This window comes from Rhinolophus sinicus, chromosome 5, assembly GCF_057876585.1.
Source record: "Rhinolophus sinicus isolate RSI-liver-muscle chromosome 5, RSI-T2T, whole genome shotgun sequence".
NCBI lineage: Eukaryota > Metazoa > Chordata > Mammalia > Chiroptera > Rhinolophidae > Rhinolophus > Rhinolophus sinicus.
The window spans coordinates 80,607,459-81,689,777 of record NC_142505.1 but is presented as its reverse complement, the minus strand read 5'-3'; the positions used below and the strand labels follow the sequence as shown (position 1 = coordinate 81,689,777).

Below are 1,082,319 nucleotides of genomic sequence, written 5' to 3'. Positions count from 1 at the left end.
AAACAACAACATAGGGTTTCAGATTCTATATGGCAACTGACCTTTAAGAAACTACCATTTGTCAAGTTTTGGTGTAGTATCAAATTATCTGAAAAGGCTATGAAAATACTCCTCACTTTTCCCACCAAAAATCTGTGTGGGGCCAAATTTTCTTCATACACTTCAACAAATAAAACCAAACATACCACAACAGATTGAAAGCCAAAGCAGATCTGAGACTCCAACCCCAAGGGGGCTGTTTGCTCTATTTAGCCAGATATTTAGTAAGATTTGCAAAAAATGTCAAAACAATGCCACTCTTCTTGCTATTTTTGTTTTGTTCCAGAAAATAATTTTTCACAAAAATATATTATCTTTGTTAATATGTAATGGAATTATTAGTTATTTTTAAATGAATGAATAAATGCATGTTTTTTAATATTCTCAATTTTAATTTCCAACATGGTAAAATCTTGATGGATGTAACTGACATAAACAAAAGCTCTTTGGGGTCCTCAATAATTATAAAGCCTATAACAGAGTCCTGAGAACAAAAAGGTTGACAACTGCTGGTCTAGTGCTTCCACAGCAGGAAAGACTAGGGGTAGACACGAAGAATCACCTGATCAATAGAGACAGGCGGTGACCAAAAGGTGCTACCAGAGCTGGTTCCTTTGAGGAGGTCCCAGCCTCCAGGCCTTCAAATCTGGGGGTGGGTTGAGGGGGGAGACGGAGTGGGGCGGGGCCACGTGACTTCAGGGTGGGGGTCCTGGCAGAGGCTTCTGGGAGTCCCCGACTTCCCTCTGCTGCCCCTGTAGTGGTTGTGTGTAGGCGGAGGCCCCAAACACACCACAGACCTCCATGCACACAGAGCTGAAACCCAGCCCACCCCGAGCTCTGGCCCTTCCCAGACGGCCGCCATCCTCCCCCCACCACCCACAAAAAGGATTTGGGCCTTAAAATTATCGTCACTACTGCGCAGCAGACAATACAGAGGGGACATTATGCACAGAGAGAGAGGCCTCGTTGTTGGCACTGCAGAGAGAGACAGCAGCGCTCTGTTCTGAGCAGGCTGGGGGCTGCTCATGTGCTCCAGCCCAGACCCTCACACCCCGAAGCACATCCTCACCCCCATGCAGACTCACCCCAGGGGAACCCTCAGTCACACAAGAGCCTTCGAAAGTGCTGGCTCCTGCCCCCCCCACCCCCACACACACACCTCTGTGCACACCTCCGCCCACCCGCTACCTGCCCTGGGTCCTCACCTCCAGCCCCACACATCCCCACGTACTCCTGGCACAAGCATCCTCACCTAGGGAGCGCTGGTGGGGGTGCAGGGGATACAAGGCAGCCACATTGGGGACCCTGAGGACATCATGCCCGCCCTGCCCGCCCCACCCTACACCGCCTGGCCGGGATCACAGGGCACTGAAACCAGCAGCCGCCTAGGCTGGGCCAGACGTGCCTAGACCCACAGAGGGACACAAAGGCTGCCTTGTTGCTCTGCCAAACCCTCCAGGCTCTGGAGTGGGAGGGAGGGACCAGGGCAACTGGCCCCTACCCCCAGTTCCCGGGCTGGCCCTGGGGCAAGACTGGACTTTAACCTCTTAGGCCACCACCTCTACTGGGGCAAGAGGGCAAGGTGAGGACAAGCCAAACCTGATTTTGAAAAAAAAAAAACAACCAAAGGCCCCCAGGCCCAGAGCTTAAACTCCACCAAAGGTCTGTTTGTTTCTCTGAGTTGGATCTCTCCCTCTCAACATTTGCATAGGCTGTTCCCTCTGGCCTGAAGCTCCCTCCCCTCCACTTGTCTGGGGACATTTTCATTTTCCTTTAGGACATTGTTCAGAGCGCACCCCTGCCAAGAACCTCTCCTGACCCCTGGGTTTCCCCACCAAACAGGGAGCGCCAGGTGCCCACAAGAGAATGCCTGCCACCACCCAGCCTGGGGCCCAGCTCACAGGCAGTGGCAGGACTGGCAGAAGAATAGGTGAGTAGGCATGGCCAGGCCCAGGGACTCAGTAGCATCTGATGCCCCAAGCCCACACTGTGGCAGTGGAGAGGAGAGGGGTAGTTACCAGCCCAAATCATAGAGCAGGACAGCCACCAGTCATAGTGACACACGAAGGAGTTCCTTCACATCCAAGCCCTTGTTCTCTTTGCCTAGGACATTCTTGCCCATCCATCTGCTTGCCAAGTCCTACTCATCCAAGTGGTAGCTATTTTTATTTTTTATTTAACACGTATAGAATACTTACTGTGCGGCAGGCACTGTTCTAAGGGGTATTTACATGTATTAACTCCTTAAATCCTCACAGAAACCCTTTGAAGTAGATGCTATTATTATTTCTACTCTAAAGGTGAGGAAAGTAAAGCACAGCAAGGTTAAGTAACTCTTCCAAGGTCACACAGTTACTAAGTGGTGGAGCTATAACCAGTCATACACCACTTAACAATGACGGGAATAGGTTCTGAGAAATGCGTCCTTAGGCGATTTCATCTTTGTGCAAACATAGTGCACTTACACAACCCTAGATGGTACAGCCTGCTACTGTAATTGTGTATGCTATATTTCTATAAAACTGGCAGCACAGGTTTGTTTGCACCAGTATCATCAGAAACACGTAATGTGTTACACTACAACGTTACGATGGTGACGTTATTAGGCTCCATTTTCAGCTTCATTATAATTTTGTGGGACCATCATCATATACAAAATGTCATTATATGGCACATGACTGTCATCAGTACACAAGTCACTTCCAGGCAGCCTTCCCGGCCTCCCAGACCAGATTAGGGTCCTTCCTGTGATCATCCCCAACCATATACCTGAGATGTAATCAGCTATCCATTGGTTTGTCTCCCTTTGCTTGATGGTGAACCCCTTGGGGGCTTCCATGGGACATATTTTTGGGGGGCCCAGGAGCCCAGCCCCTAGCACAAAACTGGACCATGGGGACTCTCAAGAAACAGTGTTGACTAAATAACCTTAAGCACAATAAGGATGGTTGGACTCCCAATACCCAAGAGGGGAGGAAGTAGAGACTGTCCAGAAAGGCCCAAGGAGTCCTCTCCCCTCTGGAAGCCACACACCATCTGCTTTGTCACTCACCACAAGGCTTCTGCTGTCCCTGGGTACATGGGCTATTGAAAACTCAGGAGGGAAGGAGGGGCTACCAGGCCCCACAGGAATACCTGGAAGCCCAAGCTGCTCCCCGGTCTCCACGTCCCTCCAGGCAAAGGTCTCTTACAATCCTCAGCACCATGAACCCAAAAGATAGAGCCTTCTTAGGGCCTATTGCTCCATTTCTCTCTTTTACATCCAATCTGCCAAACTACTGGACAATTTCTCCAGCTCCTGTCCAACGTTTCCACACTGATGCTCAGACCCCAACCAGTAGGACACCTGGACACCCAGGAGACCAGCCAGACTGCAAGGACCTCACACTTACGGGTTAACCTTTGGACAGACAGACCTTCTTTTGAGAAACTCAATTTCCATTGGCTGTGGCCCACAAACGAGACACAACCAAGCCCCAGCCTCCCATCAGCTGTCTCTGTACTTCTAAAGTAGGACCCCCCTCACCCCTTGCGGAGAAATAGCCCCAAGATGGGAGCCACTGGAACTTCAGTCTGTCTTCCCAGTTCTGAAAATGGGTGGGAAAGGTTGCAGGTCTTTGGAGACGGAGGCCCCAGTGGCCTTCTAAAGACAGCCCCTCCCCTACCTCAGAGTAGCGTTCCCTGCCTATCCCTTCATCCCATCTTTCTGCTAATGCTGTTCAGACCTGGTTTCCCCTGTGAAGGTGACTGAAGACGACGCCTCCCTCTATGAACGGAGCTGGGGTCTTCCCCTACCCCACCCCACCCCCAGCCACTAAGAGGCAGAGTTTCCACAGAATTTGCTTCATGACCAAGGAAGGATGGGAGTGGGAGCATGACTGGACAGAGGGAGCTCCCAAATTTCCACTCAGGAAGGACTTCAGGCAGTAGTCCGTTTGGAAGGCAACTGAGGGCTTCGCTTAAAGCTGCATGTGCAGCCGCTGTTTGTACTTAAATAATAGGTTACAAATCAATAAAAACAGCAAAGTTTTCCAAAAGTGGTTTACGTAGAGTGAAGAAAATACCAGTTGCCCATATCAAAAAATGAATTATTGTTGTGATGATGATTATGGAGAGTTTGTGGGCAGATCTGCCCTCTCTGGTTGGGGACCAACTGTGTGCCAGACACTTTGGATGCCCTTTGCCATCTTTCATGCCCACACTACAAGACAGCATTTAATTACTGTATTTCCTCCATTTTACAGATGAAGAAACTGAGGCTGGGAGAGGCTACGTAACAACAGTTGGTATTTATTCAGTGCTAACTAGACCTTATGCCGCGTGTTTCTAATTCATCATCTATTTGCTCCCCACTATAGGCCCACTTTACCAATGAAGTAACTCAGACTTGCAAAGGTCGTTGGCCTCCCAAGATCACAGAGCCAATATATGACAGAAATGAAACTTGAACCTAAATCCTAGTCTGTCACATTCCAATCCCTGGGCACACAAAATATGTGTGATAAGGGCCCAGGGCCCAAATAGAACTGTGGGGCATGACAGATGAGGGCAACCCCTTGTTTGTGGGATTAAGCTCATGACTTCATGGAAGAGGAAGAAGCTGAACAAAACCAGGGTTTCAACAGAGAAGGGAGACAGAGGACTCCAGATGGAAGGGACAGCACATGGAAAGGTTTTGAGGTGGGAACCTGTGCGGCAGGTTTGGGGAGCAGCAAAGGGGCTGTTTGCTCAGTCTGTGGAGCACAGGATAATGGGAAAGTGCGTCAAAAGCAGGTAAGAGTGAGGCTGTGGCTACAGGGGAAACAGTGGCAATGAATGGCTCAGACTGTGAGTTTGAATCCTGGGTTTGCTACTGATCAGCTGCAGGACTTTGGATAAGTCTCTTCCCCTCTCCGAGCTCAGTTTCTTCATCTGAAAAATGGAAAGAATAATATTTTCCAGCTAACAGCGTTGTTCTGAGGATTCAGACTGACACTATGCCCAGCCTAAGGTAAATTATTCAAGAACTGAGAACTGTTCTTATTTCTGGGCCATGGAGAGTCATAGAGGACCCCTAACAGAGAGGGGCTCAATAAAGCTGGGCTGGGAAAGGACTGACCCAACAACTGCTGATGTCTCACCACAAAGGAACCCTGCGGCTCAGGAAGAGTGAAAGCAGATCCTTGAGTCAGAGCCAGCTGCCCCACCCAAAGTTTCTTTGAGATCTCCTATTTTATCTTTAAAGAGTCTTGTGAATTCCCCTATAAGCAATCCATGCTTGTTTCTAATAAAAAAATAATATATTAAATTACCGAACTCTCCCCCTTGTAAGAGAGGCATTCCAGGAAGCAGTGCCATTTTCCCAGCCTACCCCCAGCCACCCACACAGCCAGGCCCCAGGCTGCACAGCACAGGTGGATGCGGTCAGCAGCCAGGCCTCACAGGGGGGTTCCCAGCCTTTACTGCCTTTTTGCAGATTCTTTCCCCCAAAGTGCGCTCTCCTACTCCAGCCCCAGCCCCAGCCCCAGCCCCAGCCCTAACAGGACTAGATTTTCAGAAATTTTGCTTCACAACTGAAGGGTTATCGTCTTCTCAAAGCTCAAGGGTCAGCTTACCTGTCGCCTCTTCAGAGAGGTCTTCCCTGACCACACCACCATATTGTAATGCTCACCTAGCAATCTTCCCTGTCCAGTATTTTCTTATTTATCTATCACCAGTCTGTCTTATCCAACCATGAAAACAGGACTTTCACTGTCTTGTGCATCACTGTGTCCCACCGTAGAACCGTGCCTGGTACATAGCAGGTGCTCAATAAATACTTAGATAAACAGGGAAGAAATGGAGGAAGGGGGTAAAGAATTAATGAAGAATAAAATCTGGGTTCTTGTCCGCAATACTAGGAGGTTCCTTTGAAGCCTCTGTAGAATGGACAGGGCCTCTAGCCCAGGGACCACCATGGCCACGCTGTAGGATCCCACCCCTCCCTGCAGTGCTGTCACAGGCCTGCCTCTGGAGCTGCCCTTTCCTTCCCCACACCTCATCTCAAAGAGACAGAAATTAATTTCCCTTTGGCATAAACTGATTTTGATGAGCCCAGTCCCCGGCGATTCATCACAGACCTCTCGGGGACCACTGCAGGGAAGGGCGGGCAGCGGCATGACTTATGGGCCTTGCAGCCCCAGACGCCCAGCTGCTTCTGATGGCTCCGGACACCTCCAGCCCCCCTAAATCAGCTGCGACAGAGCAACCTGGAGAGTTGCCCAGCCTGTCCTCTGGCTCGGCTGGTGCCCCTGGCAGGCGCCTCCCAGGTCAGGGGGCACAGGCTGTGCGGAAGTGGGTGACTTCATCCAGGCTGACTCACCCCCAGTCAGCCACTGGGAATGAACTGCAAGAGGGAGGTGGCAGCAGTCCCCTCCAGCTTGGAGCTCTGGGGACGAGGAATCCCCACCCTCCTTTTACCTCCCCAGGGCTTCCCCAAACCAGTCTGTGTCCCCACACCACCTCATACCATCATCCCAGAATCCATAATGATGTCCTGCAAATAATCTAGGCCCTCAGCTCAGTACTGGCCTAAGGAGGTCCAGGACCCAGGCCCAATGACCTGCTTACCAGCCAGGTAGAATTGACCAACCCTGTAACCTCTGAGACCAGTTTCTTCACGCTAAATGGGCATGGTGACCCCTGCTCAGAGGTATTGTTGTGAGAGGGTCTTGGAGATAGGAAAGCACCAGGTAGGAGGGAGAGACAGGAAGCTGGATCCGTGGGCCACCATGCCGCAGGGTCAAGACCACACCTCTTATCCTGGCCTGCAATGCCTTGAATCAATGCCCTGACTTCCCCCTTTCCCCTCGTACTCCACCCTCTGTCATATTTAGCATCCTTAAGTTCCTAGGATAGGCTGTTTTCCTACCTTCAGGCCTCTGTGGTTCTAGGCTGTTCTCCCAGCCTAGGACTCTTCCCCGCCACCCTTTTTTCTTTGCCTGACTAAATCCTATCGAACTCTTAATCCTCAACTTAGATATTACTTCCTCTGAGAAACCTTTCCTAGGCCCTCAGTTAGACACTAGGGGCCTTGTGCCTGTGTCCCCATAGTCTATTCGTTCCCCTGCATTACCACAGTCATCTCACATCTGCCCCCAGACGTTGCCCTTGTTCTCCCCTGCACCTCTCCGACCCAGCCCAGTGCCTGGCTCATGGTAGGTGCTCACTAATGTTGGCCTATTTGAACTGAAGTCCTGTACCTACTCGTGTTGGCTGATACTGGCTGCCTGAAATACTGTGTTAAAAAGGAGTCTAAGGCTGCACAAACACACATAAGCACCGTGCCTGCCACAAAATGAGGGTTCAGTACATGTCAACCGTTAACATTGGTGCTGCTATTGGAAGCTGGTTCTTGGGAATTTGTACCCTCTCCTTCCCTGCCCCTATCCTGTCACATGGCTCCAGCCCAAGAGATAGGGGGTGAAGGGGACACAAAGGGTTTGTTCTGAAATGACCTAAAGACACTTACCTGCCTCTAGCAGAAAGAATATCTACACAGAGTCAGGAGACTTGAATTTGAGACCTGCCTCACCCTTCCAACTTGTATAGGAGACTGACTCTAACACTCTGAATCTCAGCATCTTCATCTGCAAAACAAGAAGAATTCCCACCCTGCTGACCTCACAGGGCTGCTGTGAGGACCAAATTCAAGTGTGGAGGCAGGCACTGGGTTCACCTGGATGAAGGGTACACATCATCACCGCCATGGACGTGCCTCAGTCACTGCCAACAAGGCCAGGATAAGGCTCAGAGGGTGGGGACCCCAAAACCCAGGCAATTACTAGCCACGGTAAAGTTTCACCCCTACACCCCACCTTGACACCCCCATCCTCATACAGTTGCAGGGTCTGCTGTGAAACCTTCAGAGCAGAGTCAAACCCCCACTCTCTCTGTCTGGCTGTGTGAACTTGGGCAAGTCCACCTCACTGCACCTCCATTTCTTCACTTATAATACGGCAATGATAATGGCAGGTGCCTCCCAGATTTCATAGAAAGATTAAATGAGATAATTGGGCAAAGAATACACTCAGCATTCAGCCTGAGGCCCAATAAGTGCTCAGCAAATATTATCTATTATTACCATCATCACCATCATTATCCCCCTAAATGCTGTAGCCATGCATGGGGTAAGATGGCCATGTTAATCCTCACCCTTCGCTACCACAGTAATTCCCAGAACCTTCACAGCAAACTAGACCATCATCCTACTTTCTGGATGGGCAAAGTGAGGCTCAGAAAAGCTAGGCCTTTTCACACTGAAAACTCCCTGAAGACAGAGGCCCTGCCTCCCAAGTATGGGCTCCCCCATAGAATTAAGCCTGTGCCTCCCTTCAGACTGGGGGTTTTGTCTCCCTTGTTGGTCGGGCGACCAAGTCTCTTTTTTAACGACACCCCCCCACACACACTCAAGTGCACAGGAACAGGAGGGAATGAGGTCCAGCCCCACCATCCTGCCTCTCTGCAGCACAGGAGAGGTTCATGCTGTGGACGTAGCTCGGCACAGGCGTGCCTGGTCCTAGCTGCCCCAGCTGATGCAGGAGGCCTCGTGACTGCCCCCTCCCCCGCCCCCACACTGGTTCCAGCTTCCCGCCTGACTGGGCTGAGCACTTCAAAGCCAGCAGCCTCTGAAATGAGGCGGCAGTATCTGAGATGGCAGCTGGTAGGGTTAGTCAGGCAGACCCCTGGCCCTGTGTGTGTCTCCAGGCACTTCTGTCAGCGTTGACTTGTCGGGCAGCAGTGGCCACCAGGGTCCTGGGGGATGGCTTTGGGTGTCCATATCATGGCCGAAGGAACATTAAAGCTACCAGCGTGCCAGTGAGCGGACTGCAAAGCGTCAACTCCTTCATGTGAGCAGGCAGGCACTAGACACCCACATGCTGGAGGGAGATGGGGAACCATGGACAATAACCACTAAGACTTTCTTGCTCTCTCCACCATATAGTAGGATGATGGGGTGATACTGTGGGCTCTGGCATTCCAGACCTGGGATCAAATCCTGCTTACCCTACTTCCTAGATGTGTGACCTTGGGTAGCATTATAGATTGTACTGTGTCCCCCAAAACTCGTATGTTGACATCCTTAACCCCCAGTATCTCAGAATGTGAACTTATTTGGATAGGGCCTTTGCGGAGATAACTGAGTTAAAACGAGGTCATTAGTCTTGAGGATGGGCCCTAACCCAATACCGCTGGTGTTCTTACAAGAAGGTAAAATTTGGACACAGACACACATAGAGGGAAGACAATTTGTGAAGAGAGGTGGAAAAGATGGCCATCTATAAGGAGAGAGGACTAGAACAGTTCTTCCCTCAGCCCTCAAAAGGAGGCCGCCAATACCTTGACCTTGGACTTCCAGTCTCCAGAACTGTGAGAGAATAAATTTCTGTTGTTTAAGCCACCCAGTCTGTGGTACTTTGTTAGGGCAGCCCTAGCAAACTAATATAGGTAGTAACTGTTTCTTGGAGCCTCAGTTCCCATAGGCCTAAATTATAATAGTACTTGCTAATAGGTTGCTATGAGGCTTCGATAAGATGGTACCTATAAAGACAGCACTTAGCACAGGATCAGGCACACAGCATGTACTCAACAAATGGTAGTTGCTTTTACTATTATGGTTATCATTCACTTATACATTTACTAAATACACTTATATATTTATTCATCTATTCTAGAGAATACTGAATTGTACACCTTCCAAGCACCAGGCATGTAGGCCCTGAGGTTGAACAAATCTGTTCTCCAGGGTAGTTGGCAATGAACAAAGATAGCCCTATCCTCGTGGGAAACAGAGAATCCACATACACACAAATTAGCTGATGAGAGTGAAAGTGCCTAGGGGTTTCCCCACGTGTGCACGTGTGTTTAGACAGGTATTAATGTGTGCATGGGTGCATTAGGGTACCATGTGCGCATGCATGTTAGTGTCTGTGCATTGGGGTGCCAAAGTGCATACCTGTGTGTGTTTGTGCACAGTGTTACATATGTGGTGTTTTAGCATGTGTATACACAAATGTTTATGGGTACATGAATGTACATGAAAATATATGGCCCCGTGTGAGCCTGGATGAGTGTGACTGAGCAAGGTTGGATGTGTGGGCAAGTGTGTGTGAGAACAGGGCCCAAAACTGGTGCCCTCTGCTGCCTACAGCCCAAGAAGGAGCTCTCAGAGGTCATCTCCGCCATCCACCAGCCTCAAGTAGACACATACCCCCTCCACAGGTCAGACTTGAACGCTCTTGTGTCTAGGGACCACCCCAGGACAATCCCCACTGCATAGCCCAGGTTTCAGGAAGTCCTTCCAGCATTTTTACCAGGATTCCTGGGCGACACTTCAGAAACCAGTAGTCTCAAAGCCCCTGAATAAAACAGATGTCAGCCCTATGTTCCAGGCACACGTTGGTCCTATGTCCTCATTCAGCTCCCCTCCCACCTGCCTTTCCAAAGGTGAGAGGTGGGATCCCACATTCCCAAAGGCCTCTCCAATATAGATATCCTATTCCTATCCTAATCTGGTCCCCAGACTGCCCAACACCAATACGCCCTGCCCTGTCCCACAACCATTCCCTTCAGGAGGGGGTGGTGCTAAGTTACCTGGCCTCTTTCCCACCATCACAGGATCTGATACTTGACGAAGCAGTGTGGCTGGACATAGGTCTAGGAGGGACAAGCCCTCAAGCACCAACCAGGCCAATGCCCAAAGGGCATCTGTAATTGTTGGAGCTGGGAGGGGACAATAATTTCTGAGGGTGAAAAAGGCCCAAAGCACTAGCGCTTGTGTGGGGGACACCCACAGATGAGACCACCTCCAGGGGACTGACTCCTACTCTACTCTCACTCTTCCCTGCCCAGGACCTGGTGGATCCCCTAAAGGACCAAACTTGGAGAACCAGAGAAAGTTGGGCCAGACTCTCTGCCCCCAAAAGTATTGTCTGAACCACAGACCTGAATTCCAGTTCTGGTTCTAACAGTGACAACAATGATAATAAAGTTTATATTTATCATGCAGCTACTAAGTACCTCGACCTGCACTGAGCACTTCCTATGGTGCATTGAAGCCACACGTTGTTTCAGTGACGTTAGGGACTATCAGTGTTATTCCCATTTTACAAGTAAGGAAACCAAGGCACAAACAGTTTAGCTCATCCACCCTCCATAGGCAGCAGAGCCCGACCTTAGGGAATGACCCCAGACAGACCCTTCTCCTCTCTCTGTCTCCCCAGTCCATGCAGTGACCTCGGATCTCTGTGGACTCCCAGGTCGGACGCTTTGGTGAGAGGGCCATATCTCAGGGTGAGAGCCAGGCCTCCCCTGGGGTCTTAAGAAGCATGCAGATGACAGGACCACCCTAGACCCACTGCATCAGACTCTCCACATATTGCTGCCCCCCATGTCTGCAAGGTCACAGGCCAAGTGGGTCTGCAGTACACCAAGGTTGGAGAATTCCTGAGGTAGTGGGAGCCCTAGGCCAGATGGAAAGTGGGGGAAGTGGAAAAGCACCCCCCAATCCCTGCTGGGGGAACTTCAGGTCACAAGTCTGGGGATCCTCTGAGGCAACTACCATTAGGTACCACTCTTACCTAATGCGCAATTCCTCATCTAACCGGGATAAGATCTGTGAATTCCAGAAGTGCTCTCCATCATGGGGGTGGGGAGGAGTTAGAAGTGAGTTCTGCCCCCAGTCATCTCCCCCTGCCATCCCTGAGCCAGACAGGCACAAGGGTCTGAACAGATGCCCCCTAACAAAAACTTGAGTGGGGTGGGAGCAACCAGCACAGCCGAGGAAGGGGGAGCCTTGGGGGGGGGGGGCGCTGGAGAGACAGGAAGGTGGGAACTGACGCAGACAAAGGCTGACCCCAGCTAGGCCAACTGGCCAGCCAGCCCACCCCCACCCCCCTGCGGCAGACAGCTTGGCAGGGCTGAGCGCCAGCTCCTCGATCCAAACTGAGTTCCCACCGAGCGTGCTTAATGCAGCAGCGGTGACATTTCTGCCGTCAGAGGCAAAAACAGGAACCCGGCCATTTTGATGAAGGGCGCCCGGAGTGCAGGCGGGAGATGAAGGAGGGTGGGGTTCTTATTCCTGCACCCTCCGCCCTAACCTCCCACTCCTGCCTCTGCGCAGTGCCCGAGGCAGAGGGTCACAAAACTAGAATCGCCAGACCAGAAAGCTACTACAGAAAAGGCCCTACACACACCCCGTATAGGTAGGGAAACTGAGATCATTGTGCTGACACTACCAGATCTGGAAAAGGTAAAAGGGGGGGTCAAGAAAAGCCTCTCGGGAAGGATGCCTTAAGGAATGTTCAGGTGGGAGCGCCTGTCTGAGGAGCCAGAGAGCTAAACCCGTCGGGCCGCAATGACCGGTCTCAAACGAGCCTACACACAAGGCCCCCAACCCTGGCGCGCCCTCATGAGGGCGCTCGCGGCGCCTCTAACCCTCCAAGCAGCGAGAGGGTTAAGCTTCTTCGCAGTACTTGCCGCAGTAAGTGGAAAGGAAAGAAGTGTCAACTCTGTTCTCACCACAGCGGGGCTGTCTGATGGCACCTCCCCCCGCCCGGCGCACCCCGCCCGGCTTGCTCCCCCGCCCTCTCCTCGGAGCGCGCGCGCATACACCTCCCACCGCTTTGCCCAAATTATTTTCGATCCCGGGAGACTCCGGATGCCAGACGCGCTCCGCGGCGGCGGCGGCGGCCGCGCCTGATTCATTGCGCCAAAGCTGCAGATGCGACCTCCCGCCTGCGCCTTGTGCCCTGGCCTGCGCCGGGCTGCGTGCGCGCTTGGAGATACTGGGGGGGTGGGGTGGCAGTTTGTAGGCGCTCCCCCCACCCAAGAGGCGGGCCCCGGCCCCCTGGGGCCAGGTCCCCAGTCCCCAGCTTCCCGGGCTGCGCTAATTAGCTTCCTCCCGGGGCGCCACGCGGCGTGAGGGGCGGCAATTTCCCGGCTGGGCTGCGGGGGAAGCGCTCCCACCGCCTGGGAAGGTGAAATGGGAAACTCGATTCAAAGAGAGCTTTCCTCCCCCCTCCCGCCAAGCGCGGTAGAAAACGGGTTTGAAATTCCTCCTTTTTTTTTTTTTTTTATTTATAGTGCACCGTCTCCATGGAAACCGCGGAGGAGGTCACGGTAGCTGGGCCCCCGCGCGTCACCCCGCGCCTCGCCGGCTGCAGACGCCCGGATTGCGGCCTCCCAGGCGCCGCGGCCCGCGTGGACTCTACTCGGAGTTCCCCGCCCCCGCTCCACTCCGCCGGCGGCTCTGACCGTATGACTGTCGGGTCCCAACTGGGAACCGCGCACCTGGGCACCCGCGCGCTAGGCTATGCCTCTGTCCTCGGGCTCTGGCACGCGGGAATGCGCGAGGAAACACGTGCCCAGCTCCAAGACGCGAACATGTGCGGCAAGACGCCGCCGAGGGGCTCACTGCACTTGTGAATACCTTGGGGGATCGACCTATATAGGCGCACAACTCCAGAGCTCTGGCTAAAACCAGACCACCCGTGGCTACAAACCCGGGCTCGGAATTAGCCGAGTTCCGCCTAAGTAACTTACTAGCTATGTGACTTCGGGCAAGTCACAACCTCTCTGCCTCTCACCTTGCTCGTCAGCAAAATGGAATTGTTGTGACACTTGAGACAAAGTACGTTAAACGCTTAACACTGTTAGTCACGTGGTTCCAAAAAAGGGTAGCGTGGTTCGGGTTATTTTTTTCCAGGCTGGAAAAGCCGAGGCCCAAAAGGTGTTGTTGCTCAAGGGCGCGGTCAGCCTGGGGGCTGGGAGTTACACCTTGGGAGCTCTCCAGAACCTCAACCTAGACTCAGGTGGGAGGGGAGGAGACGCGTGCCCACTGAGCTAGGCCTCGGTCCGCCTGGGGCGTGGCAGGCTGGGATGGAGTCTCTGGAGCTAGTAACATCCGCACGCGGAACCCTGGAAATGGGGCTCCCCGCGGTGTCCCCCTCCCCCGCTCCAGCACCATTAGCAACAGGCCTGCCTATCCTCCCTCCCAGGGCTGAGGCCGCACCTGCCCCACCGGATGGCCGCCCCGGGGCCAGGCCGTGCCCCCCACCGCGCACACTTCCTCCCGGACCCCAGAGCCCCGTCGGGCGCGCAGGGGGAGGGGACCTGGCCGCCCCCGCCCCGCCAGCTTCCCACAGCCTGAGCTGCCCGGAGCCAGGGAGGCAGGAAGTCTCAGAGCCGGGGCGTGGAGGCGGGGTAGGGGCAGGAAGTTGGGGGTGACTCTCCCAGAGACCCCAGATGGGGCCCCGGCGTGGGAGCGAGGTAGGCGGGCGCGTGGGGATTAAGGGCGCCCCCCCTCCCCTATAGCTGTAGGTCATGTGACCCCGGCCGGAGCGCCCCGCTGAGTGAGGGCGAAGGCCGCTACCTCTGGCGACCCCCAGCAGCGCGCACGGGGAGGGAGGGGCCGCCTTTGTCTACTTTGCCGCAGAGGCAGCCCCCCACAACCCCTCCCCCCCGCGCCCCGCCAGGCCCTGCACAGCCCGGGTTTTCCATCCGGCCCGACTCGGCTCGGCAGCTGTCAGGGGACCGAGCTGACCTTCGCGAGCAGGGAGTTTCAATTAGCCGCAGATCAGATAAGCGGGCGGGCCCGTCTCTCCGGGCACCGCGGGGGCGCAGCCCCGCCCCCGCCACGCCGCGCCAAACGCGCTCCAGATGGGAACAAAGATGAGGACGCAGCTCCACCTGCCTCCCCGGGGAGGGGGGAAAAGGAGGCCCCGCCGGGAGGAGCTTCCCACCGGAGGAAGGGGTTGCACCCCCTCCCCTGCCCGTCTAGGATCTCATGCCGGGGCATGGGTCTAGCCAAGACGATCATTGTGGCTCTGCTTGCCTCCTGCACTGCGGAGAGGTGTCTGCCGCGCTGACCTCATCCCCAGGCGGGCATCGTGCCCTCCCTCTCCCGGAGGGCGCCTTTTGCCATCTCTGATCTCATTCAGAGCGCTCCCTGGGAGGCTGAGAGGAGGCAGAGCTCAACAGAAAAGGGAAGCTGAGGTAGAGGGGTTAGGACTTCTTCATCCAGGTCACACCAACAACATTCTTTCAGATGTTTATTGAGAACCTACTATGTGCCAGGCACTGTTTAAACTATGGAAACACTAGAAAACAAGTAAGTTTTCATCCCCAGCCTCCTAGGATTTAGAATCTAATTCAGGGAGACAGGCTATAATCAAGTAAACAAAAAGTTGAACAAGAGCATTTCAGAGTCTGAAGAGCCATGAAGATATTAAAATAGGTCATGTGAGACTAACTTCAGGGAGGGGACCATATTAGCTATGGTAGTCAAGGAGGGCCTCTCTGAGGAGGTGACATTTGAACTGAGGCCTGAAAGGCCAGGCACAGCCAGCCAAGCAAAGGAGAGGGTGTGGAGCATGCCACTATGGACATGGCCCAAAGGGGAAGCAGACAGAGCAGGGCTTTGCAGAGCAGATGACATGTCAAGGTTTATGCAAAGTGGGTTCGAATCTAGAAGCGACAAGGTCCAACCTAAATTTTTAAAAGATCCCTCTGGCTACTGTGTAGATCAGAGGAAGGCAAAGGTGCAAGCAGGGAGACCAGGGAGTAGGGCTAGAGGATGGGGCTGGAGGGGAAAAGGGGTGGAGGGGAGGTTACTGGATTAGCGATATAAGTGTATTTTGGCAGATGAAGTGGATGTGAGGTTGAGGTAGAGCAACACAAGTTTGGTGAGAGAGGCAGGATTTGAACCTAGGCTGGCCTTTGGGAGCATGAAGGAGTTGCTTAGAGTTAAAGGGTAAAGCTGTGGAGCAAGAATGCCAGGGTTCAAATCCTGGTACTGATATTCACCAGCTGAGTGACCTTGGGCAAGAATCTCTATCAATTTCCTCAAGCATTTAAAAAGATAAAGGAAGATTGTCATTGTAAGGTTTGAATATGATGTAACAGAGGAAGTGTTTATCACAGAGCCTGGGAAAGGGTAGGTGCTCCATAAAATTTGGATATTATTATGGATGTTGTTGCTACTCTACTCACTCCCCTCACCTGCAGCTGCCTCTTCCAACCAGAACCAAGCTCCTCCTCTTCCCTCTTCCCAACACCTTGGTTTGGAGAGCAGTTGAAAGGGTGGGGTCATTGAGAAGAGACCCACCCAGTCCTTGTTCCCTAAACTGACTACTAGGACTCCTCCTTGTCCCAAGACCCCAACTCACCATCCTGGGGTAACCCTGCCAGACCCACAGTGGTCTCAAGATGACTCTACCCTCCCTGCCTTCTAGGGCAGTCAAGGGCATTCTGTATCATTCATTCAATCAGTTGAGTGACCCTCCAGGCAAGGCTGTGGTGGGGACAGAGAAAAGCAAACCCAGGCCGTGCCCTTAGCTACTCAGACAATCGACACCATCGCAGTTGGTTCTGGCATTTTGTGCCATAGGAACTCAGAGTAAATAAACAAAAGCTTCCAGAAGTGAAGTGCCTAGCCCAAGATCCCACAGCGATTAAGTGGTGGAACTGGGAATCAAACCCCAGTCTGGCTGAGGCCAAAAGGAATTGAACCATTCTACCTGGTTTCATATGCTGCTAAATGCAAGGATGTCTCCAAAAGGCCTTCACCCAAAGTCCTGTGGAGGTGGCTTTTGCCCTTCCTCAACTTTCCTATGTGCCTCCATCTTCATCTGAATCCTCAGGAGCCCAGCGTGGTGCCAGGTATGCGGTAGGTGCTCAAGTACTGCTTGAACGATGTAGCATCCTTTTGGCAAGCGGTGCAGATGCCTGCCCTCACCTCCACACCTCCCTTTGGGCTCTGGGCCCTCATGTAGCCCGTTTGGGAGCCTGTCAGAGCTGTTGACTAGAAAAAGAGAAGTTCTGGGTTGCATCTGCTTTACATACTGTTCACATAATATCAAAATGCATAGAGGTCAGGTCCTGATACCCTATTCCCCCTCTTGGTATCCTCTCCCACTCATGACCTAGAACAGAGGTGGGGGCTTTGGGGAGTACCCATTTAGGGTCCCTCTAAGCTTGTCTACTTCCAATGATAGGGCAGAGATGGGAAGGTTCCTGCTGACCTCATCCTCCCTCCCCTCCATCCTTTCCTGGGGGAAGTGTGGTGGGTCAGGGCAGGGAAGCCAGTGGCAGATGCCAGTGTGTGCATGTGTGTGCAGGTACACACAGCAGTGCAGCAGGAAACATCTGGGGTCTGGGCGCGTGCCACCCAATGACAGAGGTTGAGCAGAAGGGAAAGGAGGAGGTATTACTGCAGGGCTGCTGCTGCTGGTGATGGCTGGGCTACCCCCAGTTGCATTCTCATACTCCAGCCTCTTTCACATGCGGCCAGTCTGCCTCCCCGACAACTCACTTCACACCTACACACCCTTATGACGGGCTGCTTGGGCTAGAGGCAGAGGAGGGGCGGGACAGGAAGAGACAGAGGTGCCAGTAATGGGATTTTAGCAAAGACTGGAAAGAAGGAAACTGTAGCTCTGTGATCCTCGGGGAAGAGAGGGTGAGTCTGTGGACAGCCTGCACTCAGCCTGGACCTCTAACCAGATCAGTACCTCCTAGAGACCCTGACATGGGGATGTAGGAGGAGAGAGCTGCTGTGATTGGATGATAAGGTGTGACCCATGTGACTTAACAGAGGCCAATAATTGGACCTCTGATTGGACCCAGGCACCACTGTAATGAGTGTCTTGGGGTCTGATTGGCCATGAGATGTCACCAGTTAAGCACTGATTTGCAGAGGCATCCTGAGCCCACATGTGACCCTTCCCTCCACTCCAGGTTGAGATTTCAGGCTTGGAGGCACCCAGAAGCTGAAAAGGAACCAGAGATCCAGGAACTCAGAATGGTGGGCTCACCTGGGGTCATTGGATGGAGGTAAGGAAGCAGGATGTTCACTGAGTGGCTTTGTGCTAGCCAGGGGATGGGCACTGCGGGTGACACAGGGTGCTGATAGCCTAACAGAGATCCTCAGACCTATAAACAACCACTACACAAACACTGTCCTTAGAGCCCTTCCTGGAGGAGGCAGCACAGGGGCTGGGCTTCAAAGGATGAGTAGAGAAAGTGACAAGACATGTGACTGAAGGCACAGTGGGCAGGGACTGCTTCAGGGTTCCTGGGGAGAGCAGGGATAAAAGAGAAGGGAGAGAGGGGCAAGGCCTGGATTGTGCCAGACCTTGAATGGCAGGCCTAGAAGCCAGTACTTTGACAGGCAGGAGGAAACATGAAAGGTCAATGCAGACTGGAGGAAGAGGTTTTGAGATGCCTGATTGGCAGGGCCACCGTCACTCAACAGCTCATACCCCTGCCCTGGGGCAGGGAAAGTGTCAGGCCTGTGTGTAGGTCCCCAGTGTATCATTAACTACATGTACCCCCACGCTGCACAGTATGTTGGGTTTTGCCTCTGCAACAGACTGAATGTTTGTGTCCCCCAAAATTCATATGTTGAAATCCTAACCCCAATGTGATGATGTTAGGAGGTGGGGGGTTTGGCAGGTGTTTAGGTCATGAGGGTGGAGCCTTCATGAATGGGATTAGTGCCCTTATGACAGGGACCCCAGAGAACTCCCTTGCCCCTTCCATTATGTGAGGACATCTAGGAACTAGGAAACAAGGTTTCACTGGACACAGGACCTACTAGCACCTTGATCTTGGACTTCCCAGTCTCCAGAACTGTGAGAACTAAATGTTTGTTGTTGAAGCCACCCAGTCTATGGTATTTTTGTTACAGCAGCCCAAATGGACTAAGCTCTCATACCAGGAGACTCCCTAAGGTGCCCTCAGCTGAGCTCCCAGAGGAAACTTCCACTCTGGTGTGGCCTCTCCTGGCCCCTTGCCTCTTCTCCTTGTGTATGCCCCCATCCCTGGAGTATGCTCGGCTGAGCAATCAGGCTGGCAGAGACCTTCACAATTATCTCCTCAGCCTTACACCTCTAGGGGCACAGTCCTGGGGGAATTCCTGTTAACTTACATTCACAGAATCTCCTTGAGCCTCAGTTTCCTCACCTCAAATGGAGATAACACCAACTTTCTAAGATTCTTGTGAGAATTAAGTTGGATGAAGTCCTTCACAGAATGCGTGCATTTCATTTATTTCATCATTCTCTATTTATTGAGTGCCTTCCATGTGCCGGGCCTTGTTTTAGACACTGGGGTTTCAGCAGTAAATCAAAGAGACAAAGTCCCCTGTTCTCAGGGGTTTCCATTCTAGAGAGGGAGAATAAATATAAACCACAGATATGTAAATGAGAGAATTTCACATTATGACAATCCTGTGAAAATATAAACAGAATAATGTAATAGGGTGACATAACAGCATAACTGGAGGTAAGGGAGGGTGATTTTGGATAAGGTGGTCAGGGTCCTTGTGTCTGAGATGTCATTTAAGCTGAGACCTGAATAATAAAGAGGAGTCAATCATAGTAAGAGGCAGAGGAGTGTTCCAAGGAGCAGAAACAGCAAGTGCAAAGGCCCTGAGGCAGGAAAGAGCTTGCCCTTTGGGGAGGCTGGTGTGGCTAGAGCAGGGGGAGCAGGAAGGGCAGAGGCAAGGGTGTTGGGGGTCCTCAAGGACCTTGGAAGTAGTATGGTTTTTATTCCAAGGGCCATAGAGAACCCTTGGAGATTTTCATCAGGCTGCTGGAAACTGATTTACACAGTAATTGTTCAATAAAGGCTTGCTGTTGTCATTATGAATAATAATAGTACGAAGGCCAGAGAGGAATAGCAATATGCCCAAGGTCACAGTGTCCCCATCCCACAGCCCCTTCCTCCTTTGATTGGCCTTCCCCCACCCCTAAGGAGCCCTGTGGATCAGCCCCAAGCCTGGCGGGAAGGAGGTGAGGGCAGCCTCCCTTCCCTCATTCCCGCTCCTTCCCTCCGGCCATTTCCCGTGCTCCCGGCGCCTGCGTCCCAATTAGCCAGCGAGGCTGACGGCCTCAGCTCCGAATGACAGACACCTCCTGTCACCCCCTGACGGGCGAAGAGATTAACTCTGAGCAGCACCAGCTCCAACGGACAACCTGGGAGGGGAGAGGAAGGGGGAGGGGATGACCTGGCCTCCCCCGACCAAGGGCCCCAGTGCCTTGGAAGAAAGGGGGACTGGAGGGAGCCCCTACTCTCAGAGAGGAGCACTAGCAGGCTGGGGAGGATTGCTCCCACTTTCCTGATTGGCTGCTCCTGCTGGGACCACTGCCCCAACTTCCACCTTCAGCGGCTCTGAGGACAGGGACCCTGCCGTGCCTGTGGGTACTTCACAGCTAGATCCTCAGTTCTGGGCACAGAGTGGGTGCTAAGTAAACATTTAGGGACTGACTGTGCTAAGTACCTCTTTTCATGCAGATTCATTCAATCCTCACAACACCCCCATTTTAAAGAACAGGAAACTAAGGCACAGAGGTGGAGGGACTGGTTCAAAGGTTACACAGAAGGGCTAGAATTTGAACTGAGTCTGCCTGATGCCAAAGCCAGGTGTCTAACCATTCCTCTCCCTAATAGACTCAGTTCATGCCATTTAGGAATTTTCAGTCCACTTTGGGGCAATGAGACAAGCCCTGGAAAATGAAATTAACATAACAGTTCTCGGCATAGACAGAGTGCCAGGCTGGAGGTCAGAAGTTCCAGGTAACACTACCAGGTGAATGGAGCAAAGAAAGATGGGTACAGAATGGAAGTTTCCTAGAAAACAGGTGAGCTAGACCTCTAAACCCAGGTGTGACCAATGAAGAGAAGGCAAGATGAGGGCATTTCAGGTAGAGAATTGCATGGGCAAAGGCTTAAAGGCAAAAATGGGCAAGGCAGGTCTTCAGGTTGCAAGTGACAGAAAACCCAACACATACTGCCTTCAGAAAAACTGGAACCAATTGGTTCATTCTGAGGCTCAAGTGGAAGAGTATTTGGCTTCAGGTACAAGGATCAGTTTCTCTTTGATGGATTCATTCATGGATAGCTCTCCCCAAGTGGTGGTGGCCTCAAATTCCCACACTATCACATCAGAATAATTCCCCTCCCAATAATTCCAAACCAATTCCAGCCCAGGGATTCCACCTGATTGGCCAGGCCCGGGTCACATGCCCATCCCTGAATTAATCACTGTGGTCAGAGAGGAGAAGTCTGCTGATTGACCAGGTCCCCCCAGCACCAGGAATAGGTAGAATCTCTCTATAGCCCTAACTGTGGTGCGAGAGGGGAAAGATGGTCCCTGGGGGGTGGGGCAGCCTGTCAACCCAGTTACAGGGCTGGCTTCTGGGCCCTGGATGACGCCTCCATGGGTAGCCTGAGGATCCCTACTCGCCCCAATTCCCAGAGTTCCCTCCTATGTAGATGACATCCACCAGCCCAATTCAGGGCTGGTGAGAGGAAGCTCCCGGAAATCTGATCCAGGACCTGAGGGTCTTGAGGGTCCCCCCGCCTGAGCTTGCTCTGGAGCCTTGGATGTCTCCATGGGCCTGCCTGATCTCTCCACTCATCCTTCACCCTTGGTCTGGCTATAAGTTTCCCCCAGAGTTTGTTTCATTATCAGGGTCCTTAATTCCCTTTTACAAAGTCACCAGCTCTGACTGCCAAGAAGGGCAGTCTTACAACAGAAAAGACTATGACCAGGTGCCAGGAAGGACTTCTACAGGAAGAGTGTTCCACCCTGTAGCCAGTCAGTGGCTGTCAGTGTTAGGAAGCAGAAGAACAGGCACCAGCCAGGTAAGCCCCCAGGTAAGGGTAAAAACTGCAGTAGATCTTCTAGAGCTAATGACTCTGGAGTAATGAGCTCATTCACCAGGAGGAGGGGGAAGCAGTGTACACTTGGCAGTCATGCCCACAGTTTGGAGCATGGACTTGGAAGTCATACTAACAGAGATTTGAATTCTAAGTCAGCTGAGTAAACCTGGCCTTGCTCTCTCTAGCCTTGGTTTTCTCATCTGTAGAATGGGAAAAATGAAAGGCCTGACCTCAAGGTGTAGCAAAGTTCAAATGGGATATTGCATCCAGGTGCTGGCACCACTCCTGGTACAACTCTTACATAAAGGGGCAGCTCTTACCATTAATATTCTTCTAGCTCTGTCCAAGACTGGTCTTTAGCCTGGAGCTCTCCACAGTTCTTTCTGAACCTACCTCAGTCTCTCCATTTGTATTTTCAGCCCTCTCACTCAGGGCTGATCTAACTTAGGGGAGGACCCCTCCCATATCAGTCAATCCTGGGGGGGCGGTGAGCAAAGCCGGCAGGCAATGCCCAACCAATGTTTTTATCAGGCTGGGCGGGCAGCGCCAGGCAGGCGGGAGCTGGTCAGGTTTTTAATTGAACGCGATGCAAATGAAATGTAAATACCATGCAAATAAGCTCTTGCCAGGAGGCGCTGGGCTGGGAGCGGAGGGAGCAGGGAGGGGACTGCTGAGCAGGGGCCCTCCCCTGTCCCCTTTTCTCTCTCTCCCGTGGCTGCCCACGCCCACCCCCTGGTGCTGCCCACCCAGCCAGGCCCTTGCATTCTGGGAACAGCAGGCACTGCATGCCCCTCCAGCTCCCTTCTAGATCCACTTCCCTAACCTTGTGGCTCCTCGTGGTGGTGATAGGATGCTCAAGAAGGAGACAGGGATCCTGTGGATGGGGCTAGGCTGACACAGACACTAACAGTCACACAGAAAAACCCGCACAGAGACATAGAGGGACACAGATACAATCATGCAGAAACGCACATTCCCTCTCAAGCCCCCTGCGACACTGAGACCTACACAGCCAGCCAGTCACACATAAATATACACCATTGCACATTCAGTTACAAATACACACAGTGGGACAAACAGACCCAGTGACGGGCACATGCATGTACACACACACACACACACACACACACACACGCACACACAGACTGCCCTGCCATGAGGACTGCAGCCTTAAGTCCCTGTACTGGCCTGAGGTCAGGACTGGGGGGTGGGGGTGGACAGGCACCCTGTGTGGTCAGAGCCTGGTGGTCTGAATGAGGCCAGATGGGCGGTAGGGGTAGGGGGTGAGGGTATCCTTCCGGGTGGCCTGGGCCCTTTGCCCACCCCCATCCCAAGACACATCACCATACCCCAGGGCTCATAGCCACTAGATAATACCAGGTGTTGGTCCATCCCCCAAGTCCTGGGATACTGGGCCCCATCCTGGGATCTGGAATCCCCCTGTGGTTCCATAAGCCCCACCCCACTCCCAGGCAGCCAGCCATTTGGGGGAAGTTGGCCCAGGTGACAGGACCTGATCTGCTAGGCCAGGAATCCATGCCCCAATCCTGCCAAGGGATAGGGGAGGAAGCACAGGGGAGTGGGGGAAAGGCTGAGCGGTCTGGACAAACCTCCATTCCACCCAGGATCCACATCTGGGGGTGGTTCCAGCCCCCCCTCTGAGGTGACTCACGCCCCACATTTAACTCTCATTAGCGCCTCTGAGCCCAGCTGGGAGGGACAACTGCCAACTTCCCTCAGCAGACAGGGAGCTCTGGGTGGGCCTCCCTCGCAGCCTCAGTTTCCCCCCAGGGGACTGGCCCTGTGACAGGGGCTGCGTGGGAGAGCAGTGGCTCATAGTCCCCATGTCTGAGCTAGGGCTGTCCTCCGCCCCACGGAATGAGGGACTGGGTGTGGCCTCTTCCAGGAACCCCCGCCCCAGTCCCCCACCGGATGTCCCGCAGCCTCAGATAGTCCCCCACCCCAACCAGGGCCCAAGGGTCAGGAAGGAGGGGCAGGGGCAGATGGCGCTGGATGTGCGACTGCCGAAGTTGCGGATGACCCGTCGCCAATCCGGCCCCGGCTCACTCCAACCAGTCTTCCTCTTGGCCGGGGCCTTACACAGGGTGGGGGCTGATGAATGGGGGCCAGAAAAGCAGGGACGTGGCCAAGCACCCATGGTCCTTCTGGCCTTCTTCCCTCCCCGGCTTCACGGGGCGACCCTGCTCTTATTTTCACTAAAACTGCGCTGCTGTTCGTAGTCGCTCACGGTGCACAGGGCACCGGCCCCTGGGAGGCCACGCCGCAGCCCCCCACCGCGCCCCAGGAGAGGCCAGTTCCGTTGCCTCCACCACACTCCCTCCCCCCTTCCCCTCTCTGTGGGAAGGAGGCAGCTGGGGCGGGGGTGGCCGCGGGAGCGTCTTGCCCGTGTGATCGTGCCGAGCCGGGAATTCGGGGCCATGTGGGAAAGACATTAGTGCCGGCCGCCCTGCCAGCCAGGAATGCGCCCCCCGCTCCGCAGCCGCCGCCTGCCTGGCCCAGAAATGGTGACTCACCCGCTCCGTGTTCCCACCCCCTCATCGCGCACCCTCCACAGCCCACCACAGGCCTGGCCACCGGCTTTCCAGCCTCCCTGCCTTTACTCGGTCGAGCTGGTCCTGCTACCTGCCTTGCCCATCCTCCATTCCAGTCTCTACCAATCTCCTATAATACTGAACGAGATCGCACCTTCGGGGGAGTCCTGAGATGCCCTTCCCCAGGCCTATCTATTCTCTGGTCTCTGGCTCTGGTTAGAACACTCCATTGGGACTTAGACCCTCTGGCTGTCTCCCTCACTCCAGTGACTCACCTCTGGGCCCCACACCCAGCATGAGGCCTGGAGCACAGGGCAGGTGCAGAAAAAAAAGGAGTCAATGTAACCTGCTGGGTTTGGGAAGCTGTGGGGAGTACTGTTCCTCCGACTCCTCCTCTGTGACCTTGGAATAATAAACAATGCCACCTACCTCATAGAACAGGTGACCTTGGATCCCTGATTCCCCTCATCTGAGCCTTGCTTTCCTCATCTGATAACAATGGGAATAATAGTACCTGCCTCATGTGCTAACAGGGGTGGCTTATGCAGAAACTTTTGTCTGTAAAGTCATTACTTAGCTCAGGGACTGCCACTGAGAGGGGCTCAATCACAATGATGGTGGTGATATCACTAGTAATCACAGCTGCTTAATGAACACCTACTATGTGCCATGCCCCAGGCTGGGTACTTTCTAGACATTATCTCATATCACCCCTGCCTCAGTCCTGTGAGGTAGGTTCTATTATTTTCCTTTGACAGATAAGGAAACATAGGTTTGGCAGGGAAGGCACTGACCCAGGGACCCATAAGCGGCAGAACCTCAGCCCACACGAAGAGGTCTGGTTTCTGTACCTCCAGAGCTCTCCAGAGCTCATCTGACTCTTTCAAAGACCAAACTGGGCTCCAGTAGGTGATCTCTTGCAGCCCTCACCCCATCAGAACCCCACAACCAGCCTCCCACCTCACCCAAGTCCACCTCATAACTTTTAATAAGAGGTAATAGCATCAAGCAGCGGGCATCAGCTTCATTTTTAATTATCTAATTTACATTTAATTTTCCCCACCAATGTGATGCAGTTTATTAATGTTTTACCTAAGAGCATCCATTTATGGGCTGAAAATATGTTCACAAAACTAATGGGCAACACTTGTCTTTTGGAAGCCCCTGGTTCAGAGTGGGGGACCCCAGCTGGAGCCTCAGGCCCTGAGACCCAGCAACCCACATAGTTCTTGACACTTGAATAATTAATGAACAAATGTTCCAGAACTGTTTCAGAGTATGCCCCTTCCCTGCCAGCCTCTAGAAAGAATGATTATTGAATGCTTACTTAACCAGACTCTTTATAGGAACATCTCATTTAATCCTCGCACCAACCCTTTTAGACAGGTACTATTGAACACCTGTTCTACAGATGAACAAACGGACCTAGAAAGATAAAGTGTCTGCCCAGGGTCACATAGTAACTGAAGGGAAGAGCTGGCATTGCAAACTTAGGGTACATGATTCAAAGCCCACTCTATGCACTGCAGGCTTGAAAATCCATGCCCTGGTCCTGCAAACATCAGATCCAAGCTTTGGGACCTTGGGTCTGTGGGGAAGTGTGCCCTGTGATTCTCAGGGTGTCGGCAGAATTGGGTGACAGGGCAAGTGGGGAGGAGTGGGACTCAGTGACTTGGGTCTCATAGCAGCAGAGACCCCCTAGCGGTCCTGGAGATCTAGGTCTGGTTTTCTAAGCCCATCAGTGCCCCGTGGCTATAACTTTCATGGTGGATTCCATGGGCCCCAGGAAGGTCCTGAAAATAACAGGGGCACCCATCTTTCCTTCCCACATTGGTCCCCAGATGAAACTAGGCCTCATCTAGAACAGAGCAGATGAGCAAACATTCTGGTTTCCAGGAGGGAACCCAAAATGAAGTCTAAGCTCAGGGCTGCTACAAAGAAGACACAGGCCCAGGGCAAATGGGCAGTGTGGATTACTCACCTTGACCTCAGCTCCTTGTGGGCAGTGTGGACCCTCAGCTTCAGCCAGGACTGGATAGACAGGCAGCATGGATGCTCACCCAACCCTTGGTCAGGCCCACGTGGATAAGCAGTGTGGACAGTGACTCAGCGCCTCGGCCAGGACTTGGGCAGATGTACAGTGTGGACACTCACCTAAACTTCAACCACACCCTGGGTGGAGGGCAGTGTAGACTGCTCCCCAGTCCCAGTCACGTTCTCCGAATCGGGAACTCCTTTAAGATTTGAGGGCCATAATACCTTCCCTACTGTGGGAGCACAGACTCACTTTTCAACAAATGCCTGGGCGTGCCAGAAACTCACCTTGGCCTTACAGGACAAGAGGTCATCCTAGAACCAAAAGGCCCGATTAGCACCCCTGGAGCCACGCTTACCTCTCCATCCTCAGTGCGCTCACCTAGAAAAGGGGGATTATGACCCAGTGCAGACTTCAGGGTGCTGCCAGGACTTCTGTGGTAGTTCATTGAGATGGGGCGGCCAGGGCTTGACCATCTAATCCATTCCTGAGCCTCTCCTTCCTTGTAGCTCCCTCATTACACAAAAAAGGAAAACCGAGGGCCAGAATGGACAAAGGACTAATCCAAGATCACACAGCTAATTGGGGTCAGAGGTGGAAGTGGCACCAGATCTGAGTCTTACATGGGGAGGGACTTCAGGAAACTCCAAGGACCATATAGCACTGTGTGGGATAAGCTGCACCTTGGCACCTGGCCCAGGCTGTGTGTGTGTCTGTATGTGTGTGTTGCTGGTGGGGGGTTACAGTGGACAGGGTGTCAGGGGAGCTGCTGCTGCCACCTCCCTGGTATTTTTAGCCTTGAGAATGAGCTGAGCTCAGGGCTCTGAGCAAACATCGGCAGTGAGGGAAATGGGAAGGTTCCCGCCACCCCTCCCTACCACCGCCAGCCTGGAGCCAGTTTTGGGTTGGGGGGGCCCAGCCTGGAAAAGGGCAAAGACCTCAGGGACTGGGAGCAGTCAGGCCCTGAGACCCTGTACCCCAGTCCATCCCAACCCACGTTACCTTTCCAGTGTTCCCTTCCGTGGGATGCATCAGCACCCAGGCAAGCTGTCAGGGACAGGCACCCCCATCTCACCCCCTGCTCCCCTCAGCTCCCCCTGCTAGGAGCTCCAGGCCAGCTCCCTCCTGCACCACCAGGTCAGAGCTGTGAGGTTCCCATGACAACGGATGACAGCAGCAGAGGCTGCTGGCCACAGGGTCATGGGTGAGGGGGGTGTGGATGGCAGAGCAAGAAAAGGGAGGAGACCTAGCATAGGGGTGGTGGAGGGGGCTGGAGTGAAGGACCCCGAAATTACAGCTCCCTCCTGAGGCCTGAATGCCTAGGAAAGGCCTAAAACTTTGGCTGATTGATGCCGGAAGGGACTCCATTGCACTGACTGGAAAAGCTAGTCACAGGAAGAGCTGGCTATGCCTTTGGTCATGTGATCATGAAGCCAGCTAGAGGTTAGGGCTTGGAAATCCTAGCCCCTTGCTTCCCAGTCCAGGACTCTACAGCTTCTAGGTTAGGGTCTTGGGAGGTTAAGAGGTTTGGCCCAGATGTCCCCTTATCCCCATCTCCAGAAAGTGAATGGGTCCAGAAGCCCTTCAACCAGCCTGGTCATTCTATAACTTGGATTCCCCATCTTGTAATGAGTGGTCAAGGCCTCCAAACTGACAGGCCACTTTTTGTCAAGCCTAAAGGCCCCCTTCCTAACACAGGATATGTTGTGGTTCTCCTGGAAGGGAACATAGTAGGGATCATGGCCTCCTGCTGACTCCCACCCCAGCTGCAGGGGCCCAAGTGCAGTTGGAAATTGGCCCCACATACTCCGGTTGACTGTAGGCTTCACTCCAGACTTAAGTCTCTCTAAAGGCTGCTTAGATTCCGGAACCATCACTGGCTCCCACTGTCCCCAAGACAAAATATATCATTCATCCTGGAGCTTGACATTGACCCCACAGTTCTCTGAGCTCCCTCAAGCATGGTCTCCTCACTTCCCGAGGAGTACCAGTCTCTTGGTCTCCTAGGTAAGCAGCATGGTCCTTGGAGGCTCAGCTCCACTCACCCCTCCTCGAAGAAGCATTGCTCCACGCAGATCTCTTGCTCACCAAGGGGTACAAGTTTTGAGAGTTCACAAAGACCTTTCACACAGGACTTCTCATTCCATCCTCAGTATCTCTGTGAAATGATGTTACTTGCTGATGAGTAAACCAAGGCCCAGAGAGGGAAGCCCCTTGTAGAAGGTCACACAGTCTGTAAGGGTCAACTTGGTACCCAGCTGCAGTTCCCATTTTCTCTTGCCTACCCCCCCACCCCCGGCCGTCACCAGCCTATGGCACAACAGTTGGGATTCTCCAACTCACACCCAACAGTTTCTTTCTCCAGCTCCTTATATATAGAGGGCCAACCCATGTCCTCTATCTCCAATCCATCCATTTATTTAACCTTATTGAGCACCTAGTATGTGCCAGGTAGACAAGCTCCTCCCTCTTGGAGCTCACCTTCTAGCTGGGAAGACCAGCAAGTGAACAGGAAGGTCACCGCAGTGCTGTGATGAGGGCGCCTGAGATGGTGGGTGCACAGAAGAGGGTTCTCCAGCCACATTTGCAGAGTCGACTGATTCCAATCACAGCTCAGCCTCCCTTAGGCGCTTCCTGCCTCCCTGGGGAATTTTATTCCCAAGTCTAATCTCAATCCCACTAGCTGCAACCCCTAAAAGACTTTGTAAGTGGGTGACTGGCTGAGAAAGGCCAATACACAGGTTTTTGACCCCAGGGCTTTATCAACCAGCATATTTATTCTATATCTATTCAGAATCCCCTCTCTACCACCTCCACAGACCCCTGGGATGGTTTACGGGCTGCTGGCTGGATAACAGGCCCATCAGGCCTAGAGCCAACAGATCCACTGCACTCCTTTTTGAGCCCCCCACCCCCTAGCTCTGCTTTAGGGAACTGGCAGGCCAGTGGACCAGAGGAGGTAGGTTAGACAGGCAAGGGTCAGAGCTTCGCCCACCCCCAGCTGCCAAGCCAAGCTGGGAACAGAGGAGGGAAAGAGGCCACAGGATTGCTGCTGGGTCCTCAAGGGTCCCTGAGAGCCACCAGGAAGGGGAGAGAAAATGAGAAAGGAACTCAGTCTCAGCTCCCCAAATCCTCCCACCAGTTGGACCGGGGGCAATGGGGGCTGTAGGAGGCAGGGCAGCCTCCTGACACGGGACCCACTGCCCCTCCTGAGGATGGGGGAGTCGGAGCACTAGGCACCCTCGTGATGAGGCCGCTGCAGGGCGATTAATCTTGTGAGCCCTGTGCGTCAGCCCCCCACTCCTCAGCCTTCCATGGTCAACCCCGCCCGCGCTGCCCCAGGAGTTAATCTCCGCTCGGGGACTTCTCAGCCGCTGTGACGGCTGCATTAATTCTGAGGCAGAAGGAGGCAAGAGTTGAGGGGGTGGGTAGCCTCCTTGGGAAGGCTTTCTGGTCAGCAGCTACTGAGGAGGGGTCCCAAAGGATGGGGCCTGGGTCCCCTTCAAGGCCAAAACCTAGAAGAAGGGGGTGTGTCCATATTATCCCCCTTAGACCTTCAGCGCCTTTGCACCCCCGGACTCTAGCCCTTGGCCGCCAGCTGAGCCTCAAATGCAGTTTGCAGTTTTGACAGCAGATGTCTCTGCTATTATGATTTATCAAAATGCTTAAAGTAAATAATGCACACGTATTTATAGGAAAGGAGGGGGCAGTAGAAGGTGGGAGGGACTGAATGGGGTCGGGGACTTTGGGGTGCAGAGCACCCTTGCCTCTGTCCTCAGCCCTCCTCTCAGACCCAAGGCTTGACCCAAGCCTGGCCCTGGGGAAAGTGAGCTGGGGTGACATCCAGCCCGCCCAGCCGCCTGCCCAAGCTTGGCAGAAGGTCAGGGAGTGGGTGGACCTGTCTTACTGGGCCCCCGCCAGGCCTGGGAGGCGGCCACCTGGGGGAAGCAGCTGAGCCAGCCTCACACCTTGGCTGCGTTTCCATGGCTTCACTGCGTCCTGGCTCCCAAAGGCTCTGTCGCCTTATCAACAGCAGGCACTGCCCTTGCCCTCACCCTCAAAGCCACTCCCCCTGGACCCCAGCAGCTGCCTGTGGATCCCACTTCAGCAGAGCTAAAATTCAGCCATAGGCAATGGGCAGGATTCAGAGCTGAGTGAGGGACTGGGAGCATGGTGGGGAGACACCAGGGAGGTGGGGGGGCAGGGGTCTTTGTTGAGTCAGGCTGCACCCACTTTGGGCCCTCCCCAACCCTGTCATTCCAGGGGAGGGGGCAGTGATCATGGGTTACCCTTTCATCCCCCTCCCACCTCTCACATACAGCCCTCTGCTTTCAAACCTTTCTGGGCTTAAGAACATTTGGTTGACTAACTTTATTGGCTGTTCCAATTTGAAAAGCAATATAAGTTTACTGGAAAAAGTAAAAAACTAAGTCAGAAAGTGCAGAAAAGTTTAAGGAAGTCATGCTTGCCCCTAATCCCACTTCTGGGCAGGACTACAGGCAGCATGTGGGGTGGGGATGCCTTCCAGTCAAAGCCTGAAGCATAACCAGGTGTTTAAAGACCAGCTTCTGAAACCAGAGGAACCTGGCTCTATGACTTGTGTATATCTCTCTACCTCTCTCTCTATGAACCTCAACCTCACCTGATCAATGGCTTCCTCCTGGTTGTGAGGTGAGCTGGTATATGCAATGGACTGGCCCAACACCTGGCATATGCCCTGCAAGCTCTGCCTTGTGAGGCAGGGGGATATCGTTAGCACCTCTAACCAAGTGTAGGGATGCAGAGTATGGACCTTCCAGGGGCCTCGGGAAAGGAGCTGTTTCTAGTAAGTTTCACCTCACTAGTGGACGGCACTCCAATTGGGGCTGGAAATGCACGAGGAAAATATGCCCAGAAAGAGGAGGTGTTTATTCAGCCCACAGAGGTTTTCTGGTGCCAGTGCCGCCCTCACTGAGCTGCAGACCACACCCCTGAAGCCAGGTGATGTCACCCAGTGCAGTGATGGGGGTGGCACAAGGATACCAGACCTGGCTTGCAGGGGTGAAGTAGGCGCCTGAGGAGATACCACTTGAAGGGGGAGGAAGGCATCAATTAGGAGGGAGAAAGCAACAGGACACAGGCCAAATCGGATTTTGGTTAGCCGGCCACCGGAGTCCGCAGACCAAGCTCCCTGCCCCCCAGCCGAGGTGCTTTGCACCCAGGCCTGGAATCCCCAGGGCCAGCTCGGCTCTCTTCCCCTGGGCCCACCCCATCTTCACGCCCTGCTGCCTGGAATCTGAGGCAGCCCTTGTTCTCTGGCAGGAGGGGAATTTAATGCCGCTGAGAGATGGCAGGTCGACAGGCGAAGAGAGATGAAAGTGTCCGCTCTGGCAGCCGGGTCGGTGGCCTCAGGGGACCCTCCCGCAGCCCCCCCCATCTTCCCAGCCATTCTCCACTGTGTGGCAGGAAGAGCCTTCCAGGGGCCCTCAGGGGGATGTGGACCTGTGGGACAGGACTCCCTGCAGGGCTGTGTGACCTTGGGGGGCAGCTGGGCCTCTCTGTGCCGATTACCTGCCTGCAGGGTGCCTGGGCCAAGGTCTGTATTATTAACACGCTGGTGCCTGGCTGCCTGTCCCTCCCCCACCTTGTTTGTCCTCCCCCATGTTGGCTGTCTTCAGCAGTGCCTATCGGCACAGGGCCTCCGGTGGGCAGTGGGGGGCCAGGGCGGGCTGTGCAGTGACCTCCATTCATTCATCTCTGGCACCTGGGCGGGAGTGGGAGCTGGTACTGCAATCAGGTCAGGCTGAAGTGGCCTTGACTGCAGCAGAGCCATGTGGCCGTTACCACCTCCTTCTTTGTGACAGCAGAGCTAGGCGTAGCCTGGGAATAGAGGCTGGAGCCCCAAGCCAGAGTCTGCCCCATGGGCCACCAGCCCCATGTCCCTGCTGGAGATGCTGAATCTTGGCACTGTGAGGTGATCTCGTTGTTCTGTAAAGCACCCTGCCAAGTGCCCCACCCACAACCTCTGTTTATTTTGCCCTTCTTTCTTGGGAGCAGAGAAGCAAGGGTGTTTGGCCAAGGTCATCCAGTAAGGGCACAGGCACACACACACACGCATACATGCACACGTGCGCACAGAGTGTGACTTTGACATATGGTGACCAAGAAGTGAGGAGGACCCGTTGTGTCCAGACTCCTGGATCCCCTTTCCCTTACATTGAGACAGCTGGTCCTCCCAAAACAGCCTGGTGCAGGGGTCTGGCTGCCAGGAGCCAAGTTCAAATCAGGACCCTGCTACCATCTTGCTCTGTGACTTAGGCATGTTACATACTCTGGACTTCAGTTTCTCATTTGTAAAATAGGTAATAATCCCTATGCTGCTGACTTTCTGGAGCCAAAGAAGCACACTCACTTGACAAATTGAAACCATCCCGGACTGAAGACAGCCTCCACCTAGCCATGGGCCAAGGGTAAGTACCCATACAGACAGTTTAGCTCCTGGCCCGCAATCACCCAGTATACTATAGGAGCTGTCCTGCTTCCTTCTTCCTGCACAACATGACCGACCACAGCAAGCTCACAGCAGAGCGTCAAAGGCCCAATCTGGAGTGTTGAATCAGGCTCAGGGCATGAGACAGGGGCCCCAGTCCAAGTGGGGGGATAAGGGCAGCAAGGGACTAGGTCAGGCCAAGCCCCACTGCAGTGGGGGGAAGGGGGACGCCTGGCAGGCGCTGGGCAGGCTGGGGTAGGGGAGGCCTTTGGCGGCCACAGAGAACAAAGAGGCCGGGGTTGCCAGGATATTCTGTGGAGCTGAAGCCCTCAGTGGTGCGGCTGGGAGAGGGGCTGTGGCGGCCGTGGGAATTGTTCCTGCTGACCCCACGCCAGCTCCCCCACCCAGACTGGGCCTCAGGGCCAGGCTGGGGGTAAGAGGGGCTGCCAGGACCCCCACTCTGTCACCAGAGTTGCATGGCTATCAGGAAATGCCGTAGACAAAGACACACAAGGCACATAGTGTCCGCGTCACTGAGTGGCTCACAGGTGCACACCGATACACAGCATCATGAGCACACAGCCAGGGTTATGTGGGCAGTGTTACAGGGTCACAGGTGGTCCAAGCCAGCACCACAGAATCATAGAGAATCCCTGATGTCAGTCCCAGGGCCACACCCATGATGCTCTCACTGACACAATGTCACAAACGACATAGAATCATCCAGTGTCTGTCACAGGGTCATGCATGCCACAGAATATCAGTTTTGCATATCCAATGTCACACACACAGAATCACCCAAAGTCACACATTCAGTTGCACAACGTGGATCACACTGGCTCTGTTACAGAATCGTATAATGTCACAGGATTACACATGCAATGTAATAGAATATCCCAAAGTGTAGCTGCTGACATCATATACTAACCCATGGCCACATGAGGTCTCACATCATAGTCTACCACAGTCACAGACCTATTTTCATGTCACACTCAGTGTCATACATAGCCACATTGCTGCACAAGGTCTCACATGGTTGTCAGGGCCTTAAAGCATCTCTCTCTCACACACACACACACACACACACAGCTACATGGAGGCAGGGTTTGTTTCCACCCTGTCTGTACCCCAGCCTCTCAAACCACTCCCTGCCACCCAGGTGTGGGTATGGGGTGCTTAAGGTGAAGGCTCCCTGGTCACCAGAAGGTCAGGCTCCCATCTGTAACAGAGTGGAGCTGAGGGCACCCCCTGGGGAGGGGAATTGGGCATCCAACTCCACAGGGGAGCCTGCTTCTAAGTATGTCTCTGTCAGACGGGAGAGCAGCAGGGGTGAGCCTACAAAAGAGACACAGAGGTACAAAATACAGGGAGACAGAGAGAGATATGGAGACACAAGAGACGTGGAGACATGGGAGGCATGGAGACTCAGAGACAGAAGAGAGACCAGCAGATACCATCAAGACAGAGATTCAGAGACAGTGAGCCAGAGAAACTGGGGCCTGTGGGGGGAAGGCGCCCCAGTCCAAGTGGAGGGATAAGGGCAGCAAGGGACTAGGTCAGGCCAGCTAAGCCACTCTGAGAGGTAGGAGGTGGGGTGGCTAAGGTTTTAGGGAAGACGTACACCCTGGGCAAAAGGTGGGGGACATCTTGGTGAGATTTAGGTGAATAGTTTTAAAATAGCAACACCAGCTACCATTGACAGAGCACTAGGGATGAGCCAGGCCCCTCCCTAGAGTGATCTCATTTCATCCTCAGGCAATTTTATGGGAGACTATTATCATCCCCATTTCCCAGATGAGGTAACTGAGGATGTATCACGTGTTCAGCCTCCAGTTTTCCCCACCCCTACGTGGGCCTCCACCAGACAGAGGAACTGGCCGACCATTTCCACAAATTAGAGTGTAAGAGGCTGAAGTTGGAAGAGGTGAGGGGCTTCAAGCTTAGGGCTTCTCTGTGTTGGGAGGTGGGCCCAGGAGCCATGGCTGGGCTATAAGTTGGCACACTACAAGGTACAGACTGGCTGAGTCACAGCACCCCCCTGCCCTTGGGGCTGGCACGGGAGCTGTCCACCCCACACCTGTAGGCATGCCAACGAGGGCTGGCCGAGGCCATCTGTGGCCTATGTGCTGCCAGCAGCCAGGTGGGGGCAGGCAGGGGCCTCCTGCCTGGGTGCCCCCTGCTGGCTAGGCTTCCCACCCCCACACCCCCAAGGAGGACCCTCTCCCCTGAAATTCTAAGGTGCGGCAATTTGCCTTGTGCAGGGGGTGAGGGTGCCCCCTGCCCTCCCGCTGGCTGCAACACCTCCCCCTACTCCCAGCTGGACACCCCCCTTCGGCAGAGCCCAGAGCCCAGAGCCGCCTGGCGAGATCACAGGCAGCCACATGAAAGGGAATTTTTCCCAGGCAGAGATGGAGTTGAAAGCTGCCTCCCACCGCCCCCGCCTGCCCCCACTGTGCCAGGCCAGGCTGCTGAGCTCCTGGTGCTGGAAAGGAGCTTGTGACACACAGGAAGGGGTTGAGGGTCAGAGCTCCCTCCCAACATGGCTGCTTTTTCTCCTCCTAGAAACAATGGCAGAAGTGACCAATCTCCCCCACCTCACTGCCCATTCAGCTTTAGAAGTTGCCCCTTCTCTCATCCCGAAAGCCCTCACCCACCTGAAGCCAGGTCCAACATCGTCAGGAAGTCCTTCCTCAAGTCTAGCCTCCGTCTTAGCCAGGCTTAAAGCAGCTGTGTGGGAATACTGCCTTCCTGTTAAGTGGATGACAGGCGTCATCCTGCAGGCCAGCCTGTGATGTGTGGGGCGGAGGGGGTATGCAGCTGCCACCGCTTCCTGTTCAGGCTGCCCTGGCCTAGACCATGTGGCTCTGTGGTGGTTTCCCCAGACATCTGGCTTCGGAGGTCCCAAGACAACCTTGCGCCAACAAACGTTCAGGAGTTGGGATCGTTAAACAAGAGACAAAGCTAGGGACACTCCTAGGTCCCAATGCAGCAGCCTTTAGGCCTGAAGAGGGATATGTGGAGGGTCTCTGTGTGTGCTGGGCATAGGTAGCCAGGTCCCCACGAACCTGGGCTAAAACTGTTCCCTGGGGACTCACCTCAGTAGTTGGGGGAGCACTAAATCCCTGCAAATAAGAAATAAGAACTTGAACAGGCAGCTCAGGCCCCACCCCCAGAAGTGCTGACTGCTTTGCACTGTTCAGGCCCTGTGGACTTTAGGTAAACAGAGAAGGTGGCTCCAGGTGAGTGAAGGTCTCTGGAAGTCCAAGTTCTATGGTAGAAGGTATAATCAGACAAGTGAGGTACCAGCCACTTCCAGATGAATAGCATTTCCATCCTGTCAGCTAGGCTGGCGGCTCCTGCTTGCCCTCCTTGTGGATCCAGAGGGCCTCATTTCCCAAGAGATCCCTACTCTAAATGTCCCTGGATGATCCTTCTTCCTTCCCAAGGTGGACCCAGACAACCCTCGCCAAGCAATAGCCCCCAAAACCGGAGAGCAAGAAGCCAGCGGTGCTTCGTGACACAAACATGCATTCGTTTTATTCACAAAACAGCCTGGTTTCCTAAAACAATACAAACAGCATGTTCATCAGCAGGAAGCTGGCCATAGGCAAGGGGGCCCCCTGGGTACCCACCCCCACTGGTAGGGGACCACGCAAAGAAGCCCTTTCTTCTGTAGCCATCAGCCAGGCCAGAAAAAAAAGGACTTATTTTCTTTAAGTAGCCAGCATCAGAACTATTGAAACATGGGCTCCCCAGATCTCAATGGATAAATGAACAGAATTTTCATTTTTGCAAAATCTTCACTGTTGGGGTGGGGGATCTCATTGTGGGGACCGTGGGTACAGCAGGCCTGGCCTGGGCCCGGGGGTGGGGAGGTGGCTCCCTCCCCCTCTGTGAGCTCATCACGGCAGCTCGGCCCATGTGGATGGATACAGAGGGGCTTCAACACAGCGCCATCAACATTCTCTTTATAAACTTGAGTGGGTTCTCCAGGCAAACTATGCACTATTTCATGGTCAGAAAGAATCAAAGGAAGTTTAAATGAGGGTGGAGTTAAACTGTGCTAAATTACAGTAGTGCTTATTAGTAACTAGATTTCAAAAGGTTACAGAAAATTTACATTCTCTACACAAAACTGCATCTCCTGCACAGACAACATTGACATCGACACAGGAAGGAAACTGATTGTCCATTCTTTGCCCAGGAAGTCTCGGTACTTTATAGATTCGTCTTTACCTCTTTTTTTGTTGTTGTTCTTCCGAAAAAGCAGTTAAATTTTTTTTCTTTTCTTTTTATACTAGGGACGTGGAGATGTTAAAACGACAACAAAAAATATATATATAAAAACAGGAATGAAATCTGTGAGAGAATATTTTTGGTTCTAAAGACGGGTGCATCCGTTTGTCTTCGCCCGAATCCCTTTGCTGGAGACCACACGAGCAGTGACATTGCACGGAGAGGGCAGCTTTGGGTTCCCGCCGCCGTCACTGAAACCACCGGAAGGCAGCTCCCGTCGGAAGCATCACCTTCTGGCGGGGCGGGAGACAAAAACAAGGAGAGAGTTCAGTCAGGGTCCAGCTGGGCCTGGTGCAAAGACGTTTCCCCGTGGACGGCCTCATGGCGGAGGGATGGGCATGGAGTAAAGGCAGCCACCCCGTGGAGTTCCTGACATCCTGGCCAGGCCAGAGCCTTGACCCAGTGGGATGCTGAAGGGCCTGGAGCACCTTGAGCCCTCCTGAGCCACTGTGCCCAGGAGCCCTCCTTCCAGACAGGAGCACCCCTTTCCCTGGTCCAAAGGTCGCAAGCGCCAGGTGGCTGTGGTGCATCTGGGAGCTGTGTGCACGTTTCTGGCGAATGAGCGTGTAAGCATGTGCACCGGATACCTATATGGATGTGTACTTCAAGCTCTGCCAGTGTACAGTGTGTTTGGAGCTGTGGTGGAGAGGAAGGATACCTGCTGTGTTTATTAAGAGACTGCGTCTATAGTAAGACTATGTGCATGGGGCAGGGATGTGGGATGTGTGTGTGTGTGTGTGTGTGCATGTGTCTACACTAGACAAGAGTGGGTGCCTGTGTGCATATAGGTGTGTTCTCTGGGCAGGAGAGCAGATATATGAGGTTTGGGGCTCAGGGAGTAGCTAGCCACAGTTGGGGTGCCATTGTTGTTTTCTAAACATTCTGGACATTTGCGTCAAGCCCACTCGTAGAGGGGTGGGGATAGGGCAGGTACAGCGGACTGAAAAGATGCTTTTGTACCCAGGTCTGGCACCATAGCTGAGGGTGGAGAGAAGGCGGTATGGGAATCATTTGGCCTTCGTTAAGCCAATCCCATAGTGGACACGCCTTGCTCATACCCCAGGATCACCCCCTAATCCCAGGCCCATAGTATTCCTGGCCATTAGCTATGCAACCAGACTGATCTTGGGGCCCCAAGGCACCCCAAATTTGTCAATTAGGTGCCTAGTCCCAGGGTTCTTCCAGGCCTCAGAGCAGGATGGTCAGCACTGGGGCTACTCTATCCTTGGGTGGCCTTGGGGGAAGGCTGGGCCCTAAAGGGGCTAGTGAAAGGGTTACTCCTCAAAGCCACAGAGTCCACGAGACAGAACCTCGTCAAATGGGACAGGGGAGAGTCCCAGAATCTTAGGTCACAAACGGGAGGCTTTAGGACACATCTGAAAGTCAGAAACTTAGGACATATATGGGAATCTCAATACTTAACCTAGAACTCCAGGGGGGGATTCAGAATTCCAGGGCCTAGCTGGAAATGTGAGGCCTCTGCCTGGAGTTTTATGCTTGCCTCGCAAACTACAACCTAATGGGATCTCAGGATGTGGCTCTGAACTGTGAGGCAGTGAACTGGTGTCTTGGAGTCTGGCCTAGAACCCAAAAGCCCAGGGATTGGCTGGGTGTCCCCCAGACCCTCGCCCAAGCAGGAAAGGTGGGGTTGGGAGTTAGGAGTGGATTTGGACTGCCAGACAGATGCAAGAGCCCACACACCTCCCTCTAAGGCGCCGTTACCTCCAGAGCAGCGGAAGGCTTCTTTTTGAGTTCCTCACATTTTCTGAATTTGCAAATCTGATGGCCAGTCTTTCGGTTCCTACAACTGCTGCACTGCTCGCAGTTGATGCGCCGCCGACAGGGCGCGCACATGCCACAGCGTTTCCGCTTCTTCTTACCAGAGCTGATGGCGGAGGCCAGCTCCCCCTGCATGGGGTACTCGGCCAGCCCCGCCATGTGCAGCGCGCTCTCAGCCAGGAACACGCCCGCCGGGGTCATGATAAAGAGGCCTGGGTTGATGGGGAAGGCGCCCAGGTAGGGGAAGTCGGACTGGCCGTTGAGGGCTTCGGCGCCTGCCACGGCCTCCATGTCAGGCAGGCCTGCGCCCGCCTCGCTCATCAGCGGTAGGTGCTCCTGCACCACGCGCTTCAGCATCTCCGTGGACTGCGCAAACTGCTGCAGCGTCAGCTGTCCCTCTGCTGCCAGCTCCGTGGCCCGCTCGGCCTTGCTCAGCAGGCTGGCCACAGCACCACTTTTGTGCTTTGAGGTAGGGTTGCTTTTGTCCACAGCCATGGCCGCTGCCAGGTCGTGCCCATTGACCAACAGGGAGGCAGCGGCTGCGGCCGCAGCAGCCTTTTCAGCAGATTCCCCGCCCATCATGCTGCCACCGCCACTGCCCCCACTGCCCCCAAAGGAAGAGTAGTGGGAGAGAGGGCGGGAGCGGCGCAAGCTCTTGTTGAGGGGTTCGCTGATGATGCCACTCTTGTTCCGACGCTCGGGGGGTGGTGCATCATCCGCCACCGCGGAGGCTGGCGTGGCAGCGACCGCTGCTGCACCCTTGTCGGCCACTCCCACCTTTGGGCCGCTGCCACTGCTTCCATTGCTGCTGCTGCTGCTGCTGCTGCTGCTGCTGCCACTGTCCTGGGAGCCACTGCCGAGGCTCGACATGGTGGGGCCGAGGCCCAGACCCCGCTGCTGGGGGAGCCTGCCAACTGTAGGGGGTGGGGAGTGGGGGCCCTCAGACAAGCCCGGGCCCTGCTGCCCACGAGAGAGATGCCTGGTGGGCCTCGAAGCTCAGAGCAGGCACATGGTCAGGTGTCCCCGTGGAAGTGTCTTCACTCTGTCAGGACAAGATACAGGGTCAGGGCAGCGGTAAACACCTCCACCTCCACCACCACCACCACCACCACCACCAATAACCATATTGCCACTGTAACAACCACAAGCCTCACTAGGCATTTAATAAATCCCCCCACCCCATGAGGAATTTTTCATTTGTACTATCTCAGTTAAGACTCACAAGAACCCTACGACATACTAGCTAGTAACACCCCATTTTATAGAGGAGGAAGACAAGGGTTAGGAGAAGAATCAACTGGCCATGGGTACACCAAATGGCTCAGCCCAGTCTCCATAGCCAGACCTGCCCTGCAAGGGTCTGGTAGACCTGATGGAGGTAGGCAGTCCTTCCTGGGTTGAGGGTAGGAGAGAGCTGGACATGTTTATTAACTTCAGGGGGTTAGAGAGTCACCTTCTGCTTCCTAATCTTCCTCTCCTGACCCAACTACAGAGAAGAGGGGTTGGAACAGCCTCTGAAGGGTTTGAAGGTGTAGACCAAAATGTGGGACGCTGTCCCTGGATCCTCACTGGATATTCCTGTAAGATCAATTATTTCAAGGCTCTGGCAAGTCCTGCAGGTAAAGGAAATGGTTTGCCTTTGTTTAACAGAGTTTGCCAAATAAAGGTCAGAACCCCTATTTAAAGGAGTGTATCCTCTTGCTAGAGGGCAGGCAGGATACTGTGCTAGAGAACAAGCCTTCTGCAAGAGTGGGGGACGGTCTTGTGCACATACAGGCATACACACACGTCCTTCTCATTCTCAAACCTCAGACCCCACTCGTCTCTACTCAGGCCTCACTGCTGTGCTCTGGTCTGATTCCCAGATGGGTGGAGGTCCCAGTGAGAGCCTAGAGCTGGGCTGTGGGCAGGAGGGACCTCTGGCTGGTGCAAGTTGGAACTGAGAGTAGGTGTGACCCTTCCCAAGACAGAGCTGATTCTGCTCAGGCCCCAAGACGGGGCACGTGAGCAGCCAGTCTCCTTGGCCAGGAGCTCTGGGAGGAACTGTTCCAGATGGAGCGGACTGAGTGGCAGTTTCCTCATAAGCCCTGGCTCTCTAGCGTCCCTTCCCTGTCTGCCTGCTTCAGCCTAGCAACCCCCGGGAGAGAGGTGGGAGGACTGGGCCCAGCCTGAGCAGCTGGCGGCTCAAGGGGGAGGCACACATCTGGCTGGGCCTGCCCCGCCCTGGGCTTGGGGGCAGCACACACTGCATCTTTGTCCCCAGGCAACCCCACCATCCCCCAGTCACAGGACTCAGCCTGTCCCAGGGAAGTCATCTAGTCCAAGTCTCTGGACTTACAGAGGGGGAAATCAAGGCCCTGCCTGCGCAGGGCACCTGCCCCAGGACTGCTAAGGAGCGGCAACAAGGAGGAGTGAGTGTAGAAAAGGGAAACACACTGTCTCCAGGGTGAGGGAAGTGGCAGGCAGCAGAAAGCCAGACCCTGCCTGCCCTGCCCCAGTGGGCACCAGCCCACCTAGGCTCCTTCCTAGTGAAGGCAGATGAAAGGTGAGGAAGAACTGGACAAGCCGGCAGATTCCATCAGGACAAACCCAGGAGGGCCTATCCAGGCTGGGTTGCGGGTGTCACAGACGTCAGGAATTGTAGTAATAGAAAGGGGGTCATGCATGCCCAAGAATAGCTGTGCTCCACCCCACCTCCTAAGGGCCAGGCCTAGGCCAGTTCTTCGGTACCTTGTCTCTGAGCATCAGCGACCCCGGTTAGGTGTTGAGGACTAGGGCAGGTGAGATCAGGGCTAGAGACCATCACCCCAAGTCAACTCACCCAGTCCCTGCCTATCCAAGCTCAACTCCCCAGCCTTGGACCACATTCCCAGCAGCCCCCCAGACAGGAGAAGGCAGGCGCCTGCAGGTTGGAAAGCTGGGGAGGGGAGCAGTCTGCGCCCTAGCCCCTGTGAGAGTCCCCCGCCTCTGCGGCCTGCTGGCTGGTGGCAGAAATCGATAGCGGCATTAACGCTGCTCTTGCTCTACTCTCCCCTCCCTCCTCCCAGCTCCAGGATCTGGCTCTGCGTGCGGGGCTGGCAGGTCAATTAGAAGTCAGCTCCCTCCGACACAGCCGGCCTGCATTCAGGGCTGGCGCTCTGGCTGAGCCTCCCTGCTTTTGTCTCCATCCTGAGTCTCTCATGGTGGGGACCAAACCCATGTTCTGTTCACCTCTGGCCCTCTCTTTGAATCTCTCTGATCTTCCATTTGTCTTTCCTCAGGGACTACCCTCTCCCAGCCCCCCAAGTTCTGGGACACGCTGAGCTTGGGACCAGAGGACGTGATATATCATTGAACAGGTGCTGCAGGCAGAACGCTGTGGTTTGTCAGCAACAGAAACACAAGGCAGACTGGCACACAGGGTAACTGTCTTCAAATTCCAGAGTGGGCAGAGACCAACATCTAGTCCTGAAGGCCTGGTCCCTAAGCTTGTTCCAAATCTGCCCTTATACCCGGCTCATCTCCCTCAGACCACGGAAAAAGCGGTTGCCCTGGTCCCAGTGGACCCTCGACCACAGGACCTGTTTGCCCTACTCATGGAACAGGCGGACACAAGAGAAGACCATCTCCCAGTCCCTAGCCTTCTACTGCAGGGCACACAGCAACCCCTTTCCAGGCCAGGAAGGGCCTGGCAGTGCCAAGGCAGCAGGGGAGGAGCTGGGGCTGCGTTGAAGCGGAGCGGGAATGAGCGGGAGGGAAAGCTGGCGGGCAGGCGGGCGGCGGCGGGCGCATCCATCATCGGCCCTGCCAGGAACGCATCCAGCCCCCAAAAAGAAATACTGCGCCTGAGGAGGGACAACAAAGGGCTCCGTTTCATCAGCAATGCGGAGCCAGCGCCCCGCCGCCCCGCCAGGCGCGGTCAGCCCACAAAGGACCCCTTTGTCCATGCAGGAGCCGGGCCGGCCGGGAGCTGGGACCAGGGGCTGACGGGCGGGGACAGAGCCCAGGGGGCGGGGGGTGAGGGGGGAACCAGTCATGGAGAGCTGGGGGGCAGAGGGGGACATGGGGGCAGAAGAACAGAGACAGGTGGTGGGGATAGAGATCATGAGAAAGAAGCCTCAAGGGGTGGGTCAGAGAAAGGGGAACTTGGAGAGGACAGGGCAAAGGGTCAAGGCCAGAGGACACAGGGTCATGGGGAGCAGAGGCTGGGCGGATGGGCTCAGAGAGACCCAGGGCACCAAACCAGCTCAGAAACTTGATGGTCCGAGACACATGGAAATAGAACTCCAAGGAGAATCCCAGACTCAGGGACCTAGGGCCCAAGAGAAAGCGGTTGGACATGGCCACAGGAGAGGGAAGCAGAGGTAGAGGTTGGGATGAGACCCACTTCCTCTAGGGCCCCAGCCTACTCTGGCCTGAGGCCTGGGCAGAGGAAATGGAGAAGGGCTGGGGAGGGGCGGGTCATGGTTCTTGGCCTCAGGGCTTGGCCATGGAACCCAACCTCCTGTGGGTTCAAGCTCTTTGGCTGTGCTGGGAGGAGAGGGAGAGTCAAAGCTGGGGCCGCCCCCTGCTTCTACCCCCCACACCCTGGTCATCCCCAAAAGGCTTAGACCTTGCCCCTCTCTAACCATCTCCCACCACCAAGTGATACTCACGCTCCCTTACCTGACTGACTAACCTTAGCTGCTAGCATTTATTGACCACCTACTGTGTCCCACGTCTTGTGCTCTTGTGCTTTACATGTCTTCACTCCCTCCCTGATTCCTCCCCAGAACCTGGGAGATAAAAATATGAATCAATTTCGAGATGAGGAAATGGAAGCTTAGAGAGGTTCAAGCTATCAGGCCAAGGTCAGATAGCAGGTGCTGTTTGGGGTAGAACTTGAACCCAAAGCTCAACTGTTAGTCACTACCCTCCTCTATGACCGCCTTTGCTCACCTGGTCAACTGACAGCAGTCCAAGGCAAGGTGACCCTGCTACCCCGAGTTGTTACCGTGCCTGTCACCTTTACATGGTCAGGGGAAGAGCTGTCAGACCCCACGGGTGTACCCCCACCTAGGGGGCTTGGAGATACCCAGGCAGGAATCTGGTATGCTGATCAGTGACATCATAATGCCAGCTGGCCATGAGGTCACCAGAGGTAGTGGCCATGCCCTCACTCCACTCAGCCCCAGAGGAGGAGCCAGGATTCACCCCCAGCAGAGCTCTGTCCGGAGCCCTTCAGGCCAGACATGTGGTGGTGGTGGGGGAACACTCGGGTGGGATGGTGCTGTCTGCACGTAGATGTGCACACAGGTGGCATACAGTGAGATGTTCTAGATGTTCCGTTACACATGGCCCCACAGCCTACCCAATAGCAGCCCCATGCCCTGTGCCACTGGGAGACAGTGCATGACACAGACCCCCTAGAGGAGGGCACAGCTGGGCCACCCAATGCGAAATGACAGCAGGAGGAGAACCAAGTGGGGAATGGGATGGGGGGGCCTTCTTAGAGGAAGGGACCACTGGCCTGTGAGTTAAGAATAAGGATGCCAGAGGGATAGTGGATGGGGGAAGAGGGTTCACACAGTGTGAGGGATATAAATGATAAACGTCTAAGTATTACTTTGTCTTGTGTACCTGAAACTAATAATAAAAAATAAAAAAAAAGAATAAGGAGAGGTCACCAAAGTGGACAAAAGCCTGAAAGGGTGCCTAAGAAATAGGGAAGTGGGTGCGAAGTGCGGCTGTCAGGTTGGCAGGGTCCCCACAGGGCAGGGCCTTGAGACCAAGGGCAGGATTTTTTTTAAAAACAGCTTTACTGAGGTATCATTTACATACTGTAAAATTCAGCTGTTTATAAGTGTACAATTCAGCCATGTTCAGTAAATCTACAGAGTTGTACAACCCTCACCACTACCAAAGGCAGAGTATGAGCACGAGGCCAGCCGTCCCCTACTCCTTGGCTGGCTGAATCAGGCTCCGGGTTATCCCTCCTGCTGAGGAAGGCCTTCAGGACGCTGAGCTGCCATAGCCTGGGCAGGCCAGCTTTGCGGACTTATACACCCTGGCTCATTGCACCCTTCCCCACACTTCCATGCTCATTTTTACTCCACCCCCTCACACTCCTCCACCCACCTTGGTGGGCTGGTCTCCTTGGCCTCCAAAGGAGGGAAGATGGACAGACTGATGGCAGGTGGGGAGTGCAGACCACAGGCTACGGTGGTTGAACTGAGCTGAGCAATAGGGTATGTGTGTGTGTGGGGGGGTTTCCATCTCTGATTTCCATGATTCAGCCTGGGGAGTTTCCAGAGGGAAAAAAAAGCCCCACTCAGGCCCAAGGAGACACACATGGGACACTGGTCTTGGAGGCTGGGAGAAATGCAGCCCAGCTGGAGAGCACAGGACACATTCAGCTACCATGGACATACATAAAAGGACACATTGACCACGGTTAGCACCCAGCAGATGGCCTGGGGTGGGATAGGACCTCAATACCACTGGGGTTTCCCTAAGACTAATACCCCCAAACTGACTGCCAAATGGGGGGGCTTTAATCATATCTCCTGGACTCCACACTCCCAAGCCCTCTTACGCCTCTCCTCCCAGGGCAGGCACAACAGCCTTGCCTGAGGACTGAAACATGCTGCTGAGAAAACCCCAGGAGTACGTGGGGCTCTGTCCTCCCTTACAGAACTCCCAAAAACAGCTGGAGGAAGGGATCCGCCCATTTCATGCACAGGAGGTTTGACCTGGAGTTCTAGGGAGTGAAATGCAGAGCTAGGACACCTCTGATAAAGATAAGTCCTTCCTCAACAGCAGGTTCTTTCCCTAGAAGAGTCAAAGGATGGGGAGGGCCCTTCCTCTGTGTGCTTGGCATATGGCCTCTGAGACAGTTTCCCCATCTGTAAATGGGACCAGGAGGGTAAGAGCTAACATGTATGGAGGCCTTCCTGTGTGCCAGACACTGTTAATGCTTTGTCTCACTGAATCTTCATATGCACTTTCTGAGGTACTATTATTTCCCCTTTTAGAGCAGGCAATTTGATAAGCAGTTGTGATGTAGAGAAAATGATGCCCTCCCCATTTAGGACCCCGGGATCTTAGCTAAGGTTTTGCAAAGTGATGATGTCTGAGCTGACACCAACCTGGGATTAGGGCCCACACACTGACTTAGGACCTCCCTCCTGATGGGCTTCACCATGGGGCAAGCCAGGGAAAGCGAGCTCAGAGACACCTAGGCCAAGGAATTGGGGGGTGGGGGGGTGTCTGTCCTTCTGGGGCCTGGGGGTGTGTGTCAGGAGTGTGTGGGGGGCTAGGACTCCTGAGGTCTAGGTTTGGGCCTCCATCTTTTCCCTTCCTGTTGACTTCGACCGAGACTCTCTCCCACACTGAACTTTAGTTTCCCATTGTAAAATGGAGGATGGCTCTTGCTCCTTACCCCATACTGCAGGAGTCACGATCCGAGAGGGGCGATGGGGAAGGAGGCACAGATACAGAAAAAAACTCCAGATAGTGGTCCCCTCCCACCCTCCAAATTCCAGGGCCCCAGAGGGCCTGACTCGGCCCATGATGTCATTTGCAGATAGGGAAACTGGGGTTTAGAGAGAAGGGTTTGAGGCAGGTCAACGGGTCGGGACTAAGCCCAGATGATGTGAGGCTTATTGGCGTAAGGAGCATCCAGCCCCCTCCTGTCTCTCTCTTCCCAGATGACATGATGATGACAGGCCCTAATAATAAGTGTTTACTCTCGGCCAGGTGCTAAGCATTTTACATGCATTTGCTCACTGAATTCTCTAACTCTAACTAGTGTTATCCCCATTTGCAGATGAGAGAAATGAGGCGCAAGGAAGTCATCTGCCTAAGGTCACAAGGTCAATTAGTGGCAGAGCCAGGACTTGAAACCAGGTCTGTGTGACTCCAGGGGCTGGCTTTCTGACACTGGCCAACGGCTGTGAGGCACATGGAGGGAGGGGTTTTGGCTAGAGGATGAGGTCCTGTTTAGATCTCAGCCTAGGGGAACACCCTAAGTTCCCATGGGCCCAGGCTCTCAGGCTCTGGTCAAAACACGTTAGGGCACTGTTGCAGAAAAGTCTGCAGCTGTACCCTAAGGCCCAGGAAAAGACAGGGGAAGGGGCTGCGGGTGGGCCGGACGGGCCAGGCTGGGCTAGAGCTCCGGGCATTCCGGCGGCCTCCGCAGGAAGCAGAATGGGACGGAAACCGGCTCCTGCCTCCTCCCCCAGAATCCTGTGGGCAGCCCAGCCAGGCCGCACAGAGGCCCTCTTTGTGCCTGCCCCAACCCGCCACCCGCGGCTGGCCCAGGGTTTTGAGTTTCCTGGGGGGTGGGGGCCCTGCCACTGCTAAACCTCCAGCTACCTCCCCCTCTCAGGGGCGGTCACAGCAGTCCACAGCTGGAGGAGGAAGTGAGAGGATGGCCAGGGCTACCCCAGAGACCCTGGGGGGCCTGGAGTCTGCCCACATATCACCCCCACCAACACTTACACACCCTAACCAGGGCCTGGAGGTGGGCAGATGGACCTAAAGACACTGCCTAAGAGGCCACCCTCCTGAGCCTGCCCTCTCTGCCAGCGGCCACCAAGTCCCTTGTGACCTACCCGGAAGCCCGCCATCCCACTCCATCTCAGTGCTCTTGGGCTCAGGGTGGTGTATATAAAGAGGCAGGAAAGGTGGGGAGGGCAGTCCATCTGTCAACCGTCATTTCCCACTCTCCAGAAGTTCCCTGGACACAGAGTACATCAAGGGGGATGCCTCAACTCAAGCTTACTTCAGCATTTTAGGGGACAAAAGCCCCTTGGGTGGTGTAACTGTGCTCAAGGAACACTAGGCCCCAGGGAGTGAGCTCAGGCTGGAGTATGTATCGTGAGGAGCAGCACTATGGACAAGTATAACTGGTGTGTGTCCGCCTGGGAGCTGGCAGACACCTGTGCATGCTATGTGCATGAATATGTGTCTGGGGGGCTGTGGGTACGCCCAGGCACATGTATACAGTCTCAGATGTCACTCTCTGTGGGTTTGAGCACTGATGTATACACGGGCCTTATATACCAGTGGAGGTGGAGGTCTTTGTGTGACCTCCCTGTGTGTACAAGTGGAGTGTGTCTATCTCTATTGTGAGGTACCTGTCTGCCAGAGAGTGAATGTATGTACAAGTATGGTGGTTTACATGGTAGCTGGATGTTTGTGGGTTCTTCTGGCCCGTGTCAACACATCTCTGCGACGCGTATACCAGTATGTGTGGTGTGTGTGCACAGGCAGGCACTGTGAATAGTATCAGGGCCTCTGAGGGGTTCTGGGATGTTGAGTCTGGGGCCCAACTGGGATGGTTATGGTGCAGACAGGAACTGATGCCAGGTGCTGGGGCCCCTATGGAAACAGGAAGCTGCCCACAGGTGTGCTGGGGCTGTGGTGGGGCGAGGCTCCTCCCAGGTTCAGTTTGTCCCTGAAAACCAGCCCAGGGTTCCACTAGCCGAGAACCTGTCCCAGCCATGAGGGAGGTACCTGCCTTGTCTGCCATTCAAGACCCAACAGCTCTGGCCAGCATCTACCTGCTTGCCTGGCCCGAGCCTGAGCCTGAGCATGGAAAAAACTGGAAAACAAAAGCCCCCAGACCGCAGATCCTCCCTGCAGAGGTGTGGGGGAGGCAGGCAAGAGGCAGGAGGCTGAGGAGGGAGGGAGAGAGGGAGGGAGGGAGGTGTCGCTGCAGCCTCAGAACACAAAAATAATGAGGCGAGAGGGGCCATGGGGCCGAGCCGGCTGGTTCCGGAGTCGCTATCTGACCTTGACAGATGCCACAGCTGGGCGCCTGGAGAGGAGCCGCTGCCATAGTGCTGCAGAACCCCCCCTACCTACCCCCCGCCACCTCCCCCAGGCCAGGTCGATGGAGGTTCAGGCAGGCCCCAGCCACAGGCAGCTACCCCACCAGGTGGGAGCAAGGAGACCTGAGTGTGTCCCATCGGGTGGGGAAGGGGTGTGGATGTGGGAGGGTAATGAGACAGAGTGGGGACAGGGCCACCGCAGAGTACTACAGCTACTGCAGGGCACAGCAGGCAGCAATGGTGTCTCCTGAGGGTGCCCTGGCCCTCCTGAGGGTGCCCTGGCCCTCAGGTGAGGCTCTGTATGAGAAACACACACAGCATGCTATTGTGCTTTTGTACCTGTGAGGCTGAGTGTGTGTGGGGAAGGGAAGCAAAGTGAGTGTGGGTGTGACAAAGACAAAGATCACACTTCTGTGTGTGTATGTCCTTGGGGGTCACACAAGGCTGGAGAGACAGGCTGATGTCCCTGAAAGGGGTGTGGCTACATCACTTGGCTAGGCACTGATCACTTCCCTGCCCGATTCCGGAACTGTATGTGTCCTAGCAGGTGCAAGCGTGCTAAGGCCAGGGTTGGTGTTGGTGGGGGGAACAAAGACAGCCACAGCCCCCACCACCACCAAGTTCTGTCACAGCCAGAGGAGGTGCCCCTGAGGCCCTTCTTAGCCTATCCTCTCTCTCTCCCACTGTGGCGGTGGTCCTGGGCATCAGTGATGGGCTCAGGGCTGGGCATCACCACTCTGGGGACACCAGTGAGGGGCTGGGGTGTGAGCTGCAGGAGGGGATGCTGGGCTAGAGGTGGATTAGCAATTCTGAGCACTGGCTGCATAATTAAAAAATCATTACGGCAGGCGGGCAGGCAGAGCCGAGTGTGAGCTCACGCTCAGAGCGGGCGGGGACACTGCCATGGCACTCCCCCTCCCACTGCTTCCCCGAGGAAAAATCCCACCTGCTAATATAATTATGGAAAAACACAAGCACAGAAATTCAGTTTCAGCAAACAACGTGCCTGAGTGCCCAGGGCCTGCCTGGCCTTCAACACAGTGAGCAAGCTGGTCACTGGTGCACAAGGCTCTTGGCAGTGAAGCAGGCCCTGCTGGTTCATACTCCAGAGCCTGACCTCTACTCCCCCTGCAGCCCCCAAGAGAGGGGAGTGGGGGGCATATAAAACCCAGCTCCTTGAATCCCAAATGCAGGAGAAAGCTAGTCAGTCCTGATAGTTTACAAATGGGGAAACTGAGGCTAAGGATTCTGCATGTCACTGTGTTTTTGGCAAAGCTGAGAGGAAGAGTTGGATCCCCCTACACCAAGGCAACACCTCAGGGGCTCAACACCCACACCACATCCCATCCTTTCCCTTCCCCTGTATCCCCCCCAACTTCCTTCTAATCAGTCATTCTCCCAGCCTCCTCCACTCTTGCTGGGATGAGCATCTCTCTCCCTGAGACTGAATGGGTGCTGTCCAAGCCATGTACCCAGCATTGCCGGGAGCCTACCCATGCCTACACCCCACGGTGGGGGTGCGGAGAGCCCCCGCCTGCCAGTTCAGGGACAGGGCGTCCCGGGCTTGTCTGGGTTAAGCCAGGCGAGCAGGGCTGGCTCCTGCCCTGAGAAATGTGGCCAGCTCTGGGGCACAGGCCCCAGAATGGCAGGAACAGCCGCCATCACCTCGGGCCTGGAGCGAGCGGAGGGGAGGGGAGCCGGCCCTAATTAGTCGGCTTGGGACCTGGGCCGGCGGGCGCCGGGGTGGCAGACGCAGCAGCCGGAGCCGCATGTACGCGACTGGCCGGGAGGCGGCGGGGAGCCGGGGAGCCGGGAGGCCGTGGCGCCCTGGGACGCAGTAGGACAGGCAGCCTGGGAAGGCCTGGGCCAAGGAGATTCCGCACCAGGCAGGCTTGCCTCCCCTCATTCCTCCGGCCACCAGGCGCAGCAATTAGAGGCTTTCAAAGTTTGTCCTTAATTGGTTTCATTTTTGCCTCATAAATGATTCATGGCCCTGGAGGTCTGGGAGGCGGAGGGAGTGGCAGGGGAAATTTGGGGAGGCTTTTGCTTGGAGCCAGGCCCCCTACCTGTGGTGGGCACAGTCCCAGCCCAATGGATAACAGGGACTGGGGAAGCCTTGGGCAGGTGAAATCCTCCAGCAAAAATAAAGACTCAGGCCCTCTCTCCTCCAGCGTTGACTAATTAGAAACTGCAACTTCTCTGCAGACCAGAGTTCTGCCCAGGCCCAGAGCCATTGCGTCTGCTGAGGCTGCTGGGGCCCTGGGAGCGTGAATAATAAGGTGATGGTAACAAAATACACTAATAACAGTAATAACAATGATAGTGAACACTTAAGGAGTTCTTACTAAATTCCAGGCATAGATTATTTCTTTTAACCACCTCCCCACCAAGCATTACCAGGGAGAAATACCAGGATTCCCATTTTGCAGATAAAGAAACTGAGGCTGGGAGCGATGAAGGCCTGACCTCTAATGAGGGCAAAACTCCTCACTCCACAAGCTCTCAGGAGCACACGGTTCAAGACTGGACACCTGGAACACTGCCTGCTGGTGCATCAGGAGCTGCAGGCCCCAAAGAAGTCTGGAAAGGTCCTGAGGTCTGTAGGACGACCCCAGATGGCACCAGCAACCCCTCACCCACCTAGGCTAGGCTAGCTCTGGACCTCAAAAGGCTGTGACCTTGGCTGAGCAACAACCTCACTGGGTCTTAACTGGGCCATCTGTAAAATAGGAAAAGAGAAGCCCTATGACCCCAGTCCAGCATTCACTCTGGGCATGGGATACAGAGACATGCCATGGACCCCACCCTCAGGGAGCTCCCAGTCTAGTGGGGAGATGGGGAGACACACACACACACACACACACACACACACACACACACACACACACACGGGGTTTAACAGTCTGTGGAGGAACCCGGACGGAGTGCTCAGCCAATGGCCTAACATGCTGGGTTGGGGGTTGGGGGGTGGTACTAGGGAGGGCTGGAGGAGAGGTGGGCAGAGGAAGCTTCTCCCCTTTGATCCGACAGGGCCCACACAGGATGCTCAGGGAGTGGGTGTGGCCCACTTAAACCCAAGTCTAGGGGTCAGTCCTTGAAATAACTACAGACCATATCAGAGTGATGTGGGATGCAGTGCTGAGCTCAGCCGGCCCATGACGGTCACTTTTATTCTGAACCACTATGAGAAGGCCTACACAATTCACTGCAGGGCCCACTTGGGGCCTGGAGACATCCTGGAGATGAGAGAATGCACCAAACAAATCCGGGAGCGGATACTGTATGGACTGACTCCCCCTAGAGGCCTCAGGCTCTGGGCTGCTAGTTGTTGGCTCTTGGGTGCCTCACAAATATCACCTCCTCTTGTGTCCTTCAGGTCCTGTCTCAACCACGTCACCAGGTTCCTCTCCCCAAACCAGCTGGTATTCTCAGGCCCTGGAGCTAGCACAGTCCCATCAGCTCCCTGCTCTCCCACCCAGCCCGCTGCCAAGGCCAGAAGCTTCAAGCAGCCAGAGGTCCCTGTGTCTCAGCACAGCTCTCTGAGGGGTATATATGATCATCCCTGTTTCCCAGATGAGGAACATGATGCTCAAAGAAGCTAAGGGACCTGCCCAAGGCCACACAACCCAGGCCTAAACCTTCTGAAAGCCCATGTTCCTCACCTTGCTGGCCTCCTACATGCACACATGGTACCACAAATGTCTGAGAGTGGGGTAAGGGGAAGGAGACACAATGGTGCTGGGCTGCCAGGGTGGAGCGGTTTGGCCATGTTCTCTGGCTCCCTCCTTGGGGAACCAAGTCAATTTCAAGGCCCCTGTCACCCACACTTGGAAGGTGCTGCCTGTGGGAGCGTTCATCCCTTAGGAAGAAACCTAAGCTTTATATACGCCTTACTCCATCCTGCCGGAGGATACAGCTAAACGACTTGGGCAAGTCACAGCCTCTCTGAGCCTCAGTTGCTTCATCTGCACAATGGGCCCAATAATGTCCCTTGAGCACTTTGGAAAAGCCTATAGGTATAGGTTTAGAGGTTTTCCTTAAGAAAGGGGATTCGGAAGAACTGGATAAAACATTCAGTGGCCTGTGTTGGCTGGGGGCACTTCAGACACCGGGGTCAGTGTATACGGTAGAAGCTTGACAATGGCTTGTTGAACATACAAACACGTGGCTGAAGTCTCAGCAGGCCAAGTTCTTCTCAGCAAATGCAGCTGATAAACCCTTTCCAGGTGCCCCCTCTGGGTCAGGACACTGACCTACACTTTACTCCTCACCGTGCATCTGCTGTCTGTCCCAGGGCTGCCCCGCCAGGTCACTGGGGCCGCTGCTCCCCAGCCAGCCCAGGAAGCTGCATGTCTCTGGTGGGTCAGCACTGACGTCAGTAGGACCAGCTGGGCGTGGAGCCCGCCACCTCCGGAACCGCCAATTAATTAACTTTTTTGAATTAATTTCCCAAGCAAAATTCCGTAATTACATCTGTCTCAGTCAGTCCAAGATGGGCAGGCAAGAGGACCCCACAATGAGATGGAATGTGGGATGAAGGGGTGACCACACCAGCCCCAGGTCAGAGAGGCACTGGGGGTGGGGTTTCACCTCAGCAGGGTCCTTATGGATGCTGTCTGGGAGAAGAGGGGGAGAGGAGTCAGAGACCCCCAGCCAGGAGGTGGGGGGCTCAGGGAGACAGACCCAGGCGGGCCCTGTTCCTCCTGCCCCCATTCCCAACCCCATGCCCCCAAACCACAGTGGGTCTTGGCAGGGCCCAGGAGCAGCACAGGCACTCGGCCGCGGCGTTCTAATTTCCCAAAGGGGCTGAGATTAATTAGCTCACACACAGGCGCAGAGAGGGAGAGGAGAGTGGGAGCAGGGAAGGCAGTGTTAGGCGAGGAGCTGCCTGGTGCTCCCCCGTCTGCCCGCCTGCCCAGCAGGCAATCAGGCGGCCTTGACAGCCTGGGTGCTCTGAAGGTCAGTGGCCAAGCTGGCTGAGCCAGCAGATTGGCACTGTTTCCATCCCCAAATCCCTGAGACCAAGACTGGGTGGACCTCAACCAGGACAGGCTGGGGGAGGGGGCTTACACTGTCACCACCACCGACTGAGTCTGTGCCAGGTGCTCTGTCCACACCATCCCAAAGAGGCAGGCACCATGGTCCACCCATTACACAGAGGACACAGGTTCAGAGCCGAGAGGGGCAGGGAATGGTCAAAGTCATCCCAGTTGTGGATGGTGGAGGTGAGATGAAACTCCAGATTGGCCTAACCCTGGAGCCCACCCTGCTCTCCCCTGGATCCCGTAGCAGCATGACCCGTAGCAGCATGACGGCTGCAGGAACCTAGGAGACCTGGGGATACCAGTCAAAGAGCATGTGGGTGTGTCTGTCTGACTTAACGCCTGCCTCAGAGAACAGGCAGGGCTGACTCAGTCATTTCACAGATGTGAAAGAAAGGGAAAGTTACTTGCCACACAGCACTGGGCCCCAAACCCAGAGTCTGTTTTTTTATTTGAGGCCAGCACCAACATAAGCCCAACTTACTGACCTTTAGTGACTGGGGGGACCCCAACCAAGGGCCAGACTGTGCCTGCTGCTCTCTCTTTGGCTAACAGATCGGGGAGAGGGTGGGTGGGTGGGTCCCTGTGTACAGAAAGGAAGGTATCTCCAGCTCAAGGACACTCTTTCAACAACTCCCTGCAGGGCTCCCCAGAAAGAGGAAAGGAGGCCCCAGGAAGGTGGGAGGTTGGGGGGTAGGGGATGGGGGCGGTGTGTGACCCTGACCGGGTGCTTAGGTGACCCTAACGACTGAGTTTCCCAGAACTTGTCTACGAGGAGATCCCTAAGGGGCAGTAATCTGCTCCCCAGAGCATCCCTGGCCCCCTATCCCACTCCCAGTGACCCACTTCCCCTGAAGAAGCCAAGGCCAACAGGACTCACCCTCCCCAGGCCTAAGGGGTCAGCAGCCCCAAGTCCCTTGCATCCAAATCTGAGGAGTACCCTGAGATAGCAGAGGTCCCCAGGAGAGTCACAGGGCTGGGCATAGGTGGGGAGGGGCTAGCCCAACCAGGAACATTACTCATTGTGTGTGACTATGGGGGATGGGTGGGAGCCCCCAGAGGTACAGTGCAGACCATGAAAGGGTCCACGTGGGTTCTGGGGTCAGGGTTACTCTCTCCCTCTGCAGAGTCCAGCCTAGGTGACTTCAGATCTTCTTGCTTGACCTTCTTGAGCCCATTCCCAGGTCTGTGACATGCATGCATGCGACCACCCCCATCAGGGTCCTAGAGTGGACATACGTGAAGTTCTCAGTGCAGGGCCAGCAGTAGGCGTTCAATAAATGATAGCTGTTGTTATTTTCACTGTCATCAACCAATATAAGAGTGAGTGTCAAGGACAGCTAAAGCCAGGAGTGTTGGGGAACCTAGGCTGTAACCCCAGTTCTGCCACCGTTTGCCTTTAAGTCTGAGCCCATCCCTTGTGCTTCAGTTTCCCCAGCCCCAAACAGTATTTATTCCCCCCTTGCCCTCTTACCTGCAATGACAGGGGAGATGAGCACACAGGAAGGGTCTGAAGGCTACAAGGATGGCAGCACTTAGGGGTCCAGGCTTGCACTCCCTTTTCTGGCCACAGGAAGAACCTACCTATACTTCCTGCCAACCTTTCCTCCTCGCTCCCTGGCTCCCCAGCCCTGCCTGCTCTCTGTCAGCACTTCAGTCTCCTAATAGTCCTGACAGCTCTTCCACACACATGTGTCAAGCTCCTCACTACCCTGCAAAGGCCCCATCTGCCACCTGGAAATCCCTGTTTGAGGCTAATTTGTGGCATCGCTGTGTGTTGGGGGTGGGGGATGGGGGGACAGAGAAAGTCTTGGCTCTGTTTCCTCTCATATTGTGAAGCCCCCAGGAATGTCCAGACACCCAAGAAGCCCAGGTTCCTCTGTTCTGGGTCCAACCCGTTCCCATCCCTCCCCGTCCCTGTGGCCCCAAGGTCAGCCTCTCCATTCCCACACTTCAACAACCATTCTGAGAACAGCTCTAGAGAAGGTGAAATCCAAGACATCCTAATTAAAGAGTATGTGTTGTGGGGTACCACTCCCAGGAAAATGCCAGCTTTAGTGGGGCAAACAGGTGGCGGGGGTGGGGTGGGGGTGGCGGGGAGGCTGATCCAGGTGTGACATGGTGAGAACCACACCCATCTACTTCAGGTCCTGCAGCTTTGAGACACAGAGATAATGCTCATACCCATTTTATAGATGGCGAAAGTGAGGCCAAAGAGGTTAGCAGACTGGCGCATGATTACATAGCACGCAGTGACCAAGACAGGTTTGGAGCCCAGGCCTGTCCAACTCCAGAGTCCATGGCTCAGGGGACATCCAGTCCTCCTGACTGGCCACTGCTGTTTGTTTTCCTCAGGAGGCTTGGGCCCCTCTTCCCTCCCTCTGTCCAGGCCTTTATGGGAGAGACCTGTGTGGCCAGGAGGTGGAAGCCAGCCTGAGCCCTAGACCTTATAGCCACCTGCCCCTTGGTCCCTGTTGGGCTGCCTCAGTCCCATGGGCCCAGAATGATCTGTAGTCTGGGTGTCAGGTGACTGTCCAAAGCCCTTCATGACCATGAAGCCATCCCCATCAGACTTAATTCTCTCATCTGAAAAATGGTATGTTGTTCAGTATACGAGAAATGGGTATGCCCCCAGTTCTGCCCAGTCCTAGGAAAGCAGGCCCTAGCCCCAATGGACAGCAGAAGCTTACAGGTATCCTGCTAGCCCAGCAGCCCAGCCCCTCCTTGTACTCAGGACAGCTCTGCACCATTTTGCAGGCCAGTAAGAACCAAGGGGAGGTAATGAGGAGCTTGGAAACCAAGAGGACAGAGGAAAGCGGGTGCCAGGGTGAGCAGACTCCTGGGGTACAACGCACTAAATCAAGGAGGTCTCATTCCTCCCACAATCTCTGGCACCCCCAATCTCCCAAGGACCGCACCCCAAGTGGGGGAAGCAGCTGGCCACTTGGCACTCCTGGAAATATCGATTTTTCCACAGCTTTCTTTCTCCAGGCTTTCCTCCTCCTAGCTCCTCTGTATCCCTCCAAATCTACCCACAACCCAACCTGCTCTGCCAGGGGCTAGGGTCCACACCCTGGAGGGCGGGTAGGTTTAAGTTCCATGCCTGATACTTGTGCGTCCTCCCCAAAGAGGGCCAGTCAGCCTGAAAAATGGGGGAAAACACCTCCTTTCTCATGCCCACCATACAGAACTCAGCTGCTTCTGCATGGACGAGGGTCAGGCCTCCTTTCTGTGAGCCTAAACCGGGGGCATTTGGGTGAGAGGAGCCCCAACTAGTTTGTGGGCATGTGCTCCTGACCCAACTCTGGCACCATCTGGGTGTGAGATGTGCCCTGAGGACGACTGCCTGAGCCTGTGACCGGAGAGGGCAGACACACAACTAACTGCCTTATGGAGCAGTGTGTGCGGTCTGCCCAGGGGCATAGCACACCCATGTGTGACTGTGTATGCTGATTTCTGACATATGTGCCAGTATGTGTACACATCAGAGGCTGGGGCTGTGAGTGTACCAGCATGTGTGCTTCTGGAGTGTTCATGACATAGGTGTTTAAGCCCATACCACGCATGTCAGTTGTGTGTGCAGGTCGTGTGGAACTACGTGTGCTGAGTGACTTGTGTCTGTCCCAAGTGTGTGACCCTGGGTGTGCCGCGTGGGGAGTGCGTGAGTATGCTCTGCCTGCCAGGCCGCAGGGCCTCGTGGGGCTGCTGGAGATGGGGTGACTCACGTCTCCTGAGCTCATCCCGCCGCCCGCCTGCCCAGCTCACCCTGCTCTGCTGGGCTCATGGCCGCCACTACAAGAGGTGGGGGTGCACAGGCAGACGCGGCAGGGAGGCTGGCTTGATAAATAACTTGCTGCTTCCCCAGGCCTCTGAGAAGAGGAGGCTGCATCATGAGGAGAAAAGGGGGAGTGGGGGGGGTTGGAGGCAGCCCTGGCCCCCCAGGCTCCGGCTGCCCTGGCCCCCACAGCCCAGGCTGCGGCTCCGGTTCCTGTTTCATCGAAACCTGAGCTGGGAAAAGCCTATCGGGTCATCTTGCCTGTCCCGACGGCCGCCAGGCCCAGGCAAGCTGCCCCTCAGGGGACAAGCCCGCAGCCTGGCCGCCCAGGCAGTAGGTGGGTGGGTGGGGGGAGGATATTTCTGTCCAGACTAAATGCAGCTCCAGGCCTCTGTCTGCACCCCCACCACCAACAGCTGCTCCCAGGGGCCCTCTGGCTCTGCAGGACTGACTAAATATAGCCCCCCACCCCGGCAAACCCCCAATGTTCACCTCTTCCCATTGGCTCCACCCACATGAGGGTAGGCAGAAGGCTGGGGAGTCCACTGTGTGACCTTGGGCCAGTGTTTCCCCTCTCTGGGCTCTCAGCTACGAAACACCAAGTATTCCTCAGTTCTAGGCCCCGACCTGCCTAACAGGCACTACTGGAAAGCAGACCACAAAGGTAACTAGATTGGGGTCTTTGTCCAGGGAGATAAGGACTGAGGTTCCCTCGTCCAAAGTGACTACAACCTGCTTCAGCAAAATAATAACTGGGGGAGCCCCTCCCCAACAGCCCAAGTACCTTTAGGCTTATAAACATGGCCCCCTCCACCCTGCCTGTTCCTTGCCCAAGCTGGGTAATACCAGGCTCCTCCAATCTGCCCCAGTCAGACCCTGGCCAGGAAACAAGTTGTGCCAGGCTTGGGGTGGGGGTTGGGGGGACACGGGAGCAAGACAGCTGCTATTTCCTGGACGCCACAGTCGGGCACAACCCGGATTCCTGCCTGGCTCCACACTCTGACAGACAGCCTCTCCCAGGTTCCAGCCCTCAACGGGGCACTCCCGACCCCAGTGTCATCAGACCCCAGCCAGGGTCATAGCCCCACTCCCCGTACTGTACTGGTACAGGCAAGAAGGGATATACTGTCTGGGCTGGGAGAACAGTGGTCTCTGCAGGGTTCAACAGGCGGGGGAGGCAGCCCAGCTCCCCACCGCCCGCTTGCCCACCCACCCGGCTGCTTCCCCCAGCCCCACACGCACCAAATTCCCCACATGCCTGTCTGTCTCTGACAGCTCGTGCAAATACTTGGCTGCATGGGCACCCGCTGTTCTGAGCCCGCTGTGCCTCCTCCTCCCCTGCCTTCCCCGGGGGGCTCTGCAGACGCAGCCAGAGATGGGAGGGGGCCAGAGCCACGAAGCTTGGTGGGCAGTGGGGGGGAGCAAAGGCAGGAGGGACCAGTCTCAATTCCGAAGCACCAGCCCAGGCCCCCAGGCCGGGGGGACCGAGGGACCTAGGAAGCTACTGTGAGCCAGCTCTGGCTGGGAGGCAGCTGCTGACGCCCCCGCTGCCCCCCGGAACCTCCCAGGAGGACCTTCCGGCGGCCTCCCACTCGCCTCTGCCGATGAAACAGCATCTGCCACCCCCTCAGCGGCAGCTCAGGACAGGGCAGGGGGCACCACGAGGCCCCTGGGGAAGGCTCTGAAATCTGGACTCTGGCCTGGACCCTCCTGGAACCCCAGCCCCAACCATCGGCTCAGCCTCAGAGCATGAGAGTAAGGGGTACGTCCCCTCCCTGCCCCGGTGTGAGGGGCACACCTGCCCAGCTGCCAGGCCTGGGATGTCTCCACTTAGTCTGGCTGGGGGGCCTTGTTTGCCAACAGCTACCCTCCTTCCTGCGTGCCTTGCCTCCCTTCCAGACCAGTGGAGGAAACACTTCCTGAGAACGGCTGGGATTTTCTGCTGGACAATGCCTGACTGACCAGCTTCTTATCTGCCCCCACCTCATTCTTTCTCCCAGAGTCACCCCTTCAGCGAAATCACACTCCGACCTCATGTCTGCAGCCAAGGAGCCCCCCTTCCTGACTTACCACTCTGCCACTTGCTTCGACATTCCCAGTATCCACTGTACCCAGTACATATCCAGGCGCAGAGTTGACCCTGAATGAATCACCTCATGAAATAACACCCTCCATTTTACAGAGGGGTACATTGTGGTCAGGAGAGAGCCCAGAGAGCTAGACCTCCCATCCACTGCTCTCTCTTCCTGAAGGAGACTCTGACTAGGTCCCTTCTCTATCCATTTACCCTCCACCACACTTTTTGCCCCAGCAACCAATTCAGCCCTCCTAGGCTACTGGAGGCATTAGGCGGACTCCAAGCAGGGCTTTTCTCAGTCCTTTGGGTCCAAATGTCCACCTGGCTATCCCAGACTATGCTCTCAACACTCCCACAGCGTGACAACGGTCTTGAAAAATATCCCAATTGTTTGTCTTTGTGACACTAGACTATGGAGTAGAGCCTCCTCTCCCCATTGCACAGATGGGGCTGCTGAGGCCCCCAGGGGAGGGGGGAGCTGCAGGCGATCGTGAATCAGAGGGGGAGCTGGGAAGCAGCCTGGCCCTGCCGGCTGTCGCTGGAACCAACAGCCTGCATTTCCTCCTTATACTGGTGCCTCAGGAAGCGTGGGCATTGGGCAGGCGGGCACCCCGAGAGGACCCCTCCTGTGCCTGCAGGCCAGCCACATCCCCTTGCTGCCTCACTCGGCCCACAGAACCCACTCCCACTCCGGCTAAATCACCAAAGAGCAGTAGACCAGTGGTAGAACTGGGTTTCTGGCTCAGGTATGTACTCATGTCACCTGAGGGTACCACAAGGAGGCCCCTCCCCTCAGATCCTCAATGTCCCCTGCCGTGGAACACAATTGAAACATGACCATTCACACTCGCTCCAGCAGTAAAACCCTTGGTTCTGTGATTCTAGAATCCCAAAAGCATAGGAATCCTGACTTGAGAATCTCTCTGCTCCAAGTACTCTATAATTCTAGACTCCTGTGACTAAAAATTCTAGGCCACCAAGATCTGACACTCCAGGAAGAAAGGGGGCCAAGTCCACCCTCATTTCCTGCTATGGGTCCAGCTAATCAATTTCCCATCTAGCTTTGGGGGAAGTGAGGGGCTGGATCTCTCCCACCAGGGTCAACAGGAACTGGACGTGAGGACTGGGGTGGGGGGCGGCGGTGCTGGGAATAGAGCTGGCTTAGTCCTGCAGGACAGGCCAGCTCCTCCTCAGGGCACCACAGCCATTGATGCTACAGATGTCAGGAAGCTCAGCCCTCACCAGAGCAAGAGGGGGTAGCTAAAGGTTTGTCAGCCTGCACCCCCACCCTGCAGCTCAGAGGGAGGACGGGCGTCAGGTCAGGGCTGGTCTCTCTGCTTCTCAGGTTCCAAGCTAAGCTCCACGCTTCATCTTCCTGTCTTCACCACCCACTGCTTCCTCCTTTCCACCAGTCCCCTCACCTCTCAGGCACCCAGGCCAGCCCCAGCCTAGGCCAGCTGGCAGCTAGCCAGGGCAAGGCTCCCAAGCCTATTCCATAGATGGAAAAACTGAGGTCCAGGGAGATGATGTGACCTGCCTCGAGGGCTCAACCCGAGCAACCTTTTGGTCTCTGGCCACATGTCTCAGCCCTGTCCCCCACCTCACTTCCTAGGATCCTCTACAGAAGCAGTGGATTTCTACATACCAGTCTGATCACAAGCACGCCCCCCCCCTCCCACCCATTCCCATAGCTAATCATCTGGTCATTCATTAATTCCTTCTTTCATTCATCCAACTGGTTAGTCAGCACATCTCCCCAGGAACCTTGACAGGGGTATGGGGGCCTGAAGAAGGAGAGTAAAGTCTGTAGTCAACAATCATTTGGGGAGTTGCTGCTGTGTGCCAGGCAGTGTGGAAGGTGCAGGGAAAACCTGCACGATGGATGTCCTCATGGTGTTCACAGCCAAGAAGGGGCTCTGCCAGGACTCAACCTCACTTGTCAGCTGCAAGTCCTGGTGCAAGTCACAAACTCTCCAGTCCCAGTTTCCTCATCTGTATATGGGGATGTTAACAGCACCCAACTCACTGGGATACTGTGAGAATTAAAGGAAGCGAAGGCTAGAAACAGTGCCAGTTAGCCATTGCCATTGTTACAACAACTTATTACTATTTATTATTATCATTATTATAATAATCGGGGGACAGCAATTGATTAGAGCAGCTGTTAGAGCTCTTCAAACACTTGGCTGGTGCCAGGCACCGGGGGTACAGGAAGGAATCACTGCCACATCCCATTGCAAAGCTGGCAAGGAGCAGGCTCAAAGAATCCCATATGCATCTGATGAATGAGGGAGTCACTGACAGGAGGCATGGCCCTACCTCCACGGAAGGTACACTCTAGCATGTGCTCGTGCACGTTGCACATGTATGTGCAAACACTTAAGTGTGCACATGTGGGACCTGGGAGGTCCAGCAGAGGGCAAGTTATGTGGGAGTGGGGCAGCAGTACAGGGAACACAGCTGCTCAGGCTGGGTGAGGCCCCCACCCAGGCCCCGCCCTGCCCCAACCCCAGCGCTGCCAGTGATCACAGCAGAGCTGAGGGGATGTGGCAAGAGCAAGGACCAGGCCCGGTGGGGAGAGGCCCGGAAGGATGCTTTACATAGTTCTGGCCACCAGATTACAGGCCTGGGCTAGGCCCCTGGGTGGGGGGTGGGGACCACCAGGTGCTACCCCACACAAATCAGGCCCTAGAGCCTACACTTTAGGCCTGTACTGGCACCACAGGAGTGCTCCTGCTGGCAGGCTGGGCAGGTCCGAGGAGGTCAGAAGAGGTCACAGGGAAGGGAGGGAACAGGGGGCCCAAGGACTATGTGGGGGTCTGCTGGACAGGGGAGGGTGGGTATCGGGCTCCCCTGGGGCCACCAGGCAGGCCTGGCTCTGCCCTGCTGGGGCCAGCAGCTGGAGGGGAGTAAATATAGCGCGGGGCGTCCCGGCCACATTCCTGGGAGGCCAGCACGGCCTGCCTGCCCGCTGCTCTAGGCAGAGCACAGCAGCCAGGGCCCAGAACTGCCACTGCCCTCTTCCCAAACAAACAGAAAAATAAATAAAACCAGCTCTCACGGCCAGCACAGCTGGGAGGAGGGGGCAGGAAGGGGTGGACCCAGGAGGGGGGCAGGCAGGCGGACCAGTTGCCACGGTTTCTGTTCCTCTCTGTTCCGCTGGGAAGGAGGAGGCCAACAAAAGAGGAAAATGGAGGAAAAGGGCAAAGAGATGGTCAGAGATGTGAGAGAACGGGTATGAGAGATGGAGGGTATGACAAGTAGAGGTGTCAGACAGACAGGTCAGGAGGGACAGGGAAGATGTCAGGGCCAGTTGGAGGAAGGCAGAGGCAGCCTCGGGTCAGTAATTCAGCAATTCAGCGGCAGGCAGACAAAGGGGGCCTGTGGACTGGGGTAGGGGGCCGGCTCTAAGGGCCATGAAATATTAAAGAGCCTAGGCCAATGAGTGACAGAGGTCATAGAAATACGGAGACTAGTCAGGGAGATACCCTGACTAGTCAGGGGGACCCTGCCTCTGCCCACCCCCCCCAACAGCCAGTCCCTCTCCACCACCTCCAGCAGAGCCAGTCTCCCCAGCTTTTCTCCTGCTGTGGCTCCTTTCTGTCTTTCCACCCATAAAGAGGACAAGCTGAGAGTGGGAGGGGCCGTGGGGATTAGTGGTGGCAGGGGACCTTTGCAGTTCCCTTTTCTCTCTGGCTGATCTGTGCGCAGCCAGCCTTCCAAAGCTGCCAGCCACCCTAGCAAGAAGGCCAGGAGGCCTGTCAGCATGGCCACTGCCACAGTGCCTCCTGGGGAAGAAGGGGGTAGACTTCCAGCTTCTCCTTTCCGGAAAAAATCAGCCAAGCCACCACTTTCCACAGAGACCAGCAGGGAGGGAAGGCCATGCCTCAAAGCTCAGATGAGCTGGTAAACAAGCAAGCAAGCCATCAGGCCATCCCTTAGCTCCCCCACCCCACCCAGGCCCATTACCAGCCTCATGACCTTGGTCAGTCAGTCCCCTTGTCCCTGAGCCTGTGTCTTCACCAGCCCCACCCCACCCAGGAAAGAAAGAAGGCAAGTAATACGCTGAAAACCTGCTGGGGCGGCTGGGACCAAGCACCTGCCTGCAGACAACACTCCCATAGCCCTGTGAGGTCAGGGCTATTATCAGTCCCATTTTACAGATGGGGAAGAGAAACTCAGAGAGGCAGGGTGATACACCCAAGGGCGCACACCTGATGATTAGCAGCATGGAGACAGAAACACTAAGTGTGAGCCACATGTTCTTTTCTTCCTTTTCACTGGGGGACATGAAGTCCTTGTCACCATAAAAGCCAACTTTTATTGAATGCTGACTATGGGTTAGCCACTAGTGATAGACACTGCATAACCATCCCTGTGTCCATCTGAAAATGGCTTTATGGGGCAGGCATTCTTATTATCCCATTTCAGGGATAAGGAATCTGAGGATCACAGAGAGGACACAGCTCGCCCAAAGGTCAAGGTCATACATTCAGCTAGACAGTGACATACATCGTCAGGATTTGGAGCCAGGTCTGACTCCAGAGCCGGTGCTCAAACACACCTGTGTGGGTGAGGTAAAGGGAGGGAGTTAGGAGGACCCAGTAGAGGGGAATTCAGTGGTCCTACTGACACCATGAAAAGGTCAAAAACAAGGTCACAATTGCTGTGCTAGAGGATGGCCAGCAGCTGCTCTGGGAACAAGAGACCCTGTGGGAGCTGGGAGTGAGGGCACTGCCCAGGGGCCTAGCCAGAGTGATCTGCCTGATTTACCTAGAGCATGGGTACCAGATAACACAAACCCCCTCCCCCAGCGTGGGGATACTAAGGCTAGTCCTAAAAGGGACAGCAGAGCCTGCCCAGTTGGCCCCCAGGGTTCCAACCTGCACTGCAGGGCCAGTATGCCAGGAACTAATCTCACCTTCCCAAGAGCCCCTAGTGCTGGCGGAAGGGGGGGGCAGGATTCCCTCCCTCCCTTCCAGGCCCTTCAGGCCCAGAGGGAGGCCAGCATCAGAGGCAGGAAATGAAGAAGAATTTGCGATCTAATTGAGCTGGCGGGGGATTAGGCGGCAGAATGCAATTACAGGGGCTGGAGCGGGGCCAGGGGCACTGACACCCTGAGATGTGGCCTGGCCCAGGTGACTGGGCCTAGCCAGTCTCTGGCCAGAGACACCCCACTGGGAGGGTGGAGGAGGATGGTAGACCGGGACTGGGGGCATAGCACACAGAGGACTGCAGGGTCCAACTCCATGTAACACCCGGATGCAAGTTTTCCTGGGAATTCTATCCCAGGAAGAGCCCTGTGGACTCTCACACAGGAAGCAGGCAGATAGAAAACACACTCTAACAGGTTCTGCTCATGCATGTACACACGTGTTCATGTGCCCAGGAAAGCCCCACATATCCACGTTCACTTGCACGGGGACAGATTCCCAACCAGCAGACACAGAGCTCTGGCCCTTTGCTGCCACCAGCTATACCAAAGTTGGGGGGGGGGGGTTTCAAATCAAAACAAACAAAAAAAATACACCCATGACCTTAAAATCCTTTTATTCCCGTAATCACAGGCTGCCATCGCCGTGGATACGCGCTGTCACCCTGGCCCCAGCCTGTCTCCCTCCACGGCTTCCAAAACTCCCAGCAGGCAGGCAGACGGGGAGGCTGCCCAGTTACTGCCAGAGAGGGCAGGGGAGGGGAAGGACCAGGTGGGAAAGGTTCGATGCTACACACAATCACACTCAGGGTCTCAACCAGGGAGGGAGAAACTCAGAAAGACAGACTGGCAAACAGTGATAGAGAGAGAGAAAGGAACACAGACACCAGCTACCAAAGACGGACACAGACCACTGCCCGCACAGCTCAGACATGCCCACTCCCAGGTTCACACACACTTTCCTAATTCAGATGCACCACTCAGGGAGCGCCAGACATTCCCAGATTATACAAAACACAGATATACACATATCACGAACATACACTCTACAAAATTTTAAGCATAAAGAACTCAGAACATACATATTCCCGATTTACAGGGACAAATCCAACTTCAGATATACACGCTCAGATTCATACCCATGTACATATGCAATGCAGACACACGCAACTCCTAGATTCACAGATACACATGCTCAGACTCCCACACCCCAAGAGAGACACACATTCAACACACAGGTTCACAGATATACAAGTCCTGAGTCATAAGCACACACACTGCCCAGATTCCCACATCCCAGGCCAACAGACTAAACCCACACAACCTCATCTAGCAGCTGCCCCCTTTGGCTTTAGGGGGCAGGTGAAATGGTTAGCGATTCCTGGGTCTTGAGGGGGGCAGTTCTTTCTCATTGCCTGCAGCCTGGGAGGTGGGCTACCAGTTGGGGGGAATAAAAGGGGAAGTAAGAGAAAGGAAAAACAAAACAAAAACAAAAAAAAAACTTGAGTGGGATATTCTTGTTGGGCAGTAGCGCGTGAGTAACTGGGGAGGCTTTTTGTGGTCTGGTGCGTTCCAGCTATGAGTGAGAGTTTAACTATTAATACACTTAATCAAGGACACTTCACACACACACATACAGGCTAAGGGGATAGAATGAGACCAGACCAGGTGATGAGGGTAAGAGAGGGAGAGCCTCAGAAAAGAAAAAAATGGAAAAGCCCCAATCAGGGCCCCCAGGAGGCAGGGAAAAGGCGGAGCTTCCACCCTGGGCCTGCCTCCAGAGCAGGGGCGGAGTCAGTGATCATTTCTGCACCGCCAGAAGGGTGGGGCCTGACACACAGTAGGTGTTCAATAAACAGACATAGGGCCAATGAATGAACACGTTAATTACATATAGAGTGGGTACTAACAGTAACAAGAATAAGTGAGCCCTGCCCCATCCTTGGCCAATTAAGGCATGCTCCAGAGCACCACACTTGGGGAATTCTGACTTCATGGTCACCCCTCCAGACAGGGGCTCTAGGACAGCAGGCTTAGGTCTGGTTTATCAGTATCCCCCATTCCTCCACCCAATCTCGTACCCTGGAAAGTCAGCTGACTTCCCAAGGTGACCCCCATCATCATTCTACCCTCCCATAATAAATAGGTGGGGTCCTAGAGAAAGTGGGGTATTTAATTCCCACCCACACTCTCCTATGAGACTCAGTTTCACATCTGCCAAATGGGTGGGAGGCAGGCAAAAAGCTGGAAAGAGGCAGCACGAATAGGGGGTCACAGTGGGAGCCCACAGAACATAGGCCTGTGCTGGCCTGGGCCCTGAATGCAGAATCCTCCCCTCCCTTCCCCCACCCAGCCCAGCCCAGCCCAGCCGGGTGGACATTCCAGGCCTCACGTGATATAGACAAGGCCGCTGGCCCACGGGTAAGTCAACAGGCTCTGTCGGGGGAGAGATAGGAGGCCCGGGCCAGGGTCACCTGCTGAGCCGAGAAAACAGCCGGTCCCAAATACACATACATAAATAAGGCGCCAACGACAGCCAGCCAGCCAGCCAGCCAGCCAGTCAGCCAGCCAGCCAGGCAGCCAAGGGTCTGTCTTCTGCAGAGGAACCTCTGCCCCCACCTTGGAAAGAGGTGGCATGGGGGAGGGAGATGCAAGGCTGGTTAGGGGCTTCCCAGAAGGCTTCAGCCCTGGCCAGGATTGGGGGGTGGGAGGTAGGAGCTTCTACCAAGACAAGATCTCGAGGGCTGGACTCAGAGACCAACCTCCCTCAGCTGTTCCCACCTCTCTTCCCAGGGCAAAAATCACCCCTCTCCCCCCCCCCCCAAGGAGAGAACAATTTCCGTTCTGGGAGGGGGGTGACAGCTGCAGAGCGGGCCACTACCCCCCCACACACAGCTCTTGCTTGAGTCTCATCCAGGGAAACTGCTAAATCAACACTACGCAGTTGTAGGTAATGCTGGCCTCAGTCTCTCCGCATCGCTTCAAAAAGGGGTTTGGGAGGCTTCGGGTCCCAGTTCCTGGGTTTCCCATGGCGGTTGGAACCCAGGGTAACCGCGTTCTTTCGGGAGGACGATCAGGGCAAGCTGAGGCCAGTACGCCCCCTAAAAACGTCTAATTTAAATGCTCTCAGTTGCACTGACAGACACCACCGCCCCCGCGGGCCAGGGCAGCTGAGGTGGCGCCGGGCGTTCAAATAGCGCTCCAAACAAGTCCGCAGCGACCGCGCACGCAGCCCCCGCCAGGCGGCCCCAGCGGAAAACTTGAAAGGGACTCTGTTTGCTGGCCGCCCTGGGGCGGCTCGGGCGGGGGCGAGGGCCGAACGATCACACATGCCCCCCTCCCTGGCGCTTCCTGCGCAAATGCAGGCGGGGGTGGGGTGGGGGAGCAGAGCCGGCCACAAAACCTAGGGCTCGCAACAGCGCCCGCTGCGCTAGGAAAGGCGGAGGTCTAGAGGTTGGCTCGCCGGACCACCTCCTGCAGCCCCCCAAATCCGAAGACGCGACTCTCAGACCACCCCGGGTCCAGGGGGCAAAGTAGAGAGTGGTTGCTAACCCTACAGAGCCCTGTCGCAGGAGACAGGAGGAGAGAGTGGGTCTTTCCGGATGAGTCTGTACAGACCCCCCACCCCCACCCCCAATCTGCCGGTGCCTTCTTGCAGCCCGTGGCACCAGCCCAACTCTGCGCACCCCTTCCGACTCCTGAAGGGAAAAAAAAAATGCGATCTTGCTCCCTCATTGGGCGCCTCAGGCTCTTCTGACAGGTCCCGGAGGCGGCCCCCCATTTAAAAACTGGAGTCACTCACTTTCGGTCGATCCTACAAATAAACAAAGCCAGGCGCACCCCGCGCTCCCCGCCGGAAAGCAGCCCATTCTGGGCGAGGACAACTTCCCCCAGCAAGAAAATTAACACATTCTTCTCGCGGCGGTTCGGCCCCTCGCTCTGGGGAACCCAGGGGGAAGAAGGGAATTGGGGACGAACTTCATGGGTAAATGTGGGGCCAGAGCCGCGAGGAGGACGCCTGGGACACCCGCTTCCCACAGCTCCGCAGCTAGAGGAACACCCCCATTCTCCCTCCCGGGCTTTGCACGCTGTTTGGCTACGCGGGGCTCGGGAGACAGCCTGAAAGACCCCCCAAGGCTGAGGAGGAAAGGAGAGAGAGGCCGCGGGGCGTGTGGAGGGGGGCCGTGGTAGTTTGATGGGGGAAAAAAGGTCAAACTTGATCAGCCCGCCAGGCACCCAGCGGGCAGCGGGGGCGAAGAGCCGGAGGGAAAAATGTAGAAGTGGTCGTCGCCCCCTCCAAGTGGAGGGGGAGACTCAGCCACGCGTGGTCCAGGGCACTCAGAGCAGTTACCGTCGCCAAAACATTGGGCTGCGAATGGGGTCTGATGGGGGGAGTGCGCGCCGGGGATCTCCAATCAGCCGCCCCCGCAGGCGGAGCGCCCGCCCAACACCGAGATGTGAGGACCCGGGCTCCCGCCACCCTAGCGCCCTACAGCTCGAGTACTTGGGGAGGAGACGGTACCCCGCAAAGAGTGCCCCAGTCCCAATCTACGGCGCTCAACCCGCAGTCCCCGATCCTAAAACCCCTCTTTTTGTCTGAACTCAGTGATCTGAGACCGAGCCGACTGCGGCTTGGGGAGGCTTGGGTACAGCAGCGGCCACCGAGCGATCACCGGAGCGAAGACTCCCAGTCTCCGGAGCTCCGGAGGCTGAGGCTGCGGGCGTCCCCCGCCCCTCCCAACAAGGACCCCTCCTTCCCCGTCCCTGGCTCTCCGCACCTGAACTTCGGGGGAGCCCGCGCCGCCAAACTTTCCGCCGACTTGCAGCGAACTCCGGCCCCGGCCGCGCATCGGGCCCCGGGGGAGGAGAGGGAGGTAGGCGGGGAAGGGGAGGGGGCCGGCCTCCGGGGGGGTCGGGGGAGGGCCGTGGCCCGACACCTACCGGCTCTGAGTCGTCCTAGCCGTCACCGCCGCCGCCGCCGTGAGGCCGAGGGGGAGGGGCGGGGCGGGGAGCTGCGCTCCGCTCAGGGCACCGCCGCCGCCGCGCGCTCCGCTTCAGCCGCGCCGCCCGCCGTGCTCGGGTCCGGATCCGGAGTCACGCCGCCGCGGCTGGCCCGAGGCGGGGAGGGGGGGGAGCCTGCAGCACCTGCCCCTCCTCCCCCTCCCCGCGGCCCAAATTAAAAAACAACAAAAAGCAACTAATCACCCCCGAGCGGAGCGCGGCGCGGCGGGCGGAGGGCGCAGCGTGAGGCGCCCGGACTCAGCAGGCGGCGCGCATGGCTGGGCGCGGACTGGGCAGGGCTAGGACGCGGGGCCCGGCTTCGGGGGGCAAGGTTCGGCCGCTCTTCTTGCTAGGCTCGGGCGCCTGCTCTCGCCGCCGCCGCCGCCTCTGCTGCCGCCAGTGCTGCCGCCTCTACATCCCAGCTCAGGCTCCGCCGCCTCTGCCGCCGCCGCCGCGCGCCCGCCCGGGCAGGAGCTCTGAACGCTGCCCGGGGGCTGCTGGCAAAACCCGGACCGGACTCGCCGCTCCCTCCTCCTCCTCCCCCCCCCCCCCGCCCTCCACCTCGGCTCCCCTCCCTCCTCCCTCCGCCTCCCAGCGCAGCTCTGGCCACTTGGACGCCGCAGGCTCTGAGGCCGGAGCCGCAGCCACTGCGCCTCCAGCTCCCCGCGCTCTGATGAGGTCGGCCAGGCTCAGCTCCCCAGCGCGCCTCGTTTACCTCTTTTCCCGCAACTTTACAAAAAAAATAAGAGGACCTTCCCCGTTTTGTGAGAAGTGCATGGGCTTGGACACCCACCTTAGGCTGAAATCCGCCGTCCCTCTGCCCCCTCTCTTAAACGGGCCGCGAAGCTACGAGGACCAATAGGGAGAGTTTGGCCGCGCCTCTCAGCTCAGGTGCGCGTACAGCCAGGATCTCCTAGCCAAGGGCTCTTGGAGCTACTCGCGGGTTGAAAGACCTTACCCCTCCCAGAGCGCTTTCCCGGATTTGGTGGGTTCTGGTTGCCCGGGAGAAAAGGGGCGGAGATTCCTGTCCCCATTTCACAGATGAGGAAACTGATCCGTAAAAGGACATTTTGCGTCCCACGACTGCACCAGTCCAAGCCCTGAGTCCTGAGGCTAAGGCACTCATATTGTGGTGTCCTGGGACTGTGGCCTGTAAACTCCGAGCCTGAAACGATGCCTGGCATAGAGCATCGCTCAACAGACACTGGGTGAAAGAGAGAACAGAAGCCCAATGGGTACAGCTTTGGGCCCGCATATCCTCACCCTCAGTGTCCCTTCCATCTGCCCAGTTTGGGCATATACTACTATGGCTGTGGATGTCTTCATCTGGCCATTTTAGGGACCCATAGAGTAAACACTGGGCTAATATAATCCCAAACTGCAGATAATCCCAAAATGGAAAGTTTCTGCAATTCTGTGGAAATCGTGGGGGTGGGTTTGTATTTCCTCTGCCAGGAAGAGAAAACACAGCCCCCCAGACGGAGACCATGGGGTGGGGGTTAGAGCAGAGCGGTTGGGGAAGTCTGCCTAGAGTTAAATGTTGCTGCCCTAGATCGATTGGGGCCCAGATAACAGGGAGTTAACCGTAGCGACTGGGGTGCCTCCAGCCTCTTGTGCGGCCTCGGCTTTGGTGGGAGAAGCGAAACCAGCTCCCACGTTGCTGCTTCCTCTCTTCTACATATGCAGTCAGCTTGTCTCTGAGGCAGGCCCTGGCCTTGAGGTGAGTCTCTGGCTAGCAGCCCTGCTGCCCACCCGCCAAGCCTTCTAAATTTGGCCTTGGGACCTTGACCCAGCCAGGGGGTAGGGGAATGAGGGAGGTGTTAAAGGGCAGAGTTCATCTGGAATGTGTTGCCTCTCTACCCCTCTTGCTGACCTCCCAGGCCACAGGGCATGACCCCTCCCCAGACATCGTGGACACCCCCGCCCTTCCTTCTACAGATGCTGAGAGTGTCCTCCCTTAACTACAGAGGGTGCCAAAAAATGTATACACATTTTAAGAAAGAAAAAAACAGTATTAAAATTGTAATACTCAATATATACCGATAACAAAAGATGGATACAAGTCATGTGTATACATTTTTTGGCACCCCTATATGTGCAAGGGATGGTTCCCTAGGGGAGGTGTTCAGCCTCTCCTCTCCTCTCTTCTCACCTCCCCAGCACCTTTCCTCAAAGCCAAACCAAACAAACACACAATGTGAGTGAAAGCAAAATACTTACTCTGGGAACAGTTTTCAGATAAGTGAACACCTCTAGGTTATCACCTCTAAATGGCTTAAAGACAGACATTCTAGGCCTCACCTGAGTGTCAGGTACTGTGTTGGCACTGACTATACAAGGAAAAAAGAGGGAGGATCCCAGGTCTACAGGTTCCAGGATCTCCGAACACTTAGCCCACCTCCATTTACCTTTTCTGGGGAAGCTGAGGCACAGACAGTGAGGCGACACCTGTTATCCAGGAGTTAGCAGGCCACAGAGGACTAGGACACAATAAATGAAGCTCAATCCTACAGGGTTCCTGAAGGCTAGGGTCGGTGCAGAATCAGGTCTGTACACCTGAAAGATGAAGCTGGTGTCCACAGGGGTGGGTGGGTAGTAGCGCCAGCTTAGAGAATTACTGTTAATTGCCCACTTTTTTTGGGAGACCTCTGGCCCCCAACTCAGATGAGCAAAACCAAGGGGGTACAGGCTGTAATGGAGATGAGTCAGGTGATCCCAATGGTGACTTCCTTAGGGAAGGGGTGCTGGTGTACACCGGGCCCAGTTTAACAGGCAGATGTAGGAGTCTTCCCCTTCTCCTGGAAATTAAGAACTGGAGAGAGACCCAGACCCTCCCCCAACCAACCCAGGTAGGAACCAGAGGGGAGAGGGGCAGAACTGTCCACATGGAAAACGCAACATGAACAGGAAATGTCATGTGCAAACCATCCACATGGAACTAACTGTCCACCATAACAAAAGAGACAAGTGGTGAACACCCAGGAAGGATTGGGTGTGAGGTTTGGCCTTGGGGGAGAACATGCCCACCCCAGCCCCTTCCCACAAGAAGTGAAGCCACCCTTGTTCACTATCCCCTCCTTTCTCCCTGCCTCCAATGAGGAATATGTTTTACATTGTTAATCAATTAGCTTAGATTCAAGAAGCAAGTTCCTTAAATCTCCAATACCTTTGGGGGAAACAGGGGTCCCTGTCTTTTGCGTAGGATTGTGTCAGTCCAGCACCCTGGATCCAGCTCTCCTAGGTCCTGGTTATAATATCCATGGCTGGCATTTATGAAGTCCTTACCCTAGCCAGGGCAAGGTGCTAAACAGCTAAGGTACCTTATCTCATTTAATCCTTACGTCAGCGCCAGTAGTAGCATCATCCCCATTTTTCAGATGAGGAAACTGAAGTGAGGTTGGCACCAAAGTTGTTCTAACCCTTGAGATTTGCTGTTCTAGGAAGTTTTCTCACATACACATCTACCCTGGGGTTCACCTGCTTTGCATCCTGTAGTGATTCCTCAGAGACCATGGGGTTCAGCCCCAGCCCTTTCCCCAGCTTGGCCTGATTTCCCTAACCAGCCTTATTATGCCTTCCTGCAGTCAATCCCTGGGCCCTGCAACACCACCCAATACTCACGGTTCCCTCAGACACCCCCAAACTCCCCTTCAAATTTCCATGGCTTTGCATGTTCTCTCTGTCCAGAAGAGCCTTGATCAAGCTCACCTCATGAACTCCTCACTGAAGACCAAGAGCATGTGTCACCTCCACCAAGTACCTTCTTTGACTTACACTCCCAGCCTCAGTTTGGCCCATATCTACAGGGCCCCCGTTAGCCTGTGTGCAAACTGGAGAAAATGACCCCCCCCTTTTGGCAGATATAGGTAGCCCCTTTTTGGCCGCAGGTTATGGACTGTCTTTCAGTCTTTCTAGCTCCCTGTGCCAGGTGCCTTTCTGTAGAGCATGCACTGAACAACAATGGTACTCTGTAGCCTGGTTTTGGGGCCCCTCTTCTGTTCCCTCCTATGGCCACAGTGATCACACCACACAGAAAATAGCTTTTATTTGCTCATTTGTCTCCCTGTTCCTTCACTACTATCACCCATGGAAATCCTTGGAGGGTAAAAGAGAATCTCCTACCTACCCTGGGCCTGAATCCTGGGCACTAAGTATGTACCATTAGTTAACACTGGAGCCAGCATCTTTCTGAGAGCTTACTACTATATGTCCGGCACCACATTAATTGCTCTCTGTGCATACGCTTATTTAATCCTCAGGCTCAGACACCAGCTTAAGGTTACAAAGTAGCAAAACCAGGATTTAAATCCATGCCTTGTCTGAGGGACCTGCCACGACTGCCATTTATCAGCTAATGTCAGTCATTGATTAAACATCCAATGAACTGGGAAATGGCTGCATGAAGAGGAGTTAGGGTCTCCAGTAAAAATGGCCAACCTGGAGCCTGGCCTAATGTCTACCCCTTTTGGGCCCTGGTTCCCTCACTTGTATCATGGAGAATGGGAGCAAGGGCATTTGGAGCCCAGCCTCAGGGCCCAGCCTCAGGGCAGGGTGCAGGACGGTTTTCAGTGGAGTCACACTGGACTGTGACCTCAGCCAAAATCCCAGGGTAGGCCTGGGGTGCAAACATGGGCAGGGGAAGAGAGAAGCTTAACTGCCCAGACACAGGCCCAGGCCTTTGGATTCTTAGCCCTCACTACTGGGCCATTGGTCCTTGGTTCTCCCCATCCCTGCCCCCATGACTTTTGAAGGGATAAGAGAGCTGTGAAACTAGAGAGAAAAATCAGCAAGTCCAGATCTATCTCTTAGAAGGTCAAGGCCCACTCATTTCTGAGAAGTCAGTTTGGTGGCCCATGCCTCACCCTGAGCTGTATAAACGGGGGAAGGGAGGTCAGAGGGGGGACTCCAGTTCCAGAACAAAATGACTAGGTAAGGCTGGGAGGGAGCAGAGACCAGACCAACACATACACTCACAGTTCGTGTTTCACCTTGTTAAGGCAGAGCCACACACATGCCACAGACAACCAGACATAGCCCCATGTTCTGCCAGGCACAGGGAACTCAGCCTGTATGGGGCGCGGGGAAAGAGGAATGGGGAACGTTTGGGGGAGGGGGTGTCTTGTCCCTGACAATAAAACTCTTGGCTTCTCTGGGCACAATCATGGTTTATCTCTATTATGGGAGTGGGAGAGACTGTGTTCCCTGAGGCCAACGCTGTGGCTCTAGACCCCTGCCCCCTCCCCAAAGACCCCAGACCAGATCCAAGGGGAAGGGTGCTTTGGGTGTTCAGAAGCCAGCCTTGCCTGAAAGTGCCCTACCCAAGACCTGCAGGCTAGGGTGGGGAAGGATGGGGAAGGTAAAGGGGTGGGGCTCAGCCTCCCCTCACAGACTTGGCCCCAGAAGGCAGAGCAAAATAGGTGGTAAAAAAATGCCCCTCACACTGGGACTTTCAAAATGGGACTGAGCCTCTCTCCTCAGACCAGGGGACCACTCCACCAACTCCTACTGCCTTTCCCTTCAGACTCCAGAGAATGGGGAGCTCAGACAGTGCCTGGGGGTGGGCCCGGAACGAACTGCTCTTTGAACTGGCGGGACTGGTTTTGTGTCTAGCCGCCTGGGCAGTCACGGGTTGCTTGCCAGGCCTGGGAAGAGGGAGGCCTCAGGAAGGGGCCTCTCGTAAATCGTTAACTCCCAGAGCTGCTGCTGCCACCCCTGCCGGGTCCCCTTTGGCCCCACCCCCAGTCATGACTCTGGCCCTCAGAGAGCTCACCCCCAGCCCAGAAGTCAGAGGTTAGAGGTCAGAGCCAGAGGTCACAGCACCTGGGCAAGTCCCTCACCAACTATGAGTAGTGAGGTGGGGGGGAGGAAGGTACTTCTAAGTTCAGAGCTTCTCACCCTAGTTTGCCCTGCAGCCTTCCTGCTGCAGCTCTGACCAGGCCTCCTGGGGCAGCCCCAGGGCAAGTCCCAGTCCCATCAAAACTTTCTTCTCCTCAAGTAGATGATTATGCCATCCCACCCACTCAGGGGTGTCAGGTTGTCGCCAGGACTAGGTAATGAATGGGTTGAGAAAAATACTGGTCAGAATTAGGATAGGACCCTCAGCTTCCTGGTGCTGGGGTCCCTCAAGGGAAATAATAAAAGTTGCCTTTCTGGAGGCATTGTACTAAGTAAACCCATTACCTGCTTGGTAATCTGTTTAGCAACACATTCCCATTTTGCACATCAGGAAACTGAGGCTTTGAAAGGAGAGGTCACTTACCAAGGCTGACTTACCCAGGATGTGGCAGCTATACAGGAATGGGGTCAGGATTTGAACCAGTGTTGTGCTCTCAAGCTGAATCCTTGAAGGGTTAGTTCTGCCTCCTTCTCAAAGTCCTAGACTACAGGTGAGGAGACTCCCTAAAGGCAGAATGGGCTGGACATTACCCTCCCCCACCTCCAGTGTAACAGCTGGGTGTGGAGGGGCCTCCTATGGGGCAGGTAGGAGAGTGTATGTGGGCAGGAGATTGGCATGTCCCCCACCATCTCTCTATGAACCCCTCCTTCAGGCCACATACCCCCGGTGCTACCACAGGGGAGGCCTGGCTGCTGCTCCCCAGACTCCCAGGAAGAATTCTGCCCCAGACAAGCTAATAAGGAAGGATAGATGGTGTCACCACCCTTTTCGGTAGGGAGGCATCTCAGAAGCAAGGAGCCAGAGACCAAAAAAAAAAAAAAAAAAATCAACTTTTAATCGAAATTGCAGATTTAGAAAAGATTCATAAGTGAAATGATTCCCTGAGGAAATATAAAAGGTTACTTACGGCACGGCTAAATTGGGCATGCTTCAATCAGGGGCCGTTGAGAAATCATTAAGATACACAAGACGCTTTTTTAGATATATGTGAGTTCTATCAGGAGGGCTGGCCACGCCCCAGGTAGAGGGGATCTGGTCCTAAGCGGGCTTGGCTTCCTATGTCACCTTGTCCCATGTAGACCCATGGCTGGGGAAGGAGAGGAAGGTGGGGAGTAACCCTACCTGCCAGGGCCCAGGAGCCAGAATCCAGAGATTGCCACTGCCCTCAGGGGCCCAAAGGCTCTCTAGCAAGGGAGAGTGGAGTAGAAGGGATTATGGTTAGGTAGAACTTTTTTATTGTTTGAAGCAGTCTTTCCCCCTTTCCAATAGCATAATGGGGTGTGGCAGGGATAGACCTACTTCCCCTGAAAAATTAAAGAGTGGGCCCCCCTTCATTTCCCGACCCCTTTCCCTAATCCTTGGCTCAGCCTGAGGGAGCGGGTACCCTACTTGGACACAGGAGGAGGAGAATGCCCTCTCAGCCTGTGTCTGAGGGCTTTGCAGGTCATTTTGTTTGGTCCCTCTCTCCAGAGAACACTGGGGGGACGGGGTGAACCACCCAGGGGAGTCTTCAGGGGTGATCACTAGCTTTTGAGAGGACATTCTCCCTTCCCCATCGTAGCCACCTTCTTTTCTCCAGTGGCAGGCTCATCTGAGGTCTAACACTTCTCCCATGCATAAACAGCTCTTTATGCCCCTTGCTTTCCTATGCCTAGGGCTTTCAGGGTGAGGCTAGGACGTCAGTGAAACATGGTGGGTCTCTGCTGAATACTGATATTCCTTCCCCTTCTGTGCACTCCTGGGAGCCAGGACTCCTGGGGCCTGGGACAGGCTCAAGGCTTCACTCATCTCTGTGGCCTGGTCCCCAGTTGGTGTTAAATAAACGTTTACTGAAGAGGAGGGAAAAGATTAGGAGCTGTTGGGCAACCTGTCCCAGGTGAATGGGTATGGAAGAGAAGGGAGACAGGACAGGGACTGTAGTGGCAGTACCTGGACCCCCTTTTTTAGGCCCATCTGCCTGGATAGCCCCCTCCTCCATCAAATCATCAAGGAAGACAAGAAACTCGAGCCGGATGGTGGTGGCCACGGTGCCTTGCCTTGTGGGTGACCCGAACCCGATCCTGGCCAGGACGAGGTGCTATTTTAAACCCCAGCCCCAAGCTGTCGCCTCAGCCAGCCTGGCCCATCTCTGGTTACAAAGCCACTGCCCACCTCTCAGCCACTTCCTCCTCCCCACCCTGGGACCCCCTAGGCTAGTGCTGGGTTCAGTGTGTCTTGGGGCAACCCTGATCTCTGTGAGCACTGGTCTGTCAACTGGCACCAATGCCCCTCTCCATCCCCTCAGCCTTGCCCACTTAGGCACCCTCATTCCTCTACCCACATAGGAATCCATTGACCCGTATTCTGCTTGAAATTTCCCCATGGATGAGGGTTCTCTTCCCTGGGAATAAGGCCTCACCCTGGCCACAGAACCTGAAATGTTGGGCCCTGACTGCCGGGGGCCAGAACATGCAGTCCAGGATAGGGTGGATGCTATAGGAGGAAAGTAGGTTAGACCTAAGTAGGGACTTCCCAGCAGTGAAATTGTGCACTGGAGAACTTTTCCTCACCTCAATGCCTGCCTGCCTGCTTGGACAGAAGAGGAAAATGGTGACTCCAGAGGGAGTCTGGCTCAAGGACTTGTGGGTTGGGGGACTCAGGCATCATTTAGCCAGCCCACAGTGCCTTCCTCCCTCCCCTTCCTGGAGAGGACAGCTTGGCACTCAGGTGGCCCAGCTGTCAGCTGGCTGTGCCTGTTGGACTTGTGTCCACACTCCTTCTCCTACTCTGGGCAGTAGCCCCCACTGGCTCTGTGGCCTGGCAGCCCCACCCCCAGCTCAACACCACACAGAGGGAGAAAGCAGACACTGCCAGGACACTAAGGGAAGTAGGGAGGGTGATCATCCATGCTGGCTCCCCCATCTCAAGCTGGCTGGACAGAAGGCCACCTGAGTAACCCCCCCATGACCGCACCCGCTCCCTTGCCCCCGTGCTGTAGAGTCCAGCAGTGAGGTGTTGGCACCAAGCCTGGCGCAGCTGAGCAGAGACACCAATAGGCCTGCCATCTCAGGCAAGCATGGTTCCCTCTAACCTGGCAGTGGGGCAGAGGGTGTTTCCCACCTTCCTAGGCCTGAGAGAGCTGGGACAGGGCATTCTGGAAACCTCCCCTCCACTATTACAGAGGCTCTTTGGCATCCCTTTGGGGTCTTGGCAGCCCCTTCCAGCCCAGGGAGCTGGTCCTCAACTAGGGCTGATTTTTGTCTCCCAGGGGACATTGGGCAATGTCTGGGGACATTGTTGGTTGTCAAAACTGCTGCTACTAGCATCTAATGGGTAGAGACCAAGGATGCTGCTAAACATTCTATAATGCACAGGACAAAGAATTAAATGGCCCTAAATGTCAATAGTGCTACGGCTGAGAGACCTTGGGAAGAACTTCCCTGACTAATCTGGGAGACTGGTAGGAGGCAGGAGGAGCGCGTGGGCCAAGGCTCATCGCCCACTCCACAGGCAGAGAGGGCCCTTCTGCCATAATGCCTTCAAAGGTCCCTTGTGGCCTGAGGAATGTGGAAGGGCGCCTGCCACCTATCCACCCACCAGCCTCCAGGCTTGTTAGAAAAAGTGCCCATGATGGGGAGGCCTGCAAAAACTCATTTGCCCATGTAGGGGGACTGACATACCCCACCTACCAGGAAAGCTCTACAGAGCCCCCACCCCCAAGAGGATTCTGGGCCTATGGAAAAGCATAGGGGCTGCCCTGCCCCTCCAGACCCATTCCCACAGGGCTGGCCCAGCCTGTGGCTGGTTGGAAGCTCTGGACTCCTCATCTCCCTGCCACCTCCCATCTCTATTTAGGAGGCAGCCATGGTAGCTCTGCTTCTGTCTCTGGTTTCCTAGGGAGCTCTGCTGAAGCAGCCCAGCCTCCGTGGGTCCATCTGTCAGGGAGGCTGTTCCGCCCCATCGATTGCTGTTCCCAGGGGGCTGTGCTGCTCGAGGGACCCAATGTGGCGGCCAGATAGGAGGGAACCACACCGATGAGAGGGGGTTGGGGGCAGCTTGGCAGGCAGGCAGAGCTGAGGGGGGCTGACACTTCAGTGAAAAGAACAAAGCTAGGCAGGCATGAGAAATGCAGAGGGCCAGGGGCATCAAGGCAGGAGGGCTGGCTGGAATGACCTGTGAAACCAGCTGGCACTCTCAGGACCCAGTTTTGCCTTTGGACACACCAAATTCCCACTTGCAAAGACAACAAAAGCTGACATTTATTGAGCAGGAACATTTTGCCCAGCACTGAATTGGGGGCTTTGCACACCTCTGCTTTCATTTGAGGCTCACACCCATCCAAAGCAGGTGTTGTTATTCTCTGACAGAGAAGCCCAGAGAGGTTGCAGCACTTGTCAGCAGCCACACAGAGGAGCCGAGTTAGATTTTGAGGCAGGTCAGCCTGGCTGTGCCCCAGACCCAGACAGACAGCCAGGCTTAGGGGGAGGAGGCGTGTCTAGCCAGGCAAGAGGCCCTGCCGTGTGCCCTCCCCATGGAGCCGCCTCCTCCCCTGGGCACTGTGACATCTGCCCCGCTTCCTGGCCCCAGACAGCTGCCCAGAGCCACGTCAGCACTTCCACTGGGGAGCCTGGAAACTGGCTCTGGCCTCTGGACAGTTGGGAGACCAGGGGGGCTGCAAGTCTCGACTGGGTAGCTCTAAGAGAGGGTGACCCACTCAGCCCAGCAGGTGCTGGGTCGGGTGACCTTGGGCTGGACTTTGGAGCCTCAGTTTCCCTGCTCGCATGAGCTGGGGGGTGGCAGCTTTGGGAAGGGGCTCTGAAGAGAATGCAGCAGCATCCTGGGTGGACAGGGTGCAAACGTTCCCATTCAGCCAGAATACTTGGGGCTCCCTGTGACCCCCCCCCCCCACTGTCCACTGGGGACAGATGGTCATTAGGCGGGGCTTATGAGGGGGAGAGTGAGGGTGGGGAGGTGTCTGTGCCCGGCCCAGGCCCGCACCCTGGCTGGCTGAGGCCAGAGATAACCGGCGCCTCCCGGAAAATCATTAGCATCTGTTTGGGCCACAGCTAAGTTGGCCTGCCGGCACCTCCACCCGCCGGAAACTGCCCGCACCCCCACCCAACACACACACAGGCGGTCCGAATAGGCACACCCCTTCCGGGGCCCAGCTCAAACTGGTGTGGCGACAACATCCACCCACCAGGAAAGGGGGGGCCTGGGTGCAGGGCCACAGGCCCGGCAAGTGGGGTCGGGCCGAGTCTTCGGGGGCGTCCTGGCGCGGTGTGGGCGCTCCGGTCCGCGCTCTGGGCGATCCAGGCCGGCTCTTGGCAGCGCCTGTGCTGGCGGCAACCCAGGGAGTGTGTGGAAATGACACCGCCAGGGCGGCGGAGATCCCCCCTCCTGACATTGGCTGGAAAGTGGAGCAGCTCGTCAGGGACAATCAATGGCGATCGATCGCTGCACGGCTCGGGCGGATGGTGCGGAGGAGGGGCGGCGGGGCGGCGGGGGCTGAGGTCAAACAACACACAGACCCGCAAAGGGGAACAGCAGCACGGAGGGGTCACATGGACATACAATCCGTACAGGGAGACACCACTATGGGCCACCGCTACCACAAAGGAGGCACACACCGCACGGAGTCACAGCACATCACAAGTCTCTACACAAGTCACGACACAAGGGGGATGGGGGCGGGTCAAACAAATGGTTCGCATGCACACACACAACAGGGTCACACGACCATACAGTTGGTCAAACTATGACACAACCAGTTCACCCCATAACAGGGCCTCATACCACCACAACTGATGACCCTACACTAGACACCCATATCACCAGGACACAAAATGAGTCATAAATTCCACTCGCTGGTCTGAACCACACAACAGTAGGGAGTTACATACTCTGGCTGCACAATAAAGTCGCATAACAAAGTCACACAACAAAGCAAAAAAGTCATACAGCCAAATTACATACATCATGACCACCATCATTTAAGGAACACTGTCAAATGGGCCTCACACTATGCAACAATATAATGGTGCCCCATGTTGGCAACACAATGGGATCAGGAGCCCAGGTATATAACAGGGCCACGCAACCACCAGTTGCACCCCAGCAACTAAGACACAGACGCAGCTGTTTCACAGTTCCCAACAGGAATGTAACGTGGCACAATAAACAAGCACTGTGGCACAGGCAAACCAGGATTGACTCACAGAGCTCTGATAAAACCAATGAACTCTGCAGGTGAGGAGCTTAGCATAGGGCCAGGCACCTCGGAAATACTCAAAACACAGAGGGTCTTGGGGTCATTATTAATATATATGAGTAAGTCATATCAATATAATGACTACCATCAATATACATCATTATAATAATCTACCATTACATACCTGGGAAACACAACTGAAGTGTCACAAATACAGCTCACACTGCTGTACTCACCACATAGTGGCCACACATTATCACTTCCCCTAAGTACAAAGCCCTATATACTCTGGGACTTTGGTGGGAAAAACACCCCCAATCTCTCACCAGGTGCATAGCTACTCACTCCGTATCTTGCCTCTCACAAAACTGTAGACCACAAAGCACCTCCCACCCAACAGTGATCCACTCAGTTACACAGGGTCCCAGAACTTCTCACATAAGCTCCTTAAGGACCATCCCTAATCAGCCGCTCTCTCCATTCCACCATTTCCCCATACATAAACTGAGGCATCAGTTCCAGAGCCCTCAGAAAAGCCCTCCCTAGTCCAAATTCAAAGCAGTAAACAGGGCTGGCCCCTGATTTGAGCCATCTCCCCCCACCCCCATTCCCAGGGGTACATGTGCACAGGAGCAGGGCCAGATGTCATTCCTGCAACACACCCTTATAGGCCACTCCTGTGGTTCCAGCCAATGGCCAGCTGGGCTGTAGCCCTGACTTCCTCCAATTAAGGCCTGACCCCCCCCACCACCACCCAGGGGCTTCTAGGGATCCCCTTGCAGCCACAGAGCTCCCCCTAAGGGATCCACCTAGAGAGATTACCAACATCCCCTAGTATTGCCTGGTTGTGTGACCTTGGCTAATTCCCCAACCTTTCTGTGCCTAGATGCCAAATCCTGCCTGCTGATCCAAGACTCCCCCACCCCGACCCCACGCACTCTAACTAGGGAGGGGGTTGTAGGACCACTAGGTCTGTGACCTAGTATAGGGGAAGCAAGGATCCTGGGCTGTGGGCAGTGTTACAATTACCCATGGATCATCCCTTACCCTCAACCTTCAGGTGGGTCTGAGAAACAGATGGGGGAGGTCTGGCCTCTCTCCACAAAACCCCTTACCTCATAGCTGGAGGCAACTCTTCCTACCACGTGTTTTAGGCTTTTATTCACCAGAAGGGGTAGCTGGACTCCCTTTTTGTCCCCCAAGAGAAGCAGAGGAACAGACAGAGCCTGGGCAAGGACACAGGCCTGCCAGGCATATCCACCCAAATGCCCACCCATTTTGAGTACACTCTCTCCGGCCTTGTCAAGCAGGTATGTGAGCAATGGGTCCCAAAAGAGCCCAGACAGCCTGCTCCAAGTGCCTGGGTGTCCCAGGAACAGGTCCTACTCAATGAAGGGCAAATCTCTGGCTTGTACAATAACCCAGAAAAGACATCTCACGGTCCATGCCTCCTTCCCTGAACCCATGAGCACCCACAGCCACAACACTTTGATAAGGCTATTTCCCACCGAGCATTACCTATGGGCTAGGTGGGGAGCCAAGTGCCCATTTTCTAGATGAGAAAACCAAGCAAAGGAGAAATAAATTAGTTGCCCAAGAATATACAACTGAAAAGTCATGGGCCTGTGATTCAAACCCAGATTTGACTCCCGTTCCTCAAAGGTTACACAGCTTAGGCTCACACCCACATGCATAAACACTAAGGAATGTTCATGCTCACAATTCTCACACTCTCACAAGTTCCTGCACACATGGGCAGCCCCCTCCTGCACACACACACACAGACAGGCCTACACTCTCCCACGCCTGAGGCCTGTCAGCCACATTCTCCTTGGCTCCCTCCCTCCAACAGGGACAGGGGCAGGCAGAGAGTCCACATTCCCGGTTTCCGCCCTGACCCTGACCGCCCCCCTCCCCAGAGCACACATTCCTCCTGCTGCAGTCAGATAACCAGCCCAAGAGGGAGGCCTGGGAGAGAGCAAGACATTCTGGGGACTGGGCTGCTGGCCCTACTACTATGCCTAAGCATAGCTCTGTCACCTGGGTCTGCCATGGTAGGAAGCTAGCTTTCCCTGCAGGGAGCCCCCACTTCTTATTCCAGGGACTTTCTTAGACCCCAGAAAGGGCTCTCAGAGGTCTCCCAACTCACCCTTTGGATCCAAAATCCCTTATAAAGTTAGGAAATAGAGCAGGACCTAGACAGCCCCAGGAGTCCCTCCCTTCAGTCTCTCAGCAGGTGAAAGCTGGATTCCAGCACCAATAGCCCCTAGGCAGCTTTCCCCATCTGGGAGTAGTGGGGGTTAATTCTCCCAGCTCTGCTTGGGGTACAAGCCACTTGGTGAAATTAACAAACCTGGAGCTATTTGCACACCCAGATGGCCATGTCTGGAATTTCAAAGAATTCCCCAAGAAGAGGCAGCTGGCTCTGGGTAGTGGGCCTGGAGGTTCACAGGTGTTGGGCTGGAAGACTGGGGAGCCTGGGGCCCCAAAACACAAGATAGATTGAAAATGACAAGGGAAGAACACTTCCCAGGCCCTATCACCAGCCCCCAGCTCTGTTCCTCCTGTCCCCAGGACTCCATCTCTTAGGGTATGAAAAGTCTCCTCCAGGGCTAGTTGGCTGGGGTCACAGGAACTGCCTACCTTTGGGGAAAGACAACAGTGGGCATCAGGCAGAGAGCTGCCAGAAATGAGACCCCCCGCCCCCCGTTCACATGAAGCAATGGACAAGCCTTTACCCCCGTATAACCTGTAGCCAAGTGGGCAAAGGCCTTGGCCTGGACCCCCCTCACCTGGTCCACAACACAGGGATATGGTTATATATCAGTGGGGAGGGGAGAGGGGGACTGGTGGCCTGACACTTCTGGCAAGCCTTGGGCTAGAATACTAACCTGTTCCCTAACTATGATTAAAGTTGTGATGGAGCCTGAGCTAGGCACTGGCCCTTCCAGTTCTGGATAAACTGTGAACAAAGCCAAGCCCAAATAGGCCTCCCCACCCCAACAAAAGCCCCTCTCAGGTTCTATCCAAGCATCTGACCACTCATCTCGGTTGTTATAGTTGTGGGTCGCCACTGCCCTCTGCTGGCCACTAAGGCACTAACATCCACTCAGACACCAGCTCACTCCCTACCCAAGCAAATGCACTTCAAGTCACCTCCTCCATCTGTAGGCACAGAAACTTACACCCATCTGTCACCTAAAGTCTGGGGGTGTCAGGGAGCAGCATAAGCAAGGACAAACCCAGGGACACAGTGTGTCAGAGGAGAATCACAAAGGAATTCTGCCACCCTACCCAAAACGTGTATCTGACACTTCAGAAGTGCCGTTTCTATCCGGCTGGGAGGTTAAGCTTGCATTCATGGAAATAGAACCTGCCTCATAACCCGTTACAATGCATCAGAACCTCTCCTCACCCCCTCTCTTACACCCTCTCTTTGTCTCCTCCAAATGAGGGCCAGGCTGAGATGACCTAGAGCCATCCTTCCAAGAAACTACATTTCTCTGCCAGGTCTGACAAAGCTTTGGTTCCCCTGGTTCCATCACATTGCAGCGGGTGACTGGGTGTCCTCTGAAACAAGGTCAGCTCCCCTCAATTCTTAGTACACCACCCTGCAAGCACCCACACCTTTCAAATATGGCAACGATGCTGACTGGAGGGAGAGGAACCTGCCCCAAAAGACCTAACCAGTATGCCCCTTAATTATCTGGGGGAAGCTCCAGATACCTCTACTATCAGGTAGCCTAGCTTTTGTCAATTATAAGAGAGCATGGTCCAGCTCTCTTACTTTGAGGTGGTGCTGGCTCTGGAGCCCAAATGTCGGGTTGTATTTGTGAGCTGTTTATAGAAACCTCCAAGTCTGGGGGTGCCAAGGAACTTTAGAGCTTCCAAAGTTTCCCTGATTTCCTACAGAAAACTTCAAAGCTGAGAAAGCTGGCAATTTAGGGAGCAGTTGGTCCTGAGGTCAGCAAAACTAAACCCTCCCTACTCACACTCGTTCTCTAGGGGCCCTACAATTTAGGGCAGCGGCGTACCCCTTAAGAGTCAAGATTTTTCAGTACTTAGGAAGAAATTCGAATAGGAGAACAAGTGACTCAGGACAAGGAGAGAGGTGGCTGGGAAAATGGTAGCTACCATCCCTCATATATTTAGAAATCGGAAAAGGAGCACAAAGGCTGACACTGCTCTTCCCTGGACAGCAATCATCGGAGGCCTGACCCAGACAATGAGTGGCTTCTTCTTGGCCTTTTCAAACATGATAAACCATTTGCTTTCAGAGTACACTATAGGGCAAACAAGAGCCCCAGCCCTGGAAAAGGCTGTTCTTACCAGTAACAACTTATACAGGAGGCTAAAAACAAAACCCCTCAAATGAAAACTATTAAGCTGTGATCTTGGTGTTAAGATATTTATATAGCCCTACCATCTGCTAAGAGGCAGGTTACACTTTGCCTCTGATCAGGTACAGCTCCACAAATAATTCACAGATGAAAAGTGATCACTTGCCACAAAAATGCCTGCCTCTGCCTCAACCAGCCCAGGAGCAGTCAATGAAAAAGGGCAAAGCTGGTTGGTGATTGTGTTACACATTCAGCCACGATGCCCAAGGCCTTAAAGGCTTTAGCAGTCAGTCCCAACCTTTGAGCTTTCCCACTTACATTAACATAAAATATGGCAACAATGGGGGAACGAATATTATATTTACCATCCCATGGCCAGTTTTCATATTTCTAAACCCATCCCAGGAACTAGTCTAGAAATATTCAGAGACACCTAAATACCAACCACTTATATGAGTGGGGGCTAAGTAAGGTTAGGAAAAGGCTTTTAAGGAAAGCTTTTGTGGGGTAGAGAACTCAGAGCTACTTTTCATTTAAGTGCATACCTAACATAAGGAAAAATTAAATAGAGAACAGGCTCCAAAAGTGTCCCCATGGAAGTCTGTTTTCTCTGCTTGGATGTGTATGAATGTATAACTCACTACTTTCACTGTTATTTTCATATTAAAAATCTGTTTTCTCTTGTGTAACATCATACCCACCAAAATAACTCATCACTTGAAATAAAGTGTTTCACAAAGGGAATCAAAAGAAGGTAATGAATGGGGTCCCTAACACTAGTGACAATTTTTTTGCAGTGGTAATAAAGACACTTATTCCTGAGTAGCAAGGAAGAAAAGATACGTTCATAATTCAGAAGACCCAGGAGCTGAAGAATGTTCTCCTATTAAAAAACCTAGCCACTGGGTGTCAAGGGGTACCGTACAGCAGACTGAGACAAAACCCAGTTTCATCTTAATTGCAGACAAGGGACAGTTTATAGGCATTCCAACTGTAATTTAGAAATCATTTCTCCTGTCAATCTACCTACGGCTCAAAATAACTTGTTGAGGCAAAGATAACTCAAAAAGTGGAATAATGGACCGGTTGGAAGTGGAAAAAGAATGCCTCTATTGCTAGATCAGGGCATATCCTTCTCTCTATAGATCTCCCGGCCACTCCTTATCCCAACAGCCCTCCTTCCAAGTCTTTGTACTACCCAAAGTGTAGAAACAAGCAGGACAATGGTACCTTTGACCATTGGCTAATAACAGCATGCAAGTATCTGAAATGATGTAGTTTCACCAAAAGAAACTGCTCCAACTATAACTTGACCAAGCACTCCATGTTATTAAGAAGCAAAGCAAAACAAAGGGAACCCATGCACTTGACATTCCCTTGTAACCACTGCCTCACCAAGATAATCAGGATTACTGCAAACAAGCTTTCACATGTGATGCCAAGACACTCCTGTAATAAGCAATGTGAGCCCAGGTGAGAACCACCCTGACACACTTTTTTTTTGTGATTGGGGAAGGTGGCCTCCCTCACCAAGCCTTCATTCTGGCCAAGGCATGTGTATACAGACTGAACCAAATTAATATGCTCCATACTCAAATGAGCAAGACCAAACTGCACTCAAGGGCCTAATGTTGTTTGTGACCATGTAAACCCTTTCATTCAGCACCTGCACACCAGGATGATGGCTTTTATTTAGCACTTAAAAATACTCAAGAGCACTTTTGTGAAAATATTTACATTATGACCTAATAAATGGGAATGAGCTGGCTGCTCTCTTAAGATGACAAAGAACGGGCTTTCAGGGTCTGTGCAACTGACCCATAGCCAACACTATAGTTAATAGCAAGTCAAAAATTGGTGAATTCCCACCTGCCCATGATACTGAGAATACAGGGTAATTTTAGGTTAGAGTTCAATTCTAACTCCTTTCCCCACAACTATTAACAATCAAACCTTCTTTGCAAAGTCAAGAATGCCAGAAATGCTAATAAGTAGCCAGCAGCTCAAATGCAGCACTTTAAGAGGTTTCAGGTTGTATCGCACTTTAGTTCCCGCTGGAGTAGTGACACTGAGAGATAAGACAAGTTGAACAAGTTTAAAACCAAAAGCAGTGGACATTTATTCCTCAGTTTTTGTGCAAGAGTGTAAAGATGCATTTGAAAGAATCTGATGGCTAGTGAGCATCAGCCATGGCCTTCAGGCTGGCCTGGTTTACAATTAGATTAAGAGAAGGAGGGGGGAAAAAAGGTAACTTGCCTAGTTCACACGGAGGATGTTTCTGGCAAACACAGTTGTTTACAAGTTTCAAACTACATTTTACTAGAGTCAAGGGAAGACTTCAAAAAGCCACATTGCAGTACAATTGAAAATTGGATGAACATCCTGTAATGTTAGTGCAAAGTAATTATGTAGACTCCCCAATACAAGATTGTGCTCATGTTTCTCAGGTTTGGTCAATGTTGCTTTTACAATCACAGAAGCTTAACTTACCAAATAGCAATGCCTTTATTTTATGTCCTATGTACCAAGAGAATGTCACAAGGTTTTGGTGAAATGCAGCTTAGTTTCATTAATAAAGCAAATTTCTTACTTAGTTTAACAGTCATTTTCTTGGAATACTGTACATGTAAGTTTCATGGAAAAGCTTTTAAGCTTATGCCCCTATCTTAGTTAGTCAATAAAATAACTTTCAAGGTACCTTTTTACTATGTAAACTGGAATTGTTTCGTGATTTCGAAATGCACCCAGTATAAATGAAAACATTTCAGGGGTGGGGGAAAATCCACCACTAATCTCAGCTAGGTAAAGTTCTTAAAATCAAAAAGCCTATTCACACAAAATTATATGTAATGACTGTAGTAATCAGTTTATTACACAGATTAATCATTCTTGAACGTACAAGCTCCAGAGGAGCAATTGGGTCTTTAAATATACACAAGTATTTCCATCAAATGAATTTTCACCCTTACATCCAGATAGACCTAAGCAGTTAAAAACATAAGAAAAATAAGAGCTATTAGCTATGTATTAACTGAGAAACCACATACAAACCAAAGAATATGGAAGAGAGAAAGGGGCTAAAAGGACAAGGGTTAAAGGGTGGGGAGATGTTAAGAGTTGGGAACAAAGACCATTACACTTTATGTACTAATAGCTCCAATCCATTTAAATGTTGACCAGTTTAAACTTAGACCTTAAAATACAGGATGTGGGTAGAATTTAATCTGGTTGGTCAAACTTTCACCTAAGACATAGGTCCTTCGGAATAAAATGAATACAGAAACGGCTCGCGTTCTTTGCCTTGCTTTTCCTATCTGTTTTGAATTTAAAAGGATTCCACTTAAAAACAATCTCCTACAGGTCAGTGGAGCTTTTCTTCCCCATCCAAGCACACACCATACCCACCACCCCTCATCTTGCCGTTATCCAAATTTAAGTCAAAAAGGAAAGCTTTTAGTCTCACACCTAGGTTACGCCTGGAGAACTGGCTTGTCACACACACACTTCTCTGCTAGGAGGCAATGTTGGTACAGAAGTACAGTATTTCTAGTTTGTTGTTCCAAGTATGTACAACACGCAGCACTGCTGTATCAGGTAAACATGTGCACAGGGGAAGATGAGGCGTGAGCTCATAGAAAGCAGTCAAATGGAAATCAAAAGGACTTTCTCTTTCAGAGTTCCCCTATCTTTATTTGTAGAGGTTATCCAATAATTTCTTTAATTACATCGCATACTTCTGAGTCCATTCCCGAGCTATTCTGTTGTACCTGTGCACACAAAGAGAAGCTTAGCTTAACATAGGTGAGGAGTCAGAAGGCAACAGATTTCATTCATTATCCCAGCTAGTAACTTGAGGGGAAAAATGTACAGTACATTCAAGTGAAGAGATCTTTTTATTCCAAATTTCTAACAATCATTTATTCAATGACAATGGTAACAAGCTGTTAAAATGTGAAAGTGTCCTGTAAATGCTACTAACAGAGGATCCTGATTAAATTTTAGCATCTGCTGGCATATCCCTATTCTATACTTGATTGACCTATTTCTACTATTTCTAAGAAAGATCTTCAACCTTTGTTCATTTATTTGGAGTTCTTCAAACTATATACTTCTATAGTATATGGTTCTTGAAATCATATACTAATAGTGATTAAACTGATACAATATTTTTCTCTGCCTCAATAAAAGAACTAGTTCTGTCAGAACTTATTTTAACAATTTGGTTGCTAAAATGAATGAGTTTATTGCTCCACAAGAACATTCTGGTAGTAAAATTAGCAGGGCAAAAGGCTCTACAATTCTTTGATTAAAAAAGGGATGCAGGAAATTTCTGCTGAACATTACACCACCAGAATGGCTTAGGAAATGCCTTTTGGTAGGCATTCATGCCCACGATTGTAGATATTGGACAAAACAGTTCTCAAAAAAAAAAAAAAAAAAAAAAAAAAAAAAAAAAAAAAAAAAGAAAAAAAAAAAAGAAATTCACAAATAGAAAAAAGCATGATCTAATTTTATTCTGAATGCAGCCAGAAATATATGACTACAGATACTATTCAGACCTACACACACACAAAACTAAAGAACCAATGCTGTAATAATCCCCCATTCCTGGTGTAGCTCCATTTAAAAATATTTTATCTATATGCCTCTCTCATCCAATAGAATTCAAATAATTTTTCAATCCTTTATATGTTAACTTTAGAAAATTATCCACTCTTTCCCATCTACTTCCTCCTATCTTGCTAAATAATATACAGAATAAAAAAAGATTAGTGCACTTTTAGTTGCTATCTCTTTTGATATCCTGACCATTCTTAATAATTCATAGTATAATTCTAAAATATGTAAATTCTACTTAAGTTTTGTTTTTGAAGGAAATGTGGGGCTTTTGTGTCTTGTAGCATTTATTCACTTTCTTTTTTAGATTATGCCAAATGGTAGGAAAACAATTTTCTATTCCCATTAATTTTCAAATAGCAGCTAAAATTTGGGCTCTTGATGCAAAATGCTTTATGTGGCAAAAGCCAAGAAGACATAAAGCTGTCAAAAAATACACTGTAGAAAAGTTTTTCTAGATAGGTGTCATGTGAAACAATTAGAGATAATATCAGTATCATCTACTTATAATGATACTCGATGCAAATACTCCTCTTTCCAGTCCCCACGGGATATATGTAAGTATCTGACCCACACCCAGACCTTAGTTAAGAAATATGTGAGACAAACATCTCCACACCCCACTACAGATACTTTTCTGTCTGGAGGCTGTACTTACTTTTCTCTATCTGTTTTGTAGATCCGAGCAATCTCAGGCACTAAAGGATCATCTGGATTGGGATCACACAACAGAGAACAGATGGACAAGAGAACTAGAATGAAAAAAACGAATAAATTAGTAGAGAGTAAAGCAAAGGATTCAAACAAACATAAGATGCCAATACATAAGAATATTCTAAGAATCTATTTATGTTGTAGTGCCTAGAATCTTTGTAAGCTCTACCTAACTTTATAGTAACAGTAATCAACAAAGATTCTAAGATTTCTCTATGCTTAAACCCCTCAGGAAGTTTGCCCAGGCTGGTGAAGTGATTTGCCCAATGTCACTGGTTAGTGAATAATTAGAGTGGAATTAGAATCCAGGTCTTCCAAATCCCAGACCACTAACACATCTCCCAGGTCATAAAGTTCAATTTTTAGAAGCCCATGTTCAGGGATAAATGGCTTTCAACATTCCAAAGACAACCACACTACTGAATGTTCTTAGTCAGAAATGACAACCATGAAATCCAACAATCACTGCTTTCTCAATGGGCAGGTACTACATTCAGGGGCAATGGAATTGTTTTATTTTCAGTTGAAAACAATTTAGTCTAAGAACATAAAGGCTAGTAAGTTGCCTCCAAATGGGGCTGCTCACACTTATTACAGTGGCTACAACATACTTCTGAGGTCTCAAATTCTTTTCAGTGATGATTTAGAATCTCATCTAAGCCATTTCCTTAGTGACAACCTGGAATATAGCAGACAAATCTCAACAGTACAATTTCCTCTATTAAATTTGTTGTTAATTTATGCATTCCTTATTGAATGTAAAGCAGCAGCCAAGGTCACCAAATACAATAAATCCAGTGGCCTCTGACACACTGAAATAAATTCCAATCCTTCTATTCTGACGCTAACAGAACTCGGCTCTAATGTTCTGTGTAGCAAGAGACAATGATTCTGATCCCACTTTACTCCCAAAACATCAAATTTAGCAGGAAAAGGATTTCTTCATTTTCCTATCAAATCTATTCTATAGAGATTAAGGGCTTTTGAGAGGTGAAGAAAAGTTTACACGCCCTTTATCATTCGGTTTGTTAACAAAGAAGCTATTTCCTTGCCTTAAGAGTATATGGAAAATAAAAAACATCAGGAAAGATGTTTTCTGACTCTTCATTCCTGTTGCCCACAATTCTGGCAGATGGCATTCCCAAAACATCTTCTCTTCCCATTGTCAGGTGTATCACCTGATGCCCTCTTCGAGCACAGAACATTCTAACAGCAATTAGGAAAGATTTCATGTATTTCCTGGAAATGACAACAGGGAGTTATAGATTTTTTGAATGTTCATGAAATTACTAACTATAGAAAGAAGAAACTTGTCCAGCCTATCAAACTGGCAAGAGTACAACTGATTCTTCACCTAAAATTAGACAGACTATCAAATTAGTATTAGTTACAAATTTCCTTTATTTACAATTCCAATTATTCCATTAAGGCTACTTTTAAAAGATAAATTTTAAAGAAATAACTTGTGTTACTTTCTTTCCAGGAAAGGAAGCCAGGGTGGTGGTTATCTGGACCTGGTGAAAGGATTCTTAATACACTACTTAGTTCCTTTAATTTGAAGAAAATTGATTTTGGCTTAGAACGTACTGTACACCTTCTTTTGCTGTAAAGAGAGTAACTCCTATTTCTATAACCTGCATAGACTCTTCACTGAAGTGACTAAATTTTCATTTATGTATACATTCTTCATCAGTATATATTCATTTTCATTAGTGTCATAACCCACAATCACTTCCAATTCTAAAAACATATAATCAAGGGACTTTATGGCACACTTATCTGCTTCTTTAGGTTTTCTTTATATTTAGGTCAGTTAACATATATACTCAAAGTAGAGGGAATTTTGAGTCAAAATTATTGCCATTGAAAACAGACTATGTTAAAGGAATAATTAATATCACACATAGGATTCAGGCCTTTCACAGAACTGCTTGCCCATACATTCAATTTACTAAAGGGAATCATTAAAACATTAAACCTAGGTATACTGATATAATCAAATTCAACAAAATGGCACTGCAATTATTATAAAAGATAGCTACCCAGATAGAGAAAACATAAGTCAAATTAACGAGCAACGCTTATGATTTAGAATAACTGAAAAATCAACACTAGGCACAGGAGAGGAAGAAATAAAAAGCGGTCTGTGGTAATTTCAGCTATCTAGATCTCCCCACTCCCCAACTCTCTCTCTCTCTCTTTCCCACCTCTCTTAGTCCAATTACTAGATTTATTTCCCTACTGCTACTTGGTGAAGGAAGAGCAAATAGGCCAGGAAATCACAAGAACAGCTATATGAACACTTTCATAAGTAGCCCATGAGTGGCAAGGGACCTACAAAATGAAAAGGGGCCACTTATCTGGAAAACTATTTCAATCACAAATTTTAATGTGGTCCTCTACTTTTTGTTTTTATTTTTGCCTAGGACCCCAGAAATTTAAATTTAATGCCCCAGTTTGTTTCCTTTAAAAAGTTAATTTATCAGAATATATGTCTTATCATAGTTATAACAGTTATAACATGACAAATATGTAATATTTTTTCCAATAGTGCCGTTACCCAAGTTATTTGAGTGCCTAAAAGGAACCAGTTAATTGTGCATTTTTAATTTTTTAATATTCATGACCACAATGAAATAATTATCATCATCCCTATTCTATAGATGAAAAAAAGGAGAAACAGAAGCTAATTCATCTTAAGCCTCATTCAGTAAGAGGTGAAGGTGATACCTGAATACAGGCAGTTGGAACTGGAATCTATGTTCTTTAACATGAAACTATCTTGCCTCGTGTCTAAATGTATGCATTAAGGAAATTATAAAAGATAGAAAAATGTCTTCATACACCAAATTTCACCATCCAAATTGTCTTTCTAGATGTTTAACATGCTTTCCTATATAACTCAAGTTATAGTGTATACAAATTTCTTTTCTACTTTTTTCACAGCATTTTCCCATTTTTCACAGTATTTGTAAGGATCAATACTTTCAAATGCATATGCTAGAACTAACTTATTTCTTCCTCTACAGTTGAGCCTGTAAGTAATTTTTAATTTTCAGAAATAAATAACACTGTCACAAATGTACTTGCTCCAAAGCTTTTTTTTTAGCATGGTTGTTTTATTTTATTTATTTATTTATTTATTTTTAAAGATTTTATTGGGTAAGGGGAACAGGACTTTATTGGGGAACAGTGTGTACTTCCAGGACTTTTTTCCAAGTCAAGTTGTTGTCCTTTCAATCTTAGTTGTGGAGGGTACTGGTCAGCTTCAAGTTGTTGTCCTTTCAGTCTTAGTTGTGGAGGGCGCAGCTCAGCTCCAGGTCCAGTTGCCGTTTTCTAGTTTCAGGGGGCACAGCCCACCATCCCTTGTAGGACTCGAGGAGTTGAACCGGCAGCCTTCGGAGTTAGGAGCATGGAGCTCTAAGCTCCTGAGCCACCGGGCCGGCCCTCTTTTCTTTTTTTATAGCAAGCAGATTTATTAAAAGAAGGAGAACACACTCCCAAAATGTGGTAGTGGACAGGCCCAGAAGGAGAGCAACTGCCTGGGGTTGTTTTCTTAATATAAGTGAATGAAACTAGAATTACTGGGTCAAAGGGTATTAATTATTAAGTCTCATCTCTTAATACATACTGGTTTATACAAATCTGTGCTCCTGTAGTATTATAAATACTCATTTCAATGTACTTACCAGCATTTAGTCCTTTTTAAAAGATATTTGTTAATTAAAAAGGTAAAAAATGGCAACATACTTTAATTTTTATTTCTTAATTTTGTTCCTTTCTGTCCACTCATCTGTTGGGATCTAGGTGTTTTTGTTTTTTTTTTCTCTTACTGATTTATATGTTCTCCCTCCCTCCCTCCCTCCCTCCCTCCCTCCCTCCCTCCCTCCCTCCCTCCCTCCCTTTCTCTTTCTTTCTTTCTTTTTAAGGAGGGCGCAGCTGACAGTGGCCCATGTGGGGATCCAACCTGCGACCTTGGTGTTATTAGCACCACGCTCTAAACAACTGAGCTAACCAGCCACTCCTGGTCTTCGTATTTTAAACATATTTGCCCATTATCTATTTGCATCCTACCCCTTGTATTTGTATTTTGACAACTTTAATTCACTTGTGATTTCATTTAAGTATGATATTGAAGGGTTGTATAATTTCAAATCAATACATAAGATGTTTATTAACTATCCACTCAGTTCACTGATATAAAAAAATGCCCAACGTACTCATGCAATTAGGTCTTAAGACTACTAGACCTTTCATCACAAAATTAGTGACTAATTTTCTCTACACATTTACACACACACACACACGACTTCATACCAAAATTTGTTAATATGCTTAAATAAAAATTTATATTAAACTGATCATCTTAGGGGGTGAAATTTATTCCTGATAGGAAGCTAAAAGACAAGTGCTGGTGAAACCTTAAAGAGTGCGACTATGAATCCACCTATACTTTGTTCAAGACTTTCCAACCTAATGCTTGAATAGCAAAATAGACAGAGTAGTCACATCACCAAGGGATACCTATGCTTGAAAACTCCAACTCTCTCCAGTGGTCTCAAGATCTAATTAGAATACGAGGGACTGCTACCTCCTCTGAAAAGGAATATGAGTAATTTTTTCAAAAATAACCTTAAAAACATAGTTGCTTTATCTTGATATCAAATACCCATTCCATTACCTTTTGAAATAGTTAGTGCTGGAGACCACTGTGACCGTAGAATATCAAGACAAATGCTGCCATTACTGTTAATATTTGGATGATAAATTCTTGTTGTAAATGCAACCTACAGAAAAAAGAAAAAGAACTTTGTAAACTGGTTTATTAGTATCATAGAAAACACATTAAAAAACAGTTGCCATATCCCAATTACCTTAGGTGGTTTGAAGGGGTAATCTGTTGGGAAATGAATTGTCAAGAAAAATACTCCACCCTGATAAGGACTGTCATTCTGTTGAGAACAAGAAAAGTGGGATTAAAATGAATGAATTACATAAACTATTTATTCTGAAATTAATCTGAATACTTACTGGCCCCATTATTGTAGCTTGCCAATGGAACACTGAAAAAGAACAAAAAAAAAATCACCATGAAACAATATCCACACTGTACCCACATCCTAACAACAGATCATTCCCATCTAATCCCAGTTCATTTATAAGCCATATGATGAGTCCTGGGCAGGATGAGGAATCTAAATCAAGTTTGAGTCTGAAGGGAGAAAAATGATTAGCACCGTCTAGCACACTGATAGGGTGATTAATGAAAGTATTTGGGCTAAAACCTGAAAATTCATGTTAGAGACACAAAATTCTTGACAAGGCCCAAAGTTCTACTTTTAAACAGGCATTTCCTCACCTCAAAGGGCAAAAAAGAACCAAAAGATTCAACTCTTTGACATATCATTTCCCCAACACAATTATATATAACATATTCCTTTTATACTACTGGTATAGAGCAGACATGTGAGGTCAAATAGATAATACTCCTATTAGGAAAGAATGGTTTTTACAATGAGAAAATATTTCTAAGAGCTCTAATTTCTAATTTCTAGGTCTTTAGAATTACTGGTCCCTCAATAAATAAAGAAAACATTAGCTGAAAGCCCCAAGATTGATTACAAGCTCTAAGGATAATACAAATAAGTTGTAAAGTTGTTTAATAATTACATCTTCTCTTCAAACTACAAAAAATGATGTTTGTTCCATTTCAAAGGTGGTGTCACTAAGTACACTAGAGAGACCAAAAGCCAGTCACTTGTAAGCAAGCTATTTAGCACTTAACATTCATACCAGGATCTGGGCAAACTAAGGGAAGTTGTCACTGAGATTACATGTGAACAACCCAAACCAGCTAACTCTTGTCACAAGGAGGAAATGTGAAGACTAAGAAGCCATATGAAAATCCACTGGGATGTCAATCCAAATCCTTCTGACCTCCTGCGTATGAAACTGTCCTTATGGTTCGTTTGTTCCTCATGGAGGCCCGAACACACAAACAGCAGCTATTTATTAGTAATCAAAAATGAAGGTGAGGTATTGCTGAGGCTCCCCTTCTTAGATTACCCATTACTGGCACTAAGAAAAATTCCTCATAATTTCTGCCAATCAACTTTTTTGTGGATTACGTAGCTAAGGAGAAAGTTACTTTGAGCTGGTATCTTCACCAAAGGTCCTATAAAAGACTCCTAATTTCCTGTTAAAAGAAACAAGGAAGTCTCACTCTGTTTTTCATCACTGTGTTAAAAAAGATGATTCCGGGAAATAAAACATACTGATAACTGGAGTAAACAACCCCAATAACAAGGCTGAAAACCCTATTAGACAAAAGGAGGACCAAGCCACAGGTCAAGGGACCTGTTTTAAAATGGGTCTTTTTCTCCCACTTAATCCTCTTATGTTCTTTAATTTTGTGGCAATAAATGGGAGGATATAACTATCTATACCTGCACTCTTGCTCAAGACTGCAAGAGTCAAAAAGCATAAGGAATAAGAAGAAAGCACTTAGATAATATAAATATTGACATGTTAAAAAAAATTAAGTTAAATTTTCCATTAACTATTTAAGTCCTATTTTTTTCTTCTGGGTGTTTTCAAGATCAATCCTTTTCTTGTTAAAAAAATACTACCAGATTTAAGAAGTTACTAGGAAAATTTTAATCAGGACAAATTCTTGGCTAAAAGTAAAATACTTCTTTTTTTGTGATTTCTCATTGTTCCTCTACAAAAAAAAACCAAAGCGTATTTTATGCTCTATAATGAAAACCCCCTAAAAATTGGACAACACAGAACCCACAAGGGGTATGGAGCAAAAATCCTTGCAAGCTGGCAACTAGAACATTTACGATTACAGAAAGAATATCCCTCTATTACAGGGGTGTCCAAACTTTTCCAACATTTTCCACCAAGGGCCATATACAGTAAAATACACAAAAAGCCGGGCCACTCACTCAAGGTGAAGTACGTATTGCCTCACCTGGTTTATTTAAGTAAACTAAATATATTTTTGGAACTTGCTGCGGGCCAATTAAAAATGGATTGCGGGCAGCAGTTTGGACACCCCTGCTCTATTACAATCTCTTTCATACAAGGTACTCTCAGAAAGTTGAAGATATTCTAGAATAAGATTTTTATATTATTGAGAACTTTTACAAGTAACATCAACAGGCTATTTCGTGTAATTCATATCTGTTTAGTTAGTAAATCACATCTGTTTAATAGTTCAACAGGACTAACTGGATATGAACCACTGGAATTCAAAGCTCTAAATAAAAACCCATTAATACTCAAATGCTAACCTTTATTTACTGATTAACTTATTTGTTTTCACTCTTATAAATAAAGGTTCAAGTACTGTCATCAGAAAAATGAATGAGGGGACGGCCCGGTGGCTCAGGTGGTTAGAGCTCCATGCTCCTAACTCCGAAGGCTGCCGGTTCGATTCCCACATGGGCCAGTGGGCTCTCAACCGCAAGGTTGCCAGTTCGACTCCCGCAAGGGATGGTGGGCTGTGCCCCCTGCAACTAGAAAACGGCAGCTAGAAAATGGCAACTGGACCTGGAGCTGAGCTGCGCCCTCCACAACTAAGACTGAAAGGACAACAACTTGACCTGGAAAAAAGGCCTGGAAGTACACACTGTTCCCAATAAAGTCCTGTTCCTCTTCCCCAATAAAAAAAAAAAGAAAAATGAATGAAAACACATATACATAGGGCTAAGTCTCTAAAACAGGAGGGAAAAGGACCAAGAGAAGTGCTAATATAGCAACTGAGATCAATGATATTTGTCTTGTTAAAATGATCTAGAATCTACAATACCAACAAAAGGCAGAGAAAGACAAAGTAAAAACACATTATGATGAATTTAATTATCAAAAGCATTTGAAGACCTATCATTTAAATCTTAATTGAGTATTCTGCCACACTGTTTAAAAATAAGGATACCTATTGTAATCACTAACTTAGGTCTCCCTCTGGAACTCTCCTGGACTCCTGGCTCTCCAAAGTGGAAGTATTAAAAAAGGAGGGGATAGGGTGGCCGGTTAGCTCAGTTGGTTAGAGCATGATGCTCTTAACAACAAGATTGCCGGTTCAATCCCCACATGGGCCACTGTGAGCTGTGCCCTCCACAACTAGATTGAAACAACTACTTGACTTGGAGCTGATGGGTCCTGGAAAAACACTCTTAAATAAATAAAAGTTAAAAAAAAAAAAAAAAAAAAGGAGGGAAGAAGGTAATGAGAGAATATCTAACCTGCCTCAAATTACAATTGATTTTATAAATACTTCAAGAATCACTACAGTTCCAAGTAGAAAGAATTCCAGAAATAGTTACTGGGTGAAATATTTGGCCATAAGCATAAAGTATTGCTATACTTTATATAAAAACCTTTCAATCTTAGGAGCTGTTCAAAATAAAATTCATGGTATTGAATTTTAAAGTTTGATAGTCTAAAAACAAAGAAATTTCCACTACCACCTTGGTCTGATGCTGTCAAACTAAAAGCTACACCCTCTTTTATGCAAGTTTAAATGTGAAATTCACAGCTCAATGATTACTCTTTACCCTGTTTCCCCGAAAAGAAGACCTAGCCGGACAATCAACTTTAATGCGTCTTTTGGAGCACAAATTAATGTAAGACCCTGTATTATATTATATGATACCCGGTGTTGTATTTGTGTTATATTATATTACATTACATTACATTATATCCGGTCTTATAGTAAAATAAGAGTGGGTCTTTTATATTAATTTTTGCTCCAAAAGACGCATTAGAGCTGACTGTCCGGCTAGGTCTTATTTTCAGGGAAACACGGTAATTCTGTATTTATATAAATGAATGATTTTAATTCTTTTATTTATGCTTATGAGTTAAAAGTGTAACTCTAAAAATCAATTAACGATAGCCGTATGCAAAATAATACCCTGGAATACGATAATCGGTTTTGTTGAACTTACAACGAACTTGTAATGATGAAGAGTTCTTGGCCTTCTATGATGTGTAAATATTGTAAATTTGTTACCAGTACACAAAATTTCTTGTGCCTTTTATCTGGTTCTTGTGTTTTGTAATTATTTTTTACATAAAACTTCTTGTACCATAATACATTAAAAAAAATAAGTGCTAAAATTCCTTTATAATACAAAAAACAAGTACCTAAATGTAAACAAATAAAAAATTGAATTAAAAAATTAAAACGATTTTTTCCTGAAAGTTTGGGCCAAAAACGTGGGTGTGCATTATACACGGCAAAACACCGTAGGTACTGTTGACAGTTTAATAGTATATGACTTAAGACACTCAAAGTTGAATAGGAAGACTTGGAGTTCAGGAAGAGATGACTTTTTAAACAGCTTTACTGAGAAACAAACCACATACCATACAATTCATCCACTGAAAGTGTACAATTCAATGGTGGTAACACATTCAAAGTTGTGCAACCATCACAATGAATTTTAGAACATTTTCATCATCCCCAAAAGAAACTCCATATCCATTAGTCACTCCTCATTCCCCCCAAATCTCTAGTCCTATGCAACCATTATCTATATTCTGTCTCTATGGATTTGCCTAGTCTGGATATTTCATATAAATGCAATCATATATGTGGCCTTTTGTACGTGGCGTCTCTCACTCAGCATAATGTTTTTAAGGCTCATTCATGTTGTAGTCTGTATCAGTACTCCATTCCTTTTTATTGCCAAGTAATATTCCACTGTATGGCTATACTACATTTTATTTATCCTTTCATCAGTTGGGCATCTGGGTTGTTTCCACTTTTTGGCTATTATAAATAATGCTTCTAAGAACATGCATGTACAAGTTTTTGTGTGGATATATGTTTTCATTTCTCTTGGATATACACCTAGGAGCGAACTCACTGGACCATATATGGTAACTCTATGTTTAACTTTTTGAGGACCTACCAGGCTGTTGGGTCCTTTTATATTCCTACCAGCAATGTATGAAGGTTCCAATTCATTCCACACGTTCATCAACACTTGTTATTGACACTTTGATTCTAGCTATCCTAGTGGATGTAAAGTAGTATCTCATTATGGTTTTGATTTGCATTTCCCTGATGACTAATGACCTTGAGCACCTTTCATGTGCTTATTGGCCATTTGTATATCTTCTTTGGAGAAATGTCTATTCAAATCCTTTGCTCGTTTTCATTTATTTTTAATTTTTTTATTGGAGAATATTGGGGAACAGTGTGTTTCTCCAGGGCCCATCAGCTCAAAGTCGTTGTCCTTCAATCTAGTTGTGGAGGGTACAGCTCACTGGCCCATGTGGAAATCGAACCGGCAACCCTATTGCTCAGGGCTCGTGCTCTAACCAACTGAGCTATCTGGCCGCCCTCGCTCATTTTTAAATTGGGTTACTTATCTTTATATTGTTGAATTACAATTTTTATAAATATGTTTTGGATAAATATTCCTTATCAAATATATGAACTGCAAACTTTTTCTCATTCTCTTTGGATGTCTTAAAGGTATCATTTGCAGCACCTAGATTTAAATTTTTAATTTTAATTTATCTATTTTTTTTTCTTTTATTGATTATGTTTTGGGGGAGTTTTATTTAAATCTCCAGGGTAACAACTTTTCTAGCTGAGAAAGAAATGTGATAGTATTAATTATGACAGAAGCAAAGCAAAGGCAAATTACTTTAGCACAGTAAAGAGAACTTCAAAAATGAAATCTTTTTTTTCCCCTCTCCCCACCCCCAAAAATGAAATCTTATCCCCAGACTTCAAACACTTTTAATTAAAGATCAGTTATTCTCAATGTTGAGCAATTTGCCTGAAATAAAACCACTTTTTCAATTGAAAGACCATACTGATGCAGTTACACTATATGATACCGTGGAATGACAAAACTAAAATTAGAAAACTTAAGAATGAGTTCACTTTGGGAACGTCCATGAGCCTTTTATTAGATTCTTCTCTACAATAGTTTACAATTTCTATTCCACTGACCCAAAAGAATTATTGTGAAACTTATGAGAAAATGTGTTTTTAAGTACTTGACCTGTTTTGTTTGGTATCAAATACTATAGTTACTCATACTAGACAGGTCTGAATATAATATAAATGGGATTTTTCATCACATGTACTTAAGTCTTATAGTCTATAACATCCATCTTTTTTTATCTGTAATACAATCCTTATGAAAGGGCCTTGCTTTGATTCTGAAAACATCATTCTTAAGAAAATCAGGAAATAATAATTTTAAACACAAGCTAATGCAACCTCATGTTTACTTTTTGTCTTAATCTATATACTTCCCTTACACAAATGTTTCCAAGTATGCTTATTTTTTCTATTTGCTATGTTACATTTTTATTGGTGTATGAATTAGTTTTGTATTAAAAAGCAATCTTGTTCAAGTATCTTCCTTTTAAAAAAGGCTAGAAGATGGTATAAGGGGGGAAGGCTAAGTTGAGACAAGTGGAACAAAAGGAAAATTATTATTCAACATGTGCAATAAGATTTAATTACTTTAGACAGGATTAAGCAGATAAATTGGACATTAAAAATAAACTGTACCTGGATTCACAACTATGTGCCAGTAGACAGAGAGACAGACAGACGCACAGACACACACACACACAAAATCATCCTTAGTATTATCTTAAAAAACAATACCTAGTTGTAGGTGAAAAAGCTCAAATATTCTACCCCAGGAAAATACCCAGATGTGGTAAAGGATAGGTAGGAAGGGGCCAGAATAATTAAGTAGACAATATCTGGCAAAAAAGATTCAAAATGTAATGAACAACAACAACAAAAAAAATGTAATGAACAATACAGAACATGGTGGAACACACGTAGAAATGCATCTTTCACTGGCAAGTACGGTCAACACTGCCTCTTCTCTATAGTAAAATTATCCTTCACCCAAAATAACCCTGAGATGTATACTCAGCAGTCCCAGAGTTCCCCAGGGGCAGATTGTTATGCTGTTTTACTTCACCATTTCTTTTAAATACTTACTATCATCTCCAACAGGACCTGCTGAACACTGTGCTGGGGGGTCCCGTGCCAGGTCATTCAATTCCTTAAGAAAGGAGAAAGGAAAGAAATGTATTCAACACAAATCTAACTTTTATACATTAATAAAAATTTCACCACCAACATTCTCTGTCCCACCAGTAAAGCTCTTTTAGGAGCACTCCTTCAAAATGAGAGAGGGGTAGGTTAAAGTATTTTAGATTCTTAAATGCAAATGTATGTTTTAAAAAGTAGATCATTTTTGCTTTGTTCAGAGTTTAGTAGGTAAATATAAGGTAAACATGATTATGTACTAAAGAACCACAAAAACTTTTTAAAGTAAAAACGGCACTTATTAGTTTTCAAAAAATATTCAAGGCCAGTTTTTCCACCTCAAAACTATTAGGTTACACTTGGGACAAGCTCTTGAAGTCATAAATTATACAGGACCATCTGACAAGATGTTGATATGTTTTCAGCTGATATCCACTACCAGGGCTCCAAAGGGAGTAGGAAAAAATCTTTTAAAAGGATACATTAAAAAGGCTGACTGAAGTAATAAAATCCATCATAAAGTTTTATAATCAGAGATAGGTCAACCTGTAGCAATGCTCTACAACCAGATGCCAACTTCTTAGCTATTTTAACATAAGAGCCCCCAAACTTGAGATGTGTTACTGGGTGGCAACGCCTGAAAAAATACAAGAGGCAGGAAATCATACTATATTCCCTTTCCTCTTGGCTTGGTACTTGAAATAAAATCAAGCTCTAGGGAAGGATTAGTTTTAGATTTTATTTTAAAACTACAACAGTAAAATGTAGTATATTTTTAAAGTACAATAAAAATTATTTAGAGTCTTATTGAGTTAAAGGTATGATTTTAACATTCTAATTAGATACTTTTTAATTCACAGCACCATAGTTTTTTCTGAAAGTCCTTTCCTCTGAATTAACTTACTCAACCAGTAATTTGGTACATCAATTACAAGCTTGGAGGACAAAGCACAGAAGTACAAAAATAAAGTTTGTCTTTTTAAAGTGTTGGGATTGAGATAAAGATTTAACAGTATTTACTTTCTCAAGTATCTCAGTTTTTGGATTTTGTATCTCTACATCAGAGAATCCTTGCCCATCTCAAGAAAAAATAACCTATATACAGTGCCCATTCCCAAATGTTTGTAATACAGGTCAGTATAACCAGGAATGCCTGCTTGATTTAAAAACAAAAAACAAACAACAAAAAAACTAGCCATTTCTTTTGACTCATACAGCAAGATTGCTCTTAAAATATAATTTGAATTGAACAAGCTACGCTGAAATCCTGCCATGTTCATTAAATGAAATTTTACTTGTGATTTATCCTTAGTATTTTTTTCTTGCTCCTTTCAAATTAAGTCACCATTTTCCATGCTGAATGACATCAAGGTTTAAATCCAAAGCTAAACTTTATTTAAGCTGAATATCCATCAGTCCATTTCATGAGCCAGTATTGCATAATTAATTTAACAAAACCTAACCTAAACTTAGTCTGTGGGACGTTTAACACACTCATTCAACACTTCCTTGGTTCAAGGCACCGATATGGATTAATCTCAAAAGCATAATGCTAAGTGAAAAGAAGTCAGACATAAAAAGACTATGTTCTATGTGATTCCATTGATATGACATTCTAGAAAAGGCAAACTTATAGTGACAGAAAGCAGATCAATAGTTCCAGGGGAGAGAGAGTTGGAGGGGATTGATTCCTAAGGGACATAATGAAAATGTGGGGGTGATGGAAATGTTCTGTATGAGGACTTTGCACAACTGCGTATATATTTATCAAAATTCAAATCGATACTTTAAATTGAATTTTATTGCATGTAATATATATTTCAAAGTGGTTTATTGTTTAAAAAGCATATATCCAGGGGTGGCCGGTTAGCTCAGTTCGTTAGAGCATGGTGCTAATAACACCAAGGTTGCCAGTTCGATCCCCACATGGGCCACTGTGAGCTGAGCCTTCCTTTAAAAAAAAAGAAAAAGGCGCATATATCCATTCATCTTTACATATGCATAAAATATCTCTGAAGAATACACAAGAAACTAGTAAACAGTACTTGCCTTCAGGAAGGAAAGCTTGCGTTGGGGGTGAGCATGGGAACTATATATATTCCTTTTATATCTTTTAAATTTTATAACAAGTATATTTATTTCCTATTTAAAAAATAAATGACCAACTCTGACTATAAATTTGGATTAAAATAAAATAGCTATTTAAAGTTGTAACCTGATAACATTGATTTGTATATTTTAAGAAATTACAATAGGAAGCCTGGAGTTATTATTTGGGAGACATGTGATGTTTGTCTTATCAAATTAAACATCCCTACATGTATTGCACAATGTAAAAATTTTTATTAATAGTTTTGACTAGTTGTACGTTTACTATTTATACTGTAGGCACATGTTACACTGAGATCATACAGTAAGTGAATAAATGTCTTGCCTATACCCCAAAAAGTTGTAGCCATCTGGAGGATAATCAAAATAGTGAAAACAAATACTGAATAAACACAAAAGCTACAAAATTTGATGTCTCTGCATCAAGATGAAAACTGAAATTGAATCTTAAAATTTAATAAAGGCACTGATCTAGACAGATCACTTGGGGAGAAAAAAATATCCCAATATATCAGGCTGTCTTTTTGTTTAACAGTTGGCTTTTATACCTACACATTAGTTTCTTCAACTTTTCATTTTAAAAGAAACTACTCACATTTGTCTTCTATATCATATAGCAAATTATACATTACTAGGATTGAGAGTAGGGCTAGGACAAAACCTAAAACCAAGGAATTTTTCTGTTCATTGAAAAACTTTTCTGTAGAAAGAGGAAGAGAAATAAAGTGCATAAAATTAAATTCAGAAAAGAGGGAGGAGGGAACTTGACAGTTAAGGTAGAGAAGCCTCAATTTCTAAAAAGAGTTTATATTCTAACTTTCCTTGGAATCTGAAAAAAATGTTAAAATAAATCCTTATTTTATTGGGAGAAAATTATGGATTTTTGAGAACAGAATTGTTCTCAATTTAAAAAATTTCTTTGACAATGTATAGCCCCTTGTTTCAAGGTACGTAGCAGAACTAGTATTTGTAAAGATTTAGGGTTATAAACAACTTTGATTCCCTTCATCTTTCCTAAGTGTTTCTCATCTTAGTTCAAAACCTTATACCAATTAATTTGAACTTTCCACGAACTTTTTAAATACATTTCCTACTAGTATCTTTTTTGGCTCAGGAATATGATTTGCAATGAAGATATTCAGGGATAATAACAGTGCCTTCTATTATTTTCTTACGAACATATATTTTCCAAAGGATTAGCCCTTACTTAAAATGAACCACTAGCAAATAAAATAGAACACTAAAACCTCTGAAAGCCTCAGATTATTTCTGTATCATAGCATTGTAGCAAAAAGAATGAAGTATTCCTAATTCTTTGAGGGGAGGGGGTCCTGCAAAGGTTATGCAGATTTTCCTTTTACTGTATCCCTAAGTAATCAAGTTAGGTCACTAGTTGGTAAAAATTAATGCTTCTATTAGCTATTTTTAAGTAACTCTTTTCCTAACCTTTACAATTATGAAACAAAATACAGAAGGCATGGAATAAAGATTTATTTCACCATTCTGGTCTTCACGCTGTGGGATAAAGTGAAAGGAACAAGGTGGGAAAATAAGAGGTTAATTTCATAGAAAAAATAGCTCTAAAGTCAAGTTTTTATAGTTCTGAATATTGCTATACAAATCTTTGTATCTTTGGTGGTGATAACCAGGATATGAGAAGATTTAAGCAGATTATGATTCACAGAATTATAATTTCAAAGTAAGAAGAAATCATCTAGATCAATTACCAATTTAATAAGAAAACAAGATACAAAATACCTAACTCAAGGAAGATATTAGCAATTAGCAGAGTAAGGATGTAGTGTTCCACTATACCATGCTTCTTTAATAGTCTGGATCTAAAATATTAGATATATACAAATTAGAATGTCTGAGAAGGTATATGTTGCCCAGGAAATTAAGCTGAACCTCCTTTAAGATGACTGGTCAACTGTAAAGAATGAACAGCTAGATCAGCTGTAGTTCTCAAAAATAAGGTCCTGGAATCAGTATCACGAGAAAACATTAGAAATGCAAATTCACAGGCTCCAACCAGACCTACTGAATCAGAAACTGTGGAGTGTAGCCTAAACAATGTGTTTTAACAAACGTCCCAGGAAATTCTGGTGCACACTAAATCTTGATTACCTTTGCCAAGTTAAGCACCAGAGACAAAAGGCAATGACAGAAAAACTCACTACTAGCAAGACTGGAAGGGAAGGTGAACGGCAAAATGGTAGCACAAAATTAAGAAATCAAGAAAAGGGGTGAGATTTGGAAAGATAAGGTATGTCCCATGTTTTCCAGACACATGGAAGGGAAGCAGTCTGCCATTACCATAGTACTGCATTCCTTTGCCCCAATCCTATCTTATATCAGGGTTGCAACAGATGTTAATTTTTATTACCTGCTTATGTGTCCTATACAATACTTGAAGCTATTTTTGAAAATAATTGCTAAAGTATCTAAAATTACAAGTTTTTAAAATACAGGAATTATTAATAACTCATAGTTATCATGGATGAATTTGAAAGAGTAGTATTATAGTCTTTGACAATTTCAAGTTATAGAATCTCAAATTATCTGGTACTTCATCTCTTGGCACTCTCCAATATTTTCTATTTCTCTCTTAATAATGCTGCCTTCTATTTTAAACACAGACAAATTAATGGAAACATGGCAATACCAATCTTTCCCTGAACTGAGTATAAGCAGAAGTGGTTACTTCATTCAAGATTAGTCTGTACTCCTTTCAAAAAATGAAAGTCAACTAAAAGTATAGAATATACCCACCACAAAATGTACCACCCAGCTTTACCAAATCTTAATATTGCCATGTTAACTTTGGGTCTTTAAGATGTCCCGTGTGTTATTTTCGGGGAAACGTATATACTTACTCATTGTGCACTTCTCTTTATATATATGATATCTCACTAAAAATAAATTTATTCATAAAAAAATAAAAGTCCCCTGTGTATTCTTCCTGAAGTAATGATTACCCTGAATTTAGTGTTTATCATTCCCTTGTATTCTTTTATACTTTTCTGTGTCCATAAACAATATAGTCTTGTTATCGTGTTTTTGAACTTTTATTTAAAAAGTATTACATGGATGTATTCTTCTGTACTTTGCTTTTCCCTCAAGATATTGAGATATTTTTCCATGAAGATACACAAGTAGATCTAGTTTATTCCTTTTTAGTGCTGTTTATTTTGCTTACTTGATGTCTAAACCACAATGGTTCCTTTCTTTAGTTAATGGACGTTTAATGTACTTTCTATTTTTCACTATTACAAATTTTTAGTAAATATTCTCATTTATTCTTGTACATGTGAGTTTTTCTAGGTAAACACTTCTTCAATTTAAATAGAAAAGTAGAACCCCTCCACACCTCTTTTTAACCATGTAACAATGCCTTTTATTAAGTATGTATTTTTAAAATTATTTTCTCAGTCTATACACACTGGCAAAAAATAAGTATACTATTGAATACACTGGAACTTGCAAACTTGATCATTGCCTAGAGAAGGGAAAACAATCCCTAAAACATGCTTAACCAGAAGGGCAATTCATGTGCCCACCTGTAAGAACATAGAGATGAACGTGACACTGCCCCCAACCTGAACCATTCAGGCCCAGATCAGCAGCACATTTCTCGCCAGCAATGATTAAATGTCCAAGAAGACTTTCATCGTCATCTAATACTACAGAAATATGGGATATATATTTCTTGAGTATCACCAGCAAATGTGTGGGTGCTTGAGGGGAACCCCTTCTTCTCACCAACTCTACTCTATAGTTAATGCTTCATACAACTTATTTGCTATTTGTTAAACTGAAGTGCTTCCATTATTAAAGAGGAATTTTGTTCTAAATGTCCAAGTGGATGGCTATTTTCTAAGTTTATTAAAAATAAATAAAATAAATAAATAATAATAAATAAATAAATAACTCTAGATGTCCTTCACTTGGTTCTACCAAAAAACTGCATGGAGATCTCTATGCTGTAAATATTGAAAACTAACCATCTCATGTGTAAGCATATTAATGAAAAAAAGTTTCCAAAAGGATTATGACGGTTATTCTATAACCTGTTTATGTTCTTGCTGCTATCTGTAGGGGCAATAGGCAGAATTCAGGTTTTCTAAGTCTTAATGTTCTTTGATGTTTTTTCATTATTCTGTTCTTAGGGTAACTTTAAGCAAGTCATTCAACTTCTCCAGATCAGAATTTTCATATTTGTAAAACAAGGAAGTTAACCTAAGTTGGAAGTTTATACAGCATGGTTTGGTTATAGGTTTAAGGGTCAAATACTCGTTAAGTTTGGGAAATGTTATAATCCACATCGTTATAAGAATATTCAAGGTTCTAAGGAAGTCCTGCATAATAAAGGAAAGACTATTGTTTGAACTCAGCACCAGGCTTTGCCTTTTTCCTTGGCCCATTCTTCCTACGCCACCTTCCCCATCCAAAATTTTATTTTCACAAAATGCCTATGGGAAAGTCAGAAATAAATCTGAAGGAAACAAGAAAAACATTTTTTTTTATCCTAAACAAAGAAATGTTACTGCTTTACAATAAAAGCCTTTCAAGCATGACAGAAATCTACATAACACAGCTAAAAGTGTCCTATAGTTCTCATGTCTGTATCTTGTCACCCTCATCTAGACTATAAATTACCTCAGTGCTTTTTTTTTTTTTTTCAATTTTTAAACTTTTATTTTAAGTGTGTTTTTTCAGGACCCATCAGCTCCAAGTCAAGTAGTTGCTTCAATCTAGTTGTGGAGGGCACAGCTCACATGGTCCATGTGGGGATCGAACTGGCAACCTTGTTAAGAGCACCGCTCAGCGCTCTAACCAACTGAGCTAACCCGCCACCCCTCAAATTTTGTTTCTAGTGGTAAAATACATGCAACATAAAATCTACCATCTTATCCATGTTTAAGTGTATAGATTAGTGGTATTAAATACATTCATAATGCTGTGCTAAAAGTATTTTAAGAGAATGTTTATAGTAAGAGAGAAAGCTCATGTATGAGTAGCTTTTCAGATATAGTTAACACAACATAAATTCCCTTTCCAAGGGAGAATACATGTTTCTATTAATTATCAAACAGGGATTTTTTTTTGTTTAAGTTACCTTTGTTGAGTTCCAGGAAATCCTTACAAATGTTATTTATGTGACAGTATTGATAGCTTCTAGTAGTGATCATTAAATATATAGCTGATGTGTCATCTATGGCTTAAAATAGTTTTTCTAGGTAAAAAGGGGAAAAAAATTTTTCTTATGAAACATATCTTCTAAAAGGAAAATGATACGCTAAAGATAATGGCAAAAATTTTCATTTATATAATCCTGTTATACTACAAACTTTAGATAAATATTGAAAGCTTATACTATCCATATAACAACCCAGAAATCCAAACTAAGCAAGGTACCTTATTGCATTTATATATTTATGAAATATGATCTAAAATTATGTGTAACAAAGGAGATCCTGATTATTCTAAGCTAAAACAAAGAATTCAAAAAATTATAAAATTTCAAAGAAAATTCTTTCTTTAGACTCATTATCGACCTTAAACAACAAGGGATACATTTTAATAAAGCGGGGATGAGGGGAGTAGAATCAGGAAGTCAGAGAATAATGCGGTCTGTCACTATGTATCTGGTAAGTGGGAAAAAGTCAACTATAGAAAATGAAGTCTTAAATAGAAGTTAGTGAGTTCACACTTATAAGATAGTTCTATAAAATATAGTTGAGTTATAAGGCATTCAGATTTGCTTGGCACGTGGCAATTTTCACAAAGGAGAAACCAATACGAAATTCTGACAATGCATATAGTTAACCCAATTATGAACATGAGGTTTAAAATTGTTTGTAAAAGGCTAGATCCCAGTTTATTTTTATCTATCTTCACAATTAGCAGTTATGGTTTTAAAATACATCAACACTAAATACTTCCAATTATTAGGTAAGTGCAAAAGTAATTGTGGTTTTTGAAATTTTTTTTTTGAAGGATGACTAAAGCATTTAAAAATAACCTTTATTACAACATGGATGGATCTTGAGAGTATAATGCTAACCGAAATAAGTCAGACAGAAAAAGCAGAGAATCATGTGATTTCACTGATATGTGGTATATAAACCAAAAACAACAAAAGAACGAGACAAACAAATGAGAAACAAAAACTCATAGACACAGACAATAGTTTAGTGGTTACCAGAGGGTAAGGGGGATGGGGGATGGGAGATGAGGGTAAGGGGGATCAAATATATGGTGATGGAAGGAGAACTGACTCTGGGTGGTGAACACACAATGGCATTTATAGATGATGTAATACAGAATTGTACACCTGAAATCTATGTAACTTTACTAACAATTGTCACCCCAATAAACAAAAAATAAAAATAACCTTTATTGTGCTTTTCCTTTGGTTTGTTAAAAATAATGCATATTTGTTATAATACATTTAGAATATAAAAAATTGTATGAAAGAAAAGAAAAATCATCTATAATTTTACTACTTAGACATGACCACTGCTAACATTTTGGAGCATTTCCTTTTAGTCTTTCCACATAGTTAGTCTTCTACAACATAGTTCTTTTTTTAATGCCTATCTGGCAGTCTATCATACAGCATAGTATCCATTTCATCCATGGATTTCCATTTCGTCAATGGATTCTTTAAAATTGTATTCTTTGTGTTTGTTGCGTTTTTTTCTCATTTTGTTTTTATAAAAACACTCTTAACAAAACATCTTCGTGACTAAATTTTTTTTTAATTTATTGGGGTGACAATTGTTAGTAAAATTACATAGATTTCAGGTGTACAATTCTGCATTACATCATCTATAAATCCCATTGTGTGTTTACCACCCAGAGTCAGTTCTCCTTCCATCACCATATATTTGATCCCCCTTACCCTCATCTCCCAGTCCCACCCCCCTTACCCTCTTGGTAACCACTAAATTATTGTCTGTGTCTATGAGTTTTTGTTTCTCATTTATTTGTCTTGTTCTTTTGTTGTTTTTGGTTTATATGCCACATATCAGTGAAATCATATGGTTCTCTGCTTTTACTGTCTGACTTATTTCGCTTAGCAGCATACTCTCAAGACCCATCCATGTTGTCACAAATGGCCCTATATCATCTTTTCTTACCACCTAATAGTATTCCATTGTGTATATATACCACACGTTCTTTATCCATTCATCTATCGAAGGACATTTTGGTTGTTTCCATGTCTTGGCCACCGTAAACAAAGCTGCAATGAACATTGGAGCACACGTGTCTTTATGGATAAATGTCTTCAGATTTTTTGGATAGATACCCAGGAGAGGGATTGTTGGGTCATACGGTAATTCTGTTCGTAATTTTTTGAGGAACCTCCACACTGCCTTCCATAACGGCTGCACCGGTCTGCATTCCCACCAACAGTGTATGAGGGTTCCTTTTTCTCCACAGCCTCTCCAACACTTGTTTCTATTTGTCTTGTTGATGATAGCCATTCTGACTGGGGTGAGGTGGTATCTCATTGTGGTTTTTATTTGCATTTCTCTGATGATTAGTGATGTTGAGCATTTTTTCATATGTCTATTTGCCATTTGTATGTCCTCTTTGGAGCAATGTCTCTTCCGGTCGTCTGCCCATTTTTCAATTGGGTTGTTTGTTTTTTTGTTGTTGAGTTTCGTGAGTTCTTTGTATATTTTGGATATTAGCCCCATATAGGAAGCACTGTTTGCAAAAATCTTCTCCCATTCAGTTGGGTGCCTCTTTATTTTGTCGATGGTTTCTTTTGCTGTGCAGAAGCTTTTAAGTTTCACATAGTCCCATTCGTTTATTTTAGCTTTTACTTCCCTTGCCTTTGGAGTCAAATTCATAAAATGCTCTTTGAACCCAAGGTCCATAAGTTTAGTATGTATGTTTTCTTCTATGAAGTTTATTGCTTCAGGTCTGATGCTTAAGTCTTTGATCCATTTTGAATTAATTTTAGTACATGGTGACAGATAGCAGTCCAGTTTCATTCTTTTGCACGTGGCTTTCCAATTCTGCCAGCACCATTTATTGAAAGGCTGTCTTTTCTCCATTGTATGTTTTTTGCTTCTTTGTCAAAAATTATCTGTCCATATTTATGTGGTTTTATTTCTGAGTTCTCAATTCTATTCCATTGGTTTATGTGTCTGTTTTTCTGCCAATACCATGCTGTTTTGATTATTGTAGCCTTGTAGTACAAGCTAAAGTCAGTGAGTGTGATACCTCCAGTGTTGTTCTTTTTTCTTAAGATTGCTTTCGCTATTCGGGGTCTTTTGTGGTTCCAAACAAATCTGATGATTTTTTGTTCTATTTCTTTAAAAAATGCCATTGGGATTTTGATGGGGATTGCATTAAATCTGTATATTGCTTTGGGTAATATGGCCATTTTAACTGTGTTGATTCTTCCAATCCATGAGCACGGAATGTCTTTCCATTTCTTTGTGTCTTCTTCAATTTCTTTCAAAAATGTCTTATAGTTTTCAGCATATAGGTCCTTCACATCCTTGGTTAAGTTTATTCCTAGGTATTTTATTCTTTTTGCTGCAATTGCAAAAGGAATTTTTTGTATTTCTTTTTCTGAGATTTCATTGTTAGTATATAGGAATGCAATGGACTTTTGTACGTTGATTTTGTAGCTGGCAACTTTACTGTATTCGTTGATTGTTTCTAATAGCTTTTTGGTGGAGTCTTTAGGGTTTTCTATATATAGTATCATGTCATCTACAAAGAGTGACACTTTAACTTCTCCATTCCCAATTTGGATGCCTTTTATTTCTTCCTCTTGCCTGATTGCTCTGGCAAGGACTTCCAACACTATGTTGAAAAGCAGAGGTGACAGGGGACAGCCCTGTCGCATTCCTGAACGTAAAGGGCTTCAGTTTTTCACCGTTCATTATGAGATTAGCTGAGGCTTTGTCATATATGGCCTTTATTATGTTAAGGTATTTTCCATCTATACCTATTTTATTAAGTGTTTTAATCATAAATGGACGTTATCTTGTCAAATTGATATATAATCATATGATTTTTGTCCTTTATTTTGTTTATGTGATGTATCACATTGATGGATTTGCAGATGCTGAACCATCCTTCTGCCCCAGGGATGAACCCCATTTGGTCATGATGAATAATCTTTTTAATGCATTGTTGTATTCCATTTGCTAGAATTTTGTTTAGGATTTTTGCATCTGTATTCATCAGAGATATTGGTCTGTAGTTTTCTTTTCTTGTGTTGTCCTTATCAGGTTTTGGTATCAGTGTAATGTTGGCCTCATAAAATGAGTTAGGGAGTACTGTGTCTTCAATTTTTTGGAAGAGTTTGAGCAGGACTGGTATTAGACCCTCTTTGAAGGTTTGGTAGAATTCACTAGTGAAGCACTTTTGCTTTTGGGAAGGTTTTGGATGACTGATGCAATTTCGTTACTGGTGATTGGTCTGCTTAGATTTTCCAGTTCTTCATGGTTCAGCCTAGGAAGACTGTATGTTTCTAAGAACTTGTCCATTTCTTCTAGGTTATTGAATTTGGTGGCATATAGTCCTTCATAGTATTCTTGGATGATTCTTTGTATTTCTGTGGTGTCCATGATAATTTTCCCTTTTTCATTTCTGATTTTGTTAATTAGTGTCTTCTCTCTTTTTATCTTAGTGAGTCTAACCAAGGGTCTGTCAATTTTGTTAATCTTTTCAAAGAACCAGCTCTTTGTCACAATTTTTTCTATTGTCTTTTTGTTCTCTATTTCATTTAGTTCTGCTCTGATTTTTGTTATTTCTCTTCTTCTGCTGACCTTGGGTCTCATTTATTCTTCTTTTTCTAGTTCTTTAAGGTGTAACATGAGGTTATTTTGGATTTTTCTTGTTTCTTGAGATATGCCTGTAATGATATAAATTTCCCTCTTAAAACTGCTTTTGCTGCATCCCAAAAATTTTGGTAGGATGTATTTTCATTGTCATTTGTTTCTATGTATCGTTTGATCGCTCCTCTAATTTCTTCTTTGACCCAGTCATTCTTTAAAAGTATGTTGTTTAATCTCCATGTATTTGTGGTTTTTTCCTGCTTTCTTTTTGCAGTTGATATCCAATTTCGAAGCCTTGTGATCAGAGAATATGCTTGGAATGATTTCAATCTTCTTAAATTTGCTGAGACTGATTTTATGTTCCAATATATGGTCTATCCTTGAGAATGTTCCGTGTACACTAGAAAAAAATGTATAGTCTGATGTTTCAGGATGAAGTGCTCTATATATGTCAATTATGTCCATTTCATCTAACGTGTCATTTAGGGCTGCTATTTCATTATTTATTTTCTGTTTGGATGATCTATCCATAGCTGTCAATGATGTACTTAAGTCCCCTAGTATAACTGTGTTTTGGTCAATTTCTCCCTTTAGTTCTGTTAGTAGTTGCTTGGTATATTTCGGTGCTCCCTGATTGGGGGCATAAATATTGATGACTGTTATGTCTTCTTGTTGTATAGTCCCCTTCACCGTTATGAAATGTCCATCTTTGTCTCTTGTTACCTTTTTCACCCTGAAGTCTGTTTCATCTGATATCATTATGGATACACCTGATTTTCTCTGGATACCATTTGCTTGGAGTGTCAATTTCTACCCTTTCACTTTGAGTCTATGCTTGTCCTTGTAGCTGAGAGGTGTCTCTTGGAGACAGCATATGGTTGGGTTCAGTTTTTTGATCCAATCTGCTACTCTGTGCCTTTTTATTGGTGAGTTCAGTCCATTTACACTTAGGGTGATTATTGATATGTGAGATTTCCTGTCATTCTATCTTTAGTTTTCTGATAAGGCTGTGTCTCCATTGTTTCTTTGCCTTTTTGTTGTTGTCTATTATTTCTGTATGGTGGTATTCTATGATGTTTCCCTCTGTTTCTTCTTTTATTACAGTATATATTTCAGTTCTGGATTTTTTTTTGAGTGGTTACCCTTAAGTTTATGTAAAAGAAAGTTTGATATTTAGAGTATTCCATTTTCTTCAGCACACTTACTTTCTCCATTCCCATATTCCGATTCCGGCCTTTACTCTCCCCCTTTTTATGTTTTGGTTGCCACAAATTGTCCCTGTTGATGGTGGTAAAATAGCCTCCTTTAGTATTTCTTATAGTGCAGGTTGTGTATTAGAAAATTCCCTCAGCTTTTGTATGTCTGGAAAGGTCTTTATTTCTCCTTCATATCTAAAGGATATCTTTGCTGGATATATTATTCTTGGCTCATAATTTCTCTCTTTCAATAGTCTGAATATTTGGTTCCACTCCCTCCTGGCTTGTAGAGTTTCTGCTGAAAAAATCTGATGATAATCTAATGGGCTTTCCTTTGTAGGTTACCGTCTTCTTCTCCCTGGCTGCCTTGAGGATTCTTTCTTTGTCACTGATTTTTGACAGCTTCAATACATTGTGCCTTGGAGAAGGCCTGTTGGCATTGAGGTAATTAGGTGTTCTATTTGCTTCTTGGATTCGAGGACCCAGTTCTGTCCACAAGTTTGGGAAGTTCTCATCGACAATTTGTTTGAATATATTCTCTGTTCCCTTCTCTCTTTCTTCTCCTTCTGGTATGCCCATTATTCTTATATTGCTCTTTCTGATGGAGTCCAAAAGTTCTTGTAGAGTTCTTTCATTTCTTTTAAGTCTCAAGTCTCTTTCTTCTTCCATCCGTGTCATTTCCAGGTTTCTATCTTCGTTGTCACTGATTCTGTCCTCCATCTGGTCAACTCTACTACCTAAACTGGCTATTTCATTCTTAATTTCTTCTATTGAGTTCTTAATCTCCAGAAATTCTATTTGGTTCTTTTTTAAAATTTCAATCTCTTTCGTAAAATGCTCATGTTGTTCTTTGATTTGTTTCTGAGTTCATTAAGCTGCCTTTCTGTGTTTTCTTGCATCTCGCTGAGTTTTTTCAGAACTACAATCTTTGATTCTCTGTCATTTAAGTCACCTATTTCCATATCTTTAAGTTCCTTTTCTGGAAACTTTTCACTTTCTTTCTGAGCTGTCTTGTTGCTTTGGTTATTCATGGCAATTACTGATTTATTATTTCTCTTCCTGGACATCTACAGGAGTGGCTTCTGCAACAGGTTGATAGGAAGAGGTCTTTCTTTTGTTTTTCAGTAGTTGTTGGTAGAATGTTTTATTTTCTCTCCAACTGCAGCCTTTTTTTCTCTCTCACACAGTAGTGCTATGTTTTCTCTGCACTCACACAATGAGCTTCTCACACAATGGGGGGATTCCCTGGTAGGCGGGCTTCTCCTCTGTTAACAGTTCACCTGGGTCATAGGGCACCACGTCCCTGTGGGGATGCGGAGAGCTTTTGAAGTTCCAAAGCTCTTCCTGCACCAGATTCAGAGCCCGTATGTTTCAGCAGTTCTTTTTACTCCTGCAGGGATTTGCCCGGATAGGTGGGGCCAGGGGCAGGTTGAGTTGTGAGAGGTGGCCCAGAGCAATGGTGGCGACCACCACCACAGCCGGCTCCATTTCCACAGCTCCCTCCCCTTTGCCGGAACTAGCTGGGCTGCGAATCTGTGTCTACGGTCCATAGTTCTCAGAACAGCAAATATTCTGTTCTTTTGATCTGACACTGCTACTGTTCCACTTCTAGCACCAGGCAGGTGGGGGCGGGGCGAGCTCTGGGAGGGTGGGGAGAGGGCGGCTAGTCTCAGTGCCTAAGGCTTCTGTTCTCTGATCCGCAGTGAGGGCTTAAACCACCGTTTTCAGCCTTCTTCCCTCAGTCTTTGCTCCGAGGTCTCTGCTGTGAGCATTAGGGTCAGCCATGTTATATGCTGTCCCCTCAGCCCTGTGGGCCATAAGCGGAGCCCTAGCAGTCCGAGTTCTTCCCTCTCCCGCACCTGCATTCGTTCTGGGAAGCAGCGAGCTCGGAGCACTGAGCTAGATCTGCGTCCTGCGCCCGCGCGGCTCCGGCTCCGCACTACTCCCTTCCCTCCTCCCCTGCTCGCGCAATTCACCCACCTTTAGGTGAATTAAGTAGTTGGCCTCTTCGTCTTGCCTGTCTGCTGTGCAGGGAGTCCTTTGTGGAGTTATTGTTGTTCGATTAGTCGTAAATTCCAGGGGAGCTTTACAGAGGCTCACCTCACGCCACCATTTTGATTCAGGATCCGAAATTATTTTTAACCTTTTAAAATGCCAATTACTTTTGCACCAACCTGATAAAAAAGATTTGTGTTCACATACTGTTTTAGGATGAAAAAAATCTTTATTCCCTAGGGACATCCTTCGTTCTCCAAGCAGCTATGGTATTCATTAACTGTACCATACAAACCCAGTATCATATGTAGTACTATATAGTATCCACAACTATCAAAAGTTAACTTCTGTGTACCCTCACCTCCACCCCTTGAATGCTTAATTATAAATTCCTCGAGGGAGAGATAAGGCATTATATATCATAGTCTTGACTGCATTTCCGAGAGACTGGAACATAAGTGACATTCAAATGTCTGAATGAATAGATGAAATTCCCTCTCCTTTCAGTTACCAAAACAGTGATCAATGTTCTTCAACATTCTAGTTCTGAAATGGGGGTGGCATATAGCCAGGTAAATGGGAAGAGTCTATATACTAATTGACACATGCTGGAGCACCTATGCCAACAGATTCCACCACTTGCTAAACCCCAAAGAAAACACTGAAATGCTAGGAAGAGAGCTCCCTTCCTGGGATTTGGGCAACCAGGATCCTCTACACCAGCCAATTCTACCTCAGTTAACAACTACAGTTGACTCCTGAGCAATGTCAGAAGTTAGGGGTGCTGAATTCCCTGCACAGTCACAAATCTGTAACTTCTAACTCCCCAAAACTTAACGACTAATAGCTTACTGTTGACTGGAAGCCCTACTGATAACGTAAGTAGTTGATGAACACATTTTGTATTCTGTACTGTATTCTTACACTAAAGTAAGGTAGAGAAAAGAACATATTAAGAAAATCATAAGGGAGAAAAAACACATTTACAGTACTGCATGTATCTGTTGAAAAAAAATCCAAGTATTAGGTTGGTGCAAAAGTAATTGCGGGACCGGCCAGGTGGCTCAGGTGGTTGGAGTGTCCTGCTCCTAACGCCGAAGACCGCCAGTTCTATTCCCACATGGGCCAGTGAGCTGCGCCCTCTACAGCTAAGATTGCGAACAACGGCTCTCCCTGGAGCTGGGCTGGGGCTGCCGTGAGCAGCCAGAGATTTGTGTGAGCTGGCGTAGGCTGCCATGTGCTGCCATGAGTGGCCAGTGGCCAGCATGAGTGGCCGACAGCCGAGAGATTCCGAGAGCTGCTGTGAGCAGCTGACCGATGACCGGCGACCCATTGCCTGGGGGAGGGCAAGGCTCATAATACCAGCATGGGCCTGGGAGCTGTGTCCTACACAACTAGACTGAGAAACAATGGCTTGAACTGGAGGGGGGGGAGGCGGAAGAAAAGGGGGAAAAAAGTAATTGCTGTTTAAAAGGTTAAAAATGATTGCAAATACCACAATTACATTTGCACCAACCTATAATATAAGTGGATCCACACAGTTCAAACCCGTGTTGTTCAAGGGTCCACTGTACATAGCAAACTAGAAACCTGAAGAACTTATTTTGTCAAATCACTGCCATATTCCTCTGTAACACTAATCACCATGTACTATAGTCCCACATTTGAGAAAGCGGGGAAATAAATTAATGTTACATCATATTGTCTTGGTGTACTACTTAAAAGTGGCACGACAATGAGGATCTCAAAAAGGGGTTAAAATGAAACCCTATTTCCTATCTACCCTGTAAAATTATGCTTCGACCCCCTCAAAACCCCACACATACTATTTTTAGTAAGTAACATATTGTTAAATTTTGGTACTCTGATGTTCTGAAATGAAACTTAAAAGTAGTACTTCTCATGCACTTTACTCTTCACTCTTCCAAAGCACAGTTTTTTTCACAAGTTCTCTAACACTAACCTAGGGAGTTCAAAATAATGAATCTGCCCATAGTTACGTCAATCTTCCTACAGACTGACAATCTCTATGATGTAAGATAGGTAGGTGCGCAATAGTCAAGTAAGCCATTAAATTTTACTATGCTAGAAGACTGGCTGCACATTTGCAAAGATGTCTTATGTGATGAATCAAAGCACAGAAAATGTAATTCAAGTTAAAAAAAAAAAAAAAAAAAAAGCCCAAAGCAAGTCTCAAGGCTGGGATTATATTTGAGAACAATTATTCAGTAACACCACCTAACTTCAGAAAAAGATTTTTGCGTCTCCCTGGAACAGTCCAACCTCCCAAACTAGACAACAGACAATAATAACAAAAGTGTGAATAGCTACATCTGAAGAAATGTCCTTTCAAAATTACATTTTATGTAAGCTTAGAGACAGGAGCTCTTTGTCCACGCTGAAATCACTTGATGCCATCTAATCAAGCATCTTCTGCATAGTAATAGAAGCATTTACTACTGTCTTGGGGGTGGATATTATAGTACCATGACGATGATAAGAAAAACTAACAGTTTTTGTTTTCCTAGGATGAAATTCACACTCTAAAAGGATTTCCATTTTATCTGCAGCAAGTGTTGGGAGAGGATTAGACAGAAAATTCAAGCCCATAGTTAGGCTGGGGAAAGGTTTGGTACCAAGGAGTATATTCTCTGTTTCAGAAACATTTTATACTTCCTGACATTAAGAACAAAGCATAGCAGTTTAAGCAGTTTTTAATATGGTAGATCTGACCAATTAACTTACAGAGAATGTTTAACTCATACAATCATTACAGTGGTGCTACTTGAGAATTCTGAGAGCATTTTTGAGATTAACAAAGGGGAGGTGGCAAGCAGAGAAGCAGTTCTTTGATATGAAAACATTATGACTCAAGTAAAAAAAAAAAAAGCACAGACTAGTTAGCCTTAAGTTTCTTAATACATGTGGGCTATCACTACAATAATTAAGTGAGAATCTTGGAGGAACAAAGCTAGTAATAAGAAATTCTTTCTTCCTTTCTTCCTATAACTCAATTTTATCTGACTTTCCCAGAACAGACAGACAACCATGAAGAGAGCCACCTCCCTGGCCTTTAGGCTTTTAAAGTGCTATAGGAAAACCTTAGAGAATCCCAGGTAAAAAAAACCCTAGTGATTACATATTAATGTTACAAGAAAGAAATAGTTTAATCCCGGTACGTGCTTTTTAGAACACTTATGTCCTAGTATCTTTTATCTTTTTTTTTTTTTTTTTATTAAAATCTTTTATCTTTTTAATTCCCTTTCCTTAGTTCCTAGCACCAGGCTAAACAAAAAAACTTGAAGGGGGATGAAGGAAGTGGGGAGATGTTGGTCAAAGACTACAAATGTCCAGTTATAACATGAATAAGTTCTGGGGATCTAATGCACAGCTTGGTGATTACAACTAATACTACTGTATTATATACTTGAAACTTGCTGAGAGAATAGATCTTAAATGTTCTCACCATACACACAAAAGAAAATTGGTAATTATGTGCCATGATGGAGGTTTTAGCTAACACTGAATGTGCTATGATGGAGGTGTTAACTAATACTATGGAGGTAATCATTTGGCAATATGTAAGTGTATCAAATCAACACTGTATACCTTAAACTTACACAATGTTATATGTCAGTCATATCTCAATAAAGCTGCGGGGGTGGGGGTGGGAAGCAAAGCAACTTAGGAAGCTATTCTGACAGGAAAAGACTAAGCCCCAGGTAAATGGTTATACCACTCCTCAAAACAACCACATTTTTGGGTTTCACATCCAACAAGTCTTTCCCTTCCCCTCTGCTCCTCTCTTCCCTCCTCCCATTGACTGACTGGCCAAACAAATCTTCAGAAAAACTTTTCTGAAATCAACATTTTGAAAAAAATGTTAATTTAGTATCTTTCAACCATTAGAATTACTTTTCATGAATCCAAAGAAGCACAAGTATACTACAAAATTAAATTTACAACATGTGACCTTATTCCAGCAGTAACTACTATGCTATTAAGACAACATTTACTATAATTTTCTCTGCAATAAATTATCTCCAAAGATAGCTGCCAACAATTTCTCCCGTCCTTGTAAGAACATACCACTTCTTTTATCAAGAAGTAGTCTATTTCCCTTCCCCTCAAATCCAGGCTGGTCTTGTGTCTTGCTTGACCAAAAAAATGAAGCAAATGTGACACTTGTCAGTTACAAGTACAGTTTTTCTTCTTTCACTCTCCAAGCTCTGAGCCACCAAATAGGAGATGGTCAAGGCTATCTTGCTGAGAAGACCATTGGTGGGGGAGGGGGGTGCACATTTCCAGTCAACAGTCAGCATCAAGGCCCCAGAAATGTGGGAGAGGTCTTCCTGGACCTTCTAACCCTGATGCTAGCTGAATACAGCCACAGGAATGACCCTGGTTGATAACACATGAAGCAAAACTGCCTAGTCAATCCACGGAATCCTGAGAAATAATAAATTGTTGTTTTAAGGCATGAAATTTTAGTCTTTTGTAACGTAGGAAAGCTAACTGATAAATATCCCTACATGTCTCTGAAGAGAACAGGACTCTGAATAACAGATCCTTTCAACAATTATCACCATATCAGTTTCTCAGCAAAACAATTAACACATTTCTAATTCTGCTAAATACTAAAACAAAAACAAAAACTACCCTGTTAATGAAAGCTACTGGCTCAAGAGAAATATTTTTAATATTTTAAAATACTGTTAAGGGAGGAAAGTCATAATAAAAGTAGTTTATTTCAAGTGATCTATGTCCCTTCAGATTTAACATCTTAATATATTGTCCAGGGTCCTTTACAACACCAAACAATATTTAATCTTAGGTATAAATACAGAGGGTGCCAAAAAAACGAATATACATTTTAAGAAAGGAAAACTGTATTAAAATTGTAATACTCAACATATGCTGATAACAAAAGATGGATACGAGTCACATTTGACTTCTGCAATTACAAGAGGAGTTCAAAGTGGTTACCATCAGCGTCCAGACACTTCTCATTACGGCAAACTACTGCTTGAGCAACATTGACCAAAATGTCTACTTGTATACATTTTTTTTGGCACCCCTGGTATTTACCTAAAACCCCAAACTAGGTAAATAATAAGCTAGCCACCTTAGCTAAATTTAGAAGACAGCCATTTTTATTTTTTAAATTTATTTTTCAATTACAGTTGACATTCAATATTATTTTATATTAGTTTCAGGTATACAGCACAGTAAATATTTATATAATTTATGAAGTGATCCCTCCAATCAGGCTGGTAACCCCCCTGGCACTATGCACAGTTATTACTGTATTATTGACTACATTCCCTGTGCTGTACTTTACATCCCCATGACTACTTTATAACTATCAATTTGTACTTCTTAATCCCTTCACCTTTTTCACCCAGTCCCCCAACCCCCCCTTGCATCTGGTAACCATTAGTTTGTTCTCTGTATAATGAGTCTTTCTGTTTATTATTATTATCATTTTGTTCTATAGATTTCACATATAAGTGAGATCATATGGTATTTGTCTCTCTCTGACTTATTTCACTTAGTATATAATACCCTCTAGGTCCATCCATGTTGTTGCAAATGGCAAGATTGCTTTTCTTTCTTTCTTTTTTTATGGCTGAAGAAGAGAGCCATTTCTAAATGTTACATATTGATCTAGGAGAAAATAATGAACTACTTTGAAAACATGTAAATGTCCAACACTTTTACCAGCTACATAAAGGTAATTAGATCCACAGGGGCTCTGTATTTTATGACTTTTGAAGTTCCTATTCCTTTCGAGTTACAATTCCTGGAAATATAAATTTTGGTATAACACTACAGCATGTTTAGAAATATATACAGGAAGAACCACTGAAAATATCTCAGACCTTTCCAGGCAAAGTGACAGATTAAACATATAAATTTTACACTCTCCCAAAATCCTATTACAATAAGAGTAAACAGATTAAAAAAAAGGCTGAAACCCACAAGTCAAAGAATGGGACAGGAAGCAACAGCAATAAAACTTTTGGAAACTAAAAAGCAGAATGATGAATGATAGTGACTCGGAAGAAGGTTGAATCCTAATTCATGGGAAAAACGCAAGAAGGAACCAAATTTACAAATTTACAAAGTTGACTGGGCAAGCAACTCTTGGAAGCAGGGCTAAAAACAGGAGGACTGGTTGCAAGTCTGTTTAAGTAGATGAGGACAGAATCAGCAATGTGTATAGAACGTGGAATAGAATGTAGGATAAGGGACCTGTTTTATCGAACAAAAAAAGTAAGAAAAATGAGGGATAACTATATATTAACAAAGACTTAAAACACATCAACCAAATGCAATTAGTTGACTTTGTTTATATATTGATTCAAACAAATAAAATGTTTAAAAAATCTCATTTGAAAGAGAAAAAATTTTAACTGATTGGACATTTGATATCAGGAAATTGTTCATATTTTTAGATGTGATAATTGTGTGTGTGTGTGTGTGTGTGTGTGTGTGTGTATTATTTTTTTAAGAATCCTTATCTCAACCTGGGCACTATTAACATTTTGGGAGATAATTCTTTGTTGTTGAGAGCTCTCCTATGCATTGTAGGATATTAAGCAGCTCCTTAGCCTCTACCTACTACATGCCAGTAGCACCCAGTAGCCTCCCATTTGTGAAAACCAAACATGTCTACAAAAATGCTAAATGTCACCTGACGGGAAAAAGTGCCCACAGTTGAGAACCACTGCCTTATCATTTAGTAATACATTCTGAACTACCAGTATTCAGAAATAAAATATGACATTTTGGAGTGGCTTCAAAATAATCCAGTGAGGGTAGAAGAGGTAGTCAAGAATTAATACAAAATGATGGGTGATGGGGCACATGGAAATTTTTTATAGAATGTTTGAAAATTTCACTGACGTTTACTTGACGTGTTTTGTGTATTTTTCTATAGTGGGGTATATTCATAATAAGGAAAATTTAAAAGAAAAAAGTTAATTACAAACTCTCATATCCTGTAGTTGGTTGTCTAAAAACTTTGGAAGACAATTTGGCAACATCTTACAAAAATGAAAAGGCTAACACTCTAGAACCAAACAATTCTACTGACTATAAAGAGAAACATTCACCTATGTGCACTAAGAGACACATATGAAGATACTGAAGCTTTAGTGTTTGTAGTAACAAAAACTTGGAAACTAATGTCTACCACGGGGAATAAATTTTTAAAAAGAAATTGTTGGTATATTTGTATTCATTGAAAAATGCATGTTATTTAAAATGTATACAGACAGTCCCTAACTTACAATGAACGGTTCAACTTGACTTTAGGGTGGTGTGAAAGTGACACGCATTCAGTAGAAACTGTACTTTGAATTTTGATCTTTTCCTGGGCTAGCAATATGTGGTATGATACACTCGTGATGCTGGGCAGCAGCAGTGAGCCATAGCTCCCAGTCGGCCACATGGTCACGAGGGTAAACAACCGATACTCTACAGTGTGCGGTTTTGCCAGCATTTTCTGAATATTGTGTTTTGGGTTTTCGCATCCCATCTGTGTCTCCTGCTTCCGGTGAGAAGAAGGGGAAGGCAATTACTCTTGAGATGAAACTCAAGATAACTGCCCTTCTGTAGGCTAATGTAAGTGCTCTGAGCACATTTAAGGTAGGCTAGGCTAAGCTAAGATGCTCAGTAGGCTAGGAGTATTATATGTATTTTCGACTTATGATGGGTATATAGGAAGGTAACCCCATTGTTTAAGTTGAAGAGCATTTATACATTTCCATAACATCCATATAAATTGTGACAACATCCAAAACAATATTATATGTGGTTTATGGATAAAAATCTTAAAAATAATAAAGCTAGGGGCCGGCCCGGTGGCTCAGGCAGTTGGAGCTCCGTGCCCCTAACGCCGAAGGCTGCCAGTTCAATTCCCACATGAGCCAGTGGGCTCTCAACCACAAGGGTGCCGGTTCAACTCCTAGAGTCCCACAAGGGATGGTGGACAGCACCCCCTGCAACTAACAACAGCAACTGGACCAGGAGCTGAACTGCACCCTCCACAACTAAGATTGAAGGGACAACAACTTGACTTGGAAAAAATCCTGGAAGTACACATTGTTTCCCAATAAAGTCCTGTTCCCCTTCCCCAATAAAAATAAAATAATAAAATAAATAATAAAACTAAAACTTTAAAACTTAAAAGTAATAAAGTGATGCCTTGGTCGTTTCCCTGACTCGGGACTCCTCCACTGAATGCCTTCCCAAGCAATTGGCCAGAGGTTTGTTCTCTGGACAGGATAAAACAGAGATCTTAGCACTGTAAGACACTAAGTACAGTCAAGGGCATGGATGATGTATAGAACACAGGAAAGTTAAGTGAATATTTATATACACACTTTGTTCCCAGTGGTTCAGAGAACACTGGAAGCCTAGCCTATACCTTCCCAAGCAGGAGGTTAGAAGATTCTCAGGAAAATCTGACCAGCCCAAGATAAAAAGCTATACAATTCACTGACATTAGTGGTTTATCTGGACAAATAGCCCAGCCAGCAAACCATAAATTGAATTCCACAGCTGCCAAACCTTACCCTCATATGTCCAGACCTTTTAATCAGCTTTTTATTGCCCTACTCTTAAATTTAAAAGGATAGAAAACTGACAATGAAGGAATCAGCATATGATGATTCATCTTCAACATGAAAGACCAAAATAATGCAGAAAAAAAAAGAAGCTAAAGAAAACAAAGATGGAAGGACAACTGACTCTAGTGGTGAACACACAATGGGATTTATAGATGATGTAATACAGAATTGTACACCTGAAATCTATGTAACTTTACTAACAATTGTCACCCCAATAAACTTTAATTAAAAAAGAAAGAAAGAAAAGAAAACAAAGACCAGGAAGGGGGGGGAAAAGTCAAAACAAAAGAAAAACTCATAAATATCCTCAAAGGTCATAGAAGGTATTGCTTCTATGAAACAAGAACAAAATCCTTCAAACAAACATACATTCTGGGAATCAGTCTACCAGGAAATAAATAAAAGACAAAGATGGAAAGTAGAAAATATAGGTAGGATTAATCCAAATACAACCCAAATTGAGCTACAGATTCCATGCAATGTCTATCAAAATTCTAACTGCCTTTTTTTTTATATAGAAACGATAAGCTGATCTTAAAATTCGTATGAAAATGCAAGAGACCCAAACAACGAAAACAATTCTGGAAAAGAATAAAGCTGAAGACTCACATTTCCTGATTTCAAAACTTAATTCAGGGGCTGGCCCCGTGGCTCAGGGGGTTAGAGCTCCATGCTCCTAACTCCGAAGGCTGCCGGTTCGATTCCCACATGGGCCAGTGGGCTCTCAACCACAAGGTTGCCAGTTCAACTCCTCGAGTCCCGCAAGGGATGGTGGGCTCTGCCCCCTGCAACTAAGGTTGAACACGGCACCTTGAGCTGAGCTGCCTCCCAGATGGCTCAGTTGGTTGGAGCACATCCTCTCAACCACAAAGTTGCCGGTTCGACTCCCGCAAGGGATGGTGGGCTGTGCCCCCTGCAACTAGCAATGGCAACTGGACCTGGAGCTGAGCTGTGCCCTCCACAACTAAGACTGAAAGAACAACAACTTGAAGCTGAACAGCACCCTCCACAACTGAGATTGAAAGGACAACTTGACTTGGAAAAAAAAGGCCTGGAAGTACACAGTGTTCCCCAATAAAGTCCTGTTCCCCTTCCCCAATAAAATCTTTAAAAAAAACAAACAAAAACAAACTTAATTCAGTGGCTCAGGTGGTTGGAGTCCCGAGCTCCCAATGCTGAGGTTGCTGGTTCGATTCCCACATGGGCCAGTGAGCTGCGCCCTCTACAGCTAAGATTGTGAACAACAGCTCTCCCTGGAGCTGGGCTGCCGTGAGAGGCCGGTGACTGACTGCCTCAGCTGGGGGGGAGCGCAAGGCTCATGATACCAGCATGGGCCAGGGAGCTGTGTCCTACACAACTAGACTGAGAAACAGCAGCTTAAACAAGAGTGTGGGGGAGGGAAGCCAAAATTAAATCCAGCCACCCATTTTTTTAAAAAAGGGACAAAAGTTACACAATTCTCCAAAGAGGATATATCTATGGCCAATGAGCATATGAAGAGATGCTCGACATAATTTAGTCATCAGAGAGAAATGCAAATCATAACCACAATGATATATCATTTGACACCTACTAGGAAAGCTATAATCAAAATAATAAAGTAACAAGCACTGGAAAGGATGGACAGAAACTAGAATCCTCATACATTGCTGGTGGGAATGTAAAATAGTACAGCCAGTCTGGAAAAGTTTGGTGGTTCCTCAAAATGTTAAACGTAGAATTATCACATGATCCAGCAATTACACTCTTAGGCATTAATATATATCCAAGAGGAATGTTCACACAAAATATGTTCACACAAAATTTTTAAAATAAATGTTCATAGCGGTATTATTTAAGTAGTTAAAAAAAAAAGGAAACCCAAACGCCCATTAAGTGATGAATGAAAAAAGAAAATGTACATATCCATACAATGGAGTATTAGTCAGCCATAAAAAGGAATTAAGTACTGATACATAATACAACTTGGCTAAACCTTGAAAATACTATGCTAAACAAAAGAAGCCAGACATAAATGTCACATATTGTATGATTACATTTATATGAAATGTCCAAAATAGGCAAATCCATATAGATGGGGATAGGGGACCAGTCCAGGAAGTCCAATATCTGATAAGTTTTTTTTTTCTTTTAAAGGGAGACCATGGGGCAGCCATATGGCTCAGTTGGTTAGAGCAAGAGCTCTGAACATGGTTGCCGGTTCAATTCCCACATGGGCCAGTGAGCTGCGCCCTCCACTACATTGAAGACAACGAGCGGCCGCTGAGCTTCTGCAGGGGCAGCCGGAAGCTGGATGGCTCAGCTGGTTAGAGTCCAGCTCTCAACAACAAAGTTGCCAGTTCAACTCCCTCATGGGATGGTGGGCTGTGCCCCTGCAACCAAAGATTGAAAACGGCAACTGGGCTTGGAGCTGAGCTGCGCCCTCCACAACTAGATTGAAGGACAACTTGGAGCTGATGGGCCTTGGAGAAACACACTATTCCCCAATAATTAAAAAAGAGAGAGAGAGAGAGACTAGAGAAAATGAAGTTAATGATACCAGGAGAAAAGTTGATTCAAGAAAACTTCCCCAAACTTTAGAACATGAATTTCTGGTTCAAAAAGACCAATGTTGAGCAGATAAATAAAAACTGACCTACACCACCACGTATCATGAAATTTAACAACACTGGGGACAAAGTATAACAGCAATACCAGAAACTAAAAGACAATGAAAATACTGACTACAAAAGTAAAAAGTGCCACACTAATGCTCCCATCTCAGGCTAAATCATGTTCACAGTTTGGACTAAGAAACTAATAGCTAGCTCCTTTCCGAATGCCGATAAAAATTGTTCGCTTCAAGTTGTTCCTCAAAGTCTGAACAATTTTCTCAATCTTTATCGATGTTGCATGTAACCTCATACAATTTAATTTCCACATCAAGTTATATTAACAGATTCAACAGAAGAAATAAGACATATGCACTGGGGGGAAAAAGGGACTGCATAAACATGTTTTGGGATTGCCACTATAAGTTAAACAGATTTTGAGGTTTGTCCTATAGTGATGAAAATAAAGGGTATAACTATTTATCTTTTGAAAAATTCAACTTTTTAATAAACCAATTTAATCAGTCTTATAAATCAATTTTAAAAAGAGCTCACAAACATGTGTGACATACGCCTATAAGCTCAATAATTTCAGAGGATTTTATTATTTTTAGTCACAATTAAAGCACAATGATTAAAGATACAAATAACCTTTTGATGGACAGGAATTTGGCCTATTACTAAACTCAGTGACGATATTATTGCCTTGATGCAATAGGTGAAGTAGGGGAGGTTCTACTAGTAATTCCATTATCACCTACAACAATGGACCCTTATCAAAACATGAATATTATTTCTAAATATGCAAAGACACCAAGCTCATTAATTATCAAGAGAAGCCATCGCTCCTGACTAAACTTGAACACTAAAGCTAAATTAGGTAGGTCTGAATTTTAAGGGGGTCAGTAAGTACACAGATGTTGGCTATATCAGTGTTTAAAACTTTTTTAAACATAAAATATTTCATAATAAAAGATAAATTTCGGGACTCCAGCTATTTCTAGGGATGGAGACTATTTTATTTTATACAAGTTACTAAGTTACCAAAATGATCTCAGAGTAACATTAAAGTGTCTTAAGTTTTCTCCAAGAATAGGCTAGAGAAAATGCCATATTCCCTAACTTGGAAAAGTATTACATGGTCATATCACTGGGCTGAACTTCCTCTATCTGTTTTTCTTCCCCCCCCCCTTTTCCCCCCGGCTCCTGTTTTAAGTAATGTTCTACAGGACTAGCACTATTGTTTCAACAGTTATCTAATGTGTCAAATAAGCCCTATATTTTACTTTGGTTTTTAAAAATGGTGAGGACATCCACAGAGGGATAGGCATGGCCCAGTACAGGATGTCCACGTTAGACAGTTAAGAAGGGCATCCCCAGGGGAAGGGGAACCAGAATGGTATTTATGCAGGTGAGTCATAGCAATGGGAGGTTCATTATATACAGGAGAACTGATCAAATGAGTAAATATATTAAGAATTACAAAAGCCAGGTTTCTCATTGCCAGGGAAAAAAAAGACTGAAAGGAAGAAGTATAGGGTGAACCCCATGGTATCGGACTGGAATTAGAGGTACCAGTCTGAATTCATGGTTCTGATTACACTGAGAAGGCTTGGAAGCGAGATTCTAAGAGCAACGGGTACACCTAGCATCCAGATCTTGGTTTCTATATACTATTGTCCACTAAAAAGAACTAGGGATCCTTGGAAAAACAGATGATTACAGGGTTGGCGCAGAAGTAGAAGAAAAAGCCAGAAACATCTTGTGCCAGAATATAAAGAAGTGCTCAAAGAATGATGAGGAAAAAAGAGCAAATTCGTAACAATTTGAGCATGAAAATAAATGATATTATAACCTACCTGAATAAAATAGGAAATAATGAGTGCATACAAATGTAAGTTTAAAAATGAGTACGTTAAAATTTTGGAGTAACAGTGTGGTCCCCAGACTCCAAGTTGGCTCCCATTGACCCAACTCCTAGTATTCACACCCTTGTGTAGTCCTCTTTCCCACATTGTAGCAAGGATGGTCTGTGAGCCCAAAGGAATATGGCTAAAGGAATGGCATTGTCACTTCTGAAATTAGGTTCTAAAAAATAATGTGGTCTTTCATTTGGTTGCTCTCTCTCTCTTCTGGATCACTCTGAGGGAAGCCGGTACTGTGTTTTAAGCCCAGTCAGGCAGCCCTAAGGAGAGATCCACGGGGTGGGGGTGGGGGGATGAGTCCCACAGTCCAACAACCCACAAGGAACTGCTAACAACCACGGGAGTGAGCTTGAAAGAGGATCCTCTAGCCTTCAGAGAACTGCAGCCCCAGGCAACCGCTTCGCTGCAACCTCAAAAGACCCTGGGCCACAATCACCTCTCCATAAGCCATTCTCAGATTCTTGATCTTCAGAAATTATGAGAAAATAAATGTTTGTTTTAAACAGCTAAATTTGGGGCTATTTTCCTATGCAGCAATAGATAAGTAATACAAACAGGATAAATACATTTTTTCAAATTATTTATTCAACAAATTATTTATTCATTACAAAGGGAAAAAGAATAACTCTGTAGTAGAGAACCCTGGTAGACAGACATCACCTTAGTCAAGTGATAAAAGTGAAAATTCTCAGTAAATGGGTCAAAGTGAAAGTGCATACCACCTGACAGGATATAATGAGAAGAATCCAACCAAAATCATGCACCACTTGAGTGGGATACAGCATTGCTACTGTGACATTCCTGCTAAAGATATAGGGCCTAAATTTGATCACAAGAAAACCAGATAAACCCAAGCTGAGGGACATTCTGCAAAATATTAATAACTGGACTATAATTTTTAAAAGCGTCAAGGTCATGAAGCCAAAGAAAGAGACTAAAGATAGATAATTAAATGCAAGGTAACTCTGGACTGGATCCTTTCCTATAAAAGGACATTATTGGAACAACTGGCAAGGTAAGATTTCAACAGAAATTTCCTAATTTTGATGGTTGTATTGTGATTTTGTAGCAGAATGTGTTTGTAAAAAGTACAAGTTAGGGTGCCTGGTTAGCTCAGTTGGTTAGACTGCACTGCTCTTGACAACAAGGTTGCCAGTTGGATCCCCACCTGGGCCACTGTGAGCTGCGCCCTCCACCACTAGATTGAAACAACTACTTGACTTGGAGCTGATGGGTCCTGGAAAAACATACTTAAAATAAATAAAAGTTAAAAAAAAAAAAAACACAGAATTGTACACCTGAAATCTATGTAACTTTACTAACAATGACCACCCCAATAAACTTTAATTTAAAAAAAAATTGAGGAGAAAATCAAATTAAAAAAAACATTAAAGGATTTGGGGTTGATAAGGCATCATGTTGACAACTTACTTTGAAATGGTCAAAGAAAAAGTGTTCTAAATATTGTATTTGCAACTTTTTTGTAGGTTTGAGATTGTTTCAAAATTTTAGAAAGTTAAGACAAAAACAGAAAAGCCCAATAGCAATTACAGCAATCACTTTATTAGAATTTGATTACATAATATATCGGACTGAATGGTCCCCAAAAAGATATACGGCACTTCTGGGACCTATGAATGTTTCCTTATTTACAGAAAGGGTCTTTGTGGATATAATTAAATTAAGGATCTTGATAAAATCATCCTGGATTACCTGTGTGGGTCCTGAATTTAGTATCAAGTGCCCTTGTAAGAGACAAAAGAGAAGACACCCACAGAGCAGAAGGTAATGAAGATGAAGACAGAGATTGGAGTGATACAGACACAAACCAGGGAAGTCAAGGAATGCTAAAAGCCACCGGAAGCTGGAAGAGGCAAGGAAGGATTCTCTCAGAGCCTCCAGAGGGAATCTGGCCTGCCGATATACTGATTTTGAACTTCTAGCCTCCCAATTGTGAGAGAATAAATTTGTTGTTTTAAGCCATTCAGTTTTTGGTAACTTATTATAGCAGCCTTATGCAACTAATAGAAATGGTATAAATAATAGGACATTTAATCTAAAGAAAATCAATCACTCCTGCTAGTATACTATTATTTTAAGCTAAACTGTGGCTTCTGTAAAACAACTTGAGATTTCAAAAATGTCATCTGATATAAGCCCTTAAGAAGTTGGCAAAGGACTGCTGTCACTTACGCTGGCATGATGCTCTAGGTAGTAGGGGGAAGTGCTCAAAGGACAGCAGCAGATCCTTCTATCACAAAATAATGTATTTTGTGTATGTTTCTTTTTTTTGTTCATCTTACGGGATGTTAAAGAGAATTGTTTTTACTTCTAGGCCGACAAAAATATCACATGCATTATGAACACACTTACGTAACAATATTTGGTAGTTGAAGGAAAAATTTGGAATTCAGTCCCTTTTTCTACTTTGAAATTTTATAAAACATTATTTTTACAACATAATAGTGTGTTTTTTTTTCCTTTCTTTTTTGGTTGAGGTAGCAATGAAGTGAAATGCTAAACAGTCCTTAACATTGACACCCCAAGATTTCAAGATTCTACCACTTCCATGGGTCAACATTACTGGGCAGTTAAACCAGCCACAGTGATAATTACTATTAAAAACTACCCTTTATGGAGCCCACATTGTCTTTCTACTCATGTCCCACAGGCTTGCAGGGTATGTGACTCTATCCCCATTCTATAGACAAGGGAGCTGAGGCTAAAGAAAACCAGTGAAGTGAGTTGCCTAAGACCACAGGGTTAGAACATGACTCAGTAAGCATGATGCTCCAAAATCCTCCTATTTTGTCCCACCACACCCCTTGCTGTTGGCATTTCGTGAATGTTGTCGGCAAAAACTGAATGCCTAATATGCATCAGGCATTCAGTGATATTCAGGGAATATAATGAATAAGACGAGAACTTTGCCCAGGAGAGCTCAGTCTAGAGGAGGTAATAATCAATCATGTCCACATACTAAGAAACAGTTCTATAATGGAACCCTACTGCCTGCATGCCTGGGGCATACTTTACAGAGAAGCCATTTCTGTTGGGTCTCCAAGGATGAATAAAGAATTCAGAAGGAGGAGGGGGTAGGGTGAGAAGACATTCTCTGGATAAGGAAAAGGAAAGACTAAAGGAAAATGATTCCGAGAAGGATCAATTAGAACTGTTTCAATTACAATATTTCTCATGAGATACTAGTATATATTATAGTAATAAAGGTGGCAATATTTTGTCCTAAATTTTGTCCATTTTTAATGTTTTTAAGAAATAACATAATTTGCCTTAAGAAACTTGCACATCACAAAGCAAATGCTATCCATTGTTTTCTGATGCACAAACAGCATTTCACCATAGGCACTGTCTATTTGATTCCACTGGCATCTCCGGTTTACTGTTGTAATTCAATATACATTTGATAAGTTATTTAATCAAAGTTTATTGTACATTAAATATTTCTACTATACTAACCCCATTTCCCATGGACTTATAGCTAGAATACAGAAGTTTTAAATGAAAAAAAAAATCAGAGTCCTTTGATTAAGTCCCCAAAAGTCAGATTATTTTAAAACAAACATGAGCAAAGCATAGACTTCCTTTTGTTTTTAAATTAGGTGACCTGTCTGTCTGAGATAATTAGTAATGTTGGTATTGGCCTAATTGCATGAATATTGAAAATCTGCACTCTATATCCTTTTGCTACAATACATCTGTTTGAAACATTTTCAAAGTATACTGCAATGAAAACAATGTAACATTTAACACAGCACCTGATGAGGATCCCTTTTATTCTGTAAGAAAAATACTATTCTTTGTTTGTTACTTTATAACAAAATGACAATGATGTTCCATTTTAATAGTTTTGTTTTTAAATAATTTAATTTTGTGCTTGTGGTAGTTTATGTGTTTTAATTAATTTACCTGGGACTATTTGTGCTGTCAATTTTAATCCAAGTGTGCATTGTTTTATGAACTCGTTTGAAGCTATCAATATTAGTTTGAAAAGTGTTCTAATAAAGTCGTGAAACACTAGATATGAGGAAGGAGAGAGCAGTTTATCAGAAGCTAAGGGAAATGAGTGATAACTATGTTAACTGTTACAAAAGTTAAATAAAACCTGATGTATCCATTGAATTTAGCGATTAAGTAATCATAAGTGATCTTACTAAACAGTCCCAGACAGTGAACAGACTATTCTTTTAAGAATTTTGGTACTGAAATGCCAGAGATGGGAGGGATAAAGAAGAGGAAGGGTTCTAATCCAGGAGGAGGGTTAAAAAAATTTTTTGTTTGTTTTTTTAGGATGAGGGATATCCTGGATAATTTTGGAAGCTGAGGGGAATTAGTAGAAAAGAGATCAGAACTAGGAGAGCAGTCAATCACTGGAGAGCAATGACCTGGCCGAAAGAAAACAATAAAATGGAAAGCAAAAGTTAGCCTGACAAAGGGAAAAGTATAGCTTCTCCAGAGACAAGAGGAAAGAGTGATGATGAAGGTAAATTTGGAGCAATGGCTGGCTTTAGAGTCAAGACGGCATGCATCGAAATCCTGGCTTTTCCTACCATGACCATATAATAATCACGGGCGTTTGTTTACCTCTCCAAGTCTCCCTTTTCTTATCTAACCAGGGAGAACAGAATTCTCATAGGATTGTTCAGGCGATTCAGTAATTCTGATACAAAGTGAGTATTCTAAAGATGGTAGCTATGGGGGTGGAGTTTTGGTTTTGTTTTGAAGGAAATCTGAAAGAATTCACATATAAGATTTCTATTTTCTCTGCAAAACAGATAATTGGGTCACCTACTGAAATTAAAACAGAGTGTTTAAGGAGGTAGGAGAGTGATTCTTAACTTTTGGAGAGATTAAAAAATCCATTTGACTCTGATTAAAGATACATAGGAGACAGAACATCCAAAATTCGCATAGTTTTAAGGGAGTTATAAACACCTTTCTAACAATAGAGATATTGAGGAAAAGATCCTCTGGTTCCAGGGCATACTTTTAAATACCCAGTTGTTTGAACAAAAGAAAGAGATTGCATTTTCTGGATTTACATACCTAACAGCTATATAAGGGTAAATGGGTTGCCAAAAAGACACTGGACACAATCAAGAAATCCAGGTTCCTGATCTAGCCCTAATAAGTCAGTCACATGTCCTTTTCAGAAAGTAGCTGAGATATGTTACAGTGCTAAACTAACATTTTACAATTCTATTACTTGAAATCTCAATTGACTCTGTAGACAAAAGAACAAAAGGTACTTTATTTTCCTATATCATCGTTTATTATGATTTGAAGGTTAGCCCAGAAACCTAACCACCAAAACTTTATTTCTACAGAAAAAAACAAGTGTGCTTCTGCATTTCTGGGATGAGGCTGCAGAGGTTCCTGGCAGCATCAGGCATGAGTCAGGTATTCCGATCCTGGGAACAGCCTAGGATAGTTTAGCAGCCCTCTCTCTCTCTAAATATCCAGAATTGGACTTTGTCAACACTTCCTCTTTGTCAGTCAACAGTACAGTAATACACACAGGAGACTTCAAAGAAAACCTGGATTTATTAATAGTTCTTCTTCAATGATAGCTGTTTAAACTACATTTAAATAGCAACATGGAAGAGGCAAGAAAGTTTCTCAATTCAATGAATCTTTTGTAAAGCAAAGAACCCTTTTCTAATTTAAAAAAAAAAAAAAAAAACTTTCCAAAGATTTCAAGAAGCTTATCTTTTGGAGTAAGAGGTATGTCTGCTTTCCAAGATGGAACTAATTCAAACAGCCATCTTCAGCCAACCATTTATTATGTTAAAGTTCCCAGTACTCCACAAGACCTTTTGTTTTGTCACTGATTGGAATTCACTCAGTTCGTACCTCTGATAATATTAATGTCATACATGATATCATACTTCTAGCACAGTATTTTAAAATAATCTTTTCAAAAATTTAGTAAACTTGTTAACAGTGTTACAATGCCTTCCCCACATCCTTAAGAATCATCCTTTGGTAATCTCCCATCTTAGACATTTTAAAAGTATGTAGTTTACAGAAAGATGATTCATAACATGAACACTTCACAATGAAGTAAAGAGTAAGATGTAAACTTCTACTATGGGATCAGTGCATCTACCAAATCGGCTTTCCCTATAACCTCACACATAATCATACAAAACCTCAGCAAAGAATTTGAAGTTGACATAAAACTACCTAATCCTGCCCAACTACCTAATCTTGCCCATCTACATTAAGCAATACTTTGGAACTTTTAAAAAGATAGAAAATATGGTTTAAATGATTTAATCCTTACACTCCTAATTACTTAGTGAACCTCAGTCTTTCATTATTTCTAATTCACATTGGTGCCTACCAACCTACCAAAAAGTATGGGTGTTTTTTTGGATTTTTTTTGAATTGGTTGCCAAAAATCTGGATTGTGGCTTTCCTTTTTTAAAAAAATGGAAGATCTGGCAACATTAGGCCCACAGATTCTGGCAATCACAACATTTGGAGAGAGCTGGGTAGCAGCTGCTCTCTTCTGATAGCACATGCAATTTTTAGTCTGTCCCCTCCACCCCCCATTCTCTTTGCTCAGTTTGGTTACCTGCCTGGCCTTTATAACCAACAGGTTTGAAAATTTTATTTTACTGAGAACTAACTTACTTATGTATTGTCTCTTGAGGGGCCTTGAAAGAAGCTAGCCATAAAAACCTTTATCGGTTACAGAGAACAAACTGATGGTGGCTAGATGAGAGGGGAGTTGGGGGAATGGTTGAAAAAAGTGAATGGGATTAAGAAGTACAAATTGCCAGTTATAAAAATAGTCACAGGGATATAAAGTACAGCATAGGGAATATAGTCAATAATATTCTAATAACTATGTATGATGTCAGATGGGGACTAGACTTATCAGGGTGATCACTCTGTAAGGTATATAAATGTCTAATCACTATATTGTATGTCAACTATAATTGGAAAATAAATTTTAAAAACAATTTTTAAATCTTTATCATAGAAATAGATTAAATCAAGTGATGGTCCTGGTATTAAAGCTATGTATACCAAAGTTAACTATAATTAGCAGGATATCATTAAAATGTACAAGCACGGGGGTGGTCGGTTAGCTCAGTTGGTTAGAGCCGGATGGATCCCCCCCCACATGGGCCATGTGAGCTGCGCCCTCCACTATGGTACTGTAAGAGAACCAAACAGCCTCCTGCATCTGTGTAACAAACGTAAAGAAGAAAAACAGGAAGTTAAAAAGGTCTCTGATCAGTCAAAGAAACCACACAGTTCACAGAACACATGAAGACTTCTTCACTCGGAGCCTACTGGATCTTATTTTAGACATAATTTTAATAAGCTCTGAGATCTGGTTTCCCAGCCCACAACAGATGAGATGCAGCCAACTGGAAAAGGGCTGGGGGGGGGGGGTGGGGTGCTGCGAGAGGCAAACACTCACAGCATCAAAATCAAAGCTAAAGACCTATTAAGTCAGCAGAAAACGTTAAAACTTAGCAGGCTGGGGCCATTTGGTGTAGCTACAAACAATCCCAGAGGGTCCCAATCCCTGCACAGAACTGTACTGGATGTTTGTTCGTAACAACCCTCTTTGGTACATACACTTTGTTAAAGCATAGGTCAGGATACCTTAAAGCATGTATCAAAATAAATTCCATCAAAAGCTTTTTCCAAAAAAGACATGGCATTGTCAAATTCATAGAACACCATTTCCAGCTGTCAGAGAAACAAGATATTGAATTCCTAAAGATGCCACACGTCAAATTATTTGGTTCTTAGCAAAATCTTATTAGAACCCAGATGCATTAGTTCATGATATCTACAGTTGGTATTTAAGCAAAACTATTTTGTCAGAAAAAAACTGGGAAGGTTCAAGACCAAGGTCAATTATATAAGTAAGTCTTTTGGGGATTCCGTTGTAGATCTATTCCTAGGGCAGAGGATAAGATAGGGTTGGTATTATCCATATCTAGTAAGTATGCATTCAACTTAAAATTGGTGTCATACAAAAAGCTTGGGGGAAAAATGATCTCCCTTTTGTTTTTACAATTGTTATTAACTAGTATACCAAAAATAAATTTTATTTTTCTAATCCCTGCTAGTCTCAGAAGTTGGTCCATACTTTGAGGAGGGCTCTAGGCAATAAACTGGGGGAAGATACTGAGTTTCAAAAGTTCAAATTATCATTGTCTAAACTTGATTTTCCTCATTCAAATTTTTATAACGGGATACTTTAGAGAAAATCTAGAGAATATGTAGTTACTCAAAAGAAACATTATTACTGACAGCAAGCACGTTGGAAGATTAAAATGCATGTTTTGAGTGCTATTTCCCCGCTCTGAAAAAGATCCCTGTAACACGTTATCAATCTGTAGAAATGAAAGGCTACATCTCTTGACTGTAAGTTATCACATATACTCACTCCTCTTTAGGTTTTAAAATAAGAGCACAATTTTCTACAGGTAATAATCTCAAGTTGGTAACTTCCCCGAGACTATAAAAACCTAGTAACTTCTAAAACCCTTAAAAATGCATATATAGTTTTACTTGAATGACCATTCCTCAGTGTGTTCCTGCCCCTTGAATGGTTAAGAGATCTTTGCTTCAAGTTCAAGCTTCATTTAACAAATAACCTGCTTCATTTCAGTACAAGATTTACTCCGTCTAAAGACTGCCCTTTTTCATTTGTTAGAAATCAAAGAAGTCAAAAGAAGTTGGTAAGGATCTAACCTAATTTACAGTAACCATTGGGATTAATTTCACATTAAAGGTCTTGGATCAAGAATGAAATGAGGACCAACTACTGAGCTGAGGTGTTTAAATTGTCCACCAATCAGCACTTTCACTAAGTGTAAGGCAAGGTGAAAATTGGTTCTCTTGCCCTTGCATCTCCACCCCATCCTTCAGGATGGATAATCCCAGGATCTACTTCTAAATGTCTAGAGGTTTAATACAGCCAAGTGAAACACCAAACAAAAATCACCAGTGGTGCTCCCCCACTTCTATGAAAAAAACATGATAGTGAAAGGCACTAGGAAGTTACAATATTAGAGAGGGGAACCCTAAATTTTAAGCAAAGCCTATATTCTAGAAGCAGTATTAGGGAAACATTCATATAGGTAACTAACTGAATCAAATCCTTCATCTTAAAGGACAAAGAAGTCCTTTCTAATGGAAAAATCTAACAAAATCCCTTCGAAATTAAAAGGGTCTCTCCCTGAATGTATAACCTAATTTAAGCTGTAAAGGGAAACTTTGTGTAACTTCTCCAGTGGGTTTCAATGTTCAGGTCTCTACCTCTACCCCTGCCAATTTAACAGCTTTTCTATAAGGTCCATTCCTGCAAAACTGAAGTTTCTGATTACATTTGGCAACCTCAGGAATAAAACACTTCTCCCTCTACTTCCCTCCTCCCTCAAAGAATCAAGTTTTTTTCTTTCTGAACTTCCTACTTGAACAGTTTCTGGACAAGTAGAGTGGACCAAAGTGTGCGGCCGCCAAGAGGTGAGTGCACTCAAGAGATACTTGTGGATCGGACAAAAAGGCGTCTTCTTCTGCCTGCCTGATATATGGGCCCCAAGCTCGGGCGGTTCTGAGAAGAGCCAGGGCAGGTGCGGGGGAGGGGAGAACCGGCAGAGAGGGGCGAGGAGCCCTTTCGACCTCGGTCGAAGGGGCCGCCCAACGCCCCAGCCCCCCCTCCCGGCATGCCGGGACAATGGCCCTCTAGCGCAGCAGTCCCAGGCCGGGGAGAGGCCCTGGGACTCCATACCACCGCAGAGCCTAGAAAGGAGGCCGGGAAGGAACTCTGAGCGGGCCTGAGCACCTCCGGCCTAAGCGCGGGCTGCGCGCCCGGGCCTCCACCGGCGCCATCACTGGGAGTGGGGTTGTGAAGGCCGCCCGGCGGGGCCTTCGCGGGCAGCCGGGTCCGAAGAAGATGCGAGCCCGGTGGAGGCGACGGCGGGAAGTGCAGGCCTCGGCCTGCTCAGCTGGCCCGCCCGGCGGCCCGAACCCACAACCGACCTCCGGCCGCTTACCTTGTGGATTCTCTTCAGAGCCATCGTGGGAGGCGGGTGGCGGCAGCCCCCGGGGCGGGGACGGGGACAGGGGAGGGATGGGGAAGGGGCGAGGGGGCGCGAGGCCGCCTCGGTGATCACGGGTCGACCGGAGAAGATGGAGCGTCCGGGAGCACGGGTCCGCAGGGACCGACTGAGGGCCGAGGCCCACTCGGCTCCCGAGCCAGCTGCAGCGGTCACCGCATCACCCGGCGGCGGCCCCTTTATGCGCTGCCGCCCGAGCCGCCGCCGCCGCCGCCGCCGCTGCCGCCGCCGCCGCCGCTGCCGCCGCCGCCGCCGCCGTAGCTGCCTCTTCCTTCTTAGCTCAGCACCGCCTCCTCAGCCGGAGCGGATCCCTCCGCCGGGTAGCAAGAGCCCAGGCCTCGGGCTCGGCGGCGCCTCTTGGTCGGACAGCTGGAGGGACTGCCTGCTGCAGGTGGACAGGGAGACGCGCGGGCGGACGGGCGGGCGGCGCCGCCGGGGTGGGGCCGCCCGAGCGCGGGGTGGGCCCAGGCCGAGGGGCAGGTCGGAAGGCTCGGGGATTGGAGGGCCAGGGGGAGGAGGGCTGGGTCGCGTCTGCGGCGGAGGGATACGGGCCGCCCCTGTGAGTATCTTACGCGCCGTCGCCGTCGCTGTCGCCGCCACGGCTGCCTAGAAGATGACGCCGCGGAGCCCAGAGAGGAGATCTCGCGAGAGCCGTGGCGCGGGTCATAGATTCTCGCGCGCCGCGACTCTTAAGTCCCTTGCTTTTGACACGCGCGTGTCATCAGAGATCAATAAACGTTTACAGGCAATTGTTTTCCAGATCGCTTGACTGTCCCCATAGCATAGACAAACCCGGGAGGAGGCACTTAGTCCCACTGCAGTGTTCTTAAGGAGGAAGGGACTTGTCCAAGGTCACACAGTGCCACAGTGGTAAAGCTAGAACTCTTTCCGAAGCCGCGTGTAACAGCCTGGACCCCAGCGAGGAATGTAGTTCCGGGCAGCCCTGAGAGCTTTTCTGATCAAGGCGTCAGCTGGGTGACAACTTCAACGTCTCTCAGCATTGGCACGCAGTCGTAGAAGTGCCCAGACCTCACTCTCTTTGGTGAATTGTTACAAACAAGCACTGTACCAATTACCTCAGAAAAAACTTGTACAGTTTGTGTGTCCCGGTAGTTAAAACCAACCTTGTGGTTCAGATAATCATCAGGAACAAGTTTAGAAAACCTATTCTGGAGTTGTTTTTTAGGGGGTGGAGGCAAAAAGCTAACTCACTGAGCAACTACTACTCTGTGTCGAACTCTACCAGGATCAATGAGATATAAGGCCAGGCCTGGGCTGGGAGGTGCTTGTTATCTGGCTGGAGAGACACTTCCACGGGAGACTAGTAAGGAATATTTTCCTTGGGAGATGATGTCCACATTCTCAAGTGCACCCCAAGGTTTTCTGATTCTAAAACTGTTCTTTCCTCTATTCAGAAGGGACCTTTAAGATCATTGATTCTGACTCCTGAATTTAGACAGGAGAAACTGGAGCCCCTAAGAGAAGGATCTTGCCAAAAGTCATGCAGTAGAGCCCTGTCAATACTTACATTGCCTCACTTACTAAGTAGAGAAGGTCAGGCCAATAGGGCAGGGCCACTGTAGACTCAATGAATTAAAGGAGGGAAAACCGTATCCAGTCATCCAGGTTGGGTGTGTTTGAGGTTAGAGGGGAAGAGGAATATTCCACAGCCCCAAATTGTTTCTTCTTAATACATGTGAGGGAGAGAGACAAAAATGCCTATTGGTCACATTTTTAAAATTTTTCTTCAACAATAGTTTTTTTGTATTAGAAAAGCAATGTATATTAGTTGCAAGAAATACAGATGGAAAGGAAGGAAATAAAAGTCAACCAGGGCCGGCCCGGTGGCTCGGGTGGTTGGAACTCCCTGCTGCCGGTTAGATTCCGACATGGGCCAGTGGGCTCTCAACCACAAGGTTGCCGGTTCTACTCCTCGACTCCCGCAAGTAACTAAGATTGAAAGGACAACTTGACTTCGAGCTGATGGGTCCTGGGAAAAACACACTGTTGCCCAGTAAAGTCCTGGAAATACACACTGTTCCCCAACAAAATCCTGTTAAAAAAAAAGTTTTTTGTTTTTTTTTTAAATAAAAGTCAACCATACTCTGAGCATCATCCAATGATTAACCATTTTTGATATTTGGTTTACATCCTTCCAGTCTTTTTCTCTTACATATAAATACATATTTTTCTTTGAAAAATATCAAGTCATAATACTATTTGGTAATCTACTTTTATTTTAAAATAAAAATTGTGTATATTTAGGTGTACAACATAAAGATTTGATATACATAAACACAGTGAAATGATTATTACAATCAAGATAATTAACATATCCGTTTCCTTTCCTTTTTTTTTTTTTTTGTGGTGAGCGCACCTGACATCTTTGGCATCTACTTTTAAAATAAACAGTACATAGTGAATTTTTCTGTTTCAATACATATTTTAATGGCTACGTATTCTATTATATGCATGTTCCATAATTATTTAACTGGTCAAATTTATGGGAACATTTAAGTTGTTTCCAATTTTTACTATAAAAAAATCTTGCTACAGTGTACATCCTGTAGTTAATCTTTGTACAACTCTAAGAGCGCTTATTTAGGATAAACTCTTAGAAATGGAATTGCTTCATCAAAGAGTAATCAGATTTTGCATCTATGTTCATGAAGGATATCAGTTTATAATTTTCTTTGTAATATCTTTATCTAGTTTTCTTTATCTAGTTATCAAGGTTTTCTGGCCTCATAAAATAAATTGGGAAGTGTTAGCTCCTCTGTGCTCTGAAAGAGCTTGAGTACGATTATTATATTTCTCTTCCTTAAATAAGTATTTGGTAGAATTCACCAGTGAAGTCATCTGGCCCTGAGTTTTCTTTGTGGAAAGAGTTTGATAAGAAGTTCAATTTCTTTAATAAATATGGGATGTTCGGATTTTTCTTTCTTCTTGTGTCCATTGTGGTAATTTGTGTTTTTAAAGGAATTAGTCCATTTCATTTAGGTTGTCCAATTTATTACAATAAATAATAATAATATCTTCTTATTTTTCCTCTTACCATCTGTAGCATCTATGGTATCCCTTTTTGTATGCCTGATATTGGCTATTTGTATTAGATCACTGATTTTACACTTTTCCTCTTTTCTAATGTAAGTACTTTCTAACAAAGCATTAAAATCACACTGCTTTTGCTGCATCCCACAATTTGTTATGTTTTCATTTTCATTCATTTTAAAATAGTCTAATTTCCCCTGTGACTTATTCTTACACCAAGGATTATTTTCAAATGCTTTGGAATTTATTAGTCATCAGGGAAATGCAAATTAAAATCATAATGAGATACCACTTCACACCTACTGGAACAACTTAAATAAAAGACAATGACAACAATAAGTGATCACAGGGAAACAATAATTGGAACTCTCATACATTGCAGGTAATAGTGTAAAATGGTGCAACCAGTTTGAAGAACTGTTTGGTAATTTCTTATACATTTAAATATACATCTACCATATTCTATTCCATATTTATCTTCCTTAAATAAGTATTTGGTAGAATTTCTTTGGTATTTACTCAAGAAAAATAAAAACATTATGTCCCAAAACGACTTGTACATAAATGTTCATAACAGCCTTATTCATACGAGTATGTAGCCCAAAAGTGGAAACAGCCCCAAATGTCCATCAACAGAACAATGGGGTAACAAATTATCATATATTCACACAATGGAATTCTACAAAAACAACAAAAGGATAACTATTAATACACTCAACAACTCCAATGAGTCTCAAAACAATTATGTTAAGCAAAAGAATAAAGCCACAAAGGAATATGAACTGTACAATTCCATTTATATGAAGTCCAGACGCAGACAATATAATTTTTTTTTTAATTAAATTTATTGGGGTGACAATTGTCAGTAAAATTACATAGATTTCAGGTGTACAATTCTGTATTACATCATCTATAAATCCCATTATGTGTTCATCACCCAGAGTCAGTTCTCCTTCCATCACCATATATTCGATCCCCCTTACCCTCATCTCCCACCCCCCACCCCCCGCCCCCCTTACCCTCTGGACAATATAATTTTTGGTGTTTGAAATGGTTTCTGTTGTTGGGAAGATCATTTGTCAAGAAAGGGGTCAAAGAGGTTTTCTGGGTTCTGGGATAATGGAAATGTTCTATATATTGTTTTGAGTGAAGATTACACAGATTATATATATGTATACATATATATGTATATATTATATACACACACTTGTCAGAACTCATGGAACTGAACACTAAATGTCTGTGCATTTCATTTGTAAATTGTATATATATATATATATATATATATATATATATATATATATATAAAATAAAACAATATCAAGTTTTTAAAGAGTACACAGAATATTTTGATCTTTTGTAATAGATTTCTCCTTGGGGGTGATTTTTCCTCCCACTCACCCTGCATGGATCTTATGCCCTCAGTTTACCCTTCACTATCCTACTGAAATTGTGAGCACACTGCATGTTCTTGGAGTTTGATCTCATTTTCTGGTTGTTAACCCAATACTACAAGCATTATAGTATTTAAAGGCTTTCCCTAGACTAAGACGGTTCCCAGAGCTGACACCTGTGATTAAATGATAAGGAGGGCACTGTCCTCAATATAAATAGGCAGATGATTGCTCTGGGCTGAGTAAAGAGTAGAGCCCAAACATTTTGGGAACTCTCTGTTTTTAGATCTCAGCAACCCTACAGAAGAGTTTATTGTGTCTTATTGAAATGACTGGTAAAGACTATTAGGTAAGCCAGGAATTTATTTTCTAGCTCCATCAGTATGGTCCCTTTTTGTGATTCCCCCCTCCCCTTTCTTCTGCCTCCCCCTTTTTGTGATTTTTTTTTCTTTTTTTGATATTTTCTAAGGCGTAGTTTTAAAACATAAAAATGTCCTCAAACATTCCAGACTCTAAGATAGTACCACCATTAGAGGCTATTAGAGGTTATTTATTAGAGGCTAGTGTATTTCCTTATATAGCTAGGCTTTGTGGTCAAATATTGGTGATTGAAGGAAAACTGACTCTGGGTGGTGAACACATAATGCAATATATAGATGATGTGTTATAGAATTGTACACTTGAAACCTATGTAGTTTTGTTTACCATTGTCACCCCAATAAATTAAAAACAAAAACAAACACTAGGCTTTGTGAGTTTGAAGTAGCTCATTTTTTCATGGTCAAAAATCAGAACAAAGGAATTGTTTACCAAGGGAATTATACTCGATTTTACATTCTTTTTGTACAGCTTTCTCTCTCTCTCTCTCTCTCTCTCTCTCTCTCTCTCTCTCTCTCTCTCTCTCTTTCTTTTTTGCCACTCTCTCGTTATATATGATTTGGGGTATATATTCTAGTATGCCTACCAGCACTTACTCTATTGTTGGGGTCCGGTCCCATATCCATGCCCTACTGCATAGAAATTGCTAAATACAGAACTGGCCCTAGCTTTGCTACGTATAACACTTTCTTATGTTTGATGGCAGCATGATTTTGGTCTAAAAGTCATCTTTCAGAAACCCAGACTAGGTTAGGTGCCTTTATATTAGGGTCCTACCATCAGAGATTGATCACACTTTAATGTAATGGTTGGACAACTGTCTCATTCAATGGACCATCAGTTTCTGGAGAGCAAAGATGTTGTCTCTTTTTTGTTCCTCCTTTTAATCCCCAATGTCTGGCATATGAAAGACACTTGTTGAATGAGTTCATGAATGACTGGCTGAATAATGAGTAGCTCAAAAAAACCTCCTTTATACTCATAAGTTATTGGGTAAGGTAGCAGCTCCCTTTAAAAAAAAACAAAAACACAAACAAAAACCCTCGATGGTATTCTAAGACTTAGTTGCAGAACTAGTCTAAACCCAGTGTAGAGTGGTTCTAAATCTACTAGGAAGGGGAAATCCATCCCTACTCTGTCCTCGGAGAGGATATCATTATGCAAATGTGGACTTCCTCCTGGTGAAATAGTTGGAAAGAAGGAGATGGTAGTGCACGCTTGTGCTTCTTTCCTTACCGAGGTCAGTGGTGCTGAGAGGTCATGTGATAAGTGACATGGTGGTTTAGAACCAGGACTTTGCAGTCAGTGGGTTTGAGCCCTATTCTGCTATTTAGTCATAGTGTGACGTTTGCACAATTTCTTGACCTCTTGAAACTCGGTTTTTCTCTTCAGTAAAACAGGGATAATAATGTCAGCATCTTCATAGGATTGTGAGAGTAAGTAACAAAAGTTCATGCATAAAGTTCCTGGCCTGAAGGAGTGCTCATTAAATATTAGCTATGATGATAATGATGATGATGATGATGGTGATGATGATGATGATGATGATTTTTCTAAGAAAAGCAGTATTTTAAAAGATTGGTTCCAGCCAACCATTTGCCCTTGGGGTAAGTCTACAACCTCAGTCCCTGTGAAGCTGGGATTGGTGTCCTGTTTTGGGTTCTCAGAGCCTTCAACCACTGCTCTTCCCATGGACTTTGTGGCTGGGATGAGAACGCCTCAGCAAAGGGTCGATCGCTTCCTGAAGGTTCAGCCCATGTTCCATGTGGCCGTAATTTGGGGACTTTCAGCCTGAATACCAAACAGCCTGGCCATTCAATCTAAAGACGGTCCCCCAACCTCCCTCTGCATCCTGGAGAGGACGTGGGCAGACAAGGAATACTTGAATGGAAGGCTGTATATATACAAGTTGTCCACAAAATCTGTTATTGGTATTACTCAAAGGGAAAGATTAAACAATTTTAAAATGTTACTGTCAGTTCTTAAGCCTGCTGCTGCTTAAATAAAGGATTTTGCCTATCTGTGAAAGAGGCTTACAGAGCAAAGGATGTGGACAAGTCGCCTATGTGTGGAGTGGGGGAGGGAATATGTAAAGATAAAAACAGAAAAGGACTCTGAGTTCCAGAGGAGTAGGGAACCCTTAGAGAGAAAGACATGGGTGTTGCCCTGGAGGAGGAGAGGGAAGGTCTAAGGACAATGAGGCAGACTAGGTGGCAGAGCAGTCATGTCCCTATTTCTGAGGACTTGTTGGTTCTCACAATCTATAGCTTAAAAGGGTCCAGACTCCTCACTACTGGGAAAAGGCAAGGACCTAGAATTTAAAATCCAATGGCTTAAAAAAAAAAAAAAATCCAATGGCTTCAGCAGTAAACAAGATGTATAGTATAACACATTTGTGTTTTCAATAGTGTGTAGACACTACATAATATAAATGATATATGTGGTACATGCATAAATTAACATCTGTATTTAATGGCTATCAGCAGGGAGTATAAAGGACTTTTGCTTTCTAAAACACACATTTATGAAATGTTGAACATTTTATACTGAGCATGTATTGTTTTTACATAAAGAAAAAAACAAAAGTTTTAAAATCTAATAATATGTAATAGCAAAAAATTGGACACAGCCTAACTATTCCTCAATTGGGAAAGGTAAATTAGAGTACTGTAATTCATACTACAGAATACTATGTCATCATGAAAGGAATGAATTAGATCCATGTGTCTCATGTGGAAGAACTATCACAATATTGTTGAGGTTAAAAAAAACAAAGCAACTGCAGTGAAATATGGTTGGTATGATTCCATTTTTGTGGGTTAAAAAGTATCAATGATATATACACATATGTAAATCCATGAACCTGTACACTTAAGAGTTTCACAATTTATCCTAAGTTATACCTCAATAAAAGTTTCTTTTATCTTCATGAAATTCTGGTGATGTGTGTGTGTGTGTATCTGTGCCTATGTGTATATGTATAGAATGTACATAGAAAAATATTTAAACAGATGAAGACCAAATTTTTAACAGCTTAATTATCCCTGTGGAATTGCATGAGGAAAGTGAGGGAAGGTTCTTTCACATTTTGCTTTTCATAATCCTACAATATTTTCATTTTAAAACAATGAGCACGATTTATTTTTGTTATTAAAAACAACAAAAAAAGAAATAGTAAAAAAGTCTTTTGTCTTTTATGGGGTACCTAAAGCATTCCACTGATTTTAAGGGCATTCTGCCTTCCCGCCCTCTCCGTGGGTAAAGAAGATGAAGTGAGAATATTCCAAACGCTTCAGGCAAATTGTGTCCAGTCCAGATCATGGTATTGCTAATTTCCCTCTCATTTACATAAAGGAAATTGAACTTTTGGTTGAAGTCGATCTTGTTAAACTAGAAAACAGACGAACTTGAATGCTATGGTCTCATCAGCTTGTAACATTCGCATTGCTCTCGAGAAAGAATTGGGATTTTGACGGCCAAGCTCTGCGCGAACACTATCACACTTTAAAACGTCTATTTTTACCGATGCCCTAGAAGCTTTCCTGGGGAAAGGTTCTTGTTCCAACATAAGTGAGCCAATGGGAAACAGGCACGGGGGACCTGAGAGGCGGGGCTGGTTTTGAGAAGCGTCAGTTGCGAGTGAAAAAGGAGCCTCTGCAACCCTGCCCCTCCCAACAGCTTTCCGAAGCGTCTGGTCCCCCGATGTCGCCGCAGAAGCAGCTGCAGCCCTCTGTCAGGGTGGGGCCGGGACCAACCGGCACAGCATCCTTCCTCTGCAGCCAGCCTCACGTGCAATCCCGTATCCACACGGATTTAGAGGGATGGCTGGGCCTAAAGGAAGTCGAATAACCAAAGAGATGACCATGAAATAGGGTGGGGAAAGAGGGACATCCTAAGAGAGGCTGGGGGCCACCTGCCAACCTTTGTCTTCCAAAATAATGTTGTGACTAATGTAGGATAACCCAGAACCACCATTGGGACATGGAAGAGGGGGTGCCTCACTAGCTTTACCTTTTCTCCCCCAAAATGAAAATTTCTTTAATATTTTATCTGATTATAAAAATAATGTTTGTTGTAAATGAGTCAAACAATACAGAAGCCTATAGAACTGAAAATTCAAGCTCTATAGGCTTTTCCCTAATTCAACCTTCCTAGAAATAACCACCATAACAAATTATCTGTAACGCCAATACAAATATTGTGTATATAAATATACTTAGGAGATGACGTAGTGATTAAGAATACGGAATGACTTTGACAATCAACCCTTAACCTGGGCATCAGCTTCCTCAAGTAGAAAATGAAGATAATAAATAATACCTGCTATTTTAATTTTTTTTTTACATAACTGGACTCATACTACATAGAAGTTTCTACAAATGTACTGTTTTAAGCTTTATTTTTGAAATATTTATAAATTCACAGGAAGCAGCAAAAATACTACACAAAGTTCCGGGGTGCCCTTCATCCAGTTCCCCTCCATGGTTGCATCTTACATAATTATAACACAGTATCAAAACCAGGAAATTGATGTTGGTACAATGTATATAGTTTAATGTCATTTATCATATGTGCAGGTTCCTGTAACCACCACCCCAATCAAGATATACAACTATTCCATTACCACAGAAATCTCCTTCATGGTACCTCTTTACAGTCACATCTACCACCCCTTCACCCCAACATCTCTAACCCCTGGCAATTACTAATCTATTTTCCATCTCTATAATTTTGCCATTTTGAGAATGTTATATACATGGAATCACAGTATATGATCTTTTGAGATTGGCTTTCCTCACTCAGCATAATGCCCTTGAGATCTATGTAAGTTCTGTGTATGAACATTTGTTCCTTGCTGTGTAGTATTCTATTCTGTAACATACTTTAAAGAATGTTTTAAATTGTGGTAAAATGTACATGACAAAAATTTGCCATTTTAACCATTAAAAAGTTTTTTTTTATTAGGGAATATTGGGGAACAGTGTGTTTCTCCAGGGCCCATCAGATCCAAGTCAAGTCATTATCCATTTTCAATCTTAGTTGCAGGGGGCACAGCCCACTATCCCATGTGGGAATTGAACCCACAACCTTGTTGTTAAAAGCTCACGCTCTAATCAATTGAGCCATCCGGCCACCCCTCCAGGAGCTCAGCGACAGCTGGATGTCTTCAATTTAGTTGTGGAGGGTGCAGCTCACTGGCCCATGTGGGACTTGAACTGGCAACCCTGTTCAGAGCTCACACTCTATCCAACTGAGCCATCCGGCCGCCCCAATTTTAACCATTTTTTTAAAATGCTATTTTATTTAGATTTACATTTTGTTTTTTAACGGGACTTTATTGGGGAACAGTATGTACTTCCAGGCCTTGTTTCCAAGTCAAGTTGTTGTCCTTTCAATCTTAGTTGTAGAGGGTGCCATTCAGCTTCAAGTTGTTGAACTTTCAGTCTTAGTTGTGGAAGATGCAGCTCAGCTCCAGGTCCAGTTGCCGTTTCTAGTTGCAGGGGGCGCAGCCCACCATCCCTTGCGGGAGTCGAACCGGCAACTTTGTGGTTGAGAGGATGTGCTCCAACCAACTGAGCCATCTGGGAGGCAACTCAGCTCAAGGTGCCGTGTTCAATCTTAGTTGCAGGGGGCGCTGCCCACCATCCCTTGCAGGACTCGAGGAGTTGAACCAACAACCTTGTGGTTGAGAGCCCACTGGCCCGTGTGGGAATCGAACAGGCAGCCTTCGGAGCTAGGAGCATGGAGCTCTAACCGCCTGAGCCACCAGGCTGGTCCTTAACCATTTTTAAGTGTATAGTTCAGGTGGCATTAAGTACATTTACATTGTTGTTGTACAATCATTACCACCATCTATCCACAGAAATTTTTCATCTTTCAAAGCTGAAACTTGGTATCCATTAAACAATAACTCCCCATTCCCTCCACCCACAACCCCTGACAACCACCATTGTGCTTTCTGTCTCTATGAATTTACTACTCTAGATAGCTCAAATAAGAGTAATCACGCAGTATTTGTCTTTTTGTGCCAGCTTATTTCACTTAATGCCTCAAGGTTCATCCATGTTGTAGATGTGTCACATTCCTTTCCTTTTTAAGGCTCAGTAATATTCCATTGTATATACATCCGTTCATTTGTCGATGGACACTTTGGTTGCTTCTACCTTTTGGCTATTGAGAATAATGCTGCTATAAACATAAATGTTCTCTAACGTACTTTTGTTTATCAAACTATATCATGCCACTGGTTAACAAAATAGTAAGTGGGTAAGTTTCTCTTTATAGAAGTATTCCGGGGCCGGTTCGGTGGCTCAGGCGGTTAGAGCTCCATGCTCCTAACTCCAAAGGCTGCCGGTTCGATTCCCACATGGGCCAGTGGGCTCTCAACCACAAGGTTGCCAGTTCAACTTCTTGAGTCCCGCAAGGGATGGTGGGCTCCGCCCCCTGCAACTAAGGTTGAACACGGCACCTTGAGCTGAGCTGCCGCTGAGCTCCGGGATGGCTCAGTTGGTTGGAGCGCATCCTCTCAACCACAAGGTTGCCAGTTCGACTCCCGCAAGGGATGGTGGGCTGTGCCCCCTGCAACTAGTAATGGCAACTGGACCAGGAGCTGAGCTGTGCCCTTCACAACTAAGACTGAAAGAACAACAACTTGAAGCTGAACAGCACCACAACTGAGATTGAAAGGACAACTTGACTTGGAAAAAAGGCCTGGAACTACACACTGTTCCCCAATAAAAAAAAGTTCTGTTCCCCTTCCCCAATAAAATCTTTAAAAAAAAAAAAGAAGTATTCCGGCTAATATTTTAAGAAGGAATGGTAGAACATCGGCATTTTACAACCTCTGATGAATTAACTGATTGAGGCATGGAGCATAAATGCTGTTAACTTTTTAGAAAGTGACAACCAGGCACTATGTGCCTTCTGCTAGCAATATACCACACCCACTATGAAGCAGTCTTGCCATCATATCTCTACATCCAACTATGAAGTACCAGGAAATACAAAGGGAAGCATATCAAGAACATGCCTTGGAAATGCAACCAGCAAAATCCAGATTGTGAGAAACTACGTGACAAACAACACAGTTTCTCCAGCAAGTAAATTACAAGGAAGTTCTCTCTCTCTCTCTCTCTCTCTCTCTCTCTCTCTCTCTCTCTCTCTCACACACACACACACACACACACACACACACAAATGGAAGAAACATAAATCAAAAGATACTTAAGAACCACACGAAAAACTGGTAAACAAATGTTTGCAGCAGCATTATTCATAATAGAAAAAAAAAAAAAAAGGGAGACAACCCAAATATCTATTAACTGATGAGTGGGTAAATAAAAAAAAAGGGGGGAGTATATCCATGCAATGGAATATGATTTGGCAATAAAAAATGAAATATTGATACATACCTGGATGAACCTTGGAAACATGCTCAGTAAAAGAAGCCAGTAGCAAAGGACCACATATTATTTGATTCAATTTATATGAAATATCCAGAATAGGCAAATCCATAGAGACAGAAAGCAGGTATGGGGAATTAGGATGGCTAAGGGGTAGGAGTTATTTTAGGGGGATGAAAGTGTCCTAAAATTGATTGTGATGATGGATGTAAAACTGCAAATATACTAAAATCTATTAAATCGTGCTCTTTAAAAATGAGTGAAATGTATATGATTATATACGTACACTATTAATAAAACTGCTAAAATATTTAAGAAGTATATCAATCAATCACAATGTGTAAATCCTATTTATATTTTGATTCAAAATATCTATTAAAAATTAAATTTACGGGGTGGCTGGTTAGCTCAGTTGGTTGGAGCGTGAAGCTGATAACATCAAGGTTGCTGGTTCCAATGCTCGCATGGGCCACTGTGCGCTGTGCCCTCCTTAAAAAAAAAAAAATAACAAAAAAGATAAAATAAATAATAATAATGAAATTTATGATACAACTGGAAATTTGAACATCGACTAGATATGTGAGGATATTTAAGATTTATTGCTATTGAATAGTCATGTGATAATATTATTATTTTTTTAATAGAGACTGTCTCTTTCAGAGGTACATACTGAAATATTTACAGATGAAATGATATCTGGGATTTGCTTAAAAATACTACAAGAAATAAGCAGGTAGAGGTACAAATGAAACAAGACTTCCCATGTAGTAATTGTTGAAGCTGGGTAATGGATGCGTGAGGGCTCATTATAATCTATTCTGTCTACCTTTATATATTTTGAAAATTTTCCATAATAATAAAAATATGTATCCATCAACACATTTCCATGTCAATAGATGGAAATCTACTTCATACTCTTTAAGAGCTGTATAGCCTTCTGTATTTATTAACCAATTCCCTGTTAGAGGACATTGGATTGTTTTCAAATATTCAATATTCTAAACAAGGCTGCAGGAATTATCCTTGTACAAATTAACTATTTACTTAGAATAAATTCCTAGAAGTGAAATTGCTAGGTCAAAGAGTGTGCATGTTTTAGATTTTTGTATATATGGAGAGATTGTTCTCTTGGAAAATTCTTGCGGTTAACTATTTCTCAACACTTCTAATAATATACTGGTCATTAACAATCCTTTTCATTTTTTTAAAAAAATAAGCCTTATTGAAATGTGACTTATATGCCATCAAGTTCACTCATTCACTCAAGTGTACAGTTCAATGATTTTTTTTGTATAGGTATTTATAGTTATGCAACCATCACCACAAGCTAATTTTACAATATTTTTTTCATCCCATTTATAGTGACTTCTCAGTCCCACTCCCAGCTCTAGGTAACTACTAATATCTACTTCCTGTTTCTATAGATTTGCCTTTCCTGGACATTTCATACAAATCAAATTATACAATATGCTTTGTTTTGTGTCTGGATTCTTTTACTGAGAATAACATGTTTGAAGTTCATCCATGTTGTAGTATATATCAGTATTTTGTTCCTTTTTATTGATAAATAGTATTCCATTTTGTTATGCATTTATCAGTTGATTGATAAATACCCCAAATGGTATTTCCATTTTTTGGCTATTGTGCATAATACTGCAAGTCTGTGTGTGGACTTGTATTTTCATTTCTCTTGAGTAGATATCTAGAGAAGAATTTCTGTGTCGTATGAAAATTCCATGTTTAACATTCTGAGAAACTGACAAACTTTTTCCAAAACATCTGTATCATTTTACATTCCCACAAGTAACGTATGATTCCAATTTCTCCACATTCTCACTAACATTTATTTACTTGTTTGTTTGTTTGTTTGTTTGTTTATTATAGCCATCCTAGGAGGTGTAAAGTGGTATCTCATTGTGGTTTTGATTTATATTTCCCTGATGTTGACATCTTTTTATGTGCTTATTGGCTACTTGTATATTTTCTTTGGCGAAATATCTATTCAAGTCCTTCACCCATTTTTAAATTGTATTATTTGTCTTTAACCCTTTTATTCTTTGCCAGTCTGCAAGGTGAAAATTATTTTCATTTGTACTTATTTAATTAGTGAGTTGGACAACTTTTCACCTATTTATTGGTCAATTGTATTTTTTAATTTTGTGAATTGCTATTATTTGTAAGAGCTTTTCTTATATGAAAAAATATTAATTTAATCCTTTTTTATATACATTAAAAATATTATACCAAACTTGCCATTTTGACTTCAGTAACTATACATGCCATCTTCATTCAAACAGCCAAATACTAGCTAAGGCTAAACAGGTTAGAGACAGAGTACTTGATCCTGCCCAAGAGCACATAGAACATGTCCTAAAGTCCAGCTGATTTCCCCATCACCTTCATCAGCTTCTATCCTCTGGCCACGCTGAAGCAACCCAATGGAGCAACAGTCCCTTGATTATGGTATCTCAATCCTGTCCTGAATAATCCCCTGCAGAGAGACACAAAGATAGTAAAGCTTTTACTCCCATCTCACTCCCTCCTTCTCTTCCAACAAGAACCCTAATAATCTAATTTATTGAACACTTAACAAGTATGCCAGACACTCTGCTTCAGCAATTTAGTAGATCATTACCTCTATACTGTTTTGTTCCTCAAGTTATAGATGAGGAGTGAGGCTGAAGGAAGTTTAGTAACATGCCCAATGCCACAGAACTAGGAAGTCATGTGACTTGTGTTAAGCTGTATTTAGGCCAGGAGCAGAAACCTTATCTTAAAAGCCATCTTGTCTTGATACTGTCTTGCTTTATCTCCTAGGGGCCTGTGATCAGCCGGCCTGGGTGGGCCTGGGCGGGCCTGACTGCTACTTGGGGCCAGGGTGTGGAGCTGAAGGGCTTGGTCATGCCCTGAAACCCTTTGTCAACGAAAACCCCCTGTAGTATTGAAGGGGGAACAGCCTCATTTACTCCCTCCTTTAAAACTCCTTACAGCTCTTTGTTCAGAGAGGTTATGGTCTTTTCCCTCTACTCTAGCCTGACCTCCCGCAGCTCAGACATGCCAAATAAATTCTAATAGACCAATCTTGGTCTCCCGCAACTCATTCCTCTGGATTCCTCCGGCCGAGACTAACAACTGGGATTGGGTCTGGGTGTTTCTGACTCCAGAGATTGTGCTCTTGCCCACTGAGCTATATTTCTCCACTTCTGTAGCCAAGGCTTTCTATTGGCTTCAAGTGTGTTTGAGAAGGAAGGCCAAAGTGCAAAGGCTGGGAGATATCCACCCAATGAATATTTAACATTGGGAAAGAGTGGAGATTCTTAATCCTACCACTTACTGAAATGGAGGATGATCTTATCAAGAGTATCTCAATTTTCTGTCATTCTTTCAACAAATAGTTCCTGAGCTCTTAATAACACCTGCTCTTTGCCTGACACATATCAAGTGATGGATCAATAATTACTTTTTCAATGAATGAATAAACAGTTGAGTAAATGAATGAATGGACATCTACTGTGTTTCAAGAATCACGCCTGGGTCTAGGGATACAATAAATAAGACTGACCTAAAGGTGATCATGGGCAAGCAGGACCATGATACATAGAAAATTATAATTCTCTGGAATAAACCCGATAACAATAGCAGAAACAACAATTATCATTTCGACTGAACACTGACTCTCAGCTTTGTCTCATTTAAATCCTCCCAATTATCCTGTGAGGTCGATACTATTTTTAGTTTACAGATAAGTAAAGTTTCCAGATGAGGAACCTAAGGCTTTGTTAGGGATAAAGGGGGCTGCGTAGCACAAAGGAGGGGTCATATCCAGATTGTGGGGTTCAGAGAAGGAGTCTTGGAAGGGAAGACATCTCATTTGAAACCTGAATTACAGGTAAGAGGTAACCAGGCTTGGTGAAGAAGGCTGCCTTTCCAGGCAGAGGAAAAGTGTGCACAAAGGCCTAAGAGTCCAGTAAAGTGGTTGTGGCCTCCCTTTCTCCTGCACTAATGTCCATGGTTCAAAAATTCCATGGCAAGCATCTGTTCTGTTCTAGCTCTTCCAGTTTTCCCCTAAAGGCCTCTTTGTCATCTTGTAGATCAGAACCTGCAACCAAATTGCCCTTTGGGGGTACCAGGTCACTCCAAATACTGCCAGGCTCTTGGGCATGGGTGGCTGAACTGAGGCCCATCGCACTCAGAGTGGCCAGAGTAAGATCAGCGTGGTCAACTGCTGACACTGAAGCCAGACAGGAAGTCAAAAATGTGTGTATCAGTGTGTGGGGTCCCCTCGGTGATCCACTCCCTTCCCTAACTTGAATCTCCACCTTGAGGTTCATTCCTGGAAGTCAAAATTTCCTTTCTGAAATGTAAATGGCCCCTGCAAAGGGGTATCTTTAGCCCTTAACATCTTAGAACCAATTGTATCAGTTATTTGACAGAGAATGCGGGAGAGAATTACGTTCTCTGATTCAACAAACATTCACTGAGCAGTTACTCTGTGCTAGCCCCCATGCTAGCTGCAGGGTGTCAAGTAGGTAAAGTTGCAGCCCTCATAGAGCTCATATGCAGTGTTTCAGTTACTATGGCTGTGTAACAAATGACTTCAAAATTCAGTGGTATAAAACAAGAATTTAGTATGCTCATGGATATCATGGGTCAGAAATTCAGACAGGGCACGGTGTTACATGCAGGACTACACTCTTGTTTTTAAAGACTATGGAGTATTTCATAATAAGGATTGTTCCATAGTTTACTTAACTAATACCCTATTGAAGGATATCTAAACTAAGGTTAATTTTTAGCACATTTATAGGATAAATTCCTAAATGTATTATTGCTGGGTGAAAGGATATGCAAATTTAAATTTTCAACAGATATTGCCAGACTGTTTGTTAAGGAGATTGTAAGATTTATACCTGCCACCAACAGTGCATGAGACCCCCTGTTTCTCCACATCCAAAGACATCCCTCATCACAAATGAAGTCAGGCATGGCTTTTCATATGCTTTTTGGCCACTTGTATTTCTTGCTCAGAGACTTTCATGCCTGTGTCTTTCTAAAGCTTGGTTTCTTCATTTGTGAAAATGGGATGTAGACTCCTGGGACTCCCCGGCATGAGAATTATAAGCTCAAGAATGAATGGCAATGTCTGTACATTTCCTGCTTCCCTCACCCCTGCTGCCATGGGTGAGAACCCCACACGAGATGGCTCCCTTTCTGAGGAAGGCCTCTGGCCTTGAAGAGAGGACGCTACAGACTTCTGCTCTGAGGGGCTTGAGCCCTTTTTGTAACTTACTGGAAGCCCCCAACCCATGGTGGCCAGTGATTGACATCCCTAGGTGGCCAGAGACTATAAATTAAACACAGGAATCCTTGAGAGGCATTGTGGGAGGCTCTAAATTGGGCCTACTCAGCCTCTCCCTGAAGGTTGGGTCCAAGAGGCAGAGTGGCCCACTAGATGGAGATTCTGGCACTGCCATTTACTTTGCTGAATAATACTGGGCAAGTGGCTTCCTCAACTCTGAGGGCAGTTTCTTCACCTGTAAAATAAGGATATTGATAACACTTACCCAATGGGATATTATTGTAGGAATTGGTGAACTAACGTATGAAGAGCTTGTGGGAGCATAAAATAAATAATTTTCCTCCCACCTTCTAAGTTCTTCTAGCTGGGCTAATATTAAATTAGAGACAGATTAACAGCAGAAAATGTACAAAGCTTATTATGACTGAACATGGCATGTCAGAAGATACGAGACCCGAAATACATCGGGCAGTCAGCACCAACAGAAGGTTTCTAACCTCTCTATAAGCAGCTCACTTAACACTGCTGTCAGTAGGTAAATAAAATCCACTTGCAGTCTAATCTTAACCCCTGTCCTGCAGGTTCAGCTCATTCCCGTAAGTTTCTTAGTGAGGGGAAGTCATTTTCAGGCCCTCTGCAGCTTTTCATTTTTTCCCCTTGTTCCAGGCAATCTGTCAAACTGTGGGGAGAGAAGGTGGCATGGGGATTTAGTGCCACCTCTCACTCTTTCTTTGCCCAGCATCTATCACTGAAGACCCAGGTGCTATCTGCTGGCATGGGGGAGGGTGGAAACCTTCGCACCTGGTCCAGCTTCCGTTTGTGGCTTTTTGCGCCAATTTCCACCCAGATCTGTGTGCTTCTCCTGTCAAGGCCCCAGGGGAACTGATGACCCCTTCCAGAGAAGGAGGGGGTGGGGATGACTGGGCCAAGTTTGGTATTGGGCCCCTGCCTCGGGCTTAATAATCATCATAAAAGCCTTCCTGGTATGGAGCCTTGGAGCCTCCTAAGGGGCTTTCACATTCAGGATCCTCTGGCCTCCTTTGATTCCATCCCCCCCACACACACCCCGTGGAGAAGTCTAGGCTGAGCCTCCCGAGGTGGCCAAGTAATGCATAACAATGGCTTCTTGTTATGGAGCACTTACCATGCTCAAGACTTCAACACGTGGTAACCAAAACCCCTCACAACTGTTCTGGGAGAAAGATACTGTTTCAGACTTGAAAAAGAAGGCTGAGGGTCCCTAACAGCTCAAAGTGACAAGGCAAGAAAAGGGCAGGGTAGGGGGTATGGGTGGGGGCTGGCCCTGAAAGCCCACACTGGGACTCTGAAACCAGTGCTTTCTACCTCCAGGGTGCTGCACTTCCAAACCCGTCCATCCCCCCTCTGGCTGGTACTTCAGCTTCCCTTGACCTCCCCACATCAGATTTTTCCAGGCTCTTCTGTCACCTCCAGGCCACCCACTGGGATTTTCAATACCTCCTTCATCAATCATTGTCCCTCCAGTTATTCAAGACCCTTCTGGGGTCACAGGTTAGCTCCCCAGTCCCTCCCAGTCCAGCCACCCCCTCCATCCTTTCTGAGGCTAGCCAACCCCCTTAAAGGTCAAAGGTCACCAGTGAGGGAAGGGGCTCAGTGGAAGTCTCCCTCACCCTAGGGTCAGCTCCTGGAGAAGGTTGGGAGGTGGCCAGGCAAAGCTTCAACCCTCTTTTGTCAAGTTCCTTCCCAGAGTGACCAAGTCTGGATCCAACGAAGACAGCCCACCCAGCAGGGGGGTGGGGGGGTGGAAAGTGGGGTGGAAAGCTTAGTATCTTAGTTCCTTTGTGTCTCATTGTCCTTATCCATAAATTGGGAATGAAGATAATACCTATGTCCTCAGCTTTGGTAAGAATTCAATTACATCAGGACTGTAAATCATTTAGCAAAAATTAAATGCTGAGGAAGAATGGAATGGTTTAGGTCATCAGTTTAGCACCGTTGACCCCCAGTGGAGATAATCTCTCATCCCCTAGTCCCCCACACCCCAGGGCTAGGTTTCCCATCTTTAAGAGGCCCTGGGGGCTGGGTAACTGGGGACACATGCAGGGAAGCTGGATTTGGGGGCTGCTAACTAGTTATTTCTATGGTTACTTTCTAGTTTTACTTCCCAGGGCTCCCTAGAAATAGCTGCAAACCCAGGCTGGCTTCTCTTCCTGCCCACCCCTTTCCACCTCCCAGCAGCTTTATCTCCTAATTTGACTCCTAAAATCAGACACTAAATCTGGCCCATTGTATTTTGGCAAGATAGTCAAAAGCGTGGTCTCTTTGACCCAACAGGTCCTCATCTAGAAATGTATCTTGAAATAACTAAGGAGCCTAGCAAGAATTTTGTTATAAGGGTGGGCCTCTCAATGTTATTTTTAAACAGAAATAACCTCCATGTCTAGTGATAGGAGACTGGACACACACACACACACACACACACACACACACACACACGCACATTTCTCCCACACAAGAGTCTACAGGCACTACAAATTCTGCCCCAGAAGGTTTTAATGACAGGAGCAAATGTTCAGAATGTATTTTATTTACCTTTTTATATTTTTGAGGAAACATTACAGTATATAAAATATTTGTTCTTTGTTGCACATCTGTGGTTTCTAATTTATTTGCAATTGAGCACATATCTATTCTGTAATGAAGGGGGGCAAAACTTGGATAGAAACGGGAGTTGATGGCCTTTGACTGGCTTTGTATTTAGCCCCTGGATGGATTCCTGTCTCCCTGTGGCCCAATAAACTCCAGAGTAAGAAGCCCCAGCAGGTCTAAAAGTTTGGGTGAAAAGAAAAGCACTAGCAAGAAAGAAGACCCAAACACTCTGTAGTCCCCTTTTTGTTACCCTTGGCATCAGCAGTTGTGTCTTTGACGATCTTGAGAGTTGAGGACAAGACCCTAGCAGAGCCATGGAAGGCTGGGAGCGCCTTCTCCCTCTTTGATATGGATAACTCATGCTTTCTTATTCTCGCAAAAGGCTTCCAAAACAAGACCCCTAGGGCCCCCTTCCACCACATGGGCCCCTTGGTGTTAGGCACCCAAAAGACCTAAGCTACCTCCTCTAAAGGTGGCAGCCCCTCCCCCAGTCTTTCTCTCATTAACCTCCCCACTCCTCTATTCAGTGATGAACCTAGGCTCTCTATGTGTGGTGTGGGGAGGGTGCTCATCTCTGCTTAGGGGAACTGTGAAGGATAACTACAGAGATTTAATGGGGGATAGTTCACACTTGTTGGGGAGCCTGAAGAAGGCTTACAGGATAAACTGGACACTAGAGCTTTTCATCTTCTCTAGGCTCTGGGGAAAATAGCATCTGGTAAATATTTTTGATCACTCCCTACATTTGTGTGGCACTAGCACTTTTACAGTATCATCCAATGCCAGTCTAGGCCTCTAATCACTGCACTACACTGCCTGTCCTTAGTTCACTTTATCCTCTTATACCACTCATCACACCTTGTCCTCGTGGTATACTCATCTCCTGCACTAGACTGTGAGTGACAAGAGGGCAAGAATAATATTGTTTTATCTGTCCCATCTATCCAGCATTGCCCAGCCCAACATATGGCACGCATATTGATAAGTATTGGGGAAGGATTGAGACCGTTGGGAAGGAGTTTTACATTCTGTGCCCCTCACCTCTGTTAATTGGTCCAGTTGAGCGAAAACTTTGGATGACCTGGTTGGGGACCTTTGTCCATAGGCGTGGGTATATTGGGTTATTTACAGGGATCTGCTAAGGTCTAGATTCCCCACGGAGGCTACCAGCTCAGACCCTCCAGCAGCTGTATGGCCTCAGATCTGGCTGACCTCCTCACATGTGCTTGCCTCCGGTTTTCAGGGTACCAGATGCCAATGGCACCCATTCCCACAGCTGGAAAGCTGCTCAAATGGGTGTGTAGTACCTGCCTTCAATCACCTATAAACCAGTTCTGTCTGGAGACCTGAACTCGTTCCTGGGGAGGTGACCTCAGGGCCTCGACACCTGGTGGGAAAAGGTGGAGGGGGGGAGGCTTTTTCTTTCCTTCTCCCTCATCCTCTTCTAATATCCTCTCCAGCCATTTTTGTCCCTAAAACTAAGCACAGAGTGCTCAAGCATATTTATAATTGGAATGTATTGTTCCTTAGTGTTTCCGTTTTGTTTCTGATACTGTTAGTTCTGGATATCTTAAAACTCTGGGGGGTATTTGACAGGAGGCTTTTGAGATGGGTCTCAAATGGCGAGGAGAGTTTTGGCAGGTAGAGAAAATGGGAAAAGGGTACAAAGGAGTCTATGACACAAAGGAGTCTATGACAAAGCCAACAAAGGGTGTTGAGGAGGAAGAGATGGGAAATGACAGGAAATGAGACTGAAAAGGCTTTGCAGGCCAAGCTAAAGGTTTGGACTGGATCCTGAGGGCATTCAGAAGCCTTTGAAGAGTTTCGGCCAGTAAATACATGCCAGCAACACAAAGAGAAGAGTTAAAATAGCTGATATCTATTGACCACTTACTTTATAATAAGCAAGATTATTTCATTTAGTCCTCCCAACAATCTTCTGAGACAGTATGTGGGGACAGAGCCCCAGAGAGCAGTTTTCAGGCTCCCGGCCTCTCGTGGAGGGGTGCTGGCTCTGGTAGTAGATGGCAGTCAGCTGTGGCTAGTTGAACGTCAGCTGTAACCATTGGCCACTAATATAACTGCCGGGGCTACGTCGGGGAGTCGAGGAGAGTCGAGGGAAGTCAGAGAGTCGGTTGGTTGGCAGAAAAGCGGACAGCAGGTCGCACGTCGTGTGAATCCAGCCTCCAGTCAGACTATAGTGGTGTGACTCCCCTAACTATGGCTCCGTGGGTGTTCCTTTTTGGCCTCACCATATCCTGTGTTGTGTGGGGAGCGGGAGCTGAGACCACGCATGACATCCCGCGTGACACAGTATTATTTCCATCTAATTTTAAAGGAAACGAGCATGGGAAGATTGTTTCCTCAAAGTCACAGATAGGAGTTGATCCTGGAGTCTATTTTTTTCATCATCAGGCTAGCAGGTCTGAGAGAGGGCAGGGAAGCGTTCTGGAACTGGTCGGGAGACAGGACAACCAGACTCCATTACTGGCTGGATGTGGGTGTGAGGATTAGAGCGCTCTCAGGGATGGTGCCCCGGTTTCTGACTTGCGCATACAGAGAAGCATGCAAAACCACAGACTGTCTGGGCAAAAGCGCAGAGATGGGCCCAGAACCAGCCAGCCAGTGACCCCAGCTCCGAGGCGCTGACCACTCTGGCAGGACAGATCGGGACCTGCACCCAAGCAGCGCTGGAGCAGGAGCAGGCCTGCGGACGAAGCCCTGGTGGACTGCTGAAAGCAGTGCCATCTAGCGGAGGCCGGGGCCTTGGCACCGGAGCCCCCATGAGGTCACCGCCAGGCGGCATGCCGGGAATGGCAGCCGCCGTGGCGAGTCACTAAAGGTACAGAGGAAGGGTATGCACTCAGCTGCGCTCTGGGCCTCTTTGGTCTCCGTCCAGCTGTGGACTCAGCACGCACGCGAGTGTGGGGCCTTCGGACTCTGGGGTCCTGGACATGCAGTATATTCCTCACCACAGCCTGTGTCCTCAGGCAACAGTCTCAGCCCCCACAGGGGTCAGTCCCTCTCAGAGCCCTCAGATCCACACTGGATCCCTTCCTCCCCTCTTCACACTCCTCCGATCGCCCTCACCAGGTTTCGGTTCCTTGCCAGCCGTTCCTCTACCCTCTGGCTTCCTCCCTTCCCTTATCTCTAAGCCAGGGTCCGAGGATGCTTCCATGCCCCACTTCTCTCCCAAATCCAGCCACTTCTCTGTTCCCACTGCCTCTTTCTTAATTCAGGTCAACATCCACTCAGGCTGGAAGGCCACATCAGCCAGCAGTCTGGCCTCTTCAACCCATTTTCTACACTGCAGCTAGAGAAGGGATCTTTGTAAGGATCCTGTTGTTCTCAGGAGGAACACTCTTCAGTGGCCTTCTGAGTCCTTTGGTATAAAGATCAAACTCCTCTATCGGACCCACCAGCCTTTTATAGCCTGACCCTGGCAACCTCATCTTTCGCAATGCATCCTTCACATGTTGAGCCACAGTTCCACCTGCGTCAAAATCACTGGTGGAGGTTAAGTGTGCAGAGATTCCGGCTCCCCACCCCAGGCCCACTGAATCAGAATCTCTGGGAGTAGCTCCTATGTTTGACAAGGCTCTTGGAGTTGAGACCCACTTTTTGCAGCTCCTCAAAAATACCAGGGCTCTCTTCCCTCCTTCATTTTCTTCAGATTGAATTGAAAGTTCACCTCTCTCCTGCTCTCCCCCAAGCCCTGAGCTTACTCCTAAAACAGCACTGATGAAGTGGAGTTTTACCTGTCTCCTGCTATTTTTGTCTCCCCAGGCAGAATGTCAGCTCCTATGGCAAGATGACTAGCACAGAGAAGGGGCTCAATAAATATTTATTGCGAGGGTCAAATATATGGTGATGGAAGGAGAACTGACTGTGGGTGGTGAACACACAATACAATATATAGATGATGTATTATAGAATTGTACACTTGAAACCTATATACTTTTACTAACCCCAATACATTTAATAAAAAGTTAAAAAATAAACACTTGCTGAATATCAAATGAATGACTATCTGGGCATACTCCAAGCTCAAGGCAACCCTAGGACCTGTCTGAGAGAGAAGAACAACCCAGAATAAGCCAGCCATGGGGATGGAGGCAAGGGCGTGACTGGGGGGATAGTGGATCCTTCTAGTTCCCCTCAAGCTACCATCCATACGGGTCTGGTTTAGGGGCTAGTCCCCCAAGGATGCCCAGGAGAATCTGCCTATATATCAGCTTCCTTCTTTGTGGGGGAACCTATTCCTGCCCTTCTGCTGGCTGTTTAGAGACCGCTCTATCCCATCTCGGGCAGCTGGGGATGGCCTCTGTGTACTCCAGTAGCACCTTGTCTCTTTGTATTTTGACTCATCAGAGAAATCCCAAGCTCAGTCCAGACAAATGACTCATTATAGCCTTAAGGAAAGATAGTTGGAAAGCCAGGCTCAGACAGCAGGGTCGACCCCCCCACCCCACCCCCAGCCCATAGGGAAGGCACTAAGGGAAACCAGCCAGCAGATGCCCTCTAGAGCTAACATAGACTTCTTCTCTAGGTACAGAGTCAAGGAACTCCACCCTCAGCCCTCAAGGATGTCTCCATCTGGTTGGGGGTTGTGGGAAGGACTTGAATTGCTAAGGTCTTAATTACCATAGCAACAATAATAGCAGCGATGAATTTTTTTTATTAGTTTCAGGTGTACAAAACAACATAACGATTAGACATTTACACCCCTCACAATGTGATGATTCTTAATGAATGCTTTTCAGGTGCTAAACACTGTTCTAAGCACTTGACTTGTAGTCTCTCTCACACACCTCAAACAATCCCTTTGAAGATTAGGAAACTGAGGCTCAAGGAGGTTAAGCTGATCCGTACAGTTGAAGGGATGGGTATAAAGCATAGTGATTGAGAGGAGGGCTCTGGGTGAGTTGGGAGGGGATGCATATTCGGTTTGGGGCAGATGTCGCTGCAGCTATTCAGTTGGAAGGAAAGGCGCGTTCTAGGGGTGTCACTAGTGATGGGTAAGCCCTGCTTGCCCGGCTAAGGTGCTTGTACTTGCTTCTTCCTCTAGGCTCCATACCTGCTATTCCTTTCCTCTGTGTTTCTTCTATCTTAGGTTGTCAAATGTTATGATTTAACCTAAGGAACTGGAGCTGGGAGTCCTGGCTGTGTTGTAGTCTGGCTGTGGCACCTTAGGCCTGTTCTTACCATCTCTTGACTCAGTGTCCTCTCTTGGAAAGGAGACTTACTTAGGCACTTCCAACCAAGCCCATGGGTCCCTATTCATAACTCCAGAGCACAATTAAGCTCAATGCAGGAGCAGCTTTTAATTAACTTAAGCCTTTTCCAAAAATAGCCCCCTCCCCCACTTCACAGGTTCCCCTAGGACACAGGGCAGGCACAGAGAAGGGAGTCAGGAGAGCAGAGGCCCTTCTGTCTGTGTACCCCTAAGTGGGTGAATTGTATGGCCCCCCTCCTACAGTCCTAGTTGGACCCTTTAGTTAGGTCTCAGGCCCAGAAAGACAGCCTCTCTTCTTTCTCCTCTTCTTTACAGTCTGCATTCATTCATTCATGCAAGCATACATGGATTCATTCACTCATTCACTCATTCATTCGTTCAATGTGCCAAGCATTGTCCTAGGCGCTGGGATACAGCCATGAACCAATAGACAGATAGGTGGTAGAACTGCCTCTGTCCTAGTCCAACTGGCCACCAGGTGTCACCAGTGCCAGCCACATGGCCTCTTACAGGTCAGAAAATAAGATGGGAAAGTATGGATGGATGAACTTGACCAGCTTTGCTCAGCCAGCCTAAATCATAAGTTCCTTGAGAAAAAAATTAATCTACTTCCTCGCCCCTCCCTCACCAAAAAAACACTCTCTTGACTTCCTCAACATCCCAGCTTGCCTGGGACCCTGGGAACTCACAACCTCTGTCCAGCCTGGAATCCTCTCTGTCGTTCGTCCCTCACAGAAAGCCCACCGGTCTTCTTGTAAACTCCTTTGATAACTACAGCTCACTTCTTCACAGGCAACCTATATTATTGTAAGGTCCTTCCTGACTTAAAAACCAGAATTTGGCACTCATTTTGACTTGTCCTACTTCTGCCTTCTGTGGTCACACACAAGAGGAAGACTCTTCGGCTCCATGCAGCCCTTCAGACACTTGAAGAGATTGCTCAGTTCCCCTGAGTTTGTTTATTCATTATTCATGAATACAGAGCATTTCCCGCATGTCAGACTTTGCAGTCACAGCAGAAAGCAAGCAAGGCTGATGCCGGTCCTCCCAAGGCTTTTAGTCTGTTCAGGAAATCAATAACCAAACCAGCAGTAACAATAAATAAAGCATGCATAAGGCCACATAGGAGAGATTTGGGCTGACATGGGAGCAGGAGGCAAGGCCCTCACCAGTAGGGGGCCTACCAAGACTTCCTGGGGAGGTCTCCCCCGTGGTCAGGCAAAAGGTGAGCAATTTCAATGCTGTTCAAATATCAAAGTGTTAAAAAAAACAAAACTTGGAGAGTTTTGCTGGTCCCCTGAGTTTTGCTGTTTGGGAAATGCAGCATCATGGGGAGGGGTGGAGTGTCTAAGGGACAGGAAGAGCATCTGGACAGTGACAGAGAGCCTAGAGTGTCTGGGGTGCTGACAAGGCCCAGTCTTGCTGGAGTGCACAACTAAAGAAGGAGCAGTGAGGCAAGGGGCCCAAAAAGAAGAAGGAGGCATCTTTAGGCCCTGCAGCAGCTTCTGGACACCAGTGTTCAAGGCCTGGGGGAATCACGAGGTCATCTCCTTTGACAGAGATACTACATTTCCACAAACACAGCCTAGGAAGGCAGCAGCCTTTTGATGGCATCTTACAGTGCACTTGTGGTCCTCTAGAGCCCTCAAAGATTCTTCATGCAAACTGTGAAGAGGCCAGAGTGTCCCCATTTAGGGATCACACAGCTGAGTGAATGAACCTCAGACGGAGCTGTATTTCCATTGTTCTCCCACTCATTTCCTTTTTTCTCAGTTTTAATTATACAAACAGTATGCATTAATTTTAATAAAAATTTACAAATACAATAAACAAAATGAAAATCTAAAATGAACTTGTATTATTATATTTATTGCTGTGTAACAAATTACCTCCAAAACTTAGTAGCTTTACACAATGAACATTTATTCTCTCACAGTTTCTCAGATTCAGGAATTTTGGAGTGGCTTAACTGGGTTTCTCATGAGATTGCTGTCACGGTGTCAACCCAGAGCTGCAGTCACTTGAAGGCTTGACTGGGGCTGGGGCTTCACTTACAACGGGGCTGATTTGTACACTTGGCAAAATGTTTCTGATTGTTGGCAGGAAGCCTTGTAGCTCACCACTTGGACTTCTCCATAGCTGCTTTAGTGTGTTATGACATGGCAGCTGATTGTCCCCAGAGCAAGTGATCCAAGAAAGAGAACAAAGAAGAAGCCACAAAGCTTTTAATGATCTAGGTAGTCCTATACTTGGGAGGGGAATTAAGCTCCACCATTAGAAGGGAGGAGTATCAAATAATTTGTGGATATTTTTTAAACCTCCAGATACGCTAAACTCCCTTTCATGAATATGAATATTTTGTTGTATTTACAACCAGAGTTTTTCTCATGCAAATGCATATATATATATATATGTATATATATATATGCATATATGGTGCCCAAAAAAATGTATACACATTTTAAGATAGGAAAACAGTATTAAAATTGTAATACTCAATATATATCAATAACAAAAGATGAATACAAATCACGTTTGACTTCTGCAATTACAAGAGGTGCTCAAAGTGGTTACCATCAGCATCCAGACACTTCCGATTACGGCGAACTACTGTTTGAGCAACGTTGACCCCTCCAACTAACAACGGCAACTGGACTTGGAGCTGAGCTGTGCCCTCCACAACTAAGACTGAAAGGACAACAACTTGACTTGGAAAAAGTCCTGGAAGTACACACTGTTCCCCAACAAAGTCCTGTTCCCCTTCCCCAATTAAAAAAAAAAAAAGTGTCTACCTGTGTCACTTGCTCCTTGTCTCACTTGCTGTCAGCCACTCAGTTCAACTTCCTGAAGGAAATTGCTTTCACCACAGTACAAACCGATGTGCATATCTACCCTTGTGTTTCCGCAGTCATTGTCCTGCAGCTTGCTCTTTCCCCTTACTACATCGCTCTCATATTTCCATATCGGCATATAAGAAGCTGTCTCATTTTCTAAAGAGCTTCAGAATATTTCATTGAATGAAGGCACCATGGTTTATTTCATATGGACTATTTTGTAACTAGATCTGTGTCTTAAAAATATACTATAAAACTCTGTCAGTAAATCTAGTGTTACACTACCATTTGTGGTGGTTGCTCACATGATAACATGAGAAGACAGACAATCACATATTATATGATTCCATTTATAGGAATTGTCCAGAATAGGCAAATCCATAGAGACAGAAAGTAGACTAGCGGTTGCCTGGGAGTGGAGTAGGAGTGAGGGTGGTTGAGGAGTGATGGCTACAGACTTCCTTTTTGAGGCGATGGAAATGTTCTAAAATTGATTGTGGTGATAGTTGCACAACTGTGTGAATATCCTAAAAACCATTGAATTATTCATTTAAAATAGGTGAGTTTTACGGTGTGTGAATTACTCAATAAAGCTGTTACCAAAACCATCAAAAAAACAACTGTAGATCTCTCCACCCTGCTGGATACCACCTTCCAGGGGGATATACACCTGTTATTCATGCCCTGAAGATACAGTAGTTCACCAGCTGTGCTTTCCTACCCCCAGTCATGCATCATTCGGCTCCTCTTTCTCTATCATATCTACTAGGATATCATCTTGTCCAGGAAAGACTATGATACACTAGTTGGCTTCATGAGGGTGCAATGAAATTATACCATGGTCAACCGATATTAAAATCCACACCACCACCCCCACGTCCCTGTCCTAGCAAGATTCAGGGACCTTTGCACTTGAGTATTAAGGACCTTTAAACATGAAAGGGGTAGCTGGGCAAAAGGCTGGTTTCTTAGAGGCCATAGGTCTCCCTACCCCACGCACACTCTGTCGCAGACCCAGTATCTGCTGAATGAGTGCTAGAGGTTTCTCTCTCTCCCAGGAACACTGATGGCGAGTTTCAGGGATGACCCTTGGGAGCTGGAATTAGAAATGAGAGCTGGCCCAGACCAGCACTTCTGGGGTGTCTGAGGGGAAGAAGCAACTACCAGGGAGTGCCACTCAGCGGCATTAGCCTGAGGGCAACAGTATGTGAGGCCAGAGCTGGAACTTGGGCCTAACTTCCCTCTGTGGCCCTTAGCTTCCTCCTTGGGTGCCAGATGGTCAGTCTGGAAGAGGTGGTCTGTCTGAGTGTTGAGGACAATCCCATGCGTGACCTGTCTTGACGCTCTGTAGGACCTGGGGCCCTATTCACAGCTAACAGGGCTCTGACCCACTCTTGAGTCCCTGTCTTATACCACTGACTTTCTTCTGGGTTGGATTGTGTCCCTTAAAAAGATATGGTGAAGTCCTAACCCCCCAGTACTTGTGAATGTGACTTTATTTGGAGATAGTGTCTTTGCAGATGTAATTCGGTGAAGATGAAAACATCAGCGTGGGCCCTCATCCAATGTGACTGGTGTCCTTATAAGAAGAGGAAACCATGTGAAGATTGAGACAGACAAGTTAAAGAATGCCCTGTGATGAAGGCAGAGACTGAAGTGCTGTGGCTGCAAGCCAAGGAATTCCTGGGGCTACCAAAAGCTGGAAGAGGCAAGGAAGGATGCTTTCCTAGAAGCTTCAGAGAAAACATGACCCTACCAACACTTTGATTTCGGACTTCTAATCTCCAGAACTGTTAGAGAATAAATTTCTGTTGTTTTAAGCCACCACATTTATTGTACTTTGTTACAACAGCCCTAGGAAACTAATGTAGACTCCCAACGTGCTTCCATGCCCCAGTCACATCAGCCATTTCTCTGTTCTTCCACAGACCAAGTTTCCTCCCACCCCAGGGCTTTCATATGTGCAGCTCTTTCAGAATGTTCTAAACTCACATCCTCCCTTACCGTCCCTTGCTCCTTCCAAACTTGGCTTAAATGGCTCTCCTTCAGGAACCCTGGACTTGGGTATTTCAGGTCTCCTTAGAGCAGCAACAGGAATGCACTCTTCACAGCCCTCACCACATCTGTAGTTAATTACCTGCTTGTACAATTGTACAATACGCATTGCCCCAGCCCAGCTGCAGCTGTCATGACAACAGGGCCTAGCCTGACACATTCGCCAGTAGCCCTGTCCCCAAGGCCCCAAGGATGAGGCAAAGTTAGGAGTTTTTCTCTTTACAGCAAACTCTACGCAGTAAACAACCAATATATGTTCAATGTTGGGAAAAGAAACCCTGGACAACATAATGAGCAAAAAGGGAAACAATACTAAAAATCACCTGTATTGCCACTGCACAGAGTAATCATTGTTAGCATTTTGTCATATATCCTTCCTGACCATTTTTCATGCAATGCATGTTTTTAAAATACAGTTATACTGTTTTGTACACTGCTTTTCTCCCTTAAGAAACGTATAATAAGCGTATTTAAGAGTCAATAATACAAAATTACATCATCGTTTTTAGTGACTGCCTAACATTTTGCTGTAAGGTAAGCCACAATTTATTTAATGAACCAGTCTCCAATTGTTGGGCATTTAGATATTTTTCAGTTTTTCACTGGTGTAAGCAACACTGCTACAAACATCTGAAAAATGGGTATCTTTGTGTCCTTGTCTGATTCTTTCTTTTTTTGCTGGCTACTTGGCATTTATTTTTTACTTGGTGCAAAGCACACAGAAGGCTTGGGGGTGGCCTGCATAGTAAAGAGGGAGGCTCTTTCAATTTCCTTTTTGATGTTTTGCTATTTTGATATTAAAGAACCCAACTGTTTCTGCTTGCTGCAGCCTGCCTAGTCTATGAGGCGGCTGGCGTGGGCACTCAGGATGATGTTGGCTTTGCGAGGCTGCCTCCAGGCTGATTCCTCACGGCTTCCCAAGCCAGGCAGGTCACAGGTGCTACTTGAGACCTGGGAGAGCTTTTGAGTGTTCTGGGTGCTCCAATATCATGGTCATGAATGGGAGAGTAGACCTCCCGAAAAAGAAGTTCGCCCACCAGTGACCAGGGTCGGCCTTGGGGAGAGCTGGGTAGTGGGGGATGGCTTCCCTGGGATACTTGGCACTTCCACAGGAGCTGTTTCTGGAATTGGAACCCAGTTAGTAGTCATGCATGATCACAGGGGAGTTGCTGGAAGGGATGGCTGCCATGCTTTTGCTTGTGGGCTGGTGGGAGCCTCAGGGGAAACCTCGCACAGGCCTTGGGGCGAGATCACAGGGGTGGGGACCAGGTCACAGAGTCTATTTGCAGTGGAGACCACTGGAGTCCACTCCATTAAGATGCACGTAGGGCGATTTCTTTAAGAAGGATTCCTAGAAGTGGATTGCTAGGCTCATGATTATGCGTGTTTTTTAAGACTTCTGCTGCATAGTGCCAACTTGGCCTATAAAATAGAGGCTCTTCCTCCAGGAGAAGGGAGCAAGGAGTGAAGAACAAGTTTCAGAAGAAATGACAACCAGTATGGAGCAGCAGAGCTGGCAGCCACGGTCCCACCTAGGGGAATTGATGCTACACAGCTGGGCAGGACCCTGGAGGCCAGAGGCTGCTTGACAGAGCTGGACCTTGGGGCAGGTGTGGAGCTGCCCACTCCTCCAGCATTCTGCTCAGGTCTTCCCTTGTGCAACCTTGACTTTCTTTGGTTTTGAAGCAGCTGAGACCTTGCCCACCTCAGCGGGCCTTTTTGGGAGCCAATTGTAGTGGAGAGAAAAATGTAGGGAATTCCCTCCATTCTTAGGAAATGATTTTCAAAACCAAGAGAGTTTTCAGGAAGCCTTGCTGCTGCTGCTGGGTAGCCACTGGCATCTGAAGGTGGTTTGTCTTCTTGTGTCTGGTTGTGAAGTGGGCAAGGGTCAAGGCAGGGACCCTCTGACCTGGGCAGGAATGAACTGCTGCTGCTCTGTGGGTGCCCCCCAATCCCACTCTCCATGCCTTCCCCATCCTCAAATCGAATCAGCTTCTCAAGTTGCCAGGGAGTGGCCAGAGACACTCCCCATTCCAGGAAAAATTGTAAACGTGAAATCAGGTCCTGGCACCATCCACTCTTGCTTTGGAGCAACCCACTTGGTTTCAAGTCTCCCCTCCCTCATTTACTAGCTGTGGGACCTGGGGCAAGTTAATTCACCTTCCCGAGCCTCAGATTGCCCATGTGGAAAGCGGGGATAGTATTATACCTGTCTGACAGGGTAACTGAGTGGATTAAGTAAAATAATATGCATCACACTTAGCATAATGTCTGGAGCATGGTAAGCACTTTTTAAAAATTATTATTATTATTATTACCCATACGACTGCCTTTCTGACTGGAACCACCAGATTTTCTGTGAGAAGTCAGAGTCACGGTCACTTCCTGTGGAGAGCACAACCCCCACATTCCCCTGTGGGCTTCCTGCTCCTATCAGCCCTTTACTCTAAAGGCTGCCACAGGAAATAACTATTCATTTCTCCGCCTCCCTCCTGATATCACAGTCTTCAGAAAAAGAGAATCTGAATGTGGAAATCAAAACAAGATCAGGCAGGGCAGCATGATGTAGTGTGTGCTGCCTTAGGCTGGATGTGTGGAGTCACACGTGGGTACCGGTAAGAGTGTGTTTAATTGTGGGGGCTTGAGCGGAAGCTAGTGTTCAGGTTGTGGTTCAGGGGCGTGTCAGGAAGTTTCTGAACACCCGTAGCTTTACACTTTACTGTAGCAAATGGCAATGGACTGGGGGCCTTCACAAGCTCCCCTCCGCCCACATGCCCTGACTGGAGTGTGACTCACCAGGCCTTTTGGGGAGGGCTCCTCTTCCCTCCAGAGGAGTGAGGAAATACCCACCTCCCCCTGCTCACTCTAAGCTGCGGTCTGATGAAATGCCACAGCTGGAGTGTTGTGGAGAACGCTTTGATTGTTTTTAATTCTTCATTTTCAGGCTGTACCCAGAGCGGCTGCCTTTGGTCACTGGGAGTCATTGCGCCGGCCCTTCTCTTCCTGTCATCTTCCAGAAGACTCTTCGGTCTGGGAGTAGAAGGTAGGATCGGGAACAGCCCAGTCACAGTCTGAGGCTGAGGCCCCTGGGGACCCAGAGGTCGGTGACAGCCTTCTGGCTGCCCTGCTCTCACCCCCTGAACTGCGGTTTTCAGCTTTGCTGACTAAGATCCTTCCTGGGGCGGATTTTGGGGAGAGGGAAACCCAGTCCCCCAGGGTCCCTCGGTGAGTGGAACCTCATAGGACACTTTCAGGTCTGGGTCTGGGACAATCGCTGCCTTCTTTCTTCACCGCACCTGTGGCCTCCCTGGGGTGGGGTGGGGTGTATACTTGTATGTGTGGGTGCATGAACTTCTCCACCTGCTCTGTTCTTCACAACTCTCTCCTGGACTGGCGCTCTGGGGTGCTGTATGCCCAGTCTGTCTCCCAAATGTCTCCAAGACCATCCTCTGGGTGTGGCTGGGCATCAGGGACAAGGATAGCTGGGGGGGAGGGGCCCAGCCAGGGCCTCAGTCCTGGAGTGATAGGAGAGTGAGACGAGCATGGTCATGGATTTCTTGGTACCTACAGATGCCCCACTCCAGCCTACATCCATCCATCCCGCGACCTAGGGGTCACAGGGCCAAGAAGGCAGCCTTTGTCCTGCTGAGTGCCTGCCTGGCAGCCCTGTGGGAGTTGGGGGAGCCGGCAGACCACATTCTCAGGTGGCTGGTGCTCCACCTGGCCTCCGAGCAGCTGGGACTGCTGTTAAAGGGGCTCTGCAGTCTGGCCGAGGAGATGTGCCACGTCCATTCCAGGTGACTCCCTGCAGTACCCAGGGTGACTAGTCACTCAGCATGTTTCACTCCCTTGACCCCCAGCCTTGCCCCTTCTTGAATGGCCCTGGTTGAGCTGAGCTGGGACTTGGGGCTCGGTTGTCACCTGCAGGTACCAGGGCAGCTACTGGAGGGTTGTTCGGGCCTGCCTGGGCTGCCCCATCCGCTGCGGGGCTCTGCTGCTGCTGTCCTGCTATTGCTACACCTTCCTCCCAAACACAGCTGGCCTGCCCTTCGCCTGGATTGTTGCCCTCCTGGGCCTCTCCCAGGCACTGAACATCCTGCTGGACCTCCAGGTATGACGGAGAGAAGTGGAAGGTATGGTCAAGTGGACACTGTGGTTAGTGTGACCTGCTCTGAACTCAGTATTAGGAGTGGGACTAGTTTAGAGGTTGGTTCTTGGAGTGGAGCCTATAATGTCCTGGAACAGTGAGGTCAGCAATGGCAGAGAAGGGAGCAAATCAGCATTAGGTTGGGAAATATTCTTGGAGGAGGGCTCTGGTCTTTCCTGGAGGCTCCTCAACCCCACCCTGTTGTCCACAGGGCCTGGCCCCGGCTGTGGTCTCTACAATCTGTGAACAAGGGAACTTCAACGTGGCCCATGGGCTGGCATGGTCATATTATATTGGGTACCTGCGGCTGATCCTGCCAGGTAGGCCATCTTCTATGTCCCCATTTCTAGATCTACAAGACAGACCATAAAACACACAGCCTCTTGTGTCTGCAGAATTCACTGCTCATATTTTTCAATGTATTTTCATGTCTAACAAATCATTTGATTCCCAAAGCAATGCTGTAGGCATGAAGAATGTTACTATTATGTCTAGTTGACAGGAAGAAATACTAAGTGACTTGTCCAAGGTCACCCATGAATTCTTTCAGTAAATATTGACTGCATGCTGTGTGCCCTTCTTGTTAATTTTCTCTTTTAATTCACACCCTCTGAGAAAGGGATAATCATCATCCCTGCTTATGAGATGAGAAAATTGTGGTTCTGAGAGGTAAAGGGACTTGTCCAAAGCACAGCTTAGTGAGAGGAAATAGGATTTGAACACAGGTCCGTCCAGAGCCTGGGCCCTTGACCGCGCCATTGTGAACCATTGTGTTGTGTCTCATTCTTCCGACTTGTTGGCCATGGCTGGGGTTCTCCCATATCTCATTGCTGCCTTCCCTTGACATGTGGCTTCTGCTAGGAAACAGCTCGAGCGGGAGGCCTGGCTCAGTGCACTAGGGAATGCTGGGAATGTCACCTTCCAGGGTTATGCCTGCCTTTCAGAGCCTTGAAAGCTGTGGTGGGAAGGAGGGGAGCTGACAGAAATCTGGACCAAGAAAAAATGAGGGGAGAAAGGGGTGGTAGAGTAGGTGGAGGGGTGGGGAGGGTTCGTGGAAGCTCTGCCCCTCCTGCCCTCCTAGACAATGTGAGGGGACTGGATGCTCAGTTCTCTTGTAGCTACACATTGAGGGGACCAATGACCCAGGTGGGAGACAGGGTTAGTGGGAATGACTTCTTGGGCCTCTCCACCCCAGGGCTCCAGGCCCGGATCCGCACTTATAATCAGCACCACAACAACACGGCACGGGGCGCAGGGAGCTGTAAGCTGTACATCCTCTTACCCTTGGACTGTGGGGTGCCTGACAACCTGAGTGAGGCCGACCCCAACATTCGCTTCCTCCATAAGCTACCCGAGCAAAGCGCTGACCGTGCTGGCATCAAGGGCCGGGTATACACCAACAGTATCTATGAGATTCTGGAGAACGGGAAGCCGGTGAGTGTGCAGGGATGTGGGCCCTGCTGGGGAGGGTCAGGCCCAGAGCCCCAGAACTTCAGACTCTGGCCAAGCACTGATAAAACTTTGCTGCTCTTCTCTGAGCCTCAGTTTCCCCACTAGGTCCCAGGGCCAGGCAAGATTCAGTACTAAATGAGGACAATGATCAGGAACATTTATTGAGCACTTGCACGTGCCAGATGCTATTCTAGGTGCTTCATTTGACCACATCCATGAATCCTCACCGCCACCTTGTGGGGTAGGGAGTGTTATGACCTCTACTTTACAGATGAAGAAACTGAGACTCAGAGAAACGGAACAGGGAGAAAGTGGACGATTTCAACCTGAGTATACCATGCTCTTAACCGTAAAGCTGCCCTAGATGAAGGCTGTGAGAACATCTGACAGATTTCACATGGGTTGGTGGGGGGAACCAGACCAGGGTTGAGCCCAAAGCCCAGACCCCAGATGTCGTTTCCAACTAGAGCAGTTGATAGCCTAGCTCGGTAGGCCTTGCCCTGGGATTTTAGGAGGAGGATCTGTGAAGGGTAAATTCAGTGCAGCCCTGGCCGTTTTGAGGTGTGGGGTGTCAGAGGCAAAGGCCAACCAGACGGCACAGACCCCATCAGGGGGGCACCTCCTAGCACTCCATCTCTACAGACTGAGGGAATGGGACCCCATGTTGGCACAGGCGACCAGAGTCTGTCTGCCTGGCCCCTGGTTTAGTCTGGTTTTTCTTTCACCTCCTCCAGGTGGGCACCTGTATCCTGGAGTACGCCACCCCCTTGCAGACCCTGCTTGCCATGTCACAGGATAGCCGAGCTGGCTTTAGCCGGGAGGAGCGGCTTGAGCAGGCCAAACTCTTTTGCCAGACACTCGCGGACATCCTGGCAGATGCCCCTGATTCTCAGAACTGTCGCCTCATTGTCTACCTGGGTAAGGGGTTGATAGTCTGGAGGGAGGCGTAGTCAGGGGTCCCAATGGTCTCTCAGGGGGTCAGAAGGAGATATGGCAGCACCATGCCCTGGGCCTTCCCAAGTGGTCAGGGTATTCAAGCCCTGTCCTTTCCTCTCCTGAGACAGGTCCCACTGCCTCACCTTGGGACACTTGATTGCTCTGAGGTCTTTGGCTATGGTCCTGGGTGGAGCATGATGAGGTGGGCTCCAGGGGCCTCTCACTTCATCTAAGGATGCCAGAGAAAGCAGAAGAGTCCCAGGCCAGGAACTAAAAGACCAGGGCTGCAGCCTCAGCTCTGCCACTCCCTCACTATGTGACCTTGGGTCCCTTTCTGAGCATTATGTGTAAAAGTGAGACAGTGGAATTCCACTGTCTCTAAAACCACTTCTAGCTCCATGAAACTAACTTCAGTGGCTGGGATGAGGATGGAGCCCAGGGAGGTAGGAGGAGGGAGAGCTGGAAGATCTGCCCAGCATTGGAGTGGGAATGTGTGAGGTCCTCACCTGACTCCCTCCCTCCCCCCCCCCATTCCAGAAGCTGCAGAGGGAAGCAGCTTCTCCCTGTCACAGGAGATTCTCAAGCACATGAAGCAGGAGGAAAAGGAGGAGGTGACTATGGGTACTCTGGGGCCCCCGGGGATGCCGGAACCTTCCACGCTAGACGAAGAGCCCCAGCTCCTCATCAGTGGCATGGATCAGCCTCTCCCACTCCGCACAGATGTCTTCTGAAGCCCAGGGTCACCTTGTCTGAACCTCCAGTGATCCCCAAGACTCTGGATTGGGGGCTTTCTTTAGCAGCTGGATGCCTAGCAGAGCCATTTCTCCCATAGGAAGACTCTGGTCTTGACATTTCAAGATGAGTCCTATGATCTTGGGCAAGTTGTTTCATTTCTCTGAGCCTCATTGTCCTCGTCTATGAAATAGGGTCATATCATTGTCTGACTATCTCACAGGGTTGTTGTGAGGACTATGACTGTCTGGAAATTTCCTGTAAACTCGAAATGCCCATTGGCATTGGACCCTCCAGACCTACTCTCCACCCCTCTCCGCCTCCTCTGTCCTGGATGGCATCAATAAGCTCCCTTGTTCACTGGCTTCTGGTCATGTTTGGTCAATGGGGAGACCCAGAGGGAGGATGGAGGGAAGGAGGAGGGTGAGGTTGAAGTATTTATTCCCCCAGTCCTTTCCGTGGTGTCAAGTCATTGTTGGCTCTCTGCATCTCTTGACCAAACCCTCTCAGGAACTCTGTCTCTCTCTAGGTTCCCTGAACTGCTTCTTCCCCTTCCCCCTTCAGGCCCAGCAGTGGTATTGGCTACCCACCGATGCTCACCCTAGAGTAGTAATTCTCACTTGCAGCTTCCTTACACCTGCCCTTTCTAAATGGTCCCCTTTTTAAACATGCCTCAGATTACACACTTGAATGTGCCATCTTTTTCCACCTGGACTCGGACTGATACAGCAATTGGCATTTATCATCTTCGATGTCCAAATTGGCTTGCGTAGACATACTTTCTTACACCCTCTCCTCATCCTAATACAGGGCAGTGGATGGATATCATTTCAATGTGGGCTGATGAGGGCAGAGAGCTGGGCAGCACCCCTCACTTCACCTGCCCTTTCAGTGCCCTGTCTCCAGTGGGAGGCTTGAGGGCTGGGGAGGGACCAGGGGCTGCCTAAGGGAGCGCACAGATGCCATAAGGGGTACACACAGCTGCATCCTTGGCAAGGGGCTGCTCAAAGGTCACTGAATAAATGTCCCTGGATGAGAGCGCCTGAAGAGGGATAAGGGGGGGAAAGGGTTTGTGTGAGGAAGTGGGACATACCCTGGGGAACCTTGGACAACACAGCCAGCCACCTGCCATACCTCACGCCATTACTGTTAGAACTGAGCCACTGAAACAGCACTGTGGTGGCAAAATTGCCCCCATCTGGGAGGGGAGGCAGCCATTTCTACCAGTTCCACCCAGGACTTGCTCCCTGCCTTCCATCTTTGTTATCACAAATGTTCAATATGCATTTCTGAGTACAGCACGACTGTACTCAGAAAAGTGGAGAAAAGCTCCACACACAGACACACATTTGCCGGAAGGAACCTAAGGATGATGGAGCCAACAGAGTGAAGGGGGAAACAGTGCCCTCCTCTCCCCAGCTGTCCCAGCTCTTCTGTCCCCAAGGCCTGAGGACCCTCCATCACACCACTCCTATATCTAGAAACCAGCCCAGAATAAAGGGTCTCCCCAACACGACTTTCCCCACCTATCCAGCCCCCAACATGGTGCTCAGACTGTGGCGTTTGACGGCCCCGGTTCATATTCTGCTCCCCACTTAGTACATGTGTCCACCTGAGTGTCTTGATATTCCCAACTCTAAAATGGGGGTCACAGTGGCTCCTCTCCCCAAGGTCTTATGAGGAGTGAATGGTATACTATCTGCAGGCCCACAGATGAACCCCACCCCACCATGGGAAGGCAAGGCAGAGTGTTGCCCCCAAGATAGTGGGGACCATTCCAAACAATTGGGGGAGCTATAATTGGCCCTGACAACCAAAGGGATATCCGCCAATCAGTGAAGGGCAACAGATTTTCCTGCCTTTCCTGAGTCCCAGGGAAGGCAGAGTCCTGCTTTTTTTGCCTTGGTTCTTCCTGGTTGGCCTCAGAGGACCTGGGGGCCATGGGGCCTCAACAGGGAGCCCCTGACATCCCTGCACGAGGGTAGGGTGCACGGTGGAATTTTCAAGCTGAACTTACCTTGGCACCCAAAGGAGAGGAGATTAGGGGTGGAAAGAGGGGTAGGGACTCCAACGACGTTGTGCAGGGGTCTGGTGGTCCCTGAAGAAGAGCGAGTAGCTTTGCAAGGACGGGCTTGGGCCCTGGGAATGCTCACAGCAGCGTGTGGCTGGGCAGGGCCCTCAAGCTTCTTTTATTTCTCCTGTCCACCACAGGGCTTTCTCTATATTCTGTTGAGAGGGCAGCTCCAGCTTAGTCCATGTGCGCACTTCCAAAGCTCTGATACCCAGGCCCCAGTTTGCTTTTGTCCTAATTCTCTGTCCAGGTTCTTGTTCTGAGCCAGCTCAGGCCAACTCTCCAGAGTCTCCCTCTTAAAGATATGTGACTTCATCGATGCTGAGCCCAGGCCCATCTGGCACAAGACAGGAACCAGGGACGGGAGGGCCCTGCTGGGTGTCTTCCTGACTGTCCTGGGGGCCCAGCACTCGCCATTGGATGAGGTAGATGCCGTCCTCCAGCTTTGGGGCTGGAGGCTCTGTGGGGAGAGTGGCATGTCCCCGGTGTAGCCTTGGCCCAAAGTGGACCACCAATACAATACATACTGCCAGCAGGACAAAGACAGCTACGATGACAGTGAGCAGGGGCAGCCCAACCCCTGGAGGTGGGTCCCAGGCCCTGCCCAGCACCCTCCGGGTCTCCTGCTCCGCTGAGCCGTTCACAGCTGGAAAAAGCCAGGAATAGTGGCCAGCCTGGGAGGGGAGAGGCAGAGACAGAAGGTGACATGGGCATTTACATACAGAAAAAGACCAAAATAGAGAGAGATAGACACCCAAAGGGACCTGAAAGAGAGACAGAGAGTCTCAGAGGCAGAGAGGAGCAGAGACAAAGATAAAGACAGAGTAATGACACGGAGAGAGAGAGATAAACACAGATAGATACACATAGCAACAGAGAAAAGGAACAGAAAAAGACAGATGGAGGATACAGAGACAAAGAGAAAGAAAAAGGGGAAGAAAAGAGATAATGAAACAGTAGTGAAGACAGATATGGAGAGATAGAGACAGAGAAAAAAGAAACAGAGGTAAGGAGGCAAAGTTGTTCAGAAAGGGACTTCCTTACAGCCTGGCCTATAGAGTTTGGCCTTGCAAATCCCCTCCCACCGCCCTCTCTTCCTAGGTCTCCATCAAAACTTCTAAATAGACCCTGTGTCCTGCATCGGGACTCTTAGCACACTATGGGCCGCTGTCCCACATCCTAGGCAGTAGGCAGTGAGCAAGCAGCGGCTTCTTCAAGTCCTGGGTAAAGCAAGTCATTGTGTTCAGGATCCTAGGTTCCCACTACTCACATGGAAGGCGGAGGGGTGGTACCCTGGGGGAGGAAGAGGAGACAGGAACCCCAGAAGCTTGGAGTGAGGCAAGGGGGATACCTTATCTGCAACATCTCCCCAGGTCTCAGGATTAGGCTCGGGGGCCCGGAAGGGAGGGGATGCCCACTGTGGATCCCTGGCTTTGCCCAGGATGAATTGAGGAGATGTCATGGCAGTGTCTACCTCTTTCAGGGTCGTCCCAGTGTTCTTCTGCCTAAAACTGGAGGTCAGGATTCCTACCTCTGTCTGTCTCCACCCTGCTAAGAAGTGTGGGGTTAGAGGGGTTGCTGTGAAGGTAGCAAACCTCCAAACAATAAACCTCAGAGCTGGCAAGGTCATCACCGGCTCAGGAAACTTTTTCTCCCTAGCCTCATTGCACCCAGATGGACCATCAGAAGCAGACCCTCTGGGGTGGAGCCCTTCCTCTAACTCTAAGCCCTCAGCTTGGCCCTGCCTATGGGTAGGCACTTGGGGTAGGAAAGGTTGCTCAGAACAAATCGACTCCCTTTAGTCTCTCAGTCACACTGTCCACCCCATGCCATCCTCAACACGTGTCCTTTCACATGTGGAAAGCCCCTTACCCCTGCCACCTGACAAGTCTGAGGCTCTCTGGGGCCCAGACCACAGACCTCCAGGGCAGGGAGTGGAGAAGCAGCTCCGGATGTGGAAAAGAAAAGGGAAGCAGAAGGTGGTGAAAGGTCAGGGGCCCCTGCAGGGAGTCAGGCCAGCTTGGCAGGAGGGGGTGAGTGGAGAGTCTACCTGGTGCATTGTCCCACGGGTGGCAGCGCAAGACTCCCTCAGGACTGGTGGCCAGCAAGGGCAAGGGAGAGCCTGCCGGCCCAGCTCGGTCCCTACCCGGAGCTGCCACGTCTGTGGAGCTCACGGGGCACACACCCTCTGCACACACACCCTACCCTCATTGCTCTCTCCCGGGCTTTCACTTCCTTGAACATCAGGACTACCCTGGGGCCAATTCTGGTAATATCTTGATCTTACTCCTTGGCACTTCCTTTCATGCCCCCTGCCAGCTTCAGCAGCCTGGGTCTGCCTGTCCCCCCCTCCTTCACCTGGTCCCAGACATTTGGTCATTGTCCCCACCCTGGCCTGCCCCCCACCAGGACATGCTGACTCCCCGCCCCAACTGATTTCCTGAAGTACAGTCCTTTGATTTTTTTTTTTTTTAAATGCAGTATCTCAAACACACTGTAAAGTGTAGAGTATATATAATATACTAAATCTCTCTGGCCCAACTACCAGCTCTGTCCATTTTAAGAGCCTGTCACATTTATTTCAAAAAATTTTAAGAACCGAAATATTGCAAATAAAATAGAAGCCCCATTTCTGATCTCTCCCCTCCTTCCCAACTCAGGGATAATCATCTTGTTGAATTTGATGTTTACCATTCCCATGCAAGGCATTCTTTTCTCTTTGGGGTTGTTGTTCTTTGATTTTCACAAATATGAATTCTGTATGTCTCTTTGCATTTGTCTGAATATAACTTCATTTGAGAATGTGTGTACTTTAATGTGTCCAAGTCACAAAAAGTGCTCACCAGTCTCTCCTCTCTCTGGAGATAATTTATAAAGGACAATTTTTGGTCCCAACTGTCTCCATGGGATCAGCCATCCCTCATTCTGTCCTTTGTTGTGCATGCATTACCCTCCATTCCAGTCCGGAGATCAGGAGACCTCCAGCAACTCCCTCTCCCAGTCTTGTTCTTGATTCTTTTGCTCTCAGCCAAGCTGCTCTACACCCTGACATTCAGGAACCCCATTCAGACCTCCAAGTTCATTTAAGGCCAGGTCACTGGAGTGAGACAGTGGCTGCTGGCCTTGAAGTCAGCTAGGAGGCTGGGCCCTCCCAATGTGATCAAAGTCTCCGGTCATTCTCCACCTCCCACCTTGGACCAGTTAGACCTCAGCCAGAGGGAATCTGGATTCTGCCATCGTCCAGAGCTTCAGCCACTACTGTTTGCCTCCTGCCTCTTCAAGACACATGTCCCATTGTTCTCACAGACACCACCACTCGGACTCCAGTCCCCGAGTCCAAAAACCCAGTTTCTGATCTTTCTGATGGTTAGTTCTTCCTTTTGCCTCCCTCGTTAATCCTGGATCTATCTCCAAAAGGGCTTCAGAAAGGATAAGGGGGCGGAATTTCTGGGACCACACTATCATCAGCCTTCCCTCACTTTCCCATCTCCATGCTCACTGTTGTGAACTGCCCTTCCCCCATTCCTACAATCTAAACATTAACCATCTTTTATGGCATAGTTTAAGCATCACTTCCTGCAGGAATGTATTCTTTAGCCCTGAAATAGATTTAACACTGAAATAGATTTCTCTTTTCCTTAAACTCTGTAGCAGTATGTTTCTTACCTCACTCCTGACATCTGTCATACTTTGTCTTATGTTACAGGTGTGTAGGGGCTCATTTTTCTTCCTAGCCTGTGAACCTCCTCAGGGCAATCCTCTGTGTGTCCCAGAGTCTATCACCGTGCCTGGTATCACATGCAGATGCTGGACAAGAGTTTGCTGAATAGAACTGGAACCTGGACAAGCCCCACCCTACCCTATCCTGTCCTTAGTCCTGCAGCAGGTAAGGAGAATCCTTCACCTGTGGGGAGGGCACTTCTGAGCCATGGAGAAGCAGCTCGGGATGTGGAGGACTCTCTTCCTCTGTCTCTTTTTGGCGTTTTGTTGTCATGGAGCCTCTTAGATGGGTTCGGGGGCTAAAATGATTAAGAACATGCTTTTCTTTCACAGAGAAGAAAAGTCTTGGCTTTCAAGCTTTGAGCACTAGGACCAAAGATGAAAAGACTGAAGTCCTCCCTACCATCATCCCTCCGAGCGGGAGGCCCCTGACTCCGTTCTAGACACTGGAGTCACTTCTCTTTTCCAACTCCCCAGGGGAGGTGGAAGTGGCCCTGTCGGCCAAAGTAGGGCAAGGAGCGGCCCTTCTTCCCTCCCTCTGTCCCCACTGAAGGCAGCCAGGCTTAGGAGTCTGCCGAGGGAGCTGAAGGAGGAGTTGTGGGGACATTCTGAACAGGTCAGCGGGAAGTTGCCATGATGAGGAAGTCTGAGAGCTGGCTGACTTCTGGGGCTCATCTTAAGCTTTGGGTCACTGGAGTAAGCCCAGAGCAAGAGCTGCCCATCTCAGCCACACGCTATTTCCAGCCTTCTTATTACAAGCTATAGGTATGTACGGGGTGTGCGTTACGTTTGTGGGGTAAGAAAATGTTCTAAAAGTATTGTGGTGATGGCTACACAAGTCTCTGAATATACTAAACGCCATTGAATGGTACACTTTTTTTTAAGATTTTTTTTTTTATTGGTGAAGGGGAACAGGACTTTATTGGGGAACAGTGTGCACTTCTAGGACTTTTTTCCAAGTTAAGTTGTTGTCCTTTCAATCTTAGTTGTGGAGGGCATAGCTCAGTTCCAGGTCCAGTTGCCATTTTCTAGTTGCAGGGGGCACTGCCCACCATCCCTTGCGGGACTCCAGGAATTGAACTGGCAACCTTGTGGTTGAGAACCCACTGGCCCACGTGGGAATCAAACCGGCAGCTTTTGGAGTTAGGAGCACGGAGCTCTAACCACCTGAACCACCGGGGCAGCCCCAAATTGTACACTTTGAATGGATAAATTGTACAGTATGTGTCTTAGTCTACTTGGGTTGCTATATTACTACCATAAACTGGGTGGCTTATAAACAACAGAAATTCATTTCTCACAGTTCTGGAGGCTGGGAAGTCCAACATCAAGACACCAGCAGATCTGGTGTCTGATGAGAGCTCACTTCCTGGTTCACAGGTAGTACCTTCTCACTGTGTCCTCACATGGCAGGACAGACTAGCTAGCTCTCTGGCACCTCTGTTATAAGGGCCCTAATTCCAATCATGAGGGCTTTGCCTTCATCACCTAATCACCTCCCAAAGGCTCCACTTCCTAACACCATCACCTTGGGAGTTAGGACTTCAATGTATGCATTTTGAGGGGACACAAACCTTCAGCCTATAGCAGAATGTGAATTATATGTCAATAAAGCTGTTAAAAACAACACGGGGTGGCCAGTTTGCCCAGTGGTTAGAGCACGGTGCTCATAACACCAGGGTCGCCGATTCAATTCCCACATTGGTCAGTGAGCTGCACCCTCCACAATTAGATTGAAAACAGTGACTTGACATGGAGCTGATGGGTCCTGGAAAAACACACTGTTCCCCAATATTCCCCAATAAAAAAGAAAAAAAAGAAAAGCCACACACCTATTAGAATGGCTAAAACTACAATATGATAGGCCTATAGCTATTCACGGCAGAATCAGTCATAAAAGGAAAAACTGGAAGCAGCTTAAATGTTCAAAACAGAAAGATGATTAAACAGACTACAGACTAGTACATAAGCTGCCATGAAAAATGATCACTGTGAATCTGTGAGCCACCAGAAAATGCTTATGATTTGAAAGTAAGGAGGAAGGTTTCTTCTTCTCCTCCCTTTCCCTTCTGGAATAATTCGGTCCTAAAAGTAAGGCAGAACAAGGTGAGCAATGTGCCTGTGGGGTTGGGGGGAGCCACAGTGGCCCAAATGCAGGGGGTCGGAGCCCAAGTGAGGGGGGAGGAAGGCATCCATATGTTGGAGGGGTGGCCCAGCATGGAGGGCCTGAGCCTGAGTGGGGGGTGGAAGGCTTCTGTGAGGCGAGGGTGGCAGCAGAGGTGGGAACTTGGTTACAAGGGGAGTGATTAAATTAGGACAATAGGAGCCAGATTTCAGAGAAGGGCCTTGGAGTAGCCACCCCCTTGTAGCAATGAGCACACCCACCACTTAGACCTCAGTTTCTAAATACTATTTGCCACTAACAGGAACTAGGGTCCTTGGAAAAATAGCTGATTCCAGGGCTGGAGCAGGTAAAGCACAAGATGAACCTGGAACATCTCGTTATACCAGAAAGTAAGGAAGTGCTCAAAGAATGATGGAGACATGTCAAGTGAACACAGAAGCCAGCCTGAAGGGGCTCCCAGTGACTAAAATGAGGGTGACTTGAGCATCAAAATAAAATGATTGTTACATGTAATATTCACATAGTTCCAAAGCATCTCCCCACAAAATACTTATTAATTACAAAGGGAAAAAGAGTAACTATAAAATGGAAAAGGCTGGTTATAGTGGCTGAATGGTGGTCTCCAAAAAGATAGGTCGACATCTTAATCCTGAGAACCTGTGTGAATGTTACCTTACTTGGAAAAAGAGTCTTTGCTGATGTAACTAAGTTAAGGATCTTGGGATGAGGAGGTCATCCTGGGTTATCCATCTGGGCACTAGATTCAATGACAAGTGTCCTTGGAAGAGACACTCAGAGGAGCAGGAGATATGAAGACAGAGACAGAGATTGAAGGGATACAGCTACAAGCTAAGGAAGCCAAGAAATGCCCAACAGCCACCAGTAGCTGGAAGAGGCAAGGCATGGCTGTTCCCCTAGAGCCTTCAGAGGGAGCATGCAATACCTTGATTTTGACTTCTGGCCTCTAGAACTGTGAGAGACTACACCTCTGTTGTTTTACATCAGCAGTTTCTGGTAATTTGTGTGCAGCCACAGGAAACTAATACATTAGCATCCGTTTAAGCACGTGATCAAGTGAACATCCTCAGCAATGGAACAAATCAAAATCATGCGCCAGTTGACAGAATGCAAAGAAAGGGACAGAGCATTGCTTATGTGACATTCCTGGAAAAGATGTATGACCTAAATCTAATCATAAGGAAATGTCTGACAAACCCAAATGGGGGAGACTCTACAAAATAACTGGACTGTAACCTTTACAAATGTCAAGGTCATGAAAGTCAAGAAAAGACTGAGGAACTGTCCCAGATTGAAGAAGACTAAAGACACATGCAATGAGTAATTCTAGACTGGACCCTTTTGCTATAAAGGACGTTATTGGGACAATTGTCAAAATTTGAATGGAATTAGATGGTATTACTATATTAATATTAATTTCCTAATTTTGATGGCTGTATTGTGATTATGTAAGAGACTGTCCTTATTTGTAGGAAATACACACTAAAGTATTTGGGGGTGATGGGGCATTCTGTTGGCAATTTACTCTCAAATGGTTCAAGGAAAGAAAGCTCTGTGTAATATACTTCCAAATTTTCTGTATATTTGTGATTGCTTCAAAATACAATATTTATTAAAAAATAAAATCCGAGAAAAGGATACCAATCATAAAATGATTGCATATATATGTATATGTATATATATGCATATTATTACAGGGTGGAAGGAAATCTACAAGAATGATAATAATTATATTAAAGAGGATTGTGTGTAACATTTCTCTGTTCTTAAATCTTTTGAGTTTAGTTCAGTAAATATGTGCCGAGGACCTGCTCTATGTCAAGCACTGTGCCAGGTCCTAGGGATACTGAAAAAGTGACAGTGCTTACCTGTGTCTGCAGGAGAGCGTACTGTGGGAGAGGTGCTGCTGGAGCAGAAGGACTGCCTGACTCCAATGTTGGGGGACGGGCGGGATGCTTGGAATGTGGTCCTCTTGTTTTTCTATTAAGAATAACAATAATGTAAGATGCTGGGAGTCCCATTTGCATTGGGAGCCCTGAGGAGGAAGAGGAATGTGGAGAATTCAGAGCCTACAGAGCATGGGCGGCTGGTGGGCTGAGCTTTAGGGCTCAATCATGGTCTAAAACAGTATGGGGAGGGACTAGAGTTACAGTCCAGGAAAATCTCTGGTTGCTGTGTGGAGGGATCTGATGGACCCTTTGGAGGGGAAGATAGGGGGCAGGGGCGAGGTTGCCATCAATGGTCTTAGTGCATAGGCCCTGGAGGAGACCACAGTGGCCCAGCCATGTGGAGCCCCACCCCCCACCCCCAACCCTGGGCGCAGTCGCTGATGTTTCAGCCTTACATCCTCATCTGGGCTGTCCGGCTGAACAGGGCCCCTGGAGCCAGTCCCAATCTGTTTCCTTCTATTCTTTGACAGGAAGCTCCTGGAGAGCCAGACCCCACCCCCTCCCCGCCCTAGCACTCCCTCTCTCTTCTCTACTATGGACAGAGCCTTCACGGAGCAGCTGTCTGCCCGTCACAGACCCAGCTGACATGGGGACTGTGGGAGCGACGCAGCTGTGCTGGGCGATTCTCAGTTTCCTCCTGCTCCAAGGTAAGAGGCACTGGCTACTCCCCTTCAGCAGTTCCTCTCCCCGACTGGCAGTCCTGGGCCTGTCCCTTCTTTGGGACACACACCACATACGCTCGCCATTCAGGGCTGCGTCCAAGGGAAATTCCGGAGCCTTTCCATGAAGGGGATCAGTTGGATTGGGAGGTGGTCATCACCAGGCCAGGGTAAAATAGGCTAAACTTTTCTTGTGGGAAAATTTCCAGGGTGAAGTGGGGCTCCCATAGAGGCTGGCCTCCAGAAATGTGGAAAGTGACTGTCTTGGTAATAAGATTGAGTCCCGGAAGCTCCTTCCAGGGTGTTCTAGCACAAAATTGTCTGCACCTTGGGCTTTACAGGTGATCGTTTTTTTCTTCTTTCACATGGGAGTAACAACCTGGGAATTCCAAAGACTGACTTGAAGCTCAAATCACAGCAAGAGGGATTCAGGTTAGATACAAAGAGGATGTACACAGCATCCTTACCCAAGGCCCTAAAAGAGATGAGTTCCAGAGGTGACACATGGAAACCACACCTCTCAGACTGGGCTGTGCTAGCTGAGAAGCTGAGAAGCAGCTCCTAAGGGGTCCTCTAATTAGGGAACAGTTGCTGGGAACCATGAGAAATCCAGGAGATTCTGACTCACAGGGCAGCAACTTCCCTTCGATCATCCTTGCCCTGCCCCCAACTCACCCCCCTGGAGTCCTCTGTGGAAGATTCATGAACCTGTGGCTCAAAGCAGCACGAGAGAGTGCAAGAGTGCTCAGATCGGGAGGGAGGATGGCCCATTTTTGGTAGTGGGTGAGAGCGCCTGATTGCCAGAAGTCTGTCTCCTGGAGGGGTCAGACAGTTCTATAAAAGCCCAGCCCACCCCCACCTCCCCTTTCCTGAGGATAGAGGCACACATTTGATCTGGGGCTGGGGGACTAGGCTGTTGTAGAAACTGCAGAAATGGCCGAGATTAAAAGGTAAGACTCGTGTCACATTTTCAGGCCTAGGCTTTTCCCAGCTTCTTTACCCACTGTCATGTTCCAGGCAAGTGCCAGGGCTGGTAATGACCTGTGTAAATTCTACCTAAGCCACGCACACTGCTTGAGTTTCCTAACCCCTCATTCCAATATCTCAGAGCTCTTACTATCTCCTTAATTTTGGTGGACTGAGGAATCCTTTTGAGGATGTTTACACCCACAAAGGGACTTGACTGCAGATACACAAAATCAATGCAGACTTGAGACTTGGAGGATTTGACAGAATGGGGCAAAATTGTATAGCATTTATTGAGCACAGACTATCTATCAGGCACTGCGTTTTCTTTTCCTCACAACCACGTACGTGGTACTAAAATCACTTGCATTTTAAAGAAGAGAAAACAAAGGTCCAGGTCAGTAAGTGATAGAGTCAGGACTTGAACTCAAGCCTATCAGACTCCAAAATCCATGATTTTAATTACTAAACTATGCTGCTGAGGAAAACAAGGTGGTAGTGGTGTAGGGGGAGGAGAAAAAGGCTAGACGGAAATGAAGCAGGTAGGGGTTAGGGAGGGGCGACAGGAAAATAAGAAATCCCAGTGGCTGTGTTCTTCGAATGTCTGCGTGTCCAGTGGTCAGACGCACCTGGTCTGTAGAAAACACATGCTCCCTGCATCCCTCCTCTACTCACAGAGAAATATACTGGTGACAAAAAGTTCTGGTCGGGGAAGGGGGCAGGAGACAAAGAGCAGGCTACTAGGACTTGAGCTTGTGACTTTGGAACTCCTTTCAAGACACTAGTTTACTAGTTTTGTTTCTAGATAAATGAGGGAAGGCAGTGCTGTGCCTTCCCACTAAAAATTGAAGTTATATAACCTCATAGAGCTTAGCCGGTATGTTAGATGTCCTCAATCAATGATTGACAGAAGTTTTCAGAATATAACTTGAATTGAAAGGGTCATTCCCCAGCTGGAAAGAGTTCTCTCTAACCTGGGGCCCCCTATAAGTTTTAACTCCCCTTAACTCCACCCATCCAGGGAATGGGGTTTTCCTGGAAAATCAGGGTTTGGGCAAGCTTGGGCTTAGAAACAATTAATTCCGTACTATCCAAGTGATAGCCCCACGGAGGAAGACAGTGGCTAAGGAAAATAAACAGACCAGTTGGCTGCCACAGGCTGGGCGGGTGCCTGGCCCCCAGCCGCCTCTGTTTACCCAGACCTGGGCTTGGTGCTTCCCTAATGATGAGGGGCCCAGGGAGCAGGAGGACCAGAGCAGTGGCTGTAGTCCCCGCTAGAGTGGAGGGACGGGAACCCAGCTGGGCGGCTCCACTTCCCCGCCTTGTTTTCCTTCCACATTGTTCACAGGTTTCAAGAATGATTTCATTGTGGAAAATGAGCAAACACAACCTGACCTTTGAGGTCCCACACACACAGGGGACACATACAGTATATGGGCATACAAATACACACACACATCTGCATAGGGGCTGGTACGCATACACACGTACTTACAAAAAATCTAATGAGGGCTCCTCACTGCAGTCTTCTAGTAACTGACTTCTCCCTGGGTTTGGCCAACAATGAGCATTTCTGAGTAGCCTCTGCCTGTGAGAATAAATTGGTAACTCGTTCTAGAGCGTCCCTGCCTCCTGTATGTACCTCAGAACTCGCTTCTTGTGTAGGCCCCTATCTCCAGCTGGAGGAGGGCAGAGAGATAGCCCAGATGCCAACCCTGACCCCTATCTCCATCTTATTCACCATATCTTTCTACCGCATTCCCTTGGGGCAGGACCAGGATGACAATATTCACAGGGAAAAATGGATGGCTCAATGGTAGTGTGGTGACAACGTTAGTCCAGAGACCTGGAGTCCTTGTGTAGACTTGACAGGTCACTTGACAAGTTCTGTCCTTGGACATATCACTAGTTCGAAAGAACATTCCACTGTCCTTGTATCAGGTTGCTATAAAACCCATGTGGGATTGAAAAAACAGGAAAGGACTCTGGGACACTGAATCGTGAGGTGGTGGTGGTGGTGCTATTCAGTCACAGTCTCAGAGGAAGCCAGCCCCTTGAGTTCTTTGTTGGCACAGGAGGCTTGGAAAACCGTAAGGCTCGGGTTCTTCTGTTGCCTCTGCGCTGGGCAGTAGACTCACCGAGCTAGTCTGAGTGTTTCGCCTTCTCTTGCAGGCCACAACTGCCAACCCACACTCCAGACCCCTAGCCCTCAAGGTAAGACCAAACACACAGGGCCTCCTCCAGCATTTAGGTCTCTTAAGGAGGGTAAGAGGAGCTCTAGGCTTGTTTTGTACTGATCTCAGGTGATTAGGGCTGGGGCAGAGCTCTCAGGACATCTAAAGCTGAGCTCATCTAAGGACCTTTTTCAGCTTGGCCCAGTCTACCATGCCTTGAAAGAGGAGAGAAATGAATGGTTGATGGTGGGGGGTGGGGTAGGAAGAAAGACTAGAAAACATCAGCTATAGGGAAGGAGAGGGAGGAAGAGCAATAGGAGGCAGCAGACCCTCAGCCTCAGATGATATGTTTCAGGATCCTTCAGTCTAAGTCTGACCACAGAGCCAACTTCTCCCAACACAGGTGAGTAAGTGTGGTTGCCAATGGGCCAGTCCCTGCCTGCCACCCCGCCCCCTGCCCAGCCCTTCAGATTTCCTTAGAGCCCAAGGGTTCTCATATGTGCGGGAAGTGTGGTGTCACCAAACCTGCCCCACCTCCAACTCCCCCTCTGTCTCTGTCCTTGCAGGAGACAGCCCTTCCTCAGAGCCAAGTAGCCCAAGCCCTCCATCTAGCGCCAGGACCCCAGGTACTCTGCCACTCAGACTACAAATGCCATCCAAGGAGGGCCCAGTGAGGAAACAGACACAGTTTCTGCTCGAAAGGAGAATATAGACAAGTAAATAGGACCTCACCTTGACAATTACAAAGCAGGGTGAGAGGGCTGTGATAGGTAGACGCGTAAGGTGCTGTGGGAGCTCAGACAAATGTCAGCCACTTCAGACTTGGGGACCAGGGAGGACATCCCAGAGTAGTGAGACCCAAAGCTGAGGCCCCAACAAGGAGTTAACCAGATGACAACTGTGGGGTGGATGGTGGTAGGATGTATTCCAAGCAGAGGGAACTGCACAGGTAAAGGCCCAGAGGTGAAAGAGAGGACGGCTTCTTCTGGAATTACAAGTAGTAATGAAAAGGACAATTTGGGACTAAAAGAGCCCTCCCTGGTACATGCCGGCTGAGGCCCTAAGCAGGCCGACACATGCTTCCTAATCCATAGCTGTTCCAGAGAAGGCCTCACAGGTCCCCATAGTAGCCAGCACACCCGCGTCACCGAGGTCACGCGTCATGGATGACCACACCCCGTCCTTGCTGGACCTGACTCAGTTCCAGCCACAACAGCACACATCAGCACTTGGTGAGTACCTGGGGCTGGTGGTGAAATACACTGGGTCGTGTCTGGCTGGGTTCCTTCTTCCTCTCTTCAGGGGACCCAGGTCCTGCCCTTCTGTCACGCAGGGTGTCATGCGGGGTCTCTGGTCCCACTTCCCACATAAGAACACAGGACACGTTCAGGCCAAAAAGGAACACCCACAGAGCCATAGACAGGGGAGTCATACTACTATAATATTCTCAATGGCGGCTGGTTTGGAGACACAGGAAGCAGGAGCCACACAATCCGCAGCCTGCCGTCTGCTTCTCTGTCAACCAATCTCACTTGCTAACTGCAATCCTCCTCTCTGCAATACGCAATCCACAACCCGTGCTTGCTAGCTCAGCCACAGCAGTTATATCAGCGGCTAATGGCTAACCGATAACAGCTGATGGCCAACTAGTCACAGCTGATGACCATCTACTACCTGAGCCAGCACATTTCCATGTGAGGCCGAGAACCTGGAAACTGCACTCTGGGACTCTGTCCCCACACCGACAATGAGGGGTCTTAAGGCCAGGATCCACATCAGCGGCACCCTGGTTTGGGAGAGAATAAGAGGTTTAGTAGAGAGCAGAGACAGGGATTTGGGCCTGGTCACAGTGAAGGTCGAGTCTCGACTTGGGACTGACAAAGGCATCAAGCAAGAAGGGGAGGTTTAAGTAGAACCCAAAATGATGGAAAGGAAGGCAGAAAAGGTGGGGAAAGGGCTACACACTTCTCAGGACAGGCTGGCCTTCACCCAGCATCATGGGAGGAGAGCTGGGCAGGGGTGGATACTCTCCATCTTGGCCCTGCTGTTTCATGACACAGGCACAGGTGTCCCAAGCAGCGGCAGCAGCAGTGGCAGTGGCAGCACAGGAGGGGGTATGTCCTGTCTATGCTCACAACGAAGAACAACCTGACCCTTTCTCTCATCCTACCCCTTGGCTCTGAGATATTTTTTACACTCCCAGACTTATTTGGGAAGGGGGGGGGGGCCGGTGAGGACAACAAAATGGAACAGCACGCAAGCCTGTAGTACGAGCTGAAAAGGAGAAGAGATTGGTGACCATACCACTCTTTAAGAGGGCCAGAAACTTGTGCCCTTTAGCTGGCAGCCTGGCTCGTTAGATCAGTGACTGAGGACAAACATTTGGTGTCCTCCCTTCTCTCACTTCGATCCTTGGCAAAACACAGATGGCTCTACCTCGCTTAGTCTGGCTCCCTATCTCTGTACCCTAAATTCCTTTCCTCTGGGCTCCAAGGGTTTGGTGGGAAGAGCATAATGAGGGTAGCATCCTAAACTTTCTGGAAAACTCTGGAACTAGTAGTAACATGAACAACCAGCAATGTTAGCCATGTGATCCCACATTACCCACTTCCAACACCCATCCTCATGGGATCTGGCAGGAGGGGCAGGGAAGAAGCCTTTTCTGTAGGGCATGAGCTCTGTCTGCTGTCCTTTACCTGGGGAAGAAGGAGGGGAACTAGCTGTCTCTGATAGGCTGTGTTGGTTCCTTCACTGATGCACCCACCTCCACTCCATTTTAGACACCTCTCAAAATGTTACTCCCAAATCAGCCACCATGAGCCTGAGGACAAAAGAAGACTCAACCATCCTGCCCAGCCCTACATCAGAGACGGTGCTCACGGTGGCTGCATTTGGTAAGAGGGTGAAGAAGGTAGGGTATGGCAGCGGATCCCACCCCTGAGCTGACTTGGGCTCTGGGTCCAGGAAAAGAAATTCAAATCTCATCCATTTGTTCTAGGAGGGATTCGCTGATGAAGAAGACTCTGGTGGGAAAGAACTGACTCTCAGTCAGTTCTTCTGGGCTCTACTGGGTTCCATGTTCTCGTGGGAGGACTGGGCAGGGCTGTGAAGCCTGCTCTGGCCAGGGCAGCAGGCTAAGAGCTCATTCATTCAGCAGAGAAGGGGAATTCACTTTGCTCTGGAGCCTGGCACTTAGCTGGGAGTAGAATGTGAACTCCTCTTAGCCCCTTTTGTCCCTTCCTCTGCCTCCCGTTCACGCCATCCTTTCCCCTGTTCAGGTGTCATCAGCTTCATCGTCATCCTGGTGGTCGTGGTGATCATCCTGGTCAGTGTGGTCAGCCTAAGGTTTAAGTGTCAGAAGAACAAGGAATCTGAAGGTACAGGCCTGAGCCCCGGGGTTCCCCTTTGCCCCTCTTTGCTGAGGGACCCAGAGCTAGATTCTAGGACTGACACTTAGCCTGGAGTTGAGGGAAGGAATGGCACATCAGCACCGCTAGGTAAAATGGGAGGGTCCACCTGGGTGGGCTTTGAGGGGCAAGTTGAGCTTCCGAGGTACACCATGTGACTCCCAATCTGTGCCTTTGGAATTTTACAGATCCCCAGAAACCTGGGAGTTCAGGGCTATCTGAAAGGTAAGACTGTCAGAAGTGTAAGTGGAAATCATCTATCTAACCTCTCAGTCCCCCACTCCGACATGGAACCAACACTTCATGCCTTCTACACACACACACACACACACACACACACACACACACACAGAATCCTGACAGCCTCCACTGAGGCCAAGGTTGTGAGTGGGCAGGACAGGGGCGGACCTGAAAGAAAGCAATCAGGTGACCGGAAATGGACTGGAACTCTTCAGCCCCAATCCCTCATGAAAAGTGTAGGAATTCAGATTCTAATACACCCCTTAAATAAGAAGATACTTATTTAAGGAACCACTTATTGAATACCTTCTATGTGTCAAGCCCTGTGGTAGATACTTTGTAATGTTATCTCAAATTCTTAGAGCAATTCTTCAAGGCAGGTAGTACTACATTTTATACATTTAAAACTTGAGACTTAAGAGATGTTGTAACCTGGTCAAGATCACACAAGTAGTAGGTAGTAAAATGAAGATTTAAATACAAGTCTTTTGGACCTCAAAGCACACTCTCATTTCAGTATGGTCCACCACCAAAATATAAGTTTATTGAAACAAAGGTCTAAAGTTCAACAACCCCTCCCCACAGTTCTTTAGCCCCCCCCCCCCAAATTGCCCTCTCACGTCTCCTCTCCATAACCCACATTCCCTTCCTACTCCTAGCTGCTCCACAGCCAATGGAGAGAAAGACAGCATCACCCTCATCTCCATGAAGAATATCAACATGAATAACAGCAAAGGATGCCCTTCAGCAGAGAAGGTACATTTTTCCTGGTTTCTTCCTCCCTTTCTCCCTCCTCCTCCCTTCAGGCTCTTTTTTGTTCTTTAACCAGAAAGGAGATACTTTCAAAGACCCAGGCATTTCTCTTCCCTAGTCTATCTACCATTCCCAAGAGGTTCACCCTTCCTCATTATGTATTTATTTTGCAGGTTCTTTAAAAGCAACCTTGGATCCGCATGAGTCCGAGGATGACACAGCTGCCCTGTGACTGTAAGGAGGAAGGCGATGGGATCCGTAGAGGCGATGGACCACATATAAATTATTTTATTGTTTCACATCTACTACATCTACTCCCAGATCTAAAGAACACTAACATTCCTCCAGATCTGGGAGCAAACTACCAATATGAGAGACTCTTTCCCATATGGACAGCCACTCTAGAAACATGGCCTGCTCCTCCCATCTTCTCAAAGTCGCAGGAAAGAGAAGTCTACAGAGCAAGAGTAAGGAAAATGACAAGGTGGATTGGTCCTTTCTACTTTGCATTAAAATTATTTTCTGGCTGGCAGTCTCATTTCCTTTAAGGTCTATGGTCCTATGTGCATTTCTTAACAGTGTTCTAGCAGCGTGGGGCCTCCTTTTGTAGCAAGGCATGCATGCAAATTTCTGCCCCTTTGGGGAACTCTGAGAGACCTGGGAGGTGGGGAGGAATTTTTGTCAGGTCTGTCTTGGTTTACCTGGTTTATTAAGTAGGGAATAGGTGACTGACTAACCACTCCAATAGAGGGGAGAGAAAAGGAGCTGTAAAGAGTGACCAACTGTCACCAGTAAAGAAGTTTTAAATCTGGAGAGTGAGAACAGGAAGCACAATGCATTCTGATAGGAAACTCCAGTGGTGAGAGCTGAAGACTCTAAGGGCAAACGTCCTCTGCCTGCCCCAGGGTAGACATGCCTCACTGTGGGCCTAGCTGTGGGAATAACACTGGGAAGGTCTGGAGCGAGGATTGGTCTGTGACTTCATAAACCAAAAACCCGCTCACTTTACCCCACGCAGCCATTATCCGTGCATCCTAGAAAAAGAATAAAGGATTACAAGTACTATTAGGTTGGTGCAAAAGTAATTGCGGTTTAAAAGGTTAAAAATAATTGAAAAAAACTGCAATTACTTTTGCACTAACCTAATATAAAGTCATCTGAAGAGAAGGTAGAAAAGAAAGCAGTTATCTGTTTCTTAGTAATCTCTCCAATGACACTGGTTTGGAAATGAATCTTGGCTGGGGAGACTCAATGGAAGAGTCATCTGTGTATGTCTGCATGGAGTGTTTAACTTTATAAGCATCTGCTAGTGGGCAGTTTAGAACACAGATTACCCATTCTGACACACTATATGCTATTTTCTTCTGGATTTAGACTCTGCAAGGTGATATAGGAGAGAATGCCTAGAACAAAAAGTTTCATTCTCTCGGCCCAGCCTCAGCTGAAACTGCACTGGGGGGCTCTGGGGGGCTTGACCACCAGGAGGCTTGGCTAGCGGCCTGGAGCCCAAGGACCTCAATGACGGCTTAACCATGGAGGCTGCGCATATGAACTACTTAATTATGATTAAACACCATTTCCAGTAAAAAAAAGAAAAGAAAGTTTCATTCTCTCCTTGAATGGACTGAAGAAACCCACTGGATTTTAAAATCCTCTAGGGCAGGGCATATGACCTGCTCATATCTGTAGCTCCTATGTGGTACATTGTACCCAGCACATCTGAGGCCATGAGCACTGGCTCCTGAGTGCAGGAAATCTAATCACAAAGCTGAGCTCTGTCACAGACTCGCAGCTTGATTTTGGCGAAATCACCCCCCACTTCTGAGCCCGTTTTCTTACTTTTAGAGAGGTGGCTGGACTACATGCCTTCACTGTCTTTTCTGGTTCTTATATTCTACAGTTCTGTAAACTCTAGATGTAGGAAAAAAGAACACAATCTTTTAAGTAAAGATCGTTTTGGGTGGGAGCCAGAGACAAATCTTAGGTGACTCTGGGCAAGTCTTTTACATTCTCTGGACTTAGCTTTCCCTGTGTGTTAACGTGAATAAAGGGAAGAATGAGCCCTACCTGGCCCTGTCTACCTCACAGGCTGCTTGGTAGGTAAAATGGTATAGTAAATGTGGAGATACTTGAGAAGTAAAAGTGCTACTTGACAATTGTAGCAGAAAACGGGGAGTCCCACTTCAGGATCAAGGCACCTGTTTCCCAGCTGCTGGGAGTGTTGGCAGCTGAGGGGTCATAGCTGGTTGATGACTGGTTGGTGGGGATGAAGATCTGGATGTCTTGCCTCAGTTTCTCCCTCTGCCCCAATCCTGCTTCCCTTTGCCTCACAGTTGTTATTCCCAGGAACACTCACCAATAAAGCTTCAAATCTGAGTCTTAGAGTCTGTTTCCTGTAGTACCTAACCTATGGCAGCAATGCTATGGCATTTCTAAAAAATAGTTCAGATATGTATTACTTAAGGCACACTGCAAAAAAGCACATGACTTCCTAGCCAGTTCCAGTACAAAACGCCATCATTGGGCTAGAACTGTCCAGATGACATAACAATGTCTTGAAATACCGGATTCTGTTTCAGTTGTTATTCTGACTGCCAGGGGCACTTAGCTCAGTTGCTTATCACACTGGACTAATTAGGTCAAGATATGAGTTTCATTCTAGGTAACAGCTGGCGTCTCCATTATAAGGCCACAAACTTCCCCTGACTCTGGACAATGTCCTGCAAATATGAGCTGTTGCTCATCGGTATTTATATGTGAGGGAGAGGGGGTAAACTGGTATTAACATGAAATCGAAAGGCTTTTACCCTGAAACTGACACTGCAGTCCCACATTAGCCATGTTCATTGCCCAGTTGCTGAATAACTAGCCTTTGGGAAGGGGGTCCAGGATGAATTCACTTAATGTTAATTCTGCTCTCTAGCAAAATATATGAGAGGGAGTTCTGCTGGAGGATCCTACTATTTATGCAAATACCAGACTCCACCTGACAGGAAATCAGAGTGCAGCCTTCTCTCTTCCTTGATGTCTAGACAACAGGATAGTGGCCATTTACAAGACAGCTTCCTCCCTATTCTAACACAGGACTACATAACTCCAAAGCAGGGACAGGTGGTGGGGTTAGGGTGGTTGCTGTAGTGTGTCCTCTCACTTCTCCCCCGCATCTTATGGGAGGACAACCAGTAAACCAGTTCAGGTACAGAGGCCCAGTTGGACAAAGGGCTCATTTACTCAGTGTATTTCTTCTAGGGCTGGATGGGGCAGCATCTCAGTCATATAGGGCACACAGCAAACCTCAGTACCATCAGCAAAAATTCACTACAGTTCAACAAGTATTTCTAAGGGTAAGTAGAGAAAACTCACAGAGATCTGAGGCTGGCTCTTGGTAAAATGTTTAGTGAACAAAAGAATCATGGCAGGCCCCTTTGGCCTAGTTCCTGCACACAATTTCCCAGAGCCAAGCTAGTAATACTTAATTCTATTTGAATCTGCTGGAAAACAGGCTTTGCTCAGTAGTGTCTCCGCCTGGATTTGTGGATGTCCTTTCTCACTTCTTTGAACTTCTTTCTATGAACTTCTTTCTACACCTACCTCCTTACCTTTGAGAACTGCCTCAGAGATCCCAGTTGCCCTTCCCTTATTTTCTTCCCAGTTGCTCTCACTCTTCCTGCTGGTTACTTTCTCCTGACACTGCCATCCTGAACCCTTTGAGCCCACGCCTTCCTCTTTTACCAAACACAGAGATTGAATTTGACAGTAGGAATATTTTTGTTGAATGGTTGGTGTGCTTAAACAAAAACTGGCACAGAAGTGTTCTAAACGTTAAGATTTGGAGTTCTAAATTAGTCCTGGTGCTAGTCATAGAAAAATTCATCCAGAAGTGTTAATGAGTGGAAAGGTACATTTGTATGACAATATCTGAGAAGACTGCAACGCTGAATCATTTTTTTTTTTTTTACTGATCTAGGAATAAATGAGTCATCTAGAAAAGAAACGGGAAGTGAGGTTTCAGAGGATGATGAGAAAGGTTGTTGAGGTACCAGACACTTCCAAGAGGTCCCAGTTTCTTAAATCTTGTCCAGTGTTCTTGACCCTGGACTCTATTCCTAAGTAGCCCCATAATTCATAGTACCCCTTTTCAATCCATTTACCCCCTACAGTGCTCTAGCACTCACACTCTCAACCTGATACCTCTAACTTCACAGTACTATCACATCTCTGAGTATCTCCAGACCTTAGCCCTATGCCCTTGGACTGCAAGATGCACCCCACCTTTCCTTGCCCATCTTCCAGAGCAGTCTGTCTGGTCTTCCAAAACCACCTAATAGATGTCCCTGATCATGTCCCTCATCTCAGAGTGCAAGTGCCTTCTTCAAGACCCAGCCTTCTTTTTTTTTTTTAAAGTGGGCGTTTTCTTTTCTTTTCTTTTTTTTAAGGGGAACAGGACTTTATTGGGGAACAGTGTGTACTTCCAGGACTTTTCCAAGTCAAGTTGTTGTCCTTTCCATCTTAGTTGTGGAAGGTGCAGCTCAGCTCCAGGTCCAGTTGCTGTTGTTAGTTGCAGGGGGCACATCCCACCATCTCTTGCAGGGGTCGAGGAGTGGAACCCGCAACCTTGTGGTTGAAAGCCCGCGCTCGCACGCTCCAACCAACTGAGCCATCTAGCACTGGCCCGGCCCATGTGGGAATCGAACCGGCAGCCTTTGGTGTTAGGAGCACTGAGCTCCAACCGCCTGAGCCACCGGGCTGGCCCAAGACCCAGCCTTCTGTGAGTTCACTGTCGCTCATTTGTCCCAAGGCCATGTATAAAGAGAAAGGATAGAACTGCACATCACGAAAAGCTTGTACCCTTTGAATTTGTGTCTAGGGCTGTACATCTCCTCATCCTAACTGCCTTAGTAGTTACTGGTTGATACCATAAATGACAACTGATTCCTGTCTAAGAGTTCAACAAATTCCAGGTAAATTTTTGTTTGGGGATGAACATGATCATTTTTCCCTTTTGCAGACCGGCCTTTGGCCATCTGAACTCACCTGCAGGCATGAGTCAGTAAGGACACTGTACCCATCCACCTGGGAAGAGTTGCTTTTATTCTTTGCTAAAAGGCTCCATGCAAATCTGAGCAGGAATATTTCATTTCCTTTTTACTAATCTCCTAAGTCCCAGTCCTTCAGAAAAGAAGGGAATGGGCCAAGGAAACGACGGGGGTAGAAGAGAGGAGAAAAGTGTCAGAGGGCTATGGAGTAGGATAGGACGAAGGATAAGGAACAGCAAAGATAGGGGCTCTAATACCGGTTCCAATGTGTGCCTGCCTTTTCCTTCTTTCTCTACTCCTGACTTCTAATGATCCTTCTAATTACTCTGTCCTGAAGAGCTGGGGCATACCCTGACTGCCCTCCAACTACATAAATCTACCACCCTTTTCTACTTTTGGTGGCTCTTAAGTTCCCAGGGTTGGATTTGGCATCCCCCAAACCTGTCTCTGAATCTCCAACAGACATTAGCATATATTTTAAAACGACATCTTGAGGATTAAAATAGTTACACTGTCACCCTCTAGCCCACAGTTTGCAAAGCCTTTCCCAAGCAGGATCTCATCGCGCCTCCTTGAATGTCCCCCGTGTTAAGCTGGGCCGAAGCCACTCTCCCCATTCTACAGATGAGGAAAAGTGAGGCTCAAAGGGGCCAGTTTCCTGCTGTGAGCCACTGGCCGCGGAGCGGTCAACTACCGATGACGCACCTCCACAGCCCTCTCTTTCAAGCGTCGAGCCCCTTACTCCGCTGCATCTCCGAGGGCCCCCTCGCGGGGAGCCTACCGGGAGTTGTAGTCCTACTGTCCCGCAGCTTCTATGGGTTCGACTACAGTAACCAGCATGCCCCGCGCTTCTCGTCCCCATATCTTTCAGCCTCAGGCGAGGGGGAGTCTCGGCTGATCTGCTGACTAGCAACCGACCGATATGGCAGCAACTCTGGGCAGCGGGGAACGCTGGACGGAAGGTATACCAGGTCCTGGCCAGAGGGTCGGAGAGGGCGAGGTTCGGGAGAGATCAGGAATAGGGCTCTTGAAGGTGCTCGAGGGCTGAGATCCTGGGCCGGAGGTGAAGGATGGAGGCCTATGAGAAGATGCTGAGCCTGAGTAGGGTTCCGGACGAGGTGGGGACCACTCAGGGCAGGGGCCGGGATCCAGAAACCAGGAGCGCTGGCTTAAGCAGTGGAACTCGCCGAGAACCGAGTCATCCGTGACGACTTGTTGCCTCCGGCCCCCAGCCCCGCCCCGGCCCGTGCCCCGCCCAGGGCCCCCGCGGCAATCGGGCCCCGCCCGCGCCTGGGTGGCCCCGAGGGTCAGCGGGGTGATGCTCCGCTGGTCTCCCGCAGCTTCCTTTCTCGGCCCTTATCCTCACCTCCAAACTGGGCCGCCTGGTCCTTGGTCTCGATTTGGTCTAATCCCTGCAGCCAGTATCAGGATGGATAGGCCGGCCTTTTCCATCCAACTGTCAGACAGAATATTGATCCAGTACCTATTATGTACCCTGCATTATGCTGATTCTGCAGCAGGGATGTGACAGACGTGGGCCTCTGAGATCACAGAACTCTCAGTTCACTGAGGGAGTTTGACAGGTAAACAGACAATTACAAAACAGGGGCAATAATACCTGGGCTAAATACAGCAAGGTCGTAGGTTTGGGAAGCACCCAACACAGTCTGGGTGTCAGAGGAGGCCTCATAGAGAATGTATTACATTTGATGACATAAAGGATGCGCTGGAGTTAGGCTGACTTAGCGGAAGAATGTCGCAGGCAGAAGGAATAGCATTTGCAAAGGCACAGAGAAAAGAAAAAGCATTGCTGATTTGAAAGGAGTTTGGTGTGGCTCAAGCATTCTTGTAGACTGCAAAAGAGCACGTGGTAAGAGATGAGGCTAGACAGGCAGCCTGGGTCCATGATAAGAAATTTGGACAAGTAGCAGTGGATAGTCACTCAGTGGTATTAAGCAGAAGAAAGATGTTTTTACAGCCTTTTCCATATCCTCCAGATAGGGCATGAGTACTCTGCCTTCTTTGACTTGATTGCTATGGCCCTCTTTACATTTTGTAGGCATTATGATTAATTGAATCTTCGTCCTTTAAACTATAACCTCTTTGTGGTCAGGAGTAGGTCTTACCTGTACATCTCCTTGATCTAGTTAACCAAATGTCTTGTACATATTAGTTCTATAACTGTTAGTTTAAAAGAATTGAATTCACCTCTACTTTCAATCTTAGTGGTGGGAGGCATTGCAACAAAAATATTATTTTATGAGCTATGTTACTTCTGACCATGGACCACAGAGAAGTAGGCTTCCCAACACTGCACGAAAGGCAAGATATCGGGCAGATGCCTCTTGAGCCCCTTTTCTGGTTCCAAGTCAAAATTATTTGCTGACTGACCAACCACTACAGGTATGGTAGACATTATTATGCTTCATGTTTATGGCATTTTAAGTTGTTCGTGGTTGCCTCCATATTTTCTGAAGGAAGATGTTTGTTTAGTGTTGTATGAATGCTTAAAAGTCAGCATGAGGTCAGTAGTCTGGCCCTCACACTCACTGGCTCATGCCTATTAGCAGCCTCCCAGATAGCTAAGACAAGTAGCAAAGTTGATTTGCAGGCAGACTGAGGCCTAATGGAGGGGCTGTTGCTTTCCAGCTTACATTGATGCAATTAGAAGAAACAAATACCCAGAAGACAGACCTCCCGAAAGTCATGACCCCTGTGGTTGCTGTAATTGCATGAAGGCGCAAAAGGAAAAGAAGTCTGAGAATGAGCGGACTCAGACCCGGCAGGGTGAGGGGAGTACCACTTATACCGAGGAACAGCTGCTTGGGGTACAAAGGTGAGCTTGTGGTGGGATTAATTGAATGATTTTATGTAGGTGCCTGGCACAGACAATGTGCTATATAAGTATTGAGTGCTTATTATTGTTGTTGAAGCACAATAGCTTCTTGGCCTCAGAGGCAAGACTAGGTGAAAGTGGAATATTAAGGTATAATCTCAGGTTAGCTGCCCTACTTCTACTGTAAGAGAGGCAAGAAAAATCAACTAAATAAAACAGACATCTATACAACATTCTACTCCAAGACAGCAGAATACACATTCTCCACAAGTGTACATGGAATATTCTCAGATAGACCATATGTTAGGCCATAAAACAAGCCTCAATAAATTTAAAACGATTAAAATCATACAGTGTATGTTCTTGGAAATCAACAACAGAAGGAAATTTGTGAAATTCACAAATGTGAAAATTAAACAACATATTCCTAAATTAAGAAATAGATCACAGAAGAAATCACAAGGAAAATTAGAAAATACTTTGAGATGAATGAAAATGAAGACACAACATACTGAAATATATGGGATACAGCGAAAGCAATACTTAAAAGGAAATTTATAGCTGTTACTGTTCATATATTTTTAAATAAGATCTCAAATCAGTAACCTAATATTCCATATTAACAAACTAGAAAAAGAAAAGCAAACTAAATCCAAACAAGCAGTATGAAGGAACTAATATAGAGTGGAAATAAATGAACTAGAATATAGAAAAGCAAGAGAAATTCAACAAAACCCAAAATTGGTTTTTTGAAAATCAACAAAATTGATAAAACTTTACCTAGACTAACCAAGAAAAAAAAGAATACTAAACTAAAATCAGGAACGAAAGTGGGGCTATCACTACCAATTTTACAAGAATAATAAAGATTTTAAGAGAATACTATGAACAATTGTATGTCAACAAACTAGATAACCTAGATGAAATGGACAAATTCCTATACAGATACAAACTACTGAAACTGATTCAAGAAGAAACAGAAAATCATATAGACCTACAACAAATAAAGAGATTGAATTAATAATCACAAAACTTCCCACAAAGAAAAGGCCAGGCCAGGATGGCTTCACGGTGAATTATATTAAATATCTGATGAAGAATTAACTAATCCTTCACAATGAATTACAAAAAAATACAAGAGAAGGGAACACTTTCCAACTCATTCTATGAGGCTAGTGTTAACCCTGTAACCAAAACCAGACAAAGATATCACAAGAATACTAAACTATCAATCAATATCCCTTATGGATATAGATTCTAGCAACATATAAAAACATATAAAAAGGATTATATACCTTGACCAAGTGGGATTCATCCCGGGAATGCAAAGTTGTTTAACCAATGAAAGTCAATCAATGTAATTATATTAATAGAATAAAGGACAAAAACCACATGATCTTTTTAATAGGTGCAAAAGAAGCATTTAACAAAATCCAATACTCTTTAATGGTAACACTCAACACAGTAGGAATAGAAGGGAACTTCCTCAACCTGATGAAATCTGTCTATAAAAATTCCACAGCTAACATACTTAATGGTGAACAATTGCATGCTTTCCAAGATAGGAACAGGACACAAGACAAGAACAAGACAAGTACGTTCAGTCTCACCACTTCTATTCAACATTGTACTAGAGGTTCAAGCCAGGGCAATTAGGTGAGAGAAAGAAATAGAAGCCATCCAGATTGGAAAGAGAAAGTAAAACTGTATTGACAAATGATATAATTTAGTACAGAAAATCCTAAGGAATACACACACACACACACACACACACACACACTATTAGAACTAATAAATGAGTTCATCAAAGATGCAAAATACAAGATCAATATACAAAAAGCATTGTTTTTCTATATACTAGCAATGAACAAAAATGGAAAAGAAACATTTCACTTATTACACCATCAAAAAAGTTATTAAATGCTTAGAATAAAATGCTTAGGAATAAATTTGACAAAAATGTAAGGTTGTACATTGAAAACTACAAAACTTCCTCATAAATATACACAAATTAACCCAAAGACAATATAAGACCTAAATAAAAGAGCTAAAACTCTTAGAAGAAAACATAAATGTAAGTCTCTATGACATTGGATTAGGCAATGATTTCTTGATATGTCACCCAAAGCACAAGCAACAAAATAAAAAATAGGTTAAGTTACACTTCATCAAAATTTAAAACTTTGTACTTCAAAGATACCATCAAAAAAGTGAAAAATCAAACCATAGTACAGGAGAAAATACTTTAAAATTTTATATCTGATAAGGGACTTGTATCTAGAACATATAAAATACAACTCAACAATAAAAAGACAAATAATCTAATTGAAAAATGGGCACAGGATTTGAACAGGTATTCCTCTAAAGAAGATATACAAATGGCCAATAAGTACATGAAAAGTTGCTCGGTGTCATTAGTCATTAGGAAATGTAAATCAAAACCACAATGAGATACCATACCACCTCACACCGACCCATTAGGATGGCTATAATAAAAAAGCTGGACAATAATAAGTATTGATGAAGACACAGAGAAATTGGAACCCTTGTATATTGCTTGTAGGAATGTAAAATGGTGCAGGCAGTTTGGAAAACAGTATGGCAGTTCCTCAGACGGTTAAAAGTAGCATATGACCTAGCAATCCACTCCTAGGTACATACTAAGGGAAAGAAAAACATACTTCGACACAAAAACTTGTACATGAATGTTCATATAGCTTTATTTATAATAGCCCAAAGATGGAAACAACCCAGAAATTCATTAACTGATGAACAAATAAACAAAATGGGGTCTGCATACAATGAATATTTTTCAATAATAAAAAGGAATGAAATATTGATACATGCACAACATAAATGAACCTTGAACATTACACTAATGAAAGAAGCCAGACACAAAAGACCACATGTTGTATGATTCCTTTCATATGAAATGTCCGGAATAGATAAATTTATAGAGACAGAAAGTAGATTAGTGGTTGCCAGGGGCTGGAGAATGGGAGAATAGGAGTGACTGCTAATGAGTATGGAGTTTCTTTTTGGGGTAATGAAAATGTTCTGGAATAGATAGTGGTGATGGGTGCACAACCCTGTGAACATACTAAAAAACCACTGAGTTGTACATTTAAAAGAGAGGACTTTGTCATATGTGAATTAGAGCTCAATAAAGCCTGTTATTAAACAAGTACATTTATAAAAGAGAGAGAGAGAGGCAGAGGAGTACCTACCATGGAAGCAGGGATTGGAAACGGCTGGGGTCCAAAGGATCCCCATGGGCAGCTCTGGAGAAAGGGCCCTGACATTCTAGACCCCGCATTATAGCCCAGCCTGTGTTCATGACTAACTGTAAACTCTTCAACAAGACTCTGGGCAGCTGCCTGCCTAACTGAATTGTGTAGTAGCAGACTGGAGACATTGTAAATGCCCATCAGTAGGGGATGTATACACATCCATAAAATGCAATAATGTACAGCTTTATAATATTGTAATAATAATATAATACTGTATAATAGAAAACTGTACAATAGATGTATAATAATAGGCAGTATTTATGTAGTGTCAGATGCCATCAAGCACTTGGATGGATACTTTATTTAATCATAACAGCTCTATGTGGAGTACAGCATAGGGAACAGAGTCAATGGAACGGTAACAGCCATATATGATGTCAGAGGGGTAGTAGAATAGGGGAGGGGGTGATCACTTTGTGAGGGGTGTAAATTTCTAACTATTACATTGTTTTGTACACATAAAACTAATAAAAAAAATCATAACAGCTCTGTGAGATATATTAGGTTGCAATTGCGGTTTTTGCAATTATTTTTAACCTTTTAAACCGCAGTTACTTTTGCACCAACCTGATAGTTATCATTATTAGCCCATTTCAGAAGACAGCACTGAGGCACAGAGGTTAAGTACACAGCAAGATCAGATCCCAACTAAGACATTTTGACCCCAGAGTTCATGCTCTAGTCCGGCAATTCTCAAAGTGTGGTTTGGGAACCTTGAGACCCTTTCAAGAATCTGCAAGTTTAAAACTATTTTCATAATAATACGAACACATCATTTGCCTTTTTTCACTCTCTTTCTCTCCTGAGTGTACAGCGGAGTTTTTGAGAGCCTACCCAATACGTAATTATCTCATCACTGTGTTTTAAATTTGTTTTTTCCTTTTTAGTATGGTAAATATTCACAGACATAACTCATATAAACAAAAACTCTTTGGGGGTCTTCAATAATTTTTAACAGTATAAAAAATTTCTGAAATCAAAAGTTTAGAACTGTCACTCTAGTTTAAACTATCGTCCTATACTTCTCATCTCTATATGCTATGGCTTAACCTCTGAGATAAATTGTTAGTTTTAAGAAAAATAAAGGCAAGATGTAGAATGGTGATTATAATTTAGAAAGGTGATTTTTAATTACCAAAAAGCTGCCATTTAGGTAATAGAAAAATAGAGAGATCTCTGTACATATACCCACAGTATACATAGGACTCAACAGCAGGAGACTGGGGACAGGCTATATGGAAGCAGGAAGATTTTTCACTGTATGTAGTTTAGTACTGTTGGATGTTTTTAATAATATACACATCTTATACTATGTGTACATTTAACTTTTAAAAACAAAGTTTAAAAAGATAGCCATAAGGGAGAGAGAGAGAGAGAAGGGGGGAGAGAGAGAGAGAGAGAGAGAGAGAGAGAGAGAGAGAGAGAGAGAGAGAGAACAAATAGGGTGGTTAGGTGTTTCTTCCAGCTTTACTATGGTTCAACTCCCAGGACCTTAGCCTGCACCTTGATGGTAAGGATTAGCATACTTGTTCTATCCACTTGCCGGGCTATAGAAAGAATAAAATATTCGATTTAAAAATACTTTGAAAGGCATTAAGCTCTCGGTGGGAGGAGGACATTGTTAATAACTTTGAATCTTTCATTAATGTGTTCAGCAATTTTCTTCGAGGTTTATTTTGGGGCTCACAGATTGGAGGAAGGATCGATGTACTATTTTGCAGTGAATTGAACAAAAGGGGCCTTTGTAAACATACGTATTTCTGATGTGTGTTTTTAGGATTAAGAAATGCAGAAATTACTATGAGATTCTGGGAGTTTCTCGAAATGCCAGTGATGAAGAGCTTAAGAAAGCTTACCGAAAACTCGCCCTGAAATTTCACCCTGACAAGAACTGTGCTCCCGGAGCAACAGATGCTTTCAAAGGTCTGATCCTGAACTGACGCTTAATTCTGCCTTCCTTGTGATATTTGGTTATAAGTTTGCAGCCTCCCCTGTAATTGTGTTATAAAGCCACACGCAGGGTCTTTGTTTTTCCTGCCACACCTCTTCAGTAGTGATCGCCCACATAGCTCCCTCCTGTCTTCATTCACTTACCTTAATTTCTTTTGGAAAAAATATTTGGTTTCTCTGTAACACCTTTTGGAGCCATTCATCCATTGATTCAGCAAATACCGATTGAAGATCTAGATGCCAGGTGCCACCGTGAATAAAACAGACATGATTCTTCTTGTGGAACTTACAGGCTGGGGGCGGCTAGCAAGTCGGGCCTAGCTAGACAGCATTCCCAAACTTCTTTGACCGTGGAACTCTTTGTTCATGAAACCTCTGTGTATAAAAAGCATAAATACAGTTATAGATCAAATCTTTCTTCCATGACTTTCCATGATACTTTTAGAAATATATTTTTAAAAACATTTTGGACCCAATGCATAAATAAAAATCTTACTTAAGAGCTTCACCACCAGTGAAGTCAGTGATTCAGGCAAAGATTATCAATGGGCGCCAAAACCGTTGGGCGATAGGTTATTGTTGAATAGGATATTCATATGATGTCAAAGCCTCACCCCCTAGGATATTTATTGATTACAAAGGGGAAAAATTCCTCTATAATGGAGATATCTAGCTGTCACACTTTAACCAATTGATCCAACTTACCATCCCCAAATATTGGAATAACCTAACCTTATGTGATACAGCACCTATGTGGTATTCCTGCCAAAATGTTTGACTTGAATTTAATACTGAGGAAACGATCAAAATATGGGACATTCTACAAAGAACACTGACTTACTCTTCAAAAAATTCAATATAATGAAAAGGTGAGGAGACTGTTCTACATTAAAAGAAACTAAAAGAACATAAAACCAAATACAATACATGAACCTTGCATGGATTTACTGGGTAACAATGAATTGATGTTCATTTTCTTAGCTGCGATAATGGTATTGTGATCATGTAGGAGAATGTCTTTCTTTTTAGGAGCTATATGCTGAAATATTTAGGGGTGAAGTATCATTATATCTGCGGCCCACTTTCAAATGGTTCAGCAAAAGAAATGTATATATTATATATATGTTTGTATGTATGTACAGAGCTGAGGAAAGCAATATGGCAAAATGCTATATAGATTTAAAATTTTTCAAAACAAAAAGTAAAAATTGATAAATCTGAGAAATTTTAAAAAGTCAACATTTACCTCAGAGGACAATCTACTTTTGATGATGTTCCATTGTGAATCTAGTTCTCCCTACAGTTTCTACAAGGAAACAAATAGATAACCCACATTCTCTTTATAGTTTCATGTAAGAGATCTCACAAGCTAATGCCTTTTCTCTGATAAATCTGCCAGATTTCAAGGGATGTGAATGTTTGAGCAATTTTAAGTTTTTTTGTTTTTTTCTGCTTAGCTGTTTTATTGTTGTAAACATTTAATACAATTCCCTTGCTAGAAGAATCGTAAAGAAATGCTCTTTCTGACTGTGTTTCTGGTAGTGTTGACTGAGTCAGAGGTAGGGGGTGAGAATGTCTTAAAAGATTTTCTTTTGAGGTTTTTTTGATTGCAGGTACAGATTGTATGTTTAAATGAAATTGGACCAATAGGGAGGAGCAGTCATGGTTAAGCGTATATAATCTATTCAGTCTCATCTCTGATCTCTCATTGAGACATTGGAGATACATTTCTTAATCTCTATAAAGACCATTTTCTAAAGGAAGCTGAAATAAGATTGCGATGAGTGAGGGCTTTGCTTTAGCCAAGCAATAATTTTATTGATTATTTTATTCAGGTGATTGTTTCTAGACTTCAAGTTAGACCACCACTATTTATATATGAACTGTTTCCAACCATAAACTTTTGCTCTCAAGTGAAATAAGAACACATATTTGATGAATGAGAGCAGTAGTTCTTAGTTCATCTTGAGTCCAGCGTTGTTTCTGGCTTTAAAAATCCGATCATGGAAAATTTCAAGGGCAAGCACTCTGATGAACTTTCTGGGCCCAGGCACCTCCCTTGGGCTCCTGTGAAGCTATCCAGCACTAATCAGCTTTGGGCTCTTCATTACTGCTACCTGGAGCTATATAGCAAAGACAGCAATGTACTCAGATGCTTTTTGGTTTTGGTTGCAGCGATAGGAAATGCCTTTGCAGTCCTGAGCAATCCTGACAAGAGACTCCGCTATGATGAATATGGAGATGAACAGGTGACGTTCACTGCCCCTCGAGCCAGACCTGATAATTATTACAGGGACTTTGAAGCTGACATCACTCCAGAAGAGCTATTCAACGTCTTCTTTGGAGGACATTTTCCTACAGGTTAGTATTCCAAAATTATCATTTAAAAAATATATGTATCAGCAAGCTCCTGTTTGAGGATTTGAATAGAGGGACATGGTATGGTGGAAACAGCAAGAATTTGGAATCAGGTACCTGGGATTTGAGGCTAGTCTCTAGCCTCCAACTGTGCATGATTCTGACCAAATCACTTCGTCTCTCTTATTCTGTTTCCTCACGTGAAAAATGGGGATTATGATACCTACCTCACAGGGCTTCTGTGAAGATTAGATATTTTTAAGTGCTTTATAAATAAGTAACAAAATGCCTATTATTATCATTATTGCAAAATAGCAGCTATATAAAGATAAAAATTAGAAAAGTGCCCCAGAGAGTTGAAGTTGGGGTAATTAAATGCCTAGAAAGTAAGTTGAATTTTATGAATTGCTATTAAAGATACTAGAGACATTATCTGATATTGGGCAAGGAAACAAGCATGAGCATGTCAGAGAAGACTCATGGCCCAAAAGCTTTCTTTACTAGCTTTTTGGGGTTCTCTCACTCACTGATTACAAAGGACTATTTAAATAAAGGCAGGAGAGCTAACACATTCTATTTCCAGCTAGTTCACTTGGCGTACCTGCTGCTTTATTTTTCTACGGGGTAAGATGGCACAATACTCTACCCTCAGAGAAGGACCTTAGAAAAGGCAAGGAAAGAATGTCTGCCACATCACATACTAAGGGTTTTTCTTTCTTTTCCAGGAAATATTCATATGTTTTCAAATGTGACCGATGATACCCAATATTACCGCCAGCGGCACCGACATGAGAAGATGCAGACACGGAAGGAAGAGGAAGAAGAAAAACCTCAGGTACAGGAAGGACAGAACTGCTGCTCATAAACACTTGTACTGAGAAGCCTTTATGGTGGCTGATCAGGTTTTAGAAGTTCAACCTGAAATACGTTACTAAAATGAGCTTTAGTTATGTTGAGGCAGTAGAAGAAGAGCTGGGTAATGGGCCGAAATAGGCCAGAATGGTACCCCGCCCCTTCTTTGGTGGCTGTCTCAGTAAATCAGTTCCCCTGTGGGCTGTCTTGATCAAGGTTTTCTTGACTGAATAAAAAAGGAACCCGCTTCAAAATATTGAGAACTAAAAGGGGGTTAAGGTAAGGGATCAAGGGGTCTCATGGAGCTCGAAGCAGGAAGCGCAGCTGGACTTCAGGGCAGATGAGAATCAGGAACGGGGTGGTCAGGAACCCATACAGCTGTGCTCCCCATGACTAGTTGAGGCCAGATTGTCTCCAGTTTTCCCACCTTCCTGCAGTCTGGCTTGTTCTACTTCTCCTTGCAAATGGGCAGTCCGCAGTGCCTAAGAGTATGTGTCCTTTCTTCTAGTGACTGCCTAGCAGTGAACAGTGATGAATCTCAATCCCAAATTCCTAGCCGGGGAGAATGTGATTATTTCCTGCTAGGGTTAGATGTCTCCGAGTCTGTTCAGCTGTGATGAAAGCAACAAAGTTGCATAATACTAACATGGTCCTGTTGAGAGTCCATGAGGCTCATCCAGAGGCGTCTGCTTCACTGGATGCAGGGGGTGAGGGGGGCTGCGGGAGAATTACTAGGTGTCAATCCTTGTTGTGGGCGGGCCTCCTTCAGCTTTCTCAGCAGAGCGAACAGAGTCCTTTGGTACTTCTCAGCAGAAAGTACAGCCTTTCAGAAAAGCCTGGGGCTTTGTGCACTGTATTGGTAATTTGTATTTTCGTTGGGAAAACAGTCCTGTTTTCTATAAGCTTTATATTGATGACGAACACTTACACCAAATACTTTTTTCTTTTTCAGACTACTTATTCTGCATTTATTCAGTTACTTCCAGTTCTTGTGATTGTGATTATATCTGTCATTACTCAGCTGCTAGCTGCTAACCCCCCGTATAGTCTATTCTACAAATCGTAAGTCAAATATTTATAAATCTTAACAATCTGAAGGGTGAAAGACTATCAGGTTTTGTCCATACCTTACTAACATTTCATTTCACCTTTTGTTGTAGAAAACACTAATTTTGCGTTTAAAGGAACAGCTGATAGTAATAGTGCAGACTCAGAACTAATGTGGGCAGTTTTCTGTGTCCTCAGGATCCGAGTTGTTTTGTTCTACAGCGACAGCGACATCATCTGGTCAGTTGCAGAGCGGCAACAACTAGTTGCTGCAGGATTAATAGAATAACTCCAGGTTCAGATTAAATCCTTATCACACTACGTTACAGTTAAAAAGGATCTTATTGAGCTTGTGATAGTATCGCTGGATTGCTGTAGGTCTGGGAACATACTAACTGAGGTCCAGTGATTATTTTCAATTTAAGAAATTGCAAGAAGAGGACATTTATTCATGATAAGGCTACATAGTCAAACCATAGTATCACATTTCTGTAATTCTGCTGAAAATATAGAAATTCATTGTAATGTCTGTAGATTATGACTTCTGATGGGAATGTTTTTATTTCTTCAATTAATTCAATTCTCAAAGTTTGGTCCCCAGACCAGCATCATCAGCATCAAATGGCAACATGTTAGAAATGCACATTCTTAGGCCTCGCTCCATATCTACTGAATCAGAAAGTCTGAGGATGAGAACAGCAATTTGAGTTTTAACAAGCCCTCCAGATTATTTCGGTCCACACTCAAGTTTAAGAATCTTTATTTTTTAAATTAATAATGAGAAATTAGTCATTACTCTTTGTTATACTTTAGTAGATAGAAACCTTACAAAATATGGAGTCCATGGGGCAATATATAACGGGAAGAGTCTTTGTTGGTGACCACTGAAGACTCTCATTCTAGGTCAATATCTTTGTTTTACAGAGAAGAAATCAGACTCAGAGAGAGGTTATTGCCATCAGTTCACACTGGCCTGATCCTCCTATTTCCTGACTTCCTAAGTTCTTCCATCTGCTCCCGCTACCTCCTTTCTTGTCAGGCCAGTGGTGGCAGTAAGGAACCTGCTAACAGCTTCCCAGAGGAAGGTGGGAGCAGTCATAGCCTGAGCTCTTAGAAATTCAGCAAGAGCCTTAAGTCGAGAGATCAAAGGAGAAGCCCGGAAAGAGGTCAAGTGTAACTCATTTGAGATAGAATTTGTCCAGTTGGAATAAATCAGCTTGCATTTGGCACATTGCTGTCACATTGTTCTAACTTGAATTTGAGCTCCCTTCTATACTTCTCTATGGTTAGACTTTAGTTAACGCAGACATGTCAATGTTTCTGAGCCACAGATACCACTGGATATCTTAGACCCACAGAGATTTAGCTAGGAAGCATCACTGAAATCTCTTGTCTGAGTTTTTCTGCAGTTCTCACTTAGCAGCTATGTGTGAAGTACTTATTATTGTGTCCTAAGGATTGATGCTAGGTTGGTGTAAACCTCTGGTCATGTACCAATAGTTTACTGTAACAATCAGTTCATTCACCCAGCATTTACCAATAGCCTACTCTATGCCAGGTCCCACACAATATACAAATTGTTTTTTTAAGCATTAGCATTCTACTTTAAGCGTATAAAGCAGAGTAAGAGAGGTGAATCCTTTAAGAGAATAAAGGAACTGTGCTGAGGCCAAATCCACAGTATGAACATGCTCAAAGAATAGCAATTATGACATTATGCTTACTGCTTTGCTAGGGAAATAATGAATGTTAAGTGCATCAGAAAATGGTATCTTCATCTCCCCTATGAAGAGACGTGATTGTGATCATGATATATGTGAGGCCAGTGTTAACATATAAGAAGCTTACCTGAGCCTCTCTCTCCTTGTTTCAGGGCCCTGGGCTACACCATTTCTAGAGAAACCCAGAACCTGCAGGTGCCTTACTTTGTGGATAAAAACTTTGACAAGGCCTACAGGGGAGCATCTCTGCGTGACCTGGAGAAGACGATAGAGAAAGATTACATTGATTACATACAGACGAGTTGTTGGAAGGAGAAACAACAAAGTAAGATGCTGTAAAAGGGCTTTTAGCTGGCGGTCGTGTTTCCAACCTGGCGTTCCCAGCTTCCCGATCCCTCGTCTCTCCTCTCTGGAGTCGCACATGTTTATGTGAACAGAGAGAGGACAGAGGCCCATTCAGGATACTACAAAAAAAAAAAAAAAAAGAAAAAGGAAAGTTTATTGACAGGACACACGTGGTCAGGACTTGGAAATCTGAGGAACTTAGGCAGGCAGCACTAGTTGCCTGTCTGTCTGTCTGTCTCTGAGTCTCTGCCTCTCTCTGCCAGCTGCCTTCCTTTGCTTCTTCGAGCTCTCCTCCTTCATAACCTTATTTTCCATGGTTTGTTTTGGTTGCTGCCTCTTCCAACTTCCCCAACCCCACCAGTCATTGGCTCCCTACTATATCACAAGCTTCCTCTGTAAGTTTTAATTGAATTGCTTGCTGGTTTGGTCCAATTTCCTAATTTCACATTTTCCTAGAGGGAAATCTGATTGATCCAGTCTAACTTTTTGAGCCAGACCAGAGGTTTGTAGGTTGTTGGTTTTGAGTCCTGTGTCCCTCCCTTCCTATCCAGTTGGTTTTGACCACACTAGCAAAAGTGAGCCTCCCTGGTCTGCCCCTTCAGCAGGCAGACGGGTGGGTATGAGCAGGCCTTCCACTCTGTTTCCTTCTCTGGAGACAATGGGGGTAACATTAAGGGGGGAACTGTAAGCCAAGTGTCTTTCAGTTCCAGTGAGTGTTAATCGTGAGTCCTGGTAGCAAGGGTAGCGCTGTCTCTCAGCCAATATGTTCACCTTTCATGCCACTGAATTCCACATACACACACACGCACATATGCACATACACCATTAGTAACTGTATCTTATGAAACTTGGCTTTGGTAACTTTTAAAAAGCAAACTCTACTGCATTTTAAAAACCTTAGTACTGGGTATTATTAAACATCTAAAAGTGTCTTATAAAATTGGCTCTTCAGTCACAGTGCTGCTAAGCCCTTGCTGACCCATCGCATATCCCAACCCCACCTCCAAGTTAATCTCGCCTTCCTGTGTGTTCCTAAAGCACTTTGTTCACCCGGCTAACACAGTACTGCTCTCACAGTGTTAGTGTTCTGTAGGTACGTGTCAGGCTCCGTGCTGGACTGTGGGCTCTCTGAGGAGAACAACCACGTCTGAGGACTTTTGTGTCCCAGGCACCTGGCGGAGTCCTTACCTCAGAACAGGTGCTCAACAAATCTTTTGAAGAGAGGATTCTCATGACTGGGAAACAATGGAAATGCTGAGGATTAGTAATCACAGAACAGGGTTAGTGTCCTAACCTGAGCCCTCAGCGACCTCCCTGCGCTCTACTTCTGTAGGGCAAAGCCCACCTGAATTCTCGGGTGCATTAGGAGCGTGGCGGGCAAGGGCTCTGGGGTGTAAAGGGAATTAAGCAGGAGGAGGAAGTCACTTTTTTATTGAAAGTACACTACCTCATGTTAAACTAGGTTTTGTAAGTTTGTAAAAATTAGGAAAGAATTTGGAGCAAGATAAAGGCCTTTGACTAAAAGGCAGTATATTCGTGGATTCAAATCAGGTAAATGCCACAGTGTGTGTCCTAAAAGTCCCCCGTTGTTTTGGCCCCTGGGAGGGTTTTGAATTTGTTGCCTTCTACAAGAACTGTATGATCTGCATTTCACATTCTTCAGACACACACCCACCCACACACATACCCCAGCTGGAACTATGCAAAGAGCTCATGGTAAGGATTGCACCTAATGTGGCTTATGTCCCATCCCCATGGGGCCTAGTCTCAGGGCTTTGGCACTCTCCAGGTATAAATAAAAATCCACTGAGTAAACTCGGTGCATGTACCCACAAGTTCCAAATGGTGGGTTATCAGCACACACCCCTTAAAAGTCTATTTCTGGCATTTAAGGATGGTGGCTGTCCGGAGCTTCCACACAACCCAAGTGCCATTTGAGAACAAGCAGCATCTGCCCTCCGGATCCAACAGCAAGTGCAGCCACCAAGGTTAAATTTAGTACTTGGAGGTTGTAAAAATAAACCCACTTGAGAACAAAGTTCACTCTTGGCACAATACCGAATGGAAACTGATTTTAGCAAAGTTAGCCATTGTCTTTCAAAATCTTTTGTTCATTTCTTTTCTCTGCTCTTCCTTAGAATGCTGATTGTGTGTGAGTTTCTGTGAGTGAGCCCTTCCTATGAACACTAATTGCCCTGTTTTTGCCTTCCTAGCTACATCTAGATAATAAACCTGATGCCAGGGAAAGTGGCCATGCCACTGGGCTGGGCTGGACAAAAGTAATGGGCAGGAACCACCTCCTGGCCTGGCGAGTTGAGCTGGGATCCTCGCCCTGCCTGACAGAGGAGCACTTCTATCCATGGCCTGGAGCAGGGTAGCAGACTGGGTAGAAGCTTAAACTTTGAAATGGGATTAAATGCACTTCCTTCTAGAAGGGTTGTTGGATTATAGAAGATGGTATGGATATAACGCTTAGCAAGGTTCCTGGCACACAGTAAGTGCCTAGTACCTGGGGGTGTCCAGGTCTTGCTAGACCGGATGCAGCACTGTCTCGTGGGGCTAGATCGTACGGGTGCTGGGATCTGTTGGGGTCTTACAAATGTCAAGACTCTGAACCGGGCTTTTGTGCAGTGTCCTTGGGAGAGGCTCTGGGACTTGGTTCTCTTGACAATTTGCCTGAGTCAGTTTGTCTTGAAAGCTCAATTCTCTGTGCATTTGTTATAGTGGAATTCAGGGCAAAAGAAACATTTTGCAAAGAAGAAAAGATGTTCTCTGGATCCTGCCCTCCCAAAGATTTTTTTTTCTCTTAGAAGTTATTGAATATTAACAGAGCTTGTCAAAAGTAACATTTTCATTGAGTTAACCTTTTGCTTTACTGAAGAGCAAAAGGATTTATTGGCAGTTGGGAAAGAAGCTTCTCTAAGCACGGTCGTGTAAGTGTGGGACATGGTTCCTTGAAATAGTGACCTTGTGCAAGGTCTTTGCTCGGAAGCAGGGGTCTCAGTCTCTAGAGCATTGAAACCTGATTTCAATGAACTTTATGAAAAGCAATGTTATGTTTTGAGAAAAGCATTAATATATGTACAGTTATGTTTCATCAGCTTGTTACCGTGGTCTTCAATGTAGAAAATAGTAAGAATCACTATCCTTAATGTTTTCTGGAATGAGATTTCAGTCAATGAGGCATTAAGATAAGCTTGGTAAGCAAAAAAAAAAAAAAAAAAAAAAAAAAAAATCCTAAAGAAAAAAAAATAAAATAAAAGAACGAGAAGAAAAAAAAATTAAAAAACAACCCTAAAGAAATCATTTCAAGGAAAAACAAAGCCACAGAATCTGATCCATAACTATGATTCCAGAGGACCAAGGGGATAGACTGATTTTGTAGAGGCCTCCTGCACAGCTTTCTCACATGGCAAAGGTGCCAGAGAAATGGAGTTAGTGGGACACTGTGTAGGACACAGGAGCAGAGGGCTTTCACTGGGGTGTGGCACGTGATCCTTCATGAAGTCCCGTCACCTGCAAGGATGACTGTGCCAAGGCCAGCTCTGGCTAGCAGGCACTGCAGGCACCCATGCCAAGAGAAGAGAGCACATTGTTCTGGAGCCTAGGAGACCTGCTACTTGCCAAGCAACTGCTGGGCTAGGGCCCAGGCTCTGAGCCCCCATTGTAGAGGGAGAGTTTTCATGTATACCCACCCCTCACCCTCGAGTCCTGCACTTAATCTGCACTTTGGGCCTTACTTGGTGTAAATAGAATCATTGTGAGCAGAAATGCCAGACAGTGTTTTGTGTTGACAGAAACGAATTCAGAAACCCATGCCCATTGTTCCCCGTTTTAATTCCTGTTTCCAGGCAGTTTGCTGATTAATCTGACAGGTGCCTCTCATTCCACCAAGAGAAACAAAATCTGTCAGCAAGATGATTAAGAATGAGTAGACACATTTCTAAATGATTAAAATAGCATTTTCACAAGTATGGTCCTTTAAACAACGAGTTGCTGCCGGCTGTCGGAGGCTTTCAGAAGCCACACAGCCCATCCAAGCATACCATCATGTTAATACACAACACATCTCTGGAGGTGCTTTTCAGGCCTTCCCTCCTAAGACTGTCCCTGAAACTTTACAGAAGAATAAAAAATAGAGTCAGCCAACCGGCGTTGAGTCTGGGAAGACAGCAGAGATTACATTCTGGTTAAAAATAGAATGATCATGTCCACCATGAAGAGAGAATGAAATTCATTTAGTCAAGGAGACAAAGGTCACCGGATCCAGATAACCACTTTTAAAAGAGCCCAGCTACCTTTGGCCTTTGAGTTAAGGACCCCACATGTGGGGAGGGAATGAAGAAAGCCGCCAGCAACTTGGCCTTCTGCAGAGGGCATACCCACCAGAAGTAGGCTCTGTGTCACTTAGCATGTAGGAGCTATGATCCAGCAACACGGGAAAGAAGGAAGCAGCTGTCTTTGTTTCGGATGACGGGAACAGGATTGGACTCCATTCCCTCCCAACTGCCATCTGAATACCATTCGTATGAAGACTGTGGAACAGTCTCCTCTTACTGCACATGTGCGGGCTTCCTAAGTCTGGTGTCAAATGTTCTATTGATAAGAACTAAGTAAGGCTGGTGCTTATAGAATAGAGCGCAGATAGTGTAGGACCCCAGGACCACAGGTGTCCTTTAATCCTTACCACCTGGTGTAGCTGCCTGATACGTGTTTCTTGAATAAATGAGTTCCTTAAATTTAATTGAAAGAAAAAGCATTAAATAAAGGAGCTTTGAGTCTAGAAATGTTGAAATGAAGCAAAGGAGCTCAACTCTTGATTCATTGGTTACCTCTTTTATCTTTCAGAGTCAGAGTTAACAAATTTGGCAGGATTATACAGAGATGAACGACTGAAACAGAAAGCAGAGTCGCTGAAACTTGAAAACTGTGAAAAACTTTCCAAACTTATTGGCCTACGCAGAGGTGGCTGAGAGGATGATAGTCCTACACAGGGTTGGGGTTTTGCTACTTATTACTATTTATGTTCCTAATTCCATTTTATAATACAATATTAGGAAATGAACATTTTACAATTTGCTAACTTTGTTTGGTGGGCAGCGTTGAAGGCGCTTGAGCATGGAGCCAGACGTCATCACAGACTCCTTCCTGGGCATCGGCTCCAGGGGTCAGGAACAGTTCATCTAAGTTGAATTAATGGCAAAGCGTTGGATTCAACCCCCCTGCTCCATGCCTGCCCTGCCTCTAGGAATGTAGGCCATCCCAGAGCACATCCATGTTTTCTTTCTTCCCTTCTTTACGTAAGTCTCAATACCCCGTCATTCCTAGGCATAGCCAAAGCAGCTTAATACTCGTTGTTTACAACGTGCACCAAGAATTATACCTCTCCCTTCATGAGAGTTGTCACCTCCCCTAGGATTCTGCCTTTGGAACATGTTCCTACTCCTAGTTCCATGTTCTAAGGGGAATGTGGAGAAATGTAAACTATTATAGTCAATAGTTTTCTATTTGCCTGATCTGTATTCAGAGTTACTAGCATTAGCAAACTGCCTGATTTCAGTTTCTTTTACTTCCTCTCTCCCTTGCAGAGGGTCCAGAAATTAAAAGCTATTGAGTGAAACAGTTCAATGGACAATTTAGAAGAAGGCAGGAGGGGCCCGGGCTGAAGGTAAAATGTAATAATTAGTGCAAGTTCACCAGTCCATCAGAGAATGTTCTTTTTGTCATTTCCCTTTTCAGCCGCCCACTTTAGCTAGTCCCTACACCCCACAGAGGTACAGTGGTCAGACCTAAGAAGAGGTACTGCCAGCCAACCGGGCTGTGAGGTTCTGGGGTTGGCCTCAGCAGTCACTGTCTAACCCGGCGCCCTGTAGTTTGTGATATGAGATGCTTTTTCATGTAGTCAACATTTATTGAGTGCCTAGCATGAAGCAGGGGCTCTCACATATATTTTCTTATGTTAGCCTCCTCACAGCTCTGCGAAGTAGACATCTTATCCCTGCTTCTATGAATGAGAACATGCGCCCAGATAGGATGAATGGTTGACCTGGGTCACACACTGGTAATGGCAGAGCTAGATGCTAGGCTGATTATCAGGTAGAAAGTGTGAGATCATCCCCATTTCTCAGACGATTCTGGCCAGGTTGGTAAAGCAGAATATTTCCCTAGGATACCCCTGTCCCCCCGGCCCCATGACCCTGTATCCTTTCTATGGCAGTCCTGCATCCACTCAGGACACTTTCCTGGTCTTTAGAAAGCAAGCCCCTCCCTACACCAATTCTGTATACAAAACATGAGGTCCCTCAAAGACAGGCAGCCCTTCCCACTGGTGACAAGAAAGGGCATAAGTTGTTACCTGGGCCATGTGGTTCTGGGCCTTCCTGCAAAGACAAGCTACCAGGATTGAGTGGCCCAGATTGTCAGGAAGCCGAACCTGGAATGGAAGTAAAGTTCCTGTTGGAAGGAGAGTCTACATGAAAACTGATTTCCAAAGTAGAATTTCTCCTTTGGATGCATAGCCATGATTCAGGCAGATGTGTCTAGTATGATTCAAGATGTGGGCATTCCACAGGTCAGGATATGCATCCAGAGGTGAAGAGTGGGGCTTTGGTGGCTGGTAGGGGACAGCTACTCAGCTATGGAGCGGGGGAGCAGCTCCAGAGATAGCCAGATTTGCTGCCCACCCATGTCTATCCTCCAGGGTTTTGGGGGCTTCCTTGATCCCCTCTGAGTGACTGAGGGGATTTACATGGTAAAATGTGCCTGTGAGCCAGACAGACTGATGGAAGATTTTCCTGTGTACATAAAAATCAAAGCTCTCCTCTCCCCAGCCCCTGCTAGAAAATGGGCCATAATTAAACTGACTTGACAAGTTAAAAGACCCTGCTTTAGCTGCCCATGAATAGTGTAGTCACATATTTTATGGATTTCATGGCAGACATGAGTTATCTGTGATGATACTAAATAGAGGCAATACTAACTAACTCCAATAAATGTCAGGTCTATTGTCTGTTTTTATAGCACTGATGGTACTATTTTATTTATTACTTAATAGAGCACAACATTCACATCTTGTTTTCCTCAAGGGAACGGTATTTGCATTCAGTTGAAGGATAGTTTAATCTATTTAGTATGGACCAGAATATTGTTAAACTATAATTTCCTGGGTTATATTTTAGATGGGTTGTCTGCATGGTGGTGAAAAATAAGCGTCTTCCTCTTGCCTACATCCTTTGGAAGGTTTCCTGGTCATATATAAACTCTTGTGGTAAGGCTTTTTCTTGCTGTCAGAACTTGGCTGCAGCTCTAGACTGTATCTATGAGCATCAGAACAAATCGGAGACGTGGTATCAGAGTGGGGCTGAGAAATGGGGCTTGAGGCTCCAGTGGAAACTGAAGCTCTCAGTCGTTAGAATGAAAGTGCTTTCTGCACTGCAGGGTCAGCAGTGAGGGGGGAAGCATGAAAAGCCTCACCACAAAGAACACTGCAGCTTGAAGGAATCCGTGCCCCCAGATTAACAACCCTGGGGTTCATCTCAAACCAGAAAACTTCTGAACTTCCTTGATCACCTCCAGCTTGGAAGAAGTGACCCGAGGGAAAATGCCATTGCTATGCTTCCTGTTGGGAACTATTAGAAATTACATTGAGCTCCAAACCTCACTGGAACAGGGGGTCCAGCAGCCTGGCCAAGCTATGTGTTCTTCTCATCTCCATCCTCACACTCAGGACTGGTTCTGGAAGGAGGCACTGCCGGGATTCCAGAAGCTTTCTGATCCAACTGGCCAACATATGCAAGTAGTCTCTGCATGCACTGTTCCTCACAGGAGCTAGCACTTAATTCGTATTTATTTTAGATTCATTTAGGTGTAAGCTTAGTGTCCTGATATATTTGTTTTGGGAAAGGGCCAAGTTACTATACATATTTTTTGAGCCTGCATTGTTGATACCTCGTGCAGTGACCACCAAGTAACTATATACCCATGTGTTAGATATTGATTACATCATTTGCATCCCACTCAGTATTTGGAATTAAAGATGTGAATGTTCTGTGACCAGAGCCAGGTTTGACATAGGTGGAATCAGCTCTGGGTGGAGTCTGAATCCTGAAAAATCTGGTCACTTGATCTACTGCATCTGGACTGTGTATATTTTAACAGAGAAAGAAATTAAATGACTTTATATAAAAAACTGCTTTATGTTTTTCCTTTGTTCTTTTACCTTTGTCCATAGCATCCTTGTGGAACCGCACGTGAACTTCTTCAGCATTCATTCTGCTTTAGTCTGAGTTAGCTTTGTTTAGCCTGAGAGAACTATAACTCACCGCATTCTTTCCCCCAGGCCTCTCTACTGCACATGTACTGTACATCCACTCTTTTTAAGCATTAAGCCTTTAGGTTCTGGTCAGTGTCAAACTCAAGAACAGAGCTTCAGGTCTATCAACCATGATCAAGATACAAGAACCAAACCTCAAATCAGAATAAGGTTTTAGTTGAATAAAGATAATGTGTTGGCCTCAGTTATGCTTCAGCTCCAGACTCATGACCATGGATCGCATCCCCTGGAGACCAGACTAAACGCCATGAGTGACAGCAGGACCTGAAGCCATGATCAATTGCTCCCTGCCTTAGCCCTGACCCATCAGTAGAGCCCACAACCCCAACTCCCATAGTAACCATGATTAGTAATTTTTCTCTTTTATAACCTGGCTACTAGAAGCCATCAGAGTCAGGTTTTTGAGAGCACAGGCTCGCCTGTGTCTCTGGGATTGGTGCCTGTGGACCCCGCACCCCAGTCCAGAGTGATAATCACTCGCCGGACAAAATCACCACCGACCCTCTGTGGACTCACCCGATGGGTGAGGAACACAGGTACCAACTCCCTAAATAAACCTTTACTTTCTTTGTTGCAAACTCCTGCTTGTGTCTTTTTCTTTTTTTCCGGCTTTGATGCCCGCAGGCAAGCAGACTGAGTCTATGGTAACACTGGACACTGCATATTGCCTGACTGCATTGGAGCCACTGAAGACTAGAGAAGCTGTTGACCTCTGCTCCAGTCTTCCCTCATCCATCAGTGGAATTATTGGTGTTTAGAACAATAAACAGCAATGGTGGCATCACCAATTCTGTATTTGTTTTCTATCAGATAACTGCAGCTACAGCGTATTATAGCCAGTGTACAGATCAAAACTACTGAGCATCTGAAATCAGGTGTTATCCCAGTTCCTTGCTGGCTTTGTTCCAATGGCCCACATTTAGGAAAATTGGGGTTTAAAAATGGTTCAGTTGGGTCCTCCAGAGCCCCACTGGTCATAATAAACCCTCTCATTTGGAAAAAGATTGCGATGAGATTCAATTCAACAAAGATGGAGAATTCACTATGGCCCAGGTGAGCTGAGTTTTTGGGATGGGGGTCAGGAACATGTGAGACCTATCACCAAGGTTCCTGGAGGTCAAATCTTATGGGGAACCCATTTTTAGACAATGTTCCCAAGTGGGATGAATGTCAAAGGGGAGACGAAAGGGAACTTGGGAATATATAACAAAGGAATTTTATCCAGTATGAGGGATCAGTTAAAGCAACTGATGAAGAGATCTGAAATACAATCACCCTTCCTAGAGTACAGTGATTTTTTTTTTAATGGAGGAGATGGAAGCAACACTAAGTACTCCTATTTCTATGAATAGAAGCACCATCCATCCAAGTACAAAAGTCAGAAACCCAGGAAACTTTGTGCGGTAGACTTGATTTGGAGTCCTCCAATGGACCACACCTAACATTCATGCCCTTGGGTAGTCCCCCTTTCTGATCTGGCCTTTAATCCATAGCATGTGGCAAAACTAGAAGCTTCCAGTTTAGCCAGGTGTCATGTTATACCAACTAACCTGAGACCACTAAGCTAGCCACATAAAGAAGGTATGCAGAGGAGAGCCAAGCTGGCAGCAGGAACTGAGAATCCAGACACATGAGCTGTTTATGCCAGTTGATGGGCACAGCAGAAATGAGCCGCCCCACCAAGCTCTCTTCAAGTTGCAAAATCATGAGCAAATAGTAAAATGGTTGCTGTTTTAAGCCATTAATTACATTTTGTGGTAGTTTGTTTGCAGCAGTATACAACCAAAACACCTCGGCTCCCTTTTTCCCACATCACCCCCATCATTAAGTCCAAACAGTTTAACCTCCAGAACATCCTAAATCCATCTACTCTCTTTATCAACTCTGACACCATCTGATTCCCAAACTACCATCCACTTCCTTTGACAAAAAACTACTGCAGTAGCCTCACAAGTATAAGTAGTCTCACCAATCTGCCCACCTTGCTACAACCAGAGAGATCTTTTCAAAGCAAAATATCATGTCACACTCTTGCTTAAAATGTTTCAATAACTTCTTTTGCCCCCAGAATAAAAATCACCAAAGTCCTTAGCATGGCCTAAAGCTCAACAAGACTCTATCTCTCTTGCCCGGTAGATCTTTTTTCTTTTCTGCCAGACTAGCCTTTTAATTACTACACTTTGCCAACCCCTTTTGCCCCAGGGACTTTGTATACTGGTCCCCCTTTCTGAAACCTTTTCCCATTCACCTGGCCCATCCCCATTTGCTAAGTGCCTACTTAGTTTCAGCTCACACATCACTTCCTCACAGAAATCTTCCCTGACACCCCAGACTGAGCTAAGTCTCCCTTTAAAATGCTCATTCCTTTCTTTCTGAGCACCTGTCATGGCGATAATGCTATTTGAATAGACTTAATTTGAGATTTATTTGTGTTTATTTGATTATGGTCTGTCTCCCCCACTCGACTGAGTCCCAGTCTGGTTTTATCTGAGCTGAACCCTAAAGGGAGTGACATGCCATCTGTCAGGACTTCCTCTGGAATTGCAGCTCAAATTCTTTGAAACTACTCCCATCAAAATGTGGGATGTGGGGCCGGCAAGTTGGCTCAGTGGGTTAGAGCGTGGTGCTCTTAACAACAAGGTTGCTGGTTCGATCCCCACATGGGCCACTGTGAGCTGCGCCCTCCACAACTAGATTGAAAGAACTACTTGACTTGGAGTTGATGAGTCCTGGAAAAAAACACTTTAAAAAAAAAAAGTTCGACTCTCGCATGGGATGGTGGGCTGCACCTCCCTCAACTAGATTGAAAACGGTGACTGAACTTGGAGCTGAGCTGCGCCCTCCACAACTAAGATTGAATGACAACAACTTGACTTGGAGCTGATGGGTCCTGGGAAAAACACACTGTTCCCCAATAAAGTCCTGGAAATATACACTATTCCCCTTTCCCAATAAAACCTTAAAAAAAAAAGTGGGATTTGTACCCTCTCCTTGAAGCTGGACTCTGACTCCTTAACCAGTGGAATAAGCAGAAATGAGACTATGCTGCTTTTTAGGCCCAGGCCTTAAAAAACTGGCATCATTTCTTTCCTATCACTTTGGATACTTTCTCTTGAACCCAGTCACCATGCTATGAGAAAACCCCAGCAGTCCATGGAGAGGAACAAGACCTTTGGTCCTCAGCCTCAGATGAGTTCCTACCTGACAGCATCAACTTGCCTTTTACGTGACTGAGTCATCTCGGTAGTGGAACTTCTAGCCTTTCCTCCCCCCACCAATCATCCCCGCTGGTACTACATGGAGCAGAGACAAGCTTTCACTCCTGAACCCTACCTAAATTGAAGATTCCTGAGCAAAATAAAAATTTTTTTTAAGCTGTAAAATTTGGGTGGTATGTTATACAGCAATAGATGACCAGGACGACAACTCAGCAGAAAAGCGGCGTTCCTGGGGCAGGATCACAGAGCTATTGTGATGTCCTGTCATCTCGAGCCCCACTGAGCCCTGACTGGCCAGAAACCCATAGTGTTTGTTGACAGAGAGAATAGAAATCTGTGGCAGTCCCCAACGAGGGTACCCATCCCTTATGTCCATGCTGGTATGCAGGGTGAGGACCAAGACCCAGGGTTCTCTCTTGCTCATGACCTCCCATCCCCAGGGAACTGGGTTCTGCCTGAAATGATCAAGGCAGCCTATTCTAGTGAATGTCGCATGGCAAGGGATATTGAACAGCACCTCACAAAACCTTAGAGAGGGGATACAGTTCAAGGGGAAGATTCAGGGATCGATGCCCCAGAGGAATGTGCAGCTTTGTCCAGGGTGATTCAGGTGAACATTCACACTTGACAGACCAAGTTCCAGGAAGCCTCGGTGCTAAGGCACACAATTGATAGATACAGCACCCTCCAGGCCCACACTGTCCAATACTACAGCCACTAGCCACATAAGGCTATTTAAATGCAAATTGTAACTAATCAAAATTTGTAAAAATTTAAAAAGCAATTCATCAGTCACATGAGCAACATTTCAAGTGCTGAGTAGCCCACCTGTGGCCAGTGGCTGCGCTGCTGGACAGTGCAGGTGTAGCGCATTTCCATCACAGAAGTCCTACTGACCTGTACTGTTCTGGACCCTTTAAGATTGGCCAGCAGAAATGGCCTTGCCCTCAAGGACATGAGAACAGACACAAGAAACAAGGAAAGGGGAGGCCAGTTTGCTCAGTGGTTAGAGCACAGTGCTCATAACACCAAGGTCGCCAGTTCGATTCCCACACGGCCCAGTGAGCTGCACCCTCCACAACTAGATTGAAAACAACGACTTGACATGGAGCTGATGAATCCTGGAAAAACACACTGTTCCCAATAAAACAAAAAAATAAAAAAACAGGGAAAAATAAAACAAGGGCTACCTACCGGGAGACCCATAGGAATGGCCACGTTTGTCAGACGACAACATCCCGCTGAAAAACAGGCGCCTAGGGAGGGAGCTATGGGGAGCAGCCTGAGTGGCTTACCTAATCTTTCAGCTTCCCTTCCTGGTCACTAGTAACATTTTTTGGCTAACTCCGTAATATAGTCATTACCTGCTTGGGGGTATCAAATTCCATAACTTTAAGTATCCATTATTGTCAACAAAAATGTTCCTGATTAAGAACATGGACTCTGGAATCAAACTGCCCACGTCAAAACGCTGTTTGGAGGCTTAGTAGCTTGGGTGACCTTGGGCAAGTTTTCACTCCCATAGAACCTGCATTTCCTCATCTGTAAAATGGGGATATTAAATCCTACTTCCCAAGGTTATTATGAGGATCACGTGAAATAATACTAATATGGCATAATAGTGTCACGAAATAGTGAATACTTGATCATTATTAGCTCTGATAGTCCCCAAGCTTATATTCTTTGAGTTTCAAAAAAACCCTCAATGGGGATTTGGTGAAGATGTGTGATCACCTTATCCTTCCCCATCTCCTTTTTAGAAGTCTCCTTCAGGTCCCACTTCAGTTCTCCTAATCTCTTCAGGCTCTTCAGGGCTCTCCCCAGCACCCTGACCTGGTCACGCTTTGGCTCCAGTGTAGCTGCCCAGAGCTTAATACCAGCGTACGAGGACTGTTATCTTGGGTGAGATCACTCTCCTTTTCTATTCTTGAGCCTCCCTTCATTGCTTAGGCTCAGGTCCCCTAAGTATTAAGTATGTTCTTGGAGGAAGAGAGATCCCAAGAGGCTGGACTCGCATACCCTGAAGGAAATTTAGAGATTAGGGTGGGAGGAAGAGGCACGTGACGCTAAAGAAGCAGGTGATGCCTTAGTAGGCACTTGCTTCAGTTTTACAGCCCTGGCAGAAGGCTGAGGGCGGGTGCCTGAGTGTTGCCTGTTCGCTGGCCCTTAAGGGAAGTATGAGCCGGGAACTGCCTGCTCCTCAGGACTGCGTGAGAAACACAAGATAAAATAGATGTGTAAATTCTCTATAAACTTAAATTCCTAAGGGTTGCTAAATTCCCCCGACGGCTCCTTTAAGAGGGCCCCATCTCTGCTAACAAAGGAAGTCTCCGCCCCCGGTTGCCAGGGTGCTCTGTGGCGTCGCATTCTCATTGGCGACGTGGTGAGCCACCCAGCGGCAGCCATTTCCAACGAGCTGGCGGGAGCGAAAGATGGCGACGCCCGTCGGGTGGTCGCAGGGGGGTTCAGGGTCGGTGTGTCTCGCCTTCGATCAACTGCGGGACGTGATTGAGTCTCAGGAGGATCTTATCCACCAACTGAGGAACGTGGTACGCAGCCAGAAGAGATGGGGTTGAAATCGAACTGGACGCTTAAATGGGCGGGGCGTGCAAAGAGCACATTGCCAATGGCGTAATCAGAAGGCGGGGCCTCGTGTTAGGGCTGGAGGTGGAACCAAAAAGGGGCAGGGCCTCATGAATATTTACCAGGGAATTTTAATCAAAATCAAATTGTTCTCTACTCTGCCTGGTAGTGCAGAGCCTGGTAGATATATCCCCATCTACTCAGTGCGCCTCAGTTTCCCCGTTTCTAATTGGAGATGACTTCATTGCCTTTCCAAGGCCCTTGCATGGGGGCAGAGAAACTATAACATCTTTTCTATTAGGGACATTCCCTCCCCAGTGCCTAAAGCAGTGCGGTGTTGAGTGCAGTAAGCACAGATTTGGCCTTTGCATACCACAACTTAAGGGCTTTTTTTTTTTAAATTTATTGGGGTGACAATTATTAGTAAAATTACATAGATTTCAGGTGTACAATTCTGTATTACATCATCTATAAATCCCATTTTGTGTTCACCACCCAGAGTCAGTTCTTCCATCACCATATATTTGTTAAGGGCTTTTTATGTCCCTTTGCTTTTGCTTTCTGCTTTCTCAATCAAACCCCAGTTCATGTGTGCAAAGCAGTGGAGCCACAGATTATCTAGACAGGTATGGTAAAATCCTGGCCAGGTGGAGTTCATAGTTTTTCTGGTTTTGTTTCCTTTTTTTGTTTTTTAAAGATTTTATTGGGGAAGGGAACAGGACTTTGTTGGGGAACAGTGTGTACTTCCAGGACTTTTTTTTTCCCCCAAGTCAAATTATTGTCCTTTCAATCTTAGTTGTGGAGGGCACCATTCAGCTTCAAGTTGTCCTTTCAGTCTTAGTTGTGGAGGATGCAGCTCAGCTTCAGGTCCAGTTGCCGTTGCTAGTTGCAGGGGGCACAGCCCACCATCCCTTGCGGGAGTCGAGGAATCGAACTGGCAACCTTGTGGTTGAGAGCCCACTGGCCCATGTGGGAATCGAACCGGCAGCCTTCGGAGTTAGGAGCATGGAGCTCTAACCGCCTGAGCCACCGGGCCAGCCCCTGGTTTTGTTTTCTATCTTGATTAGAAAGCCAGGAGATACCTCCATCTCAGAAATAAGACGACTTCACATTTCTTTCTCACTCTAATAGCTGTATGCATGCAGCTCTAAGCATTGAATTACCTTCAATTCCCTGAAGGTAACCAGCTCTATCTTTTGGCTACTTTAAGAGGCAGGCTCCATCTCTGGCCTTTTTCTCACTGTCTGGAACACTTCTCTCCACCCTTTTTTGGCCCACCCCTGTATAGCAATCAGGTCTCAGGTCTGATCTGATGTCCCATCTTCAGAAGCAGTTCTGACCTTTCCCCAGGCTGGGTCAAGGGCCCGCCCCTGGACATCACTTTGTACTTCTCCATTATAGCACACACCGTGTTAGAAGTGCTGACTATGGGTTATCTCCTCCACGAGACTGGTTGCTCCTTGAGGGCAGGACCTAGAGTTGAGCCTCAGTGAGTCTCGTGGAACCGAATTCTCCCTTCCCAGGGCCCCAATCTTATCCTAGGCGCCCTGAGCATCATCCCATTATCCATCCTTGCTCCTGGTCCCTAGAGGACAGCCTTCCCACCCCCGTCCCAGACCCTCCCTAAGCCAGGCTCTGTTACAGATGGTACTCCAGGATGAAAATTTTGTCAGTAAAGAAGAGTTCCAGGCAGTGGAGAAGCAGCTGGTGGTAAGTAATGGCCTATACAGGCTCCTAATCTTACCCTATTTCCCAGCATCCCTGTAGTTGAGCAGAGTCCTTGAGTATTGGCCTCTGAGAGCCTCCAGCCCCAGTAATGAGGACAGAATCTTCCTGTGCCCTGGCTTCTGAGTGGCCCTCTGAGCATGGGGCTAATTAAGGGAGCCTAGGAAACCCAAGGTGGCTTGGGGTAATGAGGTCACTGCTGCTGCTCCTACAGGAAGAGAAAGCTGCTCATGCTAAGACCAAGGTCCTCCTGGCCAAGGAAGAGGAGAAATTGCAGTTTGCCCTTGGAGAGGTGGAGGTGCTATCTAAACAGCTGGAGAAAGAGAAGATGGCCTTTGAAAAGGCGTGAGTGAGCTTTGGTATGGAGGGAAGGATTAGGGGTCCTGTCTGCCTGTCAGCCTTCCCACTCTTTCTTATCTTCTCCATGCAGGCTCTCCACTGTCAAGAGCAGAGCCCTACAAGAATCCAGCAAGAAGGACCAGCTCATCACCAAATGCAATGGTAGGCGGGAGGCCCGCGCTCCTTCCCACGCTTACATACATGGGTTCTTTCCTAACAGCCCAGTGCCCTCGTGCAGGGCAGGGTTTCACCCCAACTTCTGTCCCCGGCTGAGGATACAGGCAGGCCCAGGTGGGCCACACCTTCGCAAAGGCCTTCAGGGACCAGGCAGGCCACGGAAATGAGGGAAGCAGTTGATGTACAATATTCTTCATGGCCATAAAGGAACGGGCTCGCTCCCATTTTTCTTGAAACATACAACCTTCTTAGTCCACCTTTTGTTATCCCACTTTTGATGGATATTAGAAATAGTGTGCTTTACTCATAACTCTATTACAAGAGGAACAACATGGCAAGCACAGTCCTATTTGGGAGCTGACCCTTATTCTCAAGGTGTGGAATCCAATAGGGAGGAGTGGTGATGTGCAGAGCCATGCCTCGCTCTCAAGGGCTTAGCGCCTCTGCTGTGGGAATGGGGGTCCCCTGTTGTCAGATCTTTAAAAAAGAAACTGGAAGCCAGGTTTTAATGGAAGCTTTTCTGACTTTTTAGTGTTGGCAACTAATTTAGAAATTTAAAAATTATTGTATGGGCCAAGTAAAATATGTCTGTGGGCCATTCATTTTCAACTCGGCTCCATGAAGATTGCTGTGTCCCTTTGTTGGCTCAATTGGTGCTGTGAGTTGCGGGGCACTTTCAGTCAGCTACCCAGTATCCCTAGACCTCAGGAACCCCTTTCACTTCCCCAGAATTCTAAACTCCCCATACTTAGTTTAAGAAGTGGCTATGAATTCCACATGCAACCTCTGCTTCATTCACTGCTACAGATTTTGAGTAGGCCAGAGCCCAAAGCTCAAGCCCAAAAGAGATTCAGGGTCTTTCCTGATGTCCCCCACCCGCCGAGCCTTGGGCACCCTCTGCCCTCCAACCTAGGCTTCTCCCTTGCTGAGTACTCTCACTGGTAAGTTGCCAGCAGGCTGCCATCTTGATCTGTCCAGATGGGCTGACAGGCCTCATGGTGGTTTGATCAAGAGCTCCCATGGGGGTCTCCTGGAGTCCAACAGGCTGTTACTTCCTCCGTACCCAAGGATGCTAGTCCCTTGTCCTTCCTTTCTCTCTGGACATCCCCCCCACTTCCCTAAAAAGAACCTAGGGTTCTTTCCTGGTGGTGCTAGGAAAGACATTCTTCCTTTAGGGCATTTCCTAGAGATCAGCCAAGGCCACAGGGCTCTGCGTCTGCCTGTTCAAGGTGTAAGTTGGGGGACAGAGCCTGGCTGCCTCCCCCAAAATGTCCTGAACCCCTTCAGTAGGACACAAGCTCTCACCTGAGCAAATCTGATGACCTGAAACCCCCCAGCCTCCCCCGCGCCACCTCCCCTTGTGTGGTTTCAGTTTGGTTTTACTTACATAGTTCCTTAATCTTTTCAAGGGGCTTTCTAACTATTCTCTCATTAGTCGCCATTTATTTTAACTTTATCTCTTTTGTTTTAAAATATTTCCACAAATTTCTGATGTTTTTTTCCCCAAGAGAACTTCACAAACAATTAGTCTAGATTAGCTGATTGACCTGAGGAAGGAGTTTTGATTGTCCTGGTCCTACGACCCAGTGAGCTCATGTGTCCCTTCTCTTCCTTCACCTATGTCTCCTCTTTCCCATGCTATGTCTTAACTTTTTACCAGATTGTCTCTTCTGAAACCTTAAATGCTCCAGCATTTTTGCAGTTTCAGAGCTGGTATTCTAGTTCATCTTTGTCCAGCCTTTAAAGGCAGTGGGATTTTCTTTCTGTGAGGATCAGAATTTTCCAGAGCTCCCTGAGAGTGATAGTTATGTAAGTGAAGCATCCCAGATTCCTACAGACTCATTGGATTCTGACCCAAGTCACAGAAATCATCCTGGTATCTAATGAGCAACTTAATTAGGGGATAAGTTTTGCCACCACAAATTTCCCTAGGTACTTCCCACCCCCTTGTGGAATAGGGACTGTCTTTCTCCCCATCTTACAGGAGAGGAAACAGGTCTGAAAAAGGAGGCAACTTGCCCAAAGTGGTAATGCTGTCTCACAAATATTAACTTCATGGAATGTCACCTTGCTCTGTTCTCTCATCAGTTCCTGAGTCTTAACTCTCTTTTCAGGAGCTGACTCCTTGGGGGAAGGGACCCTACCCAGGGCTGGGCATCCAGTTGGCCCTCAGTAGGTCTGGTTGGATTGAGATGACTGACTAGGTGATGTTTCTAAGTCCTAAACCCCCAGGGGACATCCTGTTCATTCATTCCACAAATAAATTTATTGTGCACCTACTATATGTCAGGTACTATTTTATGCCTTAGGGTTAAAACAGTGAATAAAACAAAAATTCTGTCCTTACACCCTAATAGAAGAGAAGACAAATGAGTAAAATATATGCTATGTTATTATAGTTCTAAGTGCCAAGGAGGAAAATGAAGCAGGGAAAAGGGATAGGAAGTATTGGAAAGGGTTGTAATTTTAGACTAGAAAGGGTCTCACCCAAGAGGTGATATCTGTAAGGATCTGCAGGAGTTGAGGCCAGAAGCCGTTCATCCTCCTGCCTTTGGGTAGGGCTGCCCACCTCTCGCCAAGGGCCTTTGCCTGCCCTCATGTGAGTCATCTAGTCCAGAATAGAGTTGTGAAGTCACTGACATATTCATCAGACATTTTGGCCTCACCACCCCATCAAGACTCCATAATAAACTCATTCTTACTAAGGTATTAGCAACCACTCATGAAGAACCCCTGGGTGGGGGGAACCACGTTCTGAAAAGACCCATGAGGGAATGCCTTAACTCAGGAAGGAGCCCGTGGGATGGAAACACCTCCTCCCTACCTCTCTCCCCCACAGAAATTGAGTCTCACATTATAAAGCAAGAAGATATACTTAATGGCAAAGAGAATGAGATTAAGGAATTGCAGCAAGTTATCAGCCAGCAGAAACAGATCTTCAGGTGAGGGGTCCGGGCCAGGCTGGGGGATGTTGATGGAAGTGGGGAGCCACACCTCTGGCCCCTACCTTGGGCTGTCCCTAGCCTACGCCCAGCCGGCTCCATTGCAGGAATCACATGTCTGACTTCCGGATCCAGAAGCAGCAGGAGAACTACATGGCCCAGGTGCTGGACCAGAAGCATAAGAAAGCCTTGGGGAAGCGTCAGGCCCGGAGCCACCAGAGTCCCAGAGAAAAATAAAATGGTTATCGCCTTTCTGTTCTCTGGCTGTAATGCCCGACCTCTGCCTTCTCTGCTGTGGGGGTCCTCATCCCGATCCTTCTTATGCCTGTGGGTACCCCCTCAGGCCTCACCAGTGGCCTGACTACTAAAGAAGGAGCAGGGTAAAGTAGAAGGCACTCCTTCCTTCCTCCCCACCTGCTTCCTGGGTCTGATGACCTAAGTGAGGATCAAATGACCAGGGACTGGGTGGGGGACAGACCTTGGACCACTACCTGCCAGGCCACTTCTGGGCTTGGAAGTGGATGCTGCTCAAGTCACCAGCCCCTGCTACTTCCCTCCCTCCCTGGGTTAGTAGTGGGGGTCCATGAGGGTATAGGGGTTGTGGCTCAGGGGAAGACTACTTTTTGTCTAGTAGGCTCTGTCCCTTCTTACTCAATATTTATTCCCTGCCTATATAAAAAGCTGTGTGTGTGTGTGTGTGTGTGACAGAGAGAGAGAGAGAGGCCCTCATCAAAGACTTCAAAGACAGTGGGTTCTAGGACCACAATAAATTTGGAAAATCAGTTTCCATCACAAAGCAAGAATGTTATATCTGTGAATCACATGTGTACCCTCTTACACTTCCCCCAAACATAAGCTCATCAGTCTTCACCAATGGGAGGAAGGGAAAAGGGACAATGCCATGTCTATTTTTAAGGTGGGAAAACTGTGAGCGGGGCTATGACTTGCTGAAGTGGCACTAATATTAGGGGTAGATGTGATGGACAGGCTTCATCCTCTCAGAAGTCATCACTGATGGGTAGGTGATCATGGGGACACACTCGGCAGGCTGAGTGAGATTTGTCAAGTCCAGCCTTCCCTGGGTCAGTGTGAAGGTGAGTACACAGGAGGGGCCTGTGCTCTTGCTCCAAGGCCAACTGGGGCCTGAGTCATAGCAAGACCTTGAAGTCAGAAGTTTAAGGGCAAATGATACCCATTGTCATTATCCCAGGACAATGACAGGTGGTGAGTGCTTCTACTTCTGCACCAGCACCTGTCCCCAGGGCTAGTACTGAGGTGGTGGTGGGGGCTGGAATGAGTGCCCTGGAAGTGCCTGAGGGGGGCACAGGACAATTCTGCTTCAGAGGGACTTTAAAGAGGGGACCACTGCTACCCCAAAGGTTCCTAAGAGACCCCACATCAGCATTCAGGGCTTGTTCTGGTTGCCAAGGCAGCCTGTAAAAGAGTTGCCTACTGCAGCCCCTTCTAATAGGTTCCCACTACAGGCAATGGGTCCAGCCAGAGACAGCAGCTTCCTGAGGGCCCAGCACAACTCTGGAGTAGGGGGAGCCCTCCAAGCTATGCTGCTTTATCAAAGATGGTGGCATGACGGTTTAGGAAAATGGGTGCACTCTTATGAGCTCCAGCTGGGATGGGATGACAGGGCCAGGGAGGAGGGGTGCCCTGCGGTAGTGGAAAGGAAAGGTGCTTAGGGCTGAGAAGGAAATGAAATTGCTAACGAGACCTGAGCTCCTTGGCCTGAAGGTCTGATTCCCCAGCTCACTCTGATCCACACGCCATAGTGCTTGACCTCAGGTGCCCACGCAGCCTTAGTTTCCTCACCTGTGATGAGAAGAGTTGGGTGGGCCTAGCTCCTGGCTCCAAGTTGGACACCTGTCTTCCCTTCACCTTCCTGTCAGCCAAAGCCTGAGTACCCCAGGCTCTCCAGCCAGCTCCTGAGAAGGGGCTTGGGAGGGTAAGGCCCAGGACCCAGGTCTCTCCTGGTAACGCCGCTGGCTCGGGAGTAGACGCGGCCGCTTTAAGGAGCGGTGATCCCACGGCATCCGCGGGCGGGGCGGGGACAGTGCGGGCGCCCGCGGAACCAGCGGAGGCGAATGCGAGGGAGGTAGTGCGCGGCGTCCGGGCCCACCATGCTGAACGCGCTCGCCCCGCCAGCCCTCCCCGGGCTCTCAGCTCAGCTGCCCGCAGCCCCCGCGCGGCGCCAGGACTCCTCCAGTTCGTCAGGCTCCTACCACACAGCTCCGGGTTCTCCAGAGCCCCCAGACATTGGGCCGGTCGTAGAGGGCCGGGCGAATTGGCCCCGGGTGGCCTCTGCGCTGGGGGCGGGCGCACAGACTTGCCTGTCCGTCAGCGCCCAGAATAGCCGCCAGCAGCTCCGGCCCGGCTCGGGTTTCCAGCGAGGCCCGGGCTCGCGCCCACCCCAGCCCCAGCTGCGCATGCTGCCGTCGGGGGAGATGGAAGTCATCTTCGGCGCCGGGGCCCTGTTCAGCCCCTCGGACTCGGCGAATAGTGAGGTGCAACAGCTCACCGCGAGGACTTTCCGTAGCTTCTCTCCGCCTCGGCCCGCGTCTCCCGTCCCCGCCGCACCACAGCCCCAGGCCACAGACGGTGGCTCCCGCTGGGCCACTTACCTGGAGCTGCGGCCCCGTGGTCCGAGTCCAGCGCAGTTCGAGTGTGTGGAGGTGGCACTGGAGGAGCGTGCCGCGCCCGCCAGGCCTCGGACGGTGCCCAAGCGTCAGATCCAGCTGCGCCCCCGGCACCGGAGTCCCCCACGGGAGGCCGGCGCGCCGCGCCCCCGACTGCTCCTGCGCACCGGCTCCCTGGATGAGTCTCTGGGCCGCCTGCAGGCCGCCGCAGGCCTCGTGCAGACCGTACTGGCCAGAAAACTGAGCCCCGCGGCCCCTGCCCCAAGCAGCGTCACCTCCGAGCTCACGGAGCGGCCAGAGCCTGAGACCAGGAAAACAGCTCTCAGTACCCGAATGATCCAGGAAGATACCCGGTCTCGGCCACCTCGCGTGCATTATAGTTCAGCCCCCGCTAGGGCCCCACGACCGTGGCCCAGCCTCCGCGAACGCGCGATTCGGCGCGACAAGCCCGCGCCCGGGACTGAGCCGCTGGGTCCGGTTAGTTCCAGCATCTTCCTGCAGTCAGGAGAGAAGACCCAGGAGACGCACAATAAGGAACTCAAGACTAGGTTCCCGGGAGAAACTCCGGGTCAAACCGTCCTGAGGCCACAGAGTCCGCCTTTCGAGTCCAGGGACTCCTGGGAAGCTCTGACTAAGGCCGTGAAGCCAAGGAACCCGTCCCCGCCGTGGCAAGCTCCAAATGGGACAGTACGAGGTTTTCACTGCCCGTCCCCCCAGAATCTGTCCCTGTGGAATCGGGCTATTCCAAGGGTGAGTAGCCCGTCCTTCCCCGAGGTATCCTCCGCATGGGAAAATCAGGAGCCCACCGTCGAGGAATCTGTCAGCAGAAAAAGCCCTTCCCCTCCGACCCTTTCCCAGTGGAATCTGGGTATTGCCAAGGCAAGAAGCCCATCCCCCGAAGCTCCTTCCCAGTGGGAGGTTCCGCATCCGGTAGTCGGGGATACAATACAGGGGAGTAGGAGCCCATCCCCTCTGGCCTTGTCCTCTTGGGAGGCTCCAAATCGTCCTATTGAGACGTGGAGCCCATCACCCCAAGAGACGTGGGATCCCACAGTACCGGGCTCATCGATAGTCTCTACGCGGGAAGCTTTGAATGGTCTAGGCCAGGAGAAGCTCGTGCCGCCCACGCCACCTGCACCCCGGAATCCAGAGCTAACCGAGGCGCAGGGTCGGTCTACGAGAGAGATGCCGGATCTTACCTTCCGAGGCAGTCAGCCTTCGCCAGATGTGGTTGCAGCCGAGCTGCCCCTCAGTCGCCTCGTGGGCCCGGTGGACGCCAGTGCGCTCCCGGAAGCTTTGGGCCCTGGAGAAGCGGCCTCAGGACGCCTGCGCGTGGCTATTCCGCGGCCCCGCGACGTGCGCAAGATGGTGAAGACCACCTACGCGCCGAGCTTCCCTGCGGGAACCCCAGGCTCAGGGCCTGCGCCTCTTGAGGACCCCCGCCGGGAGGAGGGCGGCGCATCTGAGACGCTAGAGCTCCAGGCGCTGGGGACCCCCGCCCCGGCTCACTACACTTCCGTTTATCTCAAGGACTTTCTGCCCGTCGTGTCGCACCCCTACGAGCCCCCAGAGCCGTCCCCCAAAACAGTTCCCCGGGACGCTTCGCAGCCCAACGGGGTCCTTCGGCGGAGGGCCGAGAACAGCACGGCGAAACCCTTCGCGCGCACTGAGATCCGCCTGCCTGGTGCCCTGGCCTTGGGCCGCCAGCCGGAGGGAATCCGACGAGTCCTGGTGCGCGGTCCTGGAGGAGAGAACAGGGTTGCGGAGGCCCAGCGCCTTGTCGCCGACGGCGAGGGTCGGACCAGCCCTCTAGGTGGCGCTCGCACCTTACCCCAGCTGTCGCCCATAGTGCCAGCTGGGGCCCAACCACCCGGATCATCCAGCCCCAGCTCCCCTCAGGAGCACCCTAGCATGAGTCCTGGGGTAGCACCCAAGTTGGAGACGCCCCCATTGGCCCCCGAGCCTGCCACTGCAGTCCAGTCTCCTCTCCCGCGGGAGTCCCAGGCGTTGGCGAGCAGAACCGCCCCGCCCCAGCCCCGCGCTGCTTCAGCGCCTCCTATGGACCGGTCCCCGGAAGGCCCCTCCCAGGGGGTGCGCAGGCCGCCCGGGGCCGCGCACCCGGGGAAGGTCCTGGTGGACCCCGAGAGCGGCCGCTACTACTTTGTGGAAGCGCCGCGGCAGCCTCGGCTAAGGCTGCTCTTCGACCCCGAGAGCGGGCAGTACGTGGAGGTGTTGCTGCCGCCCTCACCCCTGGGGCCACCCCGACGTGTCTACACCTCACTGGCCTTGGGCCCCAGCCTCTTCCCGCCCTCCTATGGGCCTATGCCTGGCCTCTCACTGCCTCCATCCCCGGGCCCGCCGGCCTTCAGCGGCACCCAGCTACCCTGGGCCTCTGAGGCAGGGCCCCTGGACGGGATGTATTACTTGCCTGTGAGTGGGACCCCCAGTCCCGCACCTCCTCTGCTCCTCTGTGCTCCACCCACAAGCTCGGGTCCTACCCAGCCCTGCAAGGGCTCCTTGTTCCCTGTGTGAGGCCTCAGGGCCTGATCCCCATAGTGTTGGGGCCTGTTAATGGCCTTGAAGGTTCTGGCATCCAGTCCCCTGCCCTTCTTTCTTTCTGTCACCTTTTACTTTTACCCATCTTATCCAGTCTTCAGAACAGAAGTTACCTTAAGAGAATGTATCAGAGAACCCCAGGGCTGATGGAGCTGGAGCTCAGGAAGTGGCTGCGTACTTCCTTCCCCAAGAAAATTGTATATCCCTTTCCCAAGCATTCCCAGGGTGAAGTGTGGTGTGTTTGTCTGTGTGTGTATGTGTATGTGTGTGTGTGTGTATGTAAAAGTGAGATGTCTCAGGACCTTCGTCAAGAGCTGACCTGAGGGGGTGTTGGAGCAGTAGAAATTGGGAGCAGCAGGGGACAGGTCTCCCCTCAGGTAGTGAGTTGTCTGTCCCTCCCTGAAGGTGGGCCCAGCTGAGGTAGAGCAGGTTAGTGAGCGCCAAGCACCAGCAGGATGGCAGGAGAAGGACTCTGGCTATCAAATCTGTTATTCTTTAGAAGAGGATCTAAGCCTTGACCTGGGAGGCTGTGGGGGGAAGTGGCTAGTGCAGCCAGGCCTGGCTGAGTCTGAGAAGGATCTGTAGGGACAGCAGGTGGAGATGAAGCAGGGAAGTAATATGGGAGGGGCTGTGGAGAGTCAGCTTGGGGTTTGTGGTGGGAGTGCTGGGAGGAGGTGGCTATAGTCCTCAGCCAGGAGCCTCACCCATTCTTCTCCCCTTAACCTCAGCCTCTGACTTGGCTTCTGGAAGTCCTCAGAGCTGAGCTGGCTCATCCTGGGACCAGGAGTGGGGGCTTCAGCCATTCCCACCCATTGTGGGGGGCAGATGAAGTGAGACATCAGGAAGGACTTATGAGCAGGGGGAATTGAGCTGTTGTCCCAGAGGAGCCTCTTGACCCCTCTGGGTGGGCTAGAGGGTGGGTCTGGGCTGGCAATAGAAAGGATGCCCCTGTGTGGGGCAAGCCAGAGAGACTTGGAGCCCTCAGCTGACTCCACTCCCCTAGTAACAGATGTGGCAACCATGCCAAGAGGTGCTGGTTCTGCAGGTTGGTCACAGCATAGAAAAGGACAAGACCCAGAGCCTGTGTTCCAGTTGCCCTGAGATTCCAGGAGCTTCTGAGGGCCGAGGGAGATGCATGGGGTGGGAGGTATTCTGCCTGTGAGTCTGTAGTTCTGAGCTTGAAGTGTCTAGGCCTTACTGGACAGATATGTGATATGAATGAGTTTGGGGAAGAAGAAGCAGTGTTAGGGATGGAGATTGATGACTTCTTTAAGTTCCAGACCCCTGGGAGGCTCTGGGGGGCCCAGGTCCCTTGGAGTTCCTGTCCCACTGTCTTCAACCGGAAGCTGACTGGGAGAACAATGAGTTAGAAAAACCTGGACATCTCGTGTGATCTGATAACATTGAGGGCCCTAGGCCACTCCTGGGCCCCTCACCTCATCCTGGTATGCAATAAATCACTGACCTAATGAGCTATGATGGATGGAACAACTGGTGTAAGGCGTCTGATTTACTGCCATTGCCCCTTAACCCACAATCAATACCCTTCCATGCCTGGGTACAACCTGGGGGAGAAGGGGACCCTAGGGCTCAGGGGAAGAGATTATGTGTGTCTGTTATACACCGGGTTGTCCCTGCCTCAGTGAATTTGCTTCTCAGGGAGGGAGCCCTAGGCTAGTAACCATGCCCATGGCCTCATTCCTCCTGGTGGCCACTGGCCAGTGGGCTTTGGGGTCAATCAGGCCTGGGTTCCAATTTCAGCAAGGCCCCTCAAGCTGTGTGGCCTTGGATTTGTCACTTCTCTTCAAGACTTTGTGTCCTCAGGGGTAGAATAAATATGACAGTTACCAACCACCTCCTCCCCTAAGGTGCCTGCCACGTGTCCTGATCCCAGGATATGGGAGGTATCAGACCATATGTGTCCTTGCCAGGCTCAGGCCCTCTCCTTGCCTCATTGTTCCCTATCTGTGAAATGGAGCTGAGTTGGCTGGCGCCACAGTCCCACTAGAGGGGGTGCACACGTGGCATTTCCTGGGGAAAGGGAGAAAATGAGAGGGGTGAAGTGTCGGTTCCCCATTGGTCTGGGTCAGGTGTTCCGGGACAGCCCCCGCTTCACTCATGCGTACACCTGCATCCCAGCCACAGCCCATGCTCACTGAGCTGCTCCACGGACCATGAGGCTGTCACTGCCGCTGCTACTGCTGTTGCTGGGAGCCTGGGCTATCCCAGGAGGCCTGGGGGACAGTGCCCCACTCACAGCCACTGCCCCAGAGCTGGACGATGAGGAGAAGTATTCGGCTCATATGCCAGCTCATCTGCGTTGTGATGCCTGCAAAGCGGTCTCCTACCAGGTGAGTTCCTCCCCCAGCAGTTCCCCTGTCCAGGTGCCTCCTCAAGCCAGACCCCTCCATCTACCTCAGATTGTACCACTGGCCTTTGAGCGCCAAACCCCCACCCCCAGTCATCCAGCTAGACTCAGACTTCCATGATATTGCCATCTTCACCTCACCAGAACCTCCATGCCTCAGTTGACCCATCTGTCTGCCCAAAGAGACAGAACTATCTGGGACAACCCACAGTATCTTGAGACCCCAGGGAGTCACCAGACTCCTTTTCCAGGCCCATCCTCAGGTCTGGACTCCTTCCTGAAACCTGACTGAGGAGCACTGGTGTATGTGTGCATGTGTGCCAAGTGCATGTATGTGAGTATGTGTGTGTCTGAGTTCACACACAAACCTATCAAGCGTGCCTGAGTATATCGGTGGGAGGGAAGGGGCTTATGAGTACACGTGTCATTGAAGATGGGTATATATATATATTTTTCTTTCCTTGTTCTTGTGGTTTAAAATAGCATGCACTGATGGGCACTTATAAACTGGGGGAGAGGCCCCAGTGCCCAGGCCTAACCTTCCACCTTAGCATTTCCCATCCACCTACCCCACCCCAGGAAAGTGAATCCTGCCTCAGCTGGCTCAGTCCCAGCTTTGGAACCTGGGAGAGGGTCATGAAGGCTGCCTCACAGGTGTTTCCTGCTCAAAAGGCTCCCTTGTCATCTCATTCTCCCCCAGAGACCCAGGCTCCTATCCTCCCCTCCCCCACACCGAGCAGTCCCAAAGCCCTGGCTCTTAGCCCCTCTTTGTTCCAGATGTGGCAACATCTGGCAAAGGCAGAGGCCAAGCTTCATACCCCAGATTCTGGGGGGCGTCGGGAGCTGAGTGAGTCAGAATACACAGACGTCCTGGACCGGAGCTGCTCCCAGACCTGGCAGGAGTGAGTTGAAAATCTGGTCCCTACCTCCTTCCTCCAGGGGCAGGGCTGTCGGGTAGAGGTTCCCACTCTCGCATTCACACTCCACACACACTCCACTAGGGCTCTGGTGCAAGGTAGGGGATTGGCTGGGACCAACTCTGAGCTCTGGAGCTGGGAGCAAGTAGAAGGGTAGGTGGCCAGGGGACAAGGTCGTTGTGTGATTGTGGGCCAGGAGCTTTCCCTCTCTGGTCCTCAGTTTTCCATAAGGGAAGATCAGAATCTGGGCACTACATTCAGCAAATGCCCAGCGTGCACAGCTTCATATGGAAATGAGTCCCCTGCTGGCAGAGCTCTCACTAATACTGTGTTGCTCTCCTCCCCACTGCCTCCAGCTATGGAGTCCGAGAAGTGAACCAGGTAAAATGTCTCACGGGCCCAGGACTTAGCAATGGGCAGGAGCCAAGCATCAGTGTGATGATCACAGGGGGCCCCTGGCCCACCAGGTATGACAGGAGGGTGGGAGTGGGATGGAGCCCTTGGAGCCTTAGTGCGCCCCCTGTAGGCTGGCCAGATCTGAGGCTCCTGCTGGGCTCCTCTAGGCTCTCCGTGACGTGTTTGCACTACCTGGGGGAGTTTGGAGAAGACCAGATCTATGAAGCCTACCAACAAGGCCAAGGGGCTCTGAAGGCATTGCTGTGTGAAGGCTTCCAGGGGCCCTGCTCAGAAGAGGCACCAGTCACAAGGGCAGAACTCTAGTCTAACTCCTCCTTCCCCTTTGTGGTCGCCCCTGAAGAGGGGAGAAGGATGGACTTCTGGATTCGCCCCATTCCTTTCTGCAGGCTGCCCCAGGGCAGAGAGGCCTTGCTCTTCTGTGTTGTCACTCTCCCTCCCTTCTCCAGCTCTAGGAGTGGGGAGGCTTTCCCCACAGGACTCAAATAAAACCCAATGACCTCCATTCCTTCTCTGCAAAAAGTGCTTGGTGGTTGAAAGGACAGACATTGGTGTTTCTGCTAATGTCCCTCCTAGAGAGCCAAATACACACCCTCACAATTTTCCAGAGGTAAATGAGATCTGTCATGGTTGGAAATGTCAACGAGCAGTCAAAGACATATGGATCCAGTTATGAGAACGGTGAAACCATGGATCTGTCAGGAGAGAGAAAGAAAAACCATGGAAACCTCCATAAGCAGGCCACCTTGTGGACATACCTACTGGACCACATGGCGCATTGGTGCATCTCCCAAAACACTAGTCTCACTAAGTCTACGCCCAGAGGCTGCTCATTTTCTAGATTCTGCATCTGACCCCAACTGGCATAGTTGGGCTCTACATGCCCATCTGGGACAGGATGGGGCAGGGTTCTTGGAAAAGGCTCGATTCAGCCTCTTGGCTCTAAGTTCTACTCCCTCCAGAAATTCTTTTGTCCTGGGGCTCTTCCTTTAGCAAGAGAGAAAAGGGCCCTCTATCTGGGGCCCACTTGGGTCTGGGAACCTGGAGTCAGGTGGTATTACAACTTGCAGTTTCCTTTATGAGTATCTCTCTGATCCCCGGAAGCCCTGGGAGGTGGACAGAACAGATACTCTAATCCCCAGATGACACACACAGAAACCAAGGCTTAGACAACAAAGGAGTCTCAGCACAAATCTCAAGCTGAATAGTGGTAGGGCTGGGAGGGGATTCAGATGTTGAGGTGAGGGAAGGTCATTGCTGGAGGAATGAGGGTATCCCAGACATGCCCTGACCACTCTAGCTTCCCTGAGCTGAACTTCAGCCCAGCCTCCTACATTCCATCACCTGTTCTGGATCTGCACGATGCCCCTCCTCCCTTGCCCCGGCCCCAGGAGAGAACCCATAGGTTCACTCCTGGAGGGGAGCCAGTGCTTAAGGAATGGCTGAGCCAGGGGCGGTTTGGCAGTTTCAGGCGCAGAGCTGGGAGAACATGATGTGGCCCTGTGTTTATGTAGAGTGATTTAGAGAGACTCTGTATCTGAGTCTGCGTGTTGTGGGTCCTTTGTGTGACTATACCTGAGACTATGTGCAACCTTGTCTCTGTGTATAGTGTGTGGTTTGTGTTGAATTGAATGTCCAGGGGAGTGGAAGGGGTGGGGCTCTGCCTGAGGAGTGCTGGGGAGGAGAGGGTGGAGAGGAAAGTGCTGAGAAGCAGCTCTGCAGTCTCGAACTGGTCAGACAACTTTGGGGACCTGGAAGCAGAAGCCAAGAAGGGAGAGGAAAGGACAGGCAGACAGAGGAACAGGCTGGAAGCTGGACAGGCTGATGGATTCAGGGCTGTGGCATGAAGCTCCTGCCCAGCTGGACAGTGGTGCTGCCTGTGGGCCCTCTGAGCAGGGCCTGGCCCTGGGCAGAGCAACCCAGAGTAGGTGGGCCCTAGGGGGGCTGGGGCTGGGGCAGCACTGAGGGGAGCAGAACCGGAGACGGCAGGTCCAGCCCCCACCAGCTGAAGAGCCTCAGCTCCTGGGCACCTCCCAGGCCCTCTCAGCCAGCTCCAGGTCCCATGGCTAGGCTGGGCTGGACCTGCCAGGAGGGAAAGAGGCTGGGCTTCTGGGGCTGTGTGATATGCTCAGTGCTTAGAAAGACTCCACATTCGGTTTAATGCTCTGCTGTTGCTGTCTTAAAATTCATCATCCTTTTGGAACAGGAGCCCTGCATTCTTATTTTGCACTGGGTCCCACAGATTACGTAGCCTGTCCTGGCTAGGAGGGGAAGGCAATCCTCGTCCTGACATGAGGGACATGCAAGCTGCGAGCTGCGAGCCAGCCTTCGCAGCTTCTTCTCCAGCAGCTCATCTGTTGTGTGCCTCAGGGACCCTGAGGGGTGAGCCGCGGTGGTGGGGACGGCAGTGCCTCATCATGTTTAATATATGATTTACAGCATGAATGTGGGAATTCAGGCCAACCTGAATTTTAGGAACGGTTTTCTACAATCTCGCTGCCTGTGTGGACTTGGTCACATCACGTCTAATCTGTTTCCTCAGCTGTAAAAGAGGTTGACAGCGCCCAGCACCTGGGGTTAAACATGACAATGCATATGTTGCCTGGCATGCAGTCATCTCTCCATAATGATGGTAGTTATGAAGATGACAATGATTAACTTGTTATTAATCAGTGTGGAAAAGCCTCATTCAAAGGGTGACATAGTAAGTGCCCGTTTCTACTCCTCACCCAGGGCTTGGTAAACTTCCAAGACTGTTTACACTTCACCTCCTACCATGGCCCTTTCTTGGAAGACAAGAAGAGGTCCCAGGCCCAGGCTGAGGTGTGTGCAGGAGGTGTACCTGGCAGAGGCTTCGGCGGCCTTCTACACTCCACTACGGACAGAGTTAATACATTACCTCCACCCAGGATCCTGTTTTCGCAATCGCGATTGGAGCTGGGGATCTGGTTACAGATTTACTTCGAACAGTATCTGATATGTGGAGTAAAGTCCTCCTTTGCCTTGGTATAGCCATCCCCTCTTCTCCTCAGGAACTGCTGACACCTATGCCCCAACGATGAGGGCCCAGGAGGAACCCGAGGGCCAGACACAGGTGCTGGGGATGGGTGGGAGCTGGGTGGCGGCAGGCGGGTGGGGGCTGGAGGGACTGCATAGGCCTTCTCCCTGGGAGGGCAGAGACAAAGCTTCTGATGAACTTGATCAAGACTGACCGTCTCAGGCTGAACGCGGCAATTGGGGGATAGGATAGGGGTAGCAGTGGGGGTGAAGAAGACTTCAGCTTGAGGACCGGCTGACTCCAGCTCGGGGGCCAGTAGGGGCCCAGACTACCCCCTCCCCGCTGTAACACCCCAAGGACTTCCAGAGGGCAGAGGTGGGACCAGAGTGGGCCCAAGAGGGTGTGTCCAGTCTCCAGCCCTCTTGGTCTCCTCTCCTGGTGTCCCCCTAGGCCTCTTGACTTAGGGGCCCATTCCTTTGGCTAGAATGCCCAGGTCCTGAGGACTCCCGAGGCCAGCGCAGTGAACTCACCCCTGTACAGAGCAGTGTGAAGTGGGAGCCAGGTATAGCCTGGCCAAGGGACAGCTGGGTAGATGAACTGTGAGGAAGGTGAGGACCCCAGAATCAGACCCCATTCTGAGGAGCTGACAGGCCACTCAGGCACCTGATTGATTCTGGGGCAGAATCGACTTTACCACTATCTACACTTCTTCCTGAGTTACTGTTCTCTGCTGCCCCCAGCATGTGGCCCTGGGCTTAGCAGGGACCTCCACAAGGGACCCGCGGGTGGCCCTGCCCACAGAGCCAAAGTCTGACATGTTGTACAAGATCGAAGATGTGCCGCCCTGGTACCTGTGCATCCTGCTGGGCTTCCAGGTGGGCTTCCCCCAGGGACTCCCCACCACCCCTCTGTAGGCTCCCTGGGATCCCAGCCCCCTCCCTGGCCACCAAGGTTATCTTGGGTAACAGGAAGAGAAACCTAAGGTCAAGCTACAGTGACTGTCACCAAACAGGGGTGAGGAAGAGGCTCTATGGGACCTGAGAGAGAATTAACCGCCCTGGGAGCAAGTATCACCTGCTCGGCAGTGTGACAGTGACAGGGAAGAGGGCCCATTCCACAGATGATTCAGGAATTATTTGGTGGCAGATTAGTAATCCCCAGAGAGGTGAGCAGTAGACTTCTGGAATCCCCTATGGGAGAGTCAGTCCTGGGTGGGTACATTGCTAAGGGTGGCATGGATACAGGCCCACTGAGGCAGGTATGAGGACTGTTTGGGGCCCTGTTTCCCTCTGAGCTCCGTGGGCCATGCCTCATGCACTCCCCCCCACCTCCTAGCATTACCTGACATGCTTCAGTGGCACCATCGCTGTGCCCTTCCTCCTGGCTGAGGCGCTGTGTGTGGGCCGTGACCAACACATGGTCAGCCAGCTCATTGGAACCATCTTCACCTGCGTAGGCATCACCACCCTCATCCAGACCACACTGGGCATCCGGTGAGCTGCCCTGCCTCCCTTCTCCCTCCCCCTCTCCCCACAGCAGTCCACACAACAGAACAGGTGGTCTCTCTCAGAGGACTCATGGGACAAAAAGAGCTGCTATCCTCCCCCACCTGTTGCTTCTTTTCCCAAGCCAGCCTTAGAGCCAGGCAGCTGGGATCCTACCCTGGGCCCCTGGTGCTCCTCAAAGACGAGCAGTCTGTGGGTTTAAGGGATCGTGCCCCTCATTAAGCCCTACTTGGGGTAATCAGGACCACCTGCTTCCCTGCTTCCAGGGCCTGTGTGGGCCTCTTCAATGGTCCATCCTCCTGGGGACCCCCTGCCCTGTGTACACAGCCCTAGGCCAGGGTGGCCAAAGCATGGTTATTTATGTGGTGAGAGGAGGAAGGAAGGTTGTGAGTGGAGCTTGGATGCAAGAATGGAGCTGTCTACTTCTGTGTATGTAGCCCCTCACAGTGCAGGAGCTGGTGTTGAGAAGGAAAGGGGCAGGTTGTGGGGCTAGGCTCTCCATTTGTTTTCTTCCTTGGTCCCCCAAAATGTTAGACTCCTGCCTGTGGCCTCAATGCCTTCCCTCTGCTGTGCCTCTGCCCTTTCTCCTCTGTGTGTCTGTACCTGTGAGAGGTTCTCTGTCTCTCCCTATGCCCCTCCCCCCTTCCCCTCTCTTTGCCCCTGCCCCCCACCTTGCTGCTCTGTGCTTCTCCTTCCAGGCTGCCGCTGTTCCAGGCTAGTGCCTTTGCATTTCTGGTCCCAGCCAAAGCCATCCTGGCCCTGGAGAGATGGAAATGCCCCCCAGAAGGTGGGCACACTTCTGGGGTCTGTGGTGGAGAGGAGGGCCCAGGAGCCTGGAGGTCTGGGCGACTGTTCCAGACACCAGGGTGCATTCATGGCAGCATCTTCTCTCCCTCTGTCTCTGTTCCCTGTTCATATGTGTGTGTGTCCCTATCTCTGCCCCAGAGGAGATCTACGGAAACTGGAGTCTGCCCCTGAACACCTCTCATATCTGGCACCCACGGATACGAGAGGTGGGTTTGCACATGGGTTAGAAGAGATCTGTACCTGAGGAGGGAGCTAGATGGGAGTGAGAGCCACTGCTGAATTGGGGTATGCGAGGGGGTGGTCCAAGAGCGTTTTTTTATGTAGAGATCATAGCTTCTACATTGATCTTGGCTCTTCCAGGTCCAGGGTGCAATCATGGTGTCCAGCACAGTGGAAGTGGTGATCGGGCTGATGGGGCTGCCTGGAGCCCTGCTCAGCTACATTGGGCCTCTCACAGTCACCCCCACTGTCTCCCTTATTGGTCTCTCTGTCTTCCAAGCTGCTGGTGACAGAGCTGGTTCCCACTGGGGCATCTCAGCTTGGTGAGTGGGCACCAGGACTGATCTTTGCCCAGCCCCAGCCCCCTCACCTCCTCCATGCCCTTCCCCCTTAGTCCTGGCTCCTGCTCCCAGCCCAGCCTACCAGCCATCTCTCGCATGTGCCTCTGCCCCCAGCTCCATTCTCCTGATAGTCCTCTTCTCCCAGTACCTGCGCAACCTCACCTTCCTGCTGCCTGTCTACCGCTGGGGCAAGGGCCTCACTCTCTTCCGCATCCAGATATTCAAGATGTTTCCGGTGAGTTGCTGACAGGCAGCTGGGGCTGGGGCTGGGGCTGGGGCAGGGGCTGGACCTGTGTCCGGGGGTCAAGGTGGGGGCGAGGGCTGGAACAACAGGGGCGCTACTGGTAGAGCCAGAGTAGAGATGAGGTCCCAGCCAGGGGCTGGACCAGGTGTTGGGGCTGGGATCTAGGCCTGGGGCAAAGGCTGGAGCTGGGGCTGGAGCTAAGGGAGGGGCTGGTTAGCCGGGAACAAGACCTCCAGCGCCCTTGGTGTGCCCCTTGCCCCTCCGCACTTCAGATTGTGCTGGCCATCATGACTGTGTGGCTGCTCTGCTATGTCCTGACCCTGACGGACGTGCTGCCCACAGACCCTACAGCCTATGGCTTCCAGGCACGAACAGATGCCCGAGGGGACATCATGGCTATTGCACCCTGGATCCGAATCCCCTACCCATGTGAGTGAGCTCACCTGGGCCCCTCTGCCTCTAACTGAGACCATCTGTGAGGCCCCTGCTGATCCCAATCCAGATGATGACAAAACCAGCATTAGCTGCCCTTGTATCGTGTGCTGGGCTGAGTGCTGTAAACGCAGACAAAGCCTCACTCCAGCGTCTTGACTCTGAGCGATGCCAAATAGGCTCCCACAACTGTACAGCTGCTCCCACCCTCGCTTGAGATCCCCTTATCCACACCCACCCACCCCAAAACTGCCTAGTCCACTCCCCAGCTCACCCAGGGGCCCGGCATCCATCCTCCTGTCTCCCCCCACCCCCACCCAGGTCAGTGGGGCCTGCCCACAGTGACTGCCGCTGCTGTCCTGGGAATGTTCAGTGCCACTCTGGCAGGCATCATTGAGTCCATTGGAGATTACTATGCTTGTGCCCGCCTGGCTGGTGCGCCACCCCCTCCAATACATGCTATCAACAGGTATGCCCATCTGCTCTCCCCAGTATGTGATCCTCTCTGGGGCCACTCAGGAAGCAAATGTGGGGACAAGGTTGAGTCCCAAAGTCTGGACTAAGGCAAGTCACTATGCTCTCCAGACCTCGTTCTCCTTACTTACGAAATGGGGATATTCTCATCACTCAGTCTGTGTTGGGACCAGCTGAGGAGATTATGAAGTCTGAGAGAAACTACAGCGGTCATTGACAACCTTCCACGTGCCTAGTCGTCAGTGTGCATTCTCTTACGCAATCCACTATTGACTCTGTGAGACAGGTACCCTTATTCCCATTTTACAGATGATGAAATTGAAGCCCAGAATTGCCTAAAGGAGTAAGTGGCACTGGGACTAGTGCTCAGACCTGGGCTCCTGGTTCCCAGACCTACCTCTGGCCTGGAGTGGGCAGTACTGCAGACAGATAGTTGCCGCTTTCGTAGCCCCCAGAAGGCAAGCAGCCAGGCCAGGGTGATGAGAGGACACAAGCCAGGGCTGAGGTTGGACCAACGCCCCCAACCCCACCCCTCACGCTCCCTTTCTTTACAGGGGCATCTTCACCGAAGGCATCTGCTGCATTATCGCAGGGCTGTTGGGCACGGGCAACGGGTCTACCTCGTCCAGCCCCAACATTGGCGTCCTGGGAATAACCAAGGTGCCGCGGCCGAGCCCGAGCAGCACAGAACCCCACCCCCACTCCTGTGCTGCACGCCCCGCCTCAAGCCAGTTCCCAGTTTGGCCCAGTTTCACCCTCTTTGAGAGTCCCTGCCTTGCATCAAGCCCTGGCTCATTTGTCTCGCTCCTGTCCCAAGCCCCACCCGCCCCTGGAACTCACCCTTCTCGGCCCCGCCCCTGGCTCTAGCCCCGCCCCCTGGCTCTATGGCAGGTCGGCAGCCGGCGTGTGGTGCAGTACGGTGCTGGCATCATGCTGGTCCTGGGTACTATTGGCAAATTCACGGCCCTCTTCGCTTCGCTCCCTGACCCCATCTTGGGGGGCATGTTCTGCACCCTATTCGGTGAGTGCCGCGCGCGAGCGCCGGGTCTCAGCGCTGTCGCAGAGTAGTGGAGCCCGCCCGGCCCGCGCAGCGCCTCCAGCGGTCTCCTGCGCCCTCAGGCATGATTACCGCCGTGGGGCTGTCCAATCTGCAGTTCGTGGACATGAACTCCTCCCGCAACCTCTTCGTGCTCGGATTTTCCATGTTCTTCGGGCTCACGCTGCCAAATTACCTGGAGTCCAACCCCGGCGCCATCAACACAGGTGCCCCCACCTGTCTGACTGTCACGAGGGGGTGGGGGAGGTATGGTGGGCCCGACTCTGAGCACAGCCCCCTCCCTCAAAGGCTCCATACAGCGAGAGCCACAATTCCTGCCCAGCTCTGGATGTTAATCAGCGGCTGAGAGGCTAATTAATTAGCAGGTGTCCTTTCTGTGGACTGGTATGGAGCTTTACATGTGCTTATTTAATTTTCACAACAGCTTCCCGAGACAGATACCATTATCACCTCCATGTCATAGATGAGGAAAGTGAGGCTTAAATGATTTTTCCCAAGACAAGGAGCAACTGGCAAAACTGGATTTGAATCCAAGGGTAGGAGAGACAGAGGTGCAGACAGGCTTGAAAGTCGAGGTCTGTACCATGCCAGCTCCATACCTGCTCAAGGAAGTCAGCAAGCTCCACAAGTTGGGAGAATGTCCCTGCGCTCTGCTCTCCAAATGGGGCCATGACACCCATTGGCCCTTGGCCTATTCCACAGGCATCCCTGAAGTGGACCAGATTCTGACTGTGCTGCTGACCACGGAAATGTTCGTGGGTGGGTGCCTCGCTTTCATATTGGACAACACAGTGCCAGGTATGGATCAGACCTGTGAGGGAAACCCGTAACTAGGCTGGGCTCATCTGCACTCCAACACCTGGCCCCTGAACCAGAGCTGTGGCGAGGTCTGATGTGATGCAGGCCTTGCAGGCAGGGAGAAGCAGGAACAGATGGGCTGGTGGGGTGCCCACTGGCTGGAGGGAGTCCACTGACCAGAGACACAGACATACCTCACAGGTCTGGAAGAGGGTGGGGTTAGGCGTCATTCTGGGCCCTGTGAGTTGTTTCCTCTCCATTTCTTGATAGCCACTGAGGTGAGGGGTGGCTTTGCTTTCTTAGAGTAGGACAGATGCAAATGTAGGATCAGTTTGTTGGCAAAACCCACTCCTAATATGCACTGGCTACTGGAAGAGCCCCTAATATTTCTCTTTGCTATTAGGGCTTTTTGCAGGAATTATGGAGGATATTTTGTGAGGGTCCCCAACCAAGAATGTTCCCTCCTGGACCACATTTACGTGCCCAGTAAATATATAAAAACTAAATGTTACCAGATGCTCTAACTAGTATCAAGCGTAAGTAACATTTACCAAACATCTATGGGTCAGGCATACAGTTGAATATCTCATTTCATCCTCAGAAACTATCCTGTGAGGCAGAGACTATCAATACAATTTTATATGAGGAAACAGAGTCAGAGAAATTAACTGACTCACTGAAGGTCATATTTGCAAATTTAAAACGTTGCAAATCTGGGATTTTAACAAAGTCCATCTGATGCAGTCTATGGCCTGTGTCCCAGCATTGCACATTGCCTGCCTCTGCTGGCAGATTTCAGGGTAACTGGAAGATCAGGGAGAGCTCCGTGGAGAAAGGGGCTAATGACTGCATCAGTCCAGGGAGATGAGGGATGGGAGTAGCAGGACAATGGCCCTCCATTCCCTACCACTTACAGCCTGAACATCGCTGTAGACCCAACTTCCTTCCCTCTGAAGATACAAGTGTCTATTCAGAGCACAGGAGTAAAAAGAGGCTGGCTGGCTGTGCACAGCTGGTGGGTTGGAGTGTGGGTGGGGAAGGGCCAGGGATCCCCGGCACTTTTAGGGATTTTAGACAGCAGCAGATGATGAGGGAGCTCTTGGTAGCAGCTACCCCTTGAACAGATGGGTGGTACGCGATCATGGTACCCACCTCTCCCCATTTAGAGGAAGCTGGGCTGGGGGCTAGAACAGCCCATCCTGTGGACCTGAGACAGGAAATTGGCAGCCTCAATGCCAAGGGAATCTGGGGAGATGGAGGACAACAGGTGGGCAGCTATAAACTGAGGGGCTTCTCTGTGATTTGAGTAGATGGATTAAGCTAATGAGATGGTGTTAACAGTCTCAGACTCTCACTGAGTTCCTCATATCCCCATCCTTCAACCCAACTGCCCGCAGGAACCATCCCTGCCAGGGAGCTTATGTTATGCCACATACTCTTCAACAGTCCTTCAGAGTGCATTGATGAGGAATCTGAAGCTGAGTGGTTAAATAACTTGCTTAAGGTCACACAACCTGTACTCAAACCCAGGTCTGGCTGGCTCAGAACTCAGTCCTTAACCATGGACTCACACAACTGATGGGCACACTTTGCTGACATACCACTTTGCATTTACTCTTTCCTTTTACTCATCCACAGTCAACTTAGTTCCCCAAATGCTACAGCAACTTACCAACTTGGCCCTGGGTTAGACACTGAAAGGGATGAACAACAAAAAAGTGTTAAGTCAGTTTGTTTCGAGGAGATGCTAGTGTAAGACATGAAATACAACTGGGTTAAAAGCAATTTGGCCTGGGCTGCCAACACGTGGAAATCTCATTCTCGCCACTAGATTTACACTGAGCCTGTCTTGTTAACCCCAGCCCTCTTGTGAAAATCTCACAAATATCCTGCACTCCTCCTCTACTTCCTAAGGGCGAATTCCCCGAGCTGTAAAAAAATCTCTTGTGTATTCCTACCACCACTAAAGACTTTACTTAGCTTGATTATTTGTGTTATAAAAACAAGAATTTATTTTCAAAATATGGAATCATAATAGTAGTGATTAGTAGTGTTTTACTATTTGGTGCCCATCGGTCCAGCACAGACTAGTCCCATACTCAAGATGTAAGATGACAATTACTTAAGCTTTCTGCCTGTTTCTTCATCATAAAATTTTGTATAATAGTGCCTTTACACCTACCTTTTAAAGGTGTATTTTTTTTTTTTAAGGAGGGCACAGCTCACACTGGCCCATGCAGGGATCGAACCAGCAACCTTGGTGTTATTAGCACCTTGCTCTAACCATTTGAGCTAACTGGCCACCCCATTAAAGGTGTATTTTGAAGAAATAATAAAATTAAAGCACTTAATATAGAGCCTGGCACACTGCAGATATGCAATAAATACTAATCATAACCAGTATCCTCTAGGGCAGGAGTGTTCAAACTGTGGCTCGCGGGCCAACTGCGGCCCACAATCCATTTTTTATTGGCCCACAGCAAATTCCAAAAATATATTTCGTTTACTTAAATAAACCAGGTGAGGCAATACGTACTTCACCTCGAGTGAGTGGCCGGGCTGTTTGTGTATTTTACCGCATATGGCCCTTGGTGAAAAACGTTGAATAAAGTTTGGACACCCCTGCTCTAAGGTTCCCTAGAGCTCTGGCCAAGTTAGGAGCTGAGAAATCATGGATTCAACAACTTTTTAGAACCAGAAGATATTTGAGAATCAAAACATTCGATGGGGCTAGCTTAGTGGCTCAGGTGGTTGGGAGCACTGTGTTCCTAATGCAGAGGTCGCTGGCTCGATTCCCACATGGGCCAGTGAACTGTGCCCTCTACAGCTAAGATTGTGAACAACAGCTCTACCTGGAGCTGGGCTGGGGTGAGCAGCTGGAGGTTGGCATGGGCTGCCGTGGGCTGCCTAGTACTGCCATGGGCTGCCTAGTACTGCCATGGGCTACTGTGTGCCACCGTGAGTGGCCGGCAGCCAGCAAGAGCTGGCAGAAAAAGGGGGGAGGAAAAAAAAAGACACTTGATTCCAGAAGTCTGCCTCCAGACTAGGTAATGGGAAGGGGAAGTAACAGAGGGTGGCTGGACCTGCTAAGTGACACCACTATCCTCTTGCAGGGAGCCCAGAGGAACGAGGTCTGATCCAGTGGAAAGCCGGAGCCCACGCCAACAGTGAGATGTCTACTGGCCTCAAGAGCTATGACTTCCCTATTGGGATGAACGTGGTGAAAAGGATTGCCTTTCTGAAATACATTCCTATCTGCCCAGTCTTCAAAGGATTTTCTTCAAGGTCAAAAGACCAGCTTACAGTTCCAGAAGATACTCCGGAAAGTAGAGAAACTGGGCCTGCGAGCACCAAAGTCTAAAAAATTACTTCTAGGAAAGGTAGGATATGTTAGTCTATGGCTCTTGTGGGAGGGCTGAAAAAAATTACAACATTCTTATGCTTTAACCAAAGAAAAAGCAAACTACTCAGTCAGTTTCCGTTTTTGTGACCTATTTGAGTGTCTTCAAAGGGAAGGTAGACTGGGTAAAAAGTCAATATATGGATTTTGAGTAGAACTCCTTAGCTATTTTATAGTGAGAGAACTTCCCAACAAGTGTGGGCCACTGAGAGGTTACAAGTATGCTGACATATGATCCCTTCAGCCTTCTGGGTATCTGGGCAGAAGCTGGATCAATTGGAGCCCATGAGCCATAAACTTCAGCCACAGACAGCCAGCTTCACCTCTGTACTCCAGTATGCTAAACAAGTAACATTTTATGACATGGAAAAGATTGACAAATACTGACATAGCACAAGAACAGGAAAAATCCTCTCATATACCTTGTTTCAATAATGGTCACAACACAAAAACAGAATGACTTCAGTTACCCTAAAACTATGCCATATAGGCCCTGATGGGGTGATCATTTATCCCAAGGACTTCAAAATGGAGTTAGCGATGCTCTGAAACTTTCCATTTCTACCTGTAATGCAGAAGCCTGGCTCTCTAGCCAAACATCAAAGTAGTTTTAATGTGCATGTTCCCTAAGACAGACAAGAAAAGTTCCAACAAAATGAGAGTTTAGCCTAGATGACTCCTTAACAGCAATAACAACAATCACTTAAATAGAACTTTCTATGTGCCAGGGACTATCTTAAGCGTTTAATGTACATTAATTACACACTCCTGAAATAGATACTGTTATTACATTTTAAAGAGGTGGAAACTAAGTCACAGAAAGGTTAAGTCACCCCAGGATCACTGGATTCCCATCCAGGAAGTCTGGCTAGTCTTTGCTCTCAATCATTAGGTTACAATGCCTAAGTTTATAATCTCCAATCATACTGCACTATGGTAATTTGGCAGAATGTAGAAATGAACTTATTTGCCCCCATCTGAGCTCAGAAAGGATCTGTTAGCCTCATGTGTTTGGCAGCCTGCTGTGCCAGTTGGGATGCTGAGCTGTCAAGAGAACAAAGGGGACTGGTTGTATCATGGCTCCAAAAAAGAACGAGAACCAAGCAGGATCGTCTCTGCTTCAGAGTTTCTTAAAAAACCTGTTTATTAGTTTGTTGCAGTAGCTATTAAAAACGACTGGGGCACAGGTGCTCCCCCCCACACACACACACTCCAGGGAGAAGGTGAGCAAGAACTGATTACATGGCTTTCTTAATGTTGAGCCCAATAAGCTCAATAAAAGCACAGAGGGCATTAGCAACTGAGTGGGGCCATGAGGCAGGATTGTGTGGAATCAGGAAATTGCTTGTTGACCGACAGCCTATCCCAAATAAAGATTAGTCATAAACATATTATAACTAAGCTTGTGAGGGGGAAGAGGGGAAGATCCAGATGAATGAAAATAGCAAACCAGTCCAATTAGACCAGCAATGTGAGGGGTAGAAGCCAATTAAGGTTACAGTAGTAAGATTACCACTATATTGGTCAGCTAAAGTTTCTTAACATGGGTATCTACAATTGCCCTCACATTGTATTCTGAGGCGATCAACATGGGTTATGGAAGGAGCTATGGGGTTTATTTGACTGCTGTATTTTGGACAGATACTTGCATAACAACATACTTGACAAAATGGGATCTAATAAAGTCTGCTCTCTCAGCAAATCTTGCCAGCAGGGTTGTCCTGAGGCACTGAGCCCACACTGGAGTATCACCACTGGAGAGTCTGCATTCAGCATCAATAAACACAGCCATCAGCTCGGTTCTACTATTATTTATTTTTTTAAATATTTTTGAAAAAATATAATTTTTTTACAATATTTTCAACTTAAACACTATTCACACTGAACACGTATGGCAGCTTAATCTACCCAAATATGAAGTTTAAGAAGCCAAAACTGTTCTAGCTTTGTTAAAAGAAAAGTTGTGCTGCAGACTATTGTAGTGATGGTTAACAAAGCAAGGAAAAGCACCACTCAAATCACGTTACAATTTCTTAGTTCAATTGGATTATGGATTGGTCAAATGTTAGACTTCACACAGGCATAGTTATGATGCACTGACTCCTCAGGAAGATACAATTCTCAAATCACATACTTCCTCAGATGTAACATTAGGAGAATTCAGTATTTCTCACATGATAGCTAATTAACCCTAAGGGATCAGTTCAGCCTCAAAAAAGAAAATTCACTAAGATTTAGAGGTCTCTTAATTTGGTGCTTTGTCACAACTTGACTGGTGCTTCTTTCCTCGCTGTCTTCACATCAAGCCATGGGGCCAATTCTATTTTCAGTAAATGTTTGACAGCTTTTTACATAATAACAGTCCCAGCACTTTTATTAAGCATGCAAGACTAACAAAACTTTGGCAATGCATAAGTGTAACACAGTGACAAGAGAGAGCTTTTACAAGTAAGTCTTCTAATACTGCCTTCACAGTGTGGAAATTGTGCTACATCCACCAAAAGAGGGCCCCGTCTACTCAAATATTTTAGTACTTCACCCCAGGAACAAACTCCTTTGCATTTGGATTCAGATTGCTCTTGACCTGAAAAATAAGTACATAAAAAAAAAAAAAAAAAAAAAAAAAAAAAAAAAGCAAGTTCATTAAAAGATGGCTTCAGATACTTAGAAGCATTCAACCCAGACCAACATGCAAAAACATCTTCCAAAAAATAAAAAAGCAAGAACTCAGATTGTTAAACTTAACCCTAAAAAATCTATGGCAGGGAAAGCAAAAACCGGATGTAACCTATTTGTATGGTATCAAATGTTATCAACTTTCTAAAGAGAAAGTAGGAATTGAAATTAAATTTATTTAAGTGTAACTAGAAACCCACTAACTTCACATGAACTAAAATAGGTGTCACAGAACAAAGAATTCTGTTCATTTAACTATGATACTTGACTTTCTTTAAAGTCTCACAGTATGCAAAAGTATTAAACAAGGAATTGTTTATGGATTAATTTTACTTTATGATCCTCACTGAAAACACAGAGTTGTCTTTCTACAATTGCTGTATTCTAATTCCCACAGGAAGCATGGTATATAATAGGAAAAGAAAACTACACGGGGAGTCAGAAGACCCAAGTTGGAACCCCAGTTCTGCCCCTAACTTCCTAAGTGAGCCTGGCACGTCACTTTCTCTGAGACTCCAGTTTTGCATCAGTTAGGGGAAGTACGGGCTAAAGTCTCTAAGAGTCTTAGAGACTTGTACCACGATTACTCTGTATCTCTAAATCTTTACTTTCCTAAGCAGACATGTCAGCATATAGGGAATATCTGAAGACTTTCCTCTACTGCATCTTGGAATGCAAGTTGAAAAAGACAAAAAGAAACCAGGATGGATTCCAGGGCTGGAAATGTAGGCGTGCTGGCAGGTTTTTAGACTGATTCTGAGTCCCCTATGTCACTTACTTTAAGACCAAAGCACATTAACCAACATATTGGAGCAATACTTTAATCTTAGTTTCATAATCTATACACACCATTTCTTTGTACAGGACAGTCTCCCTTCTCTCAAGGGAAAGATATATTATAAACTTTAAAAGTGTGAGCTTTTTATTTTTTTATTTTATTTATTAATTTTTTAAATTAGTTTCAAGTGCACAAGACAAAGTAATACTTAGACGTTTATCATTTATATCCCTCACACTGTCAACCCCCCCCTCCCAAAAGTGTGAGGTTTAAATAAAAAAAGCAGTGTTCTTGAATGTGCAATCTTTGGCAGCTACAAAATAATGAGAATGAATTAAAGTAATCTCAAATAGACCAAGTTGAACAAACCAGTTTCTAGACAATGGATTTATACTGATTCCAGATTTAAGTTATATATTATACCTAGCAAAAGGCTTTACGTATCAGAGCAACCAGGATTTGTGGAGTGACTTACGTAGCCATAAGCAAGCATATCCCAACAGACTATTCAGATGACACATCTGCTCTGTGGGTTACTGTCATTCACTGCAACACACACTACAGCACGATATAAATTTCAGTGTTCTCTATACAGTCCTTTAGAAGAAGTTTCCAAATGCCTAATAGGGCAAGCTGGCAGTATTCTCTGGGCGTACTTTCTAAAAATAAACTTGCCTCAACAATTGATTCTGTAGGTCTGAGATGTAGCTAATGAACTTTTTTTGTTTTTAATGCTACATAGGTAATTATGATGCACAGCCAGGTTAGGAAACCACTGAACAGTGAATAGAAGACAACTGCAAAAAGTACTTCCGAGTTTAAGGGGTAAATTCCAGAGACCCTGTAGAAGCAACTAGACTGTCAATATGGACAGGTTAACATTCTGACTTTAAATTATTTTATCTTAAATTTAGTGAAGGAACTCATTAGTTTCTACTCTAGTGCTGGTGCTAAGTTATCACAATTCCTAAGAAAACTTTTTACTACAAATATACCATTAGCAACGAGACACTCAGATAATTAAAAGTGAAAATAGGTTTTTTTCCTTTTCTGCAAAGAGCCTGTAAAAGTCCTTATTAAATCATAGTTCCAAAAGGAATTAATGAAAATCCTGAATTCAGGAAAAATAGAATTTCCAAAATTTTACCTTTCAGATAAAATGTTGCAAATTTCACCAAATGTATAAGACAAAATTGAAGAACAACACCTCTCCATCAAGCTACTTTAGTATGGGCAAGTCACATAGACATACTGTGTACGTCTTTTGGCTCAATACTTTAAGACATTTACATATCCTAGGGCAACATAGTTACCAAACCTAAAAGCAGTGAAAAGAAGTCGGTTAGTCGAGTGTGGCCAGAAGTCACTCCATGTCATAAGTAAGACTGGGAGGCTCTGCTTCCACAGTAAAAAGAAGTACAATTTCTGAAGGGGAAGAGATGTAGAACTCTTCTTAAACAGATGGTTGCTAGCTTTTCCACTTATGGGAAAGATGAGCTAGGTTTAAAAAAGATGAAAAATAACTTTTTACCACAAGATCTTCCAGAGAAGAGCCGTCACTGATGACAAGGTCATTAAACTGGTCTTGGATTTGGTCCATAGTTTGTGGGAGATCTCGTGCTGGAATGAACCATTCATGTTCTTCTTCCTCTTCCAGCATTTCCTGGAAACAGCGTTCAATAAATTCTTCTTCCCATAACTCCTCTTCTATCTAGATTTATAATAAATAAAGGATAATTTATAGCATACTTGGTAAGACAGCACTAGGAACAGCTTAAATTATCTTGAACCATTTAAAAAAATACTGTTGCATTTCCTCTTCTGCTTGTGTCCTAAGGAAAGAAAATGTTTACCATAAGACCTGAGAAGATCTGTTTAGGGTTTTGCTAAGTCTTTACTTGTCTTAGCAGAATATACTTTCTTCCATTGAGGGTAGAGGGGAAGAAGTAACAAATAAAGGAGTGCTCTCATTGAGGAATGCATGCCAGAATTACTTGTGATACTTTAAAACTGTAAAACCTTAAACCTACCAAAAATGACTGAAAAATATTTTTAGAGTCGGTCAGGACACAGGTAATTAAAAAACAAACAAACAAACAAAAACCCAACTGACTCTCATTGAAATAAGACTTCACTGTTTTACCCTCGACTATTCTTGACTGGTATGGTAACATCAAGCTGGCTACTTATTACCAAAGCCATAATCAGGGAGGAAATGATGGAAGATGGGAACAGATACCAGAAATACGGGAATAAAAGACAACATTTATCAATATAGGAGAATTCTCTAAAGAGAATAGCGATATCAGATTTTTGAGGATGATTACATTGAGAAAATCTAATGTGAAAAACAGAACAATTCTGCACCCTAGCGCTTGTGCCCATCTGCTCTTGATTCTTATTCTGATTTTCACTGCAAGAGAGCAGTATGACTCGTGTTGGGGCAGTAGTTTCCAAACCTGATTGCTCACTGGAACCATCTGGGAACTTTTGAGAAACAAGTTTCCCAGGCTCTACCTAGTCCTCCTAAAGCTTAATCTCTGGGGTGGAACCATGAAAATAGCTCCCTAACCTGGTAGTAATCAGCATCCAGGTAAAACAGAAGTGGTGGCACATACATTCATATATTTCAAAGACCGAAGTTGCCAAAAAAATGTATACACATTTTAAGAAAGGAAAAAACTGTACTGAACTTGTAATACTCAATATATACCGATAACAAAAGATGGATACGAGTCACATTTGACCTCTGCAATTACAAGAGGCGCTCAAAGTGTTTACCATCAGTGTAATCTTAATACAGTTTTTCCTTTCTTAAAATGTGCATACATTTTTTTGGCACCCTCTGTATAAGGGACCAGATGAAAAACACATTTTGGGACAAGTACATTATTTGAGGGCTCTCATGGGGTATGAAAAAGAACATGTCTGTACACAAAACTAACTTGTCTGTTGAATTCCTCTTCATTTTCCATCCACATGTACTCTGCAAATGGATTGTCATCTTCGTGAGAATGACCGTTAATAATCACATCTTCATTGATGATGCTTGGGCTAGTACTGCTGCGACTTGGATCTTTCATGGCTGGCGTTAGTTGTAGTTTTTAACCTTAAAAGAACAATACAGTTAATCAGTCATTCTCTCTTAGTGAGAGCAACTATTACTACTATGTACATGATACATTGAGCAACCAGAAATCTCCATTTCCCCCCCCAAATGATTTTAATGTTTAATAAACGGAGTGGGGTGGGGGGAGGCGGAAGAGGGGAAGAAAAACTAAAAAACAGCTGAGGGCAGCTGGCTGGCTCAATTGATTAGAGTGTGGGCTCTCAACAAGGTTGCTGGTTCAATTCCCACATGGGATGGTGGGCTGCGCCCCCTGCAACAAAGATTGAAAATAGTGACTAGACTTGGACCTGGGCTGCACCCTGTACAACTAGACTGAAGGACAATGATTTGGAGCTGATGGGCCCTGGAGAAACACACTGTTCCCCAATAAAACAAACAAACAAACAAAAACAGCTGAGAACAGCTTAGATTCATCTAATGTTTTCAGATAACAGTGAAGGCAAATAATTGCTTAAATGGATGGCCTGCAAGACTTAAGTGATTTTACAAAAAGCAAATTGTTTTAAGAAAACATTAAAAAGGCCAAAGTGAAAACAAATTTTTAATAACCGCTTAGTTCCTCAGTCTCTCAACTTTGTAGCCCATTCCATGTACAGCTGACCCTTGAACAACATGGGTTCAAACTTATACACAGAGTTTTTTTCAATTGACTGCAGTTCAACTGGTCAACGCAGTTCAAACCTCCATTGTTCAAGGGTCAACTCTGTGGCTGAGAATCCGTGTATGCAGAGGGCTGACTGTAGTTACAGTGTGGAAGGAAGGTGGGCGCCTCTAAACCCTGTGTTGTTCAAAGGTCACTGTGTTTGCTTATCTCTAGGTCCATGTCAAGCTCCTTCATGTCTGAATTTACTCCTTGTACAATGAATTTTTTTATTACATTCATCATGTTGTACAACCACCTCTGTATCACCTAACCTCTTTTTATGTGAGTAAAAGCAGTATCTAATACAGTAGGTCTGATTTCTTACACTCTACTCAATACAGGCATACCTCGTTTTATTGTGCTTCACAGATGTTGCGTTTTTTTTACAAATTGAAGGCAAGACCCTCCAACAGCAAAAAGTTTATGACTGGCTCTATTTCGAGACATGCTTTTATTGTGGTCCGGAAATGAAACTTCAATATCTCTGAGGTATGCCTGTAGGTGATAACATGATCTAACCTAACTGATATATTGCCGGCTAAAAGTTCAAAGCATGAAGTTTAAGATTCTACAATAGTCTACCAATTCATTTTGCCTGAAACTGCTGAAAATGGGTTTACAACATAAGTTACTTGTACATAAATTCAAACAGTAGTGTGACTTGTGCTAAAGGAAGAAAACAGCATACCTAAATGAGGATAAAGTGGAAAAAAAGAAAAAAAAGAAAAGAAAACTTCTTCAGGCTTTCTTACTCTGAAGTTATCAAAATCAAGCAAAACACAGAAACTAGTCTCCTACTAGAAATAGTATTTTCCTTGGGTTAAGGTTCAGGGAGAGATTTGCTCTATGGGAGTTGCCTGGCCCTTTAAATTCATTTTATGGACTTACCCTTAAGGGGAAATAGTATAGTAAAAATTCAGAGCTGTTTATATAATATGAATTTAGTGGCTAAACTGCAGGTAGGGGTCCTATTATGACATACATGTGTTTTCTCAAATACTGAATGCTTATGACAATAGCATCTGGTGGTGACATTTTTAGTTGTTAAGAGGTTCTCAAACTAAAAATTACTGAGCACTTCTGCCCTAGTTATTGCTGTATATATACGAAAGAAGCAGAGACAGACTCTGAAATTTATGTGCTAGGGTGTGGGTAGAAAGAAAATATGATTGGGTTAGGAATTTGAGGCACTGTGAAAACAGACGAAGACAGAAAACAGACAATGGGTATCTTTGATATTTTTATTTATCATTAATCCTGGATGAAATAAACCCTTTATTTTGATAACAAGTTCTGACTGAAAAGCAATCAGTTCCTCTAAAGAAAATTACTCATTTTTATGTCAGGCTATCAAACATTTATATGCTCATCTTTAAACGAATTACATTTTAGATTAGCCCAATACTAAGAAAAGCAGGGAACAATCCTGCTTTGCAATCAGATGGAACTTTGTTTACTTAGTGTTTGAAACAATCATTAAACTATGTTCAAAGACACTCCAATTTATAACAGCTTTTCATTATTATTTTCCCAACATGCATCCTATGCCAATTCATACCCATTAAATCCTACCTTTCAGAAGACCACAATATTATCAAGTGACTTATACTCAGTTAAAAACAGCAAAAATCATATTTAGTAGAGTACAGGATATTCAATATTCAAATGCAATTGAAAAGTAGTAGTAACTCTTTATAAGAGACATGTCCACCTAGAAACACTTCTAACTTTAAAAAGATTTTTTATTAGTTTCAGGTGTACAAAACAACATAATGATTAGATATTTACACCCTTCACAAAGTGATTAACTCCCCCAAGTCTACAAACCCCTGACATTGTGCGTAGCTATTACATATCATTGACTACAAAACTTCCAACTTGTTTTTAATATGCTTTCAATAGATCAATATATAAATGCAATTTTTAAAATTAATTAATTAATTAAAGGAGGGCACAGCTCACAGTGGCCCATGTGGGGATAGAACTGGCAACCTTGGTGTTATCAGCACCATGCTTTAACCAACTGAGCTAACCAGCCACTCCATGCAATTTTTGTTTTTTTCAAAAGTGATTCCCACACATTTTATGAGAACAAGCTTGTGTAAAACAATGAAAAATCTGCTTTAGCAAATTCTAGAGTCTGGGAATCCCAAGGGATTCCCTCCTTGTTTGATGCTAACCAGTAATAAAATATACACTGCTTAGCAAGCAGGGCCCAAACCCTGCATTTGACAAGGCCCTAGAGACCACCTTTTTGCCAGTTATCATCATGTCATCAAACAACCTGTGGATTGGGTATAAATCCTAGTGAAAGTCTATGAAGGACAGTAAATGAAATTACTTTGTCAAGCAATATTTGGGAAACAAATCATAACTGAAGCAAAAAAGAATGAACTGGCGCCCCGGCACTAATCTCATACAGCTAAGGGAAGGAACAACTGCTGACCAGATTTCTGGCTACAGCCAGTCAAGTGAAAGCTAGACGGGTAAGGATCATTTACTTTTAGAACGTTGACAAATTAAAAATTATTGAACATAAGGTGTTCTAATATAAAGTATTTAAAATTTTTTCCTATGGCCTGTTCTTGAAACTTCTTGGAACACACTATTTATAGTGTGTCCTTTGTGTGTTTGCCATTTTAAAAATTGAATACCAAACCAGTTCAAATACCATAAAGTTTACGATTTAAAGTGTTTGATTGGCGTATGTTGAAAACAGAGGCAAATATAATAGCCAATATTGCCTAGGGCCAAGAAATAAGAGTTGGAGCAAACAACAGAAAAACAAAAAGCCTAGGAAGAAAGGTAAAGAGGAGATGCTTTGGGAATAAGGGCTTTGAAAAGCTCCTTTGAAAAGCTCCTGCAAATTCTAGGAAACCTACACCATGCCTATGCCCAGTGCTGGGAGTGTCCTCAGAAAAGACCTGAGAAGACCCTATACTCTCCCCTCCGGCTGACCGTCAGGCTCTGCACATAAAGGGAAGGCTAAGAAAGAGTTGTCAACTGCCTGAGTGGTGAAGGTTTGCCTCAGCATACACAAGAGCCCATCTGCAAAGACTGGAAGGGTTTTGTTTTTTATTTACAGGTATTTAAGGAAATCTCTTTTAAATAACTAGCTGACCACTAAGATAATGGAACAGACTTCAATGGCCACACACACAAAAATTTACAAAGTTTTACAACATTAGTTTAGAAAAGCCATAAACTACAACAAGCAGAACAACACCTGGGGGGAGAGAGGAGAATCTGATTTCCAGAGCTGCCACATTATAATATGCAAAATGTCCAGTTTTCAATAAAAATTATGAGGCATGCAAAGAAATAGGAAAGCATGACCTATACACAGGAAAAAAAATTAGAAACTGTCTCTGAGGAAGCCCAGACATTGGACTTATTAAACAAAGACTTTAAATCAGGTATTTTAAATCTGCTCAAAGAGCTAAAAGAAACCATGAACAAAGAACTAAAGGAAACCATAAGGATGATATTTCATCAAATAGAGAAGTCAATAGAGAGAAATTATAAAAAAGAAACCAAATAGGAATTCTGGAGTGGAAAACTACAATAACTAAAATGAGAAGTTACTAGAGGGTTTACAGTAGCCTGTCAATAAGTTTTAATATCTAGTAGCACAATTCCCTTCTCCGTCTTTCTTTGGGGGCGAAAAGCTTGAATATTTATTCTTCATATGAACTTTAGAATCATTCTGTCCATAATAATCTGACTAGCATTTTATTAAATTTTGCAACTTGATCAGGATTGATATTTTTACATTAAGCTTTCTGGCCAGGAAGACAGTATATTTACTTGGAATTGTTTTAATTCCTAAAACCAATGTATGAGGACTTCTTTTTACCAATAATGGTGGGCTATATTATTTGGACCAGTATTTCTATTAAAAACTAAGTGTTGAAGGGACGTATTTTATCAGAAATCCTTAAAAACACTAAAATGTTGACAAAAAAGTGGGAAATCAGAGAGTAAAGTGGAACTTTTAAACACTGAAGCTGCCTTTGAGCTGAGGGCCTTTGACCATTAGGCTTCTTTGAGTTGACTCCTTGGATGCATTATGGGGCAAGAGGCACAGAACTCAAAATGGAAAAATGAATAGAAAATACTCCCCATTCTAAGCTGGGACCCTATTAAGGGCTACTAGATCCAAGGTAAGGGTAAACTAAAAGTAACCCCCACTCTTCATCAAGCAAATCAAGAGGAAAAGGTGGGAAGGAACACAAACACAGTGACTATGGCTGGTCCCACTGTGGACAGGAGGAATAAAGTCTCATCATCTGGGAGGTCCAGAACACCCCAAGTCGCAAACTGAGTATGAAGTGGTCAGGAACTGGTAGTGTCCCTAATGCTGGTACCTGATAAAAGCAAATGTCAAACTCCTTGGGAGGAAGGCATCTTCATTCTAGGCCTTAGGGACCTCCACAAGTAATTTTTCAGGGGCAATGAACAATAAATGATTAAAGAGAACAAAACCCAGAAGGAGAAAACAAGACACAATGAGCAAGAAACAGCACAATTTACAGAAAGCATAATCAGACACATACCAGACTTCATCAAATATTAGGATTATGTAACATAGACGATAAACAAAACAAATGATTACTACATATTAAGCTTGAATATATCTTTGGAGCAAAGTATAAAAAGTGCATAGCATTGAAAGAGACAAAATTTCTAAATATATATAGAAATCACAACACAAATAAAAATGTAATAGGTTTTCAAGCAGATTAGATACAACAGAAGAAATGGAAGATAAAGATTATCTAGAAGACATCAAAGACAAGAAGCATACAAAAAAGGATTCAAATAATGTAAGGGGCAGAGTAAGAACTACCAAGTTCCAGAAGAAGAAAAAAATGGGGCAGAGGCAGGATCTGAATATTCCAGATCTGATGAAAGATATCAACCAACATGTTTAAGAAGCCTAAGAATCTCAAAGTATGGTAAGTTGATAGAAACCAAGAAACATTATTGTCAAAGCGCAGAATATCAAAGAATTCTCAAAAGCAAAAAAGAAAAAAAAATCCAACAAAAAGATACTTTTTAACAAGTGACAAGAAAGAGCAGCTGCTTTTCAACAATAATGAAAAGCAAGGAAAATAACTGCAACCCCAGAAAGCTAGACTCCTGGAGATAATAGCTTTCAAACATAAATAAACTAGAAAATTTCCATCCTTACTATTCAGGAATAGTTTGAATTACAAGAACCAGGTGATTCCTGAAGGTAAATTAATCTAAACTTATACAGGCTTGGTACTATTTAAACCAGTACATCTTTAATAAGCTTTAATTTTGTTTTTTTCTTGTTATGATTGGTCTGTTCAGGTTTTCTACGTCTTTTGTTAATTATGGTAATTTATATTTCACTAAAACTTTATTTTCTCCAGAATTTCAATTTTGTTATGAAATGACAAAGAATGTAATTTGCACATTATGTAAATATTCTAATCTCTTCTGTTTCATAGGAAATTTGATTTTACATTCCTTTTTCTTGATTAGGCCTACCAGGAATTTATCTTAGAAAAAAAAAAAATTGAGCTTTGCAATTTGCACAACAGTGAGTGTAATGAATTCATATATGTAAAAAAGGGGGATCTGTGTGTGTTCACAATTTACAAAGCATAATATCTCTGAAAAGATATAAAACTAAAAAACAAATCATATCTGATTAGAGACTTGTATCTAGAAAATATAAAGAACTATTACAACTCAATAATAAAAACACAAACAACCCAATTTAAAAATGGGCAAAGGACCTGAATGAAGGGACAGTTCTCCAAAGGACAGATGAGGTATGATTGAAAAATATGGTGAATGTTTAAATAAAAAATTTATTACAGTAAAAGACATATTGCCATTAATCCCCCTCAAAATACTTCCCCTTGCTTTAAACACACTTATCCCATCGTTCTTGCCACTTTCTGAAGCAGTTCTAGAAGTCCTCTTTCGTGAGTGTCTTTACTTCATCTTCCACATCATGACAATGCTTCTAGTACGGCAATTTCAGTCAAATAAAAACATTACAGTATGTCCTCATCCACCTTATTCACCGGATCTGGCACTGTGCTTCTTGGCTCTTCTCCAAAGTCAAAAGGACCGTGAAAGGAAAAAGTTTTAAATCGATTCAGGACATCACGGCAGCCATAGCAGTGCAACTGAAGACACTCAACGAAAAGAAGACTTCCAGAACTGCTTCAGAAAGTAGCAAGAACGATGGGATAAGTGTGTTCGAAGGGGCGGGTATTTTGAGGGAAATTAATGGCAATGTGTCTTTTACTGTAATACATTTTTTATTTAAACATTCACCACGTTTTTGGGTCACACCTCGTACGAATGGCCAATAACCACAGGAAGAGATGTTCATCATCATTAACTACCAGAGAAATGTAAATCAAAACCACAATGAGACACTACACTAGAATGGCTAGAAAATATTTATCTACACAAAAACTTGTATACACTGTTCATAGTAGTATTATTCTAATAGCCAAAAGGTGAATACAACCCACAGGTCCCCCAGCTGACAAATGGAAAAATACACTGTGGTATGTCTATACAATGGAATGTTATTTACACAACAATAAAAAATACTCAATATGTTACATATAATAGATGAACAATGAAAACATTATGGTTTAAGTGAAAGAAGTCACAAAAGACCACATATGGCATGAAAACAAAAGGGTACGTGGTTTCTTTTTACGGGTAATGAAAATGTTCTAAAATTGACTGTGGTGATGGATGCACAGCTGTGAATATACTAAAAAATACTATACAATACACTTTACATGGGTAAATTGCATGGTTTGTGAATGATAGTTCAATAAGAGCTATTAAAAAAATCTGAAAACAAAACAAAACTGAGAACACTGGTTACCCACAGGGAGAACTAGGTGGCTAGAGATATTTTTGTCATATCTTTTGAGTTTTGAATGGATTACCTATTAAAAATTTCAACTTTAATAAACAAAACCCCTGCATTGTCTTATTGATCTTTTCTACTTATTTTTTTTTTCATGGAATTTTTCTTTTTATTTATTGGGGTGACAATTGTTAGTAAAATTACATAGATTTCCGGTGTACAATTCTGTATTACATCATCTATAAATCCCATTGTGTGTTCACCACCCAGAGTCAGTTCTCCTTCCATCACCATATATTTGATCCCCCTTACCCTCATCTCCCACTCCCCTACTTATTTTTTTAATTTCAGTTTTCACTTTATTTTCCATTTCTCTTTAATTTCAGCCTATTTGTCGCTTTGTTTTTCAAGTTGACAAACATGTTTATTTTCAACCTATGACTTAATAAAAATTTTGTCCCTATAAATTTTCCCTATATTTTATATAAAATATAGTTCTTATCCACTGTAGGTAATTACAAATTATTTAATTTATAATGAGCTACAGACTTGGAAGAATATTTTTCTTAATTTCCAAGTTCTTTGGCTTACCTTTGATGCCCTGATTTCTACTTTTATTGTGCTATAAAATGCCAGAAAAAAACTTTACTTTTTGGGATTTATTAGAGTTTTGTTGCAGACATCTATAATTGATTTTTGCAAAAGTTCTTTGAGCCTAAAGGGAAAAAAGTGTTACTTCTATTTCTATGTACAAAAATGAATTCTGAAAGTGATATATTCAAGCCCTCTACTATAAGTTAAATTATTTGACACAAAATAACCTGTCTCATAGGGAATTAACATTTTTGATAACTGATATTTGATTTTATGTCTTCCATCATAATTTCATGTTTAGTTTCTTTTTACATTCTATTTCTGTAGTGTTTCTTTTCCTATTTTAAATGGATTTTAAAAAATACTTGATTTATTTTCTGTGACTTACAAACTACTGAGAATTGCAGTCCCCACCCCGTTTGAGATATAATTGACATCAGCACTGTAAGTTTAAGTGTAAGTTTAAGGTGTAAGCATAATGATTTGATTTACATCTATTGTGAAGTTAAATAGATTTAAATACTTTCCTGTCAATTAAAAATATACTCTGTACACCCCTAACCAATGCGAGACGTTCAAAACACTTTTCCTTTAGTATAGCCACCCCAGTCCTTGCTCTCAGACAAGGCAAGACCTTTAGAATGATTTGATTACCAGCTTCCTCCCCCACACCATCTCCTGAGTTTTGTGGAAATAACTTAGCATAGTTGGATCTACACTATTAGGTTTTCCCTTACAGTATATATATCTTTTTAAAGAATTTAAAAATTGAACACTTAATAATTCACATTATCATCTGTTTTACAAGATTTATTGCTCATTATTGTTTCTTTTATTCATCGTCTTCCCCTAACATTACAACTCTGTTTTGGTTTAATAGTTCTCCCATAGGTTACCTGAGAATATCTGTTTCTAAGCCAATGCATATATTAAATGTCTTTTGCCTTTATATTTGAATAATTAAGTTGGACAGATTTAGACTTCTGTCAATTATCTACAAATACTTCGCTTTCACTGTTGTAGAAAATGAATTTTTTTTTTTTTTTGTAAACATCCTGTTTAGCTGAAAGTCTAATATGAGAGCTTAACACTTAAATTCAGAAATTTCACCAGATTTTGGTTAGATGAGAGCAGTTTTTTTACTACTAATATTGCCTGGCACTTTCAAATCTGTTTTTTCCCCTCCTGAAATGCCTTACACATACTGGTTTCCAGCAGTGTCCATTCTTTTAGTCTCTATGAAATTTTAAAATATGGAAATCTTTTAAGTTTTAGAAACTTTCCCCTCAGTTTCACCTTAAGAATTCTCATTAAAATTCAAATAAAGTTTTCTTCTGTCTCCTTCATTAATCTGACTCCAAAGACACCATCTTTTCTTACTCCACTGGATTCTACTTTGAACTGACTCATTAACCTTATTTGCATTTATATGTCCATTTTAGCGGACTAGCTGTCCCTTTAGCAATTAGTGAGAAAAGATAAAGACAGTTTATTTTCCACTCAGAAGTTTGTCAGCAGCACTGAATTTTTTGTTTTAATGTTTGACAGTATAAAATAACGATTAAAAGCATGAGCTCTGGACCTCATGGGCAAGTTGTTTAACCGCTGTGTCTCAGGTTCTCCATCTGTAAAATGGATAATAGTACCTGGGCAGAGAGCCTGGCATATAATAGTATTACCTATCTCAGTGCTTATTAAACATTTAGAGCAATTAAAACGTTGTTAAAGCAAGGTATTAGGTAAAAAAATCACATGTCCAAAAACCTACAGGAGTGAAACGTCAGAAAAATCCCAAAGACTATATACCCTAATCTCAGCTACTGTAACAAGGGTGATCAAGTGAGAGTAAGGATGGCTCACCACTGCCTATCATCACTACTGATAAAACCCCAAAGCACATCAGAAACACCATCCTTATTTATAAAAACTGGTACAAAATATAAGCAGCAGGGGCAATTCAAACCTTTAAACCATACCATCCAACGTAACCACTAGCTACATGTGACCATTTAAATTTAAATGAATTAAAATTCAATACAATTAAAAATTTAGTTCTTCAGTTGCACCTGCCACATTCCAAGTGTTCAATAGATACAGTTGCTTAGTAGCTATCTTATCAGGCAGCAACTGCTCTCAACAATGAGAAAATTAAGGGGAAAAAAGATTGAATTACTGGAGCTGAACCTTAGGCTGTATCAAATGAAAACTATTAAGGCACCTGTGCAACAGGGTGGTCCAGATCACAAAGGCAGTAACTTGGGTAACTTTAATCTTGGACTGGGTTCAAATCCTAGATATGCTACTAACCACCTACAGGATCCTGGAGATGTCACTAAATCACAGGCAGCACAGGATAATGGTTAAGAGCGCATAATTTCTGGACTACATGGAATTGAGTTCCAGCTCTTACTAGCTGTGTAACACTGGGCAAGTTACTTCACATCTCTCATTTGTTGTCTTTAGTAGGTAGTACTTACCACTGAGACACGTCGAAGATTAAATACTTGTAAAAGGACTTAGAACAATACCTGGCATTTTTTTTTTTAAGTGCTACAGAAGTATGTGCCTAATAAAAGAAAAATCATCTCGAGCTTCTATTTCCTCAATTTCAAAACGGGCAAGATAAAACCTGCTCTGCCTATTTCAAGGTTGTTATGATAATGGATGTGAAAGTAGTTTGTAAATTATGAGAATATGTAAAAGCACAAAAGGAAAGGGGCAGCGGCTTTATTTTCCATTTTCTTTCATCTTGCACAACATCCACGAAGTTGCTGTGCAAACAACTAATGGGCATTTTATAAATGTTTATATTTCCTATTAAAATTGGAACATCACTCTCTAGAGTCATAAACGGGTAAACCGAATAAGGTGCAGAATGCTTATTGGGGGACGGGGAGGCTACTATAAACTCATTCTGTCCCAAATAGGGTAGAGATTACCTACCTCAATTTGAGCTCTTAAGGAACAATATGCAACATACTATAATAAAAACGGCCAAGCTTCCAAGCCTTTGACCATTAGTGAGTCTCCATCGCCTAATTCCCATCCCTTAAAGAAACAGATAAACGCGCTATAACTTTTGTAAAGTTACCTATTTTTGTCATACATTTATTTGTGGAAAAAAGTTATGTTCAAGTTCACAATTAACAAGAAGCATAGACAGACTAATATGCCCCAAATATCCTTTTCATAACCGGAAACAGAAGCACAAAACAGCAAACACTGGGAGTCGCATTAAAAATAATTTTCTTATTTGCAGTCATAAATTGCAGCAGATGAAATTTCAAAAGCTATTTAAAGAAAACTCAAACCAATATCTGACCAACTGCTCAAATGCAATTTGTGAAAAATCATGCCACCAAGGTACAAAACAAAATTAGCACTCGCAAAATGGGAATTTGTCTTGTTAAAATAAATGCCAAAAGCTGTCAGCTGTTAGACCTTCTCCCATGGCAAAAATGAAAGCCAAATTCTTTCTAGAGTTTGCAGTTTCTGTGAGGTGATGGGGCTGCAAAAGCAGGGACAAGACAACGAAAGTAAGCAGAGAAGGTCTCTTTTTTGGAGTCACTAAAAAATACTATTGCTGACTGCTTCAACAAAGATTTTGAGAAACAACCATCACCACAAACCATATATTTTTGGTGGTGGGGAGGGGAGTAAGCACAAAGAGAGAAATTAAAAGTAAGGTGACCAGAATCAAACAATGTGAATTGGATGGACCCTTCAAGTTCATCTGGCTCAAAACCCTCCTGGGAAGTAGGGATTCCCAGTAACCCAAAGGCTCTCCTATCCGGAGCATGGGATGCAATATAACTAAAAAGAGTCGGGGGGGGGGGGCGGCATCGGAAAGCGAAGAAACGGGAGAAAGGGAATCAGAAAGGTACAGGCCCTTGGTCGGTTGCAGAAAGCTCCCCTAGGACGCTCCCTCCGCCAGTCCCTCCGCCCCTTTTTCTTCCCCCATCCCAGTTTCGGGAGGAGCGCGCAAGCGCAGCAAGTAGGAGCTGCGCGTGGCGACGCGCAAGCGTAAAGTGGGGAGAAACAATGAGCTTTGTTGCCGAGGCAGCAGTAGGGGGCAAGGGAAAAGGGTACCGGAGGGGTGTGTGTGAAGGGACTGGAGGGAGGGGGTGACGCGAGAAAGTGCCATCCCGGCAACCCTCGCGCGCCACCGAGGACCCGGATAAAGTGCTGCGAGATCCAAATCATAAATAATAATGACAATGAGAAAAAAAACGACGGCCATTTCTCAGAGAATAAAGAAACAAAATCGGTCCAAGCTCATCTCTCAGACTTGGCTGAAAGAGGCAGGGAATAAAGGCCTCACGGGGCTAGATGGCCAACAACCCGGGGGACCCTCTAGGCCCCTCAGCCGTCGAGGTGCTGTCTCTCGACCGCCTGGGCCGTGGCACCCTTCTCGCCGCTCCGCCCGAGGTAACCCCTCACCCAGTGCACGGCAGCGGGGACGGCAGCCAACGAATCCTGGTCGTCCTCCGCGGATCTCCACAGACAGCGCCGCTCCCCCGCTCGACGCGCGCTTCACCCGCCGCCTCCCTTCTCCAGTCCAAACAAACACCCCAGGCCGGAAGTGACTTCACTTCCGCCGTCGGCCCCGCCCCCTCGTTCAGACGCGCTGCTGTCCGAGGCCACTAGAGAGCGCGCGACCTCAAAGTGCTCGTCTGCCAGGTGGCACAAGTGTGCATGCGTAACGGCCCTTTCAGTGTACCCTAGCGGCCGCGGGTTATACTGGAAATCCTGTCGCATTCTTTCTGGGAGACCAGAGTGGGGCTGGGCCAGTGTCCCTACACCCGCTCATCTTTCAAGAATGATGGGAAGCTGGGCACCATAGAAGTCCCTGACAAGATACACGGACTCAGACCCACAGACTGCAATGGTTACGTCAAATACACTGACACCAAATAGGAATATCTAGATAAGGACAGCGCACTCAAACACCCAGACACACCAAATGTGACACACGGTGTTACATTAACAGTGACACGCACCGAATCACATTCAGAGATCGGGACACAGAAACAACCAATACAAATTCACAAAGACATACTAACCGATCTACAAGCACTTGCACTCAAGAAACGTGCAGGCATACACACTTTTTGAAGCTAGACCTTCACACAGACGCAAATTATGAATATATAGATCCCAGGTCGACTGTGGAACATGCTTGGGGGCTAAAAGAGAAATTACTCTGGTGAGACGTCAGGGTCCAAGAATTATCTAGTCCGTGATCCTGGATGCAGATCGCCATACGTTACTCAATCCATGCTTCCTTGCTATCATTATTAGCAAGCATATATATATAAATTTTACTAGTCAAGATACAGTGCATATAGTATGTGTAAAAGATATTGGATGTTTGAATACATGTACGTTGTATTTGAAAGGACACACAAAAACTAATGTCTTCCCTTTGAGGAAGAAAAATTAGGGACTTTTACCATTTTACTTCTTTAAAATTTGATTTAAAAAAACACACAAAAAAACTTTTATTTAAGCGTTTTTCCAGGGCCCATTAGCTCCAAGTCAAGTAGTTGTGCAGGGCGCAGCTCACAGTGGCCCATGTGGAGATCGAACCAGCAACCTGTTGTTAAGAGCACCATGCTCTAACCACCTGAGCTAACTGGCTGCCCCTAAAATTTGAATTAAAAAAACACACAAATTTTGGGGCGGCTGGATGGCTTTTGGTTAGAGCACGAGCTCTGAATAGGGTTGCAGGTTTGATTCCCACATGGGCCAGAGAGTTGCACCCTCCACAACTAGATTGAAGACAACCGGCTGCCGAGCTGCCTCAGCTTCCAGAGGGGTAGCCCGATGGCTCAGTTGGTTGGAGCAGGAGCTCTCAACAAGGTTGCTGGTTCAATTTCCGCATGGGATGGTGAGCTGTGCCCTCTGCAACTAAAGATTGAAACGGCAATTGGACTTAGGGCTGAGCTGCTCCCTCCACAACTAGACTGGAGGACTTGGAGCTGATGGGCCCTGGAGAAACACACAGTTCGCCAATTAAAAAGTAAAATAAGGCCGGCCCGTTGACTTAGGTGGAGTGCTGTGCTTCTAAGGTCGAGGTTGCTCTCAATTCCCACATGGGCCAGTGAGCTGTGCCCTCTACAGCTAAGATTGTGAACAACAATCTCTCCCTGGAGCTGGGCTGCCCTGAGCAGCCAGAGGTTGTGAGCTGCCTCACCGGCTGCTGTGTGCTACTGTGTGCCACCATGAGCGGCCAGCCGGCATCCAGCGTGAGTGGCCAGCAGCCAGCATGAGCTGCTGTCATGGGCTGCTGTGTGCTGCCATGAGTGGACGGTGGCCATCGTGAGTGGCTGGCAACCAGGGTAAGCAGCCGTGAGTGAGCGGCCAGTAGCTAGCGTGACCGGCAGCCAGCATGAGCTGCTGTGTGCTACCGTGTGCTGCCATGAGTAGCCGGTGGCTAGCATGAGTGGCTGGCAGCCATCGGGAGCTGCTGTGTGCTGCCATGAGTGGTCGGCAGCCAGCAGCTGGTGAAATCTGCCGTGAGCGACCGTTGACTGGTGACCGACTGCCTCAGCAGGGGTGGGGAGGGTGGACGCAAGACTCAAAATACCATCATGGGCCAGGAAGCTGTGTCCTACACAACTACACTACGAAACAACAGCTTGAACCGGAGTGGGGGAGGGGGAGGTGAAAAAAAGGGGAGGGAAATAACCCCCAAAAAGCCAACAAATTTGATATTTACAAAAAGGAAAAGAAAAAAGTTTTCTCCATGAGAAGGCTTGAATCTAAGAGGGCTAATCCCCTTTAGGGCCATTTCATTCATTGAAAGTCTGCTTTGGTTCAGTCCAAAGCCTCAATGAACATAGTTGTGCTGCCATAGCCCCTCGGTCTACTTACTTTAGCCATGTTCGCAGATCTGTACCCTAAACTGGGAGGGTCTGCCTGCTGAAAAAATAGCTCTGGGAGGAAGGAGATGGTGCTGTTTTACAGGTCTGTGGAGTTTATGATTCATCCGAGGAACCTGGAGGGTATGTTATCAAACGTGAGGCTGGAAGATGCATGAAAAGGAGGGAGAACAAAATAAAAACTGGAGTTTTAAATAATCTGTGCTTGACCCAGACACTCTTAGAATCGAATCATGATTAATTGAACTTGTTACTTAGTAACACAAACCACTTGGTTATATTGGACAATCTTTGATATCTTAATCTGAATCATTTGATTTTTTTTCCCTCCTCACATACAGGAGTTATCTCAGATCCCAGCTCACAGTGAGTTCACCATTATGGATGAGGTTTGATGCGCTCAATGTACTTCTTTAGTATCCCCTGGATATCCTTCTAAGGACCCTCTCTGCTCTTGCAAAATGGGGTTCATGATATACCTGAATGATGGTGATGATGGTCTATAAATGGAAAACAGTCAGTGCAAAGGCTAAAAAGTTTGCAATTAAGGACACTACAGTGGGCTGTTTATAAGCTACTGTAGAAATTCATATTTGGTTCAGGTAGTAATAACCCTAACTTGAGATGGAGGTTGAAGTAGGAATCAGAAGAGGATGGTAATGAAGGCACAAGATGGCTGTGAATAGGCTCCCACTCTAAACTACCACCTTCCTGCAGATCTGAGTTTCTGTAACATAAAATGTGTAGTTTTGACTCAAACACTCCATGTATAGGTCTGCCCAGACATTGGACATATGTAGACATAAGGATATCCACAGCTATGCTATACGCAATCAAAAGCCTATCGATAGGATATTGGTTAAACGAATCATGAAGTTATTAAAAAGTTGTATAATCAATGATGTGGAATAACCCGTATTTTTTTGAGGGTTGTAAAACAGCACATGTAATCTAACATTACGAGTACGTAAACATGTACACATGTAGGTAAAAATGCAAATATCTGATAGAATAGCAGCATATCTCTCGGTGGTCAAGTTTTGAAGTATTTACTCCCTTCCGTACACTTTTTTATACTATGAAAGCTTGAATTGCATTTATGGACAGGGGGAAAAAAAAAAATCACACTTGAAGTCTAGTGTTTTTATGGTTTGGTAATGGCCTTGTCCCTATGCTCCCTTTTATCATATAAAAGCTGAGCAGTATGTACACACTACCACTGAGTAAGGACCTAGCACCGTGAAGGTAAGCAATGGTCTCTGCTCTGAATGTTTAGAATTCAGGTGAGGAGACAAAGCATCATTCAACAAATTTCAAATGTCAATGTGCCAGCACTGCTCTAGTTACTGAGGATACACAGCGTTCCTAGACAAATTGTTTTAATGAATTTTAAATACCAGCTCACATCTATTAGGTTGGCTACTATCAAACAAAAAACATGGTGAGGATGAGATTGGAACCCTTGTGCAGAAGGTAAAATGATACATCGGTTATGCACAGTATGGGGTTCCTAAAAAAATTAAAAATATAATTACTGTATGACTCAACAATTCTACTTCTGGGTATGTATCCAAAACAACTGGAAGTAAGGTCTCAACAATGTTTTGTGCACCCATATTCATAGCAGCATTACTGACAATACTTAAAACATGGAAGCAAACCAAGTATCCACCAATGGATGCATGGATAAGCAAAATGTTGTATTAATACATACAATGAAGTACCGTGTTTCCCCTTAAATAAGACCTAGACGGACAATCAACTGTAATGCATCTTTTGGAGCAAAAATTAATATAAGGTCTTAGAGCTGATTGTCCAGCTAGGTCTTATTTTCAGGGAAATACAGTATTATTCAGCCTATTTTAAGGAGGGAATTCTGCGACATGCTACATCACAGATGAAATGAGTACATTAAGTGAAATAAGCAAGTTATAAAAGACAAATACTGTCGATTCCAATTATATGAGGTAGTCAAAAATCATAAAGACAAATTGTAATGATGGTTGTGAGGGGCTGGAAGAGAATGGGGTTACTGTTTAATGGGTATAGTTTGTTTTACAAGATGAAGTTATGGGGATGGGTGATGGTTGCACGTGATCGCATTACCACTAAAATGTACATTAAAAATAAATTAGGTGTCATTAGTTTCACCATCCATTTAAACTGCAAGCCCTTTCCACAGGCTCTCATGACACTAAATTAAAATGTACAGAGAGAACATATTTTCCATGGGCTCCAGTTTCTATGAGAAAACAAAAAGGCACCCAAGTTCATAAAAAAATTAGACACCCTGCTACTGGGGTGGACATGTTTATTATTTTGTCTACTACACCCAATAGATTACCCTCTTTCCTTTTTCACATTTCCTATTGTACATCTGGGATTTACAAAGCTCTTGAATTGTATGGAAATTATAAAACTTTCTAAGGCTAGAACTGTTAAGTTCAAGTAAAGTCCAGGGCAATAAAAAATTAAGATAAATCCTTTAACATACTGTTTTTTAAAAATTAATCATATATTACCTTCTCACCCAGAATTTTTCAACTTAATTTTAATTTGATCTTTATCTTCATTTACCTTGTGAGTAGCACTTTGAGCTGTAGTTATTATCAACTATAAAGTTCATTGATCAGCAAGTTAGATAGATGTACTTGAGCAATGAGAAGTAGCTATTTTAATTTTGCTGCAAACTAGTCAATATCAAACCTTTTAATTAGTTCCTGTTGCGATTAACAATGGTACACAGTAAAAAAAAAGAACTAAAAGGAAAAAACCTCTGGCCAGGCAAAAGTGAATTCTGAAGACTTCATGTTACTGTCCCACTAACCTTCCTTGAAATGTCTGATTGCAGTAGGTCCCCAGAAAATTACAAGACTTCTAAATGTTCTGAGCAAAAAATAAAGGATAGACTTGGGAAAATAGCATCTAGGGTTCTGAAATAGGGTGCCTCACTTTAAAAAAATTATTTGCACAGGCCCGCAAATGGTGATTATTTCCCATTATTACCCTTAGTTTTAGGTTTGGAACAGTAGCAAAACCAGTATCTCAAGCAATAGTTATCTAAACCAGGCATTTGATTACAATTGTCTAGCAAAAACACTTCATCTGTAGGTAAGAAATCTTCCTCAAAAGTGTGGTCTCTAGCCTTGACATCACAAACACCAATAACTTGTTACAAATACACAGACCCACCTGAAACTTCGCACATCAGAAATTCTAGGAGTAGGGCCCAGCAATGTTCCAATTAAGTCTTCAAATAATTTTGAGGCATGCTAACATTTGTCTAAAAGTATCTCAGCCAGACTCCTGACTTTCATAGGACTTGCTTGCATCAGAGTGAAGGGGCACTTCAACCTCAGTTCAACATATAGTTAAGGATTCTTGCCAGGGACTAAAATCTCACTCATTACCATTCAACATTTGAACTTTCAAGCTATAAGCCATATTCTATGGAGACCAATAGAGAAGAGTACAGAGAGCTGCTCCAAGCACTAGTGCAAATTACTTTAAATAGCCTAGAGATTATACCAGTTTTGTTACTAATCTGACTTTTAAAAATGTTCTGCAGTGTTCCTACAGATTTCTCCTACACACCATGAGCCTCTCATTACTATTTTCACTCACGGTAATGTTGCATTTTACTGTTCAGATAACCAAAAATTCATTGTGAACAAAGCCAGGCAAAAAATAAGTTCTCTTAATACCTGCCATAATACTTAATAGTGTATATTTCCTTTTGTCCCCATTGCCCTAAAAAAAGGGGGGGTGAGAGCTCTCCGTCTTAGAAGGAATTCATAGATAATTTATAGTTACTTAGATCATATCACTTAAAATCTTTAGAGACAATGGTATACTCTATGGCTAGTAATTTACCTACCTCATTAATAAAATTTATTTTAAACAAAATTATATTTAGGATAGTCAATACTACAGCTCAACCAGTGTCATGCTCTTAGCCTATATTTATCAGGAATGGTTTTTAAAATATTGCAAAACAAACTCAAGGTGTTTCTAAGTTTTCCTCCCACAGGATTAACTAAGATTAAAGGCTAAAATGGAGGCGGGAAAAATGTTCTTAAACTTTCCAGCAAGTTTTAAGTAGAAATATTCTTACTTAATAAAGGTTTGCCATAATCTGGGAAATAGTTGTTACAGGTTTATTCATCACTAGTTTGAGAATTTCTGCTTTTTAAATGCTATCAAATTAAGCTGTTAAACATTCTTTTCCACAACGTGGTACATCCAATAAAGTAGGACTTAGGGGAAAAAGCTATCACTGACAGGAAACAATTAGGAATTCCACTGTACACGTAATGCATTGTGTAGTTGCTGTTAGTTAAAAGTTGGAATTAAACAAAAGTGGGTAATTAGTAAAGACCAAAATTAAACTGCAGAAGTAAATTGGCAAGGATTTTTTGTTCATGTTACATTAAAAAATACTACCTGACCTTCAGAGATAGACCACAAAATTTTATCCAACTATTTGATATATATAGTTTAATACACTTGGATCTAAGAGTTTCGAAAAGAATTCCTTTAAGTTTACTTATTTTTTAAATTAAAAAAAAATTGATAACATAATCTCTTGTATCAAGAATCCCAACATATTTTGAAAGGCTGCTAGAATTCTTGCTATTCCATGTTATTTCCAATTCTACTGTTAACTACGTAGATATGCCTAAATATTAGTGTTTGCTATTTCTTTGCCCTTAGCATTTTAAACTCCCAAGATTTTGAAAAATAATGCATAGCCATTTTTTTTTTGTTATGTAACAGGAACAAAAAAATCCACCAGCACCCAAAACTTTAAAACTCAAATCTTTAGTAGCAGTCTTTAGAGCACTCTAGATTAAAAATGTAAAAATTGGTTAAAGCATGCAAAAAAGTGTAATAGTGAATAAAAACCACAACTGACAAATATATTGGTTAACATTCCAAACATGTATAACCAATGAACATGGCCTAGGTTCTTTTTTATTGGTATTCACTTCAGAAACTTGAATCCACAGATATAAGCAGTTTATAACCAGAAAGTTACAAGTAAACACAGATTATACATGCAAATTTCTGTTCACAAAGGTCACATGTGCAGGTATATATGAATTAGAAGCGTGCGTCTAGATTATGGCCAAACTGTTTTTAAAAATGCAGAAATGTAAAATTACATCTTGAAAATATGAAGAGATGGTCTACACACTTCAATAATCAAATGTTGCTTATACCAGATGTATGACAGCTACAGGATTCAAGTGACAAGCAATAAAGTCTCAAGAAATTAATACTGGTCAAAGAGAACGGGAATATTTTTACATTTCACTGAAAATACATTGACTACTAGAATACGAAATCTAGCAGAAACTTAGGGAAAAAATTACAAAATCTAAAGCCAATTACTTAATATTTCTTATTACCTAAACAACAGCATAACATTAAAAGAAAACTGCACCCGCATTTTAATCGCTAATCTCACATTAATGAAGTTCTCCAAAAATGAAATGCAACCAAAAGCGCTTCAAACTCCAAATTAAAGTCTGCAAGGCTCAGATTAAAATGTGGAATGTTTCAGATGAAAGTAATAAAAATACAATTGCTTTTGTTCTTTATTGAATGGAATTAAAAGTTTTGACATTTCTTTGAAGCTTAGAACTACTAAATTTCATTTCTTTGAATAGTTCTATGCATCTTTTTCTTAGTGGTGCAAGTTGTCTTAAGTAGCTTTACAAAGTCAGTCTCTACTAAGTACTCCTGTCTGTTACCATTCTGATAAAACAAAAACAATTTTTCATTAACTTAACCGTGTATGTATTTTTGCTATAACACTTAACACATGAACAGACATCTATTATTTTTCCACTAAAACAAAAGAGTACAATAGTTTTCTTCTAACTACCAGTACTGTATTTAAAAAAGGTTAACATTAAAAACAAAGAACCACTATTTTCTTTGAAATCATTAAGCTTCTTGCACATCTTAAGCTTCCTTCTTCTGCCTGCGTTCCTCTGCCAGTTTATTCAGAAATTTCTGCAGAAAAAACATATAGGGATTAAATAAGTTATTTAAGAGGAACATAAATCGGTTAATTCCAAAATAAAATATTCTATCCAAATTTGGGGGTTTGGTGTAATTAAACTATATAACCGTATCATTATTTTAAAGATTCAGTTATTCCTATTAGTCAGTGAAAAAAACGGGTTTAGGACAGCACAATAAGACGGGGGAAAATGGTAAAATGTGAAAAACGTTTCTTTCAAGGTGAAATTAACACTAACTTATAGAGATGAGAAAACACGACCATAGTCAGAACTGCTGCTACTCCAAGAACACGTATTAGTGAAAATGACGTGCATTTATTCAATGCCCCGTCCACTAAAAATGGGCAAATTTTTCTTAAAGGGCCAGTAGTAGTAAATATTTTAGGTCTGTGGGCCACTCAGTCTTTATTTCAACTACCCTTTTCTGCTGTGATAGCAATAAAAGCAGCCACAGACAGTACTTAAATGAATGATTGTGGCTGTATTCCAAGAAAACTTTATTTACAAAAGGCAGTGGCTACGTTGAAAGTGTAGCTTGCTGACTCTTGTATTAGATCTATAACTTCTAGAGCTCATGGAAACAAGAGATCTGTCAAGACATTAATGAAAGTACAAAAAAGAAAAAAAAATCTAATCTGAAACATCAAAAGCATGATATTCTTTATAAAGTATCAAGCAACCCAGAGAACACTTTTTTATATTTATCTAGGTAATACATAGTTTCTGCCCCCAAAAAGCTTAATATCAAATCAGATAAAATTTGTTAAGATTACTCCCACCATTGAAAATAACCTTTTCATATCCATTATGAAAACATATGTATAAGCAGCAAAGAACACTTGTATTTAAAACAAATGATTCAGCCAAGAACTGGATTTCCTAAATTCAATGCTATCTTTTATTTTCTTCCTTTTTTGAAAAAACAAAAAAACCCAAAAACCGTTTTATTTATTTAAGTGTGTTTTTCCAGGATCCATCAGCTCCAAGTCAAGCAGTTGTTTCAATCTAGGTGTGGAGGGAGCAGCTCACAGTGGCTCACGTGGACAGCGAACCCGCAACCTTGTTGTTAAGAGCACTGCGCTCTAACCGAGCTAACTGGCTGTCCCACAATTAAATGCTATCTTTATCCAGCTAGTCAACACACAGAACATGTCTGATAACTGGATAGTTTTGTAGTTTTATGTTATACAGCAGTGTGAAAAACCAAGTTATCTACAATTATGAGTTTAACTCCTACTTTCAAGTTTCCCCCCATTATTTGTTTCAGTGCTTAGTCCTTAAAGAGGCCACTAAAATACCAAATTTAAAAATATCCAAATAGGAATTTGTATTACAAATTTGTTGGGGGCGGCGGGTTGGAGTGTGTTGCTCTGAACAACAGGGCTGCCGGTTCGATCCCCACATGGGCCACTGTGAGCTGCGCCCGCCACAACTAGATTGAAACAGCTACTTGACTTGGAGCTTATGGGTCCTGGAAAAAAACACTTAAAATGTGTTATCTGTGTCCACAGAAGGTATTATACACATTTTATTTTCTATAAATTACATGATTTGTTAGTTTTCACTAAAGAACTCTTAAGATTTAGCCTTACCTTTAATTTCTGATAATGAGGAAGGCTGCTGCAATGAGTATTCTTTGCAACTTCTTCATTTGTATAAAAGAGTGAACACAGCTTACAGTAAAACCCTGTTTTAGGTATCACATAGTCTATACCTAGAACACAAACATACATTCTTACAAATTCAGTAAACTGAGTATTTTAATTAGTGTTCTCAAATCCAATATGGCCTAAGCTAAAACAAAATTAAACAAAAAAAATGACATTAGTTAATAACTGAGTTGTATTTAATTGATGTGTAAGGTCCCACCTATTTATACTCTTAAGAAGGCAGAAATATAACAGGTATACAAAACAAAAAACGATGTGAAATTCTCAGAAACCTTGATGAGAAGAAAAGAGAACATTGCATAATGGTAACAAAAGATACAAAATCAGGAGACTCGGTTAAGAAAAAGGAGAATATATCAATTAAGATTTACAAATTGTTCTGTACAGAAATAAATTTAAATACTATCAGAGCTTATTTAAAAATCAATTTAAAGACAGACCAATTAAAAAAATCTTATTTAGTAAGAGTTTGGGGAGGGTGAGAGGGGAAGAACAAAGCCTTAAATCTCACCAACAGGAACATTGGGCTGATATGGTCCAATTCTATACTCATCTGGGATTGTACAGTCCTCCTTGTTTTCATCACTTTGGCCATCTGCGTTTTCACTTGTATCTTTGTTAGGATCATCAGCATTCTCAGCAGATTCAGCACCTGGTTCTGTATTTTCCTCATTTTTAATTCCATTTTCCAACGCTGCTTCGTTTTCTTGATCAAGTTCCTCGACCTTGTCCACCTTAATTTCAACCAAATCATCATCATTTTTGTCAGCAGATTTAAATGCCATGCCCGATTTACGAAGTTTCTGAAGTTCCGAATCTTCCTCATCACCAACCTCATCTAGAGTGACAAAACCTTCCATACTCCCTGGGAAACGACGCTGTTAAGAAAGACAAATTTACTCTGCAACAATTATCCTGCAGCATCCCTTCCATTTGTTTTACTTGAAGGGAAAGGGATAGCGTCTTTGTCTTTACTCATTCTCTCAAAATACTGACTTTTTCTCTTTTTCCCCCAAAAATCACTGATTTTTAAAAAACAAACTTAGCTTGTTTTAAAATTAAATAATTGAAGGCTTGCCTCACACAAAATGCAGAAAATAAATAATATGAGGACACTCATCCTATACTTTCTGACACTTCTTTGCTTCTAGGGACTGTATCAAAGAACTGATTTGATAGAATTGAATAATGTCCTTTGGATGACAGTATCTTATGATACAACTTGTTTACAGAATATGAAGTCTAAAACTGTAGTGGTTGGTTTTTTTTTTTTTAAAAATCAAGCTCTGGAGCACAACTGCCTAGCTTTAAATTTTGGCTTTGCCACTTATAAACAATATGACCATGGACAATTTATTGAACTTCTCCATGCCCCACTTTCCTCATTCATGAAATGGGGATAGCAAAGGTACCTACCACAGATGGTTGTGAGGATTAAGTTAATTAGCACACACAAAGAGCTTAGAAAAATTTGTAAGCTCTTACGAGTACAAACATATTACACAATAATCATCCACTTCAGCCAAAAAAATAATCTAAAGACTAAGTTATTTGACCAAGCCATCAAAACCTAGGTGTAGGGCCGGCCTAATGGCTCAGGTGGTTGGAGCCATCAGGTGGAGGCCGCTGGACTGATTCCCACATGGGCCAGTGAGCTGCACCCTCTACAGCTAAGATTGTGAACAATGGCTCTCCCTGGAGCTGTGCTGCCATGAGGAGCCAATGTGAGTGACCAGCAGCCAGTGTAGAGTGAGCTGGCAAGAGCTGCCATGAGCTGCGGACCAACGACAGACTGCCTCAGCAGGGAAGGGGGAAAGCGCAAGGCTCATAATACCAGTATGGGTCAAGGAGCTGTGTCCTACACAACTAGACTGAGAAACAATGGCTTGAACCAGTGTTGGGGGGAGGGGGCAAACAAACAAACAAACAAACAAAACTAGGGGTAAAAATTAGCTTTCTAATAGTTGAATGTTACTTAAAAGAAAACAATAGAATAAAATTACAAAAATTTCATTTCAAGAGCCATTTAACATACAGGGTTTCAAAGGCATTTTAAATGCTCTAATCCTTAATACAGGTAGTCAGTATACCATGGGTCTTTTGTTTTATTAATCTTTATACCATGTATGTATTTTTATATTCATATGCATGATATGCTTTTTTAACGCCTTCAGTAACCTGATATGCTCTGATTAGTAACATAGTCTAAGAAAAATATTTTAAAATCTAATGAAGTATCTGATCAAGCTTATGTTTCTCAAATAGGAAAATTCTTCAAGTTCAATAATTGACTGAGTAGCAAAATGTTTTAAGTATCTTTGGTCAATTAACTTATTGAAAACTCATACTCCATCTTTTTAAAAACAAGCTAAAGTATACAGCTGCCTATGAGTACTTACTACCACTACAATATAGAAGCATACATAGTTTTAAGTTTTTCTCTTTCACTACTAAAAAGTTCTTTGTGAGCTGACATTTTTTGGCAACTATAATAGGAGGTCCTATTTAAGCTATTTATTGCAGAGTTTAGACTTAAATGTTTATATTGTGGTTCATATCTGATTTTTCTAATTCTCTTTAATCTGACCCTACTATGGTAAATATGTTGAAACATTTATTTGATCTAGTTTTCTATTAAAATAGATCAATATACAATCTTCCTTTACCTTTTTAAGTTTTTTCTTTGCAGCTGCTGAAGCACTTGTATCTTTTTTCACAGCTTTGTCTGAAGGTTCTTTCTTCCCATCAGAAGTCACATCACCTAAATTAGCAAGATCTGTCTCATCTCCCACTGAACTGCCACTTTCTAGCAGTGCTGCTGCTTCTTCTTCATCTACAAGTAGTTCATCTTCAGATTCAAGAAGCATGCTAGGTTCTTGTTCTGTCTGGTCATCTTTTGTATCCTTTTCACCATCTTCACCTGACTTCTCTTCTTGTTCTTTACCTTCATTTGTACTTTCAGTCTTCTGGGAACCATCAGTTTTGGATTTCTTATCACTTGGAGATTCTTTGCCATCTGGAGAGTAAGATCTTTTTCTGAAATAAAACATACATCTCAATTAATTCCCCTGAGCTTAACGAACTCGTGCTTATACAACACACACAAAGAATGAATTACCGTGATTTATCTTTTTTCAGTAAATCAATGCCTCTGTTGGGAATCTAAAAGACAAAATTTTGCATTAGTTACATAAATGTATTATTTATTTAATAATAATTTATTATTAATTAAACAAATATTCATTTGCAGAATAATATAATTATCCAATTAACTAACAATTACCACCCTTTAATCATCTAAGTTTATGCAATCCTTGTAACTATAACTAAGAATTTAAGCTACCTAAGTCAGGAAGTTCATTACTATCAACATTTCAATAGAGCAGCGGATAATCAAGATTTTGGTAGAACTTTGTTCAAATAAAAGCTAAAATACAATAGACAAAAGCAATAAAGGTGTTTTTATGGAATACCAGATAAAAATCTCCTGCTACTGAGGAAAACCAGAGAGAAAAGGTTGCTCTTTCAACAACTAAAACCTATACTCTTAGCGTATTAAAATGTTTATAAGAATGTTGTGGCTTGAAATATGTGGAAACAAGCTTTATAATGATGATGAACCAAGTACTACATACCCTCAGTACCAATTTTTTATATTTTTCAGACAGGTCAACTTTCACACATCTCCCCTGAAACCATAGGGCCTTTTTCAAACAATGGTCCACCATTGCCATTGCATCCTCTCTGGTTTCCATCTCAATAAAGGCCTTAAAAAAAGAAAAAAAAAAAAAATTACAAAGGGCATTATTTTTCTTAAAATTGTATAGTATAGAACTCTAGTGCTTATTATTTTTTCTAACCACTTGGTAGGAAAATTTAATCTTTAGCAGAGACACAGATAAGAGTTAAGTCACCCAATAAAATAAGGGCAACTTGTCAGATTTACAAAGAAGCACTAAATATTAAACGACTATATGTAGGTTTTCTGCAAAAAATGAAAAGTAATACTTAGAAGATACTACACAAATACAATAAATGAGGAAAATGAATTAAAAAAAAAGAATCATGTATAATATGGAAAGCAACAATATAATCCCAGTTGAAGTACGAAAAAAACAAAACACCAATTATCATCTACATGTATATTACCTGACTTTTCAACCTCATCAGTATATAATTCTTTATTTTCCCATAAGGCTCAGCAAGCTTAAGGACAGCACTGTCAGAATAGCCAGAATGGGGTAAATTGCTGAGATGTATCACACGTCCAAGCTCTTGCTTTTGATCAAACTTCTGGTCTGGCTTCCCTTCAGGTTTCTTTCATTCAATAAACAGAAAAACCAAAGAAAAAACAGGCAAGTTAACATTATCCTAGTTGTTAGCAGCAACTTTAAATAGCTAAAGTTAATATTAAAACAATGTATTAAGTAACTGGTAATACAAATTTGAAAAAAGTATTACCTTTATTCTTTTATACTTCTGGGATAAATGGACTCTCACTGGCTTGCCAAATACTAATGCTGGTGTGGTTGTATAATAATCCACTGCAGCCTGAGCATCTTCTGTGGTTGCCATTTCAATGAATGCCTGAAATCACGTGCGTGCGCACACACATACATACACACACACACACGGGAGTACACAATTACAAATAAACAAACATTGCTCAAAGTCTTTTCAGATATATTTAATCATTAAATAAAAAGTACTTTCAAGAATCTAAAAGTAGAACAAAAAACCCAACATTGCTAACTCGCTAAGCAATTTTATTAAAGGTCATCTCAGATTTTATTATCTTCCTACTACTAAAACTATCACTTATGCCCAATGTATCCGAAATAATGATTTGGCACCAATTTGGTAGAAGTTTGAAATGATTACAATTTACTGCTTAAGAACTACAATTTATAAAGTTACTAATTATCCATCAGTACTAGAATTTATCTTTACAGCAGGTCCGTGAATAACATTTCATTATGATGAGATGCCACAGGAACTTAACTCTTGCTTACATTAGTTAGCCTGTGGTAAAAATGGTTTAATTCTGTCATTTCATCTAAAGAATGTTTTGATGACATTAAGTGAGGACTTACTATATACCGGGGGTGCCAAAAAAAGGTATACACATGACTCATTCATCTTTTGTTATCGGTATATGCTGAGTATCACATTTTAATACAGGTTTTTCCTTTCTTAAAATGTGTATACATTTTTTTCCGCACCCTCTGAATTATCATACTTCAATTATTGGCTTTTTCCTTTACTTCATTCCATATTGATGATTTAAGATTACACTGGGTTGTTTTTCTAGTACAAAACCATGTAATCCCTTTAAGAAATATATTAGTAATGAATAAATACTACACATTTTTCAACTCATACCTCATTAATTTTATTTAAAATCAGATGATTTGAAATGACTCCGAATGGTTCCACCAGCTGTAATAATTGATATCTCAAGTTTTTCCCTCTCTGAAAATCCATGATGTGAACAACTCGGCTAGTTTCCTATACATTGGGAAAAAAATCAAGTCAGTAAATCTCTTTAAACGCAACATGAAACAGGTCATGCATTAGAACTTTTAGAGTCTAATGTTAACCAGAACAGATTATTTAAAGTAACAACTCATAACATTCTAGAGAATTTAAAAGCTATACAGGAAATCAAATGTTAGTATGGTAGGACAGATCTCAAAGTTCCATAAAATAGTTTGCTCTGATTTTTAAATTGAATACTGTGTATATTATCGGATAACAAGGTGCAATCTCTATAGACTACAGGCATATGAAAATTAAAGTTTTAACTTTTATCAAACCCACAGAAAATCCTGATGGCTTTCAAACTATACTAAGAAGTATGACACAGATTCAATTAGCAAGGATTTATTTAAATCAAATCACATTGCCAAAACAGCAAATAGAGTGAAACCAAGAGCTTTATTACTGACCACTCTGCCTTTCTGCATGTGTCTTGGTCCTTGCAGGTTTCCATTTCCAGCACCTTTATGGGGGAAAATATACTTTTTCAGTCTTCTAATATACTTGCTATAATAGGCTACTTCAATTGAAAAACAAATATCTTTCAAACACGAACAAAAGGACATATTACAAATATCATGAGTACCATGTCTTTTCATGAATATTATTTTTGAGTAACATTTTATTAAGCGTTCTTTTGCCTACCATCACTGCGTTTTATTTTTATGGTAAAAGCTTAGGGAAAAGTAACATGAATTTTATAATCACCCAGATTTCCTCTTGGTCCAACTGCTGGTCCCCCAAGATGAAATGAGGGAGGTGGAGGTCCCAGAATTCCTGGTGCTGGGTTTGTAGACTGCTGCAACATGAATGGATCGCCCCTAGTAAAGTGAAGACATAAAATATAATAAGCATGATAAAAGTATCCATCAGAAATAATTAAGACTTATTGTTAAAGCACCTCTTGGATGACTATGATTCCAATCTTTAGGGGAATTTATGTGCGAAGTAATTAGGAAAAAATCTATAATAGCAATAAAATAAAAAGTACTACATAAAATAAGTTACTAAAAATTTTGTCACCCAGTCAATAAAAAATAATTCAGAAAATATTTTATGAAATGTTGAAAGTTTAACCTGAATTCCTTATATTGATCTCCTTTACAAACCATAGCTTAAAAATTATTTAACTTACATTGTGTGTCCTGTATCATTGTCAGGATTCCACTCTGGGTAGCTTTAAAAAGACCAGAAAATTAACTTTAAAATAAAACTATCCTTTTCACAAAGTAGCCTTGTTTGGCCTCTAAAATAGAGATTATTTATTAGTAAAGTACGAGAATATAAGTGTTAGAAATATTACAATTTAAATTGTCATATAGATATTTCCAAAGGAAAATTTCAGAACTCCAAATTAATCTACACGAATGAAAATAAATGTGTTCTGTACTGCTTGAAAATGTAGGTAATGTACGTTGAAATTAAATTTTTTTTCAGTATTTAAGTCATAAGTAGGGAACATGCTGCATAAGGAACTGGAAATATGGGCTACGTAGGGAAACAGGGACCTGTAATCACAGGTTTTCCTTCTCCAGTATTAAGTACTAAGAGCACAGTTGAATTGTATCACTAGAAAGAAAGAACAGCCCCAACATAGGTAGGCATGTGTGAAAACTGCCATCCCCGTGAACAATAGGTATTGTGTGTGCTGCTTAGGCAGGGCGATTCTTCAGGAATTCAATTTCATTCTAGCAGCTTAAACTCAGAACCAAAGGTATCTCCAACACAAAAAATACATCCTGAAGGATTCTGCTTGACAGCTTAACTTCTAACGATCCCCCACCCTTTTCTGTATATTCAATATTTTTAGAGCATGTATTACGGTTATTGAGAATGTTCTTATGAATCTATGCTATATACCAAAAGCTATCTTTTAGTATATTAAAAATTCTTTCAATTTGTATAAAGCACTAATGTTTATTTACCCTAGAAATAATATCAAATAACAAAGTGCCACTATCGCTGCATCTAATATTCCATTAAGATTTCAGATCTAAACATTTTGTTTGTAGTTAGTATTGCCTGGACAGTATCAACTATGCAGGAATAACAATGTGGATATTACAAGTAAATGATGAATTCCCGAAAACCAATCAATGGCTGTTTCTGATTCATGGTAAGGATGCTTTAAAGGTATTTCAAACTCCTACATTTCAAGAAGAAGCTGGCATCGACGACTGTGACTCGCTCCATTGATATGTTGACTCCACTCCTGCAGCAAAGTAAATTAGTAGAATTAACAAAAATAAAGATTTTCATTTGAACCATTCAAACTCTAGGATGTTAATCTATATGCAACATCATAGGCTGTACAAAAACCTGTCCATTTACTAATCACACTGATTTAACCTAAAGCGATTTTTCTGAATCCTTGTAGCTTGATCCTGCCCTCAAATACGCCATGCACATTCTTGGAAAAACTGGGTAACTTGGTTAACATACTAATAGACCTTACAGGGAAAAGATATAGAGTTAATAAAGATCAAGAATAGTAACTGACCTTGAGATCAGCTAGACATATTAATTTCTGCTGTAGACCAAACTAAATTATTCATGTTATATTAGAATTGTTTTTTATAGTACTCTAAATATGACAAAATATCCATGCTTGTATCTATTCTTCTAGAAAATATATGCTATAAATGTGAACAATTAGTTAAAAATAGAATGTTTAATTTCATCCAGCCTTTTGAGGTATGTTCCAAATATACTACAGACATTAAAAGCTAAGTTGATTCAACAGGAACGGCTTTTCTAGAAAATGCTTCCCATTTAATAAAAAAACTAAGCTCACATGTCCCAGAATTAAAGAAGCAAATTTCAGGAATGCCTGTTTCCAACTTTTAGGGAGGAAAACATTACATTCAGCCAATATTTGCTCCTTTGTGGTTATTTTAAATTTGAAGGGATTAACTTTTGTCCTATTTTATGCAAATAAATTTTCATTTCTTTAGTTAAAAATCCACATATAAATGATTAATGTTTTAGGTAATATAAGAGTTAGGAAAAGTAGGTTCTGCTGCCATTGCTTGGGGTTCCATTCCCAAGGTGCCACTTGCTAGACCTGAATCCCTAGCACAAAATATGTAAATTTGCTATGATTCAATATTCTCCTAGGGATCTGTGAACAGTAAATGAATTAATAAAGGTAACTAACTGCTTATCAAAACATTGCCAGGCACGTAGGAAGTGCTCAAAAAAAGTGATTATTACACTGTTCATAAAGCTATCGTTTTACAATTCCTGCTTTACACGTGTTATTGTTTTACAAATTCCCACAAAATGAACCAAATTTTCTAACACCCACACTACCTAATACAATTATATTTGGAATATAGAACATGGTCAGGCAATGTTTTTAAAAAGGGTCTTACTTAAAGCTGAACTAAAATAAGAAACCAAATTACAAGATACCTTTTTGAAAAGCTTTAGAATTGTATTTTATAAATGGGATCTTAATTTTTAAAAACTGACTTATATTACAAGTTTACATACATTCCTATGCCATAATAGAATTAGCTAAAACCCTGTGAGAGAACTAAGATGGAACACATTCAAAAAGAATGTCACTTCTCAGAACTTGAAGAGCTATCTCTCAAAGCTAGACTGTCTTTTGGAAATAATGGCTAATAGCTAAGGAACTCAAAGAGATCTCTGTAGTTGGCTCTACAACCAGATATTTGGGATATGAAAAGGTTTTACTTGCAAAGCAACAGACCACTGACTTGTTGAAAGCTACTTTTAAAATTGCTAGAAGCAAGAGGCGCCATGAGTAAAGTTTGCAAAATTCAGAAGAGGGATTCAACAATTAACTTAAAATTTTCTGAATGAAAAATGTTCTCAGATTTTATTTATAAAATATCCTTGAGAAGTAATGTGTTAGGAAAGGAGTAAGTTTACCCTATTAGGCATGCTTCTAACTCATAGAAGATGGAAAGGGTATCTAGTTGAACAGAAATTATTTATATCCAATCCCCATGCCCTATAAAAGTTCAAATTTATGGTAAAAGTGGCTGATCTTTCAACGTACTAGAAGGAAGGCCAAGATCAAAGACTCAGTTACAAACCTCCCAAGCTCGCTCATTACTAACCTGTCCTACCACACTTTTGCTGTTTGGTTTAAGGTGAGGATTAAGAATCAAAAGGGTTTTAAAAAAAACCTGTATCCTTGGATTCTACATTGAGGTAACTCTCCCATCAGATTTCTAAAGAACAAGGATTCATTTTTTGAATTCAGAAATTCTGTAGGAAAACTACATTCACCTTGATGTCTTTGAGATACCTAAATGATAATGAAGAAAGGATAATTTGGAGAAACACTCCTGGAATGGTAGAATAAAGAATAACTTAAGGGCTTCTAGAATAATACTAAAAGGAAAAATATGAACGCAAGTGACAAGACAGCGAAAGGGCAGTTTTCTTTAAGTGAAAGGAATTTGAGGTTGTACAGAAAAGCCACTTCACATTCTAAAATGACCTAGAAAGAAAAGCAACACCATCACTGAAAGTCACTTAAAATATCAAAAACGATGACAAATTAGATGATGTTTTTCAACTAAAAGTTTCTTACTTCATATTAAGAAGTTTTGATCAGGTAGGTTATTTAACATTACCAGTAGGTAAAAAGAACAGATTTTCCAAGTTATGCAGCAATACCAGAGAGCAGGATTAAATGTTTAAAAAATGTTCATAATCTACTTTCACCACAGGAATTTTTCTCTAAAGTCATTGTTTCTACATCAGCTCTAAAATGAGTAAAGACCACTACTAAATTAATTACTTTTTCAATAATGCAGATACCCAGAAAAAGTGAGCTTTAAGGAAACTAGAATACACTGAAAATCCAGGTACTTAAACTTCTTAAAATCGGTCCTATTTACAAATATAAATTTTGTAAATCAAACAATCAAAGGGCCTCTAAAATAGTTCTTAAAATGTTCCCAATATTTTGATAGAGTAAGGGCCTAAACATTTTTACAGGTTAAAAGTACCTCTTGCACTAGGTAGGGTATCTTACTCTCGAATCCACAGTTTCAAATATTTTTAAACTGTTCTTTTAATTTAGGTCCATTTACTATCATTATTTATTAATATCATTGTTCAGGAACTAGAAGGTAACAAAATTTGGTGAAAAAAATAATCATCTATACAAAATAGAAACTTTTCTCTGATTGAAGTCCTCTCATGGCTTTTGTGTTCCTTTACTCAATTGTTTTTTTATGTGCGAGCAACAAGGTTAAATTACTGCTCAAAGTCAGGATAAGCAGACTTCCAACAACAGGTTTTGATTTCAATGACTTCAGAACAAAGAATTTTAAGTCCCTTACAATTAATTTGAGACAATGTAACTAGCGATTTTCCTGGGAATTTAGAGATTGCCATTATTGCAAATAGGCAAGAAGTAACAGAAAAAAATTGAGTCACCAAAGTTTTAATGGACCTTTTCATTAAATCAACTCCCACCAGACCTAGAACTCGAAGTTGAGTACTGAACAAAAAAACTAAATTCCATGATATACTTAGTATATCCAACAAATTTGAAAACAGACAACACCAAAAACACCAACCAGACAGAATGTCCTAATTTCTATGAGTTTGGGGTTCTGTGTCTTGCATGAAAATTTACTTATGAATTTAAATTTAGCATTTGGTATTAATTTTTGATATAAAGATTAAAATATTCCTTGTTTGTGTACTTAAACTATTTGTACATTAATTCAAAAGATTTGTGTATTATAGAAATACATATTTAGCTAAGAATTACTTTTTAAAGACTTTTTCAAAGTACTCCAAATTCAAACAGTCTTTTCTCTTAATTATGTGAGACAAAAATACTGTGATCCAAACAGATTAAAAACAAAATCTAATGATCTATATGATTTAGTTTACTCAAAACTCACTAAAAAATACATTTAAAAGGGATAGATATGAAAAGAAAACCTTTCCAGATGTTACTGTAAATAAAAAAACCCTGAACAATAACCATCAAATCGATTTCATAGTAGCAGTATGTTCCAGTTAAAATAGAATTAACTATACAGCACATCAGGAAAAATGGATGGTCAGATTATAGATCAAGCTAGTCAAGTGCTATAATGTTGACTTTAAGTCAACTGCACTGTATATTGACAAAAAATCAGAGGAAGTAAAATTGAAACATTGAAAGAGAAAGGACAACATATTTAAAAGGGCTTTTTGAAAAAGTTCCCATTTTGCCAGATGTGATAATTAAAGCAAAGGAGAATACGCTATATCTCTTTTTTTTCCTCAAATGACTATACCAGAAGTCTAAGCCTAAGTCAGAAAAAGAATATGCTTATGAGGAAACACAGAGCAGGATACTGCAATAGTGGATTTCTCCAAGTCTCTAAAGGGATAGATGTAATATGGGATAATAAAAAGTGAGTTCTGAAGTATGTTTAAGAAAGTTGTGGAAAAGGAGAAAAAAAATGATGAAAAATTTCAGTCATAGTATGAGAATTTACGTTAAAGGGAAATTAAAAAAGGAAGAATGAACTAATCTAAAATATGAAACATAAACACCAGGGCTCTACATTAACTCTTTCCCTGTAGCCACAGATAAGAAAAAAAAGAGAATTGTTCAAGAATCCATCTTTACTACATACAAATCAGCAATCAAGACAGATGGAGAGCTGAAATCTAGCATCCTGAATGGCAGAGCACATTGACTGCAAAAAAATAAAAAATAAAAATAAAAATACTCAAAACAATTCAACAAAGCAGACAAAAAACTGCTTAAATATGATTAAGAAGAACATATTGATGCCAAAAACCAACAAGATAATCCCAGTGGATGACAGCTTTGTGGCCAGAAGTAATCTAGGCAGATTGTATTAATGTAAAGCCCTGGTTTAAAATGCTCAAAAAACAATTACCTTCCAAATAAAGTATTCTCAAAAGTATAAAAATTCTTGATCAACTTAGTGTCATCAGACTACAGAATTAGAGTAAAAGATATAGGTAAATACAGAATAGACACTACAATGTAAAAGAAATTAGAAGCATCTGTTGCATTAACTCACCTTATTAGAATGAACTGGCAAATCACATATAGAGCACAGATGGGGATAACCCTTCGGTAAGAGTCCATGGAAGTCTTCAATATTGCTACTTGGAGGAGCGCCCCTCTTTTTCTCAAAGAGAGATCTCTCTTGTAAGGGGCCAGGACCACGTCCCATTCTCTCATACTCACTGTCAAATTTATGATAGTTATGCGAGGTCTCACCAAAAAAAGAATCATCCCTACACCTTTCTCCATCTCTTAATCTGTCATCTTCATAATCCATTCTGTCATAATAACCAGATTCTTGAGAACGACTTCCATGGTCATAATCAAGCACTGGGTTGAGACTAGGACCACGATCATCAAAACTATCTCTTCTAAAGTGCCTTTTTTCTTCCCAATCATCCCTAGGTACTCTGTATGGCGGCTCCCGTGTAGCAGATCTGCCATCTCTACCATAACTCAATGTAGGGCCTTCTTCAGTTCTCCTCCTTTTAAGCTGTAGAAGGATTTGGGGCAAATTCTCAGGAGTAATCTTGTCCTCTGGATAACGACTCAGTTCATCTAAGTCTCTAGCAGACAGACCAAAGCTGGCCAAAATGTTACTGGCCTGGTCTGCGTCTCCACGGTGTTGAGAAGACAAAGGGAGTGGACCTCTACTTCCAATGTTAAATATAGACTGCAAATTATGGGAAGAAGTACTAGCAGAAGACAGTGCACTATGAGCTCCTTGTTGATTCAATGAAGAACTCATTCCAAGATTCATTAAACTAGCAAGGCGTGCAGTACCCTGGTTCATCCTTCCAAGAGATGCTGGCATACTTAAAGACTGGGTAGCAGCAGCAAGAAGGCCTATTCCTGCTGCAGACAGGTCACGCCCATGACCCTGCGAGTCCCTACCGAGAGATGACTGCTGGAATGACTTGGACATTGTAGAACTATCTCTTGTCTAGTTTAGATTAAAAAAAAATTTTTTTAAGATGGCCAAAAAGAAAGCTCAAACTAGAAAACTAGGTTAACTTTGCTTCAAAAAATGGTAACGCCAAGAAAAAGGATCAATAAGGACTGTAGAATCTTCTTCAAGCTGAGAACCAGCAGACAACTCTGTAGAAAAATAAGCAATTTTAGTCATAAATCCCTTTAAGTAGATGCCGTTTTTTTAAAGAAAAAAAACTTATGCATCATGTTGATTAAAAAAAAAAAAACATTTAAGATCTCAAACTTACAAGGAATTTATTATATATCTTAAACAGATTCCAGATGTATGCAGAGCCTGCATATATTTAAAAAGTAGTCTTTCATGCTAACATTTAACTATTAAAGGGAATTTCATTCTAAATTTAAAAACATTTCAATTGAAGGGTTAGATGTCTCGAGTACATCAAAATTTCAGTAAAAATATAGATGGGTCTCTTCTTTCAGAAGAATAAAAATACACCCTATAGTATGATGCTTAAGTTCCAGAAGACTAAAAACAAAAACAAAAAAAATCAATGTCAGCAAGTCAAAGATGAATCAGTTGTATTCTGCTTTAGAAAATGAGACCTATTATAACTATCAGAAAGAACCAAGTAAAAATCACAAGTAAATGAAGTTTAGGTGATAAGTACCTAGTATAAGATCTAAGACCAAACACAGTAACTGAGACCTTTATGCAGCAAAATCAATTTGAGGTGAAGACAGATGTGAAGAAAAATAAGTGACTTCCTACAGTTTAAGGATTTCAGCACAAATTTAAGCCGTATAGCTAACTGCCTTCTTATTGTCCATCCTGTATCAGGCAGTACTTATTTCATTTCTAATCTTACAAGGTAAGGAGAACTAAGTATGGTCAGTACAGAAATAAGAGACCTCCCAAGAAAAAACCCAGGTACAGGAAGTTTAGGTGATTTAAAGAAGTGAAACTCCCCAAGTTAGCATCCACCAACACTCATTTAATGCTCAGGGCTTCAGAACCTCTAGAGCTCCAAACAGGCATAAAAATGAAAATGAGATCTTGCTTGCATAGATTTCTGTAAATTTTTCACAAGAACAGCCACAATCACCTGGAAATTTTAAATTCTGAATACAATCACCCAAAACGTGTTTGTAGATGAATTTTCATTTTTTTCTTAAATTATTTTACCTCAGAAATTGTTATGCAAGAATTTGCAAAGCATTTATGTATGATTCTCAAAATATTAAATGATGTACGTTAATAAATGTCCTCGATGAAACAGCTTTTTATAATCACCACTACACACAGAAATTAAGTCTTAAGTAAGTAGTTTGCTACAGAATTCTATCTGGAGGTTTTGTTAAATTTTATACATCTGATCACCCATACACCTAAGCACTGATAGTTCAGAATATTAAACTTTACTACAGTAAAAACCAGGCAATATTCAATAGTTACAAGTCTATTATGGGGCCAATCCCACCAATGATAGAATCAAGCAAGGAAACACTAGATAGTGGCAGAAGAAGTATAAAAAAAGTTACAGGCAGGACTAGATTTTACAAAAAGATGTAACAAAGTTAAAGACACAGAAATGCTATCAGAGGTGACTGGAATTACAGATGTTTTGCACACCAAGAAAGATGAATTTGAGAAGACACCAAAGAAACTAATTTTGGATGCTATGTAAACTTAGGCTTTAAGATAGGTCTAACAAAATAAAGACAAGAGTTAAGTGGATTTTTTTGGATGAAAGTTTTTTTGATAATGTCGTACAAGTGCCATACAGAATGGCAGTTGATACACTGTGTAAAAACATTGGTAGAACCCTCTAAATTTTCACATATACTTTATTTTCAAAGATCAAAACTTTTAGAGGGTTTTTTAAAATCAGTATTTCAAAGCACCAAGCTTATTATTAATTGCAGTTTTGCCCTTCATGTCATAGCCAAAGCTTTGTATTATTGAAAAGCCAGTTTTTTGAAAGAATTATTCTTTTCCCTCAGGGAAATTATACAATACTATAACGATCATGCGTAAAATTTTTTCATTCATCATATTTTAAGGAAATGGTTGTTGGATTGCAGAGAGCTCACTTTTCTTTGTCATATACAATGAAAATGGTGTATCTGCAAAAAGAAAGGTTAAGAGAAGGTAAAAGATAAAACAGAAAATGGATGTCAGAAAAACTCAGAAAAAGGGCAAGACAAACAATGTATATATCCCATGACAACTTGTAATTTCATTAAGAATAACCTTAATATTTTGGACTCAGAGTTTCAACTTATATGCAGCCCCACAGAAAAACATGAGATGGTATTACTGAAAAGAAACTTAAAATTTAAAAGTCAGACCTTTGACTGAAACACAAATAACCAAATGAAATTCTTAAACTTTTTTCATTAGAATGAAGAAATTGAGAGAAATCAGACATGTTAACACTGTTTAAGAGCATTTATGAAAACAATTCCTTTAATATCTTTGGTCAATGACAAACATAAGATAAACAAGCCATTTTAAAAGGCTCATTTAAAAAGTAGTATAATACTGAGATGTTTACTAAATTACTAAATATTTTTTAAAAGATTAGCTTCTTTTACGCTTTTATTTCCACAATTGTAAAATTTCCTTTTCACAGTACATTATACTAGAGATTAATAAAGTCTGAAAACAGTTCCTTTGAGATTAATATAACATGTAACGTCAAAATCTAATTTACCCATTTATAATCTTTATGTAATAAATTTTAAATGTGCATCAACGCAGAACCTTTCACTTCCAAAACAGAAAGTACCTCCACCCCAAATCAGAAAAAGAATGCCTAACTTCATCATTAGGCTTCAAAAATGCTGTTTACTATATCTAATACTCAAATTCTAAATGAACAAGCTTAAAACTCATTTTTACAGACAATTCTACTAAATAATTAACCAAGAACTTAAAAGCTAGTTCATGACCTAAAAATTGTAAATGCTACTAAATATGCTAGCTTCATGTCCAATATCTGAACAAATATCTGTTTATGTATGGTTAAGAAATAAGTTTCGGTTAATAACATTCAACCCCTCTCACTCCATAAATTACCTATCTGATATTCTTTACTGGATGTAGTTTCATCTCCAATTAAAGAACTGGAATACAAAAATATTTCAGAAAACAAAGCTTAACATAGAAAGTTCATGGAGAACAGAAACAAATGGTTGTTCTAGATTTTCTCCTATGTAAAATAAAGATTACCTGTTAGTCCTATTGATCATTCTTTCAGAGGGTTATTTACTTAGCAGGATTACTAAAATGAGCATAAGCAGGCTTTAGTTCTTTAAAAGATATAGGGAAAAAATCTTCAGCTTCTAAATCCAAAATTTTAAAATTCCACGTTTTAAAGGTACCTTCTAACTACCACAGGTATCGTTAGCTATGTTCTCAATTGTGTGAATTACTTGTTTGAAACAACTGATTTTAAGATGACAGAACCATAAAATCCTTGTAGATAGAGATATTTAGGAAGAAAGTGTTCATGTTGACATTATTTTAACCCTTCATCTCACAAAAATCTTACAAGCAACAGCTAGAAAACTATAGTTTCTTACAGTATTTTCCCCTTCTGAATTAAAACCACAAAGCGTACAAGAAATTTCAGATTTTCCTAATGTTCCACCAGTCAAACTTGCGATCTGTTAACTTATTCATGTGAAAATATCCCAAATATGTTTAAGGTAGTAACCAACAATACCAATACAGTAAATTCTAATCGTGTCACCAATAGATGGCAGGGATAGCTATTAGTGATATCAAAGAAGCATGATTTGCAAAGGTAGGTGCTTAATTTTTGTCATCAATCACACAAAAGCACTGATTCCTATAGTCAGAACTTTTAAATCAAGTGACAACCCATTTCCAATTAAAATACAGGGCTAGGTAAATTATTCCTTATTTAAAATGTTCTCACTTAATTTTATAATGGTTTTATAAATAACTTATCATTTTAAAGTAAAGTAACATTAACATTCACCAGCATTCCACTTTATCTTTTCTCAGTATTTTATAACTTGCATTTCATTTAAAGGTTTGATTTTTTTAAAAGAACTATTCAATTTTTTTGTAGAGCTTGAGCCACTTTAAAACCTTGTACTTTAATGTGCATTCCTTAGTGTCATAATCTGATCTCACTATGGTATACCTATGAGTGACTTAAAAGGTTTTTAAAAATAAAATTAATTTAAATAGTAAACCCCTTAGGAAAGAAAGCCCTAGAGCTCTATTAATTTCAGTTTTGTTCAAAGCAATACATGCAATATGTGCCTGATCACACAATAGGAAAAGATGAAACATTATAAAACATAGTGCCAAGAAGGCTGAAAAATAGGCATTCATATTTTAAAATGCTTTAAGACTATTGCTCTTCATCTTATAGACCTGGACTCAACCTCTCGCCCACTTCTTGATTCTTAGGCTAATGATAAAAGTGTTGCAGAGAGCCTTCAGCTGCTAAAATAGAAAACATGTTAATATCAGTAGAAGGGATTCCTATTCAGACTTGGAATAGTTTCCTTCTTCCTAGCTTTAAAAATATTTCCTAGTGCCTTTGAATTAGATATTAAATAATTTTCAGATTAAAGCAACGAAGGAAACTGATTTATAAACCCATACTACAGGGTAGAAAGTCACTCCAATTACCTGACAATTTTGACTCTTGATTTTTAATTTACTGATACTAACTTGGCTTAACTCTTTATTTAAAAGCAGAATTAGTGGTTTTCATCAAGGAACCATTCTGCACCTTTAAGACTCTCCTCTCCACTCACTTTACGTTCTACTATCCCGGTTTCCACAAACACTGTACAACTCTCTGACTCGATATATACTGAGATTTCTGGAGCCCAAACATCTTGATCTGAATACTGGTTCTATTACAAAACAGCTGCGTGACCTTGGGCAAATTACTTAACATGAGTTTGTTTTCTCATATGTAAAATGGGAATAAAAATAATACCTATTTCATAAGGCTGTAAAAATTTAATAAATTAGTTCACATAAAACACTTAGAATGGTGTCTGGCACATGTAAGCACACACAGTAACCACCTTTTATGTAATCTGATCTTCACAATCAATTGTAATCTGATAAAATGACTGACCCAGCGGCACACAAAGAGCTTATAAACCTTTCACTTGTACTGTACTTCCTTATTTTATATATCAACCTAAATGTCCTATCCATTTCTACTTAAAGCCAGTACTCATGTTTAAACTTTGTTACTGAACTAGAAGTCAGATTTTAAAAGACCAGATTTAGAGATTGGTAGTAACCCAGACAAATAAGATAGAACAAAAGTGAATTCTAGTGAAAGTGGACAAATTAAACCTTTCTTTATTCTCTACTGCTAATCTACCTTTAAGTTACCTTCTCATCCTCCAAATAAAGTCCGTATGTCTCTATTTCCTCTGCCAAAACCTTACTGGAGATCTTCAGTACTCCTGCCTTTCGGCTGGCCTCCTTGCATCCATGTTCACAGCTCCCAATATAACGTCCTAAAACATCTCATTACCTTACACTCTACTGCTCAAAAACATACCACTCCCTACTACTCACCACATCAAGTCCACACTAAGGTTTTCAATGCCTTTCATATACTGGTTGCATCCTAACTTATCCAAACCCACTTTCCACTATATGCCAACACCTTATGAGAGAGGTCATTTTATGAGAAGACTGCCCAGTACTCATGCAAATATAATTAGCTGGAATGTGTTTCTCCTCTCTTCATTTAATACTAGTAATTCTCTTAAGGCACAGCACTCTCACTTTATATGATGCATTATACAAACCACTGTGTATACAAACATTCAAATTTAGAAACAGAATATTAACAAGACCTTAGATACCTCTTACCTACCAATTTCCAATGCATTCCTCCTTCCCTTCTGTAGTCCTTTGTTTTTTGTTTTACCACTTAATATATATCCTTAAAAAACACGGTAATTTTGCATTCTAGTTATTTTTTTTACAGACTTAATATGTATGTATTGTTACTTGCTTTAAAAAACTGATTTATTCATTAATTAAACCTACACTTTCCCTGCGATACAGACACCATTATGGCACACGTACTTATCTATTGTGCAGATGATGAACATTTAGCCTGTTTCCAATTTCTTGCCTTACCAAGAATGCTGCTATGAATATTTCTTGGTGTCTCCTGATGCTTAAGTGTAAAAATTCCTCCTCCATGGTGTTTCCCAGAATACCATAGCCCATACAAGGGCACATAGTTAAGTATTAAAATTATTCTGATGTCTCAAACCTCACAGCAAGAATATTTTAAGTACAAATGTTTGTATTTCTTTGATATTGCTGTTCCTTTCCCACCTACTGCATGAATCAGGTGTTCAAATGCTTCCCTTGAAAAGTTCACATTTGGTATAGGTCCTTCTATGGGTTACTATACCAAAGGAAGATGTTTAATATCCTAGTAATCCCCACAAAGGGGGCGTGTGTGGGAAACCCATATAAATCACCTTGAAAAATTAGAAAGTTCTGTACCTTCATTAGCAAATTATGATACTGCAAATCAAAGATCCTATTTAGACCCTCATATCAATTGACTGCTTTCCATATTTGATGCATTTTACTGCCTGCCCACTATGACATGTACCACAGATGTTTCCCCCCTTTGTTGTTTTTATCCAACAGCAGTCGCTGGGAAGAACTACACCCCATTCCCCCATTGGTATACCTTCTTTGTTTTCTTGCTAACCTAATTCTGCCTTAAGGTATGTACCAACAACCAACCACAGGCTAGTGTAACTCCTGATCAAAGAGAATATCAGAGACATGCCATCTTCAAAATTTTCCAGAAAAAAAGCAAGTATTCTGTATCAATTAGCTTTTAACCTTTAGAATAGCTTTTTAAATTTTTAACCAGTGAGAATGCCCATTACATAGCTAAGAATTATAAATTTCAACGCTTTATTTCCAGGACAGTGTTGACCTTGGAATAACCTTGCACACACCGCAAAACTAGTCTACAACCCTTCCAACCTACTCAACCAACTTTGTATTGTCTATCCCAAAGTTAAGTCACCCGCACTCAGAAACTGTTGCCACAAATATGGGATACTTTTAAAGCAATTCTAACTAAACGATATATAAAAACAAAGCACTTTTAACTAAAAAATGTTCTAAGAACATATAATACACAGTTATCCAATTCTTTGGTTTTGCTCATTCTTAAAGTAGTTAATGGCTGCAGTTCACATTGTAATCTAATTAGCATTAATCACAATGAAAACATTTTTACATAAGAATGTCTTCAGATTTCTATCTTACAATAACGACAACTTTATGTCACTTGAAAACTCTCCACTTCAGACTTCAAGAAGCTGGCTCACTTCTATCTGAATTCCCCTCAAAAATACAAGAGATCCTAAAATACAAAACAACGTGAGATCCTGGTATTAAGCAGTTCTAACATTTACAAAAATGTCCCCTCCCATTACAAAAGTAAATATAATTTCTTGTGGAAATTTTGGAAAAATCACCCATAATGCCAACACCCAGAGCTAATATTTCGGGGGGTATACTTCTCTTTTTATGCTTATTTACATGTCCTTTGAATATATTAAATTTGGAAGTAGCTGAGTTTTAGTACATTTTCTTTCCAATTAATACCATATTCCATTATCATTTTCCCATCATTATTCTCCTTATTGTTTCAAATAGCTGTATAGATTTCCATTTGAGGGCCATACTATAATTAGATCTCTAAATGTTAAATCTTTTAGATTTTTAATATGCTTGGTAACTGAGATTAACATTTATGTACATAAATCTTAACAGACTATTTCCTTAGGTTACATTCCTGTAAGAGTAGTCCTTTCATTTTTAAGCCTATTTAGTAAGACATAAAGAGTCTGACTCAAGTATCCAATGAGGGCGCAAGCATTCCAGAAGGCACTAGCAGCACTGCCACAGCCTCCTTGGGCTTTAATCTTTTCTATAAAATTAGGGATTTGAATTACATTTTATTTATAAAATTATGTAAAACGTTTTCTTTGCATTCCGCAGTTGTTAAAAATTGGTTAGTTATCATTAACTGACTTGTATTATTATTTAGCATTTACACTGCCCTAAAATTAGTATGTTTAAAGAAGCCCTTATGATAAACAATGTTCTTATCAAGAGTGGTTAAATCCTTCCGAAGTAGTTCAAAATGGTACATAAAAGCACATAGTGAAAAGGGAGATACGTACACATAGTGAAAAGGGAGATACGTAAAAATGATAAAGTGAAAACTTCCTTTCTGGGTAAAGTATATACTAATATTGTAAGCATATAATGTTATATGTAAAGGAAAAATTGTAAATTTAAAGGACTTAAACACGAACACCGTCTGGCTAAAGATCGCTTTTCCAAATCTTACATAACCAACCAAAAAAATCTTCATGTAGTACCTCAATTGTGTTTAATTTCAAGTTTGCAAAAACATTCTAGTTAAGTGGAAAGGCATACCACAGAGCGTTTTTCCAACAAGACCTGTTTTCCTCGCCTTCTTGACTACTAGAACAATACTAATGTTGAAAAATTACATCGCTAGGCTGCGTAGATGACCAAACCATTGAATTTTTTAAAAGGAAATTTTACTTTGAATATTTAAGCCTAAGGTATTATTTTTGTCCGCAGACAAGACAATTATTGTTTAAATTTACCTGGGAGAAAACTGTGCATTACTGTTTAAAAATCTAAAACCAATCTCTCTGTTCAACAACCAAAACGCAGCATCAATACAAAATCTCATGACTACGACCTGGGAAATCAACGACTCTCATTATTCCAGCGCGCTTGCAAGACTAGAAATTTCGGAATCGCCATAATCATTCTAGAAATATCTGGCTGGAAAACTGTAACTGACCCAACAGGAATATTCCACAAGATAGGGCCACAAGCAATATAAACACCTCGGAGATATTCCTCCACGGTAAATGGGAAGAGTCTCTGTGGAACACAGAACATGGCACAACGCATGAAAAGAACAACGATGCGACTACACCACGGTACTCCAAACCCTTTGTCTGGAAACCGGAAGGTCCCACACCACACGATTCTCTGGAGGAACCTAGACTAATAGTATTTTAATAAGGGGGAAAAGGACTGTGAGGTGATTCTCTAAACAAGTACAAATCTCCTGCCTCGCAGCGTACTGCAGAAGGCTTTATCCAAGACGCAATACGAAAAACAAGCGTTAACGTTTCATTTTTTCGGCCATTTTTAAGCGATGGGGGGTGGGGAGGAATTGTTTCTGAGGTCCGGCTAAAATCGCGCGCGCATGTGTGGGCGGACAGGGGAGTCTTAGGGGGCGCTATGAAGCGATGGGCAAGGAGCAGAGCGGAGGCCGTGACACCGAAAACGCTGCTCAAGCGGCTAAGCTTTTCAGACTCTACGAAATCCTCCATTTTGGGGCACATTTTCCGGCGCAAATGGGGAAAAAGCAAACACGTATATGGGACTGGCGCTAATCAAGAGCTTCGCTATCTTAACTACCCTCCCCCAAACAGCACCCTACGGACAGTGGGTCCCTCAGGCTTCCAGCGCTCCTCCCTTCTCCTCAGCGCTGCAGCTCGCGTGTAACGGGCTCGTTGTCCCGCCCCCGCCCACAGTAAACCCAAGACGCGGGAAGCTCAGCCGATCGGCTGCCCTCGGTGTCCCCGACTATTCCGCCACACCCTGGGCCTTTGGCTGACCGCGTGTATCCCTCCGGGACTGCTCACCTCCGCCGCCCGAGGAGGCTGGTTGCGCCGCCACTGCGCTCCTAACATGGCGGCCGCCGATTAGGCGGCTCACATACGCAGCGCGGAGGGAGGCAGAGCGGGCGGGCGGGAGCGAGCAAGAAAGGCGCGCCGCCGGCTCCCCGCAGCCTCTGTCGCCATCGCTGCCTCCCCCCGGCGGACGCGGAGAGCCCCCTGCCACCCCACCCCGATTCTTACCCGCTTCACGCCTACCTTAAGGAAAGGGAGAGGGAAAAAGGAGAGGTACCTCTCTCCCAGCGAGCGGGACGCGGAGGATCCCACAATCCCCCGCAGCAACGGCGCTGGTAAGAGGTGGCAGCAGCGGCTGCGGACCAAGAGCAAACCCACTCTCGCGAGAGAGCTTGCCCCCACCCACCTCGGGTCTTCTGTCTGCGCGCGCCAGGCCCCTCCCCCTACCCATTGCATGCGCTTCACTGGCGCTCTTGGCGGCGGTCGTTGTTCTCTAATCCCGGAGCCCGCCTGTGGCGGGAAATGGGACAGCCACAGCCTATAAGTTCGAGTCCCATTTCCCCAAAAAGCTTTTCCTCACCCCCTAAATTGCCTGGTGTAAAATTTAAATAGGGTATGTGTTAGAAGCCAGTCGCGGGAGTCCCTGGCTTAGACCCGATTGCTATTCTGATTATTTGCCGAGTGGTAAGTAGCACAAGGAAGGGGGAACAGATGCCAATTTGGCTGATCTCAGGTATTCTGTGGAGGGTCATTGAGGCGCAAGACAGCGAATCCATCCCACGGAAAAGACTGCCGCCGCCATTTGGTGAAATTGACTGAATGTAAAACACTCGAGACTGATACAGGTTCTGTATGAGGGAAAGAATAACACGTGTGGAAAAACGTGAGGCGGACTCTGATAAATTGCATAGTTAAGGCTGAAGTCAATGGGCATTTCCCTGGAGTTTAAAATACAAATGCAAAGGGACAGTCACCTGAAGTCTGAAGTAAATTACTGAATGCAAGTCCTGATTAATAACACGCAAATTTTTAAAATCTTGTGTGTTGAATCAGATTCGCGTCTTTGAAAAAATATTCTGGGTCCGCTGTGAAGACAGTGGAGGGCAAAGATAGACTAGGGACCAGTAGACAATTGAAGCAATCATTTAAGACAGAAAAGCAAGTCCTGTTAATTTTATTGGCTATAGAAGATTGAGAGAAGTGTCATGGATGAATGACAACTGTTAGCAGTGCTATTAAAGAGCTCTGGAACATATTTCAGCTGAGGAGATAAGGCAAATTGTTTGGCATCAGTTTTAAATAAGTGGTACCGTATTTATGGGTTTTAGGTCAGGGGAAAAGGGTGTGTTAGGGCAAATATGAGCTGCTATAAATGAAGCAATGGGAGTATTGTGAATAGAGGCCTTAGGACCAATCCTTGAGAAACTTAATCAGGTACAGCTGAATGGCAAAGGAGACCAAATATGGAGCGGGGAGAGTGGGGGGGGTGGCTGGGGGTATATTAAGGGAGGGAGGTCAGCAGGAACAAAAGATATGGGGAAAGGGACAGGCACAGAAAGTATGCTGTCTTGACAGCCAACATACTCAAAGGACAAACTGATCACAGGGTCAAAAGCTATCAAGGTTAAGACTAGGCGTAAAACCATCTACAAAAGATTCAGCAACATGGGCATTAACATTGAATTGCTTCTGGCAAAGTGGAAGAAGAAATCAGACCAGAGGTGGTGAGTATTTGGAAAGCAGGAAATTTGGCTGTAAGAGACTGGAGAAAGCAGGGTTGAGGAAGGTTTGTTTTACTATGGGAAGAGTTTTGAGCACAATTATGTTGGTAGGATGGTTATCTTAGGAAAGCATTGGTTGAAAAAACAGGCAATTCTCTCTTCCCCTATTTTTTAACTTATAATGGATGCTCCTAAAAAGAATGGGATCAGAGGAAGGATGACATGCTTTTGCTGTAACTGGAGGTATGGGGAGGATGGTGCTGTTTTCATTGTTTGAAGGCATGGGAATTATAGTTAGGTGACTTATATTTTGTGACTAAGTCACCTGTTCAGAGTTGTACCAGGGTAAAATTTTAAGTAGCCATTGTGAAGAGTGGAACTGCAACCCCACATTTCCATTTCCATTTCCATGTATGCTGTGATTTTCCACAGGTTTTGAGAAAGCATTTAGTAGAATTCAAGGCCTGGGGCCCCCCTGACTAAGTGATGTTTAAGCCCACTATATAGTTAGCTTTGGAATGAAATTTTAGGGATCCTACTTCTTCAGTAAATCTTGGGTCTTCTTTCCATTCAAAGCTAGATCTGCCTTCTACTCTGTGAGCCTTTGATTCCAACTGATCTTGGCTAAGACTTCCCTTTATGTTGTCCCCAGATCTTAGATGACACATGCGGCTCTGCTTCTCTGGAGACAAAACATGAATGCATCTTAGATCAGATATGCACTTACCCTGGCTTTTGTATAAGACTGTAATGCCATCTGGTGATCACACAGAAAAGTCAAACTTTTTAAATTGAGTTATTTATTGAGGATCTGCTCAGTGGCTCATCAGCAAAAATATACATTGGAAACCAAAGTTAATACAGGATTCCAGTCATCAAATGCCTATTTCATGAAGGACAATGTAGAAGGGGGTGGGGTGAGATGGGGAAACATCAGGATAGTCTGGATTTGAGGGGATAATGAAAACCATTTGCAATTTTGAGCACAGGAGGCACACTGATAGAGAACATATATTTTGACACCACACAATCAATAAGCAGCTGTAGACCATAATTTAAAGGGTAAAGTGCTATTATTCCTGTTTTACATAAGGGATTAAAAAGCTTGCCTATGGGCATGAAGCTCAATAGTGACAGAGGCAGGATTCAAACCCAATTCTATAAAAACACAAACTCAGAGCATTATACTGTACTGCCTTCAGCAGAGGTGTGATCTCAGAATCTCCTGGCAGTCCATAATCCAGTTGTTTTTAAATCAGATTTAATGCTCTGGAAGCAGGTCATTTTTATGCTTTAGGGTACTGAAAAAGAGAAAACTGTTAACTAGTGGCCCTTTTACTAGTAGCATGGGGGTAGAGGTGGGGAAGGGGGCTTAAAATTTTCCCAACTTCTATTTCCCTACATTTCTTGTGTGTTCTAAGGATTTTCTATAAATATATGAACGTTTTGTGTATGTGCACATACATACACTTGTGCTGAATTAAAGATAGCCATGAATTCCACTCTTCTCATTGAATAGTGAAATCAGTTTCCCCTCTACCTGGATCTGGAAGGGCCCTGTAAGTGACTTTGACCAATATAATGCAGAAGTGACGTTTAAGATCCACTTTTATCCACTTGGAACTCAGTTGCCATGCTGTGAGAATTCCAACCAATATGAAAGGCCCCATGGGTCTACAGCTCCAGTGGAGCCCCCAAGTGACCTCCAGGACCAACTGCTAGCCGAAGTCTAGCCTTCAAATGGCTGTAGCCCCCGCTAAACCCATGTGGAACACAACCACCCAAATGAGCCCAATCACCCCACAGAATTTTGAGACTTGTTTGAAGCACTACTAAGTTTTAAGGAGGTTTGTTGTGCAGTGATACATTAAACAAAGCTTTAGGATTATATATTTTTCTTGTTTTACTTCCTTGGATATCTTCCAAGAACGCTGCCTAGTACTCTATTATAGGGATGGTACAAAATATAACCAATGTTCTTCCAACTTACAATTTAGCTATTTTCTGTTATTCAAAGCAGTGATAAAAAAGTCATGTATATATTACTCCACACATGTAAAAGTATATGGTAGTTTAAAATAAACTCCTTGTTTTCTAGAGCTACACTGTCCACTATCTAATAGCCATAAGCTACACTCACTGTCTTACTATCTACATTTAGCTAGTGGACAGCTGGGAGAACATTTCTGCCATTGCAGAAATTTTTATTATACAGTGCTGTTCTAGAGCTGGGATCAGGCACAATTTCTGTGGAGGGACAAATGTTATTTTAGGCTTATGGGCCATATGGTCTGTCAGAAATACTCTGCAATTGTAGTGCAAAAACAGTCACAGACAATCGGTCGATAAATGAGTATGACTATTAACATTAAAATTGGAATATCATATAATTATCAAGTCATAAAATATGGTTTTCATTGCTTTGGAATTGCTTGGTCAGGAGTATACATTTTAAGTTTAAAAAACTAGATTGCCTTCCTTAAAGACTTTACCAATTTTCTCTGAAGAAATGAGTGCCCGTTATCCTGTTCCTTTGATAACGGTTATCCAAATCTATTAGGTCGGTGCAAAAATAATCGCGGTTTTTGCAATTGTTTTTAACCTTTTAAACCGCAATTACTTTTGCACCAACCTAATATTTGAAAATCTGATTGCTGGATGATGAAATGTCAACTATAGATTTGCTTTAATGGGGTTAAGCATCATCTTTCAACTGTTTGTATCTTTTGCCCATTTATCTATTGGGTTGTTGAACTTTTACTCTTGGATTTATAGAAATTGTAATAAAGAAAAATTAACCCTTTGCAATCTTTTTTTAAAGGAGGGTGCAGCTCACAGTGACCCACGTGGGGATCGAACCAGCAACCTTGGTGTTGTTAGCAACACTCACTGAGCTAACCGGCCACCCCAGGCAACATCTTTTACCAGTTGGTTGGTTTGTTCGTGATGTTATTTCATACAGAACTTAATTTAGTCACATCATCCATTATTTTTAAGTATTCTTCATTTTGTTTTCAACTTAGAAGGCAAAGCCACTACACAATGAAAAAACTTTTTTCTTTTCTTCCTGTACTTTTACATTTAATTTGGTTCATGATCTATTTCTAGACTTTCTTATCTGTTCTACCGTTTTATTCTTTTTGTTAATGTTTTAACATCTGGTAGGGCTAGTTTTCCTTTATGACTCTAATTCTGCACAATATTGTGGTTATTCTTATTTTTCCAAGTGAATTTTGGAATCAACTTGTCTGGTTCCCAAAATAATCCTGTTATTTTTATTCAGATTTTAAAGAACTTCGTTTTCTTCAGAATTATTTTTATGTTGAGATTTCTTGGACATGGTATAACTTACCATTTATGGTTTCATTTGTGTCTTGTCAGTATTTTAATGTTTTCTTCATATATGTCTTTTTTGTCTCAAGTATTCCTAGTTTTATTTTCCTTCCAGTTTATCTTCAAACTGATTACTTGCTATTTCAATGAACTATTTTTAGTTGCTCATAGCATTTAAGTACACTTACCATCTACAAGTGATTTTTACTTTCCCCACTTATACATTTATTTTCTTATCTTGCCTAATTGCCTTTTATAGTACATTTGAACAAAGCTTTTTCTTTTTTCCCCTTCTCCAGTTATTGAACATCACAGTAGCACCTGGACCCATTAACTGTGTGACTTTGGGCAAATAACATATACCCAGTAGGACAGTTGAGAGGATTAAGAGATGTGTAGAATGAAGTTAGCAGTTCTGGAACATGGTCAACATATAATAAATGTCAATATTCTACACTGCCACATTCATCCTGCAGTATATTTATCCTAAAATAACAAAACATAAATTCAAAGATTATTCATTTTTGTAAAGCCCGGAGTGAACATGTTAAAATTCTCCATTTAAATTTGGTTGTAAGTTTTATCCTGGCATCTACTTGTCAGTGCAATGACCGCTAGTTAAGATTCTGCAAGTTATAATTTACACACAAAGATGTTTCACAAATTTCCTTAACTATAAAGACATTTATAGATTACCAAAAAAAGTAACCAAAGCCCACATATATATTTTAGTTAACAGATGTCTCAAATTTTAACAAGTCCTCTCTGAAAATCCATTATTTTCATCTATTACTTTTTGAAGTTAAATTTATTCTCAAATAGTTGTGCAGTATGTTGTATTTTTAGGGTCCTCTAGCCAATGATTTAGAAATCTGACACCTTTGTTTCCATCATTTTTCTGTTTCAAATTTTTAAAAAAGAACAGAACCAGCACTCTCATTACTCTTACTGGGGTTATTGAAAAGCAAGCTATGCCTATGGCCTTACTCTATTTTGGGTGCATTATGACACATAGATATTATTAGGTTGGTGCAATTGTGGTTTTTGCAATTATTTTTAACCTTTTAAACCACAATTACTTGTGTACCAACCTAATAATATTTACCAGCTGGGGCTCTTTAGTTGTCAGTAGAATTGATGCTCCGTGGCTATATGGGAGGGAGGTAAACCTTTAAAAGCTGGTGAATATCTTTTCAAAGGAATCTTACATGGAATCTTACTGGCTGGCTGTGTTAAACCATGGTGCAAGGACACACATACTGGGTGCCCAGTCAGGGAAGGCGGCTTCTCTGCAGAAGTGCAGTGTGAACTAAGATCTCAAAGTACACAAAGTGGAGAAGGATGATGGAACCAGACAGGGTAACAGCATGTGCAGAGAAGGTAGCAAAAGTCTTATCAAAGACTGAAATAAAACAGTTTGGCTAGAAGGGGATCTGAGGATGGTAAAGATAAGTAATGTGGGAGAGGTAAGGATAGACACTGCAAGAACTGACTGGCCATGTTAAGGTGAGCAAGGACTGTGTCTTGTTTATCACTTATCCCCAATATCTAGCATAGAGTTCAGCTAATAAAAGCCGTAAAAAGGGTATGAGTTAAATGACCAGTCTTTTGACAAGATGGGTAATTCGCACAGGTTACTGTCTCTCACTCACCCATGGAGGTTAGGGATTGATAAATATGAGGTTTCCCCACTGCCCCCCGGAGGAACAGATCATGACTGGGTTTTACTATACAGGGGCAAGAAATGGAAACCCAGTGTAGAAAAGGGTAGAGTGCCATAGGAGTAGCAGTAATATAAGCTGGAATAGAACTTTTCTATTTTGTCCCTTTCCCCTCCTGTTCACTGCCTCATATCCAAACCATCACTGGCTAGGGTGGCCAGCATATTATAAGCTTACCTAAGCCCTGGAGTTCTCCTCAAGAGAGTTACAACTGAAGGGAAGGATAGGAATTCTATCATCTGCCACTCTGGTGAAGCCCAGATTCTACCTCAGAGGTTCTGTGCCTTGAGGGTACCTCCACTCTCCTTCAACTCAGGCCTGGGCTGGGCTCCTCCCTCTTATCAACAGCTGACACAAAATTCCCATCCTCTACTGTGAGCTCATCAGGTAAAAATAATCAGTCATCTGGGGACTGCAACATCTGCTATAAAAGACTATAGGCTCAACCACTCTTCTGGATGAAATAGAATAAACAAAGACCATAGGATAAAATGTGTTGAGAATATTAAAAATAAAACGTTAATTGAATATAGAGGGCACTGAACTATGGATCCTGGTTGGCACACGTATTTCATTGTTTTATCAGCTCACAGGGATAGAAGCAACATCTCAGTATCAAGAGCACATCTAACACCCAGATCTTGGTTCCTTAATACCATTAAATAATAAAGAAACCAGGGCTCCTTGGCTAAATGGTTGACTCAGAGATTGGGACAGGTTGAAGATACTAAATGACTTCTGCGTCACCTTGGCGGAGGTCAGACAGTGGGAGGCGGATGGGATTGGGGTGTGCTTCCAGAATCTCTCTCGTAATCTCAAAACTGTTGCTAGATCTGGGACAGTGCTCAAGATATAACACCCAATGTCTGACAAGAATGGAGACAACAGAAAAGGACGTAGACATTTATTTGTAAGTGTCTGAAAAATTCAGTAATTTTATTTGCTCAGAGGTGGCTGTGAATCTTTGAAGGGAAAATACAGCATGAATTTTTTTTTAAACCAAGAAATCAGCAAGGTGGTATTTAGATGACCATCTATTGCTCACATGCCGTCCCAGGTGTGAGCTTTGATATTATTCAAATTCTTCCTCTTCCATGAAATTGCAGCTCACAGTGAAATTTTCCTTCCTCTAAATCAGTTCTCAAGCTTTACTGTGCATCAAAATTACCTGAAGGGCTTGCGGCTACATAGATGGCTGGTCCTCACCTTTAGATGGGGCTTGAGAAGCTGTCTTCCTGACAAGTTCCCTGGTGATGTTGCTGCTGCGGGTCTAAACACTGGTGTGAACTCATGACTCCCATGAAGCAGGGTCTGTGCTCCACTCCTTCACTGCTTCATTCTGTCTACCACAGTGCTTGGCATTTAGTAGTCACTTTATAAATACTGGTGAATGAATGAATACATATCCTCACATTGGCTCCTGAAAAAAAAAAAAAAAAGATACAAAATGAGCCCGGAGCATCTTATAGTGCCATAAAGTGAGACATGCTTAAACACAACCCTGCAATAATGGGGACATATTGAAGAGACACAGAGCCAACTGAAAGAGCTGCCAATGGCTAGAGATGGAACGCTTTGAACAAAATGAAGTATTATCAAATTATTTCCCAAAGTATAAATATCCATGACTCCATAGTAGTATAAATTGGATAAACAGGGAGAAAAGACCAATTTCTTTCTGAAAAATTCCAAGTAACTTTGCAATAGTGACTTCATTGCAAAGTGTACAGTATTGGGTGGAGCGGAGTAACTTTACAGTGGAGAAACCTGGCAAGACCTCAGCCAGGTGAGCAAGTCTAACATCAACAGTAATAAATCATGTTGTTAGCATGTATTCTTGGTATGTGATGTGAATGGTACTTTATCTCTGTAGTCTTCCTCTCAAAATCCCTTAAGCCCAGCCTAATCATGAGAAAAACTCAATCCTAACTGAGGGACTTTTTATAAAATACCTGACACAAAACTCAAGGTCATCAAAAACAAGGAAAGTCTAAGAAGTTGTCATAGCCAAGAGGAGCCTAAGGAGACATGATGAGTAAATGTAACATCCTCAGTGGGATCCTGGAACAGATAGAGGACATTAGATAAAAACTACAGAAATCTGAATACAGTATGGACTTTAGTTAATAATAATGTATCAATATTAGCCCATTAATTATGACAAACATACTATACTAATGTAAGATGTTATTAGGTGTGGGGGACATGGGACTTGTTTGTACTATCTTCACAACTTTTCTGTAAACCTACAACTATTCTAAAATAAAATAAATTTCAAGGTCCATTTTATCACCCCTTCCCAGGGGAGTAGTTAAGTCACCCAAACAAGCAGTACAGAACATCCTCACACCCCAAAAGGCCTTTACTGGACAACAGGGAGGGCTAAAGTAACAGGGGCTCCTTTAACCCTGGCCTTAAGATACTAAATTAACAAATATATGACCCAGCAAATTGGCTCATTAAGTGTTCTAAAATAGTACTAAAGAGAAATGTTTTTAAGCAGACATTCTAAGTATTACAGTTGATTTGTTAATTCAGTGAAATTCTTTTCCAAGAGAATATTGACAGGCTCATTAACTGGAGCTGTTCATAAAGCCCCAATTAAGGAAAAAGATTAACAGGAGTCATTGTCACTTTTTAAAGTTCTTAATTAATTGCTCTTACCATGTTGTTTTCTTTTGTGTGAATTCCTAGGCACTGAGCTTCCTATTAGTATCCCTTTGGGGCATGCAGAATTTATTCTTCTGGGGTTTTGTTTTCCCAATTAAAATTTGAGACGTGATCCAAATGTTCAATGCAAGTCTATTGACAGTAGTTTCTTTCAACCCTGAGAGGGAAACAGGCGACGGGATAGCACTCAGTACTTAGGGCCCCCTACTCACCCTGCTTTAGTTTTTCCTCTTATACAGGACTGGGGCCTGAGACTTGATCAGAGCAATAAAGAGAGGCACTTGGATATTTACAGACCAGTAACCCTGCCAGTACAATTTCAGTTTCCTTTGCAAAAGGATGATAAAGAGAAGGAATGAATAAAAATCTTTGAAATGTTTTACACTTCATCTTCTTCCTAAGACTCACCAGGAAATAAAAAAAATCAAGTCAACAGGGAGTAGTAGGTGACTAATTAACTTCACTTATCAAGTAGGAAATCCCGTGAAATTATTTTAATGTGCATGATTAAGCCATTGAAACCTCTTAGGGTATTAAATACAGGCACAAATACCAAATGAATTATCCCTTTTCAAGTAGCAACCTAGGGGCCTCTCTGCACCTGGGTAGCGTTACCATGGTCAGGAAGGCAATCAGTATGCTCAGAGGAACTTGAGATCTCATATTTAAACCCTGGCTATTCATGATATTTAATATTCCCCTTTTCTTAGTAGCCATTTCTATTTCACTGCCTAGGGCTGAGGCTGTGATTAGGCTCTGCTGGAATTGAAGACTGCTATTCTTTCTTATAACCTCTTCCTTAGGTGTACCTTAAAAGAGAATCACTATGATCAAAGTAGCTCATGCATAAAGTATACATAAATCCCAAACACAAGAAATAAGGACTATTCTACTACTGAATAATTTACTAAAGTCACCCTCATCCTCTAAGAGATGAAGCGTTTAAGGCTATATGGTAAAGGTTTGCTATAAGAGAAGGGTATTGATAACATGGACTTTTTCCCATGTTGGTACTGGCCCTGAATCTGTCACAAATGAGCTGTCAACTGTCAAGGCCTGAATTCCATTCTCTAGAACAGAATTTGGTAAACTATAGACTGCAGGCCAGAAGCCTGCCATCTGTTTTCCAAAGGCCCCCGAGCTTAGAATGGTTGAGGGAAAAATTTTTGTTGTGACACTGACAATTTTATGAATTCTAATTTCAGTGTCCATAAATAAAGTTTTATTGGAACACAGTAATGCTCACTTGTTGCCAATTGTCTAAGACTGCCTTTACACTGCAATTGCAGAGCTGAATAGTTGCAAGAGACCACATGATGCACAAGCCTAAAATATTACCTGACCCTTTATAGGAAGTTTGCCAACCCCTGCTCTAGAATAGCAGTGTATAATAAAACTTTCTACATTGGTGGAAATGTTCTCTGGGCTGTCCAATATGTCATATTTTTCCCGAAAATAAGATCTAGCTGGACAATCAGCTCTAATGAGTCTTTTCGAGCAAACATTAATATAAGACCCAGTCTTATTTTACTATAAGACCGGGTCTTCATAATATAATAAATATATAATAATGTGTTATATAATAATATGATATAATACTGGGTCTTATATTAATGTTTGCTCCAAAAGACGCATTAGAGCTGACTGTCCGCTTGGTCTTATTTTTGGGGAAACATGATAGTAGTTACTAAATCCTGAGATGGAGAAACTGATTTAATTTTTGTCAATTTAAACAGCCACATGTATTGTACAGCAGAGCCCTAGGAAATGAGGGCTTAGTTTAAGTCTTGGACTTAAATTTTTACAATTTTAAGTTTTCTACCTGTAAAGAATACCTCTCTTCTATGTTTTCCCTTTGCTCTCACACTACTACCACCATTTCTGACACCAAATGTCTGGGTTTCTTCCCCACACCAAGCACATCTGTGTCACTAGCTGAGTGTCCTAAAATTTAACTCAATTCTGACACTATCTACACCTGGAGACAGCATCAGATCCCACAGGTTAAGGTTACATCCCACAAGACTGCCCACCCTACCTCCAAATCACAAGATCAGGTTATCACCCATGCTTCTGACTGATAGGCTAAAAATCTGAGGTTCCCACAATCTTCTACTTCGGCTCAACTAATTTGCTAGAGTAGCTCAGAGCTCAGGGGGAAAATATTATTGTTTACCAGTTTATTCTAAAAGGATGTGATAAAGGATACAGATGAACATCCAAATGGAAGAGATGCATAGGACAGGGTACAAGTGAAGGGGTACCAAGCTCTCATGCCCTCTCCAGGAGCATCACTCACCCAGCACCTCCATGTGTTCACCACCCTGAAAGTTCTCTGAACCCCATGCTATTGGGATTTTTATGGAGGCTTCAACATATAGGCATGATCAATTATTAACTCCAATTCTAGCCCCTCACCCCCCTCTGGAGAATGTGAGCTGAGGCTGAAAATTCCAAGTTTCTAATCATTGTTTGGTCTTTCTGGTGACAAACCCCCACTAGAACAAAAGACATTCCTATCACCCCGGAAATTTCACAGGATTTAGGAGCTATGGTCTGGAACTAGAGTCAAAAAGTGAGTATTAAAACAAAAGATGCTCCAAGCGCTCTTACAATTTAGGAAATTACAAGTTTTAGGAGCTCTGTGCCAGAAACCAGGGGCAGAGACCAATTTATTTTCCTCTATTATTTCACACCACCCATCTGAGCTGGAGCAAATTAATTAGGACCTACATGACAAAAGGACTACATACACTAGTTATCTTGGTGTCACACAGGGCTGGCTGTAAGACATGAGGTCATGATGGAGGCAGGCTTCTCATTCAGGTGAAGGCATCTAGGATTCAAAGAGGAAAGGAATGACATGACAGGTTGTCTCTAACAGGGTCCTTTTCTAAAAGAAAAAAAATTGTTTGCACCCAGACTAGGACCAACTCCACAGGAGAAGTTATTCCACTCTCAGAGATGCAAAACGCTGCCCAAAGGCACTTGGACACAACACCAAAACAGTGCTTGGATCCAGACCTTAATAAAGGCAGCAATTGCTCTTCCAACAGTGTAACACCATCCGAGGCATCACACTAGCCTGGATAGCTGACAACTGCTGGATGATTCCTAGTAAAATAGCTTTATTTGTTTCAGATACCCAGGCATCCCAGGTAGAAGACATGGATACAGGTATCCTCATGAATTAAAGGTTGACTGCAAAACAAGCACTGATTGCAGACCCTGTTGCCAAAGCCTTTAAACATACAGGAAAACAAGAATCCCTTTTCCATACATGCCTTCAGTCATTTTATCCAACATTCGGGGAGTTCCGGCCAGGTACTGGGTACTGTGCTTGGATCTAGCGGTGAACAAGGCAAAATACCCTATCCTTTCCCTCACGAAACTTACAATCTCCCTACAAATTCCTCAGATGGAATGATACAGATAATCTCAAAGATCCTAATGCCTTCAGACTATAAACATCAAAATCCTACTCAGCCTTTCACTGACAGGCTGAATTTGTTGGGGACAAATATAGGTTATTTTGCCTCCCAGTTGTTTCCTGATGGACACCAACTAACAGACTCTATGACTGGCACATATTCAATGTTGGAATGAATAGAGACATTTACCTGAAAACTCCATACAGACTGTACACCTGCCACTAATTTTCTCTTCAGGAGGGCCAAGGATGCCCTACTTTCAAGTCATCCTAAAAAGAAAAAGATTTTACTGTTTAATACCCCAGACTAAAACAGCAGCTCCTAAGGCTGCTTTTCTGTAGAGGTGGAAGCAGAATGCTGCCTGCCATTTATAATTTACCATATTTTTTACATCCTCAGGAATTATTTTATTTCCCATTTGCCTTTTTCTAGCCTATGATTACCATTAAAGCTAACCATCCCCCAAGCCCTCAAGATACCACTAGTCTTAAGACCCCATATGTAAAAGGCTATACTCACAATGAACATCTGAGATATTCACACAAATCCTTTTAAGGAAAAGCAAATTGATAGAACAAAACTAGCTTTGATAAATAACTCCCTGGCCTCCCAACATCCTTATCAGTTCCTCCTATGGAAACCAGGATGTCACTTTTCACAGAAGCAGCAACTAAGTCAGCCCTATTGGACAATCTCCAGCATCACCCTGAGTGATTAGTGTTTGCCTAAAACTGAGAAGCATCTCTTCTCAGAAAATTAGCATTCCAAAACAAAATCACTTACAAAGAGGGCTCAAGATTTACTGCTCCAAAGGGGCAACAACTCTGTTCACTCCTGAAAATCAGTAAGAAAGCAACACAAATATTCTGTCAGCCTAAAGCAGAAATGAGTATGGCTGTAGCTAGGCCTAGTAAACGTGTAGAGCCCATCAATTACTATTTTTATATTTTATTAATGAACTAAAGAATAGCCTACAATTTTAAAGAAAATTCATATCAACACTTCCCTGTAAGACATTTGTATAGATATAACTACAGCTATGAAACCCCTCTACAAAGGAATCAACCTGACTAGCTTTGTATAAGGGAGTGGGACCCATGAACTGATTTCAGTGAAAATGAGCAAAAATCCCATCTACTTCCTCTCTGTATAAGGCCCCTTTTGAATACTTGGAAGGCACTCAAAAAATGAAAGCCTTTTCTTCCCTACGTATACATTCCTCCATGGCTTGATTACTTCTGAGGTGTAATTCAAGTAACTTCATACTAGCCAAACCTGTTGGACCAAACCACTCAGAAATGTCTGTATTTTTAGGTTTCTCCCTGCAAAGTTGTGCTCTTGCAGATTTAACCTTAATGGATAAGCAACTATGCTGGCATCCTGGTATAGTTAACAACAGAGATGGCATGAACTAGGCCCAGAATGCCAACCAGCTTTCTGCTGCTGTTCTCCCAGCAGTGTAACACTTGCCTAGGTACAAGGCAACCTAGGCAGCTGCCTACAGCTGGGGCCAAAGGTAGGCAAATGGCACTGCACTCACCTGGCACTACATCTGTCCAAAATCCACAACTGGCCCCTCTGCAATCAAAGCACACCAGGTTAAAGTCAGCCAACAGTTAGTGAATACCATGTGCAGTTCAAGACCCCTGCCCTCAAAACCCTGTAACAGTGAGGCCGGAGCCACAGAAACAACAGCAGGAAATAAAATAGCTTTCCTTTGGTTAGCTTTATTTTCACACGTTATTTGTTACTTATGTCCCACAGCAGTTCAACAGGAGCAAGTAAATGGTCTAGCCAACAAGTATCAGGGAGCCTGGCTCTATCACATAACCGCCAAGTAACAGCAGACAAGTAACTTAACCTCTCTGTATCTCAGGCTCATTTGTAAAATGGGAATGTTATCAATAGTACTCTACACAAGGTGGTTGGGAGGCTTAAATGGAAAATAAATTACGCCCATAGGATAATATCTGGGCACTCAGTAAACACTTGCTATTATCAGGAGCTACATTCCAGGCAAGCAGATGATGGACACGAGTGGGTAGAAGGGACAAGTTACCCTGGGAGAGCAACGGGCAGTGAACATTGGAAAGATTGGTTAAAACTAGGTTGAGGAGGGCCTGCAATATAGGACTTCTGTAAGAACTAGAAAAGCATAGCTTTAGAAAAATAATTGGATGCAGTAATGGATGTGAAAGGAACTGGACACAGGTTGCCATTCTGCCAAAGACCTCAACTACTGGTTGAAAGCAATAACCAAAATGTTTGCAAAAATATTAATAAACATTCCTACCCACTCACCCTTATAATTTACCTTATTTTATACAAGGTTAGGGTATCTGAGACCACATCTTTTCCCAGCCACCATCTAATTTCACTCCTGACCGCCTTCAAACAATTTAGAGGAAAAGGATACCAGAGTGGGCTCACTGTCCAGGTCTAAAAACGAATCTAAAAATAGCCTGCCCCTTTTAGCGACTTGGGTTGAAGGAACCAACCGAGCTCCACCGGACACGTGTTCCTCACAACGCTTCCAAAGTCCCTGGCCCTCGTGCCTGGGGGGCGAGGCTCTCCTTGACCAGTTCTAGGTGACCCTTCAGGGACAAAAGGGATGGGAGAAATCAGGGGGCGACTGTAGGGCTACGATCTCCCAGTGTCTCTTCAAGACGCCCTCCAAACCCGGGGTCACGAGGAAACGAGCCCCAATTTCGTCCCGTGCCACGGAAGAAGCCTCCCTATAACTGCCTCTAGTCCCGGGTTTGTAAACCTCCAAGGTTTCTCCCCACTTGGCCCCTACTCACCTGCACGTGTCCGGAACTCCGCAGGGGTACTCCAACCCCGGCAGAGGCCGCATGAGAAAGGACAGCCGGGAACCGAGAGGAGCCCCGCCCCGGGGCGGCTACTGGGCGGGGCCTTGGTGGGCGGGGCCCCGGAGCCCCGCCCAGGGAAGGCCCAGTTGGAAATATGCGAGTTGGCACAGGTGAGCGTACTCCTAACAGTAGGTGGACCCAGAAGGAAAAGGGTAGGAATCTGAACAAGGGCTACATTTATTTGACTCCCATTCCCTTTGTTACTTACGGATGGAAGAGGCGCTGGGTTTGGAGTTGTTAAAGAGAAAACCTGGTATGTCCTAGTGCGGCCGTGCTTCCTGCCTGCCCACACCGTGCGCCTCTGGGACACCAGTTCCTCTTACACGTGTGACGCCTTTCGGTTCCTTCAGGCTCAGCCCACGCTTTTTCCACCTCCCAAGTAGATCCTCTTTCTGGCTTTCTCCAGCAGCGCTCTGACTCTGCTTGTGGATGGCTCATCCACAGAGGTCACCTTGGTATGCAGGTTCTCTCCAGGAGGTTTTCGGGTTCATTATACCGGTCACTCCTACAGCCTAACCCTGTGGGACCACATCACTAATGCCTGCATTGGGGTCCTTAGCTGAGCTGCAGCAGCTAAAGAACACAGGCTCATTCTGACAGACTTGCACCTGTGGCAGAATCAGCCAAAGAAGCCACATCCTTGATCTGGACAGATTGCCCACCAGGTTACTAGCATTTCTTTTGAACACTAAAACTTCCTTTCCCTTCTAGCTGAATTCAGTATGATTCTGTCCTGCTGAACAGCTGGTAAAGCTGGGGCCCAAAGGGGCGAGGCTCAGTAGCAGTAATTCCTAAATCTGTTCCCCAAATTCTAGAGCCCCTCCCTTCCTAGCTTCCCCAGCATTCTGCCGGCTCTGCTGATCTATTTGCCAGGTGAGCACCTGGGAATCATCCACTGCTCTTGGCATCTACCAACATGTTTTATTATCTTTCCTCAGCTTTTTCATAATGAAAAAAAAATGTGCTTCCTGTGCACCCAACCCTCCCAGGCTTTTGCCGAGAAAGCCCAGAGCCCTAAATTGATTCCAGCAAGAGACCCTAGGCAATAAGGCCAGAGCGCCACTAGAGAAGTAGCAAGCACAAATCCTCTCCGGTTTTGATGGAATCAGACACAGATTCTGGTCTGAAAAAGGCTTACATAAATACAGTAATTTAAAAAGTCACATGAGCAGCGCTGGCCTGGTAGGCAGGAGCTCTGCTTTGCAGTTAAATAGGAATGTGGCTGAGGACTGCTGCCATAATCAATGCTCTCATCCAACTGTCACAGTGTGTTCATAAAAGAGGGTTATGAGAGCTATAAAACCGGCTAGATTGGGTGGGTAATTGTCCTGCGGAGCTCTGCTAAAGGAAAAATTACATTAGCATCTCATATATTTTGTTTTCTTTCCTTCCAAACACACAAAATGGAGAAGGCAGAGCTACCCTGAGGATTCATGAAAAGATGAGGTTTGTGTGAACATGTGTATGTGTGCTTTCCAAGAAGAGACAGGAAGTAATTGGGGCTAGGAAGATACTAAGGCCTTTGGGGAGAGAGGGACCAATGACCTGGTGACAACTGGATTCACAGATTAGTTCAGGTAGAAGGCAGGGTTTGTATGGAGGGAAGGCCAGCCATTATGAGTAAGGCTGAGTGATGGGCCATGTTCTCCTGTCATTTTGAAAATGTGGATTTTTTTTCCCCAGTGTAGGCCATTCAGTGTTCTTTGGAGGAAAACCTAGATTATGATTTCTTCATTTCCTAATTTAAAAATCCTTCATAGGATTTTTTAAATTCTATCCTTTTAAATTCTGAATTCATTTTGGTGAGTTAATTTATGTGGTCTTTCACCAGCAACATCAACTCTTCTACTTTTTTGCTTGTTTCTTATTCTTGCAAAGACAAAATTGTTAGGAATAGTACCAAAAAAGAAAAGAGAAAATTTCTAGATAAAAAAAAAAAATGTAGCCAGATGGAAGGCAAAGGATTCATGTAGGTCCATCAGCTCTGAATTTGACTTCATGATCAAAAGGCTGGACCCAAGGGACACTAGGTCTCGAAACTTCTTTCCTGCCTTTCCCTATCACCTCTATCTATCCTCTCCTTCTTGCTTCCCTCCTTGATGCCTTTTGCCTATGAGACTGCTCTTTTCCTTTCCTCCCTGGACAGGAACGACCAGTAGAGAAATATTTAATCATTTGTTAATTCAGTCAGTCAGTCAACATTTACTAAGCATCTGCCATTTGCTAGACCCATTTCAGACACTGCAGATAAAGTCAGAGCAATAGAGATCCCTGCCTGCCTAAAGCTTACAATCTAGTAGGAAAGAAAGACAAGTGTATGTGACCTTGGGCATATGTCAGGGGGCAGCTAATCTAGCCTGGGTAGTCAGGGAGAGGACCTGAGATGGCAGTGTTTCTTCTAGAAGACTGTAAGGGTTTAGAGCAGAGGAGGGATCCCTCCTCATCCCTCTCCTCCTCTTGCTGCTGCTCTGTCTATAATAGCTGCCCAAGTTAGAGTGGGATCCTGCAGTTGTCCTTATTATATCTCAAAAGCATAGTTGGATTGGCAAGAATATAGAGAAATTGGACCCCTCATACATAGCTGGTGGGCATATAAAATGGTGTAGCCACTTTGGAAAACAGTCTGGCAGTTCCTCAAATGATTAAACATAGAATTACTTTATGACTCAGCAGTTGCACTTCTACGTATATACACAAGAAAATGAAAATGTATGTCCACACAATAACTTGTACACAAATGTTTATAGTAGCATTATTCACAATAGCTGAAACGTTGAAACAACCCAAATACCTGTTGACTGACAAATGTATATTCATACAGTGGACTATTTGACCATGAAAAGGAATGAATGAACCTTGAAACCATTACATTAAGTTAAAGAAACTAGACCACATATTGTTTGATTCCATTCATATGAAAGTCCAGATTTGGAAAATCTGTAGAGACAGTAAATTAAGGGTTGCTTAGGTCTGGGTCTTGGGGAGATGTGGTGATAGCCAAAGGTTATGGGGTTTCTTTTTGAGGTGATGGAAATGTTCTAAAATTGTGGTGATGGTTGCACGTATATGTGAATAAAATAAATATCATTGAATTGTACACATTAAGTGAGTGCATTGTATGGTATGTGACATATCTCAATAAAGCTGTTTAAACAACAACAATGAAAAGCATTATTGGGGAACTGAAAGATCTGCAGTTCTGATTAAAATTGTGGGCTGCATGGTCACTGCCAATTTTAAGGTCTAGAGAGGATTTTTTATTTTGGGTCCTGTATCCTCTTAGAGCTTCTTCCTCAATATACAGAGAAACTTAATACGTTTGTGTGGGCAGCACATATGCAAAGGGGTAGACTCTATGTTCCCATACTTCCCCTCACTCATAATGATTTGGTTCAATATTTATAGCGTACCTACTGTGTAGAAGGTATATAGACCTGAAAGAGCCAAGTCTCTTTATTCCCTCCAATGGTTGAAATTAAATTATTAATATAATGCCCTCTATATAAATAAATAAATAAATAAATCTGTTTAGGAGGTAGGTGATGTGGTACAAAGAATAGTCACAAAGCATCCTGGGATTCTGGGCTCCCTCTATGGCATTTAGGGAAGTATCATGGTGATATCAGCTCGAGCAAGACAAGTTGCAGGCCTTCTTCTTCTCCTTTTTTTTTAAATGTATATATATATATATATATATATATATATATATATATATATATATATATAGTATATATATGTGTATATATATTATATATATGTGTGTGTATATATACACATATATATTTAATTGGAAACCTCTTTGTTTTTATTTATTTATTCTTTTATTTTTATCTTTTTTTAAGGAGGACACAGCTCACAGTGGCCCATGTGGGGATTGAACCAGCAATCTTGGTGTTATCAGCACCATGCTCTAAACAACTGAGCTAACTGGCCACCCCTCCAGGCCTTCTTGACACTGAGCATTTCTAAGACTTGGTTCTCTCCTCATAAGCCTCCAATCACCCTTTCATTTGGTTTCTAGACTCAATTAGTCTATTTCCATACCCCTCATTTTCTCAACAAACCCACCCCCACAATGTCCAAATTGGCCCTCCAATACTGAAATCATTTGCCGGAAATTCATTAAGCTGAACACATGGGAAATTATGGAGGAGATTTCACTTGTCACTTCGGCTCAAATATAGAAAGTAATTTTAAAAGGACAGTGGCAAGAGGCTATTTTTATCTTGCTTGTTTGTGCTGAGTTTTATCTTATGTCTCTCATTCTCTTCCTGACTACCTCACTTCTTCCTTGCTTCTTTAAAATAAACATTGGCCTTTTTAATCTTTGTCTTAGGTTCTTTTATCTTGCTTTATAGAGTCGTCTCTTTCTGCCTTTGTCATCCATTCATTAATTCAACAAATATTGAGTATCTACCATTTGCAGGCCCTGTACTAGGCTCAGGAGGGATATAGTAAAGAATAAAACAGACATGGTCCTTACTATTAAGAAAATTACAGTCTGAGGCAGGTGGATGTCAGGTAGAGTGAATTCAGATTTGGTCACAGGAAAGCCTTGAGGGAATTACTTATACTTTTCTGATGCTAAGTTTACCCTGCATGTGAAAATTGCCAGAATCTCAGCATGTTTGTAGGGTTAGGGAATAAACCAAATAAATACTACGGATGCAAGGAAACCAAAGACCCAGGTTTCTGTGTGATTCCGTGTTTCCCTAAAAATAAGACCAGGTCTTATATTAATTTTTGCTTCAAAAGACATATTAAGGCTTATGTTCAGGGGATGTCATCCAGAAAAATTATGCTAGGGCTTATTTTCCGGTTAGGTCTTATTTTCGAGGAAACACAGTATATGTGTGTCCTGGGTAGGGAGAACATGGATTTGGGAGTCAGAAGTCGATCTGATTCTGACTCCATCACTTAACATATTGGCTGTTTGACTTTAGGCAAGTGACCTCTGGACCTCAGTTTTCTCACCTGTAAATTGGGAATTGCAATCTTTACATTTAAGTTTGTGAAGATTGAATGAGATATCATATATAAGGGAGCAGGCAGGTGCCTAACATATGACACTTTTTTTTTAATCATCACCTCCCTACCCTACCTTTGAATCCTACAATTACAAAAGAAAAAAAAATAGCCCAGTCTCCCAATTGGTGGGAAATGAGGTTCTTCAAATAGTACTCACTGATCATATAACCATAGAAATGGGTTGTTACTTATATTGGTTACTATAAGTTGCACTATACATGCAACTTATGATGGCAGTGAGATTGCTCCCTTCTTCTGGGGTAAGGGAAAGGCAGTAAGAAATGAAATTATAGCAAAAAGACTGAAATGAGAGAAAACAAAGGACTTCCTCACTATGAGGGCTGGAAATGTGAGTGGATGCCAGAAAGAGCTACAGAATCTCCTCTTCTAAGAGCATCTATTTGGACTGGGCTGGGGCAGGCCTACCTGGAGGTGGAGAATAAACCTGCCAACCTCTTCATGTCCTATGTAGCCGATGGAATCTTTGTGGGAGGAATTGCTGTTCTTCCTTTTCCAAGCCAGGCATGCTCTGGAGAGATGAATGCTGCCTAGAAGGCTTATTGCTCACAAGGAAAGGAAAAATGGCAGCTGCCATTTCAGGCACTTAATAAGTACACTAAATTGAGAAGCTGCTGATCTGGTTTACCTGATTCCTCCTCCCTGATAAACAAGAAATCTCTTCAATCAGAGGTCCTTTGAAGCTGAAAAGGAAGCCTGAGCTCCAACTGTGGAAACTGGCAGAGGCAATATTTAAAGGAATAAGCCGGCTCAGCAGGCGGCACCAGGATTCCTGGATCCCCAACTTCGCCCCCACCCCTGGGAAATTTCAGGGTGCCCTTGTTCTGCAGAGTTCTTTTCAAAGAGGATGAGTTTAGTTGTTCTTTTCTCCCTTCAGCACCATTTTTCTTTTCCTTCCTTCTCCTTGTTCTCTGTTTCCTTCTTTCCTCTCTTGTACTTCCTTCTTTTCCTTTTTCTCCTCCTCCTCCTCCTGCCTCCTAATCTCCGGTTCAGCTGTTGGATCTCATCGCCCACCCCCATTGCGATTTCTGTTCCAAGGACTTTAGAATTCCTTCTTGATCTAAAGTATAATAGTATCCTAATAATAAAGTCAATGCTCTTAGAGAGCAATATTTCCCCAAATGTAGTCAAGGTATATTGAGGAAAGACCTTTCCTGCAGGATTTTCAGAGCCTATCATGTGCTAATGTGAACTCTGAATGTCCAAGGGTCATTAGAAATTGGAACCCACATTTCCCAAACCTCTTTGATAATTTTTTCCCCCTTGGAGCTTATTTTGGGACATGGTTTTTGGAACACATTTCAGAAAAACATATCATATTAGATTTAAAAAAAAATATTGTAACATTCATCATCATTTGATTTCTACAAATATCCTATGATAGGACAGGGAAGTTACAATAACCTCACATTACAGATGAGTAAAACTGAGGCTCAGAGAGGTTACATGTCTGGCTGATAGTAACATAGCTAGCCAGCAAGCAACAAAGCCAGGTCTTCTCATTTATGGCCCTAGTCTCTTTGCACTGCCTTTCACTGCATTTAAGTATAATACATATGTGACATAATACAGCATGTGATATGTGATATTACAGCATGTGATATGTGATATGGGATCTAGAAGATATACACTCTGCAATTGGTGAATTATGACACTCATTTTTTTCCCATTCACTAAATATATATATATTTATATTTTTTTATATTTATATATATATATATATATTTTCTTTTTTTTAATTTTATTGAGGAATATTGGGGAACAGTGTGTTTCTCCAGGGTCCATCAACTCCAAGTCATTGTCCTTCAATCTAGTTGTAGAGGGCTCAGCTCAGCTCCAAGTCCAGTCACCCTTTTCAATCTTTAGTTGCAGTGGGCGCAGCCCACCATCCTATGCAGGAATCGAACCGGCAACCTTGTTGTTGAGAGCTCGCGCTCTAACCAACTGAGCCATCCAGCCTCCCCTCCAGAAGCTCAGTGGCAGCTCGTTGTCTTCAATCTAGTTGTGGAGGGTGCAGCTCACTGGCCCATATGGGAATTGAACCAGCAACGCTATTGTTCAGGGGTCGCACTCAAACCAAATGAGCCATCCAGCCGCCCCATTAAATATGTTTTGCACATCTATTATGTGCTTATCACAGGTGCTGGGGATACAGCAGCAACCAAAATAGACAAAAACACAAATTCTTGCCTTCATGGAGCTTACATTCTAGTGGGGGGGATAGAAATTACAAGATAATTCTATAAAATATATTTGATTATATGTGTTATATAATCATAAGGGCTAAGCATAAAATAAAGTAGAGAAAAGGCTAGGCAGCTGTGGGAATTGCAGTTTAGGAGTGCAGTGGGTCAAGGAAGGCTATACCGAAAAGGTTTTTACGTGTGAGTAAAAACCTCAAGGAGATGAGGGAGTGACCATGCAGAGATTTAGGGGTAGCTGGGAGGGAGCTCCAGCAGAGAGAAAGGAAATTCAAAGAGCCTGACGCAGGACTGAGCCTAGGGTGAGGCTGAGCTGGGGAGAGGGTGAGGTGGTAAGAGATGAGGTTAGAAAGATTGAGGGGGTGGGGTCCAGATACCAGATCTTATAAGATACATAATGCAGATGATATGCCATGATGTAGTAATAATACCACATGACAGTTTATGATGTTGTTGCATAACAAATTACCCCCAAAACTTTAAACGTTTATCTTAAGCAGTCTCTGAGAGTCAGGAACTGGGAGCAGCTCAGCTAAGCTGGCTCTGGGATCACTCATGAGGCTTCGGTCATCTGAAAGCTTGCCTGAGACTGGAGGTTCTGTTTCCAAGCTCACGCAGGTGGCTGTTGATAGAAGACCTCAGTTTTTTACCACATGAGCCTCTCCATAGGGCTGGTCATGACATGGCAACTGGCTTCCCCCAGAGTGAGTGATGAGAGAGAGAGAGAGAGAGAGAGAGAGAGAGAGAGAGAGAGAGAAAGAGAGAGAGGAGGAAGTCAGAGTGTCTTTTATAATCTAATCTTGGAAGTTACATACAACTACTTATGTCATATTCTGTTAGTCATACAGATAAAAACCCTAGTTTTGTATGGGAGGGGACTACACCTATGTGACTATCAGGAGATAGGGATCATTGGGGATCACCTTGGAGGCTGGCTATCACAACTGGTTTGTGGGAAATTTCCATAAACTAATCATTACTTCAACAAATACTAACAAAAATGTGCCAGGCATTAGAGTGTGGATCCTGAAACACTGGAACTCACAACCCTATGTGGGTGGAGGCCTGAATAGGGACAACACAGAGAGCCGGAGCTTTAAAAACCCACTGAGAGTCTGAAGGTCTTATTTCAAGTCTGCATGAGCATGCTTCTCTCTTCAAAGCCCCACTTCCTCTAGGCCTGGCCTCATTGTTTCATTCACCTAATTAATACAACCTGGAATAATCTGACTTAAACCTGTAAAGAAAAAAAATGCACGGAGGAAAGCTATAGAACTTCAAAAGCAGGCTGGGACCCCTTTGGGCAATTTAACCTTGAGAAGACACTGGACTTTTATGAAGGGCTGAGCCAACCTGCCCATTCTTCCAAAACCCTTAGGAAACTTCCTGTGAAAGAGAGGCATCCCGCCTAGTCTAAGAAGAATGACAATGGTACCAGAGTGTTTGCTCTGTCTTTGAGGCCCAGGACTGGGTCTGTTCAAAGACAAAGAAATGGCTCTCCTGAGACCCTTGCCCAACTCCGGCCAGGCTTAGCCTTGGCTGTGCAATCAGAGTCGGCCAGTTTCCTAAGATGAGCAGCAGATGGCATCACAACCTCAGGAGCGAGCAGCTGAGGCTGCTGGCAAAAGCAGCCGCACGGTTAGGAACTCAGACTCATGCTGGGCATCTGGGGGGCTCCTGAGTGGTGGGGACCTGCCTCCCCAGCTCCCAGCTTAGGGAAATTTGTGTGTGGTGCCTGTAGATTGGGTACTGTCAAGCCAGTATCTTAGAGAGCAGAGCCTGGAGCCCCAGTTAGGAAACAGATGGCGAACACAGGGTCTTTTCTAGGATCTTTTCTGATAAAGATGAAAATCAAAGGTTGCTGTTCCCAGAGCAACTGTGTTTTCCCATCACCGCCTGTCCCTTGCTCGTGAGGTTCTACATGGAATATATCCTGGTTTCGGGGCTGGCAGGTCCCTGGTTGAAGCCTCCTGGGGTGGCCAGATGGGGCCAGAGATGATTTGAGGGATCAGAGGGCTCTGGAAACTATCTAGGGGATCCCAAGGGCTCAAAACTGAATCCCTGGAATACCAGCATCCCCTCTACCACAAGGGACTCAGATGAGGAGCTACACCTAGAGCTGCCTCCCAGCAACACAGGCAGGCCTCAGTCCTGTGGGCCTTCTGTGTGTGCCTCAGCCTCCTTCCCTCTCCTTGTATTTCTGACTCCTCCTCTCTGTTCTACTTTTTCTGTCTTTCCTTTTTCCTCTGTCATCTCTGTCCATTTATGTCTTTTCCTCTGTGGATCTCTTTCTTTCTGCTCCAGGGTAGAGAAGAAAGTCAGTTACCAAACTGCCTGGGCCAAGTGCTTGCGGGCATGGGACACCATTGCCAATCTTTAGGGACTCAGACCCTCTGCACCTGACTTGCCCTCCCTCTCTTAACCCCCTTTATCCCTGCTGTTACTGTTTCTGCTTGATGGCTAGTCCCAAGGAGACCTGGACAAAGGGAGGTCCTGAGGTCACTAAGAGAATATACTCTCTACCCCCAGAGTCCACTCTCCTTGCTTTGTAGCTCTGGACAGGAAAGCCCTCAGAGGCTTCCCACTAGGACTGAAATTCACTGAACCTCCTATTCACTAGCCACCCATCTATGCCCCTAGAATGTGAGCTTGAGAGCAGGGACCTTTCTACCTTGTTCACTGCTGCAACCTCAGTATCATAGTTCAAAATAATGAGACGTTAAATGGAAGGATGAATGCTGGGCTCTGTATTAGACACCGGAGTACAAATATGAAAGGTACCATCCAGGACACAAGGAGAGAGGGACACCCAGAGAAGCAATCACCTATCATCCAGAATAGTAACTATGAGGCTGGTGGTGGTAGAAGCTGCAGTGGGTGTCTGAGTCTGCTTTGGGAAGACAGAGAAGGCTTTGTTCACTTACCACTTCAACAACTGTTCATGGAGAGCCTACCAGTACTAGACTGTACATTATAGCAGAGAACAGGGTAGGCTCACAGTGGGGTGAGGGGGTAAATAAATAGGAAGTAACCAACAGGATGAATGCTGTCCTAGGGGAAATAATGGGCAGTGGGGACAGAAAGCAGAGGCAGCTCGCCTAGTCTGGGGAGGAGAGTTCAGGCTAAGCCCTGTGTGAAAAGTGAATAGAAAGTCATCTTGGGAAAGAGAGTTCCAGGCTAAGGGAACATCAAGTAGGATCAAGAGAGAACAGGCAAGCTTCAAGGAACTGAGTAAACATGTCCAGAAATCTGGCTGAAGTACCAGAAAGGGTGCTGGGCAGGGCCGTGAGACACAAACAAAGACAGTGAGTGGGAGTGGGGTGCAAGAGCTGTCAAAACCAGGTTAAGAAGTTCTGACTTTACCTGGAGGGCTTGGGAAACCATTGAAAAGTTTTAATGAAGGAAGTGATAAGATCAAGTTTGCATTTTAGAAAGATTACACTGGGTGCTGTAAGGGAAATGGATAAGGTGGGGCCAGAGTGGCATCCTTGAGACCAGTGAGGGACTAGTCCAGGCAAGAAATGATGGCCTGAAGGATGATGATATCAGTGGGGCCTGAGGTCATGTTTAAATGAAGGCTGAGGATAATTAGGAGTCTTCCTGGTGGGAGGGGATCCTGGCATTCCAGACAGAGAAAAAGGATATGCAAAGGTTTCAAGAACTTGGCAAGTTCTGGGAAGCACATGTGGTTATGTATTTTTTGCTGCATAGGGCTAGGCAGTGGATGAGGTAGGGAGGACCTAACCTTTCCAAGAGTCTTGGAAGCCCAGGGTGAGGCCAGACCCCTTTTGTTAGAGTTGGGGGAGGAGTGGGGAGGCCATCCTCTCCAGATACCTGAATTATCTGAAGGGCTTCCAGAGGGTCCTGGTGCATCTAGGCATTTTCTGAACAAATACATAACTCAGAACCTGAAAGACAAAACAAGCAGTATCCAAGGAGGTGAAGAAGGATGTGGGAGTTGGAGCAAACAGGTGGACCAAGATGGGGAGTGGGGAGATGGGAAGACACTGCCTGCCAGGCAGAGAGGTGAGAAAGGCTGTGTGAGATGGGCCCCAGCAGAACCAGGACATTCATCTTCCCGAATTGTCCAGATCCTGTCTCACTCTTCCCTCTTCTGTCTCCAGACCTCAAACGCCTCTAATTTCACCCCAAAGAAGAGATTTAGAAAACAGTAGAGGGCATGACTAACTACATTCATGATTAAGAAACTGGGTTCTGGGGCACCTCCATTTGGGACCCCCTCCCGCTCGGGAGCTGCAACCTCTTCTCCTGCCTCTAATAAACTATCCTGTTTTTAAAAAACAACAACAACAACAACAAAAAAACTGGGTTCTGCTTTTTCCTTGATTTGTAACTTAGGGCAAGTCACTGCCCAGAGCCATTTTCCTCACCTGTGAAGTGGGGGCAGTAATAATGCATATCTCATTGGTGCTAAAAGGTTGAAATGAGGTAATGTGAACAGAAAGCTGACTCAGTGAAGGTTCTCAATAAATCTTTGGTGTTATTAAGATTTTGGTATGAGCCAAGTGGGATGGGAGCGGGGAAAGAGAGAGAGAGGAAGGGATGTAAGTGAGGAAGGCTGAGTGGAAGGGAAGTGAGTTCCAGCCTGTGCAGAATTTTTTAGTGGCTTCTGCGGCCTATGGAACAAAATCCTCCATCAAGGCTCATTCAGGCCCCTGTTCTGCCTCGTCTGCCATTGCTCCCAACCTCACTTTGCAGACTAAACATGACACCACTATCTGTAATTCCCAGAACATACCAGGTTCTTCACGCCTTTACATGAGCTGTTCTGGAGAGAAAATGGTCCATCAGATTTGTCTTCATACCAAATATCAGGAAGCTTTTAGAGACTTGGAGCAGATGTTGGGAAGGGACCCGCGGTGAGTAGATTGTGGGAGGGAGATGGGGACAAAGGGAGGGAGGGGCAGGGGAAGGATTACATGGCTCAAATCAATGGCATTTGACTTAGTAGAGCAGGTCCACGATGCACTCACTTCGTTCCACATTGTTTCATTACAACACTGATGAGCGCTGTAGGAACTTCACTCTCATTTATATTAATTAGCCTATCGTAAAATTGGTTTCATCATTCATCTTTTTGGGTCAAGTTACAGAATTATCGATGACGTGAGGTGAGGACTTACTCTACTTAGTTGAGACAGAGGGGCAGGCAGGCCAATACACAAGCTTGTTTGGGTAGTGAGGCTAAGCCTGAAGGAGAGGAGGGAAAGGGGAAAGGTTTAGAGGGGCCCGAGCATATACCTGGCCTTCCACACCCTTCCCTGTTTTCCTTCTCCTTCCTTCCTTAGGGTCCAAGTTCCCTGGGAGAGAATTGCAAGCCTGAGAGTGTTAGCCAGAGACTTAGTTGTTCCTGTTAGTATCTGAGGCCCCAAGACACCAAGGTTCCATTACTACACAACGTGGAAAGTGACTCTTAAAGATTTGTGGAAAGAGCTGTGAGAGCCCAGAAGCATATGTAGCTAACCCGGCCCTGCCAAGACCCAGGGTTGCTGTGAGGATTATAGGAGTTAACATGGACGTGTCCGGCACAGAATTCTCATCACTATTATCCTAGTGCGGGCAGGGCCTGTTTCTCAGAAAAAGTGGTTACTTTCATTGGATTGTGCTCTTATTGAAGGAAAGGACTATTAACTATCTTGTTTTCTGTTGTATAGACGACACCATAACATACTGTCTGGTGTACAATCAGTAAATATTTGTTGGATGGATGAATAAATTCCCATTTTATCACTAGGGAAACTAAGGTTGAGAGTTTAGGGGATTACAACCATTCAGCTAAGTTAGTGGCAGAGGAGGGACTGAAATCCAAATCTCTGGATCAGAAAGACTTCAGGCCCAGGGATTCTTAGAACTTGGTTCTGATGCCCCCAGGGCTCACCTGTTTTCTGACACAGATGGATGGAGTGGCGGGATACCGCGGGAAGAAGTCCAGACAGGCCTTTGATAACACCTTAAGTGGACTTAAAAGGACCCTTGTGCCCTGTGACTCTCCTTATTCTCCCGTCCTCTAATGACCAGCTATGAAGGTGAGAGCCTGGCACCCACCCAAAAGACCTCTGAATCTTTCTCACTCTCCAGCTGCCAGCCACACCTCATGCAGAATTGTTCCACCCTTTCACCACTAAACTCTTGACTAAATCCTTCCTCTCTCCACCTTGACTAAAGCTCTCCCTTTCTCCCAGTCTCTTCCCCTTTTTCCAAATCGTGGATCTTCCTCCTGCCCCTTATCCTTCTTTCCTCCCTTCATAAGGCAATAGCCTTGTTCTTTCCTCCTTAAATTGAAGGTCAATATTCAATCACTGTCAACAAAGTACATTTCCACTGTATTCATCCCCATGCAGTGAAAATTTATCAGGGTCTCTCACCCTACACGGTTAAGTAAATGTGGTAATCCCGTGAAAATATGACATCAGAGGAGTTTCAGGATAAAGTCACCATAAAAACTATCGGTTACCCACTGGGGCTTGGGTTTGGTTGTCTGCCTACTATCTTTCCCCCTCTGGGGGGAAAACTTAACGGGTGGTGACAGTTTATGAAAGATGCTTTTTGCCTCTTTAGGTCCTCAGAGGTCAGCTGGAGGATCAAATACTTGTAAAGTGTCTGAGAAATTATAATGTGCTACATAAGCTTTAGGATTGCATGTGCACGAGTATTATTGCTTCTATTGTCTTATGGGCCATTTCTGTACCTCAGTGTGACAGATGTCTGCTCTGTCTGCAAACCTAGGCTAACCTCACGCTTAGACGTCTGTACTGTCTTCTGCTGGCCTGCACATGTAAGCAATGTTCCTATCCCTCTTTCTAGGTAGCTCCTGGGCACCCCAGAATCACATTGATGTTTGTTTATCCTAGAAGTTTAATACAAAGATAAGATTTTGAGGGGGACAAGAATCCTCTGAGTAGCCCTCCACATCCCACCCCTCAGGAGTGGAGAATGGGGTAGGCTCACAGAGCCATGGGGAACAGGAGGGAGGCTTGGGTCAAAGCCCTTAGCCGCAGCCATACCTCAGGGCAGCGGTACCAGGGGCCGCAGGGATTCATGTGCTGCCCTAATATTCAAGAGGCTGTGCTCAAAGAGGCCTACACTGCCTTTCATTCCAAAAACAGGCAGAAGAGCCTGGTGGTTGAGTCTAATATCTGGGTCCTGGGTTTGAGCCCCAGTCTGCTACTTTCCAAATAATTTCCCCTCACTTTTCTTATTTGCAAAATGGCAGTGATAACAGTATCTGCCTCAGAGAGTTGTTGGGAGAATAAATGAGACAAGGCTTGTGAAGCACTTAGCATGTAGTAAAATAATTTTATTGTTGTTTTAAGTGTTGCTCAGAAAGCTTTGTACATCATGAGTCCTGTACCTCAAAGGCCTGGCCGTGGGGATATAGACCTTGCCTAGCCACCTCCCCCAGGAAAGACCTTCTAGGTCTGGGTAGTGCCTGCTTACCTTAGGATCAGGCCGTTTCAACCCAGCAGGTCCTGGGGGCTGGAGTTGAGACCAGAGGAGGCACTGAAGAGGCAAGAAGAGTTTTGTGGGAGGTGGATATCTCTTACGTAGAAATGTCAAGAGTCAGAGCTGGAAGTATGGGAGGTGGCGGGGGTGGAGAGAGGAGGGAAGAAGATAGGATGTCTCTAAATTGCCAGAATCTGGATGGGGCTACAGCTCTAGGGCCCTGGCACTTCCTGCCACCCCCAGTCTTGAGGATGAGTCACTAGAGGGAGGAGTAATGGAGGTGTCATGCTCTGCCCACAGAGCATGGGGCTGTTCCCCAAAAGAGGGTTGGTGGGAGGGAGGAGATGCAGAGGCTTAGGGCCAGAAAGGAGCTAGGAACGAGGGGAGACAGGAAGCGCTCCTAAGGCTCTCCTCACCTATTGCCAGGCCAGGGAGGCAGGCCCCAGGCCCCACTGCTTGTGCCAGTTTCACTGCCCTTCCTGGCTAAGAGTAATCAATCCACAATTACTCATTTGACTTCTGCCAGTCTGTGCTGGGTTGGTTCCATCCAGTTTTCTCCACAACGGGGTGCTTCACATCCTTTTGGTCACCCACAATGGGGGAGGGGACAAGGGCCCACTCGTCCCTTTTCCACCTGGCCAACGCTTAAAGTCTCCTCCCCTTTAAAAACCTTTCCCTTTGTCCCTGAGCAACTTTCCATGACTCTATTGCAGTACTTTTTTCCTTTTTCCCCAGGAATGCCTGCTCCTTTAACCTTCCAGCTTCTCAAAGTCAGGGATTTCTTTATGTCCTTAGAACCCAGCCAAAGGTTAGGCATAAATGTATGGATGTGGCCTTGGTCCACAAACACTGTTTACTTTTCTTCTCTTCTTCTCTAGTTACCACTGTTCCCTGACTCCTTTTTACATTTTTCATGTAGTGAGCACCTACTAAGTGCCAGATGTCTTCACGTGATGATTTACTTAATTCTCAATGATGACCTAATGCACATTTTACAGATGAGAAAAATGAGCTCAGTGAGGTGAAGAAACTTGTCCCAGATCACAGAGTCAGCAGGTGCTAGAAGTGAGATTTGCCAGCTAAGCCCTCAGAGTTTGTTTTAAGAATCATTTTATTTATTTTTTAAAAATACAATAATCAGACTTCTTAGTTGTAACGCTTAGATACAGAATTTTTAGTTAATTTTTGAATTGCCCATTGCTTTTCTTCACACATATATGTATGTGTATATATATTATCTTTATTGAAATATCATTTACACACTATACAATTCATTTAAAGTGCATAATTCAATGGTTTTTTGTATATTACAGAGTATGCAACCACCACCACAATCAGTCCTAGAACATTTTCATCATGATGCAGAAAGAAACTCCATACCCACTTGGAGTTATTTTCCATTTCCCCCTCAGCCCTAGGCAACCACTAATCTATTTTGTGTTTATATAGATTTGCCTATTCTGGACATTTTGTATAAATGGAATCACACGTTCCATGGTCTTGTAACTGGCTTCTTTCACTTTGCATAATGTCCTCAAGGTTCATCTGTGTTGCAGCATTTATCAGTCCTCCATTTCTTTTCATTGCCAAATAATATTCCATTAATATTAATGAAATGGAATAATAATATTCCATTGTATAGATATTGTACAGACATGCCATACAATACAGTGTTGTATTTATCCATTTATCAGTTGAAGTGAGTTTGGATTGCTTCTACTTTATGCCTGTTATAAATGTTACTATGAACATTCATGTACAAATTTTTGTGTGAACACCTGTTTTTAATTCCCTTGGGTATATAACTAGGAGTGGAATTGCTGGACCATATGGTAACTCTATGTTTAACCTTTGAGGAAATGCCAGACTGTTTTCCAAAGCAGCTGCACCATTTTACAGTTCTACCAGCAGTATATGAGGGTTCCTATTTCTCCACATTCTGTCCAACACCTGTTATTATCTATCTTTTTTATTATAGCTTTCCTAGTGGTATGAAGTAGCATCTCATTGTGGTTTTCTTTTTCATTTCTCTGATGACTAATGGTTTTGAACATCTTTTTATGTGCTTATTGTCTATTTGCATATATTCCTTAATGAAATATCTATTCAGGTCCTTTGTCCATTTTTAAATTGGGTTGTTCATTTTTTTGTTATTGGGTTGCAAGTGTTCTTTAGATAGCCTAAATTCAAGTCCCTTATCAGATATATAACTTGTAAATATTCTCTCCCATTCTGTGGGTTGTCTTTTCACTTTCTTGATGGTACCCTTTGAAGTACAGACATTTTTAATTTTGATGAAGTTCAACTTAGCTTTTTTCCTGCAGCTTGTGCTTTTGTTGTCATATATAAGAAGACTTTACTTAACTCCAAATCATGAAGATTTACTCTTATATTTTCTTCTGCGAGCTTTTTAGTTTTAGCTCTTACACTGAAGTGTGTGATTCATTTTGAGTTAATGTTTATGTGTGGTATGAAGAAGGGATCCAAGTTCATTCTTTTGCATGTAGATATCCTGTTTTCCCAGCACTATTTGTTGAAAAGACTATTTCTTTCACCATTGAATTATCTTGACAACTTTGTTGAAACTCAACTGACTAGTAAATGTAGGATTTACTCTGGAGTCTCAAGTCTATTCTGTTGATTTTCATATCTATCCTTACGCCAACAGCACACTGTCTTGTTTATTATAGATTTGTATTAAGTTTTGAAATCAGAAAGGGTGAGTACTCCAAATTTGCTCTTCTTTTTTAAGATTGTTGTGCTATTCTGGGTCCTTTGCATTTCCATATGATTTTTTTTGGATCCAATTGTCAATTTCTGCAAAGAAGCCAGCTGTAATTTTGATAGGGACTGTAATGAATCCGCAGATCCATTTCAAGGAGAGAGCACTTGCTTGTAATCAGGACATCATACCATTTATCAACCCCAATGCAAAAGGATACAGGAGGAGGAGCATATTAGAGGAGAGAGAGAGAGAGAGAGAGAGAGAGTCGTGCGGGGAGGCCTGCGGGGTCTCTGCTCCCGCTCCCCATACAAGAATGCAGGATATGGTGAGGCCAAAAAGGAACACCCACGGAGCCATAGGTAGGGGAGTCATACCACTACGGTCTCACTGGAGGCTGGGTTCACTGGACGTGCGACCTGCTGTTCGTTTTGTCTGCAACCCACCGACGACTCTCTTTCACTCTCCTCCACTCTCCTCGGCTCTCCTTCGTAGCCGCAGCAGTTATATTAGTGGCTAATGGCTCAATGGCTACAGCTGACGGCCAATCAGCCACAGCTGATGGCCATCTACTACCCGAGCCAGGACCCCTCCACGTGAGGCCGAGAGCCTGTAAACTACTTTCTGGGGCTCTGCCCCCACAGAGAGGAAGGAGAATACAGGAAGAGAAGTGGTCATCCTTATGGAAAGAACAGCAATGAATCCAGATATGGGGAGGTCCCAGGCCAATTAAGAGGCAGAATCCTGGAAACACTAAATTCTTCCTTATCAGATACATCTTCCGTTAACCCAATTTCAGTCCATATGTCGGTAAGTGGTATGGCTTCTTCCTTCCCACGATCATTTCTTCCTTGTCTCTAGGTTCGTTTCCAAATACCTGGAGGTTATGAGAATGCCTTATATGCTTTGATTTATGGGATTTAATGAAAACTCCCAGTTGAAAGGCCCCATGTCTCGACAATGGAAAGAAATGAATCTCATTCCCTCCTACCATTCTGCAGTAGGAAGTTACAGCTCCTTCTTGATGAGTAGCAGGGAAGTTGCCCTGGAGCCTCTGTTCTGGGCAGGGTGTGTATGGGTCTCCAAGTGTGCTCTGGGGTGTGCAGGGTGGGAAATGGGGTGCTACTCTTTTACAGCCTCATGCTCTGGTGAACTCAGTTGAGCCCAAAGTGTCTTGCTATAATCTGTACCTACTGTACCTCACCCAGACCATCTTTCTTGCTAAGAGATGGTGGGGGAGTGAAGATATGGGAGGTGGGAGTATAGGCTGGAGGAGAAATGAGCTTAACTCCCTCCTACTGAATGGGAAAGAGATGATTGAAATTGCTCATTTAGCAAACAATTTAACCTGCTGTAGAAAATCCTATTAAATGACAATTATTATCTCAGTCCCAGGCTCCTGGGAAGCAGCTCTGGGCTTTCTGAAGACCAGGACACAGTCTCTTCTGAATCTGGTCAAACAATCATCACCAATAGAAAGCTAAAAGCCATAGGCAGGGAAACTTCACCAGGTTTCCCTACCTCTTCCCACCCTTTCACCCTAGTCCCTCAGATCATCTGTCAATTATCTGGTTAGTTGAGCCTTTTCTCTGCCATTGTAATATAAATAGCAAGCATTTTATGGGTCCCCATTAAGCAATGTGATCAGCATCAATTACCTAATGAGACTCTGGAAAGTCATGATTTAAAATCCTGTCCTTAATTGTGACTCCGCTTTGTCTAGAGCCAATGTGATAATTGCAGAGACACCCAAACTAATGGCACTCCAGGTGTGGGGCCTCTGTTCCCAGCCTGGGTTTGACCCTGGGGAAAATTCATCCTCTGCCCAGCGGACTGATCTCTGTACTTTGTTCTGAAAGGGAGAGTTTTATATGTTCTACTAGGCCTCAGTGGGTCATGAGTAGGTCTGCCCAGTTCTGCCCTGTAGCCTTAGGACCTCTGGGCGTGGAAGAAAGAGGCTGAGACTAGAAGTAAGTACAGGGACATGGGACTATTAGCTCCCCAGGTGAGGGAGTTTTGTCTGTTTTGTTCTCTGCTATTTCCATAGAGCCTTAAACTACCTGGCACATAAATACTTGATGACTGAAGGAATGGAATCCTGGGATGGTACCTTCAGCCAGCAAGCCCTTCTCTTTGCAAGTTTAGGTCTAGTTCCCTGGAAGATAAGGAGGGATTTTTGTGTTTAGTGATGATCTTTTTAGCCTGAAGGTTTAGTAGTTGCCCCATTTGGTCTGGTGGCCTCAGACACAAATATTCGATATTGACAATCTGGAGGGTTTCCTCTTTCTCTCTAAACAACCCTCCCCTCCAAACTCTACCACCAAACAGCCTGGTTAAGGATTATATCCTGGCTTGTTCCCAGAGCAACACAGGTGGTTCCTGTTCTTCCTCCCCCTTGGATAAGAAGAAACTTGAAGGCACTTGCCAAATTTGTCAGTTTTCTGTCATTCGTCATTTATTCTCAGCAGTATTTCGCTTATTTAATCACACTCTTCCCTTGGAAACACTTTCTTCACTTGGCTCCCTGGGCACTATGACTCTCATGTGTTTCCTCCTGCTTTCCTGGCAGCTTTGCCTTAGCTTCATGCCCTCTACATGTTTAAGGCCCCAAGTATCCGTCTTTTACTCACATTAATTTCTAAGCGAGCTTCTCCAGCATCAGCTTTAAATGCTTTCTATACTGATGACTCCTAACTTATCTCTCTAGTTGGGAACTAGCTTCTGAGCTTCAGACTCAGATATCATTTTATTTTGTTCCTCAAATTGTTCCAATTTTGGTTACTGGGAGCTCTTTCAGTTGGCTCCTATGTCCCTTTGATATACCACCATCATTGTTTTTTATTTGGGCTCCTACTTTCTTTCTGGCACTGTAAGATGCTCCAGGCTCATATTATATATTCCAGGCCCCAACCCTAGAATCAGCCATTTCTCAAAGGAGCTCTGGTTTCTTTTATTACAAAGAAGTTTCACTACCTGAAATTATATTATTTCTTTGTATTCTATCTGTATCTCCCACTAGGATATTAGGTCCTTAAATGGGACCTTTTCTGTTTGTTCATGCTATTATAATATATATATTATATTATATATTATCAGTCATGTATAATAATGCTTATTATATATATACTATCTCCATTACTTAGAATAGTATCTGGTACACAGGAGGATATCAATACAAGTTTAGTGAGTGAATGAATAAATGAATAAAGCTGAGTATTATGCCTTTTATATTCATGCAATTCCTCGTAGTGCTTTGACACTCATAAGAATTTAATCAAAGGACAGATGTATAGATGGATTATTGGATGTATGAATGAATCGAGAAATGGATGGAAGTTGTGGTTATCACTGTGTACTCCAGTTATTCATGACAGAAACTGGGTGGTAGGCCTCATTCTTGATTCCTTTCACACTTGCTTGTCCCACATTCAATCAACCGCTAAGGTCTGCCTATTTTACATCTCTAATATTTCTTAAATCCATTTCCTGTTATTCATTTCAGCTGCTATTGCCTAGTGCAGGCTCTCTTTATCTCTTGCCTGGGCGAGTGACAACTTCCTAACTCATCTCTCTGCCTTCATCCCCACCACCATCCACATTCCTGCCAGAGGGATCATTCTAAAATACAACTATGCTTGTGCGTCTCCTCTGCTTAAACCCTTATTGTGAAGTCTAAACTCCTTAACACCATATAAAGCGCCTATGAAGATGACCTGGACCTTGGCTATCTCTCTAGGCTCTCTTCTGTCATTCTCTACCCTGCATTGATTTGTATGTCTCAGAAATGCCAAACTGCTTGCAGTTCCCACCAGGGATCGTGCTACTTCCCTGCTGTTCTTTGCTCACACTAGTTCCCCTGCCTGGAATGCCCTTTCCTCACATCCATAGCTCAGAATTCTTACCTGTTTCAAGTTGTTCAAAGCAGGTAACTTTGAAGTTGTTATGTTTATAGTGGGGCCAGGACCAGGGTGTACAAGTTAAGGGAAGCTGTGTAAGTAACAGTGAATACATCCTTAACTTTTGTGCCCTAGGTACCTCACGTGACTCATCCTAATCCTAGTCCAAGTCCAAGTCTCTTCTCCTAGAATGGGAGCTTCCTGAAGGCAAGAAATTTCTCTTTTATTCCTATAATCCCTAGCGCAGTGACCGGTGCCTAGCTGGTGGCTCAGTAAATGTGAGAGGGAAGGAAGGATGGATTAGAGACTCACTGGGCCTTCAAATCCAGACTCTATCTCTTACTAGCTATGGGAATCTGAACACGTTCCTCTTTGTTCTTCAGTTTCCTCATCTGTGGAAAAGAAATTTTATCTCCATTATAGGATTGTTTTTCCATTTTAAGGAAAATTTTTCCTTTCATTAAAAACTTAAAATTTATTGACCTAAAATTCTTTATAGTATTCCGTCATGACTAAATTGTCTATTATGTCTGCAGGTATGTCCCCTTTCAATCTTTTGGTATTGTTTATTTATGCCTTCTCTTTTTCTTGATTGAGCTTATCAAAAAGTTTTCTAGATCCTCTATGGTGTCTCTATTTTCTAATTCATTAATTTTTGCCTTTGTCTTATGATGTCTTTGTTCTACTCTCTTTTGGATTAGTCTGTTCATTTTTAACTTCTTGAATTGGATGATTTTTTTTCAGCTTTTGCTTTTCTTATATAAACATTTAAATCCGTACATTTCTCTAAGTACCACTTTGCTTTCCACAGCTAACTTTCATTTCTAAATGTTTCCTTTTTTATTTCTTTTTCATCCCATGAGTCCATAAGTATTTCCAAATGCATGAGGCCCTTGTTATCTTGCTGTTAAATTCTATTTTAATTAGAGAAAGTGGTCTATTGATTTTTTAAAAAATGTCTGATGAGATATGCTCTTTGGTCTAGTATGTGACCCATTTTTTAGATGTTTCATGGATGCTGGACAGTATAACTGTTGGCTGCCTCATAGGGTTATTGTGAAAACAAATATTAGATAACACCATAAAGCACTTACAACAGTGCGTGGCACTTATTAAGATCTGTAGAGGTAGTGGCTTTCATTGTTGTTTTGTTATTGTTGGTGGATGGCAGTCTCAGTTGTTGCTCTGTGTGTCACCAGGTATCCTGGGAATTAAGGAAATTGATCCCTCTCCTGCAAGCCAATGCTCTATAGTTCAGTGCCTACACTGACCACAGAATCAACTAATCTTTGACACACAGAGAAAGCACCACTCAGCTCATCATAGCAGAAACAGTTCAGAGTCTGAGTCAGCCTGACCTGTGTTGGAGCCCTAGTGAGGCCCCTCACTAGCTTCCTCCAAACTTCACTTTTTTAATTTGGATATGGTCTTGGAGTTGGGTTTTTGGGAAGATTAATGTCAAAGCCTTCAGAATAGGCTGGACACAATGTAGACCTTCGAAATAGTGTTGGTTTATTTTCCTTTTCTTTCACTGAGCCTGCAGGGACAGAGAGGAAGGGAAGTTAGAACTATAATGTTGCAGCCGTTTTCACTCTGCTGTACTGGACTTCTCTCCTTAGAAAGCAAGTCTCGTTTTCATTCCAGCAAAGTTGTACTTCTCTGATGCTTCTCCCCAGGGAGCAGCTTGAAACCAGCCATAACTGAGGGAGAGGGGAGAGGGAAGGGAAGTGCCTGTTGACACATGCAAATCAGTACCCAGCCTCCTGCCAAATTAGTGTGATACCTGCTCGGACAGAATTTTCCTTTTACCTCTTATCTGGAGCAGTCCCATTCATTTTTCAGGCCACCAGTTACTCTATTCCATGGATGACAGCTCTTCAGACCCTCAGTAAGAACATCCTCCCTGGTGGCCACAGAAACTTGGGATTTGTCTCTGCTTATTTCTGGGGTCCCCAGGTTGGCTGAACATCTCAGGGGCACTAACTTTGACCTCTCCTACTTTCTCTCCTCTAAACCTCGGCCCCACTGTGCAAAGTGGGTTGGCTGGTTTTCCTATCTTTGAATCTGAGGAAGAGAAGGCATGAAACACAGAGAGGGCAGAGCTAAAGGGAGCAGAATAAGGGAAGCGCTGGACAGGGGTATTTTAAAAGCACCCTCAGACAAAGATAGTCACTCCATTCTCTCTACTACCACTAGTTCCTTTGCCTCCTGGTTTTCATTCCTCTCCGCTCTAATTCCCACACACAGATCAGACAAGCTTCGTTTTCTCTGCTCCTGCCTCCAGGCTGCTAGAGAGAACCACAGTACCATGCTGATGGGCTCCAATGTCTGACTTCCAGTCATGATCAGCCTTCAATGCCCCTTGGTAATCTTTATAATCATCCCCAGACCTTGATCTTTTTCATTCTCCTGTTATGGGCATTTGGCTTGTTTCCAGTTTTAGCTATTATGAATAAAGTTGCTGTGGATAGTCTCATACACATCTTTTCATGGACATGTTTTTCTTTTCTTTCTTTCTCTCTCTCTCTCTCTCTCTTTCTTTTTTTTTTGGAGTAAATACCTAGAAGTGGAATTGTAGGTTATAGTGTACCTGTAAGTGTATATTTAACTTTATAACAAAGTGACAACTATTTTCCAAAATGTTGTCCTAGTGGGGCCTTTATTAAAAAACAAAAATCCCTGAGTTCTGTGTCAGGTTTACTGAATCAAATCAGAATATTCCAGGAATAAAGGCCAAAAAGTTGTATTTTTAGAAAGTTCCCCATGTAATTTTAGTGCAGCTAGTTCATTAATTGGCATTAGAAAACCACTGGACAACACTTAAAATCTTTACTTTTTTGTTTTCCATTCTCTCCTCAGTAAATGTAATTCTGGCTTCTGAGCCCACCATGTATCATGGGTGCAAATAACGAAATAGTTGACTAACAGTGATTCAAGCAATAAGACGTTTCTTTATCTCACATAACAAGAAATCCAGAGGTAAGTAGCTTCAGGTTTTGTTAATTTAGCCACTCAGTAATGTCATCAAGGATCCAAGCTTTTCTCATTTGCCATCCTCAGGGTATTTGTTTTATTCTTGGGCTTGTCTACGATCATAGTCTAAGATGCTACCACAGCTCTAAACAGCCTGAGCTCACATGACAATTTCCAAGGCAGGAAAGGAAGGGCTTGAAGCTATCCATTGTATTGAGGAGAAAAATCTTTTCCAGAAGCTTCCACACTCTCTCCCAAGTCCCATTGTCCAGAACTAGGTTACTAGTTTACCCTTAGGTTTAAGGGATGGGGGAGGGTATTGAGAAACTATTTGGCTATTTTTGAGCCCCTGTAATGGGAGGTAGTCCTTAATAGCAAGGAAGAAGTGTGGGAAATGCCTTTTTGGTAAGTAATCAAACTGTGTCTTCCACATGACCTCACTAAAACTGTTCTTAGAAGGTTATCTTATTTGCTAGATCCAATGCCTTCTCCCTGTTTTCCTTGCACTTGACCTCTCTGTGATGTTTTACATTGCTGGCTGCCTCTTTCTTGAAACTCTTGTTTTCTGCTACTTCTCTACTTCTTTGATCACTTCTCCTTGGGCTGTACTCCACCATATTTCTCTTCTTTATAGGTTGGTGTTACCCTAGGTTTTTAACCAGACCCTGTGTGGGCACCTCTGAGTATCTAAACGAAGCAATCTACCCTAACCATGTGACCAAGACCTAATGAGAGCTGTCTGTCAAGAGTTGGCGTACCCCTTGAAATTTTCTTTTGGCCATGGACTTCCTTTCTTCTCTACAGTCTTGATTCTCCCTCTGCCGTGTCTCTGTCTCTTCTTTCCTTTACAGAGCTATTGTTCTTGATAAGGTCCTTAGTAGCTTTTTCTTAAGGACAGAATTTAAAAACAAAGTTATTTATAATCTCCCATAGGGTAGGTGCTGCAATTGAAGGGCCCTTTGTTTTCCCACATTCCTTGGAATTTTGGAATAGAAGCTGAATTGCTCCACAGAATAAAGGGATGAAGATTTGGAGTACCAGAGTTTAAAAGATCAAGAAGACAGAGACTAGAGTCCATTGATAGCTGGGTGGTAGAAGAGTGAAGGACCTACTACTTATAACTACCTAAGGGAATTTGAATAGACATGTCTAGAGCTGACTTTTCAAGTGAAACAATGTGTGTTGTGACCCCTCCCCGTGACGGCACAAATTTTTATTGAAAACTTCTGAAGCCACCTGTATGTGGTGTGACTCAATTTCAAACAATGCCAGTAAGGGGGCCACAGGCTTATGAGGCTGGCAGTCTGGGCAGCCCCCCATCTGGGTCACACCCAGACTATCAAAGCCTCTCTGAGCTCTCAGCCTCTGGCCTTAAGCCACTTCCAGCCCGCCTTCCACGTAGCTGCCTGGGTGACCTTTTTAAGACACAAACACAGGTCATTTCCCTGCTTAAATCATTTAATGGCTCCCCAGTTAGTGTTTCTCAAACCTGGGGTTCATGGGTCACTGGGGACATATTCTCAGGGGTCTTCACTTCCCCTCAAGAATTTTATTATTTAATTTTAGGATTAATTAAAATTTCATCATAGTCTGTAATGCCCAGATGACCACCTTACAACCAAGCACTTTGGGGAGATTTTAGTATTGGTTTGCACTTGTATTTATTGATTGGGTTGCTGCCAAGTGATCTTCTGAAAAGACAGCATTTAACTTTTAATTCTGTCATCATTTTTCTCTCATTGTTCACAGATACATCTTCAGCACTTAGGACAGTGCCTGGCACATTGTAGGTGTTTAATAAAGATTTCTGGGATAAGTGAATGAATGAAGTGTCTCAAACTGGATTCTGATATCCTTGGGGACTCTCTACTGTTTGAGATCTCAGCACGGCATGTGAGGTTCTTCATAGTCAAGCCCGGAATATTCAACTAGTAATTTTACCAGACAGTCTGGGCAGGATGTGGAGGTGTAATCCTTTTCGGGGGGGCGGGGTGGGGGAATAAAAAAGTGAAAGTACAAAGGATTTATGTACATTTTGACAGGGCAGGCGTGATATGCAAATGACTTGCAAATATAATGCAAATGACACACAACTCCTCATGCAAATGAGCATCCTGTCTTCGGAATCAGCTGTGGGGTATTCACTAATTTGTTTGTGGTATTGCCAGTAAATCTTTCAAGGCCTTAAGATGCAAGTTGCTTTAGTGGATATGTGTGTGTATTGGGGAGGAGGGGATGGTAGGAAAGTTTCTCTCAAGGAGTCAGTGTGCTGCAGTTTAGTGTAAAACTAAATACAATATGCAGCTTAATATGAAGTTATTCTGCCGTGATATTCCATAGGCTGGACTTTTGGAATTGGTGGATGATGTGGGGGCTGGAGGGGAGAGGGGGTTGGGGGGGAGCACAAAATTAAACTCCTTATACTGCTTCAACTCTTTGGCTACCTCCTATCTTCTGTCCCACCCATCTCACACCATCCAAGCTCTGGTCTACCTGAGTAGAGAGTTGGGAGTCAGAGATCTGGCCCCAGGTCTTTACCCTGCGGACTGTTGCAGAGCCTGTGGTAAGAGCTCTTGTAAATCATCTGAAGGAAGGTAAGAGCATGATGTGGAGTTCTGCATTTCCTAATCTCAGGACAAGAATTTAGCTGAGATTCTGCTAGACCTATTAGAAAAAGATGGTTGGTTACAAGAAGCCTGCGGGCTTTCTGAGAAATACAGCTGCTTAATTTCAATGCTGGTGATGCAGTAGCTGACAAAATTGGAAGCTTACTTGGAAATCTAAAGGAAAAAAATGTCAACTGTGATTTTTTTCATTATAAAAACCTGTTCTTCCCTGTTGTTGATGTGAAAGAAAATTTTGGGTTGTACAGATTCTTCTCTAGTGATTATAAAAATATTGGGCAAATGAAGTAAAAGAGCCTCTTGCAGATATATTTTAATATAACTGGAAGTCTGTTTTTTCTCTGACACTTTGCTTAGCAATAAGACCTGGGTTCAGTTTTCCACCTCCCGCAAACTTGGGCAACTTACTCAACTTTCTTTTTTTTTTTAAAGATTTTTTTATTGGGGAAGGGAAACAGGACTTCATTGGGGAACAGTGTGTATTTCCAGGACTTTTTTCCAAGTCAAGTTGTTGTCCTTTCAGTCTTAGTTGTGGAGGGCACAGCTCAGCTCCACGTCCAGTTGCCGTTGCTAGTTGCAGGGGGCACAGTCCAACATTTCTTGCGGGAGTCGAACTGGCAACCTTGTGGTTGAGAGCCCACTGGCCCATGTGGGAATTGAACCGGCAGCCTTCGGAGTTAGGAGCATGGAGCTCCAACCGTCTGAGCCACCGGTTCGGCCCCCTTACTCAACTTTTTTGAGTCTCAGTTTCCTTATCTATAAAATGGAAATAATAATAGAATCCTCATGATGTTGCTGTGAGTGTTAAATGAGATAATTCATGTACTTAGCATAATGCCTGGCTCACAATAAGCATTCAATAAATGTAGCTATTTGTACTGGTCTGTGGATTTTCTGCCTAGAATCCACTAAACCTCCATCTAATAACCATACCCCATTTTCTTCTGGTGAACCATCATTCTCTCCTCAGTCCATGTGTTTCTAAGGAAACTAACTGTACCCTCAGCACCAGGAGTAGAACATGTGACTTAGGTTTAAACCAATTAGACCAGTCTATCCTTCAGGCCATATCAATTGATTAAAAAATGGGGACATACATAGAGTTACCATATGACCCAGCAATTCCATTCCTAGATATGTACCCAAGGAAATTGAAAACAGGTGTTCAAATAAAAACTCATACACAAATGTTTATAGCAGCATTATTTGTCGCAATAAAAAAAAAAAGAAACAATCCAAATGTCCATTTCTGATGAGTGGATAAACAAAATGTTGGTATATCCATACAATGGGGGACATTATTCAGTCATAAAAGGAAGTACTTGGAGATGTAACGTACAGCATAGGGAGTGTAGTCAACAATATTGTAATAACGTGGTACAGTTGCTAGACTTACCACGGTGATCACTTCTTTAGGTATATAAAGGTTGAATAACTATGGTGTACACCTGAAACTAATATAATACTGTATGTTAGCTATATTTTTATTAAAAGTCTTAAAAAAATAATAAAATGGGGCCGGCCCAGTGGCTCAAGTGGTTAGAGCTCCATGCTCCTAACTCCGAAGGCTGCCTGTTTGATTCCCACATGGGCCAGTGGGCTCTCAACCACAAGGTTGCCAGTTCAATTCCTCGAATTCTGCAAGGGATGGTGGACAGCGCCCCCTGCAACTAAAATTGAACACGGCACCTTGAACTGAGCTGCCGCTGAGCTCCCAGATGGGTGAGTTGGTTGGAGCGTGTTCTCTCAACCACAAGGTTGCAGGTTCGACTCCCGCAAGGGATGGTGGGCTGCGCCCCCTGCAATTAGCAACGGCAACTGGACCTGGAGCTGAGCTGCGCCCTCCACAACTAAGACTGAAAGGACAACAACTTGGCTTGGAAAAACTTCCTGGAAGTACACACTGTTCCCCAATAAAGTCCTGTTCCCCTTCCCCAATAGAAATCTTAAAAAAAAAAAAAGCAAAAAAAAAAAAAAAAGACGTACTGATTCATGCTACAATATGGATGAAATTGAAAACACTATGCTAAGTGAAGGAAGACAGACACAAAAGGTCATGTGTTATATGAGTATAATTCCATTTATATGAAATATCCAAAATTGGCAAATTTATAGAGACAGAAAGTACATTAGCGGTTGCCAGGGATTAGCAGTAAGGGGAATAGGAAGTGACTGCTAATGTATATGGGGTTTCTCTTTGAGGTGATGAAAATGTTCTGGAATTAGATAGTGGTGATAATTGTAAAGCATTGTGAATATACAAAAACCCACTGAACTGCATACTTTAAAAGGATGAATTTTAAAGTATGTGAATTATATCTTAATGAAAAAAACTAAACTAAAAAAAATGGGCACATGATTCAAGCGGGCCAATGAGAGTCAATAAGACTCAACCCAATTCTTTGGAGCCATGAGAGGAGCAAACTAATTCCTTGTTGCAGGACTCCAACTTGAGAGAATATAGGGTTTATAGCTGCTGACTTGACTTGCTATGTGTAGTGCCTGAGACTGAATTATCCAACCCAGCTGAAAGCAGAGCCAAGAAATGGAGAGATATAAAGAACTGGTTACACATTGGAGCAAAAGTGACTAATCATCCCAGTTAGCCTGGGATTTTCCTGGTGTTAGCACTGAAAGTCTTGTGTTCCATGCTGGTCACCATAGTTAGAGCTCTGCATCTACCTCTGCTCGAAACTCAGAACTCTACCTGTGAACAGTCCAAGTACATTACTCAATAAGTTGCCCTTTTGTTTAGCAAGTCTCATTTGGTTGGGTTTTCCAAAGGCAGGCACTGAGACAGAGTTTAGGGTTCAAGATGCTTATTAGGGAATAACACCTATGAAAGGAAGAAGACAGAAGCAGAAAATTGGACAGAGGAAGGAGTCAAAATGTGATGTAGGCCCTTGGCCAATCCAGCAGAGAGCTCTGGCACTAGTATTGCCCTTTGAAGTTCCCACATTGAGCCAAAATTGGCTAGGCCATTATACTCTCCCCTGCTTCTTTTTACTTGCGAACTTCTAGTCATCCTTTCAGTCTGAGCCTAAATATTGCCTTTTTGGAGAGTCCTCTCCTGAAGCCCTCAGTGAGGTTCAGTGCTGTGGCATCTGGGGTATGTGTAGCAATTTGATTAGTTATTAACTTCTGAATGTCTGTCTTACTTGCAGTCTATTAGTTTCATGAAGGAAGGGACTGTTCTGGTTAGTTATTGCTAGGTAACAAACTACCCCAAATCTTAGTGGCTTAAAACAGAGGTTGGCAATGTAGGGCCCGTGTGCCAGATTCAGCCTATAGCCTGCTTTTGTATAACTGGAAAACTAAGAATTTCTTTTTACATTTTTAAGAGGTTGTTAAAAAATAAACAAACAAACAAAAAATCTAAACAAGAATTTCTTTAGAGACATTTTATGGCCCACAAAACCTAAGAGACTTACTGTCTAGCCCTTTATAGAAAAAGTTTGCCAACCCATGGATTAAAACAACAATTTTGTTACACCTCATGATTTTGTGTGTCAGACATTCAGGGAGGGTTTGGCTGAATGACTCTTCTGCTCTATGTGATATTGAGTGGGACCTTTCAGTGACACTCAGATGAAGGCCAGTCTTGTTTGGAGGGTCCAAGAAGGCTTCACTCATGTCTGGTACCTTGGCAAGATAGCTGGAAGCCTGGGCTCAGCTGGGCCCCTCTCCCTTTCTATACTGTGTCTCCCTCAGGGAGGTTGGACTTATTACAGTGGCTCAGGGCTCTAAAAGACCAAAATGGAAACTCTCAAAGACTAGCTTTATAACTGAAGAGCGTCACTTCTTCTAACTCTATTGGTCAAAGCAGTCACAAGCCAGCTTTGATTCAAAGGGCGGAAAAATATTTGCACCTCTCACAGGAGTGCAAAGAATTTGAGGCGCTCTTTAATCTACCTGCAGACTAAGTCAGCTCACTCATCATTATATCCCCTGCTCTTAGCACAACCCCTGACATATGAACTCAGTAAATATTGTTAACGGTCCGGTATGTGGAATCTGACTTATTTGTAATATGAAGTATTAGATTTAGAGCTAAATGTCTACTTGGACCCTTAGGAGAGCTTCATTCTTCATGTTACATTTTGGGGCTACCATGCCTGGCCCAGTTCCGTGCTCCATCCCTCAGAGTATTTGAACTTCAGTTTCCTTTTTGGTTAATGAGGGACAATAAAACCTGCATCCTGCAGGATTCCTGTGAGAATTAAATGGTCTGACAAATGTGAGAAAGCCTTATAAACTATAAAGTTCTGTTTAGCATTAGGTTGTTATTGTCATTGTTCCCCTGGGTGGGGTGTAGACAAAGCCAAAGGCCCTAGATCCCCTGCCCTGGAGAAAGACCCCTTAACCTCACTCTACTCTCCAGCTCTTACCCCTGCCAGGTCCTGAGGAGCAGGCGTTAGGAGAATGAAGGAGGGTTCCTATGGCTATGCAATCCAGTTCTAGCTAGGGAAGATTTATTTCCCTACAGTGGTTCTAATGATGGTTTGATGGGTCTCATAGTTCCATAATGATCTTGGTGCCAGTACCTCCCTCCCTGGGCGTCTCTGCAGAGTCCGTGGGGAAATGGGAAGGCCCACTAGCTAAACAAATAAGAATGATTAGTTGGATGTGACCAGCCTCCTGTCGCCTGTGCTGGCTTATTGTGTGCTCCGACATATGGAGTAATAAAGACGCTGCTGAGAAAAACTGCATTGAATCTGTCATCCTCATTCAGCTCAGAGAATACAGTTTTCCTTTCCCCAGAAGAGCCCCCTGAAACCCTCTGTCCCAGAGACACTCCATACCTTTCATTTCCTATGTGTCTCATTTTTGACTGGAGGGAGAGTAATACATGTCCTTCCATTCTTTCCACAAAAGCTCCTGTATAGCCTGGGCATGATATATAGTGTGTGTGAAGGTTTGGGAGTGAGATAATTATTTAGAATGTTAAGTAGGGATATAAAGTGGGATCTCATGTGTGAATTTGTTAGTACCCACATGTGTATTTGTGTGTAATTTAACTTTGCCCAGCCTCTAGCCCAATGTCTGTGTAGCCGAGAGGCATAGAAAACAACAGTACTGATAGTTAAGAACTATTTAGCATTTACTGTGCCAGGCACTGGACTGAATGCTTTACATATACATGTTTGATTTATCTTCATAACAATTGTTGAGGTGAATACTAATATTATCTCCATTTTATAGGTAAGGAAACACCCCTCTCAAGTTGGTTAGTGTTGAGCAACTTGCTTAGCTAGTGAGGGTCAGTCAGGACTTGAATCTAGGTCTGTCCAATTCTGAAGCCTGTTCTTAAACTGCTCCACCATCCTTAATCCAGGCTTTCTGCTGACAATGACACTGGATTTGATTATATGTTGTTCTGAGACATGTCACACAGCGAGCTTTATTCTCCACATATGATTTCCCAAAGCTTTGGTGCTAGGGAAGCTTCATTAGGGACAGTGTCTGAGGAGGGAAAGGTTCTCCCATTGTTGGCTTACTGACCCAGGATTGTGCTGGTGTGGTCAGTCACTGTACTCACTATGCCTTGTCACAGTCACCATCTCTTCTAACCTCCTTGGAGAGGCAGCCCTGGCTTGTGTGGGGGTAGGCACAGAGGGGGCCAGGAAGAGGGCCCATGTAGACTATCCGAAAACAGCCATGCAGTGCCCTGGTTCTAGGGCTCTTCACGGTGTGTGTGTGTGTGTGTGTGTGTGTGTGTGTGTGTGTGATTGCAATGAACTATTCGAGTCAACCTGCTCACCCCAAATTTGGTATGTAGAGTTAAACTGGCTCAGCCAGTCAGACATGTTGGTGTGATACATGTTGGTGACAAGAGCGAGAGAACAAGTAGTCCATGAGGAGAGGTGAGAGCGTAGTAGCCTGTCTTCAGACCACTTGAGTTCCAGTTCCAGTCCCTGCCTGTCTTTATCTCAGCCCTGTATCATGGGTCTGGTCTGTATGATAAAGAGGTGAGGAATTTGGAAGCTTGAGGGAAAATCTAGGAGGAGATGTGAACTAGCTGTCTGGGTGCTGTGCAAGGGAAAGAAATGATAAAAATGATGCAGTGAGGTGACATAGAGGAGACAGGGAACGGGGAGGAAAGAACTGCTCAGCGAGGCTTTCATGATGTCTGCTGCAGGGTGTGTGGTATTCGTGTTCTCCATCACTATCTTTAGTAAATTCGGCATTTCACACTGATACTTTTGCAGGTGTGGGTTATTGGTGGGGAAATGGGACAGGGAGGGGACAGCTGACATCTAGGTTATATTTCATTTGTCCCCAGTCTGGTTTCCTTAGGTTTTCTGATTGGTTTTCAAGGCTACTCTATATGTGTATGTTTACGTGTTTCACTAGACATCCCTAACTGTATAATTATGTAAGTAATATGTCTGTGGCAATGTGCATATCATGGTGTGACAGTGTTCACATATGTGAACAGGGTGTTGTCATTTACCTACATGTGTAAACATGTCTATGTGCTGAGAGTATGAGTCTGGATATGTAAGCTCGATGCACAGGTGTGAGTGTTTGTAACAGGGTGAGGGGCTTGTGGCCTACTCCATTTCCCAGGGTAGCTTCCATGTTCTATTCCACCCACATGTTCTCTTTACAGTATGACATTGACACTCCTCCCACTGAGAGGTGGGCTTTCCTTCCCTCTCCTTAAATATGAACAGACCTTAGTGACTCCATCAACCGATAAGAGTATGACAGAATGACGCTATGCAACTTCTGAGGCTAGCTCATAAAAATACCATGCACTTTTATTCTCTTGGGATGCTCATTCTTGGAAACCAGCCACTGAGTTGTGAGGAGGCCAAGCAGCTACTGGAAGAGGCCACTTGTCAGTGTCCTGGCCGACTGCGCCAGCTGAGCTCCCAACCGACAGTCCACAACCACTGCCAGCCATGCTAGTGAGCGTCTTGCCTTAGTTGAGCCACCCCAGCTGACAGTATATGGAGCAGAGTCGGTTCTTTCCAGCTAAGCCCTGTCTAAACTGTTAAATAAGTGATTGTTTGGGGATGCTTTGTTATGTGGCCGTGGGTAACCAGAACAGGGCTGTTGCTGTGTCTGTCCTGTGTGTGCTCCTGTGATTCAGGGCCTTTCTAGGTGCCCGGAGGCAGTGCATTTGTGTCAGGTGTCTGTGTACATGAATAGGTGTGTGGTTGAATGTGTTTCCAGAGACAGAATCATAGTTCTTGGGGTTTTGCTTTGGCGTCAGTGGGAGCTGTTTGGTGAGAAATCTTTGAAATCTTATCTGTCTTCTAGGTCTCTTCTCTTGAGTGTTTTTCCTCTGAAGCAAAGAGGCCTGTTTACCTCAAAGCAAATGCAGTTTAAGTTTATTTTTTCTGGTCAAAGCCTCCTGGAGCTGCCAAGGGCTTCCAGGAGGTGGGAGGCTGCCATCCGGAAGTCTCATAAGCCTTTCACAGGGGCTAGAAATGCTATTTAACAAAAATTTTCCTATTCTGCTAGTGAGGCCTTTAGAAATGATCCAGAGACAGAGCAAAGCATAGTCACTGTGGTCCTTGAGGTCTCTTGGAGTAAAGAGACATAGGATTCTTGACTGCCACCAAGGAAGTGGCTGATACAGGCTCAGGTGTGCCAGGTCCCCGGCTAGAGATCATCTGGTCTCTGCACCGCCTTTGCAACTGCAACCCACTCCATCTGAGGGCAGCGCAGGAACTGGAGGATTCTGGTTCAGATGGCCAGTTCCTCTTGGTCTTCTGTGCAGTGCCCCCAGCTTCCTGCTTCTTCCACGTTGGCAGCTCGACTTAGGGAACACTGAGAGGTCTGGCTTTACACTCCTGCCCTTGCGCTGCCTCTCAGGACCTCTAAAACACTGTTGTTCAATAGAACCTTCTATTGACGATGACGGAAATGTTCTAGACTCTGCTCTGTTCAATATGAAAGACATTAGTCACATGTGGCTATCAAACACTTCAAATGTGGCTAGTGTGACTGAGAAACTGAATTTTAAATTTAATTTCAATTAGTTTAAATCAAAATACTACATTGGGGGCTGGCCCGGTGGCTCAGGCGGTTAGACCTCCATGCTCCTGACTCCGAAGGTTGCTGGTTCGATTCCCACATGGGCCAGTGGGCTCTCAACCACAAGGTTGCCAGTTCAATTCCTCGAGTCCCGCAAGGGATGGTGGGCTCTGCCCCCTGCAACTAAGATTGAACAGGGCACCTTGAGCTGAGCTGCCTCCTGGATGGCTCAGTTGTTGGTTGGAGCGTGGGCTTTCAACCACAAGGTTGCCAGTTCAATTCCTCGAGTCCCGCAAGGGATGGTGGGCAGTGCCCCCTGAAACTAAGATTGAACAGGGCACCTTGAGCTGAGCTGCCTCCTGAATGGCTCAGTTGGTTGGAACGCATCCTCTTAACCACAAGGTTGCCAGTTCAATTCCTCGACTCCCACAAGGGATGGTGGGCAGTGCCCCCTGCAACTAAGATTGAACACGGCACCTTGAGCTGAGCTGCCGCTGAGCTCCCGGATGGCTCAGTTGGTTGGAGTGCGTCCTCTCAACCACAAGGTTGCTGGTTCGACTCCCGCAAGGGATGGTGGGCTGTGCCCCCTGCAACTAGCAACGGCAACTGGACCTGGAGCGGAGCTGTGCCCTCCACAACTAAGACTGAAAGAACAACAACTTGAAGATGAACAGCACCCTCCACAACTAAGATTGAAAGGACAACAACTTGACTTGGAAAAAAAAAAAAAACTACATTGGCTACTGTATTGGATGGCACAGCTCTGAAGAGTTTAAGAGTTTTTGTCTTATCTGTAAAATAGGGATGCAATCATTTACCTCACACAGCTGTCTGCAGCAAATCAGATGATGAATGTGAAAGAGTTTTCCTCACATAAGGGATCTGGAAAGGATGACAGCAATGTGAACTGAGTGGGCTTATTCTTTTAGCTCTTTGCTAATGTTTCTGTTTTATTGCCCTTGTTGGGCTGTTTTGATTTGATCTGTTTACAATTTCTGCACCTCTCATCAGTCCCTGAGCCCTTTGAGGATAAGAACCTGGTGGGACTGCATCACACCTGTATCCTCACAGCCACTGGCTGACATGTGGCTTCATACTTATATTCAAGTGAATAAAATTGTTGTCCAGAAGGGATTCCTGGCAGCAGGATTTAAAGCATATGGTGAAAGCTGGCGGGGGGTGGGGGGGGGCAGCGGGGAAAGAGCAGAGAGAAAGCAGAACAATATAGTGGTGAGACAGAGTGCTAGGGCTCCTGCTCCCCACATTCTACATTCTAGGCCTATCCAGAGAGAGCAGGGAGCCAATTCCTGATGTTGGAAATGCTTCCATACAACTGGGCTTGTGGGAGAGAGAGAAAGGCTGATCAGGGGAGAAATGACCCATTCAAGACATTTTGCTTGTTGAAGAAGGCCAGGTCATATAAATTTCTCCCTAGCCAGGTGCTGTAGTTTCCTTTGATTGATGGTGGCCAAGCTGATGGTGATTCCTTAGGCTCTCTACCCTTCCAAGCGTTTGCTCTTTTGGGGAGTGGAGGAGGAAACTTTGCAGCTCTCCAACAGAGGTACAGGGAAGAAACGGCTTTTGGGTTGTTAATTCACTTATTTAAAAGAAAAAATGTAAGCTTATTTCTGCTCTATCAAGAGTAATACAGGGAAACAAACAAACAAAAAAAGAGACTACCGTGATCCCATCTGTGCACTCAGCTTCCTGGACTTCCAACTTCCCACCTTTGTAGTGGTCCTCCTGGTTTGGAGCCTTGAAAGTAGAGGCTGTACGCTTAGGATTGGTTCTGGACACTGGTTTCAGCAGTTCAGGAGGCTTGAGCTCAGAGCTAGTTTCCCTGGGAAGGTGGTTCTCAGTCAGGGATTTCCAAGGTTTGAGGACTGGCAGGCTTGGAATTTCCCTTCCCCACACACGTTAGCCGGTTAGAGCTGTCCGAAGAAGGAAGCCAGACTCGTGAGTGCTTGAAGCTGTGTCCAGCTGAACTCTTCTCTTGGCCCATACATTTATTTATTCATTCTATTATCAGATTTGAGCTTATTCTGTTTTTAAGCATCTTACTATTATAGCATTTATAACTTTTTAAATAACTTTTGTCAGGCTTGATTGTAGTTTACATGTTCATTGTATAATTTATCACTTTTGCAATAGATATTTGTTGAACATTTATTATCTGTCCTTATGGTACTAGGCAACGCCACAAGTTAGAATTATTTCTGGACCCAGCTACTCTCACTGGTCTCCCGGGTGTTCCATAGGAAAAGTGAGCTATTCTCTGTCCTTTCCACCCAGTCCCAGGCAAGTGTTCTATCTAGATCAGGGGTGTCCAAACTTTTTTCAACGTTTTTCACCAAGGGCCATATGTGGTAAAATACACAAACAGCCGGGCCACTCACGCGAGATGAAGTACGTATTGACTTACCTGGTTTATTTAAGTAAACTAAATATATTTTTGGAATTAGCTGCAGGCCAATTAAAAATGGACTGCAGGCTGCAGTTGGCCCACGGGCCACAGTTTGGACACCCCGATCTAGATCTTTCTTGTAAACTGATTGTCATGCGGGGCGGCCTGCGGGGGTCTCTGGTCCCGCTCCCCACATAGGAATGCAGGATATGGTGAGGCCCAAAAGGAACACCCACAGAGGCATAGATAGGCGAGTTATACCACTATATTCTCGCTGGTGGCTGGGTTGGAGACACAGGAAGCAGGAGCCACAGAATCTGCAATCCACACTCCGCCACACTCCGCTGCTTGCTAGTTCAGCCACCATCTTCTTGCTAGCCCCCATTTTCTGTTAGCTTAGCCACAGCAGTTATATTAATGGCCAATGGTTCACTGGTTACAGCTGACGCCCAACTAGCCACAGCTGATGGCCATCCAATCACAGGTGATAGCCATTTACTACCTGAGCCAGCACCTTTCTATGTGAGGCTGAGAGCCTGGAAACTGTTCTCTGGGGCTCTGTCCCCACACTGATACTACTCACTCAACTATTGCCCAGGAGCTTGTTCTCCCTCCCCCAGGATACTAATCAAGGCTTGCTAAGTGGCTGCAAAGTCAATTTCCCACCTGCTTAGAGTAAACAATCAAGAAAGTAAATTAATTGCTAGAAGCTCACATAATACAAAGTAAAGGGAAAGGAACTCAAAAGATAGGTTGTTTGCTTGCTTGTGGGGAATACCTGCTGTTTGGGGGAGATCACTGCTTATTCGGATGATCCTTTTCTCCACCCCTGAATGACAAGGGATCATTTGAGGGCGTGAGGGAGCACCCCATTTTACTGGTCAGGGGAGGCAAGGGAAAGCTGAAACAGAGTAGTATCATGAAAAGAAAAATAGGACTTTTGGAGGCATACAAATCTGACTTGAATTCCCAGTTCTACCACTTTCTGACTGTGTGAGCTTGTGTACATCCTTTAACCTCTGAGCCTCAGCTTTTCCATCTATAAAAATGGGATGACAATTTTAATCTTAGAAAGTTACAGAAATACGATGTATATGCAAGCAGCTAGCACCTATAAAATAGCAGCTATTCAGTGATAAAAGTAGATTAAAATATTTTAATATTTTAAAAACATTTTGTCGTTGTAAAAAATTCATACAATACACAAGTATGTAAAGTGGGTGACTTGCAGGTGGCCTATTCTCCATGAATTTTCGAAGGACTATTTGTTGCTTGAGACTCGGCTTTATCCCAAACTGAGTCACAACAGTTTGATTTATTTTAATTCACTCCCGTTTCTTTTTGAGGATCTTCCCCTTAGAAAGAAATTAGACTGCTGGGAAATCAGAGAAGAAGTGACACCTTGGCCTAACTTAGAAGGAAAACTATGCCCGTTGGCATCATTTAGACGTGTTTCACTCCGGCGGAAGGACACCGGAAAAAAAAGTTCCAGGATGTTCGCGGAGGGAGACGCTGTGGGGCAGGGGAATTTAACAGCGACAGGAAGAGGCGGGGCTAACAACTCAAAGTGCTTGAAAGGGAGTGAGGCGACCTCCCGCTGTTCTGGAAGGCGGCAATTGGGCGAAGCGGAGAGCGACGTAATAGCCGCGCGTTCACGGGTTCGGACGGTCGCCACGGCGTCTGCGCATCTGGAGCTAGTTGCCGCTGCGGCAGCCTGGAATTGTGGGGGTTGTGTCTGCCCCTCGGCTGTCAGGCGGGAACCCGAAGGTAGGGGCGGTGAGGGCCGTCCGGTCCTGGAGCTGGGCGGGGGGCTTAGGGCATTGCCCCGGCCTCCTCCCGGCAGCGGCCCCGGCGCTTTCCCAGCACTGTTCTGGGGTCCCCACGTATCCCCCCTCGTGTCTCCAAAGTGGGACATTTAAGTGGGTCCTGCGCTCAGTACTGTCAGCCGACCTGGCCTCTCAGCCCAACTGCTGCTTTCCCTGCCTTCACTACTCAGAACGTCTCTAGTAACCCTTCTTAAATACCAGGAGATGAGGCTGGGGGGTCTGAGACAGGCTTTTGACGCCACACGTTTTAGTTTCCTTCCCAGTTCCCGTCTCCCGGCCTCAGTTTGTGCATCTATCTAACCGCTCCAGTGTTCTTGGCTGACTGACTCCTCTGTGTCTCGTCACCATATGGAATTGCGCCCTACTTCCTGTCCTATCTTGTGTTCTTCTTTGTCCCGGTAGGGGAAGACTTGCCTTTAAAGTAGGGGTTACCGACTTTGGTGTGTCTCAAATCACTTTGTAGGTTGTGCATATCTTTGGTCTCTACCCACAGGGATTTCTGATGAAGTGGATCTTGGGCACCTGCAATCCTCCCCAGGTGGTTCTGATTCAGCGAAACTCTCGCTTTGAGAGTCTCTGCTTCAGAAGACAGAATCAGTTGATATATGAGCTTCTTAATATGGCTCCAGGAGGGAAAGACGAGGAGTCAGGAAATGCCTAACCCCTCAGAGGCCAGTGGGAGCTTCCTTTGCCCTGTAGGAGCTAGAGGGCTGTTTGATGCCTTTAAAAATATGTATTGACAACACATATGTAAGATCAGTTTTCTAATAAACCTTTTTCAAAGCCTGGCTTCAAGTCCAGCTGGCTTTCTGACCTCAATTAAACAAAACCAAACCCACAAACTGCTTTGGGGGGTTGGGGGGTTTAGGTTAACCCAGACTAGGTAGGCAGGAGAATGAATGGCCCTGTCCATGTTTGCTAAGAGAAGAAACTGATGTATTTATAAACACTTAACAGTGTTTGTTTTGACAGTGTGAAAGATGTTTTGTATCTGTGTGTCTTTTTAGCTCTCACTCCACTCAAACATTTTTCTTTTTTGATGAAAGTATAGCCACATTTGGGGATTGGATAGGATTTTGATGAGAGCCACGGCATGAGGATATCAGGGTTGATATTTGTATAACATGGATCAGGACTTGGTTTATAATTTCAGTTGAGAACATGGCCCTTAAGTTTTTAAGAAGGTGTTGCCACAGCAGATGTGTTTTAAACTTTCTTGTGGTGTTTAGTGAATTTAATACATGTGCTGTTCTGATGAAATTGGCTACAGAAAAGATTTACTGGCCCCATTTTACAGATGGGAATGGGAACATGTTAGCGATGTTAGTAGCCCAAGAATGAAAAGTTGCCTTGTATGCTGGTTCCTGTTTTCTTCCCCTTTCTGCTGTCTTTGCAGGCCATCTATTACTTCCCTGCAGAGGCCAACTTTGAGCCCTGGTGTGTTTCACTGGTACCAAAAAAAGGTAATTAAGCGAAAGGAAAAAGCTACAAAATGGGTTTTAAAATAAACACCCGAATTTAATCCTCAATGAGTGTTGCTCTCCTCTAGAGTGGTATGTGGGGTGGTGGGCGTTGAAGGTGGCATCCCTTAAGTGATATGGCTATTGTCTAAAGCAGTTTTGAAAGTTCACCTCTGAAATGATCTCCAGAGACATTTTTGGATCATGTGAGAGGTCAGTTTCATTAATACGACACCATATATGTGTGTGTATATATATATATATATATATATATATATTTATTTATTTATTTTTAACCCCAAATGGCATGGTTAAGAAACTTGTCATCTGACTTGTCTATAGATGAATTAACAGTTCTTTCGAAGTGGGCATAAAAGATTTTTGGAGTGTGGTAAACATGAGTTTTGATTCAGTCTATCACTTGCTTATTAGCCGTATGACCTTAGATGAGTTATTTCACCTCTTAGACTCGGTTTTCCACTGCATAAAAATGGGAATAATACTTACTTTGAAGAGTGGTTAAATGAGGTAATACATATAAAAGCTCTTGGGACATAGAAATGTAGTAACTGTTTTCAACCTCAAAGAATGAAGATTTGCTATTACGGAGAATATTGAAAAAAAAAAAGACAGTCTCTAAAGGCAAGTTGTACCTTTTTCCAAATAGATGGATGCCTTCCAAATCTCTTCATTATGTTTGTGGATTCATGCTCTTCTCATCCTGCCTCCTTTTTTTCCCTTCGTTAATTTTTTATCCTAAGTGAAGCTTTGCTGCAGAGGCCGTCTGCCAGTCTCTTGGAGTAAGCCTCTTTACAGGAGTGCTAATCTGAACATTTTTACAAAGCCAGTCCCTTGGTTGTGTGTTCCTGGGGATTTTTCTCTAGGGCCTCAGATGGCGCTTACTTAGATCACGCTCTGTAGCGCAGGCATCTCTAACTGCTGGATTTGGTGTCAACTTGGAGACCTGTCTTTGTGGAGCTAATCTTGTTCTTTCTGAGCGAGGATGAATACTTTATCCTTCTCTGAGTCAGCCTTAAGCTGCAAGCCTTAGTCTTCCACAGCACAGAGCTTCTTATTTCAAATATATGTGGTCTGAAGAGGGACTATCCTGCCCCCTTTTTTTCCTTCATTTACTTTCACTAAGGATTTCACAGCTGAGTAAGGGAGAAGGAGACTAGCCTGTTGCCATTTAGTGGGGTTTGGGTAACCCCTGATTCCTAGCATCAACAATAATCGCGTTTGTCTTTGGGACAGAACCCTAAAAGAGTTAAGCTGCTCAGAATACCTGTGGTGAACCTCCCAGAATTTTCCTGACTTGTTAAGAGTTTACACCTGGTGTCCTCACTTGTGCAATTCTCTACCTTGGAGAGTGAGAATATAGTAGCAACGGAACTATGCTCAATCCGGACTTACAGTTTCTTCAGGTTTCCCCTAGGCAGCTCTTTGACTAGGGTGTGGTTGTGTTTGCTGGCCAGCTCTGCCCTCATTTTCCTAATATTGCCCTTGGCTTTGAAGTATGAGGTATTGAGAAGTGTCTTAATCAGTTATGGACTGCTATCACAGAATACCATAGACTGGGTGGCTGAAATAACAGACATTTATTTCTCACAGTTCTGGAGGCTGGAAGTGTGACATCAGGGTGCCAGCATGGTCACGTTATGATGAGTGCCCTTCTCTCAGTTCATACCGTGTTTCCCCAAAAATAAGACCTTGCTGGACAATCAGCTCTAATGCATCTTTTGGAGCAAAAATTAATATAAGACCCAGTCTTATTTTACTATAAGTAAGACTGGGTATAAAATAATATAATACCTGGCCTTATTTTACTATAAGACCTGGTCTTACATAATATATAATATAATATATAATATAATAAAATATAATACCGGGTCTTATATTAATTTTTACTCCAAAATTGCATTAGAGCTGGTGGTCCGGTTAGGTCTTATTTTCGGGGAAACACGGTATCTTTTCTTCCGGGAATAGTTTCATGCACATACCTCACATTTCTGTGAGGCTCCCAAGGTGGGTAGCAGCCATCTGACCAAACTCTAGAATTCTAGACTAGCAGGCTTCAGTTCCCTGGAAGTTACATAAAGTAGAACAGTCGATACAACATTGATGGGTCATGCTTGAATCCAATGGGTAATAAGACATTGGAAGTTTAAGGGGCCAGCTCCTAAGCAAGGTATTTTAAGTTGATTTTGTGATCTTCCCCATCTCATACTCATGGGGAGTTGGATTTGATTGTATTCATGAAGCAAAGTCTACATCCGTGGGCCCAGCTGCTAAAGTCTAAAATCATCGTGTTTCTGGGCTGGAGGAAATCATTGTTGGGGGATTTATATCAATTTCATTACAAACATCAGGGCTGGGTCTGGTTCAGATCCAAGGGATGACTGTTTGTGGCTCCTTGGATGAGTGAAGAGTCAGGAGATAGCCTTCTAGTTCTGTCACTGCCCTGGCTTTAGTTTTGCATTTGATAGGTTCTTATTTTACTGATGACAGATCTGAGCCCCAGAGAAGTGAAATGGGTCATATACATTTTTTAGGGCCACCGGTATATTTGTGGCAGAGCTGAGACTCAAGCAAGAGAGCTTACAGAGGGTAGCCATAGAAGTTGTTAGAATTATTTAAAGCCTGTAAAGATGCAAGATGCTATTGCAGTTGAAAATCTCCAGGGAGAAAGAAGGCCCCCTCCCCCCCAACTAACTATCTTGTCTGTTGTCACCATTGAGAGCTTTGGCTGTCATGCTGGTATTTCTTCTATTCATGTTGAAGTGTGTTTCTTTCCTCTTGCTCATAACCCTGAGGAAATAGATTTGAAGTTTCCCCCTCTCTTCTAAACAAATAGCTTTCAGACCAGACACTGTGAGTATGTTCTGTAAAGAATGGGGCCAGTGCACCAGTGGATCTTTTCTGGTGACTCAAGCAGACCTTTAATACATCTCTAAAAGAAAAAGACAGTGAAGGAATGAATGGCAGGTCAGAGTGGTTTAAAAACACTTTGGAGTTAGCTCGCTTGGTTTCATGTTTTGCTCTCTACTTATTAGATGTCAGATCGAGAACAAGTTACTTATTTTCTCTAAGCTTTAACCCTGTTACTGTGACAGTCGAATATATCCAAGTGTATACAAGGTCTGACAATTAAGTTCACGAACTCATCCTAGAAAAAGTGCTACATGCCTCATTGCTGAATATCACTACGGTCACCTTTGAAGTACTCCCCTTGGGAAGCTATGCACCAATGCCAGTGCCTAGTCTACCTTTCAAAGCAATTTTGGAACTCTTTCTGGAATGGCCATCAGAGCTGTCATTCTATTACCCTTGATGTCCTGAATGTCATCAAAATGTCTTCCTTTCAATATTTCCTTTGTTTTCGGATAAAGAAAGAAGTCATTGAAGGCCAGATCAGGTGAGTAGGGAGGGTGTTCCAATACAGTTATTTGTTTACTGGCTAAAACTTCCTCACAGACAGTGCCGTGTGGGCTGGTGCATTGTCGTGATGCAAGAGCCATGAATTTTTGGCGAAAAGTTCAGGTCGCCTAACTTTCACGGAGCCTTTTCAGCACTTCCAAATAGTAAACTTGGTTAACTGTTTGTCCAGTTGGTATAAATTCATAATGAATAATCCCTCTGAATCAAAAAAGGTTAGCAACATTGTTTTGACTCTTGATTTGGACTGACGGAACTTTTTTGGTTGTGGAGAATTGGCTGACTTCCATTGTGCACTTTGACGCCTTGTTTCAGGGTCGTATTAATACACCCATGTTTCATCACCAGTGATAACACGGCCCAAAACATCGTCTTGCCTCTCCAAAAGGTCTTGGCAAACTTTGTTCTTTGCTTTTGTTCTTCGGTGAGCTTCTTCAGGACCATTTTTGCACACACCTTTCTCATGCCAAGATTTTCAGTTAAGATTTTCCTAACTTTCTCCATCGATGTTTATTTGGTCTGCACTGCTTCTCATAGTCAGCCAATGATTTTGATGCACAATTTGACGAATTTTGCAATGTTTTCATCAGCTCTGCTCGTTTTTTGGCTGCCCTGACCCCTCTTCATCAGTGACACATTCTCTCCCCTCAGAAAAACGTTTAATTCATTTGTACTGTGCCATTTTCTTCATGGCATTATCCTCATAAACTTGGACTAACATGTCCCTGATTTCACTTCCACTCTTGCCAAGTTTAACAAGAAATTTAATGTGTGTTCGTTGTTCTAATTCAAGCTCAGACATTCTTGTGATGCTACACAAAAACATGCCCAAACAATAATGAACGCCACTCAGCAAGACATCGCCACACATCGACACGAACACAGCTGTGAGACACTGATATACCAGGGTTATGAAACCTTACGGAGCTGTTTGTACAGTGTTGCCAATGTTAGCGTACGGTGGCGAGTTTGTGAACTTAGTTGTGAGACCTCATGTTTCCATCTGCTGACTGCAGATAGAAACTTCCAGAAAGGAAGTTTAGGAAAGCGGATGTACATTTCTCTGTATTTTTGTGTTTTTCAAGAATGAATAATGAAATTTTTATGTATAAAAATAATGCCATTCATATACAAAGCAGCTCAAATTATTATTAAATGCATAAAATAGTCAAAATAACCCCTTTTTGTTTTTTGTGGATTTCTGACACATTTTGAATAAAAAAGTTGAAATCAACGCAGCCAAAGAATTAATTTCGTGATCTGTAGAATGGGAATAGTAATAGTTACTTTTGTAGCTGTCTTGAGAATTAATAGAATATATACGGAAAGTGCTTTCTCTGGCACAATTTAAGTGCTCTGTATTATCAATAATGACAACAGCAGCAGTTGCCAGTTCCTGACCCAAAACTTGGTTAGAGGATAAGGTATACTGACCACGTTTTATCTTAGCCACTGTGTCATTGTCTGTCTTTGTTGATTGGTTTATTATTCATAGCAGTAGTCTCAGCTAGCTCATGCTGAATAACTAAAAGTTGTAAATAGTAAGGAACTTTGCAGTTTCTCTGCCGTCTCCTTCCTTACTCTGCTCATTTCTCACCTTTCTGATGCCCTCTTTAATGGGCTGCCCAAGCCCGCGGGCCCTGTTTCCCGGGCAGTGTCTGAATGGGGATTTTAATAGAGCAGGGCTGGTGGGTCCAGAGCCCACCTGGGCCCTCTGACAGTGTGTTCCCCTTGTCTCTTGCCTTCTGTTCTTCAGACATGAAGCAATTAGCTCATTAAGGGAACTTGGACTTCCATCACGGCTTTCTTCTGATTTGCATGCCCATTTTTGATTCTTGTGCTAGGTCAGGGAGACATACTTAAATACACTGACCTGGATTTTGTGCTCAAGTTGACCCTTTTTCCCCTTAAGATTTACAACTGGTTCAGAGTAGCAGTGGGAGTGGGAATGGGAGTAAGCTCCTGAAGCTGCTACCCCCCATTATATTGACCTCAAGCTGAGTATTTAAAAAGCCCAAGCACCATAACTATAGCCTGTGTCTTAATGAAACAAACGAAAACCTCACTATTTTAGAGGAAGACCACTCTGAATTGGTAAAAAATGAGAATTAAGTGTTTTCAAAGAAATGCCATTTTTCCTGGCAGGCCTCTGCAGTAGCTATCTCACCTAGTCTTACTGCTTCCTGTTTCCTATAGCTGCTGTTATAATGGAGTTATTACGGGAGCCTCCTCCTAGCTCCTGCATCAGCTTCCTCCGGGACATTGTACGCCACTGACATTTGGGGTCTTCCTAAATACAGCGCTGACAGAGAACACTCATGCTTAGAAACCTTCGGTGGCACCCACTGGCTGCTGAATAAATTTCCATGTATCAGTTGTCCTGGTGTTCCATACCGATCCTGGTGTTTCCCTGTCCTACACTTTATATCCTTTACCATTACCCACGTGTACCCTTTGCTCCTGACAGACTGGTCCATGTGGTCCTCTGAGCAAGACTCATGTCTGTATCTCTGCCAGTTCTTTTGCACAGAGTACCCACTCCTTAGTTTCCTACTTCGTGCTGCACAGCTGCCTTCTTCAGCAAGCCTTGCCTGATACCTCCTTATCTGTATCCCATAGCAACACTTTGATTGTGGAATTCAATCTACTTTATCCTGGTTAGTTATTTTGTCTCTTATTATATGAGTTTCTCAAGGACATGGGCTCTGCTTTATTTTTTGTGTCTCCAGCATAATGCTGAGTGTAACATGGACACCATAATGCTTGTTGAATAAATGAATGACTAGGTGAAAGCCTGAGAAATGATAACAGTCCTGTTCAAATCCCACTTCTCTGAAGCATTCCTTGATCCCTAGCCACAGTGAATCGGGCATGCTCAACTCCCAGGCCCCTTTGTGTTTGAAGCAGTTTGATTCTTTAGAGTAAGGCTTACCTTTCCAACTAGAAATTCCTGGAGGGTAGACACCGCATCCCTCTTTTCTCCTTATGTACCCAGCCCCCAGCACCGTTCCTGGCTCACAGAGGGTGTTTAAGAAATACTGTGAATTCAGGAGTCCTGCTGTTTGGTCAACTGATGTGCCTACCAGTTGATCAGCTTTCTCTCTCACTCACTGGCCAGGGGTCTCCAACCCGGATATTTTCAGGGCCAGGTAGGGAACAGTCAGTGTGAGGCAATAAGGAATGGTGGGCCTGGTCAAACTGCTCCTTAGGAAGCTCAGTTATGTAGGCCTGTGTTGTTTGGAGAAAGGGGATCAATAGTAGGTTTCTCCATTTTCTAGGTGGGGTACACTAAGGCTCCACTTCCCTTTCAGGGAAGGTTGAATTGACGGTCAGGTTTCCTTTTCTTTGCTGAGTATTATTGCTGCTATTAGGCTGAGGGCTTTGTTTCCAGGTTACAAATCTTTCTGGCAAAGAAGTTAAGTGTGGAATAAAATTGGAAGGACTTGTGTAGTCCTTGGATAGAATTTAATGCTCCACATTCGGAGAGAATAAACATTGTAAAGTGTGAAAGATGGGTCTGGATTCATATCCTGACAACATATGGCTTGGCATGTAGGGCACTCCTGGGAGACCCTCCTAACTGTACACAGCCGCCCTTTGCTGGTAGCCCTTTCCCACAGGTCCTCCTAGCAGCTGTTGTGCACCAGAGTGAATCATCAGCTTCCCTAATCTTTAGGGAAAAAAAAGAAAAACAATTATAACTGATGAAAGCACTGTAACAGGAGGCAAAGTAAACAGATAATCCTGAAAGACAGTGTGCCTTAGTACTACTTTGCTTCCCTGGAGCCTGTCCAGGGTGTTCACTTCCATTAGAAAATACTGGCCGATCCTCACCGCTGGACCCTTGAGAATACAGCATTGAGATCATCTTGCCCTTTCTACTCTGTTGCCCCTGGAAGGTCTCCGGAAGCTTTCGAGAGGCCGCGAACAATATGAAGGGAAGGCTCAGTTGCTTCTGAGGACCAAGCAGAAATCATTGACGTTTTACCTGTACTGTTCCTACTTAAATCATTACTGTTACAGGTCAGAGTGGGACAGGCGCCTGGTACCTCCTTTGTCATCTCTGCGGAGAACTTGTTGGGGGCATGTAAAGATCATGCTTGCGTTGGCTGTTCCAAAGAGGGTTGTCCCAGAAATACCGTAGGTACCAGCTGATGGCTTAGTTAGGCTTTCACTGGTTGTCTGCTTTGTAGGTCCAGAAACTCAGCCAGTTCACCCAGGTTTAGGTTACAGTGGGCTGTCTCAAGTACACGGAATTCACGAGACCGTCAAGCCACAGTTCCAGTTAACTACTCTTAGAAACATGACTGCCTAGTTGATTTGTGAGGACAGGTACCATGTTTCCCTGAAAATAAGGCCTAGCCGGACCGTCAGCTCTGATGTGTCTTTTGGAGCAAAAATTAATATAAGACTGGGTCTTATATAAGACCCGGTATTATACTATACTATACCATACTATACCATACTGTATTATACTATACTATATTATATTATACCCACTCTTATATTAAAATAAGACCGGGTCTTATATTAATTTTTGCTCCAAAAGGCACATTAGAGCTGATGGTCCGGCTAGGTCTTATTTTTGGGGAAACACAATAGGAGCATTGTCTCCTCTATAGGAAAAGTGAGCTGGGAAGTCAGCTCACCCCTAGAGGAAAGCAAGGTGAAGTATGGTGGAAAGCTTTTGGCCGTAGCATCCGATATACTCAGATTTAAACCATGTACTAGCTGTGAGACTTCAGATGAGTTACTTAACCTCTCTGTTCCTATTTCTTCATCTGTAAACCCCGCTGGGGTTTTCAGATATGTACATAGTAAGCACTGAGTAAAATATTTTGTCTCCTATATTCCCTTCTCTCCTTCCCTCTCCTCTCTTTCCTCCCAGCATTGGTCTTTTAGGACTACATAAGTAGTCTGACCAAAGTACACTTGTCAGACTGTTAGGGCACCAGGAATGTATTTGAGAGAGACTCGTTTTTGTTGTCTAGGTATCCCTTTTATGTATTCTTTGCAGACCACAGTCCTTCCTTTTCCACAGGTTGCAGTAGGAACAACTAGATTCTAGCTCTCATCAATCTTTTCCAACCTCAGGAGTCTTTGTGGTTACCATTCAATCCAGTGGGTTCTTTGCTGAGCACCCACTATGTGTCAGGTACTACTTGGCCGTAGGAATATAATGGTGAGTGAGACAGAGAAGGTCCCTGCCCTCAGTAACTCCTCTCCAAATTCCCTCCTTTGATGGGTTACTTCAGTGGAGAACTGATCTTGTTTATTCTTTGTTGCTTCGTACTGATTTCCTTCTGAGAGGGCAATATTCTCCCTAGACCTAGGGGACAGTTCCCCTTTGTGCTGCCTGGGCCTTGCCTGCTGGCTTGCCTGCTACCAAGCGATGTGAGGGGCGTGCTGAGGCTGAAGGGGAAAGCCCTGCGGGCTCCTACTGCCTTGGCCACACATCAATGTTGCTTTTCTCCTTACACACAGATTATAGTGTTCATTGGTAATTTAAATTCGAATAACTTTCTGCCCCCTCTCTGCCTTAAAAAAAACACAAAAAACACAAAAAAACAGAAAAACCCTGTGTATTACAGGGGAGAGAACAAAGCAGGCAGCCTGGTCTCCTGGTGGGATATGTTTTTATCGTGTGTGTTTCCATGTAGCCTTGCTAATGGTTGCTTTTACTTTAATAAGGCTAATGTGTGATTCAGGCATATTGATATTCTGCCATCATAGAATCTCACATTTTCCTCTACCTTGTTTGTCATAAATGGTGTGACAGGTAGATTCAGGGCTTTGGCTGACAGGAAGTGGGACTTGCTTCTCCACTTGGGACTCTGGACTGTGTCCTGGACCCTAATGGGCCCTGGATAAAGAAAGCCCAGCATCCAGGTGGGTGGATTTCTCAGCTTCCAAACAGGAACCTGAAGCCAGCCCTTCTCTCCCTCCTCTTCTCTCTGGTGCCAGTTTTACCAGTGGTTGCCAAGAAGTGTGCCTGGGGAAGCAGGCAGAATGGCTCTCTGGGAACCGTTTATTTGAGAACTCCCAGTGGGGGATGCATTTTCCTCTCCTCTTGTTGGGGTGTGTGGTACTGCTTGTCCCTCTGCAGGACTGAGGCTTGTGTATGGCTCCTCCGGCCCTGTTGGGGTTTTCAACAATAAATTGCACGCTGGGAGGTGTTTCCCCTCATTCCACCCCCTTCACAAGAGTGGAGGGGTATGTCAACAGTGAGGGACCCAGCTGAGTCTCTGTTTCTGGCACTGTGACCACTGACAGCATGGTAGCTGAGCCCAGACGAGCCACGTTTCCCGCTGCTGCTGGGGCTGGGCATTTGCCGAAACTGGGTTTAGCTTTAAGAGTCACACTAGAGGTTTGGTTGGAAAGGAGAGAACACTATGTAATTATTGCTTATGTACCAGTTAAACCTATCAGCCAACAGATGTCAAGTGCAGGAAAAAAGTGCAATAATGTTATTATAATGGCATAATAGTTATCATTATAATAATCAGCTGGCATAGTTTTTGAAAAGAGGCAGGTCCTGAAATGAGTGCAGGGGGAAGGGTTAGCCTTGAGCTACAGCACAATGAATGGCTGCTTCACCTGTCAGCAGGAGAGGCTGTGTGGATACGGATCATTCAGGGATGGAGTTGCCGTCCTCTCCGCGTAGTGAGAGGAGCTGCGCAGACTTCAGCTGGCGTTGTCCGCCCTGCAGATATTGTCTCTCTCATGTTGTGATGGAGGACACACCATTTTTTGGTTTAAGTTGCTCTGGCTTGCAGGATTTCCACCCCAGCACCCAGCAGCAGTGGGTTCTGGGAAAGGCAGAGACTTCATCCCTGTGGCTCCATTTGAGATTTTCAGAAAATCCAGCCTCATCCTCGTAGCTACAGACGGTGAGCTCCTCTCCCAGGAGTGAGCTGCGCTCCATACCTGGCTTGCCTCATTCTGTACGTACCGACAGTGGCGGGCTGTGCTTGTTGAAGAGAGCCTGCCTTTACCCAAGCACTAGGCGGAACTGCAGTCCCATTCTGGTTAGGAAGGTGGTGGTGAGGGGGGAGGAGCAGAGCTGGGCTCTGAGATGACCCACAAAAGCAGCCCTGGGGGAGCAGAAAAGAGTCTTTGGATTCAGGCAGACCCGGGTATGCTCCTGACCTTGCCATTCACTAGCTGTGGCACGGGTTAAGCTCACTGAGCCTCAGCCGCCCTTCCGTGGTATGTGCTTATTATCTGTGTCGCATTTGTTTCTCCCTAACAGCCCTGTCTGAAGTACCTGTCACGATGGTGCCACTAAGTAGTGCTCAGTAAATGCTGCTGCTTCCCCCGTCCTGCACTCGTCTGCCTGCCCTGATGTAAAAGGGCAAGGACAACACAAGACCCTCCTTCTTTCATAGGCCATTTTGGCTTCGATTAGAGCTTTATAGGAGCTTCCTTAGACCTCGGTGTTGCTTCTCTGAGCCATGATCCTAGACCTCTTCTGAAGCTGCTTCATTAGGGGAAACTTTGGTATTTAATGTTTGGGAACATCTCTGCTTTATCCAAGGAGTAAAGGGTAGGGTTTAAAATCCCTTCAGGGAAGGTGTACCTGCTCCTGCCTCAGCCCCCTGCAGCCTGGCTCCTCCCCTTTTTTCTTTGGTGGTTCACTTGGGGGCACTGCTTGCTCTGGGAAGCACTTGTTTTTTTCAGACTGCTAGTTGTTTGGCTCAGTATTTTTACTGGGCAAAGGTTTTTGTGTTTCTATCTGTCTGGCCTTTGCTGTGGACTTTTATTTTGGAAGTTGGGAGCACTCAGACAAGGTGTTATCTTTTTAGACTAATTTTGGCTGTAGGCCAGCTTATCACTGTGGCTACCACCTGCCTGAAGAATGGCAGGACATAGAAAGTAACTTGAAGAAATTTGGGAAAGAGAAATGGGGAAGAGGAAAGAAAAATTTGTTTTGAGATCCCACAACGGGAGAACAACTTCTTTAAGCAGAACCATTTGATTTGGACAGAGCTTCATTTCCCTTGTCAAAGAAATTTTGTTCTTTCAATGAAACATATATAGAGCATCTGTTACACTCCAGACACCATTTAACGGATAAACCCTGAGATATAGTCATGACCAAGTCAGATACAGTGCCTGCTCAAAGTGTATTGCTGAATATAGACATTGATCAAATTATAATCACACATATATAAAATTACAATGATAATAAATGTATTGAAAGAAAGGAATGTGGTGCCATGAGAACATTTGACTGGTTTGGCTTGGTCCTTGGTTAAGAGGGTATCAGGGAAGGCTTCCTTGAGGAAGTGATATTTGAGTTAAATTATGAAGGACAGGTGTTTACTGAGAAATTCAACATGTGTTTTAGCCTGAGGGTCCAGCATTTACAGAGAGTCTCTGGGGTTGGGGTGGGGATGGGGGTGGACAAAGAAGCAGCTCTAACTGGGAATAATATGTCTATCTCACAGGGTTATTGTGAAGTATCAATGAGAATATATGAAAGGAGCTGAGGTTCCTTCGCATTTAGAGTAAATACTTAACTGAGCCGTGGTTATGGCTGTTACGGTTTATGTGGCTAACTTTTGTTTGTTGTTTTACATGTCTGCTGTGTGCTGGGCTCCATGCTGGGGGTGGTATACAGATGTGGTCCTGGCCTTGCGGTGCTCAGTCTTGTGGTCACCTATTCTGCTCTTTGTCGCCTTCTGTGTGGTCATGCTTCAGCCAAACAAGGAAATATCCCCTAGGGAGTCTCCTAGGAGGGATCCAGGTCACGTGTCCACTTTTTCACTCTTCCTCCTCCACCGGCCTTCTCCTTGTCCGTGGGCCCTGCCTCCGCTTTGATTCCTCTTTGTTCCCTTCTTGGGGGTGGGGGTTCTCAGTTCTCAGTAGGGTAGACCTTCTTCCTGCTGGGACTGCACCATCTGGAGTAGCTTTCTTTTTTTGTTACCTCTGAATTTCCATTTCACTTAGTAGTGAACGTCTCTTAAGTCCTCTTGTTTTTTTCTTTAAAACACTCTATTGTTGCTGTTACTTTTCTTTTGTAAAATATGATGTAAGATAGTTGACATTAAAGAGACAATGAAAAGTAAACTAGGTTGTATTTTCTGTAAAGGTTTGTTCAGTACTGAGTTATTGAAATAAAATACTCCCCAGTGGTCTAAGAGGGGGACATGACCTTTGTAATGGGATTGTATTTGGTGGAAGTGTTGGGGAAGGTTAATTTGATTCATTTGTTTTCTCTGATGGGGTTGGTGGGGTGAGGGAGAAAGGACAAAGCCTTTACTGGTCTTTGACGTGGCCCCTGTATTGGCTGAGAAGATGCGGAAGTGTTTGTGTAGAGTGTCTAGAGCTGGGTGTGTGGCCTTGACCTGTGCCCATGTTTTCTTCCTCAGTCATGGGGGAGGGTTGCCATGATGAGTTTATATGTCCCTTCATTCACTCACCATTTAGTAAGCTTCGTATGTTGTATACTGTAGAAAGCAATGGAATTCCAGTTCTGCTGATGGTTAGCCTTTTGACCCTGTGCTTTCACTTCTGTGACTCCATTTCCTCATCTGAATAAGGACGTACTGATACCCAGCTGCTGGGCAGTGAGAATGAAAGGATATAATGCACATCGTGTGCCAGATGTGAAAGGTGCTCACTATGGTGAGGATTGTAATACATTCAAAGAATTCAAACCCCATAGGGAAGACGGGACCACAGGTGCTGAGAAAGGTTGGCCAAAGGCATGGAACAGTGAGGCTGGAATTGGCTTGTTAGGGAAGGTTCTTGGGGAAGGGATTTGGAGTCAGGCCCCAGTCTGTGTCCCTGAGTGGGGAAGATGCGCCAACGGTTTGAATTAGAGGGAAAGCAATAGGTAGAAGCCTTGCGTGGTAACCATGGAGAACTGTTCTTTCCCCCTTCAGGGAAGAAGGTGGAGTCATTAGTGGGAAGTGGCCGTGAACCCTGGCCCTTTCAAGTAAGGCCAACCTGGGTTCCAGCCCCAGCTCTGCCTCCTATATCCTGTGTGGCCTTGGGCAACTTCCCCTCTTATGAGCTTTGGTGTCTTCATCTGTAAAATGGAAATGGTAATATCTACTTGGAGTGTTGGGCTAGGCACACTTGGCATAGTGCCCTTCACGTAGTACTTATTTAATAACTGATAGATTAAAAAACAATTAAGTATTTCTCTTGGGAAATGAAACTCTTCTAAACTTCTGTGGCCAGATAAATGTTTTGAAAAGTCAGTATACATCTTGGAATCAGTTATCAACTTCCCTCATTGACTTCTTAATTTAAGGAGCACGTCATTCCCCTGCTCACACCCTCTGCTGCTTTAGCATCATACTTAGAATAAAGTCCTGACTGCTGTGGATCGTGAGAACCTATGGGTTGTTCTGAGAGAAACAGGCGTGCCTCAGCATTTGATTGCCCTGAGGGATAGTCTGTATTGTAGACGGAAAGCCACTGTCAGGACAGATTATGGAGAAACAGAATGGTTTTCTGTAGGCAAAGGTATCAGACCAGGGTGCATTGTATCTCCCTATTTGTTTAATCTGTATGCAGAACATATACGAAAAACTGGGCTAGACTCGAAGGACGGGTGAAAATTGGAATAACTATCAATAATTTAAGATACACAGATGACATCATCTTGCTGGCAGAAAGTAGCAATGATTTGAAATGACTCCTGATGAAAGTAAAAGAGGAAAGTGCCAAATCAGGACTGCATTTGAACATCAAGAAGACAAAAGTCATGACCACAGAAGAAATACACAACTTTAACAGACATTGAAGATACCAAAACTGTTGACAATTTTGCTTACCTTGGTTCAGTCACCAATTCAGATGGAGACTGCAGCCAAGAAATCAAGAGAAGGCTGAGACTTGGAAGGGCAGCGATGGAAGAATGAGGAACGATCACTACGAGCAGAGAGGACCGGGAGAGACCGCGGCTAAGATCACTCATACCCTCGTATTCCGAAGTACTCCCGGTATGCACAGATGCGAAAGCTGGACAGTGAAGGAGGCTGATAGGAAAAACAAATGGATTCATTTGAAGAGTGGTGTTGGAGGAGAGCTCTGTGGCTACCCTGACCTGCCTGAAAGATGAACAGGTGGGTCCTAGAGCAAACTAAGCCCGAAACATCTCTGGAGCAAACATGGCAGAATAAAGCTATCCTACGTGGGGCACATCATGAGAAGGCAGGGTTCTTTGAAAAAGACAGTGATGCAGGGGAGAAGAGAAGGCAGCAGGAAAAGAGGAAGACCGCATATGAGATGGACTGACTCCATAAAAGAAGCCATCGGCACAAGTCGACGGGAGCTGAGCAGGGCTGTGAGGACAGGACGCTGGGGACGTCACTCATTCGTAGGCTCGCCAGGAGTCAAGCGCTGACTCAGCGGCATGGAACACACACTATCTGCTGGTTAAGGTCTTTCACGAGCACATCCCGCCTGCCTACTTTGGCGGCTGCATTTCCTACACTCTGCCCCTCACTTTCTGTCCTGGCCACAGTGACCTTTCTGCTTTGCACACAAGACGGCCTTGGCTCCAACTGTACCCTCTGCCTGGAATACTGTTGTTCCCTCACCTTCACTTGATTGGTTCCTTGTCATTCAGATCTCAGTTCTGCTGTTACTTAGGAGAAAGGGCCTTCCTTTCCTCTGGTGTAAAGTAACTACTCATGTCACCAGAACATAGCCATCTGATATTTTCTTGTTCGTTTGCTCCTTGTTGACTCTGGTTTTCCTCCAGCAGAATGTAAGCTCCATGGGAACAGGGCTCACGCCTGTCATGCTCACAGCTGTATTCCCAGTGTGAGGAACAGTGTCTAGCATGTGGGAGATGATCAGACAACATTTGCTGAGTGAATGAGCTTGTGAAGATGAATGGATTCTGTTATTGCTCGGAAGCTGGGTACACACGTGTTCACATTCATACTGCTTTGGTTTCTAACAAATCAAGATGTAATTAAGATGATTTTCTTTACTTTTCTTGTTCATTACTTATTAAGTGTCTCCCTGCTTCTAGGAACAACCCCCCCCCACACCCCTTAATTGGAACCTTCTGAGGAGAGGCTGTTTTTCCTGGGCTTCATTTTTATGTGGTTCTCTTTCTTCCTAGCATTTCGTTATTAGAAAGCAGAGTTTGTAGTTGCTGGGCTTTGGGCATTGATTTTTAGGTTTTCTGTTTATAAGGAAGCAAGCTTTAGTGCAAAAGCTCACCAAGACAAGGCAAATTTATCTTACTCTGATTTTGTACCAACACTTTTTGCAATACTACCTAAGTTCTTAGACAAGGGCATTAGACAAGAATTGACAGATTGACCCTGGCTAGACAGAAACAAATTCATGGAATGTGAGTGAGTAGCAAGGTGAGACATGGAGAAATCAGGAGACAGTGCTTCTTTCTGGCAGTGGCCTGGTTTTTCATGGCAAATATTAGTGGTACGACTGAGACCCTGGACCAGTTACCTATTCCCCTGGCAAAAGGCCTGTAACCTGGAGCTGCAGGCTCTGTGGGGGCAGCTGAGCGCTGCTGTGCCCACCTGGAGAGGCCGAGGCAATCCTTTCTCTTGGCCTTGTGAGGGAAGTGCCCCAAGCTCCCTGGAAAGAAGAAGAAAGTGAGACTCCAGCTACCTTTGCAAATGTTTGGGTCCTAAATGTTATCAGTGTTCAAAGACCTGGTCCTGGATTTGGAGAACAAAATCCCAGGCATGGATATGAGCCGGGGAAGGTGTGTAGAGCAGGGTGTCTGCAGCCAGGGAGATGAACTTATATTCCTGAAAAGTTCTGTATTTATTGAGAACTGTAGTCCTGCAGGTAGTGGTCATTCTACTCATTTCCAAGGCTCCCTTTCTCCCGCCCAAAGCCGCCTTCTCCTTTCTCTAAGTTCACGGTTACCTTAACCTGCCTTAGATACTGTTGACCCTTCACTATTTATAAGGCTCTCAAATGAAGGACATTGGACAGCCTCCGTGTCAGCGCTCTCCTTTGCTGCTTTTCCTGCTTTGAAGGACTTTGCCTGTGGCTGACTCAGCCTACGTGGCCCCTCTTGCTACAACTGTAAAGTCAGCATCTTAACTTGCTGTATTTACTGACCATCCTCTCTCCATCGGCATAATCTTTAGCTTATGTTTAATTAATATCTAGAAGTTCACTTTTGGTGAAGGTTCTCCCCCCACACTGCCCCCCAGCCCATTTTTTTATGCAAGAACTTCAGCTATAAGCCAGCAAGACAGGCATTTGAAGATTCTGGTACCAGAAGGCGGCTTTTGGGGAGACCAGTGAGTGTTCCTCTCAAGCGACTTTCTCTGGGCTCAATAATCATTGCTTCTTTTCATTTTTTTCATTTCCCCGCTTTCGTCCTTCCTGAGCTAAACGATGACATCTATTCCTTTAATCTTTTCTTACTTGCTCTATTTCCTGGCCTTTGTGTTGTTTCTTCAGTTTTTGTTCACAGGAGTGTTTTATTTCAGACTCTTTCAGAGATTTCTTCTGACCAGGGTTGCAGGTAGTGTGTCAGGCTCCATCTCCTCCCCCCACCCCTCAGGCTCTAACTTGGTTTTTTGTGACTGTAGACGTGGTTGGGATGGGTAAAACACACTGTTACACTCTTCCACCCCGTTTTGACTGTCACACACAATTTGGTGTCATTTAAAGGGGAATCATCCAGGAAGTCCCCAAACCAAAGATATTCCTAGCCTTCAGGGGTGGTGCTTGCCCAAGTTTCTGTACCTAATCAGTTGCCTTCTTTGTTGGTTTAAAAAGTAGACAAACTTGCATCTCTTTTATTTTGATTTACATTGAGTTTTCTCTTCTTAAATCCTGAGTGAACATTTAAGAAACAGTTGCCAGTCTCTGTAGTCACAAGAATTTGGAGGATCAGGCCTCCTGGCCCTGTTCCCGAATTCTTCTGTGCATCTGATAGAATAATAAACTGCTATGGAAACAGCTCTCAAATGTCTCTCTTCTCTTACGCCCACACCCACACATATGAACACATTCCTTTTCTACGGAATGGACATTTCTTTAAGGGGAATTCATCCTGTTGAATGCAAATGCCCTCCATTACAGCACAATTCAGGAGACCAAACTAGGTAGAATTAGTGAGGTTCTCCCCCTTCCCCCCAAAAGGCCTCAAAGATCTTAAAATAAACCATAAAAACCCCCTACTCAGAGCTTCAGCAAAGCAGACAAATTGCCAACCTGGTATAATAAGGCTCTTCTCTCCTCTGATCTCTTTCCTTTTCGTCTCTCAATTTATTTTAACATCCCCTTTCATGGTCTTACCTTTCTAGAAAGTGGATTCAGTCTTTCGTTGCTGTTTCTTAGCAGGAGAAGCAGCAGGGCTTCTGGCTTTCATTAACGGTTTACATTTCTCCTCTATTCCCTCTCTTTACCACCCCATCTCCTACCATCCTGCTGACCCCTCCCCAGTCAGAATGGACAGTGTCATCTCTAGTTACATGTAGCTTTGGAATGTCATGTTGGCCTAGTGATTTGGGCAAAATTTGGGAGCCTGTTCTGTGCATGTGCTGCTATGAGGAAATGGGGGCTCTTTTTTTTTGTCTGGTACCGTCTTTCTTTCCCCTTGCCTGCCTCGCCCCCATGAACCCTGTTGCCAGGGGAAGTGGAAAACTCTTTAACTATGATTAATTCATTATTCTATGAAGTTATAAAATAGCATTTTAGAGCAAGATGTCAGGGAGTCTTCCTGAAGTTCCCATGGAACAAGCAACCTTTCAGTTACATTTTTTTCAACACCTTTGGGGGCCCATTTGAAGAGAGCTAAAGTAATAATTAGGATTAAGCAAGAAAAACTAATTTGGAGGCAGAATATTTTAATAAGAAGCTTAAAAAAGTCAGAACCAGCTGACACATAATAAATAGGGGTTTGAGCTTTGTTCTCTTCTTACTCCTTTTAAAGTGATTGTGTTTTGGTTTTCTTCCCAAGACTTGGGGGTTCTCCATTATTCCCCTGATGCTGGAATGGGGATCCTGTTGGTGACCCCTGCTGAGATTCAGGCAGCTGAGGGAGCAGAGCTGGGCAGCCCTCGGGTCCTGCTACATCCAGGGGTTTGGGTTCACCCGGGGAAAGGGAAAGCTTGCTTTCATTTCTGGATCCCCAAGGGTTCCCCCAAGGATTCTATGGGACTGACTGTATGTTCCAGGTGATTCTCTTTGAGAAATGAAAGAAATTTTCTGGATGGTTCTAAGAACATTTTTGCCCGTCTTTCTGAGCAGTTCGAGACTCAAACCAAAGATATGTGGATTTGTCTCCTTCAGGTCTTTAGGTGACAGTAGTAAGGCCCCTAATCACTTGCGAGGCAGGCAGTTTCTTATAATAAGGAGCTTGGGTTTCGGAGTCAGATCTGTTTTCTAATTCTGGCGCTGCCACTGATTAGCTCTGTGACCTTGGAAAAATGACGTAAGCCCTCTGCGTCTTAGCTTCCACATCTGTACTAGGGGATAATGACAGTACTTAGGACATAGGGTTGTTGTGAGCCCAATGTAAGCGAGTAAATAACTCTCTAAATGTTAGCTGTAATTGTTACTTTGAGATCTGATGGAAAATCAGATTGAACCTTCTTGGCGAGGGAATGGAAGGTAGGGAGTTGCTAGAAGAACCTTGAAATATGGGGTTGAGGGAGAGAAAAAGAGCGTCTATGAAAAAGAAAAGTGGGAGAACTCTGGGTACGCTAATGAGTTACCTGTTGTTTTACTATATTGGTTAAGTCCTAAGTCTTCCCCTTGGCTAATCCACTAAGCTGGTGGTTCTTCCAGAAAGCCCAACCTGGTTACTGGCTCCTCAGCAGAGATTGAAGAGCCACAGCTGCCACACTGCCCTCCGACACCAAGACACCTTTGTTTTTACAAAACATACTGCCGTGTTTTGTCACCTGCACTCTGAAGTGTTACAAATAATTAAAGCTGAACCATACTTGTCAGAATAGGTTCAAAAAGTGCATTTTGGGATGCTGTCCCTTTGCCCTGACAATGTGTTTATTAGCTTGCTTGTTAATTCCAGCATCACTTAACTTGGGGCACCTCTGCACCAGTCTGCTTATATCAACATTCATGGAATGAAGGCTTAGCGAGGGGGACTCAGCATGAATCCCTCCTTCTTTCTCTCTCCCTGGGAAGTCCTCAAGTGATGAGCAGGGGACAGGGAGGAGACTGAACTACGGTGGCTGATACTCCTCCCCAGATGGGCCTGTGCAGGAAAGAAGACTTTGTCGGCTGGAGGGAGTAGGGCAACAGAGGTTAGGAGCCTCTTGATGTTTTAGAAAACAAGTGCAAATAAATTAGATGAAAAACCTTTGTTAGACTGTTGGGTTTCCTTTCTCATCAAAATGTTGGACTCGGGGCTGTTTCTTTCCTTACCTGATGATCAGAATACAAAGATGTTGGCTCAGCCTCTGATGAGGCTTTGCTGTGATGGGGGGGTGGGGGGAGAGGCTTGACTGGGGGCGCTGCAGCAGAGCTGCTGTCAGTGCTGATTACTTCAGGGCTTGGCAGGGTCACCCAGCAGAGTGCACGGGGCTGTCCTGGGGAGGCTGTGTGCAGACGAGGAGCAAGGGACGGGGCTAGAGAGTGCAGGCCTGGAGTCACAAGAGCAGGTCCAAAGCCTGGCTGTGCTTCTGCTTGCTGGATAGGTGTTTCCTGTGGCTGCTGTAACACATTGGCACACACTTGACGGCTTAAAACAGCAGAGATTTATTCTCTCCTTGTTCTGGAGGCCAGAAGGCTGGAGTCAGTATCTCTGGGCTGTAATTGCGGTGTTAGCAGGGCTGCCCTCCCTCCAGAGGCCCTAGGACAGACTCTTCCTTCCTCCAGCTTCTGGAAGCTGCTGGCATTCCTTGACTTGTGGCCACATCTGTCCACTCTTCAAGTTCAACATCTTCAGATCTCTCTGTTCTGTCTTCGTATCATCTCTTCTGTGCTCGTGTCAAATCTTCTTCTGCTTCTTTCTCATAAGGATATTGTGATTGTATTTCCGGCCTATCCAGATAATCCAGGAGAGTCATTTTAAGATCCTTAACTTGATCACACCTGCAAAGACCTTTTTTCCTTATGAGGTAACATTTACGGGTTCCAGGCGTTAGGACCTGATATCTTTGGAGGACTATTCTACCTACCACACTGGGTGACTTTGGGAAGTGAGTTTCAGCAATATATGCGTACGTTTGTTTCCTTATCTGTAAAAGAAAAAGGATAACCGTATAGTGTATTCCTCGTTTCCAAGAGGCTTGAATGACACCTTGTATACCAAACACTTTACACAGTGCCAAGTATGTAGTTGTGCCTCGTACTTGGTATTATATATATATTACTGTTACTGTTATTTAGCCATCTTCTTCTGTCAAAGGGAAAGGAATTGATCCATAAGAGTTTATTTGACTAGGGACAGCCACCCCCCTACAACCACCATGGCCCCCACAATCCTAGGATCTTTGGCTCTGACCACTTCCTCCCCAGTTAGCAGGTGTGTCCCCAGGCCACCCCCTTACCCAGTCCTCCCTTTTCCTTTCTCAGTGCATGGGCTGGTCTTTGGGAACAGACCTCACCCTTCATGTTTGTGTCCCCTAAAAATTCATATGTTGAAGCTCCTAACCCTTAGTGTGGCAGTGTTTAGAGTAAGGAAGTAATTAAGATTAAATGAGGTCATAAGGGTGGGACTCTGATTTGACAGGATTATGTCTTTGTGAGAGGAAACCCCAGAGAGCCCTTGCTTTTTCTCTGCACTCATGCACTGAAGAAAGGCCGTTGTGAGGACATAGGGAGAAGGTGGCTGTGGACACACCAGGAAGAGAACTCCCTTTGGAACCAAATGCACAGGAACCTTGATCTTGAACTTCTAGCCTCCACAACTGTGAGAAAACAAATTCCTGTTGTTTAAGCCACCAAGTCTGTGGTATTTTGTTCTGGGAGCCCTAGCAGACTAATACAGAGGGTATAACCTGGCTCATACCCACTTGTGCCCAGACACTTAGGGAGGAGCTTGGAATCTGCAATTATTCCCATTTACCATTCAAGGCAGTTTGCTGTGTTGCTGCTTTCCCATAGATAATTGTAACTCTATAATGAAGCATGGAAGAATATTATTTTTACAGTGGTATTTAGTATCTGATAGCTATTAGCCAAAAGGTACGTGTCCCCAGTGAGGTACTGTAAATATATTTTATCTATTCTATTACCTGCTGTTTCACGAACACATCCCTGAAGTGTTTTAATCTTGTTTTTCATACTTGTCTCCAAGTGAGGGATTTTTCTGATTTGCAACTTTGGGGGATAATTACTATGTTCATTAACTTCTTTTCTTCCCCTCCATTTATTACTGGTTTCTTGAGAAAATGTTCCCTTAAATCTACACTAACTGAGACAGGTCACTTGATTAAAAGGGTGTTTTACATACCGGTTTCTCTGGCCCCTTGGCCCTCTGATGGGAGGCTATGCCAGCACCTTCTTAGCTGGGGTAAAGGTCTCCCTGGTCGGGGCTTAGATGAATAAGAGGCTGTTGGGGGGGCCTCTGACCTCAGGCTGCATTGCAGAATATTTGTTTGCACTGTAGTATTCCTGGGCAAGGGGCAGGAGAGGCTCACCTCTCCTGTTAGTACAGGACACTGTGCATGACGCTGTGGGGACAGGGTTCTTGGCTCCCAGGGGGGTTCAGTACATGTCGCTTAAGTGACTGTGGAGCTGGCTAGGTGGCCTTGGCATTCAGAGAGACTGAAGGGGCAGGCCAGGGGTCAGTGCCTGGGGCTAGTGCATGAAGGGTGCTGTAACCGCGCTGAAATGTAACAATTGGGAGCAGCCTCTTGAGGGCCATGATGCCCTAGCACTTGGACCTGCAAGAGGAAGCAGAAGAAGACCGCTGTGCTGAGGAGGGTTAATTTTGCGTTTATTTATTTTTCTGGTGTTTTGGCCTTGTGGGTCCCTTCTTTTCGTTTTGAGTCCCCTCTGCTTTTCACTGTTATGTATGTTTCGTGTCAGTGCAGTTGTTTACTAAATGTCAGGTGATTACCCAAGACAGTTCAAGGAAGAGCAGGAAAACAGTGGCTCAGATAAGTTGGCTCAGGATAGGGCAGAGACAGGGATGTATGGGGTGAGATGTCTGGGAAAAGGACCGAAGAAGGTGAGAAAGCAGAAGCCAGAAGGGATTTGACTTAATGTGGAGCCGAAGAGAAATCTGATCTGGGCTAGGTACCCAGGGAAAGAGCCCTGGAGGGATTTCTGTCTGTAGGAATGGGGGAGATAGAGAGCAGCTCGCCTGGGATGCTGGGGGAAAGGGAACACTAGGAAGAATGCTTAATTCTCTCACCCCCCACCGCCTATGTATCTCTCCATTATGACACTTGTCAGATCAGGTGGCAGTTACTTGTGTATGTGCCTTTTCTTTCTCCGAGAAGGTAGGAGAGGGGGCTCCATCATCTCTGTGTCTCAGTTACTTCACACTGTCCATCACGTCGTAGGTGCTGCACAGACGATTGATGAACATGCTTGAGGTGTAGGTCTTCGTGAGTCACCCATTAGGGACTGAAGTGTGAGGGGCTGGCGGGACAGAGGGGGAGAGACGAGCACTCCACTGGCTTGGGGAGAGACTCAGGATAAAGCTGAGAAGTGAGCCTGACACACAATCTAAATCATCCTTCCAGTGTCGAGCTAGCTGGGCAAAACGGACATGGTCCCATCATTATGATGCTTAAGGCCTAGCAGGGGCGAAGGACAATTATGTAAGACAAAGTGTCATAGGTGCTATGATCAGGGAAGTACTTACTAGTGCTGGGGCGGCACCTTATCTGGTTTTAGGGGAGGGGTGGTGAAGGCTTCCTAGAGGAAGTGTCTTTTAGGATGAGTAGGAATTTGCCAGATAAAGAGGAGGGGAAACAGAGTCCGGAGCAGAGGGACAGACGTGTGAAGGCCTGAAGGTGGGAGGCAGGATGTCTTGCAGCTTTGGAAAAAAGTTCCCTAAAGCCAAGTGTAGACAGGGAAAGGAAGGAGAGAAAGCTGAAGACGCCGATCTCAGCTGGACGGTGGAGGGCCTGGCTATGGCATTTAGCTGTTATCCTGAGGGCCGTGGAAAACCATTGAATAGTCTCAAGCAGGAGAACATAGGATCAATTTCAGCTCTGCTGTAGAATAATCCCATTAACATTTAATCAGGGTGTGTGCTTGTAATTTGTTGATCTTCTACCCCAAGATCCCTTGCCGCTGCAGCAGAGTCTGCCCATTTGCTCTAAATCAGGGTCTGAGTGAAGGAGTCTGAGGTCCCAGCCTCAGGCCTGAGTCCCTGGTGTTTGATCTCAGACCCAGAGCCCAAGGCTGTGTTGCTTAGCGTGTGGTTTTCAGGACTGTAGCTCTCAGCCCAGCACTTTCACAGCAGCTTAAAATTCCTCAGCCACTGCACAGGCCTCTGCTCGGTGCTCTCCACAAATTGAAAATTTTTATGACAATGTCAAACCAATGGGAAAAGTTTTGAAAAGTAGGATTGAGAAATAAAGACTTCTTTGCCTTTGCTCCCTGCGAGGGAATTTGAAAAAATACAGAAATTCTAAGTTATATGCTAAATATCCTTGGGGTTGCCTTTCCTTTCCTTTTGAAAGTGTTTCACATTAACCAAAAATCCGACAGAGACACTTGTGGGAAGATAATTCCTTTCGGCTGGAGCTTAAGCTCCACATTGTGAGCTTTTTAATTTTCTTGCGTTGGCAGTGGCTTGGGACCCAACTGTGCAGTCGCCAGAGCTCATCACAGCCCTGTTGCTGGGCAGACTTATCTCTGTGAATCTGGATGTTTTCCCCTTGTACCTACCTAATGAAATCCAAATTAAATCAATTTTTAATCAAGGAGATGAATGACGGGGTTTTCCTTAGAAAAGAAACTACAAGGCCCCAAAGTACTGGATGCAATAAAAAGTGAAGCTTTTATGTGCAAGTGTGCCATTAGACATGGCTTTAATGTCAGGAAAACAGGAGGTGCTTTTAAAGTAGGATTTGGAAATATGCCATCCCAGAGAGATGAACAAGAGTGCTTTTTTCTCGGCCCCTCTTGTCTTGCACAGTTTATGCACGCGTGTGTTCCCAGCACCTTGCACAGGTACATGGCACATGGTAGGTGCTCGGAGACATCTGAATGAGTGAATGGATGGATGGCTTTGAGCAGGTCCTTCTTCCCTGTTCCCTCCTCTCGCCAGTTCCTCAGCCTGCCATTTGTTCGTTTCTTCACCCATTTGTTCATTCATTCAACATACATTATTCCTTCTGGGCTATTTTGCCGGCCAGTGGTAGAGAATGGGATGAAGAGAAGTTTGCACTGAGTTGAGGCTGAGGCATGGCCAGATCGCTCCTTCTTCTTCATATTTTGTCCTTTATTTTGGGAAATTGCTTTCTAAGCTATCAGTACCACCATCCTCCTCCTTCTGAAAGTTGCCTTCTTCCGCCTACTTGGATAGAAGGAAGTGGCTTCTCTTGGGGGGGTGGCGGCAGAGGGAGTAGGGGTGAAGACACGTCAGCTTGGTGGTTATCCCCATAGTATGTCTTCATGGGCTGGAGGGAGCCAAGCTTGCTCCCCTGGGATTTAATTCTCATAATCATAGGTCTGCCTCTGGGCTCCAAGGCACTGACTTCTTGAGGACTCGTGCAAAGCGCCAAACCCTCCTGCAGCCCACATTGCAGTCGCTACTGTGATTGAATGAGCTCCCTGAGTGCAGAAAGTGGCTCCTATTGAGAGTGTTTCAGAGGGGCTTAGAAGGCTGGATTTGGGGTGTTCCAGAAACCCGAGGCTGAGCAAGTTAAAGCTGTGTGCCTTCTCTTTCCTCATTGTGCTGCTCAGCTTGGGTCTGGCTTCGTTGAAAGCCTGCTTGGGCTGCCCTCACTTGAGAGGTGGGGGTGGCTCTACCGGTTCGGGCAGGTGAGCAGGGAGGGAGATAGTAGATCAATTGACAGCAGTTGATGATGGATGGGCAAGGGGTGGAAGGGCAGGTTGGGGGAAAGAGGGAGGTGTTAAGGAGAGCTCCTGGGTTTCTGGCATGCTCAGTAGAGCTAGGCAATTCTAGAGGATCAGGAGTAGGGGGGAAGAGCATGAGCTTAGCTTTGGACTTGTTGAGTTTGAAATATTCCAGAGGAGATCAGAGCAGGCATATCCTTCAAGGGGAGGTGGCACAAACACTGTGTCTAGAATCTTAGGCTGCTTTCCTGTGTAAGTTATCTGCTGGGGTTTTAGGCCACAGATTCTGTTTACTGGCTTTTTCTTAATAGATGCTGAGAATTTGCAAGAGCTAACAAACCATTGAACTGCAAAGCAAAGAAGAGTTCGTAAGCAGAGTTCACAAATGATGGTGACCCTCCTGGCAGGTGTATAGCAGGCTTCCTTTCCCCCTCTTCAATCTCCCTTTTACCAAGGGGCTGCTCTGAAAAGGAGATTCCAGAAGTTTGCTAAGACAGTGCAATGAGTTACGTGTTGGGAACTCATCTGGCTTGTCTGGCAAAGAGAGTTCTTGTGTATCATGATGCCATTCCCCATAAGCCTTTTGCTCCAGCTGTTGTTGGAACAAATGCTTGCTCGTAGTTTCATGCCTCCAGGCCTTCAAAAAGCACTCTAGTCTCTGCTTGAGATGCCTTTCTTATTGGCTTTTCCTCTTTTACTCTTTAAAGCTCACCTCTTCCAGGAAGTTCTCCTTGACCTCCATCTCCTGATGGAGATAACTGTTCTCTCCTGCTTTAGAGTCCGCTAGCTGTCTCAGTCAGGCTCCTTCACTCCAGTGTTTACTCTAACTGCCGATTTACTATCCCTCCATCGTCTGTCTGGAAGCTCCTGGAGAATAGGATCCCTATTAGTCTTTGTATCCCTAGCACTTGGCACATCTCTGGGATGTGGTAGGTCTCAGTAAATATGTGTTGGATGATGAATAATCTTTGGATGTGTTGGTAGTGGTGGCAACTGGATATATGTTTTATAGTAGGCAAAAAGGATTTCTTCATCTTTTCACAGTGCACAGATTTTTTTTTAAAGATTTTATTGGGGAATGGGAACAGGACTTTATTGGGGAACAGTGTGTACTTCCAGGACTTTTTTCCAGTCAAGTTGTTGTCCTTTCAATCTTAGTTGTGGAGGGTGCAGCTCAGCTCCAGGTCCAGTTGCGGCTCTAGTTGCAGGGGGCACAGCCCACCATCCCTTGTGGGAGTTGAACCGGCAGCCTTCGGAGTTAGGAGCACGGAGCTCCAACCGCCTGAGCCACCGGGCCGGCCCTGCACAGATTTTTCTGCTCCTGGTCGCTCTCCTATATGGGACAGTAAACAAGGTCTTTGAAAAAACATTTTTCTGGATTAGCGTGGCTGCTAACTGCTCATTTGGGGTTGAAATGCCTTTGATGGGTGTGAAACTGCAGGTAGTAAATGAGCAGTGTGTCTGGACGGTGTGGACATAGTGTTCTTCTGTTTTTCTGGATGCTCTCCACGTTTCTGTGAGCTACCCAAACATCTGGCTTCTCTGAAGTCAGGGCTTGTGCCCGTTGTTTATTGGAGTGGTTGCCTTTCAGAGTGAAAGTCTATAATGTCAGCCAAGCTTCTCCAGTGTTTTTCTGTTGGTATCACCAAGGGCTGCAGTTGCTGTTTGAAGAACTGCCACAAGTGGAATCCCTGAGCAGTGAGAGACAGGAAGGAATAATTGGGAAGAATTGCCTCCTACGTTGTGGCAGGGCAAGCCCTTTAGGCAAAACCGAAGAAGGTGTAAGGAGGTGATGAGTGACAGCGACAGAAAAGTAAGATCAAGTGAGAGGTGAGGTGGTAGTTTTGTAAGGAAACTAGAAAGAACGGGGCCCTTGCTGTACGGGGGAGGTAAGGGAGGGCCTCTTGTCATCTCTTATACTCTTGATGCTCCTAAAATGATACTGTCTTCCTCATGACCCAGTGGGATTGGGTTCAGAGCACCTGCTGCCCAAATGTGGCCTCCACGTGCTTACTGATCCTTGGCCAAACGTGTTCTGCCTGGAGGCTGATTGTGAGACCAGTTGTTTTTAGGATATGTTTACCTGGGCAGGTAGCTGGTGTGTTATCCCCTTTTAGCAAATCTGGTGCTGTGAGAAGGCTAGCTGGCAAGTCGTCCCCGTGGAGCCTGCTGTGGCAGGAGAGACTTCCTGGGGTCCCGCTGGCGTCCCCATCACAAGCTCACTCACTGGAACCCAGCGTCCCTTCGCAAGGCTCCAGTCTAGGACGCTGCTGTTGGCTGAGCTGTGCCCCTGTCAGTTGCAGGCAGATGACTCCTGGCAGGCTGGGATTTGGTTGGTGGCATCTTGCAGCGCCCCCTGACCCTACCTGCTGTCGTGAATCCTGTTGTATCCCTCTTGTACACATCCTGGAATGTCTCGTGATACACCACTCTTTCAGAACAGATACCAGATGGGAAAAGGATCCCTCTTGGGTTTATGTGTGCTTTTTTTTTTTTTTCCTTTTTAAAAATACACTTAAAAAAATAAATTGTAGCCTGGTTTGGCGATTTTCCATGCTCAGAATGTGTTTGTCATGTTTTTGCTGCCCTGTGGAGACCAGCAGAGCTGTGAAGAGAAACTACCTCATTAGGAGACTCTGGAAGAAAACGAGGCTCTCCTGGGACTTCCCCAGGGCCACGGGCTCCTCCCCTTCCACAGCCTGTGAGGCCAGGGCCTGGGCACGGCTCCCAGGGAAGGGTGCGCTGTGCCAGTGTCCACGGATCTTAAGGAATTTAATTAAGCAACTAATAGACTAGGGGCTATTTAAAGTTAAAGTATGGTTTTTGTTGACATTAAACAAAGGTATTTAAAGATCAGTTAATGAGTGCTTTTTAATATTGCTTCTTGAACTCCAGTTTGGTTACTGCAGTTGACATATGTACTTGACAAACCCAAGTTCAGTGTGGAGGCGGGGGGCACAGTTGAACGTGGACTTGGAGGAGGAGGAAGAGAGAAAACATAATTTACAGCTGCTGAAGTCGTTCAGCTGTTTCCCTTGCTGATTGCACTCTGTACTGCTGATGCAGTGAGTTGTTAATAGATGGGCTCTTGCTGTGCCAATCAGGGGGGACGAGGCCATTTTGATTGTTGGGAATAAACTCTGAGCTTGGGAGAACACTTCAAGTTTGACACTAATGCCACATTCCCCTCAATCCCAGCACAGGATGTAAACTTTTGGGTGTGCTTCCATATGAGGGCTCCATCCTTTTGGGTGAAAGCAGGCACTGAGCTGTGGAATGTTGGTTGGGTAATGAGGGAAAGTGAGGAGATGCAAGTTCAGGGCTAGGTTCCGCTTAAAGAGCTGCAGACAAGCTGAGTTGCCCATCAGCAGAGACGTGGATTCTATGGACTGGTTGGCAAACCTCTGTAAGGTCTCCCTACCTGAAAAACTGCTCTGCCCACCTGTCACAGTGACGGTCACTGTTGTGGATTAAGATGTTCGTCAGCTCACCTCTTCATCTCTCCACCGACCCATTCATTCACTTACTTATTTATCACCCGTGCTTTCATTGAGTGCCTGCTCTGTCCTAGACCCTGCACTAGCTAGGGAAGGAACAGTGGAGGAGTGGAGGAGGAAGGAGTCCTTGCCCTCAGGGAGTCCATATTTACAGTACAGTTAGTGTGCCTTTCGATAGCTGCACAGAAAATTATGGAAGTACACGGAGGACCAACAAAATATGGCAAGTCAAACCTAGCAGGATATAAAAGTGATCATCTGACCAAGTTGGGCTTATCCCAGGAATGTAAGGGTGGTTTCACAGAAAATCTATGCATAAAATTTGCTACATTAATAGGCTAGAGGGAAAACTATATGATCATCTTAGAAGATATAGAAAACACATGTGAAGAAATTTAACACCCATTCATGATAAAATATTTTAGTTGTTTAGAAATATAAGGGGACTTCTTTACCTTGACAAAAAATATCTACCAAAAAAACTACATAAAATACCATTTTTTGTTTCTTAAATATTTTTGTTTTAAGATTTTATTGGAGAAGGGGAACAGGACTTTATTGGGGTACAGTGTGTACTTCCAGACTTTTTTTCCAAGTCAAGTTGTTGTCCTTTCAATCTTAGTTGTAGAGGGCGCAGCTCAGCTCCAGGTCCAGTTGCCGTTGCTAGTTGCAGGGGGAGCAGCCCACCATCCCTTGTGGGAGTCAAGGAATTGAACTGGCGACCTTGTGGTTGAGAGCCCACGCTCCAACCAACTGAGCCATCTGGGAGGCAGCTCAGCTCAAGGTGCCGTGTTCAATCTTAGTTGCAGGGGGCAGAGCCCACCATCCCTTGCGGGACTTGAGGAGTTGAACCTGCAGCCTTGTGGTTGAGAGCCCACTGGCCCATGTGGGAATCGAACCGGCAGCCTTCCGAGTCAGGAGCATGGAGCTCTAACTGCCTGAGCCACCTGGCCAGCCCTGTTTCTTAAATTTTTAGAGGCAAGACCAATATAATTAATGTACTTGTGCCCATTTTCTAGTTTCAGCAATTGCCAATTCATAGGCCATCTTATATTTTTTAGTGTGGTAAAATATACATAGCATACAATTTGTCATTTAAACCATTTTTAAGTGTACAATTCTGTGGTATTAATTACATTCACAATGTTAATGCAACAGTTATCACTATCTACTTCTAAAACTTTTTCATCACCCCAAACAGAAACTTGGAACCTGTTAAGCAGTAACTTCCCATTACCTTCCTTCCTAATAACGTCCCCACTCCCTGCTTACCTCTAATCTACTTTTGTCTCTATGAATTTGCTTATTCTAGATATCTCTTATAAGTGGAATTATACGATATTTGTCCTTTTGTGTCTGGCTTATTTCACTTAGCATAATGTTTTCAAAGTTCATCCATATTGTAGCACATGCATCAGAACTTCATTCCTTTTATGACTGAATATTCCATTTTAATGTATATGCCACATTAAAAATATATTTAAAGAAAGTATTCCTCTATTGATGGATACTTAGATTGTTTCCACCTATTTGGTCACTGTGAGCATTCACATGCAAATGCCTGTTTGAGCCATCGTTTTCAAATATTTGGGTATGTACCTGGGAGTGGAATTGCTGGGTCATGTGATGATTATATATTTGGCTTTTTAAACAGCTGCCAAACTTTACCACAGTGGCTGCACCATTTTACATACCCACTAGCAGTGTACCAATTTTCCACATCTTTACTTACACTTGTTATTTTCTGTTCTTTTTATTTTTAATTTTAGCCATCCTACTAGGTATCAAATGGTATCTCATTGTGGCTTTGATTTGCATTTCCATAATGACTAATGCTATTGATCATCATTTCATGTTGCTTATTGCCATTTGTATATGTTCTTTGGAGAAATGACTGTTCAAGTCCTTTGCCCATTTTTAAATTGAGTTGCTTGTCTTTTTGTTGTTGAGTTGTAGGAATTATTTATATATCCTGTATATTAAACCCTTATCAGATATGTGATTTGCAAATATTTTCTCCAGTTCTGTGGGTTGTCTTTTTCACTCTCTTGCTAGTGTCCTGTGAGGCCCAAAAGTTGGTAAATTTTGATGAAGTCCAATTTATCTGTTTTTTTCTTTTGTCTCCTGTGCTTTTTAGTGTGATATTTAAGAAACTGTTGCCCAATCCAAGGACATAAAATTTTGCCCTTATGTGTTCTTCCAAGAATTTTATGGTTTTAGCTGTTAAATTTAGGTCTTTGGCCCGTTTTTGGTCAATGCACCCTTGTTAAAAATCAGTTGACTGTAGATGTGAGAATGTATGTTTATTCTTATGTCAACACCATGCTGTTTTGATTACTGTAGCTTTGTGGTAAAATTTTGAAATTGGGACGTGACTCTTTCAGTTTTGTTCTTCTTCAAGATTGTTTTGAGTATTCAGGTTCCCTTGAAATTTCGTATGAATTTTAGGATGTGTTTTTCCATTATTGTGAAAAATGCTGTTGGGATTTTGGCAGAGATTGCATTGAATCTGTATATTGCTTTGGATAGTGTTGTCATCTTAATAATATTGTCTTCCAATCCATGAACCAGAATGTCTTTCTGTTTATTTAGGTCTTTAATTTCTTTTAGCAATGTTTTGTAATTTTCAGTGTACAAATCTTTCACCTTGGTTAAAGTCTTCCTTTGTTAAATTTATTTCCAATTATTTTGTTCTTTTTGATGCTATTTTAAATGGAATTGTTTTCTTAATTTCCTTTTTGGACTGTTTGTTACTAGTGTATAGAGATTCAACTGATTTTTGAATGTTGATTTTGTATCTGCAACTTTGCTTAATTTGTTTATTAGCTCTAACAACTTTTTAAAAAAAGATAGATTCTTTAGGGTTTTCTACATATAATATCATGCCATCTGTGAAAAGAGATAGTTTTGTTTCTTCCTTTCCAATATGAATGCCTTTTATGTCTTTTTCTTGCCTAATTGCTCTGGCTAAAACTTCCAGTGTTATGTTGAACGTAAGTGGCAAAAGCAGGCATTCTTGTGTTGTTTCTGATCATAGGGTAAAAACTTTCAGTCTTTCACCTTAAGTATGATGTTAGCTGTGGGTTCTTTATATATGATCTTTAATTATGTTAAAAAAATTCTATTCCTCGTTTATTGAATGTTTTTATCATGAAAGGATATTGGATTTTGTCAAGTGCTTTTTCTGTATCAATTGAGATGATCATGTGTTTTTTTTTCCTTTATTCTATCAATGTAGTGTATTAAATGGATTAATTTTCATGGGTTGGACCACTCTTGTATTCCTGGGATAAATCACACTTGATCATGTTGTATAATCCTTTTAATATGCTACTGAATTTGATTTTCATGTTGAGAAGTTTTGTATGTATATTCATAAGAGTTATGGGTCTGTAGTTTTTTTGTAGTGCCCTTGTCTTGCTTTGGTATCAATAATTCTAGTCTCACAGAATGAATTAGGAAGTGTTCCCTTTTGTTCTATTTTTTTGGAAGTTTGAGGAGGATTGGTATGCTGCTACCCTTCTTAACAGGCATTTTGCTGGCTACCGTGTTTCCCTGAAAATAAGACATAACTGGAAAATAAGCCCTAGCATTATTTTTCAGGGTGACATCCCCTGAACATAAGCCCTAATGCGTCTTTTGGAGCAAAACTTAATATAAGACCCCGTCTTAGTTTGGGGGAAACACAGTAGTAGACCCTGGGCTGTGTGGCATGGGAGTACCTATTTGGAGCTCTGGCCTTGAAGCTGGGTCATGTCAACTTTTTCATACTTTTTTGTCCCTATACTCCTGTCTTGGCCAATCATAGTGTTGATGCAGCCTGGAAGCTGCCCTGGCAAAAGTGTCAACTTGGTAAGATTGTAGCTCTTGTGCTCTCTCTTTCTTTGGGCTGATGGATGGACAGTCTGTTTTGGGGTTGCCAAATAAGAGCAAGGCCTCTGAGGCATCCCAGCAGACACGGGAGCTGGTTCTAAGTTGAGAATAATATTAATTTGAAGTGTTTTCTCATATATCAAGCATTTCAGGAAGAGAGACTCCATTGAGCAGTTTTCCATAATTCTAACTTCGTATCTGATCATAGAGGTGGCCACACACGCTGTTTTTCAAACTAGTAATTCGTATATATGAGAGCCATTATGTTCTGCTTCTGCTCAACAATATTTTATGGACCTGTTTTCATGTATCACCACAGTCCGTATTTCACCGATTTTAATGACAACATCATTTTCCATTGTGTTCTGGATGCCCTCTTTTTAGGTTGTTGATTTTATTCAATCACCAGATACTTTTTGAGTGCGCCCGCTCAGGTGGGTTCTGGTTATCACAGGCCTGTGAAATGGAAGGTCACTGACCACTAACAGCCTTGGAGACGATGGGAGGTGGTGTAGTCTGGTCCTGGATCCTGTTGCTGCTGTGAAACAAGCAAGGCCTTGGCAGGACCGTGGCAGTTCTCAGAACTGAGCTTTCAGCGAAGCCCAGGATGAGGAGCCCTGGGAGCGTGCAGAGTCAGCTTCGAAGTGGGGCTGCCACAGCAGGGAGGACGGCCGTTTCCTAGGCGATACTCTGCTTAATATTTTTAGTGCGTGGTCACGGCAGAACTAAATGCGGTTTCTGATCCCAAATTGGTAATAAATGTAGACATATTTAGAGTCAGAAACAATGCATTTAAAATTCTCTGCTCCTTCATTGTCCTGCCAAGTGCTGAGTTTAGGTTTCTTTGTTTCTTGGCTACCTACCCAGCCTCCCACCATCTCTCAGAGAAGGTGCCCAGATTTTCTCAGGGTGTTAGGTAGGATTGTGAAAGCCGTGAGTTATGGCTCCCAGAGCTGCTTTGAGAAGCATCTGATTTTTGTGTTTCTGCCCACGTATGTACATGTGTACATTTAAAAATCATCGTCCTTTTAAGTTTTTAAGGATCTGGGATTATAAATAGTCTTGGACTCTCAGGCGTGTTAAAAATAAAATATGACGTGTTAGTTGCTGACTTACCTGGAAGACATAATCAATGGCAACACGGTAGTCGCGAGTCCTGAGCTTGGTGACCTGTCTTCATGCTGCTGCTCAGTGTTTCTGTAAGTAAATGCTGTTTTCTTGGGCCTCTTCAGTTGGTTTAAGGAGCACCCTAACTGTTGCCCATCTCATCATTTCAAAGACAAACTTGTGTCTCAAGTTGCCCAGAACAGTATCCATTTCTCATGACATATTCCTTAAGATTGTACTGTCTGAGACTTTCTTTTTAATGTTGTACTGCCTGAGACTCAGCTATGGAAGGCCATGCTGTCCACTCACTGTGAATAGGACATCAACCGCCCGAGGGCGGTGACAGTCTCTTTTGTATGTTCTGTTCCATAGTATGGTGCCCAGTGGGCTCGGGACCGAGGCTCATACTAAAATATCTTCCTGAAGTACCTGTCTCTAGAGTGTGAATGCTGAGTGCTTATAATCCAAAGTGCCAGAGTGGCTGGCAGAATAAGTGTTGGTATGCGTACTGATTTGCAGATAGTCTGTTGGGAAGATAGGCTGGAAATCACACTTTCCTCCTTGTAATCGTCCCATTAAGAGGCCCTGACCTTCTCTGGAAGCTTGGAGACAGCAGGGGAAAGGAATGACGAACGCTGACTGGGGAGTGTGGATGAGCGTGTGAAAGTCCCTGGTATTCTTTGGAAGCCGGCTATAGAGAAAGTCCACTGTGCCTACTACCGGGAGATCCAGTTATTTGGAAAGGGGAGGGAAGAAGAAAGCCCACGGGCCCTTCCTCTTACTCCCTGGACGCCAGCCGATGCCGTCTAGGGTAGTCTAAGCAGTCTCGGTCTGCCCCAGCTGCCCCCGCCCTCCCTACTCCCTCATAGAGGTCGGAAAGCAGCAGCAGGAATTTGGAGACAGGCCTGAGTCACCAGGAAGCTGGGCTCTGAAGTGGCTGTTCTCATTCCGAAGTGGCTGTTCTTCAGTGGGCACTGATGCAGAGCCAGCCAGTAACACCTAAAGGTTTCAAGGAAATGCCTGTTAGCCACCAGAGTGTGGTTTAGGTGTGTGGGCAGACCTGTGGCTCAGGGAAGCTGGGGGCCAAGGAGAGGCTGGATTGTCAGAACAGAAGACAGTTCTACATGGGGGTGAAGCCCCTGCTGCTTTTGTTTATCCTGTCCTTTGCTCAGTTTTTTCTCGAATAGTAGTGAGAGCTGCAAGCTTCTTGAACTCTCTTTTGTGCCAAGCACTGTGCTATATGCTTCATATCATCTCATTTAATAACTGACAACCATCCTATAAAATAGTTACTGTCAGGTCCCCTTTCAGAATTGAAACTTGGAGAGGTTAAGCAGCTAGCCCGAAGTCCTACAACTAGTCGGGGAGACTTGGGTCAAAATCCACATTCTTTTCATTCACTGGAGTGGAGACGGTGTAGAGTGGAGCTTCTGGTAACCTTGGCTGTTATCCTCAGACACAGGTCTGTCACTTTCAGGAGCTCAGGCAGGTTCAAGGAGCCAGTATAAAGAGTAGGTTGGGGTGACCAGTTGGCTCAATGGTTACAGTGCAGTGCTCATAATACCAAGGTCACCGGTTGGATCCCCACATGGGCCAGTGAGCTGCGCCCTCCATAACTAGATTGAAAACAACGACTTGAGGTGGAGCTGATGGGTCCTAGAAAAACACACTGTTTTCCAATATTCCCCAATTAAAAAAAAAAAAAATATGTCACCTTGCCCACTGCCTGCCAGGAGCTTGAGTCTAGGGCCTAGTGGAAAGTACATTGACCAGGTCTGGGGTGTTTCTGTAACTCACCTGGTCTGTTGCTGGCATGCTTAGGTGAGCCCCATTCACTTTTTGGGCTCCATTTTTTTCAGCTGCTGTGTAGAACTAATCCTGTCCTACATGCGTCCTGGATGGGGAGTGGGATCAGGATCATAGACTAGTTGGAAATGAGCTTGGAGATCATCTTGGCCAACTTTTACCCAATATAGTTCTCCCCTCCTGTCTGCTGACTTCTTGCCAGACAGTTGGGTTTATATGAGGGGAGTGCATGGTGCTGGGCTCTGTGAGGGCGAGCAAGGGTGCCTTTGCTTCTTGTACATTTGAGAAGCCTGAGTGGTGGGAGGGGAAGAGGTCAAGCCACACAGGGTGCCAGTGACCTCGCTGCAAGTTGAGCCAAAGGCATTCTTCCTCTTGAATATCTGCACCTCTGCTGTGGGCTGGGCTGTGCCGAGAGCACTCAGTAATCAACATGTGTGAGCGTCATGTGCGTGTGTGATGTGCAGAAATGTGCATGGGGTTGAGCTGGGTCTCCACAAGAGGGCCCCAGTAGGCTCATTTACATTTCTTTCTCCTGACACAAAATGTGTGCCTTTTTATTCACACTGTTGCAGAACAAATAAAATGAGTCCAGTTTCTGTGGCTGATTTCGTAGATCAGTGGAAAGGCAGCATTGTCTGTGGAAAAAGCACATGTTCTGGGGCCCAACTGGCTTTGAATCCTGACTCTGCCATTCTCTGGCTGCGTGCACTTGGGCAAGTTACTTAACCTCTCTGAATTTCAGTCCCCTCATGCGCAAAATGAGCAGCATATTAGAGTTACCGGTACGTCAAAGGATTGTTGAGAAGAGTGAATGAGCTTAGAACGGTGCTTGGAACATAGAAAAGTGCTCTATAAATGTTGATTATAATTATTTGACAGAATTTACCTTCCCCTGGGCTTCCCAGATAGTGCATTTGAATACTGGGGGAACTGGGTGTCCCTGGAGTATTTCTCTCCATCCCTCACTCCAAGTGCTACAATTATGATTACTGCAACTCTACAAAGTGTAAGGACGAAAGCTTCTGCGCAGCCTGAGGCATGGCTGAGAGCTCAGATAAGTTGTGTCTGATGGGAGTTTGTTCCTGTAGAGTTTGCTTCCCTGCCCCCTCGCTCTGCGGCTGTGAGTGTCCCAGGTCCAGCCCGAGGATGTGTTTGTTGAGGGAGACAGCTCTACACCATTATAGGAACCTACCGTATGGCATCAGAGAATCCCTCAGTAGGGCCACTGGAGTCAGTTTTCTTTCTGTTATTGTTAAGACTCTAGTGAAAATGTTGAAAAAATTGAATTTAGAGAAGTAGCTCCAAATTTCTCAACTTCGGTGGACCCACTCAACCTTTCCAAGTGTTCTCCACTCATGCCGCTTACTTTATACGAGTGCCCTCTTGTGAGGCCCCTCTGGCTGCCTCATCGCCAAATCCAGTGGGTTTTCTCATTCTCATTCCCAGTGATGTCTTGACATGTTGCCAATAGCTTGATTTTCTCAGGATTCTCTCCTCTCTTGACCTGTGTGATTCTGCACGATTCTTGATGTGCCTCGTCTGGTTCCCTTGTTTGTTCCTCTTTCTTTTCCTAACTTCCAGCCTTGACTTTAAGACTATTCTTGGCCCATCGTTCCTTTCTCTCCAAGATTCCTCTCTAAGACAGGGATTCTATTCTTGTAGCCTCGGTTATTACCTCTGTGCTGATGGCACCAAAATTCTTGTCCTGCACCGGCCGTCTCTGCCTCTTTGTCTTCAACAGTTATGAAGTTGCCAGAGCCTTCCTGGATCCACTGACAAGCTCTGTGCGTAAAAGCACTGAACTCTGGTTATTCTGTATGTAGATAGATATTGAATGCCTGCTGTGTCTTCTGGATCTTTAGCAGTCCAGATGAAGATTGAGTTTTAGGCTCCTTTCCAGCGTTCAGATTCTTTGAAGGCTGTGGCTGAGTAGGATAGGTCTGGAGAGGGCCAGGCTGGGCTCACTTTTATTCAGTCGCTCTGCCTGTCACTTGATTCCTTTTAGCTGGAGCCACTGTCTTTGTCTCTGAGGCTGCAGGTTTTGCTAATACGCTTAGCTACGTTCTTGAAGATCTGTTCTCTTCCCTACTAGGGTAGGGATCAGATTGGTCACGTCCTCCCCTTTTAGGGTGCAGAATATTGAGAAGGGGTCAGGCATGCTACCTCCCTGTCTGACCCCGCCCTGTGTTGCCCTCCTTCTAAGGCGACTACTAGTCCTAGCCGGGCCTGCGGAGCCCTTCTTGGCTCCGTGTGGTCTCTGGTGGGGCCAGCACTTGCCCCTGTGCTGCCACTGGAAAGGCCTCTCTTGGGCTCTCCCTTATAGGCTGCACAAGTGGGGTTTGGCTTTGGAGCTCTGGGGTCAGGTAGAGGCTTGGGTTTGCTGTGAACCTTCTACCCTCCAGCAGCGTCCTCTAACGACTTCTTGGGCGCCTTGGGTTTATGGAGGGCAGTTCCCATTTGCTGGGCCCGAGGCATGGCATCAATATTTGGGGCAGGTCCTGTTCCCATGACGTCAATGGTCAGTGTCTAACGGATGCTCCAAGTCCAGCCTTGCAGCCAGTTAGGGGCTGGGTGGTTGGAAGCCACATTGCTTTTGCTGTTCAAAGGCTCTTTTCACTTAATTGTTGTCTACTTTCTGACTTTCTGTTTAGTATGTCTTGAGGGGGAGAAAGCTTGTTTGCCTGACTACTCCAAACTTATTTCTCTTGTCCTTCAAATGATTCTTTAAAAATCTATTTCTTTTCCTAAGCCTTGGTACATTGTTCTCTCTTGTCAGGGCTGTCCTTTCAGTGTCCTCTTTGTATTGTTTCTTCAGCTTCATATTTGCCAGCTCAAATTAGGCAGTGATCTTCTGTTTGTGTAGAGGTGAGTGACTGTGTGTGTGTGTGTGTGTGTTTGTATGAGTCTGTGCAGCCCATAAATAGTAATGACTGTGTGTCTGGGAAGAGCTCATTTTCTAACCTTCAGTTTGTAAAGCAGAAGATTCTTTTACAGTTGTTCCTGCAGCTGGTAGTTTTACATGATGGTGGCCTGGCTCTCTGGACACTCGGACGAGTATGCCAGGAAAAGCACTGAGGGGGCTGGGTCTGCCTTGGGGCTCAGCAGAAAACTGGCTTGGGACGCTCCAATTTTTATCTGTGGGGTTATTCTCTAACATCTGTTTCCTTCACCTGCTGGGGGTAGATACCCAACAAAAGGCTTTGGTCTTGAAGTTGGAGGTGTGGGGTCAGCTAGAGGGTAAGTAGAGTCTACAGGAGGCAGGAGCTCTGGAGACTTGTTCCAGGTTGCCTGGCCTGGCCCCAACTGCCTGTGGGTCCAAGGGAAAGCCATCTGTGCTCTAATGACGGCGCGATAGCTACGTGCCCGCTGCTGTACCAAGTACTTGCTACGCATTGTTTTATTTAATCCTCCCTAACACTCTTTGAAGTAGGAACTCTTATTATACCCATTTTATAAGGGAAGGAACAGGTCTAGTGAAGGTGGTATGCAAGATCACATAGCTAGGAATTGGCAGCAAGAGCCAAGAGTTGGCCTTAGGTCTGTCTGACTCTTTATGTACTACATTTTCTACCCAATATTTTTATCTCTTTGCTTCAGTTTCCTCCTTATAAGATGAAGGTAGGAATTCTTGCCCTTTCACTTTTTCCCAAAGAGTTGGGGAAGCAAATACTTGGACATACACTGTAGATTAAGAATGTGAGCATTTTATACGATGGAGTTTAAGAGCTCTGACCCAGGCTGCTGAGGACACTTGTGACCATTTCCTGTTCTCCCTGTGCTCTGGCCCTGCGACTGGAGAGCAGCCACTGTCCATGGGGCCTGCCAGCCATGTCAGAAGCTTCCAGAGATCCAGCGGTCCCATTCCTCCTTCCTTTGTTGGCTTCCTGCCGTCCTTTTCTGCCTTAAGAGAAGACAAAGTTATGGGAGGATGTCGTACTCGCACAGGGCCCAATACTCTCCCCCATTCCTGTCTGAATTGAGTGCAGGGCATGAGGTGCCAGCGAGGCCAGGCTATCCAGTCCAGGGGCCCCTTTTCACCTGTGCTCCAAGCATCTTCTCCGGGCTGCAGTAAGCTGGCCCTACACATTGCCGAGAGCCTCCAGCCTCTGTTTAAGTAGAGGCACAGCCTCCATGTGGCCAGTTTTGGTGGGAAAATGGGCATCTCAAGTACCTTATTATTTCTGACGTCTCAAAGCCCAGGATACCTAAGGAAAGCGTTCCTGGTGGAATGCTGAGCTGTGTCCCCCTTTCCTGCATGGAGCGATGGTATTTTAAGTCACAGGAAGACTAGAAATGTAAAGATGGAGTCTGTCCTCCACTGAGAGCCGAGGGTGATGCGAAGGTTTGTTCTGCAGCGTGTCCCGGGGCAGGCGATCCGGTGAACCCAGGGTCATTGGGTGCTAAGTGGTTTGGGGAGGGCGCTCACCTCAGGCTGAGTGTGCCAACCTGTGCCTCCATGGGGTGGCATGACTTCGGCTTTACTTATGTCAGCGTCTGAGGTTTTCTTTTGCTGCTGCTGCCTAGGTCCCTGCTTGAGATGGTGGGCCATCCTGGCAGAACATAGCTGTGTACCACTTCCTCTTTCCCCTCTTTCCCGCAGCTTCAGCACAAAGCCCAGGGAAAACTGTGCCTGCATGCTCTCCACCCACGACATCTTGAATAAGAACCAAGACTAGATGACATGGCTGCCGGCCAGGCCCTAAGAGGATACCATACCCACGCCTGCTTGCTGCAGAGCTTGCACTTGTTCTCCGAGTAGCCTGGCAAAGCCTGGAAAACTGTCTCACACCTTTCTCCTTGCCTCACTTCTCCAGGGTCTCTCCCTACACACCTTTCCGCCCTGCATGTGCTCTCCCTGTTTCATGGAAAAAGTAGATGGAGGCAGTGAATTGGTCAGGTGTGCAGCCTATGTAGAATTACTGGGGAGAGATGAAGGATCCATTTGCGAATCGATCTCTCATCCTTTGTATTGGCAGAAAATGCTTCTAAAGGCATTGATGTGTGTGCAGGAGACAGTGGTGCTGGAAGCCCTGTGGGAGCTGCCATTTCTCTCGCCATCCCTCTCCCCTTTCCACTTCAGGAAGTGGGGAGGCTGCTGTTCATGCCTCACCTACCCCAGCCTCTTCTTCCTCCATCCCTTTTGGGCCTGCTTCTCCTGTTCGTTTGTCTTCTTTGCCCTTGACTTCTTCATTCTCATTTGTCTCTTCATCTTTTTCTCCAGCGCCAGTTCCGTGTTTATCTCTGGCTCTCAGGAGGGTGCATCTAACTGTGTGTGTCATGCATGTACACACGAATGCTCTCGTGTAGGGGAAGGGAAATCTGTGGCTTTGGGGGATAATCTTTGTTCTCACTTATTGTATGTTGTCTTGATAATGCTGAGTTCCCCACTTCATTTTTGATTCTCCTTTTCCCCACAGCCAAGGCTGCAGGGATAAGGAAGGAATCTTGGGACCCATCTCCCTTTCCAGCCTTCTCACTCCTGATGTGGCAGCCTCTGCCCCTTGTTCATCTTCACTCACCCAGCCTGGCCTTCCACCCCCCTCACAGCCAGGCATGGCCAGGCACCTGTCCAGACCCCAGTGCTGTGCTGTGAACTCACTCCCTGGCTTTCAGTGTGATTGGTGCCCCAGGGAGCCAGGTTGCTGGGGGAAGCTCATGTGGCACTCAGCCGTTCCATTTTGTCGACAAAAAAGAAGAGGGGAGAAGCTGGCAGAAAGCAAAGGCTTTTGCTGCTGGGTGAGTGTAGCAGCTATTTATAGCTCCCAAGCCTTTGCTTTTCCATTTGGCTGTGCTTTTTTAGCACAGTGCTGGTCCAGCAGGGCTGTTTTTCTTCGTGTTTCCAGATGTCCTTAGGGAAAGTTTCTGTCTGCCCTGAGAAGGTGTGGGCTGGGCACGAGGGCAGTAACTTCTGAGAGTGGGTTTAAGCGAGGCTTTCGGTCCCACTGCATTCATGGCACAGGACCTGTTTCTTGAGGTGGAACACGGAGGAGTGTGGCAGGAACAGGAAAGAGAAAAGGTAAACTCCATGCTCTTAAGAGATGTTCCCCCATAATTAATTCAGTTAAGCCTCTATTGAGTAAATTGCTTAATGAGGTGTATTGGGGCTGAGTGATCAACACAAACTTTTTATACAGGTCTGGGCTAATACTGACATGTTCTGAATTTTTCTAAGGCTTTTTTTTGGTGGTTGATGGTGGTGGTGGGGTGTCTTTTATTTTGTTTTTCTTTTTGCCGGTCTTTCCTGTATCATTTGCCAATTTGGACTAAGTTCTCTTGACTTCTGCTCTGGTTTACTGACCAAAATGTTTTCACCACTCCAAACAGAAACTCTGTACCCAGTAACTCCCCTGGTAACCTGTAGTCTTTCTGTCTCTCTGAATGTGCCTATTCTAGACATTTCAGTTAAGTACAGTCATATGATATTTGTCCTTTTATGTCTACCTTATTTAACTTGGTGTAATGTTTTCAAGGTTCATTCATGTTGAAGCAGGTATCAGCATTTCATTCTTTCTATGACTGTATAATATTCCATTGTATGTATATACCACATTAAAAACACACTCATCTGTTGATGGATACTTGGGTTATTTCCACCTTTTGGCTATTGTGAATAATGCTGCTATAAACATTCACATGGAAGTATCTGTTTTGGTCACTGTTTTCAGATTTTTTGGGTGAAAAAAAAATACACACACACACACACACACACACACACACACACACGAGTGGAACTGCTGGATCCTATCGTAATTCTATGTTTAGCTTTTTGAGGAAACACCAACGTGTCCCCCAGCAGCTGCACCATTTTATGGGCCCACCAGCAACTGTCCAAGGGTCCCAGTTTTTCTGTATCCTTGTTAACATTTGTTATTCTGTTTTTTGTTTCTTTGTTTAGTTATAGACATTGTAGCAGGTTGAAAGCATTAACTCATTGTGGTTTTGATTTACATTTCCTTAATGATTAATGATGTTGAGAATCTTTTCGCATCCCTATTGGCATTGTGTATCATTTTGGAGAAAGTCCTTTGTCCATTTTTAATTTGGGTTGCTTGTCTTTTTGATGTTGAGCGATTGGAGTTGTTTATATATTCTGGATATTAAACCCTTATCAGATATGTGACTTGCAAATATTTTTCTCCCATTTTGTGGGTTGTCTTTTCATTCTCTTGATATTATCCTTTGATGTGCAAAAGTGTTTTAATTGTGATGGAGTTCAATTTATCTATTTTTCTTTTTATCGCCTATGCTTTTGGTGTCATATTTAAGAAAGTATTGCCAAATCCAAGGTTATTAAGATTTCCCCTATGTTTTCTTATAAGAGTTTTAGCTCTGAAATTTAGGTCTTTGGTCCATTTTGAGTTACTTTTTTGTTTATTGTGTAAGGGAAGGGTCCACTTCATTCTTTGTATGTGGATATCCAGTTGTCCCAGAACAATTTGTTGGAGAGACTGTCCTTTCCTCATTGAATGATGTTAGCACCCTTGTTGAAAATAATTGACCGTATATGTGATTATTTCTGGGCTCTGAATTCTATCCCATTGGTCTATATGTCTGTCTATATGCCAGTGCCACACTGTTTTGATTGCGCTAGCTTTGTAGTGAGTTTTGAAATCCGGAAGTAAAGCCCTCCAAATTGGTTCTTTTTTCAAGATTTTTTTTGGCTGCTCTGGTCCCTTGAAATTCCATATGTATTTTAGGATAGGCTTCTCAATTTCTGTTAAAAAAAAAAAAAAAGCCATTGGGATTTTGATAAGGATTGCGTTGAATTTGCATATTGCTTTTGTAGTATTGTCATCTTAATATTAAATCCAGTCCATGAACGTGGGATATCTTTTCATGCATCATTTTAATTTTAACAGCTACTAGGACCTGTACTTTGGTTTCTTTGGCTGTTTGAAAAGTGATTCGAAAGGCTTGTGGTTTGGGAATATTGAACTCTGCTGGTTTAGGGGATGCTAATGGCATCTGTCTTCAGGTATAACAGTGGGTATGGTTTAGAAGTGAATGGCTGTAAAGGCTTATGCAGATTTGGACCCGTGTCTGTCCACACACAAATCAAATGGTTCGTTTCCTTTCTCCTTACCATAGCTAATACCACTCTACATAACTTGGTAACAAGTTGATAATGAGGAAGGAAGGGACCAGGGCTGTTACAGCTCAGGGAGGAGTCCTGATTGACTCAGTTCCAACAAAGGCATATCTCGCCTTGGCTGGCTAGAGTCCTTAAGGGAGATGGAGGCTGACTTCAGATTGATCTACCCCTGTGGGAGAAGACCTATGATACCTCTATGTGGGAAGTGTCTGACATCCATTGAGGAAGTGCCATGGTGGGAATCACAGTGCTGGGGGATCAGGCCCCAGCTTCCCATTGACCTTCTGTTTTCTGTGTTTACATTCGATAGGTCTCCCTGTGCCTCGCCAGGGCCTGTCCCCATCTAGGATGGCTCCTCTGGGCCTGCTGCTCGGGCTGCTGGGGGCCTCCTGCTTCACCTTCTGCCTCAGTCATCAGAACGCAGTAAGTATCTTATCACAAGGAGACGGATCCCGATTGGTTCCAAGAAAGCCTCCACGCCACCAGGGCTGCTGTGGGGGTGCGCTGAGCTTTTGATTTTCTTACAGGACTCTGGCCAGTGCTCGGGCAGAGTCTCTGTACTTCTTCCCCTCTATCCCTGAATCTTCTGGCCTCTGTTTAAAGCTCATGGTGCAGTTTCTCTTTGGGGAAAGTATGATGATGATGATGTTGTTATTTAAGAAGAATAATAAGCTTACCATGTACTAAACATTGTTATTAAGTGCTTTATATGTATTTTATTTAATCCCCCCACAACACTATGAAGTAGACAGCTACAATTGTTATCCTCATTTTGAGAAGGAAGGCACTAAGGTTCAGAGGCATTAAGTGACTCGGCCACAATCCTACAGCCAGCTTGTGGCAGAGCTGGGAAAGTCAGGATTCTCCCCAGGAGCTGGCTGCCTGTGGTGAGCACCCAGTAGGACTGTTTCTTCCTCTGCTCCCCTCTTCTTTGTGCTTTCTCAGTCTATCCATATCTCTGTATCCTCGTTTCCTCTGTCCTTTTCTCCTTGTTCTTTCCAGGCCTCTCTGCTTTAACCTAGACTTCATTGCTTAGGATTTCTGTCTTTGCCACAGCAGGAGCAGAATGCCCGAGAACGTTCTGCCCTTGGCCCAGCTGCACATGCTAAGGCGCCTGGCCCTGTTTCCCTGGCCTGCCCAGCAACAGTCTGCCCTTGACCAGCTCCCAGTGCCCTCTCTCCACCCTCCCTTGAGGAGCCTTGACTGTCAGCTCTGACAGCTTTACCCTCCCCTGGCCACCTTCCCCAACCCCAGGGGCTCCCACTAAATGTTGGCTAAAGTGCTGGAGGCTTTGGAGCTGGAGAGCCTTGAAATGCAAATGACAATTGTGATGAATTTAATAACAATGCAGCTCAGCGAGGTTCACCTCTGGCTCATGGCAAACTTCCACTTTCTCTCTGAAGTCATTTGTTTTCTCTCTGCCTTTCCCCCCACTTTGTGGAGCAGGAGAGAATGTACAGTTAAGAGTCGTGAATCCTTTTGAACTTTTAATGTTCTCTGACTAATATCTTGTTGGTGCTGGTTTTTTGGCCTCTTCTTCAAGGACAATGCGAATAAGATCCCATTGGCCCCTATGTATGGGATCGTCCAGCCGCAGCATGAAGGCTGGGGTTGTGTTTGGCATAGCCTGGCCCAGAAAAGCACCCAAGTGCCTCAAGGGATCAAAACTGTGTCCCCTCCCAACCTGCAGCTCATGAGGATCTGGGGGCTCCCCATCATGAGCTTTAGCAGATGCACAATTAACAAAAGCGTGCTGATGAATTTACTTAAGGACCGTGTGTTAGTAAGTCCCTTTTGGATAATAGTCCAACCAAATAGATGAGCTTTCAGAGTCATAATTATTCTGGCCCATTTATATTAGCTCTATTGAGTCTAGTCTCAGAAAAATGTTAATACTGACTTTCATCAACAGAAGCTGCTTTTATCCTTATGTCTGTTCCTAAGCTGTATCCATTTGTCATAATCTTTCATCATGTGCTAAACAGAAGTAGGAGTTGAAGCATCTTTTCTCTCATACCATAAAAATTGCTGCCCTGATGGCATTTAAAATCCACATTATGCAGCCAGCCACCTTCACAGCAGTGAAAATGCCGGTGGGGGAGGTGCTGGTGCTCATGGTCCTTTCTTCAGAGCCTGGAGACCTGGCCCGGTCCTCCCAGAGGGTATTTGTGCAGGTTAATGGCCACCCAGGAAAGGTTGGCTGTGTGTATCGGGGTTTGATCTGGAGCCAGCGTCCCTTCCCGCCTCTTGCTATGGCACCTCCCTGGGGTGCCACATCTTAGGAGCAGTGTGGACCCCGAAAGTGATGTGATTGTGTGGCATACTGGCCTTCAGAAAGGTAGTGATTAATGAGGGAGGTAGTGGAATCCAGTGGAAGGAGCACAGACCTTTGGTAAATCCCGTTTTGCCACCTACTTTGGCATTTTGACCATTTCTGAGCTTGCTTTCCTTATCTTTAAAACAGTCTTGGTTCCTCCCTCTTAAGATTTTAGAATAGATTCAGTGTGATTATAGATACAAAGCACCTAGCGTTGGGATTGGCGCAGTAAGGTCAATGATGGTCAATAAGTGTCAGCTGTTATTTTTAGTAAGGGGGTGGCTGCTTCCAGGGTTTCATTTAGGGCTCAGTCAGGCACGCTCCTGTCCCCAAATGTTGCCCTGGCAGTCTGTCTCTGTCACATCGTCTATCAACCTACCATTAGAGATTCACTCATTCTCTTGGATCTTGAAGGCTTTGATCTTTAAGAATCTCTTATTCAGATACAAGCACAAGGAAGTGTGACATGGTCAGCTGCTGTCAGCTAACACCTTCGCTGGGATTTCTTGCCAGTCAGTTGAGAGGAAATTGGTGGCAGGGAGAAGAGACTGCTGAGCATTCAGCATTGAAGGGAGCCCTGAGAAGCCAGCTGAGAGGGCACCAAAGCATGGGATTCACTTCACAAGTGATCAAGGGCTGGCCCGCCTTTCTCTCTCCTCTTGGTTCAGGACACTGCCCAGGCACAGAGACTAGTCTTGCTTGTTCCTTCTTTGGGACTGTGGTTTCTCACCCGGTCCGTGAAAGCTTTCCCTTGGGAAGGGGGCCGTGCTGGTAGATGGGCTAAGGTGATCTCATTGCCCTGCTTCATTCTTTCAGTGTCCAGGGCACAACCATTAGGACACGTGACTAAGAACAGAAACACAGGAGTGAGTCAGAAATCATGCATGAACGTTGGAGTCAGGCAGGCCTGGACTTAAATTTCTGCTCTGTTTCCCGCCAGTGTGATTTGCACAGGCCCCATATGCATCCTCCACTGTAAAATGGGAGTAAAAGTATGTGCTTCACAGATGAAACTCGGACAAGTGGTGAGGCTTCCAAGGCACTTTAGCCCAGTGCTGGGCATATATTATGTTGGTACAAAAGTAATTGTGGTTTTTGCAACTTTTTTTAACCTTTTGAATTACAATTACCTTTGCACCAACCTAATAGTAAGGGCTTAGTAAATGGTAGCTGCTATTATCATTACAACCTCATCCCCGTGATGTTGCTTTTCCTCAAAACCTTTTATGGAATTTCCCTTTTGAACTGACTGTCTAAGTCATGGTATGTCCATATGACCGAACTGCCCTCAGTGCTTGCCAGATGTGATTTGGGCAAACAGTCCAAAGTCACTTGGAGCCGGATTTGGTGAACAGGGTGAGCTGGTCGGACAGGGGAGCACCAATTTTGTATCACCCCCATTAAAAACTGAGGTATGCTATAAATGTTAACATCTGGTTCAAAGGTGATAAGAGGAAACTCATAAAACATCTTGAGCAGTGACAGGATTGTTGCAAAAGCGTTTGGCCTTCTTAGGGCTTGAAGCATGTGACTCAGTGGTTCATTAGCCTCCTTCTAATCCTACTTTTTAAACCTACTCTGTTAACCTTGTTAGAGAAATCTAGAAAAAGAGGCTTTCCCAGCTCCTAGTCATCAGAATGAATACTAGCCCTGCCTGGATTTTGAAGGGCTTTCTGCCACGTTCTCATCATCACCATTCCCCTTGCCTCTTTCTGCTTTTCTTGATGATGAGAATTTGGTTGCTTGCTTATAGCCACACCTGCCGGGAGTTACCTGGCTAATAGATATGCTAACGTAAGAGTTGCAATTTAAAGCTTATAGACGCTTGGTTTGGCCCTCTTAGTGTTCTAAAAATAAAAACATTACACATAAAAATCTGGTTTTCTGTTTTCAAGTTGAATGCCTTCATGGCAGTGGTGGACCAGCTGAGTAGCAGCTGCGTTCCTCAGGCAAGGCAGGAGGGCCCCAGTTTTCACTGTCCCATCACTCCCTGTTGCTTTCCATCTGGCCCACCTTGCTCATTTGCATCCTTTCCTGCCTGGCCCAGGGACGGGATGCATTTGACCCATGCTCCTCTGACGTAAATTTTACTAACATTTTTCTAGCCCCACAGTCTAGTGTATGGTGCTTCAGGCAGAGGCTGACCATCACGGGCTGGGCCTTGGAGCACCCAGGCTCCTGGTACTCAGTGGACAAGGTGGTCTTTGTTCTGGAACGTGTGGTTAGTACCTGGCTTCCAACAGACTCAGCTGCTGTGGGCTTTCCTCAGTCCAAGGCTTCCAAGAGACATACCTGCCTGTGGGAGTACGGCATTCCTTCCTTCCTCTGTTCTGTGATTACAAACTAAGCCTTGTGCTAGGCCTGGGGAATACAGTGGTGAAAGAGACTGACACAGAGCCTGTCCTTAGAAACTCAGCTGGAGAAGGTTGATGCCCATGCCCTCAGATTGTAGGGTGCCTCCTGCCAGTCTGTCTGCTCTTTAGTCTCACAAGCACTTCTTCTCTTCTGTTCCTAGTTTTTTTTTTGAGCTCAGATTTGTGCAAACATCAGGTTGAAGAGATAGGAGAGGTTTGAGGGGCTAGGCTGCACACTTGACCACAACCCAAACTTGATCTGCCTAAACAATGCCATATTGTGTAGTCTCTGTTGGATGTCACAGCACAGACTCATCTAAACTGGAACCCATGACTGCCTTTACAAGAGTAATAGCTACCGTGTACACAGAGCTAGTGGTGTACTGTGTAAAGTACTAAATACTTTACAAGGTAGTTTTTCATCTAATATATGAGTTAGATGTTGTTATCACTACAAATGGGGAGACTGAGGCTTGGAAAGTTAAGTAACTTTCCCAGAGTCACAAGAAACTGGGATTTGAATTTTATTTGAACATCAAGCTCTGTTATTTGATGCAGAGCTTGAGTTCTTAACTATTATGCTATATAGTCAATGCCTCTCATTATTTGTGACATGATTTGAGGGCCTCTTCTTGCTCAAGATACTTTCCTTACTGGTCCTTAACAAGATCTGAAATCCTGCCATTTGAGTTTCATGCCTTTATTTCTTGTTAAAATGTAAAAATCCTTAGAGGGGCTTTACATTGTTATCCACCAACACCTTAACATCTTAACCTTTCCTCTGACAGCTAATTAAAGATCAGACCTGAGGGATCCAGGCAGGTGGGGGTACCTATCTGGAGCTGGGGCACTGCTTGAAAGAGGTGCATTGTTACCTCCCATGCAGAGTTAGAATTGTTAGGAACTAAAATGAGATCTATGTAAAGTACCTAGCACAGGTTTGTGTTCATAGGAGGAATCCATGAAATATACTTACCTATGATTAGGGGAGGTGGAGGAAAAGTGATGGTGGGGGAGGTGGGAGGGCTGAAATGACCTGGTGTGCTAGTGTGGGTTCCTTCTTGCCCTCCTAAATGTAATTTCCCAGAGCTCTGGAACCCTCTGGTTCCAATTTCCTGAGGCCTTACTGTGTTTATGCAAGAGCAGGTTTAAAAATGGGACAGAAGGATGGGAGACTGAGGAGGAGCAAAATGAATAATACTTTGTATTTATCTTGCATCTCTGTCTCCTGAGCTCAAAGTGATCCACCGACACCATCTCATTAATCTTTCGTGCTCTCCATGGGGTGGAAGGAAACAGGTTTTAGGAAGAGGTTTCCAACCTGGGCTTCTCCCTTCCTCAGTCCACCTGGACTCCCAGCTTCCCACTTCCACCCCTTTCTCCATAGATTGGAATGTCCCAAATGGTCATTTATGCCCCATAGGCACCCTGGGGAATTGCCAGATCCTTACTGTGCCCTGCTAGGCTGCTTAGGAATCAGTTGGGCCTTAGCTGCTAGCTTTTGTACATCTGGGGTGGCCATTTGAGGCCTTAGTCTCCTGTTCATATATATCTGTATATATATATATATATTTTTTTTTATATGTCTTTTTTTAATTGTAAGAGTAATAGGTATGAGTTTTAAATATCAAACAGTATAATATAATATCAAAAGCAAAAGGCTCTTACTGTCTCCTTTGCCAACCTCTTTCCCTAGTATGTTCCCTTAACCCCCTAGAGATAGTATGGAACTTTGTGGACTTTTTCCTTATGCATGTACAACAGTGCTATATACACACAACATCTGCTGCGCTCATTTAACCGAATTGCCTCACTCACACTGGTTCTGAGGCTAAGCTTGTGAAAAGTCCAAACATGGCTGGGGAGGGAAGGAAGGGCATGGAGGGGACAGAGTACCACCCCGGGCCATTTCCTTTCTGTTTGCTTGTATTTAGCTGTGGTGGCTCATGCCCTGTGTTTTCTTTTCTCTGAAGGAGTTTGCGCTGACCAACCCAGAGAAGAGCAGCACCAGAAAAACCGAGAGAAAGGAAACCGCCGCAGAGGAGGAGCTGGACTCCGAGCTTCTAGAGGTGTTTCACCCCACCCACGAGTGGCAGGCCCTCCGGCCAGGTATCAAGCCCGGTGCTGTCCCTGTGAAATACACTCTGATTTCAAATTGCATGTCCTTTGTCCCCACAGGGCTGCTTTGAAGGGCAGCCACTCTTGGGCCTGTTGGAGGGAACAGTGTGGTCCCTCGGAGTGGTGGCTGCTGCCGCCGGGTTCAGGGACCTCCATTTTCCAGCAGAACAGAGATTGCAGCGTCTGAGTTCCCTGGAAAGAAGGCAGGTGGTGGGTGGCCAAGCTTTCTGAGCAAGTGATTGAAAACTTTCTCTCCTTGCACTTCTGAAGCACAGGAGAGGCAATGACATGTGCCTCGCTCTGCAAGTGCTATTTCAGGCTCTTCTGCTCGGCTCAGTGCTGCTGAAATATTGTTCACAGGGGAGTCCTGAGCACTGGTGCGGGGCACGAGTGTTCTTTTGCTGAAGGAACCTGTGCCGAGAAATAGGGGCTGGTCCTGGCCTGGTTTTTAAATGGGGCATCCTCAGAAGGAACAACTTTCTAACCCTTTTATGAGCCTGGGCCCAGGGCTTAAAATAATAATGAAAGGAGCCCACAGTTGTGGTGTTGACCATATTCAGGGGCTGTGTTAGGTACGTCATGTGCATAATCTTGTTCCATCTTTACAGTAATAGGAACTGTTATTGCCTTTATTTTCCTAGGAAAACATAGGAAAACATACGTCAGAGAGGTTATAACTTGACCTCTGTCCTTTAGCTAACTCGTTCTATGGCATTGACCTTGGATCCAGGACCTACCTTTTCTCCTTTGTCCTTCTAGTCCTGGCTGTCTTTGGCTGCAGTCCCAGCGTGGTGACACTTGGGCCTGTTCTCAGGAGTAGGCGGTTTGCGTTCTACACTGTGGCGAGGCGGATGGCGAGCCCTGGCAGCTGCCACAGTGTAGTTCCCTCAGCTCCTCGCCGATACTGTCTTCACTGCCCCCATTGCTGCTGTGCTGGCAGGGGCAGTGTTTGCTGTGCCAGCCAACTTTCTGGTAGTAATATCACTCCTGCTGGGCTTGCATGCGGGTAGTTGCTGCCACAGAAGAGCGATGAAGCACCAAGGAAGCCAAGTAGGAGCTAATGGTGTTGGGTAGAGGGAGGTTTTAGGAGCAGAGGAGCTGCCTTCAGCAGATCCAACCCCTGGCGCCCCTCCCCTGGCTTCCCTGAGAACTGAGCCCCTGGTCCTTGAGCACTGAAACTAGAGGCGTTCTCGGGTGGGGAGTAGGAGAAGTGGGCTGTACCCACTGGTGTTATGTGGTTAAAGGTGCTTGTACCATTTTAAACCAGGCAAATGCCTGGAGCAGACGGAGGTCGATGTCCTCTGGCTGCCCCTCCTAGCCTCTCTGTTCCTGTGGATAAGTCTGAAAGTTCTGACCCAGGGCCCTTGCCCAGCCTTCTGGCCAGTGGGGCTGCTGTTAATGGCTAAACAAAGAGCTCCTCTCTGCAGCCGTGGGGAGGGAGAGCCCGCGCATGGATGACAAGGGCAGCGGAGGGCTCTGAGTGCCTCCTGGAGAATTAGAGTGGAACACTCGTTTTTACATTTAACTTGAAGCCCCATTGACATCACCCTCTGCCTTCTCGTTTCTCAAGAGCCTCTTGTAAATTCTGCTCCACATTCCCTAGAAGCTGTCCCAAAGGCTGGTGTGTTGTGGTTGAGCACAGATACTTGGGCCCCACAGCGCAGGGGGCAAAGCAACCCAGTAGCGCCTGCCCATCTCAAGTGTTATTTGCCTATACTCACCCCCAGAGTAGGACTAGTGAAGGGGCTGGTGAGAGGCTTGTTCTGGCTTCTGTGTCTGATGTGAGGTCATTCTGAGTCTGATGCTGGGGAGTCAGGCCAGTGGGGGCAGACAAGACTCTCTAAGGCCCTGGTATAAGATTGAGGTGTTCTCTGTGTATATTGAGAAGGTTTTGTATGTCTGTCTGTTGATAGGAAATTGACCTCTCCGTGGTCTGGGTGTATAGCTGGTACTTGCCTTCAATCAGAATATAATATTTAATTCACCACATTTGGAATGCTGCCTGGGAGCTTCCAACACAGCTACCTGAAGGTTAAAGGAACGTAGTCAGTCCTGGGAACTTTTGATGGGTATATAAATGGGGAGGTAGTAAAATTTAGTGGTTAAAGGGACAGACTTTAGACTCAACTGGTTCTGGGTTCAAATCCTTTGCTACTTAGGGGATCTTGGGCAAGTCACTGAATCCTTCTGCTCTTCAGTTTCCCCGTTGATGTTGTGGGGAAATGTCCTGTTCTTCCTGCTGCAGAGGCTGTTATGAGGATTCTTGACATGAAGACATCACTTACTATGCAGCAGTTCTGATTTTAAATGGTAAATTCTCCATTTGTGCCACCCATTCAACTTGATTGTAGAATTGGTTACCAGTGAGGGTGCATGAGTGTGTAGCCTTCCTGCCCTTTCTGGCCTTCGATGGGGAAGGGAGCTTTTGATGAGAAGGAGAGACTTTCACAGCCATGAAATGCACTCCCTCTCTCCCTCCACTGAGGTTTTTGATGAGGGAGCAGAAGGGGTTGGCACAGCATTTCTGGCCTGAGAGTCAGGGACATGGCACAGGAAGGTGGCGATGTATCTTCTGGGGACTTTTCAGAAAATGGCCAAGTGGCTGGTTTGTGTTGACCCCAGTTCAGTACCGTCTGCCCTGACAGGTCTCTGAAGGGAGGACCTCCGCTCTGTTGTGCTCAGGCTTCCAGGGAGGAGACACTGGGGTACGTGGCCTGGGCTCATTTGAAGGCAGATTTCCAGTCACAGGTTGCAATACCAGGCGACTAACACATGACTTCATGGGCCTTCCTCCCAGGCCCAGTGGGAATCGCGCCCCAGGCCCAGGCGCTCAGCCGTCGAGCAGCTGCAGGCCACTCTCCTTAGTCTGCCTGCCTCTTATTACTGTCAGCATCCTCACTGGGAGCTGCTTGTTCCTGGAAGTGATTTTCTTGTCTCTCTCTCCCCTGGTTTATTTTGGGATCTGTCTCACCTTATGGAGGCACAGCAAGTATTTGAGTGTGGATTCAGCATCAGCTGTTCCCAAGCAAGCAGAGGAAAGCTGTTTGCTGGCGAGTCCTATGGATTCTGGGCAGGGGACTCAGGAATTTGTCCTGGGGTTGAGGCCCCCTGAAACCCAGGTCACTGCCTGTGCACTCGTTATTGCAGAAAGCTGGTCACAGCCCTCTACGATGGAGCTTCTGCTCCCTGAGCATTTTCTGAGATCCTGTTTTGTGCCAGGCGCTGTACTGGTAGTCAGAGATATGGACAATAGCTCACGTTTACTGAACATCGACTGTGCCAGGCATTCTTTGCGGGCAGGTGCTATAACTTCCCTCATTTTTATAGACAAAAGTGAATCTCAGAGAGGAGAACTGACTTAGCCAAGCAACCAATAAGTGGTAGAGTCAGAATTCCCATCTCGCTTTGTCTGGCCCTAAGTCTGAGCTCCTAACCATTGTGCCGTACTGTTTCTCTGGGTAGTAAATGGGACATGACCCTGCTTCCATCATCTTATAGTCTCACGGATGATAACAGAGACAGAAAAAGACATCCAGAGTGTGTTGGATGTGGTGGTGGAAGTGTCTTGTGCCCAGTGAGGGCACAAAGAATGGGTGTGGGGAGGCGAGTGCCTTCTCTCTCTTCTGAGATCTTGGTGGAACAATGAGTCAAATTGTATAATGCTAAACCTCCAATCCCACCTTCAGTTCTCTTTTGAGCTGTGTGGTCTTGGTCAAATTGATTAGAATCTCTGAACCAGTTTCTTCATCTGAAAATAGGGATGAAAATATCTGCTTCACAGAGCTGACATGATGAGACAGAAACAAGATTAACGTCTGTAAAATGTTTCACACAGGACCTGGCGCATAGGAAATATTCAATAAGTGGCTGCAGTTGTCATTTGAAAAAATATGCATTTGCTGCCTTCTTTTCCTTGGGGACCTGCAGGAGAAGTGGAGGCAACAAGGCAGCCTGGACAGATGACCCCCGTGCCCTGCCCCTTAGCCGGTACTGCCTGTTGCCCCCATGTGGGCTCGAGGAAGCTCACACCTGGGACCCCTTATTGACCTGAGCTGACTTCCCGGAGGCTGTGAGAGCTTCTGAAATATTAGCGTTAGCACAAAGAGCCCACTTGATGGTAGCGTGCCGGAAGCCCATGCAGGGACATGTTCATGTGAAGGGGTTAAAAAAAGGAAAAGAAAAATCCAAATCATCAACAACCGATGAGAGCAATCCAAGAATTATAGAGCACCAGCCATCTGGTCAGATCATTTCAGATCTGCATGAGCAATAGGAGGGAATTGAATTTTAAAAACCTCGTTTATAGTAGACCAACAGCTCTGTTTCAAGTATTTAGGAGAGGAGTCTGATTTCCTGTAGGCCCTGGACATCTGTCTGCAGGGAGCACCTGCCTCCGGTCTGGGCGATTCTGCAGGATTGTCTCCGTGAGGCCTTTGGCTACAAGCTCGCAGGGGGCAGTGTGACTCTCCAATCCTCCGACACCAACTAGGTGTCCAATAAGTCACTTCAGTTCTGACCCCGTCTACCTGGACTTCGTGTCAGATCCCACAGTTTAATGGCTTAATGCCCCTGCCTCTACTTCAGATGTGTTGCAAATTCTAGGCCACCTGTGCTTTTCTGACAGACTAGCTGTAAATTGGGGGTTCCCACTATACCCTTCTCAGGTTTGATAATTTGCTAGAACAGCCAGCAGAACTCAGGAACACACTTCAGTTACGTTACTGGTTTGTTGTAAAGGGTACAACTCAGTAATAGCCAAATGGAAGAGATGCGTAGGGCAAGATATGGGGGGAGGGGTGCAGAGCTTCCGTGCCCTTTCTGGGTTCAGCACCTCCTAGCACTTCTGTGTGTTCACCAGCCCGGAAACTCTCTTAAGCTTGTTGTTCAGGGGCTATTATGGAGGCTTCATTACATAGGCTTGATTGATTAAACCATTGGCCATTGGTGATTGGACTCAATCTCCAACCCCCTTCCCCTCCCTGGATGTAGGTTACCCTTGGTCTTTCTGGTTACCTGCCCCCATCCTAAAGTTATCTAAAGGCCTCTCACCAAGAGTCATCTCATTAGCATAAACTCAGGATAAAAAAAGGTACTCCTACCGTGTTTCCCCGAAAATAAGACTGTGTCTTATATTAAGTTTTGCTACAAAAGACTCCTTAGGGTTTATGTTCAGGGGATGTCATCCTGAAAAATCATGCTAGGGCTTACTTTCTGTTAGACCTAAAATAAGACCTAAAAATCATGTTAGGTCTTATTTTCGGGGAAACACGGTATCACTCAGGAAATTGAAAGGGTTTTGGAACTCTGTGCCAGGAACCGGGGATGAAGGCCAGATGGACTTTTTGTTATTCCACAGGCAGCAGTTGAGGTAGGACTAAGGGGCAAAGCTCTCAGTGCCTTGTGGGTGGGAGGCAGGTGGCCCTCCCTTTCTCCCTAGTCTGGAGGGATCTTCCTTATGAGTCCTCTCATCTCCCAGGAGGTTCACAAGAGCATGACCTGCTTCCAGCCCATCCTCCCCTCTCTCTCTCTCTCTCTCTCTCTCTCTCTCTCTCTCTCTCTCTCTCTCTCTCACACACACACACACACACACACACAAGCTCCTGTGGCTCATCAGAGTGGTGCAGTGGGACTTCTTGGCTGTCACCAGGAGGTAATGGCCTGAGGGTGGGGTATAGCTTGGAGCCTCTGTTGGATGATCTTTCCTCCTGGCTCAAGTGCGGTGCTGGAAAGGTGGAGCAGGGGCGGGATGCACAGAGGAAACTGCGGTTTTTGTGTGGTGGTGGGGTAGTCTGTCTCCTCTCTTGAACACAAGTTGCTGTCTCCAGCACTTTTTCAGGATGAGGTGTTCAACAGAGCTTATTTTTGGTGCTATCTCCTTCTGCACAATGCTTTCCTCCCCCATTTTGAAGGCTTTCAGGTCTTCTGGGGATTCCCCGAGAACTTCATTTGTTCCTCCCTTCCTATACTTCCAGCCCATTTCACCCATTATTGCCACCTCCCCTGCCTTTGTTCAGCGTTCTCCACTCTGAGCATTTCCTTTACTCCTTGGTAATATGACTCAGGGAAACTGCTTGGGGCATAGCAGGATGCCAGGCCTCTTGAGGCCTATTGGAGCAATTTCTGACATTCCAAATTCCTCTGTACTTGGAGAGAAAAAGATGGAATGCATGAAGGCACCAGAAGGCTCCATGAGTACAGTTTAAATCTCTGCATTTCAGAGAGACCCCATTTCCCATATTTGGAGTTCTCCCAGGATGGCTGACCATGGCCCCTCAGCAGCCAAACCCCCTCACCTCCAGGGTAACAGGGGATGCCAGGGCAGGAAGGCCTATGACCTCTAGGGCAGCCACTGCCAAGGCCGAGGTCACTTTGACACTAGCTGGTTGAGCTCCATGCTGTCTCCAGAGCATCTCTGCCTGGGCTTTGGCCTTCATTACCCGGATGGAGCAGGCTGGGGTCCAGTTTTCAATCTGTGGACTTGGGTGGTAATGGAGAGCAGCTGTTGGCCGTGCGCTTTCTAACAAGCATTTGCATGCTTAATGCTCACCCTAGGCCCCTATCCTCTTCCTCTGCTTCCTCCATCCACCTGTTCTCCCTGAGGTTTAATAAAGGGTACTTAGCAGAGTGGCACAGCCTCAGCTCTCAGAGATCAGATGCCTGAACTGGCTGCAGTGAAAAACTCAGACTGGAGTGGAGATAATGGAAAACGAACTGCAAACCTGTTCCAGCCTCCACGCCCAGGGCTCGGTTTTAATCAACACTCTGCAGCACTGGCTTCCCTTCTTTTCTCAATGGGGACCTCACCTCTGGCTAAGACTCGCCAAGCTGTCTCCAAGTTGGCACTACCCAGAGCTGGGAAGAGCTCTCAAGGGCTGGCCTGGAGCTGGAATGAGAAGCCCTTTTCTAGAACCTGTTCCATTCTAGTTTTGTCACAGCACCAGAGGTAGGAACTACAGTGGTACCTCGGTTTTCGAACGTAATCCATTCAGGAAGACCGTTTGAGTTCTGAAACATTCGAAAACAGCCGACAGCTAGACCTCAGGATCTTGCACTCAGCGGAAGCCGCGTGACACGTTTGACTTCCGAGGTGTGTTCAAAAACCAAAGCACTTACTTTTGGGTTTACGGCGTTTGTAAACCAAAATGTTCGTCAACTGAGACGTTCGAAAACCGAGGTACTACTGTAATCAATAACTTAAAAGGAGATAATGTTTGACTAGGTAGTAAAGAGGACAGGTAGGAAGCATGAGTGGCGGGTGGATGATGTGAGCAGAGACATAAAAGAGTGTACCCACCTGGCTGGAGAGGCAGGGATCTGTAGGGGAATAATGGGATGGCGGCACCTTGAGCTGAGCTGCCTCCTGGATGGCTCAGTTGGTTGGAGTGAGGGCTCTCAACCACAAGGTTGCCAGTTCAATTCCTGGGGCCCCCAAGGCCACCCAAGGGATGGTGGGCAGCGCCCCCTGCAACTAGCAATGGCAACTGAACCTGGAGCTGAGCTGCGTCCTCCACAACTAAGATTGAAAGGACAACAACTTGACTTGGAAATAAAAAAGTCCTGGGGAAAAAAAAGAAAGATAAACTCCTGGGTTTGAGAATAAGTGGGAGAACTAAAATGGTAATTTCAGAGCTAGCCAGATGAAAAAACTTGTTCGTTTCACATTACATTTGTTGAACGCCTATAATGTTCTCAGGTATAGTGCTTGATGCAGGAAATACCAGGGTGGGCACCGAGAGCCTTGCCTGCCTGGGCTTCTGGTGTAGGAGGGCTCCCAGATGGGAATATAGCTCTGTGAAAACACAGAGAAGGGAGGGGCCCTGAATGAAAGATTTCCCAGAGGCAGGGTCATTGAAGCTTAGCAGAGAGAGCTTTTGTGTATTGGAACGCAGAGGGGAAATGGATCGGTGTTGACAGACTTGAAATTCCAGAGAGGAGATCACTGATGAGGCAAAGTTTTTTAGGTGGCAGATGGAAAGCCTTAGCCTTGTGAATAAGATGAGCCTTGGAAATTAGAAGCAGAGGCTAGAAGAAAATAAGGAAAGATGGGAGAGATATAGAGAGAAATTAAGGAAGCTTCCATTAGATGTCTTCAGTTTTCTGAGCCAAGCCAAGGGTGGGGCTTCTATTTTGGATGATGAAAGAGAAGGACTCGATTGGGTGCTTGAGGAATGGCAGGTTAGGGCGAAGCACTGTGCGGAAGAGGTCAGAACTAAGCATTGCCCAGCAGCAGGAAGGGCCAGTTAATCTCAGACATGCTGACTGCGGTGGGCCAGGATCAGTGAGTTCGGTGACATTCTAGAGCAATCTAGCCCTGGACAGTGGATAGCTGGAGTGTGAGGAATCATGGACAGATCATTAAGGGGACTGTTGGGTTGTCTTTGGGGGTGGTGAGGGAGACCTTTGCCTCTCTGGCCTCTGGGGCAAGCAGGAGAGCTCTACCGGAAGCTGTTGTGACCCAACTCCAACCTTTCCTCTTCTGAAACAGGGAACGTTGAAACTCTTGGAGGCTCCTGGCATTGCCTCCAGGTCAGAGTGGGGGTGGCACCCCCCTAGCCACGGATCATCTAGGCAGGCTTGAAAAGAATGCGAATGAAGCAGAGCTAGTGTGCAGGGGGCTCTTTTGTAAAAGCCTTTTGTTGATTGTGCTGTAATCAGGCTGATTGTATTTCTGTTCATGTTAGGGTTTTGTTTTGTTATTTGTTCATAAACTAATAGGTTGTTGATCTTGCTTTATTTCCCATAATATGGTGATTTGGGCAAACAAAGATTGAGTTGTATTTTAATTTCCTTAATTCCAGAATAGTTTGGTTTGTATAATGCAGTTGTTTGAAAGGAGAGAACCATTTCTTTGGATTAAAAAGTTTTCAGATTTGATTATCTGTTCCCATAATTAGTTTATCTGGGCAGAGGTGAATTTTTATGGAATGGTAAGATGGTGTATTTGTAAAATTTTTTTTGCCTAGAAAAAAAAGAAAACTCCCCCTATCTCCCACCCTAACAGCCCCCTAAATGTTGCATAAACACCTTACTATTCTCCATTCTGTCATCCTGGTTTTGCCAAATCAGGCTTTTGTACAGAGGGTGAAGAGGTTGTCTAAATCTCATGGCCAAGAATAACTGAGGCAGAGTAGGACCCAGGACCTCTAGTATACCTGTTGGAGAAGTGGAGAAAAACTAACATTTTTGGGGAAAGCTGCTTGTTCCTGGTGCTTTGTGTACATTATTTAAGGGGCTTCAAGGTGCTTCATAAAGAGTAGTTATCTCTTCTCTTGGTGTCTTTTGGAGGCTGTGGTCGGTCAGTGAAGGGGCCTCAGATCCCATTGCTTTTCCTAGGATTTTTCTCTCTTTCTTCTGAAAATAGAAACTGCAGGATCATTGCTTGAAAGTGGTATTGTTTGAGGTCTATGTGGGAACAAAATAATGTGAATTTGGGGGGAAATTATTCAAGAGGATGCAGAATTAGTCAAGCTGCCCCAACTTCATTTCCTAGGATAGATCTTAGGGATCTTAGGGGTAGACCCAGATTTCCCTGAACACAGTGGAGTAAGCCTGTGTGCAGTGTAATTTGAGGGCTATAAACTGGCTTTAAAGTCTCACTGGGTTCGACCGCAGATGGAGAGGCTGGAGGAATTGTTCCCTGAAGACCATTAGCATTTCAACCTCCGGTACTTGATCAAAATAGCTAGCTGCGGATACCTTGGAGTTAGGGCTAGAATGGTGGATTTCAAAGGGGAGGGGCTCTTTCTTGCTGAAAGCTGCAAGTAATAGGGTTTGCCAGATGAAATGTTTGATTTGCAAGAGTTCATCTTAATGATGGGGTTGGGGGGTACTCTTTGGAGGGGGGTGAAGGGAAGTGGGGAGAAGAAAAAGACACACCAAAGGAAAGCTGAGTCTTTTCACCTATTTGCTGGCATCATCTAACACCGCTTATGTATGTCAGTGTATGTCAGTGAAAGTTTTGGTTCTATAGTGACTCAGTTTGAACAAAATGTTCTCTCTCTCTCTCTCTCTCTCTCTCTCTCTCTCTCTCTCTCTCTCTCTCTCTCTCTCTGTCTCTCTCGCGTTTTTCCCCCTCTTATTCCTTTTTATGATCTCAGCTCTTCTCCCTTCCCTCCCTTGCTGCCTGCCTTCTTGCCTCCTTTCTTCCCTTGCTCTGCTGGCCCCTACCTGAAGCTGAGTGGCAGGTGGCAGGCGTGGATAGATGTGGAGGTGTATATCTGGGGGAATATTTTATCAATTCTGCCAGCATCAAAAAATGACTTCCAAACCAATCCTTCCAGCCATATATTTCACTGATCAGTTAGAATGAGAGGGGGGAAAAACACACATTAGCATTGCCAGAGAAGGGATTTGGGAAAAATCAAGCCTATGGAAATGAGTGATCTAAAGCATTAAAAACAAATCTTGGAGTGCAGCTTAAGTTCTTCCCCTGCTGTCTCACATAGCCGGCTCGCGACACGCACCTCAGGTCCTACACAAATGGGTTGTGCCTCATCTTTTCTAAAGAGCCTAATGCTGAAGAGGAGGTATCAGCGTATGTTACTCATCATTGGACATTTATTTCTAGGCATGACATGGAAAAAAAGCAACCTTAGAAGGGTGTTTTTTTTTTCCTTTCTTTCTTTTTTTGTCCTGTGACTGCAATGTCTCCGTATACTTGCAAAGGCCCTTGGAAGAGAGTTCTCCTGAGTTGAGCACACCATGTGCATGCTCATATATTTCTCCTCTGCCTGGTACTAGTCCGGAGTGAGGTCTCAGGAAAACAGTGGCCTCTTCTTTGTTCTTAGGCCAGGAAGGGGATTCTTGTCAAGAGAAAAAGAAGTAAGGTTGTATAGGTAGAACTTCGTAATTAAAGGGGATTAGTTTGTCTCGTTTGGAAAAAAAACAAAAGCCTGAAATGTCCTTTCTTCAAAGAGACATGTCCTTCAGAGGGAATTGACGGAGGGCAGAAGCCAGGCCATATTTTGGCGTTTGGTGGTTGCAGCGCCTTGAATATACAGACAGTAGAGTGTTCTAGTCAGTCTGCCCAGGTTTACACCTCAGCTCTGTCTTGTACAGCTGAGTAGCCTTGGGCAAGTTACTTAACTCCACTAAGGTTTAATAAAATATCATATGTAAAATAGGGATAGTAATATCTACCTCATGGTTGTTTTAAGTAGTAAATAAGGTAAGCATATGAAGTGTTTAGTACCAGGTTCATAGTATTAGCTCGGTAAATGTTAGCTTCTGTTGTTTCTGTTTTAGTAAAAATGAGTGCGTATCAGACAAACCCAAATTAAGGTATGGTCTAAAAAATAACTGACCCGTACTCTTCATATATGGCCAAGTCAAGAAAGACAGGAGCTATCACAGATCGGAGGAGTCTAAGGAGACATGACCACTAAATGCAGTGCAGTATCCTAGGTTAGATTCTGGAACAGAAGAAAGAACATTAAAGGAATGACTGATGATATCTGAATAAAGTTGGTCGTTCAGTTACTAATGTCAATGTTAATTTCTTAGTTTTGATCATAGTTTTATGCTTATGTAAGATGTTAATATCGGGGAAGCTGAGTGAAGGGTATATGGGAACTCTGTAGTTCTTTTTCATGTTTTCTCTAGGTCTAAAATTATTTCAAGGTAAAGAGTTAAAACAAAATAAGTGAATTGTCCAAGTGGCCTGCTAGATAAAGGAGAAACTGATCAGAGTGGAGCCACACACAGCGGATGGCACCTGACCCTGTCTCACCTCCATTGTCAGAGGGAGGGTGCTTTCTGAGGGGCACCAGTGCCTGCCTCCTTCACCCCTGCACACCTGCTGCCTCCTGAGGCAGAGGTGTGCTCGAGGCAGAGAATTGGCGAGATAAGCTCGCAGACACGCACCCAAGTCTGACCTGCAGTGGTGCCATAGAAGGACTGGGGAGGGGGCCACACGTTTGGCATTAGGACTCTGCAGGGCTGAGAGATCAGGGCACTTGTCTCTGTTCCTTGGCATAGAAATGAATTCTGTCTGTTTTATCCCTCTATCTAAGCACAATCACTATGGCAATCTGTTCACGGGTCGCGCTGCCTACCCCTACGCTCATGCTCACTGTTTGATCACCCAGAAGAAAGAAAAAGAAGTTCAAACCCAGCTCTGCAATAGTTTATCATTGTCTTTACTGTTTCCAGTGCCTTACTCTTGCACAAAGCAGGTATTTTGCTTGCTCTTCTTGGGTGCGTGCAGAAGGTACCTGTGCTTTTCTCATGACTGATGCAGCCGTCTCTCATGCTAATAGCAGGGTTTGGAGAAGAAAGCCATTATAATCATTGGGAGAATGTGAATCTTTCAGTTTTTATTTTTGTGTTGAAGTTAGCTGTCAGGTGGGGTCTGGAAATAAAAAGTCTTTCATCCCAGCACACAACTCCCTCACAAGTATTTACCCTCGGAAGTCCATATTTTCTAAGTTAAAAAAAAATCAGTGCTAAAAAATGTTCTTTGTATTCTAACTCAGTGACTAAGGTGTACTGCTTTTCAGTATTGATTTACAAATTTTATTGTCAGACCCTTGGGATGTGGATTACCCAATAGTGTGATAAATGGCTGAGCTCTGAATTATGTATTGTGTTACAGCGAGTTCATAAACCATATTTCTCTATAGGTTATTTTAGGCATAAGACTGGTGAACTGTCATTTCTCTTTTAGTCACATGTGACTAAAAAAGAAAAGGAGGGGGATGGTGATGTGAACGAGAAGTGTCTGGCTCAAGATTGAATAGTGAACTACCCCTGAAGGCTTGTGAGCACAGAGGCTTGAAGTGGACAGACTTTGGGTCTGGATGGAGAGAACCTGGGTGGAGGAGAGAGACTGCTCCACAGCTCACCTTTGCTGCTCCTTTGCGCAGGCTAGAGCCCCCGTGAAAGGATGACCGGCTTCTGTTGTCCTGGGGCCTCTGTTCAATCAAATAACAAGTGGCCAGAGGCTGGAGAGTCCTGCACCCTGAGTGGGCCTCCCACGCGCCCCCCCCCACCCCCCCAGCCACTTGTGCTGATGGGTGTGCAGACCCTTTACAGATGGTTCGGCTCTGCCGGCTTGGGGAAGTCATCTGTCTCTTTTGAATGAGCAAGTTTATGTTTGCTGCTCCTTCCCCCTGCACAGAGAGAAATCGCTTCTGCCTTATGATGGAAATGTTTACCTTCCCTAGGGAAAGGCACTATTCTTTGGGGATAATGTCTGCTGGTCCTCCCCACCCCTTGTGGGAGCATAAGCCTGTGCCCAAGGGTGGACGGGAGGAGGTGGCCATTGGAGCGTGCACAATTGCCACTGGGGCAGCCATCTGCCAGTGTCTCGGCTCACAGCCTGCCTCTGAGCTGGGCCTGCATGCATTATGTGCAACCTATTCCCTAAATGAGCTTTCTGAGTGTATATAACTCCTTTCTACCGTGTTCTGGTATGGTCTGCCTCAGGGCACTGTTCAGAATCTCCCCTAATTATGCTGGAGCTCAGCTTCTAGTGTCTAGCAGTTAGAGTTTCTGGTAATAGCCGATTTTTTTTGGATAGATTTCTAAAATTGCAGTGAGGGATTGATTTATGGTTATAGGAAGATTTGCTTCTTACAGGCAAATTATCAACCCTGCGATGATGTAGTTTCATGGCAGTGGTATTTCGACTCTATCCAGAGCCGTAGTCTAGCCTGCCTAGCTTTTTCCAGAATGGACTCTTCGTAATTTGAGGAGGCTGCTCTGGTATTAGAATGAAATCCATGCTTCCAGTTGCAGACCACCTTCCCCGCATATTGCCCTCCTCCTCACCTTCACTTCTTGAGATGGAGGACGTTTTGCACATGCTGCTTAGAAAAAGGAGATTCATAACATGACTCAGTCCTCGCCCACACATCTCGGATTCCTGCCAGCCAGTACATTTTGGCAGGCAGGCCATGTGTGTGGAGAGCACGTCCTTCCCTATCCCTGCGCTGCTCCCCTCATTGTGTATGCCTGGGGTGGAGGTTGGGGTGTCCAGCTTCTCATCTCTTCTGCTTTTCCTCCCAAGCAACCCCTGCTTCTCCTGTAGGCTGCCCTTTAGTATCTATAAGGTAAAGGAGACAGCCTCTCACATCCCAGGGACCTTATAGAAGACCTCTGGGAAGAATTCGAGCCCTGAGATGTTTGCGTGCTTGCCACGTGCCCACCCCTGTGTTGAGCACAGTGAGAACTAGCGGGGCGCCTTGGCCTTAAACACTAGCGCCCACCTGGGAATCCATCTGAAGAAGGTTGACAGTCCCGCCCCTCCCTCACACGTCTAGGGGTGCAGGTCTCCTTGTGTCTGTCATTACAGTGTTGAGCTCTGTAAGTTAGTGAGGCCTCAGGCTAGTGCTGTTGATGAGGCCTTTGAGAGTGAGTTACTGGTGACCTTGGGCTCTCCTTTGCCCTCGTGAGAGGGGAGAGGAAAAAGGGGCAGTGGGTTCTAGAAAATCCTTGGCTATGAAGACTTGGTTCAAGTTTGCCTTCTTCTCACCCATCCCTAGATATGTCAAAAGAACCTAAGATAACAGAGTGGAGGGCAGAATGGGACTTCGGGGGACCAGAAACAATGAGAAATCTGTAGGGGCAGAGAGAGCTGCTGGCCCACCAACCTGTTAGAACAAGAGAAAGGAGTGTCTTTCTCAGCCTGGCCAGCCCTATGCTGGGCCCACTGTCGGCTCAGTCTAGGTGGGAGTGGTGAGCCACACAGACTGGCCCCTGCTGATACTGTTGTAGCTGCGGAAGCTGCAGTTCCCCTCTTCACATAGCTACACAGCCACAGGAAAGTTTCCTGCAGCAAGGAAACTGACTGCATGGGGAGAGATGGAGACCAGATGTGGCTTCTTTTTGGCCCAGCCAATGGGAAGCTCTTGTTTTTGGAATAACCTCCCCATCCCGAGTCTGTGTAGATGTGGCTGGAGCTGAGCCTCTCCATTCCAGTCTGATCTCTGTGGGTTTTCTTCCCCATTTCAGGCCTCAGTGAACTGACCTGCTGGCTGGTTCTGGAGCCTTCCCAGGCCTGCAGCATGTAGGGCTTAGCAATGACAAACTCTGTTGTAGGGCTGCATTTATTGGATGTCCTTTGAAATTAACTTTCTCTGTAGTCTGTAAGTGCTCCATGGGGGCCCCTTCAAGGGTCTTGGCTTCCTTTGAACTTAATGCTTGTGCTGATTCCCACTCTCATTCCTGTGTGTTCATTTTAAACATGGTTGGTGATGAATTGGGGGAAAGGGATGGAGGTTTGCTTTCCTCTGCACCATAAGTGCAGTGCTGCTCATTTCATTCTCTGCTCTCTGTGTCTGAGATGAGCAGGGTCCTCTGTGCCCATGTTTAGTGCTGCTGTGTTGCTGGGCTCTCCTGGCAAAAATTAGGCTAATGTCTCCAACGACTGTATTAGCCACTGAAATGAGGTTCTAAATTGAAGGTACTACACCAGGTCTCTCTCCAAGGTATCACCTTGTTCTGGCTTTTATTATTCAAATTCATTCTCTCAATGATTCTCTGCAGACTGACTGGCACGCAGGTTCAGTGCTGCACATTTGTACTAGCTGAAAGGCAAGATCACCTTTTAAGAAGAGGGAGAAAGGGAAGAGGGGAAAAAAGCAAAAGATGAATGCTGCGGTGCAAAGACTCAGCAGTTTGTCTGTTCTAAGAGCTATTTGGCCAGCCTGTGTGATGAATACCTAGAGATTGGTGAGGAAGGGGCCGGACCTGGGAAGGGGTGGTGGGGGTAGCATGGGGCTAGAGTTATGTCATTGCATTAGTGGCATCTGTGCCTTATAAGTTCACCACACTTCCTCCTTCCCTTTCGTGTTTACTGAGCGCCTAAATATATGCCTGCCGGGGGACCAAGAACTCCTGAGTGGGAAACCAAAGATCAACCAAACAGGATCTTTCCTTCTAGAAGCTGTTAGTCTTATAGTTTCACTGGTTTTTCTCTCTGACTTGGGTGTGTGAGTGGGGGGTGAGGGGGCGGAGGGGAGGGAGGGTTTAGGTTTATGATTTTTGCATTTTACATCAGAAGTAGGTGCTTGTAACAGTCACATACTTAGAGAGTTGAGACGTTTGTTTTTAAAATGGCTTCCCCCCCCCCCCGCTGACAAAGTAATATGTTTTCAAACAGAAAACTTAGAAAATACAGAAAAGCACAAAGGGAAACAACAACAAAACCACCCATATGCCTCTATCCAGATGTAAAGTTAACATTACGACTTGTGTTCTTTCAGTTGTTTTTATAAAAATGCCATCATTCTGTACATAGTATTTTGAAGCTCATGCTTCAAAATACTATGGGAGGTAGAATTTTGCAGTTTGAAAGCTGGAACCTCCAGCACGTAATTAGGCATAAAGTGAACATTTTCTAGGTGCTTGACGTAATCAATTGTATGAATATACTAAACTCAGCTTAAATTTTTTTTTTTTAAGATTTTTAAATTTTTTAAAAAGATTTTATTGGGGAAGGGGGAACAGGACTTTATTGGGGAACAGTGTGTACTTCCGGGACTTTTTCCAAGTTAAGTTGTTATCCTTTCAATCTTAGTTGTGGAGGGTGCAGTTCAGCTCCAGTTGCAGTTGTTAGTTGCAGGGGGCGCAGCCCACCATCCCTTACAGGAGTCGAACCGGCAACCTTGTGGTTGAGAGGACATGCTCCAACCAACTGAGCCATCTGGCCACCCAGGAGCTGAGTGGCAGCTCATTGACTTCATTTAGTTGAGGAGGGTGCAGCTCACTGGCCCATGTGGGAATCGAACCAGTAACCCCGTTGCCCAGAGCCAGCACTCTAACCAACTGAGCCATCCGTCCACTCCAAATTCTGCTTAATTGATTATTACTATTGTACATTTAGGCGGTTGCCAGTTTTTCATTGTTATCAATCTACAGTGAACATCCTTATATATATTTGGACGTACTCTCTGACTTACGTTCTTAGAAGAGATACACCAAAGTAGAAGTGCTCCTTATGATTCTTACCACAGCCTCTCCGCTGGGACAACCTCTTGTCTGGGCTGTGAAGATAACACCATGTTTTTGAGTATCTCTCATCCCTGTTATGCTTCACACATCAGATGCCCTGGGATTTCCTTTCTCCCTGGTCCCTGGGTACTTCTCCCTTGACGAGGAAATAGCTGGCTTCAGGGGACACAGGGCAACAAGCACAGAGCATATGTTCTCATCGTTTTGTGCCAAGACTGTAGGATCCCCAGGGATGGGGACCTTATCACCCTTGGATGGTAAGCAGATACTATTGAGTGCCTGCCCACCTGTGTGGAGCCCAGTGCCAGATAAGGGAGAGATACAAAACAGCCCCTACCCTCAAGGAGCTTAGTGACTGATTGGATAATGGAATTGACATGCAACAATCCACACACTATTTATTGAGCACTTACCACCGTGTTTCTCCGAAAATAAGACCTAGCCGGACAATCAGTTCTAATGCGTCATTTGGAGCAAAAATTAATATTAAGACCTCGTGTTATATTGTAACCAGTCTTATAGTAATATAAGACTGGCTCTTATATAATATATAAAACTTTATTATATATATAAAGCTTATGTATATTATATAAGAGCCGGTCTTATATTACAGTAAAATAAGACCAGGTCTTATATTAATTTTTGCTCCAAAAGACGCATTAGAGCTGATTGTCTGGCTAGGTCTTATTTTCGGGGAAACACGGTGTATAGTAGGTAGCCTTGTGCCAGGCTGTTGGGAATAGAATAGGCTGAGATGCTGCTCTTCTTAAAGGAAGCTGTAGTACATACAAATAAGAGCTATTTATAGGTGAAGTTAATTGGCCAAACAGGTCAATGAGGGATAAATACTGAATCTTACAGATGGCAAGTGTTACAGAGATTGGCAGCTTTGGAGAGGAAAATCATTTATTATGGGTCAGAGTAGTTAGAGAAAACTCAGAGAGAAGGTAGGATAGACACTGTTAGTGATTGTAAAAGAGCTGGCATTGCGGTACAGTGGGAGGAACAGCTTGCAAAGGGATGGTGGCAATAGTGACTGTCTTACAGCGGAGATCAGTGGCATAGCATCACCGGGGCACATTGGGGGTGGGAAGTGCAGAGAGGTGAGTGAGAGTTAAGGTTGCATACTGAGATCTGAGCGCTCCAGAGGAGTACTAGGTACATAGTGGATGGGTCAAAAAGTTGTTAGTTTGTCTCTGATTAAAGGGCAGGTAAGAAGGTCTTGATTTCTCTTAATGATTTCTCTTAATTTTTCAGAGTGCCCCCAGGCTTAGTCTTGGGACCTCTCATTTTCTCTATTTGCACTTCTGCCCTTGGTGATCTCATCTAGCCTAATGGCTTTACATTTCGTCTGTATGCTGATGACTGCCAATTTTTTTTTTTTTTTAAATCTCCAGCCCAGATTTCCCTGAACTCAGACCCATCTATCTATCTGCTTATGAGATACCTCTATGTGGATATTTAATAGGCATTTCAAACTTAACATGTCTAAAACTGAGTTCCTGTAACCTTCCTTACCTCAGTTAATGGCAACTCTGTCCTTTCAATTACTCAAGCCACAATCCCTGTAGCCATTCTCGATTCCTTTCTTTCTTTCACACCCACATTCTGTCTGACAGTAAATCCTACAGCTGTCTTCAGAATATATCTAGAATCTGACCACTTCTCATTATTCCTGTGACCACCATTATTTTTCACCTGGGTTATTGTAGTAAGCTCCTAACTGGCCTTCCTCGTTCTGCCCTTATCTCCTGCAGTCAGTTATCCACACAGCAGGTAGAGCGATCCTTTTGTCATGTCTTCCTGTACGCAAAAATATCCTTTGCCTTTCCTTTTCCTATAAAGTAACAGTTGAAGTCCCTTCCTTGGGCTGCACAGCCCTCTGATGTGGCTCTCCAATCCCGCTGTCATTTGATCTCCTACTACTTTCCCGCACGTTCCCTCCCCTCTAGCCACCTTGGCCTCCCTCATGTTCCCTGATCACACCATGTCCCTCATGCTTCGGAAACTAGAATGTTCTTCTCCTAGGTAGGTTTGTTGCTAGCTCCCTCACTTCTCTTAGGTCTTTATGCAGAAGTGACCTTCTCTTCCAATGGCCACAGCTGGAATGATTTAAGCAACAAAATAAATAATGTAGTTTTGGATTATACACCGAAGTATAAAATAAATATACATGAGCCTGAACTCATATAAACAAATGATTGATTGAATGAATAAATAGAGAAAAGATAAATTTATCTTACAGAAGAATTCCAATAATATATATAGATGCTTTTCCCTCTAGGGAGTGGAGCTTAAATCTTTTGAGTGTGGGCTGGACTTAGTGACTCGCTTTTAAAGAATAGATTTTGGAAAGGGGAAAATAGTGACTTTACAATGGAGACACCCAGTAAGCATTACCTGGGTAACATCACCAGTGCTGTCATGTGGATGCGATGGACCTCCCTGAGAGGATGTGAGAACAAGGGCTCTTCACCTCTGTGGTATTCTTGCTCAAAACCAATAACCCTGGTGTCGTCATGAGGAAAACATCAGACAAATCCGTAGAGGGACATTCTACAAAGTACTTGACCGATATGTCTCAGACTATCATGGTTGTGATAAATAAGGAAAGGCCAAGAAATTATCATCGACTGGCGAAGACAACATCTAAATGCAAGGTGGTATTCTGAATTGTGTGCTAGGACAGAAAGAGGACTTTCATGGAAAACCTGGTGAAACACGAAGAGCGTGGAGATGCCAGCAATATACCAATGTTGATTTCTTCACATTGACAGAGGTACACAGTAGTGTAAGATGACAACGTTAGGGGTACGGAAACTGGGTGAGGGGTGTACAGGAATTCTTGGAACTCTCAGTGCTGTCACTGTAAGTTTTCTGTAAATCAAAAATTATTCCAAAAAGGAAAAAAAGTACCCTTCTCAAGCAAGGCCTTCCCTGATCACCATCTGAAAAAAGTGTTTTTTTTCCTCCTTGACATTTCATATCCCTTTCCTTGTGTTATTTTTCTCCTTAGCACTTATTGTCTAACACTATATCTTTTACTAATATTGTTCATCGTCTGTTTCCATACTACAATGTAAATGCTGAGAGAATAGGGATTTTTGTCTGCCTTGCTCACATCTGGATCTTCAAGGAACTATGCTTAGTTCATAGCAGGTGTTCAATAAATAGTTGTTAGTGAATGAAAGAATGAATTCCTCTGTTGCACCCTTTTGTCCTTAAGTAGCGTGAGGATTTTGTGTTGGGGCCTTCCTTTCCTTTTTGAGATTTCTAGTGGTTTCCCATTCCAGTGGGGGAAGTAACACTTGTTTCTTTTCTACTTCAGCTCCCATGGAAATGAGAGTCATGTCAGAGGTGGGTGTGCTTCTCCAATATGTTCACCCACCAGCAGGAACAAGTAAATGGCTTCATTTACTACTTTCCTGGCAGAAATTGTTCCTCCTGAAGGTGGGGGCTGGTTTATGAGCAACACCTTCCTCCCTTCACCCTCTTCCCCAATATTTAAGCCTGTAATCCAGGACTAGCTGGTTCAGCATGACAGATGTGTGTGGATGTGAGGACCGGGAGGGAAGCATAGGACTCTTTGATCTGGCAAAGTAAAACCAGTGAAGGAAAATTCTTTTAATCACAAATATGCATTGAGTTTCTCTGTGCCAAGCATGGAAAACTTGGAGGATGAAGATAATGGGAATGTGGGAATGGTTCAACAAATTCTGGTCAGAAGAGCCTGACCACACTACTTGAACTCAAGGGGACTAAATTTAGGACAGACTCAAGAAAGCCTACCTCGCCCAATGAGTAGTAAATGCATGGTTAAAAGTATGGATTCAAAAATATTTTAGAAAAATGTGTGGATGATAACAGTGTATGTAATGGCAAGAAATGGAGTTTTGAGGGCCCCCATTGAGCATCACGGAGAAGGACCAGCCTCTTCCACACTCAGAGCCCACGACAGGAGGTCCTGTGGGTTTCTCTGCTACTTCCATGGAGGTGGTTTGGGGTGGAGAATTGTATTGTCAGCACCTCTCCAGGTGCAAGGAGTGGGGGAGCATTGGAAGGGAGCGGGTCTGACGGAGCTCTGGAGGACGGTGGCGGCACCTGTGTTTTTCCTGTGTTGGTACTTGGTTTATCTCATATTTAAAACCGCCACAGAACACGCTTCCCAGAGAATAGAGTCATGCTGACTTGAGGCCTGAACAGTCATCAGGAATAACAAAATTGTGAGATAAAAGATATTTCCCTTGTGCCTGACACTCTTCATCTGTTGTTTTCAGATTCTCCTTGTCTTGAGCCCAAAGATGCTGTGGTTTTGCTTTCTGTTTTTGGTGCTACACCCATCACCTGTGGTGCTCTCTGAACAAAGGCTTGCTCCCTGCTGGGCACAGGAATTGGGCCTGGGCCTGGCGCTAGATTCCTCTTGGAGACAAATAAGCAGAGTCCTTGCATCCCCTTCATTTTGCCTGTCTTAAGGAAGAGGCCAAGGGTCCCCTCCCTTTGCAAGTAGACCAGGATGTACTTTCTTAAAACTATTCAGATATCACAGTTGGGTTCAATTATCTGCAGAAATAGACTTATATAAAAGGAAAACTTACAAAGGAGAAATTTGTACCATATAACAGGCTATGTTTTTGTTAAAAAAAAAAAAAAAAAAATTTTTTTTTCCCCTTTTCAAGGCCATCCAGTTTAAAGTTTGAGTGTCCAGGAAAGAAGAAAAGGAAACCAAAGTATTTACAGACTCTTGAGTGTAAATCTGAAGCCTCAGTGGTCATATGCTCTTCACCAGCAGTGCAGCCTGCCAGTGGCTTCCCTTCCTTGACCTTCTTTCTTACCTTCCACTCTCCCCCCCTCATTAGATGGTCAGGCAAGGAAAGCTGGCCTCGAGATCCTTAGCTCTGCCTGCCTGCTGCTTCAGCCAAACTAGATGACCTATGTGGACTCATTCCCATCTCTGCGTGATGGTGTGAACCTTTCTCCCATCTGTAGGGCCATATTACAATTTATAGCCATGTAACAAAATACCACAAACTTGGTGGCGTGGTGGCTTAGCTCACAGTGTGCGTAGGTCAGAAGTCCCGGTACTGGTTAGCTGGGGCTCCTGCTGACCGTCTCATAGGCTGAGATCTGGGTGTCACCAGGCGGTGTTCCTTTCTGGAGGCTCTGGGGAAGGAAGCAGTATCTGCTTTTAAGATCATTCAGGTGATTGCTAATATTTCCTTGGAATCAATTCCTAGAACTCAGATTTCTGGGTCAAAGGTAAATGCAGTCATAATTTTATTAGATGTTGCCAAACTCCCTTCCACAGGGGTTGTACCATTTTGCATTTCTGTCAGCCATGTATGTAGTGCCCGTTTCCCTATAGTTTCACCAACAGATACGTATTTTCCAGTCTGATTGGTGAGAAACAGTTTCCTACTGTAGTTTCGTTTGAACTTTCTCAAATTCTGAGCAAAGTTGAGCATCTTTTTATATGGTCAAAGGGCATTATATATTTTTTTTCTGTGAACTGCCTGTTCATATCTTCAGTCCTTTTTTCTTTCTTTTTTTTAAAAATTTATTTTTTAAATTTATTGGGGTGACAATTGTTAGTAAAATTACATAGATTTCAGGTGTACAATTCTGTAATACATCATCTATAAATCCCATTGTGAGTTCACCACCCAGAGTCAGTTCTCCTTCCATCACCATATATTTGATCCCCCTTACCCTCATCTCCCACCCCCCACCCCAGTCCTTTTTTCTATAGTGTTGTTGGTCTTTTGATTTTTAAAAGCTCTGTATATATTAGGGATATTAATACTTTGTCAATAATTTTAAATTGCACATTTTTTCCAGTTTGTCATTTGTCTTTTTACTTTGCTTATGATACTTTCCATGCATTTAAAAGTTTTTAAACTTATTTTACATAATCAAATTTATTAGTATTTTGTGATTGCCTCTGGATTTTGAATCATAATTAGGGAAGTTAGACACTACTCCCAAGTTACAGAAGAATTCACCTATGTTTGCTTCTGGTACTTGTGCAATTTCATTTTTAACATTTAAATATGGTTTGTTTGGAATTTAACCTGAAGGAATGGAGTTAATTTTATCTTTTTTCCATATGTCTGTTAACTCATCCCAACAATACTTATTAAAAAGTCTGTCCTTTCCCCACAGATTTGAGATGCCGCCCTTACAAATTTCCATATGCTATTGAGTCTGTTTCTGAATTTTCTGTTCCATTGCTAATTCTGTCCATTCATGGGCCAGTACCACACCGTTTTAATATATAGACTTTGCCATACCAGTAGCTCTCTGTAAGTGAGACAGACCCTGAAGGAACTACATTGTAGGTCGCCTGCTGAGTGAAGCAAGTCTTTCCTAGAAAGGGGAATCTGGGCGTAGCTGCCACAGTACAAGCAATCTAGCTGGAAGCCCAGCTGGAAAAGCTTGAAGTTGAGGCATGTGGATAGCAGACTTCTGCAGGACTACTTTCCCGTCATTGCTCTGGACACTGTTCTTAGAAGCTGGCTGATGAACAGGAACTAGGTGGGCTGGTGGAGCTGGCACCAGAAGTTACACTCTATTGCTCAGGTATAATGAGCTGAGCCCTGGCATTTGAGGACACGGGCATGTGTTCCCATGGGGAATGAAATCTCACTTATTAGAAAGGCTTTCTTCTCAAGCAGTCAACTGACCAGGAGTGGTTTGGGTTTTGAAAGTGTTTCGTGATGTTTTTGACTTTGCTGTTCTTTGTCAGAGAAATGACAAAAAGGAAAGGGCACCTCGTCAGCAGTCAGCAAATGTTTGCTGAACGAGTAAATGAAAGAACCATTGTGGGCAGAGCAGCAGCAGGAAGCAGAGGGTCAGAATTCTGTGTCATCTTCAGCAGCTCGGCAGGCTGAATAATAGCTTGAGATGGAAAGAGAGCGTGAAGGATGGAGCCTGGAGCAGAGGCGCAGTGGTCCTAGGTGGGGTAAGGAAGTTCCCCAGTTATGTTAGACATGGGTGCCAGCTGCCTCAGCTGCCTTGTGAGGAAAAGAGTAGTCACCTTGAAGTGGAGCGGTGGCTGGATGCTTGCCACATGTAGCCATTTGGGACATGGAGGGGCTAGTCTGGTAACCTTTTCCCAGAGGAGGCTTTCCTCTCCCCTTTGTTTGAGAACTCTGTGGCCTTCCCCGACTTCTGGCAGCTAGCTCTCTTCCATAACCTCACAGGCCACCTGCTCTATCACCCCCCCTCCCCAGAACTTAAAGCAATATGGTCCATTGATTGCCACCCCCCACGCCCAGTCCCATAAGCTGTTTCCCCTCGGAGCCAGGCCTGCGGCCCATCAGCTCCATCTTGCTTCTTAGAGTCTCTCAGTGTCTTGTGGCCTCACTCTCTCCAACACAGCGTGGACCCCATGGCACCTGTCCTTTCCCAGACATGATTTATTGATTCTCTCACCTTGTTGTCATATATGGAAAGAGGTGGGACCGTAGCAGGATGTTGGATTAGGAATGAAGAAATGGAATCCTGGAGTCTGGGTGGGCTGCTCTTCATGTCTAATTGCTAGTGAAGGTGGAGCTGGGAGTGGGGGGAGAAAGAAAACCTATAAATATGATAATTATTATTTTAATAACTCTCATTTATGTAGAAGTTAAATTTGGCCAGTTGCTTCTACATCTGTTATCTCACTGGAGTCCGTTCTTACCTCTTTCCTGACTCCTTTTTCTCCCTCCTACTTTTCAGGTTTATGTCATACATTATGTCATAAATATAATTTCTTCTCTCTCAGCTTTCTGCCTCAGATATTTCTGGCTCCAGCCCTCATTGCTGTACAGACATCTCCCAAGCCTGTGTTTCCAGCCTCAGTCTCATCCCCTGAGACCTCATCTCATATTTTCAGCTGCCTGATATTTATCCACCTATCCCACTGGTGCTGCACCCTCTTTTAAACCAAACTCATGATAATTTCCTCCCAAACCCATTCTTCTTCCTATGTAATTATGGCATCATCATTCTCCCAGTTACCTCACCTTGAAACGTAGGCATCTCCCTCCCCACTCCCTCGGCCCACTCTTGTCACTCACTTATCGGTCGTGTCCCATCGCTTATTTTCATTCCCACTATCCCTCTTGTTTCCATTCCATGACTTCTAACTGAGCTATGGCTCCTTGCCCGGTTTCCCCAACTCCAGGTGTGTCTGCCTCCAGGTTTGGCCCCTGGGTCAGTCTGTCTAAGTCACAGTTCTTTTTCCCTGAAGAAACTGAAATGCTTTCCCATTGCCTAGACAGTTAAGTTCCAACTTCTCGACCTGGATTGTGAGGCCCTACAACCTCTCTCTTTGCTCTTGACCTCTTGGTGTGATCCTCACCTCATTTTCTAGCCATGCCACTGCTTCCATTTCCCGGATGTGTCCCGGCCTTGCCTTCTTTCCTGACTTTGTTCATGTTACTTTTCTTCCTGAAGCTTCTTTTCTACTTCTCTATTTCTCCACTCTTTTGCCCCTTAACCTACATAATTTCTACCTATTAAAATCACATTGATTTGTATCTGTTGCAGTGGAATACAGTGACACGGCTGAGAAATGAGGTAGATGTACAGGTGCTGATATGGAATAATATTGAAGGCAACTGCTAGATATAAAAAACATGTCCAACAGTATATATGGTGTGATTCCATTCTTGAAAAAATTGTTAGTAATAAGTATATATGAATGTATGTGGAGAAAAAATTGAAAAACTGTTTTGTTAATCATTATTATTAAAGAAAAGTGATGATTATAGGAGTTATAAAGTGACTATATAGTTCTGTAATATTTGATTTTTCAAATATAATGGTCGTATATTTCTGTAGTAATCAGAAAACATAAAGCATAAATCAAGAAAAAAGAATTGTCCCCAACCTTCATGGTACATCCGAATTTTCTCCTCCCTACTTTCTGCGAGTGGCAGGTGCTATTCCTCATCTACCCCCTCGCCATCACACCCCCTGGCTGAAGCTCACAACAAGCCTCACATTACAGTAATTTATAAATTTGCCTCATACCCTCTTCTTGCTCCTGAATCAGAAGTAGTTGGTATCATTTGAATCCTTGAGTCCCTGTGGGGCCTGGCCGAGTGCCCATGCCCGGTGGCTGCTCCTGTTTGTTGAGCTGGGCTGCCATGCCCCAGGAACCTCGGGCATCCTGGGGCCTTAGTGCTCCCATGGTTTGGGAGGGACAAAAGGACCTCCTTTTTCCACATCAGGAGCTGTATGTTTGATGGGGCTGTTGATGGACGGGCTTTTAATTCATTACCAGCTTCCTGACTAGCATCCTGGTGATTATGATTGATAAGAGTGTGATTGGAAATCTCATCTGTGTTCTTACTGATCCCTAGAGGAATCCATTCCTACACTGCAACCTAGGCTCTAATCTAGCATTAGATAAATTCAATTCAGCAATCCATCAAGACACAAAGTAATTGAAGTGTAGATTAGTGCCTGCCAAGAATGGCAGGAGGAAATGATGGAAGGGATTTTGGCGAAAGGGGATGAGCTGTCCAGCCCCTAGGGAATCCATTATTCTACCAGCCCACCAATCCTTCTGTTGAGCTTTAAGATGTCTGCTTTGCAGATACTTCCTTCTAGGCCCCAGATCAGCATAGATTCTGGTCTTTGCATCCAGAGACTTTTGTAACACATAGGGAGAGACTTTTTTATTTGGCCTTATCTACATTCTTGAGAGTAGGCAGTGGAGGTGTTGACAGTTAGAATTTGGTTGTTCCTGAAGTGCTGTCAGGCCCAGCATGTCCTCAGGCTGGCTCAAAGACAGAGGGAATCAGTGTTGGGTGATGGAAGAACTGCTTTTGAAGTCAGATGGACTGGACTACCAGCTACTCTAGGCAGGAACCACTATGGGCTGCAGGATATTTGGTAAATAATTATTGAGTTGGACTAGTTGTATAACCAAAATATTCTCATCTGTACAATAGGAATACCTACCTCATAGGATTGCTGTGGAAATGAAATAAGATATACTCGTACGTAGCAGCTGTTCCCATACCTAGCACCGAGAGGTAATTGGTATCTTGTAGTTTCTTCTTTTCTGCCCTCTTCCCCCTTCCCCCTTAGGGGTTAGAAATCTTATGACTTAGTAGGTACACACCTACCTACTAGGTTACAATGAGAGCAGCTTGAGCTGATCTCATTTTTCAGCAGGTGTAACCTCTCTCCCCTTCTGGGGTTGTCTTCTGTGCTTCCCGAGCCATCCACTTGACCAAGAAGTCCCTGTCTACAGCGGTGGCTCATGGCACAGCAGTGTGGTACCGCGAGGGAGCCATGGGCAGGGCGAGCTGCTGGAGCTCTTTGGCATCTGGGTTTTTTTTTTTAATCTGTAACAAAGTAATATTTGCCCTGTCTTGAATGTATATTGCAGTCCAAATCTGCTTCTTTCTGAGAGGGCATTCCCCTACCTCCATTGTTCCTGAGAGATGCTGTATTCTGTTACATGTCTCCCTTTCCATTGCCCTGCCCGGACTCACTTTACTTCTTTTGAATATCTGTCTTAGGACAAGAATTTATCAAGTGAACTATTATTGACACCATATTGTGATAATAGTGGTTAACGCTGTGCTCATAGTATGGTAGTACAACTCTTTTATGAGGCTGCCTGCTAATGCAAAGGACTTTAAGTAGCATTTAGTAAAATATGTGTGTGTGTGTGTGTGTGTGTATGTATGACTGTTTAAACATAAATTAAAAATTAATTTAAACTCTGTGGGTGTGGGATTAGGGAAAACAAGTATAATAACCACCTTGGATACTTTGGTTACAGGACCTAAACATTAAATGTAATTCTGAATGTCCTGGCAGTTAAAAGAAAAAGGGAAATATAATGAATCACATAATTATCATCTAATAAAATAGCCAATAATTATATTGGTTGTCTGCTGAGAAAGAAACTTTTTCCTGCTACTGGTAAGAACTGATCTAAAAGCATTTTTATAATAGACATTAAACCAGGTACTGGACAATGTCTTTAACAAGATTTTCCCCCCAAAATGCTCAGACTTGCTCAGCGATGTTAGTTGTGGCTATGCAAGAGAAGGTAGAAATTCCAGGATTTCCCATCTAGTTACTTTGGTTTTTCTCTTCTTGGGGCATTGAAGTTGTCGTGGGGAAGAAAAATGTCATTGGAAAATTTCGGTGAAGCCAGTGCACATTTGCTAATGGAGGTGATTCCTTCAGAGCTCAGAAATGGAGGAAAACCACAAGGCTGTACAGGAATAAAGTGATTACGAAGTGATTTCCTTACTTTGTTAAACCTTTTTGTTTCAATTAATCTCATAAGAAGCTATTCAGTAGAGTTTAATTTTCCATTTACTTCTTTTTGCCACTACCTGAACTGAAGAAATCCAGGGCAGTCCATTATTCCTTTGCCCTCCCTTGTGGGTAAGTTATTTTTCCATCTGGTCTCCCTCCATCTCTGAAAGGGTTATCTCACTCATTTGGGAGGACAGGGTATTCTGTACTTGTTTTTATCTATTATTTATGTTTGCATTCAATTATACTCAGCCTTCCTTTCAATTATGGAGCTGGCCCTTGAGCACTTTTGTTTCAGGGAGTAGGAATCTGTTATAACAATTAGCTCTGGAGAGAGGGGAATTACCCATAATTCTTGTCCTCAGAAGAGATGTAGTACTAATGGATCCCTGGCCTCCCATACGACTCCTCTGGAGAGCCGCTCGCCTTGTTTATTCCTTGGCTCAGTACCTCCTGCACGGGACTGGCAGGAGGTACTCTGTTGTAAACCAGATTTCAGTCCCCTGGAGGGGCCTCTGCTGCAAGGCCCCAGGATTCCAGCTTACGTTTGTGCTGCCCATCATGCCTCGCAAAGCCCTTTCCAGCCGGTGTACTTTAGGGACGTGCCATTTGTGAAATGAAGATCTACTTTGGTGTTTAATACGGTAGTCACTAGCCATTTGTGACAATTTAAATGAATTAACATTAAACCAAATTTAAAGTTTAGTTCCTTAGTTTCATTAGTCACATTCCAGTTGCTCAATAGCCATGTGTGACTGGCGCTTTGATGGACAGCATGGATTCAGAACTTTTCTATCACAGAAAGTTCTGTTGGACATCGCAGGCCTATAGATGTGGATCGCTCATGCTAGTCTTCCTTAATTGGCTACTGATTTGGAAACAGAATCTCCTCTTCTACACGGCATATTAAGTAGCTGCTTGATGGTCGTTATTATTTTGCTGCTTTATTGACTTAAAGTTAACAAGTGAAAAGTGGTAGATATTGCTAGCTAAAGTTATTGGCGACAGTGCCGGGTTCTCTGCCTCTTGGTGCCTGGCATTTTATATGTGTGCCTTGTGGTGGTGGTTCTCTACCCGCTGGGAATGGTGAGGAGCTGACACGCGGGTTGTGAGGTTAAGCTTCTCAGCAGACAGGCTGTCCCGAATCACGTAGGTGACCTCTGCAGGTTGGGTCTTGCCTTCTCCTGCTCTGAGTTTCCCCAGCAGGGAGCCATGGAGAAAGTAGGTCTGGTGAAATCTGGAAGCTCACGTGGGAAGATGCTTGGCTTTCAAGGACCTGTAGTGTGAAAATCAATTCTAAAGGGTTCCAGAAGAGTTAAAATGATTCCAGAAATGAAGACTTTTTTAAATTCCCAGAGACTTCAATGAGAGATTGGGAAGCTTTTTGTCAATTATAATTTTGTCTGCTATAATTCTTTGTAATTTTTTTCAGGCAAGATCTGGTTAGAGAGAGAGTGTATAGTAACCAAGTATTGTTTTTTGTATACCCAGAAATGAGAATTTGAGATTTTACATGGAGAAATACAGCCACATTGAACAAGTGATCTTTGCTGTCCTGAGGGTCCCTGGGCCCATACAAAAATTTTTTCAAATCCCACATATAGATATGCGCCTCCTAGCTCTGTGTGTTAGTTTGTCTGGGGTGTGTTACAGGGAATGAGGACAATGGAAAGCACACTTACATGCCGTTCTTCCTATCCTGCAATCCTGTTCTCTTAAGGGCACTAAGTATATGATTTGTCCTAGGATAAGCTGAAGATTTGATCCAAAGAGATGAGTCTCTAACGATGGGGTTTGATTAGTAAGATTTTTTGTTGGGGGGGGGCTGGGGGGTGCTGGGGTTGCAGTGTCTCCCTGATAGCTCGCAGATCCCAGCACATCAGTGACTGTTCTGGGGCCTCTGCATGGGACTGTGCCTGCTGCTCTGCGCTTTCAGGTTGAGTACAGGTTTATTCAGAGAGGAGACTTTGGGGAAAGTTCCTCATGATGTGTGGTGAGGCCTCAGTTCTGAGCTCAGGAGGTGTGATGGTAGCTGTTAGGAAAAGCTAAGGGAGATTAGCAATAAATTCCCTGAGAGAATTAAAAAGATTGTTAGGTTGGAATCACAGTCTAGACAAGAACAGTTTGGGGGGATGGAGTTTCATTGTAAGTTGGGACTCTGGCCTCCTTTTCCTGGAGTTGGGCCTGTTAGGAGTTCAGTTAGGAAAACTGATGAGAGCTCAGAGAAACAGCAGTCCTGTTTGGTGGGTGGGCTCTCAGGTGATCATTCTCTTCTAAGCTTCAGCATCTCTCTGCAGAGATGTCCCCTCCATGCCACTGAGCCTGCAGTCAGCCGCTGTCCCTTTTGGGGACATGCTGCCACGCTGGTAACTATACAGAAATTCAAGTTAAAAAAAATCACTGTCCCTGGCCACTGTGAGCTTGTAATTGAGTGTCATGGAGAACATTTAACTGATGCCTATGACCAGATCTGCGAAATATCTAAAAATGTGAAATAATGAGGGAGTCTTGAGGATTGGATAATAGAAATTTGGGGGAAATTGAAATATATGTCACAGTTTTATACTTTTTGTAGTTTTGAAGTTATTTATTTATATAAATTTATTAAATACATTTATCACGTATTTGGCAAAATGAAATCCCAGAAAAAAACTGGGAAAAATTTGTGTTTAGATTCTGGAGGAGAGGAAGGCTAAAGAACCAGAATTAGCCCCAAGAAGGGAATTGTTTTTTTCTGTTTTTTTTTTCTGGTGAGTCTTTTATTGCTTAATTTGGGTCACAATAGTCTTTGAATAAGAGTGACCATCAGCCATAGCCATTGAAGGGAAATTGGTTTCTTAGTCACTGTGCTGGTGAAAAAATGGGTTGGCTATAAATCTGACCCTTTTGACATCATGTCCTCAGTTTTTCAGATGTCTACCAACCTGTCACAGGCACTAGGAATAATCATTTACTCTTCTAAATGGTGTTGCTCTGAGCTACCAGAGCTCGGAGATTGATTGCAGGATGGGGCCGTGTGCAAATGACTGTATCAGTATCAAGCTTTTGCTGTTCCCAAGGTCTATATATTCAGCCATTTTAGTGGCTTTCCATGTAATGCATTTGACTTTTAGCTTCTGTTGCTAAAGTAATGGTAACATATTCTGCTTTCCATTTGTTTATTTATGGTCTTGTATTCTATCCTTGCAAAACTTGATATAGGTACAAAGCTTCAGAAATGTATACATACCAGAGTAACAGATAACTCTGGTTTGGTTACGAGGCAATAATTTAAGTTGACAGGTTTAGCTGATAACATAAAACACTAGAGAGAAATAGGATCAGTTTATAAATGTCAGTAGAACCCCCGAGAAGGAGTTGCTGCCTTGGAGCTGACTCTAGTACTGTTGTTTTGTCTAATATATTATAAAATGAAATAAACTGATGTCGGTGAAAATCTGGCCGACCGAGATTAAAAGAATAGGGCTGTAAATTAGCTGCTTCCTTTATCTCACTTTTAAGCAACTTTCAGAAGGGACTAAATGACAGGACATTAGGGTCCTTGGAAAGACCTGGGGTCCAACTTCTCTGGAATGATAGGAGGCCAAGAGAATAGATGGGCCTGCTTGTGGCAAAGCCTGTTGGGAATCACAACTTGCCAGTTCTCCAAGCCCCACTATGCCTTTGTTCCGGGAAAATGGAACCTTAGACTGGAGGCGATTGTGAAGTCCAGATGTCTAGAAACTAGACCTTGTAGAAGGTCATCATAGGTTCTGTCAGTATGACGGCCATAGCCATCCAAAATGATGATGTGAAATATTGTAGTGATTTGTAAAAACTAAAATCAATTCAGCATAATGGGGCATTGACATACAAGATCACCATCTCCCTTATGGAAAATAAATATTCCTGCTTTACCTCAATATTTATTCCCCGTAAATGCCCTAGCATTTATGTAGTATTATCTTAGGATTGTGTTTTACTCCCTGTGACATACTCTGTTATGGACGTCTGCAGAGCCAGGGAAAGTGGTGGGGACTGCTTAGAGCATCCAGGAGTCATTGATTTTTAGGCAACAGTTTCAGTTTTGTGTAGTTAATAGGATTGGACGTAAAAACTAAGCACACATACCATTTTCATGTCTCTCAGTGGTGGTCACACATTCAGAAAATTCCTTGTAGTATTGTTTGTGTTTTATAGAGAAGTTTGTACTGACGTCCTTGTTTTGCTTTGTTCCTCGTTTTGCAGAGGAAAAATAAAGTCCAGGGGATGGAACATTTCTTTTTAATTTTTACTTTTCAATTACAGTTGTCATTGAATATAATTATTTTTTTCTTCCCCCTTCTTCCACTCCACTTCCCCCCCCCTTCAAGCTGTGGTTTCTCAGTCTAGTTGTGTAGGACACAGCTCCCTGGCCCATGCTGGTGTTATGAACCTTGCCTCCCCCCCCCCCCCCCCCGGCTGAGGCAGTCAGTTGCCAGTCGTTGGTTGTGTTCACAGCAGCTCACGGCAGCTCTCGCTGGCTGCCGGCCGCTCACGGCTGCCCAGCTTGAGGGAGAGCTGTGTTCACAATCTTAGCTGTAGACGGTGCAGCTCACTGGCCCATGTGGGAATCGAACTGGTGACCTCGGCGTTAGGAGCACAGTGCTCCAACCACCTGAGCCACCGGGCCGGCCCTATTTTTATTTTTTAAGGAGGGCACAGCTCACAGTGGCCTATGCGGGGATCGAACTGGCTGACTTGGTGTTATCAGTACCATGCTCTAACCAACTGAGCTAACCGGGTTCCCCTCAATATATAATTTTTTTAAAACATTTTTTATTTTAGGAAACTTTTCATGAATTAGTTTTTGGTATTCCGTCTTGTTTGGACTTTCTTTATCTAATGTTGGGTCCTTTTTGTTTCTCTTCATTGTTTATCAGTTTCTGGCAAATTTTACTATTTTTTTGTTCTTTTTTTTTTTTTTTTTTTTCCAAATTGCCTTTCACCTTCTATTTATCTTAACACATTTTTTTGTTATGATTATTCGTTCTTCTATTTCTAATTTTTCCTTCAGTCCTGGCACTTTGTCTCTTATTTTTGTTCCTGAATATCTTGTATCATTTGAAAAATGTGTTTAGCTCATTTTGAAATAGGAAGTTACAGTTTTGATCATTTTGTGGCTATATCTTTCTGGCTTGCTTTCATGGTCTGTAGGGATGTTATTCTTTTCCTTATCCTTTTTTCTTATAATAACTTTACTGTATAGGATTTGTCCTCAATACTTTTCTGTTGCTCATTTTTATGTGAAATTAGATTTTTTTTTTAACTTTTAGAAAGACGCACGGTTTTAATTACTTTTTCTAAATTTATAGTGCTCCCTCTTCTATTGTTTTCATGTAGTGTTCAAAACCTGGCAGCTTGCTCTATGAGATTTCCTGGCTCTGTTTTCTTCCCCAACTTTTAGCTGGACCTTCTCTTTCCTTTATTTCTGTTCCAGTTCTGCTCAATTTTGGTTGCACTTCTAAAAGTGTCTTCTAAGTGTGGGACCCAGTCCTGATAGGAAGCATGGGTTGATTAAATTGGAGAGTTCAGTGAGGCTAGACTGCTCTAGCCCCTTGAGAACTTACCACATGTTTCCCGCACTTGCCCACTATTGGGCTGGGAAAAATCCCCTCCAGCTTCAACTGCTGTTCTCCCATTGGCCCAGTGTGTTTTTTAATGAGTACCTGTTGACTCCTTTGGGGTTTTCCTTTCTTAAGTCTGTCAGACACCTCGTTGTGCTTTCCCAGATAGAGACTGATGCCGTGCAGCTCTGCTGTCATTTGGTGATTTGTCTTCACCTGCTTCTGTTTTGGGATTCGTAGGTATCTTTTCACTTAGTTTTGATATAAATGTTGCTTATGGGTTTGGTTTTACTATCTGAGTTTGTTTTTGTGTGGGGATTTGGATAGATTAAAATACTAGCTACTGCCACATTAACATATATGTTCTTTAAAAAGAAATATGAAATCATACATTTGCAACTTGTTCTTTTTGCTTAGTCTTAGTCATCTTTTTGTCAGTACAAGTCTCCCTCCTCTTTGTTGAAGACAATTTTATTCCATGGAAGGGATATGCTGTATTATGTAACAAATCTGCTACTGGTAGACATTTTGTTGTTTCCCATTGTTTATAATTATTAAAATGCTGTAATGAACATTCTATTCATGCATCCTTGTGCACTTCTGTGAATGTCTCTAATGGATACATTTCTAGAAGTGGAATCTGCTGGGTCAAATGGAATGAACAGTTACAGTGTTAACAGGTGTTGCCAGATGCCCAGAGTCTTTGCACTAATTTACACCCTTACCTACAATGTATTAGAATGCCTGTTGCTGGTTGGCCTTGCCAGTATTGGCGTAAAGGCTCTCCAAGGTACGCATGTTTATTATGTATGTGTTTGGAGAGTGATTTACAAACCTCTTTAAGAAACTGGCGAAAGCTGTGGACCTTCTCAGAAAAGTGTAATTTTACACTTACGTATTTGACATATGATTTCAGTCTTCACCAGCTGGTCTCAGGTGACATTGTTCTTGTTGTTGCCTTCCTAATCACCAGCTCTCTCTTCTGCTTGGTGGACTTGGGAACACTGGAAAGTTTAAGGCTAAAGAGTAGTTGTAGAGTTATGACCTACAGTTCGTCCACCAAAGCCTGTAATCAGAGGTGGTGATACTTAAGTTTTGATAAAAATGTAGCTTCTGGTTTGGTTTTGAAGTCCACAATGAAGTGTGACGTGTGTGGTTAATCACAATTCAGGACTACACCGTGTTACTCTCTCATTCTGTCTTCATCTCTTGCTGTTTCTGTCTCTTGCTTCTTAGTCTTCGTACCTCTCTTTGCTTTTTATTTTCTGGTGGGTTGAGGAGTGGTACTGTGGAATTAAACCTCATTTAAAAATACATGTTGTATTTATTAAGTTTTATTTCCCCCTGATCCCAAATTAAAAACTGTCTTTGCAATAATATATCCCTCTGCTCCACATTTCAGAAAGAGCAAGTTGTTTGCTTCTCAGAAAACTCACTCATCTTTGTTTTGGAACATAGACGTAGTGGACATTTACTATGTACCAGGCACTCTGCTTAGAAATGTAAGGCGTATAAAGATATCCTGACTTCAAGAGGACTGTAACCTACTGCGGAAAATTTGAGAAGTATCATGTTTTTATGGATTCGTTTCCTTCACTAGACCAATGATCTCCTTAAGAGTAGAAAGGCCATGTCTGATCCTTGATTTTCCTATAAGCTGGCATATCATTGGTGGTCAGTAAGTGTCTGTTTAATGAGTAACAAGAACCCAAATGACTAAGAAAATGAATTGAGGAAGTGCTGCTATTTAGAGAGGAATAAGCAAGACACTCTGGAGATTGAAAGGAAGGACGGACATGGAATTGTTCAAGCTACGCCGTTAAAACTGGATTTGAATTTGGCCCGCTAAAAGCGAGCAAAGGGGCAGTATCAGGAACCCAGGAAAGCATGGGGCTCATTTGGCCAGAGCATGGGGTACCTGTGGATGAGGGGCGATGGGTCAGAGAATATCAGGCAGGGACCTTACTGGGTTAGGTAGACCTGGAACACCAGCAGGGGTTTGGATACTTTGGAGGGCAACAACCACTGAAGGGTTTTCAGAAGAGGGGTGCCCACACAGAGGGGAGATGCCGTGCCTGGCTGCAGTGGCAGGAGGCCTGGCACGAGGAGGAACCGTTTATCCTTCCAGTGGAGATTAGGTCTCATGATCTCCTACAGTCCCTGCTAACTCATGATGCTTGCCTCCCTGGATTTCTGAGGGATTTGCCTTCTCGTTTGGAAAATGGAAAATGGAAAGTGGAAAGAAGATGTCCTAGAGATGGCTTTTTGGGAGGTGATTTCTATCAAAAGGGATCCAGTCCAGAAGTACTCAATAGGGAGTGAATCCACTCATGCGTGCGAGGGAGAGCGAAGGCCAGAACTTCCAGCACTGCCTGGTCCCTGTAGGGAACTTGAGAGTGTGTGGCGGGCAGAGAACACATAATCAGGTGACAGTTGCAGCTCACGTTAGGTGCTCGGGATTGGGAGCACTGAAGGGAGGGGCAGCTGGGAGCAGCATCCGTTGTTGTGACGATGGGGTAGAGGTGTGGAACAGGCTGCTTTTCAGAAGTGTACACATCGGCAGGTTTGCTGGAGCGCCAACCTTGTGCTCAGCGGCCCGAAACATCCAGGCAGCCTCTGCCATGCTTGGGTGGGCACCTGCCAGCAGTCCCCTGAGGGGCAGGAAGCCAGAGCAGGGCAGCTGCTTTTATGTGCTTTATGGTGCATTGTTGCAAAACTGGCTTAAGCCTGTGGTTTCCTTTATCAGGAAACCCGAAACCCTTCTTCATTGTTGCGGGCTGGCAGTTGTTCTCATTTAAATTCTCTCCATGTTTGCTAGGTTATGCTGCTGCCTCTTTGATTTCTGTTCGGATGTCTTGGGGAGTGGGAAAGAGACTGCCTCATTTAAATGGGTCTGGGTGGCCTGCTGGTGGCCCCAGCCAAGGAAAGCTGTAGTGGGCGTTTTCAGTGTGGTCTAGGCATGGTTTAGCCAGCTCATTGGCTGTCCTCTCGATTTGGATGCACTGAAGCCTTCATTGTTATTGAACTTTTTGCAGCCTTAATGAGGGAGGCAGTCTGACATGAAAGTTATACAGAAATCATCTCCTCTACAGAATTCAATCAGGTGTATACTGAGAGCCTGTTAACACTCAGTCTGAGAATCTGTCACGGCACTGGTCCCCGTCTCATAGCTGGGAAAACTCAACAAGTCAGAGGCAAGAGCCAGGCAAACGCTATTATTGAGAGCGCTCTGCAGTCAGCCCAAGCATCCCACAGGCATTGTCTTTTACTACTCACAGTGAACTCGATGAAGTGGGTACTCAGCCCCATTCTGTACAAGGGCCACAGAGGTCATTTTCCCAAGGTCTCAGAGCTATTAAGTGGTGGAACTGGACCTGAAACCTGGATCTTCCTCAGCCTGTGCCCTCCACCACTGGACTGGACAACTGCCCAGGTCACCCAAATGCTAGAGGCTAGAACTCCTTCTGGTGAAACTGCAATGCGGGTGAAGAAATCAGAGCACATTACTTAGTAGGTCTCTTAATACTGATGATCCGGAACTGTAAGCTAACAGGAGACAAATTGGGGTGGTTTACACTTTGAAAGGTTAAGGAAGGCGCAGGTGACCTCATTTTGTTGCTCAACTTGCCTGTGTTTAAAGGAGACCCTCCCACAATGGGGATGGGGGAAAGACTTGGGACCAGTTGTTTCCTTGACTGCCTTCTCTGCACTATATCTGTTGCTCCATCTCCCTCTTTTCCTGCTCTGATTTGCATTCTGTCCCCCCTTCTCCCAAAAGAGACTTAAGAGTCACATACTAGAGAGCTGATCTAGAGAGAGATTCTATCCTAGGGATTTTGCTCCATTCATAAGTTATATAATTTTTCTTCTCTTTTCACTGCAGGGAGCATCCCAGCTGAAGGGCTTTTGCAACAGGTACGGAGGAAATTGTAGGGTCAGGAGTAGCTGATACTGTTTTGAAATTATTCATAGAACCATGTTTGGCTATGGAGGTAGGTAGCAGGTGCTGTAACGGAGGACAAATAGAGCCGATTATAATGTCAGGATCTCTGGGGACTGACGGGTGGGAAAAAAAGATTAAAAATTAAAGCTCAGTATCTTGGCACTTTGCTTTTTATTTATTTATTTTTTTTTTTGCCTCCTTATTAAATTATGACTCCTGTTTGAGGAAATAATTGAGAACAAAGGGTATGTTTAAAATACAATCTTTGTGTTTTAAATTTGACTAATGAATGGTTTTAGCACTTTGATTTGGTTCTCAGTCAACCTGTGTTCAAAGTGTCAATTAACCAATAAATATGAAAAACAAGAGTCAGAAATGGTTGCCACTCCTGCTAATGAGCTGCTAATGAAATTGTGCCAGGGTGGGAAATGCAGGCATTCTTCTGGAATCCCCTAGAGCAGGGGTGTTCAAACTTTTTTCAACGTTTTTCACCAAGGGCCATATGCGGTAAAATACACAGACAGCTGGGCCACTCACTCGAGGTGAAGTATGTATTGCCTCACCTGGTTTATTTAAGTAAACTAAATATATTTTTGGAGTTTGCTGTGGGCCAATTAACAATGGATCATGGGCCGCAGTTTGGACTCCCCTGCCCTAGAGTCTTCTCCAGAAAATGAGCAGTAGTGGAGCTAAGGCTCCTGACCCCTGGGAAATCGGCACATTTGACTCCTTCTCTTCCAATTTGCCATTTTCCCCTCCTCATTAGTAAGTGAGGCTCACTGCTAGTATCTCATGGTTAACACCAATTATGGTGAGAAATTTTTTTTTTTTAATTGGGGAATATGGGGAACAGTGTTTTTCCAGGACTTATCAGCTCCAGGTCAAGTTGTTGTTTTCAGTCTAGTTGTGGAGGGCGCAGTTCACTGGCCCATGTGGGAATTGAACCAGTGACCTTGGTGTTATAGGCACTGCACTCTAACCACTGGGCCAACCAGACACCCGAGAATTTTTAAAATGCAGTTTTATTTGCTTCAATTCCTATGTGGCTTTAGAAAGCTGGAAATATTGTTGCTGTGCTGTGGTTTATTTCCAGTGCCTGGCCCGTGGTCTCTTGGTGATTCGCTTTCTCTTCTAATTTTATTGAGCCTTTTCTCAGTCTCCTCACCCCCGACACATACATACACACACAACTGAAAATAGATTGAAGTCTGAATACATTCAAGATTTTGTAGGCATGAAGGAGTATGGGGTAGGTGGGGAGCGTATCTTTAAAAAGAAAAAAAAAAAGGAAAAGAAAAGGGAAATGGCAGGAACTAGTAGACCATAGCAGTCAACAGGGTTATTGAAAACCAGATTCTCAGTGTGGATGCAAAAGCCCAAGTGCTCTGATTAAGAGGCTGTGCTGTACCCGTTAGTCTCATGTGTCTTCTTCTAAGCTAAAGAGGAGCAGGGGACACATTGAGGCTAGAGCTAGAAGGGGGACAGAGGCAATCAGTGGGGAGGAAATAGATGTGGGAGCTGATTATAGGTCTCTGGGTGAAAGAAGCCCCTCTCCCTGTTCTTCTTTATTCCTTCCCTGGTTTTGTTACAGTTTGGAGCTCTGACAGGTCCCCAGGGCTGATGGGAGGAGTCACTACACGCTTAAGGTCTGGTCCCTTTGAGGAAGGAGGCCTGAGAGGGCCATGATAGGATGCCTAGTTTTTCTGGTCAGAATCTGTCATCCCTTACTACTGTCTCATTCTTCCCATTCCTGACCCATTCCCCTAGTTCAAGCTTTATTATGTCTGACTAGGTCAAGCAAGGATAATAGCTTTCCAACCGGCCTCCCTGCTTCTTGTCTCCCTGTTTCTTATGCTGAGCTCCAAATGCTTTAAGGGGAGTTACTCATTGCTCCCTGAATATGCCTGCTTCTTTGTTTGCCTGAAAGATGTTCTCTGGCCTTGGAGCTCTGAGTGTTGATCCCACGCTCCCTCGTTTACTTCGTACTCCTCAATGGCAGCAGTTGGTCTTGTTTCTGTGGTTTCCTTCCCAGTGTCGCACACAGCAGTGGCCCTCAGTGGCTGTGCAGTAAGCTGTGGCAGAAGGAGCCTAGAGTGCAAAGAGGCTCGCTGTGTCCTGGGTACGATTACTTTGAGCCTTTGTCCTGATGGCTGTTCAGAGTACCTGTCTGACTATAACACAGGAAGTCTAAGTAGCATAGCCAGGCCTTGTCCTGGAAGAGCTCTGCTTTTGTCAGTTTGGTATGTACGTAGAGGTTGGTGACTAGCTCTTGTCAGTCCTTGAGGCCTGGAAGGAGACGTGAGTTAGGTCACAGCAGGTCAGATTTTGGAGGGTAGTTCTGGAGGGTGATGGGAACTCTCAGGGTCGCTGTTCACTGAGGAAAACAGTGGAGTCAGTTGTTCTGAGGGGCTTTAATGCAGGTGAGAGGTTTCCACCCTTGCTTAGAAGCCATCCCAGAAAACTCTGCTAAAGGCCCTGCCCAGATTCTAGATTGTGGGACTTAGAGTGAAAAGTCAGTTTGGAGAATATTTTTATTTTTTTCTCCTTTTGTCATTGTGTAGTCTTTTAAGAAAATGTATAAATACAAGCACAATCGTACAATCTAGACTGGTTCACGATATGTTTTGCTGTTTTAAAAAAGGTCTCCATTTTTTTCCCTTCAAACAAATAATAACATTAAGCATTAGTGCAGAGTTCAGCACCCTAGAGAGGTTTGTGCACATTTTTTTATTGCTGGTTCAGTTCAAGTCTTGCCTTGGAGACAGGATAGATGCTCATTTGTGTGAGTTAGGGATCTTGCCAGGACTTGTTCTGGGGTTTTGAATAAAAAAGCTGGAGAGGACTGTGGTCGTCATAGCAACTGGGCCTGTAAAGTCTCAGCTCTGACTGGCCCGGGGAGGTGAGGGCATTGCTTCCTGTTCCATAGTCCATCTATTCCTTTTGGTCTGGGGAGTGGTGGCAGAGGGCTGGCATTCAGGCTGACCTTTGTGGAGGCCTACTGTGTGCCTGGAGTTGAGCCTGAGCTGTGGGCACAAATAATTGGTCCCTGCCCTTCAGAAACTCAGCATAATTGGGAATTTTTACTCTTGTTAACGTACACCTACAGGATTTGGTCAAAAAAAAAGTCTTTGTTTCATCCTGGTTGACATTTACCATTTTGGGGCTGTGTTTCCTGAAGCACTTAACTTCTTCTGAGCGCTGACACAGTGCTTTCTTATTTGTTCTTCACAACAATCTAATACATTAGGGAAAGCAAACACAATAGCTTCTTTTCATTTAACACAGAAAGGCCTCAAGAATCAGACAGAAAAAGGAATTTGGTTCAATTCACCTGGCCCTCAAAGACAGAGCTGAGTGGGTAGCAGAGTTCCAGGGCTCATGGTGGCACGGCTGGAGTAGCCCTGGATTTTCTGCCATTGTGTCCAGGTATGACTTAAAAGCACCTAGACACCCCTGGAGGAGGAGGTTTCCAGGCAGGAGTCTACAGAGGATACCCTGTTCTGTCTCACCCCTCCCAAAGCCACATAACTGCTGGGGCATCCGATGCCAAGACAGAAACGAGAGCACTGTGGCATCCATCTCACTTGGTCCTGTCTCACTGAAGCAGGGCATTCAGGCCACACAGCATTCTCACTGCGGGCACTTCCTGAGGAGGACCCTGCCAGTGAGTCCCAGAGAGGCAAGTTTTTAATCACCGGACACTGGGAGGAGTTGGGACAGAGAGTCAGGCAAATAGGTGAAACTTTTCCAGCACTCACAAATTGGCTATGGGCTGAATTTCGTTTATGGATGTTTCGTTTGGCTTTCATATTTTAAAATTTGAATGCTTCAGAGGGGGCATTTTTCTCAGCGCTCACCACTCCCTATTGTCTTACGGGTGACCCTCCTCACTTCTCCCTCTTACTTACCTGCCTCTCACAAGCCTTTGTGTTGGCTCTTACATCTTGGATCACTATTTCTTACCTGCCCTTCTTACCAGGGTCCCTCTTCACCAGGTGCTTCATGACCTCAGCCTTTCTAGGCCCATTTTCTTCCTCCTACACTGCCCAGAACTGTCCTTCTGGGGCTGTGTTTAGGCTCTGAGCTTAGCTCCCTATACTGGCCTCTAGAAATACTTGCTGTCACCTGGGACTGCATCCGATAGACTAATTACTGTTTCGGGATTCAAAAGAAAATTCTGCTTTATCCAAAGAAATGAATTTTTTAAGCAACTTTATTGAGATAAAATTTATATGCCATATAATTCACTCATTTAAAATACCGTGTTTCCCTGAAAATAAGATCTAGTCGGACCATCAGCTCTAATGCATCTTTTGGAGCAAAAATTAATATAAGACCTGGTATTATGTTATGTTATATTATGTCATATTATGTTATATTATATTATAATATACCCAGTCTTATAGTACAATAAGACCAGGTCTTATATTATATAAGACCGGGTCTTATATTGTAGTGAAATAAGACCGGGTCTTATATTAATTTTTGCTCCAAAAGACGCATTAGAGCTGATGGTCCAGCTAGGTCTTATTTTTGGGGAAACACAGTATGTAATGGGAATAATTCTCTCCCTACATCTAGGGACACTTATCCCTAGTCTGGTTTCCAGACTATGGGGTTTCATGGACCAGAAAAGCTTTAAAGAAAATTTTGGGGACCAGAGGCCAATATAAAAGTGTCCAATATAAAGAACAGTTTTTTATTTTGCTGAGTTAAGGGCCTTAACATGAGAAACAATCCACTATCATCCATCATCATTAATCTCATTTTATAAAAGGACATTTAACACTAAAAAGATATAGAAACTGTATAATTTCAGAAAAAAAACTGTCCTTTATATTGGACACTTTTAACTTCATGGTTTCAGAACCATTGGAATGGTCCTGAACAAACCACCTTAAAATGTGGCTTAAAACAACAGTAATTTCTCTTTGTATTGCTCTGACTCTAAGAACTAGAGTAATAGTTTACATACCCTTCAGATGCGCCCCCCAAATAAACAAACTAGGATGTGGAGGAGTGGGAACCACAAAATGGAATACAGACACCAACAAATGAACCAAGTATTACAAATTAACACCATAATCACTGAAGGGGTAGGGAAGAAAAGAACTAATCTAAGTGACTTTGTGAAATGATATCTTGACTAGATGCTATAAAACTAAAGACAGATGCTATAAAACTAAGGACAAAAGAACTGTACATAAATGCTGACTCAGTTTGATAAAATGTGTTTCTCATTGTGGTATGGGTTAGCAATTTTGAAACTAGTGTTTATGTATATTAGAATTGAACAATAGATATATTGCAGATAATAGGAGTCAGGTTTATCACTGTTGGACAAAGCAGTTACAAATAAGGAAAGGGGGGAGACAAATGAACTCTGAACTCTGTGGTGTTAGATTGGAATCTGGCATATAAGTATAAACTTGTGATTTTTAATATACAGACAAATAGATACAGAAATATATATGCATATATGTACGTGTGCGCGCAGACATACACATGCATACGCACACTTCTTAGCTCTGTCCATTGAAAGGGTCTAGAAACAATAACACTCTAATAGTAATGGACACACCTAGCACCCAGATCTTGGTTTCTAAATACTGTTCTTCAATAAAAGAGACTATGGTTCCTTGAGAAGTAGTTGGTTCTGGGGCTGGAGAAAGGAAAATACAAGATGAACTTAGAACATCTTATGGAACCAGGAAGTAAGGAAATACTTGAAAAAAGAAAATGATGAGGGGAAGGGACTTGTTAAAAGAACACAAGAGCCAACCTGAAGGAGCTCCTAATTGCCAAAGCTAAAACAGTTTGAGCAACAAAATAAATAATGATAGCATCGGATTATAACTCATAGAATAAAATACCCATGAGTTCATAGTGGTATAAGTAAATAATTAAATAGATGGAGGAGTGACAGTTTTTCCTTGCAGTGATTTTTCAATTAATGTGTAATGAAGGAGGGAAGTAGGGAATTGCATTAGATCATCACCACAGTGGTGATTGTTGCAGGATTCCCCTAATGATGTGGTTTGAGGAGAAAAGGGATTCGTATAATCTCAAAGTATTTCCCCCGTGATATATTTTAGCAATTCAGTGGTTTTTAGTATATTCACAACGTTGGGCAACTATCACCACTATCTAATGTAGTCATTCGCCATTTCTTTACCCCCTAGCCCCCGACAACCACTAATCTGTGTCTCTTGGTTTTTCTATTCTGGACATTTCATTTAAAAGGAATCATATGATATGTGGCTGTTTGTATCTGTCTTCTTTCACTTAATGTAATGTATTCAAGGTTCATCCATGTTGTGTATATATCAATATTTTATTCCTAATTTTAATGGCTGAATAGTATTCCACTGTATGGATATACCACAGTTTGTTTGTTCATTCATCAGTTGATGGACATTTGGTTTGTTTCCACATTCTGGCTATTACAAATAATGCTGCATGGGCGGTAATGTACAAGTTCTTTATGGTTTTAGTTTTCTTGTGTATACACCTAGGTGTGGAATTGCTGGGTTCACATGGTAACTGCGTGTTTAACTTTTTGAGAAACTGCTGCTCTGTTCTGTACAGTGCGGTAGTTTGCTATTATTTTTGTTTACTACCTGGAAAAGCTCAGCAGAGATTACTTTTCTTAGCTGATCGAGGCCAGTAGCACCAGTAAGAAGACATATTGGCATCACAAACCTTGTGATACAATGCATCGAGAACACCACTGCTTCATTTCTGTGGTGCTTCTGTCAAGGATGGATGACCTCAGTTTCATCATGAGAAGACAGCAGGCTGTCCTGAAGAACTGATCAGTATTCTCCCAGGGTGTCAGGGCCATAAAAGACCCGGGGAGTCTGAGGAGCTGTTGCAGACTACAGGTTAGGGAGAAATAACCAAAGGCCATGTGGGATCCTGGAACAGAAAAGGACATCAGTGGAAACACTGGTAAGGTTTGAAAAGGATCTTTAGTTTCTTAACAGTATTGTTAATTTCCCAGTTCTGATCATTGTCTATGGCTAGGTAAGATATTAACATTGGGAAGGGCAGTGTAAGCAATGTATGGAAACTGCAACATTTGTGTAAGTTAAAGGTGGTTCAAAGTAACAAGTTAAAAGATACTCAGCCTCTTGTTCTTGCTCACGTGTCTGCGGATCAGCTATACTTGGCTGACCACGGCTAGGTTCAGCTGGGCTTAGCTCTAGTCTGCAGTTTGGGACCAGGTCTGCCCCGTGGGTCTCTCATCCTTCTTCGACTGGAATGCTAGTGAAGCATGTTCTTCATGGTGACGGCAGAATTCCAAGAGATGAGCCAAACACACACGCATATTTCAAACTTCTGTGGCACGTTTGCTAACACCCCACTGACCAAGGCATGTTACAAGCTAAGTCCAAAGTCGGGATAGGAAAGTCCACTGTCACTAGTAAGAGGGGCTGCAAAGTTACACAGCAAAGGATGTGGATACAGGCAGCGGGGAAGAAAATTGGTGACAATAGTGCAATCTACCACAGATTTTTTTTCCCCTGGAGAAAGCAGTTGTTACCTGGGTCTTGGCCTGGGATTGAAGTCAGTGACAGAGAGTCCCAATGGGAGTCAAAACTCAAGTATGATGTGGCTTTACTTAATTGGGACAGGCTTTCTCCTTAATAGAGGCAGTTTCCTCAGGCTTGGGTCTGTCCCCAGGGAGCCAGTGGGGGACACAGACCCTGTAGGCTTTGCAGGCCTGTTTGCCTTTCTGGATCCCCGTCGTCCCTTGCTCTTTGCCCCCAATTCCTAACTCTTCACCTGCATGGATCTGGTGACTTCTTGCCTTTGCTCCTCTCTAGTGTTGTGGTCCCTTCACAGAGGCCCTGGAAGGATGCAGGTCAGATCACACTCTCTCTCTAACTTGGCCTTTTTCCCAGTGGGGTGGAAACATTGGAAATACTGTATTTTCTGCTGCCTCTGCCTCTGCTGCTGCCATGGCTGGTTTTGTGTATTTTCAATGAACGTAACCTGTATTTTAAGTTAATGCTATTGTGGTTGCTCTTGCACCCTGTGGTGGCTTATGTGAAAGGAGTAATTTTGGAATTTTCCCCAAATAAAATAAATTGGTTCACATAAGATCCTAGTCTCTTCCTTGGCCAGCGTAGCGTGGTCTAACCTGTTATATTCTGAAACTTACAATGTCATGTACTTTTTTTCTTTTCCGTTTCTAATTTTGATCAAAAGTCTGAAAATTCAAGATTCTGCTATTATTAGTAATGGATTAGTATTAATCCTCTTACTACTAAAAATAACTATTGACATGACTACTAATTATTATGAATCTACTTGCCCTAGTGAAAATCCTTGTTGGCCTTTCTACATACCTCTAGGTCAGGATTCTCTCTTTCATTTTTAATTTTTCATTCAACCAATAATTATTGAGGGTTTACTATATGCTAGGCCATGTGCTAGGCCCTGGGATAAAATGGTGAGCATTTATATTAACCAGGTAAATAAAAAAACTAAAATATAACTACTGATAGAGGAAAGTGCTATAAAGAAAAAAAGGTCATGGTGCTGTGAAAACCTTTAGGGGGCAGCTGGATCTGGTCTGAGGAAATAGAGGGTGCCTCTCAGCAGAAATGACTCAGCTGGGATTGAAAGGAGGAGGAGAGGAAGGCTGGGGTTGGAAAGAGCATTCTGGGCAAAGAGAGCAGCCTGGAATGGCCCCACGGTGGAGGGAGCATGGCTCTTGCGGGGAATGAGTTGTGGACGAGACTGAAGGGGCAGGCAAGGATTCCATCCTAAAGGGCCTCGTTGACCAGCATGAGGACGTTCATCTTTATTCTAAGAACAGTGGGAATCCATTAAAAGGTTTGAAACAGGGGAATGACATAGTCAGATTTGTATTTTGAAAAAAAAAAAAGTCATTCATTGTAAAGAACAGTGGGTTTGGGAGGTAAGAATAGCTGGGGGGTCAGTTGGAAGGCTCTGGCAGTGTCCACAAGAGAGATGGTGATGGTTGGACAAGAGCATGGTGGGGAGGACAGAGCAGGGTATAAATTCAAGAGATATGTAGCAGAAGTCACCAGGTTTTAGAGAGATAGATTGGGTATGCAGTTGGGCAGCAAAGTACAGGGAATACCCAGGATGACCTTAGCATTCAGCCAGGAAGGTGCCCTGTTATTTGTCTGTTTGGGATCTCTCCAGGTGAGACAACCTGTCCTCTTCACATGTTCAGCGATCAGATTGATGCTAGGAAGCCACCTCTTGCCCCATGGTCATAGGAATAGGGCAGAAGTTGTTCTTGCCAGTATTTGGCTTCGTCTCCTCTCACAACCAACTTCCTCAGCCATTAGCTCTGTTTTCCTACCCTCGCCTGGGTTTCCTGATGGCTCACCAAACCAGCAGCGTCCACAGCGCTTCCAGTGCTTCCAGCCTCTTCTGCTCTTTGCCTCCTGCAAGCAGCCTGGCTGTTTCTGTGTCTGAGCCTTTGCATGCAGGGCTCCATCTGTTTGGGATTCTCTTTTTTCCCAGTCTGGCACTCACTTTTTGCCTCATTTAATCACCAACTTAACCTTATTCAGGAAGCCTCCCCAGAGAAAGGTTTCCCCTCTCTATTCTGAACATATATATTTTTTTTATCCTTGAAGCAATTTGGATAGGTTTGAGGTTAGAAGGGGATCATTATGCACATATACTCAGGTATTTATGTTCCCATTGATTTTCAGCCAAAGATACAGAAATTCCCTGCTGAAGTGGGGCGGCAGGAACAGAACAGAACGCCTTGGCCTGGTGTTTCCCTGGCTCCTTGGTTCTGTGATGGAAGCACAGTGGTTGGTGGAACTTGCAATTCACTATGGTCCTGCCAGAATTGAGAAAACCTGAATGCTTGCTACGTTGTTACCCTTTTATACTCAGAGTTTACCTGATCCGTTCTGGGAGAACTTGTACTATGTGCTTCTGTTTGTGGAACTTTTCCAGGTCGTCATCCTGTTTTGATTTTTGAATCAAGCTCAGCATCAGCAGGGCGATGCCATCCTTTGTCAGGAAGAAGCAGAGTCAAAGTTCAGGTGTCAGAGCAGCATCTCTGCTTCTAGGTTTCCAGTCTCCTGAAGAGCTCTTTCCCTGAAATGTGCTCTCTCTGCAGCAATTAACATTCCTCTTTGTATTCCTAGAACCTACCTACCACTGTGGCCTGGAATGTAGTGGTAGTTGCTTGGTAAATATCAGTTGCATGAATGAATGAATAAGTATAACATTCCATTTGTAGTATGTGATGTTGCAAGATTGCTTTTTAACTATCCTTGGGTAATTTTATACAATGTGTATGAATAGCCCATCCATTCTCAACACTTGTTTTTCCAGCTAGTGGATCAGCTCTTCTGAGATAGGTGGGTGTAGGTTTTTTGTTTCTCTTGGTTCCAATTCCTGCCTTCTTGGCTTGCCATGTCCTCCTGCCTTCCAGTCTCTTGCTTCCTTGCTTCTTCCTTCTCATATACGTTAAGTGCCACAAATTTTATGTGTCAAGCTCTGGCCTAGAGGCTGGGGGTGAAAAAGGAGGAGATATAGTCCCTGTGCTCAGGGAGAAGGAGGCTGATTAGATAGATGAGGGTGGTGAGGTGTAAGTTTGCTGGAATGGCAAGCTGTCTGGGGTTCTGATACGGGAGGGGCACAAAGGATGCTGTGTGGCCATGTCCTGAGGGTAAGTAGGTATTCACCATTCATGTACCGTACATAGCAGAAAGGCTTATTATAGCTCAATGTAAAGAAACTAGAATGGTTTAAACACAATGCAGGTTCTAACTGGGGGACATTAGTCTCTAGACTGAAGTGCAGATAGCCTTGCACACTTTACCTCATACCTTTATTTGATGTGGATAAGCAAAGGGAGAATGTGTGACTGGTGTTAGGGAGGGAGGGAGGCAGGGAGAGAGAGCAGTGGGGAGGGCGGGACAGGGAGACATGGATGGATTCAGGTGCCTGCGTACAGCAGTCTGCTCTTCTGGAACGAAGACACCCTGTGGCCTGTTAGCCAGCCATCCCATCAGTATCCCTCTGAGGACTGTTGACCTCACGAACCTTCTCTGTTCTTGGCTTGTAGGTCAGGCTGTTCCTGCAGGATCCCATGTGCGGCTGAATCTCCAGACGGGGGCAAGAGAAGCGAAACTCCAAGATGAGGATACGTTCCGAAATACTTTGAAAGGGTCGAAGAAAGGCAAAAGGTAGAGTGTCGACCCTAGGGGCCGGGAGGCTGTCAGCACTGATTTTTGTAATACTGCAAGTAGCGACAATGCAATGTTTCTTACCCAAACTCATGCGGCTTTTTAAAAACAGTGAAATTTAATAGCGTAGAATTTGTGATAAATCTGTCAGGAAGTTTACTTCTATGGTCTTTGGAAAGAAATAGTTTGCAAAGCAAAGTGATACTTTAAAAAAGGCTTTAGGGGGAATGCTTAACCTGTTTTAAAAATGAATCTACTTTCCCCAGTACTTTAAGAGCACCCATTTGAATCCCAACAATTAATGCGCTGATTACAGATGAGTCATCTATTCATTAAAACAGGCCTGTTAGGCCTTCTGCTTTGCAGTAATACTTCCTTGGTGAACAGTAAAATTTAAAGTCTTTAATTCAGACTAACTTTTCCTCTTGTTAGTCCACATTAAAACAGGCTATCTTATAGTATAAAAGTTTTCCAATGATGCAAGATTGCCTTATGTTTTAGTAACCAGCGTGGATTATTCAATTTGGGTCAATATATAGTCTCTCTTTTTTTCTGCTATTCACCTTGAATTACCGAGTTTCTTCTGCTTGCTATTTCCTGCATGAGGGAGAAGGAGGTGGACATACGGGCTTGCAGGGCCTCCTGGAATTGTGCTGTTTGAAAGGTTGATATTAATACCAGCCATGCAGTTTCTAACACAGGGACCAGCAAATTATGGCCCATGGGACTGCTGCCTGGTTTGTTGTTGTTGTTGTTTTTTTACAGCTAAGTTGTTTTAAACATTTCTTAATGGTTAGGAAAAAACAAAAGGATAACGTTTCATGACTGATAACAATTGTGTGATATTCAGGTTTCAGTGTCCATAAGTAGTGTTATTGGAACATAGCCATGCTCATTCATTTATGTATTGTCTGTGGCTCTTTTTTTTCTAAACCAGCAGAGTTGAGTAGTTGAGACAATCACCATAAGGCCCACGAAGCCTAAAGATTATCTGGTCATTACAAATAGTTTGCTGCCCCTGTTCTAGTACATGTAAGTACTGGGAATCAGTCATGGATTGAGCAGGGATAGTGTTACTCAGTGCTTAGATTTTTATTATTTTAACAATATTTTGCAGTTAGATATGAGGCAGAAAGGGACCTTAGAGACCCAGTTTTTACCTAAGTCTTTTCCTTGATGTACCTGACAAAAAGGTCAGCCTGTCTACACGCACCTTCCGTCATGTACTCTCAACCCCACCACGCAGCCTGTTCATAATATGTGGGCAGTTTTCACTATTGGAAACTGCGACTTTATGTTTTGATAGATAGGGAGATTTTTGTCCTTCTTACAGTTACCCCAAACTGGGAGGGATCTTTATCTTCCCCATCTCTCCGGGTAGGCGTGTACCCAAGTCAGAAGATGATTCCTTTCTCACAACCATCTAAGAAAGAATCAAATCTCATTGTTGTAACCCTGCCAACCTCCCTCTATCCCCAGCACACATAGACACACATATGTCAGTGTCTCAAAGTAGTTCAGGAAATTGTTTCTCACATCTAAGCCAAGTCTTAGTTTCTAAATAAAAAGCCTATCTTTTTCTTGGTTTAAGAATACTGACTTACAGACTGGATTGCTTTGGAGTCTTTTATTTGTTGGTTTTAATACCAAGGGAAGTTATTTCTCCAATACCTGACTGGAGACCATCAGTAGGAGCATTTACTGCTTTGTCTGGTGTTCATATCTTTTTAGAATAGAAAGCAGAGCCATCCATATGGTCTGTAGTAGACACACCGAAAGAGAGAAATATTTGTCCCCACTCCTGACTCTTATCTCCTTTGAAGTATTTCTGAGGACTCTGCCCTGGAATGGCCTCCAGGATGTGCTGAACAGGTCCCCTTCCTTCTCAGCATTTATAGCCAGTGGCAAACCCATCTGAATAGGAGCCCGAGGCACTGGCAAGGTGGCGTGGGTGCTCACTGCCCTGAGTTCAGGAGTCTCTGGCTGCCTTTGGTGGTGACTCTCCCCCTGGGATCGTCCTGTGCTCCTCCAATTGTACTTCACAGTGTCTTTCTGGCTCTTCAGCACTGGAATGGGAACAGAGGCCAAAGGGCAGGGCTAATATCCAAAATTGTTGTAGTAGTTTGCTTATCCGCGTGTTCTGTTTTTGGGGGACAAGAGGAGCTGCTTTCCATCAGATTGTCATAGAGGCTGCCGACCCCAGCAGAGTTAAGAACCACTGGTTGGAGAGAGATGGTGATGGTCCATTCAGCCAAATGCACGGCAGCCTCTCCACCAGTCCTGCCGGATGTGTGACTGGCCACACTGCTACCTAGAGTGGCAATGCCTCTGGGCTGTGAAACCTGGGACAGGGTCTCCGACTCTGATTTGTCCCAGAGGATTCTCTTGTCACTGCCTGATTGCCTGTTGGCTCCCAGCAGCGGGGTTTCCTCTTGCTATTTTTATATTAGGCATTGCCATCGCCACTGGTTCTAGCCCTCGTCCCTGTCGACCTCTCCACGTTGCACGTCTCTCTTTGCCCTGGAGCAGCCAGCTTCTTTCAATCACCCTCCTGTGTTTGGAGGGATGAGGGACAAACTACATCCAAGTCATCCCACCTTGGGTTGAGCATTTACCATGATACAGTATGCTGTAGTAGTTACGTGAGTGGGCCCAGGACAGAGCCATTTACTTGCTCCATTCATTCATTTCACAAAAGACCTATTGAGTGCCTATGTGCCAGGCATTGGGGTTCCAGTAATAAACGAAACAGATAAGATGCCAGCCTTGTGGAGGCTGACAGGGAGAAAACAGGTAAATAAACATGCAAGTAAGGTAACCACAGATTATAAGAAACACTAAGGAAGAAACAAACAAGGTCGTAAGTCAGTCACTGGGGGAGGTCACTTTTGATAAGATGGTTTGGGAAGGCCTTGTCAAGATGATGTTTGAACTGAGACCTGAAGAATGAGGGGGATTTAGTGGCTACTTTTATATGTTTAGGGTTGGAACATTGCAGGCACAGGGAACAAGAAGAGTCCCTGGCTTTGTCAAGGGAAAGGCTTTGTCAAGTGTGAGAAACAGAAAAATGATCAAGGTGACGAGAGAGGTGGAGAAGGAAGAAGACTAATACCTAGGAGATGAGATTAAAGAGAGATAAGATCATGTGGAGTTTTGAGGAGCGTGTTGAATGTTCTTCACTTAGCTAGAATTGTAATGGGAAGCCGTGAGGCTTTTGTGGGAGGGTGATTTAATATAATGCAGTTTTCGACATCACTCTAATTGGTATGTGTGTAGAAAATAGATTGAAGGTGGACAAAAGCAGAAGCACAGAGACAATTAAGGTATCTTTTTAGTAGATTGGACAAGACATAATGGTGGCTTAGTCTAAGGTGTCATAATGGAGAGTGGATGGAATTGGATATTTAATTTGGAGGGAGTGACAACAAGACATGCTTATGATTTAGATGTAGGAGTTGAAGGAAGGTTGATAGAAGGAATTCAGGATAAAGCTTCATTTGGGGATTTGTGTAATTACATGCTTGGAGGTATGTAATTTATTGAAATTTATTGTGGGAACTGAATCCAGTTCCTACATTTATTGAAATAGAAAAGATTGTGAGAGGGACAGATTTCTAGGGAGAACATCAAGACCTGTGTTTTAGATGTAATAAGCGTGAGGTGCCTGTTACACATCCGAGACCCAAGATATATCAGGTAGTTGTACAGGAGTCTGGCTGGTACTCAGGGGAGCGTTTTGGGTCAGAGACATAAAGTTGGGCATCATTGCCTCATAGTTCTTTAGAAAGAACTAGAGGAAAGTATAGATATAGAGAAGAGCAGATTGTCCAGGATTGAAGTCTGAGGCATTCCAGCACGTACAGGGTTCAGGCAGGAGATGAGGAACCAGCAAAAGAGAGAAGGAATGAGGAAGGGGAAGAACCAAGAGAGCACGGTAACAAGAAGCCAGGAAAGGAGAGTGTTTTGAGGAGAGAGAGGTGAATTGTGTAAATGCTGCTGAGTGGTGAAGGAACATGACATTAGTGAAGAGTCCATCGGATTTGGCCAGCAATTATTCATAATTTTGAGAAGCAGCTTTAGTAAAGTTGTGGGAACTGAATCCAGATTAGAGCAGATGGCAATGTAAATAGCAGCAGGAAGGTGAGGATAGTGGGTGAAAACAGTGTGTTCATAGTTTACTCTGGTCGGGAGCAGAACAATGGCGTGACAATTAGACTGTGCGCTCAAAGGAGTGTTGGTATCCAGTCCCAGGGAGAAACTGGTGATGCAGGCAGGAGGGGGTGGTGTCATTACGGAAGTTTAAGCTTTTGGAAAGGCACGTGGGATCTGGGGCTTAAGTTTAATCGGAGCAGGGACACTGGCATCCATTCTAATAGAAGGGAAAGCAGAGAATATAGATTTAGGTGCAGATTGGTGCGTTGAGCTGATGAGGGAGTTCTTGATCATAACATCTGTTTTTCTCAGTGAAGAATGAAGTGAGAATACCAGCCGAGGATGGTTGTGTGTGTGTGCACGTGTGAGTGCAAGCACACAGGTGCATACTTGTGACCTGACAGAGGGATTTAAGGCAGTAAACAGAACTAGGAGACATGATGGGACTAGGCCTGCCCAATTAGCCCTCTCAGACGAGGGAGGAGATAATCTGTTCAAGCTGTGGCCCTAAATACTGAGCTCCCTCTCAGGCGTAAGGGGCAGGGCACTGGTGTCCTCAAGCAGCTGGCAGTGGATGGTACTCTGCTGGGCGAGGGATTTTCTCCCCTATCTTGTAGGACTGTGGTAATGATTTGGATGAAATATTACTCCTGAAGGGTTAACACAGTGTCTGACACATGGTTGAGTGCTCAATAAATGGGAGTGAGTCGCTATTATTAATTAGTTTAGGAAGACTGAGGTGTGAAGAAGACAAGCGTTTTTCTCAGGGCCCTAAAGGGCTCTGGGATGAATCAAAGGCCATGAGCACACGCCCTTCTCATGAGAGCAAAGGCCTGCGAGGATCTTGGACTCTGAGACTGATGGAGGTACTCGTCTTCCCTGGAGCAGAGCCGGCTCTGACTCCTTCCCCCGCCTCGATATAGCTCCGGGGTTATCCTTAACCTCCTTACCCCCTCAGCTGGACAGTCTTGTCAAACGCAGCCCGCCTTCCATGCATCCCTTTGTCCATAGCACTCTTCTTCCTACCTCTGTTCACTAAACTGAAATGGCTGCTGGTGGCAAAACCTGCCCCCTCCTCCCACGCCATGAATGCCTTCACTCCAGTCAGGGTGAATGGTGTGGCTGGGACCAGCTCCAGGGGGCTTGTGAGGATCCCACTCTGCAGTCTTTGCTGGCTTCCCGAGATTATGTCCACGTTGTTTCCTTTCCTCCCTCTTCTTGGAGGCTAGCTGTGGAAGGTGGCTGGCCTTGATTCTAGTCCTTTCCATTCCTTTGTCAGGTTGATGTATACCTCCTGCATCTACTCTGTGCCAAGGGGTTTGTCTTAAAAGTGTGAATGTATCCAGCCTGTTTTTGTGAAGACAGGCTGGCTTGTCAAATTAGGTCAGGCATACGCTTGTGGGGCTCAGGGCCCTGTTGGTTTCTTTCCTAGAAGAATATAAATAAACAGGGTCCATGTTATTCCCTCTGTCTGTGTCCAGTACCCTCCAGGAGCTCTTGCCCTGGTATATACTGAGAGAGCAGCATTGCACAGACATTCCAGACTTGTTTTTGTCTAAGTAGTTGGCTGAGAGCTCTCTGTCCATGATGGGCTTCTGTCTGCCCCATGCCGTTTCCTCCTCTTTCATGATATGACTCCATCTTCAGTGTCTTTCCTCCTCTAGCTTCAAGGTAAGATCACCCTGTTGGACTTCTCATTGACAGGTCAGCTCTCAGTTAGAGCTGGCCTGGTTTAGCTTGCCTTAAAGTACCAGCCCCCCATGGGGGTTTTCTTTCTTGGGAAAGATGGTGCCTCCCTCCTGACTCTCAGCTTCTCTTTGGACAGGCTGGACATCAGCACCAACACTTACACATCTCAGGACCTCAAGAGTGCACTGGCAAAATTCAAGGAAGGGGCAAAAATGGAGACTTCAGAGGAAGACAAGGTAGGTGACATTCTTTCCAGGGAGTTAGAATAAGCCTGCAGGATGGCCTTGAAGGGAATCACTTTCTCCTGAAGCTTTTGCAAGAAACATGGGATAATAACAGTAACATTATAAAATAATTTAAAGAGCAGTTAGTTAATGCCAAATAAGTAACCCTTTATATAGACAGTTTTCCCCCCTTTCTTCCGCCGCCCCCCACCCCCGATTCAAGCTGTTGTTTCTCAGTCTAGTTAGTTGTGTAGGACACAGCTCCCTGGCCCATGCCAGTATTATGAGCCTTGCCCCCCCGCCCCCCGAGGCATTTGGTCACCAGTTGTCAGTCCGCTGTCTGCGGCGACCTTAGCGTTAGGAGCATAGTGCTCCAACCACTTGAGCCACCGGGCTGGCCCTATATAGACTATTGAAAAATGCTGGGAGCATTTCTGTCATAGTTTAGGTTAGGATCCAACTTCCCATTACATGTTTGGGGAAATTGAAACACAAAGCAAAGATGGCCATCCTCTCCATTATCACAGACATGGGTGGAAAGAATAGAGAGTTCTAGCTTACGCTTGGATTAGACACAAAGGACAGAGGTGCTATGCTGGGATGGAAGAAGCCTGGGTCCTTTGAACATGTGGCAAATGTATTCCACTTTTCGGGCTTCAAGATTCCTTAAATATACAACACAGGGCTTGGACAAGAGGATGGCTGAGGTTTCCATCTGCTCTAAATTTATCTACACGCTAAGGGAAACCGAAGGAAAGACGCAGAACTGCAGCTCCCTGGCTATGGCCCGAATGTCTGGGGAGGGCTTGTAGGTACAAACCTATTCCAGAAAGAACTCTTACTCTTACCTGGATCTTATGTAATAGCCAGAGAATGTCACAGATCATTTTTTTACATTTCCAGTTGAGTCCTGTCCTGGAACCTCCTCTGATGGCCGCCTTGGAGACCTTTCTAAGTTCTCCCTCCTCCTCCTCTGCTTTGTCTACCCCGCTGCCCTCGCCCCAGAATCCTGGCATTATTTTGGAGGAGCAGCATCAATTTCTTGACAGCTTTTATGTTAGTGGAGGAAGCCTTAGGTCCCTCATGTCCTTCAGAGCTAAGTATTGTTGAGATAAATAAGCTTTTTTTTTCTTTTTGGTGCTGGGAGGACCTAATTAGGATGTATTAATATGCAGGCCCAGTCTCCATGTCTTTACTCATCTTACGAAAGTCACATATTCTGGCAAAGAGAGTATGTGTAGTGTGAGGAAGTGAGGAGCAGGATGGCAGCAGCAGCAGCAGCAGCAGGGTGATGCATACAGTTCCATCCTACCACTGGTGTATTATTAACCCAGGGCGCGAGAAGAAGCAAATCCCCTACCTGGGAGAGGTGAGGCCAGCAGAGGAGAGCACTGCATAGCTCAGTGCGTGGAGCAGAGATTTGTGCTCCTGTGGCCAGGGGTTGGGCTCGTTCCCACTCATCCCCTCACCCTGTGGGGCTGACAGGAACATAGCGGCATAAAAGGTAGTCTTTGTTCCAGGTCTTCTCTGTGGCTGGAAGACCCACTGCACCTCCGGCTCTTCTCTTTGTGCTCTTTAATGACATTCTTCTTCCACAATTCAGTCAGTGTAGAAAAGTATGGATATTATGAAAATATTTTTTTAATGTAAAAGCAAGAGATTAAGTTTACAATTGTTTTTTTGCAATTAAAAAGAATCACTTCAGAAGTTACATAAATGTCTAACCATTATGCTGTACACCAGAAACTAATACAATACCATGTGTCAACTGTAATAGAAAAAATTTAAAAAATTTACAACTAACAAGAAATAATCATCACCCCATGCAAAGGGGATCCCAGTACCAGTAGCCGAATGCATGATCCCCGTCTTGGCTGATCTGAGTCAACTGTCACTTCTGAGGTATGGCTGCCACACACTTGTTTTTCACTTCTGTGGAGTTTAGGTTTTTAGCTCCTCATTGAGGTGCTGGGTCCTGGTGTTTTTCTCCCACTGTCATTTGGAGCCTGTCTGGACTGACTCAGCTCACTGCCAGTGCACTGAGTCAAATAAATTGACTTGACGTAGGTTGGGGAGTTTCTTACATGTTCTAAGCTAATGGCTGCAGATGCCATCGTACTTTTTGTTTATCAATCTTTACACCAAGGTAGTGGCAGCTTGCAAGTACAGGGTAGTGCTTTTGCTATTTATAAAGAAAATACCGTCTGATATTATACTATATCCTGTCAATTGAGGGAATGTTTTTGGGACTTGAATTTTTCAGGGGAAGGGCATCAATTCTGTTGTATCCATTGATACCTTAGTAGATTTAAGTGAATCAGTTCTTCCCAGAATCACGTGCTTTGTGGAAAAGCTCTGTCTTACTGAACAGATTTGGGCTGCTATTATTGAAGTTGATCCCTTTATCCCTCCATTACCATACAGACTGCTTGATGCTTTATGGTTTAGCAGGTCAGCTGGTGGGCACCTGTATTGTATAAATCGCTGCATTTTAAAATACGGCCTTCTTAAACTAGATTCTGGACAAGGTGAAGTAGACTCTTTCCCTTTATTCCTCCTGCTAAGGACAACTGAAAACTCCAGGTGTAATACTAAAAGTAATTGTAAGAAAACTCTAAAAGGTGGGAAGAATGAGGTGGACTGGCTGGGGACCTTGGAACTTGAGGAAAGACATGGCAGTGAGTTCCTTGCACTTTCTTTTTGCCCTCTATATATCCAGATGGGCACTGGAGAAGCCCACATCCTGGAAATGCCAACAGGTACAGATAGAAAACAGCCCTAAGAAAGGATCTGGAAATGGGCTGCCTAATAGGACAAAAACCTTTTTTGACAATACCTATCCTACTTTAGCCAAAGGCCATGGAAATCTCCAAATTCCCACCCTTAGTGCCAGTGGAAATTGAATGGGGAACATGGTTTGTTATGGCTAATTGGGAAGGTGGAAATCTATACTCCCTTTCCTCCACTAGAGTGGTGTCAGCAGAAGCTGAGTTGGTAGCCTGAACTTGTACTTCCTTTTGCTGGCAGTGAGATGGTGTGAGGCTGTGCTCTGCTACCTGGACCAAAGTGGTGGCAGTGAGAGTTGAGCAGACAGCCTGAATTTCTGCCCTCTGCCCAGTGGTAGGAGGCTATTCCCTGCTCCCCCACTGCTGGCTTCCAGCAGAGGCCAAGTATTTCATGTGGGGTAGCAGGCTGTTTCTACTGTTGGGGTGGGACCAGCAGAGGCCAAGAAGGACACCTAAATGTCTGTCCCCTGCGTGGCGGCACCAAGGTGATTTTTCACTTCTCCTAGCTGAGGTGATACCAGTGGCAGTGATGGTGGATGGAGAGTCTGTACTTTCACCCTTCACCTGGTGGCAGTAGGCAGTGTGACTCAGCATTCTGCTCCCCACTCTGGGGCAGGGTTAGTGGGGGTAAGTGAGGAGGCTGAACTTCCACCCCTAGACCAGCAGCAATGAGGCAATGCTTCAATTCCCTCACCAGGGTGATGTCCTTGGAAGGACCTCTACTCCCAATGTCCAGCGTCCAGTGGTGGCAGGTGATGTTCTTTTTCCTCCCAACTAGAGAGTGGTGGTAGGATTTTGGAGAGAAGGGAGCTAGAGAAAGGGATTTTGCAAATGAAGTCCTGGGCATACTTCCTAGTGACCCATGTGAGAAACTGACCAGAATTAACAGCAAAAGATTTTAGAACTGAACTATAGCGTGGAATACTGCCCAGGTTTTTAGATTAGCTTTTGGGTAGCACGCAAAGGAAGCAGACCAAATAACGTTGCAAAGGCTCTGAAAACTAAATTGTCTTGGAGTCACAGCCACACAAGAAGGCCAGAACCAGCATGTTAAACCTAAACAGTGTGACTGCCTACTGAAAAGGGAGATTCAAAAAGGATTCAGAGTCTTATAACTTAGTACCCAAATGTCCGGGATACAATAAAAAATCACTCATCATACCAAGAAGCAGGAAAATCAAAACTTGAATTAGAATAGACAATTAACAGATGCCAACAGTGAGATGACTCAGAAGTTGGAATGATCGAACAAAGATTTTATAGCAGCTATCACAAAAAAGAAATTATGAATACTCTTAAAACAAATGACGACCTCAGCAAAGAAATAGAAGATATGAAAAAGAACCAAATGGAATTTTAGAACTGAAAAACACAACTAAAATTGTTAAAATAATCACTGGATAGGCTCCACAGCAGAACAGAGATGAGAGAGAAAAACATCAGTGATCTTGAAGACAGATAAAAATTTCTTAATCTAAATAACAGAGAGAAAATAGATTGGGGAAAAAAAATGAACAGAGAGTTAGGGACCTACAGGACTACAGGCATACCTCATTTTATTGTGCTTCACTTTATTGCACTTTGTAGATATTGCGTTTTCATCAACATCTATGCAAGACCACCCTCCACCAGCAAAAAATTACAACTCGCTGAAGGCTTAGATGATGGTTAGCATTTTTTAGCAATACAGTGTTTTTTAATTGAGGTATGTACATTTTCTTTTTAGACATAATGCTGTTGCACACTTAATAGACTACAGTATAGTGTAAACACAACTTTTGTATGCACTGGGAAACCAAAAAGTTTGTGCGACTCACTTTATTGTGTTATTTGCTTTATTGTGGTGGTCTGGAACCACACCTGCGCTACCTCCTATGTATGTCTATATAACAAAAGATCTAACATTTGTGTCCTTGGAGCTTCAGAAGGAGAGGAGAAAGAATATGGGGCTGAAAAAGTCATCAAAGAAATAAAGGTGGAAAAATGCCCAAATATAGTGAAAGGCAGAAACCTACAGATTCATGAAACTGAGTGAATTCTAAATGGGATAAACCCAAAGAAATCAAAACCATGGCACCGTTACTGTCAACCTTCTGAAAACTAAAGACAGAAAAACTCTTGAAAGCAGTGAGACAGAAACAACATATTATCTATAGGGAACAATGATTGAATGACAGCGAATTTTTCGTCTGAAACCACAGAGGCCAGAAGTATATGGCATAACATTTTTCAAGTCCTGAAAAAAAAAAGTCCACTCAGAATTCTATTGCCAGTGAAAATATCCTTCAGGAGTGAAAGGGAAATCAGGACATTCTCACACAAAAGAAAATTAAAAGAACGTGTCACCAGCAGACCTGCTTAAAAGAATGACTAAAGAGTATTCTCCAAATAGAAAGTAAATAATAACAGAAGGAAACTGGGAACATCAGGAAAAAAGAAAGAACAATGAAATGAGTGAAAATAAGAGGAAATATAGTAGACAGTCCTTCTCTTGAGTTTTTTAAATTGTTTGATAGTTGAAGGAAAATTATTATCTTTAACTCCACATACATTCGATATGAATTTCATTGCCAGAGTTACGGCTTTTGTTGTTGCACTTCCATCTGTTTTGGGCAGTTCTCTCTCTGGATTAGCCATTTTTATGAAATGTTACCTGGGTTTATCATTTGGGGATGAGGAAGCCGTACAACTGCACACTTGATGTCTGTGTGTGAACTGAATAATGGATGCCCGGTGACCAGTCACTGACAGACTTTGAAAGAAGTGAAGCGATCAGCCACTGATCATCATGGGCCTTTATGTTATTGATGTAGCTATTTGTGGGCTGAAGAACTAGCAGCAAAGGTGGTCATTTTTGCAATTATAGTTAATATACTGTGGCAACTGAAATGTGTGTCATGTTGGGAGACTGGTGTTACTTAAACTGTGGTGTTTGAAACTGGTGCATGTCAGGTCTGTGCAAAGCAAGGACTGTCTGTGTCTAGTAAAAGACTTGCATCTAGAGTATATAAAGAACTTTCAAAACTCAGCAGTAAAAACCAGCAACCTACTGAGAAAATGCACAAAGGACATGACAGACATTTCACCAAAAAGTGTATGTGGGTGGCAGATAAGCACATGAAAAGATGTTTAATGTGATTAGCCATTTATAAATTACAGTTAAATCCATGATGAGGTACACTGTACACCTATTAGAATACCTAAAATGAAAATGGTGATAATAGTAAATAATAGTGAGGATGTGGAGAAACTGGATCTTTCATACATTGTTGGTGAAAATACAAAATGGTACAGTGCTCTGGAAGACAGTTTGGCAGTTTCTTATAAAACCAAACTATGCTTATCATACAATTCAGCAATTGCACTCTTGGACATTTATCCCAGAGAAGTAAGAACTTAAGTTTATACAAAAACCTTTATACAAATGTTCATGCAGTTTTATTCATAATAGCCAAAACTTGGGGAAAAAACTCAAGTGTTCAACAAGTGAATGGTTAAACAAACTGTTCATTTATACAATGGAATACTATTCAGCATTAAAAACAAATGAACCATTGATATATGCAGCTTGGATAGATCTCAAGTGCATTATGTTTTGTAAAAAAAGCTAATCTCAAAGGTTACAGAATGTGTGATTCCATCTACTGTGTTTCCCCGAAAATAAGATCTAGCCAGACAATCAGCTCTAATGCGTCTTTTGGAGCAAAAATTAATATAAGACCCGGTCTTATATAATACAAGACCTGGTCTTATTTTGCTATAATATAACACTGGGTCTTTAATGCAATATAATATATAACATACTATAATATAATACCGGGTCTTATATTAATTTTTGCTCCAAAAGACTCATTAGGGCTGATTGTCTGGTTAGGTCTTATTTTCAGGGAAACACAGTATGTAACAGTCTCGAAATGACAGAATTATAGAGATGTAGAACAAATTAGTGGTTGCCAGGACATAGGGTTGGGAGAGAGAGGGTGGGAGGCTGAGGCGCAGCTCCAAAGGAGCACAGTGGAGTTGTTTGGTGGTGATGGAACAGTTCTGTTAGCTTGATTGTTCTGGTGGTTCCATTAATCTATATACTGGATAAAGTTGTATGGATGATACACACACACGTGCAAATGTGTACGTGTAAAAGCTATTGACGTTTGAGTAAGACCTGTGATCTAGTTAACAGTATTGTACCTGTGTTTTTTTGGTTTTGATATTGTGCTATTATATAAGATGTTACCATTGTACTATTTTTGTAATTTCCTGTGAGCTTTTAATTATTGCAAAATAAACAGCTTCCCCCCCCCTTCATAAGTAGGCCTTCATGGTGGCTAGGCACACATAATTTTTGTGAGGCAGAGGTGACTAGTTTCTTATCCTTCTCACTTGCCTGTCATCCCAAAGCTCTAGGCAGTGACTCAGCTTTCTCAGACCTCTTTGCCTGGCCGGAGTCCTCTATCTGGGTGTAAGAAGAGCATTTCACTGTAGTTTTAGCCCAAAGAAATAGGATATGGCATCCTATAGATGTGATTACTCTGCTAGGAGCTTGCTCTTTTTTAAGAGAGGCTGATTCATTTCTTTGGTTGATGGTTCTATGGCGTGCTTATAACTGGAGAGAAAACCCAAAGGTAATAGATGAGCAATTTAGAACTGACAGCTGTTCATCATCCTGCTTTTTATAAATATTCGTGCCTTTTAATTTTTCTTGGAAGATAGAGACGCAAACCACTGTGACATTTCAGACTCTCTTTATAAGCACTATCCTCTAAAATTGGTAAGAAAACAGGGAGTGTCACAGGTATAAAATATCTAATTAAAGTCTTTTATTCACCTCAAATATCACTTCATTTTAAAAATCTATGTGTATGGGGTGGGGAGGGATTGAGAGAAAATTGTTTGAGATTTGAGAATAGTACATACAGTAATTTAGCCACTTCAAACAGTTGAACAAATTGTACACCTGTAGTTAGATTGACAGTAATGACAGTGACTTAATTTTCATCAGCAAATTGTTCCCACTCTGACATCTCCTTAACCATAGTTTCCTATATCCGGGTTTCCCAAGAATGTTGCTGGATTGGGCAGGGCAAAGCCGAGATAGTCTATGATTGTAGAATAAGGAGAATCAAAGTGTGGATTATTCCCCCTTATACTTCAGCCTTCCCATGTGAAGTTAGGGGTGGAAGGTGAGCTTGCATTGCTTTCCCTGACCTCAGCGATTGCAACAAGAAGACTTTCCAATCTTCCTGAACATTGGAAGTTGGACTTGTGATAAGAGAACCTTGGAAAATCTTGAGTGTGTTTTTGGGGTAGAGGGCTTATATGGGTATACTCTGAGGGCTCCCTTCTCCAGGCATCTTAGAAGGTATCAGGATTTCTGATGGTCCAGATAAGAGAGGACTTTGAGTCCTGGAGAAGCAGTTCTTTGAGGATGGGTATCCATGGTAGACCATGAGAGTCCTGGGCAGGTGTCTCCAATCGCTCTGATTAATCATCTCTTTGCTGCTCTCCTTAGGCGAGGCAGGCCGAGGTTAAGCGGCTCTTCCGCCCCATTGAGGAGCTGAAGAAGGACTTTGAGGAACTGAATGTTGTCATTGAGACTGACATGCAGATCATGGTGCGGCTGATCAACAAGTTCAATAGCTCCAGCGCCAGCCTGGAGGAGAAGGTTGCTGCGCTCTTTGACCTTGAATATTATGTCCATCAGGTATTGTATTTTTTTGTCCAGAAGTCTGACTTTTAACTGACAGCCCCTGTCCTTAAGCCTTAAGAAGATACACCAGCATCTTTACTTTTCTCCCAGGATGTACAGTATTTTCAATCTAGGCCAATATCTATTGTAGTAAGATATATTCTGAGAGGCCAGAGCTAAGCTCTTTTACATTTGGAGCATTACCTCCTTTATTTTTTCAACACTGAGGATACAGCACAGGTAAAATAGATGTGGTCCCTGTTCATTGTAGCTTATAGTCTGGAAGGGGGAGTAATTAAATAACGAACAATTGAACAGTGACCAAATTAACCATTTAATAGTGGCATAATTTAAAATTGTGTTAGCCCAATAATCATATAACAGGGGCCCTGGGGAAGGCTTCCCTGAGGATGGGCTATTTAGGCTGAGCATGAAGTGATGATTAGGGGTTTGCCAGGCCCTGAGGGGAGATGAGAACGGGATCGCAAACTGTGGCCCATGGGACAAATATGGCGCATGCTTGCTTTTGTAGGTAAAGCTTTGCTGGGACACAGCCACACCTGTTTGTTTAGGTATTGTTTTATTATTTTTGGCTATTTTCATGCTACAATGGTAGAGTTGAATAGTTGTGACAGAAACCATGTGGTTCACAAAGCCAAAAATATTTAATATCAGGCCCATTAAAAAAGTTTGCCAACCCTGGTATTAGAGCCTTCCAGGTAGAGGAAACAGCATGTGCAGAGAAAAGCTTGGAGACATCAAGGACCTGGAAAAGATTAGAGTGACTGGAGCACAGTGATGGGGTAGCAGTGATAACGTGGGCGGTTAGGGAGACAGAGAGGTGGGATTTTATCCTCGATCCTAAGAACCATTGGAGAGTGTGAAGCAGGGAAATGACTGATCAGACTTGTGCCACAATGATAGCAGTTAGTATTTATTCATCATTATCATATAATAGGCACATATTCAAGTGCTTTGAACACACTAACTTACTGGCTTCCATTGCTGCCTCATGAGTAGGCGCTTCTATTAGTCCCATTTTATAACTGAGCAAAGAAGTTCACACTTGTGATTTCCCAAGGTCACCCAATTAGCAGTAGAGCTAGGATTTGCAACAAGGTCTGTCTGACCCCGTACTCTACTCTTAACCTTTTGGACATTCTGCCTCTCACAGGATACCGATACTGTTTGAATGAAGCCTGAAAGAGAATAGGTGAATCTAAGGAAAAGAAGTCAAGAGAAGCCATTTATTTATTCAATGAATTAATTTATTGGGCGCCTGTGAAGGCTCATGCACTGTTCCAGGCACTTAGGCTACATCTGTGAGCAAAAGTTGAGCTGACCTTCCAGCAGCGGCAGATAGACAATAAACATAACTAAAAAGTAAATTATAAATAATGTTTGAAGGTGATTAATACTATGGAAAAATGAAAAGTATAGCAGGGAAGGGAAGGGCTTCCCAGGCAGGAGAAACAGCAAGTACCCCTAGCCCTAAGGTGGAGCATATCTAGTGTGTTTGAGGAACTGCAAGGAAGTCAGTGTGGTTGGAGCTGAGAAAAGAGGGAGAAAAGTAGGTGAAACTCAGATAATGGGAGGAAGATCATGGAGTGCCTTGTAGGCCACGGAAAAGAATGAAATTGCCCATTATTCAAGGATGTTTAACAGAAGGAAGACATGATCTGACTTACTTTTAAAGGCTGCCTCTGGCTGCTGTGTTGAGAATTAGACCAGACCCTGGGGGCATGGGTAGAAGCAGGGCAACCAGATAGGAGGCTGTTGCAGTAATCCAGACTGGAGGTGATGCTGGCCAGGAAAGCTGTGTAATCATAATCAAAGACTTGTTTGAGACCCTCATCAAGACATAGATCTTCACCTTCCTCCTACACACGGCTGTGTCCTTGTTCTCTAAAAGCTAGGCTAAAAGACGTTCTTTCTTTAGGATTTGCCAGCCTTTGTGGCGAGAGAGGATGAGTGTGTACTGTATCTGCAGGAATTATGGGGCAGCCGCTTCATCTCTCTCTCTGCTCTTAACTCTTTCTCAGGCCTCAAATAGCAGGTCTGTGATCCTCTTAGAGAAAATGGACCTGCGTTCTTGTTCCTCTTTCTAGTCTTTCTCTCCAGGGTAAAAAACAAAAATTCCAATAGCTTTTCTGTTACAGATATTTAAAGGATTAAGGATCCTAGGGGTTATTTGCTCAGTCCCGCTCTGATGTTGACAGCTTTTATTTTTTCTCATCTTAACATACTTGAATAGATCTTTAGGTACCAGGTTTCTGTAGGTTCTTCCTTTAGCTGTAGCATAAAAGGCTAAAATGACTTGAGAGCTTATCATACCTAGAGGGGAGTGAGTACACAGGAAGCTTGCTGGGCCCCAACAAATTCCTTTTTCCCTGCAAGTTTGCTCTCTAGAGTGACATCCTGTTCAGCTTTCATAGGTCATTGGTTGGGGTAAACGGTTTCTTGGACATCAGCAAACTCAGCCTAAGGTCAGCCTAGTAACCAGTCCCCTGGTATAGGCCAGACTGGCTCTGTTGGCAGAAGAGTCATAAATGTTTTGGGTCATTAGCCTTTTGATTGGAAATACAACGTTCTTGGTTTGGGCTGGTATGTCAGGTTTCCATGCAATAGTGTTAAGTTGTGATTTCACAGGGGGATTAAAGAAGACACAGCTTGGCCACGAGGTCCAGTTGCAATGGGTAATTGGGGTGATGTAGTGCTAGCTTTGAGGAAGATAGGACTTTTCTTGCCAGGAACTTCACCAGTTCACTCCTGTTCTAGACTCACTGGTTGGCGGTTCTGAGAGCCCTGGGCTTCAAGAACCCAAACTGGATCTGCCCAAGGATTTCTTACAGCCATATTTGCATTATTAAAGAGGATTTGTGAAAAACAAAACCATGTGTGTGGAAAACAGTTTGTGTGTTATGTATGAGGAGAGGCTTCTTTCTGCCCATCCACCTGGGGCAGTGTTTGCCTTCCTCACATGACTCAGTCGTTTACCATCATTTCTCCCTTTCTCTGTTTCCTGTTTTCTCATTGTCTCATCAGTGCTCTGATTCTCTTTCTTCCTCCTGAGTGTGGACACAACTCCCTACTGCCCCCTTCCTTATGTGCTCCCTCCCTCTCCCTTGAGCTCCTTGCCTCTCTCACCCCATCCTGAAGGCAGCCTGGGAAAAGTTCTGGCCCCGGACCCAGATTTTGGAGCTTGATCTTCTGGGTGTGCAGTAGGTAGAATGACTTCTTTCTTCCTCATCTCTAGTGAAATAGCAAATGAGGAAACATGTTGAGAAGGCTGAAGTGCTTATATAAATGCCAGCATTTATAACACTCTGAATTATTTGTAGTAATAAAGAGAAACTGAATCTAGAACAGAACCGTGGTGACTCTGGGCTGTGTTGCTTTGGGGCTGTCAGAGTGGCAGCTGCTCTGCTAGGAACCCAGACAAGCTGTGATAAGTAGCCATCCCAGGCTTGGAACGACAGGACTCTGAGCCATGGTTTTGTATCCAGAAAACCCGGAGGAAGGAGGATCGAAGGAGAGGCAATGAATTCTTAGATTTTAAAATCAGGGCATGTGAGGAAGGGAGGCTTATGTCACACAGCACCCAGCTCTAAGTCTCCCTAGTTAGCTGTGCTGTAGCCCAGTAATCATTCCTCTTCATAAGGACAGATTAGGGCAGAAACATTCCAGCCCTGGCTTGGGGCCTTTATGGCAGAGTATGCTCCGTACTTACTTCACGACCCTGGCTTGGCCATCTCTTCAGGTCTGTGGTACAAGGGACCCATCCATTTTGTTGGCACAGGTACTCCAGATTGCCTTTTTGCTCACAGTGGAGTTCATTTCAATAACATTTTTTTCTGATCAAATTCATTGCTTGGTTTAATGATTATTTATTGAGCACCTAACTGTGTGCTGAACACTGTTCTAGTCACTAACCTACATAGTGGACAGACAGACAAAACCCCTGCTGTTGGGGAGATGATATCAGAATGTATCAGAATGATCTTCTAAGTGGTAGGCCCACCCCAAAACATAGGCAGAGTCAAATACAGTGCTTCAAACTTGCGTTCTCTGTTAGAGCCCTTTTCCAGTTCGCTAGGACACTGTCAGGTAGGAAAGGGCTCTGGCATCGGGAGGAAAAGTGGGTGGTAGTCATGTTGTTGTTGGGCTCTACCTTCCTGGCGTTTTCTGATAACTTGTCGAGTGGGATCAGCATGTGGGCCGGAGGCAGCCTTTGTAGCAACAAAGATATTTTCACGGGAGACCTGTCGCTACTGCATGAGGAAAACAAGATCCAGTGATCCTTCAAAGGAAGTTGCGCCTTCTTGTTCTAGGGTACTAATGACGCTTGGGGAATGAGATCTCTTTTATAGAATAAAAGAGAGAGAGATCATCTGACCTGGGGGCTTTGGACCTTGAATGATAGCCTCGACCCGTGCTATCTGATAGAACTGCATGGCCTGACGGCCGTGTCCTGCACTGCCCGATAGTAGCCACTAACCAGTAACACAGGTGGAGACCAAAGCCTTTGAGAGAAAGACTTGTGCAGATATTCTCAGAATGTCCTCAGATTCAGTCAGCCTTAGACTGCATGAAGTGAGGAAGAGGGAAGAGGATCGTACTATTGTTATTTCTCTCCGATCACTCTTCTAGGCTCCTCTCCCCCTGCAACAGGTTTCCTCTTATAGTCCCTGACTTCTCATTAAAAATCAGCTATTGTTTAAAAAAAAAAAAAGTCTGCTGCCTCCATTGCCCCCATTGGGGCTAGACAGCAGCAGGAAGCATGGCGCCATTTAGTGGTGCTGATGATGCCAGATCTTTGTGTTAACAGCTTGTCCAATAGGCATAAGCCTTGTGACTCATGGTATTAGAACTTTCCAGGACATGTTTGGCATGAGCAATAGATAGGTGCCATTTCTGCCAGTTCCCATGTAGGTGCTCATAAACCGTGTTAGATGAATTAAGAGTCTCAAATTTAAGATTATTAAACAATTTAGCTTGTTTTCTTCAAATCCTTTCCTCGTTAGTCAGAAAGGCAACCATTGCTTTTTATTTGATTTTTTTTTAGTTTGGTTTTGAATAGTCCCCAAAAGCAAGGCTGTGAGAAGAGCTCCTCTTACCTTGATGGCTGTGCTGTGCTAAGCTGTGCCTTTGTTGCAGATGGACAATGCACAGGACCTGCTTTCCTTCGGTGGCCTTCAAGTGGTGATCAACGGGCTGAACAGCACAGAGCCCCTGGTAAAGGAGTACGCTGCGTTTGTGCTGGGGGCCGCCTTTTCCAGGTGAGCAGCAGGACAGACATCCCATTGGCCGGGATCGCTTGGGCCCTTCAGGTGAATTCTAGCTGTACTCTTGGCCTGAGTGGCCTGGATATAGGTTACACTTGAACTCGTGCACATCCCTATCCACATTTCACGGTCATCTCAATGAAACCAGGGTAAGAGTTTGATTCTGCTCTTATTCCAAGTTGATAGGAATTTTCACCTATGTTGTCACCATTTATGAGTCTGTTTCCCCTCATCTTCCATGTATGGACATTTAATGATATATTTTAGATCACATTCTGTGTTTTATTCAAAGCTAATAAAATCCATGAATTTGAGAGGAAAGGGGATGAACTCTAAGAGTTGATCCTTTTGGAAGTAAAGCTACATACATGTGGTGATGGATAAATGAGGGACCCAACAAAGGAGGGCCTTTTTTGGGGGGGAATATGTCTTTCCTTTAGTTGTCTGGAACCAATCAATATGCAGTCAGGGTATCGGACTCTCTGGGTTGGGAGTTTAAATTTCAATTCGTCTGGCTTGTGCTAGAAGACTGATCAGGCAAGAGAAGTGGGGAGACAGCATCGCCGCAAAGTGGATGAATCAAGGTATGTGGGCACCACATCATTATACTAAAAAAGTGAGGATGTCTTCAAGTTGCAATTGGTCCATTGGAGCTATAATTCCTTCCTGTTCCTGGGACCATTTGTGCTTCTAAAACAGGAGCCAATATTCAAATTCTTGCTGCAAGGGCAGGGATGGTGGCTATCAGGGTGGTGACTATTAGGGTTGTCCTGCTTGGATGTAAGGATCATGATGTTGTAGGAGAAAGACTATTCTGAACAGCTTTACCATTGGAAGCTTTTGTTTTCAATTGGGGAATATTGGGGAACAGTGTGTTTCTCCAGGACCCATCAGCTCCAAGTCGTTGTCCTTCAGTCTAGTTGTGGAGGGCGCAGCTCAGTTCCAAATCCAGTCTCTGTTTTCAATCTTAGCTGCAGGGGGTTCAATCCCATGCGGGAATTGAACCGGCAACCTTTGTTGTTAAGAGCTTGTGCTCTAACCAAATAAGCCATCTGGCTACCCCCTGGAGGCTTTGTTTTGAAAAGCTTTCCTTTGCCTTTCATCCATGCTTATCTTTATTTAATTTGAAACTCAATCTTTTGTCTTTTCATCCTGAAAAACTTCAGCATCTTTTCTTAGTCAATTGAGGGGCAGAGCTGGGAAGGCTAGAAGAATTGTCCCATGAGGAGCGGCTGAGAACACGGCAGGCTTTTGTTTCCCTATCTCTACCCTGCCTTGATCTGGAAGCCCTGGTAGTCCTGTGGTTGTGTAGTTGACAGTCAAGGCTGTGGCCTCCAAGTCACTCCACCTCCCTTTATCTCACCTCCCAGATCCAGACAGGCTCCCAGGAAGCCCAGGGAAATCTCTGCTTGTGCATCCACCAGAAAGGTGGAGAATCTGCGTTTGTCATTGGTGGCTGTGGTCTCAGCTCTGAAGTCCTGGGTCTTAGCCTCATTAAGGCTTTGAGAACATACCGAGGCTCACTCTTTGTTTCTCAAGCCATGAAAGAACTAAATTCAACATTATTAACCTCTCTTCCCAGACCCGTTTTGGAAATCTTTGCCATAACCCCAAGTATTCTGTACTTGTGCCTTGCCGTTACTTTTGGAAACACAGTTTTTTGGGGAAACTGTAACATCTTGATGTCACTTCTTAGTTAAGGGGACTAACTAAGTGACTTGAGAAGTATGCATTGGTCCTGCTTAGCAGGCCATAACTCATCCGGGGGCTATGCCAATATGTGGTGTTAAGACTTTTCTGTGATTGTATTAGTGTAAAACCATGTTAACATTTATGCAGCATCACTAAAATTTAAATAGAGATAAATATAAAATATTGAATTTATTTTTTTGGTGGCAAGCATACTGCTGTATTCAAAATGTTCTAACCAGGCTTTTGATGGCTCACCGGAGGGCACTTACAGTGACAACATGGTATGGCGCCAGAGCTTTTAGAAGCCAACAGCAGGCTTTTTGAACATCATGAAAATGTCAATGTTTTATGCAAAGAGGAACTTGATGCAAGGTCAGAATGTTTCTCTGCAGAGAGGCAGATTTCTGTGCTCTAGTCTGATATTCATTGTTTCCTCTTGATGTATTGGTTCTGCAGCTCCTTCCCTTCCCTCAGCATACAGGTATGCACACACACCATACATGTACATGTACACACGCACCACACATGTTCATGCACACACACACACACCACATGTACATGTACACATCCCACACAGGTGCATGTACACACACACCCCATAGGTGTGTGTACACATACACCACCCATGCACACATACATACACCACATGTGTGCATGCACACAACCACATGTGCATGTGCGCACACCACATATGTGTACGTACACACCCCACAGTGCATGTGCACCCCCCACACGTATGCACACATACCACACGTGTGTGTACACACACACCACACAAGCGTATGTACATACACATACCATACATGTGTGCACACACACACACACCACGTGTGTGTGTATACTCACATGGTGATTAGATGAGCTTGCTCTTTGTCAAGAGGGTATTCAAGGAATCATGGAGTCCCAGGGTTGGAGGGATGTTAATTAAAGGTCATTCCTTCTAGTTTTCTGCTGATGGGCAAGAGCAAGTCCTCATTAAGTCCAGATGTTTGAGTATTTGGGAGGACTAGGCAGACCACTGTTCCTAGAGTTGGAAAATCTAGGTTCAAGTCCAGTCTCTACAATTTCCTGGCTGTTGGCCCATTGGCAAGTGATTTTACCTTTCTAAGCCTCACCTTTTGCATTTGTTAACTAGGAACAGTCATAGGTGTCCTCTGCATTTCATAAGGTTAAGTGAATATGAAATAATACAATATACCCAAGTATAATGATAAATAACATAATAAGTCTTGTGAAAATGCTTATAAAGCACCTGCCAGAGATAAGGGGTGTAACATTATCAAGCTCATCATATGTCCTTTTTACTGAGTTTTCAGTATAAGGCAATTCTTATTTCCTTTGTTTTTACAGTATAAACCTTTACTTCCTCATTTTCTGTTAAGGGGCTTACATTCTACCACATAGCATATCTCTTAGTGCTAATAGTGCTGCTTCATAAGGGTGTTTATTTGCTTACCTGTCTTAATTGCTTAATAAGGCCTCCACACACATTTTTATGGATGAAGAAGAGATCTTTTCCCTTGTGTTAAATGTGAAGATCAAGAAGAGTTAACATAAATGTAATTGATGTGACCACTGAATGTTACATGGCCTTATTTAAATACTATTCACACTTATTTATGGGTCACAGACACTAATTTTCTGCTGTTTTTTTGCCCATGTATAAGGCAGGTCAAACTCTTGCATAAGAAGATATGCGGAGATAGGGACATAGGAGTCTGATGTTTTTGGCAGCTTCATCTTTATATGGTTTCTTTCTTCTTTGTTTTTAAACCTCCTTTCTTTTTTTTTTTTTTTTTTTTTAACTTTTATTTATTTTAAGTGTGTTTTTCCAGGACCCATCAGCTCCAAGTCAAGTAGTTGTTTCAATCTGGTTGTGGAGGGCGCAGCTCACAGATGGCCATGTGGGGATTGAACCAACAACCTTGTTGCTAAGAGCACCATGCTCTAACCAACTGAGCTAACTGGCCGCCCCAACCTCCTTTGTTTTTCAAGTCTGTTATTTTTCAGTGGCCTTCCTATGACTTGATTCTATCTCATGATAGCACTATGTGTGTCTGTCTACAGTATGATCTACCAGGAGTCTGTGGAGTCCTGGACCGGTTGTTTGTGTTTCTTTGTATAGGAAGTCCCAGGAAGGCCTTGAGAATTTCAGAGGCCATGCCGCCTTCTGTCATATGGTTTTGGTTTTACTTCTCACAAACTGGCTGCCTCCTTTTGTTTGCCTCTTATTTCCCTACATGTAACCTGTACCTTTTAACTATCAGGAGTTAGATTACCAAGAAATTGGCATGCTTGCCCCAGGGGGCACTGGCTTTTGCTGTTCTCATGCCCTCGCTTCAGTCACTTTTGGTATCCTATATCCATCTTTAATAACTCCCATTCTCATCTGCATATGTATGAATTATTATGCTATAATAAGGTAATAATAATAAGCACTTACATGAGCTAGTAAGTGCTCATTGGGTACAGTACTTTTGTGTGAAGTATCCACAGGTTGCAGGGTATGGTGACCTGTGCCTGATGTAAAAGGTACATGTGGCATCAGTCATCGTGCGATTATGCTCTGTGATGAAGGGTCCCTGGGATAGGATTGTGTTTCACCCGCTCTCTCCTTGGCAGCCTCCTTGGAAACTCCTTAGCAGATTTGGGTTACGTAAATCTCTTTGTAAAATGAATGTCTCCCCGACTCTTGACCCCGCACCCACTCACCCCATGCTTTGTTGGCTCTCTAATTTCCTCAGTTATACTCTTCCCACTGAAGTTTTACCAGTTCATTTTTAACCCTTTGGCTGGTGTCCCATCTTCATCTATGGGCCTCCAATTTCCAGATTTCTTTCCTGCCATCCTCAGTGCATTTCAGCTCATCTGTATCTTCTCTCCTCTGTCTTTCCTGATGGCTTCTGTGAGCTCACTGGTGACCAACATTCTCAACTCCACTGACATTTATCTTCTGTCATCCATGAGACATCTTGAAACTCACTTCCGATTTTTTCCAACATCTCATGTTCTCTGAACACCTTCATTAAACTCTTCACATTTTTATCTCTTCTATTGAACATGGGTTTTATCCTTATTGTGACCTTCAGCCTCTGCATATCTTCCTGTTTGTTCCTTTACCATCAGGGCTCCTCACTCTCTTGCCTCTCTCTAGGCTCCTTCCTATTATCTCTCAAATGGTCTCAATGACCTATCTGCGGACCCCTGTCCCACCACCAACTTGTCCATCGCCTCTAACCTGCCAACCTGTATTTCCCTTCCCTTCCAGACTTCTTGGAAGAATAGATAGAAATAAAAAGAGATCCAAATCAGTGCACATGAGCATTATGTTTCTACCATCCCTGACATCTTTCCAGAGTATTTTAGAATCATTGACATCTCTGTAACAGTCAACAATGTCAACCACTACTTCCGTTTGGAACCTTTACTTCTTGGCTGCCATGTGATTGTAGCCCCTTGGTTCTAGTAGATCAGTAATAACCAACCCCTCCCACTCCCTTTCCTTTTATGGTGCCATCATCATCTTACTAATTCCTAATTATAGCCATTCATCAAGATTTTCCTGGCCTTGTTCTCTTTCTCTCTTCATTTGCTCTGCCAGGGGTCCTACCTATTACTGTGGTTGCAAATCTTACCTCATTGTGGGTGACTCCAGTGTGAGGGTTGAAGTCTGGCCTGTCTCCCAGCTCCCATCCTCCATTTCTGTCAGACTTTTCTGTCTAATTGCACCTCAAACTTAAGGAGAAGAAAGTGGAATTCACTTTTGTCTCTCTCACAAACTAGCTTTTTCCTCCCACATTCTCTTTTTATCTATTCTTGGCAATATGATTGTCGTAGTTACCCAAGCGTGAAACTTTTGAGTGATATTTGAGTCTTCTTTCTCCCTATTTCATTGGCGAATGAATCCTGTGGATTTTTATTTCCACTATTGTTGTCTACTAAACAACTATTTCTTTTTTTAAAAAATCTATTTTAAGGAACCTTGATACTGTGAGAGCAGCAACATGTTCAGGGAGGGATTCCCTCTCCCAGTGCTAGGCAATGAGCCACCAGTAGTCTAAAGCAAGCGCGTAATCCCATTCTTCATGGACACAGATTGATTTAGAGGTGGGCGTGTGACCCAGTTCTGACCAGTGAGACATGAAGAGGTGTTTGCTGGGAAGGCTTCTGGGAAGGATTTTGCTCTCTTATAAAAAAATAGTTAAGGAGACCTTGCCTACCTCTTCTGCCTTGACTGCAGTTGTATTGGAGCTATAGCAGTTACCTTAGATCAGCGAGGTAAAAAACAAAGGACAAAAAGCCAACATGCTGAGACCGTAATAGAGGAAAGTCGGAAGGAGACTAAGTCCTTAATGATATAGTTCAGGCTCAGTACTGACTACTTCCAGACCTTTATTGTGAGAGAGAATTAAATGTCTTTGTTTTTTAAAAACCAGTGTTAGTCATTGTTCTGTTAACTGAACATATTCATATTAATAAAATTTCCAAAATCTCTCTCTTGGCTCTTTTAAATTCCCCTTGCTGCTTCATGGCACTCATCTCAATTTGCAAGTATATATTTGTTTGATTACCTGTTTATAATCCCTATTAGACAGTAGGAGGAGGATAGGATTGTTTTTCTATTTTAATCTTGCTGTCTCCCTAGTATATAGCATAGGACCTAGCATTGAGTGCTAGAAAATAATTACTGAATGAAGAAACAAAAGAATAAACTGATGCCTAGGAAAGGAAATGTTTTTCCTGATAGCCTATGGAGGCTGAGTATAGAGTCCTGCCTTTATTATTAATGATATAATAGTGGGTGATTCAGATACTGCTCCTTGACCCTTTAAAATCGAAGGCCATGGAAATGAGTGTGTAGCTATTCCCACCCCCCTTTCCCAGCTGAAGGCCCAGAAAATAGAAGGTCAGAAATTGGGATGAGGTCAGACTTTGGAGATGCCAGCATCTGAATAAAAGTTCAAACGTGACTCCTAGTACTAGTTCTGACCTCATGACTCCAGGAGCTAAATTTTCATACTCCTCCAGTGACAGAGGAGATGCTCAAACCATTTCGTGTCTGACAAATTGATTAGTGTATTAACCAAGTTTGGCTGCACAATCGTATACCTCTTAAAGCTGCATTCAAAGTTTGATTTCTTTTTGCAAATGACGATGAATGACAAATGGAAAATGAGGTCTAAGTCTAACCCGTCACCCTGACTCCTACAGAACCAAGACTTCATTTTGGGGAGGGAGGCACCACTTTGCTTAATGAACTTGTCCCTTTGGCTTTTTTTTTTTTTTTTTTTTTTAATCTATCTCTGCAATGTGCTCCTGCCTCCTCCACATCCTCGCTGAGGTTGCCTTCAGGTTTTTTGCTGCTGTTGACTACCTTCTTCATTTCTTTCATGCATAACTCCAGCCTACAAAGTTCTTTCTTTTCAACTTCATTAGCTTTTGCTGTCTGGACTCCTAAACTGACTCTTTAACACACATCTAATTCTCTGTGAATGCCAGTTCTTCCTTCTGTCCTCCCCCTCCCCCAGATTGAAAGCTTCTTGAGAATGGAAACTGGTACCCAAGTCTGTGTTGCCCACAGCACCTGGTAGAGGGTAAGTTTCATGGGGCTACTTAGAGACGCATTTCATGGTCCAAACTAAATGGCCTAACACAAAAGCTGAAATCACCAAAAATCAGTGGGAGGAGTGAAGCCACTGAGAACAGGGAAGCTTTTTATTTTTCTCTTCTAGTTTGGTTGATTTTTATTTTCTTCCAATGAGTACATATTGTTTAAATTTTAATTATAAATATAAGTAACGAAACAAAATAGAGCTGGGAGACTTCAGTGTCTAATAAATGGTGGTTTACATTTCCCAAGAAGCATTCTTGGTTCAGAATACCTGAAGATGCAGGATTAAATATTTAAACATTTCCTTAAATGCCCAATTCAGTTGACAAACTGTAGGGCCACTGCTTTACCTAACTAAAGGGAAAATTAAAAACATCACATTCTATATGTGGTGGCTCTGCAAGAAAGAGAGAGATGTCCCAAAAGACAAATATAATGGAAAGCACAAATCCTAAGAGAGAATGGAACACTGAAACTTATAGCCATCTGTGGGGACAGAGTCCCAGAGAGCAGTTTCCAGGCTCTTGGCTTCGCATGGGGAGGTGCTGGCTCGGGTAGTGAATGACCATCAACTGTGATTGGTTGGCCATCAGCTGTAACTGGTTAGCCAATTGGCTACTGATGTAACTGCAGGGCTGCGTTGATTGGATGGTTGGTTGGCAGAGAGAGAAGTGAATGGCAGACTGCGGATCGTGTGGCTACTACTGCGTGTGTCTCCCACGGCCACCAGAGAGAATACAGTGGTATGACTCCCCTATCTATGGGTCCGTGGATGTTCCTTTTTGGCCTCACCATATCCTGCATTCTTATGTGGGGAGCGGGATCAGAGGCCCAGCAGGCCGCCCTGCACGACACCATCCTGGGACATTTGCCATTCCATGGTGGCCGAGAATTTTTGGTTTCCACAGGTTTGTAAGTTGGGGAACAGGAGACAAAGCCTACAGCTTACAAAAGGGAGAATTAGAAAAATGAAAAGCTTCCACTCAAAAGGAGATATTAAGGCAATTTGGCTTTGAATGGAAGGGAGAGAAATTCCCTAGAAACTTTTTCACCCAGTCCAGCCCTAGCGTGCATTTTGGCTGGAAATAATATTTCCTTTTGTGGCTTGAAAATCTCCAAGCTGAGAATTTAGTCTAAATGGTCTTGATAAATAAACTAGAAAAGATGTTCGCAAATTATATTACAGACATAGGATTAATATTCCTAATGTATATAAAGAGCACCTAAAAAATAGAGAATAAACACACTAACAGCCCTGTAGAAAAATGAGCCAGACACACATGGTTCACACACTAAAAGAAAGGTAAATGCCTTAACCATATGAAAAAATGCTCAACCTCACTCATAAGAAGAGAAAGACCAATTAAAACTACACTAAGGTACTGTTTGTCACCTGTCAGATTGGCAGAAGTCCAAAAGTTGATAGCATATTCTATTGGTAAACCTGTGGAGAAATAGGCTCTTATACATTGCTGGAGGAACTATAAAATAGTACAACCCTTATAGAAAGAAATTTATCAATATCTAGCAAAATTGCATGTATATTTACCCTTTGAAATAGTATACCTCTAAAATACATTAGTAAAAATACAAAAAGACGTATGCATGTTCAAGGTTATTCATTATAGCACTATTTGTAATAGCAAAAGATAGAAACCAGCCCGAACGTCCATAAGTAGGAATCCAATTGAATGAGCTGTGTAATTTATTCCATGAAATACTTACCCAGTTGTAGAAAAGATTGAGGAATATTTCTGTAAAATATAGAATATTTCTTTTCTATGTGATATTTTTTAATCACAATTTTATTTTTTTATTTTTATTTTTTTCAATTACAGTTGACAAACAATATTATATTAGTTTCAGGTATACAGCATAGTAATCAGACATTTATAAAACTTATGAAGTGATCACCTTGATAAGTCTAGTACCCCCTGACACCATACATAGTTATTACAATTTTCTTGACTGTATTCCCTATGCTGTACTTCACATCGCCTGTGACTGAACTGGCAATTTGTACTTCTTAATCCGTTCACCTTTTTCACCCATCTCCCCAACCTCCTTCCCATCTGGCAACCATCAATTTGTTCTTTTTTTCTGAGTTTGTTTTTGTTCTGTTTATTCATTTGTTACGTTTTTTTAGATTCCACATAAAAGTGATATCACGTGGTATTTGTCTTTCTCTGTCTGACTTATTTCACTTAGCACAATACCGTCTAGGTCCATCTAGGTGAGAACCTGTGTTATTTAACCAGAGAGCTCCCTTCCTCCCCACTCCCAGCTCAGTGAGGTAGTGACTCCACTCCAAACTGTTGCAGCACAGAACACAGGACTCCCTGTACCCCACCTCTCAGTTGGAGGGCTTTCTTCTGCGGGGAGCAGAACTTGAGCATTTCTCATCCTGCCTTGAGCTTCCTGTTGCTGAAACTGAGTTATGGCTAGTACATTCAGAGTGGGGGCTCTCTCCTTCTGCCCACCTCCCACTCGTGGAATGGAGGCTGTACCTTGGGTATGGAGCACTGCAAGTACTGGGGCCCTAATCACCCTCGCTCTGGCTCACGAGGCAGGGGTTGCATGCTAGGAGAGGCAAGCTGAGAGGACCTCAGGCTGCTGTCACCCAACCCACTGAGCATTCAATTCCTAGAGTTGACATGTCACTCAGAGAGAAGCTTCTCATTGTCTCCCCTCCCAGCTCCAGAATCTTCGCTCAGAGAATTTGCCTGGGGTAGAAGCAAGGCAATAAAATCGCTCCTAATCTGTTCCTGCTGGAACTGACTTCATGTGCAAGAATGTGCCAAAGTTCAAACCACACTCTCAAGAACTGCGGAGGTTGTGGGTAAAAGGCAACTAGGAAGAGATGGATGGATTTAACAAAGACACAGCCCAGACTGTCAGGCAGTTCATTTGCAGGAGGGAACCAGGGAGTCAGACAGTTGGGAGGAGCCCTCCTGGGGTCAGAACAGACATCAAACAGGGACTCAGAAACTATTCCTTCAGAAGAACTTTGAGCTGATTGGATTCGTTTGTAGAACGGTTTATGCCCCAGGGCACTGGTGAAAATAATAGAGCTCATTATATTTTAGGGATTAACCTTTAGTATCGCAAATATTTTTTCCAAGTTTATAATTTTTCTTTCAGCCTTCTATATGGCGCTTTCTATATGGAAGTTAAAAATGTTTATTTAGACAAAATCATTCATCTTTATTTCATGGTTTCTGTTTTTTATGACATACTTAGTAAAGCCTATTTTATAGCAAGAGTATATAAATGTTGTCTTCATATTATTTCAAAATATGAAAATTTCAAACAAAGAATTTAGAAAATCTTGTACTCACTATCCACATTTAATAAACTAAAATTTGCTATATTTGCTTCAGGTTTTTTAAAGAATAATTTCTAATTCTATTTCCTTCTCCCCGAGAAGAAAATACACTATTCTGAATTTTGAGTGTATTACATCTATTTTTTGTAGTTTACCATATTTACTGTCTTCATAGTATGTGTGTATTATTTTACTAGTATGTGTTTTATTTAATAATACATACATGATAAATATGTATGTATTATTTAGTTTTTGCCAGTTCGATGAGTGTGAAATGATGGTATCTTATTCTTGTTTTTAATTCATTCTTCCCTGACTACTATAGAGGTTAAGTACTCCCCCCACCCCCATAATTGGAATCATACTGTATGTGCTGCCCAGAAATTTTCTTCTTCCCTTCTTCGCTGCTTTCTTTCCTTCCTTTCCTTCTTTTCTTTTGAGTATATTTTTTGTATGTTTTTGTGGCATCAGGGCTGCCACTATTTAAAATTACTTCTGCATATCTTTTGTCCATTTTTCTATTGAGTTTTTTGTTTATTGCTTGGCGGTATTTATATATATTATATGTAATAGGGATTCTTACATATTATATATATATTTTTTCATATATATATTACATATAGCCTGGATACATTTGTCAGTTATATGCATAGCAAATACCTTCAGGTATGTAGTTGGTCATATAACATTGCTTATGTAGCAGCCTTTTGTTATAGATGTTTTAAAGTATTTTTATAAAGTCAAAATTATCAATCTTTTTGTTTATAGTTCTCTTTATATTTCAAGAAATTTCCTTACCTTGAGATTATAAAGGTATTATCTTTTAAGACATAAAGTTTTGACATTGAAATTTTTACTCTAAAATTTACTTTTCTATGCTCTGATATATAGAGTTAATTTTAGTTTTTTACCATGTAGCTAACTAGTTTTTCTGGCACCGTGTGGTGAGTAGTCTATCTTTCCCCCAGTGAATTATAATAGTCCCTCTACCATATACCGAGTTCCCTGATTTATATGGGTTTGTATTCTGATCCGTTGGTATCATTTTTTCATCCTTGCACCAATCTCATATTATTTCATTACTATGGCTTTATAAGTTTTGATATCAAGTAAATCCTTCTTATTCTTCTTTAAAGTTGCCTTGTATATATTTGGCCCTTTAATCTTCCATATAGACTTTAAGCACACTTTGTCAGGGTCTACAAAAACTCTGAATATTTCAATTATGTTGCAATAAATGTATAGGTTAATTTGTGAGAATTAACATATTTACAAAATTGTGTTCCCACCCATGAACATGGCATATCTTTCCAGTTAGATTTTTAAAAATCTTTCAATAAAGCGTCATATTTTTTTCCAGATAGGTATTGAATCTCTTTTGTTATCTTTAAGCACCTTACACTATTTGTTATTGCAAATAGGATCATTTTCTAGTTTTCATTTTCTAATTTGCTGTTGCTGGTGTATGATTTTGTATCTAACAAATGTGCTGAAGTCTTATTACTTCTAATAGTTTATCTTTTTTTTTTTCTTGGATGTTCTTTGTAAACGGTAGGTCTAAAAATAACTTTATTTCTTTCAATCTTTCACTTGTCCTTTTTTTATTGCAATTTTAGCACCTTTAGTACAGTTTATTGAGATAATAGTAGTAGACATTCGTATCCTATTCCTGTCTCTAAAGGGAATGATTCTCATATTTTACCATTAAATATATTTATTTTAGGTTTTTTTAATAGACTAAAAGCATTTTCTTCTATTCTTAGTTTGCTACGATTTTTTAAAAAACAATCATGAATTGGTATTAGATTGTATTGATAATTTTTTGTATCTGTAGAGATGATTATATGATTTTGGTTCTGTTAATATGTTGATGTGGTGAAATGCATTAGGAGAGTGTCTAATGTTCTACTTGGCTGTGATATATTATTATCTCTAATATTGTGTTGGATTTAGCTTGCTAATTTTTAACAGAAGTTTTATATTTGTGATTATAAATTATATTGGCCATGTGATTTAAAAAAAATAATATTCTTCTATGATTTTGTATAAGAGTTACAGCGATTTATATGATTTGGAATACTTTCCTTTTCTTTCTAATGTCTGGAACATTTTGCATAAGATGGGATTGTCAGTTCTTTGAAGGCTAGATGAAACTCACCTGTAAAACCATCTGAGCTTGATACATTTTTTGGTGGGAGGGGGAAAGTTTAAAATTTTTTTCTCATTTAATTTTATTAATATTATAAGACTCTAGGTTTTCTATCTCTTATTGAGTCAATTTTGATAATTTTTCATCTGTAAAGTTGTTTATTTCATTTCATTTTTCAAATTTATTGACAAAGTTATTTAAAGTATTAGGATATTTCATTTTCATCTGTACTGCACATGAAAATGTCTCCCTTCTCATTCCCAATATTATTTTTCTGTGCTTATCTCCTTTTATACTTGGCCAGTTTTGCTAGAGATATATCTTCTATTAGTCTTTTCATTTTGTTAATCCTTTTTTTCCCTTTGATTTCTGATTGAACTTATTCCTGCCGTTAACTACTGTTTTCATTTATACACTCGCTTTGGGTTCATTCTTTTGTTCTTTTTCTAACTTTCAAGTTGAATGCATAACATTAATACTCAGTCATTTTGTATTTGAAAATAAATGTAAGACTTCAGGTTTTCCCTGTAATACCATTTTAGTTAAATATTCTATAATTTATATCATAGTTTTTTTTTAATCCATGAATTATTTAGTAATGTGCTTTTAGTTTCCCAAATATAGTGATTCTTCCATGTATGCATATTTTTATGTATATATTTTGCATTGTGAGCAAAGAGTATGTAGTCTGTATGGTAATGATTCTTCAGTATTTGTTGAGACTTCCCTTTTTGGGTGGTTAGTTTGTAAATGTCCTGTGATCGGTTCTAAAGAATGAGTTTTTTATTTGTTGGATACATGGACACATATAATTTTTTTGCTTTGTATATTTATATATGTGAATTCAATTTTATATATAAGTTGTTTTTGTCTCCTATTTTCTTACTAATTTGTGGCCAGCCTCACTTTCTTTTCTGAGACACTTGCAATAAGATCTCTTCCTATGATTATATATTTCTGTTTCTTCCTGTATTTGCTTAATGTTTGCTTTATTTTGAGCTAAGTTTGTTAAATGTATATAGATTCAGGATTCTTACCACTTCCTGGTGAATTGTACCTTATATTATTAACTTAAGATCATTTTTATCCCTAATAAGTTATTTTTGCCTTGAAGTCTGTTTTTTTCTGATATTACTGGATCTACCAGATTTCTTTCTGTTAGTATTTCCTTGGTATATCTTTTTTCCATCCCATTTCTTTCAATCTTTCTCCCATTACATTTTGGATATACCTTTTTCTTACACAGCATAGAGCTAGATTTTGTTTTATTGATACAATTAAATATCTTTGTTTTTATTGGGTGAATTTAATCTACTCCCTTTTACTATCTACATATTTGGATTAATTTCTGCCATTCCTTTCATTGATTACCTCTAAGTTTTAACATGCTTGAATAGGCTGCTAAACGTGTAAAGTTTTCTACCTCCCCTCAAAAAATACAAGAACTCTAAGAATGCTCTAATTTAATTTGTTTTAGTCTCCATTCTCCATGGAGAGCTAATATTTTATTTCTACCTTGTTTTTAAGCAACTTCATAAATTAGTCATTATTATCATGATGCTAGTATTTTACATTTCATGCTCTTCATGTTTATCATTGTTTACTGATTTCTTTACCTACTTTTTCCTTCTGGGGCTTAATTTCCTCTAGTTATTCTTTCGGCAAATGTCTGGGGGTGGTAAACTTTCTTAGTTTTTCCTGCTACTGTCATTATTTTGCCCTCCCGCTTGAATCATAGTATATTTAGTTGTCCTGCTGGTATTTCCAAGTGTGAATTATTTTAAATTATCCTGTTTGGCTCTCAATGTGCTACTTCAGACTTCAATTATGGAAATTTCTTGGTTCGTTATATTATTACCTGGTTCATCAGTTCTCCCCTATATTCTCTATTCTCCTCTCCTTATACTTTTATGAGGATTGAATCAGACCATCTGTTTCTAACATCTCCTAACTGTTACTGCATATATTTTTCTCTCCATTTCTTATGCTTCTTTCTGGACGATTTCCTCCACTTTGTTTTCCAATTAATTGATTCTTCAATAGTGTCTAATGTGTTTATCATATCCATAAAGTTGCAATTTAAATGACTGTATTTTTCATTTTAGGAGTTTCCTTCTAACTGTTGTTTTAATGGCTTCTAAAAGTTTTGATATGTGGTATTTTAAATATTGTTCAAACTATTTTTAAATTTCAGTTATGACTTTTTTGATTCATGATTTATAATTAGGTGTATTTTGTAATTTCCAAATATGATGGAAAGTTTCTAGTTATGTTTTTTTAAAGATTTTTATTAAAATAGAGCTTATATGCAATATTAGTTTCAGGTGTACACCATAGTTTTCAACATTTATATACCTAAAGAAGTGATCCAGTAACCATCTGACATTGTACTATGCTATCACAATATTATTGACTATGTTCCCCATGCTGTACATTACATGCCAATGACTTATTTGCTTTATACCTGGAAATTTGAGCCTCTTATTCCTCTTCACCTTCCCCCTGCTTTTAAATGTTTTCAATTACAATTGATGTTCAATATTATTTAATATTAATTTCAGGTATACAACATAGTGGTTAGACATTTATGTAATTTAAAAAGTGATCCCCCTGACTAGTACCCACCTGGCACTATGCATAGTTATTACCGTATTATTGACTAAATTCCCTATGCTTTACTTTACATCCCTCCTAGTTATGTTTTTACTACACTTGATCTGAGCCAAAAGGCTGAGAAGCGATGCCCCCCCTAGTTATGTTTTTATTGACACCTTGTGGTCAGAGAAATTTTGTTTCAGTCATTTGAAAATACTTGAGACTGTTTGGTTAGTATGTGATCAGTTTTGGTAAATGTTCCACATGTGCCTAAAACAATATGTATTCTGCACCTTGACCATGAGATAGTGTGTCTGTCTCTGTCTCTGTCTCTGTCTCTCTTTCTGTCTGGCTCTCTCTCTTTCTCTCTCTCTCCACACACACACACCACACACACACACACACACACACGCACCACCACCCCCATACGCGTATATGATGTCAAATTCTCTCAGTTTTTGTTTTGTCTCAGTTTTATCTAAAATTGTTTAATTTTGTCCTTATGCTCAAAAGAAGTTTTATCTGGGTATAGAATTCTATGATAACATTTGTTTTCTTTCAACAAATTAAATATATCATTCCATTATGCCTTGCGTTGTTGCTGTTGAGAAGTTAGCTGTCAGTTGGTCACCCCTTTGAAAATAATCTCTTGGTCCCCCATCTACTTTAAGATTTTTCTCTGTTTATGATTTTCTGTACTTTTACATGATGATATGTTTAGGTGTGGATTTTTTCTTTTTAATTTCCTACTTGAAGTTTGTTGAATTTATTCAATCTTGATTTGTGTCTTTTACCTGTTCTAGAATATTTTTAGTCATTATCTCTTTAAATATTGTCTCTGCCTCTTTCTTTTTCATATCTTTCTGAGACTCTAATTAAACATATGTTAGACCTTCTTATTTAGTTTTCCTTTGTTTAAAGCTATTTTTCGTATGTCACATCGCTAATGTCACATCTCTGCTGAGCTCTTGATAACTTCATGTAACTTATCTTCTAGTTTACTTATTTTCCCTTCTATGTCTGATCTATTATTGAATCTGTTCATTAAATGCTCAATTATGTGTTTATAGTTCTAATTTTTAGAATTTTTATTTCATCTTTGTCAAAGTCTGATATATCCCTTCTTCTAGTTTCTTATTTACTGCAGATATTTTTAAGGATGCATTTTATTTATTCAAACATTGTAAACACAGTTATTTCACAATCCACGTTTTATAATTCCAGGTCTGTTTCTGCTAGTTTTCATCCGTGGTGCCTTGTTTCCTTCTGTGCTTGGTTATTTTCGGCTGTACTACACATTGATTTTTAAAAATTATTTGGGGCCTGCAATGAAGGGGTCTTTCAGAGAGGATTTGGGTTTTATTCTACCAGGTGTTTGGAGGTAATTAACAAGCTGGAATCCTCTCAAATCAGGTTCACACCTTGAGGTTTTCCAGTCCATTTAAGGGATGGGAACCTACACTGTAAAACTGTGGATTGTGGCTTCAACATTTTGTGGTCAGTTTTTTCTTTTTCATTGGTTCCTCTTTTTTTCCATTGTTCTAATTATTACCAGTGCAATCTTTCTGATTCACCTTAAAGCTAGGACTCCAAAAGACTATATCCTTTGGATAAATGTGGGGTGACTTTGGTGACTCTAGATCTTGACTGTATCCCCCTTTCTCCACACAGTTGCCAAAACCAAAACCCAAGTTTGACTGAATCAATGAATGCTCTAGGCCTGAATGAATGAGTACTCTGGTTACGTTTCTGGGTTCCCTCACTTCCTTAGCTTTTGCTCTGGTAGTTCCTAATCATTTTATTGCTTTTTGATGCTTCTAAGGAGATATTTTAAATATTCAGTTTTTTGTTTGTTTGTTTATTTTCAAAGAATGGGTAGGTCTAAATAATTTAATTCACCATTGTTGGGAATGAGAGTTGACTATTTTTTTTAAAAAACCTTACTAAACCTTACTAACCTTAGTAATAGCTTGTTTCTAATAGCTTTTTAGTTTATTCTTTTACTTATGCAATTGTAATACCTGCAAAGAATGATAATTTTTTTCTTTTTTAGTAGTAGCGGTGAGACTTTTATTTGTGTCTATTTTTGACAGGAATCCTTTTGGTATTTCACGATTATGCATGATGCTGTCATTTGATGTGTGTGTCTGCTCTAACGATTTATTTGTGTATGTATTTGTTTATGGTGTGTTACATTAATGTTAAGTATGTATACATCAATTTTATTTTCATGAAGGGGCTCTAAGATAAATTTATGGTGAATTGTGTACCTTTTGCCATCCACCAAAGTGACCATATGATATGTGTATATTACTACTGTGACCTCTCTTGGGGTGAATTATATTTATGTATTACCTAATAGCGAATTATCCTTACATGTTTGAATGACATATAATGAATTTTCTTGGTCATTGTATTATCTATTGCTGCCTAACAAATTACCACAAACTTAGCTGCTTACAGCAATGGGTGCTTATCATATCAGTTTCTCTGGGTCAGGAGTCCAGGCATGACTTAGCTGGGTCTTCTGCATCACTGCAGTAGCTTGGGTTTAATCTGAGGCTCGACTGGGGAAGGATCTCTTTCTAAACTCATGTGGTTGTTGGTAGAATTCAGTTTTTTGCAGGTTGTCAGATTAGGGGCCTCAGTGTTTTGATGGCTGGAGCCTGCGCTCAGTTCCTTGTCATGTGGCCATCTCCCTAAACAGCTCACTATGTGGCAGCTTGCTTTTTCAGAGCCAGCAAGGGAGAGAGTTCTCAGCAAAACAGACGTTACAGTGTTTACACAGTGTGATCACACACAGAGAATCACATAGATCCTGCTACCTTTGCTGTATTGGTTAGAAGTAAGTCATACTTTCCCATGTAAGGGGAGGGGATTAGACAAGGGTATGTCTGGTTTGGGTCAAGATATTATGAATTGGTTGCATGTGACAGAAAATGGCATATGTAAGATAGACATTTATTTCTCTCTCATATAAGCATCCTCAGGTCAGCAGCCGCAGGCTGCTGTGGCACCTCTGCTCCAGCTAGGCACAGGGTTCCTTCCAGTCACAGTATGATGACCTCCCTAAGGAGTCATCCTTTCCTTGTCATCCTGAATGGCTAGGTCTGCATTCCAGAGAGCAGAGTGGAAGAAGGGACATGGAAGAGGAGGCAAATGACACTCAGAAGTCTTTTAAGGAGGATCCTGAAAGCTGTCAGACGATTATATCACATTGGCCAAAATGTAGTTTTTATCATTTATTTTCCAAGCAATAATTTTGCTCCTGTGGAAGAGCAGGAGAACACATCATGGGACAGCAGTTTCTGCCACAGCTAGCTTTAAGCTTAAAAAAAAATTTCTCTCTTTTCTATTTGCTCTGGAATAATTTAGCATAAAATTATCTCTTTTGTTGAGATTTGAAAAAGATAATCTGAGAAAATACCAGTGACTCAGTTTCTTTGCTATAGAATGGTCAGGACTTAAAAAGCACGGTATACCAGTGAGAACTAGACTAAGCTGGACGGGGCAGTGTGGATATGAGAAAGGCTGGTTGTGGAAAAGGAGCCGGCTAGGGGCAGGGGCCTCACATGTATTGTCTCATATAATCCTTGCAACAACTCTTGGGATGGGTAATAGTGTTCCGGCTTTACACAAGAGGGTGCTTGCCCAAGGGCACTCAGGTAATTTACATGAGGGCTCCACTTTAAACCCAGAGCTTTGATGTCAAAGCCATGTGCTTTGCATAGTTTGAAGAGTTAACAGACTCCCGTAGAAAGGGCCATTCCTCTAAGGGTCTTGAGTAGGGACCTTAGTTTTTTTCTTCATCAGTTACACAAGCTCTGGACTTGGATGTTTTGAGGTTGCGGGGAATGAGACGGGGAGGAAACAGGTGGGCTATATGGAAAAGTCCCCTTATTCAGGCTGGCTCCCATAGACAGCAGTCTGAGTGGTAGTCAGGACGTAATGTGATAAAAGTCTGTTCTTTACCTTCCTTTCCTTCCACGGCCTACTTACTCATTCGGAGCTGTCAAATGGGCGTCAAATGGGCATGGACTGAATTGAGCCGCATTAGGAATTTCGTGCCCCTTGGCATCGAACCCGAAAAACAGCTCTGACCAACCTTTCCATGAATAGGCCTTGTCAGGCTTGGGAAGCATGTTTCAAACTCTGGTTCATTTTTCAGAACATTCAAACCCCTTCTGAGTGGTTTTTGTATGAAATTTAAGTTACAAGGTCATAGATGGGGAACCTCCTCCCGTCATACTTCCTCTCTTCTCACCCTCCCATCAAGTACTTCTGAGTGTTTTGTTTATTGAATTCTGATCAGTCAGAAGTTTTCTCTCCCAACCTTTCTTGTGCTGGTAATAGTAGCCTATTATTTAAAGAGAAGAATCCATAAAGGGTAGGGGGAGGACAGCAATTGAAAGATGGCAGGAAATATCGACCCTGTCCCCTGCTGATGACAGCCATGCTTTGCAGCCTCTGCTGGATAGAAGACTGGTAAGAGAGACGCTCAGGGCTTTTTTAGGAAGTTGGCTGCATCCCATTATCTCCGAATGTGTGTGAAGTGTTTAATGAAAGGCACTGGGTAAAAGACTGTCATGTGGCTGTGGAACAGAAGGATTTCCTTGTATTGGACAATCCATAATCCCTTTGTTTAAGAGAAATCTCTAAGACTGACTGCTCTCTGCCTCCCAGCCCCCACTGCGTTGCATTTGCGTAGGCAACCTTGAGAATTAAAACTAATTTATTTCTATCTCATTTTCTCTCAGCTTTTCTAGTGCGTTGAATCGGTTGCTTTGGTCCTACTGTTACTTCAGGCCGGCGTCTCAGGAAAGGATTATAGCTGGGTCCTAGGTCCCGGCCTCATCCAGAGCGTCTGGCCAACGTGCCAGATCGCAGGTCTCCTGTTACGGATACCAGGAACGGAAAGAATCCAAGCGGCACTCAGAGAGTTAGGAGAGTCAGCTTTATTACGCCGCTGGCGGGCTCAGCGGATCCTTCCCAAAAGACTGAGCCCCTAGCAAGGTTTTGAGCAGCTTTTTATGGGTTGGGGACTCCCTTGAGTCGGGGAAGGGGTAGGTGTCGTCTGGTGATTGGCCCAAGGTGTGGCTTGGAGGGGGTTATGCAGAAGTGGGCTGGGGCTTAGGCTGGGGACATCTCTCTCCACTGAGGCCACCATTTTAGGTCACTTCCACGTAGTAGGGAACCATTTTAAGGTCAGTTTCTCCATCACTCCGAGGCTTCTTGCTCTGTTTGACTTTCAAGTGCAGGGTAGTTTAGGCTGTCATGGAGCCTTCCCTTGCAGAACTCCCAGAAAATGAGAAGGATAAAGGGGGCTGATGGCTTTTTTTAAAAAAGCCAGCTGGAAAGAATATGAAAAATAAAGTGCAAGCCACCTGCCCAGTTCCCAGGAGTCCTCCCCAAGTTACTTTTTGTGGTTAGGCCATTGAGATTCTCAGGGCAAGGATGAAGTTGAGGAAGAGGCTGCCGCAGTGGGGTTTCTGGTTACCATTGGCCTGGGAGCTCCGGGGGCAGCCTGAGGGCCTTTGCCTCTCACTGGTCACTCTGGTACCTTCATGGTTGGGCTGTGGCCCTTTAATGGTCATGTTCCTGGTAAAAAGGCCATCCCCAGAGGGTATTTTCATAATCCTCATTGTCTTGGTGGAAAACTCTTTTGGGTAAGGGTATGCCCACATCGGGGTGGGCACTAAGATTCAAAGAGAAGCAAATGCCAAGCAGAAAGTGGGCACAGCGGTAAACTTGCTGGGCAGTTCTCAGCTGGAAGAAAGGACAGGAATAGGCAGGCCCGGTGCATACCTGTAGCATTTCACATGAAACCCCTGTTGCCCAGGTGCTTTTGCCAAAGAGCCGTGCACAGTGATCAATGGCTGAATGGAGAGGAGCCTCAAGTCCCCAACAGTGCCCTGTCGAAGTGATTTGTTCCAAACCGCAGAGCCAGCCACCAGCCAGAATGAGAAGATGAGTCAGATGGTCTGATTTTTCAGGCTAAGATATGGCCTTCAGGTAGCATTTCCTGCCCATCAGAGAACTGAGATCTGTAACAATGTGTTCCTACAAAATTCAGATAAAGCCCCCTCTCTTCAGCCATGTAACTCAAAATGAACTCTGCCTTAAATGAGTTGCAGTTTCCCTGTTTGCAAAGGTGAGAAACTGTTGGGGGCTTATCAAGCTGGATGGTGCCTTGGTGCTAGGTGGGGCAATGAGTATCTTACACAGAATTGTCTTGTCCTGCCTCCCTCCCTCCCTGCCTCGCTTCCTGCCTCCCTTCCTCCTTCCTCCCGTCATGCCTCCCTCCTTCCATCTACTTTCCCCTTCCCCTCCCTTCTTTGTTGCTACCGCCTGTCTTCAGATCTTCATACTGACTACTTGGGGCCCCAGATCTCTCTTGCTATGGTTAATCTTGACCCTGTGTTCTTGAAGTCTGAAACCAAGGTTCACTGAAACTGCATGGTTAAGAGACTTGTAAAATTCTAGTTTTCCCCATGGAATGTGGTCATATTTCTCTGTGGTATTTTGGTAAACTTTCAGATTGGTGTCTATGAGGTGACTTAAATTTAGATTTTATGTCTTCAACTCTGATTTGGTAATATATTCATATGGTTCAAAATTCAAAGGGCACAAAAGGTTCGTAAGTGCAAACACTTCCTCCCACTCCACTCCTGTGCTTTCCAGCTCGTCTTCCTCAAGGCAGCCAGTGTTGCCGGTGTCTTCTGGAGAGATTTATGCATATTCAAGCACATATACCCATATAGTGTTTTTCCCCGTTTTTACATAAAAAGTAGGTTACTATATCACATATATATGATATTAAACTTGCTCTTTCATTTAACAACTTATCTGGATATCACCCTTTATCAGTACATAAAGGGCTCCTTAGGAGGTGGCTTTTGTTCTTAATAAATGTTGAATGACTCAGGTGAAAGCTTTTGGGAAAATGTGTGCATTGATCGATGTTTAAAAAAAATGACAGTGCTGCAATTAATTAGACCTAGTACTAGGCAAAATTTATTGTTTAAATGAAGGCTGTATTTGGTTGTTGTGTCTAAGAAGTGATTACTGATGGCTTTTTAGAGCTAGTATGACGCACAAAGCATCTTTGATAATAAGTTTGGAATGACTATGTCATTAGTTTTGATTGGGGATTGTGCAATTCAGAATTTTAGTTTAAAACCTGTTAAAGCAATAATGCAGCCACACACTGGGTCTCTTTGGCTGCAGTGTTTCCCCCCATGGTGTTGGCACCATTTTGTAACAATCAGGTGTAGGGGGCTGTGCTAGATATACCGTGGCCACCAGGCGGTATGAGCTCTGGAGATGCCTAGATGCTTTGTCTTTGCAACTGAAAAGTAAAAGTGAAAAGCTTGGCTATTTTCATTTTCCATGCTGAGATCTGCTGACAAGTTGCTTCCAGACCCAGGTAACCGACTGGTTGGGCTGTGGCCCTTTAATGGTCACGTTCCTGGTAAAAAGGCCATCCCCAGAGGGATGGGGAGATACCTGGGGGTGGGTAAGAGCGCTCCATCGTCAGTGTTTGCCAGTGGCTCAGAAGCCACTTTAATGCTTCTGAGAGAGCCAGGCTATTTACAGAAGACAGAAGCCACCTTTCTTTCCCTTTAGAGGGCTGTGAGGGCTTAAAATCCTCAGGGCCAGTTAAGGCAACCCGAGGTCCTGAACACTGACAAGAATATGGTACCCGTTCTCCCTCATCCCTTGCTCTTCACAAATAGATAATTCCAAATTTTAAATTGTCCGCTAGTCCCAGGATGGATGACTCATTAGCTTTTTTTAAAATAATGTATCAAATATCAAATTGAGTCAAAATTTTTTTCTTGTTTTTTGGGTACCCCTACTTTGCTGATGCCCAAGGACCAATTGAGTGTCTCTGTTGTATGATCAAACATTGAGAGATTCTAGTTCTCCTGAAGAACTGCCCTCTTCCTAGAATTTGGGTGGCAGGAATTACTTTACAATGTCAAGAATTTTGAAGTTAAAAAAAAAAAAAAAAGTTCTTTTGTTTATTTAATATCTTTACCTAAACTGAACATTAGAATAGCTCTGAAATTTTCCTCCAAGAAATGCATTTTCTTCTTGAGTGCTCCATGATGAAATCAGTCTTAATTTCAGTTCAACTGGTGTGTAAAAACACACAGTGAGTGATTATTAGTCCCCGAAGGAGACAAGACAGATGGAGCCCAGAATGGAATTGGCTTTATGATTAATTGAATCCTTGAAGAGTTGAATAGAGTTAGAGCTGATTCGGCCCAATCAGCGCCTTGAGACGGCTGGTGTTGTCCCGAGCCTGAGAGAGACAAAAGGGTCACAGTAACCCAGATTTATCCTCTATTAAAATGGATTGGATGTATGCACCAGACGGTTCCCATTTTTAAACCATTGATGCAGGATAATTGGAATGGAAACAAACAAGATTAGAACTAGATTACAGGTATTTGTGCAAGTTGCCTCCTAAATCAATCAGAGTCCGTGATTTGTTCTTAGCGTGTGTTATCATTAGAGTGAATCATTGAAACTCAGCGACACATCTGGAGCTGTCCAGCCCAAAGGGGAGGAGGGAGGAGGCGGAGCCAAGAACTGCTTGGGGGTGGGAATTAGGTACGATGGTAGAGTGGTTTTCTGTTTGTTTGGTTGTTTGAGTAGAAGTCTTACAAGAGAATTTTAATTTAATTTTACTGTTTTTTCCTTCCAGCAGGGATGCATAATGTATAGGTTTGAAATGACTGCTTCTTCTCCAGTGAATAAATGGATTTTTCCTTTTTTTTTAATCAAATGGTCACCTAGAGCAGCTGCTGCCTGTGGGGACCCTGCAATCCAGGGAGCGGGAAGGGCGAAGGCCTGGTGCTGTGGCAGACTGCACACACGTTAATCATCAAGTCTATTGGGGTGACGGGGGCCTGTTAGCACAGAACATCGTCTGTGGAGCTGGAGAGCTTGGGTTTGCCTTCATGGATGGGCTGTACTTCCGGGCCAGGAGCCAAGGGAGGAAGCCCAAGTTTCCTCCCAACACTCTCCCACCACTAACTCTAGCCATGGGCGTGGGCAGGGTGTGGGCAGGGGGTCCTGATCCTGGGTGACTGAACCAGTTAACTGACATTTGAGTAGTCATTTTGCTTATAAAAGCAAGGGGACTAGGTGTCCGAGGGTCTGTGTGGCTGGAGGTATTCCACCGCCTGTGTCCCCCCTGAGCTGTGTCCCAGGTGCGGCTGCCTGTGCCCGGTCCCTGGCAGCACGCTGGGTTTCGGCCCACAGAAGCCCCCTCTGACAGGCAAGCCTCACCCCTACCTTGGAACTGTGCTGTTTTTTTCTTTCCCTTTTTCCATTTTGAGCTCTGTGAGTCAGGCTGCAGGCAGCTCATTTACACGGGAGTCAGCCAGAAGGAAAACCGCTTGAAGTCTACTTTCATTTTTACCGTGGGAGGTGTTTTCCTGTTGAATTGCTAACCAGGCAGGTCAGAGGGAATCAGAAGGGATCTCACGCATCCCTAGATGAAAATGAGGACAGCAGAGCACCTCAGAAGGGGGTGAAGAAAACCTCCTTGAAGACATTTCTTAACTCGGACATGCTCCAACCTGAAGGTACCTAAAAAGGCAGTGTCCCCAAGGGAAGGAGGTGAGGTTTCTTGGTCCCACATTGGAGAAGGTGACACCAAGGCCTATGCCACACCCTCGGGCCTTTGTGGAACTAAGAACTGAGCTTCTCTTCTCCCCATTTCCCACTGCCATGTCCTGCGGTTACGTCTGGCTGGAGCGTCCCTTGCTGCCATTGTGTCAGGCACAAAGGAGTTTCACTTGCCCATTTTATTGGAGTCCCCTTTGTGAAGAAGAGCGCCTGAGACGTTTCTAATTCCCTTGTGTCTGATACAGCCTTTGGTCTTGTCAGAGGCATCTCTTCCATTGGCAGCTCAGCCTCAGCTGGACCCTTTGCCTGGACCCCAGGAGCAAGCAGTGCTCAGCAGATTTTCCTTCCTGCTTTGTGTGGGTACTTGGGGATAGGAGGGGGAGTGGCAGTCCTGCTTAGGGGACCATGCCTGGTTCCCTGGACCTGAAAGACCTCAAGCATGTATGGAAAGGGAGGAATGGCTGGTACATAGTCAGTTTTGCCTGGCGCTGAGTGATCCATGGTCTGTGGAGCTCATTCCTCTTTTGTGCTTGAGCCTGGCTCTTACCTCCCATCTGCCTAGAGCAGTACTTCTCCTGGAGTCCTGGAAACGCAGCTCCTCTATTCAGTGATGAGGATAAGCTAGTCGTGTAAGCCTGCTGGTTATAGACGGTGGAAGAAGAACTTAGCAGTGTCTGCCTTAGCCTTCGGTTCTCTAGACTTTGGTTAGAACGTGTCCTCTGGGGTAGGGGAAAATTCTAGCCACCTTTGCTATTCCTCCAAAAAGCCCAGTGTGACAGGTGTTGTGGCAGGATATGTATCAGAGATGGCTGAATGAGCTGTTCCCAGAGAGTCCGAGAGTCTTTAGGATGGATGCCAACTGGGCTTGTCTTTCTCTTTCTGCTTGGGTCTCAGCGTCGTTCACGTTCACAGTTTCTGCTAGGCCTCCCTGTCCCTCTTCTTTTCTTGGGCAAAGTTCTTTATTGTGACCAGGTAGGTGGACAAGCTCTATTGGGGAGGGTTGGGGGCACATGGGAGACACATTAGGATGGAATGGGTGATGGTAGGACAGACATATACTTGGACACATATCTCTTGTACGTCTCATGCAGTGTGAAGGGACCTGTCCTTGCGCTGCTCCCCTCTCTGTGTCGCACCCCAGCCTCTGGACTACTAGGCAAATGTGATTCTTGATGACAAGCTGGAAGGGGAGGACAAAGCCAGGTAGCAGTCATGGCTAAGGGCTTGCCACCAAAAGGGATGCTTTTAGAAGCAGTGCTTGATGTACACGCCACCCCCCACCATGGGTGTGTGGTTGAGAAGTAACTTTGACTGCTAAACATCTAAACATCCAAAGAACCGTGCTGGGGAAGCCCAGTAGGAAGCAGGTGTGCCGTTCCAGGGATGAGAGGGCTGTTCCAGAGACCACGAGGCCAGCAGCACCAGGGTCCCGCTGATTTGCAGTGACTTTGGCCAAAGCCCTTGGCCTCTCTGTGCTCTTACCTGGAAGTGGGGACTATTCCCCTCCACCTTCTGGGACCATGGAGACAGAGGTGGTTATCCCTATAAAATGGGCTGATTGTCTTGGAAGAAAAGTGCTGTAAAATCTCTGCCAGTTGTTGTTATAAATAGTGACACTTGGAAATCAACGGGGCATCACTCCGAGGAGCTGCAAATACTGCCCACGCCTGTTTGTTTTCCAATTTATTCTCACTGTTTCCTAGTGAAGGGAGGGGCAGATGCTGCATGCCGTGCACACCTCACTGATGGTTGGGAGGATTAACCAAAAGACAATGTGCACAGCCAGACTGAACTGGGCAAAGGCGTTTGGCAGCTAAGGTCACTGCCCATGGCGAACAGGCTCAGAGAGGCCAGCTTGTTTGACAATGTTTACTGAATTTCAACTCTTTCATTCTAAGGGGATAATAAGCTGTATTTGGCATATTTACTGCCCTCAATATATTTAGAGTCTATGCCAAGGCATTAAGAATGTTTAGAAATAACCACAGTACCTACAATATTCCAGGCACTGACCTAAGAGGTTTACGTACATTTTCTCATTGAACCTGTCTAAATAGTATTATTATGAGTAAGTACAATTATCATTTCCAATTTACACATGAGGTAACAGGCCTAGGGAGGTCAAGTACTTCCCTAGGGTCACATAGCTAAACTGTGGTTAGATCTAAGACATGATCTAGGCAGTGTGACACAAAAGCCAAGCCTTGGACCACTGTGCCATGCCGAGCAATGATAAATGCAGAGAGAGACAGAGAGAGAGAGACAGACTGAGAGGCAGAGAAGTCTGGGGAGGAGGAGAGAACCGAGATGGGAAAGAGGATGGCAGGGAGGAGAGAAAGAGGTTGAGAGAGCTAGGTATCTGTGTTCCTATTGTTTTCTCTGCCCTCGAGTGATAATCAGCCTCTTTGCCTTTATTTCCATGTGCGATAGGTCAGATCCAACTCCAGAAGGAAAATCAGGATGTGTATTGCAGTGTTCCCTCGAAAGTAAGACCTGGCAGGACAATCAGCTCTAATGCATCTTTTGGAGCAAAAATTAATATAAGACTTGGACTGGGTATAATATAATATAATATAATATAATATAATATAATATAATATAATAATATAATATAATATAATATAATATAATTAATATAATATAATTAATATAATATAATATAATTAATATAATATAATTAATATAATTAATATAATATAATTAATATAATATAATATAATATAAATAATTAATATAATATAATATAATATAATATAATACAATATATAAAATAATAATATAATTAGTATAATACCAGGACTTATATTAATTTTTGTTCCAAGAGACACATTAGAGTTGATTGTCCGGCTAGGTCTTACTTTCAAGGAAACACGGTAGGAGTGCAATAGATAAGAAACTTGATTTGAGTGGCTCACCACCAGTCCCCTGAAATGACTTGTCAAGCACTCCCATCCTGAGATGGACTTTGATTGTTCCCTGGAGAAGGTAGTTTGGGGTTTCTTCCCTCCTTTTTCGATCAGTTGGGTTCTAGTGCCTCTGTAGTTGAATTCTCCAGTGGGGTCTTGCATTCACTTGCCCCTCCTCACCAAGGACTGTCTTTGGAATCTTTGAGAGCCTGAGTGCCCATCTCAGTCATGGTCCTGGGCCCACAGGACTTCTCAGAAGAAGTCATCTCCTTATTGCTGGAGACAGGCGTCCAGGATGAACGTCTGATGCACGTGTGAGGCTGCCATGGCAGCATTAGACCCACCACACTGGGATGGGACTCTGCCTGTTGTCACCAAGCACAGGAGAGGGACCCTGCACTGGGGAGAAGCTCAAGCACAGTATTTTTAGCAAACAATCCTTTATCGTTTCTTCAGCCACTTTAAAAATAATCCCACCCTTTCTTTCTAATTGGCACCATTTGTCATCCTCTGTCCTTGCTTTTCACACACTGAACGGTTCATGAATATTTATTTACCCTTCTAGAGGCAACTCCATATATATGTGTGTGTGTGTGTGTGCGCGCGCGTGTGTGCACATGCACCTTTCAAACTCATTCTGCCCCTCCTTCCTTTCCGATTATGAAAGGTGACATAGTGGAAAATAGTGGAAAGCAGGGGATGGAAAGAAAGCCGGAGGCCCTTGACTTTGAACCCTTTTCTTTGATGCTGCAGCTGACGAATTCCCACACCTCTGTTTCATATTGCTGCTTGTCTGTAAGGTTACCTCTCCCCCTGCTCTGGTTGTCCAAACTGCCTGCCTTTTTCAGAACTCAGCCCACTCAGCCAGCCGTGAGGTCCCATAACATACCTCCACCCTCTTTGCTTGGCTGGTGAAATCCCATCCTGGGCAGTCAAGTCCAGGATTCCTGACGTGCTTTGATGAGGTACCCTGGCTTGGACATCCAGCTCTTCAGATTTTTTGTTGTCAGTGTTCTTGGCAAAGGTGAGAGGAGTAGGGAGCCAGCTTTCACCTACCAGGTTTTCATAGTCACACCTCTGCTTATCAGCCACACTGACACATAAGCCGGATAAGTTCTGAACAACGAAGGAGCCTGGAACCCGCCTCAGGGATATTTTGCTGAACTGAGGAATCTGGAAAGAACCTGCACCCTTGTGGCTGGGCCCCTCAGCCTGGGATGTCCCCATTCCTGAGCCATTGTTCTCTCAGCTCTCCAGACAGGATGAGTGCCTGAGCATTCAAATGAGGGCGTTGGTTATTGCTGGGGTGCGCTTCTCGGCTGTGCTGCATCTAGCGCCTCTCTCTGAGCCTTCCCCATGCTCCCGTGGAAGGCTACGTTCTCTCCCTCTTAATGTCTTCTCTAGACCAGAGATGATTCTGGATGTCACCTCGTTTTCACCCCTGTCTCCTAGCAAGGACCCCCTCTCTCATAGCCCATCTCAGCACTTACGTCTTCTGGCTTTAAAAATGTATGTATTCATTCCAAAAATATGTATTGCGTACCTAGTATGTGCTAGGCACTCTGCTGTTCTGGGGAGATGCTGGTGAACAAGACAGATGGGTCTTGCTTCCTAAATACTTTCCCTTTTAGTCACTTTTGTGCTTCAAAGGGTACTGTCAAGAAAGTTTTATGATTAACCACAGAATGAGAGAAAAATTTTACAAATCAATATCCAATAAGGAACTTTTATCTAAAATATGTAAAGAACTCTTACAATTCAGTAATAAAGAAAGATAAATAACCTAATTAAAAAATAAGCAAAGGATCTAACTAGAGAGCTGTCCAAAGACGATATACATTGGCCAATAAGCACATGGAAAGATGTCTGACATCATGAGTCACCAGGGAAATGCAAATCAAAACCACAATGATGTAACACTTTACACTGACTCGAATAACAATTGTCAAAAATACAGATAATAACAAATGTTTGGTGAGAATGTGGAGAAATTGGAGCCCTTGCATATTGCTAGTGGGAATTTAAAGTGACCCAGTCACTTGGGAAAACAGTCCATCAGTTCCTCAAATAGTTAAACACAGAGTTTCCATATAACCCAGCTATTCCACTCCTAGGTGTGCACCTAAGAGAAATGAAAACATATGTCCACACAAAAACTTATACATGGATGTGCGTAGCAGTACTGTTCATAACTTCCAAAAAGCAGAAACAACCAAATGTTCATCAGCTGATGCATGGATAAATGCAAGGTGGCGTATCCATACAATGGACAATAAAAAGAAATGCAGTGCTAATATATGCCTCACGTGGACGAAATTTGAAAACATGCTAAGTGAAAAAAGCCAGTCACAAAGGACTACATATTGTATAATTTCATTCACATAAAATGTCCAGACAACGCAAATTTGTAGAGCCAGGAATTACATTAGTGCTTTGCCTGATCCTGAGGGGGGGGGGTGGGTTAGGGAGAAATGGGGAGTGACTACTAATAGGTATGACTTTTGGGGAAAGGGTGGATGGTTTTAAATGTTTTAAAATTGATTGTAGTGATGGTTGTACAACTCTGAATATACTGAAAGCTGTTGGATCATATGGTGAATTGTATGGTATGTGAATTATATCTTGACAAAGCTGTTTTTAAAAGTCAGTGATAAATGTTATAAAGAAAATAAAATAGAATTATGTTGGGATTTTTTAGATGGGTTAGTTAGAGAGGCCTTTCTGAAGAGCTGTCATTCTGGCCTCAACTCAAATGTCAAGATGGAGCCAGCCAGGCACACATTAGGCTAAGAGTTTTCCAGGCAGAGAGAACAGCCAGTGCCAGGGCCCTGAGGCAGGGACAAGTTTGGCTAGTCTGTGAAGCAGCCAGAAGGCCAATGTTGTCTGAACGGGGTGAGCCAGAGGGAGACTACAAAGTGAGGTTGGAGAAGTTGGCATTGCACCTAGAGAGCAATGTGAGAAATATTTGGATTTTATTCTAAGGGCGATGGGAAGCCTCTGATGGCTTTTAATCAGGGGAGTAACAAGATCTGATTTACATTTTTGAATGATCCTTCTGGTTGCTTTGTGGGAAAGAACTGTTCATGTTTCCAGAATAGAGAGTTTCCTACCTGTTTTACACTCTCACGGTAGGAAGTTCTTCTTGGTGTCTCATTCACGTCATCCTTTCTTACCAGAATCCTGAGTGGTACATCTGGTAGCCATGATAGCCCCTCATAACCAGGAAGATTATTGTTTTTCAGGTTAGGAAATGGAGTCGGAAAGCCTCCGTGTCTTTCCATGCATGTGGCCACTTTCATCATGAGGTTGTGGCTTTCCAGGCTCGGGACATGGCATCTACTTGGTTTTCAGGTGCTGGAGCTGGCTCTGCTTATGGCAGCCTGACCCCAGGAGGAGTCCTGCTGCCTCCACCAGCTGTCAGCACACCCACTCCCTTCCCCTGGAGCGTAAGCAACACAGGGTGCTGGGTGGAAGTCCCACAACCCAGTGGCAAGGTGGCAATGAACTTTCTTTTTGTGGCTCCAGGTAGCTCCTGAGAGGCCGTATGATATGGTGAATTAGAACATAAGACTGGAACTATATGGCCTGGATTTGAATCTGGACCCCACTACTCATGGACTGTCTAACCAGGGGCAAGTGACTTAATCTCTCAAGCAGTTTCCTCAGCTGTAAAATGGGGATAATGGCACCCACCGAGGGTTGGTTGTTATGGGGGATTGAATGTGTTAATACACGTAAAGCATTTAGAAGAGTGCCTGGCAAACAGTGCTCAGAGAGTGTTAACGGCTATTATTATCTTCTCTTGTTCACCCAAACTTTATGTCAGAGAGTCAGCTCAGCACAGAGGTGCGCTTCTCTGGGGAAGGCAGTGGATGGCACGTAGTCATTAGAGCTTTACTTGCTCTACAAATACTTTTTAAAGAATTTCATATGTATTGTTTCCTCTGACTCCAGAAGTAATACATGCTCAGAGTAAGCTTCCCAAACATTAATATATAATGTAGAAAGTCAAAATTCTATCAAAAGTGTCTAAATCAGTTGCAGGGAAGACCTGCCTAATGGTAGTTTATTCACTCATACGACAAGTATTTATCGAGTGCCTGCTATGTGCATCCTCTGAGGGTTACTGTGAAGAGTAAGGGTGATAATAGAAGAACAGTGCCTAGCACATGCTGGGCACGCAGTAAGCGCTCAGTAATGGTAGCCTCTGATATTGTCATTGTCATCCTGACTGGAGGCGGAGGGGTGGGCATTGTGTTTTCTGCAAGCTTTTGCTTGACTGGAGAGCTGGGCCATCTGAGCTATGAAGGTCACTGTTCCTTCTGCTGTAGCGTTCCGGACCCTGGGGCCATAGGGCTTTTGGTGGCCTTTAGCTGTAACATCAGACCTGATTCTTCCATTAATGCATCACTTGCAGGAAACAGAATGCTGTGAAACATCTCTCTCATTTTCTTCTTGTCATTTATTAGCTTCTGATTGCTGTATATAACCAATTACTTCCAAACTTAGTGGGTTAAAACAGTAATCGTTATTTCTCAGTTTCTGTGGGTCAGGCATTTGGAAGTGTCGTCAAGATGGTGTTGGCTGGAACTGGGCCTACAGGATCTTCTTCCAACTCACATGCTTGGCAAGTTGGTGCTGGTGGCTTTGGGAGGTCTCAGTTCCCCTTCACATGAGCCTCTCCACATGGCACTTTAGCCATCCCCATGGCTCCCTCCAAGTGAGCAATGTGAGAGAACAAGGCAGAAGTACCTGTGCTTCCAATGGCCTGGCCTTAGAATCAACACCATCACCGCCTCTCTCTTCTGGTCACATCCTCAGCCATGATTCAGTGGGGGCGGGAACTATACAAAGGCATAAGTTCCAGAAGGTGAGGGTCTCTGGTGGCTATTTTGGAGACTGGCTACTACACTTAGTATTCAAGGACCCTGTCCAAGGAACTGTGAGAGGGGACCCCAGACACCCCGGGCCTGGCTCAGTCACCTTGTAAACACTCGACTGTGAGGTAGGTAGTGCTCATTGTGGCTTGCAGAGCCTACACCCTCCACCCCCCACCCCCACGCCCCGACCTCACGATGCTGAGCTGCACAGCTCAGTAGCTGCCTCTTGGCTGAAGCGGTGGCATGTCACGGGAGGACAGTGGTTTCGAGCCTAAATCTTTGATCATGGTGATAGATGAAGTGCATGATAGAAGACTGTGCTCTTTCGCGAGTCTCCCAATGGCTTGTGCATCCAGACTCTGGATTTCTTGAACTGGACTGATCAGCTAACTGGTATCTTCCTACAGGCTTGTTGCTTTCAGAGGAGGCTGCCATTTTTGGTACCTTGAAATCCAGTCATTTCAAGACGAGGGTGGATGGTATTATATTACAAAGGGGCTCTTTTAATTCCTTATAGTTTCATGTGTTCTGTAAGGAGGACCCTCCCTTACAAAGGGGGAGAGGTAAAGCGCTTCTTGGGTAAGAGCCTGGGATCTGGATAGACAGGCAGCTTGACACTGTGTATCCTGGGCAAGTTACTTAACCTGTCTACGCCTCAGCTTCCTCAGCTGAGAAATGGAGAAGACAGTGATGCTGTGAGGATTAAATGAGATAATGTATATACAGTATACATAAAGCTCCCAGTGCAGAGCACAGTACACAGTAAAGAAATACAGTCCGAGCTGTTACTAGTGATAGTATGAATGTCAGTCCCGTCATCATCATCGTCGTCGTCATGCTCATTGACCCTGAGGGAGACCGAGAGAGGGGCAGTGACTTCCAAGCAACACAAAGGGAATCTGGGCTTGGGACCCAGGCCTCCTTCCCTGTTGTAGCGTTCACACTTTCCATGTTGACTGTGCTTCTACGTGATGCCTGTACCACAAATAGAAGTGTGGGCAACCCCCAATTAGCCCTCGTGTGAATATTTCACTCTGAGATAATCTGCATGCCTGGCTCACCTCCCAAATCAGCTGAGTGGATTGTTCTCTTCAATTATTCAACAGTACAAGTAATTGGGAGCCGGCATTAGAATGTGAATGCCGTGTGGCCACCTCCTATTGTTCTCAGTTGCTCAGCCCTGCCAGTGGCCATGTTTCAGAGGAGCGTGGAGGCTGTAGAGCAGAGTCCCAGGGGAGAGGACAGGTGGTTACAGGCATGAGGGTGAAGAATGAGAGCCCTGGAATGACATACTGGGGGAGGCGTTGCTGCCACTTCAGAATGGGATTGCCCAGGAGGAATGGTTTACAAAGGCGGCCTTCTCTCTTTCTGGGCCAGAGGGAGACCCTATCGGAGCCAAGGGTCATGCTTCCCCGAGGAAGTCCTGGAATGTTAGCTCTTCCTGGAGTCTTTTAAAATATGATTGACCACCCTCTTCCTTTTTGTTTGCTGCTTTATTTAGCACCAGGGGACTACACTAGGAGAGCGTCTCCTATCCATAAAGTAGGGTCTCTACATTGAAAAGACCATGTGTTGTAATGATCCATTCGATAAAAAGCAAATGAGTGAAAATTTATGTATAAATTTATAGTGCATATATATTTCTAAATCTCTAATATGAAAATCAGCTGTTTAAGAGTATGAGGAATGAGGTTATGAGAAAGAGGGACTTTTTCTATTTCGCACTATGATATTTGAATGAGCTTATTTATTTATTAACTGAGGAACAGTAATGTGTTTTTCCCAGGACTCATCAGCTCCATCCAAGTCAAGTTGTTGTCCTTTCAATCTTAGTGTGGAGGGCACAGCTCAGCTCCAGGTCCAGTTGCCGTTGTTAGTTGCAGCCCACCATCCCTTGCAGGAGTCGAACCGGCAACCTTGTGGTTGAGAGCCTGAGCTCCAACCAACTGAGCCATCTAGCCACCCGGGAGCTCAGCGGCAGCTCATTGACTTCATTCTAGTTGTGGAGGGCACAGCTCGCTGGCCCCTGTGGGAATCGAACTGGCAGCCCTGCTGCCCAGAGCTCGCGCTCTAACCTACTGAGCCACCCGTCCACCCCTACTATGAGCTTATTGATTTTCCAATTAAAAGGTAGAATAAAATGAAGACGTATAAGAGAACTTGCTATTGGATTTTTCGACATCAGCCCTTTGAACCCTCATGGCACATAACCTTTAATTGGCTTGAGTTTTGGGGATGGATTAACAGTTTGTTCAGATCCTTCAGCCAGGTGGCCAGTCAGGCATCATTCATGAATACCGTGGCCCAGGCTCTCTCAGAGTCATATTCTCTTTATTGGGGGCTGAATAAGTACTTGGCTACCTCCAGCCACTGGGGCCTTGGCCCTGAGGTTGCTATCTTCCCACCTGCTTTTATGACCCCTCTTTCTGCTCTCTCCTGAGGACCCAGGAACCATTTGCCCTGGATCTGCTGGACCTGGGGTTCCTGCAGTTACCAGAATAGTCCCCTCTTTGTTTCAGGGGAGGAGGATTCAATTCTTGATTCAGGTACTATTTTGATGTACATGGTTTGTCCAAGTTCAATAGTTTTGAATGGGGTAAAAGATTATTGCTGTTTGAACTGTTTCTCTGGGTTAAAAAAACGTGTTCATTTAGTTTGTGGCTCAAGGAAAGTTGTTTGAGCTGTTTGGGGTTCATAGTTACTGAGGTTCACTCCAGGTTGTGGCTGGTAGTTGGTTCTAGCATATGCTTAGGAAGGGCAGGGGCAAAGTGGGAGGTGGCAGCTTTCTTTTCCCTGGGGCTCTTCAGAGCAGCAGTAAATTGCAGTGTGTGTGGAGGAAGAGCCAAACCAGCTCCAAATGCTCCGGACCAGAGGGCCCTTTGCTGGTAAGCTGCTTTCCAGCCTGGATGGAGGTTCGTACATCTGGGCCCAGCATGGCTGCGCTGAACCAGACCTTCCAGTGTGGCTCCAGAGTACCAGGCCTACTCAGAGCATTTAGCTGCTCCACATGGTTGCTGAGCTTCATTTTCCTGCATTTCTACAGAAGGTCTCAGTGGCAGGAGTTTGGTAGCCACATGTTGTCCAGCATCACTGCTTAGGGCAGGTCTCCAGGTCAATGGTAAATTTGACGGAATCACTTAAGAATGGGCAGAACTTGGGAGCTGAAGCCTAGAGATGTCTCTGTGGGGTCTGGCTGCCAAGGGTCCCCACGATCTCCTGTCCCCAGCTGGCCTTGGAACAAAGAGGCCTCCTGAATATGTCTCAGCTCTTCCCAGAGACCCTGACAGAGTTCCTTCTGGGCTTTTGGAGAAAGAGTGTGACCTATATGGCCTGAAGGAGGTCTGAGTCCCCAGGGTCCCTTGAGAAGGGAAGCTGCTTTGATAATGAATCAGAGCGGTGATGGAGGCTGTTGACTGGGGCCTGATGAGGGAGTTAGAGGAGTGTGCAGTGGGCCCTTCCTGTCAGGTTAGGGGAAGAGCCCCACGGTGAGCCCTGTGTGCCGGGAGCTGAGCAGGTGCAGGCTTTTGTGGCAGTGGGATGTGCTGGGTTTTCTGTTTCTGTACCTGAAATACTGGCTTCCCCTCTCCGGGAGGGAGGAGTATCTTGGAATGGAGAGCGGCCCTAGGGAGCCATTGATGTGAACGGGAAGCTTTCTGGGCTGAGCCTCATCCCCACCCTTGGTTTCTTATCAAAGGTGCTGCACTGAGGTTTCCAGGTTGGGAGAAGTTTGTTCTCCACGGTTGGTGCTGTGGGAAGGAGATTCACAATTAGTGGGTGTGGAAGGCGCAGTAGAAGTTGGCTGCCTGGGGGCTTTGTGCTTTAGTACTGTGTGGGTGTCCTAACTGTGGAGCTGTTTGTGTCTGTACGGTCCCATGGCTTTTAAAGGGACAAGCAGCAGAGCCATTGGGGCACTCACAGTTAGTAAGGTCAAACTTGATCTCTGCCAGCAGAGACCCAGCAGACTGTTACGTACCTGGACTGACTGCCAACCTAGCCCCAAACAGCCAACTGTTATTCAGTATCATGGCTCGAGGGGGTGTGAAACAGTGTGGTGAGCTGTGAAGGCTCTTATTTATGTTGTTTTTTTTCTGTCAACACATTCCTCTATCTTCCTCCTTTGGAACACTTCCTTTCCTTTGGTGATTGCTTCGTCAGAACCATGTAGTCAGGTAAGGCTGTTAATCTTTGTGCCCTGTCTCTTCCCTTCGCAGTTAGGGCCGGTCAGTCATAGGACCTAGACTAGCTGTTCATAGTGCCTCTTCCGTCTGTTCAGTGATTAGTCCAGGGGCGGGCATTTGACACAAGCAGGGCCAAAGTCCTATACCATTTGAGAGGGAGACCGCTTTAAGCTGGGATTTATGTGCTTAGGGGCGACCAGTGGCCATCCGACTCAGCCCTGCCTAGAGACAGCAGCCTCGTCTGGAGAGGGAAGCAAAGCCAAGAGATGCAGCCTGCGAGAGCCTGGCAGCCTGCTTGAGCCTCTGGACCCAGTTGTGCTTTTACTTTCATCATCCTTCACGAGGGGACCCCACAAACTTTCTTTTTTCCCTTAGCTGAATCTGAATTCAGTTTTGTTCCCTTAAAAATAGTCCTGACTAATACAAAACAGCCTCCAGCTGATCTAACTATTTGCTTCCAAACTGCTAATGTCATATCCAAGAAAGCTGCTTCCTTGGTGGAATCCTGAGCCCAACACTGTACTTCACACATTGGGTACTCACTTCATGTTTCTTATGTGGGTAACTGTACCCTCACCATCTGCCACCAGCCTTTGGGAGGAGAGCGGAGGCCTGAGCCTGGATCTTCCCGCCTGCCTCTCAGTGTCAGTGACTCTTGTCATGCTTGCATTTTTCATCTCCTTCCTCTCCTTCTGCAGAGATAGATACAGCCTGGCAGTCTCACTTTGCAGGGGCCTTGCCAAACACACCAGTGGTGAGTTTATCCTTCCACTTCAGGCTGCCGTCTCTCAGATGTAGATGGGACTGTGCTCCCATGGCATCACACTGCAGCCACCAGTCTGCTGAGCTCCCTCCGAAATTGGCCTGTGCCCTGGTGCCCAGCTTGAGCTGGTGCGAATTTATTGTGCTTAAAACATCAGGTCAGTGTTAGAGGTTCCTTGCCCACTGCTTCTTTCCCAGGCTGCTTGTGCCAGCTGCAGGGCCTTCGTGAGGCTGTTCGATGTCTCTCTGTGGCAGATTCATTGTTCCATATTTTTATTTAATTACTTACTTTTACAGCTCTTAGAATAAATCTAATCCATCTGTTATGCTACATTATGCTACTGCAGTTCATGCAATTCTGTCTCATTGTATGATATTTGTCAACTTGACCTTGCCCTCCTCCAGTGTTTGTGCTCCTTTGCGGGTTCTGTGCCACCTCCTCAGTGGATCCCCAGCATGTCAGTTCATCCAGCACCCCCAAGGCAGAGCTGGCTGCGAGTGACTCTTAGATGGAGCAGAATGTGGGGTGTTGCAGAAGGAGGAGAGTGGCCAAGGAGCCATCTCTGATGCCATGCCGACCTGACAGAAGTCTGGAAAGTTTAACTGCTGTTAGAGTCCCAGAAAAGAATGCAGAAGTCCTAGCCTAGCCTGGGGTGTCTTGTCTTTAGCCAGAGGATTGGTGTCAAGGACAGCCAGGCAAGGTCTGGCTGAAAGGAGATGACAGTGGCCACCTGTGGACGTGTCTGTGACTGCCTGGCTCTGGTGGCCAGCGGGGCCTAACTTCGGATTGAATCAGGGCTGCTCTGAGACACAGCAGATGTGTAAGTTACCTACTGGAGGTCGATTTCAGGAACCACGTGGAGGATCCTGGCCCCCAGATCTTTTTTTCTCCTATAGCTGCGTAAAATTCTGTTAATACCAGTGGGAATTACTTGTATTTTGTTTTTTAAAAATACATCTATTACCTCTCTTTGTAGGCAAATGCAGATACTCCCAGCAGGCATCCCCTAGGGGTCATTGAATACCCCTTCTATATCCCTTTTCTCAAGCAGGCAGGCATGTGTGGTGATGGGGACACAGAGAGAGAGTCTGTTAAGGGAACCAAGCTAGAGGGGGAGGTGTAGAGAAGGTAAAATTCAGAACACTGGCCAGGGTCTACCCTGTGTGAGTTCTTGGAGTGTGTAAGGTGCTCAGAAGGGGAGGGAGGTCATGCCCAACCCATCCACATGCCTAGTTATGGGACTGGCGATCCAGGCCTTGGTGTCCTAGCAGGGGGCAGCACCAAACCAGCCTCATCCCTCGAGGCAGCTCCTGCTCACTGAGTTTCAGGCATTGGGCTAGAACATCGAAAGAATGAGGTGAGAGGTGAACAGGTAACAAGGCACAGTCCATGTCCTTGAGGCAGTTAATGGTTTAGCAGGGGAAACAGACTTTGATCAAGTCTAAGAGTGTCGTGAAGGCGGAAGGGGGTCTCGGGAATGCATAGCAGTGGCCGTGCAGCAAAGGTTTCCTGAGGAAGTGTTTGCAGTGAGACTTGGAGGACTGGCGACCGGGCAGATGAAGACGGGGCATGGACGGAGAAGGGTGGAGGACGGGCACTCCTGGCAGAGGCCGGAGAGAGCGCAGCGCACTGCCGCTGTGCCAGAGGGTCATTCTCAGCAGATTCCTTCCTGAATGGAAGCCTGGAGGCTACTCCTGTTACTGCTTCCAACTCACATACCCCTGGGGGCCCAGGGAGGACCTGTATGTGGCCGATAGGCTCTCTGTGATGGAGGCACTTGGGTCAGAGGGAGGATCTGTATTCTACTGCCTCATCCTCCCGGGTGCCCACAGCCCAGGGCAGGGTCTGCTGCACTCCCCGCCCCGCCTCGGGCTCAAGCGCACATTAAAGACCTTCCCACTTGGACGTGGGCCCAGGCTGGAGCTCATTATAGCCCTGTGGCCAGGCCCTCCATTTCCCTTCCAGGTTAAGACTTGGCAGGCATCAAAGTCTGCCCGCAACACCCCACAGGCCTTCTGCCTTAATGATCTCACTCCCGCCCTCAGTCTGCGTGGCCTCCTTAGCTGAGCTTTTCTCACCAGAGCCTCTGGTGACTTTTCACAAGCTTTTCCTCATTCCAACAAGCAGGATTCAGTGACTAATTGCTGGTATTTCTTTTTTTCCTCAAGACTATTTATATAGGCTGTCATGTTGCGGGTGAGAGAGAGCAGGCTTCAGTCTTGGGGGTGGGGGCTGTTGTTTCCTGCGACGGCCATCATTAGACTGAGGTCTATGTGGCATTGATGTCCACACTTTGTCTTTATTCTTGTATTTTTTTTGTCATTTTGACATTTGGTTCTTTGAACATCTAACATCTCTTTTATGCTTCTCATCTCCCACAGAAGATTGTTGTATTTTGTCCCCACCGAAGCTGCTTTTTCCTTTTGTTAGATTTCTCACTTTCTTCTTTATTGTATTTTGATCAGTGCAGCTATGTAGGTCTGGGTTTTATTGAGAGCTTTTCATCTTCTTGGCAGTGGCCTTCAGGGCCTGAGTCTTTTAGCAAAAGGTGGGCTCTGCCTGAGGCCCCTGAAGCAGGCCCTACCTGGTCAGGACTAGAGAGAGCCCAGCCTGTCATCTGTCCAGGGACTCTCTAGCCTAGTAGCTCTCAAACTTAAGCATGCATCAGAAGTCTCTGGAAGGCTTGTTAAAATACAGATTGCAAGGCCCCTCCCCTAAAGTTTCTGATTCAGTAAGTCTGGGTTGGGGCCCGAGAGTGTTTTTCACACTAGTTCCCATGTGATGCCATAACTACTGGTCCAGAGGCCACACTTTGAAAACCACTGTTTTAATGTAATTCCCCCTTTACCCTGAGCCAGAGTGGCCAGGGCCCTGCAAAGCGGAGTATAGCAGAGGACCAGGTTCCCTCTTCTCCATCCTGGTCCTGTTCTCCGAAACTAACTGATAGCAGGTGGTGGCGGTGACACCGTGGTATTTAAACACTTGTACAGTGATTTCCCTTGTCTTGTATCATTTGTTACTCACACTCAATGAGTAATCCTTTGGTTAAGTAGCACAGCTTCTTGACAGATAATGGAAGTAAGGTTTAGATAAGATAAGGACTCTTTCCTAACCATGCAGCTAGTTGTTTGTGGTGTAGCCCCAGTGGAATCCAGGTCTCTTAGCTCCTATTCTAGAGCAGGGGTGTCCAAACTTTTTTCAACAGTTTCCACAAAGGGCCATATGTGGTAAAATACACAAACAGCCGGGCCACTCACTCAAGGTGAAGTATGTATTGCCTCACCTGGTTTATTTAAGTAAACTCTATATTTTTGGAATTTGCTGTGGGCCAATTAACAATGGATTGTGGGCCGCAGTTGGCCCGCGGACCGCAGTTTGGACACCCCTGTTCTAGAGCTTTCAGAACTCTGCCACTTATTAGCTATATGATGTTGGGAAAAATTACTTAACTTTCTGTGACTCAGTTTATTGATTAGTAAAATGGGGTAATTATAGTATCTGCCTCATAGAGTTGTCATGAGGATTGCATGAGTTAACATATGAAAAGCAATGAAAAACTATTAAATGGTGGCACTCCAGAATCCATTCTCTTAATGACCAACAGGGGCTGCCCTTAGTTTTGCATTTCTGTTATCCCAAGAGGCTCAGGAGAATGTACTATTACTCACCAGATAGCATTATCCAGGGCGGTCAGGATGGGACTCAGTTTCCTTGGAAAGGTGCTTCTATGTGTCGTGCCCCTGAGGGAACTAGAGCAGAGGAAGCCAGGTGGATGGCATTTGCCTCCAGGAGTTGACGATGGAGCTGTAGCTGATGGCTGGGGTCAGTGAGTGAAGGCTAAGCCCAGAAGAGCCACCAGGAACGCAAGACCACCTAGGTCACCTGGTCCACCCAAGGAGCTGCTGCCGTCAAAGCCCTTCCAGCGCTCAGTCCTGGAGTGGAGGCCGGGGGAGGGGAAGAAGCTAAGTCTGCCCGTTTGATGTTGTTTTCTCTTCCTGCCTCTCCTCCACCATCTGTCTTGGGCATGTATAGAAATAGCTGAGGTTTTTAAGCAGAAGGCTGGTCCTGATAGTGCTACAAATATTGAACCTATTGAGTGTTACGTGCCAGGCACTGTTATAGTCAATATCTCATTGAATCCTCACGACGACCTTATGACATAACTCTCATTCACAGACGAGGAAGCTTGGGCAGACAGATGAATTAAATCATGCAGAGAAGGTCTAAGATTGAAACTTCGGTCTGTTTGGCCCCAGAGCCTATTGTGTTTGCCACTGTGAAGCTGCTTTTTTGGACTCTTACCTTGATCTTTCCCCCTGGGGTGCCATCTTCCCCCACACCCCGCCCCATGGATGCCTGGCCTTGGCCTGTTCCCGGGATCCTTTGCCCCTCAGCTCAGTGTCCAGGGTCCAGGACTGTGGGTGAATAAGGAAGTGTTTTATTCATGTTTGTCTCGTCCATTGAGCCTAACACAAAGCCTTGTAAAGAGGCTGACCACATGTTCAGTTTATGCCTCTTGTCCCAGTGCCTCCTTTTCACTCATAAACCTGTCCCAGTTTAGACAATAAATTATGCGGTCACCCTACTTACACATGACTGGTTCTCCCAACCCAGTGGCAGTGGCATTTTAATAGGGGACCCTGAAAGACAGACTTATCTTCAAGACAAAAAGAAATAAATCCCAGATGGTGGAATTTTAAGCACTTTTGTAGCCCAGTGGGCAAGAGGATTTAGACAAACATTCTGCCCAGCATCCCACAAGCCTACCACAAAGGACTATTTCTAAGACCAGACTTGAGCCTGTGAGGGTCACCAGGCCTGTCTCAGATTCAGTGGGGCAGGAGTCCCCCTGTGGCTTCGTGGAAGTGTCTGAAAAGCAAGGCCAGAAAAGGGAAGGGGAGTGCAAAAAGCTTTTGCTTTCCCACCTCTCCCAGGCAGAAGCAGTCCCTGCCTAGCATTTGACTGTGTTCAGTTCCCCTAGCCTTTCTGCAGCAACGAGCTAACTGGGGTTGGTCCCCTCTGCAGTGCTAAACTCAGGCCCTACTGGGACCCTGGTGCTTTCTTGTCCGGGGTCTGCTCACCTCAAGCTCTCCTACACCCTGGACATGGGACCATATGCACCCTCAGCCTTGGTGTGTGCAGGTCACATCCCAGGTGGTGTCATTGCCCCATTTGCAGGCAGCTGAAAACTGCTGTGCATATGTCAGTTTACACTTGAACTGGTTTAATGTTTTTTTCTTTTAAGTTGCAATCTAAAATTCAGCCAGACAGGCTTTAACGAGCACTAAATCGTCAAGCCTTTTGTTTCCCTTGCTATTCAAGCCATAGAGATTTTGTGTTTGATTCAGCAACAATTGCTGAATCTTAAACAAACCATTTACATTTTGACATTAACTATTTTATGAGTGCAACTTTTTCAGAGGCATTAAAATGATTCTAGCAGAAGGCCTTTCAATGATTTATTAGAAAAAGAGTTAAAAGGGTTTGTGGAAGGTGATTCTTAACATTTTCTTTGAAAAGAAAAGTAGATTTTTATCTGATTTCAGTTGGGTAATACATACAGATACTTAGCCTTTCTCCTCCTATCTTAATGACTTTTGATCTCGCCAAGGTCATTCTTCCAGGACAGCTTCCTGATTAAGCCCTCCTCCATTTTTGAGATTACACTGAATATTGAAGTCACCCCTCTTGCACAGTGACTTGTGCAGTAAAGTACCTCTCTGCATGTCTCTGTTGGCTGTTAATTTTGTCTAACAGGGCAGGAACTATTTTCATCCTTTGCTCTGGCCCCAAGATGCTTAGCTGAAGACCCTGTGCACTCTGGGCCCCGTCAGAATTTCTCAGCCAGCTGACTGGGAAAAGAGCCTCAGACAAATAGCGTGCTCACCAACGAAACATTCCATCATTCTGTCTCCAGAAGCTCTGGGTAATTGGGGTTTTTCTCCAGTTCTTAAAGGTCTCCACAGAGTGGGAAGTCTTCACTTTCCTTTTAAGCCTCCAATTCCACTGTCTCTGGTGAGTCAGGCTTAAGGGCCCCTGGCAAGGTCAGGCCTCCCAGTCTTGTTCCTGCATCAAAGGAAGCTCTGTGTCTTCTTAACCTGGAGGAGACCTGGTGAGCCCAGAGCCTGGCCAGGGAACCAGCAGACCCACTGCTCTCAGTTGTCTCCTCTGTCACAATGTGAGAGACGTGACTAGGGCACTTGAGCCATGAGACCAGCCACATGAAGTGGAGCTGGCCGAGGAGGCCATGGAGGTCCCCCCCACCCCTCCACTCCACTCCCATGGAAAACCAGGAGCCTGGGTGCTGCACTTGCCTCTCATTTCATCCCTAGAACTAATTGTTCATAATGATCTTTCCAAATACCAGTGATGCAGAATATTTGGATGGTTCACCATATTGTTCACCATATTTAGACTGTCAGAAACCTTAAATCTCTGAGCAAAACCTCATCAAACAAAGGATATTTTGGGGACTTGTTATGTATGTTGCACAGCAGAGAGATTTGTAGTCTATATGACTTCCAAATCCTGTAATCGAAGCATTTCAGTGTTGTCATTTTCAGCTATAGACCATCCCACGATCATTGCCTTTCCTTTTGCTATTAAGAGATGGCTCATTCATAAACATTTCTGCAGTCGTGTAGCAAAAGCAAAATAGGCCCCGCTTGATTCCATTGGCTCTGATTGAGGAGATGAGGTTGGAGGGATTGATTTCCCAGCACACATCTTAGAACTCTTGAGAACAGAATTGGGGTGAGGAAGGAAGTTCTTCCTGAGACAGAAAGGGCCTGTTGAGAGAGGTATATTGACCATAACTTGGAACAAGGATTGGCCAGGGGATTTTCTCTGGAGCCCTCTTACTGTGAGGGATCTGGCTTGCTCTGCTCTCCCTCGGCCCCCAGCACTAAGGGGACAATTATGCCACCAGCTGGTATAGATGACCTAAAGTAACACCCTCTCTGTGTTCTCTAATAAACTTGATAAATTGCACTGTGTGAAAAATCTCCCATATGTTTTAGCCTGAATTTTCTTTTGCTTAACCCTGTTATTCCTACCTCGCCTCCCTCAGACTGCCTGAGACAATTACTGGGAGACATTCTTTGAATAATTATAGGCCATAGATAATTTCTCTTTAGCCCTCTCTCGTCCGTGTTCCCCACCCTTTAGCCAGTTCTAATTAGCTTCTTTGATCCTTCCTCCCAGTGTTTCCCTCTGGCTTATTAATTTCATTCTCCCCCATGAATCCTTTCTGTACTGGTTTTGTCTATTTAGCCAGAGAAGCTGAGAATGAGAATCTAGGGCCACTCAGTGGGAGGTGGTATATTCTTCCTTGTTCCCTACCACAGGTAGCCCCTCCCACTTCTGAGAAACCTGAAAACCCAGGCACTCTTTATTAGCAGAAAAGTAACAATAGTAATTTTCATTAAATAGTATATAATAATTGTGATAAAAACAACTGTTATTTGAATGCTTGGTATTTGTCAGAAATTGTACTAATCTCTTTATATATTATCACACTTCATCCCTATAACAATTCCATGAGAGAAACATTATTAATCTCCATTTTACAGATGGAGAAACAGAGGTCCAGAGAGGTTTAGCAACTTACCCTAGTAACACAGCTTGAAAACACTGGAGCTAGGACTGGAACCTAGGTCTCCTCTCTGACCCCAGAGCAGGTCTTATTCACTAGTTTGCTTACTGAGTTTGGGCTTTTTGGTGAAACAAAAGTCCAGACGGTTGGCTCTCAGCCCACCAAAAAACAAACCATCCGTAGGATAAGATATCAGCTATTTACCCTCAGTGTAGAAGAGGCTTTTTGAATTGAGATTATAAAACTGGTGCAGAAGTAAGTTGGTGTGACACTCACTGTAGGTCTTTACAAATCTCAGCAGCTGGAAATGTCCTTCTGCAGGAAACAATACTCTGATCAATTCTTGACTTGCTTTAATTCCTAACTCATTTTTCTGACCATTTTCTCTCTCAGATGGTTAAGGAAGGCATAAGGAAAAGGGCCTCACTGAAATTATATTCTGAGCAACAGGAAGTATTTGTTTGGTGAAGTGAAAGTGTCAGGGACCTGAGCAGAAAGTGGCCATGTTTTCAGAAGCCAAGGGAAATGCAGAATTCCCTGAGTTTGGGGGAAAGTAGATTTTAGAAGGTCCAGGGAAAAGTACATAAAATGTCTGGTTAAGAGCTTCAAGAGGAAAGATGATTCATAGTTTGAGAAATGAAATGTGCTTAATATAGTCATACGTGATTACTGCAAGAAAGAGAGGAGACACCTAAAGAAACCAACATGGCCACGTACGGAGCAGTTGGAATTGAGCTATTGTCTGAGAGATGAAAAAGGGTCCTCTAACCAAGAACAGATAGAGAAGAAGGGTCACTCTGAGTGCACTGTCAGGGATACCAGGTGGGAGAGACCTGGGATGCTAAGAGTAAAGCACCTGCCTGAGCAGTTAGTGTTCAGAGTGAGGGGAGTGGCAAGGAAGTCTTTTGGCCTCCTGCTTCAGTGAGATGATTCATTTAGTGGATGAAAGAGAGGGGCATCTCCATCCTTTGTTTATGTCTATTTTGCCTTTGACTTCTTTAAGGAGAACGGCCTTCTTGCTAGAAAGAGTAAAACAAGCGTGGTAAGGAGGAACTTGAGCCCAAGAGTGTGAGGAAGAAGGAAAAGAGCCACTGACTTTTCCAAATTAGTTAGAATCTAAAAAATCAAATGAAAATTTATGGACATCATCATGACATCTGTGTGTGTGAATCTTTGTGGCATCATGGGGGTTGAGAGAGAGGCAAGGAGACAGGATGAGTAATTATTTTGGTTTGCAAAATAACAGGGCAAGTTTTTGAAACAGGATTTGTGAGTATTTCTAAAGAGAAGAGATGATTTCTTGGAGTTAGCATGAGTTTGGTAAAAACTGGTCTTGCCAGACTGGTTTAATGCTTAATTCCTTCCTTCCTTCCTTCCTTCCTTCCTTCCTTCCTTCCTTCCTTCCTTCCTTCCTTCCTTCCTCTTTCCCTCTCTCCCTCAGAAAAGTGCATCAATCTTATACATACCACTTGATAACTTATTAAAAGTGAATATACCCATATAACCAGCACCCAGGTTAAGAAATATGAGGTGTGATCAAACAATACAGTGAATGTTTAAATAAAAAAAATTTATTACAGTAAAAGACACATTGCCATTAATTCCCCTCAAAATACTCCCCCTCACTTTGAACACACTTATCCCATTGTTCTTGCCACTTTCTGAAACAGTTCTGGAAGTCCTCTTTCGTGAGTATCTTTAGTTGTGCTTTCATGGCTGCCTCGATGTCCTGAATAATTTTGACTTTGGGGAAGAGCCAGAAGTCACACGGTGCCACTGAATAAGGTGGATGAGGACACACTGTAATGTTTTTATTTGACAGAAACTACCAGAAGCGATGTGTGACACGGAGTGTTGTCATAATGGAGGATGATTTATGGCACATTTTAAAATACACCTTCTCTCAACCAAATAAGTTGAAACTTGTCACACACTGTTACTAAGGTTCGATGCGCCACTTCCCTTATTGAGGATCCCTGCCTTTCCATTGGATGATACTTGGCAGCAGCATTCATGTTGTGTTTTGATCGCAATGGAAAGGCTCCGTGTCGCACATCGCTTTTAGTACAGCAATTTCTGTTAAATAAAAACATTCTGGTATGTTTTCATCCACCTTATTTACTGGATCTGGCACTGTGCAACTTCTGGCTCTTCCCGAAAGTCAAAATGACCACAAAAGGTAAACCTTTTGAATCGATTCAGGACATCGAGGCAGCCATGACAGTGCAATTAAAGACACTCACAAAAGAGGACTTCCAGAACTGCCTCAGAAAGTGGCAAGAACAATGGGATCAGTGTGTTTGAGGGAGGGGGAGTCTTTTGAGGGGAATTAATGGCAATGTGTCTTTCACTGTAATAAAATTTTTTTAATTTAAATATTCACCATATTTTTTTGATCATACCTCGTAGACCTCAGCACCCCAGAAGACTCTCTTATGTTCCCTTCCAATTCTAATTGCCTTTTTCAGAAAGATTTGCCAGCCAGGGAGATTAGTCCAATGTTATAGATACAGAGGGAGCCTGCCATTCAGGAAAGCATTTGGCAGAATGTTACGATAATCTAATAGGTCAGGTAGAGAAATGATGATAAAGACACGTGGATGTGTAGCTACTTGAGCGATCAGACCTAATGTGGATTTATGTAAATGGCTCAGTGTCAACGGAGCCTTCACGGGAGTGATGTGCCAAAGAGCTCATGTCAGACTCTGTCCTGTCCAACCTGCGCTCAAGTTCTTATGTGAGGACTTGGGGACAGAGGACACAGATCACAAGGGGATAACCAAGATGTTGGGTAAGTGACAGGATGAGAATCCAAAAGAATAATGACAGGCTAGGATGAAGGGCCGAGGGAGCTAAGTGACATTTTAAATTTTGTTATTAAATTTTTAATTTTATAAATAACCCATGTTCATGTTAAAAAAGTAATTCTTACTACTGAGAAGCAAACCTGTGGTGTTATATTACCCATGCTGTGTGTAACTTGCTCGTTGCCTGCTGTGTTCAGGGCTGTGTTGGGGACCACTTCGCTCATCAGAGGGTCATGTGAACAGCATCCAGGGATTTGACGTGGGCAGGCCCAGTGTGCGTCAGTAATGTGACACCAGTACCAACAGCCTAGATGTGGCCTGAGGCATTAGGAGCAGAGGTGCCTGGGCCCACTGGACTCTGGAGGGGTTGGTCTGGCTGGAGCCCTGTGGGTATATTTTGGTACCACCTCTGCAGGGATTTGTCAGCACATGGAGCAGCATCCCGTAGAGCACTGGGGGCTTTCCAGAGTCTCACAGAGAATGTTAGCAGGATCCAGTGATGCCCCATCGTCAGAAGGGAGCTTTCTTTGAACAGTTGGCTGCTCCTAAGCTTCAGAAGGGCTGACCTGGCAGGGCAGGTCCAGGCAGCCCTTTCTATTTTGAGAGGGTAGACTTGGGACCAGTGGGTATCAGCTTCATGAAAACAGATTTCAGCTCAATCAGAAGACATTTCTCTAGCAATAGGAAGAGTTTAAAACTAACATTGGGGCAGCCGGCTAGCTCAGTTGGTTAGAATGCATTCTCTTAACAACAAGGTTGCAAGTTCAATTCCCACATGGGCCAGTAGCTGCATCCCCTGCAACTAGATTGAAGAGAATGATGAGCTGAGCTTCCGCTGAGCTGCTGGTGGGCGGCTGATGGCTCAGCTGGTTAGAGCGCGAGCTCTCAACAACAAGGTTGCCGGTTCAATTCCTGTATGGGCTGGTGGGCTGTGCCTCCCACAGCTAGATTGAAAATGGCGATTGGACTTGGAGCTGAGCTGCGCCCTCTACAACTAGATTGAAGGACAACGACTTGACTTGGAGCTGATGCGTCCTGGGAAAAACACACTGTTACCCAATAAAAAAAATAAAAAAAATAAAAGAACTAATGTTAAGGCTGCCTTGTTCAGTGGTTACCTCCCTATTGCTCCAGTCTGGCTCAAATCAGTGCTAGGCCAACTGATGACAATCATGAGGGGCATTTACAAAAGTCAGGTTCTTGAGCCCCATCTTCTGAGGTCATGATTTAATATGTGTAGGATAAGGTTAGAATCTGTTGAGTTTTCGAAAAGTGCCTCCATGCGCTCCTTGGAGAAATGGCTGATTCCATGGCTGGTGGGGGAAAAGTACAATATCTTATACAAGTACAGCTTGTGCCAGAAAGTAAGGAAGTGCTCAGAGAATGATGGAAATGTGTCAGAAAGACACAGGAGCCAGTATGGAAAGGTTCTGTTGATTAAATCAGGGATAATTTGAGCATCAAAATAAATAGTGATAGAAATGGATTATAACCCATAGATTAAATAAGAATCCATGAATCCACAGTGATATAAATGAATGAATGAATGAATGAATGAATGAATGAATGAATGAATGAATGGAGGAAGAAGGAAAACCTCTTCTTTCAGGTAGAGTGTCAACACATACAGATAAAAGAAATCAGATGGAGTTTGAATATCATTGACAAGCATCATTATAATAATTAAGCAAGAATTATTGATGAAGGCCAGAACTACTGGGTGAAAGTTTGATGAGGAACAGGCAGTCTTCATATCTCAAGGTGTCTCCCCACAAAATATTTATTAATTTCAAAGGGACAGATAGTATCTTCCTAGTGGAGAAATCTGACAGATGCCCCCATGACTGAGTAATCAAAGTGAATATGAGCAGTTGTGGGCCTGACTGACATCACGTGCCTCCTGATATGACGTGCTGAGAGACTAACATTGCTTTTGTGCTATTCCTGCCAGTGTGCATAACCTTAATCTAATTATGAAAAACCCGTCAGACAATCCAGACTAAGGGGCGTTCTACAAGTGGCCTGTGTTCTTTAAAACTGTCAATGTCATGAAAGACAAAGGAAGGCTAAGGAAGGTCGTATCAAGGTTAAAGGAGGCTTAGAGTCTGCAAAATACATCTTCGAGTCCTGGATTGGATCTTGGACCAAAATTATGTTTCTAAAAAGGATATTTTAAAGGATATTCTAAAATATCTGATGATCTATAGATCAAAGTCTAATGATCTATAGATCATGTATCATTGTTAATTTCCTGATTTTGATAACTGTGGTTCTTAGGAAATTCGCACTTGATATATTTAGGAGTAAAGGGGCAGCAAATGTTCTGGAAAAGAAAAAGTATGTGTAAATCTATATAGCAAAAGAAAGTGAAAAAGTAAATGTGGTAAAATGTTAACAATTGGTGACTCTTGATGGAGTTCTTTGACTATTTTGCAACTTTTCTGTTCAGTTATTTTTCCTGTGTAATTTTCTAAGTGACCAGTATGAAATGATTTAAGGGGAAAAAGTACCCTGGGTGTTTGTGATACAGAGCTGCATTTGAGAGCTACCAGTTATCTGTAGACATTTGGTACCCCTCATCTCTCCAGAGGTGGGCAGATTGTGTGTGTGTGTGTGTGTGTGTGTGTGTGTGTGTGTGTGTGTATAAGGAGACACTAGAGATATTCTTGTGAGTAGTGAATTGTGGCCATCCACGTTTGCTTACGTGGCTGGCTTCTGGTTGGGAACTATGTATGAGTGGGTCCAGTGACACTCCTATCCTTCCCCCAGTATCAAATGGAAGTTCTGAGGAGCCCAGTGTGGTTCCCTCCACACTTAGCTGGTATAAGGCTCCTTACAGGCCAGGTGTTTTGTTTCTTCACTTTCCGGTGGAAGAGTGGTATGTGGCATTTATGTTTTTGATGAAGCTATTCTGTTTTTATTCAAGTTGGTAATTATCCATATCTTGATTGATTGATTGCTTAGGCCTATGACTCCCTAGATGGCAGGCTAGTATAGATCCCTAATGGACCTACCTATTTCAGGATTATATATCCTGTAAATCCTGTGTTCCACAGATGATCAAGGCCACATGCTAGGGCACAGACAGGATGAGGCCACCAGAGAAGGAATCTTTCTCTGTGGGCGAGAAGGTGAGCGTGCACAGTATCACCAGGCAGGACCACCAGTGATTCAGCCTCACCACGTATCCCCTGAGATAGGCCCCCTTTCCACACCGCACAGCACCTTTTCCAGAAGCATTTCAGAAAAATGGCGGTTCCCCCTCTGTATTGAGAATGAAAAGAAATGATATTGTCCTACTTAGAAATACTGAGGACTCCTGAGGGGGCACGTACCCGCTGTGTCCCCAGTGTCCCATGGACAAGACTACATTTGGACTGGGACTCTGGATGACATGGGCTCTGCTTCAGGGGCTTCACCTTAGTGTTTTCTCAGCCCCCATCTAAGGTGTCAACCTAATCCTTATTTCCCACCCCGGAGCTCCACCTTTTCCAGTTGTTCTCCCTTTTTTCAGTCCTTGTAGTTCCATTCACCCCAGCAGGATTTTTGTGCATTTTCTGTTTCTTTGCACACACCCGTGGTGCCAGCCGTGCCTGCTTTGTGGCCATGTGACCTGTACCGCTGCACAGGACCCCACACTGAGACGGGCCCAAGCTTGGTTTAATGCTCTGCCCTCACCATCTTGAAATTCTGTTTAGTTTTTGAACAAGGACTCCACATTTCCATTTTGCACTGGGCCTGAAAATTACATAGCCAGTCCTGAGTGCCAGGGATGGAGAAGGGCAGCTCCTGTCTCTGAATGCTCCTGGGCAGCGTTTTCATGCCCCCCACCCCTGCCGAGCTTGGTGCACACCCTGAGATCAGCTTCACCCCCCACCCCAGACACTTGCTTGGCTTGGGTTAGCTAAAATCGGACCACTGACCCTTGGTAGGTTGCCCACGTCGGTCACCCTGACCCAAACGGTTTGGTTTCTGCAAATGCAATCACTTCCATTTTTGTAATCCGGCCCCCCCGCCCCCCTGGAATACAGAGTAGCAGCTGCTGCCGCCCCTCTGCACACAGGCAGCTGACTCGCCTGCTGATTGTGAACATCCCAGTCATCCAAGTGCTAATGGTATTTATTCAGTCCAGCCGGCTTTGCCCTGAACGAGGTTTATTCCCATTTATCTCATCGGAGACCAGCTCTGTCCTTAATATCCTTCTGTTGACTTTGAGCACATCGGCGCCACTGATGTCACTAAGGCATACCAGGTCCCCGCCCTTTTAACTCACTCAAATCCCCAACTGTCAGGACACCCACCTTCCAGCCAGTAAGACATCCCACCCCGAACCCTGCAGCTCTGGTCCGGAATCTGTAGGCAGGAGGCGGATGAGGCCGGTGTTATGTACCCAAGGTACCTGGGCTGAATAAAGCTGCCTTCTCAAGGATACCGTCAGGCCTCTGTGTAGCAAACCCACTATAATCATAACCTTTCAGTCACATGCGTCAGCTGGCATTTTAGCATTATTAGCTATGCTATCTTAAACACAAGATAGCAAGGACGCAGAAGTGAAGGGACTTGCCCAAGGTCATCAGCCATTGTTCACAAGATTCTCACCAAGGGTTCTCCAGGCCTGGCCCTGGCCCCTTCCCTAGATCTCACTCTAAGCTGTGTTGGGCCTTTCCTCCCTCAAAGCAACAGCACTGAGTATTCAGAGCCCAAGGCAGAGCTGCCTGGAAAGAGAGAGGCTGAGAGCATCTTGGCGTTTGCCCCTCCAGGGCAGACTGCTCAAGAAACAACGGGCTTTGCTTCTGCTGTCCCTGCCTGGATGGACTGGATGCCATCTGGAAATGTAAGCCATGTCTTCCCCACCCTCCCTCTGCTGCCTTTCTTCAGCCTCTTGAGTGGGTGGCGCTAAAAGGCTATTTTCAGAGGGTATTGTATGGAACCCCTGAAATGTGTGGAACCCTGAGGCCTGGGGCAGGGCCCAGGGTTATGTGGAGGCCCTCATTTAAGCTGTCAGGGCCCAGGGCTCCTGAGGCTACTTGGCTCCCCATGTTTGGCCCATGGTCCTGCTCTACTCACCCAGGCCCTTCAGGACTGCTGCAGGTGAAAAAGGCGATTTATTGCCTTATGAAAGTGATTTCAGCAAGTGACTAAGGCATCAGGCTTTCTCTTTCCCTCTGGTTTCCTTCTACCGTGTATGAGCGCTATTCTCTTGTCATCTAAATGGGCTTCCCCCATGGGGATGGGGACCCAGCCGCTGCTGGCATGGCTGCAGATGCTTCTGGCTTACAGCCACCTACCTTGTGGAGAAGAGAGCTTTTCTCTGTCCTGACTCCAGTGTAGGAGACTGAGGGGCTCTGATTGCCCAGTCCTGGGCCACCCATTGAGGCCCTGGTGATGGGGGGATTGTCATGGGCCAGCACTGGGCCACAGGCCCTCCCCTGTAGCCTGGGGAGTTGGGACCCACCCCATCAGGGCCACAAGGAGTGGAGAGGCAGCAGTGTCTCAAAGGAAGGGAGGAAAGGGTGTCTGTGCTGGGAGGTGGGGCTGAAGAGTTGCTGGGCAGATTAGGCACAGACTACATTGCCAGAGCCTGGGACTGGTGGCTCTGCCTGGCTCCGAGTGTCCTCTAGCTTATCTCCTATCCCTGATGTTACTGTTCTGAGCAAGGTCCTGCTCCTGGGTTCTCTCTGGTATCTGTGCCCCAGAAGCACTTGTTTTCCACTCCCCATTTTGCCTTGGGTGTGGGCGGAGGAAGGAGAAGCAGGAGCAGAGTCCGTTTGCTGGGCAGTGTCTGGGTCCTGTCGCCCCTTCTTAGTCCCAGTCAGCAGACCTCCTTGGCACTATGACCAGCTGCACCTCTCAGCCCCATTTTCTTTTTTCTTCCCCCCCGCTTTTTTCCGTCTCCCTCCCCCCATTCTGGTTCAAGCCGTTGTTTCTCAGTCTACCCTGTTTCCCCAAAAATAAGACCTAGCCGGACCATCAGCTCTAATGTGTCTTTTGGGGCAAAAATTAATATAAGACTTAGTATTATATTATACCCAGTCTTATGTTAAAATAAGACCGGGTCTTATATTAATTTTTGCTCAAAAAGACGCATTAGAGCTGATGGTCCAGCTAGATCTTACTTTCGGGGAAACACTATAGTTGTGTAGGACACAGCTCCCTGGCCCATGCTGGTATTAGGAGCCTTGCGCTCCCCCGGCTGAAGCAGTCGGTCGCTGGTTGTCAGTCGGCCGCTCACAGCAGCTCAGGGCAGCTCTCACCAGCTGCTGGCCGCTCACGCTGGCCACTGGCTGCTCATGGCAGCACACAGTAGCCCATGGCACCCCACGGCAGCTTATAATGGTTGCCAGCCACTCACGCTGGCTGCTGGCCACTCACTATGGCTACCGGCCACTCATGGCAGGACACGGTAGCCCATGACAGCTCATGGCAGCACACGGTAGCCCATGACAGCTCATGGCAGCACACGGTAGCCCATGGCAGCTTACAGGCAGCCCAGCGCCAGAGAGAGCTGTTGTTCACAATCTTAGCTGTAGAGTGCACAGCTCAGTGGCCCATGTGGGAATCGAACCGGCAACCTTGGCGTTAGGAACACAGCACTCCAACCACCTGAGCCACCAGGCCAGCCCCTCAGCCCCATTTTCAATGACTCTCCAAGGCAGCCTTCCACTGAAAGGTCTCCTTGCCTCTCCGCCTATGCTGATGCTGTTCCCTGAGCACCTGCCCTTTCTCCTCTCCGCAGATTGTCTTCCTCACCTCTACGCCAGCTTCCTACAGTCTCACCTCCCATCCCTCCTGGTTCTTCTAACCCAGACTTACCTGTTCTTTCCTGAACCCCTACAGACCTTAGGTTCAGCGCCATCTGGTCGGGCCTAAAGTTACGTAGCCATTCATTCATTCATTCATTCATTCATTCATTCATTCATTCACTCACTCACTCACTCACTCACTCACTCACTCACTCTGACACCTGGCAGTAGAATCTGGTGGTGACGCCTCTCATAAGTGTGGATCCTGGCTTGTTCGGTGTTGAGTGGCAGAGAGCAGGCCGAGCTTCCCCAAGGATCTGTCCTGTGCGTGGGCTTCTCTGAGCAGTGACCTCGCGGGGGCTTGCCTCTCCATGTTTCCTAGGACTGGTGCTCCCGTGGACAAGAAGTACCAGGGAAGCCATATCTCTTACTGGCTTTTGGCATCTTTCCTTCACTTCCAATCAGCTTATTTTTTCTCTGGAGGATTTGCCTACATAGTACGTGCCTGCCCCCTTTGCCCCTGTTTGTGCTTTGGTTCCCTTTAGGGGTTTGAGTCTTTTCTCCCCTTCTACCAGGCAAGACGTGGGCAGGCAGAGTCCAAGTCTCCTGCCTATTGTCTCTCCCCGCTCCCAGTACCACCGCGTGTTGGTGACAGGCTGCTGGCCCTGTCCCTGGACCCAGTGTGCTCAGACCGGGGTCCTTGGACACCCCTTCTGTTCCCGAGCTCTGATCTTGTCTTCCTGCTTGGCTGGATGACGGTCTTGTCTCTGCATCTCGTTCTCAGCAGCTTTGCAGACAAGACAAAGCTTCGTGTGCTGTCATTGGAGGGCCTCGTCTCTGTCACTCTGAGGCCCCGGAGGATGGGACTCTTGGGTGGGACTCCCCGCGGTTGACGTGATGTCGTGCCTCGCAGGCCCCCCTTCCTTGAAAGGCAGTATTTGACATTTGTGTGAATTTCTCAGCGGTCTTTGTCTTTTCCTAGACCCTGCCTGTTGTGGGTGAGCATTCCTCAGGCACACGTGGGCAGAGACAGTCCTAATTAGCTCACTCTTTGATGAAACAGCTGCCTTTCTCAAGTTAGGGGAGCAGGGTGAGGCCCCCAGGCATCGGCCCCCACCTGCCCGTCAGCCTCCCTTCCCCAGAGCCCCGGCCCATCTCCGGGCTGCTCCTCAGATGTGAGTGCAGCTGCAGTAGGACAGGTCGGAGCCCAGCCTGCGTGTCTTTTCTGGCCGAGAGGCTGCGAAGGGACTCAGAGGGCTGAGGGCGCCGTCCATGTTCCAGCAGGTCTGCTTTGTCTGCTTTGAACCTTGAAGCTGGTGCCTGGTAGGAGAAAGGGTGGGCCATCTACGACTCACGCGGGCCCCACCAGCATGCCGCTTGGCCAGCTTTTATGGACCCTCTCCCACAAGCAGCAGTGTGCATGCTTTCTTACTACCCGTGTCCCCTTTACACTGGGTTTTGGACCAGGAGCCAACTCCCTCTGATTTGTCTGCACCCTGCCTCATTTTCCAGGATCCATGAGGACCCCCTGCAAGGTTGGTGGGGGGAACAGGTGCTTTGGGGTCTCCAGGGAGCTGGGAACCGTGCTAAGGTAAGGCAGCCTCAGGCTTTTTGTGAGGCTGCTGCCTTTCTTCTCTGAAGCCCCGTAAGTGGCTGGTGAGGGAGCCTTGACTTTCCTCACAGGCCTAACTACATAGGTCCCTGTGCTTGGCACTGGTTCCTTAATTGATCATTAAATTGATCTGAGAAAGCAAGGATCCTGCAAAAGGGTATCTTGCTGGGGTTCCTAGCCGTGTCCCGTGCCTGGCATCCTGCCCTAACGGAGGTCTCACCTTCCATACCCTGCATCCTTTCAACCAGGAGAGCTGTGCCTGAAATGTTAGTTTGAATCTCATCACTCTTTCTCTAGCCCAGATTGGTGAAAGGCGTCCCAGAGGCAGCTCTGGCTTCTGAGTGTTTCAGTTGCTCGTTTGTTGGTTGGCACAATCAGGGTTGTATACATGTGTTTGTTCATGCATTCCCTACTGTCCAGGGTCCTATGATATGGCAGGTTCTGTGCTGAGCGCTGAGAATACAGCACAGAGAAAATCACAGTAGCTGCTCACAGAATGGAGGTCTGGTAGGGAGGCCCTGGGTTGGTCCTGTTTTCGGATCTGCTCAGGGATTCAGAGGCTCCCTGAACCTTGTGCTTCCTTCCTGCCTTCCTCCCATGAGCGTTTACTACAAGCTGTGTGTGTGCTCCACCGAGGTGCAGAGAGAAGAGGAATGGGTCCCTGCTCCTAGGACCCACGGGTACTTGCCCCTCAGTGTGTGATGTGCCTGGGGTGATAGAAGGAGGAGCACCCCACACGGTTTGGGGAGCAGGGAGGAAGCTTGCCATAGGAGGACAGTGACATAGCGCCTTCAGCATCAGAAGGACCTTCAAATGGAATTGGTGATTTCGCTTCTCAGATCCCCCCAGCCCATTGGCTGCTGAGGAGTGGGAGGCTGGCAGGGCCCTTGGCCCTGTCATCTGTGCCACAGGCCATTGTACAGGTGGATCCACACTAAGTAGTCTCTGTTCCCCATCTAAGTTCTAGCTTGTCCAGAGTGGGAACCCCCTTTGCGGACACTGTCTCCCCAAGGTTCGCTGGTACGGCATCAGCTCCCTAACCACCCTGGTCCCTGGGCTGCGCACAGTGCTGTACCACCAAGTTGGTGAGTAGGTGCAAAGTCATGCTTTCCTCTGCTTTCCCCCCAGCAACCCAAAGGTCCAGGTGGAGGCCATCGAGGGGGGAGCCCTGCAGAAGCTGCTAGTCATTCTGGCCACGGAGCAGCCTCTCCCAGCAAAGAAGAAGGTGGGTTTCTGCTCGCTCCTACCCAGCCCTCAGCACACCCATGGGGCCTGAAAGGCAAGGGTCCCTTTCTAGGCTGTGCATGTCACCTTAGGGGGCCTGAGTGGCCGTCCACTGGGGAGCGGTCCCTCTCACTTAAAGCAGCACAGCAGCATGCAAGGCGTCTGGAGGCCTGGGTGCAGTTCCCACGGTGTGGTCTTGGGTCCCACACCCTGGCTTCCTGCCCTGGGCCTCTGTTTGTCCACTGGGCGATGTTAAAGTGTCTCATGTGTCTCCTGGCTTTCCCAGACTTGAGTTCTGGGGTGTAGTTGTACCTGAGGGTAGTGGGTGGTGCCAGGAAGAATGGGGGCTGGACTGGGGAAGTTGGCACACTTCTTGCTGCCTTTTGTGGGCCTTGGGGCAGGGCCGGCTCTGTGTGGCCCCTCACCCGTCACCCATCTGGGTCTATGTCTCCCCAGGTCCTGTTTGCACTGTGCTCCCTGCTGCGACACTTCCCCTATGCCCAGCAGCAGTTCCTGAAGCTGGGGGGGCTGCAAGTTCTGAGGAGCCTGGTGCAGGAGAAGGGCACAGAGGTGCTGGCCGTACGCGTGGTCACCCTGCTCTACGATCTGGTTACTGAGAAGGTGAGTGCCCAGGCCTGCCCTGGCCCCCGTCACTTTGCTTTGTGTTTGCTTCTGGCCCTTTGACCCTGGCTCCCTCCCATGTGTCTTCCGTCCATCCTTCTCTCCTCATTAGTGAGTGCTCCTGAGAAATGTGCCAGCTCTGAGCCAGGCAGGCAGGGATGCTGTGGGGACCCCTACTCAGGGCCCTGAACCCAGGATTTCTGAGGCATCAGGAAGGAGGTCCTATGGGAAGTGACTGCTAAACTGAAACCTCAGAGCTGATGAGGAGGGGAAAGGGCAGGGTGGGGGGCTGGTCAGGGCAAAGTGTGCAAGCCCAGGGGTCAGCGAGATCGAAGGCCAGAAATAGCCAGGATCAGCCCTTCGTAGAATGAAAGGTCACGTGGCTGAAGCATAGTGTGGGGTGATGAGCAGTGGGATGGAGCAGCTGGGTCTGGGAGCTGTCACAGTCACAGCAGACAGGATACCAAGAGCCAAGGGCGGGAATGATGTTGAATCTTAAGATTCTGGAAACCTGGAGTTGCCTCCTCTGGGAGCTTTGGCTCTGGGCAGAGGCTCAGAATGGCTGCCCCGGAGGGGCCCCGGGGACCCCAGGTGCTTGCCGCCTGGGAAGAGACTTGGTGTCCGGCCCACTTTGGTCTTTGTGAGCCTAAAAAGTGTCTTAATTAAGGAGAGTAAAACCAGCCAGGCCTGGATTCGTAGTTCAGCTGCCGCAAAGAGCATTGGCAGGGCTCTCTCAGCTGTCTGTCTCGGATCACACTCTCCCTGGAACAGCCAGACTGTGGATTGGTGGGGCAGTGCTAGGCAGCCACTGGAACCAGTGCTGTGTGTCTGAGGCTGGGGGGCCCAGGCCTCCTCCCTGCGCCTCCCCGGCTCTGTGCACCCCTCCCCCAGGCCTCAGGCGGAGGGTTGGGGTTGTCTGTCCATCGCTGCTTCTCTCTGTCAGCTATGGCTTTTCTGTGGGCTCGTCCTCTCTCTTACTCTCTCTGTCTCTCTCTGTCTCTCTCTGTCTGTCTGTCTCTCTCTCTCTTTCTCTCTCTCTCTCTCTCGGCCTGTCTGGTCTCTCAGTCTGTTTCCGTCTCTCTCTCGCTCTCTCTTTCTCTCTCTTTCTTTCTTTCTCTCTGTTTCCCCCACCTCTACCTTCTTTAAGCTTCAGAACCCCCATTTCTCAGAACAGCAGGCAGCCTTGTGGTGCTCACACCCACTTAATAAGGCCGAGGCACCGCTGTCCTGGGAGTGGACCAGTGAGCCTGGAGAAGGACATGTACGTTGACTGTCATTTCCCAGGAGAAACTGATCTCTTTCCTCTGGAGCCTCAGGTGTCCCTTTGCTGGCCCAGCCCTAGCCTGGTGGGCGCTGACGTCAGCTCATTCCCAGAGAGTGACCAAAGCTGCCCTGAGTCAGCCGGCCCGGAGCCCGTCTCTGATGCTTGGGGTGTTGTGAAGATCAGGGAGGGCCTGGCATTTCTCTGCCAACAGTACAGAGACAGCCATCCCCCCTGCAGTTAGAGAGCTTCAGGACAGATCAGCCGTACTCTACGCTGGAGGACTCAGGGCTTCTGTGTTCTTGTGGTTCCTCAGAAAATGTGAAGAGCTAGCCACATTGGGGATGGGTCCAGAGCCACCTGAAGGTGGAGGTGTGTCAGGTGTGGGGAGGTAGCAGCTAAACTGGAGGACTCCCCTGGATTCCCCCCTCCCAGACCGCTGCTCCTGCAGAGAGGGGGTGCCTGCCTGTGGTGGGCAGCCATATCCTCTCGTGCTTCCTGGAGCTGCAGGGCTACAGAGTGACCCCGCCGCTGGTTCCTTCCACAAGTGGTGACTGGGTGTCTGCCTGTCTGATGCTGTGCCAGGTCTGTGGTCCCTGCCCTCCTGGGGCTTCCAGGCAGACACTTTTCAGAGAATCACCCAGAGCATGTAGGCCTCGGAGGCTTATGATCAGAGCCCCAACCTCTTTTGGGGAGTCAGGAGCGGTGCTGAGATCTGAGGGGTGAGTCAGGTTAACTGAGGAGTCAGGTTGTGTTCGAGTGTACTTGAAGTGGGAGCTGCTCCTACAAGGGCCCTGGGGAAGAGGTAGTGTGACAGGTGCCAGAGTGAGGGTGTGTGTGGGGACGAGGCCAACGGCAGGCAGGGGCAGGTCCTGGAGGGGAAGGGATTTACTGTTCATCATCGGAAACGCCCGTTGTGAAGGGTTCGGGGTAGGCATCACTGTCTGCCATCAGAGGATGGGAAGAAGCAGGTTGGGAGCAGGAGGCAGTGGACTGAAGAAGTGCAGAGGGGAGCAGGGCACGTGGCAGAGCTGGGAGCGCTGGGATGTTTTGAAGGTGGAGCTGGCAGGACGCAAGGATAAGGTCAGAAAAGGACTACCATATCCCTCTTAGCCTTTTCTGTTCCAGGATGCTGACCCTGCTTCCTCCACCAGCTCCAGTGGGCCCCATGGCCATCAGGTGGGCCCTGATCTTTTCCTGGTCCTCCCTGTTGCCTTCTCTGTCCCCTACATGCCTCATTCTCTCCTGGACTTAGGGCGAGACTCCTTCTTTCTTCTTGTAGGTATGTTTAGTACGGCCCATATGGGACATTTCCACCCCGCCGACCCTCCACCTCTGCATAGCCTTCCTCTGACATTTGAAAAAAGCTGCTAACTTGTTAGGGTTCAGGTGTTTCCTTTCCTGCCTCTGGCATCCTGGCAGGATGGGTTCTCGCCATGTTCTGCTGATAGGGCTGGGTTTCTGCACTTTACAGACACAGGCCAGGTGTATAGCTTTCCGCACCTGCCCAGGCCCTCAGCGTGAAGGCCACCCTCCTTGGAGGGACACGCAGGCCTCTGTGTGCTCTGTGCCCATCGACCAGAACAACCGGCCATTCTTGTAACACAAGGTGGGCCCCGGCCTGCTGCTGCGACCCTCAGTGTGTGGACCCTCCACCATGTCCACTTGAACAGCTCCCACTTACCCTTCAAGACTCGGAAATGCCATCGTCCTCTGTCCTTTGTTCTTGACTCCTCCGAGGGCGCAGGTCAGTGGTAGCAGTGCTGCTCACACAGCTGGTCTGGCTAACATTTGCGGAGGTGTAGGCGGTGTAGTGGTAACTGGTATTGATGCACCGTCATCGAGTGTGGCTGCACGTTCACGCTCGCGTTGAGTCCCCAGCAGTCCTGAGAGGTTATGTCATCTCCACGTGAGAGATGATGACATTGGACCTTGAGGAGACTAAGTGCCAGCCCAAGATCATTCAGCTCTTAGTGATGAAGCAGGAGTTTGAACCCAGACTGTCTGCCTCCACACTATGCTGCTGGACTAAATGTATCATACTATTTAGGAATTACAGTAGTACCTCGGTTTTCGAACATTTCAGTTGACGAACGCTGTAAACCTGGAAGTAAATGCTTCGGTTTTCAAACACTCCTCGGAAGTTGAACATGTCACGCAGCTTCCGTTGAGTGTAAGATCCTGAGGCCTAGCTGTCGGCTGTTTTCAAACCTTTCAGAACTCGAACGGTCTTCTGGAATGGATTACATTTGAAAACCGAGGCACCACTGTATTCAGTTAATTTTTATTCTCCTGCTAGACTCTGAGCTCCTTGAGGGCAGGGACCATGTCTCCATCTTGGCTTCTCCAGCATCTGGCACATTGCACAGTTGTTTTGATGAGTGGATGGATGGACAGATGGGTGGACGGGGGAGCATGTGTGAAACCATGAACCCCGCTGGCATCCCATGAAAGGCTTTTGAAGCCCCAGGGGATGAAGAAAGAGGGTGCAAACTGTCAGCCATGTGCCTTTGCCTCTGAAGGGCAGAGCTGACTGCTCTCTCTGTCCTCTCCTCCCTCCCCACCCCGGCACCTGGCAGATGTTTGCCGAGGAGGAGGCCGAGCTGACCCAGGAGACGTCCCCAGAGAAGCTGCAGCAGTATCGCCAGGTACACCTCCTGCCGGGCCTGCGAGAACAGGGCTGGTGTGAGATCACTGCCCACCTCCTGGAGCTGCCTGAGCATGACGCCCGCGAAAAGGTGCTGCAGACGCTGGGTGCCCTCTTGGCCACCTGCCGGGACCACTACCACAAGGACCCCCAGCTCAGCAAGATGCTGGCCAGCCTGCAGGCTGAATACCAGGCTCTGGCTGCCCTGGAGCTCGAAGATGGTGAGGACGAGGGCTACTTCCGGGACCTGCTGGGCTCTGTCAACAGCTTGCTAAAGGAGCTGAGATGAGGCTGCCCCCAACACCGGGACTGGACTGGACCGCTGCTAGTAAGGCCGAGAGGCACCAGCTGGGGAGGGTTCTTCAGGGGACAGCAGGCAGGAGGGAGACTTCCTACTGGGGCCTGGGCGTCATCTGGGCAGTGCTAGCTTGGCCATTAAATGGAGGCATGAAGGCCATTGTGTGTCTGTCTGCTGTGAGTCTGTGCGGACAGTCCTGTGGTCGTTAGGTGGGTCGCGGCTGGCAGGCCCAGAAGGCCCCTGATGACATGCTGCATGGTCAGCCCAGGGCATCCAGTAACAGGCCCCATAGTAGCGGTCTGGGCACAGGAGTTGGAAAACTTTGGGGCTCAGCTTTTACCACCCAGTAAGCTCTGCGACCTTGGGAAGTCACTTAACTTCCTGAGTCTGTTTCCTCATCTGTCAAAGAGGAGTGCCATTAAATGACAGAAGATGTGCATAAAGGGCTACACCAGTGCCTGGCACCTGTGCTTGCCTGTCCCCCTACCCCGCTATGAGGTGGGGGGGGGGTCGAGGGATTATCTCACGGCCCCCTGTACCTTGTGCTCAAGTAAAAGCTTCGAGGCCATTGGCCTGGCAGAAGCCTGAGGGCATCACCACACGCAGTGATGGGCTGGGCTAGAGTGATTGATGCTGGGGCTTGGGTGGTAGAAGGACGCTGGGGGTGGTTTGCTGCATTCTGGAGGCCGTTGGGTGTAGGCTCCCTCCGGGAGAGGAGTGACCCAGCTAAAGCTGGTAGTGGGAGCCCACGCCTGGCTCTCTGTGCCCTTGCCCCTCTCCTGTGTCCATGCTGAGCTGGGCAGAGCCTGAGGAGGGCTTGGAGGCAGGGGCAGCGGAGCCTGGCAAGTCCCGGCACCCACCCCAGAGAGACTGGGAGCCTGCTGCAGGTTGCCACGGCAACCCCAGCTCTGGGCCTTCCTGATTTGGATTCTGGTGCATTTGTTTATCAGCCTTTCCCAATGCACCCAGAGGCTCATTCCTGCTGCTCAGGCAGCCCCTCCCAGCCTCCATGTAGAAATCTTCTCCTCTTGGCCTTGCGTATAGAAATCTCAGCTTCACTGAGCTCAGGCAAAACTGAGGCCCAAAGAAACTTGGGATGTAGTGAGAGGCTTACTCCCCTGCAGTCCGTTTGCTCAGCCTCAGACCGTCTGCTGCCCACCTCATGCCACAGCACATAGGAAGCTTGGGAGAGAGCTGTTGCCTGCACAGAGCCCTCCCAGGAGGGTAGGAGGAAGCAGGAACCTGTTTCACCAGGGTAGGAAGCCTCGGGGCTCAGGCAGAGTGGGGATCACACCCAAAGTCTTATCAAGTGTTGGGTACTGCCTCACAGTCTTTAAAATCTCTCAGTAGCCTTCAAAGTACATTTTACAGATGAGACAATCATGGCTCAGACAGACTCAGTGATCCACCTGAGGTCACACAGCTTGTGAGTGGCAGGGGTAGGATTTGCTGGGCTGACCATGCTGTGGAAGCTTGAATGTGCAGCTCAGAAAGGGATAGTGTTTAATTTGACGGGCAGCGGTAGGAGGGCAGAGAGGAGGTGCTGGGACCTGCCTGGCGAAGGCCAAGGTCAAGAGTCACTTTAAAGATGGGCTCAGCAGGCTCTGCGGGTGGATTTGAGAATGGGGGCCGATGCGGGGGCCAAGGGATGCTGGGAGATAGGAGGCGTGGGTTTGGGGCTGAGGGTGGTCTGGGTCTCGTCCTGGCAGAAGTGAGAGCTGAGGCTGTGGGAGCAGGTGCCTCCGAGTGAGGGCTGGCAGAGATGTGAGGAGCCGCGGAGGGGAGCTTGTGAGGTCCTGAGGTGCTGTCAGCAGGCAGGGGCCCCCAGAGCCCTCGAGGCCTCTAACCACCAGGGTCTGATGTGGGAAATGGGAAGGGGTCCCCTCGGAAGGAGTTGCACTAGTAGAAGCCTAGTTGACCTTTTCTACCCTCTGGGATGCTATAGAAAGGGGACTTTGGGCCATGAGCTCTTGGGGTGTCCTTGGGACCAAGGACAGAACATTTGGGGGCTGTGGTGAGGGAAGCCAGACCAGAGCCAGGCTGCTGAGCCCACAGGCTGGGCAGCGGGACTGCTGCTACCCTCCTCCTCACTCCACGTGCTCACAGACAGGGCATCAGGGACAGAGAAGTTTGGGCTGCAGTCTATTCTCATTGGCCTCATCCGGGTTCATCCTGAGCCTGACTCCCTGGTCTTAGTCCCTGTCTCAGGCTCTCCCAGGACACAGGCAGCAGTGTGACCCAGGGCTCGGGCTCAGGCTGCTTGAGTGTGGGTTCTGGTTCCACCACTCAGTTCATCGTTGATTGTTGTCTGCAGGTCCAGAAGGAGCCCTTTCTCTGCCTCTCCTTGGGTGCTGTCCTGGAAACTGTGGCCAAGGAGTGTGACCTGGGCTCAAAGTTAGGCAGGAAATGGTAATGGGGGGTCATAGCCACTGGAACTTGGGGGTGATGTGACTTCTTCCTGCCAGGACCTGCAGGCTGCTTCCTCTTCTCCCACACCCGTCACATGGTGGGGCCACAGGGCTCTTGGCCTTATGGCAGGGACAGGCTGAGAGCTGTTACCGGCCGGCCGGCCGACTCCTTGTAGGTCCTGGCTGGTTGGTGGTTCTCTGATCTTCAACTGGACTGATCCAGGCCCTCCACGTGGGAGGGTGACAGGGAAGGGAAGTGGGCTGGTGGTCCGTGCTCCCCACCCCATCCCTCAGCAGGCTTGGTTTTTATTAATTCACTTGTTTATTCATTCTTTGATTCAAATGATATTTATTGAGCACTTAGTGTTAGACTTCAGGATTCTGGTATTAGTAAGTCACAGGACCGGGAGCACACAGTCTGGTGGGGGAGGCAGTTGTAATGTGACATGTACTGTGATGGAGGAGGCCTTGGTCAGTTGGAGCCGAGAAGACCCCTGACCTAGAGGGAGGGCAGAGAAGGCCTCCCAGAGCTGGTGGTAGCCAAGCAGAAACCTGAAGGATGCTGGAAAAGCATGCCAGGTGAAATGGGGAAAGGGTTTTAGCCCTAGGAAGATACAGGAAGGCCTGAGGGGGAGACAGAGTGGTCCATTTGAGGAACCCCCAAGTTCACTGTAGCTGGAAGAAGTGATGGGGGTGAGGGGCCAAGTGGCTCACGGTAGAGCTACAGGGTCCAGGGGAGTACGTTCTCCAACGCCTTGTCAGCCTTGCCAAGGAGCACGCCTTGGCCCTGATCGAGTGGCGAGCCGAGGGGAGAGTTTTGGTCATTCTTCTGATTGCTATTCATTCATTCATTCACTCACTCACTCACTCACTCACTCACAAAAGAAGTCTGATTACGGTCTAACTAGGAGCCAGGCACTGTTCTAGGGCATGGAGTAATAAGTACTGAGGAGGGCAGACCATGAGAAATAAGTATATAATATGATGCCAGGCAGTGAGTGCTAAGAGCTGTGAGGAAACGTAAAGCATGGGAAGGGGTAAAGGGTGTTAGAGAAGGCCGCCCTGATGAGGTATATATAGCGTGAACAGAAGGAAAGTAAGGCTGTGAGCCATGTGGGGGTCTGAGGAAGTGCTTTGTGGACCAAGGGAATAGCAGAGGCAAAAGTCCTCAGGCAGGAACATGGTGGGGGTGTTGAAAGAAAAGCAAGAGTCAGTAGAAAGGAGAAGAGAAAGCCGCAAGGGGAGGGCAGGTCTTAGCAGCTATTGTCAGGATGGGAGCTTTTTCTTTGTGATGGGAGCCATTGGAGAATTGCGAGGGCAGGAGAGACTCGATGTGACTGACATTTTAACAGAATCTCTTCTGTTGCTGTGGTGAGAAGAGACGACGTGGGGCAAGGACAGAAGCAGGAGCCCAGTGCAGGGCCTACGGCCCATGAGGTTTGAACCAGGGGGTGGGGATAGAGACCGTGGTGCGAAGTGCTCCGACTCCAGATTTGCTGTGAAGGTGGTGCTGCAAGGACGTGCTGTTTGCTGCACGTGGCATGTGAGGAGAGTCAAGGACGAAGCCTCACTTGGGGGTGTGAGCGTTTGGAGGTGCTGTTGGCAGAAGTGGGCGGGGAGAGAGTAGGGGGAAAGATTGAGACTTTATAGGGACATTGTTTTGGACATGTTTTGTTGAGACATCAGTTGGATATTCAAGCGGGGGTATTGACTAGGCAGCTGGAGAAAGGAGCCCAGGGAAGAGGTCACATGTGAAGAGAACCGTGGAAGCACCGTGTGCTGGGCCCAGCTCCTAGTGGCCTGCCAGCCATGTGGCACTCAGACCATTGCGAGCTTGTTGGTAACCACAGCCATTATTAAACATCGAATTATATAAATTTATGATTAATATATTTAAAAATCGGGTAATTTTTAAAAACTAGTAAAAGAAGAGCAAATTAAACCCAAAAAAAGCAGAAAAGGAAATAATAAAGAGCAGAAGCCAATAAGATTGAAGACAGGAAAACTAGAGAAAATCAATGAAATGAAAAGATGGTTCTTTGAAAAGAGAAGACACAGATTACCAACATCAGGAATTAAAGAGGGGATATCACTATAGGCTTTACAAGCATTGAAAGGATAATAAGGTAATACTATGAACAAACAACTCTAAGTCCATAAATTTGACAACTTAGAAGAAATAATGGTCCAACTCCTTGCAAACAGTCTTTCACTGCATTAGTTTTCTATTGCTGCTGTAACAAATTAGTATGAGCTTAGTGCCTGAAAATAACCCAAATTCATAGGTCAGGAATCTGACAGTTTTCACAGCCCGAAAAGCCATCTATCTAACAGGCTGACATTCCTTCCTGTCCGCTCTGAGGGTTCACTTGCTTGCCTTTTCCAGCCTCTAGAGGTTTCTCATGTTCCTGGGCTTAGAGGCCCTTCCTCCAGCTTCAGTGGCCACAAAAGCAAGTCAACTTCTCATATGACATCACTCTGACGTGCTCTTCTGCCTACTTTTCCACTTTAAGGCCTGTTGTGATAACATTGGGCCCACCTGGATAATCCATCATCATCTTTTAAAATCAGCTGATTAACAACCTTAATCCCATCTTCAACTTTAACTCCCTTTTGCCACGTAGCATAACATACTCACAGGTTCCAGGGGATAGAATGTGGACGTCTTTGGGGAGCCATTATTCTGCCTCCCGTAAGTACAAGCTACCAAAATTCAAGAATGATAGATAACTTGTATAGTCTTATATCTATTAAAGAAATTTAATTCATAGTTTTAAACCTTCCCACAAAGAAAACTGTAAACCCAGATGACTTCACTGGCAAATTCTACCAAATAATACCAATTCTACACAATCTCTTCCTGAAAATAGAAGAAAATACTCTCAAATTCATTTTAAGAGGCCAGTATTACTCTGATACCAATACCAGGCAAAGATAGTAAAATAAACAACTCTACAGACCAACACCCCTCATAAGTATTGAGGACGGGAGGTATTGAGGAGGGGAGATCCTGGAGGCTGTAGTAAAGACTTTTAGATTTTTCTCAGGTCCCTATCAAAATCCTCAATGTAGAACTCAACAGACTACTAGCAAATCAAATGTAGCAATATATGCAAAGATGCTACATCATCTCCAAATGGGGTTTATCCTGGGAATGCAAGGCTAGTTCAACTCAATTCCCATATTAACAGACTAAAGAAGACAAAGTCGCATGATCATTTCTTTAGATACAGAAAAAGCATCTGACAAAATTCAGTATTCATTCATAATAACAACTCAGCAAATTAGGAATAGAAGGGAACTTCCTTAACCTGACGAAGGGAAACCACATAAAAGTCTACAACTAACATCAAACTTCATGGTCAAAGACTGACTTCTTTTTCCCTAAGATTGGGAACAAGGCAAGAACACCCACTCTTACCTCTCCTTTTCAGTATTGTACTGGAAGTTGTGGGCAGTGCAATAAGGCAAGAAAGTGAAGTAAAAGGCATACAGATTGAAAAGAAGAAATAAAACTCTCTCTGTTCATAAATGACACAGTTGTCAATGTAGACAATCCCATGAAATATACAGAAAATCTGTTACTAACAATGAGTTTATCAAAGTCACGAGATACAAGGTCAGTGTACAAAAATCAATTGTATTTCTTTATACTAGCAATGAACAATTGGAAATGAAATTTAAATGAAAGAAATAGATCTAGAGACACGCACTGAGTTCTTGGGTTGGAAGACTCAATATTGTTAAGATGTCAGTCCCCCCAAATTGACCTGTAGATTCAGTGCAATTGCAGCAGGAATTTTTTAGATATCAGGAATCTGATTTGAAAGTTTATATGGAAATGCAAAGGAATTAGAATAACTGAAACAATCTGGAAAAAGACCAGAGTTGGAGAACCCATGCTCTCTGATTTTCAGACTTACTACAAAGACTGTTGTCATCAAAACATTGTGGCATTGGTCAAAGAGTAGACACACAGATGAATGAATCGCAATAGAGAGTTCAGAAATAAACCCGTGCAAATATAATTAATTGATTTTTGACAAAAGTTCGAAGACACTTCAGTGGAGAAAGAAATGATCATCTTTTCAATCAGTGGTGGTACAACTGGACAGCCATATTTTTAAAAAATGAACTTTGACCTATATCTGTCATCTTATACAAAGTTTAACTCAAAATCAATCATAGTCCTAAATGAAAAAATTTTAAACTTTCAGAAGAAAACAGGAGAGAAATCTTTGTGGCCTTGAGTTTGATAGAGTTCTTAGGTACAACAACCAAAAGCACAATTCATAAAGTAAAAATTTGATAAATTTGACTACATCAAAATTATAAACTTGTTCTGTGAAAGAAATTAAGAAAATAAAGGACAAGCCAGAAACGGAGAAAAATGTTTGCAAATCACATATCTGACAAAGGATTTGTATCCAGAATATATAAAAAATCCTCAAAACTCATTAATAAGAACAGTCAATCCCCCCTCAAAAAAGGCAAAAGATTTGAAGACATTTCACCAAGGAAGAAATACAGATGACAGATAAGCACATGAAAAGATGCTCAGCATCATTAGTTGTTAGGAAAATGCAAATTAAAACCACTATAAGGAGTGGCTGGTTAGCTTGGTTGTTTTGAGCACGGTTCTAGTAACACCAAGGTTGCCGGTTCGATTCCCTCATGGGCTACTTAAAAGCAAAACAACAAAAAACGAAAGAAGCACAGTAAGACACTACTTCGTGGTTGAATTAAACCTACTAAGTGGTTGAATTAAATTAAAAACCTAAACAAGCAGAAAGCCTGACACCCGATGCTGGTAAGGATGGAGAGCCAGTGGGACCCACACCCGGCCGGTGGGAATGCAAACTGATGTAGCCACTATGGAAAATAGTTCGGTAGTTTCTTACAAAGTTCAACCTAATACCTTGTAGCATGACAATCCCACTCCTAGGGATTTACTTAAGAGAAGTGAAAATCTATGTTCGACTGCTTATATCAACTTTATTTTGGGGGAAAACAAACCACCTAGAAACAATTCAAATGGCCGTCATCTGGGAATGGGTAGACAAACCCCGGTACACGCGATTGCTGCACAGAGCGCCACGTGGGCATCTCCAGGGCGTTACGCTGGCGGGACAAAGCCAGGCGCAAAGACTGCATACTGGGATTCCATTTCTAGGCCATTCTGGAAAAGGCAAAACTACAGGGGAAGGATTTTGCCGGGACTCAGGGTAGGGGGGCATTTCCACTATGTTGGGGCAGCACAAGGCACACTTTGGGGGTTGCTGATGGCACTGTTCTGTATCTTGATTGTGCTGGTGGTTACACAACTCCATGAATTTGTCAAAACTCACAGAATTGTACACCAAAAAGTGAATTTTACTGTGTATAAATTTAAAATGAAAAATTTTAAAGGTAATACTCAGAACTTGTCCTTTCCTAATTACTTTACAGTTGACCTGTGCTCTTGAGATTACTTATGTCTGTTGTACCTGGGTGGTGGAAACACTGCTGACGGCGCCCTGTGCTTCTCTTCCCACTGGCACCTTCCAGCCACATTGGTGGCTGGATTTCTGCTATCTGATGTGGTGGGAGTGTTTACACCATGGGAACTGGGAAATGCTACAGATCAAGGCTTGATGCATTGTTTTGTTGATTGTCTAGACTTAAAGTGATGAAGAAATGTAGTAATGCCAATTGAACTTAGAAATGTGTCATCCATCGATTGCACAAAAACTTGAGGGAATTTTCTTACAATATTTGACAACTATCATCTGGTTTAGCAAACAAGTCACTCACTGAGGAACAAGTGAAATTCCAGCAGACGTTTTTGTTTTGTCTTCTTAAGTTAAGCAAAGTATCAACCAGCATTCACATCAGAACCAGACTCGTTTGTCAGTTGCAACCATAGGTTGGCTATGGATGCAAGAGTGCAGCAAAAATCAGTGAAAGCCTGTGACAATCAGTTGGCTGTATGGGATTTACAGTAAAGAGTATTGTGTATTTTGTTATTTTTGAATTGCATACAATTCCTTTATAGAAACGCATGTATGTATATGTATGTATGTCCGCCCCTCCCAACCCTGCCCTGCAAAGCTGATTATTACCAGTTGCATTGACCAGCGTCACCACGGTGTGGGAGTCATTGCAGACAGACGGCCAAGGTCTTCTGCCTGGACGCACCTCAGCATTAGAGGCCAGAGCCTGAACTGGTCAGGAGATGGACAGGGACCAGGGAAGGGCGTGACGCGGACAGATGGAGCGGCCACCTACGTCACATGCTACTTACAGGAGGACTGGACAGGTGAGCTGGGGACGGTGCAGGAGGGCAGTGGGGTCTGAACACTCATCTGAGGAGACATGGACTCAAGAGAAGCTTCTTGTATTGTCTTCTTTTTAACTAGGGGATCTATCAGCACATGTCTTCTATGCTGGTGAGAAAGATCCAGGAGGAAAGAAAACTTGGCAAGGCAGGAAATAAGAGGGGAGGATTGTGGGGCAGAATCCTTGTGTAATAGGCCAGGATCCAGTGACAAGCCAGGGGGCGGCCTTAGCCAGGGACCTGGACGGTTCCTGCACGCTAACAGGCAGAGTCCTGAGGAGCTGGTGCAGGGGTGGGAGCGTGAGGGAGTTCCCAGCGCGGCAAAGGCTGAGGGGGCGGGGGGGGGGGTAGGTGAGGGCACAGGCCCCTGCAGAAAGGATGGGGAGAACCTGGGGCCTTTAGAGGGACTGGATCTGGAAGCTGGGAGGGCATGCTGGGCTACCTGACTGGGAGCTGTGTGACTTGGGTGAGAGGCTTCACCTTTCTGAGTCAATTCCCTCAGCTGCACAGTTTGAGGGGCAGTAATAGTGCTGACACCTCGGGGGGTTGTGGGGAAAGGCCTGACATGGGCTCTGGGTGCGCCCAGCACATGGCAACTCCTCCTGTCCTCCTTCAGTGGAGAGGGACTGGCCTGGGTGGAGAAGCCGTGAGGATTATGGCAGCAGTGGTGAGGTGGGACCAGTGTGTGCCCAGGGACCCTGGGAGGTGCTGCAGGGTGGTTAGCAGGGCAGGGAGGAGGGCAGCTGCTGCCAGTGTGGAGAGGAGGGCTGGGCTCTGTTGTCTTATGTGCACGTAGTGGCCATAGGTGTGAAGAATGGCCAAGCCCAGAGTGCCAGGCCGGTGAGGTGCCATCGGTGAGGGAACTGGCCAGGCCTCACCCAAGGGAGGTGTCCCCAAGGGTCGTGTCTGCCCTGGCTGGGAAGCCCAGGGAGCCCGTTCCTTAGTAGGTGGCAAAGGGGCAGGACTGAAGACCTAGGGTCACGGTGAGGCAAGTCCCTGCTGCTCGGCTAGTCCCTGCTGCTTTAGATCGCGTCCCTGAGGACAACGAAGGATTCCTGGATTTGTGGGCAGGGCCACTGGTGCACCCTCAGTGGCCTGCTTTTTGCCTTCCAGTATCTTTTGATAGTTTGGTTTAAATCAATGAAGGGTTTGAATGGTTTTAAAACTATTTCTCAAGCATGTACCAGGCCCTTTGCTGGATGAGGGGGTGAGCAAGACCGAGCCTGTCTGTGCCCCAGGGGAATGTGGGTGAGCCCTGTGAGGGCTGGCGCTGTAATACCACGTGCCATGGCTGAAGGCCAGTGTTTCCAGCCGTGGTACAGGATGATTTTAGGTGACACATGAACATTTATCAGTGTTATTTTGATGTTTATTAGGAAAAAATGTAACTAGCACATCAAACATGATTTCACAGATATTGCTTAGGAAGAGGCGAAGTTAAACAAAAGTTAGTCTTTTTAAGTAAATAATATTAAGGTTGGGATGACGATATGGCAAAGGTGAAGACCGGAACATGCAACTGATGGGCTCATAGGGAGAACACAGGGTCCACAACTGCCTCCAGGGGGCAGTGTGGGTGCAGAGGTCAGGGTCACAGTGCCAGACAAATAGCAGACTCACGGCTGCCACCTTCTCAGGTGGGCGGTGGGCAGCTCCAGACAGAAGGCTTTATGTAGAGGCTTGACCCTTTAGAAAATGTTTCTGGGAGATTCCTTTGCTACTATGTAGAGAATGGAGAATGGATGCTGCAGGCTGATGTAGGCAGTTTAGGAACTTTGCAGCAACCCAGCTGAGTGGTTGCCATGGGCCCTTGGCCTCTCTGCTGGAGGGAAGTGGATGGGTTGAGGAGGTGGCCTGGATGGGAGCTGGGTACTGCTGGGTGCTGGGCTGGGAGCAGCAGCTGGGGACAGATGTGGATTTGGAACTCAGACCTGGAAGACAATTTTGGAATGTGACAGAGGACAGCAAAAGCCATGAGAATGTCCCAGACTCAGCATGGATCCTGAGTCAGGGGTTGGGCGTGTATAGGGAGGCCCGTCCCACTGGAGGCCCCTGGGGTAGCTGTTCACTCAGTATCCAGGGCCTTGGAGAGTCTCTGATGAACAAAATAAAGAGCCCCACCCATGAAGCTACGGGAGAAACACAGGGACCTGTAAAGCTGTTCATGCTACGATGACGGCAGGGTGAGGATTTATTTATCAAAGGTCTTGCTGATAGGGGAACTTCTGACAAGGTACCTGAAGGCCGTCCTAAGAAAGCACAGGGTTATCATTGGGGACAGAGTGTTCCAGGCGGTGGAAGCACAAGTGCAAAGGGCGAATGACAGAATGGTGAGGGTAAGACCAGAGAAGGCTGGGAGACCACACCATCACTTAGGATTGGCTTTTACTGGGAGATGGAAGCGAAGGAAAATGACACTATCAGACTTGTTTTATAGGGATTTCTTGTGACTGTCATGGGAGTAGGGTGTGAGGAGTAGGATGGTCAGGGAAGCCTGGTGGGAGGTTACTGTAGTCCAGCCGAAGTGATGGTATATCGCTGTTGAGATCAGGTTTTAAAAACACCACTGTGACTTCCCTCTGGTTGCTGTTCTCTTAGATCATTCACTACCACATGCGAGCTGCTGTATGTATGGGCCCGCGTGGCACGGAACCGAGGCCTTTTGCCAACAGCCGTGTGACGGAGCCTGGAAGCAGGTCCTCCATCCCAGCAGCTTCACGGGAGACCCCGAGGCAGAACGTCCCACCAAGCAGCCCCTGGGCTCCAGACCTTCAGAAACGGAGGTAATAAATGTTCTTTTTGGGGCAATTTGTAACTAATATGATGACCAGGTAATAGGTAATACACACAAGTGGTAAAACGTAGTTGGACCCGGCAGTTTCAAGATAAATTTGGACGTGTCAAGTTTGCGATATTTATTAAGACATCCATGTGGAGAGTTTAGGAGGCAGGCAGCTATAAAAGGCGAGTTCCGGGAGAAGTCAGCATTTGGACAGAATTTAAAGCTGGGAGTCTGGTTAAGATCAGGAGAGTGAGATCAGAAAAGAGCCCAGTACTAAGCCCCAGGGCGGCACAATTTCTAGCTACTCGGCCGAGGAGCTCGCAGTAAGGCAGACAGAACCAGAATGAGGTATTCTGACGTGGGGAGCTTCCAGGGAGGGAGTGCTCACCAGGCACTTGTTGGGCGAGGCAAGTAAGATGGAGACGAAGAGCCGCTCCACCCAGCTGTGGAGGACGGCCCGGAACACGGCGGACGGACGAGAGCTGACTGGAATGGCAGAATGGAAGGAAGGAAGAAGTGACAACTACACACATTTCTTGAGGGTGTTTTGTGTAAGGTGGGGATGTTTGCAGGGAAGGGACATGGGGTTAGGAGGGTTTCTATTTTGGAGGCAGCCATTGTCATGACCTGGTTGTAAGCTGACGGGAGCATCCATGGAGACTTCAAGGACGCCTCCAAGGTTTTGACCTTTCCTTTGAACTGTGGACACGGGGACTCCCTGCTGGGCTGGCACAGAAGCTCCAAGGCCAGGCAACACTCCCAGGGGCAGAGGGACACTGGGAGCGCCCAGAGCATGGCCTATGCCAACGTTTCATATAGAACTGGACTCTACTGGAAGGCAAAGAAAAATGACTTTTGGCTTCCTAGACTTGGTTTCATCGTGGACTTTATTGGGAAAAGTTAGTGTAAAAAACATTCAAATTCATAAAATTTAAATAAGACAGTAAAATTATACCTTGTAGCTATAGTAATCGGTATAGTAATCACAAATAAGGTAAAGTCTAAATTATTGCCTAAGCAAACACTATTTTGTCAGGCTTCTGTTGCAAGCCCAAGGCAGGAAACATTGAATTATTAGAAGTGAGCCCAATGATGAATTTGCATTTGAAGCTGAAGAAAGGGAAAAAAAGCACGTTCTGATTACAGCATCACTTTAGCCTGAAAAAAGCAACTTTATTAATATGTCCTGCAGCAGAGTACATTAGTAATTGTAACCATGCATTAAAATTCTTATGTCATAAAGCGAGTAATCAGTTTTCTTCATGATACATTGTTTTACTGAGTTTCATGTGGTTTGTCCCTCTTAGGACCCTCTGGGAACGTTCCCTCTCCGGGGACAGCCACCTAAGACACCCAGATTCCTTACTCTGGATCATCTTTGGTCATTTAACACCAGCCAACCTGCTGGGACCCAGGGCTGATGGAAGCCCCCTCCCCAAAGGGTGAGTCAGCTACTTTTCTCTCAAACCTTAATGCCACACCAAGAGAACGGGCATCACAACTTGGTCAAGAGTGTTATTAACAAGTTAATGTAGGATTCTCTTTGGTTATGGGATTTTTCTTTTTATTTAAGCTTATAAAAAATATAGCTAGAAATATGTTCCTGAATCCTAAAAGTATTTGTGACCGACTTAAAACACAATATGTCCTTGCAAAAATCACCGCCTGGCCAGGTTTAAAATCTGCCTGTTTCCCTGTGGAATCTGACATCAGTGTTCAATTTAGCAAATACAATTGAGTGGAGCACAGTGACAGCGGTGAGAGCCCGAGGGGGGGCAGCGGGCGGGGCAGCCTTAGATGCTGTCCATGGCTTTGAACTCGCTGAGGGCCTGCACGGGGTTCACGTGCTTCTTCTGAGATGCCCGTTTAATCTTGGTCTGTGTCTCATCCTGCTTCTCTCTCTTCACCAGGGGCTTTTTCTCAGGCGCCTTCATCTTCCACGACACAGCTGGGAGGTTGAGGGAAGCCATCCCCTGGGACTTCTGGTATTTGGTGGAGGCTACGTAGGACGCCTTCACCGTCTGTACAACGGCGTTCATCAGGTTCTTGGCGGCCTGGATCAGGGACATGGCGCTGTCCACCTGGGAGGCACAGACATGGGTGGTGAGGAGCACAGGCCTGCCTGCCAGCCCCGGGGGGCAGCTGGAGGCGGCCCCACTCCTCCCCCTGCAGAACAGCGCGGGGGTTACTGAGCAGCTCTCCCGGGGCTGGCTGCTCTTATCCAAATCCCTTGAAAACGCCTGTGTTTCAGATCTTTTGAAGAAGAAAAGGGAGCAGTAACAACTCATACAGCATCAGCATCTGTCCTGCCCTGACCCCTCAACAAGCTGGAGGAGGCGCAGCCTCTTCCTGAGCAATCGCAGAGCTAATGACAAGCAGCCGCCATAGACAGAAGCCACTGCTTTCCATCAGGCCCAGGGACACTGGAGCAGGTGAGCAAATTGTATCAGTATGAACACAGTTTCTCTGAAATTCTGTGCGATTAGCAGAAGCCACAGGGAAGCAGGGGAGCTCAGCACACCCAGCAAGACCAGCTCTTTGTCCTGCCCCGGTGACACAGGGTCCAGAACTGTGACGTGGTAAAGACATAAGGGAAGAGCTACTACTCAGGCACTGGAGGGGTGGAGGCAATTTGAGAACCTTGCTATGTCACTTTGCGATTTTTGAACAGCCTCAATTCTTGCCTGGGGAAAGAAAAACCAGATCAAGTGCTTTTTGCCAGTGAGAGGCCAGCCCTGTATTGCACCCAGCTGTCTGCCACCCAGCAAGCTAACAGCTGCCGCTCAGCACGGAGCAGCCCAGTGCGGCCCTGGGCCTCCACGGCCTGAGAAGGAACCTGAGCGTTTTCCAAGCACACGTCCCCAGTCAGGGCAGGAAGGAGTGGAGGTGGGCAACGGCCAGCACATTCCCTTCACAGATGAAACTTACCCCAGAGACGACGAGCTCCCCGCCCAGGTTCTGGACCTCGGCCTTGACTTTGCTGCAGATGTTGAGCTGGTGGCAGTAGAGGGCGATGCGCTGCAGGTAGGCCAGCAGATCCTGCTTGCAGGCGGAGTCCGGGCACTGTGGGGGGGAAGCGGCCTTAGACCCAGCCCTCCAGGGAGGCCCCAAACACCCCCACCCCCAGGAGCGGTTCTCAGCCTCTCAGGGTGCCCCCAACAGGCTCCCTCTCTTCTGGGGCCCAGGCCCCTGAAGGTGAGAAAACGCCTCAGCAAGCAAGAGCTTGGTTCTGGAGAAAAGGCAGAGTGCGCTGAGCTGGGTACTAGCCATCCCATAGCTCTTCTGCTCTACACTGCAAACACCTGATGAAAAGAGGTTACTTCAGGCCGAGATGGAGGATCAGTAACTCAAAGCAAGAAAAGGAGCAGTTGAGGACCGTGAGGTCTTGACTGGTCACAGGGAAACTCAAGGGTGGCTCCTGCCCAACTGCCCAGGGCTGGGAGGCTCCTGAATCAGGGTCAGCTTAGGCTTTCCCCGGAGGAGGACACACACAGAGCCCCTGCCCAGTGTGCACAGCAAACACTTCCCCGTGTGAGGCCGGGCACAGTGAGTGAGAGGTTGGGAAACCCCGAGGCTGGCGGCCGTGCTGTGCTAAGAAGCTGCAGGAGCACAGCAGAGCCGTATCTGATTTGCGTTTTAAGATGATCATATAAGATCATGTTGGCAGCTGAGAGGACAGTGTAGTGGCGAGAGGCCATGGCGGTCTGGCCTGAGCTGGTGACAGAAGCGGGGAAAGGCCTGGATGATGTCAGGATTCGCGGCGCCAGTCGAAGCTCCAGGGGCTCAGTATGGACTCCGTGAAAGGGCAGTCGGGGTGACTGCTAACTGCTGTCCCCCAGCCTGTAGCCCGGGTGCAGCCTGGGAGGCGGACACTTGAGGGGAGGGGTCACAATGGCAGAGAAGAACTAAACAAACATTGCACGGATTACACCCTAGGCCTCTCCTGATGCAGCTCTGTCATAACCAACGCCCAGCGCACAGCTGAGGAGATACTTGGGAGGAGCCTACAACAGTGTCTCCAAAAATTTAAGTCTTGCAGCATCGAGGAAAATGGAAACTTCCAGGAGATCGGAATCACATATTGAAGGCTGGGTCGTTGAGAACCTGCAGTGCCGAGACATAAACGTCTGTCCCCAACTGGTACATTAGCCTTCCAAAGTACTAGCCAAATGGACTCCTAATTCTTCTATGAAATAAATCCACAAGAGGTGCTCATACACGTAGTGTCAGAGCTTGTAGAAGCAGTGCCTACCCAGAGCTGAAGTTCTGAAGAAAACAGAGCGAATAAACAAGTCAGCAGTAGAGGCTGGTTTTAGCTGTCAATCATGGGAAGATTTCAGGAGAGACACACCTGGACCAGAGATGTACTCTAAGGCAAACTGGGCTTGCCTCCTAAGACTTGTCAAAGAAGAAACAGGAATTCAGAAATTCTTTAAAATCTAAGAGTTAAGAACAGTTTGAGAGATGAGTGTTGTGTCCCATGAAAAACACTGTTGTTTCTGAGACCCAGGATAAACACAGAGAGCCACACGGCAAGTGTCACTTACATGGTCCGCGATGGTACGGCCAAGCTTATCCATCCTGGATCCTGCCTCAGCAATTTTCTTGGCGGCACTGATGACATCCGATGTATTTTTGAGTGGTCCTTTACCTCTGAAAGGAGAACAAGGGTCACTGTAGATGGAGGGGCGGGAGACAGAAGAGGCTACAGAGCAGACGGGCCTGCCTGTCCGAGTGCTCACCGCGTGAAGTCGGTCATCTCCATCATGATCATGCACATCTGCTTGGCCAGCACGATGATGTCGTTCCCACTGTCGTCCCATTTGGACACTTCGGCATCCAGCTTGCTCTTTTCTTCCTGGAAGCTGGCCACCTGTTCCGCAATCTTTGCTTTCTGCTCTTGAGGGAGCTGAGCCATGATCGCCTGAGAGCAGAAGCACAGAGAGCTCTTCCATGTCAGGGAGCATGACAGTCTCACAGTGTGTTAGCTGAGAACATGTCCACCGAGCAATCCACGGCAGAGGCAGGATAATGCTTTAAAAGGTTTCATTTTGCCTGAAGGGCCATTTTTGCTCATTTTGCGTAGAAGCTTATGGCAGCCTAAATTTCCAACCCACTTTTAAGGACATGTTTTAATGTGGAGGAAAAAACAGTGTGAGGGGTAGAAGACTAATGTGGAAGCTCCGTGATCACACTTGTGCAGGGACAGAATCTGCTTAATTGGATTCTTTAAAAGTTTCATCCTGTCTCCTGCCCCGGGGAGCGGAGATGAAAGAAGGGTTAATGCACGGAGTCCTTTCCCTGGTGGGCCCTGCACGAGCATCTCCTATGGCCGCATTACGCCAGCTTTTCAAGGTGAACTGGAAGTGGTTTTAGAACGTAAATTTTAAGGAAGGCAGAGAACCTGCTGAGGAACATACATTTTATATTTCAGTGGCATTTAAATTTTATCAAAGCAGCACCTGGAGGCCTGCTGACCCTCCCCTCCTCCCCACTCCGCTTCCCAAAGTGCTCACGGCCGAGTGTGGCCTAGAGCAGGGATGTACTCACTGTTCAAAATGATTTCTGAGAAGTGAAAAAAGAGCCCTTAGAAATATTTCTTGGTGTCCTCCCAAAAACAAATGCTACTGATTGAAGATTTAATGACTTAAATGAATGCAAGGGCTCTGACGGATTTTCTTCAATGTACCACTGTTGTTTTTTTAACCCATGAATAATGAAATAGTTCATACCCTGGTATCATTGAGATGGGCAAAAACAGCAACCTTTTTCGATTTCACTCTCCTTTTAACAAACATTGCATTGATTACACCCTAGGCCTCTCCTGACGCAGCTCTGCACAGACCAAAGCCCAACGCACAGCTGAGGAGCCGCCTGGGAGGAAAACCTACAGCTCCGACTAGCAGGTGCCGCAACTTAGGTTCCCTTGCGTCCTACTGCCCGAGAAAAGGGAAAATGGGGTTCTTAATACTAAGAGCTTTTTCTTTTCTAGGAAACCAAGCCCTGAGAAGGACAGGGAAGGTCCACAGACGTGATGAACTGACTCCTTACCCGTGCGCTCTGGCCGGCTATCAGCTGGTCGTCCTCTGTCTGGACACTCGTCCTGCTTCTGACGTCAAAGTCTTCCGTCTCGAAGTCGGAGTCATCCAACTCCTCGGGGGTCTGCCAGAGAGAGAGAGACCAGGAGTCACACCTGGGCCTGCTGGGTGGATACCCAGAAACCTAGTTTCACGTGCAATGTTCCAACAGGTGTGGAAGCTACAATCGCTCACTGTCTGAGACCTGCTTCACTGATGCACAGGCAGGGTGGGGTGCTCGGCCGACAAACGGCAGGGGGAGGGGGCACCACACCAGCATGTCCTAAGGGGCCTGGGTTCCTTTCTGGGCGTGGGGCGGAAACTTCTACCACTGAGCCAGGACTCTTTCTTTGACATAACTCTCTTCCCTTTTTTAAAAATAAACATTTTAAGTGTATTTTTCCAGGACCCATCAGCTCCAAGTCAAGTAGTGTTTCAATCTAGTTGTGGAGGGTGCAGCTCACAGTGGCCCATGCGGGGATTGAACTGGCAACCTTGTTGTTAAGAGCACCGCGCTCTAACCAACTGAGCTAACCGGCCGCCCCAATTTGTACTTCTTAATGTACTTCTCCAACAGCTACATCTTAAGACAAAGGTGAGAACTGTCCTGGGTGTAAAAGGTACTATATTAAAAAACAGAGGTGTTTTATACAACAGTAAGCAGACCCTTACAACAGTCCGCCTTTATGACCAGAAGAAAATTAAGTGGGTTAAACAATACTGGGCCTTCCCTTAGGGCACCAAAGGCTGCTTGGAGGAAAAAAAATAGGCAACCTATTTTTATGTTATTTTTTTTACTTTGATAAAAGGAAGAATGAATGTGGCCAGTATGGTCTGAGTAAATACCAAAGGGACTGACAGTAGCCCTAGCTCTTTAATTATGAAATAAAATTATTTTGCACAACCTCTAGCCCCTCGTGATTAGCTGCTGACTTGAAACAAATGCAAGGTCTCGGGCCGGGGCAGCAGGCAGAACAGCTGGGGCTGGCTCTTGGCCAGCCTGCCTGTGTGTGACAGGAGGGCAGTGAGGCAAGGCCCTCGCCTGCACCAGGACCGAATCCAGTCCCAGCCCCAGCCCGTGCTGTGAGGCTCCAATGAGAGGACAGGTGAGAAGGCATCTGAAACCACCCCGAGTATCTTGGGTTTGTACACATGCAAAGGCCAGGCCTGGCCCTCAGTGAGGCAAGGACAGTGGAAGTCGCACGAGATACCAGTGAGCACATCCATGGAGACCCTGGCAAAACTCTATGCTACCATTGCCCCCTGTAATCCTTTGCAACCTGGAAGAGGAATCCAAGCCACCTGCCTGCTCCCAGGAGGTGGTTTCCCACAACCCTACCTGCCTCCCCAAAACGGGAGGCTGGAATTTGCAAGTATCTCCTGGAGCGTATGCACTTGCAGCCCACTTAAATCCCCAAAGGCATTAACTCCTCTTTATCGTTAAGATACATTTTATTCTACTTCTAGATGTCTGTCAGCATGGAAGGAACTCAGGAGAGAAAGCTGCATTCATTACCACTGGTATCTGCGACCTGGAGACCTCTTCACACCACTGAGATCATGGCCCCTGGGTTTAACCCTGTGTTCAACCAGGCCAGGCCTCTGTTGAACATGGGCTCTTCTTTAGCACAGCAGAGGCATGAAATAAGCAAAAGGCTCCACCTGCTCCCTGTGCCCCCAACATGACCAGGTGATCCAGGGCCTGTGGGAACAGCCAGCAGCCAATCCTTGAACAGTTTCTTTCCTCCTCACCCCAGAGAGAGAGAGCAGTTTTGCTCAAGTTTCCACACTGCATACAACATGAGTCTAGGCTGATGCGAGTGCCTTAGAAGTGGCCTCTGTTTCCAGGTGACAATCTAGCTAGGTTCTGCAGGTTGTCAGGCTGAGGGGAAATAGTGGGTCAGCATCCCTGCCAACTTTGGGAGGTCTGACCAGCAGACCATGAAGGTGTAAATGAAACTCCCCTGACCCGACCAAACTGACAGCATGGCGGAGCAGCCATGTATGCAGCGGGCCGGCAGGCATCACACTCCGACTGCCTGCTCTGCAGCCAGGGCAGGGCCTGGCCCTGGGGAGAGTTAGGCCCAGAGCAGCATGCGAGAGGTCACTGCTACGGGAAGGGCAGCTGTGAGCCAGGCCCAGCACCCTAGGGATGCATCACGGAGGGGCTGTAGCGTTTCAGAGCCTGTTTCTTGACGCCAATCCAGGAGGGGCCTTGGGCTTTCTCAGAAGAGCAGGTGGCACTTCCATTCAGCTATGGTTTGAGGGCCGGGAACACCACGGAGGGCCGTCAGTCCCTCACCCTACACACCGGGGATCTCCTATCCTGCCTGCCGCCTGCCCCTCTGCTCCATGTGAAGAATAACTTCAATCTGCACAATGCCCGTCTCTGAAATTAACTGAAGAGCCTTTACTGTCTGTAGTTTCCCTCTAATTCAAATGGAAGCCTCATATTTGTGGTGACTGTTTGCCCTAAATTAAATTGTCAAGGCCAGCTCATACTAGCTCCATTCTTGGCCCAAGTTTGGATTCTAACTTGCAACTAAGTCATTTTAGACAATGTAATTAAATACATCTCATGCTAACGGCTTTTAGATTCATGGTTTTAATATACTGCCAATGCAGCTGAGCTCCAGAATGATGAGCTGCTCAAGTTTAGCAAATGATAAGAAAGAGCTGTGAGCTGTTGAAACGTCTGAAATGCAGTTACTCACCCTTATCATCAACACCGCTTTCCTGATGTCCCGGATGCCATCATACACCAGGCGCGAGGCATCGATGAACTCGTTCTCATCCATGGGCTGGGCGGGGTCCGAGCTGAGGGCCTCCACGGCCGCCTCCACTTGCTCGGTAAAGCGGGGCATGACTGCGGAGAAAGGGGCAAGGCCGATGCTGCTGGCCCAGCAGACGCCCTCGTTCTACCAGCCCCTCCCAGGCCCCTCATTCAGAGACAGAGGCGAGGTGTGTGAAGAAGAGCCTCTGCTTCTACCCATGTGAGACATGTTTATGGCCGGAATAAATTAAAGGCTCTATTTTATAAAGACGAATCATCTTTGTCTGATCAGAGTCTACAATACAGGATTTAGATGGTTGAGAACGTGAAGTGAGATTAACTTGAGGCCTTAAGAATGGGATCCTCCTTAATTTAGCATTTATTCACCAACAGATTTTAATTCAGAGTCCATCTTAAATAGTATGTTTAGAATTAGTCTAACCCTTAATCATGGGACACACATGCAGGAGGGTGTATGTGAGGCCTTACTCTTGCTGACCAGTGTCACAGTCTGATGCACCACCCAGAACCCATAGAACCTGAGTCCTAATCTGCTTCCTAACCGAGGCCCTCTGCGTGTGGGGAGCACCGGTGATGGAGGGAGTTCCTGTACCTGTGTTGGAGAGCAGCTTGGTGGCTTCCAGCACCTTCTCTGTGTAGACCCCTGGTTCATAGTTGTCCATCTCTGAGGTGACAACGTGAATGACCCGGGCTGCCCGGCCTCGGATTGCACCTGCTGTGCGGTCCAGCCCATCCACATCTTTCTCTTGGAGAGCAATGACACATTTGTTCACATCTTCCAAAATGTGATTTTCTGAGGAACAAGCAAAAAGCTGAGTGAGGGAGGAGGCCTTCCACAAGAAGGGGACAAATTTGCTTCTTTTCTTTACAATTACAATTGACACACAATAAATACTAGTTTCAGGTGTGTAACATAGTGGTTAGACATTTACATAAATCTGAAGGTTCACGGTAAGGCTTGATCCTCCCGTCCCTTGCCCCTTCCTCCAGTACAGCCAACAGCAGTCAATCTACCAAGAAGCCACAACAGCCCTGGGACAGGAGAAGGTGCAGGGAAGCAGGCTGCAGCCTCCTCAGGAGGGTGCTGAGGGAGCCCACCTGAGGGCAAACATTCTGGAACCCTCTTGTGGGCTTCAGGTGGGCCTCTTATGGTATTTGCGGAAACCTCTGAATCTTGTTAAAGCTGACAAGTGGCTCCTACTAGTCTGAGAGCTAGAACTGGAAGACCCACCAAAACTATTTTTCCTCAAAGCAAAAAGCTTGACAGTGGATCTTGGGAACCCCAGTATAAGGAGTTGGCTTCAACCGCATGTATAATAGCAAAGTGGAAGCGACCCAAATGCCCACCAGCAGAGTGGGTAATAAATTATGAGCACTATGCAACTGTTAAAACAAATGAGGTCGCTCTGTAGTGACAGACCCAGAACGGGACAGGGCATGTTCTCACTCCCCCAGAACTGCAGAGACCACCGCAGAGCCTGAATGACAGGGCTGCCTGGACTCCACAGGGCAGGTGGGCGAGCAACACAAAGGAAGGTCCCAGGTCATCACCTGGCCGTTTCCTTCCTGTTCAGAAAGTTTTCCTCCTGACATGTGGGAACTTAGAAGCAGTGTCAAAGACATGCTCACTCCCTTAAACCAAGAGTACCTGGCACAATAGGTGAAAGACTAATGGCCAGTTCTGGAAGAGCCAGAACAATTAGGGCAAATGTAATCTGTTTAAGAAACACCTCTGGTAATTTCTTTGCCTGCCCTGGCTACCTTGTCATTATCCAGGACTAGTTCCTGATTTAATCCACTTCCAAAAGCCGTACCATTCCTAGCCTCTGCTAACATAGTCACATTATATTTGACAGTGTCTGGAAGGGAGTTAATAATAAGCTTGACCTCTTAAGATACCCAAAACAAGAATGTGGTGATGCTATACCATTTCCTCAAGGGCAGCCAGAGGCACGTGGCACTAAGCAGATGGAGCAGAGAACAGAGCCACCGCAATGCCCTGCCTGGGCTTCGGGAGCTCCTGTGGGCCCCAAAACCCAAGGCCCTCCTCCTTGGAGTTCCTGACAGACTGCAGGCAGCGACTGTATAAGGATCTTTGCACTAAAGCCACAGGTACAATGGACTATGATGAAAAAATCACAATGAGAAAGACCTAATACTGTGAAAGAACTGAAAAGAGATTTGGTAAAAACATCTTTCCTACAAAACTAAATATACTCTTACTATATAATCCAGCAGTCACACACCTTGGTATTTATCCAAAGGAGATGAAAACTTATGCCCACATAAAAGCCTACACATAGATGTTTACAGCAGCTTTATTCATAATTGCCAAAACTTAAAAGCAGCCAAGATGTCCTTCAGTAAGTAGGTGAACAGATGAACTGGGGTCCACCCAGACAATGGAATATTACTTAGCACTAAAAATAAATGAGTTATCAAGCCATGAAAAGACACGGAAGAATCTTACCTGCATATGACTAAGTGAAAGAAGCCAGTTCGAAAAGGCTACATACTGGATGAGTCCAACTACATGACGTTCTGGAAAAGGCAAAACTAAGGAGACAGGATAGGGGCTGGAGGGAGGGATGAACAGACAGAGCAGGGAGGTTTTAGGGCAGTGAATTCTCTATATGATATTATAATGATGAATACATTTGTCCCAAACCACAGAATGTAAAGCAAGAGTGAATAATAATGTATGTTGTGGATTTGGGGCAATAATGATGTGTCAGTTGTAACATGTGCCACCATGGTGGGGGGTATTGGAATGGAGGAGCTGTGCGTGTGGGGGCAGAGACCAGATGGGAAATCCCTACCTTTCAATTTTGCTGTGAACCTAAACTTGCTTTAAAAGTCTTTATATATAAGAGGGTGTCAAAAATATGTATACATATTTTAAGAAAGGAAAACTATTAAAATTGTAATGCTCAATATTTACCAATAACAAAAGATTAATACAAGTCACGTCTGACTTCTGCAATTACAAGAGGTGTTCAAAGTGGTTACCATCAGCGTCCAGACACTTCTGATTACAGCGGACTACTGCTTGAGCAACGCTGACCAGAGTGTCCACTTGTATACATTTTTTGGCACCCCCAGTATTAATAAAATATCTTTCCAAGGAAAGCCAGAGTATAGTAAGAATTCCTGTTACAGAAGGGAAAAATGAATTACCACAATATAGCTAAGACGACCATAATTTAGTGTCTACTAATTCAAAAATTAGGAGACTTGTTAAGGTTTATATCGTTGTACTACTATCAAAAGGGAAAACATTAAACTTTTTACATAAACACATTTTAGGGGGGATATTTGAAACAAATATAAGAATAAATGGATTTGGAGCCCATCAGAAACATAGTACAAACACTCTACATATTAATTTACACTAAAGAGAATGGTGCTGAGCTTGCCTACCATACTAGGCCTTGGTTACAAACTGCTGCTTTTACTGAATCTAACACAGTATTTTACACTTGTATCTTATATCATTAAGAAAAAGCAAGGAATAAAAAGGAAAGAAAAGATGTTGCTAACTAAACTAGGAACCAATGTTTTTCATCATTGATTTTTAAGACTCATCTTTGTTTCAGGATTGTTAATATTTGGGGGGCGGGGGGAGCACATCTTAGAATTACTGAAGGATGGCATTCTTTTTGTTCACTAAACAAAGTGGCCTAAACTTCCACCAAGTTTAGAAGTGGCCTAAATTTCTAGCTTCATTTAGACACCTGTGTTTTATAAAATCAATTTAGACCTTCTTAAATTCATACTGGCTTTTCCCCAGATGAACCCAAACCTTTAGTGACAAAGGAAGCCTTCCGTTTCAGGAAGCTGACTAAAGTAATATTCTCTACCCTCACTGAACAGCCGTCTAAGAAAGCCCCAGCAGCTGAGGCCACCTCACACCTGGGACATAGCATCAACCCTGCTCTCTACACTGGAGCCCAAGGGGAGAAGTGAATGTTCAGTGTCCATGTGCAAACACAGGAGGGTTGGGGACTCTCACGCTAACACAGCATAAATTACTTGAGCTTTCACTGAAATCCCCAGGAAACTCAGCATGGGTTTACACATGCCAAGTAGACACACCAATCTGCACCCCATTAAAAACTCTGTTCAATGTGGTCTTTTTTGTTTTTTTGGTGCTTCTAACAGGAAAAAAAATCATACACATACCATAGTCTGTCCACAAGGAATCATATTATGGACACTATTGTTCTTATTTTTCATTTGAAAACCTTTCTAGGTCTATCTACAGATCTGCACCTCATCCATTTTAATGGCTGCATCCTTGTTTCAGGATTGTTAATATTTGGGGGGCGGGGGGAACAGATGGAGGGGCCATAATTCACTTATCCAGTCTTCTCTGACACATTTTGGTTGAGGCGAACACCCTCGTACAAGTATTTTGGCAAACATTTATTTGTGTACATGTCCCTGGGGAAAATTTCTAGCAATGGGATTATTAAATCAAAGGCACATATGTTTAAAGTAGATGTATGGTGCCTAACTGCCGTCCAGGAACCAAGCCAACTGGCATTCTCCAGAAAGAATACATAAACTTATACTTCAGTCCACAATGCAGAACAGGACCCATTCTGCATACCCCTTGCTCTGGAGAGCTTTATTGGTGCAAGCTTATACACACAGGAGACAGTAAGTTATATAAAGGACTTATATTTAACAGGAAATAATCTGAGTGCTTGACATTTAACTAACGGGTGCCACTGCTTTAAAAAATAAAATCACCACTAATTAATGAGGAAACGGGGACACAGAAGTATTGAGTGACTTGTCCGAGGTCACAGAACAAGTGGGCACAGGAGTCAAAAATCAAAACTAACTTCACTGCTACCTAGCTACTTCCTTCCGTTTGGCATTTTTGCTATTAAACACAAAAACAAAAATTAGGTACAATAATCCTTTTATTTAATGTCCTCCCAATCAAGACCAAATTCTTTGGGCACACTGATAATGAAGAAGACAGAGGACAAATCATCACTCTTGTGTGTTGTCCTAAAGTAGCTAATAAAATGATTAGTTTCCAAGAGCATTTGGTAAAGAAATGTAATAAACCAATTAGAACCACTCACATCTTTTAAAAATAAAAATAAAAAAGTGACCAAAACTCCCACATGCAAGCAAACGAATGGGAAAGTAAACTGCATTTCTGGAAAACATTCATTAAATACATTTCAAATGAAATTCGAACGGTATCTCTTTGATAAATTTCAAACCACTATTAAGGGATCAGTCAATATAAACACACTCCTGGTTTGCTGGATGCTCGCGAGCACCTAAACCACCTCCAGTATTTACCAGGCAACATCTGAATGGCTGGGAGGAGAGAGTCGCCACTCCCTCTTACCTGAGATGGCTGCATGTGCCTCTCTATTGTCACGTGCCCCCGTCTCACAGTTGACATGCCGTGGCCCAAGCTCCCCTCGCCCTGCAGCCTCATAAAAACGTGGGCACAGGGTCTTGGCGGCTTCACCAGACTGTACACAAGATGATCGTTACTTTTTGCGCCACAAATTAAGGCTACGCCTTATAAGTATGAGGGAGCTTCTGGAGCCGATGGAACAAAACATCCGGGAACAACAGAGACAGAGCAGCAGAGGGGCCTGAGACCTAGTCCTTCAATACCTTCCCCTTGGGGATGTGCTTCCCCTTGGGGAGTGGGCTGGGCTACAGCAAACATCCAGGCCCCATGGATTCCAAGACGGTAGAAAACTATCAGTGGAAATAGTCCCCAGAAACGCTCACAAGCGCCGCAAGGCCCCGGCCCAGAACACAGTGGAGAATGACCACGCCAAGCAGCCAAGCAGCATCCTTTTCATTTAGCAACATTTTATGAAGCCCACTGACCGTAAGGCAGACCTGTGCTTGGCACGTGCCTGGCAGCCCCCCTACTCAGAAACACACCCACCCCACTGAGGGGACCAGTGAGGCACCAATGTGTGTAAGGGCAAGCGGGGGACTGGGCTGGCTGAGGGGCAGGGCAGGGTGAGGCCAACACACGGCTTCCTGTCCGTGACTGCTGTAGACGCCACCTGCTCTCCAATCCACGGTGCATACCTAGTGATGCTGGGGACCAGTGCAGGGGGGCGGTGGGAGGGGTGGGGGGCGGCGCCTGCCAGTTACAAGTGAGGCTCCTCCCAGTGAGAGCCACTTCCCTACTGAGACTCTGTGTGTGTGTGGGGGGGGGGGGGGGGGGCATCGCTAGGCCCCCCCCAAACAAGGTGCTAGAGCTGCCATGGGCGAGACAGGTGCGTGAGGGTATAACCTGCTTAATCCAGTAGAACCCCACACAGGCATCTGCTGCTTGTCTCCTCCCTTCACCCCACGCCCCTAAAAATTTTAGCACATCATACAAATCAGAAGAATTGCGAATAGCCCTGTCCTGTTGATTATTTAGTTACTTGACATTGCTAAGCAAGTCTGTGACAAAACATCAGAGAAACCCATCAGGGTAGACCTCGAAAATTCAGATGCTCTGCAACCACCACCACTTTCTGACTGAGAATTGCTCCATGTTTTTTACATGCTAAATAGAAAATGTCTAAACTCCTTTCCATCAAGTCAACCCTTATGCTTTCCACATTTGCATAAAAATTGAACATACCAGACAAAAGTGTATCTGTTAAAGAATTTGATTTCTCTTTACTGTTCTTCTGTTTTATGTCACATACCCTGAAGATACTGCCTGGAGCCCACTAAACACTACTGCAGAATCCCTTTTGTTCTCAGATTTGAAGAATGTTACATGAAGGACATTAGATTCTTCCATTTTATTTTGCTGCAAGGACTGAAAATCCCTGGAGACCAAGCCTGAGATCTACCCACCCTAAGCACAAAAAAGGAAGTTTAGGAATGGAATAGCTGTCTTTGGAGGGGGGCTTTGCACCGAGAGTTCAGAATTTGTTGTTTGCTTAAAAGTGTGCTGTGAAGGTGGAATGTTTTTCTCTAAACCTATGAAAAAGAATAATTCAATACTTCATTGGGAAAACAACAGACGGCCAAGATTTCCCAAAAAAGCCATTGCTGCATTTTTGGCACCTGTAAAGATGTGCTTGCAAATGGGTTTTTGTTTTAAAGCACCAGCACCTGCAATCTGGCCGCCCTGCAGCAGCGTGGTTCCCCCTTTCTGCACTTTACAGATGGCCTGCTCCCTACTCTGTCCAGTAGAGCCACCAACCCCCATGGAAAACGGGCAGCGACGGGAACACTGGCATGTGGAACACATTGTCACCTTATACGGTCACTCACTGCTGGAGGACTGTTCTGCTGTGCAGGGACTGAAGCCCCACTGCCACCTGCATTTCCCACCTTCAGCCTGGGGTTCCCTGGGGTGACAGGTAGTTTCAGCCCTACAAGCACCCAGCCACTGACTCTCCCCACAACCGCTGGCTTTAGGAAGCCTGGCACTGCCAGAGAGCAAGCAGGGCAGCCAAGGGCAGCAGAGCGCATTAAATGGAGATGGACTGACATTTATCTATGTGCCAAACAGAGAATTACAGTTGACAGACATTTTCTATATGAATGCGATTTACTATGTCATTACCAGTTTATGTTTATATAATGAAATCAACTGTTTTGTGAGGTGAATTACTCAGATTTATTTTTTGCAGGTTCCTAATTAAATGGCACTTAAATATTTCCTCTCTGTTTTCTGTCTGTGCATCATGTAGGCAGAGTCTTTCAAAAAGTAGGCAGTCAAACTATGATCATTTTTGTGAGGGAGAGAGAGATTTCCAAGAAGGGAAAAAATTTAGTTTACAAAAGAAACTAAAGGTGATGGTGTTGGGATTCCCTTCTCCTAAATTTCACTTGCTCATAACAAATACCCACAGGCTCTAGGATACAGGTCAATGCTTTTTCTAAACACACAGCAGGAAGAGGGGCGGATGGTTATGGTGCGGTGCAGGTCACCGTTGTAAGACCTTCTCTCTACAAACGGGAGGTCTCTGCAGCCAGCTTTCTGATTCATGTCTAGACCGAGACCAGCCCCAGCACAGGGGACACGAGCCCACCTCCACGGCTCAGGGGACAGTGGGAGCTTTTTTTTTTTTTTTTTTTAATTAAAACGAAAACCTGCACATTATTGCGAGAATAATTTACCTGCCCAGACTTGGGGGCGTTTTGATTGTCCATTATTGTAACTTAGGCAAAAGTAATTATGCGCATCCTCACATGCTTCTCTGGGGAAGCAGCTCATTACCTGAGACCGCCAAGAAGTCATCAATGGAAGTAATGTCATCCACAGCATCTGTGAGAACGCGGACTTGTTTTTCCCACTGTTCTTTAAAAAGATCCATGTTCTCTTGGGCCAGTTTACTCTGTGGTTTTGCTGCCAAAGCCAATGCAGCATTGATAACCTGCAAAAATATTAAAGTTCACTGTTTACCCTTCAAAGTCATGAAAATCAAACTGGGATAAGATGGTCAGAGTGTCTATGGCTTTGTTTAACATGCCTTCCACAGGACACGATACCACATGTTCCACCGTTAACACAGATGGAGGAGAGAAGTATGTGAAACGGTAGGTTTTTATGTGTGAATGTAGAGAAGTAACACATTTGAACTACAGTAATACATTGCAACTATGGACAACTACAAACAATAATATCTCTAATATTTCCACAGTGATAACAACTATAATTTTTAACATATTCCAGGCTTTTTCTCCTCATATACATATGTATGAATGCATGCATGTCAAAAAATACACAATTAGTATGACATGCTACATAAAACTACGTTGTTTCTTCTTTTAAATACTTCTCCGTATCATTAAATGTATGTTTAAAACATTAACTGTTTATTATTCCATCTTATGGCGATATCGCACTATTTTCTTACTGTAGGATATCTAGGTTTGTTCAGTTACCCACCGTTCTTAGTAATCTTGTGATGAACATTTAGCATTTCAGGCTCCTTATACATTATCAAAGCACATTTGTGAAAAATAAATTGTATTCCAATTCCAAGCATTTTTCTAACAGCATATTTGACACATAATAAATGCATAGAAAGTGTAAAATTGTTAAGTTTAAAAAGTTATGTCTTAAAAAAAAGCTTTGAGATATAATTCATATACCAAACAATTCCCCCATTTAAACTGTACAATTCAGTGGTTTTCAGTATCTTCACAGTTGTACAACCATCACCACAATCATCATCACCACAATCATCACCCTCCAAAAGAAACCCACATCTATTAGCCCCCGTCTCTCTCAACACTCCTTACCCCTATCTCCTGGGAACCACTAACTTAACATTCTGTTTCTATGGATTTGCCTATTCTGGACATTTTATATAAATAGAATCGTATTAATATGTAGATTTTTGTAACTAGCTTCTTTCACTTAACATATTTTTGAGGTCCATCCATACTGTAAAATGTATCGGTATTTCATTCCTTTTTATTGACAAATAATATGCCATTATATGGCTATACCGCATTTTATTTATCCTTCATAACGTGATGGACTTTTGACTCATTTCCACTTTTTGGCCATTATGAATAATGCTGCTATGAACATTCATATACATGTTTTTATGTTTTCATTATTCTTGGGTATATAACTAGGAGTAGAATTGCTGGGTCATATGGTTAACTTTGTTTAACTTTTTGAGGAACTTCCTGTTTTCCAAAGCAGTTGCACCATTTTACATTCCCAGCAGCATGTATGAGGGTTCCAATTTCCCAACATCCTCACCAACACTTGTTTTTCCTTTTTAAAAAATTTATAGCCATGCTAGTGGATGTGAAGTGCTATCTCACTGTGGTTATGATTTTCATTTCCCTAACGGCTCATGATGCTACACATCTTTTCTTTCATGTGCTTACTGACCATTAGTATAAATTCTTTAGAGAAGTAGCTACTCAGATTCTTTGATGTAGTCACTGAATGAATGACAACTGCATGAAAATGAGCTGAGAGAATAATGTTAAAATTTCTAGGTACAAGGTGCTTATGGGTTATTAAAAATAAATGTGTTTATAATAATGCAACTTAGAAGGGAAGCAGACAAGAGGAAACTGGTGGTGATGGAGTGGAGATATGGATGAGGCAGAAAAAGTTTCCATAGAAGCATCTGGGCATAAAACCCGAGGGTAGGAGTTTGGGATGATTCTTTTTTAAGGCAACATAAGAACCACACGCATTCAGGTCATGTGTATAATTCCTAATATACTGGAGGAGTATTCAAGAATGACGTTATCAACTTAGCCCCCAAAGACTATAGTTAAAAAAACTGAAGAATTAGACCGACTAGACTGGTGCAACCGTTCCTCTTCCCTCCTAAACAATTGGAAGTGAAAGGCTATCAATTACAGATGCACAGGCATGGGGGAATGAGCCATCCCATTTATTAGTTAATTAATAACTTTCAAAAGTGTATGGATTTGGACAAATTATTTGGAAGAGACAACCTATCTTTCTCATATGGTATGCTGTGGTCTTCCATATTTTCATCATTTTCAAGGCTTGTTCTTTTTCTCTTTTTTTTCTTGCCATTCATTTCCACTGGGTGATTCACCATTGTGGACTACTCACTTCATTAATTAACTCATTAATTCATTCATGTATCAGTGAATCAGAGTGGAGCTAGACCTTGTAAGACTATCTAGCTGAAGAAAATATTTCCAAAGAGAGCCAAGTAAACACAGGCAGGGACTTAATTATATGTTGTAAATACTAAGATAATTTTCCCTTACGAAGAGAAAATTGCTCTCTTTGTTCTGTAATATATCTTATCTGAGAAAGTGCAGCGGGAGGCATAGCAACTTGCCTGAGGTAAAGGACACTTGATAAATACTCATTTCTGATGTCTCTTAGTAAATTAAAAATAGGAAAGATATTTAAAACACTACTTTAAATAATCATCTGACACTTAGTGGTAAAACTCTAGAATCATTTACCTTAAAAATCAAGATGTTATTGATTGGAATACCTACTGTCATCATTAGTTAAATAATAATACAATGGTCTTTCTAGCTAATGAAATAAAATAGGAAATGGAAAAGATAGAAAAAGCTGTTAGAAAAGAGACAACAAAATTACTTTTCAATGCAAATGACCTTTGTTTATCTAGGAAATTAAAGAGTTAACTGAAAAAACTCTTAGAATTAATAAGAATTCATTAAGGTAGCTAGAGACAATATAAATATATAAAAATCAATAACTTTTCTATATACTAGAAAAAATTTAGAATATAAAATGAGGGGAGTGTCAGATCTTCATGAAACAATTAATATGTAGGATTAAATCTGTAAAGAAACCCACAGGACTGAAGTAACAAAAAAATAACTAAACTTTTCTGAGGTGCATTAAAAAAACTTGAATAAATAGAAATGCATTCCATGTTTAAGGGTAGGAAGATTGACCTATTTATTTACAAATTAATCTGGAATAATAAATAGCTGAGAATAGCCCAAAAAAAAAGAAAAATCTTGGGGATAGAGAGTAAGAGTAAGGGAGGGATAGTTAAAATACAATATAAAGCTAAAGTAATCAGAACAGAATAGTCTAAAAACAGACCCTATCCTAGAGCAAAATACAATGTATGATAAAAGTGACATCACTTATCAGTGGGGAATGGTCCATTAAGTTACAGCCTCACTTCATATTTATATTTATGTGCTAAGACTGTGTCTAGATAGATGAGTTAAGTTAAAAATAACAAGGCCAGAAGAATATAATTTATGTATTTACTGAACATAAATAGAAATAGTTTTTATGTCTAGAAAACTCTTCTCTACTTCCAAATAACAATGGGAGGAGTCAATCTATAAATTTGATTACATTACTTCCTCTATTTAAGTATGTACATGATAGATGAAGTGTGTATATAAATGTGTGTGTGTGTGTATTTAGTGATCAGTAAGGAAAACACCAAAATACCAGCAGAAAATGAGGGAAAGACATGGACAGCTTACCTAACGTGAACCACAAACAACTAGGCAACAACTAGGGGGAAAATGTACTCACAAAGAAATGCAAATTAATGTGAGTTAATATTTTTGCTCATTGAATTTGCAAAGACGCACACTAGGCACTTCTACCATAGTGAATGTCAAGTTTTAAAATGTTGCTGTTGCTAAAACCTCCAGCACAATGATGATGGACATTCTTGTTTTGTTTCTGACTGTAGGGGGAGAGTACTCAGCCTTTCACCTTTAAGTACCATGTTTCACCAGGCTGAGGAAATTCTCTTCTATTCCTAGTATGCAAAGTGTTTTATCAGGCCTGGATGTTAGATTTTTTTTTTAAAGGACAGCGCAGCTCACAATGGCCCATATGGGGATCGAACCAGCAACCTTGGTGTTATTAGCACCACGCTTTTATCAACTGAGCTATCCGGCCACTCCCTGGATGTTAGATTTTATCACTTTCTCTGTTTTATTTCTACCATTCTGGCTATCTCTTCTCCGGTGGCCTTTGCTGTCTTATCTTTTTCCACTAATGTTGGAGCTCCTCAGGTTTCGCTTCTTTCTCTCTTTCTATACTCCTCCCACCTATGAACAATTTCATCTAGTTTCATGATTTTGCCCACTAATCCCACATCTCTTTCCTACTCATTCTAGCCCCGAACTCATACCCTACTACATACCTGATAGCTCTACACAGATGTCTCAGATATTTCAAAATAAGCACATCCAAAATAAAACTTACGATTTCCTGTTCCCAGCCACGCTGAATGAGGCCTTTAGCTCTTCTGCCAAACCACTTTTCCCTATCAAAGTAAATGATAACTCCACCCTTCCATCTTCGTAGACGCAAAATCTTGGAATTTCCCTGACTATTCTCTTTCCCTTCCACCTCACACAAAATCCTTCAGTAAACTCTACCTTCAAGATATATCCAGACTCTAATCAGCGCTCACCACTGTCCTCTTGCCTGGATTAGTACCAGAGCCTCTGTTCTAGTTTCCTATCGCTGCTAGAACATATTACCACAAACGTAGTTGTGCTTAGAACACAAATGTATTACCTTACAGTTCTGCAGGCCAAAAATGGTTTGTAAAGATCTAAAATCAAAGTGTCATCAGAACTGTCCATTCTGGGGCTCTAGGGAAGAATCCAGTCCTTGTCCTTTACAACTTCTAGAAGCTGCGCACATTCCTTGGCTTGTGGCCACATCACTCCAACTCCTGTTTCCATGATCTCATCTCTGACTCTGACTCTGGACTCTGACAGCCCTGCCTCCCTAAGGAGGCTTATGATTAAGGCGGGGTCCCACCTGGAAATCTAGGATAATCTAACCAACTACAGGGCTTTAGCTTACCTCTACAAAGTCCCCTTTGTCATGTAAGGTAACATTCATAGGGTTCAGGTATTAGAAAATGCCCCCCTCTTGGGGGGGGGGGCATTATTCTGCTTACCGCACTTCCTAAGGGGTCCCTGTGCTTCCATCCTTCCTCATAGAAGTCAGAGAGACCTTGTTAAAATCTCAGATCATGTCAATCCTCTACTCAAAACCCTTCAATGGCTTTCCATGTCACTAAAAGCCGTACCGAAAAGGCCCTACACTACCCAAACTCCTGTTACAATTTGACCCCCTTCCTCAAAGCCTCTGCACTTGCGGTTCCTTCTGCCTGGAGTCCTCTCCCCTAAGATACCCCACGGCTTGCTCGGTTATCTCCTCCAGGTCTCTGCTTCTACAGCACTTTCTCAGTGAGGTCTTTCTTGACCATCTCAACTGCACTATTTAACACACACATTTGTGGGATGTAGCTAAAGCACTGCTTTGAGTGAAATTTACAGCATTAAACATTTAACTGTTCATTAGAAAAGAAGATCTCAAATCAAGGATCTAAAGGCTTCTAACTATAGAAGCTAGAAACAGGGCAAATTAAACTCAAAGCAAGCAGAAGGAAGAAAACAGGGTAGCAATTGATGAAATACAAATTCCCAAAGCTCACTCAAGAATAAACAGCTAATCTGAATATCCTGATATCTATTCAAGAATTCACTATTAAAAACCTTCCCATGAAGAAAACTCCAGGCCAGATGGCCTCCTTGATAAATTCTCCCAAACATATAAAAAAGGACCAATACCAATTACACAGACTTTTCAAGAAAACGGAAGAGAAAGAAATACTTTCCATCTTTTATGATATGGAAACCAAACCAAGAAAAGAAAACAAGACTGCTATCAATACGCCAGCCTGACAAGGAGACTGCAGTAGCTCTGGAGGCCTGGGACTTGCAGACCTCTGGGATGGGGATGAGGGTGGAGGAAAGAGAAAATGGTGAAACTTAGTCAGAAGCATCTCCTTGGAGCCCTTCTGTGAAACTGCTTTGTGAGAAAAGATGAGAGAATATCAGAAGTGAAGAAGTCAGGTGATTCGAAGGCAGATGGTCTTATGATTGTGAAATAATAAATGAGTGAGAACTGAGGCCACAGGCTACCCTGGCCGCTCTGCCTTGGGTGCCCCTGTAAGAGCTGTATATTTTCTCACCACCTGCAGGCCAAGCCTGTCGGGTTCCTACTTATTTGATGCTTGTCAAGCCTGTTAGCCACAAAAATGATCAGTGTTCCCACAAGCACAATGGAAGAAAAAAAACAATATGGAAGATAAATCTAAGGAGGTAGAAGAATGTACAATTTCATAAGTTATTTCTCAATTTAGTGAAAAGTACAAAAAAATGTAGATAAGCAGTGGCTTCAAAAACTCAATTCACCCTTTGTAGATTTCCAAGAAAGGCCATGTTTTAAACCAGGCTATATGAATTATTAAAGTGCCAGATTTGTATTAATGTTAAGTGCACAATGCTCGTACGTGCACAATGAACCAAGAAAAATAAAATATTAAGTGAGATCATCTCCAAAACGCCTTTCTCAAATTTTAAAGACTCAGTTGTCAGAAACATGGCGTGGGCAGGGTTTTGTTTGGTTTTTGCTGTTTTCACCCCCGGCTAGCACCAAATAAATCGAAAAACTGAAGTACGTGAAGCAGCCACCAGGGGCTGAGATGACCTCGGCACATCCACCAGCAAGACGACGTTGGGGACACATGTGGACACAAACGGTCTGTCCCAAATCAGTTTTTTCCTTTCTGCTCAGATGAAGGTGGTCCATTTTCTGACGAACTGAGTGAGAGGGAGCGCAGCCACAAAGGGGAGAGCAGTGCAGGAAAAGAATTGACCTACTACTTCCTCTTGTACCCATGACAACAGCAAATCACCAAAAAATGTGGGGGCTTCCCCCCCACATACAACAAAATAAAACCACTTTCGGGTGACTTCCTCCTCAACTCAACTTTAATAAAAAATATTTGGAGTTAAAGTTGCTTGACTATTAAAAAGTTAGTACTTTAGAATAAAATTTCCCATTTCTAAAAGTTAACGGGTATTGGGCAAACTGGAAAATGAGGAAGAAGAAAACTCTGGAGGCTCCATCTGTCCTCTCCCCTCCAGAAAGGAGCTATAAGGTCTATGAGCCAACTCGAAACTGGAAGTGGAGCCACTGAAAGCAGCCCCCAGGGAAGCTGCACAAGGAGCCGCCCCTTCCCCCGGCACCGAGGCCACGGCTGCCCAAACGCAGCAGCTGGGGTGTGAGGCACAAAAACCAGCCTGGAAAAGCCTAACACGTACTCCCCCCTCGGACAGATGTTGACAGCAGCCTCACAGTAAAGAAACACAGGCTGTAACATAACTGTCCACAAGCTACAGCACATTAACACCACCTTAAACTCCTGGGACAGGAACGAGCTGGCCCAGGTAATTAATTTGCCTGGAGTGTTTACCAAAGAAGCCAGTGAACACCTCAGGGCTAGGACACCCCCTCACCTTCCCGACCCACCTGAGATCACTGTCCACATCAGGACGAAGAGTAAGGAGAGCGCTCCACTCAAATCCCGCTTCCTCAAAGGGTCAGCCCAGCTACCCTGAAGGAGAGGCCCTTTGACCAGGAAGCACATGGGCTAGAGTAGGCCTGATGCAGCTCCCACAAGAGTTTGGTTTACCCTCCTCAAAGAATTTCAAAACTTCAAATCTGTTACCAATCATTTAAAATTGCGACTTGACAAAAATCTGACCTGCTGACTTCTCTTTAAAAATAATGAAAGGACCAAGCAATGATGGAATGGCACATGGTACTGCACGTAATGTCATTACGATGCCTGCAAATGGCTACTGTATTTGCCATGCCTGAACCTGCCCAGCCGTTTGTGAGGAATGATAGGAGTGCACCTAGGTGAGAATAATCACACCTGGAGAAACCCCTTTTTATTCAGGACACATACCAAATACCAAGCGTGGTCTGTCTAAGCTCACACCCCATGAGGTCTGCTCTAAGAGAAATGAAACTACAAAGGAGAAGGAGAAAAGATGCTTTCTGATGGCAAACTCAAACCTGGGCAACATGGCCCCGACACTCGTGATTTCTGCACACTGCTATTTTCATTAGGAGCTACTAGATCCCGCCTACCCCTAGGCTTTAAGATCATTTATATAAATACCCTTGGTAGGTGTGATCAGCGTATGTTACCATCTGTTTCTGTCAGTATGTGAAAGCATTGTCGCTTTTCAACCATTTCAAAACCAAATGGAGAACCAACGACATTAAAAACAAAGTGCTGACAGGGTAAAATGGGAAACTTGAGGAAAGAATGCCAAATCTTTAGAAATCTGCTCCCAGTTTATTTCATACAACTTGGTCATCCATTAACTTTCTGGAGGTGATTCAATCCATTGTGCTTATTTTCTGTACAGCTAGCAATCACTGGCAGATTTCATGACTAGATTAAAGCTGGGAAATGTCCTTCACATAATGTGTATTCACAATTGGCTCATCACACTAATATTTAGATGAAGCAACTCTCATTGGCAAACTAATCCACATGGTTGAGAATGAGAACAAATGCCCTAACTAATTTGTGCACCGTTAGGAGCTCCTATTAGTAATCAGGCTTTACTTTGGTCACCTACCTTGCGTGTCAGAAATAATTTATATGAAAGAGCCAAAGCATCAGTCACCATACATTTTAAAGTTGATCGGAGACATAATGCAGAAACTTCAGTCCTGTGACCTCTACTCTATGACTCCAGTTCCCTTGCTTGATTCCCTTTTATCAGTGGCCACTGCCATCTGGCAGGTCATTTAGAGAAAGGTAACTCTAAACCCTCAGAGTAGGCCCATGAGCATTCTCCACCTGGGAAACGAGAGGCAATTCTTCCACTGGAACAGCATTTACACTGCTAAGGAATTGCTGTCGGGGGCAAGGGCTACCAACCCCACTGAGACGATCAGTTCCCCTCGCAGGAGGCAGGCAGCACTCTGGGCATTAACAAAGCCACCATTCTTCTTCTACGTGCTTCAGAGTCTTTGTAATGCCCCGGACGCTTACCTAGCCTCGTCACCAGTCTTCCAATGTGCCAGGATAAATAAGACCCAAATACTGGGCACGGCGGAGTGGAGTGCAGGCGGCTGACCGTGGTGATTGCAGCACTACCCCGTCTCAAGGAGGGTGTAGACTGAACAGCATGGGCACTGCCCACCCTCCACTTACCAGCAGTGGAGGACACTATGCAGTTTTAATGAAGGGCAAGGGGATAGCAAGTAACATGTGATGCCCTGAGGAAATGTGACTTGAAGTTAAATATAAATTTCTCCAAGTTTCACAGACTCTGGATTAGTGTTTTGTCTTCAAGTGACAAAATTCTAAAAACAAAACTAACAAATAAACCTCATCGCCACCTTAGCCAAAACCCAATTCGGTGGTAACTTAAACATTGCTGTTTGTACTTTACCTGAGGACAGAGGGCTTCGAGCTGACTTGCAGACATTCGCACAAGCTTTACACCTTCTTCATTGTTTGAGATGGAACAGGCCAAGTTGGCGACCTAGAAGAAGCAACACCATAAAAAGATCTTTGGAGATTTTTCTCTGTGATTATAAAGGAAAACAAACATATACCTACCCCATCCCGGACCTTCACAGAACTAATGACAAGATTACCAACGGCATTTTACTTTTCAGAGATTGATTACTTGCTTGTAAGGACAAATTTTTTTAGCTCTATGGTAAGGACATTAGACAGACTCGTAACACAGGTCACACTGTAAGTTGGTGGCAGAACCTTGAAAGATCCCAGGGCCTATAACTCACAGGCTTTCCATGGGCTCTCACCTGCCTGAACAGTCACTTCAGAAAGAGGTTCTTCCGGGGAGGGCAGTAACATGAGAAAAGCTATAGCACCAAGGGCATCAGGAAAGAATTGCTGGTATCTTCAAATAAAAATGTACTTTGCAGCCGTTCTTGAAGGAAGGAAATTGAAATTCTAAGTTGCTCTTCTCATTTGACAGGTGAATGGATGCTTACTTTAAGCTAAGATGGGTTTTATTTGTACACAAAGCTTTTTTTCAAATAGAAAAAAAAAGTAGCATTAAGACAACATCAAGATGGACGCAAGGCCATCCTCGTCAGAAATGGAAAAGAAACGGGGATGATGTCCCATTGTTAAAAGCAAAACTGTCCTTCAACTGGCTTCTCAAAAACACTGACAGCTAGACTCTTTCCTGAACGATGCTGCTTCATTTGAATTAAAACCTTTACCTCCCCATCCAACTGCTTCAATGACACTGCTCACCAAGCCAGAAACAATCTTTCTAAGTTGCGTTCTACTTCCTCTGCCGAAGCTCTGGCTACGCTGAGAACACTGCTCGGTAGTGACCACTCGCTGTGATCACTTACCCATGATTCTAAATGAACAGGCTTGCCAATTCCATTAGCAATGCCACCGACCAACTGACTACACGGTGCCGAGACACATCTTCCCCCAGTTGCAAACTGAGTTATGAATGGTAGCAGCGCAGGCACTGGGATATTGGAGGTACTTTCTGGGACTTCAAACACCAGAGTAAACAAGGGCAGTGGCAACAACCTTTGATTTTCACTCCTCCACCCAAATTAAGCACGTAAAGGAACAGGAAAAATTAATTATGTACTCTTACGGCTGTTGTTTGCTGAGTTACTGTTAGGGGTTATCGGCTTTCTGCAAGACTGCTGACTATCAGAATCCTGCAATGCCTAATCACAAGGAGAAACCAAAGAACAAACGTGCAATTTAAAAATAAAATGTAAGGAAATTGAAAATTAAGTCAGATCTTTAATGTTTAGGGGACTTCAAAGTCACATAAAGAAGTAACATTTACACTCCCTGAAGATTACAATTCTACTTTCTGCTACCAATTGGACCTGAGCCAAGAGGCACTTTTCTCTTCATGATGACAATCTATAGAGCTGATTGTAGATTTCTATTTGTTTAAAAATTGCTGCAAAATATCACCTAAGCTAAATTTTGTAGAACATAAAACTTTAAAAACATTATCCCTCAAGTGTACATTTTATGATGCTATAATGAAGGAGAAAGCTTAAATTAGACGTGTTCATGTGCCTTACAACTCCCCCTGGCTTCACTGCCTTAAGAAGGAATTTTGAAAAACAAATACAAAATGTGAGGGTGATCCTTGAACGAGCAGCTTGGGGCTGACAGAGCTCCCTGGCGATGCGAGCGCTAACACCCTGTACCTCATCCTGCTGCCACCATTCAGGAGGCCAGCCAAACGTTAGGTTCAGGGAGCTCTGGCACTGTGTTTCTGCCTTCCATTCTCTAGTCTCTACCAGCACAGTTTTATTTCAATTTGTATTCTCCCAACTGTATGAATCTGTAAAACCCAGAAAAAAAAAAATACTTCAAGAAGCAAAAGAATGTATAAAGTATTATCTACTACAGATTAGACAGATGAAAGCTGTGTGTGACGAGGCTGAAATGGCTGACTTCTCTAAATCATCTTTCCTGTTTCCTGATACAAACCCTAACAAAACAAAGGTTATGGAAGACTGGTTCTTTATTTTAAAACAGTACTTAAAAGCATCTCCGATGGGCTGTGGAAGCGGTAATGTCCTAAGTGAGCACAGTGCCTGTTTCAGGAAACCGCCCTGCCTGCCCTGGGAGGGGGTAGCAGGCACCTGTCACTGACAGTCTTCTCCAGATGAATGAGCTTCAATTCACCCTCCAGGAACGAGGCTACTCACGTCTAACAGTGACAAATGTGCAAATGCAGCATGTCGACCACGGCTCTCAGAGTGGCTAACCTCATATAATAATGCCAGGCTTGACTACAGTGAAAGCTGTGGGAGAGGGGCGGGGCTTCCTACAGGCCTCCTCGGGGGGCTCTAGCAATCAGAGATGGCAGTTAACACTGAGACTGAAGAAGATTCTGAAGTTTGAGTTACAAACACTCGGAGAACCTAACTTCCAGAAAACCTGGAAGAGTTGACACTTCGTAGAGCAATGGACAGTATCTCTGCTTGTTCTGGGAATAGATTATTATAACATGATAGTATAGATTATGAAAACATAGTTACTTGTATTTTTAACAATTTAAATATCTTTGATTCCTGCTAACGCAAGAGATGGGCTAGGACTGCCATTATGACCACTAGCTTTGAAATCACGAAGGCCTCTTTTGCACTGCTTCTGCCTATCCCACGTAAGTTTGGACCCTGTCAAAGAGCAGAACATGTCAGAAAACTTGCAACTCCCTGATATGACACAGCCCTGGGATTTTGCTAGTTTCAGGAGTAGCCCAGTAACAATCTGTGCTATGGAGGAGACTGTCACAGCCAGGCTGCGTCAGATCAACAAATATGACACCAGAACATAACAGGTAAGACAACTTTTCAGACATTTAGAAAAGCCCCACCTTTACTCCATTCCAGATTTTCTTCACTTAAATAAAATTTACGAAACAAAGTTCTATAGTAGAAAAATATCCCATTATGACTATTTTTCCTCTATCACACATGTGCTGATGACTTTAAATAAAGTTCAAATTTGTTTAAGTCACACACAAATTGTTCCCACTGCCTTTGGTAACTGCTCCTGGTTTTATATATTTAATGAGGCTCTCCATTGCCCCTTACTCTGAAACCTCTGCAGGAAGACAAGATTTCTTTTTGTTCCTGATAATACCGTGTTTCCCAGAAAACAAGACCTAGCCAGACCACCCGCTTGAATGCGTCTTTTGGAGCAAAAATTAATATAAGACCCGGTATATATTATATTATATGTTATATTTTATATAATATTATATTATATTATACCCAGTCTTATATTATATTTTATATAATATTATATTATATTATACCCAGTCTTATATTATATTATATATTATATTTTATATAATATTATATTATATTATACCCAGTCTTATATTAAAATAAGACTGGGTTTATATTAATTTTTGCTCCAAAAGATGCATTACAGTTGATGGTGCAGGTAGGTCTTATTTTCGGGGTAACACAGTAAATGAATGACCTGTTCTCTTAACAAACTATACCTGTTTTATGGGAGTGAAACGAGCGAGGAGAACTGTGACAAGGGGAGCTTGTAAGCCTAAGTGGTGACACCATGGTCTAAGTGTCAGGCCATCAGGCTGAAGCTCAAAACCAACATCACTTGCCATGTGGCCTTGGGTCGAGCTACCACCTGAGTTTTCTTCCTTAAAATGATTGAGTCTGAATTCTCACAAAGTCCAAAATAACAGTAACTCAAGTTTTCCAAACTTGTCATTTATCAAGTGAAAAGTCCCAACTGCATGTCACATACATTTCAAAACCGTTCAAGAAATTTCTAACAATTCCTCCCAAGCCCACAGGGGAAAAGATGATGAAACAGAGGTCAGGCCTCCATCTTTCCAATGTCCAGGAAAGGGTACTACCTTATTAGGAGGAACAAGCTATCTCACCAAAAAAGGAAGTATGCATGGGTGATAGAAAAGTACCACACTGTATTTGCATAGTTCTGTAAATTTAGTAAAAAAAAAATAAAAAAATCACTGAATTGTATACTTAAAAACAGGTAAATTTTATGTTATGTAAACTGTACCTCAATAATGCTTTTTATATAAAAAAAAAAAAAGCAGGGCTAAGCAGGTAATTAAGGGAAATTATCAGAGGCTAGAAATGAGGAAGCCGAAATTCAGAGAGGTAAGCAAGCACTGAAAATAATGTTCACTTGGGGTGGGGGTCGGGGAATGGGGTGTGTACCACACTGTGTGATCAGAACTTGGGTTTTTAATGGGAAACACCATGACCTTCACCTCAAATCAGAGGCTCTGCTCAGAGCAGGGATAGCCAAAAGGCAACACCCGTAAGGACAGAGTGAATTAAGAAGTTTCCAGGATGAGGAAAATAGTAGGATACTTGCCACTGTAGGTAGGCTCTAAGCATTTACTCAAGGGCGAAAAGAAAATGCCTCTGTTCCCCAAATTGTAACCAAAAGCTGGTCCTCCACAGGAGTTTAAGTGTAGAAATTATGTTATTTACATGGCCCACAAAACGTTTAGGTTTAGGAGGTCATTGTATCCCTAAGCAACTGGCAGAAGCAAATATAAATGGAAATTTTCTCTGATGGAAGATAATCTAATCCCAGGCCTCAAAGACTTCCCATATGCAAAATGCCAGAATGTGAACTCACAATAAAAAGTGCAGGAAGTACACAAGGAAATAAACCACCTTGGGTAAGAGTAAGCAAAAGAACTGAATTATCAGATCCATAAAGACTGCAGATACTCAAATGATCACAAATGGAATATTAAAAAATGCTTCTTATGTTAATAGAAATGAAAGAAAGTATACAACGGATAAGGAAACACAATAAAAAATAAATAGGCAGATTTGAAAAGGATCAAAATAGAACTTCAAGAGAAAAGTGGTAACTTTTACCACTCCTAGAAATTTAAAATAATCTTGATTAAGCACTGCTGTAAAAAGAATTGCTAACCTGTGAAATCAAACTGAAGAAATTATTCAGAAAAACCAAGAAATATTCATGATATGGAAACCATAAAAGAAATTAAGAGACATTCAAGATAGATTCAGAAGGCCTACTGTTAAACCGTGAGGAGTTTCAGAAGGAAAGACAGAGAGAACGGAGGAGAGGCAATACTGAAAGAGATAATCTAGAAATTTTTCAGGGCGAATGAAATGTAAATTTTAGATTTGGGGATACAAACTCTAAGCAACATAAACAAAAAGAAATCCATAACCTGACACACTGTAGTGAAGCTTTAGAACAGGGGTGTCCAAACTGTGGCCCACGGGCCAACTGCGGCCCGCAATCCATTTTTAATTGGCCCGCAGCAAATTCCAAAAATATATTTAGTTTACTTAAATAAACTAGGTGAGGTAATACTATTTTACCTCGAGTGAGTGGCCTGGCTGTTTGTGTATTTTACCACATATGGCCCTTGGTGAAAAATGATGAAAAAAGTTTGGACAACCCTGCTTTAGAACAACAAAAACAAGATTTTGAAAACAACCAAAGTAAATACAAATTATCTATAAAGAAAGCACAGTAAGAATGCTGATTTCTCAACATCAACAATGAAAGCCAGAGATAGAGAAATAATATTTTTAAATCACCAGAAGGAGGGGAAAAAAATCATCCATCCTAGGACTATACATATACAAAGAAAAAAAAATTTTTTTTGAAAGAATTAGAGCACAAAAAAGACATTAAGGCAAAACTAAAACACCTCAAGAGCATTACTCCAGACAGATCTTCCCTCCCTCCACTATGCTTCAGGAAGAAGGGGAGTAATACCAGAAGGAAGGTTTAATATGCAAGAAGAAATGGGAAGCAATGAAAATATGGTATCAGATCAAATTCATGCAAAGTTGAAAAAATGCATAAAGCAGTATCAATAGTGTCTAACTCCTGGGGCTAAAAATTAAGAGAACCAAAATACTGGATAATATTTAGGTTGCTAATGACTGAAGTTAAAGCATTCTAAGATTCTTTCACTGTCTCAAAGGGAGGAAAAGAACTGACTAATCTGAACCTCTGAGTTCAATATACATGCAAAAAATATCCCAAGTTACTAATAAGTCAGAGGATGTACGATTTCCAAACAAGAAGGGGAAGTGATAGAAGGAGGTAGGAAGACTCCATTCAAAAGAGGAAGGAAAGAAGGAGGGGTAGAGTACAAAATGCAATGATGAAAATGAATCCACATGTCGTTAACAACAATGAATGTGTGTGTACTAAGCCCTCTAATTCATAGGGAAAAAATTCCTGCTAAACTGAATAATAACATATGCTCTTTACAAGATACATTTAAAACATAAAGAAAGATTGAACATTATTTTTAAGAAGGAGAAAGCTATACTGGGATGATCAGAAGAAAGCACATGCCTCACAGCCCTGTCCTCCCAAAGCCATCACTGCAGTTGTCACTGCGGAGGCTAAGGCCACATGCTGGGGAAGCCACACCCAGGTCAGAGCTGTCTGGGTCTCAACTCAGTGGCAATTGAATGCTATGATCTTGCCATTTTAGAGGGAACTTATAAAGGGGCATGCGGGGGGACACAAAAGAAACCACGTGGAATCTGTCACTACATATTAAAATGTTGAGGACCATATCTATGTAATTATTCATTCATACAAAAGCCCCGTTAGGATTCTTTTTACCTTTTATTTTTAGGATGGGCTTATTTTCCATGAAAAAAATTGGCATCTTTCCTTCATTCTAAAGATAAGAACTACACTCCTTGCTACCAGGAAGTACAGTGCCAAATCCAAACTGAAGCATGGCAATTATAGTTCCTAATTGTCTATAAGTCTTTTCCTAGATTCTTATTTTCTACATCTACCTGGTTTTATATGTTTCTGTTCAAAATAAGCCACATCAAATCTAATTTTAGGAAGATGCAGGATATAAATATAAGCATCTCTAGCAAGAGGATTACAAACAGTGAATTTACTAAAATAGCATAAATTATTTTAAACAACTTGGCTATTTGATATATTTTAAAAGGCTTTCATTTGTAGATCACTACCCAGATGATACTGTTATCATTTCCATTTATATTGTATCAAATGTATCACTTTTAAACTTCCCTATTTCTACCTACCTGAATAATCTATCAGTAAAGCTAGAAAGGGCACCTGTCTAAACATTAGTTCATCAGCTCTACTGGTGAGGAAGGAGGAAAGTGGCACTCTTCTCTGCAGCAGGGCCAAGATTTGGGCAGAATGCTTCCTTAATCGATTCCTATCAATGCTCCAGGAGAAAAGAATCTTGATGCCCCTTGAGAACAACACTGCCTTCTCTTGACCATCCCAAAATGCTTGTTAGTGGGGGTCAGGTGTTAAAATAGTACATGCACGACATTTTTGTCTCACACAGCCCCACTAGTCCGAATTTACAAATCTTTGAAAATGTGAGAAGACCAAGCTCAATATACTCAGAAAATTCTTCTGGAATTCAAGGTCAACATTCCCCCCAAGAACACCTGAATGCATTCATGCAAACGTCCTATAGTCCTAAAAAGTTGAAGCCTCATTTAATTTGCTATTTGCAAGAATTTCAGCCTACAGTATTATACAAAGGTACTGAGAAAATGCCCAGATGTCACAGGTAGATCATAGAATCGTGTAAGGTCAGTGTTTAATTCAAATGCTCCTTACAGAGCCTTCTTCAAGGCCACTTTACTGTGCATTATCAGCACAACACAGAATAAAAGTTAAAATGCAGATCATTCAATTTGCAGTTAAAACACACATTTCAAGCCAATGAAGCCATACTGTATGAAGTCCTGGCTAATGGGAAATACCAGGGGTGGGGAGGGGGAAGGTGGGGGCAAAAGCAAGTAATGATAACCCAACTCAAAATGCCTACCAGTTACATTTACTTTTGGGTTCTCAATTCACATGGCAATGAATAAGATAGTACTATCTTACTGTAGTAAGTTCCTTATAATATGAGGCCCATTTTAACACAATGTCTGGGGCTGAGGGGAAAGAGATACTAAACGATATATAGTTTTTTATAGGCAAGATTTCATGAAAGGTATTTTCCCTATTTTACTCTCAACTCAAGAAAATGAAAATGGGGCCGGCCCGGTGGCTCAGGCGGTTAGAGCTCCATGTTCCTAACTCCGAAGGCTGCCGGTTTGATTCCCACATGGGCCAGTGGGCTCTCAACCACAAGGTTGCCAGTTCAACTCCTCGAGTCCCGCAAGGGATGGTGGGCTCTGCCCCCTGCAACTAAGATTGAACATGGCACCTTGAGCTGAGCTGCCGCTGAGCTCCCGGATGGCTCAGTTGGTTGGAGTGCGTCCTCTCAACCACAAGGTTGCCGGTTCGACTCCCACAAGGGATGGTGGGCTGTGCCCCCTGCAACTAGCAATAGCAACTGGACCTGGAGCTGAGCTGCACCTTCCACAACTAAGATTGAAAGGACAACAACTTGACTTGGAAAAAAGAAGTCCTGGAAGTACACACTGTTCCCCAATAAAGTCCTGTTCCCCTTCCCCAATAAAGTCTTTAAAAAAAAGAAACTGAAAATGGACTCAGAACAGAGCAATATTAAAAGGGAAAACTGATTGTTCTTTAGCTATTAAGCTGCTCACAGCCAAAGGAGGTGGGCAAAGAATGAAGCAATTAAAAAGGACACATGGGTGTTGCATTATTGACGAAAAGGTTAATATTTCTGACAAAAAAATAAATTTTCACCTCAATACACTTTAAATTGAAGAGCAACAGAAAGAAATCATTAACTTGATACTGGAGAAAGAGTCAATTATAAAGGGTATTATTACCCGTTTCCTGAAGCACAGCCATGCCCTTTTATAAACAGATGAAAACAAAACCCTCAGCGCTGTACTCCACAGCAGAAGAAAATGGTTAAGAGAAGTGTCATCCAGCTCACCAACACTGACCCTCAGCTCCTGCTCCCCTACACTGGCCTTGGGGATACACAACCTCTATGCACCCCTCACATAAACATAAGAAAATGGGCTTCAATACCTTCAATGTGGGGGTGGATGGGAGTGGGTACTGGATTCCACTGACAACTATGGCGTGAGGCAGTTAGAGATCCTAGCCAGCTCAGAAAATAAGAGCAACCTCACAGCAAACACTGTTATTTGCTTTTTCAAGTAAAATCACAAAAGTCATTTATAATAAGGATCCAATAGGCAGCCAGAACTACACAGCCTTCCAAACACTAAGTGTGCACACAGAGGAACTGGAAAAAATTCGCTCTGCTCATAGAACCTTTAGAGTCAGTATGTAGTTTTTATTCTTGAGACTAATCTTGTGTTTCCATAATGTAATACACAAAGAAGACACCATAAAAGGTTTCCATTTCTAAGTGGGTGTTATCCCTAATACTACTCAGAAGCTATTAATACATTTAAAGCAACTTTACATGACACCCCAAATTAAAGCATAACCTTTTAATACTATTCTATCTGGTCTGAGTGGGGAAAGCATTTCTATTAAAGCAATAAATAAGACTTCCAAAAACCAAGTTAGCAAGAGGCAACACATCTGCTTCAATTTTATTTTAGTCACGTGTTAAAATGCTACTTAAATAACAGCTTTTGCTCAGCTTCCATTTCAAATGCTGATAAAATGGATAACTTTTCACATATAATCCCAGCACCACTTATACCACATTATACAAAATATACATACTACATAAATTTTGATTCTCTCTCTCTCTCTCTCTTTCTCTCAGAAAGTAATCTTCATGTGGGTAGGGATATTTTGTTTCATTCACTGATATATACTTAGTGCCCAGAACAGTGACTGGAACATTTTAAGAACTCTATAAATATGTTATACAAATCTATTGCAATTTTTTCTCCCTCAACTACAGAAAGTTTGCTATAGTTTTTATTTATTTTTTTTATTTTTTATTGGGGAACAGTGTGTTTTTCCAGGACCCATCAGCTCCAAGTCTAGTCGTTGTTTTCAATCTAGTTGTGGAGGCCACAGCTCACTGGCCCATGTGGGAACCGAACCGGCGATCTTGGTGTTATGAGCACCACGCTCTAACTAACTGAGCCAACCAGCCGCCCAGAAAGTTTGCTATAGGTTTTTGAAAGCTTTGTTCAAACAAAAGAAATTACTGCTCAAATCGATGTCACCTAATTTTAAAGTCTTCAAAATGTTCCTATCTCTACATCTCTAAAGATTTTACAATTCATCCCCTCATGTACACATTAAACAGAATGGTGCTCTTTTGTATACACATTATAAATACTTCAGACAAAGACAAAGCTCACTAACAATGATGTTCAGTCATGACGTAGAGCTTCACCCAAGGCCTCAGACCACTGAATCCGAACCTTTAGAGACAGTGGCCCAGGAACCAGAATGCCGAGCACCTATGTGACTAACGTTTATTACCTTTGGAACCAGTAGATTCATTCATCTAATAGTTATTGGGCACATATGTTCCAGGCACCATTCTAGGTGCATGTTCTCAAATAACTTACATTCTACTGGCGTATAGGGTAGGGAAGAGAAAATAAGAAAATGAAAAATAAAAACAATAATGACAGATAATGAAAAGTGTTATGAGGGATATAATAGCAATGACAGGATGAAAAAATGGTACAGGGTGGGATGGAGGGGATGAGGGATCCAGGAAAGCTTCTCTGTAGAGGTAACATTAGGGCAGAGCATTCCAGGAAGAGGGCCTAGGGTGCAGAAGACATGAGGTGGTGACATGTATGGAGATGGCCAAAGAGAAAGAAGTAGTCACGCAAGGAGGGGTAGAAGGTAATGGAGACGCAGGACAAGAGGCAGTTGGAAAGGCAGGCAGGATACTGTATGGACCGTGGTTAAGAATCTGGATTTTAGGACTTTTATCCCAAGTGTGCCTAGAAGCCATTGATGGGGAGAGGAAGGGAGGGTAATATTAATGGGTCCTGAAGCAAAGAAATGGCATGATATGATTTAAAGAAATCGTGTTGGCTGCTTTGAGAAAAAAAAAGACTGGAGAAGCACCTGAGTGCAAGCCAAAGAATCCGTTAGGAGGCTGCTGCAGAAGCCCAGTGAGAGATAATAGCTTGGACTAGGGAGGCGACTACGGAAATGAAGTAGAAAGATATGGGGACTTGAGAATTAAATATGGAACATGAAGAATAAGTAGGGGAAAAGAAGAATCAAAAATGACTCCCAGGTTTTTGGCTTGAGCAACTAGGTGGACAATGGCAAATAAAAAGGTACAAGGATGTTTATCAGACCACTATATGTAGAAGACTAAAACAACCTAAATAACCTACATACCTAATGGTAGGGGACTGGTTCAATACACGGACTAGTAAGCAATCAGCTTAAATGCCGTAAATGAGTACTACATAACACAATGAAGTGAGCACAGTATTATAAGCAGGGGGAAATATATTACATCATAACACATTATGATATCATTTGTCTCAAAACAAATCAGTGTGATATCAATTTTGTGTATTGTTAAAAAACCAACCCACATACAGATAAAAAAAGTGTGAATCCACTCCAGAATGTTACTTCTTTTTCTTTGTGATGTTATTTTCCAAATTTTCTAAATTGAATTTGTATTTCTTTTAGTTTTTTCTAAGAGCTCTATTTTTAAATGGTAGTGTCCCCAAACTGCACCTAATCCAAATTGCCACTTTTATCTTTTCTCCCCGGGCACCGTGTTGCTCAGGGATGCTTTCAGAGGCTCTTGTAACACCTCTAATAAAGGAACTGGGTAAGTGAGCCTAGCAGTGTTGCCACACAGCAACCCTGGGCAAACTGGCTGGTGAGTGTGTGTGCGTCTGCCTCCAACTGAAGCAAGCACGCGGCCTGCCCAGATGGTTCTGGGAAGAAGGCTGCTTCAAGGCAGCGCTGAAGAGCACTTTTTTTTTTAACACCCAATAAATCAGACTATACACTTTAGGAATCAGACGTGAGAGGAGGTCATCTAACTTGAAGGTGCAGCTATCTGATGTACACAGCAGCATCAGGTGTTCTCGGGGAAAATTGAAAAAAAAAAAAGAAGAAGAAATTACTGAACAGCACATTAATAGAACCTGCTCTGGGAAGCAGATAGGCAGCTGAAGTCTACAAAGAAGCTGCTAGAATACCACACAGAAATAGCATGTGGAAACTATGTTTTATACAGTTACCCTTATTTTAAAGGGGTAATCATAGAAGATATTGAAAAAGACACAAGAGGAATAGTGTAGACAAGTTTTATCTACATAACACAGAGAGCAAGATAAAAATAAAGGGATTCTTAACTGGCTGAATGGCAAACTACATACAAAAAATTGTTCAATCAAGAGAATGATTTCTAGTAGCAAGCTGAAAGGTTCAATCCTATGTCTTGTCTAAGATTTTAAAAACATCAGATTGGATAAAGAAGAAAAAGTACACTTATTTTTAAAAAAAGGAGGAGGAAATAAATGAATGAATGAATGACACAAGTTTGCAGGGGGCAGTCTATTAAGAGCAATGCCAGCAACAATCCTGACAGGACAGAACAACAGACTGAATCTAAGAACTTTATACTGAGTGAATGTCAAAACCACAGAGAGCGCCAAACTACCAACTGCACCTGCACAGACAAGAAAGGAACAGACAGAACCGAGCAGCAGGACCTCAGGAGGAAAACCCTGTGAGCTCAGTGGGACTCACAGAATGAGACCATTGCCCCAAAGGCTACACCATATCCTGGGATACGCTAGTCAGAGCCTCCTTCCAGTAGGATGGAGGCCTCGCCTGCTCTATCTCCATCCGCCTGCCCCGGAGCAGGTGCTCAGTAAGGGCTGGTGTTTGAGTCGCTGGAGTTCAGAGATAAGACAGGATGAGGAGAACCTCTGAAAGGCCTGAGGAAATCATCTAGGCCAGCATTTTCCAAAAGAAATACAATGAGAGCCACATAAGAATTTTTAAAATTTTGGGTAGCCACATTTTTAAAAGGTGCAATTAGCAAAAATATTTTATTTAATCCCAAGATACTACATAGTTCAACAATTAACATAAAAAGGTTAATGAGAATTTTACATTCTTTCTCCGTATCTCGTCTTCAAAATGAGATGTGTATTTTACTCTTATAGCTCTTCTCAATTCACATGTGTGTAGCAGTAAGAAGATGGACTGGGATAGTTCCAGAAAAGGAGACTGTGGCTCCCCTTTCCTCAGCCACAGATTCCAACAGAGCTGCCTGGAGAAGGAGGGAGCTTCCCACTACAGGAGGAGTCCAAGGAGAGATAAGCGACAATACAAGGATGTTACACAGAAGGGGTTCACACACCAGAGTGAAATCTACGATTCTAGGAGAGAAAGAACTACTCACTGTCATGTGAAGAGATGGACTCAATTCCCTGGAAAGGACAGAAAACCTGGCTTCCAAAGGGGAGAACCCGCAGGGAAAAGGAAAACTCAAACAATTCAACGACCAGCAGGTAAGAGAAGTGCTAAGTCACTGGGTAAATGGTCAAAATTGGATCTGCACAAAGCTGCAAAAAACAAACATGCCCTGTCTTACCTCTTCCCAGGAGTGTTTATGGCTGCAGAGCAAGCTACCTGAAAGCCAGCATTCCACATACTTTTGAGATGGGGAGGTATTAAATAATAAAGAATCTCTGGTCTTTGACCTTGATTCCTAGAACTTCTAAATTCTTGAGATTTCAGTAGTGACAGGAGGAGGGTCTTTGTTATTCATCATTGGCTCTGATAATTGATGCTAGTAAGGTCCTCCATATATTATGAATAACAGAGGATGGGGACAGGCCACCAAGCCAACTAAGTGATTAGAGGACTGGGATCCTAAAGAGAGACCAAGCTTCAGGGAAGGAAGGGAGACTGGAGATTGAGTTCAATTAAATCATGATTCTATCAATCACACCCACATAATGAAACTCCAATAAAAACTCTAGACCCTGAAACTTAGTGGAGCTTCCTGATTGGTGAATCATCAATGTGCTGGGAGGGTGACATACTCTGATTCCATGGGGAGCGGGCAGGAAACTCCATCTTTGAGACTGTTAAAGAGAAAACCACAGGCCCAAAATGCTGTCACTCATGCTAAAAGCCCACGATACCAAACCTAGATTTAGTTGTAGTTTCAACCTCTCCCAGAAACATAATCTTAACCAACCAATCTGGAATTTTCTGTCCAGTATCAATGAGATAATCTGCCAAGTGGGCCCTCTCCATACCCACCCATCTCCCTACCTTCCCCACATACACACACACAGAAAGAAATGGCAACCTGCCAGTTCTCTTCTATCCCCAAACAATCCTTTCTCTTCTTTTGTTAATAGCTCCCCTGCACCATGCTTTCGTCCTATAAAAACCTTCCATGTGTACAACCCCTGGAGAGCCCTTCTAGTTGCTAGTTGAGATGATGCCCAACTCATGAATGGCATAATAAAGCCAATTAAGTCTTCACATTTACTTAGTTGAATTTTGTTTTAAACAAGACCTTTCTACACTTCACCCTATGTGTCTCTTCATTTGGCTGGTCCTAATTTTTACCTTTTACAATAAAATAATCATAAGTAGTATAGTATTCTCCTGAGTTCTATGAGTTGCTCTAGCAAATTATTGAACCTGAAGTGGGCCATGGGAAGCCCCAAATTTGTAACCAGTTAGTCAGAAGTGCAGGTGGCCTGGGAACCCCTGCATTTACAGCCAGTTGGGTAAGAAGTGCAGTAGTCCTGGGGCCCCCTTAGGTTATTAACCACAGAAAATTGCAGTATTTTAGAACAAATATATCTGGCAGAATTCTCACTGGCTAGAGAATCTGAGTACTTCCTTTCCTGAAGGAGGTCTATCACCACCAGCTGTACCCAACTTTCACACAGCACTCTTACTTCCCCTAAACTCACAGGAAAAATGGCAGATCACCCAAAATTGGCCTACAGACATTTACTCTATTTAAGAGAGAATTAATGGAAAGAAAGAAAGATTAACAAAGCAATCACAATGAAGTGTTTTACCTTTGCTTAAAACAAGTCTCTCACTTGTTCGGTGTTTCATTATAATACATAAGTAGTGTGGGGAGAAGAAGCCTTGTCACTGAAGAATAAAGTTCTGCCTTGAGTCAGGAATTTGAGGCTTCCACAACACTTTAAAAACTCATTTCCTTTTCATACACATATGCAATAATATATTCTAGTATCTCTATCACCATAAATGTAATTAACTGTTTGCAGAATGGTACTACAAAGCCTTTGGTTATGACTCAAGCAATGAAAAGCCATTTTAAACATGTATCTTGTGTGGGAGATGAAGGGGTGAAGGGCACAGACAGGGGAGAAAGGTGAGAAAGGGGTCAGAACTGAGTTGTGATAGGGAACACCGTACTCTAAACTCTAAGGGACCCTTGGTTAGTAATGTTCAGAATGAAATAAAAAGATGAAGCATGGACAAAGCTCCTGGAGCAAGGTCTCCAAAGCTACCAGGTCCACCTAACGCTCCCCACTGGGCATAGGCTGGCCAGTAAGACAGTAAGCACAGCCCTCAGTGTAGAGGGATGCAAGCCAGGTCACCTCAGGCCAAGTTACGTGACCTCTCTCTAAGCCAGTTTCCTAATCTGAGAAATGTTACAGAAAGTACACTGTGCATATTACGAGGTACACAGTAGGTTCTCAGCAAGTGTCAGCTCTGTCGGCTGGAGGCTAAGGACGACGTGATAGGCCCAAAGGGCCTTCCAGCTGCAGTGCAGACAGGGCTGCCCCCTGAGGTTCAGCTGCCACTCTGAGCCCTTTCCATGCCATTACTGGTACCTGTTAGCCAAGGCCTGGGCTGCTAGTGTCCCTGCCTCTGCCTCACAGGCATATTTTCTAATACGTAAGCTACTTAGAGAGGTTGGCTTCCTGAAGGCAATCTTTGTACATTTGGAGGTTACACCTCATGCTGTCATGTAACTATTGTGAACAAGTTTATGCTTAAGAGACAGAAAATGAAAGTCTTTCGATTTAAATTCCAAATGCCAGAATCATTAACTTGAATAGCACACTGACCTATGTATTCTGTACATAATTAATTCATAATGTTCAAAGAAAACTAGATGTAAAATTAGTAATGCATTTAATGTGATTACTGATGTTTTCCTTGGAATATTTTTATGGTATTAACCTGACCTAATGTCACTATAAATCCAAATGTACGAGACATCCATTTTACATAAAAGGCCCATTTTCTGTTCCTACATAATGACCAACTTACCAAATGGTCTCTGGAATATCTTTTCCAAATATCAGATGCTTTATATTAAGGTTACAAAATCTAATAACTTGAATATATGCTTATTATGTGTTACAGTTTTGAAATAAATAATAAATTAAACAATAACAACTTCAGTTATCAAAAGAACTTGGCATACACCTCAAAATAATCCCGAGATAGATATCAACAGCATCCTCGTTTTACAGACAAGAAATGGGAATTCAGAGGGGTGAAGTAATTCGCTAGGATGCAAGCCCAGGTCGTGTGGCTCCTGGGCTGAGCTTCTAGCCACTACTCCCTTCTACAGCGTCGTGAGTTCAGCGTGTCATCATCTATCTTTATTAGCATTAACCTTAAGTGGAGTTGTTATGTTTCCAGGCTAGGGACTGGATATTTATTCACGTACGTAATTAATGTAAACTGACCAAAATGGTAGTTGTAGATAGATGTTAAGTAATAATGAAAGACTTTCACCTTATACATATTGTGTATTAGGTGAGCCCCTAAAATTTGTAGCTGATTAAATAATGTGACTAAAAATCACCACACTCCATCAAGTTACCTATAGTTAATGAAACTGCTAATACACTTACCTCAATCAATTTGTTGGCGTGTTCACGGAAAACTTGGGCATACTCTTTAACTTCTTTCTCATTTCCATTCTTTGCAGCTTCAATCAACACTAAAAGTGGAACGTTGGTTTCCAGGAATGAATCTGAAACGTGGTCCATGACGGCTTTGCGGAGCTAATAATTAAATTGTAAAAATTTGATTTTATTTCTACCCGGAAGCTAGATTGCTTTTTTTCTTTTGTACTTTTAAATCTAATGGAAGCTCATGCCAGTTTGGCTGCACTTACATAAGGACCCCTCACGGAATCCATGCAGTTATATCACCTGCAACTCAGGGAGCGTGTGATTGTGGAGGTAATGGTTTATACTAGTTACAGCATTTCAGCAACAGAATCTCAGTTTTCAAGATAATATCTGTTTTTCCTTGGTAATTACAAAACTTACATCTTTAAGGAACAATACAAAACTGAACAGAAAGCACCTCTGGGTTAAATCGGTACATAGCCTTGGAATATATGTCATTAGCCTAATTGGCTAAACAAGAATGAGAAGAGAGGAAAATGTACTTTCTGGTTTATCTGAACAGGGTTAGCATACTTTGAACCTTAAAACTAAAAGGCCATCTTTATAACCGTTTCTGACAATACTTCACCAAAAGGAAAATAAATAAAGACACATTCCATCTTTAATTCAGCTTTATATCTGACATAAACAATTAAATGTCTCTCCACTAAGCATGGAAACTGGATTAGTACTACAACTTCTTTTTAAGTCTTAATACATTGTTTTATAAAATCAATGCTACCTTTTTTAAAAAACTAAAACTCAATTTTTGATTCCAAAATGTTAATGGAATTATTTAACATTAAATGAAGAGATTCTTTCCTCTGTGTTTACTAACTTTGAAAATTGAGCACCCCAAATATCTCTATGCACACACCGTATATGTACTGAAAACACATCTCCACCAAGGATCGAAGGAAACAGTAAGTGTGTAATCAGAATGGGGCAAGTCAAATAAAAATAATTATAATTTCTGTTTCTACTGTATGTATCACAAGATCCTTCAGATTATTTTCATAGGTCCCCAAGTCCTTTTAGATTGATTTTCTTACCTGTACATCCTTTCAACACTAGAGCTAATTTTCCATCCACCCAGTGGGACTGTATTAGTACAGGTCCCCAAGAGACTTTATTAGCCATTTAGAAGCTTAATGGCAACAGAACAGAGAGAGACAGTTTTCTGTGAAAATCAATTCTTATCCCTAATAAAACATATGAGGGCTCAGTATTTATTGGACTTTTAACTAAATCTATAAAATTCAGAACTTGGGAACACAATCGGCACTTTCTTCTAGCTTACCTGTCTACGCAGGTCCCTGGTCTTCTTGGTCATTTTATCTATTGCAGAATTGAGTGCATCACTTCTTTCTTTACGTCCAGCCTGGAAAGAAAGGAAAGAGATACACCTTCTTGTGATTCACAAGGAAATTTAATAATAGCCAATAGCTATCAACGCTGAAAAAAACAGTCTTTTTTTTTTTTTTTAGCTCAAAGTTGGAAAATACTTGTAGAACAGGGGAATTTGGCTCTGTTCATAAAAACATAACCTAACAACTCTTAGGCTCCACATCATTTGATGATGGGACTTGAGGAAGTTTTACCAAAATATGAGGAACCAAGAGACAAGACTTTCGCTTCAAGTTCCACTTGAAAAATTAAATTTATATTTTAATTCAAGATTCAACATACAACAATTTCATTAATGAGCCAGCTCTCCTTGAACTGCAAGCAAGAACAGGTTACACCTGATTTTGGCAAACTCTGAGATTTAAAGAACGTCAAAATGTGAAAGATGGCACCTGACACGAAAACAATATGAAAAAATGAATTTTAAAACTAAGGTGTACCATGAATTAATAATGGGTCAGAGTTAACAATGACCATGCAGCTTGAATAAGAATGCTTTGTAAGATTATTTCAGCCGTATTTTTTTTATTTAATTCTAGGCCAAGCTTAACGCAATTGCATTGCACAGAAAAGAACATTTTAGCTACTCTGAGAGAGATATGTAAATCAGTCTTTCTTCACAGGTCAGGGGGTTGAGTTGAGATTTATCCTGGAGAACATTCTAAGTAAAATCAAAACTGATGGTAGCAGAAAGAAAGGAACAAAGGGGGTTAGTTATCATAGGAAGGGCTAGTAGCCATGTGCTTGGAAATACCTAGTAAAATAAAACATCAGCTAGGTAAAACTATGAAGTATGTTAAAACTTTTTTCTTACAATGCCCAGCCAACAAATGCAGCTTTCTCTAAAACACATAGGAGAGACACAAAAGACAAAGGAATTTAACCCAGTGTTCTACCCTTGGGTGCCCTTAAGACAAGGTATGGATACGTCAACAGGACATAAGCCAGCACAGCAGATGACTGGCTGGGGATGGGGAGATGTGGTTATGTGCTTTCTGGGTTTGTTACTCACTTTCTCTTTTCCCCCATCTAGTAAGTGGGGACGATGACATATGTCCCTCTGCCCCTATTTCTATGGACTGAAAAGAGAAGGAATATTAAGGGATATAGGTTATTTAGCAGAGGACAGAAAGGAGACAAAAGAGGACTTATGAATTTTAAGAGTTGAAATAGTGATAAATTGATATGATCACTATCAATTCTGGTCAGGGTCATATCCCTTACCTTTTCCCCAATACTTCTATACTGCCAATAAAACTAAGCAGTCCACTAAGAACAATGGGTAAAAAAAAGAGTCTCAACAAAACTAATTCAGGTATGAGAAAATTTCTACCTGCAGGAATAAACTGATTTATTCACAGCCATCCTTCAGAAAAGAAAGTGACAAGTATAATTAGTTACTGACAACCTCAAAGATCAAAATAGCAGGATCTAAGGCAAAGGTGGCTAAAACTGAATTTAAAAAAAAAAAATCAAACTGACCTCATAATTAATGCTTTAATCAGGAAAGTCTTAGCACATTCCTTAGACACTCAAGTACTCCCAAGAAAATTTCTCTAAATAAACCCAGTAAAGTTTGTCATTGTTCCTAGACATGTTTTGGGGGTAGTGCTAATAGATTATTTGTTCTAGAAAACATCTGTTATCTGAAACCCAAGGCTGAACTCAATGACTTCTTGATAGCTCAATCTCCTGTAACCTCAATGCCCAGAAATTTCCTCAATTTGGGCAGGATTTACTTTGAAAGTTATATAAAAGAAAATCCTTAAACTTGACTTTTGAGGAAATTATAGTCACACAACAAAATTCCCTTTAAGATGCAAACACCCCATGAATCTGTTAATTCTGTCAAACTACTTTAAAAATCAATTTGTTTTTCTTGTTACTTTAGGAAATAAGAGGTTTATGCCTCATTAATCAGGAGGGGGCACAGTTCAGAAGCAGTTATTTACTGAAGCTTTTAGGGTATACTATACAGACCTTTTAAATCAAAGCATCCCTTTAAAACACACAGTCCAAATAGCAAGTGTAGGGTTCCAATCATTTAAAATGCAATAGGGATGAGTGTACACATATATACACGCTTACAACCTTAACAATAACCTTGACGACAGCAGAAAAGCTTAATGATTTGTGAAAACAGAGTTTTATTTCCCTTTGAAATTAAAGCTGTTAGGGTTTTTTAATTTCTGGTTTTAGGTTGGCCAAAATAAGGCTGCTCTCAAATGGATCTTTAAAATAAGTGACTCTCAGTTCTCACCTAACTGAGAGACTCTATTCCACTGAGCAGAGAGAACACCTAGGTTCACTCAATTTTGATATGTCTGTCTCTTCTAAGAAGTGAAAAGGGCTTGCTAAGAAAAAGATAAGGCATGTTTGAGGTTTTAACATAAAGCTTCTCCTCAGTAAGTAAATACCAGCTGAGCTGAGGAGAGGCAAAGGTTATTAGCTGGAATTCTGGCTGAGATAGTGAAAGCGCTTGCAAAACCCATCTTGAACAGAAGCTCTATTTATTTAGACACACTCTTTGTTGAGCACCTACTATGCATCCATTGGAGTGGGCAGGACTAGCCACCATAATCCTTCTCTTAGAGGCTTTATAAGCTGAGGTAAAATAATTCAGAGTAACGCCTAATTCAGTAATACTCGGTATCGTGCTGGGCCTGACAGGAGTTCTGAATGATGTATCGTGAGTCCAGGTAGTAAGTAAAAGCTATGCAGAAGGTTATATTTAAGTTAGGCATTCATTTTTAAAAAGTACTAAGAACGAGATTTTCCTGGAGGATTTTACCCGTTTTGGTGGTAACATCTGAGAGAACAAGCTTTTTTTTTTTTCTTCTAAAGAACTGATTTCTGCCTCAGAAAGAATAAGCATTCTCCTATAACAAATTCACATTCCCAACCACTCATACCTTTGCCACAGTCGACACCAGGTCTCACTGCTGTGGCGAGTGCCTATGTCCACCAATTCCTCACCCAAACCCTACCCACCTCTCAAGTCCTTGACTGCACTCCAACCCTTCCCTTTGGGAAGAGATGAAATAAGCAACAGCCAGCCAGGAAGGGATAAAATATGTCCCCTGGCACAGCTGGTGGCATCTCAAGGTGCCTTTTAGTCCCTAGAAATGTGACAGTGCTTCCCAGGTGAGCCACAAAAGACTACTCACCTAAAAGATAACGGCACAACATAAACTCAGTACTCCCATGGAGAAACACACAGTGAAAACTTCCACTGTACTTCTAGGGAAAAAACATGTTCTACTTTGAAGGGTCAACATGTTCTCTTCAGGTCTCTCTCTTGCCAGAGGCTTCCTTCTCTTCTTATTCTGCACACTCTCCCTGCTGGAGCCCAGCCATTCCCGTTACTTCATTATTACGGTCACTCTGCCATCTTCCATGCTAGGATCCATCCACACACATTTTAATTCTTCAACATGCCATGACCTCTCTCATCTACCTGGAATATTCTTCCCCGTTTCTTCTAATTCCTATACAATCCTTTAGACGAGACACTGCACTTCCTTGTAGAAGCTTCTTCTAGCCACCCTCAACTCTAAGTTCAAGTTAGATATTTCCCTGGAGTGCTCCCACAGCAGCTCACACGTCCCCTCACAGCTATTTTCAAACCATACCCTGGGATAATTACCTGACCTGTCTCTCTCCCATTGGACATGAATGAGAAAACAGTGACCAATTAGAGACATATTTTAAAGTCATTAGGACTTAATGTATGATCTACAGGGCAAATTATCAGTCTCCTGCTTTCATGTTATTGGTGGAAATATAAGTCTTTTCAAATAACCCCAAATACTGCTTTCTGTCTTCATTTTAATCTAGTGTGAGGGTGGAGAGAGTAGCAGAGGAAGGCAAAACCCAATGTTTTAACCCCGGAACACTTAAGCACTATTTAAAAGGAAATAAGAGGGTCTGACAAATTCAGAAGGGCTAACTAATTCAGGAAGGTCTAATCAGATACAATGCTTCCATCAGCCACCAGAAATTTCAACAAAATTTAAAAATTAAAAACCATGGATTCCACAAGACCCAAGTCACAATGGGCATCTGGGGAACCCTCCACCCAACCCCCAAGACAATGAGACAGAGAAAGAAGCAGAGCAGCCTCTTACGCCCCAGGCACACAGGGGAAAGGGAGGCTGTCATCTAGAGCAGAGGCCTTTCAGTAAAGCAAGGAGCGAGGAAGTGATGTCTAAGGCGCTGTTGGAAAGCTTCAGAGAATGGGGGGGACGGCCCTCTAATATTCACGAGACTCTCAAGAAAAATGTTTGAAAACGAAGGGAGTCAATCCATGTCTTCATGAGTATGACTAAGACAAAAGGTTTGCTGTGGACTGGGAAACACGTTATCATGCAATAAACATTTACTGAATAACATGAGAAGCAATTTGACCCTGGTTGTTCTTCCTGGCCCACAGATGGCTGACAGGCTGTGCATACGCTGAATGTATGACCGTCACTGGGAGCCTTAGGCAGAGACAATGTGGCTCAACATTAGGCAAACGATGGTGACACAAACCTGCGTACCCAAATTCCTTTCAAAGAGTACCCTCTCCTTAAGAAGTAGAGAACAGAAGTTTCTAGTTTGCCTACTGCTACCTACTTCATCCTAAAAATTTAAAAACTAGGTAGGGAGCTCTAACGTTACAGATATCACCCCACTTTCCTTCTCTTCCCCCACAGAGAGCAGAGGCTTAAAAATGAGCTTTACTGGGCCAGCCCGGTGGCTCAGGCGGTTAGAGCTCCATGCTCCTAACTCCAAAGGCTGCCGGTTCGATTCCCACATGGGCCAGTGGGCTCTCAACCACAAGGTTGTCAGTTCAATTCCTCGAGTCCCGCAAGGGATGGTGGGCAGCACCTCCTACAACTAAAATTGAACATGGCACCTTGAGCTGAGCTGCCGCTGAGCTCCCGGATGGCTCAGTTGGTTGGAGCCTGTCCTCTCAAACACAAAGTTGCTGGTTCGACTCCCGCAAGGGATGGTGGGCTGCGCCCCCTGCAACTAGCAACGGCAACTGGACCTGAAGCTGAGCTGCGCCCTCCACAACTAAGACTGAAAGGACAACAACTTGAAGCTGAATAGCACCCTCCACAACTAAGATTGAAAGGACAACAACTTGACTTGGGAAAAAAAAGGCCTGGAAGTACACACTGTTCCCCACAAGTCCTGTTCCCCTTCCCCAATAAAATCTTTAAAAAAAAAAAAAAAAATGAGCTTTACTGGTTTGTCTGGATATTTTCTCAGATGACAGCCAGCCGTGCATACCTAACCTTTACATTTATCTCAGCTCAGTGCTGCATTACACCTGAAAATATGCCCAGACATCTGTCTAGATGTCCTATCAGTTCTCGTAAGTGTAGGTATTTTCAGCTCTGGCCAGAGACACATGCCAGAATATGGCTTGGAGGTATTCCACCATAGCGGACATTCCACCATGGTGTAACCACACCAAGTCCAGTTTCACGGCTGCTACAGCACAGAACTGCTAGTAATGGTATCACAGTGAATTTGTGACACCTTTCCACCAAATCCTGGGAGGTAAGAATAAGCATGTAAACCATTCCTTTCTATTTCGGGGGCGGGGGGGTGGGAATGACAAAATCTATGATGGAGAAAAGTTAGAGAGCCAATACTAAGAGGGTCCTGGCACAAATTGAAGCATGTAGCTGAGACACTCCCATCTCTTTTTTTAGACACCAGGGTTTTTTTCTTTGTAAAAAAGATAGTAATCATCTACATGTTAAACAGCTGCTGTGCATAAGTTGGGAAGTTCTCAGAAGCACAAACAAGTAAATAAAGCAACTAAGAGTATAAAGGTCATAGTATATAAAGGTCATAGAATAAGACAAATTTTGAAGTTACCAATAATCCAGAAAAAAAGACTCAACTGTAGGGAATACTTCAGAAGGATTTTAAAATACTTCGTTACCTGGTGAAACTGGGCGAAGATCTGTGATAAACCAGGGAACTCTTTTGGTTTTTATGTTGATTTAAAACAAACAAACAAACAAACAAACAAACAAAAAACCTTTCTAAAGGGCTCTGATCCTTTGTCCTACTTAAGACAATGGGTTGGTTAACAGGGAACCCTTGTTTACTAAAGTTTCCACAGCATCTCATGTTCACCAACTGGTGCTGGATCTTTTAGCACAATATGGTAAGTGTGTGTTTTTCTTAATATTAAGAAAGATTCTTGTCAGTTTTGCCCTTCATTAAAATTAAGTATACAGAGCAAAAAACAACACCTTTAAAAGACAAATGACTAACTGAAATAAATATTGTAAAATACCTGGCAAAGTTAATTTCTTTAATAAGCAAAAATGTCTTTAAAAACCTTTAGGAAAGCGACCAATTTTACGAGTGGGAAGCAGAACGAGCAAATGAAATACACAGTCTATAAAAAAAAAACAATATATCTACATACAAAGTGATGCTCAATCTCACTCACAATTAAAGAAGATCAAATCAAAGAGAGCATTTTTCACCTATCAGATTCCCAGATATTTTTAAAGTTTTTTGGCTTCCAATATGGTACTTATGGGGTTGAACAGGTGGCTAATACACACTTAGAGAGTACAGTGGAAAGCATAAAATAGTTTAAAACTTTTTGGAAGGTAATGTGGCAAGGTCTATCAATTTTAAAGATACATACCTCCTATCCAGCAATTTTATGGTTAGAAACAATTTTAAAGATACAGACCTCCTATCCAGCAATTTTATGGTTAGAAACAATTTTAAAGATACAGACCTCCTATCCAGCAATTTTATGGTTAGAAACTTATATATAAACTTGCCTAAGAATGCAAAGTTATTAAAAGGATATTCATTTTACACTGTCTGCAAAAGCTAAAGGCCTCAACAAACTACACGTCCATAAATTATAGTACAGTCATGTAAGAGAAAAACTATGCAGCCATTACATACATACTCACATCCATAGACATACATGGGGAAAAACTATGAAGCCATTAGACAAGACAGACAGACACCCCCACCACACACACACACACACACACACACACACACACACACACACACACTCCATGGAACACGCACAGCAGGACAGAATCAGCTCCCACAGGAGCTCAAGCCTTTGCAAGTCGCCTTTTAGCAATACGGGGACAAACATCTCAACTGCAGCTATAATGTTGACATGCTGCTATAGCCTTTCATAATAAGAAATCATCTTTCTCTCTTTGGGCCAAATTTTTGTTATTCATTTTCTCTGCATTGACGCTATCACATTTTTTTGCTTGCCTTAGCACATGCCGCTGTCTCTACTCCAAAGCACATTAAGAGGGTTCTGAGGGAATGCCATTTCCAAGCTTCAGCAAACAAGACTTGCCAGCATCTAGCTAATATACATGCAAATTCACCCCCTTTAAATTTAGCCAATTGGGTCAAAGAGTCCTCTAAAATTGTAGGGATTCTTCCAGAAAACAAGAATGTGTATCTTACTCTTAATTCTATCCTGTGCAAATGGCTTTGTATTGCCTGTGACCATCTATGTAGGCAAGAGGAAACACATCTAAATAGAAAGCTACTTGAAATATAGAGAGGGAGAAGCAGGAAGGACAAATTCAAACTTGGCTATGTTTCAGAATAAAAACACGAAGCCTGTCACGCCCAGAGGAAAAGGAAAACATGAACACAATGAAGCCACTAGCAGAACAAAAGTAGAAAAGGGCTTGGCAATATAAAATTTGATCACTCTGCACATCAGTCAAGACTTCAGGATAGTTCTGTTTGGTTGCGTTTGATGTCTATGGTGGGAAAAATAAAAGATCTTTGTGGTTTAAATGTACCTCTGCCCAAACTTCTATGGAAGATTTTCCCTCACCTAATGTCTAACTCAGGTACACCACCTTAAGATTTATTCACTAATTACCTAGCCCTGGGCACAGAATACAAGGCTAGCACAACAGAATTAGGCTGTCACATGATCCTAGCCCTGCTACCCCCCAACAGCAACAAACCAAAATCACATGCCTCCAAAACTAGGATTAGAAACCCCAAACTTGATAATCACAGCATCAAAAGAAACACAGCTCACCAATACCCACCCGTTCCTATAGCTTTCTCTGTCATATTTACTAACAAGAAAACAAAAGGACTTTTAAAAATCAAAATCAATCAAGGGTAGGGATGGGGACAAGAATTCAATCAAAAAATGGAGATTCTCAGAGCCTAATGTGACATGTCTTCTTTTTAAAAGGTCTGTGAGAGGATCCAAGATAGTAGAGTAGATAAACTCAATGCTTGCCTCCTCCAGTGACCACATTTAAATTACAACTAAATTATAGAACAATCAATGTGGAGAACCATCTGAAGTTTTATAACTAAGGATATAAAGAAGACAACACATCGAGACTAGTAGGGGGGCAGAGATGCAGATGGGCTGGCCCCACACCTGCTGTGGCGGTGACCTGGGCCTGCACCACAGCCCCTCCCAAGAGGCCCCAGAACCAATATACCTGGAGGTTGGCTTCAGATCACAGCAGAGCACCAGCCAATTAGCCCACAACGGCATACACAAAGGGCAGTCTCAACAGGTACCAGAGTCCGATAGAGTGAATCTCACTCCATGGGGAAAGTAGCACGCCACAGCAATTTGTAAGCTGTGGATGTGGCCAAACTCCACAGTCAGTCAGCCTGAAGGTCAATCCCACCCATTGATATGCCAATAGCAATCAAGGCTCAACTATAACAGTAAGACACACAGAACCCACACAAGGGACACTCCTGGAATACCTGGCACAGGTGACCAGGGATACTGTGCCACTGGGCCCCACAGGGCACCTACTACCTAAGGCCACACAGCCAAGACTGGGAGACATAGCAGATCTACCTAATACATACCGTGTTTCCCCGAAAATAAGACCTAACTGGAAAATAAGCCCTAGCATGATTTTTCAGGATGACATCCCCTGGAAATAAGCCCTAATGCGTCTTTTGGAGCAAAAATTAATTTAAGACCCGGTCTTATTTTCGGGGAAACACGGTAGAAACAAACACAGAGAAGCAGCCCAAATGAGGAAACAAAGAAATATACCCCAAATGAAAGAACACGAGAAAACCCCAGAAAAAGAGCTAAACAAAATGGAGGCAAGCAACCTACCAGATAAAGAGTTCAAAACAATGGTTATAAGGATGCTCAATGAACTTAGGGAAAATAGATGAACTCTGAGAACTTCAACAAAGAAAGAGTAAGCATAAAAAGGGACACAAAAACCATAAAAAAGAACCAGTCAGAAATGAAGAATACAATAATGGCAATGAAGAATGCACTAGAAGAAATCACCAGTAAACTAGATGAAACAGAGGACTGAATCAGCGATTTTGAAGGCCAGGTAGCAGAAAACACCCAATTGGAACAGAAAATACATACATACATACATACATACATACATGAATGAATGAATGAATAAATAAATAAATAAATAAATAAATAAATAAATAAATAAAAGAATAGTTTAAGAGACCTCTGAGATATCTAGCTTAACAACATTCTCATCATAGAGGTACCAGGAGGAGAAGACAAAAAGCAAGGGATTGAGAACCTATTTAAAGAAATAATGAGTGAAAATGTTCCTAACCTGGTGAGGGAAATAGACATATGAGCTCAGGAAGTGCAGAGAGCTCTAAACAAGATGAACCCAAACAGGCCCACACCAAGTCGCATTATAATTAAAATGGTAAAGAGAGGATCCTAAAAGCAGCAAGAGAAAGGCAAATAGTTACTTACAAGGGAGCTCCCATTAGATTGTCAGCTGATTTCTCAATAGAAACTTTGCAGGCAAGAAGGGATTGGCATAAAATATTCAAAGAAATGAGAAGCAAGGGCCTACAACAAGGACTAGTCTACCCAGCAAGGCTATCATTTAAAATCGAAGGATAATGAACTTCCCAGAAAAGAAAATGCTAAAGGAGTTCATCACTCCTAAACCCGTATTACAACAAATGTTAAAGGGAAAAGAAAAAGAAGGAGGAGGAGGAGGAGGAAGAAGAGGAGGAAGAGGAGGAGGAGGAGGAGGAGGAGGAGGAGGAGGAGGAGAATATAAAGATGAATAATGAAATAGCAATAACTATGTAGCTATCAATAATCATTTTAAATGTATATGGATTAAATGTTCCAATCAAAAGACATAGGGTAGCTGAATGGATAAGAAAACAAGACCTACACATATGCTGGTTACAAGAGACCCACTTCAAATCGAAAGACATATACAGACTAAAAGTAAAGGGATAGAAAAAGATATTTCATGCAAATGGAAATGAAGAAAAAGTTGGGATAGCAATACTTACATCAGACAATAGCCTTCAAAATAAAGGCTATAATAAGAGACAAAGATGGACATTACATAAAGATAAAGGGAAAGGGATCAATACAACAAGAGGATATCACTCTTGTAAACATTTATGTACCCAACATAGGAGCAACTAAATATGTAAAGCAAATATTGATGGAATAAAGGGAGAGATCGACAGTAATTCAATCATAGTAGGGGACTTTAACACCCCATTGACACTAATAGACAGATCTACCAGACAAAAAACCAACAAGGAAACAGCAACCTTAAATGACACCTTAGACCAGATGGATTTAATTGATATTTTTAGAGCATTTCACACCAAAGCTGCAGAATAGACATTCTTTTCAAATGTACATGGAACATTTTCCAAGATAGACCACAAGTTAGGACACAAAACAAGTCTCAATAAATTTAAGAAGACTGAAATCGTATCAAGTGTCTTCTCTGACCACAATGGTATGAAACTAGAAATCAATTACAAGAAAAAAACTGAATAAGACACAAACACTTGGAGCTAAATAACATGCTACTAAATAATGAACAGGTCAACAACAAGATCAAAATAGAAATCAAAAGACACCTTGAGACAAATGAAAATGATAACACAACAACCCCAAAATCAATGACACACAACAAAAGCAGTCCTAAGAGGGAAATTCATAGCAATACAGGCCTCAAATAAATAATCTAACCTCACACTTAAAAGAATTAGCAAAAGAACAACAAATAAAGCCCAAAGTGTATAGAAGAAAGTAAATAATAAAGATCAGAGCGGAAATCATCAACAAAACAGTCGGAAAAAACAATAAAAAAGATCAATGAAACCAAGAACTGGTTCTTTGGAAAGATATTAAAAAATGATAAACCTTTAATCAGACTTATCAAGAAAAAAAAGAGAACCCAAATAAAATCAGAAATGAAAGAGAAGTGACAACTGACACCACAGAAATACAAAAGTTTACGAGAAAATATTACAAACAATTATATGCCAACAAATTGGACAACTTGGAAAACATGGATAAATTCCCAGAAATATACAATCTTCCAAGACTGAATCAAGAAGAAACAGAAAATCTGAACTGACCAACTACTACTAACAAAATCTAATCAGTAATAAAAAAAAAACCCAACAAATAAAAGTCCTGGAATGAATAGCTTCACAGGTGAATTTTACCAAACATTCAAAAAAGAATTAACAGCAATCCTCAAACTATTCCAAAAACTCAAGGGGAGGAAAAGCTTCCTAACTCATTTTAAGAGGCCACCATGACCCTGATTCCAAAACCAGACAAGGACATTACAAAGAAAATTGTAGGATGACATCGCATAGATGCAAAAATCTTCAACAAAATATTAGCAAACCAAATTCAGGAATACATGAAAAAGATCATACACCATGATCAAGTGGCATTTATTCCTGAGATGCAAGGTTGGTTCAATATCCACAAATCAATTAACTTGATACACCACATAAACAAAATGAAAGATAAAAATCATATGATCATATCAAGAGATGAAGAAAAACATTTGACAAAATCCAACATCCATGTATAAAAACTCTCAGCACGGTGGAAATAGAGGGAACATGTCTCAAAATAATACAGGCCATATACCACAAGCCCACAGCTAACATCATACTAAATGGGGAAAAGCTGAAAGGGTTATTCTTAAGATCAGGAACAAGACAAAGATGTCCACTTTCATTTTTATTCAACATAGCCTAACCACAGCAATCAGAAGAAATAAAAGGCATCCAAATTGGAAAGGAAGAAGTCATTATTTGCAGATGACATACTATATATATAGAAAACCTGAAAGATTCCACCAAAAAAACTATCAGAACTGTATAAATGAATTCAGTAAAGTAGCAGGATACAAAATTACTATTCAGATGTCAACTGCATTTTTAAACACCAATATGAACTGTCAGAGAAATTAAGAAAACAATCCCATTTACAACTGCATCAAACAAATAATAAAGTACCTAGGAATAAATTTAACCAAGGAAGTAAAAGACCTGTACTCGGAAAACTACAGGACACTGAAGAAAGAAACTGAAGATACACATAAATGGAAGCATATACTGTGCTCATGGAAAGAAAGAATTATTGTTAAAATAATACCCAAAAGAATCTATAGATTTAATGCAATTCCTATCAAAATACCAAGGGCATTTTTCACAGAACTAGAACAAATAATCTTATAATGTATATGGAACCACTAAAGACCCCAAATAACCACAGCAATCTTGAGAAAAAGGAACAAAATTGGACATATCATGCTACCTGATATCAAACTATATTATAAGGCTACAGTAATCAAAACAGCATGGTACTGGCATAAAAAGAGACACATAGATCAATGGAACAGAATAGAGAGCCCAGAAATAAGCCCACGTCTACGTGGTCATTTAATTTATGACAAAGGAGGTAGGAACGTATACTAGGATAAAAACAGTCAATTCAATAAATGGTGTTGGGGAAACTGGACATATGCATGAAAAAAAAAAATTAAACTGGGCCACCTTCTTACACCGTATACAAGAATAAACTCAAAATGGATTAAAGACTTAAATGTAAGACCCGAAACCATAAAACTCCTGGAAGAAAATATAGGCAGTAAACTCTGACATTGCTCTTAGTGGTATTTTTTCTGATCTATCTCCTTGGGCAAGGGAAAACAAAAGAAAAAAAAACAAAAACAAATGAGACTACATCAAACTAAAAAGTTTTTACACAGCAAAGGAAACCACCAACAAAACGAAAAGACAGCCTACCGAATGGAGAAGTTTTTTGCCAATATACATCTGATGAGGGGTTAATATCCAAAATTTCTAAGAATGCATACAACTCAACACCAAAAACAATCCAATTAAAAAATGGGAGAGGACCTGAACAGACATTTCTTCAAAGAGTACATACAGATGGCCAATAGATATGAAAAGATGCTCACCATCACTAATCATCAGAGAAATGCAAATTAAAACCACAATGAGATATTACCTCACACCTGTCAAGCTGGCTAATATCAATAAATGAACAAGTCTGACAAGGATGCAGAGCAAAAGGAACCCTCACGCACTGATGGTGGGACTGCAGATTGATGCTGCCGTTAAGGAAAACAGTTTGGAGGTTCCTCAAGAAATTAAAAATATATCTACCTTATAACCCAGCAATTCTATTTCTGGGTATTTACCTAAAGAAACCCAAAACACTAATTTGAAAAGATATATGCACCCCTATGTCCACTGCAGCACTATTTCCAATAGTCAATATACAGAAGCAACCCAGGTGCCCATCAATAGAAGGCTGGATAAAAAAGATGTGATACGTATATACAATGGAATATTACTCAGCCATAAAAAAGAATAAATTTTACCATTTGCAGCAACATACCATGTATTCCCGAAAAGGGGGTCTTACATTAGGTTAGAGCTGATGGTACGGCTAGGTCTTATTTTCAGGAAAACACGGTAGATGGACCTAGAGGCTATTATGCTAAGTGAAATAAGTCAGACTGAAAAAGACAAATACCCTATGATCTCACTTGTATGTGGAATCTAAAGAACTATTTAAAAATAAGCAAACAAACAAAACAGAAACAGACTCATAGATACAGAGAACAAACTGACAGTTGACAGAGGGGAGCGGGGTTGGGGAGCTGGGTGGAAAAGGTGGAGGGATTCAGAAATACAAATTGGTAGTTACAAATAGTCACGGGGATGTAAAGTACAGAATAGAGAATATAGTCAGTAATATTTCAGCAACTCTGTGTAATGCCAGGTGGTGATACTAGACTAATTGGGGGGAATCACTGCATAAATTATTTAAAAGTCTAACCACTATGTTGTACATCTGAAACTAATGTAAAATAATATTGAATGTCTAACTGAACAGAAAAAAATTTTTTTAATTAAAAAAGAAATAGGATAGAAAACACAGGGAGTTTTTACAGTCTAGGAAAGAAAGATCACTTCCTCTTAGGTTGGAAGAAAGGAGAACAAGGCTTTAGAGATGGATTATTAGAGGCTGAGGATCTGGTTCGACGGGAACTCCCACCTGAACAACTTGAATCTAAGGAAGCGAAGGACAGGACATAGAAGGACTAAAAACATAGGTGATATTCAGGGGGTGGAACAACTTAATTGGGATAATAATAAAAATAGCTCAACAAACACTGAGTATTCACTAAAAGAAAAAAAAGGCCTTTGAAAGAAAAGTTTCCCAGCAACACAGATACACTGTACTTATTCACACTGGACAGTGGTCCCGTGATTGCAACAAGACTCCAGGAGCCTAGAATTCTGAGTGCTCTCCGATCTGGCTCTACCTGCGACTATCAGCTTGCTTTAGCCCAGCTCCAACATGACAGACAAAGCCATCAATCCTTACATACTCTAGCTGTCTCAGTCAGACAGGTTCCATTTCTTTCAAAGATAACAAGCTAATGTTTAGCACCAAACTCCAGTGATTTTTTTTTTCCTTTTTAGAAAAACAGCAAATCAGAGGTGGCCAGTTTACTCAGTTGGTTACAGCATGGTGCTGGTAGCACCAAAATTGCCGGTTCGACCCCCGCATGGGCCACCGTGAGCTGACACCTCCTTTAAAAAAAAAAAGCAAATTAAACATTTAAAAGAACAATTACATGTTTGCCTCCAAATATATGCATGTTTGAAAGCAGTGAACAACTCTAGGATTTACCATGAGCTTTTCCCATCCTCTTTCCCGCCTCCCTCCAAAAAAAAAAAAGACTAGTAAAACCCACTTACTCTAATACAGTTCGTAAGGTTGCCAGCTAAGGATCCCAAAAGGTTCTTAGCAGGGGATATACTCAGACCCACAAAATCTAGGGCCTCTACCGTAAAAATTATCATTCTTTTATAAATGTGAGGAGATCTTCCAAGCAGCGATCAAGACTGGCACCAACAGGTTTATTTTACTTTATTTTATTTTATTTTTAAGGAGGGCGCAGCTCACAGTGGCCCATGTGGGGATTGAACCGGCAACACTGGTGTTATTAGCACCACGCTGTAACCAACTGAGGTAACCAACCACCCACAACAGGTTTACTTTAACATACTTCTACAGAGCACCTCCATGCAACACCTCTGGTGCTGGGGTATGACAATTTTTGGAGTTGGGCATGATTAAAGAAACATTTGCCTTTTTAATATAAAGCACAATCAAGCTCCATCTCTACCACGAAAGAATAGAAAATTCCATGTATATATCTGTACATCTGCTTCTCCAAGTAGGGAAATAAGTCTCCCTAATCAGCAACACATATTAAACGTAAACTTTCACGCAGAGGAACGCAGGTGACGACAACACCTAAGCCTGCCGCCTGGCTCACTTATCTGTGTCAGCCCCTTTATAGAGAGGAGAGATGGACAGCTTAGATTTTACTTCTCCTTTGCCTTGTTACAAACAACTAAAGCAGTGAAAATTTAAACAGATGATATGTACAGTACCTTCCAGAGGTTGTACTGCCATTTTAAGTCAAAGGCATATGTGTACGGAATAAAGCTGCTCTGAAATGATACCAGGTAAAGTTTAATTCAGAAAGAACACTGGTTTGTTTAGTCCTTTTAGCTAAAGAAAGATAAAGATCCAAAAAAGTGATACAAAATTCCATCAATGCGAACTGCGTACTGCACCAATTTTAAAGCAAACACCACGTCGTCTTTGGTTCCACTGCCTGAACCTTTTGAACCCCAAGAGAGGGCAAGTGAGCAAGATGGCTGGTGACCCAGACAGAACTGAGCTCTCTCTGGGAACTGTGACACTGCCCACTTCTCCAGATGAATCAGAAAATAACGACTCTTGATGGCATTGGTGCTTCTCTGGGCAATTTTCCTTGCCCACAAATGTGTCACCATGGCACTGGAATGATGTAATATAGGCATTTCCCATTTGTAATATAGAAGAGGAAGGCCAAGCAGTCTGGAAGGCAGAAAGGAACCAAAAGTCTAAGGGGAAGGAAGGAGATGCTTTTCCTTCTAATTTTCACCTCACGACTCATTCCTAATCGTGGTTGCTCTGATCCAATGGACTCTAAAATGCTTTTCTCCACATAGAACTGAAGTGGTTACTTCAGGGAAAAATTTAATCTAGCTCCTCCTGCCCGGCAAAGATTTTATTTAATCAGAAGGTGTCTGACTTCAATACAAGAACATTTACAGCAGCCCAAGGGCTTCTGTTCCTTTAAAAAAATAAAGAGACCACCTTTATCAGCTTCCCCCCTTGGAAATTTTGGAAACAAGTTCCTGTAGAACAGTAACTCTGAAACTCAGGGTCATGGACCCTATAAGAGTCTGATTAAACCTTATTACCAGACAAATGCATGAGCAATGAAATTCGAGAAGCCAGTCTATAGACCGAGGTTAAGAACATCTAGCCCATGGAGAGAGAGACTATGGAAAGCATCAAGGTCAGTGGCGGGAGTGGCATCCCTGAGGTCTACGACAGGACCTCTCCCTCCCTTTGCTGACCAGCAAGCAGGAAAACGATTGGGAACGCTAGTGCAGGCTCCTTCCTAGGAGGGGTTCCACTCACGGGCAATCTGAGCTCGGGGGAAACGTCTTAGGGAGGTGCTGCAGTCTCAGATCCTACCTGTCAAATCTTTCCTTCCCCTCTGCCTTCAGAGGTGTCGTACCTGCCCTGTGGTCTGAAGACTGTCGGTCCTCAGGGTATTCCTGCTGTCTCCTCTCTTCCTTTATACTCGCCAGGCATTTCCCCCAGTAAAACTCATACCTCTAATCCCACCTGGGGGTCTGCTTCTAGAAGGACTCAAACTATACACCTGCAGTTGCTGCCATTCACAGCACCTTCACACAGGATCCTGGGGAAGAGACCTTGATTTCCTCCAGTACTCACGCTAGTGCCACACTCCAACACAGAAACTGTATCCCTGAAAACAATGACTTCTTAGACTTGTCCAGTGGAATAAAGCCCCTGGAAGCCAACAAGCCAAAGATGTTTCACAGACACCATGGGTAGTTTTGAGATTTCTGCTTCCAGGTGTGAGACAAGACCCACCAAGGATAAGTACCAATGATATGAGAGAAAATGGCATGGAAGGCCACATCAATAAGGTACGATGTGTAAGAGGCCTTACCTTTGTCAGGCCTGAAAATATGACCCTGACTCATGCTAGAAATATCTTTCCCATTCATACAACACTAAACATGGAGCTGTACATTAATAACCAAGCTCTGAAAAGTGATGCCACTATTCAACAGGGAGAAGACAGTTAGGTTAAGTACAAACGGCCAAAGCAAAAATCCTATTCCAAAGAAGTATGAGTAACCTTTTGTATGCACTAGAGAGAGTCCCACAACAGTTAGTACGAGACTCTGAGTCAGTTCTGAAGTGTGCGGTGTGACCTAGTAGGTGTGCGAACAAATGCTCTGTTATTTGAGTCCCATAACGCCCCAATCCCAGCATCAGATGAGACTTTCAGTTGAAGGACTAGATGCGATTCTGAGATACATACAAGGGATTGTGTCAGAATCCAGCCATGCTGTACCACTTGCCCTAAATCATTTCTGTTCCACTGTTAATACTTAGGGAACGTGATACTAAATGACTCTATGAACCTCCCCTTTTCTCTCAGTGACTGAAAAATCAGCGTATTTTTCAATCAGCACTGTGATAAAACATTGTTATAAAATAGGACCAAGCTATAAAATAGGAGAAATCTTTTAAATTAGAGTTTTCCTGAAATACTCAAAAGAGCAAAATAACCAAATGCTTTGCTTTGTGAGGTTTTTGTTTTTGGATTTTTCCTCCCCCTTTATTCTTGGTTTATGATGTTCAGCTCTTAAGGACAAAGAAGCCAAACCCACTTAATCTAATTTACCAACACACTGAAAGTAAATCGTAATCATACTTGTATTTTAACCAAGCATGACAACAAGGTGATTGAGTAGCTGCCCAAACTACCAGAGCAGCGGGCACTAACTTGCATAGACTGGCGTTAGATCAGCACTTCATAAATCATGCAGGCTCCTGCCCATTTAGAGGATCTCTCTATGCAGACTCGGCAGTCTAACACTGGCTCTCGCAGCATTAAAAACCATCACTCTGCTAACTCAACTCACTGTTCAGACGGCCTTCTTGAATGCAGCCTTTATTACAACCTCACGGCTGCTCCCTTACTGAAGGAATACCATGTTTTTAAGTCAGGAGTTCTTCTTTCTCACTTTATTGTGAGAAACTGGGGGTCTTACAACGACCCGCTACTGTTACAAAGCACAGTGCTTTATAACAGTAAAGCTTCTGGAAAACCCAAACAAAAGACACGTCACCCGGTGACGTCAGCCTATATACAGTTCTGTGTGGTCGCAGCACATAAGCAAATCCATTCTTGTGCCGTTTCTCGGAAAAGCTTTTCAGTAAATGCACTCATGCTGCTCCAGGAGCTCTTCTCTGCAACAAGCCGCCCATCTGCCATCAACAAGTTAAGACCGAGAGAACTAACAGCTGCGGAAGGCAGAGACTGACGCTTTGATTAACCAGCTGAGCAGGGCGAAATTAATAACTTATATTCCGAACTGATTGAAGGGATCAGCGTGGTCTCAGAAAATGTAACCAATGCTGTTGAGAGGAATATCCTAAGGAAAAAACAACTCACCCTGGTGGATTCAATTTTACTCAGAAAGCCTGGGACACAGAAAACAGGAAATTGGTGAAAGGCTCCAGCATGGAGCCTTTTACAGACTCACTGCGCTGAGTCTAACAACCACGACTGAATGCAGCCTCCAATGTGCTCAGAAGAATGGGTAAGTCCATGCATTTCTGTGTCTTGTACAGTCAGCAAGAAACCGTGCTTTTTAAAATAAGCCACTGAGTTCACCTTATATGAGGGAAGTCACTGTCATTTTTTGGATTTTGAGGTTTAGGTAAAAGCATATATTGCTGATGACAGGACATGTTTTATCTTCTTTTTTAATGGTTTAAGTTTTGTTCCAGTCAGACTAACAAGGTTAGTTTTTCTGCAGCAAATGAAAAATAAGTGATATGCAGTGAAATCTTTCGCCATAATGTTTTGTTTTTTTTAATGGCTCATACGTTTTGATGAAAAATATCCTATCTTCTTGTTTTCCTTAAATTATATTCTGCAGGCTTACATTTCAAGTGGCCATTCGGGGCCCCTATGCTGGCAGCAATATATGCAATGAGTATGGTTTTAAAAATGCTGCCTGCCCTGGGAATGGCGTGTCCACCCAAATGCCGCTGTGAGAAGCTGCTCTTCTACTGCGACTCTCAGGGCTTCCACTCGGTGCCAAACGCCACAGACAAGGGCTCCCTGGGCCTGTCCCTGAGGCACAATCACATCACAGAGCTCGAAAGGGATCAATTTGCCAGCTTCAGTCAACTTACCTGGCTCCACTTAGACCATAATCAAATTTCAACAATAAAAGAAGATGCTTTTCAAGGACTATATAAACTTAAGGAATTAATCTTAAGTTCCAACAAAATATTTTACTTGCCAAACACAACTTTTACCCAACTGATTAACCTGCAAAATTTGGACCTGTCTTTTAATCAGCTGTCATCTCTGCACCCAGAGCTCTTCTATGGCCTTCGGAAGCTGCAGACCTTGCATTTACGGTCCAACTCCCTGCGGACTATCCCAGTACGCCTATTCTGGGACTGTCGTAGTCTGGAGTTTCTGGATTTGAGCACAAACCGTTTGCGAAGTTTGGCTCGCAATGGATTTGCAGGATTAATCAAACTGAGAGAGCTTCACCTAGAGCACAACCAGCTGACGAAGATTAATTTTGCTCATTTCCTACGGCTAAGCAGTCTGCACATGCTCTTCTTACAATGGAACAAAATCAGCAACTTGACATGTGGAATGGAGTGGACCTGGGGCACTTTAGAAAAGCTAGACCTGACTGGAAATGAAATCAAAGCCATCGACCTGACAGTGTTTGAAACAATGCCCAATCTTAAAATACTCCTCATGGATAACAACAAGTTAAACAGTCTCGATTCCAAGATCTTAAACTCCCTGAGATCCCTCACAACCGTTGGCCTCTCTGGCAATCTGTGGGAATGCAGCCCTCGAATATGTGCTTTGGCCTCCTGGCTGGGCAGTTTCCAAGGTCGGTGGGAACATTCCATCCTGTGCCACAGTCCTGACCACACCCAAGGAGAGGATATACTAGATGCAGTCCATGGATTTCAGCTCTGCTGGAATTTATCAACCACTGTCACAGCCATGGCTACAACTTACAGAGATCCAACCACTGAATATACAAAAAGAATAAGCTCATCAAGTTACCATGTGGGAGACAAAGAAATCCCAACTACTGCAGGCATAGCAGTTACTACTGAGGAACACTTTCCCGAACCAGACAATGCCATCTTCACTCAGCGGGTAATTACGGGAACAATGGCTTTGTTGTTTTCTTTCTTTTTTATTATTTTCATAGTGTTCATCTCCAGGAAGTGCTGCCCTCCCACTTTAAGAAGAATCAGGCAGTGCTCAATGATTCAGAACCACAGGCAGCTCCGATCCCAAACACGACTCCATATGTCAAACATGTCAGACCAAGGACCGTATAATGAATATGAACCCACCCATGAAGGACCCTTCATCATCATTAATGGTTATGGACAGTGCAAGTGTCAGCAGCTGCCATACAAAGAATGTGAAGTATAATATCTACCCGTCATCAAAAAGTACATCAGATAAGTAACCTATTTTACATAGTAGGGGCTAAATAAATATCTAATTTTTACCAATGGTGACATTAAGTCTAATTTTCAAAACCAAGTGGAGACTTAAGTTTTTGAGGTGTTGAAGTGTTTTTAATTTTTTTTAATGAAACCATATTTTAAGTGTTAAATGAAGCAATGCTCACATTAATTTGCACTCTTGTTGGAAAAATCTAAAAATGCTTACTTCAAAATAAGACATTTCATGTATGTGATTATATACTATTGAGTGTAAACATTTACACTAAGGTCTCCATATGCTATTTTTTTCTATTGAAAACAGTTTGGAAAGAAACTACTGAGTAGGAAAAGATATGGATCAATACTCAGTTGATCATTGCTTTCCATCCCAAGTACCACGACAGGCTTGCTGCTTAAAAGGAGACCTAGTAAAGTTCTCTTGTATGATAATTTGGTATTTACTCAAATCTGCAATTGACTGCCAGTGTGGGAAGTAGAATTTCATGTGTGCTGAAGACTGGTAAATATTAAACACTCTCCTTCCAGAGTTTTTGCCTAGGTTAATAGATATTATCAAAGTCCACATCAAGAAATCAGAACCCTTTATATAATTCTAATAAGCTGAATGACTCTTTAATATATTTCATCAATGAATCCAAGTGATTGTGAAAAGGTCTGATTACAATGAAATCAATACTAAATAATTACACTGACTTTGTATCATATATCTCTAGTTTAACTAAAAAGGACATGTTGATTTTTATGGCATTTAGACAATTATTTTAAACTAGTATTAAATTACCATTTTACTAATCAGTTTACTAAATTCTATATCTACATTTGTATGTGAAAAAATATTTAGAAATTATTTTGGAGAGAAGACAGTCAACAGTCCTATGACCCGCTCCCTCTAGTTGGAAAGCACACAAAAAATTCCCTCCCCCTCACCTGTCATGGTCAAAGATGCCTTGACAAAGGGGTTAAACCCCTTCTGCCTTTTCCTGATCTTCAAACCTCAAAGAGCCAAACGAAAAATAATTGGCCAGCAACAGGCATAACACCGGTTCTCATCAGAATATATTATAAAGGAACCATTAAAAAATTCACTTTCTAAATATTATATGCTAAAACTTGGCCTTTTAATAAAGATACACAGTCATACTGTAACAGCAGTGCCTTCTGAGTGAAGGGAACAACATATGACTGGGGCAAACCTTCTCATGGTAGAACACGCTACATGCTTATGCAGCCACACAGTGGTCCCCCAAAGACGGCACGGAGGTGAGGGGGGAAAGGGAAAAGCAGCATTTTGAAATCTGACTCGCAAAAAACAGCTTAGCTGAAGTTAAAAGGCAGCCAAAAGTGAGGCAAATGGGTAGCTGTACACAATCTGCATCAAACAGGCGAAGGCCCGAGGACCTGCAATTGAAAGGGGGGGTTGGTGCCTCTCTTAATACAAACATTCCATAATTAACAAATGACAATATGCCATACTTTTCATGCAGAAAAGAGCCACAAGTATCGTGTTTCTTCAATTATGATTTCTATGGAGAAACTATAACATATTGGGATTCAGATGCAAATTACCAATTCACACAGAATTTTTCCATAAACAAAATTCCATGTATGTAATAGCAAAAACCAAGAAATTAGACTACTGACTTGATTTTGGAAGAATGAGCATCTTTACAACTGGCATTTTACTGTATGTGAAAAGGGCATAATAAATCCTTAGAGAAAACCATTACCATAAAAAAAAAAAGTTCTCTTTTCCTTAACAGGACTATTAACATGATATCCTTCATTCAAGGCATATTTTCTTCCCTGGACTGAAATGAAAACATGTTAAGACTACAGTTTAACCCATGAGATTCCACTGTAATTAATTTTTTTTTCTTTTTAATACCAAGAGAGGGGTGGGTGTCTACCTACATTTCAAAGAAAACGTGTCTCAGTAAAAAGCATGCAAGATCATACATTATGGTGAAAATGTGCTCTCTTTATTTTTCAAGGTGGGTAGATTAGTTTGGCAAAGTCTCAGCCCAGTCGACTTCAGCTGATCTTTAGCAGTGAGCATTTCATCTCTTGTTAAACCAGCCCCAGGGCCTGCCTGGGCAGGGACAGAAGCTGATTTTACGGCATAGAGCACAGCTCACTGCTTCCCTACAGAAGGGCTGGATCAGAAACCCCCATTACAAATGAGAGCTCCACAAGCTAAAATTTACCAACTCATTTATCAGGGTAACCACAGCCATTTGTCAAGGGAAAGCTTTGTCACAATACAACTGTGTCCTGAACACTCAAGATTCCACTAGCCCTGAAGGATAGCAAGAGAGTATTTTCCATCATTTCAACCACAACCAAAATTAATGGAGACTGTGAGTAGAAGGGTGAAAAGTATTGGCTGGGTATCCCCACATTAATCCTAAAGATTACAGTTAGTAAAACGGACCATCAATCAGCAAAATCCTTAATGTATGTAGAAAATTGGAAAAGCAAGCCATTTAGTAATTCAGAAGAACAGCATAGCTAAGGCCAGCAAGGCATACTTTCAAGTTGAAAATTAACTGATTTTTTTTGTTTGGTCCTCCATTTTTTGGGTAATGCTCTCTGAGAAAAGTGAGTAACAATGCCAAACAGCATTTTCCTTTTTCATTAAAGCGCAAACACCCTTTTGAATTGCCCATGGAAGGCAGGATTCCATTTCATTTTGGTCTATTTGTGTTTCGGTATCAGCACAGGTTTGAAGATGAGCCTGTCAGTCTCATGTGCTCCCTTTACCAGCTGGCTAGGGTGGCAGGGCATCACAGCTACACTGCAGATCCTGCTAACGCAATGTTAGGGCTTTTGTTTATCGGTTTAGTTTTATCCTCTTCAGTCTCTTCTCTCCCCCCTCCCCTTTTATTTCATTTTCAAGGTTAGTGGGAAAAACGACCACTTAATCAAAAACCAGAAAAATAATTAAATCTCTCTGGAAAAAGTTAAAGAAGGTTATGATTCTGTACCCACTTAGTAACCAAGAGCTAGTTTGGAATCATTTATATTCATTTCTGTAGCTTGCCAGGGATTTCAATCACCTTTCTGAAATGAGAGTGGGCTGACAAATTTGCAAATCCATACACCAACACAGAGAATACCCACTGCCAACATCAAATAGCAAAGATACTAATTTTTTAAGCCAAAAATCTGCACTAACACATGTAATTTCTTAATGTGCCTAAGTTAATTTCTGTACTAATTCAATGAATGGAATTGACTGAACTTCCCAACTCCACTAATTATTAAAATCCATCTGCTTATTCTGATGCTAGTCACCAAGAGCTAGACTCTATCTTTCCAGTAAAAATGGGCCTCATGTAGCACTAGGTCTGAACCCTAAAATTCAAAACAGGCATATCATTTTCTTAAGGCATACTTCCTATACACAACTACCGAGGGAAAGAAAACTGTAAATGCCCTGTTCTCTCCAAAGTGTGGATATCGACATGAAATTTTGAAAGAGTATTTTTAGAAACTGACTTACATTACCATTTTTCTAATAGAGCAATACAGTGACAGACCTGTCTCAGAAGTCTGTTTGAGGCATCCTTCTCATCTTATTGGTGAAAGTGCTTCAACCAGAAAAAGATAAAGGTGATAAGGCCATCCATAGGTAATTACATATTTCTGTTCCTAACCTAGGGCAAACTTGAATAATTTAAGGCAAAAAAACAAATAGAAAATGATGGTTTAAGCTTTCATACTGTTATTGCAAACATTTGGAAACATCTGCTACTCCTTCCATTAATCTATTCTTCCTTGGTAATTAAAAAAAAAAGTTTGATTTATGGAATGTTTGTTGAACCTTCCTATCAACACTGAGACTGGAAACCAAAAGTACAGTCTAAACACATTGTGTTCAATAACCTTTAGAGCCATTTGTTTGGGGGGTGGGGGTGGGCAAATGGATTGGGGGGGAGGAGAAAATACTATTACACTGGGGTCTGAGGAGAAATGGTAACAAAGTGCAGTGTACAGCAAAGTTTTGTTATTAAAATTGTGTATACTGTAAAAAGTCAATGTCTTTTTTTTTTTTTTTAGCTTTTCCTTGGTAACCTATCAATTTTGATATGTGAAACCTAAAACACCATTTGTGACAGATATAGAAACCTGAAATGAACAGTTGTCTTATACCATGTTCTCTACAATGCCAAATGTGCCAGTTGAAAAAAGGGCAGCTAATCATCACCCGTCTTCATTCAGAGACAGGCAAAACTAGGCTAAGTAAGAAGAAGGTGAAGGTAAGGGGAGCAGGGTAGGGGCTGGCTAAAAAGCCACCACGCCAATAAACAACAGTCATGCAATAACAAGCTGCTGTCACAAGCCTTAGCAAGTGGACAAACCGCTGTCCGTGGGGCTCACAGGCCTCGGGTTGGCCACCACACCCACAGTGCTGCCACAGTGACTTCTGGGGGGCTTCCAAAAGGCACTCAATTGCCTATCCCCAGCAAATAGCACCTTGGGCTCCACTTCAGGGATCCACTGGGGGACATCCCAGCAGCACCTGAGAGGGACGGCCACAGGTGCTGACCTTGCTGGGATCTCTAGGATCCCTACATGACCTCCTCTACCCCAGATGCCAGCTCACTAAGTAAGGAGAGGGGAAAGCAAGGCAAGATGTTTAACTATTGCCCCTCAATTGGCACAGGTAAACATTCCCAGGACAGAACGCTATGCCTGGGCAACAGCAGGGCAGAAACTGCCCTGGCCTCGAGGAGCTCACTGCCAGGAGTCTGCCATACTTGCCAGGATGCACTTCCTGCTTCTTCAGGCCCAGAGCACTGCAGCAGGACCAGACAGGCAGGAAGAAACAAGGGTACCCCTTGCCCAACATCCAGGGATAAGGAGATCAGAGAAGCTAAGAGAGCTCTTACACCAAAAATCTCAGCAGTAACTAGGGCAGAGGGAGGAAACAGCACAAAATTTTACTGTCAAACTCATCCAGTATGCACTAGAGGGCACAGGTGATGGTGGTTTCACACTGCACAAAGGAACGAATTCCTATAGTTTACAGAGTTAAAAGCAGAGCTTATTAACATAATTTTCGTACATTTTAACCTTGAAAAGGCTACATCTGATTTTTTTATCAGTTATTTTAATTAGTTTTGCCTGTATGCCACAGCATTCTCAGGTTCCCACTTAAATTTATAATAGATTTCTTCAAGGTCTGTTAAAAGAGATTTTTTTTCTTTCTTTAAATATATCTAACCAGCTGGGTACTCAAGTCTCCCTTAGAGACACAAAATGTACTACAAATTGTCTTTCACAAAGAGAGAAGGGAAAAAGAGGTGAAAATCGTAGCAATTCCAAACATTTCTCCTTAGCTGTTCCTCCACACTAGCCAACGTTTTGGGAACAATCTTTAGGATCAGACGTTGAGCCTCCTTTCCCCCTATGGGAAGAGGACATTAAAGAGCAAGAAATCTCCAAAGGCAAATACAATGAGGCATCCTATCCTGCGAAGCCCAAACTAAATACACCATCCCTTTACACACGGAGGCCCCAGAGCAAAGCCTAGCCATGGCCTCCAACTCAGGCCCTCCCACTAGAAACCAGCCTGCAGAAGTGTCTGTAACCAACAGCCCTGACAGCAAGGGCTAGTGGTTCCATCACCGCCCAGAGACGGCTCTTCTCCCACTTGGGAACCAGATTTTAAAACTGTAGCCCCAGCGCCAATGCCCAAGCCTTTCTACAACATTCATCAAAAGACTTTACCAAGAACCACAGTGCAAAGATGTAAAAACATCGTAACTTCACTGAATACCCATTCACAACTGTGTTCAAGAGTGCACAAGAACCCCATCTTTAGGCCCTGGTATGTGTGCGCGCGCACACAGACACTCACACACACACCCCTCTTCAGGTTGCTTTTTCTGGAAAATCATCAGACAAAAACACTACAGCCATTTACATCAGCCCACCTGTTTTATCATCCTGAGAACCGAAATAGTTCCTCTTGTGATAAAAGCATTTCCCACGGCCTAGCTGCCAAATACAGAGCGCAACTGCTCAGTTCCTTAAAACCTCTAAAAACAATGTATTTATCATTTACATATAACCTACCGCTATAAAGTCAAGGACACTTAGCATGACACATTCATACGAACAGAATGGTTGAAATAAAATGTAAAAAGATCAAAAGTAGGGATTCTTAACTCTAAGGGTCCAGGATATGTTTCATAGGATACAAGAACCTCTTGAAATTATAATGCAAATACTGTGTTGAGTCTAGAGATTTCACCAGATTCTAAGGGTTTGACAGAAGAGCCCTAGTAGAACGATGGAATAGTTATTTCTAGTGGACACAAATTTGGCCTTGATCTTCCTGGTGGCCAAGGCAAAGAACAAAACCACCACCTTTCATTGACCCAGGGATTAAATGGGCTTATGTCAGAGGAAAGACACTTCTTTCATCTGATAAAGGAAGCCCATTAGTTTATGGTGGGGGGACACTTAAGTACAAAAGTATGTGAATTACTTATAAAATAGAACCAACTATAGGAACAATAAGGAAACAAATCAAACAGTATCTCCAAGGAAATTTTAGAGAACAGGCAGACTTGTTCTTCATGTCAACCCTGGAAAAAGCTATGGGTAAGGAACCTAAACATGCTTTGTCGTGATCTCACCTTTGGTGACCCATGGCTGGAATCTATCAAGTCGGCAAGAAGGAACACGCACCTACTTAGAAGAGCAGTTCATGTTTCCTCATCACATCCCGGGGACCCAAACTATAACGTTTCATCACATAAGGGTCACCAAGTAAATACCTACTCTCTTACATTACAAATCTTCTGGACTAGGAGTATAATTTAAAATGTAAAAATCTCCCACTACGTGATGAACAAAGAGAAGCACATCTCACGCATTAGCTCAGCTGTGCTGGTGATGATCATAAACGTGCTTCTTAGGCAGGGATCTACAAGGCGGTAACTAATCTGTTCTAAGAAAGGACACATTTAAAAAGATAAAGCATCCACTATGTGAATAGTTGTCAGAAATTGAACTGTCTCTTTAAAATTTAAAGCTCATTCTGCATGCCATTAGAAAATCCACCTATTATTTCAACAGGCACTAACAGCACGGTGGGTGATTAAGAATCCTGCTCCACACTTCGGCTGGGGACCCTGGACAAGTCCTTCGACCTCACTGTGCCTTGGGCTCCTCATTCCTAACATGGAATTAATAGCAGTAACAACCACAGGGGCACTTAATACCTGTAAAGTCCTGAGAACAGGCTGGCCCACAGTAAATGTTCAAAACATCTTTGCGATTTTTAATAGCAATATGTGGAGAGCTAGGTGTGACAGATACATCAAGGAGAGAATATAATCACATTTCAGACATGGCAGACCCCCTCTGTTGCTTCCTGCAACTCTCTATTTTCTCGTTTTAGTTCCCTCACTGAGTTAATGTATAATCTCCAAAACAAAGATTGATCGATCATTAGTGAGAGTCAACAGCCTGGATACACTTTTTGTATTTAGTATTAATATAAAACTGACCACATTATCTCATAGTCCAGTAATTTGCTTTATAAAATGTATTATATTAGACACGACATTTCTCTAGTTTGGCTTGATGAATCAAGGCTAGATTTCAAAATACTTAGAATCCCTAATTCCAAAATTCCTTCTGCATAGTCATTTAAAATCAAGTAATGTCTCTTTTCCTTGTTCTATAAAATTATATAGGACAACACATGCTATCCATTATCATAAATGACTACTATTTTTCAAAAGAAACGAATAATCTCATTGATATCCCAGCTCCTAACAATTTTATTTTAGGACAAATACATGACTGAGAATTAAGAATCACTGTGATGTTCAGGGTTTTTTTGCTTAGAAAAAATATACTTCACGTCTACCACATCTAATTTAGGAAGCAACTCATCCAATTATGACAGATTTGGTTCCTAGGCAGATTTGCCAAAATTATTGAGGGCTATAAGTAAGGGAAGTATGAGAATTTAAAAATACAAAGATAACCCATCAGTGCACACGGGAGGGTATGTTCTGTGACTGCTGAATAATGAACCTCCATCATTACCAAAATTTCTATTAAATATAAAGCTTGCTCAGAATTAACCTCTCTGAATGAATCCACATTTAGCTTATTAGAACCTGCAGAGCATATGGCCCAGATTTTTCAAATCAAGAACTTCTTTCTTGGTATTGTCTTTCCAAGATCATGATCCATTTTATCCAACAGGAAAATTATCTCTTCCTTCACCCACAACTTTTCTCTACTTTCTCACATCTTTTGACCCTGGGCTTGCTCTCTTTCCTAATGTACCTGCCACACAAACAAGCTTTACACATACTTGCTTCTCCTCATGGATCCCCAAATTCCAAGAATTGACCACCTTATTGAACAGAAAACCATTCAATTGTAGTATATCCACTGCACCCACCTTCTAAGAAATATCTATAATTTAAAAAATATTCCTCAACTCCACAAAACTAAGTGCCAATAAGCCGCAAACTGACCCACACAATTTAGGAAATACTGTAAGAAAACACAATCACGCATCTGCATTGTCTTCTCATTCCACCCTCCCCTCTGTATAGAATTCAAGTATCAAATAGTTTATTCACCTGCTTTTACTTCCAAAAGATCAGGAATACCAGCCATTTAAGAACACTGCCCTTTTGCTTTTAATAATCAGCACTTACTCCAGCTCTCTGACCAAATAAAACCCCCAACACCCTTCACATCTTCAAAAAGAACAGCAATTTTGCTGGTTTTATTTGGAGGTGGGCAAAGTGCCTTGGGACGTGGAGGGCATCAGGGTGGAGGACAGGGTTGTGAAAATTTCCGAAATGTCGAATTCTTGGGGTAATGAGAGGCAGTAATTCTTACCTCCCTTGTCTATGCTCTAAAGTTTCACACCAGTTGTCAGAATTTCATAAAACCAGCCAAAAAAACACTGACCTTTCTCATGAAAGTAATGTTCTGCCACAGGTTATGCTACAAATAGAGAAAAAGACGCAAGCAGGTCTGCCACACGTGGCACACACTAAGAATCGTGTTCAGAAGTGACCCTAACAGTGCTACTTCTCTCTCATCAATCTCCCTAACTTTCCCTTGAAACTCACCAGGGGTAAAAATGGCAGTAAGAAAGCAGGGGAAAGACTCTTCTACCTCCTGCAGGCGTCTGGAGCAGGGCCGCCCCCACATCCTCCTCTTTTCTCCCGACAATCCTTTCAGGCCAGTGTATATGAAACTGCTCTCTGACATTTTTCATCTTCCAGCAACTAGAGTCCATTTTGTTATTGTGTTAAGACTGCCAGTCTAAGAGTTATTTATGTGTTACTACTCTACATGAAAACCTAACAGCAGGTGGTCAGGAATTTTCTTCCTTTTGATGCAGCTTTCCTGAAGTGTCAAAAAACATTACAGTGCATAAGCGATAGCATCATCCAGACACCCAACTTGTGCTTGCTTAGAATTAGATGTGAGATAAATTATAGATAAAACATGAAGAACTGGACAAACTATAAAAGAGTTTACCTAAAGTCCAGTTGACATTCCCAACAAATATATCACCATCAATTATTTAATAAATTATTAAACAAATACATTTCTGTTAAAAACACAAATCCACTGGCTTCCCAAGATAATAATCAGTATTCTAAAGATCTCACCTTTTAAGTATCTTATGTTACATTTTAAACACACACACACACACACTCTCTCTCTCTCTCTCTCTCTCTCTCTCTCTCTCTCTCTCTCTCTCTCTCTCTCTCAATTTAAACTAGGGAGAGGAAGAGGCCCCTCCGGGGATTAGGTAAAACCTATGAAAGGCTGGACTCTTTATTCTGAAGTTATTAACTAGCTTTAAACTAACTGAATTCTAACACCCGCGATCAACTGAGATTAAGCACACTACAGATGGCACAGATTTGGAACGAGAAGGATAGGGAAGACTCAGTTTTTGACATGTTGAAGTTGAAGTATTTGTAGCCACTCAAACGGAGATGACAATTCTAGGGTAAAGATCTAGGCCAGAAATATAAATTTTGATGTCATCATCAGTGAATAGAGGTATTTAAAGTCACGAGACTGAATGAGATCACCAAGGGAATGAGGGTAGATGGAGAAGAAACCCACAGAACCACACTTCTCTGCAGCAGTCTGAGGAATCTTTTAACAGTATCTATCAAATGGCAGTCAACAAAAAAAGGATGGGTTTCAAGGGCAGCATCCCCTCAACATCAAAGCCACCTGAGCAAAGCATGTTCTATTGGAAAACTAATGAGAAAAGGTCAACTTAATTCATGAAAGTAGTGTGAAACGTTACATATCAAAGGAATCGTTACCAACTGAGTGGCTGCACACACCCTGCTTTAGAAGTGAGGCCTACCATGAATCCATCATTCCCACACCTCTGGGTATGTGCTCCACGTCAAGTAATGCTGGAGATGGCCCTGCCTTCTATGAGATCAATAAATTCCAGAACCAATGAGAGGTCATGAGACAATCAGCAAAGCAGGTTTTAATTGGGGGGAATGTACAGCTCATATACTTGAACTACAAGACAGCCAAATAGTCAATAAAAAAACAACCATATAATTTTCTCTATCTTGGTAGCGATTTGGGTTGTAAAATGTATGCATATATCAAAACTCATCAAATAGTACACTTACAATTTGTACATTTTACTGTGTATAAAATTTATCATTAAAAAGTTTAACTCTAGGGGTGGCTGGATGGCTCAGGTGGTTAGAGCATGAGCTCTGAACAAGAGGGTTGCCAGTTCCATTCCCACACGGGCCAGTGAGCTGCGCCCTCCACAACTAGACTGAGGACAGCAAGCGGCCACTAAGCTGCCGGAGGGGTGGCCGGATGGCTCAGTTGGTTAGAGCGCACCAAGGTTGCCGGTTCAATTCCCGCATGGGATGGTGGGCTGTGCCCCCTACAACTAAGATTGAAAACGGCAGCTGGACTTGGAGCTGAACTGCGCCACCCACAACTAGATTAAAGGACAACTTGGAGCTGATGGGCCCTGGAGAAACACACTGTTCCCCAATATTCCCCAATTAAAAAAAAAATCCTGCTACTTAAAAATAAAAATAAAAGTTGAACTCTAGTTAATGACATGCATGCTGCAATGTTTAGAGGTATAGTATACAAGTGTCTGCAACTGACCTTGAAAAGCATCAAAATAATAACATGGATTCAGGGATGGGTAAATATGTGATAAAGCAAACTGTTAATCACAGAATCTAGGAAATGGATATATATATATATATATATATATATATATATATATATATATATATGTTCACTGCATCCTTCTTTCAGCTCTGTATGAAATTTTTCCTAACAAAATGTTGGGAGGAAAGGAAAAAACATAATTACAATTGTAATTTATGGAATTAGCAATCTAAGACACTATTCCTCTCAACTAGACCTACAATGTTACACGATAGTTAAGAAGTTGGACTCTGGAGCCAGGCCGGGTTCAAAGTGTAGCGCCTCCACTTACTACCTGTGTGACCCTGAACAAGTCATTTAACCTCTGTGCCTCAGCAGTAACAAACTCATGCTCTGAAGATTAAACGGAATATGTATAAAGCACTCAGAACAATTCCTGGCACTTAGTAAGTACTCCAGCGTGAGCTGTTTTTACTACTACTACTACTACTACTACTACTACTACTAGTAGTACTACTGCTACTAAATATTTTAAAATAAGTCTACAAATACTACTTTAACTTCCATATATGAGATGCTAAGGCGAAAGGCCCTTCCTTTCAAGAGTTGATAATTTCATTGGAGACAAGACTTAGAATATTCATTAAACAACTAAAAAGAAGAGAGAATAAGCGCCAAAATGTGAATTGGACGGTGCCACCTATATTACTGATATTCAGAGAACAGGGAGGGCACTGAAGCATGCAGTGGAGAAATGAGCCTTCATCTTGGTGTACGAAAGCACCCGCGGGATTTCAATATGGCTGGGTGCAGGGGTAGCCAGAGCCACTCATCTGACAGATGATACCCGTAAGTGCAGCTACTCCCAGCTTGGCCGGGGTAGGGCCATATGCCAATGGGCCTCTGGGACCTGCAAAGGTGCTTAAATTTAACATAGTCAACAAGAACAGCCACTCCAGATTTCTGGAGATGGCTGGGATGTGATGATCAAAGCAGTGATTTAGAAAAATGTATTCTGGCAATTTTTCTTGTTTTGCTGAGAAAAACAAAACCCATAACTTCAACTATCAGAAAAGGGCTGCTAAGGAAGATGGATGAGGGAAAGAGATTTATTTAAAGGACAGGCAAAGGATAAAAACCAATGGTCAGTTGAGATAGAACAAATGACTCTCTCTGAGAGCTTTGCTCAAGAGAAATGGGCAGCAGGCTGGGGCATGAGGAGAAAAGGAAGAAGTAAGAAATCATTCACTTACCTAGATGTACTAAATAAAGAGAGCTTCCAAGTTCTCATGTTAACTTTTAAGTTTTCACTATTAATCTCTGACCTAAAACTATTTTCTGAAAAGATACATTGGTTTTCCATGCTTCCATATCCACAGCTTTTCAGATGTCAATAAGGATTTCCTCTCATGAATTAGACACAAAAAAGGCAGAACCAGTTTCTACTTTGTAAAGTATGGGGCAAAGTTCTTACTTAGGTTCCATTCACTATAATAAATTTTCTCTCCTTTCCAATTTTAATTACGTACACTTAAAATTTTTGCAAGGCCAGGGAGGATGGTCTACAACCATTTAAAAGTTTTAAACTTTTAGGACACTAATTTCTGACTTCCTAATGTGGTACAAATATTAAACAAATGCAGGAGCACAGTGTAGTGACAACCTGTTAATTTTATTTCCTCACATACTACAAAAGACTCTTACAAGGTTTAACTTGTTGCTTTCATATATAAGAGGTTCATTAATGGCTTCACTGTTAGAATTCTCAGTGGAACTGCTGTTTTTGTTAAAAACTATGTGGCATGGCTGCCAATATCTGCCATTATCTGCCTCCTATCTTAATACCAGAAACTGAAGATGAAAAATAACATCTTAAGGGTTACACTTCACAATAGCAACACATTTCAGAATTTCAGATTTCCTTCATTCCCTCCCTGAATTTAACTCTATCATGTCTTCAGTTTCCTCGCCGTAATCAAATACTTTTTTCTTTACAAAGACTTGCAGAAATCCTCATAAGAGCTCTTCAAATAAGAACACATTTCTTTTCTTTCCACATTTTCATTACAATCAAGACTAGCTAATAATTTCTCCACTTAGGCAAACCACAAAAATTGCCAGATATCCTGACTTTTTCCAGACTTAAAAATTCTACATTAATTTTTATTTAACCAAAGTAGGGAAAAACCCAAATGGGGAGAATCTAGCAGAAATCAACTCTTATTGCTTTTTCCAGCTCTTTTTACAAGAAAAGGGACATGTTTTCCCCTCTGCTAAGAGAGTGACAGAATAGAGACCTTGTGTCACCCACCAAACACTGTGTGGAATGGTGGGTTTCCCACACACCTCCAGGCATGTGTCGCAACTAAGAACCACTAGTAAAACAGTTTAAGCTTAAAAAAAAAAAAAAAAAAAAAGAGCGAGAGAGACAGAGACAGAGAGAGACAGAGACAGAGAGAGAGAGAGACAAAAACTTAACAAGGTACAAATTTTTAGCAAACAGGCAAAAAAAGTTTTACCGAGTATGTATTGGATTTTCTGTCATTGCTATTAAAGGGCTACTACTGATAAATCTGCAATTTCCTGCATCCACAATAATATTTATACACAGGAACTATAAAAGCTGGCTTGTACTTGCTGTTTTTATTTGATTAGAAAAAGAAGCTCTCACTTGAATATGTGTGGAGTCACATTCAATGTTTGCATTCAGGAACTTGTATATCCATAAATAAATTGCAGACAGCCACACAAATTTTGCAGATGTGGGTAGAAATAAAGACAAAATAAATGTTCTTAAAACTACTTATGAGTATAGAAATCCTACAGATGTGATGTCAATGAGAAATGTGAAAAGAAGGTATATCAAAGACTGCTACAGAAGAAAGGCTCTGAAAACCTTCACTAAACCATCTCCATGACTGGGCTTCTTCCTCCATCCGGGTAAAATAAATTTTGATCCTAAACAATTAAAATGGCCAGTTTGAAAATAATTTTTATAAAACCTAAAATCTCAATAACAGGCAATTAATTAATACCTTTTTCAACCATGTACTTTTTGCAAAGGAATTTGTGTTTGGAATATGCCATAAATTTATATGAAAACTCTCATTTGGAATGTGAAAATTCTTTCCTAGAACCAGTGAGTTAAACAGTCTTTTCTCTTTTTTTTGTGCTACTTTTGCATGTGTTTCACACACACGCACAGCCACAGCATATTGCTTTTGAATATTTTTGTTCAACTCTTAAGCAAGAGCTAGGAAGTATCCCTTTGTTGTACGGGTGTGTTATACAGGTATGGAGGAATTAAGATTTGCCATCTAAAGAGTAACCAACTAATGAAGGCTTTTAAGACTCAAACATCACTATTACTGTCAGAAATCCCTGACTTGATAAAACTAATTGAGCACACAGTAAATGTAGGAAATGTTTTATCATTCACATGTAAGCATTTCTAAGGTCAAAAAAGAAAAAGAAAATCTGTTAGTGTTGAAACACAACTAAATTTTGACTAATTTCTCAATTTAAACTAAAGCAAATATTGCTAGTGTAACTTAGTATGTGACAAAGCAGTATTTCAATTCAGCAGGAAAAAAAGATGGTTTATTAATAAATAGAACAGACATAAGTCACTATTCAATTGGAAGAAATATTAAGTTGTAGCACTTATCTCACACCAGGCACATGAAAGATTATGATGGATCTGTACTGTGTCAATTTAGCTAATCAAACTATATTTCCCAAATATTCCCTTCCCTGCATTGTTAGCCTGGACCACATGAGACATCCTTGTTTGAGATTTGAATGTTGGAAATGAAGCAGCAACCATCTTTTTTATCCTGGAGAGATAGATACAGGTACAAGGTGTTACTTCTGCAAGGTCACACACATTGCTGTTTGGTGCGGGGTCACTTTGTTATCATGGGGCAGCAACCAAGACCACAACGCCTACAGGATGTCCTCCTTCAGCCTTTCTGACTTCTGGGTCAGGTGCATACTTAAATCTTTGACAAAGGGAGTCATCTTCTGCTTCAGGAAACCTCTATCATTAGAGTTGGAGGCCTGGATGTAGTAAGAGGCCAATACGAGTTCCCAGCTGCCCTCTGCCGTCCAGCTCACGTTCCAGAGTAACCCTGCTTCACATGTAGCATCTTCTTTTACTGACTGCATGCCCTGCTAACTTCTGGCTCCAGCACCAGATGCAAAAGCAACAGCCTCACATCAACTGTTTAATCTGTTCCCAGGAATGCTTTTCAAATCCCTATAATAAATCGCTTATATATCTTTCATAAATGCTCTGCTTCTGTCATTGAACTCTGAGTGACACAAAGAGGTGTGTGTAAGTAATCTAAGATGGGAAGGCATTTTTACCCCAAACAGGAAATGCCCTAGTCATAAAACAAAAGATAAACAGACATTTATGAAAATAAAAACAAAACTTTGATATGCTGAAGAGAAAAAGTCATATGCAACGTCAAAGGACAAATGACAGATTTAGAAAAAATACATGCAATGCAGCTGGCAGATATTAGCTATCTGCAATGCAGATGGCGGATAATAGCTATAATATACAAAGAGCTCCAGCAAAACCAACAAACAAACAAAAAAGATACTCAAGCCATTAGAAAAATGGACACGGGTATGAACAGGCAATTCACAGGGCAAACCCAATGACCAGACAAGTATATAAAAAGATCATATGAATTCAAAAGTGGTCAGGGAAATGCAAATTAAATAATGAGCTATTACTTCATACTCATCAGATTAGAAAAATTAAAACAAACAACACCTACTGTTAGGATATGAAGAAAAGGCTATTTTCTTACACTGGTGGTAGAACTGCAACTGGTTTAGCCTATTTTGAAAAATAATCTACTGACATCCGTTCAAATAAAAATATGTATGTACCATTCAACCCTGCAGTTCCATAGAAATAAAATCCAAAATCTACCTCATAAAACTAAAGCACAAACACAAGGTACAATGCTTGCAGGAAGAGGGGAGCTTCCTTCAAATAATTGGTAGTATATCCACATCATGAAATATTACTCAGCAATTAAAAGATCAGAGGGAAATCAGGAGACTTAAAAGGATTTTAATGAGCTATAAGAAGTAGGTTTGTAAACAGAATCCCACTTTGATCAAGAAAACACTTACACACACACACACACACAAAAAAACATCTATGGGTGGGAAGGAGACCGGTGAGGTATTATATAAGCAGAGAAAAGTATGGAGATATTCACACCAGATGGCTAACACTGGTCCTTCAGAAGAGGAAGATGTGGCATGGAGGAGAGATCTGAGTGGAAGGAGGAAGAAGAGTGGAAAGGGATAAATAAGAGGACCCAGCATGGGTCTATAGATCCCACTTATGGAAAAGCTGTGTGAATGTGTACGTGTAAGTTTAAAAGGAGGATTATCTTTGCCTTTATACATTTTGGTGTCACACAGTTGCACTTGTTACAAGTGAAGCCTAATTTCTCATAATTATAATATTTAAAAATGCAATCCGGACTCGAGGAAGGAACTATAATTGAACTACAGTGGTTATCAGTTGCACTAGAAATTAGAAAGGAAGTGACATTCATGTAAAAAGAAAAAAAGCGAAGAATAGAGGCAGTGGAAAGGAGATGTAGAGTGGAAAAGAGATTGGAATCATTGTTCTGGAAAACTGCCCAAAAAAGAGGTGAAAGAAAGTACCTCCCTGAGCTAAGCCTAGAAGCAAGAAGTGTTGCTATGGGGAGAGAGATGTGGCTATTGGCACACAGCCCCACAGGTAAGGCTCATATTCCTGGGAACTCACTGAGGTACTGTTAAAAACCAATCACTCAATCTCTCTTTCTCTCTTTTCTTTCTCTCCTTAAAAGGTTAATGCCAGGCCTAGTAGAAATCTCCAGAATCCTGCTCCAGCACTATAGCACTACTGATTGGGTAGCACCCATGTTAACCAGATGTACACATACTGAGTATCTCCCCTGCTTGTAGGCAGAAATCATTCATCCCCACAATGATACCACCATAGCCCACCTTTACCCACAGGCAATGGATCACCACCTATGACTATCAGCTGCCATCATCAATTGGACAACCTCCAGAGGAGGTGACTCCGCCAAGGGCCCCAGAAGCCCTGAGGTCAGAGATCAGGCACAATAGTCCCCAACAGGAAAGGAAGAAAGGCAGTGCGGATTCTCCTCTCCTGGTTATCTGTGACGTGAACGAGACAGAGTATTTTGTGAAATTATCCTGAACCTGAACTTCCCCAGTATATGTCCCTGACAACATTACATTGCATGTTTTCTACTGGCACAAAGAAAAGAGTGCTTCCTGTTTATTTATTTATTGAATAATCTTTTTTCCTAGAGCATAGAATGACAGTCTTTACTATGGCTTGAAGCAATGCTCAATAACCCCTAAACTGAATGTAAAAACTCTTTGTGTATGGTTAAGGGTAAAGGTCCAATATTAGAGAGTGGAAACTAAATCACACACACACAAAAATTTTATTATGATTTGTTGGAGTTTTCTTAAAATTTTTATAGTAGTAATTGGTAAATTTTAAATCTGTAGAAGTACTGCCTTTGGGGCTCCAAAACCAGAAAGCATCACTCAAAATTAAGAAAGAATAAATGAATGTTTTTCTGGATAAGAGCCAGGGTCAGGCGTTCAAGACCATAAGAATTGTTAGATATGCAAAAGTGAAAGACTATATATACTAAAATGATAAAATCTTCGAAGTTATTACAGTGAATGAAGACTACTTTAAACCATATGTGATGAAAAAGATAAATTATGAAGTGTAAAGAGATTTGACACTAGGGAATGAACATTCCAAAGTAAATACCTGTTGGCTATGTAGATAATACACTAGATATGCTGTCATTAACAGTAATTATTTGTTAAATAGAAGTAACCTCAATGTTACTATCCAGAACAGTCAATAATAGAGCACCTAACCTAAGGCTACTCAATCTGACTTGGTTGAGAAACAATTCAGACATGAAACAAGACACAATGATTTCCATTCCAGCCTTGAAGACTTCGCTGCAGTAAAAGCCCTGCCACAGCTGATGCCACAGCAGAGAGAACGGCAACAGGGGCCTCTGAGATGAAATACCTAAGAAAGACGCAGGAAAGCCAAGACAGACAGGAAACAGCATGCTTAGGAGTAAAAACAGAGAATGAAGCAGGTTTTGGTCAAAACATGGGGGTGTGGAATGATATTCAGTGGCCCTAAGAGCAAAGATACAGAATATTTAGGAAAATATTTTTTAAAGGAAGAAAACAAAATGAGCAGAAGTCAGCAATTATCACAGTAAAGCCTATTTCCAATCAAGTTATATAACCCTCAATACAGACAGACACGTAATCTTTACCGTGTGTGTATGTGTCTATGTGATTTACTGTATCTACATAAAATATTTCTGGAAGGAGCTATAATAAACTGTAAGGAGAGAAACTGGATGGCTGGCGAATAGGAATGAGAAGGAACTTTATATACACTCTCTGTATACTCTTTTATACCCTTTTAATTTTGAACTATATAAATATATGAATTACCTATTTTAAGAATTTTTCTAAAAACTTTTTATTAGATATTAAGAAATAATGCAGCCAGAAGGATCTCAGCTCAACCACAGAGATCTACATTTTTCAAAACAAACCTATGAAAGCCAGCAAATGAAATGCATTCGCATTACTCTTAGCTTTAGTATCATTTCTGAAGCAACTAACCATAATCCAATGAGCAAGTTCGCAGGTAAGATCTGAAGGCATTGCATCTCCTAGGTGAAGAATGACGATGCCAGCCAGCCCACATGCCTCACTTCTAAGTCGGCCTGGCTTAACTATAAAGATTTTTCCTAATAAGATTTTTGTCTTCAGACACTTTTGAGCTTTAAAGAGAGAGAAAGATTGTTAACATGAAAGGGACAGAAACCTTCTAGAACTCACACTATGTATTCCAGTATCATTTTATACTACACTGGCAATGCCTAAACTTACGGGTTTGGGTTATTTAACCAGTTCTAGGGTATGTAAACTCTCTTAAACAATGAGCTAGTAGGTTTATTAATAAGACCAGGAAAAGTCTTACTCATAACACCATTTTCCTCTAGTGCTAGAAAGATGTTTTATTAAACTAGAGAGGAAATATAAATACAACTTGTAGAAAATGACTGAGAAAAGAAACTATATGGATATAGCATTCAAATAAAAAAATTATTTCAAATGCAATCACCAAATCCAAAATGGATGGGAAAGAATAATGAGGAGATTTTACACACAGATGCCTATACAAAACTCAATTCAGAGAATGAACACTGACGATCAGAGCCTCCCTTCCCCATGCTATATAACTGAGAATTAACTATAAAGAAATATGCTAGATCCAAGCAAAATGTACATTTTAATAGTAAAGAGAACATATTATGAATCTGGGAATAAGGCCACCAACTTCAGGCAAGACTGTTAAGACAAATGGAGAGCAATAAAATAACCTCTGCAACAGTTGGCAGGCACACACTTGCTAAAAATTAATATAGTCTTTAGACATTATTACCAGAATGCACATAAAAAAGAGAAAATTCTCCATATGTATTTGACCATTGCTGAAAGAGGAGAGGTAGGGGAGGGAGAGAGGGAGGGAATTAAGCTCTTTCACTCTGTAGAATGAGAAATGCAATTATTCTAAGAAATCACTGGAAAGCAGAACAGCTTAAAATATAAAAACAGAGCACTTAAAAGTCTTAAACCACTCAGAATACTAAGATGTATTAGTAACAGCAGCGGTAATAGTAGCAGGAGTATTAACAGCAGGGGCTGTTTACACCCTCCCAACCATGCTATGCTGTGTGCCACACGCTATCAGATCCCCAACTCAGTGCTGAGGCCACTGAGACTTTGGGGGATTTCAGTAACTCTCCATGCTTAGAACAATGTCGCTCCACAGAAAATCCCTCTGATGAGAAATTAATCTTAACGCCAAGAATCTATACATATTGGTAAACAACGTAATTCAAACATCTTTGGAAGGTAAACGAAGCTGCAGATTAGGTAGATTTTACCACCCCAGAAGCAGGGCCACTAAATCCCAGCTAAGCGAAGAGAATTTTAAAGATACAGACGAGCCACTTGATTTATCTCCCGAAATGTAGGCAACAGTAATTACCCCTGGTAACCTCACAACTAACGAGACATGTCCTAGCCTATACAATCCCTGTCGTTTTCAGCTTCTACCTTCAACTTCTCCATCTCTGATAAAGAAGCACTTCAACAGCACCAAGCTCTAAGCAGCAGCAATAGAACTGGGAGCTGCCCAAATACTTCCTTTCTGTAATTCACTGAAAATTTACTTGGGCCAGCAAAGTAAATGCTCCATCTCCGAGGATATCCATTTAGGGAGACTGCCTCCCCAAAAGAGGCTTCACAAGCACCTGCCCACACTGATCTGAGAGGGACTGTCCACCAAAACACATCTTTCTTACTTCCTGCCATACTGCTTGAAATTCCACCATCAGGCTTCACTTTGAGAATTTTCTTTAAAAGAAACAAAAAGAATGTAAATGCCCCCCAAATAAAGCAACAGTAAAAAGCAGGAAAAAGGAATAATATTAGATTTTTTCAACTGACCCTTTGACTAAGAAATTATGACAGCTAAAAAGAATGTTTTCAGTTTTCCCGCTAGTTGCAGGGGAAACTGAAGAATTTTCAGAAACTCCTTCTCTCACATGAGTTTATTTTTACAGTTTGGTCTGGTAGCAAGCAAGCCTCAGCAGATAAAAGGAACTAACTACATGGCAAGTTAACATTAATGGGAAAACCCTGGGAAGAAGACATTATGGTTCATCTAACCCCTGTTTGTAGCTGTAATTTTATTTTACATACACAGATTGGAGACTTATTTTCTGCTTGCAAAGTTGTTGCTGGCTTCTGTGATAGAACTGAACTTCTGTGATAAAGCCTCAGGATCACTGAGAGCTGTGAAAAGGCTGCCAACTTTAGGCTACACTACGGAGAAAAGGCCAGCAGCTGCTTGGGTTCACCAAAAGTTGGTAGATTTGCAGCTTAGCTCCGCAGGGCAGCTTACCCTACGGGATCAGCCATGCTGGTCTGGGATGGTACCACAGAGACCAGGAAAAGCCTGTGTGACACGAACCGCACATCTATGCTGTTGGGCTCCAAGAACTCCTCACAGAATTAAAAAGAACAAAAACCTATTGTAGGCAAACAAAGTAATTAAGGTTGTTTAAAACAATCTACTTCACTTCCAACCACTGCTACATCTTTTTAAAAATTCCTTCTAATTCAAGGGGGCCTAGAATATAGCTATGCTACTACTATATACATATGAGCACCATTATTTCAATCCAAATCCAATACATTCCTCTGACCACACACACACACGAATCTAAAAATACTATGTAATTAATATAAAAGCTGATTCTTTTTCATAGTTCTTAGAGTTGTATCGTCAAATTCTAAGAGATTACATGCAGAATCTCCAAATAAAAAAGCCAAAGTGTTTCAAAGTATGGAAATTTAAGGGCCAATAATATGAATATTGTACAGATCCACCAAATTTTCAGAGACAAAAATGAAAAAACGGCTTGAAATGATACATGTCCTGGGTCTGATGTCTAAGTTTTTTACCTATTTTTGATTCAACAAGCCTTCACATGACATATTCCTAATTTAAATAAAATAGCCACAGAAGATTGCAGGCCATTAGTCTGTTCAACCCGAGGCCAGGAGATCAAAGCGGGCAACCTTGTGCACAACAGCGGCTGTGAATGTGGCCAGTGTCACTCAGATGGCAACGGCAGACATGGGCCTCACTGCCAAACAGGGAGAACATTCTTTACTTCACATGGGATGAACAAATTGCCTTGACTCCTACAGGAAATACAATTTAAAATACTCATCACATCATTAGCATATATAGATGTGAAATAGCATGGGAATATTGTTAAACAACTTTATTAAGATATACAATTTATTAAGATATAATTCATATATAGGTCACCCAGTAAAGTGTACAATTCAATGCTGTTTGGTGTGTGTGTTTTTTTAGTGTATTCACAGTTATGGGCAACCATTACCATTAGAACATTTCTATCACCTCCAAAAGAAACCCCAGTACCCCTTAGACAGCACATCCTTGCATGTGAATACTTAAGTGCTGAATTTTAAATATCCAGGACAAGGTGTACACACCTGATTATAAGTTTAACAGCTCTAAATTTGTTGTGCTTTTCTTAAAAGTAATCTTTAGTATTAGCCTAAATTTGCTTATACCCCCAGTATCACAAATTTAACTATATTCTCTTTCAAAAAACTCTCTGGATAACTCCTGTTTGTGAAGAAGGGTACCAAGGCAATTAAACTCTAAAGTACACTCTCTCACACATATGAATACACCACTTTTTAGCATCTACCAACAATTAAACAAAAATACATAAAAAACAAAGCCCATAAACCCATTTTTAAACGTTTCTATCCAATACTGTGTACATGACAAATAACTACCCTACGTCTATGGCACGTGTCTTTCTGGGTTTAGGAAAGTAGAAACAGGCTCCACATCCCACTGTGCCGAACTTAACAGGACCTTAAAGAATGTTAGACACTCTCTTCCTCCACCCACATTAAACATACACCCCCTAAAACTGTTGATTCACCGGATTCTCAGCTGCCAAGGAAAGCAGACTAGCTTAGTGTCTGACATTTCCTTTTGGCAGTCATTAGTCCTTAATGTGTCACTGTCTAGAGGCTAAATGGAATAGGTTCCTTTCGTTCCTACTTTGACGGATCATTTTCTTGGGCCTGAAGAAATGTATCAAAGGCTAAATCCACCCGACAAAAAAGCTGCCAATCAAAGTTATAATATTAAAATAATAGTATCAAAACACCTCTCTCCATAAGCCCCTTATCACTAGCATCTGAATAGTAACTTTCTACACACCAGCAAATTAAAGGGGAAAAAGCAAACATTTCCCAAGACCTCTGGCAATGTCAGTGAGCCACCCACTAATGGGAAAAGAGGATGCTTCTAGCCAGTCTTGCTTATAAAATCGTTCTTTAATGGTTCTTCATTCCCACCAAGCCAAGAGGTTTGCCATCCCCAGCACACTAATTAAATCTTAATTCTAAATCTATTAGAATTCGCCCACTCCTCCATGCCAATCAATGCCAACCTTACCTTTCTGTCTCTGTATATCCTATTTAATATAGTTTTATACACGCTCCAGTGCTTTATAATAAAACAATTTCATTTATGCTTTTTTAAAAAATCTCCATTTTACCAGCATTATCTCTTCTAAGCCAGATCTCCTCATTCTTATTTTTGCCCACAAAAACAGCACCAAGAAAAGGAAAAACAGAAAAAGACAATTGGGGATAAGACGTTTATATTCAAACAAGGCTTCTCTAGTGAGAGGTCATGTCTTTTAATAATTAAATCAACAGCAAGAACAAGAATCTGAAATCATATTGGCCAAAAAAATAGTGTTTAAGCCACCTAAAATTGTACTGAGGTAACTTTTTTTAAAAATTATTTACATACACTTTTTTCAGTTACAGTTGACATTCAATATTATTTTATGTTAGTTTCAGGTGTACAGCATGGTGGTTAGACATTTATGTAATTTAAGACGTGATCCCCATGATTAGTCTAGTACCCACCCCGCACTATACATAGTTATTGCAACATTATTGACTAATCCACTAGGGTGGATTTAGCCTTTGATACATTTCTTCAGTATATATTCTCTATGGGCAACTTCTCAATTAACAGGAAACCTGTAGAAGTCATGCCCTCCCCCCCACCAAAAAGAAAAGTCCTGATTACTGCCATTTATGAATTCCATTCAAAGTCTAGTGAACAACAATGTAAACATCAGTACTAAACAGTATAATAGTCAAATAGATAAGAAACAAAAGGTTGTTTACTGTATAAGATAGAGCTTTAAAAACAAGACTCAGGAGGGCACTGGCTCTGCTATGCAATACTTGAGGAACTGGACTGCGGAATGCCTAGATGATGAAACAATGACCATTTTTTGCCTTAAAAAGTGCTTGCTAAGAATTTAAGAAAATTGCACAATTTACCAGTTACATTCCTTTTTGGAGAATCCAATCTAGTGACAAAGGGTTTACTTTGACACAAGTGCACAATAGCCCCAGCACAGCTGGGCAACCCGCCTTAGGAGCAGCCAAACAGGATGTCTAGGATCCCCCCCTTAGCTGGCTGCACCCTCTTCCAACTCAGACACCTGACCCATTCTTACCCACTGTGCTGCCTATAATTCACAGCTGCTGCTCACCCACAAATTCACTTCACCATGACCCCTCATGACCCTGACTGCACTTAATGGCATAATTTCCTGCTTCAGTTCCCATTCGCTAACTGCATCATTTTCCTATTATTTTCCCATACAAATTCTCAAGAGAATCTAATTGGCCTACAAGACATCATAGGCCAGCCTATGAACTAAGGATTGAGAAGGGAACTGGATGAGATAAAACAAGGCCTTCCTGAGGTTGCAAGACAATAACTTTTTTAAAAAGAGAAGTTGCCTCAACACAATTTTAGGTGGCTTAAACACTATTTTGTTGGCCAACATGATTTCAGAAGGGCTGTAAACATGACAAGAACTGTGCCCTTAACCACCTAGTATACTGACACCAATTCAAATAACCACAATGATAGTAACAGATACCTTTTTAAAACTTTTTATTATGGGACTTTCCAAACACATCCAAAAGGATTGAGAATAGTAAATCAATTTCCTTATGCAACATCAAGCTTTAACAACCATCAACTTTCTGTTTTCCTATTTCATTGATCACCCTTCTGTTAGTTTTTTTCGCTGGAATATTTTAAAACAAATCTAAGACACTGTGTCATTTCGTAAAGGAGTCTCTTCAATGTACCATTCCCCATAAACCTATGTTTATATGTGGATGTTCAAATCTTGTCAAATCTTGAGGTAAAAAGAACTGCCATATGACCAAAACCTCAAATGAAAAACACAGATTTACTGACGTTCATCGTTGTAACACGAAAATTAATGTAATTCTTGATTCAGAGTGGTTTTAGGAAAATGGTTAACTCTGCACTGGCTGGAAAAACCTATTCAAAAAGAATAGTTTGATTTAGCTTCTAGAGTGTGCCAAAATGAAAGAGCTACAGACAGCAAATAAGAGCTAGCAAATGGCGTCAGTTTTTAAAAACTCTGACTAGAAATTTCAGTTTTAAAATCAGATTTCTTTCTGAACATTACAAAATTTAAAATTGCTTTGAAGAAGAAAAATCCAACAAATGTCTTCCTAAAGCTTTGAGTCCATTTCCTCAATTAACACATTTTAAGTCTAAGAAAAACTGGCTTTGAAAAGGTGACGGGAGGCAAGGGGATCCTTTATTATAACAGAAATCATTAAGTAAGGGTATGAACGACCAACTTTTAAAAACCAAACAATTTTCCCATATATAATGACTTTATTTTTCACCAATACAAAATCTTAACTGCAACATGAACAAGTATGTTCTGCTTCCCAGCAACAAGTGTATTTATTATTATGAGCTTTAAAGATTATAATTGGGTATCACTGGTCAAATATTTACGATTTTTCTTATAAAATATTTCAGGTTATTTTACATCAGGGAATAATAAGCAATGTTCCTATAGATACATGGACAAGGACAAGCAAAAACATAAATCTTTTCATTCTTAGAAGATGAGTTTTGTATTTGAATCTACAAAACCAGTAATTCTCCCTCAAAGCAGGGAGAAATAACTCAGGACAAGTATGCTCTGGAGTTAAATTTAAAGGACAATTAGCAAGGACATCTTGAAATAAGATGCCACACTGCATTCTATTTGGAATACTATTAAAACTACAAATTACAAAACCAAAAGTTAGAGTATCTGCAACTGGAATAAAACCAGAATAGAAGGACAATCATTTCAACACATCTGAAAATAATACTTGTAAGACAATTTACTGCCCAGATGTTGTTTCAGCATAAAGCATCTCAAAGGAAATATCTTCCTTATAGTGTGTCTCCAAATCATGTCATTACAAAAATGTCCTGACATCATTTTCAGAGAATGACCAAACAAAATCAGTTCTCAGCAGTCTTTGATTCTAAATATCCAATATGCCACTTTAAAATAAATAAGCTATTTAGTGACTGTCAAGTACTTACTTAGCAATCATCAGATGTGAACACAGATTCAACCCAAAATAAACAGAAAGAATAAGGACATTCACTCAGAGAAGAAAAACATCACATTCCACAGACTTTCACCCTTCTATTTTTATATTATGACTAAGAAATATGAAAACCAAAGTAACTTTCAAGAGAGCAGGCCTGAAATCAGAGAAGAGGAAATTTCCTGGCAGACAGGGCTATACCTGTCTCTCGCAAGGAAAGTTTAGAAACTCAATGAGTTTTCATTAACTACCTTAAATTCTCTAAAACACCAAATTCAAAAAATTATTTTAAAGATCAAGGGACATAAAAATATTAGGGCAGACAGTTATGATTGATAAGCTTTTACTTTTACATGTTTGTCACATATGAGCATTCTAAGATAACATAAACAGCCTCCCAAAACATCCAGTTTACTAATTTTAAACAATTACAATATTTTAAATAAACCAATTTCTTATCAACACATGACAACCTTGCCAAAAGTAAAGCCTACTCCTTGGGCCAAAAGAATAAATGGGGTAGAAGGAACTGTATTATATTACTTAAAATAATACCAATTTGCATATGTACAGCACTTGATAGTTTTATGCTCACATCAAACATGGTATCTCCCTTGCTCCAAATGAGGAGGAAAAAAGACCCTTCTTGCTATCTATGATTAGATGCTTGAATTTCAAGATCATCGCTTCCGGTATATGACAATTTTTGTCAAATAAAAACATTACGGTGTGTCCTCATCCACCTATTCACCAAACTGGGCACCGTGCAACTTCTTGGCTATTCCCAAAGTCAAAATGATTCAGGACATAGAGGCAGCCACAACAGCGCAACTGAAGACACTCACAAAAGAAGACTTCCAGAACTGCTTCAGAAAGCGGCAAGAATGATGGGGTGTGTTCGAAGTGTGGGGGGAGTATTTTGAGGGAGATTAATGGCAATGTGTCTTTTACTGTAATAAATTTGTTTTTATTTAAATATTCACCATATTGTTTGATCACATCTTGTACATATTCAAGTGCAGATAGAACATTCACAGAGGTAGCACTGGGTCATAAGACAAACCTCGTAAACAAATAAAAGAACTGGAATAATGCAAAGTATGTTCTCTGACCATACTGAATTTGAATTAAACTAGAAATTAATAACACTAGAAAATTTCCAAAAACCTAGAAATTAAACAACATACTTCCATATAATCCATTGGTCTCAAGGAAAATTTAAAAATGTTGTGAACAAGAATGAATATACAGTATATCGAAATTTATGGGATGCAGACAAACCAGGACTCCTATGGAAATCTGTTCTAAATCTTTACACTTGAAAAGAGGATAGGTCTCAAACCAGTAACCTATGTTTTGCCTCAAGAAACTAGAAAAGGAAGAAAATAAACCCAAAGGAAACAGAAGAAAGGAAATCATAAAGGGCAGAAATCAGTGAAATTCAAAATAATAAAGAAAAATCAATGAAACCAAAATCTGCTGCTTTCAAAAGATCGATAGACTTGATAAACCTGTAGCCAGACCGACAAAAAAAAAAGAGAGCAGATACAAATTAGTAATATTATGAATGAGTTAGAGAATATGGCTACAGATTCCCCACAAACAGGACAACAGAATGCTACAAACAACTCTTGTCATGTAAAATGTGACTAATTGGATAAAATGGACTGCTTCCTTAAAAGCCACAAACTTTCAAAATTTATCCAAGAAGAAATAGATAACCTAGACAGTCTTATATCCATTACAGAAATTGAATTCATAATTTCAAACCTTTGAAACAATTTGTTGGCTGGACTAGATTAAGGCTTGGCAAACTTCTAAAGAGGGCCAGGTAGCGAATATTTCAGGATTTGGGAGGTATTTGGTCTCTGTCACAACTACACAACTATGCCATTATGATGGAAAAGCAGCCATAGATGATAAGTATACAAATGGGCATGTCTGAGTTCCAATAAAACTTTTATTTACAAAAATACATGGTGGGCCAGACTTGACCTAAGAGCTATAATCTGTCAAAACCTGCACTAGATAACTAGTGTCACTTCCAAATCCTAAACTTTATAATTCTGTACTTCCATGGTAAAAAATGACTTTGATATATAGTTCAAGAAAAGGATGATACAAATGCTATCACATAGGTAACTGACTCTGTTTTGACTTATTAGAAATGTATACTACAGTAAACAAACAAAAAAACACAGCTCACCACTTCAATCAAACTAGTTTTGAAGGAATCGTACCTCAAAAAGATGAATCAAGTCCTTATTATGGTGAAAAAGCCTCAATTTTTCCATATTAATAGTGCTTTGGAAATAAATACAGTATATGATCATAAACAAAACCTAAAAATCCAAGACATATAAAACTAAGGGTCTAAGTTTATTTTGAAACTTTATACCATTATGACCATAAGAAACTGTCAATAATGTGGGGAAAAATACAGAAGAAAATTTATATTGCCTATCATCCCACCACCTACTGACAATTACTAATATTCTGATATATTTAGAGGTTATTACCTTTTAATCCAGAAACATTTTTTATATATGAAATATTTTCAAGCCTGCCTGACATCTAAAGAGCTGCAAGTAATACCAAGGACAGTCTAACAGCAATTTTGTGGAAGCTAAAACCCTATCCATCTGCAGCCTGACACTGGGCAGGTTTCCATGTCTGCTCCATCATCCTGATTTCAAGAGACCACTCCACTATTGCTCTATTAGGCCAGCACCATTTCATCTAATACATAAACATGCATCTTTTTGCATATAGAAGGTTAAGAACTTTGCCTGTTAAATATTGCAATTCATAATGCCAGAGTAGCATACATAGGAAGTGATACAAAATATAACTGGGATGAGATGTCTTCCTCAGAGTTAAGAAGCTCTTTTAAACTTCTCATCCGTAAGAAAAATCACACATTAATTTTTGACAAATAAGGTTTCCAAATTAAATAAATGCTGCTGTCAAGAGAAGTCTTACATATGCTCAGATTTTGCATTCAATACAACATCTATTTATATCTAAATTCTCCCAAATATGCTAGGCAGCCCAGAGAATAGACACAAATCAATACAATCATCTGCAAGCAAAGCTACAGAACTATTGACTAGCAATACAGGTGAGGAGACCCAAGGGTGCAAACAAAGATGGAAATCCTAGCATATTGTAAAACAAAACTCAGCCCCTGTAGCTGCACATGGCAGAGCCAGCTGAAACATCTATGACACTCAAGTTAACACCAGAGAGTCTAGCAAGGGAAGGCAGGCTATGAAGCTTTCTTGTTCTGCTCACTTCAGGCATCTATACCAGACATGGGGAATTAAAGATTTTGATGTAAAATTTATTTGCTGACTTGCAAAGATGTGTAATGATAAAAAGTATTAAGAGCTCAGACTTTCAGGTCAGAGGGATCTGAGTTCAAGTGTCAACTGTATATATATATGTATTTTTAAGCAAATAACCAAATAAGGATTATTATGGAAGTAAAATAGGCAATAATGTATGTTTCTTATCACAATGGCTGGCATATGGTAAGCAGTATAATATTTCAGATAATCCTTATTTTTATTGTTAAAAAAGAAAAAAACAGATATGTGTACATATACATATGCCCAGAATAAAGTCTGGAATGCTATACACCAAAAATAGGTGGTAGGATTACATGTGACACATAATGAACACAGAACTTTTATAATCAGAAAAATATTCTAATTTTGAAAATAAGAAAATGTAGCCACAAAATAATGCAGTAACAAGCTCTTCGCGGAGTCCTTCAGAGGCTGGGAAACTCTGGCAATGCTAAAGTGATTCCAGGAAGGCATTTGCAAAACTGAAAAGAGATTAGCATCTAAATTAAGTGCTTTCCTTCACTACAATAAAATATATTTTTGAAAGTGAACATTAACTGCATCCTATTCATACATTCCATATCAAACTATTAACCAAAATCAAATAAAAATTTTATACCTGATATATTCAGAAAATGAAAACCCCTGTACAATACAAAAAATGTCCAGTTATTACATTCCTCTTTTAGGACCCTACAACCACTGCATCCATTGGGGCAAGAACAAAGAGAAAACTTATCCTTAAGCAACATCAGCCTCACCAGGTCCTAAACTGTACCGATTTTCTTCTGACAAAAACTATGTTTTTAGGTATAAAAAATATAAACTATAACAGGTATATGTATGGGTTACTGTGCCATTCTGGCCATTCAGTAAAGTTGATGCCAAATTCTTATCTATTCTCCTGAGCTGGTTGGTTACCCAGTAGTCACAACTATCCAAGAGAAACACAAAGCAAACAAGAAACATAAACTATATATATAATTATAAATTTCCCAGTAGCCATTAAGTTTTAAAAAAAAGAAAAAAGTAAAGTTTAAGTACAGATTCTTTTTAACCCTGTATATCCAAAATATTATCAATGAGGTATTATTAACATACTCGTATTTTATATCCTTTTTATATACTAAGTCTTTGAAGTCTGGTGTGTAGCTTATATTTACAGCACATCTTAATTTGGACTAGTTACATTTCAAGTGCTCAACAGCCACATATGGCTACTGGCTACCATACTGGATGGCAGGAGCTAGAGCTACTCAAGCCCGAAGTGTGTGCTGCTTCTTACCAATTAAAAGTCCTAACTCTAGTCAGTCAACACATACCATAAACCACTAGGCAAGACTCCTCAGGCCAAAACCAAATGGAATTCATTTCAAAGATTGAGGTCTTCTATGTTTCAGACACGGTGTTAAATGTTTTCAGTTTGGGTTTTGGTTTTGAGGGTGGGGGTTGGATTTGGTTTTTGAGGGGTCAGAGGTTGGAGATGGATATGGTAATAGAGACAAATAAGTTTGGTCCAAATAAATTCTACCATTGGAAAAACAACTTAAAGCACATGCCCTAACAAAGGGAGAAAGGAACATTACTAAGAATCAGCATATCCCTCAGCAGAATGAAGAGTGTTAAATAAAGAATTCAGCCGTTTAAAGTACAGGGTTCTTCAGAAGGAGGTTTTTAACTGGCCTTGAAATAACTTCCAAGAACATTATAACACACAACTGGGCTTCGAAGTCAGCTATTATATATTTAAGGAACAAAAATTTAAACCCAACTTGGTAGTTTGTTTTAACCAATTAACCTAATAATTTGAACCTTAATTATATGACTATTTTCTTTATATGCAGAGAACATTAAGGTTAAACTATTTTAAAATTTATAAACACTGCATAGAAGGGAAGAAAACTGGAAATATATATCCCTAAATGTTAACAGTAAAGGTGGTTCAGTAATTTGATATACATGTATGTTCAATTATGAAAAAATAAACAAAGTGGCAATAACTCTTTTCAACTTCAATTACATTTCCTTTTAATGTCAATCCATTTACTTTTAAACCTTTTAAGATTACCCCACCCATCCAAGCTGTTTTTCTTTCTCTAGAACCCTCACAGGCAGAGTAACCTTAGGCTGACAGAGCAGGAACAAATTAAACTTAACCACAATAACCACATTTCATTTCATGGAAACCTGAGAGTCATTTGTGGAACTACAAAGACCCACTGAATGGTTAAACCTCTGCTGTCAGGCATCTGAGACATTTCCATGTTAAGTAAGCAGGGGTCAGATGCATTATGTCTCACATCAATACCTCTTATAGCATCCTAAAGTAAGTTAGCAATAGAGCCAAGACTATCTATCCTCCACCTCTTCAAACCACAATCCAAGCAGGAACATTAAGGCTGCTGGACTCCTGGCCCTGGGAGGCTTTAAAAGGGAATTTGGCCCTCACCAGATGAATTAAATTCAACTCCACTCTAATCTAAAATATCACTTTCACTCACTGTTTTATTTCAGAGTACTTGGTTTAATTTTTTTCTACAAATTCATCTGTGTACCGAAGATGTACAGAAAATGAGGTAAACCACCCATGGCCTCCTCTCCCAAAACCTTCTAGAATGTAAGGCCAATAAGGGCAAGAATCTTTGTTTTTTTCACTAATGTATCCTTAGTACTATGAACATCCAAAATTGTTCATTTTATTCATTCTCCCAAGTCAGCATGAGTTCATTAAGCAAGCACTCACTGAGTACCTCTGCTAGCATTATACTAGACCCTGGAAGAGTATTTTTAAAATAGTTCCCATCTTTCAAACACTTAAAACTCAGCTGCAGAAGTTACATGGATAAAGAAAATACAGTTAAGTAATAGTTCGAGGAAGTAAACAATTAGGTGCAAAACTTTAAGCAGCAAGGAAATAATATAAAAAGGTGCAGTTTGAAATGGGCTTCAGCAAAGAGATTGGGGGGGGAGGCTTGAAGGAAGAGAGGATTAGGTTTAAACAGGTGGGAAGGAAATTTCAAAAATATAATGAATGTCCTACTGCAGGCATGAGCTCAGACTGGTCTGAGCAGGTGAACAGACTGGAAGACGGAGAAAGTGAAGAGAGCCGGAATAAGGCAGAAAGCAACAAATGCAGCAAACCATCAGAGCAGTTTCTCCACCTTACCTGCACGTTGGAATCACTTGGGGAACTTTTAAAAATACTGACAACTGGGCCTCAATCCAGTAATTCTGACTTAATTGGGGTACAACCTAAACATTAGTAGTTTTGGAAGTTCCCTCTGGATCCTAGTGTGTATCCAAAGTTAAGAATCATTGCCTTAGAGGAAAGAACAATGTAACTTGGTAAGTGGCAACACTGGATGAGAAAGGAAGACTCGAGATTATGGAAAAAATTTGAGAGTATATTATCTATTTAAAAAAATGACATTACTGAGAGAATCCAGGCAATGAACAAAGTAAAAATATGTGAGCCCTTCTGGACTTTACCACTCTGTCTATAAAGTTCCATGTAGTGAACTAGTTTTAATTAATCGAGATTGTCTCAATTCTCCACATACCGTAATTACTTGCCCAATCATTTTCAACAGAAATCATCAAAACTTAAAGTGAACCATCTTTTAAAAATCAACCTAAAGAAAATAAATCCTCCATTAAGTCCTCTCAGGTTTCCCAGCTAGAAATCATCTCATCCTCCTTGCAATTTTAGCAGTGCCTAGAATAGCATTCCCCGTAAGTGCCCTGTAGAGACCCTGTGTGTTTCAGAAGGGAGGAATCAGCCTCGTTCCTTTTACACAGTGCCAGCAGACTAGTTTGCACGTGACACATAATATGAACTGAGTGACAGGCAGATACTGCCGGTTAAGTTCTGATTGTCACTAGAGGTTCTAAATTATTTTGATGCTTCATAAATAAGCAAAAATATATCTCCAGTTGCTTTTGCTTCTTGCAGACCCTTTTACCGTTTGAAGCTTTCAAATGTGCTTCATTGCCCTCTCCCTTTATCCTCACTCTATCCCTTTCTGACAGGACCTAGCCTGATCACTGCTACACGAGTTAACACAGGAAGCTAAATATTTTTATCTTTACGAGAAACATGCCCAGACACCATCTTCTAAACTGTATTGCTGAATCTCATGATAATTTCTCTCAAAACCCCCATTATAATCCTCAAATTTCAGTCAAACATCAATTATTGTTCTAGTTTTCACTTCCATAATAAAATGTTATATTAAGAGTGCCACTATGGTCTCCACATCTTCCGTATACAAGACTGTTTCCCACCTTCCTTACATCCACGGAACAAACAGAAAGCACTATTTGTCTGATACTCTAGGGAGAAACCAGAAGGTCGAGCATGACCAGGGATGATTGGCCAGAAATCTGACCAACCCCAAAACTCAAGGGGTATCTTGCAGACTGGTTAGGAAGCTCTAGTGTGGAGTAATGAGGACAGATTTACCACATAATCTTCCCCACCAAAGGCTGTTTTTAATGTGTTTCCTAATCATAACTGCATTGGACACTTTGGCACCACTTCAACACTGCACACGATGGCAGATTACTGATCTACATACGCACCATGAGCCCTTCGTTTACTGTATAAAACTCCAACACTGGGATCCAGTCTTCAAATTATCCATTTTTTTACATTTTCTGATTTTCAAGCTCAGATATGGGTTTTTAAATGTGTCCTACATTTTCACTGTGACATATCAACCACTTTTTCCATTTGATTTAACTAAGCCTCTAATCTCATTTTTGTGAAGTAGACTGAATACAATCAAAACATGGCAATGGCTTAAGAAAATTCAGTATGCTCCACTAATTTCACAATATGGTAGAAACAAGATAAACACAGGAAAGCATTCATTTTTACCCCAGGAATTCCATCATGACTCACTATTATCTGTTCTCTTATATAGGCATACAAGTAAACAAAGAAGATATATGACAAATGAACAAATGAGAAAGTACCAAGATCTTTTCCTGAAAAGTATTAAGTAGGCAAAAATCACTAGTGAAAACAAATGTGCACTGTCCCTCTTCCCTTTAAAATAATTTCATATAATTTTTTATTTCATTTATTCCTTCTTTGCCACAGGAAAATATTGGATACAAGGTCTAAATTACAGCAACCCTATATTAGCAATTAATAACTGGAATGGAAGAGGAAGTATCAGGGAAGGAAAAAGGAAGGTAATGACAATAGAGAAAAAAATCAACAAGTACTGTGTTTGCTATGGTAAAAAAAAAAAAAGACAGGTATCAAATTTCATTGGTTTTTAAACAAAAACCTTAAAAATTCAAAAACACTATTCAGTCTAATACAGCTCTGCTTGGAAACACTCACATTGCCCATGTACTCCGAGAGCAGGTCCTGCAGGGCCTGGCGCACGGCGTTACATTCCGCCACGATTCTCTCGCGCCGGTCATCGCGCGTGCAGGACGAGTCGGCCATCAGGGCAGCCCCACTAATGATGCTTTCCAGGCGCTCCTCCAGGGACGGCCTAAATCGCTCCTCACTGAAGCTCAAGGGGTCCACAATGATTTGTTTCTGCAGAGGAAGCATTAATTGAATGTTAGTACTAATCTCTGTTCCCTCCATTCTTTGAAAAGGTGAGGAAAGTGTTGATTAGAAAAAACCAAGAATTTAACACAAAAATTCCAGCGCCTGAAAGAAAGTTATACTCCTTGGCAGATGAGGGGGCTAACCCACACAAATAGGTTTCTGGTGGTTCTCTTCTCAGAGAAGGCACTTGAAGCAGTACTAACCAGCTGAATGGGGCCTAGATAAGGTATACCACCAATGCAAACACAAATACGTCAGCATAAAAATCATGTTCAAATGACTTAATCTAAACACCTAAAGGACAGTCTATACAGTATTAGTACATTAAGGATAAATAAGTTAGCTCTCTTTTTATTTTCTAGGAGCATAAAACTGCTACATGACACCAGCAGAACTGTTTCACCACACACACAAAAATCAATAAATAAAAAACAAAACACTAACTTCTGTACTCCAAGTTTCAGAAAAGAATGCATTTATCATTAATTTCAACCTATTTTCCTTACCTTACACATCTCATCAAATTTTATGAACAATTCAGCCTCAAATTTATCCTGTTATGTCTAAATTTGAGACTTTCTTTGCTCAAAGACCTCCACGTATTGTAAGAGATGTAGTAATCTGTCCCAACAGTTACATCTGTGATATAAGTGCCCCAATAAGAATAAATCCTTCCTATGTTTCCCCTTCACTCCCCGACTCCACTTAAATCCAGCTTTACCAGTGATAAGTGAGGTCAAGTCACAAGTAAGCTATAGGTACAAGGTCAACATCAACACCCCCAGGACAGCCGCTACTGGCCTCCCTCCAACTTCTCCACTTGATACAATTTATCCTTTCACTGCTAAATGTCCGTGCAAGTATTTTGCCTTTAATTTTTCTTTATGGAGAAGATGTTCTTATTGATTTCAACTTAAATGCCAAGATTTTTCTTTAAAAAGCTTGCCCTTCTCCAATAAGTATATATTTCTTCTTTCCCTTCCAAAGAAACGTCAGTTTCAAAATTTAACATGCAATACCTTGAGTTTGTTATTAGCCTACATTTTAGCTATTCAACTAGATTGAGTTACTGCAGGATAAACTGAATGCACAATATGTTCTGACCAACAGGAATCAGGAATGAATGCATACAGAATTTTAATGGAGTCACAGAGCTATAACCTACCTGCGATCATTTAGCCCAACCCCCTCATTTATTAATTAATATTACTGATACTATTACTCAACTGATATTACTCAACTTAAGACAAATTGTAACCCTTATTGCCTTGAAAGAGGCCAATAGCTCATACTGCCAAATTTGGGGGGGCAGGGGGGACAACAGTGCCAATAAATTGTAAGGTACATCACAAGCATTTGCTATAAAGTCACGTAATGTTTAAGGCTGCAGAGTAAAACTTCAGTTCTGACACCATGGTCTTTAGGCTTAATACTGTTCTTAGGATTTACGAAAAGTCTGGCATCAGCCGTGCGTATCAACAAGGATCAGCTCCCCGAGCCAAAGTAAAGGGGAGAGACAGGAAAGGAAAGGTAAAGACCAGGGAAAACTGTTAAAAAAAAAAAAAAAAATGCATTCCATTATACTGATTCTTCACTTCAAAGCATTCCAACTTATGAGAAGGTGCTGGCCACCTGGAAAGCAATTTTCCTTTATGGTAGTTAAAAATTAACCCAACAATTGGTTTTTAATTTAAAAAAAAAAAAAAATCTTAAACTGCTGCCATCTACTGGAAGCCATGAGGCATTGTGGGTAAAAATTTTAAAATACAAAACCCACCAAAAAACTTATTAGCTACATAGGGCAGTATGCACATGGAATGTATAGGCATCATCTATAGTAAAAGGTAATTATACAGCATTATGCTAAGAAAGTACTTCAATCCCAAAATTGCTAATCTTGATTAAGTTTAGTCTATTATTACAATTTAGTTGTTGAGGAGAAAAAGTCTACCTAGGCAGACAAGTAAAATTATGACAGCACTTCTGATGCAGTCACTTAGAATGTATCTGTATCTCCCACTAGACTGTGAGCCCTTGGAGGGCAGAGCCTGTGTGCACTTTGCTCTCTATCTCCCAGCTTCACATCTGCCAGAAGGTTAAAATCTTGGTTGAAATGAACTAAACTCAAATATACTCAAGAAAGAATGACCTCATAAGGAAACACAAGTAGCATAAAAGAATTCAGAAGTTTAACTCAAACTAAAAAAAGAAAAGATAAATGCTTTCAGCCACGTCAAGTAGACTGATGATTCATAAAATTTCTTTCAACTTAGATTGCAAATCGAAGTAGAAACTGGGCTTTCATCAGAAACCGGGCTTTCATCAGAAACCTTGATCACAGTTCCCCAGATATCTGTTAACTTTGGGGGATGGTCAAGAGCCTCAAGTTTCCTCCCAAGCTTAACTTACATCAAAGTTATTCAGGGCGTATGCCAGTTCTCCGCCGCCGCCCTGGTGCTGGGAGGCATCATCGGAAGCCGTGGCCTGGGCTGCGTTGGCGATGCCTGACACTGCCTGCTGCAGCTGCTTGTAGATCAGGTCTCGGTTGGCCTTGTAGGCTGCGACATCAGGATGCTGCAGGCACGCCTGGGACGCAGTGTAGAGGATCGGAACGTTTTTCTGCAGGATTCCTCTGGCTGCAGCCATCTGATCACGATGGCCCCCATCTTTCAGCTCCTACGAGAATGAAACAAAAATTGGAACAGTCTTTATATAGGTTCTGTTCATACAGAAATTTGTCAGTAAATACTGAAAAGTCAGACTTTCTACTAATTAGACACAGTATTTTCATTAAGTCTGGCTTGAAAGTTCGTTACAAAGGAGGCAGTAGGGCTTAGTAGGTAAGACTTCAAACTTTTCCAAACCACAGACCTGAATTTCAATTTCTACCTCTACTTTTTCCTGACTATTGTGATCTTATTTTAACTCTCCATGGTCCGTTTCACCTTCTGTAAAATAGGAACAATAATAGTACCTCTCTTCTAATTGTCTTGAGGATTAAATGTGATAATGCATGTAAAGCACCTAGCACAGCACTAAATAAAAAGCGAAACGAAACTGACTAGCATCTTGATTACAACTATTGTAAAGATGTACGTACCTACTGCAACCAAAACAGAAAAATCATTCAGAGACACATTTAAACAGAGAAGATTTATTATGAGGATTTCTTTTTCATTAAGTTGTAAACATTCATTACAAGAGTTTTGTGAAATGTGGGGTGGGATACCACAGGTCTACACAAACTATGCAAAGCAGCCAGGTGAGGATGTGGAAGGTTGTCCTCCCAAGAACACAACACCTGCCGTCCCCTCCCCCACCCCAAAGGCCACCTCAGGACACAGGTCATCGGGTACAAAGCTGAGGCTCCTGTGCTCCCTGACTGTAAACCAAAAGGTGTGCATTTCACCGTAATACTCTATATACATGTGGTCTTAAATGAAACTGTCCTTTTTCAGTTTCTTCTACCCCATAATGATAATCCACAGTTAAAAGGATTTGAGGTTCCTGGCATGGTTTCCACTACTAGCATCAACTTGGTAGACCAGGTGAATACACTAAGTGACAAATAAGTGATACCAACAATAAGCAAGATGGAAAGGGGGTACTTCTGATATCCCACTGTTACTGAAGCTACTCAAAGGAGAAAATAAAACAAAACTAAGCCTTTAGTAAATGTGGATCGCCACCACAGAAGAGAAATATAAATGATAACCCTAACTGACCACCAGAGGTGTTACAACTCTATTTTATGTGTGAGCATAGAATTTCAATGTTAATGTCACCAACTGAATCTTAGAGAACAAATTTAAATGTTTTATAAATGAGTATTATATATGTAAACATGTAAGAGAAAACTGACTAACTTAGAAAGGCCAAAGTCAATTACTCAAAGACTGACTTAGCTATTGAATGGCTCATCTTTCTAGATGAGTTCCTAACTAAGCATCAGAGACACAAACAGGCTTCCTTTTACTGAAACTTCATTTCACTATGTATTTTAGGTTTGCATCTTTATTCAAACCTTGTGTAATATGACAGCTTTCTTTTCCTCCTAGAATTCTTTCCTCATTTAGAAGCTGAATTTGCAAGTAATAGCTCACAGCACTCCAACTGTCCTGTAGCACAGTACATTCGGCTAAATATTCAGAAAGAGGACCCAATGGATTTAGAGCATCCGAGATCATTTCAAGACTCAGGCTATGGGCTGAGGCTAATCATTATGTCTAAACACGAGTTCTGGGCAGCATTTCTTAAATGTCTTGCCCTCACCACAACTTCACGGACTTCAAGCCTTCTAGGGAGACATTTGCCTTTAAACACTTGTATTCTTCTGTTTCTGTTTTATAAAATGCTTTGCAATCCACTTTGGCATTCTTCCTAAGTACCTATAACCTAGATCAGTATAGCCTCTTACAAATATTACCAAAGACCCTTGTGGTCACCTAAAGTTAATAGTGTCAGAATTACTATTCAACACCTGACTTTCCTACAGCCACTGCCAGGCCTGGAATGATACACTTCTACCCTTCCAAAGACTACATTAGGTTAAATATTCAGAAACAGGGCCCCATGGACATAGAGAATTGATGATCATCTCAAAACTCAAGCTATGACCCTGGGCTGGGGGCTGACCATTATGCTAAAGCAGCCGGGGCACATGTTCTGTGTGGCACTTTTAAATGTCTTGCCCTCCCCACAATGTACCTCTGACAGACTCCTATTTACTAAGTATTGGGAAATATATGTTACTCTATAATAAAAATAACAGCTAAGTATCATCATGTGTCCTAACTGCTAAAGTGTTCTCCTTTCTCTCTAGAACTGCTTTTGCCGTTAAGACAAGGAAACTAGATTTTGTTAAGTAGCGGTTAAGAAAATGGACACTCTCACAAGGCAGCACTATTTACCGTAAGAATAATGATCGATCATAAGTATTCTTTTCAAGATACATAGTGCTTATAAGTAATCCAGATTAGTGAAAAAGGTGACCTATTAAGCAATATAATAGATTATTTATGAAATTAGAGTCCCTTGGTCTATACTTTAGCCTTCATGATTCTTCAATTTCACCAATCCAGTTGTGTTTCAGGCAGACTCAGAAATAAACAGAAAACATAAGAAGGAAATTACTGTTTCCAATGTAATTTGAACTAACCATCACATGCAGTGACCAAGAAACACAAGCTAACTTCTAAACAACCTATAACACTCTCTTACCAAGAGCTGGAAACTCAAATGAAAGTTTCCTCTCATTTCCTTATTATAAATTGTAGCCATAGATACACTTGATCAGAAATGTCTTCTCTTGGACTCAAATGACTATAAAGAAATGGTCTCTGGTCAAACCCAGCCAGACCAGACTATTTACACATAAAACACTGGCAGAATTATCCATTATCAGTGTGACTGTTCAGGTTTTCAGGAAAATAATTGTGGGAGTCAGAGTTCACAGACTAGGTAAGAAGAATTACAATTTTACAAACTATCTCAACAAGCTCTATGCAGCCGGTGGGTGAAAGGTAAACATGCAAGGATGCCACATCTAGCATATTAGGGAGCCCAAGTCAACAGAGTCCCCAGTACCCAGTCCTTGCAGGAACCACCAACGGCCATCGAGCCTCTGTCATCTGTTACCCTCATCACCAAAGAAGAGCCTGCAGCTTCACGGAAATTCAACACTTCCAGTCAGCAGACAGCATTCTAGCCCACGGAAGGAACAGATTAGGGCCACACTCAGGATTCCATACCCCGTGGATGTGCAGTACAGCAGAGTGGCTTATGCACTCATTCATTACATAAATATTTATTGAACACTACTATATCTAGGCAATGTTCTAAGCACTAGGAATTATAGTAGCAATTTAAACACAAAATCCCTGTCTTCTGGAGCCAGACAGCATAGGTTGAAAACCTCGTTCTACCACTTATTAGATGAATGCCCTTGCCAAATTATTTAACCTCTCTGTGCTACAGCTCCTTCATCTCCAGAAATTAGTGTCTGATCAAGTATATCTACCTTATACTATTTTGTGAAGACTGAATGAGTTTGTGTTTATAAAGGGCTTATAACAGTGTTTAGCACATAGTAAACACCTTTTTAGAGTTAGTCATTATTTTCAGCAACATCTTCACCACCACCACACCATGACCCAGAAAAACCTTAAGAACAAAGAGGTAAGTTCCAGAAAGCCTATGGACGTTATGGAGGTTTAGCATTTCCTCAACAGGTGGCGGCTACTTAAATGATACAAGGGAGGCTAAGAGAGCCAGTACACACGCTCACCCAAATACTGCCATGGAGGAAATACCCCTTTTCTGGACTAGGGCTGCCTGCAAAGATAAGAGGCTCAATGAGGAGGTGAACTATTACATACCACGCCTGGGGAGAGAAGACAGTCAAAGGTGAAAACAGTCTAGGGAGCTAAGCACACAGCGGAAGAGGAGTTAGTCCAGAAAACATGCAGTGTGGAAAGACATGACCAGTTACTAAAGGAGGCATGTGGGCAATACCCAAAAGGCAGAATGAAGTTTCCAGTAGGCTGAGACCTTAGGATAAAATAAGTAGCAGTCTAATTCCCAAGAAAAGTACTAGTTTACGGGAATCCACACCAAGGCCCAGGTCCCCTAAAGGGCCATTTAATGAACAGGAGGCACCCAGGCGCCCACAGCCAGCCTACCCAGTGGATTCTACTGTCGGAAGCTACAGCTGAAGGCTAAAGAATCAGGCCCAAGGAAAACTATAAACGACCATGACATGCTACAAACCCAAGACAAACTTTAAAATGGGAATATGTATCACTCAAGATACCAGCAGTAAACAGATAGTAAAATCAAATGGGGTGATTCAAAGATGGTTTAGGGACTATACTACAAAGGTATGGGCAAAATACAGGGAAACCACAAGGCTATTAGGGCACTTGGGCCTGAAGAGGCAAGAGGAGGCAGCCGTTACCAGAATCCAGGGAGTAAGGTGTGTGGAGAATGCCACCCAACAGGGCCGCTGACTTTTAGCCACCCAGGGCAGCCAACCAGCAGGGAGGGAGCCACGGAAATAAAACCCAGCATCACCCTCCCAAGTCCGCTTGTTTCCTACTGGTGCTCCCACTGGACAACCCAACCAAGAGCCAGAGGTCAAAGGAGCCCCTGGGTGCCATCCAGACAGGTCAGGGTCCTGGGGCAGAGAGCAGGGTGAACAAGGGCAGAGAACAGATATAGAGAGGCAACGAGAAGATCATTTAGCACGTTAACTAATAACTTCAAGATTCTTATGACATCTTATTTCAGAAATGTTTGAAACTGACTACTTGTCTTTTTTAATACATCAGAGATTATGTTAACTCCTCACAGATTCAGGGCACGCAGAATTAAAACTCAGGCAGCATTTCTGGTAAGTTTTTCCAGTAGCGTACAATATTCTAGACTATTATTATGTTTTATCTGAAGAACATCATTAATTTACTTACTCCATCATTTTACAAAGATATGCAATAGTGTCCATCTAAATGTTCTCACTTTCCTCAAATAATATTAAGTCTTCATAAACCAAGATCTGAATAGGTTTTAAGACAGTGGGACTATACACCCAACTTTATGTTTTAAATGTAACTAACATAAATTTCATGTATTCAAATGAGAATTTATATCAAGAACAGTAAGTAAAGTAAATTGTGAACATAAGTTAGCCATCTTGCCATATTTATAGCACTACCATACTATTGCTATACACAAGTTCTAAGGATCAATCAGTCCCAACAAAAAGAAAAACTACTTGTGATTTATGTGATGGAGACATAAGCCAACACAAGGACAAATGCTAAAAGCACAATGAGCATACACACTAAGTAAATTATTCAGACAATATACCAAAACTAGCTATATTATTAGTGTAAAATTAAATACTGGAAATGTGAAACCAGGATCTCATATGTGCAGGTTCAGTGTGATCACATCTTATAGTGTGAAATATGAGCAATAACTACAATTCACCAAATGCCCACTGCTAAGGGCCTACTTAGTGTCTGGCACTATACTAAATACATACATTTTTAATTTAATCCTCTCAACCCTGTGGGATAGTTTTTAGACTGCCGTAAATATAACCAAATGAAAGTTACGAAGAAGTCCCCAAAGCCGAGGCTGTCAAGTAGGGAACATTTACAGTACTGACGCCATTTTCTTCATGCCTATCAGAGCTCCTGTAGGGTGTCCTGTCCCCAGGAGGGCTACCCGCTTCCCAGACCAGAGGTAGGTCTTCCTTCCCGAGTCAGACACAGCAACTGTTTTCCTCTTACCAGGGACGAGTGAGCAATGGCCATGTTACACAGTCCAGATTTAGGGCAAATCTGTTAGGGACTTCTGGATTGTTTGTTTAGAGACATATGGAAGAAACAGTCTTTTTTTCTCACTGGACATATTGATGTGTGCAAATGTCAAGCCCAGAGCTTCTGTAGCCACGCAGCGCCAGGCACAGGGAAGATGGCACAGTGCTGGGGAAATTGGATCCTTGGTGATACCACCCAGCCTTTAAATTTAACAACCCTGAAGTCAGTAAACATAGCTTGGGACTACTAATTAATTAGTAAGCAAATAAATACCCCATTGTTCAAGCAGTTTTGTAGCTGGGTTTTCTGTGAACTGCAGTGTAAAATATCCTAACTGATATAGGCATTGGCTAACAATAAGAACTCCGATTTTCAGGGCTTCCTTAAAAATAAGAATTAAAAGCTGGTCAGGACTGGAAGCTATAAAAAGCTGAATGGTGACATAACCTTCTTTCTACAGAGCACACATCTAACACACAGCATCCAACAGCAGGGCACAGGGAGGACTGCAAAGCACCTCAAAAGTAAAAACACCAAAGGCCAGCAAAGCTTGGAAATGCCACACAACACAAATTCCTAACATTAGGGAAACTACTAATTGTGATTAATAAGAAATAAAATTGACCCTTGAACCACGCAGGGGTTAGGGGCATCAACCCCCCCCTCCCCCAGTCAAAAATCTGCATATAAGTACAGTTGGCCCTCCACTTCCATGGATTCCAAACCCATGGACCTAAAATATACTTAAAAAGTGACGAAATATGGGGAAAGGGAAGAGATACTTTCTGATGTGGAATTCATTCCAATACATTTAAACTGGTTTAAGGTTTTTAAAAATCTGAATTAAACTCCATCACCAACTCAAGTTAATCCTTGAATGCACCTAACAAAGGCCTATCACCTCTCTACACGATCACAAATTGCTGAGCTACTTAAAGGAAAAGTTTTGAGATTTAAAATAGAAGCATAACATGAATACAACTTAATTACAGCTTTATTAAAAACAATACTGAAAGGATACTTGGTAAATTAAATGTTTTAATGGAACTATATTGGCAGAGGGAAGTACTGGTATCTTCAGAAAACTTAGGCAAAATGGATTTTTCCCAGTAGGTAATAATATAAACAACTTTAATATATCCCCAAATCATGACTGTACCTGTTGTCTTTTGGCTGCCATGATGTTCAGCTTATCCACTTCAGGTTTCAGGGCTTTGTACTGTATTCCCAAGTCTTGTTCAGTGCCAGCATTCCTCAGTTTCGCAATACCATCTTCCACCTATTAAACATACCCCCCAAAAAAGAAAAATTCTAAACCATGTAAGCTTGATATAAAAAAGATCTAGAATTTTTTAATGCCTTTTAACCACTATTCATATAGCAATCCAGGCTCTCTTGAGTGTACATAGCCCTCAAACATGTGGGCAGCTACTACTACAAGGGAGTTTTACGGGAGGTGGAAGGGAGAGCCTTACTGACTTCTTTCTCTTCTATCTGGAATTTAACATACCTTGGTTTCTCAACACTAGAACTCTACTGATAGAAGGAAATGTTTAATCACTACTGCAGAAAAAAGGAAGGAGTCAAAACAATACATTTGCTACAAGTCCTTCATTAGAACCAAGACAACACAGGCTCACAGCAGAACCAGTATGATGTACTCTTGGAATAGAGGAGTAAGTGGAAATTAAAGAAAAACATTGCTGGTCCATTTAGGTAAACCAAGTTCAAAAGCAAACCAAATCCTAAGGAATGCTGAACTAAGTATGGCCAGCAGCAGTCTCACTGTGATAGAACAAATTACACACATAGGCCTGTACTTACAACTTTCAGCTGAACAAGTAATTTGTAGACATCTGCCATGTCAGCCAAAATAAGCAGCCGGGTAACAGCAGAGAGCAAAGCTCGAGCTGCCCGAACCATGTTGCCACGCTTCACAGAAGAGCAGGGATCATCTGCAAATTCTCCGGCAGCGCTCTTCATCAAGTCACCTGTTTTACAGAACAAAAAACCAAGAGCAGGCATGAGCCAAACAGCTGGTCCACGCTAAAAAGAAGATTAAAACAGTGCAAATTTTGTATGTTTCATGCATGGAATTTATTTTAAGGGGTTTTTTTCTTTTGTTTTATAGCGGTTACTAAGAAAAGCAGCCTCATATGTTGCTGGTGAAAGCACGATATCTGGAAAATGATTTGGCACTATATATCAAGAACCTTAAAAACACTTCTTTCCACTGATCTAATAATACTCCTTTCCCAAAAAGTTCATTACATGTATACTAAGAAAAAGAAATCCAAGACTTGAGTAGGAGAAAAAAATGGATCTAATACAATCTACCCTCACCTTCACAGAATGATACAGAAATACAGGAGCCATTATGTAGGACCACCACACTTCATTAACCATTCCAACATCTAATGTGCACGGCTCTTACAGAGACTCACCAGTATGTGAAAAGACAGGGTTTAATCACCAACTCATTCATTTTCCTCAGAGCAAAACACTGCCAACAGCTCAAGTGCTCAAACAATAAAGATCTAGCTAAGTACACTATGGTATAGCCTATAACTGACTGTTCTGCAAATATTAACATATGTATGAAAAAAAATGTTAAGGCTTATGATAAAACCTTAAGCAGAAAAAAGACACAAAATGTATGTAATTGGGGTTTTAAAAAAGGGAAAAGATTGTGGAGTCAAAAGGCAAACAATAGTTATATTAGGTTACAATCTGACTCTATATTATTCTGTACTTATAAAAACATTTTCTGCAACAGGTATTATAGCCATAAGAAAGAAAATAAAGCTAAAAACGTACATTTTACTATAATTATTAGGAATATCCAGCTTATACCATTCTGAGTTCAACAATGCTAAGAATTTATTTATAACATTTCCTAGAAAACTTGTACAATAACATAGTTTTTGCCATTTGTTTCCATTAATAATCATTTAAGGCACCTGCTGTCCTTTTCTTATAGCTGGAAGCAAAGCGGGGGCCAGGGCTGCTTCCCTTTTGAATTATACTGACAGGGCCTGTGTGGTGACTATCTTTAGATTCTTGGAAAAGCATATACTCCCTCCCTTGGCTGAATGTGCCCACTTCAGATTAAAGCTTAAAGGCCATTCACTTTCTCATCTCTTTCACAAACGCAAAAATGCATTCTCAAGAAGCCTAGCTGCTTCCAAAGAGACCTACCAAATTTCTCCTAACTATCAAATTTAGCTGCAGAACATGAGCTTGGGGTGGTGGGGGAGGAGTTAAATTCACCCTTGGAGTCATGGATTAGAAGCAACATATATACTAAGAGTAAAGACAAGCGTATTTGTCAGGTCAGAAATAACTCACTATGAAGAATTTCATAGTTAAAAGCTTTTCCTGTATGTAAGATATAGACATATGGCAATTATGTAGGTACATAACATTAAAAATGTTATCTTATGGTACTTATAAACACAGAGCTCATTCATTTAGTTATTTACTCAACAAATATTTGAGCACCCACTATATATCAAAGACCGTATTAGGTGCCAGTGGTACAGTGCACAAGAAACAAGATGTGCTCATGGAGCTCCATGGCAAACAACTGAAAGCTAATTAAGACAAGGCACCTCAAAGGGCTCACAAATTAGGGAGTATTACAATGCAATCAGAATCACAATAGCCCTGTGGACAAGGTACTATGAGAAGACAATAGGAAAAGCTATTTACTCATGCAGGAAGTTGTCTCAAAAGCCTTTCAGGAAAAGATATTTGCCTTAAACAATATTAATATTAAACGAGATATTGGTTTTATACAATAAATAATTTCACCTATTTATTGAGAGCTTACCAAACAAACAAATCCACTGCCAGCGATACAAAATTCAACAAGACTATCCCTGCTTTCAAATGGTTTATAATCTAGAAAAAATGAATGTGACCATACAGAAATCAGTGGCATTTTAATACACAAGTTATAAGAAAGGCACAAAGTACCATAGGTTTCAAAGGAGGACGCACTAACGACCAGTTTGGGAAAGAAGTGAAATGCCAGCAAGTTCTATGGAAGACATGGAATCCTAAATGGACTCGATCCTCGAAGCATAGGGAGGACTTTTGGCAGTAAAGAGAATCAGCACCTCAACAAAAGGAACAGCAACACAGATTACAACATTTAATAAATGTCCACACTCTATGGCACTATCATATTTTATTTAATCCTATCAGCCACCTAGAAAGTAGGTATTAGCCCTTCTTTACAAAGAAGACAACTAAAGCGTAGACAGGTTAACTAACTTAGTCACCTAACAGTAAACAGTAGAGCCAGAATTTGTAATGCCAATGCTTTTATGTTCTTATAACCACTTATCAAGCTGAAGTATACAAAAGGAAGGCATGTTTGGGGCCTGGGTTCTCTAGCCTAAGTGGAAAGAGAGGGATGTGTACAGAAGAGGAATATGGGGGTGAAAAGGCCATGGACAGAGTACAAAGAAGATCCCTGAGCCAAAGAGTGAAGTGGAAGTCATAGAGACACAGGATTAACCTAATAAAAGTACATATAATAAACCTGACCAGAGAGATGGGTCACGAGCCACAGTAAGAGCTCAGGAAAGAATAGTAGTACATTATACAGGCAGGGGTGAAATAATGTAACCTTTGATTATGAAGAGTGAGGGGAAAGAAAGCATTGAATATTACTTAAAGGTTTCGAGCTATGGTTATCCTGAGACAGAGAAGAGAGCCAGAGACTGTATGAGTGCACATAAAATGGAGAAGTTAAAAAAAAAAAAAAGCTGGAGCCCTTGAGACTGGATTTAGGAGTAAGGGAGGAAGACTGTGACAGAGAGCCAAGGTTATGAACTGTCAAAAACAACAAGACCAGAATTTCCAAGAGAAAACCGTTTAACAAAATCAAATGAGAGTCCACTAATGTAGTCAATTAATTTTCAACAAGGCTGTCAAGACCATTCAATAGGGGGCAAAAAAAATAGTCTGTTCAACAAATAGTGCTAGGGCACATGTAAAAGAAAAAAGTTGGACCCCTACCTCATATCATATACTTCCAAAATAGATCAAAACCTAAATGGAAGAGCTACAATTAACAAAGCACTTAGAAGGAACCATTAAGTCTTCATGAACTCTGAATCAGGCAATGGTTTCCTCTCTATGACACCATAATTACAAACAACAGAAGAAAAAATAGGTAGACTGGACATCACCAAAATTAAAGATTTCTGTGCTTCAAAGGACACTATCAAGAAAGTGGTAAGGATCTGGTGTCCACAATATACAAAGAACTCTTACATCTCAACAATGATAAGCACATGAAAAACTGCTCACCCACAACAGCCATAGGGCAATGCATATCAGCATCACAATAGGATGATCACTCCGTCTCTAATAGGACACGATAATCAAAAAGACACATAATAACAAATGTTGGCGAGGATATGGGGAAATTGGAAACTTCACAAAAATGCAAAATGGTGCAGCCACTTTGGAAAACAGTCTAGCAGTTGCTCAAAAAGTTAAATATAGAATTACCATCAGACCTAGCAATTCCACTCCTGGGTATCTACCCGAGAGAACTGAAAACGTGTCCACACAAAAACTTACACATGAATGTTCGCAGCAGCACTATTCTCAACCGCTGAAATGTGGAAACAACCCACACACACCAACTAACGAATGGGTGGACAAGGTGTAATACTTGTGCACACTGGAACCGTACAAGGTGAGGACTCTGTGTATCTACCTCCCGGCACTGCCGTGGAGATGAAATCCAATGCCCAGCAGAGCGATTAGACAGGGCCAGCACTCCCTTGTAATCTACCATCACGGTTGGAATTAGACTGAGGGGAGAGGCAGGCAAAAAGACACTAAGGACACATAATTGCAGAATGAAGGTTCTAGATCACAGACAGCAATCCACATAATCAGAACCACAGGAGGAAGTGAGAGCCATGAGAGGAGGAGGAGTTCTTGTACCCTGAAGTGAGAAGTGAAAGCAGAGGGAGCAAGAAGCTTCCAGGCAATATGAAGCTTAGCACTGTCAGGGAATCTGAGTTTTCTCCAAAGCAGTAAATGAGACTCTTCTAAAAACTGAGCCCGGTGGAAATGGAAATGAGGGTTTGAGTATAGTAGAAGAAACTGTGAAGCAGCTGCTATGGGAAATGAAAAAGGAAGTTAACCTGAGGTAAATGAAAGAACTGTGGCAGAAGTAAAGGCCCAGATTAGGCCAATCAGGATGGATTTAAAGTAGCTTCTTAAAACTATAGTCTGTCTAAAATGAATCAAAACTCTTCAATGATTAGCTTACATTCAAACGGACAAGTAAAAAGTGTTGTAGATAATTCTGAATTTAATTTGAATCACTTAACCTCACTGTACTAATCCCCCATTTTTCATTTTTCACCAACTCTAATCTCTTTATACCATAACCTCCTCCTCCTCCTAAATTCTCACTCCCACCCAGGTTCCTCTTAAACAGCCTCATGCCTTTGACAGCCAGCATGATCTTGTTCCAAAATAATATCAGGTCAAATGACAACAAATAAGTGGAACTGGAAGGAAGAAGTAAATGAAATATATTTGCCTCCATTCTAACCTCTTCTAGCTCACAGCCACAATAATGGCAAATCCTTAACTCCAATGGCTAGCGCATGGTACTAGTAAAGAAAAAAATCTATCAGAATCAGACTGTATGATGGATGTTCAAATTTTTTTAAATGTTCAAATTTTCTCTACTCACAAAACTATGAACAAACACGTAAATAAGACACTATTTAAAAACAAGGGCCACAAACTTCTCTGAATAGTCATATCTGTAAAAGGAACATGACGCTAAGATTGACTTGAGATGTTTAATAATTTAAATATATACCTATATACAAAAAAAATCAAGAATTCTTTAAAAACAATATAACTGCCAGTTATAGCATACTTGTAAGTTATCAAAAGCGCTCTTTCCTCATACAAAACAAAGGCAAACTGGGGAAACTGAGGCAGACGGGCACTGTGTCCAAGGTCACATGGTCAGCAGTCAAGGCCGAGAATACGTGTCTAACTGGGTCTTCTGGCCTTGTCCCAGCTGTCTCCAGCCAACTACACTACACCTGGTACTAACTAAGGTACAAAGAAGATGAAACTTAAGAGAACCCACTACTACTGTTCTATCTGCCATGAAATCAGGTCTATAAACATGCCCGGGCCTGGGCATTCCCCCCACCCCCCGCAACTAAGCTGGGGGTGAAAGTTAAGCTCCTCTGGCATTCAAAACAAAGACAAAGCGCAATTTTAAGGGAAATAAAGCAAAACCCCACAGTTCTACCTTAGCACAGGACAAGATCAAGACCTTTCTGAAGCATCAAATATCTTGAGTATTTGTAATCAAATACGTCAAAGCAATCCAACTTTTTATAAAGTTAAAGGGAAAGGACAGGCTTGAAAGCTGTGTGTGGGTGGGTGTGTGTATGAGAGAGAAAAACAGACAGTAAAAATAAAAAACAGAAGGCTTGGTTATTCTTTTTTCTTTTTTAACATTTGCCTAGAGATATTCTATTATGCTGCTCTTTTAAAACAAAGAATGTTACAAGGTAACGTTAATGGATATATAGTTAACCCATGAACAAGGGTTTGCACTAGCCCACTTATACGTGGATATTTTCAGTAAATACCTGTACTGTTTTCCATCTGCAGGTGGCAATCCACAGATGCAGAGGGCCAACTGTATACACTGATCTGTGCCATTTTATATAGGGGATTTGAGCATCCTTGGATTTGGGTGTCCGCACAGGGGTCCTGGGACCAATCCCCCACGGATACCAGGGACTACTAAATTTTGGGAGAGTCAAACACACAGATTTGACCATGCGGGCTCAGTATCCCTAATCCTCACATTGTTCAAGAGTCAACTGAACATTATTCTCCCGGGACAGTGTCCGGTACAGATAAAACAAGGTATTGGAACTGGGTCTGAATCCCAACTTTGCTATCTGGCAGCTGTGTGACCTTGAGTTGCTTTATCTCTACCTCGTTTTTTCTTCCATAAAATGAGACTACCGTCTTGCACCTCACTAGACTGTTTTGAAAATTAAATGTGGTAATAAATGCAAAGCTCAACAAATACTTCTGTGCCCCCTCCAACTTGACCATCTACTTTCTCCAATTCCTCAATCTATTCAGAACATGGTCATTACTTGTACACCGTTTCTTACATTTTTAGAAATAAAGTCATGCTAGTAAGTTTCCTAAAAGATGGGGGAGGGGGATTGGCGTTTAATTTGTAATGTTGCAGCCATAAAGGGGGAGCCTCCTTCACGCTAATCTCCATAGTGCAGAAAGTAGTAAAAATTGGTCCTTTTGTGGTAATAGCTACAAAGCTTGATTTAGTTCTCCTTGCTGGGCCTTACCTTTTCCATTTGTTTGTTTTAAACGAATTAAGCCAACCTGAGGTTCCTTCCTGTTTTTAGGAACTTATCTTCCTCACCTACCCCATTTACAACTTCACATACCGAAAAGCCCATGTCAATACTACAAGAACAGCTCCCAATTACATTGCCAGGGCAGAGGTTCCCAGGGCCTCAGAAATCCAGGTATAGAAATATCCCTACAACCTTCAAAAGTCCTCCAAGGGGACCCAATAGATAAAGCAAAATTATACCTTCCCTAAAATAATACTAAGGATACTTCTAATATGTTCCTTGACCAGAACCTTTCTACCTTTAGGTCTAGAAAAAGATAAGAATTTTGCAAGTCCAGCAGAGGAACAGGGCTTATCTTCTATAAATTATATAACCCACCCACTTCAGGTATCTTAATGGGAAAAAAAAATTAATTTCCACCTTAAATAGCAGATACGGAACAATTTATACTGCACATGACAATGGAGACCACAATATGCATATGTCATGGGAGTGGGATGGGGGAAAACACACCAATATACACAAAAATATTAATAGTGGTATACCACAAGGTGATATAGTCTGATGGGTGAATATTCCTGCTGTTTGTGTTTGTTTGTTTAATTTTTTATAATGTATATACTTTTTTAAAAAAAGTTTTAAAAAGAACAAGTAATGTAAAATATTTTTAATTCATGTCTGTGATACATAAAACTCAGGGTTTCCTAGAAAGGAATAACCTAAACACTCAAAAAAGTCTATATACAAAATTTCTTTGCTAAGGCATAAAAAACTCATGGCTATTAATGTCGGTGCAAAAACAAAAAGGAAAATTAGCATACATTATAAACTATGAAAGTTCTGTGAAATCGCTGTCTTGAAAAGCTTATCCAAACTATGGGTAAGCCGCATGGTAAAATAAGGAGGCTCTCGCAGTCCCAATCTCATTGTCCTTATTTGTTGTTTAGTTGTTGCAGGTGAAGTTCAACTATTATACAGACCTTAAATAGACATTTCTTAAATAGAACATTTTATGAAAGCGTATTGTTTATTATCAACTGCCAAATCCAACAGGGCAAGATATTTTAAGACATCCACCTGATATGCTTTCGAGGACCAGCAAAAACCCTGTGTCAAAATGACAGAAGCTTCCAGAAGAGTTAAAAGACATTTACCATCTTAAATGTGTTCAAAGTATTTAGTCATTTCAGGACCAATTTCATGGCCATAGTGGAATTCTGATTCCCCCTCTCCCACTGATTTCCCAGACGCCTTTGCTCAAGTCACTTTGATCTCTTTATCTCAAAATGATTTTAAATGTCTAAAATTTTTTTCTTCTCAGACAAATAGCTCATACTATACTTGTTATCAATGACAGCCTTCAGTCTTTAAGATAAAAATGTCCTATTTTATCATACTCCTTTGATGTTTTGAGTGTTTGAAAAGTGAATAAAACTCTGGCCATAACATTAGAGAAGTCTTTGGTTTTCTGGCTCAAAAATAACCTCCTTAGGTTGTATTACTCTATAGAGGATACTATTAAGCCATTAAAAATTACATTGTAGGAAAATACATAATGATACTGAAAGATATTCAGAATCTATTAAGTAAAAAAATGACAAAATGGAGCAAAACATATTTCTACCCACATGAGTACATTCATAGAAAACAAACTGGAGGGGTCTAGACCAAAATGTAAACCATTGGTTTCATCTCTGGCTAATAAAATTATAATTGATTTTTATTTTCATCATTTTGCTCTTACTATCAAAAACATGTTTACTACAGAATATTAATTTTTGTTTAAAAAAAAGTTTTCAATTCTACCCAGGGAACAGCCAGAGGAAGAAAAAACAAGTAAGCAACCAACATCACAGGTTAAGTCAGCTATAACCACCTCCCCATCACCCCCCATATTTAACAGCTTGGAATCTTTTTACACAGTAGAAAATAAAAAACATCCAGCCTTGGATTTTGAATACCTAAAACTTCCCTATCATGGGATTCCTAATTCTTGAAAGCCACTATTTTAGTGCTTCATCTCCATTGATAAACCTATTTATACCAAATTCTCTTAAATACATCTGATTAAGGGATCTCGCCAAAAAGTGACAAAACTATTCTTATTTCTTTACCATTCCACCAACTTTTATAAAATAATAAACTGACAGGACCAAGGCTTCACAAAATTATTTGCTAAGTTCAAAATAATCAAGAATAAATATTCAGGGGCCGGCCAGGTTGCTCAGGCAGTTGGTGCTCCGTGCTCCTAACTCCAAAGGCTGCAGGTTCGATTCCCACATGGGCCAGTGGGCTCTCAACCACAAGGTTGCCAGTTCAACTCCTAGAGTCCCGCAAAGGATGGTGGGCTCTGCCCCCTGCGACTAACAATGGCAACTGGACCTGGAGCTGAGCTGCACCCTCCACAACTTAAGATTGAAAGGACAACAACCTGACTTGAAAAAAAGCCCTGGAAGTATACACTGTTCCCCAGTAAAAGTCCTGTTCAACTTCCCCAATAAAATCTTAAAAAAAAAAAGAATCTGCCACCCCAAAACATGCCACATGGGCATAAGGATTTAAAAAAAAAAAAAGAATAAATACTCATTTCCCGAGCTGTCCCAACTCCTTTCCCCACACCCCAAAAAAAATTTTAATTCATTTTTCATGACCTGGTAATAAAATAAGACATTTTCCACACTTGTCAATGAAAATAAATTGGCAACAGTTGCAGAGAATAACAGATTTCATAACAGTCCTATAGGAAGGAACCAAATGGTGGTATATATATATACTGGGGGTGCCAAAAATATGTATACACATGACTTGTATTCATCTTTTGTTATCGGTATAAATTATTACAATTTTAATACAGCTTTTTCCTTTCTTAAAATGTGTATACATTTTTTTATATGCTCTGTATATACATCTTGTAAAACCCACATGCCCTGTAACATAAGGATGAATCTGAGTAAAACACTTAATCCTCCCCACCTTCAGCTTTCCCTTCGTCACTGGGGGATATTTGGCAAAAATCACAGACCCCTAGATGATACCTCCATAATTTTAGAAAAACTGACAACAATTCAAAGAATCCCTGACAGATGCTTTAAGAGAACTTTCCTGTGGTGCCATTTTTAATCCACAAAAAATGTTTATCTTTTGAAAATCAACCCAGGAAATAAACATTTAATATCATGTTATTTAAACACTATAAGCCCAACAGGAATCAGTCCAGAGCACACCCAGAAAACTCTTAACCCACATCCTTCCCCATCATCTGGAAGTAAGAAACAGCTTTGAAACTCCTACTTTTTCCAGTCAACAGAATGGATTGATTAAAAAAAAAAAAAAAAGTAGGAGTACTACACATATTCATGTTCTCATTTTCCTTACTAATTCAAGTGTGCCCTGCTGCTATTCAGAAACACTTCAAAGAGAGGAGCTTACTTCCTGATTACACATTCAAATAAATGCATAACATGCATTTCAACTTGGAATCACTTTCTTAAGAAATTAACTAGTAGAAACCACGTTACTGCATCATCATGGGTGAAGTCCTGCCAAAGTCAAAATTGCAATACCTGAGATAACTCCTTGGCTACGCTGGACAAATACTCATATATTAAGGTGATAATATTACCCACCGTAACTTAAGCATTATTATTCCTAGTTAGTGTTACTTATTTTGTGAGTTAACAAGACAGACTTGGAAAAAAAAAAAGAGGAGCAATTTCAAAATCACAGGAAACTAGAATTTAATAAGTTCATTCTCCTTTCCTCACTTCCAAGCTGGCTACACCAGAACCTGAGTCTCTGCAAAGCAGCATATGCTCACACAGGATAGCGATCCGGAAACAGACAGCATCCTTGACACATCCCAAGTCAAAGGAAATACAGCCTCTACCCTAGCGACTTACAGTTTAAGCCAGACAGACAACTTTAGGTCATAAAACACCCGGGTGATAACCAGTTAATGATTTTTTAGAATTTATATTTTGCTTTTCCTGCTCAAGTTAAATGAAGAGCAAGAGAAAATGGATTAAATGATGTGAGTGGAGGAATGGGGGTCAATAATGAACAAGTTTTAAATTAATCACAGTCTTCAGAAACATATGTAGGGTAGGAATTGGAGTGGAAACATTTCTAACCACAGACCCAGCCATCAGGGGATCACATGAAAAGAGACATCTACAAAACAGGATGAAAAATCTACCCAGACGGCAAGGGGGAAAGGCAGGTTAACAAATGAGAAGCCAGAATTCAAAGCAAGAGTATGAGAAAAATCAGCAGCTTTCTGTTAGGTTTAATGAAGAAAGTGATTACAGTCATCTGAAATCCTAATTAACTTAACTTTAATCTTTTTCAAAATGTTAAATGTTTCTCTACTATTGCTCTTCCAGAGCATTATTATTAACACTTTTTGAAACCCATGCTCAATATTACAGAGTTGAAATACTTGTCATTTTTCTCCTGTGAAAATTTAGAGCCCATATATAAAAGATCAAGCTCATGATCCCAACCTGATGAAAACCACACTCACAGGACCAGACAAATTAAAATGCCATCTCTCTCACACACCCACACAAAGCTCCTCAAAGCTATGTTTCAAGTCTTCACATCATACACTTAGCAAAGCCAGACTTCACTTTGCCTCCTGTCTACCTCTCAAACCCTATTCGAAACAGTCACCGACAGCTGCTTTGTCCTGATCACATCTGCCTTTTAATATCTGTCTTCCAGGCTGCCTATATTAGATGTGGATACATCCATCTGAAGCTGTCAACATCTGCACTGGACAGGAGACCAATTTTCACCTCCTTCAATCTGACTCTAGTCAGTTGCCAGGGAAAAAATTATGCCTCAAGTGCCTGACAGCTTGTGCTCAACATCCATCCTTTCGTCAGGGATAAAATATATCATTTTCCTTAAAACTGCCTTGCCAACACATACACACACACACACACACACACACACACACACCTTCATATGTGTGTTTTTTCCTCCCTATAAACAAAGCATTCAAGCTGCACCAAGGAAGATGGCATCTACGTCCTCAATTTCACTACACAATTACTGAGATATATAAAAGAATGTCTCTTAATTAGTATCAACTAAAAACCCTCACTGACTATCCCTTCTTTAAGTCAATGCTCTAAGAGACTGTCAGTTTCATCTGACTGGATAATTCTGTGCTTTCAAGATTTAAAAAGTTGAGACGTTATCTGTGCAACAAGACCATTAAAGAGTATACTCACCAATCAACTATAGCTGCTAAGATCACGCGCAGATGCTAGCAAACTCAACAGTTTTAACTCTTGTTTTAGTAGACCAATAAATACTGTTTTCTTGTTCTAAAAGTGACAAGACACTTTCCACAGAAAAAATGGTTCTTGTAACAATTGAGACTTAGCATTGAACACATTGATTGCTCTCAAGAAGCTGAAGTCCTACTTCTACTCAAGGACAATGCACTTGTACTATAATCAAAGTTACCTGAAATGGAATGATGATCCAAAAACCAGAACTTGAAAAGAAAGCCTCCAAAAAAAATCTTAAGACAAATAATGCTTCAACATAAACAGACATAAAAGGGGGGAAACTACAAGCCAAACATTAAAGTGTTTGCTTTCTATTTATTGGACATTTATTGGATGAAGAATTTACTCTATTTTCACCTTCTAGCCATTTAGAGAGAAGGTATTTGTAGGTGTCACTATTAAATGTTTTTTTCAATACTGGAGAAGCGGCTACAGTGGATCATCCAAATGTTTCCATGTTGTCCACCATGTGAATAACAGCACATACACGAGAGGTGGCTGGCTGTGGTTAGTGGTATGGCAGCCATGGGAGAAAAATCAAGCCAAATGGTCTGGAAGACAGTAAAACTCGTTGGCTTTAGCTATAATCCTTGCTCTATTCAACAGAATTCTACCACCTTTGCCAAAACTAAATCTGGTCCTACCATTAAAACCATTACAGACACATGCAATCAAGTCTTGATTTTCAACTCCCAAGTTACTCCCCCTCTGCAACACCAACAGACTGATTAGTGATGGAAAATCTAGAAGATCAGCACTTCCAGCCCAATAAGCCTTGACTCAATTCTTGAAAACCTGGCAGAATTCCAACCAAAGAAAAATAACAGGGCTTCAACAAATCAGCAAAGGAGCACCACTGTTTATAAATCCCATCACTGCCCTACAGGCTCTCACACGCACCTTTATGTTCCAGATACATTAATAAACAAACATGAAGAAATGCTCAGCATCAATTAGCTCCAAATAATGCAAATTTTTTAAAAAAGAAAGTAGCATTTTACACCTATAAGGACTGCAAAAAATTTTAATGGACTATCCCATTACTTGTCAAGGACAACTTGTTTCTATTCAACATCATTTTATCTCTTTTTCCCTTAGAGAACTCTCGCCGACTCCTTGTGTCCTGTGGTGAACGTGTGAGTCAGGCTGGCTAATCAGTCTCCTCTGGCAAAACAAACTGGTTCAGCGCTGAGCATGACCCCAAGCAAAGATAATCAGTCCCCTAAGACAGACACTGAGGAAGAAAAGTTCTTCTGCTGCTGGGATGACAAAACTAGGATGACCACCTCAAACCAGAAGTGGACATCTTGTCCAATATGTACATATGAAAATAGAAGTAAACGGAAATACATGGAGGCAGGTGATAAAGAAAGCCTCATATCCATGGAGTCAGTCATATCTAGCCATGCCTGAACTCGGGATTTACAGGTCCTTGAATAACATCGTTCCATTCAATGTTGTTTCATTATAGAACATTGATGGGAAAAGAAAGAAGAAGAAAAAAAAACAAGTCCCAGCCGGACCGCTACGTGTAGATGGCACACTCTCGCCATGTCTGCACAGGTTTTTTCTGGGCACCCCAGTTGCTCCCACATCCCAGCAACATACAAGTGAGGTGAACAGGCCTGTCTACATCATCCTGGTCTGAGTGTGTGTTTGAGTGTGAGTGTGTGCACACACGCACGCGCACGCACCCTGCGGGAAGGGCATCCTGTCTAGGGCTGGTTCCCACCTCGCACCCTGAGCTGCCTGGATAGGCTCCAGTCAGCCACCCATGACCCCGAACCGGAATAGGGAGGTTAGAAAATAATTACTTTACTTGTATTTATTAATCTCTCTTAAATGTATAGATAGCTCACATTTATTTTAATGTTAGAAGTGTTTGGGGTCCTTATTTAGTAGTTTGATGTTTTTATGACCAGAAATATGCCCTAGAAACTTAACTCTTATTTGTATCAATTAGCTTATGGTAAAATTGATTTTATTGTATGTCATTTCCTTTCAAGTCGCCGTTTCCAAGAACCTATCAATGATCATAAGTGAAGACTTACTACTGGACTCCTGGAATTCCCAATTACAAAGGCCCATAAATTCCCTTTTTGTTTAAAAAAGTTTGAGTTGAATTTCTGTAACTTATAATTGGTGAGGTTATATGAACATTAGCAAACTGAAGATCTAACCCTCCTAAAGAACAATTTACTAGTACATTTTAAAAGCCCTAAAAGTTTCCTGAAGAAACTTTCTGAATGAGTTACAAAGGTAGGCATGTACGTAAAACTTCAGATTATACACTGATTTGTGCACTTTGTTGTAAATAAATTTACTTGTAAAAAAGATCTGTGTCCCTACATTCCTATCTGGAAATGTACGTCAAGAATATAATTTTAAAAAGGAAAACACTACGTGCACATGGTATTCATTCACTACAGCACTAGTATTTATATCAAAAACATACAAAAACCTTTCAGTCCAATAATAGAGAAATGATGCAACAGAAAGTATAGTTTTAGAGATTATAAATTCCAAGGTATACTAAATCATTTAAAAATGCCTGAAAATACTTTTAATTTTTTAAAAAGAAAATTATAAAATGATATCAAAGCTAGAATTAAAACTAGGGTAAAATGCATATGATGGTAGCCAAGGGCATGAAAGAGAATATAAAAATACATAAATATAACATACTATTTATAATTATTCATTAATGATAGAGTGTAAATCTAAGAAAACATGTAGAGGACTTATATGTTAACCACTAATGAAAAAAAATCTAAACAGATGTAAACATATTTTACTTATGAATTGGAAAACTCAATATATTTAAAATGTCAATCCCCAAATTGATTATAAGTTTAATGTAATTCCTATCATAATCCCAGTTTATAGATATAGACAAGATTATCTAAAATTCATACGAAAAAGCTTAAGAACTAGAATAGCTAAAACAATTTAGAAAAAAATCAAGTAGGTGAAATCTATCTATCTAACTGTAAGACATATGTAGCTATAGCAATAAAGACTGTACAGTAGTGGCAGAGGGATAGACGCATAGACCAATGAAACAAAAAGGGTACCCAGAAGTAATCCAAGTAAAGCTAATTTTTAACAAGAATATTAAGCAATTCAATGGAATAAAGACTGTCTTTTCCATAAATGGTACTGGAGCAAAAAAAATGAACTTGCTCTAAACCTCATGTTGTACAAAAATTAACACAAAATGAGTCAAAGGTTTAAATGTAAAACTACAAAACTTTTAAAAGAAAACTGGAGAAAATCTTCAAAAGCTAAAGTTTGGTGAAGAATTCTTACACATGACACCAAAAGCATGATCCATAATAGAGGATGGTGAAAGTCAGTAAATTCGACTTCATCAAAATTTGAAACTTTTACTATGCAAGAGACCTGTTAAGAGGATCAAAAGACAAGCTATATCCCCACCATGGGGTACCCATGGAACACTACCTAAAATTTACAAACTGGTGCTATACCAACGTGGAAGGCTCTCAAAGGCGTCATGTTGAATGAAAAACGCCCATCTCAAAAGATCCTATACTGTATGATTCCATTTGTACAATATTCTTGAAATGACACAATTAAAGATGGAGACATTAGTTCTTAAGGGTTAGGGATGGTAGGGAGTGTAAGCAGTATGGGTGTGATTATAAAGGGGTAGCAAAGGGAGATGATAAAATAATTCTGTATGTTGATTGCAGTGGTGGTTACATAAATCTACACATATGATAAAATCAGAGAATTATATACACATACTGTGTTTCCCCAAAAATAAGACCTAGCCAGACAATCAGCTCTAATGCATCTTTTGGAGCAAAAATTCACAAGACCAGGTATTATATTATATTATATTATATTATATTATATTATATAAGATCCAGTCTTATATTATAGTAAAATAAGCCCAGGCCTTATAGTAATTTTTGCTCCAAAAGTAGCATTAGAGCTGATTGTCTGGCTAGGTATTATTTTCGGGGAAACACAGTATTAATTCCTAGTGTTGACATTATACTGTGTAAGATGCAACCATTGGGAGAAACTAGGTAAAGGGTATGCTGAACTTCTGTACTACTGTTGCACTTCCTGTGAATTAAAATAAAAAGAAACATAAAATAAGCTGTTAATGGACTTTTTATTAGTGTAAATAAACACTGAAGCAAATACTTTTAATAGGTTTTTAAACATGACTGAAAACTAGCACAGCAGAATCTTAATGGCTCCAAGCTGAGGAGAATATGCAAATTTTAGGTAATTCACCTAGAGTTTTTTAGTAGCACACGCTGCCTCAACACATTCCCCTAAATGATTCAAATCACAGGAAAATAAATTATTACAACTTTTCAAGTACCACGTCCATAGTTTTATCTAAAGAAGATTTGCACAGGCCAAGCTGGGAGTTAACTGTGCCTGACAAGTGACCAATTATCCCTTTCCTTCCTTAACAGCTCCAGCTCACACCCAATCTCTCCTGACTGTTGGCCCTGCCTCTATGCCCTCTCCCAAACCCTTTAACTCTTCCTGAACACAGCTGAGAGAATAATCTCCTCAAAACACCACACTTTCCTCATATTCAGTGTTGCCCAGATGGCAGAACCTCTTACAACAGAAAGAAAGTTAAGGAGACATATTTCAGTTTAATTTAAGAAGAAAAAAGCTTTAAAAATAAACACAAAGCAATGCTAGAGAAAGCTGCTTCCAGAGGTAACAAGTCCTATGTCACTAGATATATTCAAGCATATGGGAATCTGAACGTGAGAAACCTAGTTCAACCACAGGATTCTCTGATTCTGATTCGTTTCCCTGGTCGTCCTCCCTTCTTCACCTGGTATTCCAAGCCACCCTCTAAAATCTAGCTCCAACCTCTTCTCCCAACACCCCTGTCCAGTCAGGGCCCTCGCTCACTGTTCCCCATGCACATCTTGCATCTGCTATTTCGTTTTGGTTTTTTTAACCTGGATGACTTTTCCCCCTCCCTTCTTGACCTTTCAAGAGCCAGTGCACCTTCAGAAAACTTTTCCAGAACCATGCTCCCTTTCCCATTCCATTCCATTCCTTGCATGCTACTCACTCTATTAATTCACTTTTCATGTAAATTAATATAATTATCAGCTCTGGGAGACAAGAAAAATGGTCCCCTGTGTGATAGAAGACAGTATCTCTTCATCAGAGACCACACGTGGTCACCCAGCCCTTTTCCCATTCTGGTTTCTCTCATGCAAGCTTTTTCCCAAGAAATCCATAGTTACCCAGCATACCAATCATCTATCCGGCCCTTTACTGAGTAGAATGTCATTAGAAACAGCGCAGGAGGAATACATAAAGGTGCGCCTCAGCTTCTTGGAGCCTCCTCCTCCTTCATCCACCCAGAACTGTCTGTGAGCCACTGCAGGGAAGCCACTGGGCAGCAGCAAGTCTGATCGTGGCCTTTGTGAATTTATAACTAACAGATTTAAAAAAAAAACCAACAACAACAACCCTGTTCTAGTAGATGTTATTCCTCATCACTCCACGCCCAATTTACCATCATCGGTCCTCTTTTTTCAACGTCTCTCCTTTATCAAATAAGTTTTGTTTAGGTCTTCCCATCTCTGTCCCCTGGATGACTCCTACCTAGCTAAGGGCCCTCTTTTTCTCAGAGCCCTATTCAAGGATTCATAAAATACATTTAGATACTGCTTTCTAGGTATTGTTAAAATACATATGTATGGGTATAAGATTCCTTTTTTGGGTGATAAAAATATTCTGTAATTAAATCATGGTGCTAGCTGCAAAACTGTGAGTATACTAAAAACCACTGAATTGTGCACTTTAAAAGGGTAACTTTTACGTTATGTGAATTATATCTCAGTTTTTTAAAAAGGTAACATTCTCCACCCCTACCCTGTATTTACATTTGGCACAGGGGAGGAAAACTCATTTAATTTTTGAGACAAGAGCCTCTCCTCACACACTTCTTGGAGAACACAGTCAATCGTCTTCCTAAAACATTTAAGTGTCTATTGTGGACCAGGAGCCATGACAGGTGCCACAGAATACGGTCACCAGACCAGCACAAAACCTGCCCTGATGGAGCCTAAAGAGGGGAAGACAACAAATTATTTAATTACCACTGTGATAAGAATTAGGAAGAAAAGGTATAAAGTAGAATGATTTAATCAGGGTGGGGGAGTGTGGGTGGGCAGGATCCCAAAAAAGAGAAAAAAGCATCCCTAAGAGGCACGTGTGTGTCTCTGCCCACACCAGGTAGCTACAAGAACTAGTCTAGGCTAACTGGCAGTACAATGAAACCCCGAGATCAATTAGGATGCAGTGTAATTGATAACTGACTCCCATGCACCACAGGGGGCTCACTTGGCCATTTCACAGGCCTTGAGGTAAAGAGACCCTGCCTTTATACGAATCGTTCACCCACCGACAGTGTTAATGATAAGGTTTTAGCGTACTCACAAATATTTGTATTTATTATTCATGTAATCAGGGGCAAATACAAAAAGAAAATTAAGTTATGCTAAAAATCCATACATTTAACTGATTATTAATTATGATTGTATGGAAAGCACAGGGCTTGTACAAACTCAAAGATAAAGAAGGTCTAATTTATGGCTCAAAAGTATCATAAATAAATACATAAATAAATACTTTTTTTAAAACAGTAAGCTCCAAATCGTTAACAGTCTGGGAAAACCCTAGAACAGAAGTCAGCTAACTATATAGCCCGTGGGTTAAATCTGGCCCGCCCCGTTTTGTAAATAAGTTTAACTGGAACACAGTCATGCTCATTTGTTTACATATTTTTATAGCTGCTTTCCCAACACAACTGCAGAACTGAAGTGTCCACCGAGACTGTATAGCCAGTAAGGTCTAAAATATTTCCTACCTGGCCCTTTACAAAAAAATTTGCCAGTTTGTACTAGACAAAAGTAGTCCACAATGATTCAGAACAAAGAAATCTTATACATCCTTTAGCAATGAAGTGTTTCAGTGGATAAGCAACAGACTTGAAATGCAAAGAATTCTTACTCTACTTCAATCAGCTGTGGAGCTCCGGGTGAATCACAATTACTCTGTTTCATATACCAATAAAATTCTAGAGCAGTTAGGTCAGCTTTGCCTACATGCTCAGGACCACTGAAGGCAGGTCTGGGAAAGGTGTTTGTATTACTTATCTTTTGCAGCCTGACAAATTACCCCAAAAGTTGGTAACTTAAAATAAACATTATGTCCCCAAGTTTCCTGCGGATCAAGAATTCAGAGTTGGATGGGGCTGTCATCATCTGAAACTTGACTGGAGCGGGAAGATCTGCCTCCAAGGTGGCTTACTCACATGACTGGAAAACGTACTGACGGCTGGCAGGAGACCTTAGTTCCTCTCCATAGGACCTCCCCAGCGTCCTCATAACATAGCAGCCAGCTTCCCCCAGAGTGAATAATCCATGAGAAAAAGCCAGGCGAATACAATACTCTTTGTATGACTTTGCCTCAAAAGGAGCGATTCTATTCTTTATAGAAGTAAGAGTGTCTAAGTCCAACACACATTCAAGAGGATCAGAGTTAGGCTCCACTTTTTTAAAAGAATCTGCAGACAGACATATTAACATCACTACAGGGTTTCAAATGATGAATAAACAGCTTCAACACCATAACAAGGCTTGGCTGATTCAAGAATCTGTGCGTAACCATTTTCATAACATGTATGTTGTTCTATTTATGATAGGAGAGAGGTTTCGTCACCATTTATTAATGATGATGGGAGGCAGTTATGTTTTTGTTTTAGCTTTTTTTCCCCCAACGAGAAGGTAAATTATCATGAATAGATCATGATCATAAATAATTGCCAAGTTGGACTAGGATAGACAAGTACTTGTGATTCAAAGCCACATAAAAGATTTTCTCAGATAAAAACAAAAATAACAAGAAAACAGAAATTTAGACATGCATTCAAAATTGGGGGGATGCATATATTGTTACCATGATTACTACAGATTTCCATCAGAGAAACTTCTGAAATAAGGAACATATATAGAGTGAAATAAAAAGTTATGTGCAACAATTAAATGCATTCTGAAAATAAATATTGTAGTCACTAGACTCAATGAATACTTGGCCAAATTCACCTGTTAATATTATTGTGAATTTCATTACAGGAGGCAAGGAGGCCTGGGGAATAAAACTTGCACACAGTGGACAATAAGGAACAGACATCCTGATTTTCTCAACAGAAATATCAAAAACTGTCTTAACTGCCCGATTAAATTGCTTTAAAATAAATCAATTCAAAACCCACTCTACTGGGTTGAATAGTGCCACCAAAAATTCGTGTCCACCCAGAAGTTGTAAACATGGCCTTATTTGGAAATAAGATCTTTGCAGATAATAATCAAGATGAGGTCATAACTGGATTTGGGTAGACCCTAATTCAATCACTGATGTCCTTATCAGAAGAAACTGTACACAGAGACACAAAGGGACACTGTCATGTGACAATGAAGGCAGAGATTGGGATGATGTGTTTACAAACCAAGGGACACCACGGATGAGACAACCACCAGAAGCTAGGAGAGAGCATGGAACAGATTCTTCCTCTGAGCCCCTAAGAAAGAACCCACCCTGACAACTTGATTTCAGATAGCTGGCCTACAGATATGTGAGAGAATAAATGTCTGCTGTTCTAAGTCAACTTTGTAGTAACTTATGTTATGGCAGCCCTAGGAAACTAATACATCCAACAAGCTAGTATTATGGAATTTAAATAATCTCATCATTTGCAGTACGAGAAATATTTGCCTTCAACCTAAAAACTGAGAAAAATATGTACCATTCAAGGTTTTTAGTTTGCAAATTCAGTACTGAAGATAACATCTCCATGTAATGTGTTTTGCCCCTTCTGGATACTGTCACAAGGATGAATGTGACATAACACTTCAATGGACTATGCACACTGCTCTCAGCCCTCAGAGATTCAACCGAAGTTCTCCCAAGGGCCACCAAAGCACCTGCACAGAGTAGGGGCTTAGTGCACATTAGTTGATATCCAAAAGCCCTTACAAAAAGCTATGTCTTTGTTGAAGTCCTCCTGCTGGACCAAAACTACAGGTTTCAAGAAGTGAATCTTCCGTGGCGGACAGGTGAGGTGGCTCAGTTGGTTAGTGTGAGCTCTGAACAACAGGGTTGCCGGTTCAAATCCCAATGGTGGGCTGTGTCCCCTGCAACTAAAGATTGAAAACAGCAACTGGACTTGGAGCTGAGCTGCACCCTCCACAACTAGACTGAAGGACAACGACTTGGAGCTGATGGGCCCTGGAGAAACACACTGTTCCCCAATATTCCCCAATAAAATTTATTGGGGAAAAAAAAAGAAGTGAATCTTCCACGTTCAAAGCCCTCTCATCATACCATCTGTAGCATCATCGTGATGCCAGTAATTACTGGCAAGCCGTGGGTTACAATATCATTTTATTAATTCTGAGTTTCCCAGATTCAATTTATTTCGAACTCAAAACAGTGTAAATACTCATGGCTGATTTAACATACCAGTCTGACAGAATGGGACAATTTCTATGGTATCCTCAGAATTGCTGGACGTTTTCCATTTTATCACCTCTGTACCTTCAGCATGGACTAAACAGAGGCACTATACAAGCTAAAAGGTAAACTTCGGCCCTATTTATTTTCTATCAAATTGTGTTACAACACTTCTAAGAGTCAACTTTTACTTGGAACACCCAAGAGAGGTGGAGTCAGAGTCTCCAGAAAAGATGTTACTTTGTTACTACCTCTACTGATTAAAAACTTAAGCCACTGTAAGGTAATACATCGCCAGTAACAAATATTATTAGTTACTGAGTAACGGGCAAGCCTATGAGAATATCAAGCACAAAGTTAACCTTGAAGTCATTTTCTAGAAAGACCTGCCTTTCTATATATAAAAAAGCAGCACTGACCCACCTTGTTTTCGAACATCTTCTACCGCAGCCACAAGCTCCTCCTTGAGAAACTGGCTCTCCTTTGCAATTTTATCCCCCTTCTCCAAGAAATTCTCAGTTGCTTGTTCAACAGATGCAGCCAAAACATGGGCCTTCTTAGAACGACCTCTCTTCTTATTAGAGGGCCCCTTACTGTTGGTGTTTACCAGAGTCGTAACCTAAAAGTTTCATTTTAAAAAATTGAACTGCAGTTAATTAAAATGAAAATAACAGAAACTACCATCTTTAAAGATAGCACAAGTAAATTATTCATCACAAAATGAAACATCACATTTATGAGAGTCCACCAAGCATTAACAAATAATATATACAACTCTTCATATTAGATATACAGCAATGATACCCTATGTTTAGTTTCCAAAATAATTTAGCTATCTCAATGTGTAAGAAATATAATATTTTAATTCCTCAAACATGACCATTAGGTTTTTAGTTTGATTTTATCGATTAAAAACTGATTAGAAACAAGTTCGACATCTCTACTGTATTTCATCAAGTAGTTCCAGAAAGAGGTCAACGATGAACTTAGCTTTAGTTGGAGCTCACATTTTCCCCCTATTTTCCATCTGTGCAAAATGTTTTAGGACAACTTACTTCTGAAATCTTCTGTTTATTCACACAATTAATTAGCAAAGGCCCTTAAGGAGAAAGGAAGGAGTGCCCAAAGCAGCCTCCTGTGGCGATGTTTTAAGTCCCAGAACACGAACCATCATAAGTACGTACAATACCAAACGACCCGCAGGCTGAAGATGACTAAAGATTTGTGACCAGTGTAATGTGCAGGTCTACTGAGAACTGCAGCAGACGGGCTGCAAGAAAGTAAACGCTCCCAAGTCTCACCACACACTCCTACACATATTTTTAAAATTGTGTATGTGTGTGAGTGTGTGTGTGTGTGTGTGTGTAATTCTAGTTTATACTTACCATTTGGAATGGAGCTTTTAAGATAGCACGTGCCACCACACTTCATTTTCTCTCACACACATACACGCACACTAGTAAACTGTGCCAAAACACTAAAAATGCACAGCTAGTTGCTAACAGTTAATGAAATGTCATCACATTGTGCTATTTGTATTTGTAACAGAACATACCAAACCTACGCCCTCAAATTAAATTACCTGCTAACAGACAATGAAAGGTGTGTTAAACAGGGGGAAGAAACTCAACCATCAAGGCTCCAGATCCACGTCTTTCTTGGCTATACCTTTCAAGAAAAGAGTGATGCCAAGAAAAGAGTGATGCCAAGAAAATGTCTGCAAAGTGCAAACATTTGGAAAGTTGCACTGCATACCACTAGCCCCTATTATCACCAGTAAGGCTGAAGAAAACAGCAGCAACTAAAGGGTTGTTTCTAAAGGGTTAATAAATCCATACATCAATATTTAATTATTACTGAAGCCAAATCATGAAGTACTATCAACCTAATCTCAACCGCTCAAGATAAGCCTTTGAACTAAATAACCTGCTCTGTGTTTGTTACCCAGACCTACTGCTATGGAACGTATTATAACAACTATGTATTCATTTTCAGATTCTTACCTGTGTAACAAGAGGTTCCAACAGTCTTTCAACTGCCAGAGTCCTGATCTCTAGACTTTTGGGGTCCCATTTGAAGTTTATGTTGCCTGCGTGGACAGCAGTCATTTCTGAAAGAGAAACAAAAAGCCAAAAATCAAACACAAACATAAAATATGTAACAAATTTTCTCCTACTTAAGGACTTTTGTTGTATCAGGAAAGCTACATGCACCACAAGATGAAAACATTGTTACCAGCCTGCACATGAGGGCCCACTAACTCTTCCAACCTCTTAAGATTTCTAGTTTACAAACATTAGGGGCACTATAAGAGGGCTTCCCAAACACACAGAGCTTTTTTTCCCTTTGGGCTTCTCTGCACCAAGACATTTCTACTTCCAGTTTTTCCACGTCGACTTAGAAGCAGGATGAAAAGCTCAAAGTGAATGAAGACTAATACAGAAGATTCTGACTTTTCTTACTCCACAACATTTATAGTACAGTATTATCTAAACGGTACACCTCACTTCATTTCTTGATGGATTGTTAGAGAACATCTTGTCTTATTCTATTAAAACATAAGGCTTCAGTCTGCTGCCCTCTGCATCTATAGCTACTAATAGTCACGGCCAGAAGAAATTTCAAGTTGCACTTAGTCAAATATCACTGTATCAGTGTCAAGGTAAACTTCCATTAAAGGGTTTAAGACTAAGGGAAAAGACTTCAGTAAAATACCAAGCAGTTTGTATTTGCTTCTAAAAGTAGTGCCTTCAATTCAACTTATAGAATTCCATGCTAACGGAAAAATCAAGGTGCATGTAAAAATTTGGATATAATTATGTTCACAACAGCACTGTATACAATCATTAAAAATTGGAAACTAAATTTCAAACAACAGATCACTGAGTACTGTGCTGCTCTTAAAAAACAAAGTCAAAATTTAGAAAAAAACAAAACACAATGTTCTCACTGCCCAAGTCTATACTTCTATTAAATACCATTCCCACTAAAGGGAATCAGGGCTCCTCAAAAAAGAAAAGAAAAAGGCTTATTCCAGGTCAGAGATATCCTACTGCACAGAAAGCAAAGAAGGGCACAAAGACTAACAAGATCATACCAAAAAGACTCAGGAACAAAGGGCCCCATTGGCTAACTTTACAACAAGCTGAATATCAAGAACAATGACTGCAACTATGATAGATAGACAGACAGACAGACATAAAAAGACAGACATCCTATGACCACAGGGAACCTCAAAAGAAAAGAAAGAGGGTAGGGAGGGAATTTCTTTACCATGAATGTATATAATAACTGATTCAGGTGAGGAGTATCAACGAATGTTACCACCATTAGGTAAAAGGCTGTTGGGGATGGGGTATTTGTAAGGCACCAAGTATCACCTGACAGGTTACTTACTGGTTACAAAGGGGGCAAGATATACCTTTACAGCATTGAGATCCAATCGTTACCCCCTAAACAAATAACTAACCTTTAGCATTGTTAATGATGACACATGATATTATGTCTCCTAATATGATGAAATATGAAGTATCCCATATTATCTATCAAGTATTCTTACTGAAAAAAGTTTTAAATGTTTTTCAAAAGTTTTAAATGTTACTATAAACTGAGCAAAGATAGTTGTGCAATAGCAAAATTAAACTAAATGTTTAACCCTACCTTTTTCAATGTCATGGATTCCTTTGGCCTATAGACCAGCTTGCCAATACAAACATAATGTGAGACACCTATGGAATTTAAATTTTTCTAACAGCCACATTATAAAAGTAAAAAGAAACTGATCAAATTAATTTCAACACTATATTTTAACACAATATATCCAAAATATTATCATTTCAATATATAATCAGTATTTGAAAAAATTATTAGAGATATTTTACCTAAGTGCTTAGTGTTTGAAAGCTAGGATGTGTTTTATACTTGGGGCACATTTAAATGCCAATGAGCCACATCGAGTGCTCAGTGGCCACATGTGGCTAGTTACTTCTGTATTGGACAGTGCAGCTCCAGCCCTTTTCTCGGATTATTTTTTAAATGCGTGAAATACAATTCAAAAGATTATAAAGGAAACACATGTATTAAATTTCAGCTATCACAATACTTTATAAACAAATGTGTAATACAGCAATATATTTGCTTCATTATTAATATTAAATTAGAAGTCTGATAACGACTTCAAATTAATAAACATGCACGTTTTTTTCAAGATATAATTATTGCAGATATGAAAAGCACTGCGATTCCTACTGGTGACACAGTTACAGGTTCAACTGAAAACTGTAGTTTGTTGTCTACATTAATATAAAAGTAAATGCTAAAGTCCTGTTAATGGTGAAAACAAAGACAAAATTTTTCTAATGCAAATTCACTGCAAGCTAAGAAACCCTAACCTAGACTGAATTTCAAATTTAGAAAGTCCATGTTTATAGGAGATACAGACCACGATGAGGAAACAGACAACTCCAGATTGTAAGCCATTCTACAATGAGACTAACTCTTCAGGGTCAATATTTGAGGGGTGGGGGTGGAAGGACTATTATAGACTAAAAAGCCCAGGAGACATAAGAATCTAATGCATACATGCACCATGTTTGGAGCCTGGTTTGAAACAAACAGCTATTAAGACATCTGTAGGAAAATTGGATAAATTTTAATATTTATTAAATATTATATGATACGGAATTACTGTTCAATTTCATAGATGTGATCATGAAACTGTGGCTATGTAGAAAAATGACTATTTTTAGGAATTGCATGCTGAAATACTTAGGGGAAAAGTGTCAAAATGTCTGCAACTTTCAAATGGTTCAGCAAAAGTAAAAATATATACATAGAGAGATCAAGGAATTATTTAAAAATACTCATATTGTTAAATCTAGGTGGAGGACATGTAAAATGGGTATTCACAGATTTATTCTTTCAGTTTCTTTGTATACCTGAAATTTCTTTTTAAAAAAATGGGGGCAATGTTGCAAACGTTGATGAGTAAATGTTCGAAATGCATACTGCTAAAGATGGACTTACTTCATATACAATATGAAGTATAACTGCAGGGCATAAAACAGATATCTGGATATATAAACCAAAAAAAAATAATAATAATGTTATCTCTAAAAGTTGGGGATTATAGGTGGTTGTAACATTCTTTTGGCCTAACTGTATTTTTTGATATTATAAAATTACAGATATTTAGAAAGTCATTTACATATTAAAAAAGAATATTTTACAAGATGTAAGGAGGATAATACAGTCAAACGGTATGCCTGATCATCACTTAACAGCTTTGAACTTGTTTCCTCATTTATAAAATAAGACTCATTACCTTCAGAGTGCTTTTGTGGAGATTAAATTAAATAAATTTAATCTGATGAATAAAATTAGATCCACTGAATAAAACGATAATCATGAGTCCATGCTAATATGATTAAAGAAGGAAAAGTTCTTCCATACAAAGGAAACCAACTAATAAATGTGGAATAAATAATATATTTAGAAAAAGAAAAATCTCCATTTAGGCTACATAATAATTGATGCAGGCAAGAATCCTTGAAGAACGCTAAACCGAGCGGGTGAAAGTTTACTAAGAAACTGAATATTTACAGTCCCATGGTCACTCCCACGAGATTATTTACTGATTACAAAGGGGGGGAATACAGTAACTGCACAGTGGAGAAACCTGGCAGACACCACCTTACCCAAATGATCAAAATTACATCCCCAATAATGGGACAAATTGACATCATGTAGCTATGCAGTGAGAAAACAATACATCACTTTCTTTGGCATTTCCTGCCAAAATCATACGTCAATCTCATCATGAGGAAACGTCAAACAAACTCAAAATGAGAAATATTCTACAAAATAACTGGTTATAGTCTTCAAAAATGTCAAGGTAAGAAAAACAGACTGAAAATTCTTCCAGATTAAAGGAGGCTAAAAAGACATGACAACTAAATGCAGTAATTCTGGACTGAAATTGTACTGGAAGGAAAAAATATTGAGATAATTGAGAAAAGTTGAAAACAGATTATGAATTAGATAATAGAATGGTATTAATGTTAAATTTTCAAATTTCCATCATTATATTGTAATGTCCTTATTTCATGTCATGAGCATAATGTCTGCAACTTACTCTCACGTAGTTCAGAAAAAATCGTGTATTAAATATATGTATATAAACAGAGAGAAATGGAAAGTGTGAGGGAGAATTGGAGGGAGAAGGGAGGAAGTGAGAGAGAAGAGGAACAAGGAGGAGTGAAATGGGAAAAAAGGATAGGAAGAGAAGAGATAGAGTGAGAGGGGTAGGAGCAGAGGGGAAGGGAGGAAGAAGTAGAGAGGAAGGAAAAGGGAGGTAGAGGAGACAGGAGACGGAGGGAGAGGAGAGAGAGAGAAATGTCTTGAAATGTGACTAGAGTGGCTGAGAAATTGATTTTTAACATTTTATTTCATTTTAATTAATGTCACATAGTAGTGACTATCTTATCACACAGCACAGTCCTAGATGCTCCACAGAAAGTGCCATCAAACACTCAAATTCTGTATTAAATGACGACCAGGACGAGACAGAGTGCAGGTCTGTGACTGGTCCACTCTTGACAATTTTAATACAAAAATGTCTCCCATAAATGTATGCTTGAGGCACAAATAGGTGGACCCCTTTAAATACTGCAGAAAATGTCAGTGCAGGCATCATCTAACATTCCACCAAGACTTAGCTTAAACATCAAAAATTTTAGAGTCACTGGAGATGGGGACCAAAAGAAATTTGGATTTGCTTGATCTGGTAACACAGAATGCTGGTTCCCAGGAGATTTGTTTCATTGCAAGTGGGGCAAATACGCTCTCTACACTCATGTCAGGCCGATACTTTGGTTTTTAAAGGTTATTTGTCCACTAAACTAATCAGCCCAAGTCAGTCAACTTTAGAAGATGGAGTGCTCTGGATTGCTAAAGTGCTAATAACAGCTCGAGCAAAGTCATCAAATGTCACAGATAAGAGTTCAGAAAGAATAATTTGCCCCACAGATTCTGCATTCCTATATCCTAGCATTCCATAGGCACTGCGTCAACACACATATAACAGAAATCCTTTCGAGCGTTGGAGAGGGAAGGAGCCAGAGTTAAGTGAAGCTAACTGCAAGCAGACATGTGGTCACATTTGTGTTTTTATTATTAAACAAGTACAACATACAATGCGCTTTCCCAAAGAAATATACTCTGCCACTTTTTCTTGAAATAGAAAGATTTCTTGAAAAACAGGAGCCCAGGGGAAGGGCAGTTAGCCCACCCACTGCCTGGAAAAATTACTAGGCCTGAGGACGCAGTAACTTTTGAAAACCAGCAAATCAAGGTCCAAACAGCACACATATGCATTCCTACTGCTTTAGAACCTACAGTTCAGGCCCACTTTACCTACATGAGCAAAACTGGGAACCAAGATGGGAGTACTGGGCTGAGAGATAGGGTCTCAGGCCACAGGGAAGCTGTAGAGAAGGAAGGCTAGAAGAGATATCTGAAGAGGAAAGAGGGAGGAAGTTACCCAAGGTGAGCCTGCAAAGACTGGGCAGGCCCAGTCAGGGAAAAAAAAGGTTGGGGGTGAGGGAGAAGTCTGACACTTGGAGAAAAACCACGTGTTTCCCTGAAAATAAGACCTAGCTGGACCATCAGCTCTAACGCGTCATTTGGAGCAAAAATTAATATAAGACTCGGTATTATACTATATTACCCAGTCTTACTGGGTCTTATATTAATTTTTGTTCCAAAACATGCATTAGAGCTGATGGTCCGGTTAGGTCTTATTTTCAGGGAAACACAGTAAATTGCCAATGACACCTGACTCTCTGGGTCTGGGAAAACACTAGGAAGGGGCCAGGGAAAGCCTGTGCCCAACCATCCATCAGCTCTATGCAATCTTTATCATGCAAATCTAGGGTGAACAGATCATCCGATTTTTACAGAGATGCAGACTTTTACATGAAATCGCCCAACTTGAACTTTAGCAACTAGTTCTAGAAAAATTGCACCATTGTGCAGGAAAAGCAAACGTGTCTGAGTACTATGTTTATCTTGTTACAAGTCACCACTTTACAACCACTGAACAAGATTCTCCCCGAAAATCTATTCCAGGTCTGCATTCCAGAACTCCATGTCCTCTTAACTCAGGTCTCTGCGGAGGTCTCCAGCCTCACCCACAAAAATTCACCAGACGCAGGTTCCCACTAAAGTTGTTAAAGCAAAGGACTCAATCACTCACTAACACTTTGAAATGTGAAATATACTGACACTTGAAAATTGAGCACCCACCCATTCAGCGTGTTTTCAAGACTTTTCAATAACCATCATGGAAACTGCCTGCCTCGTGCAGCATCGTTAATCAAAGGCCCTACTGAGAGTGACACCTAATATTATTAAACTATACTACAGAGTTGAGTAACATTCTTGGTGACCCCAACCCTAAAAAGATTTCAAAAACTAAAAGGAGAGTCCTTAAAATCTAATGAGAATACGTTGCCTAGAAAGAACATGGCTTCTGGTACCAGCTTCGTCACTAACTTATTACCTGACCTTGGGCAAGTCACCTCACTTCTCTGGAGCCTCATTTTCCTCATCTATAAAATACAGGGGTTTGAATTCTAAGTTCCAAGTCCTTCCAGCCCTGAAATTCTAGTATTCCCTTTCATCTATATTTTCTCTCCATAGCCTCTGAATTGTTTTATTAAATGTAATTAATTTTACCCAGGTTTAGCCTGTGGTCTTCCTAGCTATATTTTAAGTTTAAGGATAACTACGTTTATGCTTCTTTATGTCCCTTAAGTCGCTGGCAAGAAAGGTGCTTTATACGGAGCAGACACAGTATTAGTTGAACTGAATTTATGCAACCTGATTTTAAAATATTTACAAGCCTACCAAGACAAAGCTCCTGCCTTAATCTTAGTCATATCTTCTGCTTCTCTACAATTAATGGAATTGTTTAGGGGACCTAAACAAATAAGTTTTAAACTCATGGCAGTTTCTAAGTTTTCCAATTAACTTATAGAGCACTGTTTCACAAGATCTATGGCAAAACCTACTACAGCTAGCCAACTTTAATGAATTACAGCAACCTTCGGTTTTTCCAGGAGGGATCACGCTTAGTGGAACTAAATAAAAAGTTAAACTGTAGTCTTCATTACCTTGTAAACCTCAATCCTGGCTCTAAGGCAGAAGTTCACTATAAATTCAGACAGGGGCAGAGATGTAGGTGTTTGACTAGCAATCTTTATGACAGAAAGAGAAGTAAAGAAACAACAAGCAGAAAATAAAAGCCTAGCTCCATCAGAACGAGGCTGATTGCTGGCCAACTGCCTCTCTCGTGCAAAGAGCTCCGTCCCTTCTCCAAAGACATTAAACGTTCATTTACAACAGAACAGCCACATCACTCTTAACACGTGTCTGCTCCAAAGCTTTCCAATATCCTCACCCAGCTACTCAATGCCAATTTTTTTTTTAACAGCAAGGTTAAGTTAATGCAATGTTAGGATGGTTCATTTAAATGCAAATCAGGAAATTTAGAAATTAAAAGTACTCCCAGTGATATTAACTGTCACACTGGACAAGATATAGGAGAGTGGATGACCAGCAATCACAAGGTACAAGCTGCCTCTGCACTGAGCAGTTAGTTAACAGAGCTGTTGGAATCTCAACTCTCCAATCTCCCAGTAACTGTCAAAAACAAAAACAAAAAACAAGGTAACCCTTATAATTAAGACTCCTTGACACCTGTCTATTTTACTAAATCTTCCCACAAGCCTGTCATCTAGGTTGGGGACTGGGGGAGGAGAAAAGAAGGGGTAAGAAAATAAGAGGCATAAAAACACACGTTCCATGTAAACAAAAAGAAAACTTGTGGGTTTTTCCCCAAAACTGCAGTCTCTTTCTAATCACAAGCACAATATCATCATCCAAAAAAATGCTTAGCCCTGGTCAAACCTAAGAGCCGAGACATAATCTGAGTAGTAAAAAGTTTCCCATCTACTGCAGAGTACCTGGGTTCCATAAACCACCATCGTATGTGATCAACTCATCATATATTACACATTTTATATCAAGCCCTTATATGGCGCACAGCAGAAGCTGCTACTCTCCTTCCAGGTATACTGCTCTAAGAGAAAAAACACACTTGGCTAGATCTTTATTATTTTTTAGATTATTATAATTATTTGTTATGATTATAATTATTTTTAAAGATTGTAATTATTTTTAATCATAATAAAACATTTAATCATTCTCATTTTGTCCCTTTTCTTATTTTCTTGAGGCAATGGGGAAACACAGGGACAGTCGAATGAAAGAACTACCATGCCACAAGCATCAGGAGACACAATGATACCAAAAACACTAAGCAAAGGACAAAAGGTAAACCTAAAGTTCAGTCAGCCATTTAGCCACTCAATCAGCAAATATAATACCGTATGAGTGCCTTCTCCATACAGGTACTATTCCAGACAGCACAGGGCAAGACCAAAAAACTCTGTCTTCATAAAACATACACTGGAGTAATGGCATAAACAAATAAGACAACATCAGTGGTAGGAAGAAAATTAAGCAGGGTAATAGGAATGGAATTACGTAGGGTCCTTTGAGGGCCCTTCTGTCTTGATAACATTTGAACTGAAATCTGAAAGTCAAGGAAGAGCCAGTCAAGTGAGTACCTACTGTGTTTCCCCAAAAATAAGACCTAGCCGGACAATCAGCTCTAATGCGGCTTTTGGAGCAAAAATTAAGATAAGACTCGGTACTATACTATATTACCCAATCTTACTGGGTCTTATCTTAATTTTTGCTCCAAAAGCCACATTAGAGCTGATTGTCCGGCTAGGTCTTATTTTTGGGGAAACGTGGTATCTAGAAGAGCATTGCAGGCAGAGGTAACAGAGACAAGGCTGCATCTTCTAGGACTTAGAATAAGAGAAAACTAATGTGACTAGAGTGCAGAGCAAGAGGTGAGCGATCAAGTGAAGAAGAAACAAACAAAAACCCCAGTGCTGCTGTGTGACTGCAGTGGGGACGGGATATCTCTGTCCGTTTACGCAGCCTCCACCCCCACGTGGCTGAGACCATTAACAATGGACGTGGGGAGCAGCAAGCTGCACCAAGCCCTCCTAACAGACAACTGATTATGGATGCACAGGAAGTCCCTGTTTCCATAAGAAACTGGATGACTCCGGTCTGAAAAGCAAAGACGAAACCAGCATCTGGGCTGGAGGCACAAGAGAAAAGAGAGACAAAGAAAGGGAAAATAGGTTTTTGTCTTAGAACAATGAGACTAAAAGGCAGAGAAACTTGAAGACAGCTGAGAAGCCCACAGGAAGAGGACTGTACTTTTCTTGGAGAGCCGGAGAAAAGATGTCTGCACCTGACTAAAGCCTAAGAAGTTACCAGACGGAGTGAGAAAATGAGAAAACAAGAAAGAATTGTCTCTAAAACTTGTGCTGTAGTATTTACCTTTGATGACCTATTTTGTCATTCATTCATTCGTCAATGACAGACTGGTTATGGCATCCCAGGATACTGCTAGGAGTTAGGGACACAGAGACTAATAAGAAATCCCTACCAGATAGCTCATCACAGCAGTTAGTGACTCAGTACAAAAGGAAAGAGGTACCTTTACAATAGAGAAATCTGGCAGACGCCACTAATCAAGTGTGTCCACTTAGCATCACCCGCAGTGAACACCCTGACAACAGCTGCAATGCCCTGAGCACGTGTACTAGTACGTCCTCACGTACTACGTAGTGTTCTTGCCGAAAGTGGGACGATCAGGCAGATCCAAACTGTAGAACATCTACAAAACTGGACCTGAACTCTTCAAAAGTGTCAATGTAAAGGGGAAAACAAACAAACTAGAAATAAAAACTCGACTTGACATCTAAATGCAGTATGTGATCTTTCACTGATACCTGGATTTTAAAAAGACTATAAAGGACAACACTGGGACAACAGGTGGAATTTACTGTGAATATGGGCTGTGCATGAGGTCAGTACTTCTGGCAATCTTGTTAAATGGCAAATTCTGATTCAGCAGGTCTAGGTTAGGACGTAAGAGTCTGCATTCCTTACAAGCTCCCAGGGAAAGCAGACACTGGTTCTTAGACCACTCTTTAAATACATAATATTTAATTTAATGTAGTAACATTAATTTAAATGTAGTAACATTAAATTAAATAAGGTTACTATATCAACGTAAAATTGCTTCTGTAACATTGCAGTTATGTAAAGGCAATGTCATTATTCTTAGGAGTTACATGCTGAAGAACTTAAACGTGAAGTACCCTGATATCTACAGTTTACTCTCAAATGCCTCAGAAAAAAAGTTTATATAGAGTAATTGAGCAACTTGGAAAATGTTAACAATTGATGAATCTAAGTGAATTGATGAATCAAGTACTCCTTGTACTACCCATTCCACTTTTCTGTACATTTAAAGATTTTCAAAATAAAAAGTTGGGAAGGGGGATGCTCAGTCTGGACAGGAAAAGTTATAGTCCAACAGCAGGTATGAAGTTGTAAAACGCCCAATCAATGCACCAGGGGAGCACACAGGACGGGGTTCCCAACTGGCAAGCGAGTCCTCACTGAAGATCTGATGCACAAGATGGCAGAGTGGGGGGACAGCTGTTTCAGGTTGTGCAAAGGGACAATGACACCAGAGAACTTTAGCACCTTCCAAGAACCACAAATATGAGTGGAAAATAGAAGATGGATAGTGAAATAACAGAACACAAGGCTGAAAGATAAGCACAGAAATTCAGAAAGCATTAGAGGATTGGACTTTATCTTTCCTAACTCACAAATATTTTGGCCCCATCCTATTCTGTTTGTAATAGTTACTTAAGAAACCTTGACCTGCCCTGCCAAAGAAAAGACAAAGGAACAAGCCCTCTTACACTTAGCACAGTGAAGGCCAAGAGTGGCCAGCAAGGGCCTTCCCAGAGTGGCATTTCCCTAATCTAAAGGGCTTCACACACACAACTGCAGAGCTGAGTTCCTCAAACTCCGCAGACCCCACAGCAAGCATTTCCCTCCCAATCTATTTCCCCATGTCCACTGACCAAGGTTCCGCCTAGGCCTCCTTCCTTCCTATTCCCTCCCCATCCCCGGCACCTCAGTGAATAGCTCTCTACTAACTCTTTGTGTTCTCAGAGCTCTCGGCCTCGGTTCTGGTTTAAACTATACAGGAGACTTCTCATTTCCAGTTGTTCCCTAGAGAGCCCAAGTTATCGGCATAGGGTCAACAACTCCTCTCTAAAAAAACCTGGGATTGTTTCCACACAGGCAAGGCGAAGCTGCAACTCCCACAAACAAACCTGACCCGCGATAGCCTGTCAGCCTCTGCCCCTGCTTCCACTCCATGAAACTCTTCTCCAGTGCACCTGATGTCTCCAGATCTTTATACAACCCCTTTACTCTCCCCAAAACACCCTTCCAGGCTTTTCCACCTTCCTTCAAGACTCACACAAATGCCCTGTGCTTCCACAGGAAGAGCTGTTCCCTTTCCGGGAACAGTGCTGTTCTCTCTTACAGCTCGTGCCACAGAGCACTGCGCCGGTGAAACTGAGAGCTCCTGTGAGCAGAGGGACCATGGCTTTTTTGAGCACGGTACCTTTCATCTCATAACATTCTATAAATGATTAACTGGATTGGCTCGAATGTCTCACACATCTGGAAGGAAATTAAGAAATGTCTCTCGTGCTATATAGATGAACAAAACTGGGTATAGAGTCTTACGTGTCAGTGCTATTACTAAGGCTAACAACCCCTTTAGTTTGTCAACTTCTTGAGATTAGCCATGAGGACTCACACATTCCTAACATCTCCCCCAGCACCTGTTTTGAAAGGCAGACGTATAATAAGTGTATGATAGTTAACTGAACCCTTCCCACTGCAGTTAAGATATAGCAAACTAAACAGTACCTTATCCCCCAATTCAGTAAAGACACTCAGAAAACACCACATCTTTCACTGGTCATAATGATCCTAAAGAAGCTTAAATTTCTCTCCAAGGGTTGCCATCTTCCACTTCCCTGAGTTTCCCCTCCTCCCAAGGTATCGCGCTCACATTACACTTAGCTACTTCTCTGCAAAATGACAGGTTTCTAAAGATACACTTTAAAGTCAGTCCAGAGCTTTTCTGAGAACATGATGACCCCAGGTCCAAGGAAGCAAGAAAATGATAACAGATGATTATGAAAAACCTTTGCCAATTTAGAGATATCCCAGGAATAGAAAATCCCCATGAACACTGACTCGTCCGTTATAGTAACTTACCCTTTCAGCTTCTGCCTTATTCACTGCACGATCATTTTTCACTAACCATGATTAAGAGTCTGGATTAATATTGAAATATTTAACATTATGAAATATTCAGTGTTCCATGAGAATAGTAACACTGCATCTTTGCTTGGAAAGAAAGCTGGTATCAGAGCTACACGGGCCAAATGGACTATTAACAAAGGCTCCTGTCCTCCTGTCACCTGAAATGGGCCGCACTGAATGCGTTTTCTGAGTTACAATGGCACTTTTAAGTTTCAAGAACAGTCTGAAAATAATAATAATAATAAAAAAAAAATAGTATACAGTCTAACCTCGTTAATGAACCAGTACAAGATTATGTAACCTGATAATTAACCAGGCTTCCAACTCCCATCTTCAATACAAGATGTCAAATACTAACAAAATAAAATAAAGCAGAGCAATAAAACATTTTCAAAATACAATTGATGATTCTTATTTATGACAATATTTAATAATAAAATCTCAGAACAGGAAAATGAGGGAAATTCACAGCTCAATATAATGATGGAATCACCAATACAATTCAGGGAAAAACTAGCCTTTAAATTAGCAATTAAAGAATACTAGTTGCTTAACACTAAGATTAAATTGGATTAAATTATTCATTACAAAATTTTAACTCAAATGGTAAATTTTTTCTTCTGTAAAGCCCTTGAAGTCTTTTAAAAAAATTCTTACAGAAGAAAATTTTAATAACTTCCATAATATAATTTCCTTTCTTCTTTTATTATAATGGGAACATGGAACAGATAACAAGAAATTTTTAAAATCACACTACCCATATAATACTTGTTCCAAATGATCAAATCTTTCTTACAAATATTTAGAATAATACTCGAAGTTGCCTTTCGAACTCTGTTTACATTATATTTACAGTTAACTACAGTAAACCAAACTTGGAGCCAGTGAAAAAGCACAAATTAAATCCCAATCAAAAAGTGGGGTTGATAGATGACAGTCCATCAACAAGTAAATAGAAATGCACGCTAATTTCAAGCTCCATTAGAAGAAACGGAGTTGGAGCATACTTGTACATGAAGAAGAAAAAGTTTGATAGTTATGAAAAAGACTACAGCAGAAAATAATGAACATTTAGAGGCTCCAACAGAGAAAGGGCAATGTTGAAGTTTTATTTTGAAGCGTGGTTATTTCTGCACACTTTGAACTTTCAATAATGGATAAATTTAGCACAGTGCTCTTGCAAGTGAGCAAACAGCATGAGACAGGGCAAGTCAAGCCAGACTGTCCACTTCCCCACGATGTCCCACCTGTTCAACCCACACCCACAACGTGGGGGCTGCACAAGCAACGCCCTCCAGGTCTGGACACAAGCACACCGGCACCAGGGCAAATTTTAGGAACTGTTGCTCTGAGACTCTCCCAGGTGCCTCATGGGTTTAGCTTTATTCTTAAGAGAAAACAGAAGGTACTAGTACAACTGAAATCCTCCAAATGTACAGTATACCCAAAATTCCCTTAAGACTTCTAAGGGTGTGGCTTTGCAGTCACTCGTGAGGAAAAATGAGTTGGGCTGGGAAAGCAGAAAGGATCACTGATTTCACATTTTTCACTATTTGTTTATCTCTATATAAACAAACTAGCAAAAAATATATTTTTTGAATGAATTTAATTTTCAACTGCTCATTTTCTCCACTTTTTATATGCAGCAAAATTCATTCTGGTGTACTATTCTATGCATTTTGACAACAAACTAAGTTGTGTGATTACCTCCACAATCAAGATTTAGAAGTTAAATGACTTTATTTTCACAACAGCATGTACATATGACTAAACCACAGAATATAAATGTACAAAATATTATTAGCTTCAAGAGTTAATTTGGCATCAACTTAATTAACTACAGTAATCAAAACACTGTGGTGTTGGCATAAAGAAAGACATAGAGACCAACACAACAGAATAGAGCCCAGAAACAAACCCTCACATATATAGTCAAGCGATTTTTGCTACAAGTGTCAAGATCATTCAATGAGGTAAGGACAGTCTTTTCAACAAATGGTGCTGAGAAAACTGTAAATTCACATGTAAAAGAATGAAGTTAGACCATATCTAGTATCATATACAAACATTAATTTAAAATGGATCAAAGACCTAAATGTTAAGAACTAAAACTATAAAATTCTTAGAAGAAAACGTAGGGCAAAAGTTACATGACATTGGATTTGGCAATGATTTCTTAGCTATGACACCAATGGCACAGGTAACCAAAGAAAAAAATAGATTGAACTTCACCAAAATATAAATGTATGAGTATCAAAGGATATTATCAACAGAATAAAAAGGCAGCCCAGAGAACGGAAGAAAATATTTGCAAATCATATATGTGATAAGGGATTAATATCCAGAATAGAGAACTCCTAAAACTCAACAATCAAAACACCAAACAACCAGATGATGTGCAAAGGATTTGAACAGACCTTTCTCCAGAGATATACGAATAGCCAATAGACACATAAAAATATACTCAACATCACCAATCATTAGAGAAATGCAAGTCAAAACTACACATTAGAAGGGCTATTATAAAAAAAATAGAAAATATGTGTTGGCAAGGATGTGAAGAAATTAGAACCATTGTGCACCGCTGGAAGGAAGGTAAAATGGTAGGCCACTGTGGAAAACAGTATCGCAGTTCCTCAATTAAAAACAAATTTACCACATAATCCAGCAATTCCATTTCTGGGTATATACCCAAAAGAATGGCAAGCAGCGTCTCAGAGAGGTATTTGTACACCCGTGTTCTAGCAGCATTACTGAGAGTAGCTAAAACACTGCAATGCAAGTAAGTGTTCATCAACAAATGAATGGATAAGCAAAATGTGGTGTATAGATCCAATAAAAAATTATTCAGCCTTAAAAAGGAAGGGAATTTGCACATATGCTACAAACATAGATACATCTTGAGAACATTGCACTAAGTAAAATAAGTCAGGCACAAAAAGACAAATACTGTATGAGTCCGCTTCTATGGGGTACCTACAGCAGTCAGAGACAGAAAGTAGAACGGTGGTCGCCAAAGGCTAAGTAAGGGGGAATGCGGGTAGAGTTCTCGTTTAATAGGTAGTTTCAGTTTTAGATGAAGACTTCTGGAGATGGATAGTGGCGATGATTGCACAACAACATCAATGTGCTTAATACAACTGTACTGTACACTTAAAAATGGTTAAGATGGTAAATTTTATGTGTATTATACCACACAAAAAATTTAAGAAAGAAGGAAATTCTGGCACAAGCTTCAACATGGATGAACCTTAAAGACATTAGACTACGAGAAATAAGCCAGACAAAAAAGAAAAGTATATGATTCTACTTTTATAAGGTACCTAGTATTGGCAAATTCATAGAGAAAGAAAGTACTGACAGAACAGAGGACACGAGAGTGGGGAGAGAGGAGGGTGGGGAGTTATTGTTTAATGGGTACAGAGTTCCTACTTAGGACGACAAAAAGTTTTGAAAATAGAGAGTGATGATGGTTGCACAACACTGTAAATGTACATAATGCCACTGAACTGAACACTTGAAAATGGTTAAAATAGTAAATTTTATGTACTGTATATTTAACCACAATAAAAAAAATTTTGTTTTTAAAGTATAGCAAACCTTTACCCCCAGGAATCCCACTTCTAAGAAGTTATCCTAAAAAAGTAATCAAGGATGGGCAAAGATTTAGCTACAAACTAAAGCAGCTCCAGAAGCAAAATAAATGTCCAGCAGAGGACTGATTAAAGATGCCACATAATGGAAAAGGACGGGATCATTAATAGGCTGTCAGCATTGTGCAATTAGTCATATTTCATCAATTCTGAAGCACAGACATTTCACATTTTTAAGTCTCTAAAACATGAATATGCCTTCCAATTGACAGCATTTCCTAGTTTGTTTGGCAATGTTTCTTCTTTCTTAGTGGTACATACAGGTCAATCTTACTCCTATTAGTAGAAATGTTCAAGTTATGATTAGTAGACAGATTACAAAAGAACCCACAAAGTAAAATATCGTTTTCATAAAAGTTATATGTAGTTAACCACATGCCTAGAAAAAAGATTAGAGGATATACCAAAATATTAAGTGTTTAGGCCTAGGTGACATAAATAGGAGATTTAAAAAAAAAAAAAAAAGCTTTAATAAACTGGGAGTAAAGCCATGCCTCCCACCCACATCAACCTGGTACAAGCCTACATATATCATAAGTACATCTACTATAACTAATTCAGTATTTATTGAATAGTATCTGCTATGGGTTTAGAAATAAGTCAGGTATCACAGAAAACTAGAAAATACAAAAGAATGTAATTGCCTTGAAGAAGCTCAGCACCTGGCAAAATAATTTATTATCTAGAAGAATCTTAAGGAAGTAAACCAGCAACTTAATGCTACTTAAATACTGAACTAGTTCACTGGTTTTTTTCATAAGACAACCCACTTAATATGGATAAAAATATCTCCTGCCCAGCACTCCATAATTGAAAGAATTAGCATTTTATCACATTAGAAGTTAAAATAAATATTCTTTATAAATCATCTTATTCATTACACAGATGACAAAGTTCAAATTCTAAACTCTCGCCTGGGACTCATAAGATTAAAAACTTCTAAAAGCACATTATCGTAATTCATGAGGTTAACAGACATATAACCAATGACAAATTAGCGATAGCGTAAGACACCCTACCACATAACTCTTTATTGTTTATTATGACCTTTCAAGAATTACATTTTTAAAAAATTCTCTCCCCAGGTTTTCCTTGCTTACCATGTGATCCCTGTGCTGGAGGATAAAGTGACTACAACAGTACTTAGTTCCTGTCCTCAAGGTATCTACAGTTCAGCTGGGGACACGGACGGACACACACGGACACAGACACACACACGGACACACACACACACACACACACACACGAAAAGCTCATGGACAGTGGACATGGTGATGATTTCTTAGATATGACACCAAAAGCACAGGCAACAAAAAGAAAAAAATAGATAAACTGGACTTGATCAAATACAAAATTTCTGTGCATCAAAGGTCATTATCAACAGGGTAAAAAGACAACCCATAAAATGGGAGAAAATATTTGCAAATCATATAGCTGATGAGGGATTAATAGCCAGAGTATATAAAGAACTCCTACAATTTAACAACAAAAAACAAACAGTCCAATTAAAATAGACAAAGGACTTGAACAGAAATTTCTTCAAAGAAAATATAAACAACCAATAATGAAGTAAAGATGCTCAACATCACTAATCATCAGAGAAATGCAAATCAAAACCACACTGGAATATCAGCTCACATCCATTAGGGTGACTATCACATAAGGAAAATAAAGCTTAGCGGCCCAGCCTCCTGGCTCACCTTCTTCCTCAGGCGCTGGCCACCAATATTTGTCATTCTTACAACATGACAGACATTGACAACAAAGAACAGTCTGAACTTGATTAAGATCTGGAGGATGTATTAGACGTAGAAGAAAAAGAAACTGGTGAAGAAACAAAAATTAAAGCGTGTCAGCTGATTGTTCAGATGAAGCAAAATCCTCAGATTCTTGCAGCCCCCAAGAAAGACTGGTGGAAACACCAACAGGATGCGTTGAAAGCTTGCCTAGGGCAGTGAAAAGGCAAGTGAATGCTCTCAAAACCCTTCAAGTTAAATGTGAACACATAGAAGCCAAGTTCATGATCTTGAAAGAAAGTATGCCATTCTCTATCAGCCTTTATCTTATTTGATAAGCGATTTGAGATCATTAATGCAACGTATGAACCTACAAAGAATGTCAATGGAAACCAGATGAGGAAGATAAAATTTGGGAGGAGCTGAAAGAAAAGACCAAGACTGAAGATGACCAAAAGAATGAAGAAAAAGAAGACCCCAAGGGAATTTCTGAACTTTGGTTGACTGTTTTTAAGAATGTTGACTTGCTCAATGAAACCGTTCAGAACATGATAAACCTATTCTGAAGCACTTGAAAGGTATTAAAGTGAAGTTCTCAGGTGCTGCCCAGCCTACGAGTTTGGTCTTAGAATTTCACTTTGAACCCAAGGAATATTTCACAAAGGAGGTGCTGACAAAGACATGCAGGATGAGGTCGGAACCAGATGATTCTGATCCTTATTCTTTTGATGGACCAGAAATTATGGGTTGTACAGGTTGCCAGACAGATTGGAAAAAGGAGAAGAATGTCAGTTTAAAAACTAAAAAGTAGAAACACATGGGACGTGGGACAGTTCAGACTGTGACCAAAACAGTAAGCAATGACTCATTGTTTTTGCCCCTCCTGAAGTTCCTGAGTGGAGATCTGGATGACGAGGCTGTGGCCACCCTTGCTGCAGACTTTGAAACTGGTCACTTTTTACGTGAGCATATAATCCTAAAATTAGTGTTGTACTTTACTGAAGAAGCTATTAAAGATGATGATGATGAGTATGATGAAGAAGGTGAAGAAGACGACAACAAAAATAATCCGACTATGGCTCAAGAAGGATCAAAACCCAGCAGAGTGCAAGCAGCAGTGAAGCAGGATGGATGTGGCCTTGAGGTAACCTGCACGGGTCTACCTTCTGCTTCCCTGGAAAGGATGAATTTTCATCATTTAACAAACCTATTTCAAGTTTGTTGTTGTTGTTTGTTTGCTTGCTTGTTTTTGTAGCCTAAAATAAAAATGTCAAATATTAAAAAATAAATTTTGATTTAAAAAAATATTTTTTTAAATGGAAAATAAATGTTGGTGAGGATGTGGAGAGAAAGCGGAACCCTTATATATTGCTGATAACAATGTAAAATGATACAGTCACTGTGGAGAACAGCATGACAGTTCCTCAAAAAATTAAAAATAAATTTACCATATAATCCAGCAATTCCACTTTAGGGTATATACCCAAAAGAATTAAAAGCTGGGACAGACACATATTTGTACACCCATGTTCACAGCAGCTTTATTCACAATAGTCAAAAAGTGAAAGCAACCCAAGTGTCCACCAACAGTTAAAGGAATAGCCTTCAAAAGAAATTCTGACAAATGATACAACATGAGGGAACCTTACAGGTATTATGCTAAGTAAAATAAGCCAGTCGCAAAAGAATAAATACTGTATTGTTCCACTTATTTGAGGTAACTACAGTAGTCAAATTCAAAGAGTCAGAAAGTACAAAGGTGGTTGCCAGGGGGCTCGTGGACGGGGAATGGGAGTTATTGTTTAATGACTTTCAGTCTGGGAAAAGAGTTTCAGTTTGGGAAAATGAAAACAGTTCTGGATATGGATGGTGGTGATGGTTGCACCATAACGTGAACATACTTGAGGCCATGGAAGTATACACACAAAAATCGTTAAAATGGTAAATTCTGTTATGTATATTTTACACACACAAAAAAAAATACCCAAGATATATATGAGTAAGAATGTCATAATCAGGTGCAAATTTTTTAATTTCAGATAAATTAAAGATCACTTTCAGCAATAATGGCCAAGGTCTCCATGGAAAAAGCACGTTACTCTGCCCTCAGAGATGGGCAGCATTCGCGTCAGTGAAGGATGGAACATCCCAGTACACAGGTCTGGCAAATGCAGAGGACATGTAGCAACAACAGTAGAAAATATGGCTGACAAAGGAAGTTAGGGCCAGAATGTAGAAGGCCATGTGTGCCAACCTAAGAGTCTGACCAATGCAGCAACGAGATAGCAGTAAGTTTCTCAAACGAGAGTTTTGCTTATATGTAAAAGACGGGATGGTGGAGGGGAAGATAGGAAGAAATTCAAGTAACTTTGGCAAAGACTTACTGAGCAACCATAATGTTCTGGATTCCCAGATTAACAACTGAAGGGAATGGAAGGGCACAAAATGAAAGCAACAAAAATGGGTTCCTGGAGTACTGGTAATTTTCTATTTCTTAATCTGGATGGCAGATATGGGTGGTATTCACTGAAATAATTCATTAAGCAGGTACCCATGATTTGAGCACTTTTCTATATATATGCTATATTTTCATTCTCTCAGCTGGAAGTCATCCATAAAAATATTTACCAAACAGTATCAAAGATGCAATCACAGAATTTGTACAAGGTATCCAAGAAGCACTGAGATCCAAGAGAAAACCAAGAGGCATGACATCTAAGGAGATTTTTAAAGAATACATGAGTTTATCAGGGGGGTGGCCGGTTGGCTCAGTTGGTTAGAGCACAGTCCTCATAGCACCCAGATCCCTGGTTCGATCCCCACACTGGGCCAGTGAGCCGCACCCTCCACAACTAGAGGGAAAACAACGGCTTGACTTGGAGCTGAGCTGCCGGTGGGTGGCCAGTTGGCTCAGCTGGTTAGAGTGCAGTGCTCGTAACACCCAGGTCGCCTGTTCGATTCCCACATGAGCCAGTGAGCTGTGCCCTCTACAACTAGATTGTGAAAACAAAAAAGAAAACGACTTGACTTGGAGCTGAGCTGTACTCTCCACAACTAGATTGAAAAAAAAGAAAACAACGACCTCCCTTGGAGTTGATGGGTCCTAGAAAAGCACTCTATTCCCCAATAAAAATTTTAAAAAAATTTAAATAATAAAAAGAATGAGTTTGTCAGATGGATGAGGGAGAAATAAAAATGTTCCAGGCAAAGGAAAAAAATATGAAAAAGGCAAAAAACAAATAACAAAACAATTTATCCAGAGACTTATAAGTAGTTTCAATAGTTCAAAAATAGAGTGAAAACATAGAGAATACAAAAGGAATTTATGTAAGATGCAAATGGAAAATATTTCATCTCTGATTGGATATAGGTAGAAAGGCAGAAGAATGGAATGGAGGTGATTCTCAGTTTGCCCAAAACAGCAATTTGGTATTCGAGGCCCTCCATAATCTGACTGTTTCCTCATCTGTCATAGCTCCCCCCACAAGCTAGGCTCCAGACAGAAAACTCTTTTTCCTCCTCCACTCAATTTGCCCTCCATGCCAAGTACCATGCCAAAGGCTAAGGCTATCTGTCCCACTTTCAAGGACCTCACAGGCTCACTTGGTAGCAGGGAAGGCAAACAAGAACATCAGTAATGGGACGGCCCAGTGGCTCAGGCGGTTAGAGCTCCGTACTCCTAACTTCTGGCTGGTTCGACTCCCACATGGGCCAGTGGGCTCTCAACCACAAGGTTACCAGTTCAACTCCTCAACTCCCACAAGGGATGGTGAGCAGCGCCCCCTGCAACTAAGATTGAACACGGCACCTTGAGCTGAGCTGCCTCCAGATGGCTCAGTTGGTTGGAACGCATCCTCTCAACCACAAGGTTGCCGGTTCGACTCCCGCAAGGGATGGCGGGCTGCGCCCCCTGCAACTAGCAACAGCAACTGGACCTGGAGCTGAGCTGCACCCTCCACAACTAAGACTGAAAGGACAACAACTTGACTTGGAAAAAAGCCCTGGAAGTACACACTGTTCCCCAATAAAGTCCTGTTGCCCATCCCCAATAAAATCTTTAAAAGAAAACATCAGTAATAAGATACAGTACAATGGAGTACAACAACCTGGTGAGAAGAGGTTTGCTACCAGAAAAAAAAGTGCTAATTTGAGTCTTGAGATATGACTAAGAGCTCATCATGAAAATAATGGAATACAAGGGGGGGGGGCAGTGAGGGCACATCACTGAGGACAGACAAGCCTAGGCCCCTACATTCAATCCGTATCTAAGCCCTGTCTCATTCCTCCAACATACAGCTACTTGGTCCCCACCACCTTCACTCTGTCTCTTAGCTCAACTCCCTACTTCCACTTGTACACAAACACAAGCCTTGTGAGCACTAGTAGGAATGATCTTCTTAAAAAGGAAATCAGATCATGCAACTCCCTACAATGGCTCCTTAGAATAAAATCCAAACATGTGACCTGGCATTTCCTGGCAACCTCACGTGAGGCCTCTCCCCACCCCAAAAGTATTAAGGCTACACAGGTCTTCTCTTAGGTCTCTAGGTCTCTAAACCTGTACACAAAGCAGAGGACCCCGCTCCCTTTGTTCAGATCTTCACCAGCACACACACACCAGCACCCCCAACAACCAGGTCTGCCAGGTCACACTATTGTTACTTTCTCAAAGAAATTTCAGGGTCCTGCCAATTACTGTTGATCCCCACCTCTGGTTTTTTTCCCCAAGAAGAGAAAGGCATCTCATTTGGGGCATGTTGAGTTTGAGAAGCCCCTTAGGATACCCAAGCAGCTCTCTGGTGCACAGGTGCCGATGGGCTCAGGTAAGAATCTGCACTCAAAAGAGAACCCTGGACTTTAGCACATAAGTTTGATGACAGGGAGACTGCTCAGGGAAGTGATTCTCAACGTGGAGGAAGGAGGCACCCCTGATCTCTAAGTCACTGTGTGGAATGAGATGTTACTAATGGGAATGAGGGTAACGCCACATCAGTGCTGTCAAGGACTGAGATACACTGGATAGAATCTTGGCTGTGAGCAGACTGGGGGGAAAAAAGAAAAAGAAGCAACAGCCAAAAGTATAAGGAAAACCAGGAGAGAGCTATACCTCAATTCCACAAACTCCTATGCCCTTTAATGCCTCCTCCATTGACAAAACCCTATTCATGCTTCATCCAGTTCAAATGCCACCCCTTCCCGAAAGCCTTTTTGGCCTGATCCAAACAAAACTAGACCCCTCTCCACAAGTTTCTCTCACCATTTAGTATTATGTAAGATTTGCCCCACGCACAAGTTTCTCATCAGTAGTACTGTTATGGCGCTTAACGCAATCTGCCTCGTACTACACCTGGGTGTCCGCCTAACTTTTACACTGTGAGCTCTTAGGGGCAGAGACCATATCTAAATCATCTGTGGGCCCTTAACAAAGAGGGTAAAAATTACTTAACTTCAAAGTCAAGAAGGGTAAATAAGTAAGCAGAGACTATGGATCCTTTTTCTGCTTGTTTCTCTTGTAAAACAAAATAACACACCCTAACTAATTTGATTTACAAATTTGTTTCTTAAATTTCTTAAAGTAACATATACCTGTAGTCTTAAAAATCGCTGCTAAACAAAACATCCTCTCATCAAAATGCCTATCCTGTTGCAGCAATACAATGATGTAATCATTTCCTTCAACATAAATATGAAATGTCCTTAACTGAGTTGGGAGACTTAACGTAGTTTATCTTTTCTAAAATACTGTAAAACAAACACCAAAAAAATTTTTTTACAAAGACACAGGAAGACAAAAGAGGGTGTCAATCCTGGATGTGAGCCAACTGCCGCCTGCATTATTGGGAAGCCATTCCTGCCAAGCCAAGGTTAGGCATCCAGTCAACATTTTTTCCAGCAAGTGCTTCCTTCACACGCACGCACAAGCCTTTGAAAGTCAACAAAAAAGACTCTAAGGCCACTCGGGAGGACTAGGACTAATCCGAAGTAAGTGCGTCCGGTTAGCCAGCACCAGCACCCTGAGTAATTTCACAACAAAGGTTAACTTGGTACACGCCAAATGTCCACACGGGTGTGGCGCACCTTCCCCCGAGCCGACCGTGTCAGAGAAAGGGAGCGCTCCAACTTTCACATTCGCTCGGGCCCGGGAATGCGGGTGTGCGGGCTCAGCGACGTCCCGGCCAGCCGACCGGGGAGTTTCGGTGGCGGGAGGGGGATGCGACCGCAGAGACCACAAACTACAATCCCTTCCCGGCAAAAATCCGGTCCCGAACACTCCCGCACCGCGCACGACGCGCAAGCTCCTCACCGCTGGGAAGGGGCTGAGCGCGGGCCTGGCGCGCTCACCGAGGCCACTTGAACAAAGTTTAGAAACCGGGAGAAACTTTCCCGAGAAGAAGCGCGGCGGCCGCGCGAGGCCTGCGGCTCGCTGGGCTCCAGCCGCCGTGGCCCCTCAACTTCCCGAGCGCCAGGAAGCGCCTGCCCCGCCCGGCCGGCCGGGGCCCAGGCCCCGGGCCCCGCAGGAGAAGCGGGCCGGCAGCCGCGCCCGTCGGGAGCCGGATTCCCGGCGGGGCCGCAGACGAGACGGCGCCCCGCCCGCCCGAGGAGCCCCTTGGCCCATCTGGGGAGCCCACGCCCGCGCGAAGAGAGTTACCTGCGGCGAGCAGGGCGAGCGCAGGAAGATTCCCAAGGCCCGAAGCCGACGGCTGACGCTTTGTCTCCCTCCAGTCCCGCTCCGAGGAGGAAATGGACTGCCGGACGCCCCCGCCCCCGGCCCGCCCCCCGCCCGAGGCCCCCGCCCCGCGGCCCGGGCACCGCCCGCCCTTCCTAGCACCTCCCTCCCGCGGGCTCTTCCCGGTGCCTCCCGCCGCTGCCCCGCTTTCCCTTACTTTGGGGGCGAGCCCCCAGCCAAGAGAGCTTGGTATAGCCTTGCCAGGACCCCCAAAAGGACCTCTTGCTCCCCGTCCTTCACCCAAGAGTTACCTCATCCCTGGCCCCTAGTGGGCGCTCAGGCCGGGAGTGAACCCCCGAGAGGAAGGAGGAGCGGTGATTATTGGAACAGCCCGCGAGCGGGTGATGGCAGGTGAGTCACCTCTCAGCACACAGGTGAGTCTTGGGGCGAGGCCCACGCAGGCCCCACCCCTGACTGGTGCCTTAAGGACCTTGGCACGCTCCTCGGAGTTCTGCCACAGGTGTTCCCGAGTCACAGGCTTCCAAAAAAGTGTTTTAAGCCTGCTGTCTATTTTACAGGAGAAACCGGCCTCACAGCTTGAGGCAGAGTGGCAATAGAATCAGACGGTAGGGACCTCATAAGGTGAGGTGGAAGACCTAGAAATCATCCCCTCACTTGACAGATAAGGAAAGCAAGAGGAACCGGCTTCTATTCCTATCCCTCTGGCCATTTAGGGAATTTTATTCCCACTCTTCCTTATCTTCCTGGTGAAAGCTCCAAAAAAACAAACATAACTACAAAACAAACATATATATATATATATATATATATATATATATATATATATATATATATATATATATATATATATATATATATAGTCAGACAATTAAATTTCCTAACATCCTAGAAAAAGTGCTATATACCTCATTGCTGAATATCACTATAGTCACCTTCAAAGCACTCCCCTTGGGGAGCTGTGCAGCACGTCAGCATCTAGTCCACCCTTCAAAGCAATTTTGGAACTCTCTTTCTGGAATGGTGGTCAGAGCTGTCCTCCTACTGTGTTTCCCTGAAAATAAGACCTAGCCAGACCATCAGTTCTAATGTGTCTTTTGGAGCAAAAATTAGTATAAGACCCTATATTATATTATATTATACCGAGTCTTATGTTAAAATAAGACCGGGTCTTATATAAGATGCTGACCTATATTAAAATATGACCAGGTCTTATATTAATTTTTGCTCCAAAAGATGCATTAGAGCTGACGGTTGGCTAGGTCTTATTTTCGGGGAAACATGGTATTACCCTTGATGTCCTGAATGTCATCAAAATGTCTTCCTGTCAATATTTCCTTTATCTTCAGGTAAAGAAAGAAGTCACTGGGGGCCAGATCAGGTGAGTAGAGAGGGTGTTCCAATACAGTTGTTTACTGGCTAAAAACTCCCTCACAGATAGTGCCATGTGAGCTGGTGCATTGTCGTGATGCAAGACTCAAGAATTGTTGGCGAAAGTTCAGGTCGTCTAACTTTTCACGCAGCCTTTTCAGCACTTCCAAATAATAAACTTGGTTAACTATTTGTCCAGTTGGTACAAATTCATAAAGAATAATCCCTCTGATATCAAAAAAAGTTAGCAACATTGTTGCAACAAGTTTGCGAACCTAATTGTCAGGCTTTGTGCATGCGCACGTGTGTGTGTGTGTGTGTGTGTGTGTGTGTGAGAGAGAGAGACAGAGAGAGAGAGAGAGAGAGAGAGAGAGAGAGAGAGAGAGAGAGAGAGAGATTCACTATTAGCCTGGCATAGAAAACCCTATGATGTTTTTCCTCCTTCATCATAGGATGATGAACAAGGTTGAGTTGAGTATTTGCCTGTAAGTCCAAAATAATGCAAGACAACAATATCCACTGCTGGCTTGGTGCTGAGCACTGAGTAGGATGCTAGGAAAAGCTGCCCTCAACATGTTTACCTTTTACTCCTCACATCTCCCTCTCCCCCAGGAAATGCAAACTCCTGGAAGACAGGAACTGTATCCCTTACAGCATCCAGCACAACACTCATCCCCTAGGCAGTGCCCAGTTAACATATGTGAGTCGATGTGCCCACTGTAATTCAAAGCACTATGGGTTCGTGCGTGCTAGTTAAGAGATGCTGACAAAGGGAAATAGGACCATGAAAGGAAAGAACAACCTTCAAGAGAAAGACAAACCTTAAAAAGGCCATTCTTTGGGTATCATCAACAAGACAAATAATAACAAGTGTTGGAGAGGCTGTGGAGAAAAAGGAACCCTCATACACTGTTGGTGGGAATGCAGATTGGTGCAGCCGCTATGGAAGGCATTGTGGAGGTTCCCCAAAAAATTAAGAATAGAATTACCATATGACCCAGCAATCCCTCTCCTGGGTATCTATCCCAAAAATCTGAAAACATTTATCCATAAAGATATATGTTCTCCGATGTTCATTGCAGCTTTATTTATGGTGGCCAAGACATGGAAACAACCAAAGTGTCCTTCAATAGATGACTGGATAAAGAAGATGTGGTAGATGGGTGGCCGGTTAACTCAGTTGGTTAGAGCATGGTGCTGATAATATGAAGGTTGCCCATTCAATCCCGCATGGGCCACTGTGAGCTGTGCCCTCCTTAAAAAAAAAAAAAAAAAAAAAAAAAAAAATATATATATATATATATATATATATATATATATATATATATATATATGGTAGAATACTACACAATGAAATACTACTCTGCCATAAGAAAAGATGAAATAAAAGTGCCATTTACGATAATGTGGATGGATCTTGAGATCATTATGTTAAGCAAAATAAGTCAGACAGAAAAACCTGAGAATCATGTGACTTCACTGATATGTGGGATATAAAACTGAAAGCAACAAAGGAACAAGACAAACAAATAAAGAAACAAAAACTCACAGACACAGACAACAGTTTAGTGATTACCAGAGGGTAAGGGGGTGGGGGGATAGTAGAAGAGGGTAAAGGGGGTCAAATATATGGTGATGGAAGGAGAACTGACTCTGGGTGGTGAACACACAATGTGATATATAGATGATATAGAATTATATACTTGAAACCTATGTAATTTTGCTAACCATTGTCACACCAATAAATTTAATGTTTTCAAAAGAGGCCATTCTTGTTCAGTTATATCCCATTCTGTTTCTGGCTTCAGAGTCTTTGCTCCTGAAGTCTCCCTGCCTGGAGTGGCCATGGCTTCCCCCTCACTGCACTTGGCTACCTGAGAACATAATAATCAATCAATAAATATTTGTTTGAACTGACAAGAGATAAAGGATTATGCTCCATAACTTTGTATATCCATCACTTCACTCAGGACCAGCTACTTAATTTGTGAGGCCCCTTATTCAAAAACAAACAATTTCAATACAGCAACAGCTGAGCATTAAACCAAGTTTGGGGCCTATCTAAGCATGGGGCCCTGCTATAGACTGAATGTTTGTCACCCCCAGAATTCACATGTTGCAAATCTGCTGCCCAAGGTGATGGTATTAGACACAGGGCCTTTGAGAGATGATTGGGTCATGAGGGCAGAGCCCTTATTAGTGGGATTAGTGCCTTTATGAAAAAGGCCCCAGAGAGATCACTTGCCCCTTCTGCCATGTGAAGACACAGCAAAAAAGCTCTGACAATGAACCAGGAAGAAAGCTCTCACCAGAACGTGACTATGCCAGTACCTAACCTTGGACTTTCCAGCCTCCAGAACTGTGAGATACAAATTTCTGTTGTTTATAAACTACTCAGTCTGTGGTATTTTGTTATAGCAGCCGGAACAGACTAAGACAGGCCCTAAAAATGAAAGTGCATTTGTTTTGGGAAAAGAAGGATCCAGTGACAGAAAGAATATGATGAGAGACTTGCAGCCCTGTAAGCTAAGGGGAGTCAGTTCCCTCCCTCTGAGAAAACCTGAAGGCTCACTAGGGAAGACTTGAGCTGATTCAGCGTGTCCCAGGCACTTGCTATGTGCTGAGGAAGCAGCAGTGAATAAAACTGACTTGATCCCTGTTCTCATATAACTTAAAATGTAATGGAAGAGACAGGTACTAAAAGAGATAAACTATAAAAAAAGAAGGTCAAGGTGATGATAGGGGAGAGATACAAGTAGATTTGGTGGGAAATTAACCTAGTCTGGGGTTCAGTGACCTGAGGAAGTGAGCTTTATCCTGCAACCCTCTCCAGTCAGACTTGAGCACTTGCCTCTCCACCAAACTGCTTTTTTTGAGGTCCTCCATGATGCCAAATCCAGTGGTTCCTCTCCATTGGGTGAATCTGTTTGATCACTCTTGTCCTTGAAGCACTGTCTTCATTGGACTTCCAGGGCACCAAGCTCATCTGATTTTCCCCCCAAACTCCTTGGCTTCTTAGTCTCCTTTGATGATTCCTCCTATCTCTTCCCAATCTCTAAATGTTAGAGCAGCAGCTCTCAAAGTGCAGTCTGAGGACTCCTGAGACCTTTTCAAGGGGTAGTAAGGTAAAAACTATTTCCATACTACTACTAAAATATCAGTTACCTTTTTCACTCCCGATCTCTCATGGAGTACAGTAGAGCATTCCACAGGCTACATACATGATTTATGATATGGCATCACACGGAATGCAGAAGCAGATACAAGAATCCAGCTACCTTTTATTAAGCCAGACATTAAAGAGATTTGTAAAAATGCAAAACAATGACACGTCTCCTGGAATTTTCCTTTTGGAAAACATTATTATTTTTCTTTTTAAAATGTTATCTATAACATGTAATAATACAGTAAACACTGATAGATAAACTCACATAAACAACAGCTCTTTGAGATCTTCAAAAAATGTTAAGAGTATAAAAGGATCTTGAGATCAAAAAGCTTAAAAACTGCTGTTAGAGTATCCCAGGCTCTACCCTTGGACCTCTTTTTCTGTCTGCCATCAACCCATTGGTGATCTCATCCAGGCTTTTGGTTTTAAATATGCTAACAACTCCAGGCTTATATCTCAACCTGAACCTGTCTCCTGAATTCTGAACGCCCGTATCCAGCTCCCTATTTGATACCTCCACTTGGATACCTAGTAGGCATCTAGGCATCTCATACTTTATATGTGTAAATACCCAAAACTGATTTCCTGATACCGCTGTTCAAACCTGTTAATCCCACAGTTTTCTTCATTTCACTAAATGGCAACTCCATTCTTCCAGTTGTTTAAGCAAAATCTTGGGAGTCGTCCTTGACCATTTTCTTTCTTTCACACATTTTCTATCTAATTCCTCAGCAAATCTTATGCCTCTACCTTCAGAATATACTCAGAATCCAACAACTTTTTACCATCGCTGCTGTGACCATCTTGAGTCAAGCCATCCATCATCACTTAGCTTGAATTTCCGAGGAGCCTCCTCACTAGTCTCCCTACTGCTGCCCTTGCTTCCTTCAGTCTAATCTCAATTCAGTAGCTGGAAAGAACCTATTAAAATGTAAGTCAGAACATGTCACTCCAGGCCCAAAACCCTCCAATGGCTCCTATCTCACGCACAGTAACAGGCAAGGTCCTTATAAGAGCCTCCAGAGCTCACCTGCCCCCCACACATTTCTCTGACACACTGACCTCTTTCCTATTCCTGGAACACATCAGGTGGGCTCTTACCTTAGGGCCTTTGCTTTCTGCCTGCAATGCTCTGCTCCAAATAGCTGCCTGACTCACTCTCTCACCTCCCCCAGGTCTTTGCTCAGCTGTCACTTTCTCAGTGAGGCTTCCTCTTGGCCACCCCATCTAAAATTGCAACCCATTCCCCCATATCCCATTCCTCCTTACTTGCTTTATTTTTCTCCTTCGGGTGTGTCTCCATCTGACATATAAAGTCATATATTTTTATAGTCATATATATGAATATGTATATATTCATATTTTTTACTTCTTGTTTTCTTCTGTCTTCCTCCCACTAGAATTTAAGCCCCTTGAGAGCCAGAATTTTTGTCTATTTTGTTCAGTGCTATGTTCCTGGTGCCTACAATGGTACCTGGCACATAGTAGTTTTCTCAATAAATATTGGCTAAATGAACGAAAGAATAAGTGGGACCTAGAAAAGACACTGACAGGTGTATAGGGAGGGAAGGAAAGAGTTTGATTCTAGACCAAGGGATCGGCACATTTGAAGGCTCTGAGTCCCCATTCCAGGAAAAGAACTTCTTCTGTGATTTGGGAGCTGGTGAGGTAGGCAGAGGCCGGTCTAGACAGGGCTTTGTAAGGCTTTAGACTTTATTGTGAGAGGGATGGGGAGCCACAAAGGATTTTAAACAAAGAGATAACATGACCATATTTTGTTTTTTAAAAATCCACTTTGGAAAAAAACAGGTTGTAAAGCAATATACATAATATCCCTTTTATGTTTAAACAATGAATACATATTTGTTTTAATGCTTTTTTCTCATAGCAGCTGAGCCATTTAAAACGTATCATCTGTTCAAAACCCTCCAGTTCTTCCCATATCGCTCTGAATAAAATTTACATGATCTTGCCCAGCCACCTCAGACCCATCTTTGGCTTTTCGCTTCCTGCTTTCCACTCCGGCCTACACTGGCATCCTAGGCATTCCCTTCCCTGCCTCCAGGCCTTTACATTTCCAGTTCCCTCTGCTTGGAATGGTCTTCCCCCAGACAGTCCCTTAGCTCCCTCCATGGCTTCATTCAGATTTCTGCTCAAATGTCACCTGGTCCTAGAGGCTTTCCCTAACCACCCTTTGTAAATTAATACTAGCACCCACTTCCCCTCCCTCCCTTCTCCATTTTATTTCTTTACCCTACTGTACTTCCTAGCACTTGTTACCACCTAACACATTATATGGTTATTTATTTACTTATTGTCTGTCTTCTTATTAGAATGTGTCATTAAAGCAGATATTTTTCTCTTCTGTTCACTGTTGTGACTCCAGCAGCTAGAACAGTGCCTGGCAGGTAACAGGTACTCCATTGAATGAATGCATAGTTACAAGTCTGTAAGGATACACAGCAAAGTGTCATAGTAGTTAGACGTAGGAGGGGAATGGGGGGACTTTTAGGTTTACTATATATAGGATAGTATATAATAGATAAACATAGTGGGATGGAAAGCGGTGGGTAGATTTGAGAACTATGCAAAAGGACAGAGGAGCCTCAGTCTTGCCAGTGGATTAAATGTAAAGGTTTCAGACTTGATCAGCCTGAGGAAATAGTGGTGCCATTTACCCAGATGGAGAGCCCTGGAGGTAAAACATACAGTAATGGAGTGGAAAGCAATGCAGACAAAGAGCTCTTTTTGGTTGTGCTTAGTTTTCGGGCTTACCAAACATCTAAGAGGATACATCAAAGGGTATATCCGAATCTGAACTCAGGAAAGGCCCTAAATGCAGTGAGAAATGTGGGCGTCATCTGCACCTGAAGAATATATGGCAAGAAGAGGTAGAGGCCCAGGACCAACATTCAAGAAGAAGAAGAACCAAACCAGGAGACCGAGTTCCCCTCTGCAACCCTCCTCTCCTTTCCTAAAATGCACCAATTCCTTTCCCATATCAGTGTCTTGGCATTTGCTGTACCTGCTACTTGGAAATCTCTTTGCCCTAACTCATCTGCTTGGCTCCTTTTTATCCTCTTTTTTTTTTTTAATTAAATATTTTATTTAGTGTCTACTTACATGTTGGACTTTTGAGATCACTTATAATTTTTTTTCAAACTTTATGCCATTTTTCTTTAAGAGCAGTTTTAAGTTCACAGCAAAATTGAGAGGAAGAAACAGAGATTTCCCATATACCCCTTGTCCCCACACAAGCAGTCTCCCCCAATATCAATATCCCCACCAGAGATGGTACATTTGTTAAAACTGATGACCCTACATTGACACACCATAGTCACCCAAAGTCCATAGTTTACATTAAGGTTCACTCTTGCACATTCTACAAGTTTGGACAAATGTATAAATGTGTATCTATATATGCATGTACCATACAAAGTATTTTCACTGCCCTGAAAATCCTCTGTGCTCTGCCTATCTATCCCATCCCCCACTTCACATTCTTGAGGGCCAGTTTCAGCACCACCTGGTCAGTCCCTGACCGTACTCCCCCAGACCGCCGTCACTCTCCAACACATGACTGCATTTGTATCCTTTATAGCATTCACCCCCCTCTAGAATTGTCTTGTTTGTCCACTAGTCTATTGTCTATGTCCATTAAGCTATAAGCTCCATGAGGACATGAATCTTGTCTTACTTTTTCATTTCTCTGCTCCTATAATTTAGTGCAGTGCCTGGAACATAAAATGCATTTCAAATATATTTGCAGAAAGAATGAATGGCCGTAGATATAAGAGGAAAATCAAGTGTCATTGAAACCAAGGACTGGTCAGTAATATCAATTGATGACATTTGGGTTGAAACTTCAGGTTTCAACTTACTTTAGGTTGTGGAATACATGCACATAATCACAAGAGTTAAGCTGCACCAAATATGTTAAGGAAAAAAACAACAAAAAAGTCAATTAGCAAGACTTTAATGGAGTATTCTAAAAAATAACACAAATAATGTCAAAACGTCAATAAAGATGAACTATGAGAGATCATGTTAAAAATTCTCCACATTACGAGGGCTTGTTGTTATTTATCTACATTGTGCTATTAAATAGCTTACAGTTTACAAAGCACTTTCCTGGATGTGACCTCATCTGAGACACTCCACAGTCCTTAAGGAATATAGAACCAAAATGAGTGAAAATCCAAGAATGATGAAGATGAGAACTGACTTGTCAACTGTGGAATGAAAGAAAATCTTTACCTCTTGTGACCATGAAATGATAAGCAACCCTTCCCCCATTAAGTTCCTTAGAAGAAATCAAAGGGACTCATGGCTTAGTCTGGGGAAAGCCAACAAAGGAGGTCAGATTTGGAAAGAGTCGATAAAAACTAAATGTAGAACCAAAGTGTGGGACCACAAGGGTCAAAGACAACTGGAAGCCGAGTGGCTCTGGCTGCCTTTCAGCTCCTTTTCAGATGGGTTGGGAGAAAGCAGTAAAGCCCTGCCCACCCCGGCAGTTTTATTTATTAGCTTAGTTAATATTGGTGTTTTCCTCATTTCTGTTTAGCTCAGTAATTGACAACTCTGGCTGCATATTAGAATCATCTTGAGAGCTTTTTAAAAATGATACCCAGGGACCACACCCAGAGGCTCGGATTCAGCTGTTCTTAGTTAAGGACTAAATCTCCCTGGGTGATTCTAATGTACAGCTAGAGTTGAGAATCACTCATACCTAGTCTAAACTTGAGCAGAAAACAAAGTATACTTACAACTCATTCATTAATTCATTCACTCGTACGATAATTATTATTTTAATACTCAATGACTAAAAGTAATAATAGCTCATATTTACTAAGTCTTTGGTACGTGCCAGGCTCTGTGCTAAGATCTGCACGTTTTATCCAAGCCTCTCAACAATCCTTCCCTAGTTGCGATTGTATTCCTCATCCTATAAATGGGAAAACAGGCTTGGGTCACACTGGGAGCATGTGACGGTGCAGGAACCTAGATCTACCAGAACCCAGAAACAGGCTCTTAACCACCCCCACTTAGTTTCTGAAATGTCAGTGGCTTTTTAAAAATCTTTGTTGAAAAGCCACATTCAAAATAGTTTTCAAGTCAAGACTATACCGTAATTAAAATGCCTGGTTATTATGCTATATACATTTTGTCTTTTTGCACAGCTTCAAGCAGATTGACAAGTTGGGGGCTTTGGGGGTGGGGCTGTGGGAGGTAGGATGGGGGCTCACTTGTCTCCCTTCCAGGCCTCTTCTATTATAATAGAGGATGCTGCTGGCTTTAACCAGTGAGTTAAGTTTTAAATAAAAGAACCAATCTTAGGCCCTTCACACTCGTGAAACATGTGTAAGGTTCTCTTTATTCATGTTATTCATCTTCCCCGCAGAAAATGGAATCAACATTGAGTTCTTAAAGTCAGTCAGCAGTAGGTGTTCATGATTCTTTTCTCTCTGATACCATCAAAGATATGCACACAAAAACAAATACTTCCCACCCCTTCCATGCTCACATTTTTGTTGATAACAATGGAGAAAGAGAATCTGAAAGGCAAAATGTTAGACTCTGACAACCCGGCAAAATTACATCTAAAAAGAAGTCTTTTTAAAAAGGGGAGGGGGCCGGAGGAGTGGAGTTGTGCTTTATTCTCCTTAAAGTATCAGTGGACTTCATTATGGAAACCTGATTCTTTGTATTCACCATTTTAAAAATTCATTTTTTTGTCTGGCATTTTTAAGATTTTTGTAGGAGTATAAAAAGTACTATCAAAATAAAAATTGTTGCATTATAATATAAACTCAATTAAATTAATACACTTTAGGTCTCAGGTGTATTGATGAACGAGTCGTTTGTCTCCATTCAGTGCTTCTGTTGCATAACAATTTTTCTACATTTCAAGAAAAATTTCTACATTTCAAGAAACTTTGAGAAGAAGAAAACCTGTTGGGACAGCAGAGAAATATACGTCAGGAACCTTTACATGGCCCTGTATGTCCCCTTATGGGCCCTCTGAATACAGGAGAACTTAAAGTGGAAGCTGGGGCAGCCTTTGTTTTTGGTTTACCCAAGGTGAATTTGATTCTGGGTTGACTGGAGTCAGGGCTGAGTAGGCCCTGGGATTCCCGATTCCACAAGCTCCCAGTAGAATCTGGCAAACGTACATTCTGTCCTGACTCCCCTTTATCAATTCTTACCATTCTAGCTTCTTTATTTCTTTATGTCTGCCTATGAGTCTGGCAGGACCAGCCCCTTCATCACAGAAGGCTGTTATCATATTCATTCATCCATTCATTTGTTTAAACAACAAATATTTTGGAGCACCTATTATGTGATATTCATTGTACTGGACCCCAGAGATACAGCAGTGGGCAACCCTTGTGAAATTTATATTCTAGAGAGGGAGAAAGACAGTAAGTGGATAACAATTAAATGAACAATATGATTTCAGATAGCGGTAAGTACTAAGAGTGATGGGGAGGAGGCGTGCTCGTGTAGGTACAGGGATGAGGAAAGGCATTACTTGAAAAGGTGATGTTTGAGCTGAGACTTGAATGGCCAGAATGAGCCCTGTGATGGGTCAGAATATCCCAGAGGAGGAAATAGCAAGTGCAAAGGCCCTAGGGTTGGAAATAAGCCTGAGACATTCAAGGAACAGAAGGAAGTCCAGTGTGCTGGGAGGTAGTCAATGAGGAAAAGAGTAGTACTGGATGAGGTCAGAGAAGCAGGTAAGAAATGGAATGGAGTTTGGGTTGTCCTTTTAGAGCAATGGAAACCCCTGGGGGATTAAGAAGCAGAGTGAACATGATGTGATTTTCATTTTTAAAAGGTCACTTTGCTGTGTTAAGAATGAAGTATAAGGAAGCATGAGTGAGTGCCTGTCATCATTCATTCATTTATTCATCTACTCAAAAAGTACCTAATTGCCAGGCAATGTACCAAGAACTGCAAAATCACAGTGGGCAAAACATTCCTCCGCTCAAGGAGCTTACAAGACAGCTGGAGAGAGACAGAGAAGTACATAGTCTTTTATAATATAATGAGCTAAGTGCTGTGCTGGGAGCAAGCTCCATGTGTTGTGGGAGGTTTTCATTCATTCATTCATTCATTAATTCATTCATTCAGTAAATATTTATGTGCCAAGCTCTTGAGATACAATGGTGAACAGACAAGACACATACCCCATGGTTTACAGATTAGTGGAGGAGAAATACATTAATTAAACATTCTCACAGACCTATCACTACCCATTGTGATATGAGCTATGAAAGAAAAATAATGTGAGAATGTGTAAGAGGGGAGACTGGTATAGCCTGGGAGGACTCAGGAGACCTGAAGGATGAGCTGCAGGTAAGTAGTTAAGTAAGTAAAACAAGGATACAAAGAGTGTCAGTTACACCTCCATAAAACCGAAAGGAAAAAAAAAGGAGGGGAAGAGTGCTGTGGGCCCACTGAGCTCCAGGCCCAGGTCTGTGGGTTGAGAAAGACTTTCTGACATCTAAGCTGAGGCCTGAAGGACAAGTAGGAGTTATCCAGGCTCAGTGGGGTTGGAGAGGAAGGGAAGGTATACCAGATCAAGGAACAGCCTGTGCAAAGGCAGGAGGCAAGAGAACATAGTGGATTCTGGGGAAAAGCAAGGTGTTTGATATGGCTGGGCTGTAAAGTAGAAAGGCACAATGAAATCAAAGAGAATAGAGAAGTGACTAGGATTAGAATCATGCCATGCTAATAAATTCTTTTGAACTTCATTCTGAGGGCAGCAGGTGAACTGCTAAAGAATTTCAAGGAGGAGAGAATCCAGGCCAGATGGAATATTGAAACTTCTATGCACCCAGAGAGGAAAGTGGGCTGAGCCCCCACGACTTGCCACACTTTATCTAGCAGAGCATATCCCATGGAACGTGAGATTTAAGCCCTCAGTGAAGTCCCTTTTGGGATTTTCTGGGTTGAGCAACACTCAGTTTAGCAAATGACATTGGCCACCCTATTACTGCATCTCCCCGCCACCCACAGCCCAGCACAGGACCAGCAGGAGTTATGAATTCGGAAGACATCTTCCTGTTGTGCTGAGCAACAACCCATCAGTGCCTCCAGGACTGGACATAGCAACGAACCCAGTTTCTTCCGCCTCGTGGGTCATAATACGGTGCACAGAACAAGGTCTCCTTCGATCCTTTCATTAATTTGCTTAAGATGAGGCTGTTACCCCCTGACTACTATCATTTGCCCTCAGCATTTTGCTCTCACCTTAAACTTTCACCCAAATATCTGGCTCTCGGGGGGAAAGCCCTTTTTACCTAGTGGTGGACAATGTCTTCTGACTGCCCTGCCCTCCAAAGTATCTTTAGGTTTAAGGAGTGGAGAGAAGGTGTCATATGTCTCCATTGACAAGGCTGAGACCCAGGAGACCAGGGCTTCAAATAGCTTCTCATTGTTAGAATAATTTAGCGTGGCCTACAGGACCCTTTGGGATCTGCTCCTTTCCACCAGCTTTCCCTTTCCTGGGGGTCTCTTGTCCCTTATTTCTCTGTAACAGTGACTTCTTACTCAGATCTCAACTCAAATGTCACCTCCTCAATTTGACCTCCCTGACTACCCACTCTAAGGTAGTTAGATAGTCACTCTCTGTCCCATCACCCATTGTATTTTCTTCACAGCATGTCACCATCCACAATTATTTATTTTTTATCTACTTGCTTATTGTTGGTCTTCTCCTTCTAGAATGTAGCCTGACAGCTTGGATTTTGTCTGTCTTATTTACTGTTTTATCCCCAGTACCTAGAACAATGTCTAGCACATAGGAGGTGCAGAATGAATAAATGGTCCTTGCCTATCTTTTCAACCTCATTCCCACTCCATTCCTGCATGGATTCCCCAAGCTTTGGAGGGATGAAGGTCTACCGAGGTCTTCAGACCTGCCTTGCTAGTTGAAGCCCCTAATTACTTCAGCCTGGAATGACTTTCCTCCTCTTCTAGCCGCCCACTTCCCTGCCCCACACTTATTCTCCCTTTTCTTCCAGATTCTGAAATCCTCCCAGATATTCAAGCCTGGTACATACCTCTCTCAAGGCTCATCTCACTGTATTGCAATGACACGCTTACCTGTCATCTACCCCACCTGCCCACATGTGTGAGCTCCTAAAGGAAGGTATCCATCCACCTCCTTATCCCTCGCACACAACCCAGTAACCAGCACAAAGCAGGCACTTCACTGATGTATGTCAATCGACTAGATAGAGAAATGCGGTTCAGAGAAACATGGAATAGGAAACTGTGGTCATTTTCATGGCAATGGTGGGAGGAGTTGTTATAACTCTAGACCTACAGCAGAAAGGCAGCCCCTTCCTATGGGCCAAACCAAGAAAATAGTACCCTATTAAATTCTGATAACTAAGGACAAAATGGGGTGGATATGGCCAAAAAGACCCTGTTTCTCACCATCCACGTACTCCCAAGTGGGCAAGAGCTGTACATTCATGGGGCAGAAGTACAGGAGCATCCTCGCTATCAATTCTGACGAGCCAATTAAAGACGACTGGGGGAAGTGCCAGGTAAAGCTTGCGCCGTGCTTCCCACTCCACCAGGCATGTCCTCAAACCTTACCTCACTAGGGTCTGGGAGGAAGGAAAGTAGGTCTCATCCTGTCAGTGAGGCTCAGAGAGGGCCAGCAGCCTGCCCAAGGAGACACCACCAGGAATGAGTTGCTCTATAGCTGTGCCTTTATTCTGCTGTTTGGGAGACCGTAACGTGTTCGTCCAAGCTTTAGTTGCTAAAGCTCCTAGAAGTCTAATTATTATTGTCTAAAATACAGAACAGCAAAATGTGTAATTAGATGCTTTTAATCAAGTCCTTTTGGATGATGCTACTGAAGGTGATGCTGAAGATGATAGCAGTTTTGATGATGATGAAGGAGCAATCCTTGAAGGCAAGGAACAGGAGGGAACCCTCACCTTAGAAGGGAGCCAGAGCCAGCGCCACAGGGAAAGAGCTGATCAGAATGCAGCATTGCCTAGCAGTTGATGTGAACTCTCCAGTTGGGCCACCTGTGACCTCCTCAGCGCTCTACTTCTTATGGACTATGTAGTCTCACCAAGCCTCAGTTTCCCCATCCCTAAATGGAGAGATTATTACATGACTCTTAGGGTTGTTGGGGGCTCTTATGAAGTCGTCTCTGTAAAACATTATCACGGTGCCTATGTCACAGAAAATGCTTCATGATGATACTAGCAAATTTTTACAAGCAACATACTTTATGCCAGGCAATGTTCTAAGTACTTTACATATTAGCTCATTCATGTAACACCCTATAAAGTAGTTACTAATATCAACAACCATGTTTTCTAGATAAGAAACTAAGGCACAGGGAAGTTGAATAATCTTTCCATAATCACAGAGCCAGAAAGTGCCAGAGTTGGATATTGAAACATAGTCTGACTCCAGAGGCATTACACAGTTATGGCAGCCATGGAGATGCACTGCTGGGATTTCCCTTTGAGAGAATTATAGCAGCAAGCAGAGTTCCCTGACCTTGGGATCTATCACAGCATCCACACCAAGGCCATGCTTCCTCTGGCCTTCTCTCAGCCTATGATTGAGCACAGCCGGGGTACCAGAGTTGGACCATTCCTGCCCAACACAGGACTCCTTTAATGGGCAACTGTTTCGTGTGTGAGATAAAATATACATAACATAAAGTTTACCATTTTAACTAATTTTAAGTGTACAGCTCAGTGGCATTAAGTACATTCACATTGTTGTAAAACCATCACCGCCATTCATCTTCAGAAGTTTGTCATCTTCCTAAACTGAAACTCCATACCCATTAAACATTAACTGCCCATTTCCCCCTCCCGCCCCACAGCTACTGGTAACCACCATTCTACCTTCTATGAGTTTGATTACTCTAGGTACCTCATAGGTAACTGGTTTACTCTGCTTAGCATAATGCCTTCAAGCTTCAGCCATCTTGTAGCATGTCAGAATTCCCTTCCTTTTAAGGCTGAATAATATTCCACAGTACATATTTGCCACATTTTATTTATCCTTTCATCTGAGGGACAAACTTTGCTCAGGGACTCCCAATCAGCCTGACAGAGACTTTTTCAGAACTGTACTTCAATCTGAAGCTTTTTAATCCAACCTTCCCTTATTGCCCATCTCCTTTTCCAGATTGTCAAACCTACATCAGAGTCAGAAGACTCTCACCATCTTCCCTAGCTCCCTCTCCATTTATCCTTCACAGATGCTCCCCCATTAATCTCTTGCATGCCTAATCACATCTTGGTGTGTATTTCTCAGAGGGCCATGCTGACACAACAGCTTCTTAATAAACATTATTTATCATTATTATTATTTCTTAGGAAGGGGAAGCGGCATTGAAAGCAAATTTTTAAAAAGAATTTAGGACAGTTATATAATTGTGCATGTTATATACTTTTTTGAACTCCTTTTGTTATATATATATATATATATATATATATATATATATATATATATATACCACTATATATATATACCACTATATATATATACCACTATATATATATATATATACCACTATATATATATACCACTATATATATATACCACTATATATATATACACATATATACATACATATATATCATTGTAGAAAAGTTAGAAAACACACACAAGTAAAAAAAAGAAAATTAAATTCACCTGTTATTCTACTATCCCAGATTGTTTCCAACCATTACTGCCATACTGTTTCACTTTGGAGTAGATATATCTAGATGTTCACCTCTACACATGTTTATTGCTAAGCATATCGGTTTCTTTCTAAGGACACTGGTTTCTATCATAGAGTGAACTAGGTACAGATAACGCTGTGGAGCTTGGATTCTAGAAAACGACTTAATTTATGAATGCATTCATTCATCCATTCACTTAATACATATTTATTGAACAGCTACCAAGCATCAGGCCCTGCTCTAAGCACAAGAGCTACAAGACAGACACAGCTCTCGCTTGCAGAAAGCATACAGCCTAGTGGGACCACGGACACATCTCCAGGCAGTTACACTACGCTGCTGTATGGACTCAGAGCAGGGCCACCCAGCCCAGCTTGGTTTCTTGGAGAAAGTAGTGTCTAAGTCAAGACCCGAGGAACGGCAAGGAGTTGACCAGGCAAAAGAGAAAAAATTTAAAGAGGCATCGTAGGGTAGAACCTAGGCAAAGGGGGCCATTTATAATAGGTTTGGTTGCCTAAGGAGCAGCTGACTCTGCCCCCAAGTGCCAAAAATGATTAATGACTCTGTGTGTGTGTGTGTGTGTGTGTGTGTGTGTGTGTGTGGTAACCACTCAGACTCAACCTCTCAGACTGAGTAAGGGATAAACCTTAATCAGTAAGGAAGCTTGAACAGAGGCTCTCAATGGAGAAAGCAGATACCCAGGAACCCACCAGAGGAGAGAAACGAACTGATTCCCAACCGTAGCCTGGATATGTTGGCCAAGTATCAAGCTCTCTGAAAGCACGTGTGGAGGTTTCCGCACCTCTGTGGAGTCCATAGACCCACAACAATGCCAAGTACAAAAAGAACGCTCAGTGGTACCTGGTGTCCATAGCATCGTGTTTCTCAGCCTAGAGGCCTCAGCACGATTCTGGCATCATCCTCAGTCTCCTAGTGGTGCAGTTGGTGACACATGAAGTATGGAGTCCAAGGGCTTAGAAGTAATGCCTTTCCCCGAGATATCTGAATTATTCATCAACAGCAGCAGCACTGCCCATCGCAGAATTTCCCAGAGAAGTGGTAGCTCAGCAGAAAGTAAGTATTGTTTCAAATCCTGGTTTGATATTAACTTTTTTTCTGATTGGCAGCAGTCGACGCCTTATTTTCTGCACCCTTTAATTCTTGTTGGCCAAGAACTATTTTAGTATTTGGGTATAAATAAAACTATTCAATGAGATAATATCAAAAGGGCTCCAAGTGTGCTGACAGGCACCACCATCTCATTAAATGTGCATATCTTTACGATGTAACTTGGTTTTTTTTAAAAAAAAAGCAGTAGACAACCATGGTGTGGTATTTTTAGGTACGTAGGTGAGGCAAGCACCCACAAATGCCACCACAACCTTCTGAAAGGTACAGACAGCTCCTCACTTCCCCCGGGAGGGGATGGCTGCGATGACCCGGCAATGTTTCCTTAGTGTTACCTTCCTTGGGCGTCAGCAACCGCCCCCCCACTCCCACCTCCAAATTCAGTGCTTGGCGAAGCAGCTGCCAGTAAGTGGCCCAGGCAGTCAAGGCCCATTTCTGTGGGCAGTGAGGCCTTGGCAATGAGATAGACAGGGACACGCCCAGTCCTGGCAGCTGGACCCCGTAAGACAGGTAACCACAATGACCAGCACCTGGCAGGGGTCTGCATGTCCTGTGCATGGGAGAAATGTCACCACCTCCCTCAGGGACAGGCCTGGGTGGTGGTTGTCACGGGGTGGGTGAACACCCACTGGTCTTCTCAGCCAATTTGACAGTCAGGGTAAAAATAACACCAGCGGCATCATTTTCCAAAATTAAGGGCGATGCTATAGCAAATGTATGCAGATGTATACAGACACAGATGGGAACAAGTGTATTTAATTGTAAATGAGTCAGAACAGAGCAAATGAGATTTCCCTTATATTTGGGTTCCAAAAATTACAGAGAAAATGTGCCTGAGGCAGAAACAAACCAACTCCCCCCTCCCCCGCACACACACACACACAAAGGGGGTAGGTTATTGGGGCAGGAGCCACGTGGGAGGGGACCTTTGGCATCCAGAAGGCTGGAGTAGCTTTGGTCTCCTCTGGGGATTAGGAAAGTGCCTTGGCTCTCAGAGGCCCGAAAGTGACAGTGACAGCTGTGCTGATGGGATGGCCACAGACAGACAGCAGGACTCAAGGTGCCTGAGCCTCATCTGGCCCTTAGGCGCCAGAGACAGTGGGGAAAGGAAGGGAGGGCGATAATGGACGCTCCCCAGGGAGGGAGCCCAAGGCCAGCTTTTGTGACCTCAGAGAACAAGACTGAGGCAGGGAAAAAGAAAAGGAACGGAAAAACATCTCTGCCTCGCTCCCTAAGGCGAGAGAGAGGCATAATGACAGAATACTTCTTGTTTGGAAAGCGCCATTTCTCCTCAATGACTTTAAGGAAGGCACCTAGTAGAGGGCTCTTGGTAGATGTTCAAGAAATACCAGAAGGCAAGGAAAGAGAAAGGATGAAGGAAGGAAAAAGATCTCACCCTGCAAGGCCCTACTGTTCTGTGGGCCGGAGTGCTGCTGGAGTGAAGAACCAGGGAAGCAAAAAGGCAGTTTGTCCAAGTGAAAGTGACCTGCTTCGGAAGACACAAGTGTACCCTCCTTGGGGCTCAGGGGGGGCGTGGGGGCTGGGCAGGAAAGTACGGGCTGGCCAGGCCTCCTACCCCTGTCAGTTCATTCCCTCCACAGGAGGCAGTCTGGAATTCATACCTACCCCCTGTGACTGAACAATTGTAATTTGCTTCTCAGAGAACAGAGAACATTGTTTTCACCGCAGCAGGGGAACTATCCCTAGGGGCGGCAGCAACCTGACTGCCTGCCGAAAGCTTTGTGCATCAGCGCCCAGCACCTCCCAGGCACCTAAGGAATGTCTGCAAGGAGATGTGTGTATGAATGAAGGCATGCGTGAATGCATGAACACAACAAAGACATTCCCCGCCCAAAATGGTCTCATTCTGTGGTTTGAGCCCGTTACCGCTCCCTCCCCAGGCTTATTTCGGCTGTGTACTGGTGATTCTCTGCCTCCCAACCTCAAGAAGCAGCAAACGCAGCCTTTTCCCTTGGGTCCAGCTCTCCCCCCCACTCCACACCCTACCCCCCGCAGGAGGACGCCAGGAAGTCCTGAAACATAAAAGCTCCTCTTGGGAAAAGAGCAAGGGGAGCTTTCATCCCAGCCCCCCTGCATTCTTTGTTCTTCACATTTGCAGGCCTTGCCTCATCTCCCCAGAAAGCCCGGAGGGCTAGGTTGGCCTTGCTGACCTTTGACCCAAGCCCCTCCCACCCTACTTCCCCAGTCCCACTCTCACCACTGCCCCAGCCCAGAATGTCAGCCTTGAAGAAAGTCCATACTGTGTGTTTGGTGGTCTGCAGGGAAGGGTCCTTGTGCTCGGAGGGCCACACACCCAGGAGAGCATACGCCTCAGTTCTGCAGGTCCACTGAGCCACCCATCCCAGCACCCACCCTGCTAGATGCCAGTGGATACAGAAGCAGAAGTGGAAAATGAAGGACCGTCGCACAGCATCCCCCAGCACAGCTGTGAGCAGCTCAGGCTCAGCACTGCGGTCCCAGTGAGCCACACGGCAGCCTCGCGCAAGAGTTTACTTAACATGCAGTCAAGGGGAATTGAAGCACCAGCTACAAGCTGAGGCCCATGTCTGCTTTCCACAGGCCTCTTTCAACACGGGCTTCCTACAAAAGCTCAGTGCCCAAGCTCTGGCCACTTTCTGTAACCTGCCTTCCCTCGCTTCTGTGTCTGACTCTGTGAAACATGTTCTACTTTCTAGCCCCTCCATCTCCCTTCCGTTTTTCTTCTTGCTCCCCTTTCTTCTTCTCCCTTCTTCCTCATCTGTTGCATTTGCTCAACACTTTACAGTTTAGGAAGCTCTTTCAGATACATCAGACATGATAAAATGAGTTCAAGGGCATAAGTGACAGAGCAGGGACTGTGGCATACGAATATATCAGACTAAGCAATTACAAGAGAGGTTTTGAAAAGATGGAGAAAAGAGACAGAGACTCTGTTGGCATAGTAATAACTGGAACTATACTATAAGAGGGAAAGCATCTTGTAGACGCTTCATCCCAATACTGGGCTTTGGAAAAGCAGCCCGTCTTTCATTTCCAACAAGCAAGACCTAAAGGCTGACATCTATGCTTGTGTTTTGTGAGATGTCTGTCTTGGTTTGGGTTCCCCAAAACGGACCCTAAAACAGGGGTTCAAGTGTAACCAGTGTATTTGGGAGGTGATTCCAGAAAACACTGGTAGGGGAATAAGGAAGTGAGACAAAGAGAGGAAGGAAGCCACTAAAGGGTGCTTCTAAGGTATTAAGTTACTACATGGACAACTGGAACTCAGATCTGCTGGGAACTCTAGAAGACAACACGGAAAGTGCCTCAGGGTTGTCCCCACTGAGGGGTGAGGAAGCTGGTCTGCACACACACGCACACACGCACACACACACGCATACGCACTTCTGTCATTGGCTGAGAGCAGCTTCCAGAGCTGAGCCATTAACTCCCTGGCACTTCCCACTTTCCTGGGCAGAGGCCAAGTGTGTTCCTGTGCCCAGAACAAAGCCCTCAGGCCCAGTCCCAGGTGTTTGCAGTAAGCGTCTCTGGCATGTAGAGGTGAGGATTTGACCAGAGCAACAGACAACATCTGCTACAAACCGCTACAGCCTTCCAATCAACACCCTTTAACTTGAGCCAGTTTGCGTGGGTTTCTATCTCTTGAAACTAAAGAGCCCCTCACTAAGATATGCCTGCCCCCTTGTAGCAAGGCAAGGCAGTGCAAAGCTCCTTCACTCTCCCACCTTTCTGTCCCTGTGGCCTTAAAAGGTCCCTCTTCTCCACCTCAAAATGTCTTTGAATCTTCACCCATTCTTTTTTCTTTTGCTCTGGGCTTGGAATATTTTCCTTCCATCTGAGCGTTTGGAACACACACACACACACACACACACACACACACACACACACACACAGAGCTTCCTCCAGGACTTTGTTCTGTTATCAGTTACCTTCCTTGAGTGAGGAGCACGAGTTCAGAAGAAACAGTGTTCCAGGCAGGGGAAGCAGCAAGATCCTGCTCATAAACTTGGTCTAAGGGTGCCCTGCCCAGTGACTTCCCATCACCCACAATACAAAGTCCACATTCATGAGACTGGAATTCACATGTCTTTTCCTATGCGTCACATTAATCAACAAACATCTATCAAGGGCTTTAGTACATACTAGGCAAGGGCCAGGCACCGGATGGAACAGTGAATATGACAGACAGTTACAGTCCCTATCCTCGTAGAGTTTACAGCCCATTAGCGGTGAAGAAGAGAAGACAGAGTGGAGATCATAGGAAGATTGCCCTTCTCTGAACCAAAAAGCATTCAGGGGAGGAGCCCAGAACCACCTGCCCTCCCGGTCTCTGTGTCCCTCTCATCTGTATTTAGCCTCCAATGATTTCAGCTTCCTGGTATTCACACCTGGTGTAGTTCCCTCCCACGCTATGCCAGACTCAGTCTATATGACCAATGGAATATGGCAGGAGTAACAGTATGTCACTTCTGATACTAGGTTAGGTTATTAAAAGACAGTACAGCTTCTGTCCTGGGCTCGCGCTCTCTCTCTCTCTCTCTCTCTCTCTTTCTCTCTCTCTCTGTCAACATTTGCTCTGAGATTTAGTCGCCATATCTTAGGCATCACTGTGGAGAAGCTGAGACTTCCAGCAAACAGCCACATCAGTGACTCATCTTAGAAGTAGAGCCTCCAGCCCCAGCCAAGCCTTCAGATGACTGCAGACCCAGGCAATGCAACCTCCTGAGAGGCTCTGGCCCAGAACCACCTCGCTAAGCGGCAGCTCAGCTTCTGACCCACAGACACTGTGAGATAACAAATGTTTATTTTTGTAAGCCACTATGGGGAATTTGTTACACAGCAACAGATAACTAATATACAACCTTTCAGCCGATCACCTTCTCCTTGATATCCAGGGCCTTTCTGCTTGTCCCATGTGGTTCTCATCGCCCACCGCTCACCAGCATCTCTCGATGAGCCTAACAGAAAGCATTACAACATGATTCCAAAAGTGCTTTCAAAGCTTCAAAGTTAGCTAAAACCCTACACACTTGTTTTTCCTTTAGCAGTGTTTCTCTTAATTTATGTTCCCTTATACAATTCAAGGGAAAAAAGAAGCTATAAATTCCTGATTCATTTACACTCACCTCTTCCCCATGGCCCTGTGAGAGTGATTTGGTGTGAGAGAGGGCTCTCTCCGAGCCCCTTAGAGCTTCTACTCTCTCTGTGAACAAAAGTGAGCTTGCCAAGAGGAAATGGAAGTTGGACCTCAAAAAATTGGAATTAAATTTTAAATCTGGAATTTGTGTTCTCTGAATGGGCTCCAAACCTGGAAGCTTCCTTGCCCTCCTCTGATTCAGTCTCTCAGCCTCACTGGACTGCTCTTTCCATCAGAGATGCAAACACTTCCCAGGGTGGTTTCCTTGGAGGGCGTGAAGGAAGGACACACTCAAATATAGAATGGTGCTTAAATCTTTAAGCACAGGGCTTGGACATGCTTAGAACAGAATCGTAGGGCTAGCTTCTCTGTCACCAGATGATTCAAGCTCTGGACTTGGTTTTCCCCTTTTTGTTTTAATGTTCTATCCTGTGAAGTAACTCTGAAAATACCCAAGGAACATTAAACCACCTACCTGCCCCAGGTCACCATCCTAAGATTTGTCAATGCGGGATGATTTCTCCAGACTCTGTGATAACCCAGAGTGGGACATAAGACAGAATCAGTTTTAGTTATTTGGGCAATGCTGGTCATGTTCCTCTCCTTTGGAATGAGTACAAATTATTCTGAAAGGCATAAACAAGATAGAGGGGTATAGAATACTATTTATTGAATCCCTACTATGCACAAGATTGTTATTTCATTCCTCACAGGAACCAAGTGAGGGAGGATTTGGTAGCAGTTTTAGAACATGGCTTCAGATTCTTTGATATTCCTCTCACTGAGAAATGGGGTCTATTCTATGTCCTCTCCCCTTGAATCTGGGCAGGCTGGTGACTTCTTTGACTATAGAGTGTGGTGGAAATGATGCTAAGTGACCCCCAAGGCCACGGCATAAAAGGGCATGAAGTTCCTGCTTGTTGGCTAGGACATTCACTCTTGGAACCTGGAGTCACCATGGAGGAAGTCCCAGATTCCAGAGGCCACCATGCCGTGTGGAAGCCCACGCCCCGTGGAAAGACCATGAACAGGTGTTCTGGTCAACAGTCCCAGCTGAGCCCAGTTTCAAGTCACCCCAGCTGAAGCTCCAGATATCATGAAGCAGAAACAACCAATCCCCACTGGGCCTTATCCAAATTACTGACCCCCCAGAGTCTGTGAGAGTGACAAATTGGTTTTTTTAAGTATAGAGCTGACACACATTACATTAGTTTCAGGTGTACGACATAATGATTCGACATTTGTATACACAGCAAAGTGAGCACTACAGTAAGTCCAGCCACTGTCCATCAAAAACATTTTTTTATGCCACTAACTTTGAGATTGTCCCACGGTAATAGATGATCCTAATAGTAGTATTATTCCTGTTGCACAGATGAGGAAACTGAGACTTGGGGAAATTAAGTTTGAAGGCTAGTTAAGTGGCAGAGGACAATTTGAACTGAGGTCTGTGACTATGAAGCTTTGTTTTTTCAGCGGGGACCGAATCAGGGACAGGCTATCAGGACTAGCTGGGTTGTGGGGCTGGGAAGGATGATATGGTGCTTTTCCTCAGTGAGCCGTACCCCAAATCCTGTACTCAGCTTCCCATCGCAGGGCAGACACTCACATATCTCAACTCCTGCAAACGTTTGGCAAAGATGAATCTAGGTTCTATGACTGGTCTTGTCTGCTACTGAGCGTGTGGGGCTGGAGCAGGATTCCTGGGTCTGGAGGTCTCATCTCCATAGGTCACACTGGCGTGCTGATACCAAACTGACCCATTTTTCAAGCAGATCCTGACCAAGCAGGAGATGCTGTGAGCTCACATCTCTCTAAGGACCAAAAAAAAAAGCCCTTCGAAAATTGGCCTAAAAGCTCTGGGTCCACCTGTGAGGTGGAGGTGAGGCGTGGTTGGCCCTTTGTCTCCTGTGGGGATAGGAGACAGGGTCTCTACGCTCTCTTCCCTCTTTACAGTGGTGCTGAAGTTTTCATTTCCTTAGCTTTATGAAGTCTCTGGAGGGTACCAGGTGTCAGATGCTATAATAAGTGTGAAATTTAACTACTTTTCCATCAAGGCAAAAAATGCAGGCTCAGAAATTCAAGTACTAGAAATCTGCTTGTAAAAGGCAGGAACCCTATTGTCAACTTTAAATAAATTGCAACTGAAGCATGATCAGGCACCAAATTATCATCGCGAGTCCTCTCAGGAGCTCTCGCTGTTCGGGAAGGGTCAGGCAAGAAGAATACAGTCCAGGAAGGGGGCTGGAGGGAAACCACAGTCCTACTCTCTCTCACAGCTGGAAACTTCCAATGGCCCATCTTTTGTTCCAGAATGTACCATTCTCCCTACCGAGGCTCACCATCCCACCCCACAGCTCTTCTTCCACACCCTCCTCACATCCTCTCAGCCCCACCTCCCTGCACAATAATTTCTGGTGAGCGCTGTAGGCCGAGTTTTCCAAAGGTACAGCCCTGGCCATTAACCTTTAAAAAGCAAAATGCCAATAGTGCTGCGTCATAGGCAGCACTCCTATTTACAGCTGCTTTTTCAGATCACAAGGTACCAGACAAAGAGAGAATTTTGCTTTAATAACAAGTAGGTGCTTAGACTTAATGCAGGGGAGAAAAAGCCATGAAGGGATCTGAGTAAGCCATGGAGAATCCAGGTCGAACAGAGGAGACACTGGGCAGCATACCGCAAAAGGGTTCTATAGGGAAGGGAAATGAACATTTACTGAGTTCTTACCATGTGTAAGGTGCCATGTAAGATATTTTACATACATTATGTATTCCTCATTTCAAACCTGTGAGGTCCCATTTTATGGATGAGTAAGCTGAGGCTCAGAAAAAGTAATTAACTAACTGAGGTTAATTGCTCCAAGTCACACAGCTAGTGTGAGAGGGACCTGGGATTCAAACCCAGATTAGTTTACTCCGCATTCTTTATTTGAGAAAGGTATTTATTATCCTTGCCTTCGCACAAATATCCCAGTGTGTGACCTCCCACCCTTCTCTAAAAGAAAAAATAAAGAATAAAAGTTATTCCTAACATATTTACAGAATGACCTGAATGAAAGGATCTTTTACACTCCTTGAGAAGGTCCCAGAAGAAACTCTGAACTTGACTATTGGACTCAGAACCCGGAATCTATGCTGTAGAAGCACCGACCATTCCTAACTCTGCCTCCTAATCTTCCTAATCGTCACAGCCAAGCCTAAACATCAGCCCAGTCACAATGCTTCTCAAGTACCTACACTTCTTTCTCTTCTTTGAAGTCACTTAAAGAGAACTTCAAATACCCTTCTCTTGAGGCTGAACCCTAATGTGCAGCCATTTTGCCCACCTTCACAAAGCTCAGTGTCTCAAGCAGGGTCAGAGAGGGTCTTCCACATGTCGGCCACACAGGCCACCACTGACCATCCATCATCCCAGCCCACTGGTCCCTTTGGATCAGAAGCTCTACTGTTTGGAGGCCAAACTTGGGGCAGGGAGTCCTCAGGGACCCAGACTGTCTGGGGCACTCTCTCAGAGGTACTGCCAAGGAGTGGGGTTCAGCTCGGAAGATCCCTGACTTTAGATTTCTTCCCAATCTGGCTGTCCTGCAGGGCACCCTCCTCTCTCCTGCCAACTTCAGGAACCTAGTACCGTCCCGTCAATAAGCATGGGTTTGGGGGAAAACAAAACAACACAAAATGGAAACTTTCTGCTCATTTCTCACTATTTCCCATGGCAGAAAATGAAACCACTGTTCATTCAGCTACAAGCCAAAAGCTTAAGAATTATTTTCTGAAGAATAATTATTTTCTAAGAGTAATTATTTTTCTCTTAGACTCTATAATATTCAATCCATCAGCCTGTTGCCTCTACTTCAAAATACATCCAGAATCTAACCAATTCTTACCACCGCCAGTGCTACCCGCTCAGGCCAAGCGCCCATCATCTCTTATTTGGACTATTACACTCCCAACTAGTCTTCCTGCTTCACTTCTCACTCCTTTTTAGCCTATTTTACGCATAACATCTAGAACTACACTGTCTAATGCAGTAGCCTCTACCTACATATGGCTATTTAAATACAAATGTAAAGTAATTAAAATTAAATGAATTAAAAGTGTAATCCTTACTCACACCTACCACATTTCAAATGCTCAGCAGCCCCACGTGGCCAATGGCTGCCGTACTGGACAGAGTAGACATGGAGTCGTCTCAACATTGAAGAAAATTTTGTTGGACAGCACTGATCTAGAGTGAAACTTTTAACATTTCAGTCAGATCATGTCTCTCACCTGCTCAAAATGCTCCAATGATTTCCCACGATACCGACAAAATAAAAAGCCCCAGACCTGACCATGGTCTATAGACATTAGGTAACCAGGTCCCCTGCTGTGCCTCCTATCTCATTGCCATCTCTCACTCAATTGCAGCCCCTGGCCTCACACACACCAAGCATGTTTCTTCCTCAGGGCCTTTGCACTTGTTTTTCCGGTGCCTTGAACATTCTTCCCTTAACTAATCACATGGCTCACTCCCTTACTTCATTCAGATCTCTGCTCAAATAGTTCCCCTCCCACAACTACCCCAACATTTTGAAAAGGGAGACGTCCTCCCCCTCTGATCCAGTTGCTCTCTAGCCACTTATCCTGCTCTGTATTTCTTTGCAGCACTTCTCACTGCCTGACGTTCTGTTCCATGCGTATTTGTTCATTGTCTGCCTCTCCCACCAAAACCCCTGCTCCTCGGAGGCCTTATGGTTGTGTTCATGGCTCTATTCCCTGTGCCCAGAACCCTGCCTGGTGCACAGGAGAGACTCATGCATTGTTTATGGATTTACTGACTACATGTTTTTTGTACTGCAAATGTCCCTGAGGCAAACAATTACAAAGGACTTGGCTACTTTGTTGGAAGAGGGACGGAAAAAAAAAAAAAAAAGAGAGAGCGAATAGATGAATTAGTATCTTAAATTATCCTGTTACAAACCTATATTATAGAATTTGGTATATAGCATATCATATGTATTGTATCTTATGCTTATATAAGGCTTGTTTTGAAAAAGTGAATTTGGTCCAAAGTGATTGATATATTAGGGAATAATTTGTGTAAAAATGCAATTTTTTTTTAATTGGGGAATTTTGGGGAACAGTGTGTGTTTCCAGGACCCATCAGTTCCAAGTCAAGTCATTGTTTTCAACCTAGTTGTGGAGGGCACAGCTCACTGGCCCATGTGGGAATTGAACTGGCAACGTTGGTGTTATGAGCACTGCGCTCTAAACAACTGAGCGACCCAGCCACCCAAAACATAAATTTTGTGTTTGCTTCCGTACCACTTCATCCACTAGAATACTAAGGGGGCACAGAAAATTGCCTTTATTTGAACCAACCCAGGTAGAAATACACAAAACACATACAACACCACACGTAACACATGTGGTAAACTGAACTACTTGAATTCACCACGTGTGTCATGAACCACACCTATCCACATCTGGCATTACAAATTTTCATTAAATTTTAGATAACCCTCCTTCCACTACTTCAGGTCTTTTTCAAATCAAAGTGCCATATTTACTACAGTATTTATGGTTTGTTTTTAAAAACTATTTAACATCTATGAAGCTATGCTACCATTTTTACTAGGTTCCTATCTCTTTTTAACATGTCATTGGTGAAGTTTTCACTGTTGTACCCCGATCCCCATTTTCCCATAAGCCCTGGGGGATTTTGCAAAGCTCCATGAGTTTTAGGTGCACACAAGTCACCTTATAACAGAACTGACCAACCTTGGATACATCTACCTTCTCCCCCATCACCCAACTAAAGGGAAAGCAGGAATTGTTTTTGATTCCCTTTATAATCCCCAATCCCTCCTCCCCACCCCAAGACAGCATATGTAATGGATGCTCATGAAATGTTTGTATGTTGCTTAATTTATTCCACCCTAGCCTCCTTTCAGGAGATCCCCCCATTAGATTCCATCCAACTGAGCTTAGAACGGGAATGGTTAAAGGAACTTGGAAGAAACTGCCCAGGGAAGGTTTTTGTTGGTAGCAGTTGCCTTCCCAGAGCTTCCAGGGGTCCCACTGCAGGGAACCATTAACTTTCATCCGAGTGCGTGGGAGTCAACCCCCTCTCCCACTAACGCCCCTCATGGTAGAGAGTCCCCAGCTAGTGAAGGAAGGCAGGCACAGGACCTGGAAGCTGTGCTGGCAGGCAGCCCTGCTGCACCCCAGGAAGGATGCAGCAGCTTGTGCAGTGAGGCCCCTCGTGAGATATATTAACATCACAAAACTTAATGGACCAGAAAGGGAAAAAATTAACATAAATTACCTTCTGCTGAAATCCTGCCTTCCTTGGCAGCTAGAGAAAAACTTCAATTCAGTGCCAGAGGAAAGTCAGGCCTTGGGAAGCAGAGGCCTTAATGGGCTAAAATATCACCTCCGACCCTCCCTCTAAAACAATAACTCCCCAGTCATCTGGGCCTAGTAACAAATTATGCAGGGCAAATGGCACAAAGAAGCTGGTTTTACTTACGCTGCTTTCTGGCTAGTGCTTTGTGCAGTGTGGGCTTCATGTAGCCTTTGCCCCGTGTACAATGCTTTCCTTGGGGAGATGGTAACTTCTTCCTATCTGGAGAACCCTGGGAGTGTCTCTGTTCCTGGCTGGGCCTCCTTAAGCCATGGAAGTGAGTTGGAGAATATCGTGATTAGGAAACTACCTCCAAGGCCTCTTTGGGGAAAAAAATGTGTCTCTCTGCCCCTTCCCATGCTCCTCTGCTCCGCTCATGCAGTGAGGCTTAGCAAGAGCACAGAATTCCTCCATATGAAATCTTGAGTTTCCAGGGTGATAGGCTAGGGGAAACAGGGAGGAGATGTGAGAAAGTATTGATGGAAAATGGGTATATACAGCAACGCAGCAAGCTGGCATTAGAGAAGAAAAGTTGGACAGTAGCTGAGAGATGCCTAGTGGCAGGAATGACCAGGCAACTTTAAATAACAGCGATGCCCAAGACAATTTTTAAGTTGCGGGCTGTGTGGTGTGTGCCTGCTTCTGTTTCCCTCAAGCTTAGAGAAAGTCTACCACACATAGTCTTGAATTAGAGATGCTTTGTAGAGCGAAGAGATACTGGCAGCATAAGAGGAGAAAGGGATGAGGCACACAGTAGGTCAAAAATTCAGCAGAAACAGGTAATAAAAGCAAATATTTTTATAGCACTATGGTGTGGCAGATACAATGCTAAATGTTTTATAGTCATATATTACTGGTAACTCATTTAATGCTTATACAAACCATATGATGGAAGAGCTTTGACTATCCCCATTTTATATACAAGAAAACTGAGGTACATAGAAGTTAAATAACTTATCCAAGGTCACACTATAAGTGGCAGAGCTAGGATGTGAACCAGGCTCCAAAGCCATTCTTTAAAATACTACACACTGTTGCCCCTCAAGAATTCCCAAAGACGGAGTTCAGGACATGGGTTTCCTATTGTACTTAGGGGTGGGGGCAGCATGAGGTGTGTCCTTCTAACTGAACATGGAGGGAAGGATGACCCCAGGAGGCTAGCAGACTTGGATAAACTTAAGAGTCTGATAGTTGTGCTATTCAAACTAGGAAGGTAGGGCCAGGTGATACGCAAAGTTCTTTCCTGCATTAAGGGTCTGTGAGACCAAGACAGGGGTCCTGCCCTGGAAGAGATTGTAGTGTTGTGGAGGAGACATGTACCTGGAACAAGTAAAATAGCCTACAACACAGTAAAGGATCCAGCATGGGGTCGTTGGGTCAAAATGAAATATGATGGATGAAATGCTTTAGGGAAAGAAAAAAACAGGGAGACTTCATGGAGGAGGTGGCCTCCTGCAGACAGTAGGCTGGGATCACAAGGCCCTAGAGTCTTATTTCAAGAATTTCCCAGTCCTAGCCCACTTTCTTCAGGCTCCTTCCTCACTCTCTTTCCTTTCATTTCCCAGACTTCCTTTTATCAAATCAGCAAAACATAAGGGAGTGCCTTGGGGAGACTTGGAAGGATGGCCAAGGGTTGAGTTGATCAGTCAGTCAGTAGAGAAATGACTACAAAGGCTCTGGTTCCCAAAAAATGATCTGCAGGCTCAATCTGAAGGGAAATTTGCACTTCCCATCACAAATCATCTTTGCTTAACTTTTGCTTTTTAATTGAGATATAATTCACATAGGATAATATTATTTTAAAATATACAATTCAGTGGTTTTTAATAAATACGCAGAGTTGTGTAACCATCACCACTATGTAACACTAGAACATTTTCATCACCCCAGAAAGAAACCCTGTATTCATTAGCAGTCACTCCTCATTTCCTACTCACCCCAGCCCTGGTCACCATTAATCTACTTCCTGTCTCTATGGATTTGCCTATTCTGGATATTTCATATCAAGGGAATCATATAATGTGTGGTCTTTTGTGACTTGGCTTCTTTCACTGCGTATAATACTTTCAGGATTCATCTATATTGTAGCAAGTATCAGTACTTCATTCCTACTGGTTCCTAGCTCCAGCAGCTTCTGCTTCCAGTAAACTGATTTGTATTCTCTGCATTCACCTGTCTCTCCATTTGTCAGGATGGCATTTTTGTCCTGTGAACTCAGTTTCTGATGGATCTCAGAAAAATTGTTGATTTTCACTTTGTTTAGTTTTCTTCTTATTGTGAGGCAGCTGGATTTTGATGGGAATTGAGTTGAATCTGTAGACTAATTTGGGGAGTATTGCCATCTTCACAATACTGAGTTTTTCCATGAACATGGGATGTCTTTTCACTTATGTAGGTTTCCTTTAATTTCTTTCAACAATGCTTTTTATTTTTCAGTGTACCTTTACTCAACTTGTGTCCTTCCCTGGCTCAGCTGCTGCAGAGCTGATGGGTTAAAATGTGAGAAGGGGTTGAGGGCATTGTCCCTATCTCTCCACCAGGGGCAAGACTAGCACTCCACTGGGATGATCCATTCTGGGTTCTGGTCAGTTACCCAAGGGCCTTCATGCTGAAGTGCTGAGCACAGCTGTTAGTCACTGTGTGCCTGATGCTTTCCCACTCTGGGCCACCCACTGCCTCTCAGTTCTTGAATGCTGAGATGGGATATCTATCGGGCTCATTATTCCAGGAAAGCATCTTCTGCTTGCGCCAGCCTTGGAGCAGCAACCCCAATGCCCCTGAAGTCTGGTCCCCAGTTCCTATCTGCCCTTGGAATTTCTCCTGCCAAGAACAACAAGGTGCCTTCTCCAGGAATGTCATTGGCAGAGAGGACAAGCACCATGCAAATTACATTCCCAAGCCTTTCCCTAATCACATCAAAGTCCTTTGCAAAGAGTCTTCTGGCCTAACTGGAGTTTGATAATTACAAATTATTTCCAGCAGAAATGCTGACTATGGGAAGGAAGGGTAGAGTAAATTTGATTCATATAAAAGCCACAGTCAGATCATCATGAAACTTCAGGGTATTTATTTTTCCATCAGTTCCTCCACAGTTCCTCCATCTCCCTTTTTGGCCTGGCTGAGCTGGAGACTCGCCTAATATAAATAACAGCATTAAAATAAAATCATGCAAAAGCTTAGGGGAACACTCCTGAGTAATGGAGAAGATAATAAACTTGGACAACTACCCCAGCCCTCTCCTCTTACTCCATTAAGGCAGGCGAAAGCTCACAACTGATTTGGGATCCCCTCTAACAGCAAACAGGAGGAAAACTACTGCTACGTAGTTTAAGAAAAAAACTGCAATAATGTACCAGATTGCTATCACTCCACTGAAACTCGTTCAGTTCCTGCATCTCTGAAGTCATTTCCACTTTCTAAGTTATGATAGGGGGACCTGTGGGTGTTGCACAGAACAAAAAGATAAAGCTAACACAGAGGTGGCTTTGTTTATTCATTCATTCATCAAACATCTGAGAGCTGACTGTCCCAGGAAATGTGCTGGCTGCAGGAGAAGCAGAGATGAAGGAGGTGGGGGAAACCGTCCCTGTCCCCTAGTTGCTCTTAGTATAAGGGGAGAGGCAGATGTGTATCAGATAAGCTACACTACCAGCAAATTTGTTGTTTCCAAAAATCTGTAACTTAAGACTCTTCCCCTCAGTTTGGGTTGAGGCCGGAAAGGTAGGAAGTGGTCATCTCACCTCTGCCTCTACGAGCTAGAAATTAGAGCTGCTAATTCATCATTTAGAAAAGAAAGAAAGAAACACAAGATAGAGAGAGAAGGGAGAGAAGGAAGGAGAGATGAGGGAAGAGGGTTGTCCTGCCCGAGAGGAGGGCTATGGAATGGATGACTAGGTTGGTCTCAGAGATCTGATTCTTTGGACATAGGGTCTGGCTTGAGGGGTGAGAAAGACGGTCAAAAGATTATGAAGAAAAACCAGAAAAATGTCTGAACCTAAAAGGTAACATTTGGTGGAAGGTGTTGCCCACAACACAGAACTCCTCCCTCCCTACCTTCCCAAGAGATGGTGAGAATAAGGAAGAGGATGGCTGAGAAGGGTCTGAAGTTATGTGGAGAAGTGTCCAGGTCACAGGTCTCACGCCAGCAGCAGCAGGAGCATTCCACTGTGGGGCAAGTTGCCTGGGAGCAACAGGGGGCTGCTTGACCTTATTGCCACAACATTCCATGGCTTTCTATTGTTGGGCACAGTGGCCATGTTTTCCGCTCCTCCAGAGCCTGGATGTTGGGTGAAAGTCATCCCTCAAATCTTCTCTCAGTGTGAAACGGTTGCTGCATTTCCAGGGCTTAATTGTCCTCACCAGCTAAAAGCACTCTGCCAGTAATGAAAATACATCCACTCATTTTATCAAGAAAAAAGGATAATAACTCAGCCAGCTTTAGCTTACATTTTATTGAACGTCAGCCCAGCTTGTTTCTAAGGACATCTCTGATGTGAAGCCCAGAAATCTGCTGGGGGGCTGGGAGACACTGAGGAAAGGGGTGGGGGCACGAAGGGCAAAGGGTGTCCAAGGCTGCCCACCTTGCCCCTTCAGAGTATATAACTTTCCAAAACGACACTGTCCTTTTCCAAGGGCATGAAGACGTGACTACTCAAAATTTAAAATCCCTTTGTTTCTCATGGAACACGAATGACAGCGATAGCAACAGTAATAGTGACTGTGACACTTTATAGTTTTCAAAGGACATGCAGATACTCTCTCATTTGACGCTTCCAACCTCCCTGAAGGGCTAGCAGAACAAATGTTACCCTGAAATTTCTGTAGCTAATGAAACTAAGACTTAAGAAGGGAAGTGACTTACCCAGTGTCATCAGCCATGTTAGAGTCACTGTCTGATACCTGCATGGGGCTGTCTTTCTATAACACCACACCCAACGGTGGGTTGGGCCCCGGAGGGAGTCACTGGTGCAAAATGGGCTAAGGCCGATAGAGACTTACGCAGTACTGAAAGATTACATTTGGAGAACCTAAAACAAGCTCTGAATTCCCTCAAATCCACCTCTATAAGTAACTCTTACACCAGTGCTCCAGCCACACCGGCCTCCTGTGGCCAATATTCTCGAGCACCAACTTCCAGCCAGCTGTGCCCCACTTCTTCCTTGCTCACAGACGTCCAGTTTTACCCTCAGAGCCTTGGTTTCTGTCAGAAATTGCAAGCACTGGTTCTTCAACAAAGCTCGGAAGCTAGGCTGCTCCCGGGCCCAACTCTAAACCAACCTGACTCATTCGTTCTCCTTGCTAATGATCAGCTTAGCATTGAGCATGGGATGACATTGTGTTATAACAGGCGTGATGTGAAGAGAAATCTGTGCAAGGGAAGGGTTTCCTTGTTCTGCAAAGGGAAGGCTTTGCCCCCTTCCTCTCTGCTCCTGGACATTGAGGATGAGGAAGTCATATGAGGTTGGAGCTTTAGTCGTCATCCTGGCATCTGGAAGGAAGTCGCCACAAGAGGGTGGCTGAGCAGAGAGAAGGGAACAGTCTTGCCCTAAATGATGTCGAGTTGCTGAATTAACCAACCTTAAAATCCTACCCTCTCTGCCCCCAGGCTCCTTTATGTGAGGTAATAAAATTCCCTCTTTTTCATGCCATTTTGAATTGGGGTAACTTCTCTTTCTTTCCACTGAAAGCATTCTAAATGATACACCTCCTTTCTGTTCCTCAAACCCTCCAAGCTGGTTCTCGTTTTAGGGCTGTTCCCACTGTCGGGACTCTTTTCCACCAGATGTTCACATGGTTGTCTCCTTCTTATCATTCAAGCCTCAGCTCAAATGTCACTTTTCCAAAGAGACTTTCTATGAACTACCCAGTCTAAACCAGTTTTCTAGTCACTATGTTTTCATTTTAGCACTTATTAGCATCAAAAATCATGTTTTTATTTATGTGTTTACTTGTTTATTTTCTGTTTTCCTCAGTTAAGTGTAAGTTCCATGTGAGTAAGAACTGTGCCTGGGTTGCTCACCGCTATTCCTATTACCTGGCACAGAGCTTACCACATACCGTGTTTCCCCGAAAATAAGACCTGGCTGGACCATCAGCTCTAATGCATCTTTTGGAGCAAAAATGAATATAAGACCCGGTCTTATTTTAATATAATATAAGACCGGATATAATATAATATAATATAATATAATATAATATAATATAATATAATATAATAATGTAATACCAGGTATAATATAATATAATATAATATAATATAATATAATATAATATAATATAATGTAATGTAATGTAATACCAGGTATAATATAATATAATATAATATAATATAATATAATATAATACTGGGTCTTGTATTCATTTTTGCTTCAAAAGATGCATTAGAGCTGATGGTCCGGCTAGGTCTTATTTTCGGGGAAACATGGTAGCAGAGGCTCAATAAACATTCAGTGAACAAATAAATGAATCCCAGAGACAATCTCACCATGCTGCTCAACAGTCTCCCTCTCCACCGTGGCTGTTTGGGTAATGGGTCTGTACCCTTGGCCTTTCATCAACTCTTTTTACACAAATCTAAATCTCAGGACCAGTAATAAATAAAGAAGGCAGCAGAGAAGAAAAATATCATAAAAGCAAAATTATTTTAGGCTTAAATGTAAAAGGAGAGCAGCCTGATTGCATAACATATGTAGATCTATGCAAATTACCATGCAAGTTAAATAGGGGAAAAGTTTGAAGTAGTGTCAAGTCCAGAGTCCCATGTTGAGTGTGTTTTCCTTCTCACCAGGAAGTGGTATCAACTTCTTAGGCTTAGAAAATGGGGATGCTGACATACAGTGACAGAAAAATCAGTTGAGAGTTACACAAGTAAAAAAGAATTTAACTTAGTTGTCGGTTTTTTTCTAAGAGAGAGAAATAAAAGACATTCCACTTACCGACTTTAAATAGTAGAAACAGGAAGCATAAAACTCTATTCAGTTTTATATGATGGCCAACTAAGATTACAGAGGAAGAGGGAGAAAGGCAACAGACAAAAGAAGAGGAAGGGAGAGATTGAGAAACAACCACCAAATTACCCAAATCTTTTAGAAGCAAGAACATTATCTATATAATGATAATTCTTTATATTCACAGACAACAAACAAAAAACTACTCTCACACATAGCCCTTTGGGTTTAGAGGAAAAAAAAGATATACATTTTGAGAGTTTGTTACTAAAATTGTTTAAATTCCTACATAAAATGTGGGAGAAAGGGTACTCACTAATTCATTTGTTTAACAACTACCGTGTTTCCCTAAAAATAAGACCTAACCGGACAATAAGCCCTAGCATTATTTTTCAGAATGACATGCCCTGAACATAAACCCTAATGTGTCTTTTGGAGCAAAAATTAATATAAGACCCACTCTTATTTTCAGGGAAACATGGTATTTTTTGGGTACCCACGTCCTGGGCCTTGAAGTAGGTACTGGGGAACATCTGAGAACAGGATGTAGTCACAGTACCTGCCCTCATGGGGCTTGCATTCTACAAGGTTCTCTATTCTAATTTTCAAAGAGGAAAACACCCTCACCTGCCTTCTCTAGAAAGAAAAGATTATCCACTTTTTGGAGCACCACATTATAGGTGGTCTATATGCTGCTATTAAGGTCTCGAACGTCTTGTCACAACTTCCCACAGCTAACTAAGCACCAGTGGAATTGCCTTTTGGCAGAGATCTCAAGGGGATGTCAACCTTGCATGCTGGATTTTCTAGAATATTACTGATTTCAAACATTTTGAGCCAATGTCTCCCTCAGTTTCTCAGCTGTCACTCTGGCCACCATAGTATCTCATCAGTCACCACAATAGTCTCCTAACTGGTCTCCCTGCTCCCAACCTTGCCTGCCTTTCTTCTGTGCTTCACACAGCAGCCATACTCATCCTGTTAAAATCTAAGACAGAGCTGGCCTCTTCTCTGCTCCAACCCTGCACTGGCTTCCTGCTCACTCAGGATGATCCCAAGTCCCTACAATGGTCCACAGGCCTACAGTTCCGTTTCTCCAACCTCCACCTCTCCCCACACCTTCCTCCTCACTCAGCTCCAGCCACACATCACCCACAATCCCCACATTACTCTGCCCTCGACACTCCTCTGCCTGGAGTACTCCCTCTGTGCCCCCCAAATCCACAGGGCTCCCTCCCTCACCTTTCACGTCTTCACTTGATTGTCACTTTCTCAAGAGGCCTTCCCAACTACCCTATTTAAAATCACAAATCCCTCTGCCCTCCACACTCTCTATCCTCTTTCCTGGCTTAATTTTTCTCCATAGCTCTTATCACTGTCTAACCTATTGCATATTTCACTCATTTGTCTTTCTCTCTCCCCCATAGAATAAAAGCTCCAGGAGAGCCTGGATTTTTGTCTGTTTTATTCATTGCTGTCCCTTCAGTCCCTTGAAAAGGGACTGACAAATTAGGCACTCAAAAAGGATTTGTTGACAGTCCTTTAGTTCAAATTGACTTAGTTTTATGGAAAACGTGACTACGTTCTTCTCATTTTTGTCATTTTACAGAGGACCAGTGAAAACTTCATTGAAGGATCAGCTTAGTCCTCACACTCATCATTGGGAAGCCCTGCCCAGAAGCTCTAAGTTTCTGGAGACAAACCCTGGCCCTGAACTCCCAAACCAGTCCCAGAAGGGGTTCGGCCCTCTTTGAGGCTCAACTCACATCGGCTAAGTGCCTGAACAGCAAATGTCAGAGCCTTCTCCTAAACGCCGGCAGATTTACTTTGCAGACGGTGAGGATGCATTTTAATTTGTTGATGTGAAATCTTAATTGAACTAAACTGCTAGAGGTAGGCTCTGTTCTCTGTCATAGTCTTAATTTAGTTGGCAAAACAAGATATCATCAGAGGAAAATCACAGGCAAAGACGCCGTGCCCAGAGGGTTTGGGGAATACCCTTCTGTGTTTGGAGGTGGGTTGATGTGTGACTGGCAGAAGCATGACCCCATCTACACAACTCAGGACACCAGCTTGGCTTTCCAGGGATACGCAGGGAGCATCACATGGGCTCAGACACATGGGCGCTCCCACAGCAACCAAGCTAACTGCTCCCCTCCTGTATTCCAAGTTCTATGTTAGTGTTAGAGCAGGGAAGAGGTGGAGGATTTGGCTCTTGAAGGTGAGGAAGTGTGGGAGGTGTCAGCTGTATCACTCACTTGCCATGGGACCTTCATCAGGTCACGCCCCCTACCTGGGCTGTGGTTTCTCCATCTGTGCAACAAGAAGTTGGAATCCATGTCCTAAATGCTTCGACTGCCAACATGCCAGGCATGAGTCTCCACGACCCTCAGGCCGTGTCAGTGTCCAGGGGGAAGCACCTGACTCGTACCCACCAAATCCCTGCTGCCTTCTTGGCCGTGGCATATGCCCACACCAACGACCCTGTCTCCTACAGGGGGTCAGGCCACAGGCCTTTCACTAATGTAGTCTTCTCCCTGCCCCACAGAACCTCAGGTTGCGATTCCGGTTACGCCCTGGGAGGAGGAAGCCTTGCGAATCATTCTCTCGGTGACTATGCCCACTCCATCCCTTTCCCAGACCTCTACCCCCAGAGGCCTCCTACACATTCTACTTGTCCCACCCTGGCAGCTTCTATCTATTAGACTGTCCATATCTGGAGAAGCTCTTGCTGAGGCCTTGCCCCAAGCTCACCCTCAGCTACAGCTACCCAAACAGGCAGAGAGAGGCCCATCACCTGAGGCGGCTCCCGGGCAGTTCAGCTCAGATTCCTGCGTTATCTGATTCCCAGGACAGTCTCTGCAAGGGAGTTCCCAGGGAAGTGACTCAGGCCTGGTACCTTCCTCTGAAGCACAGCTGTCCTGGGGCTAGGAGCAGCCTCCGTCAGGGTCAGATTCCTGAGCTCGCAGGTCTTCTCTCTGCTGACTCATTGGCTGGGTTGCAGGTCCAAGTACCTGCATTTAGTCACAGGTTCTTCTCATGCTGGGAATCAGGTGCCAGGAGGTTTAGCAAAGAGGCAGTGCCATGTAAAAGGGAGATAACAGCTTTGCAGTAGAGACCACCTGGCAAGTCCCTTCTGCTCACTGAGCCTGTTTCTTCATCTGTTAGGTGGGGATCATAATACTTACCTCAGAGAAGTGCTGGGAGAACTAGATGCTATACTGCTCTAGAGTACCTAGCACTCTGCCTAGTCCAGGACTGTACTCCGCAAATGGCACAGGTGATGTGTTGCTATTATTAACGTCCCAGCACAATGCTTGGCATCCAGAAGGTGCTCAGCAAATGCAATGGTGATGATCGTCTGCCAGAGGACACGCAGAGCAGAGCGGCAGAGCTCCTTCCAGCTCTTTGGAGAGGACAGCAGACTGCAGATGGCCCAGACATATCCCTGAGGTTCCTCTCTCCCTAAGTTCGTCTGTTTTGTTCTGCTTGCCCCTCAGTGAGGAGGCCAGGGTCAGGAAAACTCTAGTAGCTGGTTGGTGGGATCATGGCATTTGGGAGAGAAACTGTGAGCTCTGCCTCCCTCTCCCCTTGGTGGAAACTGGAGATAGCCTTTTCCCATCACAGGATGGAAGGTTTGAGGATGTTCAGCTAAAGCCAGCAGAGCTTCTTGCACAGGAAGGGCCTGGACTTATGAGCAGCCTTCCTTGGGGTGGGTTCTTTTGCAGAGACTGGGCTCAGCCTTTGATTAGGTAGGACTCTTTCAACTCAAAGTGTCATAAAACTCCCCCAAATTCTTAAGGAAAAATTGAACGCATTGACTCACAGACTTGGGAGAATTCCAATCAAAGGGTCAGAGGAAGCCCAGAACGAAGGCCACAGGGACTGGAACCAGGGACTCAGCATGCAGGGACATGCTCGCCTATGAAGAAAATAAAACCTGGTAGTGCAGTAGAGACTGGCCCACTTTATGTTGGGAAGCCAGGAAAGGTCAGTTATGGGCGGATCTGTGGATGGGGCAGCCCCAGGCAGAGGTAATATTATAGCCAGTGCAAAGGTCCCAAGTCAGGAATGAGCTTGTTCAAGGAACAGAAGGAAGCTAGTGTGGGTGGAAAGTAGTGAGCCAGGAAGAGAACAAGGAGAGCTCACAGCCAAGAAGGAGGCAGGAGCCAGATCACAAAGGACCTTGCAGGCCATGCTATGAAATTTGCATTCAAATCCTTTGTATTTAAAGGATTGTGGGAAGCCTCTGGAGGGTTTTAAACAACAGAGGGAGGTGATCTAACATGTTAAAAAAAAAAACAAAAAAACATTCTGGTTACCATATGTAAAGGAAGCCGAAGGTCAGGATAGAAGGAGGGTTTGGGGGAAAGGCTAGAGCAGGAGCAGGTTTGGGCACAGGTGGGAATAAAAGTTCCGTTCTGGTCATGTTAAATTTGAGATGCTGGTTAGATGTGTTAGATTTCCTAGGGCTGCTGTCATAAATGATTACAAACTGGGTGGCTTAAAACAACAGAAATGTATCCTGTCACAAGTCTGGAGACCAGAAGTCCAAAATGAAGGTGTCAGCAGGGTTGCTGCCTTCTGGGTGCTATGAGGGAGAATCTGTTTCATATCTTTCTCCTAGCTTCTGGTGGTTGCCAGCAATCCTTGGCTTGTAGACACATCACTCCAATTTCTGTCTGTATCTTCACATGGCATTCTCCCTGTGTGTTTCTTTGTCTCAATGTCCTCTCCTCTTCTTATAAGGACACCAGTCATATTGGGTTTAGGGCCCATTCTAATATATTATGACCTCATGTTAACTTGGTTATGTCTGCAAAGACCCTATTTTCAAATCGGGTCATATTCACAGGTACAAGAAGTTAGGACTTCATCCTATCTCTCTAGGAGACACAATTCAACCTATAACAAACACCAAAAGGGATGTCCAGTGGGTTAATGGGTATATAAGACTGAAATTCAGAGGTCTAGTTTGCAGATATTAATTTGGCAGTCATGGAAAAACAGCCATGGGACTAGATATAGATATAGAACAGAAGAGGTCCTAGGTTGAGCTCTGGGATTGTCCCATATTTAGTGGTTCATGAAAGAGAAGGAGCAAACATAGGAGACTGAGAAAAAGAGATCAGTGAGGTAGAAAACCAGGTTAGTATGGTGTCCTAGAAACCAAGAGGAGGTCATATTTCAAGATGGAAGTAGCAGTCAACCTTGTTGAGCAGTGGCTCTCAGACCCAGCAGCATGCTAACCACTGGTGATCCTAACGCAATTAATTCAGTGTTCAGTGGAGTGGTGGGATGGAAGCCCACCTGGAAGGGCGGAAGAGAGAAAGTGGAGACAGCAACTATACACATCTCTTGCAAGAATTTTTACCATGAAGCACAGTAGAAAAATTAGGTGGCACCAGAGGGGAATGTGGGGAAATGGGAGGGTTGTTTATTTATAGTGTAAAGCTAGAATATATTAGAGAACGTTTGTAGGATCTTGAGCATGTTCTAGAATAACAGCAGGCCATTGACGAGAGCAGGGACATTCAATCCACCATATAAAGAGAGAAGGCAAATTACATGAGTACATACACAGGCAGGTCAGTACAATTGGCACTGGAAAAATCAGGGAGGACCTTTTCTAATTGCTTCTACTTTCTCCATGAGGCACGAGGCAGTCATCAGCTGAATGTGACGGGTGAAAGATGTTTGTAGAGACAGAGGTTACGAAGTAGAAGTTGTAAAGAGTGGGAAAGTGAACATATTAGATTATTAGGAGGATTACAGCACAGTAAGTATCCTCTTGAGATTTCCCATTCATACTTGGGACTCTTTCTAGAGAACTTTCTTCCGTCTGGAAAGGGCTCTGATTGGCTCTATTTAGACCATATGCCCATCTCTGGTCCAATCACTGAAAACAAAGGATGAGATACTGGGCAGACCTGGGCCACATGCCCATCCCTGTGACTCGAGGGGTTGGTGTCATGCCTGGCAGCCCCAGCAGAACCACATGGAGTAGGGGAGGGGTCGTTCCCCAAAGAAAAAAGGGATGTTAGAAGACGAAAAGCAACAGATGTCCTTTATCCCCTACTGTTCTCTCAGGATTGTCCTGAGGCCCAGTGAGACAATGTGGGTGAAAGTGCACTGTGGGTTGCATAACACTACATAAGGTGAGCGATTATTACAGGAGTGCTTAGTAAATGGTGGATTTGCTTATTTATATATTCACTCAGTAAACAGTCACTGAGCCTTTAAATGAGGCTTGCTGCTAAGTTCAATAAGGAGAAGAGACAAGTCAGGAATCAGATGTGATCCTCCCCATGAAGGAGCCTGTAGTCTAGTAGAGCTGTATTAGTCAGCTTTTGCCAGGTTATGTTGTGACAACAAACAATCCCCAAATCTTCGTGGTTTATAACAGGAAAGGTTTATTTCTTGCTCATCAGCTTCAGGTTAGGTTTGGCTCTGCGTCAAGAGTCTTCTTCGTTCTAGCACATGCCATTCTTGGGGCAGAGAGGACAGAGGATACTGTGATGGCTCCTAAAGCTGCTCTGATCACTTCTGTTCTCGTTTGATTGGCCAAAGCAAATCACGTGACCAACACTGGTAACAACGAGGTAATGAAATATGCTCCTTCCACAGGGAGGTATTGAAAGTCATGTGGCAATATGTGGCAGTTTATAATACTTTTACAGAGAGAAAAAGTAAATTGGGAAAAACAATACAATCATCACAGAGGTAGAAGCATATGGATGCTCATTATACAATAGAAAGTGACCAGAGTGCTGTGATCCAGGGCATTAGGAGTCAAAGGGGAGAGCAATAGTCTCCAGTTTGGGAGATCAGAGAAGGCTTCTTGGAGGAAGTGGCTTTTGGGCTGGGTTTTGAACACTAGAATATCTAGATGTGTATAGAAGAAGAAGACAGGGCATTCTAGCAGAAGAACTGTATGAGAAAGCCAAAGAAGAGGGAAAGTTGGATGCTTAGATGGGGAACAGTGAATGGTTATTTAGCCTAGTAGAGGAATTAGGAGGAAATAATGGCAAGACAGCAAAATGAACCTGTCTGCCAGCCTCTGAGAGAATACAGAAGCTCTCATCCCCACCCCATCCAGCTGCCCAGCCAAGGGTTCCTGGACTGGAGAAGTGCCTGCAATGGCTGGTAAATGAGTCCAGAGCAGGCCTAGACTCTTCTGCCCTTCTTGGCTTGGTCCAGCCCAGGTCCTCGCCCAGAGTCAGCTTCTCTCTCTCTCAACACCTCTTCCAAATTTTGTTGGAAATTGTACTCCTGATGTTCTTACAGAGGTTTCTGTGGGTTTTCTGTTTGTTTCCTCTGCCTGTGTCAGCTAGCCTGATATCCAGAGGATACTCTCAAACTAGGAGATGCTGAAACCAAAAAAGATGGCTTCCCAGAGGCAGGGAGATGACTAGATGACGAGATGCCACCCTTGCAAAGCAAGCCGCAGTTTTCATCCTGCTGGCTCCTCTCTTCTACTGCAGCAGTAAAATAAGTCTTTGTTTTGTTTTGTTTAGAATAAGATCCCATAATTTATTTTGCTCATAATGTCATAAAAGAAAAAATATATTGGCTCTTTATAGTTGCATGCATTCCAGTATGAATTTCATTGTCTTTTCTGATTCAGCTTATTATTACAGCAATGCTTTGGGTTAAATGTTTATGTAACAGAAACCTTCTGCTTCTTATTATGTGATAAGAATGTGATGATCAGTAAAATTAATTTTATAACAATTTTGTTTATTTTCGTTGTCATTATCAAATGCAGTACACAGATGGCAAAAGCTTTGTGAGAATGGGTCCTGGCTTATTGGAATTAATGAGCTGCCTACATGGTGGGCGTGTGGTCTAATGGACACTGGCTCTGAGCAGGTTTGCACTTTTAATCATTAATGCCCTGCAGCCTGCTGAAAGCATGGAAAGAAACAAGCTGACTAGAACCCGCCAGCAGACAGGGGCAGGGCCACAGGGGACCTCCCGCTGCCTAGGAGGGGCCTGCCTAAAGGCACAAGGGGAGCTCAGGACCCTGTTGCTGGGCACAAATGTTGGTGGTCTTTGGGTATCCTCCAATGTCAAACATCTCGGTAGATGCCAGGGCACAGCTCAAGCCTAAGGAGAGGCTTGCATATCACTCATTCCATCATTCATTCACTCAAAAATATGCATTAAGCATCAACTTTGTGCCAGGTACTGAATACAGTAATAAACAAGACAGACAGGCTTTCTGTGCTTTCAGAGTTTCATTTTAGTCTGGAAAGCAGACAATAAACAAGTTAAGGAATAAATAAGCAAGAGAAGGTCAGTTAGTAATAAATACTGTGAAGACAATAACAGGATGATGTGATGAGAGTACTTTGGGTGAGGGGTAGGCTGACGCTAAATGTCGAGTCAGGGAAGGCTGTTCTGCAAAGCTAACATTTATGCTGAGACCAGAAGCATGGGAAGGAGCCAGCTTTGCAAGACGCTGGGGAAAAGCATTCTAAACATTGGGAACAACAGGTGCAAAAGCCCCAAGGCAGGAAAAGCTACAATTATTTGAGGAGCAGAAAAGAGACAAGTGTGACTGAAGCATAGTGAGGAAGAGGGAGAATGACTGGAGTTGAGGTTGGAGAGTTGAATAAAGGTCAGGTACACACCCTTTTGTAAAGCCGAGTGTATTACTCAATAGACAATCAGGAAAAATCAGAAATCACTCCAGGTATTCCAAGTAGAAAGAATTTAATTTGAGGCATCGGTTACAAACATGTTGGAAGGGCTGGAGGAACAAAAAGAGGGAGAAGAGGTTTTCCAAAGGTAAGTGATTATAGGAAGTCACTGTCAGCTGTGAGGCTGCGGGAGCAAAATAAGAACGTGGCTTCTCCCTTACTCCTCCTGCCTTCCAGTCTCTGGCCAGTGGTTCTAACCTGCAGAACGGAACAGAAAGCCAGCTACCAAAGGATTGCTCCCAGGTAGGGGAGCGGGGGAGGGGGGAGTTGTGTGTGACAGTGTGGAAGGCAAACGTGGAGCTGACTGACACATTCCAGCACGCCAGGGTCAGGGTTTGGGGTTCATTCTCCAGGCCCTCCTTCATGAGCTCTGCACTTGACATGCAGAACAGGCTGCAGGGGCAATGTGCTCACCTCACTTCACGCTGTAAAATGGGACTGGACAACAAGAGTCATGGGTTCGTTATGTGGATTCAGGGAGATAATGTATGTAAAAGACTTGGCACACATAAAAAAAATCTGGCACTTAGTAAGGTCTCAATAAATGTTAGCTACATATGAAGCTATACTGGAAGTATTATACTGAAAGCAACATAACCCACGTCATGTGGGGGCCACCCAGCCTTTTTGATAAAGGATAAAGGAGGTCTTAGCACTTGGAAAGGTTGGGAACCAAGGGTCTTAGGAAAGCTCAGTCTAGATAAATTGATAAAATCAGAGAATCTTCATTTCCAGTTTGCTCCCACAGGGCCTCCCACAAAATACCTTTACTGCTTTGCTTCTATGGGCTCTACTTGGGCCTAAGTGGGAAATCCAGAGTATACGGAGCATGATGGGGGTTGCAGGAGTCTGGCGGAGGAGTTGGGTACCGGACAGATACTGAGCATTGTTCTGGTTATCTGTTGCTGTGTAGCAAGACACCTGAAAGCGTGGAGCTTCGAACAATCCCTTTCTATGCTCACGACTCTCTGGATCTAGAATTTGGATGGGCCCAGTGTGGGAGGGCTTGCCTCTGGTCCACAATGTCTGCGGTCTCAGCTGATAAGATGAGAAAGACGTCGGTCTCTCAACAGCTGGTGGATGGAATCACCAACGATTCATTCGCTCGCATATCTGGTGCCTGAGCTGGGTTGACCTGAGGATGGGGACTGGAGGCCAGAGTGCCTGCAAGTGGCCTCTCTAGGTGGTTTGGCTTCCTCACAACATGGCGGCCACAGGGTAGTCAGACTTCCACGGTGGTGATTCAGGGCTCTGATCATGAGTTTTTCAGCTAACCAGGTAGAAGCTATATCGCCTTCTATGACCAAGCCTCAGATGTTACTCAGCATCACCTTTTGCTGCAACCTATTGGTCTGTAATTGATCATCTATAAGGGAGCCACAAGCCCACTGAACTGACGGGGAGGAAGCTATTGACAGGGAAAACAATAAGCTTCCAGAAGAGCATATGGGATGGGAGATGTTAATGGGGCCATTTTTAGAGAATTAAATCTGCCACAGGCTTGCAGATTTGAACTCACACTTTCCATGGGCCTGGGACCTTGCCAGCCATCCTAGGAAGACAAGGTCTGAGCTCCCTGAGGAAGATGGGATCGAAGGCTCATGCCCCTGCCTGTGTCCTTCCTTAACCTTCAGAAGAAGCCTCCCAAAAACCCAAAAAGGAAGGAAATCCATGGCCCAGAATAAGTCCTCAGAGAATCCACTGCTGAACACTCAGAGGCCATGTGTCACATTGGAAAGCAAGAGAGCTGGGAACTGCTAGGGAGTCTCATGACATCTGACACTGGTTAATGATCATGATGGTGGTGACAGATATTTCCTAAGTGCTTATTTGGGACCAGGCACGTAAATATATCTTTTTCATTAAGGCTCCAAAAGGAAATGTGGAGCCTTAAATTCACATCTTAGAAAAGTAAAAAGACTGAAAATTAATGAACTAGGGATCAATCTTAATAAGTTATAAAGAAACACAACAAAATTAACTCAAAGAAAATAGAAGGAAATAACAACATGAAGAACGGAAATGGAAGAAATAGAAAATAAATAAGCAACAGAGAGGATCAACCAAGCCAAAAGCCAATTCTGTGAAAACTGATAAATCTCCGATGATACTGATCAAGAAAAAGTTGAAAGAAGACAAAAATAAACAATCTCAGAAATCAAAAGAGGGATATTGCTATGGATGCTTCGGAAGTTAGAAAAAAAAGAGGATATTATGAATAAATGTGGTCCCAATAAAATAGAACATATATGTGAAATAGACAAATTGCTCAAAATATATAACTTACTAATACTGACTCAATTTGAAACAGGAAATATGAATAATATTATAACCACTAAAGAAATTGAATCAGAAGGAAAACATTTTCCACAAAGGAAATGTAGGCTTCACTGGCCAATTCCAATTCTTTAAACACCCCCATGAGATAATTCGGATTCCCTTCCTCAAATGAGGAAACTGGAGCTCTGAGAGTTCAAGCAACTTGTCTAGGTGCCCAGAGCTCATAAATGTCAAAGCCAAGAATCGGACCCTGGTTGTCCTGGCTCAAAGCCAGGGAGCTGAGCCATTGACACGCCCCCGCCTCCTTTTCAAATGCTGTAACTAGCAGCATATACGTGAAGGTGAAGGACGAGGCCTTGATGCCAAAAAATAATAAATAAAAAATGCATGAACAGATTGCAGTTTTGCAGAGATGGGAGGTAAAGCTTTTTCTGCCTAGAGAAGCCCTAGAAATGAGGAATCTGGTTATATCCACAGAGAAAAGGAACCTGGAGATTCTCCCCAGGACTCCACCCCACCATCTTTCAAGGCCTATTCAAATGCTACTACTGGTTCTCTGTAGGCCACCAGGAACCCTGCCCTAAGCCCCAGAGCTCCCCCCACCCCCTACCCCTCCTTCTGTACCCTTAGATGCCCACAGCAGTGTATCTAGGTCTCTTCTATACATTGTCTGCTGTGTATCATTCTCACCAATGTTTTCCAACCTTGAAAATGCGAGGCTCCCTAAGAATACAGACCTAGTTTGAGAAACTGGCATTAAAAAGTGAAATGTTAGCACTCTAGGTGATCACTGAGGCTTTGAAAATTGTAAGGCAGCTATTGTAGTCATCTAGACCATCCAGAGTACATTCTTGTTAAATGGAATTTTTAAGATGTTCACTAAAATGAAAACTAAAAATTTAAATATTCACATAGCAAACTTTGTGATCCCTGAAGATAGATTTTATCTTTGTAACAGGATTTCATTATCTCTCTGAATCAAAATTAAATCTAACTTAAGTTCTGTGGAACACTAGATTATTGTTCCATCTTTCCATTCTCTCATAGGTACTAGGATCATATATCCAACATTCTTTGCCAGGTAACTTTGTAGGTTCCTCCTGTGAGTGGAGTGTATTTCTCCATTCCTTGACTCAGAGTTTGGCCTTGGCCTTATTTTTGGCATTTCAGCAGACTGGACATAAGCAGATGCTTAAAATGGGCTTGCGCATTGGGGTTGTTACTCCTATTTCTTCTGTCTGCATGAGATAAACATTCCCTGATTAGCCTGCTGCTCCTGCAAAGGGGGAGAGACACCTGGAGCAGAGCCAACCACCCAGCCAAAGCCAGCGTATGAGCAACTAGCCCCCAGCTGGGCCCCAAACACATGCACTAAATAAATGCTTACTCCTGCGTGCACTGAAATTGGGTGATTGTGATATAGCATTAGTGTGGCCATAGTTAACTGAGATGAGCCCCTTCTTACCAAGATATTACCAGAGCCTCGGTTCTGCCAGTTGCCACAGCTGTACCCCCTGCCTGGGCGGTGACATACATCTGAAGGTGGGGTTCTGAGGCAGCTGTGTCCCCTCTGTGAAAAGTCTAGCCTCCCAAGATTGTGGCCTTCTGTGTTCATATTGTGGCCTTCTGTGCTCAGGCCTCATAGACATTCAATCCCTCAGGAATTACCTAGGTTTGATTCTTAGATCCATAACTTTGGGCAATTCACTTCATCTTTCTTTGCCTCATCTGCAAAATGGAAATAATAACAGTACTTACTTCATAGGGTTCTTGTGAGAAATAAGTGAATACATATAAAATGTTTCCACTGGCATACACAGTGAAATGAACGCCTCCTGTTATTATTATTATTATGTATTTGTTCACCCAAATATTCTTCTTCATAGGTCCTCCCATCTCAGAAGACCTGCAGTCATGTAAGCTCAGGTGTCTGCTGTGGTGGAATTCATACCTTCATTCCCTTTTCTAGTCTTGAGAGTTCCAACTAACCCTCCCGAGTTGGGTCCAGCCCTCTTTAATCTGGGAAGCATTAAACCTCCAATCTTAATCTCTGTTAAGAAAGCCTGTGTAGAAGTTGTCTTCTGGGTACCCTGCTGTTTGTAGCTTTTCCTTTCTACCTGGAAATACACAAATCCTCCTGGGAATCAAGGAAGTCCAAACCTCAAGGACACAAAGCCTGGCTTTGCCGCCCCGGGGGGAGGGGATGGAATGCCTTTCATTCCTTTGAGGTGAACCTGCAGCTGAGAAAAATTAGACAGGGCTATTTTCTCAACAGGTCACTCTGCTACATCTAATTCTCAATAAATCTTTATTACTAGACCGTGAATTCCTTGGCAATGCTTTATTTAATTCCAGAGCTTAGCCCAGAACCCATACTTGGTAGGTACGTGATAGATGTTAGGTAAATGAATAAATGAAGAGTATACGTTATAGGATCAAGACAATTTCCAAACTGGGGATGGAAAAATATACATGAGCCCTGTGTGCTCAGGCTCATAAACTGAGACCCAAGCAGGAGAAGTACCAAGATACCTCAGTCCTCAAAGACTTAAGTCTACAAAGGAAACAAAGCTCAACCACACAAATCACTTGCTCTGTCCCACATCAGAGAGACAGTCCACTGAGGAGCTTAGTTAGGAAGCAGCTGTGGGCTTAATGGTGCACAGGAGGCTTCGGGAAGGAAGAGACAGGATGCGGCCTGAGACTTTAAGGTCTCCGAGGGGCTTGGACACTCAGCAGAGGCCCATCAGCTTATCAGGTATCCAAGGACATCACGAGCAAAGGCACAGCACAGAAATGAGTTTGCTATTTGTGGAAACTAACAAGAAGGCCGGCCTGACCTGCTATAGAACTTGTGATAAGGAGTCATGGAAGATAAGCTTGGCTATTTCAGGCTGTGACCTGAGTGTGGAGACCTGGAAATCAGGCTGGAAGTGGATCCCAGTGAGTCAGGCAACAAGAACAGGTTCCTGAGACAAAGCATGACAAGTGTCAACTAGCTGCAGGAGCTCGCCTTCCTTTCATTCCTGGACTAGATGAGATTTGAATCCAAGCCAGAGATTCCGGACATGAGCCCACCAGAGGAGGCAAGACCCTGAGCTCCTCCAAAGAAGTAGACTCTGTATGGCTGAGAATGTTTGGTTGCAAGCAACAGAAAAACTTTAGCTAACTTAAACAAAAAAATGATTATACTAGAAAGAAATGGGGGTGTGGCTCACAGAATCAAAGAAAATCCTGAAGAGGCTGTTCCAGAGAGATGAGGAACCAGGACAGTGAAATCAAGGGAGCTAGGGCTAAGGAATAATTTCATGGTGCTGCCTTGGGGATAAATTCCATTTTCATGTCATTCCTTTCAAGATTCAAGGGGAAAAGATCATCTAAATGGCCTAGCTTGAGTCACATGCCAATTCCTCAGCCAAGAAATGGAGGGAGTCTTCATTAACAGTCCATCAAGATAACTGCTGAGGTCATGCCCCAAGCCAAATGCCCAAAGCTGGTGGCAGGGGAAATGGATACTGGACAGGCCAGAGCAGTAGTCTCCTCCTACAAGGTATGTGCACTGGGAAAACCTAGTGCCCAGTTGGTCTTGGAGGCTGAGGAGAGAGGAAGGACAGAACAGTTACCTGAACTGGTAGGTACATGTGATGGTTAATTTTATGTGTCAACTTGACTGGGACACAGGACACCCAGATATCTGGTTAAACATGATTTCTAGGTGTGTCTGTGAGGGTATTTCTGGAGGAAATTAGCATTTGAATTGGTGGACTGAGTGAAGCGGTTGCCCTCCCCAGTGTGGGTAGATAATAATGTTTAACCAGATATCTGGGCATCCCATGTCCCAGTCAAGTTGACACATAAAATTAACTAACCTGTTGAAGGCCCAAGTATACTAGAAAGGTGGAGGAAGGCTGAATTCTCTCTCTGCCTGACTGTGTGAGGTGGGACATCGGGTCTTCTCGTACCCTCAGCGCTCCTGCTTCTCAGGCCTTCACATCCAGACTGGAATCTACACCACCAGTTCTCAGGGTCTCAAGCCTTCAAAGCACACACCAACTTTCCTGGGCTTCCAGCTTGCAGGTGGCAGATCATGGGACTTCTCAGTCTCCATAACTGTGTGAGCCAATTCCCTATAATAAATCTCATTTCCCATTTGATATCTGTATCTGTGTTTATATCTATAGGTCCTATTAGTTGTGTTTCTCTGGAGAACCCTGAATAATACAGTACACATTTATAACAACCCCTAGGCTTCAGAGCTTAGAGTTCACGTCAAGTTCCTTCCTTAGGGACCTTCAGGGTGACCCAGGGGGAGAAATGAGCTGTTGTGGAGGAAGGGACTGATTAAGGTTCAAGGTGGGAAGCCAGGACAGTGTTGAGAAGTAAACCCAAGGAATTTAATAATTTCATAATTTCTAAGAGGCAGGAGGAAGGGACTTAGCATTTCTATGACACGTCAAACAGGAATAGGCCTTTTCTCAGTCCCTGAGATGCTGAGAGGGTCAGGGTGCTCCCCGAGCTCCCCCAGGCTCCTCAGATCAAAATGCAATTTCAGAGGATAAGGGACAGAAGGCAGAGCCCATGCACGGGAGAAGCAGGGAGAAACCTCCTGCCTCATCTAGTGAAAGAGCCTCCAGTGGGAGCAAGTGTTTGTTAGGAAAGTATAACTACCCAGCTTGCCTGTTCCTAAAGCCTAGTACAAGGAGAATGGGGCCATTTGGGAATCCTGATGCTAAATGGTTGTGGGAGAGTAGACTCAGGACAACGGAAACCCTCCCCACATGGTTGGGACCTCCCCTGAGCCTGGTCCACCTCAGCCTGACAGACGGTAAGGGACCTGAGCACAGGTGGCACAGGGCTTTGTAAGCTTTTTAGGAACCAGGTAGGGACAAGGTAGGCCTAGAGGCAGGTAACATCAGAAGGAGGCGATAAAAAGGTTCCAGATTCACTCTCCATTCTTCTCTACTCTGCTCAGCGCCCCAGGAAGCTGATCTCTATGGACTGTATCAGCCCGCTCCTTGTCCTCAGCTCCCTGTTGGGTTTGGCTACTGGGAGGCACTGGCAGGAGACAAGGTCCACCGCTGGGCCTGTGTGTTGGCAGCAGCTCCTGTGGGACCATGGCTCTCCCACATACAGGTCTCATCAGGTGCTGGCAACACCATTCCTCCTTTACCCCTTCCCCTGCCAGCTAAGAACTGGAAAAGTCTTTCTTCTGTGTCTAGGCCCTGGGTGCCTCTGTGTCCTTTTCCTGTCACCCCGCCTAGGAAATAGTCCCTTCATTAGCTTGTCTTCAACTTACCCTCTGAGTGTGCCATCTCTTTTCTGCAGGGCCCCTGCCAGGTACAGCACTCTTTCTCACCTTGTCCCCTTGGTGGGTGTCCCTGCCCAGGGCTGCCTCAGATCCATCAACAATAATTAAGGAATCTCAATCAAGTGTTCTCCGGTATTTGGCAGGGTCCTTAAGAAATTATTCTGTCACTTCTCTGCCTCAACGTATGGAGAATAGTCACAGGGCAGAGACTGGGCAGCCCAGGAAAGGCCACCAAGCAAAGGCCCTCTAGCCTCAGCTGCCCACCAGAATGAGATCTCTCCCCTTCAGCCCTGCATCAGTTACTCTTGTTGCTATGTCATTCTGTTCCTTGGACCCTCCATGGACCCTTTCCATCAGGGAAGCCAGGCCCCTCTATAATCTACCCCTAAACTTTAGCTGTCTTCCACTTAACTCCTCCTTTACCCAGAGATAGTCTTTTCTTTTTTTCCTCCCACCTGCTTCAGAGCATCAAGGGCAAGGGGGAGGGGGCGGAACAAGGAAGACGAGTGGGATCCTTCTCTGAGCCTTCCACTCCCACCCCAGACCTTGGTTTCCCCAGGAAGCAGCAGGCAGGGGGAGGCCTGCGTCAGACTAAATCCAAGACAGCTGCTCATTAAGGAAGCTGAGAACTGAGGGAGGTGACGGATGGCGTCAGGAGCAGAGCCCAGCATGAGCAGAGAAGTGAGCGTCAGCATCAGGAGTGACTGCGAAGAAAAGAGCAGCAGGCAGGACAGTCAGTGCCCAGAGCAGGCAGGGTCCACACTCCCGAAGGATTCTCAGGATGAGACGAAACCAGCCGGACCCTCTCCTCCTGGAGCTGTCATCTTAGAAAAGAGAACTGCTCTGTCACCTTGTATGAGCGAGAGGTGGTTGGGACATGGTGTGGAAGAAAAAGGTGCTCTAGGGAAATTAACCTCACAGGGGGATCTGATCATAAATTCCTAACTGGGCAGGTCACGGTGGGTAGTCATGCCCCTGGCCTATAACTTCTTTAGTAAAAGGTTTATCTTTGCCTTAAGCAGGCCCTGCCCGTTGTTATGGTGCATTTAGTTTAACAAACCTTTGAAATAAGCATAACCACCCTCACGAAAGCACAGGAACTTGTTAACTGTTGGATAAGTAATCCAATCCCTGCCTTACTTTCTCCCACCTCCTTGTAATCTTCCTTACCTTCCCTCAATTTCAAAGGCATAAAAGAGACTGTGAAACTGTCATGCTCAGGAGCATTTGAGATCTTGCTTCCCGGTAATTGTCGTCAGTTTGGCTCAAATAAACTCATAAAAATTCTCTACAGGTTTGGACATTTCTTACGTCAACAATGGATACAGGCAAGGATGTTTATTCATTTATTTCACAAACATTTATTGATGCCTACTACTTACTGGGGACCAGAGGTGAATCAGACAAACATAACCCCTGCCCTTGTGGACCTTGCTTCTTGATGCACTTATAATACAAACTCCCTACTGTGGTCCACAAAACCATACGTGGTCTGGTCCCTGTTCTCCGCTCCAACTGCATTTTGGGCCTCTCTTACCTCTCACTCTTCTCTAGGCACAAAGGCCTTCTTGCTGTACCCTGAGTATGCCAAGTTTATTCCTGCCTCAGGGTTCTTGCATTGGCTGTTCCCTCTGCCTGGAACATGCTTTTCCCAGCTCTTCCTTCTCATGGCTCCCTCCTTTTAGTCATTCAGGTCTCAGCCAAGGAGCTTCCCTAGCAGAAAGAAAAGCACTCCAGGTGATGGGAAAAGCTTGTTTGATAATCCTGAAGTGAGAAAAAGGTGGAAAACTAAAAGAAAACCAGTGTTGCTGGGGCAGAGGGAAGAGAAAAGAGAAGCGATTTAACCTGAGTTTCCCTGAAAGCCACCCATGGAACAAAGGCTGTGATCCAGAGAGTCGGGGTAAGGGTCAGACACAGAGGAAAGCGCGTAAGAGAGTGTATGAATGTGTTACTGAGTTAGTTACAGCTTTAAGCAACCAGGGAGCATTCTGCAAAGATTTATGGAGGGTCTCGGACCAGTCACCTGGGACAAGTAAGAGGGAAATGTTTATCCAGTGGTTCCCACCCCCATTGTCAGGAGTTGTCTACAGGATATTAACTACCCTGCACTTCAGGCTGCAAAGCCAGCAATTCCCTGGCCACAAAGAAGCCCTGGAAGAAAGCCAGAGAGTAAGGTCGGGAATGTGCTGTCAGGTCGGGCCCCATGAACTGGTTAAAGCCAGCTTGAAATTGTTTGTCACGGCAGTGGCCAGAATAAGAGGTAAGGCTGGGCCAATTTTAAGGGGAGCACAAGAGGTGTCCCATAGAGTAAGAGGGACACTATGTGACACTGGAAAAGGAGGCTGGAGATATGAAGGATAGCTGTGTATATCCAAACAGGGCGGGTGGCGGGGGGAGCGGGTGTCAAGCTGGTCTGAGCAGGCACATGTTCCCAACACAGGTGGCAGAAAGAACTGTGGTGGTCTGAGGTCCCACAGGGTACCTTTGCTTTGTGGGGTACTCAACCAGGCCACTGCCCACCCCTTCATGTGCCAAGGAGGCAATTTCTCACTGTTGGGGAAATTTACTAAGTATTCCACAGCGTCATTACACGGGAAGGGTGAAGGGGGAGGGCATTAACTTGCTCCTTAAGGTACTTGCATGTGACCTGTGCTGGACGAAAGGCTGGGAAGGATTCTCAGTATTTATCACAAGACTCTGACCTGGTGCTTAAGTGTACACATTCATTTAGGAGCCAGTATCTATTTACTGAGCATCTACCATGTGCCAGGCACTGGGGACTCAGGAAGTTATCTAGAGCCGCATGGCCCCTTCCCTCACCAAGCCCACATCCCAGCAGGTGACATGCAGACTTGGGACATGTTCCGAACACGTTTCCATGTGCACATGGCACAGGCATGTGCTACTGGTGGAGGCCTGTGATGCTGCTTTGCTTCCTCCACAATCTACGCCTGCCCCCCCTCCCTTCCTCTGGCACCCCCAGCCCCAGGCAGGCAAAAGATTCCAACCCCATTGAAGGGGGGTAGGGGACAGCTCATTCTCATTTCTCAGGAAGTTTAATTTTGCCAACAGCCAGAGGCAATGACAGCAGCTCTGGAAATCTGGCTGCTGGTACTCTGACCTGGGATAGGCAGCCCAGAAATAATTGATTCTTTGAGTGTTTTATTGGAAGGTACACATGCTTGCTGCTTCTTTAGGGGGCCATTCGCTCTCAGGGACGCTTCCTAATGTAAAGAATGATTTAGGCCTGTGAGGCTGGTGGAAGCTGTTTCATGGAGAGGGTAGAGGGTGGGTCAGCCTCAGGGACATAACTTGTCCATTCTCCTTCCTCCAAAGCCACATTATTCAAGTAGAGGAGTTTGGAGAGCACCTGCAATCTGTCTGTCACACGCACCAAAATCTCACCGACCTTGTGGTCACACATTTTCCCCCAAGGTCGCCCTCAAACCCCCCACTGCCCTGGAAGCCCCTCGCTGTGCTGGCTGAGGGGGAGTGGCCCTGAGCCTCTAGCTGAGCTCTGAAGACTGCTATGCTCTCAGGGTCTCCCCCTGGCCACTGTCCTTAGTGCAGGACGTCTCCTCCTGCTCTGAGTAGTGACACAGAATGTTAATGATGATGAGTCCAGGTTTCCCTAGTGTGGAGCCAGCTGGATGGACCCTAATGCCACATCCTGGCTCAGTCCACCAGACCTGTGACTACACCAAGATGGCCACCTCCTCTGAGGATGTTGTCCGATGTTAGGGGAGTGAACATGAAGAAAAAAAATGGCTATAACAAAGAACGAGGTTTCATTTATCTGCCCCAAATCTGGTGGGGTCTTCTCAAGGCCATTGAGACTATCTCCCTGACTTCAGCCCAGTCAGGGAGTACCACCCAGCCTCCCTAGGGATCCCATCCTGTACCCCTAACTTGCTGGGCCCTTAGCTAGGTCAACAGGTATGGGAAGAGGGGCTCCATCTCCATGCAACCATTTTAGCTCTGTGCCTTAGCTGAAATCCCCGGGGTTTACCAGCCTATAAACTGTATTGTCCCTAGAATAATCACCCTTCATGTAGGTTATGCTATGGTCTTAGGGATGGACATAAGGGAATGGCTATCAGGGTGGGTGCAGAGAGCCAGGGCCCCGTTTGGTGTTCTCTGGTGTGGGACCCAAAGACCTCCAGGCCTGGGGTACTCCTACTGCTGCTGCTCGCAACTCCAGTCCTCGGCTGGGCCCCCGGAAGTGCTGTGCCATTTTGTTCCTTCCCCATCTTGGCTCCTAGAAAGTTACTCATTCTTCAAAATCCTGATTAAACATCACATCTTCTCTGAAGCCTTCGCTGCTCCCTTTTCAGACACAGCAGATCACTCTCCTTCAAGTCACTATCTCACTCTGCAAACGGCCTGATCTTGAACAAATTACTAATTACTACGAACCCTCTGTAAAATGGGGGTAATATAGCCCTTGCAGGGTTAGGGAGGAATTAGAGATAATGTATCTTTAAAGCTAGTCTTGTGACTAGCATGGTAAAGGCTCAGAGAATGACATGTCTTGGAGCAATGATAGCAATGATCAAGATTTTTCAGTCTGTTTTCACATCTGTCACCTCTAAGAGATGATGGACTCCTGAAGGACAAGGGCCCCAGCTGAGTTTACTGTATCCAGAGCACCCTGCGGGCTCCCAGGGAGCATCCAATGCCGGGTAATAAAGGCAGCATTATCTTTAGGATACTTCAAATAATACTAACTGGCCTATAGTGTGAGTTCACAGTGTGCCAGGCATTGTTCCAAGCAATTTACCAGGATTATCTCACTTAATCTTCACAACAATCCTATAAGGTGTTATCAGCTCCATTTTACAGATGAGTAAACTGCAAGTTAGACAATTTGGCTGAAGTCACACTGTAAGGAGTGAGGGATGGAGGCAGTTCCAGAACCAGGTCCGTCTGATTCCCGAGTGTTTGAACAACTCCGTGCTTGACTGCTGAGCATGTGCTGCACTGTATCGCCATCCTCAGTCCACCTGTCTTTCTCTTCTACCTGACGACAGGAACTGGATTTGGCTTACTTGTGTAGCCCCTGACCCCGGCACAGATCCTGGCACCACCACCATCACCACCACCACCCCAGTCAGTGTTTCTTGGGTAAGTAGATGAGAAAAGGAGAGGGAAAAAGGAGACGGTTAAAGGCAGATAGGAGGGCTGGGGTGAGGCAAGATATCTTTTGTTTTGAAGAGCAGTGGGAGGTGAAGCCAGAAGAGGGCTGGAGAGAAGGCTGTGTCCTGGCCCTCGGGTTCACATACATTTTCAGGGGCTCCTTGCCATTCCCATCATCCCAACCAAAAGGGTGTTCCCTTGGGAAGAGACTGAAGCTCCAAACACTTGAGGTGAGGCCTCGGGTGCTCCCTCCCTCCCAGGAAGCTGCTCCCATCCCCAGGACCCCTAGCCTGAGTTGCTGGGGAGAGAGAGATGTTTGTGCTACATGATGAGACAGCATTTGGGAGAAGAGGAGACAAAAGCACCTCAGCATCTCTGTGTCTCGAAAGACTAGACTGTGGGTGACCAGTGAGTCACCCCTTTATCCCTGAACTCAACATTGAGGGCCTGACCTCACTCAGCAAGCTTGTATCCTGAGGGAAGACAACGCTGCCGGAGGTAAATCTCTCCTGCGAGTGAGTAGGTCTCTTGTCCTGTCCTGGCAGCATCCTGGAGTTGGGGCAGGGCCTGCCCGCCCAGCTGACCTCACGGCCAGGGTGTGGGGCCCTTGACTAGCTGTGTCCTAGCCGGCTCTGCTTCTCCAAGCTCAGCTGGTGCTAGGGAGGGAGAGGGAGATTGAATTTACATTTCTCCCCTCAATTTAAAGTCTGGGCAGCTATTTTAACTGCTTCACTGGAATATTCTTTAATTTTGAGTTTCTTTTTCTCATTACAGCTCGAAAATTAAAATCTCTCTGCCTTGGGCAAGTGGAGGCTGAGTGAGGGACGGCTGCCACCACCGCACATTTCTTCCTTAAGTCAATTTGGAAACACTGACGACTTTCTCTCCGGGCAGGTGACCGAGAGGAGAGGACAGGGTAGTTTTAGCCTCCTTCCTTCCCAGAGTGGAGGCATTAATCCTCCATTATTCCTGCAGCCCTCACTGACCTGGCCTAATCACAAATTAATAACACTGTGCTGTAAAGCTCTTCCCTGCGTATTATTTCCAGCTGGTCCTCACAACAGCCCTACAAGGAAGGAAAGCAGATATTCTTGTCCTTGTTTTTATTCATGAGGAAACTGAGGGCCCAGAGCATTTTACAGACAAGAGACAACGTCCTCGGGTGGGGGTGGTCGAAGCTGGGACCCCCTCCCCTTCAGATCTCCTTCCTTCTGAGAAGGCAGCCGGGGCAGAGCCACCTCTTCTCATTGCCCCCAGAACACTGACTGGGAGACCTACTCAGGAGTGGTGGGATCTCGGGCAGCTCCTGTCCCCCTCTGAGCTTTAATTTCCTTATACTGAAGAAAGGGGTTGCCTGAAATTATGCCTAGAGCCACCTTGCAAGGCATGTGCCCCAACCCCCGGGGAAGGAGAACCATGTTCTCTGTTGCTTTGCTCCATCTCCATGTTTCTGGCTCTGTCCTCAGGTGACATGGCCACTGCCCCTCCCTATGTCTTTGCCCTGCTCTTCTTTTCTCTCCGCAGATCTCTCCCTGACTTGCTCACAGACTCTGAGAGGATATTGGTCCACATGGGGTCTCTCAGTAGAGCCCTAGAACATCCCCTCCATGAGGGGCCTGGGGGAGGCAGTCTGGTGGAAGGTGGTTCCGGTATTGCTTCAAATGCAAGCAACGCACCGTTTTCACTAAACTTATCAGGAGGTGCCAGGGTCTTCCAAGGTCTGGGACAGGTTCCTCTCACTGGGGGACACAGGATCTAGGAACGCAGGCTGGGCTGCCTCCCAAACAGCATTAGAAGTTGTGACTGCCCGTCACAAACAGCAGCACCAGCCTTCTAGGCGCACCAGCTCTGATGGGAAAAGGAGTTTCTTGCTCCACCTTTGCCTGATCCCCAGCTCCCTTGAGGATCTGGTACTTTTCCACGGTCTTCTATCACTTTTTTGTGGGACTCCAGAGAACCAGGAGCCCAAAGCACCATGTGACCCTAAACCTCTCCAAAAACCTCACGTTTTTGTTCCTGGTGTGAAATGACAGCCATTCTCACCCCCCTCTCCTCCTCTTCCCTGGGGAGTGGGAGCCAAGGACCACAAAGGAAACTCCAAACCTAACCTGAACCAGCAGGAGGGCCAGTCTGGGCAACCAGGGGCTTCCTGAGGCTGGTGCAGGAGGGACAGAGGAGGGAGGGCGGAGGGAATGAGTACTTCCTGGAGATTAAGGCTTTGGACTGAAACTCAAAATGAAAAGGAGGCTGCAGTGGTGAAGCAGGAAAAAACTCAAACAGATCTGGGATCAAGTTTCAGCTCCACCTCAAGCTGTAAAATAGTAAGAAACCTCTGGAACCCTTGGTTTCGTCCTTCACTTTCCACAGTGAAGGAAGTGTGGTTATCCCACGGAGTTGTTACGGGACTGAAGGAAATAATGTACAGAAGACACTTACCAAGTCTCTGGCATGTATTAGGCACGCAGTAAATGGTTGCTATTATTATTACTATTATTGGTTCAGTGTTGTGGTTGTTGATTGAGAAATTGGGGATTGGAGACAGACTTTCTTATTTGTAAAGACACTCAGCCACGGCACATGGCTAGAAGAAGTCCCAAAACAGTGGGTCTCCACCGGAAACTCTCTGTGATCTCGTGAAAGCCCAGCCTTACCTCTCTGATGCCATGCTGTTAACTCAGAAATAAACCCCAAGGCTTTTTTCCTTGTGACAGCTCATTTTACACTGGGAACAAACAGCATCTTGGGAAATTAGAGTCAAAGAGACTGGGCAGTCAAGTCCTACTCAGATAAAGGGGCCCCTGTTCTGATTCCCCAGTGGCAAGATTGCCGCTCAGGCTACCACCGAGCATGAGGGCCAGGCCAGAGGAAACAATGGCTGGGCAGGTGCCAAGGCTTTGGAAAAAAACTGAGGTCCCAAGAGAGAAACCAGAGCTGCCCCGTGGGCGCTCATTGCCATCCCTTTTGTGCCTCTCACTCTTTGCTCTCGGCCCCTCCCCCCGCCCGCCCCATTTCTAGCTCCCCCACCCCTATCTCTAATAAGGCAGGAGAGACTAGGGTGAAACCTCACATGGTAGACACTGGGAGGTAGTTTGGAGTGTTGGCCTTCCCTCTGCATCACTAGGTCTGGGAATCCAAATATGACTGGAGAACTAAGGAAGTTGGTAGAGATCCTAAGACCCTTGGAAATGAGAATCCATCGCTGTCAGCTTCACCTCACCCCATCTCTCTTCTCCAATCCCAGTTCCCTATTTATTCTTTCTCTTCTCGTTGTCTCCTTTCCATTTTCTTTCTTGGCCTCTTTCTCTTTCTCCTTTCCTTATTCACAGGCTGGCTCTGCAAGTTTTCAACTTTTGTTCCAAGACCCCCCTATCCATACAAAGTGTCTCTCTTTTGGTTTCTTTCTCTGGTTCCTTCTCTTCTCTCTGATTGCCTCACCCAGAAGCAGGGATTCCTGCCTTATCTGATAGAGGCTTACAGGACAGCTAAGCCCCAGGGTTTAGGCTCAGGCTCCTCAGGAGTACATGGGGGCAGGGGCTGGGATGTGTGGAAGAGGGAAGCATGAATTGGCTCCATAGGCAAATGGAATGCGGTATTGATTGGGCTCTGGGTGACTCACCAGTTCAGAGAAGGGATGGGGAGAGGTGTCATTGCTGGAGCTGGTGATGACACTGGCAGCTGCACCCCATCCCTGCCCTGAGACTTTTTCTTGCCTTGTTAGTTTCTTTTTGCCTCCCCATTACAGTGCAGACCTGGGGAAGCAGATTTCACCTTTAATGTCATTTAGAACCACAACGTGGTTTTCTTAAACTAAGATCTTCCTTCCCACATCCTCACCTCCACTTCCTCTGCCTGTCTTAGTAGATGTACTACTGTGCACGTGGGCATTCACTGTCTCACAAATGTGTGCACACTTTTTATGTGTGTGTACAGCTTATGTGCATATGCGTGCGCGCGCGTGCACACACACACACACACTCACTCATACATACTCCCACCTGCCATCTGTGTCTGTCAGTAAGGGGAAATCTAGACTTCCACCCAACACTAAGGGACTCTAGGGGGCAGATGCTTCCTGGGAGTGATCCGAGGAAGTGCTCCTGTGTGCCTGTCTGCTGGCATTTTGATGCCACGTGCCTCTTGACTTCAGGGGCCTTACACTTGAGCCACAGTAAGCCCAGCATTTGGATAGGCACGTGTGTCCTTGAATACTGTATGTGTATCTCCAACTTCATAATCACGGGGAAATTGGGGAGGGACGAGCTTGGCAGGGGACGGGAATATGTGGAGGAGGACAATTTGAGTAGCGCTAGAGACTTTAGAAACTGACTCTAAGACAAAGGTCATCATCATCCCCCTCTCACATGCACCCCCAAATTGACTATATTTTCCTCCTCTACATCCTGTGAAGGGAGTTCAATCTAATTTGTTAGCTAAGTCCCAGGAATCCAGCTTAAAGTGGGACAGAGGAAGGATTCCAAATATGAGTGTGAATATTAATGATATGTAAATCACATGCAAATGCATTGAAAGCAAAAATAAATAGCTTGTGGGTCTTGACAAAGAACAATTTAGCCTGAGGTGAAGGCAGTAGAGGAGCCACAGCCCACATAATGGGGTGACTTCCAGAGTCTCGGTAGAGGATGAACCCATTCTAGTGCTTGGAGGTCCTGGCCTATGACACAGTAGAAATGGTTTGTTTTGGCCATAAGCAACCAACTGACAAGTATTTGTCAAGGTGGATTTTCGGTGAAGCTAATGAAGCTTAAGCTTCATGGCTCCTCATTTGCACAAGCCCTTTTCAAAGCCTGCACTTAATTTTATGTTTATAATTTTATATTCTTTTTCTTAAAGAGGGCTTCCCTTGTATTGGGGACCCACAAAACCTGGGTCCACCTCTGCAATAAAAATAAACTCTCTGTCCTTAATTTAATTAGCAGCCTCTTTTGAAACCATCTCTCTCTACCACAGATGCCCATCTATCCGAATGGACTAGTTTACCATCCAGTCCTCTAGGTAGAGGAGGCCCGGATGACCTCCAACTCTGCTCCCACCTCCAGAACTCCACAATTTGCTGCCCTGAGGCTGGAGTAGAAGGATGCAGGTGACTGCTTTGTTGTGAAAGGGAAGGTGGCCCTCTAGCCCAAACCCTGAGAATCCCAGGGAGTAAGTACCTGATGATAAATTACACCACGTTTCCCCGAAAATAAGACCTAGCTGCACAATCAGCTCTAATGCGTCTTTTGGAGCAAAAATTAATATAAGACCTGATCTTATATAATAACATAATATAACATAACAACATAACATAACATAACATAACATAATACAGGGTATAACATAATATGATACCAGGTCTTATATTAATTTTTGCTCCAAAAGATGCATCAGAGTTAATTGTCTGGCTAGGTCTTATTTTCGGGAAACCCGGTAATACCTTACATTTGCAGAGCCTTTGAGAGGTTTTAAGGGACTGTGTCATTTGATCTTCACAACCTTGAGGCAGGGAGGAAATGGATTGTGGAGACTTATTATAGATGAGAAAACTGAGGCTCTGAGAGGTGAAATTACAATAATAATAACAGATTCCCGGGAAGATTACAAATATTATTACGTATTGTGCTTCTTTAACCTGCACAACAACCCTGTGAGGTAGTACTATTATTAGCCTCATTTTGGAAATGGGGAAACTGTACAGAGAGGTTAAATAACTTGCCCTCACCTGACTAAAGTGTAGCAGACCAAGATTCAAACTCAGGCATTCTGGCTGCGGAGTTCTTGCTCTTAATCAGTTCACTACTCAAATGACTCATTCATGGTCTGGGCCAGAATTCAAATCCAGATGTGTCTGACTCCAGAGCTCTTTCTCATCACCACTTAGCAGTACCACCTCCTTAATGCAGCAGAAAGTGCCAGCTGCTTGAGGCCAGGGCCCTGGAGAGAGGGACAAGGCTGCTGCTGGGTCCAGCCAGGGAAGGAAGAATGAGTACCAGTGTTCTGGGCTGATAGCTCAGGGCAAGCAGGCTGTGAGCCAACAGCAATCACAGACCCGCAGAGAGTCTGGGAGACTTCATCCCTCCTGAGCCCTCAAGAATTCAAAGTCTTTGACCATCTCTCCCCACACCTGCAATTCCCTGACAAATGAAATCAAGATTATGGTCAGAGGTGTATGTAGGGAGATCACCATGGCAACAAAGTAAAGGATGATGGGTGAGGGGTAAGGGTGAGACAGCTGTGAAAATCCAGGAGAAAAGCAATGAGGTCCCAAGTGAGCCAAGGGAGTGACTGTGGTGTGGAGAAGAGAGATGTTGCAGGAGTGAACGAACGAAGGGTGGACAGGGATGTCTTCTTCCAACGACACAGCGCACCTTCAGGCCCCGTGGAAGAAGAGGGCTAGAGAGTGTGGGGAGCAATAAACAATGAGGCCTATAGGATGAGCAGCCCCTGGAAGCTGCCAGAGGTGATAACATCCCATCTTCCTGCTCTCTGGGCCCTGGGTCAGGGTGGTCCCCACCGATGTGTGTGTGTGTGTGTGTGTGTGTGTGTGCGCGTGTGTGTATACAGAAGTGTCAGCCCTGGGCTCTGGGGCCACATCACAGGGAGGTGAGCTATGGGGAGCATCAGGGAAGTGTGATTTAGAGTCTCATTCCCACTGCCCTTCACTGTGCTGCAAGGACAGATCAATGTAATATATAATTACCGCCGCCCCACAAGGCTGCACTGTATACAGAGCTCCTCACCCTCCTCCCGCGCCCTCCTGCCAGCCTACAGACTATAAATCAGTTTTCAATCCTGAGTGCTACCTGTAAATGTTCAAGCTCAGGATCCTCGCCTCATATTCCTGCATCCCTGGGGGGTGGTTCAGGCTCTGAGAGGCTCCCACTCCCCCCAGTCCTGATTCTGACACCCTTTCTATCCCTGATTGATGGAGGGAGGGGCAGCTGGGAGCTGGAATTGGCTTTAAGGTCTCTGGAGCCCTGGCTTATGGGAGTAGGGGTGGGTGGCTCTGTGTCTACCTAACTCAGCCAGGTCTGAGCTGGACACTGCAAAGCGTGTGGGGCTATGGCCATTATCCGGATCAACCGGGCAAGAAGGCATTGAAACTGACCCTCTCCCTCCCCGAATGGCAGCCTCTTCCCAGTCCTGCAGGCTGTGCCCTGAGGCAGGTGGGCACCTTCCCTGGAGAGTCTCCAAAGAACAGCACCCTCACCATGGGGTGATGTGGGTGGGGGTGAGGAGGCACCAGCTATGGCTTTGCCCTGAGCTGGGGTGGGAAATCCCATGGTATACCTTTGGGGTGATAAAAGGACAAATCAAGAGAGGCATTCTTGATTTGTACCTAGCGGTTACCTTGAGGACTTTGATTCTCCCTTTAAAAAAAAAAAAAAAAAAAAAAAAAAAGTTGGCTACTTTTCATCCCTTTCCTGCCCCTCTTTGCGGGGATGACTACAGTAACCTCCTCACTGGTCTCCCTGCATCCACTAGGACCCGCCTAAAAAATCCTCCTGCTGAATGGAGGTCAGATCATGCCTCTGGCTTCCCTGATTAGACCCCTCTGCGAACTTCCCTTCTCCCTCAGGAGAACACCACGTTCCTTGCTGTGGCTCACACAGCCTGACCCTGCCCATGTCAACCTCATTGGGTACCACTCCTCCTCTCATTGCCTTCCTACAGCCACACCACTCTGCTTTCCCAGCACTCCTGCCACAGGACCTTTGCTCTGGAAGTTCCTGCAACCTGAAATGCTCCTCCCCTGGCTCTTACTCTTCCAGGTCTGTTCCTATGTCATCACCCTTCCCTGATTACTCCATCTGATGTAGGTCCCCCTTTCTATCTCGGCACCCTATCTGTTCACTTTATAGAACTTATTATGTATTCTATCATTTGTAATTCTGTATTTATCAGCTGTTTCCTCATTTTTGTGTGGATTTTCCCCACTAGACTGGAATCTCTGTGAGGGCAGGGGCCACACAGTTTTGTTCACCACTGAATTCCAGGTGCTTAGCACAAAGCCTGGCACATAGTAGGTATTCATTATTTTTTTGTAAGAATTGAATGCACGGGAGGTGGCTGACAGAGAAAGTCTTAGAAGTTGAAGCTGACTTTATCTACCCTCCATTGCAACCCCACTTGGAAACAGCAAACAGAGTCATCCTTCCCTAGGAGATCAGACTTGCAGCTCCCTGGGGGGACTAGGAGGGTTTCCTCTGGGGTCCTTGGCCCTTTTTCCTGTTTTAGGAAAGCTCTTTCTGCTGTGGCCCTTTCGGGCTGTTTCTGGAGCTGCCAGTCCACGGACCACGGGTCAGCGGCTAATGTTCACCACCTCCCACTCCCCATCAAGATCCCTGGGTTGCTGCAAAGCACGACCCCGCCTAACTGATAACTGTGCCCACCAAAGGGGGCAGAGGAGAGGAGCGAGGAAGAAAGAGGGGGTGGTGCGGGCCAGGGACTCAAATGGGGACAGCGATGGGAAGCTGAGGAGGCAGCTCTTCCACACGTTATGATGCCCGTGAAGCAAATGCAAATTGACTGAAAGCACCTTTTGAAAAAGCAGCTTTTATTGAGGGAGCTGCTTTAGTCCCTAAATGGCTTTATGACCACGAGGAGCTTCCTGGTGGGGGAAATGTGAACTCACTGTCTGCAACCGCCCTGCAGTGCCCTAGTCCCTGTGCCTTTAGATTCTAGACATGCTTCTTGTGGCTAATGGAACTCGCAGATCTCTAACCTCTGCTTCCACATTCCACTGCCCTCTCCCAGCCGGGGTCTGCGGAGCCTGGCCTCTGGGTTTGCAGGAGATGGAGGCTGCTCGATGCTGCATCGCAGGCCTACACGTTGAGTGAATTCCGGGGGCTGTAAGCAAACGAGTGTGGCTACAGTGCTACAGCAATGTGGGGTCCCTGGTATAATGGCACTTTGGCATGTAAAACATCCCTGTGCCTGTGTGTAAAGCTGTGTGTGTGTATGCACCAGTGGGTTTGTGTCCATTTACACACACCCGTGGGACCAAGCGTCAGTGTTTGCGTCTGTGTGGCTGCGTCTCCGCCCCCTGTCTCCATCCATTTGTACTCCTCCTCAGGTTGTGAGGGGGCTGCCTCAGCTGGAGAGTCACGCTTTTTCAAAGACTAATGACTTTTATCAGAATGATAATGAACTGATGACACATGGAGGCCTGTGGACTCTGGAGAGAAACCAGAGAAGAACAACTGGGACCAGAGTGGAGGCTGGCAACGCGTGGGGGCTTGGGGACCTTGTCTCTCAGAAAGCCCAGTCAAGCTCTGTTCAGATTTTAAAGGGTAAAGGGATGGGGACAAAAAAGGCCCAGCGGGTGTTGGAAACACGTTATCAATATTCCCAGCCTGGCCTACCTGCCTCTTCTGGAACCCTGCATTCCCTGCTTTGCTGACTCTCGCCCTCCCAAAGCACTGACCTTGACTATGAAGCTATGAGGGGTAAGAGTGGTTATGCCACTCTCCCAGCCTCTGTCACTCTGGCCCTCACCCCAAACCAACTCCTACCCAGAGATAGAGAGAGGACCGCTCCTCTGTATTGGATAAGATTCTGAAAGGGACAGGAACACATACATAAGCAGGCCTTGGAGCACCAAAAACTGGGAAGTTGCCCTTTGGACATGGAACCTGCCAAGGCTAATTGATCTCGATGATGTTTCATAATGAATTTAGAGCCAGGTGAGTTGTCACTGGAAAAAGGAGAGGAGAGTCCAGACGCTTGCAGAACATCCACACCAGAGAGCCCTGGATTACAAAGCAGGAACTCCTATTCCTCTTATTGGTCAGAGCAGAATAGGTGCTTCCCACCTCCTAAAGATTTCAGAGAGACTTCACGCAGACCTGGGCTTACAGCACACGGGGCTCACCTCACACTGGAAGCTCCTCCACTCCTGTGAGAAGCAGCCACTTCTCCCCAAGCTGGAGAGCTCCACCCCCTTAGCACAACCTGGCACTTAGTGAGTGTTCAGTAAATAGTAGTTGTTGTGAATATTAGCATAATCGCCTGGTGGAAAGTCTCTGAAGGTGGTCCCTACAGAGAGGGCTAACCTTCTAGGACCCTGGGAGTCAGGAGGGGCGGAGGCAGTGAGAAGCAGGCATGTTTTCTGGTGGGGAAAACCCACACAAGATGCTCAGCTGGAACTCCAATGAGGCAGGGACCCTGGCCTGCACGGTGGCCTCTCCTTCCCCTGCCCCAGTTTCCGAGGGGCATCCTCTCGCTGGGCCCTGCCAGGAGTCCTCACTCTGTCCCAGGCAGACCCAGTGACCTTTCACTAAAGTCTGCAAATATATTCTTGGCGAGTCTTGGAAATGAAATTGTGCTCAACATTTGTATAGGGCTTTTCTGACGCCCAGCCTTTTACAGACATTAGCTAATTAAATGGAGGAGGAGGGCCAGGCCTCAGCAGCCTGGGCCTCCAGGCCCTCCTGACCTGGGCAGCCCCAGTCTCATTCCTCCCTTCTTTCCCTACAAGGTTGCACTTACTCTAAGGAGGGATCCACTCCTGGGGAGTTGGCCCCTGAGTCAGAAAGCAAAGGGAGGAGGGAGTTTGACAATAGGTTGATTAGGTAAGTGTCTTCCTGGGGTCATTCTTTCCCACTCCCAACCACATCCAGCAACTGCTCAGTCTGAAAGTGAAGTTATGTGTCTGCCATGAATGGATCACCATCTTCTCCCCCTTTGGAGAAGGACATGAGATCAGACAGACAGTAACTAGAGCCAGAGCAGGTTGTCAAAGATCCTTCCCAGCGGGCTAGAGGCACACAGCGGTTCGGCCTGGTCTAGAGACAAGGCCAATCTCTCAGCCCATATGGGAGTCACAAACCTGGACAGCAACTTCTAGATTGGAGAGAAGCACAGAAACCCCTGTTCCCCATGCTCTTCCTGGCTAGAGGGAAGCCATCCCAGCATCAGTGGAATTCCTTGCACTGCCCACCCCCCATCTACTCCCCACCATCATCAGACCCTGCCTGTGCCAGCAGTGAGTCAGTGAATGGAGCTGGTCTATAATGGGCAGCAAGCAAGTCAATTCCTACTTGGGGAGGAGACAAGGAAGGGAGGGGAGAGGGAGATAGGGAGATACATAGACAGACCAAGAGAGAAACGGAGACCAGTTATAGAGACTGACGTAAGGAAGACATAAGCCATATTTCAGACTGAGGCTATAGGAGAAAGGGAAGAAAGAAGACTAGCCGAGAGGGGAGAAAGAACCAGCTCTACAGGTAATAATAGTACGAAGATTGAGGAGTGGATCCAGGGACAAATCCCCCCCAGGAGGCCTGAGAGAGCTTCCATAGGCCCCTGGAAGGAGAGCCACGCCTCTTCCTCCCCACCCCCAAAGGACAGCATGGAAGGTGCCCACCTCAGACGTGCAGGCTTCTTCAAAAGGCAGGTGGTACCCATTCTCCTCCTTGATCCCATCACAGGGACTAGTTGCCTGGCGACGTGGCCCCTCCTCACACGGAGAGTATATCTCCCCCTACCCCACCAGCCTGCCCCAGCCCACCCTGATCTCATCAGCCTGCCTGGTGCTGATTGGGGGGGTAGCAATTCTGGAGGCTCCACCAAGTCCAGCAGAGCAGGGCCTGACCTCCCCTCACCATAATTATCTGTCACATAAAAAACAGGCATTGAACTTCATAAAACCAATTAAGACTTGAGAGCCAGGGCACAGGAGCAGCAAGCAGGAGTCCAGGGAGCTCTGGAGACAATGAGAGCCAACTCCAAGGGCAGAGCAGTACCTGACAGCTCCCTCCTCTCAGGCCCAGCCCCCAAAGCTGCAAAACTCCTGCAGACGCTGCAGAAGATGAGGAGATCAGACCCATGGCAGGACTGGCTGGCTGGCTGGCTGGTAGGGGCAGTGAGCACTGCAATGGTTTCTTCCCTTTTGTGACCGGCAGCCTAACAGAGCCTGGTTTCTCTCTCCATAGCCCTTTCTGGTTCCAGAAAACCTCAAGAGCTTCCCATCAAGTTACCAAGGCAACTGCAGCCCAGCAAGATTCACAGTGATGAGGGAAAGAGAGCAGAGACTGACAGCAGCCCCAGGATAGGCTGCCAAGGTGGGGGCACACATCTCAGGGTGAGCAGGGAGGCAGAAGCTTCGGGCCAGAGCAAACATCCCCTGCCTCCCTGTCCAGCCTGTTCCAGCATCTGTTTTCCTGTTTGTGTGTTTACACAGCCCGGGTAGATGAGAAGACAGCATCAAAGCTTCCCTCACTGTCAGGTGGGGATGAGTGGGTGCTTCTTCCAGTTTCCCAGAATGGCAGATGTCACGGCTACTGCCCTACAGACCTTGAAAGGTAATGGGGCCCCGCCCATGGGCACCCTGCTTTTTTTCTTTGTTTTTGGTTTTTTATCTTTTTTTATTTTTTATTATTTCGTTTGTTTGTTTACAAGCACCCTGCTTTTAAAAGCCAGTGGAACTCTCTTCTATAACCACATGCTGTCTCTGTGATGGCCCCTTGGGAGGCAGTGTTGCTAAGGGATCCTGAGCACAGGCTGCTTTGGAATCAGACAGAAGTGGGTTCAGCTCTTGCTTGGTCACTCTCAGACTGTGTGACCTTGGGCAAGTCACTTCTCTCTCCGCCTCAGTTTCCTTAGCTGAAAATGGGGATGATATAATGAATTTCCAGGACTTCATAACATACACATAATGTGATTGCTCAGGGCCTGGCACTGGATCCATTTTTTAAAAAGTAAAGCTGTTAAAATTTTATCATTATTATTACGATTTTCATTGTTATTGTCATTAAGTGTGTACCTCAGTTTACTCATCTGTAAAATAGGGATCATGATTTAATGGGTTGTTTAAAGATTATACAAGATAAAGCATATGAAATGCTTAGACCAACCCCTTACCGTAGAAAGTGCTCAGAATAGGAGCTGTTATTATTATGATTTCTATATCCCCCTTCTCACCACAGGCAGTCAGATTCCGTACCAGGGAACCATCATTGAGCTAGTCCAAACTCCTAGTTCCCTAAGCAGGAGGGGCTATGAAAATGAGGCTTCTGGGATGGTAGTGGGTGGGTGGGTGGGTGAGGAGGTCATTTCTAACAGCTGTTCCAATGAATTTCTAACTCACTTCTGGATCAGGAATGAGCCTGTGACTTCTGCCCTCCCTCACTTCCGTCTCAGGAGCCTGAGGTTCCCTTAGCAGGATGACATCCCGCTAATGCCCAGCACACTGGAGAAAAGGGGTCAACAGTCATTTAGAATGGAAAAGGTTTTGTCCCTACACAGAGGCCCAGATGCCAGGCTGGGGTAGGCAGCACAAGAGATTGGATGAGAGGACCACATAGGCGGGGCCACACTGACTCTTAAAGGTCTTTTCTTGGTCCAGCTGAGGCCTTATTTGCATAAGGAGACCTGAGATATGGCTGAGAAACTACAGACTGCTCCCAAAGCCCCACCATTCTTGAAAACACCAACATTCCGCCAGGGCCCAGTCACACTTCTGACCTTTGAGACCCATGAATAGCTTGATCTGGGAGGCAGACCTTTCCACACATCAGTGCCTCACGGGTCCAGTCACACCCGAATTGCACAGGTGGGTGTCCCAGCGGTCTCTAGTATGTGCCACAAGCTAACAGGTGGGCTAAAACTGCAGCTAGAAGAACTTAGGGGAAACCTCGGGAAAAATGCCCTGTTTGAAAGAGCTGGGAGACAACTAACCTCTATGGCCCTAGAGACCTTGAAAGGTCATGACTCAGTGAGGGTGGGCTGGGGCTGTCAGGACCCTGAAAACACTGAGGGAGGGGAGGCAGTTCTCATGCCAGACCTGGCCAGGGCCCCCAACACTGGCCTTATCGTTCCCTTCCCCTAATCCTCCTCCTCCATAGTCTGGAAGACCTGCTGCCTTAATGTTCAAAGTAACCCCGAGGCCCTACAGAGCTGGACTTTAGGGAGAACCAGTGACTCTGGGCTCTGATGTCAGAAACCAGATTCGAGGATAACTTGGACATGTCCTCCCCCAGAATAAATGCAGAAACTTGGGCCTGTGCCCTCAGCTCTGCTGGCAAGAAGCCTTTGTCTCTAGTCCAGAGAGCCTGGCCTCCCCACCAGGCACCCTGGCCTGGACTCTCCCCATTCTGTGAACAGAGAGGGCTTGGAGGTGCCAGAGCCAAAGTCCAGGCGTTTCTTCTGGGGACTGCATACAGGCATCTTACCCTCCCTGTGCCCATAAATCAATGCCCACACAGGCTCTGTCACTGGAAAGGAGGAATTCCTGAGGGTCGGTGCTTTAGGATGACCGGGTGGAGATGAGGATGTCTGAAGGAGACAACTGGCAAGAAAACAGGAGTGGGGCCTTGGAAACAGCTGCTGCCCAGAAAGCCCTGGCTGTGTCAGCTACAGGTCAGGAAAGTACCACATGTGTACCACCGACCTGCTCACCGCTCCATGCCTCACCTCATCCCCATCTACTCTCAGACGAGTCCAGGAACAGTCACAGAGGACTACGTCAGATCGGGGAGAAAGAAAAAGCCCCCCACCCCCACCCCAATCGTGAAAAACCTAGTGGGCAAGGCATGGGCAATAGCAACACAGATTCAACTGGAAGTCATTCTGAAGAAAATTCAGCGCCCCAAAGATAGCCAAACCAGGGTCAGCTGCTGGGGCTGGCAAGGGGCCAGGAGTTACCACTGGCCCCATCTGGCACTGGCCATGGAGCCTGGATGGAGACCTGCCCTACTAGCGGATCTCCCAGAGGCAGACTTCAGGTTCCTTCTAGCCTGAGGAATCTCAGGGATGAGTCAGAAAAGCCAGTTTGCTCTCATGTCTCTGTCTCTGCCTGCTAGAAAAAGATTGCTTCCAGCTCTCAAAGGGTCTGCCCTGCTTGCCCTCAGATTGACACGTGGACAGACAAAATTTCCAGTGCTCTCAGAGTCCAGGCTGCAGACGGCAGTCCTGAATCCTCTCCTGGGATGACTCAGGAGTGCCCCCTGCTGTCTGGTTTCGCTGAAGCCCGTCGTAGGGGGAAGAAAGGAAGGAGTGTTAAAAGCAGGTTCTAGTTGCCCCAGCAAAAGGGGACACGCTTTAGGCTGCCCGCTTTATACACTGCCAGAGCCTAATCAGAGCTGAACTTCCCCAGGGGTCACCGAGGAGGGGAATGTCTAGAGAGCAGTCCCTCTGGGAGGAGGACAACACATGGAGGGCCTGCAGCCTGGCCTCCGGGCACCAGCCCCGAGCTCTGATGAGGGCTCTCCAGGCTGCATAGGTCCCTGGCTTCAGGAGAAGTTACGTTCTGCATAGCAAAATCCGCTGCCTCCTCTGAGCCTCGAGAGAAGAGGCTGTTCCACACTCAGAGAATCATCTCAATGAGTGTGTAGTGGGGGATCTGTAGCCTTGTGAGCAAAGGAGAGACCCCACTTCTCCCCAGCAACTCCCCCAGGTGCCAGTGGGACACATCCAAACGTCCCACTGATGATACAGATTATAAGAGACAATAATAGCTGTTTGCAAAAGGACCTCTGACTCCCTGCCTGCAGATCAGTCAGGTCTCTTTAGCTCCAACCGTCTATGAGCCTATAGGATTCCACAGCCGGCTCCTAGTGGTTGGCTTCTCTCCTCACCACCCACTACTCCCCACTCCTAGTTCTTTCTTTCATCTGATTAAATCCATCTTGTTACATCCTGAATAATGGCAGCTAGTAGAAAGGGTCTTTGTCCAACACTTCCTATTTTCAAGTTCAGACAGAGAGAGACAGAGAGAGAAGCGACAGGACACTGAGAAACCAAGGGAAGAGGAAGAAGCAAGAATGAGGAATAGAGAGATAACCAAGTATTAGGTTGGTGCAAAAGTAATTGCGGTTTTTGCAATTATTTTTAACCTTTTAAAACGCAATTACTTTTGCACCAACCTAATAAAATCCAAACAAACATCTGAGGAAAACCATCTGACTGACTGGAGAGGTGGGGAAGAGCCTCCGCAGTCTCTCGTCACTCTGCCTCTAATCACTTCATAGCTGTATGTCTGTGCTCGCATTAAAGGTAGGAGTGAGTGCACGCACATACACACACTCAAACACACACACACACACACACACACAGATTGTGGGGAAGGCCTGGCTGTGGGGGCGGGGGGGCAGCAGTCCTCTCTTAACCCAGACAGTTCTGCCCCCCACCTGCATGATTATCTTCCCTGTTCACATCCCCCCACCTCCCAGCCTCCACGCCTTAGGGCACTAGGTCCTCATGCTTTCAAAAGCGCTCCTCCCTGAGCGCCACCTTCAGGAAGTACTGCGCTGCTCCAATGAGAAGATGAAAGGGAAGAGCGCTAGTCGTCTTCTCTCCAGAGCACTACCCCAGCAAACAGGCCCCCTTCCCCTCTTTCATAACTGCCAAAAGCTGCAAAAGCAGCCCTCCTCACCCTGAGCAGTGGCCTGCGGGGGGCGGGGTCAGCAGGATTCCCAGCAATGCCAACACCTTCTGCCTCCCTTCCCTCCACAACTAAGAAACAAACTGGAAAGCCCTCCCAGCCCATCCCTAAAGCCACTTTGCAGTCACCCCAGGTTCCCAAAATCCCTACTGAAGCTGCCCCTAACCCTGCCCTCCCAAGGGAGCCTATATTTCTCAGACCTTGGAAGTCACTCCAGGATATCTCACCCTAAAAGACAAATCTGCTCTTGAAATGCAAGGAGACAGTGATGAATTTGCCCACACACTAGCAACCTACTTCCATTAACTCCTATGTCCAAATAATTTCTTTAAAACACCAAGGATGAGGTTGGGGGAGGGGAAGGCAAGTCCGTGACATCAATCTTCCGTGGGGATTCCTCCTTCAAACCTGGCCAGGTCTGGGCAGGAGAAAAGCCCTGCACACACACACATACTCTGGGGGCTTCTGGGACAAAGCAGTGGAAATGAGACCTCACCTGCTCACCTCAACCTGCAGCCTCACAGTGCCTCCTCTGACCTAAGTTATTTTCCACTCACCCCACCCCTTGGGTCCTTGGATGTGGGCTCACAGAGATATGGGCTCACACACCCCTTCCTGGGTGTTTCAGGGCTCTGGCTGCTCCTGGGCAGGGTGGGGCTGCCTTGGGGGGCACCCTGTCCCCTCAGGCAGACAAGAGCAGCTCCTATCTGACCAGCATCCAAGGGGACCCAAAAGGAGAGGGCATGAGAGGGAAAACGAAGATCTGTACTGCAGTTCCAGGTTTACTCATTCCTTCGCAAATTACCCTACTTAACACTTCATTTTACAGATGAGGAAGTGGAGACTCAAGAGGGTTCAACTTGGACTGGACTTGCCCAAAGCTACCAGCCAGAAAAGGGACAGATCTGCGTCAAGCACAGGTCTTCTACGTCTAAAGTCTATTTCAGGGAGATGACTTTCTGGTAGGCAAGGGGGCCGGAAGCAGGTGACATTTCAGTCGCTAAGTGTGCCCACCTATCCTTGGCTTTGGAATACAGGATCATGAACGCAAGCCTACAGTTCTAGCCCCTGCCCTGCTTACACTGTTTGCTTCCAAGCCAGCCTCCAGCTGGAAGGTTTGTACATCTTGGGGATGGGCCAGCTAGGGCCCAGAAGGCAGAAGGGACAGAGAAGGGAAATACTGGCATTTTTCCAGGGCCCAGGAGCACGAAAGGGGATGACAGCTGGGCAGACAGGCTTAAGCAGGCCATGTGGGAAGGCTGGGCTACGGGAAAGTGTGGGCACAAATGGCCTGGCTGAAACAGGGCTTTGCCCAGTTGGCCACCTAGCACTTCTCCCTTCCTCCATTCTCCCCATCTCTCTGCAAATTGCCTGCTTCAAATGTGATTCTTTCCAAATGGGCCCCACACCCCCAGGAAGGGCCTGGCACGTGGAGCGATGCTGTGGACTGATTACTGACATCCTAGCCTTCTTCTAGCAGCAGCAGGCTGGGGAGCTGGTGGCCCAGACCACAACGGGAGCAGCTTAGGATGTCCTGTTCCAGCAAATTGGAGAAGGTTCCCCATGGCTCAGATCTGAGGTTGAGGAGCCAGCATGGACAATGAAGGAAAGAGGAGGCCCCCAAACTCTTGCCAACCAGCAGCTTGTTGGTGGCCCGGAATACAGGTGCCCATATGGGCTCTCCCTGACTGGAAGGAGAAAAGCCAGCTTTGTCTAGTGCTGTGATTTTGATGGCTGTTGAGGCTCAGTGCTGAGGTCCCCATTAGAGGTACTCAACCTGTCCCAGGCCCTGGAGTTCCCAGAAATGAGGGGAGGGGGAACATGAACCAGTCACTGGCATTTGCTGGATCCTTCCATGCCTCTTAATAGCAGAAACTCCCCTCCTCTCGCAAATGTTGGGGGGGGGGGTATCTTTACCTCCCAGCATCTTGTGGACCTGCCAGTAGTTTGAGTTATCTAGTCGGACCAAAAGCATCGTGAGATGTCAAGAGGGGCAAGAGACAAATACTTCAAGACTGGATTCAGGGCATAGCCTCCTCTCTGAGAATATTACCTGGTTACCCTTAAATGAGGGCACCCCACTATACTGTGGTGTAGATCAAAGCCACAGAACCCAAACTCTTCCAGGGCAGCTGCAGAAGTAGCAGCCAACAGAGAACCAGAGAGTCTTACAGCTCAACAGTCCTCAGGGATCCCCTAGATTCCAGGCCAAAGGAGCTCACCACCTGTTTGCTGACAGAATAAAGTGTAGGTTTGGGATTTTGCAACGATAAGCAGGTGATGTGGGAGAAAGACGTTCACGCATAGAGGTGCTCATTAAATGCTGCGTGAGGGTCACTGGTACAGGAATGTTCTCCCAAAGGAACGCTCTGTCCTCTGATGTGAGGAGAGAGCAGGCTAGAGTAGGAGTCGGGGGGAGGGGGGAGGGACGTCTTGCTATTTCACCAAAGGTGATCAGGCGGCCTACTCAGGCGTCTCTACCAAAATGAAGGTAGGAGGACACGTTACCATGAGATGGGCCTCCTAACCTGGATGAGTCATTCTCAGGACACCTCTGAGCCTATCTGGGCCCTGACCTTTGTCTAGATGCCTCCTCTCCAGCTGAGGCTTAGAAGCTGCTGCAGACACTCACAACCCCACTCTTCACAGCACTGGCACTAAGGAACCTGATTAGCAGAGCCCCATGCCAGGCTGCTAATGGGTTGGAAATATTAAGCATAAATGGTTTTCCACACATCAGCATGAGCAAAGCCCTGGAAGAAACAAATATTTTAATTTCAAAGAAAGAGAAGTGCAGGAGGAGAGGGGGTTCCCTCTGCTTATTCTGCATCTATTGTTCTCCCACCCCCCACCTGCAACAGTTTCTACAGTTCTCAGGTCAGGCATTCCCTGCCTAGGAGGGGCTGTGCCCATGGGGAAGGAGGGTGCAGACAACAGATCCTCACTTTCCCAGACCTGTGGGAGTGGAAGAGATTCTCAAAGATATACAGAGAGGGAGATCCCTGGGGCTGACTTGGCCAGCCACCCCTATGGTCAGGAAATCCGTGACATCTCATTTGAATTAATCCTGCGATGACTCAAGGCCCGCTTCCCTGTGGATGGAGAGTGGGAGGACTAAAGTAGACGATCAGAGATGGGACACCTTTAGACCTAAATTACTTGCTCTAGGCCAGTGGTTCTCCCAATGCATCTGGGACCAACTGCAACAACAGCATCTGAGAACTTGCTATAAATATAAATTTTCAGGCCCCACCCCAGATGTACAGAATTAATAAACTCTGGATGTGACCCCGGCAATCTTGTTTTAACAAGCTCTCCAAGAGGTTCCAATGCATGTTTAAGTTTGAGAACTACTGCTCTTGGCTCTACCTCTCAGATGGAAAGGAAAGGTCAAAAGAGAAAGAAAAATTAGTAGGGGATGCAACAAGCAGCCTTGTCCAAAGATGGGGAAAAAATGGAACTTTCCCAACGTGGAAATTCAAAGCCAGGCCTCAAAGGAGGCCTCTTATCTTCTCAGGTTGTAAATGTCAAAGCAGTGTCCTGGTCCGCCCGGCATGGAGGAGTCTGGGGAAAATAACTGACCCTGACCTTTTGCATTTTTCCCAGAGCAGGAAAGGATAATAGAATAATCGTTTCAGATAATATATTTCCTGCTCAGCTTTTCTGAGCTACCTTGTCCTCCAGCTGGGCCCCCCTGAGATGCCCTCCATCTCCCCAGCCCTCTGGCCACCCCACTTGTCTTATGTCTTTTCCCTCATCCATTGAATGAGAACTGGTTCAAACTGTTCTTAAGCAGACAAGCAGTGAGTGAGGACCTACTCCCTAGGGAGTAAGAGAAAGAAGCCCACCACAACCTAGAATTATAAGCTAAGATGGGGCAGCTTCTCTTTGTATCCTCCCCTCTTCCTCTACCCAGGCCACACCAGTTCCTGGTGTTGCCATAAAGAAAGGAGTCATGCTTTCCTTGATCTTTTATATTGTACCTGAATGGTCACACTTGCACAGGGAAAAAAAAAAAAATATTAGGCTCCTAACCAACCCATATGGGTCCTGAGGGCCAGTACTGGTCTATAGCTTATATAGTCATCCTACTAGATACCTAACACACTAGATGGCTAATGAATATTTGATAAATTGAACTGAAGGGAGCAGCAAGAAGCAAGAAACTAAGATATCTCTGCTTCCCAACTGGGACCATGACAGAGATCAAGAAATGGGTCCTACAGTTTGGGGAATATAATCAATAATGTTGTAAAGATTTTGTAGGGTATCCGATGGACACTTGTCTTATTAGGGAGCCCACTTCATGGACGGTGTAGATGTCTGACCACTGCAGTGTACACCTGAAGCTGAAAAATTATGAATGTCACCTACAATTTAATATATATATAGTCACGGGATATGGAGTACAGCATAGGGAATAGAATCCATGGAACTGTAACAGCTATATACGATGTCAGAGGGGTAGTAGATTGGGAGAAGGGGGTTATCACTTTGTGAGGGGTATAAATGTCTAACTATTACATTTTTTTGTACTCCTGAAACTAATAAAAAAAAATAAATTACAAAAAAGAAAAAGAAATGGGTCCTGAACTGATTTGGAAAGAAGCTCCTTCCTGCTACATTTGAGCACAGGCACTGCCATCTTCATTCATTCATTCATTCATTCATTCATTCATTCATTCAGTAAGCATGTATAGCATACCTGCTATATGTGGACCATAGATCTTATGTTCTAGTGTGGAGAAACAGATATAAAGTAAGTAAATATATACAATTTTGGGTGGTGTTGACTTGAAAAAAAACAAAGTAGGGTAAAGGGACTAGGAATGGTGGGAATAGGGATCAAGAAAAGCTGCTCAGAGGAGGTAGCATTTGAACAGATACCTGAAAGGAAACTAGACTTGCAGCTATCTGGGGGAAAAGTGTTCCAGGCAGAGGGAACAGCAACTGCAAAAGCGCTGAGGTGAAAGAATTTTGCAAGGAGTTCAGCACGGCTGGCTGGAGTGGAGTGAGCAGGGGTGACAGAGGTAGGAGATGAGATCAGAGGGCCTCGTAGAGCACAGTAAGGACTTTAGATTTTATTCTCAGTAAGAGGGAAATTATTAGAAAGTCTGTACAGAGGAATGATTTGGTCTGACTTTACAGGACCACTCTGGCTGCTGTGTTGAGAACAACCTGCAGGGGGTAGAGGAGAAGCAGGGAAACAACTTAGGACACTATCACGGAACCTACTCATCCCCCCCCCCCCCCCCCCCCCCCCCGTTCATTCTTTTCTTCCATGTTTTAGCTGGGCACAAGGCTGCTCAGAAAAAGGACTACATTTCCCAACCCCCCTTGCAGCTAAGTGTGGCCATGTGACAAAATGCTGGCTGATGGAATGTGAGCAGAGTGACATCTGCAACTTTCAGGTCATGTTCTTAAAGTAATGGGCCTGCCCTCCACTTCTTCCTTCTCCCCTTTCACAGGGTAGAATCTCATGGGCATGACAGTGGCAGCTGGAGCAGCTATCTTAGGCTACGAGATGGAAGTTACATGTTGAAGATGACAGAGCAGCAAGCCATGAGAAGCTAGGCTCCCTGACATTGTGAAATGACTGTATCAACCCCAGACTACTTGTGCACAGATTCATGCTTGAGAAATACGTAATCTTCTATCTAGCATAAAACAAGATAGAAGATTTGGAGGCTCTGATATAGCAGCCTAATCTGTACTGTAATTAATTCAGAGGTGATTGTAATTGCCAAGGCAAGTATTGATGGTTGCTCTGATGAGGGTGGGAGTGGTGTAAGTGGAGATAAGTGACCAGATTATGGAGATAATTTAAAGGGTGGAACTGCATTTTCTGAGAAATTGGATAAGGGGCCATCAAAGATAGGGAAGAGCCAGGAATGACTCCAAAGTGTGGGGGCTGGTAGAACAGAGTTGCATTTATTGCAATGGAGAAGACTAGGGGACCGGTGAGCTTCCGAGGACTACGAGAGACATTCACATGGAGATGTCAAGTAGCAGTTGGATATGAGTCTAAAGTTCAGCGGAAATGTAGGGGCTGAAGATATCCATTTGGGAATTTATCGACATGCAGCTGGCTTTAACGTCTTGAGAAAGATGGGGTTAGTTAGGGAAAGTAGATAAAGAAGAATAGAGGTATGATGACAGTCCTGGGGCACCCCAGAGACGGGGAAGATGAGGAGGAGCCAGCACAGGAAATTATGGAGGTGAGAGCAGTGTCTAGAACTGAGAGAGGAGTGTCTTGGAAGCCAAATGAAGAGAGTGTTTTAAGACGGAATGAGCAACCATCTGTGTCAAATGCTGCTGCTAGGATGAGTAAGATGAGGACAAAGAGATGAACTCTGAAATTGGCAACAGGGAGTCACTGGTGATAGTGACATGAGAATTTTCAGTGGAGCGTGGAGGATTAGAGAGAATGAGGAGAGAGGAAGTGGAGACAACTCTGAATTCTGGGCAGGTAGAAATCATTCCAGCAATCTAATTCCACGCTTACTATCATAGTCCCAAGCATTCTGAAGGACATGAGGGCACCCAGGAACTGAACCTTACTTACCCAGCCGCCCTTCCCCAGGCGTCTGAATGACTGTGCAGCCTCTCCTCTCCCTGCAGCCCTGCCTCTGCCCTGCTGGCTCCCAAGGCCGCTCTCAAGGACTGCCTGGGCAGGCTAGGCAGCCAGGCCTGACTCTTCTGGATCATAATTAGTGCTGCTGCTAACGATGTTTGGCCCCTGTGGAATTGCAACCTGGGAAATTCCGATACTTCCAATTTTCCCCCTCAGTGCTTTCCCAGATGCAATTTCCCAGTCAGCGCCTATGCTCCAGCCCTGGGCCCCGGCTGCCTCCTCACCAGGGAGAATGAAAATGGTGCCTCCGATGCCATTCCAGTGGTTAGCTGAAGTCATCTCCTGGCCATTATCACAGCATTATCATATTAACACGGCATTGACTTTGGCTTTGGTGAAGGCAGGGAGGTTGCCGTGAGGAAGGGGTGGGGGCACCAGTCTAGTTTCACACAGCACACAGTGAGCACTGATGGCTAGAGAGAAAGGAGCCCTCCCAGAAGACCTCTGGAGTTTCCAGCAGAGATGCAGCTTAACCATCCACCTTTCCCTGATAAGGAGCCTCCTTGGCGCTCCTCTCTCCAGGGCAAAGAGCTGCAGCAGCCAGACCCCTGGACACTGCTCCGTGGCCTGGCGTCCTGAGGCAGGGCCTGGTCACATCTCAGACCTGGCTCTCTTCTGCCCCAGCAGCCTCAAATCCTGGCCTCTTGCCCTGGAAAGTGCTCATTTCACGGTAGTCCTGATTTCCTAGGCCTGGAGATTTTACTTCACTGCCCCAGTAGGCCTCCAACTCTAGAGCAGGGGCTATGATGGGCCCCATGCCTCAGGCTATTGAAGGAGAGGCCAGAGGGATGCCTTGGGTGAAGGGCACTAGGATTAGCTCAACCTTGGCTTCTGCTACAGAGGACAAAAACAGAAACCAGCATTTATAAGGTATCTGCTGCTCCCCAGGAGACCAATGTAAAGTCTTCTTTAAAAAAATGTGTGATAGGGGCCTGCCTGGTGGCTCAGGTGGTTAGAGCTCCATGCTCCTAACTCCGAAGGCTGCTGGTTCGATTCCCACATGGGCCAGGGGGCTCTCAACCGCAAGGTTGCCAGTTCAATTCCTGGAGTCCCGCAAGGGATGGTGGGCAGTGCCCCCTGCAACTAGAAAACGGCAAATGGACCTGGAGCTGAGCTGCGCCCTCCACAACTAAGATTGAAAGGACAACTTGACTTGGAAAAAAAGTCCTGGAAGTACACACTGTTCCCCAATAAAGTCCTGTTCCCCTTCCCCAATAAAATCTAAAAAAAACCAAAAAAACAATGTGTAATACACATAACATAAAATGTACCATTTTTAAGTGTACAGTTTTGTGGCATTAAGTACATTTTACATTGTTGTGTAACCATCACACTGTCCCTCTCCAGAACTTTTCATCTCACCCAACAAAAACTCTGTACCCACTACACTAACTCCCCACAATGGAGGGTCTTGCATATTTATCTCTTACAATCCTTATTGTGAGATAAGAACCCCCATTTTACCAATGAGAACGCTGAGGAACAGGCTGGGAAAGTAGTGTTGCTTTTCCCGAGAACGGACAGGCAGGAAGAGGATTTGAACCCCAGTCTGCCCAATTCCAAAGCCTGTGCCCTCTGTAGTTCCCCACCCTGAGGTGCCCGAGGTCTAGGCCCATTATGGGAATGGCACTGCTGAGTGATGTCACTGATGACAGGTGACTTCACACAGGATGTCACACACTGAACTGTGGCTGGCAGTGAAAGGGCTTCTAGTCAACACAATGTGTGCTTCCCAGGAAGGATTCCTAAAGCAAGGCCAGGCACTTACCATCCGTCTTTGGACCACTTCACAGCACCCAGCAGGAGAGGGTCTCTCACACATCCTTCTTTAAATTGGTCCTTCTTTCCAAAGTTGACTTTGTTCATTCCCAGGGTGTTGGGCACCTGACTGTTCAGGGACTCCCCCTCTGCAGTGTGGAACAATGAAAGGAGCACAGCCTGTGGGATCAGATGGGCTTGGGTTCAGGTTCTGACTCTGTCACTCTATAACCATTTGAGTCCAACGCTTACGGGAAAGGTTAGCTCAAACACAGAAGGTTAGTATGACAATGCATGAGGAGCCACATGGGGTCTCTCAGACCACTCCAGGGACAGGCACTGAAGCTGGAAAGGAATCTAGATTTAAGATTCCTCAGCAGCTGAAGGGCATGGCTCTTCCTTGTCAAGCTCCAACCACCCTTAATGTGATTCAGACACACTGGGTAAGGCTGCTTCTCTTCCAGGCTCTGGTTGCTGCTGGGGAACTCTGCTTTAGGCTGAAGTTTCTAAGCTAGGGAATCTGGCTGGCCCAGCTTGTCGTCTTTCTACCAGGCCATAAATGAGAGGTGACTGGTGTTAGGCGTGTCCGGAGGAATAAGTTGCGGGAGACCAAGGTTGCACTATTAGAATTTATTTGGCGTGTTTGAGCTGTGGGAGGTCAGGCTAGAGCAGAGGGAAAAAAGACCATAATCTCCCCAGCAAAGAGGAGTATGGAGTTTTATAGGAGGGGGTAAATGAGGCTGATCCCCCTTCAATGACCAAGGGTTTCAGGGCATGACCAAGCCCTCGCCCTGGCCCCATGTCGCCATCCCGACAGCCCAGGCCCGTCCAGGCCTGCTGATCACAGGCCCCTAGAAGATTAAGCAAGACAGGATCAAGACAAGATGGCTTTTAAGATGAAGTTTCTGCTCTTGGCCTAAATATGGCTTAACAACTGGCCAGCCCATGTATGTACTAACTGACCTCTGACCTCTGACCCCATCATCTAGGGCAGAGGAGGGTAGAAGTGAGTAAGTGGTGGTTAAGAAACTGGGTGTGCATGTGTCACATGGCATATAATATGGCCTGTAGCCAAGTTCTGGACAGTACGGAGTCTCTTAAAGGCTATGTAGAGGGCGAGTAAATAAGTCTAATACACTATACTAAGTAAACAAGTTGCTTAACCGCTCTGGGTCTCAGTTACTTTCTTATGTATCCAAATGGGACAATAATTCCAACCTCATTTGGTTGTTATAAAGACTGAATGATAGAACAAAAGTCAAAGTGGCTGGTAGGTGCTTAATAACACAAGAGCTGCTTAATGAATGTTGGTTTCCCTTTGCTCCTGTAGGAAAGGCCACTTCCAGGGCTATATTGGCCTCAGCTAAACAAACAAAACAAAAAATCACCCAAAACCCAAAATAGGGTTCTGTCTTCTGCAGCAGATGAAAGTCTCCCCGAGGACAAACATCATGACTCATTCTCCTTTTGTCTCCCTCTTGGCACCTCCACTTGATATATTTTATTTTCTCTTGCTGAAATGGGCCTCTTAGCCAAGCACCTAGTAGGAGAGAGATGAGATGTCCTCTTTTATATTCCTGAAGGGCCAGTATCGCTAGCTAACCTTCTCCAAGAGCCATTGCCAGCATGAGTGATGGGGAGCAAAGAGGCCTCCTGTGTCAAAAGGAAGATAAATGTGCCCCCACGCTTAGGAGGACACTTTGATGGAAAGCCTAGGACAAGGCAGGATTTTTCTTAGAAATGCCATGAGACAATAGAAATAAAAATAGGTCTTTCCCCAACTCAGGGGGGCCTGGGGCAGAAGACATATTTTTCAGTGGTTCATCTATGCTCAGAGGCATTGTCCTGGGCCTCATTTGATCATTAACTAAGCAATTAAATATTTATGAAATGTCTGCTCTCATGAAACTTACGGTCTCATCAGGGAGAGACAATAAGCAAAGAATCCCACTCATGAATATACACGTACAAACAACGATAAGTGTCATGAAGAGAAGGAACATGTTCTAGAAGAGCATATACTAAAGAATCTGACCTCGTGTGGAGGCAGACCACGTTAAAGGTTTTGACCTTCATTGTGAGAGCAATGGGAGGTCACTGAAGGGTTTCAGCAGGGATCAGCAGGGATCAGATTTGTGTTTTAAAAAGATCCCTCAGCTACAATAAGGAGAACAGATTGCAGGGAGACTGGTGCGGTAATTCCAGAAAGAGATAATGGTGTCTTTGACTTTGGTAGTGATGGTAGTGATGATGGAGATAGAGAGAAGTTATGGACTCAAAGGATATTTATGAGGTACAATTAACTGACTTGGTGATTGATGGGATAAGAGGGGAGGGTGAATGTGGCAAGGACAAGAATTCCGGCTTGTACAAGTGGATGGAAGACAAGGGAAAACAACGCACGTGAAGTCTTAGACAGGCTGCCCCCTGGAGGAGCCTTTGAGACATCCAAGTGCCAAAGTTGAATTGTCAGCTGGATAGGTGGGTCTGAACCTTCAGGGAGAGGTCAGGGCTCAAGATAACAAGTATATGGTTCATTTGCTCAGAGGTAATTCAAGGGCAGTAGATGAGCTCACCTAAGGAGAGAGTAGAGAATAAGAAGAAAAGAGGACCTAGAGTCAAATCCTGAGGAACTTGGACATGTTATTTAGGGCAGTGGTTCTCAAGATGTGATCCATGGGCCCCTGGGAGGTGCCCAAGACCCTAAGGGTTCACAAGGTCAAAACTATTTCTCTAACACTATTAAGATATTATTTTAAGATTTCCCACTGTGTTGACATTTGCACTAATGGCACAAAAGCAATAGTGGGTAAAATAACTTGCACCTTAACATAAATCAAAGCAGTGGCACTAAACTGTACTAGCAATGCTTGGACTTTTCACTGTCACACATATGCAGTTAAAAAAATTTCACTTTTGAAGTGGCCAGTTAGCTCAGTTGGTTAGAGCATGATGCTCATAACGCCAAGGTTGCCAGTTCGATCCCCACATGGGCCACTGTGAGCTGTGCCCTCCACAACTAGATTGAAACAGCTACTTGACTTGGAGCTGATGGGTCCTGGAAAAACACACTTAAAATAAATAAAAGTTAAAAAAAAAAAAAAAAGCTAGGCTTTCTCCTATGCTAATTTCCTACTTAGAACTGGCTTTAGGATCTGGATAAAACTGAACACATGATTTGGTGGCTACTAAAAAACAGAGACAGACTTTATAATAGGGTCAAGGGAAAAAAAATAGGAAAAAAAATTTTACTTTCACTTAGGAATATCCTTGATAAAACAGTAAAAATTATTACTTTTTTAGTAAACCTCAACCCTTTCGTATATCTTTTTTAATATTCTGTCTGACAGAATATTAAAAATAGAAAGTATACATAAAGCATTTTTGCTGTATTCCAAGTACAGTGGCTGGCTGTCTCCAGGAAAAGCACTTCTGCAATTGTTTGAGTTTCAAGCTGAACTAGCCTCTTTTTTCATGGAACATCATCATTTTTACTTGAAAGAATGACTGAAAGGCAAGCTAAGATTATTCAGATTTAAGTGTTTGGCAGACAGTTTCCCAAAAATGAACAAAGCGAGCCTGTCACTTCAAGGAAAACAACTGAAAGCATTTGTTGCCAATGATAAAATTCAAGTTTTCAAGCGAAAATTAGAATTTTGGAACACTTCTATCTGCTACCATGAACTTGACAGCTTCCCAATGCTTAAAGACTTCTCTAAAGACATGTGGTGATATGGTGAGATAATGAATGTGATTTTTAAAATATTGTATAATGAAATGTATCAACATTTGGAAGATTTATACAACTCAGAGAATCTAAATTTTTCAAATGACCAATGCATGGTGTTATGAAATCTACTCAAAGTGCAAGATAAACCGATGGATTTTAATGTAATAGAGTAAGAACTGATTGATATGGTTTCAGATTCCACATAGCCACTTTTAAGAAATTACCATGTGTCAAGTTTTGGTGTAGTATCAAAGAAAAATATCTACAATTATTTGAAAGCTAAAATACTCCTCCCTTTCCCAACTCTACGAGGCTAGATTTTCTTCAACCAAAATAACATATTGAAACTGATTGAATGCAAAAGTAGAAATGTATTATCTAAGTGTCTTCTATTAATCCAGGTATTAAAGAGATTTGCCAAAATGCACAACATGCCAACCTTATCCCTTACTTTATTTTTTTTTGTGTGGAAAATATAGTTCTTTTTTGACCAAAATGTGTTATTTATGTTAACACATAATAATTTATTGTTATTTTTAAATGGATTAATAAATATTCTATTAATTTCTCAGTTTTAATTTTTAATTCAGTAAATACCAATAGATATAACCCACACAAACAAAAGCTCTGAGGAGACCTCAATAACTTTTAAGAGTGTAAAGGAAAACTGAGACCAAAAAAATTGAGAACTGCTGATTTACAAACTAGAATCACCTCATTTTAAGAGGTAATTCTATCCATCTCTATGAACAAACAACTTGGAATAAAGTATCTCTCCTAATTTGTAAGTATCTCTAGGGAAGAGGAAACATTATGATTCACATATACTCACAATGTTTTGGAGCTGTAGAAATGGACTCCATCAGTTCCCAAAAGTGTCCAGGAAAAGCCTCCCGTCAGGAAGCCCCCACCCTGTCCTTCTCTATTCCCTCCAAAAGGAATAGTTCAAATGAGTTAGTCAAACCCAGCATCTTACTCCACCGGCACCACCACCTCTTCCCATCAGCACATCCTACCCTTGAGTTTTCCATCTGAGGCTGGTTGAGGCAGTGCTAGAGGAAGGGAACACGAAGGGGCAGATAGGGTCAGATGTGCTTCTGAAATGCTAGCACATTCAATTTGCCGGGTATTTTTCGTGAATTTCCTCTTGAGTTCACAGGCTCCTAACTCAGCAGAATTAAAATGGAATGAAGTAATTAGAGCCGCAGGCTGCGAGGATGTTCTGGGTCTGGCATACTCAGGAAAAGTGGGGCAGGAGGAAAGGAAGGAGAAAAGCGAGCCCTTAAAGCAAAGGGCTAGGCAAGAGACTCCTCGCCAGGCCAACTCCTTGGGAAAGCCTCTCCCAAGTCCCTGGTCAGCAGCTCTCTCCCCAGCTCTGCTTCCTGAGAATTCTTCTCCTGATCTGGCCCCTCACAATCAGGCTCCAGCCTTCCTTTCTAGTCCCCTGTTCAGACACTCCCACCAGATGCACCTTCCCTCTACTCACACTACACCCATCATTCTCCTCTTATATCATGGCTCTTTGTGCCTTTGTACCTGTATTTATTACACTGTATGCACTGAAATAACTGCTTACACGTCTGACTCTCCCGTGAGATCAGTGGCTCCCAAACATCTGGATTTCAAGCATGCATTGCATCGTACTCACGAAGCAAAGTGCCACCTCATAACAAGACTTTCTCCATTTGGTCCCCAGACTGATTCTTAAATTAGTTTAAACCTGCAAACCCTAAGTTACAATGATGCAGCCTTGTGATGGTGCAAGAGTTTGAGTTTAGGAGCGGAGAGGAAAAATGAAAAGGGAGTAGGAAAGGACCAGAAAACAAAGATGACAAGAAAAGAGGAGAAAGAGTGTGGCAGTGAATGGTCACGTAGGTGAAAACAATGAAGAGGGACCGGGCCGAAGGAGAAGGGACCAATCCCATCAGAAGACACATTCATTTCCTCTAGGGCAGGGACAGTCTCACACTTTTGTTTTATGCATCTCCCACATAACCCCCCAAAGTGCTGATTTAAGTATGGTCTTTGACAAGGCTTTCAACAGAATTTCTCTTTCCATCCCAGGCTCTCAATCTTGTCTGTTAGAGGTAGGATTTCAGGGCAAAACTGCTCCCTGTGCTGGCCCTGTGCACCCCAAAGAGGGCTGCAGACCTTATTATCGTATCAAGCTGTGATATATGCCCACATCTCCCAACTGTGAGTAAATAGCTCCCTTTGGTTGGATGCAGAGGAGATTCAAATAAAGAATCCTGGACGAGGAAGGCTGGTCTCTGGTGCACACTCTGCCCGTGTTTCCTTGCAGGGAATGAGTCTTCACAGAGAACTTCTCACTAATCTCAGCACAGGGGCTGCTTTCCCGGGCGAGGTCCCTGAGCCAGACTCTCTCTCTATCCCCTTCAGGTAGCTATTGATTGTAGAGCCTCTCTCCCCTGCTTGCTGGTCTCGCTTCCTCTAAGGGAAGGCTGGACTGCTCCTAGTACTCTCTACTCTGCTAGGCTTCTCAATGGCTTGATAAAAGTGTTTCCAACTCCTTCTCTTCTAGATCCCCTAACCAATTGATCCCTAGAGACATCTTGGTAGAGACTGCAGCATCTTATAAGCTCCTCTTTCATAAATTCTTACTTGATCTCCCTTCAGTTTTGCAGTTAAATCCACTGGCAACAGTGAAATAGCTCATGTAAAAAAAAATCCTCCAGAGACGAGATGACTAGTCCTCAACTTCCAGCCCTCTTTTCTCATAACCAAAATACCTTAGAGCCTTTGAGTTTTCAGTTCAATGCCCTCTGGAACCTCTTTGAGCTCCTCCATTTATCTCTAGAAAAGCACTGAATACAGCAAGAGGCTAAGGGCATGCTGGCATCTGCTCGTCAGCAGTCCAGAAATGATGGCTTCAATTTCCTTCCTCGTTTCATTTATTCCCAGGCTGCTTCTTCCCCACCTTCATAAGCCAGTTCTTATTTCAAAAAGTCAAAGTAATAAAGCTGTTCTCCATTATTCATTGAGCTGTATGCTTCCTCCCTGTCACACACACCCCTCATGCCTTCTCCTCTACCTCCTCTCATCACCTTCCTTTTCTCCCTTCGGCTCCCCTTCCTCACCCCTTCCAGAGGGAATTCAGAGTCATTACCCTTCCGCAAATTCCTACACTACTCCTAGAACCTTCTGGAAGTATTCTTAGCTGGGTTGGTGATCACAATGCTAAATACATACTTTATGACATGCTTTGTATTTGTTGATTTCCTCATGTCAATGTCCCAGGCTATCCATCTATGGGAGATGGCCCTAGAAAAACCTGCTGTCCCAGAGAAATTTTAAAAATCCCAAGGAGATTCATGGGCCATAACCCAACTGGGTTTATCCTCCCCCCGCTGCCAACAACAGGGATTACCCTCTCTAAAATGGCGTGCCCCCAAAGACCAAGGCACTGGCCCTGCAGACCAGGTCTGGATCAGGAGCCAAGAATTGCATGGGGACACCTTCTGTAGACACCTCCACAGTCATCCCTCTTGGACATGCTGTGGCATCCCTGGGCAGTAAATATAAAGGCACACAATAGAGCATGCGGGGTATGCATGGGGCTTTGGAGTCGAGGCCCGAATTTAAGTTCTGCCCTGACACCTACTGTCTACATGAACCTGGTGAAGTTCTCTGTGCCTTAGTCGTAAGGTAACAGTACCTCCAGGTTGGAAGGACTGAAAGAGAACACATGTATAAAGCATTTAATGCAGGGCCTGGTACTTGATGAGAACCCAATAAATGTTAGAAGTTATTACGCTTATATGTGAATAGACACCAATAAGTCAGATAAACTGTTCAAACCCATTGTACGCTTGTAAATAAAGAAATACAGCCTTACTATTTTTTTTTAAAGTATTGCCTCTAGGAGTTGTTTTAATGAATTGCTAGAAAGGAGTGATTTATAAGTACCATATTGTTGAAATGCAAATAGATACTTCAAAGAGGTGAAAAGTGACTTGTTTTCTTGAGTGGCATAAACATTCCCCTTGGGATCTTGCTAGTTTACAAACTCAAATATTTTGTAAGCAAATAGTACTAAAATGAACTCCAGCCCTCATTTAGGTGAAATGATCACAAAACTGGATTCCCGAGCTTCGAGCTTCAAGTAAATGAGGTCTTACCCTATCTAAAAGGAGCCACTGCTCAAATGAAATGCCCTAATTTCAAAAGCACAAAGAAAAACATCTATCTTGAGGTTTTTTTCCTCTTGTACATCTTTAGTCTAATTTTGCAAAATATTGGTAATGGCCAGTCTATTGCTCAATTTTCAATTATTCATGGGTGGGCTATCCAGGGCAGATGTATAACCAACCCTGTGCTTGCTTCTTTCTGTTCTATCTGCCCTTTATCTTTAAAGCCCCCCCCCCCCAATACACATACACACACACACACACACACACACACACACACACACATTCACTCACAGACTAACAACACACTCACAGATACACACACTCACGGACACTAACTCTATTTCACACACACAGACACGCACACCCCACTCTGCCAAAGCAAGCAGAGCCCAGCACTGTCTATTCTGGTGGTTACAGAAAATATTGGTCCCTAGGAAAAGCATCTTTGTTCCTTTTCTCCCCTCACTGCAGGTCTCCCTTTCCTGAATATCACACTGGGAGGGAAGGAAAGAACAGAGGAAGGAAGGAAAGGAAATCGTGGTGTGTCCCCCAGCCCAGCAGTGCAGGCTGTGAGAAACAGAAGGATCCTGCTCCCTGCGTGTGCTGGCATCTCTCCTGCCATTTTACTGAAACTTTGGGGTGTTTTTCTCTCTGCAGCACCCACGCTCCCTCCCTCTCTGCCAAAGCTCCTTGTTGTGGCAGAATGAGAGGCTGGTGGGTTGGGGGGAGGGGAATGCAGCTAGATAGTCTGAGGGCGGAGTTACAGCTCCCCCTCCAGGAGCAGGGAGGGTAGGGGGAATAAAGCTACACGCAAAGCCTAGAAGCCCCCCTAGTGCTGCACCTCATACATGCCCAGAGCTTCTATATACATGCAGAGTGGTACACGGCCCCCAACCCAACACACACACACACACACACACACACACACACACACACACACACACGACTGCCATGCTTTCAGCAACACTCAGGCAGCAAAATCCATGTCACACTGGCACAGATCTGCTCAAAGCAACACATGCACCAGGTCCCCCTCCTTTGATCCCTCTCTTTTCTGATGGGCAGAGCGTGCTGCTGGGTACTGGGTATACTTGTGGTATAAGAAAATGGCAAGTCTTGACTGCATGAGCTAGTCCATTATCACTCGGCACTTCAAACACAGACCCTCTCCTTAGTAGTCTCCCCTCAGAGCACTCATGGGCTCCCTCCAGGGCTCCAGAAGCACACCCTGGAAAACACAGGCCCAAGTCCTGGTTAGAGGGTAGAGGAGGTATGGGCTACAGCCTGCAGGCTACAGCCTCCTCGCTGCCCTCAGGCTCAGTGATGTCATGGCTTGTCTGAGGGAGAAGCCCTCTACGTGAAAGGGCGATTCAGTGAACTCTCTCAAAGCTCCAGGAGGACCAGCCAATGAAAGCCAGTGGATCCACCTGAAAACCAGGCTGAAATACAAGACTTAACATTTCCAGGCTGGAGCCTGATCAGGAAAGGCAAAAGGAGGTGCTCAACTGGGCGAGAGGGGGCTTTCTGAGCTCAGCTGCAGGTAGCGGCTAAGATGGACTCAGTCCTTCTCCTTCCTAGCCACTGCTGGGCAGGTCCACTGCCTTCCCGCCTCCCTAAATCCTTCTCTTCATTGGGCATCTACACGATTCCTTGTACTTTGTGCACATGATTTTTAACTAACTCCACAGAGGTTACTGCAGAGAAAGTTGAGAAAACTTGAGGTTCGGGGATTTTACGAGAGTTGATCAAGATCACACAGCTGGGAAGTGAAGGGGCCAGTGTTCACCCCTAGCCTGGGGGACTCCAAAACCCTTGCCCTTCCCACCACTTTTCCAGAGCACTCCATTGGGAACCGTCCCATCTGCCTCCCAGTAAGTGTGAGGCCGTGTCTGGTGGGGAAGTGCTGGAGGAGTTAGTTACAAGAGGAGAAACCTGCCTGGTGACCTTCTTCCAAGGGAGAAAAAAAGAAGTGCAGCCTGGCTGGGTCTCCCACCCCTCCGCTCAGCCCCCGAGCATTGTGAGTTGGGTCCAGCTCCCTGAGTAGGCAGTGCCCAGGGGCATGGGTGATTCATCTAGAACTGTTTCTCCTTCAGGACCCCACACTTTCTTGGGCAGTGTGCTGCATGGCTGCAAAAGCCCAGCCCTGGACAGGCAGAGAATGTGTTGATTGAGAAACTTTTAAAAAACTGATCAACACACGTGATGCAGGCTGTTTGTTCAGGGAAATGTGCTGCCTAAGTTGTAATGTGCCAAACTCCCTCCTTCCCCTTCCCCAGCTCCTCCCGCTCCCCAGGTTTTAGCTGTTACCCATGCCATTCTGGCAGTGAGTTACTCCCTCACTCCCTCGGGGCGACTGTTTGCAAAGCTCAACTTGCCAACTGAGGAGCTTCCCCAGGTGTGTGTGTGTGTGTGTGTGTGTGTGTGTGTGTGTGTGTGTGTGTGTGTTCTTCCTAAACTGAAAAGTGGTGAATCCATTGGTTTCTCTGGAACACATCCTCGGAGGACAGGTACTCGGTTTCAGTTTTGAATCTGCTTTCAGGAAGCAGGCATCAGCAGCTACTCCTTGAGGCAAGAACTACAGATTGGGCTTTCCTGAGAATGACCAAAATACATAGTACAGTGGCCCCCCTTATCCACAATGGATATGATCCAAGACCCCCAGTGGATGCTTGAAACCTGGAATTCTATATATGCTATGCTTTCCCTATACATACATGCTTATGATAAAGTTTAATTTATAAATTAGGCATAGTAAGAGATTAACAACAAAAACTAATAATAAAATAGAACAATTATACCAATACCAATATACTATAATAAAAGTTATGTGAATATGGTCTCTCTCTCTCTCTCTCTCTCTCTGCTCTCTCTCTCTCTGATTACTGAGATGGCTATTAAGTGACTAAGGAGTGGGTAGGGTAGCATATACAGCATGGATACACTAGACAAAGGAATGATTCATGTCACGGGTGGGACAGAACTGGATGGCATGAGATTTCATCACCCCACTCAGAATGACGTGCAATTTAAAACTTATGAATTGTTTATTTCTGAAACCGCAGTTGGCTGTGGGTAACTGAAACCGTGGAAAGTGAAACTGTGGATAAGAGGGGAGGACTGCTGTATTCCTCCTGGAGGGGCTGCCATCAAGTTTATTTCATCTTCTCTCCTTCCAAATAGGGCTGCTCTTCCCTTCAGTCCGAACATAATTGATTCAAATTCTTAGTCATTCACCACATACTTACTGAGCGGCTACTACGTAGGAGCCAGTGCAGGGATATGATGGTAACGAGGCAGAAAAGCACCCTGCTTTCATGAAGCCTGCATTCTACTAGGGGAAAGCAGATTAGAAACGAGTAAGCCAATAATCAGTGCCACAGTGAATAGCAAAGAAGATCCTGTGATAGAGCAGCGATCAGCAAACTATGGGCCACCGGGCAAAGTGCCCACTGCCAGCTTTAGTTTTGTAAATAAAATTTATAAAGTAAATAAAGAATGCTCAGCAGTGGGCTGCTTTCTTTTTTCTCTTTTTATTTGTATTTTTAATTAATTTTTTGAATAGATAATATATTCAATGAGTCTAAATTTAAAAGAAAAAAGAGAAAAGGATATGCAGAGACGCCCTTCTGCCAGCCCCCGTTCCCAGCGATCCAGTTTCCCTCTTTATAAGCAATGAATGTTAATTTCTTGTGTATCCTTCCAGAGAAACTTATTCATATAAAAAGTCGATAGATGTGTATAGTCTATATTTTTCCCCCAAGGAAGTTATTTTAAATTAGGAGACCGAGAAAGACTTGTAATGCAGGCTGACTCGAATGATACAAAGGTGAAGCTTTCTGTTCTCAGCAGCTTCCAGCCTGTGAGAACAGCTAATGCAAAGGCCCAAAACTAGACTGGATGTGGCAGGTCTTAAGCTGAGAAAGGAGGCTCATTTGTTTGGGGCGCACTGGAGCAGAGGGCATGATTTAAGCGAGAGAAATTAGGAAGCAGGAAGAGTCTCCTCTTAAAGGCTCTACGGTGTCTGTGTGTCCCGGTTCCCGAGTCCCCATGCTGGAGTGAGAGGGAAGTCATTCCTGATCTTCTTCACTATCCTCCTGAGTCTTACAGAGGGGTCACTGTCTTTTCATAACAGAATTCATCTATGTGTTGCACATATTTGTATGAGCATGGAGAAAAACATGGAGCAGGACAGGGGGTGTAAGGGAGTCACATGATTAGCATTTCTAGAGGCGGGTCCTGCGATCAGAATTCTCAGTCTAGGAGCTTGGTAAAGGTTTTGCAAAGAGTTTGATGATCAACCTGAATGGAGCGGTTAGGGCTTTTCCTGGTGGCAGAGATGGAGAGTAATAACCAACTCTCCACCCCTGGCTTTGCAAAATGTGGGGAATTCTCAATGCATGCAATAGCTATGTGGCCAAAAATTTTCAATCTCAAGTTTTCTAGAGCACTTACTATGTGTTTGGTATCTTAGGGAAGGAAATAGAGTGCCTCATCCCTGCCCTGAAGGAGTTTATAATCCAGCTGGAGAGAGAGAACTTGAGCTTGTGAAATAATGGTGGGTTTACCTAGATGGTGCAGACTAGTCCAGAGAAGCTGGGAACCAACGTGAACAAGAGTTGTCAAAGAAGTTCTCATGGGAAGGGGAATAGTGAGCTGAGTTTTCAAGGACACGGAGGGTCTGAATAAAAATAATATCTTGATTAAAAATAGATAATGTGAATAAAGAGGACAGCAATTGCACAGTAACCACTCAACAACGGGCAGCAACTTCTTCTTGTTATTCTTGTTCTTATTATTACTGCTACTTACAGTTTATAAAACACTTCTCATAAATTCTTTCATTTGGTAATTCCAATAACCCTGTGATTGGTAGGATGGGTGCTACTGTTTCCATTTTACAGGTGAGGAAACTAAGACTCAGGATGATTAAATACATTGCTCCAGTCACAGAGCAGAAACGGAAACCCAGTACTTTGAATGTACATAACACAGGGCTTCCCTCATTGTGGGGAAAGCAGCAGGCAATTCAAGCAGGCAGAACAGCAGGAACAAGAGAAGGAAGCAGGGAGCCTTGGTAATCAAATTCCATGTCAGTTGCACAAGGATCTCTCTCTCTCTCTCTCTCTCTCTCTCTCTCTCTCTCTCTCTCTCTCTCTCTCTCTCTGCCTACACACTTTGCTTTCTCTCCAGGACAAGCTCCAGATCACAAGTCCTAGGTCAGAAAAGGAGAAACTTATTGGTGGACAACCTCAACAGAGTAGGAAAACCGTGACCAAGAGAAATTCACCACTTCTACAATGCCATTCGCACTACAGACATACACACACGCCTCAGACCTACAGGGTGTCAATGGTAAGTTATTAAGCCTGAGGCCTGAAGTAAATTAGGCTGTGTCTCAGAGAAACAAGGTTATGTTACTCATATTAAGTATATTCCTGTGGATTAAAATGCCATCTGTTTTTCGAGTCTTTTCTTTTCTTAGGATCCTGCTGAGTGGCTGGAAGGGCTATCAGACTCTTTCACTCAGACCCACCTGAGCACATTGACCCTGTCCTGTCACTTCTCAGATGGGACTGTGTATCAGAGCCATGGAACAAAGGGCTTCACTGACTGCCTTTAGAATGAGGCTGTCTTGGGGTTGCCCCTGGCAACCAGGCTGCTCCAGTGGCACATCTCTTAGATGAGACTTGGGGGAGGTCACTGAACCACAGGATGCAGGGAGCACATCAGTCATCATCCTTCTGTCCTCCTCCCCACCCCAGACTCTCCTGATGAATACAAGTGCTTTCCCCTCACCTGTCTTCCCCAGGTCAGCAGGAGCAGCCTGAGATTCTCCCCGAGGAATCTCCCTGAGGTTGGAAGAACCTGCCCAGTTTGCCCTGCACCAAATATCTGGGTACCCAACACAGCATTGGCCAGTTCCCAGCACACCACATGCCTTCAGATGACTACTACCTTTTGATGACGTAGGTGTCGACATCCCTTTCTCCAGGAAGCCTGCCACTACTTGCCTCCTATGCCCCAGGCAGGGATAGGTGCCCATGCTCATGAAACCCTTCGCATCACTCTGCCATAGTACACATCACCCTGCATGTGCTCGTTCACCTGCTTTTATTAGCCCCTTGAGGTTAAGGACTGTGTCTTCTTCTAGCACAGGACCTAGCATACAAGAGGCACAAAATAAATGCTTGTTGAAAGGATAAGTGAATGAATGAGAACACAAGATTCTGACAGGAGGAAACAGAGGAGGTGAGGGAGCTTTTCAAGCACTGGGTGGAGAAAGCAGCCCACACAGAGCACAGAGGGGCTCCAGGATGATTCAGCTTCATGGAGAAGGTCGGATGTGAGGAGGGAGCAGGCAAGGTAGGTTGGGGCCAACCAGGACAGTCTTGAAAGCTGAATTAATACATTTGGGACAGGAGAGTGACAAGTTCAAGCAACAAATTAGGAAGACTGATCTGGCCAGGTGTGCAAGATGGACTGGAGCTGAGAGCCAGCTGGCAGGGAGGCTAGCCAGGAGGTTGTTTTGACAGTCCAAACTTGACACGTAAAGGGTCTAGACAAGAGCAGTGACAAGGGGAAATGAAAAGAAGAAATAAACCACCCAAATCTGTGGGATAGCTTCTTCATGCAGCCTGGGAAAGTCAGCCACTGCCTGACCTTGGTTAATTAGCATCTTTTTATTGCTGTCTGAGCTGACTGGCCACTGAGCACTTTTTGCTCTCTGCAGAAATGTTAGCTGCCATCCTTCATGCAACCACTACTTCAAGGGACTGAGGGGTGGTGGGGTGGGGGGTTAGCCTAAGAGAGCATTTCCCAAACCAGTCGTCCTGCAATAGTGGTCTGTTGTATATTAGCAGGCATCTTGCAAAGAAAAAATAAGCTCTCCACTCAGATAATTTTGTGAAACTCCAGATTCAACAAAGGGCAAAGCCATTTCTTTACTGTAATATCTCAAGGGGGCCGTATACCCGCCGGTGTTTATCCACCGTAAATGGCAATGGAACCTTTTTCAAACCACACCCATTCACAGCTCCTAAAGGAGCACTCACAAAACAGCTGGAAGATTCTGGAATCAAATTTGTTTGGCTTGACTCCTGCAAGACGTGTCTGGGCTACATATGTCAAGCACACCGCCTGCACGTCCGCCACCCTTGCTTGGAAGAGTAGCTTCACCCACAGCCCTAACTCAGAAGCTGTACAAAAGCTGCTTACAAGCTCTGGCTCTGAAGCTAGTCTACCTGAACTCAAGTCCCAGCTCTACTACTTAATAGTTATCTAGCCTGTCTGTGCTTCAGTTTCCTTCTCTACAATTATTAGAACCAACGTGAGGGGTTGTTTGGAAGATGATATTCATGAGATAAGCTGTCAAGAGCCCTGAGCACTGTGCTTAGTGCACACTAAGTGTGAGCTACTCTTTTTATCACATGCAGCCAACTGTCCTATGAAGGGATCCCAAGCGCTCCAACCATTGCTCTGAACTGAGACGACCTGGTGAGGCCTGGTATGAAAAGGCCAGGGGGTCAGATGTTCTCTTTACGAAATCAGGAGTAGAACACAGGAGCAAATGATTAATGGTGGGAGTAAAAGCAGGACAGATCACAGACCAAGGAGCCAGGATATACGGTGGAGGCATGAAGAGTCACACAGCAAGCAACTTTGTTCAGAATCTGCCTCTTACTCTCCATGCCCACGTTCCCATTTTCTGTTGTCCCTGTTTGCCCTTGCTTTATCAGAGAAGCATTAGGCCCTCAGTGGTTTCCTGCCTGGGGTACTACAGTGTTTCCCCGGAAAATAAGACCTAGCCGCACCATCAGCTCTAATGCATCTTTTGGAGCAAACATTAATGTAATACCCGGTCTTATTTTATTATAATACAAGACACGGTCTTACATAAAATAATGTAAGACCCGGTGTTATATTAATGTTTGCTCCAAAAGACGCATTAGAGCTGATGGTCCAGCTAGGTCTTATTTCCAGGGAAACATGGTATTACTAAGATCTATTTCTCCCCACAGGACACTTCTGACACCAAAGGTGTGGGATTTTTCCTTCCATAAACAACCAGTCCTGCCACAATCCGGACACCAGCTGGGTGCGCTACAACTCAATTCAGCCCTGACACTAACTACCTGGAGTTGGCAGCAGACCCCACGCGTTGAAGGGCTCAATCCCACTGGACGGCCCCACTTCAGACGCCAGTCGCAAGTCCCTAGTGTCCTATACTTCTGACCAATGGGCTACAAATTGGGGGCTCCCATCACCCTCCCTCAGGTGGAATAATTTGCTAGAACAGTTCACATAACTGAGGAAACACTGGCTTATTATAAAGGATAGTATTAAAAGTACAAATGAACAACCAAATGAAGAGATATATACGCCGGTCTGACAACGAAGTTGGTGAACTTGTTGCAATGATGTTGCTAACCTTTTTTGATATCAGAGGGATTATTCATTATGAATTTGTACCAGCTGGACAAACAAGTTTACCATTTGGAAGTCCTGAAAAGGCTGAGTGAAAAAGACGATCTGAACTTTCCGCCAACAATTCATGGCTCTTGCATCACGACAATGCACCAGCTCCCACAGCACTGTCTGTGACGGAGTTTTTAGCCAGTAAACAAGTAACTGTATTGGAACATCCTCCCTACTCACCTGATCTGGCCCCCAATGACTTCTTTCTTTACCCGTAGGTAAAGGAAATACTGAAAGGAAAACATTTTGATGACATTCGGAGCATCCAGGGTAATACGACAACAGCTCTGATGGCCATTCCAGAATAAGTTCCAAAATTGCTATGAAGGGTGGACTAGGCAGTGGCGTCGGTGCATAGCTTCCCAAGGGGAATACTTCATAGGTGACCGTAGTGATATTCAGCAATGAGGTATGCAGCACTTTTTCTAGGATGAGTTCACGACCTTAATTGTCTGACCTCGTACGGTGAGGTCTGGGAGGCTCCCAAGCACAGGAGCTCCTGTCCCCATGGATTTGGGCTGCACCACCCTCCTGGCCTGTGGATGTGTTCACCAAACTAGAAGTTCTCTGCACTTTGTCATTTAGGGTCTTTTACGGAGGTTTCATCACATAGGCATGATCGACTATTTATTGAATCTCCAGGCCCTCTCTCTCCCCTCCTCAGAGGTGGCGGGGGGTGGAGGGAATGGGGCTGAAAGTTCTAGGCTTCTAATCAAGGCTCAGTCTTTCTGGTGCCTGGCCCCCATCCTGAAGCTATCTAGAGTCGCCTCATTAGAACAAAAGAGGCTTCTATCACCCTGGAAATTCCAAGCAAATTTAAGAACTCTGTGTCAGAAACAAAAGATGCTGCTATCCCTATCACTCAGGAACTTACCAGGGTTTGGGGAGCTTTTTGTCAAAAACTGGGAACAATGATCAAATAAGTATTTCCTATAATACCACAGGTACCAACTCAACAGGCATTACAGACTCTTACTGTGTGAGTGAAAAGCTCCCGTCGCATCCTCCGTGACTACAGGGCATACCACTTCACCACATCTTTCACTCTGCCTTCATCTCTCCTTGCCCTCACCACACACATATCTTTCCAGATACCTACCTTGAACCCAATAGTTTTTACATATTACAAGAAAAGGCCTTTGGATTTGTCAGACAGAACGAAGGGATGGGGAAATAATTCCTTCCACCAACACACCACTTTACAAAGTGTTTTCATGTATATTACCTGATTTTGATAAGCCCTCTGGGGAAGGTATTATTAACCCCAATTCAGAGATGAAAAACTAAAGTTTAAAAACTCAAGTAATAGGGTCAGCCCGGTGGCTCAGACGGTTAGAGCTCCATGCTCCTAACTCCGAAGGCTGCCGGTTCGATTCCCACATGGGCCAGGGGGCTCTCAACCACAAGGTTGCCAGTCAATTCTTCGAGTCCCACAAGGGACGGTGGGCTATACCCCCTGCAACTAAGATTAAACACGGCACCTTGAGCTGAGCTGCCGCTGAGCTCCCAGATGGCTCAGTTGGTTGTTGTGCGTCCTCTCAACTACAAGGTTGTGGGTTCGACTCCCTCAAGGGATGGTGGGCTGTGCCCCCTGCAACTAGCAATGGCAACTGGACCTGGAGCTGAGCTGTGCTCTCCACAACTAAGATTGAAAGGACAACTTGACTTGGAAAAAAAAAGTCCTGGAAGTACACACTGTTCCCCAAAAAAAGTCCTGTTTCCCTTCCTCAATAAAAAAAAAAAATCTATTAAAAAATATGGTTTTAAAAAAAAACACCTCAAGTAATAGCTCAAGGTCACAGCTACATGGGATAGAATTGGGACCTGAACCCAGTAGTTTTGCCTCTAAGTCAGGAGCCTTGGTCAGTGTACCCTCCAGTCTGGCCTCTACTCCATCCCAGGACTCAGGATCAGGTCTGGATACGCAAGAATCACAGCCTTGATCTGACCTAGAACTTGTCTCTGGGCTGCTCGTACACAGTTCTGTGTATCTGTGGCTAGGCAGTACCTGAAATACCAAGCTTTGCCTCTGGAAGTGAATTCGGAGAAGAGGTGAGCCGCTAAGGGCATTCAGGGAGGCCAGGAGCAAAGTCTTGGATCCAAGCTGCTCTGCCCATTCTTGTCCCACCCTCTCCTCTGGGGACCTCCCTAGCAGCTGTGAGGTGGTTGGATTCAGTATTCTGCCCTGATGTGGTCTGACAGCAGCTAAAAGGCTGGAGTGGGAAGATACTAAGGCTGAAAAGCCCTCAGTGGCAAGAATCGTGTTGTCCTGTTATTACCCTTCGTGTTCTCTATGTACCAAGGACTCAGGAAATCTCAGGCACCACTATTATCTGATAGATTTTGAGTCTCACTCATTAGCCATGGTTAAGAGGCATCTTATCCATCTCTAGCCTCCACAAAGGGCCTGAACCTAACACCCTCAGGCAGAATATGGGTGTCTGCTTCCTTTGTTTTCCCCTTTAGACCACTCCTGCTACAGGTGGAACGAGTTTCTTCTCACTCATGAACCAGCTCTGAATCCTGGGACTCACTTTACCTCCCCATTCCCCTCTCTACTCCTCATCCACCAGCATTATCACAGAATCTCTCAGCGAGTACCCCCAAACCCCCATGTTTTTATCTTTTGAATCCCAGCACCTACAATTTCTTCATCACAAAGGGAGAAACGATATATCCCTTCTCATTCTTCGTATCTCATGGGGATCAGAAGGCAGGTGGTTTGAGCCCTCATTCTACCCTGTCCAAATTGCTACCCTTCCCGGCTCCCCCTGAGCTGGCAAAGTCTGCCATGGCACATAGACTAAGAGAACCACATAAAGTTGCCCCCAGGGAACATGAAGGGAAGCTCCAAGCTTTTTAGTTTCTCTGAAAACAAACACATACACTCATTCACCTTTTCTATCTCTCTCTCTCTCTTTCTCTCTTTCTATCGCTCCCCTCATCCCTCTCTTCTCTCTCCCTCCCTCCACCCAAGGAGATATTAATGGAGTCGTCTATTAAATACAGCAGCTGCCAGAGTGTTAGGCTGACTGTGCAGAGGGCCCGAACCCATTCAGTTCAAACTATAGCCCCATCACATATCTCAGGTTTTTATCTTTTCATTTCCACATTGTGCCTCAGTCAGGTTGCTAAATGCCAGTTCTCAGTCTGAGAGCCCACATGCTTCCCAGGAGCACACTGATGCCTGCCTGTCTACCAGCCACAGAAGCAGTGCATGGAGACATGGGAAGGAGGAAGGTGGGGAGGGTAAATCAGCACACATCTCCCAAAGCCCACTCATGTCCAAGAAAATGTTGTTTAAAAAGCCCTGATTGCGGAATCTTTCTCTGACACTTGTCTATAATTGTGACAATTTACTACAATGTCACAAAGTCTAAAAGCCACTCTCAAGAGGCACACTGCCTGTTTCTGAAGACTCTGGACCTGAGAACAGCATTCACCTGTCATTGTTATCTGGTACGGGCCCTGTCCTCCATCGTGAGTTATTAGAAAGTCATATACTTACAGCAGCAAAGCCATAACTTGAATTATAGCGTGGGAAAATCCTAGAGTATCAGCTGTGTACAGTCTGGCAAATGGGGGGAACACAGTTGGTCAAAGAGTGGAACTCGAGACAAGCATAGGAGTCTGCCTTGAGCTCTTGGTTCTTCCTGCTTCTCCCAGCTTTCCCTTTGACCTGTGATTCTTGGGGGAGCTATTCCACAAATATTAACTGAGTGTTGCTGTGTGCCGGGCTTCTCCTCCTGGCCCAGCCCTTGGGTTCATGACAAGACTGCCTCTTCCTTGTGGTTCTCCAACACCCCCAGCTGGTTCTCTGGGTACTATAACCAGAGGCTCCTCGAACCAGATGGAATGATTTGATACTTTCTTGAGCTGAGCTTTTCCCCTTTCTTCACACCTGAGTCTAGAAAACACCACTCATAATTGACCCTCCCCCCATCAGAGCAGGCAGCTCCCTGGGGAGGTGCTGGGCTTCTCCTTTCAGCAAACTCTGGACCCTGCCAGGAGTGTGGAGGCTGGCTGGCTCCCAAGCCAGAGCACAGACCTCCCCGACTGACCCTGCTGTCTAGTCATGGCTCAAGGGTTCTTGTAGTCAAGATGCTTCCACAATTGGTTAAGTCCATGGAACCTCGGCCTGTGGCTCTATGCTAACAAGGCTATTTAAACCCTTGCTGGCCAGGAAAGCACAGCTGTCATCTATTGTTAGGACACATCACCATCTTCTTTCTCAGTGGAGCTTTATTCCTCTACACTGTTGGACACAGGAATGGGGCTGTTGTTCCTAAAGTTCATTATCATTGGGCTCTAATCATCACCGTACACGCAAAGTCCTACACAGTCGATAGGCGGCTCCACACTCCACACTTGGGAGAGGTGCTGTCTTAAGTTGGCTTCCGGAGAATCAGAGACTGAGATAAAACTTAGGTCACATGATTTATTGAGGTGTGCCCTCAGGAGAACGAGAAGCAAGGAAGCAGGAAATGGCAGGAAAGAAGGATGTGGTCACAGCTTTGTGTCTGATCCAAATGGCTTCAGCCTGATCCAACAGGAGACCTCGGGAGCATGAACTGCACCAAAGCATTGAGTCTTCCTTGAGGTAAAGGGGCTGGTCTTTGTACCCCCTTAGCTAAAAGCTATAGGGAGGTACAGAAGGGGTCTTCCATCCACCAAGAGCAATTTTATGGAGGGCAGGTCTGTGGGTCACTGGAACCCAACACTGCAGCTGGGGAAATGGATACACTGATGAGGTAAAGGGGATGTGGGCCAGGATCCAACAGCACCCACTAGAGCTACTGTATTCCTCAGCTCTGGTGGCCATAACAAAATTCCATAGACTGGGTGGCTTCTCACAGTGCTGGAGGCTGGTAGTCTGAGGTCAGGGTATCAGTGTGGCTGAGTTCTTGCACAGGCTTTCTTCCTAGCTCGCAGAAGGCTGCCTTCTTGCTGTGTGCTCACATGTGGTGGATGAGGTAGGAGGGTGGATAGCAAGCCCTCTCGTATCTCTTCTTATAAGAACACTAATTCCATCATGACAGCCCCACCCTCATAACTTCATCTAAACCTAATTACCTCCTGAAGGCCCCACCTCCAAATACCATCCCATTGGGGGTTAAGGGCTTTAACATACAAATTTGGAAAGGGGACACAATTCAGTCTATAGCAGGTACCAGTTTGTAAACAAGGAAAAGAGACAGCTCTTAGCCAGATTAGTTCAATGACAGCCATTTCCCTTGCATCAAAGTTCTTCCAGAATTCCATTTGTTGACTGATGCAGAAGAAAAGTTAAACCCCGACTAGCAGAGCCAGGCCTAGGACCTCCCAAAGGTTTCTCTTTTCTCAGTGGCAGTCGGTGCTGCTTCTTGCCCTGGGAAAGTCAGGCTGGGATTGTTTGCAAGCCTCAGTCCTTCGTAAGTATTCTGGAGGTGACAGCAGAGGCATCTGCGTGTGAGCCTACCCAGCTCAGGCTTTGAAGCTCAGGAGCAGAGCCATTAGCATTCTCTCTGCCACAGACAGTTCTCTTCAGCCCTTGTTAGTCTCCTTTTTCTTCCCTCCCGACCTTTTCATCAAGAGCAGCAGCTTCCTTGTTCCTAGCACCTTTTCTTCTCTTCAAAGAGCTCTGGGTGCCTGGGAGGCCTGTGGCCAAGAGACTTGCCAGACACTTCTGGATTCCCAATGAAGAACAGACTGTGCTTCCCCATCTGCAGCTAAGAACCAAAATGCCCCAACTCCTCTCAGTTCAGGATTCAGCAAAGGACCAGTCAGAAAGCCACCTTTCCTCTGGTTTTCTGGGCAGTCTGCAGTGGTTAGGACTTGGTTATGAGGCTATCCTGCAGAGTCCCACAATCCACCCCTCTTCTGGATTTGGGTTTGTAGAGAGAGGAAGTCAGCGAGGAGGAGCGTCACAGGCCCTGCACTCAGAGAATCCAGCTGCTGCCCGTCCTCCATTCTAAAGCCCCATTTCATTCTCATGGGAGAAGGTGGGAAGGACTCTCCATTTCACAGAAGGGGTTCTGTAGGCATGAGGACAGAAGAGAGTTCTCAGTGAAAGTGCCATTCATACCTCCATGATTTATTAAGAGCTGCCATGTATCCAGCTGTGTGATGAGTTTTCACAAACCAGGAAGAAGCTCAGGAAAGCTTAAATTCTACTGCTGGCCCCAAAGTAAATTTCTTAAGCAATCTACAGATTTTAGGAAGAGGGACTCCAGTGCTTGCAATTCAAACAGACAACAGTGAGTTAGGCAGACGGTAATTCAGCTTCATTGTCCAAACTTTCCTCTTAAGGTTGCTCTTTCCCACTAAGAGTTACTGGTTGTATCCCTGTGTCATCCCCAAGATTTTTCAGGTGTGAGGGGATCATTCCATGTTCCCCCACAGCCCAGGATATGATTCTGTCATCTGATATCTTCCCTTTTCTTATGCTCTACAGTTCTCAGGCATACAAGCACTTACTCCTTACAATTGCTTCTGCAGTCATTCCAGAGAGACACATAAAAACAACTTGCCCAGAATCATGTTTTAGCAAACTCCTCTGCAGACAGGACAATAGTTATGGCAATGGGGCGCAATCATTTGTATTCACCTCCCCATCCCCTCCAGCCACAGGCTGGGCCCAGCCTCACCCAGCATGCCAGCCCCTATGGGCCCAGAAGCACACAGAGAAGGACTGCTACTCCATCTGCTGGCTTGACAGCAACTCTGTGTTGCAGCCTTTGACTTCCTTACAAGGCAGGTTCTGGCTCTGAACCAGGAGACCAAGATGTCTTTTCATCATGATAAAGTATTCAGCCATTTTGTCAAAAGTGATGACATCTACCCCTCCCACCTGAAACCCACAGACACAGACACAAATACAGCTGGAAAACACAGAGCCGAGGATTACTGATCTGACAGGAGCTGGCTAAAGCCGGGCAAGCACTGCTTTAGAGCTGTAATAGGGACCTGATATAACAAGAAAACAGCTCCAAACCAAGCTGGGGGGAGAGGGGAGAGGGAGGGGGGAGATGTTAGGATGAGATTTAGAAAAACACTGATGAAATGACATTTTCTTTTCATCTTTCCATCAAGCCCTTCATCTCTACTTCCCTTCTGTATGAAAAATGACTCCTCTGCAGTTTATTTCACTATCCCCCAGCACCTTTAGTCCACCCAGAGGCATCTTTATGCCCAGAATTTCTTATCTGTCTATCCTTACCGAGGCAAGGACAGGATGGTGCTCCATTTTATAGATGAGAACAATTAAGCTTCTTCAACAGAAGAGAGAAGGAGAAAATTATATTACCCAGCCTAATTCAGAAATTAATTACTTGGTTCCTGAATTCCCTGTTTAACTATAATAAAGACATGGTTTTATTCGGAAGTTTCAACAGGTTCCATTATGTAGTATCCATGTCATACCAAAGTGAGGTGCCAGTTTTTTTACAGATGCAAATTTTTATAGAAACCAGTTGGAAAAGTTATAAAACTCTAAAACCTTCACCCATATCAATGGAGAAAAGAAGTTGTTGATATTAAGAGAAAGTGTTTTAAAAGGATTTCTTTGGTGAGAACTGTTAGTGTGCTGTGGGTACCCCCTCCAAAGAAAGAGGGGGGTACCTGCATTTCCCCACAAGCCTAATGAAAAGGGCTTGTGTTCCCACAAGCCTAATCAAGGGAACCCCTCAGATAGCTTGCTTAATATGTGTCTCCTGTAGTTACAGGGGCAGAGTAGACTAATTTCTGACTCCAACCCAAGAAACGTAGGGGCCACTATGGGGGCTAGCAGCTGCTGTGCGATGCTGGAGTCGCCCATAGTCTCAGAGCCCATCGTGTGGGCAAAGGCCCTGTTTCTCATGGAGAAACTGAATGGACTGTTGAATTATCAGAGGCAACAGAGGAAGAAAGCAGCTGACAGAGGAGGGTTTACTAGTACAGGTCAGTGTGTGTGTGTGTGTGTGTGTGTGTAGGGGAGTACAGATCTCTGAAGAACCCACAAAAATGCCCCAGGAGAAAGTCAGATTTAAACATTGGCCACTGCTTGAGAGCATAGAGCCAGCTTCGACAACATGGGACAAGGAAAATATTTCCTGTCACCTCTTATTTCCTTGCTCTAATCCTCCAAGGGTCAGAAACTTCAGGAAAAAAAGAAGGACCACACCCCCTCTTTTCACTTGCAACAAGATCTCAATGATGGGGGGTACAAATAGCTTCATCTTGAAAAACTTTGGAAACATTGACAATACCTGAACTGAACAAGAGCTAATTGAGATCACGTTTTACTAAGTAAAGTGACTGTAGGGCTTCCTCATCGCTGCACGACCAGCATTTGTCCAGGAGAATCAGGCCCAGCACTACTGAGCAGGTTTGAAGCAACAGCGGGAGCTAAATACAGAGTTTCTCTTAGGATTACACCCCAGGCGTCCTGCTTGCCATTGTCCCGCTTACTGTGGGAAAAGTTGTTCCTCAACCCTTATTTTAAAAAGTAATGAAAACACCACCAAAGCTGTTGTCCTTCACTTAACAGCACTTTGACGTCCTTGTGGAAAATGAGGTGTGTGGCTTCAAGCGCTGCCCACTTCTCCCCTTTCTTCTTGACTTCCCAAAGCATCCCACTTTCTGTTACCCTGCAAGTATTTACCACAGATTTGAGCAAAGCCACTTTCACAAGGTCCTGAAACCTGCTGCGCTGTCACAGTCCTGCCCCACACCCTTCCCCTTGCTCCCTGCCCGTCCTCAGGGATAACACAGGGAGTTAGACGTCACCCCGACAGTTTCAAGTAACACTGCCATCTTCTCCATTTTAACTCCTCATTTTCCCCTATAGTCAGTGGAGGGGGCAGGGGTGGAACACGTCCATATACAAAACATTTTACAAAGGAAATTATATACGTACATGGACTCTCTGCCCTTCAGTAATAAGACAGCTAACATTAAACAGACAAGCATAAATGTATAGATAGCAGAAAAGCGGCAATAAACCAATATGTGAATGAACAGCATGGGAAATGCAGGATTAAGATGGAAAGCAGAGACGTCCAGGTCGAGTCAGTGGATGTTTACTAAACAGCTACTAGGTATCAGGCAGAGGGCTAGGTTCCGGCAATAAAATTTTGAACAGAATGGTCACAGCCCCTGTACACGTAAAGTTCTCAAAATACCGGAGAAGGTAAACACTAAACAAAGTTTTACTAAAAAGTAGTTTAATTAATATAAATGCACAAAGTGCTATGAAAGATAATATGCAGAACTGGTCAGGGCACTAGGAGTCTAATCCAGTCTTGGGGTTAGAGAAGCTTACCCACCACAAGTGACATTTAAATTGGGATCTGAAATAGGGTTAGACAAACGGCTTGTGGGGAGTAGCGTGATCTAGGAGAAAGATAGGGCAGATGGAAAGGCAGAAGCAACACATTCAAGGAACTGTGGCTAGAAGGAATCTATCATCAGATGGGAAAGGGACCAAAGTAAGGAGGCTGAAGGGATCAGCAGGAAGCTGGGGAATTTAAAATGTTGATTAAGAGCAAAGCAAGTGAAAATGACAGGATCAAAGATTCAAAGGATTGAAGGAACTTAGTGTCGAGTCCAACTCCCCAGATGATGCTAGAATCCTTCCTTCCTGGTTCCTATCACTGGATCAACATGAATGGAGGCCAGATAGGGCTTGTCATGGGGTCACAGGAGGCTGGTGCAAGGGAGCAAGTGAAGTACCCAGGGAGCCCCAAGGGCGGAGGCAGGAGGGCTTTTCTCCATCCCTGGAGTATGGGTGAGTTGGAGCTTCCTGCCTGATCAGCCTGCTTATTCATGTGGAGACACCCTCATAGGATTGGCCAACGATGCAGATGACAACCATTCATGTTTATTAACCATAGCTTAGCAGGAAGAGGATTATTCTAAGCAGGTATGGGGGTGGGGTGTTGGCTGGTTCAAGAGGGCTTGGCTAGTTCGCACTCTTGACAGAGAGACCTATTGTGCAGGGCTGGGCAAGGAAAGGCAACCTGTGTGAAGCCAAAGGACAGCAAAGCCAGATCGCCCACCACGCAGAGGAGCTCTGGCCCCTTTACTCCGAGAGTGGAATTTGTCCATCCTGTCAGGGCAAAAGCTTCTTCTTGTGCTGGAGGCAGTACAAGGAGGCTACCCCTTGGTGGTACAAACAATAAAACACCAGTTTTTATGGCCCCTTTTCCCCTTCATTTTCCTGCTTTTCACTGTATGGCAGGACTGGATGTGCTCAGGAAGGGTCCCATGTCCATGTCACCATTAATCAGCATTTAGTAAGTACCCGTACACCCTGTACTAGGAAGAGCCCCATGGAAGTCTCTGCACTTCAGAGGCTCACAATTCTAGAGACAAAGGTAGAAACATGCACCATAAGATAAACCATAACCTCAGATACCAAATGGATGTACAGAAAAGAGCTGGGCTGTATGAAGGACTGGATCACTGTGGAATGGGCTAACCCCAAGCTTTCTGAATGAGTGGCGCTCGATATTGGAGTCACGCTGGAGTCAGGTATGGTGAGGAGGTAGGAAAGCGCTGAGGGGTGAGGGTAGAGGAACACGGTTAGACCAGGGCTTCTGACAAAGGAGTAATAGGAAATTAGATTTGAAAGGTAAAGAAAATCATGAAAAGCCCTAATGGTAGACTAAGGCACTTGGAGCTTTGGTTTTATTATGGAGACAGTGAAAAGCCACTGAGGGTTTCTAGGCAGAAGTTTAAGGATAACTATGCTAATTGGAATGTGCAAAATAATTTGAATGGAAAAGAGGAGAAAAGAAAGGTAAGGAAGCCAATTAGGAGATCAGCATATGGCAGAACTTGATAACTTTTAAATTTGTCTTTTTTTGCTGAAAGAACTGGATTACAGATATTTCCCTTAACATCTCATGGAAATTTAAGGAAAAGGAAATCAAAGTTTTGGTTGTAGTGTTAGGGGTTTAAAAAACCATCAAGACTACTCTAAAAGAGTATAATAGAAGCCAGAGCTTAAGGAAACCGGCCTCAGAACAGCATAATGCAGGGAAGTGCTCCAAGCAGACTACAAAGATGGTCCCCTGGGCTGCAGGTGAAGATGAGTTAGTTTGTAGGACCTGGAACAGGCCTTGCTCCCTGGCAGCACCTGAGGAGGGAACACAACTCAAGAGAAGACTGGCTGTAGGATGCAACTAGGAGGCAGGACCCTTGACTGCAGGATTCACAGCCTCACCAGAGTCCCGTGAGTCAAGGAAGAACAGGCAGTGAGAACCTGGACTGGAAAGGACAGCGCAAACGACGAAACCACAGGTGTCTCAGCAACAAGCAGCAACTTAAAGCCCCCTCTCATCTCCTGGAACTACAATTCAAGCCTGAAGATGAGAAATAGTGAAGTTAAATTTCCCACCAGTCAGATGGGATAGGGGCATATACTGAAGTTTGTCTTTATTTAAGTATATAAATGTGATACTTCCCACACACACCTATTTATAAACTGCTATAATTGCTACAGTTCAAGTGTGAAAGGATGACACCTAGATTAGGTTGATTAGAATGAGAAAACAAAGACATAAAAGTCCTAGAGATATTATGCAGGAATAAAGAACAGGACTTAATCTCCCCAGAATCTACAGAAAATCCCAGAACACACTGAGAATGCAAGAAGTTTCTCCTTGCCTCGCTCACTCTCTACCCCTAGGCATCCCTGTAGGGGACTTAAGTAAACGCTTTATGTATTAGTCTTAGCATCCATAAATTATAATGAAATGCAACTTGAAGAAGCTCTGTTCTCTCCCAAGGCTGTATGCTAGTGCTCAGGTATGCAGGGTAATAATAATAATAATTTAAAAAAAAGATGAGATCTAGTCATTGAGTTTCTCCTTTGTGTCAGCTGTGGCGGGTACTAGCGATGCCTAGATTAATAAAACTGTTCTTGTCCTTGAGATGCTCACAATCTAGTGGGCGGGGTGGGCATACTGATAAATAATTAAACTCCTTTGTGTGTGTCATAACAGAACCATGGACAAATGCTTTAGAAGCACAGAGGATAAAGTCACAAACCTCAGGAAGCCAGAGAGGGCTTTACAAAGAAAGGGAGATTTAAGTGGGTTTTAGAGGATGAGTAGGAGCTCAACATTTGAATAAAAAAAGAGAAGAGCATTCCAGATAGTGGGAAAGGTATAGCAAGGCATGGAGGCATAAAGAAATAGTGAGTTTGAGGTGGAGGGGGGGAAGGGATGAAAAAGGAGTTGGAAGAATGAGCTCCTCAGTATTTTCACGGGATTAATTAAATTACAAAGGTCACAGCGGTGACTTTGCAAATTCACTACTAGATTAGGGCCTATTTCTAAGCCTCAGAGTTGGGCTTCGCAGGGTTAAATGGGATTATATTATCAAAGAAGAAAAATTGATAGCACTCAGTGAAAAAGATCTTCTATCTGGAATTGGCCCCTGCAATCTTGAACCAAAGGTAGGCTAGCAACATGATGAACACCGGAGGGGTAGCTGTTCACATATTCACACTGAAAGGGTGTCTGCAGTACCCCAAAGAGCAGTCACATGTGTTCTTTACGGCCCAGTGCTGGAGAGTACACAAAAGGATACAGACACCTCACCACCCTTAGAGTACCTAACAGCCTCAGGCAAAACTTCATTTTTCTGTTTTTCTCTTTGAAGACTTCACCAAAAGCATGCGCACGTTTTCCGTCTTCACTAATATCCAACCTCATCTTCATCTACCAAATGAGCAACTTTCAGAGAAAACACTTCAGTTTAATATCCATATTCTAGGAGTCTGAATGAAGCCTGGGAACGTACAGGGCACTTCACACCACACAGCATTAAGCTTTCTGCCCTAGGGATCTTCTTCGGGCCCTACTCCTTCCCATTCTTTGGCCCTGAAGACACAGGCAGGGTGGAAGGTGGCTATGTGTACTTACTATCCATGGTAACGTCATATAAAACACTGCACAAGGAAAAAATACTGCCCAAAACTTCAAAGAGTTTTTTCCTAATAATGTGCCTCAAGATTTACTGAAACATCTGAGTCTCATTTGTAGCACATTAAAAGATCTGGATTGCAAATGTACAGGTTATGTATTTTGTGATGGATTTCTGATAGAATCCAGAGATCAGGGAAGAAAATAAATTTTTATTGATAGACTCTTTGAGGGTGAAGAGAGGGTCTTAGAAATCTGACTTCAACTAAAAACAGAAAGGCAATTTACAAGTTTTACTTGTCAAATAAAAAGTGCATTTGATTTTGAAAACAATCATCATTTTTGTGTTTAATCACCACCTTGAAATTGGTCTGCCTCAGAGGACAGCATGATTCTGGGCTATGTTAGCATGAATGATTTATGACATTCATGAACTTGGCAACTACATCGGTTTTTCTAAAGCTGGCACTCAGCACTACCTGCATGTTAAGTGAAGATTTATGATTTATAAAACTCAACTCATTATGCAGAGGTACATGAATTGTCTTATATGTGCAGTCTATAACTCCTAAGACAGATAAGGAGGCAGCTATGGCATAGAATTTATGGCTCCTTCCTGCTAAAGCTGAAGTTTTGGAGAAAAACTAAAGAAATAATAGACCCTTTGGAGAAAAATAGCTTTAGCTAATCATTCCACCCCCAAACGGTGAGCTGGCCCTTGCCCACCACTATATATTACAGGAACAAAGAGGCTAACGGTGAAAGTCACTTTAATCACAGCACTAAACTATGTCTATGTTTTGAACGCAGCAGTCATAGACAGAATCTAAGTGACTCTTTGGAAATATCAAGCACTCTGTCAGTTTAATTTTTTCCCCCTGTTTGATGTCTGAGACCTCTTGTTGAGATTTCTCATCAAGCAGCCCAGCCAGACCTACAGATATGGACCTCAGAGAGGAGAATTCAATACCTTGGTGTGCCCAATAGCTTCCTGCATGCATCCTCCAAGTGAAGAAAAGCAAATACTGGTTTAGGTTCTGAAACGCAGCTTGTTTTCAAAGATATTTTAGAAATGCAGCAAATCTCTCCCTGGACCCTGCAAAAAAAAAAGAAAAGCAGAAGCACAGAGAATTCAGTGAAATCAACTTATGAATCTCAAGAAAGACTGAGATTACACAGACAGTCACTAAAAATGACAAGTATATGGGACCAGGTTGACAAGCAGATATCTTAGGCGAGATAACATTAAGCATAAAAAGCAGAACACAAAAATGGTAACACACAGGCCAATTGGAAAAAGTCTAAGCGACGGAAAAAAAAATGTTTCCAGTCTAGAGATTTTCAATAGTACAAAACTAAGTAAAAAACAATGAATTCTAAGTAACTTATTTTCAAATATCCCTATCAATCTGGAAATAGACACATGGCTATTTATACATGGTTGCTAACTGCCCTGAATACAAGACGTACCCTATCCCTCTCTCCTCTGCAGAGCTCTTTAAACAGCATTCCACCCTCCCTGGCCTTTGCGAGTTTGGAACACATACCTGAGGACAACCAAAGAAAGCTGAAGATGTAAAAAATCTTTCAAGTAGGGGTGGGAAAATTACTTAGAAAAAAGGAATGTGAGGAATGCACTTGCAGCTTTAATAACTAATTTATTAAGTCATTGATTTCTGAAATGTCCAGTTTTTGTCCAGTCCTGACTTTGGGCTCTGATAACACCTTATATCTGCTTGTCCCAGTGTGGTTGCTGTAACTCATGGAAATGATGCTTTACTCACAAAATGATGCCATTGGGCAAGAGAGCAATATCAAAGAACCACAAATTATGCATTAGGAAAAATGAAGCCTCTTTGGACCATGGGAATATATCCAAGAGCAGAGTAGATACACAGGGAAGAAGTGCATTTGGGTTCAAGGACTCAGTTTCTACTTCTTCTTAAGCTACCTGTAGACACTTCACCACTGAAACACAGGCGCTGTTCTCCAGGGTTCTGGGTACTGGTGTTTTGTTGGCTGCCTTTAATCCTGAGAGCGACCTTCCCAGCTCAGGCCAGGGAGTCGCACTATAAATGGAATGAGAGAGAAGTGGGCAAGCGCCATACACACATACACAAATACACACACTCTAGCCCAGCAGCCCAGGCAGAGCAAACTTCCTTCTGGGAAGCCACACAGAGCTGCAGAGAGCACACACAGGGTGGCCTCATCCAGAGCCTCTAGGAGTCACCTTTGTACTTTGCTTAGAAACAGTTCATTAGTCCATGTGGAAGATAGGTGTTCATAAGACCCATGGTAGCTGTCATGTTCACAGATTCCCGCTTTCGTCTGACAGGGTTCACAGAGCTGCTTCCAGGCAAACTGCTTGCTTCACATCATGTAACACAGACACAAAGTCAACACCCCATCCCTACCCCAACCACTAGTTGAATAAATCAAGGAATTGGCGCTTAAACCAAAGTCTCCGATTTGACCCAATGACCCTTGAGACAACCTGGCACTTTTCTGTGCCTTTACTCTACCCAACAGAGGCATTCCATAGGGATGGTGTAGTTCGAGCCACACAGGAAAATCACAAGGGTGGTGCAAGCAGCCCCAGGGTTACACTGGGAACAAGGAAGGAAATGGTCAAATGTATTTATATTTATTTTTATCTTTTCCGTTTTTATTTTCTATTTTTATATATGTTTAATAATAGCACTATATTCATATACAGTTGACCTTTGAACAACACGAGTTTCAACTACATGGGTACACTTATATGTGGATTTTTTTTTTCTTTTTTCTTAAAGAGGGTGCAGCTCACAGTGACCCATGCAGGGATTGAACTGGCAATCCTGGTGTTACCAGCACCTCGTTCTAACCAACTGAGCTAACCAGACACCCCAATATGTGGATTTTTTTCAATAAATACTATAAATGTATTTTCTCTTCTTTATGATTTGCTTAATAACATTTTCTCTAGCTTACTTTATTGTAAGAATACAGTATATAATACTTATAACAGGCAAAATATGTTAATCAACTGTTATCAGTAAGGCTTTCAACTGTAGGCTATTAGTTCAGTTTTGGGGGAGTCAAAAGTTATACTTAGATTTTCGACTGCATTGGGGGAGGGGGGTTTAGTGCTCCAAACCCCAAGGCTGTTCAAAGGTTAACACATAAATATTCACATAATGGAGGTACATGCTCAAATGTTTTTCTAATGGTGACGTGTAATGAAACAGTTTCAAGTTGAGAAGACAGCAAGGTGCTTGAGGTGCTTCTGAGTAAGGTATGGTCCTAATCCCCACCACACCCCCATCAGAATCCCCTGTGGAACTTGTTAAATATGCAGATTCCTTCACCCACTTCAGAGCTACAGGATCTGAATCTCTAGTGGGATGCTTAAAGAGTTTTCCAGTCTGATGCCTACTGGAGTGTGGGAACTACTGCAATAGAAGGATTAGAGATGCAGACATAAAGATGAGTTGCGGAAAGGGCCAGTCAGTGCGACAGGAACAGCAGAAGACCATTTCTGAGGGGAAGACAAATAACTGGCCGCTATGGGCAGGTTCTCCAGGGACCTGACCAAGGAGGAAGAGACACCCTCCTTGTTCTTCTAGAACTCTGGCTCTATGGGTATTGAAACAATGCCGGTACTTCCCCAACTAGCCTTCAATTAAATCCTCATCACCTAAGGAACCCTGGGCAGTTCTTCTCCTGATGGTTGGGGAGCAGGGGTGGGGAACCTTAGAAACCACCAGCCCTTCACATAGAGAGAACATGAACTGAAGATAGCTGACATAATTTTACTAATCATGTACCTTAAGGAGTCAGGATGAGATAGGCAGAGACAGCATATGGACCAGAGTTGTCTGTAAGCATTTTATAAGGTCCTGTACTGATTGAACATTTAATGTGAAATCATGTGATTTCTAAAAAGCATACCAAGTAACAAAGAAGGTTATACAAATATATGGTGATGGAAGGAGCACTGACTCTGGGTGAACACACAATGTGATATATAGATGATGTATTACAGAATTGTACATCTGAAACCTATGTAATGTTACTAACAATTGTCACCCTAATAAACTTTTAATTTAAAAAAAGCCTGACCACTGCACTATACACCTGAAGCTGAATAATATCGTATGCCTATAACTATAATTTAATATATATAGTCACGGGATGTGGAGTTCAGCATAAGGAATAGAGTCAATGGAATTGTAATAGATATGTATGATGTCAGGGGGGGAGTAGATTAGGGGAGGTGGGTTATCACTTTGTGAGGGGTGAAATGTCTGGCTATTGCATTGTTTTGTGCACCTGAAACTAAAAAAAAAAAAAATGAAGAAATGAGTAGAAAGAATTGAAATGCAGTGCAATGGCTGTGCTATTATTGTATTATTGTTGCCAAACTCTGAGCTTCATTCAGAACTGGGTCAACCACACTGTCTTCCAGAATTATGTCCTGGGTGACTTGTCTGTAGTTTAGAACCGTGCTGTCCGATGTGGTAGCCACTGGCCACATGTGGTTATTTAGCACGTGGCTATTGGACATGTAGCTAACTCAAATAGAGATATTTTGTTGTCATAAAACAAAAAAGATTCCAAAGACTCAGTATGAAAAAATGTAAAATAGTCCATTAATATTTTATAATATTGACTACATGTTGAAATGATGCAATTTTGGATGTATTGGCTTAAACAAAATGTGTTTTTAAAATAAAATAAAAATGGCTATAGAGCAAAAGCTAACACTGTCTATGTGACCTACGGCAAATGACTTATTCTCTCTCTTCCTCATCTATTAAATAAAAGGCTTGACTTTAAACGACCTAAGGTCCTTTCTGCATTTCTAGAACCCAAATTTGAACTCAAGTCTTAGTTCCTTTCACTATACCATGCTGATCAAGAACAAATTAAAATTCTGGCCCTTTAAAAAATTCAGAAAAGACTCCTACATTCTTTTTTTTTTTAATTTTTATTGGGGAATATTGGGGGACAGTGTGCTTCTCCAGGGCCCATCAGCTCCAAGTCGTTGTCCTTCAATGTAGTCGTGGAGGGCGCAGCTCAGCTCTAAGTCCAGTCCCCGTTTTCAATCTTTTGTTGCAGGGGGCGCAGCCCACCATCCCATGCGGGAATTGAACCAGCAACCCTGATTGTTCAGAGCTCACGCTCTAACCAACTGAGCCATCTGGCGGCCCCAAGACTCCTACATTCTTAAGAATTAACTATAAAGAATCTCTAAGGAGACAATCAAGATGATGCAGTAGGTAAATGCTGTGTTTACCTTTTCTCACAACCATATCAAAATTATAACTAATTTACAAAACAACCATTATTGAGAATCGCCTAAAATCAAGCTGAACTGAGCCTTTTAACTAAGGAGGTGCAGAAGAAGCCACCTCCAGACTGGGAGGAAGGTCAGAGACGTGGAACGTGCTGGTCCCACACCCGCGTGTGACTATTAAAGATCAGGAGGGCTATTTTGGCTGTGGGAGTCCCTCCCCATCCCGAGAAGGGCGAGAGATCCCAGCCCCACTCCAGCCCAGGGTTCCAGTGCAATGGAGAGAAGGCCCCATAATTTTTGGTTGTGAAAACCAGTAGAGATTGTGACTGCGTGAGACTGAATGCAGCACTCACAGGCGTTCCTCTTAAAGTGACTGTGTGTGGATTTACCCACGAATGGAATCACTTGCTCTGAGCTCCAACCCTGGATCAGCAGCTGAAAAGGCAAGAGAGACAAATGGTGGGGAATTGAGTTCTCTGGCTTGGGACGGGGACTGGAGAGGCAGCTTTTTCCTGGACAGGGGAGCTGGCAGAGGCCATTGTTTCTTTGTTGAGTCCTCCCCCTTCCCAGTGTGAATACAGGTGGCCAGACCTGGCCCTGCCCAACTTTTCAGCACACCCAGGCTGCTTTCAGTGGCTTTTTTGTACAAAGTGCCTACCTTGGCTCAAGCTGCAGACTTTCCTAGACTCTCAAAGGTTCATGGAACCCAGGCAAGCAGCATCTAGCTTGAGCATGTCCTGTGCCTCTCTCTGAGCAGCCTTAAGCTGGCACTAGCAGCAGTTGGCCTTGACTCAGGGCTTAGCCTCTCAAGGTGCTTCCAAGCACAGCACAGGTGGCAACCATCTGCAGATTTCTTTCTGGCTCCCACTGGGTGGCCCTGAGTGGGGCACGGGCTATGGCTGAACTTGACCTATAGCAGATCCCCTCCAAGTTTGTCCTGGGGCTGGAACACCCAAGTGGCCAGCTTCAAAACGAGCTAGAGCATCACCCAGCTATCTCCAAGTACAACATACCCAAGGGGCGGATTGGGCAGGCACCAGAGTCCTACTGAGGCAGATCCTGCTCCATAGGATCAGCCCCTGCACAACAAATCTTCCACAGTAATTAAGGTCAGTCCTCACGACTAGTGAGAACAAGGTTCAGTCCCTCCAACTGATGTGCAATTATCAATCAAGGCTCAATTATAATGGGAGGGCACACATAACCCACACACGGGACACACCTGGAGCACATGGCTCTGGTGACCAGAAAGACTGCGCCACTGAACCCCGCAGTACACCTACTACATAAGGCCATTCTACTAAGACCAGAAGAGATAGCAGTTCTACCTAATACATAGAAACAAACACAGGGAGGCAGCCAAAATGGGGAGACAAAGAAACAGGTCCCAAATAAAAGAACAGAACAAAGCTCCAGAAAAAGAACTAAGTGAAACAGAGGTAAGCAATCTATCAGATGCAGAGTTCTAAACACTGGTTATAACAATGCTCAATGCACTATTCACAATAGCCAGGACATGGAAACAACCGAAATGCCCATTGGTAGACGACTGGATTAAGAAACTGTGGTACATTTATACAATGGAGTATTAAGCAGCCATAAAGAAGAATGAAATCTTACCATTTGCAATAAGGATGGACCTAGAGAACATTATGCTAAGTGAAATAAGTCAAACATAGAAAAACAAATACCATATGCTCTCACTTATATGTGGAATCTAAAGAATAGAATAAATGAATGAACTAATCAGAAACAGTCTCAGAGACACAGAGGGAAAACTGAAGGTTGCTAGATGGGAGGGGGAGAGGGGATAAGGGAGAAAGTGAGGGGATTAGAAAGCACAATCAGTAACCACAAGATTGCCATGGGGATACGAAAGTCATTTTGGGGAATATAATCAATAATGTTGTAAAGATTGTGTAGGGTACCCAATGGACTCTTGTCTCATTAGGGAGACCACTTCAGGGATGCTGTAGATGCCTGATCACAGCACTGTACACCTGAAGCTGAAGCTCAATAATAATGAATGTCAACTACAATTTTATATATATATATATATATATATATATATATATATATATATATTCACAAGAAGTGGAGTACAGCATATGGAATAGAGACGGTGGAAATGTAATGGCTGTATGCGATGTCAGAGGGGTAATAGATTGGGAGAGGGGGTTATCACTTTGTGAGGGGTATAAATGATAAATGTCTAACTATTACAGTGTTTGGTACACATGAAACTAATTTGAAAAAAAAGAATGCTCAATGATCTCAGAGAGAACTTCAACAGAGAGATAGGAAGCATAAAAATGGAGATGAAAACCATAAAAAAGAACAAGTCAGAAATGAAGGATCCAATAACGGAAATGAAGACTATATTACTGGGAATCAAAAGTAGATTAGATGAAGCAGAGGATCCAACCAGTGATGTCGAAGATAAAATAGTAGAAAACACCCAACCAGAACAGCAAAAATAAAAAAGAATCCAAAAAATTGAGGAGAGTTTAAGGGGCCTCCGGGACATTATCAAACATATCAACATTCGCATTATAGGGGTACCAGAAGGAGAAGAGAGAAAGCAAGGAATTGAAAACCTATTTGAAGAAATAATGACAGAAAACTTCCCTAGCCTGGTGAAGGAAATAGACATTCAAGCCCAGGAAGCACATAGAGTCCCAAACAAGATGAACCCAAAGAGGCCTACACCGAGACACATCATAACTAAAACGCCAAAGGTTAAATAGAAAGAGAGAATCTTAAAAGCAGCAAGAGAAAAGCAGTTAGTTACCTACAAGGGAGCCCCCATACTACTGTCAGCTGATTTCTCAACAGAAACTTTGCAGGTAAGAAGGGAGTGGCAGGAAATATGCCAAGTGATGAAAAGCAACGACATACAACCAAGATTGCTCTACCCAGCAAGTCTGTCATTTAAAATTGAAGGATAAATAAGGAGCTTCCCAGACAAGAAAAAGCTAAAGGAGTTCATCACCACCAAACCAGTATTACAAGGAATCTTAGAGGGACTTCTTTAAGATGGGAGGGAGGTTAAGGACAGGTGGAACGGGAAGGGATTAAGAAGTACAAATTGGTTGTTAACACAGTAGTCATGGGGATGTAGGGTATAGTATAAGGAATATAGTCAATAATATTGTAATAACTAGGTATGGTGCCAGATAGGTACTAGATCTATCAGGGTAATAGATGGAATGGGGTTGGGGTGAGAGTGAAAAAGGTGAAGGCATTAAGAAATACAAATTGGTAGTTAATACAGTATGGGGAATATAATCAACAATGTTGTAAAGATCATGTAAGGTGCCAGATGGGCACTGGACTTATCAGGGGGATCACGTCAGGTGCAGACGCCTGACCAACGTGCTATACACCTGAAGCTGAAGCAGAATAATATTGACTGTCAACTATAACTAAATATGTAGGTATATATAGTCACTGGATGTGGAGTACAACATAGGGAAGATAGTTGACGGTATTGTAACAGCTACATAAGATGTCAGAGGGGTAGTAGCTTGAGGGGTGGGTTATCACTTTCTGAAGGGTTTAAATGTCTATTATGTTGCTTTGTATACCTGAAACTAAAAAAAAAAAAAAAAAAGAATTAACTATTAAATGGCTCTTCATGCAGAGCCAATCTCTGCTTTTCGGCCTTACCACCTACCCAAATAGAACCTTCGTACACAAGTCCTTGACCTATCCAATAGCCAACTATTTTCCAATCCTGAATGAAAATCCAGAGTGAGGCTAACTGCCTGATTTTTACCCTGCGCAATGAGATTACATTATCACTGGGATGTAAATGTTCTACCTAATTAAAGTGACATTTTATTTTGATTTATTGCTGCTTCACCTCTTTCAGGGTCACCCTCTATTTCTTTTTTCTCCTATCAGAAGGAGGGCAGGTTGTGGGGTTACCAGACATTCAGTATAAAATGAAACCTGATAAATTTCACCACTTCTGGGGACAGAGACATCACCTGACATAATACTTCCTACGCTTCACTGAGGCAAGCTCTGTTGAATCAGGCTTGAACGGAGTAATACTGTGTAATGTACTCCAATATAGTATAGCTAATGCCAAAACGGAAAAGTGGGAACTGTCTCCTGAAGTCTGCTACAGGTACTTGAGAAATTCCAAGGAGAACAAAAGTGACAAATCCCTGCAATATGCCACATTTTTATTTCATGAAGAGAGAAGGTGACACAGCATGATATCCATCTTTGGTGAGATTGAATAAAACATCGTCTGAGTCACCAGTTTAAAGAGATTTTGCTCTAAAAATACAAACTTGATCCTATGAGTTGTATTACAGGTTGAACTTTCTTTATAGTTGTCCTGGAACCTAAACTACTTAAAAATTTAAAAGATATTTCTTTTATTCCATTGCCTAAAATAACTATTGTTAATAATGGGTCAGGCCAGTATTACAAAACTCATCCTCTATGTATGTGTAGGTAAAAGATCAGACCCAGTTTGGTTATGAGGCTGCAGGGCCTAGTGGTTAGCAGTACAGGTTCTGGAGTCATACAGTCTGGCTTCAAATTCTGGCTTTATCATTTAATTATGTGACCTATATAGCACACTTAACCTTCCTAAGCCTCAGTTTCTACATCTGCAAAATGGGAACGTCAGTAGTATTTATTTGAGACCATTGTTGTGACCGTTCCATTAGATAATGTGTTTAGGGCAATATGTGGCAATTAAGTAAACACGTAACAAATATTAGTGGTTACTACCTAATAACAATTCATATTAATGGCTGGGAGTTAAATACTTAAAAACTGAAACTAGTTTCCTGTCTTCAAATATGCTAAAATAAAAATCATGCCAATTAGAATACAATTTCAAATACAGTATGCACAGGTATTGGACAGCCACCTATTTTGTCTGGTAAACATTTTCCCACATGCAAATTATGTGCCAGCTCCTTTCACTTTCCAGTGTAACAGTGAGATGACAACAGAGAAATGAAATACAGTACTGTACTCTATAGTGAAGAATTATGCCACCTAGCTGTGGATCTTACCCTCTGTTCTAATTCATTTCTATCCTATTTCTTTTTAGATTCAGGTTTATTTCTTCAAGCCTTCAGGCTGTAGGCCATGTTAGTCTGCAAAGCAGTCCGGAAGCCTGCCTTTGACACTGGCAAATATAAGACAGCCCCATTCTTAGGCTTCTGCTTTTAATATCTAGGGCAACCACATCCCCTTTGTGGTCATGGAGAGAATTTGCTAGGCTCTTGGGGAAACCAGGAACTTCAATCATACATGTACCCACAGAATTGTGGTCTCAGACACCCATTAGCTAACACCATTTCATTCCAGGATTCTTTTGATTAACACTTTGTGGCTTTTAAAGGTGTGCAACAAAAAGAAAAAACGAAACAAAACAAACTCTTAAGAGAACCATTTGAAAGAGGGAAGTGATGAGAATGCAATTACTCCAATTATTCCACTTGCCCTCCTCCCTCCCTGTCATATACAACATAAGGATGTAAAGTTTTCAATTCCAATTTTGCTTCAATGTTTAATATTATTTGTCATTCCTCTCTATGTTCTTTTGAATCAGTATATTGTTTTAGAATATTAGTCTCTACAAATAGGGATCACTAATTTTGATAACCTCAGGAAAGTCTACCTCTGAGGGAATTAAAAAAAAACGAGAAATGAGTGTTAAGTAGAATACGGAGGATAGTATAACAAGAGCTAACACTTAAGAGTGTGTGTGTGTGGGGGCATTTTCTTTTTTATAGAATCTGTATAATCTAAAATCTAAAAAAAGTCTATAACCTATGTCAGTGTTATGCTTGACTTGTTTCTTACTCCCACTTTCATCCCCCTTACAACGTGAACTCCTCAGTTATCTTCTTTCCCTCCCAAACTTTCCGACATTTCCTCCACAATTCCTCACACAGTGGTGATACTTAATAGTGGAGTATCTTTCTTTTGAAATGGGACTTTAAGGCTTGAAGGACAAATTGCTTCATTTCCAAAATCAAGCCCAATCTCTCACCGTTATCAGTAAATTCAACGTTTTGTTTTCAATTTTGTCCCCACCACGTGGAACAGTGTCTAACACATGGTGGCCACTTCAGTACATATTTGGTGAATCACTGAATTCTTTTTCTTAAAAATCTGAAACTAGTCACAGCGCAGTGGCCATCTTGTTACAGAAACCATAGCCTGTCTCGAGAGACCATTACAAGGTTTCAGATGGGTCTGCGGAGCCTCAGTGAGGCCCAGCACCGCCGGTCGGGGAAGAGCCTAAGCTCGAGTATTTTTTCTCTTTTCACGATAATTAGCCTAATGCAACTCTATGTTGGGTGTGAACGAAAGACTGCTACGGTAGCGATACCTGTGGTAAAACACAGCATGACTTTGTCTAACGTCTGCATTATCAGCTGTATTTCAACTTACTGCAATAGCAACAGGCAGCCGAAAAACGAACGAAGCACGGCGCCGAACAACAAAGGTTCTGAACCTGAGGCTTACACTGAACAAAGTTCCAGTACAAGATGCGTTACCCACGCGGAGCAGCAGCAGGGTAAACGTCAACGACTGAGGAGGGTGCACGCGCCCGAGCTCGCTCCCGGCTACGCTCCAAGCTCACGTGCGCTGGGGCATCCAATGAGCGCTGTAGTTAGACTCCACCCCCGTTTTCCGCCATTCCCTGAGCACATGCGCTCCAGGCGCATAGCAGGACGCCTGGTGCGCAGGCGCAAGAGGCCCCTCCTCTCACGCAACTGACGCAAGGAGACTGTAATCGTTTCGCAATTTCTCCCGTGTGACCTTGAGTCTTTGCTGCCGCCGAGGACCGGGGCTGTCCAAGGTATTGCCTTTATACCTCTCTTAGCCCCCTCGCCTCTCACTGAGCCCAGATCTGTCGCAGCCAGAAGGAAAGGATAAACTTTTCCCAACCACCATGTTGCGGAGCGTATTAGCCATACATCCTGACTCCGGAAGCGGCGGTCAGATAGTCTCTGGTCAGGCAGTGCAGGTAGCACCTTAGCGGAAGAGCGGGCCTCCAGGCCGCAGCTATCCACCCCCGCCCCCCACCCCACGTGGTTGGAGGTTTCCAGAAGAGTTTACACCACCGCGCAGCGCAGCTCCTGGTTGTCCGAGCTCCTGGTTGCTGCCTAGCACTTCCACCACCAAGCCGTCATGATAAGCGCCAGCCGGGCCGCGGCAGCCCGTCTTATCGGAGCTGCAGCCTCTCGGGGCCCCACGGTCGCCCGCCACCAGGTAAGTAACTGCCGGGCCTTCACCGAGGCGCTGATGGCCTTGGGCCTCGGTGCAGCAGGCGTTTCCTTCAGGATCAGAATCCTCTGGGAGAGATCAGGAGAGAAGATAACGGACCTTCAGTAATGAGCGCTGCTAGTTAAGGCCTACTTCAGGGTTTCCCTCCGTGTCTCGGGCCCTGCTGAGTCACACCCCTCGCGATCGTAGTCTTATTCCACGAAGTAACGAATAGTGGTCGTGATAGTCCGATCTGTGGTAGATAGGACATGTTTGGCCCTGGGGGCGAGGGACGCAATTCTAGTTGGAAGGAAACCACTATTCTAGTTTTTATTTTCACCTACAAGTCGCAGGGACGACTGTTGTTCCCCTCTGTAAAACAGTGTGTACAAGGACGCCGTTGCTATGTTGAGATGACAGAAGAAAGCACCTTAACAATAAAAATTAAGATACAGTTTTTCGCTTATACCCAGAATCTTTGATGTAAGATTGTCCTTTTCAGTTATTTCAGAAGTAAGCAAATTAGGAGAAAGCCATGGAGTGGTTGTTCATTATCATGTAAGACCAAAAACATGCATCTTTGGAGAATTGGAATATTCGTCTCTGCATTCAGGTGGGGTTAAAGAAAGGCCTGGAAGTGTCCTGAGGTTAGATTGTAACAAAGGTCTTTGATCCTGGTTGGAGGCCACTACTGAAAAAAAATTTTTTTCTAGACCTTCCTAGTTCTTTTAAAGCAGTTGGTTGGGGAAATGTCTCTAAATTAAATCTGTACCTGCAGTACACACATAGGGCTTAGGTGTATGCTACTCCTAACAAATTGAGACCTGTCTGAGTAGTAGTTTCTAATGCAATGATTGTCAACCAGGGGTAGTTTTGCCTCCCCAAGGGATATTTGGTAATTTCTGGAGATAATTTTGGTGTTAGAATTTAGGGAACCACACTACTGGCTTCTAGAGATAGAGACCTGAGAGGCTGCTAAACATCCTACCATGCACAGAACAGCCCCCTACAACAAATACTTGGTTCAAAATCAGTAGTGCCAAAGTTGAGAAACCCTGTTGTAATGTAACTCAAGACAAATTTATATCTACTCATTTTTATCTGCTTTACTTGAAAAACTATTACTTTTGTTTGCTGTGTCAGTACCAGAAACGTGTCAGTATACTTTATACACAATAGCCACTTAGTAGAATGCAAGTTTCAAACTTTCATGTGTCCTTCAGAAGTACAATTGGAAAAAACTCAAGTTTTTATATGTAGTTGATGGCTGATGCAATTTTTTTCCTTTTTAGGATAGCTGGAATGGCCTTAGTCATGAGACTTTTAGAATTGTTTCAAGGCGGGACTATGCGTAAGTATAACTTCATTTCCTTTGAGAGAAATATTAAACCCCAGCGCAGTAGTCTCTAAATTTGTGATTAATGATTCCACTCAAAAAAAAGATATATCTATTTATTTATAGATTATGTACTGTGCCGCTTCCCACAACATCATATATTTTCTTAGGTATTCCTGCAGCATGTTGAAGACCACTATTAAGGTGATAACTGATGGCATTGTTTTAAATGTCTTACAGATCAGAAGCAATCAAGGGAGCAGTTGTTGGTATTGATTTGGGTACTACCAACTCCTGTGTGGCAGTTATGGAAGGTAAACAAGCAAAGGTGAGCATGATTGGAAGCTCTGGATCATGTCATGGTAGCTACTATCCAATCTGAAATTCTTTGTCCTTTGGCTTAAATAAGGGACATTTGAAAAGCTGCTTTTACATTCTTAAGACTCTTATGAGATGAACCTTTGTGCTTAATTGCATGGTGCTAATTAAATGGATTTGACTTCCCGGGATTTAAGTGTGTTCTCATGGTATAGAGGTAAGATGACTAAGTTACCATTAGGATCCATTGGGATGGCTTGCACTATTGATAACTCTGTAATTAGAATCCTGCGTTCTTATAAGTCAATTGAACCAAGGTTGGAGGTACAGGAACAGTTGAGAAACGAGTGGAGCCCCATATAACACATGGGCTGCATCCTAAGCTAAGTAAAGCATGTTCTTAGGAGCTTCCTGCTGTGGTAAAGGCTATTCTTCAAAAGCCTCCCTTTCTTTTTTTGTTGTTTTTTTTTCAGTAACAGTTGTCATTCAGTATTATTTTACATTAGTTTCAGGTGTACAGGATAGTCGTTAAATATTTATATAAGTTATGCAATGAATCCCCCCGACAGTGATCCCTCTGATTAATCTAGTACCCACCTGGCACTATACATAGTTATTGCAGCAGTATTGACTATATTCTCTATGCTGTACTTTACATGCCTGTGACTATTTTATAATTACCAATTTGTGTTTTTGTTTCTTTTTAAAGATTTTATTGGGGAAGGGGAACAGGACTTCATTGGGGAACAGTGTGTACTTCCAGGACTTTTCCAAGTCAAGTTGTTGTCCTTTCAATCTTAGTTGTGAAAGGCGCAGCTCTGCTCCAGTTGCCATTGTTAGTTGCAGGGGGCGCAGCCCACCATCCCTTGTGGGAGTCAAGGAGTCGAACCAGCAACCTTGTGGTTGAGAGCACGCGCTCCAACCAACTGAGCCATCTGGCCACCCGGGAGCTAAGCGGCAGCTCGTTGACTTCATTCTAGTCGCAGAGGGCGCAGCTCGCTGGCCCATGTGGGAATCAACTATTGCCCAGAGCTCGTGCTCTAACCAACTGAGCCACCCGTCCGCCCCAATTTGTATTTCTTAATCCCTTCACCTTTTTCACCCAGTTTCCCAAGCCCTTTACCACGCCTTACTCTTTTCATGAAACATGAAACGTTTATTCCCACTGTATTCTTAAGATTTAGAGCACTTGATATTCTTGAACTGCTTCTTGGCAAATTTTTTTTTTTCTTGAAACTTTCAGCCATTACAAAAAAATGAGAAGTAGATTTAATTTTCTGTGTGGAAGAAACGATTACCTTGTCTCTAATTGACTATGAAAGATCTGGTTTACATGTATCCAGTTTTTTCTGTTTTTAGTTATACGTTGTTTCAAAGTAAACCACTAAATATATTTTAAACGTCTAACTCCAACAGAAAGTACTTACTGTATCAGTATTTACAGAGCAGAAAAGTGTGCCAGTTAGTACTATTCTTGAGCATTTGTTTTGTGATTTGGCACCTGTTTTGTCTTAAATGATTGATATAAAGACACTGGTGGTGACTGGAACCTCATTCTCTGTCTTGCTTTGGGAGTTTTAGGTGCTAGAGAATGCCGAAGGTGCCAGAACCACCCCTTCAGTTGTGGCCTTTACAACAGATGGTGAGCGACTTGTTGGCATGCCAGCCAAGCGACAGGCTGTCACCAACCCAAACAACACATTCTATGCCACCAAGCGTCTCATGGGCCGGCGATATGATGACCCTGAAGTCCAGAAAGACATGTGAGTAATAGCAAAAGTGTAGTTACTTGCAAAGAATCTTTTCGGCAGGATCCCTGTAGCACTTTACTTAGTAATTTTACATGTCACTGGGGGGGAAGCCCTGCCCCTGCCAAAAGGATATCTTCAAAAAAATTCACTGTTGCCTCCATAGATTAGATCTTTGCTGTGTATAGACACGGTATGTGAAGATTTGGCTTGTCATTCCTGGACCATGTAAATTGGTGTTAAACTCATAAGGGAGATAATGGCATAGGTTCCACCAAGGTTCTTCCATGCTGCAGCATGTATCTGTACTTCATTCCTTTTTCTAGCCAAATAATACTCTGTTCTGTGGATATATACTACATTTTGTTGATCCATGTTATTTAATAGGTTTTTGGGTTTCCACTTTTTTAGCTATTATAAATAGTGCTGCCATGAACACCTGCATACAGGTTTATGTGTGGACATGTTTTCATTTCTCTTGGTTAGATACCTATTAATGGAATTGCTGGGTCAAATGGTAACTAATCGTTTCCCAAAGCAGCTGCATAGATCTTTTTTTGGTGGGAAGTAAATAATATTGAGGTTTCATCAGGATGTTTTTACATGTTAATGATTATTTTCTAAAGGTTTTCATTAAATGAATTTCTGAAGTTGTCATTGGCCGTGGATCTCTGGGAATGGAGGGTGGACATTCATGATGTATGGTAACCTCGTCGTGGTAGGTTGTACTGGCATGTTTTTTCACATACAATTTTTGTGTCTTGCAGCAAAAATGTTCCCTTTAAAATTGTCCGTGCCTCCAATGGCGATGCCTGGGTTGAAGCTCATGGAAAACTCTATTCTCCAAGTCAGATTGGCGCGTTTGTGTTGATGAAGATGAAAGAGACTGCAGGTGAGGTTTAGTTCACATCTAGGAAAGTTCCAAGAACTGGTGATTTCTCAGATTACTAGCTTTCATACCCCAGTGTCCGTCCCTTGGTTGAGCCTGTGATGGCTTTTATATAGAAATCCTAGGAATGGCAAAAATTTGTTACTCTTTGTGTTTTCCTTGCAGATTGAATTTATCTTCCAAGTTTTCCTAATGGTGACTTTCTCGTTTCTTTTTTTCTAGTATAGGGGATTAGAGTATTGAAAGCCAAAAGATTACACATTAAGCTTTTGTCTCTGTTAGGTAAAACTTAGAACTTCCCATTTGAAGAAACTAGTGGCTGTTTTAAGTCACTGGTGAATCTTCACTAAAATATTAAAGGTGAGATCTTGGGGGTTTCCCCCCCTTTTTCCACCCCACTCTGGTTCAAGCTGTTGTTTTTCTCAGTCTAGTTGTGTAGGACACAGCTCCCTGGCCCATGATGGTATTATAAGGCTTGTGCTTACCCGGCTGAGGCAGTCGGTCGTTGGTCACTACAGCTCTCGCTGGTTGCTCACAATGGCCACCGGCCGCTCATAGTCTGCTCACAGTAGCACACGGTAGCACACAGCAGCTGGCGGTAGCACACAGTAGCTGGCAGTCGCCCAGCTCCAGGGAGAGCTGTTTTTCATAATCTTAGCTGTAGAGGGCGCAGCTCACTGGCCCACGTGGGAATTGAACTGGCGACCCTCAGCGTTAGGAGCATGGCCCTCCAACCACGTGAGCCACTGGGCTGACCCAGATCTTGGGTTTTCAATCAGTCTTTAGTTGGAGTGTTTTCCTACAAGGTCTCTACATGTTAGGTAGGTCACATGCTGAAAAACAGATGAATGCTCTTTGTGGCTCCAAGAGGATGACACAGGTTTTTAGGCTGCATTAGTGATTCTGTGACCTATTCCATCTGACAGAATCTCACAATTGAATTCATTCTTTGATTCTTTTCCAGAAAATTACTTGGGGCATACAGCAAAAAATGCTGTGATCACAGTCCCAGCTTATTTCAATGACTCTCAAAGACAGGTGAGTTAGCACTTTTATTTAGAAATTAATGGTACTTGGGACACAACAGTGGAAAATGCCTTTTCTTTTTCTTCAGGCCACGAAGGATGCTGGCCAGATAGCTGGACTAAATGTGCTTCGAGTGATTAATGAACCCACGGCTGCTGCTCTGGCCTATGGTCTAGACAAATCGGAAGACAAAGTGTAAGTCTGCAGTAAACACCTAGATTTGTGAGACTAAGTTCATGGAACCGCGAGACTTATCCTAAGTCATCTTTATTTCTTAGTGATCGAGCCTTGTACTTAGACTAAAAATATACCACCTTGACTTTCTTCAAGGCTGTATGGTCTGTGTTTTTCATTCATTTCAAAACCATTCCTTTATTTACTTTTTTTTTCCATAAGTACTGGTCCATGTTCATTTTTTCCCCCTTTGATATGTATGTCGGCAAGTATTTTATCCAAAAGAGTGGTTGAATACTGTCAATTTTGCTTTTAAGTGAATTTATTTCATTTCAACTGTATGTATATTTTATGTGTAGCTGTTAGGGCCACGTGTTAACACAGATGTTACTTGGGCAGTTATCAAATTTAATAATAATTACACCTTGGGGGACTTGGCCAAGTTTATGTTCATTTGGTTGTTGAAATAGGTTTTGTTCCTTAAGGCTTTCTTTTTTCTTTCTAGCATTGCTGTATATGATTTAGGTGGTGGAACTTTTGATATTTCTATCTTGGAAATTCAGAAAGGAGTATTTGAGGTGAAGTCCACCAATGGAGACACTTTCTTAGGTGGGGAAGACTTTGACCAGGCCCTGCTACAACATATTGTGAAGGAGTTCAAAAGAGAGGTTAGTTACCAATGGCTAATATGTAGACATCAGGATATTGAGAATTTCCTTGTTCATATTGCTGTTTGCTTTATCATTTTTTGCTGAATAGAGCACTGAAATATTTGCACTTCAGTTTCATGTGTGGACTGAACTATTCTGGTTACTGGAGCTTTAGATTGGGAATAAACAACAGATTGAAGGATATGGTATTCTGTATACAATATTGGAAAAGGAATTCTGGAACTCCTTTTTTGAGCTAGAATCCTACAGCTTGAAAGAGCTAAGTTCAGCCCTGCAGGTACAGATAGCTTTTTTTAGCATAGGTGTTTTTTTTTCCCTACAGATTTTTAAGTAATTCATACTTGTTCATAAAGGTAAGGCTCTATTTTGTGTTGTTGCAGCTTACCGCTGCAGTGTAAATGTGATCATTACCTCACTAATACCGGTATTGTGTGTCTTCACTTTGTAGACAGGGGTTGATTTGACCAAAGACAACATGGCACTTCAGAGGGTTCGGGAAGCTGCTGAGAAGGCTAAGTGTGAACTCTCCTCATCTGTGCAGGTGAGACGGGGACAGATCCCAGCAGTCTTGATGGACTTTTCAGCCTGAGCTGACTTAAGTAGCGGGTTCTAATCGCTTTAATGTTGGTCTAATTTTTTACAGTTTTCTGGTTGGTGGTAAAAATCTTTCCATGAACAAAAGAGTAGTATTTTTTTATGGAAATTTCTTAACCACCCAAATCAGAGGTTATATATACTGAAGCTAAAATCTAGACTAGCAGTGTGCAAAATTAGAATTGCTAACCTGTAAACAGACTCGCACAACTGCTACTGTCTTCACTTAACTCATGACACCTCTTTGTGTGACTCTTAATCATTTCTCATTTAATTACTTGGGTCACCAATCTAGAAAATGAGTTATGAAACCTGGCTGAAGGCGGGTTTATACACCTGTGCAAGTTTTTCCCTTCTGTGGGTATCAGATTTGCTCAGCACCTGTTTAAGGTGTCAGCGTATGCTGCTCCACTTCTGAGAAGTGAAGCTTCACTATGCCTTAAACCACTAAACAGAATTGTAGAAAGCATGTTAGGCCCAGGTCAGAGATGCAACAAGATGGAAAGCAGGAGATCTAGTTCCAGGTTCTCGGTGGCAGCAGGGAACCGGGGCACCTGACTGGTTGTTTGTTTGATGACCCACTGGGAAGGGAAGAGGTATTAACTTCCATCAAACCTGGATTTTTAGTAATAATGAGGAGTGACCCAAGTCGTACAAAGTCATCCATGATGTTGATGGTGTTGCTCTTCCATGCTGTCATAGAGCGTGGCAGAACTTTGCTACATGATGGGTAGGGTTACGGTAGAAATATTGTGACATTGCCAGAGACTAGCTTGTAAGTCTTCCCAGGGATCTGACAGTTTTTGGAGGGAGAGGTTAGTGGTTTTAGTATGGCTGTATAGTTAAGTCCTCACTTAATGTGGTTGATAGGTTCTACGACTAAGTGAAATGATGTATAAGAAAACCAATTTTACCACAGGCTAATTGATATAAACAAAAATTAAGTTCCTGTGGCGTGTGATCGATATTAAAACGTTAGAACAACAACAACAAAAAAACGTTACTCAAAGACCTGCTGTAATCTAATGCTAGGCATTTGGGTAGTTTTCCAGCATTTTGCTATTACAGCAAGGTGTATTGAGCATCCTTGTACATTGTGCATGTGTGATTGTAAATCTGTAGTATAAACTCCTAGAAACACGACCCTCATGGAGTTGACAGTTTTGTTTGGGGAGGTGGACATTATTTAGAACATCATATTAAATGTGAAATGAGAAGTAATGTAGAGGTTAAAAGAGGTTCTGCGGGCAAGACTTCTAGGATTCAAGTCCTATTTCCTTACTAGCTGTGTGACCTTGACTAAATTACTTAACGTTTTTGTCTTATCTATAACTAAGATGAGGAGATAATAGTGCTACTTTCCCCCCCTAGAGTTGCCAGGATTCCTAATATAGATATGTAGCATGCTTAAGCTATGTGTAATAAATAGTAACTACTAAAAATGTAAGCTATTAACGTGGTAGAAAGGCATGGTTAGATTTATAATTATAATAGAGGAACCTGACAGTTGACAGAGGTGTTTGACATAAGAAGGGGAACTTCTGAAAGATGAATTAATCAGGAAGAGATAAAGGCTCAATTAAATATGAGCCCTTGGGGTAAAGATCTGAGAAAGGGCCAGTGTGGCTGAAGTGCAGACCAGCGCGGGGGTGGGGGCAGCATGGAATATGAGGCTAGAGGCTTTATAGATGGGTGATTGGTGTCTGTCCTGAGATGAATAAGTATAAACCACGAACACTTGACGTTGGGGGCAGTAACATGGTCAGATTTGGGTTTATGAAAAGCACTCTGGCTGAGGTGGAGTGCAGATTTGGTTTTGGTGGGGAGGGATTCTGTGGCAGAGGGCCGCCTCAGTGGCTGTGGTTGGGAGGGTGTTGCAGCGCACCAGCTGGTGAGAGAGGCCTTGGAGTAGAGTGTGAGGGTGAGAGATATTTAGTTAGAGAGACCTGAGGGACAAAGCTGATGAGCTGGTTTTAGAGGGTTGTGCCCTGGAGTTGTTACTAACTTACAGCATATAGAACTGCACTAATACAGTAGCCACATGTGGGTATTGACAAGTAAAGTTTTATGGGCGGTCGGATGGCTCGGTTGGAGCGTTGGAGCGCGTCCTCTCAACCATAAGGTTGTGGGTTCGAGTACCGCAAGTGATGGTGGGCTGTGCCCTCCACAACTAAGATTGAAAGGACAACTTGACTTGGAGCTGATGGGTCCTGGGAAGAACACACTGTTCCCCAATAAAGTCCTGGAAATACACACTGTCCCAATAAAGTCCTGTTCCCCTTCCCCAATAAAATCTTTTTTTAAAAAAATTAGGTAAAATTTTAGAACTGTTCTCAGTTGTATTAGCCTCTTCAGGTGCTCCGCCATACATGGCTCGTGGCTGTTGAGTTGAACAGCACGAATGTAGAACATTGCCATTGTCAAAATTTTATGGGATCACATTGGTTTGGATAATTAAATTCTATTTTCTGATTTGGGTTAGTAACATTTTGCAAAGAAAGGGGGAAATTGCCAATGGTGTTCTTTAAAGCAATACCCACTATCACTATTTCTATAGAAGATGTGTTAACTTTCACCATTTGTTAAGCATGTAAGTGTTTCAGGTACTTACCTGAAGAAAAGTTGTTCTCCTCAGTCTTTATTCTCTGTTGGCCTTGCATTGATGTGAAGTTGGAGGAGAGGCATAAGGTAATTCTATTCCTAAGGGTCTACATCTGGGGCACCTGTTTCAGTATGTTTAGTGGTTAGTTCTGTTAGTCTCTTTCTTTTTGTTTTTTTAATTTTTATTGGGGAATATCGGGGAACAATGTGTTTTTCCAGGACCCATCAGCTCCAAGTCAGGTCGTTTTCAATCTAGTTGTGGAGGGCGCAGGTTACTGGCCCGTGTGGGAATCGAACCGGCATGTTGGTGTTACGAGCACTGTGCTCTAACCAACTGAGCCAACCAGTGACCCTTATTAGTCTATTCTTAACCCATGCCTTATGAGGATTTGGGGTTTATTAAATACTGGATGTAACATGGTGTGACTGTGGCAGTATTAACTGCTTTCTGTGGATATGATGGCAGTAAAGTCAGTTCTTGTAGTTCTCTGTAGTATTTCTTTTGTAGCTTTCTAACCATCTTCCTGAAACTTACAAAGCCCTGGCTTGGTGGCAGGTTATTTGTTTCAGAGCATACCTTTGATGTTTTGGGGATTTTTTTTCCATGTATGTGGAATTTTTTAAAACTTAGTGGAAAAAAACAGTAGTGTGGTTCTTAATGTATATTTAGTGGCAGAACATTTCTTCATCACCTGAACAAGAATTTTTCTTGCTTGTCTACTCTGTTCTTCATTGTTTAGTAACAGATATTTTAGTGTTTACCTTTCAGAAGAAAAAAGGTTGAATCTTTTCTTTAAGCTAATTTTTTTTTATTTTTCAATTATAATTGACATTCAATATTTTATATTGAGATTGACTCTTAGAGTCACTGTCTTTAGTGACTATTTGTTACAAGTATGTCTGACCCTCTCTGTGAATCAAAGTCTTCCTGTCCTAGAGTGTGGTCTTATTTTAATTGAAATAATAAAGAAAATTCACCACTACTGGTCTCCCTGCTTCCTTTGCAGACTGACATCAACTTGCCATATCTTACAATGGATGCTTCTGGACCCAAGCATTTGAATGTGAAGTTGACCCGGGCTCAGTTTGAGGGGATTGTCGTTGAGCTAATCAAGAGGACTATTGCCCCATGCCAGAAAGCCATGCAAGATGCAGAAGTCAGCAAGAGTGACATAGGAGAAGTAATTCTTGTTGGTGGCATGACTAGAATGCCCAAGGTATGGAGCCATGGAATTTTTGGCATGGAGAGCAGAGGTCCAGCACATAGTGTTTACTTGGGTCAAATGGTTTATGTTGTGTAAGCATATGAATATGTGGCCTTTCTTCCATGGTAACCTTGAAAGGAGGATGAATTTGTGCTCTAACTAAAGAGTTCAGCCTCTTTTTTAAATTTAAGGGTGTAAGAAAAGGGATTGGGAAGGGTAAAATATCTTTAGGATGGTAACAGGGAGGATATTAAACTTAAGTCTTGCAGAGTTTTTAGAAATGAAAGTTTGAGGTCAGAGATAGCTTAAAACCTTGCCTCTGGGGGCAATTTTGCAGCATCCTGTTCGGGGTTTCTAATCACGACTCTTCAACAAAGATTGTGCAGTGATGCATTTTATTCAACACATCATTCTGAAAAGACAGGTGTGTGGAAAACTACTGACTGAGCACAGAACTTGTTGAAGATGCAACTCGTTACAGCTTTCATAGAATTATGTTGGGCTGTGATATTTTCTTAATTTTTCCTTTGGAGTGCGTGGGATTAGGAAAATATGCACAGAATAAACCTGGAGAGAAAAAGAGGGGCTTTGAACCAGGAGGATATCTTTATGTTAACAGATTGTCCCAGATGCTATTCAGATAGTGCTTTTTCCTAGCATTAGTTAAACGGGGGGAATAATCCCCACATTAGCACCAATATTGAATTACTGAATGACCACCACTTCTTTTAAGTTGGTTTTTAGTTGATATGTAGAAAAGAACTTGAGCTATACAATTTCTAAGTCCCCTTGCTGTGCACCCTCTGTTTCCAATTTAATGTGTTATATGGGAAACAACGCAAATTCTTCCCAAATTTAAAAGGGCTATGAATGAGATACTCATGAGTCAAGTATGAGTGTTACCTACATGATACACTTATATCATAAACAAGAACAACTATGAAATACTAGTAATTTGAGTGAACATTCTTGGATTTGAAGCAACATGTCCTGTCATTTACTGGGGTCGTGGGACACACGTGCTTGTCTCCCCTTCTTGGGTACTCGCTCTGAGTAGTGGGCAACAGGTTCTTTTTTCTTAATGCTCAGGTTCAGCAGACTGTGCAGGATCTCTTTGGCCGATCCCCAAGTAAAGCTGTCAATCCCGATGAGGCTGTGGCCATTGGAGCTGCCATTCAGGGAGGTGTGTTGGCGGGTGATGTCACCGATGTGCTGCTCCTGGATGTCACTCCCCTTTCTCTGGGTATTGAGACTCTGGGAGGTGTGTTTACCAAACTTATTAACAGGAACACCACTATTCCAACCAAGAAAAGCCAGGTAAGAGCCTCCCCACCCTGCCTTGTCACAGAGATACTAGGTTCTGTGAGCGATGTGACTGTAGCCACTTTTCTGAGCTTTTTCTAGAAAACTTCACTTTTTATTTTATAGACCATACTAGTTGAGTGTGGGTGGTAAGACTCTTGTTCTTTTTTCTTTTTGTTCCTGGAATAGTTCTCTTTACCTAACAGCCAGCAGTGATGATTGTAGGAAAGGCATTAATATTCTCTCCTTTACGGGATTAAAATAATTTGCCAAAAGGAGTCTCCTCATTTGGAACTAAATTCCCTATACTCTTCTGTTCTCAGAGACATTAAAAAGAATGGCCTGGTTACGACTGGGGAATGGGCTTGTCTTATGGGTGAATGCTGGGCGTTTTGAGATACCAAGCAGAGCTGTTTGGACAATGGCTTGGTCTTGGATTAAGAATTATTTCCTGACTTGCCCAATTTTGACGTATTTTGGAAATTGGCTATTGCTGTTTGTACAATGATACATTCATTGTCAATATATTTTGAAGAAAAGTATGTAGTGACTTCCTTTGAGCACAAAATCCTCTCTCTGACCTGTTTCCCCAGACGAGCACATTTCAACAGCTTTTTTAGCTCCTCTTGAGGCCTTCTGGGCCAGTGTTGCATGTTTGTACAGTGCGCTTGCTTAGTAGAAACAATAGCTATTGCATGCCCTTTTGCTGTGCTAATCCTACTCCTGTTCCCTGCAAAGACATAAGTCTTTGTTCTGAAAACAGTGTACATGAGGACTCTCCCAACGTTGGGATGTGAATTTCTTTCTTTGGCTTGTACTGTGTAAGGGGAGTAGTTTAATCAGACTGCCAACCCAGAAAGTTTCTTTTCTCCCTAGGTGTTTTCTACAGCCGCTGATGGTCAGACTCAAGTGGAGATTAAAGTGTGTCAGGGTGAGAGAGAGATGGCTGGAGACAACAAACTTCTTGGACAATTTACTTTGGTAGGTATTGGAAATCCTCAGTATGCTCCTCATTGTTTTTTTAGACTATATTCTAACCCCTAAGAGTATTACCATACACTGCTGCCACACACAATCTGTGTTATCTTAACATGCAGTGCAGACGACTTACAGAACTGGATACCCATGGCTTCAGCTTTTACCTGAAAGTCTTGCTTGTTCCTTATGTCTTAGGAACTTCAAGAATATTATAAGTGCCAGGGAAATGGTCGTAAACAATGCTAATTAGGAGAAGTTCCTGATTAGTAATTTAAGAGACACTTGACACTGTTGGCTTCTAGTCAGTATTACTTATTGGTTCTTAGTGAGATGAACGCTGTCCCCAGGTACATACAGCTGTTAACGATTACTTGCTATAGCCAGCCTTCAATGATACGAGCCCTTTTTATTTCAGGCAATGAAACTACTACCCTTACTTACAAACTTCTGTTTTTGTACATTTAATTAAGTGAAACTATCGTCTGTTCCTTCCTGGAACCAGAGCACTGGACCTCCTTGTGAGAGGAGCTTACTCTGGGTATTTATTTATTTCAGATTGGAATTCCCCCAGCCCCTCGTGGAGTTCCACAGATTGAAGTTACATTTGACATTGATGCCAATGGGATAGTACATGTTTCTGCCAAAGATAAGGGTACAGGACGCGAACAGCAGAGTAAGTGTTCTTATTTATCAGACCATGAGAGTGAGGTACGGGACCTTGTTGTTCCTTTCTGTTGGGGGCAAGACCCTCTAGGATGATGAGTCCTCTTTGCCCTTTCTCTCCTCAGTTATCAGATTCACATCGACAGATGTGGTGTTTATTCCCCAAAACAGGCAAGCACTGAGCCTCTTGATTGCTGAGCTGAAGTTTTGGTGGGCAGGATAGTCTTTGTATAGATCAGACCCTTGGTTTCTTTCTGCGTGTTATAAACAGACAGGGTGTTCTTGTCATACAGAATTCACATCAAGATTGGCTATTTTGAGCAGGAGTGTTCTTAATAGAGGAAGAGACAATATTTTACCTGGCAAGTAACTAAATGCTTTCTTTTCACTATAGTTGTGATCCAGTCTTCTGGTGGGTTAAGCAAAGATGATATTGAAAATATGGTTAAAAACGCAGAGAAGTATGCGGAGGAAGACAGGCGAAGGAAGGTGATTACTTTCTGCCTTTTCAGCTGGGAGGTGAAAGTGCGAGTTAAGACGTGCCATTGATCTCTTAATCTTCTTACCCTCACTCTGTCATTCTCCCCCTTTGCTCATAACGTGTGTGTGGAAGGCCTTTCTTATTTATTCTCAGTCTTCCCATATCAATTCTCATGTTATAGAATCCAGCTAAAATCTCTCCTAGACATCCCAGACTACCTCAGACCACAGTGATTTCTCCCCTTTACTGTGTTTACTGTACCTGTGCAGCAGTGAGCATATTGTCTTGCTTAGTGAGGACGTGCAGCAAACTGGTTGATTGAGAAGTTCATTTATACTACATTTCTTTTGTCTCTTAGGAACGAGTTGAAGCAGTTAATATGGCTGAAGGAATCATTCATGACACAGAAAGCAAGATGGAAGAATTCAAGGACCAGTTGCCTGCTGATGAGGTGAGCCTTTTTTATAATAGTTGAAGTTTGGAGGCATTGTCACCAAGGCCAGTGAAGTTTGTTCATCTGTGGGGGTGTTGATAGGATTTAGTTGTTTAAAAAAATGTTTCTGAATATAACTGCTACATGTAATAGGATAAGAAACAGAAAAAGTGAGGGTTTTGTTTTGTTTTTAAGTGCAACAAGCTAAAAGAAGAGATTTCCAAAATGAGGGAGCTCCTGGCTCGGAAAGATAGTGAAACTGGAGAAAACATAAGGCAGGCAGCATCTTCCCTTCAGCAAGCGTCACTGAAGCTCTTCGAAATGGCATACAAAAAGGTACAAGGACTGAAGAGTGTTTTGCTCAGTGAATATTTTGCTCCTAATTTAACCTTGGTATAACTGCTCTTGATTACTCACGGATGGCTCCCTGCATAGCCATTTATAGAACTGGGAGTACTGGAAATAACCCTTCCTGCCTTCTTGACTCTACTCTGGGGGAGATGGTGAGGTCAAAGAGAAGGAGTCACAAAAACCACTGTTATGTGCACAAGGAGGGAATGTGGAATGGGCAGGACATGGATGGCTCCTTTATTTTTTATTTTAGTTCATCATAGAGCAAACTGTCAACCTTAGCATTTAATGAGTAGCTCTCAAATGTTTTCTTAACAGATGGCATCTGAGCGAGAAGGCTCTGGAAGCTCTGGTGCTGGGGAACAAAAGGAAGATCAAAAGGAGGAGAAGCAGTAATAGCAGTCAGCTTTGGAGCCAAAAGGACAACATTATGACGCTTGGGAATGAAGGGACTTCCTGAGCAGAAATGGGCAAACTTCAGTCTTACTGTGTTTTTGCAGTATTCTATATATAATTTCCTTAATATGTAAATTTAGTGACTGTTAGCTAATGATCATTTAATGAGTGTTAATTCCAACAGTGCAAAGTTCACAATGTTCTGTCCCTAGCCTATCATTTTCCAGCTGCACGTAAAAGGGGGGAAGATGATTTCTTGATCATTATAAAAACATTGTTTTGTGCTGAAGTAGCCATGTTTTCAAGGGTTGAAACCATCTCATACAATGAAGGTAGTGAGGAACCTGGAATGAGACCATATTGAGGTTGGAGATACTTCCAATTAGCTGAGACCATATTGGGGATGCAGATACTTCCAGTTATCTGAGTACTGCTGTACCAGCCTGTGTACAGCAGTACTGAGGCCTTGCAAGGCAAGCCAGCTGTGCCATGTTCAGAGGTAGAGCAGGGGAAGCTAGATCAGTGGAAAACTAAGCTATTTATGTTAGGGACAGCTTTTAAAACAAGGTCATAAGGCTTCCTAATTTTCCAAAGGCATACTTTTCTAGCTACCTTCTGGTCTATGTCTGGCACCTGTATCCTTGATTGTTCTTTTTGATCCATCCTGGAATTTTTTTTTTTTTTTTAATAAATATGAAAAGCATCTTGATCTTGTTTGTGAGAGAAGAGGCTCTGAGATTTAGCTTTGAGAATATAACATGCACTATACTTCCCAATTCCCTGACCTAGAGTCACTCAGGTGAAATACAAGATTTTCTAACACAGGCTAAAAATGCAAATTCAAGATTTGGAAGGACTAGTATAATTCAATAATAAACATTGTCACCAAGGACAAATCTAGTTTAGAGTTTAGTTTTTTTCTCTTACAACCCATCTTCTGTTTGGAATGTTAAAACAGTCTAGATCTTTTCTCTACCATGAAAACCAGGGCTGCTACTATTTTCAGGTTACTTTCAGCTCTAAGTAGCTTATATATGTCTAGGAGCAAAAGCCCTAAGGTACAAGTTTAGTGCCTCACTATGGGGAACTGAGTCTTCCCATATTTCTGTTCTTTCATCCTCAGCAAGTTTCCTTGTCCCAAATTCTGATGTAGTTCTAATTATCACTTGCTGACAACTTCAGAAGCAGAAAGGTGACATGCATCCTTCTTGTATCAAGTGTTATTTCCCAAAGGTCCTCCAGCAGACTTCCCTCATGTCTCATGGGTTACTATCCCATGCCACGCCTAAAGGAATCTAGCAATCAAGTACATGGACTTAGCCCCCCCCCCCCCCCCATCAACGTAATGCCTCCTTTTGTTATGTTTTCTGGTGATACTAGAAATGAAGTTCATATATATTTTTAAAAATCAAGGGGCAGCCGGATGGCTCAGTTGGTTAGAACGCGGCTCTCAACAAGGTTGCCAGTTGGACTCCCGCATGGGATGGTGAGCTGTGCCCCCTGCAACTAGATTGAAAACGGCAACTGGACCTGGAGCTGAGCTGTGCCCTCCACAACTAAGATTGAAAGGATGACTTGGAGCTGATGGGTCCTGGGGAAAAGAAAACACTTGTCCAATAAAGTCCTGGAAATAAACACTGTTCCCCAGTAAAGTCCTGTTGCCCTTCCCCAACAAAAGCTTTTTAAAAAAAATCAATACAGTGCTCTAATGTGAAGGAAATTTTACATTCCTGGAAAATTGTTCAACTTTTTTAGTCATGTGAAAAATTCTGGGCTCAAGAGGGATCCTTATGGGATGTGCAGTAATTCTTTACGAAGGACTGTTTTGTGGTGTGTGACAAGATTAGTATCTGGTCCTCACTAAACACCTCTAGTGTCTCCTAATCATTGCGATAACTAAGCCCTTCAAGGACTTCCAAAGCACCCCAAATTAAGAACTACGGGCTGATAGGATTCAAGATTCATTCTTGGAATCGGATAAGCCAAGCATCCCCTGAACAAAGTGGGTTCTGTTAGGAAGGAGGGAGAAGGGCTGCTTGGATAGGTACCCACACCTATTTTAAGCTGCCCTATGTATAGCGAACATAACAGCGGTTCCGGTTACCTACCAATAAAACGCAAACAGCCTTGAAAGGCAAAAATATTTTTCTTCAGATAGTCTCCCTTTTGTGTTGACACTGCTTGACAGGTCCCAAAGGAACGTCAAGATTTCCCTTCCTAAATTGGTCTTTCCAGTTAAATGTGCTGTTTATGGTTGCCCAAACCAAATAAACCTGGAGTGAACAAATCTTAGCAATCTTCAAAGTGCATCCAGAAACACCATCTCCACTTCTACCACTTAGTATGTTACTTGGATTATTCCAAGTAGTCTTCCCCACTTAAAGTTCCCCCTCCTCAAGTCCCTGCTATTGTCTATCCTTAACCTTTATTTTTCTTCATAGCAATTACTACCACCTAATTTGTCCTTCCCCCACTGCTATGGTCTGAATTTCTGTGTGTCCCTCACCCCAATCCACATGTTGACACCCTAACCTCTTAAGGTGATGGTAGTAGGAAGTGGGGGCTTTGGGAAGTGATAGGTCATGAGGGTGGAACCCTCATGAAGGGGAGTAGTGTCCTTACAAAAGGCTCCAGAGGTCCCTTGTCCCCCCCTACCATGTGAGGATACAAGAAGTCTGATGTAGAAGAGGGCCCTCACCTGACCATACTGGCACCCTGACCTCAGACTTCCGGCCTCCAGAACAGAAAATTTTCTGTTTATAAGCCACCCAGTCTGTTACTTTGTTACAGCAGCCCAAAAGGACTGACAGCCACCTGTAAGCTCCAGGAGGCCAGAAACAGCTCACAGCTATTTCCAAACAACTAGAACAAATGATACAAGCATTCAAATCTTGCATCAAATTAGTGAATGTCTCCCACTGTCCAAAACTGGGTAAAGGTCCCCTTGTTTTTAAAAGTATACCTAAGCTATGTACTCATCTGTCAAGAGTACTAGGGGCAACATACCAAACCCAGAAACTAGAACCTTACTAGTAAAGAAAAATTCCTAATTAGAGAAAGCCAAGGAGAAATTGATAGTAATGGTTAGAGGACTAAATGTGGCCAAAGTTTTCCTGGCCCAGAAAGCGGGACAGGGGGAGGGAGACAGGAGTGATCAGAATAAATTTGCACCCCTCTTTTATAGGTACAGTCCAATTCTGTTGCTGATTTTTCTATGTGATTTTGAAAAAACTTAGATTGGCTATTTACCCAGGCAGAGTTAACTTTTTCCTCACTTTATTATTTTGAGAATTTCAAACCTACTCTTAGAAAAGCTGTAAGGAAAAAAAAAGCTGTAAGAAATAGTATAATGAACACAAACACACATTTCATCTAGATTCAATTAGCATTTTGGCACATTTGCACTCCTTCACACTCACTCTTGTGCGTGCTTTATATGTTTTTTTGAACATGATGAACTTTAACCTAAATATCTCAGCACACGTCACAACAGAACATTCTCCCCAAAACTATTAAAATCAGGAAATTGAACACATATAATACTATTATCTAATATATAGCCCCTATTAAATATTTCCTAATTGTCTCAATTATATCCTCGAACTTTATTTTTCATCTAGGATCAAATCAAAGATCACACATGGCATTTAGTTGGTATATCTGCTTTTATCTAAGAATAGTTCCTTTGCCTTTATTGTCTCTTCACGACATTGACATTTTTGAAGGGTATAGGCCATCTGTTTTGCAGAATGGCCCTTTGTTTGGAGTCACCTGATGATTTCCTTGTGTTCAGAGTCATGTACACATTACTGAGGAATACTACGTAGGCGTTGAGTCTTTATCAATGCATTGTTGTCAGGGAGATGTCAGTTCTATGCTTTGCTCCATACTTCATTATAAAGAAACCTTTAATAAGTAATTTGTGGGGGTAGCCTAATTTTAAATATAACATTTATACTAGAGATTCTATCTATAGCAACAAGCAGCAAAGATAAAAGCAAGTTCGTACAGATGGTACATAAGAAGATTGAGAATGAAGAGACAACACAAATTTTGGAAATAAACTGCTTCAAGCAAAGACCCTTCACTATTTCCGATACCACTGTGACTCCATTCTTCAGCCCTAAGGCTGTTTTGTAAGGGCTCTGTCCCCTCCTCTCCTGTCCTCTAATATCTGAAGAACAATGAAGTGAGTGACAGCCCTAGAAAGAGGGTGACCTACATTAATCTGTGAACAGCATGAAGGAGGTAATTCAGCAATTACAGAAAGAACCATTGAAACAGCCATTTCAGTAGGTCAAAAACATTGACTATCAGCAATTTTGTGTGGTTAAACCTGATACATCATCATCAAAGCCACCTGCAGCAGCAGGTCAGGAAACAGAAATGTATTTTCCCATTAAAGAGGACACTGCAGCTAAACCAGCCTGTAAGTCACTACAAGCTTCAACTCTGAGTGAGATCAGGAAACAAACTATCCCACCTAAATCACAGGCTCTGAAACAGGTTCTTGTAGGCCCTGACCCAGAGTGTGCAGATTTACGGGCAATGGTGATGGAGAGTCTACACGAGGGACTTCCAGAAGTCCATAAACCACTGACTATAAAATGCAAGATTGTCAATATTAATTTTTCTAGGGAAATAGTCCATTGTTTTTACTGATTTCTTGAAGGAATCTGTGACCAAGAAAGGGTGAAGAACCATAGATTTCCTAAATGGGAAATCAATCTATAATACTTTACTGGTCTAAGTGGCTGAAATTTAAGTCATACCCTGCTAGTCTGTCCCCTCTGCCATTTGCCATCTCCTCAATCTTGCTTTTGCATTACTTAAGCATCCGTGGTCTACACTTTTCCATGAAGCCTCACTCAGCCAGTGAAACACTGGCTGTTTCACTCCAATTTTTACACTTTATTTTTTAACTTTTTAATGTTCAATATGGCAACTTCTTACACTTTTATTATATTTAACCCCACCTTTCATTAGATCATTTTGAAACAATTCCAGAAATCATAGTTTTACTCTAACATTTCAGTATGTACTTCTAAAAGGATTATTCTACAAAATAATACATCATGATCACATCTTTAAAAAAATTTAAAATTCCTCAATAGCAAACACTTGGAATGTTCGAATTTTCTCAATTGTTTCATAACTTTTCCAACTGCTGAACAGTCAGGAGCCAAATAATAGCCACACCCTATACTGGTTGATAAGTCTTTTTCAAACTATAGGTTTCCCTCCCTGTTTTTTTTTTTTTTTTCTTTTGAATTTTTATAAGAGTTTATCTGAGCCAGACTGACGACATATTCCGGGGAGCAAGAACTCAAGTGCTCCCTAGGTTTCCCTGCCTTTTCCCCCTGCTTTGCAATTTATTTGTTGAAGAAACTGGGCTACTGGTCCTGTAATCTCCTACATTCTACGTTGCACAGATTGTACTCCCATGAGGTCATTTAACATGCTCTTCCATCCCTGCTTGATCTGATTCAAGTTCAGGTTTTTGACAAGAATAGGTGGTGTGTCCTTCCATCAGTGTGTACATAATGCTGGTTGGCTCTACTGTGATGTTAGCAGTCACTGAAGATCATTACCTAGACCTCTAATTTCATTAATGGTATACTACTCTACTTCTAGCTTTTCTTCATTTTCTAGTTGGAATACCTCTACAGTGAGAAACTTCCCCTTAGATACAGTTTATATGGAAAAGGCTTCTTTATGTACCTGTTTTCAGAATGAGTTGGTTCTACAGTATTAGTTAAAGGTGAGGGCAGCAGGTTAGCTCAGTTGGTTAGAGCACGGTGCTCTTAACAAGGTTGCCAGTTCAATCCCTGCATGGGCCACTGTGAGCTGCACCCTCCACAACTAGATTGAAACAACTACTTGAGTTGGAGGTGGTGGGCCCTGGAAAAACATACCTTAAAAAAGAAAAAAAGGTGAGACCAATGCAGCTTCTTGGGTGTCACTGTGAACGCATGGATTTTAACTTATTTTTTGTGTTTCATTTCATTGCAGTTGTTCTTTTTCAAAGATTTTATTGGGGAAGGGGAACAGGACTTTATTGGGGAACAGTGTGTACTTCTGGGACTTTTCCAAGTCAAGTTGTTGTCCTTTTAGTCTTAGTTGTGGAGGGCGCAGCTCAGCTCCAGGTCCAGTTGCCATTGCTAGTTGCAGGGGCCGCAGCCCACCATCCCTTGCAGGAGTGGAGGAGTCTAACAAGGCAACCTTGTGGTTGAGAGGACGCACTCCAACCAACTGAGCCACCCATCCGCCCTGCAGTTGTTCTTAATGAAGCTCAAATTCCTCTAACTTTTGCCTCTAGGAGCTTCTTTCTTTTGGCCCTTGAGTTCTTTTGCCAAGATCCTAGTAGTCAAGGACAGTCTCCTCAATAAATAATATTGAGAAAACTGGACCACTGTCTTACACCATACACAAAAATGAACTCAAAATGGATTAAAGACTGTAAGACCTGAAACCATAAAATTCCTAGAAGGAAACAGGTGGTAAGCTCTATGATATAGGTCTTGGTGATATTTTGGACTTGATACCAAAAACAAAAATAAGCAAATGGGACTACATCAAACTAAAAAGCTGCACAGCAAAGTATCCCAACAAAATAAAAAGGCAACCTATGGAATGGAAGAAAAATACTTGCAAATCGTATGTCTGGTAATGGGTTAATATCCAAAACATATAAAGAACTCATACAACTCAATAGCATAAAAACAAACAAACAATCCAATCAAAAATATGCAGAGGATCTGAACAGGCATTTTTCCAAAGACATACAGATGGTCAACAGGTACATGAAAAGGTGTTCAACATCACTAATCATCCGGAAAATACAAATCAAAGTCACAATGGGATATTACACCTGTTAGAATGGCTATTATAAAAAAGACAAGAAATAACAAGTGTTGGCAAGGATGTGGAGAAAAGGGAACACTTATGCACTGTTGGTGGGAATGTAAATTGGTGCAGCCACTATGGAAAACAGTGGAGGGTTCTCAAAAAAATTAAACTATGATATGATCCAGTAATTCCACTTCTGGATATTTATCCAAAGAAAACAAAAACACTAATTCAAAATGATATATGCACCCCCATGTTAATTGCAGCATTATTTATGAGTCAAGATATGGAAACAACTGAAGTGCCTATTGATGGATGAATGGATAAAGGAGATGTGAAACACACACACACACACACACACACACACACACACACACACACACACAAAATTGAATACTATTCAGCAATACAAAAAGAATGAAATCTTGCCATTTGTGATAACATGTATGGACTTTGAGGGCATTATGCTAAGTGAAATTAGTCAGACAGAGAAAGACAAATACCTTATGATCTCACTTACATATAGAAACTTAAAAAACAAAACAAAAAACAAAGTTCACAGATACAGAGAATTGGTTGTTGCCAGAGTAGGGGTAAGGGTGGTGGGGGTGGAAGTGGGAGCTGGTGGGGGTGGGCAAAATGGGTGAAGGGGGTCAAAGTGTACAAACTTCCATAAAATAAGTCTAGGGGATATAATATACAGCATGGTGACTATAGTTAATAATACTGTAATGTGTATTTGAAAGGTGCTAAGAGAGTAGATCTTAAAAGTTCTCATCACAAAAAAAAGAATTGGTAACTATGTATGATGACTGATGTTAACTAGACTTAATGTGATCATTTCACAACTTATACAAATATCAAATCATTATGTTGCACATCTGAAATGCTGTATGTCAATTATACCTCAATAAAAAACAAAAAGTACTGAGTACTTTTTAAAAAGACCCTAACAGTCTTTGTTTATTGCCTTTCTTACTGATATAACAAGGTATTGCAGGCTGTTATTCATTTCTACCTCAGTCCTGTAAATAGCCACTTCTTTTATACTGTCATCTATTTAAATTTCCTATGTTCTTTCTTCCTCTAAAAAAAGACTAAATTTAAGGACTGCATTACATCGAAAATTTTTCAGCGTTTCATGCCTGTGCTGGACAAAACAATGGTACACATTAATATTTATGGAATTGAACTAAAAGATTAGCATCTGTCTAGCTATTCAACAAGTATCCTATTGAGCCAAAAAAGGCACCACTGAAAACATTAAGCACTTACCTTCTCCCCAGGTGGTCCAAGGGCATGGTTCTGTTTCACCCTAATTATTCTTTCATGTTATGGGAAGACCTACTCCAGCTAGTGAGGGCTCCCTAGAACAGGGATTCTAAAAAAAGAAAAAAATTTTTTTTTCTAAAACTGAACGAATGAGAAAAAAATTCTGTGCATTATTTTCTTAACGTTGAAAATCATTACAGGGTAAAGCATTTAATGGCCTATCTGCTTAATTTAACAAATCTACAAATTCGTGTAAAGATGTTTGGTAAAGAAGTCATTTAGAGAGGAAATTGCTGTCATTCCTTACTTGTAGTCCTCCCTCCCACTGAAGGGTTACATTTCACCACCAGGGTGTCCACAGGGAAGAAAATGATACCTTACACTTGCCCATTTCAAGTCACTTACACACACACACTGAGCTCCATAGTTAAGTTAAGCAACTATGTCTTATGTCAATTTACACAAATCTTAAATCTTTTTGAGTTTTATCTTGTACTACCATAGCTTAGGTCTTCTTCATTGGCTTTTACTTACTGTAAGATTTATTTTTTTAAGGGTGGAATCTACAAAACTGCATTCCTCAAATTCATTATGCTTTAAGTATAGCCAGGAACTTGAGGGCAAACTAGACATTCCTTTATTGATCTCCATCTACTTCGTGAAGTTGTAAATCCTTTAGAGATAGTCTAATCTAGAGATTTTTCAAATTATTTTTCACTTTTCTAAGCACAGAAACATTTCTTTTAACAAAGTCTTATATGTAACTCTTTGAGGATAAGGGGCAGGGAAAACACAGGTAACTATTAAGATACCCAAGAGAAGTCATTCACTCTACTAATACAGAGGGTGCCAAAAACACATATACACATTTTAAGAAAGGAAAAAAACTGTATTAAAATTGTAATAATACATATCGATAACAAAAGATAAATACAAGTCATGTGTATACAGTTTTTTGGGACCCCTGATATACTTATGGTATGTAAATACCCAGTATTTTAAACTCTAACTCTGAAAAATTCCAAATTTCTAACAACTATTAACACAATAGCCACTAAAGCAGGGGAGAAGATCCCAGAGACATATTTCACTGGCTCCCTCTTTCCAACAGGAAAAAAAAATCCTGGCCGGCCCAGTGGCTCAGACGGTTGGAGCTCCATGCTCCTAACACCGAAGGCTGCCGGTTCGATTCCCACATGGGCCAGTGGGCTCTCAACCACAAGGTTGCCAGTTCAATCCCGTGAGTCCCGCAAGGGATGGTGGGCTCCGTCCCCTGCAGCTGAGATTGGGCATGGCACCTTGAGCTGAGCTGCCTCCCGCATGGCTCAGTTGGTTGGAGCACGGGCTCTCAACCATAAGGTTGCCAGTTCGATTCCTCGAATCCTACAAGGGATGGTGGGGAGCGCCCCCTGCAACTAAAGATTGAACATGGCACCTTGAGCTGAGCTGCCACTGAGCTCCCAGATGGCTCAGTTGGTTGGAGTGTGTCCTCTCAGCCACAAGGTTGCTGGTTTGACTCCCGCAAGGGATGATGGGCTATGCCCCCTGCAACTAGCAATGGCAACTGGACCTGGAGCTGAGCTGTGCCCTCCACAACTAAGACTGAAAGGACAACAACTTGTCGCTGAACGGCACCCTCCACAACTAGGATTGAAAGGACAACAACTTGACTTGGAAAAAAAGTCCTGGAAGTACGCACTGTTCCCCAATAAAGTCCTGTTCCCCTTCCTCAATAAAATCTTAAAAAAAAACCCAAAACAAACAAACAAAAAATCCTTAGAAACTGTACTATGAAAAAAAAAAGAAACTGTACTATGAATCTGCTGTACCTTTAGTCTCTCAACTTTATTTTCTGCAGGAAAACGATGAATGTGTCACAGGTCCTCAACAATTGAGTATGGAGAAAGACAAACACCATATGATCTCACTTATATGTGGAATCTAAAGAAAAGAATAAGTGAATGAACTAATCAGAAACAGTTTCAGAGACATAGAGGAAAAACTGAGGGTTGCTTGGTGAGGGTGGGGTTGGGGATAAGGGGGAAGGTGAGGGGATTAGAAAGCAGTCAGTAACCACAAGATTGCCACGGGGTCACAAAAGTTAATTTGGGGAATGTAATCAATAATGTTGTAAAGATTTTGTAGGGTATCCGATAGACACTTGTCTCCTTAGGGAGACCACCTCAGGGATGATGTAGATGCCTGATTGCTGCATTGTACACCTAAAGCTGAAGCTGAACAATAATGAATGTCAACTACAAGTTTATATATATATATATATATATATATATATATATATATATATACACACACATATATATGTATATATATACACATATATATACATACATATATATATATATATATATATATATATAGATGTATATACTTACAAAAGCGGAGTACAGCATTAGGAATAGAGACAGTGGAAACGTAATGGCTGTGTGCGATGTCAGAGGGACAGTGGATGGAGGGAGGGGGGTTGACACAGTGTGAGGGATATAAATGATAAATGTCTAAGTATTACTTTGTCTTGTGCGCCTGAAACTAATAAAAAAAAAAGTATGGAAAATAGTGAATGTGGACAAAACAAATTAGGAGAAACTAAAAAGAGACCTAACATTCACCGATGACATGTGCTTGCTATAAACAGGACTAGACACTTTACACAAGTTATTTAATCCAACAACAGTCCCACAAAATAGGCAGCATCCCCATTTAACAGAAAGGAAACTCAGACCCTGTGAGATTGAAGAAGTGACTTGCCCAAGGTAAGGAGCAGAGTCAGGATTCGACCCTTCTGCTGCCTAACTCCAGAGGTCTTTCCTTTAACAATCCCATCAAATTCTGGAAGAGCCCTTAATAAACCTTCCCACAACCATCCCTTCCCTGTCTTCTTCACCTTGGCTACTCTTGAGCTGGCCTTCACATTAGCAACTAATGATCTCATTCTGTACCTAACAACACTGCACTCTCAAGATACTGGTGTGCTAGGGCTGGCCCGGTGGCTCAGGTGGTTAGAGCTCCGAGCTCCTAACGCCGAAGGCTGCTGGTTCGATTCCCACATGGGCCAGTGGGCTCTCAAACCACAAGGTTGCTGGTTTGACTCCTTGGCTCCCACAAGGGATGGTGGGCTGCGCCCCCTGCAACTAACAATGGCAACTGGACCTGGAGCTGAGCTGCGCCTTCCACAACTACCATTGAAAGGACAGCAACTTGACTTGGAAAAAATCCTGGAAATACAGTTCCCCAATAAAGTCCTGCCAATAAAGTCCTGTTCCCCTTCCCCAATAAAATCTTTAAAAAAAAAAGTTATTAAAAAAAAGATATTGGTGTGCTAAATATCAAAACAAACCATCCCTCTCCTCTCACCCACTATAGATGACACAGATGTCACCTATACCTCAATACAGTATTTAACTTTATTACTTAACATTAGAGTTGGGGAAGTTCTGAGGTAATCAAGTATAAATCCTTCATTTTTCAGAGGACAACCTGTGTGCCATATGGCATTTTGAAAAAATCTGTATCACCTTTATATTATCATAGGAGGTTCCTCCAGGACACTGGCTGGTCATGGTCCCATTTAAAAAGGCTCTTTGGGGGGCCAGATGGCTCTGTTGGTTACTGCGTGAGCTCTGAACAGGGTTGCCGGTCTGATTCCCACATGGGCCAGTGAGCTGTGCCCTCCACAACTAGATTGAAGACAACGAGCTGCTGCTGAACTTCCGCAGGGGCGGCTGGATGGCTCAGTTGATTAGAGCGTGAGCTCTCAACAGCAAGGTTGCTGGTTCAATTCCCACATGGGATGGTGGGCTGTGCCCCCTGCAACTAAGATTGAAAACGGTGACTGGACTTGGAGCTGAGCTGTGCCCTCCCCAACTACATTGAAGGAGAATGACTTAGAGCTGATGGTCCCTGGAGAAACACATCGTTACCCAATATTCCCCCAATAAATCTTTAAAAATAAATAAACAAATAAAAAGAAAGGCTCTTTGGGGGCGACCAGCCAGTTAGCTCAGTTGGTTCGAGTGCAGTGCTCTTAACAAGGTTGCCAGTTCGATCCTCACATGGGCCATGTGAGCTGTGCCCTCCACAACTAGACTGAAACAACTACTTGACTTGGAGCTGATGGATCCTGGAAAAACACACTTAAATATATTTAAGTTTAAAAAAAAAGGTTCTTTGCTGAAGGAAATAGCATCCCTGTTCTATTCCTCCCAATTCTCTTCTGCTAGAGATCCATGTCAGCCTTTGCCTCTAAGGCACTGATTTCCAATAATAAATGCAGAGATGGTGAATTTGCAGTAACTACATAGGCAAGTAACCTTTGGGGGCTACAGTTAAACTGCCTGGGTTTAGACTATTTTAAAAAGCAAGTTGCATATCTTGGCAATCACCAAATTTCAAGGATTCAATAGTTGACAAACAACAATTCTACCTGGAATGTCACCATGTTTGCTTTTTTATGAATCATGCAGAAAAGCACACCTGTGAGCTTCTAGAAAGCCTGGGAGGCCATCAAACACAGACTTGAAGCAACACTACACACTTGAAAATGAGCAGGAAAGGTAGACCAAAGCGATCTAGTATAGAAAGTAGGAATCGGGGCAGAGGAATGAAGTAGGGAAAAGCTAGGGACATGGCAGATACCTAGTCAGTTAGTAACCAGTATTTATGGCTATTTACTTTAAGAAGGCCCATTACTAAGCGCAGTGAATGGCACACAGAAGTACAATAAATATTATGTAATGAGAGAACATACGCTGAGAATTACAAAATGGAACCTAAAGAAGAGATTCTATCCTGGGAGTTCATTTGCTGCGGGGGAAAAAAGACTTGCCCTATAGAAGTCTGTGTCCTCATCCAATGGAAATACAGGTAATGGGACTGTTGCATGATAAAATGCACTGGACACTGATCATGGAGTCTGGAAGTCATAAACTAGCTGTGTGACTCTAAGCAAGTCCATTTCACCTTTCTTTGCCTCAGTTTCCCAATCTATGAAATAGGGGTAATACCCCCATCTCCAAAGCGTGGTCACAAAAACATGCAAAAAGATTCAAAGCCCACACACGTGCAGTTGCCTGACATGACCATTTGCTTGTCTCATAAGCAATCTCAAACTTAACAGACCCAAGATTAAATATTCAATGATCTGTTCTTCTTTCCCATCTCAGGAAATGTAACCATTTCAGTACTCTGGGAGCCATTCTTCCTCTTCCTTCACATCCAACCCATCATCCAGTCCCATACATACTAACCCCCACATATTCACTTCCCTCTGCACTGTCATCACCCTAGTTAAGCTACAATTATCTCCCACATGAATCACTGCGCAGCCAAAATGATACCCAGGCTACCGCTTTGCTCTCTCCAATTCAAGCAGACCTGTCTACTTTAGAAAACGTAACTATACCTTCAGGTCACCTCCCCACCTCTAAACTCTTTAAGGTGCGCATTGTTCTCACAAGAGGCCTAACTCCTAACCTGGCTTTCAAGGCCCTACATGCTCTGTCTCCTGCCTCCTTCTTAAGCCATTTTTCCCATCCCTGACTTTGCTCCAGCACACCGGCTTTTTCGTAGTTCTCCAAAAGTGTCATGCTCCTTCCCGACAAACTCCTACTCATCCTTTGGGTCTCACTCCAGCGTTGGGCCCTCTTTCATTACACTCTCACAGCGGTCTTAAGTATTTATGTATTTGTGCAGTTATTTTATTACACAAAAGTATAAAATTACAAACGGTTATAAACCCAACTAAACTGAAAACTCCACGAAGGTCAGCACTGTTATCTGTTTGGTTCACTTCAGTATCCTCTGGAAAACCGGATCTTGCACACAGTTTGGGCCCAAATATTTGAATGAACCCAGCTGACGTGAAGAGAAACATAAAGTAGCCTACTGAAAAATCCTAACTCAAAAAGATAAAGTTCTATCTTCTACAGCTGCACATTTTGCTTCAACACTCTCCCCATCTCCACTCTCAACAGCTCAGACCAAACCCTTCGAGGGATCAGATACCTCACGTCTCCAACCTAAGGCAGCCCGTTTTCTACCCCTGCCCCCCATAAAGTCCCGGGTCCAAAGTGAACACGTCTTAGGACCAGGGCGAGACAGAACGTGCCTCTTTTGCCCCTGCGGGTGGCGGGGTCCCAGACCCCCCGGGGGAAGTTTCTTAATCCAGACACCGAGTCTGGCCGAGAGTCTGAACTACAGTCCAGACAGCCGTGATGCACGCAGGCTGGAGCACTTCGTCAGCTGTGAAGGCGCGCGGCGCTTGAGGCTTCTCAGGCGCAATTCAAACCGCACTGGCTCGACCTGAGGGCACAGCCGCGCGTCGCAGACCATTAGAAGTCCGTTCCATTCAAGAAGGAAGGATGGAAAACAGGAAGACCCACGCACCTCGCCCTTTAAGAAACGCCCCCATTCGAGCCTGGCAGGGTTCTAAGTAAATCCTCGCGAGAGCCACCGGCTTCCGCCCGCTTCCTCCTCTCGGCTCGCCGAGCCGGAAAACAGACAGTACTTCCCCGCCCCCGGCCTTACCTCACAAGGCAGCGCGGCCCAGCTGTGGCCAATCGGTAAGCTCATTGTAGGCTGCGGCGCAGAGAGCCAATGGAAAGTCGCGGCGCGCGCAGAGCTTTCCCTCTTCCGTACAGACCCCCCCCTCCCTTCCGCCCGCCGACTTCTACTCAGCCTCTGGCGGAGGAAGTGATGTCACAGGCCCCATGTGAGCGGATTGCAACACATGCAGCTGCCTGGAGAGAGGGAACCGGTGTCCTACGTCAGAGCCGCCGCCGCGGAGCCGCCGCCGGGGAGGAGCAGCCGCTGCCGCCCAGGACTGGGCCCTTAGGTAAGCCAGGGGGAGGGAAAGGCCAGCGACCACCGCAGCGGGTCGCGCGGGGCGGGAAGAGGAGGGCCTCTCCGGGGTGGCAAGGAAGGGGGCCGCTCTGCCCCAGCGGCGGCGCTAACTCTGTGGTCTTGGTGTCTCCGGGCCCCGCCGGGCCGCTCTAGGGAGGAGGAGGCGAGAAGATGGCGGACGACCCCAGTGCTGCCGACAGGAACGTGGAGATCTGGAAGATCAAGAAGCTCATTAAGAGCTTGGAGGCGGCCCGCGGGTGAGCGCTGCGTCCGGCCCCCCCTTGCCCTCTTGGTACCAGGACCCCTCAGGATGGCCGCCCCCGCGCCGCATGGCCGGATGAGGAGAACCAAGCACTAGCCAACTCCCGCCTTCTGGACCTCTGTGTAGTTGCCTCCTATCCAGGGGCGAGGGTCAACGCGGTTGGTCCGAGAAGGGGTTCTTCCCCCGCTTGGGGGTAAGGGGCCCGCTCCCGGGGCTCGGACCACTCGTGGCAGGCCACTGCTACTTTTGTACCCCCCCTAGGCCCTTGAATTCAGTTCCTGCCTCGTCGAGTTCCAGGTGCTGCCATCCAACTTGGGTGATGTGGGGGAAAAGGGCTTGGCCTTCGTTTCCAAACGTACTTCTCTTATTTCCTCTCTTTCTCTCCTTTCACGTTCCTCAACCAGAACTCATTAAAATGGCCTCTCCCTCCGGTGTGGGTGAAATTTGGATGGGGCAGGAAGGAGAGGTGGTCAGGGATAACCTCTTTTCGACTTCCCTTGATTTCTCTGGGTCTTGAAACTTTCCCAAGATGACTTCCCCCAAATCCTCTAATTACTCCGGAGCTTCCTGGGTTTAGCTATTCCAGGACCCACATATAAACTGAAAATCCCAATGTGTGCAGGATGGAGAAGTAGGGGAGGTTTTGGTTGACAAATCTATATTTGTATGTCCAGGGGGAAAATCTGGATTATAGGGCCTTTAATAGGAATTGCAACAGCGGGGTCTCTTTTGGCCTCTCTGGAACTTCTGGGTCTAGAGGTGCCTGATGCTTACTGAAATTGAGAACTGAATTAGGTGGGCTTTCAGTCTCCTTTTGTAAAATTTGATAAGAAACAAGGTGTGCCCACAATGGGAAGGATAGACTAAGTTAAAACTGGCTTTATATGCTCTCTTTAAATTAAAAATAACAACTCGTTTGGGGAAGGTGTATCAGAGGTATTCCTGTTTTCTCACTTAATTATTTTGTTCCTTTCCCAGTCATGGAAACTTTTTATTTATAGGAAGTGGCAAAAAAAAAAAAAAAATTGTTTGGAACATTACATATTTGTGTGTCTGAGCATTCTTAGAATAGCAGGGTGACTTGCCTCAGGTCATTATGAAAGTTGTTTTCAGCCTAGGAATTGAACGTTTTGATTTCCAGCCCAGGTTTGTCCTTGATTGGTAGACTTGCAATGATAGGATTAATTAAGCTCATAATTGTTACTACTGTATGAAATAAGGTGTACTTAGTTCCACAGAAGGCCCAACAAGGTTAACAGACTGGTTTTGCCACTGTGTTTTGTTTTTAATAAATTAGTGATAGACAGTTCTGCTTGAGGTGAAGCTTCTGAAAGTTTGGCCCTATTCAGTGACTTGGGCTTCTGCTCACTGTTTAATATGAACTGAAGGTAGCAACTTATTTTCTGTTCTTTAGATTTGTGTTTCTTTTAATTTAATAGAATATTCAGACCTAGTTAATATATTAATCTTACAGGAACTTGAACACAGATAGTGCTGTGCCAGATAGAATAAATAATTATTCCCCAAGTGTGAGAATACTTCACAGGAAGGGTAATATAGGTCATGACCCATTATGATGCACTACCAGGAATTAGCCGAGTTCTTTTGTTTCACTAAGATATTCATTTGTGTTACTTGAATCCTTCAGTTGAGTATGGCTTTTATAAATTGCTGTTGTTGCAGTTTTTGAAGTTGAATGTGACCTGTAGGTTTGTTCTCTAATTTTGAGGCAGGTTCACACGTTACAACTTGCATACATTATACTTTCTGAAGAAGTCTAGAATATAAAATCACAACCATAGTCGCCTGTTGTCTCAGTGAAGTAACATTGAAGAAATAACACTGCTTAATAAGTAACAGCATTCCTTTCTACTGCTTGATGAAGGAAGCTCATTCTTAAATTTGTTCCTAACCATGTTACCGAGTCACTCGAAACTTTTAAGCTCCCCTTTAAAAGCTTTTAAAGGCTTTACCTCTTTGATTAGTAAAGTTTAAATGAAGTTCTTACAACAACTTTTCTTCCATATAATGGAGTTAGTTTGGGCATTTTAGACAGTATTAAGCTGTTTAAAATAGCTGGGGAGTAGTCTTCCTCTAAAACAATGTGGTTGATAATCATGTCCTACTTTGCTTTTATTCAGGATTTGGTTGCATCTTGAGCGCATGAAAATTTAAAACCTTGGCCATCTCTGGGTATCAGTAAGGTAGTCACAAGTTTATTCTGTTTGGCTCACAAGTTTCCCAGTACATACCAATTTCTTTTCGGGAATACCAAGGTTGTATTTTCATGGCTGAGTTGTATTATTATCAGGTTATTTAGATTATCACAGTGTACAATGAGAAATGTTTTTCCTTTACCTGATACTAAAATATTTTAAGGAGAAATGTAGTGCACCTTAAAGACAAACTAGATAGCAAAGTGAATTATCTGTGTGTGCTGGTGTTTGGGGGATGGTCTGGGTTTCAGAAGAAAACAGGTTGTGTTCAAGCATGGTTATTAGCACTAGATAGTGAAACGTACTGGTGGATTAATAAAATTGTTTGAGTTGAGAGGGGTGTTAACTGTATAACTTGAATTTAAGTTGGGTGAAACAAACCTATTTAGTTTCTGCTATAAGCCTCGTTGAATGTTAGTTTCTGTGTGTGCTAGTAAAGTAGCCAGCCAACTCTTCAGCTATATATAAGTCCCACTTAAAGTTAGTGGTAGTTTATTCCCACTTTCTGATTGCTCCGGATATATTCTCCCCTGTTGGCTTAATGAGGACAAATGTGTACATAAACCAAAATGGGAACTAGGGTCATGTGAATAGAATGGTGGTTGCAGGTATTCTGAGTAAGGAACTTAAAGCAGGTGAATGGTAGGTGAGAAAATTTAGTTATTTTTTCCTAATGTTTTTTGAGCTGGCAAGAGACAGTCCCGAAAATATTAGAAGCTTTAAAGTTTTCAGGTAGTAAAAGCCTGTTCTAGCCAAGGACAGTGGTGAATGTGACAAAGGAGCAGACAAGGTTAGTTTGGGCTAAGTTGTGTCTGTTGGTGTTGGAATATTTTTTCACTTCAGCAGGGAACCTTGTATATTTCAGATATAATGAGGGCTCGGTCAGGTAACCCATGTTTGAAGATCAGCACAGTTTGTAAACTTCATTTGGGTTTTCTGCTGTGGTCATTGGGTTGTTTTTTTCTTTGTTTTGTTTTTAAAGCTTTCTGCTTAAAAACATCTTGTAGATACCTTGACTTTGAAGGAAGTAGAAAGTACCTGGCTGTACGTGGCTGTCTTACCTGCCCCCAAATTCAACTCTCGGAGGGGAAACTGTTCTCTTTTACTCTAAATAGTTGTGATACAAGATTTGTGGGTTTTACCCCCCCACACCAAGCAATTCTCCAATTCTTAGCAGACACCAGCTGAGTGTCCTGCAATTCAGTTCTGACACTAACTGGAATTAACATCAAATCTCACAGGGTGAAGGGCTCAGTCCCAGACTGCCCCACATGAGACATCTGGCCTCCCCTTCTGACCAACAGGCTATAAATTGGGGGTTCAATAATTTGCTAAAATGGCCCACAGAACTCAGGGAAAGACTTTACTTATGTTTAATGGTTTATTAAACCATAGAGGATACAGATGAACTGCCAGATGAATTGGTATACAGGGCAAGGTCCAGAAAGGTCCGAGTACAGGCGCTTCTTCTGCCCCTGTGGAACGGGGTGCACCACCTGGGTTTACCAACCCAGAAGTTCAATAAATCTTGTTCAGGAGTTTTCATAGCGTTTAACTGGCAGTGTGTACCCCGCCTCCCCTTCCCTGAAGTCCTTGGATGGAGCTGAAAGTTCCAACCCTGGATTGGCACAGTCTTTCTGGTTGACCAACCCCCCTCCTGAGGCTATGCAGGAGCCCCACCATAAATCACTTCCTTAGCATAAACTCAGTTGTGCTCCAAAGGAACTCCTTATAAATAATAACAAGCATTCCCATCACTTAGAATTCTAAGGGTTTTAGGAGCTTTGTCAAAAGCAGTAGACAAAGACCAAATATATTTTTTATAACAATTTTTTTAAGCTCTACAAAATTCTTCACGTTGTGTTGAATTAAAAGTTAGTAATTTTGAGAGATCGGTGAATAGGTTTTTAAAAAATTTTGTAGATAAATAATACGGACAGATGACTATGATTTGAATAAATTAAAGTATGTTAAATGTGTTTGAGTACCTTCCCCAACTAAAAATTTTGATTAATAGAACATTCACCCAAATGATACTTAGAACATTCTCAAAATGGTGGATGTCAGGTACTTTTATTTTTACTTTAGTTTTGTATGTCCTTAAGCTGGTTATAACTAATGGGATACACCGTAGTCTTTCACACAGATACCAGAGCATTCAGGCTCTTAAAGAGGAAGTTTTTCATCCTCTCCTCTGCCCCATCCCCCAATGAGGTAGTAAAGGGAAGAGGGGGAAGATAAGAATATATTTGATAGGGTATAGTGGTGTTCCTCAGTCTGCTCCAAGTATCATAGGCTGCCTGCCTCAACTCAAAACTAGTCCTAACAGCCCTGTATTCTGGCATGGTGTTCTATGCACTGTGAACCTAATGAACAATTACTCTCTTTGAATTTCAGCTCTTGACAGACTTCTCATTGTAATAGCAGATACACTTATCCTTCCAGGAAAGGAAGGCTTACTCTGGACACACTCCTAGGTGAACAAGAGTGCCTAATTAGAATACCATTTAAGGCCAAGTGCAATGTGGATTATTGGTCCCCATCCTTCACCCCACTACCCCACACAAACCAGTTGGACCCTTTTTAGCAAGTGCCATTTTTCTTTGAGTTTGGGGTTGAGATTGTGCTCAGTGCAGCCCCTTTTGCTGGGAAGGTGTTTGATTGGGAGAAAACTTGGAATGGCAGTTTTGCAACAGGCCTCAATGGTCTTTGATCCTGTTTGAAGAGTCAGGAGAAATTCATCTCTTTTCCCTAGACCAACTGCTGGAACTGTCCAACTGAGAACTTGGGACAACAGAAATTTCTTCTGAGTCCCGCCTATCCTTCAGGGATCTCAGAATAGAACTTTCTGGGATACATTCTGTAGCTATCAATTCTTCAGCAGCGTGCTCTCTTAGTGACAGAGAAGGGATTAGGGAGGTTCTCAGATTGTTCCATTAGGTGGGAAATGATGGGGTTTCTCACTGAAGCACTGTTCTCAGAGAGCATAATGAAGTTCCCTCTGATAACAGCTTTATCTTATACCGCTGGATAAACTTTGAACCCTTGCCTATTAGAAAAGGAAACTTCCGTTTCTTTTCTTATTTGAGTTTAATTAAGAACCATAATTTCATCATTCTCCTTGTAGATAAAAAGAACAAAACAGATTTGATTCTTTTACTGATAGACATTAAAGCTTTCTGTGCTTTAATCCAGTTCATTCTTTCATCTACTTAATTTGTATATAATAGGTGCCTTATAAGTATTTATACTTGCTTTGTTATTTTTTAACCCTCTCAGTTACTTTATATCGTATTTTAACACCAGTTTTCAGTCATGTAGCTTTCATCCAGTGTATACTTTGTCTTTTGTCTTTTCACCAGCCTTCTATCCAGTTCAGAGGACTTGACATTTTCAGATGCCTGACACTACTTCTTGTCATGCAGATAACTTGGCGATATTACTCCTGTAACTTTTGTTTTCACATTATCATTTGATCCTCTAAGGTCTCCTTAAGAATGATTCTAGTCAAAACAAAAGTTTGTCTTTCCCTGCCATGTATCTGTGGCCTTTTAAATTAGATTTTTCCCCAAACTTACGTCTAGGTATATGAAAAATGAAGCCTACAAATGCCATTTTGCTATTAACCAGTTAGTTGACAAGCTTCATAAAACATCTGCTGTGAGTTGGACACTAGACATTTCGGAAAAAATGTATAATAATGGTGAGAACGTGATCTGACACAGAACCCTGGAGTGATGATGTGAACCATTTCCAGCCCCATAGTAATAAGTACAGAATAACACAATACATGTTGAAGTGGGTGTAGTAGTGTAAGCAGATGATTTGGGTCTTGAGTAAGGTGTTAGACATTGTCAAAAATTAAAAGACGTTTTGTAACTGCTCAGTCAGATTTCCTAGGCAAGGCAGGTGTTGTCAAAGAATGTTACTTTGGGCATTGGTGTTATTTGGCTGATACAGTGGTGGAGTGAAACGGTAACTGATCTGAAACTTTGAAATTGTAATTGAAATTCATTCTTGATGAAAAGCCAAGCCAGTTAGCTTAAAATTTGATCCAAAAGCTTTGTGCTGGTTGATGGTCAGTGAGCTGTCAAGGTATGAACCAATGCCGAGCGTTTGCACACACGTGCCTCATTGGGAAGGTTGGCATGAGAGAGCTTAAGACGCTCTTAACATAGTTTGCCTTTTAGCCTAAATAAGCTAGTTTGCAAGTAATTAAAATGTACGGATCCCCAAACATTAATTCCTTATCACCTCTGGACATTAGCTTTTTACTGGGGAAAAAAAAGCTTTCCTTTCTGACTACCCCATTTTCTGACATCTTAGGTCTTTATGACTCCACTTAAGCAAGGAAGGATCCTCAGGAAAGACTGGGTTAGCGGTTCATGGCTGAGATGTGTTTTAATCAAGTAGTAAAATTTGATTTTCTGAAGATGAGTTTTCTGAAGATGAGTTGAATAGCATACATTTTGACTCCTCACAACAGCCCTGCAAGGAAAGCTATTACTGCCGTTTCATGGACAAAGACAGTGAAGTAGGGAGAGATTAATGCCACAGCCTAGTAAGGGGCAGTGCTAGATTCTATTTGTACTTTTCTGATTTCAGAGCCTGTGATCCTGTTATACCACACTGTCTTGCTCTGTAATTAGTATTCCTTTGCTGAATAGAAATATCTCCCATTCTCTTCTGAAAGGAGGACTCTTGTCCAAGGAGATTTGCAGTTTACTAGAAGGAGCAGGTGTGTTGAGACCCAGAAGCAAAGATAAAAGGTAAACAGGCGTGCTGTTTGCAAATCTATTCTAGGAAGAACTTGGGTAGTGAATATGTTTTTCTTAATGAGCATCCATGGTGATGAAAATAACTTCCTTTTCAGTCCCTCCCCAGAAGCTCATTTCTGTACAGAAAAATGATTAACAGGAAGGCTATGGCTTTTTTATTGGAAAAGTACTTGCATAGTGGTCAAGAAAGATATGAGGTAGACTTTCATTTATAGGGTCCCGTGTAGAGCCCTGGTAGTGAGTCCCTAATGCTGGTTGTGACTAATATCTTCTTGCTTTGCTCTTATATGAGAGGACTAGAGAAATTTTCCAGCTTCTGCTGCTCTGTGGTAGAATATTCCACTAGGTTAACTTTGTGAAGTTGTTAGAATTTTTTTTTAAGGCCAACTAAAGCCTGTACTTGTAGAAAAGTAATACTCCACTAGACAAAATACATTTTTGTTTTGGATGACTGAGTAATCCTAATACTTTTGAGGATAAAATACTAAAATGGTTCAACTTTTGTAAACGTTCTGCTGAAAATTTTTGGGACAACTGAGTTTCTGTCCTCTAGGATAGAGGCTGCTTTAATGTCTCCATATGTTCAGATCTTGGTCTTTCTCCCATCTGGTAAAGGCATCTAACCCTATGGTCAGTTGCACAGACCAGTTTCAGGTAATTTTGTCTAGCTTCTTTCAACAGTAACAGAATCTTCCCTCCTAGCTTGGTGTTCTACAGGCTCTTTATAAAAGGCAGCCACAGCCAACTCCTTCCTGCATCATAGATGATATTGGGTGGGTGGAAGGGATCAAGTTGGGGATGAACAAAATTAAGGGTGGCAAAAGAAGACGCTCTGAAGTGTTGATTCTCTTATGGTTTGAGCCTTTAGTAAAGCTAAAGCTGGGACATTTAGTCATTTCCAGGCACAAGTTAGTTCCTCTCCAAAGATTGGCAAGTGTTTAATAGGTATTTTATTTGGTAATTCATAATAAAGTTCTGGTGTATTTATTCATTCATCAAAATGTTTGAACATCCACTATGTGCTAAACTTATTTTTGCCCTCCGGAAGCTTAGACCTCTGGCTTACACAGTGTGTTGTTTCACTGATACTTGATGGAAGAGAAAACAGGTCAGATTTTGAAGTGACTGATTCTAGGTATAGCAAAAAACTGAACCCATGACACGACTGTAGGATAAAGCCACTTAACTATTTAAAGTTTTAGAGGGGAATAAATTTCTGTATTTCTTCCTTATGATAAATTACAAAACAGTTTCTAGTGTTTTGGGCCATATGGTTTTAAACTGCATTTTTAGTTTGGTACTTTTTATTCTATTGGAAGATTTGGCAAGTTTTATAATCTAATAAAGGTGATCACCACCACTCACAAAGTCAGCTCTTATCTCTCTTTGGACTTACTCAGATTCAAATAAGACTTCAACACCGCCTAACATTGTGTCGTGTCCCCCCTTCCCATCCTTCACCCTTCTAGCTGTGATAGGATGTTAATTCTTTCTGAATTATACTATTAAAGGGCAAGGAGCTGGAGTTCCATTCAGTTACTATTTAGTGAGCACTGTCTACTAGCCACGCGAGGCACTTGAAATATATTATCTTAGAGAATCCTCATGACCTTGTGAAGTAAGTAGAAACTGAGGCCCAGTTTTATGTAATTGCCCTAGGTCACACAGGTAGGACAGGACACGAACCCACATCTGTCTGATTCGGAGACGTATGCTTGCGCCTAACCACCCTCCTGTACTGTTCCCATATTAAACCCATATCAAAAAGATTGCTTTAGTCTCTGGTAAAAGAAGAAAAATGGAAAACCAGTGATGAATAGAAAATAAGGACAAAGGGAGTAGAAATGGAAGATAAGCTGATTGATTTTTCAGCTGGTGATCCTCATAATGCAGCTAGCTTAGCAACTCCCAGAGACGATCTAACTGGGATTCAAGTTAAGCTTCGTGAGCTTGAAAATGGTGTGGCCATGCATATCCTAGGCACAACCAGTCAGCAAGCACTGAGCTAAAAGCTTCTTGGGAGCATATACTCGAAATCCCAACTAGAAAGCATAGTAGGCAGTCTCTAAAATGTTCCTGGTTCTAACCTGTAAGTAATTCTATTATGTCATAGTGATGGAATGGATAGTAGGGCATTTAGTGGAGAGTGAGTGTTCTGGCTGGAGGAAGTTGGACATCTCTGAGTGGTCACAGTTCCCTGTGTTACTGGCAGGGTAAATGACAGCAGCTCACATGCAGGAAGTGGCTTCTGAGTTGCTCTTCTTTATGGTGAGGTCATGGAATCTCTGATTTCAGCTGGCCTAGAGAGCTTGCTCAGAGGCAAAGAAAGCAAGTCAGACACATCAATTCTCAATCCTAATTATGCATTGGAATTTATATGATTCTATTTTAATCAATCTATTTAAAAATTGAGACTCCCTCCTGCTAATAATCGCCACCACCCTCACTTTTTCTGTTCAGGAGCTGTTGAATTAGAGTAGAGGAAGGGGAGATTTTTTTTGTATCTGTTACTTGGTTTGTTTGTTTTTTTGATTTTAGAAAGATCTCCAAGGATTTGGGGTTCTCGTGCAAATTGGTCAGTGAACAAGTTTGTGGGAATCACATTTTTTTCCCCACCTGCCTTTCTAAATTGTTCTTGATGAACTTTCATAAGATAGTTACAGGTTAAAGAGTGCCTAGATTTTCTTATTTGCCTGTCATTCTTATGTCCTGCCTGACCAGAAGGCACCTTGTTGCTAAAGGCTGAAACTCTAAGAGCCCTGAAGTTATACAAAGACACCACAGCCCAGGCTTTGCTCTGATTACCTTGAGTTTTCTTCCTTAGAGACCATTCAATCCTGGCAGTTTCAGAGACCAAATAAATGTTTCCCTGTCCATAGTGCTCAGGCGCCCTGAAACCTTGAATTGGTTGAGTAACTGGTGGTGTTACCCTAACCTATCCTAGGAAGAGAATCAGTTCCTTCAACCATCTCTGAGATCGAGGGAAAGAAAAGCTTGTCGGCTATTTCTTTAAATTCTCTTCCTTCCTGAGTTTTGGCTAGTTTTATTTATTTACTCTCCGTATTTAGTCTATTTACAACTACTACTTCCTGTCTCCCAGCTGTTCTATTTCTCAGAAGTTAGTCCTCTCTGGAAACATTGGTGAACCCTTCTTCGGCAAGGGAAAGTGTCTCTAAAATGATGAGAACAAGAGGTCCCTGGAAGCCTTACGTGACTTGTTATATGTTGTTGTGTCTTGCTTTGCCCAGTTTTTACAACCTGCGTGTAAATCATTGCTGTACCTCATAATCACTCGCTCTGGAATGAGTATCTTTGATTTTGGAATAAGGGATATAGTGACAAAGCAGAAGAGTGGGTGAAAACTCTTAAAATTAAAAAGGGGTGTAGTTTGTCTGCATAGCCAGCAGCTTCTTAGCTTTATTTCTCATTCTCCCCTGTGGGTTGTTCACTCTACTTTAAAATGAAATACTCAGCTTCCTTGATGTTATTTTGGTGTTTACACAAACTGGTCTGACAACTTTGGTTGTCTTGCCTGGGGGATAAATGAGGGTTTATTTTATTTGGAAGCTTTCCTGGAAAAATTTTAATCTGCTTGTATTACACCCAAGATACAAAACATCAGAGATTATAAAAGTAGCCCTTAAATTTCTAAAATAGGAGCTGTACATTTAATAATCCTTGTTTCCTCTTCACCAGTCAAGTGTCTTACAATAAAGCTGAATTCAGAAACTTAAGCTTCCCCTCAGACAAGGTAGGGAGAGTCAGAAAGGGAAACTAGTGAAAGGCAATTTTTTGAACATTACTCAGAGTTCAAAAAGAGTAAGTTTAAGAGGCCAAGACTAACTTTGAAGTAGTGTTTCAGATTTAGCAACTTGGTAGAAATCTACCAAACAAAAATTTTTGGCAAGCTTCACTTCTGAGCCATTTTTTATCTGCAGTAGGAAGTAAATAGATGCTTTATCTTAAGGTCCTTGCTTTGTCCGCCACATGATTATCTTTAAGGATTTCCTTCAGGCATTTTGGGTTCACTGGGTTAATTTGTTCCAACATCCTCTTTAGCCTCAAACTTTCCATCCTTTAGGGTTTGGGCTTTGGTGCCTGTTCACTCCCTGAGCCTTTGCTCCTGCCATCCTTAGAGCCCCTTCTCATTCTACTCCCTACTGATTGCCTCTGTGCTGGTTCATCTCCTAGGAAACTACTCGGGAAATCTGAGCACGTCAGTTTTAAAAACTGAGCCCTTCTTTTGAGAAATAACTCCCTTGGTCCCTAAAGATCCCAAGAGCCCGTAGAGTGGAAAAATATGCTCTCTTGAGATTGTTCAAATGAAAGGAAGCACAAGCCAGTAAAGTCAGTATTCAAATATCCATCTTCTTTTTTCCCCATCTTCTATATTTTCATATTAATGTATTTGCAAAAGTTGACAACACCTGTGTCCAACGTATCTGTCCTCTTTTTCCCCATCTTACGTATTAAGTTGGTAACCCCTGTGTAGAGACGGGTACCTACAATCTAGACTATGTTTGAAGTTAAATTTACTTGCCCACTGTGTCCAGCCCCTCCAAGAGCAAACTCATTTTCTCCTCCTTTTCCTGGCCTGTATGGTTTGACATAACTCCAGAAAAAAGAATCAGAAAGGTTCTTTGGAAATTCCTCTTTAGAAGCCTAGCAAGATAAATTATTGGAAGAAAAGCAGTTTGTTACATTTGATTGCTTAAAAATAGGATCTAAAGGGCCTTTTTTTTTTGTAATAGAAGATACCAGTTTATTTCATATGGGAATTCTTTTTCCATCTAGTTCAGAAACTGGAACGTGGCCATAGTTAGAATTGTGTCTGATCTTTTGATTTCTAGGCACCTTGTCCTGGTTTTAAAAGTTCCTTTTTTGTAGTTGTGCTGTGGAAATTAAAATGAAAAACATTTTAGAGAGCAACACCCCTGACTTAATAGTGTGCATGTGAGCAAGAGATTGTTCTGAATCACTCTGGTTTGTCAGTACTATATTTGAAACTTTAACTGATTTGAATATTGGGAATAACATGTGGGGGAAGAAAACTGGGCCGTGTGTGGTGTTTTGGAGCTTTATCTTATATGAAGTGTCTCTTGGAAGCAGCTTTGTTTTATGATCATTTTGCTTGTGTTTGTGATGACAACTGAAGCTGCTTATCGTAAATTTGCTTGGTTCTTTGATTCGGCTAGAATAGTTGCTTCCCTATCCATGGGGTGGCAGCAGAGCGCACACCATACTTTACCTCATGTATAATAAATACACTTCGGTTTATTGGGGAAAGGATCACAAAGGTTATGAACCAGTCTTCCAGGTTTTGAATAGAAAACCCAACAGAAACAATGCTGGTTTGGGAGCTATAATAACAGCTGGCAGTCTGAGTAATGATTTTGATAGTGGGAAGGGCTAGATTACCAGTTTGTCTGATTGTAAAGAAAACTTGTCTGATGAAAGGACCTGTGGAATTGACCACTAGGAGAAAACTTTCAGAAGGCAGGGTCTTGTGTAAGTGCAGTTCCTTTCCAGTGCTAATGCTGAGGAGAAACAAATTCTGTGGTGTACATTTATGAAACTAGTTTTACTACCGTGTTTCCCCAAAAATAAGACCTAGCCAGACCATCAGCTCTAAATGCATCTTTTGAGCAAAAATTAATATAAGACCCGGTCTTATTTTACTTATTTTATTATAAGACCGGGTCTTATATATAATATAATACAATACAATAATACAATACAATACTGGGTCTTATATTAATTTTTGCTTCAAAAGACGCATTAGAGCTGATTGTCCAGCTAAGTCTTATTTTCGGGGAAACTGTATATGAAGATGTTTCCAGACATTTTCAGTTTTTAAACACCTGTAGTTACAAAGCTAATGTAGGAATTTTCTCTAATTTTTGTTATTGTTCCCTGACTGTGACTCTTCACTTCTTTCTTACTAGTCACTTGGCACATAGTCCCATTTGATGTGATGTTTTACCCATCTATTTTTTTTTTCTTCCCAGCTTTCCCTGGACACTGGATATTTGAAATTTGATTAAAGTTAGCACGTTGGACTACTGTGAAATTATGCAAGCTCGGTAATTAGTGGAAAGTTTAGGCATTTGGGACAGTTTTCCCAGTTTACCTAAAGAAAACCCCAACCCGTTTCCCTGTGACAATACTTAACAGTGGTTAGACTTGTCATAACCTTTAAGGGCATAATCTATAAGAATCTCAGGAAGTCACTTTCTTACAGACTTTGTTAAGTATCAAGTAGAAACATTTTGTAAAATGGTATCACATTTCTTAACATGCTTTGGCTCATATCAGATCAACTTTTGCCTTCAAAATATAAATTGGTTCAATGTATACTGTAGATATTGTAAGAAAGCCAGCCATTAGATCTGGTCAGAGCAAATTTACAGCTTTTAATTTCCTATGTATATGTGTGGAATAGATTCGATTCTGTTCATATTGCTACTCGTTCTCTTTATACACTTGACAATATTTTTTAAAAACAAAATTAACAATTTATTGGTAATTTAGTAAACAAATTAACGTTTTGCAAGGAAAAATCATTCTCTGGCTTTTCTAGTAAGCTGTCAGGTTAAGAGAGACAGACTTAAAAGGAAGCATCCTATTACATACTGAGTCTTTCCCGTAGGTGTTATTTTTTGCTTTCTTTATATTTTTTTAAGATTTTATTGGGGAAGGGGAACAGGACTTTATTGGGGAACAGTGTGTACTTCCAGGACTTTTTTTTTTTCCCCAAGTCAAGTTGTTGTCCTTTCAGTCTTAGTTGTGGAGGGCGCAGCTCAGCTCCAGGTCCAGTTGCCGTTGCTAGTTGCAGGGGGCGCTGCCCACCATCCCTTGCGGGACTCGAGGAATTGAACTGGCAACCTTGTGGTTGAGAGCCCACGCTCCAACCAACTGAGCCATCTGGGAGGCAGCTCAGCTCAAGGTGCTGTGTTCAATCTTAGTTGCAGGGGGTGGAGCCCACCATCTCTTGTGAGACTCGAGGAATTGAACTGGCAACCTTGTGGTTGAGAGCCCTCTGGCCCATGTGAGAATCGAACCGGCAGCCTTTGGAGTTAGGATCACGGAGCTCTAACCGCCTGAGCCACTGGGCCGGCCCCTCCCATAGGTATTTTTTAATGACAGCATTATTGAGATGTAATTTATACACTATAAAATTTACCCCTCCCCCTGCCCACTCTGGTTCGAGCCATTGTTTCTCAGTCTGGTTGTGTAGGACACAGCTCCCTGGCCCATTCTGGTATTATGAGCCTTGCGCTCCCTCCGGCTGGGGCAGTCGGTCGCCAGTCGGCAGCTCACGCTGGCTGCTGGCCACCTACACTGGCCACCAGCCACTCCTGGCAGCACAGCAACCCGTGGCAACCCACGGCAGCTCACGCCAACCTCTGCAGCTCATGCCAACCTCCAGCAGCCCAGCTCCAGGGAGAGCCATTGTTCACAATCTTAGCTTTAGAGGGCGCAGCTCACTGGCCCATGTGGGGATTGAACCTGCGACCTCGGCTTTAGGAGCTCAGCGCTCCAACCACCTGAGCCACTGGACCGGCCAGCTCCCTTTTTTAAAGTGTACAATTCTCGGGTTTTTGTGTTTTTTTTCTTGTTTTTTTTTCCCCTGAGTTGTGCAGTGATCGACACTATATAATTTTAAAACATTTTAATAAGTCCCAAAAGAAATCCCCCATACCAGTTATCAGTCATTCCCCATTCCACCTTAGCAATCAACTAACTCTCCTTTCTCTAGGAAAGTTAGTCCCTTTCTCTAAGTTGCCTGTTCTGGACATTTCATATAAATGGAACCATATAATACGTGGTCTTCTGTGACTGCTTCTGCCTGGTATAATGTAAATGTATCTGCTCCATTTTATTGCTGAATGATATTTGTATGAATATACCACATAGTTTATCCATTCATTAGTTGGACATGGGTTTTTTCTACTTTTTGGCTATTCTGAATAATGCCTTAGTGAGCACAAGTGTTTGTGTGTACATGTTTTCATTTCCCTTGAATTTCGTTTTTCCTATATACCTAGAAGTGGAATGGGTGGGTCGTGTGGTAACTGTGTTTACCCTTGTGAGGAACTGCCAGACTTTTCCAAAATATTGTATTGTTTTACATTCTCAACAGGATTGAATAAGGGTTTCAGTTTCTCCACATCCTGTATATATCTTGGAGAACTGCCTATTCAAGCTTTTTGCCCATTTTTCATGTGAGTTGTCTTTTTGTTGTTGGGTTGTAAGAGTTATTTACATATTCTATGTAAGTCCCTTTTCAGAAAAGTAAACGTAGAATGAACTCCCCAAGTGATTTTAATATGCAGTCAAGGTTGAGAACTGTTTTAAAGGCAATGTGTTTCAATTTTTTTTGACATATAAACAGACTAAGTAATTCTTTTTTTTTAAACTTTTGTATTATGTCAAAATACACACAACATAAAATTGACCATTTAAGGGCCGGCCCGGTGGCTCAGGTGGTTAGAGCTCCGTGCTCCTAACTCTGAAGGCTGCCAGTTCAATTCACACATGGACCAGTGGGTTCTCAACCACAAGGTTGCCAGTTCAACTCCTCGAGTCCCGCAAGGGATGGTGGGCAGCGCCCCCTGCAACTAGCAACGGCAACTGGACCTGAGCTGTGCCCTCCACAACTAAGATTGAAAGGACAACAACTTGATTTGGAAAAAAGTCCTGGAAGTACACACTGTTCCCCAATAAAGTTTTGATCTGCCTTCCCCAATTAAAAAAAAAATCTTTAAAAATAAAAGAGAATTGACCATTTAAGTATACAGTTTAATGTTAAGTACATTTATTTTGTTGTGCAACCAATATCCAGAACTCTCTTTATCGTTATGCATCCACTGATGGACATTTGAGTTTCCACCTTTTTGGTTATTGTGAATGTTGCTGCTCATGAGCATTAGTATGACAGTATCTGTTTGGTTCCTGGCTTTCACTCCTTTGGGTGTATAAACAGAAGTGGAATTGCTAGCTCATAAGGTAATTCTGTGTTGAATTAGTCAAGGAGGTGCCGTGTTGTAATCCATAGTGGCTGTACCATTTATTATTAACGTCACAATGCATGAGGGTTCCGATATCTACACACTCTAGCCAACTCAATACTTTCTGGTTTTTTGGTAGCAGCCATCTTAATGAGTGTGAAGTGGTTGTTTTGATTTACCTTGCCCTAATGATTAATGATGAATTGATGAGTTTTAATAATGTGGTTTTATGTTTGCTTTAAGTAGAGCTAGGAATATCCAAATGAGGTATTTCTTAACTGGTGATGCTAGTAAATATCTTGAGAATGTGTAGATAAAAAAGATGTTGCTGGCATCAGTATTGAGGTTAGAGGCTGCTCAAAAGGTCTTTCTGTGTGGCAGGACCTTGGTGGTGTTCTTAATAGTTCAAAGGTTGGTCCTGGTGTTTGGTTATTATGTAAAATACATGCAGAATGAATTTATTTACTTATTTATTGGGAGGGGGATAGTGTGTGTGAGAGAGATTTCCTACCTGGGATATTTGTGTGAATTCTGAAGCTCTCCTTTCCCATTAGGGGTGCTAAGTTGGTGATTACAAATTTTCAAGGTGAGCCAGGAATTTAAAGGAAAAGGGTTCACGGGATGATACTGATTTGCATTTTGTCTAGACTTTGGAAAGATTTGTTACTTCATCCTTTGATGGCATCTCCCACTGAAGAACCACAAGATTCCAAGCTTCTGCCATGGACTGTCAAATTCCAACCCCCTTATCGAAGCTTCTGTCTTTGTCATTGGGGAATAAGGTGTTTCCCAAGCATCTCTTAAAGTGTCGTACTTCTTTACATAGCTAATGTTACATAGCTAATATTCATTCAAATAATTGAGCACCTACCGTGTTCTGAACATTATTCCCAACTCTGGGAATACTTTGATTACACTGGTTTAGTCCCTACCTTCCAGGTCTCTTTGAGAAGGATCTATTTCTATTAGGGGCATCTCACTCTAGTTCCCTTTACTAATTGTGCACATGAATTTAAACTCTTAATATGGTACTTGAACCTCTAATGTTATTCTTTCTTCCACAGCAATGGCACAAGCATGATATCATTGATTATTCCTCCCAAAGACCAGATTTCACGAGTGGCAAAAATGTTAGCAGATGAGTTTGGAACTGCATCTAACATTAAGTCACGAGTAAACCGCCTTTCAGTCCTGGGAGCCATTACATCTGTACAACAAAGACTCAAACTTTATAACAAAGGTAATCTGGACCTTGATCATTTTCCTCCTCTACTTTGTCTTGGTTATATTTTACACTTTGATCCTGCTGTGATGCTTTTGGTCACTAGCATTTCCTTTAGCCAGCCATCAACAGTGTCACTTTGGTCTTGGAATTCATTTTTGTTATTTTTTTGGAAGTTAAGTCGTAATTATTGTACTTAAAGGAAAAATCCTTTTTAAAACATCTCAAGAGTAAGTTTAAAAATTAAGGAGCGAATTCTGCCTGAGAGACTAACAGATATTTCTGCTTATTTAAATTATGATTTAAAGGGGCAGGGACAGAAGGCTGTGGGAACACTTCTTGTTGAGGAAAATTGGCTGTGGGTTTAAGCAGAGAAATTGTTTGTGTTCTTCGCAGTACCTCCAAATGGCCTGGTTGTTTACTGTGGTACAATTGTAACAGAAGAAGGAAAGGAAAAGAAAGTCAACATTGACTTTGAACCTTTCAAACCAATTAATACATCATTGTATTTGTGTGACAACAAATTCCATACAGAGGTAAGAAGTTCAAGCACAGAATATTTTCATCACCCCCCAAAAATTCCATTCCCTTTAGCAATCACTCGCTTCCCATTTCCACTCCATCCCACCCCAAGATCCCTCAGCTTTAGGCTTTAGGCCACCACTAATCTATTTTCTGTCTCTATAGATTTGCTTATGCTGGGCATTTCATATAAATGGACTCATACAGTTGCTTTTTGTGACTGGCTTCTTTCACTTAGCATCGTCTTTCAAGGTTCATCTATGTTGTGGCATGTGTCAGTACATCATCCCTTTTTATTACCAAATAACATTTGCCATATTTTATCTATTCATGGATATACTACATTTTATTTATCTGTTAATCAGTTGATGGATATTTGTGTTGTGTCCACTGTTCAGCATTGAACATACATGTACAAGTTTTTGTATGACCATGTTTTCACTGAGGGGTATATACCTAGGCATGGAATTTCTGACTCCTGTGCCAACTATGTTTAATCTTTTGAGGAATTGCCAGACTGTCTTTTAAATCATTGTACCACTCACAAGTCTGGCTATTTTTAAAAAACAGAAGTGTTTACATTTATTATGACACGCTGAATGACATAATCATTTAGCATGTTTGAGGAAAGTGCTAAACTGGGTTTGGAGAACTAATTAGAAGTGAAGAAATAATTGGTACCTAATCTTCATTTTTCCTATGTACCCTATGTACCCATGGTACTTGCCCATATTCCTTGAACCCTTTGTTTTCATGCTCACAAATTATAAAATCTTTAGTAGCAGAACTATAAGAGCTTTTTTTCCCATGAAACTTTTGAGTGACAGAGGTGTCATAAGATGAACTTTAAGGGTGGAAAGGAAACCTCATTAGAGTGACCTAAATCAGTCAACAGTAGAACAATCAGGAATTCGCAGCTGGCTCCTAGTTTAGTCTCTTGCCTTTTATCGACCTAGGGGAAAATCTCTACAGTGGAATTAGAACTGACATTTGTTGACACAGTTTACAGTGGATGATTTTTGCTAACTTGGCAGGAAGTGCAATTCCAGTTGGGTCTTGGTTGCATAGATGGTTGAGACTATTCTTGAACTCTTGACTATCACAGCCTCCTCCTGGCAAAAGCTTCATTGAGGAGGGTCTCAGCCACCCTTTCCCATTTACCTGTATCTGATTTGATGAAAGCCAATTTTGAATGTTGTTCATTTAAAAACTACCTGGTACTCATGTTATCTATTAATAGCTTTAGCTTACTTATTAAGGTAGCCCCATTGACTTTTCTAAACCTTAACTCCTCTTCCAAGGTATCATTTATTGTTGCTACCTTTATTTTGGCTTCATTTGATATGTAAATAACTAGATGTGAATATGGCATACTGCACAACACAATTTGTGTCCTGTTTAATCAGGATAATTATACATTTTTATGAGGGATAGGTCTATTTCTTAATGAGCAGTCTTGTTGAAAACCTAAATTAATCAAGCTACCTAACATTCCAGTAAAGCAAAATTTTTAATATGTGCAAAATTTTTAATATTGCAATATTTGTCTTAATGCTAATTATCAAGCATGGTTTGGTTAAAGATTGGTTCTTAGTGATTAATCTGCTCTCTGGTCAATTCTTGAAGGAGCTGTTTTCTTCCTTAGTTAAAATGAAATGGACAATAATTTCTTGGCTCTGAAGAGGCTGCCACCTAGCAATTAGCCATCTACCAAGCCTATAGTATTCAAACCCCATCACGAAAATTCTTACCCATTTATACGAGTCTCAGGACTACTTAAATATTTGCTCTTTTAGGAGGCAGAAATACAGGGATATAATGCTAACCCAGAAGGAGGGGTTCCCCCTAAAAATTCAGTATCATTAGCTATAATACCTTTAAAGTAAAATTTTTATATCTTCTGTCGTTAATGATGTTCAAGACATAGGAGATAAATGAAACATTTCAAAACTAGAAGATCTTTGTATAGATTGTTTCTGGGTTTTGTACACATGTACTCCTGGAGTTGATTTACAAAATATTCTATAATGAATACTGCCTATTAATGCTGGGGTTATTAATAGTAACAGAAAGTTAACTTACAGAGGTTAGACTTAATTCTAACATTACGTTCCGTAGACTACCATCAGACTAAATCAAATTAGAGGGTAGGAAGAATTTGAGCCCTATAACTCTGTATGGGTTGTATAGTTGGTGTGCCCAGTTCAGGTTTGTTGAAAGGCTTCACCTCAATATTTTTTTTTCTCCTGCATCAGGAATTCAAATTTGTGTATGTGAGTTACATATTCATAGCTAAAGTCTACAAATTACTCCATAAAATGGTTTTTCTGTAGTACTCATACCGTTCTGCGTGGGATTAAAGGGCTTGTATATGGCCTTTCGGATTTTGTCTTGACCCTATCTATCAAAGCTTTGGGATTTATTGTATGGTACTTGCGTTTGCTTTTCAGGCTCTTACAGCACTACTTTCGGATGATAGCAAGTTTGGCTTCATTGTAATAGATGGTAGTGGTGCACTTTTTGGCACACTCCAAGGAAACACAAGAGAAGTCCTGCACAAATTCACTGTGGATCTCCCAAAGAAACATGGTAATATAGGAAGAGAACATGAGCCCATTTGCTTTGTGCTAGCAGTAAGGAAACAAACAGTAAATCCAGATGATGGGAGAAGCATCATGAAATGACTTATGACTTAGTGGTGCTTGTGGCTCTTCTTTCGACAAGAGAATTAGTCACCCTCTGAAAATGAGTAAAGGTTTATGCTAAACATTTAGTTAAGGGAATAGTGCTTTTTCTCTTTGTCTTTATCTTGGGTCATAGCATGATTGTTTAGTTTTTAATTAGCAGGGCATCTTGTACTTCTTAATAATTGACTTTTCCCTCTCACCACTTTTGTGTCAAAGGTAGAGGAGGTCAGTCCGCCTTGCGTTTTGCCCGTTTAAGAATGGAAAAGCGACATAACTATGTTCGGAAAGTAGCTGAGACTGCTGTGCAGCTGTTTATTTCTGGGGACAAAGTGAATGTGGCTGGTCTCGTTTTAGCTGGATCAGCTGACTTTAAAACTGAACTAAGTCAATCTGATATGTTTGATCAGGTAAGTGAGACGTAAAGGCTCCGTTATGTTGGGAGTGGCGAGTCCTCTGAGCACTGGGACACGCACGTCGGTTTCACTTTTACAGTGATGCATTCCACATAAAAACCTAGGTCTGAGTTGGTGGGATTCTGGGTATTTATTAAGAAATATTCCCCAGTGCTTTTCTGGACCTACTCTTGAAATCTGCCATTTTTAGATAGGCTCTCTCTGGTCCTGTGTGGTCCCCTGGTGGAGTGGGTTGCCATATTTGGCTTTAAAATGGAGTTTGATTTCAAAGAAACTAGGAGCTGGTTTTTCCTTATTCTGATTTATTCCTGGAGGTAAGTAAAGCAGTGAAACTCTTTGCAATGTGACAGGGCTAGTTAAGCCTAAAGCATTTATTCCAGAAAGATCTTTTGGCTTATGACAGTGGATTAGCCATAAAACCCCAAGGTGTTCTTGCAGGGCAGGTGTGGGCAACATCCAGGTAGAAGACTCACCAAAGAAGCTGTCTTGTAGTCTACCACCTTATGGCAGGAACTAGTAGTTCTCCCTTTCCTTCACGAGAAACTGAGTTTTGTTTGTGTTACATGAGTTAGCCTCTCACAGATGTAATAGAATGTGTGATGTGATTGGCAGTGTTGCTCACTGAGACCTGCTAATGAATAAATTGGGCCCTTTGCCCATATCCTTCGTCTTTAGACTTCGGTGATCACATTGCTGAGTTTTGCATGCCATTAAGAGGTAGTGCGTCTTGTTAAAGGTGTTTTGAAATACTAATTATGGTGTGGTGTTTTTTTTTTTTTCATTGTGTCAGAGGTTGCAATCAAAAGTTTTAAAATTAGTTGATATATCCTATGGTGGTGAAAATGGATTCAACCAAGCTATTGAGTTATCTACTGAAGTCCTCTCCAACGTGAAGTTCATTCAAGAGAAGAAATTAATAGGTATCAGTAAAGTGCAACTTACTTATTCTGTGAAATGTTTTTACATGTATGTACATAATTGTATGTGTAAAACACGACAGTGAAAAGGTAAAAGAGGAAGATTTCGCATTTTTATTAAGATCTTCAGTGAAGTCATTATTTTCCATCTTCCTTTAGTCATTAGTTATAATAAATATGTTTGTATTTTCACTATTTTTACCCTTTGGCAATAGGAACCAAACTTCAGTCTTATTTCCCATATTGATATTCTTTGTAACAGTGATGAATAGAGAGCCCGAATTAAAGATTAGTGTGGTTTTGTTACCGATTTAACTGAGCAAATGCACATTTCCAAATGGTTCTGTGTTTGGCCCAACTATTATCTCTTGAGAGTCAGTTTCTGGAGCCTCAACTAGTGGTATCATTTTTCACTGACTTTTGGCACTTACTCATTTTTAAGTTGTTTTTTTTCCCCTCTTTCCCTCCCTCCCTCCCTCCCTCCCTCCCTCCCTCCCTCCCTCCCTCCCTCCCTCCTTCTCTCTGTCATTTTGAGTGTAAGAGGGTCTGTATCTTACAAAGGAAACTTCAATATGTGTCCTTATTGATCTGTCCCTAATCACAGGACGATATTTTGATGAAATCAGCCAGGATACGGGCAAGTACTGTTTTGGAGTTGAAGATACACTAAAGGCTTTAGAAATGGGAGCTGTAGAGATTCTAATAGTCTATGAAAATCTGGATATAATGAGATACGTTCTTCATTGCCAAGGCACAGAAGGTAAGAGAATTAGAAAATAAGATTGCTATTTGTTACTGACCTGTATATTCAGGAATCTTGGGGTGGAGATTTGGGAAAGATGACTGATTGCTGGAGCGATCAAAAGGCAGATCTGTACCTCGTTCCCATCTCTTTCATTCTGTAGCATATTCCTGCTTAGATTTTTCTGCTTGAACTGATAAATGTTTACTTAAGGTTGTTAAGTTTCCGTTGAACAAGGACTGTATCTGGAATGTCTTGGTGTTTCCTCACGATAGGAGTGATGTACCTGGTAGACATGCAGTGCATGCTGAATAATCCTATGACAAGAAGGTTGATAGAATGCGTTTAGGAGCCCTTTCATCCAGCCTAACTCATCTCATGGTACTACACCTGTTAGTATCTGAGAAGCAGGTTAACACATTTTTTCCCCCAATACTACAGAGGAGAAAATTCTCTATCTAACTCCAGAACAAGAGAAGGATAAATCTCATTTCACAGACAAAGAGGTATGTGATCGTTTTCTTGGCTAGTGATAACATGCAGGGGAAGATAAATTCATATGTTAGAGCACTGGCAGCATAGTGCCCGCCTTGGGAAATGGGGTGGTCAGCTCCTATCTGCTGCACGCCAGTCCAGAGGCCAAGTCATGGTTACTGTGGTTCCTTATTTTTAAAGTAGTTAAACATTCTCATCCTTGAAATAGCAGAGAGGAAGACGTAATTGAATAGTGCCTCTCCTGCGCTGTGAAACCTGTGCTGCATTCTTCATTTACTATATCAGCTCTTTTGCAGGTTTGGTGTAAATGCATCACCACAGCTTAAGGTGCCACCTGCCCAGCACAGATCCCTTTAAATGGTAGCTTCCGCAAATTCTGAAATGGAGGAATTTATATTTTACGAGGTTGCTTCAAAAAGCAATTATGGAATGTCTCTTCTGGGCTGTTAATTTAGTGCTGCCTAGAAACACTTTACAACAACCTGACTTCTAGAGACAACAGGAACCGTCAGTTGAAAAACTGCTAAGTGTGTGTTGACATTTCATTACTGAGGCTAGAGCCTGGGGAGGAATGTTGTTTGAAATAATCAGAATTTCTATGCTGTCACAATTATGTCACCAGAAACCAGAATTCACTTAGAGAGATTTACACACACGAGGGGAGAATAATGGCGGGCAGGGGAGTGAGGGTCGCTGAATCTTGATATATCCCAATCCCATTGTTTCTGTATCTCATGGTCACCCCTGAAGACAGGACAAGAACATGAACTAATTGAGAGCATGCCCCTGCTGGAATGGTTTGCTAACAACTATAAAAAATTCGGAGCTACATTGGAAATTGTCACAGATAAGTCACAAGAAGGATCCCAGTTTGTGAAAGGATTTGGTGGAATTGGAGGTGAGTAGCCAATTAGAAAACTAAACTCAAAGCCAGCGTCTCAGGCCAAGGTCTTTCCTGGACATCCCAATGTCAAGTTACTTCAGTGAGATGTGCTCATCTCATCGTCCCCTGAGGCAGGAGGTTGAGGCAGCACATGGCTGCAGGTTCCTCGGTTGGGACCATTTTTTAATCATCACCTCTGCTTTCCATAATTCTGCAAGGGAATTGGGCTTCCCTTATTAGAGTGAACCTCTCCGTGAACTCGGGTAATTTACTCTTTGGTTTGTCCCCAGGTATCTTGCGGTACCGAGTAGATTTCCAGGGAATGGAATACCAAGGAGGAGACGATGAATTTTTTGACCTTGATGACTACTAGGTAGTCGACATGGGTCCGGCAAAATGTGCCTCACCCTCCAGCATCCAACCCAAGGAGCATACCCGTGGTGGAATCCAAACAGATCCCTGCCTTACAATTGGAACATTTCCAGAACTTAATCCATGAGCATTGGATATTGAAAAGAAAACCGAAACAAAACCAGACCCAACCCTACACTTTGGTTTGTCATGGTGTCAGCGCAGCAGCCTACAACTAAGTTCCTAAATGCCACTTTGGACTAATTTAAACAAGAATCCCAGTTTTTACTTTTACTCGATGGTGAAATTGGTTGCTCTTGTATTTTATGAAAAAATGATTTTTTTAACCTTCATACATAGAAGCAAAAATACTTTAACTGCTGTAAACCTTCAAAAGTTAATAGAAATGAGATCATACTGGTTTGTTTCTTATTTTGATTGGAAAAAATTAAATTGCTGCATTTCGCAGTGACCCATTTACATGGCATTCTCAGCTTAGACTGCATAAGAAGAAATATACGTGGTGAAATGTTGGAACCATTTCTCTCTTGGTCTCTTGTTTAATGTTGAAAGGGTGAGCTAATAGGCAATTTCAACTTCACTCCCTCACACTACCCCTTCCCCTACAGACTGTCAGTTTCAAGGATGCAAATTGCATTGCAAAGTCAAACTGACACATGAAGCATTGGGGCCATTGCACTGTTTCCTTCCATCTGTTTGGCCAGGAGCATTTGTGCCCGGGGTTTGGGAGCCCTTAGCATCAGTTGCATTGACAAGGGTTCCATTGATCTTATCCTGCTAGAAACCAGTTTGGGATGGATATGATGGGGCTACTGTGCTATTGCTGGGATTGGGAGAAATAAAACATGCAATATAAGTGGAAGCAAAGAATTTTAAAGAATTATTTTATTTTGCTTGGGTCTGTCCTTGGTAAAAGGGAGGTGGGTCGTGTTTCCTTGTGTTGGATGGCATGAGATTATGTGAAAATGTTTTGATTTTTTAAAAAATGAACTGCAAGGTTTTTCACAGGAACGACAGACAAGACATGTATGACTGCATGTAATTATAAACCCCTAACCTGGTGGGGTTTGGAGCATCTGTTTCGAATATGGGACTTGCAAGTACCTCTCATGAGAAATTATGAGAGAGGGGTGGGAAGGGCAGGGGCGGGAAGGGATGGGACACAGCTTTTGGCACCAAGGACTTAACTATGTTGGATACAAAAGTGGGCCTGGAAACCTGAAGCTCATGCTTCACAGCTGGGCTGTGAGTCGGACTTGACCCCAGCTGACGTGCAAGGTCATGGCGTGCCCGAGGTGGTGATGGTGAACAAAGTGTATAGGACGTGCCCAGTGGTAGCAATGGAAAAAAGTGTGTACCAAATGGACTTTGAAGGACCAAAGGTTTTAAAAGTCAATTGGTATCACCCCCACACTGATAGGAAAGTGGGGTGCACTTGGTCTTCAAATTGGGTACTTTTAACACTTTAGTGCCTGACTGCTGTTCTTCACTGACTTGACTCAGTCACTTGTAGCTTTATTGGTCTGAACCAGCTCCTTGTTCCCAGGTTGCAGACCTGCCTATCGTTCCAATAATCCTGTTTCACTTGAATGAAGGGAGTATGTCTTAAATGTAAAGTTTCTGGTTCTCACACTGTACTCTGAGGTCCAAATGACTGTCTGTCAATGTGTAACCTGATGTCTCAACCCCCAGAAGAGTCAGTTCTTTGGTATTCACCAGCGCGGGAGGCTTCACTGGAACAGGCTTTTGCTTTGGGCTCTGCTGTTTGTTTGCAGAACACCCAAGAGCAAGCAAGCGTGCTCTCCGCAGCAGTAACTTAGGGTTTTGCCATTGTAAATGGGTCTAATGTGATATGACAAGACCAGAGAAATTGGATGTAAATTTACATTTTGAATATGTTTGTTTCACATGATACATTTAGGGTATGCAGCTCCTTTTGTAGTTTTTATTTTTACTATTTAAGTTTGGAAATGATGCCAAATTTTTGTATTTCTTTAATCAATGTGTTCTCTTCGGTGATATATATTGCATTATATATTGATGTGTGTATCAATATATACTGATATGTATTACACTTACACATACAAACACATAAATAAGAGGGGGTGAAAACCGTAGCCTTTGCATTCTCTATAGCCTCTACAGAGAGATCCTAAGCAGCAAAATCTTGGTGTTGTGATATACAGAAATGGAGAAGAGTATTAAACCATATTTAAGAATATACTTTGTGTGCTTGAGATTCTTTAGGACTGTTCCTAGAAAGGTCTGAATGTGGAGACTGCGTGAGCTCTCCAAGGCATGTGTCAGTTTAGTCATGGCTGATAACTTCTCAGCCTTAGATGTTAGTTGTCTTCACCACACTTGCTTGTGGAAAGGTACATGCAAAGAATGTCTGAGGTCATGATCCCAAAGTTAACATCAAGAAGGAGGTTCAAGTTGCTGGGGCCAAACTAATTTGTATCTTCCCCAATTCCACATGCATGCCAAAGGAAACCTGCACCTTTTTTTTTTTTTTTAAGGCATTGCAAGTATGTTATCCCATGTAACTCGACATTCCATGGAGGTAGATGGTGTGCCCCATTTTGCAGGTGATGAAACAAGCCAAAAGAGGTTTGGTAGCAAACCAAATTTTATCCTAGGCCTGATTTCAAACTTGATACTCTCGATCGGTTGCCTTTGAGTCGGTAGAATGGTCTAGATGGAAGAGCAAAAGCTAAGTCTCCCACTCTTCCTGATCCTGCATACCTGGCAGTGTGTAGGAGAGTAAATAACCTCATCCAAGAGCAAGTCAGAGGCTGGCGCAGTAGGGGCACTGCTAGGCCAGGTCAAGAACAGAAGAGGATTTGTTTTCTCCGAAGGCTAAGGTGCTTGGAGCTCCTATGTGGTTGGTAGTTTAGGGAGCCTCGTTGAAGAACCAGGGTGATGTATGATTTGCTTTCCCCAGATTTAAGATAAATTTTTAAATAAAACTGACCCATAATAGCACTTCCTCTGTCACTACTTTCTCGGCATACTTGGGCCCTTTTTCTCGTCTGATCTATAGCCTTGCTGAAACCCAGTTACCTTCGGGGCGCGGCAGACGTGCTCGTGCATGCATTTCCTCCTAATGCATCCCTACATGCTGTTGGAAGTGAAAAGGTGGAAGATAGCACAGTGCTGCCGGGTATGTGGGCTGTGGGGCTTGCCTGTAGAGGCCTGCAGCACTTGCCATCTTTTGTTCTCCAGTTCGTTCTCATGCCACGATGCTCCCAGACAGGCAGTGGATTCAGGGCTGAGCGCCAGGGTGGAATTTTCAGCCTTGTGCCAGCTTCTCCCTTGTTGCCAATTTGAGTGAGTGCCTGCTGGGACTCATACCTGCCAAGTCCCACTCTGATGGGACTCTGCCTCCAGGGACATAGGAATTGACCTGCCAAGGAGTGTGGAAGCATTGGGTGCAAACTGACTGAGGACGTGGCAGAACAACAGGAACATGGGAAAACAATTTATCCCTAGGATTCTCTGCTAATCAACTCCAAACCCTGTCTGGGAACTGTTTCAGGTATAGTCTGAAATTGCTTGTCAGGGTCATCTTGAGGCCCAGTGAATAGCCCAGGGCAGAGTCAGCTCTGGACAAACAGCTCTAGTTCCAGCTCTGCTGTTAGCTGGGCTTGTGATTTCAGGTAAGTCCCTTTCTCTCTTTCCCTGTCAGTGTGAGGAAGGGTGTGACTCTAGAGAGCCTTTCCATGCCATTAGGGTAGCATGGTGAGCAAGACACCTGATTTGTAACTGCCTCTGCCAGTGCGATTTGGCAAATTAATGTCTCAGCAGCAATTTTCCTGTCTGTGACAATGTCTATTCCATTATGATTATGGTAAGGATTAAATGCAATAAGGCATGTGAAATACATAGTACAGTGCCTGGCCCTTAGCAAGGACTGAAAAATGGGAGCTGCTCTGGCGGTCCTACCACTGCCAACCTTATTCCTCCGGAAGCAGCCAGGGTGAATTTGCGCTGGCAAACCACGAGGTGGTGCTAGAGTTAAGGAGACTGGCTGTGGAAGAAATTTGCTTGTGGACAGTTCTGACAAGCTTACCCTTATAATGGGAGAAGTGGAGACGGCAAACTACCAAAGGTAGTAGGGATGAGTGAACAGAGGAGAGCCCAGGAGTCTCGTTCTGGGCTTTGAGCTACCCACCTACAAAATAACCACTAATATTTCTCGACATAGTTACCATGCACCAGGCAGGGTGTTGTGTCATGTGCATTATTATCTCATTTAATCCTTAGAAAAACAATGAGGTAGATACTGTTTTATATCTGCCCATCCAAGTTCATAAGCTACTAAATGGCAAAATCTTGGGCTCGAAGACAAGTCTCTTTGGTTCCAAAGCCAATGCAAATTCAAGTCATTCCTCGCTCAAGTTGATGGTATTGCTGAGAAGATACGTGGAGTCACCTCACCAACTCTTGTGCTTTCAGAGACAACCAACAGCTCAGATTGCATCTGGAAGACACCTATCTGGATGTTCTGACCTTCCCCAATACACACACTTTGGTCAGCCAAGCTCATCCACAGCCACAGTGGAGGATCGATGAAAGGAACTCCCTTGGATTCACAGGATCCCTCTAATTTAACCAGCATCTTCAGAGAAGGATGTACGCATGTAATGGAATTTCTCAGCGAGTAGGGCGTCTGCTCCTGCTCTTAAATACTTCGTCAGTAGGACAATTAACGAAACTGGAATGTGGACTATAGATAAAAGTATTGTATCGATGTTAAATCTGAATTTGATAACTGTACTCGGGTTATGTAAGAGAATACCCTTTTTCTTAGGAGATATACATTGAAGTATCAAGGGGTGCAATGCAAAAGAAAAACATAAGAGCATCATTTAACTGTCATAGTTTAGGGTCATCATGAATATCCATTGTAGAACAAACAGGGTGATGAGCATTTAGGTTCTAACTGGTTCACAATGTGTTTAAAACAACTTGGGTTTGATTCTTGAATATTCAAGTTTGGTTTTTACTCAGAATTTGGGTTTGACTAAGAGGCCAGCATTTAGAAGAGTTAATTCTGCTACAGGGTTTGCAGTTCAGGAGAAATCCCTACATTGAATCAGCCAGTGGAGCCAGGGGGCTGAGCCTGGGAGTTGGGCCCAAGCTGGGAGAGCAGCCTAGGCAGGGCCAGGAGGAGCTGCTGTCACATGTTCTGTCACATGCCTCAGAGATGAGATCGGCTTTGGAGTTGGACTGGTGCTGGGTGAGATGAGGCAGTATCGAGCAAAGGCTGGGGGGTGGGTTACTCCTAGCTCAGCAAGCAACTGGGGACAATGGGAAGAAGGCAAGAGCTATACCTGGGAACCTAGGACCCATTCTCAGAAAGGAGAAGTGTCATTACGCTAGTCCTCTGTCTACAGCCACATCCTTTTATAGCTGTGTTGCTCCATACTTCTTAAGGAATCATTATTTTAGCACCTGAAGGGGGCCGTACATCCCAATCCCCTCCTTAAAGAGATAAGCAAGCTGAAGCCCAGAGAGCAACATGACCTATCATGCTCAAGCGGCAAAATAGCGGAACCAACATGAGCACCTAAGGTTACAACTCCAAATTCAGTGCTCTTAACACATGGATGACCTTGTTATTCTTCATCTAAGTCTTTTTCTCCCCCTTGTTAGGGATGCGAAAAGGGAGGATCAGAGAGTGAGTGAGCAGCGTGAAGCCAAAGACAAAGTTGGGAGGAGAAAGGTGGCCAACATCCAGGTTGGGTTATGAAAGCTGTTTTGAAGTCACTTCCCTGTGAGTCAGGTTTGGCTTGAGTATGTAGATTAACTTGCTTCTCCAGCCCCCAGGGTTCCAAATTAGACCCATCTAGGTTTCCCTGTCAAGACTTCCAGCTCTTCCACTCTACTGCGGTTCCCTGCCTGGGCTCACCCTCACCCAAAGGAAACCTAGAGGGCAAACCCATTTCCAGGGAAGCCTAGAGACCAGAAAAGGAGAGTGAAACTAGAGGTGCTGACACCCGCACAGTTGAAAATCCGTGTATAATTACTCAGCCCTCCATCGGCAGATCAAAAATACAGTTGACCTTTGAACAATGTGGGTTTAAACTGCACTCGTCCAGTCTAGACACAGGTTGTTATTCAAGGGTCAACTGTGTATGGATTTTGTACCCAGTTCCTGACACAGCTCCTAAAACCCTCGAAATCTCCAGTAATAGTGTCTCATATGCAGAGCTGACTGGTGGCTGGGGACTCTTAGATAGCGTCAGGATGGGCTGCCAGAAAGGCATGATTTCAGGGTTGGAACTTCTAGCCCCACCCCAAGGGAGAGGAGCTGGAAGTTCAGTTAGTCACCAAAGACCATTTAATCAATGCCTAAGTAATGGCACTTCCATAAAAACCCCTAAATGGGATTCAGAGAGCTTCTGGTTGGTTGGTGAATACATCGAGGTACTGGGAAGGCTCCTTGCAATTCCATATGAATTTGAGGATCAACTTTTCCATTTCTGCAAAAAAGGCCACTGGAATTTTGATAAGGATTGCATTGAATCTGTAGACTCCTTCAGTAGTATTGCCATCTTAACAATATTAAGTCTTTCAATCCATAAACACGGATGTCTTCCCATTTATTTAGGTCTTTCATTTCTTTCAGCTATGTTCTGTAGTTTTCTGTGTACAAGTCTTTCAGTTCCTTGGTTAAATTTATTCCTAGGCATTTTATTCTTTTGGACGCTATCGTAAAAGGAATTGTTTCCTTAATTTCCTTTTTGGGTTGTTTGCTGCTGGTGTCATTTTGGTTTTGATGTGCATTTTCCTGATGACTAATGCTGAGCATCTTTTCATGTGCTAATTAGCTTTCATATATCTTTTTCGGTGAAATGTAATCTTTCATTCTTCATCTCCAACTCTGCACTTCCAAGAGTGAAAAGAGGGGGAGTACCTTTGTCTCTCAGATACCTTTCTTCTTCCCTTCTTTCCTTACTCTCTACTTTCAAAAAGCATTTCACAGGTGGACGGGTAGCATAATGCAGGGAGTTAACACAGACACTAGCCAGATGTCCAGGTCCCACTCCACCACTTACTAGTGATGTGACCTCCGGCATGTTACTTCTCCTTCAGTTTCTTCAAGTTTAAAATAGGGTGTTTTGTTAAGTAAACTAAGTTTTTGTTTCATTTGTTACGTAAAATAAGTGCCTACTACAGCCAAACACTGTGCTAGACCCTAGCATACAGTCAGGAGCAAAAGTGACACTGTCACTGTCCCAGTGGGTTTCCAGGCTAGTGGGTCACGCCAATGAGTGTGAAATCCCTATTGCAATTAATACGTGAGGGAAGGCCACACATGGGAGTCTGCTGCAGAGAAATTTGACCTGGCTAGTGAGCCCAGAGAGAGCTTTTCTAAAGACACTGTTTGGTGTATGAAGGAGCAGACATTAAGGCAAACAGAAGGAAGAACATCTGAGGCATGAGAACATGTGAGGGGTGGGATGAGTACAGTTGAGGTAAGTGGAGAACAGTGTGGAAGGAGCTCAGAGAACCAGGGTGGGGTGTGGTGAAAGATGAAGCCGGAAGACAGACCAGCAGGCACAGGAGGGGCTGAGCCTCAAGGCCTTGCTGAGAACCTGAAATTGTATTCTGAGCCAGAGGTGCTTCCTGGGTGCTAGCATGAAGACAGCCTAAGCACTGCTCTGAATTCAGACACCAATTCCTATCACAGCTCCTTACCTCTTATCAAAGTCTTGGTGAAAGATATTTAAATAGCAAAAGCTATTTTCCAGTCTGTAAAACACTGTGATGAAATATGACAATGAAGTATGTATCAAATACTCCACAAAGAGTGGATTTTTGCTATTGTAGATTTATTCTCCTTCATTCAACAATTGTTTATTGTGTTAGGCAATGGGGACATAGTAGTCAACAGGCAGACACAAGGCCCAATCTAGTGGGGGACCCAGTCAAGCAAAGATTCGATGCTTTGATGGGAATGGCACAGGGCACTGGACAGAGGATTGGGTGGGTGGGGGAACAAGTCACAACCAACCCAGTCTTGGGTCACGAGGGGTTAGTTTTCCTTTTGGCAAGATCACTTGTTACAGCATGAAGATGGGGTTGGTACCATTGGCAAGAGAAGGTCTGATTCCTGTCCTTAAAGAGCATGTAATTTCGTTGAGAAGAAAAATGCATAGAAATGCCAGGCGATTGTTATATTGTGTCACACAGGCTTTTTTTGCAGAGTCTCTGCTTATCAATTCCCAGGTTCCAAATATCCCCACCATATAGGCCCAAAAGCTGGGCCCCAGGGCCATTGGAATATCTGATTCTTCCCAGGCAGGGAGCCTGCCAGAATCCCTACTGCTTCATAGGCCTTTCTGAGGCTCAAAGGCCTCTCACCCAGAAGAGAACACAAGGCCCAGAAGAGGTCTGCAAACTCTGTGGCTGGAGAGGAGACTGCTGAAGCTACCCAGCTCCTCTAAGGACTTCCCCCTCTGCTAGGCTCGCCTATAAATAGCTTGCTGGTTTCCAGCTGGGGATCTCCCAGTCCTGCAAGGAGCAAGCACCGCCTTCTCACCCAGTGTTGCCCTCTCAGCCTGAAGCAGAAGGTGGTGGTGGCTGACGGGGGGGGAGCAGAAACCAGCACCAGAGAGAGCTGGCCTCTGGACTACAATACCCACAATCCTAGATGGTAGCTGGGAAGAGGAGGCTGATGGGGGCATGCAGCCTTAGGTGGGAAAACAAGGCCAGAGGCATCTTAGGCCCTGAATGTGCAGCCCAAGCCCTGAGACCCAGTTTTGTTTTTTTGTTTTTGTTTTTCCCCAAATTTTAACCCCTAAACTTTCAGTTCTGGATCTCAGATATCATCTATGCCCCCAACTTACGGGTACTCAGCCGACCTGGGGCCAAAGAGACCAACAAAGGGTGTGTGTCTGTACACACCAGCCTGGCCAGACGGAGCCTGAGTGATTTATTCTGGATCAAGCCCAGAGGCTGCTTGGCACTAGAAGCCCCTTCCCTGGCATATTTCCCAACTCTGTCCCAAGCTCCGAGCTTTTTGTTCCCTTCCTCATCTGAGGCAGAACAATCTAGGGCTCACAGGTTGGCCCAGCAGAAAGATGACATGTTGCATCTCTGAAAGAGCTGGGGGGGTAGAAGGTTAGGAACTCTGCTGAGATTTGGTCGTTCTCTCTGACCTTTGATCATCTCCTGGCAGAAAATTTCCGGTAGTCACACGTGGCTGGGCCAGGTTCACGCCCCTGGAGGTGCTGTAGAGAGGGCCTGTAGAGGCTTGCCAGTTCATGCAGTGGATAAACCAGAGTTGTCAGGCTGAGCAAGGGGAGCCATTCTGTGTGGTGGGGACACCCAGTGTACACTGCTCCAGACCTCTGTCCCACTGTGGGTGTACACCTGCCCCAGCTCTGGCTCCCCTCATTCCATCCTTTCAACTTTCCTTACAGAGTCAAACTGCATGTAGGTTTCTGGGGCTCACGAACCTCCAGACCACGGGGGGCCTAGCAAGTGGAGTTGGTAGGTACTCCATCCAACGTGTCCGGGCCTGGGTCAGCATTGTGGCTGGCCTGAAAACAGGGTCCTTTTCCCTCTTTCCCCTTGCTCAGATGTAACTCACTGAGCTAGGCACCAGGAACGCAGAGATGAGTAAGATCAAAGTGCAGTCTCAATAAATAAAGGATGTATAATACTGTGTTAAATGCATAACAGGTCTATGGACGGGGAGTGGGAAGGAATTTCAGGTGGCCAGATGTCTAAACCAAATAAAGCATGAAGCAGTTCTACCAGAATGGTGTGGGAAGAGCATTCCCGGCAGAGCACAGCTTGAGTAAAGGCAAAGAGAAGCAAGAAACAGCAAGGAGGAAGGGAGACATACCAAAGACCGACTTGCAAACTGCAAGGGGAGGAGCAGTAAGGCGAGGAGCGGTAGGCCCTAACATCATGCGTAGGAATTTGGGCTTTAGGCCCTGGGCTGGGAGCCGCGGAAGGATCTCCAGCAAGGTGTGCTGTGCTCAAAAATGAGAGAGTGAAGTGGCGCAGAACGTGAAATCCGTGGGGACTGCGGGAACCTCGGCCTTCTGGGGATGGGAGAAGGCACCGTGCCAACATGGGACTCCCAAGCCTGTCTGTCCCACGTTTACCTCAGCCAGACCCGGGCCGCGATGGAGCCAGGCCGCGCGTTCTCAGTCCCGCCGGCCGCCCCCTCCTTGGCAGTGGGTCTCCTGGCCGCTGGCTCCCGGGCGCGGGCGGACCCGGAGGGCCGGGCTCCCGCCCACAGCCGCCCGCGGGCCGCCTGCCAGACGCGCCGGGAAGGAAGCGCCTTGTATGGGCCTCGGGACGGGAGGAAGTGCCTTTTAGGGCCCGGGGAGGAAGCGCCTTACATGGCGAGGGGCGGGCGGGGGCGGGGGCGGCCCAGGGGCGGGGATCCCGCCCGGGAAGGAGGCCGTTTCCGCCGCCGCGGGCCAGAGCCGCAACGCGCCACCCCCACCCCGCGACCCGGCCTGCGGGACCCCTCCCCAGCTGCGGCCCGCGACCCCAACCCGAGCCTTCTAGCGCGACCCCCAGCCTGCGCCCCCGATTTCCTCTTTGCCGGAGCTACAGGAATCCGGGGCTCCCGCGGGCCGCGCGGCAGGGGATCCAACCCGGCTTGGACGCCTAACCCAGCCGAGTTGGATTCCCAGCTCCGCCACGCACTGTGACCTTGGGTAAAACGCTTTCGTCTCTGAGCCCCAACTTCCTCTTCCGAGATGGTTAAGGGGTAAAATGAGAGGATGCCCGTTAACCACCTCTTGGAGCGGGCATGGCTCACAGTGACAGCTCCGTCATTTTAACAATCTTAAGCGGGGGAGGGGAGGAGAGTTTTCCCAGTCACCTGCTGTCTGTGTCCCTTTAATCTCTTCCCAGCCGAATGAAGGGCTGGGGAGCCTGAATGATGGGCTTAAATAGGAGCTGGCGGATTCAGAAGAGATGTTTCCAGAAGAAAATAGGGCAACCTTAAAGTCTACAGTTTTTCCTTCCAGGCTGTGGGGTTTACACTGAGGGAGCTCCAATCACAGCTTCTCAGATGGTTGATGCTGGGAAAGATACTTTCTCTGAATCTCACTTTTCTGATCAGGGATAATAATTCCTGATTTGCTGGGTTGTGATAATCAAATGAAATGTGTGTGTGTGTGTGTGTGTGTGTGTGTGTGTGTGTAAAGTGCCTGTCTACAGTAGGTGCTTAATTAATGTCAGTTCCTCGGTTCTCTCTGCACTTTCCCAAGTGGGTGTGGAGAAAAGGAGATGAAAGGCTTGAGTACTTGGCCATTCTTCCTGGAAGCCTGTCCCCTTGGGGCATACGGTCCCTTCCTTGGCATCTCTGGGGCCAAGATTCCGTGCTTTTACCAGACGTGTATGTATATGTGGCTCTGACGCTCCCCTTGCTCAGTTCAGCCACCAACCCCAATGGCCTGCCCTCCCTGCCTGCTGTTCTTCTCTACCTACCTGCCCCACAGCATAGGTGACCTGAAATATCTGGCAGGGTCAAAAAGAACCTGGAGGAAGTTGAAGTTCCCATCACAGCCAGAACCTGGTATCTAGGACACCATCCCCTCCCACGCCTGCTGCAGTACCACACCCACACATTTCAACAAGAGATGGGTATCAATCTCAGCAAAACATTTCCCAATCCTCCCTTGTTGGCCCTGCCCTGCCCTCATCAGTTCTGCCTGTCCTGCAGTCCCACTTAAATCTAATCTGAACCTTCCTGCCTCTCAGTTACAGCCCCATCCTGCTGAGCTGCAGTTAGCAGCCCTGAAGAGTTTCCAGGCAAATTTGTGGACACACACAATAGATGTGTGTCACCCACGGCCTTGTTTCCTTTCATCCTTGTTGGACAAGGAGGCTGTCGTTGGCATGGTAACCTTGCCTGTATAAGTTGCAGCCCTCAAGGATGCTTTTCAATTCCAGCAGGGACATAGCTCCTTCCCCCCACTGTAGATTACAAGGTAACATGTAGCTGTGTCATTCTGGCCTCCCCCTGAATGGGGATGCAATGCTGGTGGCACAAAAGCAGGACTGGTTCATGGAGGGCAGCAAAGGGTTTAAAGGAGATGCTGATCGGATCTCTGAGGAACAGGTTCCTTCTGTCCTACGTGTTGATTCTCGGCCACCCAGAGAAACCAGTTCGGAGGCCTAAGATATTTAGGGAGCTTCTCATGATCTCATGGTGAGTGATAAACACACATCTTCACTAAAACTGGGCACCCAACAAATGCCCTAGCTCTGGTGCTTAATTCTGAAGAAGCTGATAAGCCTCCAGAATCCAGTGATACCCTTTTTCCTTAGTCCTTCTATGGAGTAAATGAATATTTATTAACCATCATTCATGATCCAGTTTCCCATACATTATTTCAACTAATTTTTCCCACAGTCCTATGAGAGAGGTAGTAGAACACTCATTTTACAAATGGGGAAACTAAAATTTGGGCAAAGACCTTAAACAACGTAACCCAAAATCACATGTAGTGGTGGCATCGGGACTGGAACCCAGGTCTTCATAGTCTCAATTCCATACTCTTTCTACTAGGTCTTTTGTATTGGTTACTGTGTTACTGAGAAAGAAATCTTTGCTCCCAGGTCACAAGGCACTGCCTTTGTAGGAGCTCCTTGGCATCAGTCTCCATGGCAGTGGGGTCCTGTGGGGTCCTGTGTGGCCCTGAGTGGCACTGCAGCAACAGCAGCAGCAGCGGCGTCCTCAAACCTGAGGCTTCCCCCTGCCAGCTGCCTCGTCTCAGTCATGGAGTTTCCCCGGCAGAGGGCAAGCTGAGGGAAAGTGGTTCCCAGCTGCCAGCTTCATGTAGGCAAAATTGCATTAGAGCCAGCTCCGGCTTCCCTCAGTCCCTCCAGAGAGAGCACATTCAGCTCCCCCGCAAAAGGGAGGGGGAGAGAGACACCGAGGAAAAAAGGGAAACTTTCATTTCTTGCCTTGGCTGGGAAGCACTTGGCTTCGAGCTGCCACTCATCTTGTGGGTGGGGAAGATTAATACTGATCCTTTGGAAATTATACAAGTCACTAAAATGAACCCTTGGGCCAGAGCTTTGCCAGGGAGAGACACGAGTAGGAAAGCCATGGGTTGGAGTGCAGTGGAAGGGAAAGGCAGGTCTCAGGCAGGAGAGAGACCCTGGATCTCCATCTCCTTGCCCTGTGTGCTCTTTTCTGGGTGTCATTCTTCTTTCTGAGGGTCTTCTGTCCAAAGAGATGAGAATTCTCATGTCCTGGAAACTGGAGCAGGGTGAGGAAGAAAGCAGCAGGAAGAGGTCACTAACAGGTTGTGACCTCAAGCAAAACAGGTGAGATGTTAATAGTACTAGTAGTGAATATTTATTTATAGATGTCAACCACATTTCTTTTATTACCTGTTTTAATCCCCTCCCTCAGGTAGATCCTACTGCTATCCCTGCTTTAGAGATAAGAAAACAGGTTTGTGAGCTCCTCAATAAGAATAGCTCCCAATAAATGTGAGAGGGCCTGGCATTCTAGAGACATTTAATCCTCACCACAAGCCAATGGGATGGGACCATTGTGTCCATTTTCTACAGGTAAAAACAGAGGCTCAGAGAAGTAGGGAGCTTGCTTGTGATCACAAAGTAAGGTAAGTGGCAGAGGGATTAGAATCCCTCTGTGACTCCAGAGTCATGTGCTTGACCACTTTGCCTGGATGCCCCAAGTTTTCTCTTCCAGGGCTCCTGCTCACATAGGCCGAGACCACAAAAATCTGCTCACACCTACATTTCCCTAATGCTTGTCACACAAGTGACCACCTGGCCAGGAGTGTTCACTTGATTTAGTCCAGATTTGCCACTAGAGTATTTCTGGGGCCTGGACAGGTGAGCCTGCGTAACATGGGGCCCTGTGTCTTGCGGTGCTGGCTGTCTCCAGTGCATACATACTCCCAAGGCAGGAGGAAACCTTGAGAGGGCTTCACTAACCCTCCCCATGCCTTGAGATTTCCCTAAGAGATGGAAAAATATATAAATTGAACCGTCTGCAGGTTTCCTTAAGACCCAGGGAGGTGCTTACTTTTTGGAAAAGAGGATGGATTGCTCAGGGATTTTAACCAGAGAGACCAGGCAGCGGCAGCTTCTCTAGCCCGGCAGGCTCCCACTGGCCTTTCCCAGCGGCTCCTCTACACTGTTATAGAAGCAGACTCCACCACTTCCACCCCCGAGGCAGGGCTGTGGGGGTGGGAAATACTTGGAATCCTGAGTCAGTGGGAAGGTTTCACTTCACTTTCCCTGGAACAGCGAGTCAAGGATCTACGCAGCAGCTAGTCTGTCTTGGAGAGGAAGAGGAACTGAAGAGTGGAAAAGAATAATGTTCATTTCCTTCCCTACCACTGCTTTTATTCTTAAAACTTTCTATTTTTTTATTCCACCATATCTAATGCATGTTCGTTGTAGAAAATACATGTGATGGAAATAAGATTAGTGGGAGTGTTCCTCCCTTTTTTTTCTCTCCTCTTACCCATCCACCAAAAGGTTTCCCCGCTCAGAATCCAATCCTACTTTCCAGTTTAGAGAGTTTGGTCTTTGCCATCACAGTTCTGGATCTTTTGTGATGTAGAATCAGAATGGGGGCAAAAGGGTGCTGGATAGACAGAGAGAATGAGATGTAGAGCTTAAGAGGCTGGGAACAGAAGGACTTGGGCAGAGAGGCCAAATTGATCTATATAATAAAGAACTAGGTTAGGGAGGGAGAAGGAAAAAAGACTGGTTAGAAAGGAAAGGTAAGAGGAATTTTACGAAGTATTGCTGTGGGGCATTAAATGGATTCCCCAAGTAGAGATTGGAATACTTTTTATTTTCTGGTTCTAGGACCATAATTCATTATTTGTAACTCTAGGTAGCACCTTGACCATGTAGAGACCCAGAATTTATTAGGGTTCCATACAGAAAAGTAAAAAATGTCATTATTTGATAAATGAAATAAAACAGTCAAGTACTTATCCTGCCTTTTTTTTCCCCCAAAGATGTAAGTTCTTTCCTTTTTCCTTTTTTTTTTTTTTTTAAGAGGGCACAGCTCAAAGTGGCCCATGCGGGCATCAAACTTGCAAACTTGGTGTTAGTAGCGACACCAACTGAGCTAACAGCCACCCTGGTGTAAGTTCTTTATAGACAAATCCTGGCTAACAAATGCAAATGAAATTATAGAATTACGAAACTATCACTTGGTAACCTCTAATGAGATAATGGATTTAGATAAGGATCAGCGATCATTGGAGATTCCTAAAACCATTGGGTGAAAGATTGAAGGGAACTTAAGTCAGCCGCCTCCGCCACTGTCCGAGCCCCGGGCCTCTCGCTGCTGCTATATTGTCAAGATGTCGCTCTCTAACAAGCCAACTCTGGACAAACTGAACGTGAAGGGAAAGTGGGTCGTTATGAGAGTGGACTTCAGTGTCCCTATGAAGAACAACCACATAACAAACAACCAGAGGATCAAGGCTGCCATTCCAAGCATCAAATTCTGCTTGGACAATGGAGCCAAGTCAGTTGTTCTTATGAGTCACCTAGGCCGGCCTGATGGCGTCCCCATGCCTGACAAGTACTCCTTGGAGCCAGTTGCTGTAGAACTTAAACCTCTGCTGGGCAGGGATGTTTTGTTCTTGAAGGACTGTGTGGGCCCTGAAGTGGAGAAAGCTTGTGCTGACCCAGCTGCTGGGTCTGTCATCCTGCTGGAGAAACTTCGCTTTCATGTGGAGGAAGAAGGGAAGGGAAAAGATGCGTCTGGGAACATGGTTAAAGCCGAGCCAGCTAAAATAGAAGGCTCCCGAACTTCACTTTTCAAGCTAGGGAATGTATGTATCAATGATGCTTTTGGCACTGCTCACCGGGCCCACAGCTCCACGGTGGGAGTCAACCTGACACAGAAAGCTGGAGGTGTTTTGATGAAGAAGGAGCTGAACTACTTTGCCAAGGCCTTGGAGAGCCCTGAGCAACCCTTCCTGGCCATTCTGGGCGGAGCTAAAGTTGCAGACAAGATCCAACTGGTCAATAATATGCTAGACAAAGTCAATGAGATGATTATTGGTGGTGGAATGGCTTTTACCGTCCTTAAGGTGCTCAGCAACATGGAGATTGGCACTTCTCTGTTTGATGAAGAGGGAGCCAAGATTGTCAAAGACTTGGATGTCCAAGCTGAGAAGAATGGTGTGAAAATTACCTTGCCTGTTGACTTTGTCACTGCCGACAAGTTTGATGAGAATGCCAAGACTGGCCAAGCCACGGTGGCCTCAGGCATACCTGCTGGCTGAATGGGCTTGGACTGTGTCCTGAGAGCAGCAAGAAGTACGCTGAGGCTGTTGCCAGGGCTAAGCAGATTGTATGGAATGGACCTGTGGGCGTATTTGAATGGGAAGCTTTTGCCCAAGGGACCAAAGCCCTCATGGACGAGGTGGTGAAAGCCACTTCCAGAGGCTGCATCACTATCATAGGTGGTGGGGACACAGCCACTTGCTGTGCCAAATGGAACATGGAGGATAAAGTCAGCCATGTGAGCACTGGGGGTGGTGCCAGTTTAGAGCTCCTGGAAGGTGAAGTCCTTCCTAGGGTGGATGCGCTCAGCAATGGTTAGTACGTTCCTGCCTTTTGGTTCCTGTGCACATCCCCTAAGTCAATTTAGTGCTTTCCGCATCTCCACTCGGTAGTAGCTAAAATCTTCCCCCATGGCAAGATTCAGCTAGTGGCCAAGTGATGCAGCACCAGGAGCCTTAATCAGCTGCACAGCGTCTCAGCTCATCTTTACCACACCTTGGATTTGCCTACATTCTCCAAGATCCCATTGGAATTTCTTAGTGACTAAAACAATGTGCATTCTAGGGTGCACATATTTCTATTTGCCTGTTGAAAGAAAGTAAGCTGTTGGCTTAGTTCTGTTTTTGGAGTAGCTTATTCTGATTAGCTTTGTCATTGTTTCGCTACTCAGCATGGAAACAAGATGAAAGTCCAATTGTAGGGAGGGAGGGAGATGAAGTTGGTGATCTATGAAATAAATAATAAAAGTATCCATCGGAAAAAAAAATTGAAGGGAACTTGATAATACCAATAATACTTGAACCACCAATTAATTTTAACGTTGCAAAGAGAGAGACCACCCAAGGGAATGGAAAACATATGTTCACATAGAAACTTGTACATGATGTTCATAGCAGCCCAAAGTGGAAATAACCCAAATTCCCATCAACTGATGAATGGGTAAACAAAATGTGGTACGTGCACACAATAGAATATTATTCAGCCAAAGAAAGAAATGCAGTACTGATGCATGCTACAATATATATATGAACCTTAAAAACGTTATGCATGGGCCGGCCCGGTGGCTCAGGCGGTTAGAGCTCCGTGCTCCTAACTCCGAGGGCTGCCGGTTCGATTCCCACATGGGCCAGTGGGCTCTCAACCACAAGGTTGCCAGTTCAATTCCTCGAGTCCCGCAAGGGATGGTGGGCTCTGCCCCCTGCAACTAAGATTGAACACGGCACCTTGAGCTGAGCTGCCTCCCGGATGGCTCAGTTGTTGGTTGGAGCGCGGGCTCTCAACCACAAGGTTGCCAGTTCAATTGCTCGACTCCCGTAAGGGATGGTGGGCAGCGCCCCCTGCAACTAAAATTGAACACGGCACCTTGAGCTGAGCTGCCGCTGAGCTCCTGGATGGCTCAGTTGGTTGGAGCCTGTCCTCTCAACCACAAGGTTGCCGGTTCGACTCCCGCAAGGGATGGTGGGCTGTGCCCCCTGCAACTAGCAACGGCAACTGGACCTGGAGCTGAGCTGCGCCCTCCACAACTAAGACTGAAAGAACAACAACTTGAAGCTGAACAGAACCCTCCACAACTAAGACTGAAAGGACAACAATTTGACCATTGTTCCCCAATAAAGTCCTGTTCCCCTTACCCCAATAAAAATCTTTAAAAAAAAAAAAAAAAAAAAAAAAAAAAAAAACGTTATGCATAAGTGGACAAAACCAGATACAAAAGGCTACCTATTTTATAATTCCATTTATATGAAATGTCCAGAATAAGCAGATCCATAGAGACAGAAAGTAGATCAGCGGTTGCCTGGTGCAGGGGGGTGACTGCTAACAGGTATGGGATTTTGGGGGGTAATGGTAATGTTCTGGAATTAGACAGTAGCAACAGTTGTACAACACTGAATATGTTAAAAACTATTGAATTGTACACTTTAAAACAGAGACTTTATGTTATATGAATTGTATTTCAATTTTAAAAATCAAATCTAGGAAATTAGAGAGAACCAACAATTATGTGTCTCTTGATATGTTGTAATAGCAAGTACATAGCATCACTTAAAAAGTGAACCTGAATCTGATCAAGCCTCTAGAGTCACGCCCAGTGTATAGGAGATTCATGGAATAGAATAAGGACATATTGAACAATATTACAGGGCAGGGGGAAACAATGCACTCTGTCACATTCCAAGAATGGGGAATTCTTCAAACAAATCACCTAGTTTCTTCAGTAAATAAATAGTATGGGGAATTATTGTGGATGAAATGAAGCTTGAAAACCAGAACCAAATGCAAAGTGTGGTCTTTTTCAGGTCCTGATCCAATCAAAAGAACCTAAAAAATACTTATAAAGATATATACTGAAGTATTTACAAATGAAATTCTATAATGTCTGGAATTTGCTTCAAAACAATCCAGTGTGCGGTGGGGTGTGGGGGAAAGGGTGGTGCAGAAGAAAAAAGATCACTGGTGAATTGACAGTTGCCAACATGCTTGATAGCTACAGAGAAGTTCGTTACACTATTCCTTCCTACTTCCGTGAATGTTTGAAAATCTACACAATAAAAAAAAGATGTCTCCATGAAATCGGAGCGTATTTAGAAGTTATACCTTATTTGACAGAAAAATGGGATAAGATGGAATAATTGAGTGTGAGGTGACTCATACTTTATTCAAAGCTGAAATCAAAGCTCATGTATAAAATCTGAAGTGACCAGCCCAAATTATTTTATCATTACTTTTACAATTACAGTAATTAAATTGGAAGTGGAGCGGGGGTACCAGAACCCTCCCAAGGAGGCAGAAAGCAGCGCAGACTTTCAAACACCCAGAAACACGGTCAAAATAAGTTGTCGGCCTTCTTTCTAACATCACATGAGTCCTTGTTGCCTCTAAGAAAAGTACAGCCTTCCAAATCTGGCCCCAACCTGTCTTTCCAGCAGCATCTCCTGCCTCTCCTCTCCTCACTTCCTGGCCACACCACCATCATTCACTGGTCCCTGAGCAAAGGGACCGTCTGCCTTTGCACTGGCTGTTCCCTCTGCCTGCAAGTGCTCCTGTGAACTCCCAATCTTCCTTCTACAACCTGTTCCTTTGTCTCCTCCTCCTTGACAGAATTAGTCATTCTCTGTTCCATACACACTGTAAGGTAATTATTTATTTCTAAATCTGCCCCCACCCAATTCTGCGCTGTCGCAGACTCTGTCTTGTTTATCTCTGCATGTTCAGGGCCTGACATAAAGTCGGTATTTGACACATAGTTTTTGGATGACGGACTGTGACTGAAGGAGCAGCATAGACTTTGGATGGCCCAGTGCTGAGTGTGGTCCCAGGAAAGTCATCCAGACTGGGGCTCTTCTTTCAGAGGCATGCCCGTTCAATCCTGGCACAACAAAGCACACAGTCTGATCCAAGAATAACTGACAAGACCACCTGGTTAACACCAACTCAGTAATAAGCAGAAGAAAGAAATTTAAGAAGAAGACTTTGAGCCTAGTATCCTGTTTCCCCGAGAATAAGAATGGGTCTTATATATTAATTTTTGCTCCAAAAGAAGCATTAGGGCGTATTTTCAGGGGCTATCTTATTTTTTCACGTACAACAATCTACATTTATTCAAATATAGTCATGTCATCTTCTTCTGGAACATCGTCATAACATACTAAATGCGTCCATCTGGCTGATGATCTTAACTGAGGCTTATATTCGGGTAGGTCTTACTTTCGGGGAAACACAGTGGTATGCCTGAGTTGTATATTGGCAATGGGGATAGGGAGATAATTCAGGGATGGGGGCAAGATCTCAAGAGTTCTCTAAGAAAACTTTGAGGGAGCTTGGCAAGCTAATAAAATAACTACTCTTTATGAATTAAAACAACAATGACAACAACCTACAGCCACAAAATTTAGAAACCAGCAGCAGCTCACTGGTGCTTCTATGCTGCCAGCCCGAGCAGACCATCCACCTACAGGGAATATTAAACAGCCAACTTGTGTCCACTCAGCAAAAAACCTAGAGAAAAACTTTCCTTTCTTTGTTTTTTAGCACTTTTCTTTTACACCTTACAATTGAAGGGGCAGATAATTGCAGGGGAGAGAATACTACATTAGAAGACCTTCATAAAGAACCCTACATCACACCAGATTCTAGAACATAATTATTTGCTTACCTAGTCTAATTTTCTCCTTTCATAAATAAAATGACTTTCTTCTGGTGACTAAAAAAAAAATCCCTGCTCATTTGGAAAATACAGAAAAATATAAAATATGAAATAAAAATGTCCCATAATCCCACCAGAAGTAACAACCCGTACCATTTGATGTATGCGTGTGTGTACAGGCATGTATTTTATAAAATTGGAATATGTCATATAAAGTTTCATGTATTACTTTGTCACTTAGTATCATACTGTGGGCATTTTTTCAGGTCAATAATTATTTCAAAACATGACTTATAGTAATGACTGCCTCATAGTTTACCATATAACAATTTATTTCAGCCATTACCCATAGGACATTTATGTTGTTGCTAGTTTTCCTCCATTATGAATAGTGCTGTAATTAACAGCAGTCCTAGAAGAAGGCATGAGGGCAGGAACTCTTATAAGGCTCTTGGTTCATGCTCTTGAAATTGCCCTCATGAAAGCCTGTACCAGTTCATTGTCCCTCCCTCAGTGTGTGACAGCTTCTTATGTCAAAGTGCTTTTCCTCCTTTCACCATGTGTGAAAAAGATAAGGTGTTTTTATATTTCACACATGAATTTATATTTTGTAATCAAAAAAGAAATTCATGTTCTTCTTTCTGTTTAATTTCCCCCCATTAAACAGATGGGGAACCTGAGGCCAATGGATGAATAACTTAAAGACTTGCATTATGAAGCCTGACAGTTGGGCCCGAGGCGATTGAGTCTTTCTGGATAGAGCTGCGATGCTTCTGAGAAGAAAATTCTAAGGGCCTTGGTAGTTTCATTAGCCAAAAATGAAATCCAGCTTTGAAGACAATGAAAGATGATTCTGAGAAGACAATTTAGGCAAGCCATCACAAATCCGAGGGGACAAAATTGGTTCTGAGGTTGCTGTAATGGGAGGGGAAGCTGTCACCACTGGAGAGTTTCTGTTTTATAGGGACTTGGGGGCAATCAATGTTGTGTTTGTTAAGAATGCTCCCAAAGACATTGCTGGGGAAGGCTTGACCTGAGAATCCTTATAAAAAGTCAGGTGGACCTGAGAATATTAGATAGGTGGTGCTGAGAGGACAGTTTGAGATGGAACTTTGGTACTGAGGTGACTAAAAATTGGTTCTAATAAGGTAGCTGGAGGAGATTGACTATTCCTGAGAAGACAGTTTAAGGGAATTCAAAGTTCAAATTAAACAGAGTCAAAGATGGTTGTCAGGCTGGGGTGGTTTGGTTTCTCCTTCCTCCAGAACACATTCAAATCTCCTATACCAACAGGCCCACTGTAGGTGCTCCGTTAATTTGCTCAGTAAATAAGATGAAGTCTGGTTCTCAGGAGTATGGTCACTAGATCTGACAAGGTTCTAGGATGAGAAGTTGGTTCTGAGGAGAAATTAGCTTTTGTGGAGACTGAGATTGTTTTCTCTGAGGAGGACACCCACTTCTGGTTTTGTGGAAAGGGCAACTTCTGGGTTTGTTTGGGAGCTGAGGAGGCACTCTGGCCCAGCTGGGCTGCCTGATGTACGTGGGTCATGGGCATGGGTGAAGACACGTCAAGATTGATTCATTTCCACCCATCTGCCTCACTGGATGTATGAATATCCCTCCCTCAAAATGAGTCCCAAGTGAGAGTCTTAGGAGGGCCTTCACCCCCACTACACCAGGGCCACTTCTTGGGCCGCAAGTTTGCAAATCAGCACCAGGGTCTTAGAGGAGAGGTCTGCAGTGTGGAATCAAAGTTAGGAAACCCACCTGGAGCTGGGCACGCAAAGATAGGGAAGCAAAAGGTTTTTTTAATCTACCTTTATTGCGGTATAAAGGATTTAAAAATAGCTTTATTGAGGTATAATTAACATACCATAAAATGCACCCATTTTAAGTATACCAGCCACTGACTTAGTAAATGTACAGGGTTGTTCAAACATCACAATCCAGTTTTAGAACATTTCCATCATCCCCAAAATAACAAACAGATTTGCAGTCACTGCTCTCTGTCTCTACGGATTTGCCTTTTCTGGACATTGCATATTAATGCAGTCATACATTATGCACCTATCTTCTTTATCATAATGTTTTTGCAGTTTATCCGTGTTGTAGCACACACCCATGTTTTATTCCTTTTCATGCTGACCGATATTTAATTACTTGGATGTACCACATCTTGTTTGTCCATTCACCAGTCGAATAGGTATTTCAATCATTTCCAGTTTTTTGCTATTATGAATAATGCTGCTATGAACATTTGCATACATATCCTTGTGTGAGCACATTTTCATTTCTCTTGGGTAAGATACCCAGGAGTGGAATTGCTGGGTCATATGCTAAGCGTGTTCTTAACTTTATAAGACACAGCTAAACCATTTTCTAAAGCGGCTGCACCATTTTTACATGCCCACCAGCAATGTATGAGGGTTCCAGTTTTTTCCACAACCTCACCAACACTTATTATTGTCTGTCTGGAAAAACTAATTATTAAAGATAATTTCCTAAATGAAGTCACCCCAACCTTAACACATACCCAGGCAGGCAGCAGGGGCCAGTTTATCAGAGTTGGGAACATAGACCACGACCAAGCCTCTGGCTTCAGCTGCCCTTTTCACTCAGGCTGCTCCACAGTCCCAGACTCCCAGGGCCCAAAGAGGAGAGAGAGAAGCTGCGGTTGCATCACTCGCTATCTCAGAACTAAGAGGTGGGAATGTGGTAGGATAGGATTTGTGACAACTAGTGGGTGAATGGGGCCTGTGTTGCAGAACACCATCAGGGGAAGAGCCCCCAGGAGACAGTAATAAAAAGCAAAGTGTACACATAACCTCTTAGGACTAGTCCCCTGGGGTAGCATTCCACATCATCTGATCTTAGCCCCTTCTTCCTTTCGAGGCAGGAGTGCCTCATCAATGTGTAGCCCACCCTCTATCAGATACTTTCTCTTTAGAAAAGTATCACCAAGGACTCACGTACCTTTGCCAAGCTGAATAAAACCAAGAAGCTATAAACAAACGGGAGGGAGTTCGAAGTAGAGCAATAAAAATGATGTAGGGGCTGGCTCTGTTAATTGGGGGGAAAGCTTTAATGAAGCAAACCCCTTAGGAGGCTGGGCTCTGACTCTGCGAGGGTGGGGGGAGATGGGTGGAGATGGGTGATTATCCTTTGAATAAGAAGAAAGTGAGTAAATGGACACACGGTGGAAACAAAGAGCGGGAATGGGGGACTCTGGAGTAAATGGAGGCACAACCACACAAAGACTTTTACTCAAATGTTTACAGCAGCTTTATTTATAGTAGCCCTAAAGGGAACCCACCCAAATGTCCTTCCACGGGTGAAAGAGTCAACAAATTGTGCTATAGCCATATAGTGGACTACTACTCGGTGATAAAAAGGAGTGAGCTATTTATACATAACATAACAAGATGGATGAATCTCCAAATGATGCAAAGTGAAAGAACCCAAACCAAAAGGATTACACACTGAATTATTCAATTTATATGAAACTCCAGAAAGTGCAAACCAATCTATACAGCAACAGAAAGTAGATCAGTGGATACCTGAAGACAGGAGTAGAAGAAGGAAAAATTACCAAGTGATACAAGGAAAGTTTTGGAGGTGGTGGATAGGTTCATTATCTTAATTGTGGTGATGGTTTCACCACCTGTGTACATATGTCAAGACTCATCAAATTGTATACTTTGTATGTACAGTTTACTGCATATCAATTGTACTTCAATAAAGTTGCAATAATAATAATAATAGTAATAAAACAACCTAAGTACTGAGGAGAATGGGCTTCTTGGAGAGAGCTCCCTGAAAAGGAAGATGAGACAATTCTACTTGGATCTGAGAAGCTGAGTGACCAACTTGACCTAAGAGAATGTCTTGAGTCAGCTTTGCCTCAAAAGGCTCTCCTAGGTTCTGGTAATGAGAAAAAGGAGATGGGAGGAAAAATTACCGAAGTGGAGGGTCAGATTTGCTATTTGGGTGCAAAAATCTTATTAGCACTCAAAAGTTTATGGGTAAAATGCTGAAATCTTATTTGCTCGACACCTGATTGTTAGACCTGGCCTCATTTTCTTTAGGATCCTGGGATCTTACTCTGCACCATCTTCCCCTCTCACAACTGCCCTAAGTGTGGCTGGACTAGAGAAAACAGCAGGAATGGGGAAAGAGTGCGACATTGCAGAGGATACCTCTGAGCCTATATTGCTCATTTCTTGGTGTGTGTGTGTTGGGGGGGAGGTGTCTCTGTGTTGGGGGAGGTAGAAGGAAGCACACCTCAAACATAGCCTGAAAACCAGGCAAAGTCCCATCCTGAATGTATAGAATCTTTCAAAATGGATGAGACCGAACATTCCTGAAATTCAAGAAAAAAATATCTCTCTGGTACTGGGGGGAAGGATCAAGGGTCCTTAGGACCTGGTTCTTTCTTTTACTTCAGAATATGAACCTGTCCTTTGCTGGAGGAGTTCCCCTGGCCTCTCTCCTCTACCACCCCACTCCTCTCTGTCCTTCTTCACATTCCTGAAGCCCTAGACAATGTCCCCAAGGTAGCAATCAATTGTTCAACATTATCTGGGTTCCTTCCCAAACCTCAGCCTTTATGATGACAGCTTTTATCTGCACTGCCCTGTGTCCTTGGTTTCACATTTCCCTCACAGAAGCAGGAGTTGAAATGAACAGTTTCCTTTTATTTTATACCATAGGACTGTAAAATGGGGCAATTTGTGAGTTCTGCCCTATTTTAACCACGCCAAGAAACTTAAGTTTGGACTGTCAGAACCTAAAGATACCCTGCTGACAGGACTCATAAAAAATTACCTAGTAGGATGGGCGGAATTTCTCACCAAGCCATCTGCATCAAAATCGCCTGGGGTGCTTACTGTCAAGGCAAGTTCCAGGACCGAGCCAGACCTGAAGAATCAGAGATGTGGGAATCTGATTCTGGTGACGGTGATAACATAGGAGACCCTCTGCTTTAAAGGAACAGATTCTCTTTGCTCCTTCTTTCATATTTTATGCTTGCCGTGTTTTGTTTCTTGGGAGTATGTGGGAGAAATTCTTAAGAATGTGTTGCAGGCATAGACTTGTGTTCCTGGGTCTAGAGTGAGATGGGGAGGGGTAGGTGGGGCTGGGAAGAGGTATGCCAATGCAAATATTGTCCCATCAGGACCTGGCAGATTTGCCAGGAGGCTCACAAGGACATGCCCTTTGCTAGAGAATGTGGCTTGGTTACCCCTGCTCTAGTCTGAGGAGTCTGGTATCATGGGATAGAGCAGAGATCAACAGTGCTGGGGGTGGGGTGGGTGGGGGAGGCTAGAATAGAAGACAAAGAATTGGGTCGATTCCAGGGAATTGCTGGAATTCCCCCTGGCCCCAGGTGTCCATCAGTAACCTAGGACACTCTCAGAGGGGGGAGAAAAAGGGCAGGCAGGTGAGACCTTGACTTCACTCAGGGCCTGATAACCAGACCCAGGTAAGGAGCAGGATTCTTCATTGTCCTTGATTTTGGGAGTCAGAAGTTAGGAGGACAGCCGAGGCTTGGGAATTCCAGGACACCAAATCCATTGCACCCATTTGACCAATGGATGGTGGTGTCTAACCAATTCACGAACTCGTTATCAGAGTTGGAGGTAGTGCTTCCATTCAGTAGCACTACCCAGCAAAGACTCAGCCAACACCCTTCCTGCCTCACACACAAAGCAAGTCAATCAGGTTGACTCCTACTTACCCTTTCCAACTCAACTTTTCCACGTTTCCTAAGTCCCTGGGTGGGTTGTGTCCTTCTCTGTGCTTGCATTAGAGCCCCATGCTTGCCCATATTATGTAACATAATACCATGTTATAATTTTTGGCTTACATCTCTGTCTCCTCAACTGACAATCTGACTTGCTGTAGCCAGCTCAAGGCCTCTCACAGAATAGACAGATGCTCATGAGCCCCCAAGGACTGCTCCGGTCCTGAGAGCAGACCCTCAGGGGCTGGGGCCACAGGAACTTAGCACCTCGGGCCTCCTACACAGCGGGTACAGAGTCGGTCTGGATGGGAATCGTAGACACCAGGCCAGACTCCTGCCCACTCTGTCCCGTGTCCCGGAAGCTGCCAAGGATGGCAGCTCCAGCTGGCAAGCGATGAGATTTCTTCCTGGAAGGATTCTTGGCTTGAGAACTGGCCCTTGACTCTTCTAGGCTTCTTTTTTACCCTTAGGTTTCTGGAGACATGGAGGATGGGAGAGGCTGAGTCAACTCCAGCTGTTATTGTTTCCCAAAGCCTTTGTGCCCCTCCACTTATCTCCCCCAAGTGTATATGGCAGGAATTCCCAAGAACATAGACTTTCCCAACCTTTGGGCGTAAAGATGGGGGCAGGGCTGGTTGAACATTTGGGGCCATGGGGACAGCACTGCCTCTGACCCCACATGTCCCACCCCTCCCTCTGGCCTTCTTCAGCTTTAACTAACCAACATAAGGCTGCAGCCCACCAGATTGAGGAGGAACAGGCCCAGAATCAAGAAGAGGAGACCCACACCCAGTCCTCGTAAAGAATTCAATCCAGTCACACACAGTGGGCACGACTCTGTTTGGAATACCCTTGTCTCTGTAAAAGCCCTCAAACCCCCAAAGGGGACAGGGATGGCAACTGCAGAGCCCGCCCCCTAGCCCAGGAAAGACATGTGCAACCACAGCTATTTTATTTTCCTTTTAATTTTTCTGAAGGATATACACCACATATCCCATGGGCAATAAAGCGCATTCAATGTGTTTATAAGCCAAACAGTCACTTTGTTTAAGCAAACACAAGTACAAAGTAAAATAAAACCACAAAATAATGAACTTCATGTTCATAACATACAAAAATCGCCGCCTACTCAGTAGGTAACTACAACATTCCAACTCCTGAATATATTTATAAATTTACAATTTCAGTTAAAAAAATAGACTTTTGAGAGTTCAGATTTTGTTTTAGATTTTGTTTTCTTACATTCTGGAGAACCGAGGCTCAGCTCAGCCCTCTTCCTTATTTTGCTCCCAAAGCTTCTTCCCCCAAATCATCACTCCCTGCCCCCCTTAAGGCTAGAGGTGAGCACGTCCCTCACACTGGCACATGTCAAGCCATCAGCAAGGCGCATCACACAAAAGGCACCAAGACATGAAACTTTTTAAACCAAAAGGACAAAAAAAAAAAAAAAAAAACACTTTCAAAAAAAAAAAGAAGAAAAACCAAACCATATTTTGCCACATGTGAGAGTACAGACGGGCAGTATTTACAAAAAGGTTAACGGAACACCACTCTGACACATGCTCTGATTAATACCGAGGACTGCTGTTTCAAAAAAAGCTTCAAACTTAATTGTCACAGCATCATCACAAAATAAAGGATCACCATTGGTTTGCTTGGCTTTTCTTTTTTTTTTCCCCCAAAGTGAGGACCTAACTCCAAATAATACAATAGAATATTCAAATTATCTTCACATCAAGAATACCCCAAGAAAAATGAAATCCATGGCACAGACACTGTACAAGGGCATGGGGCTGGGCTCCGAGGGGCCCAAACCCCATTTTGCCAACTCGATTTTCTAGCATTGAAGGGAGCAAGGGGTCAGGCATATGGTGGAGATGATACTGAAATGATATATCCAAAATCCATGCAAATCAAGTTCTTTGGATAGAGGTGAAGAACTTGGACATGGCTGTTTCAGGCAGCTGAAGTCAAAGGGAGTAGGGGAGGAAGGGGAAGTGGGCAGAAAGGATTGTTGGCCAACAGACCTTCCACGGCTGACCCTGGGGTCAAGTAGAGGGGGAGGACTGGCTCTGAGAACCTCCATCTGGCCTAAGAGGAAACGCTCCTATGGCCATCTCCTCCTCCTGTCCTTTAAGTCTCTTGTGTTTCTTTTTCTCCCTTTTCCCGTTTTTCTTCTTTCCCTTTAGCAAATTTCAATTGTCCTGGGAGAAAAGGTTGTTGTCATGTCCGAAAGCCCTGTGGAGGCGCTGAAGGAGTTGGTGACAGCTGAAGAAGGGAAGCTGCTGACTTGGGCCGGGAAAGCAGGGGGAATGGAGGAGTATGTGGTAGCCACTGAGGGTGAGGGGAAACCACTGTGCACAGGGGATGGGTAGGTCGAGGAACCAGGAGAGGAGTAGGAGGTGGGCACAGGTGATGGGTATGAGGTGGTGGCTGGGGATGGATAAGAGGTAGTGACTGGGGAGGCATAGGAGGTAGCCACCGGCGAGGAGTAGGAAGAGAGGGAGGGGGTGGCAGAAGAGGCCACAACACCTTTGTCTGCTTTTTTGTCTTTCTGCCGCAAGTGGATCTTGGTATGCCTCTTGCGTTCATCGCTCCTAGCAAACTTTCTTCCACAGATGTCACAGGCAAAGGGCTTCTCGCCTGTGTGGGTGCGGATGTGAGTGGTGAGGTGGTCACTGCGGCTGAAGTTGCGCATGCAGATGCGACACTGGAAGGGCTTCTGGCCAGTGTGGATGCGAATGTGGCGGGTGAGCTCATCTGAACGGGAGAAGCGGCGGTCACAGGACTCCACTGGGCAGGCGTAGGGGCGTTCATGGGGGGGAGTCTTGCTGGGCCTGTTGGGGTACTTGCGCATGCGGCTGGGTTTGATGAGCTGGGACTGGTATGTGGTGTTGAGGGCCTTCAGGTCCTGGGAGCCCGACTGTGTGGCAAAGGCCTTGATGGTAGAGAGTGGAGTGAGTGAAGGCTGCTGGGTACGGCTCTCCAGGCCCTGGAAGGGCTTCTGGTCTGGGGTGCCCAGGCCCAGGTCCCCCTGCTGTTGTGGGAACAGATAGTCAGGAATCATAGGGACCTGGAAGCTACCTTTGGCAGCAGGGTAGGCAGGAGGCGGGTACTGGAGCGCAGTGCCTGCTGAGCCAGGATAGGCCTGGCCTTGTGGCTCAGGGAAGATGTCAGTGTTCGGCGTGGGAAAGGTGGGTGCAGCTGAGTAAATGGGGCTGCTGTCATTGGACTGCACGGCGCAGCTCAGGGGTGGGCTCTGGGAGGCTGAAGAGGAAGAGGAGGCTGCTGGAGATGGTGCTGAAGATGAGGTGGCTGGTGGGTTGTTCATGCTCACGAGGCCGCTGACCAGGCTGAACAGGGGCTCAGGCCATAAGGTGTTGCCACTGTTGGGTGCAGGCTCCAGGGAGAAGCGGCCAGTGTAGGTGATGGGGGGCAGCCGGGTGGTTTGGCTTGGGTAACTTGTCTCCACCAGAACCTTCTCGTTATTCAGAGAGATGTCAGGAAAAGACTCTGACAGGAGAGAGAGAGAGAGGCTTGGTTACTGGAGAGCAATCACTGGAGGGCAAGGAGGACCCGAGCTGCCAGGCAAGAGGTCGGGCGGCTACCATTGACTGCTGAGCTAGTTAATAATTGATAGCAGCAGATTGCAATGTTCCTGGACCCGCTCCAGCGGCAGAGCCCATTTCAACAACAGCTGACGCAAATACGGAGAATCCCCCTCCACTGCAGCTCCCAGCGCTCCGCTCCGCAGCGGCGGCTGCGCGGCCAAGGGATTCCCGCCAGCACCCCCTCGGCCACGGCTAGTGCGCGTCCCCTACCCCGGGCTGCCGGGACATCCCTGGCCACGGATCACGGCCTTTCCTTGGGGACAGGAAGCAGGCAAGGCAAGCCTTTGGCGGGGAGGAGGGCCGCGCAGCCCTGCTCATCAAAACAAGCCCTCCCCCCCACCTCCACCCACCCACGCAGCCCCAGAGCTCTCCATCCAAAACAAAAGCTCGCTCCTTTGAGCACCGCTAGGGACCAGGAGGGTGGGGGAGGGTGATGTCCCCAGGCATCCCTCTAACACATGACCCTGGGGATGCGAGGAATGGAAGGGAAACCCCACTTGCATCCCTGAGGTCTAGGAGCACTGCTGCGGTGAAGGGAGCGCTGCAAGGGCCGTGGGGGAAGGACTGCACGATAGGATGGTAGCTAAAGGGCTAATATTCGGCGTAGACCACCGCTTACCTGAGGTCAGGTGCTCGTAGGGCTGCTCGCCCGCCTCCCCTTGAGGGTTGAAGGCGCTGCTGCTGCTGCTGTTGCTGCCGCCCCCTCCACCTCCACCGCCCCCGCTGCTGCCGCTGCTGTTACTGCCGCTGCCCTCGGGGGCCCCGGCGGCACCGAGGAACTGGGGAGCCCCATTGCCCAGCAGCATCATCTCCTCCAGTTTAGGATAGTTGTCCATGGTAGGCGAGTGAGGAAAGGAGCCAAACGGGTCGGAGATCTGCAGCGGGGACATCAGCTGCATCTCGGCCTTGGCTGCGGCCATCCGGGACCGGCGGGCTTGAGAGCTAGTGCTGGGGCGGGTGGGCGCAGCCGGAGGCTGGAGCTGCGGGGGACACACTCTCGGGGCCTGGCCGGGTCACATGCGGGGCGCGGGACACACTGTGGAGAGTGCAGGTGGGGTTCCCAGGCTTGCCCTCGCCGCCGGCCGGTGTGGACGCGGCACTGCTACCGAGGCTGGGGTAGGGGCCGGTCCTGGGCGGCGGAAGCTGGCGGCGAATGTAGCTGGTTGCGGCGACGGCGGCTCCCCAAGTTCTGCGCGCTGGGATCTCTCGCGACTCCCCGGATCCGCCTCTATTTGAAGGGTCTGGAACAGCACGGGCCCGCCTCCGTCGTGACGTACATGGCCATATATGGGAAGCAGGAAGCCCTAATATGGCAAGACCGGCTGGGAGGACCCGGAGTGACGTGAAGCCCCCTATGCGAGAGCAGTGGGCACCGCCATCCCGAACCCGAGGCACGGCGCCCTCTCCCGCATCCTGGGCGCCGAGGCCTCGAGAAAGCCTGAGGATCAAGCCGCAGCGGAGGACTCCTGGGCCCAAACTGCCCCGGAGTTCCCGAGGTTGCCCCCGCCCCTTCCCTCCGCCTTCTTCCCTCCTCCCGAGCCGGAAGCGGCTGGGCCAAATCGGGGCGCTCCAAATAAGGCGCTGCCCAAATTAGGGTTGTTCCGGCGGGGGATCCTTCCTGCTCCTTATATGGCGTTTCCGGGTCGCTGCTTGCTGCTCCCTGGCTTCCTCCCTCCTCTCTGGTCTCTAGCGGGGAGCCCGAACGCGCGCAAGAGCGGGGGACGCCCAGGCGGGGAGGGCTCAGGCGCGGAGAACTGGGAGCATCTTGGCTCTGGCGGCTTCCCGGCGGGGACTGGGCTGGGGAAGCCCGGCCCGTGGCGGGGGCGAGGGCGAGTCGGGCCCGGGTTCTGCCGGCGTCATCCAATGCCCGCCCGCCCACCTCTGGGACCGTGGGAGCGGGGCGGGAGCGAAGGGGAGGAGCGGCTGGGCTGGCGGGGGCAGAGGCCGCCCAGGAGAGGCGGGGCCTTGACCTCGTGCCTCGACCAACGACTCGGTGCCTTTCCAAGTGTCACTGGGGAAACTGAGGCTAGGAAATAATAGCCAGATGGTTCCTGGGTTCCTGTGTGTTGCGGTGAGCGCCTGCTTCTCCGCCATCTGCCAATGGGATGTTGGAGCGTGGGGATACCTCTGCGCCACCAGAACCGAAAGGCTGTTCCCTGGTCCTATCCGGGGAAGAGACCACCTTTGGGTGGCCAGATAAGGGAACCTGGTTGCCCTAGGAGAGACCTGAGTCCTTTTCCCACTAGGACTTGGGGGTCCTTGTGGTGGTGGGAAGACTGTGCCATCTTTATCCAGAACAGGTGGAGGTGGGGTGGACACTGAAACGGGGGGCTTCCCTATGGGCTGTGTGCAGACCCCAGGCTAGCACGGAGAGGGGACCTGTTTAGCGGCTTGATGCTGCCCCCTGGAGGCCCCTTCCAGCTTCGTTCCGCGATCCCCTGGCCAAGCGGGCTCTTCCGCCGCCTACTTGCCCCTCCTTCTCGGCTCCGGTGCTGGGCGCCGCGCCAAGCCGGGGGAGCCTGAGACGCAGTAAGCGCGAACTGAGCAGGCGCCGCAGCCTGGGCTCTCCCTGCAATCCCTGGGGAGCCGCCACCGCCGAGGCGACCAGACTCGGGGCGGGATAACGTTCCCCTCACGTAGATCTTCCGGGAGCGGGATGAGAACAGGGAAGCCCTCCCCGTTCCTTCTTCCCCGTAGTCAAATGTGCACCCCAAAGAGAGCAGCGATTCCGGGAGCGGAAGCCTCCATCTCTAGCTCTGAATCAAGGAGAGGTATTTTTCTGAATTTAAAAAGAGCAGAAAGTGTGTGTCTGGAAGGCGGGTGCTGACGACACCTGGAGGTCGGGGTCAAGGGATTTGGATGGAGGGTTGGGTGGGGGTGGTAACTCTTGGGCTTCATTCCTCTGTACCACCCCCGCCTCCAACATTTTTGAATAAAAATCTGCTTAAGGAATCCAGCAATGAACCAGGACTCCCTTGTCTGTCTGCTGTAGGACTGAGCTCCCCGTGCCAAGTGCTTAGGGTCGGGTAGGGGTCCCCTCCCACTGCCTACCTACCTAGTCGTCTATTAGGGGCAGGAGTGATGCACCTCTTTGGGGCCTCCTGCAGGGCACGAAGGCCACCCTAGGCAGGATCAGATGGTCATGTGTCTGAATGCCCATTTCGCCACACCCTGGTAGGGTATCCTGGCCAGGCGTTTTCTCTCTCGCTTTCTTCAGCTGTAAAATAGGGCTAATGTTAATGATACCCACATGGAAGGAGTGTGTGAAGTCTGAAACTTACATGGACTGCCATCTGTGAAGTCCCAAAGCACAGTGCCTGCCTTGTAGTTGGCATCCAGTAAACAGTACCTATTGTTATTTTCAGGAGCTTTTGACCCATAGGGTCACCCACAGTTCACCCATCCTCAGCTTCCAAGCACACCCCAGTGACCCTTTTCTAAAAAGTTGTACAAAGAGGGAGAAACATTCTGATTCTAACACAGGGGATATTGTGTGGAAGGGCTAATCTGAATCCTTCTTGCTACAGCCTAGAATCCCTGTTCTGTCCCTGGAGAGCTGCCCAAACCCCAAGAGCACATCCTCCTTTTTCAGCCAGAGCAAGCTGGTTCCCATTCATTCCAATGTGCAAGCTGACCCAAGGTATCTTAAGGTCCTCACTGAAGCTGGGCTCTGGAAATCTCATAGTCTACATCTTTTGTTTTGCGGGCCCAACATCAACTCCCGCCTTTTTTTTCATAACTACTCCCCAGCCAGCGACTTCCTTTGGGGAACCACCCCAATCCATGTGGTTGGGAAAAGGATAACCCCATCCTAGATGTAGAAGTCCCACCCATGCCCGGCCATCCATTTAAGATGCCCCAGTCTAGGAGCATTCCACCTCTCTAGCCATGGCAATTGAGTCAGGATGGGCACACAACTTAAACCAGACCAATGAGAAACTTCTGGGACTTCTGGAACTCTGGAAAAAGAGGAATCCCCAAATATATGGTGATGGAAGGAGAACTGATCTGGGTGGTGAACAATGTGACATATAGATGATGTATTACAGAATTGTACACCTGAAACCTGTGTATCTTTACTAACAATTGTCACCCCAATAAACTTTAATTAAAAAAAATAAAAATAAAAAGAGGAATTCTCTTTCCCTGGTAGTACTCAGCCATTGGAATGTGAGCCTGAAGGCCATCTTGCTATTAAGACTGGAGAGCCTACCTGAGAATGAAGCAAGTGCAGAGGAAGTCAGAGAGAAGAGAGATTCCTGCAGAGAACAAGTCTCTAGATACAGCCTGGGCATTTTAGTTAAGCGGGCCAGTGAATTCGTCTTTTATTTAATAGCATAAAACAGGCTCATTTCAATTTCTGTTACTCACAACCCAGGAGGTTCTGACTAATATACCCATTATCCACAACAACAAAAAGCTTTTCTGAGGACTGACTGTGGGCAAGGCCTGGGAATAAGGCCTAAGGCATAGGCCCCCGTCCCTAAGGAGCTTACAGTTGGGTGGAGGAGCCTGGATTCCATGTTCAATGAGAATTAAGAATAGGAAGCATCAAATATGTTGTGATGGCAAGAGAACTGACTCTGGGTGGTGAACACACAATCTGATCTATAGATGATGTATCACAGAATTGTACACCTGAAATCTATGTAACTTTGCTAACAATTGTCACCCCAATAAACTTTTTTTTAAAAAAAGTAGGAAGCAGTCCTATTAGCCACCAAAAGTCAGTTACACCAAAGGACATAGGGGATAAGAGGAGGGAAAAGTTCCAGAGGTCTGGGAAGACGGAAGGGATGATGAAGAGATTTTAGGGAAAGGACATGAGAACCAAACTTTGTGCTGAGGAAGTGAGAGGTACTTTCAAGTCGGGGCTGGGGGTGGAGTGGTGAAGAGTCCACGTGTAGTCTCTCTGGGAAAAATGGGCTGGAGGAGAGAAGGTTACTACTGGGAAGTAGTAGGAGGTAAGATTGAATAAAACATTCATTCTCTAAAAAAAAAAAAGTATTGGCCACTGCTTATATCAGACTCAGTGCTAAGTCTTGGGGATTCCACATGGGGAAGGCAGATGTAGTTTTGCCCTCCTGGAAACTACCATTCAGTGGGATAGGTGGAACTAAACATCCATGGAAATAGAAAGCATAAGTTCATGTTATGGTAAGTATCATATACTAGAGAGATGAGGGAAGGCATCTCAGAGGAGGTGACGTTTATATAAAGATACAAAGGATGACAGGAAACCAACTCTGCACAGAGGAGTGTGGTGGGGAGAGCATTCCAGGCAAAGGGACAGCTGTGGAAAGGCCTCAGGAGGGAAAGAGGCCTGGCGATGATCAGGCTGGAGCTTCAGGCTAAGGTGTGAGCAGTGAGAATGTCCCTATAACCCTGCACTCTCATCTCCCCAGTTCTACCCTCTACAGCTCATACAGAAGAGAAGGGGGCCTTCTCAACCCTGCCCAGTCTCCCTGGTGTATGCCCTTGGAAGGCAGCTTCTACCCAGGAACAATGAGAGGAGCTGGTTCAAAGCCCCTACACACTGCCTGGACCTAAGCGGTCTCTGTGACGAGACAATCAGTGAGAGAGAAGACCTGAAAGCTTCTGTTTTGGGTAGGGTTATGCTGCGGGCCTGCCCTCTCAGCAGCAGGGCTGGGGACATCTGAGTTATCCCCACTTTCCTCTGGTCTGTCTTTTGGCCAGTGGCATCCTTCTGTTTGCTGTGCCTGGGGATACAGGAAGGGGAGGAGACGTGGTGAAAAGAATTGTCCCTTTCCAAGGAATCAAATCTCAGCTTGGGTTTGTGAGCACCCAACTTGTAACCAACAACCTTGATGGGACAACTGGCCTGGGGCCTAAAGGAAGCCAGGTTGGAGGGAAGGAAGGCTCTGAGACACTCCTGCACCTCAGTCTGGGTGCCCACGGGGCCTCAGAGATCGCTTAAGGATGAGACTGTCAGACCTTGCCTGCCGAGTGACTGGTGCCAGAAGCCCTGGGAAAGGTAAGAGGCCCTCGGAGGATCTGCAGGCCTGAGCTGCTGTCTGTGCTCAGACTTTCCTTATAAATAGGGGAGGAGGAAGAGGAGGAGACAGAGGTGAGAAAAGAACTGAACTTGTCTATGGCAGCTGGGGTTCCAGGAGAAAGCCAGTGGGAACCATCATGTCTCAGACACCTGACCCAGGGCTGAGAAGGCTACAGCTCTCAGACGAAAACAAGCCCCTTTTTCCATTGCTGCTTCCTTTTCCCCAGCCCCAGGCTACGTCAGCACCCACATGTGCCGCTCAGATTGTGGTTTGCCACGGCTGTGGCCAGCCGCGGGGCTCAGGAAGTGACTCTTTTTTTGGTTCTGTCTGAGGCGCCCGTCACACTTTCCGATGGCTGATAGGCTCTGTCGGAAACACGAAGGGCCTGGGCCTCCGGTGGGTCTGGGGGCAGCTCTGTGCCCACACCAGGGAGGGTCTTAAGGGGTTAGAAGAAACCTGAAGAGACCAGGTATAGGGTGGGACAGAAGGAGCCCTAAGAGGGTGGGGAGAAATAGAGAAAGGGGAGATGAGAGAGAATCATCCAGAGTGTTGGAGTGTGAAGCCATCTCATCTACTCCAATTACAGATGGGGAATGGGTGCCAGAGGAGAACCCTGAGTCCTAGGATAGGTGCAGGCAAGTTCTAAGAGGGACCCACGCAGAGGGATGCGGGGGTGGGGTGGGGTGGTGTCCCCTGGACTCTGAAGAGAGTGCCTGGCATGCTGCAGGTGGGACCCAGGGACTGTAGGGAAGGGACCATGGAGGACTTGGCTCAGGGCCAGGGTGGGAGGTGTCTGCCTGAGAGAGTTGGGGTCTGGGCTGCTGTCCTCAGAGTCTGCCTGAAGGTCATGTGCCAGAGACTTAGGTTAGGCCTGAAGTGAAAGACACAGGGGCATAATAACTTGGGAAGTGGCACAGAGGGTCTGTTAAGGGAAGAGGGAGTGGGTGCAGGTGAGGGAACACTTAGGGCTCTCCAGGTCCCCTCTGCCCCAGAGTGCCCTGCAGATGTAGAAAACAACTGTTGTCCTTGGACTCAGCCCTCTGCCCTATGCTGGGTGGCCTCTCTCCCGGGCTGGGACAGGCAGGACCCTGGACTTAGAGGACAATCCAGCCTGTGGTGAATTCTTTGCTCCCCCCACCACCCCTAGCTGAGTATGCAGCAAAGCTGGCTGCAGAAATCTCTGGAAGCTCGTTGGGCAGGCAGAGGGAGGGGAGCATTACATAAGAGTCCACTGATGTGCAGGAAGCCTTTAGATTAGAAAGGCAGTGTTCCCATCCAGCCCAGAAAGGCAGGAATAGCAACCACGGTTATTTCTGGCCCCTCACCACCTCCCAGAGCCGGGGCTGCTCAGCTGGCTGTGGGGGAGCTTGGGCTCTGCAGACCTGGTGTGAGGGGAGGGGAGGGAGGGGGCAGGCAACCCCTGGGGTTACCCCACTCTGGTCTCACCCCCCACCCCACCTCCAGACGACACCAGAACGCAGCAATCAGTGGTGGTGCTTGTTTCCCTGATTTTCCTTCATCTCTAGATGCATTCTCTAACCCCCCCAGGACACATTTACGATGTGACAAGGCTCTGTGCTAAACACTCAACAGACGTTGTCCTCACAATGCATTCTCATCTTCATGTCACTGATGAGGAAACAGACTCAGAGAGGACGAGGTGACTTGCTCAAGGTCGAGCTGGGCAATGGTGAAGCCAAGGCTCCAGTCCAGACAGTCTGGCTTCAGAAGCTTCTAGCTGAACCCCAGGCGATAACAAGAACTGTTGTCTGGGGTCCCAGAATGAATCAGACAAAAACTTTCACCCCACAGAGGTTCTTGAGTCAAGTAGACTAGGGGAGACAGACATGTGAACAGATCATTTCAATTCATTCATTCAACAATTATTTATCAAACATCACTCTGCTCTAGGCATTAAAGGCACAAACAGAAGTAAGGAGGGTGCTCCTGTTGCCGTTGAGGAGACAGGCTAATAAACAAGCAAGTACAACAGTGTGACCCATGCTCTCACAGGGGGCGCACAGCGACAATAGCAGCCCCTAATCCAGCTCCCACCCGGTTCCCAGGCAGTCAAACGGCCAACTGGCCGTTTTACAATAATGGCAGGAGGCTGGGTAAGAGAGGGATGGTGGTGAGACCAGCCACGAAACCATGCAATAGTCCAGGAGAGCGGGTGAGGGATGGATGCATCAGCACCAACTATCACAGACGCCCTTCAGGGGCCTCCCAGTCAGAGGCACAGAGCAAGAAAAAAGTGACACCCAATTTTACTGACAGGCAGTTCGACCCAACGTGCATCTATTTCCCTTGGTACAGTGGCCATGGTGTTGTCAGAGAGGCTGGATGGAAGGGTCCTCTCTTTTTCCTTCTCCAAACATCCCCTTCCTCCACCTACATGGGAGGGCAACATCAAAATGAGTAACTGAACAGGAAGCTGGCGCTTGGAACCAGGAGGAAGAGCTTCCATCCAGATGATCACACTGACAAGTGGTGACAAGAGGGAGGGACAGTTAGCTCCTCTCCCTAGGAACATCGTCGGTGTCCATCGCAGAGGGATCTTGGCTTTGCCCTGGGCAGGGTAGCACTTCTGTTCCCATCAGCAGCCAAAGGGAGGGGAATCTTTGCCGCGTACAGAACCTGGTTTTCCTTTGATGCAGCTGCGGAGAGAGCTGGATGACTGTGTTTTAAAGCTGACGTTGGACTCAGCATCTTAAAAAAAAAAAAAATGTATTGTGATAAAAAAGTGTGTTGTGGTAAAAAAATGTATTGTGGTACATAACATATTTTAACCATTTTTAGATGTACAAATTATTCAGTGGCGTTAAATACATTCACAGTGTTGTGCAACAATCACCATCTCCATTTCTAGAACTTTGTTTTTTCGTCATCCCCAAACAGAAACTCTGTACCTGAAATTAATGAAACAATTATTTCCTATCCTGCTCCCTCCCCTCAGGCCCTGGTAACTCTGTTATAGTTTCTGTCTCCATGAATTTGCCTTTTCTAGGTACCTTATGTAAGTGGAATCATATTTCTCTTTTTGCAACTAGCTTATTTTACTTGGCATAATGTTCTCGAGATTCATCCATGTTGTAGCATGTGGCAGAATTTCATTCTTTTCTGAGGCTGAATAATATTCCATTGTATGGATATACCGCATTGTGTTTATCTATTCATCTGGTGATGGACATTTGGGTTGTATCCATTTTTTGACTACTGTGAACAATGCCGCTATGAGTGTTAGTGGGCAAGTATCTGTTTGTGGACTCTCTTTTTGTTCATCATCCATTTCAACTGTCACAAGAGAGATTAAAGTTAGATTTAAGAAGCACTTCCTGGTTTCACACTCCCAGTGACCAAAGCAGCAGCATCTCCCTCTTTGGGTAGTTTTGATAACCAGAGTCTCTTCTGCCTCCCCTTACCCCACCCCTAGACTGGGATAGGAAAGAGGCTTTATAGGGGTCACTCTGGGGTCATGGCTCTGGGTGATTTATTTTTAGGAGCTGGGTTGTGGGGGTTTCGTTGTCTTCTCTTGGGCTCTGAGTGTGTTTGCCACCACTCCCCACCCCACAACCAACTTTTTCCTTTCCCTGGCAACATCCAAGCTGTCTCCCTTTTTCTCTCCCAGGCTAAATTGGGAGTGTGAAGCTGCTCTTCTTCCTAATTTAGCTTTTGAATTAAAGTGAGAACTGAATGTGGCTGGAAAGCTGACTCCCATCTGTGTGTGAGAGAGAAAAAAGGAGAGCAGGTGAGCCTGAGCACATACCGTGGCAATCAGAGGGAGGGGTCTGATCTGGGCCGCTGCTGTTACACAGACACCCATCCTCGGGCAGGCAAACAGCTCAGCAGACAGTTGCTGAGGTTTGAAGGTTGGTGTTTTTCCAGGAGTGCGGCAGGGACATCATTCGAACATTTCATGAAAATGTGCCGAGTGCTTACTGTATGCCAGGCCTTGTACTAGACGCTGGGGAAACAGTGGTGAACCAGCTAGAGCCATCACCGATGCCCCAGCTTTCAATGTGGTGGTGAATCAGGCAACGACCAAACAGGGTAATGTGTGCTGTCAAGGAGGAAGAGAGGTGCCTAGATGGAGTGGACTGAGGGAGTCACATTTAAGCTAAAAGTTGCAACATGTGCAGAGGCTGACCAAGTGATGCAGGAGAACAAGAATGGCTGGGCAGAAGGCACTGTGCATGCGAAGATTTGAATGGGCCAGGCAAACAGCGTTGACTCCAGATGAGATGGGCTCAAGAGCGTTTATCTTCTCCTCCAGCTCCTCTCTACTCCTCTTCTTCCAGGGAGAACAAAACCAGATAAGAGTGACCTAGGCCAGAGAAGTCTGGGAGCCCCTAAGTCCCTTCTGCTCGGCATGTAAATAGTTGAAGTGGGGATGGGGAAGCTGCAGGTCTCCTGAGCTGCCTGTCAGAAATCTGGACCTGGCAGGTCAAAGATGGACATGGAACAGAGGAAATGGGATCTCAATAGCATCATAGGAGACACAGGTATCAAGAAGGGTCTCTGCTTGGTTTAGCTTATCCCATCCTTTCCCCCCCTGGGGATGGGGGAACTGGATGAGTCGGTCTCTGGGGGACCTTTCCTCTTAGTTGATAGGAGTGAATCATGATTCTGGCTGAGGTGGGAACAGGTCGAAATCAGGAAGACCTTCTGTTAGCAGAGACAGGAAAGAACTTTCTGGGGGTTATGCATTTCTCTCTCAGCTCTCGAGTTACTCAATGACAGGCACAGCTAAGGGATTCTGGTGTAAAACTCGTCATCAATATTTCAGGCAGCATTATTTATTGATCACTCATCTGGCTGGGACAAAAGGAGAGTAACTTATTGGCGATGCAGGGCTGGTGGGGTCAGTTTGGGAAAGGTTAAGGAAAGATAAATCACTGAGGAGCCCCAGCCTGGGGTCCTGAAAAAATACCTTGGGATTCCAGGGTTTGGGGATTAGAGTCTTTGTCTTCTTCTTCTTCTTCTTTTTTTTTTTTAAATTGGGGGAGGGGAACAGGACTTTAGTGGGGAAATAGTGTGTACTTCCAGAACTTTCTTCCAAGTCAAGTTGTTGCCCTTTCAATCTTAGTTATGGAGGGCGCAGCTCAGCTCCAGGTCCAGTTGCGGTTGCTAGTTGCAGGGGGCACAGCCCACCATCCCTTGCGGGAGTCAAACCGGCAAACCTTGTGGTTGAGAGGATGCGCTCCAACCAACTGAGCCATGCAGGAGCTCAGTGGCAGCTCAGCTCAAGGTGCCGTGTTCAATCTTAGTTGCAGGGGGCGCTGCCCACCATCCCTTGCGGGACTTGATTTGTTGAACCGGCAACCTTGTGGTTGAGAGCCCACTGGCCCATGTGGGAATGGAACCGGCAGCCTTCGGAGTTAGGAGCATGGAGCTCTAACCGCCTGAGCCACTAGGCCGGCCCCCTTTGTCTTCTTTTTTAACCCCACAGTACCCCAGATGAAAACAACGGAAGGGGCAGGGGACCGAGAAAGCACGGGCAGGCCTGGGACTGTCACTGTGGCCATCAGGGAGCTCATATACAGGGAATCCTGCAGCCAGATGAGCTTCCCTCCCTCTGGACCCAACTGGCCTCTCCCAAGTTCCTACCATTTCCACCTCTTGAGTTCTCTCCCCACCTGACCCCTGAAATCAGTTCCAGTAGCCTCTCTAGATGCCATGTCCCTTAGGCTGCAGCGCCCTCCCTGGGTCAGCCTGGCAATTTCCCTGCTCCCAGGAGGGTATCTGATTCTCACCTAAAGGGAGTACCTGCCCTTGAGTCTGACCTCCTGTGGGGAGTGGGCAGAGGTTGTGTACACAGGCTGGGCTTAAGGAGTGACTGCTTGAGAATCTATAGCTGTCCTGTCTACCTGCAAGAAAGCTTTCTTTATGAACCTCCAACTCCAGGGAGTTGGGGCACTTTGCTCACCAGATCGTAGGTGGAATGGCTGCAGGAAAGATTGTCCCTTGCAGAGGCCAGGGAATCCCACACTGGGAGGGAGCTGCGCCACCTAGTGGGCTTTTCCCTCCTTGCAGGCAAGCCTCCCACCTGCCTCCAGCCTAGATAAGGGACAAGCTCTCAGGCATAACTCAAATGGCTCTAAGAGTTGAGGTGCCCTCCTTCTCCAGGCAGGCCTAACCCAGCTCAGAGAGAGAAAAACTGGGGTAATTTGGGAGGGAGATGATCACGTACTTGCTGAAATCGAAGACAATGGGGAAGCCAGCAGTGGATTTTGGCCTGGAAACAGTCTCTCCCTGTTTTCCTGGAGGCCACAGATATGGGGACCGTGGCCCAGCACCCCCAGTGCCCTTGCCTCTTCTGTCTACACCTCCTTTCCTCCAGGCTGAGCAAGGCTGGGCTCAGCTCTGCTGATCAAGGAAGAGCTGTAACAAGCTGGAGATGCTGGCTTTCCTCTGACGTCATGGCCTGGAAATCCCATTTTAAGCAGGTTCTCTGGGTATGGGGCACTAAGAAGAAAGGGAGGGGGAATCAGCTGAAGCAGCTCCATGCCTGAGGCCATTCTAGCCAGAAACCTCAGGCCTGGAGGGCTGCCCGGTGTCCCCAAGATGGTCTGGGTGTGGGACACAGGGCTAGACCTCAGCCCCCACTCCAAAGCTAATTATCTCTTAATATCCACTGGGGACCCAGGCAGTGATCAAGCACCTTTCAAACATCTCTAGCCAGACACCTCTGTTCTGGCTTTTCTTCCCCACTCCCCTGGCCTAAAGGGATCTACTGAGGCAGAGGGGAGAGGACAGGTTGTCCCAAGGAATGAGATAGCAAATGGTCACTTAGACCCAGATGTGTCCCACCAGCTTCCTCTTAGGAGCCTTTCCACCCATTCTTTTTGTCACCCTGCATCTCTCCTCTCCTCCCCTGCACCACAGGGGCCAGGCCCTGTGCCGAGTTCTTGGAGGCTGAATGTTTCCATGGCAACGGACCAATGAGCTTGGAAATCTGAGCATGTTCCTACTGACACAGGGAAAGCCAGATGTGCACGGAGATCCTGGCAATGCAGAATCTGGCAGTGACATCCTTAACTACCGGTCACTGTGGGTACCAGTGTGTACCTGAGTGTGTGTGTGTGTGTGTGTGTGTGTGTGTGTGCGCGTGCAGCCAATGGGATTTAGGTTAGACAGGGCCTAACCTGGTTTCCTGACCATATGGTAGCTGCTAGCACGAGACTGCAGCATCTTACTCTCTGGAGAGCTTTCTAGAACGAGAGTCTCTCCCCTGAATTCTGCCCTGACACTGCCTCTTCTTTCTGAGAGAGAGAAAAGGGCCATTTGCTCAGAGGCCCAAAGGAATGACCTTGAGAGGGCTGTTGACTGGAAGCTTCCAGGGAGGATGAAAATGTTATCTCACCCCCCCACCTCCACTGTGACCTCAGTTCTGGATGTTCTTGGCCGGCTTGGCTCAAGTGTGGCAGGAGGACATTGCTGTGATGCCAGGGAGGGGGGAGGAAGACGTGTTGTAGGGGCATTTGCTGACCTTGGGGCCAGAGCCTAGGGCTAGGTTGCCACCCCCACCACCCCACCCCAGCCCATGCTCTGCTTCCTCCCTTTTCCTTCCACAAGGCTGAGCTGCTCTTTCTCTGCTCCCTTCTCCCTCCTTCCTACTTGCCTCCCTCTCCACTCTTTTATCTTCAGATGCTGCTTCTACTTCCCTGCTATCCTTTCCCTTCTCCTGAGTTCTGCCTTCCAGGGTCTCATTCTAGCTATTTGTGCCTCTTGCCCCCTATGGCCTCGGCTCTCCCTCCCAAGGGCTCAGAACCCATGTCCTGCAGCTCAGGGCTCGACCTCTCCCTTCTGGGGCCACATGGGCTACCTCTTTGGCCCTAGTACTTGGGTACCTGTCCTCTTTGTTCCCATGGTCAGACAGGAACCAGGGGGCTGGTTCCCCATCTCTACCTCTCCCTTCAACCCACTTGCATCCTCCTTTCAGAGTCTCTGGCTCACAGTTCCCCTCCATCACTTTTTTGCCTTTCTAGGCACTATGGCCATCCAACCCTCCAGCCCTGCCCAGCAGCCCATCCTCTCCCCTGGAAGCCTCACTGGGGTCTTTGTCACTAGAACTTATACCTGGCATTTTCTATGTGTACCAGAAAGCCTATTCAGGGAAGGGGGTCTCAGGGCAAGATTCTGAAGGACGAGGGTTGGGGCTCGTAGCCCTCCTTGTCCCCTGGCTCTATCTTAAACCCCACAACCATTTTGCCGTACCGAACCCACTCAAGCCTATCTTTTATCTTGGAAATGAGAGCTCCCTGCATTCAGTTTGACCATTTCCCTCCTTCCTCCCACAGTTGGGCCCTGCTTCACACTTCAGGTCCCTTCCACCTGTGGACTGGGTAGGATAAGAACAAAGCACAGAGGCCAAAATAAATGAGGTGCCAGAGATTGGTTTATTGGCTCATCCAGTGCCAAAGGCCCAATGAGCATCCACTTTCCACAAAATCGGGAGCCCCTTGGCTCCCCCACTTTTTTTTCTTCTTCCCACGTTCCTCCTGGCCCTGACTGAAGTCACAGGCAGAAGCTAGGGCAAGGTGTGGGGCAAAGGCTGGGCTCTGATAGGGGTCTGCTCACATGCCCCCACTCCGCTTAGCACAGGGAGAGGACTGGGGGAAAGGAGGATGGGCCCCTAGGTGGGGAGGAAAGGAACTGGCTCAGCAGGGGCCTCTATAGACCTTCCAGTCTAGGGGTAGGGCTGGAATGAGGAGGCAGAAAAGAATTGAGGGCAGAGGAGGAGGGGAGAGGACCCCCACTTGGAGCCCCATTCTCTCATGGGCTGGGGTCCTCTGAGCCTCAGAAACTAGGAAGGAGGGCTGAGAGGGAGAAAAGGGACAGCTCACTGTGGGGCTAAGGGTGGGGGGTGGCTGTTGCTGGAGGGAAAGTCATTTATTCCAAATCCCCTCAGCCTTAGACCCAGAAAGACACACACACACACACACACACACACACACACACACACACACACACACACACTCAATCTCACATCCCTGGAACTCCACCTCTTTTTAGTGGGGACACGTAGCACAGAGCAATACCCAGTGCCCCCAGCTACAGCTCTGGCCTGGCCATCCTGGTTACTTACGCACACACTAAGCCCCTTTGCTCCATTCACAGCTGTGGCCTGGAGCCCCTGCCCAGGTTCCCTGAGGCCTTCCCCACACACCCCGCCCCCAGGTGCCTTCAGGCCCAACTCTGGTCCATCAGGGCTGTGACTGCCTCCCACCCCTGACCAGGGAGAGCAGTAGGGGCATGTTATGACCCCAAAGAAGCAGATGGCCATGGTTTTCAGCAAGGCACTGGGTGGGCGGGCAGGGTTGGAGCGGGGAGGGCTGGAATGGCGGTTCAGGCTCTGAGGGGCCCCACTTCATTGTGTGGCTCAGTCCTCAGCTCCTGGTCCATCCTCTACCCTCACACCCCCCAGCATGGCTCCCTCCTCTTTTCCAAGCCCTTCCAGAGAAACAGCCATCTGAGGGGCCTGGGGCCGGGACACGTGGGCACACAGTGTGAGCAGGGGCTCTGTAGACTGTGGGCATTGGGACCTCAAGCCGAATCGCCCCCGCCAGAGGTCTTCTTCTTGGGCCGGGTCTTCAGCGTCTTGGAAGCCAGTGGCTGTGGGAAGGAGGGAGGAAGACAGAGTGCTCAGCCTGGAGTCACAACCCCCTCCGCCTCCCCCCAAACTCTGGCTGGGCTCTCACCTCAGCTTTGGGCACTTTTTTGATGGACTTGACCCTCTTGGGGGCCTTGTCTCCCACATCCTCCTCAGAAATCTCTGTCCGGGGATCTGCCTGATGTGTGTTAGACCGTAAACTCAGGGCAGTGTCATCTCCTGGTTGTGGGGACAAAGGAGAACAGGGGTTTGGATGTTGCTCCCACCTGGCCGCCTCTGAGCCCTGGTGCCCCCCGCCCCCCGCCCAGCAAACGGCAGGCCCTGCCTGTACCTAAGTCCTCAGCGGTGTCCAGGAGGCTGCCGGGGTTGGGTCGGAGGCGGCCGTCAGGCCCCTGCAACGGCAATGTGTCCTCGTCCCGGATGAGGGTCAGGTCCTGCATGCTGAAGCTTCGGAGCTTCTCTGACAGCACCCCCTGGCCCTAGGGTCACCACCACGCACCGGGAGGACCGGAGGGAGGGGCGGGGTGGAGAGAGAGGTCACCATGGGGCACTGGGCCACCACTGGGCTCAGTGCCTTCCCCACACTGTCCTCACCCAGTCCTATGGAGCACTGACAGACAGGGGCCATACTTTCCCTTTGGACAGATGAGGAAACTGGCTTGAAGAGTAGAAGTCACATAGCTGGAGTGGGGTAGAGCCAGGATTGGAACCCTGAGCTGCACAAGCCCCAAACCTTCACGGCCCTGAGGACAGGGTGGTTGCAAAGGGCCTGACCAGGAGGATGAGATGAAAAAGGGGGGCCCCCAGGAGCGTGGGTCTACCCCCATCTCACCTTGGCAGCAGCTGTGACCGCAGCATTGGCGGCCAGGTTCAGGCCTCTTTTGCCCACCCTCATCATGGTCTCATAGCTCTTGTCTCGGGCCTGTGTGATGTACTCGTCAATCTCCTGAGAGGTCAAAGGGGAAGGAGGAAGAGGTGGGGGTGGGCCCTACTGGCCAGGCCCTGCCCTGCCCTTGTTCACACCTGGACAAAGGCACCGCCTGCTACAGAAGGCCAGGCCCTGCCAGCTCACTTCAGGCTCTGGGCACCCACAGGGAGGGCCAGGCATATGCGTGGCTGCAGGCACTGGGCTGCCTTGGCCTGTGGCTGGCAGGGAAGCAGAGTGGGGGCGAACCTTCTCTTTGTTGGACAGTGTCGGGTGCACGAACTTGCGGTAGAGTACGCTGGAGCCCTTGGTATAAGGGGACAGCAGCCATATCACAAAGGCGATCTTGAGCTCAAAGTAGAAGGGGAACCTGTTGAGGGGACAGAGGCAAGGGGCATGTGCCGAGGCAGAGAGTCAGGTGTCCTGATCCCCTGCACGACCTTGGCCGGCCCCCACCCCTCAGTGCACTGGGGTCCCCATGTGGCTCAGGAGACCGGTCATTTCTAATCTTAAGGGTACTGGGAGGCTTGGCTGAGATCCCAAGCAGGAAGGTGAGAAGTGAGCCCAACAGGAATTCCCCTCAGCAGTGGCTCCCTTGCCCTTTTCTCTCAGCCTCGGCCCTCTCAACCTGACAAGAGACCTCCCCCCCAACTCCTCTGTCCTGGGGTCAACTCCAAGGCGAGTTCCCTAACCTTCTAGATCTACTCCTGCATCCTCACCCCCTTCTCCTCCTGCCCTTCCTCCCATGAAGAAGATGGGGGCTTCTCCAGCTGTGCTCTGGATTCCATCCCTCACTGCCATGACATGCCCCTGCTTTTAAGAATCCTCCATTTCCCATGGTTCCCTCACTCAGGCCACAAACTCCTGCAGGCAGGTCTCATACATTCTCACAAAAACACCAACAAAGCTCTCTCCTTTGCTTGTTAGTCAAGAGGCAGCTACATTCACTGCCCTCAATTTTTAACCCAATTACCTTGCTCTGCTAAAACTATTTTTCTCAAAGGACATAGATCCTTGTACAGCAGGTCCTCGAATAACGTCGTTTTGTTACAACATCGATGAGATGCCATAAGAACTTAACTCTTATTTGTATCCATTAGCCTGTGGTAAAACTGGTTTTGCTATAAATCGGTTTGCTTAAAGTTGCAGAACCTACCAACGATGTTAAGTGAGGACTTACTGTAATCTGCAAATGCAATGATCTTTTGTCTTCTACCTCTCTGTAAAGCTCTTTTCTTGACTCCCAATGGACTGTGCTATGTTAGTTCTCGCTTCCAAAAGGCATCTGTCCATTCAATAAACATTTCTGAGCTCCTACTGTGAATATACAGATGATGAAGGCATTCCCTGTCTTCAAAGTGTTTACACATAATCTAGTTGTGCCTGGAAAATGTCTTTGAAATACAAGCATCCAATGTGCTTAGGACTGAATCATTTACAAATAGGGAAAATGAGCCTAGAGAGCTGTGACATGCCCAAGGTCTGGCAGAAACTGAATTCTATTGTGGTGCTTTGGCTGCCACCAGAAAGAAATGTGGGGGTTATGTTTGTTCTTATTCTGCTGATCAAACAAGGCCTGGATCGGGGTGGGCGTGGCGGGGGGGTGGGGTGTGGAAATCCAGAAAGCCATGGAACTGCGGTCTCCACCCTGGGTCTCAATCTTCTGTTTGCTGGCAGGGTGGAGAAAGTCAGAGGCCCTGGAGCCCAAGATGCAGGGAGGGCGTGCTGGACCTCACCAGGAGAGCACGATATCCGTGAGCGTCTCAGCCGTGGTGAAGAAGGCAAAGACGATCCAATACATCATCCACTTTACCTGAGGGTACAGAGGGCAGCGTTGGCTGGGGCCTGGAGGGCCTCTGCCTGTCAACTGTGCGGAGGTACTGCAGGGAAGGGATATTCAGGACCTCAACTCTGCCTGAGGGTCATACCAGGGCAGGGGGAAGGCACATACAGGAACTTCCTATGAACCAGGGTCTCGTTAGTGCCAACAGCATTGGTACAAAGTTACCCCACATATAATGTGACCCACTGTCATTCCCCTATCTCTGCCATGTGGGTTGGGTGGGAGATGAAGGGTCATACACTCACATATTCCTTCACGTTTTTTGTCTTCACGGCCTTGTAGGAAGAATAGGCTGGGTACAGGGTGCCAAAGATGAGCCTAGGGAGGCAGGCATGGTTACTGGGCCCCTTGGCCAAGAGCGGTGGCCTGTCCCTCCCAGCTCTGCATCAGTCCCTGGATAGGTAAAGGGAGCAGGGACAGGACTCCAGAGTGCCACAACAGCTGGATTGATGAACTCAGGTCAGGGGTAAAGGTCAAAGCAGTCAAGACTCAGGCGATATGTAAGCATGGAGGTCCCAGCCAGCTAGGGTGATGCCCTTTCCCCTCTATTGATCAGTTTTTCTCCAGCCCCTGAGATACAGAAAGACCCAGTGGGTCCAATATAGTCCCTTCAGCCATGATCCTTGGTTATGCACAAACATATGGGAGTGGGGATCTAGTTACTGCCATAGAGGGGTCTTCTCCAGACACCATGTCCATTCACACTCTTCTGCCCTAACCATCTACCTCCCTTTCGCAGAGCCGGCTGGGTAGGGCCAGGTCTGCAAGGGAACCTGACACTGCCTAGCGGGGCACTCCATCTGGCAGTCAGAGACAACACTGTGGCCCTGGGGACCTGGGGAGCAGAGGACATAGGGGCAGGAGGTCCTGGGAAGGGCAAATAGGAGTATTCCCCCATGTAAACACTCTTGGGACCAGGCTCAGGGAAGGGCCGTGGGCTGAAGACCCTGGCTGGAGTAGACCTGATGGTGACTCCATCAGAGACCATCTATAGGTCGCAGGTGAGGGGACGAGAGGACTAATGCCCCTCAGGGAGCACATGGAGATAAGAGCAGCAGCCACTCTGAAGACCACATGAAATGAGCCCCCTGGACGCCCTCTGGGGTGGGATGGAGGAGAGGAAGCAAGGAGACTCCAGCGGGTCTAGAGGAAGCCAGGACATATGCACATGACAGCAACGAATGGGAAGAAGGCAGCAGGGAGGGGATTCTGGGGTGTCAGCCCCCATGGTGGAGGCTGAGGGGCAGGGTCCTGAGCTGGGGGAGGGGTTGGCTGAGGTCCATGTGGAGCCCCTGCCAGGCCCAGCCCCTTGACAATGTGGGGGTACTGCCTATTCCCCATGGACCCACCTCATAGAGGCAGGATACTTCCGAACTGGCCTGTGCAGATGGGGTGGGGATGGACTCCTCAGACAAAGTCTGGGGTTGTGGGAGCAGGGTTCCCTCCTGGAGCCTGAGGGAGGTGGCAGGGGCATAGCTCCAAGATGTGGCTGAGAGCCTAGAAAGAAGGCCACTTAACGCCTTCCCCTCTGTGACTTTCACAATCCCGAGCACACTCATATTCCCTCCCCATTACCTCCCACACTTTGTCCTCCGAGCATCTCTGCTTCCTGACGCTCAGACATCGTCCCTGGGGGGCCTTCAGAGCATATGCCCTCCTCCCCATCTCCTGATGGTCAGTGGAAGAGGGAGGAAGAACTGAGCCCTTTGGGGAGACCAAGGCTGCTGCTATGGCCCTAAGCTATGGAATGACAAGGCCCTGCCTTGCTCCCACTCTTCCATTAGCTCTTATGCTCCAGGGAGATGAGGGCCCAGGTCTGAGCAGCTCCTCCAGCTCCGATCTGGTAGGTGGGGGAAGGGACATGCCCGCCTCCCCTCATAAATCAAGCGCAGTGCTCAGCCCCTGGGATGAGGGAAGGCGAAGGAGCAGGGAAATTAAAAAGGGTGGGAAGCCAGGCCTGCCACGCTCCTCAGTATTTCCCCATCCAGTCCGGGGTCCCACACCTCCATGTCCCTGGGGACCCCAAATAGGGATGACATGCCTTTATGTCACCGTGCTGTTGAGGCCACGGAGTGGTCCAACCCGGGCTTCAGCACCACCTCACTCCCACCCCTACCCCCACCCTCCTCCCACCCAGCCGCACCCGCCGCCGCCGCACTCACACCACCAGCCGAGAGATGATCCAAGACACCATGGCGAGGCGGCGAGGCGCGCGCCGGGGACCCGGCCCGGGCCGAGGATGCAGCTGCCGGAGGTCGAGCGGTGGCGGCAGCAGGAGCCGCAGTAGCAGCAGCAGCCGCAGCAGCAGCCGCCGCGGGGGCCACTGAGCCGCCGCCGTTTAAAGGGGAGGTCCCTGCCGCAGCGGCGGGCCGTGGGCGGTGGCGGCTCTTAAAGGGGAGGCCGCGGCAGCGGCGGCGCGCCCCCCGCACCTGCTGTCGCCGGGCATGCGCCTTTGACCCTCAGTGCCCGGCCTTCTTCTACCGGTAATCGTTCACTTTTGTTGGGTTCCAAGCCTTCACGGTTCCATCCTGACAGCCCAGCCGTTCTCCTGCCCTGCCCACCTTGGGCTGAAAGGCTTCAACATCCACAAGGAAGAACAGCTATGACTTGAGTGCTTACTGTGTGCCAGGCCCTATGCTCAGGGCTTCCCCTGCATTGTTTCAGTGAACCCTCACGACCATCCTCTAAGGCAGAGGTTATAATTATCCTCATTTTTAAGATAAGGAAACGGAAAGCTTCTGGAGGTTCAGTAATTTGCCAAGTGTCACAAAACCACTAAGTCATGGTTCTCTGAACCCCATCTACTTTAAACAGGCTACTTCTCCCAACTGCTGACTAGCAAACCTTCCTCCCCCATCACAGGTCCTGTAAAGACACCCGTCCAAGAATTCCTGAGGTCAAAGGTAGAGCTGCACCTGTCCACCTCAGCCCTTCTCCACCTTCAGCAATCACCCAGTTGTGAGAACCTCCCCCACATCTGACCTGTTCAGGGTTGTCAGTTCCTAAGCTTTGCAGGGAACACTATGCTCTCAAGGTGGATACCTTGGGGCACGGGAGTCAGACCTTCAAAGGCCTGGGCCTAGGTTGCAGATGGAGCCAGGGGCTCCAGTTCCACCCCCATCAGCAAGCACTGGCAGCCGTAGATGCCCTAATTCTGAAGACATTTATATCCATAATGTAGGCTAGCCTACCCGGCCTCCTGATTTTTACCAAACCAACAAACCTCCAACCCCCACTCCCTTCCCTTCATTGCTTTCCTCTCCTGTCCCATTTCAAAGCTTTTGCATTTGTCACGCCTTTGTGTGGAGGTGTAATCCTCCTGGAGATCACAGCACCAACCATGCCCATCCAGGCTGAAAGGACATGCTCAGAGCTCTGCATTTCAGTTATGGTCCTATTCAAACGCAGTATCTTTGAACCATACAATGACCTATGTCCACCCTGATAATTGTATTTCTAGGCTCAAATTCTTTGGAAGGTGTTTTCCAACAGGCTCCAGAGAAACAGCCTCAAATGACCCCTCTTGCTATTCTTTACAACTTCCTCATCTAAAGGCCTTTTCTAATTGGAATATCATCTGTCCGTTTCATTGCTGCTTCATAAACAAAAATAAATCCCATTTGGGTCTTCCCCCACCAACTCCCAGGTGGAGCTAGAGCCACATTTCTTTTGTAAGCAGCCCAGGCCTCCTGCTTTGAGGAACCCCACCACTGATGGCTCAAAGCCTCGCTCAGGTCATCCTCCATGACCTTTTCCCCCCAGACTGCCCCAGGAAGGTAGGACCCCATGTTTCCCACTCCATTCACTGAGCAGAAACTACGGGAAACCTTTCTCGTCCCACCCTGTAACTCATGTGGTCCCTTACCCTTGCCCCCAAGCTCTCACAAACCACAATGACTTGGCACTTCCCTCTCCTAGTTGGGCACAACTTCAGAAGCAAAGGTTAATAATGGGATGCAGCAATGTAATGATCTGAAAATGAACCATCTTCCACCTCCAACCCTGCCCTCCACCTGGCCTTGATTTTAATAGCTGGCACAGGAAAAATTTAATCCACTCCAAACAGATTTGTTAGATTTTTAATAAGAACATGGAAATCCCAATCAGCCCTTCAACAAAATTAAAATACAGAAAGTGAAATTAAAAGTATTCTACAGTAAATGACTTTTATTTAAAAAAAAAAAAAAAGTAAGTGTGAACATATAAACAAGCCTGCAGGGCACTACAGTACAGCTGGAAAGAAGATAGATACATTTTCCAATGTACCCATGGGCCAATGAATTCCATTATTTTCAAATAAATTCTTAATAAAACTCCACTGAATTGGAAAGTTTTGCTGAAAATATTTCTGGACAAAAAACCCAAAAAACAAAAAGCCTCATGTAGGAAAATGCAACTTTCCTTCGAATTTGGAACTGTAAGAGGAGTCCCAAGGGAACGCTGGTAGTAGGTGGAAATGGTTCCTGAAGTGTGTGTATGTGTGGAAAATACCACAGCTCAGACATGACAAAGTTATTTTCTTAGGTGGCTGTTCCCTCAAGATAGGACTGAGATGGGAGGGGGAGAAACTAAAAGAATCCTAAAAAGCCAATTCTTTTAAATTCTGCTTTGGCTGATTTTGTGCTATAATGGGCAGTTGATTTCTAAAAATCATATTTCTTCAAAGAGTTTTATCGAAAGGAAGACTAAATGTAATGTGCCTTTCCTCATAAACCAGGAAAACAACTGTGGTATTTCAAAAATTCTAAAAATATCTACTTTCATGAAATAGTAACTATTTCACTACAAACCTATTTTTCACTAAATACACACGTTTCCTAATCCTGGAGCCTCCTGGGAAAAGCAGTGGGTTCTCCCCGGGTCCTGCAAGACTCCAGTGTTCACGGGAGAGATTGTGGGGAATGGCTTTACCCCGTCTCCTGGGATGGGCTGTGTCAGAGGTCACGTGCAGAGATACTGTCAGGCTTCCACCAGGCATGTTTAGCAATGAGCCCCTACTTGTACCAGTTATATAATTCCCTCTACCTCCAAACACATTCCCACTTCACTAGGCACAAGAGAAAAAGAAAAGAAAGGTGTGCCCACATTCCGGGTTTCCATGAATCTCAAATCACAAGAATGTAGGAAAGCCCCGCGATGTTCAGGCAATTCAGAGTCCCAGAAGGCCACAGGATGGGAATGTGGCACCCTCGGCTTGGAGTCTGAAACTGTGTGTGTGAACAGTGCGACTTTCCTGTGTCAACCTTCAGTGTTGAGGCAGCGTAGACGAGAGTGGCTGGAGAGTTTGTAATACTGACCACACTGGCTCCGAGTGAAGGGCCTCTGCTCCAGCAGAGAACCCTGCCGTTCCCTGTATGTGTGTGAGTGAAAGACCTGCTTCACAGGGGAGTCTGGAATTTCTTGATGCCTAAGACCTTGCCAGTTTGGATTCATGAGCCTTGAGGGTGCCAACAGCATCTTTCACTGCATGATAAATGATGTTCTTCACCTGCAGAGAGCAAACAGCAGTCAGTGTGTGGCAGCCCCATGCTGTCTTCTGCAAATGAAAACGTACGTTCTACACTGACTATAAGCCTACTGATTAGTGAGGAAATCCCCCAACCAGGATTGCGTGCTTCCCAAATCAACCCCATAGGTTATTTACCACTCATGTAGGATGTAAGGTCCATATTCAAAAAAGAATGATGAAATCGTTTGAAAGACTACATAATCACCACCATCTGTGTGCTTACTATGTGCTGGGCACTACTGCTAAGCTCTGTATACGGACTTTCATTTAATCCTTATCATAATCTTGTGAGGTAGATTTTATTATTATCCCCATTTTATAGAAGAGAAACTGAGGAAGCCGAGGTTCCATGGTTAAGAACCCTGCCTAAGGTCCTGTAACTAATAATTCAATAAAACCACAGTGGGCAAGTAGGATTACTGACTAAAAGGAACACACATTATGTATGAAGTAGGAAGACACAGTAATCGTTATTGAAGTGAATGGCCGAAAGACAGTTTACAATGAACAGGCTAAAGACAGTTTTAAACCAAGATGGTGATTTCTGGGGAAGGAAAGTGGGGAGATGGAATGGGAAGGGGACATGGAGACTTCAGCAATGTAGTTGTGTGTATTTATGTTGTACATGTGTGCGTACATATATGATGCTTTATTACTTAAGCTGAGTGATGGGCACACAAGCCCCCTGGTGCTATTCTCCATTAAATTTTTTGTATTAATTCAACACATATTTACTGAGTACCTACTTACTATGTGTCTGATATTATGCTAGGGAAATTCAGTGAATAAAACAGTAAAATACCTGCTTTCATGGAGTTTAAATAGCTTAGATTCTAGTAGGGATAGAAGCAAACAGATAAAATACAAAGTATGTTAGATGGTAAAAAGTACTGCAGAACAAAATACAGCAGTGACAGAGGATTGGGAATGCTGGAGGTGACCTGTGAGACGTAAGAGACCTAGTGGAGGTAAGGTCTGAAATATTTATGCCTGAATATGTGCATTATATCTACAACATCACTGTTATTTATTTATCAATGTGACTGTATTTTGTATAAGAAGTTTATGGTTGAAATGTTCCGTAATTTTGAAAAAGGAATAGTAAAATAGATCAGACTCAGGGGTTGGAGGTGATTGAATCTATCAGCAAACGAGGAAAATCTCCAACCTCATCAGTCACTAACCAAAGGAGACACACCTGAGCCACAGGCATGATGGAGGGAAACAGGCCACAAGTGAGAGGCTGGGAGAGTGCATATTCAGATTGCTAAAGTTCTGTGCGGGGAACCGTGCTTCCTTATTCTTTCTTCTTTTTCTGCTACTAAAGCAGCCAAGTGTATTAACAATGAAATTCTGCCCTAAAAGTTCCAATCCATTAGGGAGCAGAGGAAAACCTAATTTGATTGTCTAGCTTAGATCTCTAAGAGGAAAACAATCCTCACCCTTGCGAATACAATTTTTAGGGACATAGATAGCAGTCCTTAGCAGGGCTCTGAAGAATTGAGTTTGCACAGAAATCTGTTGTGAGAAGCAGCTTCAGAGAAATGGGCCCTTTTCAGAAACAAGCTCAGAACAAATTGCCACAGTGCTTTTCCGCCTGACTGGGGGAAGTCACCTAATCATAGTTACTAACACCGAAACACTGTAGCTCCCAGGGGCAGAGAAACAGAGCACTGTCACACTGGGAATGATTAGGTTAAAAGATGAGTCATCTCTAAAACCAAATCAGTCCTGGATTAAATACTTCCTGGAGGGAGGACTCCATACCCGCACACAGGTTCCCTAATCATCTCTCCCCAGTTATACCTCCTAGAGAATGCTCTGAAAGCACAATGTGCCTCCTGTGTGTGTAGCTGAGTAGGAGATGAGACGACGGAGTGGAAGTGAAAGAGGAGCTATTTACCTGCAGTTTATCCTCATGGTTTGTATGAGTGTTAGAGAGATGTCTGAATTCCTGTGTTAGGCGGAAACAGTGCTTTACGTGTTCTGGAGAAACAAAGTCTTCTGCTACTTTTATGCAACTGTATAGATTGTGCACCTGGAAGGGGAAAAGGACAGAGGGAAAATATCAGGCATTAGAGATTCAATAATACATGGAAAATGTCCATGACAAGGTTAAAGAAAATTAAAAAAAACTTTAGAAATACTTATAATAGTCCATTTTTATAAAAATAACACATGCAGAAAAACTCTAAGTATAAATTTATAAATAAAAACATTAGTATTTGCACAGAAAAGGATCTGGAAAAATATATACCAAACTGTTAACAGTAGGCTATGTCTGAGGAAGGCAGGATGAGGAGATTTAAAAGGGGTATGACACAGGGAACTGAGCTGGAGACTTCCATTGTCTAAAAAATTTTTAATAAGCATTTAAAATTACATAGAAGAAAATTAAAAAGGAAAAGATAAGTAGTAGTTTAAGAGCAATCTGCAATTTGTCTAACCCAGACATTTGTATCTATGGCCAGATTAGCAGGAAACTCAGAAATAAGGAAGCTCATGGAACTGTGGAACCCAGCCACCAGATGGAACCCACCTGGTGTGGGGCTCCAGCAGGTATGAAGACGGCATCTCCCAGGAACTGAACAATGGCCCAGCCTTGCACGCCATACTCTTCATAGAGTCGTTTACGGAGAGTCTGGTCCAGGTACCAACTTTGGTCATGAATTGGGTCATGATCAGGGGGATTCTCTTGGCCTTGCTCTTCTCCAACCTGAAGCCATGACCAAACACAAAGACAGAAAAATCAATGAATACATAAAAGTTATTAACAGCATAAATCTAACAAGTTACAGCAATGTCCATAGTGGGCCAAAGCTTCTGCTTTACTCCATTCTACATTGTTCTAGGTGTAGATTCAGACCTTTGGGGAGTTTTGACAAGAGGTACAGGTCTTTAATGCTAAGGGACTCCACACGAGAAACCCAAGGCAGGTTGTCTCAGCACCCCCAGACCCTTAACCTGTGCACTGGTAGCCCACTCTGGGGCATACCTTTCGGAGCAGCTCCCGAATCTTCTCTGCATCCTTGGCTGCATAGATGTGCCACAAGGCACCAGGCTTCTCCTTCCCATCATGAATCCTCTGCTTTGTCACCTCATCAGCATCTCCCTCATCAATTGTCTTGAGTACCTCTGAAAAGAACAAAATGCCACTTTTCAATGTAACTAGTACCTCTGAGTGAAGCAAAATGTCTAATTCAAACGAGTTTCATCTCCACTATTCTCAACTCTGTGGAGTAATATAAGGTAGAATCAAAACTCATATTGGTCTAAGTTTCCTATACATAGGAGAAGTGACCGTAATTAATCTTCCTTACTTAGTAGAGGCTCAGCATTTTTTAGAGGTATAGTTTTCCTTTAAATCATATTTCTTGTTCAAACTGTGGAGCCATATCTTATGTTCAAACTACAGATTATTTCCTGCTGCAAGTAGATGGACTCTACATATTTTCTCAAGACCTCTCCGAACTCTAAGGATTCTATGGGGTTAAGGCCACAAAGTGTAAAGCTTCTCTGGCGAGTTAAGAGGGCCAGCTTCTAATGCTTATCTGTTATAATCCCTTAAAGGTGACACAACGGAGGGATCTGCAGGTGTGTGGCATCAAAAGCAAATGTGTGGCAGGGAATGTACCAAAGTAATGACACTGATTATCCCTGAACCTTGAGATTTTGAGTTACTTATTTTCTTCTTTAAAACTGCCTATGTTTTCTATAATTTCCATAATTAACACATATTAATCTTAAACTCAGATAGCACGGAGTACAAATGCAGCAGAATATCACTTTCATGCTTCATTTCTGTGCAAGTGACCTGGCTTTATCATCTGTCACCTGACAGCTGATCTGGCTGATGGACCATGTAGGCTGGTTTCCCCTTTCTTCTTCATCCCTTTGTGATGCTACACACTCAGTGGAAAAAGGCAGCACTTCCAGGAGAATGACTGGTCAGAGATACACAAGTAGCATTCTTCTCTGCTAGACCCTCCCTTTGTCTAGCAGCATTCACTGGGCACCTACTACAAATCAAGCCTGGTCGAGATTTAAGCAAAAGCCACTGGCCCTGACTGAGGAGGAAAATACCCAATTCTACTCCCGAGGCCAAACCTCGCCATCTTGAAGCAGTGGGGGTTCTAGAAATCGTACCTTCATCATGAGCACCCTCCCCGATGGGGATCCCAACATACACCATCACATTAACTGCATCAGACACATCCAAGTGAAGATTTGTTGTGCCAACCCTTCTATCTTCCGCTGTTATCAAGCCTGAAGGTAAAAGGAAGATATGCAAAGTGAAAGGGGATATTCTGAAGAATCCATAGAAACTCTGCGAGTGAAAACATACTCAAAGATGTTCTTAAATGAGTAACATTGGGAGAATGAAGTATATCTGTTCATCAAGGAATTATTCTCATTTCTTTTCTACCGTTTTAAGACTTCTAGCTTGGTGGTTGACACTATCGTTAGCTTTGGCCACTGAACCATTTCCACTCCCCCCCACCCCATGATTTCTTCTTCAAAAGAAAAACAGATATGGGCATTAGTGACATTCAAATGAAGCTTGGCTTTCACAGTGACTTAGAACATTACTGAGACTTCACAAAGAGCTGGTTGGGTAGCATGGTACCCAGACTTCGTCACTGTTATTTTACGGCATCTCTTAAAAACTAAGAATCCTATCTCCTTGGATAAAGTTTTTGAGAGGAAACTTTCTAACTCCTGGAGACTTACAAGCTTATGGACTGGGCTGATACAGATATTACGCAAACCAGTATGACAAAAGCAAACACACTCAAAACTCTCCTGGATCCTGTGAACTTCCCTAGCACCTGCACTTGGCCTCTATCATCTCTACACTCCCTCTCAAGGTGAAATGGGAACAACAGTGTCCCAAAAGGGCACCATGGTCTGGCTCTCATACCATAGGCATTGTACATCTTGGGGCCCAGATCGGGCCTTACGAAGTAGCTGGGTAGCCTAGAGGCCAGATTGAGCCTGCCGTCTCGTTTGGTATATTCTGGTAGAGGAAGGTTCTCCATCAGATCTTCAAACCTACAAAAAAACAGGAAAGATGACTTAGTTTGTTACCGGGAGCAAAAAAGCGAAGAGGCAAAGTTCATTTTTCTGTGATTACTTTTGGGATGGCTTTGGCAAGGCAAAAAAGTCTCTCAAGATGACCCACTGTAAGTTCACTGACCTTGTTGGCATCATGTCCCTAAAATCTTCCCCAGGAGGCCAGTCCTTGAGTTTGAGCACCATTGGCTGTCCATCTTCTGACCTTAATCGCTCTGGAAGACAGAAAGCACTCCCATAAACATCTGCTGGGTTGGCTGCTGCCTGATCTTCCAGTGACTACAAGTTTTAGAAGACTCAGCTCTTATTTTCGAACTTGTAAACTCCCAAAACGGACTAGATGGGCCTTGTTAGCACTGCTTTAGTACATGCTACATTTATCCCCCTCTCTTAGAGTGAAAGTGCTCCACAAACCCTGTGGGATCACGTGCTTAAGCTCAGGTGTGCTCTGGGAGCCAAGTGACTGCCAGGTGAGCTACCTGATTGGCACCAGGAAAGAATGTGTTTCCCTCCAAGAGGATATAGTCTGTTATTCTGGGGGGCGGGCATATACATGCTTATTTCCCAGTCTTCCATTATTAAACTAGATATCAAAGCTACTTACTGCATATGATCTCGAAGCCATCCCAGAAATCCCGAACTTTCACATCAGAAATTATAGCACAGTTCCTACAGTTCACCAAATCCACATCCTGGTCTCCAAATTCCTGGCTAAAGGCTTCTGGCTTCCAGAGTTCAGACTTGAGCTTTTTATGTACCCCTGAAACGAGCACTGGCTGTGGAAACAAAAATACCCCATTTAGGAAATACTTTTAGCTCACGACTAAGGGACGGAATAGAAAGATTTCCTGGGGATCACCTCTTCTTCTCCATGATGATTTATTGTTCCTTCTCAGTTTCAGAATCTATGGATTTCAACATATCAGCTGCAGCAAAGGGAAACTACTCCTACTCAGTTATTACTCAATTCACACCCTAGGAACATACCATAGAAATCACTTCTGTTGCCCTAGTATCTACCACTATTTTGAGGTGAGAAGATAAAAGCACCTTTGAGAATACTTCCTCACATTGAGAATGAAAAAAAAAGTCTATCCAGACAATTCCATAACTTCCCCCTTTGTTAAGCACCTGCTAAGGTAAAAAAAACCAGTATTATCACACTATCACACAACCTTGCACAACCTTGTATGGCCTTGAAACATTTACCTAGAAAAGTACCACCTGCTTCCACCCACCTTCTCCGCACCCCACATCACACTTAAGGATTTTCCTCTAAAGGTGTCATTAAGATCAGATCACCAACTAACAGAAATTCAACTGCCCTATTAAGAACACAGAGCCACACAGCTTAGAAACAAAATCCATAATGTGTTTTTAGGAATCTTCCGATTTTTAGAAACCCAAGAAAACTGAAGTAGCAAGGCTGTGTACAATGAACTTACTTATGTCTAAATCTCCCTGGCCAAAGATCTCCCAGAGAGAACTGCAACTCTCCTGGTAGGTGTGGCAGGCAGGCAGGCAGGCAGCCAGCCCAGGGAACTTCTTATTCTTGCTTACCTGGCCTTGTTTCCAACACTCCCGGAAGATCTTCCAATTGTTTTTGTTGCTGGGGTCATGGAGACACAGAAGTCTCCCATCACAGAGCCAGGAGTGAGAGGTGTGGGGGTCCAGCACATTTAACCCCATCACCATCTCCTTTACCTCCTTCTGAGTATCAGTCAAGTTACAGGACCGCTTTGCAGCATCTGAGGTTTTCTTATTTTCCACCACTGAGGCAATGATGTGGTCAAGGAAGTTGGGTAGGCTGGCCTTGTTCTTCACTCCCTGCCAGACACAAATCCATCAGGTAAGTTTGACGGAGGCCACATGAGAAGAACATTCAAAAGTCTGCAAGTTGTGTTCATATGAAGGAGTTCTGATCTACTTCATTAGAGTTCATAAAAATTGTTGAAATGAGTTTTATAATTGGAAGGAGGAGTCTATTAAGTCAGTATCTTAAATTTCCCTATCCTTCATTTGCTTTACATTTATGAAAGAAAGAACAGGAAGATCCCTTCTGCCTCAAGAGATCTGACACCTAAGAAAATAGCTCTGCATTTAAGCATAGGCACATAGACCACAGGGATCACAAAATGCTGTGACTGAGTGAAAAACATCATTCACTTGGAGGGTTATCAATTTTTTTATGGCCAGCATGCCCAAGGGATGCAATATTTGAGCTTTTATCAACTTGATAATCCTATGCCTGAAGTGTCACTAACCATTATTTCTGCAGAGTACATGTGATCATATAACATTCTGGAAAAATTGAAAAAGAAAAAGGAAAACTGGGGCTTGGAGCAAGTACAAAAAAATAGAGCCCAAGTAATTTTTTTAACGTCACTTACCTAAAAGAGAAACAAATAACCCACATTGTACAGGGCCCAACCACCCACAGCTAATCAAATTTCAGCCATTAATCATAAAACAGAATGAAAAACATTTATGTACTTGTTGGAAATGATCTCCGACATATATAAACTGAAAACAGAAAAACTGTGTAGAACCTCTGTGTAAAAAGAGGGGGAAAAAGCTATATACACATGCTATTATCACAGAGAGACTACTCATGAAACAACAGTGACCTCCAGAAAGGGAAACAGGTGGCTGGGAGACAATGGTGGGAAGGAGACTTCACTGTTTCTTTAAAATTGTGTACCTTGTGAATTCATTTGTTCAGTAAATGCTTACTAAACACCTACTATGAACCAAGCACTGTAGCACTAGGGATATGGTGAATAAAACAGCCAAAAATGCCTTTAAAAAGAGGCGAGACAGACAATAAATAAAACACACAGTAAGTCAGATGGAAAGAAGTGCTATGGAAAAAATAAGTGTAGAGAAAATAGTTATGAGTGGAGGATGGGAGTGGGATGGACCTTTAAAAAGGGTGATCTAAGAAGTCTTACTGAGGAGGTGACATTTCAGGAGGGAGGAGAGGAAGCTGATGATGAAGCAAGCCACATGATTACACGGGAAAGAAAGTTCTGGGTGGAGGAAAGGAGAAGTGTAAAGGCTCTGAAGAGGGTGCTTGCTGGGCCATATTCAAGGAACAGCAAGAAGCTGGGCACGGCCAGAGCAGACTGAACAAGAGTGAAAAGTGGTAGCTGAGGTCAGAGAAGTGAGGGGAAGATGCAGAGAGAGGGCTGGAGCCTTATAGTTCACTGAAAGGACTCTGCTTTATGAGAGAAACAGGATGCCCTTGAAAGATTTTAGGCAGAGGTGACATGATTTGACTTAAAAGGATCTCCTAGCCGCTGCGTTGAAAACAGACTAGAGTGGAAAGGGAAGGAATAAAGAGGACCTGTATAAGGAGTTTACTGCAAAAATTCACGCAAGAGGATATTGGCACAGACCAGAGAGGAAGCAGTGGGGCTGATGAGAAATAGGTGGACTCTGAATACATCTGAACATCAAACTGACAGGGTTTGCTGACAGACTATTATGAAACGTTGAGAGAGGGAAGTCCCAATGACTCTAAGATTTCTGGCCGAGCAATTGGAAGAATGGAGATGCCACTGACCAACAGAGGGAAACTAGAGGAGATAGCTTACAGGCAGATCAGGAGCGTGGTCTTAAGTATGTTAGGTTTGAGGTGTCTCTTAGATATCCAAGAGATTACAATAGGTACTGCCTAGGTTTAAAAAAAAAAAAATTAATGTCTTTCAAGAAAATAAAGTGATTTCTACAGATGACTAACAATTTCAATACTTCAATTTCTACCAACTTCCTAATGTGGCACAAAAGGTTCACTATTTAAAAGGACCTCAAACATTCCCCAAACTTAAAGACCTTTTGGCTGGACAATGGAGAGAACACAAGTCACCCACGTACCCTCTAACCCAGTTATCAGCTCTGTGAAGTTTCTTTCACGGAAAAGCAGGAAATGCTCGAAGTATAGAGGAGACACTTACTGCTGAGGATGTAGAGAAGACCGGGGGGAAGGGTATGCCTGTGTCCAAGGGGGTTTGAGGAAGTTTTCCGGGCCCGGAGTGAAGGAGGTCTCGAAGGCTAGAGCCTTCGGTTTTGTTGTTGGAGGCAGTGGGACCGAGTAACAGACTGTTAAAAAGCTTTGGAGTCAACGGAGAGACTTTTGCAGTGGAGTTGAACGAGTCCAGCCCAAAGGGTGAATGAGACTCTTTACTGAGCACCGACCTCAGGGACCCTGCTTCTGTAAGAACATAACCGGGAACAGCATTAGGCACGACAAGGAACACCCAGCAGGCAACTGACTCCTAAAAATCAGCCAAGTGGGAAGGAGGAAAGACTCCTCCCTCCCCTGCCCCCCAAAACTGCATACGGGTTGTCTGGGCCAAGCCTGATGAGCTATGACTATGGCCAAGGAGAAGCTCCCCTACTTCTTCCTTTCTCTTCCAGATCTGGAGTTCAAACTTTCTTTTGTTCCCATCCATCTTTAGTCTCCCTCCCTGTCTAACAGTGTTTCTTCAAGTGGGTCTCCAGAACATTTGTATTGGAATCCCCTGGAGTGCTTGTTAAAAACGGAGCTTCTTGGTCTCACTCTAAGAGAGCCTCACGTGACAGTGCTGGTAGGCACAGGAGTCTGCATTCTGTACGATTCCCCAGGTGATTCTGGTGCCCACTGAACACGGGGGCTCGCGCTCAATTCTGGCTGCATAACACAGCCACCTGGAAAGCTTATTAAAAATCTTGCATCAATTCTGACTGAAGAGGTCTGGGGTAGAGCCCAGCCATGCGACTTTAAAAAAAAACTCCACTTCTACAAAGAAGTTGAAAGAGATTCCCTCATTTTATGTGATCAGCCAGAGAAAGCAAGTGGCATGTTTCATAAATGTGGATGGTAATGTGTGAGTTGGAAGAATCCCAGAATAACTCAAGTGTTCCACCCACAGGCAGGCAGAGGCTTGTGTTCATCTCACCTTTTGTTTCTTCTTTAGCCTTCTGAGTTGCTAAATCCGCCAACCAGTGCAGGGCAGAGGAGGGTGGGGCTGTGTCAGGGCAAGGGGGCCTGATGGCTTTTAGCTCACTATTGCTGTTTGATGCCAGACTGTCTGCTTTGGGAGGCTCATCGGCTCTGATGTCAGTGCTGTCGGCTTTGGGATCGGGCTCTGGAGTTGTTACCGCTGCAGTTCCTCCTCCACCTGAGAAGGTGGTTTCATTTCCAGAAGAGGCACTAGGGTTTATGCTAGGAAGCTAAAGCACAGGAGGCCAACATGGTTAGAGGGGAGTCCTTGTGCAGAAAAAATAAAACACAAATAGCAATACCTGCTCACACAAAATAGGTCTGGAAAAACAATCTGCAACTGCCCCATAAACTGCTATTTCATTCATTCATTCATTCCTTCATCATATAATTATTGAGTCCTACGATGTGACAGAAAACTACACTAGGTTCTATGGAAAGAGCAGTAAACAAGCCTTGGAAATAAAACAGGTCTGTTTTTTTTTAAATTTTTATTTAGCATATCTGACATTCAAATTCTGCAATGGCAAATCGGTGATTAGAACTCGACCTTACAGAGCTGTTCTGAGCATTAAATGAGATAGTACATGCAAAGAGCTTAGGATAGTTTCGGGCACACATAAACTCAATAAATGTTATTCTGTTACTGAATTTTACATATCATTTGCTCTAACATGGCAATTCTACTGATAATGTATCTCGAGGTCCATCAGCATCAATCCCTGTGCCTCTTATTGACCTTGTGTTAGTGGGAGCATTCCTGGAAGGGCCTCCAAATGTATGCAGTTAATTGTGTGTGTGTGTTGAAAAACCAGCCTCTTGTTCAAAATAGCCACCATCAAACTGGAATGACCTCCACCTCTGAGAGAGCAATGAGAAAACCACTGCTCTCTTTGGAGGTCTGGAGGCTTGGGAATGCTTTCAGGGCAGGATGATCCTGGCTCAGAAGGCCAATCTTCGTATCTCCGTACCTAACAGGACCAGGACAGGGACCAAGCATAGACAGGACTGTATTCCTAGTAACCTTGCCTGTACTCTTCATCTACACAGGACCCTAAGGTATAAATCTTGACAAGAAGCAAAGAATCTCTTTGTGCCATTTATTAACTAAGCCTGGATTGGTTTTAAAGATGAATGAAGAGACACTTGTACCACTCAGGGGGAATTGAAGTCCCTTGAGTAACTCTTCTTAGGCTCTTTATAGAAAGGCTTCACCATTCCCTAAATCCTCAGGAATTGCAGGAAAACCTGGGACAACAGAGGAGAAAATGGGGCATTTCCTAAGAACTTAAGTTTCACTCAACTCTACCCAAACACACACCACTTTACCTGCGACATCCCATTGGTGACAGCAGGTCTCAACACAGATTTGTTTTGCCGACTAATACAAGGGCAGTTTGCTTTAATTCCCCACTTGCCGCGGGCAGCATGTACCATGTCTCCAATATTATAAAGAGCTGGGAGAAAGACAACAATAACAACATTAGAATGCTTGTATGTGCCAGGTCTTGTGCTAAAGACCTTATTAACATTATCTCCATCAATCCTTACCACATTTCCATGAGACAGCAGCCTTTTCCCTCAGTTTTCGACAATGAAACTGAGACTCAGAAGTTAGATCATTTGCTCAAGTACATATAGTTGGTCAGTGGAAGCACTAAGGCTGTATTTAACCCAGGTATTCCTAGCCCCAAGTTCTGTGTACTCTTAACCACTAAAGCACACTCTTTCCCTCCTCTGGAAAACTTAACCCGGTGTCCGCCAGAAGAAACTTTAGGGGTAGATTCCTTAAAGTGGAAGAGTAAACATTTTGAGACGTACACTTGAGGTTTATGTACTTTACTGTTCTATTGCTTAGAAGCACTGGGGTATAAAGGATCCAGAGACTCCCACCCCCTACACCCCAGGCTTTCTTTAGAGGAGAAGAACATGGGCAGTAGTTTTGCATATTAACCACCTTCAATGCATGTGTGTTAGTGGAAGTGTGCAAGCTGGAAAGACTTTCTGGAGGAATCACTGAAGTAAACTAGGGCTGTGACACACACACAACCACTTATTCCTACTGTTAAGTCACCTTTTTCGTGGTTTGATTCGGAGGTTTGATTAGCTTCAGCTGGATTTTTATGAACCTAAAACCAAAGGTCTTTCTGGCAACGTGGGGACTGGCTTTTTCTATTCTGGTCCTGACAACCATGGGAATGTAAAATGGTATCTGGAACAGTAACCAACATCTCCAACCAGAAAGGGGAAGGAAAGTGTGTGCAGTGGCTGCATACATTCTAACACACGTCTAAAGATTCCATTTCTCAGAAAAATCTGATGAGGCTTAAAAAAAAAAAAATCAGGCTGAGATAAACCATTTCACCAAACCTTATGATGTGAGAATTCTATCTCAATTAAAAACATTTCCCCACCAAATCTAAAAAAGGAATTTCCTTACCTGTGCCAGGGATGATCTGCGTGGGCATGAGATTCTCTGGTTCATGGGACTGCCCCTTTGCACACTTCAACCAGGAGAAAACCTCTTCGTCACCCATCTCTTCTGTCTCTGAAAGAGAAATGAAATGCCTTTACTTATTTTATGGGGTCACAAGATGTAGCCCTCTTAGACTCCAAAGACCAGTTTTCTCAGGGACCAAAGAAGGTAACAGCTAACTTTTTAAGTCTGCTTCACTGAGATATAATTTACATACAATAAGTCCAATGATTTAAGGTCTGCACTTCAATGAATTTCGACAAATGTACACAGTTGTATAAACACTATCACAGTCATAATATAGAACATTTCCATCTCTCTTCCTCAAGTTCCCTTGAGTGCTTCACAGTGAATACCCTTTCCTCAACCCCTGGTCACCACCGAGCAGCTTTCTAATACTCAAGTTTTGCTTTTCTAGAATTTCATGTAACTGGAAGCATATAGTATGTACTCATTTATGTTGGGTTTCTTTCATTTAGCATCATGATTTTGAGATTCACCATACTGTTGCATGTGTCAGTAATTCACTCCTTTTTATGGCTGAGTGGTATTGGTATGGATATACCACATTTTGTTTACCCATTCTTCAGCTGGTGGACATTTAGATTGTTTCCAATTTTTGTCTCTTATGCATAAAGCTGCTATAAATATTCAAGTACAAGTCTTTGCATGGACATGTTTTCATTTCTCTTACCAATACCTAGAAGTGGGATGCTGGATCATATGCTAAATTTATGTTTAAATTTATAAGAGATGGCCATACTGTTTTCCAAAGTGATTTGCATTCCTATCAGCAGTGTTTCAGATTTCTAGTTCCTCCACATGTTTCACAACACTTGGTACTGTAAATTTTTAAAATTTTAGCCATCCTAGTGGATACAGTGGTCTCTCATTATGATTTTGATTTGCATTTCCCTAATGAATAATGATATCTTTTTTCCCATGTTCTTATTGAATCTGTTTAAATCTTTTGCCCTTTTAAAAACTGGGTTCTTTGAAAAAGAGAAAATAAAAAGTGGGTTCTTTGACTTCTTGTTATCGAGTTGTAAGAGGTTTTTATTGTGGATAGAAGTCCTTCAGGAAATATGTGATTGGCAAATCTTTTCTCCCAGTCTGTGGCTTGCCTTTTCATTTACTTAACACTTTTGAAGAGCAAAAGTTTTCAAATTTGATGATTTAAATTTTTCTTTTGCTTTTTGTGTCCCAGCTAAGATATATTTGTCTAACCCAAGGACACAAAGATTCTCTTCCATTTTTTTTCCTAGAGTTTTTACAGTTTTATAGCTTTTATGTTTAGGACTATGATTTACTTAAGAGTTACTTTTTTGCAATGGTATAAAAACAGAAGTTTATTTTATTTCTTTGGATATGGATGTATAATTATTCTAGAACCATTTGTTGAAAAGACTATCTTTTTCCTCATTGAATTATCTTGGAAACTTTGTCAACAATCACTTGACTGTATATGTGTGGGTTTGTTTCTAGACTTTGTTCTCTTGAAATGAAGTAGTATAAATCCTCCAATTTCATTCTTAAAAAAAAAATTGACAATATCTTTCTTTTAGTGTTTATTCATATTGAATGTAATTATTTATATTTAATGTAGTTATATTGTGGGGTATAAATTTACAGTCTTGCTATTTGTCTCATTTTTTTGTTTTGGTTTTCCTCTTTTTGAATTGAGTATTTTTATGATTTGTTTTGTCTCTACCTTTGGCTTATTAGCAACACCGCTTTATTTTCTAGTGCTTGCTCTAGGGTTTGTAGTATCTTTAACTTATCACATTCTATCTTCAAATATTATACCACTTCACATATAGTATAAGACCCCTATAAAACCATACTTCCATTTTCCCCTCATTTCCTTTGTGCTGTCATTACATATTTTAATTTTATATACATTGTAAACCCTGTAATACACTGTTAAAACTTCTGCTTTAAACAATTATCTTTTAAAAGATTAAAGATAAGAAAAAAAGTCTTTATATGTACCCACATATTGATCATGGAGGTTGTTCTTCATTCCTTTGTGTAAATCCAAATTTCCTTATCATTTACTTCTGCCTGAATGACTGCTTTTAATTTTGTAGTGTGGATATACTGCTTCTTTTCCCTTTGTAACTTTTTTCAGTAAATTGGTTATGATGTGCTTTGGTATGGTTTTCTCAACCTTTCTTCTGTTTGAGGTAGATTGTTGGATTTGTGGTTTTATAATTTTGTTCAAATTTGGAAATGTTTTGGCTAATGAAGCCAAAATACTACAAATGCACAAATATTTTTTGTCTCTGCCCTCCCATCCTTTCTCTTTCTTGGAACCCTAATTATCCGTTTGCTAGACTGCCTACCATTTCCTGTAGTTCAGTAAGGTACTCCTTCAATGTATAAATTGAAGTCTTTCTTCTCTCTGTGCTTAGTTTTGGATAGTTTCTAGTGCTGTGAGCTCACTGTTTGTTTCTTCTGCAGTGTCTTGCTATTAATCCTATGTGATGTTAATTTTTTTGAGATATTTTTCATCTCTAGAAGTTTCATTTGAGTCTTTTAAATATCTTCTATTTCTCTACTTGTCATATTCACGTTTTCCTATGTCCTTAAGCATATTTATAAAATTTGTAAAAGCTGCTAACGTCATTTTATACTAATTCTATCACTACCTTCATTTCTAGGTTTGCAGCTATTGATTTTTCCCCCCAGATTACTGGTCATAATATTCTGCTTTTTTGCATATCTGATAATTCTTGACTGAACACAGAGCTTTATGACATTTATGTTTCTGAGTATTGGATTTTGTTGTGATCCTTGAAAGAATATTTGGTTTTAGTCTGGCACGTAGTTAAGTAACTTGTGGATCAGTTTGGTCCTTCAAGGGCTTGCTTTATACCTTGTTATGGAAGCCCCAGAGAAGCCTTTATTCCACTATTAAGGTGTGACCCTTTTGGACTCTACCCAGTGTCTCTCTACTCTGGCTGGAGGGAATACAAATTGCAAGTTCTGTAAGTTATTCAGCCAATTGCTTTCTGAGGGTTCTTTCTTAAGCCTTGAGGAGTTTCATCTCATGCATGTGCAGATCACTATATAGCCAAAAAATGGAGGTGATCTCTCTGTAGACCTCGGGGTTCTCTCTCTATGCAGCTCCGACCTCTTTAGCACTCTGCCTCAATGTTCTCAGACTGATCTCTTTCTCAACTCTGTGAGATTGCCAGACTCTGTTTTAGTTGCCTTTCCATGTGCTACAGCCTGGAAACTGCCTCCAGGCAGCAAACTGGGGCAATTGTAGTGTTTACCATGTTTCTTCCCTTCTCACAGGCAGACTCATGCTGCCTGTTGTCCAATGTCTTAAACCATGGTTGCATATATTTTGTCTGTTGTTACTGTGTATGGCAGGAGGGCAATTCCCTAGCAGTTAATCATTCATGGGCAGGAGTGGAATATCTAACAGCTACTTACCATGTAGTAAGTAGTGGGTGTCAGGCCTTGTGCTAACCACTTTACATATATCATTTCATTTAAACCTCACAACAGAGATGTGAGAGAAGTACGCACATTATCTTTGTTTTTATGGATAAGAAAACTGAAGCTCTGAGGGGTGAAGTAACTAGCCCAAGACACCATATTGGTGGTAGTAGGTTTCAAATCTCAGTAGCCTAAGTTCTAAACCAGTCACAACGGTTACACTATATCTCTGAAGAGGGAAGAATGAGGAGGTCACGGAGCAAGGATTCTTGGTGTATCATAAGATAAAGCAAGAACAAAGGGAAGCAAAGGATTTAGATAGACATTCTCCAAAGATGATAAACACAGGGCCATAAAGGACATGAAAAGATGCTCAATGTCATTAGTCATTAGGGAAATGCACATCAAGACCACATCAGAAGATACCACTTCACAGACACTGTGATCGCTATAATAAAAAACACAGACAATAACAAGTGTTGGTGAGGATGTGGAAAAATCGGAACCCTCATACATTGCTGGTGGGTTTATAAAATGGTGCAACTACTTTAAAATACATTTTGGCACTTCCAAAAAGGATTAAAATAGAACTGTCATAGGACCCAGCAATTGTACTCCTAGGTATATATATACTCAAAAGAACTGAAAACATATGTCCACACAATAATCTGTATAAAAATGTTCATAGTGGCACTTTTAATAATAGCCCAAAGTGGAAAAAACTCAAATGCCCATCAGTTGATGAATGGATAAACAAATGTAGTATACTCATACAATGGAATATTATTTGGCAATACAAATGAATGAATTATTGATATGTGCTACAACATGCATGGGGCATTAAAACAGTATTCTAAGTGAAGAAGCCAGTCACAAAAGGCCAAATACTGTATGATTCCATTTATTTGGCACGTACAGAATAGGCAAATCTATAGAGACAGTTAAGTATATTAGTGGTTAACAAGGGCTGAAGGGGACTCAGGAATGGGGAGAGACTAGTAGTGGGTACGAGGTTACTTTTGGAGTGATAACAATGGAATTAGATAGTGTTGATGGTTGCACAACCTTGAGGACATAGGAAAAATCTTTGAATTGTATACTTTAAAAGAGTGAGTTTTATGGCATGTGAATTCTATCTCAGTAAAGATGTTACTAAAGAAAACAGAACAAGGAAGATGAGTAATAACCCTTCTTGGATTGTTTTAGCCTTCCCAACCAGGCTGAAGTACTGGCAATTGTAAAGAATGAAGCGAAACAGCTAAAGACGGGGCACAAACCCATTCCTGCTTCAATTTCCAAGTGCTACACACTGACAGGTTACCTTTAGAACTGCAAAGTACAATATTTGCTTACCACTGCGTGGACGGCTTTTCCTGAGCCTGTAACAGTCAAGGCAGACCCCAAATCCACATTTGCGACAAACCCAGTGAATGTTGAAGAGAGTTGTTTCACATACGTCACACATCTCCCGCACACCACGCACAGCTCGCTTCCATGCCACTTTCTCTGGTGGAAAGACGAAGAGAAATATCGTTGGCACTGACCATCCTCAACAATAGCAAAAACCCCAGAGACACAATGATTCCTACTCAAGTTGTTTTTTCCAATGATAAAACTAAAAAATTCATGAGGTATGTTTCTGTAATTGCAAGAGAAACAAAATACATGAAATTTCTAATATTTCTGAACAAGGGTCAATAGAGAATGAATGCCTCATGGTATCACTTACAATATCGTAACATTTTTAATTTGGGGGAGCTTGAAATAAGAAGATTCTTCTCTTGAAATGTAGGGCATAATTTCATAGCACAATTTCCCTTAGTCTGGAAATAGGGTCCAGTATCTCACAGACATGGAAATGTCATAAATGTCTGAATAATGCAGGTTCTAGGTGTGAAACATGGCACCCTACAGCACTTCATCTATGCATAAATCAGAGAGTATTGCTTAGTAATACAAACTGGTTCAAAGCGAGCTGAAAATATTCAGAACCAAACCCAAACAGGGATCAAAATGCGTATTATGGTAGCTGTGCAACAAAAATGAAAGGTAAGCAGGGAAGAAGTTTTTGGTTTAACTGTCAAAGACTGAAGGAGTGAGGTCTGCTGGATATAGTTAGGGCCTAAATACTTTGGGCCTATATAGTTTGCTACAAAGGAGTCCTATCACTCATTAATTCTATAGAAAATGCCATCTGCCAGTCCTTCCACTCCTCCCTTTAAAAGAAAACGAAAGTTTCAACGAGGAGTGCATGGAAGATGAGCAAGAGGGTGCCTTACGGTGTGGCTCCACCATCATCATGGCCTCCTTCTCGGACATCACGAGCTGGCAGAACTGGTCCCCAACGTTGGCCAGGATGTATTTTGAGGTTTCTAGGTCTATCCCTTCTGCTAGGGAGGAAGAGGGAATCCACAGGTTCATGGCATCAGGGTCGCTTTGCTGGGGACTCAGAAACCCCTCCACACGGAGCACCCCTTTTCGAGTGAAGATCAACCTGAGATGGGAAGGAAAACAGTCAAATAGCAGCAGTCATGCAAAGTAACATACACTAAAATCCTAGGACCTAAAAGACAATAAAATGAGACTTAACAGGCATCAGGCTGAATTAAGAACTTTCACCATATCTGACCAACATATTAGGTTGGTGCAAAAGTAACTGCGGTTTAAAAGGTTAAAAAAAATTGCAGGCAGGCTCAGTGGCTCAGGTGGTGGGACCGCGGTGCTCCTAACGCTGAGGTCACCGGTTCGATTCCCACATGAGCCAGTGAGCTGCGCCCTCTACAGCTAAGATTGTGAACAACATCTCTCCCTGGACCTGGGCTGCCGTGAGCAGCCAGAGTTGGCGTGAGCTGCCGTGGGTTGCCGCGGGCTGCTGTGCTGCCATGCTGCCAGCAACAGCCGGTGGCCAGCATGAGTGGCCGGCAGCTGGCAAGAGCTGCCATGAGCGACCGATGACTGGTGACCGACTGCCTCAGCCGGGGGGAGCGCAAGGCTCCTAATACCAGCATGGGCCAGGGAGCTGTGTCCTACACAACTAGACTGAGAAACAACGGCTTGAACCAGAGTAGGGGGGTGGAGGCGGAAAAAGGGGGAAAAAATTGCAAAAACCACAATTACTTTTGTACCAACCTAATAGTATGCATTCTTTGTGCTAATAAGAAGGTTGGCTAATACTTAGGTCAGAGAAAAACTCAGAGCCAGGCTCACTGTCACACTGTAACTTCATGTCTACCTACATCAGCTGTTCCCTTACTATTGCCTGGCAGTCACAATCCAGAGGGTGCACTCCCTCTCCTAGATGCCCGTTTCGTATCTTCTCCTTTCTCTTCAAACCTCCAAAATTCCCCTGGAAGACCTTGTTAAGTGTTCCACTGAGAAAATACAAAGAGCCAGAAGAGAACTCCCACAAACTCTGGCCACATTACCACACCTTCCTGCAGCTGGGCCCATGGACTCCATCTAATCTGCTACAATGAATGAACTAGGTCTCAGCAAAGACCAATATTTCCACCTATGCTTTACATCCTATCCTTTCATAAGCATCCCTCCACTAATTCTCTCTTCTACATCATCTATTTTCCTCTCTGCTGAATCATTCTTGTCAGTATTTGTACTTGCTCTCTCAAAAATCCTCGTGCTCCCGTATCAGCTCACTCTTGCTCCCATCTATTTGCTTGTTAGAGCAGCTTCTTGGAAGAGTTGTCTATACTGATGTTGCCAGCTCTCTTTTCCTTTAATCCACTCCTATCACGCTTTCCCCCCACCAATCTACCAAAGCTTTTTGACAAGGTCATTCCCTCTTGTTAAATCTAATGGTCTCTTCCAGTTCTTATCTTACCTGACCCAATCAGGAGCATTTGCCACGGTTCACTACACCTTCCAGGATAAACTCTTCAGTTGTATTCCAGGATACCTCGCTGGCTGTTCTTTCTCAGCCGTCTGCACTAGCTCCTCCTCATCTCCCCCTCTCTCAATGTGGGAGAGCTCCAGAACTCAGTCCTTGGACTGCTTCTCCTCTCTATTTACACTGTGATTTCTTACACGATTATCAATCAGGCTTAGACTCAAACAGTTTTAAATACCTGGTGACATCCAAATTCTTACCTCCAGTTTAGACCTCTTCTCTCAGCTCTAGAGTTGTATATCCAGCTGCCCTTTCAACACCTCCATTTGGAAATCTAATAAGCACCTCAAATTTAACATGCCCAAATTAAAGCTCCCCATTTTCCTCCCCAAACCTACTTTCCCCTGAGAAATCTCCTTATCAGTAAATGGAAACTCCATTCTTCCAGTTTTTAGGCCAAAAGCTGTAGAATCATCCTTTACTCCTTTCTTTCATACTTCACAACTGACCCATCAGAAAATCATGTGGGCTCTATCTTCAAAATATATCCTTAATCCAACCACTTCTCATCACCCCTATTGCTACCTCCCTGCACTAAGCCACCATCATTTTTCACCTGGATAATTGCCATAACCTCTTTCCTCTGCCTTCACCTCAATATAATCTATTCTCAAGAAGGTTGTCACAGTGCTGCTTTAAAACATTCATCAGGGTCACTCATCAGCTCAGAACCTCCAATGATTCTTATTCAGCATAAAAGCCAGGGCCCTGAGAGTAGCCCTTTAAAATCTGGACCCATCATGAACTCTTTGGCCTCAACTCCTTTCCTCCCTGCTTACTTTTTTAGTCACTCTGGCTTCATAAACACACCAGGGATATTCTAGCCTTGGGACAGTTGCTCTTGTTGTGCCCTCTACCCGGAATATTTGTCTCCCAGAAAAATGTGTGGCCAACTCCCTCACCTCCTTCAGGTCTTTACTCAGATCGAACTTTCTCAAATTATCCTATTTAACACCATAGCTTCTCTAAGTCTCCCCACACTTCAATCTTCTTTCCCTTCTTTATTTTTCTCATACTTATTATCAGATGACATACCATTAATTTAAGTTTTTTTCTTATTTACTGTCTGCCTCCCCAACTATAATGCAAACCTCTCAAGGACTGGAATTTGAGGTCTTGTGCACTACTAATACCCTCAGTGTCCAGAGCAATGAGTAGCACACACTATGTGCTCAACATAACATTTGCTGAATAAGTGAATCCACACCGTGTGGATAAACCATTTGGATTTCTTTATTTTAAAAATTAAAGATTCTTAAAGATCATTTAGAAGAAATTCCTCTTCTAAGTTTATCAAGTGTAAGAAAAGTAACTAAATAGCTGTGGTTTGGTAAAATCAGGGGATATTCCTAGGATTTATCAGTTATCTCTAATTCAAAGACGATTCACTTTCTCTCCTAATCTTACTTTCCCTTCTTTCTAAGGGACTCCAGTTACTCTATCACTGAAGAGGCGAGTGAGTGGTCAGGCAGATTCAAAACATAAAACGGAGTCCTGCTGCTGCTATACCACTGGTTTCAAATGGAACCCAAGTTAGGAATAACTCAATGTAGCTGAGGAGCTGGCAGCCGAGACTGTTCAACTGCAATTCTCACGGACAAAGCCACATGGCATTTCGCCATCCAAACAACTAAGTGGCTACTACGACAGAGCAGTGGACTCTGAGAGCAGAGGAGCAAGGAAAACGAAGAGAAAGATGGTGAGATGTTTCCAGATGCAGAGGAACAATGGGAGTTACACATCACCAGTGGGAGCTGGGCAGGAGACCAAGGAGAAGTCTGGGTACCTCCGGAAGTGAAAGAAGCGGCAGGCGACCGTCGAGTCGTCTTGTTCCTGTTCCTTAAACTTCCGATAGCGTTCCAGGCGGCACTCACGACACTTGTGCAGGTGAGGGGCTACATTGATGCACGACCCATCCTGTAGGAAGGGCTCTCCGGACTGCTTCAGCTTCTTCACTTTGCTCACATCCTTCAGGACTGACTGGCCAACTACGTCAAGGGAGGGAGGAGAAATGGTTGGCTGTGACAGGTATAGACGAGATGCAATAACACGATCCTTTTGCGGACACACCTGTCCTGACCTGGGTCACTCCTCTTTGCACTGCTTAGATGTATGCCCGTCAGGGCCATCCTTAACAGAAAGGGAGCAGAGGGAGCAAAGAGGCTTCACTTGGGAGCTAAGGACCACGGAGAATTTGTGGGAAGTGGCCCATTATAGTGAAACAACTGTGGGCACATGTGAGGAAAACCCAAGAAGGCAGAAGGGAGCCACCATCTGCCTCGAGCTCCTCACGGGATGACTGTTCTACTACTCAAGGGCCCGGGGGCTCTCATGGGACACCAGTCTCTAATGACAACAGCTACTTTTACCACCTCACTTTTTTTTCCAATCAGCCTGCATACACTTCTGGACCATGACCTCACACCACAGGATTTAATGGCTTTTGGAAAAGGCATTAAAACCTGATATATGTGCCAGATAGAAGCAAAGTGAGGAGTGATTCTCTTTGCTTCCAGTCAGTAAAAGCCTGCTATGTGAGAATGGAGACCAATACTCAGTAACTCCCCTGAAGTAAATTAAAGAGGATGGACCAAAAGGAAGCAGAAAAACACAAGGAAGAAGTTTCTGACCAGACAGACTACCAAGAAGATCATAGATCTTCCTCTGTGGGATTATCACTCTGCAGGGCACATACCCCCTCTTAGTGCCGATTTAGAGACAATCCTGCCCTGAAACAGGCCCGGTGAGGGGGCCTCTGTTAGGGCCTTCTGGCTATGTGATTCTGAGACGATAGAACTTTCCACAGGGAGGGCCTCAGCTGCCCAACAACACAACAGGCAGTGGAGACTTGTGCCAGAGACAATCCCACATACATAGAGCCCCAGCAGGATCACCTTTCAGGGGTGCGGTCCGAGGCCGGCCCTTGGGGGCCTGCTTCCCCTTGCTTTTGCCCAGCAACAGCTCAGCACTGCGTTCCCCATTGGGGCCCAGCTTCCCCATCAGGTGCTCTGGAATCCCCTTCAGGCCAGTCTTGGCCTGCAGCTGCTCCTCAGAGTCGCTCATATCTGACAGGTCACTGTTGGTGCTGGAGTCCGAGTCCTGTCTGCAAGCCAAGCTTCGCTCATCCAGTGAGAACCTTTTCACAGCTTCAAAAGGAGCTTTGTTCTCCTGTGAAAAATCTGCTGGGGAGGACAGAAAGCTGCCTGAGTGCCTGCCAAAGACATTACTAAAGGTTTTGAGGAGGGGATTGTCCTGCTGCCCGGGCCCCACAGTTGGTCTCTCCTCCGTGGGGCTGGAGGAGAGAGTAGGCATCTCAATGGGCTGGGTGAGGCTGCTGGTGGGCGAACTGGAGCGGCCATTCCCCATGGCAGAGAGGCTCGGACCCCCGGTGGTAAGAGCGGAGCCCAGAACACTAGGCACCAGTTTGGAAGAGTCAGTTGTGATGAAGAGGGTTTTCTTCTTTGCTAAAGATGCCGAATCTGAAGAGGAGTGAGATTCGGGCCAGTTGGGTGCTGCCTTGGAGGTGACAGTGGTAGCAGAGGAAGAGCTACCTGATGCCTGAGATGCAAAGCTGCTGAAAGGGCTATGGTCAACTTTCTCCACAAATGCCAAGAAAGGGTTAGAGGGCTCTTCTCGGGATAGTTTGGGGGGCTGTAAAAATAGATTTTCATGACTCTCTGGGGTGCGGGCATTCAGGAGGCTCCGTGGGAAGGCTGGTGTGAGGGTGGGCATGGACTCTGCAGGCACTTTCCGGTCCACAGAGCTGCCAGCCTTAGAGCCTGATTTAGTGTCTGCTCCAAGAGTGGATCTGCCTTTACACAGGCTCTCAAGGCTTTGTTTGAATGAATCTCGACTGGAGGAATCATCAGCCAAACTTTCCGAAACGGTAGTGAAGTAGTTACTGGTGGGTAAAGTCTGGGACATGCATTGAAAAAACAAGTTTTTGGAGAGATCAGAGTCTTTTTGAGACTCTGGTGCAGAGCTCCCACCAAAAGAGAAGCCCAAAGGTTTGTTTTCTGCGGCAAGAACCCCATTGGATTGGCTCCTCCCACTTCCAAAAGTCAAAGGTTGTGATAAACTTGGAAGAGACGCTCCAAATCCAGAAGAGGCCAGAACAGAATTTCTTGAATTCTGAAAAGAAGACAGCTTGAGTTAGTGATGCTGGCATCTCTTTATAACCGTATGATCTCTTTCTTGGACCTAGGCCAACATTTCTTGTAAGGTCAATCAACTTCTCTCCTACAATTCCATGAAAACTGCTCTTATAACTAGATTTCACCAGCATTAGGGAACAAACCTGCCACAGACCACACAGAGAGCATCTTTAGCAAAGTGAGCTAGACATAGCAGGATGTCATTTATCCTGCCACTCCCTTGGTAGTTAGTGAACTGGTTGTCACAGCACTAGGAAGCTGTGTAGGCTTCCTAGTATCTCTTTGGAAATAATGGCTCCACCAGGGAATTGGTGAAAAGGATTCCTGAACAGACATCAGCTTTTACTTTGAAATATACCAAATGACCATGTAATAGTAATCTACCTCAATGACCTTAGGGGCTATTGTTGAAGTTTTGATTTATTTAAGCTACTGCAAATTCCCCATCTTACAAAAGTGACTTCAGCCCCATGAGCCCATTGTACGTTAAGGAAAAGTATTCTTTTATTAGTTTAAAACTCCCAAAGATGGGTCCTTTTGGAATTTGGCAATTCATTTATGGGTCCAAGTTAATCTAAAAGCTGAATATGTTTCAATAAAGTTAGACCTAAAGATGCTAAATTAAAGAAAGCATACTGAACCCTTGTGTTACCACCAGGATCTAACAAGTCTCCAAACAGGAAACAATGTAGATGCTGATATGCCCACCCAACAAAAGCATTAAGCATAACAAACTGCACAATGAAAAAATACTTTCCTTCTTTCACCTTGAAAAAGTTAACTTATGCATATGAATAAACAATGTGTGTGTAAAGAAGGGCATATATTATACACCCATATACCAGTACATACACAGAAACATCCGTAGGTAGGTATGAGCACTTATGTAATACTTATTAATTTAATAAAACCCAGGTCTTAACACTTGACTAACGAACCATAGAGTACTAAAAACAATTAACCTTCAGGTAGTAGAGGATGGTCCCCCCAAACATTCACTTTGAAACACTGGAAATAAAAATTATCCCATGACTGCTTAATGGATATGGTGTTTCCTTTGGGGTCAATGAGAATTTCTGGAACTAGACAGTGGTGATGGCTGTACAATATCGGGGATGTACTAAATGCCACAGAACTGAACTCTTTAAATGGTTAAAACGGCAAATTTTATGTTACATGTTACTTTGCCACAATTTAAAAAAAAGTTCCAGGTAAACAAAAGGGCTTTGTTAAAAAAGGGGGAAGTTTCAATTTACCTAAGGTATTCTTTAAATATGCAAGAGGATTCTACTTTAAGACTTCGCTTGAGGGCAGCATAGAAGCATGAGGACCAGGCAGCTCACCAGCTGACATTTGCTACAGAGACAGTTTCAGGGCATTTTAGAGTTCATTATTCTTTTTTCTTTTCCTTCCCACTAACCAACAACCATTCCCATTAAAAAAGAAGGGAATAGACAGACACAGCCCTGAGGCTTTGCAGTTGTTTCGCTAGCAGGATTTGGCCAGGCGCCTTGACACCTGCAGGACTGCAAGGAACCAGCATGGGTAGCTCAGGTTTCACTACTAAAGTTACCCTTTAAAAATAAATACACACATGAATGAAGACCAATTTGGATGGTCTTTCATTTTCCTTCAAATGATTAAATTCCAAATCCCTTTCTTATAAGAAAGTGATGACAAGCTGATTTCAACTCAAGTTTTTAGTGCGAGAAGTTTCTAAACTTCTTGATTTGACATCATAATGGAAACATCCATGTCTGTATTTTTAAATCCTATCCCAAGGAGAATACCTAGGCTGACACATTAACAAAATTACTGATGCGGTCACAGAAATTTCTCCAACCTGTATGGAAAATGCCCTTTGAATCCACATTTCATCTATTCAGCTTTGCTACTACTCCCAACAATAACAGCACTCAGTGAAGCTCTCCTTGCAGCGTGTAAAATGTGGTCTATTTTGTAATCCCCATTTACATTGACATTGCCTTCGACATGGAGTTGATTTTAATTAATCTGGGCAATATGACAACACACACACACTGGAAATCCACATAAGACCTCACTTTGTTCTCTTGGGAATGCTGGTCAACTAAGAGGACAAACCATGAACAGTGTGAAATTTGCATTTACAGGCCTTCTTCTCTCTGCCTGAACATTTCACCTCTCTCCCCATCCCTACACACTAGGGATTGACAAACTGCATTTTCTAGGGAGGGGAAGAAATCAGGTGAAATGCATACTCCATGTTTTACCTGGCATTGTTATACCTAAAATGTTTCCATTTTAGGATGTGAGCTCCTTCAAATAGCGATTTCAATTCTTTAAAATATACAGTACTTAGCACACAGTAGTTTCCTATATATAATTTTAAAAAATCATTTAGCATTTTATCTTTGTATTTCATATTCCAGCTTGAAAAAATATGACTAAACATCATGAATCATACTTTGGTGACCAAAGTAAGAGTCAGAAGACTATGTGAATTGATTTTGATATTGTTTCAAATTTGATTGGGGAGTCAACTTAATGCTAATTTGTATTTAACAAAAGTTCAATTTCAGCAATGATACATGCATATCAGCTAAAGAAAACAGTAAACTGGATACTACTGTGATTAATTCTATCAAATTTTCCAGGTAAAGCTTAAACAGATTAAGTTAGCTTAAAAAGATTAAGAAAAATTTAGGGCCATATCAAATCATGGAAAGAAGCCCAATCTCAAGGGAAAATATCATAGAAAATGATGAACTGAAAGCATGGGTTGGTAACAGGAGCTTTCACGTAGCCTTAATTATAGTGTTGACTACTACCATCACTGTAATTCATTAACCTTGCCTCTCCCGATCCTGGTGGAGGCTCAACCACCATGTGAACTAAACAGATAATTGAATTAAGAAGATTCTCCACCAAATCTCTTATTTCATTAAATTGGGTTGTATGATCAGTTTTGATTAGCCTAACTGTTCAAGTGACTTTTAAGAGCTGAAAAGGTTATTAAAATATACACATTTGCCCAATGAGCACTAAAGGACTATCCAGAGTTCAATTTAAGCACATCTCAGAAATACTCCTTCCCTGTGACAATTGAGATACTTTTTAATGTGTTAACAACAAAGTAGGGTGAAAGAGTGAACCCAAATCTTGCACATCTGCCCCTGAAACAACTCACCTCTCCTGGGGCCTGCGACCGGCTGTCTTTCTGTTTGTCTGGCCCAGTCCCTGCTGCAAGGCCAGTGTCTGAGATCCTCACCGTGGTTGGGGTAGAGCTGGCGGTAGTGACCACAGCTGCTGAAGCCACCATGCCCTGGCCAACTTGTTCCAGTGTTTTTCCTGCCTCTTTGCTTTCGGCTCCACCCACCTCTGGTGCCAAAGGTGTCTGACCTGTGGCTGTAGAATATGGAGTAAAAGGTACAGGTGTGTCCCCACCTACAGGCTCATCCTGCACCACCAGAGTCCTGCCGTTTTCTTTGGTGTAAGTGGCAAAGCGAATGTTGCGGTTAATCTGGGGGACAAATGGAGTCGGTGGTTGCTTGGCTCTCTGATCCAGCCCTGGCTCTCCACTGGCACTCCCTCCTTTCCAGGGCCCTCGGCTCGCCTCACCTCCATCACTCCCATTACTGTCTACTTCACCCCTGTCTCCTTTTAATTTCTTTGATGCAGGGTCACACCCAGAGTCCGAAGCACTTTTTCTCCTCCGGCCATCTTTCCCCTCTATGCTCTCTCTCTTCTTCTTTCCTTTGGAAGATTTTACTGCTTTTAACGTACCCCCCTACAAAACAAAATTCAAAAGAGATTTATTACAAGGGACTTTCCATCCTGTGAAAACCATAAACCATTAGCTCTTTCCCATGTCTAGAAGCAGAAAATCAAAGCAGGCACAGATTGCCAAGTGCCAATGCCAGCTCTAAGACCTCCCCTTTGTGAAAAAGCTCCAATCTTACTATGACTCAATTTACACACACATATTCAAGATAACGGTCACTAGAGATTAACTCACTTGGCAAACCTTCCCTTAAATAAAATGTACTACTTCCTCAAATGAACTTTTTGAAGATTTTAAAAATTTGTAGAATTTCTTTTGCAGAACATAGACTGCCAAAGCTAGGCTGGGATCTCATTTGTCCCTTGATGGAAAAACACTTTATTTCATATTTATCTCCTTGTTTGACAGAAACTGGCATTTTAAATATTGAAGTATAAAATCTCTTCCTCCAGAAGTCACTAAAAACTGGTAACAACAATAGGAAAACCAGCATTTCTGAGTCTGACCAGAGGAAAAGTGAACCCAAAAGAGACAGGTCTGGATTGCTCTTAAAGACACTATAAAAAAGCAAAAAAAAAATCTCCTGACCTTATGTCAAAGCATTAGAGCAAAGCGAAAAAGGCAGGTTCATTGCCCAAACAATCAAATCTCTTAGCTCTTCCAATAATTTCAGCCTATCTCATAATATCTTACTTGTGTCTTATTTGAGAGGCCAGATAAGCTTAAAAGATACAGGTTAGAAGGGGCAATTCCCATCTTCTTTCCTAAGAAGTACAAAGGGGGAGGGGCTTGGGACACAGCTAACATTCTCTCAAGCAACCTTTGTGCAGCAAGAACTTGTCTGAAACATTCTTAGATTGGTATCCCATCATGAAGCAGGTATTCTTTTTAGCTTTTTCAGGTAACTTTCAGATCGTTTACTTTGTTGATAATGTGTTGGGAGTGGCAGTAAGCTAGTGACAATTATTTAGCCATTAATATTTACTAACAATAAATCTACTCTTAACTGCCCTTGAATATTTATAAATTCTTTGTGCAGATCTGTAGCTTTGTTGTAATCATTATTATAGCTGTTACAACAAACTTTTTCAAATTTTAGATTTCTTTTGCCAGTTCTAGTTCCTGTATTTCCCTCCCTCCCTTCTCTTTTTCTGCCTTCATTTCCATCTTTTCTCCTTTAATTTCCTTCTACAACTCTTAATCAAAGCTCAAAGTTCTACTTCCCACATACTTTTGGTAATATTAACCTAAGTTTCTAAATCTTTCATTCAAGAACTATTTTTGGTTGCTAAGAATTATTTTCATTTGATCCTTTTGAAACATTTTTATCCCTTCTTCAACCTCTATCACCATCCAGTTTTCATTGTTGTAAACTACAAAAGTATGATCAGTGAAATCTCCCCTCTTGCTCACTTGTTCAAGGAGATGAGGTTGACTATGGATCTCTAAGAAGGGTTACTATAAAACTTGGCAGAACTGTCAATAATAGTTGTGCTTTGTGAGCTAAGAAGGTAGTCACGTCATGGCCAAAGCTGACTAGGGAAGATTCCAGACCTGCTGCTGAAAACCACAGATCTCACCTCTAACTCACCTGGCCAACGAGCAGAGCCTGGCTCACAGCAACCCCGCTGAGCAACAACTTATAGTAAATACTCAATGTCCTACTTACGGTGAGCTACTCACATGTGAGCAGACAGCCTAGGACATTGATACCAGTACTCCCCAGCTATATCTAGCCAGCTGAACAGTACCTGGCATATAATAGTAGCTTACTGAATAAATGGAATAAGGAAGCAAAAAGGGGCCCAACACACCATCAAAAAGGTGTTTTCAGCCATGTAAACACAGTCAAGAGACTTATCCTACTTGTGGTAATATAATATGTAGTAAAGAACGATTTCATTTAACCCTGATTCTTCCCTTATCTTGCTTCTTGAAGCCATGCATGACTGGATAAAGACGATGAGGAAGAACTGTCTACTTAGCGGGAGTGGCCAAAGCATCAATATTAGAGGCGCTAAGAGACTATGAGAATATGTGGACAGCTGGCTGTACTTGTCAATATTCTACTAAAGGAAAATCACATAGAATTCCTTGATTGGTTCAGGCACTGATTTACAATGTACATTTTTGTGGGCTACGATAATTTTAAATGCACCAAGAGTTGGCCTGGTTCACAGTAATTATAGAGTAATCCACTGTGTGCTGAGCACTGAACTAGGCACCTGTTTGATTTGATTTTCTTGGGATACGAAATTTCAGACTCCATTGGAGCTCACTACCACCTAATGGAAAAGAAAAAAGGCTGTAGCTTCTCCATTTCTTATTACTGGGTAGATCATGAATATTACCACTGCTTACTACAGCTTTAAATGTCTACTGTATCTTTCAAATATACCTATCCTAAAAGAATGTAAGAAGAAATAGGCTATGGATTTTAAAAGAGTTAGGCAATATAGCCGTGATTAAAAGGGTTTGCCCAGACTAGGTCTCTTTCTTGAGACTATCCTCCCTTAACTGGACAAGACTGTGGAGAAAGGAAGATGTACAGTGGCCAGAGCTGAAATCCAAAGGGCATCCATGGATAACACACACATAAGGAATCTACATAATAACATAATGCAAGCGCATGAGTCTGCTCAGACACAGTCCATTACTGTACCTCGCTCTGAGGCGTCGAATTATCCATCAGCATCACATGAATCAGTCTGGGATCTACAGACTTGATCTCACCACTCTACAGCAGGAGCAAGATAACAGGTTATAGGAAAAAGAGGGGGGGGAAGATTTAATACCTTGTCCACCAAAAACATAATTATGTATTTTTCTAATCTATGTAATGATCTCTTTATTTGTTTCTACTTCCCTACTAAAATGAAAGCTCCACCAGAGCAGGGATCTCAACTGTCTTACTCTCTAGAATAACATCTGAAATAAAGTCTGGAGTATGGTAAGCATTCGCATTCAAATATTTGTTAACTGCCCAAGAGTCTCTTTTAGGGATGTTAATTTCACGTTCTGCATCTCTAAAACCTTCCTATTATGTACATTACAGAAACCAAAAACCTTCAGAACCAATAATCATTAAAAGCACCACTCTACTATTAAAAAATAAAAGCTTTAGGGAGGGGCCAATTTGACATGGTGGGATTTAATATGCATATTCTTTGACCTAGCAATTCCACACCTATGAATTTATTCCAATAATGTGAAACAGTGATATATGTTCAAGTATATTCACTGCAGCATTATTTGTATTAGTAAAAATACTGGCAATGATTTAAATGTCCATTAATTTTAGATTAGTCATGATACATCCATTCAGTGGAATAGTACGCACCTATTTTAAAAGGACAAGGCAGATGTCTACATATATTTACACAGAAAGATGTTAATTTAAAGTATGATTTATATAACAAATAGATAATATTATACACACATGATATTTGGAAGAATATGTAACATATATCAAACTATTAGTGGTGGTTACTACTGAGGGTAGTGATATTTGCGAAGGGGAAGGGATGGCTTTCAAAATCTACTTTATGTATGTGCATTGTCTGAAATTTTAAATAAAGATTAATAATTTTTTAAAAACTCAAATAAATAAAATCATGTATGCTTATATTACATGTGACTGCTAAGGTCAAGTCTGAAACCTATTCAAATATATCAAAAATACGTATTTATTTGCCTCAAAACACTCATTTATTGTTTTTCCTATACAATTCTCCAGATAACTCTAAATGCTGTTTTTTTGTTTACTTCATTAGAAACAATTTTTTCAGTATCTAAGGGACAGTGGCATAAGCACTGCAAAAGCAAATACTGACTACTACTACTAACCTTTACAAATGATAAAATAATACCACTTCACAATTGTATATTGTTTTATAGATTTCAAAACACTTTCAAATACATTCTCACTTCCCAAAACAATGCTATGAGGTCAGTGTGTGTGTGTATGGGGTTCCCTAATTACCTCTAATTTATATACGAGAACACTGAGGTTAAGAAAGTTGAACAGCCTTTCTCAAGGTCATACAGTCATTAAGTGATAGAGCCACAGATGGAACCCAAGTCTTCTTACACATGTGAAATGCTCCCTTTCTATTCACCACCCTCTGTAAGGGGATGGATGAACCTTAGAGGAAGTAGCACTGAGCCTTACCTCAGTTATAGACACCTCCATAAGACGGGTGATGGAATCTTGATGGCTTACAACACCACAGAGCCAACTTTCTTCCCCCTCTGGCTGGTACACTTTGACCCTATGACCTTGAACACTGTAGGGACCTAAAGGAGAGATCAGTCAGTATTGAATATCAATCAGTATTGAACATTTTTGGCTAAGTATTTCGTAATTGTTTCTAAAAGAAGAAGGAAAACTATATGGTGTAAATATCTGGCACTTTCAGTTCTCTTGTATGGAGTTGAATAAATGAGCAATTTCAGATTTACCATACTTGGCAATTTAAAAACAAACCAAATAGTTTTCCCCAGTGACCTTTGTAAATTTAATTTATTTAGAGATTTCTTAAGACTCTCTCAGGCCTCTGATTCCACCTTATCTCAGTCTTCCCATTCTAGAAGTAATACAGGGAAGAGAAAAGAGCTTACAAATCAAAAACTACAGGTAGTATGAAAATGTACTCAGACCTGTCTGACACCTACATAATAAAAGTGGGAGGCCAGTCAGTTGAAGGTACTATTTTGTTAAGTTACCATAGGAATGATATAACCATTTTTACTCTGCTCTTTAACTTTCAATAATAGTAGATGCACAGTTCAATTTGTGAGGTTTCCAGCCTCTGCACTAATAATAGTCCAAACAAATACAGCATATCTTCCTAGGAACTCTGAGTTTCCAAGATATTACTTTATCAGCTGGTAATTTCAGCGGGTCCTCAAAGGATAGTTTCTCTCTCCTGCATAACTTATACATTTGAGACTATATAGCTAAATCCTTACTTAAAGTATTTCTCAGAGCTCTAATTAAGCTTAATTTTATACATACTCATACACATCTCTAGACCTTTCATTCTGTCCACTCGATTTCTTCTATCAGTTTTTCCTCACATTCTTTCTTCCCCATACCTTTCCTTGATTAAACATCATTTTATCCTGATACTCTCTTTCTCTAAATAGATCAGTGTTCCTACTTCTACCTGTTTAGATTTAGTTTGACAAAAGAGAACCAAGGACCGTATTTCACTGAAAATCCTGATCATCATGAGGTTCAGAAAGGAAGAGAGTGGATGAACGACATGAAGGGAAAGATGAATGAAGCAGTGTCTACCCTTTGTGTAGAATCTTGGGCAAATCTGTATCTGAACTGGAAAAAGCTAAACATTCTTTCTTGTTTGCACTCTTAAAAAGTAGCATGCTGTTAATGCGAATGAGTTTGTGGACAGCCTCCTTTATGAATACACCTTGCACTCTAAGTTGTTATTTGTTGGTGCTAACAGTCTTTAGTCCTTGAGACCCTTACAGGCAGTAAGCTCAACAAGGGCAGAGATTTTTCTAGTTCATAGTTATTCTAGCTCATATTTATTAAGGTTGCTCCTTAATGAATATTTAAGAAATGAAAAAACAACTAAACAAAACCACAACAAAACTGTGTATGTGAAACGCAATATAAAGAGGAAACAGTAGTCTGAGTGAGATCCTATTTTTCTAATCTATTCTACAGATCGAGCTAACTGGAGATACTCTTTACCCACAAAAAGAAGACAAGCACAAATAAATGTTTAGAGTTGCACAGTATCCTCCCTATTCTATCACTTTCAACATTGTTTATACACCTGATTCAGAATTCAGGGTCAGAAGACTACCTAGTCTTACCTCGGCTGAATATCTCTTGCAGCTTTTGGTCACTGATCAAAGCATTAACTGTTTCTCTCAGAGCAGCATGTTCCAAAAGAATCTGGTTTTGGCTATCTGTTCCCATCTGGTAAAAATAAAAGAAAACAACTGAATATTAAAATGAATTACAATAATATCTAACCAGGTGAGAAAAACCATACTCCTGAGGAGCTCCATATCAGCATTTGTCCAAGAATGTTCTGTAGAAACCCTAGTCTCATGAGATGCTCTGGAGAAAATAAAGATGCTAAGATCAATTATGTGTAGGAAATATTATATACTGTATCTTTCTACAAGAGCATATAAAGGCTCTGAGAATACATGTAGGAAAAAAATAGTGTTTCTCATACTTGTTAGACCACAAAACATTTTATTCCATGTAAATCTTTTTGCTTATTTTTATATTTACCCAACATCTACTGAGTGCCTACTCATATAAGCACTAGGATTACAAAGATTTGAATATTGAATAGCAAGATTGCTGAAAGGGAGGGAGGCCTAATGAGGGAGGAAAACATCAACAAAGAAATCATCATTAATATTTCATAGAACAGTTTAGGTATAATCGTATTTCTCTTAGCTGCCTCAATAAAACAGCAAATCTTAGAAGTCTCCTAATTTTTAACCTTCAGACGATAATCCTTACTAATGAGTAACAAATATTACCATCTATACATTCTGAAACTCTAACTCAGATGCTAGTTTGTTTAAACTACTAACTTACCCCTTTTCTTTGTAACTAAAGCTATACCTGAGCTCTGCAATATTTGATGCTGCCCAGGACCAGCCCAAACTCCCAGCCTCCCTGCCACTGACATGAATGTAGGCCCCTCAGACTCCAGTTATAGAAGCAGTCACCTCTGGGAAGCCACCTCTTTTGAGGAGACGAGTAAAATTATGATCTTAAGTGTGGTGTTAGGGTCGGGTGGGGTGTGTAGAAGAGGAAAGAAGCCTCAGCCATCAAACGTACTTTGCAAGGGAGCAGAGAAACTGTAAAAGGCACAGGGAATTGTTGAGAGGAAGTACTTTGTTTCAATGCTAAAAGAAAAGGGGAAACACCGTATTCATACTCAGTAAAGAAATTAGCAAGGACAGAAATAAGCTTAGGACTAGAGCAAGTGTTAAGTACCTGGAACAGATGTAACCCATTAGCATCTGACAGGAAACGAAGCTCTCGGTCCAGAAGGTACTCAACTGGAACCACAGAACCCAAACCGATTTTATCTACTAGGGGAGTGAAAGTCTGTGAAGTACAATGACAAGAAATTGATTAGAGTTTGGAAAATAAAATAACAATTCAATTGAATTTCTAACATCAGAGAAAATATCCATTATAAACATATCTTTCACCTCAGTAAATACAGATGAACTAAAGCATAAGTCCTTGGAAACATTCCCAACCCAGCATCTGCCCCACAAATAATCATAAAAAGCAAACTAGAGCAGAAAGTCAGCTCAATACTCTTATTTGCAGCTAAAAAGGATAGGAAGAATAAGAAATTCCTCATTTTCTCTAGAGATCTGACTAATCTTGCATAGCTTCACGAGGGCTAAATTACAGTAAATTCCCTGAGTAAAGAATTACACCATTATCATCTCTAGAACTCCTGAAATCTTTATGAGATTTCTAAAATAATCACTGGTATAAATATGCATGGGTAAATTCATGTTACTGTTTCATAAATAAATAGCCTACAGTCACCCAGGGGCCCATATCCATTTGAGCTTCTTCTAAAAGTTCAATTGGAAAGTGGCCTTAAAAACAAATGAAAAAAGAGTGTAGTAAGTGATGATATGGATAATCAATAGATAGAAAATATGTTTTGAATGTTATTTATTTCATTTGGTTAGCCACAGAACAATGAGATTTGTTAAAAATGTTAACTATTTATGCCAATACTTTGCTAACAAGGATAGATACAAACAAATGGATACTCTTAGAATTAAATGCTGTTGCATAATTTTGTCGACTTCAGAAAACAAGACTAAAAAAAACCTTTACACACAAGCCAACAAAAACAAAAATAAACAAGTGGGATTACATCAAACTAAAAAAGCTTCTGTACAGCAAGAGAAATGATCAACAAAATGAAAAGGCAATGTAAAAAATGGGAGAAAATATATCCAGTCATATATCTGATAATGGGTTAATATCCAAAATATTTAAGGAACTCATACAACTCAATAGCAAAAAAACCAAACTGGTTAAAAAATTAGCAAATCACCCAAAAAGGCATTTCTCCAAAGAAGATATACAAATGGCCATCAGGTACATGAAAAGGGGCTCAACATCACTAATCATTAGGGAAATGCAAATGAAAAGCACAATGAGATATAACCTTATACCTGTCAGAATGGCTATCATCAAAGACATAAGGTTAAGTGCTGGCAAGGATGCAGAGAAAAGGGAACTTTTTTGCACTATTGGTGGGAATGTAAACTGGTAAAGCCACTGTAAATTGGTAAAACAGTACAGGTTCCTCAAAATATTAAAAATATGATCCAGCAATCCCACTTCTGGATATATATCTGAAGAAAATTAAATCACTATCTTAAAGAGATACTGCACCCCCCCCCCCATGTTCACTGCAGCATTTACAATAGCAAAGACATGGAAACAACCCAAGTCACCAGTGAGGGATGAGTGGATAAAGAAAATGTGGTGTGTGTGTGTGTGTATACATGAATATTATTTAGCCATAAAAAAGGAAGAAATCCTGCCATTTGCAACATGGATGAACCTTGAGGGTATTATGCTAAGTGAAATAAATCAGAAAAAGAAAGACAAATACTGTATGATTTCACTTATATGTGAAATCTTAAAAACTGAACTCATAGGGCCGGCCCGGGGGCTCAGGCGGTTGGAGCTCCGTGCTCCTAATTCCGAAGGCTGCCGGTTCGATTCCCACATGGGCCAGTGCGCTCTCAACCACAAGGTTGCCAGTTCAATTCCTCTGAATCCCGCAAGGGATGGTGGGCTCCGCCCCCTGCAACTAAGATTGAACACAGCACCCTGAGCTGAGCTGCCGCTGAGCTCCCGGATGGCTTAGTTGGTTGGAGCACGTCCTCTCAAGCACAAGGTTGCCGGTTGGAGTCCCGCAAAGGATGGTGGGCTGCGCCCCCTGCAACTAGCAACGGCAACTGGACCTGGAGCTGAGCTGTGCCCTCCACAACTAAGACTGAAAGGACAACAACTTGACTTGGAAAAAAGTCCTGGAAGTACACACTGTTCCCCAATAAAGTCCTGTTCCCCTTCCCCAATAAAATCTTTAAAAAAACCCTGAACTCATAGGTACAGAGAGTAGATTGGTGGTTGCCAGAGGTGGGGGGAATGAGGGAAATCAAAGGGTACAAACTTCAGTCATAAGATAAGTCAGTTCTAGCCATCTAATGCATAGCATGGTGACTACAGTAAATAATACTGTATTTTATATTTTAAAATTGCAAAGAGAAAATCTTAAGTTCTCACCCTGGGCCCCACACACACAAAGGTAAAACCTGAGTCAATGGACTACTTGTTAGCTAACTTTATTGTGGTAATCATTTCACAATATATATGTATATCAAATCATTATACTGTATATCTTAAACGTATACAATGTTATATGTTAATTGTATCTCAACAAAGCTGGAAAAAAAGTTTCTATAGAAAAAAAGACCTTAAGGATTACAAACATTGTTTCATAGCCTTATAAGACTAAAGGTGAAAAGTTATTTAGAAACAAAAAGCATCAAATACCTAACATAAAAAGTTTCAGAAGACACAGAAGAAAAGATCTCTCCCTATTTTTGCATTGGTAACTTCAGAATAAAAGTGTGTTAAGGACTAAGAGTGGAGTTTTGGGAATTCTACAGAATTTAGCTATTGGGTACATACCAGTTATAGTTAGGAGTAAAGACCGAACATGTTCCTAGCTAATGAAAGTCACTCACCAAGGCTGGCCACTGTGCAATTGAGACGCGAGTGCCTTGGACAAGAACCGGGTCCTTCCGGGGTGCCCATACTAGAGAACCTTCCAGCAGAAGCACAATAACTTCTTCAGCATGAACTTTAACCCAGGAGTGTTGCTTCCAGTTACAGCCGTCAAATTCTACAAAGATCTGCAAAAAGAGATAACAAGCAGTTTGGAGGTCACATTTGGAAAAATCTTACTATTATATGTAAACAAACATAAACCCCTTGTTTTGAACAACTGACTAGAAAAAAATCCTAACTTGTTTACAAGGTTTTTTTAAAAAAATGGATTTCAATAAAAACCAATTATATTGCAGAGCCAGGAAAGCCTCACGCTGAAAAGGGGGGTCAGAATTAAGGAGGCATGAGTTATTCAGTCAGTAATTTTTAACTGTGATCCTACTGAAATTGATAACTTTTAGTTTCCAATTCACATCTGTGCACACTAGCTGGGGGCCTACTATGTACAAGGCACTGTGCTAGGTTCAGGAATACAGAGAGAAATCTAGCACATTTCCTGGTTTCAAGGAGCTCACAGTCTAATAAGCAAGAAGAGAAATTTTTTACACTTTTACTGAAAATGACCATGAACTTCTTTTATTAATTTTTTTGAATGGGTAATACGTGTATGCACCATGGTGCAAAATTCAAAAGGATATAAACACTGGGAAAAAAATAGTTGCCCTCCCCAGTCCTGCCCATGGATTTAAGTGCCATTGCCAGTAGTGAGCTAGTATCTGCTAGCAGAGGCATGCTGTTGTCACAATAACGCTTTGCTTCCTCTGAGAAGACACACTCCACTTTTTGGGATATACTTAAGTAGATATTGCAATGTTTGTTTGTTTTTTAAAGCAATTCATATTAAATGAAACCACATTTTTCTAATAGTATGCTTAGGTTTGGCTTTACCACATAAATTCTGACTTTTGAGCATATTCAATACAGCATAAAGAGGCGGATATATGCATATAAGTATCAATATTTAGGACCTGTCCAGTGTCTAAAATATAACTGGTCACAAAAGAAGGGCTAGAGTATTTATTTACATTCCACTTCATTTTCAAAGAATTTTAATTGGCTTTGGGGAAACACACACAATAAAACGATAAAATATACATTAAAAAATCAGGGCCAAGCAAACTACAACAGGAAGTCACTACCAAAGTGTAAAAAGGGAAAACTTAAGCAGGCAATAAAGATTTTATACAGCTATATAACTGAGTAATATATTTAGCTCTGAGCTTCCTTTTGAAGGCCAATCTGAAAATGGAGAGAAGGTCAGCTACATAGTTCTCACTGTCTAAAAGGAAAACATAAAGCAATTACTCAGGGAAGCAACGCTTTTCCACCCACTTGGCTCTCTTAAGAAATTTCTCACATGAAGTTTCCTAGGGTAATAATGAGTGATGTAGGGCACTGTCAGAATCCCACAGCAGTGACTCCCAACTGGAAACCATGGAGTTACCAGAAGATCTGTAGGTACTAGGGGCCCCAAGTATTTCCTGCAGACTGAATACTAGAGCTCTTGTACATGTAGGTATTATTTTTCAAATATAAGATTATATAATGAATAAAATTCAAATCCATTAAAATCGTTACTGAATTCATAACAGCTTTTGTTGGAATGTATGTTCTCATCCAATCAACATAAAAATTATAGTTAAAGTGAAAATTCAGGCTATTTATACTTGAAAAGTGTGAACTATTGCTCAGTAGCCTGGCAAGGCTTAATCTCTTCACAGGCAATAAATACTTGTGAATTGAAGTGCACTGTTGAAAAGTTATGCCAGAAATTAAATTCCTTATATGAAGCTCTAGTTCTATTATTTATAATATACCAAGTATGAGTTTCACTTCTATTAAAAAGCAAACAAACATGATGGGGAAACAAAGCTCCGAAAAGGGAAGCCTGATTTTTACAGAGAAAAAGGCAAACACTGAGTGAACTGCACTGTATTTAATATATGAATGGGCTCACTCATACACATATGTATTTTCTAGGGGAGTAAAACACAACTTCAAGTAACTTGCAGGCAACTGGAAAGAGATATATTCAAACTTACATTTAAGCGCAGACTCAGGCACCAAGAAAGGTAGCAGCATAATGAACAAAGCTTGGGGCTTACATTCCAGGAGGCTTGGATTAGAGTCTCAGCTCCACTTTCCATTAACTGTAAAACGTGGGAAAGTCACCTTTCCCTCCTCAAGTCTTGCTTTCCTCCCTTGTGATAAGCAATACCTATCTTACTTATTGCACAGACTAGTTGTAAAAATTAAATAAAGTAATGGATTTGAAAGCACTTTGGTCAATTGGAAAGCACTACTTGGATAAAAAGAAATCGTAAGATAAATAGAAATAAAGTAAAATAAAGTGTGGGGGATGTTCAGAGGCAGGAGAGATCACTTCAGGGGTGCAGAGGGACTGATATAGGCTGAGGCCAAAAAAGTCCCATTAAGTTCTAGGATGGACAGGAGCTTCAGACAGAGGGGAAGGAGTGGGAGATCAGACTGAAAAGACTAGGAGTCAGTGTGAAAGACCCATAGTACCGGGATAAAGAAATTGGGCTTCACGCAGCTGCCCATGGGAGATGTGTGGGTAAGTATGTGAGTGTGTATATATGCAGTTGCCATTAAGAGGTTTCATTAAGGTCAAGCTCTGAGTAGAGCTGCGGGTTTTAGGCAAGCTCAGCTAGCTAGCAGTGGGTGCAGATGGATTAGAGTGGAGGGGGAATAGAAGGTATTCTTACATGACCTAGAGTGGGAACAGTGAGGCTAGGATGGAAAGTACTGGTGCTCATGAGACTCCATGAGTCCTATCAGCGAGCTTCATGACTAGCTGGGTATCTGGGAAGGGACATTTTTTAAATGACCTGGATTTTGAACCATTACATTATCTAATGTCAGGAGGAGGTGATGGCTGGAAGACAGACGAGACCTTGCCAGCCGTGAAAAGGAGCATATGGAGTCTGTTTAATGCCCAGGCTAAAATCTGACCCTGAATGACAGTACTCTACTGGGCATCACTAGAAAGCCAGGGGTTGAGGCTCCATGGTGACTGACAGCTAGGAGCTGTGCTGCAGTCCTCATCTGCCAATCACTTTAAAAATCAACAGGAGTCACAAAATTCTAAGTCATACCAACAAACAAACACAAGAACAACACTAAGTCATTGTACTAAAGCTGTAATGATATTTATTCTTTGTACTAAGAACTTAAACATTTAAAAATTAATATTCAGGAATCCTATTATCACATATCTGAAGTAATCAGGGAAATGCTGAAATATTTGAAAGCCAGACTTCATCTAATATAAGGGCAATTATCTCTTAACCTGCCTGGGCAAAGGATAGGGAATAAAACGTTTAACTTGACAACAACGGAGTGCTGTTTGTTCTGGGATCAAACAACAGCTCCCGGCTAACAACATGAATTAGTTTGGATAGCAGTATGGAATGTGGAAATATGTGAACATGTTCTCCCACCAGTGAGGCTTATTTCTAGTCCTAGCACTGTGCCTCACCTCCAACAAGAGAAATGGAAGGAGTTAGAACATGTAAAGAATCATTTCAGATCAAAGTACATAGAATGTAAACTTAAAATAACAGTAGCCAGGCCACAGGTCAGAAAGAAAGGCTGTACACTAACAAAAATCAATGGTAGTGGTTGGATTGAGTCAGAGATGGCCAAGGCAGGTTGATCATCTGAACAGAACAGGATTAAAACATTTTGGGTTTTTTTTTTTTTGTCTTTAAAATTTTTCTACTATTAGAGTAAAACTAGCAAATAGTACTACATGCTACTGCTAAAACCCAAAATATTTCATTAATCAAGGAGAGTTGGTAAAACTGTGTTTTCATTTCAAAATTCCTTTTATGGTCTATATGTGATTTACATTCATTTTAGTGACATTAAACTCAAATTCTTTCAAAATCAAATAAGTTACCCAAAGTTTGGTAAAATCAGCAGTAATCTGAGTAATACAGGCGTTTATGTTTATCATGTAATCATGTTATCAGCTTGGAGTCTGGTTTTCGATAAGGCTATTCTTACAATAAATAAAATTATGTTTATTCACCCACTCAACAAAAACAGAATGCCTTTTATGTATGTGTGTGCAGTACCAAGAATATCAAGGTGAATAAGGTAACACTTGGCAGGAGGGACTCACCCTAGATAAGCCAATAGGGACAGAAATCATTACGAGGTACAGAGCTATGTAATAAGGGAACTAATAAAGATTTGAACCTGCTATGTTAGGCTAGAGAAGGCATCTGCCTTGGGAAACTAGAATGGTTTCAGAGAGGAGGTAGTAGACAAGCCGTGTCTTACAAGATAAGATGCATTGTTCTGGCAGAGAAGGTAGAGAAAGACTTTTCAGTAGGTGCAAAGGCAGAGAAACAGAAAAGCAGATTGAGTGCTCTAGGAGGAAAAGAGTAAACTGTAAAGGGCTCTGATTGGGATGTTAATGGGTACTAAATTGAAACCTGGTGGCAAAGTTGTGTTGTTCAGCCAGCAGAGTGTCTGTTTGTTGGTTTGTTTTTAATATGTATTGAAACATCTTTAGGCAGTGTCTGCACGTTGGAGTTGCCAATTCTCCCCTATACCCTTTGGTCTGTCACCCAGCTGTTTCTCACAGCCTGGTCCCTGGACACATGCGAGTTTATGTTGCCTGCTACAGGCCTTGGGGGAGCCACTGATAGCTTTAAGGGAAGGCGGGGTGAAAATGTGTTTTAGAAAGATACTGCCACCTGGGAGGAGAAACGTCTCAATACTCAGTTTCAATACGAAATTAAAATAGAAATTACCAAGTATTTTATAATTAGGTGGATAGCTAAACAGCCTTTAGTCATACCATGAACTAACATGGAATTTTTAAAAATGAGGTGTATCAAATAAACTAACATGCAAAGACCTCCAAGATATAGCATGTGGAAAACAACAAGTTGCAGATTATTTCTAGGGAGTTGGGGGTACAGGAGGATTGGGATTGGAGGGGTAATGCTATTTTAACCTTATCAGTAAATAGTCCTCCTTTTCCTTTAAAATATGTATTCATATATTACTTTTATTGTATAATTAACATTTTTTAAAAGGGAAAGAATCAACTTTGGGGTCAGGTTGGAAGACAAATTATAGAGGAAAGAAACTGGAGGCAGAGAGACCAATTACAAAGCAATGATAGCCCAAGAAAGAGATGAAAAAGGCTTAAATCAGTAAGACTGTATGAATGGAAAGCAAAGTACATTTGAGGAATTAGAGATAAAAATAACTGGATATGGTGATGATTATGAGAGAGTAAGAGAAATGGAAGGCTAACTCCCAAGGTTCCTAAATTTTCTTTTCCAGTTTTCCTACCTACATTCTAAACAAAATATAAACTCTGCTACAAGTGATTTTACAAAACTAGGATATCTTGACAGCCAAGATAGGGAATGATGCATATCTAGAATACTGCTGTTCTTTCTTTTTTGAACACTGCTCTTTTCAAATAAAAAATAATTTTCTCTCCATAGTGTCTTTGATCAAGAGATAGCTTTCTGAGAGCACATCTTCACTAGTGTATTAAAAAACAAAAATTGCTTTCTAACAATTATCCCCAATTTTTTCCAATTTTCTCACATCCTCAATAAATTAAATGTTAAATACTTGAATAGCACAGGGATAACCTCAATCAAAACTTAAGTATACATAGTGCTATTAGGGGCTTTAGAATCACAAAGCTTTAGATTTGCATCCCAACTTCCCCATTTCTGAGCATGTAGCTAGGAGCAAATTACTTTAGCCTCTTTGAGCTTCACTTCCTTTCCTATAAATAGGGAGTGTCTAAGCACCTCACAGGATTGTCATAGGATTAAACTAAAGTGCAAAATGCCTACAGTAGCAGACTATGGGCCCCTGATAAACATGTATTCCTTAAGCAAATTCATACCACTAGTCAAATTATAAATTGGTATGACGTCAAAAAAAAAAGAAAACTATATGTATATATATATATGAGTGTGTGTGTGTGTGTATATATATATATAGAAAGAGATAAATATAAAGAATCTTAAGTACGTGTATACTCTGTGTTTCCATTGATATCACTCCTGGCAATAATCCTAGGAAATAACCGTAAACACAGAAAAGACTTTATTCATAAAAATGTTCATCACAGAATTAATGATAAAGCCTAAAATCTAAAGCAATTTCAATATCCAATGAAAGGTCACTAGTTAAATAAATTATCCAGCCAATAAAAATTATAGGATTTTCTTACAGAGCATTTATTGTTTTCCTTTCAATTATGAAAGCAACAATACATGTTACCTGTGGAAAATACAGAAAAGCACCAAGAAAATTAAAATCGCCCATCGTATAAGAGTTTTAGTAATACAGGAAAATAATTACCACATTAAGTGAAAAAGCAAAACTCAAAATTGAAAATATAGCATTCACCTTTTAACAATACTAAAAAAGTTTAGAATACGTATCAAAATATAAACAGCAGTTTCTAATTGGTTGTGACACTACAAAAACCATATTTTTCTTATGAAAATAATTTCTACGTTTTGTATAATAGGCATGCATTACTTGAGAATCAGAAAAACAAACTGACTCGGGTGTAAATCGCAAAAACCAATGGACAATGTAACCTTGGACTGGGGTCCCAAATATGATTCCAGTAATGTTAAGGCAAAAAAAATTAGTAGTGAGTCCATATTAATAAACATATATAAAAGAAAAAGGCTTAAAGATAAATATAAATACCTTATACCAGGTGGCCACAGAGTAGAAATTCCATAATAAATCAGAAGTGAAAGTTAACAACCTAATGCTGGCTTCTAAATGTTTTTTAAGATAGGGTGGTCAAAGAAGGCCTTTTAAAATAATAATAGAAAATGCATGTTTCCTGTTCTTGATGAACTTACAATCTAGTAGGGGAGATAAACTATATATCTATAACAAGAAAAATTGTGATAAATATTCCAAAAGAGGCACCCACAAAATGTTAAAGGAGTAAGGGGAAAAAACACCACACACACACAGTGGAGATTAAGAATGGCTTTATAGAGGTGGGTGGCTAAAAAAAAATAAGCTTTCTTTTCTCTTAAAGGATTCCGATGGACGACAACATTAAAAGCAAAGGATAAAAAAGGGGTAACAAAGCAATGGAAACCAAAAAGTACTAGGAAAGTGGAGGATCTCTAAATCAGGGCTGCTTGCTGTAAATATCCGTTTGATAACACCCAATTTTCCTTGTCTGATTTCTTTGCACACACCAAGGATCCTTCTTATCTGTAATTTGGTCTCTTGAGCAGACCAGGAGGGGGCTCTGTGCAGCTCTCTGGATAGGTGTATTTACCACTGTAAATTAATAACCTTACATGTGGATTTACAAATCAGTCTCCAGAGAGTTTGGTTAGTGAGACTCAGTCCCCTAGTGCCTGATTACCCCTGAAGACACACGAAAACTCGAGTTTCTGCCCTTGCCGAAGTCAGAGAGGTCATACTATACGAGTCACTACTAAACTATCAAGCAGGTTGTACCACCCATGTACAGAACAAAGGTGAAAGACACTTTGGCAGTAGGGTTAGTGGGGTGTAGAGGGCTTAAAAACCACCAAGCTGTCAAAGGCAGTGGAAAACTGAGAAGCAGCAACAGGTGTTATGTCCCCCAGGCCTTGTGGAAGCACAGCCTGCAGGAACCCACCCCAGCTGTTGCTGAGAAAACCACTACAAGAAAACGCCAGTTACTTATCCATCATTTGGGGGGGGGGGGGGGGGGGAGGGAGAAACTAAACAGAACAAGTTGGGGATGACAACTAGGCAAATGAGTACTAAAGGAGGGAATAGTAGTAAGTCCTTGGCAGGTGGGGAGTTAGTGAAGCAACTCTTAGAAACAAATGGGCAATTAATTAGGAGAAAAGATCTGGTTGTGAAGTAAAGGGAGAGGACTCTGGACAAAATGACCAGAGTTTAATGTGCACAGCAATGAAATAAATAGAATGCAAAGACAATTTAAGATAGAGCTATTAAAAATCATCAACCTTGGATTGGGGTGCCAAATATGATTCCAGTAATGTTAAGGCAAAAAAAATTAGTAGTGAGTAATGTTAAGGCAAAAAAAATGTTAAGGCAAAAAAAATTACATGTAATACAAACTTTTTGTAAAAAATGAACTATACTTGACTACCTGAAAAACTCAAAGGTGGGCTCAATGTTTCAATAGACCCCTTGCTGTAAGAGGAGCATTAAGATGAAAAGTGTGCTTAGGTGGGTTCACACTTAAACGTTAAATATTCTTTTATAAAATCTCATTTTTATTTGAAGTTCTCTAAATTGTACTGACCCACAAAAACATATTCTATTTACTTCAATAAACAGCATGATATCATGACATCACTCAGATATTTAACTTTTGGAATTATAGGCAAGAAAAGGACACTTAAGGATACTGTTTGTTTGAACATAGGTTGAGAATAAATACTAATAGATTGTACACTGGAAACATGGTACTATCCTGGGCCTGACTATAGTTATTAAATAACTAGAAACAAAGTAGAGAGGTATTTTAAAGGCCACCTAACCTGAGACAAAGAGGAAAGGTTGGAGGATGAGGTAAAAAAATAAGGCAGATACACTTTCACTCCTCTTGGAAGACTCCCAGATAGAAGAAACATAGTACTAGCCCGGACACTGCTACAATTATTACATTATCTCAAATCAAAGGAAAGGAGTATTTTAGAGTCTACCTTTTCCCTAGATAAAGATGAAAGATTAAGGGATAAAAAAATAAGGCAGATATGCTTTCACTTTTCATGCAAGTTCTGGATACATATTTAAAACAAATTAATGCTACTAAAAGCATTATTTAATTCTACCATACGGCAAGGAAAAGATGGTTTATTTAATAAAACTGGTGCTGCCACAATTGGTTACTCAGTAGGAAAAAAATTAGGCCCCCCCCCTCACATGACATTTATAAAAATATTCCAGATGAACCAAAGATCTAAAGGTAAAAATAAATAATACACGAAAACATTAGAAAGAAAATTTGAAGAAAAATTATATGGGCTCAAGGTGGGGGAACTCTTCCCAAGCAAGTAAACACAGAAGCCATTAAGAAAAGTCCAAGAGTATCTGATGATATAAAATTTTTTTATTATTATTTTTTTTTCTGGTGAAAAACTTTATTTCTTATCCTCCTGGCCCAATGTGTCCCAAAGAGCCCCAAGTCCATTCCAGGGCTCATTTCTTTTTGTGTGTGTGTGTGTGTGTGTTATATGTTCTTTTCATTTTAATTATTTTTTAAATTTAAATATAGTTGGTATACAATATCATATTAGTTATATTGGTTTCAGATGTGCAATATTATGATTCAATAGATTTAGACCTTACAATGGGATAGGGCTCATTTCTTATCGGGTTCCCCCGAGAAGCAGGCTCCAGGTCACTTATTCTTGTCCAAGCCTGTGAATTGGCTCTGGAAGAAAAATTTTATTTTTGTGTGGCAAAGCAACCCATAAACAAAGTCAAAAGACAAATGAGAGAAAATAACTGCAACACACTCGACAGGTAAAGGGGTTAATATCACAAATATGCACATAACCTGTACAGAGTGATAATACCACTCAACTTTTTTTCAAATGGGCAAAGGACAGGCATAAATAACTCATAAAAGAAATGTAAAAGGCCAATAAATATAGAAAAACACTAGTGGTTATGACAATGCTAGATACTATTTTTCACCCATCAGATTGCCAAAAATGACAAAGACAAATGACACTAGTGATGGCAAGGATGAAGGGAAACAAGCACTACATGCATACTCTGCTGGTGGGAGTATGAAATGTTATAATCTTATTGGAAAATAACCCGTTATCACCTAATAAAATAAAAAATACATATACTCCTTAACCCAACAATCCCACTCCTTGATGGCTGAACTACAGAAACAAACCCATGATTACATAAAGATACTCGTATATGGAGGTGGCCGGTTAGCTCAGTTGGTTAGAGCGCGGTGGTCTTAACAACATGATTGCTGGTTCTATCCCCACATGAGCCACTGTGAGCTGCGCCCTCCACAACTAGATTGAAACAACTACTTGACTTGGAGCTGATGAGTCCCGAAAAACAAACTTAAAATAAAAAAGTTAAAAAAAAGATACTTGTATATGTACAAGTATATTAACTGCACTTTCCTTTTCTCGTTATTTCATCTTGTATGTAGTGCCAAACATTTTAAAATAACTTGTATGTCCATAATAATGGGGGAAACAACTGAATAAATTACGGTATAGCCATTCTATGGAATATAATGTAGTTATCTAATAGGATGATAAAGACCTATAGGTTCTAATGCTCATGGTATAATGTTAAATGGAAAAAAGAAAATAACATATTATGCATTTGCTTAAAAAAAGCAACCCTTTGTATATGAATGCCTTTAATTTTTGAAAGATGAACAAAGCCTTCTTTGGTAAGTGAGAGCTGGTTAAGGATGGATATCATTGGCTTTTCCTGTGTATACTTTCGGTTGTTTGACATTGTGCAAAATGTAAGTTTTATAACAATACCAACATTTGTGAAGGTCCCAAGGTCTCTGCAATTTATATGGACCAGTAATGATTCAGGTACACTAAGACGACAGAAAAGAACTAGAGATAAACACATAAAAATCCATTAAACTAATTTTGCAACAAGACTTAAAACAAACAAACAGGCCTGTTTTGCAATATAAATAAAGCTACTCTTCTATGAGGTGAGGAAGAGCTGTTTTCCTACTTAATCTAAAACTTAGTAATTATTTGTCAGCATAGCTTTCATGAAGATGCTCACCTATCAACAAAACTCCCAATCAACAGGATCCTGACTTTCCTTTTCTCCTTATTTCATCTTAAGGTAGCACATGGCTTTGATACAGTTTTCAAAAAAAAAGAAAAAAATGGGGGGGGGGTTCATGAAATGGATCAAGACAATATTCTGAAAGATTTCTGAATCAGAAAGTATTTAGAAAGAGGATATTAATGCAGCCTAAAATTGAGAAGTGTTTTCAATCACTTCAAAAACTCATTCATCCAACCCTCAATTACTCATCCTTAACAGGGGGGCGCCCTGCTATGCATAACTCAAAACCAAGCATGCCTGAAAACATCTTAAACATAACTGAATGAAAATCTGCCCAATCACAGGCCAGCAGCTTGCAAACTCCACCCTTGAGTACAGGAAGAACACTTTTGATTGGAAGACGGTTGTGTTTACTACCGTGTGTGGTACAAATTGGAAAGGCCCACATGTCTAGGGTCCAAAGGAAATCTCTAATGAAAAAGGAAAACAAACGGCCAGTTCTAATTCTATATTGCTCATTGTCATTAACAGAATCTCATTATAGCCACAGCAATTCTTGAGCAGTTTTGCAAGCTGGTGAAAATTTCTAAAGGCTCTATAAGTTTTGTTTGGTGGCTGTTTTCTCATCTATGTCCCTAGCTATCCATACAAGACAATCGTAGTGTCTTCTCAAAACCCAAATGCGCCTTGGCTATATGCATACAGTTCCATGCAAGACCTCAACACAGTTGTAATGCACAAGAATTTACAAGACACATTTACAAAGAATCACTGCAACTCGCACTTGGTTTGAGAAACCAATTCCATGGGCCCAGCAGTAAAATTAATTCAGCATTTAGCATAGAAGGTGTCCAGCATTTCAGTGAGCTTCAAAAACCTCTGCCCTTAGGGAACCCAGCAAACAACAAAGTGAATGGGTGGCCATTTCAGGTGCAGAGCTCACTCGCAATTCATCTAATGGAGGAAACAACTAGAAAATAAAATTCAGCATGAAAAGCTAGAGCAGACTAGGCCTTTGGACCAAGTTTACATATAATGGTGGATCTTAAGTATGTTTTCCATTCAAACGGGTAGAGTAAATTACTGGACCTGAGAGGAACACCTCTCCTCCCCCCCCATCCCAACCTAGAAAGCAATCTTCTTTCTAAAGAAAGAACAGAGGAATTTAAATGCAAATCTCCTTAATCATCACCGTCACACCCTTAGATTCCTGGTATCTTTTTACAAATTTGCGCCACTGAAGCCTCATCAATGTCCAAGCAGCCTTTTCTTATGGAGCATGGAGAAAGATCAAAGCAAGGGAACTGAAGCAGCAGAAGCAAAGCCTCAGCCAGCCGCAAGCCTACCACGGGGGAAAAATGTCGAACACCGCTGTTCACTAGGTAGAAAAATAATAGAAACCTACAATACGACTATTAAATCTCGCAAAATGCCTTCCTGTTTATAGCGAATAAAATATCTGCAGAAGCAAGTTCATCAAGAAAATTAACTTTCTGCCTGATGACCTATTACATTCCAAAAGAATCCCCGTTTTTCATTAGCCTGATCTCAACAGAAAAGCTAGGGTCGCTATCAGAATGAGGAACTAAGGAGGCTTGCCAAAGCTCAGACCATATTTTGCCGCCACATTAACAAAAATAACACACCCTAGCCCCGAATGCTGGTTAAATTCTAACACTAAACAACTTTAATCACAAAATACACCAAGGCAAGTATCCAAAAGCGGCCAAGCCCCAACAAAGTTTCAAAACAAAACCTCTCCCAAGGTTGGGGGAGTAGCCGAGCTGAGAGCAAAAAAGCACCACCCAGCTGCTTCATTCGGCTACCAAGACAGATCTCAAACTTATCAAAAACAGTCACAACTGCAGCTCCTGTCACCCAGAAGCGCAAAGAGAGAGGAGCGCGACAGTCCCGAGAGCTGGTCTTTCTGGAGACCGCCAGGCCGAGCCCGGCTCAGACAAGGAGGAAGTAACTGCCAGATAAAAAAGCCCCAAGCAGCTCCAACTGCAGCCTCTGTGCCTCCCACAACTGCCCACATTCCCGCCCCACTCGGGGCTCCGGGAGGAAGAGAACAGGGCGCAGGTCTCCCGGGAGAGGCTGGGGACTACAGGTCCACGTCTTCCAGGGACAGCGGCAGCACCCGCTGAACTCTGAGGGGCCCGGGAGCCCAGGGTTCGGGAGCCTGCTCCAAAGGCGTGTTGGGGGGGGGGGGGGAGGCTGAAAAAGGGTCGCTCAGGAGGCGGGGCCTGCCGGGTGGAGGCAGCAGCTTCTGGCGCCCTGGCCGCCCCCCGGGGGAAACCGGGGCGCACACCCCGACGCGGAAGCCATGCCGGCCAGAGCTCGGGGTGCTGAGGAGCCGGTGGGGGGCGCTGAGGAGATCTGGGGGCGCGGAACTGGGTCACCCTCACCCCACCGCCCCCTCACAAAGGCCCCCGGGGAGGCCGCCCGCAGGCCCCGCAGCCCCGGCCTCGAGTGCCCGCCTCGGCCGCCACTCACCGCTAGGTCCTGGGGCACCGCCCCGCTCATGGCCCGCACCGTGCCGGCCCGCCAGGCCCGAGTGCGCAGCGCAGGCCCCGGATCTCCGCCCGCCGCCGCCGCCGCCGCCGCCGCCGGGACCGAGGCCGAAGCCGAGGCCGCGGTGTCCGCGAACAGAAGCAGCAGCCGCTTGCCCACCGGGGAGGCCGCTGCGTCCGCCATCGCCAGGGCCGGCCGGCCTGACCCGCGCTCCCGCCCGCCACCTCCCACCACCTTCTCCGCCAAGCGCCCGATCCGCCCGCAAGGCCTCCCTCCGCACCACCCGCGGCCGCGGCTCCCCCCCACCCCCCCAACAGCTACCACCAACCACCGGCGCCGCGCAGCGCCCCCGGTGGCCGGGAGCGGAGCCGCAACCCGGGCCCCGCACAGCGCCCCCCGCGCTCCGGAGCGGGGCGGCAGCTCCGGGCCCCTCGCAGCGCTCCGCCCCAATCTCCCCGGGGCCTGCAGTGCCCCCTGCGTTAGGGAGGGGAATTGCAGTTTCGGCTGGGGTGGGGAACTGGGCGGGTACTTCAGTTCCCCAGGGCACCATCATGGTCCCAACCTTCCTTCAGGGGGTCCCATATCTGAGAAGGCTTTAGCTTACGCTCCTGGAACACCAGATACTTTTACTGGGGTCGGGGGATGAGTGGCAAGGTACTTAGACAGTGGATGTTTAGAGCTAAGATGTTAGCGCCCCATGCTCTATTGGTTTCCTATCCTGAAAATATGCACTACACTTTCTGTCATTTTTTTTAAAGAAACTTTCTCCCCATTGGTCCAAGGGACACAATATCTTTCTTCTAACTGGCCCATAACATGGTACCATCCCATTCTGTACTATCAGTACTTCATAGGTTCCTTTCCAATTGACCAATGTGTTACATCCATTGGATGTGATAATGCTAGTCTTCCCATTGGCTGAAGGCCAACATGCTTCCAACATCTTGGTACTGTGACTTGAACCCATAGAGCTTCTTCCCCTTTCCAAGTCTACCAATGTTATTAAGTCCAGGTGTTTCTCAACTCAAGTTTTAGAAGAATTGGAAAGAGACCAATTGTAAAGAGATTCTTTTCTGATCCAATGGCACCTTATCTTACCATGGAAATAGTGGGGCTGGGGACAGAGAAAACCCCACCGCTTCTAGCTGAATTCATTTAATACAGGTGTGGGAGACTGAAAGCTCCTGTTAGAAAAGGGACTGTAGAGACGGAGAGATACTGAATTTTTTGCCTAGAGGGTTTTCATATCAGGCAATGGGAGACCTCAATAATTAAGTTGGTCATGTCAGAGACTAGCACAGGTTCCATGGTCTTATGGATGCACAGACTGAGTATACAAACTAGAAAGATAAAGGGTCTAGTAATAATCCATGATTGTTACCCTAAAAGTGGCTATTTCTTCTAATGATCTGCCCTACAGACAGGAAAGAGCAGTAGCTGGTTCTTTCTCCAAGACTTATGTGCCTACCCAGTAATCTGTCCATAACCTTGTCTTTACCCTTGACCTACTTTTCTTGCAGCAAAGGTTGGGGGCAGAGGTGGGGGGTGGGTACCAAGTACTGACTTTAGTAAACTACAAAACATATAGGGAAGTCATTCGAAAACCAACCCTGTGGAGCCCAAGTAAACATTTCCTTGGATTTTTCTCTCCCTATTCCTTGGAACTTCCATTTCCCATAGCCAACCTGAGGCCTGACTCAGAATGTTTTTCTGGGCTAAGAGACACCTCTTAAAGCGCATGGTCCATGAGCTGTAGTTGGGAGAAGTGGAATCACGGTGAATTCATATAGGACCTAGCTGCCTTGCAGCTTTTCTATCAAAATTCACCAGTGCGATTTTCTCCCATATGGAGTTCTAATTACTGCCCCAGTGTCTGAAGCTGGCTTCTTCCAGTACCAGAGACAGAAATGTGCCTAAGCTCAGGGACTGGAAGGCAAAGGTGGGAAATTCATTCAACAAACATGGCAGGCATTTTTCATGTGCCAGTAACTTTTCAAAGTGTTGGGACACAACACTGAATAAAACAAAACGCTGGTCTTCAGAGAGTTTACATTCGTTCCTACATTAGCAGGACCTCAGGAATGCTAAATGAAATCACACTAGGCCTCACAGAAAACAAACAGTAGGAAAAACCCAACAACAAAAAAACTGAACAGAAGAAGGGGTGGGAGTTATTTTCGATGTTTAAACTTTACCTCTGCTCAAACAGCAGGTGAAATGAACAGCAATTTTGAAGGAAAAAACCTGTAATACTGAGCTGCTTTAACCACATGCCATTGCCCCACCTCCTCTAAGCCCCTCCCCTTTGTTTCCAGGGCAGGTGACAACTCCCACTCTTTTTAGAGTGTATTTTCATTCCCTCAAATGGTCCTGCTCCAGGTAGTCAAGCCAATCCTGTCCTGCACACTTCATTGGTATTCAATGATGAGTGCCACCAACTTGAAGCAGGAAACTGGGACGGAGGCTAAGCAACTTGACTCTTCTTGCCGGCTGGCTGGCAAGTCAGCACCAAACCGGCAAAGAAAGGCGATGCCTTAGGGACAGAGGCTCCTGCCTGGATCTCTAAGCAACTACACTTCACCCACACACATTGGAAGAATGCTAGCGTAGGGAGAAGAAAGGGTGGAATAGAAAGGTCTAAAGAGAGTGAGCCACACAGCTTCTTTCAGCAAATGAACATTCCAAATTGAAGCATTAGGGAAAATACCACCTTCTAGGGCAAAAGAGCAGCTCTGCTGGTAGGATAATTTTACAAAAGCCATATATTTAGGATGGAGATATTGCCTAGGTCTTTGTAATCTAAATTCTTTTGACTAATCTCCATCTCCCCAGGACATAACATGTGAAAACTTTTAAATAAGAACGATTCCTGGTCAAGTCTTCCATGCTACCTTCTCCCCACTTCCCAAAACCTACAAACCAATCTAGACAAGTCCTTGCCTGCACCAACAAGCATTCTGAGGGAGCTAGAATGTATTAATACTTGACTTCAACCTGCTGGAAGTGAGAGTGATAGTAGGGAAGAGGAGACGGATATAAGGAAACAGAGACCAGACCAGACTGCCAGAAATAGCCAAAGTTTTAACAGAAGCCTGGGCCACAGGCTATGACTGCTGTGGCCGCAAAGAGCCTCGGGACCAGAGACTGCCCTCGAAGGGCAAAGGCCCAGCCATACCGTAGAGGAAGGGGCTGAGAGAGTTAGGTGGCCTTCTCCGTTTCCTCCTCACCTTTCTTTGTGGAGAAGGGAAAAAGACACTGTAGTACACAAGGTTGCTTGGGAAAATGGATTATTCTAATAAAACTTTATTTTTTCAAACACAGCCACAGAGGCAGGACCTCATGTTTAACACACACACAGACTTATGGATTTTTAATATAAAACAAAGTTTACGAAAAATTTTTTTCCACTTTTTGTATTTGTAATCCCATTAGCACAGGGACTTTGGCAGCAGGTGGGAGTGAAGGGCAGCTGGAGCTGCCACTGGGCAGTCACCGGGCACAGGAGGAGAGCACCAGCCTGGGAGTGGCTTCACTCACACACGCAGGAATACTCACCTACGGGTCAGCCACACCACACACACAACACAAATGCAGATGTCTACCCAGCGTCAACCACAGCCCTGTAGAGGTGTGCGCCACTCTGGGTAAGCCCAATATGTGAAAATCCAAATAGTCAAACAGCTAAAGTAGAGAGGGAGGCTGCTTGCTTTACAAAAGAAGCAATCACAGGCTGCTTTTAATGGTCAGCAGTCCAAATGCATCGAAAAATAGCATTTGGTTTACACAGAACTGTTGGAACAGATCTATTGTGTAAAGCAAAATGAACCACTTCTTGAAAAGGCTTGTCCCAGGGTCATGGGTGCTTAGATTGAGAAGCAAGATGACAGTTCCAGCTAGTTTAAGTTTCCAGGTCTTAAAAGTAATGGAATTCAAATATGGTTATCTGTAGACCTTCTCACCTAAGGATGATGCCCTAGGTGTCTGGGGAAGCCAGGGTGGAGGCAGAACTACAGCCCTCACTTCTTCAGCATAGACCTGCAGAGAGCCCACTGGCACTGCCAGTGGCCTATTGGTAGCTGGCATAGACAATCTGCAACAGAGAGCCCAGGGATGAGAATGCCCGAGGAGGAAAAGAAGCTGGCACCAGGGAATTTATGGCCTAAAGAGGGAGAAGAGCCAGGGGAGGGATGAAACCAAGGATGGGCAAATCCTGGGCTCACAGTTTCCCTGGATTCTCCAGAGAGCCTCTCTCAGGCCCCTAGAGACCTAGTAGCTCACTGGTAACACATGGTAACTAGCAGAAAGGGAGGAGCCCTGCAAGGGTAGAACCACTGAGGGCCAGAAGCTCGAGAAGAAATGACCAACGCCTCTGGACTGGAGGTGAGGAGGCTGGAGCCTGGTTGATGCTTCTATCCAAAAGTGGGAGACCCAGAAAAATGACAGGATCAATTTCATGAGGAAGAAACAAATAGACTTTGGTCTCCTCTAACATGAGAAATTGGGTCCCAAGAAACCCTAGAAATTGAAGAGAAAGTGCCCTTCTTCCAACAAACAGGAAGGGCAGGTCCAATCCATTCATGCAGGCTCTAACCAAAGCTGGCAAAGCCTCACAAGCTATTGTGGCGGCAGCCTCAGTACGCATCTCCACTGGTGCCAGCCCCACCAAGGCTCCCACAGTCCTTCAAGCTACCAGTGTGGCCACTGGGACCTGCTGCCCTGACTCCGGTTGTGGGTGAGAAACAAAAAAGGAAACTCAATCCAACAACAACAACAAACTCCCAGCTGCTTCTCACAGCCTTAGCTTTACACATCCTCAGCCAATCCCTCAGTGAGCCCCAACCTCCCGGAGGTCTCTCAGGGCTAATTAGAGGCAAATAAACATTTCCTGGCAGGAGTGGAAGACAAGCAAACTAGTAAATGCTGACATCCCCTTCCTCATTTCTCAAGCAGCTCAGAAAGAGGTTGGGTGCAGATCTTATAACAACAACAGGTTTCCCTGCAGTCTGCTTCCAAAGGGCAGTGCTGGGGATAAGCTCACCCATGCCTGCTGGGGACTAAATGCCACTTCTCCTGCTACAGGTCGGCCTCAGTAGACGCTGGGGGCAATAAAGGGCCTTCCTTCCTTGTTCTTGACCCTCGAAGGTCAAAGGGTTAAGGGGGAAAAGGTCCTGTCAGTAAAGAGAGATGGAGCCCTTCAACCCTGCCTCAGTTACCCACATGTGCTTGCATCTAGTTAGAGAGAGAGGCAGGTTGTACACAATCTAGGCAATCTGATGAGAAAAAAGGGCCAGCTCAGAATCAATGTGGAGAGCCCTCTCCAGCCCCAGTACTAAATCTATCTAGAGGGGGTGGGCCTGAGGAAAAGACCATTAGCTGAGGTCACAGCACTTAAAATAACCTGCAGTACCCCCAAGCAGAATCCAGTGCAGAGCCAGTGGTGCTTACGTATTACAAGCCTGGTTCCAGAGCTACTTAGAAAAAAGAAAAACTTGGTGCCCTCCTTCTAACTCCTTGAACAAGTGCACTGTCCCATGAAAACCCAAGATCCTGGGGGGTATCATGCTGCTCTGCTGTTAAGGAGCAACTGTCTTCCTTCCCTAAGGCTCCACAAACACATCTTTCCTCAAGTGTACTCCCATGCACACACACACATTCTCACACAATTTCTCCGAGGAGGCTGAATGAACCCCCCACCCTGGCCAAATTCTAAGACACAAGTGCCCTTTGAAGCAAAGGGGCTAGTGAAATTCCCCGAGCTGGGGTCAGCAGACCCCTTCCTTCCCTGCCCATCGCTCTCTCGGTGGCAGGGATACTCACACTCAGGGCCGCCATGGGAGGGGTCTGCTCTGGGGATGTCCCTCCCGCCACCAGCTCCGTTTATCTTGTCCCGGCCAGTCTCTCAGCTTGGTCGAGCTTCCTGGAGCGAGAAGATTTCCAGCTGCCCTGAGTCGGAGCCCTCCACTCACCCCCATTCCCAGGCTGGGCCCCTGGTCTTGGGGCCTCGACACTTGTTAGTAGCCATAAGAGAGTCAGTCTGTGTGGCCCCAGGAAGTAGCCTCTCAGTTTTAGTTCTCCTCAATCAGATTCAAGTCCAGGTCCCCAAAGTCCTGCTGGCACAGTGTCCGCTTGCTCAGTGCCTGCCGCCCCCACCGCACGGCCCCCTCCTCCTCCTCTTCGCTTTCACTCAGCACCTGGGAGGAACCCCCAACGGGGCTGCAGGAAGCAGAGAGGGGTGGGGGGCTACAGGCCATGAACCACGGCGGAGAGATGCTGCTGCCTTCCCGGGCTGTTTCTTGGAGACAGACACCTCCTGAGTATGGTTTCTGTCAAACAAACAACAAAGTTAACAACGCAAAGGAAGATACTAACATCCCAGAGCGCCCTGGCCAAGCTGTATTTCAAAGTGTCCTTCTCAATTGCCCTCAAAGGCAGAAGTGTTAGGCTTTAGGGTGAGGTTTGTGAACTCCCTGAAAAAATTTGGAAAATTTAGTATACACGTACATTTCTTTGAGAAAAGAGCCCAGAGTTTCTATCAGATTCAAGATTAGAAGCTCGTTTATAAGCTTCACGTGGGCAGGAATATCGTCTGCCTGTTTAACTACCATGCTGCGAGGGCCTAGTCAGAGCCTGGTACATAGTAGGCATTCAATAAATGTTTGCTGCTGGTTGGACAAGTGACTCTGAATAAGTGTGTAAGTTCTCAAAGCGGTTTGTGACCCAGTGGTCTAGGAGGAAGAATATGAAAAAGTAGGCAAGTGCATGTAATTGCACTCACACTGGCAAGACAAAACACATTTGCTGAACACATGAATGTTGCAGCAGCCCATTTTCAGCTCTCACAGACCCTCTTAAAGCACTGAAGGGCCAGTGGCAAAACAAGACTTGAGCACAAGGAGGGGTGGGGCACTGATGATGGCACTTTTGTGGCTTATGCATTCTCAGAGAGGAGAGAAGGTGCCTCCACCAGGACACTCTGGGATCCCTGTTGGAAGGTTTAACATTGGTTTCACCCCAGATTCTGTGGAACCCTCAGGACTGAGCAGTTTCATAGGACATGGGACTTTCAGTGCTAAAACTGGGACAGTTCTGGGCAAATTGGGATGGTGGATCACCCTAGCAAAAGCTCAGACAGAAAGGAGCTCCAGGGGAGGCCCTGCCAGGGGGGCATAGAACCAGGGCAGCTCAAAAGTGACACTACGGAACAGAGTCCCTGTGCTCCCATCCAGGCTTCCCCAGTCCTGCTGGTCGCACCTGATTCATCTTGTCAAAGTCCAAGGAAGGCCGCAGCCGCCGGGGGTCCTCCTCGTGGCGCCGCTTGACTCCAGCTTTGCGGGCATCCAGATCGCAAGGCTGTGAGCGGCTTCGGGGAAGGTTGCGGAGGCCTCGAGGTCGCCAGGGCAGTTCTGGGGAGGATGCGGGGGAGCTCCGGGCAGAGGGCAAGAAGCGGCTTGCCTGTGGGCCCAGGCTGGGCGACAGGGAAAAGCGGCGCTGGGGTGGGCAAGGTGACAGGGACTCGGCATCACTCTCCCAGGAGCCACTTTGGGGGGAGGCAGCGCAGGGTCGAGAGGATTCTTGGGCCAGGGCCAGGCTGAAGAAAGGGGGGCTGTAGGGTCTGTGGGCTGGGGCACATTGAGAAGAGGCACTGGGAGCTTGGAGGAACCTGAGGCTGGAGACCCTCTTCGGGGGGCTCTGGTGAGGCACCTGCGGCCCACCCCCTCCACCACTGCCCCGGTGCTTGATGGGAGTCCACAGCTTGGAGGGGGCAGGCCGCCACACCGGCTGCCAGCGAGACAGGTCCACGGGCACTGAGAGTGAGCGGCAGTGCCTCTTGGATGGAGGGGCGGGGGGCACAGGAAGTTTCTCTGGGTCTGGGGGCTCAGGGCTTAGGACTTGGGAGAGGGGCTGCTCCGGTGGGGAACTTCCCCGGCTGGGTGGTCTGAGGTGCAGGCTCAAGCCTGAGGGGTGGTAGCTGAGGTTCAGGCTGTCCTGGAACTCGGCACAGGAACAGCCGGGCAGGCCCCTCCAGGAAGCACCTTCTGGAAAGCATTCATAATAAAAATAATATTAATGATTTTTTAAGGGCTTACTATGAACCCCACAATGTAAGGAGAACTTTATAGGAGGTTTCCCAAAAACCTCACGAGGTAGGTACTATTATCCCATTTCACAGATGGGAGAAGTTCAGTAACTTGCCCAAAGTCATGCAGCAATCAAATGACCAAAGCAGGATTCTAACCCTGGTCTGTCTGATGCTAAGGCTGGGTCTTTTAACCACTCTGCTATTCTGTCTCCATTATGAAGAATCACATGAAATTGAAACTATAATCTCATACTGCCTGCCACTTCCTCTCAAATGTAAAACAAGAGAAACGTGTGTGTGTGTGTGTGTGTGTGTGTGTGTCCTGTTCATTCCGCACTCTACTCAGCCTAGTCCTACTTTGCTCCCCAAACCCCTAGCCCCAGGTTGTGAAAGACAGGCCTATACTCTCCTTCCTTAGCCTTTCCCCTTCCAATGTGTCAAAAGCACCAAGACAGGAGTTAGGACTGCAAGAGATTAAGAGGTAATAATGCAGGTAAGAGATCATTTTCATTCCTAGGAAGGGCAAATAGGGTGCAGAAGGCCTTTTGACGGTGAAACGTGCTTGCAAAACCCTAAGGCTTTATGTCACTCATGTTCGAGTCTGGCCACCTGTATACATTGATTCCACTCCCCTAGGCCTGCTCTGAAATCCAAACAGATTAGGAGACTAAGGGATGGAAGGGGAAATGGACTAAAAGGAATGGTCCTCATTGCATTCTAACCAAAACTGATTTCTGGGCAACAGCTCATCAAGGGACAAAGGGCCGACTGCAGGCTCCTCTGGTTAGCTGGCTGCAATTCTGCAGAGGCTAGATATCTGGAGCAACTGGCAAGCATATGGAGTCAGACTTGATGATGGAGAAAACCACACTTGACATTTTTGGTCAACAGTTCTGCCCCTTACTAACCTTCTTGAGGGCAGGGACCATGTGTCCTGCTCAGTACTTACAGCAAATACCTGGCTTTCAGTAAGCATTTAATAAACCACAGGAAAAGGCGGAATGAAGAGGTTTTTGCCAACACACTTCCCTTGCCAGGTCTCCCAGAAAAGAAAACAAGCTGTACAGCGGCCCAGCAGCATGGGTTAAGAGTTCTGGTTGTGCTCTAGTGATGCCTCCATCCAAATGCCCCCATGATCAGACCCTTCAAGTAATTGATAATCTAGGAATTGATACCTCAAATACATTTTTACATGTGAAAAATGACACGTACAAGGTTATTTATTCACTATGGTTTTGTCATAACAAAAGATTGGAAATAACCTAATGTGCACCAATAGATCAGTTACATAAACTACGGTACAACCCCACAGTGCAATAATATGCAGCTGTATAAAACAAGAATGTAACGTAACATGCTAATATGTAAAACGGAGACAAGTACCCATCTCACAAGGTGACCCTGGCAAGAAAGTTGTGGAGGTAGGCTACCTAGTCCTAGACACTGGAAACCAATGCAAGAAATATGTGGATGGAGGCATGGGCATACACACATAGACGCAAACACACCACCTTACCAGGCACAAGCTGGAAAGGGTTCCCACAGTTGGAGATGTCTGCATGATCAGGCAAAGGCTAAGAGAGAGAGAGAATACCCATCATGATTCAGGTTCAGGACACAGATTTCCAGGAAGCCCTGTTCAGCTCACCCCTGCAATTGCTGGGCTATTGGGATGTTAGGGACTCTTAAGTGTTCTCATCTTCTTTTTTCTTCCTGAAGTTAGTGAGTAAAAACAATATTCCACATTTTCCAACATGTCAAACCCTTCTCCACCCAAGTTCTGGTGTCCTTTCTCATTCTGTGGAAAAATCCCTGCCCCCTTCCTTTTGGGCTGGGTTTTGAGCTTTCAGTGGGCTCTTCCAGTACAAGTACCATAACTCATATAGCACAGGACAAGGGTGAAATAGTAGCAACAAACAGCCTCAGAAAAAAGGGGGATGGGGTTGTGGAGAAGCAGGAAGACTGGTCTTTTACCAGACTGATGCTGAAGCGTGTGCATTTCAGCTCATCCAGAGTCTGCTTCTGTAGCTGCTCAGTGATCAGGGTTATCATGATTCTCCCCAGGATTTGACTTGCACACTTTGGAGCAAATGATGGATGTCTTCCCTTTCGTTCTTCCAGACCTCACTCGTGAGCCGTCTTCTGCCACTGCAGCACCATTCTAGCACCATTGGGACTTCCCTCTCCAGTCATGCCTGCTGAGTCTGCCAATTACAGAGGGACCGGCCCCAAGTGATATTAGAGATGTACCTGGTCCAGAGGCGGAAAATGTATGGCACACATACCACAGCATCCCTACGCCAGGCCTCTGGCAGACATCATTAATTGATCACAGTTCTTTCCTGTTAAGCCTAAACACAGCCGTAGACACATTCTAAACTTGGCACTCCAGATATGCAGAAAAATGAACTGGAGGTGGCAAGTTGAAACCTATTTGCCACTCCTAACCTGGTTCATGCTCCGCTGTCTACCCAGAATACCAGCACCACTTAGAAAACAGCTTGAGTGAGAAGAATGCCCAAATGGTCACTTCCATCCTGATTAGCCCAATATTTTTATTTTCCAGTCAAAAGCAGTGAGAGGTACCCTTTTCCTAAACTACAGTAATAATAATAGGGAACAGGGAGGAGCAGCAAGGAATGACTTTCTGCTTCAGACCGATCAGAGTAAATAAGGTTTTAAGTTCTTCCTTAGCCTGACCAGCTGATGTATTACAGTTGTCTAACACACTGTATATATTCTCTTATAAAATGAGAAGATAAGGAAACGGTACCAGGGTAATTCCAATTACATTTCAACTCTACAGATGTTAAAAACAACTCTATGATTTCATTCAAGCAAGTTTTTAGCTTGATCTAAGACCATGAATACAATTAATCAAGACTCTTTCTCAGGTTAATTTTGGTAGAAGCAAACTAATTCTATTAGAGAACAGGCTTCAAGCCCACACCATTGCCTGAGGGGCCTTGTTCCAGGGAGGAGGGGAGGTTAACCTAGTGTCTCCATACTATTCTGCCTATTCCCAGAAATGACCAGCAGCAGACAGCTCACCAGAGGGTATAGGTAGCATTCGCTAGTAGAGAGCTATCAAGAAATCTAAGTCTTGATCCAATTTGCTGTGGCAGTTTTGGCAAATCATTTAACCTTTCTTGGTCCCAATTGACCCACATATAAAACATATAATATAATCTGAATCTGTCACAGGGACTATAACACGAAATATCAAAATGTAAAAAGCATACCATCTGGCCTGTACAAACCAAGAGTCCACATAGGCTGCAGTTTCTCACCCCTCCCATTTGTTGCTCTACAAGGCCTCAGAAGGCCATAGTGATGATATCATTAAGACAAGAAGGCAATCAATCGGGTTTATCTATTTGGTCGGATGTCACCTACATAGCAAGAGAAACCCTAAAGGGCTCTTCTGTGACCTTGGGGGCAGATCACTTTCTACTTTTACAAAAGAGAAGGACTCATCTCTACCCCAATCCCACTTCAGAGGGAAGCAGGCCACAAGGAATCAAAGAAATACACATGGATGTACTTGGAGTTTGGGGGAAGAAAGGTGTGAGAGAAGTCAATCGTCATTATAGTGAACTATCATTTTCATGCATAATTATTACAACCCTGAACAAAGTTCCAGCTTCCTGAGAGCTCCCTTCAGCTGCTTCCCCTATGTGCTTGTGGGAGAAGCTAAAGCTTATATCACTTCTGCTCTTGGTTTCTTAACTCTGCCCTCAAAGATCAACCAGAGAGGGAACCTAACTGCAGGCTTTTACCCCAGAGAGCCCAGACCTCTGACTGACCAGCCATGAGGAGCAGAGAGTGAAGCAAAAGTCTTTCAAGCTTTTCATGAGGCATTTGGCCAAACAGCAAACTCCCAGCCCTCCCTGGGATCAAGAGAAGAGAGTGATTTCGTGTTTTTCTGCATTTTAATTGTTGGGATGTGGCCACACACACGGCGGTAATTGGAACAATGCAACTACCACCACGCAACTGATACTCTCAGCCTGAGTTTCCTAAAACAGGCCAGGCTGAGAGGGGGAACAGAACGGAAGCCATAAGGAATCAAACCAGGACACAAAAGAAGGCAAACCAGCTCCGCCAGGGGCCTCCTCTTTCTCAGGCAGGCGTAGAAAAATGTGTAAGAAGCCCTCTCATGCCGCCTTCCTTCCCCTTCCATTTTGTATATCTGAGGGGTAGAGACAGCCCTGAACGTTCACTAAACAAGTTAAAACTTCTCAGCTTAACAACTGGCACGGGGCTCAGCCCTCTACAGAGCAGCAGGCCGCAAGGCCCTCCCCACAACCCCACCAGGCCCAACTCTCAATCCAGGCTTTCCCTCCACCATCGGCCTCCTAAAATAAAGGTTGGACCCCCACCCCATCTCCTATTGGATGGCAGTAACCCTTGACATTCGGGTTTCAGGGATGCTGAGGTTGTGCTGAAACCTGGAGAAGGTAGGATCAAGTCAGGCCAAGGGGGAGGAGAGTCACAAATCCCCTGGGGACCCTTCCCCAGGTCCCAGCCCCACACCTCCGGGAGAGACTGGAAGAAAACATGAGGGAAGCAGGGAGGTGCATGAACAGGTAAGTGGGGACTTGACTGCTTTTCTCCCATATGGCTCTGGGGGAGATGGGGTAACAAGTGGGGAGCACCCCTCCCCCCACCCTGATGAAGAAGCAAAAGGCTAGGCCCCCCTCCAATCTTAAACCTCTCCCTCGGTTGCCCTGCCTGTCCCCGCGGGGTGGGGCATGGGGCGTCCGCTGGCCCCGGGAGGGGGGGCGCGCCAGGGTTCGCTCAAGGGGGTGTCGTTCGCCTCTTCCCAATCAGCTTCCATCATCTGGCCGCGAGAAGCGAACTCAGGACTCGGGGGATGGAGAAGGTCTGGGACTTAGCACTCCGCCACCCCCTCCCCCACCGGGTCCCGTGCTCTCCCCGCGGAGGCGGTTAGCGAAGCCGTGCGGCGCAGGCGGCCGGGCTGGGGGAGGGGAAGGAGGGACGGACGGCCGAGGTGCCCGCCCCGAGGCCCCAGCGCTACCTGCCCTCCGCCACCTACCGCGGCTCCTTCAGCTCCCAGGGCCGCGGCCGGAGCAGCTCTGAGCGCTCCGTTAGCCCCACGGTGCCCTTAAAAGGCGCCGGCGCGAACCAACAGGCCTCTGAGGAGAGTGGGGGGATCGCTCCGGTTCACAGAGTTCTCCTGAACCACCCCGGGAGGCTCGAGACCCGTGTTGTTTCTCTGTCAAAGTGTTTCTTGGATAACGCTGTCAGGAACGAGCCCGGCTTCTTGATTTAGGGATGAGGACGGTTTCCTCATTATCGAGTCACCCCCTCCAAAATATTGCAGAAGGTGGACCGGCCTAGTTGGAAGCATACCTCGAAACCCGCGGGGGAGGCCGTACCAGACGAAGGTAAACAAAGCCATAGCCCCCACCCTCCATTCCTACATGGGCCCAAGTACAGCCCCCTAATCGGTTCGGGCCGCGTACTACAATTAGCCAAGGTTCCTCTCACCTGCTCTCCGGTCCCGCTTTCTAGGGCCACCTTACTGAAGGAATCCCCCTTCCCCCAGCAGAGGACCCGTCCGTGACGTGAAGGATTCTGGGAAGGGTAGTCCAAGCGCCGATTAGGGCCTGCTCTGTGTCCCAGGAGCCCCTCTTCCAGGGGCCGGATCGGCTCGAACCTCATAAATCCAGGACTTGTAACAGTTGCGGGGCCGTTTCCATTTGGTTCTGTAATTAGCCCTTACCCAAAACACTTAGTAAAGCTGAGGAGGGCCCAGGGCTGTTCACTCCTTCTCCTCCCTCTACGCACCCCCCCCCAACAGGATGAGGTAATGGGATTGTGATTATGACATCATAGGCGGTTCAGTAGCTCGCGTGGGGGGTGGGGGGAGTACGGTGGTTACAGCTGGACCACTTTCCTTAAGAGAAGGAAGGAGGGAGGAAAACAGGCAGATGGGGAAAAGATGTTGATGTTGCTATAGTTCCTCTTCAGGAAGAGGAAACCACCTTTTATTACCTCTCCACCATTGCCACCACCTCCCACCTCAGCCAAAGTTTAAGTCCTTTCTGAAGAGACTGAATGTAGCCGTTAGTAGGTGAAGAGGTTGGCGAACAGCTAGATGGTTTCTGGTCTCAGCTATCAAAGAAGATTTAGAGAGACAGGCAAAAAGATGGAAAAAGGAGAGGTTTTAAACAATGCCTCCCTGTTGTGATCTCTTTTGTAGGGCAGGATTTTAGATTTCTTTTTTAATCAATTGGAAAGTAACAGTAATGCAAGTAAACCCTCACTATTACACTTGGCAACAAGGCCCCGGAAAGACATCTGTTTTCCTTAAATATTCTGTGCCTCACTCAAGTCTGGGACAGATAAGTAACTGTGATCAGCCAGAACGTGGAACCAGTGGTGGGGATCTTCTTCACAGAGCCAGGGAAGGGAGAAGGCAGGAGCCACCAAGTCTGCAAACTGGAAAAGAAGAGGAAAAGTGGGTACTTAAGAAAATGGTGGGTGAAGGGAAGATGTACTTCACATTTCCTTGCCCTGCACATTTTCCCTTGGCAAAAGAAGGAGCAGGGATAGGGGCCATGAAGTTACAGGAGACATGGTTTCCAATAATTGCTATTGTAAAGCACTTATTATGTGCCAGACACTTTAAATATGTATTCTCATTTTTGCTTACAATCATCAAATGAGACAAAATCTCCTTATTTGACAGATGATAAGTGACTGTCCATGTGGTGGACAAAGGTAGTATTTAAAAAAATAAAAGGAGTCTGAAGCTCTAAAGCCCTTGGTCTTCGGCACTAGGTGATCCCCCTTTTTATTATTAACCATGCTTACTAAAATGATTGAGTATAAGAAGTTAGCATTGGCTCATTTGCAAAACATTGACAGAAATTGAGGCAGTTAAAAAACAACAAGCCCTGCAAGTCAAGTTTCAGGCCTCACTTCAAAGGAAAATTATACACTTTTCATCAAGTATAAAATAGCCCCCAGTGCAGCCCAACTCCCCTTGTTACTAACTATAATTAAATCTCCTTATGTCACTTTTCTCAAGTTTTTAAATTCATGTCATGCTATTTTTTTCCTGCTGCCCCATTTTCTTTGTTTTGTTCTTGGACTACTACCTTGAAGCCCATCTTAATTGTGACCTCCTGGACCAGACCCCATCTCTGAGCCTGCTCCAATGGATTTCAGCAGAGGATACTACCTGGGCTCCCTCTGGGCTCCATCCATATTGTGAAGATTCCAGGGGTTGGAACCAGTCATCCAGGAGGTTATTCAAAAGGGTGGAATCCATTGGCTCTAAGAGACTCTTCATTTCCTGCCTGGGAAGGCAGCAGAGTCAGAGAAACATGCATCTCATTCAGGCTCTCCCTTTACAGCCAGTGAAAGCTAAATCTTTGCGAAGTGGGGGAGAAGTAGGACTCAGTTCACCACTCAAGAAAGGAACCAAGAATAGTGCACACACCCTTTAGCTCCCGTGCCCTGCAGAGGCTGGCTGGGGGGATCCCAGGAATGTAGGGCTCTTCTCCACTGCCTGATCTGGGCATCCCAGGAGCGGCGGCTGTACCTCCTGTTTTTGTTTGGTGTTTGAGGGTGAAGTCCTGGCTGTCGCTGTGTCCTGGCAATGACAAATGTGTCAGAATGAGGTCAAGGTGAGGGGGCACGGCTCACTGCTTATCACAGTGAAACAGGAGACTCATTAGGGAGTCTCTGAGAATAAGGTATGATCAATTCTCTTGATCCAACAGAAAAAAATAAACCTTCAATCAGATTAAACATCACCTTCCTAATTCCCTAATATTCTTTCTTCTGGAAATGGTAAATTATATATTCCAATTCCCTCAGAAGTCAAGATAGATATAAAAGACAGTATTCGATATCCTGTTCAAATACATTCTACCTTTTCATACATTTAGTTTGTATGTAAGCATGCAAATTTACATGTAATTGGGCAAGTATATTGCAATTAGCCACGTCAGCTGGAGGCATGAGGTAAAAATGATTGGAAAGAAAGAAACTTCATTATCCAAAAACATGGGTAGTTTTTTTTTTAAAGATAGACTTTTTTAAAAAGTCTGATGTGCCAAGTATAACTTGTTCCATTTGGAAAAAATCTTGGAAACTTAATTTGGGGGCTAGATTGCAGGATAATTCGTTTTAGTAATGCTGCAACTTTGTGAGAGCACTCAGATTCTAGTATTTTTCCATCACCTGACATTGAACCAAAGCCACTTGATTGACTCTCTTATTGTGACTATGCACAACGGCACTCACTTGGGGACCTGCTGCAGAAAGCACTGGTAACCAGGTGTGCGCTTGCCATAATCTATCTGCTTTTGCCTCCGTTGTAGGACAATTTCATCTGTCTCTACCTCCCACCTGCAGAGAAGTATATAGTGGCTCCATGAAGTGTGATTATAGTTATCAAAGCAGAAATCAACTCATCCCACCCTCCCTTAATCCCCAGCCTGATTTTCACTCACCTGGCATGGCAGGGCTCTGTGCTGACTCCCACACTTACCATCTCTATCCTAGAGGACAAAGAATCTTCACACACCTCCTTCCTGGGGAAGCAGATTCTACAGATGAATCTGTGTTAGGGCAAAATCCAGCTGGCTACACTGCACCTCTCAGCCACTACTACTACCACCAAGATCCTGACACCAGATAAAGGTTGTATTTCTGACTTACTGTTTCTAAAAGGTAAAAGTTGCATTTCTGATATGTTTCTCAAAGTGTGGACGGCAAGCCATCTGCAGGGGTAGCACCTGGGGACCTTGATAATTCCTCAGCCACACTCTAGACCTATTGAATCTTCATTTTGGAGGTCTGTATTTTAAAGAGCTCCCAAGATTATTTTAAACATTTTTTTTTAATTATAGAAAATTTCAAACATACAGAGAAGTAAAGAGAATAGCATAATATTTTGCTGCTCAAAGTATGGTCCCTGTAGCAGCTGCATCAGCATCAGCTGATAGCTTGTTTGATGTAAAGAATCTTGGGCCCCAACCCAGACCTACTGAATCAGAATCTGCATTTTAACAAAATCCCCCAGGTGATTAGTATGCAGCCTAAACTTTGAGAGAACTGACATGATGGACCCCTGGTTACCCATCAACCAATTATTATGGCCAGTCTTGTTTCATCTATACCCACCACCACTACCATGGGATTATTTAAAAGCAAACCCCCCAAATTAAGAATAAATTCTTACTATCACCTAGCCAGTGTTCAAATTTCCATAAACAACCAAAGTTTGGGATCCTTTGGACTTTGATGAGGATGATGCCAAGAGATGATTCAACTCCTCTGCTTTCCGTAAAAAGGAATTGCCTTTACTCACATAACCTAGCATCTCAGAGATGCTGGACGCTAAAAGGGACACCCAACAAGGAAACCTCTTGGAAGGGGCCAATGCCGTTTAGCATAAACAGACACACACCTGTCTCGCCACATCTGCCACACCGGCGGCAAATGCTCCACTTCCAGCGGAAGGCTAGCAAACTAAGAGGGAAAGGTCCATGTAACAACACAAGAAAGAACCAAGGAAAAAGAAACGCATAAAACAGCCTCGTATCGAAACTAATGTCTTCAGGTATTAACCTAAAGAGTGGACAGCGGAGCAAGGTGCAATTTAAATCTCCCGGGGACGAAGGGGCTGAGCAAACGGAGAGCTCAAGATGGGTGTGGCGATTGGCCAGAGGCAGAGCCAATGGTGCTCCAGGCTCCGTGTGGGGCGGGGCTTACTAAGCCCCTTGCCGAACGCTAGTGGGCCAATCGGCATTCTGCTCTGGGTGTGAGGCGGGGTAAATTGTATTCCTTCCAGCTCAAGTTCCCGCCTCCGGTTGATATACCAGCCAAACGATTGGCCGAGGGGGTTCTGGGCGTGCGTGCGGAGATTGGCTGACGCAGCTTAGAGGCGAGCGGGATAGGTTATTGGGAGGGCGGAAGGTTTGAATGGTCAAGGCCTGTGGCTGTTTATATTCTTGCTCCGAGGCTTCGACCCGAGAGAAGCGGCCAAGTCTGACTCCGACCTACCCAGTGAAAAAGCAGAATTGTAGTCTGGTTAATTGCCACCTTTCCCCAGATTACCTTTAATTCTGCTCTGGTCTTCGCTTGTGGTTGACCCCATCTACATCCACTTCCCTTCCTCCTGAAGGTAAATCTCAGACTCAAACCTGAGGTAAGCTCGGAGCTGTTTGCGCCTGAATCACCCCATTGTCACCTCAGAGCCCCGTCGGGGCCCCACAGACGGAAGTTTAGGGGACCTAATTGGCATTGTCGAGAGTTAGGAGACCTGAGTTCCTTCCGGTCAGGAGTCACGAGCTGTGTGGCCCCGAACAAGACAAATGCCTTTTTCATTTCCTCTTTAGAGTCCTGGGGTTACCTCTCGTTAAATTGAGGTTCCAACGAAAAGGCCAAGCCGCTTCAGGCAAGTTAACCTTCAAGCCAAGTGTTGTCACCGTATGGGGATGACTCTCCTACAAATACTGACCACTTGGCCGCTGCTTATATATTATATTATTATGTTATGTTATGTTATGTTATGTTATATTATATTATGGACGATCTGTGATGTATGTATATAGGTGACGTCCTCCTCTTAGCCAGATTTTATTTTTTTCTCAGTGTGTACTCGGACACCATGTCTGCCGAACTCTTTTCATCCACAAGCGAAGAGGGAAGTCCTGAGTCAGGACCCAGTTTTAGGTCCCATCAGAGGAAGATATTAAACCTGCTCCTGGAGAAAAACACTTCCTTTACCATCTGTCCAGATCTTCCTAGAACTCCAGTGGACAAACTTTTTGGTGATTTTGCAAACCTAAGCATTTTGTCTAGGTAAATCTACTTTTCACACCTTCACTCCTTTGCTTTTCTAAACAGCTAATGAGTTTTTAATAAAATTCTGGCTCAAAGATCAGTGTTTAAGTCTTAGCTCTGCCCTTGGCTAACCGTGTGATGTGACCCTTTTGACTCTCAGGCTTCTTTTCTGTGACATAGAAATTATCATCTCTTCCTACCGCACTAGGATCTTGTGAGAATCAAATGATGTGATGTCTGGGAAAAGTCTTTGAAAACTCTATTGCATTGTGCATTGGTCCTTTTATTAGTATTAATATTAGTGGTATTGTTATTGTACTTTAAATTCCGATCATGCCATACCCTGATTCTCAGCTAGCAAACAAAATTGGAGAGTTGTAGACCTGAGAAGTACTAGAGACTCCAGGGAGAAATCAAATCTGTGTGCTTATGGTGCACAGGACAGACGATGTGGGGTCAATACCCACCTCTGTTAATAAACTTTGGTCTTCATTTAAAAAAAATTATACTGTCTCAATACCATATGTTGGTGAGGAGAAAATGAGATACAGATTGTTGGAGTAGAGAAAAGGTGGGAGATTTTTCTCAGCATAGTCTGAAATATTTCCAAAAGCAGATTTATTCGGACACTGTTCAGGTTATATGAGAGTCATTGAGGGGTGTTTCAAATGAAGAGGATAACATGATTTTTGCCTTTTAAGGATATTACATCCTAATGGGAATCTTGATGTACTATTATGTCTCAACAGAGGAACCCCAAGATGTTGCCTTGATCTTTCGAATCTTAGCAGTGGGGAGATGTCTGCCACACAGCTTACCACTTCTGCACACCTTGATGAAACTGGTAGGGAGAAGGATGGTAAAGGCTTCAAGGGAAAGAATAACTTTTAAGGGAGAGGACAGGGTAATAGGAAGGTAATAAAAGTAAGTAGAGAGCCTTGAAGTTGGAAGTCTGTGGGTACCTATAAGATTTTTGAGGAGAATGATCAAGCCAACGGGAAGAGAAAGATAATAACATTAATAGGAGTCACTTTGCATTTGAAAAATTAGAACAGGAAGGTATACTGTGTTGACTGATTGATGGTGTAAATTGAAATTCACTGATTGATGGGAATGAAAGTAGTAGTTAAGAGGAGCAATTTTATACCCTAGTGTAATCTTAGCAGAGGCACAGAAACCAACATAAATACTTTGTCAGCTAATTCTTGCGTTTTTATAGGGTCTCAGCCCTAAAGGAATTTTTTACTAGTCAACTGTTTTAGTATTTGTTCTAATTTCAGATTTCCAGAGTGGTAAGCATTCTTTTCTATTCATGAAAAAAGAAAAATCTCTGTAAGTTAGTACAGTTTCCCAGCATTTTTTCTTTAAGTGACACATGCAAATTCCTAAGATTCTACTAATTTATACCTTGTACCATGAAATTAATAGTTATCAAAAACCTTGGTGTTCAAAAAGTCAGTTTTTGAAATTAACATGGCTTACTGGTAAAAAAGAAAATCAGAAGGAAGACAGGATGCATGGACAAGAATAACTTCATATCTGATTGCAGGTCACTTGGATTCTTCAGGACCTCAGGAAATACAGTTAGCTCTGATGTGAGTTCTTTGTTAAATGAACCTCATGCTTAAAGCCTTTTCAGCACTGGCAGGTGGATTTTATCCTATGCAAACTCGTCAGAGTATAGAACATTTCACTTTGGGTATAATGAGCTTGGAGGCCTAGGTCTTTCCGTTGAAAGGTTTTTAAGTTTCCCAGAGCTAAATAGTGTCATGAAAATGAGGGTTATTCATTTTAACTATCACACACAATCAGTGTTATCTTTAAAAATGGAGGAAAATGGTATATACTGCACTTAGCTATACGCTGTTACATGCATGTGAGCAGTGCAGTATCTTAGTGGTTAACAGTGCTGAGTGTAGGCTCTGAAATCAGTGTCTGGATTCCAGTGGCTTAGTACTTCACTAACTGTGACCCTGACAAGTTTCTTTACTTCACTGCACCTCAGTTTCTTTTTTAATGATAAAGAAATAATAATAATGGGCATAATAACAGTACTTCTTATAAACCGCTATTGTGAGGATTAAATTTTCATTTAATCCTTTAGCCAATGAAAATTTAATCCTTAGCACCTTCCAAGCATTTTATCATGTTTATTGTTATTACTCATGAGGATTCTTTGTTGGAGATCTTAAAATCTTCAGTCAAGGAATACTCACGGAATGAAAGGTAATTTTAATTCGACTTCTTAAACTTACTGTAAGTTTTTCATTTGACTGTTTTAATCTTTTTAGAACGTTATCCTTCAATGTTTAGGTGAACTAGGTGTCATTTTTGTGCACTAGGGAAGGTTTTCCATGACTATTTTTATCAATACATGTGAAAATTTCACTTTGTATTGCTTGTATTTTCTTTGAATTGCTTAAAATGTCCTGACCCATGTAGACTAATGAACTCCTGGGAGGGATAATAGAAATTCATGACAAAATAAATATTAGCTCCCAATAGTGGGAACTTCATAAATTGTTAGTGATGTCTACATAAAATGAAGGACAAATTCATTATCTTTGATATCTGTATATGGGGTTATGCAAGTGAAATGAAGGCCTTATCCCCAGGATGTCACTCAACGTCTTAATATTTACCACAGATAGCACCCTACATATTGTTATTGGAAGAGACATATCAATTAGGTATAGGGCTCCTAGCATGGAAGAAAGGAAAATTGGGATGTCCTAAGCCACAGATGAACAACCAAACAGTATTTGGGGCTTAAACGATGGTGGTTTTTTTGATCTGCAGGAATCATCACCAGCACCTCATAAAATGCAGCCCAGTGAGTAGCTCTTCTTTCTTGGGTTTGTGTTTGTTTCTCAGGTGGGAAGCAGAGGGTTTCTAGGTCACCTGCGCTGGAGGATGCTAGATATTCTCAGAAAATGATCTCTTGTATCTTATAGGCACAGCTGCTTTGTAGCACTCCGAATGCTTTGGACCATGGTAACAGGAAGAAAGATGAGATATGTAGCTCATCTACCAATAAAGAAAATGTGAGTGTTTAATGGAAACCTAGATACATTAGCAGTTTTCTTCATCTGAGTGCAGCAACTCATCTGTTTCATGAGTCCTAGAGCTGTTTATGCCTCAGTATGCTAGGCAAGCAAACAGTATCACTATAGGTAAAAAAATTCTTTATGGTTTGTTTGTTTTGTTGTTTCTTTTTAAGGTTTGACCCTAGAATGGAAACCTAGCTCTAAGTCTTCCATAGTTGGTTGTCATACTTACGAAATCTCTGTTACTGTAGTGTAAGGAATTTAGGACTTAAAAAAAAAAAAGCCAGATAATAATTTCTTATTTCTTCCTTAGTCTAGCTTTGTAGCCCCATTCAGAGAAAGCCATGGTACTTTTTTATTTCAACTTCAGGCCATCCTTCAGTTCCAAGTTGAAACTGACCTCTCCAGAGCCACCTAATTAATTACTAAGATAATTCTCTAACTAATCTCTTCAACTATCTACTTTTCTAGCCATCTTTTTCTTTTCCCTGCCTCCCACCCTGTCCTCCAGGTCAGTATCCATGAAAGATAGCTGCTGTTTTTCTTTTCTCACATTAACTAAGTTATGCCCATGGTTTCAGCTGTCCTAATTAGTGTTTTTCTTGATTTAATACTGTCCTCATCTCCCCTACTCACTTTATAAAAGTCTCACCATCCCCTTCCCAGTCAGGCTCTCTTTTTCCTCCCTTCCTTTGGCTTGTGAACATAAAATTAGTATCCTCCAAAGCAAATCTATATACCACACATCAATTCCAAACCATAATTTGTATCTTTAGGATATAGGGTCAAACTTGATTACTTTTAATGTGTTCCATGAGGGTTATTCATGGTTTCATGGGATGAAATGTTTTTGGCAGGGCCTACTGACACTTCTCTTCCTTTAGCCAATGTAGTTTTTCTTATGCAGGAAAACACTTTGAAGCCCAGGAACCTGAAGTTTCGAAAGAGACCACGGGGGCCTTACATGTCTCCCCTTTCTCTACTGGTGAGTCACTGGCCATCCTCATCAAGGGTCAGCGGAGGTGCTGTGGGGTATGCCGTGGCAGATCTGGACTTATGACCCTTCGAATTTTTCTAAGCCGTCTTGGGTGAGATAAGGGGTTGGAGAAATAGTTTGAGCTGGGAAAGAGAGGAGATGTATGTCCTGTGATCTTTTTATTTGTTTAAATTTAAGGAGCAGAAAGAATTCTTAGGCCTTTTTAAAATTTTCTACTTTATTCTTTAAGTGTTTTCCCCCTGACTTTAAGAGTACTATGTGCCCATTGTGAAAATGATTTAAAAATATAGTAAAGTATAAAAAAGAAAATCACTACCTCATATAGAAAAACCACTATTAACATTTTACCTCATTTCTTTTTAATCTTTTAACTATGTTGTACAGTTTTACAAAGTTGAAGTCATATATTTATAACTTTGTATTCTATTTTTTTAAGTTAAAACTCTTAGTAAACTTATTTTATTATTAAATTTATTGGAGTAGCATTGCCTAATGACATTCTATAAATTTCAGGTGCATAACTTTATAATACAACATCTGTATACTCTATTGTGTGCTCACCACTCAAAGTCTAATCTCTTTCCGTCACCATGTATTTGTACCCCCATTACATTCTTTGTCCTCCCCCCACTTCCCTTACCCTTTGGTAACCACCATTCTATTGTCTGTATCTCTGGTTTTTGTTTTGTTTTGTTCTTTTGCTGCTTTTTGTTTTATATCCCACATTTAAGTGTATTCTTACCCTTCTTGTCGTTTTCTGTTTGACTTATTTCACTTAGCAGAGTACTCTCAAGATCCATCCATGTTGGTGCAAATAACAATATTTCATCTTTTTTATGACTCAGTAGTATTCCATTGTATATATGTACCACATCTTTATCTAATCATCCATCAAAGGATACTTAGGCTGTTTCCAAATCTTGGCTATTGTAAAAAAGCATTATTTTTTTAATGGATGTTTTTATTCTGATAAATAGGCCGTAATTTACATATGTCCTTCCCTATTATTGGACACTTAGTGGAATCCAAATTTTGCTTTTACAAATAATGCTATCAAGTAAGTTCTTTGATCATAAATCTTTGAGTACATTTCAGATTTTTTTCTTCAGGATTAGTATCAAGAATTATAATTACTGGGTTAAAGGGTATAAATATATTTTAAAGATTTTTGATATATATTACCAAATTCCTTCCAAAAAAGTTATAAGAATTTATATTTTTTTGAGTAATTCATGACTTATTTGGATAAGTTATTTGTAGTTTTTTAAAAATTGCTAATTAGAAGGCGACCGGTTAGCTCAGTTGGTTAGAGTGCAGTGCTCTTAACAACAAGGTTGCCCGTCCAGTCCCCACGTGGGCCACTGTGAGCTGCACCCTCCACAACTAGTTTGAGGCAACTGCTTGGCTTGGATCTGATGGGTCCAAAAACACACTTAAATAAATTTTTTTTTTAAATTGCTAATTAGTTAGGTAAAATGTTTTATTTTACATTAAAACTAATTAGTAGTGATTTCATGTGAATATTAGCCATGTATATTTTCTCTAGTGAATGATTGTGTCCTTTGTCCATTTAGCTACTGGAGTAGTAAGTTATCCAGACACTCATTTGTTTCTAGTAAACCATGAACTCAAGATAACTCCAGAAATTGAATTCTAATCTCAACCCTATGGGAAAGCCGTTTTAACATATACCATCCTAGGTAGATAAAATTGATCATGTTTCAGATTTTTTTATTTCATGGAGGAAGGGAAGACTTGGAGCGTGGTAAATTACTGGATAGTCTTTTTTGTCTATGTGTGTGGTATTTTTTTATTTTATTTTATTGGGGAATATTGGGGAACAGTGTGTTTTTCCAGGGCCCATCAGCTCCAAGTCGTTGTCTTTCAATATAGTTGTGGAGGGCGCAGCTCAACTCCAAGTCCAGTTGCCTTTTTCAATCTTTAGTTGTAGGGGGCACAACCCCCCATTCCATGCAGGAACTGAACCAGCAACCTTGTTGTTGAGAGCTGGCGCTCTAACCAACTGAGCCATCCGGCCTTCCCTCCAGAAGCTCAGTGGCAGCTTGTTGTCTTCAATCTAGTTGTGGAGGGTGCAGCTCCCTGGCCCATGTGGGAATTGAACCGGCAACCCCGTTGTACAGAGCTCGCGCTCTAACCAACTGAGCCATCGGGCCGCCCTTGGTATTTTTTTTTAAGTGGTAAAATATACATAACATAAAATTTGCCATTTTAACCATTTTTAAGTGTACAATCCCGTGGCATTAAGTACATTCATAATGTTGTACAACCATCACCCCATCCATTTTCAGAATTCTTTCATCATTCAAAACTGAAGCTCTCTACCCATTAAATAATAATTCTGCATTCTTCCCTCCCCCCAGCCTCTCATAACCTATAGTCTACTTTCTGTCTCTATGAATTTGACTACTCTAGGTACTTTGTGTAAGTGGAATCATATACATTTGTCCTTCTGTGTCTGGCTTATTTTACTTAGCATAGTGTCTTCAGTGTTCATCCATGTTGTAATGTGTATCAGAATTTCATTCATTTTTATGGCTAAATAATATTCCATTGAATGTATATATCACATTTTGTCTATCTATGAATATGTTGGTGGACATTTGGGTTGTTTCTATCTTTTGGCTATTGTGACTAATGCTGTTATGAACCTTGGTATGCAAATCTCTGTTCAATTCAAATCCCTGCTTTCAAATTTTGGGAATATGTAACCAGAAATGAAGTTGTTGGATCATATGGTAATTCTGTGTTTAATTTTTTTGGGAAATACCATACTATTATCCATAGCAGTTACACCATTTGACATTTCCCACAGCAATACACAAGGGTTCCAATTTCTCCATATCTTTTCCAACATTTGTTATTGTCTGGGTTTTTTTTTTTATGGTAGCTATTCTAACAGATATGAAGTGGTATCTCATCGTCATTTTGATTTTGATTTCTCTAATCAGTATAGTTATGTGTGCATCTTTTCATGTGTTAATTGGCCATTTGTATATCTTCTTGGAGAAATATCTATTCAGGTCCTGTTTATTTCTGTTGTTGAGTTGTAGGAGTTTTTTAAAAATATATTTTGGATATTAATTCCTTATCAGATATATGATTTGCAAATATTTTCTACCATTTTGTAGGTTGCCTTTTCACTTTCTTGATAGTATTCTTTGATGCACAAAAGTTTTTAATTTTGATGAAGTTCATTTTTTCTTTTGTTGCCTGTGCTTTTGCATCATATCCAAAAAAGAATTGCAAAATCTAATGTCATGAAGCTTTCCCCTTGTGTTTTCTTCTAAGAGTTTTATAGTTTTAGTTACTACATTTAGGTCTTTGATTCATTTTGAGTTAATTTTTGTATATGGTGTAAGGTAAGGGTTCTGGATAATTTTTAATATTGTCAATATACTTGACAGGACAATGGAAACTTGGTGGAAAGTGAATATCTGGGCAGTCCCATCACTACTATTCCAAAATTGGACAAAAATCCAGAACTAGAAGAAGACCAGGCAGAGGAGATTTCAGATGAATTGACAGAGTTTTTCCTAGAAGATCAAGAAGAGGCCAAGGTATGTGCTTTCTGGTGGTATCTTTGCATTTTTCACATTCCTTTATTCTTAAATGAACAGTATTACTTATCTAATACGTTTCAGTTATTGTACTAAGTGATAGGTCTGCAGAGATGTAGAAGATATGATCTCTACACTCTAAGGGCTACCTGACTGATCGGCTGTCAGGTCACTATGGGTCCCTTCCTACCGCTGGATGACAAGGTTCTAGTTAGTAGTTTGAGTAGATTACTATCTGTGTAATCTGGTGTAAGCAATGCCTCCAGAATAATGGTAATGGACAGAATATGTCTAGCATGGTTTTTCAGGTATTTTACAATATATTTATTTGTTTTCTTTTTTCCTCCCCATATCACTGAGAGGAGTATCTGAAACCTATGGCTTATCGACCAGGTACTAATATGTTAAAGATGGTTTCTGAGGCATTTAGCATTTCTGAATCAACTTCATTTCTTTGGAACAAATATATGTGGTGGTGTGTTTTTAAATTTATTCATTATGCAAAGCAAATATGATTTAGTGATGTTAGAACGCTTGGATTCTAGTCCTTATTCTCTTTAGTGTTATGACCCTGAGCAAGACACTTAATCACTCTAGGCCTCAGTTTCTCATTTATGAAATGGTGAGCATAATAATAAAAAATATCTCCTTAATAGGATTGTTGTGACTATGATAAAGTATTAAAAGCAGTTTGTAACACTCCACATGCTTTATAATCTTTAATAAAAACTAATGTAAGCTGAAACAATAGTCAATAGATATTTATTATGAAACTAACTAACGTACTAGAACTGAGGACAGAGTCATGATTAAGACAGACAAGATTCCTAATTTTCATGGAGCTCCTATTTATATTTTTTATAGTAAAAAAGATAAACAATGTAAGTAAGTAAACAAATAAACACAGAGGGGTCAATTTTATGTACTTACTCATTTTATGTATTTCTTTACTGTGGTAAAATACAATACACATAAAATTCACCATTTTGACCATTTTTAAGTGTATGGTTTGGTAGCACTAAGTACCTTAATCTTATTGTGAATGTACTTATCCATCTCTAGGACTTTTTCATCACCCCAAACAGAAACTCCTTGAAGCGTTTTATCATTTTAACTCTTAAATTTAGGTCTTGATTCATTTTTAGTTAACTTTGTGGATGGTGTTAGGTCAGGGTCATTCTGTTGCATGTGGATATCCAGTTTTCCCAGCACCCCTTATTGAAAAGGCTGTCTATTCCTCATTGAATGGTCTTGGCCCCCTTGTTGAAAATCATTTAATCATATATGTTAGGGGTTTTTTTCTGGACTCTATTCTATTCCATTGGTGTATATGTTTGCCTTTATACCAGTCCCACAGTTTTGATTAATTTAATTTTGCAGTGATTTCTTTTATACATTTTTTGTTGCACACATTATACTTGAATATATTCTCCTTGTAAAAAATTAAAACATAATAGCTAAGGCTAACTAACCCTGTCTGATCATCATTCCCAGCCCAAAATGAAGGGTGACATTGAGATTATCTGGGATTAGAAGGAAAAGTCAAGAGCATGGGAGTCCATGGAGGTCTGGAAATACTGGTCTAGAGCATAGTGGTCTAGAAAGTACAGACTCTGGAGCCACCCTGCCTGGTTCATAGCTTGGCTCTGCCACTTTTACCTGTCTGGGTAAATCATATGCTCTCCCTATGCCTCAATTTCTTGATCTATTATAGAAAAATGAAATAGTTTTAATAACTATTTCATAGGGTTGTTGTGAGAATTAAATGAGTTAATTACACATAAAGCATTTAGAACAATACTTGCCAATTGATAGTGCTTAATTATTATAGTGTAGTATAGTGTAAGTGCTTAATCATTGTAGTATAAGGCCCAAAATGTGTGGCGTTAGGAAGACAGGTTGATGAGAGATGCTCAATGGCCTTGATGTCCTCAACAAAGTGAAAGTTGAAGTAATGTGATGACTCAGAGGAGATTGTGAGGTGAGGGTCTTGAAGAGCGTGGAGAAGGTCATAATGAACTTTTGGAAACTGGAAGGGACTTATTAAAAGGCTGATAAAATGATGTTTGTAAGGTCCTATAAGATACACCGGCTTGGAATAGTGTCTTCCTACAAGAGTGTTCTTGCCTGAAAGCAATATTGGAGACTTTGGAACTCCAGGGGTGATTAAGTGAGAGTTGGAGGTTGCCAGTGGGAGATGAAAAGGGGATCCAGGCAGCCTAGGTGATGGTGAAGGCAGCAGAGAAATAGACGATGATGAATCAAAGCTTGAATAAGGAGCCAAATGTCTCTGCCTAGACTTGGTAAAGTAAGAAGAGTAATGTGATTGCAAGTTGCTGAGGAGGTAGTTATAAAGCAGCTGGTTTAGAAACTTTTGAGAACTAGGGGAGATTTTAGTCAGTTTGAAAACATGGCAAGTTTGAACTCATGGTGGTGAAGTAAGAGGATGGTTGCAAATTTTTTTGTTTTGAATCCCAGTTTGCTGAGAGGCTAATGTAGAGTATAGGAGAAGCTTGGTGCAAAGATTTGAGGAGTTATGAAGTCATACTCTCCATAGGGTTGTCAGTGAACAGCGTACGAGTGTGAAGAGTTAGTATGGGCTTTAGTGTTGAAGGTAGTAGTGGGCACTGGAGCGGAAAGCAAAAATGAGAGCCAGGTAATAATAATAGCTCCTATTTATTGACTATTTAGAATGGACTAGGCACCGTGCACTGAGCAGTTTACAGCCATCATCACATTGAATTCTCACACCAGTCCTGAGAGATGAGTAGTATTGTCCATTTGTAAGAGGAGAGCAATAGGCCATGAGGTCAAGTCTCTTACCCAAGGTCACAAAGTTAGCAAGTGGCAGAGCCAGGATTTAAACTAAAATCTACCTCACTCCAGAGCTTATATTTTTAGCAATAGTATGGCCTTTCCTGCTGAACATACCTGGGAGGTAAAAATTGTCCTGGGGACAGAAAATAATGCTAGTTGCTTTTTGCATAGGGTTGGGAAAGTTGAATGAACTAAAGTGCTAAAAGGATGATGATACCTGAAATCTATGTACTTTTACTAACAATTGTCACCCCAATAAATTAAAAAAAAAAAAAGGATGATGAATCAGTTATCTAGAACAATGCTGTTCAGTAGAACTTTCTGAGAGGATGGAAATGATTTTTATGTCTGTTCAGTACAGTAGCCACGAGTCACGTGTGGCTATTGCGCACTTAAACTGTGGCTAGTGAAATTGAGAAACTGAATTTTTAATTTTCTTGAGTTTTAATTAATGGAAATAGCCATGTTTGGCTACTGTTACATAATGGGTAGTGCCCAATCAGAAATCACTAACGTTTCACCAGTCTCTGAGGAGTTCACTGCCTTATAAGGTACCTATTTCCATTTAGCATCAAAGAGGTAAACCAATAACAAAAAACCCATACCCCTTTTCTAATCTAATTAGATGTTAAATCTAATCAGAGACCAAAACCTGCCACTATGTATGTCTTCATCAGTGTGCCAAGAACCCTCTGTAAACTATGGTCCTTGGAGCAGCAGAAGCAGCAGCATCAGGTAGGAACTTCTTAGCAATGCAAATTTATGGGCTCAGCCCAGACCTTCTGAATCTGAAACTGGAGGTGGGGCTCAGTAATCTGTGTTTTACCAATCCCTCCATGTGATTTTGATGCACTAAAGTTTGAGAGCCACTACTCTATAACAGTATTAAATCTTGTTTTGTTTTAATTTCATTGGTCTGTGGGAAAACAATAGACCCAAGATGGAAATCGAAAGGGGCAGGATAGGTATTGGGAGAATTGACAGTGACCTTTGTGAGACAAACATTTTTGAAGACTTGCTGATAATGGAGATTAGAGATCTGTGGAAAAACAGCAAGTTAGGGATAGTTAGCATGGAGAAAAGGTTGTTAGGCTTTCTGAAAAGAAAAAAAAAGAACAATGTGAAATAAATATTTGTGTTGCTTTTGCAAATATATGTTAGTGTTCATATTTGTAAAATGTAATGAACATGGTCAGATCTCAACTGGTATTAATCTAATAAATTGAATTGAATGTTGATTAAAAAGAAAGATCTTATATTTTCAGTTTTATTGTTGGAAATTTGTCTAAAGTGTGTTAATCTGCTTTTATGAAATTAGAAGTATAGTACAGTGAACATAATTGAATCTTTCTTTGCTGATTGAAGGTCTTTCATAGACTCAGAAACATCTGTCTGTATTGTATAATAGACAGTGTAGGAAAGTGGATTTAAAATAGACTGACCCCAGGAAATACTCTGAGAGTTTTGTTGGTTAATGTGGAAGAATAGCATATGGTTGTTAAGTATTTATTTTGTTGGTCTTAAAAAAATATTAAGTCCCATGGTAGGCTCATTTTCTTGGACTGTGACTTTTACAAAGTCATTTTCAAATTGAAGGCACACTGATGAAGAACATACATAGTGGCGGGTTTTGGTCTCTGATTAGATTTAACATCTAATTAGATTAGAAAAGGGGTATGGGTTTTTTGTTATTGGTTTACCTCTTTGATGCTAAATGGAAATAGGTACCTTATAAGGCAGTGAACTCCTCAGAGACTGGTGAAACGTTAGTGACTTCTGATTGGTCATTTAAAAAATATGTATTGCTTGCCAATTAAATGTCAGGCATGGTGCTAGGCACTGGGGATACAATGGTGAACAAAACAGGCTAGGTTGATGCTCTCCTAGAGTTTATATTTTTGTCAGGGAGACATCAAAGAACAAAAAACAATGTTTATCAAGTTAATAGATGTTCCAGTTAGAGTTCTTGGTTGAAAATAACAGAAACTGATTCTATTTACATCAAACAGAGAAAAGATTTTTTTGGAGGGTATTGAGGAACTCAGAGAATAATCAATAAGACTGGAAAACCAGGTAAAGCCTGGCCCAAATGCTACTGTGGGAACACTGTGATCGGGATGCCACCACTCGCTGGCTGGACACTCAGTGTCACCACTACTGGCCCCTGACACAACATAACCTGACCTGCTGCTGGACTCTGCTGCTCAGGGACATTTGCTGCCACCCACTATATTCTTCACAATGATGCCGCAACCATAAAAGTCTCAACCAACCCTGTGTTTTTGTGTTTCTCCTCAAGGTTCGAAATCCAGGCAGGAATGTCTAGTTGGCTATAAGAAAATGATAAAAAGAATGTCTGTCCCCATTTGGTCTCCTTATCAGGAGGCAGGGCTGCCTTCCATCTAATTTGAGATTTTACTAAAATAGGATCCTTGGTAGCCAAATGGCAAATGACTGCCTTAACAACCGAAATAATTTAACTATTGCAAATTGTCCAAGTGTAATGAAGGAAACAAATGGAGACTGAGATAGAGACTCAGAGAAGGGAAGCTTTACGTGGGAATAATTAGGAAGGACCTCCTTGAGCAGGAGATATTTAGTTGAGAACAGCTTTTTTGCAGCTGGGGAGGTTCCTAGGACATGGGACTTTCAGTGCTAAAACTGGGAAAGTCCCAGGCGAATTGGGATGAGTTGGCCACTCTAGTTGTGAAGGAACTGTACATGACCACGGTAGAAGCAAGAGCACTCCATGAAGAGGGAATATTGTAAGTGCAAAGGTCCCAAGGTTGAATAGATCTTGGTGTTCAAGACACTGAGAAGCCAGTGTGAGTGAGGGGAAGAGTTATCTGAGGTGGGAAAGAAGAGGTAGTTAGGAGACACATCATGCAGGGCCTTTAGGCTCTGGGGAGTGTTTGGATTTTATTCCAAGTGCATTGGGAAGCATATTCAGGAGAATAATATGATCTGTTTTGTTGTATGAAGACCACTCTTGCTCCTGGATGAAGAATGGGTTAGAGAGGACTAAGAGTTAGAAGGACAAAAAAATGAAAAGAATTGGAAGCAGGGAAGTGTAGGGAGTTATTGTAATAGCCCCAGTGAGAGCTGGTAGCTCGGTAGCCCAGTAGCTCGGACTAAGGCAGTGGGTATGGAGGCAGTGAGAAATGGATGAATTCAAAATGTGTTTTGGATATAGACTCAATAGGACGTGATGGGTTGGTTATAGACTGTGAAGGAAGGATGGGATCAAGGATGACTTTAGACATGCTAAGTTTGAAGTGTTTTGTTTCAAAGAGAAAACGGAAATAATCAGATGAAAACTACCTTCTTTTCTCACCAAATGTAGCACCCTTTCTGCCCTGATACCCGTATCACCTGCCATCCCTCTCGTTATAGGGTATGGAGCGGCCCTGCTCCTATACAAAACCCCCCACCCCTTCTTCACACTGCATTCTGTTAATTCGTTTACTTCATAACGCCGGGGATACAGTAGTGAACACAACACAAGACAGTCCCTGCTGTCATGGAGCTTACATTCTAGTCAGGAGGAAACAGGCTGATAAACAAATACATTTATCATACGGCAGATGGTAAAAATACAACGGTAAAAAAGCAGGGTAAGGAGAATAGGGAGAACCTGGATTGGGGTGGGGTGGAGTGAGAGTTGATCTTTTTTGATAGGTTGCATAGATTAGAGAAGACCTCTCTGAGCATGACATTTGAGCAGACATCTGAAGCAGAGGGGGAGCAAAACAAATAGGTATCAGGAAGAATGAGTTATCAGGCAGAAGGAAAAGTAAGTGCAATGCCCCTGAGTTGGGTGTATGCTTGGCATGTTCATGAATGGCAAGAAGGCCAGTGTGGCCGGAACAAAGTGAGCAAGTGCAGAGTGGGAGATGAGGCCAGGGAGTAGGTGGCAGGAGGACAGATCACGTAGAGCCTTGTTGGCCATTCATTGTAAACACTTTGCAAAAACTGAGATGGAAGTATCTCCTCTTGTCTGTCCCTGTAGTACTACTTCTCTCTCCTGTATTATCAATTTTTTCCTTTCTTCATAACTAATGGTTCTCAAATTTTTTGGTATCAGGACTCCTTTACAATCTAAAAGTTATTGAGCACCCATTCGTTTGTACCCAATCTTACAGGAAAAGCATCCAGTTTTTCTCCATTGAGTCTGATGTTAGCTACAGGTTTCTTAAGATGCCCCTTAGCAGACTGAGGATGTTCCCTTCTATTTCTAGTTTGCTGAGACATTTTAGCAGGAACAGACACTAGATTTCTGTCAAATACTTTATCTGTATCTCTTAAGATGATCGTATGAGTTGTCTTTTTTTAACCTGCTAATATGGTGAATTACATTGATTTTTGAATGTTAAAACAACCTTGCATTCTGTGATAACCTTACTTGGTCGTGGTGTATTATTGTTTTTATATATTGTTGAATTTTTTTTTGGGGGGGGGGGATATTCGGGAACAGTATGTTTCTCCAGGGCCCATCAGCTCCAAGTCAAGTCGTTGTCCTTCAGTCTAGTTGTGGAGGACACAGTTCACTGGCCCATGTGGGAATCGAACTGGCAACCCTGGTGTTCAGAGCTCATGCTCTAACCAACTGAGCCATTCGGTTGCTCTATATTGTTGGATTTGATTTGCTAAAATTTTGTTGAGAATTTTTGTATCTGTGTTCATGAGAGATTCTGGTCTTTAGTGTTTTGTTTTCCTTGTAGTATCTTTGGTATTGATATCAGTGCAATGATGTCATTATTTGGAAAGAATTCTCTCTTTCTAAATTTTCTGGAAATTTGTGTAGTATTGGTTTTTCTTTTTTAAATGTTAGGCAGAATTCACCAGTGAAGCCATTTGGGCCTGGGCCTTTCTTTGTGGGAAGTTTTTAAATTACTAATTCAATCTCTTTACTTTTTGTAGGTTTAGTCAGATTTTCTGTTTTTCCTTGAGTCAGTTTCAGTAATTCATGTCTTTTTTTGGAGTTTTCCCATTTAATTTTTCTTATTCATTGGCATATAGTTGTTTGTAGTATTCTCTTATGATCTTTTTGTTTGTTTGTTTCTGTAAGGTTGGTAGTAATGTCCTATTTTTCATTCCTGATTTTAGTAATTTGAGTCTTCTCTCTTTTTTTCTTGGTTCAGTCTAACCAAAGTTTTATCAATTTTGTTGATCTTTTCAAAGAACCAACTTTAGGTTCTGTTGTTTTCCTCTATTGTTTTTCTATTTTCTACTTCATTAAATTTGGCTCTAATTTTTCTTATTTCTTCTTGCTTGTATTGGATTTAGTTTCTTTTTTGGTGCAAGATTAGGTCATTGACTTGAAATCTTTATTTTTTATTATAGACATTTTCAGCAATAAATTTTCATGTAAGCACTGCTTCAGTTGCATACCATAAGTTTTAGTATGTTGTGTCTTCATTTTCATTCATCTCAAAGTACTTTTTAATTTCCATTGTGGTCTTTTTTGACCCGCTGATTATTTAGGAGTGTGTTGTTTAATTTCCACATGTTTCTGAATTTTCCAGATTTTTTTTTCCCTGTTATTAATTTCTAATTATTCCATTATGGTCAGAGAACATACTTTGTATGATTTCAGTACTTTAAAATTTATTGAGGCTTGTTTCATGACCTAATATATGGTCTGTCCTGGAGAAGAATATATATTCAAGAAGAATGTATATTCTGCTGTTGTTAGGTGCAGTGTTCTATCGATGTTTGTTATGTATAGTTGATTTATAGCATTGCCTCACTTAGTTTTTGAGCTTTCTAAAAATGGTACCACACTAAATGTGGCCATATTGGCCTTACTATTCTCAACAGGGCCCTTGCATTTGTTGTTCCTTCAGCCGGGAACTCTCATCCCACAGGCAACACATGATTTTCTCCCTTATTTCAGTCTCATTTCTCCCCATATGTCACTTCATCAGAAAGACCTTTCCTGACAAGCTTTCCAGCTCCAATATTTTTTCTATCTTTTTATCCTTCTTTGCTTTTTACATAAAACATTTATCACTACATACAAATATAGAGTATATTTATTTGTCTGTCTCTTCTACTCTATTATTCACTGCCATATCACCTAGTATTTCCTCAAAAATTGTTAAACAGGTATTTGGATATGGAAGTCTGGAAATAAGAACAGAGCTCTTGACTAGAGATAGAAATTTGAGAGTCATCAGCATAGAGGAAAAATTTAAATTTATGGGTGGGAAAAAAAAATCACCTATGGTAAGGGTGAAGAGATAAAAAGGGACCAGAACGTAGCCCTGATTAATCCAACATCTGTTAGAGGTTTGATAGGTGAGGAGGCCCAACAAAGAAGATTGAAAAGGAGCAACAGAGAGGTAGAAGCCTCACGGTTCTTTTAGTATAAGTGTTGCCTATACTAGAATGAAACTAAAAAACTAGGAGGTGCCACTGAAGCCAAGGAAGAAGGAATTAGCCAAGTCAGTGGAAGCCACTGTGAGGCTCAGAAAGATTATGGCTAAAGAAGTGACTGTTAGATACGGCAACATGAAAATTGTTGATAACCTTGACAAGAGCAGTAGAGTGGTATAGAGAGTAGCTGGCCTCTGTGTGTTGAGGAGTGTATAGGCCATGAGGAAATGGGGCTGCCTTCTCAGCTTACAAAATAACCTTCCTTAAAAAAATTAAAAAATCTAATTATATTTGGCTGTTTTATAAAATCAGTATATGATAGTATAAAAAATGCAAATAAGCAAAACGAAACTGTTGCAAATGCCCATAATCCCACAGGCCACAGATAATTAGTTAGCACTTGATGTATGTTTTTCCAGACACTTTTCTATGCCATTGTTTTTCTTTTATTAAAGTGGTATTACAAAATATTTTTAACCTACTTAATGATGTCATAAATTTATTTCATGTCAATGAAATTAATATACAACATTCTTTTTATTGCCTAATATTAATCTATAATATCTGGTATTTTTTGTTTGTTTGTTTAACCAAGACCCTGTTATTGAACATTTAATTTATTGATAATTTTCTCTATTATAAACATGCTGGGATAGCCATCCTTATAGCAAAATCTTTGTGCATATCTTTATTTCTTTAGGAAAATAAGTGGAATTCTTAGATCAAAGAGTATGCATGTTTTTAAAGATTCTCCACTCCTTCCATCCTCTGGTTTTTAAAACTTTAACGTGAAAATTGGGGGTGGGGAGAATCTTGTCATTTCCAGAGCTTAGTTCTAAAGACAGTCTCTCTCTGTGACATTAATATCACTCAGGTGCTGGAGGAAGATTCTAAGCAGGAGTACCTGACAGGTGATTTCTCCCAGGTGAGTGTGGTTGTACGCCTCCTATATTACATCTATTCATTTTGAGCCTGAATCTTTTCTTCTGTTTACAGAGGACAGACACTAGGTATAATTAATTACACATCCTCACCAAGTACTCTCTGATAACCTGAAAGTGTTATGGCGGCAGTTCTAGGCCCTAAGCCTTTCCAGTGAGAACATATTCCTGTTTATTCCGGGAAAATCCAGAGCAATGGGGAAAGTATGAGGCTTTTTAAGTTTTTTCTTTTTAAAAATATCTTTTTAAATTACATAAATAATGTTTGGTTATTACAGAAAAGGTATAAAATGAAATCTATCCCAAATCTTATCAACCAGAATATAATTGCTTTTAACCTCTTCGTGTATATCCCTTCAGACATTTTTCTATCTGTTTTCACAAACACACATGTATACACACAAATACATTTTTTGGTTTTCTACAAAAACAGTTTATACTGTTTTGTGATCTGTTGGGGTTCTTCCTCATTTACTATATCAGGAACTTTTTTTCCCCTCATGTCTGCTTCATCATTTCATCATTTTTAATAGCACAATATTTCATTTTTTTGGCTGCCTGTAGTTTCTTGGTAAATTCCTTCTTGTAGAATAATTTACTTTTATAATTTTTCCTTGTGAAGTATACCACAATGGGCATAGTTGTAGTGAAATCTAAACTTTGTACACTTCCTCAGTTAGTTCCTTGGGATCAGTCCTTAGAAATAGAACTGTTGCAGTTTTTAGAAATAGAATGCACATTATAGAGACAATTAATTTTTTTAAGTCATCTGGGGTTTTAAAGGTCATTTGGAAAGAAAGAAAATGTATGGATGTTTGATCTCAAATTTGAGTATAAAAAAACTTGCTATTATTTCAGCTCTTGGGTATTTCTAGGTATGTGCGCTGCCAACCGTGTCAGGGCGACACCAAGATCTGAAGTACATCAACCCAGAAACAGTAAGCAGATTTCTGGAGATGGTAGTTGGTTACATAAGCTACCATCTGGTCTGTTCTGTCCTGAAAATCCCCATTTCCATTTGTATCTCTTTCACTGTGTTCATTAACATAGGCTTGTTATTCAGCTGAAGCTGTATTAAAGGACTCCCTTTTATCCCATGCTTCCGTCACCTTCATTTTTAATTAAACAAGTGATATATACTTGTTATGAAAGAAAAGGAAGAAAGAAAGAAAGAAAGTAGGCAAGAAAGGAAAGGAAAAGAGAAAAGAAAAGAAAAGAAAAGAAAAGAAAAGAAAAGAAAAGAAAAGAAAAGAAAAGAAAAGGCAAAAACCCCAAAAGGAAAAAAGAATCATCACTCAATTTGGGTGACCTTACATCCTGGTTTACATGTTATAATTTCATTTACACCTGCTAGTGCCAGGTAATTATTAAAGTGTTCTCTTTCACTCTGAAAAGTGTCCCAGTTTGTGCAATAATTATTTGGTCACCCATGATCTTGCCATCAGAGATGACCACTACTAATGTTTTCCTTATGGTCTTCCTGATTTTATTCTGGTGTATGTTTTACAAAAACAGGGTCATGAAGAACATGCAGTGTTGCAATTAGCTTAATAAGACATTATAAACATCTTTCTCTGTCAATAAAAAGATATCTATATTATCCTTTTAATGACTATATAATATTCTATTATGTTGACATGTGTAATTTATTTAACCAAATCCCTATTTTTGAATATTTACGTTATTTGTAATATTTTGATAACCTAAAACAATGCTGAGATGAATATTATCATGCCACATTTTCGTTTACTTTTCGGTTTACTTAAGATGTTAGAAAAGAAAGTGCTGAGTCAAAGTATAATTACATTTATTTTTATATGTATTTTCAAAGTTCTCTCCATAAAGGAACCAAATTATACTCCTACAAGTAGCTTAAGATTCCTCCTCTGGGTATCAAACTTTTTCTTCCATATTCTTTTCAAAAACATTTGCTTTCTTCCTTCACATTTGAGGGTGGGGAACCATTTCCCATCTCTTCTTACAAAATTGGGATTTCTAGCTACTACCTATGCCAGTGAAGAAGTCCTTGAGTGTCTTTGAGAGACTGATTTCAACCATGCCTGCCTCCAGATGAGTAGTTTCACTATGGTTTTCCCTGATATCCTGGCAATACCAGCTATTCTGGTTCTCCAAAAAGTCACTTCCTATTTCACCCTCTTATGTGGGGTAGGGCTGAACCATTGCCACATTTCAAATATAGGGGGAATTTGGAGGCTGGACATACAGTGGAAATCCTAGGTGACTAAAGGGAGTACAAATCGGAAACTGTGTGACTGGTTCTTCTCTCCCTCAGAGTTAACAGTGAGCAGGGTATTCAATCATAGTTTCTGTGCAGGTGGCTGCCTTACTGTCGGGGAAATTCCAGGGTCTGATTGAGAAGTTTTATATCATCGATTGCCGCTATCCATATGAGTACCTGGGAGGACACATTCAGGTGAGGTTACATTGGGGAAATTAGCAGGGCAGGGGCTGGCGATAGCTCTTTATTAAGAAGAGTCTGTGGACAAATAGTCCTATGAACTCTAGAACCAGGGCAGATATACGTTTGGAGCATATCAAAGCTGTAAGTCCTCATTCCTGTTCTAATTCTGTATACCTTGAGCAATTTCCCTTTCTCTCCTAGACCAATCTCCCTCTTTTCTGTAGGAGCCCAAGGCTCTTACATGGAAATAAAAACATTAATCCAAGGACCAAGAAGCCCTTTGTAAACATTTACTGCTCACACACATTCCTCACTGTGATCCCTCCACATTAGGCAGTTTAGTTCTCCGAGCATTTGTTGAGCAACTACTACATACCAAGCTCTATGCCAGGCCCTGGAGGTAGATAAAGAGATATAATTAGTTCTCTCTTCTGAAAGTGCTTATAGTCTAACCTTCTCGGCCCAAATATTCCAAGGTGATACCCCAGTTATTTCTAAATGTTGGCTCTATCCACAGGCCTTGAGAAAATACTTATTAAAATTCTTCTACAGGGAGCCTTAAACTTGTACAGTCAGGAAGAACTGTATAACTTCTTTCTGAAGACACCTATTGTCCCTTTGGGTACCCAGAGAAGAATAATCATCGTGTTCCACTGTGAATTCTCCTCAGAGAGAGGACCCCGAATGTGAGTGTCTACACAGGGTAGGGTGGGTGATGGAAATTGATCTTGAGTTGGGACTTACAGACAGGGAACCTTCCCAGACCAGTTTAGACAGAATGAATGCATGCATACTCTTCACTATAGTTTGGAGAATGTTAGGGAGGTGGAGGAAAGGGGTTTCTACAATTCAAAAGTTTGGAGCAGTGAAAGAAAAAGTATTGGGAATTAGGCACCAATAGAGGAAAGGGGAAAGAATGGTGCTACTTAGATCTTGTTTTGCGAAAAGAATGAGCTCTGGAGGTGCTCACTGGGGTTATTGATAGTCTGTTCGTTCTCCCCTTCCCTGGTAAATGGCCCATGGAATGCTCACCTGGCTTCTATTCACCTATCTGCGTTTTCTCTAAAGGTGTCGCTGTCTGAGAGAACAGGACAGGGCCCTGAACCAGTATCCTGCATTGTATTATCCAGAGCTATATATCCTCAATGGGGGCTACAGAGACTTCTTTCCAGAATATACGGTAAAGATGGGGCATGTGGGGCAACTGGGAAGCTCAGACTTGGGGGAGCCAACTTCAGCATGCAACTCCCAGGGCCTGCAAAGCCTTCCGAGAAGAAACTGCCGCTCCTTTTTGGCCATTCCCAGAAGCCTCTCTATTCATAGGCAGAGTTCAGGAGCCTAGAGCATCCCTTACTCTGTCCCTGACCTTTCAGGAGCTGTGTGAACCACAGGGCTACTGTCCTATGCATCACCATGACCATAAGGCTGACCTGCTGAGGTGTCGAAGCCAGAGCAAAGCAGTGGAAGGGGAGCGACAGCTGCAGAAGCAGATTGCCTTACTGGTGAAGGATGTGAGCCCATGATAACAGATCAGCAGCTGGCTGCCTAGGAGTCACCAAAAGATACTGTAGAAACCCTGGGCAAAAAGAGACCATCTTCCATGTGGCTAAACTCAAGATTGTTAAAAGATGTCGGCAAACCAACAGGCTGCCAAACTGATGAAATCCTAGGCCTGAGGATTGGTTAGGTTTCAGAAGAGCAGCTCTGCTGGCTGGTGGTGAAGTCTTAGAGCTGGCTCTCTAAGGCTGTTGTCTTGGGTGGCACCAAGATGTGTGTTGCTTCAGGGAGCATTTTTGCATTCTCTCCCTAACTACTGTGTCTTCTCACAAGCCAGCCAGCTTCTCTCCCTGAGCTTCTGGCTCTACAACAGAGCTGCCCAACTTCTTTCTCTGTGCTTCCTTTCTTTGTTCCCCCCTCCCTTCTTTTTTAAAATGGGAAAATAAACATTGTAGAATGAGAGATGTAGAATGATAGCCTATTATGCTCCTGGAAGATTTATACAAGGAAATAATGATCACCAAATTAAACACTTTCAGACATAAAGATAAAACCACCTCTAATTCAGAACCAAGATGAAGGCACTTTTCTCTAGACCAGTGGTTCTCAAATTTTAGACCCTGGACCATCAGTATTGGCTGAACTTGATTCAAATGCAAATTTCCAGGCCCCACCTCAGCCTTACTCCTCTGAGGTTAGAGCCCAGAAATCTGGGTTTTAAAAATCACACCAAGACTTGAGATCCACTGCTCTGGAATTAAAGAAAACCTTTTATACTGCATTCTTCAGCATTATTCCAGGCTTTTCCTTTCCATAACTCCATGCTACGAGTTATGTAAAAGTAACTCACAGATACCTAGACTCAGCACTCTGGTATCTAGGCTCAGAAACCAGATCGGTGGCATTCTCTAAGGCAGGCGATAGGTCTGAGTTTGTCTTGAAGGCTCTTTATCTACAGCCTCAATGGAGTTTTGACTTCTCCCATTTTCCAAACTTTTCTCCACTCCATTGCCCATCTTACAAAGGCAAGGTCAGGATTTAGGGTGGTTGGAAGTAGAGATTTGTGTTATATGAAGATAGGAATAAGAGAATAAAAAGTGCCAAGCAAGGTCAGTTAGACTTAAGAAAGACAGTTTAAACAGTATTCTTTAGCAATATGCCAGGCTTTCCTTCCTTAGAGCTCTTTAAGGTGAGTATGCTTTGTCTGCTTAATGAGACCCAGCTGTATTTGGCCTGGGGTGGCAGCGGAATTTATTGTAACCATTGTCACTCTCTGGCATTAACTTAGTAGTAGTGATAGCCCAGGACCAGAAAAGGACAAAGGGCCCTGAAGCCTAGGCTGAGATGGAATAGGCAAAAAACGACATCTTCCCAGGTTCTGGAGCAGGGAGACTTTAAAAGTCAGCGGGCGAGAAGGAGGGGCAGTGGTAGCTGGACTGAGTTTTGCCAGGTTCTCCAGTGCCCTTCTCCTGGAGTGCCGCGTGCATGCCTCACAGCAGAGGGCACTGCTGTCTTCTCTAAGTCAGCTACTGGAGCCAGCCTTCTCCCTGAGCCCTTGAGCTCAGAGCTCAGAAGGGCTGGGGGGAAAAGGAGAGAAAGCTGCTGCTACATTAGGTGGGGGCATGGCTGAGGGAAAGATGCTGCCCCTCTGGCCCACCCCCATACACTTACTCCCACCAATCAGGAACTCCTGTAGCCTGAGAAGGAAACTGCTAGAAGCACCTCCACTTCAAAGTGTGAGGAGGGGTCCCTGACTCATTGCCTACCTATCCTGATAATTCTCCCCAGAAAGGTAGAACCAAGCCCCCACCTGGGAAGAGACTGGTAAACATGCATTTATATTTTAGTAATAAGTGAAAAATAAAAAAACTAGATAAATAAAAAAATAAAAAAACTTAATAGTTATCTACTTTGTGAAAAATTATATGTGCCTAAAAGGCAACATTTTCCCATATAATTCCTTATAATATCCTCCCATTGTATAGATACCATGTGACTTGATTCATGTTATTTTCAGGAACAATAATAATAGTCTCTAACACTTTTCAGGTACTTATTGCATGCAAGACTTTTTATGAACTCGTGTATATATAAACTAATTTAATTTTCACAACAATCCTGTGAGGCAGATACTGATTATTATACACGTTTTACAGATAAAGAAATTATTTTAAGATCACACAGCTAGTGAGTGGTGGAGTGGGGATTTACACACAGGCTATATGGCTCCAGAGTCTGTACACTTAATGGATTTTGCTGTTACCAAGTTCTCATCAAAGAACAATATGCTTTTCTAGAATTGGCATTGTACTGGGTGTTGAACATGTAAGCCTCAATTACAGGTTATTGAGAAGTCAGGGCCATAAGGGTTGCTGGGCTTGGGAGATGAGGCTGAGAACAGACACTAAGACCCCCACCCATAGACCTTAGCACAAGGCTATTTAAGGGGGTTCTGCTCTGGAGTTCTTGCACAACTAGTATTTGTCCATCATGAGGTCAAGTAATAAAGCATAGAAACTTTGGGGACTAAAAACTGCTTCTGGTCATCAGCCTCAGACCTGGCTGACCTCTGCCTTAAAGAAGGGAGGAGCATTTGCCTTTCCTTCTCAGGAGCATAAAGTGGGAAGCATGGAAGACTCTCTTTCCCCATTCAGTTCAGACGAGTGTTAAGAAGACACCACTTCCTGTAAACACGTATATCTGAGGTCGTCAATTCTAAGTACCACAGATATTCAAATAGGACACAGTCCCTGCCCTCAAGATACTGACAAGGTAGAAAATGATTCTTTGTTCCCACCCCTGGCCCACTAACATATTCAGCGAAAGGAAGAACTGTAGCCTCCAGCTCCAACGCAGCAATTGGGTGGTGGGGCTGGCCAAGTTCACAGAATAACTCCTGCGTGCTGCCCTGGATGATATCACCATTCAGTGCTTGCTATGTGTCAGGCACTGTGCTAAACCCTTTACTCAATATATACTTGTTTAATCCTCATGACTGTTATATAAAGTAGATACTGTTATCATTAATTTTGCAGGTGAAGAAACTGAAGCATAGAAAAACCAAGTGATGTGCCTAGGTCACCCAGCATGTGTTGGAAGTGGCCTTTGAACCCAGGCAGTCTGTAAAGCTCATGCTCTTAACTATTATTCACTGTATTGCTGATATCCTGGGTTAGGGTCGCAGCAGGAAGTAAAGTTTAACTCTGAAAGAAGGCTGGATAGAAAGCCGAGAACTAAGATTACAAGTGAAAGAGGAGTAAGGTACAGGGTTTTTGGACCTTGGAGCCCCGATCAGTGGATTGCAATGCCTGCCATGGCAGGGTTTGTGTCTTAACCATTTTTGTACCTGGCACAAAGCTGGACCCATAATCAGTCTCAAAAGACATTATTGAATTGAATGATGGCTGAGTAACATCATCTTTGTAGAAAGGACTGGCTCATTTGTCATTATCCACAAGGTTCCCAGCGGCAATGCTGCTTATCTAGCAGGTGTTGGCAGTCATAAAGAACATGGTTGGTGGGGGGAGGGTGTGCTGCAAGAGCTGTCAATATTAGTCTTGGAGTCATATTTATTTGCAGAGGCTTCCTCAACCCTCCCCTATCTTTGGTTACCATTCCTCATTCAAGGCCCAGTGATGTCAGGCTCTCTACCCCAGTGCCCCAAAATATGCGTCGGGCATCTCATTTACTCTCACAAAAAGGTTGATCTCTTGCAGGTGGATTTGGGCATTGCTCTCAGCCCTTCAGTTTGACCTCATTCCATTCCTGGTCCATTCATTCCATGGGGATAGCATTGAGTAGACTTTGAGTAGGCACCCTGAGCAAACGCCTTTCCCCAACTTACCCTCCGACCCTAAACTTGATTTGGCTTTGTTGCTGAAAGAGAGGAGAGCAGAGGTGGCACCCCTTTACCATACCACATCCTTGTTGACTTGTAGGTCTCAGCTCTTTCCCAAAACTCCATTTTGAAACTGTTGTCAGAGTGGAAAGTGGGGGCTATTAGCTCCCCAGGTACAGGCTTTCTAACCTTACCGGAGGGGAGGTACATTGGGAAAGGTACATTAAAAGTAGGGTAGAGCTGGGGGAACACAGGCCCTGTGCAAAAGCTGAGTAGCCAGATGTTCACTTTCACAGTTCTGTAAGACTAGCAGGGAAGATATAGATTAAAATGAAGCACAAACTCCATTTAAAGTGCATTACAGCTCAGGCACCAGCTCCCCTTGGGCAGGAGAAGGGAGGAAAGGGCACAAGAGGCCACCTCAGTCTCCTTCCTTATCTAGGCCCACATGTCTCTCTCCTAGCTTTGTGAAGGGTGATTTACACCCCTGGCTGGAATGACTCTCTTTCTGGGCTGATTACATCTGCAAATGCCCCCCAGAGGCCACAGCAGGATGGCCATATTCAGAAGCAGCAGCCAATAAATCTCAAAGGTTTATATTGCGCTTCTCAATACCCTCCCTCCTGGACCTCCGCCAGGTTGGCTGTGGCAGTGAAAGGGCTTGGTTGGAGAGTTAGGGGATGAAACACTCTACGTCCTTTCATCAACCTCTTTTTCTTTCTGAGCACTGCTTAGTTCTCATTCAACTCCTTTTGCCTCTATCTTTACCCTGGGAGCAGGTGGGAATCAGCCCTAGGCCCAATAAATACCCTTGTGGCTCTGGATAGAAATCCTGGGCTCTGGGTGCTTTGGTGTTTCCTAGCTATTTAAAATGATGAGGCTCCTAAATGGTCTCGCTAGTCAACTTCCTCAGTGATCTTGCCTTTCTTCCAGGGGAATCCCTGCTATTTAGTCTGGGGGTGGGGGGTTTAATCCTTCCATCCACCCTCATGACACTGAAGGGGCCGAATTTGATTGGAGTCTAGTCTGGCAGAGGTCCTGGGATCTGGCCCCTGGTCTGCTCCCAGCAAAGCAATTTCACCTGTCTGGTACCCATCTTTACAAAATCTTGGGGGTGAAAGGCAATGAATGAATCTTACCCTTTAAGATACTTATGAGAGGAAAATGAAATCATAGATGTGTGCAAATCCTAAGAAAAAAATATACTAGAAATGCCCTTGTGCGGGTTTATTCAAATTTTGTCACCAGATTTCATTTTGTGGTGGTAGTGCAGTGGGGGTGTGCGAAAGGGTGCTTTTTTGGATAGAGATGGGGATGCCCCAGATGGCGAGTCTCCAGCGGCAGCTTCCCCAACGTCTCAGGCCGAATTCTTCCCTAAGTGGCCTGGGCGGCCGACGACAGGTGGGCGGACCTGGTAGAGCACGGTCTTCCGTGCCCCTCCTGGGGCACTTGTGCTCCCTCGCCCCCACCCCGGCCGCTTTCTCCGTCCAGTAGAAGACGCGTGGTGTAGTCCGCTTGGAGTTGGAGGGCGGCGCCCAGGACCCTGGTGGGAGAGTGTCGGCGCCGCTTGCGAGGAGGGGCGGGAGACGGCGGTGGGAGGTGCCCCCGGCACACAGAGCTCCAGTTCGAGGAGCGAGGGGAGCCCGGCACCCCGTGCAGACAGAGCGCCCCGAGGGTGGACACCAGCGTGCGCTCCCCGCCATGGCTCGCCCCCGGAACCCGCGACCACCGCCACCTGTACTCCTGCTGCTGTTGCTGCCACCACTGCCGCTACTGCCCGGAGCCGGTGAGTGTCGTCTGTGGGTACACAGAGCCCAATACGGACAGGGTGTTAAGGGGAGCGGAGGGGACCGTGTAGGCAGGACCCCGGTTGCCTCTACCCAGAGGGCTCAGACACCACACTGCCACCTGGTCCCAGGCGTCTGTCCCTCTGAGCCTGGGGAACTAGATAAGGGAGCCTGGGGTGCGGGAAGAAGTGGGTTCCATGCCTAATAGTGTCTGAGCTGTTGCAGATGGAGTGCCAGCAGTGGCCAGGGCACCCCAGCATCTCCTTGCTCCAGCTTTTCCCTCGTCCCTCTTTTGAGGTGCGTCTGCACCATCACAGAACTACCAGCTGCCAGGCCACTTCCAGGACAGCATGTCTGGGGGCGGGGAGAATCGGAAGCAGCGCTCCATTTGCTCCATGCGGGCTTCATCTCTTCTACCCCTGTAAGGACTAGGGATGTGGACGCTGGGTACAGATAAAGAAAACGGAGTTTTCCTTAGAACTGCCTTGTCAAAATTAGGGTTGTAAGCTACTGCCAGAACATGCCAACATCGTTATGTGGTTGTATTGCTGAGAATATTGCTCTGCACCAACCTACTCCCTTCAGGATATAGTTTTTGTTAACTATTTTAATTAGAGGAGAAAACTCCTATTGGGCAAGACGGCCTTCCCCTGAAAGCTGACCAGCACAGTGCCTTCCCCGATTATAGATACACAGGTGTTTTATGGAATATGTAATTCAAGGTCTGGGTTTAGAACCATGTCATTCCCCCAAGGAAGGGCAGCCTGGGATCCATGATCCCAGGGAATGTGCTCATGGGCTTTGGGAGTAGGACCGGTGTGTGGAATCCCATCTTTGGGCTCCTGCCCAGAGCCTGCATGGAGGGAATCCTGAGGCAGAGAGCGCGTGTAGACTGGTGATCTCAGCCCACAGGGTCAGTACTGGAGAAACGTAATCTTGGCTGCAAGACAGGTATGGAAGGAAGGAGGGAAAGGACTAGTTTGTACCGAATGACTCCCTCAATAAATCAGGGCAGCGAGACATCACTGATTTGATTTGATTTGACGACCCAGGAAATTTCACTAATGCTAGTGGTATGGCTGCATGTCAGGATCAGGGGTAAATATTAAATAATCTTCATTAACCAATTAAGTGGAACAAGCCCCACCGTGTCATGAGGAAATTTAATGTGGCCCCCTATCATCTTCTGAGCTGCAATGCCCCTAAATCTACCACTGCTCAGAATTGGTGAACTATCAGATAAAAAAATTAGACAGGTTTACTTTTGAAAATTGTTACAACTCAATATTTAGTCCATTTAAAGCAATAAGACTTGGACCTGCTACATTTCTTTCAGCAAGTACTTACTGGGTGCCTACCAGAAGTAACATCTGAAACATTTTATTTCTCAAACTGTTTAAATTCATGTCCCCTTTTTGGTAAAGATAAAAATCTTGTGCCTTCCTTAAATAATTTTTTTGAAACTTCAAAAGCTGTTTTTTTATCTTCAACATATAAAATTATTAAATATGCTTTTTTTAAAAGAATATTTTTATTGGGGAATATTGGGGAACAGTGTGTTTCTCCAGGGCTATCAGCTCCAAGTCATTGTCCTTCAATCTAGTTGTAGAAGGCGCAGCTCAGCTCCAAATCTAGTTGCTGCTTTCAATCTTTAGTTGCAGGGGACACAGCCCACCATCCCATGTGGGAATTGAACCGCAAACCTTGTTGTTGAGAGCTCACGCTCTAACCAACTGAGCCATCCGCCTGCCCCTCAAATATGCTTTTTGAACCATACATTTCCTTTGAAAATTCTGATATACCCCTAAAGGGGCCTAACCTTTCTCTTCTCCATCCTCTCCACTGAGAAATTTTGATTTAATCCAATCTCCTCATCTTACATTTGAGAAATTAAGGTCCAGAAAGTGAAGTAAAATATCCTAGGCAGGGCTGGGACTAAGGTAAGGTGAGTGAAGAGGGTGCCAAGAAACTCAGCAGTCAAGATAAAGAATACTTTAATGCAATATTTTTAAAAATCAAAATTAATGCTTCCAAATTCATGATGAACAGAATATCAAGATTTTAAATAGAAAGAGTAACAATGTCCTGCTGAGGCATATTGGAGCCTGAAGCAAAAGGAAAAATCGTTACTACTGAGACTGCCTTTATTTATGCATTGGATATGGCACCAATTCTCAAGCTACTCTCTGGTGAACTTCCTGAAATTCAGATTCTCAAGCTTTATCACCAGAGATTCTGATTCAGTAATTCTGGGATGGAGCTCAGAAATCTGCATTTTACTGAGTAATCTAATTGATTACAGGTGACTGGAAGAGGAGGTTGGACTAACTAAACTCTGAGGCCCCTCCTAATTTTGGGTCTCTGATTGTAACTAGACGAAAAGAGCCCAGATAAATTATAGAGGTGGCTCACAGGATGTCTCTGTTATCTGGTTATTTCTTCAATAGCAGGAGCTCACAAAGAACAAGCAGTGTTCTTGGCACTGGTGACAGAACAGTCATAAGAGAGACATGGAAGTCTAAAGGGGGAGATAATCAGAAAAAATCAAGTAAAAAAAATCAAGTGGTAATAAGTGCTATGCAGAGAATCGGAGTAATAATGTGTTAGAGTTGCTAGAAGGTTATTTCACAACGGTTGGTTGGGGATGTCCTTTCTGAGATGTCATTTAAACTGCAAACTGAATGACCAGAAGAGGACAGCTGGACAGCCATGTGAAGATCACAGAGAAGAGCATTCCAAGCACAAAGAAAGACTAGGGCAAAAACCCTAAGGTGGATACAAGCTTGTCTTGGGTAGTGGCAACCACAGAGAAGGCCAGTGTGGTTAGAGGGAAGTGGGAGAGGAAGAAAGGGCTAGGAGGTGAGGTTAGAAAAGTGGGCCAGGACCGGGTCTCACAAGGCTTTGTAAACCAGGGTATATAAACTAGATCTTAACCTAAGTGCAGTGGAAACTACTGGAGCACTTTAAGCAGAGAAATGAGCTGATCCCATGTAACGCCAATCAGCATTAGAATTGTTGCATTCACACAATGGAATGCTATACAGCAGCGAAAATAAGCTACTTACAACTATACTTAACAGTGTGGGTGAATTGCATAAACGTAATGTTGAGCTAAAGAAGCCAAGACACCAAAAGCACATGTTGCATGATTGAAAGACAGGAAAAATTAATCTCTAATGTTAGAAATAAAGAGGCTGGTTTCCTTGAGGGGATGGTGACTGGCAAAGGGTTTCTGGAGTGCTGGCAATGTTCTGGTCCTTTATCTGGGGTCTGGTTAAGTAGGCATATTCAATTTGAAATTCATTGAACTGTGCATTTTTGATTTGTGCACTCTTCTGTATGCTATACGTCAACAAAATAATTTATTACCAAACATACAAGTGGCTCACAAGCACATGAAAATGTGCTCAACATCATTAGTTGTTAGGGAAATGCAAATGAAAACCACAATGTGATACCACTTCACACCCATTAAGATGGCTATTTAAAACACAGGAAAATAACAAGAGTCAGCAAGTATATGGAGAAATTGCAACCCTTGTACATTACTGGTGGGAATGTAAAATGGTGCAGCCACTATGGAAAACAATTTGGTGGTTTCTCAAAAAATTAAACATTGAATTACCATATGCCCCAGCAGTCCCCTCCTAGGTATACGCGTACACCCAAAGAATTAAATACAAATATTGAAGCAAATACGTGTACATGAATGTGCGTGGCAGCACAGTTCACAACAACAAAAGGAAACAACCCCAGTTGATATTCATCAACTGATATGTGGATAAACAAAATGTGGTATATTCATACAATGAAATAGTATTCATCCATTTAAAAAAGAATGAAGTACTTGTTACATGCTACAATGTGGATGAACCTCAAAAACAGTATGTTATTATAGATGAAAGAAGCCAAATATAAAAGATTATGTATTGTAGGGGCGGCCGGATGGCTCAGTTGATTAGAGCACAAGCTCTCAACAACAAGGTTGCTGGTTCAATTCCCACATAGGATGGTGGGCTGCGCCCCCCTGCAACTAAAGATTGAAAAAGGCAACTGGAGGGCCAGCCCGGTGGCTCAGGCGGTTAGAGCTCCGTGCTCCTAACTCCGAAGGCTGTCGGTTCGATTCCCACATGGGCCAGTGGGCTCTCAACCACAAGGTTGCAGGTTCAACTCCTCCGAGTCCCGCAAGGGATGGTGGGCTCTGCCCCCTGCAACTAAGATTGAACACGGCACCTTGAGCTGAGCTGCTGCTGAGCTCCCGGATGGCTCAGTTGGTTGGAGCGTGTCCTCTCAACCACAAGGTTGCTGGTTTGACTCCCGCAAGGGATGGTGGGCTGTGCCCCCTGAAATTAGCAACAGCAACTGGACCTGGAGCTGAGCTGCGCCCTCCACAACTAAGATTGAAAGGACAACAACTTGACTTGGAGAAAAGTCCTGGAAGTGCACACTGTTCCCCAATAAAGTCCTGTTCCCCTTCCCCAATAAAATCTTTTAAAAAAAAAGAAGAAGAAAGAAAGAAAAAGGCAACTGGTCTTGGAGCTGAAGTACGCCTTCTACAACTAGATTGAAGGACAACGACTTGGAGCTGATGGGCCCTGGAGAAACACGCTGCTTCCAACAAAAAAATAAATTTAAAAAAGATTACATATTGTATGATTCTATTTACATTTTAATGTCTAGGGAAATCTGTAGAGACAGACAGAAAGCAGTTTAGTGGTTGCCAGAGACTAGGAGGAAAGTAGAATGGTGTGTGGATTTCCCATTAAAGTGAGGATTTCCTTTTGGGGTAATAAAAATGTATTGGAATTAGGTGGAGGTGATGATTTACAACAATCATGCATGTACTAAATGCCATTTAATTGTAGCCTTTAGGATGGTTAATTTTATGTTGCATGAATTTTACCTTAATAAAAATGTTTTCCAGCCTAAAAAAAAGTCATTAAAAAAGATGGCTGCAACAACAACCAAATAGTAACTCTGTGAGGTGAAGGGTGTGTTAACTAATCTTATTCTGGTGATCAGTGTGTTTCTCCAGGGCCCATCAGCTCCAAGTAGCTGTCCTTCAATCTAGTTGTGGAGGGAACAGCTCAGCTCCAAGTCCAGTCGCCATTTTTAATCTTTGTTGCAGGGGGCACAGCCCACCATCCCATGTGGGAATCGAACCCGCAACCTTGTTGTTGAGAGCTCACGCTCTAACCAACTGAGCCATCCGGCTGCCCCACCGAGTGTTCAGCAGCAGCTTGTTTTCTTCAATCTAATTGTGGAGGGCAAAGCTCACTGGCCCATGTGGGAATCGAACCAGCAACCCTGTTGTTCAGAGCTTGCGCTCTAACCAACTGAGTCATCCGGCCACCCAGAATCAAGGAATCTTGGCAGTAGTTCAGACAAGAGTTAATGGTGGCTGGAGCTAAGGAAGTAGTAATAACAGATGTGGAGAGAAGTGGACAGATTCCAAATATGCTGTGGAGTTGACAGGACTTGTTGGATTGAACTAGGATGTGAAGGAGAGAGAGAATTATGAATGACTTGTAGATGTTTTGCCTTGAAAAACTGGGGGGATGATGGTATGTTACCTCTTGATAGTGACCCTAAGTCCTAGGATGGAAGGCCTTTCTCTGGAACTGAGCTCTAACCTTGGAATTCCTGACTGAGTGACAGAATCAGTAAAAGCTCCGCACTCCAACCCTAAGCAGTTCCCACCGTAAGGCATATTTTAAATGACTCAGAATTGTCGCTAACTCTCACTGAGCATGCCCATGCACGTTGTCAGCTCTCCGGTTATGAGGCTAGCCCTGCCCATGACATAGCTCCGCCCAATGCACTGGTATCTGTGCCTGGAAGGGTCATCAGGCTCCGCTTCAAACACCTGTCCGCCTCCCCCTCCCTGGAGGCTGAGTAGCCTCTCTTGAGACCCCCACCTCTTCTTGGGCCTGATCTATTCTGTCCAGATCATGACAGCTGCAGACTCTCCACTCCTGCTAGGCTTCTTTCTCCTGACACTTGTTCCTAAAGGCCTTTTGTGTGTTCCCCCAAGACCTTCCTGCCTAAGGCTTCACCTGGAATCCCCCCAACCTCACCTTAGGACGTGGTACTCCCAGGTAGCTATTCTGACCTTATGTGAGCCTCACCTGGTCTCTCTCCCACCACAGGGGACCCCCTCCCCACAGAAGGGCAGCTCATGAACAACTGTATCCAGGCGAGGAAGAAGTGCCAGGCCGATCCCACTTGCAATGCTACCTACCACCACCTGAAGTCCTGTACCTCTAGTACAAGCACCCTATCACCTGCAGAGGAGCCTTCAGTTTCTGAGGACTGCTTGGAGGTAGCACAACGCCTCAGGAATAGCTCCCTGAGGAGCTGTACATGCCAACGGCGCATGAAGAACCAAACTGCCTGCCTGGACATCTACTGGACCGTTCACCCTGCCCGCAGCCTTGGTGAGGCCCCATCCTAGAGTGGACAAAGCTAGGGAAGGTGGCACTTGGGTGTTGTTTTTTAATCAGCATGTGAGCCCCATGGTAGATTCTGACTGATGACAATGAAGCTCTGCATGTGACATCAGGAAGAGGTGGAGGGAGGAATTGGCAGTATCCTTTTGGGTCCCCCAACATTGTCCTCTCTTCCTTCTACTTCCCCCTTTCTTACCTGAAGGCATGTAGCTGCTTCTTGGCAGAGCTCCAAACCAGGCGAAGGCCCAACCTGGGAGCTCCTAGAACAGAAGGGTATGGAGAAGGAGGTGGAGGAAAATGGTCTTAACCCACAAACAGGCTCCAAATACAATGTAATCCATAAGTACAGAGAGACTGGGAGGCAGTGTCCTGGTCCAGCCTTTAACAGAAAGGATACTTATTAGTCAGGCAGACGGTAAAAGAGGGCACTGGAAGAGCCAAAGAGAAGAGCTTCCTCTGACTCTTCCCATGGACCCCTCTGTATTAGTCAGCTTTTACTGGACTATGCTGTAGCCACAAAGGTTTACTTGTACAAGAAGTGACTTGCAAAACAAAGGTTTAGTTTTTGCTCATGTCCGTGTTGGCTCTTTCATGTGCCCCCTTCATTCTGGGATCCAGTTTGGAGGTGCAGCCTCTATCTGGGATGTTCCCTTCTCATAGCAGAGGGAAGTGAGCAAAGGCAAAACCATGTTATGGATTTAAAAGCTGCTCAGATACATAAAACACTCTGCTCACATCCCATTACATAAAATACTCTGCTCACATCCCATTGACAAAACAAATCACATAGCACACAAGCCTGACATCACTGGGGAGGGGAGGTTTACTCTTCCCACAGGGAGACATTAAAAACTACATGGCAATAAGTGAGGATATATAATCTTACAGGGAGGGCAAAATGAGTGGAAACAATAATGCAATCTCCATAGTCCACCACTTGATCAAAATATTCATTTTCTTCCTTTCCACAAGCAAAATGTGCCTACCCACTTTCCAAGGAAAATGCCCTAAGAGTTCTATTCAAACACGACATCAGGCTCCAAGTCTAGGATCTTGTGATGATTTCTACATCAGCTCTGGATATGGCTCCTCTTGATCTAGAAATGTATGGACTAAAAAGACAAGTCATCTGCCTCCCATACATACTCAATATACAATTATGGAACAGGGACAAGAGAACCACGAAAAACACTCTCAGAAAGGGGAGGGATGCGAGGCATACAACAGACTTTGATTCATAGTAACTCTGAAGTCCTGCTAGACAAATGTTACCAGGGCCATCTCCCCTGGGAGCAGGTGTTGTTCTTTAATAAGACCCTGTTTTTGCTCCAAGGGAAAGCTTCTCTATCCAGGACTCTTGGCCCAGCTTTCTGGGAGGTCCTTCTTTTCCATTACAGTTAAGTCCTCACTTAACGTCGTCATCGATAGATTCTTGGGAACTGACTTTAAGTGAAACAACATATCATGAAACCAATTTTACCACAGACTAATTGATATAAACAAGAGTTAAGTTCCTATGGCATATTTCTGGTCTCAAAAACATTGCCAAACTTCTAAATAAAGACCCAAACACTTCTAATATTAAACATTGAAATGAAAGTGAGCTATGCATACATTTAAGAAAGATTAATAAATACAAGTAAGATAATTATGTTCCAACCCCCTATTCCAGTTCAGGGTCATGGATAGCCAGAGCCTATCCCAGCAGCTCAGGGTGCAAGGCAGGAACCAGCCCTGGACAGGATGCCTTTCCCTTGCAGGGTGCGTGCACATGCGCTTGCATACACACACACACACACACACACACACACACATTCACACACACGCTGGAGCAACTTAGACACACCAGTCACCGCATATGCACACCTTTGGGATGTGGGAGGAAACTGGAATGCCCATAGAAAACCCAAGCAGACATGGGGGACATGCAAGCTCCACACAGACAGTGACCCAGGCTGAGAATTGATTTTTTCCCCTCAACATTACAACAAAAGAACATTGAACAAAATGACATTATTCAAGGACCCACTGTATTTTCTTTGGCCACACCTGTAAAGGGCATTAGAGACTCTGACCTGCTCAGGGACTAGACAGCATTCTCAGCTTGCTTCCTATCTGAGGAATGTTGGGGCATTTTAAGTTTCAAATAGTCACAGTCTCTTTTAATCCAAACTGGTGACTCTTAGCAGTACAACTGTCTCAAAACATAATTACTTTTTATACTTTGATTTCTGTCACCTCCTGTGCGAGTAGTGGCCTTTTTCTATAATTCTTTTCAAGACATGCATCTCTTTCTAGACTGAATGACCTTGCCCTTATCAGGCTTCTGTGGGAGAGCCACTAGTCTTTTTTCCCTGAGCATGTTTGTACAACTGGCAGGATTTACTGGATACCATCGTAATCAATGAGAAATCGCCAGAAAGGGCATGATAGCCACAAATTTGATTTGCTCTTTGTTCCAAAGCTGAGTTGTAATAGACCTTATTACTCAAAGCATTTTTCAATGTTATCTTTTACCCTTTGACTATGAGAAGCAGTTGCATCTCTTAATCCTGCAAGTCCTAGAGTTTCTGGATTCTCCCTTTTCTGTTTCCTCACTATTTGCAAATTGGCGAGTTCTTCTGTGAGCTTCTATCTTTCTTGGAGTACCTTGCCAAATGCAGCCAATAGCAATCAAGTCATGCTAGTAATATTCTGTTTCTCAGTTTCTTCCCTTTAAAGCACGAGCTCGTTCAGTACGTCATCTTTCTTCCAAGTTTACTACCCACTGCTCTGTCCCAAAGCCAATACCATATATTTAATTTTTGTTGTTGTTATTGCAGCACTCCACTTCCAGATACCAATTGCATTTTTAATAAGAATTTGCTAGGTAATGCTGCAGTAACAACCCCCAAATCTCTGGTTTTCAACAGCAAAAACGTATTTCTTGCTGACGTTACACATCTACTACAAGCTTCCGTGAGTTGGCTTTGCCTTGGCTCTACCCATCTTCATCTGGGGATCCAGGCTGGTAGAGGGAGAGCAACAGCAGAACTATGTGATGGTTCTTACAGCTTCTGCTCAGATGTGATTTACGTCACTGCAGCTCACCATCCATAGGCCAAAGCAAGTCATGTGGCAAAGCCTTACAGTGGAATGGGAAAGTAGACTCCTCTCATAGAGGGCCTCAAAGCCACATGGCAATAGGTGGGGATGTACGATCTTCCCACAGGCTGGGTGGCAAATAATGCAAACAGCAATACAACTTACCGCACTCCTGTTCCCCTGCCTTCCACTCCTCATCCTAACCACTTCTGTTTCAGAACTTCTCCTGAGACTTCTACTTGGATTCTCTTGCCTCCCCTTTTTCCCTTAAGAGAATCAGATCTTCTCATCCCCTCCTATTTGCCTGACATCATCTGTATTCCTTCCCTCCTAAAGGCTTGTTGGGTGACAGACCTGCAAGCTCACCTCTCTCACCTCTCTCTCTTCCAAAAAGATTTATTCATCAACATCTAGTGAGCGCCTACCATGCAGATGAGCTATGCAGTGATTTTATAAGACCTAGTAAGCCCCCTTAAAGAGCCCACAGCCCCATGGGGGGACTGAGAGAGATGTGTTTCCTTTGAGATCACTGTCTCTTCCTTCTCAGCTTTTCTCAGTCAGGTTCAATTGGGATCTGGCTTCCCTTCCATCTCCTCAGCATGCAATGCATCTGCATAGCCAAGTGGTCAGGCCTGGAACACAGTCCAACACTGCCCCTTCTCCACTAGCAACAGAAAGCAAGACAGAGTCCCATTGCCTGCTTATAGGCCCACAGGCAATACGTTTAGTGGTTAGGAGCGGGGATTCTGCAGTCAGGTTTCAAACCTCAGCTCCACTTCTTAGCTTATGTGAGTCTGAGTAACTTAACCGCTCTCATCCTGTTTCTTTTACCTACCCACAGCCTTCTCAGGAGGATTAAATGAGATCATACACCATGTTTCTCTGAAAATAAGACCTAGCTGGACAATCAGCTTTAATGCGTCTTTTGGAGCAAAAATTAATATAAGACCCGGTATTATATTATATTGTATTATATTATATTATATTAGACCCACTATTGTATTATAGCAAAATAAGACCAGGTCTTATATTAATTCTTCCTGGCCTGGATACAGTTGTTCATGATCCGGCACTCTGTGGGGAGGGGGTCCCCTGTGGCGGGAGAGAGACCAGGTGAGGCTAGGTCTTATTTTCGGGGAAACATGGTATACAATACATTATCCCTTTCCATATATATATGAATTTTGTTTTCACTTACATCATAGAGGCCAGCACACAGTGTGTTCAACATGGTAGCTTTACTGTTCTTATTACTACACCCAGTTTGTTCATCAAGTCCAGCCTATACCTTTATGTCCCTGTTTTTCTTCCTCACCCCTGCACAGCTTGCAGTTAGTAGTTAGGTAGAGACTGTGCCTTTCCCTTTTTTCCACAGGGCTTTGAGGTCTGACTCAGCAGCCTCAGCCTCTCCTGCCCCTGCCCCCAGCCCTGTCCTCAGGTGCTCTTCACCTTGTCTCTAGGTGACTATGAGCTGGATGTCTCCCCCTACGAAGACACAGTGACCAGAAAACCCTGGAAAATGAATCCCAACAAAGTGAAGAAGCTCAAACCAGGTGCGGAGGGCAAACAGAGGCTGGCGCCTGAGGACCGGGCCTGAACACTGAAGGCGGGGTGGCTGGTGGGGAACACAAGCTGGGGGGCTTGTATGGGGGCAGAGTCCTCCACCTTCCAGGTAACTAAAGCAGCCTTGTGTAGGGTGGGAGTCTGCGCTGTGGGGCATGGTCTGGTCTCACCAGAGTAATCAAAGAGCGATAGTTATTAGGGAGGCATTTGAAGGGAGCCCATTAGGGCTCCTGGGTTTCAAAAGGTGGGTCTCTCTACAAAGGGTTTGGTGGGAGTGGCAGCAGCCCCAGAAAAAAAATGTGCTGAAATGGAGTATTTATCCTCATCCAAGGCAGCCACGAAAGTAGTTTTTTGTCCCTGAAGACTAGGAAATTGCTTGTTTTCTACCATTCTAATGGGATGGGCGAGGTGCTGGGCAGGGAAAATGATTAGAGAGAGAGAGAAACTCCTCAGGGGTGACTTGGTCTGGCAAGAACCACGATGTATGTTTTTCAGGAAAGGGAAACTGTCGTGTTAATTATAATGGATTACACACACACACTCTCTTTTTAAGAAAGATGTGAGTTTTATTATACAGTCCTATGTACTAGAAATTTGGAAGAAAAGCACAGAGATTTATATATAACAAAACTCTTAGTGACAGGAACCCGGGAATTACCTGTTCCTGTTACTCCATGGTTCTGAATGCTGGAATATTCTGTTAGTAGAAATATCACCCTAATTTCCTAAGACTCAAGAGTGTGGGAGACTTTCATGGGTGCATCAATCAGTAAAAGACATGCAGGTGATATTAATACTGAGCAGAACAGACAGATGTAACACAAAACAAAAATCCTAAATAGAATTGGGTTGCGTCTGTTTCGGACAGTTCAGAAAGTGCCTCAGATTGTTGTAGGGTCTCTGGGCAATGATTTCCACCATGACATCTCACTCAATGCACAGGATTGAGGAAAGGGTTTTGGCTATTTGAGCTTTCTGGCTGCTTGAATTCTAGATAAATGAGCGTTAGATAGTGCATGGCTTTTTTTTTTTTTTTTTTTTTTTTTGAACCTAATCAAGCTGAGGAGCAGGATATGGGGAGGATACCAGATATAGTTCGTCGATTAGGGGTGGCTTACTCAGGGCAGTCCTCCCTGTCTTCCTACCCCTACGACCAGGCTTGTTAAAGCAGAGGGTGGGGAGGGGGCTGCTGGGGAAGTGGCACCAAGTCACGGAGAACTAGCGACTTGGTACCCCTCTCCCCACAGATTGGGATCTCTGCCTCAAGTTCGCCATGCTGTGCACTCTTAATGGCAAGTGTGGCCGGCTTCGCAAGGCCTACGGGGAAGCGTGCTCTGGCCCCCGCTGCCAGCGCCACACCTGCCAGCGGCAGCTCCGCACCTTCTTCGAGAAGGCCTCGGAGCCACACGCGCAGAGCTTGCTGCTGTGCCCGTGCGCGCCGTCCGACCTGGGCTGCGGGCAGCGCCGGCGCAACACCATCGCCCCCAGCTGCGCGCTGCCGGCTGGGACCCCCAACTGCCTGGACCTGCGGCACCGCTGCCTCTCCGACGTCCTGTGCAGGTGCGGAGGGCTGGGTGCGGGGGCAGGGTGTGCACCACTCCTAACAGGCAGCCTTCCCGTGCGGCGCTGGGGCTGGCCCGCCAGGGACCGTGCACTGACGTCACCATGCAGCTACCTTCGATATTTTCTGAAATGCTTTTCTCAAAAAAGTAATATATAGTTTTTTCTTTGTGTAGAAACTTCAGAAAATAGAAAAATGTATAAAAATATCACTCCGAATCGTCACCTGAAGATAATCTATCTACCATACCTTTGGGAGCATTTTCTTCCCGTCTTTTTCGTATACAGATAAACAAATTGGACATTTTGGGAATATATTTCTATCTTATATTGTATCTTTTTTGCACGTATGGTACATAGTTCATGGGCATTTTCCTGTGGAAGCAGTATGGAATAGTAGTGGTGAAGAGCCGCTCTGAAGTCAGACAGGCGTGAATTGAAATCCTGGGTCTGTGTGACCTTGAGCCTATCACTTAACCCAAAATTCTTTCCCTTAACCTAAAGTTCCACTTAGTCCTGTGTAGAAACTGTGATAATAATGCAGACCTCGTAGGATTTGGGCGAGAGTTAAATTACGTAATTTGTGTAGAGTGCTTAACTTACTGGTGCAGATAAGTACTCAAGAAATGGTGTGCTTATTGTGTCCCTTACTCTCCTTTGCCAACTTGATTTTTAAGTGCCTACCTCGTATTCCATTCCATTCCAAGGATGCCCCATACCTTAATTAATCATTCCTCTAGTGTTGGGTATTTAGGTTGCTTTCTTTATTGCTATAAATAAGGCTGCGATAAGTATCACTCTTATTCATCAATCTTTGTGCACAAATCTAATTATTACTTCAGATTTGTTGCTACCAGGGCCATTACCAAATCAAAGGGCATGAAGATTTGTAAGGTGTTTGATACATTTTCTCCAACCAAATTCTCATCTGGTTTTTTTCTGCCTTCTCTGGACAAAACACTCACCAAATTGAAGTCATCATCCATTCAAGTGACATTTGTTGACACCGGGAATCACACCAACCTTGTTTTGTAACCTGATTCTATCACTCACTTCTCTGTAACCTTGGGCAGGTTACTTAACCTCTGAGTCCCACTTTCCCCTTCTGTGAAATATTACATTGTCAGAGCTCTCAATAATCATAATACTAACACTTACTACTTACTATGGGCAAGGTCCTGTTTTAAGGACTTATCATGTATTAAGTCATCGAAACCTCACAAGAACCCTGCAAGATAAGTGCTATTTTTATTTTCTTATCATCCTCAGTTTACAAATGAAGAACCACAGCAGAGAAAGGTTAAATAACTTGCTCAAGTTCACCCAGGTGGTAAGTCAGGTTTATTAATGAAGTTTGGGCTGAAGGAAGTCTGGCCAAGAGTCTGTGCTCCTAACTCCTCTGCCATACTGCCTATTGTTGTGCTGGTAGCTATTACTATTACTGTTACATAACAAGTGCTGGACTAGATGTTTAAGATATTGTTCCTTTCTTCAAGGAGTTTGCATTTGAGTGGGGGTGACAGAGGAGTAAACCACCAATCTAACAAAGCAAATGTAAGGAAAACTGTAGAAATGTATACATTAATAGAAAAACATATTCATAATTCCATCATCCAAAGATAACCAGCTTTACCTATTATAGAATGAATGTTAATAATAACAACATCTCACATTTTTTGAACACTTAAGTATCAGGCACTATGCTAAATGCTATGCACACATTCTCTTATTTCATTCTCACAGAAATCCACTATCTCTATAGTGGAGGAAACCAAGGTTGAAGAAACTCCATAATCCTAGGATTTGGAGTGGTATGTTGTGGGGACTGGAGTGGTAATGCATTTCATTGTGACTGGAGCAGGCTTCACTGTGGAGGAAGCCCTGGGCCAGGTTCTAAAGGCAGAGGAGGATTTGGCATGAAGACAGGCATGTCAACTAAAGAGACACCAAGGTGACGTCTACAGGCCAGACCCTCAATAGGGACCATTGAAATTTTCCTTCTTCCAGATCTCGCCTGGCAGATTTTCAGACCCACTGCCATTCCATGGACGGCCGAGGGACCTGTGCTACGGACAAGTCCAGATGTCTGCTGGCATACACGGGGCTGATTGGTGAGGCTGGGATATACGTGGAGGGAGCCCACAGGTTGTCCAGCCCTGCGTGTGAGAATGCTCTGGCTACTGAACCCATATGGAATGCTCCTGAGTGAGGTGGGAGAGGGTGGGAGCTGAGGTCGGGGCTGGCCTAGGCCCTCACAGTCCCCTCTTCACCCCACAGGCACTGCCATGACCCCCAACTTTGTCAGCAATGACAACACCAGTGTTGCCTTAAGTTGTACCTGCAGAGGCAGTGGTAACCTGCAGGAGGAGTGTGAGCGGCTGGAAGCGTCCTTCTCCCACAACTCCTGCCTCAGTGAGTATCGTCCACCTGCCTCCTCCCCGTGGCCAGGTCAGCTGGATCCACAGAGGAAAAGGTCAACGTGATGGGCCACACTGGCTCCATCTGTCTCCTGTTAGGAGCAGCCCCCTCCTCAGCGTAGGCTTACATCACCCCAGCATGGGCCTTTCTTTCTTCTGCTGCTCTCTGAGTGACCCCCAAGCTGCCTGTGCTACCTGTCTGGACCCCAGGAACACTCTTCAGCTCAAGGAATAAGCAAGCAGAATAAGACAATATTCTGTTCCCACCTGCCACCCCCCTGCCCTTCTGTGTCTTCAGGTCTCTGAGACATTCCCGTTCCTTCCTTGGGAGCCTGAGAGCTCTCCAACATCTACCTGCCTCCAGTCTATCCTCTGTTTTCTCCTCAGCGGAGGCCATTGCAGCTAAGATGCGTTTGCATAGCCAACTCTTCTCCCAGGCCTCACCCGTGATGGAACACCAGGTAGAACCTCCTCTATTACACTCCTCTTACCTTTACCAAACCATCTGGGGGAACCCAGGAAAGGCAGACAAGGGGATGGAGGGGGGTGACTTTGTTTCCTGGATACTATAGACCTCTAATGGACACCTTGACTGAGGCTGAGGTGGTGAAAGGGGTGGAGATGACGCCACTGCATTTCTTCCACAGAAAAAAAGCCCTGCTCTGAGGCCAGAGCCCTGGGTACCGTCTCTGTTCTCCTTCACACTTGCCTTGATTCTGCTCCCAAGTTTCGGGTAGCTGTACTTCCCTGGAGGCCCTCTTCCCCTCTGCTACACCTAGGGCTGACCTGCCGCCTATAAGAGGTGAAGAAAGGACAGCATCAGGAAGGAGGTGCAGTACACAACGTGACAACCCCAACGCTCCCCCCCCCCCCCACCGCATGTCCAGTTTGCTCCAGATGAGGCCACAGTAGGAGCTGACTGGCTAAGTTCTCATTCCCTCCACTTCTGACTCAGGTTGCTCCTCCTTAGGAACTGGTCACCACATTTAGCCATCTCTTCTGGTGGTGACCAGAGCTACAAAGCTGTTTCCTGATCCCTTCCTCCTGCCCCGCAGGATCAGCAGGCTTTATGAAATCAGTCGTTCTCGGGGGGGGGGGGGGGGGGGGTGGCCCGGTGGCTCAGGCAGTTAGAGCTCCATGCTCCTAACTCCGAAGGCTGCCGGTTCGATTCCCACATGGGCCAGTGGGCTCTCAACCACAAGGTTGCCAGTTCAATCCCTCGAGTCCCGCAAGGGATGGTGGGCTCTGCCCCCTGCAACTAAGATTGAACACGGCACCTTGAGCTGAGCTGCCTCCCAGATGGCTCAGTTGTTGGTTGGAGCACGGGCTCTCAACCACAAGGTTGCCAGTTCAATTCCTTGAGTCCCACAAGGGATGGTGGGCTCTACCTCCTGCAACTAAGATTGAACACGGCACCCTGAGCTGAGCTGCCGCTGAGCTCCGGGATGGCTCAGTTGGTTGGAGGGCGTCCTCTCAACCACAAGGTTGCCGGTTCCCCGCAAGGGATGGTGGGTTGCACCCCGTGCAACTAGCAACAGTAACTAGACCTGGAGCTGAGCTGCGCCCTCCACAACTAAGACTGAAAGGACAACAACTTGAAGCTGAACAGCACCCTCCACAACTAAGATTGAAAGGACAACAACTTGACTTGGAAAAAAGGCCTGGAAGTACACACTGTTCCCCAATAAAGTCCTGTTCCCCTTCCCCAGTAAAATCTTTAAAAAAAAAGAAATCAGTTGTTCTCTATTGCATTCTCCAGGTCAGCAGGGCTGTGTTCCTAGGTAGCCTGGAAAGACACCCCCCATTGTTAGGAAAGCTGGACCCCTGCCTCCTTGTCTCCTCTGAAGGGGGATGGGAACCCACTGCCTGCCCTGCCCTGGGATCCTACAGAGCATTTGAGCATCAGGACCAGGAGCATTTGGGCCTCGCTGTCTTCCTGCCACTGTCCCAAAGTCCCCTTAGCCTCTTGGATCATGATTAAACGTTTTGACTTCAAACTTTGCTCCTTTCTCACATTGTGAATTTATACAGAACCAGAGATTTGACAGAACCCAGACCAGGTGACCGGGAGACACAGCAAGTCTGCCACCAACTGCTGTGTGACTTCAGGCACGTTTCTCAGCCTTTCTGTGTACTTGACATGGAGTTGGAATTAAAAATAGCTTATGTGAGGCTGTGGACCTGGTATCTCTCCCAGCTCCAGCCACTTTTGGGATACTGCCTGGGATCTGTCACAGCAGCTGAGAGAGGGGGTCCTTAGTCAGCCACAGCATTTATTGAGCACCTGCCTGTGCGATTGGTCTGCTCCACATTATAAAGGGGGCCAGAGGAAAGAGGAGACTGGGCCTTGATCTCACTGGGATGAGGAAACAGCCACCAGTGCAAAGTAGCTGGAAGAATATATTTACCGAGCTGTGGACATTTGTCTGTTAACTCATTCACTCACTTTTTCCATAAGCACCTGATAAATACTGGCTCTGCAAGGCACTGTGGTAAATGCAGGAGATTCCAAGGTATTAATGCTCAGATCCTGTTTTCAAGTCTTTCACAAACCAGAGCAGGGGAACAGATGAGACAGTCAATTAAAGTGCAGTGTGATAAGTGCTATACAATAATCATAATGACAACACTCAGTTGTTGTTCCAGGTACTACTTTGCCCCTACTGTGTGCACGTACATGTATTAATTCTTCTAATCCTCCAACAACACTTGATTTTGTCAGTCACTAGCTATGTGACCTTGGGCTTAACCTCTCCGGTCCTCATTTTCCACATCTGTAACATAGAAAAAGAATAGAACCCACCTCCCAATAAATGAGATAATCCATATGAAAGCATTGTGACTGACACACAGTAAGAACGCAAAAAAGTTAGCAATTATAGTATAAGGTTTTTGTAGAGAATTTGGATGATATAAATAATTATCGAGGCGAAAGTAAAAGTCTTTAAAAATCTCACTCTCAAATTTCCAGACCTGCTCCTTGCACATATGAGAATCTGTGGGTATGTATACCTTTTACATAAGTGGAGGCAGACACTGCATAGCAAAGTGTTGTCATGCACATCTTTCAGTGCCCACGAGTAGAGCTTGAGCTACATCATCCTTTTCATTAGCTGCGTAAGATGGACTTGTATGAATGCGTATTTCTACATACATAGTTTATTTAACAAGTTTTGCATTGATGGATATTTGGTTGTCTTTCCATTTTTCTCCCAGGCAAGTTTTAAGGCAATGAGGAAGTGACCAGGGGTAGAATGTGCAGAGGAGCTGCCACAGTGGTGGATGGAATAGGGAAGCCTCTCCCTGTACATTCTTGTATCCGCATAGCCCACCCTGTCCTGGGAAATGCCCAGACAACCTGTGTGCCTGCAAACCCCAGTGGGGCACCGGCCAGACCTTCCTTGCTTCCCCTCCCAGGAAGATCTCTGAGCCATGAAGTCCTCTCCATTTGCTTTGGTTCCATTAGCCTAGGGCTGAGGGTGTGAATGGTACAGTTATTCCTCGCTAAGTGCTTGAATTAGACTAATAGGTCATCTGTGCTTTTCTCTGAAGAAGGTCCAAATTTCCTGGTAAACAACCAGACCAGGGCCCAGAGCCAAGACCCAGGGTGGGGGCTCAGTGGCTGGACTGAAACTTTTAATGGTATCCTGGCTGGCTGGGATGGTTAATGCCATTAGATTAGCTTCTGGGTAACAAGGTGGGAAGGGCTGCTGGCAGCACTGGTAAGTGGAGAGTGCTGAATTATAGCAGTCTTTTAAACAACTATCTTCAAATTTACTCATTCATTCAGTCAGTGAGCCTTTAACAAGCACTTGCTCTGTGCCAAGCTGTGAGTATTTTTCAAGATCTGTTCCTGCCCACTCATGAGCTGCCATTTCAGTGAAGGGGCAGCCCCGGGACTCTGGCAGCTGGGCCCAAAGTATGGGCAGCTGGATGCTTCAGTTATCCTGGCTGATTATAAAACTCAGCTGTGTGACCTTGAGAAATATTCTTTACCTCTCTGAGCTACCATTGCCTCATCTACAGTGGGGATGCCAATAGGAATACCTAACTTAAAGGGTTACAGTTTTTGTTTGCTTTGTTTTTAATAAATACAGTATCAACTATTTAACTGAAAAACTGGCAATATCAGCTAATGTTTATATCAATTTAAATGGTTTTGGTTGGCAATCTTTTGGCTTCCTATTTCTATAAAAGGTTATAAGCATGAGGAATTTATGCTTGTTTTGAGCTCCATGTATATTTAAGTTAGATAATAGTAAACACATTTTAAACCACTCAGAATTGTTTTTGAGGACTGGAAATAATTATAATACTCATAGTGCCTGATACAGGATGAACATTCAGTAAAAGGTATTATTATTACTTCTGGGAGGGGATCTGTGGGTACTATGTATTCTGCTCCCAGCCCTGCAACAGTGGTGCTCTGCCTCTAACCGTGGGCTGAATTCTACGTGGGGCTGCCCCTGGGAGACTCACTATTCAAGATCTGAACTCCAGGATGGAAGCCAGGAACCTTGAACAAGTCATGGAGCCAAAGGCCTTTTGGCTGTTAGTAACAGAAACATTGAAATTACTTAATAAAAGGGGAATGTCACGCAACCCAATCCAGGAAGTTCAGCCAGACCTTGGGGGAGCTGGAACTGGTGAATCATGAACCAATCTTGAGCCCCATCTGTTGAAGTTCTAGACATCATGGACCATCTACTTCATTCTCTCTGCAGACCTACTTCCTCTGCATGACTTTCCAGGTAAAAGAGCTCTCATCCCCACTCAAAATTCACAGAAAATCTGATTGTCTATGCACAGGTTCTAGATTGGCTTTTCTGGGTTGAGGGTCCATCCCAGGTCTGTTAGCTGGGTAAAGGAAACGGATCCACGTGCTACTAACATAACTACAGGACCCCAGGCCTATTAGTGGAGGGCGGTTCTCAGAGAAGACTGTGGCTCACCAAGACCCAAAAAGCAGAGGCTCTTGTCAGGGGTGGATCTCAATCACCTGAGATCCAGTTTTGCTTCTTTTGTGGCTTTCTCCCTGGCCTCAGAGTGTCATCTCTGAGCTTCCTTCTTGGATGCTCTGAAGGGATGGGAATGTAGGAATGAACACAGGCCAGGTGCTGTGGCTCCTTTGGTTCTGAGAACCACCTTGGGCGCTAGATCTGAGTGGAGGTTCCTTATGGCTGCAGATGGAGGCTTTGCTTCTGTGGGGCTTGCTAGATTTTTGGTCCTTGCGTTTGAAGAGTAAGGTTTCAAAACATGCCACATGGGCATAAGGATTATTTTGATTTGAGGGCAATTGAGAATCAATAGGGATGGGAAGAGTTCTCTGCCCTCCCCTTATCTGCCAGAAAGCAGGGCATAACTGAAGATGGGAAGTCAACTCCAAGAGGAATGTGCATAAATAGACATTACTTAAATAGCCCTTACCTTCCATTAGTTTCCCCCGTATATTTCCTAGTCACTTCCCCACAATTTATTTTCCCTTGGAGCCCAAACCCTCTTTCCTTTGTTAAAAGTGTATATAAGGCTCCGAGTCTAACCCTGAGTCTTAGTTGAATTTTACTTCTTTTTTGCAGGTAAATATTAATAAAAATTGTGCCTTTTATCCCATCAATCTGTCTTTTGTTAGCTTAATTCATAGGCCCCCAGTTCTAAGAGGTTAGACGAAAAGGTTTTTCCTCCCTGACAAAATCATTGCTATATCCTTGTCTGATAACGTTCCATCTTTGTCTCTATACATAGCCCATCTGACCAACAACCATAGGCTCTCACCCTCAATCCTCTCTTGGGACCTCTGGGTTCTCAGAAGTTCCAGTCTCTTTTCAGCATCTCTGCTTCTCTCAGGTGGAAGCCTATTCACATCTGGAACCTGACAGACTTGTTACAGTAAAATTCCACCTTCAGCTATTGAGCTGGTCATGACCTTATCTGACATACCGTGGGTGGGTGTGAGGGTGGAAGAGAGACAGAGACAATCATCACTAACATTTATTAAGAGCTGAATGTGTGCAAAGCACCCTGCTAATAGCTTAATGAGCATCATCTCATTTACTTTTCAGAACTATCCTATTTTATTTCTCCCATTTTACCAGGGAGCTTAGAGAGACCAAGCAACTTGTCCAAGGTTACAGGTCTAACAAGTGGCTGATCCAGAAATCAAACCTCAATCTTCCTAGGAACACTCTTTGACCCACATCATATTTATCCAGTTTTGGGGTGAGACCCCCACTTCCTAAATTACAGTAGAGGCCACGATGAGGGGCATGGAGTCAGAGGAAGCTCTTTCAGGCTGCAGAGATGGTTTCCGGGAAGAGAAGGTATTTGAGCTGGGCCTGTTAGAGTGAGTAGGGTTTACAGTATTAGGCAGAAATGGGGGAGGGCACCCCAGAGATCAGAGTGAGGAAATGCAAAGACTGAAAAAGGCAGGGAGTGTTGGGGATGAGGGGACAAGTGGTCTGCTGTGAGTGAAGTTCTGTGAAGGAAGTTGCCCCCCCCCCGCCCCCTCCCCGCCCCCCCAGTCTTCCTCTCACTCATCTCCGCATCCCACAGTCCTGAGGGAGAGGTCTCCTCTGCACACCCAGCTGCAGAGCTGCTGCTGTGAAAGCCCGCCCTTTGGAGCAGGCAGGGTCCTGAAGAACTGGTATGTAGGATTCTGGCCTGGCATGCTTGGGATCCCTGGCCACGGGGAGCTCCATGGCCCCTCGACACCTTGGTGACATTCCAGAGCACAGAGATCAGTGTATGTAGGTGAGAGGATGAAGTGAGCCTGTATCTGGGCTGGGAATAGTGACAAACAGGAAGAGAGAGCCTATTCCCCCACGGAGGGACACCAGCAGAGCTGTCCCCACCCCACCCCCACTACCAATTGCTGTGGTCAGCTGAAGTGTCAGGGCATTTGTTCTAAGAGTCTGGTCTTCCCAGACTTGGGTTGGCTTTTGGTTTCCCATGAAGGCTTCTTCCTGTTGAGCACTTATGGGCTGGGAAGGGCAGGCAATAAGTTGGCATAAAGACGAAGACCAGTTTTGTGGTGGAGACAAATCATAGTGAGAGACATCATTATTTGAGCCCTTGGTACGACTCAAACACTGCAGTAAGAGCTTTACATGTGTATCCTCTTTAAAACTGAACTGCCTCATGGTCTCATCTCCGTGTGGTATCAATCTGGCATCCATAATATTTCTTTTTTTTAAATAATTTATTTTTTTAAATTTATTGGGGTGACAATTGTTAGTAAAATTACATAGATTTCAGGTGTACAATTCTGTATTACATCATCTATAAATCCCATTGTGTGTTCACCACCCAGAGTCAGTTCTCCTTCCATCACCATATATTTGATCCCATAATATTTGAAAAAAGTTTAAATAATATTGTCACAGTCTAAAAAAATACACAGCAAAACTTAACATTCTCTGTTCCCATTTGTCTCTCTGTATTGTATACATAAGCAACCACCCCTAAAGACTCTGTCTTGTCTCTCTCTCCATGCTTCTCAGAGGAGAGATTTCGGCCATGAATATACATAGGTAATATTTTTTCATGTCACATGCATAATTCAATTTAAACTTCTTAATGGCCCTCTGAGGGCAGGCACTATTGTTCCCATTTTACAGATGGAGAGACAGATGTCTAGAAGTTAAATCTTGTCTAAGTTCACACAGCTAATCACTGACAAGTGGATTTGAAGCAGGCTGTGTGCACACTGAAAGCACCTGTGATCCAGGGCCTATGAGACTCTTGAGGGAGGTGTAGTTAATTCATCGTGGGGGGCTTCATGGAGGAGGCAACATTTTAGGAAGATCTCAAAGGATAAAGAGAAGCTCAACAGATAGAGACGGGCAGTATCCCATAGTGGGATGTCAGAAGGGAGGTCACCTCATTCCTCCCTCTCAGTGGTGGTGGGCATGACATTTAGGAATTTGCCTCATTTCCCAACTGCCCCAGGCAGATTCTGCCTGTGCCCTTTTAACAATCTCCATCACAAAGCCTCCTTGTGTCTTCTGAAAGAGACCATCAGATTCAGGCTGGCATCCAAGCCCCCCCCCTTCTCCATACGGGAAGGTCTGTGGTGAGGGAGCCCAGAAATGAACTCCCTCCTAGGCCAAATCAAATATACTTAATTCCTCAGGAATTACATGTCACGTCTTAGGGAATGCAGCTCTCTGGTTCAATGAAAGCATGTTGTGGTGAAAAGAGTACACTGGAAAGTGGATCCAGCTTGATCTGGATTTGACTCTCAGCAAAACTGCAGTCAACCCTTGATTCATGTGGGGGTTAGGGAGGCTAACATCCCTGCCCCCTCCCCCGCGCAAGAAACCTGGATATATCTTGTGACTCCCCATAAACTTAAGTTGTCCTTTGGTATCCGAAGGAGGATTGGTGCCAGGAACCCCCCTATATCGAAATCCAAGGATGCTCAGGTTCCCCATAGGAAATGGCATAGATCAATGCATGCAGTTGGGCCTCCACATCTGTGACTCCAACAGGTATTTATTGAAAAAAATACATGAATAAGTGGACCCACACTGTTCAAACCTGTGTTGTTCAAAGGTCAACTGTACTTACTAGCTGGGTGAATTCAAGCAAATTGCTTAATCTTGCCACACTTCAGTCTCTTGATCTAGAAAAACATGGACCCTGTTTCTCAAAAGTGGCACCTAATAGGTTTGTCAGACAGGAAGAGGAAATGGTTGGCTGGGGGATTTACTGACCAAATATTTACTTAATTGTTGGGTGTTAGGGACTGGCCAAATCTGGATTTCTCCTGCTGGAAGTGGACAGTATGAGATCTCAGGAACTTGGGTGGGAAGGTGACTCCCAGCAAGTGGAAGAAAAGAGGAGATGGCAGACAGAGCACAGACAGAGAGTTTTCAGTCCTGAAGTGTCATTGCCATGCTGGAACAATTCGTGAACCTCGCCCAGCCTCAGTTTCCTCACCTTCAAATGCCAATTCAACTTAATGACTTATTGGCCAGACACTTGAAATGCTATTTCATCTGTTTAATTTTTAAGTATATATTTTTCTTATCCTGCCTTATCCCAGAAGAGATTTGAGGTGGCTTATAAAAAAGAATACATAATACAACAAAATGAAAATAAAGGCAGGAAAACCAGGGTGAAGAGTGAATCAGAGTAAAACAGTGAGTGACAGCCAGATCATTTCAGTTATCCGTAATGCGTATGAAAAGGTCTTGCCCAGATTATAACCATACCACAAAACCCTTAGTATATCATGCTTGCAGGTACTGTTTCCCCGGAAATAAGATCTAGCCGGACCATTAGCTCTAATGCATCTTTTGGAGGAAAAATTAATATAAGACCGGTATAATATAATATAATATAATAATAATATAATATAATATAATATAATATAATATAATATAATATAATATAATATAATATAATATAATATAATATAATATAGACCGGGTCTTATATGAATTTTTGCTCCAAAAGACGCATTAGAGCTAATGGTCCGGCTAGGTCGTATTTTCCCCAAAACACGGTAGTTCATACCGTATTTAGTGTAGTATCAGTTACATGTTGGAGGGTAGTAGGTAGCCTTGGAATTAAAGGCACAAAGTTGGGTATGACGGATGAGAGTCCCACGTTCCTCAGTAACTTGCTGCATATCCTTGGTCACCGCATCTGTTCCTCCTCCACCTGCGAGCTCCAATTTCCTCTCTGCCTCTTGAGTCGTGGTAAGGAATAAGCTAAAATATGTTAAGTGCTTTTTGCCCAGTGTTGACACACAGTCAGCAACAACATAACAGCAAACGTGTTTGGACTGGTAAGGATGGCAGGGGCATCCAAAACCTGAAAGGCTATTCCCTCCGGCTCCCACCCCAGTCGCAACACCCTGGGTTTAGTTAGGGCGTAACTGCAGCGACTCACGCCCTGCAAGTGCGCGGGCTCCCGGGCGCCTGCGGAATCTCGGTGGGCAAGCTGCAGGCGGCGTGCGGGGGAGGCGCGCGGCCAAATGCAGTTGTCAGTTAATTAGGGGAGAACGTTATGTCATTAACGGCGGGATCGATGCAAAGGGAATTAAGAGGCTCTGGCAGCGCCGCCGCCGCGCTTTTTGCGCGGGCGATGGGCCGAATTCCACAAAAATTCGATACGCATTAGCGGACTATCAGCGGCCGCTCGGGACGCAGGGCCGCCTAACGCGGGAGCTGAGCCTGGGTCCCGTGGCCCTGGCAGGACTCGGTGCTCTGCCAGGCAGGGCCGGTACCGAAGAAGGGCACCCTCGCCTGTGCCGTCCGGAGTCCTTGTGACGGGCGGGATGCGGAGCGTGGAATTCAGGAGGTCCTACCGGGAGAATAACGCAACCTGACCCTGGGGAGACTGGAGGCACGATGGATGGGTCATCCGTTTAAACGTTTCAAAGTGCTCCTTGAGCTGTTCCCCAGCGCACTCTGCACTGGCTCCTCACCAAGCCCGCTTCCGCTCCTCCTTCAGGTCCAGCGAACTTAGCACAGGGAAGCAGCCCTGACCACCCCGGACTAGGCTGGGCCACCGTGTAACCCACCCTCCCAATACTCACGTCTTTTTCATGGCCTTTATCGCGGCATCACTCGTACAGCTTTCTGGTCAATGTCTTTCTCGGAACCAGATTGTTATCTGCAAGACAGCAAGAATTGTGGGGGCCTGCTTTGTACCCACAGAGCCCTGAATATGGCAGGTGCTTAGTAAATAGTTGCAGGAAGAATGAAGCCCCTCGGTAACCCAGGGAGTTGGGGAAACTGAGCCTCAACGAAATGCAGTGACCTGCCCAAGGTCACCCTGTTCTCCCAGCCTTGGAACTGTTTCCTTGTGCAAATCACCGAACCTGTCTGAATCTTGGTTTTCCCATCTGGGAAAAATTAACAGCTGCTTCCACGGTGCATGCCAAGGATTGTGCTAACATTTATTTAGATTTGCCCCTTTAATTCTCACCACAACCCGGTGAAATAGAAATAGTTTATAAAGGAGGAATTTGAAACTAGCAAGAGCTAGGCCCATCATTGGCTGTTTGGCCTCAGATCCACTGCTCCCCTTCTTATGCTCTGTCACAGTGGACCACTCCCACTACCCCCATTCCCTCTCCCACCCGGCTGCATTTCCCAGGCTTCCTTGTTAGCTGGGTTTTGTCTGGGTTTGACCAGTGGGAGCCACTGGCACAAGATTTGAAGGGCTGAGGACAGGAGGAGCCAGGATACCCCCAGCTTTGGCAGTGTGGGTGAGGAAGAAACTTTCCTCTACCCTCAAGGTTCTTTCTGCTAGTATAATAATCAAATAGACATGAGACAGATTAGCAAGAGAAAATGACCAAATTTAATTACATATATATGTGGGAACCCCACATGCAGGAGCAAGTCAGAGACCCCATATACATGAGAGGTTCAGAGACAGAAAGGGAAAGAGAGGTAGATAAGACATTCTGCACTAGGGATCAGGTAAGGCCTTTTGGGGCTTCAGAAGGTAATAGCAGAGAGAGCACATGTTCAGTAATTAGCAGTTTGCCCTGCAATAGAGAAAGGTCATAAAAAGTTATTTCTGGTGATAACTCTTATCACAGCCCAGGCCCCTCATTTAAATTCTTCTAGATAGTTAAGGGGTGGGTAAGTTTCTCTTGAGCCCGCAGGGTCTTGGTTACCTTTCCTTCAAAACAATCTGCATACTACAGAGGCACACCAGGGGTTGCCTCATTCTGAATCCCTCTCCTTCTTTTGGCCTCCAGACCAGGAGTGGTAGTGGTTTCCTGCTCTTGCTAATCTCTGGGTAACTTCATGTTCCCCTGTTTGGCTTCTAAGTTCTTCCATCACCTGAGTGGCCACAGTGTTGAGTTCTCCATATTCACTCTTACAGTGAATTCATTTTCCTGATTACCGTAAGAGCCATGATTGGAATCCAGATCTGTCTGACCACAAAAGTGCGCTTAAAGTTTCTTACAGAAGATGACAGTGGGGCAAGCAGTAAGAGAGTGATAACCATTTAACCACCATGCCCAGAGAGCTTTTCCCAGGTCCTTTCTGTGAGAGGAATTAGTTTTAAAGATAATGATCCCCTCATAGAATCTATTCATAATTTATTATTCTGTTTAACAAATTTTATATTCCATACTTAAAAGGTTGTTTATACCCGTAAATGAGGGTATTAAGAGCATCTACCTACTAGTTATTGTAAAGACTGAATCAACTAATGTATGCCAAACATCTGGCATGTGGTAGAAGTGCTATGATAGCTCTTTCCCCCACCCCCTTAAAATCTGGAGAATTTTTAGTACCTTCAGCTTTCTTAGCTCCGTGATCCTGGAGTGTGGAGGACAGCAGCTCTGTCCCTAGCATTCTCCTTATCACATTGTAGATTCACCTTACCCATTGGACCAGTGAGTGAGAAGTAGTAATCATATGGTTGGATCACAGCTACAATATACAGAAGATGTGTGCAGTGAATGTTAGATCTGAGTGAATGCTCCTAAATCAATTGCACTGCCCCAGAGACTTGGCTGGCAATGAATGAGAGTGTGAGGTACTTTTGACACACGCATCCAGAGTCTGATTTGAGCAAAGATGTCTGCTCAACGCTCCCGAGGGCAATTTTCTCCTGATTGATTTGCAGCTTTCAATCTTAATGGAAAAGAAGCCAAGTGTAAAGGAGGTAGTTTTCTCCCTGAACCAGAAATCCTTGTTGTGCTTTCCTTTCTGAACTTGGTGGGGAGGCCGGGAAGGGGGGTACCATCTCCTATGATCTGCAAAGGGGCTACAGAGGCTGAAGTTTGCTGGGGATGGGTGCTTCAGGGTAGCAATGGGATTTGGGAAGAGGAGCTTCTTAACCTACACAATCTCCAATGATTCGGAAGAACCAGGAGGCCAGAAACTGTCCCTGATGACTGAACAACTGCAGAGAGCAGATCAGGTCTTCAGCCCCCACAGCCTTGAACCTGGGGCTGGGAATCCCACCTGTGTCCATGGACAAGGCACTTCATTTGAGTGCCCTGTCTACTGCACAGGTTGCTGGGGGTTCACATGAGTCATTGATGTAAATACCATTTGAGGAAGTTTGTAGACCTTACAAATATATTTGAGGTTATGATGTTAAGCTCGGTCAGCAGCTGAAAACTGCTTTTTACCACAATAGCATAAGTCTCCTGCTCCTAGAAGTTAAAAGCACAGGATTTGGAGTTAAACAGATCCAGGTTCTGATTCTAGTGACTTGACTATTTCTCACTTAAACTTTCTGAGCCCCAGGTTCTTCATCTGTAAGATAGGAATGATAATGCCTCTCAGGAAGGGTTGTTGTGAAGATTAAATTAATTACTGGTGCGAGAGTTTAAGAAATGGTAGCCATTATTAAAATTATTCAAAAATTCATCTTCCAGCTAATATTTTGGAACAAAATAGGGCGTTTGGGGAACCAGGTCTCCAGAACTCGCTGGTATACATGTTTTGCTTTGTCATCCCATGGTCCACTTCTCTAGGAACTATTCTCACTCATAGTCCCTGCCGAAAAGCTAGACCTGGACAGCCAAGTGTGCACCATGGATCCTCTCCCCTAACCACTATTGATTGGACCAGGGATGAACACTTAACCTAAGTGGGACAAATCAGATTCCTCTCCTGGGAAGTGAACCAATCAATTGTGGGAAATCATGTAGACTCCAAAATTAGTACTGCCATTTTGAAGTGTATACAATTTATGGATGATTTAGCTTTATTCTGTGTGAAAATGATGGAAATGGCCCTGTTCCTGATGATGTTTCAGTTCCATGAGGCCTAGCTGTGCTGATTTCCTGTCTTTGGAGTCTATGCAGTCTGCACCCAACCAATAATGCTCAAATTTTCTTTTCTTTTTAAACTTTTATTTGTTTTAAGTGTGTTTTTCCAGAACCCATCAGCCCTAAATCAAGTAGTTGTTTCAATCTAGTTGTGGAGGGTGCAGCTCGCAGTGGCCCGTGTGGGGATCAAACCGACAACCTTGTTGTTAAGAGCACCGCGCTCTAATCAGCTGAGCTAACCAGCCGCCCCTCAACTTTTCTTGTACTAGCATAAGTGCATCTCTATTCCTTACAATCAAAAGAGACTACACTAGGATAAGGGCAACATGTCCCTTTATGAGGTAAAAATGCTTCTTAAAAAAACTTTAGTGGTCGTCTTAGAAATGACCTTATATACTCCATACACACCCTTACCTCAGTAAACTAGAAAGCACAAATCAGTGAGATCAGTTATGAAACAGAGTGTCAATCACAAACCTTTTTTTCCCCATGTTTTCTTGGAAATTTTGTAACTATACTGAAAGTCCCAAAATGTTTGATTTGCAACAGCACCTGGAAGTTCTCCAAAAAACTGCATTACATGATCATGTAGTTTCTAAAAGGAAGTTGAGAGACTAAGGATTGGTGGAGTTAAGAGCACTTACATTGAGATAAAGAAACAGGGAAAGGGGGGAAAGGCTATCTGAGAATGTACAATTCTAAACGTCTATTATCCCTATCAGTAAAATGGGGATAATAATGTACCCACTTCATGCTGTAGATCTGAGTATTAAATGGAATAATGCATGTAAAATTCATTGCCTGGTGCCTGACATATTAGCTAGTATGATTGCGAAGATATGACAAGGCTTGCTGCTGGAGCCAGATTTTAAAGTAAAGTACTCTAAAATTAAAGTAAATCCTCTGGTATTCACTTGGCCTAGTAGTAGTTTTACGAGGGGAGGGGCTGGGTCATGGTCACTGTGGTTTTCTCAGAGTTTCATGTCTATTCAATTTTTTGAATTAACATTGAGCCCTCAGTATGGTCATCACAGGACTGAAAAGCAGTTTGAAAGTTTTAGAAAGTAAAAATGGTGATTTTTAAAAGGATTCTAATGGTGGAGAAGTATTGAAAAGAAAACAGATGAGAAGAGTGGAGAGTACGGGTTCCTGGACTTAGAAGCTCAACATGGCCACAGGAAGAAACACTGACAACTTCTTCGATTTACAAAAGTTTGAGGCCATGAATTTAATCAAGGAATGCTGACACGAATTGTGTCCTCCCAAAGTCATACATTGATGTCCTAACCCCCAGTACCTCAGAATGTGACCGCATTTGTTAATAAGGTCACTGCAGATGTAATTAGTTAAGACGAGGTCATACTGGAATAGGGTGGTCTCTAATCCAGTACATCTGGTGTCCTTTATATAAAGGGGATAATTGGATATAGAGGAGCACACAGGGAGAATGTCATGTAAAGATGAAGGCAGGGATGGAGGTGATGCTTCCGCAAGGCAAGGAATGCCAAAGATTGCCAGCAAACCACCAGCTAGTGGGGAGGCCTGGAACAGATTTTCTCTCACAGCCCTTCGAAGGAACCTGCCCTGCTGACACCTTGATTTTGAACTCCCAGCCTCCAGAACTGGAGACAATAAATTCCTGTTTAAGCCACCTGGTTTGTGGTACTTTGTTACAGCAGCCCTAGAAAACGAATAGATGAAGCAAACAAACGCAGAAATGCTGCCCCTCTGGCTCTTCCAGTGGTAATTCATGCCCAAGTCCAGGTATTTAGATCTATATGTGCTCATCTCTATTCCATTTCCATTATAACAGCTCCTGCCAAAGACTCTTCCAAGCAGTAGGCAGAGCGACGTGTGAGCCCTTGACCTGTTGGTCCCAATGCGTACGGTAGTTTTAAGTCCAATCAGCCACAACTATGTAATTGAAAAACAAAAAAAATTCTGCTTAGGTCTGAAGAGCTTAAAAAAAAAAAAGTTTGTCATTATTTAGCTATTTCACCTGAGCGTTATTTTAACAAAAGTTCATATTTGCTATATATTGATTGATTATTAGGGGCCAGGGAGTTTGCTAAGCACTTTACACACATCATTTCTTTAATCTTCTCAACAAGCCTAGGAGATAAGAACTGTTATTATATACATTTTACAGATGAAGAAACTGAGACTCAGAAATAGCTTTCTCTAAATGCATAGCTAGTCAGTGATGTGCCTGACCTCAGCATCGAATTGGCCTGAGCCCTGAGTCCACGTTCTTTGTTGCCATGCTCCTCTGTCTCCTGAGAGGGTACCGGACCTAGTACATAGAGAAAGCTTATGGAATATTATGTGAGGGAGGAAGAAACGTTTCTTTACCCTCAAGGTTCTTTCTGGTGGCCTAATAATCAAACAGACATGAGACGTATTAACAAGAGAAAATAGCCAAATTTGATACATACATATGTATGGGAACCCCACCTACCTGAGAGACTCAGAGACCTCACATACATGAGAGGTTCAGAGACGAAAAAGGAAAATGGGTATATAAGACCTTCTGAGTTAGGGATGAGGTAACGCACTTCGGGGCTTCAGAAGATAATTGCAGGGTGAGCAAGTGTTCAGTAATTGTTAGTTTGTTCTGCCATAGAGATAGGTAAAAAGTCATTTCTAGTTTTCACTCATTGCGGAGCTAGGCTCCTAATTTAAATTCTTCTAGACAGTGAAGCGGGGGCAGTAAAAGTTTCTGTAGAGTCTGCAGGGTCTTGGTTGCCTTTAGTTCAAAATAATTCGGATACAACTGAGGCATAGCTTGAAACCCAATCTTGGCCCATTCTGAATCCTTTGCCTTGTCTGACTTAGTCTCGTTGTAATTGACATAAAAGCTACTGCTTTTTCTGCCTGCATTTTCAAGCTCAAAATGAAAGAAAAGTGACTGGCATATAGTAAGTGCTCAGTGTTAGCTGTTATGACTATTAATATTGCATTGTACATGTTCTTCTCTGGCAAGGGAGGTGAATTCCTAGTCTATTGCTAACAGTGGGTATTAGAAGTGTTCTTAGAGGAACAAGACCAGTGAAATAAGGGCCCGGAAAGTAAAGTTGATCTAGAAAAAATGAGAAGTGAGAGTGGGAAGGCTGGGGTTAGGGGAGGGGGCGAGGGACAGAGAAAGTGGTTGGCAGAAGGCCAGTCTTCACTTTGCTTTTGGTGCGGCTGCCCCTGGGGCTTGGGAGGTGGGGGTATGTAGCCCCTCTGCTCCTGATTGGTCAGTTCCCCTTGCTTTATCCCTTATTTCTTCCCTTTTGGCGTGATGGGAAGCCTGCGGCTTGTGGTTACATAAAGCTTCCTGGAATTCTTCCAGGAAGAGAGGAAGGAAGCAAATGAGGTGCTGGCAAACAAAGATGCTGGGAGTGAAGGAGTGTGTGGCAGAGAGTGATTGTGTCTGGGCAATGGGCACCGCGGCGAGGATGGAGGGCACTGGACTAGGTGTAAATCCCATCTCTCCCTCTTTAGCAACCGGAGACTTTGGGCAGGAAACTTACCTGACTGAGTCTGATTCCCTCTTCTGTAATAAGGATGATAATAGTACTTACTGTACAGGCATATTGTAAGGACTTGATGGGAATGCATTTAAATGCTTAGTACAGTGCCTAATAAATAATACCTGTTATTGTTATAATTTTAAGTGTTATTAGATTTTGATGGCCTCTGTACCTGAACATAAGGATTCCCCATCCTCCTCCTCTCCCTCTTGTTCCCTCAGTCATGAAAATTTGAGTCAGATACCCCTGAGTGTCCCTTGACGCCTCTCCTTTCCCCTAGGCCTTCCAGTGGAGCCAGGCCTTCACAGACCCTTTGACGGCCCCAGGACACCAAGCATCCCTCCGTGATTCTGGGACAGTCGTTTTTTTCCCCACAGTCCAGGAAGGATTGATAAAAGCCTTATCTGAATCACATTCCATTACGGGATTAAATCAGACTTGCTCTGGGGCCTTCTAGCTGCTCCCCCAGGCTAGATGCAGCAGACTCTGGTTATTGCCTTTGGCCCAATCTGAGGTCATCACCCTTCTTTGGGCCCAAGGGACACTCAGAGGCAGGGACTGAGGAGGCACTCTGGCAGTCACTTGGGATTAGTTTCAATCATCATGCACTGACTAAGCTTGAAGGCTACAGCCAGGCACATATTAGGCACCATGGGGGAGCAAACAGGGAGATGGGACACTTACTCAATCAGCTCCAATCTGAGGCAACAAATGAGAGGCTTCTTGAGGGCAGTCAACAGGAATGTGGGAGATTAGCAGAGTTAACGAGGCAAAGGAAAAATTATGTGATTGCAGGTACATTGCTAAATTTCTCTGAGACTTGGTTTCTTCATTTCTGAGTCTGGCACATTAGCATTTACTACAAAAGTTTAATTCAAATGGAAATGTACTAGGTATTAGAGATAACAAGTTTTTTTAGAGATAAACCCGGGTTTGGATCCTGCCTTGGCCACCCACTGGCTTTGTGCCATGGCTGTTAACTTCTCAAAACCTCAGTTTTCTCACACATGAAATGGAGGAAATAACACTGCCCTCCTTTGGTTGTCGCGAGGGTTTGAAAAAACTAGGCAAAGCAATTAGCACTTAGTCACTTGGGCAACTGGGCAACCACATATACCCCACCACCAGCGTGGATCAATAAATGGGAACTCATGATTTTTCTTCTTCTTAGGTCAGTGTGGATGGGAGGGGATTTATCCTTGTCAGCCTCTCCAAGTTAGAGAGGCAGGAGAGAGAAGATTCACTTTTCTTATTGAGGCCTGGTGGTGGTGGTGGTGGGGGAGGCGGGGTATTGCTTGTCTCTGTGAGTCCCCTGGCAGAAGGAACCTGGACTGAGCTAGATGCCACCTCAGCATAAGGCCACTCATGTGGAAATGTGTTTACTGGAAATTTGGGACCAGATTCAACTTCAAGGACAGAGCCAGGGGAAAGCAGATAAGGGCTCCAAAATTAGGAGCATTAGGCTCCAACAACCAGGAGGATGTTTGAGTAGGTAGGAGCAAGCGATGAGCTGCCTGGGAGACCTAAGCACTCAGTAGCCAGGACACCTCAGCAAAGACTCAATTCCGAGTCTGTGGTGCTGGCTCAGGACTTTCAACATGGACTTCAGTCCCTCTCTGCCCAGATCTTTCATCTTCCTGGCTCCCTTCCTCTCCCTTACCCTTGTTTTCATTTACCACCTCTCCTAAATGTATTGTGGTTGATTCTTTTCTGAGCTGGGCCCAGTTGGTAATCTGGCAAGTGTGGACAGATGCCTGCCGTTGTGCCTGTTGACAACGTAACAACCTTTGTGTATCTACCGTATGCACAGCACAATCTCATCTCATTCTCCGAACAGCCCTGTGAGCAAGATTTTCTTAATATTCTCCTAGTTCAGTCGAGGGAACT

General features: G+C 44.1%; 24 protein-coding genes, 2 long non-coding RNA genes, 2 other non-coding genes and 3 pseudogenes across 63 annotated transcripts; 18 read left to right on the top strand and 13 right to left on the bottom strand.

Moving 5' to 3' along the window:
• Positions 1 to 36,290: 36,290 nt before the first annotated feature.
• Positions 36,291 to 69,986, bottom strand: CXXC5 (CXXC finger protein 5). 6 transcript variants are annotated; one of them, XM_074313615.2, is made up of 4 exons: positions 69,417 to 69,986; positions 43,499 to 43,608; positions 38,798 to 39,896; positions 36,291 to 37,308 (listed from the first exon to the last, which is right to left on the bottom strand). In XM_074313615.2, exons 3-4 carry the CDS (start codon positions 39,722 to 39,724, stop codon positions 37,264 to 37,266), a joined length of 972 nt encoding a protein of 323 aa, XP_074169716.1. In that variant the 5' UTR covers positions 39,725 to 39,896; positions 43,499 to 43,608; positions 69,417 to 69,986; the 3' UTR covers positions 36,291 to 37,263. The 6 variants fall into 6 exon arrangements, with proteins under 6 accessions (XP_074169716.1, XP_074169715.1, XP_074169718.1 ...); XM_074313614.2 differs by having other exon boundaries at positions 43,512 to 43,608; XM_074313617.2 differs by lacking the exon at positions 69,417 to 69,986 and adding an exon at positions 69,254 to 69,335.
• Positions 69,987 to 87,996: 18,010 nt separating this feature from the next.
• On the bottom strand, positions 87,997 to 142,219 carry UBE2D2 (ubiquitin conjugating enzyme E2 D2). Its single transcript, XM_019740349.3, has 7 exons — positions 141,596 to 142,219; positions 103,232 to 103,295; positions 96,265 to 96,296; positions 96,108 to 96,185; positions 95,915 to 96,020; positions 91,178 to 91,271; positions 87,997 to 89,669 (listed from the first exon to the last, which is right to left on the bottom strand). Exons 1-7 carry the CDS (start codon positions 141,617 to 141,619, stop codon positions 89,624 to 89,626), a joined length of 444 nt encoding a protein of 147 aa, XP_019595908.1. The 5' UTR covers positions 141,620 to 142,219; the 3' UTR covers positions 87,997 to 89,623.
• Positions 142,220 to 174,393: 32,174 nt separating this feature from the next.
• Positions 174,394 to 179,566, top strand: STING1 (stimulator of interferon response cGAMP interactor 1). Of its 4 annotated transcripts, XM_074313608.2 has the most exons (9): positions 174,394 to 174,551; positions 174,881 to 174,979; positions 175,092 to 175,161; positions 175,507 to 175,733; positions 175,864 to 176,047; positions 176,295 to 176,403; positions 177,279 to 177,517; positions 178,270 to 178,453; positions 179,009 to 179,566. In XM_074313608.2, exons 4-9 carry the CDS (start codon positions 175,507 to 175,509, stop codon positions 179,200 to 179,202), a joined length of 1,137 nt encoding a protein of 378 aa, XP_074169709.2. In that variant the 5' UTR covers positions 174,394 to 174,551; positions 174,881 to 174,979; positions 175,092 to 175,161; the 3' UTR covers positions 179,203 to 179,566. The 4 variants fall into 4 exon arrangements, with proteins under 4 accessions (XP_074169709.2, XP_019595755.3, XP_074169710.2 ...); XM_019740196.3 differs by lacking the exon at positions 175,092 to 175,161; XM_074313607.2 differs by lacking the exon at positions 174,394 to 174,551 and having other exon boundaries at positions 174,640 to 174,979.
• Positions 179,567 to 179,692: 126 nt separating this feature from the next.
• SMIM33 (small integral membrane protein 33) lies at positions 179,693 to 184,479 on the bottom strand. Its single transcript, XM_074313612.2, has 2 exons — positions 183,325 to 184,479; positions 179,693 to 181,948 (listed from the first exon to the last, which is right to left on the bottom strand). Exons 1-2 carry the CDS (start codon positions 183,331 to 183,333, stop codon positions 181,571 to 181,573), a joined length of 387 nt encoding a protein of 128 aa, XP_074169713.1. The 5' UTR covers positions 183,334 to 184,479; the 3' UTR covers positions 179,693 to 181,570.
• A 571-nt stretch (positions 184,480 to 185,050) lies between these two features.
• Positions 185,051 to 197,817, top strand: ECSCR (endothelial cell surface expressed chemotaxis and apoptosis regulator). Of its 5 annotated transcripts, XM_019740411.3 has the most exons (12): positions 185,051 to 185,160; positions 185,328 to 185,759; positions 189,557 to 189,733; positions 192,884 to 192,925; positions 193,241 to 193,288; positions 193,452 to 193,511; positions 193,980 to 194,117; positions 195,666 to 195,779; positions 196,164 to 196,262; positions 196,481 to 196,517; positions 197,192 to 197,288; positions 197,459 to 197,817. In XM_019740411.3, exons 3-12 carry the CDS (start codon positions 189,673 to 189,675, stop codon positions 197,465 to 197,467), a joined length of 705 nt encoding a protein of 234 aa, XP_019595970.2. In that variant the 5' UTR covers positions 185,051 to 185,160; positions 185,328 to 185,759; positions 189,557 to 189,672; the 3' UTR covers positions 197,468 to 197,817. The 5 variants fall into 5 exon arrangements, with proteins under 5 accessions (XP_019595970.2, XP_088654768.1, XP_019595969.3 ...); XM_019740407.3 differs by lacking the exons at positions 185,051 to 185,160; positions 185,328 to 185,759 and having other exon boundaries at positions 189,311 to 189,733; XM_019740408.3 differs by lacking the exons at positions 185,051 to 185,160; positions 185,328 to 185,759; positions 193,452 to 193,511 and having other exon boundaries at positions 189,305 to 189,733.
• A 5,308-nt stretch (positions 197,818 to 203,125) lies between these two features.
• On the top strand, positions 203,126 to 223,739 carry DNAJC18 (DnaJ heat shock protein family (Hsp40) member C18). Its single transcript, XM_019740369.3, has 8 exons — positions 203,126 to 203,283; positions 204,971 to 205,157; positions 210,225 to 210,370; positions 212,573 to 212,758; positions 213,481 to 213,590; positions 214,560 to 214,669; positions 216,528 to 216,700; positions 221,569 to 223,739. The coding sequence occupies exons 1-8, from the start codon at positions 203,244 to 203,246 to the stop codon at positions 221,691 to 221,693; spliced, it is 1,077 nt and encodes a 358-aa protein (XP_019595928.2). The 5' UTR covers positions 203,126 to 203,243; the 3' UTR covers positions 221,694 to 223,739.
• Positions 223,740 to 230,657: 6,918 nt separating this feature from the next.
• Positions 230,658 to 236,292, top strand: SPATA24 (spermatogenesis associated 24). Its single transcript, XM_019740389.3, has 6 exons — positions 230,658 to 230,819; positions 232,498 to 232,563; positions 232,793 to 232,923; positions 233,009 to 233,079; positions 235,934 to 236,036; positions 236,144 to 236,292. Exons 1-6 carry the CDS (start codon positions 230,703 to 230,705, stop codon positions 236,271 to 236,273), a joined length of 618 nt encoding a protein of 205 aa, XP_019595948.1. The 5' UTR covers positions 230,658 to 230,702; the 3' UTR covers positions 236,274 to 236,292.
• A 1,781-nt stretch (positions 236,293 to 238,073) lies between these two features.
• On the top strand, positions 238,074 to 243,293 carry PROB1 (proline rich basic protein 1). Its single transcript, XM_019740388.3, has one exon. The coding sequence runs from the start codon at positions 238,166 to 238,168 to the stop codon at positions 241,211 to 241,213; it is 3,048 nt and encodes a 1,015-aa protein (XP_019595947.2). The 5' UTR covers positions 238,074 to 238,165; the 3' UTR covers positions 241,214 to 243,293.
• A 45-nt stretch (positions 243,294 to 243,338) lies between these two features.
• MZB1 (marginal zone B and B1 cell specific protein) lies at positions 243,339 to 245,441 on the top strand. Its single transcript, XM_019740316.3, has 4 exons — positions 243,339 to 243,588; positions 244,383 to 244,507; positions 244,879 to 244,989; positions 245,086 to 245,441. The coding sequence occupies exons 1-4, from the start codon at positions 243,412 to 243,414 to the stop codon at positions 245,240 to 245,242; spliced, it is 570 nt and encodes a 189-aa protein (XP_019595875.2). The 5' UTR covers positions 243,339 to 243,411; the 3' UTR covers positions 245,243 to 245,441.
• Positions 245,442 to 246,664: 1,223 nt separating this feature from the next.
• On the top strand, positions 246,665 to 260,302 carry SLC23A1 (solute carrier family 23 member 1). Of its 3 annotated transcripts, none has more exons than XM_019740310.3 (15): positions 247,855 to 248,030; positions 248,675 to 248,809; positions 249,270 to 249,427; positions 250,138 to 250,226; positions 250,385 to 250,452; positions 250,607 to 250,788; positions 250,921 to 251,041; positions 251,323 to 251,479; positions 251,804 to 251,951; positions 252,511 to 252,616; positions 252,848 to 252,977; positions 253,076 to 253,219; positions 253,716 to 253,811; positions 256,925 to 257,191; positions 258,910 to 259,022. In XM_019740310.3, the coding sequence occupies exons 1-14, from the start codon at positions 247,995 to 247,997 to the stop codon at positions 257,170 to 257,172; spliced, it is 1,818 nt and encodes a 605-aa protein (XP_019595869.3). In that variant the 5' UTR covers positions 247,855 to 247,994; the 3' UTR covers positions 257,173 to 257,191; positions 258,910 to 259,022. The 3 variants fall into 3 exon arrangements, with proteins under 3 accessions (XP_088654766.1, XP_019595869.3, XP_088654765.1); XM_088798639.1 differs by lacking the exon at positions 258,910 to 259,022 and adding an exon at positions 260,285 to 260,302 and having other exon boundaries at positions 247,969 to 248,030; XM_088798640.1 differs by lacking the exons at positions 248,675 to 248,809; positions 249,270 to 249,427; positions 250,138 to 250,226; positions 250,385 to 250,452 and adding an exon at positions 246,665 to 246,860 and having other exon boundaries at positions 247,969 to 248,030.
• Positions 259,008 to 276,505, bottom strand: PAIP2 (poly(A) binding protein interacting protein 2). Its single transcript, XM_019740317.3, has 4 exons — positions 276,350 to 276,505; positions 263,611 to 263,774; positions 262,197 to 262,376; positions 259,008 to 259,795 (listed from the first exon to the last, which is right to left on the bottom strand). The coding sequence occupies exons 2-4, from the start codon at positions 263,746 to 263,748 to the stop codon at positions 259,739 to 259,741; spliced, it is 375 nt and encodes a 124-aa protein (XP_019595876.1). The 5' UTR covers positions 263,749 to 263,774; positions 276,350 to 276,505; the 3' UTR covers positions 259,008 to 259,738.
• A 7,210-nt stretch (positions 276,506 to 283,715) lies between these two features.
• MATR3 (matrin 3) lies at positions 283,716 to 310,189 on the bottom strand. Of its 8 annotated transcripts, none has more exons than XM_019740281.3 (15): positions 310,027 to 310,189; positions 299,077 to 300,161; positions 294,184 to 294,245; positions 293,169 to 293,210; positions 292,742 to 292,854; positions 292,444 to 292,496; positions 291,878 to 292,003; positions 290,957 to 291,082; positions 290,645 to 290,812; positions 290,131 to 290,262; positions 289,614 to 289,657; positions 289,162 to 289,531; positions 287,007 to 287,373; positions 286,418 to 286,539; positions 283,716 to 284,814 (listed from the first exon to the last, which is right to left on the bottom strand). In XM_019740281.3, exons 2-15 carry the CDS (start codon positions 299,986 to 299,988, stop codon positions 284,764 to 284,766), a joined length of 2,688 nt encoding a protein of 895 aa, XP_019595840.1. In that variant the 5' UTR covers positions 299,989 to 300,161; positions 310,027 to 310,189; the 3' UTR covers positions 283,716 to 284,763. The 8 variants fall into 8 exon arrangements, with proteins under 8 accessions (XP_019595840.1, XP_074169700.1, XP_019595838.1 ...); XM_074313599.2 differs by having other exon boundaries at positions 287,007 to 287,229; XM_019740279.3 differs by having other exon boundaries at positions 309,993 to 310,132.
• Positions 310,190 to 317,413: 7,224 nt separating this feature from the next.
• On the bottom strand, positions 317,414 to 325,538 carry LOC109451791 (uncharacterized). 2 transcript variants are annotated; one of them, XR_012489792.2, is made up of 5 exons: positions 325,427 to 325,537; positions 324,166 to 324,203; positions 322,815 to 322,894; positions 321,948 to 322,030; positions 317,414 to 317,944 (listed from the first exon to the last, which is right to left on the bottom strand). It is a non-coding gene; the product is annotated as an uncharacterized LOC109451791 (long non-coding RNA). The 2 variants fall into 2 exon arrangements; XR_002138030.3 differs by lacking the exon at positions 324,166 to 324,203 and having other exon boundaries at positions 325,427 to 325,538.
• On the bottom strand, positions 322,102 to 322,302 carry LOC141567428 (small nucleolar RNA SNORA74). Its single transcript, XR_012490008.1, has one exon. It is a non-coding gene; the product is annotated as a small nucleolar RNA SNORA74 (small nucleolar RNA).
• Positions 325,539 to 364,379: 38,841 nt separating the features above from the next.
• SIL1 (SIL1 nucleotide exchange factor) lies at positions 364,380 to 548,090 on the top strand. 4 transcript variants are annotated; one of them, XM_088798636.1, is made up of 11 exons: positions 364,476 to 364,581; positions 366,037 to 366,103; positions 410,136 to 410,248; positions 416,470 to 416,605; positions 465,441 to 465,561; positions 471,539 to 471,638; positions 479,922 to 480,113; positions 485,256 to 485,377; positions 543,009 to 543,105; positions 543,561 to 543,725; positions 547,566 to 548,090. In XM_088798636.1, the coding sequence occupies exons 3-11, from the start codon at positions 410,174 to 410,176 to the stop codon at positions 547,920 to 547,922; spliced, it is 1,365 nt and encodes a 454-aa protein (XP_088654762.1). In that variant the 5' UTR covers positions 364,476 to 364,581; positions 366,037 to 366,103; positions 410,136 to 410,173; the 3' UTR covers positions 547,923 to 548,090. The 4 variants fall into 4 exon arrangements, with proteins under 4 accessions (XP_019595965.2, XP_074169694.1, XP_088654762.1 ...); XM_019740406.3 differs by lacking the exon at positions 366,037 to 366,103 and having other exon boundaries at positions 364,380 to 364,581; XM_019740405.3 differs by lacking the exons at positions 364,476 to 364,581; positions 366,037 to 366,103 and adding an exon at positions 407,607 to 407,749.
• Positions 548,091 to 552,047: 3,957 nt separating this feature from the next.
• LOC109451785 (uncharacterized) lies at positions 552,048 to 568,561 on the top strand. Its single transcript, XM_088798638.1, has 8 exons — positions 552,048 to 556,637; positions 559,254 to 559,438; positions 560,745 to 561,540; positions 561,689 to 561,869; positions 565,255 to 565,343; positions 565,430 to 565,686; positions 565,921 to 566,109; positions 566,982 to 568,561. The coding sequence occupies exons 1-3, from the start codon at positions 556,590 to 556,592 to the stop codon at positions 560,881 to 560,883; spliced, it is 372 nt and encodes a 123-aa protein (XP_088654764.1). The 5' UTR covers positions 552,048 to 556,589; the 3' UTR covers positions 560,884 to 561,540; positions 561,689 to 561,869; positions 565,255 to 565,343; positions 565,430 to 565,686; positions 565,921 to 566,109; positions 566,982 to 568,561.
• Positions 560,307 to 841,913, bottom strand: CTNNA1 (catenin alpha 1). 3 transcript variants are annotated; one of them, XM_074313590.2, is made up of 21 exons: positions 841,814 to 841,913; positions 830,996 to 831,121; positions 741,721 to 741,871; positions 740,971 to 741,066; positions 694,295 to 694,401; positions 692,715 to 692,910; positions 670,877 to 671,043; positions 670,212 to 670,331; positions 663,138 to 663,404; positions 660,510 to 660,713; positions 604,269 to 604,349; positions 602,927 to 603,079; positions 586,075 to 586,167; positions 576,536 to 576,692; positions 568,901 to 569,101; positions 568,229 to 568,380; positions 565,489 to 565,599; positions 564,180 to 564,361; positions 563,985 to 564,090; positions 562,366 to 562,500; positions 560,307 to 561,518 (listed from the first exon to the last, which is right to left on the bottom strand). In XM_074313590.2, the coding sequence occupies exons 4-21, from the start codon at positions 741,032 to 741,034 to the stop codon at positions 561,231 to 561,233; spliced, it is 2,784 nt and encodes a 927-aa protein (XP_074169691.1). In that variant the 5' UTR covers positions 741,035 to 741,066; positions 741,721 to 741,871; positions 830,996 to 831,121; positions 841,814 to 841,913; the 3' UTR covers positions 560,307 to 561,230. The 3 variants fall into 3 exon arrangements, with proteins under 3 accessions (XP_074169691.1, XP_074169690.1, XP_074169692.1); XM_074313589.2 differs by lacking the exon at positions 741,721 to 741,871; XM_074313591.2 differs by lacking the exons at positions 740,971 to 741,066; positions 741,721 to 741,871; positions 830,996 to 831,121; positions 841,814 to 841,913 and adding an exon at positions 718,685 to 718,815.
• Positions 622,788 to 625,453, top strand: LRRTM2 (leucine rich repeat transmembrane neuronal 2). The gene is made up of 2 exons (XM_019740270.3): positions 622,788 to 623,485; positions 623,828 to 625,453. The coding sequence occupies exons 1-2, from the start codon at positions 623,482 to 623,484 to the stop codon at positions 625,372 to 625,374; spliced, it is 1,551 nt and encodes a 516-aa protein (XP_019595829.1). The 5' UTR covers positions 622,788 to 623,481; the 3' UTR covers positions 625,375 to 625,453.
• LOC109451784 (nucleosome assembly protein 1-like 1 pseudogene) lies at positions 711,126 to 713,301 on the top strand (annotated as a pseudogene).
• Positions 717,602 to 719,115, top strand: LOC148758278 (uncharacterized; annotated as a pseudogene).
• Positions 841,914 to 842,374: 461 nt separating the features above from the next.
• HSPA9 (heat shock protein family A (Hsp70) member 9) lies at positions 842,375 to 858,432 on the top strand. Its single transcript, XM_019740337.3, has 17 exons — positions 842,375 to 842,563; positions 843,850 to 843,908; positions 844,134 to 844,221; positions 845,793 to 845,974; positions 846,727 to 846,851; positions 847,813 to 847,886; positions 847,963 to 848,069; positions 848,554 to 848,716; positions 849,168 to 849,260; positions 852,922 to 853,131; positions 854,209 to 854,436; positions 855,298 to 855,402; positions 855,955 to 856,072; positions 856,457 to 856,551; positions 856,902 to 856,994; positions 857,172 to 857,312; positions 857,646 to 858,432. Exons 1-17 carry the CDS (start codon positions 842,483 to 842,485, stop codon positions 857,721 to 857,723), a joined length of 2,040 nt encoding a protein of 679 aa, XP_019595896.1. The 5' UTR covers positions 842,375 to 842,482; the 3' UTR covers positions 857,724 to 858,432.
• Positions 853,500 to 853,571, top strand: LOC141567362 (small nucleolar RNA SNORD63). Its single transcript, XR_012489958.1, has one exon. It is a non-coding gene; the product is annotated as a small nucleolar RNA SNORD63 (small nucleolar RNA).
• On the bottom strand, positions 856,465 to 872,340 carry LOC141567271 (uncharacterized). The gene is made up of 5 exons (XR_012489791.2): positions 869,378 to 872,340; positions 867,674 to 867,785; positions 865,848 to 865,953; positions 856,805 to 857,060; positions 856,465 to 856,574 (listed from the first exon to the last, which is right to left on the bottom strand). It is a non-coding gene; the product is annotated as an uncharacterized LOC141567271 (long non-coding RNA).
• Positions 872,341 to 872,554: 214 nt separating this feature from the next.
• Positions 872,555 to 899,443, top strand: ETF1 (eukaryotic translation termination factor 1). Its single transcript, XM_019740354.3, has 11 exons — positions 872,555 to 872,694; positions 872,856 to 872,959; positions 890,034 to 890,209; positions 890,588 to 890,727; positions 893,164 to 893,302; positions 893,617 to 893,807; positions 894,604 to 894,733; positions 895,335 to 895,490; positions 895,914 to 895,978; positions 896,718 to 896,865; positions 897,141 to 899,443. The coding sequence occupies exons 2-11, from the start codon at positions 872,874 to 872,876 to the stop codon at positions 897,221 to 897,223; spliced, it is 1,314 nt and encodes a 437-aa protein (XP_019595913.1). The 5' UTR covers positions 872,555 to 872,694; positions 872,856 to 872,873; the 3' UTR covers positions 897,224 to 899,443.
• A 13,126-nt stretch (positions 899,444 to 912,569) lies between these two features.
• LOC109451751 (phosphoglycerate kinase 1 pseudogene) lies at positions 912,570 to 913,879 on the top strand (annotated as a pseudogene).
• A 10,455-nt stretch (positions 913,880 to 924,334) lies between these two features.
• EGR1 (early growth response 1) lies at positions 924,335 to 928,206 on the bottom strand. Its single transcript, XM_019740385.3, has 2 exons — positions 927,618 to 928,206; positions 924,335 to 926,900 (listed from the first exon to the last, which is right to left on the bottom strand). Exons 1-2 carry the CDS (start codon positions 927,916 to 927,918, stop codon positions 925,573 to 925,575), a joined length of 1,629 nt encoding a protein of 542 aa, XP_019595944.1. The 5' UTR covers positions 927,919 to 928,206; the 3' UTR covers positions 924,335 to 925,572.
• Positions 928,207 to 941,395: 13,189 nt separating this feature from the next.
• REEP2 (receptor accessory protein 2) lies at positions 941,396 to 947,784 on the bottom strand. 4 transcript variants are annotated; one of them, XM_074313586.2, is made up of 9 exons: positions 947,559 to 947,784; positions 946,972 to 947,064; positions 945,642 to 945,714; positions 945,290 to 945,366; positions 943,803 to 943,923; positions 943,461 to 943,574; positions 942,960 to 943,107; positions 942,717 to 942,847; positions 941,396 to 942,630 (listed from the first exon to the last, which is right to left on the bottom strand). In XM_074313586.2, the coding sequence occupies exons 4-9, from the start codon at positions 945,355 to 945,357 to the stop codon at positions 942,562 to 942,564; spliced, it is 651 nt and encodes a 216-aa protein (XP_074169687.2). In that variant the 5' UTR covers positions 945,358 to 945,366; positions 945,642 to 945,714; positions 946,972 to 947,064; positions 947,559 to 947,784; the 3' UTR covers positions 941,396 to 942,561. The 4 variants fall into 4 exon arrangements, with proteins under 4 accessions (XP_074169687.2, XP_019595939.2, XP_019595938.2 ...); XM_019740380.3 differs by lacking the exon at positions 946,972 to 947,064 and having other exon boundaries at positions 942,960 to 943,101; positions 947,559 to 947,783; XM_019740379.3 differs by lacking the exon at positions 946,972 to 947,064 and having other exon boundaries at positions 947,559 to 947,770.
• Positions 947,785 to 949,459: 1,675 nt separating this feature from the next.
• On the bottom strand, positions 949,460 to 1,002,211 carry KDM3B (lysine demethylase 3B). 2 transcript variants are annotated; one of them, XM_019740206.3, is made up of 24 exons: positions 1,001,859 to 1,002,211; positions 988,508 to 988,675; positions 985,704 to 985,817; positions 984,554 to 984,659; positions 982,881 to 983,005; positions 981,372 to 981,446; positions 978,116 to 978,715; positions 973,687 to 974,923; positions 972,579 to 972,780; positions 969,168 to 969,382; positions 968,242 to 968,394; positions 963,403 to 963,510; positions 962,292 to 962,419; positions 960,919 to 961,192; positions 959,935 to 960,191; positions 957,539 to 957,805; positions 956,583 to 956,754; positions 956,103 to 956,193; positions 955,827 to 955,957; positions 955,052 to 955,171; positions 953,901 to 954,040; positions 953,445 to 953,621; positions 952,809 to 952,943; positions 949,460 to 950,884 (listed from the first exon to the last, which is right to left on the bottom strand). In XM_019740206.3, exons 1-24 carry the CDS (start codon positions 1,002,057 to 1,002,059, stop codon positions 950,804 to 950,806), a joined length of 5,277 nt encoding a protein of 1,758 aa, XP_019595765.3. In that variant the 5' UTR covers positions 1,002,060 to 1,002,211; the 3' UTR covers positions 949,460 to 950,803. The 2 variants fall into 2 exon arrangements, with proteins under 2 accessions (XP_019595765.3, XP_074169682.2); XM_074313581.2 differs by lacking the exon at positions 978,116 to 978,715 and having other exon boundaries at positions 1,001,859 to 1,002,169.
• A 2,935-nt stretch (positions 1,002,212 to 1,005,146) lies between these two features.
• On the bottom strand, positions 1,005,147 to 1,015,693 carry FAM53C (family with sequence similarity 53 member C). Of its 2 annotated transcripts, none has more exons than XM_019740348.3 (5): positions 1,015,471 to 1,015,693; positions 1,011,931 to 1,012,160; positions 1,011,473 to 1,011,530; positions 1,009,128 to 1,009,912; positions 1,005,147 to 1,008,199 (listed from the first exon to the last, which is right to left on the bottom strand). In XM_019740348.3, exons 2-5 carry the CDS (start codon positions 1,012,006 to 1,012,008, stop codon positions 1,007,942 to 1,007,944), a joined length of 1,179 nt encoding a protein of 392 aa, XP_019595907.1. In that variant the 5' UTR covers positions 1,012,009 to 1,012,160; positions 1,015,471 to 1,015,693; the 3' UTR covers positions 1,005,147 to 1,007,941. The 2 variants fall into 2 exon arrangements, with proteins under 2 accessions (XP_019595907.1, XP_019595906.1); XM_019740347.3 differs by lacking the exon at positions 1,015,471 to 1,015,693 and adding an exon at positions 1,015,016 to 1,015,240.
• A 1,869-nt stretch (positions 1,015,694 to 1,017,562) lies between these two features.
• CDC25C (cell division cycle 25C) lies at positions 1,017,563 to 1,042,925 on the top strand. 4 transcript variants are annotated; one of them, XM_074313583.2, is made up of 15 exons: positions 1,017,563 to 1,020,124; positions 1,020,339 to 1,020,397; positions 1,020,595 to 1,020,804; positions 1,021,536 to 1,021,630; positions 1,022,336 to 1,022,381; positions 1,023,586 to 1,023,619; positions 1,023,741 to 1,023,830; positions 1,024,741 to 1,024,818; positions 1,028,256 to 1,028,408; positions 1,038,478 to 1,038,528; positions 1,039,420 to 1,039,482; positions 1,040,880 to 1,040,978; positions 1,041,519 to 1,041,652; positions 1,042,035 to 1,042,146; positions 1,042,340 to 1,042,925. In XM_074313583.2, the coding sequence occupies exons 3-15, from the start codon at positions 1,020,611 to 1,020,613 to the stop codon at positions 1,042,487 to 1,042,489; spliced, it is 1,299 nt and encodes a 432-aa protein (XP_074169684.1). In that variant the 5' UTR covers positions 1,017,563 to 1,020,124; positions 1,020,339 to 1,020,397; positions 1,020,595 to 1,020,610; the 3' UTR covers positions 1,042,490 to 1,042,925. The 4 variants fall into 4 exon arrangements, with proteins under 4 accessions (XP_074169684.1, XP_074169683.1, XP_074169685.1 ...); XM_074313582.2 differs by having other exon boundaries at positions 1,017,563 to 1,020,148; XM_074313584.2 differs by lacking the exon at positions 1,020,339 to 1,020,397.
• A 3,521-nt stretch (positions 1,042,926 to 1,046,446) lies between these two features.
• On the top strand, positions 1,046,447 to 1,065,163 carry GFRA3 (GDNF family receptor alpha 3). The gene is made up of 8 exons (XM_019740198.3): positions 1,046,447 to 1,048,087; positions 1,054,238 to 1,054,525; positions 1,059,082 to 1,059,174; positions 1,060,432 to 1,060,744; positions 1,062,752 to 1,062,855; positions 1,063,022 to 1,063,156; positions 1,063,549 to 1,063,622; positions 1,063,809 to 1,065,163. Exons 1-8 carry the CDS (start codon positions 1,048,003 to 1,048,005, stop codon positions 1,063,896 to 1,063,898), a joined length of 1,182 nt encoding a protein of 393 aa, XP_019595757.2. The 5' UTR covers positions 1,046,447 to 1,048,002; the 3' UTR covers positions 1,063,899 to 1,065,163.
• The last annotated feature ends 17,156 nt before the right edge of the window (positions 1,065,164 to 1,082,319 follow it).

Bases quoted from the DNA above. Each gene is read 5' to 3' on its own strand.
- CXXC5 (XM_074313615.2), bottom strand. From the start codon at position 39,724: ATGTCGAGCCTCGGCAGTGGCTCCCAGGACAGTGGCAGCAGCAGCAGC. The intron at 37,309-38,797 runs GTAACGGCGCCT...CCGCCCCGCCAG, and splicing joins AGCCTTCCGCTGCTCTGGAG to AAGGTGATGCTTCCGACGGG.
- UBE2D2 (XM_019740349.3), bottom strand. From the start codon at position 141,619: ATGGCTCTGAAGAGAATCCACAAG. The intron at 96,186-96,264 runs GTAAGTATTCAG...TGTTCTCAACAG, and splicing joins AAGCTACAATAATGGGGCCA to AATGACAGTCCTTATCAGGG. The intron at 96,021-96,107 runs GTAATTGGGATA...TTTTTTCTGTAG, and splicing joins ACCCCTTCAAACCACCTAAG to GTTGCATTTACAACAAGAAT.
- STING1 (XM_019740196.3), top strand. From the start codon at position 175,507: ATGCCCCACTCCAGCCTACATCCATCCATCCCGCGACCTAGGGGTCAC. The intron at 175,734-175,863 runs GTGACTCCCTGC...TGTCACCTGCAG, and splicing joins ATGTGCCACGTCCATTCCAG to GTACCAGGGCAGCTACTGGA. The intron at 178,454-179,008 runs GTAAGGGGTTGA...CCCCCATTCCAG, and splicing joins TCGCCTCATTGTCTACCTGG to AAGCTGCAGAGGGAAGCAGC.
- ECSCR (XM_019740407.3), top strand. From the start codon at position 189,376: ATGGTCTTAGTGCATAGGCCCTGGAGGAGACCACAGTGGCCCAGCCAT. The intron at 195,780-196,163 runs GTAAGAGGGTGA...TCCCCTGTTCAG, and splicing joins GCTCACGGTGGCTGCATTTG to GTGTCATCAGCTTCATCGTC. The intron at 196,518-197,191 runs GTAAGACTGTCA...TCCTACTCCTAG, and splicing joins AGTTCAGGGCTATCTGAAAG to CTGCTCCACAGCCAATGGAG.
- DNAJC18 (XM_019740369.3), top strand. From the start codon at position 203,244: ATGGCAGCAACTCTGGGCAGCGGGGAACGCTGGACGGAAG. The intron at 212,759-213,480 runs GTTAGTATTCCA...TTTCTTTTCCAG, and splicing joins TGGAGGACATTTTCCTACAG to GAAATATTCATATGTTTTCA. The intron at 214,670-216,527 runs GTAAGTCAAATA...TCCTTGTTTCAG, and splicing joins TATAGTCTATTCTACAAATC to GGCCCTGGGCTACACCATTT.
- SPATA24 (XM_019740389.3), top strand. From the start codon at position 230,703: ATGGCGACGCCCGTCGGGTGGTCGCAGGGGGGTTCAGGGTCGGTGTGT. The intron at 232,564-232,792 runs GTAAGTAATGGC...CTGCTCCTACAG, and splicing joins CAGTGGAGAAGCAGCTGGTG to GAAGAGAAAGCTGCTCATGC. The intron at 232,924-233,008 runs GTGAGTGAGCTT...TTCTCCATGCAG, and splicing joins AAGATGGCCTTTGAAAAGGC to GCTCTCCACTGTCAAGAGCA.
- PROB1 (XM_019740388.3), top strand. From the start codon at position 238,166: ATGCTGAACGCGCTCGCCCCGCCAGCCCTCCCCGGGCTCTCAGCTCAG.
- MZB1 (XM_019740316.3), top strand. From the start codon at position 243,412: ATGAGGCTGTCACTGCCGCTGCTACTGCTGTTGCTGGGAGCCTGGGCT. The intron at 244,508-244,878 runs GTGAGTTGAAAA...CACTGCCTCCAG, and splicing joins TGCTCCCAGACCTGGCAGGA to CTATGGAGTCCGAGAAGTGA. The intron at 244,990-245,085 runs GTATGACAGGAG...GGGCTCCTCTAG, and splicing joins GGGGGCCCCTGGCCCACCAG to GCTCTCCGTGACGTGTTTGC.
- SLC23A1 (XM_088798639.1), top strand. From the start codon at position 247,995: ATGAGGGCCCAGGAGGAACCCGAGGGCCAGACACAG. The intron at 251,042-251,322 runs GTGAGTTGCTGA...TCCGCACTTCAG, and splicing joins AGATATTCAAGATGTTTCCG to ATTGTGCTGGCCATCATGAC. The intron at 252,978-253,075 runs GTGAGTGCCGCG...CTGCGCCCTCAG, and splicing joins CATGTTCTGCACCCTATTCG to GCATGATTACCGCCGTGGGG.
- PAIP2 (XM_019740317.3), bottom strand. From the start codon at position 263,748: ATGAAAGATCCAAGTCGCAGCAGTACTAGCCCAAGCATCATCAATGAA. The intron at 262,377-263,610 runs GTTAGTTTTGTG...TTATAAATCTAG, and splicing joins AAGAGGAATTCAACAGACAA to ATAGAAGAGGAGTTATGGGA. The intron at 259,796-262,196 runs GTAAAAAGTTAT...CTTATTTTTCAG, and splicing joins CTTCTCTGGAAGATCTTGTG to GTCAAGAGCAATCTGAATCC.
- MATR3 (XM_019740281.3), bottom strand. From the start codon at position 299,988: ATGTCCAAGTCATTCCAGCAGTCATCTCTCGGTAGGGACTCGCAGGGT. The intron at 290,813-290,956 runs GTAATACTTTTT...ATTGAATGAAAG, and splicing joins AGAAGTATAAAAGAATAAAG to AAACCTGAAGGGAAGCCAGA. The intron at 289,658-290,130 runs GTATGTAGTACT...TTTGTCTTTTAG, and splicing joins ATAAAAAATTGGTACTGAGG to ATTCCCAACAGAGGCATTGA.
- SIL1 (XM_019740406.3), top strand. From the start codon at position 410,174: ATGGCTCCTCTGGGCCTGCTGCTCGGGCTGCTGGGGGCCTCCTGCTTC. The intron at 485,378-543,008 runs GTGAGCAGCAGG...CTTTCCCCCCAG, and splicing joins CTGGGGGCCGCCTTTTCCAG to CAACCCAAAGGTCCAGGTGG. The intron at 543,106-543,560 runs GTGGGTTTCTGC...ATGTCTCCCCAG, and splicing joins CTCTCCCAGCAAAGAAGAAG to GTCCTGTTTGCACTGTGCTC.
- LOC109451785 (XM_088798638.1), top strand. From the start codon at position 556,590: ATGGAGCGGCCACCTACGTCACATGCTACTTACAGGAGGACTGGACAG. The intron at 556,638-559,253 runs GTGAGCTGGGGA...CTGTTCTCTTAG, and splicing joins CTTACAGGAGGACTGGACAG to ATCATTCACTACCACATGCG. The intron at 559,439-560,744 runs GTAATAAATGTT...TGTCCCTCTTAG, and splicing joins CCAGACCTTCAGAAACGGAG to GACCCTCTGGGAACGTTCCC.
- CTNNA1 (XM_074313589.2), bottom strand. From the start codon at position 831,026: ATGCATGCAGGAAGCTATTGGGCACACCAAG. The intron at 741,067-830,995 runs GTATTGAATTCT...GCTTTCTGTTAG, and splicing joins AAGCTATTGGGCACACCAAG to GCTCATCGAGAGATGCTGGT. The intron at 564,091-564,179 runs GTGAGCACTCGG...TTCTCCTTTCAG, and splicing joins GAGATGACCGACTTCACGCG to AGGTAAAGGACCACTCAAAA.
- HSPA9 (XM_019740337.3), top strand. From the start codon at position 842,483: ATGATAAGCGCCAGCCGGGCCGCGGCAGCCCGTCTTATCGGAGCTGCA. The intron at 848,717-849,167 runs GTTAGTTACCAA...TTCACTTTGTAG, and splicing joins TGAAGGAGTTCAAAAGAGAG to ACAGGGGTTGATTTGACCAA. The intron at 854,437-855,297 runs GTAAGAGCCTCC...TTTTCTCCCTAG, and splicing joins TTCCAACCAAGAAAAGCCAG to GTGTTTTCTACAGCCGCTGA.
- ETF1 (XM_019740354.3), top strand. From the start codon at position 872,874: ATGGCGGACGACCCCAGTGCTGCCGACAGGAACGTGGAGATCTGGAAG. The intron at 890,728-893,163 runs GTAAGAAGTTCA...TTTGCTTTTCAG, and splicing joins ACAACAAATTCCATACAGAG to GCTCTTACAGCACTACTTTC. The intron at 895,979-896,717 runs GTATGTGATCGT...TCACCCCTGAAG, and splicing joins CTCATTTCACAGACAAAGAG to ACAGGACAAGAACATGAACT.
- EGR1 (XM_019740385.3), bottom strand. From the start codon at position 927,918: ATGGCCGCAGCCAAGGCCGAGATGCAGCTGATGTCCCCGCTGCAGATC. The intron at 926,901-927,617 runs GTAAGCGGTGGT...CTCTCCTGTCAG, and splicing joins CTACGAGCACCTGACCTCAG to AGTCTTTTCCTGACATCTCT.
- REEP2 (XM_019740379.3), bottom strand. From the start codon at position 947,590: ATGGTGTCTTGGATCATCTCTCGGCTGGTGGT. The intron at 945,367-945,641 runs GTGAGTGTATGA...CTGTACCCTCAG, and splicing joins CAAAAAACGTGAAGGAATAT to GTAAAGTGGATGATGTATTG. The intron at 942,631-942,716 runs GTGAGAGCCCAG...TCCTTCCCACAG, and splicing joins AAAAAGTGCCCAAAGCTGAG to CCACTGGCTTCCAAGACGCT.
- KDM3B (XM_019740206.3), bottom strand. From the start codon at position 1,002,059: ATGGCGGACGCAGCGGCCTCCCCGGTGGGCAAGCGGCTGCTGCTTCTG. The intron at 974,924-978,115 runs GTGAGTTGTTTC...TCTTCTTTTCAG, and splicing joins GGTCGCAGGCCCCAGGAGAG to AATTCAAGAAATTCTGTTCT. The intron at 953,622-953,900 runs GTATGCCCCAGA...TCATGGCTTCAG, and splicing joins TTCGGGAGCTGCTCCGAAAG to GTTGGAGAAGAGCAAGGCCA.
- FAM53C (XM_019740348.3), bottom strand. From the start codon at position 1,012,008: ATGATAACCCTGATCACTGAGCAGCTACAGAAGCAGACTCTGGATGAG. The intron at 1,011,531-1,011,930 runs GTAAAAGACCAG...TCTCTCTCTTAG, and splicing joins CACGCTTCAGCATCAGTCTG to CCTTTGCCTGATCATGCAGA. The intron at 1,009,913-1,011,472 runs GTAAGGTGGTGT...AATGCTTTCCAG, and splicing joins CCCTTTCCAGCTTGTGCCTG to AAGGTGCTTCCTGGAGGGGC.
- CDC25C (XM_074313584.2), top strand. From the start codon at position 1,020,611: ATGTCTGCCGAACTCTTTTCATCCACAAGCGAAGAGGGAAGTCCTGAG. The intron at 1,028,409-1,038,477 runs GTATGTGCTTTC...AATATCACTCAG, and splicing joins AAGATCAAGAAGAGGCCAAG to GTGCTGGAGGAAGATTCTAA. The intron at 1,039,483-1,040,879 runs GTAAGCAGATTT...GTTTCTGTGCAG, and splicing joins AGTACATCAACCCAGAAACA to GTGGCTGCCTTACTGTCGGG.
- GFRA3 (XM_019740198.3), top strand. From the start codon at position 1,048,003: ATGGCTCGCCCCCGGAACCCGCGACCACCGCCACCTGTACTCCTGCTG. The intron at 1,054,526-1,059,081 runs GTGAGGCCCCAT...CCTTGTCTCTAG, and splicing joins TCACCCTGCCCGCAGCCTTG to GTGACTATGAGCTGGATGTC. The intron at 1,063,157-1,063,548 runs GTGAGTATCGTC...TTTTCTCCTCAG, and splicing joins CTCCCACAACTCCTGCCTCA to CGGAGGCCATTGCAGCTAAG.